Here is a 1,153,433-nt window from a genome sequence, read left to right on the forward strand (position 1 = left end):
AGAGCACGGGGGCTGCAGCAGGCCGGCCGCGTGGAGCGGCTACAGGAACGGGTGCCATCTTGGATCCGGCCGGAGCAGAGGAGTCCCCACAGCGCGGCACCCGGAGAAAGCGGGAGATAGAAGAGGAGCCAGAAGTCCCCGGAGGGGTTGAAGAGGACCGCTGAGAGGGCCTGCGGTTCTTCCCCATCACTGAGCAGGTAAGTCCAAGTTCGGTCAGCAGTACAAGGTGTCTTTACCCGGAGCCAGGGACGGAGCAGAGGCAGCACACAACCTCACTCCTCCATGGCCAAGCCACGCCCCCTCCTCTTTAAGTTTTAATCTGATTATTTTGGGTAGAGCATTCCAGAGCAACAATGCAGCTCAAAAAAAGTCTTGGAGATGAGAGTGGGACTGTTGTATCATAAGGAATACAAGTCTAAGGTCATTGGAGGTACAGGGAGGATGGTTAGGGTAGTAGACTGTGACAAGTGGGAGATGTCAGGAGGTGCAGTGCTATGGAGGGATTTGTGGATGAGTGTGATAAGTTTAAATTGTATTCTATAGTGGATACCAGTACAGTGACTGGTGTGAGGTAGATGCATCTGTGTAGCAGTTCGACAGAAAGATGAGTCTGGCAGCTGTATCCATGTCAGATTGTAGAGAGGAGAGCTTAGTAAGTGACCAAGACAAGAGTAACAATTAATGTTTTTGATGTTTCCACAGTGAGAATAGGGCAGATTTTGGAAATGTTTTTTATGTATAAATGGCTGACTATGTGGGGTGAAGGAAAGTTCTGTGTCAAATACAACCCCAAGACAGCAGAAATGCTGCTTCGGTGTTATGGTAAGACCACAGGTGAAAAGTTAGTAAATAGATGGAAGAGCTTTGAAAACATTCAATTTCAGGTAAAGAGAAAACATGATGTTACAGACTGACAGTCTTTGGTGTTCTGTAGTAATGCAGGGATGGGGAATGTGTTTTGATATCATAAACATAAAAGTGGTGCTGAAAGCCAAATCTGCCAGTGGTTTGTCCAATAGGTGCTGTGTAGCGATAGAGGAGGAGGAGGCCTAGGACCGAGCCCTGAGGAACCCTAACAGCAAGGGGAAGAGGAAAAGACATAGCACAAACATAACTGAATGGCCAGAAAGATGGAAAGAAAATGAAGGGAGATCAATAGAATGGAGTATACGGAGGAGAAGTTGGTAGACTACAAATTCTGCTGAGAGATCCAAAAGAATAAAAAGAGAATAGCCATCATTAGATTTAGCTGTCAGGAGATCATCAGAGACTTTTGTGAGGGCTGTATAGTTCAATGCAGGAAAACCAGATTGTATGAAGTCCACGAGAGAGTTAGCAGAGAGTGAGTGGATTACGCAAAAATAAAGGTGATAAATGGGTACTAGAGGTAGGTCAGTAGTCAGCAGCACAGGATCGGTCAAAGGAGGGTTTTTTAATAGTAGGACAGCATGTTATACTTTGCAAATTATTGGAATACACATCAGGTGGAAACTGAGTGTGAGTGGCAAAGAACAAAAGGATACAAAAAGGCACAATTTTTGGAACAAAACAGATGTACACCAAAATTATGCATTTTTCCTTTTCTGAAAGTACCCAAGAATATTTATTACCATCCTCATAGAGAGTATAAAGAGAAATTGCAGATAAAAAAAACATTGTACGAGGGGAGGTGTAAATAATTAGTAAACAATACTAACCCTCCCTCAACTCTTCTGGGCCTCCTTGCAGAGCCCAATGTTTGCTTTAGGTCCTCTTCCAGCCTCTTATCATTGGTCCCCAGCAGTCACATGGGGCATGTTGCGTGTCATTGCGTGAGTTGAGAACTTGACATTTTTCACCTACATATATGTCCTTTGGTTTCCGACTAGCTGCATTATTTCAGATGCATTGACAAATTTTTGACAGATAGTACACACTGGTTACTGAAACCCTTTTAACAATGGTGTGATCTATAAATTATAGATCACATGTAGAAGGGAGCTCTGCAAAAGTCTGAGCTTTCAGCATGTTCTGTCTACCCTATTTTCTATCACAGCATTAGCAGCACTCTCCTGGTGCTGTCAGATAGATAACATGCATCCTCTGACCTTACAAATATGCTCAGCAGGCAGATATAATCTGTACACCAGCATTAATGGCTATATTCAGAATCATAAATCTACTACACTGTAGCAGTCATTGGCTGACCCTGGCACCAGCAGCAGAAATCGACCTCATATTTATGGAATTCTGTTTTTCTCTGTAATGTAATAAGAGGCTGAGCAGTATTCACTAGTCTTCTTGGATCTTTACCAATGAGTGATAACTCTCGGATTGTGAAGTTCCTTCTTTCTGATTACATCTGAAATGACCTATACAATAAGCTCCATTCATATAGAAGACTAAAGCTCTGGCATCTGTTACTGTGGACAACTAGAAGCCTTTGAATTACTGAATGCATTATTGACTTTGTTTATACAGCTTCACACCAAGTGTATCTACTATCCAGAGAAATCTACATACAAGACAATACTTCAATCCTGCAAATGCTATAGCTAAAGTATCTCCTCCCTTAACAGTTCTATATTACTTATAATATTGCTCATATTTACATATCGCTATGATTAGATTTGCGATAACTAAAACAGAGTAGAATATACTGTATAATATGGATGCAGACTCCGTAAACAGTCTGAATGAAGAAAAGGAGAAGGAGAGCAGCTTAAACATAGAGAAGGAAATAAATATATATTACAAAGTTTCTTATATTCATCTGAACTATTCATGTATGAAAAGTGGTTTCATAATTGGAGGTGTAAAGAGCTTATCTGGTCACTTCCTTTTAAATAAGAAACACTTACTTTACTGATCCCCCACCAGCCCATTATTATTAGAGATGAGCGAACAGTGTTCTATCGAACACATGTTCGATCGGATATCAGGGTGTTCGCCATGTTCGAATCGAATCGAACACCACGTGGTAAAGTGCGCCAAAATTCGATTCCCCTCCCACCTTCCCTGGCGCCTTTTTTGCACCAATAACAGCGCAGGGGAGGTGGGACAGGAACTACGACACTGGGGGCATTGAAAAAAATTGGAAAAAGTCATTGGCTGCCGAAATCAGGTGACCTCCATTTTAGACGAATAGTGGATTTCAAATCCGGGTCATATGAGAATGTGAACTTTGTGACTATGAGACAGGGATAGCTGTACAGGCAGGGATAGCTAGGGATAACCTTTATTTAGGGGGGAATGTTATTAAAAATAACTTTTTGGGGCTCTATCGGGTGTGTAATTGTGATTTTTGTGAGATAAACTTTTTCCCATAGGGATGCATTGGCCAGCGCTGATTGGCCGAATTCCGTACTCTGGCCAATCAGTGCTGGCCAATGCATTCTATTAGCTTGATGAAGCAGAGTGTGCACAAGGGTTCAAGCGCACCCTCGGCTCTGATGTAGCAGAGCCGAGGCTGCACAAGGGTTCAAGCGCACCCTCGGCTCTGATGTAGGAGAGCCGAGGGTGCACTTGAACCCTTGTGCACCCTCAGCTCTGCTACATCAGAGCCGAGGGTGCGCTTGAACCCTTGTGCACACTCTGCTTCATCAAGCTAATAGAATGCATTGGCCAGCGCTGATTGGCCAATGTATTCTATTAGCCTGATGAAGTAGAGCTGAATGTGTGTGCTAAGCACACACATTCAGCTCTACTTCATCGGGCTAATAGAATGCATTGGCCAGCGCTGATTGGCCAGAGTACGGAACTCGACCAATCAGCGCTGGCTCTGCTGGAGGAGGCGGAGTCTAAGATCGCTCCACACCAGTCTCCATTCAGGTCCGACCTTAGACTCCGCCTCCTCCGGCAGAGCCAGCGCTGATTGGCCGAATTCCGTACTCTGGCCAATCAGCACTGGCTAATGCATTGTATTGGCTTGATGAAGCAGTGCTGAATGTGTGTGCTTAGCACACACATTCAGCTCTACTTCATCGGGCTAATAGAATGCATTGGCCAATCAGCGCTGGCCAATGCATTCTATTAGCGTGAACTGAGTTTGCACAGGGGTTCTAGTGCACCCTCGGCTCTGCTACATCAGATTGCTACATCTGATGTAGCAGTGCCGAGTGTGCATCAGATGTGTAGTTGAGCAAAACTGACTCAGCACTGCTAAGTCTGCATTCGCATAGGAATGCATTGGCCAGCCTTCGGCCAATCAGCGCTGGCTCTGCCGGAGGAGGCGGAGTCTAAGGTCGGACCTGAATGGAGACTGGTGTGGAGCGATCTTAGACTCCGCCTCCTCCAGCAGAGCCAGCGCTGATTGGCCGAATTCCGTACTCTGGCCAATCAGCACTGGCTAATGCATTGTATTGGCTTGATGAAGCAGTGCTGAATGTGTGTGCTTAGCACACACATTCAGCTCTACTTCATCGGGCTAATAGAATGCATTGGCCAGCGCTGATTGGCCGAATTCCGTACTCTGGCCAATCAGCACTGGCTAATGCATTGTATTGGCTTGATGAAGCAGTGCTGAATGTGTGTGCTTAGCACACACATTCAGCTCTACTTCATCGGGCTAATAGAATGCATTGGCCAATCAGCGCTGGCCAATGCATTCTATTAGCGTGAACTGAGTTTGCACAGGGGTTCTAGTGCACCCTCGGCTCTGCTACATCAGATTGCTACATCTGATGTAGCAGTGCCGAGTGTGCATCAGATGTGTAGTTGAGCAAAACTGACTCAGCACTGCTAAGTCTGCATTCGCATAGGAATGCATTGGCCAGCCTTCGGCCAATCAGCGCTGGCTCTGCCGGAGGAGGCGGAGTCTAAGGTCGGACCTGAATGGAGACTGGTGTGGAGCTATCTTAGACTCCGCCTCCTCCAGCAGAGCCAGCGCTGATTGGTCGAGTTCCGTACTCTGGCCAATCAGCACTGGCCAATGCATTTCTATGGGGAAAAGTTAGCTTGCGAAAATCGCAAACTGACAGGGATTTCCATGAAATAAAGTGACTTTTATGCCCCCAGACATGCTTCCCCTGCTGTCCCAGTGTCATTCCAGGGTGTTGGTATCATTTCCTGGGGTGTCATAGTGGACTTGGTGACCCTCCAGACACGAATTTGGGTTTCCCCCTTAACGAGTTTATGTTCCCCATAGACTATAATGGGGTTCGAAACCCATTCGAACACTCGAACAGTGAGCGGCTGTTCGAATCGAATTTCGAACCTCGAACATTTTAGTGTTCGCTCATCTCTAATTATTATGATACTTTCCCTATAATCCCAGTCTCTGTACTTTCTGGTTCCTGATGACATAAAGGGAGTTATGCTCAGTCTGTATCAGGTCACCAGGGTGGTCAGTGATTGAATGAGCATACAAAACATAGAGGGAGTTCGGCGGTTGGGCAAGCCTTTAACAAGTTCATCTGGGCATCAAAACACCCTCATATCGCCCATACTACCCTGGCCATATCCAAAAGGGGGGGGGGGCCTGTCAGTCCTGGATTGTGTAGATACTTCCTAGCGGCGGTCTCCTCACGTATACTAGATTGGCATCATTCTGCACACACCAAGCTCTGGGTTGCTCTTGAGGAATCATTGAGTCCCCTTCCACTTACCGCTCTTCCCTGGCTTCATAAGAGGTTTTGGACTGATGACAAACTGTACCCGCTCCCCTATGTGGCGCTTCAGACTATGGGAGTATATTGCAGGTATGGTGCACTACGGCAGATCTTCAGAAATGATGGCCCATGACTCCTCGGGCAACCCTGCGGCACTCCGTTCCCCTTTTCTGCATCACCAAGTGGGCTCTCCGCTCCTACGATTTCGACATGTCACGTCGTCCTCCTTGCTTCTCTCCCGTTCTGAGCTTTTGACCCAGACCTCTTGTCCTGACTCGATTGCCTTACACTGGTAGTATTCCCAACTCTCTCACTTTTACTCTTCCTTGAGGCCCTCTCATGATCTCCATAGACCCCTGCTAGCATTTGAACGTCTCTGTATCTCTACCTCACCTCGCTCGCACACGGTCTCCCTTCTATATGGTCTGTTGATGGACGATGCTGAGGATTCGCTTCCAACATTCACGGCTGACTAGGAGTCTCTTTCTCGCCGGGTGTGTGGTCATCGGCCTTTCGTGCGTGTCATAAATTCTCCATCTCGTGTAGAGTGCAGGAGACTAACTACAAGATACTCTCTAGATTCTAGATGGTATAGAGTCCTTGCTCTTCTCTCCGAAATATATCCCTCCACTTCTGACAGTTGCTGGAGATGTCTCTCTGAGCGAGGCACGATGGCCCACATCTGGTGGGGATGCCCCCTCCTACGTCCCTTCTGGACTGGAGTCAGGCAGGTTATTTTGCAAGTGACAGGAGTAGACTTGGAAGACGACACGGCCTCGTTGCTTCTTTCCATATTCTCCCATGAGTTTCATAAGTCCACCCGTAGACTCCGTGGGTTCCTGTTAGTGGCAGCACGGTCAGTCATCCCCAGACTACAGAAATCCCCAACCCCCCCCTTCACTCATATGTTGGCTGAATGAGGTTCTCGCCCTGCACACAATGGAGAGCTTGGTAGCTGAGCTTCGTCAGGATGATGGAGTGCATCGATAGACGTGACTCCTCTGGAATCATTTCTACTATACAGCTGACTTCTGAACCCTCTTTCCTTCTGTGTCCCCCTGTTGACGTCCCCCTGTCTGTTGTGCCTGTCCTTTGTGATTTCAATCTTACTTGGTGACTGATATCCGACATTTTTTGGTTGTTAAAATGTTTTATATGTTTTCTCTGCTGCGTCAGAGCTAATTTTTGTTCCATGCCCATTCCCCATTCCCCCCATCCCATCCCACCCTCCCCATTTCTCCTTCTGATGTGCCTTCAGTTGATATTTCTGCATGTCTTCACAGCCTTGCCTCCCCTTCTCTCCCCCCTTTGTTTCCTCTCCCTGCCACCCTTCCCCCCCCCTTTTTTGTAAAATTTTCAAAAACTTCAATAAACTCTTAATGGAAAAAAAAACCCCAAAACATAGATGGAGTTATTAGCTGAGCCACTCCATGTCAAAAGAAACCAGGAAGTACAGAGTCTGGTGGAGGGACCCAAAAAGTGCCCAACCTAAAAGGGGTTTTCCTATTTCCCTCTCTCAACAGTTTGCCTGCCATCTCTTCTTCTCACTTCCTGTATTCTACGGCAAGTTGGTGGGTGGGCTTTGACGGTTTGACAAACTGGACACTATGAAGTACCTCAATAGATATAGACATTGTCTTTACCATGAGACATTATGATGATTACTACTGTAGATATCTAATATAAATGCAGTTCAAATAATATGCACAGTAAATGTATATTACATTACACGGGGTTACACTTGCCATGTTTCTGCAGAGAACAGACTTGTAGTAAACGGAATGTTATTTTTGTGTCTACATATAGAGATAAGAGACACGTTCTGAGCCTTTATCAGTAAATTGCCATTAGCTGACCTAATTGTCTTGAGCACCCGCAGATCTGTACATAACAGCAAAAGCACTCAGCAGCCTCAGAGAGCAGTGACTCATTCTTCTGACCTGTTATCACAGGACAGGACAGAGACCAAGGAAACGCTGTGTAAAGGAATAATCTAACATAGCAGGCAAACAAGACAGCACTATTAAAGATATAGATAGGATCCTTGCTATAGCAATATCCCTTTAAAAAGAGATTAAGTGATCAACCCCTTAACACACCTAATAGAAAGTTATAACAGAATAAGCTATATCTCTGGGTCATTAATAGACATTAAAGGGGTTATATCAGGAGTAGTAAAAACATGTGCTTGCATGGTATTACAGCTCAGTTTCTTCAGTGTTTTTCAGAAAGTCTACAGAGTTTTGCTCTGCAAAGTTTCTGCCTATATTATAGCTATATGGACATTGCCAGTATTTCCGTAGGTATTATTGACATGCTGCAACTTTCAAAAATGCAATGTTTGAAATCGCTGCTATTTCGTTGTGGAATTTTTTTCTGCAATGTTTAGATGGCATTAGCTAGAATCCCATCCACTTTAAAGGTAATGTAAAACATTTTTGCAATGTGGGGCCTTGTACTTATGGTTTAATTGTTTTATCTTATGCCCAAGACAGGGATTTTCTGTTTAAAGAACTAACTAGTGACATACAGTGGGGCAAAAAAGTATTTAGTCAGTCACGAGTAGTGCAAGTTCCACCACTTAAAAAGATGAGAGGCGTCTGTAATTTACATCATAGGTAGACCTCAACTATGAGAGACAAAATGAGAAAACAAATCCAGAAAATCACATTGTCTGATTTTGTAAGAATTTTTTTTTCAAGTTATGGTGGAAAATAAGTATTTGGTCACCTACAAACAATCAAGATTTCTGGCTCTCACAGACCTGTAACTTCTTCTTTAAGAGTCTCCTCTTTCCTCCACTCATTACCTGTAGTAATGGCACCTGTTTAAACTTGTTATCAGTATAAAAAGACACCTGTGCACACCCTCAAACAGTCAGACTCCAAACTCCACTATGGTGAAGACCAAAGAGCTGTCAAAAGACACCAGAAACAAAATTGTAGCACTGCACCAGGCTGGGAAGACTGAATCTGCAATAGGCAACCAGCTTGGATTGAAGAAATCAACTGTGGGAGCAATAATTAGAAAATGGAAGACATACAAGACCACTGATAATCTCCCTCGATCTAGGGCTCCACGCAAAATCTTACCCCGTGGGGTCAAAATGATCACAAGAACTGTGAGCAAAAATCCCAGAACCACGCGGGGGGACCTAGTGAATGAACTGCAGAGAGCTGGGACCAATGTAACAAAGCCTACCATCAGTAACACACTACGCCACCAGGGACTCAGATCCTGCAGTGCCAGACGTGTATCACTGCTTAAGCCAGTACATGTCCGGGCCCGTCTGAAGTTTGCTAGAGAGCATTTGGATGATCCAGAAGAGTATTGGGAGAATGTCCTATGGTCTGATGAAACCAAACTGGAACTGTTTGGTAGAAACACAACTTTTTGTGTTTGGAGGAAAAAGAATACTGAGTTGCATCCATCAAACACCATACCTACTGTAAAGCATGGGGGTGGAAACATCATGCTTTGGGGCTGTTTCTCTGCAAAGGGGCCAGGATGACTGATCCGGGTACATGAAAGAATGAATGGGGCCATGTATCGTGAGATTTTGAGTGCAAACCTCCTTCCATCAGCAAGGGCATTGAAGATGAAACGTGGCTGGGTCTTTCAACATGACAATGATCCAAAGCACACCGCCAGGGCAACGAAGGAGTGGCTTTGTAAGAAGCATTTCAAGGTCCTGGAGTGGCCTAGCCAGTCTCCAGATCTCAACCCTATAGAAAACCTTTGGAGGGAGTTGAAAGTCCGTGTTGCCAAGCGACAGCCCCAAAACATCACTGCTCTAGAGGAGATCTGCAAGGAGGAATGGGCCAACATACCAACAACAGTGTGTGCCAACCTTGTGAAGACTTACGTTTGACCTCTGTCATTGCCAACAAAGGATATATAACAAAGTATTGAGATGAAATTTTGTTACTGACCAAATACTTATTTTCCACCATAATTTGCAAATAAATTCTTACAAAATCAGACAATGTGATTTTCTGGATTTGTTTTCTCATTTTGTCTCTCATAGTTGAGGTCTACCTATGATGTAAATTACAGACGCCTCTCATCTTTTTAAGTGGTGGAACTTGCACTATTGGTGACTGACTAAATACTTTTTTGCCCCACTGTAAGTACTGTGAGAAAGTGACAGGTAATAGCCACAGGTATAGCTAGCATTCCTGTGTTTAGTTAGCAGCTCAGCCGAGCAGGTTTTGTGTTATTATTTTTTGCCTGAAGTTAAAGCTTGTTTATTTTCTGCCGATTTTGCAAAATAACCATACAGGGTAAAACCTGTTTACACCAGATTTCTGTGTCTATCTGAGCCTATTCTCCCACAGTAAATATATAATTCTACCAGTCATATTTGTAGTGGTATGCCAAGATATATTGCTATTAATGTTGTATTACCAGCCCAACCAGTGTCCATATAATAAAAGTTCTATCATAACAATACTAATAGACAAAGCTTTTGGTGCTTATTTAATAATATCATCCAGGCTGATCATGTAAACATTAGTAATCCACATATATAGGGTTGACTACTGTGCTTATATAATAGTACTAGCCTCAGTTGTGCTAATACCAGCTGCATGTACAATAGACAATAACTGTTCCTCCTATGATGCTAAGGCCGCATGTAGGGAGCTGCAGCCAAAAACACTGCAGAAAAGACCACTGTGGAAACTCAATGCAAGCGTTTTTGAAATCGCAGATTTTCTGCTGCATATTTTTTTCTGCCTAATCCCATCCACTTTGCAGGTAATGTAAAACGCAGTGTTTTTGCTGAGGTCTTTCCGCCGCTGTCAAAATGCTGCATTTTCACAACGTGGGGCTCCAACCTTAAAGTAGTTTTGCCAGTGTATGATAACAGAGACAATCAGCGTACACCTGTTCCTTATTTCTGAGCTATTTCTTCACACAGAAAATTAACACACAAAGTCAGAAGGCTCTCATGTGCCACTTCTTGCCTCTGCACTGATATTCTAGGAACAGCAGTCCCTTTATAGTAAAAAAAAGAAAGCTATTTGTTATTTTGAATCTAATGTTCTCCTGCATTATCATATTTTATACCATAGCACAAGGTTTGGTGCTGGCAGCAAGAACCTAGGATCAGGTGTCATGGACAGAGCAGATGCTTAATAATTCAGGTGAGGTTTGAGAACTTTCATATCGGTTTGTGAGAAGGACAAACATGTTTCATCATCAACTGTGACAGGATCGTTTTTCAAAAATATAGTGACACAAAAACACAAAATTGCAAGTCTCATCTTTTGTACAAATTGTAAACTATTTCAAGTCACAGATCTAGCAGAAGAATGGGCAATGTCTGTAAAGTACTGCGGAATATGTTGGCGCTATACTAGTAAGCAAAATAATAAATAAACTAAAAAGCCCTTTGTGTCCATATAAAGGGAACCTGTCACCCGAAAAATGTAGTGCAATCTATAGGCATTATGTTGGACATACAGATGCATATACTGTATAGTTTTGAGGGAAACGATTCAGTAAAACTTGTCAACAGCTCAATATTTATATCATAAAAGATGATTTTTTTTATTTTTTAATATGCATATAGGTAGGAGCTTTAATAAAACTGAAATAAATCTAAATGTATAATTTTGTTTAAAATACATCTAATTTATGCAAAAGGATCTGTCATCTTTCCTGCATTTTCTGTTTTAAGAATTATTTGTAATCCCCTCAAAATTTGGGAACTTCTGGAGCATCTTTCCTTACAAGTTTATGGTGTGTGATTTATCTTGTATTTCCCAGAAAAATTTATGAAGAAATTATACCAGTTGGTGGTGTCCCTACACAGCTGGACATTAGTATTGTCATATATTGTCTATTTATTCATCTATAAGTAATCACTGACAATAATTTATGTTTTTGTCCCATTTGTTGTATCCATTGAATTTATTGTATTTGTGTTATATTTATTGTACATCATTATCTTGTATAGTTTATCATTTTTATCCTGGTATTTTATTATATATTATATGTCTAGCATATCATTTGTGGCATACAGTATATGTCTTCTTCCAGTATCTATCAGTACTTTTATTATCTCATCACACATATAAGCATATAGTCTTAGTATATAGAATATCAGTATATAATGGATCTGCTAAGTACCAGATACAGTATTTTTCCAGATGCAGTATCTATTGGGTCCTACTATTCAGTTTTATCAACGTAATAGATAGAGATGAGCGCACGGCATTTGATTGAATACCAATTCAATATCAGGCTGTTTGAGATATTCGATTCCAATCGAATACCACACGGCAAACGCACTAAAAATTCATATCCCCTCCCACCTTCCCTGGCATTTTTTTTGCACCAATAACTGTGCAGGGGAGGTGGGATATGAAGTAGGAAAACGGAGGCATTGAAAAAAAATCGGAAAAAGTAATTGGCTGACTAAATCAGGTGACCTCCACTTTTTACGAATGGTGGATTTCAGATTCGGTTCATATGAGACTGTGAACTATGTGACTGTGAGACAGGGATAGATGTACTGGCAGGGTTAGCTAGGGATTACCTTTATTTAGGTAGGAATATTACTCACAGCTCTTTAGGGTTCGATCTCGTGGCAGCTCATTATATGCTAGTCAGGATCCCTGTCAGCTTGCGTTATGCAGGAGCTGACTTTTTCTCATAGGAATGCATTGACCAGCGTTGATTGGCTGAATGCCATACAGTGTACAGCATTTGGCCAATCAACGCTGGTTCTGCCAGAGGAGGTGGAGTCTAAGATTGGTCCACAGCAGTCTCCATTGTGGTACGATCTCAGATGTAGCAGAGTTGACAAAGTTCTGCTACATCTCAGGTATAGCAGAGTTGACACAGCGCTGCTACATCTCAGATGTAGCAGCATTGAGCAAACAGTGCTGCTACATCTCAGGTATAGCAGACTTGAGCAGAAGCTGACTTTTTCCCATAGGAATGCATTGACCAGCGTTGTTTGGCCGAATGCCGTACAGTGTACAGCATTCGGCCAATCAACGCTGGTTCTGCCAGAGGCTCGTCTGTGAGGAGGCGGAGTCTAAGATCAGTCCTCAGCAGTCTCCATTGTGGTCCAATCTCAGATGTAACAGTGTTGAGCACTGTGGAATAGTGAAATTAGTGACTGCTATACAAACACTCACTCGACTCATTTTTTTCTCTGTGGTACCCACCCCTTCCACAAGTATGGCTTTAGGTGGATGACTATGGTTAAGTCTTCACTCATGATAAGTGTAATTTGAGTAATGTAAGTAGTGCACCATAACTGTGAAGTATTTTTCTATGTAATTACATATCTTGTGTTGATTTTGATGACTCTTTGCAACACTGTTTTATACCGCTGCCACAATGAGTCATTGTGCTTCCTTCCATATGGTAGTTTTTGGAGAGAGGGCAGCATATTGAGTCTTCCAAATGGGTGGAAGATGATTACGTCCATTAGCTGTAAGTAAAGCCATGGCATGCTGATGCCTTGTAGTTACACCAAGTTGAAAGGTCTACTTTTGAGTCTTCTTTCCGAATCTCAATTGCAGCAACCCATCAGTGGGAAGAGTTTATGTCAGATACATTCAAGCGAGCCCTGGAATGTATTTGAGAAGTGGAACCTGTGTGAACTGAGCTCAACACCTGTGTGATCAGGAAGACTGTTGTGTATTTTTATGTGATTCCTTCTCTTATGGTGAGAAATTAGAAAAAGCTGTGAACCTTTGCTGCTTTAGAGTAACTGTTATTAATCTCTTCAGTGCTGTACAACTACCTCAATAAAGTTAGGTGACAAAAGACCTGCAAGAGTGTGTGTTTTCTGTCTTTGGTCCAACTTCTTTAGCACCAGAGTAGCAGGGACCCGGCTACCCTGACCTTGGGTAGGCCAGATAAGCAGACCACATGGACAACCCTGTGTGGTGCCCAGAAGAGAGCAGTAACCTTACAACATGAAAACTACATTAAAGTAGCCACCATACAGATTGGTGGAGTCCATATAAAATGGCATCACGAACTGCATCAAGTCCCTGGGTTGTAGATTGTGCATCCCTTGTGTTTAGTGACCTGAACTTATTTAGTTGCACTATATCATGACTTTAATCCAAGGGGACTCTTGCTAGTAAGATTTCAATCATAGGGACATTTTGTGGATGAAATGTCATAGGGTGTCATTATTGCCCATTACATTGGGGCCACCATGGTGGCAGCTACTAAAATTGGGGAAATCAAAGGAAAACCTTTTTAAATGTAAGGCCCTCTTTTCATATGTGCAGTCCATCAGTCATCTGTCATTTTCATGAATATTGAACGCAATCAGCAATATTTTATGAATGTTAATAGTAGGTTATTTTTTATTAGGTTGCAACTTATTTTCTTCTTTCCATTTGTTTTCGGAAAATTATTCTCACAAAATTTGACCAGAGAGAGAGTGAAAGAAAACGCTTGCAAAACAAATGATTTCTGAGTTAAGTCACACATATACTATGCAAATGTCAACTGGAATGAAAATCTGCATTTTAAAATAAATGCTGCAAAAAACGAGTGGTGCTGAAAAAGACAATGGAATACAGATGCTCTTATTATGTGTCCTAGATTTACTGTATAATTTATTCAGACAGAGTTCATAAGTACACATGGGAAATAGTGAGGAATAATTCAAATGTGGCTTCTTTGTCCTCATTAACAGTCCTTTGCTGCAGTCAGGTGGCTTCTAAGCAACCTCTGGTTAGCACATCTCATACATGGCCTGAAGCTGCACTTGCTCTGGAAAGCTCTTTGGACAGGGTCGGACTCATAATTAGACACGCTAGATTTTCCCATATAATTTCTTTGCCTCTGGGCAATGTGTTTAATATCTGTCTACAACTTTGGAGAAAGTTAGAAAATGTAACAATAAGTTTGCTACAATGTTTCTTTTAACTGTTATTTCAACGAGTTGTATATAGTTTCTGGCAATGTCAAAGTTCATAACTGCATTGGAGTCTCTCTTCGGAGACTCTGTTGCAGTGTCCATCTAAAATAGCCGGATGAATAAGTCCTGCTAGTCCAATGTGTTTTTCGCTGGTGATTTTAGTTAAAAAGAATAGACCCTATTATAGTCATTGTGGTCCCTCGGACACCATTACTGTCCTCTATTTTAGGGGTTCGTTTATCTGCTCTTCCGGTCCATTGATGGATCAGAACAATGGACACCCAGCTCAATGTAAAACTAGTGTGAGTGAGAATGTAGAGTAACACAAGAACACATTTCATCAGTGGGGTATTTAAAAGGCCACTGTGACACATTATAGTGTTCAGGGGTTTTTTTTATACCTCCTGTCAGGAAATAACAAGGGACCCGGTAATCAATCAGTAATATCAGTAATATTCACTGTAAGTTGCAAATTACCATTGTTCAGATCTAAAACATTTTAATAGAAAATGTACAGGGAGTAAGGAAATAATGGGTAACATTTGCTATTAAAGCGTAACTAAACTTTTGGACAAATATTTGATTTTCTGGCAGAGTTTGTGTCAAATTATGTAGTGTACTTTTGTTAGGGAATTACTAGATGCACAATTCCGCAGTAGCTGCTGGTGAAACCTGAGAGAAACGGAACGACAAGACAGTGAGACTTAAGACTGAACGCATCTTTAGTCCCTGCCTATTGGCCTCACCTACCTAAGGTGGTAGGGGACAACTGAGCAACAGTCCTTTCCTGTGATAAAAGTGATAACACAGAACGCAGACAAGATGAACAACAACAAACAGGAGGTAATCTAGCCAAGGGATTGGAACCAGTCGAGCAACGAGGTATAGAGTCGGAATCCAAGAGAGTAGTAAGAAGAAAAGCCAATGGTCAGAAATATAAATACAAACAGCAAATAGTATACAGCCAGCACACACAAGGCAATAGCAAGCAGTAGGGAATGGGTTCGAAAGGTATTTAAAGGAATCCACCCTAAACTAGATTGGCCAATAGGAATGCCAATCAATAGCACAGAGTTAACTCTCTAGTAGCCATAGGAACAAAAGCACTGGTTGGACTGACACAGGAACAGATCCTAGGTGTGCAGTAACAACAAGTGCAAAGGATCACAACTGAACATGCCTCCTGCGCCGCAGAGGGCAGCACAGGGGTCCGAACAGGCAAAGATGTTACAACTTTATTAACAAATTTTGTCTCCTTTCTGTGAAATATTCAATATTGATAACTGTTCCTGCCTCTCACTGAGTAACTGTACTATACTGAGTACGGTATCTGTAAAATGTATAATTCTGTGTGAAGGGGCCACTATAGGGCATACAACTGTGTGCAGGGGCCACTATAAGGCATAATAGTGTGTGCAGGGGTCACTATGGGCATAACACTGTGTGCAGGGGTCACTATAAGGCATAATAGTGTGCGCAGGGGTCACTATAGGGCATAATAGTGTGTGCAGAAATGCGGGGGGGGGGAATTGATTGGTCGAAGTCTTTCGCGTCGAAGGGCATAATACTGTGTGCAGGGGCCACTATGGGGCATGACAGTGTGTGTAGAAATGCGGGGGGGGGGGGGTCGGTTGGTCGAGGTCTTTGGCGTCGGGGGTGGGCTCATGTCAAAAGTTTGCCACGGGGCCCTGCCATTCCTAGTTACGCCAGTGGCAAGGGTGACCCACAAATTCGTAGAGCGTTCCAAATAAAAAAATAAATAATGTGTGCCAAAAAGAATAATCCACTGTCCCATGTGCAACAAGGGGATTTGGCTTGGCTGAGAAGATACAACATGACTTAACAGAAATAGGGAGTGGCTTAAAGGGGTTTCCAGGGCAGAAATGTGTTTTGTTTTTTTTAAAGGTCTGTTAGTGCAACTAATAGGTTAATAAATGCACTCATATACTTTTAGCAATGTTTTTGGAGTGATTTCTGGGTGTCTGTGGGAGCTGCTGGCATTCTCTGCATTTGTTTACAAGGTGTAACTTGCTGATGTGCAGTTTCCTGTGTACCTTCCATACTAGTTCTCTCTCACTCCATTACAACCCCCATCCCTGTATTCCTAGCTAAGCTATCCTGCCCACAACTAGCTCCTCCCCCTCACCCTAGGTAAGCAATCCCACCCACTACTAGTGGAGAGGTAAAGGAGGAGGAGCTATTCCCGGACACAGGAAGGCTGGTAAGCAATGGCGTAACTAGGAATGGCGGGGCCCCGTGGGAACTTTTGACATGGAGCCCCCCCCCTTCCTGACCGACATCGATGACCTTGACCGACTGACCCCCCGCCGCATTCCTGCATGCTCTTTTATGCCCCATAGTGGACCCTGCACACAGTATTATGTCCCATAGTGGCCCCTGCACACAGTATTATGCCCCATAGTGGCCCCTGCACATAGTATTATGCCCCGTAGTGGCCCCTGCACACAATATTATGCCCCATAATGAACACTCATGAACAATTATTATACTCTGGGGTCTTTTCAGACCCCAGAGTATAATAATCGGAGACCCGGGGGGGGGGGGGATACAAACATAAAAAATAAAAAAACACTGTTACTTACCTATCTCCGGCTCCCCTGCAGTCCTTGGCGGTGTCAGCAATCTTTAATGACGTATGGATGTCACATGACCCAGGACGCAGGTCCTGGTCATGTGACGTCAGACAACTAGGCCCGATGCCTGTATGGAGTGTGGAGAGGTAAGTAAGTAACAGTGTTTATTTTGTTCTCTTACCTCTCCCCGGCCTCCGATCATTATACTTGGGGGTCTGAAAAGACCCCCGAGTATAATAGTTCTCGTGTGGCCCGCGGCGTCACTTACCGATCCCAGCCCCTGCCAGAATCAGTAAGTAAATAGTAAGTAAATATACAAGACACATATTTTACACAAATGTACACATATTGTCAGGGTCTGGGGTTGCTAGGTGGGGTGACATAGACACACAAGTCCAGTTTCTTTAGTCCAAAACAATAGTAGAGTTTTATTTTCACTCAAAAAAGGTAGTGCAGCAACAAAAGGAAACAATACAAAAATAAATACCTGCCCGGCTAGGCTCTAACTGAACATAGAATAGGTTGCCTCCCCTATAATAACAGAAATCCAAAATCAGTTGAGTCATTCAGGACACAGCTCCAAAAAATGACCTCTCTGTTGTCTCTCCAGCCAAGCTCTGCCAAAGTGTTGCTGCTGGAGCTGACTTCTTAAGCCTCCTTCACGAGGAGACTCTCTGCAGCTGAGTCGCTGCCGGGACATCCCCAAAGTGTGGACTGGAGGGGGGTGGAATGACAGGTCCCACGACCAGTCCTACCTGTCATTCCTAAATATCCAGCCCAGTACTGAGCATTTACCAAAACATTCCTGGAGTTTTCTCATCTCACCCACCTGAGATGTACACCCCCTCCATTACCTGACCAGCCATCGGCTTACAATATATACATATTAAACATGCATATTTTACCAAAAGAATATACTCACATTTTCAAAAAGAGTGAAACATCGCAGAAGACTGCTCCCTGTCTTCCCCACACGCTCCAATGTGAGAGATGACTCACTGTGAGGAAGAGGGGGAGGGGGAGGGAGGAAGTCCAGGCAGAAGAGACGAGATTTCACAAGAAAGCAGCGATAGCGGCTGCAGATAAGTGAATGGATTACAAGCAGCTATTAGCTGATGCTGAAGCTGCACAAGGTGTCCTCCGATATGTACTTTCCCTATATATCAGGAGGACACCATGTATAGCTTCAGCATCAGCTAATGGGGGCCCGTGTGTGCTGAGGCTAATACATTGGTCAGGTGCACAATCGGCCCCCCGACCATTGCATCTGCTTTGGCAAAATGAGGACTTAATAGTCGGGGCTCGGAATTCACCAGTTCTCCGGTGGTCGAGTCTGACCCTGCGCAGGCTACCCCGGTAGTTACGCCCCTGCTGATAAGCATTGATGGGGATGGGGATGAGTAATACGGAACGTCACTGGATTGTCAGGAGGTGTCTGGGAAATTATAGATTTTTGTTTAATAGAAGTAGATTAGCAGTTAGATGGAGGGAGGGGTGTAATTTAGGAATTAATTCTTAGTTTATCCTAGACAACCTCTTTAAATCTGACAAATAAAACACATTTGTTGTGAAATAATTTGCCACAAACTAAGCCAATAGGTAGTATACGGTTAGACAAAAACATCTACAGATGTGCGACATTTCTCATCCAGCAATAACCACAGTGATAGCTTTGAATACCCAGTTCTCAGTGTGACAGGTGCCTGTTGACGTCCTTTTTTCATGTTTGTAGATGGTTCCTTGTAGTTAATAAATTGCTGAGTTGGAAACCAGCTCCCCATGACATACAGTACACACAGCTTTGCATGCTCATTGCATAGATCATTATGTATACTCATGTTCCCTCTATGTATGCATGTACAAATGTGTGTATACATTAATTACCTATAGGAACATGGAAATACACATGCATACTACATATGGTCTAATATTTAAAGATATGCACACACTATATATCTGTAGAATTTTTCATACGCATATTTCCATATATATACATAAAGGATCCTTTACTTAGAAGAGGAATAGAGCAGGCTTCTCTGCTATATGAATGATTTATGATACTGTACCCTCTCTGCCACACCAGATGATGAGCCCATGCCCTCACTCCTGACGGATTAGCAGCCCTCCTTCCTGAGATTGCAGATACTCCACGTGCAGGGCCAGTGTTAGGGGGGGCAAACTGGGCAATTGCTCAGGGCCCCAGCCCTTGCAGGGGCCTCCTGTCGGTGGAATACTTTCCCTTTTAAAATAGGGAAAGTATCTGTCGCAAGGGAACTATGAAGCTGCAGCATTGGCTAATAGCTATGATAGAGGAAGCTCCATTCAGCGTGCTTAGGAGGCTTCACCCCACCCCCACCCTCTTCTCTCTCTGTCCTCTGCACACCAATGAGAGGGTAAGGAGAGCCCAGGAAGCGGGGCTTATCTCTATACAGAAGATGGACCCTGCCGAGCTCCAGCCATTACATCCTGCACAGAAGAGAAGGAGGAAAGGAGAGCAAAGTGATAGTAAAAAAAGAAACCACCAGGTACATGAGGTTACTCTGCCTATTAATGTCAGGCATTTGGGGTTATTAATTTAGTTTTATGTGCCTCACATTAATGGCAACTAACTCCATCATGCCCTCACATTAACCCTTGTATGTTTCACATAAGGTTTACTGATGTGTGAGATATATGGGGGTACTAATAATGGATATACTTATTATTACTTCCATGTCTCACATATCAGTAACTCTTATGTGAAGTACACAGGGGGTTAAATGTGAGGGGCATGATGGGGTTAACTGCTATTACTATGAGGTACATGGAGTTACTAAGCTGCACATGACTGTACTTTTTATCCTCAATTGTGGATAAAATTATGGACTATTATATTTCAATGGTCCCGTACATGCGGCCGTTGTTTTGCGGCCATGTGTCCGGGCCAAATTGAAGAACTGCAAGTTATGGAGCAGGTCCCATAGCTGTCCTATACCTAGATCTTTCATGTCCTCAGAGATATGTGGTATTATATACCACTAGAAAGATGACAGTGCACTGAATTCACTGCACTGCCAGACTTCATAGTATGTGCCCTTGTGCTGGAGATATTGGTGCTTTTAATTTCGGCAGCAATATCTTTCCACTGTCAGAAGAGCGGGTCTTATAGCTCAGCGTCATTCCTGGGCTGTGAGGATCGCCCTCCCGACTGTACTCTTCCATAGCCTTGTACTGTCAGAGGGGTGTTTTCTACCATCCACTGATACCGCTAGGCTAGAAGGCTCACCTTTCCAACAGTGGAGAGATATTGGTGCCGAAACTAACTGCACCAATATCTCCATCAAGGCAAATACTGGCAGAGTTGGCACAGCACTGAGTTCAGTCGGCTTTCTAGCAGTATATAATACCACACATCTCTGAGGACATGAAAGGTTCTCTTTAAAGTGATACTACCATTAAAACCTTTTTTTTGTAGCTAAGACGTCGGAATAGCCTTTAGAAAGGCTAGTCGTCTCTTACCTTTAGATGTGATCTCCGCCACACCGTTCCTTAGAAGTACCGTTTTTTACCAGTATGCAAATTAGTTCTCTTGCAGCGATGGGGGCGGGCCCCAGCACTGGAAATGCGATGGTGGCGTCCCACTGCTGCTCGAAAACAGGCTCCAGTGACGCCTCAATCTTCTGCTGGATCCTCCCCTTCTTTCTTCGGCATCACCTCTGTACTACTCTGTCTACTGTAGGGTGTACTGTGGGGGATGTAGGGTGCAAGGTTAGCTGTGCGTAGGGGAGAGATGTGGGGTGTGTGTGTACTATGGGTGGTGAAATATGGGGTGTATGGGTGTACTGTGGGGGTAGAGATGTGGGGTGCAGTGTATACTGTGCGGGGGGAGATGTGGGATGCAAGGAGGTATTGTGAGGGGAGATATATTTGGTGCAGTGTGTTCCCAATTAGAAATGGATAGGAATGGGTGGAGTCAATTTAGAACTGGGTGGAGCTAAATTTACCGTGGCCCACCTGCATTTTCTCTCTCTTTCTGTCCTTTAAAAGTTGGGAGGTATGCACAGCACATTACAAATCTTAAGTTTTGTATATGGACAGAATTAGGCATTGAAGAGTACTAAACTCTAATCATTAGAGATGAGCGAACAGTAAAATGTTCGATATTCGTTTCGAGTAGCTGCTCAATATTCGACTACTCGAATTGAATATTGAATCCTATTATAGTCTATGGGGGGAAAATGCTTGTTTCAGGGGTAGGCAACGTTCGATCAAATTATACTTACCAAGTCCACGAGTGAGGGTCGGGCTGGATTCTCCGTGAAGTCTTCTCCGTGCAGCGTCCCCGCGGCATCTTCCGGCTCTGAATTCACTCTGCCAGGCATCGGGCCTGGGCAGAGCCGACTGCGCATGCCCGCACTAGAAGAAAAAGGCCACTTACAGTCAAAGCGGCCATTTTCTTGTAGCACCGGCATGCGCAGTCGGCTCTGGCAGATTGCCAGATGCCTGGCAGAGTGAATTCAGAGCCGGAAGACGCCGCGGGGAAGCTGCATGGAGAAGACTTCTAAAGGTAGGAGAAGAACCAGCGTTGATTGGCCAACTGTATAGCATTTGGCCAATCAATGCTGGTTCTGCATCGAACTTTTCCATTCGAATAGCGAGTGGTACTTGATCGAGTACTAGTATTTCGAATACCATAGTATTTGATCAAATACTATTCGCTCATCTCTACTAATCATCAATTCAAACAACAGAGGTGAGGGTCCTGCTGCAAGAGGCCACAATCTGAGAGGAAGACGTGATGCGTGACACAACAGGTAGAAGTTCTTACTGGTATAATGGTCTAGCTATTTATTGTAAGGTAATGAAGCTGTATGAGCCTGTCAGAAGCTATCTGTGTATGTTCATAATGACTATGCTGAGTTCTGGTGCACATTCCCTTTAAGGCAGATCCCACTGCTATTATGACATTTTTGTGTTGATGATACTACGTTGAAATGTTTAGAGAAAATAACATAAGCATACAATCAGATACCTCAGACAAGACAAGAGTCATTGGCGTGAAACTGGTCATGTGACCCATATTTGCATTGCTATTTAACCAACAGATGTTTTGCATGAAAGCACCTGTCATTTTTTTCTCTGTCTTGTTACAAAACTTATTACAAAAAGTCTTTTGTTCTTAGCTTTGGCTATTGTTTTTTGTATCTGAATAGACACAAGATAGCCCATTGTGCATAACAATAACAATAGAGGGCATACATTCAATCAGGCGTAGGGGTGCATTTACACAAGTCAATGATTAGACCAATGTATGCTGTGCCATGCTCATTGGCAGCAGGCTTTTATGTTGGCCACTGTAAACTACATGGGGGAGGAAAGATTGCTATTGCAAGTGGCCTTACATAGGGCAGCAGTGTCTGACTGGGATGTCTAGGGCCTGTCAGTGGAATTGTTTCTATGGGCCCTCCATCAGGACCCTTGCAGATCAGCTGTACCACCATAGTGCAGCTGCAGGTAATAACAATGCCATGCTACTCACCCGCCATACGAAGTGCACCATTGCATTACCTAAACCCACCTCTACACTATGTATGGTAAGCAAGCAGTGTGGCTCCTGGAATTGTTAACATTAAAATTGCCCATACATCTATAGTACCCACAATTGGTTATCAAGAATACGATGAGTGAGCAGGGCCTAGTATGGAAACAATACTGGGAGCTGTGTGTTCTGGTGAACATCTGATCTGCGGGGTCCTAACAGTATAAGAGCAGTAAGAGATGTAATATGCCCCACTGTAGCCCTCACACAGTACAATATGTTCCACAGTGGCTCCAACACAGTATAATATGCTCTACAGTGGCCCCTGTACAGTGTAATAAGCTCCACAGTGGACCCTGCATAGTGAGCATTATTTACAGTCCTATGAAAAAGTTTGGGCACCCCTATTAATCTTAATCATTTTTAGTTCTAAATATTTTGGTGTTTGCAACAGCCATTTCAGTTTGATATATCTAATAACTGATGGACACAGTAATATTTCAGGATTGAAATGAGGTTTATTGTACTAACAGAAAATGCGCAATATGCATTAAACCAAAATTTGACCGGTGCAAAAATATGGGCACCTCAACAGAAAAGTGACATTAATATTTAGTACATCCTCCTTTTGCAAAGATAACAGCCTCTAGTCGCTTCCTGTAGCTTTTAATCAGTTCCTGGATCCTGGATGAAGGTATTTTGGACCATTTCTTTCTACAAAACAATTCAAGTTCAGTTAAGTTAGATGGTCGCCGAAAATGGACAGCCCGCTCTCAAATGATCTGAAAACAAAGATTGTTCAACATAGTTGTTCAGGGGAAGGATACAAAACGTTGTCTCAGAGATTTAACCTGTCAGTTTCCACTGTGAGGAACATAGTAAGGAAATGGAAGACCACAGGGACAGTTCTTATTAAGCCCAGAAGTGGCAGGACAAGAAAAATATCAGAAAGGCAGAGAAGAAGAATGGTGAGAACAGTCAAGGACAATCCACAGACCACCTCCAAAGAGCTGCAGCATCATCTTGCTGCAGATGGTGTCACTGTGCATCAGTCAGCAATACAGCGCACTTTGCACAAGGAGAAGCTGTATGGGAGAGTGATGAGAAAGAAGCCGTTTCTGCACGTACGCCACAAATAGAGTTGCCTGAGGTATGCAAAAGCACATTTGGAGAAGGCAGCTTCATTTTGGAAACAAAAATTGAGTTGTTTGGTTATAAAAAAAGGCGTTATGCATGACGTCCAAAAAGAAGCAGCATTCCAAGAAAAACACTTGCTACCCACTGTAAAATTTGGTGGAGGTTCCATCATGCTTTGGGGCTGTGTGGCCAATGCCGGCACCGGGAATCTTGTTAAAGTTGAGGGTCGCATGGATTCCACTCAGTATCAGCAGATTCTTGAGAATAATGTTCAAGAATCAGTGACGAAGTTGAAGTTACGCCGGGGATGGATATTTCAGCAAGACAATGATCCAAAACACTGCTCCAAATCAACTCAGGCATTCATGCAGAGGAACAATTACAATGTTCTGGAATGGCCATCCCAGTCCCCAGACCTGAATATCATTGAACATCTGTGGGATGATTTGAAGCGGGCTGTCCATGCTCGGCGACCATCTAACTTAACTGAACTTGAATTGTTTGTCCAAAATACCTTTATCCAGGATCCAGGAACTGATTAAAAGCTACAGGAAGCAAATAGAGGCTGTTATCTTTGCAAAAGGAGAATCTACTAAATATTAATGTCACTTTTCTGTTGAGGTGCCCATGCTTTTGCACCGGTCAAATTTTGGTTTAATGCATATTGCACATTTTCTGTTAGTACAATAAACCTCATTTCAATCCTGAAATATTACTGTGTCCATCAGTTATTAGATATATCAAACTGAAATGGCTGTTGCAAATACCAAAATATTTAGAACTAAAAATGATTAAGATTAATAGGGGTGCCCAAACTTTTTCATAGGACTGTATGTCAGGGGGCATAAAATAAGGAGGCAATCGGGCAGTATTAAATTAAGGAGCACTTGGGCTTTATTATAGGGATTTTTCAGCTAATTTTTATTGTTGATCAGTCCTCAGGATAGATCATCAATAAGAGATCAGGGGCTATGACACTTGGAACCCCACTGATCAACTGTTTGAAGTGGCCATAGCACATGTGCTGGCACAGTGACCCCCTCTCTATTTATATTGCAGGCTGCACTGTTTTTAGTGATCGTGTGATGTATAGAAATATATAGGCAAGTCTATAGTTACTTTGCATAGCCACTATGAAGCGAATGATAAAATGTAGACAGAGAAGAGCTCTTGGTGCTTGCACAAGTGCTGTGGTCTCCTTCAAACAGCTGATCAGTGAGGGGTCCTGAGTGTCTGAAATCCTGTGATTTATTTATTTATTTTTATTATTGAAAAAAAGCCAAAGATGTCTGTGTTGCAAACTTTTTTATTGGAAAAGGAGCCAAAGATGCCTGTGTTTACAGAGACAAGTCACAACCGGAAGAAGTCCTGGCGGTCCATATCGGTCCAGTCCAAATAGAGGCAGAATGTGAATGATCACAGTGAGAAACGTCTCCTGTAAGTCATGAAGTGTTTCCTGTGCTGCTGAGCCCTCTGCAGAGTCTGTAGTTACCACTACATGGTTGCCGTCAGCGCTGCACCTCTAATGAGGGACTGCCTCAGGTGGCGCTATGCCGGGGGGCAGCCTTTTTACTGGAAGCACCATGGGGGAACAACTACTATCAGGTGCTACACAGGCCTTCCCCATCAGTGTCCAGCCTAAGTAGGCTGGAGAAATTGGTATTCTTGGCCTACCTGACACATCACCATAACAACTAGAACTTCCATCCTCCAGTTCCCTCCATTGGCTTGTGGCAAATACACTTATGAGTAGGGTTGAGCGATCAGGATCGGAAAAGATCGGATTCCGATCGGCGTTCACGTAAATTTCACAATCGTGATCGGAATTCTGATCCCGATCTTTTCCAGCGGGATCGAGGTCGGAGGTTATTTCCCACAATGCTTGGCTACTAGCCAATCATTGTGAGAAATGCTAAGATTAGGGTTGAGAGATCTGGATCAGGAAAGATCGGATCCCGATCAGCGATCGAGCAAATTTCACGATCGGGATCGTCTGGAAAATGATCGAAAATCGGATTTTAAAAACGATCCTGAAATCTCAAGATCGGCTCAACCCTTCATATGAGGCTTAATGTGCTTGCACAATACACATTGAAATAAACTGCCTATGTGAATGCATGTGATGAAACTTAGGAATGCTAGTTTTTCAGCCTGGTAGTGAATAAACTATTGTTTTAAACAATCCTGATCTTGTGAGACACATTCCACTCTTATATAAGCTGTACAATTTCCTCAATTATTTTAAAACAATGACAATATTTCATGATCTGGTTTGTCTACTTTTGGTTCCCACTTCCTGAACATAAAATTTAGTGTATTTGAAGGTTCTGTTCCCCATGCAAATGTAGTTTTCTTATGAGAATGTGCTTGCTTCATTCACATCGACAGTATAACGCTTTGCTTTCATTCCCACTACTCCACTTTAAACCACTGCAGTGTGTTTCCCATGAAAGGAAGTCCTCTCCTTTCTGTAGGATAGGGGATAGCTTACGGATCAGTGAGAGTCTTACTGCTCAGACCCCGATCAATGTGATTCTGAACTATTAGACCCCACAAATTATAATTTACTTACATGGGGAAATCCCTTTAAAAAAAATACTCCAGAAAAATTTAGTCATTGTGCACATCCAAAGTTGTGGTGTGTGACCCAGGGATTTAAAGAACAGGGAAGAGAATTTCAATGCAATGTACCACAGTCATTTTTTTTTACTTTTATATGTAATACAGGGAAGGGGTGGGGGTGATTCAAATTTGTAATTCTTTTTGTATACTTTTTTTTATATATACTGTATTTATTATACCCTCTAGGGATTTAGCAAAGTACAAACTGCAAACTACCAGCAGTATATGTCAGACAAGCCTGGGAGCCTTTAATAGCCTGGCTGTCATGGCAATGGATCGCCAACCCTGGATCTTGTTCCAAAAACTGGAAATCCTCCCCAAAATGGCAGTGCCCATGAGTCACCGGGAACTGATCAGGGGCATTAGCGCCGAGTCTTTGCTGTATAATAGAATAAAGACGCGGCAGCTACTGTGGCCGCTCAGCTCTTGTTTCAAATACTCAACATCCACCGTAATTGTGAAGCCGATGTTGAGAAGGGACATTTGTCTGTATGTACAAGGATTCTGATTAGTGAACTGATCAGCTAATCTGACGGCCTCCGAGCACTGGACGCTACAGTATAGTAATAGATGGAGCCCAGTTCATCTCCTTTTTAGGGTCTGTTCACACTGAGTTTTTTTGCAGGTGGATTTTGAGGCGGAATCTGCCTCAAAATTCGCCTGCAAAAAAGGCTCGCTTTTTTTTCTCCTAGCAGGAAAAAGAAGCGACATGCCCCTTCTTCCTGCGGATTCTGAGGCTGAGACAGGCGCAGCGTCCACGGCGCAAGACTCACTCCTATTAGGTACATTCATTTGGGCCTAATCAGGAGCGGGCTGTAGCGACGGAATGCCGGTGCACTGCATTGGCATTCCATCGCAGCTAGCCGCGTGGAGAGTTCACACAGCAGAAAAGATTTCTGCTGTGTGAACATACCCTTAAAGAGGACCTTTCACCACTTTTGGGCACATGCAGTGTTATATACTGCTGGAAAGCTGACAGTGCGCTGAGTTCATCACACTGTCGGCTTTCCCGATCCGTGCCCGGTGTACAGAGCTTACGGTGCCGGTACCGTAGTGCTCTATGGTCAGAAGGGCGTTTCTGACAGTTAGCCAGGAACGTCCTTCTGCCTCGCGGCGCCAATCACGCTGTGCTGTGGAGCGGGGAGGAACTCCCCCCTCCCGCTCCTGATAATGCTCGTCTATGGACGAGCTGTGTGAGCAGAGGGAGGGGGCGTTCCTCCCGGCTCCACAGCACAGCGCGATAGGCGCCGCGAGGCAGAAGCACGTCTCTGGCTAATGGTCAGAAACGCCCTTCTGACCATAGAGCACTACGGTACCGGCACCGTAAGCTCTGTACACCGGGCACAGATCGGGAAAGCCGACAGTGCGCTGAATTCAGCGCACTGTCAGCTTTCCAGCAGTATATAACACTGCATGTGCCCAAAAGTGGTGAAAGGTCCTCTTTAATCAGAACAATTTTCTTCTTTTCATCCTCCACTTCCTCCTACAATTTTATGCAGAGATAAACGATATACAATAAATACGATATATAAATAAAAACAAAACCAATAACATATGCAAAAGTACAACAGTATAAAAATGTTTTAGGTTTTCCCAGACTCAATCACTACGCGAGTATTTGGCCAATACATAAGTATAAAGTGAGTTGCCTAAAGCTACACTATATCATCAAAGGGGAGCCTGGGACAGAATACCCAGGTGGCGATGCAATGCTGGGATCACAAAAACAAATGACAAGAGAATATAGAATAGTTGGCAGCAGATCATGTGATCATACTCAGGGGTCTTTTCAGACCCCGGAGTATAATAATCAGAGCCCCAGGGAAGGTGATGGAACATAATAAACAGTGTTACTTACCTCTCTGGGATCCGATGTTAATCCTAGCAGGCTTCGGGCCTATATGGTAATGTCCCAGATGTCACGTTATCTGCGATATTACCATATAGGCCCAAAACCTGTGCTAGCAGTACCATGTAGGCCCAAAACCTGTTGTAATAGTAATAGCCTATTACTGCTAGCAAAGGCTTTGGGCCTGTATGGCAACAGGCAGATACTGTTAGCACAGGCTTTGGGCCTGTATGGTACTGCTAGCACAGGCTTTGGGCCTATATGGTAATATCCCAGACCACGTGACGTCTGGGACATTATTATACAGGCTGAAAGCCTGTTAGGATTAACATACGATCCCGGAGAGGTGAGTAACAGTGTTTATTATGTTCCCTCACCTCCCCTGGGGCTCCAATTATTACAGTTAGGGCCAGAAATAGTTGAACAGTGACACAATTTTCGCGAGTTGGGCTCTGCATGCCACCACATTGGTTTTGAAATGAAACCTCTACAACAGAATTCAAGTGCAGATTGTAACGTTTAATTTGAAGGATTGAACAAAAATATCTGATAGAAAATGTAGGAATTGTACACATTTCTTTACAAACACTCCACATTTTAGGAGCTCAAAAGTAATTGGACAAATAAACATAACCCAAACAAAATATTTTTATTTTCAATATTTTGTTGCGAATCCTTTGGAGGCAATCACTGCCTTAAGTCTGGAACCCATGGACATCACCAAACGCTGGGTTTCCTCCTTCTTAATGCTTTGCCAGGCCTTTACAACCGCAGCCTTCAGGTCTTGCTTGTTTGTGGGTCTTTCTGCCTTAAGTCTGGATTTGAGCAAGTGAAATGCATGCTCAATTGGGTTAAGATCTGGTGATTGACTTGGCCATTGCAGAATGTTCCACTTTTTTGCACTCATGAACTCCTGGGTAGCTTTGGCTGTATGCTTGGGGTCATTGTCCATCTGTACTATGAAGCGCCGTCCGATCAACTTGGCAGCATTTGGCTGAATCTGGGCTGAAAGTATATCCCGGTACACTTCAGAATTCATCCAGCTACTCTTGTCTGCTGTTATGTCATCAATAAACACAAGTGACCAAGTGCCATTGAAAGCCATGCATGCCCATGCCATCACGTTGCCTCCACCATGTTTTACAGAGGATGTGCTGTGCCTTGGATCATGTGCCGTTCCCTTTCTTCTCCAAACTTTTTTCTTCCCATCATTCTGGTACAGGTTGATCTTTGTCTCATCTGTCCATAGAATACTTTTCCAGAACTGAGCTGGCTTCTTGAGGTGTTTTTCAGCAAATTTAACTCTGGCCTGTCTATTTTTGGAATTGATGAATGGTTTGCATCTAGATGTGAACCCTTTGTATTTACTTTCATGGAGTCTTCTCTTTACTGTTGACTTAGAGACAGATACACCTACTTCACTGAGAGTGTTCTGGACTTCAGTTGATGTTGTGAATGGGTTCTTCTTGACCAAAGAAAGTATGCGGCGATCATCCACCACTGTTGTCATCCGTGGACGCCCAGGCCTTTTTGAGTTCCCAAGCTCACCAGTCAATTCCTTTTTTCTTAGAATGTACCCGACTGTTGATTTTGCTACTCCAAGCATGTCTGCTATCTCTCTGATGGATTTTTTCTTTTTTTTCAGCCTCAGGATGTTCTGCTTCACCTCAATTGAGAGTTCCTTTGACCGCATGTTGTCTGGTCACAGCAACAGCTTCCAAATGCAAAACCACACACCTGGAATCAACCCCAGACCTTTTAACTACTTCATTGATTACAGGTTTACGAGGGAGACGCCTTCAGAGTTAATTGCAGCCCTTAGAGTCTATTGTCCAATTACTTTTGGTCCCTTGAAAAAGAGGAGGCTATGCATTACAGAGCTATGATTCCTAAACCCTTTCTCCAATTTGGATGTGGAAACTCTCATATTGCAGCTGGGAGTGTGCACTTTCAGCCCATATTATATATATAATTGTATTTCTGAACATGTTTTAGTAAACAGCTAAAATAACAAAACTTGTGCCACTGTCCAAATATTTCTGGCCCTAACTGTATACTCGGGAGTCTGAAAAGACCCCTGAGTACAATAATAGTTCATGGGTGTGCAACTGTGGGGCATAATAGTTAGGTGGGCAACTGTGGGGCATAATAGAGCTTGAAGGGTCCACTGTAGCCTCTGTAACCTCTATTATGCCACACAGTCTACTGTGCCACTGTGGGGTATAATATAGGCTGCAGGGGCTGTTGTGGGATATATATATATATATATATATATATATATATATATATACACTCACCGGCCACTTTATTAGGTACACCATGCTAGTAACGGGTTGGACCCCCTTTTGCCTTCAGAACTGCCTCAATTCTTCGTGGCATAGATTCAACAAGGTGCTGGAAGCATTCCTCAGAGATTTTGGTCCATATTGACATGATAGCATCACACAGTTGCCGCAGATTTGTCGGCTGCACATCCATGATGCGAATCTCCCGTTCCACCAAATCCCAAAGATGCTCTATTGAATTGAGATCTGGTGACTGTGGAGGCCATTGGAGTACAGTGAACTCATTGTCATGTTCAAGAAACCAGTCTGAGATGATTCCAGCTTTATGACATGGCGCATTATCCTGCTGAAAGTAGCCATCAGATGTTGGGTACATTGTGGTCATAAAGGGATGGACATGGTCAGCAACAATACTCAGGTAGGCTTTGGCGTTGCAACGATGCTCAATTGGTACCAAGGGGCCCAAAGAGTGCCAAGAAAATATTCCCCACACCATGACACCACCACCACCAGCCTGAACCGTTGATACAAGGCAGGATGGATCCATGCTTTCATGTTGCTGACCCCAAATTCTGACCCTACCATCCGAATGTCGCAGCAGAAATCGAGACTCATCAGACCAGGCAACGTTTTTCCAATCTTCAATTGTTCAATTTCGATGAGCTTGTGCAAATTGTAGCCTCAGTTTCCTGTTCTTAGCTGAAAGGAGTGGCACCCGGTGTGGTCTTCTGCTGCTGTAGCCCATCTGCCTCAAAGTTCGACGTACTGTGCGTTCAGAGATGCTCTTCTGGCTACCTTGGTTGTAACGGGTGGCTATTTGAGTCACTGTTGCCTTTCTATCAGCTCGAACCAGTCTGGCCATTCTCCTCTGACCTCTGGCATCAACAACGCATTTCCGCCCACAGAACTGCCGCTCACTGGATGTTTTTTCTTTTTCGGACCATTCTCTGTAAACCCTAGAGATGGTTGTGCGTGAAAATCCCAGTAGATCAGCAGTTTCTGAAATACTCAGACCAGCCCTTCTGGCACCAACAACCATGCCACGTTCAAAGGCACTCAAATCACCTTTCTTCCCCATACTGATGCTCGGTTTGAACTGCAGGAGATTGTCTTGACCATGTCTACATGCCTAAATGCACTGAGTTGCCGCCATGTGATTGGCTGATTAGAAATTAAGTGTTAACGAGCAGTTGGACAGGTGTACCTAATAAAGTGGCCGGTGAGTGTGTATATATATATATATATATATATATATATATATATATATATATATATATATACTGTATATATATAGGGGTTGGGTGCGTGGAGAAGTGAGGATACAAATATAAACAAATGTACAAATATGAACAAACTAGCTGGTACCTGCGACTTCGTCTGCGGTGATTGTAGAAGTGGGTATATACAGTCGTGGGTAAGGTTTTCGTAGTGTGTATAAGGTATGGGATATGAAATGTAAGTTTGTATCGTGTTTTTGCTGTAATTCAGAGAATACATGAGACTTTTGTGTTGAAGTTAATTTGTATTTGAGCTGCTATACGGTGTTGTGAGAAACTTTACATAGTGACTTTGGGACAGAAGTATTTGAAGTTAACCCTTTCCCGCCGATGGCATTTTTTGATTTTCGTTTTTTGTTTTTGACTCCCCTCCTTCTAAACCCCATAACTTTTTTATTTCTCCGCTCCCAGAGCCATATGAGGTCTTAATTTTTCCTGGGACAAATTTTTCTTCATGATGCCACCATTGTTTATTCTATATAATGTACTGGGAAGCAGGGAAAAAATTCTGAATGGGGTGGATTTGACGAAAAAATGCATTTCTGCGACTTTCTTACGGGCTTTGGTTTTACAGCGTTCACTGTGCAACCAAAATGACATGTCCCCTGTATTCTGTGTTTTGTTACGATGCTGGGGATACCAAATTTATATGGTTTTATTTACATTTTGACCCTTAAAAAAATCCAAAACTGTGTTAAAAAATTTTTTGGGGAAAAGTCGTCATATTCCGATAGCCGTAACTTTTTTATACGTCCGTGTACGGGGATGTATAGGGCGTCTTTTTTTGCGGGGTCAGGTGTACTTTTTAGTTCTACCATTTTCATGAAATGTTATTGCTTTGATCACTTTTTATTCAAATTTTTATCAGAATTAAAACAGTGAAAAAACGGCGGTTTGGCACTTTTGACCATTTTTCCCACTACGGCGTTTACCGAACAGGAAAAATATTTGTATAGCTTTGTAGAGCGGGCGATTTCGGACGTGGGGATACCTAATGTGTATGTGTTTCACAGTTTTTAACTACTTTTATATGTGTTCTAGGGAAAGGGGGGTGATTTGAATTTTTAATCCTTTTTATTTGGTTTTATATTTTTTTACTTTTTTTTAAACTTTTTTTTTTTGCATTTATTAGACTTCCTAGGGGTATTGACATGGGTGGGCGGTGTCGCAGATTGTCAGAGCGGTGGGGGTCAGCAAACATGGCTGCTCCGGAGCGTTAAAGAGAGCCTCCTGGAGTATCGGTAAGGTGAGGGTGAAAGTGGTAAAGTTTATGTATATGAGATTGTGTGGGGTTAGGGGCGAGGCTGCAGAGGGCAATATGAATTTTGTGGCTTGCTATGGTCCAAAGTGTGTGAGATTGCAGAGATGGTGGTGTGAGTTTGGGTTTTGTGGGGGTCCTGGCACAAACGTATGTGCGCTATTGTGACGAAAAGTAGCCTATTGGGCAATCGGGTGTATTAACTATGTTTGTGGAAACTTTCAGCCAAATCGGTCGTTAATAGGATAGGATATAAGTAAAAACCAATAGACAAATACATATATGGGCGCACAAACAACATGGCCACTTAAAGAGGACCTTTCATCAGACAGGGCACAGGCAGTTGTATATACTGCTGGAAAGGTGACAGTGCGCTGAATTCAGCGCTCTGTCGGCTTTCCTGATCTGTGCCCCGGGTAAAGCGCTATTGGTCCTGGTACCGTAGCGCTTTATAGTCAGAAGGGCGTTTCTGACAGTTAGCCAGGGACGCTCTTCTGCCCAGCAGCGCCTATCGCGCTGTACTGTGGATTGATAATACTCGTCTATGGACGAGCTGTGTGAGCAGATGAAGGGGGCGTTCCTCCCCGCTCACACTGTGCAGCGCGATAGGCTCTGCTGGGCAGAAGGGCGCCCTTCTGACTATAAAGTGCTATGGTACCGGGACCGATAGCGCTTTACCCGGGGCACAGATCGGGAAAGCCGACAGTGCGCTGAATTCAGCGCACTGTCAGCTTTCCAGCAGTATATACAACTGCCTGTGCCCAGTCTGATGAAAGGTCCTCTTTAAATCATACCATGTGGTAAGTGAATCAAACATACATAATTTGCAGGAAGTCTAAAGCAAGTAGTATCTCAGAAAAGAATATGGCAATAGAAGATCTATGATAGCACTAGAATAATAAAAATATAATCTAATATGTGTATTCTGAGCATGATAACACGGCTCTGCTATATCAAATCCATTACCAATGAAGACGTAGCCATACAAAAACCTATATATAACATGATAATATGACAAAATGTATTATTATTAGAGATGAGCGAACAGTGTTCTATCGAACACATGTTCGATCGGATATCAGGGTGTTCGCCATGTTCGAATCGAATACCGCGTGGTAAAGTGCGCCAAAATTCGATTCCCCTCCCACCTTCCCTGGCGCCTTTTTTGCACCAATAACAGCGCAGGGGAGGTGGGACAGGAACTACGACACCGGGGGCATTGAAAAAAATTGGAAAAAGTCATTGGCTGCCGAAATCAGGTGACCTCCATTTTAGACGAATAGTGGATTTCAAATCCGGGTCATATGAGAATGTGAACTTTGTGACTATGAGACAGGGATAGCTGTACAGGCAGGGATAGCTAGGGATAACCTTTATTTAGGGGGGAATGTTATTAAAAATAACTTTTTGGGGCTCTATCGGGTGTGTAATTGTGATTTTTGTGAGATAAACTTTTTCCCATAGGGATGCATTGGCCAGCGCTGATTGGCCGAATTCCGTACTCTGGCCAATCAGTGCTGGCCAATGCATTCTATTAGCTTGATGAAGCAGAGTGTGCACAAGGGTTCAAGCGCACCCTCGGCTCTGATGTAGCAGAGCCGAGGCTGCACAAGGGTTCAAGCGCACCCTCGGCTCTGATGTAGGAGAGCCGAGGGTGCACTTGAACCCTTGTGCACCCTCGGCTCTGCTACATCAGAGCCGAGGGTGCGCTTGAACCCTTGTGCACACTCTGCTTCATCAAGCTAATAGAATGCATTGGCCAGCGCTGATTGGCCAATGCATTCTATTAGCCCGATGAAGTAGAGCTGAATGTGTGTGCTAAGCACACACATTCAGCTCTACTTCATCGGGCTAATAGAATGCATTGGCCAGCGCTGATTGGCCAGAGTACGGAATTCGGCCAATCAGCGCTGGCTCTGCTGGAGGAGGCGGAGTCTAAGATCGCTCCACACCAGTCTCCATTCAGGTCCGACCTTAGACTCCACCTCCTCCAGCAGAGCCAGCGCTGATTGGCCGAATTCCGTACTCTGGCCAATCAGCACTGGCTAATGCATTGTATTGGCGTGATGAAGCAGTGCTGAATGTGTGTGCTTAGCACACACATTCAGCTCTACTTCATCGGGCTCTGCTGGAGGAGGTGGAGTCTAAGGTCGGACCTGAATGGAGATTGCTACATCTGATGTAGCAGTGCCGAGTGTGCATCAGATGTGTAGTTGAGCAAAACTGACTCAGCACTGCTAAGTCTCTGCATTCGCATAGGAATGCATTGGCCAGCCTTCGGCCAATCAGCACTGGCTCTGCCGGAGGAGGCGGAGTCTAAGGTCGGACCTGAATGGAGACTGGTGTGGAGCGATCTTAGACTCCGCCTCCTCCAGCAGAGCCAGCGCTGATTGGTCGAGTTCCGTACTCTGGCCAATCAGCACTGGCCAATGCATTTCTATGGGGAAAAGTTAGCTTGCGAAAATCGCAAACTGACAGGGATTTCCATGAAATAAAGTGACTTTTATGCCCCCAGACATGCTTCCCCTGCTGTCCCAGTGTCATTCCAGGGTGTTGGTATCATTTCCTGGGGTGTCATAGTGGACTTGGTGACCCTCCAGACACGAATTTGGGTTTCCCCCTTAACGAGTTTATGTTCCCCATAGACTATAATGGGGTTCGAAACCCATTCGAACACTCGAACAGTGAGCGGCTGTTCGAATCGAATTTCGAACCTCGAACATTTTAGTGTTCGCTCATCTCTAATTATTATTATATTTGATAAATGGGGTCTTAGCATTAAGGCCCAAACTACCCTGCATCCTTAAAGGGTTAAAGTAACAATGTCTCCTTTACAGTCCTATGAAAAAGTTTGGGCACCCCTATTAATCTTAATCATTTTTAGTTCTAAATATTTTGGTGTTTGCAACAGCCATTTCAGTTTGATATATCTAATAACTGATGGACACAGTAATATTTCAGGATTGAAATGAGGTTTATTGTACTAACAGAAAATGCGCAATATGCATTAAACCAAAATTTGACCGGTGCAAAAATATGGGCACCTCAACAGAAAAGTGACATTAATATTTAGTACATCCTCCTTTTGCAAAGATAACAGCCTCTAGTTGCTTCCTGTAGCTTTTAATCAGTTCCTGGATCCTGGATGAAGGTATTTTGGACCATTTCTTTCTACAAAACAATTCAAGTTCAGTTAAGTTTGATGGTCGCCGAACATGGACAGCCCGCTCTCAAATGATCTGAAAACAAAGATTGTTCAACATAGTTGTTCAGGGGAAGGATACAAAACGTTGTCTCAGAGATTTAACCTGTCAGTTTCCACTGTGAGGAACATAGTAAGGAAATGGAAGACCACAGGGACAGTTCTTGTTAAGCCCAGAAGTGGCAGGCCAAGAAAAATATCAGAAAGGCAGAGAAGAAGAATGGTGAGAAGAGTCAAGGACAATCCACAGACCACCTCCAAAGAGCTGCAGCATCATCTTGCTGCAGATGGTGTCACTGTGCATCGGTCAGCAATACAGCGCACTTTGCACAAATAGAAGCTGTATGGGAGAGTGATGAGAAAGAAGCCGTTTCTGCACGTACGCCACAAATAGAGTTGCCTGAGGTATGAAAAAGCACATTTGGACAAGGCAGCTTCATTTTGGAAACAAAAATTGAGTTGTTTGGTTATAAAAAAAGGCGTTATGCATGGCGTCCAAAAAGAAACAGCATTCCAAGAAAAACACATGCTACCCACTGTAAAATTTGGTGGAGGTTCCATCATGCTTTGGGGCTGTGTGGCCAATGCCGGCACCGGGAATCTTGTTAAAGTTGAGAGTCGCATGGATTCCACTCAGTATCAGCAGATTCTTGAGAATAATGTTCAAGAATCAGTGACGAAATTGAAGTTACGCCGGGGATGGATATTTCAGCAAGACAATGATCCAAAACACCGCTCCAAATCCTCAGGCATTCATGCAGAGGAACAATTACAATGTTCTGGAATGGCCATCCCAGTCCCCAGACCTGAATATCATTGAACATCTGTGGGATGATTTGAAGCGGGCTGTCCATGCTCGGCCACCATCAAACTTAACTGAACTTGAATTGTTTGTCCAAAATACCTTTATCCAGGATCCAGGAACTGATTAAAAGCTACAGGAAGCGACTAGAGGCTGTTATCTTTGCAAAAGGAGGATCTACTAAATATTAGTGTCACTTTTCTGTTGAGGTGCCCATACTTTTGCACCGGTCAAATTTTGGTTTAATGCATATTGCGCATTTTCTGTTAGTACAATAAACCTCATTTCAATCCTGAAATATTACTGTGTCCATCAGTTATTAGATATATCAAACTGAAATGGCTGTTATAAACACCAAAATATTTAGAACTAAAAATGATTAAGATTAATAGGGGTGCCCAAACTTTTTTTTATAGGACTGTATTTGGGTGTAGTTCCTTATTTTCTTGCTTTATTTAAGTTACAGGAAATTATTGTAACTCTATATGTACATTTTTCCTTGCAATGACATCAGAAACACAGGATATCCTTGCTTGTTTCCTTACCCATTACCTGTTTCTAATCTTATTTTACTGTACAAACATGTTATCTAAAAGCACAATAAAAATAGCCAACGCCGATCTCATTTTCATAGATGTCGACATAGAAACGTATTTACATTTTTGGGGCAGGTTTATCATGCTTTGTCTGCCATTAAAGGCCTGAAAAAGTTGCACTCTTTTGCATAACTCCTTTTTTTTAATTTTTGCAATAACATACTATTTTTTTTCTGTTTCACTGTCCTCATCACTATCTTGAAAGAGGTCATGGCAAGGTGTGTGGCGAAATCTCAACCAGCACAGGAGAGAAGCAAGTAAGGCTAGGTCCACATCTGTGCTTGGTGAGCTCTTGGGAAGTCTGTTCCGCACTGCTGTGCATTTTTCAGGGGGAAACATAGCAGACCCCATTATAGTCTATGTTTCTGTGGGTATCCACTTTGCAAGCGGATTTGGTTTACGATTTTCAGGTCCACAAGTGGACCCAAAGGATAGAAATATGAGTGCAAGTGTGAACCTAGAGTAAGAAAGAAATGGCTGAGACGAAATCCCGCCAAGGGCAAAAAACCATCTGCAAGGAGTTTGTATGTTCTCCCCGTGTTTGCGTGGATTTCCATCCCATATTCCAAAAAGACATACTGATAGGGGAAAAAAGTGTACATTGTGAGCTCTATGTGGGGCTCACAATCTACAAAAAAAAAAAAAAAAAAAAGAAATGGCTGAGACGGAGGCATATATAAGTTTTAAGTAGATTGATGATCATAATAGTATAATAATTTTCTCTGATAGGCTCATGATCTCTCAGTCCAACACTGAATCTTTCTTTTGTAGTAATATTGCTACAATACAATAACACTAACTGTTAAAAAAAAAAAAAGTTGAGTACATTCTGTAAAACATATTCTTAGTTTGAAATAATTTAGGCAAAAAATTATGATGGAGTGAAGATAAATGCACCCCCATACATACAGTGTATTGTATCACTTATAGCAAGCTGATTAGGCCAATTCACCTACTGGAAAAACATTTTCGGAGGCTAAAACACAGATCCATACCTTAGTCTTCATTGGAGACATGGTACCATAATTAAAAAAAAACACTGTGGTGGCAGCCAGGGCCTCCTTTGCTCTGATTAATTTGGAGCTCCCAATCCCTTTTCCCAATGCAGAGGTAGCTGCTTATTTCTTTGAAATGAATGACTGCTATGGAAGCCATTAGGATGAGGCCCCACATTACAGAGACACAGTTTTATGTTGTTGCAAATTTTACTGCATTTGTTTGAGCCAAAGCGATGAATGGATTCAGCAGGAGGTAGAAGTATATACAGTGTTGGCCAAAAGTATTGGCACCCCTGCAATTCTGTCAGATGATACTCAGTTTCTTCCAGAAAATGATTGCAAGCACAAACTCTTTGGTATTAATATCTTCATTTATTTTGCTTGCAATGAAAAAACACAAAAGAGAATGAAAAAAAAAGTCAAATCATTGATCATTTTACACAAAACTCCAAAAATGGGCCGGACAGAAGTATTGGCACCCTCAGCCTAATACTTGGTAGCACAACCTTTAGACAAAATAACTGTGAACAGCCGCTTCCAGTAACCATCCATGAGTTTCTTACAATGCTCTGCTGGAATTTTAGACCATTCTTCTTTGGCAAACTGCTCCAGGTCCCTGAGATTTGAAGGGTGCCTTCTCCAAACTGCCATTTTGAGATCTCTCCACAGGTGTTCTATGGGAATCAGGTCTGGACTCATTGCTGGCCACTTTAGAAGTCTCCAGTGCTTTCTCTCAAACCATTTTCTAGTGCTTTTTGAAGTGCGTTTTGGGTCATTGTCCTGCTGGAAGACCCATGACCTCTGAGGGAGACCCAGCTTTCTCACACTGGGCCCTACATTATGCTGCAAAATTTGTTGGTAGTCTTCAGACTTCATAATGCCATGCACACGGTCAAGCAGTCCAGTGCCAGAGGCAGCAAAGCAACCCCAAAACATCAGGGAACCTCCGCCATGTTTGACTGTAGGGACCGTGTTCTTTTTTTTGAAGGCCTCTTTTTTTTTCCTGTAAACTCTATGTTGATGCCTTTTCCCAAAAAGCTTTACTTTTGTCTCATCTGACCAGAGAACATTCTTCCAAAATGTTTTTGGCTTTCTCAGGTAAGTTTTGGCAAACTCCAGCCTGGCTTTTTTATGTCTCTGGGTAAGAAGTGGGGTCTTCCTGGGTATCCTACCATACAGTCCCTTTTCATTCAGACTCCGACGGATAGTACTGGTTGACACTGTTGTACCCTCGGACTGCAGGGCAGCTTGAACTTGTTTGGATGTTAGTCGAGGTTCTTTATCCACCATCTGCACAATCTTGCGTTGAAATCTCTTGTCAATTTTTCTTTTCCGTCCACATCTAGGGAGGTTAGCCACAGTGCCATGGGCTTTAAACTTCTTGATGACACTGCGCATGGTAGACACAGGAACATTCAGGTCTTTGGAGATGGACTTGTAGCCTTGAGATTGCTCATGCTTCCTCACAATTTTGCTTCTCAAGTCCTCAGACAGTTCTTTGGTCTTCTTTCTTTTCTCCATGCTCAATGTGGTACACACAAGGACACAGGACAGAGGTTGAGTCAACTTTAATCCATTTCAACTGGCTGCAAGTGTGATTTAGTTATTGCCACCACCTGTTAGATGCCTCAGGTAACAGGTGCTGTTAATTACACAAATTAGAGAAGCATCACATGATTTTTTCAAACAGTGCCAATACTTTTGTCCAGCCCCTTTTTTATGTTTGCTGTGGAATTATATCCAATTTGCCTTTTTGACAATTCTTTTTGTGGTTTTCCATTGAAGACAAATTAAATGAAGATAATAATACCAAAGAATTTGTGATTGCAATCATTTTCTGGAAGTAAATGAGTATTATCTGACAGAATTGCAGGGGTGCCAATACTTTTGGCCAACACTGTACCTCCTATATATTTCCCATCCCTTTTGTAGTCATGCTTTGGCTCAAAAAAGCACAGCAAAATCTGAAAAAAAAAATCTGCATTTCCTCAACGTGGGGCCTCAGCCTTAAAGGGATTCTACCATTAAAACATGTTTTTTTCTAATGCTCACGTCAGAATAGCCTTAAGAAAGGTTATTCATCTCCTACCTTTTGATGTGGTCTCTGCCGCGCCGGTCATCCGAAATACCGGTTTTTCCCGGTATGCTAATGAGTGTCCGGCAGCAATGAGGGCGGGCCCCAGCGCTCAAACGCCGATGGAGGCGTCCCCACTTCGGCCGGAACTGGGCAATCCAGCGACGCCTTCTTCCTGATCTGCCTGATCTGTTTTTTGGCAGCGGATTTTGATGTGGAATCTGCCTCAAAATCCACCTGCCAAAACGGCTTACATTGACTTCAATGGGAGCCACTTACTTCTTTTTGCCGCTAGCTAGTAGCGGGAAAGTGAAGCGAGATGACCTATCGTGCTGCAGATTCTGCGACTGACTCAGTCGTGGTGTCTGCAGCATGAGACTTCCTCCCGATTAGATCCATTCATTCAGGCCTAATCCAGAGCGAAATGCCACAACAGGATGCCAATGCAGCGGTATTCAGTTGCAGCTACCCATTTTTTGGTTTGGAACCTGAGGCGGCCTTCGCCTCAGGTTTCGGACCAAGAAAACCCCATGTGAACCCAGCCTAAGATTCCTGAAATACCTGACTAGCACTAATCTTGCTTTTTTAACTGACCTAAAATAAAAAGACTTTAGCAGTTATTTACAAAGTGCAGTTAGATTAAGGTATTTGAAATGTGGAAGAAAAATGCATGTAAAATGCTCTGGTATTGCCAGAACTTTGTAAAAATCTTGCCCGCACCATGTGAATAAGCTTAGTAAATGGACCACACATTTAAAATGGAGCCAATAGGATTGAATTCAGAGAGCCATATGTGGTCTGGGCAATATGGTTTGTGTGACAGCCACACAAATACTGATACAAAACACTGAACAGCACAATGTGAATACAACATTAGGATGAAGAGACTGTTTGTTTATTTTTTTATTTTATAAAAAGAAGTCTAAATAGCAGATATCAGTAGCAATGTTTTTCTGCCTAGATTCGCACAAGTAATTCAATATGAGGACATCCTGCAGTAATTATTTTTGCTGGAGCAATGTCATGTAATTGCTCTTTTAGAGCAGTGCAGAGAGATCAGAAATGCAATAGATGAAAACACAAAATACAGGAAACAATTAATCGCTTGTAATGTGTGTCAAGACTTGGCAAGTCTTCTATTCTAGCAACAGATCTGGCTACAATTCATGTCATATTCTCATACACATTCAGTCAAGGACCCAGCCAACATGACATTAAGAGCTTTTATTCATCAGAAACAGAAAAATCATAGTAAGCATAGCATTTAGCTGGAATTTCAAATGCTAATATGTCTGTAGCTTTGCTATGTTTGAGTGCATTTATGTAAGTACTATTTGCTTTATATTAGTGTAGCTATAAGAGTTCCAGAGGTCACAGCCGCAGCTATTTGCTTTATGCTTTATAGTAGTGTATCCATAAGAGCTACAGAGGTCACAGCCGCAGCTATCTGCTTTATAGTAGTGTATCCATAAGAGCTACAGAGGTCACAGTCACTATTCTTTAGAGGAATCTATCGGCATCCTGCTGTTGCCACATAAAAGAAATGCAGATGCAAAATAAAATACTTTTCATATATGAATAGTACAGGTGACTATGCAATATATCTTATTTAAGCAATATGTATTCTACTTTTCAGGCAGAGTTACTTTCTACATATTAGTCTAGGAAGAGGGGAGAGGGAAGAAGATACTGCTAGAAAACAAACTGAAATGCTTCTACTACTCTGTGCTCTTCTAACACTGATATCATTGTAGATAAGAGCCTAACAGTGCACAGAATAAGGCAATAAATCGGCTGGCAGCAGTCTTCTGCTCCTTCTTTCCTTTCTCCATACAGGTCTCTGTGTTAGGCTGTGTTATGGTGACAAATCTTAAAGGGATTCTACCATTAAAAACTTTTCTTTTGTAGATAAGACGTCGGAATAGCCTTTAGAAAGGCTATTCGTCTCTTACCTTTAGATGTGATCTCCGCCGCACCGTTCCTTACCGGTATGCAAATTAGTTCTCTCGAAAACGGGCTCCAGCAACGCCTCTATCTTCTGCTGGATCTTCCCCTTTTTTCTTCGTCTTTCTTAGGCGTCACCTCCGACGCCTGCGCAGTTGTCTCTGCTGGAAGAAAACACTGGAGCAGCAGGACTGGACCACACTGGGAGACACTACAATGGGACAGGTGAGTATGTGCTTTTTTTTTTTTTTTTTTTTTTTTTTTTTACTTTCATCAGCCTCATTAAAAAAAAAAACAACAACTGGTTATCCTGGACAATCACTTAACTTATGTTTTATTTGTGCACCCACTTAAAGATATTTTTTGGGATTATGATATTGATGTGTCTTCAGTACAAAGGTCAGCTTCTGCAGCCATGTATTATCTACATGACACAGCTGACACCTACATCTGATAGTGCAGACTCAATTCCTGAGCCAGCATCATCACTGCACCATATGTGAATCGCACAGTATACTAACAACCTTAGACTCCGTTCCCACGGTGTAATGGGATGGCTTTTTGACCCATTGATTTCAATCTGTAGTGCGCGTAAGACGGCACCCATTGAAGTCAATGGGATTCTGTTTTACAGTGCTCACTCTGACACGTGTTTACGTGTCAGAATGAGCGCTGCGTTACTCCTTGGGAATGGAGCTTTACACTGAAAAAGGGGACACATGTTAATGTAGCTGTATAACAGCTTGTTTTTTATGCACTCAAAGAATTTTTAACACCAATATTACGGAGTGTAATAATGTATTGAAAAGTACTTGTTAATAGTTAGTACTAATTATTCAATTGTTTTTCAGGTTTAGTTTTTACAGAATTCATCATGCAGGATAAATGCTATGTTCACATTAGTAGGCAGATGGATAGGCGTTTTTTTTTTTCACTACTTTTGCTTTTGTTTCACAACTTTTGCACATACACTTTTTTATAAAATGTATGGTAGATTGTGGCACATGTATAAGGCAGATGCAAATAGGAGACATTCACAATATAACATTTTTAATACAAAAGTGGAAACTACTTTATAAGTTTAGGCTAGGTTCACATCAGCGGTAGGATTTCTGTTTCTGGGGTCTACTTGGTGACCCCCCCCCCCAAAAAAAAAAAAAAAAAAAAAAAACTGCTTAAAAAAGTGGAAGTGGACACCCATTCACTTTGCAAGTACTGTACAATGCCGCGATTTTTCCCATGGCGTTTCCGCCACGGACAAATCGTGGTGTTTCCAGCTTATGGGGCCCTGGCCTAAAAAGGATTTTCTGGAATAGAAATATTGAGAACCTATGCTATAATTTAGGTCAATGATAATTAAAGACTAGTTAATCAATAATATTAGTCTGGAAAATCCCTTTAATTATATATTCCTGTCTTCCATGACAGTCACGTCAGGGACCCTGCTTCCAATACCATGATGTATGCATTATCTATATAACACTCAACTGCTATTGTGATCAATACCTTGCTCAGCAAAATAGAGGCTCTATAAGGGCAAGGAAGAAAAAATGTGATGGCAAGAAAATCACTAGTGTCCACAGTTTTCCCTTCATATGACAGGCAGACAGCATATTGGGAGGGTCCCAATAAACTACTCATACAGTATTCAGTTTCCTGGAGCTTTATGATGTAACATTGTGGGAAAGGTACATTGTGTTTACTTCTGTGGAGTCACACCTGAATTTTACCATTTAGTCAGGTTTCAGTATTTAACCAAGGATAACATAATACTTCTGGAAAACATAACTCCAGTATCTATAAAAAGCCTTTTGTTCTGCCAACAAGGGGCTGCGCGATTACTAATTGCTGTGAGTCAATGCCCACAATGGGACACTCTAAATGCATGCACTGTACAGAGAAAAAAACCTTTATTCATCCAACCATTGCATTGTTTTCAGGAACATAGTCCTTTCACTAATCTTCCAGAAGGGTGTGTGCTTTACATGGGTAAGTATTGCTATGGGTGTAGACACCAGAAAAATAAAACAGACACATCAGAAATAATCTATCACACTTAGAGTTGTCCGATTTGTATTTAGCTAATTAACCAACTTTTTTTTAAGAAAGCTGGATTGACTTGTCAGAAAAGGTATAAAAATACAATACTGTAAATTAGATATGGTGTTGTAAAGAGATGGCGACTAACCTCTCCAGTTAGCAACCTTAGGTAGGTGACCATTCGTGGTCATATACTGTACCGTGTCCCTACCAAAGACAAGCTAGTGACCACTGTTTAGTCTTGTACAATATACTATTTTTTCTTCTCAGTTTACTGGCTAATGTTTGGTCATTGTCCCAATGTGTTATTGTTTGCTAATGTCATGCACTGTATTTGGTTGGCGTCTTCTGGAGAGGCAGAGCTGTGATGTTGGAGCACAGAGAATTATTTGATGCCTCCCATAGTATGACCCTGTGCCGGCTGCTATTTCACATTTATGTTATTAGTGGGCAAATACTTGCTATATAAGTGGAGTCTTACCACTTGTTTTTCCTGCCCATTTTGAAGAGTAGTCCGTAACATTACAAAGCTGGGCTTATGAGTATGAGTAGGAACGTCGTGTGTGAGAATAATAGTGTCACCCATCACCTCCTGTAAACCCTGGGTAATTAAAGCCATTACTGAATTGTATTGTAGTGTTTTGTATGCCACACTTTGCCCTTCATTCTGTAACTAAGTCTAGTATAGCTCAGTTTGCTGTACGAGTTGTTGGTTGGTTCTTTTAGGCACAAAGACACTGCACAACAATCCTGCGGTGCCCAGTGTATTCCCATCAAATGTGACATTAATAATGGCAGTAAAATAATTCTAAATTAAATGATTTTTTTTTTAAATATACATAGTTACATAGTAGAAGAGGTTGGATAAAGACATTAGTCCATCAAGTCCAACCTATAACCCTACAATCCCTACAGTGTTGATCCAGGGGAAGGCAAAAAACCCCATGAGGCTCATGCCAATTGCCCTAATTCAGGGGGAAAAAATTCCTTCCCAACTCCAAATCTGGCAGTCAGTATAAACCCTGGATCAACGTGTCCTTAAAATCTAGAGTCCATAACCTGTTATATTTTTCTCTTCAAGAAAGGCATCCAGGCCCTCTTTGAACTTGTTTAATGAATCCACCATCACGACTTCCTGGGGCAGAGAGATCCAGAGCCTCGCTGTTCTTACTGTGAAGAATCCCCTTCTATGTTTATATATGTATGTATACGAGTATATATATATATATATATATATATATATATATATATATATATATATATATTCTCTGTCTATAAGGCACTGAAAGAGGACCGCTTACCAGGTCTGAAAAGCACAAACATCATCTCATCACCCTAAGCATTTTCACTATAAGCATCCTAAGCATTTTGGTGTGTTTTTTTTTAATGCAAATCTGTTCAGCGATTCCAAAGATATAAGCCCTTTTAGTGTATATGCAAATTAGAGCATACTAGCCAAGTGGGTGGTAACATTGTGATTTCTTTGGGGGTGGGGTCTCTACATCAATGATGGATGTACAGAGTAACAGCTTCCATCGTTGGGCTTTGGAAACCTAATGACAAGTTTCCCTTTAAAAGAATTCTACAGCTCCTCAAAAATAAACTAAAAATGTAGAAAACCTTTCCTAACACATTATACTCCATGTTCGAATTCTATCCTAGAGTCAAATCTTGATCTATGAGTATTTATTACGAATCATAATTTTAGCAGAAAAAAATATAAAAATAAATATGAGTCCAGTATGCTAATGTGTTAAATTCACTCAGCATTTCTGAAATGCATTCCTTCACACTGGCTTTATGTGGATGAAGTGCAAAGAACTTTATGAGCATATTAAATGGGAGTATTTTAACCCAGCCCACTCCTTGTATATATGAGCCTCATGATTCTGGGCAAACAGCTTGCGCTGCAGAGTGGGGAGCAGCCAAACAGACATTTATATAAAGATTCCAAGTCCTACAGATAAGGCTGGTCTTACACGACCGTAGTTTAAGTCCGCAAATGGTCCGCAATTGAGGGTTTTCAATTGCGGACCATTTGCGGACACATTATAGTCAATGCGGCCTCGTACACCACCGGATATTTTATCCGTGGTGTGCCAGGCCGCAACCGAGGTGCGCACTTTTTGGAACATGTCCGCAATGGCCGCAATTCACGCCACTGCACGGACTTGCCCATAGAACTCTATGGGCGAGTGCGGCAGCTCACGGACATCTGCGGAGTTTAAGTTGCTGATCACCAACTAGTGTTGCTGATCAGCAACTTGCGGACCGCAAGTGCATTACGGTCGTGTAAGACCAGCCTAAAGAGCCGCTGCATTGTAGCTTGAGACTGTCTAGGCTTCTGAGAATGAGTTATACAACATTTTAAGCTATTCTTTAACAGCCCTCAATAATAAAGCTGTGCAAGCTGATTTCAGGTTTGTACCACTTCCTCACAACCATAAAGTTTTGAAGGACTCTGCTCCCTTAGTGAGGAACTTTCATGTCCTCATCGATGTACGGTATTATGTACCCCTAGAAGCCGACAGTATGTGGCTATAAGTGCCGTTAGTTTCAGCATTTATATAATTGCTGGGCAGTAAGAAAGTCCACTTCCTGACAGTACAAGTCTATGGAAGAATACTGTCAGGGGTGCATTCCTTAGGCTGTAAGGCCCACCTTTCTGGCAGTGGGGAGACATCGGTGCCAGAACTAATGGCACTATCAACCACAGGAGCACATACCAGGAAAAACAACAGTGCATTGAACTCATCGCACCATCGGCTTTCTAGTGGTATATAATACCAAACATCGATTAAGTCGGTGCCACACGGGCCGGAAATGCCGCGGAAAAAATCGCGAATCCCATGCTCACTTTGTGGCAAAAACTGCCGTGCGGACATGCCGCAATTTATATAACCAGTGCGGTTTTGGAAATTGCAGCATGTCAATTATAATTACAGAAATGCTAGCGGTTTCCCCATAGATATAATTGCAACTGAAAGTCCGCGGAGGAATAGTCAGCAAGCTTTCTGTTTAAAGCGCTGCAGGAAGAACCGTACTACGTTCCCGAAGCGTTTTTTCCCACAGTGCTTTTCAGCTGCGGGACATCCCGTGGGGCCTTAGCCTTAAAGGGATTTCCCCACAAATATAACCATATTTAAATTTGTAGAAAATTAAAAGTTATACTTTTTTTGTAAATATAAATAGAAAGTTCCTGTATTCATGGTCATATCCATTGGCTATCCAGCAAGACAAAACACTTACACCCTTTCGATGACTGTAAAAAATCTTTAAAGTTCTGCAAAATTTTAAATTACATACAGTATATTTACATTTGTTTAACTTTCATTTTTCTCTGCACATTTAAATATGGCTATGTTTAACACCCTTTAATCAAGTGCAAGTCCTTTTTAACATTGTGGCAATAGGAAGGTGGAGTGAACAAGGACCAGCTTTGTTTTCCTGGAATATTTTAAAACATTTATATATGATAAATTAAAGGAGCCTTTAAAAAACTTTCCTTAGGGTAAGGCAAACTTATTAGATTGTTGGGAGTCCAACCATTCAGCTATTTAAAAAGGCTTCAGTGCTGGGGCAATCACTGTAGCCTAAGTGTTTACATCAGTCCAGGACACTGTTCTTACTCACAATACGCTTTTTATTAATCAATAATTTTGCTAATTTATATAATTATACTTGTGAAGGTTATTGCAATGTGTCTATTAAGCTATATGTATAATGGAACAGATTTCTATCAGGCATAAATGGCACCTACTAGCATAAATTATATCAGTGAATTATCTGTTTATCTGCACTTAAAAGCCAACACAAGAACATCTCATATTAGAAGCTTCTGGCAGACAAGAGGGCTATTGTATATAGATTAGGGATACTCACCGCATTGTCATTTGTCCAACAACAGACGCTTTCAAATCAGTCATGGACAAAAACAGTAGAACATAAAGCTTTAAAGGCAATGTGTCAAATCACATTTTATATTATACATATTTTTCCATGTGATTATCTATAGTTTAAAAAAATCCTATAAATCCTGCAGTTCTAACATTGTTTTTCTTGTTTTCAGACAAGAGCTCTGGTAGAATGAGGATGGGTAAGTGTTCCTTATTTTTCGTTTGTTTATGTGTCACAAATACAATGTGGGGGGCCACTGGGGAGCATTACAACTTGCCTGGCGGCCACTGAGGTGCTTTGCTACTTGACTGGTGGTCACTGGGGAGCTTTAGTACTTGTCTCAGGGTCACTGGGGAGCATTACTACTTGCCTATGGGCACTAGGAAGCATCATTAGGTGTCTAGGGGCCACTGGGGAGCATTATTAGGTATGTGGAGGCCACTACAGAGCATTTTTAGGTGTCTGTGGGAGCTGGGGAATATTATAAATTGGGGCTCACTGTTTAGTATTCTACTGTGTTGGGTACTAGAACATATGATATTATGTGGGGTCTCTAAGGGAGCCTGGTGATGGTAAAAAAACAATTTTTTATATGTGCTGGATGACAAGTATAGGATGGTGTAGCTTTAAGGTTACATTCACATGTTGTAGTTGTGATGCGATTACAATTGTATCAAAACTGCATCAGAAAAAACATGCATGCACTTTTGATGTGGTTTTTGGTGAGGGTTTATAAATTTACAAGTAAAACTAATTTATGTACCAGCTGAAAATTCAAAAACTGTACTAAAACACACATCAAAACAGCAGTGTTTTTTTTACTTTTGGTAAAAATTATTTGGTATAGGTTCCCTGTGTCAGGCTGAAGGAGTGAATATAATGTAAACAAACAGTCAGATTGAAGATAAGGAGCAGAAGAACAGTTTAATCACTGGAGAAGGAAACAGATCTCCTTATTAAGCAGTGGCATATCTAGGAATGGCGGGGCCTCTTGGCGAACTTTTGACATAGGCCCCCCCCCGACCGATGCTGAAGACTCCAACTACCGACCACCCCCCCACACATTCCTGCGCGCTCTATTATGCCCCATAGTGTCCCCTGCACACTGTATTATGCCCCATAGTGGCCCCAGCACAAAGCATTATGCCCCGTAGTGGCCCCTGCACACAGTATTATGCCCACTGTGGACACCCATGAACAATTATTATACTCTGGGTTCTGAGTATAATAACCGAAGACCCAAGGGGGAATACAAACATAAAAACCACTGTCACTTGCCTATCCTCTGCTCCGCTGCAGTCCTCGGTGGTGTTGGCCATCTTCCTTGATGTTCGAACGTCACATGGTCATGTGACGTCAGGAATTCACAGTAGTAGGCCGAAGCCTGCCAGGAGCGTGTATCACACACAAGGTATTCCAAATGGCTTTTACTCTTGATTTAGTTTTTTTCTCTAATACTTGATTGAGAGATTATCAGTCAGGAACCAGTCCATGGTCAGAGATCCCCACATCATAACACTTTTGTTAATCTCTCTTTCCACCATGCAGAGTGAATGCTCTTCTTAGGTGAGGGTGTAGTGGCTGAATGATGGGTCTGTTGTTCTGATAGAGACTAGAAAAATAAAATCATAAACCAACAATAGCAGAATTAAGTGACAGTTTTGAATTGTCTGACTGAGAAAGGCTTCCAAATTTCACTCCACCTCCCACTTCATGAAAGATTGTTAAAAGAAAACAACCACAAGATATTAAAGGGGGATTCTCATCTTAACCTTTACGAATACCCATGTACCGCAAGTATGGTCAGGCGTTACAAAAACAAATACAGCTGTTCACACTATTTCCTTAAAGGGGATGTCCAAGTTAAATAGAAAATCAATCCCTAAATTAAACCCCCTCCCCCTGCCTAACTTCTAATTCACATACACTTTTTTAAAATCAATATTTAACTATATACCTATGGCACATTTTCTGATGATCTGGTAAAATTCTGTTTTTGCATTTCTGGAAACGAAGCATCACCAATACTCCCCCTCCCCCTCGTCCCACTTATACCTACATATTTTCTGGTATACCACGCATGAACAAAAAGACCACGGAAGAAGATGGTAGCGGGACCGAAGGCACTGATCTCCAGGACACTGAAGACAGGTAACTATGATTGCAGGGGCAGATTGGGGCTGATTGAGTTAGGTAGGTAGATAGATGAGGCTAGCCAGGGAAACAGGGAGGGAATGAGAGGGGGGTCATGAGAGTTGTAGGCTAGGTCAGCAGTAAGCTAGGGAAGCATGTAAACCAGGGGTGCCCAATACGTTGATCGCGATCTACTGGTAGATCGCAAAGGACGTATGGGTGGATCGCAGGATGCAGGGATCCCCGGTGTCTGTCTGTTCACAGTGCAGGCTGAGAATCATCTCCGGACACTGGCAGGCGGGGCTGCCGCAGCCCCAGCCTGCCAGTGTCCAGAGATAACTCTCTGCCTGCACCGTGAACAGACACTGGGGATCCCTGGGCGGCCACAGAATGCCGCTGTTTTGCTCTCGCGATCCGCTCGGCCCCGCCCACATGTCCGACCCCGCCCACAGACACGCTTACCCGCCCACAAGCCTGCCTGGCCCCGCCCCTAGGCCCGCCCCAGTCCCGCACACAGGCCCGCCCCATAACCGCCCTAGTAGATCTTTTGCCTTGGTCAGCTAAAAAGTAGCTCACACACTGAAAAAGTGTGAGCACCCCTGATGTAAACAAATGCAGAGAATGCCAGGAGGCAAAACACTGCTAAAAGTACTTTGGTGCAATTGCTAACCCATTAATAGAGGTAAAATACCTTTTATTAAAGAAAAAAAAAGGGGGGGGGGGGTTGCCCGGAAAGCACCTTTAAGTGGGTTGCCCAATTTCAGCAAGTAAAGTCTATTGTTTACATAATGAAAAGTTAGACAATTTTCCAATAGTTTCTGTATCATTTCCTCCTAGTTTTGTTTATCTCTGCTTGCAGTCATTCATTCTCATGACTTCTATTGTATATAACTCAGTCTATGATCATCTGATTGAGACAGGGGTGCACAACTCGTTAAGAGTCATTGCACAATAATGAGACTTCTGTCTTGTAACAAGCCACACACCTGTGTGTCCATCACATAACCATGGACTGGTCATAACTGGACAATAACAGCGGCAATGATCTAGAAAATTGCACAACTTTTCATTATACAAACCATATAATTTATTTGCTAAAAACCTACCTATTTTTTCCTCCCTATGTATTTGAATACTTTGGAGTATTGTTAAAACTAGTCTGGATATTAAGGAGTTAAAAGTCAAGCCCATAATTCAACTGACAGTTTGTCAGTGCAAACAGCAGGTGTATCTTCTACAAAGGGATATCTATACTTCACAGTAAACAAATCTCTCATTGGATCTCTATAAAGATAATATTTGACTGTAAGACAGTTTTAGTGAAAAGCATTCACCTATTCTTTTAATACAATCCAGAAACAGTACAGAGCTGTTCATCTGGCTAATGTATATTGTAAGCCAATGGCTGGTAAGGTACTGGAAGGGGTATATATCTTACCCAGATTTCTCAGACGCGTGAGATGATAAAAATCCAGTTTGTTTCTCAGCAGACAATCATGTTTGCTGAGCGTTAAGTGCTGTGCATTGGGCTGAATTTTTCGGGAATGGCAGGTAGGCTGATAGTGGGACTTGCCATTCCTATCACCTCCAGTCCATACCTTGTGAACACTCCTGCGGGAACCCAGCTGTCTGGGATTGTCCTCGGGGAATAAGGGCTAGTTCACACATAGTTTTTGGTCCAGATTTTGATCTACAGGTGCTCCGCGATATGGTGAAAATAAACAGTTAACAATAAAAAAAATAGATAAATGTGAAAGGTTTCAAAATTAAAATACTGGTTCACATGCACGCCTAATATTCTACAGGTGCGGCACTACGGTCTGTTCGGCGAATATACGAGGCCGGCGGATTAACGCTTCACGGTCGGACAGCACTTCCAATCAGGTCTCAGACCGCCCTTTCTGGCTTAATACGCCGGTCTCATATATTCACCAAACAAAGTGTACCTACAGACGGAAGTGCTTTAGTCATCTTTCACGCTCATATTGTGTGGTCACTCGCTCATCTGCTAAATTTACTTGAGAGCTTCAATAATTATTTTCCTGAGGAATTCCATGAGATAATTAAAGAAAAGTTCTGGGTTGCAGATCCATACTCTGCTATGTTGTAGGTCCATACTCTGCTATGTTGTAGGTCCATACTCTGCTATGTTGTAGATCCATATTCTGCTATGTTGTAGGTCCATATTCTGCTATGTTGTAGATCCATACTCTGCTATATTGGAAAAACCAGCTTGTTTAACATCTTAGCAGTATGAATACCTGATAGATTTGACATCGGATTCTGCGATAAAAGGACATTTTAAAAGTAAATCGCTAGTAGATTTTTGGTGTCAACTCAAAGACGAATTTAAAATTTTGCCAGATAAAGCGAAAATTATTCTTCTTCCTTTTGCAACAACATACTTATGTGAATCTGCATTCTCCGCCTAAGTGGCCACTAAAACCAAATATAGATCTCGACTGAATGTGGAACCTGACATTCGATTGTAATTATCCCAAATTCAACCAGATATTGCTAAACTGTGCAAATCAAAGCAGCCTCATTCTTCACATTAAAATTATTAACATTAAGTTTTTTAAGATTTAAAAAATAGGATCTGTGTTTTCAGGATTTTTGTTTTTCGTTACATGTATTTAAGTTCCTCATTTTTTAACTGTAAAAGAAAAAAATTTGAAAAAAGTTAATAGAAAATATAATATCTAATATCAATTTGTTAGAACTCTCCCCCACTGTTAATATTGCACGTTATCTTTGGCACCTATGTAGATTTTAGGTAAAATATGTTAAGTGCTCCCTACAGAATTTCTGTCCTGAATAGTGCTCCTCGAATCAAAAAGTTTGGGAAATGCTGCTGTAATTGATGTGTTAAGAAGCAGGATAAAATATACAAGAGAAAGGATCTGAGCAGAACTGGCAAGGGCCAAAATATGATGGTTAAATCAGAGGTCAAAGCATTTCCAAAACAGCAGGTCATATAGGGTGTTCTGGGTATGCAGTGGATAACTTCCCAAGTGTTATGTCAGTCCAGGTAGCTGCAACGGGGCTAAGGGATAGCAGTAGGGAATCTCGCCCTGCACTACTCCCACTAGCTATCCCGGTCCCTGCCTCACGGGTGTGGGTCGGCTGTACTCAGGCTAAGCCTGACCCCGACAGCTCCTCTCTCACTGATTCCGTAGGCCTAGAGGGAAGTGGGAGAAGGAATGCCCTATAAGACCTCTAGGGACTGGAGACTAAAGGGGGTCACCCCTAACGAACAAGTGAAGCTGCTACCGACAGGGACTGACAAAGGTGTGCGCTGACTAACAACACAAGCAGCACACAGGAAAAATGTGGGAAAGGATTCCCCCAAACCAATATGGGAAGGAACCTTACACTAGGAAACAAACACAGGGAAACTGAGTAGAAATCAAAGGATAAGGCAATTCACTCACACAGTCAATTATACACAGAGGGAGGATTGGTGAACACAGAAGGGAAAACACACAAACCAACTCGTTGACCCAAACCTCCCAAAAACCAACCACGGAACTTCCTCTATCCCAGATAACCACCTACTCCTCCTGCTAAGGCCTAGCTCTGTAAAAGCGACACTCAGCACAGAACCATGGGAGGCATGGGTTTAAATACAGAGTAGAGACCACTCCTCCCAGGTGCAAATGGGAGGACAGACTAATCAACCAGGAGAAAAAGCTGCCTACCAGCAGTGCGCGCGTGCAAGTCAGAAGGTGTGCACCAATACTCACGACAGGACAACCCCGCAGCGCCAGGATGCCACCCCAGACACTGCGCAGCCAAAAACTCCCCAGGTAAGAAAAATAGAAAGTAAAGAACCTAAATACTCCTAACACCAAGGATGAACAATCAGTGACTCAGAGATAGGATCATGGGGACCCAAAGCTCAATGATGTACTGTATATGGGGAGCAAAAGGTATCCCATCTGGTACAATCTCACAGAACTGTTGCTATAGCACATACAGTCCTATGAAAAAGTTTGGGCACCCCTATTAATCTTAATCATTTTTTGTTCTAAATATTTTGGTGTTTGCAACAGCCATTTCAGTTTGATATATCTAATAACTGATGGACACAGTAATATTTCAGGATTGAAATGAGGTTTATTGTACTAACAGAAAATGCGCAATATGCATTAAACCAAAATTTGACCGGTGCAAAAGTATGGGCACCCTTATCATTTTATTGATTTGAATACTCCTAACTACTTTTTACTGACTTACTGAAGCACAAAATTGGTTTTGTAACCTCAGTGAGCTTTGAACTTCATAGCCAGGTGTATCCAATCATGAGAAAAGGTATTTAAGGTGGCCAATTGCAAGTTGTTCTACTATTTGAATGTCCTCTGAAGAGTGGCATCATGGGCTACTCAAAACAACTCTCAAATGATCTGAAAACAAAGATTGTTCAACATAGTTGTTCAGGGGAAGGAGACAAAACGTTGTCTCAGAGATTTAACCTGTCAGTTTCCACTGTGAGGAACATAGTAAGGAAATGGAAGACCACAGGGACAGTTCTTGTTAAGCCCAGAAGTGGCAGGCCAAGAAAAATATCAGAAAGGCAGAGAAGAAGAATGGTGAGAACAGTCAAGAACAATCCACAGATCATGTCCAAAGAGCTGCAGCATCATCTTGCTGCAGATGGTGTCACTGTGCATCGGTCAACTATACAGCGCACTTTGCACAAGGAGAAGCTGTATGGGAGAGTGATGAGAAAGAAGCCGTTTCTGCACGTACGCCACAAATAGAGTTGCCTGAGGTATGAAAAAGCACATTTGGACAAGGCAGCTTCATTTTGGAAACAAAAATTGAGTTGTTTGGTTATAAAAAAAGGCGTTATGCATGGCGTCCAAAAAGAAACAGCATTCCAAGAAAAACACACGCTACCCACTGTAAAATTTGGTGGAGGTTCCATCATGCTTTGGGGCTGTGTGGCCAATGCCGGCATCGGGAATCTTGTTAAAGTTGAGAGTCGCATGGATTCCACTCAGTATCAGCAGATTCTTGAGAATAATGTTCAAGAATCAGTGACGAAGTTGAAGTTACGCCGGGGATGGATATTTCAGCAAGACAATGATCCAAAACACCGCTCCAAATCCTCAGGCATTCATGCAGAGGAACAATTACAATGTTCTGGAATGGCCATCCCAGTCCCCAGACCTGAATATCATTGAACATCTGTGGGATGATTTGAAGCGGGCTGTCCATGCTCGGCGACCATCTAACTTAACTGAACTTGAATTGTTTGTCCAAAATACCTTTATCCAGGATCCAGGAACTGATTAAAAGCTACAGGAAGCGACTAGAGGCTGTTATCTTTGCAAAAGGAGGATGTACTAAATATTAATGTCACTTTTCTGTTGAGGTGCCCATATTTTTGCACCGGTCAAATTTTGGTTTAATGCATATTGCACATTTTCTGTTAGTACAATAAACCTCATTTCAATCCTGAAATATTACTGTGTCCATCAGTTATTAGATATATCAAACTGAAATGGCTGTTATAAACGCCAAAATATTTAGAACTAAAAATGATTAAGATTAATAGGGGTGCCCAAACTTTTTCATAGGACTGTATTACTAAGGCTAAGGCCCCACGGGCCGGAACCACTGCACGGCGTGAACACATTGCGGTTCTTCCTGCAGTGCTTTGAACAGAAAGTTCATGGAGTTTTCCTCTGCGGACTTTCTGTTACATTTATATTTATGGGAAAGCCATCGGCGTTTCCGTAGATATAATTGACATGCTGCGATTTTCAAAAGTGTGACATGCTGCGATTATTTCCACAAAGTGGGCATGGGATTCGCATGAATCCCACCCACTTTGCAAGTATTGTAAAACGCTGCAATTTTTCCTGTGGCGTTTACGCCGCGGCCAAATCGCTGCGTTTCCGGCCCGTGAGGCCCCGGCCTAAAAAAAGTTAATATTAACTACACAGGTCTGCGACTAAAAAGCTGTTTGATTATTTTCAAATAATTTCCATGGATTCAGGATTTCCCACAAAATATAAAATTGTCCAATTTTCCCTGAAAATCCTTTTTTGAACTGAAATGAGCCACTAACGCACTACACTCGATTCTTCTTCCCTGTGAGGCTCCTGTTGGTACACTTACGCTTGAGTTTTATCCTGAACGTCTCTCTGATGCATTTTCTATTTGCTCGCTCTGAAAGGTCTTTTTTTTTGAGAGTTAAAGCGGTATTCCCATGTACATAATCATATCTATATTTGTAGATAATTAAAAGTTTAAACTTTTAAATTTTTGCAAATATAAGTATCGTATATACTTGAGTATAAGCCGACCTGAATATAAGCCGAGGCCCCTAATTTTACCACAAAAAAATGGGAAAACTTATTGACTTGAGTATAAGCCTAGGGGGGGGGAAATGCAGCAGCTACTGGAAAATTTCAAAAATTAAAATGGACGGAGTTTTTGGGTGCAGTAGTTGCTGGGTAAGTCCCTGAGCTTGAGGACTGCGATTTTTTTTGCCCCATTTAGAATTCAGTCTGGCTGAATATAGGGTATCTGCAGTACTATTAACCCCTTCCTGACAGAATAGGAGCACTTCAGATTCCCTATATTCAGCCTGGATATAGTCAGACTGAATTCCAAGTGGAGGGAAAAAACCCAGTCTCAGGGAAGGGGCAGTTAGAAAACTTTTTTTTCCAGCTATGTCGTTTACTGTACAGGAAAAATATTTTTATAGATTTGTAGAGTGGGCGTTTTCGGACACAGGAATACCTAACGTGTATGTGTTTCACAGTATTAGTTTTATATGTGTTCTAGGGAAAGAGGGGGGTGACTTGAATTTTTAATACTTTCTTCTTTTTTTACCTTTTTTTACATTTATTAGACCCTGTGAGGGGCAAGTATAGTCATGTATCTCTATATCCGCCATTTTGTTCTATAAACTTAATTTTCTTATATGTTATCCATTTTGTATCCTCACACATATACTATGAGGTGAGGTCATTCACAGTATGAAGCGATGCAGGCATAGAGTTTCAGTAGGCTATTGCTCAGTTATCTGCAAGGCTGGAGAAGTCTGGCACCAAGCATGTCATTTATCTCTTTTGCCATGATATATACATCTAAGATGTCAGCTCACACATAAGTGTTTTGTATCTTTCTTTGTTTCATGAGAAAGTCCATCCCAGTTTGGAAAGTTATAATGAGATGCAGATTACATTAGGCCTCAGCCAATAGTCATGTGCCAGACTTATCTTATAACTCTATAACCAATCAGGTTACACTAATTAGAATAGCCAAGCCAGCTCTTTGTCTGAATTGTAATAATTAAATGCGATCACTTGAATACAGCATCTGCGTGTATGTCTGTGATTTCCTGAGCGCTCATATCCAACTTTGCCAAATTCGGATACCGATGGCATCTACCCCGGGTGTTCCCCCAACAACCCCCTAGGGGTCTTGAACCCCAGGGGGTCTGATTACTAATGCAATGCATTACAATGCTAATGCATTGCAATAATAGTTATTTCTTTTGCAGGCTGCACAGAGCAGCCTGCAAAAGAAAAGCACTGCAGCCTGGGAGCCTTTACAGAGGCACTGAGGGGAATCTCCGGCCGCCAGCAGGAGTGCAGACCTGAAAGAAGACCTCCGCTGCTGGACTTGAAGGGGAACTGCAGCCGGGCGCCGGCAAAAGCGCTGAGGGGAATCCCCGGCAGACTCGGCTGCCTGGAATTCTCCTCACGCTTCTGCTGGCAGCCGGCCGCAGTTCCCCCCTTCAGGTCCGGCAGCCAAGGTCTTCCTTCAGGTTCGCGCTCCTGCCAGCGGCCGGGGATTCCCTTTCAGCTCTGGCGGCCGAGGATCTCCCTCAGTGCTTCAGGGCCGCATTTGAGAGAGTGGTCGCATCCGCTCCCTCCTCTCTCCAGGGGCATAGCGCCGCAGCGGTTCACCCCGGAGCGCATCTCCACATTAACTCAGGAACTCCGGCATTACCACTGTAAGAGTTACTGTGGAGGTGCCGATTGCAGTGGCAACCGCTCTGGAGCAGAGAAGCGCCATTATAGCTACAGACCACTACAGACTACAGCTACCGTAGTTACAGACCCGGCATACACACACCGGGGCGGGTGCCGGGCCCCAGCATCACCATGGTGATGTTGTTCATTTCAAACTACAGAAGTACTTACGGTATCACGGCCACAACAAAGAAATCATGGCTGATTTTCTGACCTTAAAAAGTTCCTGCTTTCATGGTCGTATCCATTGTCAACCGATCAAGACAACAGACTGTGACCACAAGATATTTAAAAACTCCGCAAAATGTTTAATTAATTATATTTGCAAAAATGTTTAACTTTTAATTATCTACAAATTTAAAAATAATTATGTACATGGGAATACCCCTTTAAGGTTTTTTGATATTTTATATCGTAAATGCACTTATGTGAATTAATTAATAGTAATTTGGACTTAAAATTTGGTTAAAAATCCATAATATAAAAAAAAATACCAAAAAAATAATTTTATTTTTATTTTAAATGTTTGGGTTTTTTATATTATGGGTTTTTAACCAAATGTAACTAGTGTACAATAGTGTCAGCTGTTCCAAAGATGATCAGTATACTCAGAATGTCTTTCTACAATTTGTTTGGGTCTTGTGTCATAATTTGTGCCTGTATTACTACTGGATATCTGTGAATGAGAGGTGTGGCTGCATGTTTTATTACTCATTGAAATGAAAGCTATTGAAAAGTTTTGGATGTATATTGTAGACATTTTAGATGAAGAGCTTAAACAACATAATTCCTGTGCTGTTACCTAATATAGCTTAGTCAAGCAGTTACCTAATGTATAGTTATCATCAGAATTGTTCACTTTACGAGTGGGGTTGAGCGATCGGGAACGGAAAAGATCGGATCCCAATTGGCGATCGAGTAAATTTCACAATCACGATCAGGTTTCAATCCCACCTAAAAAAGATTTAAATTGTTGATTTATCCTGGACAACCCCTTTAAAGGGGCTCTATCATTGGGAAACGTCATTTTTACCTAAGCACATCTTTGCATAGCCTTTAGAACGGCTATTCCACGCCTACCTTTTGTATGTAAATCGCCTCAGTAGATTTTGAATAAGTCCGTTTTTATTCATATGCTAATTAGCTTCTCCATGCACCCAGTGTCTCTGTGCACTGTCTGCTCTATGTGTATGTATAGCAGAGATGAGTCATCAGCGCAGCAGCCTCTGCTCTACATATCCATAGAGAATAGCAGAGAGGAGTGCACGGTGAGACTTCCGGTGCACGGAGAAGCTAATTAGCATATGAATAATAACTAATTCAAAATCTACTGAGGCAAGTTACATACAGAAGGTATGTCTGAAATGGCCTTTCTAAAGGCTATGCAAGGATGTGCTTAGCTAAAAAGTACGTTTTGCAATGATAGAGCCCATTTAAAGGGGTTATCCAGGATAAATAAACAATTTAGAACTTCGTCCCCCATGCACTCCCCCTACAACTTTCTAATATATCTTTTTTTCTATATTCTATAGTTTTTCAGTAATTTATGTAGGTCATATGACCTACACATATAACATTTTTTACTCTCCCCTGATGTAACAGGTTATTGATATAATTCATATCTTGACCTGTTACATCATTGTAAAGGCTTCACCCTCCCCCATTATCATTTCCTCTGGACCTGGGCAGACGCGTCATCCAGGGAAGGGTACCTCCTCTTCTTTATGTGCTGGCTCACCACAAACGCACAATACAGCCTGGGAAGCCAGCTTACAATACTTACCCAGCTTAAATTGCTTCTGGTCCAGAGCTGAGCAATGATGTCACTTTCGGAAGTGATTTCACTTCCAGAAGTGACGTTGGGCCCAGCTGCAGGCAGCGTGGGAGATCTGCAGCGTAGAGCCAGCATCTCCTCTGCTACAAGCAGGCATCAAGAAGAAGAGGAGACATGAAGACAGGTAAGTATGATGTAAGAGGGCAGGGAGGTGCTGAATTTGTTACTTAGTTGGGAAGGGCTAGCAGTGGGTGGGCTAACTAGGGAGACAAGAAGGGGGTCTGAGGGAGGGAGGTAGTGAGAGAGGGAAGGGTAGGGAGCAAAGCATTATGGTAGTTGTAGGCTAGAAGCACAGGAAGCTATACCAGGTAAACAAATGAAGACGCTGCCAGGAGCTCCTAGAGAAATACAGAAATAACACACTGCTAAAGGTATTTACTCATTAATAGGGTTAGGTTAACCCATTAATAGGGTTACTATGGTGCTATTAATGGGTTAATAAATGCACCTAAATACCTTTAGTAGTGTGTTATTTCTGTATTTTGTTTAGGAGCTCCTGGCAGCTTCAAGACCATTTTAAAAAAAAAAAGAATATTTGTCCGGAAAACCCCTTTAGGCTAAGGCCCCACGGGCCGTAATCGCAGAGCTTTCAACAGAAAGTTTGCGGAGTTTTCCTCCGCGAACTTTCTGATACAATTATATCTATGGGAAAGCCACCGGCGTTTCCGTAGATATAATTGACATGCGGCATTTACGTCCCGTGGGGCCCTGGCCTTAAGCTACTTTTATTACTTTGCTAACAATTTTCTTGCTGACAGATTCCCTTTAAGGTGCCAAATTCTAACACCCATCATTTTTTATATTTCTGATTGTGTATGGTGCTGGAAAGATTTTTTTGTGACACAAGATGTGGTTTTAATTCACATCATTTTGAGGAATGTTTTGATTTAATCAACATTTTATTTTATATCTTTTTTGGGGGGGCATAGTATAAAAAATTACAAAAAAAAATAGAGGATAAATTGCTGATTAGAGGGGATTCAACTACTGAACCCTCCACCGATCCTGAAAATGCCATTCACTTCAATGGTACTCACTTCTATGTTCGCTCACCTCCCTGGGGCCTCTGATCATTATACTCAGTGGTCTAAAGAAACCCCAGAGTATAATAATAAACAATATTTTTTTGGGGTATGCCCAATAAATACTCTCGCCAAGGGCTTGCACGGCTTTACTTACCAATCCCTGTTACTGCTCACCGCCACCTCTGCTTCCCCTTCTGCCCCATATCATGTCACTAGGGCTCTCTGGAGGGCAGAAGGGGAAGCAGAGGATGTTAGTGAGCTAGAATGGGGATCGTTAAATAATTAGGGCCCGCTACCTGGTGGGGTTACTGCAGAAGATAACAGCCTATTATAAAAAACTGCAGCAGGGGCCACCCACGACTATACTATGTACTATGGTAGTGTGACTGCTGAAAAAATGTGTATTTCACTCTGGGAAAGCAGTGAGGAAGACACAAGTCTCTGGAAATTTAATGTTTCATTGCATTTGGAATCAAGCGGGTTAATTAGCAGCGAGGTGGAGGCTCTACAAGTGAGGTGTTAACCCTTCCCATAATGCTCCTTGTCTGGGGAAGACAGGCTGTGTCAGGCCCTATGGGAGCAAGAACCATGTGAGTGGGGCATACATTGTTATTTTTGTGGAGATACTGGGTAGTAGGCCCACAGTCTCAAAGGGGGGGGAGGACTGAATGTGTTACTCAGTAGCCAGATAGATACTGATATACTGTGCTATACATGTTGTTTGCTGGGAAAACAGAAAAATAAAACTGGCTGAGGTCAGTCCTTTAATGAATCCACTATGTTGGGGTATGAAGTAGTGACAATATCCCGACAATCTGGGATCTAGAAGTCTCTCACCTCTGCCAAGTCAGTTCTCCCTAGACTGTTCTGATGAGATCCAATCAGATCGAAACGCCGCTGTCTGCAGTTGGGATGATACTGACTTGGCAAAATCCCGCATCATTGCAATTAAAGGCTTGTTGAAAAGTTGGGCATGATGTTCAAGGGAGCTGCTTCCAATAGAAGGCAGCAAACTTAAGGTATGTTCACGCATCAGTATGCCATCAGTCCGTTTGAATTCAGTTTGAGACTAAAAACGGACTGATGCACATACTATGAAGCTATAAAACACGTGGGAACTCATCGCGGTTTCCGCAGCGTTTTAAACAGAAAGTTTGCAAAGTTTTCCCTTCGCTGACTTTCCATTACTATTATATCTACAGGAAAACCGTATGCAGTACGTACCACAAAGTGGGCATGGGATTCACATGAATCCCATCCACTTTGCATTTACTGTAATACGCCACTAATTTTCCTGCGATGTTTCCGGCCCGTGGGGTTTTCCAGGGATAGAAATTTACCTTACTTCCACCATGTTTTTATTCAACCTGGACTCAGTTGTTCTAATCTTGGGTCACTTTGCCGCCTCCATCTTTTTTGTAGGTATGAGGGGGAAAAGCAATGCAGTGGTTACGGGCTGGTTCAGGTGATCTGGGGTCAGAACCATATGTAACCCATATCCAGTTTAAACAAATGTATGGAGGAATTAATATAAATTAAAGTCTCTGGGACAATCCATTTAAGAGGCTCAAGCCTTCATACATGAATCAATGCAAATGCCAATTTTAGGTACAACACAAGCCAGCTTTCTGGCATGAGTTATAGTAAATGTTTTGGGATGGGGTTAGGTTGGGCTCGGCCCACTTTCATAAAAAGCAGAGAATGGGCACAAAATGAACACTGTGGTGCATCTTTGGCAGAAAAAAGGGCTGTGTGCCAAAGTGCCACATTTACACCCATCTATGTCAGATAGGTACATGTATTTTTTGCAGACTCTATACTGCTGTGTTTTTCTCTATGAATGCCACCACTGAAGTGCATTGTCATAGTATACAGAGTGTGTGTATACCACCACTGAAGTGCACAGCCATAGTATACAGAGTGTGTGTATACCACCACTGAAGTGCATTGTCATAGTATACAGAGTGTGTGTATACCACCACTGAAGTGCATTGTCATAGTATACAGAGTGTGTGTATACCACCACTGAAGTGCACGGCCATAGTATACAGAGTGTGTGTATACCACCACTGAAGTGCATTGTCATAGTATACAGAGTGTGTGTATACCACCACTGAAGTGCATTGTCATAGTATACAGAGTGTGTGTATACCACCACTGAAGTGCATGGCCATAGTATACAGAGTGTGTGTATACCACCACTGAAGTGCATTGTCATAGTATACAGAGTGTGTGCATACCACCACTGAAGTGCACAGCCTTAGTATACAGAGTGTGTGTATACCACCACTGAAGTGCACAGCCATAGTATACAGAGTGTGTGTATACCACCACTGAAGTGCACAGCCATAGTATACAGAGTGTGTGTATACCACCACTGAAGTGCATTGTCATAGTATACAGAGTGTGTGTATACCACCACTGAAGTGCATTGTCATAGTATACAGAGTGTGTGTATACCACCACTGAAGTGCATGGCCATAGTATACAGAGTGTGTGTATACCACCACTGAAGTGCATTGTCATAGTATACAGAGTGTGTGCATACCACCACTGAAGTGCACAGCCTTAGTATACAGAGTGTGTGTATACCACCACTGAAGTGCACAGCCATAGTATACAGAGTGTGTGTATACCACCACTGAAGTGCACAGCCATAGTATACAGAGTGTGTGTATACCACCACTGAAGTGCACGGCCATAGTATACAGAGTGTGTGTATACCACCACTGAAGTGCATTGTCATAGTATACAGAGTGTGTGTATACCACCACTGAAGTGCACAGCCATAGTATACAGAGTGTGTGTATACCACCACTGAAGTGCATTGTCATAGTATACAGAGTGTGTGTATACCACCACTGAAGTGCACGGCCATAGTATACAGAGTGTGTGTATACCACCACTGAAGTGCACGGCCATAGTATATAGAGTGTGTGTATACCACCACTGAAGTGCACGGCCATAGTATACAGAGTGTGTGTATACCACCACTGAAGTGCACGGCCATAGTATACAGAGTGTGTGTATACCACCACTGAAGTGCATTGTCATAGTATACAGAGTGTGTGTATACCACCACTGAAGTGCACAGCCATAGTATACAGAGTGTGTGTATACCACCACTGAAGTGCATTGTCATAGTATACAGAGTGTGTGTATACCACCACTGAAGTGCACGGCCATAGTATACAGAGTAGTGTGCAGGAGGGACCTTCTGTGTGAGGCAACCACTACATCTATGTCAGGTCCCTAAGGTGAGAACAAGCTACACCCCAAGGTGGCGGCTTCAGGGTGTTACATCCAAAGTAGTGTTGCAAGGAAGCCATGTAATCCAAGGCGAAGCACTACACCCAGACGTGTGAATTCCCAGTGCAGCTGCTGGTGACTATTCCCGCCCTTCTGTAGAACTGGACGAGCCGGAACAAATAGTTGAACGGAAAACAAGGACTTTTGCTTGTCGTTCCCTTCACACAGCCTCTGCCCGCGGTCCTCAGGTCCCCAGTCTCCTCAGCTGCAAACCGAGCCGCCAGCGGGCGGTAACCGCTCTGTGTGAGCTCACACTGCAAATAGCATCATCATCTGTAAGAGCAACACCTCCTCACATACACACAGCTGCCGGGGCTGCACTGGGCCCCACCGGATTCTGCTCTCTTGCCCGGGTCTTTGGCTCCTCATCCTTATAGCAGTTAACAATACACGCGGGACTGAAGAGGAAGTGGAAATAGGAGGAAGGGAGGAGAAACCAAGGAGTTAGGATCGGGGGGGGGATAAGGGCCCCGACCAACCGGGGTGTGGAGAGAGGGAAGGTTCTTGGTGGTGGAGCCAGCGCTGAGTGTGGCCGAGGTCCAGCCTGGAGCCCTGAGGTGAGTGCCGGCTGCCTGCTGTGCCTGTATTATTACATCACTGAGAACAATGCCGCTCCTGTATATAGGCTGTAGCCGCAGAAACCTCACACCTAGCATGTCCCGGCCAAGGAGACGGCTGTATTGTGTGTCGTGCAATGTGCGGTATCAGGTAGGAGGACGGGGCGCTCACCTCATCCTGACGTGTGTGTGAGGGGCACAGACCCCGACTGTACAGCCCGGCATCTTCTGTGTGTGGTGTCTGTGCAGCAGCTGGGCAGATCATCCTCCTCTACACAGTATATACCGACATATCTAACTATATATAGTACGTGTGTAGCTGGGGAACACTTGTACATATGGGCATCTATCTGTATCATGTATATATCTATAGAACACTTGTACATATGGGCATCTATGTGTATCATGTATATATCTATAGAACACTTGTACATATGGGCATCTATCTGTATCATGTATGTTCTATGTATATATCTATAGAACACTTGTACATATGGGCATCTATCTGTATATCTATAGAATACTTGTACATGCAGGCATTTATCTGTATCATACATCTACTATGTAAATATCTATACAGTAGAATACTTGTGCATATGGACATCTATATGTATAATACATGTACATATTGACATTGCTGTATAATCTTCCACTATGTAAATATCTATAGTGTGTGTGTGTATATATCTATCTATACTTACTATAACTGTATTTTGTATAACTAGACTAGATACATCTGCCTGATATCCCTATAGAATACATATATCTATTGTATTCTCAATTGTATGTGTATTCATGTACCATTTTATATCAGTGATATGCTTGCCTTGTATGTATATATATATATATATATATATATATATATATATATATTATAATGTATATGTGCATGTATTGTATAGCTCATTAATATTCATGATAGATTAATGGGCTGAATGTAGGGTGGGTGATGGCATGTAAGGTCTATGTGACATGTTTGGTAACAGCCGCCTGGGTGAGAACTTGCAGGCCTTACAGTTGGGGTGGGGTGTGGTGCGGCTTCTTGTCACTGTTAGGCCGACACTTTTTATTTTTCCCTGTTTATTAAATTCCTGCTGTTGCCTGGGGCAGGGGGCAAATTGTTTACAAAGGAAGTCGGAAATGTGCAGGTGCCCTATTCATAAAAGTCAACACCCTCTGTACACTGTAAGATGTTCTTGAAACTCCTCAAGATCATGTTACAGCCTTTAGAGACTCTGGAGGATAATAGGTAATAGTCTCCTGGTAGAAGAGCTAATGTGGGAAGGAATCAGTGGGAGTCATGGCTTCATGTCTTATCTGGAGTGTGTGACCTTCACATGTTGCACTTGTATAATACTAGTGGTGATGTGCTCTCATCTTTGTGTGCTTAGAAAAATATACATCTAAGGATTATAGATATCCCTTAAAATTAAAGTGATTGGTAATGGATGGATATAATATATATTTTTCCCCGCCCACAATACATGTAGGTGTATATATTGTTTCTATGTAACCCAGTAGGATCATATGACTCAAATATTCTTTATCAATATCTGTGTAGTGCCTTAAACAATCAGCTTATTATTATGTCATGTTTTCCGGGATGCTTTTAGTAAAGGAGAAACTCAATTGTGTTTATAATGTTGTGAATTGGTACATAACCTATGAACTTTGCGTGTTGCTGAGCTTGTGGTATGGTGACAGAATGTACAATGTCAAAAAAGTCTTTTATGTATATAACTGAAAAAAATAGAGTATAGTTTATATAGAGAGATATATTATTTTAAAGGGATTCTAGCAATTTACGTTAGGTTAGGTTCATTTACGTTAGGTTCACACTAATGTTTGGATCCGCTTAGGGACCCCCCCAAAAAAACCCAGAAACCCCTTCCACTTAAAAAGTGGTTAATCAAGATGTATAAAATTGGCAGAGAGAAAAGTCCTACTTTTCACTCTGCCTATTTTAAGCAGAATTTATTGTAAACTGATCCCCGAATGCTAGTATGGACCTAGCGTTTCTTTGCTGTTTCTGTACATAACAGGGTTTTTTTATTTATTTGTTTTTCCTGCAGCAGTCAAAAATGCTGCTTTTCTGCAGCATAAGATTGGTCATACTTATATGACCAATCTTTTAACAGCATTAGAAACTGTAAAATCTTATTTGCTCCAGTGTCTGTGGAAGCAACACCTGTAGATACAATGTGAGTGTTGCCTTATTGAAAAAAAACAAAAAACAAACATACCTATAACCATGAAACCACTGGCTTGTCTGGTCCTAAATTGCTGTAAGAAAAACCCCCCAAAACTTAAGTAAACAGTCATTTAAGGCATTACAGAATTGTAAAGTAACAATAGTCAATGACCAAAACAAATCCAATTTCTAAATAAAACCTCCCAGATAATATACAGTCATGAACTGCTGTACTATAACCAGAAGTTTATAGAATCACATGACCCACTGACAAACAAGAAATGAATATAAACTCAATGATTTTAAATTGAGCCTTCCTGGATATCTGGTGTTCTATTTAAATATCCGGAAGGCCTCCCTCCCACCAAACACTCTCATTCAGCGGTTTATTGACCCATTCAATGGTCTTTCTCACTTGGCGAAACCAGGGAACACTGTAAGAATAAAGTACTTTGATTTCTCCAGTGATTTTTAACACCATTCAGCCAGGGCTACAGAGGGACAAGCTGGACCTTGTTGGAGTGTACTATCGCCTGTCCAGCTGGATCCTAGACTACCTCACAAACTGACCTCAGTATGTGGCAGCCCGGGGCTGTGTGTCGGACATTGTTATCTGTAGTACAGGGCACCACAAGGTACAATTCTTGCCCCTTTCCTCCTTACACTATACAGTTCTGAATTTAGGTGCACTATATAAACGATGACTCTGCAATAGTAGGCCTCATTGCAGATGTAGGCGACAGGGATTACAGAGACTGAAACCAGGATTTTATGGAATGGTGTCAGCAGAACCACCTCAGGATTAGTGCTGGGAAGACCAAGGAGATGGCGGAGGACTTTAGTAAGTGGAGAAGTGCTCCGAATCTGGTGGACATCCAGGGAATGGGCATTGAGAAAGTCAAGACCTATAATTACCTGTGTGTGTGCTCCTCAATAATAAGCTGGACTGGCCTGACCACCTGGATGCTTCACAAAAAGGGGCACACCAGGCTGTATCTGCTCAGGAGGCTGAGGGCCTTTGGAGTCCAGGGGGCACTTCTTAGGGCATTTTTTCAACTCTAGTGGCATCAGCCATCTTCTTCGGAGTGGCACGCTGGGGGAATAGCATACCAGCCAGGGACAGAAATTGAGTTGACAGGCTTGTTAGAAGGGCCAGTTATGTCCTGGGGAGCCCCCTGGACCCAGTACAGGTGGTAGGTGACAGAAGGATACTGTCTGTGGTGAGTTCCATGCTGGAGAACAACTCCCATCCCATGTATGAGACCGTGACAGCACTGGGCAGTACTGTAATTGACCGTCTGCTTCACCTCAAGTGTGAGAAGGAGCGCTATCAGAGGTCCTTCCTCCGAACCACGGTTAGGCTGAATAATCAACATCAGGCTAAGCGAAGATCACTCCGCACAGAAAACTAAATGATCCTGAAGTTTTTCTTCTTTATTATTTGTAATGACCCCTAGTATCCTTTTTAACTTCTATTCTGAGCTTTGTATGTGTTTTCTCTTGTAATATATTACTGTATTATCTATGCTGCTGTAACACACTGAATTTTCCCATGGTGGGACTTTTAAAGGATTATCTTAAAAACTGGAAAGAGTCTAAATTGCTATCATGATGGAACATAGAAGGCCCCTGACATGTTTGTGCTATTTATGTTCCAAGATACATACGTTCATAGCCTCCAAACGTATATAGTATTGCAACTGATGAGTCCTTTGATATGAAAAACCAAACACTCTCACTCACTGCATTCCTCTCTTGTTGACTTGCGTGACTGTCATATTTGCAAATTCTTCATTTACATAGCGAAAGCAGAAAAAAATATATATCCAGAAAAAAGACTTGGCTTTTAATTAAGTATATCTAAAGTTTCATCAGGATGACAAAAAAATAAAAATAAAAGGCATATAAAAAAAAACAAAAAACCCACATCACTTGTTGCTTATGCGTTTCGGTACAGTTGTTCCTTAATTATAGCATAAATTGAACTGGAACATACAACATTTACAAAGACTTCATTAATGTAATTAATCAAATGCAGGTGAAACAAAATCTCATGACACAAATCGAAACATATTCAAAAGCAAAAACCAGGACAAAAACATGCAGTCACATGATAGAGAATCATGTGACTGAAAATAGCCAATAATCAGGTTCCTATTATTGTATTGCTCGAATCCATGGACTATACAAACAAAATAAGCTACATAGTCAGAGATAGGGACAAAAGGTGTTGGAAAAAAATTTAATTAATAGGAACTATTGGCTATTATTGGCTATGTTCAGTTGCGTGATTCTCTTCACCTCATGACCACAGAGTCTGTAGTACTTCACTTCAAAACTAGCGCAAAAATCGAGAAAATGTCCAGTAATTCAAATAGATAGGGGGTTGGTGAGAAAAAGACCCTGCAGGCACATGTGCCATATTCCTTGTTCACCAGGCTGCACCTGAACATTCCTCTAATTCTAAGAAGGGAAACTTACAATATGCCACAACCAAGATGGCAGCCAGTCCAGAAAAAGCTTGAAGATGCTGACGGATAACAGAACCCCAGCCTAGTCGACAGCATCAGAGTACAGACTGTGGTCTTCTGTGCACCCGTCCCTGCCTCAAACATTTTAGTAAATATAACTTGATACTTCTTCTGTGGTGCTGTCATGAGGGATAGCCTGGAGAAGTGTAATTAGTCCTGCTGGTAATTAGTTTTCCAGGGGTCCTTTTTGACCCCCCCCCCCCCCCATTCCCCCGTGCTGTTATGTGACTGAACGTGCATATTTTGAAAAATATATATGCATATGTGTTTGAGTACCGGTATATATGTAATACGACTGCGTTGCAGCCGCCCTAGTGTAGTAGCTGGAAAGACACAGAGTAGCGGTAGGGGCCTTTTAATTTGTTTGCCTTCCTGTCCCTACAGAGGTTGGGGGGCCTCCTACTTCTGGTGCTCTCTTGAAGGACTTAGTAAACCAGTTACCGATAGGTCTAATTCCCCCTTTTCACTAGGTGGGGCCTTAGCCTAAGACTGCATGTGCTGCCAGACAGGACTGTAAAGGAGGGGCTTGTTACACGCTCATTATATTTGTGCCTAATATCTGTAATGAATGCAGATTACAGGTTGTACATATTTGTTTTCACTTTCACATCAAAGCTTTTTTTCTGTTGATAATTGTCAAAGAAACCTAATTAAATCCACTGTGATTCAATGTTGTTACACAATAAAATGTGAAAAAACCCAAGAGAGGAAGGCCACCTTTTTATAGGCATTGTATAGTGACTTGTTAGTAGTTCTGCTCTGTTGGTAAGGCACTGAAGTCGTAATGTTGGTGGATGTTGGGTGTACTATAAGCTCCTTGGCAACTAGCAACATTTTTGTTTTCCCTGTGAGGGAACATGATGGCGTTACTCTCTGTATGGTGCATTCTATCAGCTATAAACATTAAGAACACAACATTCTCTCTAGCGGTCACTGACTTTTACAATTTGTGCATACATCTGCATTTCATAGTTTTGTGTTTCAGGGAAAGGTAACTATGTATGCTGATGAAAAATGATCACTTTACTCTGTAAAGAATTAATCTTTAGACTTTACAGGAGCTCTCTCTTGGGAATAACTACTAAGTTGATATGAAGTGCTGTCGTGGCATGAATGCTGGTAATCACTAAATTATTGCTTTACAAAACCAAAATCTTTTGTGCTTGTACTTTTGGCTAGTACTGAACAGCTTAGGGGTCACTACAGTTTTTGTAAATTACAGAAGATCAAGAGGTTTTCAGTATATTTAACATTTGGACAGTCTCTTGCATATTGTGGTATTGTGAATACTGACCCCAACTGAAATTTAAGATTTTTGCAACTTTATGGATTATGTTTGTGTGGAAGATTTCCTATTGGACTAAAAATTCTGCTCCATCATGAATGGGATGTCAATACTGATGAAAGCAACGTGTCTAAACTTTTAACTGCCAGAGAAGCTATTAGAGGCAGTGGTGGCTGGTCCTGATCACCAGATAACACAGCATCTGATTCACACATCTATAGTGAGATTAGAAGCAGGGACAGGTAGACAAACACATGTTTTCTTTTAACTCTTTAAGCCTCTCCCCTACCCTTCATGAGTGAATGAAGGGTCTTATGGACTCTGACTGGCTGACAGCATGGTAAATGCATAGAGAGAATGTAAGGGAACAACATGTACAATAGATGTGAATGCTTGATCATCAGAATCATGCAGGCTCCTGCTCAGGCTGGGCTCACACACTACAATTTCGCTCAAAAATCAGAAAACTGAATGCAGCTTTCAACAATATATAATATAGCAAAACAGGTAGAGTATTTCACATCATCAGTATGTGTACTAGCTGTGAATGAAAAACATCTAGGAGCTGCAGGGCTATTGCTGTGTTCAGGAAATTGTGTAACTACGTGAGGAATCGCAGGTAGATGCTTGTAGCAGTGCAGGAAACAGGGACACAGACACTGGATTGCACACAAGTTCAGGCTTTTATTCACGTGTAACGCATACACTGCCTATGCAAAGGCACAGAATAAATCAAACAAAACCATTCTCGGCTGAGAAACTAACTTAAACGTAAGGAAATTTTTCCCTGACTATACAGGAGACTGGCTACCAGTCTCCCACCTTGGCAACAACAACAGGTGGCACAGTACCTACTTTGGAGGTCCGGTCTGGACAGGTCAGCTGTCAGTGTGGTGCCACCCTGCTAGTCTTCACACTCAGACTGTTATTAGGGCCTGACCTCCCTGGTGTGGGTCTCTCCATACACCCTTTAGGTGCCTGGCTGGAATGTACCTAGACTACCCAGACCACACCCTTCACTCTCTCTCACTACATAAAATTAAAAATATGGTGCTAAATCGACGGTTTATTGGAGAAAAAAATTTTTTTTCATTTCCCAGTGCTAATAGAGTCTGTGAACAAAATTTTCACTGTGCCCCTTCATAGGTTCCACGAGGGGTGTAGCTTCCAAAACGGATCACTTTTTGGGGTATTGGTACTTTAGGGGCTCTGCAAATGCGATATGGCACTTGAAAACTATTCCATCCAAATAGCACTCTTTCCATTCCAAGCCCCCCCATGTACCCATACAGCAGATTATGACCACATGGGTTATTGCCGTGTTCACAATTGCTTAATTGTGGGGTGCATATTCTCCTTTAACCTCTTGTAAACATTAAAATTTGGGGAATAAAGTGATGTTTTAGTAATTTTTACACATCCTAATGTTAATAAACCCCGTTAAATGGCTGTGGGGTCAAAATGCTCCTCCTATATTAAATTCTGTAAAGGGTGTAGTTTCTAAAATGGGGTCACTTTGAGGTAACATTGAGGTTAATATGATTTACAATCATCCCAATTGTTCCTCAGTGCTGGCAGGTAGTCACAACGGTTTCTGGTGCTGGATCTTGAGCGTGACCTCTAATGATGAAAGTGACACAGGCAGGGGTGCATCATTAGGAACCTCAGCTTAGTGTGCTCACTCCAGCTTCCTACAGCACCTAGTAAAAGTCCCTCCCTCCAAGTCAAAATGATCATTGGTGGCAGTGGGGAAAGAAAAGAGTAGTGTGCTTCTGTGATGATACGGGCCACAACATTGTTTGGGACACTGATCAGAGAACATAATGCATACACTACCCAGTGCAGAGCAGTAGACAACGGTGCAATATACTGAAGTATCTGTAGTAAGTTGTGCTTGGATGCAGCAGACAACTGCAGCCTTCTCATGACAATACAGAGTTTACAGTGGACACGATGCTGGAACTTCGTGGGAATGTAGTTTGCCTTAGGGGAACCATATTGGATGGAAAAAAGGAATCTCCATAGCAGACAACCATTTAATAGAAAATCAAATAGAGCAGGTAAATGCAAGAGTCTTTCCATTATTAGTTAATGGTGTATGGTGCACTGTATTGGCAAAAAAAATGGATCTGAAGAGCTTCTTAAAGTCAATATTTGCTTTTATTTCTAATAACATTTCTAAGAGCGTCATGGGCATGGTTTAAAGATCAAATATTAATGGTTACTGTAATGTTTGACACTAAGGGCTAGTTCACACGGGGACACGGAGGAGGATTTTGACAGCGGAATCCACGTCATAAGCCTCCTCCATACAATGTTAGCCTATGTAGACTGCTAGCTTTTTTTCTGCTAGCAGAGAAAAAGAAGCGACATGACACAAAAGAAACGCGACGCGGTTTTTTCTGTCCATTCACTTTACAGGAGGGGAAAACAGCCTGCCTTTTTTCTGAAGCTGTTTTTACAAAAAAAAAGCTAAAAAAACCTCTTCCTAATTAGGAAGGTTTTTTTTCCGGTGCCAAAATAAGCCACACGTTATTTACGTGTGAACTGACCCTAACTTTTCCTGAGAAAACTTGGCAACGGCAGATTTTATCTCTGCAGTCTCCAAAACTGATTTCTGATAAGTAGTGCTGACTTGTTTCTTGTATTGCTGAATGCTCCTTTATGGTGGTGATTTTTTTCACACAGGTAAGCCGGCATGTATTTGGACAAGGACACCCCTCCACAATATGATTTTTAAATCCAGTTTTCAATAGATATATTTCCTAGAACACTTTCTTTAACCTCTTTCTGACATTTGCCATACAGTACATGCAATTGGAGATGACTCCAATCATAGGTGCTTAAACCCTTAGATGCCATGATCAATAAAGACCACAGAATTTAGGAATTTGATAAAGGAAGGGGGGTTCTCCCTTTTATCCATCAAATCCTCACTGTACCAAATATCTATTACATTTTTTATCAAGTCAAGGAAAAATAAAGAAAAAAATATCCAGCATGTAAATGTTCTTATCAAGCCTGTAACAAAATAATTTTTTTAAAGAGGAACTGTGAATCACACACATGTACAAAATCGCCAATAAAGTTTACATTTGACCCAGTCCCTATCCTGTCCATACCTGATCTTTACAGAGTAACACCAGGACTTCCAGCTGGTCAACAAATCTAGAATTATGGCTCTCTAAGTGCAATAATGAGGAACCACAGGAAATTCAGAGCTTGTATCCATAATATGTGATCAATAAACTGCCCATATTATGCCAATCTGAAACCAGCCCTAGGTATCACATTAGTTTGTATAAGAGATAATGATTTATTAGGGTTCCATTTAGTATAGGGTGATTGATTTATACAGTGGGGCAAAAAAGTATTTAGTCAGTCACCAATAGTGCAAGTCCCACCACTTAAAAAGATGAGAGGCGTCTGTAATTTACATCATAGGTAGACCTCAACTATGAGAGACAAAATGAGAAAACAAATCCAGAAAATCACATTGTCTGATCTTGTAAGAATTTATTTGCAAATTATGGTGGAAAATAAGTATTTGGTCAGTAACAAAATTTCATCTCAATACTTTGTTATATATCCTTTGTTGGCAATGACAGAGGTCAAACGTTTTCTGTAAGTCTTCACAAGGTTGGCACACACTGTTGTTGGTATGTTGGCCCATTCCTCCATGCAGATCTCCTCTAGAGCAGTGATGTTTTGGGGCTGTCGCTTGGCAACACGGACTTTCAACTCCCTCCAAAGGTTTTCTATAGGGTTGAGATCTGGAGACTGGCTAGGCCACTCCAGGACCTTGAAATGCTTCTTACAAAGCCACTCCTTCGTTGCCCTGGCGGTGTGCTTTGGATCATTGTCATGTTGAAAGACCCAGCCACGTTTCATCTTCAATGCCGTTGCTGATGGAAGGAGGTTTGCACTCAAAATCTCACGATACATGGCTCCATTCATTCTTTCATGTACCCGGATCAGTCGTCCTGGCCCCTTTGCAGAGAAACAGCCCCAAAGCATGATGTTTCCACCCCCATGCTTTACAGTAGGTATGGTGTTTGATGGATGCAACTCAGTATTCTTTTTCCTTCAAACACCAAAAGTTGTGTTTCTACCAAACAGTTCCAGTTTGGTTTCATCAGACCATAGGACATTCTCCCAATACTCTTCTGGATCATCCAAATGCTCTCTAGCAAACTTCAGACGGGCCCGGACATGTACTGGCTTAAGCAGTGGGACACGTCTGGCACTGCAGGATCGGAGTCCCTGGCGGCGTAGTGTGTTACTGATGGTAGGCTTTGTTACATTGGTCCCAGCTCTCTGCAGTTCATTCACTAGGTCCCCCCGCGTGGTTCTGGGATTTTTGCTCACCGTTCTTGTGATCATTTTGACCCCACGGGGTGAGATTTTGCGTGGAGCCCCAGATCGAGGGAGAGGGAGTGGTCTTGTATGTCTTCCATTTTCTAATTATTGCTCCCACAGTTGATTTCTTCAATCCAAGCTGGTTGCCTATTGCAGATTCAGTCTTCCCAGCCTGGTGCAGGGCTACAATTTTGTTTCTGGTGTCCTTTGACAGCTCTTTGGTCTTCACCATAGTGGAGTTTGGAGTCTGACTGTTTGAGGGTGTGCACAGGTGTCTTTTTATACTGATAACAAGTTTAAACAGGTGCCATTACTACAGGTAATGAGTGGAGGAAAGAGGAGACTCTTAAAGAAGAAGTTACAGGTCTGTGAGAGCCAGAAATCTTGATTGTTTGTAGGTGACCAAATACTTATTTTCCACCATAATTTGCAAATAAATTCTTACAAAATCAGACAATGTGATTTTCTGGATTTGTTTTCTCATTTTGTCTCTCATAGTTGAGGTCTACCTATGATGTAAATTACAGACGCCTCTCATCTTTTTAAGTGGTGGAACTTGCACTATTGGTGACTGACTAAATACTTTTTTGCCCCACTGTATTCTTATGTAAACTTCTATTTAATTTGTATACGTAAAATGGGTTGGTGCATTTCTGTGATTTACACCTGATAGAAATGTGTATTGAACTCCTCACACCTTGCAGTTTTTTGGAAAGTACTAGAGATGAGCGAGTACTTTTTGAAACGGCCGTTTCGAATAGTGCTCGCTCATCTCTAGAAAGTACATTTTGTTTGCAAAAATGGGTTGCTTGAGCCGGCACTTTAGTTGCAAATTTAAATTTTTGTAATCTCTATGTCCTCCAACATTGCATGAAATATTAAGTTGTGTTGTCATATATGATATGCTGTACATTCTCTAAAAATGGAAATGTTGGTATTCTAGTAATGTTTGCTGCTTGGAGTATACATATTTTGAACACAGTGGATGAAAATAAAATATTGCTTGGCTTTTGTTTCAGTGTTTTTGATAGTACAAGCTTTTGTTGATGTTTGTGGTAAATATAAATTGCGTACACCTTTGATATTACTACTTTAGATGTGTTTTTCCTGTGAATGAAAGATTGAATATGAGTTTTAAATTGTATGTATTTTTTTAAATTTGTGTTTGTCATAAAGTTGCATGGAGGTGGACACGTACATATAAAATGTGTGAAAATTATCCTGGCTAGCGATGGTCCAAAATGTCTGAAAAATCCCTGTTCTGGGGATAATATCACTCCTTAAGGAGAGATTACCTTCACAGGCCTAGAGGGCAGCAAACAGGGGCACTGTTTTCCTATTTACATCTTGGAAAACAGATTTGCATATTTTTCTCATAATCCCCCAGTGGAGCTAAAAAGGTTTTTTGTAAGTCTCCATACACCTGTGAAGGTGATCTCTCCTTAAGGAGTGATGATATCCCCAGAACCTGGCCTAGAAGTATCTCATCTCTGCCAAATCAGAGGAGATACAACTAGATCGAAATAGCGCTGTCCACAGCTGGGATACTGATTTGGCTAAACTCCCGCATCATAGCATTAAAGGGGTATTCCCATAACCCTTGTTCACCAACCTGAAGGCTGTCTTCTCTGTTCACTTCCTGGATTTCTCGGCACATTGGTGGGTGCGATTTCACTTGCTCTGCTATCTGCTATATTTGCAGTCAATAATGAGGGATTGGTTGTAAATGCATTACCACAGTATGAAGCTAATGTAGGAGAGCTGGATTTGAGTCAGCTTGCATTACATACAGAGGTAACAGACTCCTTATCTCAGCCCTTAGCCAAATTCAATTAAACCAGAATCAGAAATTCCGGAGCTCTCACCTCCCCCTTCCCCTATCTGAGGAGCTCCATTACTTGTCAGACATACACAGCTCAGAGCTGCCGCTGAGCACCCAGCCCCTCCCTCCCCCTCCTGAGAGCAGGCAGCTACCTCACTTGGGAACTGAGCAGATAAGCCATAGAAATCGAGTGTAAACAATGAAGTGCATAAATTAAGATAGCGGCCAAACAAAGCCGTTTTGATAAAGCAATGTATTTAGGAAAAGTCTTAAATCCACATAAACTAGCGGTATAGATAGGATGCTTTTCATGGGATAACCCCTTTAAGGCTTGTTAGAAAGTCGGGCATGATGTTTAAGGGGGCTGCCCCTAGAGGACAGCAAACAGAGGCACTGTTTTCCTATTTACATCTTGGAAAAAAGATTTGCATATTTTTCCTTGAAAAAAACCCTGGCAGCAAAAGGATTATAGCACAGCAACTTTTAATTATGTAACAGTAGTGATGTAAAAGAAACCTAGTATATAACTCTGGCTTTGCTGTAATTTCACTGACCTACTAAATTAGATTGGGGAAGAAAATAAAAATAGAACCTAAAAAACAATCCAACATTTCTTATTTTTAGTCTCCTTGCCTCCCAAGAAACAGAAAAGATTGAAACATAAGTATGTGGAAATGGTACCAATGAAACCTTAAATATATAATACTGCAAACAATTAGCCCTCACATAGCTGACAGAAAAAACAAATTGTCAATGCACTCTGAAAATGGTGACCCACAACTGTAATGTTTTAAATAGTTGTGTTAAGATATAAAAATAAACCTATATAAAATAACTTGTATTCCTTATGTAAATTAGATTAAAGTCATGGGGGTAGACTTGGCTCTAAAAGTCAAGGTAAACTCAATTCATTGGCCCAATTCTTCTCCCTCTGCTGAAGGAGCCTACACAGCCTTCCTGATACCAGCTCAATGATGCTTGAAAATCCTGTGTTTGCAAAGTGTACAGCCAGCTTGGTAAATCCCCAGCTCCAGGGCATTATAGTGTATGTGCACAAGGCTTCAGTGCTCAGTCACTCTGTTACACCGTCATTGGAGAAGCTGTGAGGCACCTTACCCAAGTACTGTGCTTGATTTTAGTACCTAAAATCTGCTGACAGACTCCATCTTACTCTCTTGGTGGTGTGAATTTTGTTATGTAAAGTGTAGGAATGGGATGTCTAAGGCCCACCAATGGAATTGTTTCTAGGGGCTCATAGCCAGGACCCCTGCAGATAACATGTCGAGAGCCATGCTGATCACCCACCATACAATTTGCACCACTGTACTACCTAAACCCACCACTACACTCTTTGGTAAGCGAGCAGTGTGCCTTATGTGATACCTAAGACCACTTGGGTACAGGATTTCAAGAAATGAGGTCCAACCATGAGATCAAACTAGACATCAGAGACAGGCTGGGGACAACATAGTCTTGGGGACAGGTGAGTATGCTGTGTTTTTTTTTTTTTTCCTTCCTCTTAATTTTACCTCTCCCTGACCAGGATTCGCTCCAATTTATGTACATTCTCCTTCATGGGGTCTTCTGGAGCGAATGTGTGTGTTTGTGTATATGTGTGTGTATATATGTGTATATATATATATATATATATATATATATATATATATATATATATATATATATATATATAAATCTCCACTTCACTGGTCCAACTGTGATGGGGGCTAACATTTTGTTGGAGGAGGAGGGGTATATTAAAGGGGTTGTCTGGAAAGGGGGCCAGAAGCAGAAAGCTCCATCTGCTGCAAGGGACCCAGGAGCTGTCACTGTAGCTCAGCTCTCACTGACTTCAAAAAATGCTGAGATTCAATGAAGGTGCCCAGGTCAGTGGACAGAGCTTTCTGCTTCCAGTTTCGTATTGTGTACAGGGCAGTTGCCAGAAGTGGCCCATACAGCTGATGGGGACAGGTGTCGGCCCCTTACAGATAAGGTATTTAGGACCTATCCTGAGTATATTACCGTAACAAAATAAATTAAACCCAGATAACCCCTATAATATGCCCCCCACTTTAATGCCCCTCCCCCTGCCATAGGATATTAGACCCTATCACTTCCCACACACAATATAATGTCCTCATCACTGGTACCTATACAATATTGGGGGGAACAGTGAAGTGGCCACTGTATTGGGAGGAGTAGTGAAATGGCCACTGTATTGGGAGGAATAGTGAAGTGACCACTGTATTGGGAGGAATAGTGAAGTGGCCACTGTATTGGGAGTAGTAGTGAATGGGCCACTGTATTGGGAGGAGTAGTGAAGTGGCCGCTGTATTGGGAGGAGTAGTGAAGTGGCCACTGTATTGGGAGGAGTAGTGAAGTGGCCGCTGTATTGGGAGGAGTAGTGAAGTGGCCGCCGTATTGGGAGGAGTAGTGAAGTGGCCACCGTATTGGGAGGAATAGTGAAGGGGCCACCGTATTGGGAGGAATAGTGAAGGGGCCACCGTATTGGGAGGAATAGTGAAGGGGCCACCGTATTGGGAGGAATAGTGAAGGGGCCACCGTATTGGGAGGAATAGTGAAGGGGCCACTGTATGGCCCATACAGTGGCTCCCTTCACTGGTCCCCTTTTATAGAAAAAAAAAATCACTTTATACAGTTGGACTACTTTTACACAATAAAATTGCGTATTTGCCCAGTGTAGTTTTGTTTTTTGTCACCATTATTGATGTTGTCACACATGGGTTCAACAGCGACAAAAAGTGTTTTCCCCCACTTGCAGCTAAGTACAGCTCACAACTCTCCCGATGGCACCAGCCCACGTCAGAACTTGTGTCCTCTTCCTGACATACCATTACATCAGTTTCCCGTAGCTGCGAGAACCATTACTGAATGTAGGCTTACAGGTGAAGTGTAATGTGCTACATATTGTTGCAATTAAAAACTGCATGTTCTTCAGTGTAAAAGCGCGGTGTAAACCCTGCCTCCCAGTGTGATGCTGTGCAGTCTAATGCCCCCACAGTACACTGTGACTGGTTTGATATTGAGTTTCTTGGTGCTAGACTCATTTTTGCAGCACTGTCTCTCTTTCTACCATAATTGATGATTATGACCATCATGATTACAGTAAATGGCTCTCATTTGGGGAATGAGTCATTGAGATGCTTGTTCGCTGATTCACTTGTTTTGGGTTGCTCGATTTCTGCCTGTAAAGTTGGCTAGTTAAGCAACAATAATTGGCATAACTGTATAAATATGAGCCTTTACCTGCATGCATTGTAAATATTCCACATTTCTACTATAATAGAAATATTAATATTAATAGATATATTTATAAAAAAAAGCATCAAAATCTTGCATGACTTAGTCAGTGTTCACATCTCCATGGGAAATTTTATTTGATTTGTTATAGAAGCAGAAAGGCTTAAATCCCAGTGGAAACAGATCAGTCATTTGACGGGCACAAAAGAATCTCCATTGACTGGGGTATCCCTTATGGTGCCTGTCACTTTCACAAATTAAAAAGTCCTGAATACCAGAGTTTGTACCACGCATCTCTGCTTGTAAAGTAGTGAGTATAGCTGCTTGGTCATGATTTAGATACCGTTATGAATTGCAACTTTCTAAAACATTATACATTTTTGGCAATCTCCCTTCAGTATGTGAGTGGTGTAAAAATGAAAAAAAATCTTTTTAGAAAATTTTATCAAAACTGTGCAACAGTTTAATAAATGAATTGCAACAAACTGCGGAATTGCTTCTGACGTTAGAAATGCCACATGTGATAAAATCATCATAAAAGGAAACCCATTATTAGTTGTGGGGCCCATAATCTTTGAGCATGCAGATAGGGTTTACGGCCTCAAACCTGACACCATCAGTCCTTGTTTCCCTCTTTTTAGTTTAATACCACACAAATCCAGGAACACTCCTGAAGCATGGTGTACAACTCAACTGGCAAACCATAGCCACCAGCTTTCTGGACGCCTGTGGCCTGGCCCTTATTATGGCAGCAGTCAGGAGAAATCTTCATCTCCTGGCCACTGTTCCCAGCCTTACAACAGCAGCAGGGGTTGGCAATCATCCTTGCTGCCTGCACCATTTCTAAGCAGCAGGGACAATTGCTAGTCCTTGCTGTTGTAAGGTATACGAGCTAAGGGGACAGAATTTGGGAGAGAAGTGTTTCTTCTCTTTGAGCAGTGAAATCCTGCTCAATAAACCGCCTCCCATTGAAAGCAATGAGAGTCGGTCATTTCCTTTTTCCGTGAGCTGTTTGTTCCCATTCACAGAACAAAGAAGCGACATGCTCATTCTTCAGGCGGATTCCACAGCTGATTCAGCCATGGACATTTGCCTCACGACAACTCCTTCCCGACTAGGCCCATTCATTTGGGCCTAATCCGGAGCGGAATGCTGCGACTGGATGCCGATGTACTGCATTGGCATGCAGGCGCGGCTAGCCGTTTTTTGGTCTGGAATCTGAGGCGGCATCCACGTCAAATTCTGGACCGAAAAACCCCCTCTGAACTCAGCCTTAATCTGGAAATCTAAACTTCAATTGCATCTATTCGAATATGGAAGAAGATTATAAAATACTACTTGGGCTGCTGTGGGAAGACACCATCTTTAATCATTACATTGGGGGAGTTTCAGAATGTATATTCATTAGATGTCTCTCTAGTCTTGCAAGCTTCTCAAATAATTTTTTATTTTATTTTCTTACTGTTCTCAGAGCAGTTATTAACCTTCTATAAACTTAAACTGGATGACTTCTTTAGTTTGATTTGAAATCCAGGCTGTAACATTGGTGTATGAGATCACCAAATGTTTTGTTAGTTAGGACATCATGGGTGTGGTCAGTATTTTCACTGATAATTCCGCATTTTATTACTCTTATTAAAGGGATTTTAACTATAATTGCTGACTAGTGTAAGCACATAAATGCTTACATGTACCAATCTAAGGCCAGGGCCCCACATAGCGTAAACAGTACAGTACCTGCAAAGTGCAGGGACATTTGGGCTAATACTATCCACACATTGCAGTAAAATATCTGCAGCAGACATGTTGCAATTTCAAAAATTGTTGTCTTTGTAAATCACAGTATGTCAATTATACATAGGGAAACACTGGCATTTTCCCTATAATAATTGAAGTTGAAAGTCCAAAGAGGAAAACTCTGAACTTTCTGCGAAAAGTGCTCAAAGAAAAACCATGATGCGTTCCCGCCATGTTTTTTCCCGCATCACTTTTTGGCTGCAGCTCGCAACGTGGGGTCATAGCCTAAAGGGAGTCTGTCAGGTGTACAATTCCTTCCAGAGCAGTATGAGGTGGTGACCGACAGATTGCTGGAGACCAAATATATCAGCCCCAGGTTTCTAACATATGTATGGTCCAGGGTGGATCTGGAGTAGGCCTCAGCTGAGGTGTAGATCCTGGGCTTATTACTGGGCCAGAAAAAGGCTGCAGATTCCGCATTCCAGTGCAGTTCCATGAGGTGAAAGGAGGTGTATGGTTCTGTCCTGTAATCCTGAGTCCAGTGACACTATATTGTGCCTGTTTTGTTCGTGTGGCTGGAGGTAAGCCACACGTATAGTTAGGTTATCAGTTCTGTTTAGCTAGTGGCTCAGATGAGCAGGTATTTATTTTGTTTTTGCCTAAAGTTAAGGCTGTATTTTGTTTTGCTCCTTTTGTTCCTGAAGTCAAGGTTTATTTATTTTCCTGTTTGTTTTTGTTTTTTTTTTAATAAACCAGTCCCTGTCTTCACTGTTTGGGTCCGCACCACTGCTTCTACCGAGCTAAGTTACCTACACCACCAATGCCATGTAGAGGCCTTTACTTTATGACTAACTTGTCAGACAACTTAATTTAGTAGGGCATATGACTGGACTTAAATGTAATGCTATATGAATAAAATTACATTATTTTTTATTAATGCACTTTAATTAAAAGTCCTCACCGCGTCCAACGTTCTACGGAAAGTCTCTCAAGTAGCCTGAATGGAGGAACTTTTCCACTTGGAACTACTCACTCACCTGAAGTTCAGCTCTATGTGGGTGTGAAAATAGACTTTCATGGCATATGGATTCAGAAATTTTTGGTCTATTTAGTTTTGGGCAATTTGTGCACCTACGCTTAAATGGCATCTATAAATTCTACACTTCTTGATGTTAAAAAATCACCTGGGTGGCCTGGAACACTTTCCAAAATGATACCACCTGAAGCCAGCGCTGGATAGACTCTAGCACTCTAGACTCTGTTGATCACCTTTGCTGTAGCACCTTAGATTACTCTGTACGTAGACCATTCCGACAGTTTTTGTTGTTACTGTTTTGTTTGCTATTATTGGCTTAACTTTTGCATTCTGTTTATATACTTGTATATTCTGATATCTACCACATTGAAGCAATGTACTGTACATTACTTCCTCTATGAATGCTACACATCTTGGACCTTGTTTTGATTTTTATTAAAGGGATTATATCATTAAATGTTTTTTTTTTTTTTGTTTGTCCCTAACACGTAGGAATAGCCTTAAGGCTATTCTCCTACATTTAGATGTCTTCTCTGCGGCGCCATTCAGTAGAAATCCCAGTTTTCTTCTGTATGCAAATGAGTTCTCTCGCAGCACTGGAGACATCTCCAATGCTGCGAGAGAACTCTCCAGCGCTGCCTCTATCTTCTCCTGGAACGACCTCTCCCAGCATCTTCTTACGGCACTGGTTTCAAACTTCTAGGCATGTGCAGTCGGCTCTGCCGTCGGGCCTTGGGCAGAGCCGACTCTGCATACCCCCAGTAATTTTTCTAGTTTACTGTGTAAGCGGTAATTCTCATGTGGATGCTTTCACAGTAAGCTGGGGTAAGTGGCCACAAGAAAATGGCCATAGGCATGTGAAGTCTGTTCTGCCCGAGGCCCAACGGCTGCAAAATCACGGCCGCAAAATAACGTGGCGTATACGATCCTAACTCCCATTGAAATCAATGGGAGCGTTTACGGCGCGCAAAGTCTCACACGCCTTATACGTGCCACATCACGTGGCACATTACATCGTGTGAACTCCCCCTAAGAGTAAAAAGTTATATAAATTTGCTTGCAGGTGCAGGGACTGCTTAAGAATAATAAACCAAGCTCATTTTAACTGCCCCTAGCTGTTGTTTACAGCCTGTCCTCCAGTCATCATTATCAGGTTTACATAGAGGTTATTATTTTTTAATCAGTATTTTATTTTTTTAAAGGGATTTTTCTAGGTACCACGTCGGAATAGTCTTAAGAAAGGCTATTCGCCTCCTACCTTTCGTCATCTTCTCCGTGCCGCCGTTAGCCTACAATCCCTGTTCTTGTCGGTGTGCAAATTAGCTCTCTCGCAGCACTAGGGGTGGGCCCCAGCGTTCAAACAGTACTCGGAGCATCCCCAATGCTGTGAGAGAGCACTCTCCAGCGCCACCTCCATCTTCGTCAGCAGCGTCCTCTTCAGCATCTTCTTCTGGCAGTGGCTTGTAACTTGTAGGCCTTGGGCAGAGCAGACTGTGCATGCCCGCAGGCCACGAGGAAATGGCCGCTTGCACAGTATTGTAAGCGGCCATTTTCTCGTGGCCTTTGGGCATGCGCAGTCTGCTCTGCCCAAGGCCAGAGGCCTAGAAGTTACAAGCCACCGCCGGAAGAAGAGGATGAAGAGGACGCTGCTGACAAAGATGGAGGCAGCGCTGGAGAGAGTTCTCTTGCAGCATTGAGGACGTCCCCAGTGCTGTTTGAGCGCTGGGGCCCGCCCTCTGCTACGAGAGAGCTAATTTGCGTACCGACAAGAACCGGGATTGTAGGCGAACGGAGAAGACGACGAAAGGTAGGAGAATAATAGCTTTTCTTAAAGCTATTCCGACGTAGTACCTAGAAAAAATAGTGAGTGAATGATAGGATCCCTTTAAGGTTTGAGACTTTAAATGTGCATTTTAACACGTCTGTTATTTTCAACTCATATTAAGCTCTTGTGAGAATTTTAATTAACATTTATTTTTTATTTATTTTTTTTTTATGTAGAAAATTGATATTTCTTCAAAGTGAACATTTCAAAGACACCCAAAGATGGCAGCAAATAAGCCTAAGGGACAGAACTCATTGGCGTTGCATAAAGTCATCATGGTGGGAAGTGGTGGTGTGGGAAAATCTGCTTTAACCCTTCAGTTTATGTATGATGAGGTAAGTGAACAAAATGTTAATTGCTCTGTTTTTGCCTCATGCCAACTAGGAAGTTTATTTTCTATATATATTTAAAGGGGTTGTCACTTTCAGACCAATATTGAGAAACAAATGTTATGGTTTGTATAATAAAAGGATATACAATTTTCCAATATACTTTCTGTATCAATTCCTTGCGGTTTTCTAGATCTCTGCTCGCTGTCATTCATTCTGTTACTTCTAGTGGTCATGTGATTTACGGTCCATGGTCATGTGATGAGTTCACAGGTGCTGCTCGTTATAGTCACAGCACAATAATAAGACATCTGCCTGGTACAACTTATTATACAAACCATAACATTTGGTTCTCAATATTGGTCTGAAAGTGGCCAACCCCTTTAAGGCTTGATACACACATGTGCAGTCTGCGGGTGAATGAAAATGGCACAGATGACACCCGGATTGGTATCCGAGTGTCATCCATGGTTTTCACTGACCAATCCATTCTATTGAATGGACCGAAACACTATCAGGTATAGGACTTTTTACAGCGTTTGCAACTCTTAGGGGGCCTTCACACGGAGTTACGCTCCACTCATTCTGAACATAAAACTCATTCAGAATGAGCGCGTAAAAACCAGATCCCATTGATTTCCATGGGAGCCGGCATATGCACGCTACCCATTGAAATCAATGGGAGGCTTTTTTTTTACCTATTGCTTTCAATGTTATACGCGCGTATCATATTTAAAGCAATAGGGAAAAAAGTCTCCCTTTGATTTTAATGGGGAGCGCTTGTATGTCGGCATCCATTCAAGTCAATGGGAGCTGGTTTTTATGTGCTCATTCTGAACGTGTTTTACATTCAGAATGAGCGGAGCGTTTACTCCGTGTGAAGGCTCCCTTAAATGCAGCCTAAACACACAGCTGCAAAAACTGCAGCTGTGTGTATGGGCCCAGTGAAATACATGTCAAAAAAGACTAATGTGTAAGCCAGGGCAAACAAATCTTATAGAGGAATGCACTCAGATGACATCCAATTGTGATCTTCAGGTCTTAAATTACCCCATTATTTTCACTTGGGAGTTCCGTCACTGGAACGGACAGCACACTCATGTGCATGAGGCCTTAAAGGGGTTGTCCATGATATATAGATTTATAGATAGCTTAACGTTGGCGTCACCTTTTTAAATCTTCCTTAATTTTTTTGTGGAATGTTAGGAGGCTGAACAGCAATTTTTCCACACTTTAAAAAAAAAAAATTGGACAACTGCTATGAGCGCTGCCTTGATTTGGCACCCCTCTGACCCGGCGGTCATGTGATCTGCTGGGATCAGAGTCTGTTAGAGCTGCTGTGTCCTACAGGACCCAGATCAGCTCTATAGTTATAGGCAGGAGGCTGTATTCCTCCTGCAACTGGGGCTAAATGTACCAGCCCCAGTTACAGGATAAATTAGCTTCCCCCAACAAAAAAAAAAGTGACCACATGTCCCCATAGTTGTATTATGACCTTATGGGGACACAGTAAAAAAAAAAAAAAATGTAATTATAAAATAGATTTAAAAAATAAAATAATACGTCAACACGCCCTAATTATAGATTTGATTCTAGCCCCACCCCCGATGACACCATCCAAAATAAAAATTACCGTTATGGAGAGGAAAAAACTTTCAAAAAGTTGGGTTGTAAAAAAAAAAAAAAAAAAAAAAAAGTGAACAGACTATTTCTCTCCTTTTTTGTTTATATTTTCCCAGATATAAATAAAAAAAATTAAAATGCAAAAATAAAACAACATACCGTATATACTCGAGTATAAGCCGACCCGAGTATAAGCCGACCCCCCCTAATTTTACCACAAAAAACTGGGAAAACTTATTGACTCGAGTATAAGCCTAGGGGGGAAATGCAGCAGCTACTGGAAAATTTTTCAAAAATTAAAATGGTCAGAGTTTTTGGGTGCAGTAGATGCTGGGTGCTGGGAAAGGGGAGGGGGTGTTTTGGTTGTCTGTCTGCCCCTTCCCTGAGCTTGAAGACTGTTTTTCTTCCCCCACTTGGAATTCAGTCTGGCAGTGCTCCTATTAACCCCTTCCTGACGGAACAGGAGCACTGCAGATACCCTATTTCAGTAGACTGGGCACTGTCAGACACAGGGATACCTAATGTGTATGTGTTTCACAGTAATTTTTTACTTTTATATGTATTCTAGGGAAAGGAGGGATTTAGAACCTTTATTTTTTTATGAAATCTTTTTTTTCTTTTTTTTTTTGCACTATTTTATGGGAGTTTCTATACATTAATATTGTGGCTGGTCATAGACTCCCCCTCCTAAAAAAAAAAAAAAAAAAAAAAAAAAAAAAAAAAATTTTTTTTTTTTTTTTTTGTTGACTCGAGTATAAGCCGAGGGGGGCTTTTTCAGCACAAAAACTGGGCTGAAAACTTCGGCTTATACTCGAGTATATACGGTAATAAAGCCCTGTGTGTCACCGAAATTAGTTGAATAATGCAAATGATAAAAAAAAATGTTATAGCCCTCAAAACAGAACATACAAAAAAAACTGAAAATATGTCTTTGTCCTGAACCACAAATTGGCCCAGTACTTAAGAGGTTAAAGGGGTTATCCGGGCAAAAAAATCTTTAAAAAAAAACAAAAAAAAAACAAAAACAAGCATCTAACTTTAGCAGTGTTTTGAGTGACTTCTGGGTTTCTCTTGGAGCTCCTGGCATCCTATGCATTTGTTTACTTAGTGTAGCTTCCACACTACCTCCCTCTCACTCTTACACCCCCATTTGAAACTCTCATTAATATAGATTAATATGGTATGTAATTTGTGCTTTTCTGTAATATTCTTTTGTTTACTATGATTTTTCATTTCCATTACTGTCAGCAATCCGGACAACTCTGCTTTTTATTTCTAACTAGTTTTTATTGTATGATCTTTTTGTTTAGCTTTGTTTGTTTCTTTTAGTTTGTAGAAGACTATGAACCAACCAAAGCAGATAGCTACCGTAAGAAAGTTGTGCTAGATGGAGTGGAGGTCCAGATTGACATCTTGGATACAGCTGGCCAGGAGGACTACGCAGCTATTAGAGACAATTACTTCCGAAGTGGTGAGGGATTTCTCTGTGTCTTTTCCATCACAGAACAAGAGTCTTTTGCTGCTACTGCAGATTTCAGGTGAGCATGCTATACGTCTTATTCCAAATACCTCTGACACAAAACTTTTATAAGGAACATTGTAGTTGCTCTTGAACATATGGGAAATTCATTCAGTCACAATTAGGAGATAAATTGATGACTCAAGGCAGCTTCTTCCAGACATGTAAATAATCCAATCCTATTGTACAACTGTCATACTCGGGTATTCAGCTACATGAAAAGTGTACACCTGTTTTACTAGAAAAATATGTGGTGATGAATAATTTTAGTATTTATAAACATAAATAAATACACTGTAGGAGCGAAGCCTTTATTGGCTAACCAGAAGCTTGAAGCTTTAGGAGTACAGAGGTCCCCTGCATCAGGGATGATATAAATGACTTCTCTGGGAATATGTATGAGATCTCTACAACTGCCTTATCCTTTTGTTCTCAGGAAAATGAGCTACTGCAATAGGTGTTTGGCTGCAACTTTTTTTTTTTTTTCGACTCATCCAGTTCAGTACGCGCGCACCACTAAGTTGTAGTGAGCCTGCATGTTTATGGGAATGTCTGGTAAGATAGCTGTCGGCTAAAGGGTGCTATCGAAAGACTATGAAAGGCTTTAATAAGACAGTTAAGCTGCATTCCCCCCTTCCCTCTCCTAGGAGAAGCTTAGTTAAACAAACAAGTGTTCAAGTAGATGGGGAAATAATTATCAAGTAGTTGGATTCTACCTGTCCATTTATGTTCTCTAGGAGTTATAGGGCTTGTGCCTTTAAGGACAATTATCCCTTATCCACAGGACAGGGGGCAAGTGTTCAGGCGCTTTGGGGGGCCCCCACCCAAAGCCACCTCGTGATGGTATGGGGCTGCCAGGACTGTAATCCCTGAAAGGCATGCGGGTCACACAAGTGCACTTGGTGCTCCATTCACAAAGAAGCTTTAGGGAGACTGTTGGTCCCCCTGTTCTCCTGATTACTGAGGGACCCGGCAGTGTGGCCCCTATCAATCGTACACTTAAACTCTGTCCTGTGGATAGGGGATATTTGCTTTTAACGGCACAACCCCTTTAGGATGGCCATACACATGAGATAACTGTTGGCTGGACAATCATTACACCCCCTATAAACTTTGCAACATGTGTAATAAATAGTTGCCAGTGGGGAGAAAAACACTGACGATTTGTCAGTGACTAGTCTTTCCAACAGCAAAAGGATTACGCAGTAGAAATATGCTTTCAGGAGATTTAGGAAGCTCCCATAAATATTATTAAATGTAAATTGGCATGTTTGGCAATCTAAATCTATGGTATTTTGCGTTACGTAAAGCAGTTGCCTGTAGTGTCTGGCAGCAGCTTTATCCTCTTTCCCAGTTAAATACGCCAGAATTCATGAACTGCTCAGCCAAGCATGCATGTCTTTGGGGCAGTCAGCTGAACAAACATTCTACCAACAACTAAGGCCTGGTTCACATCTGCGTCAGTAATCTGATATGTGCAGTGAAACGGTCTCCGCACCGAACACGCGGACAGTAAAGTAGTTCACTACGATCTACATTCCTGTTCGCATGACTCGTGCGGAAAGCACATGGACCCCATTATTGTCTATGGGGTTAGTGTGCTTTCTCTGCACACCACTAGCCAATGCGTTCGGTGGTCCGTTCTGGGGAGGTCCCCATCTGGATTACCTACGCAGATGTGAACCAGGCCTAAATCTAAAGGGTATGCGCAGTTTAAGAGAATCCAGTTGCCACCCAACCACTGCAAAAGTGATAAGCCATTCGGCTTCCTACAAAATGTGTCATGTGTTTACAGGGAAAAAAAAATATTACAGTGAAATGGGGTGAAGGGGTGGAATCAAAATCTTGGGACCACTTCTGGTTAGGCAGAGGTGCTCTGGAAATCAGGAATGGTTTGGCCCAACCTCTGATTCTATTTTTCCATGGCCTGACTCCTTCATAAATGACTGACAACTATTGTTGGACAGAAACTTGAAGCTCCTCTAAATCACTGGGAAAAAAAAAGATTTAATATTTGAGAAAGTTAATATTCAACAAGCTATACATCTAATTATAAATCTCAATAATTACATAATATGATATATCATAGTAATCATTTTATTTTGAATTAGGACTTGAAACTTTTTTTTTTTTTTTTTTTTACTGACTCCACCCATATCTGGTCCAGACTCCACAGCCCAACTGGAAATACTTGGTAGGACTATGCATCCAGGGGTGTAGCTATAGGGGGTGCAGAGCTAGCACTACACTACCAGGCCCTTCATCAGGGTCCAAAAGCCTCTGTGTGCATCCAAATATTTTGCAGTTCCCCCTTCATTTGCTCTGTCGCACTCATGTGACTGGATATGGTCTAATTTGGACAGTTGGATGCTGAATTACATGCTCAAAATGCTGGAACAAATGAAAGGGTATAGAAAAACTATAAATGTAATTTAGTAAAATAGTTTATAGAATGAAATTTGCTGTTTTCAGTTGTGATTTATAAAAAGCCTTTGCTCATTCCTTTGCATATGGTTATGAGTAATCAATCTTAATTTTCCCACGCACGCATATGGCACTGTACTGCCCTCTTGTGGGGGTATAGTATAGCTTTAATTTTACAACAGGGAAATCCATTATTCCAAGGACGGATTCTGTAATTGAACAGTCACGCGAAGTGGCAGAATCTTCCTGGTTATGGCCTTAGCGGTGAGCTAGGTTGGATAACATGACAACCCACCTTGGATTGTTACAAAGTTTATTGCAGTCCACATTTTGCATAGGAAATTTGTCTATTATTGCCTAGTGAATACATGTTTCAGATACCAAATTGAAATACATCAGTGATATCATAGTGGAAGGAAAACTGCTGTCTAAATATGTATGTATTACTGTTCAGGGAACAGATACTACGTGTAAAAGAAGATGAGAATGTTCCTTTCCTTCTTGTCGGAAACAAATCTGATCTGGAAGATAAGAGACAGGTTTCTGTAGAAGAGGCAAAAAGCAGAGCTGATCAGTGGAATGTCAACTACGTGGAGACCTCGGCAAAGACCAGGGCCAATGTTGACAAGGTACAATTCTCTTTTGTTGCTTGCAGAGTGGAGCCAGATCCTTAAACCTAGATTAATGTATTTAATTAAATCTCTGTAGAAGCAAAAAAAAAAACCCCATCCATCTCCGTAACTTTATTTTTCCATTCACAGAACTGTATCTTAAAGGGGATATCCTTTTTTTTTTTTTTTTTTTCTTTTTCTTTTTTTTTTTTTTAAATAAATATGGGCCAAATAGGATGCAGCAATACAAAATATTTTCCGGCGTATAAAGCGAGTGGGCATATAAGATAACCCCCAACTTTTCCAGTTAAAATATAGAGTTTGGAATATACTCGCCGTATAAGACTACCCCTCTTCTGTGGGTACCTCTTCTTAATGGACACTTGCCCATTGGCATACTCTTTAATGCTTTTTTATTTGCTTTCTAGTCCCGAACCATCTTTTCTATAAGGTTCATCTTTTCTAGGAAGGTTCACACTACCGCCGCTGTCCGCCCCAGGGTTTACATCCTAAACCCCGGAGAAACTGGACAGGCGATGGCTTGCCAGGGGTCTGCTTTACACCCCATTCATTTGAATGGGGTGTAAAGCAAACCACCGCTATCCATATGCGGCCTGTCTGCCTGGAAACCATTTTATTTTTTTCTTTTTGCACAGACAATCTTGCGGGGCCAGTTTTATTTATACCATTTTGGGGAATGTCTATTGAATAGATCACCTTTTACCTTTTTTGTGGGGCCAGGTGCACTTTTTATTTTATACCATTTTGAAAATTATTGCTTTTTATTCCAATACTTTAGGAAGGCAAAATGATAAATATAGCGGTTTTGGTCTTTTTATTTATTTTTTCACAATACGGTGTTCATTGCATGGGAAAAATACTTTTATACATTTGTAGTTTGGGCATTTTCGGACGTGGGGATGTGTAATTTTGGGTTTTCATTTACATTGTTTGAGGGAGCCTTCACATGGAGTAAATGCGCATGTATTTTTGCAAAATACACGTGTAAAAATACATGTGTAAAAATAAGACTCTCATTGACTTCAATGACCTTTTACAGGCATATTTTTACACATGTAAAAAATATCATTGAAATCAATGGGAGTCTTATTTTTACACATGTATTTTTACACGTGTATGTTACAAAAATACTCGCGCGTTTACTTCGTGTTATGGCTCCCTTAGAGGGGTTTTTTGTTTGTTTGTTTTTTTTTGGGGGGGGGGGGATGTTTTCTTTTTTTTTTTTTAAAAGATGTATTTATTTTTTATTACCCTCACTATGGGGCTTGAACCTGCATGCAATCACTAGATCGTTTGCCCCTTAGACTACACCTGTACTGCAGACTATGACTTAATAGACTAAGGCTCCGTTCTCACGGAGTAACGCGACGCTCATTTAGACACGTAAACACGTGTCAGAGTGATGCGCTTCAAAACAGATCCCATTGACTTCTTCAATGGGTGCCGGCTTACGCGTGCTACACATTGAAATCAGTGGGTTACAAAGCCTCCCATTGATTTCAAGCCGGCACCCATTCAAATCAACGGGATCTGTTTTGAAGCGCCACGCTCTGATACGTGTCTAAATGAGTGGCCCATTACTCTGTGAGAACGGAGCCTTATACTGAAGACAGGACTGGGATCCTTCATAAGGCTCCTGACTGTCATAGAGACAGTTTTGGGTCCTTCACCAATAAAGTAACTGGGAACATGTTTTGGGGGTAAATGTGGGGAGATCCAGGTCCATACAAACTCTCAATATACAAAGGTAGTCAAATACAGTAGATACTATCATGTTCAAGTCTTGTGTTGCTAGCAACACATAATAAAATAAGTTACTTTACTTTTCCTGTTCTTTTCCATGTTTGTTACTAAAGGTTTCTTATTCTAGAATTAAAATGTGATTCTATTATTGCAGGTGTTTTTTGACTTGATGCGAGAAATTCGTGCCCGGAAAATGGAAGATAGTAAAGAGAAAAATGGCAAGAAGAAAAGAAAAAGCTTGGCCAAGAGGATAAGAGAAAGATGCTGCATTTTATAATGAAGGCCCTATTGCTCTGTTTTTTTGTTTGTTTGTTTTTTTCTTTTATTGATAAGAACCATTACCTGTTAGCATGCACCATGCAGTTCAGCTGACCGGCTGTGCTTATCATTCAGAGACATTACAATAGACCCTAGGCATGATTTGGACGCTGCTTTGGACAGGCATTCAACTTCACTGACACAAAAAAAAAAGGGAAAAAGCAAAAAAAAAAAATACACTGCAATATCTGGAAACAGTCCATTTCCCAAGACCTGTTTGTTCCAATTTGTACAGTGTTTCGGAATGTACACCTTCCACGAGACGCAGCAATAGTCTGTAAATCATAAGAGCTGGGGTGAGGAGTTGTCCTGATAACTTTCTATGTACCATTTTTCAGCAGCATTCTGTAGCAAACTAGGTTCATAAATGTTTTTTGTGGTTCAAGCATAAAACAATGGCAGGTGTTCTGCTAGATGCTTTATCGGTAACTAGGCCACTCAGCCTCTATCATATCCTCATATAGATCTGAATATGCCTTAAAGTAGAAATGTCGCACAGTAAAGGAGCTATGTTAGAGACTAAACATGTTAAAAAATATCAAAATTACATGAATTGACATGAACTAGTAGGCCTGATATTACTTAAGAACACTAAATTGTTGCATCCTTCTGGAAAACAAGTTTCAAGTAACTTAGTGGGTTGAACAGCAGAATTCCAGAACTGGAAAGACCTAAGATTAAAAGAAAAAAGAAAAGCTTCATTTACCTTACTGATTCTCTGCTGGTGCTGCTGCCATGTTTCTTGTGTCCCCTTTACCTCTTGTTCTCTGCTTCCTGATCCTTCTCGACACACAAGAAATGAACACTCAGCCAACCCTGGCCACATAAGTTACCTCTATTGGCTAGTGGTTGGCTGACTAGTGTTTATTTTGTCTGTTAGACAACCCTTTATCAAGTAATTCTTCTATACTGTAAGTTCTGCGTTATAGAATCCATGCAGCCAAAAAAAAAAAGTCGATTCATATTCAATTTAACATTATATTTAACAATTATTTAGCTGGTATCGCACAGCTATATAAGACCTTCAATGAAAATGACATATATGATTTTATTACCTGCAGGCACCTCACAAGTTGATCCATCATCATAGCCATCTGTCCATTCTGTAGGACACGTTTTTGTGATTTACCTCTCTTAGAGGAAGTGAATAATTTTGAGTGTATATTTCCTAATGTGAGTGAAAGCATGTTTAAGCTTAATTTCAGTTACAATATAGGGTTTTAGGTTTATATGAGACATTTCTACATTCTAGGAACAAGTGCTGAAGAATGGTGAATTGGTGCAGTGATATCTTGGATTTAACAGACTTCCATGGTATCTCATAAAAGTCAAATTGAAAACAGCAGATCTAGAACTCAAGGTTGGCATTTATACACACATTTTATTAGTAAAGTATAGGTGGTTCTCTTTTTTTTTTTTTTTTTTTTTTGTTCTTTGAAAACACCAATAGGAGTATACAAGTCCTCACCACGCTGAATGTAATATCAGGAGAACAAGGCAATATAGACCATAAATATCTACCACCAGGCAATGAATTGTAAGCATGGCTTAAGATCTGGGTTTGAACATTGAGTTCTGACGCAAGCACTACGGGTCTGATATAACCCTTAAAGTGTTCATTCCATGTGACCTTACAAGTTTTATTTAAAGCATGCCCCTAATTATAAAAAAAAAAAAAAATAACCATAAATATAAATACAGTAATCTTTGTAACATATTTTAGTAAAAAAAAAAATGTATTTTTTTTCTGCATTTATCAGGCCAAGTTGCTTCTAGCATAGAAGTCTATGGAAAGGGGAGGGGAAGTAGGCTAGTGGAAAAGAGACCCACACATACTACAGTTGCTAAGCTGTGCTACATGTTGTAACGAAGGGAATTCTTTTAATTCCACTATAAAATATCTACTATTGTATATAATGAGACAATAAATCAATTACTAGCTGGCAGCAGCTTCCTGCTCTTCTCCGTATAGGCTGAATGGTGATATTTGAGATAAGTCCAGAGTGAAGGGAAAGAGGAGGAAACATTGGCCTATATTTACTATTGCATGTATGCCAGTTTTCTGGCATGCAAGGCATAGAAAGTAACATTTGGGTGCATAGAGTTAGTGTAAATGAATGGGGAGATGTATGTCAGCTATGAGATGGTGTACACTCCCTCCAAGGCGCACAGACCGGTGAAGAGTGCGCCTCGATTATGAGTAGGTTTGCGCCTTGTCATTCTATTCAGTGCACCATCCATTGCTTCCAGGGCTGTGAATACTGGCAATACTGTCCCCTAAATCTGCCCCACAATTTGTATGTATTACACTTCTTATATTCACCTATACTATTTGTTTATGAAATGTCGTTTAACATTTGGGGGCATGCTTTAAGGTACTTGAGTAGGTATACTAAAGGTGTTCTTTATAGTCACATCTTGTGCTTGTAATAAGGCGTGTGGAGCTAATAATTGTTGTAAAGACTAACACTCTACAGTGGTATTTTATTTTCTGAGTTTTTTTCCTAGCACATAAATTCTATTCTCACACTAAATTCACAGTTTAATAACCTACAATACTTTACTATTGTTAAGGTTTATTTCACAAAATTTCAGTTAAATCCTTGATATTTTCCTGCTGACCTCTTGCTGATCTCTTTACAATAATGCACAGGTCCCCTGTCCATCTCTACTTCATGCTCACCGCTGAACGACTGGTAGTAAGACCTGACCAGGAAGTGGTGATCGGTGGGGGACCCATTAAATGTTAGTATAGGAGTAGTCGGGATCGGTTAGTATCATTTGTGAAGGGGGGGGGGTTTAAAATCATCTGGATACCCCGTTTTAAAGAGTCCTACAAAGACATTATCTTGTTGGTAATACCGACTTGGACATGATAATCCGTTCACAATTATTTTGTCCGATTCCCTGTGTCGGCATTGTAACTATCATGACTGACCTCCACCCGGGATTGTTCTTAGGCAAGGCAGCTACACTTTATTTTTTCAGAACGATATTCCTTACACATTTGATTTGCACAGTTTTGGAGTGATTTGTCCCCCATGGTAAACATTACATGTGGTGGTGGTGCTGATGTTCTTTGTATACTTCACTAAACAACTTGGGGAAATGAAGAAAGTCTATAGCCTTTTCTTCCCAAAGATGGAGTATTGCTGTGATTTTTTTTTTTTTCATAAGCCAAGAAACGCTGAATACACTGAAGCATAAAATAACCTTCCAATTCTCAATTGTACATAATAAACTATAGTCTCACTGTTCACATATCATATCCACGAAGCATTACATGAGATCTGGAGGTCAGGAAAAACCTCTTCTTTTACTTACTGTGATTTTCTTTGTTGTAATCTAAGGTTTCTGACCACTAATGCTTTAGGCTGCGGCTACACAAAGGATTGAAGACCTGATACGATGTTGTTAGAGAAGCTCCATGGCTGACTCATTTCATTGTGACCAGCCCATCTTGCCCATAAGAACATAAATGAATCCCCTGCATCCATTTCCATTTGTGTAGCCACAGCCTTAAAGTGCACTTGATGCCTGCACATATTAGTGACAATCATTTTGTTTGGTGGACCAGTATTCATGAGGATGTATCCTGTGGATTCAGCTGGAACAAGTGCCTCATGCATGTAATCCATGAAGTGTTTTAGATATCTCTCTAAACCCTAGTGAATTGATAAGTTGCTTTCTCATGACTATCATTTCAGCACACAAAATGGCTGCCTTCCTGGTGTGTAGGCAATGAGTTCACTTTAGCTTTGCAGCTGTTACACTGGGTAATGTGGTATTATGAAGCTGTAGTTCTGTAAACAATAGATAGGCTGATTCCACTGCCCAGTTTTATATTTTTGCCATGGGGCCATTTCAAGTCAAATAAAGTTCATTTTTGTAATTGTGTAGTAGTTGTGTCTGTTCTTTCTAAACGTGGTCAGACCATTTTATATAGATTACATATCTAATTTTCATCTCAACAAAAATATTACCTGGAAACAAAGGCCCTGTTCACACGGGGAACGTGATGGTACATTTTGGTCCTGATTTTGACATGGGAAGCCGCGTCAGAATAGGACCAAAATGCGCATGCTGCAACTGTGGTGACTTCCGACAGTCGCGGCTTCCCGCTCCGGAGTAGGCCCAAATGAATGTACCTAATCCGGGGGGTGCTGCCGCGAGGTAGACGCCATGGCTGAATCAACCGCGGAATCCACCTGAAGAAAGGGCAGCTTGCTTCTTTTTTTCCGTGAACGGGAACATACCGCTCACGGAAAAAAAGGAAACTAGCTGTCTGCATAGACCTCTATTTTGAGGGGGCGGATTCTGAGGTGGATTCGGCGCCAAAATCCGCCCCCTCTTGCCCCATGCAAACAAGCCCAAAGAAGTATTATTGAGCACTCATCCATTTTTAATGCTGCCATTATCTTCTAAACAACACTGCATAACTGTATCAAAGAACAATACAGAAGTCTCTCTGATCTATTCATACCCAGGACTGTAAGGAGTCATCTTTTACTTGCATGTAGAGGAAAGAAGGTTTATATACCAATATAGAAGGGGACAGAAGTGAGATTATCGAACACTTCGTCTAAGGAACTTGTCATGGGGAATTTAATAAAGTATTTCCAAGGGGGAGCTGGATGAGGGGCTTTCTTGAGTGTAATGTTACAAGTAGAGATGGGCAAACCAATTCTTAACAAGCCGGGTTTGACCCGAATATTCCAAAGCATTAAGTCTTTTATGAAACCAATCAAATGAAGCTTCGTTTCAGACAAACTAAATTGGCCGCTGCATTATATTCTGGGGTCTCTTCACACCTCAGAGTATAAATGAGCCTGAACTACAAACCTGACAAGAATAGGACCTGTCCTGAGTTGTGCATTCAGGCTCAATGCTAGGCTCGTAGTTTGACTATACCTTTTCAAACATCCTAGCAGTTTATAAATCCTATGGAAGGCTGATGGACAAGAGCGCCTGCTGACAATTGCTTATATCGCCTAGTCAACTCTTATATTTTGCCTGTAGCTGGCTCTAGCTTCTGAGACCTAGAGATTGTACTTTATAGCTCTATGGATGGTGGTCATGATGTGGGTATCTCTCTTTATGAGGCAAACTCTTTAAAGCCAAATACAACTTCTCAGTACAGGGGATTTCTCGGCAAAAAAAAAAAATATTTTTTTCAAAGTAAGGTCTGTTAGTGCTATTAACAGATTAATCCCTTCCCGCCAACGGCATTTTTTTTGATTTTTGCGGGACAAATTTTTCTTCATGATGCCACCAGTAATTATTCTGTACAATGTACTGGGAAGCAGGAAAAAAATTCAGAATGGGGTGGATTTGAAGAAAAAATGCATTTGTGCGACATTCTTACGGGCTTCATTTTTACGGCGTTCACTGTGCAGCCAAAATGACAGATCACCTGTATTCTGTGTTTCGGTACAATTCCGGGGACACCAAATTTATATAGTTTTATTTACATTTTTACCCCTTAAAAATCCAAAACTGTCTCAATTTTTTTTTTCTACAAGTCGCCATATTCTGACAACCGTAACTTTTTTTATACTTCCATATACAGGGATGCATAGCACACCTTTTTTTTGCAGGGCCAGGTGTACTTTTTAGTTATACCATTATGGGGAATTGCTATTGCTTTGATCACTTTTTATTAAAATTTTTATCAGAGGCAAAACAGTGAAAAAAAAATGACGGTTTGGCACTTTAACGTGTGGGGAAAATATTTTTATAAATTTGTAGAGTGGGCATTTTCGGATACAGGGATACCTTACATGTATGTGTTTCACAGAAATCACATACTTTTATATGTGTTCTAGGGAAAGGGTGTCGTGATTTGAATTTGTATTATTTATATATATATATATATATATATATATATATATATATATATATATATTTATTTTTAAATGCATTTATTAGACCCCCTAGGGTGCTAATGCATTGCAAAATACCTGGGCTTCTATTGCAGGATACATAGAGTAGCCTGCAATAGAAGCCAATGAATGACAGGCCGGGGAGCCTTCACAAGGCTCTCTGCTGTCATGGCAACGTGATCCCGGGCAAATGGCGGCAGCCATTCGCCGCCAGTAAAATAGCGCCTCGGTCAGCTTTGATCAAGGCGCCAGAGGGTTAATGCCCCCGATCGGTGCAGGCACCAACGGGGGGCATTAGTGCTGGGTGTCTACTGTTTTATACAGTAGACACCCCGCAGGCTATAACGGCCAGCCAGCTCCCGGGCAGCCGCCATAGTTAAACACCCGGCATCCGCCCTACTAGTTGGGAACAGGGTTAATAAATACAGCCAAATACCTTTTGCAGTGTTTTGAGTGATTTTCTGCATTCTCTGGGAGCTCCTGGCATCCTCTGCATTTGTCTATATCTGCATTTGTGTTTCATATGACTTACATGATTCCTTGGGCTTCACTCAGAGCTGACTCTCTTCCCTTCTGTTTCCCTACTTCTCCCAGGAGGAATTTTGAGCCCCACCCCCACATGGTATATATAATGCTCTACAGTGACCACCGCACAGTATAATATGCTGCACAGTGGTCACCTCATAATATATAATGCTATAGATCAAATGACCTACATACTGTATATTACAGTAAAACAAAGAAAAATTGTCAATAAATAATTTAGAAAGATGGAGGGGATATGGGGGCCTTATGTTTAAAATATTCATTTATCCTGGACAACCCCTTTAACAAATGACCATATGAAAGACAACAAGCGCTATTCCAATCCAAGATGAACACTTGTCTCCCACTACTCAGCAGCACACATTAAGTCTACAACATGTACTATATATTTCCATTTATAAAGATCAGAACAATTTGTGCAAACACAGCAATTTATTTATGGATTTAGTGCACCCTCTACTGGTTGATTGTCAAATAATAGTGCTAAATAACAAAATGAAAAGTAGAACTTGTATCTGGAGTGGAGTTGAGCGTTTCATGTTTCTAATGAATCAGAGATAAAGAAAAAAAGAAATTATATGTCCTAATCCACAATAATTTATGAAGAGGTGCATCCTCGGGCGAGTCATGATTCTGGAAGGAGGGCTACGCCAAGTCATAACTGGCGTAGAGTTTTTTTTTTTTTTTTCTCTTTTTCAAATGTAGATTGTGAGCCTATATAGGATTCACAATCTACATTTTTTCCTATCAGTATGTCTTTTTAAGAGTTTGGAAGGAAATCCACACCAACACAGGGAGAACATACAAACTCTTGCAGATGTTGTCCTTCGCAGGATTCAAACCCAGGACTCCAGCGCTGCGGTGCTAACCACTGAGCCACCATGCTTCCCTAACTGGTGTAGAGTTTCCACATCATTCATTTCAGATTTCTGGTGTAAATTATAATACATGACCAATGTCTGTGCAGAAAATAATTTGTACAAAAAAAAGTGCGACTTTTAATAAGTCTGTGCCAATGCGCGTACACGATAAACTGCTGCTGCTGATAAACAATCAGCCACTTTCAGATTAATATGAAGAAACAAATCTTATTGTTTGTATAATAAAATGTTATACAATTTTCCAATATACTTTCTATTTCAATTTCTCATGGACTGTATGTCACATGACCATTGTCAGAATTTCATCCACTAGAGGTAAGCAGAATGAATGAGAGCAAGCAGAGATCTGGAAAACTGTGAGGCCCCATTCGCATCTGCGTTCATGTTTCCGTTCAGGGAGTCTACTTGGGGACCCCCAGAATGAAAACCTATACGCATAAAAAGGCGGTTACCTAAGAAAACCCGCGGACCCCAGAAACTATAATGGGGTCCAAAACATGAGGAGAGAAAGGTGCTGCTTTGCCAATATCTTATATTTTCAGTGGGAAACCATGTGTTTCTGATTAACACTAATTAAACCCTAACATTCATGCAGGCCAACATGTTTCGCTAAAATAAGCATACTCAGGGAAAGCGGGGCACTGATGCCAGATAAAATGGCATTAATCATCAAATTGGGGAGGCACTTATTTCGTATCAGAAGTACTTTCATGTTATAGCAGACTGCTATTGCTCACAAATTGGGCATTTAGGGGATCCAACACTTTTGTATATGAAAAGTATAGTCTCCAAGTGCTGTCATAAATTTGTACTTTCACTTGTGTGGTTTCTTCTCACAACTGTTTGCTTTTTGATGGCAATTTTTATTATCAGATGAAAGGTATCACCATGGGTACGATTTGTGCACTAACTTATGCAAATTTCTTTTGGGGGTGATGGGAGAATTTTCACTTTTTTTTGATGATTTATCTTTTTCTATGAACTGAATTTCATTTTGAGATTGGACATTAATGATGTCCGTATTTTGTACTATGCAGCTAATCCCCTGTACATAGATTCTGTTACAGTATTAAACACCAATAACATTGGAATGTGCTTGGCATCGGACACATACAACACTCATCATCATCATAAGATTTTAAAAATCTTGAGCAGGCATATAGCTTAACATTTCAGTACCATTAATGACAACATCTCTTGGTTGAGACACATTCATTTTGTTCATAATGGTGACACTGGAGTCCTACAATTTGGGGAAATTTGCTAAGGAAATTTGACTATGCATGCCTGGGCCACCATTTTCTGTTACAGCGCTGGGTCAGAGGCCTGCAAAAGGAAGAAGATACGAAGAAGAGGAAGAGGGGAGTGAACACAATGATATAAGGGAGGTGGAAAGTTATGACGTGGGGATGCTTGGAGCACAGGGTGAACAGCTCTGATGATCCGTGATCGTAATTAGCATAACAAAAGATACAGATTTTATCAGAAAGGCCAGGGAGAAGAAAAGAATGGAAGGTAGGAGTAGAATAGCCTTTTTAAAGGGTATTCCAACATGCCATTAGTTAAAAAGGTGTACCCTTTAAACATGGTAGCTGCTTGGATTTTTGCTGTATTTTACACTGATCATGGGCATTAATCCTACAGATGCTTCAGTCGAACCTTTTATCGGCAGCACACAGGCACCACTATTTTGTGTAGGGTTGCCATCCCCCATGACATATGGCAACAGTGATCTGTTGCCTAAATATCTGAGAGCCTATTGATGGATCACAGGTTTGTCTTCAATGTGTTTCTATGCCAGGCTGCACTAGGCAACCTGTAATAGAACTCTGTGTACTTTCTAATGCATTGCACTGTATTATTGTATTAGTGAACAGACCCCATGATGCTCAAGACCCCATGACGCGAGTATCACATTGAAACCAACAGGGAAAAAAGCAGCCCATTAATTTCAATGGGGAGCGCACAGATGCTGGCTCCCTTTGAAATGAATGGGATCTGCTTTGTACGCGCTGATTCTGAACGTGCTTTACGTTCAGAATCAGCTCAGCGTATACTTAGTGTGAATGCACCCTTACATAGTTTTATTTACAATTTAACCCCTAAAATCTAAAAATTGGTAAGAAATTTTTTTTTCTAAAAGTTGCCATATTCTGACACCCGTAACTTTTTATACTTCCGTACATGCATAGGTTTTTTTTGCGGGACCAGATGTACTTTTTAGTTTTGGGGAACGTCTATTGCTTTGATCACTTTTTTCAAATTTTTATTAGGGGCAAAACAGCAAAAAAATGGTGGTTTGGAAATTTAGATTTTTTTTTTCCCACTACAGCATTCTCCATATTTTTATACATTTTTAGAACAGCCATCTTCAGACACAGGGATACCTCATGTGTATGTGTTTCACAGTGTTTGGGAGCCTTCACACGGAGTTACGCTGCGCTCATTCTGATCGTAAAAACACGTTCAGAATGAGCGTGTAAAAAGCAGCTTCCATTGACTTGAATAGGTGCCAGCATACACGCGTAATACATTGAAAGCAATAGGGAAAAAGCCTCCAATTGATTTCAATGGGGAGCGCTCATATGCCGGCTCCCATTCAAGTCAATGGAAGCTGCTTTTTACGCCCTCATTCTGAAAGTGTTTTTACGATCAGAATGAGCGTAACTCCGTATGAAGGCTCCCTTTAAGTACGTTTATATGTGTTCTAGGCAAAAGGGAGTGATTTGAATTTTATATATATATATTTTTTGCACATAATAGATCGCTGCATAGCAAAATATCGGCATTTGTATGTCAGGCTGCATATGAATGACAGACAAGCCTTCAATAGCTTCCTGGTTCTCATTCCATAGGCACACCAGCCCCGGATATCGCTCCAGGTGCTGGCGATCCCGGGCAAGATGGCGCCTCAGTCAACTTTGACCATGGCACTGGGGGGTTAAATATTACGGTGGTTGTCAGGGTAAATTGCATTATTATTATTATTCCATGCTGCGAAACGCAGCTTTTTTTGTTGCAGATTTTGCTACGTTTTTTTGAGCCAAAGCTAAGAATATCTACAAAAGGAATAGGAAACATATAGTAAGTTCTTATATTTCTACCTTCTGCTCAGTCCACTCCTGGCTTTGGCTCAAAAAACTCAGTAAAATCTGCAACAAAAAAAGCTGCATTTCTCAAACATGGGGCCTTAGCCTTAAGAAGAACAATTTGTGTTGGCTTTTGGAAAGAGGGGATTAAAAAAAGAAAAAAAAATGGTTGCAGCAGGAAGTGGTTTAGGATCCATTTTTGTCAGTATTCATTTCTTTTTCTTTCTTTATTACACAGGGGAATTTGTTCTGTTTCATATAATAACTTACCGGTATTGCCCCGTATCCTGGATGTATAATTAGGACATGGGTTAACAGTCTATATATATTTTGTCCTGTTGTCAGTTGCCAGGTAAACCCTATTATGTACTTAGCTAATCCCTTTGGAAACAATGATTTTGTCTATTCAGTCTATTTTCAGCATGACATTTACAATTAGGATTAAAAGATGTGCATTCTCATGACCTATGTTCTTATCCTTAGTAACTATTAACACCTCATATCATAGGCAGAGTTTGGAGTCTTAAAGGGATTGTACGGAAAGTATTATTTACTTACCTGGTCCTGTGGATGCTTCTTATGAACCTGGGGGTTCCAGCGATGTCACAACCCCCGGGTCATGTAATCGGGGGTAGGATTCAGCTCTCCAGATGACTCTGCCCACTTCTCCAATCTCACAGAAATTACCTATGCTATTGGGTCTATCTTTACTATAGTCAGTGATCCCCCATAGCCTAGGTAATTAATTATGTGAGAGTGGAGAAGGAGTAGGGCAGAGCAACCCAAAGGGTGGAGAGACCCAGGAGGCTGAATGCTGCCTTCTATCACAAAACCCAGCAGTCATGACACCACCGGAAACCCAGGGTCAATCAAAAGTATCCTAAGGATCAGGCAAGTAAATAAATACAGGTTCGTTCCAAAGTGAAATCCAGCAGGCTGCAGCTTCTTTAAAATCCACAAAATTTATTTGAAAGTTTCCATTTAAAAATACACAATGAAATCCGTGTGGCACATACTCCTTAGGAACAGAGGAAGTGTAGCTGACGCGTTTCGGATATTTAATCCTTATTCGTAGCTGAATGGGTTTGAAAGATGTCCGGCCGTGAGCGCCGATGAGCGTTTTATGCTCTCCGCTGCGAGACCAATTTTTTTTTTAAACCGGACACAGAGTTGGACATGCAGTACTCTGTGTCCAGTTTAAAAAAAAAATACATTGAGATTCGCCGCTATTTATTCCACAGGGTTTTTGAGCTGCGTCTCGCTGTTGAGCCTCATCCTGATCATATCAATATACTGTGTACTAGTGGCAACACGGTGGCTCAGTGGTTAGCACTGCAGCCTTGCAGTGCTGGAGTTCTGGGTTCGAATCCTGCCAGGAACAACATCTGCAAGGAGTTTGTATGTTTTCCCCGTGTTTGCGTGGATTTCATCCCATATTCCAAAAAGACATACTGATAGGGAAAAATGTACATTGTGAGCCCTATATGGGGCTCACAATCTACGTGTAAAATATATATATACTAGCTGGTACCCGCGACTTCGTATGCGGTGATTGTAGAAGTGGGTATATACAGGCGTGGGTAAGGTTTTCGTACTGTGTATAAGGTATGGGATATGAAATGTAACTGTGTATCTTGTTTTTGCTGTAATTCAGAGAATACGTGAGACTTTTGTGTTCGATGTAATTTGTATTTGAGCTGCTATATATACGGTGTTGTGAGAAACTTTACATAGTGATTTTGGGACAGAGGTATTTGAAGTTAACCCTTTCCGCCGATGGCATTTTTTGATTTTCATTTTTGACTCCCCTCCTTCTAAACCCCATAACTTTTTTATTTCTCCGCTCCCAGAGCCATATGAGGTCTTAATTTTTGCGGGACAAATTTTTCTTCATGATGCTACCATTAATTATTCTATATAATGTACTGGGAAGCAGGGAAAAAATTCAGAATGGGGTGTATTTCAAGAAAAAATGCATTTCTGCGACTTTCTTACGGGCTTTGGTTTTACGGCGTTCACTGTGCAACCAAAATGACATGTGCCCTGTATTCTGTGTTTCCTTACGATTCCGGGGATACCAAATTTATATGGTTTTAGTTACATTTTGACCCCTTAAAAACAAATCCAAAACTGTTCAAAAAATTTTTTTTTGAAAAGTCGCCATATTCCGACAGCCGTAACTTTTTTATACGTGCGTGTACGGGGATGTATAGGGCGTCTTTTTTTGCGGGGTCGGGTGTACTTTGTAGTTCTACCATTGTCAGGAAATGTTATTGCTTTGATCACTTTTTATTCAAATTTTTATCAGAATCAAAACAGTGAAAAAACGGCGGTTTGGCACTTTTGACCATTTTTCCCGCTACGGCGTTTACCGAACAGGAAAAATATTTGTATAGCTTTGTAGAGCGGGCGATTTTGGACGCGAGGATACCTAACATGTATGTGTTTCACAGTTTTTAACTACTTTTATATGTGTTCTAGGGAAAGGGGGGTGATTTGAATTTTTAATCCTTTTTTTTTTTTTTTAATATTTTTTTTACTTTTTTTAAACTTTTTTTTTTTGCATTTATTAGACCGCCTAGGGGTATTGACATGGGTGGGCGGTGTCGCGGATTGTCAGAGCGGTGGGGGTTGGCAAACATGGCTGCTCCGGAGCGTTAAAGAGAGCCTCCTGGAGTATCGTTAAGGTGAGGGGCAAAGTGGTAAAATATATGTATATGTGATTGTGTGGGGTTAGGGGCTAGGCTGCAGAGGGCAATATGAATTTTGTGGCTTGCTATGGTCCAAAGTGTGTGAGATTGCAGAGATGGTGGTGTGAGTTTGGGTTTTGTGGGGGTCCTGGGAAAAACCTATGTGCATTATTGTGACGAAAAGTAGCCTATTGCGCAATGGGGTGTAGTAACTATGTTTGTGGAAAATTTCAGCCAAATCGGTCGAGCGGGTTTTACGTGATTGAGGAACAAACATCCGAACACACAAACCCACAAACATCCAAACTCACAAACTTTCACATTTATAATATTAATAGGATACAGCCTGTGTACAGGAGTATATATGTATCAGGCACTGTATGTAGCAGTGATAGGAGATACATGTAATTATATAGTATATACAGCCTGTGTACAGGAGTATATATGTATCAGGTACTGTATATAGCAGTGATAGGAGATACATGTAATTATATAGTATATACAGCCTGTGTACAGGAGTATACATGTATCAGGCACTGTATATAGCAGTGATAGGAGATATATGTAATTATATAGTATATACAGCCTGTGTACAGGAGTATATATGTATCAAGTACTGTATATAGCAGTGATAGGAGATACATGTAATTACAATGTGATGTGTTATATTGTGTATGTAGTGATACAGACAGTGTGATGTGTTGTATCGTGTATGTAGTGATACAGACAATGTCATCTGTTATATAGTGGAAAGCTATATGTAAATGTGAGTGAGTAGAGTGAGGGCTACTCCTGAGGTGACAGTAAGGAGTGTGCAGGCAGGTTGAGGCAGGAAATGCCAGGCAGTGTGTGTGAGTCTATAGCTGGGGCTAGGAGTCCTGCTTTTGTGAGTCTCCTGCTAGGAAGCCATGTTGTTTAGGGGCACCAAAAGTAGCCTGAGACTCAATCCTAAGGGAAAACTATGTTTGTGGAAAATTGCACGCAAATCCGTCCAGGCGTTTTAGTGTGATTGAGGAACAAACATCCAAACTCACAAACATCCAAACACACAAACTTTCACATTTATAATATTAGTAGTATATATATATATATATATATATATATATATATATATATATATATATATATATATATATACTGTGTAATGCTGTGGAAAAACCCCGGCGGCAACGCATCAGTTTTTCCCACAGCACTTATTGCAGAAATTCCGCAGAGGTTTCCTCTTAGGACTTTCTGCTTCCTTTATACCTATAGGGCCACCGCCAATGTGTCTGTAGGTATAAGTGACATGCTGCAATTTCCAAAACCACAACAGTTTTGGAAATTGCAGCCATTATGCTGAAGCTGCTCGTGGTGTCCTCTGATATGTACTTTCCCTATATATCGGGAGGACATTATGTACAGCTTCAGTATCAGCTAATGGGGGCTCCTGTGTGTTGAGGCAAATGCAGATGCATTGGGTCAGGTGCTCAATTGGGAGCCCCCACCAATATATCTGCATTAGTAAAATGAGGACTTAAAAGTCGGACCTCGGGGCCCACCGGGAATTCACCAGTTCCCCAGTGGGCCAGTCTGACCCTGGATAGAGGTTGCAGTTGCAAGATCAGTGTTCCAGAGAAACAGGGCCCAGCCCACAGTGCACCAACTGCCTCATTTGCATAAGATTTCAAAGTTGCCAATGGTAGGTTTTTTATCATTGCAATGTGCTCTTTAGCAGTGTGAGGACAGTTGAATATTCTTGGGGGATATTAATAGACTCCCTTAAAAAAGTATATGTACCTGTGTATATACTGTCAATCTTAGAATGAAAATGAGTATAGTGGTATTACAAATTCTTAAAGAACACCCTTCCTCATCCCACATTCTACAGTTAAAAAATAACTAATGTCCCTGCTTTAGCACTAGTTGTGCTGGTGTTTTCCAGACACTGACTGCAAGCACATGGAAGGCAAGTGAGGACTTGGCACCTGGACTTGTTGCAAGGCATACACCTAAACTAAACTCAGCATAACCTATTGAGCTTTGCGCTTGGGTAAATTATCTGTAGGATATCCAAAAATTATCTGAAAACCCAATGTTTCCTATAGACACAGTTTCATCTAAATCTGTAGTTCTCAAGCCTTTCAAGTGAAGTACCCCCTAGTGAGAAAACCGGAGTAGCCTGAAAGTAGTGATCACTTATAAATGTCAATATTATAAGGCTTCTACGGTCCTTACATCATCGCACCATTACACCACATGTCCGCTGAAGCCCAATCACAGGCCTCAGCCGTGCCTGACGTCACTAGGAAAGCCAGAAGAGACTGAAGAGGGCTGAGACCAGAGTAGGTGATAACTCTGTATGTCATGTGTACTCTCCTTCTCTGAGCCTCTGATAATTATACTCTGAAGGTCTGAAGAGACCCCAGAATATAATAGTAGTTTATTGGTGGTGAACCACATGAACTAACATTATGGGAGAGTGTCTATCATTTTGTCGCAAACCTTTAGGGACAGCGGGACAAATCCCCAAGGATACACATACTGCAGATTGAGATCTACTGGTCTAAATACATAAAATTAGATTCAGAGTATGATAAATGCATTTTGATTATCAGAATTTGGACATGGGGAAAACAAGTATGTTTATGGGTCCTAATGGATACCTTGCAAAAATACTGACTTGTCATCCATAAGTTAAACTTCTGAGCCATATTATGAGCCAAGGCTCAGGCTGCATGTTGCCTTGTGTGCATAACTACCAGGCACTGCCAATACAGTACTGTACAGTGGAAGACTTCTAAACAACTGCCTAATAATGATATCAAGGATAGTGTTTAATCCACAGTAATTTGGGATATACACAAAGAGCTTGAAATTCTTGAATCTTGAATGTACTAAATCTCTGAAAGATCTAGTCAAGTAACCAACCAGAAGAGAGAACATTCTAGAGTGAGTTAGTCCTGACAAATGAGGATCTGGTGTCTGAGATTAGGGTAGGAAAACGATTGGTTTCCAGTGACCACCAATGTTTATGGTTTTACATAAGAACAGACTGGGAATAATCCTACCTTACTACAAAAATATAGACGTTAGAAGAAAAAAAAGGAAATGGGAGAGTGTTTAAAAGGGAATTAAAAGTCAATTTATCACAATTCTCAGTTTGCCCTGGAGTCCTACATACCACACCAACTCCAATAACATCAGCCTTCAAAAATACTGGGGCTGAGCCCAGTTATCATTACTGCCATCCCCATACAAGTTATAGTTCTGAAAGCCACCATCTAAAAACACATGGAAATATTCCAAGGGCAGACTATGTGGACCATGTGGTATTTTTGCTGTCAATATTTTATATTTCCTTGATATACATTGTTATTACTTCAATTGTTGTTAATTCTTCTCATTGAGATTAATTTTCTGACTGTCTAGGTCAGGGGTGCCCAATACGTCGATCGCGATCTACCGGTCGATTGCGAAGGACATATGGGTCGATCGCGGGATCGGTGTCTGCTTGTTGACAGCGCAGGCTAAGAATCATCTCCGGACACTGGCAGGCCGGGGCCTTGCACTCGTTCGCAGTCAGGGCTGCGGCGGCCCCGCCTGCCAGTGTCCGGACATGATTCTCAGCCTATTTTGTGAACAAGCAGACACCGGAGAGTTGTCTCCTGCTGTCACGTCCTGCTCTCCGCCCCTGGCCCGCCCCGGCCCCACCCCCACCCACAAGAAGTGGGTAGTAGATCTTATCCCTTGGTCAGTTTATAAAGTAGCTCACATGCTCAAAAAGTGTGAGCACCCCTGGTCTAGGTGGAGTGAATTCCCTTGGTGACCTAGGATAGCGACGAGTATAAAAGTCAGGTGATCTATTGCAGTAAAGTTTTAACATGCCTGTTGGTTTCAAGCTTGACTTCCTTTTTGGCCTAGTGTGGTAGGGGAGGAGTTAACTTTCCTGTCACTCTAGTCAAGGCTTACATTTCCCTGATGTCCTGTGTTGTGAAAGGTTAGGATATGTATAACATGCGCTTGGTCTCTGCTGGGAGTTTCCATTCCCTATTCCGCTTTACAAACGTGGAGAGAAAAGTCCTGCAAGCAGAGCTTTTCTCTCCGCATTTTTCCGCCCTTTTCAGACGGAAACCCAGAGGACCCCATTATTGTCTGTGGAGTCCGTGGGTTTCCGAGGGTAATCGCTTTTTTAAGCAGATTAGGTTTCCGAAACCCAAATGCAGGTGTGAACCTACAATAATCTCTGCATAGAGATGATTGTATAGGAAAAAATAGAAAAGGCAGTTGCCTCCAATGCGTTTGACTTATCTTGGATAGTTATCAAATCAATGCAACCTACTTCAGACCTTATCAGGGTGGCACAGCAGAAAAGTGTGTGGGTCACTCGAAAAGAAAAAAGGGCTTGGAAGTAAAAAAGGAAAAGTTGAAGGACCAGTTTGTTCAGAATATAGTATTTATTTTTAGTTTCAGTAAATCATTGGCAATACTACCATGCTGATTTGTTCTGTAACTCAGAACTTAAGCTAAACTTTCCTTCACCTGGGGCAAAGGTTCAGTTCTCTGCCCTTACTCTATATCTGAATACATAAATGTATTTTGGCCACCCCAACCCTCCTAACAAGTTGCAGCCAGGGCAAATGCTTTTGCTAAACTTGGCAGTCCGAATTATCACCACCATAAGTGTATAGGAAATACATGCTCCACTAACTGAAACCAAACCAGAACCCACAATTATCTTACAGGGCACTTCAGAAACAGGAGAATAATCTTTCAGGCAAAGGGTCAAAACCAGGAGAAGTTGTCAGAGGCAGAATCAGGAGATAAAACCCGATATCCACTAGAAAGTCAATAGTCTAATAGTCTGGTTTGTGCATCAATGGCAGATAAACAGGCAAACAAATAACCAGAAAACAAAAAAACAAGCCGAGGGTCAGAAAAGTAATCTAATACGCACAATCAGGTTCACAATAGAGAACTAAATTAGCAGGCGACCTGAGTCAGAAGGCAGGGGTCTTATATTTATTCCTCCTCAGCTGCTATTTGGACAAGCCCAGGGAGCTTTTGAAACTGCAGAAGCTTTCCAGGTTAACCAGGAAACCTTCAAATTATAGCAGCTAAATTGAGAATCCATACACTAAGTTCACATCCGTGCCAGAGTGTTGCAGAAACCTCTGACGGAGAGAAAAGTCCTGCACCGGGGACTTTTTTCTCCACTGCTTTACGCTGCACACCCAGCAGAACCAATGATGGAGACCAGATGTGAACTTAGCCTAACAGGTTGATATAAACAGCCTGTAATAAATGTCAGTGGATTTTTCAATATACTTCAAAACAGTTGTATTGCTGTATTCTGTAATAGTGTTAAGACCCCCTAGGATTTGAGTCCCTTATTGAAGTAAAAAAAAAAAAAAAAGTAAAAACTTATGTAAAATTTCAAATAAACCCCCTTCCTTAGATCACAAATAAAAACAGTTATAAGAAACGTCTTGCTCAGTCATTCTTTTTTTCTACATAAAAACTGAACTGAATTACCCATTAATTAATGAGAGACCCAAAGAAGAAAAAAACGGCCAAAAAACTAACAGCCCTTTAGGTTCTCTTAGTTTCATTTCATTCACTGGAATGAGTTTTCAATGTGAGTTCATTGACAAAGTTTTGTGTTAATTACAGCAAAAAACACCAAAATTAGCACATATAAAAACACCCAAAGGCTGATGCCACACGTTGCAGAAAACACAGCTTTTTTGTTCCTTTCTCTATGATGCTTCTAATTTTGTCAAGCTTTTGTATAGCCTGTGATAATGGCTGATAAAAGAGAGAACAAGACAACAGCAGTGACTACCAACCAGGACCTGCTCTGTATTTGCTAACCTGCAGATTTATTGGCTTGAACTTTGTGATGGGAGCTGGACCACTAGCGGTATAGTTATCTACGATGCTAGGAGTTCCTGCCTCGCAGCGACATACTGTCCCATATCAATTACAGCACGAGACAGTACTGTATGACCGGTCGTGTGCCGCTACCCTAAGGGTTTTACTTAAACCTGGTAAAAAGGGTCTGGCTGCCAGAGCAGGGAGAGCTGGGTGTGTCTCTACGACATAGAGCTACTTCAGGTATTTGGGATAATTGTGACTAATTAGTTGTAATCCTGAGTGGTGTTTATAAGAACTGACAGCTCACAGGTTAGAGGGGTATTCCCATAACCCTTGTTCTGCAGCCTTCAGGCTCTGTGCTCTCTACACTTCCTGGATTTCTCGGCACATTGGTGGGCAGGGTTTCACTTGCTCTGCTATCTGCTATGTTTGCAGTTACTAATGAGGAATTGGTTGTAAATGCATTACCACAGTATAAAGCTGACGTGGAAGCTGATGTAGCAGAGCTAGATTTGAGTCAGCTTGCATTTTACATACAGAGGTAACGGATTCCTTATCTCAGCCCTTATCAGCCAAATTCAATTAAACCAGCTGATAAGTGGAAAAACTGAAGATAGACAGCACAGTAATCCCGGAGCTCTCTCCTCCCCCCTCCCCTATCTGAGGAGCTCCTCAGCCCTTCCCTCCCCCTCTGAGAGCAGGCAGCTTGGGAAATGAGCAGATAAGCCCAGTGGCCATTGAAACACAACAACAACAGTGTCAACAATGAAGTGAATAAATTAAGATAGCGGCCAAACAAAGCCGTTTTGATAAAGCAATGTATTTAGGAAAAGTCTTAAATCCACATAAACTAGCAGTATAGATAGGATGCTTTTCATGGGACAACCCCTTTAATGGGTCTGCTCCCGCAAAAATCTACTGTGAGTAAAACCTATATTACTTAATGTGTTTAACACTAGAAGTCCCAGAAATTTCGAGCTCCCCCTTGAAGTCCTGAAAGAGGGTCAAATGACCCTTAATCCAAACAGGCAACTCTGATGGCTCCAATTAGCTTCCTATGTTTTGCAAATGTGGCCATTGTCTGAGGAATCTGCAGGGGACAATGGTGTTGATCCACCTCAGATCTTGTAAGAGAGTGTAAACAAAAGAATGTAAGCTGCTCCTGAGTGTGTCTGCCCACCCCCCAAAAGAGTTAGGTGGCTTTCATGTGACTGAAAAGAAGGCACGCAAGGAGAAACTCCTTCGGCAACAACCTTCCACACCCAGCCCTGGCAAAAGGGTGAAGTGTCAGGTCAACCATCGATGCACGAACAATTGTGCAACTGAGAGATGTGTTGACTGCTACAAATACACGTGTGGAAAATGTACCAGGGACATACCCAGGCAGTGCCAGGTATGTTCCGACAGTGCAGACAGACTGCTGAGTGAGTGCTGAAATGCTAGTCACAAGAAGGACATGCTACTCACACACACGCAGCCCCCCACAGCAGCCTATTGTAAATATGTGTGGAATTGTTTTATTCCTTGTATTTTTTCTATTATTTTCATAGCAAAAATAAAAGCATGGAAACAAATAATAGTTGTTCTTTTGTATATTTACATTTTTGTATATTTAGATTTTGTATATTTAGATTCGAGACAATGGGTGCAGAAAAAAAAAAAAAAATCGCAAAAAAAATTGCAGCTACTTGCGCTACTTTTGCGATCAGTCCCATTGGTCATTTAGATCACTTCTCTGGGATTTTTTTTCGCACGAAAAAATTCGCACAAAAAAAAAAAAAAACGCTGGAAAATCGCTAGTGTGCTTGAGGCCTTACAGGGGTATGTGGTCCTCCTGCCTCCCCCCCCCCCAGACAAAATATGTGATAACAGAGGAGATAAGGATCTTGAGGCCTGACTGATTCTTTTGTTCATGGAAAGAAGAGCCAATGGATACAATGTTTTTGGGGGTTTTTTGCTGTAAGGCTACGTTCTCATTTGCGCTGAATAGTGTAAATCCATCACATATAAATAACAGTTGTTCTTTTGTATATTTACATTTTTGTATATTTAGATTCAAGACAATGGTTGCAGAAAAAAAAGAATCGCGAAAAAAAAACGCAGGTACTTTTGCGATCAGTACCATTGGTCACATGGACTCCTCTGGAATTTTTTTGCACAAAAAAAAAAATCGCACAAAAAAAAAAAAAAAAAAAAAAAAAAAAAAAAAAATCGCTGGAAAATCGCACCTATGGAAAAAAAATCGCAGGTGTGCTCGGTGCCATTGAAAATACATTGGCATTTTTTTTCGCTAGTGTGCTTGAGCCTTACACCAGGGGTAGGGAACGTACGGCTCTCCAGCTGTTGCAAAACTACAACTCCCAGCATGCATACTGGCTCTGCTGTTCTGGGAACTCCCATGGAAGTGAATGGAGCATGCTGGGAGTTGTAGTTTCACAGCAGCTGGAGAGCCAAAGGTTCCCTACCCCTGCCTTAGACAAATGTTTGTGGTTATTACTCACAGCTGTACCTTGCTCTAAAATTTCTGATTCTATTTAAATATCTAAAAAATGATTCATTGTTTCAGTGCTTTTTTGCTCAAATAAAACTAAACTATACAATATGTATAGTCTTTATATTATCAAATACAATAAACTGAATAGAACTAACTAGAAACTAAATGGCTAAACTCAATGGAAAACAAGCTCCTGTGGTGTGACAGTAATGGCCTTAATTACAGAACAATAGACTGGGATTATAGGTGTTTGCTTAAATCCTTCAAGTCAATCCTTCAGGTCTCTGGGTTCCAAAGGTAGAAATGTTAAATGACCCCTCTCTGGGTCTTCTAGTGTTAAGATGCTTTGCAGTAGGCTCAGCTTCCTTTAGGGATACATTTGTGCTGTACGTAGTGGCCGGACGGCTGAGGAGTTTATTTTGTAAAGTCTGCGTTTCCCAATTGCCTGAAAACCACAAATAAAACTGATTACCGCTGTCGGGGAAATACCCCAACTATTTCAATCTCCGAGTATGCCGTGAGGTGCCGAATTAAAGGAAAGTGTGGTGAAGTATTGACCGCTCGGGAGATATAAGGAGACACAGACAATTGGTTCTGTTCCAAAGTAAAAATCTCAGTTTATTTGCTAGCTTGCATTGGATTATAAAGAGAAATAATGGCTTTATGCCAGCTTAAGCGTCACAAAATACATCACATATGAATATGTATTATAATTGGTCAGAGAATATAATGGGTGTTTACATATGACAAGTACATGCACTCGGACGTTAACACATGTATACCTGTGTCCGCCATCTTGAACACCTGACAACATTAAATCATTCTACTCATTATAACCAGTAGTCTCTGAGAATGCTCCACAAAACAATTTTAATGAGGCCTACTGTTATCACCATGTCCTGCCAGGAATAGGGAGTATTAGAACACTCTCAAAGGCTTCAAGGTTTCTCAAGATATTCTGATGGGAAACTGTACTAATTAACATTTACAGAAAATTCTACTTCTAAAAGCCAAGGAAGTTCATTCAAATGTTAAAACATGGAAGACATAGAACAAAATGGATGAATGAACCCATGTCTGTCTTAGGGCTGGTTCACACATGCTGATGTGTTCCGTCCGGAATGAGTCCGCATGAGGACCCTCCCTGACGGAATACAAGCGCAACTGCAAGCGCTGTGCAGTTGAAGCACACGGACCCCATAGACTATAATGGGGTCCATGTGCTTCACGCGCACTGCCCGCATGAATCATTCAAATCTGCTCAACTCTAGTCATAGCTAAAAACAGGAGGATTTGGTCATGTTGGTTTTCATCTTTACTACTCTTGCTCTTCCTCCCACAGTATAATACCTGAATTCCAGTTACAAAGCACACCATCCTTTGCTTCCAGAAGACCTACCATACCATGGATCTTACAAAATATTTTTTTGTTGCCTGCTATCAATCCTTACATGATCTGTTAGGTAAATAATAATTTATCAAGCACATCCGACTAATTATTGCTGTGTACAAACAGGCCATTACTCAAGCTGTTCACAAACAAGACTACTGGAGGTATATACTATGGTTTTGCACATCACATGGCTATGGACTGCTTTATATCCACTGAAACTAAAGAAGAATGACAGTGAGCAGAGACCTATAAAACTGCAAGGAAATGATACAGAAAGTATATTGGAAAACTGCATAACTTTTCACTATACAAACAATAGCATTTATTTTCTGAAACTTGACAACACCTTTAACCCTTTCCCGGCAGCTGCCATAGCCGCTGGGTGTCTGATGTTTTATACAGCAAACACCTGGCACTTATGCCCTCGATCAGTGCCCACACTGATTGCGGGCATTAACCCCTTGGGTGCCTCAGTCAAAGCAGACCGAGGTGCCATTTTACCAGTGGCACAAGGGGGCTACCATTTAAGACCCCTAGGGGATCTAATAAATGCAAAAAAAAAAAAAAAAAAAGTAAAATAAATATTTTTTTTTTTTTAAAAAAAAGTATTAAAAATTAAAATCACCCCCTTTCCCTAGAACACATATAAAAATAGTTAAATACTGTGAAACACATACATGTTAGGTATCCCTGTGTCCGAAATCGCCCTCTCTACAAATCTATAAAAATATTTTTCCTGTATGGTAAACGCCGTAGCGGAAAAAATTGTCAAAAGCGCCAAACCGCCGTTTTTTCATTGTTTTGATTCTGATACAAATTAGAATAAAAAGTGATCAAAGCAATAGCATTTCCCGAAAATGGTAGAACTAAAAAGTACACCCAGCCCCGCAAAAAAAGACGCCCTATGCGTCCCCGTACATGGACGTCTAAAAATAAAAAAGTTATGGGTGTCAGAATATGGCAACTTTTAGAAAAAATTTTTTTAACACAGTTTTGGATTTTTTAAGGGGTTAAAATATAAATAAAACCATATAAATTTGGTATCCCCGCAGTGAATCACAGAATACAGTGGACATGTCATTTTGGCTGCACAGTGAACACCGTAAAATTGAAGCCCGTAAGAAAGTCGCAGAAATGCATTTTTTCCTCAAATCCACCCCATTCTTAATTTTTTTTTTCCAGCTTCCCAGTACATTATACAGAATAAATAATGGTGGCATCATGAAGAAAATTTTGTCCCGCAAACATTAAGACCTCATAAAGCTCGGGGCAGAGAAATAAAAAAGTTATGGGGTTTAGAAGGAGGGGAGTCAAAAACGAAAATCAAAAAATGCCATTGGCGGGAAGGGGTTAAAAACATAAGGTTTGAAGGGGGGGAGGGGGGAACAGTCGAAAATGATGCCTGTGGCGGGCAGGGGTTAAACCAATGGATACTTTGTATATTGCAGGACAAGACAGGTTGTCCAGTATGAGAGATACTTTTTATTATCATCCTTCACAAGATGAAGATCCTGAATGGAATTCAGCACGATGGCTTAGCAGTTAGTACTATTGGCTTATAGTGCTGGATTCCAGGGTCTGAGCCAGAGCAACATCTGTATGAAGCTTGTATGTTCTTTTCATGTTTGTGTGGGTTTCCTCTGGGTACTCAAGATTCGCAATGGAGTCAAGGACTGTTATGAGTGATAACAATCTACGTATGTTATGTTGGTTCAATATAAGGGAGTTAATGGAATGAATATTTGAAGATGACTTTTCTAAACTAGATAACCCCTTTAAAGTTTTAAAATATGTTCACGTAGCATTTTATCATATGGAAAAAAAAAATCCTCCTTCCAGTATTCAGTGGGAGACCACTACCAACACTTGTTAGCTCGCTTGCAGACAAATACTCACTAGACTTTTTCTGATACCCTTAGACCCATTAGGGAAAAAGACTGATGATAGGGATCAGTGGGGTAACTAGGAACTATTCCCCCCCCCAACAGTATTAAACCGTATTGTACTGGCCTCCACAGACCCACACAGTATAACACACGCTTTACTGACCCCATTCATGGTATATTGCCACTTCTATTGACCTCCATACAGTTATCCACCCCATACAATATATTGCCTCCTTTACTGCTCCCTCCACATAGAGTAGTTCCCTACTTTACTGCCACTTTACAGGCCCCCATACAGTAAGGGCCCCCACATAACATACTGGTCACTAAGAGTGACTTTAGGCCTCCTCCAGCAGGTAATGGCTGATAGTCGCTTACCCACCCCACTCCTGCTCTACACCTCCTCTGCTTTCAGCCTCTGGGGCATATTACATCCCTATTGTGAACAGTGTCACGAGGTTGAGGCAGCGACATGTGCAGTGCCCACTGGATGCTAAAGGTAGAGATGGCAGTGAGCAGGAACCGGAACAAGTGAGTATATTAGAAAACAAAACAAAAATAAAGCAGTGGGCCAGGCCCCCTAATGTCACAGGCCCCATAGCAGCTGCTATGGGTGTTATGGTGGTAGATCTGCCCTTGATAGCCATTATATTCGGTGTACAGAGCTGAGGAATATGTTGTGTTAGACAACTGTATTCCCCTTGTGGTATTTTGGCTCATTTTTGTATTTGTAATTAAAGGATAAAATATTGGTAAAATTCCCTTTCAGTAGATTAGAGCTCTTCTTATCACACCCCATTTCTACCCCATAGGGGAATGTTTTGATGAAATGAAAGCAGTAGCAGGAATCAGAGAGAATGGCAGGAGGGGCAGATGTGATGGGACTGGCACCAGTACCCCGGGTAAAGTAGTGCTAAGTGCCTTCTATGCCACTTCCAGGAGCCAAGCCCCGCTGTGTGACGAGCAGTCCCCTCCCTGCCATGTGCTGGGGTGGGAGGTGTATGTGTGTATGTGGATGTGCTGAGGACCATGGAGCCGGCTCTACTTCCTTGTTTCAGGCCTGGGTAATGACTTCGCTTCCTGGGCAGCTGCCAATCACTAGTTGTGCACCATGAAGAGACTTTGCCTCTAGCTTCACCTCACATAGGAAGTTGGGAAAGTGAGCCGAGCTGTCGGGATTATCGTGCGTCGTCTATGGCTGGAGAAGCCGATCATGGGCTGTGGACTACAAGGGCACTGCCACTCTGCTCTTAAAGGACACCTAGTGATTTCCTGCCCGCACTGTCGTCCTGTCTATGGGGAGGCGGTTTTATGACTTTATGGAGAGCAGCGACGCCGCCGGGATCCATTGAGTAACTTATTGAGCCGCACACTCCTCGGCACAGGCCACAACAGGTAGACGGAAAGTTATAGACAGCACCGGGCTGTCACAGCACGTAGGAGAGCGAGAGCAGGGGGCGCAGGGGGAGGTGTAGCCGGGATGTTCTCTCCTCTGTGCCCCCCGATGCCGGGAAATTCAGCGCTCACCCAGCCGTCCGGCCCGGCCCTCTCCACGTCCTCCTCAGCGGCCTCGTCAGTATCCGGGCACCAGCAGAGGCCTAGGGACTCCTCAGGGAAAAGGCGGAGGAAGGACCGGCACAGGAGAAGGAGGCACAGGCTGCGGGAACAGGAGGCGCTAGCCACTAGCATGGGCCTAGTGGAGGAAGGAGAGGTCCCGGCTGTTCGCCGGCCTGGGAAACACCACCGCGGCAGGAAGAAGCGACCGAAAGACCGCAGGAGGGACATGCTCAGGAGGGTCGGGGCGCTGGCCGCCAGCACGGTGGAGTACGACGACGTGAGCTCCCTGTCCGAGGGCGCGCTGTCAGGGGGCGAGCAAGGCCCCGGGAATCCCTTTCCTCCGGTGCTCGGACTAGGCCTCATCCCATCCCCTGCCTCGGATAGATGCCCTTCCTCTCCTGGACTGCACCAGGCCCCGTTGTCTCTACTACGACAGGCCGGGGACGCTGACAGGAACAGTAGAAGGAAGAGGGGCTCCCGCAGGCAGGAGTCCGGCCACCGGCGTAGGGAAGAAGCCCGAAGCGGTGCAGGCCGCACCGACGATAGGAGGAGTAGACTGGGGATTGGAAACCTGTTGCTCCCGGAGCCTTTGCTGCTCGCCCCGACCTGGAGGCCTCAGGAGGAGGCGACGAAGAGGTCTGAACTCAGGGCCGCGGCCTCATACAGGCCTAAGCGAGAGGAGGCCGCGGCGCACACTAAGCAGCCGCCCAAGGCCTATAGAGGGGACCGAGCTTATAGGGCGGCTTCTCCCGGGAACCACCGCAAGAAATCTCTCAGCCCGGCCCGTTCACCCAGTCCAGGCTACAGCGGCCACCGAGCAAGCCGCCGCTCCCCCAACTATGGCGGGTTTGACAGAACAGACAACTCGTCTCCACCAGCCCGGCGCCGGTCCCGCAGCCCTTACAGCCCGGTTACCAGGTAAGTGGCAGCCCAGTGGGCACAGACTAGAAACCCTATTATATCATCAGGGCGACCTGACCCCAATAATGAGACAGCCCGTGCTCTGCCGGCATCTGTCTGAATGTGGGAAAGCTGAGTGACAGCTATTAGGGTTTCTCCACCTTTCTGAGTGGCAGATGTGGCTGGGAAAGCTGAGTGAGCGCACCTGTTACAGCAGGCAAAGGCCAAGTTCACATGTTGGAGGATTTGTGTATTTTAGTGAAGGATCTGTGGCAGATCTCCAAGGCTGACAACTGGCTTTCTCCTGAGGAGGTTTCCTAGATCCACATGAGGATTAGCCACATTATCATGCACTGGGGATAATCTGTGGCTTTTCCATGCTTCCTATTCTCCGGGATTGTGGCCTGGCCAGAAAGCTGTGTGTTTTATTCCACTGCGTGTGAATAGGGCCGCAGAAACCCTGCTATGGGAATGTGACAAGTCTTCAACCTCTCAACTTGGCCTGATCCGTCTCACCCAGCTTTCCCAGAAAGGCCTGGACTGCTTCATAAAATCCACCTAACAAAGAAGCACGTCTAGGATGTGTCCTAAATCTCTAACCAGCGGGGTCCAGACAATAACACCCCCCGTTTTCTTTTCTTAGTTGCTAGAACGTAATGACAGTACCCAATGCCTTGTGGCTATTGACATGACTGGTCAACCACGAGGCCGGGTACAGTGAGATCCATTACAGCAACCATACAGTATCAAGGTGCCATTCACATGACTGTGATACAAAACATCCTTGTGGCCCCGACTTTCACAGATACCACTCGCACTATTGAAGGATCTGGGAAAACTGGTAAAAAAAAGGATGTGGCTTATTTTTTTTTGATGGCCCATTAAAACACTTCATGTGAATGGCCAAGTTGAAATGAATTCAGCTTAAAAGGGTTGAGCAAGCAATTTTTTTTTTTTATTTTTTTTTAAATACATTAGGGGAAGTGGAAGGGAAAAACCCAACAACACACTCTCCTGTCCCTGGTGCTCTGGTGTCTCCCAGCTCAGTCCAGACCTGCAGCTCTCTTGTTTTCTTCCGGTGGTAAGTCCCGCCACATGTGACTGCTGAGACCAATCAGTGTCCTCAGTGGAAGTGACACGGGACGTCACAGCTGGCGAGGTCTTCCGGTAAAAGAAGATAGCTAAGTAGCACGACTGGATCACGCTGGGATGACACCAGAGCATCGGGGACAGGTGAGTATGAGTATTGGGGGGTTTTTCACCTCCCTTTCCTCTTAATTTTCAAAGAATTTTTTTAGCCTGCACCACCTCTTTTAAAGGGGTTATCTGGTTTATTAATATAAACAATTTTCTAATATACATCGTTAAAATTCAGTGTTGTTTACCTGATTTAGCTTCGGGTCACATGACCACATCTGTGATGTTTCGTTTGCAAGCTGCCTGCACACGAAATGTCACAGCAGCACCTGCACGTTTGGAAAGCAAATATATGTACAACCCCGTCCCCTATTCCAGCTCATTGGGACCGAGCTCAGAGATGAATTGTATGGCTATTTAGTCTTGCTCCACTCCTGCTCCTGTCAATGTGGCCACACCCAGCAACTTCATAGAGACCGTGTATGCCACTGCCTATTATCACGGTGGTGTGTCACATATTTGGTCCTTGCTGCACCACTCTGTCACCCTCTCTGACATCACGTGGCAATGCCTCTGCATAGTAGCCTTCTGTGAGCTGTGGCAAAAAGGAGGAGTTAGAGTAGCAGCACGCAGCTGTGTGGCTCCTGTGAAACTCGGTAAGTGTGTTATCCAGATTTACTTCATGCTGGGAGTGGTCGGACTCATATCATCCTAGTTATTTATGATGCGAGGAGTCCCTGCCTCCCAGTGACATACTGTCCTGTATTGTAATTGGTATGAGACAGTATGTCACTGGGTGCAGGGACTCCTAGCAGCCTAGATAACAAGACTACTAGGAGTCCCGGTCCCAGCATGAAGTTGGTAAATCTGACTAACACATGGACTGAGCACACCTGGCCATGTGCTGCTCCCCTTACACACAATATACACTGTTTCTATAACATCAGTGCGTGTGCCTGCAGAGATTGGCTAAGGGTGCATGCACACTGAGTAACGCCGGGCGTGTATGAGAGCCGTACACGCCGGCATTACAGCAGACTGCCGAACACTTCCCATTCACTTCAATGGGAGCGCTCGTAACAGCGGCGTTTACGAGCGCTCCCATTGAAGTGAATGGGAAGTGTTCGGCAGCCCTGCTGTAACGCCGGCGTGTACGGCTCTCATACACGCCCGGCGTTACGTAGTGTGCATGCACCCTAAGATTGTAAATCAGGTAAACTTTGCCAAATTTTACAATGATGTATGTTAGTAAGTTGTTTATATTGAGGAATCCTATTATATGAACAATATTTTAATAAAGCATATAATCCATTTAATGCTGCCATGTGATTACTGTTTTAATCACATTTGTCACATTAACACATTAAGGGCTAGTTCACACGGGGACATGGAGGAGGATTTTGACAGCCGAATCCATGTCATAATCCTCCTCCATACAATGTTAGTCTATGTAGACTGCTAACTTTTGTTTTTTCTGCTAGCAGATTTTTCCGCTAGCAGAGAAAAAGAAGCGACATGACCTTTCTTCAGGCGTTTTCCGCCTGAAGAAAGCAATAGAAGTGAATGGGAGGCGAAAAAACGTGACATGGTTTTTTCAGCCCATTCACTTTACAGGAGGGGAAAACAGCCTGGCTTTTTTTTTTTTTTTTTTTTTAAGCTGTTTTTACAAAAAAAGCTTGGCAAGGTCCAAAAAAAAAAGCTTCCTAATTAGTGTCAAATGGTGCCAAAATAAGCCACACGTTATTTATGTGTGAACTAACCCTAATATTGTTCATATAAAAATAGCCTGAGCCTAGTACAGTTGTGTGAATGGACTCTTAATTTTTTTTGCCACCGGATTTACTGTTCTTGTAATATGGGAGGTGCAACAGGAGACTTCAAACTGTAGGAGACGTTTTGCTTCGGAGATATGAACATACAATTCATAAATGGTTAAAAGGGCTTGTCCCATGTGAGGTATTTATCACCCATAATCGCCTGATAGTTGGGGTCAGACTGCTGGAATCCCCAAATCTGCTGTGTGAGTGTTCAAGTAGTGCACATGACTGTCACTCCCATAGAAGTAGAGCTTCCTCATTCACACAGGGGACCCCTGTTTTGGTCAGTGCTGGTGCTTACTGCAGTGAGACGCATTAAAAAGCGGTTAGGTAAGAAACCACACAAACCCCATAGACTATAATGGGGTCCGTGTGTTTTCCACGTGGTGTTCGAACAAATCATACGGAGAGAAAAGTACTTCAAGCAGCACATTGCTCTCTACATGATTCGTGCTGAAAACACACAGACCCCATTATAGTCTATGGGGTCATTGTGCTTTCTTTGCTAACTGCTTTTTAATGCATTGGGTATCCCGTTTGGGGGGGTTCCCCAAGCAGACTCCCCGAATGGAATACCGAACGCATATGTGAACCAGGCCTCAGCAACCAGACATTTAATATTCCCGAAATCCAAAACTGACGCTCCAGTTTGTTCTGAATATGCACTGCAGCTTTGCCAGTAGATTCACATAAGCATTGGGTCCATTCATGTTTTTTTTTCTGCTGCATGTGAATGGGTTTTTAATAACCCAGTTGAGTGCATTAGATGTGGAATGTGTGTGGATTTCTCTCTCATATTAGACCATAATAAGCCTATATTGTATCATTGAAAGGAGCGGATGGCTAGTTGTAGTGTGCTACTAGCCAGGAGGACAGCTAACTGGCCCTTCTAGTTACATCATGCAGCATCAGTATTTGTAAGCCAAAATCAGACATGATACCTATACAGAGAAATGTATAAAGGGAAGTTTTGTATCTGTTCTGTCTTTTTGACCCCAAAATACTGACTGATTGTAAAAGTGACCTTAATCTGCTGAGGTAGCTGTGTAGAGAAGAGCAACTGCCAGGAATGCCATTTCCCCACAGCTGTTCGCTTGTTAACCCTACTAACTCCAGTTGGGATCATCTGTTAATATGTGCTTCTCCACTGATTCCAGCTCAGTTGGAATTTACTCTCCACTGTTCTGAGTAAACAAGTGCAGGTAGTTTTGATGCCTGATGTGCTATGTAAGCTCTGTAATGTCAGAAGGCAGTGTCGGGTGGGGGTGGGAACGTGATTCAGAGGAAGCCAGGGTGAGAGCTCAGAATCATACCGCCTGACACCGCCATCCTGACAGTACAGAGCCTAAATAGCATGTCTGGCACCAAAACTATCAACTTGGAACACCAAAAGTAAAAATGACATCTGTGCTGGGATCAGTGGTGCCGCACCTATTAAATGCTGTAAATAGCAGGACTTGTTGGAGGTGGTGAAAGGTTCTCGTTAAAGCAAAGCAGCCGATAGAATTGAAAGAGATTGTGTTGGAGACTTGCGCATAATATATCTCTATGGCTGTAAAGGTGGCACTCACCCTAAATACCCTGTGTGACCAGCCTTACTGAAAACCAGCTCAACTTGCTTTGGTAATGTCTGGAGTAATTAAAGGTTTATTAATTCTGGTATTAAGCCATGCACTGGGGAAGGAGATGATCATAGCCTTAGTTGTATGGTTATCTATGTCACGTAGCACACTTTACTGCCTTCACAGGCGAGGACTGATGAATTCTTCATAGACTATGTTCACACAAAGTCAATTTGTTGCAGAGTTGTCTGTCTAATATTGTTGAATAGAGTTTCCAAAAATCCATGTGTATCCTGCAGATAGAAAAATGTAACTTTTTTTTTTATTATTATTCTTATTTTTTTTCCCCGGTCAGCAAAATTTCAGCAACAGATTTGCTGTGTGTGAATTTACTCTAACAAGTTCTGTTTGGTTTGGAGCTATAAATAGAGAGCTTGTAAAGGGGCATGGGGTCTCTCATTACATATAGAATGCTGTGTATATGGAGCTGGTGCAGAATATCTCTGTACATACAACACCTAGAGCATTGTACAGCAGCAGGAAAGGCTCTGTGCACTTTACGTGAGGCCTTGTGGTCAGCACAAGTGGCAAGGACGAGTAGAGGTCAGCAGCTGGTAGACAGAGTAAGGGCTTGTGCACGGAGTTAACGCGAGCGTTTTTTGAAGCTTTTTTTTTTTTTTTTTTTTTTTTTTTTACACGTGTAAAAGATTTCATTGAAGTCAATGGGAGTGTTATTTTTACACGTGTATTATGCTAAAATACGCTCGCGTTAACTCCGTGTGCACAGGCCCTAAGAAAGTAGTGGTGATGGGATTTCTTTTAGGCCTCTAGTCGTGAATCGCCAGTCTGCTCAATGGCAGCGGAGAGATTCTGAGCTCAGGAATTGAGAGAGTTCTATACCATACCTTTTATTTATTGCTACAATTTTTCTTTTGTATCTTGCATGTTGTAACTTTTGCATAGTTTATTTCCTGTGTCTTGTATAGGAATACCATATATAATAAATATATCCTATCTATCTATCTATCTATCTATCTATCTATCTATCTATCTATCTATCTATCTATATCACAGTGTAATGGCTGACATCACTCACTCTCCAAATAGGCTCCACACTGTCTATTTATGGGGTTGTGTGCTGTCCATGAAATATACCGTATTTTTCGGACTATAAGACGCACTTTTTTCCCCCAAATTTGGGGGGAAAAGAAGGGTGCGTCTTATAGGCCGAATGTGGCGCCTGGCATCCGCTGTAATAGAGAGGCGGAAGCCGGCAAGTGATAGACGCCATTACAGGTGCCGGGGCCTGCGACATCGCTGCGCTTCTCTGCCCTACATGAAGCCAGCAGCGGGAGCTGGCTTCATGCAGGGCAGGGCAGCGATGTCTCAGGCCCCGGCGTCTATCCCTCCCCGGCATCCGCCTCTCTAGTACAGCGGATGCCGGGTCAGTATCAGCGGCCCCTTCTCCCCCGAACCTGTGCCTCCCCCGTACCTGTAAAGATGCAGGCCGGCTCCTGCGCGGCGATATCGCAGGAGCCGACCTGTTCGGGTGACAGCCGGGAGCCTAATGAGGCTCCCAGGCCTGTCACTGCTGTATTAGTATTGCGGCTGGTCTCTATGACCAGCCGTAATACTAATAGACAGAATGTCCCTTAGACGGCAATACAGTTGTATTGCCGTCTATGGGACTAGCAATCAAGCGACCGCAGGTTCAAGCCCCGGGGGGGGGAATAAAATAGTAAAAAAAAAAAAAAAAAGCTTTAAAAATATATAATAAAAATATGAAATAAATAAAAGTTCTAAATCACCTCCTGTCCCTAGAATATATATATATAAAAGTAGAAGATCATATGTCATAAACCACCGTTTTTTTTTTTTCAATAAAAGGTGATCTAAGCAATAGACATTCCCCAAAATGGTAAACTAAAAAGTACTTCTGGCCCCGCAAAAAAAAAACACTCTATTCGTCCCCATACAGCTGCAGGGTCACCTGTCAATGTGGCCTTGCAGCTGTTGCAAAACTACAACTCCCATATATTAAATATTTTACCAGTTTTTGCTTCAAAAATTTTTTTCCCTATTTTCCTCCTCTAAAACCTAGGTGCGTCTTATAGTCCGAAAAATACGGTATATCTTTTTTGGAACCTTGCGAATGCTGCAATAACTAAACTGAGCTAACCAGCAGAGAATCCAGGCTGACATACTGTTCTGCATCTATGCCCAGCCCTGTGATGTATGGCACTTAGGAGTTTGTACCTGCTTTTCTTTACATGGAAACTGAGCTGCAATACTCTGGCACAGCCACAATACACTGGAGCTCTCTGCTTCTGGCTCTTTACACTGTGGAATAAGCTGAGTTTACTAGTGACCTGAACTTTCACACAACCCTTTATTTTCTGGCAGTCTTTGTGTCATTAATGAATGTTGTAATATTATTATAATATAAGTCGGGATTGACACATTGATAAACAGTTGTGACTGCTCCCAGCCCCGTTTTCAACCAGCGATATTTCCAGAAATAGTACAGGTAGAACTGTGATCTTGGTGTGAGCCGCTGTTCTGGTTTATAATGCCTCCATACTCCACATGGTATACAGACCTTTGCTGGCAGTAGAGAATCAGAATTTTCTACAGAAAGGAGGAAAATTCAATATTACAACATTTATTAATAGAAGAAATAATAAGAAAATCCAAAGTTGTATAGGTTTAAGTGTGCGTTAAACAAAAGATGTGTATTGTGTATGCTACACCTTATTGTAGAGCCTTCTCTATAGAGAATATAGACCATAAGAAACAATGTGCTTTGAAGAATTTTTCAGCGATTCTTGGGCCTAGCAGCTTTTCTCACAGACCAGCATCATCCAACATTACTTAGTGGCAGCTTTCACATTAGACGTTATAAATCTCCTTCTGAGGCACATTTACAGTTACTTCTGCTAAAGTTTTTTGTGCATGGGCAATTTGTTACAATAGGCAACTTTTTTATCGTTGATTTTTATTATAGAGTAATGCTACAGTCATATTATTCCATTCTTCTGTTCTGCAGCAGGACCAGAAGAACAGAAAGATAGTTTGTTTAGAGATGGACACAAATGGATCCCACTGGACCCCGCTGACTATAATGGGGTCTGTTGATTGTCCCTCCATTTATTTATTTTTTTTGTAAATGAAAAAGAAAACAGTTGTAGCAATATTTTCCTGCAGTTAGTGGGCCCAGACTCTGTCATACATTGTTTTCAATGGGAGATGGAGATCTCAGCAGGATGCTAAAAAAAATGAGCGTATTACTCAATCGTGGCGCAGATTCTGTGGCTGATTCCAGAGCTCCAGAGTCTCTGCTGATAAGGCCCAGTGGAAAGCCACCATGGAATGCCGATGCCCTCTGCTGATTTTGGCGGCAGAAAATTAAGAGGAAATAATGGGGCCACAGCACCTGTGTACATACTTTGTACTAGTGGTCAGACCCCTATACATTATAGTGTGACTGCATATCCTACAAGTTGGCATTACAGGTACTGTGCCTCAGTAGTTTACTTGTTTGGTTGTTTTTTTTTTTCTCCATTATGATTCTGTGGTGTCAAATTCCATGTGTGTTTTGAATATAATATATATATATATATATATATATATATATATATATATATATATATTTGAATATAAAATATATATCTGTATACATGTCCCTGTGACAGCAGATTCTGTCTGTGTACACTGACACCAGCTATAATATCACCAGCCAAAATAAAGTGAGCGCTAAAGCCTGTGAGATGAGGAGCAGCTGTGGATGTACTAGTTTAGTTGTTGTCTGAAATTAAGATGACACATGTTCATATGGTCAAATGGCAGTGTTGTGCATGTGTCTTCAGGAAAACGTAATACAGACAAAAGAAAATATACAGAGCTGTTTAAAAGTTTTAGGCAAATGTCAAAAAATACTGCAGAGTAAATTGCTTTAAAAAAATGAAATTTTAATAGTTTAGTTTTTTCAATTAACAAAATTGAAGGGGTATTCCCACAATAACTATCATATTTCATATAAACATAAGGTACAGAATATCACTGTCACCGAATGAAACCTTAACTGTCCGTTTGTAAAGATGTCCGACTTTTTAAGCGGACAGCAAAACCCGACATGTAGGTTTTTTCTGTCCGCTTGAGAAGTCGGACATTTTACAAGCGGACAGTGAAGGACAGGCATGGAGTGCAAAAGAACGCACCCGATCGCCATTTAAATGAATGAAAAGTGTCACGGACACAGCTAGTGTCCACTCCTAATGTCAGTGCCAGATTTTGAACGGACACTAGCAGCGGACACTACCTGTCGGACAACGACGGTAGTGTGAACGCTCTCTTAAAGAGCACCTTTTGTATCCTTCTGCACATGAGGATTTAAATAGCGCTAGAAAGAAGACAGTGCACTGAATTCAGCACACTGTTAGCTTTCCTGTTATGTACCCCGGGACTGGAGAAATTGGTGCCTTTAGTTTTGACACTGATCTCTGCTCACTGTCAGAAGGCCATTCCTGACAGTCTAGCTGGGCTGTGAGGAACCATGACAGTACTCATCCATAGACTTGTACTGGGGGCCTTCCTCACAGCTCAGCGTCATCTCTGGGCGGTAAGGAACGCCCCCTCAGACAGTACAGGGCTATGGACTATGGGGGGGGGGGGGCGCGTTCCTCACAGTTTAGATAGACTGTCAGGAATGCCCTTTTGACAGTGGGCAGAGATCAGTGCCGAAACTAATGGCACCGATATTTCCCACCCTGGGGCACATACCGGGAAAGCTGAATTCCGCACACTGTCGGCTTTCTAGCAGTATATTAAACTGTATGTGCAGGAGGACATGAAAGGTTCTATTTAATGAAATAGGGAAATAATCTTCACAATCCAATTAGATGTGAAGTATGTGCCATATTAATAACAAGTAGGTAAACTTTATAGCTGGTTAGGCCTGTTTCATATAGCCATGTTTACTCTATTAAACACAGTCCATGTGATGGCCTTATGACATTTAGGCTGAGCACCACATTGCAGAAATGCAGGGTTTTTTTGTTGGAGATTTTGTTTCCTTTTTTTTTTTTTTTTTTGAGCCAAAGCCTCGAATGGCTACAAATGGAATGGGGAATATATGGAAAGTATTTCTTCTTTTTGCTCCTTCCACACCTGGTTTTGGCTCAAAAAAACTGCAGTGAAATTTGTAGCTAAAAAAGTGTTTCTACAACATGGGGCCTCAACCTTATGGTGGGTTTAGATCCAAACTTGTTCTCCTAAAAATAACCCGTTGGATTTCTTCATTTTGAGATGTTAGTTGTTGCATGGCTGTCAAGTATTGGGAGTAAATAGGAAGGAATTAAAACTAAGTTGAGGCTCTCTCCTGTGAGTGACTGTGTAAGACTGGATATGGCAAAAGATGGGCTTTGGTGGAGATCTGGGTCCTGAGGATAATTATGATTCCTAAAATAAAGGGCCCATTGGGTTAGTCTTAGAAACTTGCCTAGAAAACTCTTCCATAGATGAGAAGGTTTGCTCCAGATCATTTTGTCCAGGGCCTGTGGCACATCTCCAATAAACAGGAAGTGACAGACTATTTAGGCTTAGTGGCAAGAGTTGGAACTGCAAGATTTTTAGGATTTTTTTTTTTTTTAATACGGATAACATGGAAAGTTAAAAACGACATCCCTAGAAAAGTCAAGGTTCATCAAAGTCATTCTAGTTCTCTGTATGTACATGTATGGCTATAAATGTCATCTTTTGTTCAGAGATGTTTCTTCCATTTTAATGTATGAGTAAATGACTAAGAATGAAACTTATATTTTGTACTAATAGCTTATTTTTTACTCCATCAGGCGTATTCCAAGATCACGGAGCAGAAGTCCTTATAAGGCACGCCGCTCTCGTTCTCGAAGTCGTCACAGAGTTTCAAGGTCCAGGAGCAGACAGTCTAGCATTTCTCCAAGTACACTTACTCTGAAGAGCAGTCTAGCTGCAGAACTAAACAAGAACAAAAAGGCTAGGGAAGCTGAGGCTGCGAGAGCCCTAGCAAAGGCTTCCAGCACTTCAACTCCTACCAAAGGGCATTCAGATTCTGCCAGTAATGCCCAACAAGCAAACCATGCCAAGGAGCAAAAGAAAACAAAAGTGGAAAGTGCATCATCCCCTACTGCAAAAACTGAGAAAGCTAGAGTCAAAGCTTCGGTCCAGACAACAACTGTGGACATTAATTTAAATTCAGATAAAGTGGCCAAGACAAGTGGAAAGCTAGGCAAGGTGGACAATGTTAAAGAGAATGCATCGGGTCAGAAAGACAAAAGCAAGGTCCATAAGGGGGCATCAGCAAGCACAGAGAAGGCGAAAAGTTCAGGGTCGTCACCAGCAACTCTTCTAGCACTACCTCTTCCCACTGCCCTCTCAAATGATGTTAACAGGTAAGTGTGATAGGATAGCTGAACACAACATAGAACAGTATATTGCAAAGGGCACAAACTCGATAACACTGAAAGCTTGCACTGTGGACAGGATGCAGGACTGAACATAGTCTTGGAGCGTAGATCTGCGTGCAAATGTCATTTTGATATGCGTAAATTTGAGTAATACTCTATATAAGGGTGATTTACAGCAATTTGTACTTATTTAGTGCATTATAAGTCTCTTCTTGGACACTTTGTTTCTTTTCGACATCAAAGTTGCTAAGGTAAGAGAAGGCACTATGACATACACAACTTACTACCGTTTTTGGTTCAGATTCTGAAATACAGCCATGGCCAAAAGTTCTCACACTGACACAAAATTTTGGTTTTCACAAAGTTGGCCGCTACGGTGTTTTATAGAACCTTTATGCTTCAACAGTTCTTATCCGCAACACTGGATAAAAGTACATATACATTCATTTCTATGATCTCATACAGACATTTGTATAGCTGTGTGTCCAGGTCATAGAAAGGAGTCGCAAAATATGCCGCTCAGTCTGTTCATTCAAATGTATGAGTCAGTGAAATTCCTGGATGACATCAGTGTGTCCGTATGCTGCGTTTTTACTGGCATAAACATTGCAAAGGGTTGTATACGCGTAGCATTTTCCAGATGTTTCTATGGTATGCTTAAACTATAGGCAAAAATATGTTTTATTTATAAATAACCAGTGCTTGGAGTTTATCACAATGTCTGTCTGTTTTTGTTTTTGTTTTTTTTTATTAAATTTAAAAAATGAAAAAAGTTAAAGAATTAAATGTGATCTAGTGAAGGGGTTCTCAAGATCACAAGTATAAATAAGCAAAAAAACAAACAAGTTACACTAGGTTCCCATGAGCGTCACACCTCCATTGGTCTAGTCTGAGGGAGAACCAGCTGTAACACACAGAGCCGGCCCCATTGACTTAGTCGTTGTAAAACTGAAACTGGAGAAGGAGCTGAAAACGAAACTGCACGGCTTTCTTTGTCTTTCTAACCAATGTATAGGAAGTTTCTTTACTTGGTTTTGGTTTTTACATTTTGGATGCAAACCTATTTGATTCATCATCTTTTACTGTTGCCTCTTAGTTTCCGTGGCTGTATCCCAGGAAAGTCTGTGAAGAAGGAGATGGAGAGAAAACTTCGGCACCTGCTCTCTGACTTGCCCCTGCCACCTATACATACTGGAAGTGGGGATCTGTCTTGTAGCCCAGAGGGAAAGAAAACACAAGTGAAGAACAGAAAGAGGCCTAAGTATGAGAAAATCATCTACGTAATGGTTGTTTTGCTTAAATGGTATTTTCCTATGAACCTAACAATATTTAAAATGCAACTAAACTTTCGGACAACCTTTGATTTTCTTGCAGTGTTTGTGTCTTTAAGAAATTTTGTAATATACTTTATTATCTAATTTTGGATCCTTTCTGTGAAATCTTCATCATTACTAGTCTCTCCTTGTCTTGTATGTTGAGAGCTATTCCTGTCTCACTGAATGTCACTGTGTATGGCGTACGAGCTGTGTAAAATGTAGAAATACAGAAGCAAGGGGGAGAATAAAGAGATGCAGGATTTCACTGAGAGGAGACAAAATGTGTTAATAAAATATATTACAAAATTTATTAATGACACAATTACTGCTAGGAAATCAAAAGTTGTCCAAAAGGTTAGTTCCGCTTTAATTTTAGAGAAGATTAAAAGACAAACATTGGAAATGTAAATAGATAAAATTCTGCAAAAAATGTAATTATATTAGTGAGTACAGTCTGTTGTCTTGATTGTTGCCAATGGATATGTCCAAGAATACAGGAACTTTCTATGGTCTGGGACTCGTCAGAAACCAAGCCATGATGTGGGTGGATTATCTTCTCATACATACATACATGCATACATACATACATACATACATACATACATACATACATACATACATAGTGTTCCTGCCCGCTAGTTTGTTCACAATCAGGACTTCATGGCTGAGTTTCTGTCAAGTCCCAGGCCACAGAAATTTCCTACATTTGTGGTCCTATTCATTTACAATCGTTCAAGACAAATGACTGATCCCCCTAAGATGGTTAGAGAAAATAAAATCTTGCAATTTTTTTTAAATTTGCAAAAATGTTAGAGTTTTAATTGTCTACAAATTTAAATATTATGTTCACTTGAAAACCCCCTTTTAAGCATTGAGTCTGCTGTTTATTTCCTTATATATTAAGTCATCGACAATTCCTGATGTTTATGAGTAAACAGCAGTATTTTATTCTTTTGTTTTTTGGGGGGGTTTTTTAGGTATTCGTTTCCTTGCTTAATTCAGATTTACGTTTCACATTAATTGTTTTGGCCCCCATTTTAGACCCCTACGTTTTGTGAGTACATCGAATGCCTGAAGTTTCCACAGTCCCCCAAAAAATTGATGATAGATAGATAGATAGATAGATAGATAGATAGATAGATAGTGCTTCTAGAATTGGGCCTGACCTGCTCAGACCAACGCCTAAAGTCTACAGTATTTGTTATATCACTACTCTGTGTGAAACATGTATGACAAGCCTTTAAAAGCCTTTTATACTGTACTTCATGTACTTCACATTAACCCCTAGGTAGCATGGTACATCACACAGTAGTATTTTTATTTGATTTTTTTAAAATCTTTAATGCATTTCTTGTAAAGCATACCTCCAGTTATAAACAACTATTCATAAATGAATAGCTCAGATGAATATAATACACATTGTAATATATCTTACTAAGCTCTTCCTGACCAGCCCATCAAATCCTTGTGCCTTCAGCTTTTTAATTTAGGGGCTGTCATAAAACTGCCATTCTGTTCTGCCCTGCATTTCTCCACACTGGCTGCTGCTAGCAACTTTGGTACTGATAGAAGACATCTGGATTTAATGCTGCTTGTAACTTTGTATCTCCTCCCTATCTTTCTGCTTACAGAGAGATAAGGATTGCTTGCACAGCTACAGTGGTGGGTGTGTCAAAAAAGTGAAAACAAAAAATAAAACTCCTAACTACCTTCCCCCACCCATATATAGTTTAGTGTAGACAGACTTATTTGTTAAATATTTAGGATTTTCACAAGAATTAAAGTAAACTACTACATCGTGTTTTACATAGTGTTTGGAATACTTTAAAGGGTGCAGCTTTTGAAATAGGTTGAGGTATGGGAGGGTTCTAATGTTTAGGCCCTGAAACCACTTCATTTTAGATCTGAATTGGTCCCTTTTAAAAAGCAGGTTTTAGACATTTTCTTGAAAATTTGCTGCTAAACTTGTATGCCTTTTTGACATCATAAAAAAAAAAAAGTGCGAAAAATGTTGGCAGCATTAAGTAGATGTATGTTAAATGTTAGTCACACCACACAGAATAGGTAATGATTCTATCTTATGAACATAGAAAATTTCTAAATTTACATTTTTATTTTTTCCATTTTATTTTCTTTAAACTTGGCTTTTTATCTGAATTACCTTTTACTTAATAGTCTAAGGAATAGGGAAGGGTAAGTTGAAACTGCTAGAATATATGCTCAAATAATTGCTGCTGCTACTCTGAGCTCTTTTAACACGGTAGGCTTGTAGAGACTTCCAGTGCACAGAATGAGGCAATAAATTACATGGCTGACTGCCACCCTCTACTCCACCCCTCCCTTCTCCATAGAGCTCTATGTGTGAGGCTGAACACTCAGACATATCAGTCAGGTTGAAAATAAGGAGCAGGTGAACAGATTAATAATTGTATAAGGAAACCGATCTCCTTAAGATATATTCTAAAATTTGTTTTATTCATACGCATTATTCATTGTTCATAACTGGAGGTACACTTTTTAGTGCTGATGGCATCTTCCCGTGTGCCAGGTTTCTACATTAGGGTATTAATTACACTCTTATTTGTGTTTGTCAAAAATTGGAAAATTGTGCTAAAGTATTCTACACAACACTCCAGATTAGTAGAATTAGGTGCCTGGATTGGAACGCAGATTATGTAATGTTATAAAAAAAAAATAAAAAAAATATGGCAACCAACATGCACTTCAAGTAAGTTTATTCATGTCTATTACTCTTTATTGCCTAATAAACTTGCTTGAAGTGTGAGTGACGGGTTTTCCTTTAAATAAAAAATTCTAAATTTGTGCTTGAATATTAGCAAACATGGTTTTGCATTTGAAACTGTGCTAGTTTTTCAGCGCTCACCCTTCATACAGGATGTTTGGTTAGAGTTGAGCTTAGATGTGGTAAATGAAGAGTTTAATTCTGCGTGTTCTTTCAGTGTTTTTACACTGTAATCTTTTAGGATATAAAGACTTTTTAATTGATAATACAGAATTCATTTATATAAAACATCTGAAGATTGGTTATACTGCAAGGATGTAGACATTGTACTATATCCATAATTGATAATATGTGCTCATATTCCAGGTGTTGGCTAGGATTGAATTTTAATTTTCTGCTTCCATCTGTCTTGAAGGATTTGTGGTCCGCGTTGTGGTGAAATCCATGAAAATGAAATTGACTGGGGCAAGCGTTGTGTAGATAAATTTGATATTATTGGAATCATCGGAGAAGGCACTTATGGTCAGGTGTACAAAGCCCGAGATAAAGATACTGGTAAGAATCTACAAAATTTATCACTATATATTAGCTTAATTATTTATGGCCTATAATAATAATAATACATTTAATTTATATAGCGCCAACATATTCCACAGCACTTTTGTAGGGTTAAAGAACAGACAAAATGAAGCATTACTGATTAGTAAGCCAATTCACATAATGGGACTGATAGCCCTGCTCACACGAGCTTACAATCTATAGGGAGTGACATAAGAGGTAACGTGGCTCATCCTTAGAACCGCCACCAAGCAGGAGAATGAAGGGGCTGCAGGTGTCTGGGACTGCATCTTAGTACCATACTAAAAGGAGTGGGCTGCAGTACCAGGCCCAGCCCACTGTACCTATATAAACAATACACTATAGACCATTCATTTTGAACACCTGGAAAACTTTCTTTTAAACTCCAGTGAGATTTCTTGTTAAAGAATTTGCTTTACGAAATTTTCCTTGTTTCTATAGTTAGCTGTATAAGACTATGTTCACACTACCATTGTTAATATCCGTTGCTGTCTCCAGTCATAGTATGACATTAATGGTAGCAGAGTATCAGACACAGATTGAGCCCCCACTGTCTGTGTCCTTTCCCATTGACTCTAATGTAAGCAATATGATGGACTCTCTCTTTAGTCATGTTTTATTTTTCTGACAGAAGAAAAAGTCCTGTATGCACTTTTGTTGGAAAACATGATCCAGAAATATTTTTTATAACGGGGTAAATGCAGACAGACACCCAACACTGTAGAAAAAAAATACAAAAAAAAAAAAGGTTTTGTCTTCTATATAACACTATTGTGGATGCCGCACAGCTACCTATTTTTAGAGGCAAAATGTGAATTCGGAATTAAAATTCACATTTAAGTAACCAGTGTTGACTGGCTTATGAAGGCCACGTCTCTCTTGAACGAGGATCCTCCCAACCACTCTTGCATGTCTATATTCTGTATAGCTGTTGTAAAACTTAAAGCTTAACTAAATTTTCGAACAACTTGTATTTTTCAGGTAGTATTTGTGTCATTAATACATTTTGTAATACACTTTATTAACAAATTTTGGATCCTTTCTGTGAGACCCTGCATTTTTTTCACTTTTCCTATTCTGTATTAAGAGCTGTTACTGCCTCTTACTGAAAGTTACTAGGCATAGAGTACGGGCTGTGTAAAATGCTGAGAAAATGAGGGGAGGGGAGGGTCAGTTCAAACAGTTATATCTCAGCATTATACAATGTAAAATCTTGCTTTTGGTGTCTTATAAAGTGGAGATATCAGTGGTTGAAAACAAAGTCAGGATTAGGATATTTATGTGTAGCTGTATATGTAATATATATGATATAAATATCCCAACCCCAGCTGTGTTTTCATCCAGTGATATCTCTTCTTTCATGTGACATCAAAAGCAAGTTTGTACAGTATCTGAAATATAACTGTTTGAAGTGACCCTCCCCCACCCTCATTTTCACAACATTTTACACCCCAAGTCTGTATTCCCTGCATCTCATTGAGTAACTATGTATGAACAGTTCTCAATACAGAAGCAAGGGAAAGAATAGAGATGCAGGATTTCATAGAAATGAGACAAAATGTGATGATAAAGTATATTACAAAATGTATTAACACAAATATTGGTAGAAAATAAGAAAGTTGGCTGAAAGTTTAGTTACTCTACTTAAACTTTCTGTTGAGGTATGCTGGGAGTTGTAGCTTTGCATTACCTTGAAAGCATTATCTGTGTGTGTGTATATGTGTGTATATATATATTTCTTTAAAACACTTAAAGCATTATTCAATGCATTTTTACATTTTCTATGACAATCTTAGTTACAATTACAATTGTAATAAATTACAAATTTATTGCTGACAAAAATTTCTGCCACAAGATAGAAATTGCAGTATGAGCTCCAGTGTACCTGCCTGTGGGCTATCGCCCATTTTATTCATTATTTTTTTATTTATTTTTTTTTACTTCTGTCAATTTAAAACCAAGAACTTCACATTTCCAATGTTAATAGGCACATTCTGATTCCTCAGTTGTATGAAGCCTGTCTCTATAGGACTACTTTTTTTAATGCCAGTTATTTTGTATCAGAAGTGCATTTTTTAATTCTGGCCGCTACGGTCTCCCCAAAAAGGCCTTGGTTTTCCCACCTGTTTTAATTTCATGTGAAATAATTTCTTTGTAGGAGAGATGGTGGCTTTGAAGAAAGTGCGTTTGGACAATGAGAAAGAAGGTTTCCCTATCACTGCTATACGCGAAATTAAGATTCTTAGACAACTCACCCACCAGAGCATTATTAACATGAAGGAGATAGTCACAGACAAAGAGGATGCTGTGGACTTCAAGAAAGATAAAGGTTTGATTACTCCATAACCTGTGCTTTGTAATACCAACTTTTCTCTTGTAGCAAAAAAAATCTAATTTTATAATGACTTTGTGTAATGAAAATGAACATAATTCTAGGGAACGTGTTAATATGAAAAACAGAGTTGTGTCATTTAGTTCATCTATAGTTATGTCTGCAGTATTAAATACTAATATGCTAGCCTGAGAAGTTTGGCAGGTCTCTTGCAGACATACAGTATCACCAGTATAAACCAGACATCACAGCAATAAATAAAAGTTATGTATCATTCCTCACATGTATTTTTATCAACAAATGAGTATGAAAAAAAATAGAGAAAATAATTAATTAAAATATAAATAAATGGATATATACATATCGAAGTTGAAATGGCCCCTTTCTCTAGATTTCAAATAAAAATAAAAAGTGTTTTGAATGAAAGTGGATTTAACAGAAAGAAGTAAATGGTCATGGACCATATTTCCTGGACTGAACTAGGCGGTGTGACTGAAACTCCCTGAATCGTAGTGACTTATGAGTATCCAAACTTCTGGATCTGTACTCTGTATCAGAATTCATAGCTGTAAATTCCACTCAAGATTTGTAATGGATTTTAGTAAAACCATAAACTTAGTTCTTTTTCAATCTGCGCAGGTGCGTTTTACCTGGTATTTGAGTATATGGACCATGACCTGATGGGCTTGCTGGAATCCGGACTAGTGCATTTCAATGAACTTCACATTAAGTCTTTCATGAGGCAACTAATGGAAGGTCTGGATTACTGTCACAAGAAGAATTTCTTGCACAGAGATATTAAATGCTCAAATATTCTACTAAATAACAGGTATGTTGAACTTTATGGACGTGTTTGCCATTTTTCTTATGATATTCACAACTAGATAGTTTGACTGTAAGAACAATGTAGGCTTTGCATATAGAGCAAATTGTGCTCTGAATAGTGTTTTTGTGGACAGCCAAAGAAATACTTTGTGGTTCTTCTCAGATTTGTAATACTTAATAATCCTCTCTTGATTCCAGACCAAGTTTCACAACTTTATTGGACACAGAACATTAGTTATTACACACAGTTGTCTTATACCCCTAAATACATGCAAAATAAGATGTCAAGGTTTCTTAAAATCATCTACATAATTCATTCATGGCAGGTTTTAGTATTTGAAGTTATGCCGTAAGCTGATTTTTTATTTTTTTTTCCCAGTAGGTCCCATACCACTTTAGTGTTTACTATAGTAACAAAACTATAATACCTATATATCTGTATTAGAGATGAGCGAACACTAAAATGTTCGAGGTTCGAAATTCGATTCGAACAGCCGCTCACTGTTCGAGCGTTCGAACGGGTTTCGAACCCCATTATAGTCTATGGGGAACATATACTCGTTAAGGGGGAAACCCAAATCCGTGTCTGGAGGGTCACCAAGTCCACTATGACACCACAGGAAATGATGCCAACACCCTGGAATGACACTGGGACAGCAGGGGAAGCATGTCTGGGGGCATAAAAGTCACTTTATTTCATGGAAATCCCTGTCCGCTTGCGATTTTCGCAAGCTAACTTTTCCCCATAGGAATGCATTGGACAGCGCTGATTGGCCAGAGTACGGAATTCGACCAATCAGTGCTGGCTGTGCTGGAGGAGGCGGAGTCTAAGATCGCTCCACACCAGTCTCCATTCAGGTCCGACCTTAGACTCCGGCAGAGCCAGCGCTGATTGGTCGAATTCCGTACTCTGGCCAATCAGCGCTGTCCAATGCATTCCTATGGGAAAAAGTTTATCTCACAAAAATCACAATTACACACCCGATAGAGCCCCAAAAAGTTATTTTTAATAACATTCCTACCTAAATAAAGGTTATCCCTAGCTATCCCTGCCTGTACAGATATCCCTGTCTCATAGTCACAAAGTTCACATTCTCATATGACCCGGATTTGAAATCGACTATTCGTCTAAAATGGAGGTCACCTGATTTCGGCAGCCAATGACTTTTTCCGATTTTTTTCAATGCCTCTGGTGTCGTAGTTCCTGTCCCACCTCCCCTGCGCTGTTATTGGTGCAAAAAAAGCGCCAGGGAAGGTGGGAGGGGAATCAAATTTTTTTGGAGTTTGCCACATGATATTCGAATCGAACAGCCTGATATCCGATCGAACATGTGTTCGATAGAACACTGTTCGCTCATCTCTAATCTGTATTAGACCGTTAAAACAGTCCTATAATGTAGATCCTCATCAGTGTGTTTTACTTCCACTAGGGGGCAGATCAAGCTTGCAGATTTTGGACTTGCTAGACTGTACAGTTCAGAAGAAAGGTGAGCAGTGCTTTGCAGTAATGAATTGTTTTTCATTCTAGTGTACTTGTAATCTATCTGATCACTTCAGCGATAATAGGGTTAATGTTACATTAAAAAAAAGTTTCCAGTGACTTCAGCTATCCATAGTCTTATGTATTTTATCAGAGATGTATTTTATCTTCTCTTTCTGCAAACTACAGTAGTGACAGCATACAAGAGAAGGTGTCGTACATGAGCTGATTCTAGCAAACAATGTGACAGGCTGTATATAAGAAAAGCTTATCTAGAGAACTGCTGTATAAATGTTATATATATATATATATATATATATATATATATATATATATATATATATATATATATATATGTATGTGTGTATATATATATATATGTAACATTGTTATTAAGGGGTTAGCTGCTTTTCATGTAATAGTATTAGTTAACTTCTCCCATTCAGAAACTCTACCCCTTCTTCCTCAGTCCTTGTCAAGGATCATATGACTACACCTGTCCATCAACCTTGTCACACTTCACATGCACTAGATTCCTATTCATATCCATTTTTCAGTCAAAGAGGCAAGTGGCCCGGTCTGGTTCCATAACCCTTTATCAGCTGCCATCATAAGACATGAACTCCATGTATGCTGAGGAGACGGCACTTCTGAATGGGAGAGTTAGGCAGTCCGCTTTTTATACTTCCTACTCTTAGGTGGCTCTAGTGACCATTAGGATTATGTGAAGGTGCCAAGGGCATGAGCAGGGGTTCTTGCTCAAAAGATTAGACCTGACTCCTGTGATGTGTTGGGTCATTTTCTTACAGTGCATGTACTATTATAAACCTTTTTTTATTTAATTTTTTTTGTTTTATTTTCCAGTTTTTTCCTTAATTACTTTCATGGGGCCAAATGTTTTTAAAGAGAACATGTGACTAGAAAGAAGCAGTGCAGTCTGCAGGTATCTAGTTATAGAGCAGAGTGATACGCTGCTTTGTGTGGAAAGCTTCAGTAGAATTTGTCATTGATTCATTGAAATCTCTATCAGTAATTGACAGCTATATTTAGTCAGAGGAAAAAGCAGTCAAGAAGTGGAGGGAAGAGGAGACAGGAGAGCAGGTGAAAGTCTTTGGGATACGTCCGTATCACATTGAAAGCAATAGGTAAAAAAAGCCTCCCATTGATTTCAATGGGGAACCGCGCGTATGCCGGCACCCATAGAAATCAATGGAATCTGTTTTTACGCCGCTCTTTCTGAACGAGTTTACGTTCAGAATCAGCGGAGCGTAAACTCCATGTGAAGGCTCCCTTAGGTGAGAATTCCTTTACCGGCTAGCTATGGATTTCCTCGTTAGTCATTGTTAAAAAATGGAACCTGAAAATCTGGTCTGTGAAGTGTTAGACTGCTGATGACCAGTTGTAGATGAGCAATAGAGTTACAGATTTACTAATAAAATGGGGCAACACGGTGGCTCAGTAGTTAGCACTGCAGCCTTGCAGTGCTGGAGTCCTGGGTTCGAATCCCGCCCGGAACAACATCTGCAAGGAGTTTGTATGTTCTCCCCGTGCATGGATTTCCTCTCATTCTACAAAGACATACTGATAGGAAAACAAAAAAAAAAAGTACATTGTGATCCCTATATAGAGCTCACAATCTACATTTAAAAAAAAAGATTTTCTAATAAAATGTGCGAGAATTCTGACATAATATGCTCCAAAAACTGGTGTTCATGCTTTCTACCTCATCTATTAAAGGGAGTCTATCATTGCTTAGATCGTTTAACGAATCATATCTTCACATAGCCTTCAGAAAGACTATTCTAGGCATACCTGTCATTCCTTGATCCTCGCAGCCATTTTTGAATGAAACCAGTTTTCTTCATCTGCTAATTAATCATGGAGCACAGGGGGCATTATCTCTGTGCTCCGAGCACCCCTGCGTCATCAGCCGCCTCCATTTGTCACCGCCCCCTTCTTGAAAGACGATCCCTCCTTCTACAACTCTTCAGTGCTTCCAGAGCAGCTAGTCTTGTACAGCGCAATTCAAATCTCGCACATGTGCTGTACTTGACTAGCTGCTCTAGAAGCAGTGAAGACGTGTAGAAGGAGGGATCGTCTTTCAAGAAGTGTTCTAAAATTAAACTTGACAGTCTACAGATACACCAGTTTATCAAGCAGAGTCAGCTACTCTGATAAATCCATATTGTCCATAACTTTGACGTTAATATATCTGTCCCAGTGTAGCTTCTCTAAAAGATTATAGAATAGGAAAGTAATACTGTGGTTAATACATTTAAATGCTGGAATTATTCATCTTTTTTTTTTTTTTCCCCTTTTTTTTTTCCTTTTACTGTGATGTTTAGCCGGCCTTACACAAATAAAGTCATTACGCTGTGGTATCGCCCTCCTGAATTATTGCTTGGAGAAGAACGTTATTCACCAGCGATTGATGTCTGGAGCTGTGGGTGAGTAGAAGTCTGACATGATAGTGCTCATATATTGGACTGTTCCAGTTCCGTATACACATTATGAATTTAACTCTCCTGCTGCAAATTTGATTTCTTTTCTATAGTATGTCATTAATATCTGCTTGCAGTGATAAAACAAGTGAAAGACATCTGTGTCTGACTTTTAGTAATAGTCCGCTGATCTGGGTCTGCCGTTAAGTGAATATCCAAGCTAAACAGTAGCTGAATGTAACCAGTTTCTAAATAGGTGAAGCTCTTTGACCCCACCCTCTCTTTGTTTCCCTATCTTAGTGCCTCCACATAGTATAATGCCACCTTCTTTCCTGCATACAGAATATTTCTCCGTCACACACACACACACACACACACACACACACACACACACACACACACACACACACACACACACACACACACACACACACACACACCATATTACCCTCTTAGCTCTTCCCCACACAATATATTGCTCTGTTCATTACTGCATCTATAAATTATAATGCCATTTTATTACTGCCACACATTACAATACCCTCATATTGCTCTCTGTGGAGGTCTTGGGGGGCCGGCAGGAATCTCCCTCCTTGTTCCAGCATAGTGATACTGACAGCAGTCGGGAGACTGGCTATCCTACTGACCACTGTCCCTTTAGCCCTGATGCACCATGGTAGTAGCAACACTGTAGCCACATTACTGACTCCAATTACTGATCCCTGCTGCTCTAATGTATCACTGCTCAAGGGACATTGGTTGGAAGATCTTTCTCACGATCATTGCCATTATGCAACAGTAAAGAGGCAGGGTCCAGAAATCTAGCCCCTGTGGTCCAGGTTCAGCCTGCAGTCCAACGGTAGTGTAACCTGGTGTTTTGGTTTTTTTTTTTTGTCAGTTCTAAGACTTTTGTCTTTGCATCTTGTGAGTGTTATTCCCCAACAGCAAGACCCTCACGTGTGTCAGTCAGGTTAAGTTCACATCTGCGCCAGAGTCTCTATTTGAGAGGAAAAGACATTTTCTCTCTGTCGGTTTGGGTATCAAAACAACATACACCTGGTGACCTCATCATAAACTGTGGGGACCATTTGTGTCCGTGGGTAACTGCTGTTTTAGTAGTCTGCCTCTCCGTTGTTCAGGTCGGTCGGCCAGGGGGGAGACGTGTGCAGATGTGAACTATCATTTATACCAATAGGGAGGTTGTGTCCTAGGATCAAGCTTACTGTTTTTCGCTCAATATAACTCGCCCATGATACACCCACGTGTTCATCAGACAGAAATATGTTATCAGCAGTGTATAGTATTAACTCCTCAGTGTTCCAGGAACATTATAATCTATGATTATTTCCTTTCTGGAAAGTGGGAAGGGCGGTGAAAAAATGAAAAAATTGGCGTACAAGGCGTACAATCGCCCCCATTGTCTCTAACTAGGGATTGATGTACATCCATAGACCAAATCAAACATTTTATTCAATGCAGAAATTCAAGTAATTCCAAAGCATTCACTTATTCTTATGCATAACTTTATGCAACATGGCAAATGACTGTATTCCATTTCTGAGGGCTATTAACAAAACAACGTTTTTGCTTTTCTAGGTGTATTCTTGGTGAGCTGTTTACAAAGAAACCGATCTTCCAAGCAAATCAAGAATTAGCACAACTTGAACTGATAAGGTAAGGGCGGGGTATGCTTTTAAACAGTCCTTATACTTTCTAAGAACATCAATATCTATCAGACATTTATAGTGTATCCTATAGATATGCTATTCACCAACTCCACCAATTCTAGTTCTTACCATCTGCTAATAGTTGCTGCTTCACTGATTCCATCACAGTTGGGGTTTTTTTTCTAGCTTCTACCATTCCTGAGAAACAAGCGCAGTATTTTTTATGTGATGTGCTATTTAAGCTCTGTAATGTCAGAAGGGCGGTGTCAAATGTGATTCAGAGCTCCATCCAGAGGCAACCAGTGTCGGAGCTAAGAATCTCCCCCCTTGCTAGCTCCTGCCTGACACCGCCCAGGTAGCACAAATAACAGCATTGCGTGGGGGCTAGAGGAGAAATTTCTAACTGTTCCAGAGTCAGTGGAGCAACAGCTATTGATTGATATAAAGTACTGGAGGTGGTGAAAGGTCCTCTGTAAGGCTAAGGCCCCACGTGGCATCCAGAAGCAAAGATGTGAACGAAGAAAGCGCTTCGGTAACATGCAGACGATTTCTCTTTTTAGTTAGCAGCGTTGCCAAAGTATTTATTTTATACAATCAAACAGGGCAGGAATAAGAAGAAAATAATTGATGTAGTATAGCAGGTAGGTTTTGATTTTAGTTTTTAAAAAAGTAGAAAAACACGAATCGGCCATCTCCACCCTAAACCGCTTCAACACCACCACCACCACCCCATTTTCATTTTTACCGCCCCCCCCCCCTCCCCCCTGTAGGCCTCTCTGAGAGACTGCTTTAAAGGGTAGGTGCTATATTTGTAGTAGGTTTATTCAGTTAGTATTTAGATTGCATCGTTACTTTGTACATTTTCTTCTATTCTCTCACATTCTAGATTGATGTGGGCTTGTCACTCAAATTTGCTTAACCACTTATTGTATTTCTTTGGTTTTATCTATAAGTCGTATGTGTGGAAGTCCTTGTCCTGCTGTATGGCCTGATGTGATAAAGTTACCATATTTTAACACCATGAAACCAAAGAAGCAATATCGCCGAAAACTGAGAGAAGAGTTTGCTTTGTAAGTATATCTTTGTAGATTTTTAAGACCATTTTTACAAACCTTAAAACGTACTTAACCTTTCAATAAACTTTTCATAAATCAATAATAGAGATTGTACATGAGGAATAACAATGTTTTTCCATTTTATGGCAATTTTTTTTCTTAGCAGAATTCTCAGTTCTCCATGAGCTGGAGAGATCTCACCAGATATCTCAGAGTGGATGTCAGTTTAGCTGGGAAGGAGGAAAAGCTAAAAATATATTACAAAGTTTCTTCTATCAGCTTGTGCTTTTGACTTACCGTATTTTTCGGACTATAAGACGCACCTTAGGTTTTAGAGGAGGAAAATAGGGAAAAAAAATTTTGAAGCAAAAACTGGTAAAATATTTAATGTATGGGAGTTGTAGTTTTGCAACAGCTGCAAGGCCACATTGACAGGTGACCCTGCAGCTGTACGGGGACGCATAGAGTGTTTTTTTTTTTTTGCGGGTCCAGAAGTACTTTTTAGTTATACCATTTTGGGGAATATCTATTGCTTAGATCACCTTTTATTGAAAAAAAAACTGGTGGTTTATGATATATGATTTTCTACTTTTATATATATATTCTAGGGACAGGAGGTGATTTAGAACTTTTATTTATTTCATATTACATATTTTTAAAGCTTTTTTTTTTTTTTTTTTTACTATTTTATCCCCCCCCCCCCCCCCCCGGGGCTTGAACCTGCGGTCACTTGAATACAACTGTATTGCCGTCTATGGGACATTCTGTGTATTAGTATTACGGCTGGTCATAGACCCAGCCGCAATACTAATATATAGCAGTGACAGGCCTGGGAGCCTCATTAGGCTCCTGGCTGTCACCCGAACAGGTCGGCTCCTGCGATATCGCCGCGCAGGAGCCGGCCTGCAACTTCACAGGTACAGGGCCGGTGGGGACCGGCCCCGGGGGAGAAGGGGCCACGGATACTGACCCGGCATCCGCTGTACTAGAGAGGCGGATGCCGGGGAGGGATAGACGCCGGGGCCTGAGACATCGCTTCCCTGCCCTGCATGAAGCCAGCGGCGGGGGGACGGAGGAGCGAAATAGCAGCATCACTCCTCCCGCCGCTGGCTTCATGCAGGGCAGGGCAGCGATGTCGCAGGCCCCGGCACCTGTAATGGCGTCTATCACTTGCCGGCTTCCGCCTCTCTATTACAGCGGATGCCAGGCGCCACATTCGGCCTATAAGACGCACCCTTCTTTTCCCCCCAAATTTTGGGGAAAAAAAGTGCGTCTTATAGTCCGAAAAATACGGTATGCAAAGTTTGTTGAAAACAGTGACTATAAATGTAATTATGGAAAGAGAATGTGATCTGTAATATTAAAGTCTAAGATCAGTTTATTATAGAATGAAAATTCTGACATTGTAGTTACTTATTTTTTCAGCATTCCCATTGCTGCATTGGATTTGTTTGATCATATGCTAGCACTGGATCCCAGCAAACGATGTACGGCTGAACAGGCTATGCAGTGCGAGTTCCTTCGAGATGTTGATCCGTCAAAAATGGCGCCACCTGAGTATGTAATGCTTATCACTTTTTCAATCACAAAGTTGAAATCCTTGTGACTTGAGAGCAAAAACAGTGGCTGTAGAATGGGTACATGCTGCTATATTTTCACTCACAATTCCCAGTTTTGAGGCTGCATCACTGTTAGTATTTAATTACCTTGTTTCCAATGGGACCATTGTGAGTGATGGATGAAAATGTTGGTGTTCATGAACATCTTAGGGGCCGTTCACACAGAATAAACGCGAGCTGATTATAAGCAGAAAAAAATAGAAAAAAGCTCCGCAACTCTCTGAGGTTTTCTTTTCATTAAAAATTAGCTTTTATTCCATATTATAGTAAAAAAGAGGACATGCAAAAGAAAAGAAAAACAAGAAGAAAAAAAAATGCCAACGCGTTTCAGAACCTACTATTCCTTAGTCATGGCAGTTTAATGCCTTAGTTTGATGCCATGACTAAGGAACAGTAGGTTCTGAAACGCGTTGGCGTTTTTTATTTCGTTTTTCTTTTCTATGTCCTCTTTTTTACTATAATGCCAACCTACTCTCTCCCTCTATGGCAGCTTTTGTTCATATGTGATCAAAAATTCTCTATTTTGCGAAGTAACACCGGAATTCTGAATCCTGTACAGTTTTAATTCACACACAATGTAAATGTGGTTTGTTCTATTGTTTTTAATATAGCCTTCCTCTTTGGCAAGATTGCCATGAGTTATGGAGTAAGAAACGCAGAAGACAGAAACAAATGGGCATGCCTGATGATGCAACAGCACCCAAACTACCAAGGAAAGACTTATCTGTGGGCCTTGACGATAGCAGAAATAGCACACCCCAGGGCGTACAGGCAACTTGTCAAAAATCTCAGGGATTTCCTGGTGTTGGATTAGGTAAGAATGATGAGTGTCCATTTTTCTTGCAGTGTACACCATGTTCGATAAATAATGTTGTTTTTATTTGCATAATAAAGAATGTGAACTTGTTTATTTTAAATTGTATATAAATTTTAACTTTGTCCTATTTGGAGACTATATCAGTGCTAATATATAGTACGGCTGTGTATTCTGACTGACAGTCAACCATTCAGGTCCTTTCTCGGGCAGGCACTGAGAGTAAGTAAGTAAAGTTGGTGGACCTGGGAGCCTTGATCAGGTCCCAGAGTGCCATAGCAGCATACCTGTTCATTTAATTGTGTCATGGGGGGAGGGGGGGTGCTTTATAACAAATAACCCCTTAGATGCCACAATTGCTTTTGAGCTCTCTGTTTGCAGGTACTACAGCCAGGTCTCAGCTGTCTAGGAAGCCAGCTTAGCCCCTGAGCCAGTGCCATGTTAGCACTATAAATGTACAGCCCAGAACATTAAGGTGTTTAATGGAGCTATACACCTATAAAGTAGCTATACACACATCTGAGCCAAATTAAAGCAGAGAACAGGAATTCTAGGATGCTTTACCCACCCCTATACGAAGTTTATTTTGTGGCAGGAGTGGTGTGAGGGGTTCCTCTGAAGTGTAAACATTTTTAGGGGTTCCCCTGCAGCAATAACCTCTGGTAATACTTTCCCTAAATGGCTAACTAGTTCAGCCAAAATCAGCAGATTTGGTCAATGTGTACAGGCACTTTAAAATAAATTTCTCAGAAGAATTTGGGACATTCAACCACCAATATGTCCTTCTATATCAAGGCTGTTTAACCCCTTAATTGTACCTCATTGTTAGCACTGCCTTTAATGCATAATATTGTACAGCTACATCATAGCTTCAAACTGCTACCATGTTAAAGAACGGAGGCAGAACAGTGATGTTGGTAGTCACCGTTACACAACACAGCAGTTGTCGATCACTGTGATTGGTTACTCAGTGTTACATGCCTGTTCCCATGCTATATGTAAGAAAACAGTGGAGGCTCGTTGTACTTCACACATTGATCTGGCATGATGAAGGTCATTAGACCGAAATGTCCCTGCTTAACATTGGATCAATTTTTCATTTATACCTAAATTCCGTTTTTTCATGGCGCATCAACCTATGCTAACCTCACAATAAATGTATTTGTTTATTCATCACTGAATCAAGAGTGTGCAGCAGATAATTTCTTTTTTGTTCCCATGCTATAGAGTTGCTGGGCAGGGATACAGAGAGTGACGTTGGCTGTGATTGGGCAGTCTGTATGGAGGTCCTGATGAGAACCAAAATGGTTGCAGATGTGACACAGAATTTACAAATGTTAGCTCCTCTGCTGCACTGCTACTTAGTAAAAAAAAAACTGCCATCAGCTAGCAGACATTTAGCAATGTGTTGGGTTGCAAATACTGTCCCTCACATTGAGAATGGTTGACCTTACAATGTTATTGCCAATGTCAGAGGTGCTCTGAGCACTGCATATAATGCAATTGAGAGGGGTCACATTCTGTTCTTGTTTTTTTGCCACACATTCAACTACCATACACACTGTGATCTGCAGTAAATTTAAGTGATGGTTATATTTTTTTTTTTATACTTTTCTTCTTTCCAAGGCTTCTCTAGTATTGGACAGCAGCTGAATCAGAGTCAAATGGCAATACTGCTGAATTTACTGCAGTCTCAGACCAGCGTCAGCATGGCACAGTTTGCCCAGGTTATGAACATTAAGGTGAACCCAGAAACTCAGCAGCAGCTGAATAATCTGAATCTTCCAGCTGGTATTCTTGCATCCGCTAATAAACCGCCAGAACCTAAAGAGGAGCCTCCTGTTCCTGCTACAGCACCTGCTTCTGAGTTGCCTTCCATCCCGTCATTGACTTTACCTAAGACTTCAGGAGAAGCAGCTCAAACTACTATTCAAAGCACCTTTGCAGTTTTATTGTCTCAGTTGTTAAAAGAGCAGGAAGTAAAACAACAAAGCACCGAGGCTGCACAGGGGGCTCCTGAGAATAAGGCAGATGAGGAGACCCAAAAGGCCAGGCGACCACCCAGCCCTGCACCTATTGGTATGTATATTGATACGGTAAATAATATCTCTATAGATCTAGTTTCTTACCATAGGCCATACTGCTTGAGTCAGCAGTTTGAGCTCCATGTGCTGATAGGCACAGTCACGTATGCTACAGAAGTTTGTGGAGCTTTGATATTAATTTATTAAAATCATATGAGGTAAAATATCACTTTTTTTGTTGTCTTTTTGTATTTTCTGATTTGTCAGGTTTTCAGGTTTGTTTGTTTTTTCTTTAAATCTTTTCTGGATATGATTATACGGGCAGACATGTTGCTTGAGCTTCTTCTCTGCACTAATAGCATTTAGTAATATTACAATAGTCAGGTCTTCACTGTGTAAAATTCCTCTGAGCGGTCGCCATCTTTATAATGCTGATAGGCACAGGGAATGTAGATTGTCAGCCCTATATGAGACAATGACCATGTCTGTAAAGCTTTATGGAACATGATGACGCTATATAAGTAAGGAAAATAAAATACCCCGACTAGTACGGCAAATGGTTAGGCCATAGGTGATTTTCTCATGACACATTCCCTTTTGTTCTACCCCATCCATATGTATTGTACTGTAAATAGATTCCCATAATCCACAGCGTTTTGAATGTGACCTTAGTTGTACAGTACTGTCAGTGACCATGTCTAATTTTATTTTCTCTCCTCCTTTAGTTGAAAATGCCAGTGAGGCCAGCGTTGAGCCGACTTTGAAAGATCTACCAAATGAACAAAACCTTCCTCACATCTTGCCTCCAGATCAGCGACCTCCTGAACCTCCAGAGCCACCTCCTGTGGCAGAGGAAGATCTTGACTACCGGACAGAGACACAGCAGGTACAAAACGCCAGCATGCCTGCTGGTGACCCTCATGCACAAGTGAAAGCAGCACTCTTACAGATTATTGCTCAGCACCAGGCTCAGGAAGAAGACAAAATTGGTACCGATTACACTGGGGGGACATCTTTTCTAAAGGCACCAGACTGCACTGAAAACTTTGGACAAACTTTTCTGCCAGCCACATACAGCAGCGACATGGCAGCTAGCATGCCTAGTGTTTCTGTTTTGGAAGGACATCTTGAAAATCAACCCGTTGACAACTACAGTACTTCATCTCAGATTGGTAATCGGCTCCCAGCACCAACAGCTTTTCCTGAGCCCTTTTGTAACTCTGCCGCCACTTACAGAGACAGCTACCTCAGTGCTGGCTCCATGTTGTTCAGTGGTGACAAAGACCATAGGTTTGAATATAGTCAAAGTCCTACAATACTTCTGGGAAACAATCTCTCTGCAGGGTTGGACAGTCGCAACTTGCCAACAAAAATGCCTAATTTTGGCTTCAGCACTAACGTACCAGAGCATCTTGGTTTACCTGCTATAATGCACAGACCGGCGTGGGGATCTCCTCACCAAGGTCCCCCCTTCTCTCAAGGACATAGCGGACATATGGGCACCTATGTCAGAGGTCGGGGGAGGGGTTTACCATTCTAATTTTTTTTTTCCCCCCCTCAGGCAAAATATTTCTATCTGGAATGACTTTTTAATTTTCAGCATTGCTGCATTTTACAGCAGCCAAATAGTAGACTTAATAATTGATTGGACAACAGCTTTATTTTTATGTATAAAAATAAAATAAAAAAAATGGTCTTGCAATACAACAACAAAAAGTGGGAGGTATAGGGATAACTGCAATTGATTCTGCGTTTTGAGAGCGAAATAATTTACACATTGACAAATACTAGTAGAAAACTTTATTTTGTACTTTCATTTTTAGTTTGGTATTCATCTTAAAGAATCTGCTTTAGTTTTGTCCCCTCGCACTTGCAGAAATTTCGAAGAACCTAGCACACTTGTGCTTATTTTTTTGTACATTTGGACCAATGTTTGGTAACGCCAGGGCAGTGCTTTAATTCCTCTATCTGTTTCTTTGTACAAAACTACCTTCAGTCAATGGTCACTGTCAGTTCTTTCACAGCTTTCTGTGTCATTGTGAAACTTGTGCTCATTTCAGACAAAAAAAAACAAACAAAACACATTTTTCTTGTGATGCAAACGTTTTATCAACTGTTTTCTTTCTATTAAGCATAAGGAAATAAATGTTGATTAAAACGCCGCCGATTAAGTCTGATCTTACATGAATTGTCTTGCTAAGCTCACACTTTTCTAAACTGTAAATGACATAGAAGCAGTTATGAGAAGATGCATATGTGTATATATAATTTATCCATTTTAATAAAACCCTGAAATGGAAATGAAGGAAACCTTAGTGGTATTAAATACTCTGTATATTGCTCTGTGAAACTGGCACAGAGTGTAATGCATTGCGCAAAATTTCAGATCTGTATTCTATCCACTTATTGTTAAAGGCCGCTTCTGACAAACTGGTTGATCAAACTTTAGGCTAAGTTCACATGGAGTTTTTTGGTCAGGATTTTGAGGTCCTATCCGCCTCAAAATCCTGACCAAAAAGACGGCTCCCATTGAAATCAATGGGAGCCGGTCAGTTCTTTTTTCCGGGAGCCGGTTTGTCCAGCTCCCGGAAAAAGAAGCGAGATGCTTATTCTTCAGGCCAAGTCGCCTCGCAATTCGGCCTGAAGACACTCCCTCCTCCCGACTAGGCCCATTCATTGGGACTATTCTGGAGCGAAATGCGCGACTGAATACCGGTGCAGTGCACCAGCTTTCAGTCGCGGCTGCCTGGTTTTTGGTCCGGAACTGTGTGAACTTAGGCTAAGGCCCTACATAGGCTAAGGCCCTACTCCTGTATAGAACTACAAGAGCAAGAGAAGCCAGAAGAGGCGGAGTTGCTGCAGAACAAGGAGGCGGCGCAGGAAAGAGCTCTCGGGCAGCAATGGGGATGTGCTCATCGGCCTTTCAGCGCTGGGGCCTGCCCTCATTGCTGCGGAGAGCTCATTTGCATACTGGTTAAAACCGGTATTTCTACGGAACGGCGTGGCGGAGACCACGTCTAAAGGTAAGAGACGAATAGCCTTTCTTAAGGCTATTCCGACGTGGTAATTAGAAAAAAAAAGTAGTTTAATGGTAGAATCCCTTTAACATGGATATCAGATCCTGAGTCTTCTGGGCTATGCAGAGTAGAGAGGGAGGTACATGTACTAGATTAGAGGCCCTTTGGCGTCGGACTTTTAAGGAATGAGGTAACCTCATTTTTCACTAGCTATCTCATGCACTAAAACAAAGGGGAGACTCTTCTGTGATCACTTTATCCAAACCTGACAAAGCAGTTTTAAATGATGAAGAAAAATATTCACCTATTCTGGGTGTACGTTTAGAGCTGGATTTCTTGCCAGTTTTAGCCATCTGCAATACACAAACCGCACAACACGCCCAATCAGCAAAGAAATAGAAAAAGTACTTCTTGCCATCATAGGAGCTGTAGGCACCTAATATTCCTCAGGACAGTACTAGGCTGAGAAGCCTGGGGGTCTCTGATGGGGTATCTTCTACTTCAGACATAATGCACTACACTAAAGAATTCTGTAGGCAAGTTTTTGCACAATTTTTGACCCACTAGGAATTAGTAAATAATATCGGTTTCTCAAATAATTCAAATTTAATTAAATTAATCAATCTCCAATTGGAACCCATCCAAAGGACACCTGAACTGAGGTATAGTGGGGGTGGAAACCTCAGGTTTCCTGTCCTGGTATGAGTGATCCTTGCAGGGGGTTGATAAAATGACTAAAAAGTTTTTAAAAATATAAAATTCACATCCCCTTTTGCTGGAATACATAGAGAATGAACAGAAACACAATATTTTATCGTATATGGTAGGACAGCAATGAATTCTTGATTCTTTTTTTGGCATTTGGTAAATGCATACATATATACGGTATAATGCTCCACAGTGGATCCTGCGCATTGTATGTTCCATAGCTGCCCCCTGCATGGTATAATGCTCCATAGTTGCTCCCACACAGTATAATATGCTCCACAGTGGACCCTGCACAGTATAAGATGGATTGCACATGCACAGTCCATATTATACAGCTCTATATGACAGCAGGATTCCCTACCGGCATTTTCTCTTTGTGACGTTTAGCGACTGGCACCTCCTCTTTGACCAGCCCTATTACAATTACCTTTGCTTCTTTTCAGCTCTGACTCAGGACATCATATGTGATGTTTGTTGGCCGGCCACCCACTGTAATGTGAATATGTGGCTGCGAGCACAAGCAATGAAAAGGCAGCCTTCCTGCAATGATGTCCCAGGGTCCGAATATCCAAAGGAAGAACAGGATCTACAATAATGGGGATGGGGTGGACTTCTTTTTAGTGACGTTCCAGGGTGCAGATATCCGTTAGACTGATTCCCTGGAATGACAGCAGAAAAGCAAGAGCAGTGGAGGTGATGGGTGGCCTAGCTCAGGACTAGACAGAAGGATGCAGCTAAGTATCAGTGCATTTTTATTTTCTATACCTCCCCACAAGTAAGCCAAGTTACTTCCCTGCTGGTTACATAATGGAAGATTATGTAGATAATCTGTTTTCCCTTAGTCCAAACAGCAGCACAATGAATGGGGTATTCCTGCCCCTGTGTGCTGTCATGACAGGTGGAACTTTTAATCAGTCAAATCCCTCTCCCTATAAGAGGTCAGAGATAGAGATGAGCGAGTATAGAAGTATTCGAGATTCAATATTTGTTTCGAGTAGAGCCTCACTATTTGACAACTCGATCGAATCCCATTATAGTCTATGGGAAAAAATGCTCGTTTCAGGTGAAACCACTATTCGACTAAAGGAGAGTCACCAAGTCCACGAGTAGCAGGAGGAGAGTGTTTAGGAGGAGCACTGTGCAGTTAAAGCGCACGGATCCCATAGACCAGTGATGGCGAACCTTTTTGAGACCGAGTGCCTAAACTGCAACCCAAAACCAAATAAATTATCACGGAGTGCCAACACGGCAATTTAACCTTAAAACTCTGTGGGTCCACAATTGCGGACCCACAAATTACAGTCATGTGACTGGGGCTTTACAGATCTTGTACTGAAAGGTAAAGGTCTCTGCATTCTGTACTTTTAAACAATTAATTTTCACTATTTACATCGCACAGGATCTGTTTTATAGTTACCGTGCAATGTTATTACATCCTGTACTAATTTCACGTCTGCTATAAAACAAATACTGTGTGATATACATAGTGAGGGGACCCCACACAGTACAATCTGCCCCTCAGTGGCCCCCCCACACAGTACAATCTGCCCCTCAGTGGCCCCCCCACACAGTACAATCTGCCCCTCAGTGGCCCCCCACACAGTACAATCTGGCCCACAGTGGCCCCCACACAGGATTATACCTGTATACTCCACAGTAGCCCCCTCCCACACAGCATGAACTGGTCCACAGTAGCCCCCTCCCACACAGCATGAACTGGTCCACAGTAGCCCCCTCCCACACAGCATGAACTGGTCCACAGTAGCCCCCTCCCACACAACATGAACTGGTCCACAGTAGCCCCCTCCCACACAACATGAACTGGTCTACAGTAGCCCCCTCCCACACAACATGAAATGGTCCACAATAGCCCCCTCCCACACAACATGAAATGGTCCACAGTAGCCCCCTCCCACAGAGCATGAAAGATCCACAGTAGCCCCCTCCTACACAACATGAAATGGTCCACAGTAGCCCCCTCCCACACAACATGAAATGGTCCACAGTAGCCCCCTCCCACACAGCATGAAATGGTCCAGAGTAGCCCCCTCCCACACAACATGAACTGGTCCACAGTAGCCCCCTCCCACAGAGCATGAAAGATCCACAGTAGCAGCATAAAATGGTCCACAGTAGCCCCCTACCCGCACAGCATGAAAGTCTACAGTAGCCCCCTCCCACACAACATGAAAGGTCCACAGTAGCCCCCTCCCATACAGCATAAAATGGTCCACAGTAGCCCCCTACCCACACAGCATAAAAGTCTACAGTAGCCCCCTCCTACACAACATGAAATGTCTACCGTTGCCCCCCTCCCCTGACAGTGCAAACAAACACAATATAGTTACCTGAAGAGCTGCCGGGTGTTCTCTCTTCTGTTCACTGCGCGCGCTGATGACTTACGTCATCACGCCCGCGCTTGTTCAGAGGTCACACTCTGTAGTCAGTGTAGGCCGCGTAGTACGCGTGGCCTACACTGAGCTACACTGACAGCTTTCAGTTGGATGCGCATTTGCACAACCAGCTGAAGGCAGCGATCGCTCACTAACGGGGAATCCTGCATCGGATTCGCCGTTAGTGAGCGATCAGGGCGACAGCACGCGTGCCAGCAGAGGGGGCTCTGCGTGCCCTCTCTGGCACGCGTGCCATAGGTTCGCCATCACTGCCATAGACTATAGCGGGATTGTGCGCTTTAACTGCACAGCGCTTGCAGTTGCGCTGATATTCCGTTCAGGGGGGTCCTCCTGCGGACTCCTTCCAGACAGGAGGCAAGCGCTAATGTGAACGTACTCCTCCTGAAGCAGGCCCTTCTTTGGTAGTCGGGAGAACTGGCAGCTTGCGGTTATGCGGGAGCTGACTTTTTGTCATAGGAATGCATTGACCAGCGTTGATTGGCCGAATGCTATACAGTGTACAACATTCGGCCAATCAACGCTGGTCCTGACAGAGGCTTGTCTATGAGGAGGCGGAGCCTAAGATCAGACCACAGCAGTCTCCATTGTGGTCCGATCTCAGCTGTAGCAGAGTTAAGCACACAGCTCTGCTACATCTCAGAGGTAGCAGAGTTGAGCACACAGCTCTGCTACATCTCAGAGGTAGCAGAGTTGAGCACACAGCACTGCTACATCTCAGGTAGCAGAGTTGAGCACACAGCTCTGCTAAATCTCAGAGGTAGCAGAGTTGAGCACACAGCTCTGCTACATCTCAGGTAGCAGAGTTGAGTACACAGCACTGCTACATCTCAGGTAGCAGAGTTGAGCACACAGCTCTGTTAAATCTCAGAGGTAGCAGAGTTGAGCACACAGCTCTGCTACATCTCAGGTAGCAGAGTTGAGCACACAGCACTGCTACATCTCAGGTAGTAGAGTTGAGCACCAAGATAGCACACAGCTCTGCTATACAGTCCTATGAAAAAGTTTGGGCACCCCTATTAATCTTAATAATTTTTAGTTCTAAATATTTTGGTGTTTGCAACAGCCATTTCAGTTTGATATATCTAATAACTGATGGATACAGTAATATTTCAGGATTGAAATGAGGTTTATTGTACTAACAGAAAATGTGCAATATGCATTAAACCAAAATTTGACCGGTGCAAAAATATGGGCACCTCAACAGAAAAGTGACATTAATATTTAGTACATCCTCCTTTTGCAAAGATAGCCTCTAGTCACTTCCTGTAGCTTTTAATCAGTTCCTGGATCCTGGATGAAGGTATTTTGGACCATTTCTTTCTACAAAACAATTCAAGTTCAGTTAAGTTAGATGGTCGCCGAACATGGACAGCCCGCTCTCAAATGATCTGAAAACAAAGATTGTTCAACATAGTTGTTCAGGGGAAGGATACAAAACGTTGTCTCAGAGATTTAACCTGTCAGTTTCCACTGTGAGGAACATAGTAAGGAAATGGAAGACCACAGGGACAGTTCTTGTTAAGCCCAGAAGTGGCAGGCCAAGAAAAATATCAGAAAGGCAGAGAAGAAGAATGGTGAGAACAGTCAAGGACAATCCACAGACCACCTCCAAAGAGCTGCAGCATCATCTTGCTGCAGATGGTGTCACTGTGCATCGGTCAACTATACAGCGCACTTTGCACAAATAGAAGCTGTATGGGAGAGTGATGAGAAAGAAGCCGTTTCTGCACGTACGCCACAAATAGAGTTGCCTGAGGTATGAAAAAGCACATTTGGACAAGGCAGCTTCATTTTGGAAACAAAAATTGAGTTGTTTGGTTATAAAAAAAAAAGGCGTTATGCATGGCGTCCAAAAAGAAACAGCATTCCAAGAAAAACACATGCTACCCACTGTAAAATTTGGTGGAGGTTCCATCATGCTTTGGGGCTGTGTGGCCAATCCCGGCATCGGGAATCTTGGTAAAGTTGAGGGTCGCATGGATTCCACTCACTATCAGCAGATTCTTGAGAATAATGTTCAAGAATCAGTGACGAAGTTGAAGTTACGCCGGGGATGGATATTTCAGCAAGACAATGATCCAAAACACCGCTCCAAATCCTCAGGCATTCATGCAGAGGAACAATTACAATGTTCTGGAATGGCCATCCCAGTCCCCAGACCTGAATATCATTGAACATCTGTGGGATGATTTGAAGCGGGCTGTCCATGCTCGGCGACCATCTAACTTAACTGAACTTGAATTGTTTGTCCAAAATACCTTCATCCAGGATCCAGGAACTGATTAAAAGCTACAGGAAGCGACTAGAGGCTGTTATCTTTGCAAAAGGAGGATCTACTAAATATTAATGTCACTTTTCTGTTGAGGTGCCCATACTTTTGCACCGGTCAAATTTTGGTTTAATGCATATTGCACATTTTCTGTTAGTACAATAAACCTCATTTCAATCCTGAAATATTACTGTGTCCATCAGTTATTAGATATATCAAACTGAAATGGCTGTTGCAAATACCAAAATATTTAGAACTAAAAATGATTAAGATTAATAGGGGTGCCCAAACTTTTTCATAGGACTGTATCTCAGATCCCGATCACTCAACCCTACTGGCAGCTTTCGGTTATGCGGGAGCTGACTTTTTCTCATAGGAATGCATTGACCAGCGTTGATTGGCTAAATGCTATACAGGGTACAGCATTTGGCCAATCAACGCTGGTTCTGCCGGACCCTTGTCTGTGAGGAGGCAGAGTCTAAGGTCGGACCACCTATAGCATTCGGCAAATCAACGCTGGTTCTGAATCGAATCTTTACTGTGAATAGCAATAGTATTCGTACGAGTATTTCGAATACCGTAGCATTCGTTCGAATTCCTACTTGATCGAATACTACTCGCTCATCTCTACTCATAGAGACTCCTCCCCCCGTGTTAATTATAAAGTAAAATAATTCCGAAAAGATCTTCAGAAAACATAAAAAATGGGAGGGAAACTTGTGCTTCTGTTTGGACTAAGGGAAAACAGATTATCTACATAATCTTCCATCCCCCCTATGTCCAACAGCAGCACAATGGATGGGGAGATAGTAATGTCTAACAGATGTAAGTGGAGAACTCCAGGTAGCGGCAGCACACTTCTGTTCCAGCGACACAGAATGCCTCGGCATAGTAAGTAGCGGCTGGTCTGGTCGAATGAGCACCCGAAAAATCAGGAGCAGCTAAACCATGCGAATGAAAAGAGCAAAGAATTTCTTCCTTTAACCACCTTGATACGGTGATCTTGGTGGCTGTAACCCCCTTATTATGTCCAGAGAAATTCATTAGCAAGTTCTCAGATTTCCGGAAGGTTTTGGTGCGCTCCAGCTAGATACACAGGCCTCTTACTAAGTCTAAAGGTATGCAATTTCTCCTCTCCTTCGGAAGAAGAAGAAAAAAAAAATGATGGTAAAGAAATCACCTGGTTTATGTTATTCCGGGATGGCATCTTCGACAAAAATCCTGGCAAACATCTGAGCTGCCCCCTGTCAAAAAAGAAAGCGACATAGGACTCAGAATCTGCTAAGGCTTGGAGCTCCCCAACTCTCTTAGCAGAGGTTATGGCTAAGAGGAAAGATACCTTATAGGTTAGGTACTTCAGGTCTACCTCTGAAGAGATTCAAATGGGGCAACACAAAGCCCTTGAAGAACTTTAGCCAAATCCCATTGCGGAACAGGAATCTAAACAGAAGGTCGGAGATTAGATGATTTTGGGATAACCGTATACACAATGAAGCAGACAGAGTGACTACATGTACCTTTACGGTAGCAGGAGTAAGGCCCTTATCCAGGCCATTTTGTAGGAACTCCAGAATAAAATCCAATGAAGAGTTCTCCAGCCACTTCTCTAAATACCAATTCTGGTTGTAGATTCCGCTCTAGAACAGGTTAGCGTCCTGAGACAATCCTCTAAGTCCACATAGCGAGCGGTCAACTCATAGGTTGTCAGGTTGAACCGTTTCAGGTCCTGACAGAGCCGGACTCCTTGGGTTACCAGGTTCTGAATTAGTGGAAGCCGCCAGTATGTCCCTCGACTCATCTGAATGAAGTGTGAAAATCATGCCCTTTTTGGCCAGAACGGTATGATGGCAATCACCGATACCTGGCTCTGTCTGATCCTTATCAGTACCTCCTACAAGGTATTGATAGGGCATCTACTGCCAAGGGATTGTCCTCCTGGTAGAGGGAGCAGAACCCTCTACACCTTGGCATTGTATTTGGTGGCCATCAGATTCACCTTGGGGAGACACCACATCTGCGTGAGTTGAAGGAAACCTCCTGGTTGGGGGACCATTCGCCTGATACTGTAAGCTGATCTGCCAGTACATTTAGATTACCTTTGATATGGACCGCCTTGAGGTGAGTCAGATTGTCTTCTGCCCAAGCAAAGAGGAGGTTCCTCACTCTGAGCAGGGAAGGAGATCTGGTACCTCCCTGCTTGTTCAAATAGAGGACAGTTGTTACATTGTCTGATTGAACCTTCACCGCTTCCCCGCAGAGTAGAGGGGCAAAATGTAGTAGCGCTCGATGAACTGCGGTGAGTTCACATCAATTTGAAGACTGGGTCTTTTCCAGCTGATTCCAGGTCCCTCTTACAGGGGTCTCCCCCAGATGCACTCCCCATCCATGGAGGGAAGCATCTGTTGTCAACAGGCACTAGACCGGTTGGACATCCTGTCTTTGAGATGAGACCACCACTTGAGTGATCGACGGGTTCTGATGGAAACTGGATCGGCTTGTCTAGCCCCTGAGGGCTTTGGTTCCAAACTCACAGGATTTCGTTCTGTAAAGGGAGCATGTGCCACAAGGCCCAGGGAACTGCCTCCACAGCCGCAGACATCAGTCCCAGCACTTTCATGACAGGCCTGATGGTTACCCGCCGAACCACAGATAGATGGTGGACTGCCTAACTGATCTTCTCCTTGCGAGGAGGGGGCAGGAAGACTTCCGAGTCCAAAATAAACCCCAGAAATTGAATGCAGGTAGATGGAACCACCACTGACTGCCAGCTTATCAGCCAGCCCAACTCCTGAAGAAAGGTCACCGCTAACCCTAGATGGGTGGTGAGAACTTGTTCTGACTGGGTTTTTAGAAGCCAGTCATCAGGGTAATGGATGATAAACAGTCCTTGGAGTCGAGGGGCTGCAACGACCGGGGCCACTAAAGGTGTGGGGGGCCGGAGAAATACCGAATGGGAGTGCAAAAAACTGGAAGTGGCACAGAGTTCTGTTCATAAATACAGCTAATCGTAAAAATTTCCTATAGATAGGAAATATTTTGACGTGAAGATTGTCACCTGAGATCTAAGAGATGCCTAACACGTTGCCAACCTGCAAATATTAAAGTACTGACCTTCTAGGGCGGCCTTGTCCAGGTTCTCTTAAACGGACCTTCACAAACATGTTTGGAGGAAGGGAAAGAACATTTATTTTGTAACCTGTCTGAATGAGATGAAGGACCCAAGGATCCTGAATAGCTCGACAGCAAGCAGGAAGAAAATAGGAAGGGGGGCGTAGCTAGCCGTGTATGAGAGCAGACGCATCTTACAGAGCTCTCCGTGTCCTCGCTCTCCATCCTGCAAAGATTTCTCCTGGGCTCATTTAGGGCTCAGCCCTCATTTAAGGGCTGGTGAAACCGCGTGTGTACCCTCATTTCCCTCTATGGTCACCTCCCGCGGTGATAAGTCCAGAAGACGTCCTAACACCTTCCCCTACATGCTGTGCCTCTACTGCGCCGACCCGCACCTCAAGCCGTCCTCTCACCCACTCACCATCCATCTCTAACTACCTCTCCCATACCGGGACCCCAGCCACAACATCTGGTACTGAAGACATGGCACCCGGCCCTCAACACTGCGCCAGTCGCAACCGCCTCCCTCAGTGTCTACCACTACCTCAGGACCTGCCATATAGTCCCCAGATCCAGCTCCACCAGCGTGCGCGGCAGCCCACATAGCTCCCGCAGTCTTTCAACAACTCCAGGACCTTATCCAAGCAAGACCTGGATGATGTAGTTTCTCGACTGGAGAAATCCCAGGCTCAGGCCCTTGATGCTGTGAAATCTGATGTGTCCCAGCTGACCACTAGGGCTGATGCTTCTCTCCCTTTCTGCGGTGGAGAGGAATCAATCCCACTCCGAGGCCCACCTCCAGAATATTGTTTTACTCCTGGACGACCAAGAAAATCGCGGTCGCAGAAACAATATTTGCCTGCGTGGCGTTCCGGAGAAGGGCCCTCAGGATGATCTCGTTACCAGAATCAATACCATCCTCAATGTTGCGACTCAACGCCAGCTCCTGCGTGGTCCCGGGAGGTTAAAAGACCTGCGGTCTACCTCACCGCTCGAGTTCGGACGCTATCTTGGCCTCGCGACCTACCCGGTTCCCTGCCACCTGCGCTGGGATTGGCTGCACCAGCTTACCTGTCTGGCCATCCGTCATCTCTCCATCCCAGTGGTGGTCCTCTGGTGACTCCTGGTGTTCTCTGCCCGCCAGTCTGCTTGCTTTCATGATAGACCGGGTGCATAGAGTCCAGCGTTCTGGCCCAATTGACCCGTCTAACACTAGAGACGTCCTGTGCAGGCTTCATTACTTTACAGATAAGGAACACATCCTTAGGTGCACATGGGCTATGGGCTCAGTGCCCTTTGAAAACACCAACTTTATTGACCCAATTCCCTATTTTTGAGCTGCTGCCAGTATAAACATTGAGGCAGGAGCATAACATTAGCTGGAATGATTTAGATACTCGCACGCATGTGCCCGGCTCCCGCATGTCTCCTACATTGAGCAGCTAGCGCATGCGCTGTAGTCACTTCCACATGAGTAGCATGTAGCGAGCGATCACTCTGGAGAATTGCCACCACGGGAATGAGAACAGTTGTTCATATCCTGCGGTTTGGGTGAGTTTTTTTTAACCTAAAAATGGAATGTAGACCTTATATTAGTATCATGCGCTGAGATTCTTATTGTCTTATATATGCTAATGGATTTGGCTGTGACCCCGCCCACTTATAGGCAGAACAAGCGGGACGTAAATCCTTTATATATTTGTTTTTTGTGTGTGACTTTTCTTATGCCTCATTAACACTTGAAAAAGGGGACTATATCCCCAAAACGTGTTGTGTGGTTGAGCGTTTAAATAAAAAGTATCTTTGTATGATAAGAAGCATGGACTCTTCTCATCTTCCTGTCAATGGAAGACAGGAAAAAAAAAAAAAACCTATAGGAAAAAATATGCATTTATTGATTTTTCCTCAAAAATGCATCCAGAAAAAAAAACAAAACAAAACAAAAACTCCACAGGAACTTACCATTACTGGGCAGGTTTACATTTATTTGTTCACTTTTTTTTAGACCTGTAAATAGGGACTTTACATGGAAACAGGGTGTTTGGCCTGCTGGACCTTTTCTCCATTGAGACAGTTCTAAAATTTGATATGCATAGGTTTTTGAAGCTTTGTATTATATTCTATATTGCATTATTGTGTTTGATGCTGTTGATTACTGCTAAAAATTGAATTATACATATTAAGCAAAATATGTGTAGTATAGTGTTTAGTAAGCAAATTTGGTTAACCTCTTCCTTCTCTGCACCATACTATTACACAGCAATGAACATACAGTTAATACTCAGCGCACTAATAGTACTGCGTTCTTGAGCTACAGCTATGCCGGCCACATGACTTCTGGGTCTCAACTGTATTATACAGCCGGGCCCAAGGCTAGCTGTAGGAGTTGGAAAATATTCCTCTTGTGGTTTAATCCCTCACATGCTGAACACCACTGATCATGCATCTAGGTAGTAAGGGGGACAAGATAGCACCCCCTTCCATTCCTTTATTTGTAAACAGACATACTTAGTATCCATGTATACGTGTGCACTATGCAAAAATAGCTTTATTCCCCTATGGTGAGCGCTAAAAAAAAAAAAAAAAAAAAAAAAAATAAAATTTGTGCATTGCAGCACACAATGATTTGGTTACCTTGCTGCCAAATATAGAAATAACAAGTAATTAAAAATTCATACAAGCTAAACATTGGTAGCAATAAAAACTATATAAAGAGCCCTGACAAAGCTCTGCAAACAAAACAGTAAATAAAGTTAGATGTCAAAATTTAACAAATATGCATTAAAAATTACTAATTGAGAGAATCAATATGGCCGCACTTCCTGTTATTACTATTGATTTAATGGCAATTATGCTTCTGTTCATACAGGACATGTATTTTTGAGAAACTTAAAAGGAGTTGCCCATTGTGACCACTTATCCTCTATCTACAGGACAATAAGTGTCCAGTCACTAGGGAGAACTCCAGGTTTCTAAGTGTTCAGGGGGAGAAGGGGAACCAGAAGTCCCACTAAAGCCTCCTTGCGAATGTAGCGCCAATGTGCTTGTTTCACCGGTGCTCTATTCACTGCTATGGAGCTGCTGGCACTGTAATCTTCAGAGCTTGCAACAACATAGAAGTAAATAAAACACTGATCAGAAAATAGAAAATACAGCGTAAATACGTTGCTTACTATTTAGTGTGAATTTTGTAGGCATTTACACAGCTGAAAATGCACCTGAGAAAAGGTGCCCAAAATTCATGAGCTGAGATCTCTCTAAATTTTATTAACCACTTCCAGACCGCCCATAGACTATATACGTCCGGGAAGTGGTTGCCTAGTTCTGACAGGACGTACCTGTACGTCCAGTCAGAACACAGCAGCTGCACAGAGATCGTGCAGCTGCTTTCAATAGGAGCCGGCTGTAACTTCAGCCGGAGCTCCCAGAGAAAAGACAGGGCAGATTTATTACCTCCCCTGCCTTCTCGATTGCTGTGTATACAGCGTTCAATGAGCGCTGTATACACAGCTATGGACGCTGCCATAATTCAGCTGCCCTCTGACCCGGCGGACACGTGATCCGCCGGGAGCAGCGTCTTGCAAGAGCTGCTGGGTCCTACAGGACCCCAGATCAGCTCTGTATACTGTGTATACAGCATGCAGGAGGCTGAATTTCTCCTGCAACTGGGGTTAAATGTAGCAGCCCCAGTTATAGGAGAAATCAGCCTCCAGTACAAAAAAAATAAGTCATCAGATGTCCCCAAAGGTCTCTTATCACCTTATGGGGACACAATCTGGAAAAAAAATAAAATAAAAAAGTTTTAAAAAAATGTAAATAAAATAATAAAAGATAAATAAATAATACGCTAATAAAACGCCGTTATTAAAGGTTATAGCCCCACCCCTGACAACACCATTAAAATAAAAATTACCGTAACGGAGAGGAAAAACTATATTATAAAGTTTTTCAGTGACACTTTGTGTTATGAAATTAAAAAAAATAATAAATTGAAAACCAGACAATTTCCCTCCTATTTTGTTTATATTTTCCCAGATATAAAAAAATTAAAACACATTCGAAAATAAAGATAACATAAAAATAAAGCCCTATGTGTCCCTGAAAAAAGACGCAAAAATTAGTTGACTAAGACATGCGAGAAAAATGTTACAGCCCTCAAAACCGCACATACAAAATAAACCTAAAATGTGTCTGGTCCTGGACCACAAATTGGCCCGGTACTGAAGTGGTTAAGGCATGATTAAAATCAGCATAACACAAAAAACAAAATCAGACAAAAAGTAATGTGTGATCAACAAGGATTTGTTTAATGCATTGAAAATAGAAGAACCCACTGTCCCTATGTTATATCTGTTACCCAAAGTACATAAGAACAAAAACAAAACAAAAAAAAAACTCCATCTGGCAGACCTATTATTTCAGGTCACCAACCCACGACATTGGTGGAATCACTTCCATCGTACCTTAAAGATAAAAGTGATTTGCTTAAAATAATAGAAGGGTTACTTCTGGATAATGACACATTCCTCGCGCAATGTGATGTCAAATCGTTATAGAACAGCATTTGTCATGAGGATGGTCTAATAGCTGTAAGTAATAGGTCATATGAGTTGAGTCAGCTGTTGTTGACTCCTTGAGTACAGTCATGGCCAAAAGTTTTGAGAATGATACAAATATTAATTTTTACAAAGTCTACTGCTTCAGTTGTTCTAATGGCAATTTGCATATACTCCAGAATGTTAGAAAGAGTGATCAGCTTAACAGCAATTACTTGCAAAGTCAATATTTGCCTAGAAAATGAACTTTATCCCCCAAAACACATTTCAACATCATTGCAGCCCTGCCTTAAAAGGACCAGCTAACATCGTTTCAGTGATTGCTCCATTAACACAGGTGTGGGTGTTGATGAGGACAGGGCTGGAGATCAATCTGTCATGATTAAGTAAGAATAACACCACTGGACACTTTAAAAGGAGGCTGGTGTTTGGCATCATTGTTTCTCTTCTGTTAACCATGGTTATCTCTAAAGAAACACGTGCAGTCATCATTGCACTGCATAAAAATGGCCCAACATTGAAGAGTATCGCAGCTAGAAAGAATGCACCTCAGTCAACAATCTATCGCATCATCAAGAACTTCAAGGAGAGAGGTTCCATTGTTGGCAAAAAGGCTCAAGGGCGCCCAAGAAAGACCAGCAAGCGCCAGGACCGTCTCTGTGAGGCGGAGACTCTTGGAGCAAGGCCTGGTCTGAAGGAGGGCAGCAAAGAAGCCACTTCTCTCCAGAAAAAACATCAGGGACAGACTGATATTCTGCAAAAGGTACAGGGAGTGGACTGCTGAGGACTGGGGTAAAGTCATTTTCTCTGATGAATCCCCTTTTCGATTGTTTGGGACATCTGGAAAACAGCTTATTCGGAGAAGACGAGGTGAGCGCTACCACCAGTCTTGTCTCATGCCAACTTTAAAGCATCCTGAAACCATTCATGTGTGGGGTTGCTTCTCAGCCAAGGGAATCAGCTCTCTCACTGTCTTGCCTAAAAACACAGCCATGAATAAAGAATGGTACCAGAATGTCCTCCAAGATCAACTTCTCCCAACCGTCCAAGAGCAGTTTGGCGATCAACAATGCCTTTTCCAGCATGATTGAGCACCTTGCCATAAAGCAAAGGTGATAACTAAATGGCTCAGGGAACAAAACATAGAGATTTTGGGTCCATGGCCTGGAAACTCCCCAGATCTTAATCCCATTGAGAACATGTGGTCAATCATCAAGAGACGGGTGGACAAACAAAAACCTACAAATTCTGACAAAATGCAAGCATTGATTGTGCAAGAATGGACTGCTATCAGTCAGGATTTGGTCCAGAAGTTGATTGAGAGCATGCCAGGGAGAATTGCAGAGGTCCTGAAGAAGGAGGGTCAACACTGCAAATATTGACTTGCTGCATTAACTCATTCTGTCAATATAAGCTTTTGTTACTCATAATATGATTGCAATTATATTTCTGTATGTGATAAAAACATCTGAAACACATAAAAACCAGAGGGCAGCAGATCATGTGAAAATATATTTGTGTCATTCTCAAAACTTTTGGCCATGACTGTACATCCTCACCCCCTTTAAAGGAGCTCTATCATTGAAAAAAGTCATTTTTAACTAATCACATCCTTGCATAGTCTTTAGAAAGGCTACTCCACACCTACCTTTAGTATGTAAATTGCCTCCATTTTTATTCATATGCTAATTAGACTGGTGCACGATGCATTGTGCACCCTCTTTGCTATTGTTTCCTATGTGTGTATACAGCACAGGCTGCTGCTGCTGACTCAGCTTCCTGTTTGCACACACACACATAGGAGATAATAGCAGAGAGGAGGCTGCTGGGAACTTCCAGTGCTGGCTGGAGGCTCATTAGCATATGAATAAAAACGGACTTATTAGAAAATCACAGAGGCAATTTACATACTAAAAGTAGGTGTGGAATAGCCTTTCTAAAGCCTATGCAAAGATGTGTTTAGTTAAAAATGACTTTTCCCAATGATAGAGCCCCTTTACGGGGTCCTTCTATCTACAGCACCAGGGTACAGCATTGGGGGCTGCCTGTCCTCCCTCATATGAAAATCTGTTCCTGGGGCTGTGAGAGAGGGACCTCTCCCTGGACAATCACGGTAATGAGATGGGCTGCATGCAAACTAGGATGCGGTACATCAATGACATCCTGATAGTCTGGGGTGGTACAGAACAGCAGCTATTGAGGACATCAAACAGAATGACATGAATATTCATCTGACTTTAAAATATGACAGACTCAAAATTAATTTTCTTGAAGTCTGCCTCTGTAATATGTCATAATCATCTCTATAAACAGAAGTATTCAGTAAAGAAACAGCAGTTAACTCTGTCCTACTTGCCTTTTCATCCCATCCAGACTATCAACACTGTCCCTACGGGACAGTTTTTACGGATTAGATGAGTATGGTCATCTAAAGAGGATTTTGAATGATATGCCCCCTTGAAACACTGATTTACAGATAGGGGCTATAGACAACAGGTTAAACGTGCATATTGGAGGGCAAAAGAATACACCTCATTGTGATTTGGTACATTCTACGACATATAAGAACCTACAATGAATAAGGTACGTTTTATTATGCAATACCATTCTAAGTGGCAAGAAATGCGTAAGGCCCTTAATAAATTTTGGTATATTTACAGGGAGATCCGAATCTGCAGCAATACATCTCTGCTTTCCCCAGTATCGTGGCTCGTAGAGCTAAGAATTTAAGGGATCTATTAGTCAAAAATCATTACAAGGTGAGAACTACGCGCATTTTTGGTGCTAGCGGTCTGAAATGGGGTTGTAAACCTTGTGGGTGATGTATTGCATGTCCTAACACCCAAAAAGCCACCCATTTCTCTAATGTTGTGGGTAACAAAACCTTTCAAATTAAACACTACATTACATGCAGTACAAAATTTGTGATTTACTATGCAACTTGTCCCTGTCCTCTAGTTTATGTAGGCTTGACATCCAGACAGTTTAAACCACATGTTCGGGAACATATGAGGAACATCCTGGCAGCTAAAAATGACATACATCTGGATAAAGTCAAATATCATGCCAGTGACCCCCTTATTGTTACAAATTAGTGGAATTGATTATAAGGGAAGGGGTAACATGAAAAGACATCTGGCATGGTGTGAAACCAGATCGGTCTCCAGGTACATTGGCCCCTGTAGGACTCAATGAGTCCCTGAATTATGGAGTTTTTCTATTCTGTTTTGCTTGGACTTAGTAACCCTAATTTTTTTTGGTGTTGTATTGGTGGTGGCAGGGGTACTTTTTAATTATTAATTTATTTTTAAATTTCAGTATGCGATTTATTTGCTTTATTTTTCTTCCCTCTTTAGTACTTACCCGTTTATATCTTGGCTTCATTTGGGATTTTTAGGTACATCTCATCTTGATTGAATATTCAGCTGAATAAGATCTTTTCTGGGACTTTATTTTTCTCATCATTCACTCACTTTTATTCATCGTACACATTGTTTGTGTATATAATATGCCATCATTCATCACTTGCATACATCAACTTTATATCTTTTAGCACTTTATATTATTCTATACCTTCTTTATATTATTGCATATTACTGTGTAATTTGTGGTAGATGTTTTTGTATCGCTTATTATTTTTCATTGTATAACACTACCTTCATAGCACACATATTATAGCTAGCCACATTTTTCATTCAGTAGCAGCCCTACCTGTAGCGTGCATGTCCATCCCAGCTGCTCCAGGTAGTGTTCAGATGCCCCCGCCCATTGAGTTTGCATCATCGATGACACGACTCACGTGACTTGGTCACGATGCCATGGCTTGAGCCATCGGCACTGCGACTTGGATGCTGAGGTCATGTGATCCGCTGATACACTGGTGAAAAGGTATTTTTTTAATGGCTGTTACATTCTCCTGGTTTTTTGTTCAGACCTTTCAATCTTTACCTCAGTACTGCCAACTATATGTACAGTGTTGGCCAAAAGTATTGGCACCCCTTTAATTCTGTCAGATAATACTCATTTTCTTCCAGAAAATGATTGCAATCACAAATTCTTTGGTATTATTATCTTCATTTAATTTGTCTTCAATGGAAAACCACAAAAAGAATTGAGAAAAAGCCAAATTGGATATAATTCCACAGCAAACATAAAAAAGGGAGTGGACAAAAGTATTGGCACTGTTTGAAAAATCATGTGATGCTTCTCTAATTTGTGTAATTAACAGCACCTGTTACTTACCTGAGGCACCTAACAGGTGGTGGTAATAACTAAAACACACTTGCGGCCAGTTGAAATGGATTAAAGTTGACAACCTCTGTCCTTGTGTGTACCACATTGAGCATGGAGAAAAGAAAGAAGACCAAAGAACTGTCTAAGGACTTGAGAAGTTTAAAGCCCATGGCACCATGGCTAACCTCCCTAGATGTGGACAGAAAAGAAAAATTGACGAGAGATTTCAACGTAAGATTGTGATGATGGATAAAGAACCTCGACTAACATCCAAACAAGTTCAAGCTGCCCTGCAGTCCGAGGGTACAACAGTGTCAACCCCTACTATCCATCGGCATCTGAAGGAAAAGGGACTATATGGTAGGATACCCAGGAAGACCCCACTTCTTACCCAGAGACATAAAAAAAAAAAGCCAGGCTCGAGTTTGCCAAAACTTACCTGAGAAAACCAAAAACATTTTGGAAGAATGTTCTCTGGTCAGCTGAGACAAAAGTAGAGCTTTTCGGGAAAAGGCATCAACATAGAGTTTACAAGGGGGGGGGGGGGGAAGAGGCCTTCACAGAAAAGAACACGGTCCCTACAGTCAAACATGGCAGAGGTTCCCTGATGTTTTGGGGTTGCTTTGCTGCCTCTGGCCTGCTTGACTGTGTGCATGGCATTATGAAGTCTGAAGACTACCAACAAATTTTGCAGCATAATGTAGGGCCCAGTGTGAGAAAGCTGGGTCTCCCTCAGAGGTCATGGGTCTTCCAGCAGGACAAACAAAACACACTTCAAAAAGCACTAGAAAATGGTTTGAGAGAAAGCACTGGAGACTTCTAAAGTGGCCAGCAATGAGTCCAGACCTGAATCCCATAGAACACCTGTAGAGAGATCTCAAAATGGCACCTTTCATATCTCAGGGACCTGGAGCAGTCTGCCAAAGAAAAATGGTCTAAAATTCCAGCAGAGCATTGTAAGAAACTGATGGTTACCGGAAGCGGTTGTTTGCAGTTATTTTGTCTAAAGGTTGTGCTACCAAGTATTAGGCTGAGGGTGCCAATACTTTTGTCCGGCTCATTTTTGGAGTTTTGTGTAAAATGATCAATGATTTGACTTTTTTATTTCCATTCTCTTTTATGTTTTTTCATTGCAAGCAAAATAAATGAAGATATTAATACCAAAGAGTTTGTGCTTGCAATAATTTTCTGGAAGACAGAAATGAGCGTCAGGTGGTATCTGTGGACAGATGCTAGACTTACACTCTCTTATTACAATGGGTATGTGTGTTTTACTGGCTATTTAACAGTTTCTGTATGAGCATCTTTATGTGGCTTGCTTCTTTTTGAACTATGATACTTTTTCATTACTGTGAAATCCACTCAACAAATACTCTCTTCCAGTAGATTCTACGCCCATAACAGAAATCAACTGCAACGGTGGATGTCAGATTATAATGGGGGCAAACTGGGCAATTTCTAGCCTTCAGGCTACCACCCGTTTTGCTCTTAATATAATCCAGCTCTGCATCGATTTCTTTTAGCTCAACCATTTCTTGATAGACAAATGTGTAGGCCACTGTATTTGGCTAACATCCAAAGTGAAATTTCTAGTACAATCCATAGTTTTAACTATTTCAAGTTGCACCAAGCCAACAAAAAAAAGTTCCAAACCATGGCAGTCATCACATATTTAACTTGTTTGTTTATGCTTTGAAGTCTACTGGCTCAGTTACATTAGCAGATTTTTGTCACCAATATGTCACATTAACACCCCCCACCCAATTAACCCCATCTGCTATACACTTGTACAGATTATGCATTTACCTCTCCCAATTCACCCCCCCCCCATTTCCTTCAATTTGCATGTTTTATTGTATTAGTCTTATGTGTGGATATATATATATTTTTTGGAGGGGTGAAGTGGTGGAAGACTGCAGTGAAGCCTGTTTTACGCACAAATTGTTACTTTTAGTAGAATAGCACTGATGTGTAATGAGTTATCAAAACTGCTACAAAATGTACCCTTGGACTTACCTGTTCAAACTCTGTGCATCTGTGCCTAGAAACACTGAGAATTGCACTGCCTCTAACCAGTGATTTCAACAGACTCCCAGCCTGACCATCCATCTACTAAGCCAAACTGGCTGCATCGTTGGTGATGCTTCAAGTGTGAAAATACACCTGTAATATGGACAATGCCACCCAACTGAGTTAGGCGCATCTTCTGCCTTCTTTGCACCAGAATTTCAGGTCTACACCAACTAGCAGACTATATAGGCGTTAACAACTTTGATTAGTGTTTATAATTTTCATTGGTGTAGAAGAAATAGCAAATGCTTAAAAGGTATTCTGTCATTAAAAAACATGTTTTAAACTAAAACCATGTAGGAATAACCTTTATAAAGGCTATTCATCTCTTACCATTTATCTTTAAGGTCCACGACAATGTTTTTGAATTTTGTCTTTATGCTAATTGTGCTCAGAAATCACAGGAGTCATTCTCCCTATGCTCTGAGAACAGTGTTATCCATCCAGCACCGCCTTTCTTCTGCTCTGTTGGCCATTATCCTCGCCTTCTTACACAAGACCACCATAAACTGGCCGACAAAACAGTCGACTGCGCATGGCAGCCAGCCATTTTGTGGTAGTCTCGTGTAAGAAAAGGAGGATAATGACCGACAGAACAGAAGAAAGGCGGCGCTGGACGGATGATAACGCTGTGCTCAGAGCATAGGGAGAATGCCCCAGTGCTTTCTGAGCACAATTAGCATAAAGAAGACAATTCAAAAACGGCGGTGTGGACCTTCAAGTTAAAGGTAAGATGAATAACCTTTATAAAGGCTATTCCTATGTGGTTTTAGTTTAAAACATATTTTGTAATGATAGAATCCCTTTAATTCAACTAAAACCAGAACAGGGAATAGCATCCTTGTGATAATGAGCAACCACAAATCTTCCCAATAGCTTGAGAAATCTCCTTTGTTCAAGATGATAATTGTTTATTTAAAAAAAAAAAAAAAATTAAAAAAATTAAATCAGTCATCTTTTGTTGTTCTGACTCATAGCTAAAGGTTCATCATATCCTCTCTGACAGATATTCAACACTGGATTATTTTGTTTGTTTATTATCTGACATATAGAATTTAGAAATTCAGAAAAGGGTTCACAAATAAGCCTCCATATAGACTATGGTCAACAAAAGTGGAGCAAATGTACCCTGTAAATCATTTCACGCAAACGATGTGACATTACAGGTCTAAAGGACTAAATTCAGTTCTAAAAACTAAAGTCATTATGTTTTTCTTATTTTCAAGTTAACATCTCTGAGTTTTATTATGATGAACATGTTTGTTTAAGGGTTTATATTCACTTTAGATATAAAAGGTTTACTGTATAACACAAACATTGTTTATCGCGTGATTTATAAATTAAAGATGCCAAAACATCAAAATATACTGTAACCATATGCACATCTAAAAAAAAATATATATATATACACATCGAGCATCATGGCTCTTAAACAAATACTAAATATGTACACTGTCAATATTTGTGAAACATGGCTTCTGCAATACTGAGACAGCCTTTGAAGTGAATTAAAAACAGAACGTAAGGAGCAAAAAAACAAACAAAAAAAACAAAACAAAAAAAGACACCAAGGGATAATATAATGTCACATGACATCTTCATACCTAAAACGGGTTACAATTTATAGACTTGCAGCATAACAAAGAATTACAAACCTATTTTATTTTCCAATCTCTAAAAATAAAACCAATTCCGATAGTAAAGGAAAAGAATTAGGCTTTGAGTACACGCCTAACTCATGCCGAGTAGTAACAAGTCTTGGAATCTGAAACCTAGGTAAAACAGTCACAAGACATACGCTGGTGATAACAGAACTACTTGTTCTTCCTTGCTGGTGGCCTTTCTGATTGTTTACCACAGCTCTAGGCTTCCAAAATATTTTACATTGTTACTGTCTGACACAATAAAAAAATAAATCTGATAAAAGACTTTTTCAAAATTAAAAAAGGTGCAAATCTGTGTCCTTGACCAATTGTTCTGCTTCTGGCTACCCAGAATGAGATTTGGATTTTAGGTGTTAGCTAAAATACCGCCCTTTTTTACCAGTACATGTTGTTTGCTCATTGCTGTCATGTTGGTCTATGTCAGCTAGGGATAATGGCTTTAGGTCAGCCCAGGGGTCCTCAAGCATTGAAGGTCTGTAATAGTTTTCCACATCATTAGACACTCTTTTCTCTCTGCCATGCGGTGTACCATATGGTGAAGATGTCCTGGGTGATCCCTTCGAAAAAAAATCATCAGGTAAAGAAATATTCAATATATATTCTTGTGTTAGAGCACAACTAACCATAAATACTTGTAATATTTATTACATTCTATATGTATTAACGGGCTTCTGGGCCTTTTTTTTCCCTTTTTCAAAACAAGCATAAAAGACTATAAATATTTTTTAAACTTTTTTTAGCTTAACAATCCCCACTCACTCCTGTTTCATGGTCCCTGCTGGTCTCTGCCACCTTGTCCTTCTAGACATACAGAAAATGTCCTCTCAACCAGTTGCTAGCTGAGGCAGGTCACTACTATGTACAGAGATTTTTTTTGGGTAGTCATAACCTGTGTGTCAAAAGGGAGCGGGATAAACCCCAGGAACTGACAAAATGGGAATGGATGAGGATTAGGGAAATTACTACTATTTTTTTTTAAATCAGTTTTCTGATCTAATAATAATTAATAATATATATATATATATATATATATATATATATATATATATATATATATATATTTTTTTTTTTATTATTCTTTTTTTTTTTTTTGGGGGGGGGGGGGCAAAGTAGAGTATTATAGTCTAAACTATTTTAGGTCCCTTTAAACTGTAGTTATGATGTTTCAAGAGAAAAAAAATTTAAAGATTCGAAAATTTTTGGTTTAAAAGAAACACATTTCCTTTTGGAAAATAAGTTGGTTCCCCTTTCCAATGTCTATACACACAGTACACAACAAAGTAGTGTGTACAACAAACATGGTTCATTTTTAGTTTGCTCAGAATTAAAACTAATGGAGGAGCCTAAACCTAGAAGTGTGTCGCAAAGGCTCTCACCCAGGCATGTCAAACATGCGGCCCTTTACAGGCATATCTGCGGCCCGCACAAAAGTCTCAAACTTTGTCTCTAAAGTTAACTGAGGTGCCATTTTACCGGCAATCGCAGGCACCTGGAGCAAGATTCGGGGCCTGCGTGCATTTTTATGGCAGCTGGGAGCCTTGTGAGGCTCCAGCCTGTCATTCTATACTTTCTATTGTAGGCTACTCTATGTAGCCTGCAATAGAAATGCCGGATTTTTGCGATGCATGGTATTAGTGATCAGTCCCCTAGGCCCTAGCCATTAGCTGCTGTGTGCAGCCCTTGCAACAACCTCTTGTTACTCATGTGGCCCTCGGGGTACCCTGAGTTTGACATGCCTGCTCTCACCGATCTCCCGATTTAGAACGTAAGTTCACTCAGCTGAACCAAGAATGTATTTTATGTGGGAGATGTTAGCTGAAAAAGTGTTTGTGCACCATTCATCTAAAGAGTATGGCCTGGTTATAGCTTTATCCAATCCCTGAATACATAAAAAGGCACACATTGGAGGCCAGTACCGCACCTTCTGATGACTCAAGTTTAATCTATATGGTGCATCATTTGTCACCATACAGCTTTCTGCACACATCTGTACCATGCACAGGAGTCCTGAGAGTTGAATGGCTGCAAGACAGTCATACACATTGGGGCAGATTTATTAAGACTGGAATATCGTATGCACCCAACTCATCCAGACACTCTGGCCTCTTAAAAAGGCGTTATCCAGGCCAAAAAATATATATAAAAAAAAAAAAAAAAAAGTATTTTAGTGCTACTAATGGGTTAATAAATGCACCCATATACTTGTACCCATGTTTTTGTTTACTGCTGCTGCTTCCTGCTAACTTCCCCCTCCTCACCCTGCCTCTCTAACCATCCCACCCTTCCCTACCAACTCAGCCCAACCCGTAGTGGAAGCACAGTAGAGATGAATTGTATCACATTGAAAGCAATAGGTAAAAAAGCCTCCCATTGAGTTCAATGGGTAGCACACGTAAAACTGAATCCATTGAAGTCAATGGGATTCTGTTTTACTGTGCTCACGGACACGTGTTTACGTGTCAGAATGAGCGGCGCCTTACTCTGTGGGAACGGAGCCTTAGTTACTTTGGCTAAGTTTATGAACCATGTTACACACACTAAACCTCAGTGTTTTCTGCACAATCCACATAGAATCAAAGGTAAATATAAAAACATCACTATATTATTCATAAGCACCAATTTACTCTGTAAATTCCTAGTATGTCTCTGTGTATTACTATCTTTGGATATTCACAGGTGAAAATTACTGCCACCACCAACATTAGGCAAACAAGGATCCAGTCACACTGGATTGAAAATACATCCAAATAATTTTTGGGAAAAAGATTACGCGCAATCACAGCAAAGTGTCCGTATGTCACATTGGTAAATAAGATGGATGTTTAAAGAGGACCTTTCACCTCCTGGGGCAGATGCGGTTTCATGTACCGCTAGAAAGCTGACAGCGCGCTGAATTCGGCTTTCATGTTCTGTACCCCCGGTGAAGAGCTATCGGTGTCGGCACTGTCTTCACTGTCAGAAACGCCCTTCCTCACAGTAGCGTCTATTGTGCTGTACTGTGAGAAGGGGCGTTGCTTACCGCCCGACCATGATGACGCTGAGCGGTGAGTAACGCCCTCCCGTACTCATCCATAGACGAGTACTATCAGGAGGGGAGTTACTCACCGCTCTAACAGTACAGCACTATAGGCGCTGCTGATTGTCAGAAACGCCCTTCTGACAGTGAAGAGCTATGGTATTGGCACCGATAGCTCTTCACCAGGGGCACAGAACATGAAAGCCGATAGTGCACTGAATTCAGTGCACTGTCTGCTTTCTAGAGGTATATAAAACTGCATGTGCCCCAGGTGGTGAAAGGTCCTCTTTAAAGACGCTATCGAATGAGGACATCTGTTATCTGTTAGGACATCAGTTTTAGACCAGGAGGGGTAGGTGGGAACCACCACAAGTTAGCTGCATTGCCATGAGCGTACAAGCTGTAGGGCTCATTCAATGTAATTTCAGTAGAGGTGGTTCTGTGTACTGTAATCCACGTGAACAAAGTATATACAACTGCCATTGGGAAAAGTATTGGAAGTCAGCTGAGGCCCGGTTCACATTTATGAATGGGTTTCCCTTCGGGGAGTCAGCTTAGGGACCCCCCTAATGGAAACCTAATACATATATATTTAAAAAAAAAAGTCTGTGTGGTTTCTGCTCAGTGTCCGCAAGAAAAATGCAGAGAGAAAAATGCTGCTTGTTTCATGCAGAGAGGGGAATGGAATGACACAGATGCAGGTGTGAACCAGGCCTCACAGGGGAAACTGTTGAACTGTGGGTGTCCTTGCAGCCGGTATTCCAGCCAATTTCAAATTGATGCCCCAATATATATATATATATATATATATATATATATATATATATATATACATACCACTGAATTGGATTGCTGAAATTTCTTATATTGGTGGACCTGTGAACCACCTAATGTATAGTGGGGTCTTCTGAGAACAGGCCATACACAATCTCACTTTTCACAAGCAACAAGATAGTCACATTGAATATCAGCAGAGACTGTCTATGGTGAGCACACGAACATCATGGCTATAGCAGATGAAACTTCTCTAGCGATCAGATGACAGTGCCAGGGCATAATGCCACCAAATATTTTCACAGCAAAATGGGGTGTTAAAGTGTCCATACACTATGTAAAAGTTGGTGGGACTGACCAACCATGATGTCTGTATGAAAGTCACCAGATTCACAATGGCAGATGCCAGCAGGGAAAAGGTGAATTAGGCAATATGAATTTGAACATAACCAATCCTTTTACCACATGGGAGACAAGATGCTGCCAGACCCCTCGTCTATTTACCTATGGGAGTTTAGATAGGAAAAGTTCTTAGATGAACAAGCTTGTTTGGACAGCAATTCTCTTAACCCCTTCCACTGCAGGCATATTTGTATTTTACTCCCCACCTTCCAAAAGCCATGACTTTTGCCTTCTAGTTTTCCTTTCATAAACTATATGAGGGCTTATTTTTACAGGTCAAACCGTACATCCTAATGGTAACATCTAATATTCTGTGAAGTGCTGTCATTACAAAAAAAAAAATGCAATAAAAAGGAAAGCTTTAAAATCTATAGCAAAAGTGTGTGATTTTTTCCCCCTGCTTTAAAGTACGTTACATAAAAAAACTAAATGGTGCCACTGCAAAATTCAATTTGTCACACACAAAAAACATGCCCTCACATGTCTATGTAGAAGGAAAAATATAATTATGGCTCTTGGAACATAGGAAGGAAAGGGTTTGCTGAGGATTTTTGTGATGGCCTATCCTTTAGGAAGACAACTCTAAGCATGGATCTGTTATTCCGAGCTCCATCCAATCTCTGGACACTGTATAGCAGCCAGGTGATGTCAATAAGAAATGTATTAACAGCAACCAGGACAGCAGATTAGGGTGATCCCCTATAGATACTTGAAGGAACTATGGATTATACAGTTACACAAATTCTACAGACAGGAAGCCTCTCTTACTTATAAAGGAGAGTCTAAAGTTTACAATATTAAAGGGATTCTACCATTAAAAAACTTTTTTCTGTGGATAACACATTGGAATAGCCTTTAGAAAGGCTATTCGTCTCCTACCTTTAGATGGGATCTCCACCGTGCCGTTCCTTAGTAATGCCGTTTTTACCGATATGTAAATTAGTTCTCTGGCAGCGATGGGGGCGGGCCCCAGCGCTGAAAATGCGATGAGGGCGTCCCCACCGCTGTCCGAGAACAGGATCCTGCGCCGCTTCTGTCTTCTGCTGGATCCTCCCCTTCTTTCTTCAGCAGCGTCACCTCTGTCGGCTCTTACACTAGTAGAGCCGACTGCGCATGCACGGCCATAGATCTGAGGCCGCAATTGCGAGCATGCTACTAGTGTAAGAGCTGACAGAGGTGACACTGCTGAAGAAAGAAGGGGAGGATCCAGCAGAAGACAGAGGCGGCGCAGGATCCTGTTCTCGGACAGGAGTGGGGACGCCCTCATCGCATTTTCAGCGCTGGGACCCACCCACCTCGCTGCCAGAGAACTAATTTACATACCAGTAAAAAATGGTATTACTAAGGAACGGAGCGGCGGAGATCCCATCTAAAGGTAGGAGACGAATAGCCTTTCTAAAGGCTATTCCGACGTGTTATCCACAGAATTTTTTTTTTTTTAATGGTAGAATCCCTTTAAGGGGCTGTCCGAATGGAACAGTTCATTTATACAAATGTGCTCTGTGTGTTGACCAAGGCTTGGATCTGGATAACACCCTCTATATATTCTATTTTACACCTGACCAAATGCATGGAAGCAGCTAACGCTACAGTCACACTTAGGAACCCAGTTATAAATTGATGAGATTCTCCACCTCAAGAGACATGATGCCTATAGCAGAGAACATCACACAGTGGCCGGGAGAGCCACTACTAAGCCGTAAAGCACAGGGCTGCTGCATGCTGCTAGCTGAGGCTCGGAGTCTGCCTTCTCTCCCTATTACCTGGTAGTGCATGTGTTGGCTGGGAGATGAGTAGCCACGACTGTGCTGCTGGTAATGCTGAGCGTTTCCTCCGGGAGACTTGCTGTAAGGAGATGAAGTATAGCGAGGGCTAGGCCGCCGAGGTGGAGTGTTACCTGGGGAATGGCCGCCGTACCTGCCCCCGTAAGGACTCTGAGAGGGAGACGAGTGCCCTCCCCCGCCGCCATACGGCCTCTGAGGCCTGTGTCCGTAGGTGGGTGTGTGCGGAGTGCCATACCCCCAGGCCGGCAGCGGTGGAGGAAGCATGGGGCCGCCAGGACCGTGGTATGGCGGAGGGCTTCGGAAAGACCCCGGGCTTCCTTCACCGCCGCCAGGTCCGGAGCGGTTCGGAGACTTAAAATTCTGCCTGTACATCGTTAAAAACAACCACCCGCGGTCAAATCTAGCGCGACTTCCAGTAGGGCGGAACCAGTCCTCGGCGTACCTACGAGAGCGGAACTTCCGGCTTTTGCAGCGCACGGACTCCCGGCCCACTAGTGTCTAAGAATAAAGGTTCCGGCCCACTAGTGTCTAAGAATAAAGGGTCCGGCCACTTCTCATTGACTTTACATAATTCCTCCTCACCCGTTATAACACGCCAGGATTATATCCCTGGGGCAGATTATTAATCCTGACAGTACACAGTCTGAGGGGGCATTACATTTACCGCAGTGACTGATACATTGTGTTTATGCTGCCTATTATTTGGCTTAGTTTGTGACAGAAACATGTTCCAGAGTCCTGGCCCAATTCTGGTCAATATTGTTGCACTTAAACCCAGTCCCCTTGGCAGACAAGATGACAAAAGTATATGAAGGGTGTGCATTAATCCAGTATGACAGGCTATAGCATATAGCTATAAGTATACCTCCCAACCGTCCCGATTTCCTGGAATCGTGAATGTCCCGCGGTGCCGATTTCAACTCAGATCTGCGTCCAGAGGACGCAGATCTGAGTTGAACACATATGCGGCTAAAGCACAGCTCAGCTCCTTGCTTTTCCGCTGCACGCTGGCTACTGGCTTGTAGACGCGATGTGATGACGTCACATCGTGTCTACAACTGTGTGCGAGAGAGAGAGGCGAGGAGAAGGTAAGTGTAATGTGTACACTGAGGTGGAACGTGAAACTGAGGGCAGATGAAGGAGAGGACGGCATGACACTGAGGGCAGAGATGTGGAGACATGAATCTGGGGGCAGAGATGGAGGGGACATGAATCTGGGGACAGAGATGGAGGGGACATGAAAATGGGGGCAGAGATGGAGGGACATGAATCTGGGGGCAGAGATGGAGGGGACATGAATCTGGGGGCAGAGATGGAGGGGACATGAATCTGGGGGCAGAGATGGAAGGGACATGAATCTGGGGGCAGAGATGTGGGGACATGAATCTGGGGCAGAGATGGAGGGGACATGAATCTGGGGGCAGAGATGGAGGGACATGAATCTGGGGGCAGAGATGAAGAGGACATGAATCTGGGGGCAGAGATGGAGGGGACATGAATCTGGGGGCAGAGATGGAGGGGACATTAATCTGGGGGCAGAGATGTGGGGACATGAATCTGGGGGTAGAGATGGAGGGGACATGAATCTGGGGAAGAGATGGAGGGGACATTAATCTGGGGGCAGAGATGGAGGGGACATTAATCTGGGGGCAGAGATGTGGGGACATGAATCTGGGGGTAGAGATGGAGGGGACATGAATCTGGGGGCAGAGATGGAGGGGACATTAATCTGGGGGCAGAGATGTGGGGACATGAATCTGGGGGCAGAGATGGAGGGGACATGAATCTGGGGAAGAGATGGAGGGACATGAATCTGGGGGCAGAGATGTGGGGACATGAATCTGAGGGCAGAGATGGAGGGGACATGAATCTGGGGGCAGAGATGGAGGGGACATGAATCTGGGGGCAGAGATGTTGGGACATGAATCTGGGGGCAGAGATGTGGGGACATGAATTTGGGGGCAGAGATGGAGGGGACATGAATCTGGGGGCAGAGATGGAGGGACATGAATCTGGGGGCAGAGATGGAGGGGACATGAATCTGGGGGCAGAGATGGAGGGGACATGAATCTGGGGGCAGAGATGGAGGGGACATGAATCTGGGGGCAGAGATGGAGGGGACATGAATCTGGGGGCAGAGATGGAGGGGACATGAATTTGGGGGCAGGGATGTGGGGACATGAATCTGGGGCAGAGATGGAGGGGACATGAATCTGGGGGCAGAGATGGAGAGGACATGAATCTGGGGGCAGAGATGGAGGGGACATGAATCTGGGGCAGAGATGGAGGGGACATGAATCTGGCCGCAGAGATGGAGGGGACATGAATCTGGGGGCAGAGATGTGGGGACATGAATCTGGGGGCAGAGATGGAGGGGACATGAATCTGGGGGCAGAGATGGAGGGAGGACATGAATCTAGGGGCAGAGATGGAGGGAGGACATGAATCTGGGGGAAGAGATGGGGGACATGAATCTGGGGACAGAGATGGAGGGACATGAAACTGGGGGCAGAGATGGAGGGGGGACATGAAACTGGGGGGCAGAGATGGAGGGGGGACATGAAACTGGGGGCAGAGATGAGGGGGGACATGAAACTGGGGGCAGATGAAGGGTGTATATGAAACTGGGGGAGAGATAGAGGGGGGACATATAATTTACAGGTGACTGTAGGAGGATTATACTGTGTGCGGGCACATGAAAAATTAATGACAATGGGCGGAGTCAACACAAAAGTGGGCAGGGCTAAATTTGCTGCACATTTTGTCCCTCTTTCGGTTCTTCAAAAGTTGGGAGGTATGCTATAAGTAGTGTGGGAACAAGGGGGAGGGAAAAAATGTGCAGCAAATTTAGCCCCGCCCACTTTTGAAAAAACTCACGCTACCACCAGAGACGAGGTGTTCGGATGAATGGTTTCCTCGGCTTGAAAACTTGTAAATTCACAATGTCAAAGATAAAATCCAGCACTCTAATTCTTCTGAACGATAAAACTTAATTTTTATTGAACATGTGCAATTAAAACATGGAACACCATTGTATCTTCAGCATGATCTTGCAATGTGAGCAACATCCATGCTAACTGGCTGAAGCGTTTCAGAAGACACATGCTTCCTTAGACATAACCAGGCTATGACTAAAGGAAGCATGTGTTTTCTGAAACGCTTCAGCCAGTTAGCATGGATGTTGCTCACATTGTAAGATCATGCTGAAGATACAATGGTGTTCCATGTTTTAATTGCACATGTTCATTAAAAGTTAAGTTTTATCGTTCAGAAGAATTAGAGTGCTGGATTTTATCTTTGACGTTGTGGATATAGCATACAGCTGACACCTGTCATGTAATGCCAGCACTGCCGTCATGTTATTTACAGCCTCCATCCCTCTATCAGCTGCTGCTCTTGTCCGCCTCCTTCTGTTCACTTCCATAGGGCACATGTGCTCACTGACTTTTAACCACTTACTGCCAGACAAATTTTTTGGTTTTCGACTTTCCCCTTCCAAACCCCATAACTTTGTTATTTTTCCATGCTCAGAGCTATATGAGCTCTTATAGTAAGATGCAAACAGGAAAGTAGGTCCGCAGTCCTTTTCGGATATGTTTAAAATTTAACTTTTAATCCATAGTTTAAAAAGTACAGATTTCCAGATAGAAGTCAAAAAATAAAGTTCCAAAGTGAAGAAAAAGTTAGGAAAATACACACATAGTGATTAAAAAGTATGGAACGCCGACGCGTTTCGAGGTAGAACTACCTCTTACTCATGGCAGGTCTAAACTGACTCTAACGGTTTCTGTTCATATATCCGCTTTAATTAAATAGCTTATGCGTTGCACCTGTGTTTGTATACGATTTCAATGGTATCCACCCTTTTTACCAAACTGAAGCCTCAAGTTAAGGACAGAATAAGCATACATATATACATCAATAATAAAAATGAAAATACGTATATAATAAATATATGTAAAACCATTGGTTTCTGCGTAAAAATACAATTATAATTCCATGTCCACAATAAGAACTCCTGTGTTCATCTTGAACTACGATTCCCTTAGTTCTCCTGGGTTAGATCACCTGATTTATGATACTCGGATGTACTCTAATTCGTACATGGTATTCCCTACTTGGTTTTAACTAAATTAATAGCGCCAGAGACCACGTAAACTATCATAATTATCGTCGAATGATATTAATTTCATATTACATATAACTACAGGATTATAATTACCTGTCCCCCTTCTCTTCCGTCCCCATTATGTTCCTATGCACTACAATTCCCATAATCCTTGGAGTTTACCCACGTGACCAATACTAACCAATCCTGGTTCTTAAGAGGTTGTATTGATAGCAGTGATGTGTTCTCAAACACTACAATTCCCATGACCCTTAGGGTTGAATCACGTGACCAATATTGGCCAATCCTGGTTCCTAAAGGGCAATAATAACGGCAATGATATATTCAATTCTAGGGTGAAAAAGGTTTAACCTTATGATCTCAATAGATGTAAGTAAGATCTGTTTTTATATTAAGTCCAAATGGTGTTCTACAATTAAATTTTAATATATAAAAGGCTTCCCTTTTTAGCAACATATCCCTATGATTACCTCCCCGTTCAGATTTTTTCACATTCTCTATGCCAAAGAATTTCATTGTTTGGACATTACCTTGATGTTTATTTGAGAAGTGTCTCGAGGCTCCCGACATACTCTGTGTCTCAGATTTCCCACTGTCCCTGATATGTTCCATAATTCTGGTGCCCAATTTACGATTGGTGCATCCAATATAATCTAATTCACATTCTGTACAGCGAATGCAGTAAATTACTGATGTTGTAGTGCAGTCTATGTGGTCTTTTATAAACATATTAAATTCTGAGGCACTGCTTCTAACTTCTTTTGTACTATACATCTTATCACATGTTTTACATCTCAATTTCTTACATTTGTGGGATCCTATTTCTCCTTCTCTACTCATGGTGGCTTCTCTCTCACCTTTCAGATAACTTGGAGAAAGTATATTCCCCAAGGTTCTGCTTTTTCTGGCCACCATTTGTACCCCGTTATCTAGGATTTCATTAGTAACACTGTCCAATTGCAGGATGGGTAAATTTTTAAGCACCATTTTTCTTATTTGATTAAATTGGGGACTATAGGCAGTGCTAAAAGTGATTTTATCCTCTTTCTTTCCTTCTTTATTCCTTCCCTCTAAAAGGCTTTTTCTATCCCTCTTCTCAACCTTTTTTGCGGCTCTTTGTAATACCCAATTGGGATACTTACGTTCCCTAAACCTCTTGAGTGTTTCTCTGCTTTTTACTGTAAATTCTTTCTCGTCACTGCAGGCTCGCTTAGTTCTTATCAATTCACCCACTGGTACTCCTTTAATTGTGTGACGTGGGTGACAACTGTCGGCTCTGAGGATGGTATTCCCTGCACTGGGCTTCCTATACAGGGAAGTTGTGACTTTGCCATCCTCGAATGAACCTCTGAGACTGACGTCTAAAAAGTCAATTGTGACTTTATTTTGTGCAAAGGTGAATTTAAGGCTATATTCGTTACTATTTAAATACTCTATGAACTCTGGTATGGGCGCTACATCTCCGACCCACACAATTAGTAGGTCGTCGATGTAGCGCCCATACCAAAGAAGGGACGACAGGAAAGGATTCCTGTCTGTAAATATATATCTCTCCTCCCAATGGGATAGGAACAGATTTGCCAGAGAGGGTGAAAACGGGGCGCCCATGGGCGCCCCGCATAACTGCAAATAGAAACTATTGCAAAAAAGGAAAAAATTGTGCCTAAGTAAGTAATTTGTAACGGCAATAATGTACTCACAAACTGGGGCTGTGAAAGTACTGTATTTGTATAGGTGCATAGCTAGCTTCTAGCTTCTAGGTCATGCACCCTTGGGGATTATGGTGAATATATGGTGAGTTTCAGTGGTTACTTTTTTGCGTATATATTTTTCATTTGTAAATTGGACTTTTAACTACTGAATCACCGTTCATTGTGACTAAACTTACGAGTTAAACATGAATCTACAAGATGATGATAGACATAAAAAAGTCGCTGCTGTGTTTGGATATGATGTCTCAGAAAATTCGGAATCCCTTATGTGTGCTAAAGATTTAATTAAGAAAAAAGAAAAACTCCTGATTCATGAACTGAAAATTTTTTGGGACAAAACAACTTTAAGCCAATATGTATCCAAAAAAATGGTACCTCGAGGGTTGCGTATTAAAAAATTCCCCACTTTTGTGTATGAGGACACATTTATGGAAAGTTGGAATAACATTTTGACGGATTGCTCCCTTAAGCTCATGGAATTAATCATTAACCATGAAGGGATCAAAATAGAAAAAATCAAAGATGAACTGAAGGAAGTTCAAGCTGCCTTGGACACTCAAAACATAACATCTGACTTAGAAGTAATGGAGAAACGCATCACCCAGAATATTGAAACTATGGAGAAAAAAATCATGGAGAATAAGAGAAAAAAATTCAAAAGGGATATAGAAGATTATAATTCGGGTCAAATCTATAGAAGGATAAGTCCATCTAATTTTACCACCTCTTCACCATATCCCAAATCAATACTGAAACGAAAAAACTTTGGGGGTGCACGACATAATCCGCAACGTAGTGTGTCCTTCAGTTCACACATAGAATCAGAGGATTCCACCTATTCAAGATCTAACTCTGATTACTCCACAAATCAAGCGGAAACCTCATGCAAAAGTCTTAACACAGGTTTTCCAAAAAACGTGATACAACCAAAAAAGGGAAGAAGAGAGGAGGAAGACGCAACAACAAAAAAAGCGGAAAGAAGGAATTACTACACGAGATCGAAACTCAGACATTAGAGCCTTCATTGATGAATGCAGAGCTTAAATTTCCTTCGGTGGTGAACCTGTCAGACGCAGTGCTTTCGGAGCCGCAGATGAAGGTCTTGGATAAAGGCTTAAATTTTGCCCCACAAGAAAATTTTGATCTATTACAGACAATAATGGACGTAAATAAATTTGTTAGAACCATTACTGTGCGCAAACATTTTTATGAAACAAATAAGGAAACCACAAAGGGGGAGAGTTTAACTGATGAGTATATATTAGAAAACATGAATTCTGTGCCGTTAAACAGCTTAGTAGAGGAACATGTAGTCACGGGAGAACTTATAAATAGGGGATATGAAGAGACGGATTATATAAAAACTAAAGATTCCATTTCGGTAAAAAGAATGAATCCTAAATACTACCCTATTAAGTCTAGAGCTGATAAATTTATATGTTTTCGAAATAAAATGGAGGAGGAGTTGAAAAAACTAAATGAGGAATTAAAAACTACAAAAAAAACATCTAATTTAAGCCATCAGGAATCAGTGGCCCTTAAGGAGTTAAAGAACAACAATAACTTGGTTATCAAAAAATCGGATAAAGGTGGGAAAACAGTAGTTCTAAATAGAAAAGACTATGAGAACAGCTGTAATTCAATCTTAGAAGATATCAAAACATATAAGAAACTGACGTATGATCCAACGTCTGAATACAGTCCTATTCTCAAAACATTAATAGAAGAAGGGATAGCACTAGGAGTTTTCAGTAAAATAGAGGGAGATTATCTGTTTAATAGTACACCAACAACTCCAATTTTCTATGGGCTACCAAAGCTTCATAAGAATGTACTACCACCACCACTACGTCCAATCATCTCAAGTAACAACTCACTTAATGAAAGGATCGGGGGATGGTTGGACGGTATCCTTCAACCCCTGGTAGCTAGAACGGCAGGACATATTAAGGATAGTCGGGAGATATTAAAATGCTTTGAAGAATTTCAGTGGCAAGAAAATTACTGTTGGGTGACAAGCGACATATGTGCTTTATACCCAAGCATCCCTCACACAGGTGCGTTGGAAGCACTAGCTATGCACCTATACAAATACAGTACTTTCACAGCCCCAGTTTGTGAGTACATTATTGCCGTTACAAATTACTTACTTAGGCACAATTTTTTCCTTTTTTGCAATAGTTTCTATTTGCAGTTATGCGGGGCGCCCATGGGCGCCCCGTTTTCACCCTCTCTGGCAAATCTGTTCCTATCCCATTGGGAGGAGAGATATATTTACAGACAGGAATCCTTTCCTGTCGTCCCTTCTCTGGTATGGGCGCTACATTGACGACCTACTAATTGTGTGGGTCGGAGATGTAGCGCCCATACCAGAGTTCATAGAGTATTTAAATAGTAACGAATATAGCCTTAAATTCACCTTTGCACAAAATAAAGTCACAATTGACTTTTTAGACGTCAGTCTCAGAGGTTCATTCGAGGATGGCAAAGTCACAACTTCCCTGTATAGGAAGCCCAGTGCAGGGAATACCATCCTCAGAGCCGACAGTTGTCACCCACGTCACACAATTAAAGGAGTACCAGTGGGTGAATTGATAAGAACTAAGCGAGCCTGCAGTGACGAGAAAGAATTTACAGTAAAAAGCAGAGAAACACTCAAGAGGTTTAGGGAACGTAAGTATCCCAATTGGGTATTACAAAGAGCCGCAAAAAAGGTTGAGAAGAGGGATAGAAAAAGCCTTTTAGAGGGAAGGAATAAAGAAGGAAAGAAAGAGGATAAAATCACTTTTAGCACTGCCTATAGTCCCCAATTTAATCAAATAAGAAAAATGGTGCTTAAAAATTTACCCATCCTGCAATTGGGCAGTGTTACTAATGAAATCCTAGATAACGGGGTACAAATGGTGGCCAGAAAAAGCAGAACCTTGGGGAATATACTTTCTCCAAGTTATCTGAAAGGTGAGAGAGAAGCCACCATGAGTAGAGAAGGAGAAATAGGATCCCACAAATGTAAGAAATTGAGATGTAAAACATGTGATAAGATGTATAGTACAAAAGAAGTTAGAAGCAGTGCCTCAGAATTTAATATGGTTATAAAAGACCACATAGACTGCACTACAACATCAGTAATTTACTGCATTCGCTGTACAGAATGTGAATTAGATTATATTGGATGCACCAATCGTAAATTGGGCACCAGAATTACGGAACATATCAGGGACAGTGGGAAATCTGAGACACAGGGTATGTCGGGAGCCTCGAGACACTTCTCAAATAAACATCAAGGTAATGTCCAAACAATGAAATTCTTTGGCATAGAGAATGTGAAAAAATCTGAACGGGGAGGTAATCATAGGGATATGTTGCTAAAAAGGGAAGCCTTTTATATATTAAAATTTAATTGTAGAACACCATTTGGACTTAATATAAAAACAGATCTTACTTACATCTATTGAGATCATAAGGTTAAACCTTTTTCACCCTAGAATTGAATATATCATTGCCGTTATTATTGCCCTTTAGGAACCAGGATTGGCCAATATTGGTCACGTGATTCAACCCTAAGGGTCATGGGAATTGTAGTGTTTGAGAACACATCACTGCTATCAATACAACCTCTTAAGAACCAGGATTGGTTAGTATTGGTCACGTGGGTAAACTCCAAGGATTATGGGAATTGTAGTGCATAGGAACATAATGGGGACGGAAGAGAAGGGGGACAGGTAATTATAATCCTGTAGTTATATGTAATATGAAATTAATATCATTCGACGATAATTATGATAGTTTACGTGGTCTCTGGCGCTATTAATTTAGTTAAAACCAAGTAGGGAATACCATGTACGAATTAGAGTACATCCGAGTATCATAAATCAGGTGATCTAATCCAGGAGAACTAAGGGAATCGTAGTTCAAGATGAACACAGGAGTTCTTATTGTGGACATGGAATTATAATTGTATTTTTACGCAGAAACCAATGGTTTTACATATATTTATTGTATACGTATTTTCATTTTTATTATTGATGTATATATGTATGCTTATTCTGTCCTTAACTTGAGGCTTCAGTTTGGTAAAAAGGGTGGATACCATTGAAATCGTATACAAACACAGGTGCAACGCATAAGCTATTTAATTAAAGCGGATATATGAACAGAAACCGTTAGAGTCAGTTTAGACCTGCCATGAGTAAGAGGTAGTTCTACCTCGAAACGCGTCGGCGTTCCATACTTTTTAATCACTATGTGTGTATTTTCCTAACTTTTTCTTCACTTTGGAACTTTATTTTTTGACTTCTATCTGGAAATCTGTACTTTTTAAACTATGGATTAAAAGTTAAATTTTAAACATATCCGAAAAGGACTGCGGACCTACTTTCCTGTTTGCATCTTACTATTGAAGTCTTGCTTCGTGAGTCCAGAAGCTTCTAGGTCGTGCACCCTTGGGGATTATGGTGAATATATGGTGAGTTTCAGTGGTTACTTTTTTGCGTATATATTTTTCATGAGCTCTTATAGTTTGCAGGACAATTTCTCCTTTTATGTTACTACCATTATTTATTCTGTACAATGTACTGGAAAGCTTGAAAAAATTTTTAGAATGGGGTGGATTTCAAGAAAAAGTACATTTGTGCGATTTTATTACGGGCTTTGTTTTTAGGGCATTCACTGTGCAGCCAAAATGTCACCTGTATTCTATGTTTCTTTATGATTCAGAGGATACCAAATTTATATGGTTTTACATTTTAGCCCCTTACCACAAATGCAAAACTCTGCAAATTGTTTTTTTTTTTTTTTTTATAAAAGTCGCCATATTCTGACAACTGTAACTTTTTATACTTCCATGTACAGGGATGCATAGGGTGTCTTTGTTTTGCGGAACCAGGTGTACTTTTTAGTTATACCATTTTAGGGAATTGCTATTGCTTTGATCACTTTTTATTCAAATTTTTATTTAAAATTTGTCAGAGGCAAAACAGTGAAAAAAATAGCAGTTTGGCAATTTTGATTTTTTTTTTTCCCGGCTACAGCATTTGCCGTATGGGAAAAATATTTTTATACAGCTCTTCTATTGCAGGCTGCACAGAGTATTCAGCAATAGAAACTAATGAAAGACAGGCCTGAGAGCCTTCACAAGGCTTCCCATTGTCTTAGCAACTAGACGGTGGCCTCGGAGCTTGCTCCGGGTGCCAGCAATCCCCAGGAAAATGGCAGCACCTGTACACTGCAGGTAAAATGGTGTGTCGGTCAGCTTTGATCGAGGAGCCAGAGGAGTTAATGCCCGCGATCAGTTTGGGCACCGGGTCTCTGCTGTATAAAACGACTCTCGAGCAGTCACCATCTTTAAACACCCGACATCTGTCTTACTATTACGACGGATGTCGGGAAGGGATTAAAAGGCATCAGTGAACATGCCACAGCCAGTCCCCAATAAACTGTGCAAGAAAATGCACTAGCAATGTCAGTCCCTAGTTTGGTAGTCTGTACAAGGATGTTCCTACGACTTCTGTTTGCCATGTTTGAGTTTGAACCTGTGCCATCTGTCCTGACCTGTTTTCACCTCATTACCAGCCTAAGGTTGTCGTCACACTTACAAGTCTCGGACGTGAGACTCAGTCTATGTGATATCTGGATTTTCCGACCTGTATATTATGCAAGAAGAAGGACTACTAGTATTATAGTCTTATATGATGATAGGAGTTACTGCCTACCAGCGACAGCGACCAGCTGAAGCCGAGAAGAAGGGCCGTATAGCGCCCGAAACGCGTAGCCTTGTACCAGATTAACCTGTACAGTTACATCTGTAACTTTTTTAATATGGAAGAATAAAGAGTTAATTTTTAACCTCGTGGATCCTTGTTCTAAATTGGCACCTTGGATGCAGCTAGCGTCTCTTATTGTTGTCTACTGCTGTATCAGAGGGTTGGAGTCCACCCACAAGCCGTGCTCTCCAAGAAGCCCTTACAATACGTTACAGGGTGAGCTGAAACGCTTTTTTTCTTGTTATGTGTGGAATAGCCTTTGTAAAGGCTATGCAAGTATGTGCTTAGGTAAAAATGACTTTTCCCAATGATAGAGCCCCTTTAAAGAGGACCTTTCACCATATCTGGGCACAGGCAGTGTTATATACTGCCGGAAAGCTGACAGTGCGCTGAATTCAGCACACTGTCGGCTTTCCCGATCTGTGCCCGGTGTGAAGAGCTTATGGTCCGGTACCGTAGCTCTTCTATGGTCAGAAGGGCATTTCTGACCATTAGCCAGAGACGTCCTTCTGCCTCGCGGCGCCTATCACGCTGTGCTGTGGAGCGGGGAGGAACGCCCCCCTCCCGCTCCTGATAATATTCGTCTATGGACGAGCTGTGTGAGCAGAGGGAGGGGGGCGTTCCTCCCCGCTTCACAGCACAGCGCGATTGGCGCCGTGAGGCAGAAGGACGTTCCTGGCTAATGGTCAGAAACGCCCTTCTGACCATAGAAGAGCTATGGTACCGGACCGTAAGCTCTTCACACCGGGCACAGATCGGGAAAGCCGACAGTGCGCTGAATTCAGCGCACTGTCAGCTTTCCGGCAGTATATAACACTGCCTGTGCCCAGATATGGTGAAAGGTCCTCTTTAAGAAATGTATGAAAGGATATAAGGAGCTTTTGGACCCTAAAGGCGTTTTCTAGAAATTAGTGTGCAGCAGAAGGTGCGATGTCATTTTTTTTTTTCTTTGAAATACTATTTCAGTGCCAAATATGTTCTGCCACTGTGAAAACTTAGCATTCTAATTATTATACTGTGTTTCATGATTATAGGAGCACTCAAATGTTTGCCTGGAAATACAGCAGGGCTCTGGAGTGAAGGAGAAAGATCACCATGTATATTTTAGGCCTAATTTGGTAATTTGTAGAATACTGGACAACAATTGCAGAGAATTGGAGTAGATAAAAAAGAAAGCCCCCAGAAGTTTTGTTAACTACACCCCTCAAGCAGCTTATCAAAGGGTACAAGTGTTTTTAAAATATGATTCTTAATACAAAGCAGATGGTGCAGAACTAGCTCAGCTGGGCTCCATAGCAAACTTTAGACCTGGGCCTGTCACCCTCACACAGCATAGTGTCCCCTTTACAGACCTCCACACAGAAAAATGTTCCCTTTGCTGGTCTTCACACATTATATTGCCCCATTTACACACAATATAATGTTCCATAGTGACCTTCATGCAATATAATGTCCCACAGTCACCGATTCACACAGGATAATGTCCCTAGTGATCCCTACAGTGTGCACAGTGCTGTTCACCACTCACAAACTATTATTATACTCTGGGGGGTTTTCAGACCCCAGATGCTTTATGCATTCTCATACACCAAAATATAAAAGTTATAAAGTTATGGGTGTCAAAATTTTTTTTTTTTTTTATTTTTGCTAAGTTTTGAATTTAAGTTGCTAAGTTAAAACATAAAAAAAACTATACTTGCCCTTCCCTGCATCGACCTCCCCTTCACTGACCCCCAAGTCGCAGCACTATCTAACTGATTCTGGCCTGCTGTCGCTCAAAATCTGCCTCCATACAATGGTGGTCTATGGAGACTGCTAGCTTTTTTTTTTTTTTTCTGCTAGCAGTTTTTTTCTGATAGCAGAAAAAAGAAGCAACATGACCTTTCTTCAGGCGGATTCCGCCTGAGGAAAGCAATAGAAGTGAATGGGAGGTGAAAAACGCCTAGCGTTTTTTTTGCAAAAAAAGCCTAGAGTTTTTTTGCAAAAAACCGCGACCAAAAAAGCCTAGCGTTTTTTTTTTACAGTTAATTCACTTTAGTGGAGGGGAAAACCCCTGATGAAGGCTTGTGCTGAAACGTGCATCGGGATCGTGTTTTTTATTGTGATGTTCATCTAATAAAATTCTTCTTTGTATTTTTGATAAATCTGATTACTTTGTGATTTGTTCACCTTTGGTATATACAGTATATATATACCAAAGGTCTGATCACTAATGCAATGCAATGCATTAGTGATCAGACCTTTGCAATTGCATTGCATTGCAAAAAAATCGTCATTTCTTTTGCAGGCTGCATAGAGCAGCCTGCAAAAGAAAAGCACTGCAGACAGGCCGGGGAGCCTTTACAAGGCTCCCGGCTGTCATGCCAATGTGACGTCGGCCCTGGAGCATGCTCCAGGTGCCGGCGATCACCGGCGCCAGAAGGGTTAATGCCCACGGTTGGTGTGGGCACCGACCGGAGGCATTAGCGCTGGATGTCTGCTGACACCAGCAGACACCAGGCGGCTATGGCGGCCGCCCGACTCCCGGGTGGCCGGCATAGTTAAACACCCGGCAGGATGTACTCAACAAGCCAAGTAAGTGTTGCAATTTGGCAGAGACCTTTGTGGAAAATCCTTGCTCTGTGTTGATTAGTATTATCCTGATGAAAAATGCTATTAGGGAGCCCTGCCACAGTTACGGGTTATGAGAACGGGGCTTATTGGGACAGCCTGCATATGTTGTCCTTCCGGGGTGTCCCAGTTGTGTAGAATCATGAAGCAGGGAGCCGTGTGCTCCCTGCTTCATCATTCATCCTCTCTTCTGGAGCTGTAGGTGTTATGTAATGATGTCACTTACATCATGCCTACAGCTCCCTGAAGATTCGGGATCAAGACAGTAGGGGAATGAGGAGAGGCGAGTACCAGTGTTTTTTTTATTATTATATTTCTGTGCTAGGAGGGGGACAGGACATTAAACTGTGGGGACACTTCAGCAGGACTTTAACCCTTTCTTGAGTAGCACTTTAGTTGCAGAGGATGTATATAATATGTCCTTGATACTAAAGCCAATTTCTCAGGATTGGTTAGGGCTGTGAAGAAGATCTTGAATTCATTTTAAATTTTAAATAATCTCATCTTTTAAATGATACCAATATCATTATGACAGTCCTTACAGAGTTTGAGCGATTTGCTGATGAAAACAATGTCCAGTCCAGCATTGAGATCCCATTGCAGATCTCAATTTTCTTTTTAGCCCTAATGGATCCTGAGATATGGGGCTCCAAAGTGTCCCCCTCCTACTGTCTCAGGTAACATCTTAGAGCAGCCATAGATGGAAGGAGCGGGAGGAGCAGTACTGCAGAATGCACAGAGTTGATAAATCATCATCTGTGTATAACCTGTATATGGCCCAGGGGGAATAGCATGGCCTTCTCTCCTCCTGTGCTTTCTGAGCACAATTACCATAATGAATAAAAATTCAACAACGGCACCTTCAAAATAAAGGTAAGATATGAATAGCCTTTCCAAAGGCTATTCCTATGTGCTTCTAGTTTTAAAACAGTTTTTTTAATTGATAGAATCCCTTTAAAAGTGCTGTAGGAGGAAGGAGGAACAGCACTGCGGACAGCACAGAGATAATAAATCATCATCTTATGTGCATAACCTGTATGTGATTCCCTCTCCTATCAATCAGAAAACATACTGTACTTTTGCTCTTTGTCATATAGAGGGATAATGTAATACCCCTCTGAGCCTTATTATAAGGGTATTCTTATGTAATATCCCTCTGAACATAACCAGGAAGTTTACTGACGCTGTAACCCAGACCTTTACCATTGTCCAGGTCGCAGCGCTCCAAAAGAGTCGCACCAAACACTTAAACAACACATACACAAAGTCATGAATAAAATTTAGATTCCACTCAGTCCCGGTCCTATCCATACCTGATCTTTCTAGAGTAAAATATGCCTCTAGTCATATCTGTTACACGCTAAAATAATAGTAATAACGATTATCACTAGAGATGAATGTATAAATTGCTACAATTTTTATAGTGGGTGTCCGGAGGGTAGTTTGGTAGCAGCAGTGGTACGGAACTAACCAGCGAAAGACAGGGACACAAAATATGCAGGAAACAGGTTTATTTAGAAAAAAAAGGAGAATAAATAAACCTTGACTTCAGGCACAAAATGAGCAAAAATAAAATAAAGCCTTAACTTCAAGCAAAACAAAGTCCTGCTCGTCTAGGCAACTAACTACACAGTAATCATAAACTAACTATACCTGTGGTTTACTAACAGCCACACGAACAAACCAATAAGCACGATACAGTTTCACCGGACTCAGGGTAACAGGACGCCTCCTCTCACGCCCTGAAGTGCTGGATCTGCAGCCTTTTATAGCCCAGTAATGAGCCTAGGACTCTCACTTGAAGCTGAAGCCTATCTATGAGCGTGCACGCAGAGCCAGCGGCATCTCGCCGCTGGCTTTGCATATGTAACCCCGCCCACCAATGACGCAACAAAGCAGGAAGACAGAAGATTTTACAGCAACGAAGACTGGTGAGTATGCGACGTGGGAATACCCCTTTAAGGTTTCCCAAAGAGGATGTTGTATGATGATCTTAAAGGGGCTCTATCAGCAAAATCATGCTGATAGAGCCCCACATATGCGTGAATAGCCTTTAAAAAGGCTATTCAGGCACCGTAAATGTTATATTAAACTACCCCCCCCCCCCCCCATTTTAAAATAAAACCCTAAAAAAGAATATTATCTACTTACGGATTGTGCACGGTGGGCGGGCATTCATGGTGCACTGTCTTCTTCATCCCCGCCTCTTCTTCCTGCGATGTCCTCTGGTCCCGTCCTCCTCCGGCGCTTGCGAGCGGACCCTGATATAAAAAAATGGCCTGGGCGCCTGCGCAGTAGCCGTAGTAGCAGCCGCATGCTACTGTGCATGCGCCCAGGCCATATTTATATATCAGTGTCCGCTCGCGAGCGCCGGAGGAAGACGGGACCGGAGGACATCGGAGGAAGAAGAGGCGTGGATGAAGAAGAAGACACACCCTGAATGTCCGCCCACAGTGCACGATGCGTAAGTAGAACACATTCTTTTTTAGGGTTTCATTTTAAAACGGTCATGATCATCTTTTTTCCCCCTGACGAAGCCACGGTAGTGATGAAACGCGCGTCGGAGCGCGTTCATGTACATGGAGGTCTACTTATAGGTAAATGTAACCCTGCATGATCTTAATTCTATTTATGTGTATATACTCTATGTAAAACACGTTTAAACTAATGAAGTGCTGTTCAGACACACAGATATACCATGACATCTGATATATATATATGTAACATGAGTTATACCTACAGCCTTTGATGCAGTATTACAACTTAACCTCCATGTATTATATGGTTTGTACTATCCCCTGTACATTTATTATTGTGTATTTTTAATGTGTTAAATTTAATAAAGTACAACATTTTTTCACAATTTTTGAGTTGTTTATGGCAGTTCGCCTGATTCAGGCACAGTAGAATTATTTATATAGTTCTGCCCCTTTTTTGCCCTAGTTTTTTGTGCATATTATATAATGAGGTCCATGTGGTTTCCATTTGGTGTCCACACGAATGATGCGGAGAGAAAAGTGCTGCAAGAAGTACTTTTCTCTCTGCATAATTCTTGCAGACACCGCGCGCAAAACACATGGACCCCATTATAATCTATGGGGTTTGTGTGGTTTCTTTGTTAACCGCTTTTTAATGCATTCAGTATTCCGTTAATGGGGGGTCCCCAAGCAGACTCCCTGAACGGAATACTGAACGCAGATGTGAACCAGGCCTAATGGGGGCCAGAAGAAAACAGGTTCAGACTGCAGTCCACCAGTTTAGTGTCCCTATCTCAAAGAAAAGAGCCAAAGTCTGTTAATAAAGTATACTATACAAAATTTATTGATGACACAAATACTGCCAGAAAATCAAAAGCTGTGTGAACATTTAGTTACGCTTTTAGGGCTCGTTCACACGGTGGAAGAGGGGACGGATTTTGAATCTGCCCCCTCACAACAGAGGCCTATGTAGAACGCTAGCTTCCATTTTTCTGTGAGCGGTGTGTTCCCGGTCACGGAAAAAAAGAAGAGAGCTGCCCTTTCTTCAGGCGGATTCCGCGGCTGATTCAGCACCAAGGTCTGCCTTGCGACAGCACCCTCAGGACTAGGCCCATTCATTTGGCCCTACTCCAGAGCGGGAAGCTGCGACTGTCGGAAGCTGCGACAGTCGTGGCAGGCGCATTTTAGTCTTATTCTGACACGGCTTCCCGCATCAAAATCAGGACCAAAATACACGGCCCTGTGTGAACTAGCCCTAAGAGATCTTATCTTTGGACCTATGGAAGCTAAATTCAGCACAGTAGGTCTTCAGTCAGGCTGTGATGTAGATTGGTTATTACGCCTTTTAGTAGATTATAAGCCCCCACATGCCATTATTCCAGGGGTCTGTCAGAATATATTAGAGATTGTAGTGTAATAAAGAAGGCAGGTCCCCAAGACATCAGAGAGGTGATGCTAGATTTACATTAGTGCGGGGACTCCAAAGACAGAGACCCTGTCGGCTTACAAAGAGGTTACCCTTGGACCCCATAGACTGCAGGACTTCTCTACCAATGTTAGGCAGAATCTGTGGCAGAGTCTCCAACACAGATGTGAAACTCAAGGTTCACACTGGCATTTGGGTCTCAATTCTTTGGGTCCGCTTGGGGCCCTGAAAAACAGAAAACCTATCCACTTAAAAATCAGTTAGACACGGACCCCATAGACTATAATGTGGTCTGCTGGGTTTCCGCCTGTAATCAGTGGAGAGAAAAGTCCTGCTAGCCATATTTTAAGGGAGCGTTCACACTACCGTCGGTGTCCGACAGCTAGTGTCCGCTGCTAATGTCCGTTCAAAATCTTGTGCGGACATTAAAAGCTTACACTAGCTGTGTCCGTGACATTTTGCACTTATTTAAATGGACATCGGGTGCGTTCTTTTAGTGTCCGTGGGTGTCCTTAACTGTTCGTTCCCAAAGATGTCTGACTTTTCAAGCGGACAGAAAAAAACCTACATGTTGGGTTTTGTTGTCCACTTAAAGTCGAACAACATTGGGAACGAACAGTTAAAGAGGACCTTTCACCATATCTGGGCACAGGCAGTGTTATATACTGCCGGAAAGCTGACAGTGCGCTGAATTCAGCGCACTGTCGGCTTTCCCGATCCGTGCCCGGTGTAAAGCGCTATCGGTCCCGGTACCGTAGCGCTTTACAGTCAGAAGGGCGTTTCTGACCATTAGCCAGAGACGTCCTTCTGCCTCGCGGCGCCAATCGCGCTGTACTGTGGAGCCGGGAGAAACGCCCCCTCCCTCTCCTGATAATGCTCGTCTACGGACAAGCTGTGTGAGCAGAGGGAGGGGGCGTTCCTCCCGGCTCCACAGCACAGAGCGATTGGCACCGCGAGGCAGAAGGACGTCTCTGGCTAATGGTCAGAAACGCCCTGCTGACCATAGAAGAGCTACGGTACCGGGCCGTAAGCTCTTCACACCGGGCACAGATCGGGAAAGCAGACAGTGCGCTGAATTCAGCGCACTGTCAGCTTTCTGGCAGTATATATAACTGCCTGTGCCCAGATATGGTGAAAGGTCCTCTTTAAGGACACGCACGGACACTAAAAGAACGCACCCGATGTCCATTTAAATCAGTGCAAAATGTCACGGACACAGCTAGTGTCTGCTGCTAATGTCCACACAAGATTTTGAATGTACATTAGCAGTGGCACTAGCTGTCAGACACGGACGCTAGTGTGAACGCCCCCTAAGCGGAAAGGGGACAGATCCCCAAACAGTCACACGACAGTAGTGTGACCATAGCCTGGGTCCGTTACAGACCCCAGGTTACCTTTCTGAAAGTCATCCTTATCAACCACCTTCCCTCCTCCTAGGTTGCCCCCAAACCCTTTGTTGTCCACAGTCCAAATGGACACAAGTGGAGGTGTCCTGACCAAGGATGGGGTTCACGTGTCCAGATATTTGCACTTAGCAGCTCCTTTACCTCAGACATTAACCCCCTCCCCCGTCCCTCTAGAGGCGGGAGAAGGAGCCTTTGCAGTCAGGCAGGCGCTGTGACTGAGATCCCTGCACTAGTAGTAAATTCCTGTCAGTGAATAGAGTGGAGCAGGCCAGGCGCAGGACTTTCCGCTCCCCTGACCCTCCTCCTCACGAGCCCTCCCACACTACTTCTCGGGAGTCGGGCGCCTGTGCTTCCCACATCCATTCCGGGTCATTCGGTCTGAATCGTGTTGTGAAGTTCGGTGGAGCAGTTCGGTCATGCAGCCGGCAGCGCGCCTGTTGGAGGCCGTGAGGAGTAGCAATATGGGGGCGAGGGCGCAGCGAGGGGCCTCCCTCTTCACCTCCTACTTCTCCCAATACCCTGTGTGCACTCAGCTGAGGGGGAACTGGCAGACAGGTACCCTGCGCCGTGTGCCAGGCTGGCCACATGTATTCACCGGCTCGCAGACATTGCTTATGGGTGTTATATGTCAGTGCAGAAGATAAGCGGAGCGGAAGCAGCTTTATATAAGCCTAATAAACACTGACGTATTGTGGCAGAATTATATTTACTTGTCTGATACATGTCATTACCACAAGAGAAGTTACTAGCAAGGCTACCTTCATATCTGTGCTGGTATCTGTCCTGTATAGGTTATTAAAAATAAATACATTTTATATATATATATATATATATATATATATATATATATATATATATATATATATATATATATATTATCACCAAAAACTGATTGAAAGATTGATAGAACTGATTTCAAAGGAGAGAAAAAATCCAGCACTTTTCCAACGTGACTTGTTTTTCTTTATCAGTTTTCATGTTCTTTAGACGGAACAGGAAAACCGATAGGAGCACGCAGATGTGAACATAGACTGAACATTCGCCATCATTATCCCATTAGTTGATTCTGGATTACAATTTAAAGTTCCCGAGAGAGACTAAAAATCATACAAATAAAGTTTTATGTTTTTAAAAAGTTAAAACATTAATCCCCCCTACATCCCAAAATGTTTAATAAAGATGTAAAAAACATATTAGGTATTTATGTGTCCATAAGGACATAGTACAACTGAAACGTTATTTTACCTACATGCTAAACAGTGTAAAAGAAGATTTAAAAAAATTATGCTAGAGTTACTGTTTTTTAGTTGTGGGCCACCAAAAAAAACCTTTAGAAAAAAGCAATCAAAAATTGTTATGTTTCCCAAAATGTCATAAGTAACAACGTAAGATTCCCCCCCCCCCAAAAAAAAAAACAAAAAAAAAACAAGCCCCTGCATAATTTTGATAATGAACTTAGGGGCAACACGGTGGCTCAGTGGTTAGCACTGCAGCCTTGCAGCACTGAAGTCCTGGGTTTGAATCCTGCCGGGAACAACATCTGCAATGAGTTTGTATATTCTCCCTGTGTTTGTGTGGATTTCTTCCTATTCTACCAAAAGACATACTAAGGGTGCTTTCACACTAAGTATACGCTCATCTCATTCTGAGCGTAAAACACGTTCAGAATGAGTGCGTACAAAGCAGATCCCATTCATTTCTATGGGAGCCGGCATACGTGCGCTCCCCATAGAAATGAATGGGCTGCTTTTTTCCCTATTGCTTTCAATGTGATACTAGGAAAAAGAAATAAAAAGTACATTGTGAGCCCCATATGGAGCTCACAATCTACAAAAAAATAAAAATAAAATTAAGTTATTGGTTTTAGAAAATGGTGAAGTGAGAAAAAAATTATTACAAAAAGGGTTTTTACTTTGCGAAAGTAGTAAAACTGAAAAAGGCTAAATGTACCAGCCCCAGTTACAGGGGAAATCAGCCCGCCCCCCACCAAGAAAAACCCCAAACAAAAACTGTGATCAGATGTCGCCAAAGGTCTATTATGACCTTATGAGGACAAAATGTGAAAAAAAAAAAATTAATAGAAAAGGAAAAATTTAAAAAAAAAGATAAAATAATTAAAAAAATTAAATAACTCTATGTCAATAAAACATCCTTATTGAAGGTTCTAGCCCCAAACCTGACAACACCATACAAAATAAAAATTACAACAATGGAGGTTAAAAATTATTTTTAAAAGTTATTTTTAGTAGCGCTTTATTTTAGTAAATGAAAAGAGAAAATCAGACACGTTTTCCCTTCTCTTTTGTTTATATTTTCCCTGATATAAAAAAAATAAAACACATGCAAAAATAATAACAAAAATAAAGCCCTATGTGTCACCGAAAAAAGACTCAGAAATTAGTTGAATAACGCAAATGATAAAAATATTACAGCCCTCAAAAACGAACATACAAAAAACCCGAAAATGTGTCTGGTCCTGAATCACAAATTGGCCCGGTACTGAAGTGGTCAATGTGTCCGGTTTCTTAACTAATCCATTTAATGGATCAATCAAAAAAAACTTATCATCAGTTGGGGCGGGTTCACGCCTGTGCCCGGTCTCCGCTTTGCAAGTTTCCATCTTCTGCCTGAGAAACTAGACAGGAGACGGAAACCGGCAAACTCATCCACTTGAATGGGTTTGCAAAGTGACTGCTCGTGAGCGTTTTTTGCCTGTCTGCGGCGAAACAGTTTTTTTTTAACCGGACATGCATGACTTTGTGTTAAAAAAAAACGGTTTCATAGTTACATAGTAGATGAGGGTGGATGAAGACATCAGTCCATCAAGTCCAAACTATAACCCTACAGTCCCTACAGTGTTGATCCAGGGGAAGGCAAAAAACCCCATGAGGCTCATGCCAATTGCCCCATTTCAGGGAAATAATTCCTTCCTGACTCCAATCTGGCAGTCAGTATAAAAACCCTGGATCAACGTGTCCTTAAAATCTAGAATCGATAACCTGTAATATTTTTCTCTTCAAGAAAGGCATCCAGGCCCTCTTTGGACTTGTTTAATGAATCCACCATCATCACTTCCTGGGGCAGAGAGTTCCAGAGCCTCGCTGTTCTTACTGTGAAGAATCCCCTTCTATGTTCCTCCAGATGTAGAGGATGACCCTTGTGACTGTCACTAGGAGTAAAAAGATCCTTAGAAAGTTCTTTGTATTGTCCCTTCATGTATTTGTACATTGTTATTAGATCTCTCCGTAGACGTCTTTTCTCTAAACTGAATAACCCCAAGTTTGTTAATCTATCGTTGTACTCCAGTACACCCATTCCCCTAATCATTTTGGTTGCCCGTCTTTGCACTTTTTCAAGTTCATTTATGTCTTTCTTGTATATTGGGGCCCAAAATTGCGCACAATATTCTAAGTGTGGCCGTACCAGTGATTTGTATAGAGGCATAACCATGTCCTTGTCATGAGAATCTAGACCTCTTTTGATACATCCTATAATTTTATTTGCCTTGGCAGCAGCTGCCGGGGAGAGGCACAATACGCTCACGGGCAAACACTGACCGCTGGGTTTCCGCCCTCTGTCCAATTTCTCGGGCAGAAGACGGAAACCCACAAAGCGGAGACCGGGCGCAAGTGTGAACCCACCCTTAGTGTCTGACAGTGTCCAGTTTTTATACTGTCTGAAATGAGCGGAGCTGCAGTACTATTCAGTAAATGGAGCGTTCTGTGTCTGGCTTTGTCCCCTATATAGGTTCCAGCATCAGAGAATTTTAATTTGGCAACTAAAATTATAAATTGGCTGCTAATTTTTTTGACTTGTATTGCAGGCTGGAACACTGACTGGGAAAGAGATGAAGGCAAAGGGGCAAATTCTGCATTATGATCTAGTTTTGTATACTGTAGGACCAGATCTAAAACTAAAAAGCAAATGTGTGTAAGGGTGCATTCACACTACGTAACGCCAGCGTGTATCACAGCCGAGCGCTCCCCATAGAAATGAATGGAAAAAAGCAGTCCATTCATTTCTATGGGGAGCGCTCGCATGCCGGCTCCCATAGAAATGAATGGGAAGTGTTCGGCAGCCCTGCTGTAGTGCTGGCGTGTACGGCTGTGATACACGCTAGCGTTACGTAGTGTGAATGCACCCTAAGGCTGGAATTGCTTTTTTTTTGTGCTGATTTTTCAGGGTTTTTTGAGCCAAAGCCAAAAGTGGGTTAGTAAGAAATGGGAAATAAAAAGGAACAACTTGTACTGCTCTTTCCTGCTCAATGTACTTGCGGCTTTGGCTCAAGAACTGTAGTAGGAATTCCCTAACCCATTCAACTCCAGTTCTCTCACGTGGATGGGTGGAAATGTGGCGCATCTTTGGAGCATAGTCTTTTTTTCATTATACATGGCAAAGATCAATGTGACCCAGAGTGGGGATCCTTTGGCCTAACGAATTTATTATAATTCATCCTAGAAAGCTGGCATTAATGTTATCTAAAGTCTATGCTGGTTATGGGCCGGAGCCTCTCAGTTATTCAGGTGTAGTTAGTGTCTGTGAGGGAATGGGGAAAGACTGTACAGGACGTCCTGGATACCATTCTTAGTAAATTTCTCCAATTCATGTATCCAGCCTATGTGTGTTAACTGTGTAATTGTAATGTGTACATAGATGTGACCAGTTTAATACTTTTAATTTTTTTTTTCTTAAAGCTGCACATTCTAGCAATATAAGACCACTGGATGGAGTGAAAATTCTTGACTTAACAAGGTGTGTGGGGGACAAGTCTTAAATTTTTTTTAAAAAATATTTGAAAGCATTATTTCTTTAGCCAGCACTTTATCATATTCCTTTTGATGGCATTTTTAATCATTTTCCATGTATATACCTTATATTTTGTAGAGTTTTGGCTGGACCTTTTGCTACAATGATTCTTGGGGATCTTGGAGCTGAAGTCATAAAAGTAGAAAAACCTGGTAACCATTTTAAATGTTTGCTTTCATGCTGTGTTTAATATTTCTGATCGAAAGAGTAAGATAAATTACGACCCCTCATGACCATGGCCTCTGTTCTTCAGACTCTCTAGTCTGACTTTACACCACTAGTAACTAGTAAATTTATTATACCTGTTCTCTGGCACACAGAAGTGAGATGTATGATAATACTTATTCTTCCACTGTCAAAAAAAGATAAAATTAACCTTTCCATTCCAAATGGAGCAACTAGCAGAATATATTCAAGGAAGAGTTGTAGCACAAAAGGGGAGAAAATTGTTGGAAAGAGGGGAGGGTGGGCTTAAAGAGGATCTTTCACCAATTTGGGCACAGGCAATTCTATATACTGCTGGAAAGCCGTCAGTGCGCTGAATTCTTTCCTGATCTGTGCCACGGGTAAAGAGCTATCGGTCCCGGTACTGTAGCTCTTTACAGTCAGAAGGGCGTTTCTGACAGTCAGTCAGGAACGTCCTTCTCCACAGCAGCGCCTATCGCACTGCACAGTGTGAGCGGGGAGGAATGCCCCCTCCCTCTGCTCACAGTGCTCATCCATAGACGAGTATTATCAGGAGGGGAGGGAGGTGTTCCTCCCCGCCCACACTGCACAGCGAGATATGCATTGCTTTGTAGAAGGACGTACCTGACTGACTGTCAGGAACGCCCTTCTGACTGTAAAGAGCTATGATACCGGGACCGATAGCGCTTTACCCGAGGCACAGATCGGGAAAGCCGACAGTGCGCTGAATTCAGCGCACTGTCAGCTTTCCAGCAGTATATAGAACTGCCTGTGCCCAAAACGGTGAAAGGTCCTCTTTAAACTAGACTTTTGCACCAGAGACCTTAAGCCTTTAGTTATGCCATTGCAAAAGCAGTTTATAGACTGGACCACAATATCTCTAATGATTGACAGAAAGAAGCTTAGCCTGTTAATATTTGTTTAAAAATTGTTTTACTGTCGACAGGGGCAAAGGTGAAAGGGCTGTTAGTATGATATTATTTACTATCCTTGAAGAGAACACATGGAAACATTTCATAAACTACAGTTCTTTTTCTCGTACACAGTATAAAATACTTGTATTGAAGAGTTTTCCCCCTAAATAATAATAAAATATGTGACTGAATGATCGAACACACAATTGAAGTATTTCACATTTGTCCCTGGACATGACCTGAAATAACACAAATAAAATGATGTATGAGGAGAATAAAATGGTTAGTCTTATTTTCTATTGGCTATGCTTATAGGTCAGAATCAGAAAAGTCAATAACTTGTTAAAAGGAAGAGGATAAAATCCAAAGTGTGATGAGAGGAGAGGGACATTTATAACTTGTGGGTGGGAATAATGACATAAATCTACTCTACTGAGTAATAAAAATTACACTTAAAAAAAGTTATCTAAGGTTCTGTTAAGAAGTTATCTTGACCTCCTGCATGGAGATCAGTACCATTCACTTTATTGGGCAAAGCTAAAGTGAAATATAACATCGGACATAGCCACTACTAAAAGTACAGAACCATATCTCTTGAAAATGAAGAGGCTGTAGTATCTTCAAACAGCTTGAAGGGGTTGTCCACTTTAATCTCATTTTGACACTAGTAAAGAAGAACGCTGTGCCAGTAATTTAATAATGTCATATTTGGACTTCTGTGCTCTTGTCTTACGCAATGAATAAATACCCCCTCCTTTGGCAAAACACTCTCCGCAGAATGCACAAAGGTCCTGTCTGGCAATAGCAGCTGATGGACGGGTATGGTCACATGACTGTTCATCCGCTGACTCCACTAAACTGCTTATGTGAAACTAGCGCATGCACAGTGTGAGGTGGCTGACTGACATGTCTGGTAACATGACCCTCCATCAGCAGCCATTACCAGAGCTGTGCACATTCTACATTGCCAGAGGAGAGGGTAATGCGTCGGTGTGGCAGTCCTAATAACATTACTTTAGAAAGTTACTAGCACGGCCTTCCCCTTTACTTGTGCCAAAATAAGGTTAAAGATGGCCAACCCCTTTAAAAAAGATGCACCATCTAAGAAGCCATTTCCTTGCTCCATGACTGTTATCTTCATTTCTTAACTGCTCATAAGCTCTCAGTTTGACAAGATTTCCTCTTAGTGTTGATGAGCAGTTAGGACAACACAGACAATAGTCACATCGTTCTGAAATGTGAGAGCAAATGAAGGCTGTAAACATTTGTAATTAAAAATGTATTTGGAAAATGTTTTCTTAATAATAGATATATTGCAATAATAATAGAAAAATACTGTGAAGTTGCACATAGCCTCTATAGTCTGATCTATCTGTAGAACAGGCTATAAATGTACATCAGGGCTCATTCACATCTGCGCCCGGGACTCCGTTCTGCAGGTTTCCGTTTCCTGCACAAAACAGGGGCAGGAGACGGAAACCTGCAGTCGTTTTTCAAACCCATTCCCAAGTGTTGGGAAATGCTCTAATTTGCTGTACGTTTTTATAAATTGTCATAATATTTTTCAAGTTATTTAGGTTAAAAAAACAATACATCCTATTTTTGACCAATCTGCATACTTAAAGCAAAAGAAGAAGCATTGTATGTATTGTTATGTAGCTGTTTAGTACTAGATTTTTAGGGCTATTTTTTTGTTGATTAGTATGGCAATAAACTTGAAATTCTGATGTGTTTTTGTAGGGTCTGGAGATGATACAAGGTCCTGGGGTCCTCCTTTTGTGGGAAATGAAAGTGCTTACTTTCTAAGCGTAAATAGAAATAAGAAGGTATTTGTAAAGCCTTGTACTGTTTTTAACAACAATTTCACCTACTGTATGGACACCCATCAACATTTGCTGAGTGATCTTTAGAAACATGCAAGATAATAATACAGCATAAAATTTTTGGTGTCCTCATTTTAGTGATGAGCTTCCATTGATGAGTGATGTGCTCTGGTAGCCAGGAATATTATTACACTTCTGACATGCAGTAATAAAACCTAAATTACAAAATAAAAAATGACACAACACTAACTTTATTTTTTGAATAAACCTGGCACATTGTAGAAAGGCCACTCAGCATTTTATATCCTATTAATATTATAAAGGTGAAAGTTTGTGAGTTTGTGGGTTTGTGTGTTTGGATGTTCGGATGTTTGTTCCTCAATCACAGCGAAACGGCTGAATGGATTTTGGGGAAATTTCACACACTCCTACATATTTCCCATGAAAGTGCAATAGGCTACTTTAAATGTGGGTCACTCACCCCAAATCGCCACCGTCACCCTCCAAACACCCCTCCGGGCTCGGCTGTAGAAGCTGGCATTCTGCCAGCGCTGCTCTGTCCACGCTCCTCCTATTGGTGCATGGCAGGCTGTGGGCGGGCTATAGAGCCAGGACTGCGGCACCATAGGTTGGAGGCTCAATGTGGTCCCAGAGCCGCAGCTATACCATGCTGCCTACACATATCGCGGAGGAGCTGCTGCACCCCACACTACACATACAGATCAGTGCAGCAGGGGAGGGGGTGTCCCGGGGGAGGGGTGTCCCACGGAGGGGGAGGTGTCCCCAGGTCCCCAGCTTCAGTTTCCCCCCTACATCGGCCCCCGTGTAGTAGCTCTCACCTTTGGCTCTCTCCTCTGCTCCTGTGTCCCTCCGCTCCACACATTTCTCGTGCTGCTGTCTGTGTCCTGTATGAAGCACAGCGAGCTCTGGCGTCAGGTTGCTATGACGCCGGGCCTGCTCTGCTACATAAACGCCACAGGGAGCAGCACGAGAAGTGTGTGCAGGCAGCCAGCAGACACAGGAGCAGAGGAGGAGACAAAGGTGAGAGCTACTACACGGGGGATGATGTAGGGGGTGGGGGCAGGGATGGGGGAACATGAGACTGGGGGGAAGAGATGGGGGGGCAAGACACTGGGGGCACATGAAGTGAACTGGGGGCAGAGAACGGGGGACATGAAGCTGGGGGCAGAGATGGGGGTGAAGAATCTGGGAGCAGAGATGGGGGGGACAAGCTACTGGGGGCAGAGATGGGGGGACAAGATACTGGGGGCAGAGATGGGGGGACAAGATACTGGGGGCAGAGATGGGGGGGACAAGATACTGGGGACAGAGATGGGGGGGACAAGATACTGGGGGCAGAGATGGGGGGGACAAGATACTGGGGGCAGAGATGGGGGGGACAAGATACTGTGGACAGAGATGGGGACAAGATACTGGGGGAAGAGATGGGGGGGACAAGATACTGGGGGCAGAGATGGGGGGACAAGATACTGGGGGCAGAGATGGGGGGACATGAATCTGGGGGAAGAGATGGGGGACATGAATCTGGGGGCAGAAATGGGGGACATGAATCTGGGGCAGAGATGAGGGGACATGAAGCTGGGGGCAGAGATGGGGGGGAAGAAACTGGGGGCAGAGATGGGGGGGACAAGATACTGGGGGCAGAGATGGGGGGGACAAGGTACTGTGGGCAGAGATGGGGGGACAAGATACTGGGGGCAGAGATGGGGGGACAAGATACTGGGGGCAGAGATGGGGGGGACAAGATACTGGGGGCAGAGATGGGGGGACAAGATACTGGGGGCAGAGATGGGGGGACATGAATCTGGGGGAAGAGATGGGGGACATGAATCTGGGGGCAGAAATGGGGGACATGAATCTGGGGCAGAGATGAGGGGACATGAAGCTGGGGGCAGAGATGGGGGGGAAGAAACTGGGGGCAGAGATGGGGGGGACAAGATACTGGGGGCAGAGATGGGGGGGACAAGGTACTGTGGGCAGAGATGGGGGGACAAGATACTGGGGGCAGAGATGGGGGGACAAGATACTGGGGGCAGAGATGGGGGGGACAAGATACTGGGGGCAGAGATGGGGGGGACATGAATCTGGGGGAAGAGATGGGGGGGGACATGAATCTGGGGGCAGAAATGGGGGACATGAATCTGGGGGCAGAGATGGGGACATGAAGCTGGGGGCAGAGATGGGGGGGAAGATACTGGGGGCAGAGATAGGGGGGCACAACATACTGGGGGCAGAGATGGGGGGACAACATACTGGGGAGCAGAGATGGGGGGGGCAAGATACTGGGGGCAGGCCCGCTCTGGCCACAAGTAGAGGGGCGTTGGGGCCCACGGCCCGCACTGCAGGTGGTTTGCGCAGGCATCAAGGGGCTGCCGCCGAAGTCGCGGGTTATAGCTAGTATATATACAGTGGGGCAAAAAAGTATTTAGTCAGTCACCAATAGTGCAAGTTCCACCACTTAAAAAGATGAGAGGCGTCTGTAATTTACATCATAGGTAGACCTCAACTATGAGAGACAAAATGTGAAAACAAATCCAGAAAATCACATTGTCTGATTTTGTAAGAATTTATTTTCAAATTATGGTGGAAAATAAGTATTTGGTCACCTACAAACAATCAAGATTTCTGGCTCTCACAGACCTGTAACTTCTTCTTTAAGAGTCCCCTCTTTCCTCCACTCATTACCTGTAGTAATGGCACCTGTTTAAACTTGTTATCAGTATAAAAAGACACCTGTGCACACCCTCAAACAGTCAGACTCCAAACTCCACTATGGTGAAGACCAAAGACCTGTCAAAGGACACCAGAAACAAAATTGTAGCCCTGCACCAGGCTGGGAAGACTGAATCTGCAATAGGCAACCAGCTTGGATTGAAGATATCAACTGTGGGAGCAATAATTAGAAAATGGAAGACATACAAGACCACTGATAATCTCCCTCGATCTGGGGCTCCACGCAAAATCTCACCCCGTGGGGTCAAAATGATCACAAGAACGGTGAGCAAAAATCCCAGAACCACGCGGGGGGACCTAGTGAATGAACTGCAGAGAACTGGGACCAATGTAACAAAGCCTACCATCAGTAACACACTATGCCGCCAGGGACTCAGATCCTGCAGTGCCAGACGTGTCCCACTGCTTAAGCCAGTACATGTCCGGGCCCGTCTGAAGTTTGCTAGAAAGCATTTGGATGATCCAGAAGAGTATTGGGAGAATGTCCTATGGTCTGATGAAACCAAACTGGAACTGTTTGGTAGAAACACAACTTTTCGTGTTTGGAGGAAAAAGAATACTGAGTTGCATCCATCAAACACCATACCTACTGTAAAGCATGGGGGTGGAAACATCATGCTTTGGGGCTGTTTCTCTGCAAAGGGGCCAGGACGACTGATCCGGGTACATGAAAGAATGAATGGGGCCATGTATCGTGAGATTTTGAGTGCAAACCTCCTTCCATCAGCAAGGGCATTGAAGATGAAACGTGGCTGGGTCTTTCAACATGACAATGATCCAAAGCACACTGCCAGGGCAACGAAGGAGTGGCTTTGTAAGAAGCATTTCAAGGTCCTGGAGTGGCCTAGCCAGTCTCCAGATCTCAACCCTATAGAAAACCTTTGGAGGGAGTTGAAAGTCCGTGTTGCCAAGCGACAGCCCCAAAACATCACTGCTCTAGAGGAGATCTGCATGGAGGAATGGGCCAACATACCAACAACAGTGTGTGCCAACCTTGTGAAGACTTACAGAAAACGTTTGACCTCTGTCATTGCCAACAAAGGATATATAACAAAGTATTGAGATGAAATTTTGTTACTGACCAAATACTTATTTTCCACCATAATTTGCAAATAAATTCTTACAACATCAGACAATGTGATTTTCTGGATTTGTTTTCTCATTTTGTCTCTCATAGTTGAGGTCTACCTATGATGTAAATTACAGGACGCCTCTCATCTTTTTAAGTGGTGGAACTTGCACTATTGGTGACTGACTAAATACTTTTTTGCCCCACTGTGTGTATATATATATATATATATATATATATATATATATATATATATATATGTATATATATATATATATATATATATATATATATATATATGTATATATATATATACACCTTCATCAACTTTGCATCAAAGTGCAATGTTTGCTTAAAAAAGTGCAATAAATGACAGCCTAAATTAAGTTTTTGAGCCAAAACCAGAAGTGAATTCAAAAGGAAAGAAAAGTATGAAGGAAGTACTTACACTTCTACTTCCTGTTGAATCCACTCTTGACTTTGGTTCAAAAAATGCAGCAAAGGCTGAAATAGGAAAAACAACAAAAACTGAGTAACGCTGGATTCACACCAGCGTTCGATCTCCGTTTTCAGGTTTCCGTCTTCTGCATGCAGAAGACGGAAACCTGTCATGCCGTGAGCGCCGGTGAGCGTTTTATGTGCTCCGCGGCGAAACCGGTTTTTTAAACCAGACACAGAGTACTGCACGTCCGACTCTGTGTCCGGTTTAAAAAAACCCTGAATTTCAGCTACGTGAGGCTTTAGATCTACATTGTGTGATAACTAGGGCCACTTTAAGGTGATGGCAATATAGATGCTTTATAGCTCCTGCATTATGGACATAGCATAGCGATAGACTTCCATAGCTCTGATTCTTACGACCCTAACGAAAAATATGGATATGGGTGAAAAAACCCCAAACATATTAACCCTGAAAACTAACATTTATGGCGATATTTCCTGGAAAAAAAAAATATTAGAAATTCCTGTCTAGTGATAATTGTTATAGGCTTAATATTAGTATTTAGTAGATACCACTAGAGAAAGGGTCAGCATATTTTAAAATATTGGTTATAGACAGGAGAGGGAAAACGTAAACTGTACCTATGTTTGTGTGATATACCGTAAGTGTTTGCTGCAACTTTATTGACGCCATAATCCACATACTGTTGAATGTCTGGATCACTTTGCCAAATATATTGTTATTTATTCTACATGAAAAACACCATAAACCTTAAAATTCATGCCAGAATTCATGTTTTCTGATCATCTTACCACTCAAAAAAACCAAAAAGTAAGATGAGCGAACACTATTCGAAACGGCCATTTCGAATAGCACACACCCGTAGGAATGAATGGAAACGGCCGGTACGCAGACTTTGCCGGCGGCCGGCCGCTTAACCCCCTGCGTGCTGGCTGCGTCCATTCATTCCTATGGGTGCATGCTATTCTAAACGGGAGTTTCGAATAGTGTTCGCTCATCTCTAGTAATAATAAAACTGACCAAAAAGTCTTATGTACGCACAAATTGTAAGGTGCCATAAATCTACATTGAAATAAAAAATAAAAGTTGTAAAATCAAGAGTACAGAGAGGGATAAAATGTCACTGGTTTAAGCTGAAATGTGTTAAACCCCATTTTATCTACAATGTGTTAGATCGCTAAAGGGTTATAACTCATAAGGCACCTGAGTGCTGCACCATTTTGACCCTGTGTATGACTTTAGTATAAAATGTTTGAAGTATTTTCTGTATTTAATTAATTTTCTATTTGTTTTTATTTTGATAGAGTATAGCTGTCAACATGAAGGATCCCAAAGGGACCAAAATTATTAAACAGGTAAATTAAGCAATTATTATTATAATATTATGTTGCATTCCTTTTCTTGTTAATATGCCTCTGACTCTTTGTAAATAAATAATACAAAAGATCATTAGAGAAAATTGGGGGGAATTTATTAAGACTGGTGTTTTGTGCACTAGTCTTAATGAAATCCCTGACTGAATTATTAAGAGGCTCCAGCGTCTATATAATTCAGGCATTCCCCGCCATTGGCGCAGCTCTGTCTCTCCCTCCCTCCTGGAATGGCTGCAGGAGTTTCTCCTTATCCGTAGAATGGAGTTTCTTGTGGTGGAGGATATGCCCGATACTTCCAAATTTAACGCCCTCTGGCAGCCGTGGGTGGTGTTCCAGGAGTCCTCAGATTTCACCTCCCTTTTTGCCTGATTTCCCTTCCTCCTTTGTTGTTTACCCTACTCTGGGTTGTGCTCTTTGGTTGATTTTCCTTCCCCTCCCTCTGGTTCTGTTACACCTTCTGTTCGTCCCACCCCTCTTTTTGTGTCCTGTACATTCGCCCTGTCCTGTCCTCCCCCCTTGTTGCCCCAGGATTTGATGCCTTTTTTATTTTTCTGCCCTTGATTTCTCATGCTGGGGTTTTCCCCGGTTCTGTACCTTATCCCTCGACCCTGCGTGGTCGCGTTGTTTGTTCCCTGATTGTGCTTTCCCCTCCCTGCTGTTTTGTTACATTGGATGTTTGTTTTCTTTAATTCCAAAAACCTTAATAAAATCTGATTACACCTATATAATTCAGGCACAATCCGTGCACCAGAATTAAAATCAGATTTCAGGTATAACTCTGGCCAGTTTATGGTATGAGTTATAGTAAATGTGTCACGCAGCAGAGTTTCTGCCCAGTGTAATAAAAAGTGGCAAGAGGGGTAGAGAAAGTTCAAAGCGCAACATCTTTGGTGCAAAAAAGGGCACAACTTGAAGAACATATTAGTTTCATATTACAGGCAAGCAGTTTATTCTTGCACAGTGTCCATAAAACATAGAAATATTTCTTTCATCCTGGACTGGCCTAACCTAGTCCGATCATTTAAAAGTTTGAGTTTGTAAAAAAAAAAAATCACCCTTTTTTCGATTGCCACCAATCTGATATTGATGACCTATTCTTAGGATAGATCATCAATATTTTTAGCCCCCCAAAAATTTAAAAAACTCATATTCCCCTACATTAACCCTTTTTCTCATCCTCTTCTTCCATGTAACCTATTTTATGGTAGTTTGCATTTGTTTGCTAAGGCTACCTTCACATCTGCATTAAAGCTTCCATTACAAGCCTCTGGTGCAGATTCCGTTACAGTTAGAAGAAAGTCCAGAAAGCTATGCTTTCTTTTGTCCTTGACAATAATGGAAACCGCATTATAATTCAAGGGATTTGTCAGGTTCCATTGGTGTCGATCATGTAATGTGTACATGGTATAAACTACGATGAAGCTTCTAATCGGAGGGATGATCATATAGTGCAGAAAATCTACAGCGTAGTACAGCACCAACAAAGTGGATGAGATGATAATGACATTTTTATGCTGTATAACCAGACAGACCTTGCACTTTACTATAGACGGTCTATGCAGTTCATGTTATATGCTACATCTACATTGCATTTCATTTCTCTTCAATCATCATATTGGTACAGATTTGGTTGTTACATCATGTTGCTACATAGATTTAGGCATTCTTGGAAATAGTACCGTATATACTCGAGTATAAGCCGACCCGAATATAAGCCGACCCCCCTAATTTTACCACAGAAAACTGGGAAAACTTATTGACTCGAGTATAAGCCTAGGGGGGGAAATGCAGCAGCTGCTGGAAAATTTCAAAAATTAAAATGGTCTGAGTTTTTGGGTGCAGTAGATGCTGTGAAAGGGGAGGGGGTGTTTTGGTTGTCTGTCTGCCCCTTCCCTGAGCTTGAGGACTGTTTTTTCTTCCCCTACTTGGAATTCAGTCTGACTGAATATAGGGGATCTGCAATGCTCCTATTAACCCCTTCCCGACAGAACAGGAGCACTGCAGATACCCTATATTCAGTAGACTGGGCACTTTCAGACACAGGATACCTAATGTGTATGTGTTTCACAGTCATTTTCTACTTTTGTATGTATTCTAAGGAAAGTGAGAGTGATTTAGAACTCTTATTTTTTTTTTAAATCTTCTTTTTTTTTTGCACTGTTTTATGGGAGATTCTATACATTGATATTGTGGCTGGTCATAGACCCCCCTCCTAAAAAAAAAAAAAAAAAAAAAAAAAAATATTTTTTTTTTCTGACTCGAGTATAAGCCGAGGGGGGCTTTTTCAGCACAAAAACTGGGCTGAAAAATTCGGCTTATACTCGAGTATATACGGTAAGTATATTTGTTAAAATTAGACATAGCCCTATATTATAGCTGTAGCAGAAGTAACACTTGAAGGCTCTCAGTGTAATACATACTTAGTGTACTTTTCTGCTCTTAGCGTACTTTTCTGTTCTATTCATGCAATTACTATAATATCTATGTATTTATTTTTCAGCTTGCACAAGCTTGTGATGTTTTCATAGAAAATTACATTCCTGGAAAGTTAGCCGAAATGGGGTTAGGTTATGAAGATCTGATTGAAACAGCTCCTCATATTATATATTGCTCTATCACAGGTAACATATTTTGTAAAGTTCTAAATTTGGCTATGAAAAATTTCTATTTTAATCCTGTTGCAGAATCTTATCTTGCAAAGCAGATTCACTCTAGAGCCAGGCACTTTACTAGAAAATAGAATTATTGTCAAAACATATAAAACTAGATGTAGTTGATTTCAGAACCAGAGCTACTGGAATGCATTCATCTGACAGCTGCGACATTTCTTTGTTCCAGAAGCTGGTCATCTGCTATCAGATACAAAATTCTGGATACTCTGTACTAGTAAGATTACTATGTAGAGGCACTGTTCTCTTAATTACATCCTGGAGGATAGATTTGCATAGTTTTTACCCAGATTCCCTAGCAGAGCAGGAATGACTTGTAAGTCTCCGTACGCCTACAGTGGGGCAAAAAAGTATTTAGTCAGTCACCAATAGTGCAAGTTCCACCACTTAAAAAGATGAGAGGCGTCTGTAATTTACATCATAGGTAGACCTCAACTATGAGAGACAAAATGTGAAAACAAATCCAGAAAATCACATTGTCTGATTTTGTAAGAATTTATTTTCAAATTATGGTGGAAAATAAGTATTTGGTCACCTACAAACAATCAAGATTTCTGGCTCTCACAGACCTGTAACTTCTTCTTTAAGAGTCTCCTCTTTCCTCCACTCATTACCTGTAGTAATGGCACCTGTTTAAACTTGTTATCAGTATAAAAAGACACCTGTGCACACCCTCAAACAGTCAGACTCCAAACTCCACTATGGTGAAGACCAAAGACCTGTCAAAGGACACCAGAAACAAAATTGTAGCCCTGCACCAGGCTGGGAAGACTGAATCTGCAATAGGCAACCAGCTTGGATTGAAGATATCAACTGTGGGAGCAATAATTAGAAAATGGAAGACATACAAGACCACTGATAATCTCCCTCGATCTGGGGCTCCACGCAAAATCTCACCCCGTGGGGTCAAAATGATCACAAGAACGGTGAGCAAAAATCCCAGAACCACGCGGGGGGACCTAGTGAATGAACTGCAGAGAGCTGGGACCAATGTAACAAAGCCTACCATCAGTAACACACTACGCCGCCAGGGACTCAGATCCTGCAGTGCCAGACGTGTCCCACTGCTTAAGCCAGTACATGTCCGGGCCCATCTGAAGTTTGCTAGAGAGCATTTGGATGATCCAGAAGAGTACTGAGAGAATGTCCTGTGGTCTGATGAAACCAAACTGGAACTGTTTGGTAGAAACACAACTTTTCGTGTTTGGAGGAAAAAGAATACTGAGTTGCATCCATCAAACACCATACCTACTGTAAAGCATGGGGGTGGAAACATCATGCTTTGGGGCTGTTTCTCTGCAAAGGGGCCAGGATGACTGATCCGGGTACATGAAAGAATGAATGGGGCCATGTATCGTGAGATTTTGAGTGCAAACCTCCTTCCATCAGCAAGGGCATTGAAGATGAAACGTGGCTGGGTCTTTCAACATGACAATGATCCAAAGCACACTGCCAGGGCAACGAAGGAGTGGCTTTGTAAGAAGCATTTCAAGGTCCTGGAGTGGCCTAGCCAGTCTCCAGATCTCAACCCTATAGAAAACCTTTGGAGGGAGTTGAAAGTCCGTGTTGCCAAGTGACAGTCCCAAAACATCACTGCTCTAGAGGAGATCTGCATGGAGGAATGGGCCAACATACCAACAACAGTGTGTGCCAACCTTGTGAAGACTTACAGAAAACGTTTGACCTCTGTCATTGCCAACAAAGGATATATAACAAAGTATTGAGATGAAATTTTGTTACTGACCAAATACTTATTTTCCACCATAATTTGCAAATAAATTCTTACAAAATCAGACAATGTGATTTTCTGGATTTGTTTTCACATTTTGTCTCTCATAGTTGAGGTCTACCTATGATGTAAATTACAGACGCCTCTCATCTTTTTAAGTGGTGGAACTTGCACTATTGGTGACTGACTAAATACTTTTTTGCCCCACTGTATGTGGGCACACACTCTCCCTAATGTGTATGATTATCCTCTGACCCTACTAAGGACACATGAGATACTTGTTGTTAGGATTCCAATGCAGGACCAAAATGACATGAAGTAAAATACAGGAGCGTAGCAGCATAAATGGGCTGACAACTGCGAGCAGTAAAAATGCTACTTAAAGGCAATACACCTCAGCAAGCCAAGATCCGCCCCAGGCGTCTTCACCAGAGCTCCTTGCAAGACGAGATGGCCTTTCGTTGAATCTGAAGGCTGGAATAATCACCAGAACAGAAAGTGTATCACAAATGTATGCACTTCAGCAGAAGCCTACACCAGAAACACACACTACTCACAGGAACAAAGAATGGTCTTCAATCACAGGTCCGCAGCTGAAGAGAGCAACGAGGAACCAAATCATGACACGAAGAAAAATCGGAAAATAAATCTAATAGTCACGAACGATTGGGAATACCAGAACATATTTGTAGGACAGAAAAGCAATCAAGGGCCGGTTCACATTAACGTTTGGCCTCCGTCCGGAAGGAGTCTGCATGAGGACCCCCCCGAACGGAATACCAACGCTAATTCAAGTGCTGTGCAGTTAAGTACACGGACCCCATAGACTATAATGGGGTCCGTGTGCTTGCCGCGCAGTGCCCTGTTGTTTTTTTTCTCCAGCACAGTGTATGGACCTTGAAAAAAGTTTTTCCACATGGTTTTTGCCAATTCCCCGCCCAAATCCGCGACATCGATCTTCCGCCTCCCATTGACTGCGTTGGTTTTTGCAGGCGGAATCCGCCTGAAGGAAATTTTTTTTTCTGCTAGCGGAAAAATTCCGCAAGCGGAAGCCATAGAACTCTATGGGGAGGCGTTTTTTCCACTTGGATTCTGACACGGATTCAGCATCAAAATCAGCACCCAAAAACTCAGTGTGAATGGACCCTCAAGCAGCAACATTCCTGACACTTGTTAGTTAAATGCTCTGTCTGCTATATTTCCTGATCCTCTCCATAAACATGCATACTCAGCTTGGGTTATGTTCTAAATAGGGAGAAGGGAGAAGGCTGCTACCAGACTCCTTTGATGACAGTCTATCTACTTGAGAACCAAATGATCAGGCTTGTTAGGGCCCGTGCACACAGAGTTAATGCCAGCGCATTTTAGCACAATACACGTGTATAGAATACACGTGTAAAAATAACAATCCCATTGACTTCAATTAAATTTTTTTACATGTGTAAAAAAAACGTGTCAAAAAACGCAATGCGTATTTTGACGCATTTTTTACACGTGTAAAAAATTTCATTGAAGTCAATGGGAGTATTATTTTTACACGTGTATTCTATACGCGTGTATTATGCTAAAATTCGCTCGCGTTAACTCCGTGTGCACGGGCCCTTAAAGTCAAGCATGCCTAACCATTTGTCTGTATATTCTAATCACTGACAAGGTACTTGTGGAAATAAGATGGAATGAAGAAAAAGGTCATGCCGCTTCACACCTCATCAATATGGCTTTTGATGGTAATAGATTACATACTTAGGGCAATTGTTAGGGCTTGATAATGAATATAGAGCTAAAGTTGTCTCTTTTACTTTATCTTTATGTATAGGACTATAATCTCATGTCTTTCAGTAAAAGTATGTCTTCATGCCAAGAGTGCTAAGGTAAACCCTAGGCCAAAAAGCAGGTGGAAAATCGTTCAATTAATTTGCACTAGACATGAACGTTATTAGTAGCAGCTGGATATTAACGTGTCTCTTTTGTAGTTAGCAAGTGACCTCCAGGAAACAGAGGGGAAAAAAAGTTAATTTATTATGTCACAGTACTGATCAAAGCTTTGTCTATGAGAACTGTAGTAACATCTGTTTCTGTCTCGTAAACATGTGGAAACAAATTCATATGTGCATCACCATAAATAGACCTTCAGTAAATGACTTGGTACGTATTGATGTGTTTTATGGGCTTAAACGTGTTGCTGTCTTATGCATCTGCGATATATTATGATTGGCGCTACAGGAATGGCATGGTAGCGGAATCATTTGATACAGAGGGATGAAGAAGGACATTTGATATATTCAAACATGATGGCTTGTTAATTATAATCGGATCCCTTACTGTCCCTAAATAAACAGTTTCTTTGATAAAGCTGACCTGTTTTTCGGGTCAGAAATGTAGAGAAATAAGAGGTTGTGACAGGAAGTATTCACTTGAATGAGTAAGAGCGCAATAATCTAAACAATGGATAAACAAGTTTAATGGGAAAAGGATTTTATTTAGGCTCATTGTAATGGATGACAGCTGAATAAATTCCACTGCAGAATCCAAGCAAAAAGTCATGGGGGGGAATTTATTAAAACGGCATTTTCTGTGCCAGTCTTAATCAATTTCCCCAAAGGTGTGAGATGTGCAGGAGTTATTTAGTGTACTAATAATTCTGGTACATCTCAGGTGGGCTTGTGTAATAGAAGTGATGTGATGGGTTGGTGTAGATTTCATCCGTAACTCTTGCCAGTTTTCTGAGTTATGATAAATCTGAGGGGTGGAAGTACCCTTACCCCAGTGCTTCTATTCCTGGTTAGTGAGTGATCTGGGAGATGGTGTATGCAAGCTGTAGTTTGAGGACCCCTGCTTTAGGGGCTCTACAAATGTGACATGGGACTTAAAAACTATTCCAGCCACATCTGCCCTCCAAAAGCCAAATAGCACTCTTCCCATTCTGAGCCCTACCATGTATCCATACAGCAGATTACGAACACATATGGGGTATTTCTATGTTTAGGAAAAAATATGTAACAAATGTGCTGTTTTTTCTTCTTTAACCAGTTGCAAAAATTAAAAATATGGCGCTAAATGTACGATTTATTGGAAAAAAAGTAATTTTTACATCCCAATGTTAATAAAACAGCTGTGAGATCAAAATGCTTGCTATATGCATAGATGAATTCTTTGAGGTGTGTAATTTCCAAAATGGTGTCACTTTGGGGGGGTTTCTATTGTACTGGTACTTTAGGGGCTCTGCAAATGGCTAAAAACACTCTGTTTACTACCTATAGTAATCTCCTTGTTGTGGAATAGGGAGGGGAGAAAGTAAATACCTAACACTACTAGGGATTGGGCAATTTTACACACATATATACCCGCTGCTTTATATATGGGGGCCGTATTCTGTGTTTGTGCACCTATTTTTAATGAACCACCAATAAAGGTTAAGTTTTAATATTCTCTAGAGGGGGTTCCCCTTTTCGTTGTTTACAGTCTGATAAATAGCCTCCAAATTCTCAGTGTTCTAACTGCAAATAAACTTCCTTATCCTCAGTGGACTCATGGACAAAAAAAAGGTGATTTCTATTCCAACAAATTAGAGGTCAGGGCTACACATACCATATCATGGGGGACAAAATCTGCCATAATAAGTGGTAATGTCCGGTCTCACATTTATATTAGTCTGCCTCAGCCTTCCAGTCAAGCATGCCTCCTTAGTACCAAACGGACATGTAACCACTAGAGATGAGCGAACAGTGTTCTATCGAACACATGTTCGATCGGATATCAGGCTGTTCGATGTGTTCGATTTGAATCGAACATCATGTGGCAAACTCCAAAAAAATTTGATTCCCCTCCCACCTTCCTTGGCGCTTTTTTTGCACCAATAACAGCGCAGGGGAGGTGGGACAGGAACTACGACATCGGAGGCATCGAAAAAAATCGGAAAAAGTCATTGGCTGCCGAAATCAGGTGACCTCCATTTTAGACGAATAGTGGATTTCAAATCCGGGTCATATGAAAATGTGAACTTTGTGACTATGAGACAGGGATAGCTGTACAGGCAGGGATAGCTAGGGATAACCTTTATTTAGGTAGGAATGTTATTAAAAATAACTTTTTGGGGCTCTATCGGGTGTGTAATTGTGATTTTTGTGACATAAACTTTTTCTCATAGGAATGCATTGGACAGCGCTGATTGGCCAGAGTACGGAATTCGACCAATCAGCGCTGGCTCTGCTGGAGGAGGTGGAGTCTAAGATCGCTCCACACCAGTCTCCATTCAGGTCCGACCTTAGACTCCGCCTCCTCCGGCAGAGCCAGCGCTGATTGGCCGAAGGCTGGCCAATGCATTCCTATGGGTATGCACAGACTTAGCAGTGCTGAGCCAGTTCTGCTCAACTACACCGTGTGCCGGTCAGCCCATCTGATATAGCAGAGCCGAGTGTGCACACTCGGCTCTGCTACATCAGATGTAGCAGAGCCTAGGGTGCACTAGAACCCTTATGCACACTCGGCTCTGCTACATCAGATGTAGCAGAGCCGAGGGTGCACTGGAACCCTTATGCACACTCGGCTCTGCTACATCAGATGTAGCAGAGCCGAGGGTGCACTAGAACCCTTATGCACACTCGGCTCTGCTACATCTGATGGGCTGACCGGCACACGGTGTAGTTGAGCAGAACTGGCTGAACACTGCTAAGTCTCTGCATTCCCATAGGAATGCATTGGCCAAAGTACGGAATTCGACCAATCAGCGCTGGCTCTGCTGGAGGAGGCGGAGTCTAAGATTGCTCCACACCACTCTCCATTCAGGTCCGACCTTAGACTCCGCCTCCTCCGGCAGAGCCAGCGCTGATTGGCCGAAGGCTGGCCAATGCATTCCTATGGGTATGCACAGACTTAGCAGTGCTGAGCCAGTTCTGCTCAACTACACCGTGTGCCGGTCAGCCCATCTGATATAGCAGAGCCGAGTGTGCACACTCGGCTCTGCTACATCAGATGTAGCAGAGCCGAGGGTGCACTAGAACCCTTATGCACACTCGGCTCTGCTACATCAGATGTAGCAGAGCCGAGGGTGCACTGGAACCCTTATGCACACTCGGCTCTGCTACATCAGACGTAGCAGAGCCGAGGGTGCACTAGAACCCTTATGCACACTCGGCTCTGCTACATCAGATGTAGCAGAGCCGAAGGTGCACTGGAACCCTTATGCACACTCGGCTCTGCTGCATCAGATGTAGCAGAGCCGAGGGTGCACTAGAACCCTTATGCACACTCGGCTCTGCTACATCAGATGTAGCAGAGCCGAGGGTGCACTGGAACCCCTGTGCAAACTCAGCTCACGCTAATAGAATGCATTGGCCAGCGCTGATTGGCCAATGCATTCTATTAGCCCGATGAAGTAGAGCTGAATGTGTGTGCTTAGCTCAACTACTCCACCGGCGTAGTTGAGCTAAGCACACACATTCAGCTCTACTTCATCGGGCTAATAGAATGCATTGGCCAGCGCTGATTGGCCAGAGTACGGAATTCGACCAATCAGCGCTGGCTCTGCTGGAGGAGGCGGAGTCTAAGATCGCTCCACACCAGTCTCCATTCAGGTCCGACCTTAGACTCCGCCTCCTCCGGCAGAGCCAGCGCTGATTGGCCGAAGGCTGGCCAATGCATTCCTATGGGAATGCAGAGACTTAGCAGTGCTGAGCCAGTTCTGCTCAACTACACCATGTGCCGGTCAGCCCATCAGATGTAGCAGAGCCGAGTGTGCATAAGGGTTCTAGTGCACCCTCGGCTCTGCTACATCTGATGTAGCAGAGCCGAGTGTGCGTAAGGGTTCTAGTGCACCCTCGGCTCTGCTACATCTGATGTAGCAGAGCCGAGTGTGCACACTCGGCTCTGCTATATCAGATGGGCTGACCGGCACACGGTGTAGTTGAGCAGAACTGGCTCAGCACTGCTAAGTCTGTGCATACCCATAGGAATGCATTGGCCAGCCTTCGGCCAATCAGCGCTGGCTCTGCCGGAGGAGGCGGAGTCTAAGGTCGGACCTGAATGGAGACTGGTGTGGAGCGATCTTAGACTCCGCCTCCTCCAGCAGAGCCAGCGCTGATTGGTCGAATTCCGTACTTTGACCAATCAGCGCTGGCCAATGCATTCCTATGGGAATGCAGAGACTTAGCAGTGTTCAGCCAGTTCTGCTCAACTACACCGTGTGCCGGTCAGCCCATCAGATGTAGCAGAGCCGAGTGTGCATAAGGGTTCTAGTGCACCCTCGGCTCTGCTACATCTGATGTAGCAGAGCCGAGTGTGCATAAGGGTTCCAGTGCACCCTCGGCTCTGCTACATCTGATGTAGCAGAACCGAGTGTGCATAAGGGTTCTAGTGCACCCTCGGCTCTGCTATATCAGATGGGCTGACCGGCACACGGTGTAGTTGAGCAGAACTGGCTCAGCACTGCTAAGTCTGTGCATACCCATAGGAATGCATTGGCCAGCCTTCGGCCAATCAGCGCTGGCTCTGCCGGAGGAGGCGGAGTCTAAGGTCGGACCTGAATGGAGACTGGTGTGGAGCGATCTTAGACTCCGCCTCCTCCAGCAGAGCCAGCGCTGATTGGTCGAATTCCGTACTTTGGCCAATCAGCGCTGGCCAATGCATTCCTATGGGAATGCAGAGACTTAGCAGTGTTCAGCCAGTTCTGCTCAACTACACCGTGTGCCGGTCAGCCCATCAGATGTAGCAGAGCCGAGTGTGCATAAGGGTTCTAGTGCACCCTCGGCTCTGCTACATCTGATGTAGCAGAGCCGAGTGTGCATAAGGGTTCCAGTGCACCCTCGGCTCTGCTACATCTGATGTAGCAGAGCCGAGTGTGCATAAGGGTTCTAGTGCACCCTCGGCTCTGCTACATCTGATGTAGCAGAGCCGAGTGTGCACACTTGGCTCTGCTATATCAGATGGGCTGACCGGCACACGGTGTAGTTGAGCAGAACTGGCTCAGCACTGCTAAGTCTGTGCATACCCATAGGAATGCATTGGCCAGCCTTCGGCCAATCAGCGCTGGCTCTGCCGGAGGAGGCGGAGTCTAAGGTCGGACCTGAATGGAGACTGGTGTGGAGCGATCTTAGACTCCGCCTCCTCCAGCAGAGCCAGCGCTGATTGGTCGAATTCCGTACTTTGGCCAATCAGCGCTATCCAATGCATTCCTATGGGGAAAAGTTAGCTTGCGAAAATCGCAAGCTGACAGGGATTTCCATGAAATAAAATGACTTTTATGCCCCCAGACATGCTTCCCCTGCTGTCCCAGTGTCATTCCAGGGTGTTGGTATCATTTCCTGGGGTGTCATAGTGGACTTGGTGACCCTCCAGACACGGATTTGGATTTCCCCCTTAACGAGTATATGTTCCCCATAGACTATAATGGGGTTCGAAACCCGTTCGAACACTCGAACAGTGAGCGGCTGTTCGAATCGAATTTCGAACCTCGAACATTTTAGTGTTTGCTCATCTCTAGTAACCACTGTTTTCTTGGAAGTACTTATCTATCCACACCAATTAGCCCCCTCCTCTAGGCAAATAACCATATACTTTATATTTGTCTTTACACGTTTCAGCTCCCTCTACAGGGCATGCACATGATCAATTAAAGATTCAATCAATCAACTAAGACCGACATCTCTAGTGGGCGGAGTTTCATCAAGCATCGGTCAATAAAAAGGCATCGGTCACACTAAGTACCGGAGGTTACCATCCGGCCTCTGGGAACTGCAGTTTTTACTGCAAATTGCTTTATTCCACTTTTTATAGGCAGGTTATGTATTCTCCTGATGAGCCTATGCCACAAGGGAGGTGAAAAGCGTAGAGAGAGACAAATATGACAACAGATTTATCATCCAGCATGAGCCACTGTTATCAATCTGGGACATTTCCAGACCATCTGTGTCTTTATAGATCCGTTTATACTGCCTAGGTATTAGTAAATGTGGGCCATTATGTATTTCATTTTCATTAAATAGAGAATATGGCCTGGGTCACATTTGTGTTCAGTATTCCTTTCGGGGAGTCCGCTTGGGGACCCCTTGAACGGAATACTGAATGCATTAAAAAGCGATGAGCAATGAAACCACAAGTTCCCCATAGACTATAATTGGGTCCTTCTGTTTTCTGCACAGTGTCCTCAATTATCTCTCCGCACGATTCATGTGGACACATTGCTCATTGCTTTTTAATGCTTTCGATATTCCGTTCAGGGAGTCCGCTTGGGGAATACCGAATGCAGATGTGAGCCAAGTCTAAAAAGGATGTTCATTTTGTTATAACTAAACCATAATTCAAGGGCAATATAAGGGTTGGCTCACATCTGCGTAGGTATTCCGTTTGGGGGAGTCTGCATGGGGACCGCCCCGACTGGACTACCAAACACAATTGCAAAGATCCCATAGACTATAATGGGGTCCATGTGCTTGCCACTAGATCTCTGCAGGGAACATGCGGACAGGAAAGTAGTTCACAATCTACTTTCCTGTCCACATGATTTGTGCGGGCAGCAAGCGTCAAGCACACGGACCCCATTATAGTCTATTTGATCCATGTGCTTTCACTGCACTGTGCTTGGAAATGCGTTTGGTATTCAGTTCCATGGGGACCCCCGAACGGAATACAAACAGATGTGAACGAGGGGTAACTTAGAGATTTACAAATATACTACATTGTCTCCTTATAAGGCCTTATTTATCAATGATTTACAGACATGTGCTGTCCATGTTTTCCACAGACAGCACACAAACCAAATGATTTTTAGTGTATTCTCAGAGGACAGTTAGTCTCTTGAGAGCAGGGGTCCTCAAACTTTTTAAACAGTGGGCCAGTTCACTGTCCCTCGGACCATTGGAGGGCTGAAATATAGTTTAAAGGGATTCTACCATTAAAATCAAATTTTTTCTCGATAACACGTAGGAATAGCCTTAAGAAAGGCTATTCTTCTCCTACCTTTAGATGTCTTTCTTAAGGCTATTCCTATGTGTTATTGAGAAAAATTGGAGTTGAATGCAACCATGAGGTGGAGGGGAACACTCAATTTTCAATCTCAGGGGGCGTTCACACTTGTGCTCGGTGTCTGGTGTATGCATTCTGTTGGGTTTCCATTTTCAGTCCCAACGAAACTGGATAGGGGACGGAAACCCAGCAGTCACCTTTAAAACCCATTCAATTGAATGGGTTTGTAAAGGTGACCACCAGTATCCGCCTGTGGCCTGTCCACAGGGAAACCGCTTTTTTTTAGCTGGACACAAAGTCAGACATGCAGGACTTTGTGTCCTGCTAAAAAACAACAAAACGGTTTCCTGTCCAGTTTCGCTGGGACTGAAGATGGAAACCCGACGGAATGCACACACCAGACACCGAGCACAAGTGTGAACGCCCTCTGAGGTGTTATTTATCCTACAGTAAGATATTATACTGCTTACTTCAGGGGGCACAGGTAGGGTCCGTCCAGGAAGGCAGCAGGCACTAAACCTGACCAGTGAGACCACTGCTGAGCAGCACAGCAAACTGTAGTATGGTAGTGGCTTTGCTTACTGTAATTTGGGCTGCGTCAGGTCAGGTCACGTTGCTAGGGTGATCTGACTGACGAAATGACGGAGGGGCACAGTTGACTATATTGGGCCAGGCCATGGAGACAGCGTGCTTCACTTTACCAAATGGAGGGCACGGCTCCTGATGTCTGTGCGACCTGCTCTGCCTCCGGTGTCCGCCTGTGTCCTCCTGCTGCATCGATTGTATGCGATGTAAGGAGGATACCGGAGGCAGATCAGGCCACACAGACATAAGGAGCGGTGCCTCCTGTATCCTCCTTACATTGCATACAAGCGATGTGGTAGGAGGACACAGGCAAACACCGGAGGCAGAGCAGGTCGCACAGACATCGGGAGCGGTGTCCTCCAATAGGTAAAGTGAAGTGCGCTCCATGGCCAGGCCCGATCTCTCCAGGAGCTTCATTATAAATGCACGCCTGTTCCATCCTAGTGATAAATAATCTATTGCTACTTGCTTTGTGCTAGAATATTGGGTTGCACTTTTCCATGCTCCTAGAAGGAAACTGCAGTATGTGTTGCCCTGGGATCATTTCCAGCTGCATTAGGTATACCTGGATTCTACTATATATAGCTTGAGGCCACAGAACCTACATTTGGTCATCACGTCTGCAACTCATGCTGGAGGTGGGGTTACTAGGTTTTTGGTTATATCTGTTACATTGGGGAATGCTTTCATACGCTTGTATTATGCCTATGATGTAACATATTCTGATTCGAATTTTGTTTTTTGTTAGTTTTTCTTTTATGTGAGTCTTCCACATTGGTTAAAAAAAATTGGTTGGAGCTGTTCAATAAAAATTATCTGATTGAAAGAAAAACAATCCGTACAATTACACTGTGCAGAGTGTATAGTGCTGTAATAGTATAGTGCTGCAGAAGTTGTGCCTACTACCTTGCTGCTGGGTTACAGATGTATTATACAGCCAGGACTTGGCATTCTCTGCTGGAATTGGGGAGAGAACTCTGATTTTGACAGATTAAGCTCTTACATAAAGTGATTGACAGTGAGGTAGTAGTTAGCATTTAATCCTCTCAGGGCAGCCATGGCAGCCAGATTCTATATAATACATACCTTGGCTTGCAAAAGTATTCATACCCCTTGAACCTTTTCACATTTTGTCACCTTACAACCCCAAACTTATATGAATTTTATTGAGATTTTAAGTGATAGACCAACACAAAGTAGCCCCGTAATTGTGAAGTGAAACAAAAATGATACATGGTTTTCAAAATTTTAATCAAATAAAAATCTGAAAAGTGTAAAGTGCAAAAGTATTCAGCCCCCTCCCCCCCATATCAATACTTTGTAGAGCTACATTTCACTGCAATTACAGCTGCAAGTTTTTCACAGTATGTGTCTACCAGCTTTGCACATCTAAAGACTGAGTTTTTTGCCCATTCTTCTTTACAATATAGCTCAGCCAGATTGGATGGAGAGAGTCTGTGAACAGCAATTTTCATGTCTTTCCACAAATGCTCAATGGGATTTAGGTCTGGACTTTGACTAAGTCATTCTAACACATGAATATTCTTTGATCTAAACCCTTCCACTGTAGCTCTGGCTGTATCTTTAGGGTCATTGTCTTGTTGGGATGTGAATCTCCTTCCTAGTCTCAAGTCTTTTGCAGTCTCCAACAGGATTTCTTCCAGGATTGTCCTGTTTTTAGCTCCATTCATCTTCCCATCAACTCTGACCAGCTCCCATGTCCCTGCTGAAGAAAAGCATCTCCACAACATGATGCTGCCACCACCATGTTTCACAGTGGGGAAGAAGAAGTGATAATTTTAATATATCAGAGAATGGTACCAGTAAAAACCACAGCTTACCCTCTAAAGCAGGGGCACTCAAACTGCGGCCCGCGGGCCACATGCGGCCCGCCAAGCACTTCTGTCCGGCCCGCCGACAACGCCGGCAGGCGTGCATTTATAATGAAGCTCCTGGGGAGATCGGGCCTGGCCATGGAGCGCACTTCACTTTACCTATTGGAGGGCACTGCTCCCGATGTCTGTGCGACCTGCGCTGCCTCCGGTGTTTGCCTGTGTTCTCCTACCACATCGCTTGTATGCGATGTAAGGAGGATGCAGGAGGCACCGCTCCTTATGTCTGCGTGGCCTGATCTGCCTCCGATGTCCTCCTTACATCGCATACAAGCGATGCAGCAGGAGGACACAGGCGGCTGTCTCCATGGCCTGGCCCAATATAGTCAACTGTGCCCCTCCTTCACTTCGTCAGTCAGGTCACCCTAGCAACGTGACCTGACCTGACGCAGCCCAAATTACAGTAAGCAAAGCCACTACCATACTACAGTTTGCTGTGCTGCTCAGCAGTGTTCAGGTTTAGTGCCTGCTGCTTTCCTGGACGGACCCTACCTGTGCCCCCTGAAGTAAGCAGTATAATATCTTACTGTAGGATAAATAACACCTCAGAGGGTGTTCACACTTGTGCTCGGTGTCTGGTGTGTGCATTCCGTCGGGTTTCCATCTTCAGTCCCAGCGAAACTGGACAGGAAACCATTTTGGTTTTTTTTAGCCGGACACAAAGTCCTGCATGTCTGACTTTGTGTCCAGCTAAAAAAAGCGGTTTCCCTTAAGGCCACAGGCGGATACTGGTGGTCACCTTTACAAACCCATTCAATTGAATGGGTTTTAAAAGTGACTGCCGGGTTTCTATCCCCAGTCCAGTTTCGCTGGGACTGAAAATGGAAACCCAACAGAATGCATACACCAGACACCGTGCACAAGTGTGAACGCCCCCTGAGATTGAAAATTGAGTGTCCCCCTCCACCTCATGGTTGCATTCAACTCCAATTTTTCTCAATAACACATAGGAATAGCCTTAAGAAAGACATCTAAAGGTAGGAGAAGAATAGCCTTTCTTAAGGCTATTCCTATGTGTTATCGAAAAAAAATTTGATTTTAATGGTAGAATCCCTTTAAACTATATTTCGGCCCTCCAATGGTCCGAGGGACAGTGAACTGGCCCACTGTTTAAAGAGGACCTTTCACCACTTTTGGGCACAGGCAGTTCTACATACTGCTAGAAAGCTGACAGTGCGCTGAATTCAGCGCACTGTCGGCTTTCCCGATCTGTGCCCGGTGTGAAGAGCTTACGGCCCGGTACCGTAGCTCTTCTATGGTCAGAAGGGCGTTTCTGACCATTAGCCAGGAACGTCCTTCAGCCTTGCGGCGCCAATCGCGCTGTACTGTGGAGCGGGGAGGAACGCCCCCCCCTCTGCTCACACAGCTCGTCCGTAGACTAGCATTATCAGGAGAGGGAGGGGGAGTTCCTCCCCGCTCCACAGCACAGCGCGATTGGCGCCGCGAGGCAGAAGGACGTTCCTGGCTAATGGTCAGAAACGCCCTTCTGACTGTAAAGCGCTACGGTACCGGGACCGATAGCGCTTTACACCGGGCACGGATCGGGAAAGCCGACAGTGCGCTGAATTCAGCGCACTGTCAGCTTTCTGGCAGTATATAACACTGCCTGTGCCCAGATATGGTGAAAGGTCCTCTTTAAAAAGTTTGAGGACCCCTGCTATAAAACATATAGTTTTGTCATGATATATGGAACATTCACTCATAGATATGAAGCTTGAAAGATGGATTGATCCATTAATGGGGTTGTCCAGATTCCACAAATAATTGTTATTGTTTGTAAAGTGAAAAGTCATATAATTCCCCAATATTATTTATGTATCCATTTTTTCCAGATTTCTGTTTTCAGTCTTTCTTTGCTTATTTCCAGTGGATAACAATCAGTCCATGGTCATGGGATGAACACACCGGTGCACATCTTGTACAGATCTATGTCTTGTTACAATCCATGCACCTGTGTGTCCATCCCATGACCATGGACTGATTTTTATCCACTGGACGTAAATAATGAAGGACAGCAAGCAGATATCTAGAAAACCATAAGTAATTGATACAGAAAGGATGATAGAAAAATTGTATAACATTTCATAATGTAAACTATTTGTATTTGTTAAGGCTGGACAACACCTTTAAAAAGGACATCTTATGTCCTCATGAATGTGTGGTTTTATATACTGCTAGAAAGCTGACAGTGAATTCAGCGCACTGTCGGCTTTCCAGTATGTGCCCCGGAGATATTAATCACACCGATATCCCACCACGCTCTCTGAAGGGCGTTCCTCATAGCTCAGTGTCATTGCTTGGCAGTAAGGAATGCCTCTTACAGTACAAGGCTATGGACGAGTACTGTCAGGGGGGTGGCATTCTTCACAGCCCAGCAATGACGCTGAGCTATGAGGGACTCCTTTCTGACAGAGTGGAGATATTGGTGCTGAAATTAATGGGTGCCCACCAGGGCACATACTGGGAACACTGACAGTGCGCTGAATTCAACAAACTGTTGGCTTTCTAGTGGTATATGAAACTGCATATTCATGAGGACATGAAAGATCCTCTTTATTAAAAAGTAATTAAACATGTTTTTAGGATAATTAATTCCCTATTGATTCCTATTGTGATTTATCTGGCCTGCTTTTTTTTTTTTTTAAAGCAGAAATGCTGCTGTACAAAATATTTACAGCTGTATGGTTACCGTGTTTCCCCGAAAATAAGATAGTGTCTTATATAAAATTTTCGTCCTAAATTTAGGACCTGTTTTATTTTCGGGGGACGTCTTATGACTACTGAGCGGAGCACCGGCATGACTGCTGGTTGTAGGTAGTGTAGGAGGGGGGGAAGGTATCATACTTACCTTTCCCATCTTCATAGCAGCACTGGTGCTGCTGTTCGTCCCGGCAGCGGTGGGCGGGGCTTAGCAAGGCTTCTGGTGATGGCGCTGGAGAGCCTCAATTCACTGGCATTGCAGCCAGATGGATGCTCTGTGTGCACAGGAAAGCCGGCTGCCTCTTCTGTACGCTGGCTGCTGCCTCTGCCTCATCCTACAGCAGCAGGGATAGTGGACACAACAGCAGAGGCAACAGAAAAAGAAAAGATTTTTGGGCATGTCTTATTTTCAGGGGGTGCCTTATATTAGGCAATTCAACAGAACCCGCCCCCCCCCCCCCCCCCCGCATGCCTTACTTTTGGGGGGTGTCCTACTTTTGGGGAAACACAGTAGGTGCAAGTGGTCAATGACAGGGACATGACAGAAGGACTTTAGACGTGCGGCTTTACTTTTAGTAGCCAATCAACTCCTAGTTCCTGTACAGTTTGATATGATCGCTTAAATGGGTTATGAAGAGTTTTCTAAAGAGCCAAGTACAGGAAACTATATAAAATTACACAAAAGCCATTACTCACCCAATAAATGTCCTGCTGCCCTAGTGCTGGTGATTCGCTCCTCAGCCCTCATGCTGTGGTTATGTCACATACATAATTTATGTGGCCACTAAAGCCAATCATTGGCCTCAGAAGTCACATGCCTTATGAGCCAGGAACAACTGGTAATCTACAAAGAACCTGTCACCATGAAATTGCTGTTTAATCTGCAAGTGGATTGATATATTCAGTAAAGCCTGCCATTTATTCATTTATTTCTCTGTTCTTTCTAAGCTTGGAAGGAGTAATTGAGACCAGTGAGTGGTTCTCATAGTCAATGACTGCAGTCTCTTTAGCCACACTCACTGTTAGCACCGCCCACTGGACTCCATTACTTCTTCCAAGCATAGAAAGAACAGAGAAATAAATGAATACATGCAAACCTCCCAACCATTCCGATTTCCACATGACATTCACGATTATGTCCCGTTTTCAACTCAGATCTGCGTCCTCCAGACGCAGATCTGAGTTGAATACATACGCGGCTAAAGCAAGGAGCTGTCACAGCTTAGCTCCTTGCTTTGCTGCGGTGCTCCGGCTACTGGCTGTGTAAACGCGATGTGATGACATGAATCGGGGGCAGAGATGTGGGACATGAATCTGGGGGCAGAGATGGTGGGACATGAATCTGGGGGAAGAGATGGGGGGACATGAATCTTGGGGCAGAGATGGGGGGACATGAATCTGGGGACAGAGATGGGGGGGCATTAATCTGGGGACAGAGATGGGGGGACATGAAACTGGGGGCAAAGATGGGGGGACATGAAACTGGGGGCCGAGATGGGGGACATGAAACTGGGGGAGAGAGGGGGGACATATAATTTACGGGAGACTGTAGGAGGATTATACTGTGTGGGGACACATGAAAAATGACTGAGAATGGGCGGGGTCAACATAAAAGTGGGTGGAGCTAAATTTGCCGCAGTTCTTCGAAAGTTGGGAGGTGTGTACGTGACAGGTTTTACTGATTCTTTTCCCACAAACCTATATATCAATCTGATCCGCTCCTGCGGCTCTATAATAGTAGTATATGGACTGCATTTTCATGATACAGGTTCCCTTTAATATATCCTTTATGGATTGTTGATTTTTATGGCTCTGACTCTGAAATTGTATACATAAACATTGCAATCATTTTAGAATATATACACTATCTAAACATTGCTAGCACAGCAATTACACTAATTTTTCATTTTTTAGACTATTTTTCTTGGCTAGAGCAAGATATTTGTTTCTGTTTAAAACAACTGTGTACTATGCAATGCATGCGCACAATAGAAATTATAACAAAGCGCACAGTTGGTTCAGATCTCACTGCTTAATAAAAATCAGGAAGGAAAAGGCCACACACTAAACCTTGCAAACGTATCACAAGAGTATAAATGTGAAATAAAAGTCAACATCTGAGAAATTGGTACTTAACTTAAATAATGCATTTTGCTGCTTGTTTACAATGAACTCCAGAGGTCATTTTATGAAATAAACTACAGAAGTATGTGTGATTCATCTTGCTCCTCTAACCCTTTCATCAAGGGGTTCTGTTCTCTGAATTTCTAACCATAACCGTAAGCACAGGCGAGCACATTTTGGTACAATTGACGCAAATAGCTTTCAAATGGATGTTAATGCTTGAAGGAAACAATGCGGCACTTAGTATCAATTGGTGTGGATTTAAGAAGTTATGTGAAAACTACTTTGTGATCGCTTAGAAAAGAACTGCTCTGGGCTGTATACCCGAGCAAAAGGAACCACAAAGCACAAATGCGAACCAGCGTTGTAGCAATGTAGCATATGCATGTAGATTTTACTAAATAGTTATTAGAAAACATTGCATGTTTTCCAGGCTTCTGGATTTATAGCATAACATTGTATGCTATAAATGTGTTTATTTCTCATTATTATCATGTTTTTCCTATTTCTTAACATATGAATATATGTTGCAGTGATCCTGTCTTATGCAAAAAAGAAAGATGAGGTACTTCCAGTGCTGTGCAGTAATTATTAGTAATTAGGCTGACGACCCCTAAGCTAAAGTCATATACCACTAATCATAACACAGAAGGTCTGTCACAAGATGCTTCTGGACCCATGTGTCTGGTCTTATTTCCCGGGACCTGTACTTTCTCATTAGAAGCAATGAAAGTACATGTGCAGCACCCAATTAGTGGTAAATGTATGGGCCCAGGAGCATCGTGTGGCAGCACTCTTAGCTATAGCTGCATCCAGTCCTAGGCCACTGGTACTGCATCACGTTTTTTGTGCAAAAACACACCATAGTATAGAATTATGTCTCATAGTAGCACCTCCACACAGTCTAATGATCCACGGTGGCCCCACCACATGATATAATGTCCCAAAGTGGCCTCTCCACATAGTATTATGTCCCATAGTGGCCCCTTCACACAGTATAATGTCCCATTGTGGCCTCCCCACAATATAATGATCCATAGTGGCCCCTCCACATGGAATAATGTCCCACAGTGGCCCCTTCACACAGTATAATGTCACATATTGGCCTCAACAAACTTTCCAAATCTTTTGGGTTCAGCTGATCCCAAAATTTTGGGGGTTAGCCATTCACAGGCTATTAATATACTCTTCAGACCCCACTTGAATGACCGCTGATTGGTCTCAGTGGTTATATCATAATTAGAGATGAGCGAGTAGTACTCGATTGAATAGGTATTCGATCGAATACTACGGTATTCGAAATACTCGTACTCGATCGAGTACTACTAGCTGTTCGAAGTTAAGATTCGATGCAGAACCAGCGTTGATTGGCAGAATGCTATACATTGCCAATCAACGCTGGTTCTTCTCTTATCTTTAGAACTCTTCTCCCTGCGTAGCGTCCCCGTGGCATCTTCCAGCCTTGAATTCACTCTGCTAGGCATCGGGCCTGGGCAGAGCCGACTGCGCATGTCTGCTTGTAGTGCTGGCATGCGCAGTCGGCTTTGCCCAGGCCCGATGCCTAGAAGAATGAATTCAAGGCCGGAAGACGCCGCGGGGACGCTGCGCAGGGAGAAGAATCCAGCCTGACCCTCACTCATGGACTTGGTAAGTAGAATTTGATCGAATGTTGCGTACCCCTGAAACGAGCATTTCCCCTCATGATCATCATATGTCATGACACCGATGTAGCCCCTGAGGTAACCGCTATCAGCAGTTTCTGATGTCAGGCATAAGCGCCAAAGTGAACGTGAAGCTGCACCGGAGCCCAGGAAAGATGAGTAACATTGCAGTTTTGTTTCAGGCGTGTTTGGTCGAAACGAAACTACTGGGCTCTGATATGCCAGGGAAATATGTTTCGCTTGCCACTGTTGCCGACCCCTGGTCTAGTTTCTCATGTCTCTTAGTTACTTGAGAAGTGCTAGCAGTGGGCAGGATAGCTTAGCTTAGCTAGGGAGACAGTGAAGGGGGTGTAACGGAGTGAGAGAAGGGGGGAGCAGTGACAGGTCGGTAGTGTGGAAGGTACACAGGAAGCTACATAGTAGGAAGCGAACACCAGATAATCAAATGCAGAAGATGTCAGGAGCTCAAGCAGACAAACAGAGATCATTCACACTGGTAAAAGTATATGGGTGTACTTTTAACATATTAATAGCACTAATAGACCTTTTATTTAAAAAAAAAAAAAAAAACTTCCCGGAAAACCCCTTTAAGCATATTCAACTGTCACCATCATGTTACACAGCACATTACAGTGATAAACAACATAACTTTGTTATGTATGCCATTATTGAAGAGATGGAGAAAACCAGCTTTGAAGTCTTATGAGACAGTAGACAGTAGACGGTTGGTGGGGGACTGGGGGACAGGCCTTCAGCTCTCTGGGGCAGTGATTTCGCCGCTCAGAGTTCTACCATCCTTAGCTTGCACCTCTACCCTTGCAAAGAGAGTTGACAGGACTCTCCTTATCAAATGTGCTACTTGAGCAGCAAGAGCAGTGGTCCCAGGCCTGAAGGCCCGCCCCATGGTTCTCATGCACATGAGGAATATGTTTTTCATTGTGGAAATTGATCTATGGTGCAGGTTTTAAAATTCACAGTATGGCAGTTTATTCCTTTTTTTTTGGAAAAAAGCTTAAAAATTTGCATGCCAAAGTCTGCACTGAAATCAATGATTTGGATTTTCTGTGTTGCAGATTTGCCACGTGTGAATTATAATCGTGTGCATGTACCCTTAAGGGGATTTTGCAATAATATATTTATATTTTTATTGTGAAAGGACCAGTTCACTTAATAGTAATGACACAATCTAACCACAGAGGACAAACTGCCTTAATAATTACTGGATGTAAAAAAGAATTAATTTAAAAAAAGATACAATAAGATCTTGGTGCGCAGATGGTAACCTTTATAGCAGTCCTGTTTGTGGGAATAGTGAGAACTTATTTTATATAATGTGCAGGGTTTTCCATAAAGAATTCCTTTACTCATAATGTAATTATTAGCATATTCGTATAGGTTTCCATTCAGGGGTTCCCAAGCGAACTCCCCAATCGGGAACCCGAACGCAGATGTGAATGAGGCCTTAGCAGTGCCAGTTTGTCTGAAAGTAGTTTTATGCCTATGGATAGCTTTATATTGTATCATTTTAAAGATGAGATTCTCATCTTTAAAATTAATTTTAAAGCATCAAGATATCTTCATGCCGTCCAGAGATATAGGGCTCTAAAGTGTCCCCCCCCATGTCTAAGGAAGCATCTTCCGAACAGTAACAGAAAGGGGAGGGGGGAGGAGCAGCCCTGCAGCTTGCACAGACAGAGAAGCATCCTGTCTCTGTACATAATCTTTATGTGACCCCAGGAGGGGGTGGCAAGGACGTTCATCCTTGTTAACCCCTCTCATGCCAATCAGAGTGCATACTATACACTATACTTTTGATCTCTGATTGTCACGTACAGGTATAATGTAATTCCCCCTGAGCCTTACTAGTGGGGTATTCTTATGTAATACCCTCTAAACATAACCAGAAAGTTTATTGGCGCTGTGACCCAGGCGTTTACCATTGTCCAGGTCGCAGCACCAAAATAAAGTCGCACAAACACTTACACAACATATATACAAAGACGTAAATAAAGTTTACATTTCACCCAATCCCTGTCCTGTTTACACTTGAGCTTTCTAGAATAAAATACGCCTCTAGCGATATCCATCAAACGCTAAAATAATAGTAATAACGATTATCACTAGAGATGAACGTATAGATTGCTAAAATTTTTATAGGTGGATGGAAAATAACATTTTGATGTAAAGTCCTATTTAATTTGCATACACAAAATGGGATGGCGCATTTCTGCAATTTTGGCGATTCTTTAACATCCGCCCCTGTAAATATATACATGTGTGGTATGTATGAACTCCTCACATCTTGCAGATTTTTGGAAAGTACATTTTGTTTGCAGAAAGGGATTGCTTGAGCCGGCACTTAAGTGACAAATTTGAATTTTTGTGCAATTTTTTCTTGTAATCTCTGTTTTCTGCAAAGTTGCATGAAGGTGGTTGTATATATGAATTATTAAATTGTGTTTTTATATACGGTATGCTGTGTAATATGAAAAAAGTTAGATTTTGGTATTAAAGTCACAGTTTGGTAAGTGCAGTATAGATTTTTAACATATTAGTGAATAACAGCAAAATCCTGCTTGTCTTCTGTATTAGTGTTTTTTGGAGTCCGAGCTCTTGTTGTAGTTGATGTTTGCGGTACATATAGTATATACATATATGTTGTCTACACCTTAAGATATTATTTTAAATGTATTTTCATCATTGACGCCAACAACACGCTCATTATATGGTGTTCCAGAGAGCTGCTGAGATGCTGGAACAATCACAGGCACAGCGCAAGGAACAAGTTTAGTGGCAGGCCAGCTTGACAGCTGTCGAAACGCCGGAGCAGGTGGATTATTAACACCAACAACACGCTCATTATATGGCCTCCCAGCGAGCTGCTGAGATGCTGGAACAATCACAGGCACGGTGTGAGAAACAAGTTCAGCAGCAGGATAGCTTAAGAGCTGCCGAAATGCCAGAGCAGGCAAACCATTGATGGCAGCAATTTGCTGAATACAGGCCGATCATCGATGCCAACAACACACAGATGAAGGTACGGGCAGAGGCTAGTAGCAAATATATTACAATTTTCTCATACACAAGATAAATAGGTTCAAATACTTACATCAAACTGAGGAGAAAGCCGAAAGAAGCTGTTACAAATTTCTCTGTAAAACTGGGTGAAAATAAAACCCTGAGCAGTAAATAGACTTCTCTGTGTATGGCATTATGAGACCAGTTGGGCAGTTTAGTATGTCAGTATGGGCTGCTTGGCATCCCGCTACTAAATCGAAGTTTCTCACCTGAGATGGTGTTCAAGTACTAGTCATTTTCCTGAATGGACAGTAGATGGCGTAGTTGTGTCAGTTAGAACTTAAATAGCAGCTATCGCAAGCTTCATGATGATGGTTTGTTTTCTTTAGAACAAATAATAGGAAAATTCTTTGCTATTATTTCTGAGTACCATATGGACTGAATAAATATTCTTGTGTGAACCATACAGCTTCTTGAAAATATCTTAATTTAACTTTCTGCATGTCAGTGATTCCCAAGATAGATTCTTGTGTAGAATCAATCTATTTTAAATAGAAAAACTAAAAGTGTATATTAGTGATCTTCTTCACATAGGCCAAACTGTTTTAGTAAATGATATTTTACCTTGAGAAAAAAATTAAATTGAAAAATCTCTTCTTCCTGTCAGTTGTTTGTCTGTGATCTGTCAATTACTCATCTACAAACTGATCATTATGTATATATTTCTAGCCTAATGTATAATATATGCACGTCTCCTTTCCTGCATTCCTAATTTGTCAGATTTGGCAAGCTTTTATGACTCTGGATATTTACAAGGCACTCTAGGCATGACTTGGCAAGATCCAATAACAAATGTTCCTCCTTGGAAAACCTGATTTATTCTATTATTTCTGTCACTAATGTTAGCATCACGAAGCATGTGCTAGTCCTTCACAATATGTCACCTTCATGTCATCGGTAGCTACCTCATCCTATCCAGCCATATGCTTTTTTAAATAAATTATTAATATTATCATCATCATTTTTTTTCCTGCAGTGTAGGGAAAGGTCTGCCATCATTCTTAAAGCCTGTACTAAAAGTGAGGGTACACAGGAAAGTTACTCAAGTTTGTCTGGAGTTTGATATTTATTCTCAATGACTAAACCTAAAGAATCTAATGCTTATAGGGGATCTTTTCATGTCAAAATGTTTGATTTTTATGATGTGTGATCCTATGTCTTATGAGACTATTAGTGCTATAAGTATGTCTTTCTCTCCTTTCTTGAAATAACATGAATGCTTAGCTTAGCTAAAAATTTATCTTTTATTAAAGGGAGTCAATGCTAACAATTGTTGGGGGGCAACACAGTGGCCCAGTGGTTACCACTACAGCCTTGCAGTGCTGAAGTCCTGGGTTCGAATCCTGCCAAGGACAACATCTACAAGGAGTTTGTATGTTCTCCCTGTGTTTACATGAGTTTCCTCCCATACTCCAAAGACATACTGATAGGGAAAAATGTATGAGCCCTATATGGAAAGCTTGTCCATGTCCATAGGCTTCAGTTACCTAGTTAGTATATGTTGGGGTATGGAAATGGGATGATGTAGTAGACTAGGCTTTTCATCTCCTAGGACGCAATTACAGTTTATGGGTGATGGATGCCATTATATAACATGCTCCACAAGTCTTCCTTAAACTTAGATCTTGGGTTGCTCCAGTGATGTAACTATCGTTGGACAGTGATCTCTAGAGCTTCCTTGTGAAAACCCAGCAGAGTGTGGTCTTCAGTAAAATGGTTGCTGGTAAGGTGACACTCCTGCTCTAGATGGAGAATTATGGGAAGTTCTCCATGGACTGTCCCATCACTCTCAACACTCTTTTTGACCTCTCTCTTAATGCACACTGACACTCACTGATAATGAAATGTGAACTGAGCCTGACATTACTGTGCATAAGTAGAACTCAGGCTTAGTCCTGGTTCACATGTGCGTTGGGTATTCCGTGCGGGGAGTCTGCTTGGTGACCCCCGAACAAAATACTGAACGCATTAAAAGTAGTGATATATAGTCATTATACAGTCATGGCCAAAAGTTTTGAGAATGATACAAATATTAATTTTTACAAAGTCTACTGCTTCAGTTTTTCTAATGGAAATTTGCATATACTCCAGAATGTTATAAAGAGTGATCAGCTTAACAGCAATTACTTGCAAAGTCAATATTTGCCTAGAAAATGAACTTTATCCCCCAAAACACATTTCAACATCATTGTAGCCCTGCCTTAAAAGTACCAGCTAACATCGTTTCAGTGATTGCTCCATTAACACAGGTGTGGGTGTTGATGAGGACAGGGCTGGAGATCAATCTGTCATCCTATTAATATTATAAATGTGAAAGTTTGTGAGTTTGGATGATTGTGGGTTTGTGTGTTCGGATGTTTGTTAGTCAATCACGCAAAACCCGCTCGACCGATTGGGCTGAAATTTTCCACAAACATAGTTAATACACCCGATTGCGCAATAGGCTATTTTTCCTCACAATAGCGCACATACGTTTGTGCCAGGACCCCCACAAAACCCAAATAAAAAAATGACTTTACCCCAGTCCTAGAAAATGAACTTTATCCCCCAAAACACATTTCAACATAATTGTAGCCCTGCCTTAAAAGTACCAGCTAACATCGTTTCAGTGATTGCTCCATTAACACAGGTGTGGGTGTTGATGAGGACAGGGCTGGAGATCAATCTGTCATCCTATTAATATTATAAATGTGAAAGTTTGTGAGTTTGGATGATTGTGGGTTTGTGTGTTCGGATGTTTGTTAGTCAATCACGCAAAACCCGCTCGACCGATTGGGCTGAAATTTTCCACAAACATAGTTAATACACCCGATTGCGCAATAGGCTACTTTTCCTCACAATAGCGCACATACGTTTGTGCCAGGACCCCCCCAAAACCCAAATAAAAAATAACTCTGACTTTCAGCTGAAAGTCAGAGCGGCGGTCCTGCTGGCGGTCAGCGTATCAACCGCCCACACTATCAGACAAACAAAGCAGTTATTACTGCTATTACTTTGAGAAAAGAAAAAGGCAAAAAAAAGAGACCCCTGATGAGTTTAACGAAACGCGTAGGGTCAGAACTTTAATAAGCAATGCGGTAACTGACCTCACATAGCTAAGGTCTGAGCAGGGACTAAGCCAGTGACTCCCTCCCCCCTTGGTTGGCGTGGCACAAGGCCAGTAACCTCCAAGTGGTGGGGATTAAGACACTGAGCTTTAAACAAATACAGTCCTGTTAACAGACCTCTATGGGGAGTGATAACCGCATGGTTACTATGTAGGGAGTTAGTTGCTATTAGGGAAAATATCAGCAATGGGAGCAACTTCCTAGTTGTAAATATTTTCTCAAATTGGGTATGTGTTGTATTGTGGAGCACCGAAGTTTTAAATGGACTTAATAAAAGTTATTATTTTTTTTTTTTTTAATTCCTATGAAGGGTCTGATCAACTTTTCCACTGTGAATATAGTATTGTAGGAATTTATAGATATTGTGTAAACAAACTATTTCACCCCCACAAAACCCAAACTCACACCACCATCTCTGCAATCTCACACACTTTGGACCATAGCAAGCCACAAAATTCATATTGCCCTCTGCAGCCTCGCCCCTAACCCCACACAATCTCATATACATATACTTTACCACTTTGCCCCTCACCTTAACGATACTCCAGGAGGCTCTCTTTAACGCTCCGGAGCAGCCATGTTTGCCGACCCCCACCGCTCTGACAATCCACGACACCGCCCACCCATGTCAATACCCCTAGGAGGTCTAATAAATGCAAAAAAAAAAGTTTAAAAAAAAAGTAAAAAAAATATAAAAACAAATAAAAAGGATTAAAAATTCAAATCACCCCCCTTTCCCTAGAACACATATAAAAGTAGTTAAAAACTGTGAGACACATACATGTTAAGTATCCCCGCGTCCGAAATCGCCCGCTCTACAAAGCTATACAAATATTTTTCCTGTTCGGTAAACGCCGTAGCGGGAAAAATGGTCAAAAGTGCCAAACCGCCATTTTTTCACTGTTTTGATTCTGATAAAAATTTGAATAAAAAGTGATCAAAGCAATAACATTTCCCGAAAATGGTAGAACTAAAAAGTACACCCGACCCCGCAAAAAAAGACGCCCTATACATCCCCGTACATGGACGTATAAAAAAGTTACGCCTGTCGGAATATGACGACTTTTAAAAAAAAATAATTTTTAACACAGTTTTGGATTTTTTTAAGGGGTCAAAATGTAAATAAAACCATATAAATTTGGTATCCCTGGAATCGTACCGAAACACAAAATACAGGGGACATGTCATTTTGGTTGCACAGTGAACGCCGTAAAACCAAAGTCCGTAAGAAAGTCGCAGAAATGCATTTTTTCTTCAAATCCACCCCATTCTGAATTTTTTTCCTGCTTCCCAGTACATTATATAGAATAAATAATGGTGGCATCATGAAGAAAAATTTGTCCCAGGAAAAATTAAGACCTCATATGGCTCTGGGAGCGGAGAAATAAAAAAGATATGGGGTTTAGAAGGAGGGGAGTCAAAAACGAAAAACGAAAATCAAAAAATGCCATCGACGGGAAAGGGTTAACTTCAAATACTTCTGTCCCAAAGTCACTTTGTAAAGTTTCTCAGAACACCGTATAGCAGCTCAAATACAAATTAACTTCAACACAAAAGTCTCACGTATTCTCTGGATTACAGAAAAAACAAGATACAAAGTTACATTTCATATCCCATACCTTATACACAGTACGAAAACCTTACCCGCGCCTGTATATACCCACTTCTACAATCACCGCAGACGAAGTCGCGGGTACCAGCTAGTGATTAAGTAAGAATGACACCACTGGACACTTTAAAAGGAGGCTGGTGCTTGGCATCATTGTTTCTCTTCTGTTAACCATGGTTATCTCTAAAGAAACACGTGCAGTCATCATTGCACTGCACAAAAATGGCCTAACAGGGAAGAGTATCGCATGCTAGAAAGATTGCACCTAAGTCAACAATCTATCGCATCATCAAGAACTTCAAGGAGAGAGGTTCCATTGTTGGCAAAAAGGCTCCAGGGCGCCCAAGAAAGACCAGTAAGCGCCAGGACTGTCTCTTAAAAGTGTTTCAGCTGCGGGATCGGGCTACCAGCAGTGCAGAGCTTGCTGAGGAATGGCAGCAGGCAAGTATGAGTGTATCTGCAAGCACTGTGAGGCGGAGACTCTTGGAGCAAAGCCTGGTCTCAAGAAGGGCAGCAAAGAAGCCACTTCTCTCCAGAAAAAACATCAGGGACAGAGTGATATTCTGCAAAAGGTACAGTGAGTGGACTGCTGAGGACTGGGGTAAAGTCATTTTCTCTGATGAATCCCCTTTTCGATTGTTTGGGACATCTGGAAAACAGCTTATTCGGAGAAGACGAGGTGAGCGCTACCACCAGTTTTGTCTCATGCCAACTGTAAAGCATCCTGAAACCATTCATGTGTGGGGTTGCTTCTCAGCCAAGGGAATCGGCCCTCTCACAGTCTTGCCTAAAAACACAGCCATGAATAAAGAATGGTACCAGAATGTCCTCCAACATCAACTTCTCCCAACCGTCCAAGAGCAGTTTGCCGATCAACAATGCCTTTTCCAGCATGATGGAGCACCTTGCCATAAAGCAAAGGTGATAACTAAATGGCTCAGGGAACAAAACATAGAGATTTTGGGTCCATGGCCTGTAAACTCCCCAGATCTTAATCCCATTGAGAACATGTGGTCAATCATCAAGAGACGGGTGGACAAACAAAAACCTACAAATTCTGACAAAATGCAAGCATTGATTGTGCAAGAATGGACTGCTATCAGTCAGGATTTGGTCTAGAAGTTGATTGAGAGCATGCCAGGGAGAATTGCAGAGGTCCTGAAGAAGGAGGGTCAACACTGCAAATATTGACTTGCTGCATTAACTCATTCTGTCAATATAAGCTTTTTTTTACTCATAATATGATTGCAATTATATTTCTGTATGTGATAAAAACATCTGACAAACACACATAAAAACCAGAGGGCAACAGATCATGTGAAAATATAAGATTTGTGTCATTCTCAAAACTTTTGGCCATGACTGTAGACTGTAATGGGACCGTGTGTCTTCCATGAATCATGCGGAGAGAAAAGTATTGCCTGAAGTACTTTTCTCTCCGCATGACTCGTACAAAACTCTTGTACGGCTTCCCCAAGGAATGCATCATGTTCACTTTTGCATTATTTATTTTATATATATTTATTAGGTTGAGATTTACAACATTGTTGTTTCTTTACATTCAGGTTATGGCCAGACTGGTCCTATGTTTAAAAGAGCAGGATATGATGCTGTAGCTTGTGCAATGTCTGGATTGATGCACATCACGGGACCTGAGGTAAAATTCTTACATTACAGAATTTCTTATGGGCCATTTACATCACATTTAGTCATCAATTTAGCTGATCAGTTTTATGGATATAAAAACTGATGCAAAAAATAGACGGAAAGTGATGATCATCCATTTACATAGAGTGAGTGTTACCACAAACAGCAAAAAATGAGCACTTGTGTAGATTTATCCCAATATTATTGGAAATTTACACTGCTTACATCAGAATAAAACCAAAAAATAAAACTTAACATTTAATAATGTTAAATTAGTAATAAGATTATAATGTCATAGATTGTAAGCTCTTGCGAGCAGGGCCCTCAGTCCCATTGTGTGAAATTACTTTTTTTGTAATGTATCTTTCTGTCTGTATTTGAACCCTACAAATTGTACAGTGCTGCGTAATATGTTGGCGCTATATAAATAAAATGCATTATTATTATTATTATTATTATTATTATTATTAATAATAATAATAATAATAATAATAATAATACATATTAAAATACATAAGGGCCCCAAAATTCAAAGACCATAATAAGGCCACTACTGTGAGGATACTCATATGTAATAAATCAGTCAGAAGCCACTAAACAAAATATGGAAAGTTCTTACCAACATCTGACGATGCAAGCAAGTAAGTGAGGGCGCATCACCAAAAGAAGAGATAACAATCCCTATACTTCCCCTTTAATGTCGACCCTCAAACCCATATAGTGACTCCCCCCCCCCCCCCCCCCCCGACAAGGGCAGTAACAAACTGAACCTTAGTTTAACCCTAGTTATCCCCAGTTCCTATGCGTTTCCTGACACACTTATGCGCCAATCATCAATGGACCTTGTCAAGCTGACCAAATCACCCAGTCTCCATGGTAAAACAAAAAATCTAAATACACTGCCTACAGCGGTAGGACGGAGAAATAAAACCCCACAATGGAGGAAAAGTACTTCATAACTCCACATAATGACAATGGCTGACATTGATCTTTCAATTGTGGGGCCCTTATGTATTTTAATATGTATTATTAAATGTTACATTTTATTTTTGGTTGCATCAGTGCTTTAAACTATATAGTGAGTTTTAAAAACCCATCAGTGTCTGTGCTTTTTTTGTGGGATACAAAACTGTGGTATGTTTTACTTTTCTCTCAAATTGATCAGATTTTATTTAATATTGGCTGTACATAAAAGGATGGTCATCAGCTTGCCATCAATCTTCATCCGTTTTTAGCGTCAGTTTCATGTATCTGTAAAACTGATCAGGTGAATGGATGATCAAAACACTATGTGAAGGGCCCCCTTTTTTTTATAGGATAAAAAAAAAGTAATACTCCTTTACAATGTACAACATGTTTAATGCACTATAGGTTTTTTTTATGTGGTGAGTTAATTGATTTGCTTAAGCCAATAAATATTCCCAGTAATAGCAAAAACTGGTTCTAAAAGCCGTAGATTTTCAAGTTCAAACATATCTGATGACATGGGTGTTTTTTATTGACTGTAACATAAAAATTGCTGACTTTTGTTATAAAAATCATTCCAGTTTTTCAGGATTAACCATTTAAAGCACACAGAGTAAAAGGCAGCTAAAATATGCAGAGGACGACAAACAGAAATAGTTCAAAAGGCAATCGCAAAAACATTTGCCCTTTTCACTGATCTATGGCTGCATTTTTTTCTTCCTCCCATGTAACTATATGGGGAAAATGCAGCATTTTTGTTGGTAAAACTAGCATGCTTCATTTTTCAAAAATATATACGTCTTGGAGAGTGCTGACATTTTTTAAGGCTCCATTCACACAGAGGAAAATAGTCAGGAATTTGGTGTGGAATCTCAGCGCTGAAAAAAAAGCCTCCCGTTGACTTTAATGGAACCGCATTGCGGTTCTTTCCGCAGCACTTTTAAGAGAAAGTTCACAGATTTTTCCTCTGCGGACTTTCTCTTAACGTTATATCTACGGGAAAGCCGCCAGCGTTTCCGTAGAAATAATTGACATGCTGCGATTTGCACGGCCGCAACGGCTTTGCAAATCGCAGCGTGTCTGTGCTGCGATCTTTTCCGCAAAGTGGGGATGGGATTCGCTTTGCCTGCACTGTACAATGCCACGATTTTTCCTGCAGTGTCTCCGCTGCGGGCAAATCACGGCATTTCTGGTCCTTGGGGCCCTGGCCTTAGAGTCTCAGCACTCTCCAAGACATATACAGTCCTATGAAAAAGTTTGGGCACCCCTATTAATCTTAATCATTTTTAGTTCTAAATATTTTGGTATTTGCAACATCCATTTCAGTTTGATATATCTAATAACTGATGGACACAGTAATATTTCAGGATTGAAATGAGGTTTATTGTACTAACAGAAAATGCGCAATATGCATTAAACCAAAATTTGACCGGTGCAAAAGTATGGGCACCTCAACAGAAAAGTGACATTAATATTTAGTACATCCTCCTTTTGCAAAGATAACAGCCTCTAGTCGCTTCCTGTAGCTTTTAATCAGTTCCTGGATCCTGGATGAAGGGATTTTGGACAAACAATTCAAGTTCAGTTAAGTTAGATGGTCGCCGAGCATGGACAGCCCGCTTCAAATCATCCCACAGATGTTCAATGATATTCAGGTCTGGGGACTGGGATGGCCATTCCAGAACATTGTAATTGTTCCTCTGCATGAATGCCTGAGGATTTGGAGCGGTGTTTTGGATCATTGTCTTGCTGAAATATCCATCCCCGGCGTAACTTCAACTTCGTCACTGATTCTTGAACATTATTCTCAAGAATCTGCTGATACTGAGTGGAATCCATGCGACCCTCAACTTTAACAAGATTCCCGATGCCGGCATTGGCCACACAGCCCCAAAGCATGATGGAACCTCCACCAAATTTTACAGTGGGTAGCATGTGTTTTTCTTGGAATGCTGTTTCTTTTTGGACGCCATGCATAACGCCTTTTTTTATAACCAAACAACTCAATTTTTGTTTCCAAAATGAAGCTGCCTTGTCCAAATGTGCTTTTTCATACCTCAGGCAACTCTATTTGTGGCGTACGTGCAGAAACGGCTTCTTTCTCATCACTCTCCCATACAGCTTCTATTTGTGCAAAGTGCGCTGTATAGTTGACCGATGCACAGTGACACCATCTGCAGCAAGATGATGCTGCAGCTCTTTGGAGGTGGTCTGTGGATTGTCCTTGACTGTTCTCACCATTCTTCTTCTCTGCCTTTCTGATATTTTTCTTGGCCTGCCACTTCTGGGCTTAACAAGAACTGTCCCTGTGGTCTTCCATTTCCTTACTATGTTCCTCACAGTGGAAACTGACAGGTTAAATCTCTGAGACAACGTTTTGTATCCTTCCCCTGAACAACTATGTTGAACAATCTTTGTTTTCAGATCATTTGAGAGCGGGCTGTCCATGTTCGGCGACCATCTAACTTAACTGAACTTGAATTGTTTTGTAGAAAGAAATGGTCCAAAATACCTTCATCCAGGATCCAGGAACTGATTAAAAGCTACAGGAAGTGACTAGAGGCTGTTATCTTTGCAAAAGGAGGATGTACTAAATATTAATGTCACTTTTCTGTTGAGGTGCCCATATTTTTGCACCGGTCAAATTTTGGTTTAATGCATATTGCGCATTTTCTGTTAGTACAATAAACCTCATTTCAATCCTGAAATATTACTGTGTCCATCAGTTATTAGATATATCAAACTGAAATGGCTGTTGCAAACACCAAAATATTTAGAACTAAAAATGATTAAGATTAATAGGGGTGCCCAAACTTTTTCATAGGACTGTATGAACAGTACCTACAACACTGATATACTCTGTTTGCCGTACGCCAGTGGTCGCTGCTCTCTATTTCTCTATGACATTACAATATAGTCATCAATTGTGACTCACTATAAGAGGAACAAGAAGCGCACCTTTCCTGCTTTTTTGTTTTCTTTGGAAATATCTATTTGAATAATTTCTATTCTGAATTCCATAGACCTGTATATGAGAAAGTTTTGATATTTTAATGTTTTCTGCTGGGGTGGATTTTAATGTTTTATGTTTTTTAAAGAGGACCTTTCTTCAATTGGGGCACATGCGGTTTTATATACCGCTAGAAAGCTGACACCCTTCCTCACAGCAGCACCTATAGAGCTGTACTGTGAGAGCGGGGAGGAACGCCTCTTCTCTCTCCTCACAGTACTCATCCATAGACGAGTACTGGGGGGGTGGCGTTCCTCACTGCCATCACAGTACAGCACTATAGACGCTACTGTGAGGAAGGGCGTTCCTGACTGACTGTCAGGAATGCTCTTCTTACGGTGAAGAGCTACGGTACCAGCACTGATAGCTCTTTACCCGGGGCACAGATCGTGAAAGCCGACAGTGCGCTGAATTCATGCAAGGTCCTCTTCATAAGGAATAGTAATAAAGTGTATATTTTTAAAAGACATAAAACGCCAGCGTTGTTTTGGTCCAGTTGTATTTAGGGAGTGTCTTTACATTTTAGAAGGCCGTTTATTGGTAGTAATTATAATAGTAGTTTGTGGGTGACCAACCCCAAAATTTCAGGTTCAATCAAACCTGAAATTGTTAGAAAACCCCTATGTATGTGGAATTTTTTAATTTGATTAATGTTGAGGTCGTCCGGGGACATTATACTGTGTGGGGGCCACTATGGGATATTACACTGTATGGGTTTCACTTTTGAACATTATACTGTATGTAGGGCCACTATAGGACATTATATTGTATGAGGGGGATACTATGGGACATTATATTGTCTGGGGTCCACTATGAAAGATCATACCATGTAGAGGGGCCACTATGGAACATTATACTGTGTAGAAGAGCCACTATGGGGCTTAAACATCCTTATTTTGCAGGCTTAAAGTTGCTAAGTATGCATGTGATCTGTAGTCCATCTTGAGGTGGTTATAGCAGAGAGGAGTAGGAGGAAAATGACTGATAAGAGGAGAAACAAGCAAGAGATATGCAAAGTTTCCTTTATTCGCCTACTGATTTGTGCAAGCTTTGTTGACATGACTGTGGCCATTTAAGGGTCCATTCACACGGAGTAACGCAAGGCGTTTTTTGTGCTTACTGCGTTACTCCGTGTGAATGGACCCTAAAACTGTCCAGTCTAAAGCCCCTATTCCACTGCCTGCTACTGCATTGTCTCAGCTTGCCTTAGACAGCCTTGTCAGGTTTTTTTTTTTTTTTTTTACTTTTGAAAAAGCTCCTGATACCAGGTAATTTTTTAGTACCAAGCTAAAGCGGTGCTAGAACATGCCCACATATACTCTGAATCACTGTCCCTACAAATGACAACCAGCTACATAAAGTGGCACTTTCTGCAATAGAAAACAATACATTTTACTAAAACCAAGTTGAGCCAAGAAAAGTGTCTTCATTTTCCAGGGTCTTAATCTTAGATAGGGTTAATACAGTGAAAGTGCCCCACTGAGTGTGAGACTCTCTATGTTCATGTTGCTACTGTGCAGTAAATTTCTGAGCTGTTATTCTTAGAGCAGCAGCCAGGCAAGTTGGCGGCCCCCATAATCATGTAAAGAAAATAGAATAAACAAAAGCATACTAAAAAAAGGCTGTAAAAAGTCGGTTTTCCGTATATGGTTTTAAATGGCAAAACCAGTGTAGGTTATACTTTCCTTTTAAGTGTGGGTTTCATAATGGTGCTTTTAAAGAAGAAATAGTGTGGTGGTGAGCTTATAATGTAATAGAAGCTGCGACTTATAGAAGATTTCTCATGTGAATGAGATTTTTTTTTCTGTACAATGTAATAAAAATAATGTTGATTTTTTTAGGATGGAGATCCTGTCCGTCCTGGGGTTGCTATGACTGACCTTGCAACAGGACTATATGCTCACGGAGCCGTTATGGCTGGTTTACTGCAAAGGACTAAAACTGGCAAAGGAATGCACATTGACTGCAACCTACTTTCCTCACAGGTAATTAAAACTTTTCTTTATTACTGTTTTATTTAGCTGTTATGAATTGGGCACCAAAGTGAAGGAAGTAATATAAAACGTAATTCTATATAATGGGTCATTTACAAAAGTGCAGACGTTTGCATCAAAGCACCTATTGTTCTTTCTCTCTTATGTGTGACTGTACACCCACTTTCCAGTTTTTGGAAACTCCCTCGTAAAATCAGTCTTTTTCCTACTTTTGATGGATCGTTTCAGCTAGAAAGGGACTGGTAGAATGTTTCATATAACATATAATTTCTATTAATGATGATGACAAATTAAACCTACCATATTGTAGAGAAAACACGGCACTCCACAAGTTTCAGTTGTAGAAAAAGTATAAATTTATTGAGGCAGACAATTCAAATATATAATAAAGTGACTTTTCAGTTGTCACACTGCAACCTTCATCAGACAGATTGATTATGGGTGTAGCATGTATGAGCCGATGCCAGGGGAAAGCCAGTGGGCAGGTGGCATTTTCAAACAATCCATGTCTCATGAAGGTTGCATTGTGACTACCAAAATATCACTTTATTATATGTTTTTCATTGTTTACCTCAATAAATTTACACTTTTTCTACAACTGATACTTGCGGAGTGCTGGGTTTTCTCTACAATACTGAATGGGTTAGAACCCTACTCTTGCACCTGTACCAGTGGAGTGACTTGTATTCTCTTACATAATTAAACATACAGTAGTCATTGCTGTTATTCATTGCAAACCATTTTTGCGTGTTTTAAAGGGGTTGTCCCATCACAAGGATCCTATCTATACTGCTTGTTAATGTGGATGTAAGACTTTTCCTAAATACACTGCTTCAGCAAAACTGCTTTGTTTGTCCACTATCTTACTTTATTCAATTCATTGTTGACACAGCGCTTGACTTATCTGCTCAAAAGTCAAGTGATGTATCTGCTGCTCTCAGGGGGGAGGGAAGAGGGGCTAAGTGCACGGAGAGAGCCTGTGTTTCTAGCTATTCCTGTGTCTACACCACGTGACCTAGCTTCCTGCTTTCAGATAGGGGAGAGGAGCTGCTTTCATTTCTTCTGATCTCCCAGTTATCAGGCTAGTTAATTAAATTGTGTTCATTATGGCAGAGACAGGCAGTCTCTGTATGTAACACAGAATGGAGTTGCTGCTGCCTGTACTTCATAGTCCAATATGGGTGGGCGGAGCTACATGCAAATTTGGGGGTGGAGCTAAACGGCAGGTTACATGTGAAACCCCGCCCACCAAATGATGCAAGAAACCATGAAGAAAGAAGATTTTACAGCAGTGAAGACTGGTGTGTATGCGACGTGGGAATACCCCTTTAATGTTTTATGTATATGAATATATGTCACGAACTGAATTCTCTGGGTCTTGAACCCATGACTTCCTGGCTATGTTCTGCGGCCTTAACCATAGTACTATTTGGAATCCTGTTTTGTTCTGTGCTTTACCTTGTCTGGTCTTTTCTGTTGGAGTAATTGGGTTATTAAGATCACCTGTTCTGTGTCCAATCACAGTTTAGCCTGTCCTATATAAACTCACAGCTCACTCCATCCTGTGCCTGATTATTCTGGCTGTCTGCTTCCTGTTGCCCTGAACCTCACCACTACCTTGCTGCTCCTGTGTACCGAACCTTGCTAACGCCTGACTACGATTGATCTGCTCCTCCTGTGTACCGAACTTTGCTAACGCCTGACTACGATTGATCTGCTGCTCCTGTGTACCGAACTTTGCTAACGCCTGACTACGATTGATCTGCTCCTCCTGTGTACCGATCCCGGCAAACATCTGACCACGGTTTCTTCTACCTCTGAGGTACCTTTCCTTCATTTATTACTATTTAAGTACTGTACCGTTTGCCCCACCATTTGGACTCCAAATCTGATAACTAGCATCGTTACATAATAATCAGGCCCAACATGGAGGCCGGAGGGGCGGAGTCTGCTTTGTCACAGCATGCCTTCCAGATCTCGGAATTGCATAACCTTGTGTATGGCCTTCAAGGACAATTAAATGAAATGAAAAGTCAAGTCACTGAATTACAACAACAAGTAAATGAATTGCGTGCAAATTCTGCTGCTGTCAGTACCACCTCTCAAGTTTACCGGATTCCACTACCAGAAAAATTTGGTGGAAAGAGACACTTATACCGAGGATTCCTTAATCATTGCCGGATGATTTTTTCTACGCATTCCTCACAGTTCCCTACTGATAGGTCCAAAGTTGTGTTCATCATTGCCCTGCTAATAGACAATGCACAAGCATGGGCATCACCTTATTTAGAACAGGATGATGAGATTTTGGACAATCTGAAGGACTTTCTTGCAGCAATGGACTTAGTATTTGATGACCCCAATCGTTGCGCCACTGCTGAGGGGGCTCTGCGGGATCTCCACCAGGGAAGACGCTCTGTTGCGGAATATGCTGCAGAGTTTCGGCGCTGGGCTTCTGATGTTTCCTGGAACACCTCTGCACTAAAATGGCGGTTCTATGGAGGACTTTCTGAATCTGTTAAAGATGAACTTGTTAAAGTAGATCTTCCAGCTGACTTTGAGGAGTATATACGGTTATGCGTCCGTATTGACCAAAGACTCCTGGAAAGGAAGCGAGAAAGACGAGGTTATTATGATGCAGGCACCCTCTCTCATTTACCTGAGGGACGGTTTCTCCCAAAGATGCAGACACCTTCTCAAACAGGTTCTGCCCCAGAACCTATGCAAGTAGATGCCATCCGGGGACCAATTTCAACTGCTGAAAAACGTCGCCGCCTTGCTGAAAGATTATGCCTTTATTGTGGACAACCTGGACATTATGTTCTTGACTGCCCTAAGAAACCTCAACGGGCAGTTGCGGCAACTGAGATTCTTCAAATTTGGAATCTTGTCCCCACTGTGCTTCTCTTAGTCTGGTGACACAGCCTCTGTTTTCCACCACACCATGTCCTGACAATATGACCTCTAACCGACCTCATTTCACCTTACCAGTTCAGCTTTCATATGGTTCCTACAAGTTGTCCACTACAGCAATGTTGGATTCCGGTGCAGCTGGAAATTTTATGGACATTAAGTTCGCATTTGATAATCACATTGAGCACAGTCCAAGATCTTCACCAGTTGAATTAATAACTGTTGATGGGTCACCTTTAAATTCTGGTCCAGTTACTCATGAAACTACTGAACTGGAAGTATTGATTGATCCTGGTCATCAGGAAAGGATTAGTTTGAAGTTAATCTCTTCACCAAAATTTCCAGTAATTTTGGGCATACCATGGCTCAGCATCCACAATCCTTCAGTAGACTGGAAGTCAGGAAATGTAACTTTCACTTCTGAATATTGTCAACAAAATTGTCAACTGAAGCAGCCTATTCTTTCCCAGGTAGGAGCTACTGAAAGATCCATCACTATCGCTGTCGAATTACCTGAACCTTATAAGGACTTTAAAGATGTTTGTGACAAAAGGAATGCCGACCAGCTACCCCCTCACCGCACGTATGATTGTCCTATTGAACTTTTACCAGGTGCATCCATACCTTATGGATGCATCTATCCACTTGCAGAGATGGAGCTGAAGGTCCTGGATGAGTACATCAAAGAAAATCTGGCCAAAGGATTTATACGGCATTCCACTTCTTCGGCAGGAGCACCTATATTCTTTGTACCAAAGAAAGATGGCACATTACGTCCTTGTATTGACTACAGAGAACTAAATCAAATAACCGTTAAAAATCGTTATCCTCTTCCGCTTATTCCAGAGTTACTCGAGAGATTACGGTCAGCAAAGATCTTTACTAAGTTGGATCTACGAGGAGCATACAATCTTGTCCGTATACGACCCGGGGACGAGTGGAAGACAGCATTCCGAACACGCTACGGCCATTTTGAATCCCTGGTTATGCCATTTGGACTTTGCAATGCCCCAGCAACTTTTCAACATTTTATTAATGATGTCTTCCGAGATCTGCTGGATCAATTTGTGGTGGCGTATTTAGATGACATATTAATATACTCTGAGAACCTTGAAGAACATCGTAAGCAGGTTACCATGGTTTTGAGCCGTCTAAGAGAGAACCAACTATATATTAAACTGGAAAAATGTGAATTTGAAAAGACAGAAATTCAGTTTTTGGGGTACATCATTTCTACGGAAGGATTGCGCATGGACCCTAGTAAGATCCAAGCTATTTTAGACTGACCTTCTCCCAAGAATGTCAAGGAGATCCAAAGATTTGTCGGCTTTGCAAACTTCTACCGCAAATTTATTAGGAATTTCTCAAAAGTTATTAGTCCGATAACAAAATTAACCCAGAAAGGAATTCCTTTTAAATGGTCTTCAAGTGCCGATGAAGCATTTAACCAATTAAAGACACTTTTTACTTCTGCTCCGATCTTAGTTCATCCTAATCCAGACCTCCCATTTATAGTTGAAGTGGATGCTTCAGATTCAGCAGTAGGAACAGTGTTGTCCCAAAGAGTTGGAGATAAACAGTTGCTTCATCCTTGTGCTTTTTTTTCTTGCCTGATGTCTCCTCCTGAAAGAAACTATGACATTGGGAATAAAGAATTACTTGCAATTAAGAAAGCATTCACAGAATGGAGGCATCTCCTTGAAGGAGCATCTCATGTGGTTCAGGTTCTTACAGATCACCGAAATCTAGAATTTATTAGATCAGCCAAGAGACTTTCTGGTAGACAGGCTAGATGGTCTTTATTTTTTTCAAGATTTAATTTCATTATTTCCTACAGACCGGGATCCCGCAATGGAAAAGCAGACGCCTTATCCCGGATGTGTTCTGAAATAACACAAGATGACACATCCGAGACCACCATTTTACCTGCTAAGAATTTTGTAGGGGCAATCATTTCCAAGGATATACTTCAGAAGATCAAAGAAGGTTATAATGGAGATCCCTTCCTTAATCATCCCCCCACAGATATTGATTTGGTGTTTAGAGATGGGGTTTGGACTCTTGATCAGTGTGTATATGTTCCTGAGACTACTCGATTAGAAATTCTGCGCCTTGTTCACGACTCTAGACCCGCAGGTCACATGGGAGTCGAAAAGACCAAAGAACTTTTGTCTCGCTCATTTTGGTGGCCTAAATATCAAGTGGATGTAAAGAAGTATGTTTCTTCCTGTCAAACCTGTGCTAGGAATAAGACCCCTCGATCCTCACCAGTGGGATTACTTCAACCCCTTCCTATTCCATCTCGTCCTTGGGGTTCTGTTTCCATGGATTTTATTGTTGACCTACCATCTTCAAAAGATATGCGTACAATTCTGGTAGTGGTAGACCGTCTGACCAAAATGGCTCATTTTATACCAACAAAGGGGGTACCCTCTGCTGAAGAGACTGCGGAATTAGTCATCCGAGAAGTTTTCCGCCTACATGGCATACCCGACAATGTAGTTTCTGACCGTGGGGTACAATTTACCTCAAAGTTCTGGAAGAGTTTTTGTGCCACTCTAGGAATTGAAGTAAACTTATCTTCTGCCTTTCATCCACAATCTAATGGGCAAACTGAGCGCACTAACCAAACCCTTGAACAGTATTTGCGGTGTTACACAAGTTATCTCCAGGATGACTGGGTTAATTTCCTTCCTACTGCAGAATTTGCTTATAACAACTCCCAGCATTCTTCTACATCCCAGAGTCCATTTTTTGCCAATATGGGTTTCCATCCTACATTCATTCCCAACCTTCCAATTTCTTCTTCAGTTCCTGCTGTCTCCGACAGACTGTCTACCTTGAAGCAAGTTCAAGAAAAATTGACAAACGCTCTGCATGAAGCTCAAGATCGCTATAAGAAGACTGCTGATAGACATCGCAAGTCTTTTCCTTCCTTTGGTATAGGAGATAAGGTATGGCTCTCTACAAGAAATTTGAAGCTCAAGATACCTTCAGCCAAGCTAGGTCAGAAATTTATTGGACCTTTTGAGATTGTGGCTCAAATTAATCCTGTAGCGTTTCGTTTAAAACTCCCAGATTCTATGCGGATTCACCCTGTTTTTCATTCCTCCCTTCTCAAGCCTTTTGTGGGAAAATCCATTCCCGGGACGTAACTTGCCTCCACCTGACCCAGTTATTGTTGAAGGAGAAGAGGAATATCTGGTAGAAGAGATTTTGGATTCTCGAATTCATCGAAATCGGTTACAGTACTTGATAAAGTGGCAAGGGTGTGGTCCTGAAGACAATTCATGGGAACCCGTAAACAACATCCATGCTCCACAACTGGTAAGAGAATTTCATCAGCGCTATCCAGAAAAGCCAAGCCAAGTACCGTCCAGAGGACGCTCCTGGAGAAGGGGGAGTAATGTCACGAACTGAATTCTCTGGGTCTTGAACCCATGACTTCCTGGCTATGTTCTGCGGCCTTAACCATAGTACTATTTTGAATTCTGTTTTGTTCTGTGCTTTACCTTGTCTGGTTTTTTTCTGTTGGAGTAATTGGGTTATTAAGATCACCTGTTCTGTGTCCAATCACAGTTTAGCCTGTCCTATATAAACTCACAGCTCACTCCATCCTGTGCCTGATTATTCTGGCTGTCTGCTTCCTGTTGCCCTGAACCTCACCACTACCTTGCTGCTCCTGTGTACCGAACCTTGCTAACGCCTGACTACGATTGATCTGCTCCTCCTGTGTACCGAACTTTGCTAACGCCTGACTACGATTGATCTGCTGCTCCTGTGTACCGAACTTTGCTAACGCCTGACTACGATTGATCTGCTCCTCCTGTGTACCGATCCCGGCAAACATCTGACCACGGTTTCTTCTACCTCTGAGGTACCTTTCCTTCATTTATTACTATTTAAGTACTGTACCGTTTGCCCCACCATTTGGACTCCAAATCTGATAACTAGCATCGTTACAATATATGTGCTCATGTAAATGTTTGTACCCACATTAGGTGCACATAGACCAGGAATGGACCCTAGGACATTTTTTATTCCTGTCCTAATTTACAATACATATGTCCAGTTTCTAAACTTGTGTCTCATGATCACTTGATGCCATCACTTGTCCAGCTGTTCTAAAGTCTTAATCCCTTCCTGCTCTGCATCATAGTATTACTTTGCTTCATAAGACAATGTAGCTCTGCACTGTGAGGAACATCCCCCCACCCCTTGACAGTATTCTTCTACAGACTTGTACTGTCAGGGTGACATTCCTCACAGTCCAACCATGACACTACACTGTAAGGCTCGCCTTTCTGACAGTGGGGAGATATCTGGGGGTTCTGATTTTTTTTAGCATCGACATATCTATAATTTGACTTGTAAGTCTCACAACTGTTTTGGTCGCACGACTTCTGTGCAACTTTTTGTCATGTGACACATATTGATGTGTAGCCATAGTCTAAAGTTGTCTGTAAACGATAATTGTATATCTAGCTTTTATTGTACCATTGAAATGAAACGTTTAACCTTCTTTCATTCCGATCTCTATCAAACATGGCTCAGAACATGCGGCTACTTGACCAAGTTGGGTATTATGGAAACAGCCAAATGCGACTGTGCTATGCTGTTTCCCACTATAGAAGTGGAGACATGGCTATAGTCTTGAAAGGTTGAGATTGGAGCAGCCTTTATCCTTATAAGGACCAAGTACTGTATATTAATGGTGCCTGGTTTAAAGCTTCTAGTCTTGTCGGAGAAGGTCAGGTGCCTGGCTGTCAGAGATGACCTATGACCCAGGAGAAGACAGGAGTGCTTTATACCTGCTTCTTTATTCTCATTTCCAGTATACAAAGCACAGAATGAACCCTATGTAGTGAATGCAGGAAGATGCCCAAGTTTGCCTCTGTTTCTGAATCCTAGCAGATCCATTACAGCTCCACCTGAGAATATTGTTATAATATTGTTTAACAAAATGTTTATTGCTGCAGCAGAAAAGACAAACACAATTAAAATGTTGACTCTTTTCTGCACACTCATTGGGGATAATGGCAAATGTGTGGCTAGAACATAATACCATGTCTAGATCTTCTAATAGTATTGCTTTTATTTTCATGAGTGAAAGGTAAAATGGTAATTGTAGTTTTTTATATTTATTAATTTATTCAGTGCAAAAAAAGATGTATCCATCAGACTCTATATTTAGTTCTGTGATTTGAATGAGACTGAGTTGTAGCATAGCAATATGACCAACAGATACGAGGTCAGTGCTGGAGAAGTGGAAGTAAAGCTAGTTTTGGAAGAAAGCAGTCTTTGTTGACATGTACTGTAATAGTACGGCAGATGACCGCACTTTAAATATGTGTGGAGAAGGTAGCTCAGTAGAGGCAGTGGTGCGAACCAAACCAGTCATGTAGGGCAAAACAAAACCCTGCTCATCCGAGCTCTAACAATGCAGTAACAAAAACTAACTATGCGTGTGACTTACTACCAACCACAAGAACAAAACAAAATAGCAAAGTATTGTCTCACAGGGCTCTCAGTGTTTCAGGACAGACCCAGGCACTTCCTCTCCTCCCAGGATCTTCTCAGGGCTGAAGTCTTGACAGGCTTTATAGGCCTTTAATAAGATATAGCGTTCTTCCAGAACTTTCCCTGTCACTTTCTCACATATGGTACCCGCTCAGAGTCCTTTGTGACTACAGGCATTAAGTTGTGTTGCCCGAGATCCCCTGCCTACCTCCCCTCTGGTTCCACCTCCCTCAGCTTATTTTATCTCTTGCTACAGCCCCTGTGTGGGAGCCATCTAGCCTCTATGAAAGCCAGGAACCTTCTGAAAAGCTCAGAGGCATGTTAGAACAAGATCTGTATTGATGTAGTGGTTACATAGACATTTTTCAGTGGACTGTAATATGATGCAATATAATATTTTCAGGATAAATCCCCCTGGGTGAAAGAGGGGACTAACAAAAAAAAAAGTGTAAAAATGTAAAAGTTTTAAAAATTGTTTTATATATATATATATATATATATATATATATATATATATATATACACCGCTATATATTATATATTTACCGCTAGAATTCAGAGCGTACTGTCGGCATTCGTGATCAGTTCCCCCAGTGAAGAGCTGTCAGTGCCGGTACCGCAGCTCTCTACTGTCAGAAGGGCATTCCTGACAGTCAGTCAGGAACGCCCTTCCTCACAGTAGTGCCTATAGCACTGTACTTTGAGAGCGGGGAGGAACGCTCCCTCCCCTCCTAATAGTACTCGTCCATAGACAAGTACTGGGGGAGGCGTTCTTCCCAGCTCTCACAGTACAGCACTATAGGCGCTACTGTGAGGAAGGGCGTTCCTGACTGACTGTAAAGAGTTGTAGTATCGGCATCGATAGCTCTTCACCTGTGGCACAGATCATGAATGTCAACAATGCTCTGAATTCAGCACACTGTTGGCTTTCTAGCGGTATATAAAACCGCATGTGCCCCAACTGATGAAAGGTCCTCTTTAAACATTCAAGAAATATTCAATTTCAAATCTCCCTCTTTCCCTGGAATGCATATAAAATACATAAACACAAGCATTCCCATGTCTGAAAATCCCCAAACTATAAAAGCTAAAAAATATTTATCCAATAAGATGAATATCATGACATTAAAAAAATAAATACATAAAATAAAATTAATTTCTCTCGTTTAACCTCCCCAATAAATTGAATATTAAGTGATCAAAATGTCCCCAAAAGGACTTTGTGTTGCAGATAATGACACTTTACACAGAAACAAAAACATTACAGGTTGGCAAATTAAATATTTTCTTGTATTTTTCAAAGTTTTGGAAAAATCACAAAAGTTATGGCTGTTGGAAGGCAGGCAGTTAAGTGCAAAGGAAAAGGAAAATGGCTGCATTCTTACTGCCACTCATGAAATACCCCCCGCCCAGGGTTACAACTGGGGATATGCCACCCCTATATTTTATTCATGTTCCCTAAAAGGGCTTAGGGCTAGTTCACACTAAGAAGCGAGCTGCCCTTTCTTCAGGCAGATTCCGCGGCTGATTCAGCCTCGCGACACCACCCTCCGAACAAGGCCCATTCATTTGGGCCTAATCCAGAGCAGAAAGCCGTGACGGGATGCCACTGCAGTGCAACAGAATGTGTATCCGCAGAACCCCGTGTGAACTAGCCCTTATGGTAAAGGGTTGTCCATCTCTTTCTTAAGTATTTATAGTATATATAGTATTTAGCTTGGTAAAAGTAAATATTTGGAGATTCTGCTCCCTCAGGGATATACTTTTATATTAGGTGTGTCTGATAATCAATTATAAATTGTTTCGTAGCTAATCCAGCTAATGACAGACTAATGGACTAATTTTTCTCTACTTAAATTCTTAGAAAATATTTACATTTGAGAAATCTATACATTTAACTAGGTGTCTGTACATAGCCTCTGCATGCATTTGCAGAAAACAGATATTTCCCAGAACAGTCTGAATCACTGGTTTACAACACAGGGCATGTTACTACCCCTACAATACAGTTGTGTAACACTTGCTGCAAACTCTTCTGGACAACAAACTTTTGTTATCTTCTCATGAATCATCAAAACACTTTCTCGTGTCTGAGAAACTACAACATGACTAATCCTGGAGATTTTGAGGACACCTTGCTGCGAACATCTGGAGATGGTTATCAGCGATTAAATAAAGAAAATGCCTGTGTAAAGTAAGTATGTCATGCCATCTTACTATTGAAGATCCATTTGGTATTTATTTGGAATATGGATTACACTGCTTTCAGTTAACCATTTTGGCAAAGAATCTGTTAGTTTACTTTTCTGCTTTGTATAATCTAACATTCCTTTTTTTGTTTAATAGTATGGCCATTCTCAAACAGAGTTGGTCATCTTAAACCTTCAATGATCATGTAGTGTGTGTATGTTTAGCACTGCTGAATGTTATTTTCTCTGCAGTTTCAGTTTAATATATGCTCGTCTTTGAAGTCTGTTTTTAAATGGTGCATTTACTTATAAGCACCATTTTAGAGTTATGTACGGATAAATAACTTGGTAAATACAGTCTGTGTTATAGTTCAGGGCTAGGCTAGGTTCATAATTTTATCAGTTTCTATTACAAATAATTGACAAGATAACAAGCAGATACTAACAACTGATGGTGGAATTAGATCCACCTCAAAATCCTGACCAAAAAGACGGCTCCCATTGAAATCAGTGGGAGTCGGTCAGTTCTTTTTTTCCGGGAGCCGTTTGTTCTGGCTCCCAGAAAAAGAAACGAGATGCCCATTCTTTCAGGCGGAGTAGCCTCGCGATATCCACCTGAAGACACTCCCTCCTCCCGACCAGGCCCATTCATTTGGGCCTAACTGGAGCAGAGTGCGCTACTGGATACCGGTGCACTGCACTGACATCTAGTGGCAGGTAACCGTATTTTATTTATATATTTATTTACCAACTGTTCCCTATACATGGAGTTTATATGGAGTGTCAACTATTATTATTTTGTGAAGATTATGCATTAAAACCCTTCTTGGCACTTTGAAAAAGTGTGTTCAGCAAATAATTTTTTTATGTGGATTTGGGTTGGAGGACCCGTTTTGCCTGCACCACTATCCATAATTGTTTGAGGGTGCGGCTCCATTGTTTGTATTTTACATTATGTCAGTACTATAAGACATGATCAGTTGTTGGGAATGAGCACTTTTACAAGCCTTCCTTTCCAACAATTACATGCTAAATTGTATTGTCTAATAGGGCTTTTAGCTGAGTTTTGTTAATTTATTGGGACAGCAAGTTTTCATTTATATTCCCTTATTTTTGTTCAGATAATTGACATGCTGAGATTTTCAAAAACACAGGCATTTTTTTTTAAAAAAACAGCTTTTAGCTGAAGCTCCACATTGCGGAAATGCAGAATTTTTGTTGCAGATATTGCTGTGGTTTTTGTAGCCAAAGCCAAGTATGTCTACAAAAGGATTGGGAAATATATAGGAAGCTATTATACTTCTCCCTTCTGCTCAATCCACTCCTGGCTCAGCCCACAGCAAAATCTTCAATAAAAACAAACTACGTTTCCACAACATGGGGCCTCAACCTTGCAGGGGCTTTTGGAAAGCACAGCTTTTCGGGTGCGTTTTTTTTCTGCAGTTTGTGGATGGGATTTACCGTTATCCCATCCATTTTGCAGGTACTGCAGCATTTTCTGCTGTGGTATTTTTGCCAAGGCACTGTATTTTCACAATATAGGGATTCAGCTTTAGGCTGAGGCCACACGTGGCATGCCGCAGTTAAAAAGTGCTGCAGGAAAACCACAGTGGCAACGCATCGCGGTTCTTCTCGCAGCGCTTTTGACAAAAAGTTTGCAGAGTTTTCTGCTGATTATCTGTTTCATTATACCTATGGGGAAACTGCTGGTGTTTCTGTAGATGTAATTGACATGCTGCGATTTCCAAAACCGTACCATTTATAGAAATTGCTGAGTGTCCACACCGTGGTTTTTACAGCAAAGTGGGCATGGGATTCACTATAATCCCATCCAATTTGCTCTGACTGTAAAAAAAAAATCGCGGCGTTTCCATGGAATATTCCAGGTGTTTAACAAAGTTTTAGTTATCCAAAGAGCCCTGAGACAAAGCACCATAGATGAGTTTAATTGAAAAACAAATCTTTATGACACAAATCCAATTTGCATAACAATTTCGAACACGGAGTATGATAACTGAACATAAAGTAATTTTTCTTTTTTAGAGTTCACCAACAAAGATTGCTGAAATTAAAGCAATATAGCTTCTTAGGGATCGTTCACACTACCGTCGGTGTCCGACAGGTAGTGTCCGCTCCTAGTGTCCGCTCAAAATCTGTCACGGACATTAGGAGCGGACACTAGCTGTGTCCGTGACACCTGTCATTCATTTCAATGGGCATCGGGTGCGTTCTTTTGCACTCCGTGCCCGTCCTTCCCTGTCTGCATGTAAAGATGTCCGACTTCTCAAGTGGACAGAAGAACCTGCAGGGTCCGTGACAGATTTTGAACGGACACTAGGAGCGGACACTACCTGTCGGACACCGACGGTAGTGTGAACGCTCCCTTACAAAAGTGGTCAGAAATAATTTGGCAATATACACAGTCCAGTCATATTAATGTGACCACCACCTACTTTTGATATCAACGTTAAATAACCAATCGCAGAAGGCATGTGTCATCAGCCATCTGGGTGCACTCATCATTGTGGAAGGCACGATGGATCAACACAAGTATGCATCTATCCTTGCGGACCATGTTCACCCCTACATGCAGATTGTTTTTCCTCAGGATGATGGCATCTACCAGAAGGACAATGCGACGTGTCATAAAGCTCGCAGTGTACATGCGTTGTTCAAGAAGCACCTGGATGAGTTTACCGTACTCCCTTGGCCAGCAAATTCCCCGGACTTGAACCCAATCGAGAATCTGTGGGACCACTTCTATCGGGTTGTTCGCGCCATGGATGCTCAACCGCATAACCTAGTGCAGCTGGCCACGGCACTGGAGTCGGCATGGTTCAACATCCCAGTGACATCATCACAACATCCCCTCTTCCTGCACGTCTCTCAGTGGTCCGCTCTGCGAAAGGTGGTTATTCTGGAATTTGACAGATGGTCACATTAATGTTACTGGACTGTGTAGAATCAATGTAGTTCAATGTGTAAAGCACAGTATAGTTGTAAAAAGAACAATGAGAATATCATTTGCCAGATAGCTAAGTTTTGCGTTAATGAAGAATAGTAGGCCACTGTTCATATGGCATTTTATTTCCTTGCAATCTTATAAAAAAAACTTGTAAAACCATAGTGAGGAAATATATACGTTGCTTTAATTAAAATTTATATCATTTCTTGTACTGTGCTTGTACTATATTAAATTATGCTGATACAGACACTATTTTCACATGCAATAGCACTTTTTACACGTCTTGTACAAACTGGTATCCATGAATGACGATATAGTACCGTAACTCTTTTACCTACAGAAAAATAAAGTGATGTAGTCATGTAGAAGTCTTGTCAGAGATAGTAATTTAGAAGGGGCATCTAATAATCAAACTACGTGTTATCCATATGTTTACATATTGAGGATGTCTCAGATTCTAGTAATGTAAGGTGGGCCTGTGGAGTCAGAGTTGGGTTCAGTTTTGGGTGGAGTAGGCGTTGGAAAAAAGTTTCCAATTCCAGATTCAAAATGTAAGGCTCAATTATTTTTAATATGCAATTATATGCATATTTGGTTGTGTATTTGCTTTGATAGTTGTTCAATCACCACTTATGTTGTGCTTATTGTACTTATTAGAGAAGAATTGCAGCTTCTGTCTCACCAAGGCTGTCAGTCATTTATGAAGCTGAAGTCAGGCTTTGCTAATATTAGACTTAGTAGGCCAAAGCACCTACTCTCAGACTCTCAGTTCTGATATTAGGGGCTAAAAAATAAAGTGTTGTTTATTGGCAGATCGGCTGTTACTAAGCAATGGATAAGACTAAGTTCACATCTTCATTGCAGTCTCCATAGGAGACTCTGCCGCAGATTCCTCCTAAAATCGGAGGGGTCTGTAGTTAACCGTTTTTAAGTGGATGGCTCTCCAAAGTTCAGGTCCCCATGCGGTCCTGAATGATGGAGAGACCAATACCAGTGTGAACCTAGCGGAAGTGTTACAACTGACTTTGTTTTGAACTGGTATATGTGGGTTTTATCGACATCTTTTCTGGTAAGTCATCCTTACATTGCTTACAGGTAATACTAGTCGTACATGTAATTGGTTGCGAGATCCAGCCACTCAGCATGGCCATTTCACATAATGCAGTTCCATTATCGAAGTGTCCGCACAGAATAGCTGTCTATAAGCACATTCTGCTGTATTGTACAGCACTACACATGCTGCTTTTGGATGCATTTCTTCTTTGAAAAGGCGAGGCCTGCCCTATTTTATATTTTTCTGGTACATTGTGTGTAATGTACAGGACCTCCAAAGAAGTCCCTGTGATCAAAATAGAGAGAGATGAGACTCACAGCAGATTTATCTGACCTTTTATATGTAAGGGCAGGCTTTATCTGTACTAGTTTCTTTGCTCCCCCCCCCCCATCTTTCATCTTTAAATTTTTGTTTGGATTTTTTAATTTTTTTTTTTTTAGCAGAGGACCAGTTACTACTTTTTCATAGAGTTCTGTGCTCATATTTACCATTCACATTCACTCCATTAATGTTGTGACTTGAGGGACCACTTATAGATTTATACCTAAGACCAAGTAAATGAAAGGATACTATTTATGTTAAATGGAAATGGCAACAGTATGCAAAGCACAAGCAGAACTAGAATGTGGATCTACCCTCAGGGCCTTCCAAGTTGTGTTGTATGTTTTTTCACGGATGCAGACAATAAGTGAGTACATGTGATTGGGGGACAACAAAGTCATGTGCAAACACTGCAGAATTTTTATAAGGCAATTAGAATTAATTATGTGAGTCATTTCTAGTCACATCTCGTCATAATTGTTGCTTAAATTGTTCTGTCTCGGGTGAATGCTTTTTTTGCAAACACACAGCCTTGGAAATCATTCCTGCCATTGACTCTGTTTTGGCAAATACATGTTTTTATTTACAGAGTGACAGCTTTCACGCATTACTCATGCTAAAATTTTCAAGGTCTACAAGATTTGACTGATTACCCTCCGTGGAGCTGGAATTATGTGCAATGTGATGCCCATATGTAGTGACCACGAAAATTAATATTAATGAGTTTGGCACAGTTCTACCACATTGGAATTGTAAGCATTCTTTCACACGCACTGTTGTATTGTTTTACATTATGTTATTACATAGCAGCATGAATATTTTGGATGTTTTGGGTCATAGCTTAGGGGGAATTCTCACAAGAGCATCCCCATTGTCTTTTGCTTTGTAGTGTCATAGGCCTGTCTGCAGGAGCTCATGATATTAATATTACACGTTATTTATATAATTCCAAAACACATAGGAAAAGTGTTAACATTTAAGGAAACACGATGCTCTTTTGATAAACATGGGCCCAATTAAACATAGGAAGGATATGAACATTTCCAAGAAATTTTCCTAAAGCCACAACTGAAGAGTATAAACCTTTTTTATGTAATTATAACCACATTCAAATGCCACTTCCTTTCGTGGGCTGTTGTCTGAGAAGACACCTATTAGAGGCAGATCTAAAGGCATCCTATTGTTTATATCATGCTGAGAAACACTCAGTTGGTCAATATTGTAAGCCCATGTGGTTTAACCCTTCAAAACACTCCGCTGCTCAAGATGTTTCTATTTTATCTTAAAGGTTGTCCTTCTTGGAAAAAAAAAATATCTACAAACCGCATCAACTGTTTTAAAAGTAGTAAAGTCATATTCACCTGACTGTCCTCCACCCAGAATAAAAAAAACTCCTCTGATAATTTTTGGACAGTATTTTTAGCAAAGGATTCCAAAGCTTGCAGTAATGCAAATAAATGATGTGTATGCATAATAATGCCAAGAGGTCGCTGTTTAAGAAGGATCATAATGGGTATGTCCTCCCCCCCCCCCTTACAGTGCATGTAAGAGCATTTATTTATAAAATGCAACAGACTAAATTACTTGATGGGGATATTTATTAAGACTGATGTATTGAACACCAGTTTTCATGCCCACCGCATTGGCAGAAGAGCTGCCACAATGCATTCTGCTTTATAAATGCGGCAATTCTTTCACTGGGTTTTGGTGAAATGCACACCAGCCTCTAACTGGTGTAGATTTCAGTGATCATTAAACTGAGGTAATGATGAAAGTGGCATGGAGGTGCAAAAATGACAGTTGTGACAGTCATTGTTGCAACTGGTATTTAAAAAGTCACAAATTGTTTTAGGACAGATATATGGCATTAAGAAATATCCCACAATGGAGAAGACTTGTGGTGAATTGGTGAATGCTGCTGCAGCTGTGCACCAATTCTTTCAGTGATATTAATGCTAGGACTAATCAGTGACTTTGGTCGCAACTCCTGACATACGATCAGGGATCACTGGAGCCTTGTTACGCCTTCACTAATGTTAATGATTGGATTCACAGAGTGAATTCTAGTGTACCGCGACTCCTAGTTGCAAATACAAGTCAATTGATGTTTGATTAGAAATCGTAATTGTGACACACTAGGGGTTGCAATGTGACATTAGTGAAAGGGTTGCAGCGCGACCTAGCTATCTTTGTGGCCCAAGCCTAATTGATTGCAACATCTGTTAACCTGTTTTTTGCCACTGTTGAGGAATGGGTTAGCAGAAACTGTAATAACTTAGCCATTTAACACCAGTATGCAGCAGCTCTAGTGAGGACTGAGCACAGCTGCTATATGCTGACGTTAAAAGTGTTGTCCAATTTCAAACCAATATTAAGAGACAAATATTGTTTGTGTAATGAAAAGTTCTACAATTTTCCAATATACTTTCTGTGTCAATTCCTCACGGTTTTCTAAATCCCTGTTTGCTGTCATTCATTCTGCTGACATCCAGTTGATAAAAATCAGCCCATGGTCATGAGATATACAGTCCATGGTCATGAGATATACAGCCCATGGTCATGTGATGGACACACAGGTGCACAGTTGATTACCAGGCAGATTTCCAATTACAATGCTATGACTGTAACGCACTGTGCACCTGTGTATGTCATCACATGACCATGGGCTCATTTTTATCCATTAGAACAGGGGTGCCCAATACGTTGATCGCGATCTACTTGTAGATCGCAAAGGACGTATGGGTTGATCGCGGGATGCAGGGATCCCCGGTGTCTGCTTGTTCACAGTGCAGGCTGAGAGTCATCTCTGGACACTGGCAGACGGGGCTGCCGAAGCCCCAGCCTGCCAGTGTCCAGAGATAACTTTCAGCCTGCGCTGTGAACAGACATCGGGGATCCCTGGGCGGCCACAGAACGCCGCTGTCTCCTGCTGTCACGAGCCGCCCGGCCCCGCCCACATACCCGACCCCACCCACAAACCAGCCCTGTCCCGCCCATAGGCCCGCAACAGGCCCGCCCCGACCCCACCCTAGTAGATCTTTTGCCTTGGTCAGCTAATAAAGTAGCTCACACGCTGAAAAAGTGTGAGCACCCCTGCATTAGAAGTAAGCAAAATCAGTAATAGCACGCAGAGATCTAGAAATCCATGAGGAATTGATACAGAAAGTATATTCGAAATTTGTAGAACTTTTCATTAAACATACAATAACATTGGTCTCTTAAAGTGGACCTTTCACCTCCTGGGGCACATGCGGTTTTATATACCGCTAGAAAGCTGACAGTGTGCTGAACTCAGCGCACTGTCAGCTTTCACGATCTGTGCCCCGGGTGAAGAGCTATCAGTGCCAGTAACCAAGCTCTTCACCGTCAGAAGGGCGTTCTTGAAAGTCAGTCAGGAACGCCCTTCCTCACAGCAGCAGCTATAGCGCTGTACTATGAGAGCGGTGAGAAGCACCCCCTCCCCTCCTGATAGTGCTCGTCCATAGACGAGTACTAGTGGGGCGTTCCTCCCTGCTAGACTGTATCAGCATATCAAACTTTCTCTCCTTACTTGAATTTAGCCTGGCACTCCAATTTTAATTCTGGGCCCGGCCACACATAAAATAGAGCCCCTCTCCTGTCAGACTATGTGTCTCCATTAAGGGCGTGCAAGTTGCAAAACCATGTTGGACACAGAGGAGAGTGAAGGATGAGGTTCCAATCTCCATGTGAGCAGGCAAGCATCAAGCGGAACATACATGCGGTGATGCTGTTAGGTTATGAAATAGTGGAAAAAGTCTCATGTATATCCTTACAAAAGAGACATTTTTATATGCATAAAAATGCTGCTACAGGTGTCTATGATGCCTGTACATGAGTTATTGTGACTTCTCCCACCACGCTTTTGCTCCAACACTGCCAGATCCACCAACAGTCTGTACTTGCTAGTCCAGAAATGTCATCTCCATTGATATAATTCACTATTTATTGTAGCTAATGCAGCATTGAATTGGGAAGCATTTTCCACATCTGCAGTGTCTGTTTTATTAGTGTGTGTGTTTTGAGGGAGGAGTAGTGTTATAACCATTGCCTTATGCTAGCCTTGTACATAAGACATTTATTCACCAGACAATTGTTTGTCTGACAGTTATCTAACTCATGTGTCCTCTAAACATGAATGTTCTGCTTAGCAGAGCAGTGCACATCTACTGAATGAGATCAGAGAGGGAACTGCTACCGGGCACCTCTGGCAGTGACTAATCTCCCTGAAAACAACAGCATCGTCCATTTAAAATTCAATTCTGCCTTTGGAAGGGGGGGGGGGAGGATTGGTAGGACCCCAAAAAATTTAGATGATGTGCAATTCTACTAGAAACAGTAGGGGCAGCTGACACTTGCTCAAAACTAAATAGTGTTAAACAGGACCTTTGCCCTCCATCAATTTCAACTCTTTCCATCTTTGACTAGGTGTCACTTTACTGACTCCAGCACAGTTGGATTTTTTTTTCTAGCTCCAACCATTCCTAAGTAGTCATCTCTGTTAGTTTCAGCACCCAATATGCTAATCAGGCTCTCCACTGTCAGAGTGAGCTGTAGCAGATGACCTGGGACTACCCTCCTGACAGTAGGGAGTTTAACTAGCATTCTGGGTGCTGAAACTAATAGAAATTATATGCTCGGGAACGGTTGTGCTAGAGAAATAAGTTCAGCTGTGGCACAATCAATGGAGTTGCACCTACTGAAGGATCTAAAGAGTTGAGGGTTCTGAAAGGCCCTTTTGAAAGGAAGTCTGTCATCTGGAGCTTCTTTTTAAACCAGTCACAGTGCATTATTCTGAGCACCACCATACCTTTAAATAGCTCATTAGACTCATCATTTCATTGAAAAAGCAATTATAAATATGCAAAAGAAGCTGATATGCATAGAGGTGTGCCGGAGCCTCCAAGGCCTATGACTTTGACACAACACTATTGCATGTGAGTCTCACTCAAACAAAATGGCACTTTACATAATGTTCCCTACAATGCACTGGTACTGGTTTGATATTGAGTTTTCTGTCGACTGAACATTTAAGTTTCTCTTAAGAAGACTTAAGAGGCTCTTTGTGTGTAACTGGTTTGGCAGAAGCTAAACTAGAGTGTAGAGTTTAAGGGATTAGCTGGTCTTTATTTTTAACCCTCACAATGATGTATGGACTTTGCATCCAGAGGAACCCCAGTGTGCGATTTCTAGAATAGTTCTCCAATTAAGAGCCAGATGCAGCACAACTGGAACAAGACATTAAATGGGGGCAACACGGTGGCTCAGTGGTTAGCACTGCAGCCTTGCAGCGCTGGAGTCCTGGGTTTGAATCCCGCCAGGAACAACATCTGCAAGGAGTTTGTATGATCTCCCCGTGTTTGCGTGGATTTCCGCCCATTCTACAAAGACATGTGATCCTTATATGGGGCTCACAATCTACAAAAAAAAGACAATAAATGGGGAACGGGAACATGATCGAAAATACATTCAAGGGCTGATACCCGAGAACAGCTCAGGAACCAGACAAAGCATATAAGGATCAAGGCAAAAGTGTAGTCATGAATAGTCAGGAGTAAAGTACAAACTACAAGTACCAGGAGTATACACCAAGTGAGTGAGTAGACTGGGTTTACATCTATGTATATGACACTGTATATACATGATAACTTTATTGGAAAATATATACTATACTTAGATGAAGGGGCACTATGCAGATGCTAAAATATATACAGTGTACACGTTTTGAATGATTTTAAATTGTGCTACTGGTTACTATTTACTTACAAGGGATATTCCTATGTTAATGGAAAAAAATTAAAAAACAACATCACCAAAACTTCTGAATAATGATGCTTAACATAGAAACGTATTTTAAACAATAGTTCATTTGCTGGTAACACATTCCCTTTAAATCAGTGCCTGTGGAAAATCAAACTTCCTCTTTGGTGTTTGGAGAAGAATTTGAGGTGGAAGACCTCCTCCAATTTTTCCCCAGTTTCCTCCATGTGATTATCTATTAAAAAATAAGACAGCCTAGATTAGAGCAGACTTTACTGACAGTAGGTTATTTCCTGGTGACATATTCTTTTTCAGTGGATTGTCCAAGAGTTACTGTCGATGGCCTATTCAGTTGATCGCAGGGCTGTCGGATGTTGGACCTCTACCAATTTGATATTGATGACCTATCCTAAAGATATCAATATAAACTCTTGGACAATCCCGGTAAAATATTAAGTCCTTAGCGCATATTCCGATCATACTGTGTAAGCCTTCCTGCCACAACAAGGACACCCAGCCAAATATCCCTTCTTTAACATTATATCTGTACAGTAGGAGACTCATTTTTCTTTAAGACATAGCCTTTACTCTGCATTAATGTAAAATGCTTTGAATCAATGGGAGGAGTGCACAATGAAGATGGAGGCAGACACCACCAACTGTGCTTGAATTCTTGGTATTCTTGTTCAAGTTGTAAGGTAAAGCTTATTGCTTTTCAAGCTACTATAATTGTTAATACTGGGAATTTTATTTCGCCAAAACAAATTATGTTATAATGTATGATGTCTCCATTCCATAGCAAATACAAAAGGCAAAAGAATAGATGTAGATATTTTTATGACTTTCCAGTGACTCAGCAAGTAGCTATAAACTGTAAACTCATTGTTCTGATACATAACATATTGGACGAGTCAGTTAGTACATTGCATTAAATTAGCTTTAGTGCCCTTTCTGGTATTTATTTAGAATCCTATGTCTGTTTTTACTGTCTGACCACTTGACATTTCATGTTTAATTTTCCTATCCGACATTAACTAATTGGGGCCAGAATTGTAATAGACTGCTTATGCTCTTATATTAATACAAAATGTATTCAATATAAATAATGCATATGAAGCCATCGTCTGTAAAAATGATGATAATATTTTAGTTTAATATTTTGCTGCTTTTCAGGATTTCATTGAATGTGTTAACTAAAGGATGATATCACATATTTTCTGGGTATTTTATCCACATTTATACCATTGTTGCCCTAAAATACAGAGTTTTTAAGTAATTATGTAATGCTGGCGGCTGCTGAGTGTCGCCATCTCACTCCCACTATCTATAATTCTCATGACCACCTTTGCATCCAGTGTTTCTGACATTAGTTCCATGGCTCGCCCCACCCACTGCTAACATGATACTCCTCCTGTATTTAGCGAATGTGTAGGCTGGCTCTTTACAATTCTGAAAGGGCAAACGTGCGCCCACTATATGCTCTCTTGCAGTCCCCATGCACCATTACATATACATTCTTCATATGCCCTTTCCAAGTGCCTGAGCAAAGGTTCTTAGCTTCTCTAATCTCTGCTGTATGGTTTATCACTACCTGGCTTGTATTCCTGACCTTGTTTCCTTTTCCTCTGAGCTATATCACTATTCATACTGCATTCATACTGCTTTTTACTGATCTGGGCTGTTTCTGGCCCTCACACCTGTTCTGCTTGCCCTGACCTTCTATCTCTTTCACATATCATACGAACTCTGCCAACCATGATTTTTATAATAATAATACATTTTATTTCTATAGCGCCAACATATTCCCCAGCACTTAACAAATTGTAGGGTTAAAGTACAGAGAAAAAAAAGAATGGTCAAGTTACACTCAGGAGAAGTCTTGTATACGAGTGTGGTAGGTTCTGATGATAGAGGATGTAAGTCTTAGGTCAATGAGGGAATGGAGAGCACGGGTTGGGTGATAGACAGAGATGAGGGAGGAAATGTAGGGAGGGGCAGCATTATGGAGAGCCTTGTGGATGAGGGTGATACATATATATTTTATTTTATAATGAATAGGCAGCCAATGTAGTGACTGGCACAGAGCAGAGGCATCGCTGTAGTGTCTAGACTGATAGATGAGCCTGGCAGCTGCATTCAGAATAGATTGTAAAGGGGAGAGTTTAGTGAAGGGAAGACCAATTAATAAGGAGTTACAATAGTCAAGGCAAGAATGAATCAGAGAGACAATAAGTGTCTTTAATGTGTCTGTGGTAAGGAAAGGGCGGATTCTGGAGATTTTTTGAGATGGAGATGACATAAGCGTGTGTTTGATTGGATATGGAGGGTGAAGGAAAGGTCTGAGTCAAACATAATCCTGAGGTAGCGGGCATACTGCCTAGGATTTATGGGAAGGCCAGAGACTGCAATGGAGATATTAGGGACAGATGTATTAGTTTGTAGAAACAACAGTAGTTCCGCCTTTGAGAGATTCAGTTTCAGATAGAGTGAAGGCATGATATTTGAAACAGCAGAGAGACAGTCAGACAGACAGACAGACAGTTCTGTATTAATGCATGGGTGATGTCATGACATATTTAATTGGGTGTCATCAACATAAGGATGGTACTGGAAGCCAAATCTGGTGATGGTTTGTCCAATAGGGGCTGTATAGAGAGAGAAGAGTAGGGGGTCTAGGGCTGAGCCATTAGGAACCTTAAGGGGATTAGGGGAAGAGACATAGCCTGCAAATAATACCCTGAAAGTGTGGTCTGAGAGATAAGAGGAGAGCATAGCGTCTGTGAGGCCTACAGAGTGGAGCATAGTGAGGAGGAGTTGGTGGTCATCAGTGTCATAAGCTGCTGAGAGATCCTAGGGGCAACACGGTGGCTCAGTGGTTAGCACTGCAGCCTTGCAGCGCTTGAGCCTGGGTTCAAATCCTGCCAGGAACAACATCTGCAAGGAGTTTATATGTTCTCCCCGTGTTTGCATGGATTTCCTCCCATTCTCCAAAAAGACATACTGATAGGGAAAAAAAATGTACATTGTGATCCCTATATGGAGCTCACAATCTACATTAAAAAAAAAAAAAAAAAAAAAAGCTGCTGAGAAATCCAGAAATATTAGAAGCAAATAGTCACTATTTAGCTATCAGGACATCATTGGGGACTTTTGTGAGGGCCATTTCAGTTGAGACCAGAGCTTGTTAGTCAGATTGTAATGGGTCAAGAAAAGAGTTAGCAGAAAGAAAGCGGACTAAATGAGAATAGACCAAGCATTCCAAGATTTTTAACAGTTTAGAGATGGGTCAGTAGTTAGCAACACAGGACAGGTCAAGGGAGAATTTCTTCAATAGTGGGATTATGACGGCATGTATGGAAAAATTCCAAAAGAGAGAGGTTAAATATTTTAGTAAGGTAAGTCATGGCAGCAGGCGACAAAAACTAGAGAAGGTGGGAGGGGAAAGGGTCACTACTGCAGGTCGTAGGGCGAGAAGATGAAATTAGCTGAGAGATGAATGTGATGCCTCATTTGCTTTACTTGTTCCAAACTCTGCTGATTCACGTCCTTCCAAGTTTTTTTAAGTTGCTTTATAGTGACCTTCTGAATTTAGTGTGGTAGAATAGGCACGCCAGGTTAGCTCGCTCGGTCCTTATGCTGCCAAAACAGTGTGGGGGGCCTGGTTCTCGCGGTCCCTCGTAGGTACTATGAGGCCTCCATGCTCCAGACTGTGCTGGATTGGTGCTGTCACTGCCCTTTCAAACAGTGGATCCTTTTGGAGAACGCCTTTTCTGGGCCCCCTCTTCACTTACTACCCTGGCTAGACTCTACGCTCCCCGCCCCTCTAAGGTCTCTCCCCGGGGCCATCCTGCCAGTAGCATGAAGTGGGCAGGCAGAGGGCCATGCAAATTTTGAGAGGGCCTGGACTGGTCAGGAATTCTCTCTCGGACTTTTACCTGCTTCTGGTTTCCCCTCCTCCGGGCCACAGACCCTCCTACTTGTCTACATGGGAACTGGATTTGAATCTGTCCTTTATGGATTCGCAATGTGTTAGAATTATTGCGTTTGCACACAAGAGCTCAGTATCCTGTAAGCACCAGGAGGCGGGTTATAAAACCATGACCAGTTGGTACCATGTTCCATCTAAATTACACAGGTCTTTCCCATCCTCCTGTTCGGTTTGTTGGTGCTGTGGCTCAGAGGAGGGGACTCTCTTGCATGTCTTCTGGAGCTGTTCTGTGCTGAGAGACTTTTGGGATGGTGTCCACAGATTATTTGTCCAGTTTTTCCAGACCCCTATTCCTTACACGTCGGCCTTCTTCCTCCTCCTGCTTACTGTAGGTCATCCATACAGCATATGGTAAATACTGCCAGGGCCTGTATCCTGCCTCTTTGGAAATCGGCTCGCCCACTTTCCCTCCGCCACTGGATTCACAAAGTGGAGGCTATCCAAAGCATGGAGGACCTTATGGCATCCCTCTGAGATGCATGGATGCATGGACTCCATGGATTCTCTTCCAGGGTACACAGACATATCATGATCTGATGGGTTAAGGTTGCGTTGTTGGCCATGTCTCCATCTTTGGCGGCCGGAGTCGCTCACCCTTTGCTTTCTTCCATTACCCCCCCCCCTCCTTTTTTTTTCTTTCTCTCACCTCACTCTCTTTTCTTTTTGCCCCCTTCTCCCCCCTTCTTACCCTGCCAGGGTAGTCCTGGTTTCTCTATTTACTGGTGATGCATGTTTTGTCCTGTATTATTTTTGTTTGTTATGGATGTTCCATTTGCAGACCTTTTTTTATGGGTCCTGTCCTGTTAATTGTATGTGATGTTTTTTCCTGTTTATTTGTTATAAATAAAGAATTTATAAAAAAAAAAGAGAGAAATTAGTTGAGAGACTGGTTCTTCTGTAACAGGTTCAAAAGAAGAGAATGAACAGTCTGAAGTACAGTAGGTTAGAGGAACAGTACTATGGAAGTTGAGGAAATCAATGCTACCCAGGGATTGGGCAGTTATTTCCTGACGAATTTTATCAATAGGCTTGTTTGAGAAAGTGACGGGCAGAATTATAGGTTTTGAGTATAAATTTTAAGTGGAGGAAGTCTGCAGATGTACATGAATAGAGATGAGCGAGTACTGTTCGCATCAGCCGATCCGAACAGCACGCTCCATAGAAATGAATGGATGCACCTGGTACTTCCGCTTTGACGGCGGCCGGCCGCTTAACCCCCCGCGTGCCGACTACGTCCATTCATTTCTATGCGAGCGTGCTGTTCGGATCGGCTGATCCGAACAGTACTCGCTCATCTCTATACATGACTTTCTCCACTGATGTTCAGCACACCTAGAGCACCGCTGAAGAAAACGCATCTGTGGCATGTGACAGAGTTGCTGCCTCCTACGTCGAACTTTTAGAGTGAAGGGCGGAGCCGCCACATCTAGTGCACTTGTAAGGGTTTTATTATAGTGACTGGTTGCCTGTTTGGGACAGGAGAGTGAAGAAATGGGGGAGAGAAGAGAGAGGACTGTAGAGTGTCTGAGAGGTGCTGAGTGTTAATAGCATGTAAATTTTTATATGTATGATGGGTAGGTGTGTCCTGTGAAGGAGAAAAAACACTGATGGTGAGAGACACAAGGTTATAGTCAAAGAGCAGCAGAGAAGAGTTAGTAAATTTAGAAGCTGTGAGGAGTTGATGGAAGACAAAATCGATCGTGTTGCCATCTACATGTGTGGTAGAAGAGGAACATTGTGAAAGAACAAAAGTGATTATTGAGAGAAACTAAAAGGCAGCTAGGGAGACGGGTGTTGATGGGGATGTTAAAGCCACTCATGATGTGGGTAGGAATTTGACAGGATAAAAAGAGGGGAAGCCAAGAAGCAAAGTGATCCAGAAATTGGTAGAGTGAGCCATGTGGACGCTAGATCATGACTACGTGTAAGTAGGGTGGCGGAAAAGTCTGATGGCATGGACTTCAAATGAGGGGAATGTGAGTGTGGGTACTGGTGAAATGACCTGAAAACTGCACTGTTTGCTATAGAAGAAAGCCTACCCCTCCACCCTGCAGCTTGTATTGTGTGCAGCCTCTCTACTCATCCTCCAGACTCTGGGACCTTGATTTCCAAATGAAATGCAAAATTTACCTTTATCTGAAAACACCTATGATCATTGAGCAACAGTCCATACATTTTTGATGGTATTCTAATTTATTGAGATGCACTAGTATATCCTCATCATTGAGATAGCATGGGATAGTGAGAAGATACTTTCTGCCAGGGATTGTCTAGTTGGGTAAAGGATTCATTTATGTATATTTTAAAATGTGCAGTATAAACACATTGGTCTACATTTGCTAATAACACTAAACAACAAAAAAAGCTTTCCGCGGATATCTTGGTATGCAATAATCGATCTTAGTCAATTTGAACATGCTGATTTTGAATATTCAAACAGTTTTTCTCTATCACCCGCCATTCTTGATATATCCATGATCTTAAATCTTATATTTCAATTAATTACTTCAAAACATAAGAAATGTAATTTTGCACAAAAACTTGTATTTTAAAAGTTATTGCTACATGTATTTTAAACATAAATATGGACTTGGCTATAGCTACTGAAATTATATGTAACATTAATAATTATATGATAAAAATTCAGTTTAAAGTCTAATATCTGGCTGTGGACTTCCGCTTATACTGATGAGTTGACAAATCACGCTGAAGCGTCCAACGGTAGTCTGCCAACATTGCTGCACTCCCCCGACTCTGATAGCGTGACTCTATCACCGAAATGTCCTGCTGGTGGAAGCACTCGCCATGTTCATCGCTGACTACGCCTAGGTTTTCTGGGAAGAAGTCCAGATGCGAGTCGAGTAAATGAATTTTCAGAGACATATTGCAGCCAAGATGTTTGTACGCACTAATGCATTATTGTACAACGTTCACATAGTCAGTACTTTTCTTATTTCCATCAGCCATGATTTCTTTTATTTGAAGACCTATGAATACACCTTCTTTTACCTTTGCATAACTCAACCCTGGGAACTTGTTGTGCAGGTACTGAAATGCATCATTGTCGCTGTCTAATTTCTTGACAACATTTTTCCCAACTTTATATGAGGCGTGAAAATCTTGTCACGATCAACCAAAGGTGGATAGAGAACTTTTTTATTTCCTGGCTGTCTTCTGTCTCTGATTGGCCAAATCTTCTTGATGTAGTGTTGCTTCCTATCTCTGCTGTCCCATTCGCATATGAAGCAGCAGTACTTTTTATTATTATTATTATTATTATTATTGTTGTTGTTTATTTACATAGCACCATTAATTCTATGGTGCTTTACATTTGAAGGTTCACATACAGTACACAAAAAGTACAAACAGATATGATACTAATAATGACTGGCTGGCAAGCGGGATATAGGGCCCTGCCCGCGAGGGCTTACAGTCTATGAGGGAGAAGGGTAGAGACAGAAGGTGAGAGGTGGAGACTGTTCAGATGGTGGTGTGGTGATAGTAGTGTTATTAGAGGTTGTAGGCCTTCCTGAATGGGTGAATCTTCAGGGCCTTCTTGAAGCCTGTGATTGTGGGGGTCAGTCTTATGTGTCTTGGTAAGGAGGTCCAAGGTAATGGGGTATGCATGAGAGAAGTCTTGGAGACGGTTGTGTGAAGAGTCTGTCTGCATTCCCGTTAGAATAGCTACCACTTTTAAGTCACCACAAATACTCCAGTTGTACTCGCGATAATGTTTTTTTTTTCCAGAAGTAGCGACATGCTTTCGTACGTCACTTTCATGTGGGCAGAATATTTCATGTGGCAGCAATTCATAACGCAACTGCCAACTAAACTTGCGCCATAAAATCTTACATCATCTCTTAAATAATTATAATGCAATATTCACACACACATATACTCGTGTGTGTATCTATCTATCTATCTATCTATCTATCTATCTATATATATATATATTTCTTTTTTATTTATTGAGACTATATATATTATATAATTTTGTACACTGTCAGAAGCTTGTAGTCCTATTTAAGCAAAATAAAAACATTTATTCGACAATATCTTAACAATTTGACCTGATAGAGCAAAACGGTTTTCAGATTTGAAATCAGCATAAAAAACTACTTAAGAAACACTTAATGACATTTAAGATATCCACGGCGTGTTTTCCAGTTTAATAAATCTAACTACCGGTGCTCTTTGTTTTTTACCTTTTTACATAGAGTCAAAATTTTACACCAGATTTCTTCTAATGTTTATGCTTTTAGCCAAAGCTTGAACACTTTTGCTACCATGTGTTTTACTGGGTTTACAAGAAATATTACATTAATTTTGATATCCACAAGCCACCACTTTATGAAATTTATGATGGTGAGAAGATGGTAAATATGATAACTTAGACAATGAAATGAAAAAAAAAAAAAAATTACAAAACTAAATCCATTCCACTCCTTCCAGGTTTACTTCACATACCCCTGTTCTTCCTATGCCCAAGCCAGGTCCAAGTTCTAGATCCACAAACATTTGTTGGATGCTGGATACTTTGACTGTTTGAGCTCATGAAAGAAATTGTTTGAGATGTTTGAGCTCAGTGTGACTAAATCTGGCTATACAGTGTGAGAAGGTGTCAGGCAGAGTCCTGGAATCATGATATATCTCCCTGAGATTTCCGAGTTATGTGTAGCCCAGTATGAGTCTGGAATAGGCCTCAGCTCAGCTGTGGGTACTGGGCCATAAGGGTCCATGCACACGGAGCAAAATGTTATTAAATATTATCCACTATTTGACACTGTAACAAATCTGGCACATTTTAAGTCTGCGCAGTCTGAATTTGCAGTGTCTAAAATTAGACAACATTAGTATATCTGCATATAACACCACGAGAGAAGAGACTTCTGGTCTCCCTGCTGCACTGTGCAAAACTAAGAATGGGGAGATGACATATATATTAATAAGTAGCCTTATCCATTGAAATGACTCCACTGAGAAACTTATTATATCCACATAACCCCTTTAACATGATTTTATCTATTGTGTTGCAGGTTGCTTGCTTGTCTCACATTGCTGCAAACTTCCTTAATGCAGGAATTGAAGCAAAACGTTGGGGGACAGCACATGGAAGCATTGTACCGTATCAGGTAGGATTCTAAAAAAAAAAATGATAATGAGAGTAATACATTATTACTTTATCTTCCCAGCAAAAATATATTCATGAATGGTGTCAGCCTCTACCTCTAAGCACACATTTTAAACCCTTCAGACCCTAATTGTTGACACATTGTGCAGCTTGGGTGTTTATATACTTCCTCCTTTTTTAGCAAATTTCACTGTAAAATGACCTGCCATCAAATAGGTTATGCCAGCATTTTGTCACCCTAGAAATTGTTGCTGGTGGCATGATTCACTTAAGTCTGTGCCTTCATTCTTCTCCTCAGCAACTTTTCTTCTTAAATTCCATACGTACATTGTTTTTTTTTTTTTTTTTTTTTTTTTTAACCGTTCCTTGTTTTACCAATCCTGAGCATGACTTTAATGTTGCCTTGTTCCTGACATTGCTTCTTACTGCAGTACTAAATTTATGGTCTTTAGGACATTTTTCTGTAGTCTGCATGCTTCAGCTTCTAGTGTGAACCCTTTGTCACTTGCCACTGCTATCTATTGTATGTTGATTATGGACCATACATGGTAAGTGGTGCAAATCCAATCACATTGTCTTTTAGGAAGCAAGATGAAATAAGCCATACCTTTAGAAAAGCGTTCTTCAAACTCTTTTTGCCAACATGCCAATATAAAATCTTTGTTTTTCAGGTTTCTGTTTCCTGCCTGAGAAACTGGACAGGAGATGGAAACCTGCAGTCATTTTTCAAACCATTCATTTGAATGGGTTTGGAAAGTGTCCAGCCGTGAGCTCCTGTGAGCATTTTGTGCTCTCCGCGGTGAAACAGTTCTTTCTTTAAACCAGACACAAAGTCGGACATGCAGGACTTTGTGTCCGGTTAAAAAAAAAAAGCGGTTTCGCCTCGGAGAGCACAAAACGCTCACGGGCGCTCATGGCCGGACACTGTCTGCCAGGTTTCCGTCTTCTGTCGGCAGAAGACGGAAACCTGAAAACGGAGATTGGGCACAGGTGTGAACCTGCCCTAAGCTTGCAGGCCCCATAGCAGCCAATACATTTGTTGTAGAAGTTGTTCTGACACTGTGTTTAATTGAATCTCATGAAAAAAACTCCGCTCCGCATGTCCCATTAGGGTACGCTGACATCATAGAGATGGGACAGTTCCTCAGCATACAGTCAAATAATAGTATATAGTCAAAATATCTGCTCTATGAAAGTGGGATACAATTAGGATACAATTGTGTGTTATTTCACATGGACCCTCAAAAAACATAAATAAAAGCTAAAGAAAACATTATATGTACAACAAAAAGTGGCAAACGAAAGTACAACTCGTCACACAAAGAATAAGCCCTCACTTAAATTTATCAACAGGAAAATAAAAAAGTTATTAATTTAGAATACGGTGAAAGCATTAACGTACAAACTGTATGACTCAATCTGTCTTTGGATTACTTAGATGGCCATTTATGGGAATGACTACCATTTAGTACTACATTTGCTTGACTAACTGTGACATTCCTTGAAATTCAGAATGAGGTTGGGAAAGCTACATTTTGAAAGGGGTTGGGACAACCCATTACCTAACAGTCACAATAAAATGCCTTTTTGATCAGTTATTATTACTTTTTGTTTTTGACAGGGGAGATGAACAGAAAACTTTGATTTCTGGTATCATATGAAGAATAAATAACATACTAATTTTATTTTAGTGGTTGTTATGGATGTGGTGAAAACATTTTTTCATTAATCCATTCCCGCCCTGTGGTGGGCCACAGCCTCCTGACTGCCTAGGCATAATTCCCATAGGAACTAATGTGTGATGTTCTGCAATACTGTGTATTGTAAAACATTGCATTGTGGATCTGAGATCCTAGCTTCAAGTCCCCTTGTGGGAGAGAGAAAAAGTGAAAAAACACAAAAACACTTAGTGAAAACATACAAAAATAAAGAAATAATACAAATAAAAACAAACAAACAACACCTATGTATTAAAAAAAAATATAATGTAAACAAACATGTTAGGTATCCCCACTTACGTTCAAGTCCTCACTATCCAAAAGTAGTTATTTATCCCATAAAAAATATACTGCAATGTGCAAATTAACATATTTTAGTCACCTTGCTTTCCCCAAAATATTACAGTAAAAAGTGATAAAAAAGTCATCTATACCAAACATTGGTGCCAATAGAAAGTACAACTTGTCCTTCGAATAGTGAGAATTGACATATCTCCGACAACAGTACAGTAAAAAAGTTATAGGCATCAGAATACGTTGTACCTCGGAAAACTGTTCATTTTCAAAAAATGCAAAAGCAAAATGCAAGGGGGGCGTGGCCTGACTGGTGAGGCGAACAGACGTGCTCTCACAGAGCTCCGCCATAGCTGGTGTGAAATCTATCTCCATCTGCCTCATCAAAGCCACCACTCAATAGACTTTGCTCCAAGGGACATCCCCCGGTCTCAGTTCACCTCCTAGTGGAGCTTTGGGCGACATTTGCAAGAGCTGCAGCTTGGTTTGAGACCTGCGGCCTCCATCCCGGTCCGCCCGCCATCTTGCCACCAGTGCCTGAACTCTGGGCCCGCTCGGAACTCCCCTGCTCGCTCTGCAGTTCTCCCTACCTGAACTCTTCCTGCTCAGAGACTAGTCCGGAGGAATACCTGCTCTGAGACTGTTCCAACCTGCCTTGCCTTCACTGAGAAGCCGCCTGGGCCTACTTCCGGCAGGACGCACCGACAGATAGAAGGTGAACAGTGACAGTACGGCCTGATTTACAGCAGCTGTCCTCCTGCGCTCGCTGCTCCCCCTCCCTCCTCCTTCCCGGGGGGAGTAGAAGCTGTACTGGGAGTCCGTGGACAGAGGTAGAGTGCTCTGGTGACTGTCGGAGATCCAGCAGGACCAGCTCCATCTGCAGTTAAGTACTAGTGATACCCCTGCCGTTTCCCTCACATACACCGACCGATATCTGGCCTCCACTGTCAGTACCCAGGATAAGACACAGTCTCAGGGCTTAAGCAACGGGCAGCAGAGTATTGAACTATTCCCACAGCAGCCGGGGAGCCTCATATATCATCTGTGTCCTTCCCTCCCCTCCTCCACTTTCTACAGATTCCCCCTGTGTTATCTCAGGGTCTTGGACCGCATTCTTTGTCTCCTCAACCATTCCCTGCTGCAGGCAGACCTCAGGCACTTGTGAACTCTTTTCTTAGATTTATGTTAATTGATTAGAATGACAGACTGATACCTTCCCAGATGCTGTTTTCCCACACCTAAATCAGATTGCTGAATACTGAAGTGGTCAAAATAGGCAGGGACAGAACTCCTGAATCCAGGCCTCAACAGAAATCTCTTGTCCCTCAAGCTGACATGCAGAAGTTTTTGAAGAGATATTCCTAGTGGAGAATTTTTGCAGTTGTGAGCTGCAGTGGTGTGAAGGGAGTGCTAAGCCCCTACTCCACCATCAGGGGGGGCTCCTCACCTTCCTCCACTTGCTGTGTGTTATACGTCCTGCAGTATATCCCCACGGAACTAGCACTTCTCCCATTGCTCCTTTTGCACCTCATGGGTACCGGGTTTGATTATGGAACTGTGTGACCGCCTCATGTAAGGCCTGGTGATACTGCGAGTGTACCTTCATTACCTTCTATGGTCGCTTCCCGCTGTGATATGTCCAGAAGACGTCCTAACACCACTACTGCTCCTTCCCGCACACCGGGCCGCTCTCTTACTCACTCACCATCAATCACTACCTTCCTGTCCCGATCTGGAACCTCGGCTATAGGGTCTGGCACTGATGACATGGCTCCTCCATCTCCTCCGCTACGCCAATCGCAGCCACCTCCTTCAATGTCTGCCACCCCCCTGGACATGACAAGCAATCCTTGGATTCAGTCTCCCTGCCCTGCTCGGCAGCCCATATTGCCTCTGCGGACTTTCAGCTACTTCGGGACCTTATTCAAGTTCTGCCCACTAAACAAGACCTGGATGCTGTAGTTTCCCGAATGGAACAATCCCAGGCACAGGCCCTCGGTGCGATCCAGTCTGATGTGTCTCAACTTTCCACTAGGGCTGACGCTACTGATCAAACACTGTCCTCTTTGGAACAACGCCTGTCCGCAGTGGAGAACAATCAAACCCACTCTGAGGCCCGCCTCCAGCATATTGCTTTGCTCCTGGATGACCAGGAGAACCGGGGTCGCAGAAATAATATTCGATTACGAGGAGTGCCAGAAAAAGGCCCTCAGGATGATCTGATCAGCCGAGTTAATACCATTTTCAATATGGCGACTCAACGCCCGCTGGATGCTACCTTCATGATGGACCGTGTGCATAGAGTCCAACGATCTGGCCCGCTTGACCCTGCTAATCCTAGAGATGTTCTGTGTAGACTACATTACTTCACAGACAAGGAACATATCCTGAGGTGTGCCTGGGATATGGGATCGGTGCCTTTTGAGAATGCCTCTGTCAAGCTCTATCCTGACGTCTCATCCCGCACATTGGCTATGCGCCGTGCCCTTCAGCCGGTGTTAACTCTGATTAAGGACTGTGGAGGTTCCTATAGGTGGGGTCATCCCTTCCATTTGATTGTTCGTGCTGGCTCCTCTTCGATTGTTGTCCGTTCCCCGGCGGACTTGCCTGATTTGTTTGCCTCCCTGGGTGTGCGCCCTGTCTCAGTCCCGAACTGGCTTGCTCTGGATTCCTCCCGCCCTGCTGTATCCAGGCGCGGCCGCGGTTCCAGGCGTTCTTCTTCGGCTGCCTCTAGAGAGAGACCTCGGCGAAACTCATCTCCACGACGTCTTCCAACACCGGTTCCGCCTGGGTCTCCACTCCGTCAACCAGATCTCTCAGCTCAGCTTCCCATTGAAGCATGATCCCTCATGCCGCCGGTTTTTGATCTGCTCACAGGACGGTGCTAATATCCTTTTATGTTGAGTGGTCTTGGACTTGTTTTATGGTTGGTGGACATTTTCACTGTGTTTATTTTGTTGCTACTCTGTTCCTCTTGATCCTGTTCCTGCTGGGCTTTATAGATGGCCCTTGTTGTTGATTTTGCTGTGTTTTTATACAATGTTGTTATTTGGACCTTAGAGTCACTTTGTAGCCCTGTGCTTCCTATCCCTTTACACTTTGTTGGGGGTGGGGGCATGGGGTCTTCCTTACCAGGTACACTCGTGGTGCTTGCGGGCCCACTTCTCCCCCATCTTTTCTTACTCCCTCACTCCTTCCTGTTTGTTGTTGTGCCCCTGGCCCATTTGTCTAGGGGTAGTTAGATTTGTTCTACTCTCGGTTCTTTTCCCCTTTCCTTTCTCCCCCCCCCCCCCCATACCTTTACTGCTCTCCTTCCTCTACCTTATTATTTTTCTCTCTTTTTTTTCTTTCCCTCCCCTTTACCCTCTTCAATTCTTCGTCCTCTCCCCTTCCTCCCTCCCCCCCCTTTTTTTTTTTTTTTTTTATTATTATTTTCTTCTTCTAGGGTGTGAGCTGGGAAAGCCCGTCTCCATGCCTCCGCTTGATCGCCTTTCCTCCATCACCGTGGGCTCCCTCAATGTGAGAGGCCTTCATAGTCCAGGGAAGCGCTCCGTACTCTTTAATCTGCTCAAAGGTAAGCGCCTTCATGTTGTGTTTTTAAAGGAAACTCACCATTGCTCTACCAAGCCATACAAGTTGACTAATGCTTGGTTTCCTCATGCATATCATAGCTCTTCTCCCGACCCGAAATCCAGAGGGACTAGTATCTTGATTTCTCGCTCCCTGCCTTGGGAACATTTGGAGACTCGCACTGATTCTGAGGGGAGACTTGTTATGGTCAAGGGTCGTATCTCCTCTCAGCTTTTTACTTTTGTTTCTTTGTATTTACCTAACTCAGGACAGGGTCGTGCTCTTAGTTCTTACTTGGGGATGTTGGACGGCTTTGTGGAGGCCTTCCTGGTGGCGGGGGGGGACCTCAATCTGGTCCTAGACCCTTCATTGGACTCTTCTGCTGGCGTCTCTTCTCACCCTTACTCGCTCATCAGGAGGGTTAAGAGGGATCTTCATTCCCACCAACTTGTGGACTCCTGGAGGTTACTCCACCCATTAGATAGGGATTACTCCTATTATTCTCCGGTCCATCACCGATACTCTCGTATCGACTACCTCTTTATCCGTCACCAACATCTCCATTCTTTATTGGCTGCGGAAGTCGACAACATTACTTTCTCCGACCATGCTTTGGTTACTTTGTCTGTTTCCTTGTCCTCCCCTATTCCCTTCCAGCGTCAGTGGAAACTTAACGCATCACTTCTTGATGACGTAACCATCTTGGATGACATTAAGACCCGTTTGGGGGAATACTTTGAGAGGGAGGAACTGTCCGGGATTGCTCCCCCAATGGTGTGGGAGGCTCACAAATGTTTTATCCGGGGTTTCCTGTTGCAACATGGTTCCCGCTTGAACAAGGAACGCCGGGCTTGCATTGAATCTCTGCTGCAGCGGATCCGCTCATTGGAACTTCTTCATAAACGCCAAATCACTCCTGATGTTTATTCTCAGCTTGCCAGTGCCCGAGAGGAATTGCGTACGCTCGTCACTGATAGGGTGAAGGGTACTCTAGCTAAATGTAGACGTCATTTTTACGAGTTCGGAAATAAGAGCGGGCGTTCCCTAGCTAGGGCCCTTCGGGTTCAGCAGTCCTCCACCTATGTTTCATGCATCGGTTCCGCCCAGGGTACTCGATTACACATGCCCCTCGATATTGCGGCTGCCTTTCGGGACTACTTTGCCTCTTTGTATTCTGTAGACTCTGGCCCTCCTCCTCTCCCTGAAACGGAGTTCCGAGATCGCATTCGTTCTTATCTCTCCTCCTCTGGTCTCCCGTCGTTGTCTCTAGAGGACTTGACGGCCTTGGAATCTCCTATTGTTGAAGAGGAAATTTCTTTAGCTATCTCCAGTATGGCAACTGGTAAGGCCCCAGGCCCAGACGGCCTTACCTTGGTATACTATAAGAAACTTGGCCCTGAACTCCGCCCCAGGCTGTTGAAAGTTTTCAATTCTCTCACCGATGGCTCGGCCCTTTGTCGTGACTCCCTGCGTGCTCACATAGCGGTTATCCCCAAACCCGGAAAAGACCCTCTTCTGTGCTCTAACTACCGCCCCATTTCGCTAATCAATGTTGACCTAAAAATTTTAGCCAAGATCCTTGCGACCCGTTTATCGCCCTTGTTAGGAAATATTGTTCACCCGGATCAAGCTTGATTTTTACCCGGCCGTGAGGCTAGAGATAATACTACCAAAGCTATCAACCTCATGTATGGGGCTAAACAATCGGGCTCTCCTCTCATGCTTCTTTCAACTGACGCTGAGAAAGCCTTCGATAGGGTCAACTGGCGGTTCATGGAAGAGACCCTGTTACATATTGGTCTTGGAAATTGCAAGATGAGTTGGATCATGGCTCTATACTCTCTCCCTACAGCGATGGTCAGGGTGAACGGTTTATTATCCCAGTCCTTCCCTATCCGAAATGGCACTAGGCAAGGATGCCCCCTCTCGCCTCTCATTTTCGTCCTGACTCTTGAACCCTTCCTCCGCCAGGTTCGAGCCGACCCGAACATCTCAGGCGCTGCTCATTCTTCCCGTTTATACAAAGTGGCGGCTTATGCAGACGACTTGCTATTTTTTCTCTCCTCCCCGCATGTCTCTCTTCCGGCTCTGATGCTCGCCTTTCAGGTTTACTCGACCCTTTCGAATTTTAAAATCAACTTTTCGAAGTCGGAAGCCCTTAATGTGACCCTTTCCTCCTCGGCGGCCACCTCCTTGAGTCAATCTTTCCCTTTTCATTGGGCCCCCACTTCTCTCAAATATTTGGGGGTTTATCTTACTCCGGACCCGAAAGATCTCTTTCGTTGCAACTTCCCCCCACTTCTGGCGTCTATCAGGGCTGATTGTTCTCGATGGTCCGCTGGAGCCTTTACTTGGTTCGGGAGATGCGCGATTTTTAAAATGAACATTCTCCCTCGTCTTCTCTACTTGATGCAGACGCTTCCCATTCACATCCCTCTGTCTTTTCTTAGATCCCTCACTTCCGTCCAACTGAAGTTTATCTGGTCGGGCAGACCCGCCCGAGTGAGCAAGGCTTTTCTCTTTCGTCCCAAGAGTTGCGGTGGTTTATCGCTTCCGGACCTGAAGTCCTATTACTTGGCTACCCACCTGACTCGTGTCGTGGACTGGTGTACGCATGCTGTTTCTAAACCTTGGGTCTACATCGAACAGGCATTCTCTCCGATCCCTTTGCAGGTTGCCCCATGGTTGGACTCCTCCTCATTGTCGTCTCTCTTTTCTCACCCTACCCTTGGTCCCACGCTTCGGGTTTGTTCCAGAGGACTTGTTCGCTCCACTCTCCTCCCTAAGGACTCCACTCTTTTTCCAGTGCTGGGCAATTCTGCCTTTCCACCTGCAATGTTTGACCGAGTTTTTCGTAATTGGCGCCGTCATGGGATTTTCCGTGCCTGTCACTTCCAGGACGCATGGGGATGGACTACACTTCTGAATTCCCAGGCCCCTCCTGAGCTGCCCCCTTTGGACGCTTGGCGGGGGATGCAACTTCGTCACTTTTTACATTCTCTCCCTGCTCCTGCAGAGTTCCGCTTCCAACCTACCCCCTTGGAAAAGATTTGTGTTGGTGCTGGCCCCCTTCGCCACTCTCTCTCGCTCACTTACCGGATCCTGGTTGAACCTCCGGAGGATTTTGTTCCGCCGTTCTTGCTGAAATGGGAATCTGATTTGTCCCTTTCCCTCTCTCAGGAGCAGCGTAGGCGCATTTTTCGCCTTTCTCATGCTGCTTCCATCAGCTCTCGCCACCAGGAGGCCAGCTACAAAATCTTGTCCCGATGGTATAGGGTTCCTACGAAACTCCATGCTATGTTTCCTCAGGTCTCCCCATTATGTTGGCGCTGTGGCGACGAGGAAGGCACGCTGCTACACATTTTTTGGTCCTGTCCTGCCCTTTCGTCCTTCTGGGAGGGGGTCAAGCGGATAACCCTCCAGCTTACTGAAACTTCTCACCATTTGGGCCCTGCCCTGTTCCTCCTTAATCATTGTGAGTCTTCTGTAAAGGTCTTTAAGCGTTCCCTACTTAGATTCCTGATCCTCGCTGCCCGGGCTTGTATCCCCCTTTTTTGGAAACGAGTGGATCCCCCTCCTCTCTCCCTCTGGATTTTGAAGGTCAACGAGATAATGGAAAATCTCACGTCTTTCCTGCATGGCACGACTGAGGCGTACATCAAAACCTGGTTCTACTGGTTCAGGTTTCAACAGTCTGCAGAGTACCGGACGCTTCTGGGCTCTGACCCCTCCTCTGATTGATACGCTTGTTGTTCGTCTCAGGTATTTGACCAGTGGTTGCTCCCGAGCCCTTCCCAACTGGCTGTGGTATGGATGACCTGACGAGCGCTCTCACTGGTTTCCTGATTGCTCACACTCACCCCTACCTACCCTTTCACCCTCCACATTTAGTCCTCTCCCCCACCCATCTGTCCCACTAACCCCCTCCCTCCTCCTCCCCCCCTTTTTTTTTTTTTTCCCCTTTTTCTTTTTTCTATGTTGTTTTCTGTGTCTTTAATTATTTTTTTTTTTATTATTATTTTTTATTCTTCTATGATTGTATTTTGTGTTGCACTGTGTGCTTTTCTGTTCGCAGGGCGGGTGTTCGCCTTGTAACTTGTAATTGTTTTTTCTTTTCTTATTGTAAAAAAAAAAAAAAAAAAAAAAAAAAAAATTTCAATAAAAATTTGAGTTACAAAAAGCAAAATGCAAAAAATTGGGATACATTTGTGTGTTATTTCACATGGACCCTCAAAAAACATAAATAAAAGCTAAAGAAAACATTATATATACAACAAAATGGTGACAAACGAAAGTACAACTCGTCACATAAAGAATAAGCCCTCGCTTAACTTTATCAACAGGAAAATAAAAAAAGTTATTAATTTAGAATACGGTGAAAGCATTAACGTACAAACTACCCTGCGTCCTTAAGGGGTTAACAAGAGGTGAACAGTTAAGCATTTAGCTCAGGCCCCCGAGTCCTGCTCATCCAAAACTGTAGGGAAGGGGGGGGGGGGTGTTAAAAAATAAGTGATTGTTGTTAGCCTTTTTCACCAGAATAAGTAGAAAGCCCTTCTCTCTATTTTTTGAATGCTGGGAAATGTGGTATGTGAGAGACAGCCAGGGTTGAAGGATCTCCTCTCCCTCCTAGAGCTAAACTCATGAAAAAATTATTATCTCATTAAAGAGGACCTTTCACCATATCCGGGCACAGGCAGTTCTATATACTGCCAGAAAGCTGACAGTGCGCTGAATTCAGCGCACTGTCGGCTTTCCCGATCTGTGCCCGGTGTGAAGAGCTTACGGCCCGGTACCGTAGCTCTTCTATGGTCAGAAGGGCGTTTCTGACCATTAGCCAGAGACGTCCTTCTGCCTCGCGGCGCCAATCGCGCTGTGCTGTGGAGCCGGGAGGAACGCCCCCTCCCTCTGCTCACACAGCTTGTCCATAGACGAGCATTATCAGGAGAGGGAGAGGGCGTTCCTCCCCGCTCCACAGCACAGCGCAATTGGCGCCGCGAGGCAGAAGGACGTCTCTGGCTAATGGTCAGAAACGCCCTTCTGACTGTAAAGCGCTACGGTACCGGGACCGATAGCGCTTTACACCGGGCACAGATCGGGAAAGCCGACAGTGCGCTGAATTCAGCGCACTGTCAGCTTTCTGGCAGTATATAACACTGCCTGTGCCCAGATATGGTGAAAGGTCCTCTTTAATTATGGATGTGGAGTTTGCACAAGGAAACAAATTAAATGTATGCAGTACTTGATATCTTGTTTTTTACACATGTACAAACACTGGATTTCTTCTTCTGTGAATGAAACAGATCATGAGACAGATTTTCAAAATTCAATAAGTATTACAGAATTGGTACATATATGTTGTATGTGGCTACCTAGCTCCTTTTTCGTACATGAGTCTTTGCTTTCTGTAGTGAGTATAGTAAGTTCACATGCAGTATCGTGAAAACTACATACCATGTTTAGGTGAAAATAAAACCTGAGGCTGCACTACTGAAAGCTGCTGGTCCCAGCCTGTCCCCTTCTAATTTATATCATTGTTAGTTTAGGTTTCTAGGGTGGTTTCAATGTGTTTATCAATGTTTAAAGATATGGCAATAAAAAGGGAGGGCAAAAGCTGTTAAAGTCATTCTAGTTGTGCAGCGTTAAAGGGGCTCTATCATTGAGAAAAGTCATTTGTAACTAAACATATACTTGCATAGGCTTTAGAAAGGCTATTCCACACATACCTTTTGTATGTAAATCGCCTCAGTAGTTTTTGAATGAGACCATTTTTATTCATATGTCAGAGATGGAAAATAAGAAAAAAGTCACCAACTATTAATGCACAAATAACCCTGTGTTATTAACTGGTTAATATAGTGATGTTTTTAACATATGCCTGAAAATGTACGATGGTTCGGTTGGTGGTGCCTCACTGGCCACCCAGGGATGTTGAGACTGGCCACCCAGTGGCACTGTATCCTCTCAGATGAAACACCAAGGATGCTGGTATGTGTGGTGATCGCTTAGTGCCAAAAAAACCCAAAAAACAAGTAACATTAACAGGCCACATATAAAGGTATAAACACAATGATTACATATAGCAGACTACATCAACTGTATGGCTGTGACTCCAGGGAAGGGGGGGGGGATTGGGAGTAACATCTCTGAAGAGTACCCAGGGGTCCCCGTTTGTTGGTACAGTGGCCTGCGTCCAGTAGGCTCCAGTGCATTTCATAGCCTGTTGCAATATGAATGATATACCTGTAAATTCAGGAGTATGATCCATATTAGTATCTATGAGGCCTAGGTGGGGAATATTTTTATCTGTTGACCTGTTAGTAATGGGCTTCTGCTTTTTTAGTTGCATCTCATGACTATCTGAATTATATTGCATCTTCAGCATAGACCAGCTAGTGTCTCTGTGTAAGCCTATGAGATCCTGAATTTGCATCTAATATATTTGCTTATCAGAGGATAATTTCGAGTTCACAATAAGGGCATAATATTTGGATAGTCCAGTAATAAAGCCATTGTTATAATTAGCTAACAGTGTACTTATTTATTGGATGTCTGTTAGAAACAGACAAAATTCTGACATTTTTAACCTTTTTTTTGTAATATTTATTTATACACGTCTACACGTTGCACCACAATATAGTTAGAGAAGTATTCACTGAGTAACCACACACAGAATTGACAGGCTTCACATCACATCCAACATGAAAAAGCCGTGTGACTTTAAAACATCAGCTTGCCAACATGTCTGTTGTACATCCGTTTGCTCAACAGGAGGTATCGCACTTTGAGTCCTGGAGGAGCATCATTTGCTGTTTGGACCTTTTATTTGGCTTGATAAACCACACTGTTCAGTAGACGTGCTTTTAAAACTTTCCAGCTTATGCCTTTGAGTACTTTCTTTAGTCCATGTGTTTTCAGCGTAGAACGCATTTAAAGAAAAACATCTGCCATTTATTGGCCTGTGCATACATTATACTTGCTGATGGCACAATGTGTTTTAAGTGTTCCGTTTGCAAACAGATTTCTCAAGCTTTTATCACTAGTTTAACCCAGATGAAGAACAAATAATCAGAAAAAGAGGTTCCGTTTTTATACATTCATTTAGTAGGAAATTAGCACCGAATTGCAGTGTGCATGTGGGATGTTTTAAAGTGGCAAGTCGCCTATTACGGATCAGAGGAGTGGCTTCTTTCTCCTAAATTTTTCAAATCTGTATTTTCCTACTAGCTCCTTTGCACAGATGTCTGCTATTTGGTAAGCAAGAATGTAAATGATTTTGAACATCTGCATCTGGGTGCATGACAAATGTTGGACACAGTCACACCAAAGCTTTGTACAATGATTGTAGCATTTAATTAGACTGCAAAACACAAAATGATGTGATTAAAGCTTCCCTTTCACAGAGAACTTTCTCCTCAGGACGTACAGTGTATTTATATTCCAGTAACCCAGGACTGAACTCCCTAAATGCACTGACGCTTAAATGCCATGTCCGTAGACATCTGCATTGAAATGCTCAGATGCACGAAAAATTCGAACCATTACATTTACTTACCAATTGATTATTTTCTATTTTCTAGTTTTATCTGTTGAGGCAGAGGTCACATGCTATAAAACTTTTGCAAACTTTTGCAAACTTTGCAGCTTTTTTTTTATTTTTTAAATTTAGTATGAGTTGTTTTTTTTTCCAGACACTTCAAAAAACAAATTACTGAAGACACGTTCCTTTTCAAGACACTTTTGACTTTGGCTCAAAAAAAAAATGCTGAAAAATCTGCAGCTGAAAATGTTGCTTTAAAGAGGACCTTTCACCATATCCGGGCACAGGCAGTTCTATATACTGCCAGAAAGCTGACAGTGCGCTGGGTTCACACCTGCGTTCATGTCTCCGTTCTATGGTTTCCGTCTTCTGCATGGCAGAAGACTCAAACCATAGACCGGGTCCGGCTGTGAGCGGCGGTGAGCGTTTTAGGCTCTCCGCCGCGAAACCGGATTTTTTTATCCGGACACAGAGTACTGCATGTCCGACTCTGTGTCCGGATTATAAAACCCGGTTTCGCGGCGGAGAGCGCAAAACGCTCACTGCCGCGCACGGCCGGACAGCTTTCTCACCCATTCAAATGAATGGGTGAGAAAGTCTCCTGCAGGCTTCCGTCTCCTGCATCTGTTTTATGCAGGAAACGGAAACCTGCAATAAGGACAGATGAACGCAGATGTGAACGAGCCCTGAATGGCATTTCTTGTGTGTTATGTGGCACTGAAGCAGGCAGGCAGGGCACCTCAGAATCTCTGGAGCAGAAGTGGCAGGGGGTCACTGAGGTAAATATTGCTTGTTTTCTTCTTTTAACACTAACTATTTTGTTAAAACTTACTGGAATTTTTGGCAGGAGTGTCTGACCAAGAACACTAGAAATTTTCCAGTCTTGCCATACCTTGAACTTCCAATAACGCTACCAACACCACATCACCATCTGAACAGCCTTTACCCTCTAATGAGAAATCTTCCCCACAGTAATTAAAATCCTCATCTCTGGTCTGGCTAAAGTAATGTATCTGGACAGAGAATGGAGAGCTAACAAGGAGCAAACTCTGTCAACCCCCCCCGCCCCCCAAGCATGTATTACTATGACAGGCCAAGCTGTGGTTGGCTATACAGTCACAGCTGATCATGGGGGATTTCTACAGTCAGGCCTGCAATAATATACTTGCAGTGTAAGCCATAATTCCGAAAAAGGTTGTCTAGTGAGATGTTATTTGGTTTATTCTACTCTAATTCTACACAGGAAAACGGTAATAAAAACAGTCACAATGCATTGATATTTGCATTTTTAATGTTAGTTACTTCCTTTCAAAGCAGCAAAATATGTAGAAACCAAAGCAACATCCTTATGTGTCACTTGTAGATTGTGATGCAGCTTTGCAGGCCATTTTACTTGCTATGTACCATATGTTCATTTTTGTTATATTGTTGGCTGTGTGAAATCTAATAGAATTCCATTGAAATGCCCTCTCTTGGCATTTCCATTTCTAGCTTATTTTTAGCCTGGGTGTTGCACTTTTAACCTAGATTAAGGTTTCATTCACACAACCTAGGTGCAAAATGACAAATATTATAGCAAACAGCCCATATATAATGTCCAAAAATAGATAAATCACAGTGCCAGAGAAGTTCCACAGTAAAGCCGTGAGACATCATTATATATCCATTTAATTATTATTTAGATTATTACAAACAAACATTTAGGCTGTTAATTTATTTTTAGTGCTGACACAAATCAATTTTTGTCACAATTTTTGGTATTTGAATACATTATAATGCCAAACTACCTTTCCTTATAGTGCATAATTACCAGTATCTGAATCCACTACAATGGCATAATAGTTTTCTAAGTCAAGAACTTCCTGTAGTACACATGCGCAATGAGTATTTTTCATTAGGCGCAGCCATATTTACTAAGGGAATTGAGACACCAGATGCATGCGCTTTAAGCTCATGAGCAGCCATCTTTAACTTGGGTCCATAAGAAACTTGTGATTGAGTTAGCTATCTGCAGCTATTTTTGATGTGGTTTTTCTTCTGATGAGGATTACTCACAGATAGCTGTAATAAGTCAAATAGGTAACATAACTATCTCTTTAGGATTTCTTTACAAATAGGGTTGAGCTGATCTTGAGATTTCAGGATCGTTTTTAAAATCCGATTTCCGAGCATTTTCCATTCTAACCCGATCCCAATTCCGTTCCCAATGTAAGTCAGTGGGATTTTTTCAGTAATCAAAGATCGGATTTTAAAAACGATCCTATTCACTACACAGCATGGAGTCTAAAAATTGAACACTTTAATTTTTAGACTCCACGCGGTGTAGTGATTAAAAAATCCGCTGGCTACTTAAGTCCCCCCTGCTGTCCACTTACCTGCACAGAAGCGCTGCCCCTGCCGCTTCACGCTGCTCTTGCTCCTCTTCTTTCTACTCCGTATGTCTGCTGTATGTGCCCCCCGTATGTGCCCCCGCCTCCCAGGCTAGTGTTACTGATGCTGAGAGTAGGTGGGTCTTGTTGTGGCTTAGGAGACTGTGGGCGGCTACAGGGCAGGGAGACGTAAGTCCATCACTCACGTCTCCCCTCCCAGTACCTGACCACACTCTCCTAAGCCACAAGCCCCACCTTCTTCCTAGGTCTGTAACACTAACCTGGTAGGCAGGGGCGCGCACGGACCTAGAAGAATGGGGAGCGACAGCGGCAGCGGATCTGTGCAGGTAATTGGACTATACTATTCTGTTTCCTCTCTGCTGTGCCGTATACTGGACTTTGCTACATCTGCATTACTGTACATTGATTTGTCTATCTACTCTTCTGCTTCGTCTCTGAAGCAGAAGAGTAGATAGACAAGTCAATGTACAGTAATGCAGATGTAGCAGCGTCCAGTCAGTATATGGCACAGCAGAGAGGAAACAGAATAGTAGATACTATCTACTCTTCTGTTTCCTCCCTGCTTTGCCATAGGAATGAATGGACGCAGCCGGCGCGCAGGGGGTTATGCGGCCGGATGCCGGCACAAGCTGTGTGATGGCTGCATCCATTCATTCCTATGGGAGCGTGCTATTCGAAACGGCAGTTTCGAATAGTACTCGCTCATCTCTAGTAGCTAACAATGTTAGCTTTTCCCACAATGCTTGGCCTGTAGCAAAGCATTGTGGGAAATAACCTCCGACCTTGATCCCACCTAAAAGATCGGGATCAGAATTCCAATTGCGATCATGAAATTTACTTGATCGCTGAATGGAATCCGATCTTTTCCGATCCCGATTGCTCAACCCTATTTACAAACTATTGATTCAACTAATAAGAGTACTTCGTCATTGTGCATAAGAGTATTTTATAATTATCTACATATGTATTTTTTGTTTTCGTGGATGTTCTTAGCTCTGCCGTCGGAAGAATGATTAATTAATTAATTAATGATTCCTAATTAGGTGTAGACGGGTGATGTCCTTGTTTTTATCCTTAAATACTGCAGTAGGTTGTTATAATCTTTAGCCATGACTAAGGGGAACTAAAACCCTGAAACACATAGACCTCTAATACTCCTCCTCTACATCATGGACTCTTTGTCCCATATTTCATAATTTTTTAAAATTTGTTATAATCCTTAACATGGGATAAAAGTTAAGTTTTAATTTTAGCCTGGAGTGGTCAGCATGCTGGATCTTTTACTACTATTTTTAGATGCAAAATGGCCACGAAAAACCTTCATCTTGCTCTCTATGGGTGGCCGTTTCCACAAATTACCCATACGTTACTGTGTATGGAGGGATCCGTGAAAATGGACAAAAAATAGAACATGACCTTTAATTTGATGGTCTGTTATAATGGACTGTAAAGTAATGGTCATGTGAATAGCCCCATTCATAGACATTGAATTTAATGCTGCTATGTGAATATAGCTTTAGGCCTCACAACCGTTTTCAGTGTGTCTATTCGCATGTTTGTTTTCTTGATTAACCGTTTGCTTTGATATGCTCTCTTTGTGCATTTTAATAGACTCAATAGAAATCAACGCTCCATGTGTGCATCCAATGGGAAAACGGCATGCATGATATTCATGTGCCGTCCATACCCTCAATTGGTCCAATCATTTGATATAGTGAGCTTGTGCCACCAAACAGCAGGGATAGGACCAGCCTTACGATCTACTCTGGGCTCATGGCCCCTACACGGACCCGTGATAATATACAGCCATAGAAATGAATGGGTTAATTTGCTAGCCATTAAAAACACAGACATCACTTTGATAAAGAACATTATTGTGTGGATGGAACCTCATTGCACATATTTCACACCACAGAACAACAGAAATGGGTGCCTGAAAACAGCCTTTTACTTTTTTAATTTTTTTTTCTAATGACAATATGGCCTTTTTTGTGCTCTAAAGTCACAAATTTGACAATAGATATTACCAAAGTCCATGGAACTCCTGTTCCCACTGTTTAAAAGATATTGCAAATATATATGTAGTATTTGTCTGAAAACACTTATGTAGTCTCTTCACATTGAAAAGTTAGAAGCTGAATCCTTGGCAGGTTCTTTGTGCAGCTGTGATTTAGTCTCACTTTTGTTTTTCTCATCAAGAAAGTGTTTGGGCTTCCAGAAAGTCATTGTCATTCACTTTGGAATGTGAGTTATTCATTCACTTGCTTTTCCGGAAAGACTCCGTTCTTTTATTTCCAATATAATCAATGCATTTCCTTTTAATATATAATTGTGGTATAGAAAAAACTTTCAGTTTTCACATATCAATGTGATTTAAAGGAGATTTAGCACAAAAAGTCTGCAATTGTCCATGTACATTGCATATGCTCTACGTTTTCTGTCAGGTGCTCGCGGAAATCAAATTCCCATTCACTTCCACAAATATGCACGTAAATGACTTTAAGTCATGTAAGATGTAGTTCTAGTGGGGGCTATTTCTCCTTCTGGAGACCACCAAGTTGCTGAATTTTATATGTCAGGCAGTGTTCCTTGTGAAAAAGTTTGCAAATTAGTCCTCATCCAGGATGTAAACTCATACTATATGAGAAATCTGCACATGGCAGACATCAGTCCATAATTTATAATAGAAGTAAGGCTATCGTCACACTAGTGTTGTGTGACCGTTCGTGGACCCTCCTCGAATAAAGTATGTGGAGAGAAAAGCCCTGGAAACACGGTGGACCCCATAGACGGGTCTGCGTGTAACCACTATTTTAGTTTCCGTCTCTCAGTCAATCAAGTCCCCTGGCGGACCTAAATGATAGAGAGCCCGGCGCAGATATGAACCTAGCCAAAGATGTAACATGCAATTTATGCACAAAAATAAAAGTCTAAAAGTCTAAAAGAAGACAACCAAGTAGTATTTAAAAGCAAAACCGAAAAGTGTCATGTCTAGCAAGATATGATCATTGTGATACATTTGACACATCTGCCTGGTCTAATTTTAATCTAATCTGCCTAAATTTAAGACAATAAATCTCTCCAACTGCTATTTAAGGCTGAAGCTCCACGTTGCAGAAACGCAGCTTTTTTTGTTGCGATTTTTTGAGCCAGAGTAAGCAGTGGATTGAGCAGAAGAGAGAAGTATAAGAACTTTTTATAGAGTTCCCATTCCTTTTGTAGTCATTCTTGGCTTTGGCTCAAAAAACTGCAACAAAAAAAGCTGCGTTTCCGCAATGTGGGGCCTTAGCCTAAGGCTGGATTCACAACACTGCTCGCTCTACGTTCAGGGATTAGGTTCTCGAATCCGATTGAAAAATTTCATATTTCCTGGTGGGCCCCATTATAGTCTCTGGGGTCAGGGGATTACTGTGGGTAACTACTTTTTAAGCGGACCCAAAAAACCGGAAAGCCATATGCTAGTGTGAGCCTAGCATAAGATGATATAATATTTTTTTATATATATTTTAGGAGGCATCACCAAGGAGAAATCCAAATAAGTGAGAATAAATAAGTCCATTAGAAATAACCTCACAAAACATACTGTACACTCAGTTTCCTTTATATACATAAGCATCCCTGAAATTTTTTAATTACTTTATATGTGATTATTCAGCAATTGCATTCATTGCTTGGCTATGGGTTTTCTTCTAGCAGCAATAATCCAGATATTTTGTGGGTTTAGCAGACTCACAATTAGGTCTTTACTTTGGCTGTGGCTGTAATATTGCCGAATATATACATATACCTTAAAATCATAGGATATATTACAGCTTATAATGTGCCTATAAAACTGAAACTTAAGTGATGATAATAGCAGGGCAATCTACAGTATGTCATTAAAGAGGCTCTATCACTGGGAAAAGTCATTTATAACTAATCACATTCTTGCATAGGTGTTAGAAAGTCTATTCCACACTTACCTTTTGTATGTAAATTGCCTCAGTGATTTTTGAATAAGTCAGTTTTTATTCATATGCTAATGAGCTTCCAGCCAGCACAGGAAGTTCCCAGCAGCACTCGTCTCTACTATTATCTTCTATGTGTGTGCAAACAAGAAGCTGAGTCATCACCATCATCAGCCTGTGCTGTATACTCCCATAGGAAACAATTGCAAAGAGGGTCCACAATGCATCATGCACCAGTCTAATTAGCATATGAATAAAAACGGACTTATTCAAAAACAGCTGAGGCAATTTACATACTAAAGGTAGGTGTGAAATTGCATTTCTAAAGCCTATGCAAGGATGTGATTAGTTAAAAATGACTTTTCCCTATGATAGAGCCCCTTTAAGTGAAGAGATAATTTTAAGATTCACCACTAGGTGGCACTGCTGCATTTGGAAATGAATAGTAGAAGAAAGTCAGTGAACATTTGTATTCATTCTGTCTGTATTTCAAATGCTGTTCGTGTAATATAGTTCATCTACTGTATTTTCAATGGCATTTAAACGATATTAATCATAGTATCATATGGAATTTTATGCTTTCAAAAACACTAACATGATGCCCTGATGCCCAGAATAATCAGTTAGCTATAGGTGCTTGCACATAGAATATTATACAACATTATTATTTTACACTCTCTGCTGGTGACCCAGTAAATGCAAGAAACTATAACAAACGTCTTTAGAAGTTAGTTGCATTTGGAAATTGGTTTTAGCTTTGTTCCCCTTTCTCATAAGAATTTAGGAAACACACAAGCCGGCCTTATAAATAGAGAGCATTTAAGAGCCTGTTTATAAATGACATCTGATGAGATTTAATAGTTTTCTTTCTTACTCTTTAATTTTCTTCTTTTAATAAATGGTCCAGCAGGGCTGTTTACTATATAAATGTATTTTCTGAACTTAGTTAACAGACAGAGTTTGTTGTCTTTAAACAGGTTTCATGTTTCCTAAAGCCGAGCTCCATTTCAAAAACTCAGGTTAGCTCTCCCTATACGTACATAAGGTGGACATACTGAATTTTAGGCAAATATATACAAAAGTCAGAACAGCTCACCCACTGTGGTTACGGTTCATTGACAGTTCAGAATATGAAGATGCAGCACAGCCGCTCGTAGGACTAAAAGACAAATCATATATAGAAAACTTTCCTAAGTCCAGCACTATTGGGGTTAAACTCCAATATCTTTATTTGATAGCAGCTCAAAATATGTAGGCTGTCATGTTATACCAACAAACCTGTAAATATGACAAATTAACATATTGGATTGTAAACCTAATGTTGATGATTCTATAAATGTGTTACATAAAAATATAAATTTTACAGCCCACCTGTATATGTTTAGTTGCCGCTATACCTGCAATTACAGTTCAGTCCCATATACTTTAATTATGTGAAGATGTCTCAAGTTGTAATACTGCTGTTATTAAAATGACAGATCTATGTCTAGGAAACATATGCCTAGAAAAAAAAAAGGGCCACACTGTCTACCAGAATATTGCAGGCCCCAAACAGCTGATCATTGGGAGTGCCAACAGCCAGTCCATCACAATCTCTATGCCGAATCTTTCCTGGACTGATTTATTGCTGCCATAGAGGGCAGAATTGGGGCTGGTGCAGAATTGGGGCTCTGTTTAACCCCTATTATTTGTGTTTTTCTTGTGTGTAAGCTTGACAGGTTTTTAACGCATTGACCATGACTGTACAAACTGAAGACAATGGTAGAGCAACAAACCTCTCTTACCAACAGTTCCTCCATCTTCTAGAATTAGTGCAGCCATGGTCAATGCCTTAAAAATCTTATTAGGCTGATAAACAACTTGAACAGAAATGAGCAGTGCTAAACCCAGTCCCCACCTCTGCTCTAGCCCCGATGGCGTTAAGCTCCCAACTACACTGGCACCAGTTCCACCCACAATGGCCCTCATACCAGCCCTTCCAGCAGCAGCAAACAGGTTTTTCATAGAGAATAGCAGTGGCATTTTTATTGATGGATTTATATTTTTTCTTCATACCCGAGAGGCTAAATGATTACTTAGAGCAGTGGTTCTCAACCTTTCTAATGCCGTGACCCCGCAATACAGTTCCTCATGTTGCGGTGACCCCAAACCAAAAAATAATTTTGGTGGATACTTCATAACTGTAAGGGCTAGTTCACACAGGGGGCGGTATAGTGGATCTAGGCACTGAGAGTGACGCGGGGAGCCGCGTCACTCTCGGGTCAAAACACGCTTGCCATGACTGTCGCGGCTTCCCCCCCGGATTCGGCTCAAATTAATGGGACGACTCGGGAAGTACAGTGCCACTATTGCAACAAGTCAGTTTCTGAAATTTCTTCCTTGATATTCACCTGTGTGTGATATCTCTAGGATTCTGGGATGCTGATTCTTATGGTTGGTGGGAGTCTCAGTGATCAGACACTTCCTGTACATAGGTGATAAGTGTAGTTCATGGGACAACCTATTTAACTACTTATGGTATATTATGGACAATTGCCATTCTTCCTTCCTTTAACTAAACAGTAACTAGACATTGGGGTGGTGGTGGTGGTAGGGGTATATTAATCCCCTTTGTGCCAGTTTTCTGAGGTAGACGGATGATATTGTGGTGTACATTTGGCAGAAAGCCCTTGCTTCTGTCAAACACATGTCACAACCCCCATTCTATGCCTCTCTTGACACACTGTATGAATGTGGGTGTGGGGGCAAGATGAGGATACCTCAGCCTGATATCTTCTGGCATGAATTATAATATGAATGTAGATCTCTATTCAGTCTCACATGAGTGCACCACCTGTGTTATGAAGAAGCCCGAGCCTCTCCATAAACCAACCATGCACTGTCCCTGTCAGGACCTTTATTAAGATTGGCATAAGATCCTGTCCTTTGTTTGCATCAATCTAATATTTTTAGCACAACATTCCATAATATTGGATATTTGCAACATTTTAAACAATATAACACTGCTACATGTATAACAACTAGTCACGCTATGTTACATTTAAAGCCCTGTCAAATATTGTTAAAAATGGAAGAGATACCATTACACCATTCACTGTATCCATTCCCAGTGCAGACAAGTGTAGGAACTAATCTCTGTAATACAGCACCACAAGGTAAAATAGACATGTGAAGTATGACTGGATTGGTTTGTTCACAAAGTAGAGATGTCACTTAATACACCAGCTAGGGCCTGGGATTATACTGATATAAAAGCTTCAAAAAAGGCTAGGATTAAATCTTTGGTATATAGTATACTGTAACACAAAGCAGCCTCAGCCGATAAGGACTAACAAAAAGATAGTAGGTGCAGATTGTTATATGGTAAAATAAAAGAAGTTATCATTGACAAAATACGTTCTATTGTTCAGAAGTAATGCTAGATGATTGGGAATTAATAACGTCATGATGCAGTGGGCCGGTGGGTGACTATTCTGTTTCACTCTTCTATAATTTCATTGTATCTTTGCCCAAGTCAGTACAGCTTAAGATCGTTCACTTTTTGGACATGTGTGAATGAAAACATAAAGACTGTGGGAAAATATGGAAAAGAACCATCACACGGAGAACAATTCTGGAATCTGTGGAAATATGACATCTAAAATTTTGACTTGCAAAAGCATGACTTACATACGTATCATCTACAGTTAGATCTGGTGGCATAGCTGATATATTTTTGTTTAGTGCTTTTTTTCTCTTACACTATAGCCGTCTACAGTTGAAAAATCACAATGTCCTAAATTTTATGTTACATATTTATATCTTGCATTTGAAATTCTTTGTATGGCTTGCTGGGGTTCTTTTTCTGTGCATGATAACAAAATCAGTTGTAGAAGTGTTTCTCTTTTGTTTCAAAGAACACATCAAGAATTCTCACAAAAACATAAGAACACAAAAATGTGATTTTAATTTACACTAGGTCAGATCAGAATGTGACATTAAAAACCTCTATCCGTGATTCTGCATCGTCATAGGAAAGGTATGCCTTCCTATATTCTATCAGCAGATCTTGAATAAAATGGGTGTGTTAATTTTTTTCTTCCCACATCTATTTTACACTAGGAGGAGACGGACTTATCTAAGGGGTGGATACAAGATGGCCCCCTTTATAGTCTATAAGTCTATAGTTGCCACGGGTAACCATTTTTTAAGCGGATTAGGTTTCCGTTCTTTGTTACTCCAAGCAGACCAGAAGAATGAAAACCCAAGTGCAGGTGTGAGCCTAGTGTAAATGCGATTATATGCAGAAACTCGCTGACCCTATAGACTATAATGGGAATTTTTCAAGTGGATTTGGAAACGGAATACCTGAACGTAGAGCGAGCACTGGTGTAAATCCAGTCTTAGGCTGAAGCCCCACATTGCAGAAACACAGCTTTTTTTTGCAGACTTTGCTGCGTTTTCATGAGACAAAAGCAAGAATGGCTACAAAAGAAATGGGAACTATATAGTAAACTCTTACACTTCTTCCTTCTACTCAATCCAATCCTGGCTTTGAGTAAAAAAAACAAACAAAAACACAGCACAATCTGCTACAAAAAAAACTGCATTTCTGCAATGTGGGCCCTTAGCCTTAAAGAGTAGAGATGAGCGAACACTAAAATGTTCGAGGTTCGAAATTCGATTCGAACAGCCGCTCAATGTTCGTGTGTTCGAACGGGTTTCGAACCCCATTATAGTCTATGGGGAACAGATACTCGTTAAGGGGGAAACCCAAATCCGTGTCTGGAGGGTCACCAAGTCCACTATGACACCCCAGGAAATGATGCCAACACCTCTGGAATGACACTGGGACAGCAGGGGAAGCATGTCTGGGGGCATCTAACACACCAAAGACCCTCTATTACCCCAACATCACAGCCTAACAACTACACACTTTACACACTCAATACCACCTCTCTGACAGTAGGAAAACACCTTGAAACATGTGTATTTGGCACTTGCAGTGAGGAGAGCTTGTCACCAGCAGTGAATTTGGCCCTTGTAGTAAGTTGAGGTTGGCACCAACATTTGTTTTGAAAATCAGGGTGGATTGAGCCTCTAACCAGCAGAGTTTGGGCAAATTCATGGTGGAGGGAGCCTCTAAACACCCCAGTTTGGGCAAATTCATGGTGGAGGGAGCCTCTAAAAACCCCAGTTTGGACCAATTCATGGTGGAGGGAGCCTCTAACCAGCCCAGTTTGGGCAAATTCATGGTGGAGGGAGCCTCTAAAAAACCCAGTTTGGACCAATTCATGGTGGAGGGAGCCTCTAACCAGCCCAGTTTGGGCAAATTCATGGTGGAGGGAGCCTCTAACCAGCCCAGTTTGGACCAATTAATGGTGGAGGGAGCCTCTAACCAGCCCAGTTTGGACCAATTAATGGTGGAGGGAGCCTCTAACCAGCCCAGTTTGAACCAATTCATGGTGGAGGGAGCCTCTAAACAGCCCAGTTTGGGCAAATTCATGGTGGAGGGAGCCTCTAAAAAACCCAGTTTGGACCAATTCATGGTGGAGGGAGCCTCTAACCAGCCCAGTTTGGACCAATTAATGGTGGAGGGAGCCTCTAACCAGCCCAGTTTGGACCAATTCATGGTGGAGGGAGCCTCTAAACAGCCAAGTTTTGGGAAATTCATGGTGGAGGGAGCCTCTAACCAGCCCAGTTTGGACCAATTCATGGTGGAGGGAGCCTCTAAACAGCCAAGTTTTGGGAAATTCATGGTGGAGGGAGCCTCTAACCAGCCCAGTTTGGACCAATTCATGGTGGAGGGAGCCTCTAAAAAACCCAGTTTGGACCAATTCATGGTGGAGGGAGCCTCTAAACAGCCCAGTTTGGGCAAATTCATGGTGGAGGGAGCCTCTAACCAGCCCAGTTTGGACCAATTAATGGTGGAGGGAGCCTCTAAACAGCCCAGTTTGGGCAAATTCATGGTGGAGGGAGCCTCTAACCAGCCCAGTTTGGACCAATTCATGGTGGAGGGAGCCTCTAACCAGCCCAGTTTGGGCAAATTCATGGTGGAGGGAGCCTCTAAAAAACCCAGTTTGGACCAATTCATGGTGGAGGGAGCCTCTAACCAGCCCAGTTTGGGCAAATTCATGGTGGAGGGAGCCTCTAACCAGCCCAGTTTGGACCAATTAATGGTGGAGGGAGCCTCTAACCAGCCCAGTTTGGACCAATTCATGGTGGAGGGAGCCTCTAACCAGCCCAGTTTGGACCAATTAATGGTGGAGGGAGCCTCTAAACAGCCAAGTTTTGGGAAATTCATGGTGGAGGGAGCCTCTAACCAGCCCAGTTTGGACCAATTCATGGTGGAGGGAGCCTCTAAACAGCCCAGTTTGGGCAAATTCATGGTGGAGGGAGCCTCTAAAAAACCCAGTTTGGACCAATTCATGGTGGAGGGAGCCTCTAATTAGCCCAGTTTGGACCAATTAATTGTGGAGGGAGCCTCTAACCAGCCCAGTTTGGACCAATTAATGGTGGAGGGAGCCTCTAAACAGCCCAGTTTGGGCAAATTCATGGTGGAGGGAGCCTCTAACCAGCCCAGTTTGGACCAATTAATGGTGGAGGGAGCCTCTAACCAGCCCAGTTTGGACCAATTAATGGTGGAGGGAGCCTCTAACCACCCCAGTTTGGACCAATTCATGGTGGAGGGAGCCTCTAACCAGCCCAGTTTGGACCAATTCATGGTGGAGGGAGCCTCTAAAAAACCCAGTTTGGACCAATTCATGTTGGAGGGAGCCTCTAAACAGCCCAGTTTGGGCAAATTCATGGTGGAGGGAGCCTCTAAAAAACCCAGTTTGGACCAATTCATGGTGGAGGGAGCCTCTAACCAGCCCAGTTTGGACCAATTCATGGTGGAGGGAGCCTCTAAACAGCCAAGTTTGGACCAATTCATGGTGGAGGGAGCCTCTAAAAACCCCAGTTTGGACCAATTCATGGTGGAGGGAGCCTCTAACCAGCCCAGTTTGGACCAATTAATGGTGGAGGGAGCCTCTAAACAGCCAAGTTTTGGGAAATTCATGGTGGAGGGAGCCTCTAACCAGCCCAGTTTGGACCAATTCATGGTGGAGGGAGCCTCTAAACAGCCCAGTTTGGGCAAATTCATGGTGGAGGGAGCCTCTAAAAAACCCAGTTTGGACCAATTCATGGTGGAGGGAGCCTCTAATTAGCCCAGTTTGGACCAATTAATTGTGGAGGGAGCCTCTAACCAGCCCAGTTTGGACCAATTAATGGTGGAGGGAGCCTCTAAACAGCCCAGTTTGGGCAAATTCATGGTGGAGGGAGCCTCTAACCAGCCCAGTTTGGACCAATTAATGGTGGAGGGAGCCTCTAACCAGCCCAGTTTGGACCAATTAATGGTGGAGGGAGCCTCTAACCACCCCAGTTTGGACCAATTCATGGTGGAGGGAGCCTCTAACCAGCCCAGTTTGGACCAATTCATGGTGGAGGGAGCCTCTAACCAGCCCAGTTTGGACCAATTAATGGTGGAGGGAGCCTCTAACCACCCCAGTTTGGACCAATTCATGGTGGAGGGAGCCTCTAACCAGCCCAGTTTGGACCAATTCATGGTGGAGGGAGCCTCTAAACAGCCCAGTTTGGGCAAATTCATGGTGGAAGGAGCCTCTAACCAGCAGAGTTGTGGGAAAGCAGGGTGGAGGGAGCCTCTAACCAGCAGAGTTGGTGGAAATCAGGGTGGAGGGAGCCTCTAACCAGCAGAGTTGGGGGAAATCATGTTGGAGGGAGCCTAGTATTAGCAGAATTGTGCAACGCTTATGGTGGATGAGTATGAGGATGCGGAGGAATTGGAGAGGTTGAGTACAGACATGGAGTTTCATGTTGGGGTGCTTTACACAGGTGGGCACAAAAATGAAGGCTCTATCCAGTGGTGGTTCATTTTTATCAAAGTGAGCCGGTCGGCACTCTCAGCTGACAGACGGGTGCGCTTGTCAGTGATGATGCCACCGGCTGCACTGAACACCCTCTCAGATAGGACGCTGGCGGCAGGACAGGACAGCACCTCCAAGGCATATAGGGCAAGTTCAAGCCACAGGTCCAACTTCGACACCCAATACGTGTAGGGCGCAGAGGGGTCGGAGAGGACAGGGCTGTGGTCGGAAAGGTATTCCCGCAACATGCGCCTATACTTCTCACGCCTGGTGACACTAGGACCCTCCGTGGCGGCACTTTGGCGAGGGGGTGCCATCAAGGTGTCCCAGACCTTAGACAGTGTGCCCCTCGTTTGTGTGGACCGGTGAGAACTTGGTTGCCTACTGGAGGAACTGCCCTCCCTGCCGCCACTGTCACATGCTGGAAACATCTCCATCATATTCTGCACCAATTGCCTGTGGCAAGCATTGATGCGATTGGCCCTCCCCTCTACCGGAATAAAAGACGAGATGTTGTTTTTATACCGGGGGTCAAGGATAGCAAAGATCCAGTACTGGTTGTCCTCCATGATTTTGACAATACGCTTGTCGGTTGTAAAGCACCCCAACATGAACTCAGCCATGTCTGCCACAGTGTTAGTTGGCATGACTCCTCTGGCCCCACCGGAAAGTTCAATCTCCATTTCCTCCTCATCCTCCATGTCTACCCATCCGCGCTGCAACAATGGGACGATTCGAAGTTGCCCGGAAGCCTCCTGTATCACCATCACATCATCGGACAACTCTTCTTCCTCCTCCTCCTCCTCCTCCTCCTCCATTAAACGCAGTGAAGCGGACAGATGTGTGGACCTACTCTCCAGCTGTGACGGATCGGATGCTATCCCTAACTCCTCTGTGTGATCTGAGTTATCCCTGATGTCAATCAGGGATTCTCTCAGAACACACAAGAGCGGGATTGTAAGGCTCACCATCGCATCCTCAGAGCTCACCCTCCTTGTGGACTCCTCAAAGACCCGTAGGATGTCACAAAGGTCTCTCATCCATGGCCACTCATGGATGTGAAACTGAGGCAGCTGACTTTGTGGCACCCTAGGGTTTTGTAGCTGGTATTCCATCAAAGGTCTCTGCTGCTCAACCACTCTATTCAACATCTGAAACGTTGAGTTCCAGCGTGTGGGGACGTCGCACAAAAGCCGGTGTTGTGGCACATGCAGGCGTTGCTGGAGAGATTTTAAGCTAGCAGCGGCTACTGTCGACTTGCGAAAGTGGGCGCACATGCGCCGCACTTTCACCAGTAGCTCTGGAACATTGGGGTAGCTCTTTAGGAAACGTTGCACCACTAGGTTGAAGACGTGGGCCAGGCATGGAACATGTTGGAGTCCGGCAAGCTCCAGAGCTGCTACCAGGTTCCGGCCGTTATCACAAACGACCATGCCTGGGCCCAGGTGCAGCGGCTCAAACCATATTGCCGTCTCATCGAGGAGGGCATCCCTCACCTCGGAGGCAGTGTGCTGTCTGTCCCCCAAGCTGATCAGCTTCAGCACAGCCTGCTGACGTCTACCAACGCCAGTGCTGCAACGTTTCCAACTCGTAGCTGGGGTCAATCTAACAGCGGAGGAGGAGGCGGTGGCGGAGGAGGAGGCGGTGGCGGAGGAGGAGGCGGTAGAGGAGGAGGAGGAGGGGGGTGTTCTTCTCGTGTCCCTGCCAGGAATGTTAGGCGGGGAGACGAGGTACACCGGGCCAGTTTGGGAAGCAGTCCCAGCCTCAACTACATTCACCCAGTGTGCCGTCAGTGAAATGTAGCGTCCCTGTCCACATGCACTTGTCCACGCGTCGGTGGTCAAGTGGACCTTTGTGCAAAGCGCGGAACTAAGGGCCCGCCTGATGTTGAGTGACACGTGCTGGTGCAAGGCGGGGACGGCACACCGGGAGAAGTAGTGACGGCTAGGGACGGCATAGCGAGGTGCCGCAGTTGCCATCAGGTCCAGGAAGGCGGGAGTTTCAACAAGCCGGAACGCCAACATCTCCTGGGCCAGCAGTTTAGCGATGTTGGCGTTCAAGGCTTGCGCGTGTGGGTGGTTAGCAGTGTATTTCTGCCGCCGCTCCAATGTCTGAGAGATGGTGGGTTGTTGTAAAGAAACGCCTGATGGTGCCTTTGATGGTGCAGGAGAAGGAGATAAGACAGGACCAGGGGAGGATGAGGTAGAAGTCAACAAAGTGGCGGAGGCAGATGAAGTGGTGTCCTGGCTCGTCCTCTGGAGTGCATCGCCAGCACAGTCAGCAGTGGCAGTGGCAGAGGCAGAGGCAGAGGCAGTGGCAGTGGCGTGAACGGCAGGCGGCCTTTGTCCTGCCGTTGCTGCCTGCCACTGATTCCAGTGCTTGGATTCCAAATGACGGCGCATTGAAGTGGTGGACAGGTTGCTCTTCTCAGAGCCCCTAATCAATTTCGAGAGGCAAATTGTGCAGACAACACTATATCTGTCCTCGGCGCATTCCTTGAAAAAACTCCACACCTTCGAGAAACGTGCCCTCGAGGTGGGAGTTTTTCGGGGCTGGGTACGAACTGGAACATCTTGGGAGATTCCGGGTGTGGCCTGGCTTCGCCTAAGCTGCTGACCTCTGCCTCTGCCTCTAGCTACCCTTTTTGGTGCTGCACCTGCCTCAACATCCACACTACTTTCCCCGCTTGACATCCCCCCTGTCCAGGTCGGGTCAGTGTCCTCATCATCCACCACTTCCTCTTCCAACTCCTGTCTCATCTCCTCCTCCCGCACAATGCGCCAGTCAACTGGATGCCCTGACGGCAACTGCGTCACATCATCGTCGATGAGGGTGGGTTGCTGGTCATCCACCACCAAATCGAACGGAGATGGAGGAGACTCTAGTGTTTGAGCATCTGGACACAGATGCTCCTCTGTTAGGTTCGTGGAATCGTGACGTGGAGAGGCAGGTTGAGGGACAATGAAAGGAGCGGAGAACAGCTCTGGGGAGCAGGGACAGTTTGGGTTATTGTTCTGTAAAGCTTCGGAATTTTGGGAGGAAGGAAGACAAGACTGTTGGGTAATAGGAGGAGAGGAGGCAGAGTCTGACTGGCTGCTGGACAATGTGCTGTAAGCGTTCTCTGACAGCCATTGCAAGACCTGTTCCTGGTTCTCGGGCCTACTAAGGTTTGTACCCTGCAGTTTAGTTAATGTGGCAAGCAACCCTGGCACTGTGGAGTGGCGCAATGCTTGCTGCCCCACAGGAGTAGGCACGGGACGCCCTGTGGCTTCACTGCTACCTTGCTCCCCAGAACCATTCCCCCGACCTCGCCCACGGCCTCGTCCACGTCCCTTTCCGGGAGCCTTGCGCATTTTGAATTCCTAGTTAGAAATTGGCACTGTATACCAGTAGTAAAAATTGTGGGTGCACGTAACCCCAATATATTCTTTGAATTCCCAGTCAGACACTGGCACTATATGGCAGTAGCAAGAAATGAGGGTATTTGTATTCCCAATATACTCTTTGAATTCCCAGTCAGACAATGGCACTGTATACCAGTAGTAAAAATTGTGGGTGCACGTAACCCCAATATATTCTTTGAATTCCCAGTCAGACACTGGCACTATATGGCAGTAGCAAGAAATGAGGGTATTTGTATTCCCAATATACTCTTTGAATTCCCAGTCAGACAATGGCACTGTATACCAGTAGTAAAAATTGTGGGTGCACGTAACCCCAATATATTCTTTGAATTACCAGTCAGAAACTGGCACTATATGGCAGTAGCAAGAAATGAGGGTATTTATAACCCCAATATATTCTTTGAATTCCCAGTCAGACAATGGCACTGTATACCAGTAGTAAAAATTGTGGGTGCACGTAACCCCAATATATTCTTTGAATTACCAGTCAGAAACTGGCACTATATGGCAGTAGCAAGAAATGAGGGTATTTGTATTCCCAATATACTCTTTGAATTCCCAGTCAGACAATGGCACTGTATACCAGTAGTAAAAATTGTGGGTGCACGTAACCCCAATATATTCTTTGAATTACCAGTCAGAAACTGGCACTATATGGCAGTAGCAAGAAATGAGGGTATTTATAACCCCAATATATTCTTTGAATTCCCAGTCAGACAATGGCACTGTATGCCAGTAGTAAAAATTGTGGGTGCACGTAACCCCAATATATTCTTTGAATTCCCAGTCAGACACTGGCACTATATGGCAGTAGCAAGAAATGAGGGTATTTGTATTCCCAATATACTCTTTGAATTCCCAGTCAGACAATGGCACTGTATACCAGTAGTAAAAATTGTGGGTGCACGTAACCCCAATATATTCTTTGAATTACCAGTCAGAAACTGGCACTATATGGCAGTAGCAAGAAATGAGGGTATTTATAACCCCAATATATTCTTTGAATTCCCAGTCAGACAATGGCACTGTATACCAGTAGTAAAAATTGTGGGTGCACGTAACCCCAATATATTCTTTGAATTCCCAGTCAGACACTGGCACTATATGGCAGTAGCAAGAAATGAGGGTATTTGTATTCCCAATATACTCTTTGAATTCCCAGTCAGACAATGGCACTGTATACCAGTAGTAAAAATTGTGGGTGCACGTAACCCCAATATATTCTTTGAATTACCAGTCAGAAACTGGCACTATATGGCAGTAGCAAGAAATGAGGGTATTTATAACCCCAATATATTCTTTGAATTCCCAGTCAGACAATGGCACTGTATACCAGTAGTAAAAATTGTGGGTGCACGTAACCCCAATATATTCTTTGAATTACCAGTCAGAAACTGGCACTATATGGCAGTAGCAAGAAATGAGGGTATTTGTATTCCCAATATACTCTTTGAATTCCCAGTCAGACAATGGCACTGTATACCAGTAGTAAAAATTGTGGGTGCACGTAACCCCAATATATTCTTTGAATTACCAGTCAGAAACTGGCACTATATGGCAGTAGCAAGAAATGAGGGTATTTATAACCCCAATATATTCTTTGAATTCCCAGTCAGACAATGGCACTGTATACCAGTAGTAAAAATTGTGGGTGCACGTAACCCCAATATATTCTTTGAATTCCCAGTCAGAAACTGGCACTATATGGCAGTAGCAAGAAATGAGGGTATTTGTATTCCCAATATACTCTTTGAATTCCCAGTCAGACAATGGCACTGTATACCAGTAGTAAAAATTGTGGGTGCACGTAACCCCAATATATTCTTTGAATTCCCAGTCAGACACTGGCACTATATGGCAGTAGCAAGAAATGAGGGTATTTGTATTCCCAATATACTCTTTGAATTCCCAGTCAGACAATGGCACTGTATACCAGTAGTAAAAATTGTGGGTGCACGTAACCCCAATATATTCTTTGAATTACCAGTCAGAAACTGGCACTATATGGCAGTAGCAAGAAATGAGGGTATTTATAACCCCAATATATTCTTTGAATTCCCAGTCAGACAATGGCACTGTATACCAGTAGTAAAAATTGTGGGTGCACGTAACCCCAATATATTCTTTGAATTACCAGTCAGAAACTGGCACTATATGGCAGTAGCAAGAAATGAGGGTATTTATAACCCCAATATATTCTTTGAATTCCCAGTCAGACAATGGCACTGTATACCAGTAGTAAAAATTGTGGGTGCACGTAACCCCAATATATTCTTTGAATTACCAGTCAGAAACTGGCACTATATGGCAGTAGCAAGAAATGAGGGTATTTGTATTCCCAATATACTCTTTGAATTCCCAGTCAGACAATGGCACTGTATACCAGTAGTAAAAATTGTGGGTGCACGTAACCCCAATATATTCTTTGAATTACCAGTCAGAAACTGGCACTATATGGCAGTAGCAAGAAATGAGGGTATTTATAACCCCAATATATTCTTTGAATTCCCAGTCAGACAATGGCACTGTATACCAGTAGTAAAAATTGTGGGTGCACGTAACCCCAATATATTCTTTGAATTCCCAGTCAGAAACTGGCACTATATGGCAGTAGCAAGAAATGAGGGTATTTGTATTCCCAATATACTCTTTGAATTCCCAGTCAGACAATGGCACTGTATACCAGTAGTAAAAATTGTGGGTGCACGTAACCCCAATATATTCTTTGAATTACCAGTCAGAAACTGGCACTATATGGCAGTAGCAAGAAATGAGGGTATTTATAACCCCAATATATTCTTTGAATTCCCAGTCAGACAATGGCACTGTATACCAGTAGTAAAAATTGTGGGTGCACGTAACCCCAATATATTCTTTGAATTCCCAGTCAGAAACTGGCACTATATGGCAGTAGCAAGAAATGAGGGTATTTGTATTCCCAATATACTCTTTGAATTCCCAGTCAGACAATGGCACTGTATACCAGTAGTAAAAATTGTGGGTGCACGTAACCCCAATATATTCTTTGAATTCCCAGTCAGACACTGGCACTATATGGCAGTAGCAAGAAATGAGGGTATTTGTATTCCCAATATACTCTTTGAATTCCCAGTCAGACAATGGCACTGTATACCAGTAGTAAAAATTGTGGGTGCACGTAACCCCAATATATTCTTTGAATTACCAGTCAGAAACTGGCACTATATGGCAGTAGCAAGAAATGAGGGTATTTATAACCCCAATATATTCTTTGAATTCCCAGTCAGACAATGGCACTGTATACCAGTAGTAAAAATTGTGGGTGCACGTAACCCCAATATATTCTTTGAATTCCCAGTCAGAAACTGGCACTATATGGCAGTAGCAAGAAATGAGGGTATTTGTATTCCCAATATACTCTTTGAATTCCCAGTCAGACAATGGCACTGTATACCAGTAGTAAAAATTGTGGGTGCACGTAACCCCAATATATTCTTTGAATTCCCAGTCAGACACTGGCACTATATGGCAGTAGCAAGAAATGAGGGTATTTGTATTCCCAATATACTCTTTGAATTCCCAGTCAGACAATGGCACTGTATACCAGTAGTAAAAATTGTGGGTGCACGTAACCCCAATATATTCTTTGAATTACCAGTCAGAAACTGGCACTATATGGCAGTAGCAAGAAATGAGGGTATTTATAACCCCAATATATTCTTTGAATTCCCAGTCAGACAATGGCACTGTATACCAGTAGTAAAAATTGTGGGTGCACGTAACCCCAATATATTCTTTGAATTACCAGTCAGAAACTGGCACTATATGGCAGTAGCAAGAAATGAGGGTATTTGTATTCCCAATATACTCTTTGAATTCCCAGTCAGACAATGGCACTGTATACCAGTAGTAAAAATTGTGGGTGCACGTAACCCCAATATATTCTTTGAATTACCAGTCAGAAACTGGCACTATATGGCAGTAGCAAGAAATGAGGGTATTTATAACCCCAATATATTCTTTGAATTCCCAGTCAGACAATGGCACTGTATACCAGTAGTAAAAATTGTGGGTGCACGTAACCCCAATATATTCTTTGAATTCCCAGTCAGACACTGGCACTATATGGCAGTAGCAAGAAATGAGGGTATTTGTATTCCCAATATACTCTTTGAATTCCCAGTCAGACAATGGCACTGTATACCAGTAGTAAAAATTGTGGGTGCACGTAACCCCAATATATTCTTTGAATTACCAGTCAGAAACTGGCACTATATGGCAGTAGCAAGAAATGAGGGTATTTATAACCCCAATATATTCTTTGAATTCCCAGTCAGACAATGGCACTGTATACCAGTAGTAAAAATTGTGGGTGCACGTAACCCCAATATATTCTTTGAATTACCAGTCAGAAACTGGCACTATATGGCAGTAGCAAGAAATGAGGGTATTTGTATTCCCAATATACTCTTTGAATTCCCAGTCAGACAATGGCACTGTATACCAGTAGTAAAAATTGTGGGTGCACGTAACCCCAATATATTCTTTGAATTACCAGTCAGAAACTGGCACTATATGGCAGTAGCAAGAAATGAGGGTATTTATAACCCCAATATATTCTTTGAATTCCCAGTCAGACAATGGCACTGTATACCAGTAGTAAAAATTGTGGGTGCACGTAACCCCAATATATTCTTTGAATTCCCAGTCAGAAACTGGCACTATATGGCAGTAGCAAGAAATGAGGGTATTTGTATTCCCAATATATTCTTTGAATTCCCAGTCAGACAATGGCACTGTATACCAGTATTAAAAATTGTGGGTGCACGTAACCCCAATATATTCTTTGAATTACCAGTCAGAAACTGGCACTATATGGCAGTAGCAAGAAATGAGGGTATTTATAACCCCAATATATTCTTTGAATTCCCAGTCAGACAATGGCACTGTATACCAGTAGTAAAAATTGTGGGTGCACGTAACCCCAATATATTCTTTGAATTCCCAGTCAGAAACTGGCACTATATGGCAGTAGCAAGAAATGAGGGTATTTGTATTCCCAATATACTCTTTGAATTCCCAGTCAGACAATGGCACTGTATACCAGTAGTAAAAATTGTGGGTGCACGTAACCCCAATATATTCTTTGAATTACCAGTCAGAAACTGGCACTATATGGCAGTAGCAAGAAATGAGGGTATTTGTATTCCCAATATATTCTTTGAATTCCCAGTCAGACAATGGCACTGTATACCAGTAGTAAAAATTGTGGGTGTATATAGCCCCAATTCTATTGCTAGGGGACTTGCAGGGTATTTCTGGGGTGAAGGTGGGGGGGCACACCGTTGGAACGGGTATCGGGGTATATATCGGGTATACGGGAATACACTGACAGTGTATTCCATTCAGGATCCTGGGAAAGCTGGGTTGCGGCGATTGAGCCCGTCAGTGCCACGTTACACTGACAAGCTTCTCCCTGGAATTTAGCTCTTACAAGAGCTGTTGGTTGTCTTCTCCTTCCTATCCTAGCCTGTCCCTGCCTACCCAGAATCTAAGCCCTAGCTAGCTGGACGGAAACCTCCGTCCTCGGTGAATTGCAAGCTCAGAATGACGCGAACCTGGGCGGCGCTGTTCTTTTAAATTAGAGGTCACATGTTTTCGGCAGCCAATGGGTTTTGCCTACTTTTTTCAACGTCACCGGTGTCGTAGTTCCTGTCCCACCTACCCTGCGCTGTTATTGGAGCAAAAAAGGCGCCAGGGAAGGTGGGAGGGGAATCGAGTAATGGCGCACTTTACCACGCGGTGTTCGATTCGATTCGAACATGCCGAACAGCCTAATATCCGATCGAACATGAGTTCGATAGAACACTGTTCGCTCATCTCTATTAAAGAGCTGTTGGGAGCGATTTATTGACTTAAATTTAGGCAGATTAGATTAAAGGGACTCTATCATTAGAATCCCTTTTTAAACTAAATACACATAGGCTATTCTCCTCCTACCTTTATTATTCTGATCCACGCCTCTGTTCCTTCCTTCTTACTTATGTAAATTAGTTTTCTAGTGCTGCTTGAAAACTCTCCAGCAACGCCTCTGTCTTCTTCTCTGGACCACCTCTTCTCTCACGCTACTATCGCGTCTTCATCCAAAAGCGCTGACTGTGCATGTCCGTCGGCCATTTTCCTGTGGCCGATCGGAAGAATAAAGGTAACAGCGCCATGGAATAAAACTTAACTTTTACTATAGCAATATAAAATATAAAAAGTTTCCATATAAACCTGTGCACAGGAGACATGCAGACTGTTGGTGGCAGGATACAAGTCTAAAACTTTAACTTAACAAAATGGAAGTGGTCTGAGACTAGGTGCTATACTAGATATAAGTACTAAGAATCCCCTGATGATTTATTGTCCACCAATGATGAAACTTGTAGGATAAGACAGTGGTACAAAGGGTGAGTTATGGACTGCCCTTGTAAGGGAGGGATCCTTGGGGATGAGGGACATAAGCTTAGTAAGGGCGAGATAAAGCCCTGGACAGTGGACATCAGCTCCTACCTCCTCGGACAAGAAGGACCCCTATAAATATGCGAAATTGGTGAGATTGAACCATTTATTTTCCTAATAGTCACACTGTTTTTACAGTTGGGTATGTGTACTCAGACTCTGGCAATTTTTTACAATTTTGCCTTTGGATTGACATAGCAGAGTATGACATTTATTTGCTGCAGTTATGACTGTTTTTGCTTGCACTATGTTTGAGATTTGGCCATGTCATTGTGCATGTTTGTCAATTTAAACTATTTATGGAATTTAGATTCTAACTGAATCTGCTTTAGGAGGAGTTCATATGGGCACTTACTGTATTTTATATTGCTGTAGTAAAAGTTAGGTTTGTTAGGCATGACACTTTAATGTTTTATTTTTACTACCACTTGGTTGGCTTCTTTTAGGTTTATATTTTCGTGCATAAGTTGCATTTTTGAACGTTTTACATCTTTGGCTAGGTTCACTTCTGTGCCGGGCTTCCTGCCATTCAGGTCCGCCAGGGGACCCAAATGATGGAGAGCCAGACTGCTAAAACAGTGGTTACAAACGAACATCGGTGGACCCCTTTGACTATAATGAGAGAGAGAAAAGTCCCACGTTCAGGAGTTTTCTCTCCACCAATTTTTATGAATGTGATAAGAACTTAGCCTTACCCACTTTTTTCAAAACCACACCCCCTTTTCAGGTTGTCTACCGAGGCGTAAAATGCATTTGAAATGCATCACATTTAGCTAATATTCTAGCATATGTAACTTATCTCAACTTGTATCAAAAATTATTTGGGGAACATTTTGTAATAAATACAAAAGTGATGGATAATGAATGTTGAAGGAAACGAATAGTCTCACGATATTAATAAGAACAATTCTGCTACTTATTATAACTTGGATTTGGCTACTCTGGGAAGGAACCATAGCAGTTTTGTTCTTGAAGTATGCGTGGTTCTATCATGGTGTTCCAGTGTTTTCTCTCACATACCAAAGTAACAGCAGTGCAGCAGATGAAATCAAGTTAATTTGGAATCTACGGTATGCAGTTATCCTTTTTTACATTGTACCTTAAAATGGAAACAAAAAAAGAGGAAATGGATTTAAGACAAGATGAAATGACCATTTGTAACATGTATACACACTCTTCACAGACAGGAGTACATTCCTGTAGAACTTGAAAGCCTTCAATAGTTTTTTCTACTATAAAGAGTATAATAGTGATTATAGCAGGTCCCTATCACATTGATTCAATCAAGTATAATCTTCTTAGATTAGTCATTTTGTTCTCTAACACAAATTCCAGTTTTCTTAACCCAACATTTTATCATAGGTAAATTGTACTGGTAAAAGTTTGTTTGCCTGCTTTGTGTGCAGATGATAAACTACCTCATCATTCTTATAGGTTGCACCATGATGAGGGGTAACAAAGTAGGAGGCAAGTTAGGGTGCTGCTTAAGTGCACAGTGCCATTAATGGTTACAACAAATAAAATAACACTAAGATTAATGCTGTAATTACAGATATGTGCACTGCCATTCCATTAATCTCTATGAGAGTGCTGCAGATAGCTGAGTTCTGTACTTGTGTTTATTTGGCTGCATATGTGTGATTGTCACCAGACTCAAACAGGGGCACGCAGGACACATTCTTGTGACTGGTAGAAATCCCAGAAGTGGGACCTGCAGAGATAAGACACTTATGTCCTACACTGTTTCCCTGAAAATAAGACAGTCTCTTATAATTAATGATCTAACGAAATATGTGACCTTTCTTATTTTCGGGGGATGTCTTATGCAGCGGCTGGAGCGGGGAACAATCGGCAGTCATGCTGATGCTTCCTTAGCGGAGCGCCGGCATGACTGCTGGTTGTATGTGATCCAGAAGGTGAAGGGAGGTGGTGTCTTATTTTCGGGAAAACAGGGTATGCTGTGTGTAGGGGATACATTAAGGCAGATAAACTAAGGATACATTCTGCTCTGGAGTCCATCGAAAATTGGTGGAGGAAAAAGTCCTGCACATTTTCAGTTTAAAAATGATGGACACTCAATGGACTCCATTATAGTCAGTGGGGTCTGCAAATCTCCATGTGTAACCGCTGTTTAAGGGCTAGTTCACACGGGGACATGGACGCTGATTTTGACAGCAGATTTCGCGGCCAAATCAGCGTCCATACAATGTCCACACTATGTGAACTGCTCCCGCCGCGACCATCGCGGTCGCGGCTTTCACCTCCGCTGTTGGCTCAAATGAATGAGCCGACATGGAGGGCGCTGCGGCTGGGCGGAAGCCGCGGCTCATCGCGAGCGGCTTCCGCCCGAAAGATAGGTCATGTCGCTTCTTTTTCTGCTAGCGAGCTAGCAGAAAAAAAAAAGCAAGTAGTTCACATAGGGATACATTGTATGGACGCTGATTTGGCCGCGAAATCCGCTGTCAAAATCAGCGTCCATGTCCCCGTGTGAACTAGCCCTAAGGGGTATACCTCTCAGTTGTTCGGATCCCCCGACAGACTTAAACAACAGAAATGCAGAACTAGTGTAAACCTACCATAATGCTGTTTTAGTCTTAGAGTATTGGAGGAAATCCACACAAGCACGAGGAGAACATACAAACTCCTTGTAGATGTTGTCTTTGGCAGGATTCAAACCCAGGACTCCAGTGCTGCAAGGTGATTTGGAGTAACATGTTACAGACATGTAATTCCATAACTGAGCACATGGAAAATGCTTGATTTAAATATAGTTTTGTTTTGTTTTTTTACAGCAGGTTTAGTTACTTGTTTGCGTGTTAGTATGAATAGACATTGAGCATTTGTTTTTATTGTATTTTCTGCTTTCTAGACATAGAAAAGAATAAACTCATAGTTTGTATAATGACTGTTTATGGAAAATCTGTATTTGCAATCTCTAGCGTAAGATGGATAAAAGTCACACCTGATATTTGCAGAATACAGTTTTATAAGCAGTTTGTGCTGTAAAACACATCTGTTCATGACAAGTGAAGGTAGTGTTTTATTTGTAAATTATTTAATGTAAAAGGTCAGGTATTTAAAAACTACCATATGTAAAGAGCACAATAATTGCATTTTTCAGCAAGTGTTTCATATGACCTTAGTAGAAGTTTCTTTGTATAAAAAACAGGTGCCTATAGTGTTCATGTTTTCCCAGTCACAAATAAGGAAAACAGATAGTGTTGTGCTGAATAGCTTTCTGAAAGGGAATCTGTCAAAAGATTCAGGATGCCTGAACCACTAGCAGCTTTCATTCATGACAGTCTACCTTGTTGCAAACAACTGTTTAACAAAAGCCATGCACCAGGTGAAGTGTCCTGGGGGGAGGGGGGTCTCCCCATCTTCTGCCCAGCTTGCTTGGCTTGATTGACAGGTCTCTCCCTATTTGCATAAAGGGACAGACCTGTCTATAAAGCCAAGTCAACTAGGAAGAAGGCAATGATAGGTGATTCCTCAGGCAAGCCCGACAGGAGTGGAGGGGTAGGAAGTAAGTGCGCACACCAAAGTATGGTCTTGAACAGTTTTTTTAAACACGACGCGTTTCGGGCACCTGCCCTTTCTCAAATGTAATACAAACTGTGTAGCAGTGAATACCAATGAGTACCAGTATGTTCACTGCTACACAGTTTGTATTACACTTGAGAAAGTGCAGGTGCCCGAAAAGCGTCGTGTTTAATAAACTGTCCAAGACCATACTTTGCTGTGCGCGCTTACTCCCTACCCCTCCACTCCTGTCGGGCTTGCTTGAGGAATCACCTATCATTGCATCACGCTGTTCCATAGCGTAAGGGAAAGAGCTGCTGCAATAACACCTTTTATATACTTATATAATGTTGTGACTATTTCACAACACCAATAGGTAAGAGACCAATCACATATCATCACCAAGAGTGTTTGTATTTACTACACTATATTGGCGCTCGGTGTCTCTCCCATTTTAACTAGGAAAAAGGCGTCAGAAAGCCCCTAACACACTTAGGCCTGGCTTATTTTTCAGCAATGTTTTCTCTGAAAAACTGCACCTCAAAAGGCAACTTGTCAGGATTTGAAGCTGCCTGCGGTGGGGTCAGCATGAATCTCAAGATTCTGAAACATGGCACCCCACTGCTTGGCTTGAAAAGGCCATGGGACCATAGGGGTTGTTCAAATGGCTGTCAGAATTTGAACCTGTGACCTGCTGTCTTGCCCAGTGTCTCCTTGCTACCTGAGCTATCAGGCTTGTGGAATCATGTCCTGTTGGACTTCTGTGTGGAGCCTACTCCTGAGGCTCATCAGCTGCTGCTAATGATTGGAACCCGCCCTGTATTAACCTTGATTGGACTGGCTATATATAGCTGACTCTGACACTTCCTGTTGTGTTGGTATTGTGTTCTGTTTATTCCGGATACAGCCTGAACACCCAGGAGACCTCCTTGCTGGAGATCTTCTTCAGTTCCTTGGAACTTCACCTGCTGGCTGCAAGCTCACCGTAGCTTTACTACAGCTCCTGAAAGACTACAGACTTCTACCTGGTCTTTACTCATCTGCTCTTGGACTACTGCCTCAGCCCCCTGTGGGCTATCCACCTGCTGTCTCCAGCCTCCTCTGCATTACCCGACGACTGGACTCCTGATCCTGTACCACTAGTATCGTGACAATGGCGGAAATTTTACCAGCTTATGATTCGGCTTCAGGAATTTTTCCTAGCTGAAAAATTCCGTTTCAGGCATTTGCCAGGCATCATTTTCTGATTTCCATTCACTTCAGTGGCACTTATCAGGCGGAATCTGCCTGAAGATCAAGCTTGATACTTATTGTTCCTCTAGATGTGTATGGCCGAAGGACTACAACTTTGAAACTGTAGAAGATTGTTGAGCATTTTGAAAAGCTGCTGAGGAACTGGTTTTAAAGAGGATATTTCTCCACTTTTGCCAATTCAAGTTCTTAGCATCTGTTAATAGGCGCTGCTCTACTGATTCCAGTTCAGTTCGAATTTTTTATTTGGCCTCCACCATTACCGAGCAACCAGTGTTGTTAGTTTTTGTGCCTTTCGGGCGGTGTCAGGCAGGGGTGCATGACTCAGAATAACACCTCTTGCCTGCTCCTGCTGGAACCCGCTTTTCTGACAGTTCAGACAATTTACTGTGTTACAGCAGCATAGATAATACATTAATATTACTAGAAAAAGAAGTACAAAGCTCAGAATAGCAGGTAGAAAAGATAGTTGGAGTCATAATGAAAAAAACTTCAGGATCATTTAGTTCTTTGTGCGGAGTGATCTCTGCTTACCTTGATGTTGATTATACAGCCTATCCACGGTTGGGAGGAAGGATCTCCAATAGCGCTGCTTCTCACACTTGGGGTAAAGCAGTCGGTCACTGATAGTACTGGCAAGTACTGTCACGGTCTCATACATGGGATGAGAGTTGTTCTCCAGAATGGAACTCACCACGGACATTATCCTTCTGTCACTTACCACCTATACCGGGTCCAGGGGGCTCCCCAGGACAGAGCTGACCCTTCTAACCAGCCTGTCAAGTCTATTTCTGTCCCTGGCTGGTATGCTGCTCCCCCAGCAGACCACTCCGAAGAAGATGGCTGATGCCACTACAGAGTTGATAAAAGCCCTAAGAAGTGCCCCCTGGACTCCAAAGGCCCTCAGACTCCTGAGCAGGTAGAGCCTGCTGTGCCCCTTTCTGTGCAGCGTATCTTTGGCCAAATTCCTACAAGGAACAGGGAAGTGGGGACCTGGCTATCTGGTCAAGCCCTTAGGTCAGCTGGCATAGGAGACAACTCTGTGGCTGTTAAGGTTTTCTGTATACACTGTAATTGCCAATGATGCCTTGACTTTCTGTTCCTTAGACAACAGTTGCTGTCTAACTGATCTGCTTTTATAGCTCATCTGTACTAAAGAACAACGAGTTTTGTACTCAGACATATAAGTAGGAGCACCATTGTTGTATGTAGCTGCAGTTTGCTTGCCTGTGCACTGCCTATTCATCAGAATAATTCTTGACATCATCCTCTGACCTTTTTATGTCAATGAGTTGTTTATATCTACAGAAATCCCCATAAAGTGGATGTTTTTCTTCACTCACACTATTCTCTATATACTTTTGACACCACTGCATGAAAAAACCCACAGTTTTGATAGTATTTGAAATTCTGTCCTTGGCTAGCCTGGCACAGATGACCATGTTTTGTTCAAAGTTGTTCATCTTGCTCATTTTCCTTGTTGGAGTCGCACTGAAACTGATCCACAGAAAATTTGATTACTTTATTTTATGCCATACTTTGTTGTCACTTGTTTAATTTCCAAATAAGGAACATTCAATCATAAAAGGACTGGTGTCTCTAATATAGTGGCCATTTATTGTCATTTTAAGGGTCAACATTATTTTGATCTTAAAACTCACAATGCAGTATTATATCCAGTACTTTTATGAACCTTTACAAGCTGATGTGTCTGCTGATACATCAATGGTATCAACTGGTCTAATACATGTCACGGTTGTGTCATTGCCCGTCAACCGTGGTACTGAATGGTGCTAGCACTACTAGGGAATCGGCAAAGGAAATCTGTCTCTAATGCTAGGACGGCTGACTAGGCCCTGCCTGAGGGTGTTGGTCAGCTGTACCTGAGCTAAGCTCGGCCCCGACAACTACTGGCTCTCTAAACACGAAGACCTAACAGACAGGTAGGATGAGAGCTGAAAGAGGCTAGGAACTGGGGAACTAGAGGCAGTCACCCCTAGGGAAAGGATTAGTGCAGCTGCAAACAGTACTACCTAGGATGGGACATGCTGGAGAACTAACAGGTGTAGCACAACCAAAAACGCACAACAGGATATGAGGAGAGGAAGAGTGGAGTAATGAGGAAAGGGTATCACAGGACAAGGGAAAAACAAACCTGAAACCCTAAACAGAAACTCACTAACCAAAACAGTGACAGGCAGCCAGAAATGCAGGACAGGGGTTGAGTAGGAATGTATAAGGGAAAAGCATACTCTCACACAGAACAAAACTCACACCACTTCCAATTCAGGTCCAGAAACAAACTCCAACTAAACTCTCCTTCAAGACTGGGCCAAGAATCCTAGCTGGTAACCACGAAAACCGTTGAGGACTGAAGCCAGCAGTCAGCCTTTTACAGACTCCGGAAAGACCTGCTAGGATGATGACAATAACACACACCCTAGCTCGCATCCACCGAGACACATAGCAAGCTCAAGTAAACACTGTGGCAGATACCCAACCACTATCCCAAAAGCTCAGTGGCAAGAGAACCAACCAAAGAACCGCAAGAAACCGGACGTTCCCCAGACGAACACCACCAAAAACACCCAACCATTTTATAACAATACATTTGTATTGTCTCAGAATGACTACTTCTATGATAAACTCATAGGTGTTTTTCCTGTAATTTTCATTATAAATGGTCGGTGTTGGTCCCATCTCTTTGACATCAATTGATCAGCAGAGCAAAAAGGCACTTACTTGACCACTACATTCCCTCCATTGTAGCCCTTGGCTCATCCCAATGAATGCTGCTGTGTCTGGTATTGTAGCTCAGCCCTTTCAAGTGAAGAGTGGTTATCGCTCCCATAGTCATATGTTGAAGGCCTATCCAATGTAAACCACTGAGGTTTCTAATGTTTTAGACACAGTTGCCCCGTTGCACAAACAAACACCTTATAACATCATATTCCAACCATTGATGCCATCAGCCACAGATCAATCCATAACAATTTGCATAAGCCGCAGGTACTCAAATAACAGTAATAACAATAAGTTAGTTGTCAAATCCCTCACAACAGTATGCCAGACTCACATGCACAGATGTACCCATAAAAGCATGGCTGACATGATTATTTTATGATTAGCTGACATGATTATCTTTTGGATTCCCTCAGAGAGGTTCAGTTTAACAGATGGAACTTTGAAAGATGAGTAGATTCTGAATATTTAATGTACACTTTATCATGACTGCATGGTGAAATACCATAGGGATGTGCATCAAATGGACTGTGTCCCTGCTTTCATCTATACAATTAGGTCCAGAAACATTTGGACAGTGACATAATCTTCACAATTTGGGCTCTGCATTCCACCACATTGGATATAAAATGAAACAACTGCGATATAATTGAAGTATATACTTTCAGGTTTAATGCAAGGGATTGAACAAAAATATCCTGTGAAACATTTAGGAATTACAACCATTTATCTACAAAGCCTCCTCATTTCAGGGACTCAAAAGTAATTGGACAAATTACCAACATGTTTTGGGTCATTGTCCATCTGTACTGTGGATGTCAATCATGCTTGCTGCATTTGGTTGATTCGAAACAGAATTTATATCTCTGTACACTTCAGAATTTATCTGGCTGCCTGTCCATTGTCACATCATCGATAAACACTATTGACCCAGTGCTGTTGGAAGCCATGCATGGCCATGCTATCACACTGCCTCCACAGGGATCAGAGTCATATCCACAGATATATCTAAATGCTGTATGCCAATTCTTGGGGTTATCCGTTTACCTGGCTCACTGCGCACACATGTTTGACCCAGATGCAATAATAAAAAGAACTCTACCTTCAACCCCCCCTTCCATTTCAGTTGTCACACCAGGCTACACAGGAGCTAAGTGGCCTTGTTCACTCATGCATCTACTCAAAGCTGCCACCACTCACCACTTACAGTACAACAAGACATCAGCATTAGTGTTGAGCGAATAGTATTTGAAACTATTCATCGAATACCATAGGAATGCGTGGAAGCAGCCTAGCACCAAGGGGTTAAGCGCTGTGAAGATTTGCCGGTAGCTAACACATATTCCTATGGGAGCGAGGTATTCGTATCTACTATTCGCTTAACACTAATCAGTATGCCACACTTTGTACAACTAGCTCATACCAGTTACACAAACTGTATTAACCCATTGAAATGGACTGCTCAACAACACTGGACACAACAGTTACAACAAATAATTTGTACCATATAATGTATTTCATCACATAGAGCATGTGGTGTGCTTTGAATCATGAGCCGTTCCAAGCCTTCTCCATACTTTCTTCTTCCCATCATTCATAAAGATTCATCTAGTGTCTTTAGATGTTTTTTGGCCTTTGTATTTTGAGGCTCGTTAATGGTTTGCTTCTTATGGGGAAGCTACTGTATTTGCTCTCATTAATGAAGTTTTCTGGGCAATTTTGCTTTAAAGATCTGTTAGTGCTATTAATGGGTTAATAAGTGCACCCAAAATTGTTGTGGAAAATGATCGCATTCCTGCAGTTATATAGTTTAGCATGCTTTTCATCGACATCAGTATAATATTACAGTTTAGACTTGTGTAATGATAACTTCATGGGGTGAGTTTGTGCAAGATTTATCATTAATTTCCTCCCCAATATTTGTACACCTAAAACATGCAGCTAAGAATAAGTAGAACATGACAAAGAGAATCTCTTGACATATTTTATGTAAATTGCAAAGAAGACTTGAAATTTTTACAGGTGTAACAACTGTAAAGCTGACACATGTTTATCCTTCTGTATGACTTAATTGTCTCTTCAGGTCACTGTTCTCTAATGTCTCACCGGGTAAGTCAGGAAATTTAGCTTTCCGAAGAAACACACAATTGCTTTCTTTTTTTCCCTCCTTCCGCACAGCTGTTCCACACATGCACTAACAGAATATAGAAGATATATACATTAGGATCCCATTCAATACGCTAAGCCTGTAAAATGTAGCAGCTTGGTAGAATTAAGTAGAGCATGACTTCCTGCATAGTTTAGGTTCCAATCTAAAACAGAGCAAAAAAAAAAAAAAAGCTCAAAAGTACACATCTTCTGTATTTTTTTTGCTGCTTTGGTTGAAAGCCAACATATTACATATTGTTTCAGAATTAAAGTCACAGACAGGCACTGGAGGATACTTTAATGCAATATTTGGAATGGTGTTTTCACCAACTTAAGTTTTATACCTGTTTCCTCTGTAGCAACTAAAAGTATTAGATTCCCTTGTGCCCCACCTACATCTTTCATCGCTATCTTTTCTTATACACTTATGAAAAATGTAAGCAAACTGTAACGACAGCACCAGAAGTGTGTTAAGGACCGGGCCTCTTTTTTCAAAACTGACATGTGTCACTTTAAATGGCAATAACTTTGAGACACTTTAACTTACACAAGTGATTTTGAGATTGTTTTTTCGTAACACATTATACTTCATGTTAGTGGTAAACACTAATCAATATTTTTGTATTTATTTATAAAAAAAACTAGGAAATTTGATGGAAATTTGGAAAAAATTGCAATTTTCAAAATGTGAAATTCTCTGCTTTTTAGGCAGATAGTCATACCATCCAAATACATGAATAAATCTTATCTCCCATATCTCTGCTTTATATTGGCATCATCCTTTGATTGTCTTTTAATTTATTTTGGACATTCCAAGGCTTACAAGTTTAACAGCGATTTTCCAGATTTACAAGAAAATTCCCCAAACTAATTTTTTAGGGACCACTTCAGTTGTGAAAGGAATTAAAAAGGCCTCTATAATAGAAACCCCCATAAATCACCCCATTTTCAAAACTACACCCCTCAAATTATTCAAAACAGCATTTGGGATGTTTGTTAACCCTTTAAGCATTTCATAAGAATAAAAATAATATGGAGGTGAAATTTAGACTTTTCATTTTTTTCACTAATACATTCATTTAGACTTAACACATTCACAAAGGGTTAAAGGAGAAAATGCATCTCAGATTTTGTTATGCAATCTCTCCTGTACACAGAAATACCCCACATGTGGGTGTAAAGTGATTTTTGGGCACACGGCAGTGCATGGAAGGGAAGGAGCGACACTGGGTGTTTGAACAGCATATTTTGCAGGAATAATTTTCAGGCGCCATGTCTCATTTGCAGAGCCCCTAGAGTACCAAAACAATGGAAACCCCCAAAAGTGACCCCATTTTAGAATCTACACCCCTCACAGAATTCATCAAGGGGTATAGTGAGCATTTAGACCCTACAGTTGTTTCACAGATTTTACTAACATTGGAATGTGTAAATGAAAAATTACTAAAATGTCACTTTATCCCCAAAGTTTTCATTTTCACAAGGGGTTAAAGGAGTAAAAGCCCCCCACAATGTGTTAAACAATTTCTCCTGAACACGGCAATACCCCATATGTGGCCATAATCTGCTGTATGGGAACATGGAGGGGCTTGGAATGGAAGGAGCGCTATTTGGCTTTTGGATGGCAGATTTTGCTGGAATAATTTTTAGGTTCCGTGTCGCATTAGCAGAGCCCCTAGAGTACCAATACAGTTGAAACCCCCTAAAAGTGACCTCATTTTGGAAACTATACCCCTCATAGAATTTATCTAGGGGTTTGGTGAGCATTTTGGCCTCACAGCTGATTCACAGATTTTCTTAACAATGGGATGTAAAAATTAAAAATTAATCCAATTTAAAAATTAGTCCATTTAGCGCCATATTTTGCAAGTAGTTAAAGAATTAAAAGCCCCCCCCAGTTTGTTACACAATTTCTTCTTAACGCGGCAATACCCCATATGTGGCCATAATCTGCTGTATGGGTACATGGTGGGGCTCAGAATGGAAAGAGCGCTATTTGGCTTTTGGAAAGCAGATGTTGCTGGAATAGTTTTCTGGTGCCATGTCGCATTAGCTGAGCCCCTAAAGTATCAATACAATGGAAACCCCTCAAATGTGACCCCATTTTAGAAACTAAACAGGTGGCAGTAAACTGGAATTCACCAAGAAGTGACCCTATTTTGTAGGGACAATTTTAGGGTCTCTGCAAATGTGACATGGTGTCCAAAAACAAAGAATCTAAATCTGCACTCCAAAAGCACATATCGCTCCTTCACATCTGCGTCCTGCTGTGTACCCAAATGGTGGTGTATGCCCACATGTATGACACTGGTGTACCCTGGATAACGTACTTAAAGGGGTATTCCCACCTCACATACTCAGCAGTTTTCACTCTTGTAAAATCTTCTTTCTTCCTGGTTTCTTGCATCATTTGGTGGGTGGGGTTTCACAGGCAACCTGCCGTTTAGCTCCGCCCACCCACATTGGACTATGAAGTACAGGCAGCAGCAACTCCATTCTGTGTTACATACAGAGACTGCCTGTCTCTGCCATAATGAACACAACTGAATGAGCTAGCCTGATAACTGGGAGAACAGAAGAAATGAAAGCAGCTCCTCTATCTGAGAGCAGGACCTAGGTCACGTGGTGTAGACACAGGATTAGCAAGATACACAGGCTCGCTCCCTGCACTTAGCCCCTCCTCCCTCCCTTGAGAGCAGGCAGATACATCATTTGACTCAGGAGCAGCTAGGTCAGGGCTGTGGCCACAAAAAATTGAATAAAGTAAGATAGTGGACAAACAAAGCAGTTTTGCTGAAGCAGTGTATTTAGGAAAAGTCTTACATCCACATTAACAAGCAGTATAGATAGGATCCTTGTGATGGGACAACCCCTTTAATGCCATTTGTGGCTAGAAATGCCTGTTTGGGCACAGCCACGCACAGAAGGGAAGGAGCGCTATTTTGGTTTTTGGAGCACAGTTTGGTTTTTGGACGTCATGCCACTTTTGTAAAGCCCCTGAATTGCCAATAAAGTGGAATCCGCAGACATGTTACCCCATTTTGGACACTAGTCCACTGATGGGATTTATCAAGTGGTGTAGCGAGCATTTTTAACCCCTGAGTGTTGCATTTATTTAGTTTCCAGAAATGAAATCGCAACTGATAATGAGAAGTTAAAAATGAAAATTTTGCAGAGATTCGCCATTTCAGTGCGCAACATGTTGTGCCCAACTTAAAAACTGGTAGGGGGTATCTCGGGCACAACAGCTTTTAGAGAGTTCATCTCTGATACAAGGCGGGCACAACATATTACGCACTGAAATGACGTATTCCTGGAAAAATTGTCATTCTCACCTCTCACAGTCAGCTTCGTATTCATTTATGGATAGGTTATAGCAACACTTGGGGGTTAAAAATGCTCTTGGTACCCCTGGATAAATCCTTCAGGGGTGTAGTTTCCAAAATAAGGTCTCATATCAGGGGATTCCACTTTACTGGCGTTTCAGCTCTGCAAAAGTGTCATGGCATCCAAAAACCAAACCGTGTGTGTCCGGCTGTGCCCTAATATCAGTTTATACCCACATATCACATTACGTCCATTATCCTGGGTACACCAGTGTCATACATGTGTCATACATGTGGCATAAACTGCAGTTTGGGCACGCAGCAGGGCGCAGAAGGGAAGGAGCGCTATGCGGCTTTTGGAGTACAGATTCAGATGTTTGCTATCTGGACACCATGTCATGTTTGTAGAGCCTGTAAGGTACCAGAAAAGTGGATTCCCCAAAGGAGTGACCCCATTTTGAAAACTGCACCCCTCAAAAAATTTCTCAGGGGGTGTAGTGAGTATTACTATCCCAGACGTGACTGCACAGTGGATGGTGAAGAGGGAATATATAAGCAGTGCGGAGTACATTGCAAACACCAAATTCCCTACTATGTCCCAGTAACTCCTATGATTGTGGGGGTCACTTTGGGGGTCACTTCTGGTGTTTTTTCCCTCATAAGCTGTAAATATGGGGTGTCCCCTGATATTCGCTCGCACAGCTTATACTGTACAGTATATTCCCTTCCTGACACAGCCAGTCGTGATTGGCGATTTTGCGATTTTGCAGGTTCTTGTCCTCGCATTACTAGATGCTATAAATTCTTTATTTTTCTGGTGACGTGGCCATATAAGGGCTTGTTGTTTGCGGGATGAGATGCATTTTGTATTGACACCATCTTGGGTGCCTACAACTTATTGAATACATTTTATTAACTCTTTTTTTTAAAAAAAAAAAAAATCAATCCTGGCATTTTTACCTTTTTAATTTTTCGCCTTGCAGCGTACAGTATAAGTAACGTGTCCTTTATTCTGCGGGTTGGTACGGTTACGGCGATACCTCATTTATGTTATTTTTTTATGCGTAACTAATTCTGCAGAACAAAAACACATATGGGGACATAAATCAATATTTTTTGCATCGCCATCTTCTGAGAGGCGTAACATTTTTATTTTTCGGTTGACAGTGTTAGATTGGGACTTATTTTTTGCAGGACAATGTGCGCTTTTTATTGGCACTGTTGTGGGGTGCATATGACTTTTTGATCACTTTTTATAGCATATTTTGTAAGATGAGATGGCGAAAAATCATTATTTTCTTTGAGTTTTTTCCATTTTTTTTTCCAGACGTTCACCGTGTACAATAAATATTATTTCAGTTTTATTGTACAGATTGTTACGGACGCGGCGGTACCAGATATGCATTGTTTTTATTAATTTTTAGGTTTTTTTATATAATTTATTTTCTATAGAAAAAAAAGATTTTGGGGCTTTATAACTTTATTAATTTTTTTATTCACTTTATTTTATTTGTTCACTTTTTTTTTTTAACTTTTTCATGTGTCCATTTAGGACACTTGAATCAGTTGATGCTTTGATGAAAGCATCAACTGATTTTTGCATTGTAGCTTGTAGGACACAGCATTCAGTGTCCTGCAAGCTACAGAGGAAGTGAGCTGCATCGCTCACTTCCTCTGTCGGTCGGCAGGATCAACCAGGTATGTGGGGGCTCCGGGAGCCTGGGGTCACTGGCCAGACCCCTGGCTACCTTTTACTGTTACGGCACCCCCCGATCTCGCCGCGGGGGGTGCCGATCGGGTTAACTTGTCGGCGGATCCCTTTCGACCGCACCGTGATGTTTCACGGCACGATCGAAAGGGTTAAAAGTCCAGTCGGGCTCAGTTCCGACTGGACGTTATTGAGGGGGAGGTTAGGTGTTAGTAACACCTAACCCCTGCCCCCCCTGCACCCCTCCCCCCACCAAGAAGGTACCTAAAGACAGGACGTATTTTGACAATAGTCTGGTCTTTAGGTACCTGGACCGTAGACCGTAAATTTACGTACGGCGGTCCGTATGTGGTTAAAACCCATTCACTGGAATGGTTTAAAGGTGACCGCAGGTGTCCGCCAGCAGCCTGCCCATGGGGAAACCATTTTTTTTTTTAGCCAGACACAAAGTCCTGCATGTCCGACTCTGTGTCTGGCTTAAAAAAACGGTTTCCCAGAGAATAGGCCGCAGGCAGACAATGTTTAATGTAACTGCCAAAAATATTAAATCACCTTTCATTAGTAATCAATGCAAAAATCCAGGTAATTTCCAAGGGTTCACTAAGGGCTCGTTCACATCTGCGCCCGGTCTTCGTTCTGCAGGTTTCCGTTTCCTGCACAAAACAGAGGCAGGAGACAGAAACCTGCAGGACTCTTTCATACCCATTCATTTGAATGGGTTTGAAAGATGTCCAGCTGTGAGAATTTTATGTTCTCCGCCGCAAAACCGTTTTTTTAAAATCGGACACAGAGTTGGACATGCAGTACTCTGTGTCCAGATTTAAAAAAACGGTTTCGCGGCAGAGAGCATAAAACGCTCACCGCCGGACCCGGTCTGACAGCTTTCCGTCTTCTGCATGCAGAAGACGGAAAGTTCAGAACGGAGTCCGGGCGCTAGTGTGAACCCAGCGTAAGGCTTGATTTAGACCCTACATTAAGGTTTTGCACATCCTTTTAAAGGTGACCCATAAGGCAGGTGGAAGGCTGTGAATATGGCTGCTACTGCTGTTTTTCACATTGTTTAGGTCAAGGAAAGGTGTTGGTGTTTTTCCCAGTGAAGCAAATGACAAAAAATATGATGTAGTAGTTGATAAAAACCACAATACATAAAATATATTTACTTTGGAAGAAAGATTGTAGAGATTTTTCTTTTTTTTACAAATCTAGTTCACGTGTGAATTTAGTGAAAATATATACCAATGGTGTGATAAGATTGTAAATAAAAATCAGTTAAATATTTTGTGCCATAAAAACTAAAATACTGTCCGAAGGCTTTGTTCACAAATAAGAACTGTGTCGCAGAAATTTCTGCAGCAAAACTGTTGCGTGCGAATTCACCCTAACACCTTTTGCACAAATGATTTAACATGTGTCAGACTGGTTCACGGCTAGACATATTTTTAGCCATTTAAAAAACTAAATTATTGTGCCATTTATTGTATTGGAGAAGACAGTCCAGGAGGGAATTAAACTCAAACTGTGGTGACATTTACAAAGTAATTAAAGCAATGAATGATGTCAGTGGATACACCCATGACATTTCAAGATTTTGTAGAGCAGCAAAACGTTAAAAGAACAGAGGAAACTAAAATATTAGTGGACAATATATCTTTGTTCAGGATTTGCAGACATTTATAAAAGTTATTTTTAGGAGTTCTTCATTCAAAATGTTAATATTTTTAAAAGGGTATATTAAATAGTTATAACATTTTAGTTGCTATTAAGCTATGAAATGTTAGAAACATTTAGTAGCATTTTCAAGAACAGCTAATCATATACTGTAGATATGCTTTAGAATAAACCTGTACTATTTATGCATTGTGTCTCAGTGGTCGTATATATTATTATTTTTTACAGCACTCATCAGTTTGTAAGAGTTTCAGCTAGACCAGGGGTGGGCAATTAATTTTCCCTTGGGGCCGCATAAGAAATTGAAACTATGCTAGAGGGCCGCACCATGGCAAAATTAGCTCCACCCACTTCTACTCCGCCCATTCCCAATCATCTTTCCATGTTCCCCCACAAAGTATAATCCTCCTACAGTCATCTGTACATTATATGCCCCCACATTATGATGTTCCCTTCCAACTGCCCCACAGTATTAAGTCCCTCTCCTGGTGCCCCAGTTTAAACTGGTGGAAACTAGAGGGGACATGAAGCTGGGACATCTGGAGGGGGACATTAAAATCGGGCAGCTGGAAGCAGACATTAAACCGTAGGGGTAGCTGGAGGGTGACATTAAACTGGGGGCAACTAGAGGCAGACAGGTCCCCCTCCACCTACCTCCATGGTTTAATGCCCCTCCAGTTGTCCCCGTTTTAATGTCCCCCCAGTTTAAGTGCCCTCTTCATCTACCACCAGTTTCATGTCCCCCACTCCATGTCTCCCTCAGTTTCATATCCCCTTTCATTTGCCCCATTTCATGTCCTCCCTCCATCTGCCATCTCTGCCCTAGTATACCATTCCCCTTCCATCTCAGCCCTAGTATAACATTCCCCTTCCATCTCTGCCCCTAGGTTACTGAGACACACACACACACACATACAGATAGACAGACACATACAGACACACACATATAGACACACACATATAGACACACACATACAGACACATATAGACACACACACTCCCCCCTGCATCTCACATTCCCCAGTACCTTATGACACACACATGTCTCCATCTTCCTGCACTGTCCTGCCGTCACTAAGACATGCCCACCAGACATGCCTCCCTAGTCAAGCTGTGCGGGCCGGTCTGAATCAGTCAGAGGGCCGGATATGGCTTGGGGGCCAGGCTTTGCCCAGGTCTGAGCTAGACCAATGATACTTGCAAATACAAGAAACTCTAACCCTTTCCCAACATCCGCTGTACTGTTGCAAGCATTAACCCTCTTGCTGACTCAGTCAAAGCTGATCTGGGAGTGGCCATCCATTAACTTGACAGCTGGGAGTCTATTTAAAGGGGTTGTCCCATCTCAAGGATCCTACCTATACTGGTAGCTTATGTAAATTCGAGAATTTTCTTAAATACTGTATTTTGCTTTAGAAATTCTGCTTTCTTGGCCTGCAATGTGACATTATTCCTTCTATTCTTTACACTGCGTTGCTATAAACACGGACCTGGGAGATTGGACAAGTGACGTCACTTACTCAGTGCCAGCAGGACAATCCTTCAGCTAATTGCACTTTGCTGATAAAGCCCAGTCTGTTATCTCTGTCTGTAAACACACAGATAACACCGAGCCTTTTCTCTACAAGCATGTGTATATTATATTATTCAGATTAAATTATTATATATTATTCAGGAGGGGAGGGAGAAGAAATACTGTGAGAAGCAGACACTCCAGGCAGTCTGGCTGATACACTGACATGGGAAAACCCCTTTAAGATCAAGAGAGTTGATCTGCTATTTTGTTTTTATGTTTTTTTTTTGTTTTTTTTTGCAATTTTGCACCTCGGAAGATTGCAATAAAAAGTGATCAAAACATCAGACATTTCTCAAAATGGTAAAAATAAAAAGTACATCTGGCCCACGCAAAAAAAATATGCCTTATGCATACCTCCCAACCGTCCCGATTTCCGCGGGACAGTCCCGATTTGGGTGACATGTCCCGCGGTCCCGGTTGGAGGGAGGTATGTCCCGATTTCAACTCAGATCTGCGTCCAGAGGACGCAGATCTGAGTTGAACACATATGCGGCTGAAGCAAGGAGCTGACACAGGTCAGCTCCTCGCTTCGCCGCTGCCCGCCTCTCTCCCTGACACATGCGGCTGAAGCTGCTCGCGTGCTCGCTTCGCCGCTGCGTCTCTCTCTCGCTGACACATGCGGCTGAAGCGAGGAGCTGACCTGTGTCAGCTCCTCACTTTGCTGCTGCCGCCGGCTCCTGGTTTGTAGACGCGATGTACAAGCCAGGAGCCGGCGGCAGCGGCGAATCGAGGAGCTGACACAGATCAGCTCCTCGCTTCAGCCGCATGTGTCAGCGAGAGAGAGAGACGCAGCGGCGAAGCGAGCACGCGAGCAGCTTCAGCCGCATGTGTCAGGGAGAGAGGCGGGCAGCGGCGAAGCGAGAAGCTGACCTGTGTCAGCTCCTTCCTTCAGCTGCATGTGTCAGCGAGAGAGGGGGGCAGAGAGCGGCGAGGGAGCGGAGGAGAAGGTAAGTTTAATGTGGAGGTGGAACGTGAATCTGGGGGCAGATGAAGGAGAGGACGGCATGACACTGGGGGCAGAGAACATATTTATGTTCTCATATCTTTCCAAGTTATCCCCACGGATAGCACCCACATTCTGACTATATTATGGTTCTTTGTAAATAGTATACATTTAATTTGGTGATTTATGTTATATTTTTTGTTGTGTTTATTGTGATCATTCGGGATCTTATCTCTGTATCATTTTGTGTTATATTGTTTTTTATGTAGAGCCTGAGGAAGGTCAACTCAGACCGAAAACGTTTGCTCTACCAATAAACACACTCATTTGTTTTGGCATATACATCTGTGTGAAGCTCTTCTTTTTGCCTATTGATACGGGGTGGGACCCTAGCTTCCACACTGGGACGAAGTCTGTATCCCTTGAACAATGAATTTGGGAGCAGAGATGGGGGACATGAATCTGGGGCAGAGATGGAGAGGACATGAATCTGGGGGCAGAGATGGAGGGACATGAATCTGGGGGCAGAGATGGAGAGGACATGAATCTGGGGGCAGAGATGGAGAGGACATGAATCTGGGGGCAGAGATGGAGAGGACATGAATTTGGGAGCAGAGATGGGGGACATGAATCTGGGGCAGAGATGGAGAGGACATGAATCTGGGGGCAGAGATGGAGGGACATGAATCTGGGGGCAGAGATGGAGAGGACATGAATCTGGGGGCAGAGATGGAGGGACATGAATCTGGGGGCAGAGATGGAGAGGACATGAATCTGGGGGCAGAGATGTGGGACATGAATCTGGGGGCAGAGATGTGGGGACATGAATCTGGGGGCAGAGATGTGGGGACATGAATCTGGGGGCAGAGATGTGGGGACATGAATCTGGGGGCAGATATGTGGGGACATGAATCTGGGGGCAGAGATGTGGGGACATGAATCTGGGGGCAGAGATGTGGGGACATGAATCTGGGGGCAGAGATGGGGGACATGAATCTGGGGCAGAGATGGAGAGGACATGAATCTGGGGGCAGAGATGGAGGGACATGAATCTGGGGGCAGAGATGGAAGAGGGACATGAAACTGGGGGAAGATGAAGGGTGTATATGAAACTGGGGGAGAGATAGAAGGGGGACATATAATTTACGGGTGACTGTAGGAGGAATATACTGTGTGCGGGCACATGAAAAATTAACGAGTGGGCGGAGTCAACACAAAAGTGGGCGGGGCTAAATTTGCTGCACATTTTGTCCCTCTTTCGGTTCTTCAAAAGTTGGGAGGTATGCTTATGCAGTCCTGTACATGGAGATTTAAAAAAAATTATAGGTGTCAGAATATGGCGAGTACAAGAATTTTTTTCTTCTAAATTTTAGATTTTTGTAGGAAGTTAAAACAGATAAAAATTTTCTGGTATATAAATTTGGTATCCTCTTAGTCATTTGAGTCCAAAAAATATAGTTAACATTCAATTTTGGTTGTACAATGAATGACGTAAAAATGAAGCCTGGAAGGAAAGTCACACAAATGCAGTTTTTCTCTAATTCCAATCCATTCTGATTTTTTTTTCCAGCCTCCCAGTATGGAATATTAAGTTATGAGGAACAATTTGTCCCAGCTAAATTAAGAACTAATAGGCCTCTGTGAATTCAAAAATAAAAAAGTTGTGGATTTTGGAAGGAGGGGAGTAAAAAACGATAATCTAAAATAGAAAAATGGCTGCGGCGGAAAGGGTTAATATATTCTGTCAGAGGAGATGCACAATACTCCACTTGCTAACTCCTTTTCTCTCTCTCCCTTTCACTTTCTAAACTGTTCACTCTTTTGGGGAGACAAGATAGATGGACAGCTCTTTGAATGAATAGATTACATAGAAATCTACGTAAGGCCGAGGCCCCACCTGGTCTAAACGCCATAGGAGAAATCACAGCGTTTTACAGTCAGTGCAAAGTGGATGAGATTCTAGCAAATCCCATGCCCACTTTGCGGTTTAAACCTTGATGCAGACACACAATGATTTCGAAAACAGGTGCAGTTTTCAATATCACAGCATGTCAATTATACCTACGGAAATGCCAGCGGCTTCCCCATAGGTATAATTGAAACTGAAATCCGCAGAGGAAACCTCTGCACTACCCGCTCCGCTTTTTTGCTGCAGGACGCCCCGTGCGGCCTTAGCCTAAGAGAAGGGGAAGAATCTAATGAGATAGAAGCATAGACAAAATGCAATGGGGCAGATTTTACAAAGCCAGATTTCAGAGTGTTCTATAGACAAGAATCACTTACACTAAATTTTCAGTTTAATTCGTGTAAGAAGATAAGACAGACTGTCAGCTCACTGAAGGATCAGATTTAGAGATGAGCGAGTAGTACTCGATCGAGTAGGTATTCGATCGAATACTACGGTATTCGAAATACTCGTACTCGATCGAGTACTACTAGCTGTTCGAAGTTAAGATTCGATGCAGAACCAGCGTTGATTGGCAGAATGCTATACATTGCCAATCAACTCTGGTTCTTCTCTTACCTTTAGAAGTCTTCTCCCTGCGCAGGGTCCCCGAGTCCTCTTCCGGCTCTGAATTCACTCTGCCAGGCATCAGGCCTGGGAAGAGCCGACTGCGCATGTCCGCTTGTAGTGCGGGCATGCGCAGTCGGCTCTGCCCAGGCCCGATGCCTAGTAGAGTGAATTCAAGGCCAGAAGAGGACGCGGGGACGCTGCGCAGGGAGAAGAATCCAGCCTAACCCTCACTCATGGACTTGATAAGTAGAATTTAATCGAATGTTGCGTACCCCTGAAACGAGCATTTCCCCCCATAGACTATAATGGGGTTCGAAACCCGTTTGAACAGTCGAACAGTGTGCGGCTGTTCGAATCGGATTTCGAACCTCGAACATTTTAGTGTTCGCTCATCTCTAATCAGATTACATAAAAGTCAACTGAGAGTGGAGGGGGGAGGAGAATCCAAATGAAAGAGAAGCAGAGACACAGAGACATGCTATTGCAGCTACTAGTATGTTTTTTTACCTCACCCCAGTGTTTTTTATTTTCACATTAGTGCTGTGTAATATTCTCGTTGTTGCTAGTGAGAGTGAGTTTGGATATCCTCAAATGGTGTCTTTTTCATGTTCATTCCAGTGGATTTTGACAGAAGAAACATCATGTAAAGACACTTGCTACTGTCTCACCTTATTTGCAATGAAAAGTCATGAGTAGTTCATATGATGCAAAGAATTTAAGTCTTATATCATGAGTAAAAAAAAACCCATCGTATCCTGTACTGCTGCAATTTTAGCAGAAAAAAAATGAATTAATACCATGTCAGGTGGATGGGGCATATCTGTATCTGGACCCAAGACAGTTAAAACTGCTGAACTATGGTAGATAGCTGAGACTCAGCCATCAGATTTTCCAGTGTGTATTTGATTAATCTGAACATACCCTTAGGGGTATCACTTGTTTTCTCCATGTGCTCTGTAAGGAAAACATCAGATCATCTAGTCTGCATCCACCTAGCTCAGGAAAAAAATAGCAGCCGCATCCTATTGTTTTTGCTTTGTACACAACCCTCTCTGGAGAAACCACATCAAATGAAATATAGTAAGTGAAATGCTGACAAGTCCTTGTTAATTTTAGATAACTGTAAATTGATAAAATGCACAAAAGCTGAATCTAACCACCAAAGATAGAACATTGCATGCGATTTCCACGACTAGTCTTTGCATTACATGGCATATTTATGAGAAGTGGGCATCAATGTTTTATTTTATTTCTTTTAGGACACTAGGAAATGTAAGTGTTAAAATAAAAATGCATGCTTAGCTTAAATTGAGTACCACTTTTACTTGTAACATATTGGATTCACCAGTTTTTATGTATTTTCTAAAGTTCAATGTTTTTTCTTTCTTTTCTTTTTGGCTGCCTGATATTTTTTGAATCTACATGTAGTGTTTAACCTACTAATAGCATCAGGCACTCAGGACAGCTTCAAAGGTATACAGTGTTGGCCAAAAGTAATGGCACCCCTGCCATTCTGTCAGATAATACTCATATTCTTCCAGAAAATGATTGCAAGCACAACCTCTTTGGTATTAATATCTTCATTTATTTTGCTTGCAATGAAAAAAAACAAAAGAGAATAAAAAAAGTCAAATCATTGATCATTTTACACAAAAGTCCAAAAATCGGCCAGACAAAAGTATTGGTACCCTCAGCCTAATACTTGGTAGCACAACCTTTAGACAAAATAACTGCAAACAACCGCTTCTGGTAACCATCAGTGAGTTTCTTACAATACTCTGCTGGAATTTTAGACCATTCTTCTTTGGCAAACTGCTCCAGGTCCCTGAGATGTGAAGGGGGCCTTCTCCAAACTGCCATTTTGAGATCTCTCCACAGGTGTTCTATGGGATTCAGGTCTGGACTCATTGGTGGCCACTTTAGAAGTTTCCAGTGCTTTCTCTCAAACCATTTTCAAGTGCTTTTTGAAGTGTGTTTTGGGTCATTGTCCTGCTGGAAGACCCATGACCTCTGAGGGAGACCCAGCTTTCTCACACTGGGCCCTACATTATGCTGCAAAATTTGTTGGTAGTCTTCAGACTTCATAATGCCATGCACACGGTCAAGCAGTCCAGTGCCAGAGGCAGCAAAGCAACACCAAAACATTAGGGAACCTCCACCATGTTTGACTGTAGGGACCGTGTTCTTTTCTTTGAAGGCCTTTTTTTCCCTGTAAACTCTATGTTGATGCCTTTTCCCAAAAAGCTCTAATTTTGTCTCATCTGACCAGAGAACATTCTTCCAAAGCGTTTTTGGCTTTCACAAGTAAGTTTTGGCAAACTCCAGCCTGGCTTTTTTATGTCTCTGGGTAAGAAGTGGGGTCTTCCTGGGTATCCTACCATACAGTCCCTTTTCATTCAGATGCCGATGGATAGTATGGGTTGACAATGTTGTACCCTCGGACTGCAGGGCAGCTTGAACTTGTTTGGATGTTAGTCGAGGTTCTTTATCCACCATCCGCACAATTTTGCGTTGAAATCTCTCATCAATTTTTCCTTTCCGTACACATCTAGGGAGGTTAGCCACAGTGCCATGGGCTTTAAACGTCTTGATGACACTGCGCACGGTAGACACAGGAACATTCAGGTCTTTGGAGATGGACTTATAGCCTTGAGATTGCTCATGCTTCCTCACAATTTTGCTTCTCAAGTCCTCAGAGTTCTTTGGTCTTCTTTCTTTTCTCCATTCTCAATGTGGTACACACAAGGACACAGGACAGAGGTTGAGTCAACTTTAATCCATTTCAACTGGCTGCAAGTGTGATTTAGTTATTTCCACCACCTGTTAGGTGCCTCAGGTAAGTAAGAGGTGCTGTTAATTACACAAATTAGAGAAGCATCACATGATTTTTCAAACAATGCCAATACTTTTGTCCACCCCCTTTTTTATGTTTGGTGTGGAATCATATCCAATTTGGCTTTTTGACAATTCTTTTTGTGGTTTTCCATTGAAGACAAATTAAATGAAGATAATAATACCAAAGAATTTGTGATTGCAATCATTTTCTGGAAGAAAATGAGTATTACCTGACAGAATTGCAGGGGTGCCAATACTTTTGGCCAACACTGTGTGTGTGTGTATATATTACATCTGGCGTTAGGGAAGATATCACCATGTAACTCTTGCCTGAAGCAGCTGGCATAAATAGTTATAAAAACTTCACTTTAATTGATCTGTATATTTATTTTCATTTCTATTAACATATACCATAACATTATGCAGATATTTAAATATTAAAAAGCAATATTTACTATATCTGTAATTTGCTATAGGTTTAAATAGCAGACTCAAGTGTCACCGTTTATATGATTCAAGCATTGCGTGCCAGCACTGTCTATTGCAATTCACTAGAGTAGAAATTCACTACAAACTTAATTTTTCATGTCAGTAGCCTAGTAACTATTGACACGGTATGTTGAAATGACATTAATTGACCCTCCACTATCTTTAAAATGGGTTTGCTAACTCACCAAACTATGCATTACATGGCATGACCTGACATGTGCAATTAATTTTTGATGTGTGATACAATATATATCTTTTTTTTTTTAATTGAGATTTCTTTTTAAGCAGAAAAATCACTCTACAAATACTCAAAGACTGTCAGTTGGTTTTGGCAGTCATCATAAAAATAGCACCACAAAATATTATAAAAGCTAAACAATCAAGTGATTTTCTAAAATTAAAGGGGTTCTTCCATGTAAATAACTATTTAATATTTCTATACCATTAAAATTAAAACATTTTGTGAATATAAGTAATTATTGTGAAGTGTTTTAAAGATTTTCTCCTATCATCTTAGTGGTGATATCCACATCCTCATCAATGAGCATGCCCAGGCGTTGTAGGGAGGTCATACAGGCACCTGGAGGCCACACACATTACTGAGCCTCATTTTGACATGTTTTAAGGACATTACATCAAAGTTGGATCAGACTGTAGTGTGTTTTCCCACTTTAATTTGGCGGATGACTCCAAATCCAGGCCTCCATTGGTTAATAAATTTTATTTTCATTGATGATTTTTGTGTGATTTTGTTGTCATCACATTCAACTTTGTACAGAACAAAGTATTCAATGAGAATATTTCATTCAGTCAGATCTAGGATGTGTTATTTGAGTGTTCCCTTCATTTTTTTGAGCAGTGTATTAGTAATCAGACCCCCTGGGGTTAATAGTTAAAATTTTATTTACATACAGTCATAGCCGTAAGTGTTGGCACCCCTGAAATTTTTCCAGAAAATGAAGTATTTCTCCCAGAACATTATTGCAATTACACGTTTTGTAATACACGTTTCTTTCCTTTAAAAAAACAGAGAGAGGCAACTGATATAATTTTGCACAAAATTCCAAAAATGGACTGTGCAGAACTACTGCCACCATCAACTTAATATTTGGTTGCATACTTTTTGGAAATAATATCTGATGACTCTGATCACGGACATTTAACCACTTAGATGTCAGAGTCAAGTTCAACCACACCAAATGAGTCGTTACTTTCACTTTCCTTATTGCATTTGGTAACAGGCACACATCCCTCTCGTCCCATTATTGTGACAGTCGGGAGCCTTCTGAAGTAATATAACTGAAGTAATATGTAATATAACTATTGAAGTCTGCTTACAGCCTAAATAGTGAAAAGTGAAAAATGTGTCAGAGAGGCGTTAACAGAGTTTTCCCACCTCAGCCTTTAATCCACTTGATAGGATTGGAGATCAGTGGGTGTCTGACTGTCGGACCGCCCTCTAATCATAAGATGTGGTGTGTTTTTCTGCGCAGTTTGAGTGAAGGAATGGTGGGAAAAGTGTGCGCTCATTCCATTCATTACAGTGGGGACATGGGAGATTGCCGAGTACCTGTTCTCATGATTGGTGGAAGTTCCAGAAGTCAGATGCCCACTGATATGTGACTTATCCTGTGGATAAGGGTATAAGATGGTGAGAAAGGAAAACACTTTTGAGGCTAAGAATCCAGATTATATTTTGTTGCAGATTTTGTTGTGATTTTTTGAGCCAAAGCCAGGAGAGGATGGGGCAAAAGCTAGAAGTATAAGAACTTCCTATATATTTCCCATTGCTTTTGCAGCCACTCTTAGCTTTGGTTCAAATAACCTCAGCAAAATTTACAACAAAAAAAGCTCCATTTTCACAACGTGGGCCTTAGCCTGAAAGTACTAGGGATTATGCAGTAGAATTGTTCAGTTTGGGCAAATTGACCAAACTACTTGGAAGAAGAAAGATCCTTGAAAATCTTAACACTGTCTCAAAAGATGATTATAGTTAAATTAGTTATTAGAGTTTCAGGTAAATTTAAGATATGAACTTAATATGAAGGGTGTTTGCCAAAATTAAAATCTTTGAGTGATATGGATTTAGTGGTCCAATATCTATTACGCTTATGTTAAACCTATTTTTGAAACGTTTAATCTACTAACTAGCTTATCTCAGTTTTTTTATGCATTCTTTGATAACAAACACTTTCACTGCAGTTATGGTCTTATTTTGCTTTTTCTATGTTCCTAGCAAGGCAAACCCAGGGTGACAGAAAGTTCACATTTTAAGCATATTGGCCTCTCCCTTGAAGCAGCTGCCAGTAGTATGAATGATGTGTGCTTTTAGTGATGAGGTCTATAGATTGTGAGGGACCGAGGTGAGAACACCACAGAGCTCTCACTAGAGACCTCCACTTGGATAATGTTCTCGGAGACAGGTCAAAATAAGTTGTATCCATTTAATTGTAGACCATTGAGTATTTGTCTTCTTGGAACAAAAATACTTGTTTTTCAGACTTCTGTAATGAACTATCTATTTTCATATTATTTAATGTTACAACAATATTGTAAGCGTGCAAATTTTTGGCCAAGCAAAGTTAAGAAGTGCATTTTAAAGTACATTAATTCTCCTTGTTGTCGTTTTCCATATTTTTTATATTAGAGGTTGTATACTACAGTGAGGCTTTTTGCTGCTGACCTGGCAGAAAACACAGAGATGTAAATAAGCCAAGCTATATTAAACCTGTTCTGCCTGAAGTTAAAGAGTCCCAAGCAAATTTTCTTTTCTCATAAATAAAATCAAGGCTGTCAGTTGGAAGGATATGTTTTAATGCTTGTGTCTGTGGTATCATGCACTAAAGTCATTGTGTTGCAGAATTCACAGTAAAGGTATCCTCATGTGTATATACACCAGGAACATCTGTTTAGGAATAGTTTTTGTTTAAAACTGATAACTATAGACTGAGTGCTGAAAAATATTAATAGATAGTGCTCACATTTAAAAAGGTTTTACGAAAAGAATATTTAAGTTCTGTTTTTGTAGTATGTTTTCCTTATTGCTACCCATTATTATCCTAACAACATCTACCAAATAATCCTTTTTATAATCTCAAGGTTATCCTAGTGACAGTAATGGATCCCCTTAAGGGCTAGTTCACACGGGATGCGAATTGGCGGATTTTGAATCCGCGTCACAATAGGGCCAAAATGCGCCTGCCACGACTGTCGCGGCTTCCCGCTCCGGAGAAGGCCCAAACGAATGGGCCTAGTCTGGAGGGTGCTGCCGTGAGGCGGACGACAGGGCTGAATCAGCCATGGAATCCGCCTGAAGAAAGGGCAGCTCGCTTCTTTTTTCCGTGAGCAGGAACAATACCACTCAAAGAAAAAAGTAAGCTTGTGGTCTACATAGACCTCCATTGTGAGGCCATTGTGAGACCATGGCTGACATCTATTTTCTCTAATGTTTAATGTTTCTATAGAGCAGGGGTGCTCACACTTTGTCAGCATGTGAGCTACTTCATAACATGACCAAGCCCTAAGATCTACTACCCACTTCTTGTGGGCGGGGCCGGAGTGGGCCTGTGGGCGAGGCCGGGCGGGGCTGTGCATGTGGGCGTGGTCGGGCGGATCGTGAGAGGTGGCCGCCCAGGCATCCCTGCTGTCTGCTTCACAGCACAGACTGAGAGTTATCTCTGGATGACTCTCAGCCTGCACTGTGAAGAAGCAGCACCCCGGCCTCCTCCATCCCTAAGAGCGGCCTCCAAGTGCTTGTTCACAGCACAGGCTGAGAGTCCTCTACGGACACTGGCAGTCGTGGCTGCCGCAGCCCCAGCCTGCCAGTGTCCAAAGATAACTCTCTGCCTACGCTGTGAAGAAGCAGACAGCGGGGATGCCTGGCTGCATCCCGCGATCGACCCATACGTCCATTGCGATCGACTGGTAGATCGCGATCGACGTATTGGGCACCCCTGCTATAGAGTTATGGTTTCTAGAAGCATTTTTGTGTGTCTGGACTATCAGATGTTGCAGCAGCCCCCAAATGCATACATAGATGTATTAGCATTTGTGTATGGTAATTATAATATTCTTTGCTGTATGTAGGAAGGGGGCAGTGCCACCCGCTCCTAATTGTGTCTCACCCCATGCTACCCAACTATACCCCTGAATGCAAGTGTTTAGGATTAGACATCAACAATTATAATTTAATTTATTCATTAATTTACATTGTGCCAAAACATAAAAATAGCATAAAAGTGATTTTTGTATATTTTAAGTTGTATTTATAAACTCCACAATATTTTTGCTGAAAGCAAATTCAATACATATAACCCAAATAAAGCTATTACTCATCTTTAGAGTCAATCATAATTTAATAATACAAATGAAAAAAGCCCTGAGTTTTTATGTTTGTTAGGAAAACAATGTGTCATAACCACAGATTGCAGGAAACTAAACAAGTTCCAGTGGAAATTATTCACAGGAAAACTTTTTGCACAAAGATGGGCTTAATTAACCCCTTAACTCTTTGCATCGTACTGTTACCCAGCGCAAAGCTATCGCTTACTGCTGTAATAGTACAAGAAAGTAGCTGTTCATGCTACATGATGGCCAGGTCTTTGATGTATTACACAGCCTGGACCTGGTACTGGTTGCAGGAGTCAAAAAATCTCCAACTTCTGCAGATTAACCACCCAGATACCATATAATGATCAATACCGATTACAGCATCTGGGTGGTTACAGGGCAAGATGGCAATCAGTGGCCTCCTGGCTGCCTTTCTTTATGACACATAGGAAGCATGTGCACTATGTACTGCAATACAGAAGTATCATCTGCAATTGTGTGTTGTGTAAAAGAGAAGATATATCAGATAGTCATGGCTCAATCTTTATTTTTATTTTTTTTTTAATGTTGCATTTATTCAGCAGCCATAGTGATATGGCTGCTGAATAACAAAGGGAACAGATGCATTGTACAAAGTGACACAAACACAGAATGATAGATATAAAATAAGTAGGTATACAAAAACATATACAATAAATTGTAGAAACAGAAGCATTGTGTCTTCTGCTGAATTTTCACAGAGTAAAGTTAGGTTCACTTCTGCATAGTCTCCAGTGCAGATCCTTCTAAAACTGACAAACATAAAAGTCCTGCAATCTCAACTTTGTTATCAGTTTCTCATCAATTTCAGGTAAAAAGGGCAGACACCTGACGGCTCATTATAGTCTATAGGGCCATCAGGCTCACTTTGTGTCTGTCATAAAACAGGCAGGCGCAGATGGAACCTAGCATTGGGCATCAGACATCTCAATGGAGAAACATGCTGCCATTTATATATTTAATAAAAGAAAAATGTGTACATAGTGCATACAGTTCATACAGACAAGTACTGTCAATAGCTCCTGATGACGTGGCATAGGAATCTACCTAGGGGCCTCAAATTTTAATGAATCTGTCTTAGCTTTCAAAGGGAATTGGTACATGTGTAAGACATTGTTTATTTCACTATTTCCCACTGCTCTAGTGGGAATCTTGGGATGTTTCCAATTCCATGGAATCACCTTTTTAACATAAAATGGCAACTTCTATAGATTGCAGCTAGCAACACTAACAGGTGAGTCAACAACCATACCAAAAGGATACATCTCGGGTGCAGTATCTGGAGAGCAATAAAGTGTGCCTCCATGATGTCTTGCCAGTACCCTGCCATCCAATAACATGTGCATCACTCCATCTGTCATCTTGGTTAAACTGCTGTAGGGGAACTACTCATTACAAATAGCTGAATAGGGAGAGTTCACACCTGCGCCCGGTCTCCGCTTTCAGGTTTCCGTCTTCTGCCGAGAGAAACTGGACAGGAGACAGAAACCCGGCGGTCAGTTTTCAAACCCATTCACTTGAATGGGTTTGCAAAGTAACCGCCCATGAGCGTCTTCTGGTCCCCGTGGTGAGACTGTTTAACTGGACATAAAGTTGGACGTGCAGGACTTTGTGTCCGGATAAAAAAAAAACGGTTTTGCCGCAGAGAGGCAGAAGATGCTCACGGGCGGTCACTTTGCAAACCCATTCAAGTGAATAGGTTTTAAAACTGACCGCTGGGTTTCCGTCTCCTGCCAAGAGAAATTGGACAGGAGAACGGAGAGCTGGCACAAGTGTGAACCCACCCATAGCAGTATAATAGATCATGTGGAGAAACTTGACCTGTATTAATTTGTCACAGACACTGGTAAAGAGAAGGCCAGCAGCAGCAAGGAAACCCATGTCTCATTCTAGAGCTAAAGATCAGAAAAAACTGACATTATATTCTACCATTAATGTAAATTAGTGTAAACTGAATGCTTTTGAGTATTGGAAAAAAAAGTTACAAATGGGGCAAAAATAAAGTAACTTGTCTTGCAAAAGACAAGACTTTGTACAGCTATAGCTCTGGGAAAAAAAAATGTTGCTGCTTCATAGGAACTTTTGCTGCCACTCCACTAGTTAGTAATTGTATGGCTAAAAGCCCCATTAGGAGGAGATTAAAAGTAATTTAGGTAAAAGATTGAGCTGTTGTCTCTTGTTGGATATTTACTTTAAGATCGACTATGGCTTCATCCTCCAGTATGTCTTAAAAAAAAAATTAAATGGAATACTGTGTTCAATCTATATCTGTGAGTGCTGTAAGATAATATTAATATAAAAAATGAAATGAAAGGAAATTATATTGTACATAATGAATGGCTTTAATATATTACTGGGGAAAACATCAAATTAGATTTGCTCGAAAGTTCATATTTAATGTTATTATCTCAGAACTTTTTATATGAAACAACAGGGGCTTTGTTTTGAATCAGACTTACTTAATGAATGAATCATACACCATCAACCAATTTTAGACATCACAACCAAAGACAAAGTAAGTGATTAAAGCACAGTAGCCATTTCACATTTGTAGAAATATGTTTTGGATTGGTGTCTTTGGAAAAAAAGTTATTCAGGAAATTGAAACAATATTGTCTTAATATATGGTCTGGTGTTAAGTCGTCCTATTTAAAGAGGTTGTCTGGGATATATATATATATATATATATATATATATATATATATATATATATATATATATTAAATTAGGCCTGGGGAGCTGAAAATAATAATAGTAATTATTATTATTATTATAATTATTATTATTATTAATATTCACCTGTCCCAGGGGCTCTGATGCCGCCCGGCCTGATGATGCTGCTCCGATGTTTTCTTGTGGCCGAAGCCCTTGCCGGCTGTGACACCCCAGATTCCTTTCATGTGACTGCTGAGGCCAATCAGCAGCCTAAGGAAAGAACATGGGGACGTCACAGGTAGTAAAGTCCTGTGTCCTTCACTAAGGCCGCTGATTTGCCTCAGTGGTCACGTGTGGCGGGGACTTCCACCAGAAGAAAACATTGGAGAAGAACTGGATTACGCCAGGGAGCCGCTTTTTTAAGGCTTTTTTTGATTATGGTTTTTGATGTTCTGTATTATGATTGGCAGGATATATAAAAAAAACCTAAATAATAAATATCCTGTGGAGCCCAATGGGCTCTGAACCACAGAGCACCCTGGTGTGAACAAAGCCCGGCAGTTAATGTCACTGCTGGGCAACTACATCATCTACTGAGTGTTTCTCTGATAACTTCTCAGAGAATCTGCCACTACAGTACAATGCAGCCGCTTAAATGAATGATAAAGTCTTCCAGTTTCTGCACTGCAAGACTAACACAAACCAAACTAAGACTGTGTGCTCCCAGTAGCTTACTGGGCCGCACCCACACCACAGCCACCTGCTGTGGCGTACCACAGGTAGCAGACTGACTAGGTAGGAGATTCCCCCAAAACTAGCTAAGGGAAAGGGTACCCACAATTTTAAATAAAGAGAGGCAATTCTCACTACCTACCTAACTAGGCAGCTTCCTGCCAAAACTAAGTCTTGCACAGACATGCAACATGTGGAATTTGAGGCTAGAGCACCCAATGGTCCAAACCTGCCTCCTTAAATGGAGGGTAGGTGGGCCTGATCATCCAGCCTAGGTGCTTAAGCCAGGTGCCCATAGGCGACACCACTGTCAGTCATCAGACCGACCACGCCTATTGGTTGCAAGGCGATTAACCGAATGCATGCTGGACTGAACAGCCACAACAGAAGAGGCTGTGACCCTGATACCATGTCAGCACCTGCTGCACAGTCCCAACATTGTGCCTTCCAAACGCCATAACAGCTTTTTATGTTTCTGTTCACAGAGCTACTGTATATGAGGGCCTAATGTTTGCAAGAAAAATTTGGCTTTGTAATGGTGCCATTAAGTTTTTTGTATGATGTATTAGGAAACTGGTAAAAAAAAATCAGAATGGAGTGGAGTTGAAGAAAAACTGCATTTGCATGATTTTCTGTTGGGCTTTTGTTTTTACGGCATTCATTGTGTAGCCAAAATAACATGTCATCTACATGGGTCGGTGAGATTATGTCAGAACTAAATTGATTTTTTTTTTTTTTTTTATTTTAACCTCTTAAAAAACTTTGCACAAAAAAAAAGTTTCTTGGAGTTACCATATTCTGACTAGTGTAATTTTTTTTATATATATATATATATATATTTCTTTGTATAGGGATGAATAAGGCATTTTTTGGAGGGGGGAAAATGTACCTTTTAGTTATACCATATTGGTGAATTTCTTTTTATTAAAATTTTTATAGGAGGCAAAACAACGAAAAAAAGGGTAGTTCAGCTTCTTCAGTTTTTCCCTACCATGACACTGACCATATGGAAAAAAATATTTTTATATGTTTGTGTATGTGTTTCACATAATTTTTTAACTTCTATATGTGTTTTAGGGAAAGGGGGATTTGAATCACTATTGCAATGAATTGGAAATTGCAAATTACTGGCATATGTATTACAGCCTACATAGAGCAGTCTGTAATACAATTCAACACCAGACAAGCCTGGCCTGGGATCTTTCAATAGTCCCCTGAATGTCATAGCGACAAATTACTGGCCCTGGACCCTGAATGCACGCATTAACACCTGGTCTCTGCTATATAATACAGCGGAGAATAGGTGGCTATGATGCCTGGTCAGCTCCTGAGTGGTCGCCATTTAAACGCCTGATATCCGCCATACTATGATAGTGGATGTCACGAATGGGTTAAAAGGGTCTTCTGGATTTACAAACATGTAGCCAAAGCAGGAAATGAGTGAAAAAAAAACCCATGTCAAATTGTCAAATACGTTCTCCTTTGGAACATGCAGTCCCTTTGCTTTTTTAAAAAAAACAAACCCAAAAAACATTTAATAACTTTTTGACATTTTGATTTCTCCATATTATTTGGTACTAGAAAACTTAAATTATCAACATAAATGAGATACTTTGAAAAATGTGTATGTCGGCTTTTTCAGCTAAAATTTTAATATATGAGCAATGTAGACTAAAGGTCAGGTTTGTTTGTTCAATATGATTATTTGAGTTGCCTATGAGCAGTTCATAGTTCACATTTTAAGTCAGAGAATAATAAAAAAAAGAAAGCAGTCTATAACCATATCTATGTCTGAAACTTCATTATATTGTTAAGCGTCAAAGGGAAATCAGTGAAAATACCACCAACAAGGATGGATTCATTAGTAATCAGTTGACCTTAACTTTTGGCAGGATGGGACATGAAGAATTACAAGGTAGCTGCTGAGCACATCATCTCAGTTGTTAACTTTCATCAAGTTCTCATTTCTCATAAGACGTCATCACCAGAACATAGGAATCTTTTAATATGAGCTTCTCTGTAGACCATCTTTTCATTTACATTCAGTTAATGGATTCATCAAACAATTATTGTTTTTGACTACTTTATATTCCTTAGGTAGAATGTATTGTGCAATGCAAAGTGAAAAAAAAATAAAAATAGAATAATAGACATACCGTATATAGTCGAGCATAAGCCAACCCGAATATAAGCCGAGGCCCCTAATTTTACCACAAAAAACTGGGAAAACTTATTGACTAGAGCAGGGGTGGGCAATTAATTTTCCCATGGGGCCGCATAAGAAATTAAAACTATGCTAGAGGGCCGCACCACGGCAAAATTAGCTCCACCCTCTTCTACTCCGCCCATTCCCAATCATCTTTCCATGTTCCCCCACAAAGTATAATCCTCCTACAGTCATCTGTACATTATATGCCCCCACATTATAATGTTCCCTTCCAACTGCCCCACAGTATTAAGTCCCTCTCCTGGTGCCCCAGTTTAAACTGGTGGAAACTAGAGGGGACATGAAGCTGGGACATCTGGAGGGGGACATTAAAATCGGGCAGCTGGAAGCAGACATTAAACCGTAGGGGTAGCTGGAGGGTGACATTAAACTGGGGGCAACTAGAGGCAGACAGGTCCCCCTCCACCTACCTCCATGGTTTAATGCCCCCTCCAGTTGTCCCCGTTTTAATGTCCCCCCAGTTTAAGTGCCCTCTTCATCTACCACCAGTTTCATGTCCCCCACTCCATGTCTCCCTCAGTTTCATATCCCCTTTCATTTGCCCCATTTCATGTCCTCCCTCCATATGCCATCTCTGCCCTAGTATACCATTCCCCTTCCATCTCAGCCCTAGTATAACATTCCCCTTCCATCTCTGCCCCTAGGTTACTGAGACACACACACACATACAGATAGACAGACACACACATATAGACACACACATATAGACACACACATACAGACACATATAGACACACACACTCCCCCCTGCATCTCACATTCCCCAGTACCTTATGACACACACATGTCTCCATCTTCCTGCACTGTCCTGCCATCACTAAGACATGCCCACCAGACATGCCTCCCTAGTCAAGCTGTGCGGGCCGGTCTGAATCAGTCAGAGGGCCGGATATGGCTCGGGGGCCGGGCTTTGCCCAGGTCTGGACTAGAGTATAAGCCAAGGGGGGGGGGGGGTGTTGGGGGGGTGCTTAGGGCTAATGCAGCAGCTACTGGAAAATTTTAAAAATTAAAGTGGTCGGAGTTTTTGGGTGCAGTAAATTCTGGGAAAGGGTAGGGGGTGTTTTGGTTGTCTGTCTGCCCCTTCCCTGAGCTTAAGGACTGGGGTTTTTCCCCCACGTGGAATTCAGCCTGGCTGAATATAGGGTATCTGCAGTCTTCTATTAACCCCTTCTTGATGGAACAGGAGCACTGCAGATGCCCTATATTCAGTTGACCGGACGCTTTCAGAAACAGGGATACCTAATGTGTTCGTGTTTCACAGTTATTTTCTTATATTTTCAAAAATTACATATATGAATTGCAGTCATTGTAATTTTCCAGTCATCAACTATTAGAGTACAATTGAAAGGTTTTTGAACAAACTGCCTATGATAACAGTATATTTGAATAAAAACAAAAATCACAAAATGCACTCAAAATGCATGTTCTAAATTATTATGCACAGCAGAGTTTTCAACCGTTTTATTTTTATAAAGAACAAAAAATGGTCATTTGTGAAATTATAAGCATTAGCAGGTTATTACAAACTGAAATCAAACAGTTTACAAGTCAAAACTTTATTCTAGGTGATGTTACATTTGCACATAGGACCCCTTGTTCGAAAGGAGATTCTGAACTCTCTTGTTCATTGAATTTGTTAGGTTTTAGATGGTTTCTGCTTCAATTGTTTTGCATGAGGACTGAATACCCTCCAAGAGCTGTTGCTTAGATGTAAACTGCCTCCCGCCATCATAGACACTCCTTTTGATGATGCTCCAGAGGTTCTCAATGGGGTTGAGGTCAGGGGAGCATGGGGGCCACACCATAAGTTTGTCCCCTTTTATACCCATAGCAGCCAGAGATGCAGATGTGTTATTTGCAGCATGAGACGGTGCATTACCATGCATGAAAATGATCTTGCTGTGGAATGCACGGTTCTTCTTCTTGAACCATGGCAGGAAGTGCTGTTTGAGAAACTCCACATACATTATGGAGTTCATCTTTACCCCTTCAGGGATCCGAAAGGGGCCGACAATCTCTCTCCCCATGATTCCAGCCCAAAACATTACTCCACCTCCTCCTTGTTTGCGCCGTAGCCGTATTTGCATGGGGTGTCCATCAACCAGCCATCCTCCACGCCATCCATCTGGACCATCGAGCGTTGCACGCCACTCATCGGTGAACAAAACAGTTTTGAAGTCAGTCTTCATGTATTGTTTGGCCCCCTGGAGCCGTTTCTGCTTGTGTGCAGTGGATAGAGGAGGTGGACAGGATGGCTTTCGCACAGCTGCAAACCTCTGAAGGACCCTGCATCTTGTTGTTCGGGGGACATTGGAGGCACCAGGAGCTTCAAAAACGTGTCTGATGCTATGACAAGGCATTTTTGGAGTTGCCCTTTTAACCTGACGTAATTGTCTGTTGGAAAGAGTCCTCAATTTTCCCTTATCAGCATGCACACGTGTGTGCTGTGACTAAGCTACATACTTCTTGATTTTGCGATGATCACAATGAAGTGTCTTGGCAATGTTGATTGTAGTCATTCCTTGACCTAAATACTCCACAATTTGTTGCTTCTCAGCAGCCGACACATCCTTTTTCTTTCCCATTTTGGCAGCAAATGTAGGCTGCTTAATAATGTGAGACAGTCTTCTTAAGTACTTGCCTTTAATTGGACACACCTGCCAAACTAATTAGCACAGGCGTCTGCAATTGCTTTCAGTGATACAAAGAGCCCTGCCACACATCACTGAGTTTAACTGACAAACAAAAAAATTCTTACCTAAACACTTTTGCATAATAATGTGGAACACAGTGTAGTTGCGGCTCCTAAGGTAACTACAAAGATAAAGATATTCGCAATTTACCCTTACCCTTAACCTAAAATGCTTTTGTTACTTCATGTCCCTCCTTAAGGCTGCCTTCACACGGAGTAACGCCGGGCTTGTAAAAATCCTCATTCACAGCCTTAACATTCGCAGCCTCATTCACAGCCTTAAATCACATGACCATGGTCAGACTTTTATCCACTAGAAGTAACAGAATGAATGACAGCAAGCAGAGATCTAGAAAACCGTGAGGAATTGATACAGAAAGTACAACTTGTTTTATACAAACAATGACGTGTCTCTCAATATTGGTCTGAAAGTGGACAACCCCTTTAACATAAAGGAGAAAACTTGCTGACACTTTCAACTCTAAGATGCCTAATTTCACCCCTCACCTGACATCTCTCTTCCAGGACAGTTGGTAGGACTCCATACACAACAAACAGAAGAAACTAATGTGATTTCTAGTGTACAGTCATGAGACAGTTGTTGTAATAAGAGCCTCTTAGGATGCCCATAGGAAGCTTAAACACATCTAAGATTAACCATCATGCTATAGTAGTTGTACTTTTTACCTCAACAGACATTTGACAATGTACTAAGAAGATGGGGTAAAAATGAATAGAATGAGTAACAAAACAATCTTAGGCTGCCTTCACACAGAGTAACGCCGGGCTTGTAAAAATCTTCATTCACAGTCGTACACGCGAGCGCTGCGGAAGGCTCCCGAACACTTCCCATTCACTTCAATGGGATCGCTCGTAAAGCCGAGGTTTTAGAGGAGAAAAATAGGGAAAAAAAATTTTCAGGCAAAAAATAGTAAAATATTTAATATATGGGAGTTGTAGTTTTGGAACAGCTGCAAGGCCACATTGACAGGTGACCCTGCAGCTGTACGGGGATGTATAGGGCGTTTTTTTTGTGGGGCCAGGTGTAGACCGGGCATTTTCAGACACAGGAATACCTAATGTATATGTTTCACAGTAATGTTATACTTTTATATGTATTCTAGGGAAAGGAGGTGAACTTTTATTTATTTTATTTTTTATTATATTTTTTTAAGTGTTTTTTTTTTGTTTTTTTTTTTACTATTTTAATATCCCCCGCATAGGGGGCTTGTACCTGCAATCATTTGATTGCAAGTCCCATAGACGGCAATACAAGTGTATTGCCGTCTATGGGAGATTCTATACATTACTATCGCAGAGGGTCATAGACCAGCCGCGATAGTAATATATATCTATGACAGGCCTCGGAGCCTTCATTAGGCTCCCGGCTGTCATTGGAACAGGTCAGCTCCTGCGGCCTCGCCGTGCAGGAGCCGGCCTGCATCACTAAGGTATGGGACCGGTGGGGGGGGGCTAACTAACTGCCGGGAGCTGCGGAGGAGGAGTGGATTTGCAGCATGGCCGCGCTACTGCCACCGCTGGCCCCGGCAGCTAAGACAGTCCCCGGCATCTGCTGTAATAGACCAGCGGATGCTGGGGAGTGTCTTAGCTGCCGGGGCCTGCAGTATTGTCACACTCCTGCCGCTGAAGAAAACCAGCGGTGACAGTAGCGCGGCAATCTGCAGGCCCCGGCAGCTAAGACACTCCCCGGCATCCGCCGGTCTATTACAGCAGATGCCGGGGACTGTCTTAGCTGCCGGGGCCTGCGGATTGCCGCGCTACTGCCGCTGAAGAAAACCAGCGGTGGCAGTAGCGCGGCCATGCTGCAAACCCACATTCAGACTATAAGACGCACCCTCATTTTCCTCCGAAATTTGGGGGGAAAAAAGTGCGTCTTATAGTCCGAAAAATACGGTAGTTTACAAAGCCAAAAAGCAGGTAAGAAAGTCGCACAAATGCACTTTTTCTTCATATTAAATCCCCATTCTGAATTTTTTTCAAGCTTCCCAGTACATTGTACAGAATAATTAATGGTAGCATCATGAAGAACAATTTGTCCCGCAAACATTAAGACCTCATATGGCTCTGAGAGTGGAACAGTTGTGGGGTTTGGAAGGAGGGGGGGAAGTCAAAAACGAACATGGAAAAATGCCTGTGGCGGGAAGGGGTTAGAGCAAACCACCAGTGTCATATGCAGCCTCTCTGCTGTGAAACCGTTTTTTTTGCACAGACAATAAATTTGAACATGTACAGTTATTCAGCTGTTTTCAAATCTCCCAGGAAAATGACAGGTGCTTGCTGGGAGTTGTAGTTTCTCAACAGGGGAAGTGCTAAAGGTTGGTGATGACTGCATAAAATGTTAAAATTCTTGTTGCTTCTAACAATCACTTGTAAGAACTCACAAACTTGCTGCAAAATGTTTATCCGCAAAGTTAAATAGAAAATTGTAGTAGGAATCCTAAGGCTGAGGCTAAACATCGTGGAAAAGTTGTGGGCTTTAGGCCCCGTTCACACGGGGCTAGGGACTACGTATTTTGGTCCTGATTTTGATACAGGAAACCGTGTCAGAATAGGAGCAAAATGCGCCTGCCGCAACTGTCACGGCTTCCCACTCCGGAGTAGGCCCAACTGAATGGGCATAGTCTGGGGGAGTGATGTCGCGAGGCGGATGCCGGGGCTGAATCAGCTGCGGAATCTGCTTGAAGAAAGGGCAGCTCGCTTCTTTTTTTCTGCTAGCGGGAACAACCCGCTAGCGGAAAAAAGAACGCTAGCGGCCTGCATAGACCTCTATTGTGAGGGGGCGTATTTTGAGGAGGATTCAGCACCAAAATCCAACCCCTCCTGCCCAGTGTGAGCCCTTAGAGGCGGATGCCGGGGCTGAATCAGCTGCGGAATCTGCCTGAAGAAAGGGCAGCTCGCTTCTTTTTTTCTGCTAGCGGGAACAACCCACTAGCGGAAAAAAGAATGCTAGCGGCCTGCATAGACCTCTATTGTGAGGGGGCGGATTTTGAGGAGGATTCAGCACCAAAATCCAACCCCTCCTGCCCAGTGTGATTCCTTAGAGCCAAATCCAGGAGTCAATCTAGCAGAATGGAGAAGTACTTTCTTTATATTAACCATTCTTTTTAGCATACACTTGGCTGAAATGCAACAAAAATGAAATCATTATAAAGGTAAGTTCACACAGGGTTTTTTGGTCAGGATTTTGAGGCCATATCCGCCTCAAAATCCTGTCCAAAAAGGTGGCTCTCATTGAAATCAATGGGAGCCGGTTTGTTCCGGCTCCTGGAAAAAGAAGCGAGATGCTCATTGTTCAGGCCGTTTCACCTCGTGATTTGACCTGAAGATACTCCCTCCTCCCGACTAGGCCTATTCATTAGGCCTATTCCGGAGCGGAGTGCGCGACTGGATGCCAGTTCCCTGCCCCGCCGTCCAACTTTGTAATATATCTTTTATTATTATATTGTCTAGTGTATCAATAATATATTCAGGTCATGTGGTTTACATATATTGGATTATTTAACTTTCCGCTGACGTATTGGATCCTCGGTGTAATACAAATACTGACCCATTAGGTCAGTGTAAAGGCCTTGCGCCCCCCGCCCAGCCCCATTCAATGTACCATTTATTCTGGACCCGTGCTGACACGTCATCTGCTGATGGTCGCCTCCTGTTCTTTATGTGTGCCTCCCCCTTCCCCACACACGTACAATAGTGCCAGAACACCAGCATGCGTAGTGCGCTGGGAAGCCGGCACACAATACTCACTTGTCTTCCCTTCCTTCTGAACCATAGTGGAGCCATAACTTTATTTCTGGAAGTGGCGTTATGTTCCATCTCCAATACAGCTGCTGGCATAGTAAAATGCTGGCATGCAAATGATGCAGGTATTCTCTAGAAGGAAGGGGGAGTGTGTGTGAGAGGAAGGGGGTGAGTGAGTGAGAGAAGGAAGTGTAGTGAGGCATGATGATACTTATAGGAACCACAGTTAAAGAAGATAGGGATGTAAACAAATGTAGAAGATGCCAGGAGCTTACAGAAAACTCCAGAAATCACTCAAAACACTGCTAAAGGTATTTAGAAACAGATCTTTATGTTGTTTAGAATACTTATTCATATTTGGGTACATAGCTGGGAATCTGTTCCTTTTGGAATAGAAATACTAATTTGGCAATTAAATCCGCATCATGATAGTAGGCTTATTAACTGAGTCATGCATGATGTTAAGGATGCTGCCCTCTAGAGGGTGGCATACAGAGTGCACTGTTCTAATTACATCCTGGAGAATAGATTTGCATATTTTTTACCCAGAATCCCTAGCGGAGCAGGAATGACTTGTAAGTCTCCGTACTGCCTATGTAGGCAAACACTCTCCCTGATGTGTACGATTATCCCCTGACCCTGTTTATATTTGGTCATTGACAACAGCAGTATGCTTGCTTACATTTTAAATTGATTTGAGATTCAGTTTTATATATATTTATATATATATATATATATATATATATAATATAATATATTAATATATACACACATACACACACACACTATATCGAGAATTTATTGTCCGAGAGCCAGAAAGAAAAAAGTATAAAAAATTTCCTCTATGATACTTTATTATACACCAACACATAATACTTTGGGTTAACTTCTTCTTTAATCATTGGTAGTGTTTTTCAAGGATTATCATATTAACAAAATATAAATTGATATGCTTTACAATTTATATATATTATGCTTCCTTCTGTTTCATCACCTTCATTTACTTTAACTTACATGAGCCTAAGTCATGTTTTCAAATCTAATCCATCTCGTGGTTTTTATTACAGCCTTCAAATAATATACAAATTAATTGGGGCTTTGAATATACTTTAGTTATTTTCTTTCTTACTTGGGTGGTAGGAAAGTTATAGTGAACCTGTGTTTTATATTCTATTACTTCTGTTCCTCTTCTCTTTGTGTGACCTTAGAGGAAAAATAAACTACATTTACACAGAATTTGACATATGAAGGGAGAAGATTGGTCAAAACTAAGATTTAGATTTCAACACTGATAGAAGAAAAAAAGTAAGGGGGGGGCACTCACCCAATCGAAGATATTTCTTAAAACTTTCTTTCCTTTATTAGAACATGATTAAAACAAATCCGGTGGAAAAACTGACATACAATGGCGTGGGCAACAGCCGTTTCGCGCCTAGCCTGGCGCTTTCTCAAGCCTAGTATGTGTCACATACTAGGCTTGAGAAAGCATCGGGCTAGGCGCGAAACAGCCATTGCCCACACCATTGTATGTCAATTTTTCCTCCCGATTTGTTTTAATCAAGTTCTAATAAAGGAAAGAAAGTTTTAAGAAATATCTTCGATTTGGTGAGTACACCCCCTTACTTTTTTTCTTCTATCAGTGTTGCATTCTTTGTTTTTTTGGGGTTGTTGAGCACCACCTTGAAGATTTGTATTTGACCATACACATAAGAGCGATGTTTGGATGGTGAGATATACTGATACATTCTCTTCTTATTTTAAGCGATAGTGCCACTTTTCTACTGGGACTGTTGTTAATAAAATTTAGTTTTGTTATAAATATTACTTTTTCTTGCTGGAATGATTTGCATATCTACTTGTTGATTGTTCTTCACGTGATGGTATCCATTTCTTAGCCATGGAAAATGGTCAATTCAGTCCATTTTTAACGGCCTTTGTGCATCTTACACTTGGATTTTTTGTTCAAATTATACATTATTCACTGAAAGGAGTAAATCATAGGAAATAAAATGTAACTTTTAATATATCAATGTTAAATCAGGCTCCAAAACAAAAAAAAATGATAGACCGGATCAACACAATACGTATATGATACACTCATACAGTAAACTAGGAGTACTAATCCACCAGGAAGTCTTTATGTGTGAGAGATTCATTTTCCTTCACTAATGCAGAATCCATACGTGATGTCTCTTATCAAACTTGATTCCTAGTAATCAAAATCCTCAACACGTTTCGACAAGTTGGTTCATGAGGAGGTGGTGTAGTGACCCTGTGCAGGTGTATATAGTATGTCAGACCCCGTATCACATAACAGCTAACAGTGAAGTTTTTTCCACCAATAATACCCCATCAGTTAGAGCTCCTAAATACTAAAAGAAGCCTGTGTCTGGGGATTATAGACCAAAGCGGCTTTAATGTGGGTAAAACACAAGACAGCAGTCAGTTCCATATGTCAGAGTAGCGAATAATCAAACCTTAACCCCAACTGGAAATTACTCCAGTCACCAACAAGTAGTTGTGTCACACTAGAAGTAACATATCCTACTATATAGCTTGTGATGGTGGTACAGACAGGTATACATCTAGGGCAGGGGTGGGCAATTAATTTTCCAATGGGGCCGCATAAGAAATTGAAACTATGCTAGAGGGCCGCGCTGCAGTAAATTTAGCTCCACTCACTTCTACATTGACTCTGTCCATTCCCAATCATCTTTCCGTGTGCCCCCACACAGTATAATTCTCCAACACTCACCCGTACATTATATGTCCTCACATTGTAATGTTCCCTTCCAACTGCCACACAGTATTAAGTCCCTCTCCTGGTGTCCCAGTTTAAACCGGTGGAAACTAGAGGGGACATGAAACTGGAGCAGCTGGAGGGGACATTAAACAGTAGGGGTAGTTGGAGGGGGGCAATAAGTTCATGACAGCTGGAGCGGGACATGAAACTGGGGGCAACTAGAGGGGGACATTAAAATCGGGCAGCTGGAAGCAGACATTAAACCGTAGGGGTAGCTGGAGGGTGACATTAAACTGGGGGCAACTAGAGGCAGACAGGTCCCCCTTCAGCTACCTCCACAGTTTAATGCCTGCTCCAGTTGTCCCCATTTTAATGTTCCCCCAGTTTAAGTGCCCCCTTCATCTACCCCCAGTTTCATGTCTTCCCTCCATTTCTCCCTCAGTTTCATATCCCCCTTCATCTGCCCCATTTCATGTCCCCCCTACATCTCTCCCCCATTTTCATGTCCCCCCCTCCATCTGCCCCCAGTTTCATGTCCCCCCTCCATCTACCATCTCAGCCCCTAAGTTACTGAGACACACACGCACACACACAGACACACACACATTCTCCACCCTGCATCTCAAGCTATGCGGGCCAGACTGAATCAGTCAGAGGGCCGGATGTGGCCCTCAGGCCGTACTTTGCCGAGGTCTGATCAAGGGCATAATTACCCCTCGGTTATATAGTCTTTAGAAAAGGGCTGCAGTTTTGCCTATTCAGGCTAAGCTCTTATCTCATGTAAGTCAAGAAAGTGCTTGGCAAATGGTAGCTTAGTTGCAGGTAGGCTAATCTCAGCTGTAGCTCAATAACTACCATAGATGCTATCAAATAGACCCCAGAATGGTGTTACCCCCTTACTATAATATGTCAGAATGATATCCAGCCTAAAGCCCCTAAATAGATGGTCCACAAGCAGGTGAAATGAGCAGATATGTGGTAAAAATTGCAGTTCCCATTGCCCAGAAGGTAGCCACTGCTTCTTTGTGTATAAGAGTGTAACTCTGACATATGGAAGTGTTTGTAAGCATATGAAATAGAAAATAAACAACATACAATGGTCCAGATTACAATTGTGGTTACGACTAGACTCTGACGTAAATGTGGAGCATCTTAGACACATCTTGACAAATCTAATTTGAGATCTAATTTTTCTGATGTGCTAGACGTGTGGAGTTTTTTTTTTTTTTTTTTTAGTAATTCAGTTGAAAAAGTGAGACACATATTATATTGAGTCATTACAAACAGAGAGAACTTTTTCAAGTGTTTTTTTTTTCTGTTAATGCTGATGATTATGGCTTACAGCCAAGGAAAACCCAAAAGTCATTATCTCAGAAAATTAGAATATTATATAAGATCAGCTGTAAAAAAATATTTAAAACAGAAATGTTGGCCAAATGAAAAGTATGCACAGTAAATGCACTCAATACTTGATGGGGGCTCTATTTGCCTGAATGACTACATCATTGCGGCAGTGTGGCATGGAAGCGATTAGTCTGTGGCACTGCAGAGGTGTTATGGAAGCCCAGGCTGTATGATAGCAACCTTCAACTCGTCTGCATTATTGGATCTTGGGTTTCTCATCTTCCTCTTGACAATACCCCATAGATTCTCTATAGGGTTAAGGTCAGGCAAGTTTGCTGGCCAATCAGGCACAGACATACTGTGGTTATTAAACCAGGTCTTGGTACTGTGGACAGGGGCCAAGTCCTGTTGGAAAATGAAAATTCCATCTCCAAAAAGCTTGTGGGCAGAGGGAGGCATGAAGTGCTCTAGTATTTCCTGGTAGATGGCTGCGCTGTTTTTGGTCTTGATAAAACACAGCGGACCTACAGCAGCAGATGACATGGCTCCCCAAACCTTCACTGATTGTGGAAACTTCACACTAGACCTCAAGCAGCTTGGATTGTGTACTGCAGCCTCTCCACTCTTCCTCCAGACTCTGGGACCTTCCAAATGAAATGCAAAATTTACTTTTATCTGAAAACACCTTTGACCACTCAGAAACAGTCCAGAACTTTTTAATGATATTCTAATTTATTGAGATGCACTAGTACTTCAAAATTCTATTGTAACTTTCTGGGGCAATGTAAACCATCTAAAAGATGGTGTAAACTTGGACCAGACAATGTAGGGTGCATGCACACTACGTAACGCCGGGCGTGTATGAGAGCCGTACACGCCGGCATTACAGCAGACTGCCGAACACTTCCCATTCACTTCAATGGGAGCGCTCGTAACAGCGGCGTTTACGAGCGCTCCCATTGAAGTGAATGGGAAGTGTTCGGCAGCCCTGCTGTAACGCCGGCGTGTATGGCTCTCATACACGCCCGGCGTTACGTAGTGTGCATGCACCCTAAAAGATACGCTAGATTTGTCATCCAGCCACTGTGGCAAGGCCTTATTCACACAACAGCTCCATTTTTGATGTATCTCTTTTTGGTTGTTGAGTAACTTCTAACCCAACCCCAGTATGGTGATCATCTATCCTGGGACCATCAACCACCCCAGTACACTGCCTATGACTGTAATACTCCCCTGACACACTTGGTATTATTACTTAAGCAGCCTCCTCCACTACAGTGACCACCACTGTATTTATCTTGTGCGATGCAAAAACGCCCTCCAAAACCAATATTATATATATATTATATATATTATTTTTTATTTATTTATTTGAGATTATGTCCAAATTAATGGATTTTGCCCAGTGCACTTCTCTTAAATATTGCAGTAAAAAGTGATTAATAAGACATACATACCAAAAATTGGTGTCAGCAAAAACTTGCCCTGAAAATACGGAACCCTGACACAACTCCATCAATAAATCATTTAAACATCTATAGAAGTCAAAATACAGTGACCTGACCCAGACAAATTGTTTATTTTTGAAAAATGATATTTTATTTAGTAAAAGCAGTAAAACATAATAAAACCAATATAAACATGGTATCGCTGTAACCGTAATGACCTGTCGTACAAAGTTGCCATGTCATTTTTAATGCTAAGTGAACCCCATAAAAAAAACAGAATGCAAAAAATAATGATAGAATTGTAGGTTTTTCCTCTCAGACCCCTCAAAAACATTAATTAAAGGTTAATTAAAACATTATGTAAAATTGTGCCAAATGAAAGTATTAACTCCTCGTGCATAACTATGTCAACAGGAAAATGAAAAAGTTTTGAATTTTGGAAGATAGTGATGGAAACTATGACTGTGGAAAATATGAACGCGTTAACGTTCAAACTACCCTGCATCCTTAAAGGGTTAATAACCCCATTGATAGCATGCCAAGGTGTGTGGTGTTGCTATGTTGAGCAGTGTGTGAATGTGCATAAACTAATTAATTGATGAACTTCCATCACATTGAATCTATTAATCTTAATAATAAATAGAACTGTAAAATATGAAGATATTGATTGATATATATCAATTATATATATCTTTATATGTTTATTTGTGTATATACACTGTGGGGAAGTTAGCTCGGTAGAAGTAGTGGTGAGGACCCAAACAGTCAAGACAAGGACACAAAATATGCAGCAAACTGGTTTATTTAGAAAACTCAGGAAAATAAATAAACCTTGACTTCAGGCACAAAATAACAAAACAAAATACAGTCTTATTTTCTGGCAAAAACAAAATAAATACTTGCTCGTCTGAGCGACTAACTAAACAGAACTGATAACCTAACTATACGTGTGGCTTACCTCCAGCTACACAAACAAAACAGGCAGAAAGTTGCCCCACTGTACTCAGAGTTACAGGACAGAACCATACACCTCCTTTCACCTCATGGAACTGCCCTGCAATGCAAGAGCTGCAGCCTTTTTCTGGCCCAGTAATGAGCCAAGGATCTACTCCTGGACTGAGGCCTACTCCAGATCCACCCTGGATCACACATATGTCAGAAACCTGGACCGAATATATCTGGACTCCAGCACTCTGCCTGTAACCTTCTCACAGTACCTATTTATATATTTATGTGTAATGTAGTACTATGGAAACATTTTTAGGCAGGTGTTAATAGAAGTGTTAGTAGTTTATTTTGGTCTATTAACAGAAGGGAATGTGATGTGGATGAACAAAAGAAAAATCTAATATTTGGTGTGGCCACACTGCCTCAAAACAGCATGAACTCTTCTTGCCACACGTGCACACAGTTTTGGAAGGAACTCAGCACGGAGGTTGTTCCAAAGGTCTGTGGATGAACCGTGCTCATATTCTTCTGTCTCCTTCAGACAAACTCAATGATGTTGAGATCATGGCTCTGTAGGGGGCCATATAATCACTTCCAGGACTCCTTGTTCTTCTTTAAGCTGAAGATTGTTCTTAATGACATTAGCTGTATATGTGGGGTTGTTGTTCTGCTGCAGAATAGGTTTGGAGCCAATTACCACATCCACTGGAAGGAATATACCCAATACATGATACATGATGTATAAGTGTTTACTCCATTAGACTTTTAATAAATGACTCAGGCAACCCCTGAGCACAAAATAATAGTAATAAAACAGAAGGTCTAAAATTACATTTAACCTTCTAGTTTTATTTCACATTGAATATGAGCATGCTTGTCTGAGCAACACATGTTATTGTTAAACTTCCCTGACAATCCATGTAGTGTTCATCAGAACAAACAGAAACTACAGAATGCCATTAAGCAGCTCTATAAAAGAAATATGTTCTGATCAACTTTGCCACTTCCTTAATAAAACTAGAACTGCATGTTTTCTGGGTCAGTCAGTCATACACTGTTTTTATTTATAGTTTCTATTTCATTTATTTATTTTGTGTGCAAAATTGTAATGCTCTGTTCACACGAGCAACTAGAGATGAGCGAATCAAAGCTGATGAGGTGGAATTCAATCCGAATTTCAGGAAATATTTGATTTGCATCAAACCTGGATTTCTTCACTCTTCGTGGTAATGAATCACACAGCTCAGTTCGGAAGATTTAACCCCTTGGATGCCGCAGGCAAAGAGGACCGCGCAACCTGAAGGAGTTCAGCCATGCTACATGTCCCCCTCATCACCCCCTGTGGCGAAATCAGGGGATGCCGTCATGATTAAAAATAAAAGAATACTAATACTCACCTGTTCTGGGCTCAGTATCCACTCTGGAGCTCTTGCAGCCATTGACTGAGGTTCTGCTCCCCAGGCCTCACTGCTACAACACCAGCTGTATGTGAGACCCCAGAGTATAATAATAGCACCAGCTCTGGGGTAGGAGGGTCTTGGGAGCATATAATACTGTGTAGGAGCCAGTACTTTTTTTTTCCTTTTTTTTTTTCTCCATAGGTGATTGAAGCTGCTTCAATCCGTGTATTGCAGTATATAGGAGGCTGTCAACCTCTGCAGATGCATAGGCTGACAGTCTCCATTCAAGGTAGGATCAATCAGGTATGTGGAGGGACAGCAATGGGGAAGACCCGGGGTCACTGGTCGGACCCTTGGCTGTCAAATAGACCAGCAGCACCTAATCTATAATAAAACCCCTGAGATACCTCAGGGGTTAACACCCGCGATCGGAGCTCGGTTCCAACTGGAGGTGTTAGAGGACAGTGTCAGCCGTTACATACAGCTGACACCCACAAAGAAGGGTACACACATGGTTTCTGTATGCAAACCCTGCTTCCACATGGTTTGTGGGAAGTCCTTCCCAGCAGCGCCGTACTACTTGGGAGGATGTCAGTAAGGGGTTAACACAATTTGCAGCAAAATTAATTTGAATCATATTGCATAGTATCGTAAAACTCAGCGAAGCTGCCAAATCAAATTTTTGAAAACATCGCTCATCTCTACTAGCAACACGTACAGTGTTTATATTGCATTCATGACAGCTACGCCAGGTCTACATTTAAGCAGATACCAACAATTCCTGATAAACCTGTTTGATTTATCGTGTGGTATGTTCGGTTTCCAGTAATTTTGTGGCAAAGATACTGATTCACATTATGTTATTCTTGCTGTCAGAAATATTAGAAACATTAAAAGGCTATGAGTATAGTTTAAACAGAGCGTTAAAAATAAAGTCCATACTTGAAAAGATTTCTGTAAACATACAACAATACAATGTGCCTTTAATTACTATTAATTATGTATGCTACATATTGAAACCTGGCTGCAATATTTTTTGTTCATTTTAGTCTACCGCTATTGGCGAGCAAGCATTCTTTAGACAATAAAATAGAACAGTTGGTCCTAGTCAGATGTCAAAAAAACATATGGGAAGTAGAGCCTGCCTTCACTTTCCATATTTACATGTTAGAATAACAATTTCACTGCTTGGGTTGGATCAAACTGTGCATTGGTAATTGCTTGGAGAACATTACAGATGTCTGAAATGTTTAATAAGTTATATTAGTCAATTACCTTATACTCATAGAGTTTAGCCCTAAGTCTTGAAAGTTTACAAAGTGAAGAGAATTCATTTGATGTCTAGTACTAACGGTGGGTATCCTACTGTCAAGAATTGAGACTGGACCAGTTTTTCCCTGAACCTTTCTCTCTAATAGATTCTCATGCTGTTGGTCTAAAAAGGGCAGTATTACAGTACTGACCCTCAGACCTAATATATCCTGATAATTCTCATTACATGTTTCATCAGGGGGGGAATGGTTAATAGTTGCCCAAGTACTAAAAAGTTGGTTAAGAAGCCTCCTGGCTATATGGACAGTCAGCATATCTTAAGATGCTTAATTAGTCCTCTACACTTAGCCATTTATGATCATCTTGTTAAACATGTCTTATCCTATTATTATGTTGGCTCATGTATTTACAGTTATCACCTTTTGTTGACATACTGTAGCTACAGCACCATTAGCTGTCTATAGGCAATGTGAATTGTACTGATATTTACAAACTGAGCTGCTGGTGGAGCCTTACTTGAATCTCATTATATGGCTTCCCAGCGAGCTGCTGAGATGCCAGAACAATCATGGGCACAGCGCGAGGAATGAGTTCAACGGCAGGCCAGTTTGACAGCTGCCGAAACGCTGGAGCAGGTGGATCATCAACGCCAACAACACGCTCATTATATGTCGTTCCAGCGAGCTGCTGAGATGCCGGAGCAATCACAGGCACGGCGTGAGGAACAAGTTCAGCAGCAGGACAGCTTAAGAGGTTCCCGAAATACCGGAGCAAGCAAACCATTGACGGCAGCAATTTGCTGAATATAGGCGGATCATTGACGCTAACAACATGCAGATGAAGTCGTCGGCAGAGGCTAGTATATGGTATATGTGTAAGGCCTGGTTCACATCTGAATCATGCAGAGAGGAAAGTAGATTGTGAAGTACTTTTCTGTCCGCATGTTCTATGCAGACACCACACAGAAAGCACAAGGACCCCATTATAGTCCGTATATGGGGTTCGTGTGCTTTCACTGCACACTGCTAATGCTTTCCGTAGTCCGTTCGTGGGGGTCCCTATGCAGACTCCACGAACAGATTACCAAACGCAGATGTAAACCAGCCCAGGAGTGTACAGGTATAAAGTGTGTGGAAAACAATAGTGCTGAATCTCAATGTATTTTTTCCACAGTGTTTTTCATTGAGCTTTTGATGCATTTTCTCCCAATTGCGCGGCTGAAAGTAATCAGCCATGTTTTTTGAAGTGCGTGCATTTTAGAGTTTGCGGCTGTTCCACATATTTTTCCTGCAGTGTGCGGATGAGGTAAATTTAATTACATTTCATTCACTTTGCTGGTTCTGTAAAACACATCATTTTTTTTCTGTAGTAGCCGAAAACCTTGTGTTTCTGCAATGTGAGGTTTCAGGTATTTATGTATTTATGGACTATCCTGAGTATAGTTCATAAAAAAGATTAACCCTGGACAACCCCTTTAATATGCCCCATGCAATTTAACGTCCCCCTTCTGCACAGGATGTTATCCCCCATCACTGCTCCCACACAATATAATTGCCCCATCACTGTTCTCCATACATTATGGGGGACCAGTGAAGAGGCCACTGTATGGAGGGACCAGTGAAGTGGCCATAAAAGATTTGGCCCAGACAACCCCTTAAAAGAGGTTGTCTATAAACTGGAGTGATCTCTGTGGTGGCCGCCAGGGAGGTGTAAAAAAAAGCCGTTGTCCCCCGCCTATTTTTGCTCAGTCTTGTGACGGCGATTCATTTCTGGAAATCCTGTACCTAATTGGTCTCAGCGATCACATGAGGTGCAGGACTCCTAGCAAGAAGGCGTCAGCACAAGACCGAATGGTCACTGTCGGTGGACAACGGAGTGCCGGGGACAGATAAATGCGCTTTTTAAATTTATTTGTTTTTTATTTTACACCTCCTGCTCGGCCCATAAGTTGCTCCAATTCCTGGACAACCACTTTAAAGGATTTATCCATGTTTCTAATATTGATAGCCCGTTCTTAGGATAGGCTTTCAATATTATATCTGTGATGATACAACAGCCAGGACCTCTGTAGATCAGCTTTTTCAGAACAGAGCAGCACACAGGTAATGGTAACATTTCTAGGAGCCATGCTGTTCACTTGCCATACAAGGTGTAGCATTTTTATCAAAGGCAAAACAGCGAAAAAATGACGGTTTGGCACTTTTGACTTTTTTCCCACTACGGCATTCACCTATAGGAAAAATATTTTTATAGATTTGTAGAGCGGGTGTTTTCGGACACAGGGATAGCTAATGTGTATGTGTTTCACAGTATTTAAGTGCTTTTATATGTGTTCTAGGAAAAGGGGGTGATTTGAATTTTTTATATTTTTTTTATATTTTTTTACTTTTTTAAAAAATTTTTGCAGTTATTAGGAGTCTGATCACTGATGTAATGCATTACAATGCTAATGCATTGCAAAAAATCATCATTTCTTTTGCAGGCTGCATATAGCAGCCTGCAAAAGAAAATCACTGCAGACAGGCCGGGGAGCCTTTACAAGGCTTCCCACTGTCATGCCAATGTGTCATCGGCCCTGGAGCATGCTCCAGGCACCAGTGATCACTGGCAAAATAGCAGAGCCCATGCGCCGCCAGGAAAATGGCACCTCAGTCAGCTTTGACCAAGGCTCCAGAAGGGTTAATGCCCACAATCGGTGTGGACACTGACCGTGGACATTAGCGCATGGTGTCTGCTGTATGATAGAGTAGACACCCGGCGGCTATGGCGGCTGCCTGGGTCCTGGGCGGCCACCATAGTTAAACTCCCGTACTAGTACGGCGGATGTCGGGAAGGGGTTAGTTTGCCATTGATCACATGAATGTGACTGGCAACATCTGGTGATATACATGCACTAATTATAAGGCTCCTTGGGTTCCTTGCAATCACCTCTCTGCAGTCAATATATCTCAATGTCTATTTCTATATATGTCAATATAGCTCCAGCCTTTTAATAATTCAGCACATACTTTAAATCTACACCAGTCAGAAATTTCAAGTATAACTCATGTCATTTGTTATGGCCATGTTTCTCATAAAAAGCTGGCAGTGGGGTGGAGAAGGAATAATGAGTCACACACACCTTTGGTGCATCAGAGGGTTGAACACCAAAGAGGCAACATACAGTAGAAAAGTTGGCATAGATGAGTTAGTAAATTCCCCCCAATGTCTACATTTTTTAAAATTATATTTAAAATGCCTTTTTTGTTGCTATTGTGTAGGGTTTTTGCTGAACATTTTTGTAATATAACTCAATTAATCATTAAATTTAATTTTAATAGAAAACAATCTCTAAATTTCTCCCTAGCAACCCTCTAACTGCCAGGAAAAATCCATACACATTTGTATTGCCAGTATGTACAGCTGTAAAAGTTATGGAAGGGGTCACTTCTAATGACTTTATCTCAGATTTTATACCACCTAGAGTAGTGAAGTGGTGCTGGTGTCATATGAAAACTGAGATTCACAGCTTTCATATGTTATCAAGGTCACAAGACTAGTTATTTAAGAAAAAACAAAACGGAGCTACAGCTAGTTGAAAACAGTTGGTTCAAGCCCACTAGGGGGTCAAAAAAAAGTTTGCAAAATTTTGCAAATGTTTTAAAAAAATAAAAAAATCTATAACAGTTCATATCGCCCACCTTTTAGTAGAACATATTAGGCATCCCAGCATAACAAACTGTCTATACTATAAATATAATTTATCCCATATGTCCCATATGGTAAATGCTGTAGTGGGGAAAAAACAAACAAAAAACAAAAACAAGAAATGCCCAAATTGCTGTATTTTTGCGACTTTTCCTTCTCAAAAAATTTGACTAAGTTTGAGGACCCACATTATGGAAACACAGCTTTTTTGTTTCAGATTTTGCTGATATATAATTCCCCATTTCTTTTGTACTAGCGTACGCGTGTAAGCGTGAGTCTGACACACCATATAGTATGTTATGGGATTTTAGCAAAGAAAAGTCATTTCTCGGTATGGTTCGATCTATCCATGTATGCGCTTATGCTTTAGAAGTGACACTATACATCTGTTTGGAACCCCTCTGTGAATTCCACACTCTTTTAGTGCTTTTAGTAACTAGATTCACCTGCTCCAGTATATTGGTGTAGCACTCTCAGTATTCAGGTTTTACATTTGTGCAACTTAAATTATATGATGTAATTCCTCATCTGCCTTTGTGCATTTGACTTAGAATTAGACTAATACTCAACCATATTTATTGATACTGAATATACATATAGGAGGTATATGAAGATGCATAAATTGCTGATTCACTTTGACAATATCTATTTCTTTGAACTTGGAGAAACTAGGCATCTGCCATATGGTGGTTGAACGTTTTGTTGTATGTTTTTTAAGATATAAATATATGTAGTCTATTTGTATATATTTTATTATAGAACCAATATACCTGAAGAAGGCCGAGTTGTACGCCCAAAATGCGTAGTGTGTGATTCCTTATACCAATAAAGCCGTTTTTCTGAACCTATAAGGGGAGCGCAGTTCCTTTCGATACTGGATGTTGTTACATCTGTATTTTGGTCTTTGTTTGTTGCCATTTCTTTTGTAGACATTCTTGCCTTTGGCTCCAAAAATACGGCAAAATCTGCAATGAAAAAAAAGCTGCATATTTGCAGTGTGGCGCTTCTGTCTAAAAGTGATCTAAATGTCACACTTTCCCAAAAAAGGGAAATGAATTTAACAGAAGGAAGAAGTACAAGTGCTTCCTTTATATTCCCACTAGCTGGTACCCGCGACTTCGTCTGTGGTGATTGTATAAGTGGGTAAATACAGGCGCGGGTAAGGTTTTCGTACTGTGTATAAGGGATGGGATATGAAATGTAACTTTGTATCTTGTTTTTGCTATAATTCAGAGAATACGTGAGATTTTTGTGTTGAAGCTAATTTGTATTTGAGCTGCTATACGGTGTTGTGAGAAACTGTACATAGTGTCTTTGGGACAGAGGTATTATAAGTTAATATACCTCGATATACGACATTGTATGCTTTGTTATTTTCTGCCAGTAGTGTGTTGACATTTTTTTGTTTTTAAAAGTTGCCATATTCTGACAGCAGTCACTTTTTTATTTGTCTGTGTCGGGGGATGTCTTTTTTTTGCGGGGCCGGGTGTAGTTTTTAGTTGTTGCATTTTTGGGAAATGCTATTGGTTTGATCACTTTTGATTGATATTTGTATGATAATGAAAATAGTGAAAAAACAGCGGTTTTGGACTTTTCAGTATGTTTGCCGCTACGGCGTTAAGAGTCCAGGTAAAATATTTGTATAGCTTTGTAGAGCGGGCGATTTTGGACACAGGGATACCTAACATGTATGTGTTTCACAGTATTTAACTACTTTTATATGTGTTCTAGGGAAAGGGGGGTGATTTGAATTTGTAATACTTTTTATTTTTTATTTTATTTTTTTCCCCATTTTCTTTGTTTTTGTTTTTGCATTTATTAGACCGCCTAGGGGTATTGACATGGGTGGGCAGTGTCGCGGATTGTCAGAGCGGTGGGGGTCGGCAAACATGGCTGCTCCGGAGCGTTAAAGAGAGCCTCCTGGAGTATCGTTAAGGTGAGGGGCAAAGTGGTAAGGTATATGTATATGTGATTGTGTGGGGTTAGGGGCTAAGCTGTAGAGGGCAATATGAATTTTGTGGCTTGCTATGGTCCAAAGTGTGTGAGATTGCAGAGATGGTGGTGTGAGTTTGGGTTTTGTGGGGGTCCTGGCACAAACGTATGTGTGCTATTGTGACGAAAAGTAGCCTATTGCGCAATCGGGTGTATTAACTATGTTTGTGGAAACTTTCAGCCAAATCGGTCGAGCGGGTTTTGCGTGATTGAGGAACAAACATCCAAACACACAAACACAAACATCCAAACTCACAAAGGATTCCTTTTTAAGTCGCTCTTGACTTTTTCTCAAATTATTTAAGTAGTAACCACAGGTTAGCTTAGATTAAGGTTTTTTTTTTCCAAAAGTTAAACATTAATGACCTATCCCCAAGATTCCCACAGATCAATTGTATGATGAGACTACAGTGTTTAGGTGAGTGAATACTATGTACAGTGCCATACATATCATAGGACTATGCTTGGTATTCTATCTGCACATTCACTTTAATGAGACTATGTGACAAATTAACATAATGTCACTATCCTGTGTAGCAGAAACAGCACTCACCCAATCACTGCTGCCACTTCTGACAGTTGATCTATAAGGCTCCCCGGATATTGGATCCATTATGATCCGATATTACTGGACAAGTCATCAATATTTAACCATCAGAAATCCATTTTATTAGATGCAGAATAGCAAAACTTCACAAATGTCATAATAGAGAAACCACCACATATTTGTGCCTTAGAAAAAAACAAAAATAATTATGCCAAATTCTATAATTTTAAAATCTTCTAGACCATGTCTATCTGCAGGGATCATAATAGAGAAATAAAAAAACATTTTCTAATGATTTTTTTTAAAATTGTTTGTATGATAAGATATCGCGCTGCAGCAATTTAACCAATTGCAGGAGATCAGGTTAACGCTGCTACACCTGTATATGTGTTTGAGTTGTACAAAAAATTAGATAAAAATTCTTCAAGATGGTTTTTCAATGTTTAGCTTTGGATAACTAAAGACAGTTTGGCCGTAAATTAAATAGTCACATTTACTAGTAGGTTGGTGTCACGGAGCAAAGGTATACGTCTTCCTCCGGAAGGTCTTTTGAATCAACACGGACATAAGAGGTCGGGAGACAACAGCAATTTATTGTAATCCACAAAGTTAGTAGCCGGCGGCGGTCACATCAACCGTAATAACAATAAGTCCACAGAAGTCACAATCCAATGATAGCTTTGGCTCCTTGGTCCTGTAACTAAATCCTGGCTCTCTGCAGAGCTGTGCACAGGCCGGCTAACACATACTAACTGCTAGCTACAAATATATACTAAGACTGTTACACCTATATCTGTGGGTGGGAAGGGCTGAGTCACAGATCCTTCCCCCCTCACCTATACCAAGGAGAGCAGACTCCCTGTCTACTATGGACAATGCACCATCCAACATCTTCTTGGAGACACTGATCAGATTATCTCCACCCATTGTCCTCACTAGTTAGAGGTATTTGCATACAATGTGCTAACACACTAGACCCCAATCAGCCAACTACACATTGATGTATACAACAGGTTAGAGAATACATTCCACATGAAATATATATTACACATTGCCTATAGTATAGACTCTAACCATCCCGTGACAGTTGGTAGTGTTTTCTAAATTAGCATTGCTTACAGAAGACTGCTATAAACATGATGATGCATAGAGCTGTATCTGTAGAAAGACAATGACAAGATAATTAACATTCTCTAAGACTTCTAATATGTGTGAAATTTTGCTGTCGATTGATGTCATTTGTCATGTGATGAATGATCTTAATTTCCTTTATGCCTGGTCATGTTTTTGCTAAGTTCTGTGTTCGAATTATATATATGTATATATATATATATATATATATATATATATATATATATATATATATATGTGTGTTTATTGTCTTTAAACTTAGTTTTTAAATATTATATACAATATCTGGAATAACAATAATAATAATAATAATAATAATAATAGTAATGCATTTTATTTATATAGCGCCAACATATTCTGCAGCACTGTACAGTTCGTAAGGTTCAAGTATAGACAGAAAGATACATTAGGAAGAAATAGTCACTTAACACAATGGGACTGAGGGCCCTGCTCACAGGAGCTTACAATCTATATTGAGTACTAGCTGATATGTTTTTATATATCATTTATGCTGATCACGAAACCACTTCTAACAGTGAAAAACTTTCAGGAAAAGTTTCTTAGAAGCTTTTTGCTGTCAAGTATCAAGTACCTAGCAAACTGAGAACTATTTATCTTTCATTTTCCACGAAAAAGTAACAGAGAATATCTAAATAAGAATCTGCAAATCAGCTACCTATAAATTTATAACAGCGAACTACTTCTGAAGGCTAAACTGGTACTGCCCTTTGTATAAATAACACTTAAAAGTGCTTCCAACTTATTCAAAACCGTGCAGAATTTTCAAATACTTTATATGAATTAAAATTATGAGTTACTGGAAATCTGTTTCCTTGAGTACTATAACCTTGTGTTTACTTTTAGTAAAAATTGACTTAAAACTTCTAGAAACATATAATGGAAAGAAAAGAAGAGCTTGTTAGAAATTGAACTTTTAAGCTGGATGCGATACTTAAATGGTTTGTTGGAAGTAAGCAAGAAAGGGTCTATTTCTTCCTGAAACCACACTATCTTGTTCAAAGGCTGTGTCTTACATGCAAGACACAATTCATGGACAAAAGTGTTGCTGTGTCTAGAAAGTGCAGCTATAACAGATACTACTACCGCTAATACCCAGTTAGTCTGGCATCAGAATAAACTGTGGGAATCCAGCACCCATCTTACAATGAACACCTGTAAATGCTCAGAGAATACGGCCTGTGCTTACATTTGTTTCTCAATAAATTAGAATATCATCAAAAAGATATTTCTTTTTTTTCAGTAATTCAATTGAAAAAGTGAAACCCATAGATATCACGCTATTGTATTGAGTCATTACACACAGAGTAAACTTTTTCAAGTGTTTTTTTCTGTTAATGATGATGATTATGGCTTACAGCTAAGGAAAACTCAAAAGTCATTATACAAAATTAGAATATTATATAAGACCAACTGTAAAAAAAAATATTTAACACATAAATGTTGGCCAAATGAAAAGTCTGTCCAGTGAATGCCCTCAATACTTGGTGGGGGCTCCTTTTGCAAGAGGGACCACATCAATGTGGCATGGAAGCTGTCAGCCTGTGGCACTGCAGAGGTGTTATTGAAGACCAGGCTGTATAATAGCAGCCTTCAGCTCATCTTCATTGCTGGGTCTCTCATCTTCCTCTTGACAATACCCCATAGATCCTCTATTGGGTTAAGGGCAGACGAGTTTGCTGGTCAATCAGGCACAGTGATACTGTGGTTAATAAACCAGGTATTGGTACTTTTGGCAGTGTGAACAGGTGCCAAGTCCTGTTGGAAAATTTAAATTCAATCTCCAAAAAGCTTGTGGGCAGAGGGAAGCATGAAGTGCTCTAGAATATCCTGGTAGATGACTGGGATGACTTTGGTTTTGATAAAACAGAGTGAACCTACACCAGCAGATGACTTGGCTCCCCAAACCATCAATGGTTGTGGAAACTTCACACTAGACCTCAAGCAGATTGGATTATGTGCAGCAGTCTCTCCACTCAACAGACTCTGGATCCTTTGACCAGTGAGCAACAGTTCAGTTCTTTCTCTCCTTGGCCAAGGTAAGACGCTTCTGGCGTTGTCTATTGGTCATGCATGGCTTGGTACATGGAATGTGACACTTGTAGCCCATGTCCTGTATATGTCTGTGTGTGGTGGATCTTGAAGCACTGACTCCAGCAGCAGTCCACTCCTTGTGAATCTCTCCCAAAATTTTGAATTTCTTAACAATCCTTTCAAGGCTGCGGTTATCCTGGTTACTTGTGCACCATTTTCTACCACACTTTTCCCTTCCACTCAACTTTCCATCAATATTCTTTGATACAGCACTCTGTGAACAGCCAGTCTCCCCATGATTGTGTCGCCTACTGAACCACATAGGAAGCCTTTGCAGCTGTTTTGGGTTAATTATTCTAATTTTCTGAAATAATGACTTTTGGGTCTTCTTTGGCTGTAAGCCATAATCATCAACATTACCATAATTAAACACTTGAAAAAGTTCTCTTTGTAATGACTCACTTTTTCAATAGAAAATTTACTAAAAAAAAATAACTTTTTGCCTGTTGTTACACTCATCGACTTCAAAAACCAGCAGAAATATGTGGGTTAGCAAATCTTTGCCTTTTTTATTGCAAAGAACAACATTCAGTAGAAAATGTAACCATCAAATTGGACTTTAATTATTCATTAGTATACAAAGTCTTATTTCAATAATGTCAGCAGTCATACTGTATGTTACATTACAATCTGATCTTACAGTACTCTGAAGAATGTTTCAAAATTTGGGAGCATTCAGAATATTATTACCTGAGTGGCCATGAATATGCTATGTGGAAATAGTTTATAGAACTTCTTTTGTATATCTTATGAAGCTGGAACCTCAACAAGCAGAAACAGAGGAAGAAGTGGATTATACAAAAGTGTGCAAGACACCTACATCAAGTGCTGTGAAAGACATGATCAACTACAAGCCAAGGTTTCCGTACATCTTTCAATTAATCACTGGCTTTGGCAGTGAATGATAAGTCCTTGTGTGACCTCTTCTACTGCACACAAATGTGTCCTGTAAAAGGAATTCCTGTGTAAAATTATACATTATACACAGCGTTCATGACCTGGGTTATTTCTTTACTTCTGTTTAGTTGTTTAGTATGTTAAAAATGTCTCAATTTCTTCTGATAAATAGTAACATTTAGCTCATTAGAAAGTGGAGCACAAATGGTGGCAATTAGGCTAAGCCCCACTATGTTCATGGGAACATAGTGGGGCATAGTGGGGCAACATTTCTGCCACAGCGAAAAAAACGCTGTGGGAGAAACCATGATGGAATTGCATTGTAGTTTTCCCTGCAGTACTTTTCGCAGAAAGTCTGCAGAGGAAACCTCTGTTTCTATTATACCAATAGGGAAACCACTGTTTTTCGTAGGTATAATTGACAATCTGTGATTTCCAAACCAGCAATGATTTTATCAATCACAGCATTTCTGCTGTACATATTTTTCTGCAAGGTGTGGATGGGATTTTGTTTCTACTTTCTGAGCATGCACAGAAAAATTTAAAAAACCAGACCATAACAATAGACAGTATAATGGACACCCATCCGTTACTGTCCGTAACCCAGAGACTTTAAAAGGGTATTCCCATGTACATAATTATTTTTAAATTTGTAGATAATTAAAAGTTAAACATTTTTACAAATATAAGTAATTAAGGGCGGAGCCTGACCGCGCATAGTGATGGACGCTTGTTGTTAGAACTCCGTCACAGGGATCCGTTAACTTGCTCTTATACAGCTATCTATTGCTGAAAAATGGTAAAGGGTGGAGGAGAACGTGCCAGGGAGTCTTCGGACTCGAAAGGACAACAGAATTCACAAGCTGGAATGCAGAAATTCCTTAAGAAGCAGACATTGGGATCCCCGGCCAGGCCGAGGAAGATGGCGCCTGCCGAGTCCGGGAGGCGGGAAGAACTCTCCCCTGACTCTGATGGAGAAGGATCTGTGCAGGATGATAATCCTGCACCCATCTCGAAGGGATATCTAAAACGGGTCCTTTCTCAAGCATTGTCTCCGGTATCGGCAGAGCTGGCAGCTCTGAAGCGGACTTTAATCTAATCACCAGGAGGGTGGATGCCGTTGAGACTAACCAGACTGAGGTACTGCAGATGGCGACGAGTGTCTCGGAGCGCTTAGAGACACACACAGCTCACCTTAACAACGCGTACTTAGCGATGGAAGATCTAGAGAACCGCAACCGGCACCGTAACCTACGTATTAGAGGTTTACCTGAGGCCTACTTACCTGAACAGCTGCAGGGAATCACAGCAGATATTTTCTCCTCTCTGGTAGGTGGCGATGCTGCGGCTGGAATGTGCATAGAGCGTGTACACAGGGCCGTGCGGCCTAAACCTGCACCGGAGGATCCGCCGCGTGATATAGTATGTGTCCTACTGTCCTCAGCGCACACTTCCCAGCTACTCGCTGCGGCACGAGACAAGACCGACCTGACATATGATGGGCACTCTCTATGGATCTACCAAGATTTAGCACCCTCAACGCTACAAAAACGCCGGGTCCTGAAACCACTTCTCGACCAGCTGAAGAGCAGAGGCATAAGGTACACCTGGCTGTTCCCTTTTGGCCTGTCGGTTTTAAAAAATGGCCGCAGGTATGCTGTACATTCCCCACAAGATCTGGACTCCTTATGGGAGGTGCTGGACATCCCGCCGATAGATATACCTTCATGGTTACCCGTGCAGGAAGACCCGATCCGAGTGCCTCTATTCCAACCCTATACCACTGACCTCTCCAAGCATGCGTCCAGGTACAGATCTCCTAAGGCCCGGAAAGCTTTGCTCCATCTGTCTGGGACTCCAGCTTCTAAATCAACGCCTATGAAGGATTAAATATTCCTTAACGCTACCCTTAGGACTCCAAACTACCAGAAGCTGCAGGTGCCTTAGATTTTCTTTCTTCTTTAATTTCTTCTCCCACCTTCTTTCTTCCCCCCTTCCCCTTCCTTTTGTCTTTGTCTTTGCCTTCTCCTCCCCTTCCCTTATCCCCATACTCCCTTTCTTACCTCGCTCCCCCCCCTCCTGCTTTGCTCTCACTTTGGCTCTCTTCTTACTGGGTTCTTGTACTTTGCACACGTATAGTGGCTACGGTTTGCATGTGGTGAGTGCTTTGTATCCTACCTCCTGTGTGTCCCTCCCTCCCCTCTTTCTCCTGCCGACTCCCTACACGCCCTCACCCCCTTCCATCCTCCCCTCTCCCGAGATGATACCCTTGACATTGCCTCTGAGTTTGTTTCATACTACACGGGATTATACAATTTGCCCCCGACTTCTGTAACAGGCCCCGACAGGCAATTGAAGATCAGAGACTTTTTGGAGGGACTACACTTACCTTCGTTATCTGCTGACACCTCTGACCTGCTACTGAAACTGATATCTACAGAGGAGGTTGAGGAAGTCTTGAAAAGCATACCTACAGGGAAAAGCCCTGGTCCTGACGGCCTGCCGCTGTTCTATTATAAGAAGTTTGCTAAATCCCTGTTACCACGCTTGACGCTTCTTTGTAATTCGCTACTGACCGGCGAATCCGTACCAAGACAGTCACAGGAAGCCCATATCGCAATAATCCTAAAGGAAGGGAAAGATCCCACCCAGTGTAGCAATTATCGCCCCATCTCGCTTTTAAATACGGACATCAAAATCTGGGCCAAAATCCTCGCAAATAGGCTTAAACCATTAGTCCCGCAGTTGGTGCGAGAGGAACAGTCAGGTTTTGTGCTTGGGAGGGAGGGGAAGCACAATACTGCTAAACTGTTACCATTGATCTATCTAGCCCGTAAGAAAGGCCTACCGCTGGTACTTCTCGGCATAGATGCCGAGAAGGCCTTTGATCGGGTGGCGTGGGATTTTATGACGGAAGCACTTAAACGTTTTGCTATCCCGGATAGGTTTATACAGGCGATCCTGACCTTATACGCCCAACCTACAGCAAAACTGAAGGTAAATGGCACATTATCTGATAGCTTCACCATTACTATCGGCACCCGACAGGGGTGCCCATTGTCCCCTACGTTGTTCGTCTTGGTGTTGGAGTCACTACTACAAGCTGTGCGGACGATGTGCTCTTCATTATTTCGAACCCCTCTACTGGTCTGCCGGCCCTGATGGACCAACTGTCGTATTATGGGACTTTGTCGGGATATCAAGCTAACTTCTCAAAGTCAGAAGTGCTGAATATCACACTACCCCCCTCCGAAGTTGCTTTACTGAAGCGGCTGACGCCCTTTCAGTGGACCACCAAGCCGCTTAAATACCTAGGAATATACCTAACCCCGAGATTGGAGGACTTGTATAATGCTAATTTCCCACCTCTCCTTGAGGAATTAAAGCGTTCTCTGACCGGTTACGAAAACCTTCCTCTCTCCTGGTTTGGAAGGAAGAACTTGCTGAAGACGTACTTGTTCCCCAAACTTATATACCGAATGGCGATGCTCCCTATTGACCTACCTGATGCATTCTTCCAGTCTGTTAGGCATATGTTCACTGGATTCGTCTGGCGACATAAAACACCCAGAATCTCTTGGCAACAACTGGTCAGACGTAAACGACAGGGTGGTATTGGACTACCTGATATCAAGAAGTACCACACCTCGGTTAGACTCACTTGGTGGGCAGAACTTGCATTTCCATTCACATCTCTTGTCCCTACCACGCTGATGCGAGAAGGACTGGACACCCCTCTTGATATGCACTTGTGGTTCCCCCGCCTGCATCGTCTCTCCTCAGCGACACCTTGCCCTCTGTTGCCTGCCTCTCGTGGCCTGTGGGCGGACATGCTTGAAGAATTGCTGCCTGTGCCTTCACCTGTTATGCCTCTCGCTCTTCTACCCTACCTGGTGGGATTTACACACAAGACCTACAAAGACTTTTGGGATAAGCTTTATTGCCTCGCTCTCAAAGATGTAGTCACTCCAGAAGGCGTGTTGCCGGTTGAGGATATTTGTGTATTGGTCCCAGATGTTAGATTTACTTTTCTACACAAACAGCATTTGCGGGCAGCCCTTAGTGAACTGCAACGCCAACACACTCTAAGACAGAATCTAACAGAATTTGAGAAGTTGCTTCTCTCTAAGACTGCTATGCTACGAAAAATCTCGCATTGCCTGAACCGCTTTGTGGATCCACACCTGACTTATAGACCTAACTATATTCAAGCTTGGGAATCGGAACTGCAAATTTCCCTTACAGATGAGGAAGTAGATTTGGCTCTCTCACAATCGCATGGCTTCTCCCCATGTATCCGGCTCCAAGAAAACAATTTTAAGCTGGTCTCTCGTTGGTACAGGGCTCCCACATGGCTGTTCCGCAAAGGCTTGCATTCCTCTGATCTATGCTGGAGATGCCACTCTCATACCGGCACATATTTGCATATCTGGTGGTCATGCCCGGCAATCCAAGATTTCTGGAAGAGTGTCCAAGATGTTATACGTGCAGTGAGCTACCCATATTTCCAACTTACCCCCGAAACGCTGTTCTTATTCCTGCCGTCTGGAGATTATAAACCGGGAAAGGACAGACTAGTCACACATCTCCTATCTGCTGCGAAGTCGCTTATCCCTTTATATTGGATGAACTCGATGGCACCCCCGTACTCGCAATGGGTTGATAAGGTTAACCAGATAGCCTGCTTCGATGAGCTAATGTGCTGGTCAGCAAGGTCACATGAACGTTATGTGAAGACGTGGACTCCCTGGATCCTCCACAAACATTAAGCTTTGATGTTGTTTACCTAATGATCGGTGTTGCTCTCTAGTTTACCTCTGCTTCCTTCCTTGGGTCTTCTTACACTTCGCCTTCTCTCCCTCTCCCTTCTTTCTTCCCCTTACCTCCCTTACTCTTTTTCTCTAGTACTTTTCTCTTACCCTCTGGTCTCTAATTCTCTCATTCCTCCAAGCTCTTTCTCCTCCCTGCCCTCTTTCAATCTCAACCCCCTTAGTTCACTTATTCTTCCCTTCCCGTCCTCTTCATCTTCTATTATACTCTTCTTCTACAAGGTTTCTCTTCTACCGACGGGCCTCCAACGCAGTACTCATACTGTTTTTGCGTTTCATTTTACATGGTCGTTATGTGTTATGTTGTATTGCTCTCTAACATTGACAACTTGACAACTAATAGGCGTCGGTCCTTGACTGACGTCTTTCACTGTCTCACTTGCTCGTTTTACAATGCACTCATTGATCGAATATGCTTGTACTGCTGACAAGGAATTATATCGCTTACGCAATTGTACATTTAGTCGCCTTAAAGATCTATTCTGTTCTTTTACAAATGTTTTGAAAATACCAATAAACCTTTGAATTGAAAAAAATATATATATATATAAGTAATTAAATATTTTGCAGAGTTTTAAAAATTTCCTCTAAATATCTTGTGGACACAAGTTGTTATCTTGATCGGTTGCCAGTGGATACAACCATAAATGCAGGATCTTTCTAAAGTCAGTAAATCAGCTATGATTTCCTTATTGTGGCCGGGATATCTTCTGATATGTAGTGTCCCTGCCTGATATACCAGCTACAATAAGAAAACCATGGCTGGGTTTCTGACAAGTCCCAGACCATGGAAAGTTTCTGCTTTTGTGGTTGTATCCATTGGCAAACGATCAAGACAACAGACTTTCACCATTGAGTTAGAGAAAATCTTTAGAACTCTGCAAAAACACATATTGTTACCCAACATAACTGATTCCTTGCCAATTTCCTGTATGAACACTGTGATTGTATCCCTTTAAAGAAACTTCATATAGGCCTTCCCAAAAAGAATATAGTTTGCATTTTAATTTTGCTCTGACAAAGAATTTCTAGTATGATATATAAAGGATACCTGAGTTTTCATGAAACGTTGAAATATTTGCAGGATCTTGATAGTCAGTCTGTTCTAGACTATATCACAACCAGCCAAATTTATCCATCAATAATAAATGGGTAGCCCCAAAAACCAATATAACTATACCACAACAAAAATTGAGGAACACAAAAAGTTAGATAAAAATATCAAATATATTTATTGAAAAATAATAAAACACATTCAAAAACATATAACACAATGGAGGGCAACACAGAGGGGTCCACCTGTATAGAAATGGGTGAACAATACCGTACCCCTCTCACTAGTGATGAACCGGAGATGACATCCCTTAAAATATGTATGGAATATAATCCAAAAAGATCTAATCCTCACAGTTAGAGGTAAGTATATACACTGCACTATTGAAATATACACCTAAAGGATAATCAAGGTGCATAATACTAGCCCCATATATAACAATATAAAATAGGTTTACTATACCTTATGTGGGGAGACCTTGTTATATATCGTGAGACCTTGTTATATATGGGGCTGATTATATGCCATACATATTTTAAGGGATGTCATCCACAGTTCATCACTAGTGAGAGGGGTACGGTATTGTTCGCCTGTTTATATACAGGCGGACCCCTCTGCGTTGCCCTCCATTGCGTGTTATATATTTTTGTATGTGTTTTATTTTTCAATAAATATGTTTGATAATTTTATCTAACTTTTTGTATTCCTCAATTTTTGTTGTTGTTCTATGACTATATGCCTCTGAGGCTGGGTTCACATGGGAGTTTTTTGGACCGGATTTTGAGGCGGAGGCCGCCTCAGAATCCATTCCAAATAACAGCTGTGACTGGATGCTGGTGCAGTGCATACAGTACATCGGCATCCAGTCACGGCATTCCACTCTGGATTACGGCCAAATGAACCGGCCTAGTCGGGAGGGAGTGTCACGAGGCGGATGTCGACGGCTGAAACAGTCGCAGAATCCGCCTGAAGAAAGGGCATGTAGCTTCTTTTTTTCTGCGAGCGGGAAAAAAAAAACATTTGCAGAAAAAGGTAATGACTGGCTCCTATTGAAGTGAATGGGAGGCGTTTTTTTGAGCAGGATTTTAACGTGTATTCTGCTTCAAAATCCTGACCAAAAATCTCCTGTTGAATTTACCCTAAAAGTTTTTTTGCTGCTAGTAAACAGATTATGGCTGAAACACATTTTGCAATTCTCTCTCAGGCTATGGGCATGTGCGGTAAGGAGCAGTCTACTCCCTTCCTGTATCAATTACTGATGCTGTTCCACCATTCTGCCAGGAGTAACTATTCAATAGCAAAAAATATTGTTGGTATACGCTCAAATGGCCATAATCTAGGTGATCCAGGAATACTGGACTGTAAATACAAGATAAATACATGCTGCCAAGCAGCTAAAATGCAAGAAAAAAAAATCTATGAGCACAATTCGGAGAGCTGCTTGCTTTCTGTGAATAATATCCCACCTGTAATCCTACAAGCAGCCAAAAGCAGTAACAAGTTGTAATGCAATAGTAGGTTCTAGGATCGCAGGAAACAAACAGGTAACACCAGAAAGTTCAGTGAAAACAAAGTGAATTTACTAGCTCTCTGCTGCTCTCTGATGCTCTCCAAGCAGATGTCTGGAATGTAGGGAACCTCCCCTTGTAAAGTGTAATGAGCTATTATAGCCCTCCTATCCTTATGTATTGTGATTTTCAGAATGTTCAGTCCTTTGCACAGAGCCATTTGCAGACGTGCTGTGAGGAAAATCAACTCCACCCATTTGCATTCACTGTGTGAAGGGGAAAAAGCACCTCCCACTCAGTGTCTTTCCCTGTGCTTCTGTCTCGTATCTATGGGCAAACTTCCCTGGTAACAAAGGAGTCAACTGCAAATTAGCTAGGAGGGAGACGCTTAGTGGCAGAAAATTTAGAGAGGTTTTTTTTTAAGCAGAAGAAGCCACATTTTTAACTCCTTCCCACTGTGGGCATTTTTCGATATTCATTTTTTGTTTTTGACTCCCCCCCCCCTTCCAAGCCACATAATTTTTTTTATATTTCTGCTCTCAGAGCCATATGAGGTCTTAATGTTTGCAAGACAAATTGTTCTTCATCATGCTACCATTAATTATTATGTACAATGTACAAGGAAGCTAAAAAGAAATCAGAACACCACCTCTGCAATGCAACTGGGACAGCAGGGGAAGCATGTCTGGGGGCATCTAACAAGCCCAAGTCACAGTTTTACCCCAACATCACAGCCTATCAACTACACACTTTCCACAATCAAAAAACCCACTATGAAAGTGGAAAAGTACCTGGAAACCTTTTTTCCTCCCCAATTGGATGGACAGAAACCCAAATTTTACTGTAATGAAACCTTAACAAGCACCCCTTTAAATCACGGTGCCCATGACAACCACAGATGGAATAGGCAATGGGAAATCCTACAGTACCCACCCTTAACTGTCATTGTGGATGTGTGTGAGATGTGGTAAGACCTTCCAAAATTCACTTTTCTGGCCCTTAACGTGAGCCCTTACAAATTAAGTTAGAGGCCCATAAGCTGAGTTACCAGCAGAGATTGACGCCCTTTAGGTGACTTCAGCCTCTCACCAGCAGAGTTTTAGGCCCTTTAACTTAGTTGAGCCTTGCACCAGCAGTGTTTTTGGCCCTTGGAATGAGTTGAGCCTTTAACCATCAGAGTTTGGGGAAATCAGGGTGGATTGAGCCTAGAAGGATCAAAATTGTGCAACGCAGATGGTGGAGGAATATGAGGAGGAATTGTAGAGGTTGAGCGCAGACATGACATTTCATGTTGGGGTGCTTGACACTGGTGGGCACAAAAATGATGGGTCTATCCAGTGGCTGTTCATTTTGATGAAAGTCAGCCGGTCGGCACTCTCAGCTGACAGCCAGCTGCTCTTATCCGTGATGATACCACCGGCTGCGCTGAAAACCCTTTCAGATAGCACGCTGGCGGCAGGACAGGACAGCACCTCCAAGGCGTATAGGGCAAGTTCAAGCCACAGGTCCAAGTTCGACACCCAATATGTGTAGGGTATATGGGCATGCAATTTCAGTGTATCCCACTTAGCTTAATCACCACCGTGGAAAGCTGAGTTGCACAGATACAGCCTGGCTTAATTGCTGTGAATCCCACTTTGGCGTTTGTGGGTAGACACTGTGCCAAGCTTGTTTCAGCTTCTCCCTTTAGTGTAGCTCTCAAAAGAGCTATTGTGGTTCTTCTTCTTCGCTATTCCTGCCTAGCAGAATCTAAAACCTAACTAGCCCTCAGCAGATGTCTGTCTCTAACTAAGTGCAAGCACAGAATGAATCGGAGCTGATGCCGCCTGTTCATTTGAATCAGAGGTCACATGTCCTCGGCAGCCAATGGCTTTTTCCTTGTTTTTTCAAGGCCTCTGTTGTCATAGTTCCTGTCCCACTTCCCCTGCACTGTTATTGGTGCAGAAAAAGCGCCAGGGAAGGTGGGAGGGGAATCAAACTTTAAGTGCATTTTCAACGCGGTGTTCGTATGGAATTGAACATTGCAAACAGCGTGATGTCCAATCAAACATGTACTTGATCGAACGCTGTTCACTCATCTCTATCTCTTAACAAAAATCTAAAACTGTGCCAATTTTTTTTTTCTAAATGTCGCCATATTCTGACACCCGTAAGTTGTTTTTTTTTCAAATTGTTATGAGAGGCAAAACAGTGAAAAAATGGCGGTTTGGTACTTTTAATTTTTTTTCCCGCTGCGGCATTTACCATATGGGAAAAATATTGTTAGAGATTTTTAGACCGGGTGCTTTTGGATACCTAAAGTACATGTGTTTCACAGTATTTAAGTACTTTTATATAAGTTCTAGGGAAAGGGCGTGATTTGAATTTTTAATAATATATATATATATATATATATATATATATATATATATATATATATATATATATTTCTTCTTTGCATTAATTAGACCCCTAGGGGTCTTGAACCCCAGGGGTCTGATCACTAATGCAATGCATTGCAATGCTAATGCATTGCAAAAATACGGTAGTTATGACAGGCCTGGGAGCCTTCACAAGACTCCTAGCTGCCATAGAAACAGGTTGCATGCCCGAAGCATGCCCGAAGCCTGGGAAAGTGGTGGCGCCCATTCTTCGCCAGTAAAATGGTGACTCAGTTAGCTTTGACTGAGGTGCCAGAGGAGTTATTGCCCATGATCGGTGCGGGCACCAATTACAGGCATTAGCGCCGGGTGTCTGCTGTATAAAACTGCAGACACTTGGCAACAATGGTGGCCACCTGGCTTCCGAGCGGCCACCATCTTTAAACACCCGGTGTCCACCGTACTAGTACGTCGAATGTCGGGAAGGGATTATTTAACTTGCTTTACCTTTTGGTTCAGAATCACATGCTCCCTGAAATGAAATTGTCTGAAAATTTATTGACCATTTAATGCACTAAAAAGGCATAAAATACAAAAAAATATTTAAAATTTTAAGGTATGGTATAAAGCAGACCTTGTGGCTAAGAAGTGGCAACCACAATTGGTGTTAGCAGGTAGCAATAGAGTTTTAAATCAAGATTGACGAGCCTCTCAAGATTAGTTTTGTTTCTGATTTTGGTGGTTCAGACACAAAATTTTTGTCAAATTGAACAAATTCAGTATGAACCACAGCATAAATTGGCTTAAAACATAGTGTTTAAAACTGTCAGAGCTCCTAGGAACCTATCTATCCAGTTTTTAGCTCTCCAAGGCAAACATTATGTGAAAGTGAAATGTATGCCTATGGATAAAAGAATGGTAACCAGTGAATACAAACTCATAGTTTAACCCTTTCACACATAATCACATTAATTTATGTCATTATGCGTGAAGGGGTGTTTGGAGAGAGCTCAGGAGCTAAGCTCCCTCCATACCTGGCACATGTCAACTGTATGATCCAGCCAGCATCCGCTGCTAACAGCTGCAATTGGATCCGACACTGATTGCATCTGTTAACACTTTAGATGCTGCGGTTAAACGTGACCATGCCATCTAAAGGTAAGTTCACACAGAGTTTTTTGGTCAGGATTTTGAGGCCGTAACCGCCTCAAAATCCTGACCAAAAAGACAGCTCCCATTAAAATCAATGGGAGCCAGTCAGTTCTTTTTTCCAGGAGCCGGTTTGTTCCAGCTCCCGGAAAAAGAAGCGAGATGCTCATTCTTCAGGCTGTTTCACCTCGCGATTTGGCCTGAAGACACTCCCTCCTCCCGACTAAGCCCATTCATTGGACTTAATCCAGAGCGGAGTGCGTGACTGGATGCCTCCGCCTCATATTCTAGTACAAAATACTCCCTCTGAACTTACCCTAAAGTGCACAGTTGGCATCTTTAACCAATCATGGCGTTCTGCATAATCAGAGGGCGGTGATCGGTTGTCTATTGAAGGCTCCCAGGCTATATTAGTATTTCAGTGAGTAATATGAGTGATCAGACCCCCTAGGGTTCAAGGTCCCTAGGGAGTTTGAAAATAAAAGTAAAAGAAAAATTTAAAGTTTTTAAAAGTATAAAAAAAAGCCAAAAAATATAAAAGTTTAAATCACCCCCTTTCCCTAGATCACATATAAAAATAAACGATAATAAACATAAACACTTTAGGTATCCCCATGATTTAAAATGTCTGAACTATTAAAATATAAAAATATTTATCCTATAGGGTGAATGGTATGGTAGGGAAAAAATCCAAATGGCGATTTTTTTCCACACTTTGTCTCCTATAAAAAGTGGAATAAAAAGAGATCATACCATCAGAGCTTCCCCAATATGGTAGCACTAAAAACACCATCTTGTCCCACATAAAAAGACGCCTTACCCACCTTAAAGGGGTTGTCCCATCACAAGGATCCTATCTATGCTGCTTGTTAATGTGAATGTAAGACTTTTCCTAAATACAATGCTTCAGCAAAACTGCTTTGTTTGTCCACTATCTTATTTTATTCAGTTCTTTGTGGCCACAGCCCTGACTTAGCTGCTCATGAGTCAAGTGATGTATCTGCTGCTCTCAGGGGGGAGGGAGGAGGGGCTAAGTGCAGGGAGCTAGCCTGTGTATCTAGCTATTCCTGTGTCTACACCACGTGACCTAGCTTCCTGTTAGCAGATAGGGGAGAGGAGCTGCTTTCATTTCTTCTGTTCTCCCAGTTATCAGGCTAGCTAATTCAATTGTGTTCATTATGGCAGGGACAGGCAGTCTCTGTATGTAACACAGAATGGAGTTTCTGCTGCCTGTACTTCATAGTCCAATATGGGTGGGCGGAGCTACATGTGAATTTGGGGGTGGAGCTAAATGGCAGGTTGCATGTGAAACCCCGCCCACCAAATGATGCAAGAAACCAGGAAGAAAGATTTTACAGCAGTAAAGACTGATGAGTATGTGAGGTGGGAATACCCCTTTAAAGATAAAAAAGTTACAGGTGTCAGAACATGGTGGCACAAACATTTTTCTCTATTTTGCAGTTTTAAATTTTTTAAAAGCATCAAAACATTACAAACTATATACATTTGGTATTGCCGTAATCATACTGACTTGTAGGATACAGGTAAATGTCTTTTTTTACCATATAGTGAATGTTGTAAAAATTAAACCCATAAAAAATTGGCACAAATGCATTTTTTTTTCCAATTCCACCTCATTCAGAATTTTTTTTTCAGCTTCTCAGTACATTGCACAGAATATTGGTGCCATTACAAAGTACAATTTGTTCCATAAGCATTAAGCTATTATGTAACTCTGTAAACTGAAAAAATGAAAAAATATGGCTCTTGGAATGGAGAGAGGCAAAAACAGAAATGCAAAAATTGACAGATACATGAAAGGGCTAACCTTACAGTGTGCTGCCACTCGCTTCTACACATTTTAACATTTAATATGCTCCAACAATTACACTTTTTTGGGGTAAAGGTGCTTTCCCTGGTTTTTTAGACGCACATGGCTGTTACATTGCAAAAAGCATTGGTTTTATAGAACACTTGGCTCATTTTGATGACTTGTAAATGCAACAGGCTTGTGTCCTGGTGAAGTTCAGATTTCGCTACGGTCCATTCTGGAGGAGGTGGATTGGTGCTCCCTGGTGTTGAAACTGGGGCTGCACCCACAAGGTGATATCAGTATTAGAAAGTACTTGGCCTTGCTGCATTTCTAGACTGTGGTACTGACGCTGAAAAGATTGACTCAGTGGGCCATGTAAGCTAAGTATTGTCTTTGCCCATTGACCAGTCATTTGGAAAGGTGTGATTTCTGATTGCTGGTCATGCATTCCTTTATAGATAATGACTGAATTTGGTGTGGAGAAGTAGGAAGATCAGAATATGGAGATGATGATAATGTTGTAGATGTGGATGACCATGTGCTAAGTGTGGATGTGGCTCGTCTACAAAGAAGATCATGGAAAGAAAAAATAGAGTGGTGTTGCTCACTTTTTGCCACTGAAGAAATCAAACAAAAAAGTTCCACAAATAGATTAAAACAGTTCATAATTATTTAAAGGAGTTGTCCGGGATAACTGCAAATCCCTACACTAATCTAAATACCCTCCCACCTCCTACTTTCTAAATAATATAATTAATGAAAAATGTATATTTTCCCATATCCCTGGGGCGATCACAAGGGACATTTTCTGATTATCTGGTGATGATCTGTTTCCCCATTTCTGGAAAGAAATCGTCACTACTACTCCCCTCCCATCCACTCCATTATACTTACCCTTCATGCTTCTTCCTGTGAAGTGGCTTTTCCTCCTGTACTGATTTTCTGTGAACGGAAAGATAATAAAAGTTATTGGGTTTGGAAAGCCAGAAGTCAAAAACAAATATCGAAAAATGCCTGCAGCAAGAAAGGATTAATAGGAGCAGAAATAAACCTTTGTGACAACAAATCGTTAAAGGGGGAGTCTATTATTGCCATTTTGCATTATATTTTTAAATTAGCCTATCTTAATATAGCCTTTAGAAAGACTATTCTAGGCATATTTCTCCTTTTCTGATCCTTGCAGCTGTTTTCCAGAAAAACGCTTTTATTCATATGTCTTCCCCTGTGCTCCAAGCACACCTGCATCACCAGCCTGAACCTTTCTTTACCCCCTTCTTTCTTGAAGATCCCTCTTCATCCTCTTCTTCACTGCTTCCATGAGCAGGTAGTCCCATTGGTGCAGATAAAACTTGTACATGTGCTGTATATGCTGATGTGACTTTCCAAAGACTACATTAAGATGGACTTATATAAAAATGCAAAATGGCAGTGATGCCCGTTAAAGCAGTACAGAGATAATTGTATATTTATGGACTAGTGCATTGGGAGCTGGCCTAATTTGCAAATTGCTGAAAGTGCTCTGACTCTCTTTTTAGAGATACAGCTCATTGCCACTCCTTTTTCAGTGATTGACATTTTCAGCCCATGTCATGGCTTTTTGTAGGCAAATCGGGCCGACCTCTGCACTTGTAGACATTCACATCAATAAAAAGATGATTATATCTGCATTGCTTTACCAGTTTGTAGCCAGAAAGGCACATGTCTTCTATGAAAGACCCCCTACCCTATCTGACATTGTTTTTGGCTTAGGTGACATTTTGGACCTGATAGACTTCTTAACAGTCATTTGTCATTACTTCCACAGTGTTAAAGAATATAGTGCTGAACTGTATAAGCGGGTGCCACTGAATCACTGGTGGTCCACAGCGAATTCCTTTGTCTTTGACAAACTCTATAAACTCTGTTAGCAGATTGTGGCATCTTGTAATAGGAGAAAGTTTATAGAAGTGTATTTATTGCTTGCATTATCTGAAATAATACAGACTATTCCTTTAACTAGCTTTATATCAACAAGTATAGAATGCTTCAAGTTTGTGGAAGATAAAAGCAGACCAGAAAGGACCCTGTAGTCTGCCTTTGTTTTTGAAGATTACCACAAATTGAGATAAGATGCAATAGTTACGTTTATCAAAACAAAATCTCCTTAAGTTGTGTGTGGGCTGAACATAGATGGCCTTTTGTGTAGCTAGAAAGTACATTGTAGTAACATGTGTTTTGTGTGAGCGCCTTCAAATAGCATATGAAATCATAGCCCGGCTTTTAGGTTTAAATGATAAATGTGTTGCTAATGATGTTTGAGATGTTTCTGCTTTATCAGCGGTCCTGAAGCACTGTTTTCAAAATGTAACCTTAAAATAGCCATCAAAGGCCCTTGTGCAGAGCTACATGGTAAGCAGAAACGCCTGCATTTATCACGAGGCAGCTTTGTTTGGCAAATATGACATAATCCTTTTTGGTCTCTTAAATTTACAACACCATTAGGAATGACCTGTTTTCCCACACATAACAGAAACCACGAAAACTAAAGAATTACCACTGCATATTAATGGTAAGACCTAGTTCTGTGTTTGGGCTCCAAAAAGACATTTTTGCCAAGGCAAGCAAAGTGATAGCTTGGACTGTTTATTTTCTTAGATCTTAAGGAAATCTACTTCTAAAGTAGGCATAGCTCTTGGAAAATTCCACTTCCACGTGTTACTGTTCACATGCCTGAATATAGTAACATGTGTCTGATATAAAGAATTAATTGAATAGAATTATATAGTAACAGCCTAGATCCATGATAAAAGATTAGACAGCCAGCACAATGAGGCAGGTTTGTATTTTGAGGGGAGACTATCAGCGGTAAATTCATTATAAACTTAATCACAGTAACGAATAGAGATGATTCTGCAGTTTCCAAACATTCATTCATTCCTGTCATATAGCTTTGGAGCCCCATTTTCATGTAACTAGCTATTATATTCATATGTAAGCGAGGCAAAACATGCTTTACCCGGTTTCTGCTTTCATATGTGATTATCAGGGCAATTTACATGAAAATGAGACTTGAAAGCCGAGAAACAGGCATATTTGGAAACTGTAGACTCACCTCTACATGGTACTATGATTAGGTTTATCATCCCTTTAATAATTGTTACTGTTCAATGTGTTCACACATTTCATGAATTTTATAGATTTAAGTTGTCTGTAATTTTTGTCAATGCCAATGATGACAATGTCTGTAAAGCACGGTGGCATATGATGACACTATACAAGTAAGCAAATGAATAAATAATGTAGCAGAGTTAGCCCAAATTTCTGCAATTGGTTAAACTCCTTCAGTGCGGTATCTTGTCACAGAAGACAACAAAACCAACCAGAAGTCATTGAAAAATGTTTTTCCATTGACTTTACTTTTTTTTTTTATTGTTTTTTTTTGTCTTCCTTGCTACATCTGTATATTTGTAGCTTCAAAATAGTAAAATACCATGTTTTTTGTAGTTGAAATATTTGTTTTAATATAAAAAAAAATAAATAAATAAAAATATTTATTTTCTTACCTGCCAGATATATGTGTTCATGTTTTCTAAGGGTTGAATAGTATCAAATTTTTGGAGACAATGTTCACAAAAAATTGTAAATTTGTCAAGTTTATGCTTGTCGTAATTTATATATTGTTTCATCTAATTTATTATCTGTAATGACAAAAAGTTTAGAACTGATAACAAATATAGGACAGCCAATATAGATCCATATTTGCGGTGTTACTTATAAAACAATATATTTGCCCTAGCATAAGGCTGCCTTTTTACATAGCACAGAAATTACCTGGTTTCCCAGAAATGCTGACAATCGTACTCCTCCTGTCGCTGGAGTCTGTTTATGCAGGGAGTCCAAAAATCGAAGAAGAGATTAACGACATTGTTCGCCAACTCTCCTGCCCTTCTTTTGTGTAAAGGATGCTTAATAAATTCAGATTGCTGTCACTTGTTTATTGGTCATGTTATAGATGTTTTTGAGGGAGATACCCTGTAACTTTATAGGTCAGGACGAATTACTATTCAGTGTTGCTAGGAATAGAAGCAAGTACGTCCACTTCCCGCTTGAATTGAGTCATTGAATCCACATATAAAGCTACTGTTATGTAATTTTATCCCATAAAAAAAACTGGATTCCATCCAGTCTTGGAGGTTCATCTCAAAGCACAACCTTATCTGAACCCTGCATCATCTTTGCTGAGCAGTGTTTGTAGCAAGATCAACATCTAAATATACCACCAGATGGATTCTTTTTCTATGGAATAATTAAGATATAAGTTGCAAAGTAAACAGTTTTTCTAGCATATGAAATGTTTTAAAATATACTTTTTATGTCTTGTTTCTTTTTCAGTCATTTAAAGCAAAGGATGGTTACCTTGTAATTGGGGCAGGCAACGACCAACAGTTCTTTACTGTTTGCAGGGTAAGTGTTATGGTGATGTAATGCGTGTGCAACACCAAGCCTGCATGCTTTTCTTTAATTCACTTTCTTAAACATTCTAAGTTGTAAAAACAAAAGTGATGGAGTAAATGTTTGATGATGGGTTAATTATTATTATTTTTGGCAAGACCAGGGATTGCTGGGCCCTTTACATGACCCACTTGACACAGAGCAGAATTCTTAACAGTAATTTCATTTTGATGGAAATTTAAAATAATTTCTGGAGTTGTTGTTGAAATGTAATTTACTTTTATAGCATATTTTTTTCCCATTTGTCTGATTTGTACTTGTTACAAATAAGAATATTGTGTAAAACTTAGTTAAACACTTGAAAACTTGATTTGGACAGTATATCAAGGCAAAAATATCATATCCAGACTAGCCAGTATAATATGTCTATACTATGGACAGATGTGTCCTTCCTTACTTTTCCCTTGTCCAGATGTGTGTATCACAAGATGACCAGCTTTTAAAAATACCTGATATTTGTCACTGGTTGGCTATCTTATATTTCTCTGTAAACCATGTACTTATTTTGTAGATTGCAGAACATCAAAAGTTTGGTTAGCATGTTGAAATATTGTATCTAACTGGTTTAGGTTGACGTTTTTAAACCAACATTAGCTAAGGGCACATGTTTAGAATAGAATAAAATAGAAATTTTAATGATCCCATTGGGAAATTAGATTTGCCACCAGCTCCAGTACAATATATTCAAACAGTACAGTCATTACAAAACAACAAATCAAAACATCAGTACCTGTATACATAGTATAATCAGATGAGAATCGACTTAGTAACCTAATACATTATGGGAAAAATATGCAAGTCTGTTTTCCAAGATGTAAATAGGAAAACAGTGCCTCTGCTTGCTGCCCTCTAGTTTGGCCAAACCTCACATCATAGCATTAAGGCTTGTCAAAACAGTCCTTCATGATGTTTAAGGGGCTGTCCCTAGAGGTCAGCAAGCAGAGGCACTGTTTTCCTATTTACATCTTGGAAAACAGACTTGCATATTTTTCCCATAATCCCCCAGTGGAGCGAAAAAGGCTTCTAAGTCTCCATATGCTTGTGAAGGTGCACACTCCCTAATGAGTGTTATTCCCTGATCTTAGTACATTATGTCAGCAATGCAAGCTTAATAAATACAAAAAATATGCCTTTACCCCCTCAGTAGGGTTACTCATTATGAGTTATTGATACTATTGAAAAGTAAGATATCTGTGGGAATGAATGACATTTTGAATCTTTCACTACCATGAAGTGTTATCAATCTTCCACTGAAAGACTGCAGTTGCCCCTTTAGACCCGATTGTGAGGGTATGAGGTGTTTTTCCTAATCAATTTAAAGAGGAACCTTAGAGATATGCAGTATTACATATCGCTAGAAAACCAACTGTAGTCAGTATTTCCAGTATGCCCCCTTTGCTGGAGATATCAGTGTTGTTAGTTTTCGCACCGATATCCCTCCACTGTCAGAAGAGCGGGCCTTACAACCTAGCATCATTACTGGGATCGAAGAACCTCCTCCCCCGACAATACAAGGTTCTAGAAGAGTACTGTCAAAGGGGGCCTGCTCATAGTGGAGAGAGATTGGTGCCAAAACTAACGGCACTGATATCTCCAGCACTGGGAAGGCTGAGTGTGCCGAATTCAGGACACTGTCAGCTTTCTAGTGGCATGTAATACCACCCATCTTTGAGAGCATGAAAGGTCCTCTTTAAATTTCCCCAGGATCCTCTGCCTCACAATGGCCTCCCAGTAGTTAAATTGTAGATCCTGCACATTTGAACAGCTTTTGATCAGTTTTTCAATCTGTTTTATATTCCAAGTTCTGGCATTACCTCCCCATACCGAAGCTGCATAAAACAAGGCTCCCACCACCACTGATTGGTAGAAGGTACAGACCAGCTCATTATACACATCTACTGACCATAGCTGCCAAAGGAAAAAAATGAGCCTGCTAGTCCCCTTCTTAAGCACTTGAGTGTTCAATCTCCATTCCAGTATGTCATCCAGATATAGCCCCAAGTATTTAAAGGACCTAGTCCTTTCCACCTCCTGACCCTCAATGCTGACCAGAGTAAACTCCAACTCCACCTTTCCAAAGCCATATATATTGTTCTTTTTCCAGTATGGCCGGGACATGTGCTATTTTTTTTAAAATCTTTTCATGGTCTTCTGATGTCTACTTCTTTTAGCCTTCAGACATTCATATTCTTTTTTTTTTTTTTTTTTTTTTTTTTTTTTTATAACAATTTTATTGGTTTACATAACACATACAGAATAGATAATGACAAAGCAATTGTGGATTGTAAACAAATGTAAGAGTAGTAACACGAGATAAAGGAAGCATAATGGTTAACCGTGTATAAAACTAGCAAATAAACATTAGGGTGGGGGGAGTACCTAACAAAATAGGTAATAGTTGGCGTATATGGGCGGGGAAGGTGGGGGGGGGGGTTAGGGGGTATTTAATTAGAAAATAATGGGCGTCCATAAGACTTGAATCGGCTTCACGTGATATTCATGTATGTCAAAATGAGTTTGAAAAAGGATGTTGAGGAGAATTAGAAGGAGGAAATGAGAGATGATAACATTCATATTCTTATTGACAAGCTCCGCAGCATGGGATCTTTAGCTTCTGTTTGCAACTAACTGCTCCTATTGTGCCTCTAAATCCTATTCTGTACCACAGTGAATTTCTAGGGCAGCTGGCACAGATGGTGAAGTAAATTGTTTAAGCTTAACATCTTTTTCGCCAAGCTCAGAGTATATATTAATTGTAACCTTCCTGATCTTTTTCCAGCTGAATTAGGTTATTTTAGTCCCTATACCTTTTAAGTTGTCATTTCTGATGGATCTGAAATATATCGCTAGTTATCCCTCGGTTTTTCTATGGCTATGCCATGATTGTGGTTCTGCTACCTGCATCAGTTTCAGCTTAAATCATTCCAAAGTATATATGCATGTATTCTAGCACTGGCATCCAGACTATGTGAGTCACAAAGTCACACATTAGATGATTCTTGACTAAACCTGGCGGTTTTAGCTGGACCACTTGACCAACTAATATCTGTGGAGACCTTCTGGGGGGACATAAGAATTCTGCAGTTCAATTTTACCTGATTCTAAGGGCTAGTTCACACGTGGGCAAAGGGGCGGATTTTGACAGCGGATTTCGCTTCAAAATCCGCCCCTTTACAATGGTGGTCTATGTAGACCACCGGGCTTTTTTTTCCCGCTAGCGGTGGGCTGCTGCTAGCGGAGAAAAGAAAGGACATGCCCCCGGCAGCTCCCTCCTATGTTGGCTCATTCATTTGAGCCGACAGCGGAGGGGAAAGCCGCGACCGCGATGGTCGCGGCAGGCGGGTTTTGACAAGAGAGAGACGCAGCTCACCGCGTCTCTCTTGGTGTCAAAACCCGCGCGGGCAGTTCACGTGTGAACTGACCCTTAGAGTATATTTACATGGGGAGATCTGGAGCTGATTTTCAGATGGATTGTGCCATCAATTATATGACATATCTCACCCTAATTCTGCCTCTCATTGGTTTCCTTGCACGAGGAAACTGAAAAAATAAGCATCCTGCTTGATCTTGTGGTTGAGTTAGCCACAGAGTCCACAGTGCAAGACACCCCACTGACTAGGCTCATTCATCTGAGCCTAGTCAGTGACGGAAAGCCAAAGGGGTGGAAATGGCAGAGGAATATGAAATGTATGTCAAATTCCTCTTTATCTTTGATCGTGTGGGGATGACTGCTTCTTCTGACTTACTACCCTCTCCACTTGAGTAAATATGGACTGTTTTCGAATGAGTGATTGGCTAACATCTTATGTTCCACTGCAAGGACCTTCACAGTACCACCAGGACCTTTACACGTTTATATTCATAGACAGATATAGTACTAAATATCTTTTGTGAAAAAAATAAAATAAGATAATTTGAAACAGTTAGAAATCAAAAATGATGGGCCACATTTTTTTCTGTATCTTAATCCATTTCTTTGAAAAATAAAAATAAAAATGGCAGAATAGTTTTTTGAAAAATGGGTATTAGGGTATGTTCACACTGAGTTTTTTGCAGGCAGATTTTGACGTGGAATCAAAGTCCTCCTGCAAGAACGGCTCCCATTTATTTCAATGGGAGTCGCTCGCTTTTTTTCCCCGCTAACGATTTTTTTTCAGCTTACAGGAAAAGGAAGTGACATACCCCATCTTCCCACGGATTCCATAGCTGACTCAGCCGCGGTGTCCATGGCTTGAGACTCCATCTTGATTAGGCCCATTCATTCAGGCCTAATGAGGAAAGGAATGCCGCAACGGGATGCAGATACATTGGAAAAGTCACACAACGGAAAGGGTGTCCACCATGTGAACATACCTTTAAAGTAGAAAAGATGGTTTAAATTCCAACAGAATTTGTCAAAGCTTGTCAAAGGTTAGGGGCTAAAATGACCATGCACTTGGAATTGTAACCTTTTCTATCCATATATACTTACAGCACATTAAATAGATAAATAAATCTGTGTATATAAACCTGAAAAGCAGATACTTCCACACTCCCTTAGCATCCAAAGTTATGGATATATCTCAGAGGGGTATATACTAGTTACAATTTGTATCGAAGATAAAACATGCAGCGTCGGCGTCAGGGGAAGCCATGAAGTGGATTTTAAATAAGTGTGTAGAAAATGAATTTAAGCCTTTCATCTTTGATTAAAGAACAGCTTCATAGGAAGGGTCAGCGGTATAAATACTAAACATACATAGGGCTTTGCCTGTGAAGTTATTTACATTGCCTTAGAGATATATGCCCAGGATAAATGTGCTAAGTGGTTGCAGACATGTTGAATGTGGTGTACTGTATGGAACGTTTGATCTTGTGAAAGGAAAACTGTGTAGCTGCTATTAGATGAAATGGCGCACAATTTTTATTCACTATTTAAAAATGACCAAACATACAAAAATGTTTATATTAATGGCTCATCATACAAATGATTAAAACAATACATTAGAAGTAATTGTAACCTGTGATGTCACTGTTCATTCACCTGCAGACTCATGCTCTGAGGTGCATTATATAGCACGTAAAGGGTTTTATCGATTGTTTGTAAATAGGACATAATGATGTATAATGAATAGTTATTGTACTCGATTGTGAAAGGATATGCAAGTTGGAAATATGTGCTGGTGCTCCACTTTTTCTTGTTCTGTCTTGTTATTTTTCTGTAGTTTTAGGCTGGGGCCCCAGGATGCAGAAACTCTACATTTTACAGTCACTGCAAGGTTATTATTATTATTATTGTTTATTTATATAGCACGATTAATTCCATGGTGCTTTACATTTGGGGGTTTACATGCAATACACAAAATATACAGGTAGATATAATACTAACAGTGACCAACTGACACAGTGGGGTAGAGGGCCCTGCCCGCGAGAGCTTACAATCTATGGGATTCTAGAAAATAGCCATCCGATAGATATAATAGAAGCAGATGCGTTGTTGTTGCGGTTTTTCCCGCAGCACTTTTTTTGCTGCGGGATGCTGCATGGGGCCTTAGCCTTAAACAAGTTTACAAAATAGTAACAATCATCCGTATTTAGGATGGAAGATAGAGAATAAGAAATAATTTTTATGTATATTTAACTGGTAAATTAGAGAAACATAAGGATTGGATCCTAGTTATGCTAAAAAAGTGTTACAAAACAGTAACAATAGCATTTTGATGGAGCACTGTAATTCAGCCATCTCTGGTGTTTCCGATGTAAATATCCTGCAAAGCACCCCAGTACTCAGCACCATTGGGGTCTGATAGGGGTAAAGTCTTGTTTCTGAAATACCTTTTAAACTTACATGTGCGTGAGAGCTTGGCAATTTTCAAGCATAAGGCGGATAAAGAACTTTTCATGGATATATTTTAGTATTTGTCCATTTATTATTGAATAAACGGGGGGGGGGAGGGGTAAGTAAAAAGTATGGTATAAAAGTTCCGTTTATATGGAACCTTGAGAACTTCAGTGTTTTTGTATGTAATCATTGCAGTAACAGTCAAGGTTGTTCATGCTGTCCTAACAGTGCAATATATAAGAGATGTATGGAAAGGAGATGGCTCAGCACATTGTGAGGTTGCCCGGTTGCACTTATGCAGCTTGGCTCCCATTCAACAGCACAGATACTGCACAGTCTGCTTCGAGCTCCTTAAACAGGTGCAGAAAACAGCTAATTGTTGCAATGTTTGAGTATCGGAACCCTACCTATCTTATAATAATAGCCTGTCTAAGGCCAGGGCCCAACATGATGTAAACCACAGTGTTTTACAGTCCCTGCAAAGTGGATATTTTAGTGAATCCCATCCACACATTGCATAAAAATACCCACAGGGGAAATTCTTTGATTTTCAAAACCGTTGCGTTTTTGGAAATGGCAGCAAGTCAGTTATACCTAAGGAAATGTTAGCAGTTTTCCTGTAGGTGCAATTAAAACAAAAGGGCACAGAGAAAAGCTCTGTAGACTTTCTGTGAAAAATGTTGTAAGAAAAACCACAATGTGTTTCCGCTGTGGGTTTTCTCGTATTAATAGGACATCAATTTTGGATCTTGGATTTATGTATAGTTTGTTTTGTTTTCTATAATTTGAGGGTCATCCTTGATCAAAACCAGCTTTTTATATTTCAAATTTAATTGTGAAGATCCTTTACAATTTATTTATTTTTAAACAAAACCTTTGTATGGTAATCTCAAACAGGTTCAACTTTAACGTACGTCATATTAATATATGAATATATACTGTATAATAAATATGTATATTTATGCTAACACTCTACCATTATTAAAGTAGTCTGATGTGAATATCATGTATCTTCTGCATAATTCACCTTAGTTAGGTTTCTTTTATATATGTTTTAACACAGTATCCCACATATTTGCTTATTTGTACAATCATAGTCCCTCCTCGAAACCACATTTAAGCCATTGTTTATCTATCAAAATGGATCTCCTGTAAATTTCAGCTGATCTCCAGGGTTTTTATAATCATCTAATTTTTGAAGGACACAAATGAGATTTTCCAAGGAGGCACTTATCAGAGGTACATGATTGAAGGAAAAAGGTGAACACTGAGTTTCCCACCATTCATGAGAACAAGGATCTTGTGTCTCCTGTTTTAATGGAACTCACACACAACCACTATCACTCCATTCATATTGTATGCATCTGGTAGAACATTCTGAACTTTAACTTTATTAAAAAAAATGTTACTATATTTGCAAGATATAAACAACACAAAAAGTAGAACAGTTGTAGATACAGCTCCCAAATAAACCAACAAAAATGAAGACAAAGTGGTTGGATGAAGTAGGAGGGTATAGAGGATTTAGGGAAAAGAGGAAGAATATAACAAACACAGCAGCACAAAAGCCAATACACCAGTAAATACAAAGCGAATACTGACAGTAAAGTTCTGCAAGCAGTCGAGGACAGGGTGCGGACCAGAGTCCACTAAAGGGTCTTTGAGTGAATTGGCTGAATGAACATATCTGAAAGATAGTAGGGTGTTATACCTACTGAAGAATAGGACCTGCAGCAAAATGTTGGCAAGAGAGTGGATCCAATGGTGTCTGAAAAGAGCTCTCGGACATATAGCCTGTGCAATCTGTACCCAGTCCTTATGTGGGAGATTGTGAAAAAAGTTGAGTACCCAGGAACCGCTGCCTAATAGTGTTTTATACAATTAAGGCCATTCCCTATATCTTTGGATCTATTGAAGATATTCCAATTCAACCACACATTACTACTCACCCAGATAAAACAACAAGAGCCAAGAATCATGGGCTGAGATTCTCTGCAGAAAGCAACTTGGAATGTATATTAATTTTCAATATAATAACATTCCCGAACCAGGAGTGGGTTCCTGATTTCCAGATCTCTTGAGTCTTTCCTATCTAAGACATCAAAGGATGGAAATTAAGTTCAAAAAGTTTTTCCAAATTGCTGTGAGTATTTATACTGAGGTATCTTATACCTGATGGAGGCCATAAAAAGAATAATTTTATTGATTGAGGACCAGTTCTTTTTTGTTTGGGAAAAACTGTAGACTGCGATTTGGTCACATTGACCTTAAAGTTAGACCAAGACCTGAAGTAATCTAGATCTGCCATAACCGAGAGAATGAAGGTATGGGGATACATAATGTAAAGCATGAGATCATTGGCAAAGGACAAGTACATGTTTGCCCTATAGTGATGCCTTTGATGTCACATAACATATAGCAGAGAGAACAGAGTATCCATGGTGGACACCATTGGAAATGGAAAATAAACTTGATAGCATTCCTTTAAATTTTATTTTGGCAATGGAGTTATGATATAAAGTCATTACTTTTGAAATAAAGGTATTGTCTACTCCCAAGGACTTGAGGACGAAGTAGACAAGATTATCAGGGGGATATGTTTATTCTGGGTATAAAAAATTATGTTCATAGTTTTCAGACTATTGTCACGGGCCTCCCTCACCGAGACAAACCCACCTGCTCGAGATGGACATGATCTGGAAGAAGTTTGTTTTGCATAGAGCTTGAGGTCAGTATTTAATAGGGAAATAGGAAAGTGTTGGGCTATGGAGACTCAGGTAAATGCCTTCAAGAATAGCATGGAGAGGAAGGTATAGAACAGCCAGGTATACAAACTGGCTATAAAGCCATCTGGACCAGGGCTTCTGCTTCTACAAAGGGTACAAATTGCCTCCTGGAGCTCCTCCTCCAAAAACGGGCCATCGAGGTCTGCATATGAGGATAAAGTATTTGTAGAGTCGACCCCGAGGTAGGCAGAGACACAGGCAAAGGCATCCTGAAAGGCTTTGAATAAAGGCTATCTAAATTGTACAGGGTAGAGTAATAAGTATCAAATTCCCTCAAGATCCTGTGCCTAAGTGTGAAGAGATTATGTGTAATAGTTGAGAATCGTAGGATTCTAGCACTGTCAAGCTTTCAAATCTTTGTCTAGCATATTCCCACACTTACCCCATATTTATATAACGGGCCCCAACTGGTTGAAGGGGTATGAATACCTTTGCAAGGCACTGTATGTAGCATTTTACAGCTACTCTGTAGACAAGACTGTGTTTGATCCAAAAAGTTGGAAATGCCAGTCTGCCAGTCCAGTTTAATTCCTATCATTGGTAAACATAGTTAACTTTGCGGGTTTGTTCACACTGAAATTGTAGAAGATGCTTTTGATGCTTTTTTAGTATCCAAATCTTCCCTAAAACACCGCTCTAATCTGCTTCCCATTGTTTTCAGTAGGAAGCAGTGACCATCACTTCATAGTTTCAACTGCAGAAGGTGAACTTGCTGTGTATTTTCATCCAAAAACACAGAGTGATCATAGGTATACTCAGGAGGTTCAGCAAAGTTTTGTTTTTTTATGATCCGACCTTAGACTCCGCCTCCTTACAGACGAGCCTCCGGCAGAACCAGTGTTGATTGGCCAAATGCTGTACACTGGCCAATCAACGCTGGTCAATTTATTCCTATGAGAAACAGTAAGCTCACTCGTAACAGCAAGCTGCCAGCTCTCCTGACTAGCAAGGACGAGCCTGCTGCAGAACCAGTGTTGATTGGCCGAATGCTGTACACTGTATTGTATTTGGCCAATCAACGCTGGTTCTGAATCAAATATTTACTGTGAATAGCTAGTAGTATTCGATCGAGTATGAATATTTCGAATACCGTAGTATTTGATTGAATACCTACTACTCGCTCATCTCTAGTTACTACCAAAAATCTGTATGAATTTTGAATACTATGTCAATACCATTTTAACATATTATAGAGGCAGTTGCCATGAAAATTGTGACTTAAAGAGGTTTTCCCATGAACATAACAACATTTATTTATGTAGATAAAAAAGTGAAACATTTTTGCAAATAAGTAAACATTTTGCTGAATTTTAAAGGTTTTCTCTAATCATTTTAGTGGACACAGTTTGTTGTCTTGATTGGTTGCCAATGGATGCGACCATGAATGCAGAAATTTTCTATGGTCTGGGATTTGTCAGAAACCTAACCATGATTTATTGTGGACAGGTTATCATAGGCGGACACTACATGTTTGAAATGATATCCTGGCTATAATAAGAAAATCATGGATGAGTCTCTGACCTTAGAAAGGTTCTGCATTCATGGTCGTATCCACTGGCAACCAGTCAAGACCACAGTCTGCATTTATTACAGCAAATCTTTAAAACTTTGCAAAATGTATAATAACTTATATGTGCAAAAAGTTTAACTTTTAAATATTGTGAGAAGGTGACAGGCAGATTGCTGGAGTCCAGATATATTAGGTCCAGGTTTCTGACATATGTGGTCCAGGGTGGATCTGGAGTAGGCCTCAGCCCAGGTATAGATCCTTGGCTCATTACTGGGCCAGAAAAAGGCTGCAGCTCTTCCATTGCTGTGCAGTTCCATGAGGTGAAAGGAGGTGTATGGTTCTGTCCTGTAACGCTAAATCCGGTGAAAATATATTGCACCTGTTTTGTTCGTGTGGCTGGAGGTAAGCCACGCGTATAGTTAGGTTATCTGTTCTGTTTAGTTAGTTGCTCAGACAAGCAGGTATTTATTTTGTTTTTGCCTGAGGTTAAGGCTGTATTTTGTTTTGCTCCTTTTGTCCTGAAGTCAAGGTTTATTTATTTTCCTGTTTTTTCCCAGTTTGCTTCCGGTTTTGTGTCCCTGTCTTGACTGTTTGATGTCCATTGGAATACCTCTTTAACAGTATTGCATGAATATACCCTAAAAGATGGTTTACAGGGGGCAGGCCTTATATATTCCACTGGATCTTATTACACCTAATACATATGAAAAGAATGTGTTTGCCATGACTAAATGTCTATTTTTGGTCTTGGACACACACAGCACAGATGAAATTTGAGTTTGACTCATAGACTCATCCTTCCCAAGTCATTATATCCTGTCTTTTTCATTCTGGCCATCTGAGATTCTGTCTAATCCCTCCTGAAATGGACATCTTCTCTTTCTACCTCAGTTTGAGGATGGTATGTACCATTATGCGTGACCTTGCTTGAATCCCCCTGGTCATATGATGTTTTTCTGCTTTTTCCATTCTTTCATTTGGCAGCCACCAAGTAGCCTGTTCATGCAAAATTAACCAAAAAAGTTCAGATTTGTTAAAACCAGTTCTCTCATCTAATAGACAAGTATAGGATATCACTTTGTGCTACAAAATCATGTCACCTTGAAAAGTTGTTAATCCTGTAACACATATCTGAACGTATAGGGACACATCTGTGAATTAAGACTGAATGTATGTAGAAAATTTGAGGGTATGTAATATTTTTACACAGTAAGGGTGAATTCACACTGAGTAAACACTAGCTTATTCTGAACGTAAAACACGTTCAGAATAAGCGGCGTCTAAAGCAGCTCCATTCATTTCTATGGGAGCGGGGATACGAGCGCTCCTCATAGAAATGAATGGGCTGCTTCTTTCACTCCGTGCAGTCCCATTGAAGTGAATGGGGAGTGCCGGCGTATACGGCAAGCTATGCTCATGCCGGAGCGTACACGCCGGCACTCCCCATTCACTACAATGGGACTGCACGGAGTGAAAGAAGCAGCCCATTCATTTCTATGGGGAGCGCTCGTATCCCCGCTCCCATAGAAATGAATGGAGCTGCTTTAGACGCCGCTTATTCTGAACGTGTTTTACGTTCAGAATAAGCTAGCGTTTACTCAGTGTGAATGCACCCTAACATATAATGATATCTTGATCGACAATTAGAAACAAGAAAACACTTATCCTTTGTTAGAAAGAAGCTGATTGACATGTAAAGTAGGCAGAGATGCAATGTTAACTGTTACTGTCATTTAGTTAAAACATAACACTATAATATATGCAAATGTTTCCATGTGATATTACACAGATGGCAGATGGAATACAGGAATATAAAGTGGAGTGTGCATCATTGCCAGGCTTAGAAATGGATCCCCTTATACATTACTGCCACAGGATGTCACCATTGCTTCAGAAGTGACAGGCTTTTTGCTTAGGCCATTCTCTTAGTCCAGTAATAAATAAAAGAGTAGTAAACGCCTCATTGATTTATAATAGTGCTCATAAATCTTAAAAACTACAGTCTTTAACTGGCAATAAATGTGTATACTTTTACCAAATTCTTCAGTAGGTTTAGGTCATTGTTCTAACTCCACAAGACAACATAAACAAATGTAAGTAGATAAAAGGAGATTTTGTTTTTCCTGGAGACCTGACACTAGAATATACACATTTGCCACCATGTATCCTGAGGCTTTATTATTTATTGTATATTAATTTATGGTCCACCTGTTGGAACATTCTCAGTTTTTAAGGTTAAGTTTGCCTTAGTGACCTAGAAAAAGAAAACTTTGCACATTTTCTGTTCTTCCTTTTTTTTAGACGAATATAGAACAATTTTTATTTATTTTTTGTTATACGACTCTATGTACGGTATTTCTTCAAGACTGTCACTTGATGGTGCATCCACAGACTCATGCTTTGTTGCTCATTGGCATGCATAGATGAATGGCATAAGTTTCAATACAAACATGTCGTTTTGGATTTTTTAATTCTTATAAATTTTATTTAAAATACAACAGATTTATTAAAGTTGTACAGATTGAACATTGACTTGCAAATCTTAATTTTCAATTATGTGGTGCATAGTGTACATACTGTATGATGTTCTAGCCCAAATTGTAGAGCAGCATCAAACAGAAGAGAAGATGATGAATTCTGTAATATCTATCTATCTATCTATCTATCTATCTATCTATCTATCTATCTATCTATCTGTCTGTCTGTCTGTCTGTCTGTCTGTCTGTCTGTCTGTCTGTCTGTCTGTCGGTCTATCTATTTAGTTTACTCTATACAGATATTGTAAGTGTATTGTATACTTGATATACTTCCACTGAGATATTTTAAATATATCATAAAGTACTAGGACATGGCTCTTAATAAGGTGTTTCAATCTCTCCTATAGCTGAAAGGGTTATACAATCAGGTACCCAGCAATATAGTGTGACTTCTGCCTAGCTCTTCCACGATCAACTGTGAGTGGTATTATTGAAAAATTGGAAGTGTGAAAAACCACAGCAACTCGACCACGACATGGCAGGCCACTTACAGAGCACCTAGAAAGCTGACAGTGCGCTGAATTCAATTCAATTCTGAAGTTGGCTTCCTAGCAATATATAATACCGAACATTGATGAGGATGTGAATGGTCCTCTTTAAAGTTGGCTTCCAGGGATTGACCTAGAGACATTAGTTCCAGTAAAGGGACGTTTTACTGCTTCAGCATACCCAGACATTTTGGATAATTGTATGCTTTCAACTTTGTGGGAACAGTTTGGGAAAAGTCCGTCTTTGTTCTAGAATGACTGTGCCTCATGGTACAAACCAAGGTCCATATATGCATTGTTAGGTGAATTTGGTATCTAAGAACATTGTACAAATCCCTGACCTCAGCTCAGTCAAACACATTTGGGATAAACTAGAGCACAGACTGTAAACCAGTCCCTCTTGTTCTACACAAGTGCCTGATCTTACAAATCCTCTTTTGGATGAATAGGTAAAAATTCTCACAAACTTATCCAAAATGTTGTAGAAAACCTTCCCAGAAGATTGGAAGCTTTGCCTCGTATAAACATTCATAAGTAAAAAAGTACATCCTTTTTGAATTCTGAATTCTTTGAATTCAGAACATATTTTTTTTAAAAAAAAAGCTAGAAAACCCGCCAGAGATCAGTAGTACCACATTTAGCAGTACTAATTTGAAATAATCATCTTTCTGTATGACTTGTTCAGTCCCTCCCATTGTTTCAGAGGAATTGAGGCCCACTCTTCTTCACAATGTTAGTTCAGTTCATTAAGGTTTGTCGGCATTTCTTTACTCACAGCTCTCTTATGGTCAGCTAAAATTTTACAACATAGGTGAAGAATTAAAAAAAAAAGTATTATTTACCCCGCTGATCTCCTGCTGCTCCTGTTACAGTATTTACTGGGCCCTATTCTCACTGATTTCTACTATTTGGTACTATCTTGACACAGTAGGAAATGCCCATTCAGCCGATCACTGGCACAGTAGTTACCCTTGTTAGCCATCGATGGGCTAAACAGGCATTTTCTTTTTGTTGACATGGGCACAGAACCTAGAAACCAGTGGTAAGTGTTGGATCAGAAGCAGTGGAGGATCTGTAAGGTGATAAATATTTGATTTTTCTATTTTTACATTTTTTTTTCAGTCCATTCTTCACCTTTGATGTAAAATTTTATTTTGACGAAAATCCCCTTTAATATAAGGCCACATATTGTAGAAAAGACACAATGTTGGTTCATGATTTTGAGCCAAATTCAAGAGTCACCTCAAAGTGAATGGCAAATATAAAGTAAGCTCTTACACTTCTCTCATACATTAAATCTATTTCTGACTTTGCTCTCAAAAACGCAGCAAAATCTGCAACAAAAAATGCAGCTTTTCTGCCATAAGCGTTAAACAGTTTTGAGTATAAAAGCTGTAAATCTATTTATAGATATCTATATCTCCCTGAGCGCAGGATCTCTTCCTCTGTCACTTTTTATTAGGCAGGGACCAGAGGAGACCTGGCAGACCTGCTTTAATATATTGTTACCAAATGTGTGTAATAAAATCATTTCAAATCAGATCCATGTGTAAACCCGTAGCACATTTTTAAATAAATTCACTAACTTTTAATGTTTAGTGTAATGTAAAAAATTGCTGGAATTATAATTCATTTTACTAGTATTTTCCATTTTCCCCACAATATACAATATTATGTACTGTATAAATTTGTAAAAAGAGTATGTCGGTCACAGCAGGTTGCAGCTGAGATCAATTCAAGCCTTCTCCAACTATAGCCAATTACAATCTGTTCTTAAGAGTTTTATCTTCGTTGCAAGACAATTCTGGCAGATAGTAGTCAGTCATATAATTTGGAAACTGCAAATAATAGATTTTAATAATAATGTGCTCTACAAATTCTCTACTTGTCCTTTTATGAGTAATGTTATGTTAAACTAGCTGGTTTTACTCCAATGTAAAGTAGGTCCAAGATTATGCTGATTAATCGCTTAATATATTTTCTAGAAACTGGAGCTCTGGTTTTCTAATACAGTCTTAAAAATGCCCAATTTATGCTCTTAGATAAATTATACTATTCTGACTGCCAGCAACCATGAATAGAGGAAGCTTAAGAGCTAAAAAAAAATATGGTGAGCTCCTAATATTGTTCTCCAGCTGCTGTATCTAGTCATTTAACTCTATGGCCAGTTTCATACAAAAATATGGGGAGTGGTTATGTTCCCAAATAGCTGGACTGACTTAAAATGATAGCATCAGATTCCCTGATTGCCGTAATAAGCTTTATAACACTATACTCCGATATTTGGGACAGGTACCGCAGCACTTGTGTTGATGCCTCAAATTCCTGTTTACTTAACCCTTAAGTACTATCATGGTGTCTATCATACACTACTATCATACACATATCATTATGATAGACACCATGATAGTACTTAAGGGTTAAAATCTCTCCAGTTTCCCATGTCACAGAAAGCCAAAACTGAGCTACAATTTTTCTCCACTGCTGTCAGTTACTGACTAAGCTCAGGTGTAAATGCAACTAATGCATGGTGTTTCATGCTGCAGTTTCTATGGATGAATCAGCTGTGGAATCCATGGTAAGATTGAGCAGAACGGTTATTTTTTATGTATTATGCTGCTCTCTCTTCCTCCTGTTGCGTACAATGGGAGGCAAATTCAGGGCAGAATTTAGCGCCTATTTTGAGGCAAAATCCACCCCGAAATCAGCATCAAATTATTCTGCCAGATATACTTTACTAAGTGCTAGTGGACCCCTGGGATAGATGCTGCCAAAACGATAAAGTTTGTGCCTTCTGTATATCTGCACTGGTGCACCATGGACTAAAACGTGTGGCATATTTCAACAGCGTTATTCAAGTTGGTTTTAGACAAAATATACAGGTTTTCTTTTCTTTGCCATATTTTTGTCTGAATCCTTCATTTGCTATTTTTTGGTCCCCAAATATACCAAGGTCATTACAGAAGTTTTCCTGTTCTATTTATGAAATATCTTTGGTTCATCTTATATTTTGAAAAATACTGTATTTCTATACAAGAAAACCAATATTGAACAAAATAAAAAAATGTTTTTGTGGGGAATCTCAATGCTCCCACCTCATTATGTAGTTTTAGGACATGTGATACTAGCAGCCAGGGCCATGGCCCCCACCTAGAAATCTTTTTCTTTTATGCTTGTTACTTTTTATGTTTGTTGTTCTGGCACACATCTTACTGTTATGACATATTTGACCAAGAAAAGGGGGTGCTATGCCTTGTGGGGGTGGGGTTAGGGTGTCTAAGTCAAAATTTTATTATGGGGCCCAGTCTTTGCTTGTTACACTCCTGAGCTGAAGGCTTTAAATAAATTAATACTTTTAACAACAGCACACAGATATTACTGACCTTTCCTTCTATTAAATTCTAAAACTTATAAATTCATATGAATTCTAAGTATTCAACATTCTAATAAACAACAAAGAAAAAAAATAACACTCATTCTTACTGCCGAAATGCTAGAAAAACCCCATCAATACTCTGTCTACTTCAATTCTTGAGCGTCCAATAGTGAGCAAACTGATGCCACACAATATACCGTAGACCTGTCCTGAGAATTTTTAAAGTGTACCTCCAGTTATAAACAACTTTGTATAAAAGAATAGTACAAGTGAATATCCGAAACTTTTTAATTTATCTTTATTAAAGAAATATGTTTCCTTCTGCACTTTTCAGGCGGAGGTTTCTGGAAAGGACACACAAATAAATGCTGCTGCTACACTCTGGTACTCTAAGGGCCCCTTCACATGGCTGAAACGCGCGCGTTTTTTGCACGTTTTTTTTACGCGTGTAAAAATGAAACCGTTGCATTTACGCGATGTTTTAATAGACGGCGCGTAAATGCGGCGTTTTCTGTGCGTCTTTTGACCGCGTAAACGCTGCGTTTACGTGCCGTCTATTAAAACGTTGCGTAAACGCGACATTTTCATTTTTACACACGTAAAAAAACGTGCAAAAAATGTGCGCGTTTCAGCCGTGTGAAGGGGCCCTAAGAGTGTTGGTTGGCTCCTTTGACACTGCTATATCTTCCATATAAGACTTCATCAATCCACAGAGTTAGGCAATAAATCTAGTAGCCTCTTCCTCTCCCACACCTCTTTATAAAGTTCTATGTGTGAGCTAGATATATAAGACAGATCTCTATGTAACCAGTCTGATTGAAGAAGGAGGAATTGAGTAGCTTAAGAGGTTTCAAAGGAAACAAGTTTCTTTGGTAATATACATTATAAGCACTCGCAGCACTGTTTCCCTCTGTTATGTAAATTACATTCGAAGAGTCCCACCAAGATATTTATTGAAGAGAAGAATCACAACTGAAAGGCTTGTGTGTGATTGTGTACCAGGCTTTGTAGCACCTGTTGAAAATCCTGGTGACATGCTCATCTTTATAGGGGCTCTCCAGGAAAACTGGAAATCCCTACACTAATCTAAACACCCTCCTACTTTCTAAATAACCTAATTAATAAAAAATGTGTATTTACCCATATGACTGCCCCAGGGACATTTTCTGATTATTCGATGATAATCCATTTCCTAATTTCTAGAAACGGATCGTCACTACTGCTCTCCCCCCCCTCAATCCACCCTATTATACTTACTCTCCACGCCTCTTCTGGGAAGACGGCTCCTCCTTCTTTTGTGTCTGCCACTGCTTCTCCCGGTACTGCTCTGCGCACTGCTGCCGATAATCTACCTCTACTGCAAGCTTCCACATGTGTAGTTGAGGTTTAACATCGCTGCAGAGAACAGAGCGGTCATGGAGAAGAGCTCACGCCGTTTCACAGGAAGTTAAGTATACTGTATTGTAAGGATTGGAGTCAGGGTCAGGCAGTACAAAGTGACACAGCTGGGAAAGCAACACTGTGCAACTAATGACAAAAGGGGTCACAGGCCCTGCAGCTATAACTATGCTGTAATATCTGAGATGAGGCAGACCAATGCACTTCCTAATTGAAGTGCGCCTACCACGGCTCCTAACCTTCTATCCGGCGGCTAGGATAAGGGGAGAGGAGGCCCTGAAAGTCCTAGGGACTGGAGTCACGGGGTCACACCTAAACAGAAAGCACAGTGTAAATGCAATGCAAAACAAAAGACTAAACAGCATGGAACCAGGGAGGACCACAAGTCCCAGCAAGACGCAGAAGAGAAGGCGAGGTCAGACGAGCAAGAGGTCAAGCCAGGAGATATAATAAAAGGTACCAAATCAAAAGACAAGGGATAGTCAAAAATACAAGCCGTGTCTAAAAACCAAGACACATATGGAATACAAACAGACAGGGAATCAGACTGAGCAGGGGGACCAGGAAACACAAAGTGAATGGCTGGCAAGGATCCATGCCTGGGTGGGGTTTAAATAGCAGCAGAGAACACACCTGATGGCTAATGACATGGAGACTGAGAGCAAGGAAAAGATTAACCCTTAATGACCTAAGCACACCCAATAGAACTCCTAACACGTCTCCCAGGGAGACGCCGCACAGCAAGGAGACCGCGGCGACTCCGTATCCTGACAGTACCCCCCCTTTGAGGAGGGGCCTCCGGACCGTGAAGGTCTCTGGCTGCCACCCAAACACGCTCCTCTGGTCCATACCCCTTCCAATGTATGAGGAACTGAAGGGAATTCCGCACTCTGCGTGAATCAATGACCCGTTCCACCTCATACTCTAGTTCCCCCTGAACGATCACTGGTTCGGGTGGGGAACGAGTGACCATTGCCGGAACATACTTTTTGAGTAGGGACTTATGAAAAACTGGGTGAATATGGAGGGACCTAGGAAGTGATAATTTGAATGACACAGGGTTGATTATTTCAGAAATGGGATATGGACCAATAAAACGCGGGGCAAACTTAGTAGATGGAACACGAAGTTGGAGATTTTTAGTGGATAACCAGACCTTGTCACCCACCACAAAGTCAGGTCCAGGGCGGCGCTTTCTGTTGGCGAAATTTACTTGATTAGCCTGGTCTTTTCTCAGTGATGCCAGGCTTTCAGCCCATACAGTACAGAGAGATTTAGCAACATCCTCTACTGAGGAAAAGGCGAATTCATTGCCTGTTCCTGAGGAGAATCTGGGGTGAAAACCATAGTTAATGTGGAAAGGAGACGACTGAGTCGAGGAGTTGACATGATTATTTAGTGCAAACTCAGCCATGGGCAAATATTCACTCCATTTATCTTGGCAATCAGACACAAAGCACCTCAAATACTGTTCCAAAGATTGATGCAATCTCTCTGTTTGACCGTTAGTCTCTGGGTGGAAGGCTGAGGAGAAAGAAAGAGAGACTCCCAACCTGTTACAAAACGCTTTCCAAAACCTGGACACAAACTGTACGCCCCTGTCCGACACCACATTTGAAGGAATACCATGCAGACGTAAAATGTGGCGGATAAACAACCAGGCCAACAATTTAGCTGAAGGCAATTTTTTCAAGGCAACAAAGTGGGACATCTTAGAAAAACGATCTACTACAACCCAAATTACCGATTTCCCTTTAGAGGACGGGAGATCGGTAATAATATCCATGGAGATGTGTGACCAGGGTCGATTGGGTAGCTGGAGTGGATGTAAAAGACCCGATGGAAGTTCATGGGGCACCTTAGATCTGGCACAGGTCTCGCAAGAATGAACAAAATTTTTAACATCTCGTTGCCAAGATGGCCACCAATAAATTTTAAAATGATGTTTAGTACAACTCTCATCCTTAAAATGATACCATGACCTTCAAGATAGCCCTTACAGATCCGTAGTGATTCACCGTTGAAAACACTATTCAGTATTGAGATCCTATTGCAGATCTCAATTCCCGACAGCCTTTTTAACAGTGATTCACTCCGAATCAGCCAGGGCTTTCATGAAGATCATAGTATCATTTTAAGGATGAGAGTTGCACCAAACACTGACACAACACATGCACAAAGTCATCAATAAAGTTTACATTTCACCCTCTCCATACCTGATCTTTCTAGAGTAAAATATGCCTCTCTAGCGATATCCATTACACGATAAAACAGTAGTAATTATGATTATCACTAGAGATGAACATATAAATTGCTACAATTTTTATAGGGGAATAGAAAATTCTATTTTTTTCTAAACTCCTAATTAATTTGCATTGCATGCACAAAAATAGTTGGCGCATTTCTGTGATTTTGACGTTTCCTTAGCATCCGCTCCTGTAAATATATATATGTGTGTGGGGTTTTTTTATGAACTCCTCACATTTTGCAGTTTTTTGGTAAGTGCATTTTGTTTTCAGAAAGGGATTGCTTGAGCCGATACTTTAGTGGCAAATTAGAAATTTTGTGCAATGTTTGCTTTTAATCTCTGTTTGCTGCAAAGTTGCATGAAGGTGTTCTGGTGTAGCACCCCATCACTCTCCAACACACCTCCAGGCTGTGTAAGGGCTATTTGACCAAGAAGAGTGATGGGGTGCTAGTGATGGGGTCACCAGACCTGAACCAAATCGAGATGGTTTGGGGTGAGCTGGACTGCACAGTGAAGGCAAGAGGGCCAACAAGTACTAAGCATCTTTGGGAACTCCTTCAAGACTGTTGGAAGACCATTTCAGGTGACTACCTCTTGAAGCTCATCACGAGAATGCCAAGAGTGTACAAAGCAGTAGTCAAAGCAAAAGGTGGCTACTTTGAAGAACCTAGAATATAAGAAATATTTTCAGTTGTTTCACACTTTTTGGTTAAGTATATAATTCCACATGTATTAAGTCATAGTTTTGATGCCTTCAGTGTGAATCTACAATTTTCATAGTCATGAAAATACAGAAAACTCTTTAAATGAGAAGGTGTGTCCAAACTTTTGGTCTGTACTGTATATATATATATATATATATATATATATATATATATATATACTAGAGGGAGGACCCGGCTTCGCACGGGTATATTACATGTTATGTTTGTGTAGTGGCTCCATAAGAATTGTCCAATTTTGCACTGGTGTATTTTGTATGTTGTTTGTGTGTATGTCCATAAGCGTCATGTGATTATGTGTATCTCATTTTGGATGTCAGTGAAAAACCTGTGATCAGTTGTTATGGATACCTGGAGTAAAGCTGTATCTAATCCTTCCCCGTGTAGTACTGTGTTTAGATGCAAGTATCCAATCCTTGTTGGTGTGGTACTGTAGGCAGATGCACATATCTAATCCTCCCCGTGTGGTATTGTGTGAAGAGGCGCGTATCTAATCCTACAGTAAGTGAAATTGTGTGCAGACGCGCATGTCTAATGACTCTGGTGTGCGGTACTGTGTGTAGATGCGCATATCTAATACTCTGGCGTGTGGTACTGTGTGCAGATGCACGTATCTAATCCTCCCCTGTGTGGTATTGTGTGAAGAGGCACGTATCTAATCCTACGGCATGTGGAACTGTGTGTAGACATGGGTATCTAATCCTACGGCATGTGGTACTGTGTGCAGACGTGCGTATCTAATCCTACGGAATTTGGTACTGTGTGCAGACGTGCTTATCTAATCCTCTGGCGTGTGGTACTGTGTGCAGATGCACGTATTTAATCCTCCCCTGTGTGGTATTGTGTGAAGAGGCGCGTATCTAATCCTACGGCGTGTGGAACTGTGTGTAGCCGCACGTATCTAATCCTACGGCATGTGGTACTGTGTGCAGACACGTGTATCTAATCCTACGGCATGTGGTACTGTGTGTAGACGCGTGTATCTAATCCTACGGCATGTGGTACTGTGTGCAGACGCGTGTATCTAACCCTACAGCATGTGGTACTGTGTGTAGACGCGCGTATCTAATCCTACGGCATGTGGAACTGAGTGCAGACGCGTGTATCTAATCCTATGGCGTGTGGAACTGTGTGCAGACATGCGTATCTAATCCTCTGAGGTGTGGAACTGTGTGTAGACGCGTGTATCTAATCCTTTGGCGTGTGGAACTATGTGTAGACGCACGTATCTAATCCTACTGCATGTGGTACTGTGTGCAGATGCGTGTATCTAATCCTATGGCGTGTACAAATGTGTGCAGACGCATGTATCTAATCCTCTAGAGTGTGGAACTGTGTGTAGACACCTGTATCTAATCCTTCGGCATGTGGAACCGTGTGCAGACGCGTGTATCAAATCCTTCAGTGTGTGGAACTGTGTGCAGAAATGCGTATTTAATCCTCTGGTGTGTGGGACAGTGTGGAGACCCGTGTATCTAATCCTCTGGCGTGTGATACTGTGTGCTGATCTGTGTATCTAAGGAACTGTGTGTAGACACCTGTATCTAATCCTTCGGCATGTGGAACCGTGTGCAGGCGCGCGTATCTAATCCTTTGGCATGTGGTACTGTGTGCAGAAGTGCCTATTTAATCCTCTGGTGTGTGGGACTGTGTGTAGACGCGCGTATCTAATTCTATGGCATGTGGTACTGTGTGCAGACGCGTGTATCTATTCCTATGGCATGTACAACTGTGTGCAGACGCACGTATCTAATCTTCTGGAGTGTGGAACTGTGTGTAGACGCGTGTATCTAATTCTACGGCATGTGGTACTGTGTGTAGATGCGCGTATCTAATCCTATGGCATATGGTACTGTGGGCAGACGCGTGTATCTAATCCTATGGCGTGTACAACTGTGTGAAGACACGTGTAATCCTCCCCTGTGTGGTATTGTGTGAAGAGGCGCGTATCTAATCCTACGGCGTGTGGAACTGTGTGTAGACGTGTGTATCCAATCCCCCGGCATGTGGTACTGTGTGCAGATGCGCGTATCTAATCCTATGGCATGTGGTACTGTGTGTAGACGCGCGTATCTAATCCTCCCCCGTGTGATACTGTGTGCTGAGACATGTATCTAATTCTCTGGCTTGTGGTACTGTGTGCAGAGGCATGTATCTAATCCTCCAAAGTGTGGTACTGTGTGCACACACACGTATCTAATCCTCCCCTGTGTGGTATTGTGTGAAGAGGCGCGTATCTAATCCTTTGGCGTGTGGAACTATGTGTAGATGCGCGTATCTAATCCTACTGCATGTGGTACTATGTGAAGACGCGTGTATCTAATCCTATGGCATGTACAACTGTGTGCAGATGCGCGTATCTAATCCTCTGGAGTGTGGAACTGTGTGCAGACGCGCGTATCTAATCCTCTGGAGTGTGGAACTGTGTGCAGACGCGTGTATCTAATCCTATGGCGTGTACAAATGTGTGCAGACGCACGTATCTAATCCTCTGGAGTGTGGAACTGTGTGTAGACGCCTGTATGTAATCCTTCGGCATGTGGAACCGTGTGCAGATGCATGTATCAAATCCTTCAGTGTGTGGAACTGTGTGCAGAAATGAGTATTTAATCCTCTGGTGTGTGGGACTGTGCGCAGACCCGTGTATCTAATCCTCTGGCGTGTGATACTGTGTGCTGATCTGTGTATCTAATCCTCTGATGCGTGTATCTCAGTTTGGATATCAGTGTTGTATTGTGCATGTGGAGTGACCGTGTGTATTGCAGTTGGAATATGAGTGAAAGACTTGCAGGTTTGTATTGGCTAAGGGGGGGGGGGGGCGGCGGCTGTGTTTGGAATGCTGTATCTCAGCAACGGTACGTCCGAGCGAGTTGGAGTCTCATCTTAAACCTTCCCTGATATCTGAAGTATCTCTGTACCAAATTTGGTGAAGATCGGTCCAGTCGTTTGGTTCGCATTAGAGTACAGACAGACAGACGGACGGACAGACAGACAGACAGACAAGAATTCATTTTTATAAGATAGAGAGAGATATATATACACATACATACATACACACATTGTCTAAACCTTGAGCTATTATTGTAAATTTATTTTGTATGTGAATGTAAGATTGAATACAAGTTTTTGGTGCAAACGTGTTTTAGTGCATTTTTTTCAAAAAATATTTGTGTTTGTCACTAACTTACATGAAGGTGGATGTGGCTATTGATAACGCATTGAGACATATATAATCTTCAGGTTGTCTACCTTCAAAAACTATATAGGGTTTAGGGGTGTACTTGCTTTCCATGGTGTGGATCCCTACATTTTATAGGATGACACTCAGCACATGTTAAACTCTTCTTCTTAGGAGGTTTGGTACATATACTTTTTATTTTCCACTTTTAGCAACTAATATAAATTTATTTGCATTTTTTATATATATATATATAAAACATTCACTTTAAATCAAAATTGCATGAAGGTTCCTGTTCACATAAGATACCAAGTGACAATCTGACAATGCTGCATGTGTCTACTTTAAGAAAATATATAAATATGGGGGTTAGCGTTATTTTTTAATGTTGCAATTTAGTTTTTTTTTGTCCATCTCAAAATTGAAAATTGCTCTGGCTACAGGAGGTGCAAAATTTCCGGAGACCCTTGGCCACGGAAGGGTTAAATCCTTCCTACCACAGCCATTTTTCACTTTGCATGCCTGTTTTTTTTTTACTCTGCCTTCCAAAATCCTTTCCCCCCCCCCTATTTACAGTGATATATGAGAGCTTTTTTTGTGGAACAAATTATGCTTTTTAATGGTACCATTTAACCCCTTCCCGCCGATGGCATTTTTTGATTTTCGTTTTTCATTTTTGACTCCCCTCCTTCTAAACCCCATAACTTTTTTATTTCTCCGCTCCCAGAGTCATATGAGGTCTTAATTTTTGCGGGACAATTTTTTCTTCATGATGCCACCATTAATTATTCTATATAATGTACTGGGAAGCAGGAAAAAAATTCAGAATGGGGTGGATTTGAAGAAAAAATGCATTTCTGCGACTTTCTTACGGGCTTTGGTTTTATGGCGTTCACTGTGCAGCCAAAATGACATGTCCCCTATATTCTGTGTTTCGGTACGGTTCCAGGGATATCAAATTTATATGGTTTTATTTACATTTTGACCCCTAAAAAAAATTCCAAAACGGTGTTAAAATTTTTTTTTTCTAAAAGTCGCCATATTCCAACGGCCGTAACTTTTTTATACATAGGTGTACGGGGATGCATAGGGCGTCTTTTTTTGCGGGGCCGGGTGTACTTTTTAGTTCTACCATTTTCGGGAAATGTTATTGCTTTGATCACTTTTTATTCAAATTTTTATCAGAATTAAAACAGTGAAAAAACGGCGGTTTGGCACTTTTGACTATTTTTCCTGCTACGGCGTTTACCGAACAGGAAAAATATTTTTATAAATTTGTATAGCGGGCGATTTCGGACGCGGGGATACCTAACATGTATATGTTTCACAGTTTTTAACTACTTTTATATGTGTTCTAGGGAAAGGGGGGTGATTTGAACTTTTAATACTTTTTATATTTTTTTATATTTTTTTTTTACTTTTTTTTTTTTTTTTTTTTTGCATTTATTAGACCCCCTAGGGGTGTTGAACCCCAGGGGGTCTGATCACTAATGCAATGCATTACAATGCTAATGTATTGCAATGCATTGCAAAAAATCATCATCTCTTTTGCAGGCTGTATACACCAGCCTGCAAAAGAGAGAATTTGCAGACCGGCTGGGAGCCTTTAACAAGGCTCCCGGCTGTCATGGCAACGGGGGGTCGGCCCTGGAGCATGCTCCAGGAGCCGGCGATCCCTGCCAAAATGGCGGCGCCCATGCGCCGCCGGGAAAATGGCGCCTCCGGCGCCTTTGACAGCAGCACCGGAGGGGTTAATGCCTCCGATCGGTCCGGGGACCGATCGGAGGCATTAGAGCCGGTTGTCTACTGCTTAAAGCAGTAGACACCCGGCGGCTATGGCGGCCGCCCGGCTCCCGGGCGGTCGCCATAGTTACAGACCCGACACGCGCCGTACTATTACGGCGCATGTCGGGAAGGGGTTAATATTCCATAAAATGTACTAGTAAAAAAAAGTCAGAATGGGGTACAATTGGGGGAAAAAAACGCACAATAGCGCCATCTTATGGGTTTTCATTTTACAGTGTTCACTGTGTGGGAAAATTGATACATTTCCTATATTCTGTAGGTCAGTAGCTTTGAAAAGAACTAACATTACATTATGTTGTAGTTTTTATTGAGGCCATTTTGAGCAGTGTATGATATTTTTACCATTTGCTGTCCATTTTTTGGCGGGACATAAAGCTGCAAAAAACAAACAAAAAAAAAAGCAAATTAATTTCAGCCACACTTAATTCCTGGTGGTATAGTAAAAGCAAAACAAACTTTGACAAAAAAAAACACAGCTATCCGAGCACCAGAGATAACACAAATATATCATTATAACCCAATATGAGTATAAATAGTCATGGAGTATACCCAGGTGCAGGGAAATAATGACAACGTGGTAATAAGAAGTACCAAATTGCCTCTAAGAATCTTACCATGTGTGAATGCACCCCAATGCGCATTTTGCCATATTGGTTTTGTCAGTGGGACCCACATGGTAAGGTACTCTCTTAGTAATACCTAACACTTGCATGCTTAGAGGCAATCTGTTACTTCTAATTACCACTTTGTTATTTGGTTGAGGATACTCCAAAGGTTCTCAATAGGGTTGAGGTCAGTGGAAGATGGCCACACCATGAGATTCTTTCCTTTAATGGTACATAATAGCCAATGACGCATAGGCATGCTTTGCTGCATGACATGGTGGATTGTCATGCATGACAATGATTTTGCTACTGAAGGCATGCTTCTTCTTTTTGTACTGGCGATCCGTTGCCATGACAGCCTGGAGCCTATTGAAGGCTCCCAGGCTTGCCTGGCATTAATTTGTATGACGGGCTGCTTTATGACGCCCATCATACAAAAATTCCGATATTCTGCATTAAGGCATTGAGGGACTATTAATTACAGTATAAAAAAAAAAAAAAAAGAATTTAAAAAAGAATTAAAAATCTGAATCCCTCCCCTTTCCTTAGGATACATATAAAAGTAAAAAAAAAATTACCGTGAAACACATATACATTAGTTTTCTCTGAGTCGTAAAATGCCTGGTCCACAAACTTATAAAATATTTTTTCCCATACGGTGGAAATCAAAAGTTCAGAACCGCTGTTTTTTCACTGTTTCGATTTTAGAACAGAAATAGAGGAGCCCTTCTATTCAATTGGACGTATTAAAAGGAATAATCTTTATTAAATACTAGAGATGAGCAAGTAGTGTTCGATCGAGTAGGTGTTCGGTCGAATACTACGGTATTCGAATTACTCGTACTCGATCGAACAATACTAGCTGTTCGAAGTTTAAGGTTCGATGCAGAACCAGCGTTACATGCTATACATTCTGCCAATCAACGCTGGTTCTTCTCTTATCTTTAGAAGTCTTCTCCGTGCAGCGTCCCCGCGGCGTCTTCCGGCTGGAATTCACTCTGCCTAGGCATCCGGCCTAGGCAGAGCTGACTGTGCATGCGCAGGCATGCCCTCGCATGCGCAGTCCGCTCTGCTCAGGCGTCGGGCCGGGCAGAGCCGACTGTGCATGTGCAGTGGGCTCTGCATAGGCCCCGATGCCTAGGCAGAGTGAATTCCAGCCGGAATGCTCTAAACCAAATCAGGGCAGGCTCACATCTGCACCCGTTCTCCGCTTTGTGGGTTTCCATCTTCTGCTGACAGGAGACGAAAACCCCACAGTCAGTGTCCGCTTGTGAGCGTCTGATGGTCTCTGTGGCGAAACCAATTTTTTTAACTGGACACAAAGTCCTGCATGTCTGACGTTGTGTCCGGTTAGAAAAAAAAAAAAGTTTTGCCGCAGAGACCAGAAGACACTCACAGGCGGACACTTTGCAAACCCATTCAAATGAAGTTCCCAGCAGCAGTCATCTCTAGTATTCTCTCCTATTTGTGTGCAAACAGGAAGCAGGAAGTCATTAGCAACAGCAGTCTGTGATGTACACATACATAGGAAACAATAGCAAAGAGTAATAGCAAATAGTCTAATTAGCATATGAATAAAACCAATGAGGCAATTTATATACTAAAGGTAGGTGTGCAATAGACTTTCTAAAGGCTATGCAAGGATGTGATTAGTTAAAAATTACTTTTCCTAATCATAGAGCCCCTTTAAGCTGTACAACAAATATTATTTGTATATTGAATTTATGGCATGATGTGACTTTTTTGCTGCATTGTCTGTTGTCTGTCAGGGACAATATGTAATATCCAGATGCGTGTATTATTTATTGCTCCCGAAATTTATGGAAAAAATCTAAAATGGCTTTCCTGGACATGATTTCATTTTATGGTATATATTTTAAATGTTTTGTAAAATTATTTATTTGCTTCAGATTACAGAACTTTCTGAACTCATAGATGATCCCCGATTCAAGACTAACAAACTTAGAGTGCAGCATAGAAAAGAACTTCTTCAAGTTTTATCAGCAAGGTATGTGAATGTAATAGTTTTTTAATTGTATTTATTTAATGAAGTAAATAAAAGTAGAGATGAGCGAACACTAAAATGTTCGAGGTTCGAAATTCGATTCGAACAGCCGCTCACTGTTCGAGTGTTCGAATGGGTTTCGAACCCCATTATAGTCTATGGGGAACATAAACTCGTTAAGGGGGAAACCCAAATTCGTGTCTGGAGGGTCACCAAGTCCACTATGACACCCCAGGAAATGATACCAACACCCTGGAATGACACTGGGACAGCAGGGGAAGCATGTCTGGGGGCATAAAAGTCACTTTATTTCATGGAAATCCCTGTCAGTTTGCGATTTTCGCAAGCTAACTTTTCCCCATAGAAATGCATTGGCCAGTGCTGATTGGCCAGAGTACGGAACTCGACCAATCAGCGCTGGCTCTGCTGGAGGAGGCGGAGTCTAAGATCGCTCCACACCAGTCTCCATTCAGGTCCGACCTTAGACTAAGTCTAAGGTCGGACCTGAATGGAGACTGGTGTGGAGCGATCTTAGACTCCGCCTCCTCCAGCAGAGCCAGCGCTGATTGGCCGAATTCCGTACTCTGGCCAATCAGCACTGGCTAATGCATTGTATTGGCGTGATGAAGCAGTGCTGAATGTGTGTGCTTAGCACACACATTCAGCTCTACTTCATCGGGCTAATAGAATGCATTGGCCAGCGCTGATTGGCCAGAGTACGGAATTCGGCCAATCAGCGCTGGCTCTGCTGGAGGAGGCGGAGTCTAAGATCGCTCCACACCAGTCTCCATTCAGGTCCGACCTTAGACTCCGCCTCCTCCAGCAGAGCCAGCGCTGATTGGCCGAATTCCGTACTCTGGCCAATCAGCACTGGCTAATGCATTGTATTGGCGTGATGAAGCAGTGCTGAATGTGTGTGCTTAGCACACACATTCAGCTCTACTTCATCGGGCTAATAGAATGCATTGGCCAGCGCTGATTGGCCGAATTCCGTACTCTGGCCAATCAGCACTGGCTAATGCATTGTATTGGCGTGATGAAGCAGTGCTGAATGTGTGTGCTTAGCACACACATTCAGCTCTACTTCATCGGGCTAATAGAATGCATTGGCCAATCAGCGCTGGCCAATGCATTCTATTAGCGTGAACTGAGTTTGCACAGGGGTTCTAGTGCACCCTCGGCTCTGCTACATCAGATTGCTACATCTGATGTAGCAGTGCCGAGTGTGCATCAGATGTGTAGTTGAGCAAAACTGACTCAGCACTGCTAAGTCTGCATTCGCATAGGAATGCATTGGCCAGCCTTCGGCCAATCAGCGCTGGCTCTGCCGGAGGAGGCGGAGTCTAAGGTCGGACCTGAATGGAGACTGGTGTGGAGCGATCTTAGACTCCGCCTCCTCCAGCAGAGCCAGCGCTGATTGGTCGAGTTCCGTACTCTGGCCAATCAGCGCTGGCCAATGCATTCTATTAGCCCGATGAAGTAGAGCTGAATGTGTGTGCTTAGCACACACATTCAGCTCTACTTCATCAGGCTAATAGAATACATTGGCCAATCAGCGCTGGCCAATGCATTCTATTAGCTTGATGAAGCAGAGTGTGCACAAGGGTTCAAGCGCACCCTCGGCTCTGATGTAGCAGAGCTGAGGGTGCACAAGGGTTCAAGTGCACCCTCGGCTCTCCTACATCAGAGCCGAGGGTGCGCTTGAACCCTTGTGCAGCCTCGGCTCTGCTACATCAGAGCCGAGGGTGCGCTTGAACCCTTGTGCACACTCTGCTTCATCAAGCTAATAGAATGCATTGGCCAGCACTGATTGGCCAGAGTACGGAATTCGGCCAATCAGCGCTGGCCAATGCATCCCTATGGGAAAAAGTTTATCTCACAAAAATCACAATTACACACCCGATAGAGCCCCAAAAAGTTATTTTTAATAACATTCCCCCCTAAATAAAGGTTATCCCTAGCTATCCCTGCCTGTACAGCTATCCCTGTCTCATAGTCACAAAGTTCACATTCTCATATGACCCGGATTTGAAATCCACTATTCGTCTAAAATGGAGGTCACCTGATTTCGGCAGCCAATGACTTTTTCCAATTTTTTTCAATGCCCCCAGTGTCGTAGTTCCTGTCCCACCTCCCCTGCGCTGTTATTGGTGCAAAAAAGGCGCCAGGGAAGGTGGGAGGGGAATCGAATTTTGGCGCACTTTACCACGTGGTGTTCGATTCGAACATGGCGAACACCCTGATATCCGATCGAACATGTGTTCGATAGAACACTGTTCGCTCATCTCTAAATAAAAGCCATTCATTTACTGATAATGTGTATAAGGTGGTGATAGATTAATCACAGGGTACGGTAATTATTGTAAATGCCTTGGGCCCTTTGTATAGAAAACCACATACAACAGATAACACATGTTTTTACTTTAACCACACACAGTTTAACACAACTGTGTAATAATATGTGATAACTTGGGAGTTTTTCTACACTTGATAAACTTTATATACCTTTATTTTTACTGTATCTCGAGTACAATATAACAAATAATGTTTCTTCCTGGAATTTGAAAGAATTATTACTACAGGTGGTCTACAAGCATCCCTTTAGTAGCAACATTAACCCCTTCCCACGCTGCTCTGTACTCCTAAGTCATATGGAGCATATAGTTAATACTGTTCCCGCAGCACTTCTCAGCTGTATTACATGACCAATGCCTGAGACTACCTGCTGGAGTCGGAAAATACCCCAATTCCAGTAGGTTAACCCCTCAGATTTCGTGATCATTAGCAGACATCCAGGGGCAAGATCGTCCCCCCTCTTCCATCTCTCGGATCCCCCGTGATGAGACTGATGTCTGATGGATTGCAGTGGCACCCAGGAGGCAGAGCAACACATAGGGAGCCTAAAGCTGAGTTCACACAGAGTTTTTTGGTCAGGATTTTGGTCAGGAAAAATCAGCTTAGTAAAAATTGTGTGGCGTTTTTTGTCGCGTTCTTTGAGGCATTTTTTTAGGGCGTTTTTGGAATGTGGCCATGAATGATCTTATTAAAAACGCCCCAAATCCATTGTCAATTCCATGTAAAAAAAAAAAAAGCATCAAAATCCGCTTCCAAAAACCGCGATGCGGATTTTCTGCCTTCCATTGACTAGCATTGATTTTTTCATTCAGAATCCGCCTGAAAAATGAACACGTCGATTCTTTTTTCCGCCTCAAAATCCTGACCAAGAGACTCCGTGTGAACTCAGCCTAAGGACTCATTCACATCTGCGCCCGGTCTCCGTTCTGCAGGTTTTCGTTTCCTGCACAAAACAGAGCAGGAGACGGAAACCTGTAAAACTCTTTCAAACCCATTTATTTCAATGGGTTTGAAAGATGTCCGGCCGTGAGCGGCGGTGAGTGTTTTATGCTCTCCGTCGCGAAACTGTTTTTTTTAAACTGGACACAGAGTCGGACGTGCAGTACTCTGTGTCTGATTTAAAAAAAACGGTTTCGCGGCGGAGAGCATAAAACGCAAGCAGAAGACGGAGACCACAGAACGGATTGCCGAACGCTAGTGTGAACCTAGCGTAAGTACAATGTGTTGCAGTACAATGTATGTATCATTTTGAATACAGTAAAAAAATACCATAATTTGCAAAGTAATATTTTTAATACAAAGTGAAGGGTGTAAAAACAAAATGCCAAAAATTAAATAGAATTACTAAAAGCTAATAAAAAAAACTATATGTACCCAAAAATTTGTTGACACATTGCATCATCTATGCAGGATATGCCTCTGAAAATCAGAGACTGCGTATGGATCCATATATGTTAATGACAGTGACATGCTCCATTTTGGTTCATTTTGCAAATCACAGAGCTCCATTAAAGTCTTTAGGTCTGTGAAAATCACGGACAGCACACTGATGATATCTATGTGCTGTCCAGTTAAATGGATATACAGACAATAGAAAACCGTAGGAACAAAAAACAGGAAACAACACATTGATTCTTTTTTTATGTAACAATGACAAACTGATCAACTACAAACAGCACACAACCCAAAAAATAAAACAGGGTGGACTGCTGTCCTTGTGAATAAGGCCTTAAGCCAGGTTCACACAGGGTTTTTTGGTCTGGATTTTGATGCGGAATCTGCCTCAGAATCCGGCGCCAAAAAAAACGCGTCCCATTGAATTCAATGGGTTCCTTTTTCCATGAGTGGTTTTTTCCCACTCGCGTAAAAAAGAAGCAACATGCCCTTTCTTGACACGTTTTCTGTGACTGATTCAGCTGCGGAATCTGTGGCTTGGAACTCCCTCGCCAACTAGGCCCATTCATTTGGGCCTAATCCGGAGCGGTATGCTGCGACTGGATGCCGTAAAACTCTGTGTGCACTGCACTAGTATCCAGTTGCGGCTAGCCATGGGAGAGTTTTTTTGGAGCAGATTTTGTGCGTCAAAATCTGGTCCAAAAAACCCTGTGTGAACCCGGCTTTAGGGTGCTTTTATACATCTGTGATTTACTATCAGTAATACATGTAGTCTTTGAAACCACACAATTGGTTTGATTAGTTTTAGTCATTTGCAGTGGTGTAGGAAGAACAGCAAGTAATAGCACCCTAAAGAAGAACAAGTAATAGCACCCTAAAGAAGAATAAGTAATAGCACCCTAAAGAAGAACAAGTAATAGCACCCTAAAAAATGCAAGATTGTTGGCAGTGCATTTCTTTGTGTAAAACAAGGGATGTGCTGACAACTAGTGGGGGAGGAATGAACAAAATAGCAATTGCTCTGTTCCCCATGCAGTTTGCTTTGGCCTGTGTAATGATTGGCGCACCAATCAACATGGTTGGCACTAGTTAGTTCCTCTATATTATATGCTCATATGTAAATGGAGGGAAAATGCAAAGTTGTCATTCAGGAACTATAACTATGGGAGTATGCTGAGCATTATAGCTCTTTATGCCCCACCCTAACCCTTTGCTTGATTATCTTGGTCAAATCTCCTAAAATCATACCTAATCATAATTTCAGCTATGACTTGGGGCCATATGTGCTTCAATTTGTTGGATTCTAAAGAAATAAAGCCTTGTCTTTAGCAGATGCTGGATTACTTCTACTGTTCTTAGCAATAGTTATAAGCTGTTTACCAAGATCTATTGATGCTCCTAAATTGTGCAAGCTTCTGTGCCCCTTTGTGCCCTCCATGGTCCTGTATTAACAGGCTATTACATAGCTCAGTAATCGGGGCAATAACTGTGAACAAACGTACCTTGTATGTGCAGATTATCAGCAACATCACTGTAGATAAACAGACGTATGCATCTGACATTCAGTGCAGCTCAATGGGGCAAAAACAATTGCAGTAGGGAATGTTCCTCCCACACTTTTCATTGGCTTTTTGTAGTAGGTCTGTGCAAAACTAGTGCCTATTACTCATCAATTAAAGGGGCTTTGTCATTGGGAAAAGTCAATTCTAACTAAGCACATACATACATAGCCTTTAGAAATGCTATTTCACACCTACCTTTTGTATGTAAGTCCATTTTATTCATATGCTAATTAGCTTCCAGCCAGCACAGGAAGTTCCCAGCAGCACTCATCACTGCTATTCTCTTCTATCTGTGTGTGCAAACAGGAAGCAGGAAGTCATCAGCAGCAGCAGCCTGTGCTGTACAAATACATAGGAAACAATAGACAGAGGGTGCACGATGAGACTTCCGGGGTGCACCAAGAGGCTAATTAGCATATGCATAAAAACGAGCCCATTCAAAAACCACCAATAAAAAGTGCAGTTATCTTTCCTTTGAAAATATATGTAGTTGGAAATAATCATGGGTCTAGTCTTCTAGATAATAACAATCTATAATGAATCACTTCTATTAGATATGTAAGAAACAAGGATGTTTTGGACACATTTGATTTGGGTGTCATGGACCACACAGAAGAGGGCTGTGAGCCACATTTATGATCTAGAGATTTTGCAGCAAGGCATGCATTTACTAGAAAGAGAGATTCTTTAAGGACATAGTTGAATATCTGTAAAATTATATATTTAAAAATCAGTTGGTAACTTAGTATTTAGCCAATGAAACAGGTGGCCAAAAACCTGTTGTAACTGTGTATGATTGTTGTAATTGTGCCAAATCTATCCAGTCAAAAGGGATAGTTCATATGAACAATGAGTGTTTGAAAGATGTCATTGCTCCATAATGACCTCATTTTAAAAAAAAAAAAAAAGAGAAAAAAAAAAATTGCAAAAAGTGCATTTTTCTTAGTTGAGCTATTTTGTGCTGGAGAGCCTTCACAGATATAAAGTCATATTTTTTAATTTATGAAACTATTATTAGTTAAAAAAAAAAAAAAAAAAAAGCTTTCTGTTCTTTTTATTAAAAGATCAGAGTTTAATATAGTAATTTAAAATACCATTGAAATAAATATTCATTTTATAAAAATCCATCAAGAAGGATGTTGATTTTATGGTGTTTTCTTTTCTTTGTTATAGTATCGTTGGAGAAACAGTTGGTATTGATTTAACACATTTTTTATATTATGTGTGAAGAGTATTTGTGGGATAATATTTTCAAGTAGATGTTTAATGACTAGTCATTGAGCTGTCTCTCACATTGCACCATTACAAATCATTTTAACTATTATTATGGAGACTAAAAGATCAATAATAAAAAGGATTGTACACAAAAATGATCCTTTTTGATTTTTATAATACACAAAGACTGCTTGGGATACGTTGACTTATACTCCTAACAACATCTTAACGTATTTTATGGACCATAAGACACGCCCATGCTTAGAATAAAAAAAAAAAAAAAGAGAAAAAGGTTTTTAGTTTACATTTCCTATGGGTAATATGTAAAGGCCAACTACAGTGCCCATTCCTATTGACAACTGTAGTGCCTTCATCCTTTCCTAAGGTTATCGGATAGCAAAATACACGGAGAAGGAAGAGTAAATGGAAATAAATGTATTCCATCTGCTCAGTGTCAGGTTATTGCTGCTCCTGCTTATAGCAGGGAAGCATAACTAGAAGACCCCTGCACATCAGTGGCTGCACATATTTGCAGTGTTGTGTATAGAAATTTGTGTTATCTTCTCCCTGAAGAGTCCGATTTTACAGGTGTCCGTATGTAAGATCTGATTGGTCTGAAAGCAGATAGCACTGAGATTCTGTACACTAAGCACAGCACATGCTGCTTTCATAATACTGCACTGCCAAGACCTTTGGCTTACAGTGTATTCAGATCAGAGTCTTCTGCTGGCTGCATTCAATCTATCAGATGCACCAGCACATTACCACACAGTAACTAGTTGTCCTGGTGAATAAAGAATGGCCAAAAGGTATTAAAAACTATTTATTGAGTAAAACATGGTGACCTAGTGGTTTACATCCTTGTGTTCTTAGAGAACTTAACTTGGTAATTGTACAGTCTTTTAATAGAAACTGGCTACTGTTAATAAATATAAATTTGTCACCAGACCAATGTTAAATATCTTTCCTGCTATGAGTGCTGAGGTGTCTTTTATAGTTCCTCAGTGTTGCCTAATTCGGCAACACCCCATTGTCTTATTTTATGAGACATATGAGTTTAGTCATTTTCCCAGCTGGGATATGTTATATGCATTCTCATTCTCAAGGTCTGCCTGGAATACTGGACGCTGGATCTGTCTGGCATCAATGCAACTAACAGCCCCACTGCCGTGATTACTATGCGCTTCACTGGCTATTGGGTCTGGTTCATATAAGCTAGACTAAAAACCCTCTGTTCCATCGCTACAAATATGCATCATATACTGTCCTGCCTAATAGTAATCCCATGCTTCCTTAGGGGAAGAGATTCCAATAATCTTGGCAGTTAATTAATAAAGGTGACGGAGGTAGCCACCGTCTAGTCTTCAGTGCCTCATATTCACCTAGGGTTTCAGCATCAGACTGGGTGCTGAAGACTCCAAGATGGCGCCTGTCTTTTCCTTCGTGCCTTCCCCCCAGCTCCCTTCTGGAAGTAACACTGCGGACTCCCCATACTGGGGGCAGCCTCGAACATGGTCTGGCCATCCCTGACGCGCTCTCCATTGTCCCCCATGCTTGAGCCTCTTGTGGCTATGAGCCAGAGCATGCCGTCGGCACAGCCAGCTGTCCCCCTGGGCACACAACCTCAGCCCAGAGCCATCAAGCCAACTTTACACTTAACATGTCCACCGCAGGCAGGCAGGCTGCACAAGCACCTTCACTGTAAGTGCCTCAAGCCCTGAGGTAACTATTCCTGGCACTGCTTGCAACCTGCACTCCTCTCCTCCTTCTGTCCTAGAACTCTCTGGGAATGCCACCCCTACCTTACTGATCCAACTGCCTCCTGTTAATGACACCTTGGGGAGTTGCGCTGGCTCAGAGCCCATCTTGGCATCATTGCAAACAGAGCAGTCCTACAAAATTGAACTGTTCAGTCGTTTGTGTGCTGTCCTTGTCGGTGTGGTATGTCCGTGTGAATTATGTTTCTATTTTTATACTGAATATGCTCGTTGTCATATGGATTTTGAAGTTTTTATGGACATATATTTTTCTCTATTAAAAGTTATGTTTTAAACTCATTATTGGGACATGCTGGATATAATTTTCTTTTTCTTTGATTTTGTTCGCTGTGCTTGCCAAGTTCAACAGTTGGAGAGACAGGTCACCAAGATAGAGTCTTCCAATGCCTTCTTCAATAGATTCTCAGCACAGGAATCAGCCACCCTAAACCATTCCCTTCAACTGCAGTATCTGGCTGACCTCTTTGACGACTTGAAGAATTGGCATAGGCGGAATAGCATTCTAATCAGGGGGATTCCCGAGTCTATTGAGCATCAACAAATGAATGCTACTTATGTTTGATTTTCAACTCTGCTGGGGGTTCCTTCCAGTTTCCCTCCTAAACTTGACAGGGCACATCGCTCTCTGGATCCTTGCCCACCCAATCCAAATAACCCCAGAGATATCATTTGCCGAGTTCACAGACACCAGATAAAGGAAGCCATCATTTGCAAGGCTCCTGAGTCTGGTCAAGTGATGTTCCAGGGTCTCACAATATATCTTCTTCCCAACGTCTCATGGACTAGATGGGTTCTAAAGCCCCTGCTGGGGCTGTTGATTCAGAACCATATACGCTATTCCTGGGATTCCTATTACGCCTACAGGTCTGCCATGAAGGCTGCCTTGTCACGCTCACTCAGTCGAGTGATATCTCTGCTCTCACTGTCACCCTGGGTCTGACCCACAGTGCCTAGAGCTCCTATGACACCCTAACTTTCTAGGCCCCAGCGCAAACCCAGACTTTGCTGGCATGACCGTGCGCCTATCTCAGATGACCTACCTCTGGAATAGAAGACACTTCTGCTCTGATCAATCAAGTTTTCCACTGGGACTGTCTTATACTATCTTGTGAGGCTGTTACGAATGGGGTGCCGGCTCTAGGAGTCAGTGGCCTCTAAAGGGATTCTATCATTAAAATTAAATTTTTTGTCCCTAACACGTAGGAATAACTTTAAGAAAGGATATTCTTCTCCTACCTTTAGATGTCTTCTCTGTGTTGCTGTTCGGTAGAAATCCAGATTTTCTTCGGTATGCAAATGAGTTCTCTCGTAGCACTGGAGGCGATTCCCAGCGCTCAAACAGCTCGCGGTCACAAAAAAATGGCTGCGGGTATGTGAAGTCGATTCTGCCCAAGGCCCGATTGCAGAACCGACCGCGCATGCGTAGAAGTTTGACCCCCAGCGCTAGAAGAAGACGCAGAGAGAGGTGGTTCCAGACGAAGATGGAGGTGGCGCTGTACTGCGGACGTTCCCAGTGCTGTTTGAGTGCTGGGGACCACCCCCAGTGCTGCAAGTGAAATCATTCGCATACTGGAGAAAACCGGGATTTCTACCGAACGGCAGCATGGAGAACACATCTAAAGGTAGGAGAGAATAGCCTTTCTTAAGGCTATTCCTTCGTGTTGGGGACAAAAAATGTCATTTTAATGATAGAATCCCTTTAACTGCCTCTTATGTCTATATGGCATTTCTATGCCTTTTTTTAGCCCCTGATGCCCCTGGACGTGGCATCATTATCACCACTTATACTGTTGTTATTCAGTTGCATTGTCTTATTTTATTTCCCCTAGTAACTTTCCTCCCCTCTTTCTACCCCCCTCAATTATCTCGTCTCTCCCTGTCCAGCTATGCTTCCATGTTTTTTATGTTATTTTTTCTTCGGTCCTTTCTTCCTCCTCCACCTATACTCCCCTCTCTCCTTCCCCACTCCTACTATTCTTACCTTGCATTTCCTCTTCACTATTGCTTATTTACCATACATTTTGCTATTTCTCGTTTTTATGCAGTTAGATGTTTTTGTTTTAATCTCCTATACCGTAGTACTGTGCAGGCCCCAATAGCACCATGGCCGGTTCATGCACAGTACTGGGGAATAACACTTAATAATTTATCAACCAAATAGAGTCTTTTCTATATTTCTACTCCAGTCCAATCTCCAAAGTATCAGTGATATGCAGCTATAAATAGCTTTCTTGAAATTCTGTCTCTGTGTTAAATGAATTGTCTCCCTATATCTCCCTATATTATAAAAATGAATTTCTGTCTGTCTGTCTGTCTGTCTGTCTGTCTGCGCTCTAATGCGAACCAAACGACTGGACTGATTTTCACCAAATTTGGTACAGAGACACTTCAGGTATCCGGGAAGGTTTAAGATGAGACTCCAACTCGCTCGGACGTACCGTTGCTGAGATACAGCATTCCAAACACAGTGCCCCCCCTTAGCCAATACAAACCTGCAAGACTTTCACTCATATTCCAACTGCAATACACACGGTCACTCCACATGCACAATACAACACTGATATCCAAACTGAGATACACGCATCAGAGGATTAGATACACAGATCAGCACACAGTATCACATGCCAGAGGATTAGATACACGGGTCTGCACACAGTCCCACAGACCAGAGGATTAAATACGCACTTCTGCACACAGTTCCACACACTGAAGGATTAGATAAGTGCGTCTACACACGGTTCCACATGCCGAAGGATTAGATACAGGCGTCTACACACAGTTCCACACTCCAGAGGATTAGATACGCATGTCTGCACAGAGTACCACATGCCGTAGAATTAGCTACACATGTCTACACACAGTTCCACACTCCAGAGGATTAGATATGCGCGTCTACACACAGTACCACATGCCATAGGATTACATACACGTGTCTGCACACAGTACCACATGCCGTAGGATTAGATATGCGCCTCTTCACACAATACCACACAGGGGAGGATTAGATACACGTGTCTTCACACAGTTGTACACGCCATAGGATTAGATACACACATCTGCACACAGTACCATATGCCGTAGGATTAGATACGCGCCTCTTCACACTACCACACAGGGGAGGATTAGATACACGTGTCTTCACACAGTTGTACACACCATAGGATTAGATACACGCGTCTGCACACAGTACCACATGCCGTAGAATTAGATACACAGATCAGCACACAGCACCACATGCCGTAGAATTAGATACACGGGTCTGCACACAGTCCCACACACCAGAGGATTAAATACGCACTTCTGCACACAGTTCCACACACTGAAGGATTTGATACGTGTGTCTGCACACGGTTCCACATGCCGAAGGATTAGATACAGGCGTCTACACACAGTTCCACACTCCAGAGGATTAGATACGCGCATCTGCACATATTTGTACACGCCATAGGATTAGATACACGCGTCTGCACAGAGTACCACAGGCCTTAGGATTAGATACACGCGTCTACACACAGTTCCACACTCCAGAGGATTAGATACGCGCGTCTGCACACAGTTGTACACGCCATAGGATTAGATACACGCGTCTGCACACAGTACCACATACAGTAGGATTAGATACGCGCGTCTACACATAGTTCCACACGCCGAAGGATTAGATACGCGCCTCTTCACACAATACCACACAGGGGAGGATTAGATATGTGTGTGTGCACACAGTACCACACTTTGGAGGATTAGATACATGCCTCTGCACACAGAACCACATGCCATAGGATTAGATACGCGCGTCTGCACACAGTACCACATGCCGGGGGATTGGATACACGCGTCTGCACACAGTTCCACACGCCGTAGGATTAGATACGCGCCTCTTCACACAATACCACACAGGGGAGGATTAGATACGTGTGTGTGCACACAGTACCACACTTTGGAGGATTAGATACCTGCCTCTGCAAACAGTACCACAAGTCAGAGAATTAGATACGTGTCTCCGCACACAGTACCACACGGGGGAGGATTAGATACACGCGTCTGCACACAGTACCACACGGGGAGGATTAGATACGCGTGTCTGCACACAGTACCACACGGGGAAGGATTAGATACGCGTGTCTGCACACAGTACCACACAGGGAGGATTAGATACGCACGTCTGCACACAGTACCACACGGGGGAGGATTAGATACGTGCATCTACACATAGTACCACATGCCATAGGATTAGATACGCGCATCTGCACACAGTACCACATGCTGGGGGATTGGATACGCGCGTCTACACACAGTTCCACACGCCGTAGGATTAGATACGCGCCTCTTCACACAATACCACACAGGGGAGGATTAGATACACGTGTCTTCACACAGTTGTACACGCCATAGGATTAGATACACACGTCTGCACACAGTACCACATGCCGTAGGATTAGATACTTGCATCTAAACACAGTACTACATGGGGAAGGATTAGATACAGCTTTACTCCAGGTATCCATAACAACTGATCACAGGTTTTTCACTGACATTCAAAATGAGATACACATAATCACATGACGCTTATGGACATACACACAAACCACATACAAAATACACCAATGCAAAATTGGACAATTCTTATGGGGCCACTACACAAACATAAAATGTAATATACCCGTGCGAAGCCGGGTCCTCCCTCTAGTTATAAAAATGAATTTCTGTCTGTCTGTCTGTCTGTCTGTCTGTCTGTCTGTGCTCTAATGCGAACCAAACGACTGGACCGATCTTCACCAAATTTGGTACAGAGATACTTCAGGTATCCGGGAAGGTTTAAGACGAGACTCCAACTCGCTCGGACGTACCGTTGCTGAGATACAGCATTTCAAACACAGTGCCCCCCCCTTAGCCAATACAAACCTGCAAGACTTTCACTCATATTCCAACTGCAATACACATGGTCACGCCACATGCACAATACAACACTGATATCCAAGCTGAGATACACGCATCAGAGGATTAGATACACAGATCAGCAAACAGTATCACACTCCAGAAGATTAGATACACGCGTCTGCACACAGTCCCACAAACCAGAGGATTACATACGCGCTTCTGCACACAGTTCCACACACTGAAGGATTTGATACGTGCGTCTGCACACAATTCCACATGCCGAAGGATTAGATACACGCGTCTGCACAAAGTACCACACCCCGGGTTATTGGATACATGCGTCTGCACACAGTACCACATGCCAAAGGATTGGATACACGCATCTGGACACAGTTCCACGCACCAGAGCATAAGATTTGCACGTCTGCACACAGTACCACATGTCGTCGGATTAGATACGCGCGTCTGCACACAGTTGTACACGCCATAGGATTAGATACACGCGTCTGCACACAGTACCACATGCAGTAGGATTAGATACGCGCGTCTACACATAGTTCCACACGCCGAAGGATTAGATACGCGCCTCTTCACACAATACCACACAGGGGAGGATTAGATACGTGTGTGTGCACACAGTACCACACTTTGGAGGATTAGATACATGCCTCTGCACACAGAACCACATGCCATAGGATTAGATACGCGCGTCTGCACACAGTACCACATGCCGGGGGATTGGATACACGCGTCTGCACACAGTTCCACACGCCGTAGGATTAGATACGCGCCTCTTCACACAATACCACACAGGGGAGGATTAGATACGTGTGTGTGCACACAGTACCACACTTTGGAGGATTAGATACCTGCCTCTGCAAACAGTACCACAAGTCAGAGAATTAGATACGTGTCTCCGCACACAGTACCACACGGGGGAGGATTAGATACGCGCGTCTGCACACAGTACCACACGGGGAGGATTAGATACGCGTGTCTGCACACAGTATCACACGGGGAAGGATTAGATACGCGTGTCTGCACACAGTACCACACGGGGAGGATTAGATACGTGCGTCTGCACACAGTACCACACGGGGGAGGATTAGATACGCGCGTCTGCACACAGTACCACACGGGTGAGGAGTAGATATGCGTGTCTGCACACAGTACCACACGGGGAGGATTAGATACGCACGTCTGCACACAGTACCACACGGGGGAGGATTAGATACGCGCATCTACACATAGTACCACATGCCATAGGATTAGATACGCGCATCTGCACACAGTACCACATGCTGGGGGATTGGATACGCGCGTCTACACACAGTTCCACACGCCGTAGGATTAGATACGCGCCTCTTCACACAATACCACACAGGGGAGGATTAGATACACGTGTCTTCACACAGTTGTACACGCCATAGGATTAGATACACACGTCTGCACACAGTACCACATGCCGTAGGATTAGATACTTGCATCTAAACACAGTACTACATGGGGAAGGATTAGATACAGCTTTACTCCAGGTATCCATAACAACTGATCACAGGTTTTTCACTGACATTCAAAATGAGATACACATAATCACATGACGCTTATGGACATACACACAAACCACATACAAAATACACCAATGCAAAATTGGACAATTCTTATGGGGCCACTACACAAACATAAAATGTAATATACCCGTGCGAAGCCAGGTCCTCCCTCTAGTTATAAAAATGAATTTCTGTCTGTCTGTCTGTCTGTGCTCTAATGCGAACCAAACGACTGGACCGATCTTCACCAAATTTGGTACAGAGATACTTCAGGTATCCGGGAAGGTTTAAGATGAGACTCCAACTCGCTCGGACGTACCGTTGCTGAGATACAGCATTTCAAACACAGTGCCCCCCCCTTAGCCAATACAAACCTGCAAGACTTTCACTCATATTCCAACTGCAATACACATGGTCACTCCACATGCACAATACAACACTGATATCCAAGCTGAGATACACGCATCAGAGGATTAGATACACAGATCAGCAAACAGTATCACACTCCAGAAGATTAGATACACGCGTCTGCACACAGTCCCACAAACCAGAGGATTACATACGCGCTTCTGCACACAGTTCCACACACTGAAGGATTTGATACGTGCGTCTGCACACAGTTCCACATGCCGAAGGATTAGATACACGCGTCTGCACAAAGTACCACACCCCGGGGGATTGGATACATGCGTCTGCACACAGTACCACATGCCAAAGGATTGGATACACGCATCTGGACACAGTTCCACGCACCAGAGCATAAGATTTGCACGTCTGCACACAGTACCACATGTCGTCGGATTAGATACGCGCGTCTACACACAGTTCCACACTCCAGAGGATTAGATAAGCGCGTCTGCAGACAGTTGTACACGCCATAGGATTAGATACACGTGTCTACACACAGTTCCACACACCAAAGCATAAGATATGCACATCTGCACACAGTACCACATGCCGCAGGATTAGATATGTGTGTCTACACACAGTTCCCCACGCCGTAGGATTAGATACGCGCCTCTTCACACAATACCACACAGGGGAGGATTAGATACGTGTGTCTGCACACAGTACCACACTTTGGAGGATTAGATACATGCCTCTGCACATAGTACCACAAGTCAGAGAAATAGATGTGCGTCTCAGCACACAGTACCACATGGGGGAGGATTAGATACGCTCATCTGCACATAGTACCACATGCCAGAGGATTAGATACGCACATCTGCACACAGTACCACACACCATAGGATTAGATACGCGCGTCTGCACACAGTACCACATGCCATAGGATTAGATACGCACGTCTACACACAGTTCCACACGCAATAGGATTAGATACACGCCTCTTCACACAATACCACACAGGGGAGGATTAGATATGTGTGCCTGAATACAGTACCACACTTTGGAGGATTAGATACATGCCTCTGCGCACAGTACCACAAGCCAGAGAATTAGATATGCGTCTCAGCAGACAGTACCACACAGGGAGGATTAGATACATGCGTCTGCACACCGTACCCCACGCCAGAGGATTAGATATACGCGTCTGCACACAGTAACACATGCCGTAGGATTAGATACGTGCGTCTACACACAGTTCCACATGCCGCAGGATTAGATACGTGCCTCTTAACACAATACCACACAGGTGAGGATTAGATACGTGTGTCTGCACACAGTACCACAAGCCAGAGAATTAGATACGTGTCTAAGCACACAGTACAACACGGGGAGGATTAGATACGTGCGTCTGCACAAAGTACCACATGCCTCAGGATTAGATATGTGCCTCTTCACACAATACCACACAGGGGAGGATTAGATACGTGTGTCTGCACACAGTACCACACTTTGGAGGATTAGATATATGCTTCTGCACACAGTACCACAAGCCAGAGAATTAGATACGCATCTCAGCACTCAGTACCACACGCCAGAGGATTAGATACGCGCATCTGTACACAGTACCACATGCCGTAGGATTAGATACACGCGTCTACACACAGTTACACACGCCGTAGGGTTAGATATGCGCCTTTTCACACAATACCACACAAGGGAGGATTAGATACGCACATCTGCACACAGTTCAACACACCAGAGGATTAGATAAGCACGTCTGCACACAGTACTACATGACGTAGGATTAGATACACGCGTCTGCTTACAGTTTCACATGCCAGACGATGAGATACGCACGTCTTCACACAGTTGTACACGCTATAGGATTAGATACATGCGTCTGCATACAGTACCACATGCTGTAGGATTAGATACGCGTGTCTACACACAGTTCCACACGCCGTAGGATTAGATACGCGCCTCTTCACACAGTACCACACTTTGGAGGATTAGATACATGCCTCTGCACACAGTACCACATGCCAGATAATTAGATACGCGTCTCAGCACACAGTACCACACTGGGGAGGATTAGATACGCGCATCTGCACAAAGTACCTCACGCCAGAGGATTAGATACACCTGTCTGCACACGGTACCACAACGCCAGAAGATTAGATACGCGCATCAGCACATAGTACCACATGCCGTAAGATTAGATATGCATGTCTGCACACAGTTTCACTTACCGGAGGATTAGATACGTGCCTTTTCACACAATGCCACACAGGGGAGGATTAGATACACACATCTGCACACAGTACCACACGCCGGAGGATTAGATATGTGCATCTGCAAACAGTACCACACCAACAAGGATTAGATACTTGAGTCTAAACACAGTACTACACGGGGAAGGATTAGATACAGCTTTACTCCAGGTATCCATAACAACTGATCATAGGTTTTTCACTGATATCCAAAATGAGATGCACATAATCACATGACGCTTATGGACATACACACAAACCACATACAAAATACACCAGTGCAAAATTGGACATTTCTTATGGGGCCACTACACAAACATAAAATGTAATATACCCGTGCGAAGCCGGGTCCTCCCTCTAGTAGTTTATATATTTCAATTTACAAATCGCATTGGGAGCATTTATATAACTGAAACCGCCCAATGCTCCAAGGCTTGATGCCTTTTGAACAAATATTATATGGAGTTTAGGCCAATACTCACACATCATATTATCAGTCTTGTAATTTTTCTAGACAGTCTAATCCCGTGCAGGAAATGTTGAATGCAACATGCTGGGTCCCTTTCCAATAGATGCCAGCGCAGGGGCTGTGACTAAAAATAAATAGTCTACTCTCCTGGGCTTCCGACTATCCTGACATCTTCTTTGGGGTTATTCCAGCCTGTGACTGAGGTCACGGTGGTGTAATGATGTCAATGTGTTCCCCCGTGACCAATGAGGCCCAATCACAGTCACCAGTAGTGACATCTGGGATGCGTGACTGAAGAAGATGATGAAGAAAACCAGACAGATGGAGGATGCCCAGGAGAGATAAGAGAAGAGTTTTTTTTTTTTTAATCTTTCCCAATAAGCCTCTACTTATTATATTTTGGGGTCTGAGGAGACACCAGAGTATAATAATAGAAGCAGAAGGGCGAATCTCATGAATTTCTTGGGGTTCACCTGAAGCGGCTCTAGGGGGGGCTCTTAGGAGCATTTTATACTGTGTGGGGCCACTCTGGAGCATATTATAATGTGTATAGAAAAAATATATGCAATCAGCTCACCAGTCCATATATAATTGAAATCTCCTGGGAGACCAGATGTCGGAAAGGACTTTTCCCGAAGAAATACTCTACAAGCAATTATAAAAATCGGCTCCAACCAGGAAGATTATCCATACACGATCCGAGGTATACTTCTTTTTTTAAAAAAGCATCAATTTTATTCATTATCCATTTAAAAAAGGTTGTGAACAATCTCATCAGCTGATGAGATTGTTCACAACCTTTTTTAAATGGATAAAGAATAAAATTGATGCTTTTTAAAAAAAAGAAGTATACCTCGGATCGTGTATGGATAATCTTCCTGGTTGGAGCCGATTTTTATAATTGCTTGTGGATTATAATGCGTAGGTGCCACTGTGGTGCATATAATACTGTGTGGAGGATGTTCACTATTATTGCAGGCTGTAATAACATTGTATGGCGATTATTAAACAGTTACTGTGCGATGTAATTAGTGAACGAGTCATAACGCTCACAAAAGCTCCATAGTACCTTCAAACAGTTGATCACCAGGGGCCCCAGGACCACTGATCTTTTACATCTTTTAGACTGTTAGAACCATGCAGATCAGCAATTTGCCAATTTTTAAAACTCACAGCATGATTGGGCACATATGCAATTTGCCACACATATTAACCTGTTTTAACATTCTAATATAAAGATTAGAAGGGATTTTACAATTGTATAATTAGAAATGGTGACTAATGCACAACAAGTTAAGCTAGACTATGTGTTAAGATGGGAAATAGATTTAACGTATATATTCGTTCTAAACAGCTGGCACCATGCATTACAATGGTCTGAGATACCCATTTTACATATACCATCTCGAGGCACTTAGTAAACTTAAGATGGGGTGATACTAGTCTAACTTTCACAGTGCTAAAGCCATCCTGGACTATAAAGAACTTTGTTGGAGATGTAATTAGATGGATATAAGTAGGGTTTGCACAGTAGCCGGGGTGGAACTGACATCTAAATGGAAGGGTGAGACAGTTCCTCAAGTACAGGAAGTAATAGGAAAAGTCTTTTGGTTCATGACCTGCATGAAGGAAAGATGGGTATTTCAAGTTACGAGCTAGGAGAGCTGATGTGTCTTCTGGATGGGAGAGACCTAATACTAAGAAATCAAAATTCTGAGACTGATCCTATTTAAAATGTTTTGTGCATGGAAGATTTGGGAGGTATTAAGGTTTTAAGTTTTTTTTTCTTTTTTATGTATTTGTTAACTTTTTCAATTTTTTTGGTATTGATAGTGCACAGGCATGGGATTATAGACATTCGTATTATTTATATATTTAAATTATTTCATTTTGTTCTTTTTAAAAATACCTCCTTTGTGAAAAGTAACTTTGTTAAATCTTCTTGGTCAGCTGTAAGTGATATTATAAAGTTCACGCACTAGACGTGACATCAGCATAAGCAATAACCTTCAGGTGTTTGTATGATCAAGCGGCCACACACAAACCATGTCCAGTCACAGACTGGAGTGGAGTTAAACAAGGCACTTCAGGACTATGGAGTAGTGGAAAATGTTTTGTGTAATGACAAATTAGTTATCACCATCTACCAGTCTGAAAGATTAATCTGAGAATGCCACTGTAACATCTTTGCTCGTCCGGGCTTCAGCGTCATCTTACGGTCGCATGCTGCGGCGCAGGAGATGTGTTCGGCTGTGATTTCTTCTTTTGGGTTCATGTTGCATTGTCTGAACACTCTCCAATTCCTTCACCTTGGTAGTTGATTTCCCACCACACCCATCTCCTTCACCTTCATTTTTCTCTGCTCCTCTAATAGTTAATTTAGTCTTGCCCTGTGATTGACAACCTGCCTTCCTATCAGGTCCAGGGTGGGTTTATCGTCCCTATTTATTCTTGGCTCACATTCACATTTGTGCTTGCTATTGCTTTGTGCGTGCTGGCTTTTCTCTCACTGTTTATTCTTGTATTCTGATTCTTGACCTCTGGCTTTCCCTATTGACTACTCTTTTGGATATCTATTTTGACACTGCATTACTCGACTGTTACTGACCCCTGGCTAGCTGACCTCCCTTGTTGTTGTTTGTCTTGTCTGCGTTTTGTGTGTCACATATTTAGGAAGAGTCTGTCGTCCAGTTGTCGCCTATTACCTAGGATAGGACCGGCAAGCAGAAAGGGACAGTGAGGGGTTTCCGACCAGGGCTCACTGTCTTGTCTTGTCTGTTTTGTTCGCGTTTTGTGTGTTGCGTATTTAGGAAGGGTCTGTCGTCCAGTTGTCGCCTATTACCTAGGATAGGACCGGCAAGCAGGAAGGGACAGTGGGGGGTTTCAGACCAGGGCTCACTGTCTTTTGTGCCCCTTCCTCCAGGGTTCATCTACCGCACTGGAGAACTGCTGTCTGGCACTTCCCTAACAGCTCCCAGCTAAAATATTCAGTCCCCAGTGGAGGAAGGATAATGGTACTGGTAGGTGATTGTGAGCCCTATATGGGACAGTGACTGACAATGTCTGTAAAGCACTGTGGAATATGATGGTGCTAGTATAAGTAAGCAAAACACAGTAACAATAATAATGGTATAGAATCTGGATTTGACAGATAGCCAGAAAATGCTGCTAGCTACTACTAAGATAATGATATAGGGGTTTGGACTTGAACTAAAATAGTAATATTTACAATACACCTTACAAAGACATTTTAGACAAGTTTATGCTTCCAACTTTGTGGCAGCAGTATGAGAAAGTTTTCTAGCATAACTGTGCACCTGTGTCCAAAGCAAGGCTCATAAATATGTGGTTGTGTGAGTTTGTTGTTAAGGAATTAGTTTGCACCCATTTCAAACCTTTCAAATAGGTTTAGGATTAAACAGAACACAGATTTAATGCCAGGTATTTTGTCCAAGATCACTGCTGAACTCACCAATGCACTTTTAGACACTCTAGAAGAAAATAATATCACTCCAACATTTGTTGGGCTTGCTAATCAGTCTAATGTGCTTCAATACCGAATTCAGTGTGTCTGTATACAGCTGATAGATTGTACATATCCATCCGTCATTATATTGAGTAGATACAAAAGTGTGACACCATCTCCACACACTTCCAGCCTTCACTGCGTTACTGTCCAACACTTCTGTCTCATAACTCCCCTCTGCCACAGAGGTTTCTGCAGACATTATCTTAGCCTGAAGAAGGGCTTAACAGTCCAAAATGTCATACATTTATAACTACTCTATATAATAACTCCCATAATATTAGAATAGGATGTCCAACAAGCTTAGACAGATGTCACAGATGTCCATTTCCATGTCCATGAGCAAAAAATTTGTGTCAAAATTACTAAAGAACCGAACCATTATTTTTGGTTGAAAATGCACTGTTCAAAACAATAAAGGGAACACTCAAATAACACATCCTAGATCTGAATGAATGAAATATTCTCATTGAATACTTTTGAAAAAGTTGAATGTGATGACAAAAAAATCCCACAAAAATCATCAATGGAAATCAAATTTGTTAACCAATGGAGGCCTGGATTTGGAGTCCCCTCCAAAATTAAAGTGTAAAAACACACTACAGGCTGATCCAACTTTGATGTAATGTGCTTAAAACATGTCAAAATAAGGCTCAGTAGTGTGTGTGGCCTCCACATGCCTGTATGACCTCCCTATAATGCCTGGGCATGCTCCTGATGAGGTTGCGGATGGTCTCCTGAGGGATCTCCTCCCAGATCTGGACTAAAACATCTGCCAACTCCTGGACAGTCTGTAGTGCAATGTGACGTTGGTGGATGGAGCGAGACATTATGTCCCAGATTTGCTCAATCGGATTCAGGTCTGGGGAACGGGCGGCCAGTCCATAGCTTCAATGCCTTCATTTTGCAGGAACTGCTGACACACTCCAGCCACATGAGGTCTGGCATTGTCCTGCATTAGGACGAACCCAGGGCCAACCGCACTCAGGGTCTGAGGATCTCATCTCAGTACCTAATGGCAGTCAGACTACCTCTGGCGAGCACATGGAGGGCTGTGCGGCCCTCCAAAGAAATGCCACATTACACCATTACTGACCCACTGCCAAACTGGTTATGCTGAAGGATGTTGCAGGCCTGGTATTCTGTGGCAAATGCCAAGCATCCTGCACGGTGTTGGGCTGTGAGCACAACCCCCATCTGTGGATGTCGGGCCCTCATACCATCCTCATGGAGTCAGTTTCTAACCGTTTGTGCAGACACATGCACATTTGTGGCCTGCAGGGCTCTGGCAGTGCTCCTCCTGTTACTCCTTGCACAAAGGCGGAGTTAGCGGTCCTGCTGCTGAGTTGTTGCCCTCCTACGGCCCCCTCCACGTCTCCTGGTGTACAGATCTGTCTCCTGTTAGCGCCTCCAGCCTCTGGACACTACACTGACAGACACTGCAAACCTTCTTGCCACAGCTCACATTGATGTGCCACCCTGGATGAGCTGTACTACCTGAGACACTTGTGTGGGTTGTAGAGTCCGTCTCTTGCTACCACGAGTGTGAAAGCACAACCAACATTCAAAAGTGACCAAAACATCAGCCAGAAAGCATTGGTACTGAGATGTGGTCTGTGGTCCCCACCTGCAGAACCACTCATTTATTGAGTGTGTCTCAATAATTGCCAGTAATTTCTAGTTGTTGTCTATTCCATTTGCACAACAGCATGTGAAATTGATTGTCAATCAGTGTTGTTTGGAGTGTACTAATGCCCAATACATACATGGCTGTTGGGGCAACGCTATTGTGAGAGACTGACCATTTTTAATAATTTGGCATAATATGTGTCACTTTTCCTATGTAGTATATTATAGTTTTCTTTATGACCATACTGATAGATACCCTACCAACAGAAGTGTCATACTTCAGCCTAGTATGTACAATATATATAGCCAATGTACCTAAAACTATGTCCAGTAAAAAATAAATTACCTCAATAAAAGGAAATAGTATTCTTTTTCTATGCAAGCTTGCATGTAATGATGTCTTTACAGATGGAGGAAGCCATTTGACTTTAAATTTAGGTCAAGAGTTTTTGTTTCAGGGGCGCAAGATTAATATGTCCTTTGGTGATGATGGAATGCAGAGATGTTCCGTCCCTGGCTGATTGAGCTTGAAGGTATTTAATCTCATCTCCCACTGCATAAAACAGACATTAGTTACGGCAGTAGTGTAAAAAAATCATCATGACATATATTTTGTTTTCCATAAAAAGAAATGAAGCCATTTATAGTTCTTGGGGGGATGAGACTGAAGGATACAAAAACACTAAAGCCTTAAATACACCCAAGTGATTTCTAGGGGATGTAGAACAGTCTAAAGGCACGTTTGATACTGATTTGCATTTGCTTCACAGAGTATCAAGGAAACCACTTGTGTAACTCCAGAAATGATCTATGTGCTTTGCCTTGAAAATTCATTAAGCGTACCATGAGAGCATAATATTTACATAGACTTGACTCATTGACAGTCTGACTGAAAAGGATCCGATAGTGGTGCATTCTAGTTTATTCCCTTAGTAACTTTATCATTATATAGGAAACCATTATTGTACTAGATGGTATTTGACTATCTTTAATGTCAGGGCTCGTTCACATCTGCAGGTCTCCGTTCTGCAGGTTTCCGTTTCCTGCGCAAAACTAGGCAGGAGACGGAAACCTGCAGTCATGTTTCAAACCCATTCATTTGAATGGGTTTGAAAAATGTCCAGCTGTGAGCGCCGGTGAATGTTTTATGCTCCTCTGCGGCGAAACCGTTTTTGTAACCGGACACAGAGTCGGACATGCAGGACTTTGTGTCCGGTTTAAAAAAAACGGTTTCGCCACGGAGAGCATAAAACGCTCACCGGCGCTCACGGCCAGATTCGGCATGACAGAAGTCGGAAACTGAAAGCGGAGGCCTGAACGCTGGTGTGAACCCAGAGTAAGTTGTAAATCAAAATGGTTTAAAAAAACTGTTTCTGCACTGCCATTCCAGTTTAAAGGTAACCCTTAAGTTCCATAATTGGAAGCCCTAAAACAAACTCTCCTCTGGTCCAGCTCCCACATTACCCCAGATTGTATGATGCCATTTCAGGCTAACTTTATATGTCCAGGCACCATCCACATGTTAAAGGACACGACTGGTGACAGCTCACATACTTTTATGTTTGTGTAATGACAGTAACCTCTATTGTCTGACCATTGTATAAGCAATTGTACCTCCGATGTCGCCCCTGCCACCTCTTGTGTCACCCCCTCTACCTCATAGATTGTAAGCTCTTGTGAACAGGGCCCTCAGTCCCATTGTGTGAAGTGACTATTTCTTTGTAATGTATCTTTCTGTCTGTACTTGAACCCTACAAATTGTACAGTGCTGCGGAATATGTTGGCACTATATAAATAAAATGTATTATTATTATTATTATTATTATTATTATTATTAATAATAATAATAAAGGTCAGCAAAGATTGAAAGCAGTGGATACCTGCCACAATGTTAAAGTACAGTATATTCCTGCACAACAGGCACCATTCCCTCCTTATTTTACTAAAGTGAGCTACATAAACAAAATCTTCAGTGTGAACATAACATCTAATTTGTTGTGCTAGAACAGTGGTCCTCAAACTGCGGCCCGTGGGCCACATGCGGCCCACCAAGCACTTCTGTCTGGCCCCGCCGACAACGCTGGCAGACGTGCATTTATAATGAAGCTCCTGGGGAGCTCGGGCCAGGCCATGGAGCGCACTTCACTTTACCTATTGGAGGGCACCGCTCCTGATGTCTGTGCGACCTGCTCTGCCTCCGGCCCACTGTTTGAAAAGTTTGAGGACCCCTGTACTAGAACATTTCAAGGCAGTGTTTTGTTGTTTTGTTTTTTTTTGTAGTTTTATTGTGACCACTAACGGCCTGCCCACCACTCCTAATGTACATGCAATGGTATAGATAACACTGGGGAACACAATTTTTGTTGACTTAGATCTGACACTTGTTTCAGACTTACTTTTAGCTCTTGGTTCCAAAAATGACCCCCGTTTTTCTCTAGCACGTCAAGTTTTTAAGATACAGGATACCCTAAATTTTGTGTGAAAATCTTACAAAATATACACTTACATGACAATGAAGCAGAAATTAATCTGAATATACTAGAGTTATTTTCTTCCTACAATTGCTATTTATTGCTCAGTTTGGTCCATTGTTTTAGAAGTAGTAAAGTTTTGACTTGGAATGGTGAAACTGCCACAGATGTAACAAAATGAATCAGGGCTGTTGAGGCACTTACGACGAGAAGATGAAGCCGCAGACATGATCGAATGTAAAGCAAAGAAGTACTTATGTCTATAAAAGAATAAATTCTGTTAACTGCTTGTCTACAAACAAGAACTCACAACAAAATTCGGAAAACTATCTAGACGATGGGTGGGCAATTAATTTTCCCATGGAGCCACATTAGAAATTGGAATAGTTTCAGAGGGCCGTACTAATATACTTAAGGCTTCCTGCACACGACCGTGAAAACAAATCCGTGTGCGAGGCCTGCTCTGTTCTATTCTGTGGTAGTAGACTAGAACAGGACACAGGATGTCTGGAGCGCAGGGCACAAAGCCTGCCCATTGCTCCAACACAATCACATTCCCCACTGCAGCACCCCTACACACACAGTGCAACATTGCAGCCCCCACTACACACACAGTGCTACATTGCAGCCCCCACTACACACACAGTGCTACATTTCAGCCCCCACTACACACAGTGCTACATTGCAGCCCCCACTACACACACAGTGCTACATTGCAGCCCCCACTACACACACAGTGCAACATTGCAGCCCCCACTACACACACAGTGCTACATTGCAGCCCCCACTACACACACAGTGCAACATTGCAGCCCCACTACACACAGTATACTGCCTATCGCACCCCCGCCCGCACAGTAGAGTAACCATAGCGCTCCCCACAGCCCGACACTGAGTACTCACCTCTCAGCGTCTTCTCCCAGTCAGTCGGGACAGTTATGACGTCACCACGCGTGCGGGAGACGGGTGCACAACCTCCCACCACCTTGTCGCATGCGTTACCAAATAGCCTAGCGTGGTCACATCAAGATACGCTGTAGAGAAAAAACTTGACATGATAGAAGAAAAGTAACTGCAGATTTGAGTTCAGCATGTCAATTTCAGTATTAAACAGCTCAAAAATTTAACTCAACAGAAATTTTATTTTTTCTTGTTCCCCTGTGTAATCAATGGCAGAGAATCAATTCTTGTTGTTTTATTTTTCATATATATGTATATAATATATATGTATATATATAATATGAGGCTGGGGAGGGTGAGAAAGCAAACAAACCAAAAAACAAAAACACATTCACCTGTCCCCAGAGCTCTGCTGTTTCCCTACACAGTCCTGTCCTGCTGCTGTGGTGTTTTCTTCTGGTGGAAGTCCATGCAGCACATGACTGATTTGCCTCAACAGTCTAAGGAAAAGGACACGAGACGTCACTATGTCCTTTCCTAAGACTGCTGATAGTGTGGCGGGGACTTCCACCAGAAGTAGCAGGACCAGACTGCACTGGGAGACACTGGAACATCCTGAACAGGTGAGTATGGTTTTTTGGGTTTTTTTGGTTTCTTTTTTCACCTTCCCAGGCCTCATATTAAAACAGTGGGACAACTCTTTTAAAACATTAGCTGTAGTAATAAAAAGCATAAAGGTTACAATTTTATTTGACCTCCTTGTTCACTTCTGACCTGTATACATTGTAATTTTTCCATTAACTCAATATCTGAGCAATTTTAATAAGAACAGTTGCAAGGACATATATAGTATTCAACCTGCTAAATGTGACTGCTAGCTGGAATCTAGAGTGTGCATGGGAACTGCGATGGTAACATCCAGCGTAGGCCTGAAACTAGGATTTAGGCTGCACTGTGGGTAGAAGGTGGGAGAAATAGTACAGACAAAATATGAGAGGTGAGACCCAACAATGAGCAGCATATGAATTGAGTCTGACACAGGATTGTACCGACTGCTCAGAAAAAGTTTTATCTAATAGAGTACAGTAGCTCTAAGAGTGTAGAAGAGAGAATGTAGAATCAAAAGGCATGAAAAACAGAAGTGACAGAAGTGGAAAAAGAGGGTGGGACAGAGTTGTCAATCAATACCAATATAGGCTTAACAGCCTAATCCTGGACCCCTCCCATGCCATTTGATGCAGTCCACATAATGTGTTGTCTTACTTTCTTCCCGCTATATTCTCCTGATGATGTAATATGCTTTTAGAGAAATACATAGAGATGATGCATCTGTAGGTATTTAACAGAGGTCCGTTTTTCACAATACTCTCACACCTGGATTTCATTCATACTCTGGAACCAGGTCCTGCAGTAGCTATTGGTGCTTATTTTTCACATTTTTATAGCACTTTAGTATTTGTTTTTCTCATATCTAATAAAAGCTAAGTGTTAGATGCTTTTAATTTCAGTGGTAGACACTAATTTATTGATTTGTTCATGTTACACAGCATTTCTTTCTATTGAATGCTAATATAGAAAAGAACATGGTTTTGTGTTTCACAATTGAGATGTGACACATGAAGATGAATACTGTGAATGAATAGTAAAAACTTTATATTATACATTATTTAAAGGGATTCTACCATTAAAAAACTTTTTTTTCTGTGGCTAACACGTCGGAATAGCCTTTAGAAAGGCTATTCATCTCCTACTTTTAGATGGGATCTCCGCCGCGCCGTTCCTTAGTAATACCGGTTTTTACCGGTATGTAAATTAGTTCTCTGGCAGTGATGGGGGCGGGCCCCAGCGCTGAAAATGCGATGAGGGCGTCCCCACCGCTGCCCGAGAACAGGATCCTGCACCGCCTCTGTCTTCTGCTGGATCCTCCCCTTCTTTCTTCAGCAGCGTCACCTCTGTCGGCTCTTACACTAGTAGAGCCGACTGCGCATGCTCGCAATTGCGGACTTGGAACTAGGCCGCGCATGCGCAGTCGGCTGTACTAGTGTAAGAGGCGACAGAGGGACGCTGCTGTGGGGCTGAGCCATAATACCAAATACAACCCATGAACAAGTATGGGGCTGTTTCTGGAACAGCCAAGTGTCGCTAATTCTTCCCCGTCCCCTTTAAAAGTGTGATATACAACTTTAGTATGCAGAAGATGCCATTTCCAGCTAAACTACAGTACACGTCTCAGAAAAATATAAGGTAAATGAAACAACGAGCAAGTAATCTTCTATTATGGTATGGATGCTACCGCTACACTTAAAAAGAAGTAAATGTGCTATTATAATAAGAAATAGTCTAACAAATTTGAGCTCTTTGCCTTAGTAGGCAATCTATCACCAGAATATACTTTTTCTTTCACACTTACTCATACTAGGATAAAAAGGAACAGAAAGAACGTAAGAGGATTATATAACCTGTTTTGGCTCAGCACCCCTGCACGTAGACCCTAATCACACAATGTTGTTTCCTGCTTTACTTATCAAAAGGTCACATCAGCTGCCGGCTTGTATGCATGGATCTTATTGCTTACTGAAACTGCAACACTTTACAGATGATTTTAAATGAATGTTCTGTGATCGGAGCTTTCAGCAGGCTACAAAACAAGAATTTTGCCTATATCCAGGATATGTAAAGTGCATTGTGGTCCATGGCCCTCTGACCCCGCTAATCCATATTTCAAAATTATGTTGCTAATAAATGTGAACATCGTTTGGCTATCTAACAGTTGCGGTTGTTAGTTCCGACATATGTTTCACATATGATAGGCAGGAAAAAGTCAAGGCTGCTTCATATCAGATTTTTAAGATCAAAACTCGAGTGTTTCATTTTTTTCCCATAGAATGTTAATGCTATTGTCTTACAAATGTGATGATCATTATAGTACAAAAGGCCTTGAGGAAATCCTCTGACCATATATGAAATTGCTGATAATTTTGGTTTGCATCTCATATTAAGACAATCAGATAGAATTACAAGGCTCTTTAACCATGTTCTTTGCCTAGGGCTTTCAGCTTTTGCATTTCCGCTGAACATTTTCTGTTACAATATTGGCTGCCTGGGAATAAATCAGTGTGGTAGTGCTTTACATCCTTTGGATTTTTTTTTTTTTTTTTTTGAGGAGAGAATTTAAACCACAAGCTTTTGTTTGTTCCTAGGTTCTCAGAAAAAACAACCGCCGAATGGCTCAAGCTCTTTGAAGGAAGTGGCATCCCATATGGGCCAATCAACAGTATTAAGCAAGTATTTTCAGAACCCCAGGTCAGTCTGACATGACTTATTTTGGTTATACAAATTATTGGTATTAAAATGTAATTAAGTGAGTGGCTTAAAGGGAGTCTGTCACCAGAAACTCACTTGCACTTGGTGCGAATTTCCATATTTATTAAAAAAACATTGGAAATGGTGCCACTATTGGACTATCTAAAGGAATGATGTTCAGCATAATGCCCGCTACAATGCACTAAGATGACTGGCTTGATATTGAGATCCCTGGTGAAAGGCTTCCTTTAAATGAGAACCTGTGACAACTCCTGATGCGACTGGTTTTCTAAATACCTGTATTGCTCATGAAACAGCATTTCTGGAGTGTCTTTTATTTTAACTTTGTCATGTGAAATTTTTTGTGTAAATTGATAACTGGGCATTGGCTATGTTCCTACAATGACAGTACACATTGGGCAGTGTGAGAGTGTTCAAAGACGCATACATTTCTAGTAGGAATAACAGAGGAACAGTACAATGCAGAATTCTAAGACTAGATGATTAAGAATTGTCTTTTCAAGTTTTACTAAGAAATACATGTGAGAAGAGCTGATTGGCTTAAAAGGACCTGATGTACATATACTTTTTGAAACATAGGAGAGGTGAGGATTTATTAATATGTGATCAGGAACAAAACAAATCTGTTATCGTCTGGAAAAGATAAATAGGACAATATCCACAGCTCTCAATCACATGCTATTAATCTAATTGGGTGCTGTGGATATTTTTCTGTATGACTGTTGGATATTCCTCTCCACAAGCACCTCCTTGAAGATATATGAGTAGTGCACAGTATTACTTTTTTTCTGAGAGAGATGACTGGATCAAACTCCACTGAAACCTAATGTTATGCTTGAAAAGGAATTGTACATGTCAATTTTATATCTAATGTCATGCTGCTTTATCACTAGATATCAGTTCTACTAAACTGAGTCTGCCACATAGCACAGCTTGATTCGGACATTAGAGACACCTTCCAAATTGAGTTATAGAGGTTTCTTGTGGAGTTGTAATGGATTTACCTGGTTCAGGGATCACTGATGATGGACCAGGTAAATGAATGAGTTAGTTAATTAATTACCAGATTGTGAGAGGAGGGGATAGAGTGACCTAGGGTGGAACACTGCTTCTGATCATGTGGCCCTGGGATTGTGATGTGGACGGAACCCAATCATCCGCGTTCCTCGGTCCAGGTAAGTCAATAACAATTCCCTGTACAACCCATTTAATGGAGATAAATCTGTGTCATTATACTGGCAACAAAATATCTTGCATGGCTAGTTACAAGCCTCACAACTTTCACATGTTTGCTGTTACACACAGGCTATCCTCAGTGGGTTTCATAAGCTCCTATTACAGCTGCTGCTGCTGATTAGACAAATTCATATCAACGTGGTCATAAACAACATTCTTCAATTCTTCTAGATTTACATTCATATGTGTACTGTATTCTCTTATCTCATGAAGTAGAATATTAAAGAGTTTTTTTCCCTTGAATATAACCATCTTTAAATTCGGAGACCATTATACATTAAATATTTGATATATTTTCTCTAACCATCTTAGTGTTGACAGTTTGTTGTCTTTGTAGGTTTCCAATGGATATGACCGTGAATACAGGTACTTTCTACTCTCTGAGGGCCCCTTCACACGGAGGATACGCTGGCTGATTTTGAACGTTTAAATATTCTGAATCAGCAGCGTTTAAAACAGGTCCCATTGCTTTCTATGGGAGCTGGCATACGTGCGCTCCCCATAGAAATGAATGGGCTGCTTTTTCCCATTCATTTCTATGGGGAGCGCGCGTATGCCGGCTCCCATAGAAAGCAATGGGACCTGTTTTAAACGCTGCTGATTCGGAACGTACACGTTCAAAATCAGCCAGCGTATCCTCCGTGTGAAGGGGCCCTGATAGCCTGTCCACAATCAGAAATCATGGCTGGGTTTCTGATAAGTCCCAAACCATATAAAGTTGCTGTATTTGCAACTGATCAAGATAAAAGACTGTTACCACTAAGATGGTTAGAAAAAATCTTTAAAACTTTGGAAAGTGTTTAATTATTAATATTGTATAATTATACAATTTAGATATGGTTATGTTCATTGGAATTCCCCTTTAAAGGAAGGCTAATCAGGAACAATTGCACAGTATTTATTTCCACTGGTGGAAATGTAGAAGTCCTTCATATATGTTGTGTATAAGTTATGGTGCCTTTCCCTGACATATTTATCTGTTGTATATAAAACATAACATATTCATTACCTGAAAATCAGGATTTTTGTCTGTCTACCGTTTACCTCTAATCCCTACTTAAATTTGACTTTATTGTTGTTGAGGCAGTGTGTCTGGCAGTGTGGCATTCAACACTACAACTAAGGGCTCGTTCACATCTGCGCCCGGCACTCCGTTATGCAGGTTTCCGTTTCCTGCATAAAACAGAGCAGGAGACGGAAACCTGCAGGAGTCTTTCTCACCCATTCATTTGAAGCGGTCCGCCGTGAAACCAGGTTTTTTAATACGGACACAGAGTCGGACATGCAGTACTCTGTGTCCAGAATAAAAAAAAACGCTTTCGCGGCGGAGAGCATAAAACGCTCACCGCCGCTCACGGCCAGACCCGGTCTGTGCTTTCCGTCTTCTTGCATGTAGAAGACGGAAAGCACAGGACGGAGTGCTGAACGCAGGTGTGAACCTAGCGAAAGACACTAATCTCCTCATAGCCTCCTTGAATAGTACTTTTTTTAGTTGCTGTACATTGTTTCTATGACAGCAACACATCCTTAAAACTGTAAAGGCATAGAAGTTGATTTATTACTGTGATTTTTATTCATGTGTTTGGACATTTGGTGTACACAGCCATGTTTGAAACCAGTTTGGATGCAGTATACCACATTGAGCATGTTTTTAATCTTCAGTTCAAGACCATGGACCAAATCATCCTTAAAGAGGTTCTCCCATCTCAGTGTTTCAGCCAGGCTGCCTGCAGTGTCTGCTTCTCACTTCCTGTATTTCTCTCGCTCCCCCTCCCTCCTGCTGAATGGGACTGTAATGTCATTGCCTGTTCGGGTCACTGTGCTACCCTCTGCTCGCATGCGGCAGTGCAGGAGGCGTGTGCAGTTTGGTTAATTGCTTAAAGTTTTTGGTTGCACTGTGTGAACACGGCTTTAGCTCTGTTCATGAAGTGGTTAATTCGTGTGATTGACAGCCTGTCTACCTATTAACTTCAGGGCGGGTTCTTCCTCCCTATTTAAGCTTGGCTCACATTCACACTGTGATTGATGGCATTTCTCTTGCTGTTTATTTACTTGTATTCTTAATGCTGACCTTGGCTTTCTCTATTGACTATTCTTTTGGACTTCGATTTGGCACTGCATTGCTCGACTGTTACCAAACCCTGGTAAGCTGTCCTCCATTTGTTGTTGTTTGTCTTGTCTGCATTTTGTGTTTCACATATACAGGAAGGGATCGTCTCCAAGTTGCCACCTATTACCTAGGATAGGACTGGCAAGAGGAAGGGACAGTGGGGGGGGGCTTCAGCTTAGGGCTCATTGTCTCTTGTTCCCCTTTCTCCAGGGTTTCCAGCAGCTTCTGGGGAATTGCTGTCCTAGCAATTCCCTAACAGGAACACACAACACTTCTACAGGTAGATTATTGTACAGAATGGACTCAGTGGTATCTGTGTGTTTACTTAGTGAAATAACAAACTCTGCTTTATCAGCAAAGTGCAATTATCTGAACGGATTGTCCTGTCAGTACTGAGTAAGTGACATCACTTGTCCTATCTCCCAGGTCCTTGGTTATAGCAATGCAGTGTAAACAATGGGAAAATAAATTCACATACCAGGCAAACAAAGCAGAATTTCTAAAGCAATATATTTAGAAAAAGGCTTCAATTTACAAAAGCTACCAGCATAGACAGGATCCTTGAGATGGGGCAACCCCTTTAAGACTGCACTAAGACATCAGTAATCTGCTAAGGACATAGTGTGGTAGATCTTGGTATACTGGTTGCTTAGCTGGGTTATCTGTTTTTACTAGTCTAACTTTCTCTTTGGAATCTACAGTAGCTTTATTGATTTTTTTGTGTTGGTGACTTCTCTGATGGTGCTGTTTTCTTGGATTCTTGGCTAGATACAACATTGGTGGTATATGATAGTATTCATCTAGTTACAACTAAATGCACAACAGGTTACAACTAATACAATACAAGGTTACTAATAATAATACAAGATTACAACTAATACAAATTAGAAGAAGGTTGACCAAAAAAGCTGCTGATTTCAGGATACTCAGCAGATATTAGGCAAAGAATTACTAGCCAAGTTGAATTTCACCATTCTTATTGATTTGTTCTGGCAGCAGCTTATTCTTTTCTCCCCACTGAGAATACAAATTCATGTGTATTGGGGAGTTGGGAAGAGTGGCTTTCAATCAAACAAGGGTTTGGTCTACAGCTGTTGAAGGTATATGTTAGCATTATTATTGAAGATGTAGTTTTATTACTGTTGAATGTGTATGCATTTTAGAGCACACCTTCACAGCCTCAAACTTATAAGAGATGCATTGTGACTCCTAGACTTCTGTACTCAATGGAGGCTTCAGTCTCTGAGCTGAACAAAAGAGACATCCAGGTAGGAAAGGAGTCTAGGACACATTACTCAGGAAAAATTGCATTTAGTTGTAACCGAAGGTACATTTATTTATTTATTTATTTATTTATTTATTGTGTAACACTATTCTAATGTATTGCCGTGCATAATGCATTTAAGTCCAATCTAGAGCTTGTGCAAAAGATTGTGCAGTCACACACAGATACGCAGGAACCCTGTGTGTCACTGTACTTTGTCCCATCGGTTGCCGTATATGGTGATATTCTGTCCTGGAAGTGGTAATTCATAAAAAGTCATCTGGTAAGAATTTAAGAGAAACAATTTGATATGCCTGCATATAAAAATACAGTAATATAGAGGAATATTAACGGTGTTCTATCACCATACAAAACTGATTTATAATATGATCATGCACATAGATACAGAATATCTGTGGAAAACACAGTACCTTACATTACAATCATGCTCTTAAAATACAGATTCATTAGCCTGTGAAAAGACCAACTTTATACTTCATGGTAAACATCTCATGAATCTTCCAACCTTTGTAAATAAGTAGTTGGCGTTGTTCGGTACTTAACACCGTCTTTGAAAAAGATGAAAAAGATGCCAGAGGGGCGATGAGCTGGCTACTACAGGTCCAGCTTTTTGTACCTTCCGAGTTATTGACAGGGAAGTCACTGCCAGTCAAATATTATGTCCATGGCTACGTCAGGGAAAATGTAGCAATACATGCTGGCTCTTTGAATCAATGGCTGTCCATGTAATGCTTGGTTTGGACTTGACCTGTCAGGTTGATTCTCTGTTCTGGCCCATAGAGAAGATACTTACAATGCTTGTCCTGATTGACCAATCTGTTTTTGCTGAATACAGTGTACATGGAACAGTTTGATCCCAATCTGATACCTGCTCCAGTCCTTTTTTATTGCAGAGGTACACAAAAGGAGATTTCCACTTTACAACTCTTTCCTTTTTAATATTATTAATATAGTACTTTTGTTTTGCTCTACATTTATTTTTCTTGGCATGTTTTCTGAATGATTGACCAAAGGACCCAATTTATATTATATAACCCATATGCATTTGAAATACAATATTCCATGATATTAGCATTTTTATTACATTTTTATCTTGCTTCTACTATCTCACTTTATTATTTAACTTGCCCTGCAAACCTTTACAAAACAAGATTTTATTGGTCCCAAAAAACCCAGGGAACCCTAGAGGAAAAGGTATTTTCTGACTTTAGCTATTCACAGCCTGGTCCTTGTCATATAATCACATAAGTAAATGGAACAAACATCTTACAGTGACCTTGGGTTTGACTTGTGCTTTCAGTGCTCTCAATGTGTGCTGTACAGTTTTACCAGATGTGGCAGCATACCTTTTTTTAAGGATATGTTAAAGATGGAGGAACCTATGCATCATGAGATAGTCTGGAGGTTAATAAAACCTTCTATCTTCACAGGCTTCCACAAATAAACAGTTGTAACCAACAGATATTTTTTCCAGTCATCAAATATTTAAGTTCTTTATTTTCTGTTTGTTTTCTGTGGCATATTTATCTTAGCCGAAAGAACTGTGAAAGGAAATGGAAGGGCCTTTTGGGACAGGAAGAATACTGTTTCTGTAGAAATGTTAAATTAATTTTTATGGTGATGTAGAGTCAATGACTGGTTGTTAAGGGATGGCTCTCTGCCATTGGGTGGAGTTTTGTTTTGATATCCTTTTAGAGTTTGCAGGTGTTTGGCACAGGCAAAAATCATGACCAGCTGTGATATTTCACTGCTGATTATTCCGTCCCAGGACTTCTTAGTGGCAATGCATCACTAGCGGTATCCTCCACCTGATAGACTCCACTTGTGTGGCATGCGTTCCAGTGCCCTGTTTGGCAGCCATGCTAGCTCTTATCCCTGCCAAGAGTTCTGGAGTGTGCTTCATATGCTGACAGGGATAAACCTGCCCAGAACACTGGCTGATCTTAGACAAACACTTTATTACTAACTACAGTTGCAAATTCAATACATATGCTCAAAATTGTCTTTTTAACTGCAGAGTCCTGAAGTTGACAATTGTAATAAATTCTAGAGTCTTGACCCGGAAGCGTTTCTTAATCCCCTCAGCGCCTTTGGAAGCAGCAGTACACTCTGCAGCGCTATTCTTCTGACCTCTCTGGCAAATATGGAGTTATCCGGCATTTATTTTAGATTCCAGGAATGTCAGTGTCCACAATAAAACACAGTGTATCTTATTGTATGTTTAAAACATATTGGCCTAACAGTTGGAATGATAAGTCAATTTCCTTGCATTTATTGGTTGTAACCCTTACTGCTAAATTCTTTGACATGTCACTTACTTTTTCATCTACTAGTTGTAGCTCTGCTAAAAGTCATTTATTTAAATTCAAAATGGTTTGGATTTTAGGGTTGAACCTCAAACTACTTTGTGTTATTTGCTTATACTACTGAGGTTGCAGTACATAAGTACAGATTGAGGTCATCCATTCAGATTTCAAGTCCTGTTCAGAGTTTGTTTAAAACAGAACTTTGAATGATTAAAGGACAAGGTAAAACAAATCGTTAATGTTTCTAAAAATGTGTTGCATTGCAAAGTTTACTTTCAGAGTTATATAATAATTTGGAAATGTTAAATACTTTTCTAATTTATTCTAAATTTCTGTTTAATATTATATAACAGTAGATTACTTTTGTTAAAAAAACAAAAAAACCCAGAAAGTATCAGTAAAAAGTATAATAAAGTAATTTAATGTTTCTCTTCCCCATATGACATAAACACAACAACATAAAAATGGAAGCCAGCTACCAACAGTTGTTTACTATCCTGTAAAACTGCATTTGACCATGTTGTTCTCCTGTAGCAATGTAGCCATTTAGATGAATAGTCAACTGTGCAATGCCTGGATGGGTCCACTAAAGCATGTATCATTGTCTCTGTTCTGAATTATAGAATGGATTTTCAAATGGGGAACCCCCCTCTATGATATACGGTAATGGGCCATATGGACATGAATTGTCATCATGAGGTGACCCACACTAAATATAGTTGATAAGTTTGATTAAGGACACAAATCCAAAAATCTAAACTACAATGTTTTCCCAAAAATAAGACAGTGTCTTATATTAAATTGTCGTCCTAAATATAGGACCTGTCTTATTTTCGGGGGACGTCTTATGACAACAGTCAGTCATGCCGGGACTTCCTTAGCGGAGCGTCAGCATGACTGCCAGTTGTAGGTAGTGTAGGGGAGGGGGGGAAGGTATCATACTTTCCTATCTTAATAGCAGCGCTGGTGCTGCTGTTCAACCCGGCAGTGGTGGGCAGGACTTATCGAGCCTTCGGGAAGTGGGGCTTAGCGGGCCTTTCGTGGGCCGGGCTTAGCAATCCTCACTTCACTGACACAGCAGCCGGCTGGATGCTTTACTCTGTGCTCCGTGTGCACAGGAAAGCCGGCTTCTGCCTTTTCTGTATGCCAGCTGCTGTCTCTACCTCTGGGATGAGCTGGGAGAGCTCATCCTACAGCAGCAGGGACAGTGTACACAACATCATAGGCAGCAGCCGGATTTCCTGTGCACACCTCGCACAGTGTTCAGTCGGCTGCAAAGATTTTTGGGCATGCCTTATTTTCGGGGAGGTGGGGGGGGGCCTTATATTAGGCAATTCAACAGAAGCCCCTGTATGCCTTACTTTTGGGGGGTGTCCTACTTTTGGGGAAACACGGTGTAAGCCTTCTGAACTCCAAATATGGCTTTTGGACTAAGTTCCTGGATCCACATCCTTTCCCAAAGATGTGTATTTCCTATATCTTATGATATTCTTACTTTCAACAAAGGAATCCAGGCACAGCTTGAACTTGTGCAAGTTACTAACCATTACGACATCCTGTGGCAGAGAGTTCCACAAGCTCACCAACCCTACTGTAAAGAAGCCCTACGTATGACAGTGATAAAACTTTTTTCCCTCTAGACACAGAGGATACCCTCTTGTCATACTTAGAGGCCTAGCTTTAAAAAAAAAATCATTGGAAAGATCTCTGTACTTTCCATTTATGTGTTTGTACATTGTAATTAGGTCATCCCTGATCTGTCTTTTTTTCAGATTATACAAACTCAAGTTTCATAGCCTGTCTATTTACTGCAATCCATCTATACAAGGAATACCCAAGTGGCGGATCTCACTTGGAAGGCAGACTCCTACCTCCTGTCCCTTTCATTACGGCAGCAGTGGGGAGAAACATTCATCTCCTACCAAGACCTGAAAACTTACAATAGCGGCAACATTAGTGCCCCCCCCACCAGTTTAACAGTATAAAGCCACGTTAGTGCCCCCTCATAGTATAATGCTAGATTAGTGCCGCTACATAGTATAATAGTCCTTGGTGCCCCCCAAACAGTATAATGCCCCTTAGTGCATTTTTTACATGTGGTCTAACCAGTGATTTGTATAGGGTCAACAATGTCTTTGTCAAAGCATCTATTCCTCTCTTGAATCAGCAAGATGATTTTACATCTTGGCAACAGTTGCCTGACACTTGTTGCTAAAATTAAGTTTATGGTCCACCAATATTTTAAAGTGTTTTTCAGCAGTAGTTTTACCCAGTGTTTTATTATTTAATACATCATTTCAAAACTTGTTTCTTTTGCCCAGGAACTTTACTTCACATTTATGTACACTGACAAGCAAAAGGTTAAAAATATTTGAACATTTGACTTCCAGGCTCCATATTTCCCCATCCACTACAGCTTTGAATGTGAGACTACCATCACTTTATAGGCAATCATCTTGGCTATCTCATACATAAACTTGACTAGACTTAGCATATGATTAGTTATGCAGATACTTGTCTGCAACAGTAACTGCATTGTTACTGTTTTGCTTCTAAGAATCAATTTTTTAAAATTATTTTGTCTATCCACCTTGGCTTTCCACATTGCCTGAATTCATTTGGGCATTCTCTCGATCAAATTGAATCATGTTTCGACCAAAATCGGATCCCAGGTCCCTTCTAAGTGTTTCCAATGTTAGTGCATACTGGTCGGGTTGGGAATTCAGCTTTTTCTTCAATACTACGCACAAATCTTCAATTGGGTTGAGGTCTGAGGACTGTGGGGCCAATTCATAACCTCTACTTCACTGTCATTGAACCATTATTTTACTAATCTCGACATAAGCTTGGGATCATTGTCCAGCTGGAACACTATGCCATACTTTTCAAACCCATAGCTCTTGAGTGTACGCAGTGACCTGTCTTGTAGTACTCACATATAGCTCAACATTGAGACCACTGTCAATCCTAGTAAAGTATCCATCATCTTTGGCTGTGAAACAACCCCATATCATCAGACTTATTCCACCAAATTTGACAGTTTGTTCAATTTCTTGATCTGTTAGCCTCCTTTCCCTTTCTTCCAGAACCAATTACCTCCATAAGAGCCTAGTCTATTAACTTTCATCTCATCGCTTCAAATCACCCGTTTCCAATCTTCTACTGTCCACTTTTCGCAAACTTGAGCCTACACTTCTTATGATGATATTGAAGTCAAAGCTTCTCCACCTTTTTTTGAGCCACCATTCCAGACTTGTGTAACACTTGTTGCGCGGTGTTTGCATGGACATTTATAATCTCACTTTTATGAAGCATGCGAGCAACCTCCACTGCCATATTGGTTGCGGCAGAACTGATAGCCCTTGTGATGAGCTGATATTTCACCTGGACGTCCTCCTCTTGGCTTCTGAGTGGATGGACGGACTTCATTTCGTAATCGTCCAACTGTCTTGGCATTCACATGATGTAATTTGGTAATTTTCTTACCTGAGAGACTGCAATAGATTGAGCTCGAGGATACTGTTTCTCTTTTTTTGGGAATTCTTTGAACCAGTGACCTTTTGCTTGGGAATGAACCTAATAACACACCGAGCTATTAGATAACGTAAGAACAGGTTGTAATTTGTAGTATACAAGAAGAAAAAGATTTTTCCACCAGCATTGTCAAAACAGTAACAATCCAGTTACATGATAAATGATATATGATATATGATAAATATATGTAAGTCAAGTTTAAGTATGAGCCAAGATGATTGTCTATAAAATGATGGTAGTCTCTCATTCAAAGCTGTAGTCGATGGTGAAATATGGAGCTTGTTGCTTGTCAGTGTACATTAAAATTACACATCCACGTTTCTCCACATTAAAACCATTTCTCTGCCTGAGCTTCCAGCTTCCCTAAATCTTTGTAATATTACATTACCCTCCTTTTTATGAACTTCTTTGCAGAGTTTATCATCATATAGAAATTTTGGGAATCTAATCTGTAAATCCTCTAGCACGTCTACTGATCCCTGTGGCACCCCACCTTTGGCTGTAACCCAATCAGAGTATGTACCACACATTTCCTTCTACTCAGCATTCCATTAATATGCTTTTGTGAACAGCCAGCTTCTCTAGCATTGATCTTTTGTGGCTTACCCTCCTTGTAGAGTGTGCCAATGACTGCCTTCTGGACATTTGTCAGGTCAGCAGTCTTCCCCATGATTGTGTCGCCTACTGAACCAGACTAAGAGACCTTTTTAAATTCTTAGGAAGCCTTTTCAACTGTTTTGGGTTAATGATTCTAATTTTCTGAGATAATGACTTTTGGGTTTTCCTTGGCTGTAAGCCATAATCATCAACATTAACAGAAAGAAACACTTGGAAAAGTTCTCTCTGTTTGTAATGACTCAATATAATATATGGGTTTTACTTTTTCAATTGAATTGAAAAATAAAAATAATAACTTTTTGATGATATTCTAATTTATTGAGATGCACTTGTAAATGACTTTTTTTTTTGCGGTTTTCCCCTGTAACTGGGGCATCAATAGATGACTTCTTAGATTGTACAGTAGTACCATCAATGCTTATGTAAATGTGGATAATTGCTATTTGAATGTTGATCTAGTTTAATTGACACTTTGGCTATGAATTGGCTTATTCCCTTTTATTTGCTAATTCACTTTTATTGGTTGATTGGCTTATAACTTATTTGGAGGGGTGTTGCCTTACTCTTTATTAATACAGAGTAACACATTTGGCAAAATTTACCCATCTGCCTTTCCTTGATCTATGACCTCTCCTATCCTTTAGTTGAACTTGATGGATGTTTTTTTTTTTTCTCAGCAGTAACACTATATAACTGTCGCCTGGATATATCATTCCAGTGTTGTCTGAAGACATAACTGCCATAGCTACAAATACAAATGGCCATTCAAAGAACACAAAAATGTTAAATTGGATTACGTAAATGCACCTTTTATGTTTAGGAAAGCGTTTAATAAAGTTACAAAGCAATATTAAAAGGTAGCAGTATTTTTCTCCGAGGAAATAAGATAACAGTATTTAGGAAGGTTGGAGAATGGCTGTAAAAGAAAAGCAACTAAACATGTGGCAATGATTATACTGTAATGAAAGTAAAAAGAAGGGAGACCTGGGCTATTTTCCGTTAGAAATGGGGCTTAGAGCAGAATAACAATAGAACATGATTAAAGGTTTATTGAAGGCTTTACCTATCTTTAGAATTCACTTCAGATACTTTATTGCTGTTGGGTGAAATTACATCAGCACAGCACCTTGTACAAAGATGATATATCAATTGTTATTATTGATAGTTAGATTTTACTGCCAGCACATGTTTTATATTGTACATTTTGTATAATTTTTTTTTTCAAGTCAATGATGCCGACTACAAATCTGATGCCTGTAATGACATGTATATAACAAAACTGGATTCTTTGTAATCTCTACAAACAGTATTATTACATCCTGTGTAAAGACAAATGCTTCCTTGGTAATGTCTGTCTGAAATGTATAAGGCTTGATTTGCTGGCTTTGGCGAATATGACATGAATTAGTCCATTGCTTTAAATATAAGTTATGTTCTTGTAAGAAGTTTTTATTTATTTTTTTAAGTTGCTTTTATTGGGAAAGAGTAATACAACCGCCTAAGTAAATATATCACACGAATCACTATAAGGCAAAGGCCACACATTGCGTAAAAGCTGCTTTTTTTGCTGCAGATTTATTTGTGTCTTAAAGCCAGCAGTGGATTTATCACAACTGAGAAATATAAGTGCTTCCTTTATATTTCCCATACCTTTTCATTCCATTTTTATCTTTAAAAAAAACACACCAAAATCTCCAGCAAAAAAAGTCGATTTTCTGCAGTGTGTGATGTGAGCCTAAATCCAGTAAACACCAGACTGACTCTTCCCAATTTCCCACTACAGTCCTATTAGCAGATAAGAGAATGTAAATTAATTGAAGAATTACCAGTATGTCGTAGTTCCCATGAATGAGCATTATGATTATCCCTGTTATAACTATTTCACTTTCACTGTCGAAACAGATATTATTAATCTATTATACGGACAGCCTGCGGTGTATATTTAGTAGGCCCTTTTTGGTTTTAAATAACCAAAATAATTTTCATTTCTAATAATAAAAGTTATGTTTTAATAGCATTCTTTTCCATTATAGGGTGAATAGGTTTATGAATGGAAATAGTGCGCCATTTCATTTTACAGTATATACTTTTAATCTGATTCTGGCTCCTGCTTTTTGCTGAAGCTTTCGAGCAATTTGGCTGTGGAACGTGTTTAAATGTCTTATCTTCAATGTGGCCAAAACAAAGAACATTATAATAGACATTGCAAAGCTTTGCACTGATGTTACATTGGTTCACATTTAGGGGCAGGAGGTAGAAATGGTTAGGTCTAGAGATGAGCGAACATTGTTCGGATCAGCCGATCCGAACAGCACGCTCCCATAGAAATGAATGGAAGCACCTGGCACGTACGCTTTGCCGGCGGCTGGTCGCTTAACCCCCCGCATGCCGGCTGCTTCCATTCATTTCTATGGGAGCGTGCTGTGAGCGTCTTGTTCGGAACGGCTGTTCCGAAAACTGTTCGCTCATCTCTAGTTAGGTCATATATTATACTTGGGTATATACCTGGACAAAAAGCTAGACTGGACACCCAATGCTGAAAAGTGTGTTTATGAAGAGGGAAAGGGGCTCTTTTTTCTATGCAACTGAAGTCGGTCGAGATGTGCAGCAAGTTACTGGATATTTTCTTTCAGTCTGTGATTGTGGTGGCTTTGTTCTATGTGGTCACTGCTTGGGGAAATAACACTACGATGAAAATATTAAAAGATTACTAATTTGTTGGCTCTCTCAAAAATAATCTGCTGTGAGAAAGTGAAGGGTGTGGTCTGGGAAGACGGGTACATTCCAGCCAGGCACCTAAAGGGTGTATGGTAAAGGTTCACACCATGGGGGTCAGCTGACTAATCAGGCCCTAATAACAGGGAGTGTGAAGACTAGCAGGGTGGCACCACACTGACAGAGCTGATCTCTCCATACCAAGCCTACAGAGCAGGTACTGTGCCACCCGTTGTTGCCAAGGTGGGAGACTGGTAGCCAGTCTCCTGTATAGTCAGGGAAAAGTGTTCCTATGTTTAAGTCAGTTCTCAGCCAAGAAGGTGTTTGTTTTTGTTATTTGTGCCTTTGCAAAGGCAGTTAATGCACTACAAGTGAATAAAGCCTGAACTTGTGTGCAATCCAGTGTCTGTGTCCCTGTTTCCTACACTGCTACAAGCATCTACCTGAGCCATTCCCCACACTGCGTATAATGGTGGAGGGGGATGAGGAAAAGGCACAGCTATGAAATGTCTTCTTCTCTACAGTGTTTACAAAAGAGAATCCAATGGGCAGCAACACGATTAGGGATAATGTTAACTCTCCATTAAATCAAAAATGGAGAAATCGATGAGTCCAGATGGCATACACCCCCCAAGTTCTGAGGTAATTATGTACAATGATAGACAGACCCTTATATCTAGTATTTAAGGATTCAGTAGTGACTGGGTTTATGCCACATGATTGGCGAATAGCAAATGTGATGCCAATTTTCAAATTGGGGCCTGAAAGTGAGCCTGGAAACTATATAGTAAGTTTGACGTCTGTGGTGGGTAAGATATTTGAAGTTTTCTAAGAGATGCTATCCTGGAGTATCTCAATGTAGATAATCTTGTAACACCCAATCACCATGCGATTAGGAGGAAATGTTCCTGTCAGACTCATCTGATCAGCTTCTATGAAGAGGTTGATTCTAGACTGGTCATGGGTAATACGGTAGATGTAGTATATCTGGACTTTTGGAGTGCTTTTGATTCTGTACCACATAAAAGTTTGGTATGCAAAATGAAAACCTTGGGACCGGGGGAAAACATATGCATTTGGATTAGCAACTGGCTCACTGATAGGAAACAAAGGGTGTGTGTTATTGGTAAATATTCAGACTGGGTTACAGTCACCAGTGGGGTGCCACAAGGGTCAGTATTGGGTCCTCTCTTGTTTAATATCTTTATTAATGACCTGGTAGAGGGTTTACAATTACAAATCAGGGTGTCAATATTTGCAGATGATACTAAACTTTGTAAGGTAATCAAAAGTGAGGAGGATAGTAGAATATTACAGGGGGATCTAAGGAATCTGGAAGTATGGGCGGAGACTTGGCAAATGAAGTTTAATGTTGACAAATGTAAGGTTACACACTTTGGTCGATTAAATAAAATGTATGACTATGTACTAAATAGTAAATTACTGGGTATGACTGCCAATGAAAAGATTTGGGTATTTTGGTGGACAGTAAGCTTACCTTTAGTGACAAGTGCCAGGCATCTGCCAAGTCAAGTAAAATTATGGGATGTATCAAAAGAGACATATATTCTCATGACAAGAACATAGTTATACCTCTATACAAATAACTGGTATGGCCACACATAGACTATTGTGGGCCCCAGTATTCAAGGAGGACATAATTGAACTAGTGAGAGTGCAGTGAAGGGCAACCAAAATCATTAGGGGAATGAGTGGATTGAGTACAACGATACATGGATAAATGTGGAGTTATTCAGTTTAGAAAAAGGATGTCTACAGGATGAACTTATAACAATGTACAAATAGATGAAGGAACAGAACAAAGAACTTTAATGATCTTTTTACTCCTAGGCGAGTGACAGTGACAAGGGGACATCCTCTATGTCTGGAGGAAAGAAAGTTTCACTAGCAACATAGACGGCGATTCTTTTTCATAAGAAAAGTGAGGCTATGGAACTCATTGGCGCAGGAAGTGGTGATGGTGGATCACATATCCACCACATCATGGTGGCTCCCATAGCTGTATACATAGCTTACATTGAGCACTGTGTGTACAGCAATTGGGAAGGTAGGGACGGAAATAAACCATCCCTGGCACCTTTAGAGGAGCATCAGCTATAGTAACAGTCGCTTCCTCAGTTCTGCAGCTGCACAAATTTGTGCAACTGCTTAACACTGCAAGGACATCAGGGAATGTCCTTGCAGAGTTAAGAATGGACCATCCAGACATAAATACTCTATGGGCAGTCCAGAACCGGTTAAGAAGACCAGCTGTAGCAAAGTTTAACGTGAGACATTAACTGTCTGCAGCAAGATATCTTATCACAGAACACAAAAGCCACTGAAAAACCTTGAACAAAGTTGAGTTAAAGTTTTACATGACAGTATAGTTAAAGGGGTTGTCTAGTTGTTTTTGTATTGATGGACTTTCATCAGGGACCTTCATTCACTTCTTCCAGTGTTGCATAGCTGCTATGACACAGACTGCATTTTATGTAAGCAATGAAGAGGTCACAGCACTTGTATATGCCTCTCAGACCTTTCAAACAATTGATCAATAAGGGTCTGGGGGGTCAGACCCTGCTGATCTCTGCACATTATGCAAACTAGCCATGTTCTTGAGAAAACCACCCTTTGAAAAGACCATTTTTAGTACAATTTTGGGTGGTTCTTTCAAAGAGGAGGCACCGTTTATGTATCTTTTTTATTATTATAAGTTGATTTGAGATAATAGTTTCCATATTTGTCTCTTTTAATCCGTTTATAGATTTATTAATCACTTGTCCTGTTTAAGTAGAAGATGGAAAAACTATTTTTAAATATTCATGTTATTTAATAAATATCTGCCAAAAACATAACAGTCCTCTTAGAATTAACATTACATATAAAGCTTTTCCATTGGCAACAAATGTTAATTTGCATAGTTCACTTCTCCTGCACTTGGTGATTTCAGCATCTTATGTAAACATATAAAGTACAAGTTATTTGTTCATCTGTTGAGGTGGAATTTTTTAAGCAGATGTAAGTATGACTAAAACACCTCACACAATTTCCTAGCAAACATCTGCAGTATGGATACAGCTAGAAAGCCAAGTGTTACTGTATAGGTATAGGTGGCCAAAAGGCATATCTTCCAAATGAGTAATAGGGAGACCAAACTCTTCTTTGCACTTGATGTACAGAAGTGACTTTGCTGTTCCCCAATAGTAGCTATGGTGGATTAATTATAGTTGTAGTATTAAATAAGAAGAATTATCTGGCTCCAAAGGAATCTTTTGCGCATTTTGCTGATTTGATGCTAAAAATACTATTGTATGTTGATTTTTTTTGTTTCGCAATGCAACAAATCTTTTCTTTTGGTGAAAGGTCAAGACTGCAGACAGGCCAGTTCAGCATCCGAATTCTTATTCTGTGAAGCTACGCTGTTGTGATAGATGCAGTATATGGTTTAGCAGTGTCAAGACCTTCCCTGAAAGGGATGTTGTCGGGATGGGAGTATATGTTATTCTAAAACCTCAATGTACTGCTTAGTATTGATCAGCTGCCCATGCCATAGGCACTAATACCACTCCATACCATCATATATGCAGGCTTTTGAGCTGTGCCGATAACAAGCTGGGTGGTCCCTATTCTAAGGGACCACCCTAAGACCACAGAAAAGTTTCTATTTGGCTCAGTCCATTTTAAATGAGCTTTGGCCCAGAGAAGACAGTGGTGTTTCCAGATTGTTGATATATGCTTCCTTCTTTGTGTGATACAGCTTTAACACAAATTTGTGGATTGCATAGCAAACTTTATTGGCTTTGTGTTCAACTGTGTTCTTGGATTATTCCTGAGACCAATTCTTTTTCTTATTTTTCGATCCTTCTGTTACCCTGTCCCAATGTTTTTAAGATGTTTTGCTACCATCAATTTCTAAATAAGCTAATCTTTGAAATCTAATTAAAAAATGTCTATCTCTCAGCATTCAGTATTATAAGTAAAATATGGTTATATGAGGTCTCCAAATAAGTGCATTCTTATTTTACATTTTACACAGCATCCCAACTGTTTTGGAATTGGGAATGTACCGCTGGTCACATGATGCTGATTTAGTATTTTTCACTTTTCAACCAAAGTTTGACCTCTCTAGCGCCTCCAAAGTCTTAACAGTGTCTATGCTTCTCACTGCTGACCTAGCAATAGCAGTTTTAAGATTCAAAATTGAGTATAATGCGAAATTTTGAACACAATGGACCCTGGAGACTTTTTATTTTTAGCAAGAGTTGTTCTGTTCTTATATCATGTGGATATACGCATACATATTGTTATGTGGATCTTTCTGTCTGGATTTAAAGGTGGGCTGGTTATCTGCCAAATCCTGTGTCTATTTGACTCTCACACCTCACTACAGATCTATTATATTCCCCTAAAGTATAACATTTAACTTTCCAATTTAAATTTGGCTTTTAAACATAATGGCAATTGAATATGTTGAGAACCAGTAATAAATAAAGCCTTAAAATCTTTAATTGCTTTGTCTGGTAGTTGCTGCGCTGTTCAGTTCTGCATGCTTTCTTCGGTCACTACATATTAAAATTAATTTTAGATCACATCTGCTAAGGTCACCAAATGGTTGAGGACTGGCTTTATTCTTAAATTGCTACATCATCTCTATTTGTATGAATTTAAATTAAACAAGATATATTGTGTTTATAAAGAAAATATTCAATAAATATGACATTAGCTTTAAAAGTCATGCTTTCTTATGTTTTATTTGAAAAGATAATGCCTTGTGCTTGAGGCACTTCATTTAATGGAAGTTGGAGAAAGCTACAAAACATCTGGATGGTTCCAGGATATAAAAATAAAATATGTCAGCATACCTTAAAAAGTTATATTATCAGTGGAAAAGTGCCACAGACTAAACCTATTATCATACAAATATTTACAAGTGAACGTTTCACATCTTGAATAATGGAAGAATAGACTGACAATTTAATGTTACCTAAGCTATTCCTCCCATTCTTGTTTTATAGCTTGTGCCTATCAATCTTCAATATAGCCTTTGATATTAATGGCATCTTTGTTATATTGTCATACATTGCCATAAAGTAATTGTACTGATAAAGGGTTTAAACTGCCATAACTTTTCAAGTCCCATGTCTCTCTAGCACCAATGTGTCTTCAACATACTGATGCCCTTATATGTCATGCACAACATATCATTACTGTAGTCTATTACACCAGTGTGGCCATATGCAATTTCACTATTTTGTATAGGTTGTTTTAACTTTGGCATTTAAGTCTTTTCAATATAACTGAATGTGCTGAGTGAGTTTTATATGAAATAATAGCAGAAGCACAAATACTATTTATATATTTCTAAAATTTTTTTAGATCTAGAAGTATTTTAAGAAGCTTGTTTGTATTAAGGTTCCACTATCCATCTTGTAATTTCTTACAGTAACAGGGTTTTTATCTACAAGTCTTGAAAAACTTCCATTTTTGGTTGTATCTCATGACAGACTTTATAAAGAGGTCCCTTTCTTGCCAAATGGTTTCAGTTATCTGCTATCAGGCCTGTGCCAGATATCCATATATGAAACTTACTATATATTATGCAACTTTTAAAGGGGTTATCCAGTTTATAACACTGATGGCCTAACCTCAGTCTATGGTTCGACACCTGGGACCCCGCAGATCACTGATACTCATATAGTGCCACTCTTGGTAATGTTCATATTACACAAGCTTGCCATACAAACTGCAGTGACGAGTGTAGGTATTGCAGTGCTGTCCCATTGAACTCATTAAGGATAGGCCATCAATTTTAGGAAATGGTGAACTCCTTTAATGTATTATTAGAGATGAGCGAACACTAAAATGTTCGAGGTTCGAAATTCGATTCGAACAGCCGCTCAATGTTCGTGTGTTCGAACGGGTTTCGAACCCCATTATAGTCTATGGGGAACAGATACTCGTTAAGGGGGAAACCCAAATCCGTGTCTGGAGGGTCACCAAGTCCACTATGACACCCCAGGAAATGATGCCAACACCTCTGGAATGACACTGGGACAGCAGGGGAAGCATGTCTGGGGGCATCTAACACACCAAAGACCCTCTATTACCCCAACATCACAGCCTAACAACTACACACTTTACACACTCAATACCACCTCTCTGACAGTAGGAAAACACCTTGAAACATGTGTATTTGGCACTTGCAGTGAGGAGAGCTTGTCACCAGCAGTGAATTTGGCCCTTGTAGTAAGTTGAGGTTGGCACCAACATTTGTTTTGAAAATCAGGGTGGATTGAGCCTCTAACCAGCAGAGTTTGGGCAAATTCATGGTGGAGGGAGCCTCTAAACACCCCAGTTTGGGCAAATTCATGGTGGAGGGAGCCTCTAAAAACCCCAGTTTGGACCAATTCATGGTGGAGGGAGCCTCTAACCAGCCCAGTTTGGGCAAATTCATGGTGGAGGGAGCCTCTAAAAAACCCAGTTTGGACCAATTCATGGTGGAGGGAGCCTCTAACCAGCCCAGTTTGGGCAAATTCATGGTGGAGGGAGCCTCTAACCAGCCCAGTTTGGACCAATTAATGGTGGAGGGAGCCTCTAACCAGCCCAGTTTGGACCAATTAATGGTGGAGGGAGCCTCTAACCAGCCCAGTTTGAACCAATTCATGGTGGAGGGAGCCTCTAAACAGCCCAGTTTGGGCAAATTCATGGTGGAGGGAGCCTCTAAAAAACCCAGTTTGGACCAATTCATGGTGGAGGGAGCCTCTAACCAGCCCAGTTTGGACCAATTAATGGTGGAGGGAGCCTCTAACCAGCCCAGTTTGGACCAATTCATGGTGGAGGGAGCCTCTAAACAGCCAAGTTTTGGGAAATTCATGGTGGAGGGAGCCTCTAACCAGCCCAGTTTGGACCAATTCATGGTGGAGGGAGCCTCTAAACAGCCAAGTTTTGGGAAATTCATGGTGGAGGGAGCCTCTAACCAGCCCAGTTTGGACCAATTCATGGTGGAGGGAGCCTCTAAAAAACCCAGTTTGGACCAATTCATGGTGGAGGGAGCCTCTAAACAGCCCAGTTTGGGCAAATTCATGGTGGAGGGAGCCTCTAACCAGCCCAGTTTGGACCAATTAATGGTGGAGGGAGCCTCTAAACAGCCCAGTTTGGGCAAATTCATGGTGGAGGGAGCCTCTAACCAGCCCAGTTTGGACCAATTCATGGTGGAGGGAGCCTCTAACCAGCCCAGTTTGGGCAAATTCATGGTGGAGGGAGCCTCTAAAAAACCCAGTTTGGACCAATTCATGGTGGAGGGAGCCTCTAACCAGCCCAGTTTGGGCAAATTCATGGTGGAGGGAGCCTCTAACCAGCCCAGTTTGGACCAATTAATGGTGGAGGGAGCCTCTAACCAGCCCAGTTTGGACCAATTCATGGTGGAGGGAGCCTCTAACCAGCCCAGTTTGGACCAATTAATGGTGGAGGGAGCCTCTAAACAGCCAAGTTTTGGGAAATTCATGGTGGAGGGAGCCTCTAACCAGCCCAGTTTGGACCAATTCATGGTGGAGGGAGCCTCTAAACAGCCCAGTTTGGGCAAATTCATGGTGGAGGGAGCCTCTAAAAAACCCAGTTTGGACCAATTCATGGTGGAGGGAGCCTCTAATTAGCCCAGTTTGGACCAATTAATTGTGGAGGGAGCCTCTAACCAGCCCAGTTTGGACCAATTAATGGTGGAGGGAGCCTCTAAACAGCCCAGTTTGGGCAAATTCATGGTGGAGGGAGCCTCTAACCAGCCCAGTTTGGACCAATTAATGGTGGAGGGAGCCTCTAACCAGCCCAGTTTGGACCAATTAATGGTGGAGGGAGCCTCTAACCACCCCAGTTTGGACCAATTCATGGTGGAGGGAGCCTCTAACCAGCCCAGTTTGGACCAATTCATGGTGGAGGGAGCCTCTAAAAAACCCAGTTTGGACCAATTCATGGTGGAGGGAGCCTCTAAACAGCCCAGTTTGGGCAAATTCATGGTGGAGGGAGCCTCTAAAAAACCCAGTTTGGACCAATTCATGGTGGAGGGAGCCTCTAACCAGCCCAGTTTGGACCAATTAATGGTGGAGGGAGCCTCTAAACAGCCAAGTTTGGACCAATTCATGGTGGAGGGAGCCTCTAAAAACCCCAGTTTGGACCAATTCATGGTGGAGGGAGCCTCTAACCAGCCCAGTTTGGACCAATTAATGGTGGAGGGAGCCTCTAACCAGCCCAGTTTGGACCAATTAATGGTGGAGGGAGCCTCTAACCACCCCAGTTTGGACCAATTCATGGTGGAGGGAGCCTCTAAACAGCCAAGTTTGGACCAATTCATGGTGAAGGGAGCCTCTAAAAACCCGTTTGGACCAATTCATGGTGGAGGGAGCCTCTAACCAGCCCAGTTTGGGCAAATTCATGGTGGAGGGAGCCTCTAAACAGCCCAGTTTGGGCAAATTCATGGTGGAGGGAGCCTCTAACCAGCCCAGTTTGGACCAATTAATGGTGGAGGGAGCCTCTAACCAGCCCAGTTTGGACCAATTAATGGTGGAGGGAGCCTCTAACCACCCCAGTTTGGACCAATTCATGGTGGAGGGAGCCTCTAAACAGCCAAGTTTGGACCAATTCATGGTGGAGGGAGCCTCTAAAAACCCCAGTTTGGACCAATTCATGGTGGAGGGAGCCTCTAACCAGCCCAGTTTGGACCAATTAATGGTGGAGGGAGCCTCTAAACAGCCAAGTTTTGGGAAATTCATGGTGGAGGGAGCCTCTAACCAGCCCAGTTTGGACCAATTCATGGTGGAGGGAGCCTCTAAAAAACCCAGTTTGGACCAATTCATGGTGGAGGGAGCCTCTAACCAGCCCAGTTTGGACCAATTCATGGTGGAGGGAGCCTCTAAACAGCCCAGTTTGGGCAAATTCATGGTGGAGGGAGCCTCTAAAAAACCCAGTTTGGACCAATTCATGGTGGAGGGAGCCTCTAATTAGCCCAGTTTGGACCAATTAATTGTGGAGGGAGCCTCTAACCAGCCCAGTTTGGACCAATTAATGGTGGAGGGAGCCTCTAAACAGCCCAGTTTGGGCAAATTCATGGTGGAGGGAGCCTCTAACCAGCCCAGTTTGGACCAATTAATGGTGGAGGGAGCCTCTAACCAGCCCAGTTTGGACCAATTAATGGTGGAGGGAGCCTCTAACCACCCCAGTTTGGACCAATTCATGGTGGAGGGAGCCTCTAACCAGCCCAGTTTGGACCAATTCATGGTGGAGGGAGCCTCTAAAAAACCCAGTTTGGACCAATTCATGGTGGAGGGAGCCTCTAAACAGCCCAGTTTGGGCAAATTCATGGTGGAGGGAGCCTCTAAAAAACCCAGTTTGGACCAATTCATGGTGGAGGGAGCCTCTAACCAGCCCAGTTTGGACCAATTAATGGTGGAGGGAGCCTCTAAACAGCCAAGTTTGGACCAATTCATGGTGGAGGGAGCCTCTAAAAACCCCAGTTTGGACCAATTCATGGTGGAGGGAGCCTCTAACCAGCCCAGTTTGGACCAATTAATGGTGGAGGGAGCCTCTAACCAGCCCAGTTTGGACCAATTAATGGTGGAGGGAGCCTCTAACCACCCCAGTTTGGACCAATTCATGGTGGAGGGAGCCTCTAAACAGCCAAGTTTGGACCAATTCATGGTGAAGGGAGCCTCTAAAAACCCGTTTGGACCAATTCATGGTGGAGGGAGCCTCTAACCAGCCCAGTTTGGGCAAATTCATGGTGGAGGGAGCCTCTAAACAGCCCAGTTTGGGCAAATTCATGGTGGAGGGAGCCTCTAACCAGCCCAGTTTGGACCAATTAATGGTGGAGGGAGCCTCTAACCAGCCCAGTTTGGACCAATTAATGGTGGAGGGAGCCTCTAACCACCCCAGTTTGGACCAATTCATGGTGGAGGGAGCCTCTAAACAGCCAAGTTTGGACCAATTCATGGTGGAGGGAGCCTCTAAAAACCCCAGTTTGGACCAATTCATGGTGGAGGGAGCCTCTAACCAGCCCAGTTTGGACCAATTAATGGTGGAGGGAGCCTCTAAACAGCCAAGTTTTGGGAAATTCATGGTGGAGGGAGCCTCTAACCAGCCCAGTTTGGACCAATTCATGGTGGAGGGAGCCTCTAAAAAACCCAGTTTGGACCAATTCATGGTGGAGGGAGCCTCTAAACAGCCCAGTTTGGGCAAATTCATGGTGGAGGGAGCCTCTAACCAGCCCAGTTTGGACCAATTAATGGTGGAGGGAGCCTCTAAACAGCCCAGTTTGGGCAAATTCATGGTGGAGGGAGCCTCTAACCAGCCCAGTTTGGACCAATTCATGGTGGAGGGAGCCTCTAACCAGCCCAGTTTGGGCAAATTCATGGTGGAGGGAGCCTCTAAAAAACCCAGTTTGGACCAATTCATGGTGGAGGGAGCCTCTAACCAGCCCAGTTTGGGCAAATTCATGGTGGAGGGAGCCTCTAACCAGCCCAGTTTGGACCAATTAATGGTGGAGGGAGCCTCTAACCAGCCCAGTTTGGACCAATTCATGGTGGAGGGAGCCTCTAACCAGCCCAGTTTGGACCAATTAATGGTGGAGGGAGCCTCTAAACAGCCAAGTTTTGGGAAATTCATGGTGGAGGGAGCCTCTAACCAGCCCAGTTTGGACCAATTCATGGTGGAGGGAGCCTCTAAACAGCCCAGTTTGGGCAAATTCATGGTGGAGGGAGCCTCTAAAAAACCCAGTTTGGACCAATTCATGGTGGAGGGAGCCTCTAATTAGCCCAGTTTGGACCAATTAATTGTGGAGGGAGCCTCTAACCAGCCCAGTTTGGACCAATTAATGGTGGAGGGAGCCTCTAAACAGCCCAGTTTGGGCAAATTCATGGTGGAGGGAGCCTCTAACCAGCCCAGTTTGGACCAATTAATGGTGGAGGGAGCCTCTAACCAGCCCAGTTTGGACCAATTAATGGTGGAGGGAGCCTCTAACCACCCCAGTTTGGACCAATTCATGGTGGAGGGAGCCTCTAACCAGCCCAGTTTGGACCAATTCATGGTGGAGGGAGCCTCTAAAAAACCCAGTTTGGACCAATTCATGGTGGAGGGAGCCTCTAAACAGCCCAGTTTGGGCAAATTCATGGTGGAGGGAGCCTCTAAAAAACCCAGTTTGGACCAATTCATGGTGGAGGGAGCCTCTAACCAGCCCAGTTTGGACCAATTAATGGTGGAGGGAGCCTCTAAACAGCCAAGTTTGGACCAATTCATGGTGGAGGGAGCCTCTAAAAACCCCAGTTTGGACCAATTCATGGTGGAGGGAGCCTCTAACCAGCCCAGTTTGGACCAATTAATGGTGGAGGGAGCCTCTAACCAGCCCAGTTTGGACCAATTAATGGTGGAGGGAGCCTCTAACCACCCCAGTTTGGACCAATTCATGGTGGAGGGAGCCTCTAAACAGCCAAGTTTGGACCAATTCATGGTGAAGGGAGCCTCTAAAAACCCGTTTGGACCAATTCATGGTGGAGGGAGCCTCTAACCAGCCCAGTTTGGGCAAATTCATGGTGGAGGGAGCCTCTAAACAGCCCAGTTTGGGCAAATTCATGGTGGAGGGAGCCTCTAACCAGCCCAGTTTGGACCAATTAATGGTGGAGGGAGCCTCTAACCAGCCCAGTTTGGACCAATTAATGGTGGAGGGAGCCTCTAACCACCCCAGTTTGGACCAATTCATGGTGGAGGGAGCCTCTAAACAGCCAAGTTTGGACCAATTCATGGTGGAGGGAGCCTCTAAAAACCCCAGTTTGGACCAATTCATGGTGGAGGGAGCCTCTAACCAGCCCAGTTTGGACCAATTAATGGTGGAGGGAGCCTCTAAACAGCCAAGTTTTGGGAAATTCATGGTGGAGGGAGCCTCTAACCAGCCCAGTTTGGACCAATTCATGGTGGAGGGAGCCTCTAAACAGCCCAGTTTGGGCAAATTCATGGTGGAGGGAGCCTCTAAAAAACCCAGTTTGGACCAATTCATGGTGGAGGGAGCCTCTAATTAGCCCAGTTTGGACCAATTAATTGTGGAGGGAGCCTCTAACCAGCCCAGTTTGGACCAATTAATGGTGGAGGGAGCCTCTAAACAGCCCAGTTTGGGCAAATTCATGGTGGAGGGAGCCTCTAACCAGCCCAGTTTGGACCAATTAATGGTGGAGGGAGCCTCTAACCAGCCCAGTTTGGACCAATTAATGGTGGAGGGAGCCTCTAACCACCCCAGTTTGGACCAATTCATGGTGGAGGGAGCCTCTAACCAGCCCAGTTTGGACCAATTCATGGTGGAGGGAGCCTCTAACCAGCCCAGTTTGGACCAATTAATGGTGGAGGGAGCCTCTAACCACCCCAGTTTGGACCAATTCATGGTGGAGGGAGCCTCTAAAAAACCCAGTTTGGACCAATTCATGGTGGAGGGAGCCTCTAAACAGCCCAGTTTGGGCAAATTCATGGTGGAGGGAGCCTCTAAACAGCCCAGTTTGGGCAAATTCATGGTGGAGGGAGCCTCTAACCAGCCCAGTTTGGACCAATTAATGGTGGAGGGAGCCTCTAACCAGCCCAGTTTGGACCAATTCATGGTGGAGGGAGCCTCTAAACAGCCCAGTTTGGGCAAATTCATGGTGGAAGGAGCCTCTAACCAGCAGAGTTGTGGGAAAGCAGGGTGGAGGGAGCCTCTAACCAGCAGAGTTGGTGGAAATCAGGGTGGAGGGAGCCTCTAACCAGCAGAGTTGGGGGAAATCATGTTGGAGGGAGCCTAGTATTAGCAGAATTGTGCAACGCTTATGGTGGATGAGTATGAGGATGCGGAGGAATTGGAGAGGTTGAGTACAGACATGGAGTTTCATGTTGGGGTGCTTTACACAGGTGGGCACAAAAATGAAGGCTCTATCCAGTGGTGGTTCATTTTTATCAAAGTGAGCCGGTCGGCACTCTCAGCTGACAGACGGGTGCGCTTGTCAGTGATGATGCCACCGGCTGCACTGAACACCCTCTCAGATAGGACGCTGGCGGCAGGACAGGACAGCACCTCCAAGGCATATAGGGCAAGTTCAAGCCACAGGTCCAACTTCGACACCCAATACGTGTAGGGCGCAGAGGGGTCGGAGAGGACAGGGCTGTGGTCGGAAAGGTATTCCCGCAACATGCGCCTATACTTCTCACGCCTGGTGACACTAGGACCCTCCGTGGCGGCACTTTGGCGAGGGGGTGCCATCAAGGTGTCCCAGACCTTAGACAGTGTGCCCCTCGTTTGTGTGGACCGGTGAGAACTTGGTTGCCTACTGGAGGAACTGCCCTCCCTGCCGCCACTGTCACATGCTGGAAACATCTCCATCATATTCTGCACCAATTGCCTGTGGCAAGCATTGATGCGATTGGCCCTCCCCTCTACCGGAATAAAAGACGAGATGTTGTTTTTATACCGGGGGTCAAGGATAGCAAAGATCCAGTACTGGTTGTCCTCCATGATTTTGACAATACGCTTGTCGGTTGTAAAGCACCCCAACATGAACTCAGCCATGTCTGCCACAGTGTTAGTTGGCATGACTCCTCTGGCCCCACCGGAAAGTTCAATCTCCATTTCCTCCTCATCCTCCATGTCTACCCATCCGCGCTGCAACAATGGGACGATTCGAAGTTGCCCGGAAGCCTCCTGTATCACCATCACATCATCGGACAACTCTTCTTCCTCCTCCTCCTCCTCCTCCTCCTCCTCCATTAAACGCAGTGAAGCGGACAGATGTGTGGACCTACTCTCCAGCTGTGACGGATCGGATGCTATCCCTAACTCCTCTGTGTGATCTGAGTTATCCCTGATGTCAATCAGGGATTCTCTCAGAACACACAAGAGCGGGATTGTAAGGCTCACCATCGCATCCTCAGAGCTCACCCTCCTTGTGGACTCCTCAAAGACCCGTAGGATGTCACAAAGGTCTCTCATCCATGGCCACTCATGGATGTGAAACTGAGGCAGCTGACTTTGTGGCACCCTAGGGTTTTGTAGCTGGTATTCCATCAAAGGTCTCTGCTGCTCAACCACTCTATTCAACATCTGAAACGTTGAGTTCCAGCGTGTGGGGACGTCGCACAAAAGCCGGTGTTGTGGCACATGCAGGCGTTGCTGGAGAGATTTTAAGCTAGCAGCGGCTACTGTCGACTTGCGAAAGTGGGCGCACATGCGCCGCACTTTCACCAGTAGCTCTGGAACATTGGGGTAGCTCTTTAGGAAACGTTGCACCACTAGGTTGAAGACGTGGGCCAGGCATGGAACATGTTGGAGTCCGGCAAGCTCCAGAGCTGCTACCAGGTTCCGGCCGTTATCACAAACGACCATGCCTGGGCCCAGGTGCAGCGGCTCAAACCATATTGCCGTCTCATCGAGGAGGGCATCCCTCACCTCGGAGGCAGTGTGCTGTCTGTCCCCCAAGCTGATCAGCTTCAGCACAGCCTGCTGACGTCTACCAACGCCAGTGCTGCAACGTTTCCAACTCGTAGCTGGGGTCAATCTAACAGCGGAGGAGGAGGCGGTGGCGGAGGAGGAGGCGGAGGAGGAGGCGGTAGAGGAGGAGGAGGAGGGGGGTGTTCTTCTCGTGTCCCTGCCAGGAATGTTAGGCGGGGAGACGAGGTACACCGGGCCAGTTTGGGAAGCAGTCCCAGCCTCAACTACATTTACCCAGTGTGCCGTCAGTGAAATGTAGCGTCCCTGTCCGCATGCACTTGTCCACGCGTCGGTGGTCAAGTGGACCTTTGTGCAAAGCGCGGAACTAAGGGCCCGCCTGATGTTGAGTGACACGTGCTGGTGCAAGGCGGGGACGGCACACCGGGAGAAGTAGTGACGGCTAGGGACGGCATAGCGAGGTGCCGCAGTTGCCATCAGGTCCAGGAAGGCGGGAGTTTCAACAAGCCGGAACGCCAACATCTCCTGGGCCAGCAGTTTAGCGATGTTGGCGTTCAAGGCTTGCGCGTGTGGGTGGTTAGCAGTGTATTTCTGCCGCCGCTCCAATGTCTGAGAGATGGTGGGTTGTTGTAAAGAAACGCCTGATGGTGCCTTTGATGGTGCAGGAGAAGGAGATAAGACAGGACCAGGGGAGGATGAGGTAGAAGTCAACAAAGTGGCGGAGGCAGATGAAGTGGTGTCCTGGCTCGTCCTCTGGAGTGCATCGCCAGCACAGTCAGCAGTGGCAGTGGCAGAGGCAGAGGCAGAGGCAGTGGCAGTGGCGTGAACGGCAGGCGGCCTTTGTCCTGCCGTTGCTGCCTGCCACTGATTCCAGTGCTTGGATTCCAAATGACGGCGCATTGAAGTGGTGGACAGGTTGCTCTTCTCAGAGCCCCTAATCAATTTCGAGAGGCAAATTGTGCAGACAACACTATATCTGTCCTCGGCGCATTCCTTGAAAAAACTCCACACCTTCGAGAAACGTGCCCTCGAGGTGGGAGTTTTTCGGGGCTGGGTACGAACTGGAACATCTTGGGAGATTCCGGGTGTGGCCTGGCTTCGCCTAAGCTGCTGACCTCTGCCTCTGCCTCTAGCTACCCTTTTTGGTGCTGCACCTGCCTCAACATCCACACTACTTTCCCCGCTTGACATCCCCCCTGTCCAGGTCGGGTCAGTGTCCTCATCATCCACCACTTCCTCTTCCAACTCCTGTCTCATCTCCTCCTCCCGCACAATGCGCCAGTCAACTGGATGCCCTGACGGCAACTGCGTCACATCATCGTCGATGAGGGTGGGTTGCTGGTCATCCACCACCAAATCGAACGGAGATGGAGGAGACTCTAGTGTTTGAGCATCTGGACACAGATGCTCCTCTGTTAGGTTCGTGGAATCGTGACGTGGAGAGGCAGGTTGAGGGACAATGAAAGGAGCGGAGAACAGCTCTGGGGAGCAGGGACAGTTTGGGTTATTGTTCTGTAAAGCTTCGGAATTTTGGGAGGAAGGAAGACAAGACTGTTGGGTAATAGGAGGAGAGGAGGCAGAGTCTGACTGGCTGCTGGACAATGTGCTGTAAGCGTTCTCTGACAGCCATTGCAAGACCTGTTCCTGGTTCTCGGGCCTACTAAGGTTTGTACCCTGCAGTTTAGTTAATGTGGCAAGCAACCCTGGCACTGTGGAGTGGCGCAATGCTTGCTGCCCCACAGGAGTAGGCACGGGACGCCCTGTGGCTTCACTGCTACCTTGCTCCCCAGAACCATTCCCCCGACCTCGCCCACGGCCTCGTCCACGTCCCTTTCCGGGAGCCTTGCGCATTTTGAATTCCTAGTTAGAAATTGGCACTGTATACCAGTAGTAAAAATTGTGGGTGCACGTAACCCCAATATATTCTTTGAATTCCCAGTCAGACACTGGCACTATATGGCAGTAGCAAGAAATGAGGGTATTTGTATTCCCAATATACTCTTTGAATTCCCAGTCAGACAATGGCACTGTATACCAGTAGTAAAAATTGTGGGTGCACGTAACCCCAATATATTCTTTGAATTCCCAGTCAGACACTGGCACTATATGGCAGTAGCAAGAAATGAGGGTATTTGTATTCCCAATATACTCTTTGAATTCCCAGTCAGACAATGGCACTGTATACCAGTAGTAAAAATTGTGGGTGCACGTAACCCCAATATATTCTTTGAATTACCAGTCAGAAACTGGCACTATATGGCAGTAGCAAGAAATGAGGGTATTTATAACCCCAATATATTCTTTGAATTCCCAGTCAGACAATGGCACTGTATACCAGTAGTAAAAATTGTGGGTGCACGTAACCCCAATATATTCTTTGAATTACCAGTCAGAAACTGGCACTATATGGCAGTAGCAAGAAATGAGGGTATTTGTATTCCCAATATACTCTTTGAATTCCCAGTCAGACAATGGCACTGTATACCAGTAGTAAAAATTGTGGGTGCACGTAACCCCAATATATTCTTTGAATTACCAGTCAGAAACTGGCACTATATGGCAGTAGCAAGAAATGAGGGTATTTATAACCCCAATATATTCTTTGAATTCCCAGTCAGACAATGGCACTGTATACCAGTAGTAAAAATTGTGGGTGCACGTAACCCCAATATATTCTTTGAATTCCCAGTCAGAAACTGGCACTATATGGCAGTAGCAAGAAATGAGGGTATTTGTATTCCCAATATACTCTTTGAATTCCCAGTCAGACAATGGCACTGTATACCAGTAGTAAAAATTGTGGGTGCACGTAACCCCAATATATTCTTTGAATTACCAGTCAGAAACTGGCACTATATGGCAGTAGCAAGAAATGAGGGTATTTATAACCCCAATATATTCTTTGAATTCCCAGTCAGACAATGGCACTGTATACCAGTAGTAAAAATTGTGGGTGCACGTAACCCCAATATATTCTTTGAATTCCCAGTCAGAAACTGGCACTATATGGCAGTAGCAAGAAATGAGGGTATTTGTATTCCCAATATATTCTTTGAATTCCCAGTCAGACAATGGCACTGTATACCAGTAGTAAAAATTGTGGGTGCACGTAACCCCAATATATTCTTTGAATTACCAGTCAGAAACTGGCACTATATGGCAGTAGCAAGAAATGAGGGTATTTATAACCCCAATATATTCTTTGAATTCCCAGTCAGACAATGGCACTGTATACCAGTAGTAAAAATTGTGGGTGCACGTAACCCCAATATATTCTTTGAATTCCCAGTCAGACACTGGCACTATATGGCAGTAGCAAGAAATGAGGGTATTTGTATTCCCAATATACTCTTTGAATTCCCAGTCAGACAATGGCACTGTATACCAGTAGTAAAAATTGTGGGTGCACGTAACCCCAATATATTCTTTGAATTACCAGTCAGAAACTGGCACTATATGGCAGTAGCAAGAAATGAGGGTATTTATAACCCCAATATATTCTTTGAATTCCCAGTCAGACAATGGCACTGTATACCAGTAGTAAAAATTGTGGGTGCACGTAACCCCAATATATTCTTTGAATTACCAGTCAGAAACTGGCACTATATGGCAGTAGCAAGAAATGAGGGTATTTGTATTCCCAATATACTCTTTGAATTCCCAGTCAGACAATGGCACTGTATACCAGTAGTAAAAATTGTGGGTGCACGTAACCCCAATATATTCTTTGAATTACCAGTCAGAAACTGGCACTATATGGCAGTAGCAAGAAATGAGGGTATTTATAACCCCAATATATTCTTTGAATTCCCAGTCAGACAATGGCACTGTATACCAGTAGTAAAAATTGTGGGTGCACGTAACCCCAATATATTCTTTGAATTCCCAGTCAGAAACTGGCACTATATGGCAGTAGCAAGAAATGAGGGTATTTGTATTCCCAATATACTCTTTGAATTCCCAGTCAGACAATGGCACTGTATACCAGTAGTAAAAATTGTGGGTGCACGTAACCCCAATATATTCTTTGAATTACCAGTCAGAAACTGGCACTATATGGCAGTAGCAAGAAATGAGGGTATTTATAACCCCAATATATTCTTTGAATTCCCAGTCAGACAATGGCACTGTATACCAGTAGTAAAAATTGTGGGTGCACGTAACCCCAATATATTCTTTGAATTCCCAGTCAGACACTGGCACTATATGGCAGTAGCAAGAAATGAGGGTATTTGTATTCCCAATATACTCTTTGAATTCCCAGTCAGACAATGGCACTGTATACCAGTAGTAAAAATTGTGGGTGCACGTAACCCCAATATATTCTTTGAATTACCAGTCAGAAACTGGCACTATATGGCAGTAGCAAGAAATGAGGGTATTTATAACCCCAATATATTCTTTGAATTCCCAGTCAGACAATGGCACTGTATACCAGTAGTAAAAATTGTGGGTGCACGTAACCCCAATATATTCTTTGAATTACCAGTCAGAAACTGGCACTATATGGCAGTAGCAAGAAATGAGGGTATTTGTATTCCCAATATACTCTTTGAATTCCCAGTCAGACAATGGCACTGTATACCAGTAGTAAAAATTGTGGGTGCACGTAACCCCAATATATTCTTTGAATTACCAGTCAGAAACTGGCACTATATGGCAGTAGCAAGAAATGAGGGTATTTATAACCCCAATATATTCTTTGAATTCCCAGTCAGACAATGGCACTGTATACCAGTAGTAAAAATTGTGGGTGCACGTAACCCCAATATATTCTTTGAATTCCCAGTCAGAAACTGGCACTATATGGCAGTAGCAAGAAATGAGGGTATTTGTATTCCCAATATACTCTTTGAATTCCCAGTCAGACAATGGCACTGTATACCAGTAGTAAAAATTGTGGGTGCACGTAACCCCAATATATTCTTTGAATTACCAGTCAGAAACTGGCACTATATGGCAGTAGCAAGAAATGAGGGTATTTATAACCCCAATATATTCTTTGAATTCCCAGTCAGACAATGGCACTGTATACCAGTAGTAAAAATTGTGGGTGCACGTAACCCCAATATATTCTTTGAATTCCCAGTCAGAAACTGGCACTATATGGCAGTAGCAAGAAATGAGGGTATTTGTATTCCCAATATATTCTTTGAATTCCCAGTCAGACAATGGCACTGTATACCAGTAGTAAAAATTGTGGGTGCACGTAACCCCAATATATTCTTTGAATTACCAGTCAGAAACTGGCACTATATGGCAGTAGCAAGAAATGAGGGTATTTATAACCCCAATATATTCTTTGAATTCCCAGTCAGACAATGGCACTGTATACCAGTAGTAAAAATTGTGGGTGCACGTAACCCCAATATATTCTTTGAATTCCCAGTCAGAAACTGGCACTATATGGCAGTAGCAAGAAATGAGGGTATTTGTATTCCCAATATACTCTTTGAATTCCCAGTCAGACAATGGCACTGTATACCAGTAGTAAAAATTGTGGGTGCACGTAACCCCAATATATTCTTTGAATTACCAGTCAGAAACTGGCACTATATGGCAGTAGCAAGAAATGAGGGTATTTGTATTCCCAATATATTCTTTGAATTCCCAGTCAGACAATGGCACTGTATACCAGTAGTAAAAATTGTGGGTGTATATAGCCCCAATTCTATTGCTAGGGGACTTGCAGGGTATTTCTGGGGTGAAGGTGGGGGGGCACACCGTTGGAACGGGTATCGGGGTATATATCGGGTATACGGGAATACACTGACAGTGTATTCCATTCAGGATCCTGGGAAAGCTGGGTTGCGGCGATTGAGCCCGTCAGTGCCACGTTACACTGACAAGCTTCTCCCTGGAATTTAGCTCTTACAAGAGCTGTTGGTTGTCTTCTCCTTCCTATCCTAGCCTGTCCCTGCCTACCCAGAATCTAAGCCCTAGCTAGCTGGACGGAAACCTCCGTCCTCGGTGAATTGCAAGCTCAGAATGACGCGAAGCTGGGCGGCGCTGTTCTTTTAAATTAGAGGTCACATGTTTTCGGCAGCCAATGGGTTTTGCCTACTTTTTTCAACGTCACCGGTGTCGTAGTTCCTGTCCCACCTACCCTGCGCTGTTATTGGAGCAAAAAAGGCGCCAGGGAAGGTGGGAGGGGAATCGAGTAATGGCGCACTTTACCACGCGGTGTTCGATTCGATTCGAACATGCCGAACAGCCTAATATCCGATCGAACATGAGTTCGATAGAACACTGTTCGCTCATCTCTATGTATTATGTCAGGGCTTATGCATGTATGCTAGGCCTAAAACTGATATCAAAGGTTTTCACCAAATATTTGTATGTGCATATTCCAAAACCTATTACAAGGTGTGTTTAAAAGTACTTTTATATTATTTTATATAGACAGTTGATTGTAACTTTTTAAGTGAACATATTTCACATTTTTCTTTCATGTGATTTTGGCCATCAAAATATTGATGGCCTATCCTAATGACAGGTTACTATTATCAGATTGGTGGTGGTCCAACGCCTAACACCCCCATCTATCAGGTGTTACCAGCAATTCATACACAAAGAATGGAGAAGATATCCAGCAGCTCTGTGCTATGTGTAGTGGCTGAGCTGACTCACTGCAGCTTAGCTCCAATTTAAGTGAATGGAAATTGATCTGCACTTGCCTATTTGGACTACTACACAGATAATAACATTTTCTGCTTCCTACTCCATTCTGTGTATATTAACTGCCTCTATTGGACAGGCAATCTTCCATGAGTGGGGGTGGGGTTTATTGACATTGACGGGCTGGCAGCATGATAGATGCATAGGGAGAGTGATGGAGGTGCGTAACATGTGCAGTAGATGTGAATGCTTGATCATCAGCATCGTGCAGGGTCCTGCTCTTATATTCACCGAGAATGTCTGTAAAGCACAGTCGTACATCTGGTCACATAATACAACACTTCCCAGTAAGGCTGCATTTTTGCTCAAAAAAACTCTTGTGTTTTTATAGGAAAAACCGCATGCGGTTTTTTTTTTTTTTTTTAAATGCATGAGGTTATGGAAACTCACACATGCGTTTTTTTTTTGTTTTTTTTTTAAATCATACATTATCCAAAAGTCATGCAGTTTTCCGATTTTTGGACAAATGTGATCACAGCCTTACTGGGAAGTGTTGTATCATTGGCCCAAATTATGTTTTGGCATTGCAGTCGCATATACGTCACAATGTGACACCATAGAGATGCACTGAATTTTTTTGTGCCCTAGCCTCAAAATGAATAGTGTAATTTGGTGTTCACATGTGTCCAAAAATCTGAAAACTGCATGCCCTTTGGATAATGTATGATTAAAAAAAAAAAAAAACGCGTGTGCATGTGTGCCAATAGCCAAACATTCTACTGCTGTATGTCAGATTCCCACCAATAACATAGTAATGACCTATCCTAAGGATACATGATCAATATGGAAGTCTCAGGAAACCTTTTTAAGTATTATAATGGAAACGGCCATATGTCTTTTTTTTGCAATACATGAAAATTCTCTTATGATTAAGATGACGGACACTGTATCATTTTTAGTTGCTGCAATGTATCTTGTATCAACACTTCCAGTAGTAAAATAAGGAAATTGCTAAGGATTTACCCACTATATCAGACAATGAAAAATGTGGGGATATATATTCTAGAACAGTACATATTAGACAAAAGGAAACACACCAGTCAGATAAGCTCTATTCTCTATCAGGGATTACTTTGGACACAGCTGTTTTACGTTACAGTTTGTAGTATTATGCATTTACACTATTCTGCTTTGCATTGCTCTATAAACATTAGAACCTGGTAAAAGCATAGAGGTTTCTGTCATTTGCTTTAAATGAGGCAGCTTTGAAGGCGAATTGCCCTCTTATGTGTCCATGTTTAAATGAACTATTTAGGAACTTGACCTTGGATTTCCTTGTTTTATATGTCTATCGTTTGTTTGATAATTTTCCTTTCTTGTAACGTTATATTAGCCCAGTGACTGATAATGGGATTTCTGAAGTTTATATTCACAGCCAGTACAATCCTTGTAATCCAGTTTTCTGCCACATAGTTGTCTAATACATTTTTAATTTTTAGTTTGTAGCTTTGAACTCCTTTAATATTCAATGTGATTCATGTTGGTTAAATTCTGTAGTATACACTAAGGTATTCTGTTAGAGGCCAGATCTGGTTTCATACTGAATAATGGCTCCCACGTATCTGTAAGCCAGCACCCATAGCTTGCTGTGGGGCTATATGGTCTTTGCGTGCCTTCAGTTTTATATTTTTTTTTAGCATTAAGGTATTTTTTTAACATTTAAGTTATTGAGGAAAAAACTTGGGCATGCGGTATTGGATAGGAATTCTCCCCTAGATAAAGTGTTGCTCAGAGGCATCATATAGCCAAACACAACATACCTACAGGTCTGTACTGTGGAACCATAGGGTCTTACCGTCTATTCATACTGTAACTGGAAGCAGCAATAGAGAATTGCATTCAGATCAGAAGTAATTGTAAGAAGTAATAGATGTAGATGTTTGTCTTGAGTCTAAGACAAATCACTTACCAATGACATTTTCTGCACCTTTGTCACTTTGTCACCACACTAGGTCCTGGTGCCAACAAACATCAGGACTTAGTGTGCCACAGTACACATGTTGTCTTGTTTGCCAGCAATGTTCTAAGTAAAGATGCTGCAGATTTTGTATTGTATGGGCAATAAACGTATTTACAAATTAGACATCTCAGGAGAGATGACGACTCTTATTGTATCTTCTTGTATAGTCTGTAATAAGACAAGACTCTGCAGACTCCCAGTGCAGAACTCCCATCTATAGTATATTGTCATGTTGGTTCCTGCACTGTGGTAGCATACACTTGCCCTGACAGAAAAAAAAATACACCTATTCATGAGCGTGTGACTGTTTTTATGTTCCACTATTATATGCAGTCTTGTAATGATGACACATTTTGCATTTTTAAAGTGTAGTGACGGCCATGACCAACTAAAGCAGAAAACTAAAATGGGGAGGTTTATTATTTGTAGGGGGTAAGGGGAATTGTGTGTAAGGGCTGCTTTTTTATCATTATATTTAATTCAAATAACAGTTTACAATTATACAATTCTTATATAGTCTTTATCCTGTACCTGACTCCTCCCCTAATTCCAAAATTATTTATCTCGGAGACTCCTGTAGTGAATGGATATTTGTATAGTAGATATCTGTTCTGAAAGAATGATGCAAAAAAGACCCCTATTATTTTTTAAAAGGACCTTTCACCACCTGGGCACATGCAGTTTATATACTTGTAGAAAGCTGACAGTGCGCTGAATTCAGCACACTATTGGCTTTCACGTTATGTTCCCCCGGTGAAGAGCTATCAGTGCCGGTACCGTAGCTCTTCACTGTCAGAAGGGCGTTTCAGGAACGTCAGTCAGTCAGGAACGCCCCTCCTCACAGTAGCATCTATTGCACTGTACAGCATGATCGCTGGGTGGTAAGCAACGACCACTCTCACAGTACAGCGCTATAGACGCTGCTGTGAAGAAGGGCATTCCTGACTGTCAGAAACGCTCTTCTGATAGTGAAGAGCTACGGTACTGGCACAGATAGTTCTTCACCGGGGGCACAGAATGTGAATGTCGCACTGTCGGCTTTCTAGCTGTGTATAAAACCGCATGTGCCGCAGGTGGTGAAAAGTCCTCTTTAAAGTTATTTTGTTTCCATCCAGCTCTACTGGTCAGCAATTCAAGGCTGATAATCTTAGCCAATAACTCAATCAATGCTCCATTGGATTGAGGTTGTGGATTAATCTAATGCTCCAGGATCACTTTTTTCCCATCAGCAATGCTAAATGAATTAATGCCACTTTGCATCTTCAAAACTTAATATCCATACGATGAAACAGAAAGCACTATTCATCACTAATGAGATTTACCCTTGTGACCCTAACGACCATTTACCCACTTAATAAACTGCTGTATATTGTGCCATTCCCAAAAGCAATGCATTAACATTTACTCAACCTGCAATTTAGACGCACTCTTACACAATCTGATAAATAATTCTCAGATGGAGCGCTGAAATCATAGTATATTCTATTTTTTCAGATTGAAATATATTTATCTCTAGTCTTCAGAGATAATTGTCTTGGTAACAATATTAGCCCCTTTCTGGATTCTAACTTCAGTTTCCAATGGTGTTAAAGCTGTTACCATTTATTTTCTCCATTGGTTTACTTTGCCAAATTCCCCATAACTAAACTTTTCGTGAATCCATAGTACAGATGAAGATAGCAAACTTTGTAAAATATTTATTAAAGAAAAGTGTGTTTCTTTACTTATTGTCCTGCCTTTGCTACTGACAAAATGTATATAATAAAAGTTTATGGAGAAGGGAAGAGGAGGAAGAACAGAGCTCCTCAAAGCAGAGAGACATCTACACTATAGAGAGACAGTTTTCTTTCACAACACATCTGGGTTATCAGGAATTACTATCCAGTATTCTCCTGACAGAAATGACTCATTTAAGGACGGGTTCACATCTGCGCCCAGTCTCTGCTTTAGCCAATACGGCGGGTTTCCATCTTTTGCCTTGAGAAACTGGACAGGGGCTTGGAAACCCGGTGGACAGTTTTCAAACCCATTCACTTGAATCTTCTGCCTGTCCATGGTGAAACCATTTTTTTTTAGCCAGACACAAAGTCGAACATGCAGGACTTTGTGTCCGGTTAAAAAAAAACTGTTTTGCCCTAATTCTGTAATTCTTTGTCTCTCTCCTTATCTTGCTGCCCCTCTGCATTGTAGACGACAAAAAGGGGCACCCCCACTAGGAACATAAAAATTAACCTTTATTGGTTACCAATTAAAATTTGAAGTGCACAAACACAGAATTCGGCCCCTATTTGTACAATAAAGGGCACAGATGTGTGTGTGATTTGCTTATTCACTGCTACTAGTAAACACTGTCTGGAGACCCTCCTGGCTCCTCAAAACTACACGGCTGTATTACCATAAACAATACTGAACAACACTGACCTACAAAAGTTTCAATTGTAGGTAATTCATTGTTCACACCCAGCACTGATAAAAGTGTTTCACCTGGGTACTAGTGTCACCAATGCCGTTATATATTGACTTTGAACAAGGAGGGTAATCTACTAGACTCATTTGCGAAGTATTACAAGTCTGATGATAACTTGGTCACCTTTAGTACTGAGTCTCTATTGCTATAGTCAAAGTAGGACAGATAAGGTATCACACCCACATACCTATGCCTAATAGCTGGTGTATACTAATTAAGTCTAATAGGTGCTATGTAGCCATTGCCCTCACACTACCAGTTGTTAGAGGCTTGTCAACGCCTAATCATTAGTGCATACTAACAGGGTTTCATAACTGCCACATAGCTGCTAAATTCTAAGTAGAACTGGTTGAAATTTGTCTCTACGCGTTTCGTTAATTTAAACTCATCACGAGACTCATATAGCCCTACCTATGATACCAGGGTAAGGCTGCACTACACCCTAAACAATATAGTGGTGTGCGGTCAAAACTGCAGTTCTCGGGACCCAGATGGTGTGTCCCGATACTTCATAAGGTTATATGAGACTCCTGATGAGTTTAAATTAACAAAACGTGTAGAGACAAATTTCAACTGGTTCTAGTTAGAATGTAGCAGCTATGTGGCAGTTATGAAATCTTGTCAGTATGCGGGTGTGATACCTTATCTGTCCTACTTTGACTATAGCAATAGAGACTCAGTACTAAAGGTGACCAAGTTATCATCAGACTTGTAATACTTCGCAAATGAGTCTAGTAGATTACCCTCCTTGTTCAAAGTCAATATATAACGGCATTGGTGACACTAGTACCCAGGTGAAACATTGTATCAGTGCTGGGTGTGAACAATGAATTACCTACCATTGAAACTTTTGTAGGTCAGTGTTGTTCAATATTGTTTATGGTAATACAGCCGTGTAGTTTTGAGGAGCCAGGAGGGTCTCCAGACAGTGCTTACTAGTAGCAGTGAATAAGCAAATCACACACACATTTGTGCCCTGTATTGTACATATAGGGTCCGAATTCTGTTTTTGTGCACTTCAAATTTTAATTGATAACCAATAAAGGTTAAGTTTTATGATCCTAGTGGGGGGTGTCCCTTTTTGTTGTCTATATTGATATTTGGTAACCCTAGATCAATAGGTCATTTGCCCCTCCCTCTGCATTGACTTTATTGTAAACATATCTGTTTGTGTAGGAGTATTGAGTAGGAGTATTTTTAATTAAAATTTTTTATTGTAATTATTAGGCCTATTAGGGGGTCTTTAACCCCAGGGGGTCTAAATAATAATCCAATGCATTACAATGCATTTCAAAATAACCACTGTGTCAGTCTGCTCCTGAGCAGTCACCATGTTTAAATACCAGATATTTGCCATACTGTTATGGATGTTCGGAAAGGATTAAAAAGTTTCACATATTAATATGGAACTTACTCCTTTTCCTTTTCCAGCACCATAGTTAGGGAAGTGCAGACAGCAGTTCCCCAGTGCGTAGATGAACCCTGGGGAGAGGGGGCACAAGAGACAGTGAGCCCTAAGCTGAAGCCCCTACTGTCCCTTCCTCTTGCCTGGCCCTATCCTACGCAATAGGCGGCAACTTGGAGACGATCCCTTCCTATATACGTGGCACACAAAACGCAGACAAGACAATAACAACAAAGGGAGGTCAGCTAGCCAGGGGTCAGTAACAGTCGAGAAATGAAGTATCTAAATCAGAATCCAAAAGAATAGTCAATAGGGAAAGCCAGAGGTCAAGAATCAGAATATAAGTCATAACAGCGGGAAAAAAAGCAAGTACGCACAAGGCAATAGCAAGCACAGTGTGAATGTGAGCCAAGCTTAAATAGGGAGGAATTTCCCGCCCTGAAGTAAATAGGTAGACAGGCTGTCAATACACGAATTAACCACTTCATGAACAGAGGCAAACAAGGGCAGAAGACAGGTGTGGTGGAAATTTAATCACAGAACTAGAGCCGTGTTCACACAGTGCAACCAAAAACTTTAAGCAAGGAACCAAACTGCACACACCTCCTGCACCGCCACATGCGAGCAGAGGGTGGTGCAGTTACCCAAACAGGCAGAGATGTTACAACCAGGCAATTATATTACCCAACACCAATAGATTCTTTACAGATGTAATTTATCTTAACTGTGTTTGCGTACAAATTCCCATGTGTATGTTTTAATTCCCATTTTCAATTTTGATAATGATTTATTTTTAGAGCACTATTAATTCCTTGGGGCTTTATATTTCAGGGTTTACATACAAAACACAAATTACACAAAGCAAGTACAATGGTCATGTTGCTGTTATATTATAATGTACAATTGAGAAAGGGTTTTACCCGAAACGCATTGTATTACACCTATTTGGAATAAAAATGTATTCAAGGTGGACCAGCGTTCCATCGACTCATTATTTGCAATCTTCTGGATTATTCTGACTTGTACCTGTTACTACGTTCCTGAGGTCGCCAGCTGCTTTGAGAAGCCCATTGGGATACCTATCCCAACTTACTTGTCTAAAGAGTGGTTGTGGACTTGCCACAACCTTAAAAGGTGAGCAGCTAGCTATCTGTCATATTTATTCTCAACCATACTGTATTACACTATTAGCACTCCACGCTGTCTGTTTTTCAACTTTCTTGGTACCAATCTATGATATGTCTTGTTAGACATGCAATGCTATATTTCCTGACTTCCAGAATACCAATTCTTCCCTTCACCTTATACACATCCTTAAGTTTTATGATCATAGGGAGAGCTTAAAAATATTATAGGGTAATACAAATTATTTTTAACAATTATATCCTTCTTAATAATGAAATAGGCAAATCCTTCCATTTCACTATATCTTTCCAATAGCCTCTCCTATATTATACACGTAAATCTCTTACTTTTCGCTTGAGCCATAACCAGTGGCGTAACTAGGAATGGCGGGGTCCCGTGGCGAACTTTTGACATGGACCCCCCTTGACTGATGCTGACGATCTCGCCCAACCGATCCCCCCCCCAGAGTCTAATAATCGGAGATCGAGGGGGTTTTATGCAATCATAAAACCAATGTCACTTATCTATCCCCGGCTCCGCTGCAGTCCTCAGTGGTGTCGTCCATCTTCAATGTCGTCTGGACGTCACATGATCTGGGACGCAGGCCCCGGTCATGTGACATCAGGGACGTCACACAACTAGGCCTGAAGCCTGTCTGGACCCTGGAAAGGTTAGTAACACTGTTTTTTATGTTCCCTTACATCTCCCAGTCCTTTGATCATTATACTCGGGGGGTCTGAAAAGACCCCCGAGTATAATAATAGTGTTTGTGGGGCCTGTGGTGTCACTTACCGATCCTGCCCCCTGCCAGGATCGGTAAGTAAATTGGTCCCGTTACCAGCTGGAGTAACTCCAGCCTGTAACGGCCTATTACGAAAAAAACAACATGGTGGTAGCGGCTGTCACCGGGCCCCTAATGTCCTGGGCCTTGTGGCAGCTGCTACCGCTGCTACCCCAGTAATTACGCCACTGGACATAACTATGCCCATGTAGCCAAACCTTTGTTAACAAAAGTAGGTAAACTTTTGGGCTGCTTTTTAATTTCTGTCTACTTGTTGCTAAGGGTTCTAGTTTTGCTCTTAGTTCACTAGTAATCTTTTGAAACACCTGAATGTTTACAGTACAAGTATTACCAAGTAAATGATATAGTTTTTGTAAAGGTTTTGTGCAAGCTCATTATGCAACACCTGTTTATTGCATAGCCTGCTGTTTGCTGTGTGATCTCGCTTCTGAATCCTATTTTACACTTTGCATAACATTTATTTACTTCATATTATGAATACTTTTGTAAATACTACTTGTATATTCACTAATACCTAGTTACATCCTGTCTTATTTCCAGAACTGCATTATATAGCCTTCAGTGCTAAAACCTTCCCTGCTCAAACATGTGTTCTCAACAGTCTTGTGGACTTCGCTAAGCACAGGGTTGTCTATACAATAACAATACAGGGTATTACCAAGTAGTAGACAGCATCACTGTGGCATTTGTGTCTTTACTCTGTGATTTCAGGTTTTAAGAATGTGCCTGATGCTCTTTAAGGGTTTCGAATAACAGCAAGATGATATAAACGTGCAGCTTAATATAATTACAGAACTAGAGCCGTGTTCACACAGTGCAACTAAGAACTCTAAGCAAATTATCAAACTGCACACGCCTCCTGCGCTGCAGCATGCGAGCAGAGGGTGGCGCAGTGACCTGAACAGGCAGAGATGTTACAGTCTGCTATTAACAACACCCCATATCATAGAGACAGAGTATAATGCATTAGCTTACATGAGTATGATGATACATCCTAAGTATGAAACAAAATTGTGAAATACTAATTCCTTAATTGGATTTTAAAAAAGTAATATAAATGTGATTATTTAATATAAAATAATTGTTTTTGCATAGACAATACACAAAAAACAAAACTAATATTAGGTATCCTCACAGACATAATAACTTGAGAAATGATTTAGCGTGAAAGGTTACTAGTATGAAAAAATAATATAATTAATTTCTAGCCCCAAACTGTAAAACAAGTGTTTTGTTTTGTTTTTTTTTTATACTAAAACATGGTCTTGTACATAGTCAAAATAAAATAAAATATCAGATCACCCCCCCTTGGACATCAGTCTTCTATCTCCTCCACCTCCCAGATTACTCCTTGCGCATTTACCAAAAGTCAATTCGGTTAGCATCCCCACAGTTTGGAAATCTTCCACTACCCCCTCTCTCCTCCACTGAAACCTCAAGGTGTAGGATATACAACACATGGAGAACTCACTATGCGTCTCTGTAGAACACACAAGACTTTCATCGTGGCCTGGACCCCCTGGATTCTCTTCTAGGGCTTTACAGAAGTATCAAGATCTCATGGCGTTTGCTAATTGGACCTTCTTCCATTGGTGGGGTCGCTGGGACTTCTTAAACTTGCCCTCCCTGTTTTTTTTGTACCTTTTTGTCTCGCTCTCCTTCTTCCTTCTATCCTCCTTCTCACATCTCCTTTCCACCACAATTCCCTCTCACTACCAGTTCTCCCTCCCCCGCAATTTTCCTCCCTAATTTGAGTTTGTATTACTTTCTACTGTTTGCAAATGTGGCCCCTGTTTATATAGTGGCCAGTGTTGCTGTTCATGTTTTAATTTCTAAAAGAAAAAAGAAATAAAACAAAAAAGCTATGACTGCTGAAATCCCAAGAGTGAAACAAACAAACAAACAAACAAACAAAAAACAAAGAAAGAACCATACTCACCTGTCCATGATGCTCCAGTATCTCCCAGGACGGTTCAGTCCGCTGCTCTGGTGTTTTCTTATGGAAGAAGTGACCGCTGAGGCCGATTAGTGGCCCATGGAAAGAGACATGGGATGTCACAGATAGCACTGGGGACAGATGAGTATGGAGTTTTTCCTGGCCTCATATTAAAAAAGAGGTTATCCCAGACAACCTTTTTAACCCTTTTTAGGACCAAGTGTCACTGATGCCTCAATGCTCAGGTTAAATTTAGCACTTTTTAATGTCTTTAACATGTTTCAGCTATTTTAACCATGTTTTTTTCAGAACACATAAGGCTTGAAATAACTAGTCTTATTTGTTAAATAAGTTATAAATTTATAATTTAAATTATAAAAATAATGTAACTTTTACCTAAAACAAAATAGTTTTTATATATAATATTGCACATTAAAATTTGCTTTCTAAATTCTTATGATCACAGTGGCTACACATTTATATGGTTTTTCAACAATAATTAGGTTCTATATGGTTTTATATGCAGTATAGCTTATTTTTTGGACCCCTAGTCCTTGTGTAAATTAACCAGTAGTTTAGTATAGTAGAGGGCTGTAAACTGCAGGTATCTCTAGCTAGCCTCCCTAATGAGCAAACATCTAGGAAGTAGGTGATAGGAGGGGATGGCAGGGGTGTTAAATTTTGTAGATAAAAGTGATGGTAAAAGTCCTAAAAGCTTCCCTTATCAAAGTGTAACCCCCAGACAGTAACTTGAGCATGGAGATGCCGACACTTATCACTTCTACAGGATCAGTTGTAAATCACAGGTGTGTGACTATTAAAGTGACTGCAGCATCAGGTATCAGATAAAGGAGGTAAAAAGACAGAGTATCAACATCTAGGGATTAAGAGGTAAATAAACTTCCATCACAACCTCGAGCTGTCAATTTTGTATATACAATATACATAAAGATTCAGCTAAAATATATTCACTTATTTATTGTGGGATTTTGAAATCAGATTGTGATAAAGAATAGTAATATGTTTCATTTTCCGAGTAGCAGAAAAGTAGAAAACATTTGTATCTTGACAGATGTTAAATCAGACTATCCGACATGGTGCACACATATGGTAACTGTAGTTAATTCACAGAAATAAGGATTGTTTAGTTAAAGTGAATGAAAACAAACAATTGGCATCAAATGCATCCCTTTGATCTATTTAGAATTTGTCATGGCACTCACATGATGCCAGTTATTGTCAGCCCTAATGTGAAACAAGTGTTTTCATTCATTGATATAGATTTTTAAGCTCTGAGTTTTCCAAGAGGATGAGGTTTCTTTCAAATATGCTTTTGATGACAACCAAATAAAACATGATTACATTAGTTTACTAAGCTTTCAAGAATGTGACCAACATAAAATCAATGCACAAATAGTTTGTCTTACCATATTGATCTCAGAATATGCACATTGAGAAAATTAATTGAACCTTAGATTTAGAGCCATTGCCCATAGCAGCCTATTAGTCCACTGCTTTACTTTGTTCAATACAATTTTTTATTTGCGTATCTTTTATAAATATCCTCAAAGGGATATTTGTAGAACTACCCCTCTTCCTTTTTTTTCTTCAAAAACATGATTTTGCCATATTTTTTTTATATACTGTATCTACATATGAAAAAAAATGTGGTTGTGTGTGTTAGTATGCCACAATATTATATTTATTTGATTTATGTGAAATTGGAGAATTGGAGTCACCCTTACTCTTCCCACCCCATCCCAATCAATACTTACCAAGCCTTCCTGTGTCCAGGAACGGCTCCTCCCCTCTTCCTCTCTGCTAGTAGTGGGTGGAATAAGTTAGCTACTGAGACAAGGGAGGGTGGGAGGGGCTAGTAATGGGTGAGATCGCTAGGCTAGAGGGGGGGGTAAGTAGGGAGACAGGGAGGGGGAATGTAATGGAGTGAGAGATGTAGGGGCTGAGTGAGAGGGAACTAGTGTAGAAGCTACGCAGGAAGCTAACGCCAGGTAAACAAATGCAGAGGATGCCAGCAGCAACCAGAGACGCCCATAAATCAACCCAAACAATGCTAACGGTACATGGGTTTACTTATTAACCCATTACTCGCACTAACAGACCTTTCTTTTTTAAAAAAAAGATTTTCTGCCCGGAAAACCTCTTTAAGCACCACCCATATTTTGTGTGTAAATGTCATAAACATTCATATAATTATCATAAATGTACCTCTTTATCATTTTGCTTCCTTTTCATTCTTGCTTAAATCAGGAAAGTGGACAAGTAATCTATCTTCTAGGCATGCGCAGTCAGCTCTGCCATGAGGCCTCGGACAGAGCCGACTGCGCATGCCCACAGCCACAAGAAAATGGGTGCTTACACAGTAAGTTGTGTAAGTGGCCATTTTCTTGTGGCCACTTACACAGTAAGCCGGTGTAAGAGGCCATTTTCTTGTGGCCGTGGGCCCGAGGCCCGATGGCAGAGCCGACTGCGCATGCCTAGAAGAATGAAACCCAGGACAGAAGAAGACACAGGGAGAGGGCGTTCTAGAAGAAGATAGAGGTGTCACCTGAGATTTCTCTCACAGCACTGGGGGCGTCCCCAGTGCTGCGAGAGAACTCATTTGCATACTGAAGAAAACCCAGATTTCTACTGAACAGCAGTGCGGAAAAGACATCTAAAGGAGAAGAATAGTCTTTCTTCAGGCTATTCCTACGAGTTAGTCAGAAAAAAGGGGTATCCAATGATAGGATCCCTTTAAGGTTACAAATACAGGATTAATGCACATTCAGTAGGATAATAATTGGCGTGGCATATATATACACAGTATAGCTCCCAAAAGCACAGATGTTCTTTTCCTACTAAATACATAAGCCAAAGTAAGGAAATACAGTAGTCATGTATTCTGTAGGTGCAAACAGTATCAAGATGCAGACGTTTTTTTTTTTGTTGCTATTTTTTGTTTATGAAGCAAGCTTCCATCAATGCATAAATTGATATCACTGGGTTTTTCTATTTGACATGTGTTTCGATATTTGCTCACAAAAATGTGTTTGACAGATTTTAGTTAGTGTCTGTGGATGCAGACACTTTTAATCCCTTATTGCACCATGATGTATACATTGTAAATAGATATAAGGCAAGGCATCATGAGATGACAAACTGTGCCCATACAATGAACAGCAGGGGCTCCTATATGATTGACAAGGAGGCTCCTGCTTTTTAACCAGCATCAGTGAAACCTCTGTTGCTGGCAGATTAATTCCTTTGATGCTATGGTCAAGAGATACCACAGAATGTAAGGAACTTAGCAGAGGGAGGGATCCCTAAGGACCAAAACAGGACAGAATTTAAGGGGTTAGTCCAGTAGCAGATAGTCATAAAGTCTTTATATAATAATGTTGAGTTTCATAATACTGAGACCGAATACTGAACAGAAGTATTCAATTGGGAAACTACTGAAACAAAAAGCTGTAATAAACTATTTTATATGTTTTCTCAGTAATCCAAAATAATTGATACTCTGGCACTGATCAGGTTTATCTGATGCCAGATTAAAGGAATGTTGCTTTATTTTGTAGCATTTGCACAGTGACGTAAAATATTTGGCTAAATATCATTGTACTGATCATTCTTGTCATATAACCTTTTGGAAGGATAAAGCAAATAATTCTTGTTTATAGAAGCATCTCTCATGTCAACTGGTTTAGTAAACAGCAGTCAGTGAAATTACGTTGTACGCACAATATGCCAAATCTATGTTCCGGATTTTCCCAAAATTTACAAAGCCTCACCATGCTGCTGACAGTAGAGGAGGAATCTTCTTCAATAAGTTTGTTGTTCTAACCTTTTCCCAGTAGGTGGCTGCATAATGCAACCTATTCTACTGCCGCTCATCGTACATTCCATTTCTCAATTTTACAATTTTTATGTTAAGATCTGATCTTCAGGATTTTTTTTACTCCGAGACATCAAAGAAAAATCATATGTAGCACAGGACGGGTAATTACAAAGCAAGATTTGAAGAAGTTATGATCTGATATCTGCAGTGTCATGTTAATATATTTTCATATTTATAAGAGTCATTGAGAGGTCATTTTAGCAGAATTTAAGGTTAAACTTTAAGTTTATAGGAAACAGAAGTTTTTGAGAGTGTTCACAAAAGCGCCTGCACTAAATTCGGGGATTCCGTTTCCCTCTCTACGTGAAAAATGCAGAGAGAATTGCGCTGCAAGCAGCACTTTTCTCATTGCATTTTTGACCCTTGTCAGAGGGAAACTGAGCTGAAACCACATGGACACCATTATAATCTATGGGATCTGCGGGTTTCCTAAGGATTAGGTCCCCCCCAAATAGAAACCCGAATACAGATGTGAACCTAGCCTGAGTAAAGTACATCAATATTGTGGACAACCATTTGTCTAACCATTTCTATGGGCCATAAAAATAAAAGGACGTGTAAATATACACATACATCGTTTTAAGTTATATACATTGGCAATCTTAATGGGTATAACTACCAGCATAGAAGACATAATAGCTTCTGTGGGTTAGTAGAAAATTAAGGGTAGGTCAATGGGGAATGATTTTGTGCCTTGATGGAGAAGGGCAAGAGTTGGAGTAGTCCATCAAAGTAACAGGTGATCTAAGAATAAGGCTGTGATACAATAAAGGTTTACCAAAGACAACCCTATATACGGATTACTTTGAAGCCAATTACTTGCCATTAAGTTTTGCTTGTTATGGATTGGATCACAAATAAACCTATTAGACCATATTGTACATATTTCCTTGTTGTGTCCTGCTGAGAGGTAACTGGAAGCCTTGGTGCACCCAATATAGCTTCTCTAGTTCCTGCAGTACCTATTAATGTCCAATTTAGGATTGACAGAAAATCTTGGCAAAGACAGGATAGATTTTAGAATTGTGTGCATGCTCTTAAATACACAGACCTTTTGACTGTGATAGTGGCCAAAAAATATGACAGGGAATTTTAAGGATTTTTTAAGTGTGCCCTAGTACTGTGACCTTTTTATAGTGACGTAGGATACAGAAGGTTCCAGCACAATTGCCTGAGATCCAAGTAAAAATTCACTTTAGCACATACGGCATCAGCTGAGTTTATGAGCTGCTTTTCAAAGCTGTTCATTTGCTGTAAAAGTAACTATCTAAAGTGATTCTGGGTCACTGACCAGCACTAAGCATGTAAAGTGACCTTTTTGAGGCTGTTGAATGTTACAGTCCATTTGATTTTTTAGGTCGTAAAGCAAGCAGAACGCATTTTAACACATTGCTAGTGAGTAGTTGTCATGTGTGATCCGACACTGTTGTTATTCCAAGATATACCGCATAAAAGGACATTTTACTAGCTAGATTTTAATACACTATATAGTTAGAAAAAAAACTAATGCTGTATGAGAGGGTCTAACTCAAATCATCCCAAATCTGTTTAGTGGGCTTAAAGGGGTGTTGTAAGAATTGTGCTGTAGAGAGCTGATGCTTCAGGTGCTATCAGCTGATCAGTGTAAATGCCAAGTGTTGGACCCTCTCCAATGTGATATTCGTGATCTTTCCTATAGATAGGATATAAATATCAAAATCCGGGGAAACCCCTTTAAGACTAGGGCTTTGTGAAGACCATTCAAATTTACCAAACTATTTGATAAGATAAGATAATCCTTTAATAGTCCCACAAAGGGGAAATTTCAGTGATACAGTTTCATAGATGGTACAGTAGTATATAACAAGAGAGAAAACACATACAAGCTCATAGCAGATAGAGAAATCCTAGGAATCATAGCAACTAAAACAAAGAAACACAGACACACTGCAGGATCATTTGAACATCTATATGCACATCTATATGGATCCCTGTGCACAGGGGCAAAGCCATACTCTTAAGGGATGACACATATAAGTTCTGAAGCACCTGAAATATCTTTGTATGCTGTTGTAGCAACATCTGAAAAAGTGAACTAGTCTGAATACTGAAAACATCCCCATAGTATTATCCCACCTACGTCAAGCTTTACACTACACACTATGCATTCCAGAAGCTAAAGTTCTTTGGGTATTTCCCAACCCCAGATTGATCCATCAGACTGTCAAATATTGTAACAAATTCATAACACATGTCCATTGATCCAATCCAGTGGTGGTGAACTTTATAGCTGACACTTGGAAATCATGGAAACCCATTTCACGATTTTGGCAAAGTAAATTTCTTGTGTGGATGTCACTTCCAGAAGCAGTGTAAACTAATTTGGTTTAGATTTCTCTTTTGTTTATTTACTTAATTTTGTTAATTGGCAAAAAAAAATGGACTCTTTTATTTTCTAAGGCTAAAGCCCCACATTGCAGAAACGCAGCTTTTTTTTTTGTGGCAGATTTTGTTGCGTTTTTTTGAGCCAAAGCCAGGAATGTATTAAGCAGAATGTAGAAGTATAAGAGCCTCCTATACATTAAAGGGATCCTATCATTAAAACTCATTTTTTTTCTGCCTAACGCGTTGGAATAGCCTTATTCTTCTCCTACCTTTAGATGTCTTCTCCGTGCCACCGTTCGGTATAAATCCCGATTTAACATCGGTATGCAAATGAGTTCTCTCGCAGCACAGGGGGCGGGCCCCAGCACTCAAACAGCACTGGGGGCATCCCCAATTGTGCAAGAGAACTCTCCAGCGCCGCCTCCGTCTTCTCCAGGAACGGGTCTTCTTCACGTCTTTTTCTGGCGGTGGCTTCAAACTTCTAGGCCTCGGGCAACCAACTGCGCATGCCCAGGGCCTGCCCCCAGTGCTGCGAGAGAACTCATTTGCATACCAACGAAATCCAGATTATATACCGAACGGCGGGCCGGAGAAGACATCTAACGGTTGGAGACGAATAGCCTTTCTTAAGGCTATTCCTAGGTGTTAGGGAGGAAAAAAATGAGTTTTAATGATAGGATCCCTTTAACAGTCTTTTTGTAGCCATTCTTGGCATTAGCTCCCAAAAATGCAACAAAATCTGCAACAAAAAAAGCTGCGTTTCCGCAACATGGGGCCTTAGCCTAAAGCCTTCTTAGGCTAAGGCTCCACGTTGCGGAAATACATTTTACAGTACCAGTAAGTGAATGAGATTCTGGATAATCCTATCTATATTTTTGCCAGGGCTATTCAACCTTGAAATTTGTTTCAAATTTTTCCTAATGGCAGATGTCAGGGGAAAGGAGGATCACACTGTTGGATTTTGTAATGCCTGTTCTTTTAGTTCTCAGAGGAGGAAAGGCACTGCTAGATGTTCCTCTCATCCTATTCAGAACACATATATGTTGGGCTACGCATACATGTCTATGGGGGTTGTGCTCTGGTTTTTCTTTATTAATAGAAATGAAAACAACTTTAAATGTTAATAATGAAATGAAATGATCTGTACCGAAAATTGTTTTAGTTTCTATGTCAACCTGTAACTTTAAATGAACCTATTCCTTCATGTGAGTCTGTGGAATTTGATCGGAGGTTATACACCTTCGCTGTTATTCTGTTGCTTTCCTAAGACTGGAGCTCATTAAGACATAGCTTTGTATGAAGGAGATCCTCATTGCCAACATTTTACACGAGCAGTCTCATTTAATGGCCATTGCTAGAAAGGAAAAAGCATATTAATCTGTTCTTTCTTGTAAACTATAAAATAGAGCTTTTTCCTTTGAATAAAATTGAATGCATGACCCTGTGAAGCAGCAACAATGGATATAAGTCCAAGCAGAGTCCTCACAAGCTGATAAGTCGGTACCTTTTTATATTTCCTTTTCATGGTTTTACTGAAATTTTAGTGTGTGGAGTGCAGAGCATTAGAGGACAGAAGGTCAGTGCAGCGACCTGGATTAACCATATTAGCTTGCTGAGGTATGGCTCAATGCATCCAGATTAATCATTAACACAGTATCATCTATAGGTGCTGTGTGGTGGGACCTTCCTTTACATTTTAGAGCCTTGATTTTGTAACTTTTTTGTACCAATTTACATTTCATGTGATATATAGAAAGCAATTATTTAACCTTTTTTTAAGAGGTTTGGGTTGGACTTCAGAATTCATGATCTTTTCTACGGCAGCATGTCCTCTTATAACTCTTTACCTGGTAAAAACACAAGGCAAGAGGATTTTTCAGACATGTTAGCATTAATCAGTTGAGAAATGGATAACAAAGCCTTGTTTCCTAATCTGATAAAAGTGATATTTATGTCTTATAGAAAAATGCACAAAAGCAAGGAATTAAGGTAAAAGACAGTTCACAAATTGTATCCTAACATTCTTGTGGTTGTAGATACTTAAATTAGAATAAATGCTACAATGGAGACATACAAAAAAATTAATGCAAACCGCAAAATAGGAACAGACGTGAAAATGCAAACCAGAGAGGAAAAGAGTTTCATGTGGACATTGGCAGTTTATTGTGTAGACTTGCAGCAGTACACACAAATCCCATAAACATGAACATTGGAACTCGTTGTACCCTGGGGTCTAACTATAGACATAACAGCCCATGAAAATACTGCAGGGGTCTTGACCTAGGGTAAAATGTATGCAAGTGTAATATGGCTGTTTACTGTTTTAACCTGATACTTCCTTATACAGTATGTATGTACTGGTTATTATGTGGTCATATATTACTACTGAAACTAAGAATTTAGGTGTTTTAGAAAAATGCATCTATGAACTTCTAAACTCAGAATCTGTTCAAGTGTAATTTATCTATTGAAAGGGAATTTTACAATAGTCTTCTTAGGCCAGACTCAAACCCATGTGTTTTTTTGTTTGGGAATATTTTCAATATATACCACTGTATAGACTCTAACTGTGGTATGCTAATTTTACAAGGCACAAGGCCAGCTGGACTTTGCTGAATTTAGGTGTCCGAATTATCACCACCAGGAATTGTGCAGGAAATAAAAGCTCCACTAACTGAAACCAAACCAGAATCCACCATTAACTTACAGGGCGGATCGGAAACAGGAGAATAATCATCCAGGAAAAGGGTGAAAACCAGGAGAAGTCGTCAGTAGGAAACTCAGCTCTTCACCTGGGGCACAGATAATGAAAGACGATGGTCCACTGAATTCAGCGCACTGTCGGCTTTCTAGCGGTATATAAAACCGCATGTGCCCCAAGTGATGAAAGGTCCTCTTTAATGTCTTCATTCACACATGCCAGTTTTTTCTGAGATATTCGTTGTGGAACTGCCAAATACACTACAAAATGTGATTGGGGTTTTCAAAATCAACAACTGACCAGAAAAACAGAGGACCTTTGTTCCTTATTCTGAATGGAACTGTGGTTTGGCAGCTCACACCCATACATTTCAATACTAATAACAAAGCATAGTCAGACTCCCACTGATCTGGAAGTTATTCCCTATAGGGAATAACTTGCGTTTGTGGGAGAACTCCTTGAGGCTAAGACCCCATGGGACGATCCGCAGTGCTAAAGCGCTAACGCGCTAAGGCGGTAACGCATTGTAGTTCTTCCTGCAGTGCTTTAAACAGGAAGTTCACAGAGTTTTCCTCTGCAGTCTTTCTGTTACCATTATATTTATGTGGAAGCTGCCGGCATTTCTGAAGATATAATTGACATGCTGCGATTTCCAAAACTGCCCTGGTTTTGGAAATCGCAGCGTGTCCGCTGCGTAGGCATTGTAAATCGTGGTGTTTCTGACCAGTTGAGTCCCGACCTTAACCAGTTCCAGACCACCCATTGGGTTTTTACGTCTGGAAAGGGGTTTTCTAGTTCTATAAGGACGTACCTGTACATCCAAGCAGAACTCAGTAGCTGCACAAAATCATGCAGCTGCTGAAACGGGAAGCCGGCTGTAACTTCAACTGGAGGTCCCAGAGAGAAGGCAGGGAAGGTTTATTACCTGTGTGCTCACCACATGATCATGGGAAGAATATGTAAATATGTTTCCCAAGATGTAAACAGGGAAAAACTGCCTCTGTATGCTGCACTCTATGGGAAGCTCCCTGGAACATCATGCCTGACTTTCAAACAAGCCTTTATTGCAATGATGCGGGATTTTGCCAAGTCTGTATCATCCCAACTGTGGACAGCACCGTTTTGATGTGATTGGATTGCATCAGCACAGCCTAGGGAGAACTGACTTGGCAGAGGTGAGAGACTTCTAGACCAGATTATGGGGATATTGTCATTCCTTAGGGAGAGACCACCTTGTAGGTGTGTGGAGTCTTACAAAGCCTTGTTCATCATGTTCAAGGGAGCTTCCCATAGAGGGCAGCATACAGAGGCAGTGTTTTGGTAAACATATTTGCATATTCTTCCCATAAATCCCCACAGTGGTGCGAAAAGGGCTTTGTAAGACTCCACACACCTACAAGGTGGTCTCTCCCTATACTCATGATCATGGTCTGTATATCACATGGCCATGGTCAGAATTTCAAACACTAAAGGTAAGCAGAATGAATGACAGCAAACAGAAATCTAGAAAACTGTTAGAAATTGATACAGAAAGTAAGTTGGAAAATTGTATAACTTTTTATTATACAAACAATAGCAATTGTCTCTCAATATTGGTCTGAAAGTGGGCAACCCCTTAAAGTATAATTTACTAAACCATGTGAGAAGGTGACATGCAGAGTGCTGGAATCTCACTATATCTCCACCAGGTTTTTAACTTATGAGTGGTCCAGTGCGGATCTTTAGTAGGCCTCAGCTCCAGGTGAGAGTCCTAGACTCATTACTGGGCCAGAAAAGGTTGCAGATCCTGCACTACAGTGCAGATTCAGGGAGTGAGAGGAGGTGGTTGAGTCTGTCCTGTAACCCTGAGTCCGGTGAGACAAATATTGTGCTTTTTTTGTTTATGTGGCTGGTAGTAAGCCACACGTATAGTTAGGTTTTCATTTCTGTTTAGTTAGTCACTCATATGAGCAGGATTTTGTTTTGTTTTTGCCTGAAGTTAAAGGGGTATTCCCACAAATATAATTATTTTTTAATTTGTAGATAATTCAAAGTTAAAGGTTTTTGCAATTATAAGTAATTAAACATTTTGCAGAGTTTTAAAGATTTTCTCTAAATATCTTGTGGTAACAGTCTGTTGTCTTGTTTGGTTGCCAGTGGATACGACCATAAATGCAGGACTTTTCTAAGGTCAGAAAATCAGCCTTGATTTCCTTATTGTACTTGGGATATCTTATGATCCATATAGTGTCTCTGCCTCATAACCTAGGTACAGTAATAAAATCATGGCTTGGTTCTTGGCAAGTCCCAGACCACAGAAAGTTTCTGCATTTGTGGTCGTATCTATTGGCAACTGATCAAGACAACAGACTAAGAAAGTCAGAGAAAATCTTTAAAACTGCAGAATTTTTAACTACTTATGTTTGCAAAAATGCTTACCTTTTAATCATCTACAAATATAGATATGATTATATTCATGGGAATACCCCTTTAAGGCTGTGTTTTATTTTGTGCTTGAAATCAAGGGTTTTTTTTTTATTTTCCTGTTTTGTTTTTTCTTTGCTGTTTTGCATATTTTGTGTCCATGTCTTTGGCTGTTTGGGTCGGCACCTGTTCTGCTACCGAGCTACCTCCCCCACACATGATAAACCAGATTAGGCCGGCAGATGGGCCATTACTTATTGCATTCACTGTTGCATTTGCCTTTATGGTTATGATACAGTATTTGATATTCTATATTGCAGCACAACAGTGTCAGGAATGATAAGCAAAGGATCAAAAGGTATTGGTACTAGGTACTAGGTTATTATTGGGACATTCTAGACAAAACTTTGATTTTGTCTGGAATGTTTTTGTACCCTCTGCACCCTCTTAACCACCTCTGCTCCTCCTGTTGAGATAGTCAACATAGCATTATGCACAGTGCTATTCATAGCTTAGCAATGCGTGTATTATGGAATTTTTCTTTTCTTTTTTTCCCTTGCATAACTTCTTAAAATCAGTTTGTGCTCTTGGGCATGGAATATTTTAAAGAAGAAAGAAGAAGAAGAAAACGAAGAAGAAGAAGAAAGAAGTTAAAAAAGTTCTGTTATAATTTACTACATGCAAGCTGAGACATTATTAACACTGCTGTTAATGTTAACATGCTTATTAACACACAGCTTCCACAGTGACAAGTTCTTATATAGCAAGATCTATACTTTGTTGATGCGCACATGTAAACAAATACATATTCTATGCTACATCTAAAACATAGCTTTCAATGAATGACTAATAAAATGATATTTATAAAACTCAAATGTCTTAGTGTAGAAACTAGTGATAAACACATACGAGAGTGCATGAATTCACACATAAAATGAAAGGCTATTTTACCCAGTCACCCGTACAATAGTGTTTTTAGGAGGTGAAAACAGGGACCTTATCTAACAAGGGACAAACTTGTCACTTTTGGTCATCTCACTTTTGATAACATCAACCTACCCACTGTATTCGCAATAATGGCTTGCTAGGTGAGTTTAGAACTGGCAACATGGCCATAATACTGTTTCGAATTGCCTCCGGGAAAATCCCCACTACAAATCAGAGAGGCAATTCCCCAGCGTGCGGTAATCTAAACAATAGGAAGTGAGATATCCAGATAATAGTCTCTGGACTGGGAATAATTAGCTCACACATGGGAATGCTTCCTATTGGTTGCGTGCAGTGGGGATATAGGCTAATCAACTGGTTGTGCCGTTTCAGCTTGCCTCAGAAAACACCCTCCACGACTAAGAGGAGCTACTCCCACAAGGGTGGATATCTAGCCTATAGTACATATCATGTCCAGACAGTATAATGTGAACATGAAATAGCTGACTCACACATTTGGAGAGCTTCCTCACTATGTAAATATGATAGGAAAAGAGGGTTCAGCTAAATCTGATTAGATGATGATACTATCTTAAATAGCCTTTCAAAAAAAAAAAAAAAAAAACACTGTAAAAATGAGGAGCATCTCCAAGGAGATTCAAAGCTACAACCAATAAGATATATCAAGTTCAATCTTACTGGATCTAAATGGCTAAATCCCACATAGCACTGCTATGGAGGAGTGTTAGAAAGAGAGGTTACAACCGATCATCTGGCTTGTTGTCTATTGTTGAGGCAGGTCTGAAATCCTTGTATATATATCCTCATATACTGTATGCCCTAATCACTGGGCAAAACACACTACATGCCTTCCTAGCTATTAATCTTGCTATGCGTTTCTGAGCTATAGAGCGCTTATTGAGAGGGTCAACAATTAGCATGAAAAATCAACAGTTCTTGGCAAAGGGATATTATTCAGGTCATGGAGGTGGCCACCGTCTAGTGATGCTACCTCCAGGCCTGAATACGAAAGGATCGCAGTGTTTATCACTAGTTTCTACACAAGAATTTTGAGTTTTATGAATATCATTTTATTAGTCATTCAGTAAAAACTACCGTATGTTATAGGTGTTTGCTTATTATTTCTTCAGTATCCATTTTTCCTAACTCCCAACCACTGATTATTTGTCCTCTGTGTATGGACTGTAGGCCCTGAGATCTCAACTTGGCATTTGATTGTGAAATGTTTTATTTTTCAAAGCACTATAACTTTTTGTTCTGCAATGTGAAAAAGTTTTTATCCATTTAATAACAAAACCTTTAATGTCAAAAACAAAGCTTGTATTATTAAATGAATACTAAAACGTGCAATGTGAAATTTATAGAGAACAATTCTGATTCAAAACAGCTTACTGAAGGAAGGATGAAAGAAAGAAGATCTGTGGCTTAAATCATTTCTTAGTCAGTGTCTATGTTACAAAAATGTAGATGTGTTTCTTTACAAATGTTAAACATGTGTACTACAAAAGTGTGCACTAATAATACACCAGTAAGATAAAAGTATAATATAAATAAGAATAATTTATATAAAATACAACAAAATCACCTGATTGTCCAGCATAAGATAATTGTAATATTATCAAACCAGGAGATAGAGAAAAGTGCTAGAACTTTTGTTATTTTTTTGTGAGCTGTCTTACTGTATTTTCTTTACCTTTTCAGGTACAGTTTATGTAAGTTTCAGAATGCTTGATAATTTCTGTGTTTTTGGCACAATGATGTTCTGACTATTTCTGATGTATTCAGCACATACACCAAAAGCATGTACACCAAGGCACACATTGATTTGAATTGTCAAACATACGTATGACCAAAGAATGTCCTCCTAGGATGTATTTGGCCTATGTGGAAGTCAATGACAAAGAACATATAGACACATATAGGTGGGAAGAAACTCTATAGTGTGGCTGTGCCAATAGCTTTTACAGAATATTTGTATGTTCCTATTTACCTACATTTTACCAAGTTTCTCTATTTTAGTTTAGTGTTCTAGCTATGCTGAATATACAGTAAGTGACATCCAGTTACTCAGTTTCTTTATAGTGATATTATAGACAAAAGCTGATTCCAAGCTTTTACAAACCCCCACATTTCAGTAACATAGTCTGAACCTTCACAGATATCCCTTATGCTATGTTTTTAAAGTCAGATAGAACTTTATGTATGTTGTGTGGGGTAAGGCTAAAAATCTGGACAAAATTGAATTGTCAGAGTTCTGCTTTAAAGAGGACCTTTTGCCTTTTCTTACCATATGTTTATAGGTGCCACTTCACTGATTCAGTTGCAAGTTTTTTTGTTTAGCCCTTATCATTTCTGGAAGTGCAGTTAGTTAGCTTTAGGTCAGAATCACACCCCTTGAATACTCCTACCTGATGCCACCCTTCTGATAGTACAGAGTCTAAACAGCACATCAGGCACCAAAACTAACTGCACTGATTGCTCAGTTTGGGCGTCTAGAGTAAAAAGTTACAGTTTAAAAACAATAGACCCCTTTATAGTCTACCAGGTGCCATTTGTAAACGTTATTTTAGTGGTCTGCCTCTCTGTTGCCCGAATACCTCAGCAGACCCGAACAGCGGCAAGGATAGTGTGGATTTGGTGTCAGAAAATGTTCTTGTGGCCTCAAACAGTTCTTCTAAACTTTCTATATACAGTCATTGTATAAATAACAAAGGACTGTGCTATACCCAAACATCATATATGTGAACATGTAGTGTGGCTTCAGTTTGTCTACCCCCCCCCCCCACACACACACATACAGTATATATATATAGATTAGTGTAGTTCGTGAAAATAGCAGGTGGACAGACATAAATTAAGGCTATCTGATGATGGAAAATCTTGTCTGTTTACACTCCCTTTGAGTATTTGTATCTGTTGAGATGAAGGATGTAAAACATAAATGCAAATAGACAAACATAAGACATTTATTTCACTACTACGTCTGTAATACATGTTTTGATTCTTTTTTTATAGTTTAATTATTGTATACCATAACATATTGTGTATGATTGTATAGCATACCATTCTTGTACGTCATTTGTAAACATATGACAAACAGGCATTTTGTTATCTATAAGAAGTCGAATAACAAGATTTATACGTGTATCATGAATTTATACTATACTGAACAGGAACATCAGTAATATATAGTGGCACCATCTACATGCCTGGAAAGAGTACATTGTTGATTTCACAGAGATAAAAACTTCAAAAGTCAGAAAAAGGAAAGAAATGAATCTTCCAATATAATTGATTCCAACTGAAAAAAAAAGTATAACATTCATTGGGGCAAATTTATTAAAACTGATTCATTGTACACCATTCTTAATACACAGCCTAACTGGCGCAGATAACTGGAGATTTCTGAGGAGGCTCCGGCCTCTAAATCTGTCAGGCATCCTGGCGCCAGCATGGAATTCTATGCCAGGTAGGAACTGGTATAGATTTCCGTTCTAACTCATGTCAGAAAACTGGCATGAATTATAATAAATCAGTTGCTTGGGCCTGTCCTGAGCCCCACTCACAGAATGTAGAGGTCAAGGTGTGGATCAGGGCTTAAGACGCACATTTAGCACAAGATGTGCTAACACGTACACCTTAGTATCATCCCCCTGCGCCAGAAACATGAATCCCCCATCCCCATTGCATGCCATATTGTGGATTGAAAGGAAATGTGTCAACTTTTTTTTTTTATTTACTAAAACAAGACTGTGAAATATATCACTTTTACTAGGTAAAAAATATGCAAATCTATTCTCCAGGATGTAATTAGGAGAACAGTGCACTCTGTACGCCGCCCTCTAGAGGGCAGTATCCTTAACATCATGCATGACTCAGTTAAAAAGTCTAATTAATCGTGATGCGGATTTAATTGCCAAATTAGTATTTCTATTCCAAAAGGAACAGTCTGTTTTATTTTATGATTGATTTATATTCTATTTTCTGTACGTGACTATAGGGGTTGACATGTTGCCTGAACTTTTCCTCTGCTTTATTAAAAATGTTTTCCAGTCTTATTAATTGATAACCTATCCATAGATTGTACAGCAGATGTCCTTGGTAACAGTTCAGGACCATTCATTTGAATAGGTCATACGAACAATTGAGCACTGCTGTTACTTCAAACAGCTAATCCACAGGGTCCGGGGACCTCAGTCAATCTTCTACAGATAGTGCCTATGATCAGAGACATCCATGAAAGTGGGCACTGCTACCATATATGTATGGTGTAGTGTGAGAAGGGCTTAAACGGTATTTTTTTTCATGACATTTACTTTAGTTTCTACTTGGGGTAATGCTTTTTGCAAGAACTATATGGTGGCAAACATTAATAAAAATCTCTACATGCCATTGTACAGGGTCTGTAAATACAACAATTGGGTTTTTTTTTTTTTTTTAAACACATTTTTTGTGTGAAATTGCTATAAGTTGTCTTTTAAACATAGAAAAATGTATTAGCAATAAAGTGGGCTTGTTTATACTGAAGAGACAGAAGTATGCTCAAATCCATTAAACAACGGAGAGATGGATAACCCATTGCTGCAAGAATTAGTATTCTAGATGATTTTTTAACTAATTGAGATTAAAAGAGAAAAAAACAAACTTTAGAGTTGCCAAACATATAATAATATTTTTTTAATCTAGTCTACATATTTGTTATGTAGAATTTGTCCAGACTTTCCAACCATGTATAATTCACAGTCTGTGAAAAGAGGACTTTTGTCCAGAGGGGGCACTTGTGCAGATCATTGTAATTTCAATGTGATTATTGGGTTTCTGCAGTAGTTAACATGATTTTACAGCTCACATTTAATGCTTCTAATACGCTCACTGTTCTCTGAACAGTAGACTTGTCTTACTTATGTTTGTGATTAATGAGTTAACATTTTTGGCTGCTCATGAATTTTGATTTGTTGTCCAGGAAAATACAGGAGATTGGCAACTTTGAGTCTGTCTTTAGTAGAACCACAAAGTGTCTTTGTTTTTCAGAAAGAAAAACACATACAGTAGGCTTCTCTCATTGTAAGTTGTTACAGTACCTTATGTATTTCTTCAACATGTCCCTGTTCTTTTGATCTATAAGAAAAAAGATGATATTTCAGAGTGGATGGAAAAATGGTAAAGGTACTTTTTGGTACATGTATAGTGGTTTAAAGAGGACTTTTCATCTCCTCATGAATTTGCAGATTTATGTCACACTAGAAAGCCGTCAGTACGCTGAATTCAGCATACTGTCAGCTTTCCCGGTATGTGCCCTTGTGTTGGGGACACGTTGCTGTTAATTTCGGCACCAATATCTCTCCATTTTCACAAGGGCATTCCTCATAGCTCTGTGTCATCTCTGGGTTGTGAGGAACCCCCTTTCCATAGACTTATACTGAGGAGGCGTTCCTCACAGCTCAGCGTCACCACTGGGTGTTAAGGAGCGCCCCCTCTGACAGTACAAGCCAATGATAGAATACAGTCAGGTGGGGGGGAGTGTTCCTCAGAGCCTAGCAATGATCCTGAGCTATGAGGAACGCCCTTGTGACAGTCGGGATATATACATACATATATATATATATATATATATATATATATATATATACTGAAATTAATGGCACCAATATCTCCAACTCTGGCGCAACATGGGGCTTCAGCCTAAAGGAGTTTTCCTGTTAGAAAATCTTTTTTTTTTTTTTTTTTAAAGAAAGGTCTGTTAGTGCTAGTGATGGGTTAATAAGTACACCCATATACCTTTAGCAGTTATTGGAGTGATTTTTGGGTGTCTCTGGTTGCTGCTGCCTCCTCTGTGTTTATTTACAAAATTAACATGCTGTTACCTTCTTGCTCTGCAGCTTCCTGTAACTGCTGCATTAACTCCCTCTCACTCAGCCCTCCCCTCCTCCCTCACTCTGTTACAAAACCCTCCATCTCATTAGCCTAGCCCATGCCATGCTGTTTGTCTCACCAAGCCTAGCCCCTCCCACTCTCACTGATTAGCGATCCTGCCCATTACTAGTCCCACCCACTCTCCCCGTCTCCTTAGTTAAGCTATTCCGCCCAGTGCTAGAAGACAGGAAGAAGGGGAGGACCCATTTCCCAGTCACAGGAAGGCTTGTTAAATATTGCAGGGGATAGGGGAGGGGGAAGAGTGATGGTGATGTTCCATTTCAGTGGATTATCAGAAATCGTAACCGCTCCAGGGATATGGGTAATTATAGATTTCTTTTAAGATTGATCTATCACCTATAGTGGTGATTCCGGCACAACTGAACTTCTTGTTGCAATGTATTAGCAAGTGTTCATTTATACAGAGAGGTTTATTCTGTTTGTTTTGACAAATGGTTAGTTAAGTCGTAGGCAATGAAATGGGCTGACCATGATTGATACCTTTAAAAACATAGAAGTCCTGGCTCTAGCACCGAAAGCTCAGAACAAGTGTTTTTTTTATATTTAGTGGAATATATATTCCTTTAGAGTGTTACTCTATGAAAAATGTCCTGCTGCCTGGAAAAAGTGTAATGTTACAAGCTAACGGCCAGTAAGTTAATACATACAAACATTTCCCAATAGGTGGCTAGGTATTTCTGCAATAAGCACCTCCAAGATTTCACTTACTGTACAATACAATCCCCAGCTGAAATAAATGTAATCAGACATTTTATATAACAAACCCCAGATCTGTTTTGAGACTTAAATTAATATTACAAAATGAAAATGTTTCACTTCTTTTGTCAGTTTTATAAAATATTTTACGTAGATCAAAATATAATCAACTACTTTTCCCATCCTACCATGCTAAGCTCACAGCCAGGGGCATAGCTTGTGCCATTTAGAATAGTGATAGCGCTTATATGTCTGACCTTTATTGACCCTTTCAAGCACCCTTGGCGCAACAGATCAGAGATATTTGGCAGCAGAATGGAACCTACATCATATTAGGCAGTTGGATTTTAATATTATGAGTATGGAATAATATGTTATTTTTCAAAAATGTACTGTCTGCTTTCTATATAAAACCGCACCTTCATGAGGACATGAAAGGTCCCCTTTAACTTACCTGATAAGTAGACACATTTCCACTGATATTCCCGTTTTACACATACTTGTTTTAGAAAACACCTTTAGTTGTACTAGATATTTTAAGAAATAGAGAGAGATCTTTGGCTCTAGCAAGATTTTCTTGCTCTAAAGGATCAAGAAAGCTGAGTTTCTTTCAGTGTTGAGCTTGTGATAAAGAAGCAATGAAGAATGAAGCAACACGTCTTTAATAAATCAATGTGGGGAAGATTATCTTTTCTTATGGCAACCATAATTTATTCCCCACTAGGGTCAGCTATGCCAAAATTAAGAGGCGCATGTTTTGGTGCATCTCAGGTGGTCCATGAACTAGAAACTCATATCTATATCAGCTAGGGAGTGGAGTAAATTTCAGTTAGTTTACTGGTAAAAGAAAATGTTAAATTTCTCAAGCCATGAAGCTTTGTCGCTATACCACCCAAACTAGACGCAGTTTTTAAAGAGGACCTGTCTTGTCCTCAGGGCATATGCAGTATTATATACTGCTAGAAAGCCGACAGTGCGCTGAATTCAGCACACTATAAGTTTTCCCATAATGTGCCACTGACAGTCTAGCCAGGAACACCCCTCCTGACAGTCTGCCCGCAGCGCTGTACCGTCTAGCCATGACACTGAGCAGTGAGGGACGTCCCCCAGTACTAGTCTATGCAGTGGCGTAACTACCACCATCGCAGCGGTAGCAGCTGCCACAGGGCCCGGGACATTAGGGGCCCGGTGACAGCTGCTATCATTATGCTCGGAGGTCTTTTCGGACCCCCGAGTATAATGATCGGGGCCCCCTGTTGGTGGAATACTTTCCACCAACAGGGGGCCCCGAAGCTGCAGCAACGGCTGAGACAGGAGCTGCAGCTCTGGCTCCTGTCAGCGCTTCAGGAAGATCTCCCTCTCTCCCCCCTCCCTTTCTCTGCTGTCCTCTGCCCACCAATGAGAGGAGGAGGCGGGGCTTATCCCTGCCGTCCAGCACAGAAGAGAAGAGGAAGAAGCTGCTCCAGGAAAATGAAACTGAAGCTACACAGGTACGTACTGGGGTTACTATACTTATTACTATCAGGCATTTGGGGGGATTACTTGTGTTTTAGTAACTCCATGTGCCTCATAGTAATAGCAGTTAACCCCATCATCTCCCTCACATTAACCCCTGTTTGCCTCACCATAAGAGTTACTGATATGTGAGACATTTGGGGGTAATAGTAATGAAGATACTTTATTATTACCTCCATGTCTCTCACATATCAGTAACTCTTATGTGAGGTACACAAGGCTTAATGTGAGGGACATGATAGGGTTAACTGCTATTAATATGAGGCACATGGAGTTACTAAATTGTAATGCACATGACCAGATTTTTTTTTTATCCACAATTTGTCCTGGTATAGCGGTCAGCGGTGACAGTATTTAGTCCTGTAGGGGCCACTAAGGGACATAATACTGTGTGCAGGGGCCACTAAGGGACATAATACTGTGTGCAGGGGCCACTATTGGGTATAATACTGTGTGCAGGGGCCACTATTGGGTATAATACTGTGTGCAGGGGCCACTAAGGGACATAATACTGTGTGCAGGGGCCACTATTGGGTATAATACTGTGTGCAGGGGCCACTATTGGGTATAATACTGTGTGCAGGGGCCACTATTGGGTATAATACTGTGTGCAGGGGCCACTATGGGACATAATAGAGCGCGCAGGAATGCGTAGGAGGGACTCGGTCGAGATCTTCGGTGTCGGGGGGGCCCCATGTCAAAAGTTCGCCACGGGACCCCGCCATTCCTAGTTACGCCACTGAGTCTATGGATGGGTACTCTTAGGAGGCGGGGGGGGGGGGGCGTTCCTCATCGCTCAGTGTCATGGCTGGGCAGTAAGGAATGCCCTCTCAAAGTATAGTGCTATGGACAGGCTGTCAGTAGAGGTGTTTCCAGATAGACTGTCAGGAATGCCCTTCTGCCAGTGAAGATCTCTCGGTAAATGCACTGATAGCTAAATGCATCGGGGTCACGTTATGGGAAAACTGACAGTACGCTGAATTCAGTGCACTGTTGGCTTTTTAGCAGTATATAATACCACATATGCCCTGAGGACATGAAAGATCCTCTTTTAAGGTGCCCCAAGGGACAGAGTAAGAGGTCCAAATTTTAGTATTGATACGGTTAAAAAAACCTACCATAAAATTTATGATAAATCACCCCATTGATTCCCATGTCACTGTAAAAGGATTTAGCTTCCTTGATAAGCGTAGTAGTCCGTTTGCTTCCACCTCGTGAACCCTAGATGATCTTACCTTTTGATTATGTCTGTACAGAGGATAAGGAAATCTTAGATTCCCTTGCAAATATATAACAATAAATTTGAAGTGGAATTAAAAGAAACGCTTTTCTCTTCTGAATTGCACTTTGACATTTCTCCTTACATGACTCCTGTACCATGCTTTTTTTTTCAATTTATTTTTAAACAAACGAGAAGCTAAGAAACATGTTGTAAATTTTGCTAGGTTCTCCCCACAAAGTCAATTAAATATAAAGTAGCTCTAAGTAATTTGTGTTTTAATAGAACAGGGTCATTCATTTTGCTTTGGCTTCACAGGGTTGTATAAACATTTCCCTTTATGCATTGCGGATTGTGGTTTGAATGTATGCAAGCCTTAGTCCAAAGTATGACTAATAAATGATTGATTGTTCCGTTTCATGAACAAGCCATTGTTTTGTGGCATAATAGAAAACGTGGATTGTGTTTCACATCTTTATCAAATATTACATAGCAATTTTTCAGCGTCTGCGATCAACAGACAGAACATTTGATAGTCTCTCATGTATAAAGCATGTTTTTTACTTAAGTTTTTTTTTTTTATTATTCTCTGTCTACATTACAGAAGTTATTCTAACTTAAAAATAATGTTTTGTCTAACAATTGGAGGATTGATTGTCAGGAAATAGCTGCTGTCTCCTAGCTCTGCATTACAGATAATAAAATCTCATTCCCATCTGTGTTTTATTGTCATCAAAACAGCGCAATGAATATTATGCAGGATATACTGTGTGTGTGTGTGTATATATATATATATATATATATATATATATATATATATATTTATAATATAATCTATATAATAACACGATACATAAATAATCTATATTTATATGTAATGACAAACAGTAAAGCTTCTGCATATAGTGCCTCATGGCATTTGACTGACTTTAAGCCACAATGACTTATTATTTGGCTGCCCTTTCAAGGCATATGTTGAACAAGTCAGTCATTATTAACCTTTCCTTTGGGTGAAGGCAAAGTAGAACATATGATTTAAAAATATAGAAATAAATGAATACACATTTGGTTACATAGAAATTGGATAAATCTGCCTATCCTTCCTGTTCACATAGGCACTGCATTGTATGATCTGTGCAGATTTCTAGTCCCCAGTGGTCGTGTGCAACTATATACTACACGGTCCATCTAAATAAATTGTTAATTTAATTCCACACAGCATTTATTTATTTAGTTATTTATGTGGTTAACAATAAAAATTACTCCATATATCCAAAGGCAGCACCCTGCAGGGAGATAATTGACTGGATGTCAGTCTTCTATTTATTTATGTAAGTAAAGTTTTTCTGGGGTGTTGTAAGGTGATGATGGGATATGCATTTCAAACTAAGGACATATCAGAATAGCCTTTAGAAAGTCTATTCTACTCCTACCTTTGGTTCAGTCCTCAACACCACCGTTTTTTTTAAAAAAATCACCTTTTTCATCTATGCAAATGAAGCTCAGAGAGGCTCTAAACACAGCTTCATTATGACTTGAATGCCGCCTTCTAGGCTGTTGCCTCACACCCCCTGTGTTGTCCTGCTCCTCCTCTTCTCTGCTTAAACAGCTACACTATTTTCAGTGAGATCAAAATCCTGCGCATGTACTGTACACAAGCGCAATACGCTCATGTAGGAATAGAATAAAGATGTCCTCCAAGCATGTGCTGTCAGCTCTGCACATAGTTGGCGACCATCTTTATTCTACACAAGCTGAGAGGAACAGGACATTGCAGGAGGTGTGATGCAATGGCCAAGGAGGCGATATTCAAGAGCACACGGGAACGCGCCCTGTGGTCTCTGAGCCTCATTTGCATAGATGGAGAAAGTGATTTATTTAATAAATAGCGGTGTTGAGGACTGACCAAAGGTAGGAGTAGGAGTAGTACAGCCTTTCTATAGGCTATTCCAATGTGTCATTAGTTTAAAATGCATATCCCCAATAACATAGCCCCTTTAAGTAGGTGGCGTGTTTGACGACTTAGTGTGATGCTTTATAGCTAGGCCACTCCTCAGGATAGGTACTTTATTTTCTCCACATAGGTATTTCTGTAGCAGAGCATATAGTGTAACATCTATGACTACAATATTGTGTACCAGAGCAGTTGTTGAATGTTTTGATGGAATCTGCTTATCGGGGATGTTATAGTGTATATTGTGTTGCTGCTTCAATCCCTAGATATTTCGGAGAAGGGGACCATTTGTGACAGCTGGGAGTTTTACTATGGGCATGGTTACTACGCATTCAATTCCAAGTTAAAATAACCAAATGTATCCAGAGTGGGTTAATCCTTTAACCACTTCAGTACCGGGCCAATTTGTGGTCCAGGACCAGGCACATTTTAAGTTTATTTTGTATGTTATTATTATTATTATTATTATTTTAGATTTATTTATATATATATATATATATATATATATATATATATATATATAGCACCATTAATTCCATGGTGCTTTACATTTGGGGGTTACATACAGTACACAAAATATACAGGCAGATATAAAACTAACAGTGACTGACTGGCACAGTGGGGTAGAGGGCCCTGCCCACGAGGGCTTACAATCTATGAGGGAAGGGGGGGGGGGGTAGAGACAAAAGGAGAGTGGGAGACAGTTTAGATGGCGGTGTGGTGATAGTAGTGTTATTGGAGGTTGTAGGCCTTCCTGAATCGGTGAGTCTTCAGGGTCTACTTGAAGCCTGTGATTGTGGGGGTCAGTCTTATGTGTCTTGGTAAGGAGTTCCAGATGCACGGTAGAAATCTTGGAGACCGTTGTGTGAGGAGCGGATGAGAGCAGAGCGGAGTAGGAGGTCATTGGAGGATCTGAGGTTACGTGTGGGCAGGTAGCAGGAGATTAGGTTGGATATATAAGGAGGGGACAGGTTGTGGATGGCTTTGTATGTTAATGTTAGAAGCTTGAACTCATATGTGCAGTTTAGAGTCTGTAACATTTTTCTCATACGTCTCATTTAACTAATTTCTGCATCTTTTTTTGAGGACACATAGGGCTTTATTTTTATGTTGTTTATATTTTTGAATGTGTTTTAATTTTTTTTTTATCCGGTGTCAGGGTCTACGGTTGCTAGGTGGGGTGGCATAGACACACAAGACCAGTTTCTTTAGTCCAAAACAAAGGTGGAGTTTTATTTTCGCTCAAAAAGGTAGTGCAGCAACAAAAGGAAACAATAAAAAAATAAATACCTGCCCAGCTAGGCTCTAACTAAACAAAGAATAGGTTACCTCACCTAAAATAACAGAAATCCAAAAGCCAGTAGAATCATTCAAGACACAGCTCCGAAGATATGACCTCTCTGTCAGCTCTCCAGCCAAGCTCTGCCAAAGTGTTGCTGCTGGAGCTGGCTTCTTAAGCCTCCTAGACGAGGAGACTCTCTGCAGCTGAGTCGCTGCTGGAACATCCCCAAAGTGTGGACTGGAGGGGGGTGGAATAACAGGCCCCACTACCAATCCTACCTGCCATTCCTAAAAATCCAGCCCAGTACTGAGCATTTACCAAAATGCTCAGCATACGAAAGTTGTCTGCTGAGAACAAAAATTTCTGGAGTTTTCTCATCTCACCCACCTGAGTAGTCTGGGTGAGATGTACACCCCCTCCATTACCTGACCAGCCATAGGCTTACATATCCCCCCCTCTTCTCCAATTCACCCTTGACAGGGCATCAATGTTTCCCAATAATTTCCCTGGCCTGTGTTCTACATCAAACACAAAATTTTGCAGAGACAGGAACCACCGGGTAATCCTAGCATTTCTGTCCTTATTGATTTTCATCCATGTAAAGGGAATGTTTCAATTTAAACTTTCTCCCCAGGAGGTAATACCTCCGAGAATCCAGTGCCCACTTAATGGCCAAACATTCCCTCTCTACAATGGCGAAATTTTTCTCAGTGGGGGACAGCTTCCTGCTCAGGTACATTACTGGATGCTCATCATCATTTACAACCTTGGACAGCACTGCTCCTAGACCTGCATTTGAGGCATCTGTCTGCACCATCCTAAAGTCAGGGGCTATCAGCACTGGCTGCTGGCATAGAGGTTGCTTTATCCTCTGGAATGCCTCCTCTGCCTCTGGTGTCCACTGGATCATCACTGACTTCCCACCTTTCGTCAGGTCAGTGAGAGGAGCTACAATAGAGGCAAAGTTTGGCACAAACCTCCGATAGTAGCCCACAATGCCAAGAAATGCCCTGACTTGTTTCTTGGTTAGCTTTCTTGGCCAGTTCTGTATTGCCTCCACTTTATTGATTTGGGGCTTTATTACCCCTTTGCCAATGACAGCCCAGGTACTTGGCTTCCTCCAGCCCTAAGGCACATTCCTCAGGGTTGATAGTAAGCCCTGCCTCAATTATGGAGTCCAGTACTGCCTGCACCTTACAGAGGTGACTTCCCTAGTCTGGGCTATGAATGACCACATCATCCAGATAAGCCGCTACGTAATCATGATGTGGCCGCAAGATCTGGTCCATCAACCTCTGAAAGGTAGCAGGAGCTCCATGCAAACCAAATGGCATAACCCTGTACTGGAACAGACCTTCCGGAACAACAAAGGCAGTTTTCTCCTTGGCTTCTTTAGACAATGGTATTTGCTAGTAACCTTTTGTTAGGTCCAGTGTGGTTATGTACCTGTCTAAATAACGGGGTATAGGGAAACTCACAATTGTCAACACACTAATAGTCCCTATTCAAAAATAAAGAAAAATTATATAAAACTTAGCTTTTAATAGATACTCATTCAGTCACCCACAATAAATTGAACACTCTTGGTTAGCCACTCTTTCTTTCTGATTCAGTTGAAGTGGACACATATAACACATATAGCTAGAGTGTGGTTAGGTGGACTTTCACTGGGTGAGTCATGAGTAGTCTCCCTTTTTGCCAGCTGCTACTACTCCCCAGCAATTTCCTTGTTTCACTCCACACTACAAATATACACACTGTTACTGGTCTGTTTCAAGTTATTAGTGTAGCAATATTGGAGTCATTAATAAAGTTACATGTAACTGGCAGCAATGTCAATGTCTGGTAAGGTATTTAGAACGGCCCCTGGTCAGTCACTCCGTTCCCCAGCCCACAGCTACCAGTCCCCTCGCCTCCACTCACTGATAAGAGTGGTGAACTCCTATTACTAACAATAATAGATGATTAAATAGCCCCTACGCGTTTCCCTAAACCAATAGTTCATCAGGGGGGTATTTTAAGAAATCATTTGGACCCAGTATGCGGTAAAAACCACAGTTCTCTGGACCACGGTGGTTGGCCCCGCTACTTTAGTGACTGACACTGTACGTTGGCTCTCCACGGACTTAAATAGGGCCGTCCGGGAGCGATCCCCCTCCAGGTCTCCGCCTCCTGTACCAGACCGCACCAATCCCCGTGCGTCTGGATGCCTTGCATCACCGGTAGGTGGAGCCGATGGTCTGGTCCGGGATCGCGAGTACTCGCGCATGCGCGATTTGAGAATAAAGCGCAAGTTTTCCTTTCTGCTACGCTCTGTTTCTATGGCCGTATCGGGGATGCCTGCGATGCATTCCATCACTCCAATCTCATAGTTTATGCATTTAATAGGCAAGGAAGGTGAGTATTCCAGTATGGGGCTTCTTTTTTTTGCAGATATATAACCAAGATGTCAAATCAACCATCCACTCCAGCCTGTTCTCACCCCCTTGCTCCCATCAGATGGTCCCTTAATTGGCAACTACATCGCTGCAAGTATGTCAGCAGGGTGTCACATCTATAGATCCATCACAGGCTATTATAGTTCTCTTCATACTCTCCTCAGATGGTCAATGATTGATCAACACTAGAGATGAGCGAACACTAAAATGTTCGAGGTTCGAAATTCGATTCGAACAGCCGCTCACTGTTCGAGTGTTCGAATGGGTTTCGAACCCCATTATAGTCTATGGGGAACATATACTCGTTAAGGGGGAAACCCAAATTCGTGTCTGGAGGGTCACCAAGTCCACTATGACACCCCAGGAAATGATACCAACACCCTGGAATGACACTGGGACAGCAGGGGAAGCATGTCTGGGGGCATAAAAGTCACTTTATTTCATGGAAATCCCTGTCAGTTTGCGATTTTCGCAAGCTAACTTTTCCCCATAGAAATGCATTGGCCAGTGCTGATTGGCCAGAGTACGGAACTCGACCAATCAGCGCTGGCTCTGCTGGAGGAGGCGGAGTCTAAGATCGCTCCACACCAGTCTCCATTCAGGTCCGACCTTAGACTCTGCCTCCTCCGGCAGAGCCAGCGCTGATTGGCCGAAGGCTGGCCAATGCATTCCTATGCGAATGCAGAGACTTAGCAGTGCTGAGTCAGTTTTGCTCAACTACACATCTGATGCACACTCGGCACTGCTACATCAGATGTAGCAATCTGATGTAGCAGAGCCGAGGGTGCACTAGAACCCCTGTGCAAACTCAGTTCACGCTAATAGAATGCATTGGCCAGCGCTGATTGGCCAATGCATTCTATTAGCCCGATGAAGTAGAGCTGAATGTCTGTGCTAAGCACACACATTCAGCTCTACTTCATCGGGCTAATAGAATGCATTGGCCAGCGCTGATTGGCCAGAGTACGGAACTCGACCAATCAGCGCTGGCTCTGCTGGAGGAGGCGGAGTCTAAGATCGCTCCACACCAGTCTCCATTCAGGTCCGACCTTAGACTCCGCCTCCTCCAGCAGAGCCAGCGCTGATTGGCCGAATTCCGTACTCTGGCCAATCAGCACTGGCTAATGCATTGTATTGGCGTGATGAAGCAGTGCTGAATGTGTGTGCTTAGCACACACATTCAGCTCTACTTCATCGGGCTAATAGAATGCATTGGCCAATCAGCGCTGGCCAATGCATTCTATTAGCTTGATGAAGCAGAGTGTGCACAAGGGTTCAAGCGCACCCTCGGCTCTGATGTAGCAGAGCCGAGGGTGCACAAGGGTTCAAGCGCACCCTCGGCTCTGATGTAGCAGAGCCGAGGCTGCACAAGGGTTCAAGTGCACCCTCGGCTCTGCTACATCAGAGCCGAGGGTGCGCTTGAACCCTTGTGCAGCCTCGGCTCTGCTACATCAGAGCCGAGGGTGCGCTTGAACCCTTGTGCACACTCTGCTTCATCAAGCTAATAGAATGCATTGGCCAGCGCTGATTGGCCAATGCATTCTATTAGCCCGATGAAGTAGAGCTGAATGTGTGTGCTAAGCACACACATTCAGCACTGCTTCATCACGCCAATACAATGCATTAGCCAGTGCTGATTGGCCAGAGTACGGAATTCGGCCAATCAGCGCTGGCTCTGCTGGAGGAGGCGGAGTCTAAGGTCGGACCTGAATGGAGACTGGTGTGGAGCGATCGTAGACTCCGCCTCCTCCAGCAGAGCCAGCGCTGATTGGTCGAGTTCCGTACTCTGGCCAATCAGCGCTGGCCAATGCATCCCTATGGGAAAAAGTTTATCTCACAAAAATCACAATTACACATCCGATAGAGCCCCAAAAAGTTATTTTTAATAACATTCCCCCCTAAATAAAGGTTATCCCTAGCTATCCCTGCCTGTACAGCTATCCCTGTCTCATAGTCACAAAGTTCACATTCTCATATGACCCGGATTTGAAATCCACTATTCGTCTAAAATGGAGGTCACCTGATTTCGGCAGCCAATGACTTTTTCCAATTTTTTTCAATGCCCCCGGTGTCGTAGTTCCTGTCCCACCTCCCCTGCACTGTTATTGGTGCAAAAAAGGCGCCAGGGAAGGTGGGAGGGGAATCGAATTTTGGCGCACTTTACCACGCGGTGTTCGATCCGATTCGAACATAGCGAACACCCTGATATCCGATCGAACATGTGTTCGATAGAACACTGTTCGCTCATCTCTAATCAACACTACTATGAAGAGACCTCCTAAGGGTGTTACACTAAATAATTCATTTAAGCTATTAGTCCTATCATAACTACCCCAAGGTGGTCAATTCGTAGTGAATTCACATATAAGAGTATAAGAATATAGGACATCATACATCTGCTGCACTTGTACATAACCCAAATCTACCCTCCCTATCCTGTTATCCCCATACCATCTCCTAAGCATCTCCATATAATGGATAAAAGTAGTTCCATAATCACGAGCCAGGGACACCCCCTCACTTAATGTACAACCGTGACCTAACAAACATCTATCATGGACACCATGGACTTCGGATGACTACACATGCGTGTCCCCTGTTGTACTACATATCAGCTAGAACGGACAATGTGCACCATTTGAACATTTGTTCCATGTGGCCTAAACTATTTTATCATTGTATAAAGGATAGAAAAGAGATGGAGTCATTCAAACCAGACGGTTTTACCGACTTGAATCAGAAAATCCATTGTGTCTCCTTACGGAGAATCTGACCATCCCAGTTCCCCCGTCTAATCGACCTTGGGACCCTCTCGATCCCCTGGAACTTGATGGCAAAGGGATCCCCTGCATGATGCAGCCATACATGATTGGCCACAGGAGTATCCCTTCTATGGACAATGTCCCCTATATGATCCAACACTCTCCTCCTCAGTTCACGTTTTGTCTTTCCAACATAATTGACAGGGCATGAGCAGGTGGTAGCGTAGATAACCCCTTCGCTTTTGCAATTTATAAATTGTTTGATCTTAAACGTCCTCCCTGCTCCATGTGCCCTCACCTCCGTGCATTTTTTAATGTACGCACATGCTCTGCATGTGCCACATTTAAATGTTCCTGTTGGCCTGGCCATGTCTAGCCAGGTACCGTCAACGGCCCTCGGGGACAGATGGCTCCTTGTCACAATGTCAGCTACATTCCTCCCCTTTCTGTAAGTAATAGACGGACGTGTTGTAATGACATCCCTTATGTCATTATCCTGTCTCAATATCTCCCAATACCTATCAAAGATATTGGAGACTTCAGTGGCATGTTGGTTATACGTCCCGATCATCCTTATTGTTCTGTCTGTGTCTCCTCTACACCTTGGAGTCAGTAAAGATTCTCTAGGGGTAGCTCTTGCATTGTCTCGTGCTTGTTCTAACAGGCCTCTCGGGTATCCCCTCGCCACAAATCTCCGTAATAGGGACTGGCTTTGTTTATCAAACTCCACCAGAGAAGAACAGTTCCTTCTGACCCGAAGGAACTGTCCCTTTGGTATTCCCTGCTTAAGTGGCAAGGGGTGATGACTTCCCCAGGCCAACAGTGAGTTGGTCGCTGTTTGTTTTCGAAAGAGCGTTGTCTCCAACATACCCTCATCAGTGACAGATATGGTGATATCTAGAAAGGGAATCTGTTTTTCGTTCACGAAGGAGGTAAAGTGTAAGTTAAGGTCATTGTTGTTCAAATGGTTTACGAACTCATGGAATTGGTCAATCCCTCCCGTCCACACCAGTACGATATCATCTATATATCGTAACCATAGCTGTACATGCTCCGTCCACTTTTCATATACATCCCCAAAGACCACCACTTGTTCCCAGAATCCTAAATATAAGTTGGCATAGGTAGGCGCGGCGGGGCACCCCATCGCGGTGCCCCGCCGCTGATGATATATTTTGCCATCAAAAAGAAACACATTATGTGTTAATGTGAATTCTAGGAGTTTCAATACCAAGTTATTGTGGTCTCTGAAGCGATTCCCCCGGGTCCCTAGGAAGCGCCCCACAGCTCCACACCCCTTGTCATGGGGGATGGAGCTGTAGAGCGCCTCCACATCCAAATATGCAAGGACCGCCCTTGCTGGGGAGTAGTAGCAGCTGGCAAAAAGGGAGACTACTCATGACTCACCCAGTGAAAGTCCACCTAACCACACTCTAGCTATATGTGTTATATGTGTCAACTTCAACTGAATCAGAAAGAAAGAGTGGCTAACCAAGAGTGTTCAATTTATTGTGGGTGACTGAAGTAACAAAGTTTTAATGAGTATCTATTAAAAGCTAAGTTTTATATAATTTTTCTTTATTTTTGAATAGGGGTTATGTACCTGGCATTACCCAACTTCTCTATAAGCTCATCAACCCTGGGCATGGGATAAGCATCAAACTTGGAAAATCTCATTCAATTTTCTAAAATCATTGCAGAACCGCCAAGTACCATTGGGCTTTGGTATCAATACAATTGGGTTAGACCACTCACTTTTGGATTCCTCAATTACACCTAATTCCAGCATACGTTTAACCTCAGCTGACACTACCTCCCTATGTGCCTCTGGTATTCTGTAGGGTTTGAGGTTCACTTTCCTCCCAGGTTCTGTCTCTACATGGTGCTCTATCAGGTGGGTACGCCCTGGTAGATCAGAGAACTTGCGTCTATTTTTCTGCAGGAACTCTTTTGCATCTTGTTGTTGGGGCACCGAGAGGTGTAGACGCTTGTGGAACCTCTCTAATAGAGAACATCAGGTATGGCAACAGGCAATCCCAGTCACGACCATCTTTTTCTACCACCTTTTTAAGCATATGCATGAGAGTCTTATTAAAGCGCTCCACTAACCCATCTGTCTGGGGGTGATACACAGAGGTCCGTATGTGGGTAATTTTAAACAGATTGCATAGCTCTTTCATTACCTTTGACATGAAGGGCGTGTCTTTGTCAGTTAGTACCAAGTTGCCGCCTTTAGGTATGCCTGTTTTTGAAAACATATAGAATAACTCACGGACAATACTCTTTGATGTCGTATTACGCATGGGAACCACCTCAGGATAGCGAGTAGCGTAATCTAAGACAACCAGAATATATTGGTGACCTCTAGCTGACTTGACTATTGGACCGACCAAGTCCATACCAATCCTTTCAAAAGGCACTTCAATGATGGTCAGGAGAACCAAGGGACTACAGAAATGTGGGGCTGGGGCATGTACCTGATACGTAGGACAGGATACACAGTAATCCTTCACTTCCCTGTACAAGCTTGGCCAATAAAATCTTTGGAGAATCCTCTCCTGTGTTTTCTCCGCCCCTAGGTGTCCCTCAAGCACATGATTATGGCCATATCAAGTACCACACAGCGTACAAGAAGCTGCTCCACAATTTCCCCATTACTTTTTGCAACCCGATACAAGAGGTCCTTATTGAGAGCAAAATGTGGGAATTGGTGGTTAGCATCAGGTTCCTGGGGCACATTGTTAACAACTGTCACATTATCACGAGCATTAGCAAGAGTGGGATCTCTCAACTGTGCAGTACCAAAATTATCCCGTGAGACCTCGAATTTAGGTATGTTAGGCTCAGGAGCTGGGGAAGGGGCATCATCCTCCTCTCCAGCTAGGACCTGTAACGGAAAGGTGTCGCCCTCCTCATGCACTTTGGGCGTAGGTGGGGTTTCCACCTTTGGCTGTATGGTTGTACCTTTTCCCCACAAATCCCAGAACAAAGGGAAATCATGTCCCAATATCACTTTATGAATACGTTTTTTTACAACACCCACTTCATAATAAACAGATCCTACTATAGTCTCTATTGTGACCTTGGACATGGGTTAGTCCTTGACATCCCCATGGATGCAACAAACACTTATACCTTTGTCCGGGATAAAGTCCCCAGCTATCAAGCTGGCATGCACCAGAATGACCAGGCTACCAGAGTCCAACAACACCTGGACAGAATGGTCATTCACCTCAAGTTGACATACCTGAGGCCCAGTCTCTAGTCCCGGTGCTGCAGCACAGACAGGTCTGGCAAATAATGATCGACGCCCACCAGCGTCACAGTCCATTGGCTCAGAGGTGACTGGGCACTGGGAAGCAATATGTCCCCGCTCATGGTATCTCCAACACTGTACCCAGGGGTGAACCTTCCCCTTTCGCCGCCCGAGCTAACTGCAGAAAGCCGCCCCCCCCCCCGTCGGGAGAAGGGGGCGGATCGGGGGCGTGGCCGGTGGATCGGGGCATGGCCGGTGAAGGGGCGGGGCTTAGTCCCGTTCGCCGGCAGAGAGTAGGCCCGGAGACTGCCTGCTCTCTGCCTGAGCGTGAGGGGAGGCTGCCGGAGCAGCGCTGCTCCAGTGGCCTCCCCAAACCACCGCTCGGTGATAAGCCAGTCCAGGACAGCTTGTCCTGGACTGGCTTAGGTTAGTAAAAATGCCACCCTCCCTGAGGCCCTGGCATAGTGCCGCCTGAAGCGCTCGCTTCAGGTCGCCTCATGGGAGGTGCGGCGCTGACTGTACCAGCCCTGGTTTCTCCAGCAGAGAGTCCCTTCTTGGGCTGGTGGACTGCCTAGAAAACACATCTCCAGCTCTTTTCTCTCCGCTCCCAAATAATGGAACAGTCTTACCGGGAGGTGCCCTCCGCCGGGTGTTCCTGAGGGATGGTCGTGCTGTAGGGTAATCACGGAGTTCCGCCTCAGTCACCAGGTACCTCTCCAGAAGGCTGGTGAGCTGGTTGGCATCTTTGGGGTCTCCATGTCCAACCCAGCGCTGCAATGCAGGAGGAAGAGCTCTGGTGAATCGGTCTAGGACCACCTTCTCCACCATCTTTGCAGGGGTACTGGTGTCTGGTTCCAGCCACTTTTTCACCAGGTGAATCATGACATACATCTGGGATCTGGCGGGCTTGTCCATCTTGTAGCTCCAGGTATGTACCCGCCGGGCACGAACAGCAGTGGTTACCCCCAGTTGAGCAAGAATTTCTGCCTTTAACTTATCATAGTCCTGGACATCTTGCTGGCAGAGGTCATAGTAGGCCTTCTGGGGTTCACCGGTCAAATAGGGTGCAATGACGTCTGCCCAGTCAGCAGCTGGCAGTTTCCTAAAAAATCCAGCCCAGTACTGAGCATTTACCAAAATGCTCTGCAGACGAAAGTTGTCTGCTGAGAACAAACATTCCTGGAGTTTTCTCATCTCACCCACCTGAGCAGACTGGGTGAGAAGTACACCCCCTCCATTACCTGACCAGCCATCGGCTTACACTGGGAAAATATAATCAAAATAGGAGGGAAATTGTGTCTGATTTTCACTTTTATTTTTTATTTTTTATTTAATAACACAAAGTGCTACTGAAAAACTATATAAAATTGATAGCTGGCAGATTAGGGAGAGTGTTCGCCTACATAGGCAGTACGGAGACTTACAAGTCATTCCTGCTCCGCTAGGGATTATGGGTAAAAAATATGCAAATCTAGTCTCCTGGATGGAATTAGGAGAACAGAGTGCACTCTGTACACCACCCTATAGAGGGCAGCATCCTTAACATCATGAACGACTCAATTATAAAGTCTTTTAATCATAATGTGGATTTAATTGCTAAATCAGTATTTCTGTCCCAAAAGGAACAGATTCCCAACTATGGACAGCGCTGTTTCGGCCTATTGGGCCATCCTCAGCAGGAATGACTTGTAAGTCTCCGTACTGCCTATGTAGGCGAACACTCTCCCTAATGTGGACGAGTGCCCCCATACCCTGGTCTATAGTCTCTCACCATGCTAAATCAGTATCCCTACACTATGCTGAGGATGGCCCAATAGGCTGAAACAGCGCTGTCCATAGTTGGGAATTTACCCATAATCCCTAGCGGAGCAGGAATGACTTGTAAGTCTCCGTACTGCCTATGTAGGCGAACACTCTCCCTAATGTGGACGAGTGCCCCCATACCCTAGTGTTAGATTGTGTTACATAGTTGTAACATCTCTGCCTGTTCAGGTCACTGCGCCACCTTCTGCTCACATGCGGCAGTGCAGGAGGCGTGTGAAGTTTAGTTTCTTTCTTAGAGTTTTTGGTTGCACTGTGTGAACACGGCTCTAGTTCTTTAATTGAATCTGCACCACACCCGTCTTCTGCCCTTATCTGCCTCTGTCCATGAAGTAGTTAAATTTGGTCTTGCCCTGTGATTGACAGCCTGTCTTCCTGTCAGGTCCAAGGCGGGTTCATCCTCCCCTATTTAGTCTTGGCTCACATTCACACTGGTGCCTGTTATTGCCTTGTGCTTGCTGGCTTTCTCTTGCTGTTATTTTACTTGTATTCTTAATCCTGACCTTGGCTTTTCCTATTGACTATTCTTTTGGACTTCGATTTGGCACTGCATTGCTCAACTGTTACCGAACCCTGGCTAGCTGACCTTCCTTTGTTGTCGATTGTCTTGTCTGCATTTAGTGCGTCACCTATATAGAGAGGGATCGTCTCCAAGTTGCCGCCTATTACATAGGGTAGGACCTGGCAAGAGGAAGGGACAGTGGGGGGCTTCAGCTTAGGGCTCACTGTCTCATGTGACCCTTCCTCCAGGGTTCTCCAGCAGCTACTGGGGAATTGTCATCTAAGCAATTCCCTTACAGAATAACAGGCCCAAAAAATAACCTTCTGCCATTACTTCCCTCCAGGTCAGCCACGATCCTATTCAGGTCCTCTAACCAATTCCCTTACAATAGTATTAGATTTTGTTACATAATGTAGGGTAAGGAGATAATCGTACACATCAAGGAGAGTGTGTGCCTACATAGGCAGTACGGAGACTTACAAGTCATTCCTGCTCTGCTAGGGATTCTGGGTAAAAAATATGCAAGTCTATTCTATAGTATTAGATTGTGTTACGTAGTGTTAGATTGTGTTGCATAATGTTCAATAACGGCATTTTATTGGCATATTATTTTACTTATTTTTTTAATTATTTTATTTAATTTTTTTTAAAAAACGTTTTTATTATTTTTTTTTATATCTTTTTTTTCAGATGGTGTTCCCATAAGGTCATAAGAGACCTTTGGGGACATCTCATCACTTTTTTCGTAGGGAGGCTGATTTCCCCTGCAAGTGGGCCTGGTACATTTAGCCCCAGTTGTAGGAGGAATACAGCCTCCTGCACACTGTATACACAGTATACAGAGTTGATCTGGGTCCTACAGGTATAATGGCAGCGCCCATAGCTGTGTTTACAGCGCTCATTGAGCGCTGTATATGCAGCGATCGAGGAGGCAGGGACGGGAATAAACCTTCCCTGCCATCTCTCTGGGAACTCCAGCTGAAGTTGCAGCTGGCTCCCAGTTTCAGCAATTGCACGATCTCATGCAATAGCTGTGTTCTGACAGGACGTCCTGTCAGAACAAGGCAACCACTTCACGTATATAGTCTATGGGTGGTCCGGAAATGGTTGAAGAAAGTAAAGGAAAATGAATACTAAGCTGTTAAAAATATAGCAAATATAACCTCCCAAAATGACATTTTCCTATATGATTAAATTAATTCTGTAAAAAAAAATTATATTTAAATTATATAATAAATTGCCACCTGTAACAACTGTTAGAAAGTGAGAGGCAGAGTGCTGGAGTCACGGTATATCACCTCAAGTGATGAACCTAGCCTCTCTGCTGCCTGAGGCGGACGAACCAAAAATGCCCCCCCCCCCTTTCCCTGGGCTGAATACCGGTGGGAGGGGGAGGGGAGTGGTGGTAACATTACCAAGGGTAATGGGAGTGATTCAAAGTCTAACTGGTTAGTTGGTGTAGTGGGTCCACAACCTGCTGTCTGTTACAGATAGATATAAGAGAGAGAGGTAAATATAATATAGATATGAGATTAGTAGATGATGTAAATGGATATTATTACTTCTGTTGCACTAACCATATGTATGGTCTATTAAAATGCATACGCATACATTCTGTTGACTACGCAATGAGGATGTTTGGGTTCGGTCCTGCAGATAATAATTTCTGTACTGTGCTGAAATTTCCTGTAATGATGAAGGACCTGGGAAAATCCTTCCAGCATGATGTCTCATGGGAAAGGTCTCAGCAAGTAGATTTGACTGTAGTTTAACTTATTGTTAATTATATATATATATATATATATATATATATATATATATATATATATATATATACATATATACATACACTTTGGTACCAGTACTTTTCCCATTTGGCCCAAGTGTTTTTAAATTAAGGGAGCCTTCTAATTTTCCAGTTCTCTGACTGAGACCATATGGCAGGGTGAACTGTTGCTGTGGTGTGGTGCCTATGTTGCAATGTGGCCCAGAGCCTGGGGGCTTAGCCTGGTGGCAAGGGTGTTGCTGGGCTGCTGGTTCACTCCTCCTGTGGCCACTGTATTGTATTGGTGGTGATCACTGTTTGGTGCCTCACCCAGTAGAAAATGGACCCACTATAAAGAGGTCGCCGTGAAGTGGCTAGCAGACTTATAAACCTTGATCAATATGTATACTAAGGACCTCATGTTCAATAACTGCAGAGAAGCACAAGATCAATGTATAAGAATGGGATGTGCAGTCCATGTCTTTTTTTTTCTTTTTGGAGATATATAACCCTAACCCTGAGTCCATTGTGTACACTATTTGCATATTATATGATCTGCTCTGCTCCAGGCAGTGTGCTGGCACACTAGATGGGAAAACACCTTTTAATTCAAATTGGCAGTTTGCCAATTTTAAAAATGCTGGAAAAAAGAAAATCTAATTTGTCACAAAATTCTAAAATCACGAGAGCTATCAAGGTAGCCAGAACTCACAGACTTCTCCTCAAGCGGACCTGAGGAGGATGGAGCAAGCTAAGTGTCAAGTGGGTCTTAGAGCACCCGAAATGATGGAGCAGGCAGATCATCAACATCAACAACACGCTCATTATATGGCGTCCCAGCGAGCTTCTGAGATGCCGGAACAATCACGGGCATGTTGTGAGTAACAAATTTAGCGGCAGGCCAACTTGAGAGCTGCCAAAACACTGGAGCAGGTGGATCATCAATGCCAACAACACGCTCATTATATGGCATCCTAACCAGCTGCTTAGATGCCGGAACAATGACAGACATGGCATGAGGAACAAATTCAGCAGCAGGACAGGTTGAGAGCTGTCGAAACGCCAGAGCGGGTGAACCATCGACGGGCAATTTTCTGAATATAGGCGGATCATCAACTCCAAGAACATGCAGACGAAACCTGCCACTAAATTATATATAAAGCGGCGGCCAAAAAATATGCACCACCAGTGGATTTTGTCAAATGTATGTAATGTGTATAAATTGAGTCCCTACAGATATGTATACCTCCTACTATGAAATCGACTGAAAAATGTCACATGATATGTACAAAATTGCCAAATTCTTGTCATCCAGGAGAGAAAAGAATAGAAATGGAAAAAGACAAGAAATAATTTTCGCTACAATCATTACATTTTGTGAAATGGTGCGGGTTTTTTGGCCTCCACTATAGTGAGTGGATAATGGGTATAATGGGTATTTAAATATTGCAGCCACTCCGAAGCTGAGCTGACCTTCATAGCTATCAGGTCTCCTCCGTTTTACACAGCAGAGAGCCATCACTAATGTCTCACAGGTGCCGTCCTGTTACTATGACAGCTGGAAGCCTTGTCATGGTATTATAACTATTGAGGCTTACATGTGGCAAGCCTCAAAAGTTATGTAGCAGATTTCCACTACAGTGTACCTTTTTATACTCTATTTATGGTATTTATACTTTTTTCTCATTCATGAAAGTATTATACCCTAAAGTAACACTTGGCAAATAAAAAACAATACTGAATACTTGCTGTTTTTGGGCTTCCTTCAGGATAATATAAACTTGTGTATGACATCTTGAAGACCTAAGATCACAGAAAATAATGCTATACAAAAAACTCCCAGTTCATAAATGGATACTGTCTTCTTGTGTTATCTTTAAATAAGTATAACGTGTGTATTATTTAGCTAAAATAATCTAATAATCTGGTTAGAAAATATGGCATTTTGTCAATTTTACCTGAAGAAACTGGAAAAGCCATACCACCTTCAGTATTATCTCTGAGAAAAACTTGTAATAACACGTGATAAGGAGGAGGACAACCGCAGAGTGATTTCCAGACATCTGTACTGTTCTAGATCACTGTATTTACATTGTAAACCAGTAAATCATCCAAACTTGTTCAAACAAATACTTAGTCTATATTCCTAGGCTGCCTGCTTAAAGATGCTATGTATGAATCAGATGATCTGTATTTAACAAGATTCATGTTGGTTTTACAATGCTTATACAGATAAAAGATTCAACTTTTCCACTTGGAGTGTAGACAATTTAGGTGGAATACAAGGGTTCTTTGACTTGCTTTATAGGTACATTTTATTATGCATGCTTTCTGGATTACAAAGAAGCCGTACTAAGGAGGTATTAACATTTCACATTTCTAAGAGTTGTCCAAAATATGACGTTTGTGGAATCACTTAATGTGAGATTTATCCAAATTAACTAGAGGAAAACCTAACACCAAAGTGGACAAAGATGTATGCCCAGCAAATAACACCAATAGTAGCCATAAAGTTGCAATTCCAAAGCCCGAAGGATGGGTATTTTCTATAATTTTTCTATAATATTAAAGGTGCATCATCTTCGATTTTAGGCAATTTATTTAAAATATGTATGTTGAAAAACAAGGAAGGTATTGAGGTCTCATTTATTTTAGATTATCTGTTTTGGTATGCTCCATTAAAAACAATTATAAAAGTGCTGTCACATTCTTCCAGCTTGAAAGATAACATGTTTTCCATTGCAGAGGTAATCACATTAAACCTTCTGAAGTCTAATTGTCAGGCATCACAGTATTAATACAAAAAATATAGTATTGAAGTTTGGGGGTTCAACACCAAAGGAAACGTTTTCACTTTGATCATTGAGAATCTATTGAAGTTTGAAGCCACTGGTTGCTGGAGATGAGTGAAACATATTCCAAATGAAGTATTCTTGACAGGCATCTATAAAGCACTGTCTTCTGAAGCAAAGCAGAAAGCTGACAAATTTCCAGAGCACCTCACACTATGCGTCAGGGATCAGCGAAAACAGTAGCTGTCTGTGAAGAGAAATATGAGAATCACTCTAGCTCTTCTTCTCCAGAACAAACAGTGTCACTTTGCCAAAGCCATGTGTCTGTCTACCATAATACAAAACATAAGACATCAGACCCTAACCCACAGAACAGCATTTCATCCCATTAACCTAATATTCCGTGTGCCAATAATATATCATAGAATCAATAAAAAGTGGCTTTAATTTGACATTGATTTATAAATAGATAGATAGATAGATAGATAGATAGATAGATAGATAGATAGATAGATTTATATCTTGTGAAATCTTGGAGGTCATTTTAGCTCACAGGTTCGCCATCTCTTGGTCAAAATGGTTGACACATCAGAAACGTCCAATAAATTCTCACTCTAGCGTAGTGCATTCACTTCATAACTTGCCACAACTAGGTTTATTCTATTCATAGCAAACAACACTTTAATCATAGCACAAAAACAAATCCTCAGTCATCTGGCTACTGACTAGACATTCAATGTCCCTTACTATGACACTCTGGGCCTACTACCTAGTATCTCCACAAACACAGCAGTTCATACCAACTCTTCTGGCTCTGACCCCCAGAGGTGCTGGCACAGTCTGCTTCTTCTCCATAATGGGTTAACACATCACTTACGTAGCCATTCCCCTGGCTGCTAATCCTCATTAACCCCTTCCCGTAGGTGACATTTTTTGATATTTGTTTTTGACTTCCAAACACTATAACTTTTTATTTTTCCATATGAGGGCTTAAGGTTTGCGGGGAAATTTGTTCTTTATAATGGTACCATTTATTATTCTGCACAATGTACTGGGAAACTGTAAAACAAAAATTCATAATGGGGTGGAAATGGAGAAAAAGTGCTTTTGTACGACTTTCTGACGTGCTTTGTTTTTACGGCATGCACGGTGCAGCCAAAATGATATGTCACCTGCATTCTGTGTTTCAATTCTGGTGATACCTAATCTATATAGTTTTATCTATAAAAGTGAAAAAAATCCCAAACCTTTTCTTAAAGTCGCCATATTCTGAAACCTGCAACTATTTTATGTTTCCACGTATAGCACTTTTTTTTTTTTTGCGGGGCTAGGTGTACTATTGCTTTGATCACTCTTTCTTCAAACTTTTATCAGTGGCAAAAGAGCAATAAAATAGCAGTTTGGCACTTTTGATTTTTTTTTTTCTCCTACGGACTTCACTGTATGGGAAATATACTTTTATAAGTTTGTAGAGCGGGTATTTTCAGACACAGAGATACCTAATGTGTAGGTGCTTCATAGTATTTTGTTACTTTTATATGTATCCTTGGGAAAGGGAGGTGATTTGAACTTTTAAAAAACTTTTTGGAAATCACAGCATGTCAATTATACCTGCGGTAACACTGGTATAATAAGAGCAGAAAGTCTGCAGTCCAGAGTCCTCAATGAATAATGCTGTGGAAAAAAGTGATGGTTTTTTTTTTTCAAAGCATTTATTTTGCTGCATTTGATGACATGGGTCCTTTAAAGTCGTATTGTCTGCACATTCAAGTGATAGATCCAACTATCCCAGACTATTCTCTTCCAACCTGCTTTCCTATCATGAAATTAACCCTTTTTGGAACTCTAGTTGTACAAAAATGCTAATTCAGCAGTCACATTGCCACAATAGCTATATATTTATATATATATATATATATATATATAAAAGTTTGGATTCCCTCATTTGGTTGCTGTGCCTTAGGTGAGCCTCTAGAAATTTGCATGGTCTCCATTGCATTGAAATATGGTAATCAATTTTTTTTTTTTTTTAAATGTAGATTGTGAGCCCCACATAGAGCTCACAATGTACATTTTTTCCCTATCAGTATGTCTTTTTTGGAATATGGGATGGAAATCCATGCAAACACGGGGAGAACATACAAACTCCTTGCAGATGGTTTTTTGCCCTTGGCGGGATTTGAACACCAGGACTCCAGCGCTGCAAGGCTGCAGTGCTAACCACTGAGCCACCGTGTGGCCCCCTATAATAAATTGACTAGTCTAACTATATAGAAGTGCCTGCTTAAAAGGTTTAAAATGTACTTAACCTAACAGATGAATTTTCATGATAAGCTACCTTGTGTACATGATGAGTAACACTATATATGGGTGCTGTATGACTTGTATTCTGCAGTTTACCCTTTTTAAATAATAATAATAATAATTAATTAATTAATAATAATAAATTTTTCTGTAACCTGCAGTTGTCCCTGATCTACAAGGTGAACTGCATTGATGTCTCCTATAGACATCACATCTGTTTCCCTGTCTCACTCACTCACTCAGAAAAATTATGGGGGACATTACAGAGAAATGATGAACAGTATCAATGTGAATGAAGCACCTGTGATGAGATACAGAACATACTATTCGCACCCACCGCCTGTCGATGTCAATTGCTCTCTCTTTATGCTTCTCTCTAACAGCCATTTGCAGGGTCTAATAGGAATAAATGTATTGTAGTATATTGTATGGGTGATCAGATCCCCTAAGAGGTCGAAAAATAAAAGATAAAAAAAGTTTTAAAAAGTATTAAAATGAAAAAAAAAGAATTAAACGTTTAAAACACCCTCTTAACCTAGATTACACTTAAAAAATAAATAAATAAATAAAAATTAACAAATAATGAAATAAATTAGTTATCACTATGCCCAAAAATGCCTGAACTCTAAAATATAATGATATTTATCCATATGGTGAACAACACTAACTGACATTTTTTTGTCATGTACTCTCCCACAAATTTTTTTTAATAAAAAACAATCAAGGCATCATACAACTTCAATATGCCCTGCTAAAAATGAGCACTTACACAGCAATGTACATGGAAATATAAAAAAGTAATAGGTGTCACAATATGACAGCATATTGAAAGTTAAATTTTTTTCAGTTTTGAATTTACAACAAAAGTTATATAAATTTTATATGTCATGTTCAGACCCACCCCAAAAATATAGGTAATGTGTAATTTTTTCGGCACAGTGAACACTATAACAATGAAGTCTGTAACATAACAAATGTGCAGTTATGTTTTTTTTTTCCAATTTTGTTTCATTCAGAATTTTTTTCCAGCTTCCTAGTACAGGATGTGGAAAACTAAATGGAAAAACTATAAAGTTCAATTTGCCCCACAAAAAATAAGCCCTCATATGACTCTTATTTGAAAAAATATTTTTTTTTTAATATCTTTTAGAGTGTGGAGAGGGAAAAATGCAAAGTCATAGAATTGATGTAGTCTAAGGGAGTAAAACACCCCAATAGAAATCCCAATAGAATGAGGTATTGTAAATTATATTTTCCACCCCCTTTCATGTTTAAAGGAACTAAATGTGACTTATGAAATGTGAAGATTCAGAGTGTGTTTATGAATAGAGATGAGCGAACAGTGTTCTATCGAACACATGTTCGATCGGATATCAGGGTGTTCGCCATGTTCGAATCGAATCGAACACCACGTGGTAAAGTGCGCCAAAATTCGATTCCCCTCCCACCTTCCCTGGCGCCTTTTTTGCACCAATAACAGCGCAGGGGAGGTGGGACAGGAACTACGACACTGGGGGCATTGAAAAAAATTGGAAAAAGTCATTGGCTGCCGAAATCAGGTGACCTCCATTTTAGACGAATAGTGGATTTCAAATCCGGGTCATATGAGAATGTGAACTTTGTGACTATGAGACAGGGATAGCTGTACAGGCAGGGATAGCTAGGGATAACCTTTATTTAGGGGGGAATGTTATTAAAAATAACTTTTTGGGGCTCTATCGGGTGTTTAATTGTGATTTTTGTGAGATAAACTTTTTCCCATAGGGATGCATTGGCCAGCGCTGATTGGCCGAATTCCGTACTCTGGCCAATCAGTGCTGGCCAATGCATTCTATTAGCTTGATGAAGCAGAGTGTGCACAAGGGTTCAAGCGCACCCTCGGCTCTGATGTAGCAGAGCCGAGGCTGCACAAGGGTTCAAGCGCACCCTCGGCTCTGATGTAGGAGAGCCGAGGGTGCACTTGAACCCTTGTGCACCCTCAGCTCTGCTACATCAGAGCCGAGGGTGCGCTTGAACCCTTGTGCACACTCTGCTTCATCAAGCTAATAGAATGCATTGGCCAGCGCTGATTGGCCAATGTATTCTATTAGCCTGATGAAGTAGAGCTGAATGTGTGTGCTAAGCACACACATTCAGCTCTACTTCATCGGGCTAATAGAATGCATTGGCCAGCGCTGATTGGCCAGAGTACGGAACTCGACCAATCAGCGCTGGCTCTGCTGGAGGAGGCGGAGTCTAAGATCGCTCCACACCAGTCTCCATTCAGGTCCGACCTTAGACTCCGCCTCCTCCGGCAGAGCCAGCGCTGATTGGCCGAAGGCTGGCCAATGCATTCCTATGCGAATGCAGAGACTTAGCAGTGCTGAGTCAGTTTTGCTCAACTACACATCTGATGCACACTCGGCACTGCTACATCAGATGTAGCAATCTGATGTAGCAGAGCCGAGGGTGCACTAGAACCCCTGTGCAAACTCAGTTCACGCTAATAGAATGCATTGGCCAGCGCTGATTGGCCAATGCATTCTATTAGCCCGATGAAGTAGAGCTGAATGTGTGTGCTAAGCACACACATTCAGCACTGCTTCATCAAGCCAATACAATGCATTAGCCAGTGCTGATTGGCCAGAGTACGGAATTCGGCCAATCAGCGCTGGCTCTGCTGGAGGAGGCGGAGTCTAAGGTCGCTCCACACCAGTCTCCATTCAGGTCCGACCTTAGACTCCGCCTCCTCCGGCAGAGCCAGCGCTGATTGGCCGAAGGCTGGCCAATGCATTCCTATGCGAATGCATACTTAGCAGTGCTGAGTCAGTTTTGCTCAACTACACATCTGATGCACACTCGGCACTGCTACATCAGATGTAGCAATCTGATGTAGCAGAGCCGAGGGTGCACTAGAACCCCTGTGCAAACTCAGTTCACGCTAATAGAATGCATTGGCCAGCGCTGATTGGCCAATGCATTCTATTAGCCCGATGAAGTAGAGCTGAATGTGTGTGCTAAGCACACACATTCAGCACTGCTTCATCAAGCCAATACAATGCATTAGCCAGTGCTGATTGGCCAGAGTACGGAATTCGGCCAATCAGCGCTGGCTCTGCTGGAGGAGGCGGAGTCTAAGGTCGGACCTGAATGGAGACTGGTGTGGAGCGATCTTAGACTCCGCCTCCTCCAGCAGAGCCAGCGCTGATTGGTCGAGTTCCGTACTCTGGCCAATCAGCGCTGGCCAATGCATTCTATTAGCCCGATGAAGTAGAGCTGAATGTGTGTGCTTAGCACACACATTCAGCTCTACTTCATCAGGCTAATAGAATACATTGGCCAATCAGCGCTGGCCAATGCATTCTATTAGCTTGATGAAGCAGAGTGTGCACAAGGGTTCAAGCGCACCCTCGGCTCTGATGTAGCAGAGCTGAGGGTGCACAAGGGTTCAAGTGCACCCTCGGCTCTCCTACATCAGAGCCGAGGGTGCGCTTGAACCCTTGTGCACACTCTGCTTCATCAAGCTAATAGAATGCATTGGCCAGCACTGATTGGCCAGAGTACGGAATTCGGCCAATCAGCGCTGGCCAATGCATTCTATTAGCCCGATGAAGTAGAGCTGAATGTGTGTGCTAAGCACACACATTCAGCACTGCTTCATCACGCCAATACAATGCATTAGCCAGTGCTGATTGGCCAGGATACGGAATTCGGCCAATCAGCGCTGGCTCTGCTGGAGGAGGCGGAGTCTAAGATCGCTCCACACCAGTCTCCATTCAGGTCCGACCTTAGACTCCGCCTCCTCCAGCAGAGCCAGCGCTGATTGGTCGAGTTCCGTACTCTGGCCAATCAGCGCTGGCCAATGCATTCTATTAGCCCGATGAAGTAGAGCTGAATGTGTGTGCTTAGCACACACATTCAGCTCTACTTCATCGGGCTAATAGAATGCATTGGCCAGCGCTGATTGGCCGAATTCCGTACTCTGGCCAATCAGCACTGGCTAATGCATTGTATTGGCTTGATGAAGCAGTGCTGAATGTGTGTGCTTAGCACACACATTCAGCTCTACTTCATCGGGCTAATAGAATGCATTGGCCAATCAGCGCTGGCCAATGCATTCTATTAGCGTGAACTGAGTTTGCACAGGGGTTCTAGTGCACCCTCGGCTCTGCTACATCAGATTGCTACATCTGATGTAGCAGTGCCGAGTGTGCATCAGATGTGTAGTTGAGCAAAACTGACTCAGCACTGCTAAGTCTGCATTCGCATAGGAATGCATTGGCCAGCCTTCGGCCAATCAGCGCTGGCTCTGCCGGAGGAGGCGGAGTCTAAGGTCGGACCTGAATGGAGACTGGTGTGGAGCGACCTTAGACTCCGCCTCCTCCAGCAGAGCCAGCGCTGATTGGCCGAATTCCGTACTCTGGCCAATCAGCACTGGCTAATGCATTGTATTGGCTTGATGAAGCAGTGCTGAATGTGTGTGCTTAGCACACACATTCAGCTCTACTTCATCGGGCTAATAGAATGCATTGGCCAGCGCTGATTGGCCGAATTCCGTACTCTGGCCAATCAGCACTGGCTAATGCATTGTATTGGCTTGATGAAGCAGTGCTGAATGTGTGTGCTTAGCACACACATTCAGCTCTACTTCATCGGGCTAATAGAATGCATTGGCCAATCAGCGCTGGCCAATGCATTCTATTAGCGTGAACTGAGTTTGCACAGGGGTTCTAGTGCACCCTCGGCTCTGCTACATCAGATTGCTACATCTGATGTAGCAGTGCCGAGTGTGCATCAGATGTGTAGTTGAGCAAAACTGACTCAGCACTGCTAAGTCTGCATTCGCATAGGAATGCATTGGCCAGCCTTCGGCCAATCAGCGCTGGCTCTGCCGGAGGAGGCGGAGTCTAAGGTCGGACCTGAATGGAGACTGGTGTGGAGCTATCTTAGACTCCGCCTCCTCCAGCAGAGCCAGCGCTGATTGGTCGAGTTCCGTACTCTGGCCAATCAGCACTGGCCAATGCATTTCTATGGGGAAAAGTTAGCTTGCGAAAATCGCAAACTGACAGGGATTTCCATGAAATAAAGTGACTTTTATGCCCCCAGACATGCTTCCCCTGCTGTCCCAGTGTCATTCCAGGGTGTTGGTATCATTTCCTGGGGTGTCATAGTGGACTTGGTGACCCTCCAGACACGAATTTGGGTTTCCCCCTTAACGAGTTTATGTTCCCCATAGACTATAATGGGGTTCGAAACCCATTCGAACACTCGAACAGTGAGCGGCTGTTCGAATCGAATTTCGAACCTCGAACATTTTAGTGTTCGCTCATCTCTATTTATGAACTGACCTTTCTAATGCATCTACTAGGTGCCGAACAAAGTGAGGGATGAACATGAGGAAAGTGTTGACAATCTAGAATGAGAGTCAAGTATGCCACAGGTAGTGAAAGGAAGATGAATGTCCTAGTGCAGGATAACCAGCTGCAAGTACACCTGCCATTGCTGTGACAACAGCCACTTGTTTTCTCGCAACTTAGAAACTAGGAAGTTCCCAGTAACTGATACTTCTTGTAAACTAAAAATATCAAAAAATATCAACCTCTGGATTGTTTGCTGTTTTATATTTTCTAAAAGTAAATTTCAACGTAATATATCTGTTATCAAAATAGACAACCCTATTATTCAATACATCACATTCGATTGGAGTAAAATATACATTAATGACACTACATTTGGCAAAGGCTAGGTCTTTTTAATTGTAAAGACATTTTCTTTGCCATTTGGAATAAAAAAGACAATAATCTTACCATTGAAAGGCAGATGTTCAATTGATTTAGTTCTTGTGAGTATTGTTAGACTCCTGGATAGAGGTATACCAAGGTTGGCTGTGTTCCTTATTTTATGTAGTGAGAAGAACCTATACAAGGATTCTCTTGTTATGTACAGGCCATCCTAGCACTTGATGCAGGTGCAGCTGCCAGGGGTCAATTCACTCCACTCACCCAATCTTACACTCCCCCCTTCGCTCAGGCTACTAATTGAGCAGAAATCCCACCCTAACACAGTCCACGCACCCCAAATACACACTGCCACCACCATTTATTTGACAACTTAGCGGAAACACTAAAGCACTAACATATACAGACGTCTCTCCAACAGTCTGACACAAACACATCTCAAAATGGGTAATGGGTTATGGGTTAATAGAGCTGTACAAAGTAATCTTAAATTTAGCAATTTAATACTCAAAGGGTTCAGTGCTGTATATATAAGTAAAGGTAACAAATGACACAAATTGCAAACAGCCTTAAAGTAAACTGGAGAAAAACATACTTGGGGCTGGTTCACACCAGCACCCAGTCTCTGTTTTGCAGATTTAAGTTTCCTGCCTCAGAAACTGGACAGAAGACAGAAACCTGCAGTCAGTTTCAAACCCATTCATTTGAATGGGTTTGGAAACTGTCCGGCCGTGAGTGCCTGTGAGCATTTTGTGCTCTCCGCGGCGAAACCGTTTTTTTTAACCGGACACAGTCGGACATGCAGGACTTTGGGGTTTTTTTCTTTTTTTTTTTATGTAGATTGTGAGCCCCACATAGGGCTCACAATGTACATTTTTTCCCTATCAGTATGTCTTTGGAATATGGGATGGAAATCCATGCAAACATGAAGAGAACATACAGTCCTATGAAAAAGTTTGGGCACCCCTATTAATCTTAATCATTTTTAGTTCTAAATATTTTGGTATTTGCAACAGCCATTTCAGTTTGATATATCTAATAACTGATGGACACAGTAATATTTCAGGATTGAAATGAGGTTTATTGTACTAACAGAAAATGCGCAATATGCATTAAACCAAAATTTGACCGGTGCAAAAGTATGGGCACCTCAACAGAAAAGTGACATTAATATTTAGTAGATCCTCCTTTTGCAAAGATAACAGCCTCTAGTCGCTTCCTGTAGCTTTTAATCAGTTCCTGGATCCTGGATAAAGGTATTTTGGACAAACAATTCAAGTTCAGTTAAGTTAGATGGTCGCCGAGCATGGACAGCCCGCTTCAAATCATCCCACAGATGTTCAATGATATTCAGGTCTGGGGACTGGGATGGCCATTCCAGAACATTGTAATTGTTCCTCTGCATGAATGCCTGAGGATTTGGAGCGGTGTTTTGGATCATTGTCTTGCTGAAATATCCATCCCCGGCGTAACTTCAACTTCGTCACTGATTCTTGAACATTATTCTCAAGAATCTGCTGATACTGAGTGGAATCCATGCGACCCTCAACTTTAACAAGATTCCCGATGCCGGCATTGGCCACACAGCCCCAAAGCATGATGGAACCTCCACCAAATTTTACAGTGGGTAGCATGTGTTTTTCTTGGAATGCTGTTTCTTTTTGGACGCCATGCATAACGCCTTTTTTTATAACCAAACAACTCAATTTTTGTTTCCAAAATGAAGCTGCCTTGTCCAAATGTGCTTTTTCATACCTCAGGCAACTCTATTTGTGGCGTACGTGCAGAAACGGCTTCTTTCTCATCACTCTCCCATACAGCTTCTATTTGTGCAAAGTGCGCTGTATAGTTGATCGATGCACAGTGACACCATCTGCAGCAAGATGATGCTGCAGCTCTTTGGAGGTGGTCTGTGGATTGTCCTTGACTGTTCTCACCATTCTTCTTCTCTGCCTTTCTGATATTTTTCTTGGCCTGCCACTTCTGGGCTTAACAAGAACTGTCCTTGTGGTCTTCCATTTCCTTACTATGTTCCTCACAGTGGAAACTGACAGGTTAAATCTCTGAGACAGCTTTTTGTATCCTTCCGCTGAACAACTATGTTGAACAATCTTTGTTTTCAGATCATTTGAGAGTTGTTTTGAGTAGCCCATGATGCCACTCTTCAGAGGAGATTCAAATAGTAGAACAACTTGCAATTGGCCACCTTAAATACCTTTTCTCATGATTGGATACACCTGGCTATGAAGTTCAAAGCTCACTGAGGTTACAAAACCAATTTTGTGCTTCAGTAAGTCAGTAAAAAGTAGTTAGGAGTATTCAAATCAATAAAATGATAAGGGTGCCCATACTTTTGCACCGGTCAAATTTTGGTTTAATGCATATTGCGCATTTTCTGTTAGTACAATAAACCTCATTTCAATCCTGAAATATTACTGTGTCCATCAGTTATTAGATATATCAAACTGAAATGGCTGTTGCAAACACCAAAATATTTAGAACTAAAAATGATTAAGATTAATAGGGGTGCCCAAACTTTTTCATAGGACTGTACAAACTCCATGCAGATGTTTTTTTTTTGCCCTTGGCAGGATTTGAACACCAGGACCCCAGCGCTGCAAGGCTGCAGTGCTAACCACTGAGCCACCGTGTGGCCCCCTGACATATATATATGTCAGGGGGCATATATATACACACACACACTAGAGGGAGGACCCGGCTTCGCACGGCTATATTACATTTTATGTTTGTGTAGTGGCCTCATAAGAAATGTCCAATTTTGCACTGGTGTATTTTGTATGTGGTTTGTGTGTATGTCCATAAGCGTCATGTGATTGTGTGTATCTCATTTTGGATATCAGTGAAAAACCTGTGATCAGTTGTTATGGATACCTGGAGTAAAGCTGTACCTAATCCTTCCCCATGCAGTACTGTGTTTAGACGCAAGTATCTAATCCTTGTTGGTGTGGTACTGTGTACAGATGTGTGTATCTAATCCTCCGGTAAATGAAACTGTGTGCAGACGTGCATATCTAATCTTACAGCATGTGGTACTATGTGCAGACACATGTATCTAATCCTCTGGCGTATGGTACTGTGTGCAGACAGGTGTATCTAATCCCTGGCGTGAGGTACTGTGTGCAGATGCGCGTATCTAATCCTCCCCCGTGTGGTACTGTCTGCTGAGATGCGTATCTAATTATCTGGCATGTGGTACTGTGTGCAGATGCATGTATCTAATCCTCCAAAGTGTGGTACTGTATTCAGACGCATGTATCTAATCCTCCCCTGTGTGGTATTGTGTGAAGAGGCGCGTATCTAATCCTTTGGCGTGTGGAACTGTGTGTAGACGCGCGTATCTAATCCTACAGCATGTGGTACTGTGTGCAGATGTGTGTATCTAATCTTATGGTGTGTGGAACTGTGTGCAGACGTGCATATCTAATCCTCTGGAGTGTGGAACTGTATGTAGATGCGTGTATCTAATCCTATGGCATGTGGTACTCTGTGCAGATGTGTGTATCTAATCCTATGGCGTGTACAACTGTGTGAAGACACGTGTATCTAATCCTCCCCTGTGTGGTATTGTGTGTAGACGTGCGTATCCAATCCCCCGGCATGTGGTACTGTGTGCAGACGCGCGTATCTAATCCTATGGCATGTGGTACTGTGTGTAGACACGCGTATCCAATCCCCCGGCATGTGGTCCTGCGTGTAGACGTGCGTATCTAATCCTCCCCCGTGTGGTACTATGTGCAGACGCGCGTATCTAATCCTCCCCCGTGTGATACTGTGTGCGGAAATGCGTATCTAATTCTCTGACTTGTGGTACTGTGTCCAGAGGCATGTATCTAATCCTCCAAAGTGTGGTACTGTGTGCACACACAGGTATCTAATCCTTCCTTGTGTGGTATTGTGTGAAGAGGCGCGTATCTAATCCTTCGGCATGTGGAACTATGTGTAGACGGGCGTATCTAATCCTATGGCATGTGGTACTGTGTGTAGATGCGCGTATCTAATCCTCCCCCGTGTGATACTGTGTGCTGAGACGCGTATCTCATTCTCTGGCTTGTGGCTTGTGGTACTGTGTGCAGAGGCATGCATCTAATCCTCCAAAGTGTGGTACTGTGTGCACACACACGTATCTAATCCTCCCCTGTGTGGTATTGTGTGAAGAGGCGCGTATCTAATCCTTCCGCTTGTGGAACTATGTGTAGACTCGCGTATCTAATCCTACTGCATGTGGTACTGTGTGCAGACGCGTGTATCTAATTCTATGGCGTGTACAACTGTGTGCAGACGCGCATATCTAATCCTCTGGAGTGTGGAACTGTATGTAGACGCATGTATCTAATCCTACGGCATGTGGTACTCTGTGCAGACGTGTGTATCTAATCCTATGGCGTGTTCAAATGTGTGCAGATGCGCGTATCTAATCCTCTGGAGTGTGGAACTGTGTGTAGATGCGCGTATCTAATCCTACGGCAAGTGGTACTGTGTGCAGACACTCGAATCTAATGCTACGACATGTGGTACTGTGTGTAGACACGCGTATCTAATCCTACGGCATGAGTTACTGTGTGCAGACGCGTGTATCTAATCCTATGGCGTGTACAACTGTGTGAAGAGACGTGTATCTAATCCTCCCCTGTGTGGTATTGTGTGAAGAGGCGTGTATCTAATCCTATGGCGTGTGGAACTGTGTGTAGACGCGTGTATCCAATCCCCCAGCATGTGGTACTGTGTGCAGACGCGCATATCTAATCCTATGGCATGTGGTACTGTGTGTAGACGCGCGTATCTAATCCTCCCCCGTGTGGTACTGTGTGCAGACGCGCATATCTAATCCTCCCCCGTGTGATACTGTGGGCGGAGACGCGTATCTAATTCTCTGGCTTGTGGTACTGTGTGCAGAGGCATGTATCTAATCCTCCAAAGTGTGGTACTGTGTGCACACACACATCTAATCCTCCCTTGTGTGGTATTGTGTGAAGAGGCGCGTATCTAATCCTTCGGCGTGTGGAACTATGTGTAGACGTGTGTATCTAATCCTACGGCATGTGGTACTCTGTGCAGACGCGTGTATCTAATCCTCTGGCGTGTGATACTGTCTGCTGATCTGTGTATCTAATCCTCTGATGCGTTTATCTCAGTTTGGATATCAGTGTTGTATTGTGCATGTGGAGTGACCGTGTGTATTGCAGTTGGAATATGAGTGAAAGTCTTGCAGGTTTGTATTGGCTAAGGGGGGGCACTGTGTTTGGAATGCTGTATCTCAGCAACGGTGCGTCCGAGCGAGTTGAAGTCTCATCTTAAACCTTCCCGGATACCTGAAGTATCTCTGTACCAAATTTGCTGAAGATCGGTCCAGTCGTTTGGTTCGCATTAGAGCACAGACAGACAGACAGACAGACAGACAGAAATTCATTTTTATAATATAGGGAGATATATATATATATATATATATATATATATATATATATATATACTAGAGGGAGGACCCGGCTTCGCACGGGTATATTACATTTTATGTTTGTGTAGTGGCCCCATAAGAATTGTCCAGTTTTGCACTGATGTATTTTGTATGTTGTTTGTGTGTATGTCCATAAGCGTCATGTGATTATGTGTATCTTATTTTGGATGTCAGTGAAAAACCTGTGATCAGTTGTTATGGATACATGGAGTAAAGCTGTATCTAATCCTTCCCCGTGTAGTACTGTGTTTAGATGCAAGTATCCAATCCTTGTTGGTGTGGTACTTTGTGCAGATGCACATATCTAATCCTCCCCGTGTGGTATTGTGTGAAGAGGCGCGTATCTAATCCTCCAGTAAGTGAAACTGTGTGCAGACGCGCATATCTAATGACTCTGGCTTGCGGTACTGTGTGCAGATGCGCGTATCTAATACTCTGGCGTGTGGTACTGTGTGCAGATGCACGTATCTAATCCTCCCCTGTGCGGTATTGTGTGAAGAGGTGCGTATCTAATCCTACAGCATGTGGAACTGTGTGTAGACGTGGGTATCTAATCCTACGGCATGTGGTACTGTGTGCAGACGTGCGTATCTAATCCTACGGAATTTGGTACTGTGTGCAGACACGCTTATCTAATCCTCTGGCGTGTGGTACTGTGTGCAGATGCACGTATTTAATCCTCCCCTGTGTGGTATTGTGTGAAGAGGCACGTATCTAATCCCACGGCATGTGGTATGGTGTGCAGACACGTGTATCTAATCCTAGGGCATGTGGTACTGTGTGTAGACGCGCGTATCTAATCCTACGGCATGTGGTAATGTGTGCAGACGCATGTATCTAATCGTACGGCATGTGGTACTGTGTGCAGACGCATGTATCTAATCCTATGGCGTGTACAACTGTGTGAAGACACGTGTATCTAATCCTCCCCTGTGTGGTATTGTGTGAAGAGGCGCGTATCTAAACCTACGGCGTGTGGAACTGTGTGTAGACGCGTGTATCCAATCCCCCGGCATGTGGTACTGTGTGCAGATGCGCGTATCTAATCCTATGGCATGTGGTACTGTGTGTAGACACGCGTAGCTAATCCTCCCCCGTGTGGTACTTGTGCAAACACGCGTATCTAATCCTCCCCCGTGTGATACTATGTGCAGAGACGCGTATCTAATTCTTTGGCTTGTGGTACTGTGTGCAGAGGCATGTATCTAATCCTCCAAAGTGTGGTACTGTGTGCACACACACGTATCTAATCCTCCCCTGTGTGGTATTGTGTTAAGAGGCGCGTATCTAATCCTTTGGCGTGTGGAACTATGTGTAGTCGCGCATATCTAATCCTACTGCATGTGGTACTGTGTGCAGACGCGTGTATCTAATCCTATGGCGTGTACAACTGTGTGCAGACACGCGTATCTAATCCTCTGGAATGTGGAACTGTGTGTAGACGCGTGTATCTAATCCTATGGCGTGTACAAATGTGTGCAAACGCACGTATCTAATCCTCTGGAGTGTGGAACTGTGTGTAGATGCCTGTATCTAATCCTTCGGCATGTGGAACCGTGTGCAGACGCACGTATCAAATCCTTCAGTGTGTGGAACTGTGTGCAGAAATGCGTATTTAATCCTCTGGTGTGTGGGACTGTGTGGAGACGCCTGTATCTAATCCTTTGGCATGTGGTACTGTGTGTAGACGCGCGTATCTAATCCTATGGCATGTGGTACTGTGTGCAGACGCGTGTATCTAATCCTATGGCGTGTACAACTGTGTGAAGACACGTGTATCTAATCCTCCCCTGTATGGTATTGTGTGAAGAGGCGCGTATCTAATCCTACGGCGTGTGGAACTGTGTGTAGACGCGCGTATCCAATCCCCCGGCATGTGGTACTGTGTGTAGACGCGCGTATCTAATCCTCCCCCGAGTGGTACTGTGTGCAGACGCGCGTATCTAATCCTCCCCCGTGTGATACTGTGTGCTGAGACGCGTATCTAATTCTCTGGCTTGTGGTACTGTGTGCAGAGGCATGTATCTAATCCTCCAAAGTGTGGTACTGTGTGCACTCACACGTATCTAATCCTCCCCTGTGTGGTATTGTGTGAAGAGGCGTGTGTCTAATCCTTCGGCGTGAGGAACTTTGTGTAGACGCACGTATCTAATCCTACTGCATGTGGTACTGTGTGCAGACGCGTGTATTTAATCCTATGGCGTGTACAACTGTGTGCAGACGCACGTATCTAATCTTCTGGAGTGTGGAACTGTGTGTAGACGCGTGTATCTAATTCTACGGCATGTGGTACTGTGTGTAGATGCGCGTTTCTAATCCTATGGCATGTGGTACTGTGTGTAGACGCGTGTATCTAATCCTATGGCGTGTACAACTGTGTGAAGACACGTGTATCTAATCCTCCCCTGTGTGGTATTGTGTGAAGAGGCGCGTATCTAATCCTACGGCGTGTGGAACTGTGTGTAGACGCGTGTATCCAATCCCCCGGCATGTGGTACTGTGTGCAGATGCGCATATCTAATCCTATGGCATGTGGTACTGTGTGTAGACGCGCGTATCTAATCCTCCCCCGTGTGGTACTGTGTGCAGACGTGCATATCTAATCCTCCCCCGTGTGATACTGTGTGCTGAGACGCGTATCTAATTCTCTGGCTTGTGGTACTGTGTGCAGAGGCATGTATCTAATCCTCCAAAGTGTGGTACTGTGTGCACACACACGTATCTAATCCTCCCTTGTGTGGTATTGTGTGAAGAGGTGCGTATCTAATCCTTTGGCGTGTGGAACTATGTGTAGACGCGCATATCTAATCCTCTGGAATGTGGAACTGTGTGCAGACGCGTGTATCTAATCCTATGGCGTGTACAAATGTGTGCAGACGCACGTATCTAATCCTCTGGAGTGTGGAACTGTGTGTAGACGCCTGTATCTAATCCTTCGGCATGTGAAACCGTGTGCAGATGCACGTATCAAATCCTTCAGTGTGTGGAACTGTGTGCAGAAATGCGTATTTAATCCTCTGGTGTGTGGGACTGTGTGCAGACCCGTGTATCTAATCCTCTGGCGTGTGATACTGTGTGCTGATCTGTGTATCTAATCCTCTGATTCGTGTATCTCAGTTTGGATATCAGTGTTGTATTGTGCATGTGGAGTGACCGTGTGTATTGCAGTTGGAATATGAGTGAAAGTCTTGCAGGTTTGTATTGGCTAAGGGGGGGGGCACTGTGTTTGGAATGCTGTATCTCAGCAACGGTATGTCCGAGCAAGTTGGAGTCTCATCTTAAACCTTCCCGGATACCTGAAGTATCTCTGTACCAAATTTGGTGAAGATCGGTCCAGTCGTTTGGTTCGCATTAGAGTACAGACAGACAGACGGACAGACAGACAAGAATTCATTTTTATAAGATAGGGATATATATATATATATATATATATATATATATATATATATATATATATATATATTTTTTTTTTTTTTTCCCAGGGACGTTTCTTTTGAATAAATAGACAGATTTAGAAAAAATAAATAAATAATTGATCTTTGTCATTTAGCATTTTGTAGTTGATGAAAGGTCCTCTTTTATGTTCATTTATGAGCAATGTTTAACTAAATAGGAGCTTTAACTTCAATTGACATGTCTGTTTTACTACTGTAAATGTGTTCCCCATAAAAATTATGGCCAAGTTCACATCTGTGTTTGGACCATTCTATTCCCCTCTCTGAAGAAAAAATGCGGAGAGAAAAGTCCTACAAGCAGCAATTTTCTCTCCGCATTTTTCTTGCGGAAACCAAGTGGAAACCACACGGACCCCATTAAATTCTATGGGGTCCATGGGTTTCCTTAGGTAACCGCTTTTTAATGCAAATTAGGTATCCATTCAGAGGGTCTCCAACTGTGCCTGTTCTGGGCAGGGCCAGAACTACTTTTGGGCCACAGTGTGTCCTATATTGTGTTTTTGTTACTTACAGGACATGTGGCTCCTTGTTATTTTAATCGCAGATACCATAACATCAGACAACAGATAACATCAGAGATGTCATAGCATTACTGGAAGTCTCAGACACGTGGCACTGCAGTTAGCACTATTCAACAAGGCTTTGGAACAGAATATCACTGTAATATGTTTTCTTTGTTTGTGATAGAACCTCAGAATAATATAATGTGGGTTCAAGCTCTACTGAGCAGAGCTAGCCAAATGTTTTTGGTAACACCAACCATTGGAGGAATTCAAATCTTGTATGAGAGTTCCCTTTCTTTAGGTAAAATTCAGTTTTTGTAATTTTCTCTGAGTGTATCTTTAAAGGAATTGTCTATGATAACTTTTTTTCTTTGTATTAGACTGGGGAAGGTGAAAAAAAATGTAAAAAATAACCATACTCAACTGTCCCTGATGCTCTGGTGTCTTCCAGCATGGTCCGATCTTACTGCTCTGGTGTTTTCTTCTGGTGGACGTGCCCACCGCACTGTGACGTCTCATGTCCCTTTCTTTAGGCTGCTGACATCAGTGGGTTGACTTCCGCCAAAAGAAAACTCCGGAGCAGCAGGACTGGACCGCACAGGGAGACACTAGAGCATTGGGGCAGGTGGGTATAATTTTTTTCCACCTTCCCTGGTCTAATAAAAAATAATGGCTGTCCTGGACAAGCCCTTTAACTAAAAACATTTGATCCTATTTCCTTACATCAGTTAATCTCAATGTCAAATTTAATTGAAAAAAGTAAAAACCTTCCTGTGCTTGTAAGTATTTCTGGATATTTGTAGAGTTACAAATATATTTCCATGTTATTAATGGATACAAGATTACTGGAAGTCTGCACTCTCATACTGTAAAATGTCCACATCATTTGTCTTATAGCGTATATATCAGAGACAAATCATAAAGAACTGCTGAGAAATTAGACATGAAATTTTGATTCTGTTTGTGCTACATCTGTGTGTACATCTGGTGCATATGCTGGAAAAATCGTTCAAAGTATGTGCTTTATGTATAGCCCTGACATACAAGTGCAATACACCTACCCTTCACTTCCATTATATGAACAGATGTTACCTGGTAAATGAATTTGGTTTCTTGTATGATGACTTTGTATTTGACAGCTTAGAAATCTATATTATGATATACTGATCCATGTAGTCCAGTTGGAGGTCAATAGAACACTGTTTTCACAGTCTGCAGGTTTTCATATAGGCTATGGGTAGTAGGTTCAACATATAGGTCAAGAACATGAACTTATTCTAAACTACATTCAAAAAAATAAGTTGGCCACTGTTTGTTGGCGAAGGAATTGGTCCTCTGTCTGTTGGTGAAGAAATTGGTCCTCTACATTGGCGGTTTCCAAAATTTCTGACAGTGGGACCCACTTTCGGATGAGAATTGTGTGGGTCCCCTCCTCCCTGATGTATTTTACAGTTTCTTGTGCTATGGCCTCCACACAGTATATATATTGTTCCCATGTGCTCCCCACACTATATAATGTTTTACAGTGGCCCCACACAGTATAAAATCAACCTGGACAGTGGCCTCACATGGTATTATGCTCCACAGTGGACCACATAGTATGATGCTTCTTGGTGGCCCCACACGGTATAATGCTCCACAGTGATCCCACACGATATAACGTTCCAGTGGCCCCCTCATGCTATAATGCTCCACAGTGGCCCTACACTGGATAATGGCTCATAGTGGTTGGAAGACTTGGGCTGCTTCGTTAGTAGAGATGGGCAAACACTATGAGGTTTGTTTCAATATTCATGAGGTTTGCCTGACTTCTGTTTGTTATGGTGAATTATTGTACTCTGGGGTCTACTCAGAACCCATAGTATTGTAAGTGGAGGCTCAGGGAAAGTAAATATAAAAAAGAGAAAATAAACACTTATACTCACCTCATTTCTCTCCTGGGCATCCTCGCAGCGTCCAGCAGTCACCTGCATCCTCTTTGGGCCTCTAACCCATGTCAGTGCACCCCATTTGATGTTTGCGTGATGTCAATCAGAGACCTGAAGAAGATGCCGGGACATTAGCAAATGCCCAGTAAGGCGAGTATAACTCTCTGGGGTTTTTGTCTGCAGAAGAGATGTGAAGCACTCTTCTACAGATATGGCGTCTGATCTTTGTCAGCAGCTATATCGTGACTGCTGCACATCATACTTACCCATAATGCCTTGCAACATCCCCGACATTCTTCACACGACCATCCAAGAGGTTGCAATCCACAGTTTGGGAGCCACTGCCGTAGGCTAGCTGGCTCTTATCAGTTGACACTTTCATACTGTGACTTATTATCTTTCACAGGGTGGTGTACGTATACACTTAAGTAGATGTAATAGATCTGCAGCATTTATTTACATGCAGGAAATACAGTCCTATGAAAAAGTTTGGGCACCCCTATTCCTCTTAATCATTTTTAGTTCTAAATATTTTGGTGCTTGCAGCAGCCATTTCAGTTTGATATATCTAATAACTGATGGACACAGTAATATTTCAGGATTGAAATGAGGTTTATTGTATTAACAGAAAATGTGCAATATGCATTAAACCAAAATTTGACCGGTGCAAAAGTATGGGCACCTCAACAGAAAAGTGACTTTAATATGTAGTAGATCCTCCTTTTGCAAAGATAACAGCCTCTAGTCGCTTCCTGTAGCTTTTAATCAGTTCCTGGATCCTGGATGAAGGTATTTTGGACCATTCCTCTTTACAAAACAATTCAAGTTCAGTTAAGTTTGATGGTCGCTGAGCATGGACAGCCCGCTTCAAATCATCCCACAGATGTTCAATGATATTTAGGTCTGGGGACTGGGATGGCCATTCCAGAATATTGTAATTGTTCCTCTGCATGAATGCCTTAGTCGATTTGGAGCGGTGTTTTGGATCATTGTCTTGCTGAAATATCCATCCCCCGTGTAACTTCAACTTCATCACTGATTCTTGAACATTATTCTCAAGAATCTGCTGATACTGAGTGGAATCCATGCGGCCCTCAACTTTAACAAGATTCCCGGTGCCGGCATTGGCCACACAGCCCCAAAGCATGATGGAACCTCCACCAAATTTTACAATGGGTAGCAAGTGTTTTTCTTGGAATGCTGTTTTTTTTGGACACCATGCATAACGCCTTTTTGTATGACCAAGCAACTCAATCTTTGTTTCATCAGTCCACAGGACCTTCTTCCAAAATGAAGTTGCCTTGTCCAAATGTGCTTTTTCATACCTCAGGCAACTCTATTTGTGGCGTACGTGCAGAAACGGCTTCTTTCTCATCACTCTCCCATACAGCTTCTCCTTGTGCAAAGTGCGCTGTATAGTTGACCGATGCACAGTGACACCATCTGCAGCAAGATGATGCTGCAGCTCTTTGGAGGTGGTCTGTGGATTGTCCTTGACTGTTCTCACCATTCTTCTTCTCTGCCTTTCTGATATTTTTCTTGGCCTGCCACTTCTGGGCTTAACAAGAACTGTCCCTGTGGTCTTCCATTTCCTTACTATGTTCCTCACAGTGGAAACTGACAGGTTAAATCTCTGAGTCAACTTTTTGTATCCTTTCCCTGAACAACTATGTTGAACAATCTTTGTTTTCAGATCATATGAGAGCGGGCTGTCCGTGCTCCGTGACCATCAAACGTAACTGAACTTGAATTGTTTTGTAAAAAGGAATGGTCCAAAATACCTTCATCCAGTATCCAGGAACTGATTAAAAGCTACAGGAAGCGACTAGAGGCTGTTATCTTTGCAAAAGGAGGATCTACTAAATATTAATGTCACTTTTCTGTTGAGGTGCCCATACTTTTGCATCGGTCAAATTTTGGTTTAATGCATATTGCACATTTTCTGTTAGTACAATAAACCTCATTTCAGTCCTGAAATATTACTGTATCCATCAGTTATTAGATATATCAAACTGAAATGGCTGCTGCAAACACCAAAATATTTAGAACTAAAAATGATTAAGATTAATAGGGGTGCCCAAACTTTTTCATAGGACTGTATAATCAATTGCATTAAGCCCAGCTTATACACTTGTACAAAGGATCTTCTATGAATATTTATTTGTAGCCTATCCATAGGGTAAGCCATCAGTATATGATTATTGAAAACCACAATTAATGAACAGAATCAGAAACATTGAATCCTCCTCACCATTGTTCAAAATACACCAGAATATCCTTAAATACAGCTATGTCTAATACTGCAGGTCAACCCCACTTGCTGTTCACCTGGCAGCCCCTTTATTAAACTTGTCAGTAGGGATCCTGGGCCCCTACTGATCAGACTTTCATGGCCTGTCTTAAGGATTTTCCATGCATATTCCTGCAGAGACTGCTGGTACCACTGTAAATTTTTCGGTGTGTTGCATAAAAGATATCATTGCCATCAACAACCCAGCAAGTAGTTTGATGGAAAGAACAGCTGTGTGATAATGCAAACATATACATGACATGTTCAGGTCTTAACAAGTGATATGGAGGTCACTGAGATCATTTCACACAGAGTAAAACTTGTGATTGATATTAACAAAACACAGCTCTGTAACAACACCGGCAAGGCCAAATGCTAGTTTATGATGAGAAAGGTCATATGTTATCATGGGAATTTATTTACAACCATCCTATAAAGTGAAAAAACTTAGCTAAACAGTTAAACTGGGAGTTAGAACTATTCAAGCAAAATTTGGTCTGTAATTGTTGACATATAGGATGGAAAAGTTAAAATCTGTTCTTATTTATGACATTTTGCTGGGAACAAAATGCATATTCAGTATTAGATAGTGTGTCAATAAACAATAGTTGCAGCTTGGGTGCTAGACTTTACACTGAACAACACATTTTTACAAAAGTTTTGTTTCCTTGAAAATTTCAGGTGATTATGACAAACCCATTCAAGCTAAGCAGAAAAATAATTTCGGATAGTCTGTATCACGTAGAAATTTCGAGAAAGATGAGATTGTGTTAGTGACTATGAAGCTGTAACTGCTACCAGTTATTAGTTCAAATGAACGAAACGTTCAAGTTTCACTGCTGATTTTCTTTTGTACTCAATGTCTGGTGCATCCCGTATTAGTGTCCAGCAATAGTCAGCTAGCATTGATGGATTCCAGTAGCCTTGATATCGCTTCTCCATCATGGCAATATCCTGGTGAAACCATTGGCATGTTCATCACTGACTGCACCAAGATTTGCAGGGAAAAAAAATCGAAATGAAATTGAAGAAAATTAATTTTCAATGACACATTGCACTTCATCGCTTTGTAAGCTTCAAGAATGTGGTCAACCAGTTTGATGTATCTTGGTGCTCGATAGTTGCCAACGAAATTCTCTGAATTATCCTTGAAAGATTTCCAAGCAATTTTCTTAGGCCCCACCAGCAGCTCTTCAAAGTACTTGTCATTAGAGATGAGCGAACAGTGAAATATTTGAGATTCGAGATTCATTTCGAATAGCTCCTCAATATTCGACTATTCGAACGAATATCGAACCCCATTATAGTCTATGGGGAAAAATGCTTCATTTCAGGGGAAGCCACACTTCGACTCAGGAGAGTCACCAAGTCCACTATGACACCCCAGGAAATGATGCCAACACCCTGGAATGCAACTGGGACAGCAGGGGAAGCATGCCTGGGGGCATCTAAAATGCCCAAGTACCTGTATTACGCCACTATCTCGTCGGGATCCCTGTCAGCTTGCGATATGCGGGAGCTGACTTTTTCCTATAGGAATGCATTGACCAGCGTTGATTGGCTGAATGCCATACCGAGTACAGCATTCGGCCAATCAATGCTGGTTCTGCCGGAGGAGGTGGAGTCTAAGATCGGTTCACAGCAGTCTCCATTCTGGTCCGATCTCAGATGTAGCAGTGTTGAGCGCACAGCTCTGCTACACCAGAGATGTGGCAGAGCTGGCCGTGCGCTGAGCTCTGCTACACCCGAGATGTAGCCGAGCTGAGTGTGCACTGAGCTCTGCTATACCAGAGATGTAGCAGAGTTTAGTGTGCGCTGAGCTCTGCTACACCAGAGATGTAGCAGAGATGAGTGTGCGCTAATCTCTGCTACATCAGAGTTATATTTGCAAAAATGTATAATTTTTAATTGTCTACAATTATGTTTGTGGTAGTACCCTTTTAAGTTAGTGCTAAACTAACTGCAGTGCAAAGTTCCACATTGCAGTTGTGGAAATTGGTTGACCTTTTTGATTTTGATATTCTGATACAAAACTGTAACATGAAATAATTTTTGGGTAATTTCCTTTACTTAGTGTAATATTCTTACCCATTTGGGCTTTGGTCCATTCAGCCGCATGTTACGGCGCATGAGGCGTGTCCGGCTTTGATTCCTTACTATAGGTTCTTCTTGTATTGTCTGAACACTGCTCTATTCCTTCACCTCTGTAATTGATTTTCCTCCACCTCCACCTCCATCTCTTTCACCTTGATTCCCTTTGCTCTTTTAATAGTTAATTTTATCCTTACCTGTGCAATTGACAGCATATCTTCCTATCAATTCTTTCCTATTTATTGTTTGCTCACATTCACATTGGTGCTTCCTATTGCCTTTTGAGCTTGCTGGCTTTCTCTATTTGTTATGTATATACATATCTCTGATCTCTGGCTTTTCTTGTGACTATTCTCTTGGATTTTTATTCTGTACTGCGTTGCTCCACTGGTACAGACCCCTTGGCTATCTGACCTCCCTTTTGTTGTTGTTTGTCTTGTATGTATTCTGTATCATCACTTATATCATAAGAAGGGACTGCCATCCAGTTGTCTTCTGTCATCTAGGACAGTGAGGCAAGTAGGCAGGGACAAGGGACGTGATCAGCTTAGGACTCACTGTCTTGTCATACCCCTCCTCCCAGGGTTCACCAGTATGTAGTGGGGAATTGCTCTTCTAGCTCTCCTTGCTCTTATACTTAGATTATATAATAAAAGTACTGCATATCAAATATTATTTCAGGTATGCATTGAGTAATATACTTTATTATAGATGATCTAATGTTGTGAGAGAAAGTGTCATAAAAATTGATTTTTATGGTTCAAACAATGTACAGTAAAACAGTTCTTTATGATAGATGGAACATGCAGCTGTTTAGGCTCTGTCACTTTGATCTTTGCTATTCCTCTGAGATTGCATCTACACATATATGTGTTTTGTTGTGTTGTTTTGTATACAGAAATATGACAGAAAATGCAATCAAAATGTTTGTCTTAAGAAAAAATATACCACAATGTACCAAACTAAACAAACATACAGACAGACAGATGGTTTCTTTCACATATTCCTCAGCTAACAACACTACATCTGGTAAGATAACTGAAAACACTCCAGATATCATTTCTAAAAAGGTCAGAGGATAGCGTAAATGAAGTATATTTATAATTTGGCCCTGTGGCAAGTAAAAATATACTAGAGAGGGTTCCCAGGTCTATCATGTATGACTGGCCAACCCGTGTCATTTACATTACGTGGAGCCCCGACCTAAGATGTACAAACTTGGGCTCATCAATAGCTGAACTGAGTTCTTTAAATATTGCCCTCATGGGTGTAATTTGGTTGGACCTGAGGCTTTGCTTACATTTTATTTATTTAATTTAGCTTTGACCACATTTATCCAATTTAATATATTAGTTGATGTATTAACAGCATTGACACCATCTACTGTACATCACCTACTTGTTTTTTCTTTGTATATACGGAGCTAAAGAACCCATAGCCCTTATATTATTTAGGGGATAACCTGTTTTGGACTTTACCTTTCATTATGTATTTTAGCTGATTTTATTCCCATTTTATAGATTTTGTAAATGTTGTAATATTGAAAGGCTACATTCTTCTCTTCAGATTTAAATGAAAGGGTTTTAAAGCCGACTGCTGGCAAGCTATCCCCTGTCCAGTTTCCTCGAGTTTAGGACGGAAACCCCGGCGGGGACAACGGTGGTAGTGTGAACTCCCCCTAAGATTCTAGTATCCCGAACAAGCCAACTCATATGAAGAATCTAGCCAAGCCATGACTCAGCAACACTAACTTACATGATTGTGTTCCTAGAATAGTAGGGCCTCGAGCTCCTCCAGGCTTGGAGAGTCCACCATGCCTGCTAGACTTCAATATACACTCAAAGTTTCCACTTTCAGATTCAGTAATGTGATTTCTTGAAATGTTGTGCATGAATTTTTTCTAGCATTAGCTTATAACACATGGATCTTCTTATTTCTTCCTCTAATTGTACCCCCATGATCAATGTCTCCAGCCAGTGCTATATGCTGTTCTCTATTTGACCTATCTACCTATGTATTGTCTGCCTTGTCCTCCCCTTGTTCCAAGTGTGAATGCTTTTTAGCCTTTCTCCTCTACCACAGCGAACCCCCATGCAACTGTATCTGTAGAATACAATGTGTACCCCAATGAAAAGTCAGCCCTGTGCTCTAGGAACTGAATGATAGGTGATTCCTCAGGCAAGCCCGACAGGAGTGGAGGGGTAGGGAGTAAGCGCGCACACCAAAGTATGATCTTGAACAGTTTATTAAACACGACACGTTTCGGGCACCTGCCCTTTCTCAAGTGTGATACAAACTATAAAAAGAACAGTCCAATATGGTAGCAACATATTAAAATCAATCAATATATACAAATTTCAATCGTTAGCCAATGTGATCATCCAAAATCATATAGATACTGACACATGCACTAAAGGTTTCAATATGTTGCTACCATATTGGACTGTTCTTTGTATAGTTTGTATCACACTTGAGAAAGGGCAGGTGCCCGAAACGCGTTGTGTTTAATAAACTGTTCAAGATCATACTTTGGTGTGCGCGCTTACTCCCTACCCCTCCACTTCTGTTGGGCTTGCCTGAGGAATCACTTATCACTGTATCACGCTGTTTCACAGTGTAAGGGAAAGAGCTGCTGCTATAACACCTTTTATATGCTCATATGGAGTTGTGACTATTTCACAACACCAATAGGTAAGAGACCAATCAAATATCATCACCAAGAGTGTTTATAATTACTACACTATATTAGCGCTCGGTGTCTCTCCCATTTTATCTCTCTAGGAACTGAAATCCTTCTGCCCTACACCAAAACTTAATCTCTTTCCTGTATTGCACATTGCACAGTACCTATTCCAGAGAAAACAACTACGAAGGTCCTTGCCTTCAGCTTGGTTCATAGTTCTTTGAAGTAATTTTATATTGGTTTGCTGTGAGTAGTAGATTAAAGAACTTCTGTTAAGTTAATTGTTATTTCCATATTGTTCTCACAGCTACTGTTTAGCCGTTTTGTGGTGCAGCGTTTCCTATTCTTGTTTACAGAATACTTTGCACCCTTAACCATGACTTCCATTGATGGGAATTAAAGCGGGTTGTCCCACGAAGTACACTCAGCAGAAGCTTTGTCCCGCTCCACATCCAACCCAAGCAGCAGCCATGACTGTATTTGTCAGACATTCTTTCCCAAGCATATGGGCAGAATAAGTTCAGTATTCACAGCTGTATAGGATCCATTATGCCTATTAAGTGCACATTTGCACCTCTGTATAGTGACAATTCAACTGAAACTATTTCCCCTCCAGTTCATAGATTTAATTATTAAACGCCAGATTATAATAATTTGTTCCTCGCTGTTTTATTGCTTTGAAATTACTACACGTCAAATTCCAAGTGTATCTGAAATACATTTCATATGGCAAGATTTGTGATTAAACCACATTTTGTGAAGAGTGAATATAAATAATAGTTGGCCGGTACTTGCCAGTCCTAGCACATAATTAGCCAGTTCCCCTTAAGGTATAAACAGTTGAAAGGCATTTTCTTTAAGAGTTATGTATTTGATCAGAATTTCCTGTTGTGGTTAGTTGATTTCATTTTTTGGACATCATGTTGCATTATTCTTCTAGAAATAGTGTTTCTCATTCTCAGCCTGTTCATAGTTTCCACTATATTGTAGGATGGATTTGTAGAAATGCTTTCCTGAATACTAATTGGTCCTTTATTGTAGACTCTATACCTGCAGCGTGGACCTCTCAGATTTATCCTACTTATCCATGCTTTACTCAACTCCTCAAGGTGTGTGTGTGTGGGGGCACCTAGTGGCTAGCATGCTGTGAGTCCTTGGATTTCTTGACTGCATGTTTGCATAGATGTGCGGCTGTTTGTGGAAGGAGACAGCCTTGTTTTCTATTCTCATCCACCACATTCAGACCAGAGCCATACCTCCAATGCCTCCAATAAATTTAGCAGGGTAGAGGCTAGGAACTCGCCAGCGCCTAGCCTGCTGAGATCTGTGGTAGCCGCATACCGGATGGCACTAAAGAAAGTAGAAATCTTTGTAAGGGCTCCTTCACATCTACGCCCGGGTCTCCGTTCTGCAGGTTTCCGTTTCCTGCACAAAACAGGGCAGGAGACGAAAACCTGCAGTCATTTTTCAAACCAAATTTGAATGGGTTTCAAAAGTGTCCGTTCGTGAGTGCCGGTGAGTGTTTTATGCTCTCCGCGGCGAAACCGGATACAGAGTCGGACATGCAGTACTCTGTGTCTGGTTTAAAAAAAGCGGTTTCGCCGAGGAGAGCTCAAAACGCTCATTAGCGCTCACGGCCAGACTCGGCATGACAGGTTTCCGTCTTCTGCCGGCAGAAGACGAAAACGTAATATGGAGTGCCAAACGCTGGTGTGAACCTAGCGTCATGCACACAGGGACACAGTCTTAATATACTCCAAAGATACACCAAATCTATATACCAATGTGTGGTACTGTGATGTGACTGTTTCGGCACATCTTCTGACTGCTCTGTCAATGTTTATGCTATCCAAATGTTAGATAGTATTAGTAAATCTTTAATGTGCAAGCAAATAATATAACCTATCTAGTATTTTCTGTATGAATCCCCTATTATTATGGTGTACTGATGTATTATAGTATTAATCATGCGTGTCTCCTTAATCTAGCAATGTACATTCAGCAATGAGACTGTTATAAAGAGCCAGTCAGCCGTTACTGCTCGCACAGTTTTTATTCTGCATTTCAACACTTCATTACGTATCACTACTAGTGTGCACTGATTTATTTAGCAGATAGAATAATGGAGTTACTTAAAACACATTCAAATCAATGATATATATATATATATATATATATATATATATATATATATATATATATATATATATATATTTTGCCTGGTCACCATGAATGTTCTACAAACAAAACAATTATACTATATGTTGATATAAAATTATGTATTGATCTTTACATTCTATTATAAATGATATTATTAGTGGGTATTGGTTTCAATTAAGATAAATCCAATGCAATCTAACATCAGATTACTTAGGTAGGACCTGAGTCAGTACAACTGAATTGTAATTTACATTAGAGAGTAAAACGCGAAGTTACAGCAGTTCAAAGATGATGTGAAGTGTAGTGCAAAGAATAGTAAGTGTTGTGATAGTATTGGACATTATATGGCACTTCCTGGGCACCATGTATACTAACCTTATTTTACTTGACTGGGCAATTAAAGTATAACTAAAATATCAAAGAACTTTTGGTTTTCTGGCAGCCTGTGTGCCTTTAATACATTTTGTAATATACTTTAGTAATACAAGTTGCCTCCTAGCTGTAACCATGCATTTCTGTATTCTTCTAGTTGTTTTTCCAGTGAAAGCTGTACCCTGCTTCTCACTGTGTGGTGTAGTTATGGAGAAGTCTCACCACAGCTGAAGTGCTAAAGGTTGAAGATCCCTTGTGCAGGAGCTTGTGTGAATTGCAGGAGAAATAAAGGGGAAGGGTCATTTCAGACAGTCATATATTAGGCATTATAAAGCATAGAAACAAGCTTCTGGTGTCGTATGAAAGAAGAGATTCTTATCTTTCATAAGACATGAACCTTGTCTGTCTGTATTGCAAGTGGAATTGTAACTATTTGAAGTGACCCCCCTACCCTTATTTTCTAATTATTACACATTACACACAACCCCCTACACCATACATGGGGAGATAGTTTGCAAGGTTTTGCAGAAAATCAGTTTGTTGTCGGATTGTGCAATAGAAAACAGATGTTTTCACCTTGCTAGGTGCTTTTCAAATATGTCTCATAAAGAGAATGTTAATGTGTGAGCTAGTATTTAGGCTCAAAATTTGTAGTCAGAGTTTGTAGTCCTGGTATATCAGCCGCAGATTTCTGACTTATGTGTGGTCCTGAGCGGGTCTTGAATAGGCCACAGCCTCAGATATGGGTCATAGGCTCATTACTGGGCCATAAAAGGATGCAGAGTCTGCCTTTCAGGGCAGATCGTGGGAGCGAGAGGAGGAGTCTGGGTCTGTCCTGAAACACTGAGAGTCTGGAGAGACTGCACTGTGCTACTTTGTTTTGTTCATGTGGTTGGTAGTAAGCCACACATAGTTTTTTTTTTACTGTTTACTTAGAGCTAGGACGAGCAGGGTTTCCATTAGATGCCTGGTATTGGATTTCTGGCACATGGACTGTCATATAGTACCACCATATTCACCAATATACTCATATTCCATATATGATGAAGCACACATCATATACAATGCCCTTATCTTTTACTTGAATGAGAAATCTACTAAGTCCTCATACACTCTATAATGTACATCTGTAAAAAGGTGCCCATAATTATACAGGTATAACTGGAATATTATAGGGGCAATGTACAGCACTACACAGAGTCCCTTTGTCTCCATGATTTGGGCCACAGTGAATCTGTAAAATATATCATCATACAAGAACTTGACATATGAATAAGAATAAGCTTTAAGGGGTGTTTGGGACATATAAAATTCTGGCAGAAAGCAGAGGATGTGATAAAGTTAAAAAAAATGAATTTTTCTCCTAAATCCAGCACTGTCCTACAGTGGCGTCATTGCAACTATTCATGTAATTGCATCTGTCAATCACTGTCTGTATCATATGTGGATTGTCAGGACATAGTCACTGCAGGGCAGCATCAGAGACTGTCGGGAGTACCAAAGTTCTTTATCATACCCTTTACCATCTGCCAGAGTTTTATATGTCTTTAAAATTGCTCTTGTAAGTTATTCTGCATAGTTTAAGGAACCGTTTCACAAACCCTTCTTAAAATAATGGATTCTTATTAGTTAGCTATAACAGGAACATTACAGCAAACTGTGCCAAAGGCCCAGAAGTTGGATACCATTACAGCTCTCGGATTTGGTGGATGTTGGTTTTTCAGTAAACTTCATTTGCTAAATATATTACAATTTTTGAAAAGGGTTTGTAGAAAGTTCGACAACTCTTTTACAATATGAGAATGTTTTATAAAACATCGTTAAATCGAAGTTAATCTGTGGCTGATAACTAAAATGTAACCAATGGACTTCATGGAACACATGATTAATGAGAGCAGGAATTTTCTTTTCCATAACTTTTGGCATAAAGTAAAAACAGGCCCATTTGCAGATTTCTTTATTTTTTAGCTGTCAAATAAGATCATTCTTCAGGAACATGGACCATATGTTTATGTATATTTTAGGGGTCACTGAAATTTTATATATATAAATGTTCTCATTTGAGGTATTAATAGTCAGTGAATGCTTAAAAGAGACAGTATTGGTAATGCAATGCTGCTAATTCATTTGCCAGTTATATACTATAGAAATCTGATGAATGCAATAGAACATCAATATAAAAAAAAGTTACAAAATAAGTTGCCAAGGGAAATATTTCAATGAGCATTGTGGCAATAAGTTAAATACAACACACTGTAACAATATTGAATAGCAAAGCAGTCAATTGCTGCTGAATACATCCCCCACCACTTCTGTATTATTTTATAGATAGCCATGCAGCCATCCTGGCAGTGCCTCTACAATGCATTTGCAGTGCATGTTTGGCTTATATACTTGTAAAGCTCATGACATACATAAATTGTATCCAGAGCCCGTGTTGGACTGAGGTTTCTTGGGCTCATCAGATAAAAATATTCTGTAGGCCCACACACCAACAACACCTAGAAAATAGACCATAGTAAAATGTGGGTGTCTTATGCTGGATCATTATTATATTATAATCTGGGACCACTGGAGGATCCTCTGGTATCTGGACAATGAAACCTCGATTGAGTGAATGGGGAGCTATGGACAAAGGACAATATTACATTTTAGATCTAATATACATAAAAGATGGAATAACAAAAAGACACTGTGGGGTAGTTTGCTCGGTAGAAGCATTAGTGTGGACCCAAATGGTCAAGACAAGGACATAAAATATACAGCAAACTGGTTTATTTAGAAAAAAATAGGAAAATAAACCTTGACTTCAGGCACTAAATAAACAAAACAAAAAACAGCCCCAAGGGTGCATTCACACGGAGTAACGTGCCGCGTGACCTGGCACGTATATGCCGTGTGAGATTTTGAACGCCGTATACGCTCCCATTGATTTCAATGGGAGTTAGTCTCGTATACGCCATGTTATTTTGCTGCCGTGATTTTGCGGCCAAAGTCAGAGGTCACTACATTGTATATCAAAACAGCTATACAGATACATACCTTACGGAAATTTCACCGGAATTAGTTTTACAGTAATATGTAGTCTGCAGGATTGTAGCTATGCCAGGTGTAGCAGTTATACCAAGGTCCCTTCACCACATAAGAAGACATTATTATTATAAGTGCCATAATGTTTCCTAGATCTAAATAGTACTCAGTAGTCTGATACTACATTTATTGAAATATCAGTGATAGTTGCAAAACCTAATGCTTTAAACTCACATACGGGTAATGCAACTATGAGTTATAAAAAAGACAGAAAAATCTGCAAACTTTTCATCTGCTGGTTAAACACGTGGCCCTGTAACTTTACTATTAAAACATTGTTATGTGGAATATTTAACCTACAGTGCTGCTGTTAAACACAAGACACATAAAGCATGTGTTTCATAGATAATGCTCTTGAAATTAATACTTTGTAATGAGTAATGTTTTTGTCCTAGTAGGCTCAATGTGAGATCACAATTCACATGTTATCGTTTAATGTCCTTGTGAGACTTACACCTGCAGGGGATGCATAAAACCCATATGTATGTAACTGTGCAATTTTATTTATATAGCACCACCCGCGTCCACAGTGCTTTACAAGATTACGATTGGGGAAAATATAACACAGGCCAAGATAAAGTACAGTGAGTGACAAAACACAGCAACACAAGCTAGCGAGAATGGCGGATAGAAGGAGAATGATCTGAGATACTGCTTTTCAGAGATTTATCAACTACTCAGAATCATCATGTTTAAAAGGGTCCTTTTTTTGTTGATGGAAGAAATATATAGGTAAATGTTAATGTAAGGCATTTTATTGTAATATCTTTATGGACATAAAATGACAATAACTTGTGCTATTAGAAGTATGTTACTAGAAGGTATACCCACAAATACTGTATATATGCATCATTCACTCAGGCCTCAGTTTTACTATTCATATGCCTTAAGACATAATCCCATACAGCGCTCACTCTTGATTTTAGCTGATTTATTGCAGTCTATAATGGACACAACCACTAAAATTTTATTCTTTGTCGTAAAGTGCCCAGAATTATGGACAATGCAAGTATGGTCATGACTGTACAGTCCAACTATGTATTACTGCAGACAAGGATTCATTGGGAACATGAAATAGTGGTAGACAATAGAGATGAGCGAGTAGTGTTCGATCGAGTAGGTGTTCGATCGAATACAACGGTAATACTGCGCATGCGCAGTCGGCTCTGCCTAGGCCCTGATACCTAGGCAGAGTGAATTCCAGCCGGAAGACGCCATGGGGGGCGCTGCGTCGGGAGTTCAAGGGGAATCCAGCCCAACCGTCACTCGTGGACTTGGTAAGTATAATGTTATCCAATTTTGCGTACCCCTGAAACGAGCATTTCCCCCCATAGACTATAATGGGGTTTGAAATCCGTTCGAACAGCCGAACAGTGTGCTGCTGTTCGAATCGGATTTCAAACCTCGGACATTTTAGTGTTCGCTCATCTCTAGTAGACAACACTCACTCACACAAAAGGCTAGCATCTTCTGGTTAATGTACCTACTATAAGGATATTTATATAGAGAGCAAAATATAACATTCCAGCAATCTGCATAGAAGTAATAGTTTTATACATCATAGTTCAGATATCCAATTCCTTTGGAGTGGTTTCGAAAGGATGGTAACTTTGTACAAAGGAAAGCCCTTTTTCCTCTTTTAGGCTAAGGCCCCACAGGATGATACATCGGCACTTTGAACAGAAAGTTCACCGAGTTTTCCTCCTCTGACTTTCTGTTACCATTATATCTACGGGAAAGCCAAAACTATGCTGGTTTTGGAAATCGCAGCGTGTCCACACTGTGGTTTGAAACGCAAAGTGGGCATGGGATTCACAAGAATCCAATCCACTTTGCAGATACTGTAAAACACCGCGATTTTTCCCGCGGTGTTTTCGCCATGGGCAAATTGCGGCATTTCCGGCCTGTGTGGCCCCTGCCTTGCACCAATACAAAATAATGCACATAAAATAAGAATATTAAAATGGAATAAATAATGTCTAAATTCAACCACTTGAGAGGAAGTGGGCAAAAGAGAAATATAGATAACTAAATAATGCAGGTAATCTAGTTCACATTTTGACATAATTCAAGCAAGGACTATTAGTATATAGCAGACCTGGGCAATGTATGGCCCCCGGGCCACATCAGGCCCTCTGACTGGTTCTGTCCAGCCCGCATAGCGGGTGAGATAAAAGTAGATGCTGAATGTCAAGTCCGCTAAAGAACCTGTGATATTAAGGAGAGAAGAGTCAGTATGTGTGAGTAAGAGGAGGGAACTGGGGGCAGATGTAGGGAGAAGTTAAACTGAAGGCAGATGGAGGGGGGGGGGGGCATTAAACTAGGGGACAGATGGAGGGGGACATTAAACTGGGCAGATGGAGGGGAGCATTAAACTGGGGCAGCTGGAGGAGCATATTAAACCATGGGGGGTAGCTGGAGGGGGACATGTCTGCCTCTATTTGCCCCCAGTTTAATGTCCCCCTCCAACTACCAACTGTTTAATGCCCCCCTCAAGCTGCCCCAGTTTAATGTTTCTGCTAGATTAAACTGGGGCACCAGGAGAGGGACTTAATACTGTGGGACATTTGGAGGGAAACTTTATAATGTGGGGGTGTATAATGTTAGGTTGACTGTAGGAGGATTATACTTTGTGGGGACACATGGAAAAATGATAGAGAATGGGCGGAGTCAATGTAGAAGTGGGTGGAGATAAATTTGCCACAGCGCACATAGCCCTGTAGAACAGTTTCAATTTCTCATGCGGCCCCATGGGAAAATTAATTGCCCACCCCTGGTATATAGTATTATTTTAAAGTAAACACTGTTCTGTAACGCTGATTGGTTGCTATCTTAACCCCTTCCTGATGATCTCCAAGCTTTAACCGCTTGTTGTTTTATACAATACAGATCTGGTGTTGATTCCTGTGATCTGTGGGTGTATACTCCGTCTTTCTGTAGTTATCATTTCACCTTTCCCTTTTACCTATTGTCGATCTTCATCCCTTCTTCTTACTTTCCAGTGTTGGTATGGCTCTTGCACTGTGAGATTGGGAGCCAACCAGTTTCCATGACAGCCTGGAACATTCTGAAGTCTCCCAAACCTGCCATAGTCATTTCACTATTGAGGGTTTCTACCATAAACTGCACTACATTAGTATTGCAGTCTTTGGTGCATGTGAATTAATGATTGCAGGTTCAAGTCCCTTAGAGGACTTAAATAGAAAAAAACAAAAAAAACCTAATTAAAATGCATATAATAAAATAAGCAGCCAAAATATGTGCTCTGATTTTTTGTTCTGTCAGGAGAAGTTCATTTTTGCCATTAGTTCTCTATTTGCCTCCATTCTATCAGGTGTTTGCCTTTTTGATGGAAAAATAGCTCTGCTTGGTTCTTCTTTTTCACCTTTAAAACCTACCAGCTGAGTGGAGCTTTCCATTTTTTACATTAATGTTAATACAATACTTTGTTTCTCTCTTGCTTTAACTTCCCATTTTTCTGACCCGCTGGTACATCAGAATAACAGAAAACAAAGCGCAGATGAACAGGTAGCAGTTTGTCTAAATTGCCTAGGGCACCAACATACCCGGTCCCTGGTGCAAACAAATGTGTTGATAAAATAAGTTGCATTCTGGAGGCCAAATTGATCATAAAATCACAGGATTGGAACAGTTGAGTGAAAATTTCTCCAATTTTGTCCATAGGTGTGGAATGCCAGTTATCACAGACGCCTATAACAGCCCGATTTACAGGGAATATCAGGAAAAAAAGTAATAATCAAATGCCCTTCAGAGGTCTATTATGGGGTATAATGTATTAAAATAAATAAATAAATAAAAAGACAAAAAACAAATAACACCACTGCCAAATTCCATGCGAGATTGTGTCATCTATACAAAAAAAATACTGGAATAGATAGGGAAAACTATTTAAAAAAAATTGTAGCACTTTGTGCTATTAAAAAAGTTGTTAAATATGTGAAAAACAGACACAAGAAAGAGAAAAAAACAAAAACAAAATAGCAACACCATAAAAATAAATCCCTATTTATCACAGAAAAAGAATGCAAAAATGATTTGAATGTTATAACTAAAAAAAATCCCTGTATCTGAACCAGGGAGAATTGCCCTTCCTGAAGTGGTTGACAAGACTTGATGAGCCACAGGGTAGGGACACTGCCCTAGCATACTGTATGAATCCATGCACACCTTGACAAAACATATGTAGGGGTCTCATGCAGTCATTATTGATGAGTTGTGAAAATGGAATTTATGTGTATTGTGAAGACTGGGAAACAAATTTCCCCATTTTGACTGACAAGAGGAGAAAACCAGAGCTGTCAGATTCCAGACAGATGTGATTGTTAAGAGGCTCGTATTTAGAAAGCAGCTAAAACAGCAGTTGTTATTAGACCCGAGGCTAGTAAAGAAATGACACCTGCTGAAAGTGGTAAACACATGGCAGTTGCGACTCGCACTGGGACATTAACAGTGGCTGACATCCTGGTACATGGATCCGTCATTGATAGAAACACATCAACCAGCAGCACACATTAGCAATTTATGGAGTACAATGGTGCGGTTCTATGGGACTTGCTCCTTTCTGAGTTTATTTTACTAGGTGAAATTAACTTTGTATTAAAGACTATGGAAAAGGATTTCCTTTTCTGAGACTTCTCCTTACCATTTGCAATTACAGTTTTTTTTAATTTGAAGTTACTTCATTGAGCTCATAGGTCCTAGATATTGGTAAAATAGTGTTAGGCTGAGGCACCACGTTGCAGAAACACTGCTTCTTTTGTTGCAGATTTTGCTGTGGTTTTTTGAGCCAAAACTAGGAAAGGCTACAAAAGGAATGGGAAATATATAGGAATTCTTATACTTCTCCCTTCTGCTCAATCCACTCCTGGCTTTGGATCAAAAAACCGCTACAAAATCTGCAACAAAAAAAGATGCGTTTCTGGATTGTGGGGCCTTAGCCTTAAAGGGATTTTACCCTTAAAACACTTTTTTTTCTAGTTGACACGTAGGAATAGCCTTAAGAAAGGCTATTCTTCTCCTACCTTTAGATGTCTTCTCCGCGCCTCTGTTCCGTAGAAATCTCGGTTTTCGTCGGTATGCAAATGAGTTCTCTCACAGCACTGGGGTCGGGCCCCAGCGCTGAAACAGCACTGGGGGCATCCCCAATGCTGCGAGAGAACTCTCCAGTGACGCCTCCATCTTCATCTGGGACGTCCTCTTCATGCGTCTTCTTCTGGTGCAGGCGGTCAAAATTGTAGGCCTCGGGCAGAGCCGACTGAGCATGCCCACGGCCACAAGAAAAATGTCCGCTTACACAGTAAGTAAGCAGCCATTTTCTTGTGGCCTCTGGGCTTGCTATGGAAATGGTTCAGTTCAGCGTAGAGGAGCAATATCTAGTTGTTCTCAAAAGTCTTTACCTGAGTCCTGGGTCAGACATTCCTTATTCAGTACTCCCTATCACAACTGCATATACTATGCTTTCCAGTTTTCCCAGAACCCTGAAATGCAAATCAAGCAAGCTTTGGCATAATTTTGGAGCAACAATGGAGATTTATTTAGTGCATTTAGTATTCAGCAGTCCCTATTATTGCATTACCTAGTATGTTACCCAACTTTCTAAGAATCCTGAAAGGGAATCCTGGCAAGCCATGGCGTGATTATGTTGCAGGGAGATTAGATTTATGTTGGTAAATATAGTATTCAATGTTCCTTATTACAGCTTCACATGTTATGTTACCCAGCTTTTCCAGAACTCATTTTAGAGGGAGTTGCGAGTCCCAGAGGAGGGACCTGTATCTAACAGACATTTACTTTATTTGTTGGAGAACCACCTGAAAAAAGTAGAGTAGTATCTTTAACTAGGAAATACAGTGATAAGGAGTTTCTTGCAGTATACTTAAACTACTCAAGATGGGTCAGTATCTTTTTTCATACCATTGTAAAATGTATAATATGGATAAATTCGGTAAATACATGGTATCTTCAGTTAGAAAGGAAAAGAATAGTACTTATGATTCGAATCATTCGTGTGAGCAGTGTGCGGCAAGCACATGGACCCCATTATAGTCTATGGGGTCCATGTGCTTTTACAGCACAGCGCTTGCAATTGCATTTGTATTCCATTCCGGGGGTCTTCATGCGGACTCTAACTGGACGGAATACAAAAGCAGATGTGAACAGGGCAATTATATGTTGGTGTAGGGCCCTTTAGTGGTATAGTGAAAATACCATTTTTGGTTATAATGCAGTCTTACGCTGGGTTCACACCTGCTTCTGGGGTCTCCGTTCTGTGGTTTCCGTCTTCTGCATGCCAGAAGACGGAAACCACAGACCGGGTCCGGCCGTGCGCGGCGGTGAGCGTTTTGCGCTCTCCGCCGCGAAACCGGATTTTTTTATCCGGACACAGAGTACTGCATGTCCGACTCTGTGTCCGGATTATAAAACCCGGTTTCGCGGCGGAGAGCGCAAAACGCTCACTGCCGCGCACGGCCGGACAGCTTTCTCACCCATTCAAATGAATGGGTGAGAAAGTCTCCTGCAGGCTTCCGTCTCCTGCATCTGTTTTATGCAGGAAACGGAAACCTGCAATAAGGACCGACAACGCAGATGTGAACGAGCCTTTAGTACTAGGAAAGTCAATCAACTCTTAATCTCCATGCGGATTAAGTTTTTATAGTACCTGGAGAGTGGCCACAACCATTGAAGCACCTATTTTCTGTTCTGGTTGAAAAGCATCTCCACCCAGCATCCTGTCAATCTTTCACATCTTTAAGATGCATTAAAGGTGTATATTTCTCATAAACCTTATTTCTTCAATATATTTAAAGGGGTTATCCAGCTTGTCAAAATCCATGCCCTATCCATAAGACAGGATTTCAATTTTAGATCAGTAGGGGCTAGAGTGCTCATACAGGGGCTCACTTGCCAAACTTTTAATAGTGGCGACTGTGAGTACTGCAGTGATTTCCCCATCGATCTTAATAGGACAATATGAGGGAACACGACTGTTACGGAGCCTCACTTTCTTCTTCAGTAGTAGAGGCATCTTTATTGCCTGTGTACATTATCAAGGTATATGGACACATTTTGATTTTTTTTGTTCATTTTAACAAAATTAATTATTATGGGAATTTGATGATTATATTGAGCTTTGATCACATATGATATATTATTTATGTTAAGAATAGAGATGAGCGAACACTGTTCGGATCAGCCATTCTGAACAGCACGCTCCCATAGAAATGAATGGGAGCACCTGGCACGGCGACCGGCCGCCGGCAAAGTGTACGTGCCAGGTGCTTCCATTCATTTCTATGGGAGCGTGCTGTTTGGAACGGCTGATCCGAACAGTGTTTGCTCATCTCTAGTTAAGAACACAAAGACAGCATGAGGCAACACGGTGGCTCAGTGGTTAGCGCTGGAATCCTGGGTTCAAATCCAGCCAAGGACATCATCTGCAAGGATTTTGTACGTTCTCCCCATGTGTGCATGGATTTCCTTCCATACTCCAAAGACATACTGATAGGGAAAGATGTAGATAGTGAGCCCTATAAAAAAAACCCCCCACATAGACATCATAATATGTACAAAATTATTTATTGAATCATTTGTTTTTAATTCCCAATCTTCTTGTGCAATTCTGATATTTTTGGTCTTTTGTATAATAGAGGACTAGTAACTTTTTGTTCTGTGCTTTGGTAAACCATTCCTGTTGGAAGTACTGATGACCTCCTAAAGTTAGATGCCCATCTTCCTCCCCCTTACAGGTCATTAATATTTTACAGAGATTAAATATACTTACAATCTTCTAGGTTTAAACAGAAAGTTGAAACATTTTATGCTTTGGGTCATTGATGTCGTCTAGTAACACAGCTGTAAATCCTTTTGTTTCCTTTTAACTTGTTAAATGTTCGATATAAGCCTTGCAGATATTCAGTACCTGTTCAAGCAAGTTTGCTTTATCCATTTGTTGGTGACTAGGGATGCATAAACTAGTTTGTTTCTAACCACTCTCCCTTTATGGCCAGAGACAAGAACCAAACCAGGAAATCTGCTTTCTCCTTGACCTGGGACACAACTTTTGCTAATGCAAATAACGGTCTCTAAAGAGAATGTCAAGTTAACAGAAAACACTTTATCGAAACTTGTGAATTTAAGGTGCCCTTGAGAGGTCTTTACACATTTTTACAAGTGTTATTTGGTTCGGACACTATACTTTTCATTGCTCAAAATGTTCAGGCTGTTCACACTAATAAAGTAGATGTCAGAATATAATACACTGATATCATACACTCCACTCATATAAGCATTGAAATGGCTAGTAAATAGCAACCGATCAAGCAATAATGGACCATGGACTGCACATTGACTAAACAATGAAACTATTGGGCCTTATTCAAACAGAGAAATATGGGCCAGATATGCCAGGACGATTTTCTGACCCAAATCCAGTAAGGTGACCCAGCCTCCATGTTGCTGGGAGTTCTTGCTTTCCCAAGGATCTGCTATCCCGTACTGAGTATTGTAAAGTACAGTAGAGTAGTAATGAGGCATGTGACTCCTGACTGGGTTTGGGTTGGAAAGTCAAGCTGATATATATTATAGCTTTTGTTTTCCTTACCTTACTGCTCCATGCGCAAGATGTATTCAGCTTTTCATAATTTAATTTATTTGTGCGAAGAACAGAATATAATTATACTTTTCTAATATACATGTATTTAAAATTTTGCTAGTCTGTCTCTAATGAAAAAAAATGGTAAGCTCTTCTTTTAGTTATATGAAATACATCCGTAAAAGAACTGCACAGAGATCAGTTGTGTGACCCTCACATGTTATGTGACACTCGGCAGTCCAGTAGACAGTTTAACAGTAGTGTACCGAGGAGCAGAACCCGAACAGTATTACTACAGTGGCATCTTGTCTTTGCTGAAGAAAATCTTATATTTTCCTTTCTGTGTCTCAATCTGTTTGTTTTTTTGTTTTTTTTAGTAAACTTTTTTAACAATATGACAAGATTACCTAGAGCCAGCCATGTTCCAAATTGCCTAGACTGACAACCTTATTAGAGATGAGCGAACACTAAAATGTTCGAGGTTCGAAATTCGATTCGAACAGCCGCTCACTGTTCGAGTGTTCGAATGGGTTTCGAACCCCATTATAGTCTATGGGGAACATAAACTCGTTAAGGGGGAAACCCAAATTCATGTCTGGAGGGTCACCAAGTCCACTATGACACCCCAGGAAATGATACCAACACCCTGGAATGACACTGGGACAGCAGGGGAAGCATGTCTGGGGGCATAAAAGTCACTTTATTTCATGGAAATCCCTGTCAGTTTGCGATTTTCGCAAGCTAACTTTTCCCCATAGAAATGCATTGGCCAGTGCTGATTGGCCAGAGTACGGAACTCGACCAATCAGCGCTGGCTCTGCTGGAGGAGGCGGAGTCTAAGATCGCTCCACACCAGTCTCCATTCAGGTCCGACCTTAGAGTCCGCCTCCTCCGGCAGAGCCAGCGCTGATTGGCCGAAGGCTGGCCAATGCATTCCTATGCGAATGCAGAGACTTAGCAGTGCTGAGCCAGTTCTGCTCAACTACACATCTGATGCACACTCGGCACTGCTACATCAGATGTAGCAATCTGATGTAGCAGAGCCGAGGGTGCACTAGAACCCCTGTGCAAACTCAGTTCACGCTAATAGAATGCATTGGCCAGCGCTGATTGGCCAATGCATTCTATTAGCCCGATGAAGTAGAGCTGAATGTGTGTGCTAAGCACCTCCCCTGCGCTGTTATTGGTGCAAAAAAGGCGCCAGGGAAGGTGGGAGGGGAATCGAATTTTGGCGCACTTTACCACGCGGTGTTCGATTCGATTCGAACATGGTGAACACCCTGATATCCGATCGAACATGTGTTCGATAGAACACTGTTCGCTCATCTCTAAACCTTATATATATACATACACTGTGAGACACTTATAATAAAGATGTTTCTGCCAGTTTCCCCATGTTCAGTTTTCCCATGGATGTGTCCCATGGATGTGTCATGGATGTCAACCAACACACACACACACACACACACACACGTTACTTGCTAAATGACATGAGTATTATAATGTGTCACATGACTAACACAGTGTTTAATCCTACTTTGTTAGTCTATTTGCAGAGGATTGACTCATGGGTTGTACCAGTCTACTGTGCAGAAAGGGGGCCGTACTAATATAATAAATGTATGTAAACAGAATTTTAAAAGCACGTGTACTAGCATATTGAATAATCAGATTGTTTCCCTATAACCTCTGAATGTAATAGGGCTTGTATACTTTATCTAAAGAAAAAACCCTCCTCACTGTGCTGCTTAATTTTAAAAAAATGTCCCCGCTGTGCCCCATAACGAGAAGAATGCCCTGAATGTGCCATATTTTTAAAAATGGCTACACTAAATATAAAGTGCCCAACTGTCTCCTCCAATTATAAATTGTGTCCTCTGATTTAAAAAAAAAAAAATCTACCTCTTTACCCAATGTTTCAATTAATGTATCCACACTTTGTGCATTTTGATTAAAATAATGTTCCCTTTGACTGAAATCAAGCTCCCCTGGTATGACCGTTGTTTAAAATAATGCCCCCCAAAGTGCTCCATAATTGACTTAGTGCCCCCCTTGTACCACAGATTATAAAAAAATAATAATAATAATAATAATAATAATGGCTCCAACAGGGTCGGACTTGGATGTCTAGGGCCCACCAGTGGAATTGTTTCTAGGGGCCCACCGCCAGGACCCTGCAGATCAGCGGTACCGAGACAGGGCGGTTAAAGGTAATAAAATGTTGGGAGCCATGCTACTCACGCACTATACCATGTGCACTACATATACCTACTGCTACAGCCTGTATGGCAAGTGAACAGCATGGCTCCTAGAAATGTTACCATTACCCGTAGCTGAAGTGTCCTGGAAAAGCTGATCTGCAGAGGTCCTGGCTGTTGTATCATCGCAGATGTAATATTGATGGCCTATCCTAAGGACAGACCATCAATATTTTTCATAGGACTGTATATAAGTCATATATATACTTGTATGAATACTATATATACACACACACACATATATATATATATATATATATATATATATATATATATATATATATACGGTCCTATGAAAAAGTTTGGGCACCCCTATTAATCTTAATCATTTTTTGTTCTAAATATTTTGGTGTTTGCAACAGCCATTTCAGTTTGATATATCTAATAACTGATGGACACAGTAATATTTCAGGATTGAAATGAGGTTTATTGTACTAACAGAAAATGTGCAATATGCATTAAACCAAAATTTGACTGGTGCAAAAGTATGGGCACCTCAACAGAAAAGTGACATTAATATTTAGTAGATCCTCCTTTTGCAAAGATAACAGCCTCTAGTCGCCTCCTGTAGCTTTTAATCAGTTCCTGGATCCTGGATGAAGGTATTTTGGACCATTCCTCTTTACAAAACAATTCAAGTTCAGTTAAGTTTGATGGTGGCCGACCATGGACAGCCCGCTTCAGATCATCCCACAGATGTTCAATGATATTCAGGTCTGGGGACTGGGATGGCCATTCCAGAACATTGTAATTGTTCCTCTGCATGAATTCCTGAGTCGATTTGGAGCGGTGTTTTGGACCATTGTCTTGCTGAAATATCCATCCCCGGCGTAACTTCAACTTCGTCACTGATTCTTGAACATTATTCTGAAGAATCAGATACTGAGTGGAATCCATGCGACCCTCAACTTTAACAAGATTCCCGGTGCCGGCATTGGCCACACAGCCCCAAAGCATGATGGAACCTCCACCAAATTTTACAGTGGGTAGCATGTGTTTTTCTTGTAATGCTGTTTTTTTTGGACGCCATGCATAATGCCTTTTTGTATGACCAAACAACTCAATCTTTGTTTCATCAGTCCACAGGAACTTCTTCCAAAATGAAGCTGGCTTGTCCAAATGTGCTTCTGCATACCTCAGGTGACTCTGTTTGTGGTGTGCTTGCAGAAACGGCTTCTTTATCATCACTCTCCCATACAGCTTCTCCTTGTGCAAAGTGCGCTGTATTTTTGACCGATGCACAGTGACACCATCTGCAGCAAGATGATGCTGCAGCTCTTTGGAGGTGGTCTGTGGATTGTCCTTGACTGTTCTCACCATTCTTCTTCTCTGCCTTTCTGATATTTTTCTTGGCCTGCCACTTCTGGACTTAACAAGAACTGTCCCTGTGGTCTTCCATTTCCTTACTATGTTCCTCACAGTGGAAACTGACAAGTTAAATCTCTGAGACAACTTTTTGTATCCTTCCCCTGAACAACTATGTTGGACAATCTTTGTTTTCAGATCATTTGAGAGTTGTTTTGAGTAGCCCATGATGCCACTCTTCAGAGGAGATTCAAATAGGAGAACAACTTGCAATTGGCCACCTTAAATACCTTTTCTCATGATTGGATACACCTGGCTATGAAATTCAAAGCTCAGTGAGGTTACAAAACCAATTTTGTGCTTCAGTAAGTCAGTAAAAAGTAGTTAGGAGTATTCAAATCAATAAAATGATAAGGGTGCCCATACTTTTGCACCAGTCAAATTTTGGTTTAATGCATATTGCACATTTTCTGTTAGTACAATAAACCTCATTTCAATCCTGAAATATTACTGTGTCCATCAGTTATTAGATATATCAAACTGAAATGGCTGCTGCAAACACCAAAATATTTAGAACTAAAAATGATTAAGATTAATAGGGGTGCCCAAACTTTTTCATAGGACTGTATGTTTTTGGAGGCATCTGGATACTTTATCAAATAGTGTATATAGGAGGGAATTTATTAAGACTGGCACTTACTACAGTCAGAGCCTTCCATAAATTTCTGGAATAACTCAGATGTGTTTTCTGGATTGAGTGATGGTAAATCTGATGAACCAAGGTCTTACCTGTGCTGGCCCTCCTAGATCCCCCTCTACTCAGCCCATTGTTTTAAGCATTGAGCGGGGCAAAGGAGATGACATGCACCATTTTGTGCCTAAAAAGTCAAGTTTTAGATAGTTTTCTGGTACAGCAGTAATGGTAAATGTGCACTTTAGTTGTTGGAAGCCAATGAAATAACAGTGCAAGGGTTTTTTTTGTTCAGGGTGTCTAACATTTGAGCACAAACGTAAAGCTAGACCAATGACTCAATTCAGGTTGACATAAACAAATCTTTTGTACTAACAAGATATCCATCTGCATATGATTACATATTTCTTTTACAAACTGTACCTATTAGGATTCCCATGTTGTACTACTTACAGATATGTAATACAAATTAATAACATGCTTCCAAGCACATGCTTGCAAGCTCCCTCATGTTCATGTACTGTGAAATTACTTTTCATGTCATTGGACCATATGGCTTTATTCAACAAATAGGACTTTCATGCTAACCCCCATTTTGCAAGTATCATATGGTGTAGTTGTGTTTACCAAGTTGTAACATGTACTGAATGGAAGACCGATGATGATGATGGAAGAGACAAGCAGGGCACTATTTTAGGTACATCTGGTTTTAGTGTATATGAACCATTTTATACTAATGGAAACAGAGAAACATACTGAGAGTTACCTGGCCATCATAATATAGGGAATTAACTATGTGACCATGACGTTTTGGTAGAACAGTCTGATATTTTCATACATGTATCATTAATAACTTGTTTATAAACTTGTACCAAATTATCATAACCCAGTATAACCCAGTTTAGGATAAGCTTTAGCTATTGCACAGGCAAACTCATATTTGGCTCTAGAACACTTTGCTGCATAGAAAAGTTCATGGTCAACTCAATGAATGCAAAGTAAGCAATTAATCAAGGGCACTTGATTTGCAGCCCTTGACTGCTATTTACCCTTTTAATTTCTATTGAAGGACTAAGGGTCTTCTTAATTATTATTATTATACACACTACTTCCTCATTTTGCCCTAATTTTTGGTAAATAAATAGTGATGTGGTGTAATGTGTTGTGTTGTCATCTGAGATTCATCTTAAGATCTTGTATAGTATATTCTGTTCTATGTAAAAGCCATAGAATTCAAAGGGGCTGTACTTTTTCTTATGACTTTATCTGTATTGCATGAGACCACTGCAGGAAAATCAACAGAGGCCAGCAATGACCACTTGAGCAATGGCACTGGAGCTCCAGGAATCCTGGAAACTATATAAATATCATAAATATCATTTATGTGTTATTACTCTCTTTTGTATATGTTGAAATGGTTTTATACATATATTTATTTATTTTTTCAAAGATTGTAATTCAAGCATGCCATATTTCTTAAAGAGGACCTTTCACCATATCTGGGCACAGGCAGTGTTATATACTGCTGGAAAGCTGACAGTGCGCTGAATTCAGCACACTATCGGCTTTCCCGATCTGTGCCCGGTGTAAAGCGCTATCGGTCCCGGTACCGTAGGGCTTTACAGTCAGAAGGGCATTTCTGACACTTAGCCAAGGACGCCCTTCTGCCCAGCAGCGCCTATCGCGCTGTACTGTGGAGCGGGGAGGAACGCCTCCTCCCTCTCCTGATAATACTCGTCTATGGACGAGCTGTATGAGCAGAGGGAGGGGGCGTTCCTCCCCGCTCCACAGTACAGTGCGATAGGCGCTGCTGGGCAGAAGGGCGTCCCTGGCTAAGTGTCAGAAACGCCCTTCTGACACTAAAGCGCTACTGTACCGGGACCGATAGCGCTTTACACCGGGCACAGATCAGGGAAGCCGATAGTGCGCTGAATTCAGATATGGGAGGGGGAGATGATCGCTCCGGTACTTCTGAGCTGTTTTATCTCCTGCTCTTCCACTTATCAGTCAGTTTAATTGAATTTAGCTGATAAGGGCTGAGATAGGGAGTCTGGTACCTCTGTATGTAATGCAAACTGACTCAAATCCAGCTCTGCTACATCAGCTTCTACATCAGCTTCATACTGTGGTAATTCATTTACAACCAATCCTTCATTACTGACTGCAAACATACTGCTATGAAGAGGAGATAGAAGAGCAAGTGAAGCCCCACCCACCAATGTACCAAGAAAACCAGGAAGTGAGGAGAGCACACAGCAAGTAGGTTGGTGAACAAGCAGATGGGAATACCGCTTTAATGGGTTACCGCATTTAGACCTCTCTTTTTTGATTTGAGGACCATCTTGTACTTAGTTGTGGGCATTTCAGCTGAACTGAAAAGCTATGTATGGCCACCCTTTTCTCCTCTCCAGAGCAGGAACTACTGGCTGCACACAGAAACTACTGGTTTGCCACAAGTGAGTGGAACGTAAAAACAGAGGCTGAAATATTCAGAAAACCCATTTATGAAGAAAATGTAATGTGAACCAATGTTAATTTGAGCTTAGTCACTTGCAGTTCCCGGGACATTATTAAGTGAAATTGCAAACATAACTACATAGAACATACAGAGATCAGCAGTATGTTCTTATTTTCCATTCCCGAGCAGGTCTGGGGCATCTCAGGCTAACACATTTCATTTACAACTTTCTATGGTTAGCTGCAGAAGTCTGATTAACCAAGATAGCAAATCTTAGAGTTATCATGGCTTAATCAATTCCAGTTGTTGTACAGATCAGATTAAGCAAGTGAGTTTATCATTGGCAGCGCTTATGGATTGAATTATCAAGGACAATCAAGAAAGACTCCCATCAATCCATTCCATGGAATATCATGTAGTCTTCTTTACAATACCATTCAACTTATTTGAACTCATGCTTTGTATTTACCCCAGGATTTCTATTTAAAATGTAATTAGATGTAATATGGCTTATTTATTTTACCTACTTTGTATACCACAGTTCTTTGAAGAACAATAAGTTGCTGTTACAGGGATTTTTAAAGTTAACCCCTTCCCCTGGACTCCCCACCTTCCAAACCCCATAACTGTTTTATTTTCCGTTCACAGAGCCATACAGAGCTTACTGTTTGCGGGACAAATTGTTCTTCATATCGGGACCATTGATTGCATAAAGCAGCTTGTCAAACAAATAAATGCCAAACAAACTTGTGAGCCTTCAATAGGCTCCTGGCTCTCATGGCAACTGATCGCAAACTCATTTTTCAAAACTTTGCAAAAATGAAAAAGGGCTCAGTCTTTAAGGGGTTAAACCAGGATAAGGGTGCATTCACACGGAATAACGTGCCGCGTGACCTGGCATGTATACGCCGTGTGAGATTTTGAGCGCCGTATACTCTCCCATTGATTTCAATGGGAGTTAGTCTTGTATACGCCGCGTTATTTTGCGGCCGTGTGAATGCACCCTAATGCTTTTCTTCAGTATATATAAATCTCTGAGGAAGAAAATGTCAACAGGATCTCAAGCGGCCCAAGTCTGTTGGAGGAGGATTAAGGGCCCACCTATCATTGATTCTGACATGTCCCTATCATTTCGTCACATGATCTTTTTAATATGGCAGGTACATGATTTGTATTATTATAGCATTATGTGGCTTGTATTATGATTTCAGTTGTTATTCATGCGTTATTCCCTCCATGTGCATGTTCCCAGTGACGCTCTATTCTTTTCATGTATGATTTGATGTAAGTATCACAGTAACACTATGAAGACCTCGCATCTCCTGTTTACTGCAGCTGTTTTCTACTATGACTCATATGTTCCTCTCCTGAGAGAATTCGTTTCTCAAAAAATATTTTTATAATGACTTTCTGTTATATTTCTTTGAATACCTATTCAATAGAATAGAAATACTTTTCTCTTATCCTTTGGGATTCCTATCTAACCAAATACCATGCTTGGGACTAGAATCATGACGGGAAAGTTTCCGAAGTGTATCAGCTTTCTTTTAGATTGTAACATTAAGATAACACTTCAGTGTATAACCCACATAGGGATGTGGAAGGAACCCATAGGTGGATGTACAGTTAGTGAAAGCTGTGCTATTCAGGGTGGGCGTTACCATAAGCATTTTCTTTTTTACATAGGTTACATTTCTTAAGTGGTCAAATACATGAGTCCTGTGGGCACCTGAAGACTGTTCCATACATTACCTGATGAAGCCACTTATCCTCAAAACCCATGACAATATTTACGGAATTGAAGAAATACATTAGATAGACAATATGGTTTAAAGCAGGGATAGACTGGAATAAATAAGCAGTTAATGAATAGAATGAGAAGATATGCCCTAACTGCAAAGTGTGACAAAGTGGCAGATATTCGTCAAGCAATGTTGGGTGGAACTGGGCGGCAGTTAGGGGCGATTATCTAGAGCAGAGAGTGAAGCCCTGGCAGGACAAAAAATGCCCATAAATAAAATCACGATTTTCATGAAAATGGAGCTGCAATGCAGAATAAGAAAGTCATCTTCGTCAAGTGTAGAAGTAGCCCTACAAGGAACTGTCATTAGTTTGATCCCAATTTTTCTATTGACAGACTCCGTCTAGAAAATTCTGAAAGCAGAGAGAAATAAGAAGTTACTGATTTAAAGAGGACCTTTCATCAGATCGGGCACATGCAGTTCTATATACTGCTGGAAATCTGACAGTGCGCTGAATTCAGCGCACTGTTGGCTTTCCCGATCTGTGCCCGGTGTAAAGCGCTATCGGTCCCGGTACCGTAGCGCTTTAGTGTCAGAAAGGCGTTTCTGACACTTAGCCAGGGACGCCCTTCTGCCCAGCAGCGCCTATCGCGCTGTACTGTGGAGCGGGGAGGAACTCCCCCCTCCCCTCCTGATAATACTCGTCTATGGACGAGCTGTGTGAGCAGAGGGAGGGGGCGTTCCTCCCCGCTCACACAGTACAGCGCGATAGGCGCTGCTGGGCAGAAGGGCGTCCCTGGCTAAGTGTCAGAAACGCCCTTCTGACTGTAAAGCACTACGGTCTCAGGACTGATAGAGCTTTACACCGGGCACAGATCGGGAAAGCCTGTCAGCTTTCCAGCAGTATATAAAGCTGCATGTGCCCGATCTGATGAAAGGTCCTCTTTAAAGCTAAAATGCGTTAAATAGCTAAAGGATTAAAATGTACATAAGGAACACAATGTATTATCTACAATTATGTTTTTGGGAGTATTTTTGTAATTTATATGTGACTGTTCAAGGCCATCAATTTTTAAAAGATGGATAACCCTTTTAAAGCAGTATTCCAGTTCCTTGCTATTGATGACCTATCTTTAGGATAGATCATCAATAAGAGATCAATAGAAGTCCAACACTTAGGACCCTGGATGATCAGCTGTTCAAAGGGACATTGGAACTTGTGCGAGTGCCATCACTTCTTCACTGTTTACATGGGATGAGGCTATAATCACATTGCAAGGCGGCTATAAAGCAGATGACATGCGATATTAATAGTTAAGGGATCACTGCACTTGAACACAAGCACCATGGTTCCTTTAAGATAACTAACCAGTAGGGGGTCACAAGTTTAGAACCCTCACTGTTCTCTTACTTTCCTGAGGATAGGATAGCAATAGAAAGGAATTGGGGATGGATATTTCAGTAAGACAATGATCCAAAACACCGCTCCAAATCCTCAGGCATTCATGCAGAGGAACAATTACAATGTTCTGGAATGGCCATCCCAGTCCCCAGACCTGAATATCATTGAACATCTGTGGGATGATTTGAAGCGGGCTGTCCATGCTCGGCGACCATCTAACTTAACTGAACTTGAATTGTTTGTCCAAAATACCTTTATCCAGGATCCAGGAACTGATTAAAAGCTACAGGAAGCGACTAGAGGCTGTTATCTTTGCAAAAGGAGGATCTACTAAATATTAATGTCACTTTTCTGTTGAGGTGCCCATATTTTTGCACCGGTCAAATTTTGGTTTAATGCATATTGCACATTTTCTGTTAGTACAATAAACCTCATTTCAATCCTGAAATATTACTGTGTCCATCAGTTATTAGATATATCAAACTGAAATGGCTGTTGCAAACACCAAAATATTTAGAACTAAAAATGATTAAGATTAATAGGGGTGCCCAAACTTTTTCATAGGACTGTATCTCTAGTCATTCATCCCTCTTTCTTTATCACTTCCTCAGATGTAAAGAACACCACAATATGTTGGTGCTATATAAATTATTACTATACAGTCAGAAAAGCCAAAATTGAAAATATATAAATATATATATATATATATATATATATATATATATATATATATATATATAATGGGTTGTGAGGTAGGGGAATGTAGAGATTTGTATTGGGGTGCTATCGCCATAATTTAGAATGTAAGATGAACAGAGCACTCTCAGATGTATTCTATATTTTCTGTTTTTTTTAAATTATGCCCCAGGTTTTTCATACAATGCATATTTTATGGAGTGAATTGGAAATGAAAAGTGGGGAAATTTCACAAGTAAAATGTACCAGAATTCTGATGTTATTTGTTATTTGTTTTAGACCCTTATACGACTGTAAAAAGATAAGTGTGAGCTATTAAGAAAGGGTAGGGGCATAACCAAATTTGTGACACCATGGACCAAAAATGCACCAAAATTTTGGCACATTTTTAATCCAATAAAGTAAGCCAACTAATAAGAGGTGTAACGCTAGACTAGACAGTCTAATAATCACAGGCCGGCAGTCACCTCTTCACAAGCAGTCACATGTCATGTGTGCAGAGGTCACAGCTGAGGCCTGTGCTTGGTTGCAGTGGTCTCCTCACACAAACAGGACGTCAGCCAGAGAACCTGTATACAGAAGGACAGGACTTCCACTTCTGGAATCTGAGCTTCGAGGAGAGTTGACTACTGTTTGTTACGTTTATAGGCCCTCTAACAGCCGGTTTAAACAGTAGAAAATGGTATATGGTCACCCTATGATGGTTTCTATCAGTGCTAATCATCAAGTTCTTCCATGTAACATCTTTTCTCAGTTGTATTTCATTCTGTTTCAATTTTTTAAAATGGGTATTTGGGATCATTTAAAGTGTCACACGTGTCAGACACCAATGACAGATTTATTTTATTTGATTTGGGACCGGCCAGGAATGAAATTATTATGGACAGAGATGTTTCAAAGGTTGGAGAAGAAAATCAGATTGAGGATTCCTAAGACTCTGGTATTGGGGTTATTGAATTGAATTGAGGAGTTGATAGAGATTATATTTATGGGAAATTGTAGGGTGTTAATTCTGGAAGTTACTGTAGTAATAGCCAACCGCTCCTGTTTACAGAATAGCTGCTAGTATGTGTAAATATATCTCTCTACATTGTAACTTAGATGGTGATGATGTTTAGAGTGTTCTGTCAGGTAGTGATAATGGTAGTTTACATATAGGAGTAATTTATCATGTAGATATGATGGACATGGGGGCAACACAGATGGTATAATAATAAGTCATCAGGTTAAGTTATACTCTATAGTTTGGGGTTGCATCTGATTATTTCTTTATTTTCTAACTGGGGAGTATATTATGTGTAATATGTGTAATGTGTAATATTATGTCTTTCGAGTATGGGAGGAAATCCATGCAAAAATGGGGAGAACATACAAACTCCTTGCAGATGTTGTCCTTAGCAGGAGTCGAACCCAGGACTCCAAGCACTAACTACTGAGCCACTGTGTTGCCCCTGACTTATGTATTCTTTATAAGAAACTATACCTTGATGTGTATCTTTTGGTGAATGACAGGAATACTGACAGATCCCCTTTAAAATTTAAGGCCCACACGTAGCAAACCACAGCAAAAAATGCGGCAGAAACACATCATGTTTTTTTCTGCTGTGTTCTTTATTGTGTTATTTCTTCATTTTACTCTGTTTTTTTTCTTCCCTTGTTAAATCTGTTACGAAAATGCAAGCAAAACACATTAGCAACCACAGCGTTTTTTTCCCCCCCACAATTTGTAGATAGGATTAATAAAAATGTTATTCTCTTTGCTGGTACTGTAAAACGCAGCCTTAGCCTTAGGGAAGATAACCCTGCATGCAGTGCGGGTGTGTTGAAGTAGGGCTTTGAAGGCATCTATATATTATTTGAGAATATTATTTTAGTATTTTAATATACTTGTTTAACTTTTTTATTTGCGTAAATGCTTAATGCTGAGTTCATGGAGTTTTTTGGTCAGGAAAAATCCGCTCAGGAAAAATCATGAGGCGTTTTCCACCTCAAAAAATCAATGCAAGTCAATGGGAAGCGAAAAATCCAGCTGGCGGTTTTTGAAGCATTTTTTGCCAATTCCATCAAAAAACGCCTCAAAAAACGCTAGCATTTCCCCCCCCCCCTCCATTGACTTGCATTGATTTTTCAGGTGCAAAAAACGCCTGAAGAATGGACATGTGGCTTCTTTTTTCTGCTAGTGGAAAAAAAATAAAAAGCAGATTACATAGGACTGTATGGTGAGGCGTTTTTTGGAGGAGGAATTTGAGGTGGTTTTCTGATCAAATTCCTGACCAAAAAAACTCAGTGTGAACTCTAGAATCTAAAATTACCACTAGTCAAAGGCCTTCTAAAATGATTGTCTCACAAAAGATGTTGATGTCGCCGGATTGTTATATCCGTGTACAATCAGAGGGATTTAAGTTAGAATGAAGTGACGGCAAGACTGGTTATTGAGTTTAATGGACTGACCAGACAGTGTGCAGAAAAAAAAAGTAGATAAGAATCAAACTAGCGGAGCACATGTTACCATCATAGCGGGCACACAACTACCAGTCCTACGATCATAGCTTATCCTTCCTCTCTTCTGAGTGTCCTTATGATTTAGCATTCACTCAACCCCCATTCTATAATTTATTAAAGTATGGTTGCATTAGTAACTGTACTGCTCAATGTGCCCCCTGGATCTCTGAACATGAACTGCGCGCACTCAACTGAGAACCAAATTATAGCGGCATGGAAAGTTATTGTAGATTGCCTCTCTTTCTCAATTCATGATAAACACCAACTGTGCTCACTGTCATTTTCCGAACCCTTTGATCTCTGAACTAACCTTTTAAACCTGGTGTCATTTTTCACTGAAATCTGGAAATGATTATTTTTTTTCTTTTCTCATAAAGGAAGAGCATTTGTTTCAGAAACTACAGGCTGTTTGGTCATTGCTAACAGCACTTTATATAATATGTGTTTTCTGAAAAGTGATGATAAAAATGTGTGGGTATAGCAAGATCAGACCTGATGGCTCGTATGTAAGCCAGGTCTATTGTACGTCATTGTAGGAGCTAAAAGAAGACAGCTGCAGCCATGCTATCTATGCAGCAAAGTTTAACTTGACATCCTTTTGTATTAAGTGCATATGGAGGCAAAATGTCAGCATTTACAGTAGAATGATCTAAACCCAGTGTGGGCAAATTATTCTCAATCAATAATATGCAATACACAGTATTTGTGGAAGGCGAGTGATAAATGCATATTTCTGTTTATGGTTCAGTTCAACAGTGTTTCAATAATTTCACACCCAATTTTGCTAATTTGGCACGCAGTAAAATTCGTACCATGCAGGAAAATGGACTGGTCAATTGTGGGAAGGCACATAGATCTCAATGCCATCACTTGAGAAGGATATTTTCAGTGGTTTGGATAATATACAGAAATTACAAAGTTTACTTTGACACTTGCTGCTATGGATATCTTATCACGAATCATGACCAAAGCTATTGAAAAACTCTCAAAGAGTTTGAGCTAAAATTAGTTTATTAAATGTGCCACAATTTGTTAAATATGTTTTGTATCAAGTTAAATTATTTTTCCAACCAGTGGTGTAACTAAAATCTTGTGGGCCCATGTGTAACCTTTTGTCCGGGGCCCCCTACCTCATTCCTACAGTGAATTCTTGATAGTGATGGATAAGGAGTAGAGATGAGCGAGTAGTACTCGATCGAGTAGGTATTCAATCGAATACTACGGTATTGGAAATACTCGTACTCAATCGAGTACCACTCGCTATTCGAATGTAAAAGTTCGATGCAGAACCAGCATTGATTGGCTGAATGCTATACAGTCAGCCAATCAATGCTGATTCTTCTCCTACCTTTGGAAGTCTTCTCCATGCAGTTTCCCCGCGGCGTCTTCCGGCTCTGAATTCACTCTGCCAGGCATCGGACCTGGGCAGAGCCGACTGCGCGTGTCTGCTTGTAGTGCGGGCATGCGCAGTCGGCTCTGCCCAGGCCCGATGCCTGGCAGAGTGAATTCAAAGCTGGCAGATGCCGCGTGGACGCTACAAGGAGAAGACTTCTCGGAGGATCCAGCCCGACCCTCACTCGTGGACTTGGTAAGTATAATTTGATCGAATGTTGCCCACACCCGAAACAAGCATTTTCCCCCCATAGACTATAATAGGGTTTGACATTCGATTCGAGTCGTCGAATATTGAGGGGCTACTTGAAACGAATATCGAACCTCGAACATTTTACTGTTCGCTCATCTCTAATAAGGAGTTTAGTCAACCTTATTGTAGTTAGGGTAATCTGTGGGTCTCCATGGTTTATGGGCCAGATGGAAGCAGCAATCTCAATACTGATGCCAGTGCTTATGTGCCCCCTAAGGCTCCTTGGACCCGGTGCCACTGTACCCTCTCAAGTTAGGCCCCTGGTTACAACTGTAGAGTCATAGTCTATGATATGAGTAAGCAGATTGAGTAAGGATTCTGATCACATGGCTACATCTATGATATAAGTAACATTGGTGTTTTAGTACATTGGCTATATAAAGTAGTGGTCCTTTATTCTTTAGAGCATCCTACCTGTATCTTTGGTAACTTATGACCCATCACTCACACACATTAATTCATCTGTTCCTATGGGCTCCATATATATATTACAAAACACATTTCTGGAGGTTTTCAGAACTGAAGGTATGTGAGATAAAGAAGTGATCACTGGGGAAAACATTTTTTCTGCTCTTCCTGTAAGTAATCCCATCAAGGATTACCGCAGTTTATATCTCTCCAGTTGAAAAGAATTGCTCCTGGCACCAGCAGATACAATTCAACTGCACAGTAGATATGTCTGGGAAACTGTGAACTGAGCTGGTTTAGTGTCTATCTAATGATGAAATTAATTGATTTGCTAAAAAATGTACTTAGATGTTTTTGCATAGGAGGTCTTTTTGTCATTGTGATTGGCTGCTGTATCAGTAGACTGGAATACACTTAGCTTCAGCTGTCCTGCGAGACCGCCTATAAAACTGCAGGTGTTCAACGTTAGCAAATAGTTGCTGTTATATGTACGGACTTTTGGCAGCTACTAGGGCTGTTTCCTGAGATTGAAAAATGATTTTCTACCTTAAACAGTGGTTTTACGTTACTGGAATGTAGAGGAAATGGTTTTGCTCCCATCAAACAGTATTTACATTTTTTGTTTCTATGTGTAGTAACGATTTTATGGTTTGATTAGTTTATAGAAGGATGTAAAAGAGGTATCTGGATTGGTCATCTTGGAATTTTTAAACAATGAGCCATATAATACAAAAGGCAGACAGTTTTATATTGTGTAAAATAAAAGGAATCCAGGATTCTTTTCTAGGATTTTAGTTCTGTTTAAAATGAATACAATATAGTGTTATTATAAAGTTATAATAGGATATATGTGTAGTGTCCAAAACCAACTTTGTAAGTAGAAAGTAATAGCAGAACATATAGCTATAAAGTGGTGTTAATGTACGTTGTTTTTTTTTTTTGGTTTCAACACGTATTTTTACTCGGTCCTCAATTTTAAAAGTTAAAAAAAAATGTAACTTGTGAAAAGTCGGGTTTATACAGAAGTATAAATTTCACAGGCAGGAAGTTATTGGAGAATGTTTTACTTTATTGTTACTATAATAATGGAATGGAAATATTATAAAATAAGAATCATTAATTAACAGAATTTCACGTCGTGGTAATAACTTTAACCAAGAGAGTGCTTGTTACAAGGGATTCCATGAGGCAGTAAAATCCTGTTGGTCTTGCATCTAACAGTCTATGAAGGTTGTAAAAATTACTTACAATATCACAGCCATTTGCCAGTTTTATGTTGGCAGCCGAAGCTGTTGTAATATTACAGTAGCCATTTGAGATCAATAGAAACACACATTTTTAGGCTAGCTGTCAATTCCTGGTAGAGGCATTGGAGGTGAGACCAGACCAGAAATACTCTCACTGTTTAGTATTTAAAAGGATATTAACTATGTAAAAATTTGGGTTTTTTTTTATTCTGCAATGACTAAACTTTATCAATATCAAAAAACATGCTTGAGGCTAAGACCTCACATAGGGAGCCACTGAAACTCCCGCCAAAAATCAGAAATGCATCACTATTTTTCTGCAGCGTTTTTCAAAGAAAGTCTGTAGAGTTTTCCTCTGCGGATTTTCTGCCCCATTATACCTATACGGAAAACACCAACATTTCCGTAGGTATAATTGACATGCTGCGATTTTTTAAAAATTCAAGTGTATTTGGAATCGCAGCTTTTGTGCTGCAGATTTTTTTTCTGCAGTTCATGGATGTAATTAGTCAGAATCCTGTCCACTTTGCAGGTATTGTAAAACCCATTGTTTTCGCAATTTGGGGTACTGACCTTAGAGTGATTATCTGACTACTGAATCTGATTCTGGTGCTTCAGACGATTCCCTGGACAAAGCAGATTTTCAGAAGAATGTAAGACCTCATCATAACAAGAAGGGACCCTTTTAGGAAATGCATCTGGAGGGGCTGGCAGAGGCGGAAGAGGCCACACCAGGGGCCAAAAGAGGGAGCAAGTGACTTAGCATTAGCCACAGAATTATCTGATCTCTCTACGAACATTGTTAATTTGAATGCATACAATTTAGACGATAAGTGTGTTTCTTTGTTGAGTAATGGGCTTAATTTTGGCATGGTGAATAGGTTTCACCTGGTGGACTTTGATGTGGATTTATTTAAGGAGCTTGCCTAGAGAATGCAAAGATGGTTCATTACAGTTGCTGCCTTTCTGTTTGCTGTGTACACAGCACTCAATGATTGCTCTCTACACAGCTATGAGCGCCGCCATGATGCAACTCCCCTTGGACCCAGCAGTCATGTGATCCACCGGGATCAGAGGCTGTAAGAGCTACAGGGTCCTACAGGACCCAAATCAGCTCAGACAGTCATGGGCAGGAGGCTGTATTCTTCTTGCAACTAGAGCTAAATGTACCAACCGCAATTACAGGGAAAATCAGCCTCTCCCATCAAAATAATAGCGATCAAATGTCCACAAAGGTGTATTATGACCTTATGGGGGCACAATGTAAAAAATAAAGAATGAAGAAAAAAGTAGAAAAGAAAAAAATTAAAGTAAAATAATAAAATTATCCGCCAATAAAACACCCTTATTACAGGTTCTAGCCCCACACCTGACATCACCATACAAAATAAAAAATTAGCATAACAGAGAGGAAAAATTGTTTTATAAAGGTTTTTATTAGCACTTTGTGCTATTAAGGAAAAATAATTAAAAATGTAAAACAGACACGTTTTTTTCTCTTTTGTTTATATTTTCCTGTTTATATAAAAAAAAAAAATATAAAGATTGCTGGCATTATGGTAACGGTCCCACACATATTTTCCATCTCTTTTGGACCTTCCCCCTTCTACAACCCTACTAGCACCACATCCAGGGTTTCTTGGAGCAGGTATTGGGTATTAGCCTTCCATTGTCCCCTACAGCTTACCTTCTTAATCTTCCCTCTAACAAATTGCACAAGCCCACTCTTTACTACTGCTCCTCACCTCCTCTAGATGCCTGATTGCTAAACACTGACAGCAGAGGAGGAGTTCTATTTCACTGGAGGAGTTATAGTTCAGGATTAAGTCTCATGGTCTCTGGAGTACCTGAGAGCTTTACTTAATAATGAGGAGGAGAAGTTCCACTTGATCTGAAACCCATGGAATGAGTTCTGGGCTACTCTACCTCTCTGACCTGGCAGAGTTTCTGCTTCCCCTTCCAGGATGTCCTCCCCTTTTTTCTCTTTGTCCCCCTATTTTGTCTCACCCTGTTTTGTTGTTGGTTTTGCTAGTCTATCCTGGGCCCTTGCTGGCCCATTTGTTTGTGTACTGGATTGTTTATATGCCTTGTATTTTTTCATGGGTGCCAGGGGTCTCCAAATATTCTGTGTTTACGATGTTCTTTATTTCTTTGTGTTTTATTTTTTTTAACTTATGTTTCTGCCTTGTTTTGTTACCTTCTTTATATGACAAAGCTCTATGTAAACAGTTGATAAACCATGCAAAATTAAAAACATAAAAATAAAGCCCTATGTGTCACCAAAAGAGGTGCAGAAATTAGTTGATTAACACAAATGATAAAAATTATGTGGCCCTCAAAACTCCACATACAAAAAACCCGAAAATGTGTCTGGTCCTGGACCAAAAATTGGCCTGGTACTGAAGTGGTTAAGACTCAATGCCTTTAGATTTGGAGAGAGTTAGGGCATTGACCCATATCCCCATGAAATCTAATTTGATTTGTGGTGAAATAGATGACAATGGAGGTAATGTGGTCTTGATGACAAAGTAGTATTATATGAAGAAAACTGCGAATCAAGTCAATGATGTTGACACTTATTAGTGATTCATGGCAAACACCACTACAAAATGTCAAGCTCCTCTGTAAACTCTGCTTAGAAGCAATGTTGAAAAAGGCTTATTTGTTCAGAAAATGGCAGACCATTTGTTTCCTATACATCCAAAAAAACCTTGTTGGTGTTTTTTGCTAAAATGCATAAATCTGAAACGCACCCCCTGGGCCGCCCTATAGTGGCAGGGATTTAAAAAAAAAAAAAAAAAAAGATACTGCGATGGATACTCCTGTTGCATGTATATTAGCAAATATATTCCTGAGTTTTAAAGACAATACATTTTTACCACATCTAATCCCTTCCTTAAGGTACATAGTATGTCTTTTTAGGTACATCAATGATGTATTCATCATCTGGGCCAGTAGCTCCTCAGATTTTGCAAAATATCTTAAAGGGGCTCTATCATTGGGAAAGGTCATTTTTAACTAATCACATTCTTGCATAGGCTTTAGAAATGCTATTCCACACCTACCTTTAGTATGTAAATTGCATCAGTGGTTTTTGAATAAGTCCATTTTTAACCATATGCTAATTAGTCTCCGTGCACCATCGTGCACCCTCTTTGCTATTGTTTCCTATGGGAGTATACAGCACAGGCTGCTGTTGATTATGATGATGACTGAGCTTCCTGTTTGCACACACATAGGAGATAATATCAGAGACGAGTGCTGTTGGGAACTTCCTGAGCTGGCTGGAGGCTAATTAGCAAATGAATAAAAACGGACTTATTCAGAAACCACTGAGGCAATCTACATACTAAAGGTAGGTGTGGAATAGCATTTCTAAACCCTATGCAAGGATGTGCTTAGTTAAAAATGAATTTTCCCAATGATAGAGCCCCTTTAATGTAGGTAATAAAATGAACATCCAAATCAGTTTTGTTTTTGGTGATAATCAGTTGGATTTTTTGGATGTCTGTGCTGTTGAAAGGTGATTTTTTTTCATTACTAAGGGCTGCAGAAAGCCTACTACTTCTAATGCACTTTTGCATCCTAGACTTGTTAAGAATGCCATTCCTTATGGACAATTCCTATGTCTTAGACCAGGGGTGCTCACACTTTTTCAGCATGTGAGCTACTTTATAAACTGACCAAGGCAAAAGATCTACTACCCACTTCTTGTGGGCGGGGTCGGAGCGGGCCTGTGGGCGGGGCAGGGTGTGTCTGTGGGCGAGGTCAGACGAAGCATGAGAACAGGAGACAGCGGCATTCTGTGGCCGCCCAGGGATCCCCGGTGTCTGCTTGTTCACAGCGCAGGCTGCATCCTGCAATAGACCCATACGTCCTTTGCGATCGACCGGTAGATCGCGATCGACGTATTGGGCACCCCTGTCTTAGACGCATTAACAGCGATTGAGACTCCTTCAAGCAGCTTGCTCTCAATTTGGAGAAGAGAGGGGATAACCATGAAGGGTTTTTAATGAATCCAAAGAAAGGGCCTTGTCAATTACACAAAGGGATTTACTACATAAATCCAGAGTAAGATAATAAGGCCCAAGGTAGAGACATTTTTTCATTTATATTCAGTCCATACGCAGATATTATATGTACCGCTATCCTAAAAAATTGGAATATAGTTCAGGGAGATCCAGATTTGCCAACATTTTTCCAACAGGACCAATGATTGCCTTTAAGAGAAGAGCCACATTGAGAAATAAGTTAGTCTGCAGTAGATTTTCTGAGCCCTAGGTCCTTTGGGACTGAGTGATAGGATACCAGTGTGTTCTTATAATAATGGAGGAGTGTTTCCACCTTAATTATATAAGTATCCTATAGTTAATTTTGCCATTTATGCATATATTCTATTGTGCATACCTCTTTTTTTTTACCATTTATTTTCCTTCCATCTTAAATATATCATTAGAATATACTGTATACTATATAATGCTTCTATATATAAGAAAGAGATAGACAAGGTCAGTTTTTGAGTTTTACACATGTATAAACAGGGAGGATCCTCTGATGTGATGCCAATCCAGTTGCCATTCACTTATTCTGTGTTTTTATGTTTTAATTTTAATGCGTAGTCCAGTTGACAAGACAACAGCGCATGTCCCCATCACACTTGAGCTCTGTGTAAGGAGTATTGGTGGATGCGGTATCTATGTGGGGGCGGCTCTTTATTATGACATGCACGGGCACAGTCTCATCATCATCCTAGAGAAGCACGGTGTGCACAAAATTGTCTGTCACTTTTTGCTCTGGGTCCAGCTATGCCTGGTTTTATTGACTCACACAATAAAGTTTGGAAGTTCGGAGAATAGTGTCACTTCTGTTTTTATTTTCATGTGGATTCCCTGCTGTGTGTTTCAGCGAGCCCCCAGATTCACATCAGCGTGGACTGCCTGTCTGATAAGCACCACTTGGACTGTTGCAGTGATTGGAGTCAGTAGTGCCCACCATTATGTTTTGTTGTTTCTTAAAGTGACTTTTTCCCTAGAGTTTTACTACTTTAACCACCACAGTACAGAATATGGAGCTTTGTACACTCTGCAGATTCAGTGGCAAGTGCAGATGTATCTCTAGTTCAATTTGCAGTACATTTGTTATTTCAAAATTATAAGTTCGTAGTAAAATATACCCAAGATATCAACCAAAAAAATGTAACGTGCCTTGCATAAAGTTATCAATATTCGAATAGGAGAGTATACCTATCCCACTAGGACGTTTCCATAAAAAAAATTTTATTAAATATTGTTTAAAAAGTAATCCCAAAGCAAAAACCAAAAAACACCACCCATAACCAAGTGTTTAAAACTTGGATCACACTCCTATATTGGAGTTATAAGTGATCTAACAGAGGCAGCCAGTTAGCTGAACAAGGTCCCTTGAAACAAATCATACCACTAGTACTGTTACTCCCGGATTTATTTAAATCTTTATGGAGTTACCAGCGATGAATTAATCATCAGCGGTCAATAATTAGAGACAGCCCTAGAGCCAAACCTTTGTTGTTTGTCTGTAGTTGGCTTCAAACATCAAGGCTAAAGTCTATTATCTGGACCTAGTCCCAGCTTCTGCCTAAAAATATTATTTAAAAAAACTAGCTAACGCGTTTCAATGCCTCCATAGATTTCTGTCAGGGCATCTCATCAGAGATAGGATAAGAACTAGAAAATTAACTATTAGTTTCTCATTGTATAGTCTGTCTATAGCTATTTCTACAGAATTAATGACTTTTCAGCTTCTCATTCTAACCCCCCGCTCCCCGCCAGCATTAATGTGCAGCCATGCGTAGGAGCCAAAGGTTTGGTCTATTTAAGGCTATAGAACCGCCCCAACCCTTCAGCGCTGGCCAATCACAGCTCACCTCGTAACACCAGCCTTCCGCTAACGTAGGACCAACTCTATGCGCATGTGTCGACCCTGCACCAATAAGGAGCGTCTATTATTGACGCACCCCCTACATCTACGCCCACCACATGGGTCGAAGATAAACATCAACATCACAGCAATCGATCGCAGGTAAGTATGTCTACGCTGTGCCGTAGATCACAGGCTCAAATCTCGTAAGGATCCTTTTCTCTACAGAACCCCAGATCAGACTCAACTTCATTTTCAATACTACACCTCCCACATGACAGGTGTCTCCCAGCGGGTTCACTCATTCTGTCCTCTTCGCCCATAGGGAGTTATTCGCCACTCTTGGTTACATCATTTCTCTATGTCATCCGGTGATAGCCCTCAATATATTAACGAGATGGCAGTCAATAGGAGTTTAATCACCACTCTTGATTACATCGTTCCTCCCTATCATCTGGCGATACCCTTAACCATGGGAATCAATATGCGGGAGTCCATTTTCTACCTACATAAGGTTAGCTATATGTTACGGTTCTGTGTATATATATATATATATATATATATATAAAAAAAATAATATTTTTAACTACAGAACCGCTAGGCTGCAAGACACTGCAGCGAGGTCCACAGGTCCAGGTGGGCGGCTGTATGTCTGAACGCAGACTACCAGTTAACTTCACTGGCAGAGGCATTAGTGTGGGTCAAGCTACCAAGGGTTAAATGTCACCTTTGGTCAGCAACACAAAAAGACTCCTTCAACAACCAGGAGTTACAAAGGAAGTAGACAGTTTTAAATAGGCTAAACAAGAGACCAAACCTGCTGGCAGCGCTACAGGCTGGAACAGAGACCACTGCTCCAAGCCTAGTGTAGAGCTGACAGTTCAGGATTTACTGGTTTTTACTTACAGTGCCAGATTAAGGATGAGGTATCCCCACACAGAGGCCTAGTCTGGCAACCTCCCTGAATACTGGAACCTAGCTCTGAAACTACTGTCATAAACCAACTTCCAGTCAAAGTGTGAGCACCCGGCGGGCATCAGTTCACACCATATAAAGGGAAATCCCCACCCAGCAGGGGTGGTGGCCATGACCTTACCGGTCATGCTCAGTATGGCCAAAATGGGACTTAACCCCTGAGCGGCTCCAAAATGTCTGAGCATGCTCAGTAGGGAAATAACTGGACTTATACTCCAGTTGCCTCACTGCATGAGGCCAAGGGCGAGAGTCAGATTGACCCGCAGGTGGAAAACTGCGACACCCGATCCTAACACTATATTAACGAAACCACAACAACAAAAGCAGTTAAATACAGTGCGATTATATCGACCCTCTGCAGACTCAAACTGTTAATGTGCCCTTTACAGATCTCTAAATAAATCCAGCATATGAGGTCCCATCATTGAGACCATTTGGTTTATTTGTTCTGAATAGATATATACATCTAGCTTCTTTTTGCAGCAGCTTTTTATCGAAATCTCCTCCTCTAGGAGAAGCAATTAGTTTCTCAATTCCCTGGAACTTTAAAACTGAAGTATCACCATCATGACAGTCTAAGACAAGTCATGCCACTGTTGCATCCTCCTGTCTACCAATACCAGTAATGTGTTCCCTCACCCACCAGCAGAGGTCACGTGTAGTCTTCCCCACATATTGAAACCCGCAAGCGCAAAGTGATCAGGTAGACAACACCCTCCGTACGACAATTAATAAAAGATCTATTGTGAGACAGCTGCCCTGTGATCGTACTTGAAAAGCTCTTACTCTGGTGTATAGATTGACATGCACGACAGGTTCCACCTGGAAACGTGACCACCAGCCTTTAAAAAGTCTATTCAGGTGCAGCTAGACATTTTTAAAAAGACCCCCCCCATTTTGTTAATTAATAATAATAATAATAATAATAATAATAATAATAATACATTTTATTTATATAGCGCCAACATATTCCGCAGCACTGTACAATTTATAGGGTTCAGATACAGACATACATAACAAAGAACGTCATTTCACACAATGGGACTGAGGGCCCTGCTCAAAAGAGCTTACAATCTATGAGAACCTTTGAAAGGGATATGCAAATCAGTCTATCCATTCTCGGTGGGCGTTTCGTGCTCCCTCTTGCTTGTGTTGCAAAACTCCTCCTCCTCCTTCTTATACACCGCCTCCAGCGTTGTCCTTCCAGCGGTTTCTATTGAAATTTTGCGTGTGCGCAGTAGAACTCCCTCTGGAGCACTACTGCGCACGCTCCAGCACCATTTTCCTGTAGAGAACATTGCAAGCTGGCGCTGGAGCCAGTTGTTAGTCAGTGTTCATGTGTCCTAAAGTTTTGATATCAGCCTTCACCATTGCTTATTGAGATATTGATCTGCTCATTTTAAGTCTGTTGTTTCGATTTCGTCTTGTTTGTTATTGTTTTAGATGGAAGATAAAATTGTGCATACAGGACTTTATCTTCAGATTGAAAAGTAAGCAAACACAATGTAAGAATGCTCCTGTATTATATTTTACTTTACAATGAATTATGATGTAGAATGCAATCCATCTCCGTCCGTCAGAACAACAGACCTCTACTACCTTTATTCAAATATATTGATAGTTTTTGTGCATTTTCAGGTTACATCAGGACCTTCACTTTGCTAATCCAAAGACTGTGTCACCTAACGCTATTAGGTTAATTTCAGTTGATAAGACATGTCTGGCCATAAGATGCACCGTAGGTATGGGCAAGAATAATTAGGAAAAAATATTTCACATTAATTGAACTTTTCTTGGTGGTAAAATGTAGTAGAGAGGTCAATGGCACTAACTAGTATAATAGGGAATATACAGGCGGTTATTAGTTAACAGTTAAGTCACACAAAGCCCTATTATTGTCCTCCTCATAATATATTGGCTCATTATACCACATGGGGGCGCTAACAGCGACTTATACTGTGTGGTGGAACCAACATGGAATTATGTGTAGTGGGTACTAATAGGAAATTATTCCTTGTGGGCATAGTAAGTAAAATAATATTGTGCGGGGGACATTAAGGAGCACTATACTGTGTGTAGGACACTAATACGGCATTGTATTGTGTGTATGGCTCTAATGGGACATAATACTGTGTGTAGGGCACTAATGGGGCTTTATACTGTGCTATAATTTATCTGCTTAATTTTAACAAATAAATGCTTCTTATTCTTGCGCACGCGAAAAAAGACACGCATTATATGAAAAAGCCATTGAACTCAATGGCTAACTACATTTTACATGTGTATTTTTACACGTGTAAAATGAACAAAATGAGCGGAGCGTAAACAGGATACACAGAGCATAAACTCCGTGTGAAGGGGCCCTAATACTTAAACTTAGTCTTGCCCTTTGATTGACAACCTGCCTTCCTATCAGGTCCAGGGCAGGTTCATCCTCCCTATTTATTCTTGGCTCACATTCACACTGGTGCTTGCTATTGCCTTGTGCGTTCTGGCTTTTCTCTTGCTGTTATTTCTTGTATTCTGATTCTTGACCTCTGGCTTTCCCTATGGACTACTCTTTTGGATATCGATTTTGACACTGCATCGCTCGACTGTTACTGAGCCCTGGCTAGCTGACCTCCCTTGTTGTTGTTTGTCTTGTCTGCGTTTTGTGTGTCACGTATGTAGGAAGGGTTTTGTCGTCCAGTTGTCGCCTATTACCTATGATAAGAACGGCAAGCAGGAAGGGACACTGGGGGGTTTCAGACCAGGGCTCACTCTCTCTTGTGCCCCTTCCTCCAGGGTTCATCTACCGCACTGGGGAACTGCTGTCTGCACTTCCCTAACAACATGACTGGAAAATGAGTTGGATTATGTGCTGACTTATGATTAATATGACTGTGTTTATAAGGCCTTAACCAAATTTGAACTAAGTTAAGGGTGGACATATCTGTATTGTAAGGTTGTATTTAGTGGAGACACATTGTAACAGACTGCATACATTGTGATCCATTCTGTAGAGGTAGTGTAACCTGTTCCTGCCTTACATCATCCTATGACTGTTTTGTCAATGTTTGCTGCTTTTCATATTGCTCAGTTATTGTACACAACATCAGTTTTTCTTTAACGTTCTTTAACGTTCATCCCAAGGGAGTCTTTTTTGTTAAGTTGCAGAGCAAAGTTCAGATGAATTAAATAAAGACAAACCCAGCTGCAGATCTGTTCAGCGTAGGTAATCTCATTTTAGTACCCAAGCTATATAAAAGTACTGCTGAGAAGATTGGCTGATAAAGCAGAACTATGCATGTAACTGATTTAACAGGAACCATTTAAGTTTATCAGATACAAGTAAAAATAGCAATGCTCATATTGACTGTGAGAAAGAGAGAAACTCAAATCCCATGTAATTTATAACCAATAATTTTCTCTGGCAAAGTAGGAACTATATTTTTTTACCATTCTTTCAAGCTAAGGTTATAGAACGGTAAAAAGTGAACTAGGCAATTTTTCAAAAATGACTGTTCTTAAATTTAGTTTGACATCCTTTTGTTTATTTTGACTTAAAGGGTTTTTCTATCATAGCAACTTATTCCCTATCCATGTGATAGAGGGTACATTGCAGATCGGTGGAGGTTGATCTTTGGGGTCCCCAACAATCACAACAATTGGGGTGTTTTGCTCCATCTGGTTCCATAAGACTGCCAGAGATAGCTGAAGTTGTCCCATTTGAATGAATAGAATTAGGGCTTGCTAATCACTGCTCCATTCAGAATGGGGAGCAAAACATCCCTGTGCCGATTTCTGCAGTGACCCCCAGCGGTCAGACCGCATAGGGAGGTACTCTAACTGCCTGCAGCAATAGCACTTTTGATGGGCGATCTAGGGACATCTATCACTACAATACCCTTTTAAAACTAAATACATGTAGGAATAGCCTTAAGAAAAGCTATTCTTCTCTTACCTTTATCATTCTGAACTGTGACGCCATTCCTTAGAAATATCTTCTTTCTTACTTATGCAAATGAGTTGTCTCACAGCCCTAGAGGGCATTCCCCTACACTCAATCAACACAGGGGGCGTCCCAAGTGCTGCTTGAAAACTCTCCAGTGACAGCCTCTGTCTTCTTTTCCGCCTCCCTCCTCTTCTCTCATGTTCCTGTTCTCTTCTTCAAAAAGCGCCGACAGCGCATGTCCGTCAGCCATTTTCCTGTGGCGAACAGGATAGGTCACAGGAAAATGGCCGACTGCACCGACTGTGCATGTCCGTCGGCCATTTTCCTGTGGCCAAATGTGAGAGGCCACAAGAAAATGGCCAACAGACATGCACAGTTGGTGCCTTTTGAAAAAGAGAAGGAGCGTGAGAGAAGAGGCGTGAGGTGGAAAAGAAAACAGAGGCCGTCACTGGAGAGTTTTCAAGCAGCACTGGGGATGCCCCCTGTGTTGTTTCAAAAGACAACTCATTTGCACAAGGAATAAATTAGATATTTCTAAGGAACATTGGCGTGGATCAGAACAATAAAGGTAAGATAAGAATAGCCTTTCTTAAGGCTATTCCTATGTGTATATAGTTTAAAAAGGGATTCTACAGATAGAATTAGCAAACTTTTTAAGCTATAAGGGAGTCACAAAGTATGCTCTTTTCAGAGTGTACCCACACTGGGACTTCATAGTCCTTTTAGCTGGCATTTTCAATATAATATGCCTTCTTGAGATAACAGCTCTACTACTGAACATTTACTTATACACTTGGAGCATTACTTGAAAACACTTGTATATATCATTATTCCTAAATTTAATTTTCTAGATGGGCAAATGTTTACATATTTATCCCTCCACCCAGAATCAGATGTTTTTTATCAGTAGGGAAGATATCTGGATCTTTCCTTATAGAACTTTGGTAAAAACTTTTAATATTTTGATTTATTAATGAAAACTAAATTTTAACTTTATTTTGTTGAGACCTATAACTTACAAGTAGTATACCATGGGCCAGACCACCACCAATATGCAGTATATCCTTTATCTACAGGATAGGGAATAAGTTGCTAACATGGAAAAACCTCTTTAGGCTAAGGCCCCACATTGCACAAAAGCTGCTTTTTGTATTGTAGATTTTGTGGTGTTTTTTTGAGCCAAACCCAGAAGTGGCCACAAAAGGAATTGGAAATTTAAAGGAAGCTCTTATACGTCTTCCTTCTGCTCAGTCCATTCCTGGCTGTGACTCAAAAAAATGCTGCAATATCTACAACAACAAAAAAAATCAGCTTTTCTGCAATGTAGGACCTTAGCCTGTAGGGTAGGGTTGTTGTTTTTTTTTTTTTTTTCATGAAGACAACCCTATAGACAAGACTTAAAGGCATTCTGAAAAAAAAGTCATACAATATACATATAGGCATACAGGTATTTAGAGCCAAACATTAAGTGTTCTCCGGGTAGCTTCCTTCTCCATATGATCAGCAGGCATGCTTATGTAGTGTTTCTTTACTTTACATAGAAAGAAGCCACTGTTCGATTCCATAAAATTCCATACAAAGTCAAACAAGATAATGAGACATATTTCATTTTTTCTAATGTTTTTATTTTTTAATGTCGACAGTTAGAAAATGTTATTGAGAGATATGCATTAATGCAGCCCCATGGATGTAGAAGACAATATAAAGGATACCTCTGTGGGTCACTATTCCAGGCATGCCCTATTGTGCAATAGGGGAGGGGGAGTAGATGAGCTATGACATCACCTATTTGAAATGTTGGATTCTGTGTTATCTATATATAGGTGTTACCTTTTATTGTAATCCTGACTGAGATAAGAATGAGACAACAAAAAAGTGATTTATACAGAACAGGAACTGCCAGCTTATTATTATGAATGGCCAAAGGTGTTTGAATATAAATAGAGATATAAAATTAAAAAAAAATTACCACAAGCTCTTAAAAATATATTTAAGATAATAAACTGAGTTTAAACAAGTGTCATTTTCTGATGAGAAATTCCCTTTAATTATCCTGGCACCAGTTTTAAGACTGCAGTCACTAATCCTGGTAACCTAAAATTGATATGTAGATACATAATGTATGTGTTATATGAAGCATGAATACTATTATGTAGCACAATACATCCCCAGCTATTTCTGGCTGTATACCAGACCTATGATATACAGGTCTATGTTAATTGTTGCACTACTGGATTGCTCAATGTGTTCCTTTGCCCCTGGCCCAAAAATTATTTTGGGAAAGCAACTAGGGAATTCAGGCAATGACACATTCTTGAAGATATAGGGAACATACAGAGACATGAGCGTGCACAACCTAGCTTGTGTCATAGAAGGGGCTGATCCAAGTGGCACTCCACTCGTCGTTGCCAGGACTGCCCACAGCATGACGGATGTGAGTGCGATCTATAAGAAGCATTGCGTCAAATTGATGAGCGGTGTGCTCATTCTTTCTGAGTACCAGTGCCCACCATCAAGGTACTGGGGACTGCAGCTTGTACTGTATATTCTCTCCTCTTCTATTCTTTAGGGACTTTTCATTCCATTGTGGAGGCGGCTTGTGCTGCATAATTTTAGAGCATTGTCCTATTGTGTTTAGCTCTACTACATGCTGCACTATTATACCTTCCTTATAACCTCATTTGGTTACGTGAAACGCGTCAACATTTGAGATTAGTCGAGGACTTGGGGAGTCAACATATTAGTCCCCTAAATATAAGATGAGTTAGGAGAGTAATTGGCTTCCCCACGTCATCCAATTTTGAATCTTGAGTGACCCCCGGTTTTATTTGAGTATCTTTTTAATTAATTATTGGTGTCCTTTTTATGAGACCATTACATTCCATTTTATATTTTATATTTATTTACTCCTTTCAATAAACATTTTCTAGCTCTGAGTAAATAATTCTCACAGTAAATTTATTCTGCCTGTATAGCAGCCTATATGATGAGGAATATGTTGTCTGATATGTGTATACAGTGGCACATTATGGTCTTCATTATAGCACAATATATACAATGCATTTTATTATGACCGCTTTTTCTCTATTTTGCACAGTGTTTCTGCGGTCTACCCTTTCCTTCTTTTTGATGTCGTCAGTCTGTTTATGGGACTGCTTCACATATTCCATTTATATGAACAGTCATTGAGAAAGCAGTTTGAAAATAGCTAGAAACTCATATGTCTTTTCATGAGATGTATGACACATTCTAAGACTTCAGGAAATGGCACAGCACGGAATCTGCTTGGATCATTTTATTTAATTGCAATAGACCCAAGTGACAGTCTGATCTAATCTTTACATCTTAGCCTTCACACGGAGTTACGCTCCGCTCATTCTGAATGTAAAACTCGTTCAGAATGAGCGCATAAAAACCAGATCCCATTGGTGCAACACGGTGGCTCAGTGGTTAGCCTTGCAGCGCTGGAGACCTGGGTTCAAATCCTGCTAGGATCAACATCTGCAAGGAGTTTGTATGTTCTCCCCGTGTTTGCGTGGATTTCCTCACATTCTACAAAAGACATACTGATAGAGAAAAAAATGTGCATTGTGATCCCTATATCATATATTCCTATATGGGGCTCACAATCTACATTTAAAAAAAAAACAAAACCCCATAAAAACAGATCCCGGCATACGCACGCTACCCATTGAAATCAATGGGAGGCTTTTTGAACTATTGCTTTCAATGTGATACGCACTTATGCCGGCACCCATACAAATCAATGGGATCTGGTTTTTACGCGCTCATTCTGAACGAGTTTTACGATCAGTATACTCCGTGTGAAGGCGGATACTAACCTTACATAACCTACAATATGGTGCAACAAATCAGTTCATCATTAACACCCTGAAAACAAGTGTGTGACTTGAAAACACAAATTTTCCAACACTATTCTTATACATTCCATTGATTTGATGTAGATGGGTATTGTATGTTATAAGATACACACAAATATATGGCAATGTCATATACAATAGATGATTGTCAACTGAATAATGCAATCTAATGTGTATAGGTTGCAAACTTGACGGATATATGTCATGACCTAATGGGTACACACTTTCAGAATTAAAAAATAATATGTACTTTGTTGTGGATAATATGAAGGGGTTAATTAGAGTCTCAGGGCATTGTAGGAGTCTGTAATGGGGACGCTGTAGCTGGCTCTGCTTTAACCAGCTCTATGTTTGGAGAACTGAACAAATTAAAATGTGTATTTCCCGCTTCTCCTCTTCTTTTATTACATTGTTATTATTCATATTGTTTAATTGTTATCAATATTCTTTCAGTATTTGTTTTAGATAATAATGAATATTATCAGTATTTATGGAGTTTTATAAAAGCCTTTTCTGGTGTTCGAAGTGATGAGTTGTGAATTTCCTGTTACTTTGAGCTATCTATGCAGAATCTCCTAGGTGTATCTCATAACTGATACCGCAGGTCACATCTTGCAAGCACTGAATAGCCACATTTTTCAACTGAGAAAGCACAAGGTACCCTTTGAAAGTTATCTGCAGATCTGACACTAAGCTGCACTATTAGATACGCGCGTTATTGCCGATGACACTAACATTCAAGAACATTGTACACTTTTGCCTTTATCTCTTTGCCCTTTGCTTTCTGACAAATTTCTCACACCCATTTTCACTGAGCGCTCCAGATTCTTACCATCATACGAAAGGATAATTTTCAAAGCCTTTCACTTCCATGTCAGTAGCGAGATTAAAACGTGACACAAATACCTGTTGCATACTTTCTTTAAACCTGAGCCAATGGAACAGCTACCGTCATGGGAAAGTCCTTTTCATCTCACATCGTATAGCACTTTAAAGTGAAGGGCGTGTTGATGTAATGCAATTTCTGATCTGTAGAGGTCAGCGACAAACGCACTTCCTGGAGAATAGACCTGTTTGATCCAAATCTATTCTATCATTTAGTCCATTTAGGCCACATTTAGTCCATAGCACAATACTAAATAATATAATGGTATGATTTCACAATATACATTCTTCTAGAAACCAGTGTGGCTGCCATTACGGGAAGGTTCATTTGCTGGTCCAGTTTCAGTTCTTTGTTGAGGAAGCCATAGACATTTGGTATGCATGTCTTTGAAGAGGGATGGTATGTGTTTATTAGATTTTCAAGTGCTTCAGAAATACCAAACATACTTTTAAGTAAAATATTTTAGAGAATTACTACATTTCACTGTCTCGCTCTTTCATTGCTTTCAATGTGCTTTGCAGACCGCAGTTATTTTGTCTCTTTCTCTAAAACTAGTATAATTCAGTTGCTTTTCATACATGTCAAGTGAGCCAATAATAAAGTGAATTATCTGATTTATTATGTAGCTGACTTTCATATCTTTAACATTGTTTTCAAGATAAGGCACCCATTTTACGTAACATATTATATGGCCAAACCTTCATGGATATGTTTTGCTATAGATTTAGAGTTTACTATTTGTGTTATATCCAGAGTGAAAAATACAACCTTAGATGCGGTCACTATATCCAGTCTTACTGACTGGCTAGTTACTCCCTTCACAATTCCATGTTGTGTGAGTACATTATATTCATGGTAAGTTAGTAAGTCTACGTATATTGAAGGCGATCAAGATTTCATAGGGATGTCCTGCTCATCATTAAAATGAAAATAAATAGATAAATCAATAAAAAATTACAAAAATTAAAAAAAAAAAAACTATGACTAAAGACCAAACTTATATGGTCTGAAAAACGTCAGCAGGATTTTTACCACTTTGGTGGTTCTATCATGGTTTTCTTTGCTGTGCATTTTTTACCTATTCTTCAATAAAATAAAGGTGTAATTTTTTTGTCTGGATGTCTTTGTTCATCAGTAGAGATGAGCGAGTAGTATTCGATCGAGTAGGTATTCAATCGAATACTACAGTATTCGAAATTCTCGTACTCGATTGAATACTACTCACTATTCGAATGGAAAAGTTTGATGCAGAACCAGCATTGATTGGCTGAATGCTATACAGTCGGCCAATCAACGCTGGTTCTTCTCCTACCTTTAGAAGTCTTCTCCGTGCAGCTTCCCCGCGGCGTCTTCCGGCTCTGAATTCACTCTGCCAGGCATCGGGCCTGGGCAGAGCCGACTGCGCATGCCCACTTGTAGTGCAGACATGCGCAGTTGGCTCTGCCCAGGCCCGTTGCCTGGCAGAGTAAATTCAGAGCCGGAAGACGCCGCGGGGAAGCTGCACGGAGAAGACTTCTCGAAGGATCCAGCCCGACCCTCACTCGTGGACTTGGTAAGTATAATTTGATCGAATGTTGCCTACCCCTGAAACGAGCATTTTCCCCCCATAGACTATAATAGGGTTCGATATTCGATTCGAGTAGTCGAATATTCAAGGGATACTTGAAACGAATATCGAACCTCGAACATTTTACTGTTCGCTCATCTCTATTCATCAGTAATAGACATGATTTCCCAGTCGATCAGTACACAGTATAACACTCCCTTCAGTCATGGGATATTCCCATGCTACATCCTAATGCTTTCTCTTCCTTCACACATCTCCTGCCATCCATACAATATAAAAGAGAATGTGATTTATATGAAGTAATGTTAACTGGAGACAGAATGGACAACCTTGTACAGCTTCATAGTGCACAGGCAGATCTGATACCTTTATATCATAGCCAGCATTAATCTTTTTATCAGTTTGTGCTACTCTACCTCTTCTATGGTATAAAACTAGAAGGGCTAGTCTTCACTTAACACATCAGTGAACCTTGGACACCCATGACCCTGTCTGTGGTTCACTGGTTGCTTTTTTCTGGTAAATACCACTTATGGTAAGTGCTAACCAGTGTGAACGTGGAACACTCCATATGACCTGCCAATTGTAGAGATGTTCTGAGTCAAGTAGCCATCAAAGTTTGCCCCTGTCCATATCATTCAGCTAGTTCATTTTTACTTCCTTAATAGCCATAATAATTGGGAGGTGGCCACATCCCTGCTGGACCTGTACCCACATAGTATTGCTATGAAAATACATTTTTCTATGTTACTGTAATAACCAACTATTCCCATGTTACCTAATATACCCCCCACCCTTGTCAGTTGCCACTTTCAAAAGAAACTGGGCTATTTTCACATCTCCATAGTTTACACCATTTTTTTGACTGTAAAACAAGTGCCTAAGGCTAAATGCGCATAACTGAGTGTGCACTCCAAGGAGGTGACTGATTTCATAGCAGAATGACGCTTGGATGACAAACGAGCGCCATCCGATTGGCTTCCATCCCACCATCCACGCAGATGCAAAAGTGGCCATTTTTTAATATTATGGTTGATCAGATTACAATCTTGCATGTGATATTAATTATTTTAATATAAGGAAAATGTTCGTTCTTGTACCGTGTTAGCCAGTGGGTTGGAAATATAAAAAACAAAAAAAACAAAAAGGTATCAACTACTGAAGACTATCAAGTTTTTTAGTTTTTTATATTTTAATATAAAATTAGAGAAAGGTTTTATACTAATGTTGTACCTTTAATGGATAATGAGAAAATATTTCCATATTTTGGAACACAAAGAACCCTTTATACAGTATACATGTGTAACGTCCCTGTTTGTTTGGGTCTCTCCGCCATCCTCTGCTCACACACTGTGGCGCAGGAGACGTGTTCTCTTTGATTCTTTGCTTAGAGTTTTTTTTGTTGCTCTTTGTGAACACTGTCCTATTCCCTCACCTTGGTAATTCATTTTCTACCATACCCATCTTCTTCACCTTGGTTTCCCTCTGTCCTTGTAATAGTTAATTTTAGCCTTACCTTTGTGGTTGACTGCGTACCTTCCTGTAATGTCCTGCAAGTTCTTCCTCCCTATTTTTTTGACTTACATTCACATTGGTGTTTGCTATTGCCTTGTGCTTGCTGGCTATTTACTCTTGCTGTTTTCAAATCCGTATTCTTATTCCGGACCTCTGGCTTACTTTTGACTACTCTCTTGAATCTTGTTTCTGTACTGCATTGCTCGACTGTTACTGACCCATTGGATAGCTGACTTCCCTTTGTTGTTGTATTTTTTTTTTTTTTTATGTAGATTGTGAGCCCCACATAGAGCTCACAATGTACATTTTTCCCTATCAGTATGTCTTTTTTGGAATATGGGATGGAAATCCATGCAAACACAGGGAGAACATACAAACTCCTTGCAGATGGTTTTTTGCCCTAGGCGGGATTTGAACACCAGGACCCCAGTGCTGCAAGGCTGCAGTGCTAACCACTGAGCCACCGTGTGGCCCCTTTCCCTTTGTTGTTGTTTGTCTTATGCCCTGTTGACATTTGCGTCTGTGTTCGGTCTGGGGGAGTCCGCATGGGGAGCCCCTGAACGGAATACTAAACGCAATTGCAAGCACTGTGCTGTAAAAGCACACGGACCCCATAGACTATAATGGGGTCTGTGTGCTTGCTGACCGCTGCCTGCACAAATCATGTGGACAGGAAAGTAGATTGGGAACTACTTTCCTGTCCTTTCCTGTCTGCAGAGATCTGGCGTGCTTTTACTGCAACAGCGTTTGCAGTTGTGTTTGGTATTCCATTCAGGGGGTCCTCACGCGGACTCCCCCAGACAGAATCCAAATGCAGATGTGAACGAGGGCTTATCTGTATTCTGTGTCGTCACATATATCTAGGAAGGGCTTGTTGACCAGTTGTCGCCTGTTGCTTAGGACAAGGCAGTCAAGAAGGAAGGGACAGGTTGGAGTTCAGCTAAGGGGCTCACTGTATTGTCATTCCCCTCCCCCAGGGCTCACCTGCAGCTACTGGGAATTGTTCCTCTTGCAACATTCCCCTTACAACATGATTCAACTTCATATACAGTAAACTGGAACATTAATTTTTGGTTTTCAAATTTGTCTTAAAAAAATTACTATTTTTTCTGTCTTTCTTTTAGTGCTAGAGTAATGGAAACTAAGTAAAGTTCAGGACATCTGGTGGGGCTTGTTTTTGAGGGCTCGGCTATTTTACATTGCAACTTTAGGACTAAAAAGACAATGACATAAATTGATGCCTCATTACTTATACCATAGACCCGGGAAGTGGGACAGATTTTCCATTTTCAAAAGTACAGTACGAGGATATAAAACATTTTGGAACAGGGGAGGAACACTTGTGAAATCTTTGCACTGATATGGTAAAATAGCCCTGATCCAATGGTTTTGTCTGGGTTCTTACTACAGAACAATGTACAGTCACTTTGTGATACAGTCACTATGAAGGAATTGCACATCTGTAGTGTTCGCTACTTCTACAAGCTGTTTCGTAAGATTAAAAGTAACAAAATTATTTTCACAGCTTGTCAAGAGAAGAAGAAACATATCAATGTCAAGGGGCTGCAAAGATTCTTCACTAGTAATATAAAAAGAATCTAGCTTGAGAGTCTTAGAACACAAGAAGTATCCATTGTAATATATAGTACTTATTCAGTCTTCTTTATCAAATCAGCACAAGTTGTTCTGCTCAATGACAATGAACAGCCCAATCTTTGGGCCAATGACTGCCTGCAAGCTAAGCTATGTCTCAAAAATCCTCAGGTAGCCAGATTTGCGTTGCTTTCTATATTTGGAAAATCTCAGCTTCAGTTACCAGTGTTAGCATAATGTTAAATAGACGAGAAATAATTGGGAAAATGCCTTTTGCGTCTTACTCTGCATCTTGCCAGCAGAGCAGCTTGGTTTTATACACTTGTAAATTTTTGTCCTGATTGGACCTGTACTCAATGTCCTCTCTGGGTATGTATAAAATGTAGAACGAGAGAGCTACTGTTTTATGGCCGTTGTTACATGCCAGTAGTGACACAACGTTCATGACTCTGCTATGAGAATTGCGGTTTTCAACTTGCCAACATGACAAGTTGTGTTCTCCTTCAAACAACTTTTGTACATGTTCTACTGTGATTTGCAGTAAATGCTTTATACAGCTTTTGGGCTTGTTTCTGAGCCTTTGCCAATTGATATATATCATCTAGGTTTAACCCCTGATGGACATAGCCAGTTTTAGCTTTCTGGACACGGCCCCCTTCCTTTGTTTGTTGCATTTTGAACACAATGTTTTCCTTCAGTGTAGATGTCTGAGATCCTTCATTTGTGGGATGAGGTGTCTTTTTAGTGGCATCATTTTGGGGTGTCTATACCTTATTGACTAAATTGTATTATCTTTGTGTTGTTGTTAGTAAAAAAAAAAATATAAAAATAAACATTTCTGCAAATTTAGTGCCATTCACCGTCTGAACTAAGTAACATTTTAACCTTTTTCTGTTGATTGGGTTTCATTCTGGAGATGATTTTTGGATCATCCAGTAACCAAAAATAGTATTTTTTGAATTGTTTTCTTGATTTTTTTTTAATAAGGTTTTTGTTTTGAATATAATACACTAGTTTCACAGTACAGATCTTTACAGATGTAGCAATATTAGATGTGGCAAAATATTTTTTTACATAATCATTTTAAGAGAGAAAAAGGCTGACAATCATCTTATTAGGCTCTGCCTTCATCAAAACAATGAGGACAATGATGGCAGGCCTGAGAGCCTTCCCTAGGCCCCAGGTGCTATAGGAATGCATTGTATTCTTTGATTGTGGCAGTGGGAGGGCTTGTGAGAGAAGCGGCCACTCCGAAAACCTTAGCTAAACCATAGCTGCTGTTAAATGCAGTGTCTGGGGGGGTTAAAAGCCTGAGCTCAGCCCTGCAGCAGGGTGTCAGCCATACATTACGGTATGATCTTAAGCTATTGCAGTCACTGTGCCATACACTTATGGGGTAGTGAGTTAAGCACTGTCCCATTATGCTGTATATACAGTCCTTTGAAAAAGTTTGGGCACCCCTATTAATCTTAATAATTTTTAGTTCTAAATATTTTGGTGTTTGCAACAGCCATTTCAGTTTGATATATCTAATAACTGATAGACACAGTAATATTTCAGGATTGAAATGAGGTTTATTGTACTAACAGAAAATGTGCAATATGCATTAAACCAAAATTTGACCGGTGCAAAAGTATGGGCACCTCAACAGAAAAGTGAAATTAATGTTTAGTAGATCCTCCTTTTGCAAAGATAACAGCCTCTAGTCGCTTCCTGTAGCTTTTAATCAGTTCCTGGATCCTGGATGAAGGTATTTTGGATCATTCCTCTTTACAAAACATTTCAAGTTCAGTTAAGTTTGATGGTCGCCGAGCATGGACAGCCCGCTTCAAATCATCCCACAGATGTTCAATGATACTCAGGTCTGGGGACTGGGATGGCCATTCCAGAACATTGTAATTGTTCCTCTGCATGAATGCCTGAGTCGATTTGGAGCGGTGTTTTGGATCATTGTCTTGCTGAAATATCCATCCCCGGCGTAACTTCAACTTCGTCACTGATTCTTGAACATTATTCTCAAGAATCTGCTGATACTGAGTGGAATCCATGTGACCCTCAACTTTAACAAGATTCCCGGTGCCGGCATTGGCCACACAGCCCCAAAGCATGATGGAACCTCCACCAAATTTTACAGTGGGTAGCAAGTGTTTTTCTTGGAATGCTGTTTTTTTGGACGCCATGTATAATGCCTTTTTGTATGACCAAACAACTCAATCTTTGTTTCATCAGTCCACAGGACCTTCTTCCAAAATGAAGCTGGCTTGTCCAAATGTGCTTTTGCATACCTCAGGCGACTCTGTTTGTGGTGTGCTTGCAGAAACGGCTTCTTTCTCATCACTCTCCCATACAGCTTCTCCTTGTGCAAAGTGTGCTGTATTGTTGACCAATGCACAGTGACACCATCTGCAGCAAGATGATGCTGCAGCTCTTTGGAGGTGGTCTGTGGATTGTCCTTGACTGTTCTCACCATTCTTCTTCTGTGACTTTCTGATATTTTTCTTGGCCTGCCACTTCTGGACTTAAGAAGAACTGTTCCTGTGGTCTTCCATTTCCTTACTATGTTCCTCACAGTGGAAACTGACAGGTTAAATCTCTGAGGCAACTTTTTGTATCCTTCCCCTGAACAACCATGTTGAACATTCTTTGTTTTCAGATCATTTGAGAACGGGCTGTCCATGCTCGGCGACCATCAAACTTAACTGAACTTGAATTGTTTTGTAAAGATGAATGGTCCAAAATACCTTCATCCAGGATCCAGGAACTGATTAAAAGCTACAGGAAGCGACTAGAGGCTGTTATCTTTGCAAAAGGAGGATCTACTAAATATTAATGTCACTTTTCTGTTGAGGTGCCCATACTTTTGCACCGCTCAAATTTGGTTTAATGCATATTGCACATTTTCTGTTAGTACAATAAACCTCATTTCAATCCTGAAATATTACTGTGTCCATCAGTTATTAGATATATCAAACTGAAATGGCTGCTGCAAACACCAAAATATTTAGAACTAAAAATGGTTAAGATTAATAGGGGTGCCCAAACTTTTTCATAGGACTGTATATATAACTGGGAACAGGTTACAGAATTTAAAGGAAACAATGCTTTCCATAGTACCAAAGACCAACAAAGAGAGTCTACTGCTCCCCCTTTCTCTCTCCTCTATTCAGAATCAGTATGGAAGACATTATATAAAATTAATGAACAGTATTAATGTGAATAAACCTCTGGGAAGAGATGTAAAACTCACTAATAACTGCATGTCTGTGGCTGTGTTGCTGCTTTTCCGATTCTTCTTTCTTCCCCCTCTGCTCTCCGACAGGCAGTGGCGTAACTAAAGTGTTGTGCGCCATACTGCAATCTTTTGTCTGGGGCCCCCTACGTCATCCCTATAGTGAATTCTTGATAGTGATGGTTACGGGTACTAAGGAGTTTAATCAACCTCAGTGTGGTTAGGGGAATCTGTGGGTCTGTGTGGCTTATGGGTCAGATAGAAGCTCAATACTGATGCCAGTACTAATTGGCTCCCCAAGGCTTCAGGGCCCTGGTTCATTGCTCCCTCTGCACCCCCTGCCTACAGGTACTTCAGGTACTTAATTTGGTTGCCAGTCCATCTTAGGAGACCAAGACAGAATTAGCAGATATATAAGAAAGTATATACTAGCGAAAGAAGCAGTTTTCTCTCATATATGACAAACTTTTATATTATATTTTGCAAAATGTGCAACCATTTAATATTTATAGAAAAATATTGTAAAGTCTACATAGACAGCATTTGTTTTTCCTGGGTTTTTTTTGTAGCATTTTTGTAGTGAGTGACCAAAAGTTGCAACACATTTTGGGCGTGTTGTTGATTTATTGGTGTTTTCTCAATAGGCTTCTCAATAGGAGTTTTTAAAAAGCCAGGAAAAATGACTGTACGAAATGTCACCAAATGTTAATAAATACAGTATGTCACGGACCAACACCCAAATTGCTGACAGTTCATTCATAGTGTCAGCACTTGTCCCTGCAACGGTATTAGTAAATCCACCCCCGTATTTGGTAGAGTAGATCGAGCTAGATAAGCTGGGTGGAAACCAACCCTTTATGAGTGAGAGTTCACATTTTTCTGTCAAAACATGAGAATTTAATTAGTCCTCGTGAGTCTCCTAAGCAAAAGCAACTATCTGAACTGGAGAAGACACATAAATATTTAGCAATTCCAGCCACTGAAATAAAATCACGATCGCAACAGGCAGGCTGCAACAGCATGTAAGGGATCAGAGAGAACGTCTGCTTTTTGCAAGAGCTGGCTTAGGCCCTGTAAATGGAAGACATGGACAGGACACAGAATAAGACATATTTCCTTTCACCTCCCAGCTGTAATCGAAAGCATGATAAACACAATTAAAAAGCTCTCATTGAAATCTGCTTCGAATTAAGGGAATGCACAAAAGTGTTTGTCGTTGCTAAACGAAATGTTCTCGTCATCTGCCAGCACCTGTCATCCGATCCACACAGTAGTACATTTTTGGGATACTGATGTATCACTGACAAGTTTTTTTTTTTCCCCTTTTTTCTTCAAGTGCACCAGAAAGGGATTCAGACGGGATTTTTTCATAGTTTTACATTATTTACACAGCTGGGATGTTTATAAACAGAACAGACTGTAACAAGCACAAATGCTGAACCACATCAAGCATTTCCCATGTTGTGTATGTCATTATATCAGCAATAAGGGCGTTGCCCCTGTCTTCACACACTACAAGACCACAACTAAGCATCACAAATGGATCCCATACATTTTAGCTCATCATTCAAGCTCTAGATACTTAGTTTATTCTAAAAAGTGTGGCTGTTTAAAACATATAGTGACAGGCGTTTGCGCCGCTGTATTGTGGATTTTCTTGTCCCGCGTTTTGCTTTACATTGGCATTTTATTTTATAGGATTTTAAGAGGCTTTACTGTTATGCTAAGTGACATTTCTGCAGAGTTGTTTGGATCAAATGGAAGTTTATTAAGTAGAATAAATTCCACAAACGGAAAATGAACTTTTTTAATAGGCATGACTCACTGAGAAAGCATTAAGATTGTGACTTGCAAAACAATGTTCTCCTTTTTCTCAATGAGGTTAACGTGCATGCTTCATAGAGTTTCCTAAAAGCCATTTCCTTGGTTACATCTTTTTAAGTAATATCATGTGTTCCACGTTGAGTTTCAATCTCTGTATCTGAAGAGGGTCCATTCTTAAATAAAAAGGTTCGAGAAAGATGCACTTCCTTTTCATAAAATTCTTCTTTTGCCAGGTTGTATCACAAAGGTACAAAGGACAATAATATTCTCCTTTAATAGAAGGAATATGTACAGAGTTTGCTATGAAAAAGCATGTCCCTTATGACCTGTGAACAAAATAATGATAGTGCAGTATGTGACATACAAGATCTACCAATATTTAACTGGAGAGAAACTGGCTATTCATAAAGAAGCTGTCACCTCTCCTGATAGGTCTGTTTTTTTTAAATTCACACTTGTTTTGCCTATGAAATAACAATTATGGAGCATCTTTTGTTCTAACTCTATTTTGTGCCTTTACATACTGTATGTATTATGTATACATGTATGTATACATGTATGTATTTATGAGGAATACAATTTTTTATTAAAACAGTCATATCAGGAAAGCTGATGTATCCTTTTTATCCCTCTGCCGACATGAAGAGCTGTGGCAATTCTCGTGATCAGTCTCCTCTCTAATCATTGACATTAAATGTGACCAAGACATTGATGGGCTCTGTGTGGCTGCCCCTCTTATTGCAGATGATCACCATACCTTGAAACAAGATCTAGGGGTAGCGATTAGAGATGAGCGAGTAGTATTCTTTGAAGTAGGTATTCAATCAAATACTACTCACTATTCGCAGTAAAGATTTGATTCAGAACCAGCGTTGATTAGCCGAATGCTATACAGTGTACAGTATTCGACCAATCAACGCTGGTTCTGCAGCAGGCTCGTCTTTGCTAGTCGGGAGAGCTGGCAGCTTGCGTTATGCGGGAACTGACATTTTCTCATAGGAATACATTGACCAGCGTTGATTGGCCGAATGCTATACAGTGTACAGCATTCGGCCAATCAACGCTGGTTCTGCCGGAGGCTTGCTTGTGACGAGGCGGAGTCTAAGATCGGACCACAGCAGTCTTCATTGTGTTCCGATCTTAGACACCGCCTCGTCATAGAACCACCACCTCGGCAGAACCAGCGTTGATTGGTCGAATGCTGTACACTGTATAGCATTTGGCTAATCAATGCTGGTCAATGCATTCCTATGAGAAACAGTCAGCTCCCGCATAACCGCAAGCTGCCAGCTCTCCCGACTAGCAAAGACGAGCCTGCTGCAGAACCAGCGTTGATTGGCCGAATGCTATATATTAGCGCTTGCCCCCCCTTCCAGAAGGAGTCCGCAGGAGAACCCCCCAAATGGAATATCAGCACAAATGCAAGTGCTAGACAGTTAAGCACATGGACTCCATAGCATATAATGGGCTCCGTGTGCTTGCCGTGCACTGCCCACACAAATGATTCATGCGGGCAGTGCGCGGAAAGCACATGTAGCCCATTATATGCTATGGGGTCCATGTGCTTAACTGTCCAGCGCTTGCAGTTGCGCTGATATTCCATTCGGGGAGTCCTCCAGTGGACTCCTTCCGGATGGGAGGCAAGAGCTAATGTGAACTGGTCCTAAAAGCAAAGTGGAAGGAGTAGGACACAGCGCGGGGAAAATGCTAGACCCATAGTATAGTATTCCAGCATCCCTCCTGCAGAACCAGCGTTGATTGGCTGAATCCTATACAGTGTATAGCATTCAGCCAATCAATGCTGGTTCTGCAGGAGGTTCGTCTGTGACAAAGCAGAGATCGGACCACAATGTAGACTGCATATTTAACATTAGAGCAGTCTACATTGTGGTCCGATCTTAGACTCCGCATCGTCACAGACGAGCCTTCTGCAGAACCAGCGTTTATTGGCTGAATGCTAAACACATTCCTCCATGTGAGCATACCTAGTAAGAACAGTGCAGTGGCTGCTAATCTTAGGGCACAGCAGATGATTATCTATATATATATATTTGTGGCATCTGTATTTATGTAAGTTAGCATACACTCTTTGTCTGCAGTTGTGCCTGCCATAGTGCTGATAATTTGATGGACCAGAATCTGACTTAGTTTTTTTTACTGTTAATTTCAGTATACAACTAAACAGAGCACATGTATTGTGTGTCTCACTCAGCTGTGTACTAGTGCGAAGAGCCATAAGATGGAGCCCTTGACATTATTATGGGATTGTAAGGCTATTTTTTAACACCTATAAGTTTGTGAGTGTATAGAATTCAGAACTGAATCAAAGATATTTTCTCAGCAATTGGCACTAGTTGCTCACATATATTGTACATAAGCACTTTGTTTTGAATCAAATGTGTATATCTTTCATCTATCTATCTATCTATCTATCTATCTATCTATCTATCTCCTATCTATCTATCTATCTATCTATCTATCTATCTATCTATCTATCTATCTATCAAAATTGTGAAATAAGTAGCACAGTATCAATCCCACTAGGTGTAATCTCCAGAACTAACCAAAGCTTTCCAGAAAATATCTCCAAAAGAAGCACACAGTACGCCAAAAATTTCAAAAAGTAAAAAAACAAAAACAAAACAGTGACATGAGAAAATGGCCAACATGAGAAAAACTTAATTCATTTCTTTATTTGTTAACTTTAAATCCTAAAATTCTGCAGTTTTCACCCTGCAGTTTTCACTATGAAGAGCAGCTTTTCCTGTTCTGTAGATTTCTTTACAGCAGTCACCGCATTATTAGCACTAGCAGGATTATAGTGATAGGTATCAGCTAGGTATAGATAACATAGGGTCACAATGCACTATAGGTGATTGAAGCCGTTTATCTACTCACATTCACTACACAATGATCTCTGCAAAGGTCAGACAGCATATATAGAAAACTGTAATATAGACAATAAAGAACAGGTCCACACCATTGTGTATATGGGTCATGTCATCTACCGTAAAGCACATCTCCAAATGCTGTTAACAGGAGCTAAGGGAACATGGTAGCCAGTCCAATTATGTACATAAAACAAAATAAAGTAATCTACAATCAAAAAGTAAAAACACATTAAAAAAGTAATGTATCTCACTGTATGTTTTTATTTAGTTACAAAAATATAGGTGACCCATAAACCTCATTCTTTCCACTCTAGAAAGTCCTACAACTTTGGACAATGCAATTAACTACTTCATGATGTCATTTTTTTTAGCAATACTTTTTTTTTGTTTACCTATATATCAGCCCCTGTTACAGGAAGGATGCAGCTTTCTGATATACAGCTCCGAGCTCCTGCAAAGCCTGCTGGATTACATGAGTACTGGGCTGTGGGGCTAAGGGTTGGTTCACACTAGCACTTGTATTCCGTCCGCAAGGAGTCCACATGGAGACCCCCCCCCCCCCAGACGGAATACCAACGCTAATGCAAGCGCTGTGCAGTTAAGCACACGGAGCCCATAGACTATAATGGGCTCCGTGTGCTTGCCGCGCACTGCCCACACAATTCATTCGTGCGGGCAATGCGCGGCAAGCACACAGAGCCCATTATAGTCTATGGGCTCCATGTGCTTTGCAAGCACATCGCTTGTAGTTGCGATTGCACTCCGTCCAGGGGGTCTCCATGCGGACACCTTGCGGACGGAATACAAGCGCTAGTGTGAACCAACCCTAAGACATATCATGGCAGTTCCTATAGCTCTGCATACACCGTTCATTGAGAACTGTGTATACAGCGGTCGGGAAAGCAAGGATGGAAATAAACTGTCCCTGTCTTCTATATGAGATGTCCAGCTGCAAGGATGTACAGGTCAAAGAGTGGTCAGCAAGTGGTTAAATGGGAACAGAGTTAAAGAGGACCTTTCATCAAATTGGGCACATGCAGTTTTATATACTGCTGGAAAGCTGACAGTGCGCTGAATTCAGCGCACTGTCGGCTTTCCCGATCTGTGCCCGGTGTAAAGCGTTATCGGTCCCGGGACCGTAGCGCTTTAGTGTCAGAAGGGCGTTTCTGACTGTTAGCCAGGGACGCCCTTCTGCCTCGCGGCGCCTATCGCGCTGTACTTTGGAGCGGGGAGGAACGCCCCCTCCCTCTGCTCACACAGCTTGTCCATAGACGAGTATTATCAGGAGAGGGAGGGGGGGCGTTCCTCCCCACTCCACCATACAGCGCGATAGGCGCCGCGAGGCAGAAGTACGTTCCTGGCTAACAGTCAGAAACGCCCTTCTGACACTAAAGCGCTACGATACCGGGACCGATAGCGCTTTACACCGGACACGGATCGGGAAAGCCGACAGTGCGCTGAATTCAGCACACTGTCAGCTTTCCAGCAGTATATAAAACTGCATGTGCCCGATTTGATGAAAGGTCCTCTTTAAAGAGAGACTATCAACAGGAAATTTATATGAAACCAATCTCAATGTACTTCAGGGACATTGTACAGTCCAGTAGATTCATCATTACCTTGAATGTGTTTTTTCATATATATAATGAAATTTAAAGGGATTTTACCATTAAAATCGATTTTTTTTTTGTTAATATGTAGGAATAGCCTTAAGAAAGGCTATTCGTCTCCTACCCTTAGATTTATTCTCCGCACCGCCGTTCCGTAGAAATCCCAGTTTTCGCCGGTATGCAAATGAGTTCTCTCGCAGCACTGGGGGCAGGCCCCAGCACTCAAACTGCAATGGCTGCTTACAATACTGTGTAAGCGGCCATGTTCTTGTGGCCGGTGGGCATACGCAGTCAGCTTTGCCCTAGGCCCGAGGCCTAGAAGTTTGAAGCCAGCACCGGAAGAAGACGCGTGAAGAGCCTGTTCCTGAAAAAGATGGAGTTGGCACTGGAGAGTTCTCTCGCTGTATTGGGGACGCCCCTAGTGCTGTTTGAGCGCTGGGGCCCTCCCCCAGTGCTGCGAGAGAACTCATTTGCATGCCGACGAAAACCGGGATTTCTCTGGAACGGACATCTAAAGATAGGAAACAAAAAGACTTTCTTAAGGCTATTCCTATGTGATAGCGAGAAAATACTTGATTTTAATGGTAGAATCCCTTTAAATACAATGGGGACCTACAGATACAATATTGCTTATTTAAGTTCTAAACACGTGCCTGGCTTTTCTCCTCTGAAAATTTCCAAAAATAGCTTCTTCAAGCAAATAATGCGTCAGTTGGACTATCTTCAGGTATGATGGTGCTAAGCTACAATGCACGGTACTGGTTTGGTTCCTGGTGACTCCCTTTAACATGACACTTCCAGAATACAAAGGCTGTTAAATATTGTCATTTACAGGAAGGAATCAAATCTTATAATATTTGTATAAAGGTAGCGGTGGTCATGAAGGAGCTCTGATCCTCTGTCCATGTCTATGGGAAGCTGAATAAAGCACTTTGCGATCTCTGGCAGTAAAATACAATTGAATGAAGCACCATTTTTTTACTTTGATTTCTTAAGTGTCATAAAAAGTGTCGGGAGGTGAAATAACATTGATAAATCTTTACTGAACAAACAAAAATAAGATTTATGAAAAAGTGGAACAAGACTACAATGCTATTAACTTAGCACTTTGCTTAAGACATGGAATAAAGGAGCAAGTAACGCAAAATATACTGTACTTGAGGGACAATTTTCCAGAGACACTAATTCTAAATTAGCCAATAAATGATGAGGAACTTGGCACCACATCTAATTCCTTACAAATGGGAATTTTGCTAACTTTGTTCTTTCATGATTCCTACATAAGAAATATAGTGTATTATTCTTCCCGCATTACAAGGGAGTTGAGATTGTTATTAATAATAGTACATAACTCAATAAACCATTGCAGTACAATTATACAGTACAGCAGATGAAATAAGTATCTTGTGGTTCCAAGATGATCTGTAATGCTTGTCATAGATGGCCATGGTTGAAATGATTTTTTGGTGTGATGCAGCTTCCGTTCTTCTATCCTTTTGTTGAAAGGGAAGTGTCAAGACAGGAGTTGAGTTTCAACAATATGCTCAGAGCACGAGGCTAACTATAGATTTTCCAAGAAAATATCCTGCGATGAAAGCTTTTACCTTAAGTAATTATTCTCTAAGACAGGCTTTCTCTGAAGAATAACCAAGGTGTATAGTCTTTCTCAGGGATGCCTAAGCTGTTCCTCATGTGTAAATCTCTATTTAATAAGATCCCGGGGTCTCAGAATTGATGACATGCTCTTGTCATCAAACGTTTAAGGCTTCTTCTGAAGACAGGGACAGATTTAAGGAAGCTAGAAGCCGAGGTAACTGATGTTTCAGGATGCTCTAGATCAGTCTTTCCTAAGTGGGTTTCTGAAGGAGCATAAGAACTCCTTGTGTTACAAAGATACCCATCATGGGGTCAGGTAAAACATTACGCTTTCTGGTTGAGCTGTTATGGTTTTATAAGACTATATATTAATAGCCATGAAGAGTCTTGTACAGTATTTGCCACAAGTATGAAAGTCCCCACCAGAATAGCAGACCGGGCCTCATTTACCAAACATTTGATGCCACTTTTGCTTTTTAAAAAGTAGTCAGTATATGTCCTGGTAAGACTAAGTATTATTCCATGTGGAATAGAATGAAACAGAATTTCTATATTGTAAGACAGCAGATCCAGAACACATACACTATATAATTTAGTAAACAGCAATCATGGCAAGTTTATCCCTTAGAGGACACAGCCCAAAAATAATAATAATAATAATACTCCCTGCCTTTCAAAAGCCATAACTTTTTCATTTTCCCTTTACATTGTTGTATGAGGTTGTATGACTGATTGTATTATGTATGACATAGTTGTATGAGGTTGTATCACTTAATTGTCTGTCCTTATATACTATTTGGCTTTGAAAATCCCTTTAAAGGTATTCTCCTGCCTAATTAGATAGTCCGTCTTTAGGATAGAATATTAATATTGTTGAGTGGTATGAATGCTGAGACCATTGCCAATTACATTTTGATGAACTATCTTAAGGAAAGGCTATCAATACCTATGATGTCAATCTTTAATAAAAGTTCCTACATTAATTTTGGGTACCCTCCTCTGCCAGCTAGTTGAATGTAAGTTCTTGTTTCACAGTTGGAGAATTACAATGTATGTTCAGTGCTGCAGTCATTTTACATTACAGGGGCCAGGGAACAATGACAAGAGTTATCCTTGTAGCTAGGATTTTAGATGAAAAATCCCTTCCTGCCTCCAGTGGAATTTTACCTCCCAAGTTGATATTTCATTTTTTATGTTGAAGTGGGAAAGGTCAGGAATTAGATATGAAATCAATATATTTACATTGTGGTTAAGCATTCCTTGTTTTCTCTTGTCATATGTTTGGAATTGAATACTTGTAAATGAAAAGAAGTACTTACAGTTTTCTCTCATCTGCTTTATTTAAAGATATGTCTAAAACACTTTTTCCAGTTTTAAATCACTGAACTTTGCATATGCAAACCAAATGTTTGATGGAGCCATGCTGGAAAAACAAAACAAAAAACAAAACAGACACACACACACAGACACATATATATATATATATATATATATATATATATATATATATATATATATATATATACACTCCGGCCACACGGTATATATATATATACACACCGGCCACTTTATTATGTACACCTGTCCAACTGCTCATTAACACTTAATTTCTAATCAGCCAATCACATGGCGGCAACTCAGTGCATTTAGGCATGTAGACATGGTCAAGACAATCTCCTGCAGTTCAAACCGAGCATCAGTATGGGGAAGAAAGGTGATTTGAGTGCCTTTGAACGTGGCATGGTTGTTGGTGCCAGAAGGGCTGGTCTGAGTATTTCAGAAACTGCTGATCTACTGCGATTTTCATGCACAACCATCTCTAGGGTTTACAGAGAATGGTCCGAAAAAGAAAAAACATCCAGTGAGCGGCAGTTCTGTGGGCGGAAATGCATTGTTGATGCCAGAGGTCAGAGGAGAATGGCCAGACTGGTTCGAGCTGATAGAAAGGCAACAGTGACTCAAATAGCCACCCATTACAACCAAGGTAGCCAGAAGAGCATCTCTGAACGCACAGTACGTCGAACTTTGAGGCAGATGGGCTACAGCAGCAGAAGACCACACCGGGTGCCACTCCTTTCAGCTAAGAACAGGAAACTGAGGCTACAATTTGCACAAGCTCATCGAAATTGGACAATTGAAGATTGGAAAAACGTTGCCTGGTCTGATGAGTCTCGATTTCTGCTGCGACATTCGGATGGTAGGGTCAGAATTTGGCGTCAACAACATGAAAGCATGGATCCATCCTGCCTTGTATCAATGGTTCAGGCTGGTGGTGGTGGTGTCATGGTGTGGGGAATATTTTCTTGGCACTCTTTGGGCCCCTTGGTACCAATTGAGCATCGTTGCAACGCCAAAGCCTACCTGAGTATTGTTGCTGACCATGTCCATCCCTTTATGACCACAATGTACCCAACATCTGATGGCTACTTTCAGCAGGATAATGCTCCATGTCATAAAGCTGGAATCATCTCAGACTGGTTTCTTGAACATGACAATGAGTTCACTGTACTCCAATGGCCTCCACAGTCACCAGATCTCAATCCAATAGAGCATCTTTGGGATGTGGTGGAACGGGAGATTGGCATCATGGATGTGCAGCCGACAAATCTGCGGCAACTGTGTGATGCCATCATGTCAATATGGACCAAAATCTCTGAGGAATGCTTCCAGCACCTTGTTGTATCTATGCCACGAAGAATTGAGGCAGGTCTGAAGGCAAAAGGGGGTCCAACCCGTTACTAGCATGGTGTACCTAATAAAGTGGCCGGTGAGTGTATATATATATATATATATATATATATATATATATATATATACACACAAAAAAAAAAAAACACACACACACATATATATATATATATATATATATACACTCACACAAACTGGGTCAAATAAGTATTGAACACATCACCAGTTTTCAAATGACATCCCATTTAAACACACAGGCAAAGAAATCAAACCATAGATGTCCAGAAATGGTTATGTGTAATAATGAGGAAAAACACAGGGAAAGAGTTTTGATCACACTTGATGTTCATTTAAAGGAGCATTCCCATGAACATAATATCTATATTTGTGGATAATTAAAAGTTAAACATTTTTTGCAAATATAAGCAGCTAAAAATTCTGCAGAGTTTTAAAGATTTTCTCTATCCATCTTAGTGGTGACATCCTGTTGTCTTGATTGGTTGCCAATGGATACGACCACTAATGCAGAAACTTTCTATGGTCTGGGACTTGTCAGGAGCCCAGCTATGATTTTCTTATTGTATCTGGGTTATCAGGCAGGGACACTACATGTATCAGAAGATATTCCGGCCACAATAAGGAAATCATGGCTGATGTTCTGATTTTAGAAAGAGCCTGCATTGATGGTCGTATCCACTGGCAACCGATCAATACCACAAGACTGTGACCAAAATATATTTAGAGAAAATGTTTAAAACGTTGCAAAACATTTAATTACTTATATTTGCCAAATGTTTAACTTTTAATTATCTACAAATTGAAAAATGGTTATGTACATGGGAATACCCCTTTAAGGCTTCATACAAAAGCCTTTCTTGGTGATGACATCTTCAAGGCACCTCCTGTATCGGCACCTCTAAAAAGAAGTATGATCCTAATGCCTAAGCTAATCTGTGTGTACTGTCACTGGGTGGCGATACGGCAATCTCTGACAGGTTCACATTATCAACCCATAAGCACTTCGTATGGTTTTGAGGCATTTTATGCTTTGTAAATTGGATGGTATACTATAGCAGTCTGTAACTTCCATATTGCAGAACTATGCACCATGTATCCATAATATATCCATGTGCACAAGGTGTAAAATTTGTCAACTGTGGCTGGTAAAATTATATTAAAGGCTTTGGTATCAAATAATTTACCTAACACGGATTCTACACGATATAAAACTATATACGTATTTTTCGGACTATAAGACGCACTTTTTTTCCACCAAATTTGGGGGAAAAAGAAGGGTGCGTCTTATAGTCTGAATGTGGCACCTGGCATCCGCTGTACTAGAGAGACGGATGCCGGCAAGGGACAGATGCAGGTGCCGGGGCCTGAGACATCGCTGCGCTCCTCTGCCCTGCATGAAGCCAGCAGGGGCGATGCTATTCCGCTCCTCCGTCCCCCCGCCGCTGGCTTCATGCAGGGCAGAGGATCGTAGCGATGTCTCAGGCCCCGGCACCTGTGATGGCGTCTATCCCTCGGGTCAGTATCGGTGGCCCCTTCTCCCCCGGGGCCGGTCCCCACCGGCCCCGTACCTGTGAAGTTGCAGGCCGGCTCCTGCGCGGCGATATCGCAAGAGCCGACCTGTTCGGGTGACAGCCGGGAGCCTAATGAGGCTCCCAGGCCTGTCACTGCTATATATTAGTATTGCGGCTGGGTCTATGACCAGCCGTAATACTGATATACAGAATGTCAGATAGATAGCAATACAGTTGTATTGCTGTCTATGGGACTTGCAATCAAGTGACCGCAGGTTCAAGTCTCCGGGGGGGAACAAAATAGTAAAAAAAAAAAAAAAAAAAAACTTTAAAAATATATATTAAAAATATGAAATAAAAGTTCTAAATCACCTCCTTTCCCTAGAATATATACAACAGTAGAAAATCATATATCATAAACCGCCGGGTTTTTTTTTCAATACAAGGTGATCTAAGCAATAGATATTCCCCAAAATGGTATAACTAAAAAGTACATCTGGCCCCGCAAAAAAAACCCAAAAACACTCTATGTGTCCCCGTACAGCTGCAGGATCACCTGTCAATGTGGCCTTGCAGCTGTTGCAAAACTACAACTCCCATACATTAAATATTTTACCATTTTTTGCTTCAAAATTTTTTTTCCCTATTTTCCTCCTCTAAAACCTTATAGTCCAGTGCGTCTTATAGTCCGAAAAATACGGTAATCAGCAACATATAATGTAATGCATTTACCTTGTCTCAGTAGCTGTGTGACAAATGTAGAGATTAACACGATCGAACATGAATCTTCCCATGTTTTGCTGACCCTTGATCTGGGTACCTCAAACTTGTAGTAACCTTTGTACTTGCAGAATCCCTCATTGGGAGTACATCTGTAATGGTAAAATTTGACTAGTTCCTTTAGGTCGTAGGACAAAATTGTCTGGGGATTTGGCAGTGTAAATTAGCCACAGATCTAGCATATTAATGTGTCTGCTGCATTGCCTGTGGCAGACCTTGGTCACTCTATAATCCATAGAGGCTTCTGGAGAGTTCCCATTGTGGTTCCTATGGGTTTTGTGGAAATAAAGCTCTAATTTATACACTCTTTTTTTTTCTGTATAACTGAGGGGTGGATAATACTTTGTAGCACGTCAAGACAGTTTCCCATTTACCAGGTTTCTCTGCAAGTATAAGTTTGTACATACGTAATGCAGAACGGCTAATGAAATACTGAACCGCGGACTTCTAATAGATCGCTATTAATGTTACATTCCATCCTATGTTATATGAATCATTCTTAAATTAGGAGTTTCTGCTTAGTTTGCTGGTTATAAATGAAGCTGCAATACTTGTTATTCAGTGCTGGAGAATGAGTAGAAAGCAGAGGCATTAAAGAAGAGGGCGCAGGAGACATAAGGAAGGATGTGAAGATGAAAGGCAAGTCCACAACTACTTAGTGCTAGGCATTAGTGTCACTTTCTATTAAATTCCTCAAACATGATCATTTTGCCTTTCTAAGCCATTAAGCTTTACATGAAACAATTGAAGAAAAATGAAAGGGGAACCTTTATTAAAGGGGCACTATCAGCAAAATTATGCTGTATGAGCCCCACATATGTCTAAATATCCTTTAAAAAGGCTATTCAGGCACCGCTAATCTTAGTTTAAACCCCTGTCCCGTTTTAAAATAATACCCTAAAAACGAATATGCAAACGATACTTACCGTGCAAGGTGGGCGGTTGTGCACTGGTGGATGTCATCTTGCTGTCACGCCTTTCTCTTCTTTCTTCTTCCAGCGACATCCTCCTGTCCTTGCTCTTCCACGCCTTGATCTTCTGTTCTTCCGGCCGGTTTGGTTCAAATCCCGCGCGTGCGCAGTAGTGCTCTCTTCGGAGTGTTACTGTGCACACTCCGGTGCCATTTTCGTTGTAGTTCTAAGTATCCCTGAGAACTATGCGAGTGTACTGACTGCGCATGCACAGTACGCTCTCGAACCTCTTCGTTCCGGAAGAACAGAAGATGAAGGTGTGGAAGAGCCAGGACAGGAGGACATCGCTGGAAGAAGAAAGAAGAGAAAGGCATGACAGCAAGATGGCATTGGACAGTGCACGACCGCCCACCGTGCACGGTAAGTATCACTTGCGTATTCGTTTTTAGGGTATTATTCTAAAACGGGGGGGGGGGGGTAAAATAAGATTAGCGGTGCCTGAATATCTGTCTATCTAGCTCTGCTTAATTTTGAACCTTTTGTTCTGATGCAGTATAGCATTCAGTAGACTGTCAGGGGAAAAGGAGCCATGAGAAGGTGGATATTTTACTGTCTCATAACACATTCAGTTATTAATATAGTATTTGCTCCATTCCGTATAGTATTTTTATTACATTGAATGATTTTTTTATTTTCGATTAATATATTAATATTATATAAGAGGAAAATATCCAAAACCTATATCAACCTTGTGACAGAATAATTCCCCTTTAAACGTAAATTCACCTCCCCAATTCTCTTCTGTTCTAATCAGCAGGACTCTTGCATAATACTTTTCACCATTTTTCAGCTTTTTTGTTCGTTCTAATTCCTTTTATATCATGAATATTTTCTTTAAAAAAAGAACTGATGACTGGGTGTTAGTCTTTCCTTTGTCTGATATGGTAAGTGCTGCTTGGACAAGGTAAGAGTATGTGGGGATCCACCCCCGACTTGTACAACCCAGTTGTCAATTTATGCACAGAAATACCTAGGAGGATCAACAGAGAAATGTCAGAACTTAAAGTTATATGGAAAGTTATTTATTTTATTTTATTTTTTTATGTAGATTGTGAGCCCCATATAGGGATCACAATATACTTTTTTTTTTTTTTTTTTTTTTTAAACCTATCAGTATGTCTTTATAGAATGGGAGGAAATCCATGCAATCACGGGGAGAACATACAAACTCCTTGCAGATGTTTTTACTAGCGGGATTCAAACCCAGGACTCCAGTGCTGCCAGGCTGCAGTGCTAACCACTGAGCTACTGTGTTGCCCCCAGTTGTTATTTTTTATTGTATGGCGGGGGTATATGTATCAGGTACGGTGATAGATCATCTCTAATACATGATATTACTTATTCCCAGGGGGGGCGGGGGTTGTACCTTAAAATGTGTGTGTACATATATATATATATATATATATATATATATATATATATATATATATATATAACAGCATATATATATATATATATATATATATATATATACTGCATATATATATATATATATATATATATATATATATATATATATATATATATATATATATATATAATCCAGTTTGGAATTTATAAATCTTTAAAACCAGCTATTTTTCCCTTCAAAAAATTATTTCAATATCCTAAATTCTCTGCTTTTCTTATAAGCAGTCGATGGTCGTTTCTGGAAGGGGAAACATTTGTAAATTATTGTGGCTTTTAAAACAAAGAGCCAGCTCCATGACAAACACTCTACAGGTCATTGAAGCTGTAATGCCTAAACAAATAATGCAGCAACCAATCTTGTGGCAAGCAGTTTCTTTCTAGTTACATCTTGTTCTGTTTTTCACTGCCTTCCATCAACTCTCTGGGTAGAAACCTGTTTGCAGTTTGGGGACCTCAGTTCTTCTCATAGTTTAAATCTATACATCTAAATGTAAAACATGTCTTCATTGTAAGGATTTATAGTACAATGCGCTTATGCAGAAGGAATTTAGATTTATTTATTTCATTTGCTTATAAAGCAGCAACATATACAAAATAAGCCTCTTTTTGGAGACCCCATTGCAATGTGCATCGAAAGTCATCAGGTGGAAAAGTGCTGCAAGTCCAACTTTTGGCAGGTTCAGTTTAAAGGAATGGACACCTAACAGATCCCATTATAGTCAATGGGGTCTGTCGTGTACTGTTGCTGTCTGCTATTTTAGTGGTCCATGAGTCAATTGTTCTGGTCCAGCGACTGACACAGCGGCACAATTGTGAGCATAACATAATATAACCTTCTCATAGATATTCTTACATATAATTTATATGTATATGTTACAAATCTCCACTATGAAAGGATGGTGACTTTTCATTGAGCATCCAGTTCAGAGTAACCAATCAAACAAAAAAATAGGCAATTTTTAAGCAGTGTGGCAAACTGTAATATTATTTGTGCCAAACTATTGAACCTTGTAATTTGATTTTTGCTTATTTTACATAAGCAAAATAAGATTGTGGTGGTCGAAAGAACAGAATTCTATTGCACTATTGGCAAACATAGTTTGAGAAGCATGTAATTGATAAGATAAGATAAGATAATCTTTTAATAGTCCAACCATGGGGAAAATCAGTGTGTTACAGCAACATGATAATACAGTAATATATTACAAGAAAGAACATATACAAGCTCATAGCAGATAGAAAAAGATACTAGGAGTCATAGCAACTAAAAAGAAAAATAAAGACTTCAGGATCATTTAGTTCTCTGTGCGGAGTGATCTTCGCTTGGCCTGATGTTGATTATACAGCCTCACCGCGGTTGGGAGGAAGGATCTCAAATAGTGCTCCTTCTCACACTTGGGGTGAAGGAACAAAATGTAATCCCATGAAGATATATATATATATATATATATATATATATATACACACACACACACACACACACACACACACACAGCTGTGTAAGATAGGACAACAGGATAGATTTCTTTGCACCATCTTTGTATGCATATACGTATTAACTTTAAAGGAGGCCATTTATATCCAGTGTATTTATAGGTCACTCTATACAGAGCGGATCTGCCTCTTCTTGCATTTAGTTTTAGTAGAGAAGACAATAGATTTGAACATATTTTAGCATTTTGAGAAATCAATGTTAATTTTCAACGTTTATCATTTAAAAAATACATTATTTTAAAAGTGCTTCAAAAAAACCCTTATAGAAATATGTAACTGATAGAATAATTGTATATATATATATATATATATATATATATATATATATATATATATATGATGTACGTATATATATGAAATAGCAATTTAAAAAAATTAGAAAATGGAAATTAAAAAAATGTTTTTGGCATTTTTGAATTTTTGAATCATTTATTATTTTTCACCTTCTAAATAAAGTAGAATATGTGATGAAAAAGCTATGTTAGAATTATTTAGCTGTACAATACAGAGTTTTTCTCTGGTGAAATCACGTGTCAGATTTGGCTTGGTCATCAAGGTCCAAACAAGCCTAGTCACTAAAAGGTTATTACTTTATGTTATGACTGTAAAAATAAGCAGTAAGCACATATCCATCATTACGTTATCGTTCTTAAGATTTGGTTTAATGTCTGTTAGTTCCTTACCAATCCAAGCATTAGTTCACTGCTATAGTCTGATAACTTGCCGTGATTGAAATCCATACAGTGTATTAGTTTTCATTAAGCTTTAATGAAGGCCCATAATGGTTATCACACTTGTTTCTTCCTGAAAAGCTCTCCTCCCAAGGAAACTTATTATAATCTCTACTGCCAAAAGTGTGTGTAGGTGGTGATGAAAACCGACTAGGAGACAGCCTTACATGTCCACCAGTACTTCCTTTCCCAAATGTCATACATTCTTTTCGCATACACACATTTTAATAATGTCATTGCTTTAATAACTGCAAACTATTGACCTCTCTACATTGCTGCTTTCAATTTAACCCATTGGCTTGGGCTCTTGTAAGCTTTAAGGCACTCCCAGAGGTGCGTTACTTGCACATTTTCTGGAGGTCATGTGTGATTACTTCATATTGAAGCCAGACTTTTATATGGTAAATAGAACACTCTTAATTTTGATAACCTTTATATTATATACTTACCTAAATTCATGGTCCTCATCATTATGCGTACAGCACATATTCTTACAGTTACATTTCTTCATTTTGTTGTATATGGTATCTATGTTTTATGTTTTTGTACTATATAAGACATTGTGTTAGTAGCTTTGCAACTCAACATATATATTTGTAAATGGGTGCCATTTAGTATGGAGTTTTATGGCCATATAGCACAGGGTTTATTCTCTTCCTAAACTGATAGACTATTTTTCACCTGATTTTACCATTTTTACTTTATTATTTCGATATCTCATCCTTGCTTGATTGAATATACAGTTCCAAATCAGGGCATCTGCCATCGTCCCTAAACGGTCCCCCAGATTCTAGTTTGAAAAGGAGAGAACATACCACATACTGTATTGCAAGGCCAGTGAGTTGAACTGAGCAATAGTTGTATCTATGGCACCGAAATTGGCAATTACCTAAGAGGAAGTCCAGTGGCGAATTAAGTCTGCCATGGGCCCTGGGTGTGTGTGAAAATTGTGGGTCCCCCACCAGGCTAAGGGTTTCAGGGCATTTTAATTGGGCTGATTATCAGTTGAATGAACATTCTTAGGAACCCTCATTCTCAATCAGTTCTCAGTGTTAGGTTGGGTTTCTACATTATTCATGCACCTGGGCTCCTCTGGGTTCAGATGAGTATAGCTGAAGGTTTATGTTGATTGGCTATATCTTACAGATGGAAAGACTTCACTGTGAAATATTAGTAGGTCCCCTCACTATACAGGGAGTAGATAGGAACTGTCCTCTCTATGATGCTGCCTACTTGCTTATGAGAAGATTAGTTGCAGCTGAGCATTTATTTACAGGTACATGTAAAATTCTATTGTTGCTGCAAGACACTTTCCAAAATTTGTGAGAGATTTGGGTGGCCATGGACTGTACTCACAGTTTATGTTGCACTAGATCAGTATACATCTGTGTACCATAAAATGTAGGAGTTGCTCTTCTTCGAAGGAAGAGGAAAGACTTTGTGTCTTTGGTAACCTTTCCTCTTGGTTGGACTTGTCCAGATACTATATGTTAAACAGCTTCCCCCTCCCCCTCCTATTAGTATGTATTTGGAGTGTGGGAGGAAACCCAAGCAAAGATGGGGAGAACATACAAACTCCTTGCAGATGTTGTTCTTGGTTGGATTCGAACCCAGGACTTCAGTGCTGCAGTGCTAACCAGTTAGCCACCGTGCCACCATTAAGCAGGTTTTTTAGAAGTCTAAAGTGATATGCTAACTACAGTATAATATCTATGCCTATATGTGGGGGTGGGAGGGAAAGAGTGAGTTACAGTCTACCAAGGCTTTTGTTAGCATGTCCTGGAATTAGGCAGAATTGTTTTCATGAGAAATGACATTCGTTACCCAAACCTGAGACAATTTATTCATTGTTTCTGATGATTTGATATTATTTTTAACCCAATCTGATGTTGTCTGCAAAAGAATTGTTTAAAAGCTGCATCAAAACTGCCCTGTGTAATCTTCGATCTATGAAAAAACATCTTATATGACAGAGGATGTCTACTCACCTATCAGGTCACAAATATAATCATTCCAGTTCATGGTTCAACAAAAAATTAAACATTTAATAAAATAGAATGGAAATGGAAAAGCTTAGGTTACACATTTCCGTACAATGAATGACACTCCAGCCAAAATGCGTTAGCTAAATGCACTTGAGAGCATCTGTAAAAATGTGTTCTCTGTGACTAAATATGATAATTAATGGAAAACTCCAATCACAAATCATTAGGAATAAGTACATAAAAGAAAGTCTGCAAGGGAAACACTGATTCTCAATCTACTTTCCTAGTACTCACATAGAATTTATGTTCATGTCTGAAACACATTAAGTTTCTGTGGTGTTCCAGGTGGCAGAGAACGCTCTAATTCCTTCCTATAGATCACATCACATTACAGTGTTTTACAATAATATATAAGCCCATGTATGGCAGAAGAATGTACTGAACAGTAGTACAGTCAAGATATAGGAGTTGCTAATTCTTCTATTACTGTATATGTATCTATTTTCCAAGATATTCCCTATGGATAAATATAACTAAAGTGACGGTGTTGTCTCCTGGTGATTGATCTCACCGGCCTGTCCTCACCTACTTCATACCAATGACTATGCTGACATCTTGGATTAGGCAGATGGACTTAGACTGTTACTACTGCCATAGTAGAACCATGTGTTGTAATGATCCAAAACCCTAAAGTAGAGAGGTTCTACAGAATATATACTATATTGTTCAATTCTATAAATTTTCATTCAGTTTCACAATACTGTGAATAGCCTATTTTTGCTGACGCAGTAAAACCTCTTGAAATAATGGAACACTCCGGAGTAATACATATAATGCGCTAGACTGGTATCACACCAGTTCATTTTGTATGAGAATTTGAGCAAAATTCTAGAAAGGCTGCGCTTCTTGGATGAGAAACAATTGGTTTCCCGTATGTGAGTAATCAACACCGGGTACTCCTCAAAATTGGAAATAGGTCACGAGTTTCTTGTGACAGAAAGCACTTGTATGTCCAAGTATGGATGTAGGCAGTGACCACTGGCCTAGCATCTACCAGATAAATCTGCAGTCGTGTGGAATCAGAGAGAATTTTAGGGAATAAATTCCCAAAAGTTCCAGGATGCGCTGCCTCTCGGAGAAGTAAGACGCAATACGCTCATAGTATAACGAAGAACTTTTAATGGTATGGATAACACCCCATACCCCATCATCAGATCCAAAGTACTCTAGCAGAGTTCTGCTGGTGAAGCTGTGGCAAGCAGAGTGTAGGTGCAATTCTGTTCCAGTATGATGACCAAATGTCCCAGCTTGACCACCAGTCTAATGGTCTAAAGTAACATCATTGTAGAGATCTACCATGCTTCTAGTTTTGTTTACTAAGCCTGCAGTCAGGATGGGACATTCATCCATAATACAGAGGAAGAAATGCACTTGTGTTACACTTGTGCAAAACTAGCCTCTTGTCTGGTAAAGGCCTCTAACAGGTGCGTAGGTATAGGAGGTGTTGCAGTAATAGTCACTTGTGGACCCTGGAATCTGAGGAAGCCCCAAAGGTCCTTCCAACAAATAAAGTATACCACTATTCTAAATGGCAAGATAGGTAGGGGTCCCATTACAATGAGGTTCAAGTTACCTCTGGCTTCAAGGGTGGTGCGTAACACTCAGGTTCAAAGAACACAAAGGAGAGAATCCAAATATATCACACATTGTCTTTTCAGGACCTGCAGTGGGCATAACATGAGGTATTTGTTTTGTGCAGGGTGTTCCTTTAACTTATATAATTCCTTCTTTCTCTTGTTCCCTTACACCTTTGTTCAACAAGTAACACATGTTTCCATTAATCTATACCATTAAACGTAATGTAACATCAACAATGAAAGATTTGGCTTCATCTTTATTGAGTTCCCATTTTTGAAGCCTAAGCCTATATCTCCAGGCGGTGTGGAATTGTAGGAGAGCCGAGTACAATTTACAACTGCTGAGTTATTTTCTTCCTACTTCATCATTTGCAGGCAAGCATTTGATTATATTTCTTAGCGATTTACTTTGACTATCAAAATGAAGCATAACTTTCCTCTTATTATTTCAATGTACATACACCACTCTAAAGCCTGCCGTAGTACGACATCTTAAATAAGTGTTACATGGTTTTATATTGCCAACAGCAAGATCTGCAGTATGAGCCTAATTATCAGCCAGAAACAAATGTTCTTACATGGCTAAAGCATGTGTGATATCATAAGTGAGATCTCGATAGCTGCTCCCCGAGGAAGCATGGAAGGTGATTAAATAATTGTAGATAGAAGCTGATATGTGTTTCTGTAAGGCCTTGAATGTTTAAAGACCAGCTGTTTTATGTGGTCATTTCTGATGAAGTCTATAAAGACGCTGTGCTTTCTTCCAATAGAATACCTAATAAACTGTAACATCCCTTATGCCTGGACAAAGAGGGGCAAAAACTGGCAATTAAAAAACAAACAAAAAATTTTTTTACTTGAGATATGCAGTATATATATATATATATATATATATATATATATATATATTTATTTATTTTTTTTTAAGCTAAAATGTATTTATACATTCACTTATACCAGATGCTGAGAAGGGGGATAGTCACTATTTCCTAAAATAACACACGCTATAAAATATCCATTTTCTTTTTCTGTTGAAACGCTTTGGAAATCTTACATAAGTGACCATTCTCATTAAATGAAACTTTGCAAAACGTGTTGCTTAAATGTGGAAAATTAGTAGTGTAATGATGTAGTGAAATTGGGAGCCATACTGTGCAGAATAGAATATAATTTCATATCTGTTTATCTGTATTTATCTATATCTATGTATATAATTTACCAAGTGGTATTTAAGGGGGTTATACTACATGCCAGCTATTTATATATAGGGGAAATTTAATACGATCAGTATTTAAGTAGTTCTACATCAAAATATTTGATTTATTTACTTGTAGAACACCAACTTTTTCCACAACACATTACAGACATTGATAGCCCAAATAGGGCTTAAAGTCTAAATTCCCTATCCACCCTCGCTTTGTGCTTACTTGTAACACTAGGCTACACGGGGTGAAGCAATAACTACAATAGGACCTCTACACAAAGAGCCGCCACCATTCACCACGTAAGGATAGATGAGACACCAATATACACACACCACACACACAAATAGAACACAAAAAGGGTAACACGATAAAATATGGTTACTCCCTTCAGAATGGTGGCACGTTAGAGCCCAGAAGGACAATCTTAACTGTCAGATACAAGTTTTGCCACGTGAACCTATCCTTGGAGGCTGTTCACACATAGGAATTTGATGCTTATTTGGGAGCAATTTCACTAGATTCTGCCTTACTTTGTTTTCAATGAGAGGTTGTGATCACAGCAGGACGTTGAAAAAATTTGCATCCCAGTCAATCTTACGACGGATGCCACATCTGATTCAGCAACAGAATCGGCAGTTCGAGACTCCTTGCTGCAACATCGTTGTTGTGGGTAGCTGGTGGAGGAAAATGAATAGGAATTCCCTTTCATTTTCTGCCATGTGAACAGCTCCTAAAAGTAATGAGAGACAGGAAAAGCTATATAATATGCTTTTATTAGAAGGTTTTTCAAACCATCTAAAACTAATTCTCATTGGTAGTTTTATCAGCAGTAAAGTTCAGTATGGGGTAAACTATAGAATTAGTTTTAAACATCAGTTTAAACCTACAACTTAGGCCTGGTTCACATCTGCGTCAGTAATCCATTCAGAGGATCCCGCATGGGGACCCTCCCGAATGGACTACCAAACAAATTGGCAAGCAGTGTGCAGTGAGAGCACATGGACCCCATAGACTATAATGGGGTCCATGTGTTTTCCGCACGGTCTCTGCATGGAACATACAGAATGAAAAGTAGTTCACGCTCTACTTTCCTGTCTGCATGACTCATGCAGAGACCTTGAGGAAAGCACACAGACCCCATTATAGTCTATGGGGTCCATGTGCTCTCACTGCACACCACTTGCCAATATATTTGGTAGTCCGTTCAGGAGGGCCCCCATGTGGGCTCCCCCAAACGGATTACTGACGCAGATGTGAACCAGGCCTTACACCTACCGCTTACTGCTCAAGTTCTCATTGTTTTGTTTCCATTCATATCCTAAGTTGCAAGTAAAAATTTTTTGTCTGCTGGATTCTGATGTGAAGAGAACTTTTCCAGACTCCTTTGAATAGTTCGGATTAGCCGCTTGGGGTACCTGTGCTCTCTGCATTAATGGAGGTCAAATAGTAGCAGGTATCTATTTAGTGTCTAGCAGTTTTACCAGCAAAACAGACAAAAATTGGCTTTTTTTTTAAAGTTATATGCATTTTTTTTCTTGGCATATGACAATAATACCACATAGGTTCATTCAATTACATTTTACCTTCATATCTAAATACAATATTGTATTCCAGTGGTAAGGGTTGACTCTTATTGGCACAAACTTGCAAGTAACTATTAGCCAACCAGCCAGTGACGGGTTTGTGGCAGGATTGACAGATTCTAATTAGTTGTGGTTAAGTAATTTGTTACCACCTCAGGCAACAATCATTAAAGTCTTAATTGACTAAACAAATATCCCGATACTAGCAATTTTCTTTTTACTTTTTAACTACGTCCTAGATGAAATCTTATCGCAGATTATTTTTAGACTTTTGTTTGGAAAATTGAAAGGTTCTTCGTACTCTTTTCTTTGAAAGGAATTTTTGAAGATTAAGCTGTGAACAATGGGTCAGTGATTTCTAAAAATGGTTACCTAGAGGCAAAAAGAAGGAATTCTCGACTGTGTATGGGATCAATCATAAATTGTAAAGGGAAAGTGAAAGGAAGATAAGATACACTTAAACTTTGTTACTATATACATCAGGTGTCTAATGCAGGTGTTTCTGACAAAGGTTAAGTGGAAGAACACTCTTTGACTGTTCACAATGTTTTAAAGTGTAACAATTTTTTAATTTTTTTTCATAAATCCACAAAGAGTAATATACTTTAGATAAGAAAGGAGCCAATTTAGTCACTTATTTGCCTCTGTTGACATGTAGTACTGCATGTAGATTTCTCCACTATAAAAAGCTAATTGTCTGGACTATTACATACTATTCATAGCAAGAATTAATATTCTGGAATTGTTTGCCTTTGCATAGTCATGTTTTGGTTTTATGAAAATCAAAATTATTATGCAGTTCTGTGCTTTAGTGTTAGTTGTTAGAGATGAGCGAACAGTAAAATGTCCGAGGTTCTATATTCGTTTCGAGTAGCCCCTCAATATTCGACTACTCGAATCGAATATCGAACCCTATTATAGTCTATGGGGGGAAAATGCTCATTTCAGGGGTAGGCAACGTTCGATCAAATTATACTTACCAAGTCCACGAGTGAGCCAAGTCCACGGGGCCTGGGCAGAGCTGACTGCGCATGCCCGCACTACAAGTGGACATGCGCAGTCGGCTCTGCCCAGACCCGATGCCTGGCAGAGTGAATGAAGAGCCGGAAGAGCCGGAAGACGCCGTGGGGAAGCTGCACGGAGAAGACTTCTAAAGGTAGGAGAAGAACCAGCATTGATTGGCCGACTGTATAGCATTCGGCCAATCAATGCTGGTTCTGCATCGAACTTTTACATTCGAACAGCGAGTGGTACTCGATCGAGTACGAGTATTTCGAATACCGTAATATTCGATCGAATACCTACACGATCGAGTACTACTCGCTCATCTCTATTAGTTGTTTTATCTTCTATGTATGAGAAGACCACCCAAAATGGCTGTAAAAAATGGTCTACTAGGTGGCTGATCTTTTTGAGTAAGAAATCTGGTCGAAATTGGGGGTGGTATTTCTAAAGAGGTGATTTAAATAAATATATATATACATATATATATATATATATATATATATATATATACAGTCCTATGAAAAAGTTTGGGCACCCCTATTAATCTTAATCATTTTTTGTTCTAAATATTTTGGTGTTTGCAACAGCCATTTCAGTTTGATATATCTAATAACTGATGGACACAGTAATATTTCAGGATTGAAATGAGGTTTATTGTACTAACAGAAAATGTGCAATATGCATTAAACCAAAATTTGACCGGTGCAAAAGTATGGGCACCCTTATCATTTTATTGATTTGAATTCCCCTAACTACTTTTTACTGACTTACTGAAGCACAAAATTGGTTTTGTAACCTCAGTGAGCTTTGAACTTCATAGCCAGATGTATCCAATCATAAGAAAAGGTATTTAAGGTGGCCAATTGCAAGTTGATCTCCTATTTGAATCTCCTCTGAAGAGTGGCATCATGGGCTACTCAAAACAACTCTCAAATGATCTGAAAACAAAGATTGTTCAACATAGTTGTTCAGGGGAAGGATACAAAAAGTTGTCTCAGAGATTTAACCTGTCAGTTTCCACTGTGAGGAACATAGTAAGGAAATGGAAGAGCACAGGGACAGTTCTTGTTAAGCCCAGAAGTGGCAGGCCAAGAAAAATATCAGAAAGGCAGAGAAGAAGAATGGTGAGAACAGTCAAGGACAATCCACAGACCACCTCCAAAGAGCTGCAGCATCATCTTGCTGCAGATGGTGTCACTGTGCATCGGTCAACTATACAGCGCACTTTGCACAAATAGAAGCTGTATGGGAGAGTGATGAGAAAGAAGCCGTTTCTGCACGTACGCCACAAATAGAGTTGCCTGAGGTATGAAAAAGCACATTTGGACAAGGCAGCTTCATTTTGGAAACAAAAATTGAGTTGTTTGGTTATAAAAAAAAGGCGTTTTGCATGGCGTCCAAAAAGAAACAGCATTCCAAGAAAAACACATGCTACCCACTGTAAAATTTGGTGGAAGTTCCATCATGCTTTGGGGCTGTGTGGCCAATGCCGGCATCGGGAATCTTGTTAAAGTTGAGAGTCGCATGGATTCCACTCAGTATCAGCAGATTCTTGAGAATAATGTTCAAGAATCAGTGACGAAGTTGAAGTTACGCCGGGGATGAATATTTCAGCAAGACAATGATCCAAAACACCGCTCCAAATCCTCAGGCATTCATGCAGAGGAACAATTACAATGTTCTGGAATGGCCATCCCAGTCCCCAGACCTGAATATCATTGAACATCTGTGGGATGATTTGAAGCGGGCTGTCCATGCTCGGCGACCATCTAACTTAACTGAACTTGAATTGTTTGTCCAAAATACCTTTATCCAGGATCCAGGAACTGATTAAAAGCTACAGGAAGCGACTAGAGGCTGTTATCTTTGCAAAAGGAGGATCTACTAAATATTAATGTCACTTTTCTGTTGAGGTGCCCATACTTTTGCACCGGTCAAATTTTGGTTTAATGCATATTGCGCATTTTCTGTTAGTACAATAAACCTCATTTCAATCCTGAAATATTACTGTGTCCATCAGTTATTAGATATATCAAACTGAAATGGATGTTGCAAATACCAAAATATTTAGAACTAAAAATGATTAAGATTAATAGGGGTGCCCAAACTTTTTCATAGGACTGTATATACACACACACACACACACACACACACACACACACACATGTGTGTCACTTATGTAGAATGTCATTAGGAAATGTGAACATAATCTTTATTTATATGTGAAGAAATTGTGCGGTTCAGCGGTGATTAATGTTTCTTTCATCAGAAACAGTAGCCAAATGTAACCTTAATGTGTGGTAAGGAAAAATGTGAAAACCTGGAGCAGAAAGGTGGACAGAAGCCTTAGGCAGCTTTGTTCAGCAGGGCAGCAGTGTTGCTTCTCTGGGGACTTGACTAAATTCTCTACTGTATTTCTCCAACATAAAAATTGTGCCAGCACAAGTGAACCATAGAACTGTCATAAATGAGCTGAAATAATGTCCGTGACATTTCAGCTGCAAGTCTAATAATCATGTTATACAGCTACCACAGTAGCCAAAGCTGTTCACATGCTGGCAACATATTGAGAGAAACTAAACACTGCGAGATACCTGGAGATAGGGATTTCAGTCTGCGAGCCAAGCCCTGGCTGTGTGATGCAGGTGGACTGGTAGCTCCGGCTTCACAAAGCTAGAATATAAGTTGTTTTTTAAATATAATATGAACACTTTACATATTTAACTTCTTAAGTTCTATTAAAATACATTTCTTAATTTCATTTAATTTTAGCTTCGGCCACTCTAGAGTACCGGATGGTTGTTTTTATACTTCATTAATCTTAGAAAAACATACTTTTTGGTATATGCACAGTTCTTATTTAAATATTTTTAATTACCTATAGTATGTTTATTGTTTACTTGATAAATATGAGAAAAAAAAAATGTATTAAAAAAAAAAAAAAAAAAGAAGTAGAGCCAAAGAACAAAAGAGGAGGTAGAAATGACGCCAGAAGTGTTAACTAGGTGAGTCCAAAAGCTTTTTTCAGTTGGGATCACACAATGGGGGGGGGGGGGGAATTATCAATCCCTCTACACCAGAGGGATCATATTGTTGGACACCTTTGGTGTATGACCCTTTGGCACAAGCCCATTCTGTGCCTTGCTCACCACTTGCTCGTGATAATGTGGGCAAGCATGGCAGGCTGGAGTGGGGCCTGATATGTCTACTAAAACTCAATTAAGTGTGTAAGTATAATGCTTAGAAATCTGCAATAGATGGCATCAGTGTATTTTCATTGGGCCTAGGATGATATAGTGAGGACTGTTATTGCTTCCTTTTTATGTAGTGATATGGTACGATATATTTATCAGCCATACAGAGGCTGATAATGTCCGTCTGACAATAGCATCCTATGAACAGCATGTAAATTTGTTTCCTAATACTGCACTGTGAAAAATTGTTGTAACTTGTTACCCCATCCACCAAAAATATATGAAAGTTATTCAATACACTATATGTACCTTAAAGAGGACCTTTCATCAGATCAGGCACATGCAGTTTTATATACTGCTGGAAAGCTGACAGTGCGCTGAATTCAGTGCACTATCGGCTTTCCCGATCTGTGCCCAGTGTAAAGCGCTATTGGTCCCGGTACCGTAGCGCTTTACAGTCAGAAGGGTGTTTCTGACACTTGGCCAGGGACGCCCTTCTGCCCAGCAGCGCCTATCGCGCTGTACTGTGGAGCGGGGAGGAACGCCCCCTCCCCTCCTGATAATACTCGTCTATGGACGAGCTGTATGAGCAGAGGGAGGGGGCGTTCCTCCCCGCTCCACAGTACAGCACGATAGGTGCCGCGAGGCAGAAGGGCGTCCCTGGCTAAGTGTCAGAAACGCCCTTCTGACTGTAAAGCGCTACAGTACCGGGACCGATAGCGCTTTCCCGTTCTGTGCCCCCACTGAAGAGCTATTGGTGCTGGTACCATAGCTCTTCAGTGTCAGAGGACACTGAGCGGTGAGGAATGCCTCCCTAGTACTCGTTTATGGACAAGTACTATCAGGAATAGGGGGGCTTTCCTCACCACTCACATTTTAGTGCAATAGGTGCTACTGTGACTGACTGTCAGAAACGCCCTTCTGACACTGAAGAGCTACCGTAATGACACTGATAGCTCTTCAGCAGGGGCACAGAATTCAGAATTCAGTGCACTGTTGGCTTTCTAGCGGTGTATCACACCGCATGTGCCCAGAGGACATGAAAGGTCTTCTTTAAAATGATTTCATGGGAAGGCATTTTTTGTGGGGCTAGTGGTATTTTTTAATGCCATCAGCTCTACAGTAAACAGTCCTCCTATAGCTTTAGGGATGAAAAAAAGTAAAAAAAAAATCCTTAAATTCAGATAGGTTGTGTACTTCAGGAGTTAGCTAAAATAGTCAACCAAAAATAGCAGGTCCGCACTCCTTGGGTTCCATAAAATATAATTTTTAATAAGCCATTAAAAGCTCACACAACATAGAACAATTTGTGAAAAAGTTAGAAAAAGACGCGTAGTGCTTAAAAACGCCGACGCGTTTCGAAGCTTTGCAGCTCCTTAGTCATGGCCAGGGAGGGCGGAATTTTTGCTTACCTAAGCCAGTCCAGGACAAGCTGTCCTGGACTGGCTTAGCACCGAGTGGGGGATTGGGGAGGCCGCTGCCTGCTCTCCGTGCCTGACCCAAGAGTGACGCCGCTCCCCGCGTCACTCTCAGTACCAAATCATATCCACCCCACCGTCCCCCATGTAAATGAGCCCTTATAGCCGCTGGAAAGAAGAGGTGAGTTCTATTTCTTTTCTTTTTTTTTTTTTAAATAATATTTGCAGTTGTTTTTTTGATTTTTAGAACCTGGATAGCCATTTTAGGCTAGAAAATAAACAATCCAAAATAGACGATATCATTTTTCAAATTTTTTCAAATAATACATTCAAAGATCTGGACTAATGTTATCAGAATTATATTTTAATATCTCTGAATCTATCAAAGCATTTGAGTATTTTTTTTTAGAAACAGTTATGTTTGGCCATAATGAAATGGTACAATAATAAGGAAATCTGAGTATCATCTGCCTTATATTAGAAAATAAAGAAAAAAACCTACGATGGACAATGACCATAGCTGTGGAATATTGGGGTAAGAACACGGCTAACTATATTTGTCAACATGTTGATTATTTAACATAGTATGGAATCCAGAAGAAAATTGGATGCTAGGACATATACAATGAGAAAATGACCCATCTGTCAGTACTTGGACACAAGGAATCTTGTGAATTCATACTTATACTGACAGAAACACGATAATACTGACTACATTACCGCTGACATGTACAATTATATACTTACATTTACATTCCAGACTCATCCTTGTCCACAACAGATGCCGTACTGTATTCAAGGCAAGTACAGAGAAAAGACTAAGTCAATGAGTGTTCCACAATTACATGTTAGATTTCTACATTAGATAATGCAAATCATCTAATTGGCTTTTTATTTATTTTTTTCTGGAATAATTTTAAAGTGTTCTTGGGTCTACTCAACTTCTCAGGTGTAACTGAATACAATGGGGATAGATGTGTAAATAAATACCTGTAAAGCTATTCAATGTGTCCCTTTAACATCAGGTTGACACTGTTTTTGGGAAGGTCTCTCTGTGGCAGGCTCTGTTATTAGGCATGCAGAAACTTAAAGGGATTCTATCACTAGAATACACTTTTTAAACTAAATACACATAGGAATAGCCTTAAGAAGTTCTATTCTTCTCTTACCTTTATTATTCTGATCCATGTGTCTATTCCTGAGGAATTTCTTCTTTCTTCCTTATGTAAATGAGTTTTCTCGCAGCACAGGGCACCTCCCCAGTGCTGCTTGAAAACTCTCCAGCAATGCCTCTGTCTTCTTCTCTTTTTCCACCTATTCTCTTGTGCTCCCATCGCATGGTCTTCCAAATACGCCAACTGTGTATGTCCGTCAGCCATTTTTCTGTTGCCTCTCCCATTTGGCCACAAGAAAATGGCTGATGGACATGCGCAGTTGCATGGTAGCGCAAGAGAAGCGGTAGTCCGGCGAAGAAGACAGAGGCGTCACTGGAGAGTTTTCAAAAAGCACTGGGGACGCCCCCAGTGCTGTTTAATCGCAGGGGAATGCCATCAGTGCTGCTGTACTATCAGTGACACTACCCCCGGTAGAAGGCGTCTTATCGCCGAAATGTGCATAGGGGAGGGGAAAGTCCAATGTAGTGAAGCTCTGACTGATTTTGTCACCTGCATCTGACTACTAATATCATACGTATGTTACATTATACTATCTAAACATTACATATGATCATTTTGACAATAGTCATTCACTACATAGATGTAATGTATTATGTACTTACCTTATACCTTGAATTGATGTAGGTGGGTTATCTTGAAACAGCCGTAATATATATTGTATACTTTTTACATTTTTATATAAGATCCTACCATTGTAAGTAATCCTTCACTGAATTTGTATATGGATATCAGCATTACCTTGCAATTTGTGCAGTGTTGTTCATAACATTGATATCAGACACATTATTATATTATTTCAGTATGTTATTTTGTTGTTGACCAACCGCACCTTCCTTTTGGACCTTTATCTATTGGTAGTTATTTCCTTCATTGTTTGTGTGTTGTTATACAATAAACTTTGTAATTTTACATTACTCCATTATGAGTGTCTTCCTTAACAACCTTCCGTTTTCTTTCTGTACTGTTAGTGGGCAGTGTAAGACAGGAGCAGACAAGGGGCGTGATTCTGAGCTCTGACACTGGCTGCCTCTGATTGGAGCTCTGAATCACATCCCCTGCCTGACACCGCCCTTTTCACATTACAGAGCTAAAATAGCACACCTGACATCAAAACTACCTGCGAGTGTTGCTCAGGAATGGTGGGGGCTAGAGAAAAGTTTCCGACTGTGCTGGAATCAGTGCAACAACAGCTATTAACAAATGCTAAGACCTTGAACTGGTGGAGCTGGTGAAAGGTTCTCTTTAACACTATTGTAATGTTTTAAGGTATTCGCCACACTTTCAGTGTTCTTATAAGAACCTGTTCATACAACTGTAGAAATTATAGAAAAGTCACTGTCCTTTCCTATCATATTACAGCATTAGCTTTAAAGATGATGCATCTGTCTTGAGTTTTCCCGTCATAGTGTTTAGAAGTATTTTGCATGAGGAGATTGTGTGCAGCACATAACCAGCACTACAGGAAATTGAACTGCAAGACAGCAAAAGTATTTTGAAAAGGAAGCAACGTGTGGAAATCCAGGTCTGTAAAATAGATCACGGAAAACCTAATGAATAACGTCTTGATTCTTTTCCTTACCTTTCTAAAGAGGTTAGTAATTCATGCATAGGCAAAAAAAGGTTTTCAAAACAATCCTTAGAGAACATAAGGAAATAAGAGAGTTTTATTTCTCCGGAAGGAAATGCATGTGAGATAAATCAAGCTTATATATAAGCGAATGATATATAAGAGGCATATGTCAGATAGCGGCTAAGCACTGGATATACACAAGTTAATATTTATTCTTAGAGAAAGACTTGGTGAATGTATAGAGTCACATTGTTTCAGTATGTGCTGAATGGCGGCCGTCATCTGCACCCGCGGTCACATTAATATGCTATATGTTATCTGTAGCTTGATGTACAGTTTGGGATCTCCAGAACTTAAACAATCATTTTATTGAAAGCAAAGGGACATAAGGTTGTAATTTTAACAGTTCACTTTAGGCAACTTGTATTTATTTCCTTGTCAGGTCTAATTTACATATAATGGTGTTTTCTGATGTTGTGTACAGATTTAAAGAAAAGGAGATCTCTGCTCATTGACTGCAATAACTGCAAACAAATTGGACAATCAGTTTCCTCATTTCCATCTTCATGCTTTCTGAAAGTTACTTCCCAACAAACAGCATGAATTTTAACTATTGCTGTCAGACTCCATGTACTGCAAGTAAAGTGAATTTTGTCCAAGATTACTTGAGACTATGGAAGTATCTTATTAATATTGTTAATATTTTCCATATGTATCAAGTATGAGTATGAACTTTGTCCGCAACTCCTGAAGTGTACCCAAACTTTGGAGTTTAGCCCTGAAACTCCTTCACTAATGTAAATGAATGGAGTCTCATTGCAGCCCTGAGAACCACGATTCTTAGTTGCAAAAAAGTTGTAGCAATGTCACAATCTAACTCTATTCACTTGCATTAGTGGAGTTGCAGCATAACGGGAGTTGCGGCCAAAGTCGCCATGCCGCCCTAGTTATAGGGGGTTTTGTAGGATCTTAAAATTGATGTCCCATTCTTAGTTCAGGTAATAAATAATTAGATTAGAAGGAGTCTGATTCCTAGCAACCCCATCCGATTGGCTATTTCAGCAGGTCATTCATTATTTATCAAACGCTATACTTTTGGCAGCGCTTGGTACTGCAACTTAATGTCATTCACATGAATGGTATAGGACTGGTCTACCAGTCAGAGCTCTTTATTAGAGATGAGCGAACACTAAAATGTTCGAGGTTCGAAATTCGATTCGAACAGCCGCTCACTGTTCGAGTGTTCGAATGGGTTTCGAACCCCATTATAGTCTATGGGGAACATAAACTCGTTAAGGGGGAAACCCAAATTCGTGTCTGGAGGGTCACCAAGTCCACTATGACACCCCAGGAAATGATACCAACACCCTGGAATGACACTGGGACAGCAGGGGAAGCATGTCTGGGGGCATAAAAGTCACTTTATTTCATGGAAATCCCTGTCAGTTTGCGATTTTCGCAAGCTAACTTTTCCCCATAGAAATGCATTGGCCAGTGCTGATTGGCCAGAGTACGGAACTCGACCAATCAGCGCTGGCTCTGCTGGAGGAGGCGGAGTCTAAGATAGCTCCACACCAGTCTCCATTCAGGTCCGACCTTAGACTCCGCCTCCTCCGGCAGAGCCAGCGCTGATTGGCCGAAGGCTGGCCAATGCATTCCTATGCGAATGCAGACTTAGCAGTGCTGAGTCAGTTTTGCTCAACTACACATCTGATGCACACTCGGCACTGCTACATCAGATGTAGCAATCTGATGTAGCAGAGCCGAGGGTGCACTAGAACCCCTGTGCAAACTCAGTTCACGCTAATAGAATGCATTGGCCAGCGCTGATTGGCCAATGCATTCTATTAGCCCGATGAAGTAGAGCTGAATGTGTGTGCTAAGCACACACATTCAGCACTGCTTCATCAAGCCAATACAATGCATTAGCCAGTGCTGATTGGCCAGAGTACGGAATTCGGCCAATCAGCGCTGGCCAATGCATTCTATTAGCCCGATGAAGTAGAGCTGAATGTGTGTGCTAAGCACACACATTCAGCACTGCTTCATCAAGCCAATACAATGCATTAGCCAGTGCTGATTGGCCAGAGTACGGAATTCGGCCAATCAGCGCTGGCTCTGCTGGAGGAGGCGGAGTCTAAGATCGCTCCACACCAGTCTCCATTCAGGTCCGACCTTAGACTCCGCCTCCTCCGGCAGAGCCAGCGCTGATTGGCCGAAGGCTGGCCAATGCATTCCTATGCGAATGCAGACTTAGCAGTGCTGAGTCAGTTTTGCTCAACTACACATCTGATGCACACTCGGCACTGCTACATCAGATGTAGCAATCTGATGTAGCAGAGCCGAGGGTGCACTAGAACCCCTGTGCAAACTCAGTTCACGCTAATAGAATGCATTGGCCAGCGCTGATTGGCCAATGCATTCTATTAGCCCGATGAAGTAGAGCTGAATGTGTGTGCTAAGCACACACATTCAGCACTGCTTCATCAAGCCAATACAATGCATTAGCCAGTGCTGATTGGCCAGAGTACGGAATTCGGCCAATCAGCGCTGGCCAATGCATTCTATTAGCCCGATGAAGTAGAGCTGAATGTGTGTGCTAAGCACACACATTCAGCACTGCTTCATCAAGCCAATACAATGCATTAGCCAGTGCTGATTGGCCAGAGTACGGAATTCGGCCAATCAGCGCTGGCTCTGCTGGAGGAGGCGGAGTCTAAGATCGCTCCACACCAGTCTCCATTCAGGTCCGACCTTAGACTCCGCCTCCTCTGGCAGAGCCAGCGCTGATTGGCCGAAGGCTGGCCAATGCATTCCTATGCGAATGCAGACTTAGCAGTGCTGAGTCAGTTTTGCTCAACTACACATCTGATGCACACTCGGCACTGCTACATCAGATGTAGCAATCTGATGTAGCAGAGCCGAGGGTGCACTAGAACCCCTGTGCAAACTCAGTTCACGCTAATAGAATGCATTGGCCAGCGCTGATTGGCCAATGCATTCTATTAGCCCGATGAAGTAGAGCTGAATGTGTGTGCTAAGCACACACATTCAGCACTGCTTCATCAAGCCAATACAATGCATTAGCCAGTGCTGATTGGCCAGAGTACGGAATTCGGCCAATCAGCGCTGGCCAATGCATTCTATTAGCCCGATGAAGTAGAGCTGAATGTGTGTGCTAAGCACACACATTCAGCACTGCTTCATCAAGCCAATACAATGCATTAGCCAGTGCTGATTGGCCAGAGTACGGAATTCGGCCAATCAGCGCTGGCCAATGCATTCTATTAGCCCGATGAAGTAGAGCTGAATGTGTGTGCTAAGCACACACATTCAGCACTGCTTCATCAAGCCAATACAATGCATTAGCCAGTGCTGATTGGCCAGAGTACGGAATTCGGCCAATCAGCGCTGGCTCTGCTGGAGGAGGCGGAGTCTAAGATCGCTCCACACCAGTCTCCATTCAGGTCCGACCTTAGACTCCGCCTCCTCCGGCAGAGCCAGCGCTGATTGGCCGAAGGCTGGCCAATGCATTCCTATGCGAATGCAGACTTAGCAGTGCTGAGTCAGTTTTGCTCAACTACACATCTGATGCACACTCGGCACTGCTACATCAGATGTAGCAATCTGATGTAGCAGAGCCGAGGGTGCACTAGAACCCCTGTGCAAACTCAGTTCACGCTAATAGAATGCATTGGCCAGCGCTGATTGGCCAATGCATTCTATTAGCCCGATGAAGTAGAGCTGAATGTGTGTGCTAAGCACACACATTCAGCACTGCTTCATCAAGCCAATACAATGCATTAGCCAGTGCTGATTGGCCAGAGTACGGAATTCGGCCAATCAGCGCTGGCCAATGCATTCTATTAGCCCGATGAAGTAGAGCTGAATGTGTGTGCTAAGCACACACATTCAGCACTGCTTCATCAAGCCAATACAATGCATTAGCCAGTGCTGATTGGCCAGAGTACGGAATTCGGCCAATCAGCGCTGGCTCTGCTGGAGGAGGCGGAGTCTAAGGTCGGACCTGAATGGAGACTGGTGTGGAGCGATCTTAGACTCCGCCTCCTCCAGCAGAGCCAGTGCTGATTGGCCGAATTCCGTACTCTGGCCAATCAGCACTGGCTAATGCATTGTATTGGCGTGATGAAGCAGTGCTGAATGTGTGTGCTTAGCACACACATTCAGCTCTACTTCATCGGGCTAATAGAATGCATTGGCCAGCGCTGATTGGCCGAATTCCGTACTCTGGCCAATCAGTGCTGGCCAATGCATTCTATTAGCTTGATGAAGCAGAGTGTGCACAAGGGTTCAAGCGCACCCTCGGCTCTGATGTAGCAGAGCCGAGGGTGCGCTTGAACCCTTGTGCAGCCTCGGCTCTGCTACATCAGAGCCGAGGGTGCGCTTGAACCCTTGTGCACACTCTGCTTCATCAAGCTAATAGAATGCATTGGCCAGCGCTGATTGGCCAATGTATTCTATTAGCCTAATGAAGTAGAGCTGAATGTGTGTGCTAAGCACACACATTCAGCTCTACTTCATCGGGCTAATAGAATGCATTGGCCAGCGCTGATTGGCCAGAGTACGGAACTCGACCAATCAGCGCTGGCTCTGCTGGAGGAGGCGGAGTCTAAGATCGCTCCACACCAGTCTCCATTCAGGTCCGACCTTAGACTCCGCCTCCTCCAGCAGAGCCAGCGCTGATTGGCCGAATTCCGTACTCTGGCCAATCAGCACTGGCTAATGCATTGTATTGGCGTGATGAAGCAGTGCTGAATGTGTGTGCTTAGCACACACATTCAGCTCTACTTCATCGGGCTAATAGAATGCATTGGCCAATCAGCGCTGGCCAATGCATTCTATTAGCGTGAACTGAGTTTGCACAGGGGTTCTAGTGCACCCTCGGCTCTGCTACATCAGATTGCTACATCTGATGTAGCAGTGCCGAGTGTGCATCAGATGTGTAGTTGAGCAAAACTGACTCAGCACTGCTAAGTCTCTGCATTCGCATAGGAATGCATTGGCCAGCCTTCGGCCAATCAGCGCTGGCTCTGCCGGAGGAGGCGGAGTCTAAGGTCGGACCTGAATGGAGACTGGTGTGGAGCGATCTTAGACTCCGCCTCCTCCAGCAGAGCCAGCGCTGATTGGTCGAGTTCCGTACTCTGGCCAATCAGCGCTGGCCAATGCATTCTATTAGCCCGATGAAGTAGAGCTGAATGTGTGTGCTTAGCACACACATTCAGCTCTACTTCATCAGGCTAATAGAATACATTGGCCAATCAGCGCTGGCCAATGCATTCTATTAGCTTGATGAAGCAGAGTGTGCACAAGGATTCAAGCGCACCCTCGGCTCTGATGTAGCAGAGCTGAGGGTGCACAAGGGTTCAAGTGCACCCTCGGCTCTCCTACATCAGAGCCGAGGGTGCGCTTGAACCCTTGTGCAGCCTCGGCTCTGCTACATCAGAGCCGAGGGTGCGCTTGAACCCTTGTGCACACTCTGCTTCATCAAGCTAATAGAATGCATTGGCCAGCACTGATTGGCCAGAGTACGGAATTCGGCCAATCAGCGCTGGCCAATGCATCCCTATGGGAAAAAGTTTATCTCACAAAAATCACAATTACACACCCGATAGAGCCCCAAAAAGTTATTTTTAATAACATTCCCCCCTAAATAAAGGTTATCCCTAGCTATCCCTGCCTGTACAGCTATCCCTGTCTCATAGTCACAAAGTTCACATTCTCATATGACCCGGATTTGAAATCCACTATTCGTCTAAAATGGAGGTCACCTGATTTCGGCAGCCAATGACTTTTTCCAATTTTTTTCAATGCCCCCAGTGTCGTAGTTCCTGTCCCACCTCCCCTGCGCTGTTATTGGTGCAAAAAAGGCGCCAGGGAAGGTGGGAGGGGAATCGAATTTTGGCGCACTTTACCACGTGGTGTTCGATTCGATTCGAACATGGCGAACACCCTGATATCCGATCGAACATGTGTTCGATAGAACACTGTTCGCTCATCTCTACTCTTTATAGCTGATCATCTGCATCCTCAGAATATACTGTCCTTTTTATAGGGCAGATCTGCTGGGCTGTTATACCAAATGGTATACCAATTACAGAATACAGTAGGCTCTCCAGTGGCGTAACTACCGCAGAAGCAGCGGAGGCAGCTGCCACAGGGCCCGGGACATTAGGGGGCCCGGCGACAGCCGCTACCGCCGCGTTTTTTTCTTTTTTCTTAATAGGCCGTTACCGGCTGGAGTTATTCCAGTCGGTAACGGGCCCTATGTACTTACCGATCCTGGCTGGGCCGGGATCGGTAAGTGACACCGCGGGCCCCACAAAGACTATTATTATACTCGGGGGTCTTTGCAGACACTGTCTGATAGGTTTCCATGTTCTGTCAGCAGAAGACGGAAACCTGAAAGTGGAGGCCGTGGCGCAGATGTGAACCTGGCCTTACCATGGTTTTGTCTTTATTAATGTACAAAACAATTCCCATACAGGAGATGACCCCCACATACTTGCCACGTTGGGTAGAATTCTTACTATTGCAGCTGCCACCACCCTCTTCCTGAGATTCCCCCTTAGTGCCCCTCAGTAATACCACCAGTAGCTCATCCCCTGCCATTTCTTCCTCCACCAACGCTCATGATTTGCACCTCTACCTCCTCTGCAAATAAAAAATAATGATCGCTATGATTCAACTCATGAAACGGGAAGTCTTGGGCTAGAGGAATATTTCTCTCACCAGATGCCACATGACTCCTAGATAATGGGATCTGTGTTAGTGAAGATTAATAAGAAGACATGGCTGACAGTACAGAAATACAGCATGGTAAATGAAATAATGCTTAAATATATATATATATTTTTTACAAAAATACATCCATGGGTATCTGTGCTGCTGTAAATAGCCTGTCCAATGCGCAGTTTGCATAGCATGTAATGTTATCCATATAGCCATATATTTTATGCCAAGAACAGGAAGGCATGCTAACAGGGAAATGCAGGGAACCTTATCTCAAATAGTATGATTGGTAAAAGGATTCCCTTTGTTCTGACAGTTTCTACTTCTGTTTTTGGCACAAAATGTATCAAAAGTTCTTTAATATGGCTCTTGATAATCTGGAAATTTAGAACTGTAATACAATGTGCAGTTCTGGAGACTAGAAGCAGAAAACTAAGGGCCGATTCACATGTGTTGATGTGTTCCGTCCATAAAGAGTCCGCATGAGGACCCTCCCGGATGGAATACAAGCGCAACTTCAAGCGCTTTACGGTTCAAGCGCACGGGCCCCATAGACTATAATGGGTTCCTTGGGTTTGCCGCGCATTGCCCGCACAAACGATTCGTTCGGGCAGTGCGCGGCAAGCCCACGGAACCCATTATAGTCAATGGGGCCCGTGCGCTTGAACTTCACAGCACTTGCAGTTGCGACATGTAGGGTTCTTCTGTCCGCTTGAAAAGTCGGACATCTTTACATGTGGACAGTGAAGGAAGGGCACGGAGTGCAAAAGAACGCACCCGATCGCCATTTAAATAAATGACAGGTGTCACGGACACAGCTAGTGTCCGCTCCTAATGTCCATGCCAGATTTTGAACGGACACTAGAAGCGGACACTACCTGTCAGTCACAGACGATAGTGTGAAATCCCCCTTACAGATGGAACACATCAGGATGTGTGAACCGGGAATAAGGAAAGACAACCAAACAGTAATTTTTTCTTAATATAAAGCAAAGTTATGGCATATAATGTTAGAGTATTTTAAGTTTCTTTGTGAAATGCTGAATTATTGGATCTCTTCTCGATGTATATGTTAAATATATACATATAGTGTATTAAAAATACGCTTCTATGTTTTTTTCTACAGATAAGATTATAGGAAGGTTGAATAAATCTGCCAGTATTCTAGTGTTTATGGGCAGAGGTCTTAAATTTAGGAAACATTCACTACTCCGCCCAGGCTGACAAGGTGTTAACATAATCTCAATGTTTGAGCCTGTCTTCGCCTTGCTGCTGCAATGGGGATTTCCACCCATGTATTGCCTGGAAATACTAAAGTCTGCCACATCTGTCACAATAAATAGCAAATCTACACTTGGTTTCTTTCCTCCATCTCAGTATTCACTAAGGTGAGAACCTGGGAAAGAAGAGTCGACTGAACCAGAATAACACAATATTTATTTAAAGAACTTTCCACATAATCCAGTCATTGGGAAACACATTCCTCTTTGTAATAAACTAATGGTTAAAGGTGCTATGTCTGTCTACTTAATAAATAGTGTCTGCCTGTCTTTACAATAACCTGCTGGATTCAGGTTTCTTTGAAGGTCTAACAATTGCTCATATTCTCTTAAACCATTGCTCAAAATCTCTTCCAAATAATATATTTAAATAAACTAGATTTTAGTGATTCTCCAGGGATCTATAAGATGTACCTGCAAGTATGTGTAAAGTGAAAATGTGGAAAAACGTTAATGTTAGATTTGGTTTATTTTTGGAAAAGCTAATATGGAAAATATGCAAAATCTAATACTGCAGATGGAGCATACAGCTAGTAATATGGACCCATAAATATCCCAACCAAATTTAATAGCAATATTAATCCTCTCATTATAGAGATATCACACAGGATTTTTAGGATAACAAAAAATAAACTGAGAATATGAGGAAACATTATAATGTGGACCTACCGCTGTTTATTACAAAAAATTCTTATACTTGTCTCAAGTGTAATAGTCTTATAACAGGTCTACATACTAGTTCTCTAGTTAAAAATGCTTATTAATATAAATGCATGGTCTTAAGATCCTTATAGGCAATTGTATAAGAGATTCCCCAGAAGGAATACTTATTGTATCAAAGAGAATTTGCCAAAAATATGGAAAATATTCAAGAAGCTCAATAGAAAGTATGTTTTTTTTTGGAGTGTGAATGAAATCTAGAGAAACCCATACAAACTTGGCCAGACCAGATACAAATGTTTCCCTTGGTTTACTTTGAGTCTAGAACTGACAGTGTAAGTTAAGCCACCGTTATATGAGATAGCACGGGTTTAGACTACCTCTGTAGTACCATATCTTTACTTGAGTCTAGCTTAAATCCCTGATAAGTGAAAGACTAATTTACAATGCCGCTTGTATACAAATCTTTAGAGATTCTGAAGTTTCTCTACCCTCATGATTATCTTCTGTCGGTTTTCAGTTTAAACATAATGGCTTTAGAGTATCTTGCCCTTTTATTGGTTCCCATACATTCTTTTTTGAACCAGTGCAGTATACTGTTCCTATTACAGGCCCTCATACAGTAAAGGCCCTCAAACAGTAAGAAACCCTATTACAGGCCCAGTGGCATAACTAGGAATGGTGGGGCCCCATGGGGGCCCCCCAACCAACACCGAAGACCTCGACCGACTCCCCCCGCATTCTTGCACGCACTATTATGCCTGATAAATGCCACTGTACACAGTATTATGCCCCAAATTGGCCCCTGCACACAGTATTATGCCCCATAGTTGCATGGGGACAATATGATACCCCAAAGTGGCCCCTTCATACAGAGTATGATGCCCCATAATGGCCACGTACACAGTATTATGCCCCATTGTGAACACCCATGAACAATTATTATACACCAGAGTATAATCGAAGACCCGGGGGGTGGGGGGGTACAAAGATAAAAACCACTGTTTCTTACCTATCCTTGGCTCCGCTGCACTCCCCGGTGATGTCGGCATCTTCAATCACGTAGGGGACATCACGTGAAACGGAGCTGGCGTCGAGACGCATTCAGACACAGACTCCGATTATGTGACATCAGGGATTTCACACAAGTAGGCCCGAAGCCTGGAGAGTTAATTAAATAGGGCCCATTATTAGCTGGAGTTACTTGAGAGGGTAATGGCCTATTAAAAACAAACAGCGGTAACTCCCTAATGTCCCAGGAACTGTGGCAGCCACTACTGCTGCTACCCCGGTAGTTAGGCCCCTGTACAGGCCCTAAGTAAGGGCTTTACTGTACGGGGGCCTGTAATAGGGGCTCTTAACTCAACTGGAGCCTGTAACAGGGGCCTTTACTCTATGGGTAGCCTGCAATGCATTCCTTAATGTATGCTGACCTGTTATATGGGCCTTTTCTGTATGTAGTCCTGTAACAGGGAGTCCTTACTGTATGGGGGCCTGCAAAAAGGGCCCTTACTGTTAGGAGATTTGTAACATGGGCTCTTACTGTATGGGGACCTGAAACATGGCCCCCATATAGTAAGGGCCCCTGTTGTGGGTCATTTTACAGTGATGGCCCATGTTACAGGCCCATGGCAGTGATGGCCCATGTTAAACATCTATAGTGGTAGTTATGCCTTTATAGGTTCACATTCAAGAGGTAAAATCCATGGTTAATCAGCACAGTTTGTAGCTAAATCCTTATGAGACAGATTTAGGGATATTCTTGCAACTCAACCATGGCTTAAATTAGCTTCAGACTGGCCCACTGGGGAACCAGAGGAATCTCCAGTTGGCCCACATAGAGCAAAGACCTGGCCACACCCCAAAGGAAGGGGGCCTGGTGTTATGTGATGCATGTACATGTTGCCAGGCCCCTATCCTGAAGAACCCTGCCCAGAGGAGGTAACTAAAAATAACAAACACTTATACTTACTCCTCCTAGGTATCTGACGGTTTCCAGCATCCTCTTCAGGTCTTATGGCCTACACCTGACATCATGTGCTCCAAGGTCACCAATGAGGCCAGTAATTGGACCTCAGCAGCTATGTATGGTGTGCCATGATGTCAGTGCACCCCACATAACTGCCCAGTCACAGGGAAGATATACACGTGCTTCCCATTGAAATCAATGGGCTGTGTTTTGAAGCGCTGCGCTCGGACACGTGTATACGTGTCTAAATGAGCAGCCGTGTGAAGGGGCCCTAACACTGTTTCTATGGCATCTCTAGCAGAGTTCATGCGCTGGGCTAATGAAGTACAAAAAATCTAAACAAATTTGTCTTAAAATGTGATACTCTGGATTGTAATTACCTAAATTACCTAAAATATTTTTCAAGGGTTCTTCTGGAAGTAAACATTGCCTTAAAGGATAGCTATGTTGATGGCACTTTGGATAAATTTTGCTTTTGGATGAAAACTAATTGGCATTTGTGTATTTTCAAAGAGTGAATGACTACCAGGTGGTAATATTCTGTATACAGAATATATATATCTAGAAGAAAACATGTAATATTGTTCAAGACAATATGTACTTGCTCATGAGTTTAATTCAGACCAGAGTACCATCTTAATGGAATTTGTATGTCCTCCTACAGTCATGTGGATTTATTAAAGAGCCTTTCCAGATTCTGAAGAATGCCTCTCATTTCTTTTTGCCTTTTTGATGACAGGGAAGTTTCCTATTAGATCTCAGGTCTACTGCTTTCTAGCATATAATAAAATGTTTAATGCTGTACTGTAAATGAATCGTCCCATATAAATAACCTACATACTGTGTTAAAGGGACTCTATCATTAATAAACTGGTTTTAAACTAATAGCAGGTAGGAATAGCCTTTATAAAGGCTATTCATCTCTTACCTTTATCTTGAAGGTCCGTGCTGCCATTTTTGAATTGTTCTTATGTTCTTCTTTATGCTAATTGGCCCTCATAAAAGGGGAGATACTGTCAGGATTCTCAATCTGTTTCATCTTTAAAGTTACCTTATTAATATTGAAGCTTCTATAGTTTCAGAAGTTTCTTGGATTGGTCCAATAAGTAGCTGGAGGCCTGTATAAGACCCCTTTCTCCTTTTGGTAAAGGGAAATGTTCGTTGTTGTACCGTGTTAGCCAGTGGGTTGGAAATATAAAAAAACACGAAAACTTGGTAATCTTCAGTAGTTGATACCTTTTTAATGGCTAACTCATAATGATGACAAATGGCTAACGTTTCGAAGCGCAAGGCTCCTTTGTCAAAGCAAATTTAAAAACATTTTTGAAGGATGCATATATATATATATATATATATATATATATATATATATATATACACAGAGCAGGCACAAAGGGTGTTAGATTTCAGGAGGAGGGGGGGGTTGTTAGTAGTTGGTGAGACAATGTAAGCAATTGGTGGAGACATTTGCTAGAGACAATGTGGTAATTGGTGGAGACAATATAAACACTTACAGGTCCTTGTCAGATCACACACTACTGTAAAAAGATCAGATCACACACTACTGTAAAAAGACATGAACCCCTGTGATGCATTAATCCCACACTCTAGTGTCCGAAACAATGTCATGAATTTATATTCATGTATGCGTCTTTCTCTCTTAGATCTGAAATTCCCTCTCAAAATCTGTCTGATTTGACTTTCTGATCGTGTGTATATCTGATTAGTTTTCTGACCCTGGGCTTGCTCTTTGTATTCTCTATATGCCTAATAATTATGCCCTTTATGTACTTGTTTGGATTTTAACCCTTGGCTTGCTTTTGGATATTGCATTCACCTTCTGATTCTGCTTATGACATCCTCTCCTGGTTTTGACCTGTGCTTGTATGACTAATCTCTTGTTTCTGTTCTACCCTGTAAGTCAATCGTTGGGTTCAGATTTTTGTTTCAGATTAGCAGTCCGTTTATTCTGCTAAAATCCATCTTTCCTCACGATGAGCTTTGCTGAAGGTGTCTGGGAGTCTGTCTAGTCTTGCAGGGCTGTGCTGATTTTAAATAACTGATTCTACTCCTTACTGTTATCAGCCAGCTCCTGCTTTTGCTTTTATATGACTGCATCTGAACCACAACACTTACAAGATACTGTCAATAGTTTGGTACTAATTTTTCAGCTTACAGACTCTATTTAAGGCATATGAACAACATAGAGAGGGTCTCCCATTTGGAAACCTCTCAATAAGATAGGACTGTTGCAGCTTTGTTATATAATATGTTGCCTATTTTTTTGTTGTGAAATGAGCAGCGTTGAAAATCCCTTAGCGACATTAACTTTACTGATGAGCAAAAGGGTAACAATGTATTGAACTATTGACTTTCAGGCTCCTTATCTCACTATCCACTACAGCTCAGCATTGAGACCACCATTGATCCTGGTCAGATAGCCATAACAAATACCATGAATAAATTAATAAGGAAACAATACAAAAACACAGAAGTTTAAACAAACAATACATTCTAAAATGAAGTGCAAGTATGCAGTCAGTCTCACATTCTGGAAAGGTACTAAAAACACTGTCCTACACCTGCAATATTCATAAGAAAACAAATATTTTAAAGCAGCACTAAAAAAATCTACAACAACCCTGTATCATCAAGCTTTTCCCACCAAACTCTGCCTAGAAGTCCACCTCGTGGCTTTTGAATGGATGGATGAACCTCATTTCTTATTCTTCCAACCGTAAGCGCACTCACATGATGCAGTTTGGCAATTTTCTTGGCCGAGCGACCACTGTAAATGAGCTGGATGATGCTGTTTCTCTTTTCTTATGAAATTTTCTTCATGGTTGATCCTCGATTTGAACCAGTGACCATTTGCTTAGGAATCAAATTAATAACACACTGAGCTCTTAGGGAACATGAGAATATATATAAGAAGAAAAGTTTTTTCCACCACTAGCATCTAAACAGTACTTTTGTACTTTCATACTGCATGTACGACTTTGTCTTGGCAAAAAAAATGGTTTAAATAAATGGGTTTTAAAGCTGACCGCCAGCCACCCATCCCCTGTCCAGTTTCCCTGAGGTGTAGGACTTAGGGGGCAAACAACGGCAATAGTGTGAATGCCCCTTAAGTCCTCTCTCCTGCAAGCTGTCCTAGACACAGAAACCAAGAATGAGCCTTAAAATGTGGAGCCATTCCCACCCTGGATAACGGAGCAGCATGTAGGTGCAATGTTATTGTGTTTATAGGGAAATATCAATATCAAAATGAATGTGATATGCTGCTCCCACTTAAAGGACACCCCTCATGTAACGCAACATATAACTTAATACAAACAATTCACAGTGCATAATACAACAATGCAACATTTAACCTAACTTGCTGTGTGCAATCTGAAATTCACTTACCTGATATGGCAGATGATGATGATGGAATTGGGGTTTACTATATAGCATTACTATAGTTAGCCAGCCTCCATAGTACAGGTTATTAGTTACCTGTGAAATTGGGGAAGGAAAGAGGGGGCAGAGCGAGGTTCTGTTGTGCTGAAGAATTTTTTATTGTGATTCTGTATTGTGACCCTAACTGGAGGAGGTTTTTTCGGGCACACAGAACCGCAACTGAATACAATGAGATAAGACGTATTGAGCTGTGGACTTTTGTTTTGTGCTTGATGGCTTTAAATGTCTAAACTGTAACATATAAAGCTATATAGATCAACGACCGAGGCTAGACTTCACTGGGAGTACTAGACCATAGGAATTGTGCTTCCACCAAAGATAAGTATACAAAACGGCTCTATTAAATGAACTTCACACAACACGTTTTGGGCTTGAAACTCGCCCTTTCTCAAGTGTATAAAGCTTAACTGCTGAGCCAGATGCATACGGTCTAGAACTCCCAGTGAAGTCTAGCCTTGGTCGTGGATCTATATCTGCCTACACCTAGAGGGTGCCAGTAAGTTTGCTGATACAATCCACACACAGAGGGGCCCTGTGACAAATTGGTCCTATCGCTATTTACGGAGTTCTGGCTGGTCCATAACCTGATAAGGTGAGAACCTGTCCTTTTACGTATAACATTTACATCCACATATATGGAGTTACACTATTGGCCGCTTGGCATTGTTCTTTGTTTTCTTTGACACATAAAGCTATGGCAGTGTAAAGGGAAGCAGATTTGAATTAGGAAATTTGAAATTCAAGTGCAAAATGGATTCTTAGTCTGTAACATTCATTTATAGTCAACTTTATTAACTCCTGTGAAACTGGAAAATGGTACGAGTATTTACAGTGCTGAATTTAATATTAAAAAAGACATGAACATTTTGTTCACACCCCCTTGCTGTCCTCAGAGCAACTATAAAAAGTATCAATAAAAGGCATCCATAGAATAATAACACAGGTGTGTGATCTTTTGCATTGGGCTGTCAGCAGCTGTTCCTGCACATCAGGATTAGCAGCCAGAGAAGGAAAAGTCAAGAAAATATTTGTTTAGTAAATACAATCCATCCCCTTATGAAGATAACAGGTCATTGTCCATGTGAGAACTCAGTACTATCTACAAACAGTGCAGAATACCCCAACCTAGATTGAGGTTTTGTAGTTCTTTGTTTTACCATTGGAATAGACTCAATCATTATACAGATGTAGCAAAGTTTAACTTAACACCCTAACAATCATGTAGCACAAAATACTCTTTCTGTGGATTTTCAATGACTCCTACTTTTTATCTTCCAAATATTTTGGTTGCAGATGATTTACGTTTGGACAATGTCATATATTAGTGCTCTCAAGTTATGAGAACAACATAGTTTGCCTGTTTCCATAATGTAGGCACTTCTGCATTGAGTCACAGCATGGACGCAGTCAGCGACCACCAGGACAGGGTCAGGATGTATCTATTCTTGAGATAAGAACGGTTTCTAGAGGTGAGAACCACTTCTATAAACATTGATGGCAGGTCCTGCAGATTTACATAGCATGGCATACAGCACTGGCGTCCTAGGTTCTTATGCAGGAATTTATGTGCAAGAAGTTTGTATGTTTGAGTGGGTTATCCCCAAGTAACCCAGTTTCCTCCCCCACTCTACAGACATATTAATAGGGAGTTTCGATTGCGCGCCATACTTGGGAGAGTGTTGGCAATATATCTGTAAAGTGCTGCGGAATATGATGGTGATATACAAGTAAGCAAAATAAATATCTAAGATGGGAATACCCCTTTAAGGCGCTGGTTGTGTAAAGCTACACTGAGCATGAAAGTAAAACTAGTATACCTATCTGGTCTTCATTAGCTCTGGAAAAAATGTAGGCCCTGCTATGTCCTACATATTTCCATTTGCATAAGCGAAACACCCTTCCTCTTTCATGTATTTATTTTCAGAGAATAAACATATCCTGATTCTTGGTAGCTCAATTTCCTTGGATTTACCCTAATTTTATCCAGAATGCTTTTGCCAGAGCTGAGGAATATTACTATTTAGACTAATGCTCCATGCCTGAGGGACAGGATATACTATCTCTGTACAGTTTTAATGTTTATACTGCAAATTAATAGTTTGTGTGTGTTGTGTGGACGGTAGCTTGGTAGAAGCAGTGGTGTGGACCCAACCAGTCAGAGACAGGGACACAAAACATCCAAATAAATAAACCTTTACGTCAGGCACAAAAATGAGCAGAATAAAATACAGCCTTAACTTCAGGCAAAATAATGTTAAGCCAAAATCCTGCTCGTCTGAGCGCTAACTGAACAGAAAATACTAACTGTACGTGTGGCTTACTACGAGCCACACAAATCAACCAAAACAACACTGTACCATACACAAGGCTCTCAGTATCAGGAAAGACCCAGGCACTTCCTCTCCTCCCAGAATCTGCCCTGAAGTGCAGGCTTTTATGGCCCAGTAATGACCCACACCTGGGGCTGAGGCCTACTCAAGACCCAAACTGGACCACACATAAGTCAGGAATCTGGGACTGATATAGCGGGACTCCAGCACTCTTCCTGGAGATGATAGATAGATAGATAGATAGATAGATAGATAGATAGATAGATCAGTCATTACATTAGAACCAGTGTGAAGTGAATAGCCTTGATTAGTTTGTGGCAATGGCACCTTTCATTGTCCTTACATCATCAGCAGTCTTGTAGAATTTGGTGGCACAAGGAGGACCTACATAACATTAGGCAGGTAGTTATAGTGGTATTCAGGGAATTCTATATTGTTGACCTAGCCTTAGGATATATATGCAATATCAGATCTGTGGGTATCCATTTTCAGCATTTATTAGGCTGAAGCGCCACATTGCGTAAACACAGCTTTTTTGTTGCAGATTTTGCTTATTTTTTGGGGGCCAAAGCCAAGAGTGGCTACAGAGGCAATGGGAAATATCTAGCAGCTGCTTCTCTTCTGCTCAATCCACTCCAGGCTTTGGCTCAAAAAAACACTACAAAATCTGCAACAAAAAAAGCTGCGTTTCCGCATTGTGTGGCTTCGGCGTAAAACAGATCTTTTAAACGGATGTTAAAACATGATGTGAAAGATCCCTTATGAATTATGTGAAAAGAAAGATTTCATAAGGGTCAATACATGTTTTTGGCCCCAGCATAATGTTGAAAGTCTTTCTTTTTCAGAGATAGTATTCTTTGTAACAGATTACAGATCTCCATTCACATCTCCGCTACCAATTGTGTTCCCTTTCTTTGTCATTGCTAGAGCTATAATGTTTAATAGCTAGAGAATGTAGTTTGTCATTGAGGTGTGCTCAGCTTCCAGGGTTTACCTGCCGCCGGGGTTAGTACAGAGGCTAATTGCTGGAACGCTGAAACAATATACAAGCATGGCACCGGCGTGTGACAGCTAGCTGCCTTTTGATGTTCCCTGCTCAGATGAGATTTGTTTATGCAACAGAAAGGAGTTGAAGAAGTCTGTGATTCTGGCAGAAGAACTTGTAGATATTTACTGGCGACAGTCTGCAGCCATTCCTTTCACTTGGAGCATGTGCTGATGGATTAAAACAGAAAGCAGCCACTAAAGAGTCAGTCGCCTTAATCAAAGCCAGCTCAGGACTGCAGCCCGCTATAGTGAAAAGACATGTCCAGATTAACTCAAGACCAAGCTTACTCCATAGCTCTTCAAGGAAAAGGCATTTTTTCCATTGTCCCATAATGACTTACTACAGCAAAGTCACGTTATTTTTAATCCTTTAAATATTTTTCTGACTGAAGAAAATAAGATAAGAAATGGAATGCTCTTTGTGCAATATCAGGAACGTGATGACGGAAGGTTATAAATGACACAAACATCATCTTGCTGTCCTATCATTATTATTGGCTTAGTCTATACAGATAAAGGGGTTTTATTTATGGTAAAAATTCCATTCAGTCAGGTTTTTAAAAAAAATAAAAGGCACCATTGGCAGGACCCTTATACATATACATATATATGTGTGTGTGTTATATACTGTTTTATAATATAGCATTTCCTAAATTCCTGCTCATTTTACACAGTGTATATTCTGAAGTTTCTATAAGAAAATATGCAATTGTTATAAATAGAAAGCCACAGCTAATGTGCCCTCGACTCCATACTGTTTCTATAAAATGTATATCCAGATATGTTCCCGTAAGATACTATGTTAATTGTGAAGACACCAAAATGTCACCTCAAAGCTGTAAACCACTTTCTATGACAGTGACAGGAACTGTTTTAAGGATTCAGAAAGGTATATACAGTGCACTTGAAAACTAACATGGAGCTGCTCTCTCCGGGTGGCCAAAGAAGTAGTTCATCCTAGTACAGGTAAAGAGAAGTACTGAGCATACTATACTATAGAGAGGTGCTACTAGCCAGTCCGGCCGTGCCTGCACTCAACGCATTCATTGATTTTTCCAGTAACATGACCATGCCGATTGGTTAGGACCTCCATCCAAACACTTTATGTTGAGTGTAGTTTCAAGTTCCAAAGGTCTAGAAAAGACCATTATACAGGTAAGCTGAAAATAATGTATGCTGAGGCCATTATAATTACTATTGTCAGATACTGCTGAATATGTCTTCTCAGGGTTCACAGCTTCAGGACAGAATTTCACGTTCATTTTACGTGGAAGCCACCCCAATATTGGCACAAAATCCTTATCAGTAAACTTACTCTTTAAGCTATTTTTTAGGTATCTATAGGACCTATTTATATTTGCCATCTAGCAGGAAATCTGACCTTAAAGTCCAATAAATGTTATTGTTTGTTTAATGAAAAGTTATATAATTTCCCTGTGCACATTTCTCTTTTAATTGTTGTTGTTTTTTTGTTTTTTTTATTTGAGATCTTTTTTGCGTGGGGATAAAACTCAATCCATAGTCTTGTGATGAACACACAGATGCACCTTACTAGACAAAGCTCTGATTACTGTACTGTGCATGTCCATCACATGACCATGGACTGTCCATCACATGACCATGGATTGTCCATCACATGACCATGGATTGTCCATCACATGACCATGGACTGTCCATCACTTGACCATGGATTGTCCATCACATGACCATAGACTGATTTTTATCCACTGGAGGTAAACAAAGCATGACAGTAAACAGAGATCTAGATGAAAAAGTGAATAATTAATACAGAAAGTATATTGGAAAACTGTATAACTTTTCATTATCAAACAATGATATTTATTTATTGACACTGGACAGCCCTTTAAAGGTTTTGCATCTTTTACTGGCCATTTATTTGGCTCCATAATATAAAATTCAACCCTAGGAAAAGCCTCATTGTAAACATCATGCATCATAATTTGCTATTAAGTTGGGCACAACTGACTCTGTATATTAAACACCATTTCCTTTCTTATGGTATATCATGACTGTCATTAATTTACACTAATATTAGTGCAAACATGACAAATGTCTGTGTTTAAAATAATATCATATGCTCCACTTTTTCGGTGCCATTCGTGAACAGAATTGTGATGTATTTTGCTCAGCGGTCCCCCCCCCCCCCCAATTATGATTTCCCTCCGGACTCTTGAAACTCATGTTTCCTAGTTATGTAGCAGTGCATCTTTGATCCATATTGCTGCACAGCTAGTCAGATTTCTCCATGGGCATTAGGGGTGGCTTATTCACAACTACCATAAGGAGTTAATATATGTTAGAAAAAAAATATTTGTAAACCAGACAACCACTTTAAGATCTGGATGGTTTCTTGTGACTTCCTTATCTGACAACCCCTTTTAAAAGGCTGTGCTGGACAGAGAATGAACAAGACAACTAATAATTGCCTTTAAGAATCTTTATGTTTCTGACTGCTATAGCGTCGTCTAGTTTTATTTTTGAGGTTGGTGTGGGAAGTCTCATGTTCGGATAATTCCATTGATCTCTATTTTGTGCCTTTTACCAATGCTATGTAATCTTTTAATGTAATGCCAAGAGTCATATGTTTGCCTGTGTAAGTATGATAATCCTTATACAAAGCTGTTTGTGTGCACAGTATCTTACAGTCATTACAAATCAACACACAAAAGGGATAAGTGTTTCACACTAGAAAATAAACAGAAGGTAGAAAGCCATTTCTGATTGAACATGAAAGGACTTGATGCATATGGAAGGAGGAAGCCATATATATTGTGTGCCAATAATCCAAAGTGTGTGTCCTGAGATATTTACTATAAAGAAATCCAACATTCTGCTTTATTACATGCTATGGTGCTATTAACTAATAAGCCGGCCGATGTTAGTGTTCTGATATAATTGGAAAGTTCTCTACTGTAACTTCAGTATTTAGGGAACACATGTATTATTATCTAGTGTTGACTTGTACAGTTTTGTATTGAACTTCTACAAAGAGGCCATCTTTTCTCAAGAATTATACAAATTTAATTAAGCGTCCATCTAGAGTACATATCTACACCTAAGAAACATCAGAACCTTAGGAAATATGTATTAATACTATTGTATAATATAATTTTATGCTCCCTTATAAGTAAAGAATGATCCAGGAATATAGCAATTATATATAGATAAAGTTGAAATATAAAACATACGAATACATTTGGAGAAACGTACATTTCTGTCACTGCCTCACCATTTTAACCACTTCAGTACCGGGCCAATTTGTGGTCCAAGACCAGACACATTTTAGGTTTTTTTCTATGTGCAGTTTTGAGGGCTGTAACATTCTTCCCGTATGTCTCATTCAATTAATTTATATTTATTTTTTTAAATATTTTATTAACATTTTTTTAAAAACCTTTCTATTCATTTTTAGCTGATCCCGGCAGATCACGTGACTGCCAGGTCAGAGGACGGCCACATCATGGCAGCTCCCATAGCTGTGTATATAGCACTCATTGAGCGCTGTATACACAGCGATCGAGAAGGCAGGGAAGGTAATAAACCTTCCCTGCCTTCTCTCTGGGAGCTCCGGCTGAAGTTACAGCCAACTTCCTGTTTCAGCAGCTGCACGATCTCAATCAGCTGCTCTGTTCTGTTTGGACATGCTAGTATGTCCTCTCAGAACAAGGCAGCCACCTTCTGGACGTATATACCCACTGCGTGGTCCGGAAATGGTTAAAGATCTCTGCTTTCTTTCAGTGACTGAAGACACATTCTTTAATACAAGCAACCTCTTCTGATGTCAAATTTTGACAGGTCTATATATTACGGATGAGAGTGCTAGTATGGAGAGAGCTGCAACCAGAGGCGTAATATGAAGTTCAGTTTTTCTTTTTCTTTTTTTTTTTTCTTGGAGATACTTTTGTGTTTGTGTAACTTACCCCCTCCTGTTTGTTGGGGCCACACATGGTGTAAATGCTGCGACAAATCCCATCTACAGCAAGTCTTCAGTGAATTTCTACTATACATTGCAGAAAAATACATAGAGTGGAAACACTGTGATTTCTAAAATCATTAGGGTTTTGGAAATCGCAGCACGTCAGTTATACCTACAGAAGCCTTGGCGATTCTCTTTGGACTTTCTGTGAAAAGTGCAGCGGGAAAAACTGCAATTCTTTTCTGCCATGGTTTTCCGCATTGCTTTTTCACTGCAGGCTACTTAGCCTTACACACACAAGCCTGTGCACAGTGAGAAGCAAGATATAACTCTTAATAAAGAAGAAATACAGGATATCCCAGAAGGGAGTCAGAATTTGCTAATACATTACCACAGTCACAGGCAGAAGAGGACCAAGGAGGATGCTACAGAGAACCAAATAGAGTGACGATGAAGTGTGTTAAGGTGAGCATAAGTGTTTGTTAGTTTCTATTACCTCCCCATGGCCTTTGATTTTTATACTCTGGGGTCTGAGATGACCTTAGTGTATAATAATAGCACCAAATCAAAACGGAGTGCTGAACCTCATGAACAGTCATTGAATTTTGTGGGGTTCGCTTGAAGCACCCCACTCTTTGGAGCATTTTATACAACTTGGGGCCACTGTGGGAAACATATTATACTGTGTGGGGGACACTGTGGATCATATTATAGTGTGTGGGAGACACTGTGTAGCATATTATAGTGTGTGGGAGACACTGTGTAGTATATTATAGTGTGTGGGAGACACTGTGGAGTATATTACACTTTGTGGGGGTCACTGTGCAGCATATTATTCTGTACGTTACACTATGGAGCATTATACTGTTGGGGAAACTATGAGGAAGATATGCGATATGGAGCATGTTATTTTGTGTGGGCTACTGTGGAGCATTATAATGTTGGGGGGCTCTAGGGAGTATATTGTAATGCGTGGGCCACCTTCACTATTTATGTCACACAGTATCTGTTTTATACAGACATGGATATTATTGCAGACTGCAATTACATTGCCCGGTCACTACAAAAACAGGTCCTGTGCAATGTAAAAAGTGAAGGGATCACAGCGCTCACATAAGCACATGGGTCCCTGCAAACAGTTGATCAGCAGGGCCTTGGGTATTAGACCCCCACTGATTTTCTTAGATCTCTTAGGCTATTGGGACCCAACAGATCAGATGTTTACCAGAACACACTGCTTCCAATATTGTTTCCATGCTGGGCGCTGCTCTGCTCACTCACCATATTCTTAATAACTGCAGTTGTGGGTGCTATATTTTTTATCCCTTTCGACTATCTGAGATACTACTGCAGTACCCATAGACTTCACTATCAAGAGTATACTGTAGGGAGTGGGCTCCAGTGAAAGTTTCAGGGTAACTTGCATTGATAGCATTCATTCACTGGCCTCTAAGCATATAAATAACAGGGATTGAAATGAAGAATTAACAAGATACACGCAGAAATAAATGGATATCAATTAAACATACAGTATATTAAATTGTTGGTTAGTTGATGTCACAAAGATTCACCTTCAGATTTATTATTAAGACTTTCATGTCTTACAATAGTTAAGCAAAACGCCATGATTGAAATGTAGCAATGTTGTAGATTACACAACCTGTGATATTGTGTGATACATGTAATAATGAAAGGGCATGTCATCTTCATGACATACCTGGTCTGGACACTGATTCTCCTTAATGGGAATGATCTTGTCAGCACAGATCAACATAAGCCATTTTTGAGTTCACTCTATACAGGTAAACCTTCACTAATGCTATTTATGCCTGTTAATGTCTTTTATGATCTTGAACTCTGCGACTATCAGCCGCCCTCTATTTATTTCCTATCAAGTTTCACTATAGTTTTGAAAAATGGGAGATGAGCTGTCCTCATAAGTATTAAGTAGTACGGTTATAATGTAGACGTAGCTGCAGGCACAAGTGCTGCTGATATAAGTGTGGATTGCTAGGAGTGTAATGTTTATATGTAAACAGACATGGAAATGCTTGAAATTGTAAAATGACATTGTAACCTTGTCATTTATCACATGTTAATGTATTGTGTACAGTTCAATATCAATGTGTTTGAGATAAAATGATACAAAATGAACACAAAATTCAGCCTTTTTTTGATTGAGCAGTTGATGTACAATACTGTACTGTATAGTAGGTCACGTAACTAAGAATATCAGCCTGTTGGGTTGGTACTGATAAGTCTGCTGCCTGAGGCAAATAGTTACATGGAAAAGTTAGAAAATGCACTGGTGATAGAACCAGATCTGAATTCTTCTCTGGAGATCCAGCTGTGTCACATGAAAGGGAGATATCATTCAGATCCCAGACCATGACATGGAAAATGACATTTAAACCCCAAGTATGATTTTTCTGGTATCTATTATGACACTATTAGTAGGAAGGAGGGGAATAAGAACAATTGACGTAAATTCTCTATAGCAAATGTAGGTCTTTTATTGTGTAAAAGAAGACAATGGTCTGTGACTGTATAGAAAATATATCAGTGCTGCTTGATATATCGAATCCGTTATCCAGAATACCATTTCTCACTGCTGTTTTGGATGGCTGTCTGAAAATGGTTTCCTCTTTTTCTATATACCGTATGTATGTCATATATATACAGATGGGCAGCACATTGGCTCAGTGGTTAGCACTGTTGTCAGCTGGGTCCTGGGTTCAAATCCAGACAATAACAATATCAGCATGGCATTTGCATACTCTGCTTGTGTTTACCTGGGTTTCTTCTAGATACTCCAGTTTCCTCTTATACTCCCAAAACACATACTGATAGGGAAATTAGATTGCACATACTATCACATACTGATAGGGAAATTAGATAGCTCTAAATCGCTGTGTAATATAGTGATTCTATAAAAATGAAATAAAATGCAGAAACATGTCACCATGTGGATAACTTCCATACTTTGGCATGACATACTAACAGCGTGCACTTCTGCACATTCTACAAAGTTACACTAACATTCTTCCTACGTTGGATACTACTAAGTACATAAGGCATTCCAAAGGGTGCTTGTAATGTCTGTGATCTCCATTCTTGTACTGGAATTATTGGTGGATTTTCTGCAATTGTTTTTTTAAATGAGGCGAAGCATAGAATTATTTTTAATATTGCCAACTTATTAGATCAGCAGATCAGCAAGCACACATGGTTTTGATCTATTTTTATGGTTTGGTTGTAAAAATAAAAATTTAAGTCAAAACATGCATGAAAAATATGATTGGTGTAGAAGTACTTATATACAATATTACATGATACTCATAAAATAAGTGATATTTAGAGTTACGCATATTCAGAAGAGATACCTTATGGACCCTTGTTCCCAGGTGTGACTGCGCCCTTTGTACCACCATTTATATGTTTGTACATACTCTGGTGCAGTGCTATGGCTCCTTACCCCTCGTTCACATCTGCGTTTGGTACTACCAAAAGCATTTGCAAGCTCTGTGCAGTAAAAGCACATGGACCCCACAGACTATAAAAGGGTCCGTGTGCTTTCCGTGCAATCTTCACACTGAACTTGCAGAGAGGAAAGTAGATTGTCTTTCCTCTCCGCATGTTCTCTGCGGAGATCTCGCGACACCATTATAGTCTATGGGGTCCTTTTACTGCACACCGCTTGCAAATGCATTTGGCAGTCCATTTTGGGGTCCCCATGCAGACTCCCCGAACAGATTATCAAACGCAGATGTGAACAAGGGGTTAGATTTCATGGGTACTCCAGCTGAGATCAGTAATTGGTTGTGTTACTGGTGTTGCTGATGTAATGTCTATAGCTGGTAAGTAACATCTGCACTAGACTGGAGAGGGGACTAAACAGGTTGCTTTATACATTTTCCACCATTAGGCCAAGCACATGTGGTGTACTCAAAGCGGGTTACACACTGTGAAATTGGTGGCATTTAACCCATTGTAGTATAGTGTACTATAGCATACTACATACCACAGCATGTTAATATTAGCTGCAGGATTGTAAGATTTAATAGGGGAGGGAAAATAGCAGAGAATAATGCAGTAAAAACTCCATTGAAAAATGCTTGCTAAAAACATAATGCATTTCCATTGCTTTTTTTCCCCTCTGTGTTTTTTAAATGTATTTTGCTAAATGGGGCCTTAGTCTAAAATATGTTTTTTTGTTTGTTTTTTTCTTCTAACTGGACAACTCATTTGTGATGAATCGGACCCCATTCATGATTCTCAGCTATATTTATAACTACCTATGTATTGTATTGTGTTGACTGACCCTCAACTGTATATCTTGGAGAATGACTTATCTGGTCTGTATTTGCCATTTTTAAGTCACCATCCTGCTAAGGAATCTTGTTATCTCAGTAGGATGTGAAGGCTAGTGACCCAAATGGGTGAATCTGATTATCTGTGGCCAGTTGCCAAGATCAAAAGCCATTGTCTCACCCTAGGCATGGCATTAACATATCTGTGCTAACTTCCTTGATTCTTAGCAGGGGGCCATCCTGGCTCTGAAAGTTCTAACACATGTGACCAGACTCTGCGGAGTCGGGTTGAGGTGGTAGAGAACTTAAAACAGTTATGGTTTTATGATGATATTGCGCCAGGGAAAGATGCTACCATTATGACAATTAGATCTTCCGGTGCGTAGTAGTGAAACGCACGTTTTTAACCCAAAAACTTTAAGCCTACGGGCCTGGGAAGAGCCCAGGCCCAGTTCTCGTTACTCAAAGGGTATTGAGTTATCATGTTTGGTGTCAATATGCTGGGAAACTTGCGGTGAGCAAAGACATGCCACTTGTTTGACCGTATATTCATGTGATGAGGAATTATGACCATTTATAGTTATTTGATTGCCAAGCTAGAGGGTGGTCCGAAAGCCCTGATGATGTCATTTCAGGGTGGAGCCCAGGGTCAATATAAGAGTGACCTGGGGCGGAGCTAGTTGTTCTTGTTCTTGTTCTTCTCATCTGGACACATGTGAGCAAGTTGGCTCTGTGTGTGGCCCCCTCCCCCCTTGCTGGGGGGAAGGGCGGGGCAGAAGTGGCCATGTGCTGAGAGACAAAGAATGCCATGCGGCCAAGGGACTTTGAAGGAGAGCCATATACTACTTTAATGCTAATGGACTTATGGAATTATGAGGACTATGATGTAACTCCTATCTGATCATGGATTTATGGACTATGGACTTTTTACATCGGTATGGAAAAACTCTCTTTATTGCTATATGCTATGTGGGGGGTGCTGCGGTGCCCCCACCAGAGTCTTTAATGGACTGTATCTCCTGCCTTGTGGGTACCATGCGTTGGCTGCGGAATCGCCGGGTGCCTAAGGACTGTTTCTGTTTCTAATCTTCTAATCTCTTTAATCTGTTTTTATCTCACTGCGCTGTAACATACCTTCTCTGTAACCGTATAAGCTTGTGACCGCCAGGGTATATCTTTATATGTATTTCTGGCTGACCTAGTATCGACCATCTTGGGTTAATAAAATGTTAAAACTTTAGAAGGCTCTTCTCGTATTATCCTATGAGGCCCAGTCCTCTCTCTGGGTTTGTGGGAGCGGACGGTATAGTTAAAAAGATGATCGCGGGTTCCGCCTGCGGCGAAGGCCGGGTGGGCCAGCGGCTGCGGCCGTGTGGCTGAGGTGCGGGCCGTGTCCTTGTGCCTTGTGGGGCCGGAGGCCGGGGCGGAAAGGGGCGATACGTCACACCATTTAAGTCTTTGCTACAGTATTTTTTGGTGGAATTTAGCAGTTACCCATGAATTTACATAGCTCTAACAAGACACCTATTGTGTTTCAACACACAGTACAGAAAAGGAACATCTTAGTGATTGACAATTGTAGTTGTTTTAGGATTTTGAGTGTTACGATTTAGTTAATGTCACTGAATAAAACACTGAAACGTATCGGTTAGGCTATATTCACCTCTGCACCAGACGTAGGGTCTGCTGAACATTGGCAGAGGAGAAAAGTCCCCATTATAAACAATGAGGTCTGTCGGGCTCCTTGTGTAACTGCGACGGACCCGAACAATGGAGGTGCAATGCTAGTGTGAACCTTGTGTATGAGTGTATGTGTACATGAAAGCCATGTGTACAGACCCAGTACATATTGTATCATCTAGGGTTTCATACTGTAGAGCTGTAGGTATTGCATGTACAGTCATGGCCAAAAGTTTTGAGAATGACACAAATCTTATATTTTCACATGATCTGCTGGCCTCTGGTTTTTATGTGTGTTTGTCAGATGTTTTTATCACATACAGAAATATAATTGCAATCATATTATGAGTAACAAAAGCTTATATTGACAGAATGAGTTAATGCAGCAAGTCAATATTTGCAGTGTTGACCCTTCTTCTTCAGGACCTCTGCAATTCTCCCTGGCATGCTCTCAATCAACTTCTGGACCAAATCCTGACTGATAGCAGTCCATTCTTGCACAATCAATGCTTGCATTTTGTCAGAATTTGTTGGTTTTTGTTTGTCCACCCGTCTCTTGATGATTGACCACAAGTTCTCAATGGGATTAAGATCTGGGGAGTTTCCAGTAGAGATGAGCGAGTACTGTTCGGATCAGCCGATCCGAACAGCACGCTCGCATAGAAATGAATGGACGTAGCCGGCACGCGGGGGGTTAAGCGGCCGGCCGCCATCAAAGCGGAAGTACCAGGTGCATCCATTCATTTCTATGGAGCGTGCTGTTCGTATCGGCTGATCCGAACAGTACTCGCTCATCTCTAGTTTCCAGGCCATAGACCCAAAATCTCTATGTTTTGTTCCCTGAGCCATTTAGTTATCACCTTTGCTTTATGGCAAGGTGCTCCATCATGCTGGAAAAGGCATTGTTGATCGCCAAACTGCTCTTGGACGGTTGGGAGAAGTTGCTCTTGGAGGACATTCTGGTACCATTCTTTATTCATGGCTGTGTTTTTAGGCAAGACTGTGAGAGAGCCGATTACCTTGACTGAGAAGCAACCCCACACATGAATGGTTTCAGGATGCTTTACAGTTGGCATGAGACAAGACTGGTGGTAGCGCTCACCTCGTCTTCTCCCATTAAGCTGTTTTCCAGATGTCCCAAGCAATCGAAAAGGGGATTCATCAGAGAAAATGACTTTACCCCAGTCCTCAGCAGTCCACTCCCTGTACCTTTTGCAGAATATCAGTCTGTCCCTGATGTTTTTTCTGGAGAGAAGTGGCTTCTTTGCTTCCCTCCTTGAGACCAGGCCTTGCTCAAAGAGTCTCCGCCTCACAGTGCGTGCAGATGCACTCACACCTGCCTGCTGCCATTCCTGAGCAAGCTCTGCACTGCTGGTAGCCCGATCCCGCAGCTGAAACACTTTTAAGAGACGGTCCTGACGCTTGCTGGTCTTTCTTGGGCGCCCTGGAGCCTTTTTGCCAACAATGGAACCTCTCTCCTTGAAGTTCTTGATGATGCGATAGATTGTTGACTGAGGTGCAATCTTTCTAGCTGCGATACTCTTCCCTGTTAGGCCATTTTTGTGCAGTGCAATGATGACTGCACGTGTTTCTTTAGAGATAACCATGGTTAACAGAAGAGAAACAATGATGCCAAGCACCAGCCTCCTTTTAAAGTGTCCAGTGGTGTCATTCTTACTTAATCATGACAGATTGATCTCCAGCCCTGTCCTCATCAACACCCACACCTGTGTTAATGGAGCAATCACTGAAATGATGTTAGCTGGTCCTTTTAAGGCAGGGCTGCAATGATGTTGAAATGTGTTTTTGGGGATAAAGTTCATTTTCTAGGCAAATATTGACTTTGCAAGTAATTTCTGTTAAGCTGATCACTCTTTATAACATTCTGGAGTATATGCAAATTGCCATTAGAAAAACTGAAGCAGTAGACTTTGTAAAAATTAATATTTGTATAATTCTCAAAACTTTTGGCCATGACTGTATTCTGTATTCTCCCCTACAAGCAATGCTTCTGTAATGCTACATGTAACTGGTGTGTGCCACTTTTGTGCTTCTTCTAGAGTCCTACATGAAAAAACTATCTTCCTCCATATTAAATTAGAGGCACACAGTGTAGTTTATGGACACTATGTAGCAGATCAATATAGAAATGACCTGAAATAAAACTTTAGAATATCTGGCCTTATACAAGCTGCTGTCTGTATCTTTTAAAAGCAGAATAATATGTATTCAGATTGTTACCCTTTGCTTGAATTATGCAAGTAGAATTAGTTCAGTAATGTCTTAGACCATTTCATGTTTCAAAACAATATGTAGACAACTGGCAGAGCTACTTGTCATACTTGAGATAACCTTTGTCCTGTACATCACAATCTGCTAGATAGGGTATGATTTATATAGTTGTAAATGCATATAAAGACTTGTTTTTCTTATTGCATATTTATTTCACACTGTGTCCTAGATACACTGATACATTAAAGGAGCCTATAAGAATTTCCAAAACTGATATCCTTATGTTAGAAATTCCATAAATACTTATCCCTGCTGACTTTATAGCTGGCTAGTGCCTCATACTTAATTGTCACTAACTTTTCAGATTACTTAGTCTCATTTAATATAACATGTGATTCTGACCCAAAATGTATAGTTAAAAAAACCTACAATTTGCCCCCACAAAAACAAGCCTTATACAGCATCGTGCTTCAACATATAAAGAAGTTATAGGTATCAGAATATGACGATGGAAAGAAAAGTTTTTTATTTTTGTAAATGTATTAAGCACATAAATTTAGTACCACTATGATCGTACTGACCTGCAGAATATAGATAGTGTCATTTGTACCATACAGTAAGTGCTGCAAGATTAAAACTTGTAAGAAAATGGCACCATTGCATTTTTTCTAATTTTATCCCATTCTGACATTTTCCAGCTTTCCCAATACAGTATATGGAATATTAAATAGTAGAGATGAGCGAGTAGTTAAATACTTGAGATTCGCATATTAGATTCGAGTAGTCCTCAATATTCGACTACTCGATCGAATATCGAATCCCATTATAGTCTATGGGAATAAAATGCTCGTTTCAGGGGAAGCCAAAATTTGACAAATGGGAGACACCAAGTCCACGAGTAGCAGGAGGAGAGTGTTGAGGAGGAGCGAAGGAGAGTGCGGTACTCGGGCAGTCAGCACCGGGAACTATCTAGGACGAGTGAAAGCAAAGCGGAAGGATTCCGGGCCCACATACAGAGAAAGAACCGTACAGAGCAGGACACGATGCGGGGAGAATGATAGACCTGCAGGATAGTATTTTACCTTTGAGTAGCAATCCCCAGCATCCCTCCTGCAGGAGGCTCGACTTTGATGAGGCGGAATCTAAGATCGGATCTCAATGAAGACGTCTCTAATGTTAAATATGCAGTTTTCATTGTGGTCCGATTTTAGACTCCACAAGTAGTATTCGATCGAATACCTACTCGATCGAATACTACTCGCTCATCTCTATTAAATAGTTCTATTATGAAGTGCAATTGTCCCTTAAAGAGTGCTTTAACATCAGTAATAGATATATTGTATAGCCCACCAGTTCACACCTTGCCTTCTAATAGTACTACCTGACCTGTCTTCATAGCCTGTAATCTGCCACAAGTAGCATGTCAGGTTTTTATTGTACAGTATAATGTGGATTCACTTGCATTGTACTAGATACAAGTTCCATTATGACCAATAAGTAACAATATCCAGTGGAAATTTTAAAGTATAAAATAGATGTTTTACAAACTAGTTTGAAGATACTGAGTATCCAGCTGAAGAGACACTGTCACAGCACACTACACACACATAGCACACTGGATGCCATACTGCTTTTGCTATGTCTGTGTTCACTTTTCCCATGAGTAACAGAGGACTGTCCACTGTCCATCAAAAGCCTACTAAAGTACTCTGAGCTATAGGAACCCACCTTTTCCTGCCTGGGTCTCCTATCTATGCAAGCACAGTGCCACATTGGTAAAGTGAGAGAGAGCCTGTATGCTGCTATACTCAGAATTCAATACTAAATACGGTATAATGTGGCTCCATTAACAAGATAACATAGCAGCTATGCCACATAAGGATTTAATATGACCGTGCATATGTTACATTTACAAAAGGACAAAAAAAAAGACATGTTGGGGGCAACTCGGTGGCTCAGTGGTTAGCACTGCAGCCTTGCAGTGCTGGAGCTCTGTGCTCAAATCCCGCCAGGACCAATATCTGCAAGGAGTTTGTATGTTCATCCTGTGTTTGCATGGATTTCCTCCCATTCTACAAAGATGTACTGAAAGCCCCAATATGGGGCTCACAATTAGAAAAAAAACAAACAAAGACCTGTCAAAAGGAGTGTATGAACATACTCAAGCTCACATCCCTAAATGACATGTTTTTGGTATTGCTGCGTGTCAGTTCTTGATGGAGTTCTTTATCCAGGGGATCTGTGAGTTCATGTTGGGTTGTTGTCGAGCACAACATAAAACAGAATAAATTACAAAATTGATATGTTTGTCAGACACTAAATATAAATAAAGAGAATACGAACACCAGTGGCCATAATATCCACAATCTGATCTATTCTATAAAATGACATAGTGAATTGAGACCTTTTATACTTACAAATTGTAGAAGGCAAAAACACTCAGTATACAGCAATGTTTCATAAAGGGAAACCTTTCTTATTAACCGGCTGGATTGATTCCTGGATCAGTATGCTACAGTGCTTTACCACCAGTAACCCCCAGCCAATTTTGAGATCAAATCACACTTATCTTATCCTCAAGCAATGACTACATGCAGACAAAAAATAATAAATAAGGGGGGCCACACGGTGGCTCAGTGGTTAGCACTGCAGCCTTGCAGCGCTGGAGTCCTGGTGTTCAAATCCCGCCAAGGGCATAAAACCATCTGCAAGGAGTTTGTATGTTCTCCCCATGTTTGCGTGGATTTCCATCCCATATTCCAAAGACATACTGATAGGGAAAAATGTACATTGTGAGCTCTATGTGGGGCTCACAATCTACATTAATAAAAATAAATAAATAAATAAATAAATACTTATCACGTTGGATTTTTGACAATGTTACCCTTCTATCATAATCCAAAGGTGGCTTAAGATATCCCAACATGTGTTACTTGAGATGAACAACTCTGAAAAACAAACATGACTTTGTGATACTCTGTTGAGAGATGCTATGCTACCCTATTCTCTCCAGCTATCAAACACTTCTCGAACTATCTTCATCTTACGTGAATGGCTAAGTCTATATAGTTCAGTATAAGGCAACTAAACCTTCCCTCTGACCTCCATTATTTCTGCAATCTGGTTGATCAATTAAGTCATGAGAATGGAATTATGAGAAATTTTATTAGTGTTCCATATTTTTGATATGTTATGGAAAATGAAAAGAGTTTTTATTTCTTACTTATATTCTTACATATTAATATTTTATAGTTTTGGTTCAGCCTTTACAACTTGTTCCAAATGTAATTCAAGACATTGAAAAATAAATATCTATAAACATCTAGAAAGATCTTAAGCAATTCCACTGTAAGTGGTTTAAATATTTTTCAAGACAATTTTTACTTTTATACACTTGAAATCCGTGTGAACCACTTTCTAAGGAAAATATGGACTCCATCTGCCAGTGATGACATACAAATACATATGTTGTATGTGAATTAGCGTTATATATTTGTATTTCAAGATTCTATTCTGAATACCGAATTCCACTCTATTCTACCCCTTCCCACCAAATTTAAAACACCCCTTAAGAAAATCCAATAGTTTGCAAAAAAAATTTATTGGATTCACTCTATTGTGAAACTTGTAACTTTTTTTTATTTCTGTGCATGAAGATGCATGAAGATGCACAGTCTTTTTTTATAGGTCCAGATGTTATTGTTACATATAACATTTTGGGGAATGAGTATTGTTTTTGATCCTAATTTTTATGGGCGTTGAATCAGCAAAAAAAATAGCCGATGGGCTCATTTGATTGTTTTCCTGCTACAGCTTTCTCTGTATGGGAAAGTTTATAGACTGGACATTTTCGGACACAAGGATACCTAATCTGTATGTGTTTTACAGGGATTTAAAATTTTAGTTCTTTTGTATGTATCTTTTTTTTTTTTTTTTTACCATTTTTTTTTTTTTACAATTATTTTTAGACCCCCCTAAAGGTCTTGAATTGCACTTCATTGTAAAATTTCTGTACTTTTGTAATAGATTACAAAGAATAACAAGCTTCTAAAATGGCAGTGACCACATATCACTGGGAAAATGGCTTTGACCAAGGTGTTAAAGGGGTTAATGCCCACTACCAGTGCAAGCACTGATTGTGGGCATTGTCGCTGGGTCTCTAGAGGCCACTCAATTCCTGAGCGGCTGCCATATTTAACTACCCAACATCCACCGTGCTAATACAGCGAATGTTGCGAAAAGGGTTAAAGGGGATGTCCAGATCCTCGAGCTAGTTGATACTGATGACATCTGCTCAGGATAGACCACCAGTAGTAGATTGATCATGAATAGAGTTGAGCCGATCTTGAAATTTCAGGATCATTTTTAAAATCCGATTTTCGATCATTTTCCAGTCGATCGCGATCGTGAAATTTGCTCGATCACCGATTGGTATCCGATCTTTCCCGTTCCCGATTGCTCAATCCTATTAGTGATATATACATGAATAGGGTTGATTCGATCTTAAGATAACCTCCGACATCAATTCCACTGGAAAAGTTTGTACACAAAGGACCAATCCGGACAAATCCGGCAAACAAGGAACTGCGCTCTTCTTATTGGCAAATACAGGTTTATTGGCATCAAACTCACACACAACGCGTTTCGGGCGTATACCCACGCCCTTCTTCAGGTGTAATAGTTTCTACAATCAAATCATAAAATACAGTGTAATGTAACATCAACAAACAAACAAGAAAAATATACCCAGCATCTATATGTATATTAGCGCCACAGAACATATTTAAACGTTCAAGAAATCACATTGTACACACGATAGTGTTAGGAGATGACAGTCTCTAGCTTTCAAGTAAGTGTCCCAGAAAGACTGGCCTTCAAGAAATTCTTTTATATACTGACCGGTCCCTTTTACTTGTTCTATTAACATTTGCTTGACATAATACTCCCCAATACAAGGGGGTTATGGAGGCTTTAAAAACAGAAACAAACAATAGGTAGACCTATAATTCAGTGCTGGACCGTACCCAATTCAGTCCAGCACGAACACAAAAGCCCCAGGATACCAAAATCAATAATATATACACATGAGAGTGTCTTACCTTCACCGCTGGGAGAATGGATTCACAGCCCAGCGGAAGGCACAGTGATTTAAATCATTGGTGGGAGTGGATAGAGGAAGCTGCTGCTTCCCACGCATGCGCACGCGCTCTAAGGTGCACGTGTGCCCGTAACCATCTGTGGCAGCGCGTCTCACAATGCAGAGTGCGCATGCGTCTGCTCGGCCGGCCCGCGCATGCGCAGATTTGTATGCCGGTCCGAGACGCTCCGAGCTGTATCAGACGCTGCGGACTAGCGGCGTCTGTTAAATGCGCATACAGAGCGGCTGATGCATTCCAACAATTGAGAGCCCCTACTTCCCATAGAGGCAGGGGTTCAATCCCCTCATAAGGTTCACAAAATTGTTGCCTCCAAATATGTGGGCATAGTGAGATGGAAATAACCGCAGAGGCAATGGTACCTAAAGTACCTAAAGACAAACACAAAGAACTTTTAGTAACAAGATCATTGATTCTAATGATACCAATCCCACATAAACACCAATCAAGGGGGAATATACATTATGAAGTAATAAAAAATGGTAGGACTGGTATCAGTTTGAGGAGGCTATAATATATAGGGTAAAAATCCATAAATATGCATAAAAACTTCAGCTCAAAATAGCTGTTAAAATCCAAAAATAAATACAATAATACCTGTGTGTACAGTGGGACATTGATGGTCAAAAGAATAAAACCATAAAAATTATTAACACTACTATATAAATATGGTAATTATAAAAACTGAATATAATCTTTGCCCTGGGATTCCAAAAAAGTTGTAGAATAAACTTAACCCGTTATATCCTCCAACGCCTCATTTAATCCTGTGGGGACCAACGAATTGAGACGGTAGATCCAGAACATTTCACGGCGTCGGAGAAGCTGAAATCTATTATGGTGTGTCTCTGGTATATGGTCTACTGGGACTACCGTGAACCCCCTGAAATCACCGTCATGATAACGGGCTGCATGTCTAGACACACTGTGTTTTTCAAATTTGTTTAGAACATTAGAGCGGTGCTTATTTAACCTTTCTCTAAGTGTTCGGATGGTACGACCCACGTATTGCAGGCCACAAGAGCACTGCAAGACGTAGATAACATATTTGGAATCACATGATAAGTGATGTTTAATCTTAAAAGTTTCTCCAGTGTTGGTACTACAAATATCTTTAGCCCCATGTAGAATAGTATTGCAGCATTTGCATTTTTTGCCCCGACACTTCCAACTACCAAGTGGTACTGGGTTCGGGCAGAGGCTGGTACTAACCTGTCTCGTCTTTTTTAGTCTGCTGGGTGCTAACATGGATTTCAGTGTGCGTGCCCGCCTAAAGGTTAAACTCGGATTGGGTGGCAACACTTTCTTCAGATAAGGATCGGCACGTAAAACCGGCCAGTATTTGTGTAGGATTCTTCTTAGAATCCCATGTTTGCCATTAAAAGTAGTTAAAAAATTAAATTTATAATCAAGTTTCTTTTCTTTATTACTTGGTTGTAAACAAGTCTCTTGTGTCATAGTAGTAACTCTTTCTTTCGCATCCCGTATCAGACCTTTAGGATAGCTTTTTTCTAGAAAGCGATTTTCCATGATGACACTTTGGGCTAAAAACTCCCTTTCGTCTGTACAGTTCCTCCTCAATCTCCTGAACTGTCCATAGGGCACATTGTCTTTCCACTTACGGTAGTGTAGGCTATGGTAATTCAGGAGACTATTACAATCTACCTTTTTAAAAAAAGTACTAGTGACCACCTGGTCTCCTTCACATCTCAGTGTTAGGTCCAAATAGTCAACACTAACAGGGTCCAAAGACCCTGTGAATTGCAGACCCCACGTATTGCAATTTAGTTCAGCTTTGAATGTGTTGCACTGGAAAAGTTTGGGATCAGAATTTTGATTGCGATCGTGAAATTTACTCGATCGCTGATCGGAATTCGATCTCTTCCAATCCCGATTGCTCAACTCTAGTCATGGACTGACATCTGGACCTGTCTCGATCAGGTGATTTGGCTGCAGCAATCCGTATGCTAGGTATACGGCCCGAAGATAAGAATTTGGGCAAGGAGGTTGTTCCAACTAACTATTGATGCTCTGTGAATGTAGGCTTACTCAAAAAACTTGATGATGTTGAGATCATGTGGGGTCCATTTCATCACTTTCAGAACTTCTCTAGAAGTTGGTGGCATCAAACATTTGATTTAGATTTCTCTCTTTATATTTGATAATTGATTAAAAACAATAATTAACACTTCTGTTTTATAAAGCATTCTAAATTTGGAGCATTATTTCTACAGCTGCCTAAAACCTTTGCACTTTATACTGTTTATCTCTCCAGAGACGCATGTAATAATAGATTTCAGGACTAGGACCATGAATAATTAGTTTGGTTCTTACTGTATTCACATATACAAATGGGGCACTGAGTAGTGCATATTGAGATGCTCGTGGGGAAAAAAAGATACTCACCAATGTCTACATTTTTAGCTAGAAGAAGAGACTGTGCATGGTGAGGGCTTTAGTTATGTATATCTGCACAAGTTCATGTGATATTATCACAGTTAAGATGATGTCAGAATTGGAAATGTCAGCCACATTGACTGACCTGTCCCCTTTAAGAAACATCATCTTGTCTTCCTATGGATCAACACACTAGTATAAGCGACAGAGACGACCTGAAAACTTTTGATTTTGTCCTTATGACACATTTGCATTCTGTGAGAGTTGATGAAGAGTCAGATTTTTATGTTTTGACTCTATGGCCTACATTGATCAAGGAAAATGTTCAGCTAAATATTTTTGCACGCATGCATATACAATGTTGCATATCTCCCTATATTATAAAAATGAATTTCTGTCTGTCTGTCTGTCTGTCTGTCTGTCTGCGCTCTAATGCGAACCAAACGACTGGACTGATCTTCACCAAATTTGGTACAGAGATACTTCAGGTATCCGGGAAGGTTTAAGATGAGACTCCAACTCGCTCGGACGCACCGTTGCTGAGATACAGCATTCCAAACACAGTGCCCCCCCTTAGCCAATACAAACCTGCAAGACTTTCACTCATATTCCAACTGCAATACACACGGTCACTCCACATGCACAATACAACACTGATATCCAAACTGAGATACACGCCTCAGAGGATTAGATACACAGATCAGCACACAGTATCACATGCCAGAGGATTAGATACACGGGTCTGCACACAGTCCCACAGACCAGAGGATTAAATACGCACTTCTGCACACAGTTCCACACACTGAAGAATTTGATACGTGTGTCTGCACACAGTTCCACATGCCGAAGGATTAGATACAGGCGTCTACACACAGTTCCACACTCCAGAGGATTAGATACGCGCATCTGCACACATTTGTACACACCATAGGATTAGATACACGCGTCTGCACAGAGTACCACATGCAGTAGGATTAGATACACACATCTACACATAGTTCCACACTCTAGAGGATTAGATACGCGCATCTGCACACAGTTGTACACACCATAGGATTAGATACACGTGTCTGCACACAGTACCACATGCAGTAAGATTAGATACACATGTCTATACATAGTTCCACACGCCGAAGGATTAGATACGTGCGTCTGCACACAGTACCACACGGTGGAGGATTAGATACGCGCGTCTACACAGTACCACATGCCATAGGATTAGATACGCGCGTCTGCACACAGTACCACATGCCGGGGGATTGGATATGCGCCTCTACATACAGTTCCACACGCCATAGCATTAGATACGCGCCTCTTCACACAATACCACACAGAGGAGGATTAGATAAACGTGTCTTCACACAGTTGTACACGCCATAGGATTAGATACACGCGTCTGCACACAGTAACACATGCCGTAGGATTAGATACGCGCGTCTACACACAGTACCACATGTCGTAGCATTAGATACGCGTGTCTGCACACAGTACCACTTGCCGTAGGATTAGATATGCGCATCTACACACAGTTCCACACTCCAGAGGATTAGATACGCGCATCTGCACACATTTGTACACGCCATAGGGTTAGATACATACGTCTGCACAGAGTACCACATGCCGTAGGATTAGATACACGCGTCTACATACAGTTCCACACTCCAGAAGATTAGATACGCGCATCTGCACACAGTTGTACACACCATAGGATTAGATACACGTGTCTGCACACAGTACCACATGCAGTAGGATTAGATACGCGCGTCTACACATAGTTCCACACACCGAAGGATTAGATACGCGCCTCTTTACACAATACCACACAAGGGAGGATTAGATACGTGTGTGTGCACACAGTACCACACTTTGGAGGATTAGATACATGCATCTGCACACAGTACCACAAGCCAGAGAATTAGATACGCGTCTCCGCACACAGTATCACACGGGGGAGGATTAGATACGCGCGTCTGCACACAGTACCACACGGGGAGGATTAGATACGCGCGTCTGCACACAGTACCACACGGGGGAGGATTAGATACGCGCGTCTACACACAGTACCACATGCCATAGGATTAGATACACGCATCTACACATAGTTCCACACACCGAAGGATTAGATACGCGCTTCTTTACACAATACCACACAAGGGAGGATTAGATACGTGTGTGCACACAGTACCACACTTTGGAAGATTAGATACATGCCTCTGGACACAGTACCACAAGCCAGAGAATTAGATACGCATTTCTGCACACAGTACCACACAGGGGAGGATTAGATACGCGCGTCTGCACACAGTACCACACGGGGGAGGATTAGATACGCGCGTCTACACACAGTACCACATGCCGGGGGATTGGATACGCGCGTCTACACACAGTACCACATGCCATAGGATTAGATACGCGCGTCTGCACACAGTACCACATGCCGGAGGATTAGATACGCGCTTCTTTACACAATACCACACAAGGGAGGATTAGATACGTGTGTGCACACAGTACCACACTTTGGAAGATTAGATACATGCCTCTGGACACAGTACCACAAGCCAGAGAATTAGATACGCATTTCTGCACACAGTACCACACAGGGGAGGATTAGATACGCGCGTCTGCACACAGTACCACACGGGGGAGGATTAGATACGCGCGTCTACACACAGTACCACATGCCGGGGGATTGGATACGCGCGTTTACACACTGTTCCACACGCCATAGGATTAGATACGCACCTCTTCACACAATATCACACAGGGGAGGATTAGATACACGTCTCTTCACACAGTTGTACACGCCATAGGATTAGATACACACGTCTGCACAGAGTACCACATGCCGTAGGATTAGATACATGCATCTACATACAGTTCCACACTCCAGAGGATTAGATACGCACGTCTGCACACAGTTATACACGCCATAAGATTAGATACACACATCTGCACACAGTACCACATGCTGTAGGATTAGATACGCGCATCTACACACAGTTCCACACGCCAAAGGATTAGATACGTGCCTCTTCACACAATACCACACAGGGGAGGATTAGATACATGCGTCTGCACACAGTACCACATGCCAGATAATTAGATATGCATCTCAGCACACAGTACCACACGGGGGAGGATTAGATACGCGCATCTTCACACAGTACCTCACGCCAGGGATTAGATACACCTGTCTGCACACAGTACCACACGCCAGAGGATTAGATACACGCGTCTGCACATAGTACCACATGCTGTAAGATTAGATATGCACGTCTGCACACAGTTTCATTTACCGGAGGATTAGATACGTGCCTCTTCACACAATGCCACACGGGGGAGGATTAGATACACACATCTGTACACAATACCACACCAACAAGGATTAGATACTTGCGTCTAAACACAGTACTGCATGGGGAAGGATTAGATACAGCTTTACTCCAGGTATCCATAACAACTGATCACAGGTTTTTCACTGATATCCAAAATGAGATACACATAATCACATGACGCTTATGGACATACACACAAACCACATACAAAATACACCAGTGCAAAACTGGACAATTCTTATGAGGCTACTACACAAACATAACATGTAATATACCCGTGCGAAGCCGGGTCCTCTCTCTAGTATAATATATAATGTAATGTTGGCTGGGGTAAAGGGGGGGTGGATTGTAAGTCACCTTATGACAGTCTGTTCCAACCATAGAGAGTGTGAATGTGTTGAAAGTCCCTGCTAGTTTGAGCCATTGCCAATCCTTATTACTGCTGCAGCTCTGAGACATTATTGCTGCCTACAGGAAAGAGAGTGAGAAGAGCGCCACCAAGAAGAAACGTTGAGGTTTTCTAAGAGCCTCACAGACTGGACCCTGAATACCCAGAGATAGTCAGAGCATCCTTAGGCCTATTCATTCAGCCCGCATGTATTGGGAGAGGCAAGAACATAAATATGAAGAGGTTGGATCAGGTACTGCATGTCTATGCTGGGCACCGCTTGCTGAGAAACCTTTTTTACCATTACCATTACCATTACCTGGCTCATACCTACATACTACCGTGGAACTTTTATTGCACCACTGCGATATCTAGAAGCTGAATCCATTGCTGTTACATTTTTTCACTACAGTTCATTATTTGTTTGACTGCAACCATCATCAGGGGTCCTCCTGACCACCATCACCTAGTTTACAGAGGCTGAAGGAGACAATCTAACCTTGAAGTACCCTGGGGAACACCGTCAGGTACACTTCAGGCCTCCTCATCACTGCCCCAGCTTAGGAGTGTTTACTTGTCACCTGACAATGTTACTACTACTTTCATTTTCCCATTCCCTCTAACAAATTGCTGCAAATGCGCCTAGAAAGTGTCTAAAAATGTGTCTCAACTTGGTGCTTATTTGATGCACCTCAGCCTGTGTGCTCATTTCTTTTATAGACAGTGAGCAAGGTGGGTACCTAGGGGGGCCAGGGATGTGCCGATTTACTATAATTCATGCCAGAAAATGGGTGTATATTATATCACAAATCCACACCGGTACTTGCCTGACGTACATTTGTGATCAGACACGGATCCTCTTAGTAATTTTGGCAATTTGTACTTCTGTCACGTAATCAGTTAGTAGTGTCTTAATATATTTCGCCCTATGTATGTAGCTCTGTAGTAGGAAATGTTAGAACAGTTACGGTATTAGTACAATTTTGGATAAGATTTATAGGTTCATAAGGTGAAAGCTTTTTGGTTCTGTAGAATTCTCCCTTGTATACAGATGTAGCATAGTTGAGTTTTTGTCACTTTTTTTCTGCAGCATGATCAATGATATCATGGGTTATGTTAAATGTCAAAGCTCTGCTACGTAGACTTAAATCTGTATGTGTAAATCCCCGGCTTTGTAGAAATATCTGTAAGAATATAAGTATTTCCTCTATCTGAAGTTCAAAAAACAAGAATATATTGACTTCACGAGGGTGCATATCAAAACTTTCGTTGACCTCTCAAAACTTCCCACTCGTATATTTTGCATAATTCAATCTTGGAAGATTGAAGGTGTTACATTTTCTACTCCAGCTTAAAATAACCTTTAGCAATCCAGTTGTCGTGAAGCTAGAAGTCCCAGCACATCCTGCCAGACAGATGACTCATAGACATTACAGAGTCAGAACTACAATAATGTTCCCTCAGTTACAAAAGTAACTAAAGCATGTGTTCACCTCTGTACATAAGGGGGTATCCCTGTAATTACACAGGAAGGGGGATAGCTGTCTGGTCAGTGGGGGTCTGACCCCACCTATTATGAAGCTTTTTTTCCAGCTATCTCCAGCAGTCCCATCGAGATGAATGGATCAGCATCACACATGCTTAAGTTGCCTCTTCAGTAATTCAGGGCACTCAGAACCCCTGTTCTTGTAATTGTGGGGTTCCAGTGGTCATATCCCCTTTGACCAGGCATTTATTTCCTATCCTATAGATAGAAATTTACTTGAATTTGCTGAACTATCAGTCCCTTTAATTCAAAGCATTCACATCACAGTAGTTTTCTATGAGGTTTCCTCTTAAGGAAAATCTTAAGAATTTAAAAACTTATGTTCTGAATAATTACTTAATACATCTTTATAGTTGTCAGAACTTTTTGATACTGAATGTGAAGTTTCCCATATCCCCCCTGAACATAACAATATTTGGATTTATAGACTATTGAAATTAAAATAATTTTGTAAATACACTGTCTAATAATAAGTATTTGGACACCCATGCAAAAAGATATCTGCGGTCGTGATGTACGTCACGCCTTCCGCCATTAAATAGGAAACAGCATTGGCATTAGTCGCATGCAAGATGCCACGAAGTGCAGAATTGTCCAATTTCGAGAAAGGGGTAATTATGGGGTACCACAGAAATGGTCGATCATTAAGGGACATAGCAAGCAAACTGAATTACCCAAAATTGACAGTGGCCTATGTGATTGCAAAGTGGAAGGTGAACGGTGAACGACGGAATGTGCCCCGAGTTGGCAGACCCCTGAAACTGAAAGATAGAGCCTGACGGGTGCTGGCCAGAGAAACCGCACCCAACCAATGGCTCATATACACCAGGAGTTTCAACAGACATCCGGGAGTATTGTGTCCATCACTACTATCCGTAAGGGAACATCTGCTGGTTCTACCAACTACTGAATATGTATAAATGTTGTTTTTCTATTCTAACACGGGGGTCCAAGTACTTATTGGTAGACAGTGTATGAATAATTTTAAAAATTGCAGCATTTCCAAGATTTTCTCTAACCATCTTCATGGTGACAGTCAATTGCCACTGGATACAACCATGAATAGAGGAACCTTCTATGTTCTGGAACTTGTCAGAACTATGGCCATGATTTCCTTACTGCCTGAAACAGTGCGTACATGCGATAATAACCCAGCCACAATCAGATTATAGAAGGTGCATGGAGGTATCCATTGGCAAAAGATCAAGACAATAAATTGTACCATGGTTCTAGATTTATTTTAAACTGCATTTTTTTTCCATTTATCTTTACAAAACTGTTTAACTTCTAATTGTATACAAATTGAATTACGGTTATGTTCATCGCAAAACCCCTTTAACATTTTTCATTTCGTACATAAGATTTTTCATGGTTGGAACTTATTTTGAAGGCTTTACACATGGCTAGTCATTGTGCTTTTTAATCAGAAAAAAACATTTCAGCATAAGAATTAAATCTAAGTACTAGATGCTGTATAAACAGTAAGCAATACTATCCTATACTGCTTCTGGTGATGACACCCCAAACCATCATAAACTGGCTATACTATGATTTGGAGCTTTTTGTAAGTAAAGATGAAGTTTGACCTGTATAAAGATATATGAAGAGATAAAACAATACATAATATTGGACCTCCTCATGTAAAATGTTTTAAGCAAAAAGGGTAACTTTGAAGTAAAATCCAAAACAATTGTGTTGTGGTTTAAGGGTTCTCCATGAATTAGGCAAAAATAAAGAAACTTGTCAGGATATTTGTCCTGATAGATGTCTTCAATCCTTTAGTAAGATGGTTTTTGCCTATGGGAGTATAATCCTGTCCTAGAATATAACTAGGTTCCTTGCTGCTCGAGGGGGCAGAGTCAGTAGTGGGCCAAGACACAGTCAAGGTTTCATATAGTTTGTTCCTGTGTTACAGCCTGACTGGATTTCTGAATCAGTGACTGTAGCTACAGTATCAGAAGAGTATTTTGGAGCAGAACAATCTCTCTTCGCAGTCATTAACTAATATTTTATTAAATTAATGCAAAAAAATCTTAAAAACATAAAACATCAATACAAAATGCATTTATCCTTGTCCTTATTGTTTGTTTTTTTTAATTCATTTTCACTATTAACAATTTCTGTGTTTTACAGGTTGCCCACAATGGCCTCGTCCTTGAAATGGAACATCCAATGGCAGGGAAGATATCAGTGGCAGGTTAGTTAACATTATAATATACATTTTTTTTGGAACATTCTCTTAAATCTTGAGATATATACCGTATATACTCGAGTATAAGCCGATGCCTCTAATTTTACCACAAAAAACTGGGAAAACTTATTGACTTGAGTATAAGCCTGGGGGGGGGGGGAATGTAGCAGCTACTGGAAAATTTCAAAAATTAAAATGGTTTTTGGGTGCAGTAGTTGCTGGGTGCTGGAAAAAGGGGAGAGGGTGTTTTGGTTGTCTGTCTGCCCCTTCCCTGAGCTTGAGGACTGTTCCCCCCCCCCCGCACTTGGAATTCAGTCTGGCTGAATATAGGGTATCTGCAGTGCTCCTATTAACCCCTTCCTGACAGAAGAGGAGCACTGCAGATCCCCTATATTCAGTAGACCGGGCACTCTCAGACACAGGGATACCTAATGTGTGTGTGTTTCACAGTAATTTTCTACTTTTATATGTATTCTAGGGAAAGGAGGGATTTAGAACTTTTATTTATTTTATTTTTTATTATATTTTTTAAAGCTTCTTGTTTTTTCACTATTTTATGGGAGATTCTATACATTACTATTGCGGCTGGTCATAGACTCCTCCCCACAAAAAAAAAAAAAAATATATTTTTTTTGTTTGCTTGACTTGAGTATAAGCCGAGGGCTTTTTCAGCACAAAAACTGTGCTTAAAAATTCGGCTTATACTCAAGTATATATTGTAACTACCTGTTCAAATATTTTAAGATACATGTGACTATGGGATGCACCCATATTTATACTACTGACAATAGTATTTATTCTTGGTGTCCTAGGGTAAATAATATGGTCAATAATTTATTCCATAGTGGTCTAAGTAGCCGAGGGTGATCATACTGTACATGTGGTCTTGTATATATTGGAGGGATCAATACATTTTTTTTCTGAGGAATGGATTTCTTCAGGAGAGGTATACCTAGAGTATCCAATAAGAAAAAATTGATTCCAGCCAGGTCACGTGGAAAGGTGAAACAAGCTTCTTCTTTATTATTAAAATATTTCCAAAACCATAACAGCACACGTACAAAACAGGAATCTGGGCGTCAGACTGACGCGTTTCGGATAAGTTTTCCTTTGTCAAAGTCTGATAGCTAGAGTAGCCTTTATAAAGGCTATATAATGATGGGATTAGTTAAAATTGCATAATACCAATGATAGACTCCCTTCAATATTGAAGCTTTCATTTATATTTGTTCTGCTTGGAAAATTCTAGTCCTTCTATTATTAACCTTCTATTATTAATCCCCATTATGATGGGACATGATAACTGCAGAATGGGAACCATTTACTTAAGTTATTTTTTATGATCATGATGCTTCTTTCTTGCCCTAGTTAATATTTTGCTCCTCCCCAGACTATGGCATTCTATCTTATCAGGATGCTGAATATACTGTAATATTCACAATGTATTTAAGTTTCTTTCTAACCCTGCACTGACCGTACTTACAAATCATTGTATGAAAAGGAGAGAGAAAACTGTGTCGCTATAAATTGCTGTTTAGTTCTCTTCAAGACCCAAAGTTTAACGGAAGCTTTCAGATGGGTTTGACACTTCCAGGCTCAATGACTTCGGAGTATAGGAAGCAAGGACTGTTGTCTTACTAAAATATGTAGCTTATAATCAAAATATCTGGCATTTATCTACATACTGTAACTCTAGTTTTTTATCTAGATACTGTTATATTATACCTTTAGCCTTCAGGTTCCTCTTTTGAATTGGTAATAGTTAAACCTTGTTATTACATAAGCAAACTAGTGTTCCTACACCCCTTTGTTATAACTGTGTACTATTCCTAATTTTATCACAGAATTGTGACTTGAATGTTTCGGACTAGAGTCTATTGTTGCATTTTTTTGGTAATTTGGGTCAAATCTCTTGAAACTGGGGGTTAGAGAAGTTGATTAAAAATTTGTTAACTAAATTCTTAGTGTAAGGTCCATCCATGTTTATCTTGGCTATAGAACACGTCAACTGGAAGCTAAGCCAATAGATTAAAGAAGTAAGAAAAATGTTAAATGTATATAAGAACTCTAATATACCAAGAAATAGCATTAAACCGTTTACTACGTTTCATTTCAGTAACTAATGCCCAATATAACACTTTACAATAATGTGATTTTAGGCTCTAAGTAATATTCTAATTATTCATCACTTGAAATAATATGTATCAGTGTTTGCAGGCACACACACATATATATTCTTATACACATTTGTAGACACACAGACACATCTGGAAATTATTGGTAGTCTGGGACTTGGCGATTGAGCTTTTTATGCAGGTAGGAAAGCTTTTTGGTTTCAGAGGGAGCTTGCAATCATTCTGCATACATTACTTAATTTATCTTTGAGAAAGACTATACCCCTTCTGGGACACATGCAAAGTGCAAGATGAGGGAGTTGAAAGAAATGTCCAAGGATGTCAATGGAAACTACAAATTAAGCTGCACTATGTAGATAAAATGTACTATAAATTGTAACTTACCTTAAAATGTGAGAACTCTTACATACCACCAAAGAATGGGATTTTAAAGTCCAAGCTGCATTTAGATTCAGGACTGTGGAGCATCAACATGCAGAGAGGAAATGGGAAGCTACACCTCAAAAGCCTTCAAAATATTTCATTCAGTTCTTAATTGGAAGCAATATGTTTAATAATTAATACATTATATTTGATAATAACAGAAATGGAGATGGGATTATTCATTTTCCCATGGGTCTTCTATTCTGTAATCCTCTTGTCCCCTTACACAGGTAAATTTGGCTTCAATATTGTATAGCTGGTATTTGAACACAGGTCTACGTAGCTTGATATTTACCATTCTGCACCTTTTATTATTATTGTTTTTTATATAGCACCATTAATTCCATGGTGCTTTACATTTGAGGGTTTACATACAGTACACAAAATATACAAAAAAATATAATAGAGGGCCCTGCTCGCAGTCTATGAGGGAAGAGGGTTAGAGATACAAGGTGAGGGGAGAGGCTGTTCAGATGGTGGAGTGGTGGCAGTAGTGTTATTGGAGGTTGTAGGCCTTCTTGAATAGGTGAGTCTTCAGGGCCTTCTTGAAGCCTGTGATTGTGGGGATCAGTCTTATGTGTCATGGTAAAGAGTTCCAGAGTATGGGGGATGCATGAGAGAACTGTCTTCGAGACAGTTGAGTGAAGAGCGGATAAGAACAGAGTAGGAGGTCTTTGGAGGATCTGAGGTTGTACATATGGTGATGTGGTGACAGTAGTGTTATTGAAGGTTGTAGACCTTACTGAATAGGTGAGTCTTCAGGGCCTTCTTGAAGCTTGTGATTGTGGGGTTCAGTCTTATGTGTCTTGGTAATGAGTTCCAGAGTATGGGGGATGCACGGGAGAAATCTTGGAGACGGTTGTTTGAAGAGCAGATAAGAGCAGAGCAGAATAGGCAGTCTTTGGAGGATCTGAGGTTACGTGTGGGCAGGTAGCGGGAGATTAGGTCAGAGATATATGTAGGTGACAGGTTGTGAATGGCTTTGTATATCAGAGTTAGTATTTTGAACTCTATTCGTTGGGCAACAAGTAACCAGTGAAGGGATTGACATAGGAAGAATGGGGGGAGATGTGTATTAAGCGTGCAGCACAGTTTAAGGTGGACTGGAATGGGTCGAGAGTATTTGCAGGGAGGCCATGGAGAAGGGTGTTACGGTAGTTTAAGTGGGAGATAATCAGGGCATAAACTAGCATCTTTGTGGTTTCAGGGGTGAAGAAGGAGCGGATTCGATGGATGTTCTTAAGTTGGAGGCGGCAGGAAGTGTTGAGGGTTTGTATGTGTGATGTGAAGGATAGGTCAGAGTACAGGGTTATACCAAGGCAGCGCACCCCTTGGGACAGGGGTAAGTGTTGTTCCATTAAATTTGATAGAGGGGCCGTACAAGCTGGGGTGAAGATGATGAACTCTGTTCTGAACACCTTCTAAATTGTCTCCTACCCTGACACATTTCCATTGGCCTACTCCATCTAGCAGTCTTACGAGTGTCTGCTGGCAGCTCCAGTCCTATACTTTCACTTTCTACTGACTGCATTTTGATCCGAGCTGCTTTGGTACCGCTAGAAGAGGAGATATCCTTTCATGAGTGCCAATCAGTGCTCCTTCTGCACTGGCCTATTATACAAACCGATACAGAGGACATGTAGGAAGAAAGATTGCTAAATCAGTTGTTTCTCTGGCACATATTTTCACTGCTTGCCAGCAGCACAACCCATGTTACAAAGGACGATGTGCTGCCGGCGAATAATGATATTTGTCTGTCCTGCAGAAAGCAACCAGTCACCTGACCAAATGCTCATTCTTTAGGTCATTGGTTACACTATTACACAGTCTGATTATCGGGAATGAGAAGTCAACTGTATTGGTGTTCATTCCCAATAATGGAATGCAAAATCTTGTCTAATAGGGCCCTAACCTTGCCAATTTTGATAAAAAAGAAAGAAAATAATTACTATGCTTCTTAAATATGGCACTTTCTGATGAAACGTTCCCTTTAAGGCCATCTATTTTTTATTTTTTTAGTTTTATTTTTTTTAAGGATTTTTGTACATGGTTCTCAAAGAAACTAAAAGAAATCTAAGGCATCATCAATAAACTAGTTTTTAGCACTTCACACACTAAATATTTCCCAAGAAGTAATAAAAGATGTAACAGTCTATAATTTACTAATACATTCCAATCGATATCCACTACCTGGGCATTGCTCTTTGTCACTGGCTGTAAACCATTTTCTTAATCATTTCTCACTTTATAAGTTCATTCTTGTAACTGTTACACATAGCTGGTTAATACGTTATATAGAAAGATGGTAAAAGTAGGCTTAGCAGACAGGAAAAAGAAGCTGTTTGAAGTATGTGTGTGTTTTCCATAGTTTGTGAGAACAAGGATTTATTACAGTTGCCAAATATTACACTAAAAGTAAAATGAAATAATAATTTAATGAACTTCAATAAAAATATGTGCCAATTTTACAAGAATGGAAAATACAAGGCAGAGTCTTTTGTATTATTTTTCCTTAGATCATTTCATAAGTAAAAATGCATATTAATCCTACTATTGTTGATAATGTGTATCTTCATTCATAAATATTTTTAGGCCAGGGCCCCATGTTGTGAAAATGCACAAAAAAACTCTGCATTTCAAAGTATCTGCAAATTGGATGGTATACCAGCTAATCCCATCCACACATTTCAGAAAACAATCTGCAGTGGAAATGCTGTGTTTTGACAAACGCAAGTGTTTTTGCAATTCGCAGCATGTCAATTATAGCAAGGGAAACACTGGAATTTTCCACATAGTGTAAGCCGATGGCTGGTCAGGTAATGGAGGGGGTGTACATCTAAGGTGGGTGAGATGAGAAAACTCCAGAAAGAACATTTCTCAGCAGATAACTATTGTCCGCTGAGGGTTATTTCAAAGTTCCAGTTACTGGGCTGGATTTTTAGGAATGGCAGGTAGATTGGTAGTGGGACCTGTCATTCCACCCCCCTCCATTACACACTTTGGGGATGTTCCGGCAGTGACTCAGCTGCAGAGAGTCTCCTCTTCAAGGAGGCTTAAGAAGTTACTACAGCAGCAACACTTTGGCAGAGCTTGGCTGGAGAGTGAAAGAGAGAGGTCATATTTTTGGAGCTGTGTCCTGGAAGACTCAACTGGCTTTTGATTTCTGTTATTCTAGGTGAGGTAACCTATTCTATGTTTAGTTAGAGCCTAGCCGGGCAGGTATTTATTTTTGTATTGTTTCCTTTTGTTGCTGCACTACCTTTTTCAGTGAAAATAAACTCTACCTTTGTTTTTGGACTAAAGAATCTGGACCTTTGTGTCTTTGCCACTCCCACCTAGCAACCCCAGACCCTGACAATAGCTATAATAGAAAATGAAAGTCTGCACAGTAAAATTCTGTGGACTTTCTGTGCAAAACTCTGTGGAAAAAAATCACAATGTGTTTCTGCTGCAGTCTTTTCTGCAGTGTTTTTTGGCTGTGGCTCGCTACGTGGGGTCTTAGCCTTAAAAGGGTTGTCCAGGGAGTATTTTTCACTTACCTTGCTCGCTGTAATGCTTTTGCTCTCCACTCCTCCATGGATCTCACAGGCAATAGTCAGACTGCTGTTATAGCACAGGTAATTGATTACCTGGAGATCAAGATATGAACCCAAGAGCCAACATTGTCTTCGATCACATGACCAGGGGGCCTTGACATTGCTGAAACCCCCAGTTCCATCAAAAGCAGAGACATAGCTAGCAGGGGGCAGAGGAGGCAACTTCCCCGGGCCCACTGACTCTGTGGGGCTCACTTAGGGCCGCCATTAATACAGCCTTAATTTCTAACTAGATCGGTGTCTGCGGATCCTGCATCTTAACAGTCTTGTAAGCCACAGGCCTGTATTGGCTTTACAGATTTACAAGGATTTACCGAGACCACAGACTGATTTCTGCTTCTCAGCACAGGCGGCACGATGACATCACAACATTGCGCTGCTGGTGCTCAGGCACAGATATCCTGTGGACAGGGAGGAAGAGGTGGCTTCATTCACCAGGCTCGCAGGGAGGTGAGTTTAACTTTTTTTTTTTTTTTTTTTAAGTGCAGTTGTGGGTATATTAATAGTATAGAGGCAGAGGGAATCATAACTACAAGGGAGGATTTATTTATATAAGGGTTATTATGGGGTATTATGAATACAAGGGGGAAGGTTATTTATATAAAGGTCTATTAGGGGGCATCATTTATATTAGGGAACATTATAAACATAAGGGGCTCATTTATATAAGGGGTCATTAGGGGCACAGTATTCATTTTAGGGGGAATCAGGGGCATAATATGAGGGTCAATTAATTTAATTAAAGTAGCACTTTATTAAGACTAAGGCCCCACATAGCGAGCTGCAGCAAAATAGCACTGCAGGAAAAAAAACACAGCAGTAACATTTCACAGAAGGTCTGCAGAGGTTTTTTCCTGCGGACTTTCTGTTTTCAATACACTAATATGGAAACCACTAGTGTTTCCATAGGTATAACAGCAACGGCCAGACAGTGGCGCAAGTGTGAACGCTCCCTCAGTCAATGGGTGTCAGTTCAAAAATACTGACCATGTTAGGTGTCAGTTTGTGTCCGATTTTCACCAGTTTTTGTTCTTCCCATCCTTCATTCTGAGTATGCGCAGAGGGAAAAACTGATTGCAAAATGGATTGCTATCTGTTTGTAATCAGTTTGTAATCCATCTTCCATAGACCTCAATGTTCTCCATGGCCTCCCTGCAAATATTCTTGCCCCCCTCCAGTCCACCTTAAAGGGGTTGGCCACTTTCAGACCAATATTGACAAACAAATGTATAATAAAAATATATACAATTTTCCATTATACTTTCTGTATCAATTCCTCACAGTTTTCTAGATTTGTGATTTACAGTCCATGGTCATGTGATGAGGACACAGCTGCACAGCTGATTATCAGGCAGATGTCTGATTACTGAGCTGTGACTGTAACGAGCAGCACCTGTGTCCTCATCACATGACCATGGACCGTAAATCACATGACCATGGACCGTAAATCACATGACCACGGTCAGACTTTTATCCTCTAGAAGTAACAGAATGAATGACAGCAAGCCGAAATCTAGAAAACCGTGAGGAATTGATACAGAAAGTATATTGGAAAATTGTATATCTTTTTATTGTACATTTGTTTGTTAATATTGGTCTGAAAGAGGCCAACCCCTTTAAACTATTCTGCTCACTTAGGGGGCGTTCACACTACCGTTGGTGTCCGACAGGTAGTGTCCGCTGCTAATGTCTGTTCAAAATCTTGCACGGACATTAGCATCGGACACAAGCTGTCGGGTTTTGCTGTCTGCTTGAAAAGTCGGACATCTTTAGGAACGGACACTTAAGGACAGGCACGCAGTGTAAAACAACGCACCCGATTTCCATTTAAATGAATGAAAAATGTCACAGACACAGCTAGTGTCCGCTGCTAATGTCCGTGCAAGATTTTGAACGGACATTAGCAGCGGACACTACCTGTCGGACACCAACGGTAGTGTGAACGCTCCCTTAATACACCTCTACCCCTGTTCTTCATCGGCTGCTTCCCTCTGCTAATCCCTTCACTGGTTATCTGATGCCCAGCAAATAGAGTTTAAGTTACTAACACTAACACACAAAGCCATCCACAACCTGTCCCCTCCATATATCTCTGAACTAATCTCTCACTACCTGCCCACACGTAACCTCCGATCCTCCAAAGACCTCCTACTCCGCTCTGCTCTTATCCCCTCTACACCCCCCATACTCTGGAACTCATTACCAAGATACGTAAGACTGACCCCCACAATCACAAGCTTCAAGAAGGCCTAAGACTCACCTATTCAGTAAGGCCTACAACCTCCAATAACACTACTATCACCACACCACCATCTGAACAGTTTCCCCCTCACCTTCTGTCTCTATCTCTCTTCCCTCTTAGACTGTAAGCCCTCACGGGCAGGGCCCTCTATCCTCCTATGCCAGTCAGACATTGTTAGCATTATATCTGTTAGTATATTTTGTGTACTGTATGTAAACCATCCAGGCCATGAATAAGGAGTCTTTTTTAACTCTGAGACACATCATCCAGATGCTATTCACAATTATGGGCATGTTTTTCTGCTTTTAAGATGATTTTTCTATCTGTAAGAATGTTTCCTAAATAAAAGTTATTCTTAATGTTGGATTGGATCGATTGCTGGGCATTTATTGTTTCCTGCTTTCCATAACCCTAGCCGAGGGGTTCGCTTGGTAGGTGCATCTCCTCTCCTATAGCTACAATTCAACTGGACTGACATCTATTATCAGGATAACTGTGAGTCGCTGTGTATTTCCCCTTTTTCCCTTTCATCTTCTAACTGTGTCCCTGCAGTATGAAAGCCTTGTACTCAGTGGCGTAACTACCACAGAGGCAGCAGAGGCAGCTGCCACAGGGCCCGGGACATTAGGGGCCCGGTGACAGCTGCTACCACTGCTATCATTATTCTCGGAGGTCTTTTCGGACCCCCGAGTATAATGATCGGGGCCCCCTGTTGGTGGAATACTTTCCACCAACAGGGGGCCCCGAAGCTGCAGCAACGGCTGACACACAGGAGCTGCAGTTCTGGCTCCTCTCAGTGCTTCAGGATGTTCCCCCTCTCTCCCCCCCTCCCTTTCTCTGCCTGTCTTCTGCCCACCAATGAGAGGGCTAAGGAGAGCCCAGGAGGCGGGGCTTATCCCTGCCGAGCTCCTGCCGTCCTGCAAGAGAAGAAGAGGAAGAAGCTGCTCCAGGAAAATGAAACTAAAGATACACAGGTACGTACTGGGGTTACTACACTTATTAATATCAGGCATTTGGGGTTATTACTTTTGTTTTAGTAACTCCATGTGCCTCAATAGCAGTTAACCCTATCATGTCCCTCACATTAACCCCTGTGTGCCTCACATAAGAGTTACTGATATGTGAGACATATGGGGGTAATAGTAATGAAGATACTTTATTATTACCTCCATGATTCTCACATATCAGTAACTCTTATGTGAGGTACACAAGGGTTAATGTGAGGGACATGATGGGGTTAACTGCTATTAATATGAGGCACATGGAGTTACTAAATTATAATGCACATGACCAGATTTTTTTTATCCACAATTGTCCTGGTATAGCGGTCAGCGGTGGTGACAGTATTTAGTCCTGTAGGGGCCACTAAGGGACATAATACTGTGTGCAGGGGCCACTATTGGGTATAATACTGTGTGCAGGGGCCACTATGGGACATAATACTGTGTGCAGGGGCCACTATGGGGTATAATACTGTGTGCAGGGGCCACTATGGGACATAATACTGTGTGCAGGGGCCACTATGGGACATAATACTGTGTGCAGGGGCCACTATGGGACATAATACTGTGTGCAGGGGCCACTATTGGTCATAATAGAGCGCGCAGGAATGCGTAGGAGGGACTCGGTCGAGATCTTCGGTGTCGGGGGGGCCCCATGTCAAAAGTTCGCCACGGGGCCCCGCCATTCCTAGTTATGCCACTGCTTGTACTATTACAGCACTGAGTGTAAATGATATGCTCAGTGCCATAGATTGTAAGCCCTCGCAGGCAGGGCCCTCTACCCAACTGTGCCAGTCGGTCACTGTTAGTATTATATCTACCTGTATATTCTGTGTATTGTATGTAAACCCCCAAATGTAAAACACCATGGAATTAATGGTGATATATAAATAAGTAATAATAATAATAATAATAATAATAATAATAATAATAATGTAATAGTATTGCGCTAGGGAAGGGGTTGAACATATCAATGATGATACTGAATTAACTATGGACAAAATATAAGGCTTAGGCCTTATTCACGAGACTGTCTTCCTTTTGTGAAACATAGCCAGCTGCAGTACTATGTCAGTTCAGTACAGTATCACTACAGCCATAACTTCCGAGTGCAATAATTTACATTTACATGGTCATTGCCAGTTTGGGAAATACAGCCTGCACATGGTCCTTGTTTCATGGGTGAAAGACAGTCATGTGAATAAGGCCCTACAGCTATAGAAACCAATATTCTATGTAATTTGAACCACTATAAAATCTTCCAAGGTAGTTAAAGGTCTTTATTGGTAAACTGATAGGTACAAGTGATGTATGCTATAGGTCCTATGACCTTTTCCAATCTAAAAATAATACATGTACAAAGAAATTGTGATGAATGTGCTAAAGTGTGATGCACTTAATGGTTATGACAATATATAGAGTTCTCAGACCTTTCCTTACAATAATGTCAGAAGCGTAAGGATGAATAAGTAAACCACAATAATAAGAAAAACCTGGCACAGGAATTCAGTCATTCATGACCACATACTGTACTTGACTTCAAACCCATCTCTCATTGCTCGCCACACCTATCATTGGCCTATACACACAACAGCCTTGGTGGTTTAAAAGTTCAAATAAGAAGCACTTTGATGGTTTATGATTTAATCCCTTGTGTGCAAGTGTTTCCTTTGTGCTTCTTGCACAAGTGGAAGCATTGCCACACATGTGCATATGTTCTGTGTGCCTCAGTGCACTGTAGGTGCTGTAAACTCAGTAGACCGCAACGTATTTAAACATGAAACTGAAGAGCTACACAAAGGAAAGAAATACAAGTGGGGGCTTTGATTATCCTTTCATGTAACACTTTTTATATAGGGAGGGAGGAATGCTGCTTTTATTACTGGTATATGTGATTAGCTATTCTGTACTTATATACAATATATCTCTTTGCATGCCTGGGGAAGGTAAGCATAGTATATTATGGCTTCCTCCTCTGTGCAGTCGTACTACCTGGGTAATATCATAGATTTAGTATTTTATTTGTATTATATCCATTGTCTACTGTAGTCGCCTTGTCTGTAGTGCCATAGTAGAGGTGCATTCATAGATGGCGCAAAGTTTGCATTTGTAAAATGTCCCCTATTAATAGCCTGCTGTTAAATTTCCACTGTTAGCAGACAGTGATAGCTAAGATACTAAGGTCTACAATATTAGATGCTTAGGAGGAGTCTGAATGGTGGGTGTAGAGCAAGGTTCAGGGTTACTGTAGTATCTTGGGACACTGAATTTTCTGTTCGTCACTTCCTACTTTATAACATGCTGACTGCAGACTACAATGCATTCTTAACCTGACAGGTTACATTGTTGTACATTTTATCTGCCGTTCTATGTATAACCACATGTAGGACCTTTTGATATGACAATTTCTCTTCCAGCTTCGTCTCACCATACAGTTGAATTCTTTAGTTATATTTAATTCCTGTACAGTATTAAGAGCAATGTGTTATGAGGTCCATAGTTTGGCAGTACATCTTTTACACTGGTCTCTGGAGTCTCACGCAGAGCCTGTGCCAGGGCAGCAGCTCGGTATAAAACTGCACGCTGCTTACTTTTCATGTGTAGGCAATAACATGCCCACCTCTGCTGTATTATGTTGATATAAGCTTATATTGAGATCTATCATCTAAGGATTTCGAGGACATACATCCGCTTTGAGTCTTATAGTATGCAGTTGATACTGAGGCTTGGAGAAACTACCTTTCTATTCAACACAAGCCAAATACCGTAAGACTATGCACATGAATGCTTAAAATCCTCATAATGAGTGTGATAAATGAAGCGGCGTTCTACAGAGGAGATCATTAATTTGACACAATTTGTGTACTCAGCTTGCAGATGGCTGAAGAATAAGATGAAAACCACTTAAAAGCTGCCTTTAAAAGATTGTTTGTGAAAGGATCTAATAGGGAGATGAAGAGTAATGTGTGTGGCAATAGTGAGAAGATTCTATCTCTTGTCATCTGCCCTTTGATATAGAGGCAGTCCATTTTCTAGAAGGTGTGCACAGGTGTACTAACCCTGATCTCATTTTACATAGAGACAAGGCTACATTTTAGAAAAGTGTTGCTTTCCATGACCAATTGATATCACTGCTATCCATGGTTATGCGTAGACCACAAAGATCATATATGGTGCTTGGTGTAATAGAAGTACAGTACATCTATCTATCTATCTATCTATCTATCTATCTATCTATCTATCTATCTATCTCTCTATCATTTATCATATCTATCCATCCATCCATCCATCCATCCGTCTGTCTATCTCCTATCTATCTATCTATCTATCTATCTATCTATCTATCTCCTATCTATCTATCTATCTATCTATCTATCTCCTATCTATCTATCTATCTATCTATCTATCTATCTATCATCTATCTATCTATCATCTATCTATCTATCTATCTATCTATCTATCTATCTATCCATCTATCTATCTCCTATCTATCTATCTATCTATCTATCTATCTCCTATCTATCTATCTATCTATCTATCTCCTATCTATCTATCTATCTATCTATCTATTTATCTATCTATCTAACTCCTATCTATCTATCTATCTCCTATCTATCTATCTATCTATCTATCTATCTCCTATCTATCTATCTATCTATCTGTTTGTCTATCTATCTTCTATCTATCTATTTATCTATCTATCTCCTATCTATCTATCTATCTATCTATCTATCTATCTATCTATCTATCTATCTATCTCCTATCTATCTATCTATCTATCTATCTGTTTGTTTGTCTATCTATCTTCTATCTATCTATTTATCTATCTATCTCCTATCTATCTATCTATCTATCTATCTATCTATCTGTTTGTCTATCTATCTTCTATCTATCTATCTATCTATCTATCTATCTATCTATCATCTATCTATCTATCTATCTATCTATCTATCTATCTATCTATCATCTATCTATCTATCTATCTATCTATCTATATCATCATCTGTTAGCATCTGCAGACCCTGATATATTTATCTGCTACACTGACAGATTCAACTGATTTCCATAACCTCTACTGTTAATCTTGTATGCATGACTAAAACCGATATACAATTCTGTTCAAATTTCGCCAAATTTAGCTGGATCTCCCTTGGCCTCTTAAGAATGACTGTTTTGTGTAAACACTAGTATATCATGGATTCACCAGGATCTCAGTGCATGGAGAGCTGATTTCCACAGCAGTAAGGGCAGAATGATTGAAAAGTACAGATTCGTAAGAATACTTGGTGTATATTTGGGAAGCCTGAACAGTAACTATAAAGGGAGTCTAACCCCCTTACCAAGAATATTCAACTATCACCACCATGTTACAGAGCACATTACAATGATAAACAATATACCTTTGTTATGTCAGTAGATTTAAAGAAAAACAGCTATGAAGGCTTATACAAATAAGGCACTGGGGGTGGGCATTCAATTTGTCAAAACTGCTCTCGCCACTGAGACCCCTACCATCTCTTGCCAGTGCCACTCTGTGAAGTGAGAGTTGATCCTCCTGTTGCTATAACATACAAATGATACTTGAGCAGCAAGAGCAGTGCTGCTAGAACAGAAGGCCCGCCCCCAGTGCACCAACTACATCATTTGCATAATGGTTCAAAGTTCTTTTTCTCTAAAAGGGAGATACATAACAAAGGCATGGTAATGAGCTCTTTAATGCAGTAGTGGTTGTTGCATGTGCTTGGTGAAGGTGGCAGACTCCCTTTAATATGGTGTATACAATACAGGATTTGTAGGCCACAAATAGTCATGGTAATCTGGAGTTTGCCAAACTAGAAGCAATAAAGTATCTAAAAGCACATGATACATTACCATTCTTATATTTCACTTGTAACAATAAAAATATTGATCGGTGCTTCTTAAAATCCACCTCATCATTTGTCAAATATGGCTAACATTTTTGATACAAGTTATTACGAAGTTCTTTGTTTTTGTACGGCGCAGATGTTCGAGCATTAATCTGAAGATAAGTTGGATCCCAGAAACCTACTGAGTTTGGAATTTGTGACTTTTGAACTCTTTTGGATAAATACTTTGGTCCTCAGAAACCCTCCGTCCTTATGTGAAACCCACTATCTTCAGGCAAAATTAAAATTTTACATGTAGATCTCCTGGTGTGTGATAATAGGCAACTTATGGGCATTCTTTTCACCCCAAGTAGGCTTCCAGCCAATGAATATTGAATTAATTTTTTCTTATAAAAATCATATGGAATCTGTTTGTTCCTTTAGATGAATGCCAAACTATAGAAAATCCTAGAACAACTTTTGAATATTTAAAACTGCTTTAGAATTTAGAAAAATAATCCTTTCTTTGTGACATAACATATACATTAAAGCTGGCCAACATAGCAAACAAAATTCATCATTTCTGCCATTAAACATGAATTCCTTTGGCAGAAATTTGTAATTGACTTGCAAATGATTGTCAGTTTAGATTATACGTAACAGAAATATTTGCTGTCCATTGCCCACAGTGGGAACGATTGTGCCTGCAGATAAAATCTGCCTCAAATGACCATCTATTGAAGGTTTTCTACTGTATTATATAACCATTTCATAACCCTTTTCTATTATTGTTCTCTAGTCATTGGTCACTGATTGGTGCACTGTATAGGCCTATATAAACATATAGCTACCTCATTCACGAGGAATATATTAAATTACAATAGCTTTATGCAGTTATTTTCTGCACTATATTTTATGAATTATATCTTTAAAGGGTATATCATTATGATATGTCATAATGTTTAGATTAATTGGGATACAATCTCAATGTTTAGGGAAAAGTGTTAAAGGAGCCATGTCTCCAAACTAGCGCTGTAAGCCCTTGAATCTGAGTGAGAGTGTGAGTGCTGTCAGTGGAATTCCCAGCAAACACTAAGTAATGGTATAGCCTAGTGAAATGTCATCATTTGCGAAAATGAGAAAACCTCTTTAGGCTAAGGCTCCTCATCGTGAGCTAAATCCAAAAAGCACTGAGGGGAAAAACTATGGTGTAAATGCATCATGGTTTTTCCCACAGAAAGGTATATAGTATATAGCATGGGTGTGAAACATAAGGCCCACGGGCCGAATCCGGGTCACCGCCTTGTTTTATCCGGACTGACACTTGTTTTTGAGCCGAGCCACCAATGCATTGGTCATGGGCCTCAGGCAATATTACAATAATAATAATAATAATAATAATAATAATGATGGTGGCCGCCAGCATAGCGCAGTGGTGGCAGATCCTCGCTACCTTCAAGATGGCTCCCCTTCTTGACCCTGTTGATGGGTGGCTGCGAGAACCAATGAAATTGCAGCTTATTCCTGCAAGCGTCAGGACATACTAATGCTGTGCATGGCAGCGGGATCCTGCAGAAAACAGTTGGCCCAGACCAGAAGTGTGCTGCAAGGTGGTAGGTAAGTGCACACACAGAGAAACACACACACACACACGCACTGAATTTTACCCCCAAATCTTTCAACTTCCAGGGGCCACACGGTGGCTCAGTGGTTAGCACTGCAGCTTTGCAGCACTGGGTTCCTGGTGTTGAAATCCCACCAAGGGCAAACAACCATCTGCAAGGAGTTTGTATGTTCTCCCTGTGTGTGCATGGATTTATATCCCATATTCCAAAAGGACATAGTAATAGGGACAAATGTACATTATGAGCTCTATGTGGGCTCACAATCTACATAAAAAAAAAAAATCTTTTAACTTCCCTTATGAACCCCCCTCCCCCCAGCAGCTGCAGAAAACGATTATAATCAGCTAATATTTGAATTAACCATCTTGTTCATGGGCAACAGCTAGATGGGCTGGAAGTGACTCGGCAAGGGGCTGGCAGAATGTCTCTGGCATGTAGAGCCATGTTGACTGCAGTGCATCCCACATTTACTAGAGGGTACATGGGGGAGGATCCATAGCACAAACAAGATGATTGAGGTGGTTCCACAGATTCTCAATTCGTTTCAAGTGTGGGGAATTGGGTGCTCCTTCATAGCTGGCATTTACCTCTCACATCAATGGCACCACAGTTTCCACATTGGTTATTCCCAATGGTGTCATTTGTCCACTCATCATACCCTTTCACTTCAGCCGCATGTGAGTAAGTCACTGTCATGTTTGATAAAATACTGCCACCCTCGTCCCAAAGACCTATAATTATTCTTTTTTGCTACTTTGATAAATCGTCCCTTTTACTTATGAAAATGAAGGATGCTTTATCAGACAGCTTGTTGTACCAGGCTGTTCCACTAAGCCGGCAAACGACATGTCACTTCCTTCAAGGGCTAACATGCTGCCGACATTGAAAGCAGAAGGTGGTCATAATATGACTCCACCCTACAATTACAATGGATATATTTGTAGCTACACAGTTGACACTTAAACCTCATGCACACAGCGATGTGAGGCGAATTTGCAGCGTTGTGTTATTTGAGTGCTCATGTCTGTGAAGGTTTCTCATCCATTTAGTTCTGATAACATGGGTGGTTACAGAGCAGGTCCTATCCTGATATGTGTCATAGGAACAGAATGGATTGGAATCATAGACATGAATGCACTTGGATTTTACTTTGAGTGTCATCTGAGTGCATTCAAATAAAAACTTGGTTGTGTGCATGGAACATTATTCTACCAATAACTATTGTATTGTAAGCTCAGGGTTATCTAGATAATCCTGACATCATCTTATCAAATAATAAAGCAATAGATCAGCATTTTGAAATCCATAATCCTTCTTTCTTTGCATTTCGTTCCCTTTCCTCTACATACTATACTGTAGTTTATTCGGGTAACAGAATTCTTTGTACCACCATGCATACCTGTATGGTGTAACTTCTTTAAATCAATGAGAATTGTGGACACTTTGTATTCCCAGGACCTTTAAAGGTTCTTACAAAGAACAGCAATCTCAAAATATCCCTTGCTTTACTTGAATTTTTTTTTTTTTTTTAAATGTAAAGAAGCATTTTAACACAGAGATTATTATTATTCATTTAATAGCAAATGCTGATCTCTAGAGGTTTCTCTGTTCCCTTCTTTGTCCAGTCCTCCTTCACTCTGTCTTTGGCATTTTTCCCTTTATATATAGATATCCCTTTCCTTTATTTCCAGCCTGATCTCGCTTCTGTGTTTTCTTTGGCTATTTACTCAACTGGCAACACAATAAATAACTTTTATTCACAAACTGCTTATTCCGAATGCCAATAGAAAGAATATAATACACCAAGAAGAAGAATTGTAAATTTACTGTAGATATAGAGGTTTTGGCACTTGTTGGTACTCTTCTTTTTTTTTTTTTTTTTTATTAAAAGCATTATTTAGTAAATTATAGCTTATACAATTTTCGAGAGAAGTGATACATTAGAAATCCAATGTCTACTAAGGTTTGATACAGTGAAGATGTCACTTGCAGGAATTTCCACATCAGTACGGATTATATCATGAACTGCATCAGATTTTGGTATTATCTAAATGAGTTAGAATTTAATACCATACTTAAAGGCCTATTGCCTAGTCAGTTCTTGTACCCGGTTCCCTGTTCCTTTGCTTTAACGTTTTGTATTACAACATATAGATGTGTTTACCCTTACCTTACTTCTAAATTTGGTTAAGATCTCCAATTTTCCATGCAATTCAATATAATAAGCAACAACCAGCATAACCCTTCAACTCACAAAACAACCACTGGGTGACTGCACATACACACATATAGAATATTGCTTTGTGACACAGTTTCACAAAATCATCCTAATCTCAGGAACATATTTGGACATGTTCATATAGGAGGAAGGGTAAGAAAGCACACATCTGTATTACACTGTCTGTTTAATACTAAATATGCTTCGGCAGTACCATGGAAGTGCTTGGAGTGGTTGTGTAAATGTGACCAAGGGACGCACATTCTCGAAATAACCAAAATACCCCTTAAATTCCCTGTACTTACTAGTACCCATAACCTCTTGGAAGCCCAGTTAAGTAGTGGAGAATTCCTATAGTTCTAGTGATATGTACAATACCACAAGTTGTACAAGGTTGTCTCCTGGGTTGATCTCCTAGGTGCAAAACCTACTTTCTGGTAGTTTGGCTGTGTGTACACCAGATGAGTCCTGAAGATCTGGTAGTATTTTCACATACTAGAAGATATGACTTTATTGCATAAGCAAGTGACTTAATTTATTGCCTGTTGTTTGCATGTCATGGTACTGGAAGGAATCTGATAATATCAATGTGCACAGTCAGTTTAAAGACGGTCAGCTACCACTGACTTGACCTTCTTGGCTCTGTTGCAGTTGAATACTATTGTGCTTACACTCATTGCCAGAGAGAGATTTACTCCATCAGGACAACCAGTCAGCTTTGTTTGTTTTGCTGTATATATGGTCGCTGTTGGACATTTTGTTATACCTTTCATATATTGCACTAAATCAATACTATATATTTTTCACTATCGGAGATACATATCCATAATAGTAAATGGGTAGGTATGCATCCTGTCACTGTCATCATTACATTTTAGTAATAGTCACTGTTACCCCAAATACTGTTCCCCTTTTACCTTCTAATATGAATGACTCTGAGGATGTTTTGTATACTGTATACTTTGCTAATAAAGCACAAAGCACTAGTGTATGGAAAATCCATAAACTGATATTATTAGGACATAATTCTCCCATAACGTTATGTATTGATTTGAAAATCTTGTCAAATTGATGCCAAAATATTTTGATGTCAAAGCAAATGCCTAAAGCGAAGTTCGTCCATCCAACGCCTTTAATTACTAAAAGTTTCACCGTGAACTTTTGTAGATTTTGGAATTTGACACCCACTCTTAGCTTTGAAGGGGTTGAATAAGGGCTATATTAACATCAAGAGGACAGCCACTCACTTATGCCAAGGGGATTTTGGAAATGATTCTCATTTGCTGACAGCACCCTCATTACTGATTGTGTAAGTAATTTATCAGGCATTTCTGAAAATAAACCTTTCATTTATGCTAATAGGACTTGGCAGGGAGGAAACTTTGGCAGGACTTAACGTTCCTTGTTCTTGAAAAAAACATGTTAAGGTCTAAGCATTTTTTAAAATATTTATCAGGCATGTCATTTTAAAAGTGCCAGCTAATAATACAAATGCAGGATGGGGCGGAAGCAAATATTTCCCATTGAGAAACTATAATACCAAACTTGGTTACAGTACAGTACATGTGGGTTTGGCAAGCGTTCATTTCTAAATAATCATTGCAAATGGTTTAGCACTTTAAAGTATCACAATTGCCAAGTACAATACATGTAAATTTTATAATAGATATATATACGTACCATTTTACTTGCTTATACTCTATTTATCTGATTGTCCCAATCATTGAATTTCAGTGTTTTATACAGTCCCATCCCTAATGGTGTATAAAATCCAGAATATATCCATACAGTCTGCCTTTACAAACAATTGTAAAAAAAATAATTTGTTCTAAAGTTCTCACTTATCTCTAGCATGGTAGTGTAATAGGTTCCAGAATTACAACAAGTCAGTTTGTGAAATTCCCTCATTGATATTCCACAATGGCATTATTGAAAAGATGAAGCTTTTAGGAATCACGGCTACTCAGCAACCCCACTCTGTAGCCACCTCGCGGCTGAGTGCAGAGGTACATAGTTTTATAATGTCTAGTGAGCTGGTATAGATTTAACTGTATGTAAACGAGATCATGGAACTCAGTGTAACCAATAAGTGGATGGATTCATTAATTCACCATAAGAAAGACAGACACTGCCAATGTCCCCTTCCTGGAACTTGATAAAGGCCTGTTATACAGTAGTATGACAGTAATATGCCATGCTACTACATAATAGACTCTGATTGGGGTTCAGGAAGGACCATAATGTTGGCAATGTCTGTCTTTAATATGCTGGATTACTAAATAGCCTATGTATGCATTATATTGTTCTAGTCTCCTTTACAAGTATGGATTGGAGTTTCCCCGTACCATGGAGCATTTCACAGTGCCAGCCATGCTCACAAGCCCTACATCACCAAACACAATGCCATGCAACAGATGGAATGGTGTAGAGCAGGGGTCCTCAAACTTTTCAAACAGGGGGCCAGTTCACTGACCGTCAAACCATTGGAGGGCCGAGATATAGTTAAAAAAAAATTTTTTAAGATTATATGCTCCACAGTAGCGTTCCCCCACAGTATAATATGTTCCACAGTATTCCCCTCCACACACACAGTATTATATGCTCCTCAGTACGCCCCTCCCACATAGTATTATCTGCTTCTCAGTACGCCCCTCCATACTGTATTATATGCTCCTCAGTACGCCCCACCACACACAGTATTATATGTTCCTCAATAACCCCCCACTGTATTATATGCTCCTCAGTACTCCCCACCACACTGTATTATATGCTCCTCAGTACATCCCCCAACTGTATTATATGTTCCTCAGTATGCCTCCCCACATACACACAGTCTTATATTCTCTTCAGTACACACCTACACACACACTTACATTTACAAACTTATACGTACCCATAAAGAGCCGCCAGGCATCCTCCTCCTTCAGACTGACGTCATCGCGCCTGCGTCGGGGAAGAGGTCACACTCTGCAGTCAGTGTAGGCCACGGTTGTGCGGACCACGGCCTACACTGACTGCTTTCAGTTGTACTGTATGTGTATTTACACATACCACTGAAAGCAGCAATCACTCACTAACGGGGAATCCTGTACCGGATTCTTGTTAGTAAGTGATCTGGGTGATGGAGAGTGAGTCACATGTGGCGGGCTAGACAAATGTCCTCAGTGGGCCGCATGTGGCCCATGGGCCTTAGTTTGAGGAATCCTGGTGTAGAGTTTCTCTATCTGACAGTCTAATAGATTTGGTGAATGCCAGGAGAACATTACCGCTGTACACTTCCAACTTTGTGGGAACAGTTTGGGTAAGACCCTTTTCTTTAGTATGACTGTGCCCCGATGCACAAATCAAAGTCCATAAAGGCATGTTTGGGAATACCAGATATAAGAATCCCACCTATTAGCAAGATATCTGACCTGTGTATAGGTGATGAGTTGTAGGTGATAAGTTGTTCTAATCCCTGAACATATAAGGTTGCCTCTCTCTGGGAACCTTCAAAATTGGGTGATTGACAGTAATGAAAATGAGGATGTTACTCTCAGAGCTTATTTTTTTTCATGGGTAAGGCCCTGGGACAGTGTAAATGGGATTGTGAAAGGCTTCCCACAGCAGCTGGAAAACCAGAGCTCCCGAAAAGGCAGAAGGGAATGGTGTAGAGCAGGGATCCTGTATCCCTAAAGCCAATGCAGTGGGAAAGCAAGAGGGGATCCATGAGACTGGTATGAAACAACAGCTGCAGTCTGTTCTTTCAGAGAATGCTACAACCCTAGTGCAGTTGCCCCTTTACTATATGAACTGGTGGCTGTAGGAGGTGATGCAAAGATGAGGGAACGTACTGTAGGTACTGTGGGCTACCTGTGTGTATTCATTCAAACGGGCAATATTCACCCTGAGGTGCCCAAGAATTTTATAAATTAGATTAGATTACACTGTTAAACTGTGGCTGCTGTGTTGTGTTTTTTATACGAAAGAGCTGATTCAAGGACTGATTCTGTTCCTGATATTTGGTCCTGATCCAGTTGCGCATCAGTAGAGATGGGCGAACCTCTCAAGATTTACTTTGATTTGTGTTTGGATGTTTTCAGTTGAATAATTTAGGAATGAACCACAACTTAAATTGGCTTAAAACAATGTATAAGACTGTCAGTGCTCCTATGAATCTATCTATCCAATTTATAGCTCTCTAAGGCCCGGTTCACATCTGCGTTCAATATTCTGTTTGGGAAGTCTGCTTCAGGACCCCCTGAATGGAAACCTATACACATTAAAAAGCATTTAGCTAAGAAAACACACAACCCCATAGACTATAACTGCAATACTTTTCTCTCCACATAATTCGTGCGGACACTACATGGACTCCATTATAGTCTATGGGGTCTGTGAGGTTTCTTAGCTAACCGCTTTTTAATACGTATAGGTTTCCGTTAGGGGGGTTTCCAAGTGGACTTCCCAAACAGAATCTCAAACGAGGATGTGAACCGGGAGTAAGTCAAAACATCAAAAGTTACGTCAAAATGAAAGCAGGGGATGTAAACTACAAATTTAACCATTCGTCTGACACTCGCTTTTATGCATTTTAAAATTTAAAACTCTCAAAAAAGTATACTTTTTTGGGGGAAAAGGTGTTTTTTTCCCTTTTTTTTTTTTAGATACGCATTACAGCTATATTGCAAAAACCTATGGTTTTGAAGAAAAAATTGCCCGTTTTGATGACTTATAAGTGCTACAAGCTTGTTGTTTGGGAGACAAAGTGGCTGTGTGAGCCTAGTTAAAAAACTGAATTGGCTTTGAAAAAAAAAATACCAAAATTATTCTTTTATGGGGCAGAACGCGACCCCACCAATGGTGGAGTTGATGGCTTTATTTTCTTATTATTATGGCAACAGAGTAGCAGTAGTAATTGGTACTGGCAACTATAGAATTTGTAGACAAATTTGTGTCACATTGTCATTGTGCTTGCCAGCAGATGTCAGCAGATGCAGCATCAATGAGATTTGAATGAAAATGTTTGATACTTGTTCAGTGTGTCTGGCCTGTCAGCTGAAAAAGCTGGAATATCTATCTATAGTTATCTGGAATGGAACGGATTCTATGACCATGACAAAAGCATTTGGGAGTCAGAAAAAAACCTGGATTATCCTGCCAGTTAACATTATTTTGGTGGAGTAGCAATTTATAGAATTTCAAGGAAAATTTGTGGCATGTCATCAGATTGCCTGCCATTTTAAAAAAAATAATAAAGAATTGAATGTAGAAAAAGTCACCAAAAACGCCCCTTTATGGGTGCATATACAGCACCAAGTAGTGACAATTTACACAATATCAAGGAAAAATTTGATGGACATCAATGTGCCTATTGCCTAGATTGCCAGCTGAAAAAGATAGACTATCTTCTAAAAATGATCATGAGGTAGATGTTCTTCTTCTTCCTCTCACAATTTTCTAGTTACACTCCTTTGTGTATGTGGTTTGCTGCATGCGTGTATACTGCTGCTCAAATTGACAATCCACCATGAGCAACTCCTTTTAATCATGAAGAGAGGGAGGGCTGTTAAATCGCTTGTTCTAGTGATGTTGGGGGTGTAAAATGGTCCAGTGTGACGGACCTGCAGAAGACGGGTGTATCCGAAACTCTTCTTGCCCTGCACTTATGAGATGATGTCAGTACTAGAAGGAATGGGGTCTTGCTGCATTTCTAGACGCTGGCCTCTGACACTGGAAACATTGACCCAGTAGGCCATAAAAGTTATGTATTGTCCCTGTTCATAATTGCTGCCCCATTTATCGATAATGACGTACATCTTTCCCCACATGGACATTTACACATCGCCCGCATGGGACAACTTTTCTAGATAAATAATAGTGTCTAGGTATTCCCCATTGAGTTTACGGCATGCAGTGGTTTCTACTAAATGGCACAGCAGTGACTGCACCGTCAGATTGCTGTTTACTGGACACACGTTTCTTTATGGATGATGACTGATGTGGGGGAGGAGAACAAACAGATGGAGATGATAATGATAAAAATAATGACCATGTGCTAGATATGGATTTGGCATTCCTACACAGACGATCATGGGGAGGAGGAATAGAACTTGCTTACTTGGTTCCACTGCCAATTCCATTTTTCCAAATGAGGTGGTGATGCCATTTCATGTGAGTACCATATTGGAAAAAAGACCTTTTAGGCTAGTTCACACGGGGGCAGGTGGGGCGGATTTTGGCACCGGGAGTGATGCGGGGAGCCACGTCACTCTCGGGTCAAAACCCGCCTGCCACGTCCGTCACAGTCGCGGCTTCCCCCTCTAGAGTCGGCTCAACTGAATGGGACGACAGCGGAGGTTGATTCCGCCTGAAGAAAGAGCAGCTTGCTTCTCTTTTTGGCTATTGGCAACATGCCGATAGCGGGAAAAAAAACGCTAGTGGTCTCCATAGACCACCATTGTATGGAGGTAGATTTTGAGGTGAAATCTGCTGTCAAAATCTACCTCCTTGCCCCCGTGTGAAGTAGCCCTTACACTTACCTAGATATGAGTCCAGTAAGTCCTAATGGTCTCATCTCTGGTGCTCTCGGCACCTTCAAAGTTGTTCAACTAAGTCAGGGAAGTTGCAGACAGCTTTACTGGACTAGACTATTGTGATATTAAACCTGGTTCAAAAGGACCTGAGGGTGGTGCTCAGGCTTGTCTAACACTCACTTCTTTTGCAGGCTGATCTAAGTAAGCTATAATAGAAGTTCCGACATTTGTAATGCATTGCATTAGTGATCAGACCCCATGAGGTTCAAGACCCTAGGGATTCAATAAATACAGTAAAATTGATGGCAATGTGCAAGATCTGCAAGCATTGGGCATAAATGGGCAATACCACATGTAAGAAGTATTTAACCCTAATGAAAAAATGTTTTAGCCCTCAAAACTGCAAGTACAAAATTACCCCAAAATGTATCTGGTCCTCAACCAGGGAAATTGGCTTGGTCTTGAAGTGATTAAAAATGTTTCCTGCACAGCCCCTTTATAAAAGAAGGCATCAGGCATTTTAACTAACCATTATTTATATGTTGTGGAGTCTTTATTGTGAACTGTAGAGTTGCTCGAACTGTCAAAATCTATGATACAGTATATACTGCTAAAGTTTTGGCCAATACAGCGGAAGCCAGCATCAGGTAAACTATATAGATGCTGCAAGGAAATCTCTGCTTACATAGCAATCAGTACATCTCATTCTTACAATCTCTGGCATGTACATAGCCATATATTAAAGACCTACAACTTTAACCTTGCATATGGTATATATGATATGGGAACATGATTTTTCAATTCTGTTTTTGATTAAAGTGTAACCCATTTAATAACACATCTAGGTAGTTTTAGCATTTCTATACAGACTTCTAATACCATCTTCTCATTTGCATTTGTGACTTTTAATAAATAAAATCAGGGTTTTTGGACTCCTGACATATTAGATAATGAATTGTGATATTTGACTTGGAAGCTTTATAATGTACAGATCCATTCCCCTTGAATTTAAGCTCTAAATAAAAATGTGAACTTTTTCATTGCTGGAAGTCTCAGAGAGGGGCACAGAGTAGTTTATGTTTCAATTTCCTAAAAGGCTAATACTTTTGGATACAAATTCTCATTGATGTTTGTGTTATTTTTTTTCCATGCACATTGCTGAACGTCCAATGTCCATCTGAATTAAACTTACGCTATGACTCATGCCAGACATTGCTTTTAAACAAAGAGTATTGATCTATACATTTGGCAGCTACACCAAAACTGTAATACCAAATGACATTTCCGAATATAACTTTTAATACAATTTCAATCTGTGCTGTCCTATTTTATAGATACTGACTTTTCTTTCACCCACTCTCGCTATTCGGATTTAGTACATGGTTTTATATCAATTACTGCACTATAAGATGTGCATTAATTAAGGCAGTATCTGAGCAAATGCATTAATGTCTTTCCAGGTGAATGGGGACAGTGGCATCTCTATTATATGGCTTAAAATAAGAATTTGAGAATATGTATCTCTCCACCAAAGCCTCTGGGAATTAGAAAAACAGTAGAGAATGTTGGTTTACTTGTGGCCATCTCAAATTGCAAAACAGTAGCTATAGGACCCCTGTTTGCCCAAGAGGTCGGCCATTCCACTTATTTATAGTACTTATGGAACATGCTGTGAATATCATATAATATGCTCTGTATTTGTTTGTACCCCTATACATTATCACTAGGCATTATTATTTTACCAACCATAATACAAAAATTGAGCTTTGGCATTAACTCAACTCGCCGTGTTTGGAGGAAAAGAAATGCTATTTGTGACCCAAAGAACATTGTCCCCACTGTCAAGCATGGAGGAGGAATCATTATGTTTTGGGTGTTTCTCTGCTAAGGGCACAGGACTACTTCACCACATCAATGGGAGAATGGATGGAGCTATGTACCGTAAAATCCTGAGTGACAACCTCCTTCCCTCCCATTAAAAATGGGCCGTGGTTGGGTCTTCCAGTAGGAGAATGACCCAAAATATGCAGCCTGTTTGCCTTTGTTTCGTCTTGAGTTGTTCTGACCTGTCTGTCCTTATACCTCTTGTGTTCTCGCCTGTCATCTACCTGTGGTTTTGTACTGTGGTGTATTGCCTTGCCAGTTTGTTTGTAGCGCCTGGGCCTTCTGTTCCATCCACTTTCCTTCTCTCAGACCCCTGTCTTCATGTTGTGTCCTTGTCTTCTGTCTTTTTTTTCTCTCTCACACTCTTTGCTTTGTGCTCTTCTCTCTTTGGAACTTCTACACCCCCCTCTACCGTCCATGGCAGACAATTCTATCTCCTCTTTTAATGTCAAAGGCCTGAATGTCCCTGAGAAGCATTCTCAAGTTTTATATGACCAAATCTGACCAAAGGACGGGAAAGAAACTGCGCTGGCTCCGTAACGTTGGAATGAAACACGTACTTTATTATATTCAAATACACGACAGTTCGAACAGCGTTTCGGGGACTCCCCCTTTGTCAAGTGTACAAATAATACACAGGTATCCTATTGATACTGAAAACAAAAACACAAGCCAAAACCAAAAAGTAAATAAAAAATAAATAAAAAAACAAGTCATATGATTAAAAACGAGCCAAATTATACAACATATTCAATTGTCTCATCGAAAGTTGCATATGCATAATGATTACTATCAAGTACATAAGGTGATACAAAGCACTAATCATGACAAATAAACAATACTGACAAGTAAGTAACTAGACATGACTGGATCTAAGCAAAGGGAACACATATAAAAAAATAAAAGGAGAACGCCAGCCTCAAAGTTTCATAGGTAATCCAATAAATAGTCCCTTTTATTGATTATAGTGCATATATAATTTAGCCTTACCTTACAAGTTGTCAGCGAAGAGTTCCTTGTAGGGAATGACACTGTGTGGATTTGCGTGAGACAACTGTGTATGCATGTGTAGCATCCTATTTGAAGGGTTTAGGCTGCGCGCACTTATTGGTATCACTACGCATGCTCATAGATAGCGGGTTTTATTTTAGCCGCAATTCTAAGTGTTTAGTATATACAGTCTTTTTAACTTATCCGAAGTCTAATAGGTACGGAGGAGTTTTAAAAAACAGCTGAGTCTGGCACGGGTGGTGTAGGAACGCCATGTGGCCTCTTGAGATAGTTAAGTTAAGATAGTTAATACTATGTCTGGCGTGAGTCTCGGCTCGCCGGGCGTATATTCTGTATCAATAGGATACCTGTGTATTATTTGTACACTTGACAAAGGGGGAATCCCCGAAACGCTGTTCGAAGCATCGTGTGTTTGAATAAAGTGTGTGTTTCATTCCAACGGTACAGAGTCAGCGCAGTTTCTTTCCCATCCTTTGGTCAGATTTGGTCTATTTTCACTCTGTTTGGGTGCTGGGATATCCTGCTGCTCTTCACGTCTCCGTTTGATTTAAACCTCCCGTACTGTCATACACCATTAATGAACTGTTGGAGTTGACAGAAAACGATTGCTCGGTACTATCTTCATTGATTTATCCAAGTTTTATATGACACCCACAAAGAGTGCAAATACTGTGCTTGTAGGAGACCCACTTTTTATCTGAACGGGTCCCCCTGATTAAGAACCGTTACTTCCCACAATGGTTTCATAGTAGTAGCCCACAGGGGAAGACTAGAGGGGTTGCCATTTTTTTTCATAAGAATCTCCCAGTTAAAGTCACGGACTCCCTGTCTGACCGGGATGCTAGATACCTGTTCCTGACCTGTGAAATTTCGGGTTCTGTCTACATGATTGCTAACATATACGCTCCCAACTCTGACCAGGTCCCATTCCTTTTGTCCACATTGACCGCTCTCCAATCCTTTGCTAAGGGCCACCTCATCGTGTGTGGGGACTTTAATCCCCCTCTAAATCCCCTACTTGACACCTCAGCGGGTAGGTCACAGGTCTCATATAATGCTCTCAATAGGGTTAGGAAGCTCCTGAATGCCATGCCCCTGTGTGACGCTTGGTGGATCCTCCATCCAACAGACAGGGACTACTTCTTCTCCCACCCACACAACTCTTACAGTAGAATCGACTATATCCTCCTCTCTCACACTCTTCTTTCTTTCGTCACTGTCGCTAGGATTGACTTAGTATTTCTTATTTTCTGATCACTCCCCTATTTTTTGTGTGTTTCGTCCTCCGTCTTCCTGCCCCTGCTTGAATACTTGGAGACTGAATGAGTCGCTCCTGCTCGATGCTCAATGCCTAGAGGATCTGAAGCTCACCACCTCTCATTTTATTCAGGACCACTCTTGTGACATTACCGCCCTGTCGGTACAATGGGAAGCCCTGAAATGTGTGCTTCACGGGGTGCTGATGAAACATGGTGCGCGCGTTAAGAGGGAGGCTGGTCAGAAGCTCTATGCCCTCTTGGGTGACTGGGCGACTCTGGAGGTTCAACACAAGCAATCCCTTCAACAGTCTACCCTCGCTTCCCTGACGACTACGCGTCAGGAGATCAAATCTCTCCTTGAGCATAGGCAGCAGCGCCTCTGGCAATTAGGCCGCCGCTCCTTCTATGAGTGGGGCAACAAGACGGGTCACCTATTGGCACGGGTGGTGTAGGAACGCCAAGTGGCCTCTCATGTTATGACCATTAAGAGGCCTTCTGTTACTGTCTCTCATATTATGGATGATATTGCATCTGCCTTTCAGGACTATTATAGTTCGCTCTACCACCTGCCCCCACCGGGATCCATCCACCCAGTCCCTACCTTTAACCTCTCTCTATCTCAATATGAAGCTGCCACGGCCCTCCCGTCCCTTCAGCCTGAAGACGTGACTCTCCTAGAGGCTCCGTTCTCTATTCAGGAACTAGAATTGGGTATCTCCTCTCTCCTGAGTGGTACTGGCACTGGCCCAGACGGCTTCACGGACCATTTCATTAAGGTCTTGAAGGCCGAGTTAGCCCCACTGTTATTGAAGGCCTTTAATTCCATTTCCCCTGGCACACCCTTTCCTCCATCCTTTCTCCAGGCCCACATCACAGTCATCCCTAAGGAGGGAAGGGATCCCCTGATCTGCCTTAGTTATAGACCAATTTCCCTGCTTAATATGGACGCTAAGTTGTACGCCAAATTGATTGCGGTTCTCCTGAGCCCATACATGGGAGACATTGTGTACCCTGATCAGGTGGGATCTCTCCACTGTAGGGAGGCTCGAGACAATACTCTGCAGGCCTTCTCTGTGATCCATCACGCGCATCGTTCGCAGACTCCTATGATATTGCTCTCGTTGGACGCGGAGAAAGCCTTTGATAGAGTTGATTTGGGGTTCCTAGAGGCGACTCTGATTCAGATAGGCCTCGGTCCCACCATGCTCGTTCTCATTCGCTTGCTTTACAACTCTCCTATGACTGGGGTTCGGGTGAACGGCTCACTTTCTTACTCCTTCACTATCTATAATGGCACTAGGCAGGGATGCCCTCTCTCCCCCCTGCTGTATGCACTCGTTATGCAGCATCTTTTGGTGGCCATCAGGAACAACCCTGACATCATGGGCTTCCAGGATCCTGGTCTGCATTTAAAAGTATCAGCGTTCGCGGATGATGTCCTCCTTTTTGTTACTCATCCGCTCATCTCCCTTCCCTCCATCCTGCGAGAAATCAGTGTCTATAGCTTTTACAGTAACTATAAGATTAACCTAACTAAGGCTGTATTCACACAGAGTAACGCCAGGCGGTTTTTGTGTGCTTTTTGCACATAGCGCCGCGTTAACGCCGCGTAGCGCCGCGTTAACGCCGCGTATACGCGGCGTTAACGCGGCGCTATTTTGCGGTGGCGTTGACCGGCGTTAACGCGGCGTATACGCGGCGTTACGCGGCGTTAACGCGGCGCTATGTGCAAAAAACACACAAAAAACGCCTGGCGTTACTCTGTGTGAGTACAGCCTAAAAGTACTGCCCATAATGTTTCCATGCCGGAGACGTCCTTGGTGCCCTGTGCTCCTCCTTTCCATTCTCGTGGTCCTCTAAGGCCAGGTTGAAACGATGTCTTTTGGCACGTAATATGGCACGTAGACGCCGCGGGAGCTTTTGCGGGCTGTATACGCCCGCAAACTTACAAAATCAGCAAGAGATCAAATAATTATTTCCTTCACTGTATGTAGCATATATAGCAGAAGCCTGAAGACAACTGGTAGTAGAGATACATACTTGGCATTATTACATTTGTGTGCACCCGCAAGTATTTAATAGACTTAGGGTGCATTCACACAATGTATTTGGCATGTAATGTGGCACGTAGACGCCGCGGGAGCTTTTGCGGGCCGTATATGCTCCCATTGATTTCAATGGGAGTGTGGATCGTATACGCAGCGCTATTTTGCTGGGTGCATGGTCCTCTGCCTTCCATGCATGCCACAAGTTCTCCATCTCATGCAAAGCGCAGGAGACTAATTATAAAGTACTTTCTAGGTGGTACAGAGTTCCGGCTGTCTTCCATGAAATTTTTCCCTCCACTTTGGATAGGTGCTGGAGGTTCAGCAAGATGATAGAGTGCATCAGCAGATGTGGCTCCTTTGGAACCACTTCTACTACTCCGCCGATTTCCTCTCCTTTTTCCCTTCTGTGTCCTCCTGACTTTGCTTTTCCACTTGACTTCTTTTCTTTTACTGATGTTTTTTTCTTGTCGGTTCAGTTGATTGCTCAACTGTTATTTTCATGATTGTATTTTGACTCTGCTGCATCAGAGTATTATGTTGCCTCCTTTACTTCCCCCTCCTGCTCCTCCCACTGCCCTTGTTGCCCTTATTCCAATATCCCTCCCTCACTGCTTGCTCCAGGTTCTGCCCCTCTCCTGCCCCACCTCCTCCCTCACCACCCCTATCCCCCTTCTCACTCTGTTGGTGTATCCCAACATATGTGCTAATGAAAAATTTCAATAAAACTTTTAAAATTAACCTACCCTTAAAATTATAGACTGTTCATGTCTTTGTCAGTGGGCAAACTTACAAAATCAGCAAGGGATCAAATAATTATTTCCTTCACTGTATGTAGCATATATAGCAGAAGCCTGAAGACAACTGGTAATAGAGATACATACTTGGCATTATTACATATGTGTTCACTCATCAATATATAGCAAAAGAACATACTGTTTGCATCCACATGTTAGTGGAGATGCATACAAGGTAGAGGGACATATGCATCTATACAGAAATATATAGCATAATGATATATGTATCCTTATGGCAGGCAAAGACTACAGCATAACACGGATACACAGACAATAGAAAAATATAGCAATGGCCAAACAGACAGAGAGACGTCAGTCCAAACCAGAACATTACTTAGACATTCAGACAGAAGCATGTATCCAAAAAGCAATTCACAATGCAGAAAACTGAAACATACAGAACAAACAGCAAGTGTACAAACGGAAACAGATCAGAGACTGAAGGCAAAGCATAGCTAGAGAAGCAGACTTTTCTACATACAGCCAATGACTGGCAGAAGGAAGCTTGCAAGTGAGCCTACTAATCCTTAAAGGGGTTGTCCCATGAAAAGCATCCTATCTATACTGCTGGTTTATGTGGATTTAAGACTTTTCCTATATACATTGCTTTATCAAAACTGCTTTGTTTGGCTGCTATCTTAATTTAGTCACTTCATTGTTGACACTGCGTTTCTATGGCCACTGGGCTTATCTGCTCATTTCCCAAGTGATGTAGCTGCCTGCTCTCAGGAGGGGAGGGAGGGGCTGACAAGCAACAGAGCTCCACAGATAGCACAGTAATCCCTATCTTCAGCTTTTCCACTGATCAGCCGATTTAATTGAATTTGGCTGATAAGGGCTGAGGTAAGGAATCCGTTACCTCTGTATGTAATGCAAGCTGACTCAAATTCAACTCTGCTACATCAGTTTCCACATCAGCTTTATACTGTGGTAATGCATTTATAACCACTCCTTCATTACTGACTGCAAACATAGCAGAGCAAGTGAAACCCCGCCCACCAATGTGCCGAGAAATCCAGGAAGTGAAGAGAGCACAGAGCCTGGAGGCTGCAGAACAAGAGTTATGGGAATATCCCTTTAAAGAAATAGGAGTGTGCACAGAAGTAACTAGTCAGCTAAGTCTGCTGAGAAAGGTAGTATGCTGGCAAGATCAGAGCACTGACATTACACACTATAAAGTGGTCTGTTCTCCATGTTGCATTACTCCCTCTAATAACTAATGATGTCCCCATGAACTGTAAAAGATCAAGTAAGGCTTGATGATCCATTGATAAAACAGCGTGTTCCCGGGGTGTCTCGCTTTCTGCAGCCGATGACAGAACAAGTCTAAGAATGGAATTATAGGAGCACGTTTGCTTTGGTTTGACTTGCACTCAGTCATTCACTAAATCTCAATTCTTAGTAAAACATTCAAACTGTTTACAATCCCAGGGGACATTAATCTTCCCCCAGAACTCAGAGCTACTGAGAAAGACACAACACTATGAATATGTACTGCCTAATGTGAGATTTCACAGATTCACTGTTTACATATTCCGGGTTACTGCACTGTAGTTTTGTGGTTTGTGCATGAATGATTCTAGCACAAATATTCTTCTCTACTGTGGATAGAATAAAGTGAGAAGCTGTAATACTCTGGTTAGAATACAACTGATTTATTGTCATTCATATCTATCCACAGGGCAGAATAGTGGTGATGTCAATCCCTGATAGTAGGAAGGGTAACTAAAACATACACCTATATCCAAAGCTAGCCATATATGACAGATTTGGCTATTTCTCTTGATTCTCCCATTCACATGCATGCTTATCTCAGACGAGAGTCTATATGTTCTGAATGTGGAGAATAACTCGTTGGCAAATACCTCTATTGGTAACTATATTATTGAAATTCAACATGTCCAAACCCCTAACACTTTGCTATTTGCACAACAAACTATACGGTCTGTCTATGAAACCCTATTGTTTTTAATGAGACAGGCAACACTAGATAAGATGGCTGTACACAAAACATGCCAGTCAGCAAAATGTTCGTTTGGCCAACAACTAACTTTCCTAGTCACCCTGTGCCCATGCAGACTCGGTTTAGAAAGTGTCCATGTGTTCTGAATCGAGAGAGGTAGAAACATGGCTTGAATGTCAAGGACCTGTAATATCAAATGTCAATGTCAAAATCGATAATAGGGCCCCAAATTATCATATTACTGGTATCTGGACATGGCTGCAACCCATATAACTTTGCCCTTGGTGAGAAAGAAGGACAGCTCTGGTTAGTGACTTATATACACTATGAACAACAGGATCAGACATTTTGAAATCAGACATGCCCGACCCTTCTCTCTCGTGACATCTTTTGTCAGGGAAGAGTTGGGAGACCCAATGCACCTTAGATGGCATCTAGTTCCACGCAAATAGTTCAGCCAACATTCGTCTAATGTTTATGGTCAGCTTTATCCTTCCTATAGATGTATATATCATGCACAGATGTATAGATAATGAATGAGAGCACTAATACTAGAGGGACTTTGTAAGTCTAATCCATCTCTACTATAAGTTTTTATTGGTCATTGATTGTTCTTACATCATTGGTCAGAATATATCCCTCACATCTTTATCAAGCAGTATCATTGCAACGTAAATAGACATTCTGAAAACTCTTGAAGTCATTCTGTTAACATTCTCGACAGATGAAATGATAGTTAAGATGAAGACATTAAGACACAGTTTTGTTTTGCAACTTCAAAACAATGTAAAATGGTGTTTAATGGCTCTCATATGCTATTGACATGCTATTTAAAGGTGGCATCTAAAATTGGGTTTCCTTTGTTTTCCACAGCTGTTAGCAACATGTGCTTTATGACTGTCAACAAACTTCTGTATCTTCTTTATATGTCATGCATATCGCGAATACCCCAGGAACAGTCCTACTCTTATCCATGGGCTTTCTAGTGCTGCAGCTTAGCGTGGTATGTATGCGTGGTACCCAGCTGCAATATCAGACGCTGGCAATACATTGTTTCTGGAAAAACAGATGTTTTACATTTACAATACATTACACTGTACAACTTCTTTAAAACAGCACAGTGGAAATAAACTCTCAAAGCTGGAAGCAGACATTAAAACACTTGTAACTAAGTCATATATTTCGGTATAGGGCTTGGTAAATGGGGGTTAAACAGCTCACATGATCGCTATCTCCAGCATAGGAGGGTTGGCATATCCAAGAACTTCGGTTTCACATAGGCACTTCAGGTTCAAAACTGACCTCATCAGCTTTATTTCCCCAATGTCAGCGAAGATACAACACAGGTTCACAAAACTGTTCCATTTCTAAAACAAATCCTGGTTGTCTGACCACTAACTACACTGTGTAGTGTCCCTTATGCTGCTTACACACGGTCAGTGTTTGGTCAGTGATTGCCAAAATTATGAGTGGGTTAAAAACACAGAACAGGTACAAATATTTCTATAAGACCTGATCTCTGTGTGGTCTGCACTACAATTTTGGCTCACAATTACTAATAAAAATCACTGACCAAACAATGCCATGTGAATGTAGCCTTACTATCAGGGCAATATTCCTACTGCCTAGAACCTCAAAACAAAACTACATTCATACCAGAAATTTTGGGTGTGGCTCCGTAAGCCCTTGGCTCAGCCTGTCTTCCTGAGAGTTAGGCCTCATTCACATTTGTGTCGGTAATCCATTCGGGGGAGTCCGCATGGGGAACCCCTGAATGAACTACCGAACGCATTTACAAGCGGTGTGCAGTGAAAGCACACGGATCCCCATAGACTCTAATGGGGTCTGAGTGCTTGCCGCGAGATCTCCGCAGGGAACATGCAGACAGGAAAGTACTTCATAATCTACTTTCCTGTCCGCATGACTCGTTACGGAGATCTCACGGCAAGCACACGGACCCCATTATAGTCTATGGGGTTCATGTGCTTTCACTGCACACTGCTTGCAAATGCGTTCGGTAGTCCGTTCAAGGGGTCCCCATACGGACTCCCCGAACGAATTACCAAATGCAGATGTGAACCAATGTTCAATGCGATGTCTCAGTGATGAACTCCTTTCTTCAAGAATCCTTCCAACTGACACCTAATGAGCTTAATTAACCCCTTTCCTGACATCCGCTGTACCATTACTACAGATGTCAGTTCTTTAAAGATTGTGGTCACTCTACTGCCCAGAGCTAATGCCTGCGATCAGAGTCCATAGAGTTTGCAATAACAGTTTCCTACTGTGCTCTTACTGTTGCAGGATGGCTCCTGCACAGGCTTCTAGGCCTGCCATAGGATTATAACTATTGAGGCTGGTCTATGACCAGCCTCAAAAGCAATTTATCGAATTTTTCATAGACTGCAATACATTAGTATTGTGGAAAATGGGACTTGTGTGGCTCAGTGGTTAGCACTATAGCCTTGCAGCAAAGTTTTTTTTTTTTTTTAAAGGGCTTAGACGTAAACAAAAACTTTATAGCTTTTGTATCCGCATATTCATACCAACCCATAGAATACAGTTGATATGTGATGTTGGCTGCACAGTGATCCCAGTAAAAACAAAGCCTGTAAGAAGTTTGCCGTTTTTCTCCAATTCCTCAATCCTGAATTTTTTTTCCAGCTTCCCAGCATATCTTACAGCAGAGGTTCTCAAACTTATTTCATCTACCACCCACTTTGAAAATCAATTATTTTCTAGCACCCCCTAAAATTTTTAACTTTACCACATTTTAAAAATTGCAATCATTACTTTAATTTAATTTTAGCGGCCATACGAATCTTATTCTGTTTCTGAGTTCAAACTTACATTTTAGATGAGACCGTTTCTAAAGAGAGCAATAAAACAGAACTTTATAAATAAGATTTAGAAAAACTTTTATTCAAATTAAAACAAACATTTCAATTTAAGTTTTAAAACTAATCTAATGTGAGGGTGAATCTGATCTGTGTGTATGTAGTGAATGTGGATGACACAGTCAGACCTCTTTACGGCAGAGGTTGTAAGGCAAAAACCCAATTATGTTGTGTCTTTTCTTAGCAAATAGAGGACCACATGATTATTTATGGGAGTCTAGATGCCATAAAAAATAATTCCAAGCTAAAACAAACTATTTTTACTTGAGTTTCTCTTATAGTCCTTTCATCGAATCCTAAGGGTCCATTCACAAGGAGGAAAATGGTGAGGAATTTGGTGTAGAATTTTCCACGCTGAAAAAAAATCCTCCCATTGATTTCAGTGTGTTCTGCTAGCTTTTTTTCCACTAGCAAAATCCATTGAAATCAATGGGAGGCTTTTTTTTCAGCATGGAAAATTCCACACCAAATTCCTCACCATTTTCCTCCATGTGAATGGACCCTAAAAGCTGAGGGTGGTAAATGAGTTTTCATGGTAATTAAAAGATGGTGTTTGCCCATGTAAGTACCAAAAATCTCTGTTCTCCTAGTTGAAGTCAGTCTTTTCATTGGCTGAACGCAACACCAGTTTGTGCAACGCTCTCATACAGACTTTGTGGCCACATTTTCTAGTTATGGAAATAATTAGTAGATGCAAATATTCAAACATTGTACAATACAAAATTATTGTATTGTATATCAATACAAAGCTGGAATGTATTCAGAGCCTTCACAAGGCAAGACAGTTACATATTTCCAAAAAGTCCAATTTTTTTTTCAATGGGCAGACATACTACATAAGCAGAAACTTTTCTTGAATGATGTGGAAATCGAGATATTATCACAGACTTCAGTAGTGGAGAGCTGGCTGTATGTTAAAGAACTGAAGACAACCAAACACCTGAAAAGGCTCAACAAATGAAACCAGATGAGACTGAGTCAATGGATAATATGTTCTCCTTTCTTTTTGTATATGGCTTTTGGCTGCCATATGTTTTTTTCTTGTTGTTAAACCTTGTTAGACAGACAGAAATATCCACCCTGTCCATTTTACAATTATCCTGAAGTAAAGCTTAATAATAGTTATACAATATAGGGGTGATAAAAGTAAAGCTTTTTTGGCTGCTATGCAACACTAAACCTTTGCCGCTCCTAGGCTATAAAAGTTTGATTTAAGTGGACAAATCTTTTTCCTGGCTACCAATTTATGTTTCCAAATCAGCATTACCTCTGAGAGACAACTTGGTACACTTATGTTAGAACATAGTTTCCATTCGACATGCTGTGCTACTCAAGAAGGGTTAAAAGTTACAGATTTGTATTTTTCTTAATGTATCGGTAAAACAGTTGGCCGACACTTGAGACCGTTACTATTCACAAGGTATTCTCATTTGAGAAAATAGGAAATTGCAAAGGATTACTATTTTACTACTCTATATGTCTCAGCATTTCTCCTTTGTAACTCTTGTCAGGCAAAAAATAAAAATCCTCACTTAATTTTGAAATGTTTGCATCCTGTAGTTTATTAAGTTTGTCAGTTCAGGCAAAATGGATTAGTAAAGTAGGCTTAGCCGATTTTGCTAATTTTGGCCTGATTATTGTATTACTCAGAAAATGGATGAACTGTTACTATATCATGGAATATCTAGAGAGAAGAACAATCCTAACACATCTTGTAGCATTTACTTCTTATTGAGCCATACTGACTAAGCATGCTTAAGGCAAAATAATTTCATTGCTAGAGCACAAAGTATTGAATCAATAGACTACTGTATAATATTCCTTGAGCGGTGGAAATAAATCTCTGCGAGAAGATTGGATAATGATATGTTGGCTATGTTTGGAAAGTGTCATAATTATGGTTTAAAGATGAGAAAATATTAGGAAGAGTCAAACACAACATTGTTCCTCACTGCCTAGGATAATAAATGAAATCTCTTATAATGTGTGGAGCTGTTTATTTTTTATACATGGTAAATAATGAGAACCAATTATGGACAAAATGTGACTTTATTCATATCAAAGTTACTGAAGGAGGCCATACATGAAGTCATTTGTCTTGGATCAAACAAGTATTTTGGTAACACCTTGATACTTCCCCACTTATATTTTGGGAATACCTTGACACTGCTCCACAAAACGGTGGCTCATATGAAGATATTGCAGATCTGGAGCAAACAACACGGAAGGAGAGGCAGAAAGGGTGTGCAGGGAAAAAAAGAGAAACAAGAGAGAGGGATAGACTGTCAGTTTTACTGTTTGATGACAACCTGTTGACTATATGTCCGGCTGTAACAGCTGGACATCCCAAAGATAATAAACAGTAAGTGTTGTGAGTACAGCTATGGGAACCACCATGGCTTCCTCCTGGCCTGATGATCATGTTATCCACCAGAGACAAGGAACTGCATGAGCTGCTGGGTCCTAGAGGATCCCAATTCAACTCTGCATTGTATACTAGGAGGCTGTATTTCTCCTACAACTGAAATCAATGTATCAGTGCCAGTTATAGGGAAAATCAATTAAAACAACAACAAAAAAAGCAGAACGTTGTATAAAGAAAAAAATAAATTAAAAAAACGCCACTACAATGTCCACATCACAGGTTCTAGCCCTATACCAAACATACAAAACTGTGTCACCTACGAAAACAGAGAGGGAAAAGTATTAAAAAAAAAATAAATAGTAGTACTGTGTGCTATTAAAAAAAAACTGTAAAATATATATATAAAAATACAGTATATCACCAGGAAAAAAAAGAAGCAAAAATTATTTTAATAACTTACAAAAAAAAGTTATAGCCTTCAAAATCACATGAAAACCCGAAAGTGTGTCCAGTTTTGAACCAGGGAAAATGGCCCTTTCATAAAGTGTTTGAATCAGTGCCAATGCTGCTATGATGTCAATACTTTGTTAGGCAGCATATACCATCCATCTCCAGACATATATACAGTTTGTTATTCCCGGCGTGGGTAAAATACTTATTTCACTATCTCTCTAATTCTTTACCTAGCTATCTAGCGGGGCCATTAGAAATTAAGGGGCTGCTGTTGTTATAGGCATCTCCTACTTCCCATCATGCCAAATGAATTAAGTGCCGTCTGAAAGTGAATACAGATGATACACAACATTGAGTTCTCCTTTGTATTTCTAGTTTATAACTTTGAATTTATGCACAAAGGTGCATATCCTAGGGAGTTTTTATGTGACTGGCTGGAGGTACCGTTTATACTCGAGTATAAGCTGACCCGAATATAAGCCGACTTCCCTAATTTTACCACAAAAAACTGGGAAAACTTATTGACTCGAGTATAAGCCTAGGGGGGGAAATGCAGCAGCTACTGGAAAATTTCACAAATTAAAACCGTCGGAGTTTTTAGGTGCAGTAGATGCTGGGGAAGGGGAGGGGGTGTTTTGGTTGTCTGTCTGCCCCTTCCCTGAGCTTGAGGACTGGGTTTTTTCCCCCCACTTGGAATTCAGCCTGGCTAAATATAGGGTATCTGCAGTGCTCCTATTAACAACTTCCCGACGGAACAGGAGCACTGCATATACCGTATATTCAGTAGACCTGGCACTTTCAGACACAGGGATACCTAATGTGTATGTGTTTCACAGTCATTTTCTACTTTTGCACGTATTCTATGGAAAGGAGGGATTTACAACTTTTAGTTTTTTAAAGCTTCTTTTTTTCCCCCCACTATTTTATGGGAGATTCTATACACTGATATTGCGGCTGGTCATAGACCCCCTCCCCTAAAAAAAAATTAAAAATAAATAAAATTATTTTTTTTGCTGACTCGAGTATAAGCCGAGGGGGGCTTTTCAGCACAAAAACTGTGCTGAAAAATTCGGCTCATACTCGAGTATATACGGTATGTTTTAGAAACTATGGATACACAGTATACATACCTTAATATCTAAAAAGTATTTAGTAATAGAGATGAGCGAACACTGTTCGGATCAGCCGATCCGAACAGCACGCACCCATAGAAATGAATGGAAGCACCTGTGACGCTGACTTTGCCGGCGGCCGGCCGGCGTCACAGGTGTTTCTATTCATTTCTATGGGTGCGTGCTGTTCGGATCAGCTGATCCGAACAGTGTTCGCTCATCTCTATTTAGTAAGTGTGCGGGGGGGGAGAGGGTGTTTAGATTAGTGTAGGGATTTCTAGTTATCCCGGACAACCCCTGTAACAGTAATTTTTGAAGGGGGAGAAGGTGTTCTTGCACAACTAGACAGTAAGCCAGAATGTACTATGCCCAAATGCTGGCACTGCTCAGTGTTGTAATGATACTAGTGACACGGAATGTCACCAGTGATGCCACTGTGCTGCTGGCCACCTGTAAACACACACCACCAGGCTTCTGCTCTTATTCAGCATGGGATACAAGGAGTGAGTATTCCCTTTAATGTACCACTGTGTAGAAACTTGTAGAATACTGTATAACAGCTAACTGTGACTATTTTATGGTAGGTGTAAACCAGTACCTAATATAGCCAAAGTCTTTAGCTCAGGCTTCAAAAGGAACTTTCTGTTCTTTCAAAAAGAATCTTGCCCTTTGCTGACTTAAATAATGAAACCTACACATATATTTCTGTACATTTTATGATGTTGACCAGAAAGACTTCTCAATGCTATTTAAGTCATGTGTAGGCTAGGATGGCAAATACCATGCTACATGTCCTAAAGGAAAAATCATCCTTAACATTCCAGTCTGTACTGTGGCATATAATTACAACGAGTTTCCGAGTGTTCTAAGTAAAGCACGCTGTGTAGTTCATCCAAATAAAGGAACCAAAAGGGTAATTAAAACTGCTCCGTTTTCTGGCAGCAATATAGGCAACAATTGTGTCTACTGTACGCTGCTGTTGTATACAATAAAACCATCTGAAATTAAAGCACTATAATGTAAAAGATAAATAAGAGGTGGAGTAGTCGAGGACTCAGATTGTAACCTTGGGGCAGCCATTTGTTTTCTGTTGTTTTGCATTCCTTTTGTCAGTCTGTTTTCACTTTTAGTTATGGGCAGCCTCCTACATAAAACACACATTGTAAACACAACTTGATTTGAATTTTTGTGTAGCATCAATTGAAAGTTTGTGGTAATTTTGCCATTTGGCTTCATTTTCTCGTGCCTTCCGAAAACATGGAAGTAGATTATGCCTAATGATAGAAGACTGCAGCTAGACAAAGCACAATAATTGCTATTTTAGGTCTGCAGATCTACAAAGACCTGGTTTTAATTTGTTTACAATTCTGGGACTTGTTAACTTGGTACAGAATCAACTTTATTTTGTGCTTCCACTGTGGGTGTAACATACTATTTCCATTGTAAGGAAACCTAATTATTAATTCATTTTAAAATGGGAGTTAACATATTGACCAAAGGATGTTGGTGGTTTTCATGTTTGTAATTCAAAACAGTATAATAGGTTTTATAAATGCAACTTTGGCCTGAAATCTTATAAAAGATAGAACGGTTTAGAAAGATGAATTAAGGTGACAATCCAGTTACCCATGGTTCACATCTGTGTTTGGTAATCCGTTCGGGGAGTCCACATGGGGACCCCCTGAACAGACTACCGAACGCATTTTAAGCAGTGTGCAGTGAAAGCACACGGATCCCCATAGACTGTAATAGAATCCATGTGCTTGCCGTGCGCTGTCCACATGAGTCATGCGGACAGGAAAGTAGATCATGAACTACTTTCTGTCCACATGTTCCCTGCGGAGATCTCGCAGCAAGCACACGGACCCCATTATAGTATATGGGGGCCTATGCGCACTCCCCTGAACGGATTACCGATGCAGATGTGAACAAAGCCTTATTTAACTAGACAATCATTGTAGCACCCCTCCTATAAGTTTACTCTGGGTGGGTGTTTGACTGAATTGTAAGGTGATTTTATTATTTATTTTTTCTGTTTCCTTGTTTTTTCTGCACCACTGTAGACATTGCCTCTTCGGAGAACTGTATATTTATATGCCATGAACAACACTTTGTTGTGTCTACTATCATGGTTTTGGCCTGTTTTGCTGCATCTGGGCCAGGATAGCTTGCCATCATTGATGGAACAGTGGCATGGCGGCTTAACCTCCCCAGGTACTGTGACCAATAGGGACCACAGCATCTAGGTGGTTCAGGTGTGTGATGCTCCAGGCCACCTTCCTACCCAATAGATGAATATTGTCAAAAATATATACTGCAAATTGTTAATTTTTGAAAAAAAATGACGTATTTTAGTAAACGAAGTAAAACATAATCAAAACAATATAAATATGATATTGACTTAATCGTAATGACTGCCAAAGTTGCCCTGTCATTTTTGATATAGAGTGAATACCATAGAAACAAAATGCAAAATATAATGGGGTTTTTTTTCACAAGGGCTTAAAAAAATTATATGTTCCCAAAATGGTAACATGAAAGAATAAGCCCTCAATTAGCTGCGTTGACAGGAAGATAGAAAAAAGTTATGAATTTTAGAAGGTGGAGATGGAAAATATGAAAAAAAAGTGGCTGAGCATTAATGTCCAAACTAACCTATGCCCCTAAGGGGTTAAAGAAGAATAAACTTTAAGTTTTGGAATGGTGGAATCAAAGACCAACTCCTGACCTTAAACCATTTGAAATGTTGTAAAAGAACCTAAAGTGAGCAGTACATAGGAGGAAACTTACCAACATAACATAGCTGAAGTGCAGTGTCGTAACTAGGAATGGTGCGGCCCTGTGGCGAACCTTTGACATACCCCCCCCCCCGACCGACGCCGAAGGACACAACCAACCCCCCCCCCGCATTCCTGCACGAACTATTATGCCCCATAGTTGCCCCTGCACAAAGCATTATACCCCATAGTGGCCCCTTCACCCAGTATTATGCCCCATAGTTTCCCCTGCACACAGCATTATACACCATAGTGGCCCCATCACCCAGTATTATGCCCATAGTGGCCCCATCACCCAGTATTATGCCCATAGTGGCCCCATCACCCAGTATTATGCCCATAGTGGCCCCATCACCCAGTATTATGCCCATAGTGGCCCCATCACCCAGGATTATGCCCCATAGTTGCCCCTGCACACAGCATTATATCCCATAGTGTCCCCTGCACACAGTATTATGCCCATATTGGCCCCATCATCCAGTATTATGCTCCATTGTGGACACCCATTAACAATTACTATACTCTGGGGTCTTCTCAGACCCCAGAGTATAATAATCGGAGACCGAGAAGGGGGATACAAATATAAACACTGTTACTTACCTATCCCTGCACTCACCGCTGTTGGCTATCTTCAATGACGTCAGGGCCTGCGTCGCAACGCATAAGGACGCAGGCCCCAGTCATGTGAATTCTGAGACGTCACACAAGTAGGCCCCAAAGCCTTCGCAGAGTGTGGAGAGGTAAATAACACTGTTTGTTATGTTCGCTTACCTCTCCCGGGCCTACGATCATTATACTCGGGGGTCTGAAAAGACCCTTAAGTATAATTATGATGTTTGCGGGCCCATGGTGTCACTTACCGATCCCGGCCCCTGCCAGAATCGGTAAGTAAGTAGGGCCCGTTACTGGCTGGAGTAACTGGATAGTAATATTACTGCAGAATCAGACTACACATGGATGTATATTATGTAATACCATGGAAACACATAGATCTGCATTGGCGCCCTACATCCAAGATTGTATTTTATTTTCAGACTATATGCAAATCTGCTTATATTTTTCTGTTTAGATGATTTAAGCAATAAAAGAAACAGCTACCATTTAAGAGAAAAAAAAGAGTGGATACAAAAAAATAGTTACCAGAAGCCAGCCAAGAAAATTTCTGTAAGAGACATTATATTCAAGGAGGAATATTTTTACAGGCTCTCCTGCATTTTACTGTTTTTATTGATTCAGAAATTTCCATTTGACTCTCATTTTTAGAGAATATATTTGCTTTTAATTTTCATTCCAAGGAAGCCATCTGTGAAGTCGTGTTGGTGGAAGGCTTTTACTGTCGTTCACAATCATATCTGATGAGTAAAGTGTTCATTTCCAACTCTTGGCTCTACAGTTAGTCTAATAGACGGCATTAACTGATTAAGAATGGAATTTGTCAGCATTGCAAGTGTTTTCAATGATACCCCATATTTTACCTGTTATTTGTAGCATTTTTCCTGTGCGACTGAATTGTAAGATATTGTAAATTTTGGTCAACACTAAGAGAGCATATTGCAAAAACAGATGAAAACACACTTGAGAAGCTCAGAATATCTTAGTAGGAAAACTAAACTACTGTAATGTCCCAAGGCTACTGGCAATTGATTTATACTAAAACGTATCATGTATATTAAAGTTTATAGTCATGGAAAGTTTAAAGGGGTTGTCGGGGAGTAATTATACACTTACCTGGTCCCGGAGATGCTTTAGATGGACCCGGGAGATCCAACGATGTCACAACCCCGGTTGCTCCCAGGGACCAGGTAAGTGAATAAATACTGCCTTTAATGCTTAAAATCTTCTGTTAGATTAGCATTTCTATGTTTTATATGTGCAATAATAGTTTTTATTTTTTCTGATTTTCTACTGATCCGAAATATGTTTGCAATGGCTAATGGAAACAGTTAGGGAGCCTTCACACAGAGTTTACGCTCCGCTCATTCAGATGTGTAAACACGTGTCAAAGTGACCACTTAAAACACAATCCCATAGACTTCAAAGTGTGCCGATTTTACGTGCGCTACACATTGAAATCAATGGGAGGCTTTTAAACCCATTGATTTCAATGTGTAGCTCGTGTAAAACCGGCACACATTGAAGTCTATGGGATTGTGTTTTACAGCGGTCACTTTGACACGTGTTTACGCATCTGAATGAGCGGAGCGTAAACTCTGTGTGAAGGCTCCCTTACGTAGATTGAAAGCTCTTGCCAGCAGAACCCTTACAACTATTAGGGTACTTTCACACGGAGTAACGCTCAGCTCATTCTGACATGTAAACACGTGTCAGAGTGACCACTGTAAAACAGAATCCCAATGACTTCAATGGGTGCCATCATATACGCGCTACACATTGAAATCAATGGGTTAAAAAGCCTCCTATTGATTTCAATGTGTAGCGTGTGTAAGACCGGCACCCATTGAAGTCAATGGGATTCTGTTTGACAGCGGTCACTCTGACACGTGTTTACATGTCAGAATGAGCTGAGCGTTACTCCATGTGAAAGCACCCTTATTTATATTAATGGGTAATCTATTACACTGAGATGTCTATTTTTTTTCTATATATGTGCCATCTAATTTGTAAAGTGCTGTGGAACATGATGGCGCTATACAAAGAAAAATTATAGTTATTCTTACGTAATCAAGACCCAGTACACTGTATAATAAGCCAGTGGAAGTTCTTCATGTTTAAAATAATCTAGAATTATTAGTATGATCAAAACAAAGTAACACATCGTTTCTTTGTAACCAGGGGTGTGGCTATCGGGGTAGCAGCAGTAGCAGCTGCCACAGGGCCTGGGACATTAGGGGGCACAATGGCAGCTGTTACTGCTGCAGATTTTTTTTTTTTTAATAGGCTGTTACCTGCTGGAGTAACTCCAGCAGGTACGAGCCCTATTTACTTACTGATCCTGGTTCCTGATCACGGCCGCTGACACTTCCCCTTCTACAGATGTTGGTGTGAGCAGAAGCCGGGATCAGTAAGTAAGGCCGTGGGCCCGCGAACCCCACAAACACTATCATTATACTCAGAGGGTCTTTTCAGACCCCAAGTATAATGATTGAGGGCTAAGGAAGGTGAGAGAACATAAAAATCCACTGTTACTTCCATCTCGTGGCTCCAGAAGGCCTACTTGGTGATGTCACAGACATCAAGTGGGTCGGGGTTTGCATCCTTATGCATTGCAATGCAAGCCCCGGATCAAGTGACGACTCTTCCATGATTGAAGATGGCTGACGTCAGCAGGGAGTGCACTGCAGCCCAGGAGAGGTAAGTGACATTGTTTTTTATGTTTGTATTCTCCCCTGGGTCCCGATTATTATAATCTGCAGTGTGAAAAAGAAAAAGAAATAAATTTAATATAGAAATACGGAGAAGTATTTAAGTACTTTTATATCTCTTCTAGGGAAAAGGGGGTGATTTGAACTTTTAATTTTTTTAATTTTTTTTTTTTTTTACTTTTTTAAAAATTTCTTTTATGCATTTATTAGACTACTGCAGGCTACATAGAATAGCCTGCAATAGACAATCATTACAGACAGGCCTTAGAGCCTTCACAAGGCTCCCAGCTGTCATGCCAACAGGACGCCAGCCCCAGAGCTTGCTCTGAGTGCTGGCGATCCCTGGCAAAATGGTGGCACCCACATGCTGCCAGTAAAATGGCGCCTCAATCAGCTTTGACCGAGGCCAAGAGGGGTTAATGCCTGCGATCGGTGCAGCAGACATTTGGCGGCCACCTGACTCCCAAGTGGCCACTATCATTATACCCGGCATCCGCTGTACTAGTATGGCGGATGTCGGGAAAGGGTTAATATTTGTAATGAGCAATGCATTTGCACAAAAGTAAGACAGTTTTATAGTAGATGCTCCAGGGTTTAAAAGAGACTCCCAAGGCTGTTCTGCAAAAAAGCCTATTAAGGCATTTCTTATATCTTAAAAGATTTTTAATATGCATAAGAATACAAATTATGTGAGTGTATATAAAGATCCATAAGCTGATTTGGAAATACATGCAAATACATTGGTTTATAGATCTTTATTGGACCAAATGATCTGTTTCCTTCTCCATTTTTAATCTGTTCCCCTTCTCCTTATCTCCATATCATATCCAGCCTCACACATAGATCTCTATGAAGGGAGAGGAGGAAGCGAGATTCTCCTACCTGATTTATTGCCTCATCTTGGGCTCCCATGGCCTCTTATCTGCAATTTAGCAGTGTTAAAAAGCAAGGAATAGCAGAGTGTAACAGCAGCAATTATTTGAGTGTCTTTTGTAATCCCCTTCTTCTTGTCATATGAAGAAAGTAGCTGCCTGAAAAGTGGGGAAGAAAACATTTTTCTTTAACATCTATTACAGTTTCATATTTTAAACTGTACTATTCATGAAAAGTTGTTTATACCTGGAGGTATACTTTAGGCAGCACATTCAAGGTAGTCATACAAGCATTCTTACCTGGCATTAAAGTGTCCTCTAAAATTTACTGTGTTTTGAACAGTAGGGACAGGATGTGTCGGTGGCTTAGCAAGGTAAAGAGGACTTGGTCTAGCTGAAGATCACAATCTTTACTTTATTTATACTAAGGTCCAGGGTCTCTTAATATAATAAGACTTTATTGTATTAAAGGAAAGTTGCTGAACAATTAATAACAAATAAATCAATGTATACAGTGAGTGCAGGGTACTTTTCCATTATGAAAAATGTAGAAAAATTCCAGGAGCTATCCACTTTCTACAATTTATGGCCTTTCATTCAGAAGAAGCAAGACTTAAGATTTCTTTCAAACTTAGGAGAGAAGAGCTTTCTGTTCTTTCATTTTATGGAAACTTAATTTTAAGGGTTTGTCATGTATTATGTTTTCAGCTACTTTTTATTGATCTATCAGCGAATCGCTATTGAATTATTGGCATAAGCAAATAACAAGTACAGTCACATGTATAAAATAATAGTGACATACGCCTGTGTCTTGGACTTTTTACTATTTTCAAATAAAAATAAAGTTGGATTTTCCTGTAGAATTAAATAGGAAGAGTGAATGAAATTTCACCTCTACCTTATTGTTTTTTAATGGAACATCTGGCCTTGATATTAATTATGAAATCGGTAAAATGTTTAACAGGTACATAAGCACAGGATGAGGTCATTTTTTGGAAAGCTAAATTTGATGCAGTCTCTAAAAAAAGTTAGGGAATCAGGAGACAATAAGACGTAAAATCCAGAGTAGCCAAACAATGAATTTTATTTTATGATTTTTTTTATCCAGAATTCCTTCCATGCTGTACACCTGTAAGACCCAAATTTTATGCTGGGTTATGAGGAAATATTTAGTGTTTTATACAACCGTCTGCATATGAAATCAGGAAGAGCACAGATGGCTTACAAATCATTCATAGAATCAGTGTAATCTAAGAAAGGTATTTTTCTTAAAATTAGCTTTTTTTCCTGATTTTTGTTAGCTCTATGCAGTGTCCGGGCTCTCATTTTTATTGTCATTAGCTTATGCCTTTGTATTTACAGCATAAACATTTTGAAATCCATATTGAAAGCTCTATCTATCTATCTATCTATATATCTATCTATCTATCTATCTATCTATCTATCTATCATCTATCTATCTACTATCTATCTATCTATCTATCTATCTATCTATCTATCTATCATCTATCCATTCAATTTATTGTATATTGTATATTAATTATTTGTTATGGCTTTTACTAGGCATTATTGTTAATGTTAAAAAAAGAAATTTGTATAATAGATGTAAAATTTTCAGTAGTCTTGGTAGTATGAGTGGAAGTTGCTGGGGAAAATCCTGGTCACCATAAAGTCAGAGAAACCTCTGAAACTAAGCACCTACTGTTAAAGGACAACCATATGGAATTGAATTAGTCAGTTGAATTGCAATTGGAATAAACACAAAGTATAAAAAGTATGGCAAAACAGTCAGCTGGTAGCAATGAGAATGGGAGAAATGATACTGGCATCTGATGAATGCGAATAAACCAGCTTCCAAGAGTTTTGCACAATGTTTTTTGTGTGTTTTCTTTGAACAATATGATTTTAATTTCTTGAGCTATTTAGTTGTCATATGGAAAGAGAGATCACTGTTCCAGAAAGAGAACAAGGAAATTTTTCTCAAATTGTTTCATAACTTTCTTGCTCATTCTTTGTCCAGGGTGTGCCTGCTGTTAAGGTTTCCGGTATTGCTTGCAGGATTTACAAATCCAGATTTACAGTTTTAAGTATGTCAACAATAGGAAAAAGTACACTAAATGGTTTCTTTAGTGGTGCAGGGGTCCTGTAAAATGAAATTAAAATGCTCCTGAATCTTGGAATTTAAGTTTTTATAATACTCATATCGATTTTGTCTGGCTATTTTTTCAGCTTATTCATTAAAGGATCTAGTACATAAAGTCCTCAAAACTAAAGAGTATTTGGAATATGAGACACTTCATGATCATTTAAGTAAATAAAAGGGAAAATGATGGATAGAAGGTAAGTCCCATTGGGACTGCTGCTGTCAGTTATATAAAACCTGGCAGAGTCAAATTATAGGGCCCAGGATTTCGGAGTGATTGTAGTGTAGGTAGCATAGCCACTTCAGTAATATACTGTAGGATTACATTCTGTTGGATGTGGATTCCAGGTGGCGGCTCTTAATTTTTGCAGTTGACCAAAGTGTGGTGTGTGAGCTGCATAAAGCTGAAGGTCAGAGTCCGCTGGACTCTTCATGCACACGATCATTATCATTGTCAGTGCGCTAACTGTGTTATTTCTATGGCTCCATACACATAATTGCGTATTTTCTTAGTCCTGTATTTGGTGCAGTGTTCAAAACCCAGGACAGGTCCTATTCAGTCAGTTTTGTGGCCTCTGCTCGCTGCCATCAGGGATGGGGCCGTAGAGGCACGGGTGGAACTTGGATGTCATGAATGTGTCGATCACTTTCGTTTAATCACAGCCTGGCGACTTGCACACTGTCGAGTGCATATTGCCTAAACCATTGCCAAAAAATTAACTGTTTCTGTGAGAGCGAACAAACTGAACTTTGCTTATATGTAAAGACCTTAAGAGCTCTATCACTTAAGAAATCACATTGGTTTTTGTTTGGACTTTATCTGTTGCTGGAAAAGTAGCCTGTTTAATCTGATGAGAAATAAAATGCCCTATTGCTATACTAATTCCTATTGCCATAATAAGCCCTACTGCTATAATAAACCCCACTGCTATAATAATCCCCACTGCTATAAAAAGCCCTACTGCTTGAGGCCTATCTCTGCAACGCTGAACCTGCCACAACAGATAATGTATTTATAATAATGGATAATGGATATAATGCCCATTATCTCAAAACATGCTGGTCTAATAGCAGGTGCACAACCCACTTAGATAATGTTCATTTGGAGAAGATTTAATGAAGATTCTAAATCTAAATGAGACTTGCAGAAATCCTGATGTGTCGACCGTCATATCATTCAAATATCTGTTCTCATAGAGAAAGTTTCTACAATATATTCCATTTAACTAGAGGATACTTTGCCCTCAACAGTTCTACATTTGCTCTAACTCTCTCTATTTCATAAGTTCATCAGGAGAGGGATATGTATCTATCTATGGTGAATGTTAGGCGAATAAAACCGGTGCAGTTTTTTCTATGGTGTTTCCACCATGGTTTTGGTCGACTTAAAGGAGTTGTCTCATCTCAAGGATGCTATCGGTACTGGTAGCTTATGTCAATTGAAGACTTTTCCTAAATATGTTGCTTTAGAAATTTTGCTTTCTTTGCCTGCAATGTGACCTTATTCCTTCCATTGTTTACACAGTGTTGCTATAACCACGGACCTGGGAGATAGGACAAGTGATGTCACTTACTCAGTGCTGACAGGACAATACGTTTGGCTAATTGCACTTTGCTGATAAAGCCAAGTCTGTTATCTCTCTATGTAAACACACAAATAACACTGAGTCCATTCTGTACAAGAATCTGCATAATATCTGCTCTGTTTAAGTGTTCTGTGTGCCATTCAGAAGGAAGGGGGAGGGAGGAGAAATACAGGGAGTGAGAAGCAGACACTGCAGGCAACCTGGCTGAAAGAGTGAGATGGGAGAACCCCTTTAAGGCTGATGCCCCACATTAAGGAAACGCTGTATTATTTGGTGCAGATTGTGCTGTGGTGTTAGGAGCCAAAGCCAAGAATGGCTGCAAAAGAAATGAGGAATATGTATAAGAAGTACTTATCCATCTACCTTCTTCTCATTCCACTCCTGGCTTTGTCTTAAAAAACCACAGCATAGTCTGCAATCTGCAGGGTTTCTATAACATGGGGCCTCAGCGTAAGACTGACATTCAACATTATTAAGCAGGCCATAGGTTGTAAGGATATGGGAAAGAAAAAGGTTGTCTCTGGTGTCGAAAAGTGTCAAATAGTGCAATGTACTGGACAAGGTATGAAAACGTTAGATATTTCACAAAAACACTCCCACATGATCATCATACTGTGAAGAGATTTGTGGGTTTGTGCAGATAAAAGCATAATGAGGATTCTGCCAGACAAATTCATCAGATTTAGAGAGCAGCTACTAAAATACAAAGCAGCAAACCGGTATTTGAAGCTGCTGGTACCTCTAGAGTCCCAATAACCTCACGTGTAGGATCCTCCAAGGACTTACAGTTGTACATAAATCTACTAAATGGTTGCAGTGGGCCAAGATATTCATGAAAACTCATTTTGAAACATTCTTGTTTACTGATGATTGTCGTACAACCCTGGATGGTCCAGATGGAGGGAGTAGTAGATGGACAACCCTTTAAACCAAAGAAACTGTCATACCATCCAGTTAACGTTCAGTGATTAGCATTGTTGCCTTACAAGACTGGGGTCCTCTGGGTTCGAATCTGACCAGGGGCAACAGCTGTACGGAATTGTTTGTTCTCCTGAGTTTGTGTGATTTCCTCTGGATACTCCACTTTCTTCACACGGGACAAAGATATTCTGATAAGTAAACTGGCTTCCAAAGAAACAACCAAGACTTGTGGGTGATGAGTGTTTCTACAGCAGCCACTAACTTTCCTGCTCTGCAGCACTCTGTATGCATTATAAATGTTTGTCATTTCCAACATGGGAACACTGATGGAGCACATTAAGTTAGAAGCTGAGCCTACAAGTTGAGTGCAGCCTTTTAGTGACTAGAAATTGCAGAATATTCACAGATAATATATTGTATATTTATATATTGTATGTCCTCTACTTACAAGTTTTATGACAACTTAGTATACATTCATATGACATCTGTCTCATGAAAATACTAGTTTACAGTATAATGGGGCACTCTTTATGTCCAGTTCATGAGGGATCACATAGGATGGAGATGTAGTGGCTTTTCATTGCACAATTCATGTTGCGAAGGCAATTTTAGTTTTCCCAAGATAATTCCCAAAGGGTTTGATTTCATTAAAAATCGAACAATTTGGAATATTTGGGTTAGATCTGGTTCACAACAAATCAGTTTGCCATCTCTAGTTGTATGACGTAATTATATAGGGTAGGGACATGTACAGTGGCGTACTTATGGGGGGGGGGGCACAGATAAGTGCTATCTGTATTCCCAGATTTTCTGTGGATCTATTTTTTTGCCCAATAGCCAGCAGCACGGGTATTCCAGTTACGCCTATTCAACTTGGTGCAATACCAGACACAATCTATAGACAGGAGTGGCGCTGTTTCCAGAAAAAAAGCAGCCCTTTATCTAATCCCAGAAAACCTCTTTAACTGCAGCTGGAGCTGTACTACCAAAGAAATGGTATTGACCTTGTGTTTTTTATTGTACATTCAGTCTCTATGGGCAAAACAGCATTAAGAGTTATTGCAGACATCAGTAAGTCATGAAACAGGTGCAGAGAGTCTCAGGGTATTTCATTTTAAAACGTCCCAGTGGTTTTGGTACATAGGATATTGCCATAGTCTGTGTTCTCTTGCAAACATACATGCCCTGTTGGTGACTGATTTGTAAAATGAAATATTTCAGACTTTCATTCTTTTCTGTGGTTTCTAGTAAAACCAAAATAAAATATGTTGATAAAGAGAAATATCACACAATCGCTTGCTTTCTTCAGTCGGTGGAATTTTACTTTTATCAGTGCCATGGGTCTTGTTCTCTGTGTGTTGCTATATTCCAATAGTGCACGGTGTGTTACAAATGAAGGAAAAGATATAAAACAGATGATTGTTTGACCTGGACGGTAAGGTAAAGAAAACGACCTGTTCTTCCTGCAACACTCTACATTACTATTAATGTAAATATTTATTTTCATATTCTTTTAATAGTCTTTTGAGTTAAGTTCTGGTAGATCTGAATAAATCATATCTCTGGTTAGCATGAAAAGCCAACTGAAAGAAGCTGTCATAGTTCATTATAGGGAAAAAGGAAACAGGTTCACCTTGAATAAAAGCCATGAGCAGCAGTTATGTACTTTTACTGACAACATTTATACTAAATGTCAGTGTTGCTTTAGTAATTGATAACTTACCTAACATGAATTGTATTTAGGTGATGTATATAGACTTAGACTTTAGTACGGTTATATTGTTGCCAACTTTTTATAATTTCACACTAAATTTAAATCTTCGTCATTACAAGTAATATTCTTAAGAGATGAAGGCTCGTTCTATGGAGTGATGTATGTACAGTAACTGTGACCTTAGAATGAACTTGCAGGTAATAAAAAATGTCAATGTAACCCAAAAAAGTGACAACCAATATTATAGAAAAAAAGGTCTAGCTGTAAGGGAAGTGACAGACAGCAGTTCCTCAGTGCTGCAGATGAACCCTGGAGGAAGGGGCACAAGAGACAGTGAGCCCTGGTCTGAAACCCCCCACTGTCCCTTCCTGCTTGCTGATCCTATCCTAGGTAATAGGCGACAACTGGATGACAGACCCTTCCTAAATACATGACACACAAAACACGGACAAGACAAACAACAACAATGGAGGTCAGCTAGCCAGGGGTCATTAACAGTGAGCAATGCAGTGTCAAAATCGATATCCAAAAGAGTAGTCTACAGGGAAAGCCAGAGGTCAAGTATTAGAATACAAGAATAAACAGCAATAGAAAAGCCAGCATGCACAAGGCAATAGCAAGCACCAATGTGAATGTGTACCAAGAATAAATAGGGAGGAAGAAAAACCCTCCCTGAGGTTGATAGGTGGACAGGCTGTCAGTCACAGGGCAAGACTAGAATTAACCACTTCATGAACAGAGGCAAACAAGGACAGAAGACGGGTGTGGTGGAAATTCAATTACAGAACTAGAGCCGAATTCACACAGTGCACCCAAAAACTCTTAAGCAAGGAATGAAACTGCACACACCTCCTGCACAACAGCATGCGAGCAGAGGGTGGCGCAGTGACCCGAATAGGCAAAGACATTACACTAGCACCATTTTTTGTCTGTAGACTGTTATTGGTAATTCAACTTTACTTGAACGAGTTAAAATTCAAGTCATAGTCCTCAGACAAGAGTGTCATTGTTTCAGTAAAGAAAAAAAAAACAATTTTTTGCAATGTAATTCAACCCTGTAAATGAATGGCATATGGTGCCAACTGGCGTATTAAAATTACAGTCACAAATATTAAAGCCAAAGCTGGAGCGCCAGCACTCATATCTCCATCAATCAAGTATATAGAGCGGTGTATGTATACTAAACAGATGTAAGAGGTGAGCCATGATCTGTAGGGTATGTGAATGTGTAACATGCAGGTTGTGGACACAGTAATGATAACCAGGTGAAGAGTTATATGTAGCTTACTGATGATGTAGAATAAAACACACTTGAATAAAACACACTTAAAAATTAAATGTACAAAGAAGATAACGTTGACGTTTTTCACCTATGGTCTTTAGCTGCCTGGCATGTACAAGGATTAAATGTACAAAGAAGATAACGTTGACGTTTTTCACCTATGGTCTTTAGCTGCCTGGCATGTACAAGGATCATATGGTCTAATGTGACTACCTGCTCTTCACCGTCACTGTCATTTGCTTGTCAAATGCCAAGCTGCTGTTGCATTTATCTCTTTTCGTTTAGAGATTTTTAATTATTTGCTGACCTCTAGTAAACACTTGATATCAAGTACCAAAACTAACTACACTGATTGCTTAGGAATGGTGGGAGCTAGAGAAAAAAATCCCAAACTGCACTGAAATCAGTGGAATGGCCCCTTCACACGGCGTAAGCACTCGGCTCATTCTGAGCCGTACACGCGAGTGCTTCTAAACACTTCCCATTCACTTCAATGGGAGCGCTCGTAAAGCCGGCTTTACGCGCGCTCCCATTGAAGTGAATGGGAAGTGTTTAGAAGCGCTCGCGTGTACGGCTCGGAATGAGCTGAGCGCTTACGCCATGTGAAGGGGCCCGAACAGCTTCTAAATGATGCAAACAGCTTGAGTTGATGGATGTGGTGAGAAGTCCCATTAAGTGTGAGTTCATACATTATGTTTAACAGATTCTCATGGCCCTATACTTCTGAGCCTCCTGTCCTCTGTTGTTAGCCTCCAGCTTATGCTGGTATGAAGGTGTCAACCTTGTTTGATTATTGAGCACCTTGTTCATGTTTCTGAGACTTGCACGCTTCTTTGACACATTATTTTTCCTTCCCTGTTATATATAAAAAAAATTTCAATAAAAACTGATTAAACAAAAAAAAAAAAAAAAAAACACAACACCAAAGGGCCTTGTCTGCAGCATCAGAACAGTGCTAGCTTTATTTTACAGCAGTTTCTCGCCTCTTCACTTTTGTCCTGAATTTGCAGATTTAATGAAGACCTGCCCAGGATCTGACCGGCACAGGGTGCCAGTGTCTGATATAGACTGTTCTGAATGCAGGGCTATATTTCGTAAATATTCTATAAATAAAAATATATTTTTTTGCCATTTTTAATGTGCATTAAAGATTCAGTTCAGTAAAAACAAAAATCCAAAATATGCTAGTAAAAAAGAGAGAAAAAATACAAAGAATAGAATATTTATTTATCATATGGGACCCCAGCAGTAAAAGTGTTAAACAAGTGATACAATTGTAGGCAATGGACTTTGGATAGATAGGAGGAGAAAGATGCCTGAACGTTTACAACATGGAGTAAAGGAACACAAAAGGATTTATTTGTATATGAAGTGAAAACACATTTGGTAAATGCCATCACCCATATGTTTCTGCATTATAATCAGATGTTTCTACGTCTGTGTGTAAATCCTATCCTTGGGCTGCTTCGGTAATATTAGAAACATTTCACTTTTATTACAGATAATGTCCATAAATATTTACTGAAATAAAAAAGCTGTCAGAATAAAATGGATGTTAGGTTTTTGCCACATGTGTACTTAAGAGATTTCCAAAGTCTAGAACTTAGCACACATTAAAATGCAGTTCAGTAGATGCGCTGTAATAATACATTCTGGTTGCTAAATCCCTCTGCAGCAAAACACCATTTCATAATATTAACACTGTTTAGGTAACATGCTGTACTTTTGTAGATGTTTAAGCAACATGTGGTTCTCCAGCTGTTATTAAACTGTAACCACCCACTGTTGTTTTTGGCTGGTTGCCACGATGGCACTTGGCAGAAACTACTAAATGGCATGGGGATGTAACCCATTGCAATCCTGCTCTATTGCTCTCAGTGAGACCTTACTGACTAATTCATTTAAAGGGAGTCTACCACCTCCCCCAAGCATATGTAACAGCTAATACCACATTACAGAACTTAGTACAGTGGTAAACAATACTGATACTTTTTTTTTATTATTGTTATTTATTTATAGAGCACCATTAATTCCATGGTGTTTGATATTTGAGGGTTTACATACGGTTAGAAGGTCATTAGTGACTTTGTTTAGGGCAGTTTCTGTGGAGTGATGGGATCTAAAGCCTGACTGTAGTCTGTCAAGGAGACATTGGATGAGTGACAGGAGGGTAGTTTGGAGTGAACGTGTTGTTCAAGCAATTTTTAGGCATACGGGTGCAGTGAGATGGGGCAATAATTGGCTGGAGAGGACCAATCGATGGATGGTTTAAGTATTGGTGTAATGGCAGCATGTTTGAAAGCAAAGAAAAAGGATCTGGTTAGGGATGGATTGAAGAGATGGGTTAGGGCCAAGTAAAGACTTCAGTGAGGGTGGAGATGAGATCAGGTCAAGCGCAATTGAGATTGGATTTAGAAATTAGGGTGGAGAACTTTTCATTGGTGGAGAAACAGGTTAAAGATGAAGAGCACCGAGCAGTTGGGTAAAGTGATTGTTGGGGGTATAGCGTCAGACACTATCAATTTTATTTTTGAAATAAGAGGCAAAGTCTTCAACTGAGAAGTTATGTTGGAGGGGGGCACATGCAGACGGAGAGGAGAAGAGAGTTGAAGGTAGTGAACAGCTGTTTGGGATTATGCGATAGGGTAGATATGAGTGTGGTGAAGTAGACCTGCTTTGTAGAGGTGAGTGTGTTCTTCAAGGTAAGAACTGCTTCTTTATATCTGGTGAAGTCCTCCTGGGAATGGCTTTTCTTCCATAGGTGTTCTGAAACCCATGAGGCACGTCTCACTTTTTTAGTCAGGTGGGTGTGCCAGGGTTGTCTATTGATCGGTCGGGCTCTAGTGTTTGTGAAGGGGTCCACAAAGTCGAGGGCTGAAGTAATGGTGGTAATACAGAAGGCAGCAGTAGCATCTGCATCCTGGAGTGAGGATATGTCAGTGAGTGGTAGGAGAGAGTCTGAGAGTGTGCGGATGTCAAGGCGGTTAAGGTTCCTGTGAGGGTGCGTTGGTTAAGGGGTTGGGGAGTCTATTATGGAGGAGAGGAGAGGAAAAAGAATGTCATCAAGTTGAGGCCAGAATGTGTGGTTGGAGAGTTAGAGAGCCTGGATAGAGAGGTGAATATGAGGTTCAGAGTGTGTCCCTTTGTGTGGATGGCAGAGGAGGACCATTGAGAGAGACTAAGGGAGGTGGTGAGGGACAGGAGACTGGAAGTAGAGGATTTTTTGAGTTAATAGGGATGTTGAAGTCACCCACGATGATGGCGGGCGTCTCTGTGGATAGGAAGTGCATTACTCAGGTGGTGAAATGGTCGATGAAGGTGGTGGTAAGTCCTTGTGGTTGGTATATGACAGCCAATTGGAGGTTGGAGGGTGAGTAAATGTGAACAGAGTGCACTTCAAAGGAGGGGAGGGTGAGAGCAGGTAGTAGTTGGTGCACTGAGGTTGGGCCTTCGGCTCCTGGAGAACTGATCTTGTCATTCAGACGACTACCATCCCCTGCCTGCACCACCCCATGCAGTGGTAGTTTATTGTTCCCATCACCTAGCAGTGCTCCCAAAGCCCCCCTCCCCCCAGTGCTCCACCTTCCTCATTTGTATTTGCATCAAAAAATGTCAATTTTTTAGGCATAATATAAGCCAACAAATAGGAGGTATAAAGTTAGACTACACAGTCTAAAGATGATATATTATCCAGCATCAGCCACTGTGAAAAATCTGGTGCTGTTTAAGACTGTCTAGTCTAGGTTTGCATTATTGCAACTATTAGTAAGTCTGTCTCATGTTTGTATTAGATCTTCTTGTTAACATATACATTGTTTTACTGTAGTTATTAAACTTAGGGGGATACGGTATAGCAAATCTAGTGCAAAAAACAAATGGGGAAGTTGCCAATGACAACTAATCTAATACCACCTCTCATAATAGCAGCGATTTGATTGGTTGCCATGGAAAACTACTCAACTCTTTATTTTCAGTAGTTTTGATATGGTTTCCATATGCTCTTCTCACTAAACAGATTTTATTATCGTCTTTACATGTTTACGGTAGCAGACATGTACATTGCCCTCTTGCAAACGTAGTTCCAGGGATTTGCTTTATGGCAGGTATCTGAATTTTGGAAAACTCAGGTATGCGTCAGTTTTGTGTTGAAGTTTTGTACCAGGCCAATGTGCTGGAAATGTTTAACCACCTACTTATCAAAACTATCAGACTAACTTCATTGTCCTCAACAACCAAACAAAGTTCGGTGTTAATTTCTTAAACTTGTCCGGGAAAATGAAAGCTGGTTGGATGTTATCAGCCCCAAAGACAGTCTTCGGGGGTGTTCACATCACGTTTTTTAATAATCCGTTTAATGGATTCATTTTACAGATTCAAAAAGCAGATTGTAAAAATGGAAGAAAAGAGATGCTTTACATAGTCATAGTCATAGTTTGCGGTTTTTATAGAGCACAAAACTGTAGTATGTAGCATTTTTCTGTCCTGCAAAAACTGACAAACTATCATTTTTTTTATTTATTTCTATGTGAATGGACCCTTACTGTTACTGTTACTTAATTAGGCCCAATAGACCTGTAAAAGTTTCTAGAAATAGATTTTGAGGACACTTCCCTTCATTTGGATGAATGGATGAATAGCTCTGTTGAAAGTGATTTTACTTCCACTACTTCTATACATAAAGTTAAATAGTCCAGTTCTGTTAATCCCAAATTTTCGGTATAAATACCATCCTTGAATAAATAATTTGCAATGGAAAGGAAGCCAGGATAAGCTTTATTGTCAAAGAGGTCTGACCTACCTGATCCTTGACTCGAGTTATGCAATATATGTAATCTGAAAATGGTCTTCTGGCTGTAATGGAGGCAGACTGTATGTTGGGCTCTGCGTGCTATCATCAATCCGAAAAAATGGGAGGTATTTGGAATTGCAGCTAACCCTGAATCTGCACAATATATAAGATAAGTGATGGATAACTGTTTCAAGGTTACAAAAACATCCCCATAGCATCTTTATTTTGCTTACTTGTATAACGCCATAATATTCTACAGCACTTTTACAGAATTTGTCAGTCACTGTCCCATATAGGGCTCACAATCTACATTCCCTATCAGTATGTCTTTGGAGTGTAGGAGGAAACAAGAACACCCGGAGGAAACCCATGCAAACACAGGGAGAACATACCAACTCCTTGCAGATGTTGTCCTTGGCAGAATTCGAACCCAGGACTCCAGCACTGCAAGGCTACAGGGAGTGTTATAAAGAAGGGGAAGTAGTGGCTGCCATACAGGTGCTACAGAGTTAAATGCTGTAGCCCTTGATTGGATTCAAAGTTAGGATCTTAGTGCTGCACGATAACAGTACTAACCACTGAGATCCAAGGTGGCTTTGTGTTTTATGCCATCAGAGGCATAGCTAGTAGGAGGGGGGGGGGGGCAACCCCGGGGCTATTAGAGGGCATCATTTATGTTAAGAGGTATTATGAACATTATGGGGTGGTCATTAGGGGTGCAGTATCTATATGTCAGGGGAATTCAGAGGCATAATATGAGGGTTAATTAATTTAATAAAAGTGGCACTTGGGCTTTATTAAGACTAAGGCGCCCACATTGCGGGCTGCAGCAAAAAAAAAAGTACTGCAGGAAAAGTGCTGTGGACTTTCTGTTTTCTATACAACTATATGGAAACTGCCAGTGTTTCCATAGGTATAATTGACATGCTGCAGTTTCCAAAACTGCAACGGCTTTGGAAACCACAGTGCATTTGCAGCACGGTGGCTCAGTGGTTAGCACTGCAGCCTTGCTGTGCTGGAGTCCTGGGTTCAAATCCCACCCAGGACAACATCTGCAAGGAGTTTGTATGTTCTCCCTGTGTTTGCGTGAGTTTCCTCCGGTTTCCTCCCACACATCAAAAGACATACTGATAGGGAATTTAGATTGTGAGCCCTATATGGGACAATGACTGTCAATGTCTGTAAAGCGCTGTGGAATATGATGGCGCTATATAAGTAAGCATAATAAATAAATACATATTTCCACAATATGTGAATAGGATTTGCTAGAATGCCACGTTTTTTTTCTGTGTGCAATAAAATATGTGCAGCAGATACACTGTGATTTCCAAAACAGTTGATCGATCTCGATCCCACATAAAAAGATCGTGTTCGGAATTCCGATGGCGATCGTGAAATTTTCTCGATCGCCGATCGGAATCCGATCTTTTCCGAACACGATCGCTCAACCCTACTAACTACGCTTCTGCACTCCATCCAACATTTTGCATTGTACAACATGATAAAAGGCCCTGTACCATGAAGCTCCTAGGATTCAGAGTTTTTTTGCTAATGGTAAAGTGAAGAAAGATTTGGAACTCTTCAGTTGAAAGAGACACCCCCATTACCAGGCCATGCACCTGTAGTATAATTTATGTAAATTCATAACTGGCATAGATTTCCATAGATTTCCAGAATCATTTATGCCAGAAAATGACCCTGCTCCCAGCGTGCACTCGCCATGGCCCCTTATTGGGGAAGTGGCATGGGCTCTTAAAACCTGAGGTTTGCAATTTTTTATACCAGAAATTGTTGTAGACTAATAATAAATCTTCTGCATTCAGTCAGCAGAGTGTTGATGACTTTTATGCGCTATACACGTCATCACTCAGTGCCCCTGCTATGTAACTTTATGCAGCTCAGTGGTTATCACATCTGCTTAGAGTTTGTATGTTCTTCCTGTGTTTGCATGGGTTTCTTTCAGGTACTCAGTTTACCTCCCACATTCCAAAAATATACTGATTGGTAAATTAGTTTCCCATAAAGAACTACTGGGAATGAAAACCTGTAGGGCTGCCACTTATCACCTTACTCCACAAGCTGCCTATCCCTTGTGTAAAAAAAGCGTTTTACACATGTATGTCATTAGTATTGTCTCTTACTTATTATTGACTTGCTGCGGATTCAGTCCATAAAGAGTGTATATACATATATATATATATATATATATATATATATATATATACACAACCAGTGGCGTAACTAGGAATGGCGGGGCCCCGTGGCGAACTTTTGACATGGGGCCCCCCGACACCGAAGATCTCGACTGAGTCCCTCCTACGCATTCCTGCGCGCTCTATTATGTCCCATAGTGGCCCCTGCACACAGTATTATGTCCCTTAGTGGCCCCTGCACACAGTATTATACCCAATAGTGGCCCCTGCACACAGTATTATGTCCCTTAGTGGCCCCTGCACACAGTATTATACCCAATAGTGGCCCCTGCACACAGTATTATACCCAATAGTGGCCCCTGCACACAGTATTATGTCCCTTAGTGGCCCCTGCACACAGTATTATGTCCCTTAGTGGCCCCTACAGGACTAAATACTGTCACCGCTGACCGCTATACCAGGACAAATTGTGGATAAAAAAAAATCTGGTCCTGTGCATTACAATTTAGTAACTCCATGTGCCTCATATTAATAGCAGTTAACCCCATCATCTCCCTCACATTAAGCCTTGTGTACCTCACATAAGAGTTACTGATATGTGAGAGACATGGAGGTAATAATAAAGTATCTTCATTACTATTACCCCCAAATGTCTCACATATCAGTAACTCTTATGGTGAGGCAAACAGGGGTTAATGTGAGGGAGATGATGGGGTTAACTGCTATTACTATGAGGCACATGGAGTTACTAAAACACAAGTAATCCCCCCAAATGCCTGATAGTAATAAGTATAGTAACCCCAGTACGTACCTGTGTAGCTTCAGTTTCATTTTCCTGGAGCAGCTTCTTCCTCTTCTCTTCTGTGCAGGACGGAAGGGATAAGCCCCGCCTCCTCCTCTCATTGGTGGGCAGAGGACAGCAGAGAAAGGGAGGGGGGAGAGAGGGGGAGCGTCCTGCAGCACTGACAGGAGCCAGAGCTGCAGCTCCTGTGTCTCAGCCGTTGCTGCAGCTTCGGGGCCCCCTGTTGGTGGAAAGTATTCCACCAACAGGGGGCCCCGATCATTATACTCGGGGGTCCGAAAAGACCTCCGAGCATAATGATAGCAGCGGTAGCAGCTGTCACCGGGCCCCTAATGTCCCGGGCCCTGTGGCAGCTGCTACCGCTGCTATGGTGGTAGTTACGCCACTGTACACAACAAAAATTGCAAGGTTTTCAAGGGCATGTGAAAACCCTAAGGTGCAATACTAGTGTAAAAATACCTAACATGCTATATAGTATAATATAGAGGTACTTTGTCATACAAATTTGATCAAATAGTATGGAAGCCCACCTGCCACGACAAGGCGATCTCATTTAGAACCTACACTAAACAGACATACCTCTCTTGGACCTGGACAGGTCTACAGTGTGAACACGGGCAAACTACCTCACTCGGACCTGGAACAGGTCTACAGTGTGAACACAGGGTGAGTAGGGTCCAGAGCACACTCTACTTCAAACTAGCCTAAGTCAGATGGGAGAAGTGGAGAATATATATACTATTTCAATTGGATAAACCTGTGCAATTAGATGGGAGTGCTAGTCAAACCGTGGAGTTAGCAACCCCTCACTATGTAATGCACAACAAAATAATTGCACAGGTTTATCCAACTGAAATAGTATATATATTCTCCACTTCCCCCATCTGCCTTAGTTTGAAGTTTGAAGTAGAGTGTGTTCTGGACCCTACTCACCCTGTGTTCAACTGTAGACCTGTCCAGGTCCAAGAGAGGTACAGTGTTGGCCAAAAGTATTGGCACCACTACAATTCTGTCAGATAATACTCATTTTCTTCCAGAAAATGATTGCAATCACAAATTCTTTGGTATTATTATCTTCATTTAATTTTTCTTCAATGGAAAACCACAAAAAGAATTGTCAAAAAGCCAAATTGGATATAATTAAACACCAAATATAAAAAAAGGGGGTGGACAAAAGTATTGGCACTGTTTGAAAAATCATGTGATGCTTCTCTAATTTGTGTAATTAACAGCACCTCTTACTTACCTGAGGCACCTAACAGGTGGTGGCAATAACTAAATCACACTTGCAGCCAGTTGAAATGGATTAAAGTTGACTCAACCTCTGTCCTGTGTCCTTGTGTGTATCACATTGAGCACGGAGAAAAGAAAGAAGACCAAAGAACTGTCTGAGGACTTGAGAAGCAAAATTGTGAGGAAGCATGAGCAATCTCAAGGCTACAAGTCCATCTCCAAAGACCTGAATGTTCCTGTGTCTACCTTGCGTAGTGTCATCAAGAAATGTGGCTAACCTCCCTAGATGTGGACAGAAAAGAAAAATTGACGAGAGATTTCAACGCAAGATTGTGCGGATGGTGGATAAAGAACCTTGACTAACATCCAAACAAGTTCAAGCTGCCCTGCAGTCTGAGGGTACAACAGTGTCAACCCGTACTAACCGTCGGCATCTGAATGAAAAGGGACTGTATGGTAGGATACCCAGGAAGACCCCACTTCTTACCCAGAGACATAAAAAAGCCAGGCTGGAGTTTGCCAAAACTTACCTGAGAAAGCCAAAAACGTTTTGGAAGAATGTTCTCTGGTCAGATGAGACAAAAGTAGAGCTTTTTGGGAAAATGCATCAACATAGAGTTTACAGGAAAAAAAGAGGCCTTCAATGAAAAGAACACGGTCCCTACAGTCAAACATGGCGGAGGTTCCCTGATGTTTTGGGGTTGCTTTGCTGCCTCTGGCACTGGAGTGCTTGACTGTGTGCATGGCATTATGAAGTCTGAAGACTACCAACAAATTTTGCAGCATAATGTAGGGCCCAGTGTGAGAAAGCTGGGTCTCCCTCAGAGGTCATGGGTCTTCCAGCAGGACAATGACCCAAAACACACTTCAAAAAGCACTTGAAAATGGTTTGAGAGAAAGCACTGGAGACTTCTAAAGTGGCCAGCAATGAGTCCAGACCTGAATCCCATAGAACACATGTGGAGAAAACTCAAAATGGCAGTTTGGAGAAGGCCCCCTTCACATCTCAGGGACCTGGAGCAGTTTGCCAAAGAAGAATGGTCTAAAATTCCAGCAGAGCATTGTAAGAAACTCATTGATGGTTACTGGAAGCGGTTGTTCGTAGTTATTTTGTCTAAAGGTTGTGCTACCAAGTATTAGGCTGAGGGTGCCAATACTTTTGTCCCGCCCAGTTTTGTAGTTTTGTGTAAAATGATCAAAATGATCTCAAATTTTAACATTAACTTTACTCTTTGAATGGCTTTTGTTGTGTTATGTGATAAGATATAGTGCTGCAGCTACCCATGTGAAATTAATGCTATATGATATGTGTACATATCTGATGTGTCGTTCTCAGTTTGGTTATTGTAGGGGAACCTAAGAGAACAGCTTATTACAAGTAGCATGTTTTTGCTGGCTACAAGTCAAAGTACAGTATGATGCTACAGCTCAGCATGTGTATATAAACAAGCAATATAGCCACATGTTCATTGAGAGGAAGGGTGTGGTAGTGGCAGCTGTGTACTGTATGTTGTGAGACACCAGTAGTGTGATGTTATTATTCCGCTAGAGGCAGGAGGGGCACATCTTATGAATGAGCTTTAGAAGTCATGCAGAGCTGATGGCTCCTATTGCTTACATAGTAAATAGGACAGACGGGATGAGACGGAAGCAGGTGAAACACTGCTATAAGTGCTGTAAAATATTGTAAAATGTGTTGTTCTGTAATATGTGTACAGAATGTCCCAATGCCTATTAAGACGCTGAGAGATTGAAGTAATGTTGGGAGGAAACAGCAATTATCGAGCTGGAATCTCCTGTTATGTCATTGGGTTGTAATAGTCTCATCTGTATGGTTCCCCAAGTGTCACAGGAATAACTGCTGCAAGAGCTGATGGAAGGAAAAGATGAAGACATTGTAGGCAGATGTTTTGCTCAGCTGTTAGGTGAGAAAATTTAAGTATGGAAAGAAGATCAACAGAAAACACTTATTGGTATTGTCCTCTGAATGTAATATCTGCATCCTGCCATTGCATAACAATGTAGATAACACACAGTGTGGGGATCCTAATAAAGCTCCAACATCTATTATTTATGCTACCTAACATCTCATATTGAACCAAACTATCCTAATGAAACGCTAACATTGATACTAACTAAAATCTTATACTGAACCAAAATAATGTATTTTTTTAATACTTGTATAAGAAGATTAATGCTAGAATACTACTACCGTATTTTCCAGACTATAAGGCGCACATAAAATACTTCGATTTCCTCAGAAATCGAAAGTGCGCCTTATAGTCCGGTGCGCCTTGTATAAGGCTTGAAGCGGCGGCACGCGAGGAGTTAAGCGGCGGCCGCCGGCAAAGTCTCCATGCCGCTTCCATACATTGCAATGGGAGCGCGCTATTCAAATAGTATTCGTTCATCTCTAACTATTTGAATAGCGCGCTCTCATTGTAATGTATGGAAGCGGCATGCAGACTTTGCCGGCGGCCGCTGCTTAAAGAGATTCTACTAGAGATGAGCGAGTACTGTTCGGATCAGCCGATCCGAACAGTACTCGCTCAACTCTAGATTCTACCATTAAAAGAACTTCTTCCCCCTAACCACGTCGGAATAGCCTTAAAAAGGCTATTCGTCTCTTACCTTTCCCATAGCCAGCGCCGCCTTCTCCCTGAGCTGTGTTCGCGCCTTCCGTGTCGTCTTCTTTGGGCCTCATGGATGACGCATGTGCGGTCGGCTCTGGCTGCGAGAGCCTGTTAGAGCCGACTGCGCATGCGTCATCCATGAGGCCCAAAGAAGACAGAGACGGAGCTGCGGAAGAAGGCGGCGCTGGCTATGGTAAAAAGGTAAGAGACGAATAGTCTTTTAAGGCTATTCCGACGTGATCAAGAAGGAAGTTCTTTTAAAGGTAGAATCCCTTTAACTCCTCGTGTGCCGAGCGCTTCCATTCATTTCAATGGAAGCGTGCCATTGAAATGAATAGAAGCGGCTGGCACGCGGGGGGTTAAGCGGCCGCCGGCAAAGTCTGCCGGCCGCCGCTTTCAATCATATAAGGTGCACTGGACAGCGCTGCGCCTTGTAGTCCGGTGCGCCTTATATATGGACCTAGGCAGGACTATAAGGTGCTCATGGGTAATGCGCCTTATAGTCCGGTGCGCCTTATAGTCCGCAAAATACGGTACATTCTGCAGAAAGACTATTGATTCGGTTATTGGATGTCAAAGTCATATAGTACTAGCCCTCACTATAATAAGGGTGAGAGCTTTGAAAGCTATTACTTAAAATTAAGCATGGATTCCCATAAACATCCCATAATTTATCGCTACAGGCAAATCTGCTGCCATATCCATATGCAGATTTGCTGTAGAATTGTTGCAGATTTTACTATTTGTCATTCTAAGAAATGGAAAGTGTGAATTTCGCAAAAATTCTATGACAAGTCAGCATCAAAATCCAAATATAGATACAGTAGAATTGTCTGCAGTGTAAATATTATAGTATATGTGAATCAGCCATTTAACCACTTCCGGACCGCCCATAGACTTTATAAGTCCGGATAGTGGTTGCCTTGTTCTGACAAGACGTACTGGTACGTCCAGTCAGAACACAGCAGTGCACAAGATCATGCAGCTGCTTTCACTGGGAGTTGGCTGTAACTTCAGCCAGAGCTCCCAGAGAGAAGACAGGGAAGGTTTATTCCCATCCCTGCCTCAGCGCTCAATGACCCGGCGGTCACGTGATACACCGGGAGCAGCGTCTTGCAAGAGATGCTGGGTCCTACAGGACCCAGATCAGCTCTGTATACCGTGTAGCAGTGTGCAGGAGGCTGTATTCCTCCTGCAACTGGGGCAGTTATAGGAGAAATCAGCCTCCAGTACAAAAAAAAAAGTAATCAGATGTCCCCAAAGGTCTATTATGACTTTATGGGGACACTATCTGAAAAAAATATTGAAAAATGAATTAAAAAGTTTTAAAAAAATGAAATAAAATAATTAAAAAAATAAGTAAAATAATAAGTAAAATAATACGCCAATAAAATGACGTTATTAAAGGTTATAGCCCCACCCCCGACAACACCATACAAAATAAAAATTACCGTAACAGAGAGGAAAAACTATTTTATAAAGTTTTTCAGTGACACTTTGTATTAAATAAAAAAGAAATAATAATAAATTGAAAACCAGACACAATTTCCCTCCTATTATGTTTATATTTTCCAGGATATAAAAAAAATTAAAACACATTCAAAAATAAAAAAAATAAAAAAAAAGTCCTATGTGTCGCCGAAAAAAGACGCAACAATTAATTGAATGAGACATACGAGAAAAATGTTACAGCCCTCAAAACCGCACATACAAAAAAACCTAAAAATGTGTCTGGTCCTGGACCACAAATTGGCCCGGTACTGAAGTGGTTAAAGAGGACTATTCATGGTCCAGGGCACAGGCAGCTCTATATACTGCTGGAAAGCCGACAGTGCACTGAATTAAGCGCACTGTCGGCTTTTCCGATCTGTAGCCCGGGTAAAGAGCTATCGGTCCCAGTACCGTAGCTCTTTACAGTCAGAAGGGCGTTCCTGACCGCCGCGCCTATGGCGCTGTACAGTGTGACCGGGGAGGAACGTCCACCCCCTTTGCTCACAGTGCTCGTCCATAGACGAGTATTATCAGGAGGGGAGGGGGCGTTCCTCCCCGCTCACACTGTACAGCACGATAGGCGCTGCTGTGTAGAAGGACATACCTGACAAACTGTCAGGAACGCCCTTCTCACTGTAAAGAGTTACGGTACCGGGACCGATAGCTCTTTACCCGGGAATTCAGCGCACTCTCGGTTTTCCAGCAGTATATAGAACTGCCTGTGCCCCGGATCATGAAAGGTTCTCTTTAAGTGGTTGTTTGCCATATATATGTAAAGTGCCAGAATGGTTTTTTAGGCAATTTTCCTGGTAACTCTTTGGATATGCATTACTATATATTATATTATATTATATTATATTATATTATATTATATTATAATAACAGATCCAGAAATTAAATAAAGGCAGGAAACGGAGGTTGGTAAATGTATCACTCTCTGTCTCATTGTCTTTTGTTAAAGGCCACAAATCAAAATATTACATGGTTGAATGAAGGTTCATTTATAAATTATTTTAATGAATTATTTCTTTTACACCATTCAATACTTTGGATAGGCTAGAAATTAAATATTTTTCAATATATGTATTATTGAGGACACACTGCTAAGTATTTGCTACAGGCCATAGTGTTCCCAAAAAGTGTTGCTTAAAAGACTGTCATATAAGTGACTCCATATGTCTTGCGGGCTGTCTGCAATCAAATCGGTATTTAAAATTATTAAAGATGTGTATGGTCCAAGGAAGAAAGTATGATAACTACTTGTACAATTATGTACTTGACTTCTAAACTGCTATTGCACTAGTAAGCTTTTCCAGAACCACCTTACGGCTACATTACACCAGATTGCTGTACACTCCAGAACAGCTGGGTGTACACTATGGCTGCCTATACAGCTAACAATTCACTATTCTTCTGCTATACAATTGGAAAGATTTCCTGCAGGATATTAGTAACTTTCTTTGTATCCTTTGTATTAATCAAGTTAAACATCTACTGGGCCAAACAGCATGTATCCCATTCATACAACAGCATGTACACTGTCACATTCATATAACAGCATGTACAGCATCACATTCATATAACAGCATGTACAGCATCACATTCATACAACAGCATGTATCACATTCATATAACAACATGTACAGTATCACATTTATACAACAGCATGCATCACATCATTCATATAACAGCATGTACAGTATCACATTTATAGAACAGCACGTACAGCATCACATTCATATAACAGCATGTATCACATTCATATAACAACATGTACAGTATCACATTTATACAACAGCATGTACAGTATCACATTCATACAACCAAAGTATGAATCCAAAACTACAACTGCTCACTCATCCCTTATCCACAGGTTAGGGGATAAGTTAAAATCAATGGGGGTCTAACTCCTGAGATCCCCGCTGATTATCAGAATCAATTCCCTTGAGTGAAAAAATGGTCACGTAGGTGAGCATTAATTTCAATTGAGTGTTGAAGATACCTGAGCACTGTACTCAGATGTATCTTACAACTTGCAACATCAGGTAAATGTCATTAGGACACCCCCAGTTTACATATACTGTACGGGATTCACTAGCGCCCTTAAACACATGAATGATAAATTGAAGGGGAGTAACACGCTCCTGACTCTCGCCATTGATGGCAGAAGGACATGGGCAATAAATGAGGAGAATAGTAGGAGAATAGCAAACAAGCAACTCCTATGCATAACAATTTCTAGGAAAGTTTAGTGATAGTGTAGGATGTATGTGACTATGGCTAAAGCTCCATGTAGCGGGACACTGCAAAAAAAAAAATGCTGCGGGAAAACCACTGCAGCAACGCATTGCATTTTTTTGCACAGTACTTTTAAAGGAAAGTCTGCAGAGATTTTCTCTGTGGACCTTCTGCTTCAGTTATGTCCACTGCACGTATTTTTCCACAGTGCATGACTAGGATTAGCTGGAGAGACTATAAAAAAAACAGAGTTTGTGTGTGGTCTTTGCTTGGTATTGCCACTCAGCCTATTCACTTGAATGGGACAATGGGACTGAGCTGTGAACAGGCCTTGTGACCAATGATTGTTTTGTCACATGGTCTGTCAACTAGAAGCGGTGCTGAGGAGGTGCTGCTGCCATTCAAAGAGTTGAATCATGGGGGTCTTTAGTGTCTGCCCTCCTCAAATCTTCGATTGGTAATCTATTCTAAAGATAGGGCATCAGTTCGGAAAACCCCATTGGGATGAAAGAACCCTACTTGTGTATATCCTTAGTGAGTTATATTTTTTATATATGTATCACCAGTATATTATATTGTCTATGTGTCTCAGACCTGGGAGGTGGTGGTTCTGTCGGGCACTCTGGGGAACCATCTTTCTGCACACCTATTGGTGGCTCTGTCGGGCACTCTGGGGAACCATCTTTCTGCACACCTATTGGTGGTTCTGCCTGGCACTCTGGGGAACCATCTTTCTGCACACCTATTGGTGGTTCTGCCTGGCACTCTGGGGAACCATCTTTCTGCACACCTATTGGTGGCTCTGCCGGGCACTCTCAGGCAGTGGCGGATCCAGGGTTTGCGGGGCCCTGGGCAATTGACTTTGGCGGGGCCCTACGCGCAGCGCGCCGCAGCAAATTAGGCCCCACCCACTTTTATGTTGACTCCACTCATTCTCATTCATTTTTCATGTGATTCCACACAGTATAATCCTCCTACAGTCACCCGTAAATTATATGTCCCCCCTCCATCTCTCCCCATTTTCATATACACCCTTCATCTACCCCTAGTTTCATGTCCCCCCCCTCTATCTCTGTCCCCAGTTTCATGCCATTCTCCCCCTTTATCTGCCCACAGTTTCATGTCCCCCCCATCTCTGCCCCAGTGTCATGCCGTTCTCCCCCCTTCATCTGCCCCAATGTCATGCCATTCTCCCCCCCTTCATCTGCCCCAGTGTCATGCCATCCCCCCCTTCATCTGCCCCAGTGTCATGCCATTCTCCCCCCTTCACCTGCCTCAGTGTCATGCCGTTCTCCCCCCTTCATTTGCCCCAGTGTCATGCCATTCTCTCCCCCTTCATTTGCCCCAGTGTCATGCCGTTCTCGCCCCTTCATCTGCCCCAGTGTCATGCTGTTCTCCCCCCTCCATCCACCCCAGTGTCATGCTATTCTCCCCCCTTCATCTGCCTCAGTGTCATGCCGTTCTCCCCCCCTTCATTTGCCTCAGTGTCATGCCGTTCTCCCCCCCTTCATTTGCCCCAGTGTCATGCCGTTCTCCCCCCTCCATCTGCCCCAGTGTCATGCTGTCCCCCCCTCCATCTGCCCCAGTGTCATGCCGTTCTCCCCCCTCCATCTGCCCCAGTGTCATGCCGTTCTCCCCCCTCCATCTGCCCCAGTGTCATGCCGTACTCCCCCCTTCATCTGCCCCAGTGTCATGCTGTTCTCCCCCCCTTCATCTGCCCCAGTGTCATGCTGTTCTCCCCCCTCCATCTGCCCCAGTGTCATGCTGTTCTCCCCCTCTCTATCTGCCCCAGTGTCATGCTGTTCTCCCCCCTCCATCTGCCCCAGTGTCATGCTGTTCCCCCCTCCCCTTCATTTGCCCCCAAGTTTCTTTGGGCCCCCTCCATCTTTGTCCCCAGTGTCATGCCGTTCCCCCCTCCCCTTCATTTGCCCCCCAGTTTCATGGGCCCCCTTCATTATGTTCCACCTTAATATTTAATACAAAACAAACACTTACACTCACCTTCTATCACTCACCTTCCATCGTTTCCCCGACGCTCCTCTCTCTCACTCCAGTCACATACGTGATGCAGGAGCTGTGACCTCAGCTCCTGCTTAGCTGCGGCCCGGCTTGCGTGTGTAAGCATGATGTGATGACGTCATCGCGCCTACACACGCAAGCCGGGCCGGAGCTTTAAAGCAGGAGCTGAGCTCACAGCTCCTGCTTTAATCGTGTATGTATTCAGCTCATCGGCGGACGGACGCCGATGAGCTGAAATCGTGACAGGCAAGTGCCGGGGGGCCCCCAGAGGCTCTGTGGGCCCCGGCAGTTGCCCGACTATGCCGAGGCTGACCGGGACCATTTTATTAGGGCCGGGCCGCGGGGCCCCGCTAAGCGCGGGGCCCCGGGCGGTTGCCCGGCTTGCCCGGCCCTGGATCCGCCCCTGCTCTCAGGAACCATCTTTCTGCACACCTATTGGTGGTTCTACCTGGCACTCTCGGGAACCATCTTTCTGCACACCTATTGGTGGTTCTACCTGGCACTCTCGGGAACCATCTTTCTGCACACCTATTGGTGGTTCTACCTGGCACTCTCGGGAAACATCTTTCTGCACACCTATGGCAGCATACTGACTCTCATGTTTTTCCTCTATTCCCCAGTACCATATGGGTTGTTTGTTTAGGTGGCGTTCATACTACCATTGGTGTCCAATTGCAGTGTCCGTTGCTACTGTCCGTTCAAGATTTTAGCAACGGACACTAGCTGTGTCCGTTACAATTTCCATTCATTTCAATGGGATTTCATCTGTTGTCCGTTAGTGTCCTTAAGGGTCCGTTAACAACCATGTCCGTTTTTTCAAGTGGACAGAGAAATCACACATGCAGGATTTTTTTGTCCGTTTGAAAAAACGGACAGAAAGTGTCCGTTTTTTTTTTTAAACATTGAGGTCTATGGGCAATGGACATATAACGGACAGTAACTGATGGCCATCAGTTACAGTCCGTTATTTTCTGTCCGTTTATTTTCTGCACATGCTCAGAAAGCATAAACAGCAAAAAAGAAAAAACGGACAGTATAAAAAACTGACACTAACTGATGCGTCCGTTTTTTTAAACTGATCCATTAAATGGATCAGTTAAAAAACGGACACATTAACATCAGTTAGCATCAGTTAGTGTCAGTTAATGTCCGTTATGATAGGTGTCCGTTTTTTTTCTTTTAAACGGACACCTTCATAATGGACACCAACGGTAGTGTGAACGCCCCCTTAGAGGTGTGAGTGAGTATATGAATGGCTCAGTGTGACAATTTGCCTCTATGCTGAAGTTATCTTGGCATAAAAAGAGCATTTTTGAACTCCTGTGTGTGAATTCTTTATTAGTGTCATCAGAATTCCTTTTAGGGTGGACATATTTAGGGATAGGTTCTAGTCAGGCCTCTCACCATTAGGGTATTGGTCCTGAGCTAGGCTATCAGGGTTTAACAGTCAATGTCACCCCCCCTGGTGTTTGTGTGTGAAATTGTGAACCTGATATAAGCAAGGGGGGATTGAGCTCATAGACCTGCAGGTATATACAGGTACCGTTCCCAGATTAAGATAAAACAATTCATTCCCCAGCTTTCTCAGATGAGGATGAAGCAGTTAATTCCTACAGATCAACCAAATGACATGTAGTGTAAATTTGCTTGAATGAACAATATGTGCTAGAAACCAATCATACCTGTGCACATGAACCCCAGCACTATAGTATGAGTCTTTATTCCATAGTAGCCATGAGTATTGAATGTGCCAGTAAAAGGTTTGTGTTCATTTAGACTAAATGATTTCTTTTAGTTTTTAATTCTACAAAATTATTATAGTCTATAGATACTTGTCGTTCAGATTGCAATATTCTTCAAAGTGATGCAATTCCTTCTGCTCTTAGCTGCTAAATGAGCGCAGTTTAAAGAGAAAGGTTGCCTTAAAAAGTAAAAATGTAATAACATCTCCCAATTAAATGCTAGAAATGCAAGTTGTTTTTGTAATATAAAAGAGAGGCCTTTCACTATAAAAGGGCTTATTCTAGATTGCATCAACAGTATTCATGACTTCAGGGAATGGGCTCTATCATGGGGGTTCTTACTAACAAAGTTGTTTTATACCATGGAATGACTGTAAAACATATTTTGCAGAAACCACAGCAGCTTTCGCTCTGTTATAGCTTTGCTGTCTCGGCTGCTTTACAAAGGTGTGCTCTGTTTATCGCGCAGCATTGCTTATGCCGCAGAAACAACACGTTCACTATTTTGTTGAATAGAAGCAAATATGTGTAAAACATAATTTATAACATGGTTCTTAATTTATCCCTAGATGTAGAACTGTTATTCTTTACCTGGATCTGGATGACTATGGATCATTCACTGTATGTAGACAGGACACGCTGCATACGATGCTTTATTGTTTATATCATTAATAGAGATGAGCGAACAGTGTTCTATCGAACACATGTTCGATCGGATATCAGGGTGTTCGCCATGTTCGAATCGAATCGAACACCACGTGGTAAAGTGCGCCAAAATTCGATTCCCCTCCCACCTTCCCTGGCGCCTTTTTTGCACCAATAACAGCGCAGGGGAGGTGGGACAGGAACTACGACACTGGGGGCATTGAAAAAAATTGGAAAAAGTCATTGGCTGCCGAAATCAGGTGACCTCCATTTTAGACGAATAGTGGATTTCAAATCCGGGTCATATGAGAATGTGAACTTTGTGACTATGAGACAGGGATAGCTGTACAGGCAGGGATAGCTAGGGATAACCTTTATTTAGGGGGGAATGTTATTAAAAATAACTTTTTGGGGCTCTATCGGGTGTGTAATTGTGATTTTTGTGAGATAAACTTTTTCCCATAGGGATGCATTGGCCAGCGCTGATTGGCCGAATTCCGTACTCTGGCCAATCAGTGCTGGCCAATGCATTCTATTAGCTTGATGAAGCAGAGTGTGCACAAGGGTTCAAGCGCACCCTCGGCTCTGATGTAGCAGAGCCGAGGCTGCACAAGGGTTCAAGCGCACCCTCGGCTCTGATGTAGGAGAGCCGAGGGTGCACTTGAACCCTTGTGCACCCTCAGCTCTGCTACATCAGAGCCGAGGGTGCGCTTGAACCCTTGTGCACACTCTGCTTCATCAAGCTAATAGAATGCATTGGCCAGCGCTGATTGGCCAATGTATTCTATTAGCCTGATGAAGTAGAGCTGAATGTGTGTGCTAAGCACACACATTCAGCTCTACTTCATCGGGCTAATAGAATGCATTGGCCAGCGCTGATTGGCCAGAGTACGGAACTCGACCAATCAGCGCTGGCTCTGCTGGAGGAGGCGGAGTCTAAGATCGCTCCACACCAGTCTCCATTCAGGTCCGACCTTAGACTCCGCCTCCTCCGGCAGAGCCAGCGCTGATTGGCCGAAGGCTGGCCAATGCATTCCTATGCGAATGCAGAGACTTAGCAGTGCTGAGTCAGTTTTGCTCAACTACACATCTGATGCACACTCGGCACTGCTACATCAGATGTAGCAATCTGATGTAGCAGAGCCGAGGGTGCACTAGAACCCCTGTGCAAACTCAGTTCACGCTAATAGAATGCATTGGCCAGCGCTGATTGGCCAATGCATTCTATTAGCCCGATGAAGTAGAGCTGAATGTGTGTGCTAAGCACACACATTCAGCACTGCTTCATCAAGCCAATACAATGCATTAGCCAGTGCTGATTGGCCAGAGTACGGAATTCGGCCAATCAGCGCTGGCTCTGCTGGAGGAGGCGGAGTCTAAGGTCGGACCTGAATGGAGACTGGTGTGGAGCGATCTTAGACTCCGCCTCCTCCAGCAGAGCCAGCGCTGATTGGTCGAGTTCCGTACTCTGGCCAATCAGCGCTGGCCAATGCATTCTATTAGCTTGATGAAGCAGAGTGTGCACAAGGGTTCAAGCGCACCCTCGGCTCTGATGTAGCAGAGCTGAGGGTGCACAAGGGTTCAAGTGCACCCTCGGCTCTCCTACATCAGAGCCGAGGGTGCGCTTGAACCCTTGTGCACACTCTGCTTCATCAAGCTAATAGAATGCATTGGCCAGCACTGATTGGCCAGAGTACGGAATTCGGCCAATCAGCGCTGGCCAATGCATTCTATTAGCCCGATGAAGTAGAGCTGAATGTGTGTGCTAAGCACACACATTCAGCACTGCTTCATCACGCCAATACAATGCATTAGCCAGTGCTGATTGGCCAGAGTACGGAATTCGGCCAATCAGCGCTGGCTCTGCTGGAGGAGGCGGAGTCTAAGATCGCTCCACACCAGTCTCCATTCAGGTCCGACCTTAGACTCCGCCTCCTCCAGCAGAGCCAGCGCTGATTGGTCGAGTTCCGTACTCTGGCCAATCAGCGCTGGCCAATGCATTCTATTAGCCCGATGAAGTAGAGCTGAATGTGTGTGCTTAGCACACACATTCAGCTCTACTTCATCGGGCTAATAGAATGCATTGGCCAGCGCTGATTGGCCGAATTCCGTACTCTGGCCAATCAGCACTGGCTAATGCATTGTATTGGCTTGATGAAGCAGTGCTGAATGTGTGTGCTTAGCACACACATTCAGCTCTACTTCATCGGGCTAATAGAATGCATTGGCCAATCAGCGCTGGCCAATGCATTCTATTAGCGTGAACTGAGTTTGCACAGGGGTTCTAGTGCACCCTCGGCTCTGCTACATCAGATTGCTACATCTGATGTAGCAGTGCCGAGTGTGCATCAGATGTGTAGTTGAGCAAAACTGACTCAGCACTGCTAAGTCTGCATTCGCATAGGAATGCATTGGCCAGCCTTCGGCCAATCAGCGCTGGCTCTGCCGGAGGAGGCGGAGTCTAAGGTCGGACCTGAATGGAGACTGGTGTGGAGCTATCTTAGACTCCGCCTCCTCCAGCAGAGCCAGCGCTGATTGGTCGAGTTCCGTACTCTGGCCAATCAGCACTGGCCAATGCATTTCTATGGGGAAAAGTTAGCTTGCGAAAATCGCAAACTGACAGGGATTTCCATGAAATAAAGTGACTTTTATGCCCCCAGACATGCTTCCCCTGCTGTCCCAGTGTCATTCCAGGGTGTTGGTATCATTTCCTGGGGTGTCATAGTGGACTTGGTGACCCTCCAGACACGAATTTGGGTTTCCCCCTTAACGAGTTTATGTTCCCCATAGACTATAATGGGGTTCGAAACCCATTCGAACACTCGAACAGTGAGCGGCTGTTCGAATCGAATTTCGAACCTCGAACATTTTAGTGTTCGCTCATCTCTAATCATTAACTAACTAGTAAAGCCGCAGTTGATAATTTTTTCGTCTTTTTGCTATCATCTTAGTAGCGTATAGTCAGTATATTGACTGCAGAGCTTCACTCCTATGACTTGTCTATTGCCTGGTAATGTTGAAACAGCCTCGGAAAGAGTTTGATTTGTGTCATAATTAAACATACCACAGAATTGTTTCCAGGGAAATTTTCAGAAATCATTAGCTCTGAGGCCTGATCATTTGGTTTGGCTCAGTTTACCCGAAATGCCACAGGCGTATATTTTAGCTCATTTCATTTAACCTCAAAACCATCAGTCCAAGTGCACAAAATCCCATGGAAGTTACTGGACAAACAAACCACTTTCTCAGGGTTTTGTAAAGCGAACAAACGGATTTTGCTCTTTATAAAATTATATCTAAGACATATATTTCAGAAGATATTTATCTGTGGTCCATTGGAAAATCCAGCTAAATTTGGTGAAGTCTACTGACAATCTGATGTCTGTGGTGGTCGTACCATAAGACCAACAGCCGATGCTACTAAAATAAGCTAGATCTGTCATTGGCCTGCAGGTAAATATCTCAGGTGTATGGCAGCACGAGACTGTAACGCTTGCTAAATGTTCTCCATCGCTATTCTGCTACTTCTATCAGATAATGAAGAACAGGGAACCTAATGGGCCCGTCATAAGTTACTGGGTAAATGTAGTATGTGTAAACCATGAAGCAGAGTGAAAAGAGTTTAACCCCTTGATGTTCTGTACTGTATTAATATGTTGTGTATATACTGTATATATATATATATATATATATATATATATATATATATAAGCTGTAGCAAGAGCAGAAGCTGAGTCTGCTACACGTTTTTCGGGTTCCAGCTGCTTTATTCCTCAGAATTTGCTACAGGAGACAGAAAATTCTCCAACTCTGCCAGATTAAACCCACAAATGCTGTGATCAATAGCCATTATGGCACTTGGGTGCTTGAGTAATAGTGGCATCCTTTTTTTTGCCTCCTCCATGGTGTAATAGTGTGGTTCCAATGGATTGCTATGGCAGCTCAGGGAGCAATCAACGGCCTCCTCTTTACCTTTCCCTATTACACATAGGTGTCCTATGCACAATATACTGCAGTAACGAAATATTGCAGTATATTGTACAGTGATCAAGCAATCCCGGGTTCAAGTTTGCTTGTAGCACAGTAAAAAGGAAAATGTAAAAAGCTTTTAAAAATAGTATTAAAGATAACTACAATTTTTTATTTATTTTTTTTATTTTATAACCCTTTCTCCCTCTGTGTGTTTAAAGTCTGAACTATCAAAAAATAATGTTTATTATTCCATATGGTGAACCTCATCCTTCTTCAAAAATGCAATAAAAAGTGGTCAAAAAGTTGTACATATTAGAAAATTGTACCAATAAAAACAAATAAGCATTCTTCATATATTTCTTATATTAAAAAGGTGAAAACATTATGAAAGTCAGATACCCCTAGCAAATCATTTAGTATCACAAAATGGCACTTTACTCTGTAAGAGTAATAAAACATAACAAAACTGATATTACTCATTACATTACAGAAGCAAACCATGTATTACTACACAGAGTTCTCATTACTATGCAGTGATTGTAGCGAGCTGTGCACCTGTGTGTCCATCACATGACCATGGACTGTATATCACATGACCATGGACTGTATATCACATGACCATGGGCTGTATATCACATGACCATGGGCTGTATATCACATGACCATGGACTGTATATCACATGACCATGGGCTGTATATCACATGACCATGGACTGTATATCACATGACCATGGACTGTATATTACATGACCATGGACTGTATATCACATGACCATCGACTGATTTTTATCAACTGGAAGTAAACAAAGAATGAATGACAGCAGACAGAGATCTAGAAAACTGTGTGGAATTATAATGGAAAATTGTATAGCATCTCATTATTCATTTATTTGCAGAAACTAGACAACCCTTTTATTTAAAGCAGCCTCTCTCTTGTCAGATTCTGTCAGTAATAAGCTTAAAGGGGATATCTGGTGTCTAAGGTTGAAAGCCTGTCCTGCCAGATTAACACCAGTTAAACAGTTTATATGGCATATGAGCAGCACAGCTCTCCCATGCTGCCTCGGTACACGCAGGTCTAATATTGATGGCCTATCCTACGGCACAGAACAAGAATAACACATAACAGTGTACAGTCAGATATTTTGTCTGCACACTGGTAAAACACAACACAACTGAGTTATATTTGGACTTAAATAATAAAGGACACTGTCTTGTGCTAGAATTCTGTCTCTGGTTGCACACATCCTTTGCGCCACATTCATTATGTGTTTTAGAGATAGACAGGGGTTGGCTTAAGGTGCACCTAATGCAACCAAAATGACATCAATATTTTGCTGTGAAGTAAGTGCTGTGTCTAAAGATGCCGCAAATGTATCAACTAAATGGACTGTCCTACTGAAATCAGGATGTTTGGTCAACTTCTCTTATGTATGGGACCAGTTATAAAGTTACTATAAATGCCAATAAATATCCCTAAAGTATGTTATTTATAAACACTTACAGTAAGCATCTTGTTGCTTTAAAGGGGACCTTTCACCTCCTGGGGCACATGCGGTGTAATACACGACTAGAAAGCCAACAGTGTGCTGAATCCAACACATTATTGGCTTTCACATTCTGTGCCCATGGCGAAGAGCTATCGGTTCCGGTACGGTAGCTCTTCTCTGTCAGAAGGGCGTTTCTGACAGTCAGTCAGGAACACCCTTCCTCACAGCAGTGTCTATTGTGTTATACTGTGAGAGGGGGCATTGCTTACTGCCCAGCGATGATGCTGAGTGGTGAGGAACACCCCCCCAGTACTCGTCTATAAACGGGTACTATCAGGAGGGGAGGGAGGCGTTCCTCATTGCTCTCACAGTACAGCGCAATAGATGCTACTGTGAGGAAGGGCGTTCCTGACTGACTGTCAGAAACGCCCTTCTGACAGTGAAGCGCTACGGTACCGGCACCAATAGCTCTTCACTGGGGGCACAGAACAGGAAAGCCAATAGTGCACTGTCGGCTTTCTAGCAGTGTATTACACTGCATGTGCCCCAGGAGGTGAAAGATCCTCTTTACCACCACATTTAGGCCAACATCGAAGAAATTATTTAACATGACACGTTCAGCCATAAACTAAAGCAAATGTCATTTTTATGTTCATAGGTCCTGCTGTAAGATTCAACAATTTCAACATATCTTCACCGAATCCACCTCCGGTCATTGGACAGCACACAGTGGAAGTCTTGAAAAGTATATTGGGATATGAAGACAATTATATCGCTGAACTGATCAAAGACAAGACAATAACTCAAAATGAGGTTCAATGATGTTAAATCATTGCGAAAAGTTAAATTAGCTCTGTTTCATTTCTATTCTGACCTATGATCATTTTTAATTAATTACTTCTAAGTACATTGTAGTATTAATCAATATTTTTCATTAAAGATTGAAATGAACTTTAATTTTGACTTATGATTTTTTTTGCACAATGAGTTGTACTTTTCCATTGCACCATTATAGGAAACATTTAGCAAATTCATCAGATCTTATTAGTTCATTCTTAGCGGGATGGCAAAAAAATCATCGTGTTTGCCATTCTTTTTTATGTTATATTTTAATCACTGCTTGGTGCACTGGGCATCATAAATGACATGCTATCTGTATTATTCAAGTCAGTATGATTACAGTGATATCAAATTTATTATTGTTTTTATGCTTTTTTTTTTAATACTTTTGCACAAAATAGTCACTTGCCAAAAATAAGTTTTAGTATTCTGAGTGCCATTACTAGTTTATTTTTCATTGGAGTTGTGTGAGGGCTTGTTTTTCCCCGGAATTTCCATTGTTTCTATTTGTAGCATTTTCAGTTATATTTCAGTTTTAGATACTTTTTTAATATATTTTTTTGGAGGCACTGTAACCAAAAATCAAAATTTTGTTAATTTTTATTGTTATTTTTTTTACAGCGTTCACCGTGCTGGATAAATAATACTATTTTTATAGTGTGGGTTGTTACAGACGCCTACGTTTTTTTTGGTATTTCATTGTTTTATTTTTTGGATTTTATACTTTACAACATTTTTAAAGATATTTCTTTTTACATTTCCACTTAGTCCTGTACTGGGACTTGGGCACTAGGTGGCGCGAGTCATACAATAAGTATTCTGTAATAGTATCATAGCTGACATGCCCTCCCGATGACACTGGCTCAGCTCCTATACTGATGCCACCTTCATGAAGTAATATTAGTTATCAGTTTGCAGTAATGCGTTATAGCCTTTGACGTAATAGAACATCATGGCGCAGGAACCTGTTAATATACAAAACTTAAGGTTTTATTATAGAAGCACACTGTGTCAGATTGGCCATATGAGGATCTTATGGTGGGCCCCGGCCCACATCGCTAATGGAAAGAGGCCTTGTGTCATGTGCCACCTGGGTCCTTTCCCACAGAAGTTTGCCCAGGGAAGGTGAGTAAAAATAACAGTTATAGTCATCTCTCCTGGGCATGCAACGTCATCTTCTGGCCATTCCTTGCTTGTGGCTGACATCACGTGAACCTGAGGTCACCGAATGACCAGGAGAGGTGAAGCAAGGTGAATATAAGTGTTTGTTATTTTCACTCACCTTCCCTAGGCTTTCCTTATTATATATCGGGTATGAAGAGACCTCCAGAGTATATTAATTACACTGAAATGAACAGGTGGGTCAAATCTCATGAGTATCTGTCAAAATGAATGATACTGGTGGGGGGCACTGTGAGGAGTCTAGTATACCGTGCAGGTCCACTGGGAAGTATATTATACTGTATGGTAAACCGTATAACATTATACTGTGTGGGGCCACTGTGGGGATCCAAATATATTGTGTATTGTGTGGGCTACTGTGGAGCATATTATACTGTGTGAGGCCACTGTGAAGCATTATACTGGGGGATGTCTACGGTGCATATTATATTGTTTGGAGCCACTGTGGAGCATTATACTGGAGGGGAACTGTGGGGATCCTATTATACTGGAGGACCTCTAAGTTGCATATTATATTGTTTCAGGGGAGCTTATTATACTGTGTCAGGTCTTCTGGGGAGCATATTATACTGTGTGGGGCCACTGTAGAGCACTATACTGGGGAGTTACTGTGGGTAGCATATACTGTATCACCTCCCCTGGGCCTCTGATCATTATACTCTACGATCTGAGGAGACCCCAGAGTATAATAATAGTCCGTGGGTGGTGTACCCCCCAAATTTTGGGTTTTGCCAAGCTCGAAATATTTGCAATATTTGTAACAAATTCAAAAGTTTGCTACTTTACGCCCCTTGAGGTAAGCTATGACACTGATACTTTTAACAATATCAACATTTAATTTTGGACTTATTTAGATTAAAAAACTGTTATTCAAAGATAGACATTTGCTTCATAAAAAATAAATTCATAAAATGACACATCTGTCTTTTTTTTTTTTGAAGGGGGTTTTAAAAATCTCATGCATAGTACATACACAAGAGTGCATAAACCTATAAAATTAATCGAGAACCTATATACTACCATTTAGTCCTCTGTTGATCCAGTCCCTGTGGGTTTTGCTTCAGTAATCCTATGCATAATTTATGTGACCCCCGCAGCCAATTACTGGATTCCGCAATCATGTTTGCATGTAAGACACATAACCCCTGAGTCTTGCGATTGGCTGTAGTGGTTGCATACATCACCATGTAAGTGGTGTTATCATTGCAAGACTGATGATAACTAAAGCAGTTCCCTAGAGCTAGTTTACTGTAGGTTATTTTATTTTTTAACCATTTCCTATTGCAACCCAGATTTTTTTTTAAATTTTAGACAACCGCTATAATTCTAAAAAAAAAAAATGCAAAGAAAACTACAGAATTGGAAGTAGCAGATTGTACTATTTTTATTTTATATGGTATGGACAGGTTTCCTGTACCATTAAGTTTGGAAAGAGATTTAATGCCCCAGCTACACAGTTGGAAAACAAATGCGCTAGGTAGTTTTATCGACCATTGTTCCTCTCATGATACTGAGTTGGCCAGGGCCAGAACAATGCATCCCCAAATCTCTTATTACATACTAAAATCTTTCTTCGTTGTGGCGACAGTTTATTTGCTCAAGCTCCCAGTCTGCACTCCGCACAGTACCTGTGTATGAAGTATGTGTCCACAGCCAGGCACTTGTGGTTGTGGGAGACCCTTTATTATTCCACCTCAACTGATGTAGAAAGTAAATTCTGGCTGAATAATTCCCATTAGTGACTGATGTACAAAGTCTATATGTTGGTCACTAATCAGTTAAAGGTAGGGTTGAGCGATCAGGATCAGAAAAGATCGGATTCCGATTGACGATCGAGTAAATTTCACGATCCTGATCGGAATTCCGACCCGATCTTTTCCAGTGGGATCAAGATCGGAGGTTATCTCAAGATTGGCTCAACCCTAAAAGTGACTTTTCCCATAGAGAAGCATTGACTAGGGTTGAGGATCGGGATCGGAAAAGATCGGATTCCGATCGGTGATTGAGCAAATGTCACGGTCGGGATTGTCTGGAAAATGATCGGAAATCGGATTTTAAAATCGATCTTGAAATCTCAAGAAGGGCTCAACTCTAGTTAATGGTATTGATCACTTCATAAAATATCTACTAAAAGCTCCTACACTGTTGTGGCACAATAATGGGTAACACTCCCCATACCTTATAATGGACCCATGTTACAGGACTCGTGACCCGTGTGGGCTATATAAACAATGCTGAGCTGCAGTCACATGTTGAATACATTCAGTTTAGAAAAGTATTGATGACTTCTACCTATTCTTAAAATCCTGCAAAAAAAGAACTGGGTATAGATGAGTAAATAATTACGAGTAAATAATGTTACCACCATCTTGCTTTCTATGGATTTATAGACCATGTTGGTACATTTTTACATAGCCCATAGATAGGTACATGGGGGTCCCTAACTAGCAGCTTTGGTAAAGTATGATGAGCTTTACAGTTTATCTTTCTGACAGATATTTCTACCACAGATGTAGACTTTACATGTGGATTAATGGTGCTTATCTGTAGGTAGTCACCCGGGGTAGTTTGTGTGTGATAGGTCACCTCTGTGGCTGTGTGAACGGCAGTGTAGGTTTTCCGAATAAATTCAGAGGAGCACAGACTTTGAATTGGACACAATATAAATATCCACGTGAACAAAAACAAACAGTATGCAAACGTACTTTTTAGGGGCTATTACAAAATACTTTCATAAAATGGCCCACTTCTTAATAAACAGAATCCAGTATCCAATAAACTCCATAATCCCCATTAATGATAGTTGCAGGAAACAAGATTTGTAATAATCCTCTGTATCAGAAAAACGTTACTCTTATCACTATAAAAACACATCATGTAAAGGTGAACATGCATTTTATATCTACTGTATATCAGAATGTGTAATATATTGGCTCAAATTTATGCTCTGGACCCTGGATAGAATTGGAATAGAGCAAGCATTGAAGAATTTTGCAGATTTTTACAATTCCATAAATGTTAGAATGACTGTATTTGATAAAGAGGGAAAATGTAGAAAAAAATCACAGGTAGAAGAGATTGCTTTTTAGGAAGAACCATCTTTCCATTAGAGGATACTGGGGAAATAACTTACTAATACTGAGATACCATACTCAGTGCCATACTGTGCAAACGTTTACAGGGCAGGGATACAAAAAAAATATATCTCCTATCTTTTCATATTTTCTGCCATGAACCAGACGGTACCATTGGTGATTTCTTCTATGGTAATGCAGTTTGATCCTACAATAAACCTAAATAAGCAACAATCTTAACAATACGGTGTCATTGTAACACTAAGATCCATTAGCCGGTTTTGTTGTGTAAATATTTGCTTTACATTTTGTTTCTATGGCATTTTTAGATTGTGTTGCTTAAATCAAGCGCCGTTTTAACTTTTTATTGACTGTTAAAGGAGAACATAAGTTCAGAGTTAATGACTTGAGCGCTGAATGAGCCTTTTTGCACCAGTAGCTAGCAGCGTAGTCTGCATGGCACCAACTACAGTCTCATTTATAAATAAAATAAGACCAAAGTAAAAGCTTTCTCTTTCTTCTGAATTTTACACAACAACGTCTGGCTCTGCTGTACTTACAAAATGCAGTTATAGTTTAGTGTTTCCACCGTGCAATTATATGAAAGGGGATTCCTTTTATTCTCTCTTTTTCTAGTGGTTTACTAGTATTTTTCAGACATCTAACATTATTATTCTGAGTGATACATAAAGACACATTTTTATGTATAACTAAGCTGTTTGAGATGACAAATGACCTTGGGGCCCATAGCATGTTCAATAATGGTGTAAAGACTTCTGGTGTTAGCAGCATAACGTCAGTGAGAACTTTGTTAGATGAATTAGGGCTCGTTCACATCTGCGTCGTCGGTCCTTATTGCAGGTTTCCGTTTCCTGCATAAAACAGATGCAGGAGACTGAAGCCTGCAGGAGACTTTCTCACCCATTCATTTGAATGGGTGAGAAAGCTGTCCGGCCGTGCGCGGCAGTGAGCGTTTTGCGCTCTCCGCCGCAAAAAGGGGTTTTATAATCCGGACACAGAGTCGGACATGCACTACTCTGTGTCCGGATAAAAAAATCCGGTTTCGCGGCGGAGAGCCTAAAACGCTCACCGCCGCACACGGCCGGACCCGATCTATGGTTTCCGTCTTCTGCCATGCAGAAGACGGAAACCATAGTACGGAGACCCCAGACGCAGGTGTGAACCCAGCGTCAATGACAATATTGGTCACTAAGAAGCTTGAATTATTTTCTAACTCTTTAGAAATGGGAAACACAGGACAGTTGTGTCCCATGTTGGTGGGTTCATTTTTTTTGTCTCTCTTTAAAGGGAAATATATCATAAAAATGTGAAATTTAAATTTTGATATAACTAACAATAAACAGTGAATATTCTTTATGGTCCCATCTGATAGGAGTAGCAAAATCTTTAATCCCGTTATTCTGGCTGAATACCTCCCCCCAACGGTAGCTTTGTGGACAGAGAAAGTCCACCAAGTGGCCAGATTTGAAGAACTACACAGTTGGAAGGAAAGGAGCCATGATAGATATGTGAAAGTTTGGTCCAGATGCTGGAAACACTCTGTTTGATTAGCTAACAAATGTATTAAGCGATGTGTATTGGATGGTATTGCGATGTCCTCCGTCTGTGTCTAACTTTAGCTATCTTCCCCTGGACTTCCCCCTCCTCCCCCCCCCTCTCCCCTCTGCATCTCTCATTATCTCCTGCCCTCAACTTTATTTAGCAACCCAAAAGTACTTCTGTAGTATTATATGTCCTTAATTTTATACAAATCGTGATTGTTCTTTCTCACATGTTATAGATATATTGACAGTTATGTCAAATGTTATGAATCTGTTTTCACGCAACTCCGGTGAACTTATGTCTCAAAGCTGTTTGCTGTATTATTATGCTGTAAACATAAAATTTTTCAATAAATAGAGATTAAACAAACAGTGAATATTCCAGCTTTAATCTGTCCACTAGAGACCATGGAAAGAGGGAATAGGCCCTTTCATGTTAAATTGGGATTACTACTTTAAAGAAGACCTTTCCTATCAGATGACATTTCAGGATAAGTTGCTATTTGTGTGTACATGAGGACTAACACTATTTCTGGTCATTTTGTGACTTAAATTGTACATTACTTAACTAGTTGGTCTGATTGCTACAGCTGGATATATTAGTCCTGTCTAAACTGGTAGCCACACACTAGATACAAGAGGAATCTGCCCCTTAACTGTCCTTGTTTTGCTGAGACAGATGAAGTACCATGCAGGACCTATTCACAGATGTACTGGCCTCTACTGATTCGTGTAAAGTACTTTGTCATAAAAAGTTTCTATTCAGCTCCAGAATCAGACTAAACCAGTTGTTCCTCCAACAATCTCTCTCCCTCTCATTTCCATCCCTGCCTTCACCATAGACTTCTATGGAGATGAGTTATCTTAGTCCATTTGTACCATGCTATGTCCAACTCTATTTATACCATACTGTGTCTGACTCCATTTGTACCATACAAACATTATAGGGAACTCTACTAGTGGATCTTACAGACACACAGTAAAGTGACACTGACACTCCTTCTTCTGGAACTTTGTTGTATAGCCTGAGAAAGGTTCAGCAGAGAGTGAGGATATAGATTACTATGTCTATAACCTTTACCATAAATTTTTACAAAGGCAGTCCAAAGTTCTGTCTTCATAACTGGGGTCTACTGACCCCCATCCTGCTCACTAAAGCAGCTACTGGGTGCTGCATCTAGAGAATTAACGGAAACGTGGCTGTGTATGTACATGACTTTCTCAATCCACTTCACAGTAACCTCCAAGAATACCTGCTTAGCTAACTCCCATAAAAGTGAATTGAGTGATCTGTGCACGTTTATTGCCACCTTTCCATTTATTTTCCACTGGATGCAGTGGCCAGTGATTGTCTCCCTAGACAGGACAATGTGATCCAGGCATCCCTGTTCTATAGATACAGTAGGTGGAACCAGGGGCGAACCTGCCCCTTTCGCCGCCCGAGGCGAACTACAGAAAGCTGCCCCCCCCCCCACCGGGAGGAGGGGGCAGAGCGGAGGGGACGTGGCGGAGTGTAGGGGGCGTGGCTAAGTACAGGGGGTGGGGCTTAGTGCCGTTCGCCAGCAGAGAGCAGGCACGGAGACGACCTGCTCTCTGCCTGAGCGTGAGAGGAGGCTGCTGGAGCAGCGCTGCTCCAGTGGCCTCCCCAAACCACCGCTCGGTGCTAAGCCAGTCCAGGACAGCTTGTCCTGGACTGGCATAGGTAACCAAAAATGTCGCCCTCCCTGAGGCCCTGTCATAGTGCCGCCTGAAGCGGTCGCTTCAGGTCGCCTCATGGGAGGTGCGGCACTGGGTGGAACCCACATCTGTCAGATATTTCTGGTATATTCTGTAGATGTCCTATTCGTCAGGTATGTTGCTGCTTTATGATTGCCATGTCAACTTAGGGAAGCTTCTTTTTAGGAATTGTTGTTGCATCTTTAAGGTTGCCATGACAACATAGGGAAGCTTCCTGTCTTAGACTTTCAGGCCTTTAATTATTGCCCGAGCAGGCCTTTAGACACTACCCCCTTCTGAACCAGAATTGCTGGTAAACCTTGATGTACTCCAGTTTGTTTGCTGATCTTGCTTTGATTATACTTATACTGACCTCTGGCTATGTTTCTCGATTCATCTATGTCTTACTATTTTGTTCTGGTGTTCCCAATTGCATTTGACAATCGGCATTGTTTTCCGGATCCGTCTTCGTCTAGTGATTTGGTTCCTTATTGCCCTCTTCAGCTCTTGACCTGTGATTGATGACCAATCTTTGTTTCTGTGGGTAGTGTGTGGTCCTGGTGTTTGGTTTCTGCTGTATTGTGTTTTTTTATTTATTTTAAATTGTATTTTTTTAACCCTTTCCCGCCAATGGCATTTTTTGATTTTCATTTTTTGTTTTTGACTCCCCTCCTTCTAAACCCCATAACTTTTTTATTTCTCCGCTCCCAGAGCGGTCTTAATCTTTGCGGAACAAATTTTTCTTCATAATGCCACCATTAATTATTTTGTGTAATGTACTGGGAAGCTGGAAAAAAATTCAGAATGGGGTGAATTTGAAGAAAAAAGTGCATTTCTGCAACTTTCTTATGGGATTCGGTTTTACGGCGTTCACTGTGCAGTCAAAATGATATGTCACCTGTATTCTGTGTTTCGTTACGATTCCAGGGATACCAAATTTATATGGTTTTATTTACATTTTAACCCCTTAAAAAAAATCCAAAACTGTGTTAAATTTTTTTTTTTTTTTTTTTCTGAAAGTCGCCATATTCTGACAGCCGTAACTTTTTTATACGTTCGGGTACGGGCATGCATTTTTTTGCGGGGCCGGGTGTACTTTTTAGTTCTACCATTTTTGGGAAATGCTAATGCTTTGATCACTTTTTATTCTAATTTTTATCAGTGAAAAAAACGGCGGCATAGCACTTTTGACCATTTTTTTCCGCTATGGCGTTTACCGAACAGGAAAAATATTTTTATAGATTTGTAGTGCGGGAGGCGATTTCGGGCACGGGGATACCTAACATGTATGTGTATTTTATATTTATAAAATATATATATATATATATATATATATATATATATATATATATATATACCGTATTTTCCGGACTATAAGCCGCACATAAAAACCTACGATTTCCTCAGAAATCGTAAGTGCGGCTTATAGTCCGGTGCGGCTTATATATGGATGGAAGCGGCGGCAAAGACTGCGTGCCGCTTCCATACATACATAAAAGGCACCGTAAGGGTGCATTCACACTACCGAACGCCGGCGTGTATCACAGCCGTACACGCCAGCGTTACAGCAGGGCTGCCAGACACTTCCTATTCATTTCTATGGGAGCAGGCATGCGAGCGCTCCCCATAGAAATGAATGGACAGACACTTCCCATTCATTTCTATGGGAGCTGGCATGCGAGCGCTCCCTATAGAAATGAATGGAAAAAAGCAGTCCATTCATTTCTATGGGGAGCGCTCGCATGTCGGCTCCCACAGAAATGAATAGGAAGTGTCCGGCAGCCCTGCTGTCACGCCGGCCTGAAACAGAACGTGAAACTTACCCAGCGGTGCAGGGCGGGCATTCAGGCCTCCTCTGCCTCCGATGTTCCGTCCTTCTCCTCCGGCGCTCGCTGATAATGGCCGGGGCGCATGCGCAATATCGTAATGCTTCTACTGCGCATGTGCCCTGGCCATTATCAGCTTGCGAGCGCCGGAGGAGGACGGAACATCGGAGGAAGAGGAGGCCTGAATGCCCTCCCACCCTACACCGCTCGGTAAGTTTCACATTCTGTTTCAGGCTTTTATTTTAAAACGGGGGGGGGGGGGGTAGTTTAACCTAACGTTTACGGTTGGGCTCTATCAGCATGATTTTGCTGATAGAGCCCCTCCTCGCCTGCCGAGCGCTTCCAATAGAAGCGGCTGGCACGCGGGGGGTTAAGCGGCCGCTGGCAAAGTCTGCCTGCCGCCGCTTTCAATAAGATATAATGCGCACCGGACTGCGGCTTATAGTCCGGTGCGCCTTATATATGAACCGAGACGGACTATAAGGCGCTCATGGGCAATGCGGCTTATAGTCCAGTGCGCCTTATAGTCCGTAAAATACGGTATATATATATATATATATATATATATATATATATTTTTACTTTTTTTAAAAATTTTTTGCATTTATTAGACCCCCTAGGGGTGTTGAACCCCAGGGGGTCTAATCATTAATGCAATGTATTACAATGCTAATGCATTGCAAAAAATCATTTCTTTTGCAGGCTGCATAGACCAGCCTGCAAAAGAAAGTGAATGCAGACCGGCCGGGAGCCTTTACAAGGCTCCCGGCTGTCATGGAAACAGCGCCGGCGATCACCAGCAAAATGGCGGTGCCCATGTGCCACCGGGAAAAGGTCGCCTCCGACGCCTTTGACCATGGCGCCACAGGAGTTAATGCCTCCGATTGGTCCGGGGACCGATCAGAGACATTAGCGCCGGTTGTCTACTGCGTAAAGCAATAGATACCCGACGGCTATGGCAGCTGCCCAGCTCCCGGGCGGTCGCCATAGTTACACACCCAGCATCCGCCGTACTATTACGGCGGATGTTGGGAAAGGGTTAAATTAAGTTTCATTTAATTTCTCAGGTGACCCCCTCACATCTTACCAAGATCACTGCATTTATTTAAAGGACGCTTATCTGTTTTGGTGACAATTCCGGTCTTCACATTCAGCGAAAGTCCATCTCTTCTTACGAGGAGCTCTGCTGAACGCGTCTAGGGTTGGTCTTGGCTCCCCGAGGTGCGTTACCTTTAAGTAGCATTTTGTACTGCTCACAGTTGTCAGCCCATTCCTGCTGCTGCTCTCCTGAAGATTCGTGCATTACTGTTTTTGTTATTGTTGCCCTGCATTGGAATCCTAACAGCTATACATGGCTAAAACAGAAATTCCTCTTTAATGTATCTATAAAGATATTTCTTTACACCTTTATTCATTTCTAGATATTTTTTAGCTACAGTATGAGTTCATCTTGTGATATGTTTTATTAACATCTGACTCATATCCTTAAAGATCGCATAAGCAAAATGTTTCCCTTCTTAATTTTAAACAGAGTTCTTCTTCACAGAGCAGCGGCCATGGGTGGATTTATGCCGTGGTATTTCTGGAACTCGGTTTGCTGACAATGCTAATAACAAAGCAACTATTAAAATAACTGTCACCTTTCACAAGCTTTCCCACAGTAGTTTATTTACAATGAAGCTGGGTTAGGTGAGGTCTTGGGAGACAGCATAAGCTAAACTATGGACATTTATCCAATGTTTTTCTTCTGTCACTGAGATACTGTAGCTGCTTGCTTAAATTCAGGACTCTGTAGCTGCTTTTAGAATGAAGAGGCATGTGCTTTCAGTAGTATCAACAGCAACCATAGGACCAAATGTGGTTATTGTTTGACCGTATTAGTGGTATCGAGACTTGGAGTATATTTTTAGATCCATTTTTAAAATAGTTGTTAAGGAAAGTAATGTGAAAGTTCAGGAATGCTGGCAGAGATGCTGACATGTGACATTAGACAATGCCAAATATGGAGCTATTGTTTTACGTTCAGATTCAAAATGTGGGATTGAATCTTAGAAAATGTGAGCAGGGACAAATGGTATGTACAAATCAACATGTTTAAGAAAGTATAGAAGATCAAATCCTCGTACTCTGGATATTGTGTCAAATGTATTTTACTTTTGTATCGATGCTGGCCTCAGAGATATATGTAGCATGCATAAAACTGGGAAAGACCAAATACTGTGCATTTGTTTACATTGAAGTTTAACCCCTTAATGCCACACAGATTTTTGGCCTTAATGATCAAAACTAGAGATGAGCGAACAGTGAAATATTCGAGATTCGATATTCGTTTCGAGTAGAGCCTCAATATTCGACTACTCAATCAAATATCGAATCCCATTATAGTCTATGGCAAAAAATGCTCGTTTCAGGGGAAACCACTATTCGACTAAAGGAGAGTCACCAAGTCCACGAGTAGCAGGAGGAGAGTGTTTAGGAGGAGCGCTGTGCAGTTAAAGCGCACGGACCCCACTATAGTCTATGGGGTCCGTGCGCTTTAACTGCACAGCGCTTGTAGTTGCGCCGATAAAAAGTAAGCTCCCTAGTAACCGCAAGCTGCCAGCTCAATCAACGCTGGTTCTGCAGCAGGCTTGTCCTTGCTAGTCGGGAGAGCTGGCAGCTTGCTGTTATGAGGCTTGACTTTTTTGTCATAGGAATGCATTGACCAGCGTTGATTGGCCAGTGTACAGTATTCGGCCAATCAACGCTGGTTCTGCCGGAGGCTCGTCTGTGAGGAGGCGAGTCTAAGTTTGGACCACAATGGAGACTTCTGTGGTCCGATCTTAGACTCCGCCTCCTCACAGACGAGCCTCCGGCAGAACCAGCATTGATTGGCCGAATGCTGTACACTGGCCAATCAACGCTGGTCAATTCATTCCTATGTGAAAAAGTCAGCTCCCTCGTAACAGCAAGCTGCCTGCGAATAGCTAGTAGTATTTGATCGAGTACGAATATTTTGAATACCGTAGTATTCGATCTAATACCCACTCGATCGAGTACTACTCGCTCATCTCTAATCAGAACTAATTGGCAGGCTATCATTTATTTTGTAATTTATGTATTCTTTTTTACAGATAGATCTTTTGTTTAATATTTTCAGATTTTTTTTTATCAAGTTATTGGGCTATCACTTTTTTATTGATAGAGAAATTATAATAAAATAATTTAATATTTACATCTGCTATTGGGATTTTGAACTATTTGAAAATCAGACCAATGGCATGACCTAATAGGTTTATTGGTATTATATTGTTGTATTTGTGCTTTTGGGTGATATTATACATAGAATATATTTTATATAGTCTTCTATGCTGGGTGCCCTTGATAGCTGGGCACTAAAAATGTCCAGTGTGCAATTCTGTACATCACTGTTTCAAGACTAAGGTACAACACTGAAACACAGGAGACATGAAACTATAAGAGGGCATTATGCTCCAAGTCTATCCAAAACTTGTTGTCATTGGTGGTAATAGTTGCAGGTAGGGTTGAGTGATCGGGATCGGAAATGTTCGGATTCTGATCAGCGATCGAGTAAATTTCACGATCGTGATCGGCATTCTGATCCCGATCTTTTCCGGCGTGATCGAGGTTGGAGGTTATTTCCCACAATGCTTTGCTACTGCAACTTCTCAGTGCTAAGTAAAAATAGTTACTTTTGTAAGATAATTAAAGGCAGTGGATGAATGCATGCAAAATGCTAAAAACATTTTTTCCTGCTCCTTTTCACGTTTATGTCATTTTCATCCTCTAATCCCATCTCCTCATCATTTGGAAGGAATGTACAATCTGTAAGGAATTTCCATTGTATTCTAAGAGCAACCATAGCAATGAATTTTTTCTCTTGTGTGTTTATTGTAACTTGTCTATTGGTAAGGAAAATCACTAAAAGGGGACACTGATATCCAGTAACACATTTATAAGTAGCACACCAAAAGGAAAGTCATTGTAGTGCAGACATTACCCTGGAGGCTGCCAGGACTTCCCAATTACTGATCACGTGTGTTGCTTTTCTCCAAGCCCATCCGACATTTGATGGTCCATTGACGGACCAGGACTAAATGCTGGAAGTCCAAGGCAAGCAAGAGCGCAGCAGTAAGCACCACCTTGTTTTATTCATGGATGGCATGGATGTTAGCAATTGATGGGCAAAGTAAATGGATGTGTACATTATACATACATTCATACATACATACATACAGTACATGATCCACAATGAGGCCTCAATCTATTTGACCTCAGCTTAATGGCAGTTTACCAGGGAAATAATGCTTATATTTACAGTGTTGGCCAAAAGTATTGGCACCCCTGCAATTCTGTTAGATAATACTTCTTCCAGAAAATGATTTCAATGACAAATTCTTTGGTATTATTATCTTCATTTAATTTGTCTTCAATGGAAAACCACAAAAAGAATTGTCAAAAAGCCAAATTGGATATAATTTTACAGCAAACATAAAAAAGGGGGTGGACAAAAGTATTGGCACTGTTTGAAAAATCATGTGATGCTTCTTTAATTTGTGTAATTAACAGCACCTGTTACTTACCTGAGGAAGCCAACAGGTGGTGGCAATAACTAAATCACACTTGCAGCCAGTTGAAATGGATTCAAGTTGACTCAACCTCTGTCCTGTGTCCTTGTGTGTACCACATTGAGCATGGAGAAAAGAAAGAAGACCAAAGAACTGTCTGAGGACTTGAGAAGCAAAATTTTGAGGAAGCATGAGCAATCTCAAGTCCATCTCCAAAGACCTGAATGTTCCTGTGTCTACAGTGCGCAGTGTCATCAAGAAGTTTAAAGCGTATGGCACTGTGGCTAACCTCCCTAGATGTGGATGGAAAATAAAAATTGACAAGAGATTTCAACGCAAGATTGTGCGGATGGTGGATAAAGAACCTTGACTAACATCAAAACAAGTTCAAGCTGCCCTGCAGTCTGAGGATACAATAGTGTTAACCCGTACTATCCGTCGGCGTCTGAATGAAAAGGGACCGTATGGTAGGATACCCAGGAAGACCCCACTTCTTACCCAGAGACATAAAAAAGCCAGGCTGGAGTTTGCCAAAACTTACCTGAGAAAGCCAAAAACGTTTTGGAAGAATGTTCTCTGGTCAGATGAGACAAAAGTAGAGCTTTTTGGGAAAAGGCATCAACATAGAGTTTACAGGAAAAAAAAGGCCTTCAAAGAAAAGAACACGGTCCCTACAGTCAAACATGCCGGAGGTTTCCTGATGTTTTGGGGTTGCTTTGCTGCCTCTGGCACTGGACTGCTTGACCGTGTGCATGGCATTATGAAGTCTGAAGACTACCAACAAATTTTGCAGCATAATGTAGGGCCCAGTGTGAGAAAGCTGGGTCTCCCTCAGAGGTCATGGGTCTTCCAGCAGGACAATGACCCAAAACACACTTCAAAAAGCACTAGAAAATGGTTTGAGAGAAAGCACTGGAGACTTCTAAAGTGGCCAGCAATGAGTCCAGACCTGAATCCCATAGAACACATGTGGAGAGATCTCTTGATGTCAGTTTGGAGAAGGCCCCCTTCACATCTCAGGGACCTGGAGCAGTTTGCCAAAGAAGAATGGTCTAAAATCCCAGCAGAGCATTGGAAGAAACTCATTGATGATTACCGGAAGCGGTTGTTCACAGTTACTTTGTCTAAAGGTTGTGCTACCAAGTATTAGGCTGAGGGTGCCAAGACTTTTGTCCGGCCCATTTTTGGAGGTTTGTTTAAAATGATAAAATTATTTGACTTTTTTTTTCATTCTCTTTTGTGTTTTTTTTATTGCAAGCAAAATAAATGAAGATATTAATACCAAAGAGTTTGTGCTTGCAATCATTTTCTGGAAGAAACTGAGTATCATCTGACAGAATTGCAACACTGTATTTGACTTCAACCCCTTGCCATCACAGACATTTTTGGTTTTTCGTTTTTGACTCTCTGACTTCAAAGTCCATTAATTTTGTTAGGTTTCCGTTCACAAATCCATACGAGAGTTTAATGTTTGCTGGACAAATTGTACTTCGCAATGGTACAATTTAATATTTTTAACAATGTAATGGAAAGCTGTAAAATAAATTCTGTTATATTCTTATGACAGGCTTAGGGGCCTTTAAAAGACACTCAGCTGCCATAGGAACAGGGCTGCTCCTGCGATCTCGCTGCCCCCAGGGGATTTATTCAACTTCAGGGGGCTGCAGCTAAGGACTCGTTCACATCTGCCTTGGTATTCCGTCCGGGGGAGTCCGCATGAGGACCCCCCAAATGGAATACCGAATGCAACTGCAAGCGGTGTGCCAGTGAAAACACATGACCCCATAGACTATAATGGGGTCCGTTTGCTTGCCGCCAGATCTCCGCAGGGATCATGCGGACAGGAAAGTAGTTCACAATCTACTTTACTGTCTGCATGATTCGTGCGGGCAGTGCGTGGCCAGCACACGGACCCCCATTATAGTCTATGGGGTCCATGTTCTTTTAGTGCACACCACTTGCAGTTGCGTTCGGTATTCTTTTTCGGAGGGTAACCATGCAGGCTCCCCGAACGGAATACCGAACACAGATGCAAACAAAGGGTAAGTGCAATACATGGGATCAGAATGAACTCATTACAGCAGAGACCTGGAGACCTTTAAAGACCGGGCATCTGACGTAATAGTATGGCAGATGTCAGGAAGGGGTTGATAAATGTCACTGCAGCATGAGCTGGAATGATGAAAATAGTCAGATTAACAACATGTGGGGGATAAAGAGGATGGGGAGAGTAGTGTAAAGCCATATTTTATTGCATCTGGCATCACAATTATATGTGCCCATGAAGGGATCCCTTCATTTGCAGTGCCCAGATTTTTTTTATACATACTTTGGCTCCTTTCCTGTACACTGAGTGAAAACTGTAGCTATGGACGTCACTCAGAGCAGAGAAGAGGGGTCAGAGAGTGTTCGAAGCAGAGAGCTCTGTGCACTGTACAGGAAGAGCCACACCTCAAGACTGAAGGTCCAAGAGCAATAAAACATGGATATCTTCAACATCAATCCAGGTACGTCTTGAATATCAACCTAGGTCTGCCTATTTAATCAAGTTGGCTACTACTAAAATCATTTGGCTACTACTACAATTTTTTCTTTGTTTTCTTAATTAATTATATGGTTGAAAGTTCAAGAAAAAAGTTTGATACAATCATGTTAATGTAAAATGAAATCCAAAAACATGGCTCTCTATTTATATATAAGAAGAAAGAAAGTCTTGTTCCCATTGATCAGAGCTTAATGTTCTTTTAAAGATCCGGACCAGAGGCAAGTACTCTAACTTTCTGAAATAAAGTGGATAATTAAACATTTTTTTTGCCATGGAACTGGGCAGGTATCAAGATGTTCCTGAAAGTGTTTATTGCTCAGGCAATGCTATGTACAATTTACTACAATCAATAGAGCCTGCTTTTATAGTTCTGCTCTTTTTTTTTTTTCTTTTGACATCTGCAAATCAAATGTGCTCTGGAATTGACTGCTCTTGTAAATCAAGCACAGTGGAAACTGTTTAGTAAACTGAAAAACATGAAGTTTACAAAGAATGAGGCATTGTTTTCTGAAAAATATTTACAGGAAATGTATTTTACCTCTTTTCAACACTCGTCATTGCTATGCTAGTTGTGAATACAGTAAAAGAACTTTCACTTTTTAAACATGTTTAGGAATATTTATTGACATTTCATTACATTTATTTATTCATTATTTATATACATGTACTGTAGATGTAACATGCTTTACAGAACCATACTGTACACCAGGGAGTAAGCAACACCCTGCTACCCACGGGTGAATATCATGTGGACGTACACACAGATTATGTAAACTTTCCTTCTCCTGTATAGCAGTAGAAACTTGCTGTGGTTCTATGTGACATGATCTAATGCTGTGGAATGAGTCCGCTATTGTCCCTGTCTTTTTTAAAGATAAAACGTTTCATTTGAAATCTACAAGAATGGAGACAAGCAGGGAGAATATCGCTGTGGCAGATGTGAGCAGGTTACCCATCAGGAAACTTAAATCTGTAGATCTGGAAGAGCAGAATGCAACACTGAGGACAATAGACAATCATGTCACTGAGCAAGTAGTCAGCGGGTTACATATGGAGGATGAAGAGCTCTAGCTCTAGCTCTGGTCTCAGGAAGACCAGTTAAGGAGCTGGGTGAATAAAGATAGAAGAGATGGAAGGAGCTCTAAGGAAAGGAAGGCTACTCCTGTTTCTATTCATGCAAACAAAATTGCCATGTTGCGTGATGATGTGAGGATATAAGTGTCAGAAATGGCAGCTCTAGTAGATACTGCTCTCCTTAATAGCCGGGAGAACAGTACAGCTAATAGTTGGGGAAGGGACGGTAGCGCAGATAGGCAAAGGCAATTAGTGGTTATTAGATATGAGCGAGTAGTATTCGATCAAGTAGATATACGCTCGAATAGTCGACTATTGAGGTCTACTCGAATCAAATTTAGAATTTTCGAATATTTCACTACTTGCTTATCTCTACTGTATACATTTTTTTAATGCCTACGTTGTCCTAGTTCCTGTCCCACCTCCCCTGCATAGTTATTGGTGTATAAAAAAAAAAAGCGCCAGGGAAGGTGGGATTGGAATCGAATTTTGACTGCGTTTACCGCGTGGTATTTGACTGAGTACGAATATTTCAAATACCGTACTATTCGATCAAATATCTACTCAATCGAATACTATTCGCTTATCTCTAGTGGTTATAGTCAATTAAACTACAAAACTCATATCCTAAGTATATACAGTAACCACTATCTCATCCCTACCTAAACCATACATGTAAACTTATAAGAAATGATAGTTCTACATACTACGAATCAACAGAAGAAACTTAATTATGCAAAAATAATAAAATATTTTATTAGTATCCAAAACAAGGAAAAATTTTCTTTTAAAAACACAACAAGATCACAGTGCTTCATGTGAACAAGGCATATAAATATGCACCAGAGTAGATGACATTCAAACATATGTAGCCCCTATGTGTAGGTGTACATAACCAACAATGGACTTAATGTTCTTATATAGACTCTGTATAGTCATGCATATGACAGCAAAAATAAATAAGTCACATATATTGTTGCCTCCATGCATGGGCTAATACACAGAAATATAAGTCCAGCAATATCCAGCAAAGTCCAACAGTATCAGGTATGCGGACATACAAACACTACTCAGACATATAGACAAATAAATGAAGCATGTTACCAATACATATAAACATTAAACCACACAGCCTACAAGCCCTATGCACATTAGTGGTTATAGGGGATTCTATAATCAGGATGACGGATAGAATAAATTATTGCCAGGACCACTTTAACCGAATGGTTTGCTATCTGCTTGGTGCGAGGTGAAATGGTTTGCTGTCCCCCTGATACTAGGGTGATTGTTTAGCATGTGGTGGAACGGGTGGACACATTGCTGTGTGAGGCTGGATAAGATCCAGTTGTCATGGTCCATGCAGGAGAAGTGGATTGTGGCGGGTAGATTAGGACAATTTGTAGGGAAAAGCATTTGTTACAGCCAAATAGTTTAGACAAATCCAGTAATAAAACCTGAATGCACACATTTCTGAAAGTGAATTGTGTGAACTTAGATAGTAAAGTGTATGTTCACAAATGCCAGAACCTTGGCAGGCAAACTAGGAGGAGCTTGAGGCCCTGGTCTGGGAAGAACATTGATGTAGTTGGTGTGTTTGGATTCCTCACATGATTGGCTATTAGAATTCAGGGTTTTACACTGGGGTCATGGTACTGAATTGTCTGGAAACGGGTTGCAATTCATCAAGGTATTGCAGGACAATCTTATTGCAGTATTGCAGGACTATATATACTTATACTTTATTTATACTTTACCCCAAGCAGGCAGATTTAGTGCAGACTTTAGCTACCCATGTGATGCTGAACTGATGTATCATGGGATTGATAAAGAAGCAGAGAGAGAGAGAGAGAAATATAAAAACCAATATGTTGGTTGGTATGCTGAGGAGAAGCTGAATTGCAGTTATACACAAAAGAACCCCAGAGTGTGACAGACAATCCAATGATGTGTGTCGGGATAGAAAAAAGAGTTTTTGCTGGAACATTTCTTTAAGAGACTACCAAAGCAGTCAGAGCCTGCTCTAAAATCACTAACCTATCTGCTGCAGTTCTGATCTATAATCTATACTTTTGCAGAAGTGATAAATATCAGCACTGCAGTTTCCTGTACACCAGGGGTCTCAAACTCACAGCCCGGGGGCCAACTGTGGCCCTCGGGACGATAGTTTGCGGCCTCCGGCGGGCGCCGGGTGATTAACTATGGCGGCCACCCGGGAGTCAGGCGGCCGCCATAGCTGCCAGGTGTCTACTGTCACAGTAGACACCCAGCACTAATGCCTCCGGTCAGTGCCGCACCGATTGGAGGCATTAAACCCTCAGGCACCTAGGCATGTTGGCATGACAGCCGGGAGCCTTGTAAAGGTTCCCTGGCCGGTCTGCAGTGATTTTCTTTTTCAGGCTGCTCTATGCAGCCTGCAAAAGAAATGAAATTTTTTTTTGCAATGTATTGCTATGCATTGCATTAGTTCAAGACCCATAGGGGGTCTAATAAATGCAAAAAGAAATTTAAAAAAGTTAAAAAAAAATATTTAAAAAATTAAAAAGTTTTAAAAATTCAAATCACTCCCCTTTCCCTAGAACACATATAAAAGTAGTTGAATACTGTGAAAGACATACATGTTACGTATCACCATGCCCGAAAAAGCCTGCTCTACAAATCTATAAAAACACCATAGTGGGAAAAAAAAGTCAAAAGTGCCAAACCGCCATTTTTTCACTATTTTGATAAAAATTTGAATAAAAAATGATCAAAGCAAAAGCAATTCCCCAAAATGGTATAACTAAAAAGTACACCCCACCCCGCAAAAAAAGACACCCTATGCATCCTCGTACACAGAAGTATAAAAAAGATACGGCTGTCAGAATATGGCGACTTTTAGAAAAAAAATTGGGAAAACCTGTTGCGGCCCAGCCTCACCAGACTCTACCTCCAGTGGCCCCTGGGTAAATTGAGTTTGAGACCCCTGCTGTACACCATCTAGCCAATGGCTTCTACCTGTCAGTCTGCTGCCGGTTAATCTGTATCGCTTAAAGAGGACCTTTCACCATTTTGCCCGCAGGCAGTTCTATATACTGCCGGAAAGCTGACAGTCGGCTTTCCCGATCTGTGCCCGGTGTGAAGAGCTTACGGTCTGGTACTGTAGCTCTTCTATGGTCAGAAGGGCATTTCTGACAGTTAGCCAGAGACGTCCTTCTTCACAGCACAGCCAATCGCGCTGTGCTGTGAGAGTCGGGAGGAACGCCCCCTCCCTCCCTGATAATGCTCGTCTATGGATGAGTACTGCGAGCAGAGGGAGGGGGCGTTCCTCCCGGCTCTCACAGCACAGCGCGATTGGCTGTGCTGTGAAGAAGGACGTCTCTGGCTAACTGTCAGAAACGCCCTTCCGACCATAGAAGAGCTACGGTACCGGACTGTAAGCTCTTCTCACCGGGCCAAGATCGGGAAAGCCGACAGTGTGCTGAATTCAGTGCACTGTCAGCTTTCCGACAGTATATAGAACTGCCTTTGGGCAAAATGGTGAAAGGTCCTCTTTAAACAGCCGGGTTAATCTGTATCACTTGTCTGCTGTGTAAGGGTATGCTCATACGGCGGAAAATGGATTCCGCATGTGAACATACCGCGCGGCTAGCTGCCACGGAATGCCGATGCAGTTTATCGGCAGCCTGTTGCGGCATTCTGCTCCAGATTAGAACCAAAAGAATGGGCTTGATTGTGAGGGAGTCTCACGCCGCGGCTGAGTCAGTTGTAGAATGTGCGGGAAGAAGGGGCATGTCGCTTCTTTTTTCCACTACTAACTAGCATAAAAAAGAAGCAAGCAGCTCCCATTGAAGTCAATGGGAGCCATTTTTGGCAGCAGATTTTGAGGTGGATTCCCCGTCAAAATCCACTGCCAAAATCTTTGTGTGAACTAGACCTTAGTCTCCATCATCACCCCTCCCAGTAGTAAACTGTCCCTCCCCTCCTAAACACCATTCAAATGACAGGGTCCATCGGCCATCTGCTAACTGTTGTGTTAATGGTTAACACACGTTCTCATAGACTTTAACGATTCATGTGAACAATCTGAGAAAAAAAAAAGAATGTTCTATTTCTCTGACTGAGTTCATGGTATCCTCCATAGACTCTAGATGTTAATGAGGGATCCCTGAAATTGGATTACCCTTGGGTGTGCAAGTGGCTGGGTAGAAAAGATACAAATCTGTATTCCTTCGCCATTCATCTTGGAATATCTTAAACTGATAGGAAAGATACACATATGTAAGTCTATACAAGTTTATACAATAAAGGTTTACAATAAAGGATAGGGTCAACAGTAGAGGAAACAATCCATAGTTGAAGATTCCATAGTAAACAGCAAGATCTACAGTAGAGAAGAAGGTTCACAGTGAAAGCTATGGTTCACAATTAGAGTTGAAGATCTCTTTAGAAAATAGGCCAGTTAAAATTTGTTTGGACTTTTTTTGTACCACAAAGGTTTTCATTTAAACAAATAGGAAAAGGACAGATTATCCAGGACAGGTTGTTTCAATCTGCCATCAAGCTCAACTGTATATTTCCGTAGATTACGGAAAGCACAATGGCTTGTAGGTATGTGTGACAGATTTATTTCAGACCTTCTTGGCATGCATTCTAATTTCTTTCCACACTTAAGAATATAAGTATACTATATTTAGTGTGTCATTATACTACATGGAACTATGAACTCAAAAACAGGTTGTGTTTTTATAGAAGGGATCAGCTATTTTTGGACCTTTTCTGTTTCATATTGAAATCAGTTGCGTTTTTCTTTAAAATGCCTTTCAAACCTACAAAAGCCTCTTGTTCAGATAGGATGGGTAAATGCGGAGTAAAACCTTTATAATTCCCTTTGGTCGGAAGCAAATTTTGTTGTTCTTCAAAATGGCTTTTGTAGCTAGTAATTTTCTTGGAAGAAAACCACAACTGCTTTTCATGTATTTCCCCTTAAGCTTTCAAAACCCTCCATGTATCTGATATATTTTAGAATCCATGGAATGGAATTCTGAATAAATTCTACAATACATTACAGTATGTTTTTCAGATCATTATCTGTTTAAAATCGCCATCTACCCCTCTGTAAAGTAACATTATATAGTGTACATAGCTTCTATGAGATTTACCCAGGCAGCTGCATTATGGTTTTCCACATTAAAATGCTTCTAACGCAGGAATGTGCCAATTTAATGTCTTAACTTTTTGGTTTGAAATCTATCCAACTATAAGTTTATACATTATTTTTATTTTAGCAAATTAACCACCATAAATTTCTTCTAATTTACAAGTATGCAATTGGGTTCAAACTGTAATTTTTTATTTATAGTGTCAAAATATTATGCAGCACTTCACAAATCAGAAGGCAAAATAAGGCATTACAGAGTAATAAATCAATTCACACAAGAGTGAAGACACTGCTCGCTAGAGTTTGCATTCTATGAGGTAGAAATGCTTATATAGTAGAGCAGCCATTTTTATGAAAAAGGTTATAATTATACAAATAAAGTCAGTTATATGAGATAGTCATAACCATTGTCGTTTTATGTGCAGATCCAAAGTTGCTGGGCATAATAGAGTTACATACAGATAAAGGTATTATGTTCTGCAATGGCGTAACTAGGAATGGCGGGGCCCAGTGGCGAACTTTTGACATGGGGTCCCCCCCACCCATGCCGAAGACGCTGACCGATCGACCCCCTTCCTCCCCCGCATTCCTGTGCACACTATTATACCCCATATTGACCCCTTCACACAGTATTATGCCCCATAGTGGCCCCTGCACACAGTATTAGGCCCCATAGTGGCCCCTACATACAGTATTATGCCCCATATTGGCCCCTGCACACAGTATTATGTCCCACTGTAGACACCCATGAACAATTATTATAATTGTATAATAATCAGAGACTGAGAGGGGATACCAACATAAAAAAAACACTATTATTTACCTCTCCCTGGCTTTGCTGCACCCCTCGGTTGTGTCTGCCATCTTCAATGACGTCCAGGATGTCACATGACCCGGGATGCAGGTCCCAGTCATATGATGTCAGGGACGTCACATAACTAGGCCCAAAGTCTGTCTGGAGCCCGGAGAGGTGAGTAACACAGTTTTTTAAAATTTTCCCTTACCTCTCCTGGGTCTGAAAAGACACCCAAGTATAATAATAGTGTTGTGGAGCCCTCGGTGTCACTTACCGATCCAGGCCCCTGCCCCTGCCTGGATCAGTAAGTAAATAGGGCCTGTTACCGGCTGGAGTTACTCTTTTTAAATTAAATAAAAACTAAAATGCAGCGGTTTAAATGATCCATGCTGTCTCACCACACTATGTTGTCAATGGGTCACTGTATGGCCTCCAAAGGCTGTTGCTACTTCCACATTACAGCAACTTGCCACTCTGTGGCCTACGCACACTGCTGCCACTTCCGCACTATGCCACTGAGTGACTGTATGGCCTCATAAGGCTGTTGCTATCTCCAAACTATATCGACTTGCCACTCTGTGGCCTACTCACGCTGCTGACAGCTCTACACTCTGACCTGGCTCTTAGTTATTACTCTCTCTTTTGGAACCTGAAGAAAATTTTTGTGTGGTTAATGATTTACTTATGGCAATGCGGTCAAAGTGACTGTATCAGGGTTCCTTCAGCAGCAAGAAATCTCTTTCTATTCCGAGGGCATACAATCATTGGCAGCGGAATGGAATAAGTGTGTTAAAGTCAAGGTGGATTACATTAAAAAGTTACAAGTTCAATCTCTTCAGATTTTTTTTTTCCCTTTCAGATAAATAACTTATAGAACACTTCTCATAAACAAGCCCCTGGCACAGAATCTAAACCAGCACCATAACCACTGAATCTCTGCTGTTTTACACAAAGGTAAAACAGGGATTTTTATCATATTCTGCAATACAGTAATACCACAGTGTAAATTTAATAAAAATAATTATCATAGGTCCAAAAGTTTTCCAAAACTAATTAAAAAAAATGTAAAATATGAAAATAATTCATCTCAATCACTTTTCCTTAAAAAAGATAAGATAATCTTTTAATAGTTCCACCTTGGGGAAATTCAATGTGTTACAGCAGCATAGATAATACAATAATAAGACAATAAAAAAACACATACAAAGCTTAGACTAGAATATAAAAAGATAGTAGGAGTCATAACAAAAAGAAAAAGAAAAAACTTCAGGATCATTTAGTTCTCTGTGCAGGGTTCTCTATGCTTAGCCTGATGTTGATCATACAGCCTAACCACGGTTGGGAGGAAGGATCTCCAATAGCGTTCCTTCTCACTCTTGGAGTGAAGCAGTCGGTTAATGATAGTATTGCCAAGTACTGTCACTATCTCATACAAGGGATGGGAGTTATTCTCCAGCATAGAACTCACCATGTACTGTATCCTTCTGTGACCCACCACCTGTACTGGGTCCAGGGGGCTCCCTAAGACAGAGCTGGCCCTTCTAATCAGCCTGTAAAGTCTATTTCTATCCCTGGCTGGTATTCTACTCCCCCAGCAGACCACTTCAAATAAGATTTGGCTGATGCTACTACAGAGTTGAAAAAGTCCCTAAAAAGTGGTCCTTGGACTCCAAAGACCCTCAGCCTCCTGAGCAGGTAGAGCCTGCTGTGCAGCACATCCAAGTGATCCACCCAGTCTAGTTTGTTATTGAGGAGCACACCCAGGTACTTATAGGTGTCGACTATCTCAATGCCTGTCCCTTGGATGACCACTGGATTTGGAGCACGTCTCTGTTTACTAAAGTTCACCACCATCAACTTGGACTTCCCAGCATTAATCCTTAGGTAGTTCCGCTGGCACCATTACACAAAATCACAGTTTAAGTCTCTGTACTCCCTGTCATCTCTGTCTGTGATGAGGCCTACTACTGCAGAGTCATTGGAGTACTTCTGTAAGTAGCAGCTAGATGAGTTGTACCTTAAGTCAGCACTGTATAGCGTGAAGAGGAACGAGGCAAGAACTGTACCTTGTGGTGTCTTGTACTACAGATCAGAGTAAAAAACATGCAAATCTATTCTCCAGGATGTAATTAGGAGAACAGTGCAACTGTACGCTGCCCTCTAGGGACAGCCCCCTTAACAGTTAATAAGCCTACTGACATGATGCAGGGTTTATTGCCAAATTAGTATTTTTATTCCAAAAGGAACATATCACAGTGTCAGACACACAGCCCCGGAATCTCACATGCTGAGGTCGGTTTGTGAGGTAGTCTAGGATCCAGTTGGAGAGGTAATGGTCCACTCCAACAAGGTCCAGTTTATCCCTCGGTAGCTCTGGCTGAATGGTGTTAAAAGCACTGGAGAAGTCAAAGAACATTATTCTCACAGTTTCTCCAGGTAAAAAAGAGGTATGTGAAGAAGGTGGATGATGGCATCATCCACCCCAATGCCTGTTTTGGTGTATCCTCTTGAAAACGATATAAATGACATGTGTCAAGGCCAAAATGAGTATTAAACAGAAGACGTAACTACCTAGGAAGCACACTAGTGTTTGACAGACAGGGATTGTAAATTTGCCATAATAACACTGTTATTAAGATGTACATCCTTAAAGAGGTTGGCCACTTTCATACTGAGAGACAAATGTTATTGTTTGTATAATAAAAAGTTGAACAATTTACTTTCTGGAACACTTACTTTCTGGATCAATCTCTGCTTTCTTTGATTCATTCTGTTTACTCCCAGTGGATCAAAATCAGCCCATGGCCATGTGATATACAGTCCATGATCATGTGATATAGTCTATGGTCATGTGATATACAGTCCATGACCATGTGATGAACATACAGGCGCACAGCTCGGTATATTCACAGCACAGTAGTCAGACATCTGCCAAGTAATGAGTTGTACACCACATGCTCATCACATGGCCATGGACTGATTTTTATCCCCTGGGATTAAGCCGAATGAATGAAAGTAAGTAAAAGTCTAGAAAATTGTGAGTAACTGATTCAGAAAGTATATTGGAACTTTTTGTTACACAAACAATAACATTGGTCTTATAATATTGATCTGAAAGTGGCCAACCCCTTTAAGTGTATTGTAACTTTGGTCATTTATATTGGTCCCATAACTAAAATTGTACAAGCCACAGGAGTAATTTAAAGTCACTGAGTTCCAATTCAGAATCTGTAATGGGGTTTCAACTTACATCATGCCTTTTAGAATAGTGGTATTTTTTATGTGGCCGCCATGGTCCAGGTCTCTGTAGTGACTGCTACCTCTTCACCCAATCTAGCTAAGCTCCTGGTCCCACTCACTCTCTGTTTCCCCTTGTTTCCGAGTATCCTACTTTCTTTTGTTAGTCCTCACTGTCCTTTTGTACAATGCAGTGCTTTTGTGTGCCTAAGGTGATACAGTGTCCAGTGATATAAACCCGAGTCTGTAATGATCAGTGGCTTACAGTAGTTCTTCATTCCCAAATGTCTATTGCTCTAACTTTCCAGTCTCTGGTCTATAGTGGGGTTGTGTGCCAGCTCCTATCTCCAAAAGTTTGTTACTAGCATCAGTGATGTTTTTCTGTCTTCTGAAATTTGCTTCATGAGTTTCATAACCTGATAACAGTAGAAATAACTTTAATATAACACATTACTAATTATAAATAAGATAACTGTCTATCACATAAGCCGGTCTTGGAAGCTTAATACATTTGAACACGTATTTGGGAAAATATGGATTTACCATGTGTTGCTTATATTTAGTAATTATTACATCCATGAAAACAAATAATCTTCATTGACCAACATTTTCATATATATTATTCATGCGTATTTCCTTTATCGTACAGAAAACTAGCCATGTAATTCATCCAACCCTTTTGGATTTTATAGAAGAAACTACAAGTGTTAAATAACTTGAGGTCAACAGTTTAAAAAAATATTAAATATTATGTAGATGGTACCATCTCCAAGTTCCTCAAGGTTCATAAAAACATTTTTATGAGTTAGAAAAAAAAAAACAAAGTAAAAGGATCCAACACATAAAAGTCCAACAGCTGTTTAACTGATACATAGTGCACTTGCATCATAGAATTCTTCACTGTAAACGGAATACAGGATTACCTCATACTATAAATATATATATATATATATATATATATATATATATATATATGTGCAGACATACAGACATATATATTTTTTAATATACCCTTATCCAATAAATTTTGAATATGTCCTCATACAGTTAAGGAATGAATATAAGCTATTTAATATATAATAAGCACTAGAGTAATATGTGACTACGGTGTGTAAACCACCAATCAGTGAGTAATTATTATTCTCAATGAGATTCTATAGTGGTATTAAATCAGTAGAACTTGTTGGATTTACTAGAAGATATCAGTGGGAATTTGGTTGTACAGTGCGGTTGTTTTTTCAGCTGACGGCTGGGGGAGAAGGGTGTGAGAATTATAACATTTTTTACTGGGGCTGCCAAATGGAAAACTGGAAAGAAATTGATTGGGTGGGGGAATGGGAATGGGAGATTGAACTCCACAGAGGCTTGCAGTGTTGAGAGGAGGTAAGGGAAGTAGCAGTACACATTCCAAGGAGGTTGTCCCAACTGACAAGCAATCGGAAAAGAAATAATTTTGGCTATAGAGAGTCTGCCAAAGTTATTATTGAAAAAAAAAAAAAAAGAAAAAAGGTTCAGCAGCAGAAATGTATTTATATGAAAAGAACGTGAATATAAAACTCAATGGCAAGAAAAGATAAATAAAAAAATGCACAACTGTAACTACTACACAAGATATAACAAATTAGTAATACTGTTCGACTTTTACCATTGATTATTTTTTTTTACATGGCATGTATATAGTATACCATCCTATAGTTCCTGGTTGTTTAGTGGTATTAGGATAAAATATATACAATCAATTTATATACCAGTATATACTGTATATACTCGAGTATAAGCCGACCCGAGTATGAGCCGACCCCCCTAATTTTACCACAAAAAACTGGGAAAACTTATTGACTCGAGTATAAGCCTGGGGGGGGGGGGGGAGGGGATGTAGCAGCTACTGGAAAATTTCAAAAATTAAAATAGTTTTTGGGTGCAGTAGTTGCTGGGTGCTGGGGAAGGGGAGAGGGTGTTTTGGTTGTCTGTCTGCCCCTTCCCCAAGCTTGAGGATTGGGGTTTTTTTCCCCCACTTGGAATTCAGCCTGGCTGAATATAGGGTATCTGCAGTGCTCCTATTAACCCCTTCCTGACGGAACAGGAGCACTGCAGATCCCCTATATTCAGTAGACCGGGCACTTTCAGACACAGGGACACCTAGTGTGTATGTGTGTCACAGTCATTTTTTACTTTTATATGTATTCTAGAGAAAGGACGGATTTACAACTTTTATTTATTTTATTTTTTTATTATGTTTTTTAAAGCTTCCTTTTTATCACTATTTTATGTGCTGATTTTATAGACAAAACTAGGTGTGGATCAAGAGGAATGAAAGTTTAAAAGGACAGGTGCTACTAAGATTCTTTTTTTCTAATCCACACCTGGTTTTGACTTTAAGGGTCCACTCACACGCAGGAAAACGGTGAGGAATTTGGTGTGGAAATTGGAGGCTTTTTTTTCAGCGCTGAAATTCCTTACCAAATTCCTCACCATTTTCCTCCGTGTGAATGGACCCAAAAAAGACCGGGCACTTTCAGACATAGGGACACCTAGTGTGTATGTGTGTCACAGTCATTTTCTACTTTTATATGTATTCTAGGGAAAGGAGGGATTTACAACTTTTATTTATTTTATTTTTTCATTATGTTTTTTAAAGCTTCCTTTTTATCACTATTTTATGGGAGATTCTATACATTACTATTGCGGCTGGTCATAGGCCACCAGCAAAAAAAATAGGAAAAATTACAACATTTCCGTAGGTGTAATTGATATGCAGCAACTTCCAAAACCGCAACGGTTTTGGAAATAGCAGCGATGCGCATATTTTTCTGCAATATGGATAGAATTCACTCAAACAGTGGCATTTATTTCACGTGAGGACCCGGACTGAATCAAAGTAGCCACAGTGCATACTGCTGAGCACCATTATACCTACAGATGGTCCAAAAGATGCACCATTTCTTGAAAAAAGTCAATCTTAGAAATTAGCATGTGAGGCTCAAGTGCATGGGCCATTCCAGTGCCTCAGGATTTCAAACCTTAAAACACAATCCTCACATGCCCTACTGCACTTGAGCCTTAGGGGGCGTTCACACTACCGTCGGTGTCCGACAGGTAGTGTCCGCTCCTAGTGTCCGCTCAAAATCTGTCCCTGGGTTCTTCTGTCCGCTTGAGAAGTCGGACATCTTCACTTGCGGACAGGGAAGGACGGGCACGGAGTGCAAAACAACGCACCCGATGCCCATTGAAATGAATGACAGGTGTCATGGACACAGCTAGTGTCCGCTCCTAATGTCCGTGACAGATTTTGAGCGGACACTACCTGTCGGACACCGACGGTAGTGTGAACGCTCCCTTAGTTGCATATTTATAAAAAAAAAGCTTTTTCAAGCAGCTGATGCATCAGTTGGACCATTAGGTTGTTGTAGGATGTTGTTCAGCATAATGACCCCAGCAATTCTCTGCAATTGGTTTAATATCAAGTTTCCTGGTGGGAAAATCCCATAAAGTATTGGAACAATATTGGCCTTGAGAACTGGAACAAAGTGGTCTTAAGGAACAGAACAATTTTTTCTTTGTTTTAGCTGTATGAAGCCTTGTTTTTTACAACCGGCTTGGTTATACATTATGAAGTTATTATTTGTTTGGTACATATACATTAGCATTTAATTTGCATCTAAATGTATCAATGTTCATAAAAAGCAGTTCAATTGCATATAGTGATACTAAAGATGCCTTGTGCTCAGATCAAAGAGGACACTCTCCTTAGTCTCTTCCTTTGCCTGACACAAGGCTCGGTTAACACTACCAATAGTTAACATTTCTTGCTCTCATCTATCACAGGATCAGAGCAATGGACATTAAATGGCAGATGCAGACAGAGTTCTCCTTTGAGTGTCTGTATGCATTAAACCTGATGTAAAAAAGCATGACAGAAGTTTTCTTGCATCTTGCTTGTTACTTTTCCGACAGAAGAAAAAGTTGTGCATACAGGAATATTTTTTTTCCTATTACAAAGTAAGCAAACATGACAGAAGTCAGGAGATCCAATATGTGTCTGTTACTCTGCTACAGTTAACATCTGTTGTTGTCCCCCTATGATGGAAGGCAGCAAGGGAACATTAATTACAGTAGTGTAAATATAATCTTAGTATTTTTTGATGCATTGAAAGAGTTTTGGTGGAGTTGTGGTTGTGTATTATTGCTGTTTCCCCACTCCCGGGTGCACTTGCTTGTGCCTCTGTTTTATCTAGAGTGAATATAGCCATCATGATGCACGAACTACTTGCAACACAAGATGAGCATACTTGTTCATCATCTTCAACCAGTTATATAAATGTTCACAGGACTTGTCTTTTTGGAATTTTTGTTTAGCATTTTTTCTGTTGATGGATGTTATAATAACCACTATAGTAAAATATGAAACAGACTACAAGCACATGTGCAGATTTATTATGGAAAATGTGCCATATTTCTGTACATATCTTACATTGTATTTATTAACTGGTTTAGGCACTTTGTGAGCATTTCTGCACCTTGCCTGACAAGTGTGCACAAGTCAGGACTTATTGGAAAATGGTCAAAATTTCCAGGGAAGTGAAAATGGCTTAAGGCGTGTCAAAAATTACCATATTTTTTTTTTTTTCAGGAAGCTAAGCCAAGTAAAAGAATCTAGAAATTAGGCTAGACAGTCAAACAATGCTCGAGCTTTGTTATCCTGTGATCTTGTGGTAATTATTAGGATTATTAATAATTGTAGTGTTTCTCTGGAACAGGATAGGTTGCTGCCAGTCATTCACCTACTTTTTAATGCTTGCTAGTTACCCAGTATCACAGTAATGCCAGTAATCAAATCTTATAGCTATGATTGATTGGGGGACCCTGCTAGAGTCAGGTGAGTATAATAAATGTACAATAACAATTCCAATTTAGTAATGAATCCAATACTTTCATGAAATTATCGGAATGGTCAATGCCTGACAGCATGCATTACTATATGGGGGTTATTTCTAACAGGTAAAAAGGATAACACTACCCCTGCCCCCACCAGGGATACCAGAAAGAGCCAGGTATTATCCAGTACCTGACTCTCTATTTTATTGTAATGGATCAGCTATGCCTGATGTCTAGATCCCAAAGATAAAATACTGTACTTTTCCAATGTTGCATTAACCACAAAGATTTATATATTCACAAAGCATTCAGTTACATTTGCCACAATAGAATAAATAATGGAGTAAAAAGCATTTATATAATCTGAAAATTAATGCATTTTATTCCATAGTTTGTTCAGTTTACGAAACATGAGGAATAAACCTTCTCTTCTGGAGATCAGAAATTGGATGTGACTGCTTGCTGTTTTAAAGGGAGTCTGTCAGCAGTAATATTGGTTATTAACCTAATCACAATCCCTTGAATAGGTGATTTTACAATTTCCATATTTGCCTCTTTTATTAAGTCTTATAGCCCCATTCTCATATAAGTCAGTTTTATTCACATGTAAATGAGGGAAAGTGAGTTGGGGCTTTTCTCACCTAGTCTAGCTTTGTTCTCAGCTCAGTATTTTTCCCTCTGTTTACATATGGATAAAACTATTATGTAAAATGTAGAATAAACTCTACAAAGTACACTGCTGCCAGACTCCTGTTAAAGAGGCAATGCTTTCCTTTATAGTTGTGCAATGCATACTCAGATACTGCCAGGGTAGAAATCATGGCTGAAGGTTTCTTCACCACCAGTTGCTGCCATGGAAATGCTGTTGATCCCATAAAATATAGACGTCACACGGTAAAGCAATAGCTGACTGTTCTGTTCTGAAGTGCTAAGTGTTTATTAATCAAAAAAATTCTTATTATTTTAATAAATATAATTCAAAATGAATACAAACTGTTCCCATAAAACATAAGAGTTATGCAGTTAAAAACATATTTTGTATCCACTTCCTGTTCTGGTACACTATTCATTTACTGATTATAGCCTCCAAAACAGAGCCCACTCATTGTCATAGTCTATAACCCTTATATGATGTTCAAAAAAGTCGCTCCATTCCTCATGTAACATTAAAACTTCCAGATGTTGCCTGACATCACAATCTTGTTTACGTCCCGCCATACATGCGCACTAATTAAATGAACATGTTCCAAACATGAAGTTCAGCAATAAGTCAAATGTTTTCCTTGTATGACACATTTTGGCCTTTATGTCATTGTCATATTCTTTGGTCAAGCTGTATCCTTACTACTTGGATGTATAAGATACATCTGAATCACTTAAGGTAAACATTCATAGAAATCCTATATTTCCAGGGCTTTTGTTGGCTCCACCCTATTCTAAACACTATTCTAAACACTCTCATAGGTTTTCATCTCACATATGGAAAACATGCAATTTATCCCTGTTTAGGTCAAGGGAAAATTGAATATCCCCCTGTTATTGATCTACTTCATCACATTAAAGCTTGTTTATCCCAAGAGTGTCTAAACAGTCTTTGTAGTCATCTACATTCTGACATTTTTCTGTGTTACAAAACATAAACTTCTGTTCTTCTCCAACATTGAATCTTCTTGATATTAAATGTATTTCTTGTCTCTGTGGGTTCAATGTAGATAATTTTAACACTATGTAGCTTGCTTTGGATACAACCCAAGATACTTTTCATTTGTGACCTATGATTCTATCTTCATCCCTCATGAATATCTAACAGAAAAGCATTGTATCCGGCTTTATAAATAAGTAACAAGCACGCCTGCCCAGAGCTCCCATAGAAATAAACGAACAATGCTTCAAATGTGAAGTCACATCTCCAGTCACGTCAGATACAAGGTGACAGTTTGTGGGGATACCTCATGTTGGACCTTCATCTATTGGATGTTTATGGCATACCTTTTTTTTTTATTTTATTTTTTTATATATATATATATATATATATATATATATATATATATATATATATATAAATGCCTTTCATTACAGGTTGTAAGCTTTTTACAGGAAAAGTATATTCTCATGATACACTTTCACCTCATTTAGCCTTGTACAGCTAAGGGCTCATTCACATCTGCGCCCGGGAGTCCGTTCTGCAGGTTTCCGTTTCCTGCACAAAACTGGGCAGGAGACGGAAACCTGCAGTCATGTTTCAAACCCATTCATTTGAATGGGATTGAAAAGTGTCCGGCTGTGAGCGCCGGTGAGCGTTTTATGCTCTCCACGGCGAAACCGTTTTTTTTTAAACCGGACACAGAGTCGGGCATGCAGTACTCTGTGTCCAGTTTAAAAAAAACGGTTTTGCCGCGGAGAGCATAAAACGCTCACCGGTGCTCGCGGCCGGACTCGGCATGACAGGTTTCCATCTTCTGCATGCAGAAGACGGAAACCTGAGAACGGAGATCGAACGCTGGTGTGAACCCAGCGTAAGTTCTAGTATTTTTAACAGAATATATAACACTAATATATATGTGACCAAATACATATAGGTACATATGCATTTAAGTGTTTGGGGTGGAGGGCGTGACACTTGACAAGTCTTTAGCTGACACCGCATATGATTAGACATTATGGACAAAGCAACAAACCAGGACTTGCTTGCACTAGGCACAACAACAATTTATGTGAATACTCAGAGGTGCAACTATAGACAAAAGTGTGAATAAATCAGAAACATCAGAGAAAACAAAGAAAATAATGTATTCTCCAGCCAGTCTTATCCCATAACTTACCATGATTACTACATTTTTTTTTTCATACTATACATGGATTATTGATAATCATCTCAATTCTTTGTATGTCATATTAAAAAACGCGTAAAGGGATTCAATAATTTAGAAAAGTGATTTTGAGGTAAGCATATGCCTGAATAGCCTTTAAAAATGCTATTCAGGTGCGGCCTCCAGTTCTGCAAAAGACTCCCAAGTTTTTAGTAAAAACTGGTAACTAATATATGCAAATGAGGGTCACCAAGCACCCTGAGCATTCCCCAGGGCCAGCGAGCACCCCCGCGTCATACCTCTTAAACGCCCCTCCATTTCTTGTTCTCCAAAAGACCTCCTCCTCTACATGTCCTGTACCACCTATATCTTCTGTAATCTTGTTCTAGGCAGTTGAAATCCCGTGCATTCACAGTAACGCTCCATTCTGAGTGGTACTGCGCATGCCTGAGTGCCATATTGTTATAGAGAACTGCATGGTCTACTTTTCTAAATGGTAGAATCCCTTTAAAACTTTGCTAGTTAACAAGACTTTATTATTTTACAGAATTTACTTCCTGAGTAGTTAGTCAGTATTTCAAAGGGGTTTTCCAGCCCCAAATACATATTTCATACTGATGACCCATCATCAGTATCCAAATTGTGGGAGTCCAATAGAATTTGCTGAAGTGGATAGGGATCGCTCACCTTTCAATGAAGTAGCTTCTGGTTTCTGGAGGTTACTGGAGCAGCTGATCTGTGCTGGGTTCTATGCATATATCATCAGTACAAAAATGTATTTGTGGCTCCAAAAAACATTTCTCACAATATAGATGTAAAATAGATTATAGGATCACATTTGGGTAAGAACTCTAATTTCTAATGAAGCTAATTCAATACAACATCACAACATACAACAAAACCCTTGACAAGTTGTAATTCCCATCACAACCGTGACTCGCCACATAGCATATCACTAGAACTCTAATGGCTATGTGCCAAAGTTTGCAAAATCCTCTTAGCTGAAGCCGCGTTCTTGGTGGAACCTCCAGTGAAAGGTCAACAGTGCCCCAGGTATTTGATATCTGGCCCTAAAAATTTACAGAACCTTGTTTCAAACATACATGTACATCCTTATAAATTTTCAGCAAAATCGGAGAAGGTTGAGTGGGGACGATTTTAAAAACTGGTCCACTTGATGTGGAATGACCCTAAAGTTAAAATTTTGACAGCGACTAAAGAGAGAGAAAGTAATTGTCAGTAACACAAATGCAATTATATATCATTGTCTCCCTTTAAGTAAGATACAAACACCTTAAGGGGGTATTCTGAAGAATATAACCAAATTAAATATGTACACAGTGAAATGTTAAACATTTTTGCAAAGATAAATAATTGCAATTTTTGCAGTTTTAAAGATGTTCTCTTGTCATCTTAGTGGTAATAGTCTCCTGTCTTGATAGGTTGCCACTGGATATGAATGTAGAAACTTCCCATTCTTTGAAATTCAGTCACGATTTTTTATTATTCTCAAATTATTCTATTGTGAATGTAATGTCACTACTTGATAGAAACCCAACCATGATTTTCTTATTGTGGGGAGGTTGACATGTGATGGACCATAGAAAGTTCCTTCATTCATGGTCATATCCATTGGCAACTACTCAAGACAACAGACTGACCACTGACCTTGTGAGAGAAAATTTGTAAAACTATGCAAATTTTTTAATTATTTGTATTTGCAAAAATGTTTAACTTACTTGTCTACAAATCCAAATATGGTTATGTTCAAGTTAATATCCCTTTAAGATTCTATCTAGCTCATTTATAGCTCTCTAAGGCAAACAGCCGAAGTTATATCAAAGTGACGGTGGTATGAATCTCGCTGTATTAAAGCAAGAATCAATACAGTAATTGCAGCAATACTTGGCGCTATTTTTGTTAGGATGGTGTGTATATAGTATTGATGTAGATTATATAGTATAGATATTGTATTACAGTTTTTAAACAGAATATACAAATGAAAAGCAAAGTTCCAAAAAATGGACTTTCTTTATAATGGTTCATTTTGGGAATTTAAACCAGGCTGGCATGCCAGCTAACATAAAGAGGAAGTTTTGATTTAGAAATAGCTTTTGTTTCCTCTTCAGAACTGATAGAGTGACACTCAGTTTATATTATACATTAACTGTGTTTAATGGAATCCATGACTTCAGTGTTGAAAGTTGTAATTTAAGAAAGCAGTGTTTGGTATTCTCTTCTAGCACTAGGAAGTTAACAGTAGCGCTTTTCTCTAGGTAATGTCTGATGACATTGAAGCTTTCTGCATGGTATTCTTAAAAATTTTAGTTTCAACGTATTTTGTGACTTGAACTTTATTATACAGTATGAGTTTATCAAGCACTACAGGAAACATACTGACCAAGATAATATTTTATACTTAAATTGTAATGTAAATCTATATCATCTTATTTAAAGGAATTCTGGCTATATACAATACACATTTAACCACAGTAAGTCAATGTGAAGTGGCTAGTGGGCTTACCCTTCGTTCACATCTGCGTTCGGTATTCCATTTGGGGAGTCCACATAGGGACCCCCCAAACGGGATACCGAACACAACTGGAAGCGGTGTGCAGTGAAAGCATACGGATCCCATAGTCTATAATGGGGTGAGTGTGCTTGCCGCGCGCACAAATCATGCGGGCAGGATAGTAGATTGCGAATTACTATCCTGTCGGCATGATCCCTGTGGAGATCTGGCGGCAAGCACACGGACCCCATTAAAGTCTAGGGGCCCGTGTGCTTTCATTGGCACAGCGCTTGCAGCTGCGTTCAGTATTACGTTCGGGGAGTCCTCATGCAGACTCCCCCGGACGGAATCCAGACGCAGATGAGAACGAGGCTTTATACACCTTGATCAATATGTATATTAAGAACCTCATGTTCAGTATTGTAGAATTTGCTGAGAAGCATTAGATAAATGTATAAGACTGGGATGTGTGGGCCATGTCTTTTTCTCTTTCAGGATACACATGGTAAGTCTCTTCCTTCACTATTTTTTATTTTTTTTCCCTTGGTACCAGCACTCCCCCCATTTTGCCCAGGTGTTTTTAATTAGCAGGAAACTGCAAAAAGGGACCCACCTATTAGCTCTCAGTCCTCTGACTGGGGCAATATGGTAAGATGGGCGTCTGTGGGCGTCATGTTGCGGTTATGGCGGTCGCTGTGCAGCTTCACACCCAGTACGGTAGGGACCCACTATGAAGAGGTCACCCTGAAGTGGCTAGTGGGCTTATACACCTTGATCAATATACTAAGAACCTCATGTTCAGTAATGTAGAATTTGCTGAGAAGCACTAGATCAATGTATAAGACTAGGATGTGCGGGCCATGTCTTTTTCTCTTTTTGGATATTTAACCACAGTAAGGATAGGTTTTGTATCATCAAGCGCTACAAGTAAACAAGCCCTTATGCTGACCTACTCTTAGCAGTGTTAACTAAAGACCAAATAAATTGGGGAATTTGAGGTGGAATTGGCACAGCGGTGCTCGGCTCATCCCCATGTGCTTTTACTGCAAACAATTAAACTTTTGAAGTGTGAAATTCTACAAAAAAGCCACTGCCCGTAAATAGTTGTTAAACACCAATAAAATAACACATGGACAACAACAACAACAAAGAAGAAACACAAAAGAGTCTCTATTTATTCATAGAAATGCAAATTAGAAACATTTTTCCAATTAATATATGCCATAGGTTAATAAGAATGCAATTTGCAGGCAAATATTGACTAGTACATCTGTTTGACTATAGATGGTTGAAATTCTTGATTTTGTTGCAAATTTATTTTTGAAATATTTCATAACTTAGTATATTAAGATCATTCAGTTTGCAAAATTATTTTATAGTTGGGCTTTTATATTATTTTAAAGTAGTTTTGAAATCCAAAACGTCTATGGTTTTTTTTTTTACATGTCTCATAGACCCATAGCCGTATTTTTTTACTATCATCAGAATAAGGCCCTAGGCTGGGGCTACACTGCAATTTTTTGTTACGTGGCTAACTGATTTTAACTATTGAGATACAATTGCAGTCAAGATGAATGCATTAAGTTGTATGCAATCTATCTATATCAATAGTTAAAATCAATTAATCGTGCTGCAATAAGCCGGAGTGTAGACTTGGAGTTAGACTCTGGACTTACTGTACCTCAATGGATAGAATAAACGCTACATTGCGGTACTTATTTGTTCTAGCTTCCTGTGCATGCATGTTGAATAGGGTTGAGCGATCGTGTTCGGAAAAGATCAGATTTCGATCGGCGATCGAGAAAATTTCACGATTGCGATCGGAATTCCGAACACAATCTTTTTAGGTGGGATCGAGATTGGTACTATTTCCCACAATGCTTTACTTAGCCTTCACACTGAGTATACGCTCACACTCATTCTGAGTGGAGTGTATACTCAGTGTGAAGGCTCCGCTGCCGTTCCATAGGAATGAATGGAAGCAGCCGTCACACAGCCTTAACCCCCTGCACACTGGCTGCCTCCATTCATTCTAATGGGAGACTATACTAACATCTCTAGTAGCTACTTACCTCCAGAGATGGCTGTTCCGGTTTCTGGTGTTCTCCTTCTTCTTCGCTTCGCTGCTGCTCCACGCTGTCCTTCTCGCCTCGCTGCTGCCGCCTCCCAGGTTAGTGTTTAAAGAGCTAGGAAGGCGGGGCTTGTGGCTTAGGAGAGTGTGGGCGGGTACGGGGCAGGGAGACGTGACGTCTCCCCTCCCAGTTCCCGCCCACACTCTCCTAACCCGCCCACACTCTCCTAATCTGGGAGGCAGGGGGCAGTGAGGCGTGAAGAGCCGTGTGGAGCGGCAGCAAGGCGAAGAAGAACACTGGGCACCAGAGCAGCCATCTCTGCAGGTAAGTGGACACCAGGGGGGACTAAGTAGCCAGAGGATTAAAAAAAAAAATCCTTTGGCTACTTAGTGATTCACTACACAGCGTGGATTCTAACAATTAAAGTGTTCAATTGTTAGATTCCATGCTGTATAGTGAATAGGATTGCTTTTAAAATCCGATCTCCGATTAATAAAAAAATCCCATTGACTTGCATTGGGATCGGAATTGGGATCGAGATCGGGTTCGAATGAAAAATGATCGGAAATCGGATATTAAAATCGATCCTGAAAAGTCAAGATCGGCTCAACCCTAATGTTGAACAATCATTTAGGCATTTCCACCTCAGTTCAGGAGTGCTTTCCTGTATATTTTTCTGACAAGGCACAGAAAAACAAAAATGTGACTATTTAACTCCTTCCCTACATCATCAGTAATAGTACGGCGCTGCCGGGAAGGGCTTCCCGCAAACCGCCGTACTATTACTGCGGATGCATGGTGCGCACACAGAAACTGTGTGCGCACCATGCACTGCGGGTGTCAGCTGTAATACACGGCTGACAATGCTCCGTAACACCCGCAGTCGGAACCGGGTCCGATTGCGGGTGTTAACCCCTGATATGCCGGCGGTCAACATGACCGCCGGCACCTCCGGGGTTTCATTCTAAAATGGTGCCGATCGGCACCCCCCGCGCCGGTTTCGGGGGGGTGCCGGTGTTCGTAGGGGGCAGCCCGGGGTCTGATCAGTGACCCCGGGTCTGCCCCATCACTTACCCCCTTCACGCACCTGGTTGATCCTGCCATAAAGGAAGCTGTCAGCCTGTGCGTCCACACAGGCTGACAGCTTCCTATACTCTGCAATACACGTGTAACACGTGTATTGCAGTGTATATGTAGTGAAGCGGTGATCAGCCGATCACTGCTTCAATACCCCATGGGGACAGAAAAAAAAAGTTGGAAAAAAGTAAAAATAAAAAAGTTTAAATAAGTTTAAAATAAAATAGAAATAAATAAAGCCCCAAAAATCCCATTTTCCCCATATAAAATGTTTTATTATGTAAAATAAAGTAAAATAGAAAAAAACATTACATATTTGGTATCGCCGCGTCCGTAATAACCTGAACAATAGAATTAAAACATTATTCAACCCGAATGGCGAACGGCGTAAAAAAAAATGTAGAAAATCGCACAAAATAATGATTATTCACCACCTTTCCCTTACAAAATGTTCAATAAAAAGTAATCAAATGGTCAGATGAAAACCAAAATGGTACCAATAAAAAGAAGAGGTGTTCCCGCAAAAAATAAGCCCTCAACCATCTCTGTCTAGCGAAAAATAAAAATATTATGCCTTTCAGAAGATAGCGATGCAAAAATAATTGATTTTTTCCCCTAAATTGAATTTTATTCTGCGCAAATAGCAAAGCATTAAAAAATGTTACTTATGCTGTACGCTGCACGGGGAAAAAAATAAATGCTAAAAGCAATGCCAGAATTGTTGTTTCCTTTTACATCCCACCCAGAAAGAGTTAATAAAATGTAGTCAATAAGTTACAGGCCCCAAAATGGTGGCATTGAGAAGCTCATCTAATACCGCAAACACCAAGCCCTCATATGGCCACATTGCCAGAAAATAAAAATAAAAATCTAGCTTGTACAATATGAAGACAAAAACCCTAAAAGTCGCCAAATCATTAGGACATAAGTGGCTGCGACTAGAAGGAAATGTATAAGCTGTGCGAGCGTTTTCAGGGGACACCTCATATTTAGAGCTTATGAGAGAGAATACACCAGCGCTGATCCCCCAGAATGCCACTCTTCCCCACCCGTGTCATAGGAGCTAGTGGGAAAATAGAATGGGATTTGGTGTACCCAATTTACTCCGCACAGCTTACATATTCAGTTCGGGGTTACTAATGCTCACTACATCACTTGATAAATTCTTTGGGGGTTGCGGTTTTCAAAATGGGGTCACTTTCTAGAGGTTTCCACTGTTTTGACTCCTCAAGGGCTTTGTAAATGCGACATGGTTCCTGAAACTGATCACAGCCAGATCTGCCCTCTAAAAGCTCCTTGGTGCACCTTCCCTTCTGCGTCTCGCTGTGCGTCCATATATTAGTTTACACCCACAAGTGGGGTACTAAGGTAGTCGGGAGAACTTGCCTAACAAATTGTGGGATGCGTTTTCTCCTTTAACCCCTTGTGAATGTGCAAATTCTAGGGCTAAACGAAAATATTAGTAAAATAAATTCAAATTTAAAAATTTCACCTCCATTTTGTATTAATTCCTGTTAAGCACTTATAGGGTTAAACTACTAGGTATATGTTGTTTTGGCTTATATAAGGGGTGCAGTTTTGAAAATGGGGTGATTTATGGGGGGCTTTAATACAAGGGTCTTTCAAAACCCCTTCATAACTGGATTAGTCCCTTTAAAAAATGGGTTTGGGAAATTTCTTGAAAATTTTGAATATTGTTGTTTCACTTGTAAATCTTATAATGTCCTTAAAAATTAAAAGGGTGCCTAAAGTTTGATGCCGACATAAAGCAGAGATCTGGGACATGAGATTTATGATATAATTTTGGCGGTCTGACTATCTGTATGTAATGCACATCATTTCAAACTTTATAAAATGCATATTTTTCAAAATTTCCACCAAATTTCAAATTTTTTCATAATTAAACACAAAACATATCAACCAAAATTTACCACTAACATGAAGTACAATGTGTTACGAAAAAACAATCTTAAAATCACTTTGGTAAGTTAAAGCGTTCCAAAGTTATTGCCACATAAAGTGACACGTCAGTTTTGCAAAATCGAGCTTGGTCAGGAAGTCAAAAAGAGCCATCGGCGGGAAGGGGTTAAATAAACCAAAGTGAACCAGAGGACAAAGATATCTGAGTCTGTGTTCTTTATACTTTGTATAATGGATATACTTTGAATAACCTCATAAGTACTTCCTTTATAATGTAGAGATTGTAAATTTGATTTGAAAGGGAGTCTGACCAGATGTACAGATTGTGATAATAGGATGCTTTTTCAGCGTGACGTTTGTGTAGATTATTATGATTGTAAATAAAAGATTTCCAATGGAATACAATTTTAGAGCAAACAAGCAGAATGAGCTAAGAAAAAATTGAAAATTGTATTATTTATATCACTAGTCCCCACTGCTGCGGATCCATTACTTATCTAGTCCCACTATCCTCTACTTCCTAGTTCCATCTTGACACTTCAGGAAATCCCTGGAAATACCAATCAGCCAACCATTGGTCATGGCAGGTCTCTGCTGAAGGTATCGATTGCCTGAGTGGACATTTCCTGCTATGTTGTGACAGGCCACAGAAATAGCAGTGAGGTCAAGAATGCTTTTTAATGTTTCAGTCCATTTTGTCCCTTTATTCTAAAATTTGATGACATTTCTGCTGAAAAGCTCCTTTGAACTGACCAAAACAAAAATGGTCAACCAACCATATTTCATTGGTGGTCAGCAGGAAATATTTAAGACCATTGGGTCAGGTAAGTAATGAGGCAATATGTAAAATGTATTTACATATCAACAATAATATATGAGATGCTTCAATTCCTAACATTACATTACATCCACTATGGCCTTGATTTGCCTGACAAGGTTACAGATGTACTAAGTCACTATGCAATGAGTATTGGAGGAGACAAGGGACCATCATACAGGTAGCACTGAAAAGGAGCAAATTTCAAGACATTTAAGGCAAAATGGTGGCTCAGTGGTTAGCACTGCAACCTTGCAGTGCTGTAATCTTGGGTTCAAATCTTGCCAAGGACATCGTCTGCAAGGAGTTTATATAGTCTCCCTGTGTTTGCATGGGTTTCCTCCCACACTCCAAAGACATACTGATGGGTAGGGAAAAAAAATTAAAGCCATTTCTCAATAAATTAATTTTAACGTAAGATGAGACATAATGTTAGGGTTTGGAAAATTCCTTTAAATTATATATTCTAAAATGACAGGGCAGGGGTAGAAATCCAAATGAATATTCATGAGCCAATAAATTCTATTTTATGAAAATCAAAATGTAGGTTATTTAAAGAAAAATAACTTCTGATGCAAAATATTTTATTGTAACCTCAAGAATAGTTTTTGCAGATACGTGAAAAATTAGTGATGACAAAGACTCCAAAATTTTACCTCTTCTTTTGATGTTATAAACGCAATTCAATGATTTGATGTTTTCTAAAAATATCCACTTTTAAAAACATGTAAAGCAGGTTTTGGTACTTCAGCAACCATGTAGAATAAATAAAGTAAGCATATTTGCACATTTTGTTCTAATTTGATGGATTTGTTTTGTAATAAAGATCATGTGTACTTTGTGATGGTGATGCAGGAAGTATGTCAACAATCTTTTGCAAAAAACCATAAATTGTTTCTACATAGATCACATTTGTAGATATTAACCATAACACAACAGTCTACTAGATGGCAACTGTTTAATGTCAATTTTGTTTTATTATTAAATAGTACACCAGCATTTTTTTTTCTTTTTAAAGAGGCACAAACCACACATCCAAGTACAATTATATACATACATTTTGATCAAACATCCACTAGACATTTCATGGTCATGTCTATAAAGTAGATCAATCAGAAAAGCAAGAAAACAAAATAATGGAGATAATAATAATAATAATAATAATAATAATAATAATAATAATAATAATAATAATAATAATAATAATTAGAGATGAGTGAGTAGTACTCGATCGAGTAGGTATTTGATCGACTACTACGGTATTCAAAATACTCATACTCGATCGAGTACCACTCGCTGTTCGAATGTAAAAGTTCGATGCAGAACCAGCATTGATTGGCCGAATGCTATACAGTCGGCCAATCAATGCTGGTTCTTCTCCTACCTTTAGAAGTCTTCTCCATGCAGCTTCCCCGCGGCGTCTTCCGGCTCTTCATTCACTCTGCGCATGTCCGCTTGTAGTGCGCCATGCCTGGCAGAGTGAATGAAGAGCTGGAAGACGCCGCGGAGACACTGCAAGGAGAAGACTGCACAGAGGATCCAGTCTGACCCTCACTTGTGGACTTGGTAAGTATAATTTGATCGAACGTTGCCTACCCCTGAAATGAGCATTTTCCCCCCATTGACTATAATAGGGTTCAATATTCGATTTGAGTAGTCGAATATTGAGGGGCTACTCGAAACGAATATCGAACCTCAAACATTTTACTGTTCGTTCATCTCTAATAATAATAAAAACATGTTGGCACTCACCTCGAACAGGGTTGGAGAAATATGTTTTTTATCCCCATCTCCCCAAACAGAACCCCTAGATATTAGTTTGAATCCAGGCAATTGTGGTCATAGCAAATTATGGCCAGATTAATTCCATATTTATTATGTAACATACAGATCTGTCCGAAAGTAAAATTGCAATGAAATTCCATACAAAAACCTCAAAGCAAAAGTCCCAAAATTCACAAAACACAAAAACCACACACAAAAAAAATTAAAAGTGGAGATCATCACAAAAACTAAAGTAAAGATAGTTCAAAATAATAGTAGTTTAAAACAAAAATGCATTACATTCGTTGACAAATTTGACAAGTTTTACAGTAAAAGTATATTAAAAGTTGTTACTAATAAAGGGATTTTATCCTAAAAAAAAAAAAACAGTTTTTAAATTAAAACCACATAGGAATAGCCTTTAGAAAGGCTATTCTTCTCTTACCTTTATTTTGCAGGTTTGTGACACTGTTTTAAAGTTTTTCTACTTTTTCTTGTTTATGCTAATTGTACTCTGAGCACAGCATTGTCATTCATTCCAGCGCCACCTCTGTCTTCTGCTCCAGACGTGTCTCCTCCTTTTCACTCCTCTTCTTACATGAGACCACCACCAAATGGCCGACAGAACAGATGAATATTCCATCACCATTTTCTGGTAGGCGCGTGTAAGGTTTTTTCAGGGTTTTTTATATTTCAGGCTATATCTATTGTTTATATTCGGCCTCAAATCCTAGCAACTTTGTATCCTGACATGATAGATAGATCATGATAGATCATGTGCTTTCATTTTGGAACCTTTCCATGTATTGTAGTCACATGATGTCAACCACGTGTGTGTATATTTGTATGTATGTGTCTAGTTACAGATTTATGTTTATAAAACTTATCTTTTTTTGTTGGATTTGATTTTGCTTGATTTCACTATTTTTGATCTAATATTCTTTATAATGTATAAACTTTCTAGATAAGGGATGAAGGTCATAATGTACTGACTGAAATGTTTTGTTGATCTATACAAATTCAAGAAATTTGGAGTAATTCAGCATCTTTATGAGTGTCGGAGTATTTGTTCTGATTTATGCATGGATAGACGTATCCTCTCTGGACACCTCTTCATATCAATACCGAGTGACGTATCATTATTACTTATCATACCTTTACTAACAGGCAGAATCAAGGTTTTAAATAGAACTCTTTCTCTATGGGAGTTCTAATGGGAATGTTGCGGAAAAATTATAAGACTTTAGGGAGTAAAACGATTTTTTCAATCAGAAGACTGCCTAACCAGGGTGTAGGGCGTTTGGAGAGAGATTGTTAATATCATGGTTCAGCTTGCCCATCAGATTAGCGGGATTCTGCTTGGAAGGAAAAGAACTCGGATTTCTGATTGAAAAGCATAGGTCAGTGTGCTAACTAGGAAAACCCCAGATAGCACACTGAACTTCCCCATAGCCGTGTGCAAGGGGCCCAAGATTGCTTATTGAACCTGTGAAGATCCACTAGTTTAGGGGCAACACAGTGGCTCAGTGGTTAGCCCTGCAGCCTTGCAGTGCTGGAGTCCTGGAGTTTGAATCCCGCCAGGAACAACATCTGGAAGGAGTTTATATGTTCTCCCAGTGTTTGTGTGGATTTCCTCCCATTCTACAAAGACATACTGATAGGAAGAAAAAAAAAGTACATTGTGATCCCTATGTGGGGTTCACAATCTACATAAAAAAAATCCACTAGTTTAGTGCGGGTAGATATCTCAATTTTTGATTTGTGAAGCTTGTTTAATAAAGTGGCCTATAGGGTAGCTTTATGGGCGCACCATAGGGCTGGATCATCTGTTGATCCTTTATCATTAAAGGAAAAAAAATCAGGGAAGTTTTGTGTATATATATTGAAGCTTTGAGTACATAATTAAAAAAAGGAATCTATAGGTTTAGTAATGAATATATCATCCAGGCACTCAGAGGGTATATCTACTTCATTTATTGAGTAAGTGGAAATGCATTCCATAAATTCCAAATGAAAGTTTTCAGGCCCATCCTGAACCTTCATGAGATGGAAGTGCCTAGGAATGAAGAAGGAGAGATGAAGTAGAGCTCTATAACAAGAGGAAGTGGTAGGTGCCACCGGAATAATGGCTCTCAAAGGAGCCTCTGAGTGCTTGAATATATATATATATATATATATATATATATATATATATATATATATATATATATATTCATTACTATCGGGGTGAAACCCTTCCTGAGCACAAGCTATTTCTCTATAGAGAGTCTTGTGATTACCTTACTTACCTATAGGTTTAGTAGGTTCACTCACTATGGAGCACTTCGGTATAGCTGGTAAGGATAAGCTGATGCATGGAAAAACTTGGCCAGCTTTAGCAGGCTTTGCTTCTTCTTTCCAAGCACCATTGCCTCAGCAGGGTGTTTGGAAGTTGGCTGGAACTCGTTGTGAGACTCCAAAAATAGGTTAGCTGGTGTGAGCTGAGGTATTAGCCAGTAGGCAGTAGAGCACTCAACAGACTTGTCAGGATGATACTAAGGGTCCTTGTTGAAACTAAAGGGCAATATTGATCATTTTGGTCAGAAAGACCATTTGTGATTTTCAGTACTATTAGGTCATTGTAGCCCGTTAATTTCTTCAGGGACCTGTACACTATAGCGCTGCTTGGAATTAGAATAAAGTTTGTATACGCTTATACTGTCTTAACATTATCTTTTTTACATGGACATTTGGCGCTGCATTCATACAAACATTCTTATCCAACAAATACAGTACTCAATCCAGCCATGTGAAGAAGGTGAAGACATACAGTACACTGCTATAGAACTTTACCTCATTTCAACTTTGAAGACATACCATATCACACTCTTTAGAACCGTTTGTTAATTTCCCTTTTCTTTTTATTGTATTATTTTGCACAGACATACACACCGCATGATTTGGAAGTTGGAAATATTGTTTCCTATTACAAATAGCTACAAATTACATTGGTGTTTAATGGATTCATAAGTACTAAATGTGAAGAAGCAATTGAAGAGAAAATGGACAATTTCATCAACATTTCAAAACATTTTTAACTAGCCCATAAACAATAAAAACAAGTAAAAATGTTTGGCATAGGCTGAAACAAAGAGCAAGAAGACAGCATACGTTTACAATTCCATAACTCCACATCTGATGTCAATTACATTCATGTCAAGTAGTTTTATTATTTGACAAACCCATTCCAAGGAAATAAGCTTTGTCGGATGCCTTGAAATATCATTATGAGACAATGCACACAGACACGCAAGGAAGTCACGTTTTCCACCTTATAGAGTGAAGGCAATGGGATGGGAGCTTTAAGGACACAGTCCTCATTAATCAATTTCACCAGCATATTCATTCTGGAGTAAATCATTGTTTCCTTTTAACAGACCAATACAAATAGACAGGGATTAGCCTTTGTTAATACATCATTTATTTTACTTACTCATGACATCCACCGCTTCTCAGGGATCTGAATAGTAATATAACAACTTTTTCCCTTATATAATTGGTGGTTTAAGGTTGAAGAATATTAATTAACAAGTAAATCACCATTAATCAGGAATCCAATAGTCTGGAATATTCATAGAAAAAAAAACAGTCCTACTATAGGCCAAAAATGTATAAAATCAAAATTTCTAAATTTGGAAAGTTGAAGTACATGTGCACAAAAGGATCAACATATGGCAGCTGAAGAAATCTCCAGAGGTTGAAGATGGGCAAGGCTTATTTTATGTTATTGCTATCAGTTTAATGTATGTGCCAGGAAAACTCCCATCACATACTGTATGCTAAATCCGGTTATATATGCTAGTTCATGTGGAATGCAGCAGTGCTTCCATTTTATAGTTTTTATTTTTTTTGTTACATGGTACAATGCAGTGGACATTGCTATTTCATGCACTTGCATTCAGTTAAAAAATATTAATATACACCTATATATAAATCAAACAATACATCAATTAATAGCCTCTTTCTTACCAACTCCTTAAAGGGGTATTCCCATAACTCTTGTTCTGCAGCCTGAAGGCTCTGTACTTTCTTCACTTCCTGGATTTCTCGCACATTGGTGGGCGGGGTTTCACTTGCTCTGCTATCTGCTACGATCCACAGTATGACGCTGATGTGGAAACTGATGTAGCAGAGCTGGATTTGAGTCAGCTTACATTACAAACAGAGGTAACGGACTCCTTATCTCAGCTCTTATCAGCCAAATTCAATTAAACTGGCTGATAAGTGGAAAAGCTGAAGATAGACAACACAGTAATCCCTGAGCTCTCACCTCCCCCTCCCCTACATGAGGAGCTCCGTTGCTTGTTAGCCCCTCCCTCCCCCTGAGAGAAGGCAGCTACATCACTTGACAAATGAACAGATAATCCCAAGGGCCAGTGTCAACAATGAAGTGAATAAATTAAGATAGCGGCCAAACAAAGCAGTTTTGATAAAGCAATGTATTTAGGAAAAGTCTTATATCCACATAAACTAGCAGTATAGATAGGATCCTTGTTATGGGACAACCCCTTTAAGGTTCTTTGAAAATGCTTACAAATCTATGAAAGCAAACAGACTTATTGATTTTAAGTAGGAGGAAAGCAGCTTAATAAGTGGAGAAGGAGACAGATTTTCTTAATGAGACATATAACAATTAATAAATTATATAAGATATATTCAGTTAATCTATTATAATGATTCAACAGCAAAACTGAACACCAATACGGTAACTGTCTTTGGTGGAGAGTCATATTATTGCAAATGTTGTATGGGAATTTATACCACAAAGCCCTCCAGATATATTTCATAAAGATAATGAAAACGTTTTACCATTAGTAAGGTATTGTGCAATTAGTTTTACGAGAAAAGGATGTACCAATTATAAGAAGGAATGCACTAACAATAATGTTACTCTTAATATTAAGCTCTTATTTTAATTAAATATTGTGGCTATGTATAGGAAATTAAATGTTAACCGAATAGCTACATGTCACAAACTGTTATACTGTATCCTAATGTTACTTTATTTAAAGGGGTTCTCCAAGGCTTGATATTGATAAACCCACTAGAAATGGTCTAGTTAGAGTTTGTGCAGATGATAATGATAGAGAATCTAAGCAGTTAGCATTTATGTAAATACCATCACAAATTTTGGCAAATCAACCAAAAAGGTACCCAAGAAGGTTAGAGACAATATAAAAAGTCTGCAGAGCACAAGGGATACATTATATAGTTTTTTGATGATTTTACTTTAAATTATTACTTATGCTAATATTATTACTTCTATTAATCTATAAATATATTAATTATACTAAAATATATTACATATATTAATATATTACTTTTATTAATATAGCGAGTTGTGGCCAGGTCAATGTCATGTTACTATAAAGCATTAGCCCAGGTATCCCAGCACTTAATTAGTTATACTGATTCTCTTACGTATAGTGCAACTGCTTCAGAGCAAGTGAATCACTCCTTTTCCCAGTAAACATATTTACTGATAAAGCACCAAAATTGCAAGCATACCATTATACAGATGTGCTCTTCCTTACTAGAGATGAGCGAACACTGTTCGGAACAGCCGTTCCGAACAGCACGTTCCCATAGAAATGAATGGACGTAGCTGGCACGTGGGGGGTTTAAGCGACCGGCCGCCGGCAAAGTGTACGTGACAGCTGCTTCCATTCGTTTCTATGGGAGCGTGCTGTTCGGAATGGCTGATCCGAACAGTGTTCGCTCATCTCTATTCCTTACCTTTCATCTTGGACATGTCCATATACAATTATTATTATTATTATTATTATTTATTTATATAGCACCATTAATTCCATGGTGCTTTACATTTGGGGGTTACATACAATTTGGGGGTTACATACAATACACAGAATATACAGGTAGATATAATACTAACAATGACCGACTGGCACAGTGGGGTAGAGGGCCCTGCCTGCGAGGGCTTACAATCTATGAGGGAAGGGGGGTAGAGACAGAAGGAGAGGGGGAGACTGTACAGATGGCAGTGCGGTGATAGTGTTATTGGAGGTTGTAGGCCTTCCTGAATAGGTGAGTCTTCAGGGCCTTCTTGAAGCCTGTGATTGTGGGGGTCATTCTTATGTGTCGTGGTAAGGAGTTCCAGAGTATGGGGGATGCACGAGAGAAATCTTGGAGACGGTTGTGTGAGGAGTGGATGAGAGCAGAGCGGAGTAGGAGGTCATTGGAGGATCTGAGGTTACGTGTGGGCAGGTAGCGGGAGATTAGTTCAGAGATATATGGAGGGGACAGGTTGTGGATGGCTTTGTATGTTAGCGTTAGTAGCTTGAACTCAATTCGCTGGGCTATAGGTAGCCAGTGGAGGGACTGGCAGAGGGGAGCAGCCGATGAAGATCGGGGGGTGAGGTGGATTAAGCGAGCAGCGTAGTTTAAGGTGGACTGGAGGGGGGCGAGGGTGTTAGCTGGGAGTCCATGGAGAAGGGTGTTGCAGTAGTCTAGGCGGGAGATTATGAGGGCCTGGACGAGCATCTTGGTAGTTTCCTGGGTGAGGAAGAGGCGAATTTGGTGGATATTCTTGAGCTGGAGGCGGCAGGAGGTGTTGAGGGCTTGAATATGTGGCTTGAAGGATAGGTCAGAGTCCAGGGTTACCCCAAGGCATCGGGCCTGTGGGACAGGGGTAATTGTGGCTCCATTAACTTTCATAGATGGGTCAGGTGGAGGGGCCATACAGGATGGGCTGAAGATGATAAACTCTGTTTTCTCCATGTTGAGTTTGAGAAAGCGACAGGAGAGGAAGGGGGCTATGGCCGCTAAACAATCTGGAATTCTGGCCAGCAGGGAGGTAATGTCTGGTCCAGAGATGTAGATCCATATACATGTGTAATAGGATGTTCATTTAAATAAAATCACAAAGTGATATGCTATGTGTCTCTGTGTGGTTCAATGGCTGACTCTGAAAAGAATCTTGTTAGCATGTCAAAATATTGAATTGGTTTCATTACAAAATTAGAGGTATGTTACAGGTCGAAACATCTGTAGGTGTATATTGCAATACAATCAATACAGGTAAATAGCATTTGTGACATCATGACATTAAAAAGTGTGATTCCTAGTTTACATTTCTCAGTCAATGGTAATTCATAACTTAGTCTTGGATTATTTGACTTCAGTTATTGTAATGATATTCGGGTGGGACATAATGGGTTGTTACCCTAAGTCCAGAGGGTTCTTTGGCACCAGTAGGAACAGTTTTTACTGGTTATAGTTTCATTGACACTACAATAAAGCTGAAAGGAAAATGAAAAACAGTCTCTGATAACAGCAGATCACAAGGGCCTATGTGCTGGATCGGCCAGCTACGGGTCACCCTTATTCAACCCCCTTTAAAAAGATGAGCAATAAGAGAACTTACTGTTTGCATTCATTCCAAAATTATAATGCTATAGTCACATGTACAGATGCATCAAAATTTGACAAACGTGGAAGTGAGAAAAGGCAAAGCTGGTGAGAGAGGGAGATGGGCGAACCCCTGTTACAGAAATGTATTCTTGTGTTACAAGATTATATATCATAGCACAAGAATAAGACTCCTAGATGCAGCACCTTCTATGCTGTTATATACAATCTCATAACACAAAAATAAGACTCCTAAATGCAGCACCTTCTATAAAGTTTAATTCAATCTCATAGCACAGGAATAAGACTCTGAGCACCTTCTATGATGTGACTTATGAAGATCAATTGTTAAACCTTGTGTCTATTGATACAATATTTCTTGAATAAATCTATGACTAAACGAAGAGTCTGCATAGAGTGAGTGCTGAGGTTTTCTATCACTGGAATTTGCATATTGGAGAATCCTCTTACAGAGCACCACAACCAGGGAGTGCGGTAACCAGTGTTCTTCTGACTAATGTTACCTGACCACAGAGTACTGCATTCTGGTTAAGTCTGATCTCCACCTCTGACATCCTCTAATGTCATCACTGCCCCAAGATTATCATCTTAAATTCTAAATTTGCTTTGGCATAAATTCTTAATGTAATAGCCCCTAGTAATGTTGTGTCAAACCATCTAGCTCTTACGCTAGACCTTATTCAGCACTTCCTGTGACTAGCTGAGTACTTTGGCTAAAACTGCATTCAATGATCAGGGGAGGGGGATTCTGATTGGATGGCATCCCTTGATTATTATGTACATTGGGAACCTTCTAGCTACTATGTGGACATGATACACACCCAGGATGGAACTTTCAATAAAGGGATTGTCCCATGAAAAGCATTCTATGTTTATGTGGATTTAAGACTTTTCCTAACTATATTGCTTTATCAAAACTGCTTTGTTTGGCCGCTATCTTAATTTATTCACTTCATTGTTTACACTCAATTTATATGGCCACTGGGCTTATCTGCTCAGTTACCAAGTGCTCCAGCATTTCTGATTCTGGTTAAAATGAATTTGGCTGATAAGGGCTAAGATAAGGAGTCCGTTACCTCTGTATGTAATGCAACCTGACTCAAATCCAGCTCTGCTACATCAGCTTCATACTGTGGTAATGCATTTACAACCAATATCTCATTACTGACTGCAAACATAGCAGATAGCAGAGCAAGTGAAACCCCGCCCACTAATGTGCCAAGAAAACCAGGAAGTGAATAGAGCACAGAGCCTGCAGGTTGGTGAGCAAGGCTTATGGGAATACCCCTTCAATGTCTAGGAGGTCAGCATTTAAAGGTGAGGTTAAAGGGGCTCAATCATTGGAAAAATTTTTTTTTAACTAATCATATCCTTGCATAATCTTTAGAAAGGCTATTCCACACCTACCTTTTGTATGTAAATTGCCTCAGTAGATTTTGAATAAGTCCTTTTTTATTCATATGCTAATTAGTCTCTCTGTGCACCCCGGAAGTCTCTTTGGGCACTGTTTTCTGTGTATTCAGCATAGGCTGCTGCTACTGACTCCTCTTCCCTGCTCTCACACACAGAAACAGCATAGAGATGAGAGTGGGCTGACAACTTCCTGTGCACGCTGGAGTCTAATTAGCATATGGATAAAAATGGACTTATTCAAACACTACTTACGCTAGGTTCACACTAACGCCCGGAGTCCGTTTTGAGCTTTTCGTCTTCTGCATGCAGAAGACAGAAAGCTGTCAGACCAGGTCCGGCTGTGTGCGCCGGTGAGCGTTTTATGCTCTCCGCCGCTAAACTGTTTTTTTAAAACCGGACACAGAGTACTGCATGTCCGACTCTGTGTCCGATTTAAAGAAAATGGTTTTGAGGCGAAGAGCATAAAACGCTCACCGGCGCTCACGGCCAGACATCTTTCAAACCCATTCAAATGAATGGGTTTGAAAGAGTCCTGCAGGTTTCCGTCTCCTGTTCAGTTTTGTGCAGGAAACAGAAACCTGCATGAACGGAGACCAGGCGCAGATGTGAACAAGCCCTGAGGTGATTTACAGTCCTATGAAAAAGTTTGGGCACCCCTATTAATCTTAATCATTTTTAGTTCTAAATATTTTGGTGTTTGCAACAGCCATTTCAGTTTGATATATCTAATAACTGATGGACACAGTAATATTTCAGGATTGAAATGAGGTTTATTGTACTAACAGAAAATGTGCAATATGTATTAAACCAAAATTTGACCAGTGCAAAAGTATGGGCACCTCAACAGAAAAGTGACATTAATATTTAGTAGATCCTCCTTTTGCAAAGATAACAGCCTCTAGTCGCTTCCTGTAGCTTTTAATCAGTTCCTGGATCCTGGATGAAAGTATTTTGGACCATTCCTCTTTACAAAACAATTCAAGTTCAGTTAAGTTTGATGGTCGCCGAGCATGGACAGCCCGCTCTCAAATGATCTGAAAACAAAGATTGTTCAACATAGTTGTTTAGGGGAAGGATACAAAACGTTGTCTCAGAGATTTAACCTGTCCGTTTCCACTGTGAGGAACATAGTAAGGAAATGGAAGACCACAGGGACAGTTCTTATTAAGCCCAGAAGTGGCAGGACAAGAAAAATATCAGAAAGGCAGAGAAGAAGAATGGTGAGAACAGTCAAGGACAATCCACAGACCACCTCCAAAGAGCTGCAGCATCATCTTGCTGCAGATGGTGTCACTGTGCATCGGTCAACAATACAGTGCACTTTGCACAAGGAGAAGCTGTATGGGAGAGTGGTGAGAAAGAAGCCGTTTCAGCAAGCACGCCACAAACAGAGTCGCCTGAGGTATGCAAAAGCACATTTGGACAAGCCAACTTCATTTTGGAAGAAGGTCCTATGGACTGATGAAACACAGATTGAGTTGTTTTGTCATACAAAAAGGCGTTATGCATGGCGTCCAAAAAAACAGCATTCCAAGAAAAGCACTTGCTACCCACTGTAAAATTTGGTGGAGGTTCCATCATGCTTTGGGGCTTTGTGGCCAATGGTGGCACGGGAATCTTGTTAAAGTTGAGGGCCACATGGATTCCACTCAGTATCAGCAGATTCTTGAGAATAATGTTCAAGAATCAGTGACGAAGTTGAAGTTATGCCGGGGATGGATATTTCAGCAAGACAATGATCCAAAACACTGCTCCAAATCGACTCAGGCATTCATGCAGAGAAACAATTACAATGTTCTGGAATGGCCATCCCAGTCCCCAGACCTGAATATCATTGAACATCTGTGGGATGATTGGAAGCGGGCTGTCCATGCTCGGCGACCATCAAACTTAACTGAACTTGAATTGTTTTGTAAAGAGGAATGGTCCAAAATACCTTCATCCAGGAACTGATTAAAAGCTACAGGAAGTGACTAGAGGCAAAAGGAGGATCTACTAAATATTAATGTCACTTTTCTGTTGAGGTGCCCATACTTTTGCACTGGTCAAATTTTGGTTTAATGCATATTGCACATTTTCTTTTAGTACAATAAACCTCATATCAATCCTGAAATATTACTGTGTCCATCAGTTACAGTCCTATGAAAAAGTTTGGGCACCCCTATTAATCTTAATCATTTTTAGTTCTAAATATTTTGGTGTTTGCAGCAGCCATTTCAGTTTGATATATCTAATAACTGATGGACACAGTAATATTTCAGGATTGAAATGAGGTTTATTGAAAATGCGCAATATGCATTAAACCAAAATTTGACCGGTGCAAAAGTATGGGCACCTCAACAGAAAAGTGACATTAATATTTAGTAGATCCTCCTTTTGCAAAGATAACAGCCTCTAGTTGCTTCCTGTAGCTTTTAATCAGTTCCTGGATCCTGAATGAAGGTATTTTGGACCATTTCTTTCTACAAAACAATTCAAGTTCAGTTAAGTTTGATGGTCGCCGAACATGGACAGCCCGCTCTCAAATGATCTGAAAACAAAGATTGTTCAACATAGTTGTTCAGGGGAAGGATACAAAACGTTGTCTCAGAGATTTAACCTGTCAGTTTCCACTGTGAGGAACATAGTAAGGAAATGGAAGAGCACAGGGACAGTTCTTGTTAAGCCCAGAAGTGGCAGGCCAAGAAAAATATCAGAAAGGCAGAGAAGAAGAATGGTGAGAACAGTCAAGGACAATCCACAGACCACCTCCAAAGAGCTGCAGCATCATCTTGCTGCAGATGGTGTCACTGTGCATCGGTAACAATACAGCGCACTTTGCACAAGGAGAAGCTGTCAGGGAGAGTGATGAGAAAGAAGCCGTTTCTGCACGTACGCCACAAATAGAGTTGCCTGAGGTATGCAAAAGCACATTTGGACAAGCCAACTTCATTTTGGAAACAAAGATTGAGTTGTTTGGTCATACAAAAAGGCATTATGCATGGCGTCCAGTAAAAACAGCATTCCAAGAAAAACACTTGCTACCCACTGTAAAATTTGGTGGAGGTCCCATCATGCTTTGGGGCTGTGTGGCCAATGCCGGCATCGGGAATCTTGTTAAAGTTGAGGGTCGCATGGATTCCACTCAGTATCAGCTGATTCTTGAGAATAATGTTCAAGAATCAGTGACGAAGTTGAAGTTACGCCGGGGATGGATATTTCAGCAAGACAATGATCCAAAACACCGCTCCAAATCAACTCAGGCATTCATGCAGAGGAACAATGACAATGTTCTGGAATGGCCATCCCAGTCCCCAGACCTGAATATCATTGAACATCTGTGGGATGATTTGAAGCGGGCTGTCCATGCTCGGCGACCATCTAACTTAACTGAACTTGAATTGTTTGTCCAAAATACCTTTATCCAGGATCCAGGAACTGATTAAAAGCTACAGGAAGCGACTAGAGGCTGTTATCTTTGCAAAAGGAGGATCTACTAAATATTAATGTCACTTTTCTGTTGAGGTGCCCATACTTTTGCACCGGTCAAATTTTGGTTTAATGCATATTGCGCATTTTCTGTTAGTACAATAAACCTCATTTCAATCCTGAAATATTACTGTGTCCATCAGTTATTAGATATATCAAACTGAAATGGCTGTTGCAAACACCAAAATATTTAGAACTAAAAATGATTAAGATTAATAGGGGGGCACAAACTTTTTCATAGGACTGTACATACAAAAGGTAGCTGTGAAATAGCCTTTCTAAAGAATATGCAAGGATGTGATTAGTTAAAAATGACTTTTGACAATGATAGAGCCCCTTTAATGCAGAAAGTGTGAAAAATTCAATCCTTTTTTTATTACATTTAGTGATTTTTTTGTCTATTTTTTGTGTATATTTGCAGAAAAGTTCATAAAAATGATTTAAAAAAAAAAAAAAAACAACAACTCATTTACCTATAGATGCCTGGTGGTGCTGTCATTTTTGAAGTTCTGTAGTTGAGAATTATTATAAATTCTAGTATGAAACTATAAATGTACATTTTGGATAGTTTTTTTTCGGAAGCAGGAATTCGAGGACACTTAGGTATTCCATGTTAATTATGTTTATTTTTCCTGCTAAGATATTTAGTAACTACTGGTGTTTCAGAGCAGAGATTATTCCAGTAATATCTGGTTTAAAGATGACTGTACTATTTCATGGATATTTTCACAATTTTTTAAAAAACATTACATATTCTGGGTATTCACATAAACGTCAAGTAGTTAATTTGATTTCCAGTATCTACAGAGTCACAAAAATTGTTGCGGATATGTGTACGTCATTATTGCAAATATTATGACGTGGTGTCATTGCTAAAAAGTTTAATTTATGAGGAAAATGCTACATATCTCTAAACATTGCATGTCTTAGTGATGCACAGAACTTGTAGATTTACCACAATATCCTCTTTTTTTCAACATAGAAAACATTTTGATTATTATGAAATAGTGTAAATTCCCTTTTACATCTAGTACGTATTATTGGATAATTTCTTATGAGAAAAATATTCATTTTCATGAACTAGTTCATATTGTTTATTCATTATCAATATGTAGCTTTATTTTACCAGTGTAAGCAGCTTTTTTCTCCATATACAAAAATATATACTTTAAGATACCCTCAAAATACAATGGGACTCCTGCCATCTGTAGAGAAAAAGTTGAATTTACAAAAGCAACAATTATGGTAGAGGGACCGGGATCGGGAAAGAACGGATACCGATCGGCGATCGAGTAAATTTCACGATCAGGATCAGCTGGAAAATGATCGAAAATCGGATTTTAAAAACGATCCAAAAATCTCAAGATTGGTTCAACCCTACTCATGTATATATCATTAATAGGGTTGAGCAATCGGGATCGGGAAAGATTGGATCCTGATCAGCGATCGAGCAAATTTCACGATCGCAATCGGAATCAGCTAGAAAATGAGCGAAAATTGGGTTTTAAAAACAATCCTGAAATCTCAAGATCAACCCTATCAACAATGCTTCTTTGCCTTTAGAAGAATGAATCTGTGGAGTAGCCTATCCCATGAGCTGGTCTTGGGAACAACAGTTGACAGCTTCAAAAAAAGGCTTTGATACTTTCTTAAAGAGATCAGCGTTATTTCTTTTGTAAACATATAGATTTCTTGCTTCACTCATCTCCTTCATGTCTTTTTCCATCCCTTCATTAACCCCTTCCCGCCGATGGCATTTTTTGATTTTCATTTTTCGTTTTTGACTCCCCTCCTTCTAAACCCCATAACTTTTTATTTCTCTGCTCCTAGAGCCATTTGAGGTCTTAATCTTTGCAGGACAAATTTTTCTTCATGATGCCACCATTAATTATTCTGTAGAATGTACTGGGAAGCTGGAAAAATATTAAAAATGGGGTGAATTTGAAGAAAAAATGCATTTCTGAGACTTTCTTACGGGCTTCGGTTTTACAGCATTCACTGTGCAGCCAAAATGACATTTCCCCTGTATTCTGTGTTTCCGTACGATTCCGGGGATACCAAATTTATATGGTTTTATTTTCATTTTAACCCCTTAAAAAAATTCCAAAACTGTGTTAATTTTTTTTTTTCTAAAAGGCGCCATATTCTGACAGTCGTAACTTTTTTATACTTCCATGTACAGGGATGCATAGGGCGTATTTTTTTGTGGGGCCAGGTGTATTTTTTAGTTCTATCATTTTCGGGAAATGCTATTGCTTTGATCACTTTTTATTCAAATTTTTATCAGAATTAAACAGTTTGGCACTTTTGACTATTTTTCCCACTACGGCGTTTATTGTACAGGAAAAATATTTTTATAGATTTGTAGAGCGGGCGATTTCGGACACGGGGATACCTAACGTGTATGTGTTTCACAGTATTTAACTACTTTTATATGTGTTCTAGGGAGAGGGGGTGATTTGAATTTTTTATACTTTTTAAAAAATATATATATTTTTTTTTACTTTTTTTGCATTTATTAGACCCCCTAGGGGTCTTGAACCCCAGGGGGTCTGATCACTAATGCAATGCATTACAATGCTAATGCATTGCAATGCATTGCAAAAAATCATCATTTCTTTTGCAGGCTGCATAGACCAGCCTGCAAAAGGAAATCAATGCAGACTGATCGGAGGCATTACCACTGGCTGTCTACTGTGTACAACAGTAGAGACCCGTCGGCTATGGCGGCCGCCCGTCTCCCGGGCGGCTGCCATAGTTAAACACCCGACATGCGCTGTACTAGTACGGAGGATGTCGGGAAAGGGTTAAAGTAGATGGACATATCTATTTTTCAACCAACCTAACTATGTAACTAAGTAAATCTCTGAAGCAGGCACAGTTTTTGAGTCCATGTTATCATTAAGGGTATGTTCAATGAGTTGCATAAATATCAATTTTTTGGTTCCTTTAATTATTACGGCTGATGCCAAAACTGATTTAAAAAATATATCAGTTATCATCATGGCTTTTTTCAAAAATTTCTACTTCAAAACCAACAATTGTCACATGTTTACCAGCAGTCTTTCACTATCATTTTTACTATAAAAAAGTAGTCTCTGAATAAAAGATAACTTCCTCAGAGTGGTGTCTGCTTTGTGCAGGGACAGTAAACTGTATAGGGCCAAAAAAGGAATCAATATACTGTATGGGGGACAGTAAAGAGGGCAATATTCCATGTTTGGGGGCCAGTAAATGGGGTGTTGTACCACATGGGAGCCACTAAAGGGTTATTATATCATGTGGGGTGGGGAGCCCTCCAGTCAAAAACTTGCTATGGAACCCTTTCCTAGTTAAGCCCCTCTTCATAAATCAATCAGAAGAACCTGTCTTAAAATGGAAATATACACAAGTTAGGAACTGGTGCAAATTTCCATTACAGTTTTCCGGCATGTGTTATATTGCATCTGTTGGACTGATTCATCCCCACACTGGCATGCCATGGTCCTGCCCTAGCACAATATGAATAAGGCATGGATTAAGGCTTGTGGCATGCATTTGTCACAAGAAAGCACTTTGAACCAAATGTGTAGTGGGGGGGGGGGGCTTAGTTTTTGGCACCTTTAGGGTATGTTCACAGTAGAATTTGCCATGGATTTTGGGACAGATTCTGCCTCTGATTCCATGGCAGATTCCACCCAGAATCCACCTCCCATTGTGTTCACAGCAGGATGTGGAAAAATGAATCATACTTCTCGATCTCACAGTGAATTCGAGTTCTTGGCTTGAGACTCCTTGCTGATTGGGCCTATTTATCTGGGCCTAATCAGCAGCAGAAAGCCATGACAGAATGCCATTGCCCTCTATCATCATCCTGGCACAGCTAGATTGCGGGCAAATATACCAGTGGCAAATGAAGAGGAATTCTTATTCACTTTATGCCATGTGAACATACCCTTACCGTTCACCTTCCCATCAATCACAATGCCTATGTACTTATTGAAGGATGAGGGAGGAACAGAGAGGTGGATTTGACTATAACGCCCTCAACTCGATTCATATTGAAGAAAATTGTCTGGCTCTCTCTCCCCCCCCCCTCCCACTCAGTGTTCAGTTACCCTGCCTCCCCTACAACAAGCAGTGTAAATGGAGCTGCATTGGTACTTGAAATAGAGTGCCGAGAATGGTGTGTGGCCACTCTGACACTTCTCTTATTTTCACTTTTACTGCTGCCAGGTGCTGCAGAAAAATGGATACAAGGGCACCCAGTTTTACTGTTATGGTGCCAGATCTCTGAGGGAGACAGAAAAAAGTTGCAGGGAACGCAACGCAAAAACTGAAGCGCCTTGCACATGAACGGAATCCATAGAAAACTATTGGGTTCATTCTAGCATCAGTTTTCCTCTAGCTTGTGTGCATCATGCTGGAGAGAAATTGATGTTAGCAACTGTCATATGTGAATGCACTTTATGCCATATATTTACACCTCTTGTCCTTGTCTTTAAGATGAGTTTTCCTGCACTGGGGGTTAATAAAATTCTGAACATTTACAAAAAATTTTAATTTAGAATTTTTTAATTTTAGACTTCATTAAAAATACTGTGTATGTAGATCCTATGTAGACCTATCAGAAGGGCCAGCTCTGTCCTGGGAGCGCCCTAGACCCAGTACAAGTGGTGGGTGACAGAAGGATACTGTCCGTGGTGAGCTACATGCGGGATAATAAATGGTATTGACATTGATGGCATTTGGCAGCACTGTAAGTGACCGACTTCTTCACCCCAAGTGTGAGAAGGAGCGCTATCGTAGATCCTTCCTCCCAACCACGATCAGGCTACATAATCTACATCAGACCAAGCAAAGATCACGTCACACAGAGAACTAAATGATCCTGAGGTTTTCCTTCTTTCCCCTAGCTGCTATGTGTCTACTTCTGTAATATATTACTGTGTATTATCCTGTATCTGTATTACTATGCTGCTGTAACACACTGAAATTTCCCCACTGTGGGACTATTAAAGGATTATCTCATCTTATCTTATATACTTAGGTTGATGCAGCTGCTGATCCAAATTTACTGATTACAATTTTCAGCCTCACCCCTAACCTGCTCAAGAATGTCTATAAAACTCCAAGACTACCCAGTTGGACTACTGTAAATGATCATGGTCCACCCCCCAGTGCACCAAATGCCTCAATGCATAAGAATTCAAAATTGTTTTGGGTTTTTTTCAAATAAAAAAGTGATATACCTAACAAGGGTATGATGTTAAATATGTCTGGGGGATGTGGTAGACTCCTTTTAATTTCTACTTTACGTTTATTTACTTTGCAGTGACTTTTGTGATATGATTTCATGCTGCAACAAGTTATTGGGTTCAAGCTTCAGTTTGCTACATTTGTGTGTTTAGTCATTTCTATTTAGAGATGATAAGACAGTGGTTTGTATTATTTTGATGAAAAAATATTTAGAAAAATTGTTTTTTTTTCTTTAAATTAGAATTAAAAAAACAACAACATTTTTTGCTGTGTTAACCTTTCACATAATAATATATAGCAATATGTATTTAGCTCTCAAAGGAGTCTATTTTCTTTACAGTAACTACTTTATTCTTCAATGTAGCTGCCAGAATGCATTATATGGAGTTTATTTTGGACAGAAGGATTTCTCTTCCCTCAAATGCATTAATGTAGTTGGCAGGATATGTCTTTAAGAAATGTGCTTGAAATTAAAACATTAAAACTGAAAACTTTGGTGCTTATACTGTTTTCAGTTGAAATGTTTGATTTAGGGGTAAATCCCAGATACTGTATGACGTTCTATGTAGCTTTGCACATGGTGCAAAAACTTGGCTCTAGAGAATATTCCACAGTTTCATCACTATAAATAATTATGGCATAGGATCACAACAGAATTTCTAAAATGGATTAAAATTATTTTAAGCAAATGCTTTCAAATTCTCAATATGTATTCCTTGCCTGTCACAGCTAAAATTTGTGATTTTACAGTAGCCTTACTTCCACAACCAGCTAAAGAGTAGCAGTTCAAATTTTAGGCACTGCTAGCATTGGATACCAAATTGCAAGTGTGGTATTATTAATTTACTTGTATAGCACCAATATATTCCACAGTGCTTTGTCCCATATACGGATCAAACATACATTCCCCCATCAGTTTGTCTTTGCAGTGTAGGAGGAAATCCATGCAAACAGAGGGAGACATACAAAGCCCTTGCAAATTATTCTTGCCTGGATTTGAACCCAGGACTCCGGCGCATTAAGGCTGCTAACCACTGAGCCACTGTGCTTCTCTGTGTAAAAAAAAAAAGAATATATTCTCTGCTTAGGCAATGTGAAGTAAGGATGATCTAGAAAATGTGAAGTATGGAAGAGAAGAGATGGCAATCTCTGAGATAAGATATATTTTTGATGGTGGAATTTTTTTATTGAAAGGAACTTTGATACAAAACAAACAGGGAGAAGAGGAAGTAGGCAGAGGAAGATTCGGGTTCTAATCCGTCTATCCATGCTGACAGATGATGGCTGTCTGACACTGTACCGAAAGATTGAGACAAACAGGAATCTAAGGACCACACATTTTTCTTGACATTCTGTAATTGCCACTCCTTAACCTCAGAAGCTATTGCATCTGCTCCCATACAGAGAATAATACAATTCATCTCTTTTCAACTGGCAGACAATCCAGGCACATTGACCATCTATTACACAGTTTTCTTCAAATTCAGTAGTTGCCACTTACCGTTGCCACACTGTTGACATCATAAGAACTATATGACATTGCCATTGCTTCTTCCAATACTGATGCCTTATTGTGGGGCATGGTATTGCCTTGTTGTGGGGTGGGTGGGGATTGGACCCGGGGGCATTTTTTTACTTCAAGGAACACACCATAGTGCAATGCCCATGATCAGAGTGAAAACTGATCGTGGACATTAGCTCCAGGTAGCTATAGTGGCTGCTCTGCAGCAGGGTGGCTGCCATTTTCAAAGACTGTACTAGTCTATCATAATTGTACTGTGGATGTTGGCAAAGGGTTATTAATTTGTCAATCATTTGGGTCTGTAAATTAGATATCCTTATGGTCTGTTGCAAGCAAAATCTAGGATTGCATGCCGTATACTCCTCCAGTTCTCGTACAAATTACAGCATGTCAGATTTTGGCCCTCTCGGACCTAACCATTGGCATGTTACTGGAAATTTGCTTATTTCAAGATTTTGGCCCTGTTGTTACCTCATGGACTCAGACTTGGCTTAGATGTTCACTTTCCTGATTTATCTTCCTGGTTCTGATCTGCATTGTAAGGTATCGTGTGTTCTGATTTTACCTCAGTTTGTGGAGTGTTTATTTCTTGTACCGGGGAAGGCATTTGGATGTCTGGGATATATCTGCTGTATAGGATTGAAACAACTAGTTCTACTTGTTATAAGCAGGTCTGAAGCATCCGCAGCACTGTGCAGAGGCTGCCAGGTCTCTCTCTATCCTGCGTTCCTGAGTCCCCTGCTTCCGGATCATGGGAGGCAGGCCTGAATCTCCGCAGCATTGAGGAGGGCTTGCCGGTCTCCTCCTGAGCTGGCCAGGGGACTACTGGTCCTAGCTAGTCAGTTGTACTCTTTGTTCTGGTAGTAAGTGTTTCTCCTGTCCTGATTGCCTGAGTTCTGACCCCCTTGCTTTCACCTCTGACCTTGACTTTGCCTCCTGATTTGCATACTGTGCCTACTCATGTTTATGACCCCAGCTTGCTTCTAGACCTCTGCTTCCTGAACACCGTTTTTATACTGCTCTACCGCTCTTGTTACCGACTCGGTGTACTTGATGTTCCCTTTGGATTTTCCACTGTACTGTGCTGCCTTGGTCTTGTTGACCATACAACTATGCTTTGACGCCCTGCTGTCATCTGCAGACCACCCACCACAGCCTTCTGAATCCTTGCAGCTGCACCATTACCCAAGGCACCTACTGCTAAGAGTTCTCAGTGACTGGTTCTACTGGGATTTAGGGTGCGCTGTGTGTTTGGGGTTTCCTGACCTGTACCACTCTGCCCAGCAGTGCCGCCAAGTCCATCCCCACCAACTGGGTGCTCTGGTGAACACCATTGTGGGGCTAGAGTTGGTGTGGCCCGGGGGTGTTAGACATACAGTGCCGTGTTAACCATTTTGATCAGCGTATCTAGTAATGGTTCTCACTATTGGTTCAGATCTGCATTTGTTATCCTAACACTGTTGCTCTCAGCCAGTTCCTACAAATTCTGATATTTGTTCCAGAGATTCTATCATAGTACAGTATATGTTTATCCGTAAGCCTTTCTCTATATTTTCAAACTCTTTTATGATGTCAATTGTGCCTTAAGGATTGCTTGCATATTTATCCAATGGCTGGTTCCTCCTCCATAAGTAGAGCTATCAAATGGAGTGAACTCTCTGTAACCTCTCTTTCCCACTTGGCTAACAGTGCTGGAGATCTCAGTGTACTGACTGACCCATTTCCATTCCCCTAAGACAAACACATGTGCGGAAAATTTAAATGTTATGGCTTTCAGAATATGGTGATCGAAAAGCAATTTTTAGGTGTTTTTATTGTGAAAAAGTATTACCTTTATTCTGTGGGTCAATACAACAATAGTCAATTTTATAAATCTTTTTAATATTATAACATAGAATACTATTATTATTATTATTATTATTATTATTATTATTATTATTATTATTATTATTATTATTATTATTATTATTATCATCATCAGTATACTCTTATTGAAAGCTAGAAAAATTAAACCCAAGCCTCACAAAATTGCTAAATGACAATTTTATTTTCTACCCACATCCCTTCAAAAATAATAATAGTTTACAAAATCGTTCCATTAAAAAGTCCAACTTATATTGCAAAAAACAAGATGTCATATGGCTATTATGATAGAAAAATAAAAAAAAGTTAAGTCTTTTGAAACGCATTGATAGAAAAATGCTGCTGGAGTCTAGATTCTAAACTGGGCTATGTGCTTAAGGGGTTAATTCCTATAGATTTAGAATGAAATGTCATAAAAGCTCCTGTAGGTGTAATGTGTAGGTATCCCAATACATTTGTCCATATGTGAAGTTGTCTGTATGAAGTTTTGGATGGATGACCTGGTTTGTAACTCATCTTTCTGTAAGACAAGTATATTATTAGTATTATAAAAGGTAGCTCCATGAATAACAATGAGATTTAGCAGGAGTTGTGGAGGAGCTGCTGGTGTCACTCATCAGAAATGAAGACATCCTTGGGATTCTTTAAAACATAAATCAATTTGTCAACTAGATTATTACTCATTACTTGACCTCTTGCATATGTATTATGTATTTTCATTAATTATTTTGCTCTGGTTTCAGTGGGATTGCCTAGCTAATAGTGTGTAATAGGCCCTAAACATACACAGGAGATAAGATATATGGAACTGTTTACTTTGAATTCTTTTTTTCCAGCTTTTTAGTAAATGGTCACTAAATTTTCAGACAACTTAGGAGGCGTTCAGACTACCGTCTGGATTTCGTTATAAAAGTGTCCATTAAAAAAACAAAAAAACACAGGCACCTAAAATAACAGACACAAACGGAAAGTAACAATTTCATGGATGCTTAGGTGTCTGTTTTTTATTAACGAATATGTTAAACACATCTGTTAATAATACGTGAAAAACGGACACAAAACTGTCAGTTAAGGTCCGTTTTTGTCTCTTTGGTTTCAGTCCATTTTTTTAGTGTTTATTTGGTTGCCCTAAAACTGAATGATGGCAGAGGGAATATAAAGGTAAGAAGAAGAGCTGAAAATTCAGTCTGGAGCCAACTTTGGATAAGTAGAAGAAGCCAGAGGAAGCTTTGAAACGTCACATTCTGTCATCATTATGAGTTAGCCATTAAAAAAGGTATCACCTACTGAAGACTTGCAAGTTTTTTTAATTTTTTTTATTTCTGTGTTCCAGTGCTACTTGTGCTGCTGCTGTAATTTTTAAAAATGATACCGCCATCTTTGCCTTTTGACTTAGAGTTGATCAAGCTGAGGATGAAGTGGAAAACAATTGCCAGGTAGAGACAATAACTTAGGCAACGTTTCTGGCTTCATCCCATTACATCTGCCTGTGTAACTAGGGGGGTCTATTCCAGTCTTTATGGAGATCTGCACCAACATCCAGAGAAGCTCTATGACTACCAGTGTATGAGTATTTCCACCTTTGATGAACTTCTTCAATGCTGTCAACCAGACTCTAGAGCAGTCTTTCTCAAAGTGGGCGATAACGCCCCCTTGTGGGCGCTGGAGGCCTATAGGGGGGCAGTAAAGGGCACAGAGAAGATTGGGGGGCGTTGAAGCGGTTTAGGGGGGTGATGGCTAATTTAAAGGGGTGGTATCATAACAATGATTCTATCTATACTGCTTATTAATGTGGATTTAAGACTTTTCCTAAATACACTGCTTCAGCAAAACTGCTTTGTTTGTGCACTATCTTACTTTATTCACTTCATTATGGACACTAGCACCTGGCCCCCTTCTCATTGCTGAGGGAGCCACATGACCTAGCTCCCTGCTGTGTGGGGGGAGAGAGGGGGGGCTGAGTGTACGGAGCCAGCCTGTGTCTGCACCACACATACACATCACATACACATCACCTAGCTCCCTGCTGTGAGATAGAGGGGGGTGTGTGGAATAAGTGCTGCTTTCTTATATAAAGCAGTCTAAATCCTACTGGGCTAAAGGACCTGGTCTCTCTGTTCACTAGGATAAAGCTTTATTATATAGAGCAGGCTGCTAGTGGGCAGAGCCAGGTCCTTTAGGAAACTCTGTACAAAGTAAATCCAAGTCTACAGGACCTTTTGATGACATCACAGGCCCTTCAGTCAACCCATAGGATCATGCTATGTGGTGGGCGGAGCTACACGCTAATTTGGGGGCGGGTCTAATTGACGCGAGTGAACAGGAAGAAAGAAGATTTTTAGGCAGCTTAGAAGGCAGATCAAGCTTCATGAGGCTACCCCTTTAAAATTGTTTTATTGCTGTTAACACAAACTTTACCGCTCCTTTACGCTTAACGCGCGTTTCCTCGTGTAACGCCATTTAGGGGACTAAGTAAAAAAAATTTGGGGGGGGGGCGCTAGAAAATAATTAATTCTCGAAGTGGGCGGTAGACAAAATAAGTTTGAGAACCTCTGCTCTAGAGGCATGAAACCAACTTACAGAGAAATGTAACACCAGAGGAGGACTTTATAGTTAAACTTTGATGAGCATGAACATTGTATTTCCACTGTATATGTTTCTTTTTCTTTCTTTTTTTTGTCAAGGTATCTGGCAACAGGCAAGACCTTCTCCTCCATGCACTTCCAGTTCCGTCTTGGCAAGTCAACAATCTCCAACATCGTCTGAGATACTTACCAGGCCCTGTGGAATATGCTGCATGATGAATTTATCCCACATCCAAAATTCAGAACAATGGAAGGACATTGCAGACAAATTCTGGGAGGAGATACATTTTCCAACTTGTGTAGGAGAAGTTGATGGAAAGCATATCCGCATTCACAAACCTGCAAGGAGTGGCTCCCTGTTCTTCAGGTAGAAGTACTTTTCGATTGTTCTGATGGCCATTGTTGATGCCTAATATCTTTATATAGCTATGGACATTTGGTCACATGACCACACCAATGACTCCAGAATGTTCAAGGACCCTGCAATGGGATGGAGACCATATTCTTGAAATTTTGGATTGCCAGCAGCAAAGCCATTTCCTGAAACTGATGGACCTCCTATGCTATTTTCAGTTGTTGCCAATGAGGCCTTCCAGATGTGTCGAAGCCTTCTCAAACCATACTCCAGTTGTGGATTCAGCTACCAGAAAAGAATCTACAACTACAGACTGTCAAGAACCAGGCATCTTGTGGAGTGTTCGTTTGGGATCCTCGCTTCAAAAAGTATTTTCAACACTGTGATCTAGCTACACCCAGAAGTTGTGGATGATGTAGTGAAAGCCTGTGTGGTCCTCCATAATCTGCTGACAAGAGATACTTTGTCAGTTGACACCTAGGAACTGAAGTCTGGGTTATATGGCCTTGACTCATCTGGCCCAAGATCAACAGTTGCTGTCTGACACATGAGGGAAAATTTTGCAGCATATTTTCTTTTCAATGAAGGTTGGGTGGACTGGCAGGATGGCAGAGTGTACATTTTTCATTGGACCTTTTTTTTTTCAGTTAAATGTGCTGAAAAGCCTCAATGATTAAATTTCTGAGCACTGAAAATGAAAGCCTTTATTCCTCAGCATGCAAATTGCTCCATTTTCAATGCTTGCAACTGCTACTGCATTTATTAAAGCCATTTTAGTGACCTTTGCCTTCGGAGTATACTCAGAGTTGTATCATCATTTTTGATCAAGTCACAGATGTGAGAACAGTTATAAGGTATCATAGTCTCTTAAGGCTTGTGCTTAGCCACAGCTCCTTGCTAGGGTGCCCCCCTCCTCTTACTCCCTGAAGTTGGGAATCAGCAGACTAATCTTTATCTGAGAAAGAGGAATTCCTTTCTTTGCCTTAGAAAGCTGTGTCCCTACTTGGTTCTGGAGGTCAGGCCATGGTCACTACTTCCCCTCTTCCTCTCTCTGGACATCAGCAAGGACCGAAGATCCGTGGCAGGGGATCCGTGCTCACTGGTGATGGAGATAAGGCGCAAATTCTTTATTGTGGTAAATATAAAACAGATAGGCACTCAGTGCGTTCGGTGTCTTTCTCCTTTTGTCTTACCTTCCTCTCTCTGGGTCACTACACCCCCTTCTTCTCTCTGTTGCTTGGCCACAACAACGTAAAACAATGCTCTGCAAAGTGGGGCCTTAGTCTTAAAGTAGTTAGATATTGAATTGTTATAGGGACTCTTCCGTCAACTGATGCCAAGAAAAAAATTGCACTGGTTCTCGAAGCAGAAAATATTCCAAGAGCCTGACATGAATACCAAGAAAGAGGTTTCCCAGCAGGATATTTGTGAGTGCCTCCTCTGGTTTGGTTTCATCCCATAGTGCATTCTATTGTCATCTTTTCCACAGGTTAGCAATGAAGATATACCTAGGAATTCACAAGCTATTAGACCTAGAATTATTATTATTGTTATTATTATTAGTGTTTATTTATATAGCACCATTAATTCCATTGTGCTTTACATTTGAGGGTACATACAATACACAAAATATACAAAACAAATATAATACTAACAATGATCGACTGGCACAGTGGGGTAGAGGGCCCTACTCACAAGGGCTTACAATCTATAAGGGAAGAGGGATAGAGACAGAAGGTGACCTTCGCCAACTAGCCACCATATTTATTTGGTCCAGTTTTAATTATGGCCAGGATTTCTGCCACAGTAGCTCTTCTGTGGGACTAGATTAAAAGGTTAGCTTCTGCCAAACAGGAAGCTTTGGGCACCATGACCCTGTCACCAGCTCACTAGATACCATTTCTTAGGCAATTTTGGTAGATTCTAACTACTGCATAGTAGGCACTCCCCACAATGGAGTAGAAAATGAAGATGAATTTGAATTGGATATCCACCTTATACTCCTCTTCATTTTCTGCTCCCTTCAGTTGAATGAGTCTAATCTGCAGGGAGTCTAGAGACACAGATCGCAGAAAAAATTTTCTTAACTGGGGATTCATGGATGAGGGTCTTCTCAAAGGGTGGTCTTCTAGGAGGTTTCACTGTATTTAGTTACACCTACCAGGGTATGACACCAAATCAAAATCTATTTTTTTTTGCCATAACGCTTTAGTCCACTGTAAAAGGCAGTCCAAAAATGTGAAAAAGAGTGATCCAATGTTTTCGTAAATTTTTTTTGCAGCATTGTCAATATTTGCAGTGAGGATAAGGCCCCACGTTGTAGAAACACTGCTTTTTTGCTGCCGATTTTGCTGTGTTTTTTTTTTTTAGCCAAACCTAGTACTGGCTACAGAAGGAATGGAGAATATCTTGAAAGTACTTATTATACCTCACCCTTCGGCTCAATCCACTCCAGGCTTTGGCTCAAAAAATACAGCAAAATCTGAAACAAAAAAAGCTGCTTTTCTGCAACATGGGGCATTAAGCTGAATAAATTATGTTAATTATGGCTACAACCTGCTCCACAAATAGAGTCCCTACATGGCTCCATCAACAAAATAGTAAAAAAGCTGTAGGTGTCAGAATATGGTGCAAAATGGATATTTTGTTTTTTTAAAATTGTGCTTCTTTTACATGGACACTCTAAAAAAATTAATAAAAGCTAATCAAAACATTATATTAACCCCAAATGCTGCCAAATAAAACTACAGCTCATCATGCAAAAAATAAGCCCTGATATAGCTATGTAAAAAAGTTATGCATTTTGGATGGCAGGGAAGGAAATTATGAAGAAAGTCGCTGAACATTAACTTTCAAACTACTCTGCATTCTTAAAGGGTTAAAGTGCATTTTGTAAGTGCTGTTTCTGGAAATTACCCCATTGAACTCTTAAAATGTAAGAGAGATACATTGTCTTTGGATTTTCTAAATGCTTTCAAAAACATTCAAATAAATAAAAACTAGCATTATAAAGCCAACAAAAAGATGGATGAGAGATTGTCTATACAGTAGCAAGTTCTGCATCAATGACCAACATTTACGTCTTTCTTCTTTCTTTCTCTTTCTCACTTTCTTTCTTTCTTTTTTCTTTTTCTTTCGTTCTCTTTCTTTCTTTCTTTCTTTCTTTCCTTTTTCTCTCTTTCTTTTTTCTTTTTCTTTCTTTCTCATTTCTTTCTTTCTCTTTCTTTCTTTTTTCTCTTTTCTTTCTCATTTCTTTCTTTCTCTTTCTTTCTTTTCTTTTCTTTCTTTCTTTCTTTCTTTCTTTCTTTCTTTCTTTCTGTCTTTCTTTCTGTCTTTCTTTCTTTTTCTTTCTTTCTTTCTTTCTTTCTTTCTTTCTTTCTTTCTTTCTTTCTTTCTTTCTTTCTTTCTTTCTTTCTTTCTTTCTTTCTTTCTTTCTTCCCTTAGCTAAATGTAAACCAGCTATCTACTGTAATTGCGACCTTTGAGTTGTCAGTGAGTTGTTTCGGGAAGTTTCCGTTTACTCCCATGCATGGCTAAATTGGAGGTAATTGCACAGAATTAGAATCTGAAGTAACTACTGAAGTTAGGGGTGGGGGTGATAGCATATGGAAGTGACTTTATTTCAGAAGCAATGAGAAAAAACATTACACCTTTGGGAGGAAGCATGGTTTCCCCTCTCAACATGTCACCTTTTGATCAAGATTGATTATGCAGAGTTCAATAGGAAAAACATCAGTTGTGGTAGTAGGCCAAATATCTTCCTGAACTCTAGTCATGTACAGAATAACTGATCACGTCACCCTAATACTGTGTTTGTGTAGGGTAATACCAGGGAGTTTGCCATGTCCTTTGCTTTTTCAGTTATTAAGATGTTCTATCGGGAGATGTCTCTGGTCAGCCTTGCTTTATCCAGGTTCTCGCTCTGCTCTTCTTAACAATGTGTGTCTGTCCGGCCTCGGCTCACTGATGAAGGGTGTGTCAATAGGTCCCTCTTTTGTGAAACATCTTGTGTTTAAATAATCTTTCCAAAATCAACAAACAATATGGAATGCTGGTCATTCACAATGAAATATAATCTGTGGAAGGGGGAGGGCAGGAGCCATCTAAGTCTACAGCAAGCTTTTGTCAAGCCATAATTTACAAGACATTGACTAGAAATAACATTTAAATTGGTTTTAAGCAGCTGTAAAATTGTAAAATATTGGAAGAGCTTCAGAGTCAAGCAGCGTCTCTCCTTTCTGAAGGAAGGAAAAGGGGGTGACTCAGGTCAAGCATACCACATAGGACAATTTATCTTAAAAATTCACTCTGATAGCATCTGTTATGTCCACTCTTCCAAGAAAATGCATGTTTCCGATTATGAACCCCTGGTGTTTTATTTATTCAATTCTTTTACAACTCATCTGAAGTATCAATTTCCCTGGGCTGTCAATAACATTCTGACACATTGTACATTTATTTTTACTGCTCACCCTTATTTGACTATTGTTAGCAGAACGAAATATGTTTTTATCATTAGGTCATACAGCCAAACCACAAGTGACCACTGATCTGATTTTTATATTGATGGATTGACAGGGTCATTGCAATGTATGGAAAAGAGATAGCAAGTTTTCATACAGAAATGGGATCAGTTACCAAGATTATTTAGCAGATATGTATTTAATATGATTTATAGAAGCAATGTATTACAGTTTTATCAGAGATTATAAGAACTCAGTGTTTGTGGACAGTTCACCTGTTAATATGTGGTTGGGGTTCTGGGTGGACAGCCGAAACCTGCGCAAGCAGATGAAAATCATATAAACTTTATGCAGATGTTGCTTTTGTTGGACTTCCCAAAAAGACCATGCCTGTAACTATGACAAAGGGAAAGGTTTTACTGTACTACTAGCATATTGATGGATTCTGTAAAGTAAGTGCAGTAAGACTGTGGAGTTCTCTGCCAGGAAATACATTAGCTGATTCAATAAATACATATAAAATGGGTCTGAATACCTTCAGCTATGTAAACAAGTTGAGGCAAAGGCCACATGTGTCGTCCCACAGCAAAAAAGCGCTACGGAAAAAACTGCATCACAGTTCTTCTTGCAGTGCTCTAGACAAAAAAAGAGGTTTCCTCTGCAAACTTTCTGGTTTTGGAAATTGTGGCGTGTCCACAGTGCAGTTTTTAACGCAAAGTGGGCATGGGATTTGCTTATATCCCATCCACTTTGCAATGACACACCGTGTTTTTTCCAGCGCCATTTACGCCACGTGGGGCCCCCAACTTAAAGGTTTAGAGATACTGAATTATACGGTAAGTAGCTCTTCAGCGATACAAGTAAAATAGAGCAATAATTCAAAGGAAATGTTTTGCCTACATAATATTACTAATGCCTACCAGCCAATGAAATGATCCTCTTTTCTTCCAATTTTCTGATGGCTCTTTTTTATTATATTTTCTGTATACAATTATGGGTGCAGCCATAATTGCTAACAACATTGCTAAGTTGCTAACAACATTCAGAGATATGTTTCAGAGCAGTTGCATTATTTTTCATAGTGATGATAATGGGATGATCTCTATGGAACAGGCAGTATTAGTCAGTGGGAAAACTGTAAGATTGCAGGTTTAAAAAATATATATAGTCTCATGAAAAAGTTAAAAAAAATCATAAAAATTCTTCAAATATGGTTAAAATAAAACTTGTTTTAAATAGTAGGTCACGACACGTTCCTTTGAAACTCTTCCATCCCCTTATGTGTTAAAGCCTACAAAGTTACATAAGTTATCCTCTGTTTAAATCACGCTAGCATTCTGTGTGTGTTTCATGTGTATTCCTTTCATCAATACTAAAAAATTAATAAAAGCACATGTCATAGTTGTTTCCAAGGGTTACTGGATATTTGCAGGAAATGATCCACCCTTCCCCTCCATGTGTTTTCAAGCTGGGGGAAAAAGCTTGCTGGTGGATTTCTTATTAGTTATTACTAGAGATGAGCAAACAGTGAAATGTTCGAAGTTCGATTTGAGTAGCTGCTCAATACTCGACTGTTCGATCGAACATCGAACCCCATTATAGTCTATGGGAAATAAATACTCGTTTAGGGAGAAATGACTATTCGACTCAGGAGTGTCACCAAGTCCATTATGACACCCCAGGAAATGATGCCAACACACTGGAATGCAACTGGGACAGCAGGGGTAGCATGTCTGGCGGCATCTAACATGCCCAAGTCATTGTATTACGTCAGGATCCGTGTCAGCTTGCGATATGCTTGAGCTGACTTTTCCCCACAGGAATGCATTGACCAGCATTGATTGTTCGAATGTCATACAGAGTACAGCATTCGGCCAATCAATGCTGGTTCTGTCAGAGGCTCGTCTGTGAGGAGGCAGGGTCTAAGTCGGACCAGAATGGAGACTGCTGTGGACCGATTTTAGATTCCACCTCTTCTGCCTCCTCACAGACGATCCTCCAGCAGAACTAGCATTGATTGGCCGAATGCTGTACTCTGTATGGCATTCGGCCAATCAACGCTGGTCAATGCATTTCTATGGGAAAAAATTCAACTCGCGCATATCGCAAGCTGAGAGGGATCCCGACCAGGTAGAGCCTCAAAGAGCTGGGTGAGTGTTTTTCCCCCCTAAATAAAGGTAATCCCTAGCTAACCCTGCCAGTACATCTGTCCCTGTCTCACAATCACATAGTTCACAGTCTCATATGAACCGGATATTAAATCCACTGTTCATATAAATTGGATGTCACCTGAATTAGTCAGCCAATTACTTTTTCCAATTTTTTTTTTTTTTTATGCCTCCGTTGTCGTAGTTCCTGTCCCACCTCCCCTGCATAGTTATTGGTGCAAAAAAGTGCCAGAGAAGGTGAGAGGGGAATCGAATTAGCGAGTTTGCCACCTGGTGTTCGACTCAAATCGAACATCTCGAACAGCCTGATATCCGATCGAACATCCACTCGATCAGATGCTGTTCGCTCATCTCTAGTTATTACATAGAGCATTGGCCCAGCAATATTAACATCATTACAGTCTCAACAATAATAACATATCTCTATACTGTACGGATGTGAACAGGCCATATATCCAGTATGTAAGGAGCTCACTGTCTCCTCAGAACAAGCCAGGTGAATGGTAAGAAAGACACGTGATATAGTGTAGTTTTTGATGAACTATTGGAGAGAAAGTGGTCCATATACTGTTGTTGAATATGGGTTTTCTGGTGCACCATATCTGTCCCTGAGGATGTAGACATGTTGGAATGACAGCTCTTTTTGTTTTTAGTTTCTCTACCTCTTTTATTGCTATGTAACCTAACAGGGCGAATGAATAAGAGTCACTTTGAACCAAAAAATCTTTTTAAAAGGAATTTATATTTACCATATATGAACTTTCAATTTTTGACTTATTACTTTTTAGAAAGTTATTTCTAATACAGGTAGGTTTCAGTTATTTGCCAGAACCTCAGAAATGGAAATAGTAACCAGATGTTTGTTACTCAATCACGCAAAAACGGCTGAACGGATTTGAATGAAATTTGACACATAGATAGTTTGTAACCTGGATTAACACATAGGCTATCCTGGTAAATGACATGGCTTCACGACTGTTATGAATTTATGTTCACATACAATATTAAACTGCTCTTGCAGCAGCTTATCTCACACACAGCTAAGTCCATTGTGTACATGTATTTGCATATTATCTGATGTGCTCCAGGCAACAACACACAGACAAAGTCGCGGGCAGAGGCTAGTTAAATTAATAATGGAGCAAAAGTTCTATGTCATGGAATTAGAATAGCTTGTTCTCTGCATTTATATAGAGCAACCATGTAATACACATTTTAGCTCAAAAGAAAGGACATCAAACCAACACTAAATATGTCAAGAGCTTCCCATAAATAGAAAAACACCCCATGACTCTATCATCTTCCCCTTGATAAACCATAAATCTACCTTGTCCTTATCCAGCAAGACACATCCCAAGGCTCATTTCTGGAATTTAAATGAGCTGTGCACTGATCCTTGAAGCCCTTCTACATAGAGAACTTCATCAATATATACTAAAGCTATTTATCAGGTACCGTCAAAAATGGGTATTTTTTCCATTTAACGTTTTAGGCGACTCTCTAATGATTTATCAAATATGGTTAAAAGACAGTTTATATACACTCAGGACCACAAGACTTTTGTAGTAAAGGTAAAGCCTGATGGAAAAAAGTTACAATATCATTTGTTGAATTTAGCGATATAGTCCCTATTTTTCCCAAACTAAGGGCTATAGTTCCTGAATTTCTTTCATCATTGTCCCTGCTGTACACGGGTCCCAATAAAAGATACCTTACATGCAGCTGAAGAAAATTATGACTCATAATGAAAATGAAATATTATACACTTTGCCCTATAAAACCTCTTTATTTCACTTGCTTATATAGCACCAACATATTCCACAGTGCTTTGTACCTATTGCCCTCACTCACTAGTGATACTAATACATAATATTTTTAATTAAAAATTCATACATTGCGTAAGAACGGTAATTCTCCTCAATACGCTTGAACTGCTACATATCCTTACTGGCATTTCTGAGATTCGGAACACATGATCTCATTCTTGTGAACAGAAGATGTCATGTAATATATAAATATCCTGGGGACTGATGGGAAATAGTTGATGTTGTATATATACACTGTTTATACTAAAGCTGTAATACTATTTATTACTCATTGGTTGCCTGTAATTGGTTCTTTACAATTTTTACTGGAAAAAATATACAGTAATGTTATATATTTAGGGAATGTGATTTATGTTCTCAAAAGTTGGAAACCTAAACCTATTGGTAATTTATACCCTACAGTATCTTTAACTGCAAAACAACCTGTCCCCAATTGTCATCCTAAGCTGCTAGGTTACTATATTAATATAATATTAGTTTATAAAGTGGGATACTCTGCATCCTTTATGGAAAATCATGGACTAAAAACGAATAACTTAATTTCTTCTTAAAAATAGACACGCTTTATATACTTTAATCAGAAATAAAATAATTATTTGATAGTCAAATATAATAAATAATTACAGAATATACACAGACCACACTCACATGGCAGATGGGACTACACTATTCTTGATTGTAGAATTACAGCATTTCTGTATAACCTGTTTAGTAAGCAATATTGCAAAGACAAAATACGGTACTTTTTCCATGATCAATAATATTGAAAACACAAGTATTATACTTATGACACTACTATCAAATTTCATGGCAAACCCATTATGGATATAAGTCTCATAGAGAGTAATGGAGGTGTTATCTGGTGCACAAGTTGTGCTTATTTGGTGCATGGTTATTTGTGGTTAAAAAAAAATGTCCCAAAAAATTGCCATTTTCTCAATTTTTCGACCTGCTCACTACTTTAGAGAAAAGTGAGTAGAGCAGGGTGGGGGTGAGTTCCGTTGGTGAGAGCTTAGCCCAAATGATTTACTATAACTCACACTAGAAAATTGTTGACTTAGACCTGAAATCTATACAGTTCCGGCTAGATTTAATTTCTGCATCTTAAGACTACCTTGAACTTTTAGGATCTCTTAAAAATTATGTTGTATCTGTTAGCACTCTTAATATTATGACCAGCACAATATAAGCCAGTCTTAATAAATTACACCCTATTGAATGTGAGTTGCTGAATTATATTAGTTTTCAAGAGCAACAGTAAAAAAAATAAATAAAAAAAATAATAATAATGGGTAAATTGATGGGAGATTGGATAAAGCAGGAATGGCCCAAGACTGGTGAGTTACATTTTTCTATGTTTGACAGTAATAGCACAAGATATATGTGGCTGTTTATGTGAAAAGGGCCCACACTGTCAATATGGAGTTCTTGGTATCATTGTAACGGTTATGGTGTAACATTGTCCGAAACAGCAAAAAATTTTTTATTGAAAGCACAATTACGAGAAAAAAAGTGAAAAACACAACATTTTTGCATAAAACAAAATTGTGATTTTTTTACCCAAATATGTTTTGGACTATTTTCTCTATAATTAGTATCGACGATCTGGGCCCTTTTCACGTAAACAGCCACATATACTATAACATATATTTAGGCAGTGAGGTCTGAGGCATTAAAGAGGTTGTCCAGGAATGTGAGCAACCTCTGGAATGACTGGGGTCGAAATAAAGGTATGCTCAGCTGTCATCAGTGTTCCTTTGTCGGCTCCCGGTACCCTTTCTGTGACATGCTGGGGCAGGCAGTGCTCGATGCTGTTTACATAACCTTTGCAAGCCACAGAATGAAACAGAAAGGAGACTTGGAGCAGACAACAGAGCACCGGAGACAGGTGAGTACAGTCCTATGAAAAAGTTTGGGCACCCCTATTAATCTTAATCATTTTTTGTTCTAAATATTTTGGTGTTTGCAACAGCCATTTCAGTTTGATATATCTAATAACTGATGGACACAGTAATATTTCAGGATTGAAATGAGGTTTATTGTACTAACAGAAAATGTGCAATATGCATTAAACCAAAATTTGACCGGTGCAAAAGTATGGGCACCCTTATCATTTTATTGATTTGAATTCCCCTAACTACTTTTTACTGACTTACTAAAGCACAAAATTGGTTTTGTAACCTCAGTGAGCTTTGAACTTCATAGCCAGATGTATACAATCATAAGAAAAGGTATTTAAGGTGGCCAATTGCAAGTTGATCTCCTATTTGAATCTCCTCTGAAGAGTGGCATCATGGGCTACTCAAAACAACTCTCAAATGATCTGAAAACAAAGATTGTTCAACATAGTTGTTCAGGGGAAGGATACAAAAAGTTGTCTCAGAGATTTAACCTGTCAGTTTCCACTGTGAGGAACATAGTAAGGAAATGGAAGACCACAGGGACAGTTCTTGTTAAGCCCAGAAGTGGCAGGCCAAGAAAAATATCAGAAAGGCAGAGAAGAAGAATGGTGAGAACAGTCAAGGACAATCCACAGACCACCTCCAAAGAGCTGCAGCATCATCTTGCTGCAGATGGTGTCACTGTGCATCGGTCAACTATACAGCGCACTTTGCACAAATAGAAGCTGTATGGGAGAGTGATGAGAAAGAAGCCGTTTCTGCATGTACGCCACAAATAGAGTTGCCTGAGGTATGAAAAAGCACATTTGGACAAGGCAGCTTCATTTTGGAAACAAAAATTGAGTTGTTTGGTTATAAAAAAAAGGCGTTATGCATGGCGTCCAAAAAGAAACAGCATTCCAAGAAAAACACATGCTACCCACTGTAAAATTTGGTGGAGGTTCCATCATGCTTTGGGGCTGTGTGGCCAATGCCGGCATCGGGAATCTTGTTAAAGTTGAGAGTCGCATGGATTCCACTCAGTATCAGCAGATTCTTGAGAATAATGTTCAAGAATCAGTGACGAAGTTGAAGTTACGCCGGGGATGGATATTTCAGCAAGACAATGATCCAAAACACCGCTCCAAATCCTCAGGCATTCATGCAGAGGAACAATTACAATGTTCTGGAATGGCCATCCCAGTCCCCAGACCTGAATATCATTGAACATCTGTGGGATGATTTGAAGCGGGCTGTCCATGCTCGGCGACCATCTAACTTAACTGAACTTGAATTGTTTGTCCAAAATACCTTTATCCAGGATCCAGGAACTGATTAAAAGCTACAGGAAGCGACTAGAGGCTGTTATCTTTGCAAAAGGAGGATCTACTAAATATTAATGTCACTTTTCTGTTGAGGTGCCCATACTTTTGCACCGGTCAAATTTTGGTTTAATGCATATTGCACATTTTCTGTTAGTACAATAAACCTCATTTCAATCCTGAAATATTACTGTGTCCATCAGTTATTAGATATATCAAACTGAAATGGCTGTTATAAACACCAAAATATTTAGAACTAAAAATGATTAAGATTAATAGGGGTGCCCAAACTTTTTCATAGGACTGTATGTTGTTTTCTTTTATACCCACCCCAAACCCCAGAGGTTGCACCAAATCCCGAAAACTCCCTTTAGGCCTGAACATGCCACCATTAAAGGCTCACTTACACTTGCTAGTTATATCTATAACTCGATAATTTCTGAGCAATAGTAACTACAAGTGATCAGTGTTAAGGAGTAGAGATGAGCGAGTACTGTTCGGATCAGCCGATCCGAACAGCACGCATGTATTGAAATGAATGGAAGCACCTGGTACTTCCGCTTTGACGCCGGCTGCTTAACCCCCCGCGTGCCGGCTATGTCCATTCATTTCAATGCGTGCGTGCTGTTCGGATCGGCTGATCCGAACAGTACTCGCTCATCTCTATTAAGGAGATTTTCTGAGAGTATAATATTGATGACCTATCCTTAGTACAGGTCATCAATACCAGATAATTGAAGGTCTCATATATGGTACCACTACCAATATGATATTGGAAGAGACCAAGTCACTTGAATGCACTTTACATTTTACAAGAGCTAGTTTGCAGGGAGTTATGGGGGTTGATGTCCCTGGGCCCAATGAACTGGTAGGTCCACCCTAGGCTGTCCTGCTTGTTAATCTTAAAGTGATGCTGATCTCCCCTTTCCTTGTCACTTGCCCCGTCTCAGAACAGGAGCCAGATGGAAGTCTAAAACTTCTTTTCTCCAATGGCAGGAGAGAATTGGAGAAGAGAGAAAAATGCTAGCTAGATCTGGGCTGTTGGGAGGAACAGGCTGGGGAACAAAGTGCTGTTAAGTGGACTCAGCAGCATTGCCAGACAATAGGTTCTGATGAAGGAGAATTCACTCTGAAACGCATCACAGTTAATCTGACAAATAAAGGTTTTTCCATTGCTACAAGCCCAATGCCTGAAGTCTCTTCCATCTATGGGGCTTATAACTGATTTTTCTTCCACTTAAACAGCACCCAGAGAGCACAGCTGCCTGCCTTGCATCACATGCTTGAAACAAAGTTATTTACCCACAATTCTAAAAAAGTGCCAACAATTTTGTGCGGCCCATTTTTGTAGTTTTGTGTGAAATTATGTCCAAATTGTCTTATTTTCAAAGGAAATAAACATGTGCATAACAAAGCATTTTCTGGGAGAAATACTTAATTTTCTGGAAAAATTTCAGGAATGCCAACAAGTAAAGCCATGACTGTAAAGACGCTAAATACTATACACACACATTAGACACTATGTTTACTATAGATATTATATATTAACCCCTTAGCGACCCTTGACGTAACTGTACGTCATGGGTCGCATGGGGATGTATGGAGCGAGCTCACACGCTGAGCTCGCTCCATACACGGCAGATGCCGGCTGTATAATACAGCCAGGACCTGCCACTAACAGCAGCGGTCAGTGCCCGAGCCGATCGCTGCTGTTAACCCTTTACACACTGCGGTCAAATGTGACCGCAGTGTGTAAACGGCGCCGGCGGCATGGGCGCAGCCATGTTTTGCCGATCGCCGCCCTCCTGAACGTCACAAGAGGGCGGTGATCGGTTGCTATGACAGCCGGAAGCCTATTGAAGGCTTCCAGGCTTGTCTCTGCACTAGATCTATTAGACAATGCCAGAGGCATCGTCTAATAGAAGTGCTGCGATTTTCCTATTCACTGCAATACTGTAGTATTGCAGTGAATAGTATGAGCGATCAGACTCCCTAGGTTTCAAGGTACCTAAGGGGTCTGATCATAAATGTAACAGAAGAAAAAAAAAAGTTTTTAAAAGTATTAAAAAAATAAAAAAAATATAAAAGTTCAAATCACCCCCCTTTCCCTAGATCAGCTATAAAAGTAATTAAAGAACATTAAACATAAACATATTAGGTATCCCTGCGCTCCAAAATGCCTGAACTATTAGAATATTAAAACATTTATCCCGTACTGCGAACGGCGTAGCGGCAAAAAAAATAAAAACAGCCAAAAAGCGTTTTTTTCAACACTTTGCCTCCTATAAAAAATTGAATAAAAAGTGATCAAACCATCGGATCTTTCCCCAAATGGTATCAATAGAAACGTCATCTTGTCCCGCATAAAAAGACACCACAACCAGCTCCATACATGGAAATATGAAAAAGTTACAGGTGTTAGAACATGATGACACAAATTTTTTTTTCTATTTTGCAAAGTTTATCATTTTTTTAAAAGTATCAAAAAATTTCAAATACTATATAAATTTGGTATCACCGCGTTTGTACTGACACGTAGAACACAGGTAACATGTCATTTGTACCAAACAGTGAATGCTGTAAAAATTAAACCCATAAGAAAATGGCGCAAATGCATTTTTTCTCCAATTGCGCTTCATTCTGAATTTTTTTCCAGCTTCCCAGTACATTGCACAGCATATTGAATGGTGCCATTACAAAGTACAATTTGTCCCGCAAACAATAAGCTATCATGTGACTCTGTGAACTGAAAAATGAAAAAGTTATGGCTCTTGAAATGTGAGGAGGGAAAAACGAAAATGCGAAACCAAAAAATGGCCTGGTCCTTAAGGGGTTAATACCATATACACTAGAATATTAATATAAGGGGGACAATATATTGGGGGGATATGAAGAGGAACATAATTTAAAAGAGAGATAATGGATATAAATATTTGGGGACATACTTGGAGGCATTAATATAATATAAATACTTGAAGGCATTAATATTTTGGGGCATTATTAAAGGAGATTTCTCATATCAGGCCTTCCGTTGCCCTCCAGTCTCCTCTCCCCTCCATTTCCTGGGTTGCAGATCCTTCTTGTACAGAGCTCCTGCTTGTTGTAAACCTCACAAGTATCTCAGGATTTACATGCACAGGAAACAGACGCTGCTCTAGCCCTTATGAGTCATCATCTTGACCTGTAGCAGGTCTGTAAGTAATAAGTTGAAAACACTGAGGAGGGATATTTAGCTATATTGGGGAATCAGAGCAAGATAGATAAAGCAATGTATTGGGTAAAATACTTCAGTTAGCTTAAAGGGGTATTCCCATCTCAAGCATCCTAGCTATACTGCCACTTTATGTAAATGCAATAGTTTTCCTAAATACATTGCAATGCTGCCTAATATGTGAAATTATTCCTACCATTATTTACACATTGTTTCCTCGGTTCCCGTCCTGCATCTGATAACAGGTTGCAGAATGACTCATTGCTCTATGGCAAGTTGAGTTTTCTCCCTGTTCTGTGGTCAGGACAATCAGTTCAGCAAATTGCAATTTGCTGATAAAGGATCAGACATTTATATTTATGTAAACAACAAGATAACCTTGAGTTACCTGTGTAATATACATTTACTGTGTAAATTATTTGATCTGTATTTATATTAGATTTCTGGGAATCATAATAAATAATACAGAAAAGGATCTATCCAACCAACTTCTACAGAAGTATCAAATGGATAAAAGGATCCGCACTTACCAACCGTAGTTCCAACCAAGTGTGAGGCTTTAATAAACTAATGAAACAAGAACTACGGTTGGTAAATGCGGATCCTTTTATCCATTTGATACTTCTGTAGAAGTTGGTTGGATAGGTCCTTTTCTGTATAGTACCATGCATACGTGCTTTCACGGTTAAGATCTGCCAGCTACTAGCCATTTTGTCTATGAAGTGATATTTGAGTGCTGTGATCATTTCACAGCGCTTAAAGGTGATTATATGTTGAATAATACTATGTGGAATCACTTCAAAAGGGTAATGCACAAGGTGCCGCGCGGTGCTCTCTCTTGTGTTTTCTCATAATAAATAATCTCTCATAGTAACGGCAATACAAGAAATGAGAAGAGACAGCAGGAAAAGTTGATGAGAGAGGCAAATGGGAAATCCCTTTAAGTCTGAATAAATTCCTTGAGATGGGAATTCCCATTTAATCTCTAGAGTATTTTTATGATTGTGGGTAGCAGCAGGAAGGAACTTTGTGTAGGTGAGTTAAAGGTGGATTGGGTGCCTTTTAAGGAGAAGCCAACGATGTCTGTGTTGCAAACTTTACAGAAGCAAAGTCATAATTGAAAGTTAGAATATAAAATAGCATATAGAAATCTCTGAAAACCCCATAATTAAAGGAGAAGATCAAGCATACAACTATTGTTTATCCTGAATTGAAATGCTTTATAAATAACTGTTATCTGGGGTACAACTTATAAATGTAAATACAACTCATCCTGGTGTTTGTTATTATTGCCCAGTGTACAGCCAGTTCCTGGTTCCAGTGGTGTGGATTCTGCTGCCCAAGAGTCATGTGCTTTAATGGGAAACACAGGGCACACTATGTTTTACAAAAATCTGATATATGTATTATGAAAAGGTGACAGGTAGGGTGCTGGAGTCACAGTATATCTCCCCCAGGTTTCTGACATATGTGTGGTCCAGTATGGGTCTTGAGTAGGCCTCCGCCCAGGTGTGGGTGCTGGGCTCGTTACTGGGCCATAAAAGGCTACAGAGCCTGCTTGTGAGGGCAGATCCTGGAAGCGAGAGGAAGCACCTGGGTCTGTCCTGAAATACTGAGAGATTGTGAGACCTAAGTGGTATTTGTTTGTTCGTGTAGATGGTAGTAAGTAGTAAGTATAACTAGCCTTATCCTGTTTAGTTACTGCTCGGACAAGCAGTTTTTTGTTTGACTTTTTTTGTACCTGAAGTGAAGGTTTATTTATTTGCTATTTTTCAAATAAACCTATTTATATCAGACATTGTGTTTCTGACTGGTTGGGTCCGCACCATTGCTGCTACCAAGCTACCTCCCCCACAGTATACATATATCATCCATACCGCAAATAAGAACAAATTCAAAACAATACCACTATATTGTACCTTATTGACACCACCATACTGTGACTGAACAATACATCCATCCAGTAATTAAATGATACTACCATACCATGATTGGATAATATCACAACTCAAAATTAGAATGGCCATAGACTTTATATTGTGGAGATCCCAAGAGTGTATGCGACTTCCTCTTCATTCCACCCAACTATAGAATACAGTTTAGTAACTGGTGATCATAGCAGGAGGAGAAAGCTTGCATGGAATATATCATACTCTGGGAAGGGGATAACATTGATCTAATGATTTTGATTACGTCTTTGAAACGGAAAGTTAATTGAACTCATTTAATTAATTGTGTATGTATAAGGGCCTTTTTAAACTTTGGCATCACCAATAATAACATTGAAGGCCCATTGCTAGCACAAGCAGGAAGTGTACAAATAATAGGAAAATAGATAAATGAATTCACTCCCAATACCATAGCCTTTTTTCTGCTGATCTCCTAGTTTACTGATCTTGGCTTTTTTTTTATCCTGGTAAGCATTCTCTATCAGAATTGGCGTTATCTGACTCTTACTGGACTCAATTACAGCCATAAAATCTATGACTCTTCCGCTGCCATTTTGACTATTCCAGTACCCTGGACCCTGTACTCATTTGGCATGCCATAGATGCTATGTTTTGATCCTAAAAGTGCCACTGATTTCTGATACATCTGGGCAGATTTATTAAAATGCCGCTGTGCCAAAATGGAAATCTACACCAGTTAGTAACTGGTGTGCGTTATAATGGATCAATTGTTCTGATGTGTCTGCTCCCTTCCCTGTTCTGCACACATTCACACTATATGGTAAGCAAGGCATGGATCCGGGCCTTGCGCCAAATATGCGCCACAATATCATCCCTCTATGGCAGAAAACTGGTGTAGAAGGAATAATGGATTGCCCCCATAGTTCCAGAGTTGCAACTTGGGTCGTGAGCAGTCAGGTTCATCGTGCCTTGCAGCACAGGTTAGTGAATATACTGGGCTAGATTTAGCAGGAGCAGTGTTGGATTATATGTAAATGAAGAGAAAATCCAGCATAAAACAGAGCCTTTCTATGACCTTACAATGACTAAAGACAGAGTCTGCCCAAAACATATCAGAACGGCTATGTACATGCAGTTTTAAAAGCTCTAATAAAGGCTCCATTTTATGAAGACCCTAGTAAAGCAGGATTTTCTTTTCATTTACATGTCACACCTCTTTGCACCAAGCCAGGTCTCTTAAATTTACCTGTGGTGAGCTGGATGTGTTAGATTATAGGAAGCTCATTTTGAGTGTAACAAAAAAAAGCATAAGTGTTACTTACCCTGATCCTATGCAGGAGGAGGGGTGATGGTGCAGAGCCCGGTTATGGTGAAGTCTGCATCCTGCCAGGGAAGCATACAATGTTCTGTTGCTAACTTTTTTTTTTATTTTTTTATTTGATGTAGATTGTGAGCCCCACATAGAGCTCACAATGTACATTTTTTTCCCTATTAGTATGAATATGGGATGGAAATCCATACAAGCACGGGGAGAACATATAAACTCCTTGCAGATGGTTTTCTCCCTTGGTGGGATTTGAACACCAGGACTCCAGCGCTGCAACGTTGCAGTGCTAACCACTGAGCCACCGTGTGACCCCCTCTGTTGCTAACCTATCTCTGATTGGTTCAACAGAAGTGTCCCTCCAATTCTGTGAATGCTAATGCCAACTACATGTAGATAGACACCACCCATCCCATATTTGGGGGCAATGAGAAGAATTTGAATAAAAAAATACTTTTATTTTTCCTAGGTCCGACTGCACCCCCTGTGCATAGTGACCGTACTGTAGAGGTCTTAGACAGATATAAAGCTCAATTTACACCATAAGTTGATTTGGCAGTCTGAATTTTTTTGGCCCTTGTCCTGTGCAGAAATTGACTTATTTCAAAAGTCATTGATAACAAATGGCAGATATGCATAGCACCAGGGCAGGCTTCACTAGATGGCATCATTCATCATCAAAAGCCCAGCTCACAGAACAGGGCAGAGAACAATCTGACGATATTCAGTAATTTATCATTATAATGTACAGTATTCAGTTGTAGTCTACAACAACAACCTAATGAAAAATTAATGAAACCCAATGTGATTTTTAGTTACATTTAAAGACAAATCAAGCAGAAGATGAGGATAAAGATCATGCAATTCAACAAAACTTTTCGGAGCATTTAGCATTCACTAGATTTTCAGACATACCATTTACTTTTGTAAAACGGTACATTTATTGCTTTTTTACTGAGTTTAAATTAGAATTGAGAATACATGGTTGACTCTAAAATGGTCTATGAGACTTTCAGGAAAAAGGTAATATGTGTCAAAAGATGACTAACATCTCAAAACAACAAGAGATAGCAATACTCTTTCACAAGATATTTTTCCTATATGTGTCACTGTGTGTGTAGTAGATAGTGGATCATGGATCCACTATGTCACCTTACTGGTTTTACTTTGGGCCATTACCAAGAGCATTGTCTAAGTAGCAAAAGCATTGTCTAAGTTTTTACCCTTCAAACCACCTTATGGGGATCTGGTCTTCGCTGAATGTTGACTACCAAAGGCCACAGAGACGCCAGTGTGAAACATCAGGAGGTCAGAGTAAGAGTGGTCAGGTAAGGGCCGAAGGTCTGTGGCAGACAGCATGTGCGCACAGTCGAAAAACAAGTCACAAGGTCTGGACATGCAGCCCAGGATCCCAGAGATCATACATAGAAGGTCAGTGAAACAGAATCTGCAGCAAAGTCAAAGTACAGGCCAAGGTCTTTAAACAGTGAATCAAACAGGAATGCAGAAAAAAAAGATACCCTTGCAGGAACTAGTTAGCTAGGATCCTATAATCAGTATCAGCAACCAGAAAGTGTTCGATAGTATGGAGATGTAGAAACTGCACAATGTGTAGCAACATGGTGGCTAGTCTGCAGGGAGAGATAGTACACTAATGAGTGAAAAATGCCAGGATTACAGTACTCCCTCATTTTATCCCAATCTTCTTAGATCCAGAGTGGAAAAAGGTTCATTGTTCCAGGTTAGTTTAGAGTCTGTTGTGTGAAACTGTAATGTCCCAGTGCTGCTCGTCCAATTCCCTTTAATAGTCCTTGCAGACCGAGATGGTATGGACATTTGCATATAAGGTAAAGAGTTTCCTCCCCCTTCATTCTATATTACCAGAGCCAGCACACAGGGGGTCTATTAATGCGCCATCTTGTGGATGTTTTTGTGAACTACACCTGCCTATACTTTGCCATTGTAATTTGAGTTGCCAGTGTGAAGGTGTGTCCATTATGATCAGGTGGCCTTCAGGACCAATCAAGCTCCCTTGACTGGCCTGGAGTAGGAGGAGTTACAGCCCCCTCTAGGAGGGTTGGGGACCTTTTGTCTGCTCCTATGGGAAGACAAGACATGTGGAGCTAGCAGCACATGGAGAGCTGAAAATGGCAGCCAAGTCTGAGAGCACTTCCAACAGAGATGGCTTTTCCTCTGTACTCAAGATTCTCCTCAGAGAGCGTTTTCCTCTGAAGCTCCAAGCCTACAAGCACTAAAGTTGATGGACCTGGTTATCCATACATCTGGGACCTCACACGTATCTCTCTATTCAAGTAAGTCTTTGGGACAAATCTATATTTAAGAAGCCCATAGCTAGTCTGGCAGAATTGGAGGGTCTCCCGCTGCTGATAATTGTATCTGTTCTTCTACATACGTGTACCCAGTTTGTTGAGGACTAACCCCCTGGATACAGGCCATCTTTACAAGTATATACAAGTTTAACTACCCAAGCAACTATTAATTAAACTATCCAAAGCATTCCTGCTCCAAACTCCATCACCTGCTAACTGGACACTACCTACAAAGATCGCTGTATTGTATGTGAAGAATTACTCCATATGTACATTTGTATTACTTTGTCCTGCTAGTAAAAGAGCAACGGCTACCCCGAGACCTGATTGTCTGTTGTCATTGTCAGATATCACGTGGGGGTGGGTAGTCGGGGATATCAAAAAGGAGATTTTGTGCACATTTGGGACCCAGGGACCCCCTGAAAGCCGGCCACATCGGATATATTACCCGTGATACCAGCCCTGGCCCTCCTGAGTGTTACAAAGCTATATGGCATACTAAAGCACAGACGTCTTGCCAGGAGCTACAGAAGAAACATGACCAGGTTTTTGTGACAAGATAGCGCAAAAGATTGTAATAAAAGTCTGCAGGTTATATATTTATTATTTATATTTATTATTTAATACTACTGCTGAGGGGTCCATAAAAAAAAGCAAACCAGTACTCACCTTTACCCAAGACCCTGTTTGCAGTGCTGACAGCTCTATTCATCTGTATACAGGTCCTTGTGCTATTTGTGCTTGAGGATCACTGCAGCCAATCACTGATGACGTCAGCCAAGACACCTATATAACGATGAACCAAGCTACTGGTGCTGGAAACAGAGGCCCATGGAGAGGTGAATAACTGTCTGTTATGCTTAAGGGCCACCCAGAAGCAATATTGAATAACTAAACTATGAGTTGGACGACCCCCTTTAATCCCGTCCAAAGATTCTCCAGATAACAGATGAAAGCCACTTTAGCTCTGTCTGAAGGAAACAGTGCTGGTGTGCATGGAGATCAAAATGTAGTAAACACTGGTCCAGGGATCCTTGACAGGTTATTGGGTTCAAATCAAAATGAGGTGACAGAGGCAACTGAATAGCAGAACTGCTGCAGTGTGAACAGAGTACTAGTTAATGCAGAGGGTGAGGTACTAATGCAAATTGTGGCAAGTTATCTAGACAACTCATGATCATATTGACATCTTGCATAGGGACTTGTGACATTTTTTTTTAATGTAGATTGTGAGCTCCACATGAAGCTCACAATGTACATTTTTCCCTATCAGTATGTCTTTGGAATATGGGATGGAAATCCATGCAAACACGGGGAGAACATACAAACTCCTTGCAGATGTTTTTTTTGCTCTTGGCGGGATTTGAACACCAGGACTCCAGCACTGCAAGGCCACAGGGCTAACCACTGAGCCACCGTGTGGCCCTTGGAGTTTTGACATTTGATCAAATGATCAGAAATCACATTGTTGTTTTGTTCTGTCTAGGTTTTCACTCAGGTCATGTATAACATTTTATAAAATTTCCATCGGTCTTGAATTGCCAATGGGTTCTGTCTCCTGAGCAAACTGTAATAGTCAGCAGCTCATGGACTTACTTTGCCACCTAACCGGTTTGCCTTTGGGTCATCACCAAATATGTTATTTAAATAGAAACCAAGGTTCTTATCCTTTAACCTCCAATAGGGATCTACAGTTGAAAAATATGAGCTGGTGGGCTGCTCAATTCATAGATCAGGGACAGGAAGAGGTCATACACTGAAGATCATTGAACAGGATCAGAAACAGCAGTGAAGTAATGAACATTCCAATGTCAGTAAATGGTCAGTCAAGCAAAGACACAAAAACAAGATACACTCTCATGCTTCCTACTGTGCCCCCTCCATATAATGTTCCACAGTGCCCCAACACAGTATAATAATTTCCCCACAGTGGCCCCACGCAGGCAAACCTCTTGATTTTTTTTTTTTTTTTACAAATATACATAAGGTTCAGTCTTCAGTTAATTTTGGTGCTATTATTATACTCTGGGGTTTCCTCAGACCCTAAAGTATAATAAGTAGAGGTCCAGGGGAGGGCATCCTAGTGTTGCTCCTTTGTTTCTGGTGACTATCTCTTCCGGTTTGCACCCAAGCACAGGATGTAGAGGTCACTTGGGGCATGCTGACGTTATGACCCCAGTGCACCCCACGTAACTTCTGAGGCCCAATTACAGGCCCCACAGTGACGTCTGGAATGTGTGACATCAGCCACAGGCCAGAAACAACAAGAAGAGGATGATGCCCAGGAGAGGTGAGTATAAATGTTTTGTTTTTTTTACACCTCCACTGGGCAGGCTTCTATGTGGACCAGTCCAATACTGTTTGCATATAAACCAATTACCAGACTTTATGAGTAGAATGAGAGGGATGTTCAATTAGCAAAGTTTTCTCTTAATTTCAAACTGTTAATGAACAGCTACAGTACTCATATGTTGGGTATGTCCTGAGTGAGCCCTGTTGTGGCATGTTGTAAGGGGTTGCCTTATTGAGACTATCCTTTTGTTACCTTTGCTGTTTCTCCATTTTGAGTTGGTGTTGTTGCTCATCATTTACAACACAAAATCACAGGGCATTTTTTTGTCAAAAGACTTGGTCATCAAAAATATTCTAACTTTAATTATGAATGCAACGCTCCAAAGTTTAATACTGATTATATCACTAAAAATGTCCCACCTGAGAGCATACTATACTGTGTAATCCCTAAACTCTACTTATTTGCTTCCCCATCCTTACCACCCAACTCCATTTTGTTAATTAAAGCACTTCCAATGACTTACTGACTGTGCACTCACTTTTCCTAAGACCAATACAAGTGCAATGTTGATATTACTATGAATGTGTACATATTGTATCTGTACATACTGTATCTCACACTTTGTCTAAGCACCTGCATTTTTATACACTGCTGCAAGTCATAAAACTCAGTCCAAAGGTATTTTCCAATGCGTCTAAGATGCTTCTCTGCAGTATATCAAACTGACAAAGTATTGCATATCACATTCATTAGTACAACATGTTTATAAATGTGTATGTAATCTATAGTGTTTTTTGTATATAAGTGTAAGTAAGCAAGGACATTTCAATTTGAATATTTTAAGAGTAAGCTCTATCACATAATATTTTTACTCACACCATCCTAACCCTAGGTTGGCAAAACCACAAGACATGAGTAGTAGGATGAGGTCAAAGTGACGTTAGACCAGATGTACAGTAAAGAACAAGTAACTCATTGACTCAAGGGAATGCAAACTACAAAATGATCTATAAGCTTCATGAGTCTGGTCAATATTGATGTGGATTAAAATTTTGCAGTTAATGTTTTCCTTAAGTTCTTTGTTATACTGGTAGAAAGTTTGTTGTAATGTTACCACTCACACTATTTTTCATATAATATAGGCAAATCAATCATAACTAGAGATGAGCGAACAGTGAAATATTCAAGATTCAATATTCTCGAGTAGAGCCTCAATATTCGACTACTCGATCAAATATAGAATGCCATTATAGTCTATGGGAAAAAATCAGACCACAATGGAGACTGCTGTGGTCCGATCATAGACTCCGCTTCCTCACAGATGAGCCTCTGGCAGAACAAGCGTTGATTGGCTGAATGCTGTACACTGGCCAATCAACGCTGGTCAATTCATTCCTATGAGAAAAAATAATCTCCCTCATAACAGCAAGCTGCCTGCTCTTAGCAAGGACGAGCCTGCTGCAGAACCAGCGTTGATTGGCCGAATGCTATACAGTGTATAGCATTCGGCAAATCTACGCTGGTTCTGAATCGAATATTTAGTATTCGATCAAGTACGAATATTTCGAATACCGTAGTATTTGATCGAATACCTACTCGATTGAATACTACTCGCTCATCTCTAATCATAACATTAAAAATATTGTGTACATCCTCGTTCTCCTGCCAAATGGCTCTGACCCATCAAGGCATGTATTCCACAAGACATCTGAAAATGTCCTTGTATCTGTAACTGAGATGTTAGCAGCAGATCCTCAGGTCCTGTTGCAAGGTGTAGCTTCCATGGATCTATAGTAACTTACTTTACTAGCATATATATATATATATATATATATATATATATATATATATATATATATATAGCAGAGGATTCTCTGGTGAGCCCATGTTCTGACATATAAATGGGCCCCAAAAATCCAGTGGAGGGCAACCTCATTTGGAGCCAATCGCTTGCCACTAGAATATATTTGTGGATGATACCCTGATCCCCAAAAATAAGTCATCCCCCAAAAGTAAGACATAGAGGTTTTGTTGAATTGCCTAATATAAGGCACCCCCGAAAGTAAGACATCCCCCAATAATAATAATAATCTTTCTGCACAAAGATTGTATGAAGGTAAACTTTGCAGTTGGCTGAACACTGTGTGCGATGTTCCGTGTGCACAGGTATGCCGGCTGCTGACACTGCTGCGATACGTTGTATCTAGAGATGAGCGAACAAATGTCCGAGGTTCGATATTCGTTTCGAGTAGCCCCTCAATATTCAACTACTCGAATCGAATATCGAACCCTATTATACTCTATGGGGGGAAAATGCTCGTTTCAGGGATAGACAACATTCAATCAAATTATACTTACCAAGTCCACGAGTGAGGGGCAGGCTGGATCCTCCCTGCAGTCTTCGCCTTTCAGCGTCCCCACGGCGTCTTCCGGCTCTTCCTTCACTCTGCCAGGCATTGGGCCTGGGTAGAGCCGACTGCGCATGCCCGCAGTACAAGCGGACATGCGCAGTCGGCTCTGTGCAGGCCCGATGCCTGGCAGAGAGAATGAAGAGCCGGAAGACGCCGCGGGGAAGCTGCACGGAGAAGACTTCTAAAGATAGGAGAAGAACCAGCATTGATTGGTCGACTGTATAGCATTCGGCCAATCAATGCTGGTTCTGCATCGAACTTTTACATTCGAACAGCGAGTGGTACTTGATCAAGTACAAGTATTTCGAATATCGTAGTATTCAATCGAATACCTACTCGATCGAGTACTACTCGCTCATCTCTAGTTGTATCCACTGTTCCTGCTGCTTTAGGGTGAACTGGGAGATGCCCGCTGTGCATACACTAAGCATCGTATGCGGCAGGGGGTCCACTCTCATCAGCTCATACAATAGCAGCAGGAACAGCGGATACAACATACGCTATCAGAGCAGTGGCAATGTTTTTCAGCATAGCGCAGTGGTGGCAACAGCACACAAAAATAAAATAAGTCATCCCCCGAAAATAAGACATAACATATTTTTAGGACCAAAACTTAATATAAGACACCGTCTTATTTTTGGGGAAACACGGTATGACCTCTGTATCCAAGGACATTATTATTATTTATTTATATGGCACCATTAATTCCATGGTGCTGTACATTATTATATTAATTCCATGGTGCTGTACATTAGTATATTAATTCCATGGTGCTTTACATTTGGAGGTTTACATACAGTACACAAAATATACAAACAAATATAATACTAATAATGACTGACCTGCACAGTGGGATAGAGGGCCCTGCCTGCAAGGGCTTACAGTCTATGAGGGAAGAGGGAGAGGGACAGAAGGTGAGGGGAGAGACTATTCGGATGGCAGTGTGGTGATAGTAATATTATTGGGGGTTGTAGGCCTTTCTGAAAAGGTGAGTCTTCAGGGCCTTCTTGAAGGACATGACATGATTTGTATAGATGGACTGTGGGCTGAAGGAAACCCAGTCTGATGCTACATACCACGGTTGCAGGGAGTGTATTTGTGTGAGTGGTTGCATTATGTACCTGAACTATCTTTACCAGTGGGCCTGTCTGCATTCTACATAGAACTATGGTTTCATCTGATATATGATGATGTAAGTGTGTCATGTTTTTAATGATGAAAACAATGGAGGCCTGGTGGCTATGGCACCTGCTCAACTCTTGAGTAGATACCATTTGTAAAGTGGCCACATCTGTCTTGAAGGAATTATTACACTACAACTACAATGTATATGTGAACATTTATAGTTTTCTGACAGGAAATCTGGTACTGAGTGCCTAATAAATGCAATACTGATGCTGTTTCATATGGCTTATTTAAATGCAATGTCAAAAATGCATACAAACATGTCTACGAGTGACCACAAACAAGATTGTGAAATTTAAGAAAGTATAAAATGATGAAAAAGCATTGAAAAAACCTACCGTAACCAAATAAGGAAAAACACATGAAGTGATTTAAAGTTACTCGGTAATATCAAAATATGTTACATAAGATGAGTAAGATAGAAAAAAAAATTCACTGTGGGAAATTGAGCAGAATAAGTAAATTTTTCTTATAAAATCTTTTATTCTATAGCAGAATTTATTGCCCACATTACATTTTAGAGCAGCGAGGCTCTGGAACTCTCGGCCCCAGGAAGTGGTGATGGTGGATTCATTGGACAAGTTCAAAGAGGGCTCGGATGCCTTTCTTGAAGGGAACACTATTACGGGTTATGGACTCTAGATTTTAAGAACACTTTTATACAGGGATTTTATACTGACTGCCAGATTGGAGTCGGGAAGGATTTTTTTTTCCCCTGATATGGGGCAATTGGCATGAGCCTCATGGGGTTTTTTGCCTTCCCCTGGATCAACACTGTAGGGAATTGTAGGGTTATAGGTTGGACTTGATGGACTGATATCTTCATCCAACCTCATCTACTATTTTGGTAAGGACCCAAAATGTAGCCAGCTAAGTGGCTAAGCAAAAGATTTTCTCAGGTTTTATTGACTTCTATGAGGAAGTTAATGTGGCTTCTCCTCCTTATATTTACTGTACATCTAAGGCTGGGTTCACACCAGCACTTGAACTCCGTTCAGGGTTTTCTGTCGCCGAACCCGCTTAAAAAATGCAGAGAGAAAAGTCCTCGCAGGAGTTTTCTCTGCATTTTTTGGAATTTTTTGGGCAGAAACTGGGTGGAAACAGTCAGATCCTTATGTAGTCTATGGTGTCCTTCGGCTTCTACTGATAAACACTTTTTAAGCGGCTTAGCTTTCCATTTTTTTGGGTCCCCCAAGTGGACCCAAATAATGGAAAGATAAATGCTAGAATGTACCTAGCATTAGTTGAATATGCGGCATGTGTATGGGACCTTGACCCTGGCTGGTAGAGTTGTCTCGCAGCACTACAATCCAGGAAAGCATACTGATAGATGAATTGGTTTCCAATTAAAAAAATTGTTATAGTGATAGAGAAATTAGTCTTTGTTTTCAACTGGGGACAAAAAGTGATGTAAGTTATGACAATCCATGTAAAGCACTATACAGATGTGTAGTCTAGGGGGGGAGGGGGGACAGAGGGGGCAGCTGCTTCGGGCCCACTGACTCTGTGGGGCCCACCCCGGGCCATCATTAATGCTTTAGTTTAAATACATCAGTTTCTGCAGACGCCGAACTAGTTAACACCCACCGGGGCCTGCCCTGAGTACTGCGAGAGTACTCATTTGCATACCGATGAAAACCAGGATTTATACTGAATGGCAGCACGGAGAAGACATCTAAAGGTAGGAGAAGAATAGCCTTTCTTAAGGCTATTCCTATGTGTCAATGAGTAAAAATTTGATTTTAATGGTAGAATCTCTTTAATAGGGTTGTTAGGAGGGGGTAATATAAGGGAGAATTCATTCGGGGGCGTTATGATGATAGGAGGAGGAGGTTCATTTATATAAGGGCTATTAGGGGGCATTACAGGGGGGGTTATATGGAGGTTTATGTCAGGGGGAATCAGGGGCATAATAAAAGGGTGCAAGTCATTTAATTTAGGTGGCCCTTGGCTTTATTAAGGCTAAGGCCCCATGTAACAGGACACAGCAAAACATGCTGCAGGCAAAACAATGGTGGAAAAGAATCATGGTTTTTCCTGCAGCACTTTTCACAGAAAGTTTGCAGAGGTTTCCATTATACCTATAGGGAAACCGCCAGAGATTCTATAGGTATGATTGACATGGTGTGATTTCCAAAAATGCAATGGTTTTGGAAATTGCAGCATGTCTGCTGTGCGTATTTTTCTCCAATGTGTGGATGGAATTCGCTAAAATCCCACCCACTATTCAGGAAATGTAAAATTCTTTTTCTGCACCATTTACACCGTGGCCACACTATGGCATTTATGCCATTTGAGGACTCTCCTTAAAGGGGTTGGCCACCCTTAAGCTGAAAAAACCATAGTGCCCCAGGCAACTCAGAAAGATGGTTATAGGACAAATGTGCGGTAAAAATGAAATTTATTTTACCTGTTCCCCATTAACATGAGATATTGCAGTGTGAGCTCAGACGGCCTGTGTGGGCGGGACATCAATAAACTGAAAGTAAAACTCCTGGCCTGCATTCCAGGCTGAGGCGCATCACAGCGCTGCCCACACATAGGATGTGATCACACAGCTTCATTCACCTCAGCACCTCCAGCTAGCAGAATGCCCCGCTCACAATGGCTGTCACTGTCACAACACTGGGCTGAATCCTAGGGGTCCTGCACAATTAATAGCCGCTGAGGGCCGCTATGATTCATCCAATATGAAAGGAGCCCCAAAACACCTTCTTTAGCGCTAAATTCAAATGGACTAATCAATAAAATGCCACTGGACACCATTGATTACAATAGGGTTGTGACTAAATCCTATACTCAGTAAGGACCTGGTCCTTATCACTTATAGTATTAGCTGCCTCAGTGTGATCTATTTCACATTACTGGTCAGGACCTATTTCCCCCCTAGTGGTCAGGATCTGAACTGAAGTAGTATTTAGCCAGCTCACAGTAAAATGGCTAAATCTCCTACTCCAGAAGGACCAGGTCCTCACCAGTGACTGTGTATATATATATATATATATATATATATATATATATATTTTATTTTATATATATATATATTTATTTATTTATATACACACAGCCAGGTCCTCACCAGTCCAAATTCCAGAGAAAAGTTCAAATTCTTATGACCCCCCCTGCAAGATACCCCCGCACTGCTAGCAGTTATTTCACCAATAGCTATATATTTCCTGTGCACCCCCAGACAAGCATTCTACATCTCTCTAGTGCACCCCCATAGTGTTAATAAGCACTCCACAGCTCAGAGCACTCAAAACAAGTTTCACACAGCTCCCCATGTGTCTTTTATGGCCGAAGCCCAACGTTTGCCTCTCATGGAAACCTAAGGCTTAGTTCACACGTAAATTACGTGTGGCTTATTTTGGCACCGGAAAAAAATGCTTCCTAATTAGGAAGCGTTTTTTTGGACCTTGGCCTGTTTTTGTGGAGCTTTTTTTTGTAAAAACTGCTTCCAACAAGGCCAGGTGGTTTTCCCATCCCTTAAAAGAGAACGGGCCACAAAAACCGCGTTGCGTTTTTACCGCGCGTTTTTTTGTAGAAAAAAAACGCGACGCATTTGTATGCAAAAAACCGCGCGGTAAAAAAAAAGCCTGAAGAAAGATCATGTAGCTTCTTTTTTCGTCTAGGATAAAAAAACGCTAGCGAAAAAAAAAAAGCCTCTTCATAGACTATCATTGTATGGAGGCGGATTATGACATGGATTCCGCTGTCAAAATCCGCCTCCATGTCCCCGTGTGAACTAGCCCTAACACAGATATGAAAGATTCCTCCATTCTTCATGAGCCTCTTGTGCATCACCAAGCCCCCCCTTCCTGAATGTATCTTCAGTGCAAGGAGCACACACAACCACCCCCCAGCTCTCCATGTGCCTCTCTACTACCGTATGCACCCCACATCTCTCCTACATAATACACCATGCACCCCACATCTCTCTCCCCACAGTACACACTACACCCCACATTATACAATCTCTCCACCTCCACACTACAACACGCACCCGACAACTCTTACCCCATAGTACACCATGCACTCAAGATCTTTACCCCCCCACAGTACACTACACAATGCACCCCAAATCTGCCTCCCTACAGTACACCCCATATCTCTCCCCATTAGACAATTCACCCCACATCTCTCCACCTCCACACTACAACATGCACCTTGCAACTCTTACCCCATAGTACACCATGCACCTGAGATCTGCCCCCCCCACAGAGCACACCATGCACCTACATCTCTTAGCCCCACTACACAATGCAGCCCAGATCTCTCCCCCAGATTTGTCCTCCCCTCCACACCATGCACCCTACATCTCACCCACACTGCACAATAAACCCCACATCTTTCACATCCCCACAGTACACCAGGCACCTCACATCTCTGGATGTTCCTCCACTGCAATGGGATACAACTTTTATACAGTACATGTTCAAGGACCTTCTTGCAATCACAGACACGCCTACCCAGTAACAAGACTAGAGAGTCATGTGACTGTGACGTCATAAGGTCCTTGCTGAGTAGTGAAAGACCAGGCAGAAGAGCAGGGCAGGCACAGACACGTGACATGGTCAAGCTGGGTCACATGCCCCTCCATGTCATGAGCTCAGTGGTCAGAGAAGGAGTGTCAGAGAGCCGGCAGAGCCAGGTAAGCGGGGGAGGGGGCGTGGCTTCAAAAATAAAGAGACAGAAGCAGAATTGAAAATGAATGTCTATGAGAAAGTTTATTATTTATCTTTGGGCTACACATTACAGACTGTTAGTTATAAACTGGCCAACCCCTTTAAGGAGTTTTCCAACTCATTTTTAGGCTTAGTTCACACGTAAATAACATGTGGCTTATTTTGGCACCAGGAAAAAAACGCTTCCTAATTAGGAAGCGTTTTTTTTTACCTTGGCACGCTTTTTTGTGGAGCATTTTTTTGTAAAAACCGCTTCCAGGTGGTTTTCCCATCCTTTAAGAGAACGGGCCGCAAAAAAATGTGTGGTAAAAAACAATTCCCATTCACTTCTATTGTTTTCTTCAATAGCAGGAAAAAAAAGCTAGCGGTCTACATAGACTAACATTGTATGGAGGAGGATTATGACGTGGATTCCGCTGTCAAAATCCTCCTCCATGTCCCCGTGTGAACTAGCCCTTATTGATGATCTCTCCTTAGAATAGATCATCAAAAAGAGATCAGTGACTCCCCACTGATGAGCTGTATGAAGGGGCTATTGTGCCTGTTTATATCACACACTGTCTGTTTATAGTGACCTTGTGATGTAATGCCAGTCTTGTCACATAGACATGTATAGGACGAGGCTGTAGTTACATTACATAGCCGCAATGGGATGAATGACACTGTATAAACAGAGAAGCGATCATGGCACGTACATAGACACCACGGTTCATTCAAACAGCTGATACTGGAGGTGCTGAGTATTGGAACCCCACTCATTTTACTTTTTAATTAGGAAACACATGGGGCATTATTAATAACGGGCACAATTTAAAGAGGGTACACAGGGAAGTTATTAATTTAAAGATGCACTTGGTGGTATTATTCATTATGGGGGTAATATTATATATTTTATAATTGGGGTAGCAGCGGGATGGGTGTGCAGGTGAGGACAATGTGATCAGGTGCTTGGAAAAGTAAGGAGCCAAAGATGTCTGTGCTGCAAACTTTACAGAGACTGGAAGAAGTGGTCATGGCGGAATAGAATGGAAATGTGAGCGATTAGTTAGAGACATCACTGGTAAGACACAAAATGTTACTAAACTGTATTCATCTAAATGGTCTGCAAAGTACTGTGTTGAGCCAATATATACCTCTATACAGTCACCGTATGGTGATATTATTAGAGATGAGCGAACAGTGTTCTATCGAACACATGTTCGATCGGATATCAGGGTGTTCGCCATGTTCGAATCGAATCGAACACCGCGTGGTAAAGTGCGCCAAAATTCGATTCCCCTCCCACCTTCCCTGGCGCCTTTTTTGCACCAATAACAGCGCAGGGGAGGTGGGACAGGAACTACGACACCGGGGGCATTGAAAAAAATTGGAAAAAGTCATTGGCTGCCGAAATCAGGTGACCTCCATTTTAGACGAATAGTGGATTTCAAATCCGGGTCATATGAGAATGTGAACTTTGTGACTATGAGACAGGGATAGCTGTACAGGCAGGGATAGCTAGGGATAACCTTTATTTAGGGGGGAATGTTATTAAAAATAACTTTTTGGGGCTCTATCGGGTGTGTAATTGTGATTTTTGTGAGATAAACTTTTTCCCATAGGGATGCATTGGCCAGCGCTGATTGGCCGAATACCGTACTCTGGCCAATCAGTGCTGGCCAATGCATTCTATTAGCTTGATGAAGCAGAGTGTGCACAAGGGTTCAAGCGCACCCTCGGCTCTGATGTAGCAGAGCCGAGGCTGCACAAGGGTTCAAGCGCACCCTCGGCTCTGATGTAGGAGAGCCGAGGGTGCACTTGAACCCTTGTGCACCCTCAGCTCTGCTACATCAGAGCCGAGGGTGCGCTTGAACCCTTGTGCACACTCTGCTTCATCAAGCTAATAGAATGCATTGGCCAGCGCTGATTGGCCAATGTATTCTATTAGCCTGATGAAGTAGAGCTGAATGTGTGTGCTAAGCACACACATTCAGCACTGCTTCATCACGCCAATACAATGCATTAGCCAGTGCTGATTGGCCAGAGTACGGAATTCGGCCAATCAGCGCTGGGCTCTAATAGAATGCATTGGCCAGCGCTGATTGGCCAATGCATTCTATTAGCCCGATGAAGTAGAGCTGAATGTGTGTGCTAAGCACACACATTCAGCACTGCTTCATCACGCCAATACAATGCATTAGCCAGTGCTGATTGGCCAGAGTACGGAATTCGGCCAATCAGCGCTGGCTCTGCTGGAGGAGGCGGAGTTTAAGGTCGGACCTGAATGGAGACTGGTGTGGAGCGATCTTAGACTCCGCCTCCTCCAGCAGAGCCAGCGCTGATTGGCCGAATTCCGTACTCTGGCCAATCAGCACTGGCTACTGCATTGTATTGGCGTGATGAAGCAGTGCTGAATGTGTGTGCTTAGCACACACATTCAGCTCTACTTCATCGGGCTAATAGAATGCATTGGCCAGCGCTGATTGGCTGAATTCCGTACTCTGGCCAATCAGCACTGGCTAATGCATTGTATTGGCGTGATGAAGCAGTGCTGAATGTGTGTGCTTAGCACACACATTCAGCTCTACTTCATCGGGCTAATAGAATGCATTGGCCAGCGCTGATTGGCCGAATTCCGTACTCTGGCCAATCAGCACTGGCTAATGCATTGTATTGGCGTGATGAAGCAGTGCTGAATGTGTGTGCTTAGCACACACATTCAGCTCTACTTCATCGGGCTAATAGAATGCATTGGCCAGCGCTGATTGGCCGAATTCCGTACTCTGGCCAATCAGCACTGGCTAATGCATTGTATTGGCGTGATGAAGCAGTGCTGAATGTGTGTGCTTAGCACACACATTCAGCTCTACTTCATCGGGCTAATAGAATGCATTGGCCAGCGCTGATTGGCCGAATTCCGTACTCTGGCCAATCAGCACTGGCTAATGCATTGTATTGGCGTGATGAAGCAGTGCTGAATGTGTGTGCTTAGCACACACATTCAGCTCTACTTCATCGGGCTAATAGAATGCATTGGCCAGTGCTGATTGGCCAGAGTACGGAATTCGGCCAATCAGCGCTGGCCAATGCATTCTATTAGCCCGATGAAGCAGTGCTGAATGTGTGTGCTTAGCACACACATTCAGCTCTACTTCATCGGGCTAATAGAATGCATTGGCCAGCGCTGATTGGCCGAATTCCGTACTCTGGCCAATCAGCACTGGCTAATGCATTGTATTGGCGTGATGAAGCAGTGCTGAATGTGTGTGCTTAGCACACACATTTAGCTCTACTTCATCGGGCTAATAGAATGCATTGGCCAGCGCTGATTGGCCGAATTCCGTACTCTGGCCAATCAGCACTGGCTAATGCATTGTATTGGCGTGATGAAGCAGTGCTGAATGTGTGTGCTTAGCACACACATTCAGCTCTACTTCATCGGGCTAATAGAATGCATTGGCCAGCGCTGATTGGCCGAATTCCGTACTCTGGCCAATCAGCACTGGCTAATGCATTGTATTGGCGTGATGAAGCAGTGCTGAATGTGTGTGCTTAGCACACACATTCAGCTCTACTTCATCGGGCTAATAGAATGCATTGGCCAGCGCTGATTGGCCAGAGTACGGAATTCGGCCAATCAGCGCTGGCTCTGCTGGAGGAGGCGGAGTCTAAGATCGCTCCACACCAGTCTCCATTCAGGTCCGACCTTAGACTCCGCCTCCTCCAGCAGAGCCAGCGCTGATTGGCCGAATTCCGTACTCTGGCCAATCAGCACTGGCTAATGCATTGTATTGGCGTGATGAAGCAGTGCTGAATGTGTGTGCTTAGCACACACATTCAGCTCTACTTCATCGGGCTAATAGAATGCATTGGCCAGCGCTGATTGGCCGAATTCCGTACTCTGGCCAATCAGCGCTGGCCAATGCATTCTATTAGCGTGAACTGAGTTTGCACAGGGGTTCTAGTGCACCCTCGGCTCTGCTACATCAGATTGCTACATCTGATGTAGCAGTGCCGAGTGTGCATCAGATGTGTAGTTGAGCAAAACTGACTCAGCACTGCTAAGTCTCTGCATTCGCATAGGAATGCATTGGCCAGCCTTCGGCCAATCAGCGCTGGCTCTGCCGGAGGAGGCGGAGTCTAAGGTCGGACCTGAATGGAGACTGGTGTGGAGCGATCTTAGACTCCGCCTCCTCCAGCAGAGCCAGCGCTGATTGGTCGAGTTCCGTACTCTGGCCAATCAGCACTGGCCAATGCATTTCTATGGGGAAAAGTTAGCTTGCGAAAATCGCAAACTGACAGGGATTTCCATGAAATAAAGTGACTTTTATGCCCCCAGACATGCTTCCCCTGCTGTCCCAGTGTCATTCCAGGGTGTTGGTATCATTTCCTGGGGTGTCATAGTGGACTTGGTGACCCTCCAGACACGAATTTGGGTTTCCCCCTTAACGAGTTTATGTTCCCCATAGACTATAATGGGGTTCGAAACCCATTCGAACACTCGAACAGTGAGCGGCTGTTCGAATCGAATTTCGAACCTCGAACATTTTAGTGTTCGCTCATCTCTAGATATTATCATTATACCTAAGTTGATGGCCCACTTAGACATGTTCGCCCTACCTGTGCTCAACCCCTAGCTACGCCTCTGGCACTGCAGTATATATCGGAACTATATTATCAACTGAAAAATAAATATAATTATGTTACATTTATTATAAATACATGCATTATTTACATATTATACTGAAAATGAACCTTTCTTTTCTAAAAGACAAATTTCACCTTAAGAACAGGTTTGCATTGTTTAGAAAGAGTCTAAACAGCTAAATATAATCTCATTCATTATGGATAAGGAATATATAACTGAATATATTTACTATAACTGAATGAGAAGAGAAAACGTGATCCTATCAATGAAATGTGATGGGCTTTATAATTAGTTCAGGGCAGATCAAGTTGTTAAAAAAATTCAAAACATCTAAATACTGAATTCCAAGGAGAGTTGTAGTGTTGGCAACGCAATAGAAACTGGAATGTGAGAGTATGCAGAAATGTTGTACATTAATTTAGCCCATGTTCTTATGATTAGGAGATAATTAAATACATTTGTAGAATTGACATTTTTTTGTTACTGAGTTTCCAGTTTGCTCCCAAGGGGGATGAATCTGCTGGAAAGTTAAGAATCTAGTGTTAAAGGCAGGAAGCGGATCAAACAAACTTATCCTGATAACATTATGAAACATTAAGTAAAACATTTCATTGTCCCTCAGATGTCAGCCGAAGCTTTTGATTTTTTACAAGCATTTTTTGTGGCATTTGTCATTTTAATTATATAAACAGAAATGGAATTCACCACGAGGGATATCTGGAGGAATACACCATGGCGAAAGTATTGCTTGACGTGTCACTTATAAATGAGTTGTCCTTGCATATGTAAATAAGATAGGATGTTCAGCACATGCTCTTTGTCACAGTGGTCTTTGGAAGAGTCTTCAAGAGACCTCTAAAATTTATGAGCTCATATGAAAACTCTTAGGCCAAGTTCACACCTCTACAAAAGTAGTGTTTTTACTAGGCTTTTTGACACACCTTCAAATAAAGTTCAGGTTCTCATTAGCTCCTTTTTTTTTTTTTTTTTTTTTTAGCTGTGATTTGCATGTTTTGTTTAGTTTTATTTTTAGAAACACTGCACTATTTGTTGTGATTTGCTGAATTTCTGTGTATAGAATGCAGTTATGAGAAAAACTTCAATAATCCCCTAAATAAGGCTAGGGCCCCACGGGAACGAAAACGCTGCAGGTCAAAGTGGATAGGATTTTAGTGAAAACTGCAGTGCGGACACGCGCAATTTCCAAAACCTCGGCACAGTTTTGGAAGTCTCAGGGTGTTAAATATACTTGCGGAAACACCGGCGGTTTCCCCATATGTATAATTGTAACAGAAACTCTGCAAACTTTCTGCCTAAAGTGTTGCATGCAGAACCACAATGCGTTGCCGCCGCAGCTTTTCCTGCAGCGCTTTATTGCTGCGGCACCTCCCGTGGGGCCTTAGCCTTACATTGTATTTTGTCCAATACCACTGGGGTTTTTTGTCTGTCAATTTTCAATCAAGTTTGTTAAAATAGTAACGGGAAGCTCTGCCAGAAATACCAGTAGCTGCAGGAAATGACATTGCAGTACAGAGACATTTCTAGTATTGTTGTACATCAATCAAGATGGAGATCTTGATTGCGAAAGTAACTACAATATTTGGCACTGTGGGTAGCACTATTCTATTTGATCATTAGGGACTTGGGCTGGCAATATTTGTTCAGGGGGCACTGTGGCTGGCACTATTGGTTTAGGTGACACTGTGGCTGGCACTATTTGACATACATTATTTGAAAAAAACAACAAAAAAAACTTGATAGTCTTCAGTAGTTGATACCTTTTTAATCGCTAACTCAGGGGTCGTTAAACTTTTTAAACAGTAGGCCGGAGGCAGAGCAGGTCGCACAGACATCGGGAGCGGTGCCCTCCAATAGGCAAAGTGAAGTGCGCTCCATGGCCTGGCCCGAGCTCCCCAGGAGCTTCATTATAAATGCATGCCTGCCGGCGTTATCGGTGGGGCCAGACAGAAGTGCTTGGCGGGCCGCAGTTTGAGGACCCCTGGGCTAACTAATAATGATGACAGATTACAACGTTTCGGAACTCTAGGTTCCTTTCTCAAGTAAATTTAAAAACCATTTCTGAACGATGCATATTTATGTACAAAAGGACACATAGGGATAGGATTCTAGGAGGAAGGGGGGTAGAGGGTTATTAGTAATTGGTAGAAACAATGTAAACAATTCCAGGTTCTTATCAGTTCGCAGGGTCTCAGGTCAGTGATTTCTGTAAGATGCCTTAAACCCATGTGACAGATTTAACCCCTTCTTCAGTGTTTGAAGCAAGGTCATAAGTTTATACTCAACATTATTAGTTAGCCATTAAAAAGGTATCAACTACTGAAGACTATCAAGTTTTTTTTTTTTTTTTTTTTTTTATATTTCCTACCCCCTGGCTAACACGTTACGAGAGCAAACGTTTTGCTTATACATTATTTATCATTTTCATATCTCTAAACTATACTGTGCCGTGAAAAACGTATAAATAAGAGATGAGCAAGTCAATTCGGCATAAATTGGATTTGTGCAGAATTGAATTCAATGCTATTGAACCTGAAACTTTTGGGATTCTGATGAATTACTCAAACTTGTGGCCGACTATACTAGTAAGCTTGAGTAAAATGGCTATCTACAAATGATCTCTCCATCAATAACTAAGAGCAAACTCTAATCCAGTGATGGCAATGATGATGTAAGCTGTAAACAATGGTTATTTATTTTTATTTTTTTTCAGTGGAATTTTTACCTGTTGTAGTGCTGCATTACTATCTGTATGAAAAATGTATGTATGTATATAGGGTTTCTTTGTAGATATATAAAGAAAGTAAAAACAATTTGTTAATTGTCCGCTATCATGTGGCAAAAATATGTTGTATTCAGGTTTTAGTATGCTATATACAATGAACAACACAGGGTTTGTGAATTCGGTGCTAGGCTGTAGACAGTCTCTGTTGCTGTTTTTATTAAAATATTTCTGCATTAATGTAGCATTTATTGTGTTGTTTAATTGAATATTCAAACCACAAAGTGTGCCTCTAAAACTTTTCTTCTGCATTTCTATGACACAGTGTTACACCACTACGTGTTTATAGAGATTGTTAAAAAACAGTACAGCTAATCCATTGTCAAGAGGCCAAACCTAAAGTCAAACTGTTTATACCAGACTTTGTTTTCAAGCATCATAGTATTCTAGGAAACTGATAAAAGTATTTGTATCGAGTTTTCGAGTTAAGCTACTACAGGAGTTATACTATTTTCTTGTATAGTTCATTTCAATTTCATCTGAAAATAATTGTAGTAAAATATCCTAATGCAAACTATATTTAAAAAATTAACAATTATAACTACAAAATGACTATGAAACTAGCATTTTATTCAGATTATTCTATCTATCTCTATATGTATCTATATCAAATCTGCACTAGCCATTAATCTGCAGTAGCCATGAATCTTATAAAAAAAAACTTTATTGAAGTTCCTCTTCTATTTTTATTTAATATTTTTTAAGATTTATGGCTTTATTTTTTTTGTGTGTTTGCAAGTGTATTGCAGTATATGTTTTGCAGTGCTGATCAAGTATGTTACATTGTGCGTCTCAGGATGAGGCTAGCTCCCTTTGTGGTCATGCCTCTAAATACATTTAGAGGTCTAGGTTCAGGTCTAGTGAGAAGTGAGTCTTTGTGTTGTAGGGTCCAATCTAAAGAGCTAAGAGCCTCGTTTCCATACACACACACATACTCACATACATGCGAGCCACCATAGCTACTGCACCAGGACTCTGTAGTCCCAGAGTTACTGCCCGTGATCAGTGTCTACTCTGATCACAGGCATTGTTGAGCATGAACCAACCCCAAAGTATTTCAATTGCCCAGGGCCGGTGCGGGGCTGGTCTGTGACCACCCACCTCCCTCCCCGCCCTCAACCCCAAAAAAGAACATCTGTACCCAAGGCCAGTTCCTACTGCCATAACTAATGTTCCTGGTCTCCGCTAATGTACAGGCATCATTGAATATGACCCCACCCCAAAGTATTAGAACTGCATAGGCCAGTCCGTGACCCTCTGAAACCCTCCAAAGTAAAACAACAATCCCTGGGGCCAGTCCCCACATGCCCCATACCTTTCTAGTTGCAGGTTGGCTCCTATATGTAATGAGGTACTTATAATGTCCTGTCAATCAAACAATCAAAGTCCATCCAGCAGCTTGTTGAAGAATACAGGAAGTAAGGAAAAAGGAGAGAGATGAAGGGAAACCGCTTTAACTTGTGATACACATATCACATGTCCTGCCAAGGGGAAGGTATTGATCACCTTTAGGGCCCCTTCACACTACGGATACGCTGCCTGATTCTGAACGTTAAAACACGGTCAGAATCAGCACGTATAAAGCAGATCCCATTCATTTCAATGGGAGCCGGCATACGAGCACTCCCCATTGAAATGAATGGGCTGCTTTTTACTCTACGAGCGCTCCCATTGAGGTGAATGGGAAGCACTCGTGTGTACGGCTCGGACTGAGCCGAGCACCGGGCCCCTTCACACGGCAAGCCGTACATGTGAGCGCTTCCCATTCACTTCAATGGGAGCGCTCGTAGAGTAAAAAGCAGCCCATTCATTTCAATGGGGAGCACTCGTATGCTGGCTCCCATTGAAATGAATGGGATCTGCTTTATACGCGCTGATTCTGACCGTGTTTTAACGTTCAGAATCAGGCAGTGTATCCGTAGTGTGAAGGGGCCCTTAAGAATGTTTTCTATAAATAGGTCAACCCATTTTTGTCAATCATCCATATGATTGACATTTTCGGCCATTGTGTGCTACCTTTCAGCCCCTTGAATGGGTATGTGCTGAGAGGAGATAGTCCTTGTCTTTAGTTATACCCATAATATTGTACTATTGGGGCATACTTCTTTTGCCCTAGTTTAAATAGGTTTGTCTCAGGATATAGTCTTAAGTTTCATAAGACCAATGAAAGACAAAAATAGAAAGATGTATCTGGCTGCAAAATGTATTATAATCAACTTTCAGAAAAAGACAAATACATCATTTTTCAAGAAAATTAACTTGATTTTCACTTTTTCCATCTAATAAAAAGCTGGGTTAAATTAAAAATAAAGGTTTTATTTTTTGCCTGAGGTGTGAATGTGATTTGCAAATGATTGGCCACAAAATCCACTGTCACTTGTCTATCCGACAGAATCGGCTCACTTGCAGACCTAATGTTGCCATCAGTTGTGAACATGGGTGGGTATCTGGCTTCTTCTTCATGGCTGACACTTGTGAGACCTTCCTTGAACACCAGTGACTGGGGAGACAGCAGCCTTATAGAGAAAGCCCTGATAAGATAAGTGCGGCAAACAGAAATTTTGATATAACCAGAGTGTGGATAACTTTAACATTTGACACCCATTGCATTGTAGTAACATAAAATTTTGTCAGAAACATCTTTAGCCATAAGGAATACACTCACCGGCCACTTTATTAGGTACACCTGTCCAACTGCTCGTTAACACTTAATTTCTAATCAGCCAATCACATGGCGGCAACTCAGTGCATTTAGGCATGTAGACATGGTCAAGACAATCTCCTGCAGTTCAAACCGAGCATCAGTATGGGGAAGAAAGGTGATTTGAGTGTCTTTGAACGTGGCATGGTTGTTGGTGCCAGAAGGGCTGGTCTGAGTATTTCAGAAACTGCTGATCTACTGGGATTTTCACGCACAACCATCTCTAGGGTTTACAGAGAATGGTCCGAAAAAGAAAAAACATCCAGTGAGCGGCAGTTCTGTGGGCGGAAATGCGTTGTTGATGCCAGAGGTCAGAGGAGAATGGCCAGACTGGTTCTTGCTGATAGAAAGGCAACAGTGACTCAAATAGCCACCCGTTACAACCAAGGTAGCCAGAAGAGCATCTCTGAATGCACAGTACGTCGAACTTTGAGGCAGATGGGCTACAGCAGCAGAAGACCACACCGGGTGCCACTCCTTTCAGCTAAGAACAGGAAACTGAGGCTACAATTTGCACAAGCTCATCGAAATTGGACAATTGAAGATTGGAAAAACGTTGCCTGGTCTGATGAGTCTCGATTTCTGCTGCGACATTCGGATGGTAGGGTCAGAATTTGGCGTCAACAACATGAAAGCATGGATCCATCCTGCCTTGTATCAACGGTTCAGGCTGGTGGTGGTGGTGTCATGGTGTGGGGAATATTTTCTTGGCACTCTTTGGGCCCCTTGGTACCAATTGAGCATCGTTGCAACGCCAAAGCCTACCTGAGTATTGTTGCTGACCATGTCCATCCCTTTATGACCACAATGTACCCAACATCTGATGGCTAGTTTCAGCAGGATAATGCGCCATGTCATAAAGCTGGAATCATCTCAGACTGGTTTCTTGAACATGACAATGAGTTCACTGTACTCCAATGGCCTCCACAGTCACCAGATCTCAATCCATTAGAGCATCTTTGGGATGTGGTGGAACGGGAGATTCGCATCATGGATGTGCAGCCGACAAATCTGCGGCAACTGTGTGATGCCATCATGTCAATATGGACCAAAATCTCTGAGGAATGCTTCCAGCACCTTGTTGAATCTATGCCACGAAGAATTGAGGCAGTTCTGAAGGCAAAAGGGGGTCCAACCCGTTACTAGCATGGTGTACCTAATAAAGTGGCCGGTGAGTGTATATGATCACAGGCTAAAAGATATGTGCCATTCTTTGGATTCCATTACATGCCATATACAAGTATTCTATATGAAAAGAAAAGGAGAAAGCGAACAAAAATAGTAATGGAACCCTTCATTGTTAATTGTTACGAGACACTATTTTTAGTGGTGTTAGAAAGCATGTTAATAGTAGATTTGCCTGCAAGTAATTAGACATAAGCAAAATTGGCAACTGTTTGAACCTTGTTATTTGAAATGCAATAAGTCATTTACAAAGCTGTAAAACTGTGATCCAATGAAGCATCATTCCATGATGTTATGCAGATGCTCTCTACACCATTGCTGCAATACAATGTCAAGATTTTGCTGATGGTTACTGTACATGTAAATTTTACAGCATCTGCTATGACCATTAGATATGGAAAAACATAAGTAAACATGTCATGTTGAAAATTAAGTCCTATTTGCAGGCAGAATGTAATAGATCAGGAAGAGGACATTGATAAACACTATAGTGGTCAGTGATTGACAGCCTTCCCTGTATGTGTGCTAAATAGATAGCTGATATTCATTGATTAGAACCTCCCATTGGACTCATAAGGCTATATGCCTTCCGCCCCTCCAATAATTTATATGGGGGCTCTGTTCCCTGATATTACAATATTTTATATTCATTGTAAAGAAATGAATCATCAGACCTATCCCTCCCCTTTTAGATTTAAAAAAATCCAAAACTTGCAGATAATTAGAAAATGTCAGCAAGTTTTCAAAATATAGCTTTTTTGGGTTTTAAGAAACCACACAACATAGTAATTAACATGTACCATATGTCTCCTTCTTTCTTTATGTTGGCATCATTTTATAAATGTCTGTATTGTTTAGGACAGTTAAAACCCATGACAATTATTAGCCAACTGACTGTATAATACTACTAATGCAGGTTCCATGTTTTTATATGCAATCAAACTTTAAAGTGCAGGAAATGAACTCTTAGGGCGGGTTCACATCTGCACCCAGTCTCCACTTTTGGGTTTCCGTCTTCTGCCGAGTGAAACTGGACAGGAGACAGAAACCCGGCAGTCAGGTTTCAAACCCATTCACTTGATCGTCTTCTGCCTCTCTGAGGCGAAATAGTTTTTTTTTGTTTTTTTTTTAATCGGACACAAAGTCCTGCATGTCCAACTTTGTGTCTGGTAAAAAAAAAACAGTTTTACCATGGACAGGCAGAAGACGCACACGGGCGGTCACTTTGCAAACCCATTCAAGTGAATGATTGAAAAATCACTGCCGGGTTTCCGCCTCCTGTCCAGTTTCTTTTGTCATACGTGCCAAGAGTGGTATGTGAGGCATATTTCTCTGGTTCGGTAGCCCTAGTCCCTGAGGGTGCGGCACTTAGACAAACTCACCCAGCAGTTATGTTTGGATCAAACATGGCCGAAACAAATCTGCTATTAATATACTGTGAGATCTCTTCAGACCTCAGAGTATAATAAGCAGAGGCCAAGGAGAGTTGATTCAACATGAAAAACAATGTTACTCACCTTTCCTGCGCTCCAGAGTGACTCTCTGTTCTCTTTGGCACTTCTGCCTAATGTCAGAGACTGCTGACGCTAGGTTCACACCTGCGTTCAATGTGTCCGTACTATGGTTTCCGTCTTCTGCATGGCAGAAGACGGAAACCATAGATCGGGTCCGGCCGTGCGCGGCGGTGAGCGTTTTAGGCTCTCCGCCACGAAACCGGATTTTTTTATCCGGACACAGAGTAGTGCATGTCCGACTCTGTGTCCGGATTATAAAACCCGGTTTCGCGTCGGAGAGCGCAAAACGCTCACTGCCGCGCACGGCCGGACAGCTTTCTCACCCATTCAAATGAATGGGTGAGAAAGTCTCCTGCAGGCTTCCGTCTCCTGCATCTGTTTTATGCAGGAAACGGAAACCTGCAATAAGGAAAGAAGAACGCAGATGTGAACGAGCCCTAATAGGGCCTCAGGGCTTATATCAGTGTCATGACGCATAATGATGCCGACTTGACTACTTAGACCCAATCAGCGATCGCTGATATTAGGCAGAAGTGCCAAAGAGATCAGGGAAGTTGTTGTAGGGCTTTGTAAGGACAAGTACCGTATTTTTCGGACTATAAGATGCACTTTTTTCCCCCCAAATTTCGGAGGAAAATGAGGGTGCATCTTATAGTCCGAATGTGGGGGGAGGAGCGGATTTACAGCATGGCCGCGTTACTGCCACCGCTGGTTTTCTTCAGCGGCAGGAGCGTGACAATCTGCAGGCCCCGGCAGCTAAGACACTCCCCGGCATCCGCTGGTCTATTACAGCAGATGCCGGGGACTGTCTTAGCTGCCGGGGCCTGCAGATTGCCACGCTCCTGCCGCTGAAGAAAACCAGCGGTGGCAGTAGCGCGGCCATGCTGCAAATCCGCTCCTCCTCCGCAGGTCCCGGCAGTCAGTTAGCCCCGGGGCCGGTCCCCACCGGCCCCATACCTTTAGTGATACAGGCCGGCTCCTGCATGGCGAGGCCGCAGGAGCCGACCTGTTCCGATGACAGCTGGGAGCCTAATGAAGGCTCCCAGGCCTGTCATAGATATATATTACTATCGCGGCTGGTCTATGAACCTCCGCGATAGTAATGTATAGAATCTCCCATAGACGGCAATACACTTGTATTGCCGTCTATGGGACTTGCAATCAAATGATTGCAGGTTCAAGCCCCCTAGGCGGGGATAATAAAATAGTAAAAGAAAAAAAAAAAAACACTTAAAAAAATATAATAAAAAATAAAATAAATAAAAGTTCACCTCCTTTCCCTAGAATACATATAAAAGTATAACATTACTGTGAAACATACACATTAGGTATCCCTGTGTCTGAAAATATTTTTATGTACAGTGAACGTCAAAATCAAAAGTGCTAAACCGCCGGGTTTTTCTCTCTGTTTTGCCTCTGAATTAAATAAAAGGTGATCTAAGCAATAAACATTTCCCAAAATGGTATATCTAAAAAGTACACCTGGCCCCACAAAAAAAACGCCCTATACATCCCCGTACAGCTGCAGGGTCACCTGTCAATGTGGCCTTGCAGCTGTTCCAAAACTACAACTCCCATTGCGATAAATTTAACAGTCCATGGAGTCTCATCTTCCTCTTATTTGGTGACAGCTGGACACGTATTGGGCAGCGATCTCCACAGTGGCCTCTTCTTCTCCCAGTAGGATGTAGAGTTTTCTCTTCTCGTCTGCAGATATGAAGTCTGGGATGTAAGCAGAGAGTCTTTGGTAGTAGACCTCACATTAACCCCCTGTGTGCCTCACCTAAGAGTTACTGATATGTGAGATATATGGAGGTAATAATTAAGTAACTTCATTATTAGTCCCTCCATATATCTCACATATCAGTAACCTTTTTGTGAAGCACACAGGGGTTAATGTGAGGAACACAATGGGGTTAACTGCTATTAATATGAGGCACATGGAGTTACTAAAACTAAATTAATAACCCCAAATGCCAGACATTAATGGGCATGATAACCCAGGATCTACCTCGTATTTTCTTTTTTTACTTTCACTTTTGCTCGCAGCTCTCCTCTCCTCCTTCTCCTGTGTGCAGGATACAGCTGGCAGCCGGCAGGGTCCTTGTGCTGTATAATGTTAGCTCCTGGGCTCTCCTCCCCTCACATTGGTGGACAGAGGGCAGTCAGAGAAGGGGGAGCGTCCTGAGAGCAGTGAAGGGACACTGCCTCACAACTCCTGCAGGTCTTGCTATGCCAGTGAAATATATGACATGTGTGCCAAGTGTGGCATGTGTACCAGGGGTTGCCGACCCTTGTTCTAGATAAAGAAATACATCCCCTCCAGCTAGTCCAAAATACTGCAGCAAAGTTAATATCATATCTATTAATGACATATCTATTCAGTCTGGTCTTTGAGTAGTTCCCTCACTCTACACATAGAACATATATATATACACTGCTCAAAAAAATAACGGGAACACTTAAGCAACACAATGTAACTGTAAATGGAATAGACAACAGATGGAAAATATTGGCAATTATTGAGACACACTCAATAAAGGAGGAGTTCTGCAGGTGGGGACCACAGACCACATCTCAGTATCAATGCTTTCTGGCTGATGTTTTGGTCACTTTTGAATGTTGGTTGTGCTTTCACACGCGTGGTAGCATAAGATGGACTCTATAACCCACACAAGTGGCTCAGGTAGTGCAGCTCATCCAGGGTGGCACATCAATGTGAGCTGTGGCAAGAAGATTTGCTATGTCTGTCAGTGTAGTGTCCAGAGGTTGAAGGCGCTACCAGGAGACAGGCCAGTACACCAGGAGATGTGGAGGGGGCCGTAAGAGGGCAAAAACCCAGTAGCAGGACCACTACCTCTGCCTTCTTGCAAGGAGGAACAGGAGGAGCACTGCCAGAGCCCTGCAAAATAACCTCCAGCAGGCCACAAATGTGAATCTGTCTGCATTGTTAGGATTGGGTCCCGCAGGCTTCCCGTCCAGCGCATAGCGCCACCTGCAGGCCAATCCAAACCTCGCCCTCGGCGTTGTGCAGTGAGGTGTCTGGAGTCTAAGTCCAGCTTTCGGCCCACTGAGCATGCTCAGACATTTTGGAGCCGCTCAGAGGCTAAATGCCATTCTTTCCCTACTGAGCATGCTTAGACATTTTGGGTCCCATTTTGGCCATACTGAGCATGATCGGTGATGTCATGCCACCGCCCCTGTTGGGCGGGGACTAGGCTTTATATAGTGTGAGCCGAAGCCCACCCGGTGCTCACACTTTAACTAAAATTGAGACAGGAGGTCAGGGCTAGGTTCCTGTTAATTGCAGGTTGTCAGGTCAGGGATCTAAGCTAGGATACCTTGGCTCTGCCAGTGGGAATCAGATAGCCTATTGGTACTGTCCATTCATATTGTTGCTCCAAGCTGTTTAGGAGCCCTTTGTGTTACTGACCAGGGGTGACGGTTAACCCCTGGCAGCCTTTCCTGTGTAGCAGGCTGAAGCTTGTACTAGTGCCTATCCCTCTGCTGTGTTTTAGCAGAAGTCTTGTGCAAGGCTTCATTCAGCATCACACAGCGGCTTTGCACAGGTGCACTCTCCCAGTGAGGTTAACTGGTGAGAATGTGTTTGCAGTTAGTTCACACCAGAACCGCACAAACATCACTATCAGTGCAGTTAACTGGTGGTTAGCCTTTCAGGCACACGGCCGCCCCTTCCCCCTGGGCCTTGTGGACCTCACTACAGTGTCTGCAGTCCAGTGGTTCTGTCATTGTTAAAATATTATTTTCATATATATAGACAGAACCGTAACATGCATAAACAGTTAGAAACTGACTCCATGAGGATGGTATGAGGGCCCGATGTCCACAGATGGGGGTCATTTTCCACAGAACACCAGGATTGTCAACTTCGCCACTGGTGCCCTGTGCTCTTCACAAATGAAAGCAGGTTCACACTGAGTTCATGTGACAGATGTGACAGAGTCTAGAGATGATGTAGAGAGCTATCTGCTACCTGCTATATAATTCTGCATGACTGGTTTGCCAGTTGGTCAAGAATCGTGTAGGGTGGCATTTCTATGGAGTGCCGTAAAGCCCTCCATGTGCTCGCCAGAGGTAGCCTGACTGCCATTAGGTACTGAGATGAGATCCTCAGACCCCTTTTGAGATCATATGCTGGTTCGGTTGGCCCTGGGTTCCTCCTAATGCAGGACAATGCAAGACCTCATGTGGCTGGAGTGTGTCAGCAGTTCCTGCAAGATGAAGGCACTGAAGCTATAGACTGACCCGCCCGTTCCCCAGACCTGAATCTGTTTGAGCACATCTGAGACATCATGTCTCGCTCCATCCACCAACATCACGTTGCACCACAGACTGTCCAGATGCTTTGGCCCAGGTCTGGGAGGAGATCCCTCAGGAGACCATCTGCAACTTCATCAGGAGAATGCCCAGGCATTGTAGGGAGTCATACAGGCACGTGGAGGCCACATTTTGACATGTTTTAAGGATATTACATCAAAGTTGTAATGTGTTTTTCCACTTTAATTTTGGGGGTGACTCCAAATCCAAGCCTCCATTGGTTAATAAGTTTGATTTCCATTGATGATTTTTGTGTGATTTTGTTGTCATCACATTCAAGTTTGTACAGAACAAAGTATTCAATGAGAATATGTCATTCATTCAGATCTAGAATGTGTTATTTGAGTGTTTCCTTTATTTTTTTGAGCAGTGTGTATATACAGTATATATATATATATATATATATATATATATATATATATATATACTGTATGTATATAGTACATACTGTAAAATGGCATTTGGTTAACCACTGGTCTGCGTTTCGAGTCTTTGAGTCTATTGTGAGAAAAGCGCATCACAAATGATGGTTGTTGTTTCATGTCTTCTCACTTGGGGAATGTTGCCATTATCCCATTCTGAAATCAGAGCACTTTTACTTTTGTGTATTGTTTCTCTCATTGCAGAGATATCAGTGTTAGTAGTTTCCGATACTGCTATCACTAAGATGCCAGGGCATGGACTTTACAGCCCAGTGTCCTCAATTGATGATATGGATAAAATATCCACCTGACAGTACTGTATACTTGTACTGTCTTGTACTGTGAAGGTGGCTATCTCCACTGTAGTGATAAGAAGTTTTATCATAAATCTTTGTGTTTTGAAGTTATTTTCCAAACTGAAAGTTGAATTTAGCATTAAGGTTTTGCCATTAGTAGTGTAGTAAAACACTATTATAGTATGTTTGTTACATCTCGAATTATTTAGATTATTGCCAGTTATATGTTGGAAGGATTTCAGAAATTGTTGTTTATTATTCCTCTTTATTCCAAGCTATCAACAATATACTGTTTAAGTTTAGGCTGTTTAGATTGTCGGCAATATTCTGTATGCATTGCATAGAAATTCAGAAGTAAAAAATAAGCTGTCCTCAAGGGAAATAATTGTTGACTTCGTCCAAACAGACTGTAAAAACCAAAAGTTAATGTACTGATTATTTGCCAACTGGCCACCGATATCCTGACTCGGAATTATATTTCTTAGCAAAACTCTATAAAAGTTACTATGTGCTGTAAAGGAAGCAAGTGAGAGAGAGAACGGCCTTGCCAGATCTTCTGACGCATTGTAGAGGTTACCGACCTTAAGCTCCCACTTCTTATAAAATTTACTCCTTTGCTGATAAAATTAATGAGACATGAACGTGGTGGTAAGAAAAAGGTTATAATACCTAGATAATTAGGTGAACACATCCATTTGTAGAAATAGCTTGCAATTCCTCATGGACAAACATTATAGTAATCTCCATGTAATAGAGATGAAGGCATCATAATTACTTCCATAATTACTTCAATTTCTTCTGCAAACACATGCTAGTGATGAAGTTTTGTGAATTGAAGTGAATTTTGGAAATTTAAGTTTTTAATAATTATTATTAATTGTATGACATTCTATAAGTTAAAAGGGTTCTCCAGGTAGTGTTTCAATACTTACTTATCCATGTTTCTATTTGTGACTATCCACAGATTTCAAGGCAAGTTCTGAACGAGGTTGGTTCACGTAATCAGTACCAATACTCAGTCCCCAAGTTGCTTGGCCTCCTCCCATTTCTTCCATGTTCACTGCTAGTTACCTATGGCGGCTAGCTTTACCACTATAATGATGTATACAGTTAGCCCCCATAGGACAGGTAACTAGCAGTGAACAAAGAAGAGGAAGGCGCTAGTGCTGATCATGTGACCCAAGGATGATATTTTTGTTGAATAAATAAAACCAGAAAGAAATAAGCGCTTCCTGTGCGGAACCAGTTAGGATTTACAACATGGCCCCAATCCCCTACATTCCCTGGTCGCTATGGGCTCACGTTGTGAGGTTGTGTTCCAGAACCCCTTAATAAGCATGTACAGCTGAAGCATGAAGGCTCCTCATCAGGTCTCTTCTTAGGGATCCCTCAGATTTCTAGTAGTAGAAATAAGAAATTGTCCACAGTGATCCAAGATACACAGGAAAAAATAGGAGACCAAAAACTGGAGCTCTTTACTTTACCTCCCCCCCCCCCAAGGGTAAGTGGTAGTGGGTAATGGATGGAGAAATGGTACATCATCTAATAAGATAACACAAATTTATTTGGACAAAAGGGTACAACGATCTGTAACGCGTTTCAAGGTGAAAACCTCTTTTTCAAATGAACAGTATCTAACAAATCAATATGTAAACATATACAAAGTCTAAAATACTATATTGCCTTAGTGAGAATCAGATAAATAGGTAACAAAAAAAGTAATAATAATCATGGAAAGTTATAAAGATAAAAAGTATATATGTGGTCATATATCAAGATAGTAAGCTACCAGTATCTAGAAATGATCATAATAGTAGCAAGTTGAAACAAAAGACTAAAGTTAAAATACACAAAAAAACTTTGAACTATAATGTGTTGAATAAAATACATTACGCATATATTAAGCCTAAATGACTGATAGCACAAAGTATCTAATTTTCTAAAACCAAAAATGTCAAATGGAGAACAACCAGTGCGCGTAGATGTTATTCATTGTATCTAATATTATAGTGCCAAGGGTTGGAAGTTTGTCGCATTTGGGACCATGTAGGAAGTAAGCATCGAAACACATTCTGGAAAACTCCTATAAAGTGTCAACAAAACAGAATATTTTTTGAAGACATGGTAAATCTGTGAGTCCTGCAGCAAAGAGAGTTGTGATTAGTTCTAAAATCAAAACTAAAAAAAAGAGCCAGAAAAGTAGAATTAGACCATATCTATATAATATAAAAAAATAATCCTTTTTTTTTTTAGATTTGCCAACGTATTCCACAGCACTTTATAATGTGTTGGTAAAATGTAGCAACAAAATGAGATATTACAGAGTAATAGATTGATCATCATTTTAAACAATATTAGTGAGGGACTTATCACACGAGATTACAATCTGCTTCTATTACATATATACTAGTAAAACAAAGGCCTCTTGGAAGGTCGGGCATGATGCTAAAGGGAGCAGCCATTATTGGGTTATTTCACTGGAATCCTGTCATAAGACAGGCTTGCACATTCCAGTGAGCGCCCTCTATTGGTTTGCAATACTGAGGCAGCAACTGTCTTCCTAATTACATCATGGAAGACAGATTTGCATATTCTTCCCATATATACTAGTAGTAATGAAGATCTTTGACAAGCTAGCCTTTTTTTAAGCAGGCCTTTTTCTAGTTTAGTTTTTGACTACCCACTCTCAGGTTGAATTTGGAGATTTTACTTTATGGGGGCAACCCCTTTCAGGTTTGTGATTGCCCATGTCATTAGCTATTCTGCTCATAGTCACTCTGCTCGCATAGCTCACATTAGGTCCTACATCCATTCGTCATACGAGTTGATGAGGTAAGTGGAGACAATGAGTCCTGAGATAAGTGGGGGAGGGAAGAAGGGAAAGGGAGAGAGAGGAGGGTGGGGGGGAGGTAGAAATAAAAGAGATAGTATGAACAAGTCGGGCAGGGGAAGATATAGATATAAAAAAAATTGGCAGAAATAGTAGAAGTACAGGAATACACACGTGTTGTGTTAAGGGTTCGAGAAGGTAAGTTACACAGAGTTGTTCGGACTTTTCAGATTTAGCCAGGGGTTCCAAATTTGTATAAATTTGTGGTGGTTTCTATTCTTCCAACTGAGTAGTTCTTCGAAGCGGACTATTTGGTTCACCTTTTCCTTCCACTGGTGGATAGAGGGAGATGAGTCATTCAGCCACAATTGGGGTACGATGGAGTTTGCGGCTACTAGTAAATGTCGAAGTAAACAGTCCAGATTGGCACCATAATTGGATGGGTAAAGAGCCAGCAACACTTGTTCAGGAGTTAGAGTCAGAGTCGGAGAAATAAGTTTTCGCACATGGGATTGGATTTTTGCCCAGAAACTTGTTATCTTGGGGCAAGTCCACCATGCATGCAACATTGTTCCAGTATGCAATTTGCACCTCCAGCACCTGTCATCTACCGATAGTTTCATCTGGGTAAGTTTGTCCGGTGTGCGATACCACCTCGCTAGTACTTTGTAGTGTGATTCTTGGAGGCGAATGCATCTGGACGGCCCATGCGAGATTTCAAGATCTGCGAAATGTCATCTTCAGTTAATGTAATGTTGAGCTCATTCTCCCAAGCATAAAGGAAAGCTGGCTTACATTTTACCATTGGGTCTACATACATGTGCAATAGGTGTGAGACTTTCAGTAGTTTTTTGGATTTAGTCAATACCAATTTCTCAAAAGAGGTAAGTTCTTTGCGTAGGGAGTATTGGGCCGTAAATCTATTAACATAAAATTCCAGGTGTTTTGAGTGGAGAAAATTGGAGGGCAATCCTTGTGCTCTATGAGATAGTTCGTTGAAAGAAATAGATATACCATCAAGTGATAGGTCTCTTAAGCTCCAAGTGCTTAAATTTTACCACAAGTTATCATACAGTCTTTCTGTTTTCTTCAGTATGTGTGGGATAAGACTAGCTGTTAACAAAGGAGAGGGGTAGGTGCAATTGTTTCCTGAAGGTCCTTCCAAACATCCATGGGGCCACAAAGTAGCGGGTGTGCATATACATCTCTGACTGGGTACTGAGAGGGGATCCAAAGGTGCTGAAGAATGGAGGAATTTAAGATAGAAGCAGTTAGCGCATTTCCTATAGAGTCTGTAGTAGGCGCTATTGAGGAGATCCATCTACCCAGTTGTATTGCTCGATAATATTTTCTGATGTCTGGGAGACCAATACCACCTAGTAATTTCTTGCGTGTTAATTGTGCACATGAAATTCTAGATTTGCTATTTTTCCAAATAAATCGAGTGAAGAGTTGTCTTAATGTCTGGAAGAAAGAGGGAGGTAAATAAATCAGAATCATGTTGAGTTTGTATAAGATTTTTGGAACTAGATAGGTTTGTATGAAGTTCTTGCGTCCGAACCAGGACAGGGGTAATGAGACATGTGAAGTCAGCTGTGAGTTCAATTCTGTCAACAAAGACGGAGTTCTTTTCATAAAGGGAGAATGGGTCTGCAGTAAGTGAAACACCTAAATATTTGATGGAGGAAGTTGTCCAGGTAAATGGAGTTTGAGGCAGAAGTGCTTGCTGTGTTGTTTTTTACAGTGTAACGTTAAGAATAGAGATGAGCGAGTACTGTTCAGATCAGCCGATCCGAACAGCACGCACGCATTGAAATGAATGGAAGCACCTGGTACTTCCGCTTTGACGCCAGCCGGCCGCTTAACCCCCCACGTGCCGGCTACGTCCATTCATTTCAATGCGTGAATGCTGTTCGGATCAGCTGATCCGAACAGTACTCGCTCATCTCTAGTTAAGAACTTCTGATTTTGTAAAATTGGCTTTGTAGCCTGAGACTTTGCCATACTCCTCCAGTAAGACAGCGATATACCTGAGGCCTTCCTCTGGGTTTGCTAAGATAAATAAAACGTTGTCAGCAAATGCAGTTGCTTGGAAAGTTTTATGGTCTATATCCATGCCTTTGATATCAGGGTGTTGCCTTACTGCATGTAATAGGGTCTCAAGTACTAAACTAAAGATAGAAGGGGATAGAGGGCACCCCTGTCTTGTCCCATTTGATATTGAAAAGGGTGTTGTGAGGGTGCCATTTATTTTCAGACTGGCTGATTGGCTATGATACAGGGAGAGAATGGTGGTTACAAATCTGGTAGGGAAACCAAAACAAAGGAGTACGGCTTTCATGCAGTTCCAGTCCACCCTGTTAAATGCCTTTTCGGCCGGAGGTATGCCAAAGGTGGACCAGGTCTGGTCCAGATCAGAAAGAGTACGGACGGTGACTCATCTGCCATTTTTCAAGATGGACAACCCAAAGGGTTAGTACCATGCATAAGATAAATTATGAGTTCTTAAAGTTTCAAGCAGTGGCTTCATGAGCCTGTGTTTGTTTAATGTAGAGGGGGCTTTGTCCTGGTAGAAAGTAATAGCATGGTCTCGGTATGAAGTGGAATCTTTCTGCCTTGCTGCCTGCAAAAGCATGGTCGTATCAGCAGACGTAAGTAGCCCACACACTACATCCCTGGGTGGGTCATCTTGGCGCGGTTTGGGCCGCAATGCTCTATGCGCTCTCTCTATCTGTATCATGGCTGCCTTTTCCGGTCCCACTAGAGAAGTAAAGATATCTACCAGTACCTCATGTAAAGAGTCCTGTTCAATTCGGGTAATCCTTTAATCCGTATGTTACGACGTCTATTTAGATTCTCCAGGTCTTCAATCATTGTGTATGCCTGGTTTAGGTGCTCTACTGCTGCATCTTGGTTTTGAGCAAGCTGTTTAGCATGTTGAGAGATGTCTGTGTATGCTCCCTCTAGGGTCTCCACTCTCCCGCCAATATGAATCATCTCTTTCCGCAGCTCAGCTAGTTCAGCAAGAATCGGAGCAAGAGTTTCCTTCAGAGTCTTTTTAAAGAAGTTTTTTGTGAAGACCGAGGAGATAAAATCAGGCTGAGAGCTGTCCTGGTCTGAATCTGCATTACCGTCTCCCTGGCTGCTTTCGTCCAGTGCCATCTTAGAAGTGCGGGCCGGAGAGAAGAGGTTCTCTTTTCTCAGGTACCGCTGCATGTCTGTCTGTGAATTCTTGACTCTTGGGGAGTCAGTATATTCCCCTCCACCATCCTTGCCTGTTTTCACCATTTTGCTTTGTTTGTCGCTGGTAAGAAGCTGTTACCCGGTCCGTTGAGATGGAGCACCAGAACTATGCGGCTATCTCCTTCTGCGGTCAGGCTCCGCCCTACAATTTTTTTTTTATTCTTCATTGTGCTTAGAAAGCACGGGGGTGTTTCCCCTGTGCTCTCTGAGCACAGCGTTTTTATCCATTCCAGTGCCGCCTTTCTTCTGCGCATATCCGTTGGCCATTTTGTGGTGGTCTACTGTAAGAACAGGTGGGAATGGTCAACGGAGCACAAGAAAGGCAACGCTGGAATGGATGACAACACTATGCTCAGAAAGCACGGGGGAACACCCCCTGTGCTCTCTGAGTACAATGAAGAAAAATTGAAAACGGACCTTCAAGATGAAGGTAAGAGATGAATAGCCTTTCTAAAGGCTAATCCTACATGCTTTTAGTTTAAAACATGTTTTTTTACTGATAGAATCCCTTTAATAGGGAGCATTTCTTAATCATTTTTTAAAAATTTGGCTGCGTAAATTTTTTTTTAAAGAACAGAGATTATACTTCAAATGAAGGCTACATTCTTGTCACATTTTGGTAGCACAGATAACTATTCTCAGATGAAGTATAACAATATAATCTGTCCTCATGTACAAAAGAGCCATAAAAGCATATTACTGCATGTGATTATGTGGGAACAAAGGCAGACTTCCATCCTTCTGTGCTGCTAATCCTGGCTTTCCTGACTTCAGACAGTCCTAGTAAACATTCGTGAAAGCATTTTACCGCTGGCACTGCATGTAAAAGTGCCAGTCACATCCTAAACTGCCAGACTTACGTAAATTGGTTTCTAAATTAATATCACTGCACTTTAGAGCATCTTAAGCATTTTTTCCATTTTAATTATATGTTCTTGCTGTTGTCATGTGAAGAATGTCCCAAGGACAGCTTGCATGGAAGATTCTTTTCACAAACAGTTGGAATACCACAGTTTTCTTGTATAATAACTAAGCATTTATTTTATATTATACATTGATTTAAGTTCAAATTAATTAAACCAAATGCAAACAATTAAACTTGTAATAAAAAGGTCATTAGGCTCTTACTCCTACTCCTACTAATATTATAAATGTGAAAGTTTGGATGTTTGTTAGTCAATCACGCAAAAATGGCTGAACAGATTTGAATGAAATTCGGCACATAGATAGTTTGGAACCTTGATTAACACATAGGCTACTTTTTATCCTGGTAAATGACATGGCTTCATGACTGTTATGAAATTATGTTCACATACTATATTAAACTGCTCTTGCAGCAGCTTCTCAGGTTCTGATAAAGCCAGGTCTGTTATCTCTCTTTGTAAACACTCAGCTAACCCTCAGTCCATTCTGTACATGCATTTGCATATTATCTGATCAGCTTCAGGCAGTGCTTACACACTGGATGGGAAAACAGCTTTAATCCAAATTGGCAGTTTGCCAATTTTAAACATGCCCGGAAAAAGAAAATCTATTTTATCGCAAAATTGTAAAACAATGAGACCTATGAAGGTAACCATTGCTCTCCTCAAGCGGAGCTGAGATGGATCAACAACGCCAACAACACACTCATTATATGGCATGTCATCATCTCGCTGGGATGCCAGAACAATCACAGGCATGGAGCAAGGAACAAGTTCAGCGGCAGGCCAACTTGAGAACTGCCGAAACTCCACAGAATGCGGATCATCAATGTTTACAACGTGCTCATTATATGGCTTTTCCAGTGAGCAGCTGAGATGCTGGAACAATCACAGGCACAGCGCCAGGAACGAGTTCAGCGGCAGACCAGCTGCCGAAACATAGGAGCAGGCAGATCAGCAATGCCAACAACACGCTCATTATATGGCATCCCAGCAAGCTGCTGAGGTGCTGGAACAATCACAGGCACGGCGTGAGGAATAAGTTCAGCAGCAGGACAGCTTTAGAGCTGCCGAAATTCCAGAGCAGGCAAAACAGCGATGGCAGCAATTTGTTGAATATAGGTGGACCATCGATGCCAACAACACACAGATAAAGTTGCGAGCAGAGACTAGTTATACAGTCCTATGAAAAAGTTTGGGCACCCCTATTAATCTTAATCATTTTTAGTTCTAAATATTTTGGTGTTTGCAACAGCCATTTCAGTTTGATATATCTAATAACTGATGGACACAGTAATATTTCAGGATTGAAATGAGGTTTATTGTACTAACAGAAAATGCGCAATATGCATTAAACCAAAATTTGACCGGTGCAAAAATATGGGCACCTCAACAGAAAAGTGACATTAATATTTAGTACATCCTCCTTTTGCAAAGATAACAGCCTCTAGTTGCTTCCTGTAGCTTTTAATCAGTTCCTGGATCCTGGAAGGTATTTTGGACAAACAATTCAAGTTCAGTTAAGTTAGATGGTCGCCGAGCATGGACAGCCCGCTTCAAATCATCCCACAGATGTTCAATGATATTCAGGTCTGGGGACTGGGATGGCCATTCCAGAACATTGTAATTGTTCCTCTGCATGAATGCCTGAGTTGATTTGGAGCAGTGTTGTGGATCATTGTCTTGCTGAAATATCCATCCCCGGCGTAACTTCAACTTCGTCACTTCGTGACTGTACATATTAGAGATTTTGCCTCTCTGAGTAAGGTAGGGTTCACACTACCATTGAATTCCGTTCCAAAGGTGTCCGTTTAAAAAAAAAAAATTAAAAAAGGACACCTATCATAACGGACACAAACAGACAGGAACTGATAAGTTACTGTCCATTAGAAGTCCGTTGTCCATAGACCTCGATGTTAAAAAATAATGGACACTTGCTGTCCGTTTTTATAAAAGGACAGAAAAGTTCTGCATGTAGGATATTTTTGTTCGCTTGTAAGAACGGACATGGGTGTAAATGGACACTAACGGACACAAGATAAAATCCCATTGAAATGAATGGAAATTTCAGATGGACCAGCTAGTGTCCATTGCTAAAATCTTGTTTGGACGATAGCTACGGACACTGCTGACGAAATTCAATGGTAATATGAACACCCGCTAAGAGAACTCTGGGTGTTTTGGTGTGTAAAATCTAAATCTCATAGTAGGTTTTGTACAGAGAACAAAAAGTAAAATCATGAATACTAAATTCTGACAATCTGAATGCAAAAAGACAGAACCAGCTTGCTAAAGTGAAGTTTTAAGGTCAGTGCCAATGTCAATACAACTGAGAAATATCATCACTTTTATATTGTATCTTTGGGTTAAACTTCATCATACTATATTCAGTATTCAAAAATATCCAAAATTCAATTAGATCAGTAGTGCTAAATTTCATCCATGGTAACGACTTTTAGATAGTTTGTCTACTGAAGGTCAAACATGTAAATTTGATATACCCTTTGCTAGACAGTGTTTAAAATACAATAAATGCTCCGGAAACAAGTCACTGCGCCAATACACACATTACAAGCCCTTGGAATAATTCAATATGACAACCATATCTTTACATTGGCTCAAAATCCATTTCTTGTGCACAGATGAACCTTTACAGTCACAGTTTTCACATCATACTATATGGAAAGGTGGAAATTCCCATAAGGCCAAGAAATACCAGCCAGCAAATCAAGTTAATAAAACATAATCTTCACATTTCATTTTGTGTATACAATCTATCTGTACTTGCAAAATACAATTGGATGTTCCCTAAAGTGTAAGCATATGTATTTGATTTAGCAGGAACTGCAACATTTACTCATGAGCATTATAAGGTATAGAATTAATATTTCTTCGTGAATGTAAAAAATACTGAAACATTTGTAAGCTTCTTTTATAGAGGTGTGGCCTTAATAGATTTAAACTCAAGACCTGTACATGGACTGGATACTTTGTGGGGAAATTGAATTTTTTCGATTACCATAGACAGGATCATCTTTTTTTTTTTAGTTTTCGTGTGCTAGCATTGTCCGTATTTATGCCCTCAACAACTTTATAACTAGGGTTGAGCCGATCTTGACTTTTCAGGATCGATTTTGAAATCCGATTTCCGATCATTTTTCATTCGAACCCGATCTCGATCCCAATTCCGATCCCAATGCAAGTCTATGTTGTTTTTTTTTTCTAAAGATCGTTTTTTAAAAGTAAAAAAAAGGTACCCAAAAACACATACCAGTTCTTAGAATGCATAGAAACAGCAAGAGACTTAAATGGCCATAAAAACATTGTTTTCTAATCTAAAAATTGAAGCACATGAGGCTCTGAAAAATTGTAACTTTAAAAAAAAAAAAAAAATATGTGCAGGAGGAGCTACAGAAAATCGATGATAGGTTTTTTAACAACATCGATTTCTTTATAATGCCAATGGTGTGATATAGCCCTTCTCAATCCAGGCCTCGTTCATTTTTATAAAACTCAGGCGATCGACATTGTCAGCAGAGAGTCTTGTCCGAAGCTCTGTCACAACACCACCTGCAGTGCTGAACAGTTGTTCAGAAAAGACGCTAGCTGCTAGACAGGAATGTAACCACAGGGCATACTGGGCAAGTTCAGGCCACATTTCCATCTTTGACACCCAGTAGTCCAGCAGTAAAGACTCTTGTGGTAAGATGCCTATGTGCGTTTTCATATAGTCTTGCACCTGCAACAAAAAATGCTGTCTCCGGTCTGATACCTCTACATTTAATGTTGGTGTAGTAGGCCTCAACAAAGACAGCCAAGCACTAGCCATTATGCCCACACTTCCCTTGCAACGGGCTGTGCTTCTGTCTCTGGGACCACCATGGCGTTGTGAAAGGTGTGCAGGAGTTGGAGATGATCTTGACTCACTGCTTTCTGTAGGAAATGTGTCCATTAAGTCGTCCAACAGTGTTTGATGGTACATATCGATATCCCTATAAGCCTGTGGTGTGATGGAAATGAAGCCCGGAACTTTATCCCTGAAGCGAGGATCAAGTAGGGTTGCCACTCAATATTCAGGATCTGCCAGGATGTTTTTTACACGTTTATCTCCCAGAGGACAAATAAGCATGAAATGACATGTGTGCCAATGTACCTGGTGGCGATTCATGACTGTCCAACTCATCTAAGCGGACTATAGTCTCTTCTGCATCCCCCCATCCACGCACAATACCTGTTGACTGGGACTGCTGGAATGACTCCTCCACACTGACATTAATCTCCTGATCCAAATTGTCCTCATCATCCTCCTCCTCTGAATAAGTACCCACACAGGCTATTCGAGTCTGTGACCCAGTCTACAACCATTGCCTGATCCATTCAGCCCTGGAGTCATGGTGGCCATGTTGGTCTTCCAAGTCCTGGCTGTCTTCCAAGAAAATCTCCTCTTCCTCCTCTGTTGGACATACCTGATCCCTCAAAGTTATGAGACTGTCCTTCAATGTGCACAAAAGTGGTACAGTCATGCTGACGCTGGTGTTGTTTGCGCTGACCACTTTTGTGCAGTATTCCAGACACTGAAGAACCAAACAGACGTCATGCAGCTGTGCCCACTCCACAGCCATAAGATGGAGGTTCACTGGGGCAACATTTGTACGTCAGGCTCCTCTCATCATCAAAAGATCTATTACTGATGGCTTCTGTTCGACAAACCTCTGCAACATATTCAATGTCGAATTCCACCTGGTGGGCACATCACATATGAGCCTGTTAACTGCAAGCAGTGTTTGCGTTGAAACTGAGCCATGAGAGTTGAAGCTACCTTGGACCGCCATATATGGGCACACAATGTTCGTACTTTGTCAATCAGGGGTGCAAGATCGGGATAGTGTTTCAAGAATGCTTGCACCACCAAATTGAATACATGCGCAAGGCAATGTATGTGTGTCAATGGGAACAAATTCAGGGCCGCCACCAAATTTCTACCATTGTCGCAGACCACGTTGCCTATTTTGAGGTCTAGCGGACCAAACCATAACTCAGTTTCAGCAATTATTGCATCTTTGATGTTTTCAGCAGTGTGAGTCAGTTCCCCCAAACTAATTAATTTGAGTACTGCTTGCTACCTTTGCCCACTAGCACGCCGATACAAATTAGGTGCATTTCCAGACCCATGATGTGATGGAGGTTCTGGTGTGGAAGTCATTCCGTCCCAGGAAGTCTCAGGAAATGAAGTTTCCGAATGAGTTGAAGGGGAAGTTGGAACCCCCAATGAATTTGAAAGGACCCTCCTTCGGGTTGGAAGAACAGACGACAAACTGCCATCCACATTCTGACAAGGATCAAAAATGTTGACCCAATGTGCGGTCAGAGATAGGTAATGGCCCTGCCCATGCTGGCTAGTCCACGTTTCTGTTGTCAAATGCACACATGCACTAACAGATTGCTTTAGGGCACACTTTATCTGTTGCTTGACATGTTCCTGCAAGTCAGGGACCGCCTTTCGTGAAAAGTAATGGGTACAACATATTGGGGCACAGTATGGGCCATCAGGGAGCGAAAAGCCTTTGATTCCACAAAGTGGAAAGGGACCATTTCCAAGGCCAGTAGTTTTGAAATACTGGAGGTAAGCAGCTTAGCACGCTCATGTGTGGCTGGATAGGTTTTTTTTCCTTTCCAATACTTGATGGAGGGTGGGTTGAATATTAGAGCCAGAAAGACAGGAACATGTTGGAGCAATTGGCATGTGGAATTCAGATGTGGCTCTTTGGCCAGTGGTTCCTGTAATCTCTCTATATTATAAAAATGAATTCTTGTCTGTCTGTCTGTCTGTCTGTCTGTCGGTCTGTTCTCTAATGCGAACCAAACGACTGGACCGATCTTCACCAAATTTGGTACAGAGATACTTCAGATATCTGGGAAGGTTTAAGATGAGTCTCCAACTCGCTCGGACGTACCGTTGCTGAGATACAGCATTCCAAACACAGTGCCCCCCCCCCCTTAGCCAATACAAACCTGCAAGACTTTCACTCATATTCCAACTGCAATACACACGGTCACTCCACATACACAATACAACACTGATATCCAAACTGAGATACATGCATCAGAGGATTAGATACACAGATCAGCACACAGTATCACATGCCAGAGAATTAGATACACAGGTCTGCACACAGTCCCACACACCAGAGGATTATATACGCACTTCTGCACACAGTTCCACACACTGAAGGATTGGATACATGCATCTGCACACGATTCCACATGCCGAAGGATTAGATACAGGTGTCTACACACAGTTCCACACTCCAGAGGATTAGATACGCGCGTCTGCACACAGTTGTACATGCCATAGGATTAGATACATGCGTCTGCACACAGTTGTACATGCCATAGGATTAGATACACGCGTCTGCACACAGTACCACATGCAGTAGGATTAGATACGCGCGTATACACATAGTTCCACATGCCGAAGGATTAGATACGTGCCTCTTCACACAATACCACACAGGGGAGGATTAGATACGTGTGTGTGCACACAGTACCACACTTTGGAGGATTAGATACATGCCTCTGAACACAGTACCACAAGCCAGAGAATTAGATACGCATCTCAGCACACAGTATCACACGGGGAGGATTAGATACGCGCATCTGCACACAGTACCACATGCCATAGGATTAGATGCGCGCCTCTTCACACAATACCACACGGGGGAGGATTAGATACGCGCGTCTACACACAGTACCACATGCCTTAAGATAAGATACGCGCATCTCCACACAGTACCACATGCCGGGGGATTGGATACGCGCCTCTTCACACAATACCACACAGGGGAGGATTAGATACACGTGTCTTCACACAGTTGTACACGCCATAGGATTAGATACACGCGTCTTCACTCAGTACCACATGCCGTAGGATTAGATACGCGTGTCTGCACACAGTACCACATGCTGTAGGATTAGATACGCGCGTCTACACACAGTTCCACACTCCAGAGGATTAGATACGCGCATCTGCACACATTTGTACACGCCATAGGATTAGATACACACATCTGCACAGAGTACCACATGCCGTAGGATTAGATACACGCGTCTACACACAGTTCCACACCTCAGAGGATTAGATACACACGTCTGCACACTGTTGTACACGCCATTGGATTAGATACACGTGTCTGCACACAGTACCACATGCAGTAGGATTAGATACGCGCGTCTACACATAGTTTCACATGCTGAAGGATTAGATACGTGCCTCTTCACACAATACCACACAGGGGAGGATTAGATACGTGTGTGCGCACACAGTATCACACTTTGGAGGATTAGATACATGCCTCTGCACACAGTACCACAAGCCAGAGAATTAGATACGCGTCTCAGCACACAGTATCACACGGGGGAGGATTAGATACGCACGTCTGCACACAGTACCACACGGGGAGGATTAGATACATGCATCTACACACACAGTACCACATACCGTAGGATTAGATACGCGCGTCTGTACACAGTACCATATGCCGGGGATTGGATATGCGCGTCTACACACAGTTCCACACACCGTAGGATTAGATACGCGCCTCTTCACACAATACCACACAGGGGAGGATTAGATACACGTGTCTTCACACAGTTGTACACGCCAAAGCATTAGCTACACGCGTCTGCACACAGTACCACATGCCGTAGTATTAGATACGCGCGTCTACACACAGTACCACATGCCGTAGGATTAGATACGCGCGTCTACACATAGTTCCACACGCCGAAGGATTAGATACACGCCTCTTCACACAATACCACACAGGGGAGGATTAGATACGTGTGTGTGCACACAGTATCACACTTTGGAGGATTAGATACATGCCTCTGCACACAGTACCACAAGCCAGAGAATTAGATACGCGCCTCTTCACACAATACCACACAGGGGAGGATTAGATACGTGTGTGTGCACACAGTATCACACTTTGGAGGATTAGATACATGCCTCTGCACACAGTACCACAAGCCAGAGAATTAGATACGCGTCTCAGCACACAGTATCACACTGGGGAGGATTAGATACGCGCATCTGCACACAGTACCACACGAGGGAGGATTAGATACGCGCGTCTACACACAGTACCACATGCCGTAGGATTAGATACGCGCATCTGCACACAGTACCACATGCCGTAGGATTAGATACGTGCATCTACACACAGTTCCACACGCCATAGGATTAGATACGCGCCTCTTCACACAATACCACACAGGGGAGGATTAAATACGCGCATCTGCACACAGTACCACACGCCAGAGGATCAGATAAGTGCACCTGCACAAGGTACCAAATTCCATAGGATTAGATATGCGCGTCTGTACACAGTACCACATTCCGTAGGATTAGATACCCACGTCTACACACAGTTCCACATGCCATAGGATTAGATACGCGCCTCTTCACACAATACCACACAGGGGAGGATTAGATACGTGCATCTGCACACAGTACCACACGACCGAGGGTTAGATGTGCGCGTCTGCACACAGTTACACACACTGAAGGATTAGATACGTGTGTCTGCTCTAAGTACCACACGGGGGAGGATTAGATATGCACATCTGCACACAGTTCAACACGCTGGAGGATTCGATACGCATGTCTTCAAATAGTACCACCGCCAGAGGATTAGATATGCGTTTCTACACACAGTATCACATGGGGAAGCATTAGATATGCGCATCTGCACACAGTACCACATGCCAGAGGATTAGATATGCACATCTGCACACAGTTCCATACGCCAGAGGATTAGAAACGCACGTCTGCACACTGTACCACATGCCGTAGTATTAGATACGTGCGTCTGCACACAGTTTCACACACCGGAGGATTAGATACACACATCTGCACACAGTACCATACGCCGGGGGATTGGATACATGCCTCTGCACACAATACCACATGCCAGAGGATTGGATACGTGCATCTGCACACAGTTCCACACACCAGAAGATTATATAAGCAGGTCTGCACACAGTACCACATGCCGTAGGATTAGATACGTGCATCTGCTTACAGATCCACATGCCAGAGGAATAAATACATGCATTCTTCACACAGTTGTACACGCCATAGGATTAGATACACACGTCAGCATACAGTACCACATGCTGTAGGATTAGATATGCGCGTCTACACACAGTTCCACACGCCGTAGGATTAGATACGTGCCTCTTTACACAATACCACACAGGGGAGGATTAGATACGTGCATCTGAACACAGTACCACACTTTGGAGGATTAGATACAGGCCTCTGCACACAGTACCACATGCCAGAGTATTAGATACGCGCATCTGCACACAGTACCACACGCCAGAGTCATTAGATACGCGCGTCTGCACACAGTTTCACTTACTGGAGGATTAGATACGTGCCTCTTCACACAATACCACACGGGGAGGATTAGATATGTGCATCCTCACATAGTACCACACCAACAAGGATTGGATACTTGCATCTAAACACAGTACTACACGGGGAAGGATTAGATACAGCTTTACTCCAGGTATCCATAACAACTGATCACAGGTTTTTCACTGACATTCAAAATGAGATACACATAATCACATGACGCTTATGGACATACACAGAAACAACATACAAAATACACCAGTGCAAAACTGGACAATTCTTATGGGGCCACTACACAAACATAAAATGTAATATACCCGTGCAAAGCCGGGTCCTCCCTCTAGTTATTTTATACAAATTGCTTGACTGTTGCCCAGCACTGCTGCCTGGCGCACATGAAGTTGGTGTGTACGTGGCACTGGCATTGGACAAGTAGGTTGAAGAACTAGCCAAAGCTCGTGGTGGGCCAACATTCACAGGCACATCCCTCTCTTCACTTTCTTGTTGATTAAATATTTTAAAAAGTGATGGGTGTACAGATTTCAAATGCCTAGGCATAGCATTTGTATTGAGGTGCCTAGTGTCCTTTCCTCGGCTAAGTGACTGCTTGCAAGTCTTGCATATCACCCTCGTTGGGTCATTTTCATCTTTGGTGAAATATAACCACACACAGTTTGTTTGGAGCCTTTATTTTTCAGGTTAGCACGTTTAGGCGCTTTGGGTCGCAGAGTGCCAGCAGGAGAAGCGTTTACTGGTGTACGTGTTATAACTGGGATTTGTGCATTAATTGGAGGATGTTTTGGTGGCACTGGCAAACGAACTTGAACCTCATCATCAGAACTAGTTCCCTGATCCTCTTCACGTGGAGACCAAGTTTTGTCAACATAGTCATCATCCACTGGCTCTTCTGAATAATCTTCCACACTAACACATGGACTGGCCTGGATGATGGTGAAGGCAGCCGCATCTGGAATTTGTGTTTCATCATCGACAGATGACAGCAGTATGTCTGTGAACTTGGACATCAGCAGATCCCTCAGCTTCTGCCAAATTTGTTGGACAGGTTAATTTAGAAGGGGGTGAACTGGATCCCCATTGAATATTTGGCACAGCAGATGACCCAAAGCTTCGTTTAGTGGAATATGAGGAGGAAGTCCTTCCAGAAGAAGATGCTTCAATATATGAAGTAATTAGTTGTCTGTGGACTGGCTTATCAGCATTCAGAATACCGGATTCGCCACCCACATGCAATGCTGACGTCTGTTTTTTGCCTTTCATGGCAGGTGGTTGAGCACTGGCCAGAGCACGACTGTTGGGTCCTTTTACTTTTTTTGTTTTTGGTGGCATGTTTTTTTTTTTTTTTTAATTGTTTATATATATATATATATATATATATATATATATATATATATATATATATATATATCTGAGGACAGGACTGCCTATTGGATTATAACAGTCACTGGTTGTCAGGAATGGATGTATACCTTCTTGGCTAAGGTATATATATATATATATATATATATATATATATATATATATATATATATATCTGTCTGAGGACAGGACTGCCTATTGGATTATAACAGCCACTGGTTGTCAGGAATGGATGTATACCTTCTTGGCTAAGGTATATACTGTATATCTCTCTGAGGACAGATCGTGTCAGATTTGACTGCTTTTCACTGCATTGTTTTAATTTTGCAGTTAGGCAACCATTCAATCTCTTCATTACATTAACCTTTACTACACCCAACAAGACTTTTTTTTAGCAGTGTGTGGATAGAATTTACTAACCAGTTGTGACTATGTCACATTTCCTCAGCCTTAGGCTGGCTTCACAATCTTCTAATAACTGTATGCTTTTTTATTTTGTAGACTTGAGTAATGCTGTAACATCTCTGCCTGTTCGGGTCACTGCACCACCCTCTGCTCGCATGCTGCGGCGCAGGAGGCAGGTGCAGTTTGGTTCTTGGATTACAGTTTTTGGTCGCACTGTGTGAACTCGGCTCTAGTTCTGTGATTGCATTTGCACCACACCCGTCTTCTGCCTATGTTGCCTCTGTCCATTAAGTGGTTAATCTGGCCTTGCCCTGTGATTGACAGCCTGCCTTCGTGTCAACTCCATGGGCGGGTTCTTCCTCCCTATTTAGCCTTGGTTCCCATTCACGCCAGTGCTTGTTATTGCCGTGTGCATACCTGCTCTTACTGTCCCTGTTTTGCTTATACTATTATACTTGACCTTTGGCTTTCCTCATTGACTATTCTCTTGACTCCGATTTGGCACTGCATCGCTCTCCTGTTACTGAACCCTGGCTAGCTGACCTCCCTTTGTAGTTGTTCGTCTTGTCTGCGTTTTGTGTTTCACGTATTCAGGGAGGGACTGTCCTCGTGGTTGTCGCCTGTTACCTAGGATAGGGTCTGGCAATAGGAAGGGAAAGCGGGGGGCTTCAGCTTAGGGCTCACTGTCTCTTGTGCCCCTCCCAGGGTTTAACAGTTCTGGGAATTGCTGTCTTAGCAATTCCCTTACAAGTGCATTTTAATTATATAGTGCTATCATTGTCTACGACACTTTACAAGTATTGTCAAAATTGTCCTGTATAAGGCTCACAACCTGAATCCCCTATCAGTATGACCTTGGAGTGTGGGAGTAAACACAGAGAATCTATAAACTCATTGCAGATATTGTCCTTAGCTGGATTTGAACCTAGGACTCCAATGCTATAAGATAACAGTGATAGCCACTGTACTGCCCTCATCTGAGGAGTAGACCATGTTTATTATGCTGCTGAAGGTTTTCAATTTGATGACCAATATCTTATCACTGTAATCGGAGGTCTAGCTAGGGGATCAGTAAAGGGGAGAGGGGATATGTCCCAGTGGGCCCCCATCTTATATATAACGTTATTATCACTATATTGTGACTGTATAGTGTTATGCATTGGCTCCACACAGGATTCTGCAGACCATTTTGGTGAATACAGTGCAGTAACATTTAGTGATTTACATGTAACGTCTCATCTAATCGCTCACATTCTCCGTCTCTTCCATCTGGACCACCACAACCAATTCTTCCAGTCTCTGTAAAGTTTTCAGCACAGACATCTTTAGCTCCTTACCTTTCCAGGCACCTGACCCACATTGTCCTTATCTGCACACCCATCAGAACCACCTCAGGATTAATGCTGGGAAGATAAAGGAGATGTTGGTGTACTTTCAGCTCTACCTGCTCAGGAGGCTGAGGGCCTTTGGAGTCCAGGGGGCACTTCTTAGGGCCTTTTTCAACTCTGTAGTGGCATCAGCCATCTTCTTCAGAGTGGCCTGCTGGGGGAGTAGCATACCAGCCAGGGACAGAAATAGACTTGACAAGCTATTTAGAAGGGTCAGCTCTGTCCTGGGGAGCCCCCTGGACCCAATACAGGTGGATGGTGACAGAATGATACTTTCCATTGTGAGCTCCATGCTGGAGAAGAACTCTCATCCCACGTATGAGACCGAGACAGCACTTGGCAGTATTGTCAGTGACCAACTGCTTTACCCCAAGTGTGAGAAGAAGCACTATTGGAAGTCCTTCCTCCCAACCGCGGTCAGGCTATATAATCAACATCAGGCCAAGCGAAGATCACTCCACACAGAGAACTAAATGATCCTGAAGTCTTTCTTTTTCTTTTAGTTTTTATTACTTTTTTTAACTACTATTCTGAGCTTGTATGTGTTCTTGCTTGTACTATATTACTGTATTATCCATGCTTCTGTAACACATTGAATTCCCCCGTGGTGGGACTATTAAAGGGTTATCTTATCTTATCTTGCTGCTGCCCCAATTATAAAATATATGATATAACATCGCCCCCATAATGATTAACCACTTCCTGCCATAACTTTTTTATATTTCTGCTCTCAGAGCCATATGAGGTCTTAATGTTTGCAGGACAATTTTTTCTTCATGATGCTACCATTAATTTTTCTGTATAGTATACTGGGAGGCTGGAAAAAAATTCAGAATTGGCTGGATTTGATCCTCACAGATTTTTCTGAATTAACCCGGTTTTCTTCATATGCAAATTAATCTTCTGGAAAAACCGGAAGCATGATCTCTGTGCCCTGAGCACCCCTGCATCGTCAGTTACCTCCGTTTCTCACCTCCCCCTACTTGAAAGACGATCCCGCTTTCTATTAATATTATTATTGTTTATTTATATAGCACCATTAATTCCATGGTGCTTTACATTTTAGGGTTTACACATGGAAAACAAAATATACAAACAAATATAATACTAACAATGACCCTGCCTGCAAGGGCTTACAGTCTATGAGGGAAGAGGGATAGAGACAGAAGGTGAGAGGAGAGACTGTTCACATGGTGGTGAGGATACAGTAGTGTTAATGGAAGTTTTAGGCCTTCCCGAATAGGTGAGTCTTAAGGGCCATCTTGAAGCTTGTGATTGTGGGGGTCAGTCTAATACGTCTTGGTAGTGAGTTCCGGAGTATGAGGGATGCACGGGAGAAATCCTAGAGACAGTTGTATGAAGATCGAATAAGACAAGAGCAGAGTAGGAGGTCTTTGTAAGATATGATATTACATGTGGGCAGGTAGCGAGAGATTAGGTCAGAGATATATGGAGGGGATAGGTTGTGGATAGCTTAGTATGTTAGCATTAGTATTTTGAACTCTATTCACTGGGCTATGGATGGGTAACCAGTGAAGGGATTGGCAGAGGGGAGTGGCCAATGAAGAACGAGAGGGGTATTAACCGAGCAGCACAGTTTAAGGTGGACTGGAGGGGGGGGGGGGGGGGCGAGAGTATTTTTTACTGGGAGGCCGTGGAGAAGGATGTTACAGTAATCTAAGTGGGAGATTATGAATGGCATGGTGTAACATCTTTGTAGTTTCAGGGGTGAGGAAGGAGCGGATTTAATGGATCTTCTTGAGTTGGAGGCGGCAGGAGGTGTTGAGGGTTTGGAAATGCGACTTGAAGGATAAGTCAGAGTCCAAAATTACCCCAAGGCAACAGACTCGTGGGACAGAAATAAGCATGGTTACATTAAATTTTAAATATGGGTCAGGTAGAGGGGCTGTACGAGGTGGGGTGAAAACTCCGTTTTCTCCATGTTCAGTTTGAGAAAACGGGAGGAGAGAAAGGACACTACAGCCATTAGACAGTTTGGAATTCTGGACAACAGAGAGGTAATGTCTGGTCCAGAGAGATATATTTTACTTTTCTCAGCGTATCAATGGTATTGAAAACTATGAGATTCTATGAGCTGGCTCAGGGCGAGGGTGTAGATGGAGAACAGGATGGAGCCTTGGAGAACAACTACAGAAAGAGGGCATGTTGAGGAGGTGGTCTGCAAGTGTGAGATGCTGAATGTGTGGTTGGTGAGGTATGAGGAGATCCAGGAAAGGGCCAGGTATGAAATGCCAAAGGATGAGAGAATTTCTAACAAGAGGGAGTGGTCGACTGTGTCAAAGGCAGAGGAGAGGTCAAGCAAGAGGAGGACAGAGTAGTGGCGCTTGCTTTAATAGTTAGAAGGTCATTAGTGACTTTGGTTAGGGCAGTTTCTGTGGCATGACAGGGTCTGAAGCCTGATTTTAGTCTGCCAAAAAGCAGGTTGGAACAGAGATAGGAGGATAGTTCGGAATGGATATGTCGTTTGAGCAGTTTTATGGCATATGGGAGCAATGGGATAGGTTGATAGTTGGCAGGAGAGGACAGTTCGAGAGATGGTTTCTTAAATATAGTTGTGATGGTTTGAAGGCAGAGGCGAAGGATCCATTGATTAGAGATAGGTTGAAGAGATGGGCTACGGCTGGAGTAATGACTTCAGTGAGTTTGGGGATGAGATGTGACTGGATCGGGTGAAGCGCCCAGGAGGTATTTAGAGATTAGGATGGAGAACTTTTCATCAGTGAGGTGGAGAAACACGTTATAGGTGAAGAACACCAAGCAGTTGGATAACGTGGTTGTCAGGGGTGTAGGGTGAGACTACGTGACGTCGGAAGGGGCATAGGAGGACAGAGAAGGGAGTTGAAGGTAGTGAATAGCTGTTCAGGGCTGCTGGATAGGACAGATATGGGTGTGGTGAAGTAGACCTGCTTTGCAGAAGTGAGTGCATTCTTGAATGTGAGTACTGCATTTTTTACCTGAGGAAGTTCTCCTGGCAGTGGCGTTTCTGCATCTCTTCTTCCAGAGCAGCTAGTCATATACAGTGTGATTAAAATCTCACACATGCACAGGAGGCACAATGCTATGACATCATCACACCCGCCTGTGGCGAGAAACAGACATCTGTCTGTGGTCTTGGTGTCTCTTAAACTATAGGCCAAATGGCCGATGGACATGCGCAGTCGGGAACTAAGAGAAGAAGAGTGCACGAAAAGAAAGTGGAGGTGGAGAAGAAAACAGATGCCGTCGCCGGAGAGTTTCCAAGCAGCACTGGGGATGCCCCAGTGCTGCTTGAGCTCTAAGGAACACCCCCAGTGCTGCGAGAAAACTCATTTACATATAGAAGTAATGAGAAATTCCTGAGGAACGGAAGTGCAGTTTAGAATAATAAAGGTAAGAGAAGAATAGACTTTCTTAAGGCTATTCCTATGTGTATTTAGTTTGAAAAGGGTATTCTAGTGATAGAATCCCTTTAATGCTGTTTTTTTCTTTCTATTATTTTTTATTTAGGAACATTTTGGTATTTTGATGTAGAACATAGTTTATCTAGCAACTGATTGTTACTAATATACTTCTGCACACAATTCACACTATAGCCATCATATAAAAACTGACTTTACTGTCCGACTTGTACTTGGTGTACTTGGAGAGATATATTTGCTATGTACACAAAACCATATTTTTATACACTCTCTATGGCCTCCAGCTGTTTGAATCTTGATATATTTTATTGAAGTAACTTAATATTTCGTAGGTTTCTAAAAATATGAGAGTGATTTTTGAACTGAATGTGAATGCAGAAAGTTTGGAATTGCTACTTGCATTCTTTCCTTCATTTGGTATGAGCCCATAACTAAGCAGGATGTAGTGTATATACGCTGTGGTATGTAGTGTTTGCTTAGAGTCTAGTTATGAAATTCACTAAACTGTATCTTGATTTATGAAGCAAACATTGAAAAAAGGTAAAAAGTTGCACATCTGGTAATAAGACTGATTATGGCCACTGAACCTACAAAGTACAGCACCGAGAAAATGACAAAAATTCTGCCCTTTTTCGAAGAGTCTCTTGTGGGATAATATAAGGAGACGGAAAAATCTGGACGAAGCAACTGTGTAACATTTTTAACCCTCCTACTGCTGAAAAATCCTGGAACATTTGCATAACTTTTTCAGAGCTTGCCAGCAGGGGACTTTTTAGGATTGGAAAAAAAATAATAGAAAAAAATGACAGTGTTTGTCTTTTATAAACATTAGCAGGGAGGTATCAGTCTGTAATCCTAGTTAATAGATTTGCACATAACAATACAGCATTGATAACAAACATTCAACAACACTGTGTCGACTACAGCTGCAGGATGTCAAAATTTGTGTGGCTCGCAAGGGCTGGAAAAAGTCTTTCTGAGTTTTTGGTCTGATAGGCTCTACCATCTTTTATGCAGCTGTAATTCTAACAAGAGAAGCCAACTTAAAAACTGCAGTAATCCTCAGCCCCAGACACCTCCAACGCCTGCTGTTGTGTATTTTTTTTTTTCTTTTTCCAAAAGCTTTTCAGCTGTGTGGCTGAGAAAGTCTTTATGTAACAAAAAAGTATACTGGAAAAGAAGAGAAAAAAACACAGCCGTCCATCTGTGCATAAAGGAGATTATTTCTCTCCCTGTAAAATTTAGAGTGGGGGAAAATAATATTAGTTGCTTTTCTTGTCTGTTTACTTTAAACTTTTATTCACTTTCTTTAGCAGTGACGTGAAGGACCTGATTTCCTGCCTGTCTTGTCTTTACCACAACATAGCAAACATAGTCTGGACCGGAGGAAACTCGGGAATCAATGAAGTGAATGTTAGCATTGCGCAACAATTTCAAATTTTCCCAAGACTTATATTTTGGGAGGAGACCATTTTATGAATGGATGTGAGGCTGACACATGAAACGCGTGGGATCTGTCTGAGTACTTTGTCTGGGTCAGCTGTGACATCTGGCTCTTATGAATCTAGCATATTGTGACTCATTAGAGCACAAATAGTAATCCTAAACAGGATCTTCTTATGATTTCCCCTTATCCGAAATAATGGCAAGCCCCTGTGAACTACTGCTACCCTGTAAAAACGTTTGGCCTTAACTACAGAAACAGGACCTACTGTGTCATTAGACAACGCTGGCCGATACTGTGTCACTGTCTCCGAGCCAACAATCCATACAATGACTTATGCTAGTATAAACAAACTGTATACTGCCTGTCTGAGTGTCTTTGAAAGCTCTTTTAACTGGGAAGATCAGATGTGGTCTGGGAATGACTTATACTGAATCCTGATGCCCTCGGTGCTGGTTACTAGCTATTTTCATTGCATCCTTAAATCAGTGTGTGGGCAGGATGAGCAGCTTAATACTGACTTGTATCAATTGTGATGGCTTCCCTGCATGAGGCAGCTTTGTGGGGAAGCCTTGATCTAGAGGTCAGATGAATCCTGCATACGTCACAAGCCAAACTGATGAAAGAACAGAAAGAGGATCCCCAGATGACTGACAAATGTGTCTAAACTGCAAAGAATAAAGACTCATTCTCCTATGAAACACACTATGCCATTGGAATTTGTAGCACTGCTTTTAAGAGTTGTATCTTTACCATGAAAGGAAAGCATGTACATGACAAATATGTTGGAAATAAATATAGTATATATTGTGCTGAGAGATAAATTAAAGTTCTGAAATATGAAATGTTTGCCTTGCATTACTTTAAAATATTTTACTGATACGGTATATATTTTTACATTATAATACAACATTTTGCTCCTGAAAGGGATTTTCCCATTACAGAGTGTTATCACTTATTCACAGCTTAGGGAAAAGTGTAACATTGCTAGGATCCGACTGCTGGGCCTCCCAGCGACCAGGAAAACAAGGGAATGAAAGTTCATGAATGAAGCTCAGTGCTCTTGTGTAACCAGTCCTCTCTTTACTGCTTTAGGGCTGCTGGAGATTGTAGTTCCAGCAGCCCTATATCTGTGAATGGGAATTTGATCCTACAAGCACGGCAGTGGAACTTTCAGTGGACAGATCAGTGCAACCCCTACCCATGTGATGCTTATCCTCTATCCTGTGGGTAGGGGAAAAATATCTGTAAAGGGGCAACCTCCTTTAAGAGTGATATACTGTTCACATGTACATTTTGAAGCTCTGTACACAGTGTTCATCCTAGCTGTATGGTGTAAAGTATTTGTAATCTCAGATGAAAGCCTCTCATATTTATTGCCATATAGGCATATAGAGGTATATGTCATCCATAGGGCACTATTAGGCCTCAATCACATCTGCATTTGGTATTCCGTTTGGGGAGTCTGCTTGGGGATCCCCAAAAGGAATACTGAATGCATTGAAAAGTGGTGAAAAATAAAAGCACACAGACCCCATAGAGTATATAATGTTTTCCGTGCGGTGTCCGCACGAGTCATGCAGAGAGAAAAGTGCTTCAAGCGCTACTTTTCTCTCTGCATGATTTGTGCGGACACCGCACGGAAAGCACACGGACCCCATTGTAATCTACGGAGTCCATGTGCTTTCATTGCTCACCATTTTTTAATGCGTTCAGTATTCTGTTCAGGGTTCCCCAAGCGGACTCCCCAAACGGAATACGCAGATGTGAACCATTCCTTACAAAATAAACCTGTATATCATGTTGTATACATGTATTTACAATATATATATATCTGTATTGAAAAGCAATAAATCACAGAGGGTGAATCAGGGATACCCAGAATAAAGAAGTATAAATAGGTTCATCTAGAACAGTACATAAAATGAAACTTTTACTATAAATAATTTGTTAAAAGAGGCCAAATGCATAAAATCTGTATTTTAGCTGGGGTAACATCTTACTGCTACCCAATACACATATACAATATATATTGTACTGCCCTCTCAAGAGGGCAGTAATAAGGAACCCAACAATAGAAGCAAAAAAGAAAAGGGAAGTCTAGGAGACAGTTCACTCGGAATGTATACTGTAGATAGTGTATTAATTATAAATCACGTCAAAATTGTAACAGAATCCATAGGTGATTAAACCATCAGATCCGTATACTGATATGTGCCTACTATCCTAAACAGGACTAAAATGTCCCCTCTCTAAGACAGAGGATTTAGAGTGAAAAAATAAGTAAATACCCCTCCCAGTGTTAAGTAGGTGCAAAGTCTCTGAATAGTCCTCCAGAGAGGCCACAAACAAATTACTTTCCCTATAACAAAAAGTAAAGATAGCTCAGGTATGCTAAAAGTCTTGATGCTGACAAAGCACTCAATGTGTTTCTCTTGGGTTATATCTCAAGTTCTTCGGGAGCATCAAGCTTAAAGGGGTTGTCCCACCACAAGGATCCTAGCTATACTGCTTGTTAATGTGGATGTAAGACTTTTCCTAAATACACTGCTTCAGCAAAACTGCTTTGTTTGTCCACTATCTTACTTTATTCAATTCTTTGTGGCCACAGCCCTGACTTAGCTGCTCATGAGTCAAGTGATGTATCTGCCTGCTCTCAGGGGGGAGGAGGAGGGGCTAAGTGCAGGGAGCGAGCCTGTTTATCTAGCTATTCCTGTGTCTACACCACGTGACCTAGCTCCCTGCTATCAGATAGGGGAGAGGAGCTGCTTTCATTTCTTCTGTTCTCCCAGTTATCAGGCTAGCTAATTCAATTGTGTTCATTATGGCAGAGACAGGCAGTCTCTGTATGTAACACAGAATGGAGTTGCTGCCGCCTGTACTTCATAGTCCAATATGGGTGGGCGGAGCTGCACACAAATTTTGGAGCGGGGCTAAACGGCAGGTTGCATGTGAAACCCCGCCCACCAAATGATACAAGAAACCAGGAAGAAAGAAGATTTTACAGGAGTGAAGACTGGTGAGTATCGACGTGGGAATACCCCTTTAAGTTTAGGGAGCAATATCTACAATATTGCAGTGAAAACTAGGTGACGCCGTAAACTGATGTGGCCCTGTCTTATATATCTTTTATATATCTGGCTGCCACGAGCTGCACCACTCCCACATCCAGACAGGAGCCAATAGGAAAACAGGAGGTCTCCCTTCTCAATCTGACATGGTGGGGACGTGTCGGCTGGACCTACGATGGAAGCAACAGCTGATTGACTGTCAGAAGCACACGAGTTGGCAACAGTAAGTATAATAGGGCAAAACACATCACATTCTTCCTACAGATGGTAAATGATTGAAGGATACCACATTCAGAGTTATTCCTTTGACGGACAGTATTAATACTGGATATGAAAAAAGGAGGAATGAGACCGGGAGGAACCAAAAATATATATACTGTAGAATGCTAGTACATGATAAGGGGAGCCAATAAGCATCTTCTTCTGAATGCACTATGATGGAATATGCCGACATAATTACCTACACCAGGGGTAGGCAACCTTTTTTGTTCGGTGTGAAATTGTAAGGCTGACGACCAGTATACTAAAGTCATATAGCACAAACAGTAACATAGGATGCTGTCATACTGTGCCCCCAGCCACATATGTTTACCGCTATTTGCCTTGATACACCTGTACTTTTCAATTAGAAGCAATGTAAGTACATGTGTAACCTGCAGTTAGTGATAATGTATCTGACTGGTAAAAGAGTGACATAAAACCTGTAGGGGGAGACACACAATGTACATGGATGCTGACTCTAGTCCCCAGCCGCCAGTACGTTCACTACAACTTATTAATTTCAGCCATAATTAATTTCTTGCGGTGCGATATCAGGAATTAATAGGTGTCACACTTGTTGCATCTGGCTACACAGTATGTCACCACCTGAAAAGAAACACTGTAAGGCTGAGGCCCCACATTGCAGAAATGCAGAATTTTTTGTCGCAGATTTTGCTGCATTTTTCTGAACCAATGCCAGAGTGGATTATGCAGAAGGAAGACATATAAGAAGGTTCCTATATATCTCCCATTCCTTTTGTAGCCATTCTTGGCTTTGGCTCAAAAATTGCAGCAAAATCTGCAACAAAAATGCTGCATTCTGCAACATGGGGCCTCAGCCTTAAGGGAGCAGCACATGACCAGTGACTTACTGTCCCATACTGTAACTGACACGGTAGAATGTTGCTGGGAGGCAGGACCTCCTAGCATCATAGATGATTATACTGCTAGGAGTCCTGCTCTCAGCATGAAGTTCAAGCTGGTAAATCTGGGTTAATGTGAGGATCATGAAGGGGTTGATTGATATTAATGTGAGGCACATGGAATTACTAAAACTAAATTGACAACCCCAAATGCCTTACATTAATAGGAATAGTAAGCTCAGTAGGTGCCTGTTACTTTTTACTTTCACTTTGCTCTGAGTTCTCCTCTGCTCCTTCTCTTGTGTGCAGGATGCCGCCATCAGGAGCTCTCACTGCAGGCAGGGTCCTTCAGCTGTAATTTGATAAGCCCCACCTTCTTGGCTCTCCTCACTCCTCTCATTGGAAGGCAGAGAGCAGCCAAAGAAGGGGGTATGGGAGACTACTGTCAGTTGCAATGACCTCTCAAATCACATCTAAACCAGTCAGTGACAGCTGAGTACAACTGTCATTGTATAGTTTCGATCATATCCTGACCGACTCCAGTGTGAATCTATCCCAAAAGAACTTTGCTTCTCTAATTTTGACAGTTTATCATGGTGGGTTCATCATGTAAGATCTTGAGACAATATTCTGATTTCTCATATTCAAAGATTTGAAGAAAATATTAATTTGGTGTTTTTAGGAAAGCTGGAGTAATATTACAGAGGGATAGCCGGGTATCCCATATGTGCTCTATAATGTAGTTTGGTGCCGTCAGCCTGAAAATTATATTAACATTAGCTGGAAGTTGAATCAGGTAAACTGGGCTCAGGTCGAACTTGGAGAATTCCCAATTCAACATGCAGATAAAAGATGTTCAGTACATCCTGTTCTTGCTGTAGGGGGGGGGGGGGGGGGAATTGTGGCTCTCTACTAAAATATGACCATCTTATGATTCTATCTCATGAGTTGGGTCCTAAGTTTCTTGGTGCTTATAAAATTTTTGAGGTTGTTAATTCTCTGTCTTTTCATTTCATTTTATGTTTATCCTTAAGAAGTATTTGCTGCTGGTTAATCCACCCAATAAACCCCCTCCCCCACTTCAAATGGAAGGGGATCTAGAATTGAGGTTCCAAGAATCATTGACTTGCATAGAGTTAGAGGTGTATTCCAATACTTGGAAGAGCTATGGACCAGAAGAATGTACTTGGGTATTGGCTCGTTCAGTAATTGCAAATTTACCGGTTAGGAATTTTCACAGGAGATTTCTTTTGAAACCTGGTCCAGGGTAGAGATGGGATGAATTCTCAAGATTATTTTCATTTTAGGTTTCAATGGCTCGGGTCCCTGATTTATTTTGGTTTGAACAAATTTGGTATCAACCTCACTTTAGATTGACTTAAAACATAGTGTAGAATAGTCTTAGGGCTACTAGGAACCTATCTATCTAATTAGAGCTTTCTAAAGCAAGTAATGTCAAAGTGAAAAGTGACATTATTATACTCTGCAGTCTCTTCAGATCCCAGAATATAATAGGTAGAGGCCAGGAGAGGTGTAAAATATAGTGAAAAAAACATTCTTACTAACCTTCCGTTATATCTTTGGGCCTTCTTGCGTCATTCGGTGCTCTCCTGGTATCGTCCAGCGCTCTTCTGTAACATCATCCACCCAGGGGTAATGTCTGAGGCCTATGATTGAGCCACCAATGTTCACACGGGCACACCGAGCATGACAAGGTCATAACCAATCACAGGCCTCAGCACAGAACCTGTGCCGATGTTGTCACAGAAAAGCACTGAATATCACCAGCAAAAAGCAGAGCATTGAACACCTCTAGGAGGCCCAAGGGTATATTCACACAGAGGAAAATGGTGAGGAATTTGGTGTGGAATTTCAATGCTGAAAAAAAAGCCTCCCATTGACTTAAAAAAGCCTCTTATTGAATGCTAGCAGAAAAAGGAACCCATTGAAGTCAATGGGAGGCTTTTTTTTCAGCGCTGAAATTCCACACCAAATTCCTCACCATTTTCCTCCATGTGAATGGATCCCAAAAGAGGTAACTGAAGGTGAGTATGAATGTTCTTTAATTTTTTCACTGCCCCTGCCCCCACCTATTATTGTCTGTTTGAGAATTAGATATGAGATTTAGATAGCTTATCACAATACTGGATATCCACAGTAAATTGCTGAAGGTTTGTGTAAAGATAAATTTGAAGGATTGTATTAAAGGGGCATTCCCATGTACATAATAGATAATTAAAAGTTAAACATTTTTGCAAATATAAGTAATTAAAAATTCTGTAGAGTTTTAAAGATTTTCTCTAACTTTCTTAGTGGTGACAGTCTTTTATCTTGATCGGTTTCCAATGGATACGACCACCAATGCAGAAACTTTCTTTGGTCTGGGACCTGTCAGGAACCCAGCTATGATTTTCTTATTGTAGCTGGGTTATCAGGCAGGGACACTACATGTATCAGAAGATATCCCGGTCACAATAAGGAAATCATGGCTGATTTTCTGACCTTAGAAAGTTTCTGCATTGGTGGTCGTATCCATTGCAACCGATCAAGATAACAGACTGTGACCACTAAGAAAGTTAGAGAAAATCTTTAAAACTCAGCAGAATTTTTAATTACTTAAATTTGCAAAAATGTTTAACTTTTAATCATCTATAAATTAAAAAATAATTATGTAGATGGGAATATCCCTTTAAGGTTTTGATGATTAAAGATATTAAATACTAGGAATACATTGGAGACAAAGTCATACAACTATATTCCACTTATAGTGTCAGTTGTGTCCAGCCAGATTTTTTATACCTGAACTGGACATAACTGATGATATTTTCGGATAGTATATTTATATTATTTAGTATATTTAGAGTTATATTGTAGCTACTATGTATACAAATCACTGGATGACTCTTTCTGCAATGGTCTGCAACATAAAACTCCACTTTATTAAACATCTTTTAAATTATTTCAAATCATTTTCTTGCGCTTTTAAAACATTCATAATTATTAATCAAATTTGGAAAAATAATTTGGAGCAAGAGTTGTACTTCAAATCCATTTAATATGTCAGTATAGCTCCACAGTGTTTATAGTTTCAATTCATTTCTTCATACAACAATTATATTGATTTTAAATATTGGCAGAACAGGAAACCAGCTATAATCCTACTAGATTCTATATAGAAAAAAAAAAAACTCTGCAGACGTAAACAGAAAAATACAAACATTACAGTCAAGGAGACTAGTAATGGATGAAATGTTTTATACATATGTGATGGAAAAATGCACACTGCTAAGTCAAAAAACAGCTTCTGAACCACTTAACGTGGCTACAAAGTCACAGGTGCCTGACCCTTTGACCCACGTTACATCATCACATATGCCTGAGTCTTTTTCACTATTTACATCTGGCATATGAGGAGATCATATTCTATAAAAACAGAAATTTCCAGAACTGCTTCAAAACTCCATGCCAAAGAAGATTCCCTTCTTTTCACCCTTTTATCCCCACACAGGAGCATTAAAGAGCTAAACATCTCTCATTTCAACTTCCTCCCAACCTCACATATTTTGGCATAAGGGGAGTCTTCTCTAGTAGCAAGCAGCTGTTTTTCAGCTAATATTAAAGCCAAACCTTAAGGTTAATTTGCTACATATTCCATGGAGCATGCTGAAATTCAGATATGTACATACATACCTAAAATGCATACTTCTCCGGAGCAAGAGAGTGACATCTGAAAATAATGTATATTGTTACATGTTGAACTCATGGTCACGCTGCACAGATATATTGGCACAATAAATGCTTAGCTAACATATCCATTAAATTCCTATTATATTGGCAGTCTGTCAAGATTACCTTCATTTGGGCCACAAAACTACTCAGGTGTTATGGAAACAGGTGTCTCCTGTACTTATTATTTTTTACCATGTTTACTCAGCACTGTCACCATTTATAAGATATATTACTCTTCACTGCTGTCTTAATTTTTGCCCTAAGGAATTAAGTTTTATACGAAAACATCAGATGTATCAATTTCTCGAAATATTGCAATTCACTTGTTAAGCAAAATATTTTTGTTAAAAAAGAATAATCATGATTTGAACACTCAGTTATCCTTCACCTTGACTGAATTACAGTTAATTTATAATTTGGATCTTATTTGAAATATTTGAAATGGTAGAAAATTCGATATGTATAGGTCAGTCCTACTGCATTTCTCAGTGTCCACAAACGTGTTGAATTTCACCAATGTGTATAGTGACAGCTTATTCATCACTCCATAAGCCATTATGCATACACGATCAGCTGGTCTAAACATGCATTTTAATTGAGGACCAGGAAATATACCTACTGGCAGACAATTGTCTCATTTATATGTCATCATTGGCCAATCAAATTAAAATAATGAAAAGAAGGAGGAAAGTGGCTAGAGACGGACATCTGCACTCTCTGGTCCACAGACTGGAGTGTCGACATGATGAATAAAGTATATTGGACAAAAACGTACCTCACAACGCGTTTTGAGCTCCACAAGCACTTCTTCAGGTGCACAATTACTTGCCAGGTGGACCAGACAGCGCAGATGTCCATCTCTAGCTGCTGGCCTCAATCCTTCCATTACCGTCTGGTCCTCGGTGACCAGTCTGTGGATTCTGCAGTCACCTCAACCTCTATGCTTCCATTAGTGTTGTGATTCATTCATAACACCTGAAGGTGAGGGACCAACTGGGCCATTTCTCTGCACATTTTTATTGCCAACATCCATTGTAAACTCATCTACACTATATGCACGCTCGGTGTTCTCCCCCTTTTTTGTTTTTGTGAATTAAAATAATAAATATGGGACCTTCAAACTGTGCTTTAAAGAGGACATTTCACCACCTCCATCAATTTCAACTCTTTGTATCCTTCAATAGCGGTCACTCCACTGATTCTCAGTATGTTTTTTTTTCTCATTACAGCACTGTTCACTGCTGCCTCTTTAAGGTTTCCATGCCAACATGTGAAGCTTTCACTAACTCTTCAGTTAGTCAGAGCTTTGAGTTTCTGATCCAATCACAGTGCTGCCTCACTCTCCAATCATCAGCTGAGGAGGGATATTTAATATTTGTTTAGAACTTCCCATGTGCCTGCTATTAATTAGTTGTTCCTGTGCTCAGTACATAAATGTTTGTTTGCCTTTTCCTGTTACTGACTTTGACAAGTTTACTGGATATCTGCTTACTTAGTGATTTGGCTGTGAACTCTTGGATTTCACCTTTACTTGGATGTGTTTTCTGATTTAGAAATTCTGTGCTCTCCTGGTTTAATCTTGCTTAATCCTGATCTGATTTCAGTTTGCAGTCGCATCTATTTTTCTAACCATTTCTGAGCAATCAGTGCGGTTAGTTTCAGCACAATTATGCTCTCTGCTATCAGGTAGGCGGACCTTGTTTTTCTGTTCCAGCCCAGGACCACCTAACTGACAATGGAGAGCATAATTATGCTTAAATTAACAATAATCATTGCTTGGAAATGATGGGGGACCTCTTGAAGGATACAAAGAGTTAGAGGTGGTAGAGGAGGTGAAAAATCTTCTTTAAGGGCAAATATTGGGGAGGAGGGATCAGGCATGATAAATTACAACATACATACTCACTACACTGTTTAAGTGGTAAAAATTTAATTTGTTTGTGCTGCCACATCTTATACCCATTATTTTTATGTTTCCATGCAAGTATATGAGAGAGGCATCTTTTTTCTTAGGCAAAATTTAGTTTTCATTTATATTACTTTGGAGAATGTGGGATGTTTTTGAGAGGTAAAATGGTGAAAAAAAAATATCTCATCATTCAGAGGGTAGAGGCAGTACACTCCTCTTACAAAGATGTGATTTTTTTTTACATTGGGAGAGAAACAAAGGTTAGGTCGCAGTCGGAGGTCCAGACCAGTGTTGAACCTAGCCTCTATGCTGCCTGAGGCGGACGATCAAAAGATCAACTGAATACTGGGGGGGGGTTGATGTTAATCTTTTGATCGTCCGACTCAGGCATCAGGGTGAAGGAGGTGGGTGCTAGTGGTAACAGTGAATACAATGCAGCAATATTTTGTGTAGTATTACTTACAGGAAGACCTCTTCCCACATCTCCCGTCTCTTCCCTTTGGACCGCCATGACCACTTCTTCCAGCTGTGACTTGACTCTGTAAAGTTTACAACACTCACTTTGACTCCTCACTTCTCCACAGCAGCCCCTGCAGCCTATATTATGCCCCACAGTGGCAGAATAGACTGTGGGGCATAATAGAGGTTGAAGGGGTGGGTCGCTGTGGGGCATAATAGAGATCACAGGGGCCATAGTGGAACCTGCAACCTCTATTATGCCCCACAGTTGTCCACCCATACACTATTATTATACTCAGGGGTCTTTTCAGACCCCCATGTATAATAATCAGAGAAGCATGGGAAGTGAGGGAACATAATAAACAGTTTTACTCACATCTCTGAGATCTGTTGTTAATCCTAGCAGGCTTCAGGCCTACGCTAGCAGTACCATCCAGGCCCAAAGCCTGTGCTAGTAGTAACATGCTGTTACTGCTAGCACAGGCTTTGGGCCTATATAGTACTGCTAGCGCAGGCTTCAAACCTATATGGTAATATCCCAGACCATGTGACATCTGGGACAATACCATATAGGCCCGAAGCCTGCTAGGATTAAAATTGGATACCGGAGAGGTGAGTAACACTGTTTATTATGTTCTAGGGCTCCCCTAGGGCTCCAATTATTATACTTGGGGGGTGGCAGTAAGCAGGCCCAACGATGTATGTAAATAGGCCGCTAACTGCTGGTGATACTCCAACTTACCAACCTCACCGCTGTTCCCGCTGCCATTGCCTCTTCGCTACCCTGGCAGTAAGACGCCTGCATATCACCGCAAGAGGCGTGATGGCACCACCTGCGCTGAGATGCAGAGGTCTAAACCAGCGCAGGAGAGGGGCTGCTTGGGTTGTTTTAAGAGTGGCCCCTCTCCTGCACTAGTAAAAAGTAAAAAAAAAAAAAAGAAAGCTGGATGCCATCCCCTCTGGAGTGCCGCCGCCTCGCCTCGCTTCATTAGAGATGCGGCCCTGGTCCAGTCTAAACAGTTAATACTGGTTAGGCTGCAATTAAAGACAACAGACCCCTCACTCTTTTATCTGTCTAACTGTGCACGGTTTACCTCTCACCCCTTCCCCCAGTCATGTCCCCTGTTTTTAGTTTTTTCTCAATGACAGAAAAAAAGTCCCTAAACATCTTTAATTACTACTGGCGGAACCTGCTGCCAGGAACCAGGCTAAAACAATAACTAATCGGGTGAGTGGGAGAAGGGGGCCAAAAAAAGAGTAACTTGCAGTAAAATAGTGTATGTCGACATGTCTGTTTAAATCAGTGATTATGAGCCAGTTCCAGAAATGGAAATTACCCGCTTTTGGTTGTGGCTCACAATCTCTGATGCTAAACACTGGTATGTAAATAATGCTAAAATTCTTCTTTACTACTTGCAATTGTAATTAAGATGGTACGTTAAACCATAATACACTATAGGCATTTGCTTTTTATTATCATACATTGTACATCCATATAGTCTTTATATATCTGATATTCACCCCAGTCTTTACTTCCTACTAGATGCATCAGAATAAAGATTGTGTTTTACAATTGCATTGGGAGCAATATACCCCCTGCTGTGATTTATAAGTCACAGTTGAGTTACATGGCTATAAAAGATCAAGTTTACATTTCATTTTACTGTATCAGGGCACATTAGAACTTCAATTTGGAACACAGTAGTATCAGAAGCTTCTCTTCCAGTGTGACTCAGTCTCATTTCACTATGGAAGTAAAATTACTATGCATTACTATTCTCACATAGGCTATAGTTTAGTCATTCAGTTCAGTTTAAAGGCAAAACTTTATAATGTTTTTAGTATCTAAACAGTGAAAACAATGTTAACATTCACTGAATACAATATTTTCCAAAACAGTTTCCAAACTTGTTTATTTTAGATCTTCCAGTTTCTCAAACTATACTTAGTATACCTGTTCAAGTTGCCAACATGATCTATACTAGGGGTACTCAACTATTTTTTACAAAGGTTCATTGACTGGAGTTTAACATCAGATGAAAATCCGGGTTGAACATATCCAGTTGTTAGCATGTTTTTCATACAATAAGTTGCATCTGACTAAAAGACGCATCCCAGGTTTATACAAAAAAGATAGAGAACAAACATAGATGGGCAAATCAGTTTGTAATGAAACTGAACAATTGTCGATTTATAAAAATGGCTGACACATTATACTCTGGGGTCTCTTCATAGTTGGCTAAGGCTGAGAGTGTAGATGAAAAAGAGGAGAGGTCCCAGGACAGGGCCTTGAGGGACAACTACAGAAAGAGGGTGTGGTGAGAAGGTGATATGTCAGTGGGAGACATTGAATGTGTGGTTGGTAAGGTATAAAGAGATCTAGGAGAAGGCTAAGTTGGTGATGCCAAGGGAATAGAGAGTGTATACCAAGAGGGAGGGGTCAACTGTATCAAAGAGTAAATTGTATGTGAGATAGGAGGATCGTTAAAAGTGGATGTGTTGTTCAAGAAGTTTTTGAGGCATATGGGAGCAGTAATAATAATGATAATAATAAATTTTATTTATTTAGCACCAACATATTCCGCAGCACTGTACAATTTGTAGGGTTCAAATACAGACAGAGAGATACATTACAAAGAAAGTCATTTCACACACTGGGACTGAGGGCCCTGCTCGCAAGAGCTTACAATTTATGAGGTAGAGGCGGTGACACAAGAGGTAGCAGGGGTGGCATTGCTTATACAGAGGTCAGACAGTGTTGTAATAGAGGTGACTGTCATTACACAAACTTAAAACTTTAGGAGCCATCACTAGTCGTGTCCTTTAAGTTTAGTAAGTGGAAGACTGATTAGTAAGGAGTTACTGTAGTCAAGGCGAGAATGAATCAGAGAGACAATAAGTGTCTTTAGTGTATCTCTGGTAAGGATAGGGCGTATTCTGGAGATGTTTTTGAGATGGAGATGACATGAGCGTGCGAGTGATTCAATATGAGGGATGAAGGAAAGGTTTAAGTCAAATATAACCCCGAGGCAGCGGGCATGCTGCCTAGGAGTTATAGTAAGGCCTGAGACTACAATGGATATATCAGGGACAGATCTATTAGATGGTGGAAACAGTAGCAGTTCAGTCTTAGAGAGATTTATTTTCAGATAGAGCGAGGACATTATATTAGAGACAGCAGAAAGACAGTCATTGGTGTTCTGTATTAGTGCAGGGGTGATGTCACGGGAAGATGTGTATAATTGGGTATCATCAGCATAAAGATTGTACTGGAAGCCAAATCTGACAATGGTTTGTCCAATGGGGGCTGTGTAGAGAGAAAAGAGCAGGGGGCCTAGGACCAAGCCCTGAGGAACCCCAAAAGCAAGGGAAAGAGGGGAAGAAACACAGCCCGCAAATGATACACTGAAAGTGCGGTCTGAGAGAGCAATGAGATAGAATGATAGTTGGATGGAGAAGACAGGTTGAGGGATGGTTTCTAAAGGATGGTAGTGTGTAGTGTGTTTAAAGACTAAAGGGAAGTTACCTCTGTTATATAGGAAAGGCATGAGATTATTACTAAATTGTTGTCAGAGACTGTGGTGGAAAAGTTAGAAAGGCTGGATAGGGAACAGAGGCAGGTGAAGATGACATCCAAGGTATGTCCCTCTATGTGAGTAGCAGAGCAGGACCAAAGGAGATGGTGAGAGATTGGATTTTCTAAGCAGAAGGGTGGTTTGAATCAATGGGGATATTGAAATCATCCATGATGATAGTGGGGCTGTTAGTCAAGAGCAAGACCATGTGCAAGGTGGTGAGATTGTCCATGAAGGTGGTAGTAGGTTCTGGTGGTCGATAAATCACAGCACCTCAAAGGAGGAGAGGGTGAAAGCAGGTAGTGAGTTGGTTTGAAGGGAAGGAGCATTCCACCAGGTTTCTTGTTGGGGCAAAGAGTTGGTGAGAACTGGAGACCACCATAGTAGAGTACAGCAGGATGTCAGACATGTTTCTCTGATCCCAAAAGAAGAAAGTTTACCAGAAATGAAAAGCTCATGGGTGTAATCTAGTTTGAGCCCATATCTTCGCTGAGGCCCTATCACAGGCTTCAGTGGTAAACCTGGGCTATTGATGTCATAGAAGAGCACTTGACGTCACCAAGAGAGCCCTGAATGACACAAAGAGGACCAAAAGAGGTAAAGGAGTATGAATGTTTTTTTTTTTTTTACTTTTTTCACCTCCCTGGGCCTCCACTTATGATACTTTGGTGTCTGAAGAGACTCCAGAATATAATGCAGCGGCCATTTTAGTTCCCCTAAGACGGTTTTCTGTTTGTTTGTTTTCGCAAAAAAAACCAAACCATTTGGAATATTCAGATTGAACACAGCTTACTAGAAACTGATTCGTCCATCTCAGAAATCTCATATAAACTTATTTTATTCACAACAGAAATATACTGCAACTTGAAAGTTAGAAATTTTTCTATTTCATTTGAAAAAAATTATCTCATTTAATGATTGATGACACTAACACATGTCAAAGAAGTTGGGACAGTGCCATGTCTATCATTGTGTAGCATCTTCTCTTCTTTTACAACAGTGTGTAATCGTCTGGGAAGTGACCAATTGCTGGAGTTTTGAGAGAGAAATGTTGTCCTGTTCTTATCTGATGCAGGATTCTAGGTACTCAACAGACCTCTGTCGTCTGCGCTAGATATTTTATTTCATAAGGTGCTGAATATTTTCTATTAGTCAAAAGTCTGGACTACAGGCAGGCCAGTTCAGACTCTTCAGCTACAAAGGTGTGCTATGATGGATGCAACATGTGGTTTAGCATTGTCCTGCTTAAATTTGCAAGGCATTGCCTGGATGGAAGCATATGTAGTTCTAAAACCTCTATATACTGCTCAGCATTGGTCATAGTGCCTTTAAAGATATGTAAGCTGTCCATGTCATAGGCACTACTAAAACCCCATACCATAAGAGATGCAGGCTTTGAACTGTGTGCTGGGAACAAGTTGGATAGTTCCTTTCCTAATGTGTGTACAGGACATGTCGATGGTGGTAAGAATTTCACATTTTGATTCATTTGACTACAGAACAGTTTTTTATTTTGCCACAGTCCATTTTAAATGAGCTTTGGTCCGGAGAAGACCGGAGCATGTCTGGATTGTGTCGATAAATAGATTCTTCTTTGCATGATATAGGTTTAATTTGCATTTGTGGATTGCGTGGCAAACTGTGTTCACAGACAACAATCCCTTGAAATATTCCTGGGCACAATGAGTGATTTGCATTTCCAATCCACACCTGTATTTAATGCAGTGCCGTCTGAAGGCATCCATCAATGATCAGATTCATCAGCTCTGTCCCTTACAGGTCCCTTATATTATGTACTACAGGTTATTGAATATTTAAAGTCTTTGCAATTTTGTGATTTTATGTTGGCTAATATACTTTTTTAATTATTCCACAACAATTAAGCAAAGTTTTTCCCATATTAGTGAATCTCTGACCATATTTGCAAAGTCTTTGCCTCTCTAACATTCTGTCTTTATACGCAGTCATATGACATAGGTAACAATTGACCCTCTATCTTTCTATTTCAATATGTGCCCTAATTTCTGTTGTGAATAAAATATTGTTATATGAGATTTCCAAAGCATTGCATTCTTGTTCTCCTTACATTTTACAGTGTCTCAACTTTTTGGAATTCTGGTTGTAAATATGCATTCTCACACAATGTTATAAACTAAAAAAAGGGGTTAATCAAAAGGTATGTGGACAATGTTTTGCATCCGCCCACATATATCCACTCTTTCGCTGGTATGCAGTGTGCGAGGAAATGGATAGTGCACGTCTAATACGCCATTATAACTTTGGCTGTTTCTTTTATGTGACACATTGTGGAACAGATTTATCACTTTATAATGTCATGTTTCTCATTTTTTAGAATGTTTATTGAGAAATAACAATACCACACTGAGATTTCATCTCTAAGCCCATGTCCAAATTCCTTGTATGCTTTGAATGAATTGTCCTGGGCCACCAGCAAGAAGAGGGATCAAAATTGGGAGTTGAAATCCTCTCAGCTAAATAGATTTTCAGGTTGGGACTATGTTTAGTGAGAAAACATTTTAGAGTTTTAGAAACTGAATGCAAGCACAGTTCCTGCTCTGTATTTGGATACAATAGATTTTGTGTTCCTGTGTTTTAAAGGGGTTTTCTGGGTACCTTGAGCACTACAAGTTAATTTTTTTTTTCATTTATTATTGCACTAAAACAGAAAAATAAAGACCCACAGCTAAAACATGACCTTCAGTAAGGCTAAGGTCTCACTTATCGAGACGCAGCAAGAAAGTGCTGTGGGAAAAACTGCGGCAGAAGAACATCGAGATTCCATTATAGCTATAGGGAAACCGCCAGCATTTCTATAGGCATAATTGAGCGTTTTGGAAGTCGTAGCATTTCTGCTGAGCATATTTGTCTGCAATGTACAGAACTTTTCTATGTATGGAAGTCCTGCAGAATTCAACTGAGAGGCAGCGTTCATGTGCAACTGTGATCAGTAGTAGACCAAACTTGCCTCATGGTACGGCCCCTTTATCATGCCTATCATCAGTGCTTAAATTGGGAAAAAAATTAGGGGGAACTCTGGAATAATTATACTCTGAAATCTTTTCAGACCCCAGAGTATAATAATCAGAGACCCATGGGAGGATACAAATGTAAAAAACAATGTTACTTACCTCTCCTGTGCTCCAATGCACTCCTGACTGATGTCAGCCATCTTCAATGATGGAAGAGACATCACTTGAGCCAGGCTTGCATTGCGATACATAAGGACGACACCCCGGGCCACGTAATGTCTGGGATGTCACCAAGGAGGATCGAAGTCTTATGGCAGATCTGTCATATTCCGTAGCACTGTACAATTTGTAGGGTTCAAGTTCAAGAGGGCCTGGATTCCTTTCTTGAAAAAAACAATATTACAGGTTATGGACTCTAGATTTTAAGGACAGGTTGATCCAGGGTTTTAATACTGACTGCCAGATTGGAGTTGGGAAAGAATTTTTTTCACCTGAAATGGGGCAATTGGCATAAGCCTCATGGGTTTTTTTTTGCCTTCCCCTGGATCAACACTGTAGGGAACTGTAGGGTTATAGTTTGGACTTGATGGACTGATGTCTTCATCCAACCTCATCTACTATGCACTATGTACTAAATACAGACAAAAAGATACATTACAAAAGAAATAGACACTTCACACAATGGGACTGAGGGCCCTGTTCACAAAAGCTTACAATCTATGAGGTAGAGGGGGTGACACAAGAGGTAGCAGGGGCACCATCGGAGGTAGCATTGCTTATACAGTGGTCAGAAAATTTTGTAATAGAGGTTACTGTCACTACACAAACATAAAACTGTACAAGCCGTCACCAGTTGTGTCCTTTGATGTGCAGATGGTGCCTGGACGTATAAAGTTAGCCTGAAACAGCACCATATCATGTGGGGTAATGTGGGAGTGGGAACAGAGAAGGGTTCATTTTAGGGATTCTAATTATGGTACGGAAGGATTTAAATTAGGAATTGTTATAGGCCTATCTGAAAATATGTGTCTTTAATTTGCACTTGAAGCTGTAGAAATTGGGATTGGGGTAGAGCATTCCAGAGAAGTGGTACAACTTGGGAGAAGTCTTGTATACGAGCGTGGGAGGTCCTGATAAAATAATATATGTGTATTTCCTTGTTTCTTGACCGGTTACCTCAGTGACATGTCAAAAGTGACATTGGAAAGTTATTGGAAAGTTTGTTACCCGCTGGGGTTTTCATACTATTATGCATTTGTATTTGTATTTTAGCATATTAGCCAACTTCCAAACCCTATTCTGGAAAAGAATTTCCTCCCCTACTTAGTGGTTTTGGTTGTTTTCCACTTCCCTTCTTCTTTTCTCCCTTGTCTCTCTTTGTTTTATTTGTCTCCTTCCGGCTGTTTCTTGTCCCTTCTGTTTCTGCCTTTTCTTGACCCTCCCCTATTTCCTGGGCTATGGCTTCAGTCAATATTGCTTCCCTTAACGCTAGAGGCCTCAACATTCCCCAGAACAGGAACCAAATTCTTTACCAGTACACAAAAGTCATTCACATGTTCTAATTTTACAGGAGACCCTCTTCATGTCCCTGATATTTGGAATCAGCACTACCCTTCCTGATTCCACAGAGCTAATCAGAAAGCAAAATGTGTTGCTTGCACAGATATCTTCAACATGAGGTACTGGACACAATGCTTGACACCGAGGGCAGGCATGACTTCCTAAAACTACAAATTAGTAGCTTTGTGTTTACAGTTGCGGGTTACTACCTTCCCAAACAGCAGCATCTGTCTATTGTAAGACCTTATTTGGTAAGCTTGCAGTGAGGGTGACGTGATTCTGACCTGCCTCTGTGCCCTCTCTTCTCCTTCCCATTTGTGTAAACTAAAACATTTCTTAAATCTCTGGGGGATCCTTCATCCCCAGGACTGCAACTATACCTACCACTCCTTGACCAATAGTTTCTACAGCCATATTGACTACTTCCTGGTTAGTCATCATGCTCTCTTCTGGTGACTGGTAGCCCGGATTGGGTTAGCTCTATGGCCTGACGATGTCCCAGTATTATTGTCCCTCGAAATCTCGGGTCTCTTATCATGCTCTTTCATGAGGCGCTTGAATGATATCCTCCTTAAGGATAATACATGTTGGGACAATGTTTCCTCCACTTGCCACGAGTTTGAGTTAAACCATCTACATGACCAGACCCCACTACCGCTGTACTGGGAGGCGCTCAAAGGTGTGCTCAGAGGAATTTTAACTGGATTGCAGACTGGTTGTCTAAGATCCATTCTCTTAAGATGACCCATAAACAAACCCAATGCCCAGTCGGCGTTAAATGAGCTCCTTAATGCTAAGTTGGAACTTTGTGCCTATTTGGACAAAATGTATGTTCATACTAGAGATTGAGCAATAACAAATTACTATGAATTTGTTGATAAATGTGGTCGCTCTCTAGCACGGGCCTCCTTCCGCATGTTTCCCTGACTTACATCCCTCGAAAACAAAATAGGATAGGACAGGATGTTCACAATCTTACTGACATCATGGAGGCCTTTCAGGCCTACTAATATGATATCTATAATATTCGGGATCAATTTGCAGATCTGGACCCTGAGTCCCTAAAGGCCAAGATACAAGACTATGTTCTCGAGATGGCTTTTCCTACCACTTCAAATTCTGACAGGACTTCCCTGGATGAGCCTTTTCTGAAGAGTGGCTCTCAGAGGTGATTTGGTCATCCCTGAATGATGCACCCCCTGAGTCTATAAGTGCTTCCGGGATCTCCTGGTCCCATTCCTTGCAGGGGTTTTCAATACTGTTGACATCAGCTCCCCATTTGCTCTCCACTGTGCTTTCTCTTGGTCATCGTCATATAGGCTTTTGACCGTGTGCACTGGGGCTTCCTGCAGGCTACCCTTGTGCAAGTGAGAATAAGCCCTCAATTCCTGGGGAAGACACTTCTGCCATAGTGTGTGAACCACTCCCAGTGAGGATTGGAACTAGACAATGTTGCCCCTTGTCCTCATTTCTGTAGGTCTTGGTGACGGAGCACTTTGAGGTGGCTTGCCCTAATGTCTACTGTCTTCAGATTGAAACTAGTGAGTTCAAGTTGGTAGTAAATGCTAATGACCTGCTCCTCTATGTCACTAGCTTCGTATTTCCTTCCAATCCATTTTAAAACAGTTTCAATGCTTTGGTTACCTGAGCAACTTTAAGGTCTTTAGTCTTTAAGATTTATCTCTTTAAGGGCAAAGCTCTTAACGTCACACTTTCCACAGCAAAGGACGCTCACTTCCTTTAAATGACATTCCCACTTGATTACTTGATACAGATCCCTGCCAACTGATCCTGCCTTTTTCAATACAACTATCTCCCCCTGCTGGAAATGATAGCAGTGGCCCTGAGGAAGTTTCACGCTCTGGGATTTTCCTGGTTCAACCTTATCAATACCTTGAAAATTGACAAAGATGGAGCATGTCAGTTTTTTGACAGCTGTGAAAAATGGTCTGTCAAAAAATTTGACCAGCAAATACAAATTTTATTAAAATGGCTGTGTGATGGCTGTTTTTCGCTCTCAGCCACCAGTGAATTTGCAGTGGCTATCCTGCTGTGATTTTACCTAGTGTGTCCCTATCCATATAAGGATTTTTTTTAGACTGGTTTAGTAAAAATGAGTGGGCATTGAAGTTTTGCAACATCATGGAAGTTATGAACTGGAAAACAAAATTTACAAACATAGCAATCATAATTGGAGATTAGATTTCCTATTAGCAATACATGTTTAGGTGTTTCCATGACAGATCATGACATATTTTCTTAGAAGTCTAGAGGTGAATACCATGTCTATCTACCTACTTCATATTTTACTAAAAAGTCAAATTTTTCCACATTCATTTGAAAGGTCATTGCTTGAGGTTCTTGGTGAGTAATACAGTACACACAGATTAACCTCTTTCCTTTACTTTGAAACATCCTATTGATGAAAGTGTCCTAAGATGTGGTCCCTGAAAGTAATACAAAGAAAAGAAGCTTGAAAGTCTTTTCATCAATGTGGTTTTATGGGGGAATATGAAATCATAACCACTTCAAGGTACTGTCCTATTACATATCTATGTACATAATTCACAACATCTTCCATTATGTAACTTCCTCACTGAGGAGACCAGGGGTAATGTCCGTGATTATAGGAAACATTTGGTGTGCAATGGCCTTCATGGATTTAAGAACAAAGGTAGAATATTATAGAGAAAGTATCATGGATAGTCTTAAAGGGATCCTATCATTCAGAAGTCATTTTTTCTGCCTAACACATCGGAATAGCCTTAAGAAAGGCTATTCGTCTCCTACCTTTAGAAGTGGTCTCCAGCCCGCCGTTGGGGATGCCCTCAGTGCTGTTTGAGTGCTGAGGACTGCCCCCAGTGCTGCAAGAGAACTCATTTGCATACCGGTAAAAAACGGTATTTCTACCAAATGGCAGGCCGGAGACCACTTCTAAAGGTAGGAGACAAATAGCCTTTCTTAAGGCTATTCTGATGTGTTAGGCAGAAAAAAAATGACTTCTGAATGATAAGATCCCTTTCAAATGAAATGTTTTATTTCACATTATTGCCTTACTAGAAAATATTTAAATATTTATCTGTATTTGTATAAATGATTCTAGAAGAACCTGACATATTACTTCTCATTTCCTATGTCTTTTTATTATGTAAGAAAGCAAAACATGAGCAATATGGGTTTCCTCATTGGTTGTTATTGGTCCTAAGCCCATTTCAGTAAGGTATATCTATTTACTTTATTTTTCTTTATTTTACAGTCTCCAAATCTTTCCCGCTGCTAATTAAATGTTACTTTTGGCCGTGTTTATTAAATTCTGCCTCTACATTTTGATCATATCTTCACAGTCAGCAGAGGTTTGACCCATTAGCTTTTGACAAGCATATCCCAATGAATCCTTTGGGATTTCACTGACTTTTATGGGCTATGTCTGGTTTCCATTAGGGTTTCTGACAGTGAAGAATAGCCCCTTGAACTATCAGCACTGGGATCCTTATAGAATGGAACACAACCCATCACCATTTAGGACCTAAATATTATAATTTATTGCAGTTGGTTATTGTACAGTACAGGACCTTCTGGCAGCTGGATGCTATATATATACAGTATATATATATATATATATATATATATATATATATATATATTTGGTCTTATTTCTCATACTGCAACAAATGTTACCATTCATATGGTGTTTGGCTTTATTGTTTCATTTCTACAATATATGCAGTATATAAAAATATACGCATAAAAAATACATTTTCTCATGTACTCACATTTAATGTACAAAAGGGCTGCACCACTGTCTGTTATATAGGGAGTATGTCATTTCTCTAATTTTCAGTCTGCAGTAAATCCGCCTCAGATTACACTTCATTTTTCCCACCATCGGCTCCTTTGCGGCTTTCCAATACTGATTAGACCAAGATGAATGGGCCAAGTTGGCGAGACGTCTCAAGCGGTCTCAGACTCTGCAGCTGAATGAGTGGAAGAATCTGTGGCAAGACTCAGCAGGCTTGTTATTTGTTCAGCGCACTGTTCTACTCTCTGACTCCCATTGAAAACAATGGAAGACAGAATCATGGCTGAATCTGCCGCTTATTTTGTCTATGATTTATGGCTAAATTGTCTTGAAAAAAACGAACATGACTGGCAAACCTATTGTAAAAAGTAGAAGAAAATTTTAATAGATCATATATTTCTTATTTCAAAGATATTCTACAGTATTTGTTCTCTATATATCCCTTAAAAAAAAAATGAATGTCCCCGTCTGATTTTTACTTAGATGATCTATGTGTCTTGTAAACTAGATAGATTGTTAAATACAATCTTCAAAGGGTGAATATGTGAAGCAAAAATGTATGGCTAATACGGCGTTCACACTAGCGTCTGCTGCCGGCCCCGGGGTTTCCATCCTAAACCCCGGAGAAACTGGATAGGGTAGGGCTTGCCGGAAGTCAGTTTTAAAGCCAATTCATTTGAATGGGTTTTTAAAGCAAACCGCAGGTGTCCGTATGCAGCCTCTCCACGGGGGAAACAGTTTTGGGGTACATATGACTTTTTGATCTCTTTTTATTCTATAGGTAAGGAGTTGAAAAATCATTACTTCTTGAAGGTATTTTAGGTTCTTTTTCTTAGAACAGTTACCGTGCAGTTTAAATAATTTTTTTTACGGGTTGGTACGGACATGGTGATACCAAATGTGTATTTTTTTTTCCTTTTTATCAGACACATAGGCTGACAGTCTAAAAAACTGATGCTGGATTGTTAGGCCACAGGCCACAGGCCTCAGGCAGACCCAGGTGAATGGATCGTACCCTGGGCTGCCATAGTAATATATCAAAACCCCACCAAAATCGACTGTGGAGGAGATAGCATGGGGGGGGGGGGGTTAATATAACTTACAGAAACCACTTCAATGCCGATGTCTTTTTATGCCATCAGTCTTCTATGTTTCTATTATCAAAACGTGTACTAAGAAGCTCATGTTCATTCCTTGAAGGTTCTACTTAGCAGCAGTATATTACTGTAAGAGATGGATGTGTTGTCTCTGTCGCCTGCTATAATTTTGGATATTTTAATCTAGTAGCAGTAATCCTGTTAAACCCCCTGGACTTTTTGTAGGCCAAATGTTAAAAAGCTTGAGTAACTCTGAAATAACTGATTACTTCAAGTCCTAGTCTAGAACAGTGCATTCACTATTAGCATTTGAAGCCACATAAAGTACACCCGCTGCTATATTTATTACCCGATGACGCACATAGAAAATGCATGTTTTCATGAAACATGATTTCCAAAAATACTTCTCAATGAAGTCTTATTATATGACCTAAAGATTCAGTTCTTATTTTTTATGCCGAGAATAGATTGGATATTCATTCCCTTCTCTATGGTTCCAAAATAAATGACATATTTTTGTGGTACAAATATGCATGAATAAGTAATTTCAAGACTTCACCAATTGACTCATATTACTACATATGAAATAAGATCATTTACACTGTACATGTCTTACTAAAGTTATTATAGTTCCACAAGTATGATCGCTTAAAGAGGTTGTCTGTGTTTTTTGAATATCAAGTTAAAGAGTCTATTAGTGAATTTATAGTTAATAGGAACAGTTAATGTATTATTTAATCCACTAAGTCCAAAAAGTGCAGAATAATTTTAGAGCTGTATGAGCATTAATGCCTGGCTGCACACATTGGTCCTATTGTCAATGGCAACACAAAAGTAAATCACCAAAATCATCAAAAACTGGACTTTTACACTGAGGCCCCACGTTGCAGAAACTCAACTTTTTCTTGTTGCAGATTTAGTGCCGGTTTTTTTGAGCCAAACCTAAGAATGGTTACAAAAGGAATGGGGAATATATAGGAAGTTCTTAGACTTTTACCTTCTGCTCAATCCACGCCTGACATTGGCTCAAAAAACTGCAGCAAAATCTGCAAAAAAAAAAGCTGCATTTCCACAACGTGGGGCCTAAGCCTAAAGGAATCTTCTAGCTGCAAATGCATTTTTTTTGTACTGATTACCTATCCACCAGATAGGTCATCATTATCTGATCTGTGGTTGACCAATGTCTAGACTCTGCACAGATCAGCTGATCCAACTGCCTCTGGAAGCTACAACTGTGAAAAGGGAGCTGACCCTGTAGACCGATGGATAGGTCATAAGTATAAATGTTTAATTTGGGGTGTAACTATGTAGGATACAGGTGTTACAGTCGCACCCCAGCCCTAAAGATTGAGTGTTCCTGATGGCTCCTTTGTCCATATTAGAAGACCAATACTATGATCTACAGTACATGTGATAATTGGCTGGCCATGAACAACACTTTGCATTTGGGCTTGTCTTTTTAACTCCTTGGTAACAATGATCCATAGTTCCAACCTTTGCCCTCAAAACGGACTCCTTTGCTGTGATCTACCTATGGGAAAAGTTAAACCATTGTTTCTCCATATGGTAATTTCATGTCTATGTATTCATATATTAATGTGTTTTTTTTTTACTATGGGCTTTTTGACATGCTTGTTTTTAAATGTTGTCATGTTAGTACGCAACATTAGAAACTGCCACTCCCCTTTGGCTATGTTGATGGAGGAAAAACAAAAAAATGGAAAGTTGTCATATCCTCAAGGGGTAAGGACATGCTTCTGCTAAAGTGGCATATTATTCACTTACTGTATAAGTTAAGGAAACATAATACATTAGCTTAAATATTTACCATTGCTTTTATTTTTATTCTAGGACACTCCGCCCCTTTTTCGGTCGTAGCAAGTAATCTACTGTATATCTATAGTAACTCATTGGCTATTCACTTATGCAAAGGATAAAACAAATAGATAAAACATAAAAAATTGTAATGTGAATAGTATTCTAGACATTATTCCCTCTAAGCAGAAAGACAATTACTTAATCATTTCACAATAGGGGGTTTTGGACCCTTGTGACCAGAGTAAAAGTTCACCATTTGGAAGGCTACAATTTACAGATTAATTTTTTTCTTTGATTTTTTTTAGTGTTTCTTTTTTATAGGACTCATGCGGATTCTTAATTTGTTAAACTTGGAGTGGATATCAATTAATTTTGTGCAGATGTGTCCACCTAACATAGCTCCAATTTAATTAAGGACTAGAATTTCATATCAAACCATTTCAAACAATATCACTAATAGAAGCAAAATCTGGAAAATCTGCAATTAACAAGACAATGGCTACAAAAAGATATAGGATTATAAGAATATCACTTTGAGCTATCACATCACTTTGTGATAAAATATTGAGAAAATCTGGTAATCTAGCGACACATATCTGGAAATGTCCAGTAATGTGAACAGTGTCTTTGGGGAAAGCTGCTTTTTATTTAGTTATTTGGTTATTGTTTTTCTAATAGTATTTCTTTTCCATTGTATTACTCTGCTGCTTTAATTTATTTATTTTTACTATTTTTATTTTACTATTTTTTTTAAGGAACACATTATCTGTGTGTTCCCTCATGTCCTCATGTGCAATACAGATCACACTGTATATGCCGTGACAATTAGTTCCAGTACAAGAATCATGTTACTCATTGTTATAGAGAAGAAGGTCTGAGCATAATTCTTATCTGATCAACACACCTCTATCTTCTACAATACCATGTAACTAAAATACACAGTCGAAGGAACAAAGTGCACTCTGACACATAGATTGGTAATTAATGATATACTAATTGTCCATACCACAGGGGCTGCACTAATAAAATATGTGAATACAAGCACTGCAGAACTGCCAACCCCAAGCTTTGCCCCATTTTATACTTTTCTGGGGCTAATATGCCTTCCATTTTTTAATAATATTCATGCATGCTCTTTAAAATGATTTAGTGCTATCTATACATCTAATATATAATAATAGATTTTATTTATATAGTGCAACATATTCTGCAGCACTTTACAATTTTTAGGGTTCTAGCACTGACAAAAAGATAAAAAGTAGATAAAAAGTCAGTTCACACCATGGGATTGAGAGCCCTTCTTGCAAGAGTTTACAATCTATGAACTCACCCTTCGTTCACATCTGCATTTGGTAATCCATTCGGGGAGTCCGCATGGAGACCCCCTGCATGGACTACCAAACGCATTTGCAAGAGATGTGCAGTAAAAGCACATGGACCCCGTAGACTATAATGGGGTCCGTGTGCTTGCCGCACGATTTCCGCACTGAAAATGTGGAGAGAAAACTAGATTGTGAACTACTTTCCTCTCCGCATGTTCCCTGCGGCGATCTCACAGCAAGCACACGGACCCCATTATAGTCTATGGGGTTCCTGTGCTTTTACTGCACATCGCTTGCAAATGCGTTTGATAGTCTGTTCAGGGGGGTTCCCAAGCAGAGTCCCCGAGCAGATTACCCAACGCAGATGTGAGCGAGGGGTCACCTCTACTGTGCTCCAGAATGACTCTGGTGCGGCTTCTTTCCATAAACGTGGGTTACACCCTAAAGTAGGCTGAAGACAGCAGGGATTCGAGACAGAGCCCAGGAGAAATAAGTAACATTAATTTTCTTTATGTTTGCTCACCTCCCCCAGAGTATAATAATACTGGAGGGATGGTTGGGTGTAGTGCAGAGCTGTGTGTGTGACAGGAGGAGTAGATAGAGGGATGGTTGAGTGTAGTGCAGAGATGTGTGTGTGACAGGAGGAGTAGATAGAGGGATGGTTGAGTGTAGTGCAGAGATGTGTGTGACAGGAGGAGTAGATGGAGGGATGGTTGGGTATAGTGCAGAGCTGGGTGTGTGACAGGACGAGTAGATGGAGGGATGGTTGAGTGTAGTGCAGAGATGTGTGTGACAGGATGAGTAGATGGAGGGATGGTTAGGTGTAGTGCAAAGCTGTGTGTGACAGAAGGAGACTGCTGTGGACCGTTCTTAGACTCTGCCTCCTCACGGACGAGCCTTCGGCAGAACCATCGTTGATTGGCCGAATGCTGTACTCTGTATGGCATTCGGCCAATCAACGCTGGTCAATGCATTCCTATGGGAAAAAGTCAGCTCCCGCATATCGCAAGCTGACAGGGATCCCGACGAGATAGTAGCGTAATACAGGTACTTGGGCATGTTAGACGCCCCCAGACATGCTTCCCCTGCTGTCCCAGTTGAATTCCAGGGTCTTGGCATCATTTCCTGGGGTGTCATAGTGGACTTGGTGACCCTCCTGAGTCAAAGTGTGGCTTCCCCTGAAACGAAGCATTTTTCCCCATAGATTATAATGGGGTTCGATATTTGTTTGAATAGTCGAATATTGAGGGGCTATTCGAAACGAATAACGAATCTTGAATATTTCACTGTTCGCTCATCTCTATTAGCAAGAAATGTAAAATTCATCATGTGATATATTCTATTGTTATGGTGATTCAATGTCGCGAAGGATAAAGTGATCTTTGCCTGTGACGTATTCTTGTTGAACAAAACAGGAAACAGACTATGAGAAAAGTCTTATTTCTAAACTGAACGACATCATTGCTTGGTTAAAGTCTTCGCTTACTGGTATATTGTGTTTGCGTTAGGGAAACCCTATTTTATGACTGTACGTAATAGCTCATTGACAGTATGAATACCACAGCTGTCACTTCCTTGCATGTAATAATCCTTCATGAGAAATATTCACTCCTTCCAGGCAGATTTATTTGTCTGCTAACAAAGTGACACAAGCATGGCTAAAGCAAGCAGGCTGTCTTCATGGAGAGCAAAACCTTCTGACCCTTGTGACACGTCTTATCGAACACATTCAGCACTCATGTTTTATTTGGTTGCTCATAGCTATGACTAGGACGAGCATGAATCAGTACAGCGTGCAGAGTAACATGTTAGCAAACACTGACTGAGCAGATTTTTTTTGGAAACACTTAGTAAGCAGACACAGACAGGCTAGGGGTTTTCTGTAACTTCAGGCTATGCTTGTCTGCATCTTTCCCCAGCCTATAAATCTATTTGCAAAATTCCCGTTCTATTTTATTTTATTCCCTGCCAATGTTCTCATACAGAGAAATGTTTACCTATATTATTATTATTATTATTATTATTATTATTATATATTTTATTTGTACTGCTCAACATTGTAAGAAAATCTCTATTGTATTGATCTTATGGATTGTAGCATTAGTGGTGGTGGAAGGGAGTGTTGTATATCCATATCAGGTCTTATTTACAGGGCAAGGGATATGTATTTATATGGGTGAGACATAAAACTGAAGAAAAGTCCTTCATGCACCTACTGTCTTTGGTATCATCGCTCAGCAGCCATAGTAACAAAGCATTACTTGTACTCTATGGAGCACGTATATTGATAACATTGTCTTATACACAGGTTACTGTGGCGTAACTTAGACCAGAGAAATGCCATAAGTAATCTTAAATATGTTATCTTGTAAAGGCTCAGACCCTTATCCGTTAGTCTCACCCATGTCCAGCTGATTGTTTTAGAAAGTTGCATGATGGACTAAAATATTCCTAAAAAAGTGCCTTTTTTATGGAATATTGATTTGCAAATGTACCCCTATAAGTTTGTTGTCTTACTGTCAGGGATTTGAACCCTCCCTAGCCACATAAGCGCACATGATCCTGAATATGGCTGTAAAAGTGGGACTCCACTTGCCCATCTATCATACTAAGCTATGAAGGAATGCCCTCCAACATCTGCACATCCACACAAATAGCTGCCAACACCCAACACTTACAGCAGATGAGACATCGATATACCAAGTGTACTCACATCTTAACCAGCTGTTGCAAAACTACAACTCCCAGCATGCATACTTACTTTGCTGTTCTTGGAACTCCCATGGAAGTGAATGGAGCATGTTGGGAGTTGTAGGAGCCGAAGGTTCCTTACCCCTTAGAACATTGATATAGATACGGTAAAAAAAAATAGTATTCCCCATCTTAATTTCAGAGTCAATGAAAAATGTCGTCAATTTTAAGATTTAACATACACAAAGAAAGTTCAGTGCTTAGAGTTACGAAAGAAAAAGGTATAATAAAAAGACATTCATATAAGTCAAACAGTATGCAAAACAAAACTGAGTTTAAAAAAAAAAAAAAAAAAAAAAAAAGATCTCTTACTAAATGGACTGGGGAAGCCATTTTTGCTGGAAAACTGAATTTAATTGCAACATTTTGAAATGTACATTGGCATTATGGGAGTGGCTTTGGGGTCAAGAGTATGTTTGACACATTTATTAATTGTGACTTCTTTATAGTCACAAAAATATTGCAATTTTACTCTGGGTGGTGGAAGGAAGACATATTCAGATGAGTGTATATATACAGTATATATATATATATATATATATATATATATATATATATTTATTTATTATTTTTGAGACCTTTCTTCTCCTCTAACCCAGTGCATGTTATGTACTGTTAGAAAGCCGATCCCTGCTGCAATCTGCAAAGACTTTATTCTGTTTGTAGCTCCTACCTATTAATGGGTGGTCTTAAACATATGGGTTAGAGGACATAAAAGGTAATAATTGACCAATTGTAACATCTCTGCCTGTTCAGGTCTCTGCGCCACCCTCTGCTCACGTGCTGCGGCGCAGGAGGCATGTGCAGTTTGGTTCTTGGCTTAAAGTTTTTGGTCGCACTGTGTGAACACGGCTCTAGTTCTGAGATTGTATTTGCACCACACCCGTCTTCTGCCCTTGTATGCCTCTGTTCATTAAGTGTTAATTCGTGTGATTGACAGCCTGCCTTCCTGTCAACTCCAGGGGCGGGTTCTTCCTCCCTATTTAGTCTTGACTCTCATTCACACCAGTGCTTTCTATTGCCATGTGCGTACTTGCTCCTTACTGTCACTATTTTGCTTGCATTCTTATCCTTGACCTTTGGCTTTCCCTACTGACTATTCTTTGCACTCTGATTTGGCACTGCATTGCTCGACTGTTTACTGACCCTTGGCTAGCTGACCTCTCTTTGTTGTTGTCAGTCTTGTCTCCGTTTTGTGTTTCACATATAAAGGAAGGGACTGTCTTTGTGGTTGCCGCCTATTACGTAGGATAGGGCCTGGCAATAGGAAGGGTCAGTTGGGGCTTCAGCTTAGGGCTCACTGTCTCTTGTGTTCCGTCCCAGGGTTCTAACAGTTACTGGGGAATTGCTGTCCTAGCAATTCCCTAACACCAGTGCTATAATGTTTTGTGTGTGTGTGTGTGTGTGTGTGTGTGTGTGTGTGTGTGTGTGTGTGCTTGTTTCCCCTTCTCTCTGTGGAGACATTTGACCAATGAGTTTATTTAATAAAATAGCAAGAGAAGTTCAATTGAGTAAACAGTTCATCACCATTGGTGCCAGACAAAATAATACAACCAAAGCATACAAAAAAATTGAATAAAATGTACCCTCAAGATACTTTTCCCCCAGATATCCCCTTTTCACAATGTAGAAAGCCCAAAAGTCTCTCCTCAGCTCCACATACAGCCCCCCTTTCTGCTTGCTGACTTCAGCTTAGGAGTTTCCCTTTAATCCTATGGTGTATCTCAAGGGATTCGAGCCTGCTAGTGTTCAGACTTCTCTGGGCCCACACTGACACTGGGATTCATACTGACATTTGGGGGGCAGGTATCATGTGGGTAAATTGTATTCAATTTTGTTTTGTTACCCAAAAATCTGAAATCTAAGGGATCTGCAATACTGTAAGTACTTAGATGCAACTCCATTTGTAGCGGCCTGCTGAACACCACAGAGAAAGGTTCCACAATAACAACAGGTGGGGTCACAAATCACAGAAGGAAATATAGATACTGTAATACTTAGAAACAATTCTTGTTCCTTCCCCCATGCACACATTACCATCTCCTTACAAGTACTGTAAAGGTCGCTAAAGTCTATCTATAGAATTATTAATAAATAAGATTTCATCTTACCATTAAAAGTGGACATGTTCTGAATAGAAGGGTAACCCTCACAATTTATATTCTCTAGTAAGAAACAAGCATATTCCTTTGTAAACACATATACAGCTGTCATACAAATTAATTTAAATAAAATATATATATTTAAAATGAAAGACAATATGTAATTTTAGATATAGAAGTCCAGATTTGTCAGAGACAAGCTGCCAACACAGCCGTTTAAAATGCCAGTGGCACATTCTTTGCATTCCATGAAATCGCTGATTTTTTTTTTTTTTTTTTAGGCCACATGTTATAGAGCAGGAGAAGCCGAGCAGAGGAAGATATACTTTTTTGGAGGAAATATTTAGTGTAAGTTGCATATTACTCATTAAAATTCTTAGTCTTTTAATTGGTAGGAGTCCAATAGGCGGTGCTACTTAGTGATTGACAACTGTTATCTGCAGAGTCATACAAGAAAGACTGTCAATTACTGAGAAAGGCCACCTAATGGACTCCTAAATATAAAAAGAGGAAGGATTTCAATGAATAAAATAAAACATATGTTGAATCTTTTTTCCTTCTGCTCTATAACATGCTGACTGCAGATCAGACGCCATATTCAATATGACAGCTTTCCATTAAGAGCACAGGGATATTTTTTCACGTTTGTCTTCATACATCCTGTCAGTCATAACTTTATTGTTTTTAAGACTAAGTAGCTATTTTAGGCATTGTTTACAGAAGTTGAGACATTTTTAATAGAGATGAGTGAGTAGTACTCAATCGAGTAGGTATTCGATCGAATACTACGGTATTCAAAATACTTGTACTCGATCGAGTACTACTAGCTGTTCAAAGTTAAGATTCGATGCAGAACCAGCATTGATTGGCAGAATGCTATATATTGCCAATCAACGCTGGTTCTTCTCTTACCTTTAGAAGTCTTCTCCCTGCGCAGCGTCCCCGCGTCCTCTTCCGGCTCTGAATTCACTCTGCTTAGGCATCGGGCCTAGGCAGAGCCGACATATATATAGTTGTGATTATGGGTCCTTGAGGGTTCTCAGTATAAGCTTTATTTAACCCCCCATCCCCAAACCCCCATCTACTGTATACCTCACAGGGCATCCAAATGTTGTCTAATGGTGTCATCCTGCAGAAGTTAACTTTTTTTCTTATGTAAAGAGGTTGAACTAATATAAAAAATTAAGCTCTTCCTACCCTAATTTAGCACCTCTGCTTCTATTGATATCCCCATCCCAGTTGTGGGAAGGTTAGGACATGACTTCTTTTCTCAGCTCTCCCCACCATTGACTTTAAGGACCTAATTTTAATAATGAATAAAAGTTATTTTTGAGACAATGGCGGCATTGATCTGGCTTTATAAGTAGACTGTTGGACAACACAAAAGCTGCCCTGTGAGGTACCAATAGTGTTTTTTTATTAAGTTAACAAAAGGTTTCCTTCAAGCTTACTTTATACAGTACATCGATTTCTTTAAACCAGGAAACACCCTTATTGTCCACATATAGAACACACATATGACTCAACCCACCCAAATCAGGCAAGACAGCCTGAAGATAACGTCTCACCTTAGAGGGAACCTTTGCTTTAACTAGTCAGTTAAGTCTGTTAGTCCCTCTGCTGACCCCTCTGACTCTGACTGTTTGACAATGCGCTCTATAACATAAATCTTCTTCTCCCATCCCTGTACTTACAGTATATTCGCTTACACTTCACATCCCTTCGTTAACTACAATAGATATGTTAAAAATCCATCTTAAGCTCCTATGCTCTGATGCAGTAAGACAGCCTGTAGGTAAATGTACATTATGCTTGAATACAGACTTCAGCTTGTATGAGTTATAGAATCAAGGTTAGACAGTAGAGAACTCAAATGACCCTTTCTATACTATACTCTACTATGGTATCACTAAGGAAATCACAATTGCGTTACTCATATTCCATCTAAAGATCTCTAAAAAATACATACAAAAAATACCTAGAAAGGTATATGTATATAGATAGATAGATAGATAGATAGATAGATTTTTTTTTTCTTCTATAGTGCAGTCATCTAACTAGACAGATTAACAAATATGGAAGTAGTCTACTGGGCGACTTTCAGCTTTCACCATCTTCATCCTCATTAGTTCCCCCATGTAAAGCTTTGTTCACATCTATGGTATGCATCATAGATACATCAGAAATTTCCCCCCATGTATTCTTTCAGTGTATGCCACAGTAAAGCCACACAGCAGCATATGTCCACCATTGGCCACAATCATAAAAATGTATAGAGTATCACAACGTATGATATATTATAATGATATAATATTTTTAGTATATTATTACTTTGATATGATATTTTATAACATCATCCACATAGGCTAACAGTATACTCTTTTAGCCCCCCATTGAGTAAATAGGACATATGGTTACATTTGGCATATGCTCAAGAAGGTGTAAACAGAGCCTAAGGGTCCATCCACACAGAGGAAAATGGTGAGGAATTTGGTGTGGAATTTGGTGTGGAACTGAAAAAAGCCTCCCATTGACCTTAATGGACCCTAACAATTGCACATGTCAGTTGCAAATTTTTAGCCTAGATTCACAAAACCAAGTTTCACCAGTGAAACTCATTCTATTTCAGTGCCGAATTTCCAATCTGAAGAAGGTCTCGGGGGAATGCTGTATAGGGGGTTTCAGTGGACCACCCTCTTGTATAGGGATTAGTATAGGCCTGGAAGTGATGTTTGGGAAAAAGATAGGCAGACTTGCTCTGCTACAAAAGCAAGAATGCTGTCTCTCTTGTGATCTACCATAATCATACATCCTCTACAATCCAGAACTAACATAACTATTTCAGTGGGAAGAGACGTATAGCAAACCTCTGGCAGTGGCTTATCTGCCACAGAACAACTGTCGGAAGGTGCCCTGTTCATAGTAGACTTTTTGACGATTTTTGCTGAAATCATAAAGTTCTGCTGGCAGAACTAAGACAATGATCAGAAGCCAGCTTTAGCCACAGTTATGACTACTTTGAGCTACTGCAGAAACATCTCTTTTAGGGGTCATGCAAAAAGGGGGTCAAATATGACAGCTCTCTATATGGCCCGAGGAATATAAAATACTATTGAAAATAATTAATGTACAGAAAATAAAGGAGTTAAATAGGAATAAATATACCGGTACATGTTAGTCCATCCCTATATCTAGCAATATACAGTATATGGTGCACATTGAAGTCCAGCTAGCCAGATTTAGTAGTTACATAACTAGAAGTGATCAGTTGATGCAACAGCCTAAAACGAACACCAACATGCCTAAATAAACAGAAGAAATATAAACTCTCATAGACTAATAAGACATAAGTACCATACAAACTGGTTTGATATAACCTGTAAAAGACCTTCTCTAGGAACGTGTTGTGCTATCTGGCAGTGGCTATATTAAAGCAACCTATTAGTGGTGTCTAGGGACACAAGTTACGCACTTTACCCTAACCAGCCTCAGTGCTTTCTAAACAATAAACTGTGTAGGAGTGGAAGTATAATAGACATAACAGATGATTCACAAAATTCTGAAGTGTCAAAGGTTTTAATATTTGGCTTGTTACATAATTCAGCTACAACAAACCACTCCCGATTCAATGAAGATAAACACTTGAATTTTCAATTGTTTCCTATCTGGAAGGCAGGAAATGAAATATCAGTCATAAGTATCAGCAGTACAAAGAGAAGGAGACCTTCCAGCCAGAACCATATCTCAACAGATCTGCTAGAAGTGTAACAGGGCTTCCTGTGCAAGCTGACCAATGTTTCACTAATGGTAAAAACCATTTATGAGTCAACACACAGGGCAGGAAGTACAGACTAATCATAGTGCTTGTTTGGAGTCGTCACTTTACTGCTTACCTTTGTCAATGGTTAACTTAATATCTGCAGACAACTTTGGGAAAAGTACACCATTTGTACTGTGACCTCATAGCCAATGAATCATGGGGAGACAAATGATCATTGAGTATTCTTACAATATCCTAGAGAGACTGTGTGACCAAAAAAGGTAATACAGTAAAAGCCATAGTTTGACCAAGATATTTAATGATCCTTAAGTTAATACCTAGGGAACTGTATACTGAGGATATAAATTATGAGGACATATATGACATAGCAGCGAATGAAGCGCCATTCATACAAACACATTGGTGCTTAATTCACATTAAACAGACATAGTCCTCAGTTCTCCTCATTTGGGTACTGGCTGTCCAATCTTCACTGATGTGCCACTTCTCCTTATGATGTTCCCTTATTCATAGGGGATAAGTGTATTTCATGGGAGAACCCTTTTAACTACTCTATCAGTGATAATATTTCCTATATTTGCTTCTGATCTTCCCCCATCTAATTTTAGATTGTTCTTTTGTTTTTGTTTTTTTTTTATTAAATACAATTCCCTCCTGAACCTTATTAATATACACCCTTTCCCTTCATTCCTTAAGACTTTACAGATTAGGTTCTTTAAACCTCTCCTGCCATCTTTTATCAGCTGTTTTTAATGTATCCTGGGTGTCTGCTGAAGCCTCCTACCTCTTCTCATTCCCATGGGTCAGCTTGCTGGTGACAAATCACTGCATCAACCCACAGAAGACTTGTTTAGGGAATACACTAACTGACCTACTAAGCCCAGTGATAGATAAAAGCTAATTGCTGCAACCTGGACACTAGATAAGAGTCTTCCTGGCCCTAGGGAATGACCATTCAAATCCAAAAACACACACACATCTCCTATGGCAATATGAATTGGATTTGTAGTTTATAAGCGCTTCATATACAGTATAATCAACGTCTTCTTTCTTAAAGACATCCCAGTATATCTTATGGCTATTGTCTTCATTTTCATCTCACATCTCCTGTACACTAGATTTTTAGTGTGCAAAAGTAGTAACATATGAAGAAAAAAAAATCAAATTTATCTCTCGCAACCACACTAAATTGCAGAATAAATTTCTGAATAATACTGCATAGTGAGGCCTGAGCACGTTTGTTAGCTTCATTGCATTGCTTTTTATGAAAGTTAAACACCTAATCCTGGTTTACTGATCATTGGCTTAGTTTTACACTTATATCTGTCTGCTATCATAATCTGCCTGATACCAGTATACCAACCTTGGCTTGTCCTGACTCCTGTCTATCCATCCAGTTCTGCCTCATACCTGTTGCCGAACTTGGACCCCCTGACTTTGTCTGATCCTTGGTCAGCCGCTACCTATACCAGAACCACTCTGAAAAGTAGTGACCTGGTATTGAAGACCAGATCCCTATACTAGGGTTAAAGCATGAAAACCAGGGAGACTACTTAGATAACGCTTTTGGGAGTGCCCAATGCCAAACCAATTAGGTTAGTTATGTCTATTTGTTCACATTGTACATTTTCTGCTAGAAACCCCACCCATTAGGTGTTCACTGGCTCTTGCACTATCCCTCTGATAATAATCAGAGGTCCGGGAAGGTGCAGAATGAAAAAAACTCATACCTTTTCTGAGCTCTGCCACAGCATTGGGTTGTCAACATCATGATGCTTTGATTAAAAAAAAGTATAACATCGATGCCCCCCAAACATGGAAAGGGGGACGGGTACCTTCTAGACACCTCTTAAAATGTCTATAGTCCTATAATCAAAATGAATTGCATTCAGCAGTTTTACATCTGCTGCTAGAACAGCCGGGATGCCCCCATATATATTAGATGGTCACATCATTGGGTTTGGCTGACTCTTATCAAATGTATATGGACAATTTAAGTTTTTTGCTCTTAACCATTTTAACATACAAACTCTTCACCCAAGAGAAGGAAAGAAAATCACCCTAGAATATCATTGGTTTAATAGCCCAGTGGGATAGCTTTTGTGGTGGCTGATTTCCAATGGCAGACAGATCCCTGGATCATCCCAGTACATTACTGCCAGTGACACTGTAGGTTGTGTTTCTCAAAAAAAAAAAAAAAAAAAGTCTGACCATCTTAAATCTATCCGCAATTTCAGGCACTACTAAATCATCGGGGAGCCTATCCAACACCTTTTCAACTTGGAGAGTGTATTAACCACCATTTTGGTTTACTATTTTAATAGTAGTAACCAGCATAGCATCTAGCCTATACATCACATACATATAATATATCTTCTGCATTAATGTTTTGACTCAAATAAGAACAGGATAAAGATTGTATAGCAATAAAGCCAATACAGCACAACTTTAGTCTATGGTCATTCAGTTATACTGTTTTGTATTACAGGTCAAAAATATAATAGTATAATTCATATAGCTAAAGATATAATATATGGAATAAAAAGTAATGCAATACAGCAGGTCAACACAAGCCCTACAAAAGAAATGAGCAAAGCAGCCAAAAGAAGAAGCAATGCATGGAGCGCTAGGAAGTAGCCAGGTGTTCTGGTGTTTTATTGTATTTTCTCTACAGATACGGTCGATTATTTAACAACCTGAGATACTAAGAGGGGAAACCTCCTGTTGTAAGTCATGTGCATTTTTTCGGCTTCACACACAATCTGTGTCAGATGTGTGCCTTTCTATCCAAGTCCACCTGGGCTTAGGCCCAACAGACAATAAGCCGCCATAAGCGCCAGCTCATCTGCTGGAATAAGGTCACACAAAATTTGCTTAATGTGTTTCCAAAAAGGGTCTGATCCAAGGGCAATAACACCAGATGTGAAAGGTATTACCATTATTGTTACATGTTCAGGAAATACTGAATATCATTGCTGTGAGGTCAAGTACCAATTACTCTGGCACTGATATTCCCTTTTTGATATTATACTACCAGGGGTGTAAATAGAAAACTTTGAAGAATAGAAGCCACCTAAATTGAAGTTTTATTAAAAGGATCATGGGATACCATGGGCAGAATATAACAAATAGAGATGAGCGAACAGTGTTCTATCGAACACATGTTCGATCGGATATCAGGGTGTTCGCCATGTTCGAATCGAATCGAACACCACGTGGTAAAGTGCGCCAAAATTCGATTCCCCTCCCACCTTCCCTGGCGCCTTTTTTGCACCAATAACAGCGCAGGGGAGGTGGGACAGGAACTACGACACTGGGGGCATTGAAAAAAATTGGAAAAAGTCATTGGCTGCCGAAATCAGGTGACCTCCATTTTAGACGAATAGTGGATTTCAAATCCGGGTCATATGAGAATGTGAACTTTGTGACTATGAGACAGGGATAGCTGTACAGGCAGGGATAGCTAGGGATAACCTTTATTTAGGGGGGAATGTTATTAAAAATAACTTTTTGGGGCTCTATCGGGTGTGTAATTGTGATTTTTGTGAGATAAACTTTTTCCCATAGGGATGCATTGGCCAGCGCTGATTGGCCGAATTCCGTACTCTGGCCAATCAGTGCTGGCCAATGCATTCTATTAGCTTGATGAAGCAGAGTGTGCACAAGGGTTCAAGCGCACCCTCGGCTCTGATGTAGCAGAGCCGAGGCTGCACAAGGGTTCAAGCGCACCCTCGGCTCTGATGTAGGAGAGCCGAGGGTGCACTTGAACCCTTGTGCACCCTCAGCTCTGCTACATCAGAGCCGAGGGTGCGCTTGAACCCTTGTGCACACTCTGCTTCATCAAGCTAATAGAATGCATTGGCCAGCGCTGATTGGCCAATGTATTCTATTAGCCTGATGAAGTAGAGCTGAATGTGTGTGCTAAGCACACACATTCAGCTCTACTTCATCGGGTTAATAGAATGCATTGGCCAGCGCTGATTGGCCAGAGTACGGAACTCGACCAATCAGCGCTGGCTCTGCTGGAGGAGGCGGAGTCTAAGATCGCTCCACACCAGTCTCCATTCAGGTCCGACCTTAGACTCCGCCTCCTCCGGCAGAGCCAGCGCTGATTGGCCGAATTCCGTACTCTGGCCAATCAGCACTGGCTAATGCATTGTATTGGCTTGATGAAGCAGTGCTGAATGTGTGTGCTTAGCACACACATTCAGCTCTACTTCATCGGGCTAATAGAATGCATTGGCCAGCGCTGATTGGCCGAATTCCGTACTCTGGCCAATCAGCACTGGCTAATGCATTGTATTGGCTTGATGAAGCAGTGCTGAATGTGTGTGCTTAGCACACACATTCAGCTCTACTTCATCGGGCTAATAGAATGCATTGGCCAGCGCTGATTGGCCGAATTCCGTACTCTGGCCAATCAGCACTGGCTAATGCATTGTATTGGCTTGATGAAGCAGTGCTGAATGTGTGTGCTTAGCACACACATTCAGCTCTACTTCATCGGGCTAATAGAATGCATTGGCCAATCAGCGCTGGCCAATGCATTCTATTAGCGTGAACTGAGTTTGCACAGGGGTTCTAGTGCACCCTCGGCTCTGCTACATCAGATTGCTACATCTGATGTAGCAGTGCCGAGTGTGCATCAGATGTGTAGTTGAGCAAAACTGACTCAGCACTGCTAAGTCTGCATTCGCATAGGAATGCATTGGCCAGCCTTCGGCCAATCAGCGCTGGCTCTGCCGGAGGAGGCGGAGTCTAAGGTCGGACCTGAATGGAGACTGGTGTGGAGCGATCTTAGACTCCGCCTCCTCCAGCAGAGCCAGCGCTGATTGGCCGAATTCCGTACTCTGGCCAATCAGCACTGGCTAATGCATTGTATTGGCTTGATGAAGCAGTGCTGAATGTGTGTGCTTAGCACACACATTCAGCTCTACTTCATCGGGCTAATAGAATGCATTGGCCAGCGCTGATTGGCCGAATTCCGTACTCTGGCCAATCAGCACTGGCTAATGCATTGTATTGGCTTGATGAAGCAGTGCTGAATGTGTGTGCTTAGCACACACATTCAGCTCTACTTCATCGGGCTAATAGAATGCATTGGCCAATCAGCGCTGGCCAATGCATTCTATTAGCGTGAACTGAGTTTGCACAGGGGTTCTAGTGCACCCTCGGCTCTGCTACATCAGATTGCTACATCTGATGTAGCAGTGCCGAGTGTGCATCAGATGTGTAGTTGAGCAAAACTGACTCAGCACTGCTAAGTCTGCATTCGCATAGGAATGCATTGGCCAGCCTTCGGCCAATCAGCGCTGGCTCTGCCGGAGGAGGCGGAGTCTAAGGTCGGACCTGAATGGAGACTGGTGTGGAGCTATCTTAGACTCCGCCTCCTCCAGCAGAGCCAGCGCTGATTGGTCGAGTTCCGTACTCTGGCCAATCAGCACTGGCCAATGCATTTCTATGGGGAAAAGTTAGCTTGCGAAAATCGCAAACTGACAGGGATTTCCATGAAATAAAGTGACTTTTATGCCCCCAGACATGCTTCCCCTGCTGTCCCAGTGTCATTCCAGGGTGTTGGTATCATTTCCTGGGGTGTCATAGTGGACTTGGTGACCCTCCAGACACGAATTTGGGTTTCCCCCTTAACGAGTTTATGTTCCCCATAGACTATAATGGGGTTCGAAACCCATTCGAACACTCGAACAGTGAGCGGCTGTTCGAATCGAATTTCGAACCTCGAACATTTTAGTGTTCGCTCATCTCTAATAACAAATGAAAATCTAATTTTATGCAGGACCTTATTCATTTACCTTGTTTTATACACTGGAGTATGAAACGCCAGCCTTAATATATATAGACTGAACTTATGGCTAGATGTAAAACAGTTATTGTTTCCTATTTTGTAGATCTTTATATATCGTTATCTTTATATGTCCATCCCCATGGTTGGAGCCTATAGAACTACACTGCACGTATTGTAAGCCAATCTATAAAATGAAACTCTAGTAGATGTCATGTGAATTACAACAGATTAAGAGTCTTCCTTGTATTCACTACTAGTCAATGTATTAACTTTGCAGTGTACGAAATTGAAATTCTTAACAAAATGTATGTAAAGTTAAGGGAGGACACATCTGTAATATTACTAATAATGGTAATCATAGATAACATAATCTAGTAAACCGCATGTACCAAAATAGACAGGGGGAAATAAGCCAACCGATTCTGACTTTCAGTGGTAATACTCCAAAACCAGAAACAGACATTATTTTGAACGTTGACTTGAATACAAAGGCATATGGGAAATACAATGGAGAGAAACTACTAGGCTGCTTTGGTTCATCTTAGAGGGTGGGTGACAAAAAGACATCATAGTGGGGCCCATTTCAGTGTTTGCACTGAAGCCCCCATCTCTTCTTTGTTCATCACTAGTAACAGATGATAAGAAGACAACAGTGTAAGCAGCCATTTTTTTGTAGCGCGGACATGCGCAGTCAGCTCTGCCCAGGCCTGATGCCTAAGCAGAGTGAATTTAGAGCTGGAAGAGGACGTGGGAACGCTGCGCAGGGACAAGACTTCTAAAGGTAAGAGAAGAACCAGCGTTGATTGGCAAGGTATAGCATTCTGCCAATCAGTGCTGGTTCTGCATCAAACCTTAACTTCGAACAGCTAGAAGTATTCGATCGAGTACAAGTATTTCGAACATCGTAGTATTCAATCGAATAGCTACTCGATCGAATACTACTCGCTCATCTCTACTGTTTATGAATGAATTTCTACACAATGTATTCTTTGCATCCACTTCATAATTCAGTCAATCAGAAAATATAATTGGAATGCTGGAAGTAAAAAGATATCTATTTCATAGTGTCAACCACAGTTGGTATATGAAAGGGGATGCTCTGGATTATAAAATCATACACATGTAGGGTAGGGGAAAGGGAAACACAGCCCACTATTTCAAAGATTAGCACAGAAAGATATATGCATAGTAAAGTCAAAAATGCTATGTCCATATATATATATGATATCCCACACTTTGGGTAGATTGCACGGATTAAACTCCACGGCCATGAGCAATTCAGGCTACGACTAAGGTACATACGGTACCGAAACACGTCAGCCTTGGTGTTTCTCCACATCCATGTGAGTCAAATATTGCTATATATATCATGTATTTTTTGAAAAAAAAAAAATGTATATGCTTTTTTAAAAAATCTATGAAGAATAAAGCAAAGTCGAATTTTATGCCATTTGAGATTGCTGATTTTGCTTGGAAGAAATTCCTTTTAACCCTTGATTAAAAAATCATGGCTGCATTTTAAAAAAAAAAAAAAAAACAGTGCCACACCTGTCCACTGGTTGTGTTGAGTATTGCAGTTTAACAAACAAAGCAATCAGTGCAATCCTAACCATTGGGACAAAAGAATGCCTATCTTTCTTCATCTCCTGTGCAAAAGGAAGAAGGGAAGAAGGAAATGTAAAAAGTAGAAAGCAAATGTATAAATAGCAATTACAGTATTTTGAACCAACATTGTTAAGAACAATACAACTGGAATATAATATCATGTAAGGAATTATAATGTAAAGTGTATAAGTGACAACTCGTGTGTTCTATAAACTAAGAACTGTAACATTATAAAGTTGGTAACATTACTCTGCAGAAAAAGAATCTAAAACCAATAACCTTTCAAAGGCCAGAGAGATTCTTGCCCATTTTTTTGAAGTTTAACCTATGTTTTTTTTCCTTCTTACACAGGAAACAATGCAAGGAAAGTGCATTAATCAATTTGCTCGCCAAATGTTTGTGGGATATTTGCTATTTATAGTTACATGAGGATATCGTCTGAGGTAAACACAGACATTTTTAAGTCCATACAAAAGCATTTGTCATAAATTAACTTGTGATTATTGTATTTGTGGAATTCTTAAGTTCTTTGACGTGTTCAAGGCTTCTGGGAAGACGGTTTGTTTGTTGTACGTCATTTTCGGGAGGATGTGATTAAACAGGATGCAAGAATTTTGAATTTAAACTGAGACTGTCATGTCAACACCTGTGAGCGATTTCTACACCCAAGTCAAAATTTCAGACATAGAGCCTACAGTATGTCCGATATTGTCTTAACAAAATGATAAAACATTATGTATAACTGTAGTACAGCTTTTTAGCATATAAATGTATGACTAACAAAAAATGAAAGTAATACTATCATGCTCTATGTTAATGTCATTTAGTTAATTTTCCCTTTAGCTGTTCTTACATAGTTACATAGTAGATGAGGTTGGATAAAGACAAGTCCATCAAGTCCAACCTATAACCCTACAATGCCTACAGTGTTGATCCAGGAGAAGGCAAAAAATCCCATGAGGCTCATGCCAATTGCCCTATTTCAGGGGGAAAAAAATGCCATATGTACAGTAATTTCAGCTGAATAGCTTCAGTTTACTATATAGGGTCTAATGTAGGATTTGTTAAGTAACAAGTACAAATGTAGCAAAGTTTAACTTGCCACATAAATTTAACAAGACCTTTAACCACCTCCACCAACCCCAATATGATAAGCATGGTCTCTACTGTCAGGTGATTCATCCTTTTGGCCAATCTGACAATACAGAGCCTAATTAGCATATTAAGTTGATAAGACGGAAAAAATGCAAACAGCGCCGGAATCCGTGGAGCAGAATCTATCAAAAAGTGCAAAGAGTTGGAGATAGACAAGGTGATGAAAGGTCTACTGTAACTACAGTTTAGTACAAAACTTTATCTAAAATTTTTCAATGGCTTTTCCAAGGTTCTTGTCCTTTTCTATAAAGTCTGAGGGCTAGTTCACACGGGGCAAAATGGTCAGGATTTTGACATGGAATCCTCATCAAAATCCTGCCACCTCCAATTGAGATCAATGGGAGCCGGTCTTTTCCTCTTTCCGTGAGTGGTTTGTTCCCGCTCACGGAAAAAAGAAGTGAACTGCCCATTCTTCAGGCTGCTGATTCAGTTGATTCAGCCGCAGCGTCCACCTCACGACAGCACCCTCCGGACTAGGCCCATTCATTTGGGCCTAATCAGGAGAGCAGAAAGCCGTGAAAGGATACCAGTGCATTGAACTGGCATCCTGTTGCGGCAGCTGCGACGGAATGTGATCACGCGAAACCCTGTGTGAACTAGCCCTAAGGGGCAGATTTGCTAAGCAGAAGCGAAACAGTGCAAACTCAGACTAAATAGTCTTAAACTGCACCAGATTTATCAAAGTATATGGTGATGTTTCATAAATTTATTTTATTTTTAGACTGTCTAGACAAAGTTTACACCTCCTATTAGTTGGTTTAAATGTTCTTGGCACATTTGTGGCTCATTTTTGTCCCACAGTGGTGAAAATTAGGCCATGTCCTTTTTGGTCAAGTCGGAAAAGTGTCTAAGACACCTGATAAAAGTGGCGCACAGCATGCTAGACAGTTTTTTTGTTGCAAATTACTGCAGAGTTCTGATGCATTTTGCTTAATAAATCTCCTCCTTTGATTATTTTAGATGCATTTGCCTGGATAATTTCTTGACTTATGCAGCAAACACAGAATGCTGTATTAACCTAGGATAACCTTTATATACTTGTATATATGTTTTTAGCCTTATGCTTTTACTATTTGTGCAAATTGCTCAGCTTTTTTGCAGTTTTTTATGTTTTTGGCTGGGTTGTTATTGTTAAATTATGTTTATAAGAGCTTTATTTTTTCCATAAGGAGCTATAATATATTTCATATACTATTTGAAATTAGTTTCAGCATTTTGGTTGTTTCTGTTAATTCCCTTAAATGAAACCAATAATAATTATTTTTTTGGATCCTTTCACAGATTTATTCTGTGGATTCATGGACCTATGGAACCCATCTAGGCTTGTTGATATACCATAGAATAGTTAATCGACTTAAATCCTAACCTGCAGAGGTTTTAATGGGAGCATCAGTGGATGCCTTAATATTAAGTAAAGGGAGTATTTATTTCTAAGTATAGCTTGACAATTCATAGCATATCCTGAATCCATCATTATGTAAGTTTGGGTCAGTACACCAGCAGTTGGTCCAGGACACTCATGCATAATAATAGCACAAAAAGGCACCCATAACTTGTGTGTGAAACTGGCCTATGGTTCATTGTAGGTCGACAAAGCGCCCTAGTGGCTCGGAGAGAGAACAGCGTCTGCGCATCTGGCCTGACTGGCAAAGATATTTGCACTTGAGAAAGGGCTGTTGGAGCCCAAAACGCATTGTGCTGTTTTATCAATAAAGAGTGCGAATGAACATCCCCAGTTGTTTCTTTGGACCAGTGAGTGCGGTTCTTTCTCTGAGCCTTTGGGGTTCTCTGTCGACCTGTGATCGCCCGGTCTACCGGTGTTAACATTGGTTACCGCTGCCACTCTTACCTTTGGTTGATCCATACACAATTTTGTTCTTGTTGTGACTCATTCACAACAACCAGAGGTGAGAGGCCAACTGGTCAAACTGATCATTCCTTAATTCTTCTCACTATTATTTCCTCACAGATCTACACTATAGTTTCGCTCGGTGTCTTCTCCCCCTTTTGATTTTTTCGAGATTCACAGTATGGCTTAAATTACAGCTGAAACCCTCAGATTGGGCCGAGTTCTACTGAAACAAACTTATTTAGGTCAATAGAGTCAGACAAGACATTGGTTTTATAATACAAGCTATAAACTGTTGCTGTCAATAATTGCCCTTAAGACTATAAACAATTATGGATAAGGATGGAAAAAAATCAGTAGGCAAAAAGATTAATGGTAGGAACAAATCTGTCTTTAGGAACCCAATTACAATCCTCATTTTATAATTCAGTAGATTCAGGAACTGCCTTAAATTTTAGAAAATTCTGAAGGATATTTCTGTACCTAGGATGCAGTTACTGCTCGATGCTTCCAGGAAGTGGACGTTGTGTGACTTGGGTGTGAAAACTACTGCTATAACAAATTGATTCTTCCCTGAAACACACCAGGTGCATGCAAGTGAACTTTGTAGAAATGTGAATGTATTGTACATATGTTAAACACTTTTATAATTTGCATTGATCTTGCTGATTTCTGGTCACAATACTTATTCATCCTGGAGCTAAAACATATGTGCAATTATAAATGGAGATTTAATTAAATTATAAACTTTGATATACTTTTCAGGAAAACACATCTTTAATACGACTATTTGCATCACTTTACACCAGCTGAACCAAAAAGGAATTATTATCAAACAGCTTTATGGCAATTATGCAGCCGAACCATCTCTATTACTTGTATTACTCTACATATGGCTTTCTCATAAAAAATACATCCTTCCTTCTAAAATAAACCTTCAGAAGGTAAAGCTTCCAAAGCTAAATGATGCCTTACATACTTTATGCATTACATATAAAAGAAATGAGACCTTTTATTTTATATATAAACAGCTAAAAATAAAGTTCTATCATCACCTTTTACACTTAATTGAAATTGACCCCCTTCCTATGTGACCAAATGCGGCTGTACATTCATCATCTTTAGGGGCTATTCACCTATCCATGTCCATCAATGAAACACAATCCGTGATCAAACCATATTTCCCAAACAGACAGCCCTATGAAATAGACTTTCACTGTTATGATACAGTGACTTCCCGAATGGCCGTATCAATGTATTGAATTTAGAGCTTTATTTCAGTTTAATACATTAGCGATCCATCCATTCGGCTGTGGTTACTCCGGGAATTACAAACGGCTCACAGCCGCTGTTACATAGACAGGACATGGCTGTATAAATGGCCCCTTAGAATTGTGGACTGGCTGTTTAGATTTATGGACTGACAAATGAAGAACAACTTATCAACAACTAGATCTTAAGGTCATTGATGAAAAGTTTTGCTGTTAAGTAGGTTTTTCTAGAAGTGTAACTTAAAGCTACTGGGCCTCACCATATTATCTATAACAGACATACTGGTGCAGTACATTTTGTTTCAGGTTCACATAGCGTACTAAATTAGACTAAGTTGTCTGAATAGTTTGTAACTAAATACAAGCTAAGTTAAGGGTGGACACAGCTGTAAATTTCATGAAATTGCCAATATACTTTGTAGCTGTTCATATAAATTGCATGATAGAAATCTGACTGTCGGGTTGCTGATTACACTCATTGCAAGAGTGTAATGTTTGCAGTGACACAAAACTGACCTGCAGTAGAAAAAGAACAGTCTCACTAGTCTTACAGTACCCTGTAAACATGAAGTCAGTGCACCCTGTTACCTGCTGTAGATGAAGGGTAGGCAACCATTTTTTGCACAGTATCCTCACTTGAGTTAAAAATCAGTGAGTGCCGTGCAATAGTTGTAAGGTTGTCAGCCACTACACTAAAGTTACATAACACAGAGATGCTGCCAAAGAGCGATTGCTACTGCTATTTGCCGGGACACATCTGTTTACCCATTAGGAGCAATGAAAGTCCATGTATAGCCCCCAATTAGTGGAAAATGTATGCACCCAGCAGCACCATATGGCAGCGCCCTTAGGGTGGTGACACACTATGTATCCGGATGTAGCTATAGAAACCAATTCATTTCAGCTACACTTAATTTTTGGCCAAGCGGTAACAGCAAAACCACAAGACCAGAAACTATACGCAACTAAAATAAATCAGTGTGTCCCCTACCCCAATGTGAAAGCATCAGCGGCTGGGGACTTAATGTGGCTATAGGCCAGTACATCCCCACTCTCTACCGGGCACCAATGCAGGAATGCACAGGATGAGAACACATCACACTGTAACAGACATGGTCCTTGCCTTTTACAGTGATGTGCTCACAATGAAACTCGGCCTCCTGCCACGTCAGATCCCTGGTGGGCAGTGTGGGGGCTGCCCTGACAGCAGAGAGACAGCTCAGCTCAGCTCAGAGGGACAGCAGAGTTTGGGGGAATCAGGGTGGATTGAGCCTAGTAGGAGTAGAATTGTGCAACACTTATGGTGGAGGAGTATGAGGAGGAATTGTAGAGGTTGAGCACATACATGAAACTTCATGTCGGGGTGCTTGAAACTGGTGGACATGAAAATGATGGGTCTATCCAGTGGCTGTTCATTTTAAAGAAAGTCAGCCGGTCAGCACTGTCTGCTAACAGCCGGTTGCACTTATCCGTGATGATGCCACCAGCTGTGTTGAAGACCCATTCCGATAGCACGCTGGCAACAGGGCAGGAAAGGACCTCCAAGGCGTGCAGTGCAAATTCCAGCCATAAATCCAACTTGGAGACCCAATAAGTGTAGGGCGCAGATGGATCGTAGACGACAGGTCTGTGGTCGGCCAGGTACTCCTGCAACATGCGCCTATACTTGTCCCTCTTGTTGACACTAGGCCCCTCAGTGGCGGTAGTTTGGCGAGGGGGTGCCATTAATGTGTCCAAGACCTTGTAAACCACCATGATTCCCTCAAACTCTGGTGGATAGAGGCACAATCCACCCTGATTCCCCCAAACTCTGCTGGATAGAGGCTCAATCTACCCTGATTCCCCCAAACTCTTCTGGTTAGAGGCTCAATACACCCTACTTCCCCCAAACACTGCTGGTGCATGGCTCATTCCACCCCAAGGGCCAAAAACACTGCTGGTGCATGGCTCAACTCACCCCGAGGGCCAAAACACCGCTGGTGCAAGGCTCAACTCACCCCAAGGGCCAAAAACACAGCTGGTGCATGGCTCAACTCACCTTAAGGGCCAAAAACACTGCTGGTGCAAGGCTCAACTCACCCCAAGGGCCAAAAGCACTGCTGGCGCAAGGCTCAACTCACCTCAAGGGCCAAAAACACTGCTGGTGCAAGCCTCAACTCACCCCAAGGACCAAAAACACTGCTGGTGCAAGGCTCAACTCACCTCAAGGGTCAAAAACACTGCTGGTGCAAGGCTCAACTCACCCCAAGGACCAAAAAAAACTACTGGTGCAAGGCTCAACTCACCCAAAGGGCCAAAAACATTGCTGGTGCAAGGCTCAACTCACCCCAAGGACCAAAAACACTGCTGGTGCAAGACTCAACTCACCTCAAGGGCCAAAAAACTGCTGGTGCAAGGCTCAACTCACCCAAAGGGGCCAAAAACTAAATCTCTGCTGGTTAAAGGCTCAACTCACCCAAAGGGCCTAACATTCTGCTGGTGCAATGCTCAACTCAATTAAAGGTGCAACGTTTAGATGGCTTCTTTCCAAACCGAAGTGATTTCTTTCGGTAAGATCTGATGGCTGTTTCCAGCCTTGATTATCCTGGTTGATCGTGTTCATTTATTTATTTATTTATTTATTTATTTATTTATTTATTTATTTATTTATTGTCATTTTATTTTATAGGGGCCATTCTAGGACATTATAATGTATGGAAGGTTTACTATGGTACATTATGCTATGTGGAGGACCACTATGGAACATCACACTGTGTGGAGGACTACTAAGAAACACTATTTTGTTACAGGGATCTTTGGTGTGGACTTGGGGGAGGGGGGGCTCATGCTTTTTGTACAGTGTGGGGCTTATGACACACTTAATCCATAACACTGATCTCTAAATTGTTGCCCTTTTATAACTGATTCATTGCAATAGTGACAGCAGGGATTGACAATGCAACAGAGACAATTACCATTTCTACTTCTATTGTAATCAGGATTTAGCGGGCTATCATAATGAAAGGGCGAGGGTAGGGGTCTGGACAGCTGGAGGCAGCTATTCAGGTTGGGACCATAGTCCGTCATCTTGTCCATTTCCTGGAATGATGTTGTCACTCTTACAGGACGCTACTGTATTTTACAAGCATAAATCACTGTAGTACCCTGTTTGAGGTATTAATCCTAATACACTGCTGATGTAATACATGCATTTCTTTGTATAGCTATAGTCAGTGGAATTATACAGGGTGGGGCAAAAGGTATGAACCGGTTTTGACCGGCTAGCGCTCAGCCTGTGGTGGTGGTGGGAATAGGGTCGGGGCCTCATTGTGGGAGTGGGAGGGTCTAGTTGTCAGTAGCATCCATGCCTTGGACAGGAGAGCATTGTAGGTTTGCTGTGAGGACGTTTTTTGAAAATGGCCATTCTGTTATCACCACGCAGAGGACCTTCCGACTACACTTCAATATCCCTGTTGGGGGTAACGTCCTTGGGGGTAATGCAATTAGACGTTGGGCTAGGACATTGGAAAAAACTGGTTCAACAGCAACTCCTTCGGCAATTGGAAGACCCAGAACAGTAAGAACACCTCAAAATGTCATCCTGGTAAGAAATGCTATTGAAGTGTCTCCCAGGCGCTCAGCCCGTAGGCATGTAGTTGCTTTGGGCATGTCTAGCAGATCTTTAAGGAGAATTTTGCACAAAGATTTACAGTTTCACCCATACAAAATAATGGTGGTTCAAGAGCTGTTTCCCCGTGACTTCGAAAATCGTCTAAACTGCTGCCAAGAAATGTTGGAGAGAATTCCAGCAAATTCAACATTTTTCAGCAGTGACAAGGCCACTTCCACCTGTGTGGAGCTGTTAATAAGCAGAATTTTCGCTATTGGGCTAATGAAAATCCAAGGGAAATTCACTAGAGGCCACTTCACTCCCCTAAAGTGACTGTATGGTGTGCAGTATCCCAGTTTAGGATTATTGGTCCTTACTTTTTCGAGGATAAACGGGCGAACCGTCACTGGTGAGCGTTATGTGACAATAAGAGTTTTTTGAACCTCAGTTAGAAGAATTGAGTGAAGCAACTAATCTGGGAGACATCTGGTTCCAACAGGACGGGGCTACATCCCACACTGCTAGGATTTCAATGGCGAGATTGAGGCAAATGTTCCCCCAGCGCCTCGTCTCTGTGAGGGGTGACGTGGAGTGGCCTGTGCGCTCACCAGATTTGAGTATTTGTGACTTTTTCCTTTGGGGCACCTAAAGGAAAAGGTTTTTAAAAAATCGTCCACATACCCTGGAAGAACTTAAAGAGGACCTTTCATCAGATCGGGCACATGCAGTTTTATATACTGCTGGAAAGCTGACAGTGTGCTGAATTCGGCTTTCCCGATCTGTGCCCGATGTAAAGCGCTATCGGTCCCGGTAAAGTAGTGCTTTACAGTCAGAAGGGCGTTTCTGACACTTAGGCAGGAACTTCCTTCTGCCAAGCAGCGCCTATTGCGCTGTGCTCTAAGACTGGGGAGGAACTCCCCCCTCCCCTCCTGATAATACTCATCTATGGACGAGCTGTGTGAGCAGAGGGAGGGGGAGTTCCTCCCCACTCACACTCTACAGCGCGATAGGCGCTGCTGGGCAGAAGGGCGTCCTTGGCTAACTGTCAGAAACGCCCTTCTGACACTAAAGCGCTACGGTACCAGGACCAATAGCGCTTTACACCGGGCACAGATCGGGAAAGCCGACAGTGTGCTGAATTCAGCACACTGTCAGCTTTCCAGCAGTATATAAAACTGCATGTGCCCGATCTGATGAATCGGGCAATACCCATCCAAATGTGCAGAAGAGCTGTTGAAAACTTCAGAATTCGCCTTCAAGAGTGTATCGCTGCTGACGGCCGCCATCTTCCTGATATCATCTTTAAAACTTAATGTAAAAAAACTAGATTCTGAACTGAATTAAACAATATAAATATAATTTCTGTAAGTTGAGTTGTTTTTGTTTTATATCCCTTTAAAACCGGTTCATACCTTTTGCCCCAGCCTGTATCTTGTATAGCTCACTCAGATGTTTTCTGAATTTGGTAGCAGCATTGGAATGCTGTGTGAATTCTGCTGTGGTTACTGGACTGTTCATTGCATTGTGTAGATCTTACTAAGCTAATTTCTACTTTGAACAGAAGTCATTAGAATTCCTAATTTATTGGACATTGTTTCATAAAAGGCCCTGAGATGCTTCCTACATTGAATCATTTTGAGAAGAATGTTTGCTACATACAACGGAAGAAAAACTTCAGCTATCTCACCCTTTTATGATTCTGCTACTTAAAGTGGAAGTTGAGATAAAATTTGAAAAGTGTTTTTATTTTTTTTTATTTTTTTTTAAAGTTTTCTTGCTGTACATTTCTCTTCACTGGTCCTCCAGATATTCCCTGTTATGTGTATTTATTCCTCATCTAAAGCCATTGTCAGGGTCTAAATGTATGCTATCTATTTGCACTAATGCCTCATGCCCATTGAGATGCTGTGTTCCAAGACATTTATACTATGTTAGTATATGCTCCTATATGTACTGTGTTCCTCTACATGCATTGGAACAAGTCACAATTTTTTCTTTTCATGAAATGCATCTGTTGCCATATCTCCCACCAATGAAAGCATATAATTTCATAGCTAAAGAAAAAAGCAACTTAAAGAGGACCTTTCACCACTCCAAGCCTGTGCAGTTTTCTGCCCCATGTTATAGGTGCAGCTGCACAGACTCTGGTGCACTTTGAATTATCTCCCTAGCCCCCCTCGTTTTGGAGCTCTGAGCCCCGTTAATTCTGGCGCCCTGTATGTTAATTAAGCCCTTCAGTGTCAGAAGGGCGTTTCTGACCATAAAGACAAGAGCTACGTCAGTCTGACACTGTCCAATTAGCATTGGACAGTGTCGGAGCTGCTTCTGCTGTGTGCTCTCGTGAGTTCTTGGGAGATCAGGCAGTCCTCTCTTCACAGGGCTGCACAGAAGACCCGGAGAAGCGATCCAGACCGTGTATTGAAGTGGATGAAGGAGAACTCCACTGACATTGCTACAGGTAAGTAAAGAAACTGCTAAGCAATGAGCATAAGTGCCCAGTACACCCTGTGGACCTAGGTCTAGCCCCTATACAATGAGCATTAACCTCTATAGCCCCTAGGCAATGCTCATTGCCTAGGGGCTATAGGGGTTAATGCTCGAGCTAGGGGCTATAGGGTTTAATGCCCGTTGTATAGGGGCTAGACCTAGGTCCACAGGGTGTACTGGGCACTTATGCTCATTGCTTAGCGGTTTCTTTACTTACCTGTAGCAATGTCAGTGAAGTTCTCCTTCATCCACTTCAATACACGGCCTGGATCGCTTCACCAGAGTCTGTGCAGCTGCACCTATAACATGGGGCAGAAAGCTGCACAGGCTTGGAGTGGTGAAAGGTCCTCTTTAATTCTGGTATAGATTAGAAAGATACTGTATAGCATAAAATGCTCACAAAAATCCATAAATATATCTGGGTACCTTTTCTTTTTAAAGAGGTTTTCCTGGCTAAATGATATGAATTACCTGTCTTCAGGATAGGTTATAAATGTTAGATTGGGGACACCTGGAACCCCCATTAAAGCCATTCTAAACTGCTGGTATACAGAGAATGGTGCAAGAAGCAGATAGCCCTGTTTTGTGTAATGGCCAGATCAGGTACTGCAGATAATCTTCCATCATGTGAATCCGAGACCTGATCTGTAGAGATTCACTTCCACCACTACACACAGATCAGAGAAAAGCTGCTTTCTGCTCCGTTTTGCAGCCGCAAAATTACAGTATGATTTCTATGACATTTCTCCAAACATAGTTTCTAAGAGAGATTATCTATGGAAATAAAGGTTGCATGTCAGTGCACAGACAACATGTGGCCCTATAGTAATAAACTGTACAGTATGTCCTCTGTATATACAACACTGTACAACCTAATAGGTAAAGAGAAATATATGTAGACAATTACAAAGCCTGCCATATAATCTCAGTGACAACGGAAACACCATACTTCAAATACATCTTCAAAAAACATGTTGATCCTTCAGCACTGTATCATGTGGTGTTAATATGCGTATAAAGAAATCCAAAAAAAACCATGCCACTAGACAATTACCCCTGCAGTGTGCGAACTAGAAAAATGAAGTCAACAGAAAAACATATTATAAACAGGGATGTACAGGGCTCACCGCATCAAAGAAGATGTCAATGGGAGATAGAATGCCACAAAACCAGGATTTTTTGATACTGTGAAACGTAAAGGCCATTGGAGCCTTTGAATAGCAATTCCAGACTTGGCCATTAACCACACACAATTTGCAATATGGAAGTCCTTGAGGGGGACTAAAGGGCAGTTGGATAATGAATTCCAGGCAGTATTAATTAGATTATTCCGCAAATAGCAACAAACACTAACACTACAAGAAGCCAATAACATACTGAAAATAAAGCAATACATAGTTCCCACCAATGCTAGCAAAAGCACACTAAACTTGCTTGAGATAAAGTGAATAATAGTGGTTAATTTTAATCTTTGCTGTGAGTCTACATCTGCAGTGTTATATTATATTGGGGTCATGCTCCAAAACACAACACCATGCAGATATATTAACTATGTGAAAATAGAATAGAATTGACAATAGCAATTTCATACTCCATTTTTCCACTGTATTATACAGTATTGTCCCTTTACAAAGTGAATAACTTAAGGAGACTAGACTAGTCAATCACATTGTAATGGAAAAATGGGCATGGTCATTGTATGAGCTCAATTTTGGAATTTGTAGAAAAGATCAAGAGCAATTTTTGAGTCTATGTTCCTACTGACACCTGTGCTTAAATAACATACTATATGTTGTCTTTTCAAGATACTAAAGATTCCAGAAACAAAGTAAGGGTGTTGAAGGCTTAACGTGACTATGTAAGTAGGTAGTGCCTCACCATAATGTCATAGATGTCTTGTGTTGAACACATCCATTGATGTGTTCTCTCTCCACTCTTTGTAGGATATGTTTTTGTACAATAACACAACCCCTGGCTCACAAGCACAGGCATAACTTGAACCTGGACCCTAATATAAAATCTGTAATGGGGCCCCTAGCTATCATGGACCATTTATAATACTGATGTATTTTATGCAGCAGAGTGACCTCTGAGGCCCCTTCAGGAAACAGAGACCATTAGTGACAGCTACCCTTGCACCCCCAATTATGTCCCTGCTCAAAAAAAAACCACTGACTTCTCTCATCACCCTTTTGACATTACAGAGCTTAAATAGTACACCAGGCACCAAAACTAATATTGTTTGTTGCTTAGGAACTGTGGGGGTTAGAGAAAAGTCCAGCTATGCTAGAATCAGTTAGAGCGGCACCTATCAACAGATGCAAAGAACTTGAATTATTGGAAAAAGGTCTTCTTTAAGGTCTTGGGCTATACTGAATCTTTTTGGAGCACTACTGATTAATTTTATCTAGAAACATACAGCTACCTGCAATCTTGTGGACTACAACAAATACAACTAGTTACACCACAAAACCTCTCACTACTGCATAAACTATAGGCTCAATTTACTGACTCTATATCTTTTCCTACTTGAACCACTATTTGCAAATTAAGATCGAAGACAGAATTTTAGCTTAACTGTTCTCCAAGCTTTTCTAGGTCAATAATCTATATAATCTATCTACAAGTATTTGAGACACAGTATAGAAAAATGTTACAGCCTGACAGTAAGGCAGCTATTGAGTTTGACACTAGTGCACAAAAGCTATTACAGTTGGCTAATGTAGACGCTAATGTGGATTTTATGATTTGCCAGCGGACATTAACAATCTCTTATTTTATGTCCCATATTGATGATATATATATATATATATATATATATATATATATATATATATATATATATACATACAAATGAAGCAAAAAATAGGTGGCACTACTACAATAGGGGCGAAAGCCCACACGGGGGAAAGATAAAAAAACCGCAATATAGGTGGTGCTCTAAGCCTGGAAAAACTGTAAAGAAATTGCATTGAAAAAAGAAGAAAAACTGCTTGGCACTCACCCAAATGCGTAAAAAACTTCAAACTTTATTGCTAGTAGTCCATAAAAATACAGCAATACCGGAGGAGGCACACTCTGAGCTGAGCGACAGCCGTTTTGTGCTGGGATGCACTTTTTCAAGCTTGAAAAAGTGCATCCCAGCACGAAACGGCTGTCGCTTAGCTCAGAGTGTGCCTCCTCCCGTATTGCTGTATTTTTATGGACTACTAGCAATAAAGTTTGACATTTTTACGCATTTGGGTGAGTGTCAAGCAGTTTTTCTTCTTTTTTCAATATATATATATATATATATATATATATATATATATATATATATATATACACACAAACATTTTAGTCAGTCATGGAAAAAATTCTGCAAAGTAAGAATGCTTCCAAATAATGAAAGTGTTACTAGTTTATTAAAGTAAGCGCCACCAATAGCAGTGCAGAGGACATTACAAACTCCCAACATCATCAAAATTTCCCTCCTATTATGTTGATGCACACGAAGACAACTCAGCTCTAAACAAATGACCATCTTGTGCACAAGAGAATTCTGCTTCTTTTCTAGCATCAAAGATATTTCAGGGTATGAAGGACTGCCAATATACAATGTGTGCTGTACAGTTGGAAGACTTAGAAGCTTAGATGAGTTTTCTAGAAGATATTCCCTAATATATAAAGCGACCCCTTTGTATACACACTATTTAATAGGACACTGAAAATCTTTTTCTCATGGGAACATTATGAATCACTTCACATTGTATGTCATCGTGATTGCTGATGTTGTAAGCTATTGTGCCTTGTGGTTTGACGTGCTTCCAATAGGTGTCCTTCAAAAAAATGGTAAACAGGAAGTAAATTGCATAAAAAAGCTTCCTAAAATACATTTTTAATTACAAGAAGGATTGCAATGAATATTGCATATTTACAGTACTTATGAATGTATACATAGTATTGAAGTCAATCATGCTGCTGATGTGGATTTCTGCGTCCTTGTTTGTTTTTGCTCCTAGATGTTAAGTACATGTATAAAGATTCCCTCCCCAGAGAAACTACATTGTTACCAAACAAGAGGGTGGGCATTGACCCATCCATCATAGAAAAAGCTTAGAGTGGGAGGCAAACACCATGGGCAGAATTAACCCTTTCTGACAGATGTCAGAACTTTAAAAATGGTGTCCACTCAGGAGCTGAGCAGAACATAACCATTGGATCCTCACTGTTTTAGACAACAGAGAACTGTCTTTCCTCTCTGATCGCAGGCATTAACTCTTCAGAAGCTTGGCCATCTAATCTTTTAAGGGTCAAGGGGCAGCGTGCAGCATCCCAGATTGACACTGCTTATATTTCTATAGTTTTAATGTGTCTCTGTTTGTAAATATGTTTGTATATCTGTATATTGTATGTTTTTTATGTATTTCCTTATTAGAGATGAGCGAACACTGTTTGGAACAGCCGTTCCGAACATCACGCTCACAGCACGCTCCCATAGAAATGAATGGAAGCGGCCGGCACGCGGGGGGTGCTTCCATTAATTTCTATGGGAGCGTGCTGTTCGGATCGGCTGATCCGAACAGTGTTCGCTCATCTCTATTCCTTATACGTTTTCACCCTTTGGTTCATATCCACTGTGAGGTACTCCTTTATCACCTATGAATTGGTACAGCCCTGGCCGATCACAGGCCATTAGTTGGAGACTGGAGACCTTACATCTCCAGAGGACTGTTACAGTCTCAGTTTCAGTAACTACTGGCATTGTGACAGGAAATCTGACATGTTCTACACTACAGACCATTCTTTCTAAAACACAGCCCTGAGAACCATCTATATATTCACCAGACATTGTGCCTAGGAGGAGGATAGGAATTATACTGTCAGGATCAGTGATTCCTTTGGAGGCTAATCCAAAGGACGCGCGTTTCGGCACGTGACACCGGCCTTCTTCCGACACGCCAAAACGCGTGTCGGGTGGGCTATGCCCATACGGCGGGGTCCTGTGTTAGCATCTTTGATCACCTAAAACCATGGGTAAGATATGCTATTAACATTAGAGATGAGCGAACACTAAAATGTTCGAGGTTCGAAATTCGATTCGAACAGCCGCTCAATGTTCGTGTGTTCGAACGGGTTTCGAACCCCATTATAGTCTATGGGGAACAGATACTCGTTAAGGGGGAAACCCAAATCCGTGTCTGGAGGGTCACCAAGTCCACTATGACACCCCAGGAAATGATGCCAACACCTCTGGAATGACACTGGGACAGCAGGGGAAGCATGTCTGGGGGCATCTAACACACCAAAGACCCTCTATTACCCCAACATCACAGCCTAACAACTACACACTTTACACACTCAATACCACCTCTCTGACAGTAGGAAAACACCTTGAAACATGTGTATTTGGCACTTGCAGTGAGGAGAGCTTGTCACCAGCAGTGAATTTGGCCCTTGTAGTAAGTTGAGGTTGGCACCAACATTTGTTTTGAAAATCAGGGTGGATTGAGCCTCTAACCAGCAGAGTTTGGGCAAATTCATGGTGGAGGGAGCCTCTAAAAACCCCAGTTTGGACCAATTCATGGTGGAGGGAGCCTCTAACCAGCCCAGTTTGGGCAAATTCATGGTGGAGGGAGCCTCTAAAAAACCCAGTTTGGACCAATTCATGGTGGAGGGAGCCTCTAACCAGCCCAGTTTGGGCAAATTCATGGTGGAGGGAGCCTCTAACCAGCCCAGTTTGGACCAATTAATGGTGGAGGGAGCCTCTAACCAGCCCAGTTTGGACCAATTAATGGTGGAGGGAGCCTCTAACCACCCCAGTTTGGACCAATTCATGGTGGAGGGAGCCTCTAAACAGCCCAGTTTGGGCAAATTCATGGTGGAGGGAGCCTCTAAAAAACCCAGTTTGGACCAATTCATGGTGGAGGGAGCCTCTAACCAGCCCAGTTTGGACCAATTAATGGTGGAGGGAGCCTCTAAACAGCCAAGTTTGGACCAATTCATGGTGGAGGGAGCCTCTAAAAACCCCAGTTTGGACCAATTCATGGTGGAGGGAGCCTCTAACCAGCCCAGTTTGGGCAAATTCATGGTGGAGGGAGCCTCTAAACAGCCCAGTTTGGGCAAATTCATGGTGGAGGGAGCCTCTAACCAGCCCAGTTTGGACCAATTAATGGTGGAGGGAGCCTCTAACCAGCCCAGTTTGGACCAATTAATGGTGGAGGGAGCCTCTAACCAGCCCAGTTTGGACCAATTAATGGTGGAGGGAGCCTCTAACCACCCCAGTTTGGACCAATTCATGGTGGAGGGAGCCTCTAACCACCCCAGTTTGGACCAATTCATGGTGGAGGGAGCCTCTAAAAAACCCAGTTTGGACCAATTCATGGTGGAGGGAGCCTCTAAACAGCCCAGTTTGGGCAAATTCATGGTGGAGGGAGCCTCTAAAAAACCCAGTTTGGACCAATTCATGGTGGAGGGAGCCTCTAACCAGCCCAGTTTGGACCAATTAATGGTGGAGGGAGCCTCTAAACAGCCAAGTTTGGACCAATTCATGGTGGAGGGAGCCTCTAAAAACCCCAGTTTGGACCAATTCATGGTGGAGGGAGCCTCTAACCAGCCCAGTTTGGACCAATTAATGGTGGAGGGAGCCTCTAACCAGCCCAGTTTGGACCAATTAATGGTGGAGGGAGCCTCTAACCACCCCAGTTTGGACCAATTCATGGTGGAGGGAGCCTCTAAACAGCCCAGTTTGGGCAAATTCATGGTGGAGGGAGCCTCTAAAAAACCCAGTTTGGACCAATTCATGGTGGAGGGAGCCTCTAACCAGCCCAGTTTGGACCAATTAATGGTGGAGGGAGCCTCTAAACAGCCAAGTTTGGACCAATTCATGGTGGAGGGAGCCTCTAAAAACCCCAGTTTGGACCAATTCATGGTGGAGGGAGCCTCTAACCAGCCCAGTTTGGACCAATTAATGGTGGAGGGAGCCTCTAACCAGCCCAGTTTGGACCAATTAATGGTGGAGGGAGCCTCTAACCACCCCAGTTTGGACCAATTCATGGTGGAGGGAGCCTCTAAACAGCCCAGTTTGGGCAAATTCATGGTGGATGGAGCCTCTAAAAAACCCAGTTTGGACCAATTCATGGTGGAGGGAGCCTCTAACCAGCCCAGTTTGGACCAATTAATGGTGGAGGGAGCCTCTAAACAGCCAAGTTTGGACCAATTCATGGTGGAGGGAGCCTCTAAAAACCCCAGTTTGGACCAATTCATGGTGGAGGGAGCCTCTAACCAGCCCAGTTTGGGCAAATTCATGGTGGAGGGAGCCTCTAAACAGCCCAGTTTGGGCAAATTCATGGTGGAGGGAGCCTCTAACCAGCCCAGTTTGGACCAATTAATGGTGGAGGGAGCCTCTAACCAGCCCAGTTTGGACCAATTCATGGTGGAGGGAGCCTCTAAACAGCCAAGTTTGGACCAATTCATGGTGGAGGGAGCCTCTAAAAACCCCAGTTTGGACCAATTCATGGTGGAGGGAGCCTCTAACCAGCCCAGTTTGGACCAATTAATGGTGGAGGGAGCCTCTAAACAGCCAAGTTTTGGGAAATTCATGGTGGAGGGAGCCTCTAACCAGCCCAGTTTGGACCAATTCATGGTGGAGGGAGCCTCTAAACAGCCCAGTTTGGGCAAATTCATGGTGGAGGGAGCCTCTAAAAAACCCAGTTTGGACCAATTCATGGTGGAGGGAGCCTCTAACCAGCCCAGTTTGGACCAATTAATGGTGGAGGGAGCCTCTAACCAGCCCAGTTTGGACCAATTAATGGTGGAGGGAGCCTCTAACCACCCCAGTTTGGACCAATTCATGGTGGAGGGAGCCTCTAAACAGCCAAGTTTGGACCAATTCATGGTGGAGGGAGCCTCTAAAAACCCCAGTTTGGACCAATTCATGGTGGAGGGAGCCTCTAACCAGCCCAGTTTGGGCAAATTCATGGTGGAGGGAGCCTCTAAACAGCCCAGTTTGGGCAAATTCATGGTGGAGGGAGCCTCTAAAAAACCCAGTTTGGACCAATTCATGGTGGAGGGAGCCTCTAACCAGCCCAGTTTGGACCAATTAATGGTGGAGGGAGCCTCTAAACAGCCAAGTTTGGACCAATTCATGGTGGAGGGAGCCTCTAAAAACCCCAGTTTGGACCAATTCATGGTGGAGGGAGCCTCTAACCAGCCCAGTTTGGGCAAATTCATGGTGGAGGGAGCCTCTAAACAGCCCAGTTTGGGCAAATTCATGGTGGAGGGAGCCTCTAACCAGCCCAGTTTGGACCAATTAATGGTGGAGGGAGCCTCTAACCAGCCCAGTTTGGACCAATTAATGGTGGAGGGAGCCTCTAACCAGCCCAGTTTGGACCAATTAATGGTGGAGGGAGCCTCTAACCACCCCAGTTTGGATCAATTCATGGTGGAGGGAGCCTCTAACCAGCCCAGTTTGGACCAATTCATGGTGGAGGGAGCCTCTAAAAAACCCAGTTTGGACCAATTCATGGTGGAGGGAGCCTCTAAACAGCCCAGTTTGGGCAAATTCATGGTGGAGGGAGCCTCTAAACAGCCCAGTTTGGGCAAATTCATGGTGGAGGGAGCCTCTAACCAGCCCAGTTTGGACCAATTAATGGTGGAGGGAGCCTCTAACCAGCCCAGTTTGGACCAATTCATGGTGGAGGGAGCCTCTAAACAGCCCAGTTTTGGCAAATTCATGGTGGAAGGAGCCTCTAACCAGCAGAGTTGTGGGAAAGCAGGGTGGAGGGAGCCTCTAACCAGCAGAGTTGGTGGAAATCAGGGTGGAGGGAGCCTCTAACCAGCAGAGTTGGGGGAAATCATGTTGGAGGGAGCCTAGTATTAGCAGAATTGTGCAACGCTTATGGTGGATGAGTATGAGGATGCGGAGGAATTGGAGAGGTTGAGTACAGACATGGAGTTTCATGTTGGGGTGCTTTACACAGGTGGGCACAAAAATGAAGGCTCTATCCAGTGGTGGTTCATTTTTATCAAAGTGAGCCGGTCGGCACTCTCAGCTGACAGACGGGTGCGCTTGTCAGTGATGATGCCACCGGCTGCACTGAACACCCTCTCAGATAGGACGCTGGCGGCAGGACAGGACAGCACCTCCAAGGCATATAGGGCAAGTTCAAGCCACAGGTCCAACTTCGACACCCAATACGTGTAGGGCGCAGAGGGGTCGGAGAGGACAGGGCTGTGGTCGGAAAGGTATTCCCGCAACATGCGCCTATACTTCTCACGCCTGGTGACACTAGGACCCTCCGTGGCGGCACTTTGGCGAGGGGGTGCCATCAAGGTGTCCCAGACCTTAGACAGTGTGCCCCTCGTTTGTGTGGACCGGTGAGAACTTGGTTGCCTACTGGAGGAACTGCCCTCCCTGCCGCCAACGTCACATGCTGGAAACATCTCCATCATATTCTGCACCAATTGCCTGTGGCAAGCATTGATGCGATTGGCCCTCCCCTCTACCGGAATAAAAGACGAGATGTTGTTTTTATACCGGGGGTCAAGGATAGCAAAGATCCAGTACTGGTTGTCCTCCATGATTTTGACAATACGCTTGTCGGTTGTAAAGCACCCCAACATGAACTCAGCCATGTCTGCCACAGTGTTAGTTGGCATGACTCCTCTGGCCCCACCGGAAAGTTCAATCTCCATTTCCTCCTCATCCTCCATGTCTACCCATCCGCGCTGCAACAATGGGACGATTCGAAGTTGCCCGGAAGCCTCCTGTATCACCATCACATCATCGGACAACTCTTCTTCCTCCTCCTCCTCCTCCTCCATTAAACGCAGTGAAGCGGACAGATGTGTGGACCTACTCTCCAGCTGTGACGGATCGGATGCTATCCCTAACTCCTCTGTGTGATCTGAGTTATCCCTGATGTCAATCAGGGATTCTCTCAGAACACACAAGAGCGGGATTGTAAGGCTCACCATCTCATCCTCAGAGCTCACCCTCCTTGTGGACTCCTCAAAGACCCGTAGGATGTCACAAAGGTCTCTCATCCATGGCCACTCATGGATGTGAAACTGAGGCAGCTGACTTTGTGGCACCCTAGGGTTTTGTAGCTGGTATTCCATCAAAGGTCTCTGCTGCTCAACCACTCTATTCAACATCTGAAACGTTGAGTTCCAGCGTGTGGGGACGTCGCACAAAAGCCGGTGTTGTGGCACATGCAGGCGTTGCTGGAGAGATTTTAAGCTAGCAGCGGCTACTGTCGACTTGCGAAAGTGGGCGCACATGCGCCGCACTTTCACCAGTAGCTCTGGAACATTGGGGTAGCTCTTTAGGAAACGTTGCACCACTAGGTTGAAGACGTGGGCCAGGCATGGAACATGTTGGAGTCCGGCAAGCTCCAGAGCTGCTACCAGGTTCCAGCCGTTATCACAAACGACCATGCCTGGGCCCAGGTGCAGCGGCTCAAACCATATTGCCGTCTTATCGAGGAGGGCATCCCTCACCTCGGAGGCAGTGTGCTGTCTGTCCCCCAAGCTGATCAGCTTCAGCACAGCCTGCTGACGTCTACCAACGCCAGTGCTGCAACGTTTCCAACTCGTAGCTGGGGTCAATCTAACAGCGGAGGAGGAGGCGGTGGCGGAGGAGGAGGCGGTGGCGGAGGAGGAGGCGGTAGAGGAGGAGGAGGAGGGGGGTGTTCTTCTCGTGTCCCTGCCAGGAATGTTAGGCGGGGAGACGAGGTACACCGGGCCAGTTTGGGAAGCAGTCCCAGCCTCAACTACATTCACCCAGTGTGCCGTCAGTGAAATGTAGCGTCCCTGTCCGCATGCACTTGTCCACGCGTCGGTGGTCAAGTGGACCTTTGTGCAAAGCGCGGAACTAAGGGCCCGCCTGATGTTGAGTGACACGTGCTGGTGCAAGGCGGGGACGGCACACCGGGAGAAGTAGTGACGGCTAGGGACGGCATAGCGAGGTGCCGCAGTTGCCATCAGGTCCAGGAAGGCGGGAGTTTCAACAAGCCGGAACGCCAACATCTCCTGGGCCAGCAGTTTAGCGATGTTGGCGTTCAAGGCTTGCGCGTGTGGGTGGTTAGCAGTGTATTTCTGCCGCCGCTCCAATGTCTGAGAGATGGTGGGTTGTTGTAAAGAAACGCCTGATGGTGCCTTTGATGGTGCAGGAGAAGGAGATAAGACAGGACCAGGGGAGGATGAGGTAGAAGTCAACAAAGTGGCGGAGGCAGATGAAGTGGTGTCCTGGCTCGTCCTCTGGAGTGCATCGCCAGCACAGTCAGCAGTGGCAGTGGCAGAGGCAGAGGCAGTGGCAGAGGCAGTGGCAGTGGCGTGAACGGCAGGCGGCCTTTGTCCTGCCGTTGCTGCCTGCCACTGATTCCAGTGCTTGGATTCCAAATGACGGCGCATTGAAGTGGTGGACAGGTTGCTCTTCTCAGAGCCCCTAATCAATTTCGAGAGGCAAATTGTGCAGACAACACTATATCTGTCCTCGGCGCATTCCTTGAAAAAACTCCACACCTTCGAGAAACGTGCCCTCGAGGTGGGAGTTTTTCGGGGCTGGGTACGAACTGGAACATCTTGGGAGATTCCGGGTGTGGCCTGGCTTCGCCTAAGCTGCTGACCTCTGCCTCTGCCTCTAGCTACCCTTTTTGGTGCTGCACCTGCCTCAACATCCACACTACTTTCCCCGCTTGACATCCCCCCTGTCCAGGTCGGGTCAGTGTCCTCATCATCCACCACTTCCTCTTCCAACTCCTGTCTCATCTCCTCCTCCCGCACAATGCGCCGGTCAACTGGATGCCCTGACAGCAACTGCGTCACATCATCGTCGATGAGGGTGGGTTGCTGGTCATCCACCACCAAATCGAACGGAGATGGAGGAGACTCTAGTGTTTGAGCATCTGGACACAGATGCTCCTCTGTTAGGTTCGTGGAATCGTGACGTGGAGAGGCAGGTTGAGGGACAATGAAAGGAGCGGAGAACAGCTCTGGGGAGCAGGGACAGTTTGGGTTATTGTTCTGTAAAGCTTCGGAATTTTGGGAGGAAGGAAGACAAGACTGTTGGGTAATAGGAGGAGAGGAGGCAGAGTCTGACTGGCTGCTGGACAATGTGCTGTAAGCGTTCTCTGACAGCCATTGCAAGACCTGTTCCTGGTTCTCGGGCCTACTAAGGTTTGTACCCTGCAGTTTAGTTAATGTGGCAAGCAACCCTGGCACTGTGGAGTGGCGCAATGCTTGCTGCCCCACAGGAGTAGGCACGGGACGCCCTGTGGCTTCACTGCTACCTTGCTCCCCAGAACCATTCCCCCGACCTCGCCCACGGCCTCGTCCACGTCCCTTTCCGGGAGCCTTGCGCATTTTGAATTCCTAGTTAGAAATTGGCACTGTATACCAGTAGTAAAAATTGTGGGTGCACGTAACCCCAATATATTCTTTGAATTCCCAGTCAGACACTGGCACTATATGGCAGTAGCAAGAAATGAGGGTATTTGTATTCCCAATATACTCTTTAAATTCCCAGTCAGACAATGGCACTGTATACCAGTAGTAAAAATTGTGGGTGCACGTAACCCCAATATATTCTTTGAATTCCCAGTCAGAAACTGGCACTATATGGCAGTAGCAAGAAATGAGGGTATTTGTATTCCCAATATACTCTTTGAATTCCCAGTCAGACAATGGCACTGTATACCAGTAGTAAAAATTGTGGGTGCACGTAACCCCAATATATTCTTTGAATTACCAGTCAGAAACTGGCACTATATGGCAGTAGCAAGAAATGAGGGTATTTATAACCCCAATATATTCTTTGAATTCCCAGTCAGACAATGGCACTGTATACCAGTAGTAAAAATTGTGGGTGCACGTAACCCCAATATATTCTTTGAATTCCCAGTCAGAAACTGGCACTATATGGCAGTAGCAAGAAATGAGGGTATTTGTATTCCCAATATACTCTTTGAATTCCCAGTCAGACAATGGCACTGTATACCAGTAGTAAAAATTGTGGGTGCACGTAACCCCAATATATTCTTTGAATTACCAGTCAGAAACTGGCACTATATGGCAGTAGCAAGAAATGAGGGTATTTATAACCCCAATATATTCTTTGAATTCCCAGTCAGACAATGGCACTGTATACCAGTAGTAAAAATTGTGGGTGCACGTAACCCCAATATATTCTTTGAATTCCCAGTCAGAAACTGGCACTATATGGCAGTAGCAAGAAATGAGGGTATTTGTATTCCCAATATACTCTTTGAATTCCCAGTCAGACAATGGCACTGTATACCAGTAGTAAAAATTGTGGGTGCACGTAACCCCAATATATTCTTTGAATTACCAGTCAGAAACTGGCACTATATGGCAGTAGCAAGAAATGAGGGTATTTATAACCCCAATATATTCTTTGAATTCCCAGTCAGACAATGGCACTGTATACCAGTAGTAAAAATTGTGGGTGCACGTAACCCCAATATATTCTTTGAATTCCCAGTCAGAAACTGGCACTATATGGCAGTAGCAAGAAATGAGGGTATTTGTATTCCCAATATACTCTTTGAATTCCCAGTCAGACAATGGCACTGTATACCAGTAGTAAAAATTGTGGGTGCACGTAACCCCAATATATTCTTTGAATTACCAGTCAGAAACTGGCACTATATGGCAGTAGCAAGAAATGAGGGTATTTATAACCCCAATATATTCTTTGAATTCCCAGTCAGACAATGGCACTGTATACCAGTAGTAAAAATTGTGGGTGCACGTAACCCCAATATATTCTTTGAATTCCCAGTCAGAAACTGGCACTATATGGCAGTAGCAAGAAATGAGGGTATTTGTATTCCCAATATACTCTTTGAATTCCCAGTCAGACAATGGCACTGTATACCAGTAGTAAAAATTGTGGGTGCACGTAACCCCAATATATTCTTTGAATTACCAGTCAGAAACTGGCACTATATGGCAGTAGCAAGAAATGAGGGTATTTATAACCCCAATATATTCTTTGAATTCCCAGTCAGACAATGGCACTGTATACCAGTAGTAAAAATTGTGGGTGCACGTAACCCCAATATATTCTTTGAATTCCCAGTCAGAAACTGGCACTATATGGCAGTAGCAAGAAATGAGGGTATTTGTATTCCCAATATACTCTTTGAATTCCCAGTCAGACAATGGCACTGTATACCAGTAGTAAAAATTGTGGGTGCACGTAACCCCAATATATTCTTTGAATTACCAGTCAGAAACTGGCACTATATGGCAGTAGCAAGAAATGAGGGTATTTATAACCCCAATATATTCTTTGAATTCCCAGTCAGACAATGGCACTGTATACCAGTAGTAAAAATTGTGGGTGCACGTAACCCCAATATATTCTTTGAATTACCAGTCAGAAACTGGCACTATATGGCAGTAGCAAGAAATGAGGGTATTTGTATTCCCAATATACTCTTTGAATTCCCAGTCAGACAATGGCACTGTATACCAGTAGTAAAAATTGTGGGTGCACGTAACCCCAATATATTCTTTGAATTACCAGTCAGAAACTGGCACTATATGGCAGTAGCAAGAAATGAGGGTATTTATAACCCCAATATATTCTTTGAATTCCCAGTCAGACAATGGCACTGTATACCAGTAGTAAAAATTGTGGGTGCACGTAACCCCAATATATTCTTTGAATTCCCAGTCAGAAACTGGCACTATATGGCAGTAGCAAGAAATGAGGGTATTTGTATTCCCAATATACTCTTTGAATTCCCAGTCAGACAATGGCACTGTATACCAGTAGTAAAAATTGTGGGTGCACGTAACCCCAATATATTCTTTGAATTACCAGTCAGAAACTGGCACTATATGGCAGTAGCAAGAAATGAGGGTATTTGTATTCCCAATATACTCTTTGAATTCCCAGTCAGACAATGGCACTGTATACCAGTAGTAAAAATTGTGGGTGCACGTAACCCCAATATATTCTTTGAATTACCAGTCAGAAACTGGCACTATATGGCAGTAGCAAGAAATGAGGGTATTTATAACCCCAATATATTCTTTGAATTCCCAGTCAGACAATGGCACTGTATACCAGTAGTAAAAATTGTGGGTGCACGTAACCCCAATATATTCTTTGAATTACCAGTCAGAAACTGGCACTATATGGCAGTAGCAAGAAATGAGGGTATTTGTATTCCCAATATACTCTTTGAATTCCCAGTCAGACAATGGCACTGTATACCAGTAGTAAAAATTGTGGGTGCACGTAACCCCAATATATTCTTTGAATTACCAGTCAGAAACTGGCACTATATGGCAGTAGCAAGAAATGAGGGTATTTGTATTCCCAATATACTCTTTGAATTCCCAGTCAAACAATGGCACTGTATACCAGTAGTAAAAATTGTGGGTGCACGTAACCCCAATATATTCTTTGAATTACCAGTCAGAAACTGGCACTATATGGCAGTAGCAAGAAATGAGGGTATTTATAACCCCAATATATTCTTTGAATTCCCAGTCAGACAATGGCACTGTATACCAGTAGTAAAAATTGTGGGTGCACGTAACCCCAATATATTCTTTGAATTACCAGTCAGAAACTGGCACTATATGGCAGTAGCAAGAAATGAGGGTATTTGTATTCCCAATATACTCTTTGAATTCCCAGTCAGACAATGGCACTGTATACCAGTAGTAAAAATTGTGGGTGCACGTAACCCCAATATATTCTTTGAATTACCAGTCAGAAACTGGCACTATATGGCAGTAGCAAGAAATGATGGTATTTATAACCCCAATATATTCTTTGAATTCCCAGTCAGACAATGGCACTGTATACCAGTAGTAAAAATTGTGGGTGCACGTAACCCCAATATATTCTTTGAATTCCCAGTCAGACACTGGCACTATATGGCAGTAGCAAGAAATGAGGGTATTTGTATTCCCAATATATTCTTTGAATTCCCAGTCAGACAATGGCACTGTATACCAGTAGTAAAAATTGTGGGTGCACGTAACCCCAATATATTCTTTGAATTCCCAGTCAGACACTGGCACTATATGGCAGTAGCAAGAAATGAGGGTTTTTGTATTCCCAATATATTCTTTGAATTCCCAGTCAGACAATGGCACTGTATACCAGTAGTAAAAATTGTGGGTGCACGTAACCCCAATATATTCTTTGAATTACCAGTCAGAAACTGGCACTATATGGCAGTAGCAAGAAATGAGGGTATTTGTATTCCCAATATATTCTTTGAATTCCCAGTCAGACAATGGCACTGTATACCAGTAGTAAAAATTGTGGGTGCACGTAACCCCAATATATTCTTTGAATTCCCAGTCAGACACTGGCACTATATGGCAGTAGCAAGAAATGAGGGTATTTGTATTCCCAATATATTCTTTGAATTCCCAGTCAGACAATGGCACTGTATACCAGTAGTAAAAATTGTGGGTGTATATAGCCCCAATTCTATTGCTAGGGGACTTGCAGGGTATTTCTGGGGTGAAGGTGGGGGGGCACACCGTTGGAACGGGTATCGGGGTATATATCGGGTATACGGGAATACACTGACAGTGTATTCCATTCAGGATCCTGGGAAAGCTGGGTTGCGGCGATTGAGCCCGTCAGTGCCACGTTACACTGACAAGCTTCTCCCTGGAATTTAGCTCTTACAAGAGCTGTTGGTTGTCTTCTCCTTCCTATCCTAGCCTGTCCCTGCCTACCCAGAATCTAAGCCCTAGCTAGCTGGACGGAAACCTCCGTCCTCGGTGAATTGCAAGCTCAGAATGACGCGAACCTGGGCGGCGCTGTTCTTTTAAATTAGAGGTCACATGTATTCGGCAGCCAATGGGTTTTGCCTACTTTTTTCAACGTCACCGGTGTCGTAGTTCCTGTCCCACCTACCCTGCGCTGTTATTGGAGCAAAAAAGGCGCCAGGGAAGGTGGGAGGGGAATCGAGTAATGGCGCACTTTACCACGCGGTGTTCGATTCGATTCGAACATGCCGAACAGCCTAATATCCGATCGAACATGAGTTCGATAGAACACTGTTCGCTCATCTCTAATTAACATGCTTTGATACATATTAGAGATGGAGGTGTAGCTGAGGATGCTCTTCACTGAGTTTCTTACTTAGTTTGCAATATTTTTTGTATTTACCTTTTTGTGCACACATATTTGGATAGATATTCTACTTCAGTATATCTTACTCAGTTGCCTCCATACTGAAGTGGCTCTTTGTTCTATACTTCTTCCTTCTTCACACACTTGTGTTAATACAGTATATGAAGGATATTGATGCTACTCTGTTTACTTGTTGGTCTCTCATGGTGATCTGTGCCACAGGTTTCCTTCCTGGGTTGCCCTGTTTTGTACAGTATGTAGTGTCTGTGTCTATGTGTGATATTTTTCATATTTATATGTATTTTTAGATATTTTCATTAATAAAAATATTTTTGTATTATTCATATGTTGAATGTCTTGACTAATTGGACTCTTTGAGTCTTTTTTGTCTGTATTTCATATTTTCTGGTTAAGACATGGTTGATATGATTGGACCATTTATCTAGAGTCATATATGTGTTTTGGATGTCTGTTGACTCTAATGTGCTATGTTTCCATTATATTCATCTGCTACAGAGCAGTTCATTTCATTCATAGAGCTCTACAGTCCTATTGTGCTCAGTACATAAGCGACAGACTATCTGTTACTTTACTACTCTGCAAGGGTGTGACACTGATTTGATTTCATGATGACTTAAAGAAAGACTATATCAGAGGTTCTCAGGAAACTTGCTGACTTTTTTGGCACCCAAGCTTTACCAGAGAACTCTAACAGATCTCGAAATTATCCTAGACGTCTAATGTTTTTCCATCCTCACAGGGAGACTTATACACTGTCTCAAGTGTTGTCCTAGATATCACTCCCTGCCCTTCTGATAGGAATAGCAGTACTGCTGAATGAGGAAAATGTGACGCTACACAGACACCCAACGCATTACCTGCGAGCAAAGGTCCTGCCCTTTAGAAACGTTTATCAGAAGTGACTCAGGGTTTATTCCAAACCAAGTTGAACTCACAATATGATCTTTCCTCCTTCCTATCTAACAGTGACCCGATAATTGTGGATACTCTTAAAGGGGTTGGCCACTTCCAGACCAATCACTATAAATTGATTTTATATTTGACTGTAATGTCTTTCAGTAATATTCCTCTGGTACTGGGTTAAATTGTATGAAAGGAGGCTTGAATTATTTTGGAAAAGACCTAACAGAGTTTGTTAAGGACTGAACATGGAATACATAACATTAGACATTTCCAAGCTAAACTGACAATTATGTTTCCCACTTGCATGCTAAACTATTGGAAATTGATGTTAGCAGAAGAGATTGAACGGCTACGCAGGAGATATGAGAGGTACCTGACAAATTTCCAAGGAAAACATTGTTGTTTATTGCGGCCCAAGGCAACATAAATCTATGAATTATACATAAGCGGTTCACTTACCCATGACAAGGATATTGTAACATTAATGAAATATTGCCATCGATTGTACAATGAAATAATTGTTTAAAGTATAAAAGTCAGTTCAGGTAACGTCATACATTTAAAGGCAATGTTTGTTTTTTTTTATCTATAGAACTGATAAAACGTGATTTCATTAAACATTAGTTATTGTTGTTCATAACTCTTAATAGATGAAAGGTAATTGCTTTAACCTGTGTGGCTTTAGACCTTGATAACTATACCCCAAAAAAAACACACAGTAATAATAAAAAAAAAATTACACTTTAATTTACCAAAAAATGGTTAAAAATATCCAACAATATTAAAATCAAATAGTACACAGAGAGGGGAAACAACATCCAATTGTACAAAAGGGAGTTCGGAGACTGTATAGACATAATCATCCTAAACGTCCCCAATGGTATGAAGTTATACATAGGGGAGGAAATTCCGTCAATAAATATCATGGTAATTTAGAAATACATATAGTCATATTCAGCAGAAACCTAAACTCAGATATTAAAATGGAGGACACGAAGAGAAAGATGTATATCCACACCAGCCACACCATGACCCAATGCGCATTTCGCCCTCTGCTTTAAATTTGTTATTATCACTGTGTGTGCTCTAGTAATTTTGGTATTGCTTTGACTTTTCTGCCCACAGAGTGTGGTCACTGTACTTAAATATGTCCTTTTCTATTGGTTTAGTATTGCTCTAGACATTGTTTAATATATTCAGTCTGAAGAGAGATTTTGTAAGAGCATGTAGACCAAAATAAACCTGAAAAGTGTAAATAATATCTCATCTTAAAATGGATGTATTTAAATAGAGGGAATGCATAGATTTAGTCTTTGCTACACCATTCTGCCGAGGAATCCAATGTTCTGCCATTCTAACTACAAATAACTTACACAACTTTGATCTATAATTATGTCTCTTCTAACTGATTTGTGTAACCATGTCCCCCCTAACAGGTGATGTTCCTGAAGACTGTGTAATGGCCAATATTGAACCCTTCCATAATCTCAGTAGAAAAGAAGTTGGAAACTAGAGACCAGTACACTCCTTGGAAACTCTCCAGGAAAGATGATAATTGACCATCTAAGAAAAATCAAGATATTTTATCCAAAACAGCATTTTAGGTGTTAGATGTAAGGATCCAGGGTCTATGACTGTGCATAATTCTCTCAAATGGATGAGGTATATGCCATTTGGACCTGTGGTTTCTCTATTTTGGCATTTTGAAGGTAGTTCCACACTTCCTCTTTGGTTAAACAGGTGATATTTAATGGAGAATTTAAATTACCCCAGTTTTTATTTTCCTATTATTCATGTAATTTAAGAATAATTTTGAATTTTTTTTTACTTTTCTTGGCAATTATTCTTTCAGCCTTGATTTTTGCCTCCTTTATTTGTCTTTTATACAATTTATTTTTTTCCTTATATTTGTTTATGCTGCATCACTTCCTTCTTGTTTTAGTACTTTAAATATTTTCTATTTAGCCCTTATTGCACTACTTACTGTTTTAGTTAGTCTTATTAGTTTTCTATGATTTCTAACCCAATTATTCCCATAAGGTATATATTTTTCACTTGGTCCTATTTAGAGTGCTTTTGAAGATGTCCCATTTAGTTTGTGTTCCCGTCGCTTTGAGGACATTGTTCCAGTTTATGCTGCTAAACTTATGTCTCAGCTGATAAAAATTGGTCTTCCTGAAGTTCAGTGTTTTTGTACCCCCTCTACTGAACATGTTTTTAAAGTGTACATGAAAACCTATTACGCAGTGGTTACTATTACACAGATGTCCCCAACTTCCACTTTTGACAAACAGATTAATTTGTTAAAATTAGGTCTAGAAATGCCTCGCCTCTTGTTGGGTCCTGCACCAGTTGTGGTAGGTAATTGTCCTTTATTACTGACAGTAACCTATTCTTTTTGTTGGGCCTGCAGGTTTCTATTTCCCAGTTAATATCTGGGTAGTTCAAATCCCCCATAATAATGTCTTTACTATGCTTTGCGGTCTTATCTATTTGCTTTATTAGTATATTTTCAGCTTCTCCCATTATGTTTGGGGATTTGTAAGAAACTCCAATCAGTATTTTATTATTCCTTGTTCCTCCCTTAATTTACACCCATAAGGACTCCACATATTCATTTTCCTCCCAGATGTCCTCACGCAGGATTGGCTTAAAGTAGAATTTTACATACAAGAAAACCTCTCCCCCTTTATTATTGGTACGCTCCTTTCTAATCATACCGTACCCCAGTATATTTACAGCCCATAGTCCAGCCATGTCTCTGTTATCCTCACTATGTCAATTTTTTCTTCCAATATTATCACTTCCTTTTAGTTAGACTTTTGACAAAGGGTGGTCACATCAAATATTGATTTGATTTCAACTTCTCTGTTGTTCATTCACATAATTTTGTTAATTGACAGAACTAAACTACTAACACTTCAAATTTTGAAAGCATTCTTACTTTGACTTTGCAATATTTTTACAAACCTGTCTGTAATTTTTGCACAGTACTGTATGTAGGGAAGTATTGAACTGTACCAATGTGAATAAAGCAATTTGGTTATGATTAAAAGTTCCTATTTAGCTTCATCCATCAGACTAAGCATTGCTTTCTTCTTTTATCTCTGATAATTCCTACTCATTCTTTCCCCATCCTTACTCTCTATAGACCTCTATAAACATGTCTAATCTCATGCCTGCTTCACATCTGTATATGGTAATCCATTTGGGGAGTCCGCATGGGGACCCCCCAAATGGACTACCGAATTCACTGGCAAGCGGTGTGCAGTGAAAACACATGGACCCCATATATTATAATGGGGTCTGTGTGCTTTCCGTGCGTTGCCCGGACGAATCATGCGGACATGAAAGTAGATCACGATCTACTTTTCTGTCCGCATGTTCCATGCAGATATCGAACAGAGAGCACTCGGACCCCGTTATAGTCTATGGGGTCCGTGTGCTTTCACTGCATACCACTTGCCAGTGCGTTCAGTAGTCCATTTGGGGGGTCCCCGTGCAAATTCCCCGAAAGGATTACCAAACGCAGATGTGAACTAATCCTTAGTGACCTGCAGTCCATTTTGAGGCCAAGACTCCACATTGCGGCACACAGCTAAAAACGCTGTGGAAAATACAAAGTGGAAGTGAAATGAGTTTTTCATTGCATTTTTGTTGTGTTAGTTCTGCAGTTTTTCTTTCCTTATTAAATCTATAGGGAAAACACGAGCATTTCCGCAGGTAAAATTGATATGCTGTGTTTTTTAAAAAATGCATGTATTTTTGAAAATGCAGCTTTTCTGCAGCTCTTTTTTTTGTTTCAATGTGTGGATGGGATTAGCCAGAATCTCATTCAATTGCCGGTATTGTAAAATGTAGTGTCTTTTCTGCTGCATTTCTGCAACATGGAGCCTTAAGTTAAAGGCCCACATTGTGGAAATGCAGCTTTTTTTGGTTGCATTTTTTTTTTTATATTCTCATTTTATTAAGATTTTTTACAACATTTTACAAAGAGGAGATGCTCACCATATATAGACACTGATACAATAACAAGGCAAATTGTACATACCGTTATAGTACAATACCTAAAGAGGTAAGCTCTGTAAATGTTTTGTGAAAAATAAAAGAAAATAAACATAGAGAGATGACACGTACCATAACGCTAACCAGCAATGAAAAACTCAAAGAAGTATAGAGGTATTCGTGAACAATCCTATACTAACTGACCTCAGAGATTGGGTGGAGAGTCAGTAGATGGAGGGGAAAAAAGGGGGGGGGGAGGGGGGTATGAGGAGGGGGGGGTGGGGGGTGGGGAATTGTCGGGCAATAATTGACATGAATCAGGTAGAAGAGGACCACCAAGGGGACCAGGTCCACAAGTACTTATCGTGAGTTCTTTCCTTCCAACTGATTAGCTCCTCGAACCTAGCTATTTGATATACTTTTTCCTTCCAGGCTTTTACAGTAGGGGGCGAATCTTGTAACCAATGTAGCGGTATGAGGGATTTAGCAGCCTCCAGCAGATGTGTGGTCAAGTTTTTCTTAGAGGGAATATACGCAAGGGAGGGTTTAGCCAGGAGGACTTCTGCAGGGCTAAAGACATGTTTGCTATTTGTGATAACAGAAATTTGGTCCAATATGTCACACCAATACTTTTGTATAATTTCACATTCCCACCATATGTGTAGCATCGACCCTGGGGCCTTTTTACATCTCCAACACGCATCTGACTCTGAAAGCTGTCTGTGAAACAGCCACCGGGGTGTTCTGTACCACCTTGATATGACTTTAAAGTGTGACTCTTGTAACCTCACACACCTAGAAAAGCCGTGTGAGTGTGACAAGATAAATTCAGATTCTTGGTCTGTGAACGCAGTTCCAAGTTCCAGTTCCCAGGAATTCAAGTAAGCGGGCTTGGAAGGGCACTCCTGCTGCAGTAAGAACATCTTACACATCGATATCTTTCTACTGGAGTCTAATTTACTTGTCAGGTTTTTCTCAAAAGTAGTGAGTGGTCTCAAAAGATTTACCTGCTTCAGAGCGGTATTTACAACACGAACAAAATGAGCATAATCCAAGAAGGTAATTTGTGGCACAGATAGCTTGGCTTGTAATTCCTCCTGAGAGAGCGGAGAACCATTTTGTATTAAATCTGAGACCTTCCAGTTGCGCAGCTTCGTCCACCATTGAGGTGGCTGGAGCCTGCAAGAAGAGGTGAGATTTGGGAGTAAACTAGCCGGCATACATATGGAGACACCACCTCCCAGGTTTTCTTTATAGAAACACCAAGTCTCTGCTGGACCCCTCAAAAGAATGTCCACATCTGTCTTTGCAAGATCTTTGCGGTCTGACAACCATAACCAATATAACATGCGAGGGCCATGATTAATACTCTCTAGAGTCGTCAGCGAGGGGCATTTTGACGGATAAGTGTAGGCCATCCATCTGGACAATTGTATCGCTCTGTAGTATAAGTGGATATCTGGCAGACTCAAACCGCCATCTCGCTTGTCTCTAGTCAAAAAAGAATAAGGCAATCTAGGTTTTCTCCCTTTCCACAGATAAGAAGAAAAGAGTCTGCGTAAAAGGGTAAAGAATTCGGGTGGGACATGGACAGGAAGCATCTGAAGAGTATATAATATTTTGGGGACTATGTATGCCTGTAATAGGTTCCTGCAGCCTATCCAAGAGATCAGGGGAAGATCATATTCCCTTAACAGTTTTTTGATAGTGGACAAAAGAGGGAGATGGTTATATCTATAAATGTTTCCGGGATCGGCCGGAAGGTGAATTCCTAAATACTTAATAGTATCAGCTTTCCAGGTAAAGGGGGAGGTGCTGGCTAATCTGTCAGCTTCTGCTTCGTTCAAGGACACATTTAAGATTTCAGACTTAGAGACGTTCATCTTGTAATTCGAGAACTGTCCATACATGTGGATAATTTTAAGCAATTCAGGTAGGCCTGCCTCTGGGTTGGATATACAGAACAAGATATCGTCTGCGAAAGCTACAGCTTGGAGTGAAGCATCCCCAGCGCGAAAACCACAAATCCTATCATTCTGCCTCACAGCTTACAGTAATACCTCCAGGGTGAGGACAAATAGGGATGGCGATAACGGGCAGCCTTGGCGGGTGCCGTTTGAGATGGAAAAATAATTTGACAACACACCATTCGCCCTCAGTCTAGCGTGCGGCTGCTCGTACAATGTGAGAATAGCTTTGACAAACTTGGCCGGGAAGCCAAACGACAGGAGAGTAGCTTCCATAAAGCTCCAACTCACCCTGTCGAATGCCTTCTCGGCATCTACATTTAGCAATATCAACGGGGTGTTTTCTCTTCTAGCTATGGACATCGCATGCAAAAGTCTAATAGTATTGTCTTTACCTTCTCTATGCGCTACGAAGCCCGATTGTTCATCGCATAGCACGCCTGGGAGTAGAGATCTCATCCTCATCGCCAGGAGTTTTGACCAGATTTTGAGGTCTAGGTTCAACAAAGATATTGGGCGATAACTGCCACATTCTTGCGGGTCTTTTCCTTCCTTGGCGATGAGGACAACATGCGCCTCCTGCGTTTGCCGTGGGATGGGCTGTCCCTGTAGGAGAGAGTTGCAAAATTTAGTGATGTGAGGTAGTAATTGCTCTGAGAACTTTCTATAATACAACAATGGAAGGCCATCTGGGCCTGGGGCTTTCCCAATCGGGAATGAGTTTATTACTTTAAGGACTTCAGCCGATGAAACCTCTGCAAGTAGCTGAGAATGTTCCGATTCGGGTATCTTAGGAAGCGAGAGTGAGCTAAGAAAGTTTGTGAGCGCTTGACTACTGTCTGAAGTATGAGTGGTTGTGTCGCTAGAGTCTAAGTTGTAAAGATTGTTATAGAATTCGCGAAAAGCCTCCGCTATGAGTCCAGCATCTCTTTCAAGAGCGCCCGAGGCAGTTTTTATCGCAGCAATGTGAGTTTTTTCTTTCTCTTTTTTGAGCATGGCTGACATAAGGTGTCCGCCTTTGTTGCCATGTGTGTAAATTCTGAGTTTAGAATATAAAAAACTCTTCATAGCCGTGTCATTCAATGCCTTTTTTAATTTCTCCCTTAGTGCTAACAATTCAGCGTGAACATTTTGCAGCGCTTGTTGTTTGTGTATCCTTTCTAAGGCCGATATTTGAGCTAATAAGGAATCGATCTCTTTCTGCCTAGCTTTTTTCTTGGCCGAAGCCTTTGATATAAGTACTCCTCTGATAAAACATTTATGTGACTCCCATAGAATTGGGGAACTTACATCATGGGTATCATTAATTTTAAAGAACTCCGATAAGGAATCCGCTACCTGTTTCGTTACATTTACGTCATCTAACAAAGACTCATTAAGCCTCCACGTCCATTGTCTGGAAGGAAGGTCTGGAAAAGCAATGGTGGTAGTGACAGGAGCATGGTCAGACACACTAATACAACCTATGGTCGACTTAACCACTCGAGATGCAGAGGATGCGGAGCAAAAAACATAATCTAACCTCTGGTGGGAATTATGCGGAGTGGAGAAGAAGGAGTAGTCTCTCACCTTGGGGTTCACCAATCTCCAGGTATCAATCAAATGAGCATCCTGTAAGGCAATGTGAAGTTTCCGCAATGTTTTCTGGGAGATAGCAGATTTACAGGTTGACGTATCTATGAGGGGGTCTAAAGCCACATTCATATCACCACCTAAGATTATTTCACCTTCCGAGAAGGTCGAAAGGTTCTGAATAGCATCATATAACCACTGAATTTGACCCTTGTTTGGAGCATAAAATGTAGCTACAGTGACCTTACGGGCGTGTAGGAAGCCCTTAAGGAAGAGGTATCTACCATCTGAGTCCGCAAGTTGACTTGTAACAATAAAAGGGCAGGAGTTTTTAATGGCGATAGCCACTCCTCTAGAATTAGAAGCCAAGCTATTAGAATAGAACCATTGGGAGTATGGCGATTTAAAGGGTTTTGGAACGCTATTTTGAGAATAGTGAGTCTCTTGAAGCGTCAATATATCAGCTCCAAGCTTTTTAGACAGATTCATAACCCAATGTCGCTTATTTGGCGAGTGGAGACCTTTCACATTAAATGAAGTAATTATAAGCTGCGTGGGAGAAGACTCGGTCCTAGCCGGGAGGGACATCGTCTAAAGAACAGTGGAGAAGCTTAAGCACAAATAGGACAATCTGTGATGGACACGTACCAAATGGAAATCCACAGCAGATAAAAAAAAGTCAATGTGTACCCAGTAAGAAGGGGGGGGGGGGGAGGAAGAGGCTAAAGGTGCGGAAGGGAAAGGGAGGGTTGGGGGGTCAGAAAGGGAGCTTGTGATTCCAAGGGGTGTCCTAGGTCTACGCCCCAAGGGCCAAGAGAGAGGAACCAAGAAAGCGAGCCCCAGGACAGACCGAGGGATCAACGGTATCAAATAAACACAAGTCGGTGAACTGTAAGGTGGGGGTGGGAGTATATTCCTGATCGGTATCCAGCCCAGAACACCTCGTCTCAAACAGGCTCGTAGGCAAAGAGCCATAAACATAACAGATGGCAATATGCAGTACAATAAAAATGAGGTAGAAAATAGAGTAAACCATAGTAATAGTTAAGTGGCTAAGGAGTGAAGCTCTAAACCATAGCATAGATAAGTATGTGACAGTCCAGAACCATAAGTAATGCTCTAAAATGTCCTGTAATACACAAAACGAACCAGGTAATCATAAGAAAGAAGGCACGAAGTTTGAGAGACAAAACCTGAGACCAGGGAGTCCAGTTCAAGACGTAACTTGCTTCAATTTTGAAAGTGCTTTTCTCATTCTCGGTGACTTGGCTGTAGATCCAATCCACGTGGACAACGGAGGAAGGTCTGGAAGCTGATCAATATCAGCAGTAGGTAACCATGACTGAATAGGTAGCGGGTCGATATCCAGCATATGTCAAAGTGGGTCTAGGTCCTCCGGTGTGTGGACCGTGATGCGTCTGCCACGGAGCGTAATAGCAAGTCCAAACGGGTACAACCACGCGTATGGTATATTACGCGCTCTAAGAACCTCCAGTAGCGGCCTCAGCATCCTGCGTTTGCTCAAAATGGAGGGGGCCACATCCTGATATAAAGAAATCTCTGCACCTTCATAAAGTATCTGGTCTTTCACTCTTGCTGCAGATAATAACGCTGCAGTGTCCACAAATGACAGCAAGCCACATATAATGTCTCTCGGCGGTTCTCCTTGTTTAGGCTTGGCCCTGAGGGCTCTATGTATGCGCTCTATCACAATCCCCTGGGCCCTCTCCTTCCCCAGCAAGTTTGAAAAAACATCGTCCGCCATTTTGGACAAGTCCTCTGCTAAAACAGACTCAGGGAGGCCTTTTATCCTTATATTTTTGCGTCTGGAATGGTTTTCCTGATCTTCAACTAGTAGTAAAGACTTATCTATCATGTCCTTATGCTTCTGAAATTGATCTGCAATAATATCAGAGTGCGATCTTACCGCCGATTATGCTTCCTCCAAGGCCTGCACCCGTTGTCCAACAGATTGTATTTCAGTCTTGATCTCAGACACAGCTTTGTCCAGAGCTTTGGTCAGGGCTTTCTGTAAAAATAGTTTGGACATGCTGACAATCCCGCCATCTCCGCCATCTATATCAGGAGCGCCGTCCTCCTCCGAATCCTCCATGAACTCACTGTCTTGCCTGCAGGCCGGCGCCATCTTGTGAGAACTCGCCGGAGGGGTAAGTGTTTTTTCCCGCAGAAACTTCTGCATATCGCCTTGTTTGGAGACCCTGGGTGTGCTCGGGCCCTCCAGGGACCGATCCCTGTTAGTTTTGCCCATCTGAGGTTGCTATAGAGAGGCTAGACGAGGTGTAATGGGCCCGAATCGAAGGAGCTCTAGCTCCGAGCGTCCTTCTCCATGCGCGGTCAGGCTCTGCCCCCTTTTGGTTGCATTTTTTGAGCCAAACTAAAGAATGGCTACAAGTGGAACAAGAACTATATAGGGAGCTCTTATACTTCTACCTTTTGTTCAATCTTCTCCTGGCTTTGGCTTAAAAAAAAACGCAACAAAATCTGCAAAAAAAAGCTGCGTTTCTGCAACGTGGGGCCTCAGCTGAGACAGATACGGTGGGGTTTTTCAGAGGAGGAGTAATTTTGGGAGAGTGAGGAAGACCAGGAAAACAACTTGAATGGCAGAAAGAGGCATTTTCCCCTGATGAGACACATTATAAAGGTACTTGTACTATATACTTTCTCTGTACTATTAGGTTGTGCAAACAGTAACTATACAAATAACTGAATTCTAATGTGAAATCATTTGCACTAAAGCCCATTTGGCTAAATACATGGTGCACAATTTCCCAGCATGTTATAGCAGCAGGAAGGGAAAAGGCTGATGTCATGTCTACATCAGTGAGCTTGAGGTTAATGCAGACTGGAGATGCCCAGTGTCTCAGGATGTGAAATGAGACAGGAGTATCAGTCTTCCTGAGAATTATCATCCAGAAATTTACATATCCTTTATTTGGATGTCTCTCATAAACAGCCAAAGAGCATCTATGAAGTAAAAAAAGGACTTGCGTAAGAAGGACAACATCTGTATGCACATGTGTTTGCTAGGAGGCATTCTGCATAGCTGAGAAACTGGGAAAAAGGCCAAATTTTAAAACATTTCCTCCCTCTATTCATTAAAGGATTTAATCATTTTTGTGGAGTCAAAAACATGCAAAAAGGAAAGGTTATAACATTCTAAGAAGATACAAAATGAGCGTATGTTAGTTTCTCTTGTTGAAAATGTAATTGATGGTTCCTAAAATGACAATCTGCTTTGATTTTTGTTTTGGAATTCTGCAAGGATTCTGATGTACGCTCCGCGTATACCTCCTGGATTTACTCTACGTGGTTACATATGTAGAATCTTTATACCACAACCAACACATTTTTCTTTCGTAATATTGTTTCACAACAAACTTGAGAATTCAAAACTTGCAGATCACAAAAAGTCCTCAAGAACTACTTCAGGTGTTAGTCTATGTTAGTCTATGCAGAGAATCTAGATTTGAAGCAGACTTGTATTCCATGTGGCAAACACGAGTCATGGGCATACTTCAACCAAACAGCCCAGTCATCCTGTCCAGTCTGTACACTAGATCAAATGATGTAAAATTTGTTGCAATCCACTAAAAGAGTGGCATAAAGAAGGATGCAAGGAGCGGTAAAATCAATTATGTACCAAATTTATCAAACAACAAACTAAATTTAATAGATTTAGCACAAATGATCAAAGTGCAATCTCCAGAAAAACAGACTTTAAATATCCCCTCATGATAAATCCAATAGGTTTATAACCCTACATTTATTTTTTTTAATTCAGCAGGACCCCTATTTGGTCATTTTGTGCCGTATGTAATGAATGTTCAGAAACTGGTAAAAATTGACAGGCTTGTAGTTTGTGTGTAAATCAAGAGTTCATACCTGGAATAGAACCACAAAAACCAGGGGAACATTGCAAAAGATGAGATAGGAGGATAAATCAGAAACAAGGCATAGCTTATAGGGGTTATGGGAAGAGGTTGTTTTTTTTTTTCTACAGTTTATTCATTAACATCTTACTGATTTAGATGAAGGTCTCTTTGCATTCTATTAGCTTTACAGAATGAAGCAGGGTGCCAAAAGTCTTTGCGCTCAGCTTCCCCCACTACTGCGTCGGCTCTATGACATCACTGATTGTGCGCCATTCATATCACTTTTAAGTAGAGTACAGTGGTGTTGGTCATGTGACCAAGAGTCAGAACTTGTGTTGGTGAGGCAGAAAAATGAAACATCTGCCTCCTTTAGGCCCTGTGCTCTACAAAGTTAGAAATCAAGACACCAAGAGACCCTTATCTATATCAATCAAGATGCTTATCTTATGAATTACCCCTTTATCGTCATGTTCAGAATTAGGGGTTAGGGACAGGGCCAATACACAAAATTCTATCAAAATATATACACCTTAATCTAAGATCAAAGAACTCAGTCAATGTCCTTGTAAATAGATTACTGTGCCTGGGTAGCAACCAAAGGGAGTACTGTTTGTCAACAAGATGGCATGCAGTAGGAAGGAGGGCCCTTGACAGTTCATTTGAGCATTGGCTTGAACAATCACACAAAGACACATTGCTTTGGTTCCCAAACACTTTCACTCAGATTTGGTCACGGAATATCTAGAAGACGTTTCATAAATGAACATACTGGAAGTTATTGAGCTCTTTAGTATAACCCATTGTTTCACAAATACTTATAAAGGCAGACTTCATGGCTAGGTGCTTGCTTTTATACAGTTAATGCAATGGGACTTAAACACCTGAATTCAACAATTAGATAGTGTATCCCAATGCTTTTGACCATACAGTATATACAGTCCTATGAAAAAGTTTGGGCACCCCTATTAATCTTAATCCTTTTTAGTTCTAAATATTTTGGTGTTTGCAGCAGCCATTTCAGTTTGATATATCTAATAACTGATGGACACAGTAATATTTCAGGATTGAAATGAGGTTTATTGTACTAACAGAAAACGTGCAATATGCATTAAACCAAAATTTGACCGGTGCAAAAGTATGGGCACCTCAACAGAAAAGTGACCTTAATATTTAGTAGATCCTCCTTTTGCAAAGATAACAGCCTCTAGTCGCTTCCTGTAGCTTTTAATCAGTTCCTGGATCCTGGATGAAGGGATTTTGGACCATTCCTCTTTACAAAACAATTCAAGTTCAGTTCAGTTTGATGGTCACCGAGCATGGACAGTCCGCTCTCAAATGATCTGAAAACAAAGATTGTTCAACATAGTTGTTCAGGGGAAGGATACAAAAAGTTGTATCAGAGATTTAACCTGTCAGTTTCCACTGTAAGGAACATAGTAAGGAAATGGAAGACCACAGGGACAGTTCTTGTTAAGCCCAGAAGTGGCAGGCCAAGAAAAATATCAGAAAGGCAGAGAAGAAGAATGGTGAGAACAGTCAAGGACAATCCACAGACCACCTCCAAAGAGCTGCAGCATCATCTTGCTGCAGATAATGTCACTGTGCATCGGTCAACAATACAGCGCACTTTGCACAAGGAGAAGCTGTATGGGAGAGTGATGAGAAAGAAGCCGTTTCTGCAAGCACGCCACAAACAGAGTCACCTGAGGTATGCAAAAGCACATTTGGACAAGCCAGCTTCATTTTGGAAGAAGGTCCTGTGGACTGATGAAACAAAGATTGAGTTGTTTGGTCATACAAAAAGGCGTTATGCATGGTGTCCAAAAAACAGCATTCCAAGTAAAACACTTGCTACCCACTGTAAAATTTGGTGGAGGTTCCATCATGCTTTGGGGCTATGTGGCCAATGCCGGCACCGGGAATCTTGTTAAAGTTGAGGGTCGCATGGATTCCACTCAGTATCAGCAGATTCTTGAGAATAATGTTCAAGAATCAGTGACAAAGTTGAATTTACGCCGGGGATGGATATTTCAGCAAGACAATTATCCAAAACACTGCTCCAAATCGACTCAGGCATTCATGCAGAGGAACAATTACAATGTTCTGGAATGGCCATCCCAGTCCCCAGACCTGAATATCATTGAACATCTGTGGGATGATATGAAGCGGGCTGTCCATGCTCGGCGACCATCAAACTTAACTGAACTTGAATTGTTTTGTAAAGAGGAATGGTCCAAAATACCTTCATCCAGGATCCAGGAACTGATTAAAAGCTACAGGAAGCGACTAGAGGCTGTTATCTTTGCAAAAGGAGGATCTACTAAATATTAATGTCACTTTTCTGTTGAGGTGCCCATACTTTTGCACCGGTCAAATTTTGGTTTAATGCATATTGCACATTTTCTGTTAGTACAATAAACCTCATTTCAATCCTGAGATATTACTGTGTCCATCAGTTATTAGATATATCAAACTGAAATGGCTGCTGCAAACACCAAAATATTTAGAACTAAAAATGATTAAGATTAATAGGGGTGCCCAAACTTTTTCATAGGACTGTAATAGTATAGGTTACTAATAGATTTATTTCTTATACATACATTGGGGCAAATTTACTATTATGATTATGACCCAACCCTGGTGTATAATGGGTCAAAATGAGGTCCATTGATGAGCATCGAGTTTGAGACCACATTTTTCAGAATCTCAAGTGGCTGGGGAAGGGTTTCACAAAATTCTGCTGTAGATTTGTAGTCAACAGTAAATCAGCTAATAGGCAGTATAAACTTTAGACAGTCTAAAGATCCTTCGGCTTTATCTTCCATTATCGGCCACGGTGATAAATCTTGTGCTTGCCTAAGCCTAAACCATCTATTAGTAAATTTGGACCATTATGTTTGTCTCTCTCTTACTTAACAAATCCAATTGCATCTGCTATCAAATTATCTTCTCACATCTGCTGTACTGAATATAGACTTTACCACTAAATCATACTGTCCATACTTTGTTCATGGAGACCACATGTTTTCAGATTTTTTTCAAGTGCTAATTTTAGTAAAGTAACAAACAGGATGAAATAACTAAAATTCATTTTTGGAAATAAAACCCCAGAAATCATGAAATTGGATTTTTGTTTTCTACTACTGGCATGTAAACCACAGAATACATTTCTATCTGCTTTGTTTCTAACATTTCAGTTCCTTAATCCAAACATTTAGGATAATTTGAGTCTTCTTACTTTGCTTCCTGCATTGAGTAAGTCTCCATGAATGGATTGTCAAGTAATACAGTTTTATATTGTTAGTATGACGTGCTGTACAATGTCTGAGGAATAGATACTGTGCTAACAGAATTGTTCCTATGGAACGTGATCATTAATTCTAGTGAAAAAAGTATCTTGCAATTTACTTGGCTAGGGAACATTTGTTCCTCAGGGTGCAGAAAAACTCATAATCTCAGTTAAAAAACATTTTCTTGCCAACTGTGTGTCTTCCAGTATATTGATTCTCATCCTGCTGTAACTAGAGACAGGAAGTGGCATCCATTGTCAGTCATGGGGTACATGAAATGCCAGGTCTGTAAACTGAACTTTCCATATTGCCTCACCCTGACCTCACTGACAGTGTAAACAGCAGAGCTCATAGACTATCACCAATGTGTCTGTAAAACCCCACCATAGTTGACTGTCTGGATTTTGTTGTTAGTGTGGTCGGAATCAGCCCCACATTGTTTAATATTGCCCCCAGTACAATGCTTCACAGAGGCCCCACATAGTATAATATACTCTCCAGTAGTCCCACACAGTTTAATATGTTTCTCACAGTGTCCATCTAGTATAAGGCTCCACAGTGGTCCCACATGGTATAATATGCTTCCCACAGTGCATAAGAATAAGTTTTACAGTATAATAGACTTCCCACACTGTCCACCCAGTATATTGCTCCTTAATAGCCTTACACGGTATAATGCTCCACAATGTCCCATACAGTATAATATACTCCCCAGCAACCCCACACAGTATAATACTTCACAGTGGCCCCACATAGTATGATATGCTCCCCACAGTACATAAGAATAAGTTTTGCAGTATAATAGGCTCGCCACACTGCCCTCCACAGTAGCCTCACATGGTATAATGCTCTAAAGTGTCCCCATACAGTATAATATAACCCCCTGCAGCCCTACACAGTATAATGCTTCAAAGTGGGCCCACATAGTATAATTTGCTCCCCACAGTGCATAAGAATAAGTCACACGGTGTAACAGTCTCCCCACACTGTCCCCCCAATATAATGTATGTCTATAGTAAAACTGAAAGTAGGAAGTGGATACATCGTGGTTGTTTAAACATATATTGCACTGCTAATTTTTAATTTTTTTTATGCCTAAGGCTAAAGTCCCACAGTACAAAAACACCGCATTTTTGCAGCTACGCAATATCACGACAAGAAATGCTGTATTTTACAGTACCTGCAAAACGAATGAGATTCTGGCTAATCCCATTCACACACTGCCGAAAAAAGTCTTCTGTGGAAAAGCACCGGTGGTTCCCCATAGGTTTCATAAGGGAAGAAAATATACAGATAGCAACTCTGTAAGTCCAGGGCCCCCCGTGGCGTTTTACAGTCCCTGCAAAGTGGCTGGTATTCTAGCGAATCCCATTCATACACTGCGGAAAAATAGGAGCAGTGGTCACACCATGATTTCCAAAACCATTGTGGTTTTGGAAATCGCAGCATGCTAATTATACCTATGGAAACTTTAGGTGGTTTCCCTATAGGTGTAACGGAAGCAGAAAGTTCAAAGAAGAAACCCCTGCGGATTTTCTGTGGAAAGTGCCGTGAGAAAGACTGCCATGTGTTACCACTGCAGTTTTTCCAACATTGCTTTTTTACTGTAGCCCACTACTTGGGGCCTTCACCTTTCTTTACACAGCTCTTTTTTTGCTACATTTTGGTAATTGCGGCCTTAGCTTTAATGAATGGGCACCCGAGGCTTGAGTCTTCTAGCCATACAGTCACCCGGCTGTTAATGTATGTAAAGACTATCCCACATTCTTTTACAACAGACACAGGTAATAAAACACGGTAACAAAAGTGGACATTTTTATGAACATTTCATTCTTAAACAGTAAACAGCCTCCTCGCTCTAAACTTGTTTTATGTATACAGGTTAATATATTCTTCATAAATAATATTCTGTGGGTACATTTGCTTTGTTAAGTTGTACAAACCTATTATAACAGTGTATTATATCAGAACAGGAAACAACACCAAATTCTTACTACCAAAGTAATAAATCGAATCAATACTGTGAGAGAAGATAAGACAAAAGTTGTACATGGCAGCTAGAAAAGAAGTAGTGTGCAATGTAAAGTATGCTTTTATAAATAACGTAGACAGCCGACTTCATCTTGATGTGAACCATGTACCCGCAGAAGCAGACACAATATAGACACTTATGGAATTTAAGCACATGGGACTGTTTTGCTAAACTCCTCTGGCAAATTACCACTAGAACTGAGCAGACAGACACCCACAAGATGATTCAATGAACGTTCCAACCACAGCAGACAAACACCTTTGTGAATCTCATGCATGTCTGTGCGGTGAATCACCCAGGTACAAATACATTCTCTGCAGCTGAGCTTACTCATTGCCTTTCACGTGTTGAAAACAGCAGGATACATTCAGGAAGCCGACTCCATTGCAGCTTTTAGTATAAGGCTGCATTCACACTGAGTAACGCTGGCGTTTTTTGTGCTTATTTTTGCACATAGCGCCGCGTTAACGCCGCGTAGCACCGCGTTAACGCCAGTCAACGCCACCGCAAAATAGCGCGGCGATAACGCGGTGTATACGCGGCGTTAACGCGGCGCTACGCGGCGTTAACGCAGCGCTATGTGCAAAAATAAGCACAAAAAACGCCAGCGTTACTCAGTGTGAATGCAGCCTAAGATGCATAAAGTGACGGAGCATACTGTAACCAAAATGATCATTTTCACATTACTTCACATTGTATGTCATTGTACCATACACACAACCAGTACAAGGCCAAATTAGTGATATAGTTACGTTTTCCGTAATGTCTAGTAGCGCAATAGCTACACAATTTCCAGTAATCCTGCTAGAAACAAATGTAAGTTAAACATAAGGGGAATATCACACTGTAAACAATTTGAGGAGACCTTTAAACATTCGGATCCAGAACACAATATGTTACTTAAGCCACAATAACTAGGGGAAAGACAGGAAAAAAAACAACATCTTTTAAACCACCCTAAAAAGTAAAAAAGTTATAAATCTATACATCTGTAAAATTTGGGAAAACTACATTGCTAATTCAGTTTAAGAAATGACAGAACATTTTCTATATCACAGAATATTTTCTAATTAAAATATTAAAAATTAATAGTAGAAAATACATCATATAAAAATCTTAAATACATGTTCCTGGGCAAATATCACGATAAGGAACTCGATAAGATTTGCCATCAAAAATAGACATTTTTCTTTTTGCTTGAAATTGCGCCAGTTTTGCACTTTTATTTATCTGACAACTAGCTGTATGAGGGACTTGAGGAGAGCTGGTATTTTGTGCCTATGGAGTAATGATGTCTGGTGCATCCCGTATTAGTGTCCAGCAATAGTCAGCTCGCATTGATGGATTCCAGTAGCCTTGATATCGCTTCTCCATCATGGCAATATCCTGGTGAAACCATTGGCATGTTCATCACTGACTGCACCAAGATCTGCAGGGAAAAAATCCAAATGAGAAAGCAGAAAGTGAATTTTCATTGACATGTTGCACTTTATCACTTGGAAAGCTTCAAGAAGGTCGTCAACCAATTTGATGAAGTTTGGTGCTCCATAGTTGGCAAGGAAATTCTCTGAAACATCCTTGAAAGATTTCCAAGCAATTTCCTCAGGCCCCACCAGCATCTCTTTGAAGTGCTTGTCATTCATGATGTGTCAGACTTGTGGACCAACAAAAATGCAAAAATGCCTTCCTTAATCTTGGTATTGGTTATTCCTGGGAACATTTGTCTCAAATAATGAAAAATTGCTTTTAATCATAATTAACTAAGACTATTTAAGGTTTTTACATAAAAAACATAGAATTTCTTACTGTTGGATGGATCTAATGAATCTAATAATTATTCTCTTAAATGGTTTTATCTCCAACAACTGCAGTGAAATATTTCTTGTGTAAGTTTAACCACTTCAGTCCAGGAACAGACACATTTTAGTTTTTTTTTGTATCTGCGGTTTTGACGGCTGTAACATTTTTATCATTTGCAATATTTAACTAATTTCTGCGTCTTCTTTCAATGACACATAGGGCTTTATTTTATGTTGCTTTTATTTTTGCATGTGTTTTATTTTTTTTTATATCCGGGAAAATATAAACAAAATAGGAGGGAAATCATGTCTACTTTTCTTTTTTTTAAACTTAATAACTAGAGATGAGCGAACAGTGAAATGTTCGAAGTTCGATTTGAGTAGCTGCTCAATACTCGACTCTTCGATTGAACATCGAACCCTATTATAGTCTATGGGGAATAAATACTCGTTTAGGGGGAAACCAATAGTCGACTCAGGAAGGTCACCAAGTCCACTATGACACCCCAGGAAATGATGCTAACACCCTGGAATGCAACTGGGACAGCAGGGGAAGCATGTCTGGGGGCATCTAACATGCCCAGTCACTGTATTACGTTGGGATCCCTGTTAGCTTGCTACATCTCGGCATAGGAATGCATTGACCAGCATTGATTGGCTGAATACCATACAGAGTACAGCATTCGGCCAATCAACGCTGGTTTTGCTGGAGGAGGCGGAGTCTAAGATCGGTTCACAGCAGTCTCCATTCTGGTCCGATCTTAGACTCTGCCTCCTCAAAGACAAGCCTCCAGCAGAACCAGTGTTGATTGGCCAAATGCTGTACTCTGTATGGCATTCGGCCAATCAACGCTGGTCAATGCATTCCTATGGGAAAAAATCAGTTTGTGCATATCGCAAGCTGACAGGGATCCTGACGTAATACAGTGACTTGGGCATGTTAGATGCCCCCAGACATGCTTCCCCTGCTGTCCCAGTTGCATTCCAGGGTGTTGGCATCATTTCCTGGGGTGTCATAGTGGACTTGGTGACCCTCCTGAGTCGAATAGTCGAGTATTTATTCCCCATAGACTATAATGGGGTATGATGTTTGATCGAACAGTTGAGTACTGAGTGGCTACTCGAATCGAACTTCGAACATTTCACTGTTCGCTCATCTCTAGTCCTTAAAGGTCATGGGCCTCTTACTTTCTAGAAAGAGTGTTTGGTTATGTGTCTTAGTGACATAGCTGAAATTCATCCCATTGGCTAGTTTCATCTAAACATTTTGGGGCAATTTTTTTCCCATGAAAAATTACTGGCAAAATTGAGTTTTTATTGGCTTTCTTCTACATTCCGTGGTACTTTTTTTTTGTCTTTTTTTTTTTAACGTAGCATGCTTCAGGTGTGGTGTTTTATTCATTCATTTTCCTAATATGTCTGTAAATTATTAAAATGCCAATAACATATCAATAATCACCTTTGGGCATCATTTGGCAATTACTGGGCCACTGATATTTGTTAGGCCTTATTTTTAAGTAATTAAAAAAGAAAAAAAATGTAAATAAAACTATTGTTTCCTCTTTTCTATATATGTATTATTTGTCCATTGTTATCCAATGAATAGTGATAATGCCATGTCAGAACAATTATTGTGCTCAGATTTTAGCAGACTATTGATAAGCTCAAGGCTTTTATGTCTACGTTGCTCTTTGCATAGATGCATGCCTCTAGGTCAACGTCTTTTCTTATGTGAACAGCAAAACAGCAGTTACCTGACAGGAATAAACTAACATGATCTGTTACAAGAAAAGGGGAAGGATAGGTGAGTATACTATCAAGGGACGTTTAAAAGTAAAATAATCTTTATTAGAGCGATTAAGATATTTAATGACATCAAGGGGGAAAATTTCCAGACAAGGTGAAACAGTTGGAGGGTGAAACCAACCAGCAATTCCCTAAGACAAGATGAACACCTAACACAATCCTAACTGAATACATACTAACATGTCACAGGGGGTAAAACGAAGCCTTAGGATATATAGCGGCTATCCTACTAATATTATAAATGTGAAAGTTTGGATGTTTGTGTGTTTGTTCCTCAATCACGCAAAAATGGCTGAACAGATTTGGATGAAATTTGGCACATAGATAGATTCAGGTGTTCATTTCACCAGTGTTATGTTTCACAGTAATAGTCCCCTGATAATGCATACTTATTTCCCACAACACATATTTCCTAAGTGGTCTTCACAATATAATGTCCCCTACATGGACCGACATCATATAATTCCCCATGCAGAATAATGCTTCCTTAGTCATCTCATATGTCCTCTAGGTGACCTCAGACTATGTCCCCACATAGTATAATGTCTTCCTATTGACCCCACACAGTATAATGTCCCTTAAGTGGTCAACTTTCCTACTTGTACCAGGTCAGGCACTTACTGGCTTACTACCTTGCCCAGCACTCCTAGACACCTGAGGATGCTTCTGTTTCTTTAAGGATTAGGACGCTCACCTCGTCTACATGGTGCATACTCTGCATGGTTTTATGCTACTAGATATTAACTTTTCTTGGAGCCGTATAAATCAGGACAAGCAAGCAAAAAGATTTCACGTGCATGTACAGCACTGTGCCAACCCTGGAAGACCAGCAGTAACCATTGCAAGACTGACAGACCGGCTGCGAAAAAAGGCTAAAAAGTTGAGATTTGAAGAAGGGGTGTATCCATGTCTGATGCAGATTACCCCGAAATGCATTATCACATTGTTAATAAAGCCTGGTTATATCTACCCGAGGCGTCCTATTGCATCACTGTGGTTGAGTGTACCTGGGATCAAGAGAGCCTTTGGCTCCAAGTGTGCATCTACGTGCTACATGGTTAGTCAACCAAGACGACCCGTTCCCCAGATGGTACCGACTCCTGCCCACAAGTTACATTAAAATTCAGTTCCCAACCCCTAAAGGGTCTGGCAGGTAATCCCAAGATTTGAGGAGAATCAAGGGAGAGCCAGCCAAACCTTATGTTGAAGCGGAAGGAGCGCAACCGATTCCCAACACTTTCCTCCCTACATTCAGGTCAGCCATCTAGTTAGTTTAGTGTTTATTGCCCTTGTTGTTGTACTTGCTCTGTTTCTACAAATGTACAGCATCATGGAATCAATGGGCATCTAAAAATAAATATTAATACATACTTATGATTTTAGCTAGAGATGTGATTTTCTCTACTCTACATTGTTCCTTGGGGTTGTTTTTTAAAGTTTGCATTTCACTAGGTACAGCCAAGCAGAAGAATTAAATCTGGAGTACTATATGAAATAATTTGTATATATTGGAAGCACCATGCAGAAATAATGTCCATCGTTCTAGTTAACCGCAAACACAAAGTACCAGATGGAGATAATATTATTTGCTTTCACTTGCAGTATGTTACTTGGAATCAAAAGTCCTGAGATGATGTCATAGAACCATGAAACATCTGTAGGACATGGATCACAGTCTGACCTTTCTCTGTGTAATAGTGCCACTAATGTTATAGGTGTCTACTTTGTAGCATAATCTATCCTCTACTCATGTAACTTTCCAAGAGGAAGTGTATTGTAAGAAAAACCTCACAGTAGGGGACAGGATCATAGGAAACCATGCATCAAGGCTTTATAGACTTAAGAAAATGAGTAATTAAGTCATCAGTTAATAGTCATGGCTGATGTCAAACATCAATGCAGCCACAACCTTTTACATCATTCTAACCATGATGTAGTTATTAGACAGTGATTTGGGATAGTGACCAGTGCTCCTGTTGTGGTTGCCACTGGACGGAAGGATGATTTGATAAGTACATTTCCTATGGAGAAGACTCATGAGTTATTATTACTACTTGCACATAAAATCAAAGGGTTATTCCCATCTTATGAAGTAATGGTTATATCATTAGGATATGCCATCACTTTAGGATTGTGGGGGTCCAGCCTTGGATCTCCACTAATCCTTACCAGGAACGGGGCAATATGCTGGTTTATGACTGCATTAAGTGAATAGGGCTGGCTGCGGTTCTCTGTACAATGGGAGGGTGGGAACATAGAGCTTAATCTCAGGAGGATAGACCTCATAAATTAACAATTTTAAATCTTTGCAATCTGCTATAACTTTATAAAAGCTATGCCCACATTAGCACAACTGAGTGACTTCGAAAGTGATTCTGAAAATGTCTTATCTTGCTTAAATATATTTTATTATATTGATGTATAGTAGTTGAGCCGACCTTATATTATAAGCTCAAGAGCTTAAAATGAGTCACTTACTTATCGTCAAAGAAAAAGCACGCCATTACTTGTATAAAGATGTATACTGTACATTTACATATAAGATACAAGTACGTTTGACACATAGGAGTTTTGTGTTGAAGCTTCACAGTATAGATGTGTTTACTGTATGCATGCTTAAACTACATGAATAAAGATGGAACACTTAATAAACATAGTGGCATCATTCACTAAACAGATGTCACCTCTTGGTGTCACTTTAAACCCTTCCCGATCTGTGTCATACTATTATGTCTCTCAGTGTTATAATAGTAACGTACTGTGATGTATACATTGTACAGCCGGCACCTTGATCTCACTTGCAGAGTTGTAAAGTGATGGAACCAACCTTAGCACACTAGTTCCTTTTTAATTCTTTAGAACACACTGGATCAAGGGTTGCCAATTTTACAATAATTCCAAAAAGGGGGCACCCCCACTAAGTAGGATAAAACGTAACCTTTATTTATAATATTTTTTAAAAAATTAAAATACCCCAACACAGTATTCGGCCCCTATAATTCTTGCAAAGGGCATATGTGTAAGTGTGTCTATCCACTCTACAGATTGAATAAGAGTGAATTAAATTCCTCCCAGACTCACAGGGTGTGTTTCCTTTTTAATTCTTTAGCCAGATCTTTATCTGGTCAACTTTGGTTACATGAGTTCCTATGTATTGTGAGACTTCATTATATCTTTATTATATTGCTGATATGTTTTGCAATATGTATATTCCTGTATTTTATTGTGCATTGACATACTCTTATCTAGTGCATTTTACTTGAACTGTACACTATATGCTATTGATGTGTATACATATAGTTAGTATTATATTCTCTTTGCAATTGGTGATCTATTTCCCCCTTAAATGGGGAATCGAGTGAATGTGAGCATTGACCACCACCAGCCCCATCTACATTTATTGTGGCTGTGCTCAAGTTGAATGTGGTGCAGGAGAAAGGTAATATAGTGTTCATTTTGTAGGACAACCCCGTAAGATATTTTAGGAAAAGTCATACATTTGTGCAGGTGAGTTGAATGGACACACTCCGCAGTATGGCCCTGCATTGACTGGGTTTACACAGTGGCACGGCTACTCTATACAAGGACTGCCTGAGAGTCTTTTTGTCAGTGTGGGTTTTGGTTGCATTACATCCTCACACCTCTGTGTTATTCCCCTGAAGACATCCATGAACTATGTTCCTGAAAGAGTCCAGTGAAATGTGTATTGCTGATTTACTTTAGTGAGTTCTTGAGCTGAACATTCCTTGTCATTCTTCAGTGCTTGATGTTGGACATATGGAGTTTGAGGGACTTTCACACGTGAGAGGTTGTAGATCTTATATATGCTGCTACTGCTAATATAACTGAATGAAAGTGAAGATCTGGGTTTTCTCATAACTACAACTGTACAAAACTATATTTTCTTGCTGATAATTGCCTGACTACAGTGCTACGGTGCACCAGCTATGACTACATTCTGGGGACAAGGTTATGGGTGACTGAGAGGCCCTTACAGAGTCAGAGATAACTATGGTCCCTGCAGGACTGACAACGGCATCTAAGTGGCTGGTTGGGGGAACTCTCATCCCTACACCCCCACCCTCAAAGTAATCTTGAGGTGTCAAGGTTATCATGCCAGCCTGGTACCCTAACCACAGCCTTCATGTTGCCATGTATAGATGACTATTAAGTTTAGCTAGAACCAAAAACTAATAGGTATCTAGCACTGCAGCACAGAAATACAACAGTATATGTTACAGGTATATCAAACTGTTTTTAAAATATTTTTTTAAAAATAGAAAATATTGAAAACGCCCCTTTTGGAATGGCAGAATTGTTGTTTTTTGGTCATGTCACCTCCCTGAAAAAAGGAATAAAAAGTAATCAAGAAGCCATAAGCACCCAAAAATGATATCCATTGAAATATATTGTCGTATGTAAAAATCAAGTTCTTAAACAGCGCAGTCAACCAAAAAATAAGAATTTCCTGGTGTCAGAATATGATATCTGTTGTAATTTAGTTTTTGAAAAAAAAAAAAAAATAGTAAGAAAAACATAACAGAAATAAAAACATCAGTAAAAACTAAATGAAATATTAAATGTACTACTAAACAGGGCCATCTAAAAATGAACTAGTCACTATGGTTTTTGAGATAAAAAAAAATGAAAACAAAAAAGTCACCAAATGCAACACGTGAAAGTATAAGTGGTTAAAAATGTGAGAGCTCGGGTGTCCCGAATACATGAAAAATGATTCCAACATAAACTAGACATATGATGAATGTTAGTTATTGAGGGGCAACACGGTGGCCCAGTGGTTAGTACTGTTGCCTTGCAGCGCTGTAGTCCTGGGTTCAAATCCCACCAGGAACAACATCTGCAAGGAGTTTGTATGTTCTCTCCGTGTTTGTGTGGCTTTCCTCCCATTCTATAGATACTGATAGGAAAAAGGAAAAAAATTGTGATCCCTATATGGGGCTCACACTCTACATAAAAAAAAAGAAAGTTAAATTGAAGATAAACAAGGCCTTCACCAAGTCAAGCTCTTTTAATCCTTTATTAGATGCCCTTCTACTGACTCCAATACAGTTGATATTTTTTCTCTAGCCCCCACCGTTCCAAGCAATCAGTGCAGTTAGTTTTGATACCTGATATGCTAACTAGACTCTCTAATGTCTAGTGGGTGAAGTTCATGCGGGAGCAAGCTCCAGCTAAGCACCACCCACTTGACATTGGAGTCCAGATAGTATAACTGCACTGATTGCTTGGAAACAGTGGCAGCTATAGAAAAAATCCAACTGTGTCAAATTCAGTGGAAGAAAGTTATTAAAGGATTTTTATAAAGGATCTGAACAACAAACAGAAAAAGTGAAGTTCGTAAGACTTCCTAATTTTCTGTAATTTTTTTCATTTTTTAATAAATAGAAAATGTAACAAACAAATCTTACCACACATAAAAAGTATATTGTGTCATAAGAAAACTTTCTTAGAATTACTTCATGTTATACCAAGTTATGCTCACATGGCAAATATCAGATATGAAAAATAGTGCGTAGACCTTAAAACAAAAAATATATACTCTGCTTTGGGACCTTTATTAATGGCTAACTAAAAATGATGACATATTGCGAGCTTTCGGGATAACTAAAATGATCCCTTCATCAGGTTGGTATAACACAATATCTGAAGGCCAGCATATTTACACAAGAATAGAGTGGCTAACACGGCACAAAGATAATTTTGCTTTGTGAGTTATGCAGTGAAAACCAATACAATACCTCACTAATAAATACAATATAATGGCACATGATTCTGTCCCACAGACTTTTTATGATGGCTTCATGTACTCTTCTTTGAAGCGTTTATGCTATATGTTACTTAGTCAGACTCTTCATGTGGCGGCCTCCTGACTGAGGAGCAATCAGTTTTTAAGGGAGTCTGTCTTGGGAGCATGTTCTTCATTAGTTTAATGCTGTTGTGTGCCCAAGTCATCTTTGTTTTTTATGGGAGGAAAGTTTAATGGCAGCACACCTTGGCTATCAATTCATATTGCTTTGTGCACATTCTATCCAAAGCCACCACTCCCCAGTGCCCCATTAGCCGAGCCCATAGAATGTAAAGCATATACATGATTCAAAGGTCCTAATGGTGGACTTAGCCTATATTCACAAAAATGTCACTCACAACATGTGACGGCAGCTTTTTAAAGGGCTTGTCCAGTTTTAGCAGATAATTGTTATTGTTTGTATAATGAAAATTTATAGAATTTTCTCAGTATACTTTCTGTGCCAATTTTACCAATACTAGTCTTCTAGATCTCTGCTTGCTGCTACTTTTTATTTACTTCTAGTGATAAAACTTTTGATTTTCTGCCAGTATTTGTGTCGTTAATATATGTTGTATTAATTTTTTTAAAAAAAATTGGGCTCCATTTTGTGAAATCCATGTGAAATGTAATTTTTCACTCTTTCCCTTGCTTCTCTATTGTAAAGTATATGACAAAATTTATTAGTAACACAAATGCTGGCAGAAAATCAAAAGTTGTTTGAAAGTTTAGTTATGCTTCAAAAAACAGTCCATAGTCATGTGATGGACAATCCATGTTCATGTGATAGACAGTCCATGGTCATGTGATGGACACCCAGATGTGTGGCTTGTTACACGACAGAGCTCTGATTACTGTGCTTTGACTGTAACAAGCTGAGCGCCTGTGTTTCTATCACATGACCATGGACCTCATATCAATGTCATTTTTAATCTATTCACAAGACCTTTTTTTGGTGGTCTGTTTTAATGGACCACCACAAAATAGAACGCCCTATTTTATTCCATTTTCTCACATTCCTCAATAAACTGAAATCTATAAGGAATCCGTGAATCTTCATTATGGAGACTTGTGTTGTGTTTCTTACGTTCAGTTTGCTGGAGTAGTTTTTGATTTATTTTTTCTTTATTTTTTGCCTGAAATGTTCTTGGCTCATTGTTAACCATCTGTTTTCATTTGTGTTTTTCCTCTGAAGTATTTTCCTTGAAATAGATTCATTTTGTCAATGTAGATCTACTATCTATCAAGTAATAAGGAAATAGGAAGTATTAATATGGCTGTAAATTTAATTGTAACTGGTTACAAAGTGCACATTTTCTCCTCATTCCCTAGGACTAGCGAAAGTTATATGTTCAGTATGTTCATATCAAACAAAATGAAGTTAATAGTGGAATGAATTACTATTATTTGCATGAAATCTGTTGATATGTTTAAATATATTAGTCTGTTAAAACTTATTTCATATTTGTGTATAATCTATGTCATAAGAACCATGGCAATACAGGAAATATGAATAGACCCTATTGCCTATTTATTTGAAGGATCAAACCACATAAGACTAATGATACTGACTTTAGTCACTTGTCACTAGGGCTATTTCTTTTGGTTTGATTCACCAAAAACCTATATTGATTATATGTTAAGCACATTCAGACATAACAGGGTTTACAGTTATCAGTGGAAAGACATAGGTTTGGAAAAAATGGAAGCTAGACTCTTAGATTTACATCCTCTGATGAACTGAGGGACCTTACTCTAAGGCTGTTCGATACCAGACTTCAGTTGTAATGCAAGGGTGGCATTCGGATTATTAACAACAAATTCTATTGGAGAGCCAGAGTGGGGCAGGCTTTCACATCACGTCTCCTTTGATACAAAGCCATACTCCCTTTGTGGATGTTCCACACTCCCTTTGGGGCCACAAACAGTTTTGGAACAGGTGCATAACGGTGCCTATTGTGCTACAGTGTCCTCTGTTCCTAACCTTAAGGGTTACTTCCCATGGTGAAAACCTTTTCCGTTTCATCAGCATCCTGTTGCGGCATCACGCTCCTGATTAGGCCTGGATGAACGGGCCTAATCAGTCTGGAGCCGCCATTGCTACGTCCCTAGTGGAAAAAAACTAAGTGAGTCCCATTGAAATGAATGGGAGCCATTTTTGCAGGTGGATTTTGAGGCAGGTTCAAAGTCAAAATCTGTCTGAAAAAACTCTGTGTGAACATACAAATTCTCCCAAATACAAATTGTAAATGCTATATTATTATTAATCCCACAATGTCCCCTAATGCCCTTCTAAATTATTATTGACCTTAATGTCCCTTATTGCTCCTTCTAATGTCCCCGATAGCCCCCTATAATACTATTCTCCCCAGTATTGTCTGTTGCCCACCAATGTCCCCTGCTGCCAACATCATATAAATATTCTTCCCTAATGTGCAATAAAAATTATACTCACAGGGGCAACACGGTGGCTCAGTGTTTAGCACTGTAGCATTGGAGTCCTGGGTTCGAATCCTGCCAGGAACAACATCTGCAAGGAGTTTGTATGTTCTCTCCATGTTTGCATGGATTTCCTCTCATTCTACAAAGACATACTGATAGCAAAATAAAATGTACATTGTGTTCTCTATATGGGGCTCACAATCTATAAAAAAAATAAAAAAAATATACTCACTTACCTCCATTCCTTGTCAAGCGTCCCCAACAACTTGTAGATTATAGGGCTAAAGTAGCTTGCTGCATACAAATTGGAAGGTGGTCACTTTTTTGGTTCCATAAACTAGCAGTATGATTAACTTGACAATCTGGCAACTCTCTTTACTATGGTGATTGCCAAGAAAGTTTATTAATTTAATCTTCATCACAACAATGCCTATTTCCCAACTACTACATACATTAGTACATCTACTCTCCAGTTTCTGGTTGGATATCAGAGTACTCGAGGGTGTACATGTAGCTAGGTGTCTATCTATGTCCTTAGGGTTAGTTCTAAGTCAGTAACAAAAAGATTTTTGTTGTTTATTATTATAAAGTTGAGAAATTTATGTAACAGGCAATATCTTCAAAATACATTTAGCATTATTAATCTTTCATTGTTGTCTCTCCAGAGAAAACCACAACTGGAAGCTTACATCCTTAAACAATGTGAATAATTTTTTATCGAGTCTGGATTCTCTGACTGGGTTTGACATGATAATGCACTAATACATGTTCAACATTCTTGTCTCACTACTTCATCATCTACTTTGAGTATTTGCTATGACCCATTGAGTCTGGAATCAGACTTCTTACGCGAGTCTGTATTAGGTAACTGCTAAAAGCTGCACTCAATACCTTTCAACTGCATAGCCTGCACATTAGAAATGTCTATTATTGTGCCTTTAATGTTAGATTCCACTATGCCAGCATTGAAATAAATCACTGTCTGTTGTTGGCTTGGTTTTAAAATTATGGTCTGAGTTGTATTTATTACGGATAATAACACATTTTTTTATTTTATCATTTATACATGTAGTGCAATAGTTTAATGGACAGGCCTATCTTGGAATATCATAGTGATGTCACAGTATCTGGGTAATGCACATAATGAAGTCACAGTGCCAGGATAATAAACATAGTGACATTACAGTGCCAGGATAATGTCAAAATGATGTTTCATTGTCAGGATAGATAATGCACACAGCAATGTCATGTTACAGGAATAATGCACACATTGATGTCACAGTAATGCAGACAGAAAAAAGATCACTGTGCACACTGGAACATCACAGCGCGTGAAGAAATTGATGAAGGACCTCCTGAGTCCCTCTTTTCCACAATGTAGTTGGATGAGCCTGTGGCTGAAAGAGCTCTATTGTCTCATAATGGTATTGTGCAAGAGGTGCGATGGGTTGCTATAAATGGCAAGGAATTTCCTGGAGGTTCCTTTTTTTCATATTGGTCTCCCAAACGTCAAGCCAGTGGCTAATAATCGAGTCGACCCCTCTAATCAATTTATCAAGATTTGAAGTGTCCCTTTTGCTGGTTTTAGCCCCTCCCCAGGCTACAGCCCCCCAATGATCAATTGGAAGAAGATTTCAAGCAGTTCCTCACATTCCTGGAATGAGATTTCATGAGGAAGAACAGTCAGAATATTGCCCCATTTTACTGACCCCCAGAGTCTATTTCCCTATTTACTGACCCACATAGTATATTTCCCTCTTTATTGGTTCCCACACAGTATATTCCCCCATTTTGACCCCAGCACATAATATTGCCCTCCCCCCCCTCACTACTGAGGTTTAGGATTGGGTTGCAGTGGTCAAGTGGGGTGTGCTGAGTGCCCTGATGTCATTATGCTCAGCATGCCCCACGCGACTATTGAGGCCCAATCACAGGCCTCCGCAGTGACCCTGAGATGCATGACATCAGACGTATGCCAGAAGTGGCCTGCAAAGGAAAAAAAGGGACCGCTTGGCACCCAGGAGAGTTGAGTATAACGATTTGTTGTTTTTACTCACCTTCCCTGGTTTCACACAAGTTCAGCTGCTACCTATTATATTATTCCAACAGGTAACGGCTGATGTTTTACTCATTACTTCCGGCTCCTGCTGCATCTGTCCTCCTCTTCTGCTTCCAGGACATGGACCATGAAGAACACTGCAGTAGCCTCTGGAAGAAGAAGTGGAAGCCAAACTGGAAAGAAGAGGGAACCAGTGAGTAAAAGATCGGCTGCTACCTGTGGAAATAAAGCAATAGGTCAACCCAAGGCCTTAATTAACTTGGTCGCCCTCTTATAATCCATAATGTATTCTCATTCTACTAAAGTTTCTTTAAAATTTCTATAAATTGATGGCAATGACTTTTCATTCTACATCGAACTCTGTCGTGGAAAACTGACAAACATGGCATCATAAATCTGTCCCATTATATTCTTATATATTCTTCATATTCTTCGTGGTTCTTCCATGAAAAGTTGGAAAACAAAATGAGCACATCATTTCCTATCTCACTATATAAGATCTTAGCAATTCTATATTGATTATGAGAAAATATGCATTTTTTTTTGAGATTTCACATACCAAGGTGAAAATGTGAAATGCATCTAAAAAGGAACCCTGAAAATAATTTTCAAGGAAATCATCCAAAATTGTTTAACTTTCATTTAAGAGGAATCAGTGTGTCAGAAAGAGGAAGCTACAGAACACAATCTGACATTTCACAGTAGCCAATGCTGCAGCTGTTTCTAATAAGAAATGATTTTTAAAGTACATATACTGGTAGAGCTAGAATGTGCAATTGTTATGTGGGAAAAGGACATTTACCAACCATGAGCAGCATGGTATCGCCTTACAAAAAGGATCTTTTGTCTGCCCACACATTGCACGTTATTTTTCGTAACATTCATCTTCTGTTCTGAACAGATGTTGACCAAATTAGGATCCAATATGGTAATTTGTTGATTAAAACCAGCAAGATATATAGTCAGGACAAAAACATAGCAACATCATTACCAGAAAACAGGGTCCCTAACTGAGCAGATCACGAGCGTCCTATGACTATGGTAAATGTGACTGGCATTAAAGGTCAAGTTTCTCAGGGAACGCACAGGAAACAGAAAGCTCTTATAAGAATGCTGAACAGCTCACTGTGTTAGAAGAACTAAACAACCCTTGGGGAATGTACAGAAATGAGCAGTTCCTTAAGGATTTCTCCAGATTTATGAATATGTTAGAAAGATAATTGTCCTCGTTGATTTCTTGTATTTTGTATTCTGCTGTTCAAGAATGAAAGCTGGGCCGCGATTGGTTGCTGGGGGCAACAAAGACAATTTTTTAGGCACTCTCTATAAATATAATTTTTGTATTTACTAGAGTCCGTGTTACTTTATATGGCCAGAATCTGTGATAATAAGGGGGCGACTCAGCAATGTCATTTGGGTTAGAGTTAGTATTCCTAAATTAATTGATTAATAAATAAATCAATTTTCTCCTTAAAGGGGTTGTCTGGTCCAAATGGAATTTTTTTTTTCTTTTTAAATGTAGATTATGACCCCATATAGGAATCACAACGTACATTCTTTTTTAAATTTAAATATGTCTTTGTAGAATGGGAGGAAATCCACACAAACACAGGCAGAATATACAAACTCCTTACAGATGTTGTTTCTGGCAGGATTTGAACCCAGGGCTCCAGTGCTAACCACTGAGCCACCGTGTTGCCCCTTCCAAATGGAATTTTTATGCTGATAACCGTATATGCCATCAGTATATGATCTGTGGGGGTCTGACACCCAGAACCCATACATACCAGCTGTCTAGCAGTTATAGCCGTGGGCACTGAGCATGTACAGGCTCTCCTATTCAGTCATAGGAGCGGCACTACAGTTCCCTGGAATCCTATTACTCTTATTATTTTAGGGGAGGCTGTACATGCTCCCTGTCCATTCCAGTGCCCAGAGACTGCCAGAAAAATTGGATCTCTTCACTATGAAAAATCCTTTTGAGCTGGACTAACATTTTAACTCCTCTGTTCACTTTTATAATATTTCTGAAAGGATACTAGGGATCGAGATTCTCTCCCATTGTTTAGAAAAAGGTTAACAGAATAAATCAGACCATCTATGTTGAAGGACTGACATGTTCATGTTCTAGAGCTCTGAGGGCGGGCTATTGCTCCAAACTGCTACACAACCACACTGCTCTGATACGCCAGTGCGAGTTGAATAAAACAGGGGCAGGCTCCCTGTTCATGTCATTCAAAGGAAGATGTTCCAGATTACACATTTGTATATTCTGAAATAAATGAATATCTTGGCAAAGGAGGCATGAATTTTCTTTGGGAAATAAGTGTTAGATTCAGATGAGCTTGACTTATCTAACTGTATTGCTGGTTTAATATGCTTCACCCTGGTGACAGACTCCATTTAAGCACAACCAAACTTTAAGATGTTAAACATTGTCCTCAAAAATCTGAAATGATCGCAACACTAAAAATACTTTCCTGATGTTAAAACTGCTATGAATAAGTTATTGTATATTATCAGAAAACACATTTGATGACTTAGACCCAGTTCACATATGTGTTTGGTCCGATCCATTCCCCTCTCTGCATTTTTTATGTGGAAACTGAGTGGAAACCACACGGGACTCCATTAAAGTCTATGGGGTTCACGCATTTACTTAGGTAACCGCTTTTTAAATGCAGATTAGGTTTCCATTCAGGGGGGCTCAAGTGGACTCCCTGAACGAAAACCCATGTGCAGATGTGTGGCCTGATATAGCAAAAAAAAACAAAAACACTTCAATAATAATAATAATAATAATAATAATAATAATAATAATAATAAAAAATCTAATAATTGCAAGCTCATAGAATTGGAATAAAAGGTAAAATCTCATAATAACCCTTATCACAAGTACAGTAACCTGGTCACAATACTATGCCTGAGGAGCATAAATCCAAGTCCACAGTTCTAAAATCTTCTAGTTAGTATTTTCTTCAGTAATATTTTACATTATTCATTTTGCCCCTGAAATACTTTGTTCATGGTAACTATCTTTACTGAATCTTGACATTTTAATCAATACCCTCAAGAGGGAATTAAGGAATGATGCATACTACTTGGTATAACTCGTTTGGAAACTTTTTGATCGGCTCAAAATAATTTCTTTCTTTCTGCTTGTCCTCGCTGACCCTGTCTTAAATTTTCTGGTTATATTGTCTTCAGAGTATGCATGTCTGCTTTAATAAGCCAGTAGACATCTCACAATCTCATATTGCTTTGATACGGTTTTGCTGGTTTTCACTGCTGTTGATTGTCCAAACAATATTCAGGAAGTGCACATTTGAAAGATTATATTATATGTCATAATTCTTTAATGCTGATTGATTTTCTACATATGTTCCTAAGTGTCTTCATTTTTGGGTGGACTGGTTTTAAATGTAAGAATCCTTATTAATGGATGTTATACAGCATTACTATCTGTGCTGGGAATTAAATATGCTGTGAATATAGATGAATACCACTCAATTATGATACATTATTAGAATCATACCTCTTATTTTATTTTGGTTGAAGATACCATACATGGAGATGTTTTGTAGAACAACTTCCTATCTTTTTAGTGTAAATTGTGCTACCAAAAGTCTTCATAGAGCCCTAACTATAGATCAACTGTCCCATAGGCAAGAAATAAAATTTTGTGCCACAATTTAACAAACAAGATCTTTCCCTGATGTAACCAACAGTAGCCCCATTCTGCTGATGCTACAGTGATTCCCATTAGAGGTGCCTTGGAAACCTGCCAGGGGGCAGCAACACTGGCTGAGAGGATGACCGCATGCCTTCCTGCAACGTTATCTGCTTCCTTAGGACTTTTTTGTCTTTTGGTCAAAATATTTGTTATGGGTTCCCTGAGGACATGTTCTATTTACCAGGGGTGTCCTGAGTCTGAAAAGTTTGGGAAACATTATTTTAAACCTTTAAAGAAATGTTTTAATCCATAGCATGGCCATTATGGGGTGTATTTACTGCAGAGTTTCAGATTTTTCAATGTAAATCATAAAACCTAAAAGAAATTTGCAGCAAAATCCATACCAAAATCATTTTACTAACCTTACTCATTTTTTTTTATATGCATTTTTGTGTATACTATACTATATATATTAGCTACAATAGTATTTAAAGGGGAGTTTAGATCAACGTACCTGATCTGATGGACTTCTAATTATGATCGGCCTGGTTCTTACTCCATACACGGGTCATTACTTGTGAGAATGAGGAAGAAGGGAGATGAAGGAACGACCTGGGGTCCATTCGTTGGTCCACCATCAAGAGTTTGTCGAATCAGGTGAATTAATCTGAGCAACCCTTTTCATCCAATTACATTTCAATAAGATTTTATTTTATAATAACACAAAAAACTTAAGTGTACTTTAATTCACAAATTTGAAAATGAAATGCTAAAACAATTAGAAAGCAATATATAGAATTGCTTCATTATAACTTTTGATAGCCTGCTGCGTCACCAAGTTAACAAAGTCTAAGCTACATTGGTTTCAGTAGCAATTTATTGAGATATTATGCAAATAAAAAAATGAATTAAGATTAGAGATGAGCGAACACTAAAATGTTCGAGGTTCGAAATTCGATTCGAACAGCCGCTCACTGTTCGAGTGTTCGAATGGGTTTCGAACCCCATTATAGTCTATGGGGAACATAAACTCGTTAAGGGGGAAACCCAAATTCGTGTCTGGAGGGTCACCAAGTCCACTATGACACCCCAGGAAATGATACCAACACCCTGGAATGACACTGGGACAGCAGCGGAAGCATGTCTGGGGGCATAAAAGTCACTTTATTTCATGGAAATCCCTGTCAGTTTGCGATTTTCGCAAGCTAACTTTTCCCCATAGAAATGCATTGGCCAGTGCTGATTGGCCAGAGTACGGAACTCGACCAATCAGCGCTGGCTCTGCTGGAGGAGGCGGAGTCTAAGATAGCTCCACACCAGTCTCCATTCAGGTCCGACCTTAGACTCCGCCTCCTCCGGCAGAGCCAGCGCTGATTGGCCGAAGGCTGGCCAATGCATTCCTATGCGAATGCAGACTTAGCAGTGCTGAGTCAGTTTTGCTCAACTACACATCTGATGCACACTCGGCACTGCTACATCAGATGTAGCAATCTGATGTAGCAGAGCCGAGGGTGCACTAGAACCCCTGTGCAAACTCAGTTCACGCTAATAGAATGCATTGGCCAGCGCTGATTGGCCAATGCATTCTATTAGCCCGATGAAGTAGAGCTGAATGTGTGTGCTAAGCACACACATTCAGCACTGCTTCATCAAGCCAATACAATGCATTAGCCAGTGCTGATTGGCCAGAGTACGGAATTCGGCCAATCAGCGCTGGCTCTGCTGGAGGAGGCGGAGTCTAAGATCGCTCCACACCAGTCTCCATTCAGGTCCGACCTTAGACTCCGCCTCCTCCGGCAGAGCCAGCGCTGATTGGCCGAAGGCTGGCCAATGCATTCCTATGCGAATGCAGACTTAGCAGTGCTGAGTCAGTTTTGCTCAACTACACATCTGATGCACACTCGGCACTGCTACATCAGATGTAGCAATCTGATGTAGCAGAGCCGAGGGTGCACTAGAACCCCTGTGCAAACTCAGTTCACGCTAATAGAATGCATTGGCCAGCGCTGATTGGCCAATGCATTCTATTAGCCCGATGAAGTAGAGCTGAATGTGTGTGCTAAGCACACACATTCAGCACTGCTTCATCAAGCCAATACAATGCATTAGCCAGTGCTGATTGGCCAGAGTACGGAATTCGGCCAATCAGTGCTGGCCAATGCATTCTATTAGCCCGATGAAGTAGAGCTGAATGTGTGTGCTAAGCACACACATTCAGCACTGCTTCATCAAGCCAATACAATGCATTAGCCAGTGCTGATTGGCCAGAGTACGGAATTCGGCCAATCAGCGCTGGCCAATGCATTCTATTAGCCCGATGAAGTAGAGCTGAATGTGTGTGCTAAGCACACACATTCAGCACTGCTTCATCAAGCCAATACAATGCATTAGCCAGTGCTGATTGGCCAGAGTACGGAATTCGGCCAATCAGCGCTGGCTCTGCCGGAGGAGGCGGAGTCTAAGGTCGGACCTGAATGGAGACTGGTGTGGAGCGATCTTAGACTCCGCCTCCTCCAGCAGAGCCAGCGCTGATTGGTCGAGTTCCGTACTCTGGCCAATCAGCGCTGGCCAATGCATTCTATTAGCCCGATGAAGTAGAGCTGAATGTGTGTGCTTAGCACACACATTCAGCTCTACTTCATCAGGCTAATAGAATACATTGGCCAATCAGCGCTGGCCAATGCATTCTATTAGCTTGATGAAGCAGAGTGTGCACAAGGGTTCAAGCGCACCCTCGGCTCTGATGTAGCAGAGCTGAGGGTGCACAAGGGTTCAAGTGCACCCTCGGCTCTCCTACATCAGAGCCGAGGGTGCGCTTGAACCCTTGTGCAGCCTCGGCTCTGCTACATCAGAGCCGAGGGTGCGCTTGAACCCTTGTGCACACTCTGCTTCATCAAGCTAATAGAATGCATTGGCCAGCACTGATTGGCCAGAGTACGGAATTCGGCCAATCAGCGCTGGCCAATGCATCCCTATGGGAAAAAGTTTATCTCACAAAAATCACAATTACACACCCGATAGAGCCCCAAAAAGTTATTTTTAATAACATTCCCCCCTAAATAAAGGTTATCCCTAGCTATCCCTGCCTGTACAGCTATCCCTGTCTCATAGTCACAAAGTTCACATTCTCATATGACCCGGATTTGAAATCCACTATTCGTCTAAAATGGAGGTCACCTGATTTCGGCAGCCAATGACTTTTTCCAATTTTTTTCAATGCCCCCAGTGTCGTAGTTCCTGTCCCACCTCCCCTGCGCTGTTATTGGTGCAAAAAAGGCGCCAGGGAAGGTGGGAGGGGAATCGAATTTTGGCGCACTTTACCACGTGGTGTTCGATTCGATTCGAACATGGCGAACACCCTGATATCCGATCGAACATGTGTTCGATAGAACACTGTTCGCTCATCTCTAATTAAGATTAATTAATAATTAAGATTATTCAATTCAGAGTAAAAATATGCAGAGATTTCAATGAACAAATATAAAAAATAGAAAACTATATCCTTTTACACCTAGGATTGTGACAGTGGCAAGGGGATATTCTCTGTGTCGACAGGAAAGAACATTTCCTTTCCCTGATGCCTTTCCTGAAAAGGAAAAAACAACACAGGTCACAAGTTTTAGGCTTTTGGTGAAGACGAATTGCTCCACGATTGTATACTGATTTCCACGTTTCCATATTTTTTCCCTGACATGGGGCAATTGGCATCAGCCTCACCGGACTTTTTGCATTCCTCTGGACCAACACTGTAGGATATAGGTTGGATTTGATAGACTTGAGTCTTCATTCAATGTCATCTACTATGTTACTATGTATTGTCTTCTAAACAAGTCAATATCTTCTAAAACTTTCCCAAACACTTAAAAATTACAAACACTACTTACTCCTTTTCACAATTAATTCTTCTTTTTATGTTATAAAGGGCTGTATAGGAAAATATTAACCATGATTTACTGTTAAGTGAAAAATAGGGGGTAACTAGAGGTTTATGGGCCCTGGTGCAAAGCCCAACTTGGTTCCCCCTCCACATTTTATAACATGTCTGTGCATAAATGTTCCCATCATTCCCATCTCCTGTCAATGTCCCGAGTAATTTTGCCTCCTTTGGTGCCACAGTCTCCACTAAGACTATATGCTTCTAACCAGCTACTACATTTGCTATTAAAAGGGTAATTTCCTCCTGTCTGACAGTTGGAGGTTGTGTACCATAAATCTCTTTCATATGTCTCACTCCAGTGCACCAGAGGGGAGGGGTAGTGATTTTTTGATGCACAGGCTACTAGTCATCAAAGGAAATCACAAATGAGATCAACAAAGAAGTTCAGTCATCCTTAGTGTGGTGAAGTGACCTGTGGTCTACCCTGGATTCTCCATCCAGGCACAGTTGATACCACTGTGACACCTATACTTATATCAGTGGCAATCAATATATAACAGTGACTCAAAACCATAGCAGTTTTATTGCCAATGGTTAATGTAGTCTCAATGGCTGATCTCCCATTAGAATCAAAACATGTTAAAGTAATTTTATGTAATGCAGTCATGCTATTAAAGAATATAGATATAGTTTATCCCACGTATACATCACAGTTAGGGTTGAGCTATCGGGATCAGAAATGTTCGGATTCCGATCGGCGATCAAGTAAATTTCACGATCGCGATCAGAATTCCGATCCCGATCTTTTCCGGCGGGATCGAGGTCGAGATTATTTCCCACAATGCTTGGCTACCGGCCAATCATTGTGGGAAAAGCTATAGTATCAGATGAGCGAGTACTATTCGAAACTCCCATTTCGAATAGCACGCACCCATAGGAATGAATGGAAACGTCCATTAATTCCTATGGATTTACCGCAGCCTGCCACTCTTCTGCTTCATCCCTGTTTTACCGTATACTCAGCTCTGCTACATCTGAAATGTAGCAGGTCCAGTATATGGCACAGCAGGGAGGAAACAGAAGAGTAGATAGTATCTATCTACTAGCGAACTATGCTCAACTTACCTGCACCGAAGTGCTACCGCTGCCACTCCCTGTTCTTCTCGCTCCTCTTCTCTCTCATTGACATGCCATCAGAGCACCCTGTGTGCCCCCGCCTCCCTAGACTAGTGTTAGAGATGCTGGGAGAAGGCGGGGCTTGTGGCTTAGGAGAGTGTGGGCGGGTACTGGGAGGGGAGACATGAGTGATGCACTCATATCTCCCCGCCCACACTCTCCTAAGCCACAACAAGCCCCGCCTACTTCCATCATCTCTAACACTAGCCTAGGAGGTGGGGGCGCGCACGGTGCTCTGAAGGCATGTCAATGACTGCAAAGAGAACATTCACTCTAAATGATTGTACCTACGCAGCAAGCTCTGGAATCAGGGTTTACAACATAGATTCGCTGTAAATTTACATGTCTTGCTATCTTCTCCCTGCCCATCAATGCAACTCAATGAACTCTTTGCTTTTAATATTTCAATAACCCAATTACAGAACTATAACTATCAGATGTTGTAGCTGCAATAAGTGTAAGCAGACTTCTATTATATCTGTACAGATATTGCAGAGGACTGAAAGCTGCACATACACAGGTTATTGGGTGGCAAATTATACATTCTCAGTGTGAATTCCCTGGAACTTGATTTTCCAAGACAATTTCATTATGAACCTTATTCACATTGCAAGCAACAATATGTCTAACAGTTGAAGCTGATGTTACCACTGAGCTATCTTGGGATCTCCTATATCTCTAGCTGATAAAGCTGTGTAGGAATTATAGCCGAGGGGCTATAAGTCTAAAAGACTAAATATAAATGTATATGTACTAATAAATGTATATGCATTTATTATATATATAATATATTAGAGAGAGAGAAAGAAGGATCTTACTGTCTATAACAGATGCTCTCAGAGCAGCAACCTGCAGTATATCTCCAGAAAAGTGTTCTTTCTCAGAAGACTTGACATTCCTGACTTCTTTACAGCTGGTCTTCTTAAAGGTAAACTTTAGTTTAAAGAGACTCACGGGCTTCATTTGTCAAATATGCGAGTTGTTATCATTGGGGATTTGTGAGCAAAGGCATGTGAATAGATTTTAAATATTTTTTAGGATATATTCTAATTAAATTGATACTAAAACCGTGTCTGCTTCTTTTAATCCTTACAGTAGATTTCATTCAGGAAAGCAAAATACATCACATGGGAATAAATGTTAGCTACGTATTCCAATTTTCAAGAGAAACACTTCTTTTTTTAAGCAAGTCTAGAGCCAAAATTGATGATGAGAATAGCCCTTTACAATTTATCTTTCATACCAATTATTTACTGTGTTTTTTGGACTATAAGATACATCTGACTATGAGATGCTATCAACATTTAGACAGCAGAAAATAATAGAAAAATATTTAATACAATTAAAATATTCCCTGGTGGTCAAAGAAATGAAGGTGTCAATGTGACTACTACATACACTACTGTATATATACAAACACACATGCAGTGGATGCACACTACTCTACTGCACATACAAGCTGCAAACACACCATCTCTAACATGTGCCTTTGAGAATACTGGTATATTTATGGGGCTGAGGCAGCTTTGGGACCCCCCTCTAAATCTAGCTCACAATAGCTACTAGTACTCTGAAGTGGATAATTAGCATATCAATAAAAGCAGTAGAGATGAGCGAGTAGTATTCGATTGAGTAGGTATTCGAAATACTCGTACTCGATCGAGTACCACTCGCTATTTGAATGGAAAAGTTTGATGCAGAACCAGCATTGATTGGCCGAATGCTATACAGTCGGCCAATCAATGCTTGTTCTTCTCCTACCTTTAGAAGTCTTCTCCGTGCAGCTTCCCCGCGGCATCTTCCGGCTCTTCATTCACTCTGCCAGGCATCGGGTCTGGGCAGAGCCGACTGCGCATGCCCGCTTGTAGTGCGGACATGCGCAGTCGGCTCTGCCCAGGCTCGATGCCTGGCAGAGTGAATTCAGAGCTGGAAGATGCTGTGGGGACACTGCACAGAGAAAACTTCTCAGAGGATCCAGCCCGACCCTCACTCGTGGACTTGGTAAGTATAATTTGATTGAATGTTGCCTACCCCTGAAACGAGCATTTTCCCCCTATAGAGTATAATAGGGTTTGATATTCGATTCGAGTAGTCGAATATTAAGGGGCTACTCGAAACGAATATCGAATCTCGAACATTTTACTGTTCACTCATCTCTAAAAAGCGGGCTTATTCAAAAACGGCTGAGAGGATTACTAAACAAAATGTATGTCTGGAATAGCCTTTCTAAAGGCTATACAAATATATGCTTAGTTAAGAATCACTAGAGCCAATGATAGAATCACCAGTGGCCAAGGAAGTGTTGAAGCTCCCTTGATCGTGATGTCAATCAGTGGCCTCGGCAATCATATGTGCAGTAGCAGCGATATACTTCCAGCTGGCTTGGTCTTGCACCATAAAAACTGGGGATGTGGCACCTGAACAGAAGATCAGGGGTAGGTGAGTTCATTTTTCACTTCCCCTGGCTACCAGTGTATTTACCATGCATTCAGGCAAACCACTTCAATGTGTGTTAGATCTCCATGTACTATCTGTAAATATATATATGCAATCTTTTTTAAGCAAAATTGTTTCTAAATACATTTATCACAGGCAAGTGGAAAGAAAAAAATAAAGCAATAGTCATTTCGAATGAATGATTATTATATATTATTAATAATGTGTTCATTCACTTCTCTTCTGTATAAACAATGCTTTAGTTGTCGGACATCTGAAATGTTTTTCTACAAAGGCTAAAACAGCAACACAATTTCAGATATTGCAGAGGTTACAAAAACAAATGTAGTCAAATTACAGCTATTCGTTTGTCATTTGATGTTATTTCAAGGGCCGAGCCCATCTATCTCTTGAGCGTACGTGCGAATAGTTTTTATGTTCTAAGTTACGGTTATTATTGTTTTATCAGTTAAAAAATGAGAATCTGGTACTTGTCATACGTGACAGAATTTATATTAAGGATTGATACCTGCAATTAGGATAAATGCCCCTATACATAATTTATGGGAATTCTTGAAAAATTCTAATGACTATATGAACAATAAAAATGACACAGTAAAACAAAGTATACAGCTTATTAAAGGGGTTGTCCAGAACAAATAAAGGTTATTGTTTGCATATTGAAAAATTATACAGTTTTCCAATATACTTTCTTCATCAGTCTCTCATAGCTTTCTAGATCTCTGTTTCCTGCATTGCTTGCCTTACTTCCAGTAGATAGAAATCAGTCCATGGTCTTGGGATGAACACACAAGCGAACAGTAACCTCTGTCTTGTAACAAATTGTGCACTATTGTGCCTATCACATGACCATGGACTGAGTAACCCATTAGTGACCAGCGTATATACTTTCTACATCACTAGCGGGCCTTATTCCATTGCAATTGAGTGGAATAATGTCGAGTCTCTTACACTCTTGCATGTCAGGGACAACAGCCAAGCACCTGCTCCTCAGGCCCAGGATCAGCAAACCAATCAATAGAGACCACAACATTTAAGGGGTTTTGGAGGGAGGGGGCACCCTCTTGAAGGAATCAGCACCACTGTGAATGAGATTTCATGGGTCTGATGTCTTTACATAGCAGCCAGAGAGCCTAACAAAGGACCCCAGGACTGCACTCATGTAAACCTATTAGGCACAGCTTAATAAACTGCTTGACAGAAAATGGAAGACAGTATAATGATAGGTAGTGTAATGTATCATAAAAACAATCAGAAGATCACAAATTCTTCTGACACTTCTTGGGGAGCAAATAAATAGTAGTCAAAGTAAAGTAAAATCAAACACACAATAAAAAATCACTTTATGGCCGGGGCCCCATGTAGATTAAATGCCTCAAAAACCATGGTCTTTTACAATGCCAGCAAAGTGGATGGGATTCTGGCTAATCCCATTCACACATTTCCCAAAAATATCAGTAGGTGACAAACTGCCATTTCAAAAACCATTGCGCTTTGTAAATCGCAGCATGTCAATTATATCTAGAGAAATGTTGGCGTTTTCCATGTAGGTATAATTGAGGCAGAAAGTTTGCAGATGAACACTCTGCAGACTTCCTGTGAAGAGAGCTAAGGGATAAAATTCAATTTATTTCCACTGCAGTTTTTCCTGCAGCGCTTTTTGACTGCGGCTAGCTACATGGGACCTGAGTCTAACGCATTCATTCCCTATCCAAAATGTTTAATAAAAACAAACCAAAAAAACCCTTTTGGGTATTTCCGTATCTGTAAGCAAGCAATACTAGTGTAATGTTATTGCCCCTACATATTACATTCAGCATAAAAATCTGTTGACCACTGAAAAAGCGTTCTAAAAAGTGATAAAAAATGTTCCCCGAGATAGCATCAATAAAAATGTCAGTTCTCCCCGCAAAAAATAATCCGTCACACAATTTCATAAACAAAAAAAAAATAATTTATCTGATTAACTGCTATCCGTAAAGTTATAACCAGGAGGTGAAAAATAATTACAACCCCATTCTGCAACCCAACATAAGGCAGGGGTCCCATATGGTGTAAACGCACCAGTTTGACCGTGACAGAAAAAGCACAGAAAAAAATGCAGTTTTTTACAAACCTTGCAAGGAGGATTGAATTCTAGAGCATCCCATCTACACCTTGTGAAAAAATACACACTGTGGACACGCTGAAATTTCCAAAACTGTCACAGTTAGACATGTGGAAACGCCAGCAATTCCCTATAGGTATAATTGAAGCAGAAAGTCACGATGCATTGCTGCTGAGGTTTTTCCTGCTTTTCTGCTCCGGCGCACTACCTGGGGCCTTAGCCTAAAAGTACAAGGAACAATCTACCATCCCAAAGCTTTACCCACTATAAACATATTAAAATCCCTATATACTGCTGTATTATGCGATTAAGTCAATAAAAATGCAGAGACATATGGTAAAGAGCTTTTCTATTAAATAATTATGACATGTCAATCAGATATACAGTGCCATACCGCAAGATGGGACACCCATTGGTTTGGAAAGAGAGCAGACTGTGGAGATGATGCAAAGGTTTCCATTACTCCCATTGATATAAATTAGTATCATTTACCCCAGACAGTCACTAGTTCTATTTCTAAAGTTTAAAAAATAGATGAAAATTAGGAAAATTAAAGGAATTTTGATTATCATATTTGCCATCTATTTTGTCGTTTATTTTTTCTTAATCTCTGATTCATACCTAGTGTTCAGGAGGGCCAGCTCTGTCCTGGGGAGCCCCTTGGACCCAGTACAGGTCCAAGCACACACATTCAGCACTGCTTCATCACGCCAATACAATGCATTAGCCAGTGCTGATTGGCCAGAGTACGGAATTCGGCCAATCAGCGCTGGCTCTGCTGGAGGAGGCGGAGTCTAAGGTCGGACCTGAATGGAGACTGGTGTGGAGCGATCTTAGACTCCGCCTCCTCCAGCAGAGCCAGCGCTGATTGGCCGAATTCCGTACTCTGGCCAATCAGCGCTGGCCAATGCATTCTATTAGCCCGATGAAGTAGAGCTGAATGTGTGTGCTTAGCACACACATTCAGCTCTACTTCATCGGGCTAATAGAATGCATTGGCCAATCAGCGCTGGCCAATGCATTCTATTAGCTTGATGAAGCAGAGTGTGCACAAGGATTCAAGCGCACCCTCGGCTCTGATGTAGCAGAGCCGAGGGTGCACAAGGGTTCAAGTGCACCCTCGGCTCTCCTACATCAGAGCCGAGGGTGCGCTTGAACCCTTGTGCAGCCTCAGCTCTGCTACATCAGAGCCGAGGGTGCGCTTGAACCCTTGTGCACACTCTGCTTCATCAAGCTAATAGAATGCATTGGCCAGCACTGATTGGCCAGAGTACGGAATTCGGCCAATCAGCGCTGGCCAATGCATCCCTATGGGAAAAAGTTTATCTCACAAAAATCACAATTACACACCCGATAGAGCCCCAAAAAGTTATTTTTAATAACATTCCCCCCTAAATAAAGGTTATCCCTAGCTATCCCTGCCTGTACAGCTATCCCTGTCTCATAGTCACAAAGTTCACATTCTCATATGACCCGGATTTGAAATCCACTATTCGTCTAAAATGGAGGTCACCTGATTTCGGCAGCCAATGACTTTTTCCAATTTTTTTCAATGCCCCCAGTGTCGTAGTTCCTGTCCCACCTCCCCTGCGCTGTTATTGGTGCAAAAAAGGCGCCAGGGAAGGTGGGAGGGGAATCGAATTTTGGCGCACTTTACCACGCGGTGTTCGATTCGATTCGAACATGGCGAACACCCTGATATCCGATCGAACATGTGTTCGATAGAACACTGTTCGCTCATCTCTATAATCTACATCAGACCAAGAGAAGATCACTCCGCACAGAGAACTAATGATTATGACGATGACCATGAAGTCTTCCTTCTTTCTCTTCTGTTCCTTAGCTGCTATGGATTCCTAGTATATCTTCTCTTCTCAGCATATGTGTGTCTACGTCTGTAATATATTACTGTGTATTATCCTGTACCTGTATTACTATGCTGCTGTAACATGCTGAAATTTCCCCACTGTGGGACTATTAAAAGATTATCTCATCTTATCTTATCTCTCTTATTATGACATATCTATTTTGTTATTATTTTTATTATTATTATTATTATTATTATTATTATTATTATTATTATTATTATTAGAGAGTAGCGAACACTAAAATGTCCGAGGTCCGAAATCAGATTCGAACAGCCGCACACTGTTCGGCTGTTTTAACGGATTTCGAACCCCATCATAATCTATGGGGGGGAATGCTCGTTTCAGGGGTAGGCAAAATTCGATACAATTATACTTACCAAGTCCACAAGTGACGGTCGGGCTGCATTCCCCTTGAAGTCTTCTCCCGGCGCAGCGCCCCCGCGCGTCTTCCGGCTGGAATTCACTCTGCCTAGGCATCGGGGCCTAGGCAGAGCCGACTGCACATGCCCGGTTGGCTCTGCCCGGCCCGACGCCTGAGCAGAGACGACTGCGCATTCTTCCACCCGGAAGAAGACGCGGAGACGCAGCTCGGAGAAGACTTCGGAAAGGTAAGAGAAGAACCAGCGTTGATTGGCAGAATGTATAGCATTCTGCCAATCAACGCTGGTTCTGCATCGAACCTTAAAGTTTGAACAGCTAGTAGTGTTCGATCGAGTATGAGTATTTCGAATACCGTAGTATTCGATCGAACACCTACTCGATCGAACACTACTCACTCATCTCTAATTATTATTATTATTATTATTATTATTATTAATTCCATGGTGCTATACATTTGAAGGTTTACATACAGTACACAAAATATACAAAGCAAACATAATGTGCTAATAATGACCAACTAGCACAATAGGATATAGGGCCCTGCCCACAAGGGCTTACAGTCTATGAGGGAAGAGGGATAGAGACAGAAGGTGAGGGTAGAGGCTGTTCAGGTGGTGGTGTGGTGTTAGTAATGTTATTGGGGGTTGTAGACCTTTCTGAATAGGTGAGTCTTCAGGGCCTTTTTGAAGCCTGTGATTGTGGGGATCAGTCTTATGTGTCTTGGTAATGAGTTCCAGAGTATGGGGATGCACTGAAGAAATCTTGGAGATGGTTGTGTGAAGAGCAGATAAGAGCAGGGTTTCGTATGGCAAATGTCAGATTTTTAAAGATAGTTCAATAACTGGGTGCGCCATAGCTGCCAGATCTCTGCTGTTGTACACAGAATAGACTTGGCAGCAGTGTCCATGATTGGAAATAACTGCTCTGTTTCCTTATGTATTTAACAAAAACTATACCAAACCGCAGAAGCAGACTGTGAAAATTTAAGAAAACACTTAATGCTTTGATGAGTAGTAAGAAGATAATTATCAAGTGTTGCTAATCAAAAACTATTGATTAATTCAATATCATTGTAATTGATCACCTCTATGAAATTAGAAGCTTTGGCTGTTTGTTGGTCTGGAGCATTCAGACATGAGTGAACACGATATCAAGAAGAAAAGTCATCAGCAATGATCTTAGAGAAACAATTGTTGATGCCCATGAATCTTGGAAGGAGTGGATGCCCAGCACATTCCCCCTGAGGTCATATCACGCAATTTTCAGAGAATTTACAAAAATCTTTCTGTTATATCTCAGACTTTACACACCTTAGGCAATGGCAATGGCAATGGCATGTAAAATATTAAAGTTCAGCGCATGATAGCAAATCACAGAAGACAAAAAAACCTAAGAAAAGTTATTGGAAAGACATTTTTCAATGGATTTCATTAGGTTTTGTTGTCTTCCGTGATAAGATATTATACTGCAGTACTTTGACCAATTGCAGAAGTTTTTCATTTTGCTACATCTGTATACATACATGCACATACAATATATAAATACAGGGGGTTTCATTGAATATTCATATACTATAGATCTTAAAAGAATGACTTAGTCTTCTAAAAGGTATATCAAACCTAAAAGGTAATTAGGCCATTATTATCGGTTTGGACAACTCGTTCAAATTTTAGAATGTAAAAAAACTGAGGATTATTTTGCAATATGTTATGAATTGTGACAATATACTGCACCAAAACCAGAAGACTAGTAAGTCTTTCCTACAGGTACTTTGGTTTTCTTACTTAGTATCCTTACAGGAGTAAGTAGTAGTATTAGTATACAGTATACAGTAGTGGTATTAGTATACAGAATACAGTAGCAAGTAGTAGTATTAGCATATAGTATACAGTAGTAAGTAGTAGGTGCAGCAGACAGTAAACAGTAGAACAGAGAAAGAAGTGTTCGGGGTGAAAGCATTTCATATCAACTCTCCTTTTGAGTCCATTCTGCAAAAAATTCACATTGGCTATCCTTTATCTCTACAGAACATGTTCTCTTATAATCATTCTATATAATATATTATATATTTTGTTATCATTGCACACACAGTACATAACAAAGTCAAATAGGTTATATAAATTACTAACAACAAGCAGACATCCATAGCAACTGTATCAGATACAGGGCCCACCAGAGAACGCCCTGGTCTTTGGTGGAGTCCAGACACCTTATAGCGAGAGTGCCACCATATATACCATACAATGTGTTATCCGTACGTTGTCATTCTAAAAATAACTGGGATAGTGATCTGATTATAGACCTTAAAGTATATAGGTTATAAAGCTTTCTAGGTTATAAAGCTTTTTTTTTTTAGGCGCCGCCCCCTGAGAGGCTGGCTGTCTTTGATGCAGTGCTCCAAGCTGGGAGCAAACTTTTTCTTTCCTTTTTCACTCTTTTTCTCTATATCTTCAAGAATCCGGTAACCAAGCAATCTAGCACTATGAATTTAGCAACTATAAATCGAATGGAAGACCCTGTGGAGTTTTTTGTTCCTTTTGTTTCCATTGTAAAGCATGGACTCAAGACCTGGTTCAGCTGGTTTCCACATGTGCCTGTTACCATCCCCCCAGCTAGGACAGCATGGCTCAACATGCGGCATGGAAGAGAAACCTACATGGAAATGCGGACTTCTTCGTTCAAGGAGATGATTTCTGGCGTCAATTGCTGATGTGTGAAGATGCTACAGCTGACTGGTATTTCTTTCTATTACTGTGGACACGTGGGACTCTGCTACAGCCTGGGAACCTACCATCACCCACCTACCCCAGGAGTTATGGAAGCTTGGCAAGAGAGCAGCACCATGTATACCTGGATGGTCTCTGACTTCCTTGGGGCAGTAGAACACTGTGGTAAGGAGGAGGAGGAGGGCTTGTGATGAAGGACATTTGGGGCATTTTTTGTGGTTAAAAGGACAATAGTGCTGATGCAAGATACCGAACTATCAGCTGTGAGCAGGAGATCTCACCACCTACCAAAGGAACTGCCACATGTTATCATGATAGCTGCTTATGTCCCCCACCTCTGCAAAAATCTCTGCTTGTTATATCCACATGCTGTGACCCCCCTCCTCGTGTCCTACAACCAAGTCGGCTGTATTATTATTATTATAATTATTATTATTAACATCAATCTGCACAGAGAACTAAATGATCCTGCAGTGTTTCTGTGTTTCTTTCTTTTTTAGTTGCTATGATTCCTAGGATTTCTCTATCTGCCATGAGCTTCTATGTGTTTCTCTCTTGTTATATACTACTGTACCATCTATGAAACTGTATCACTGAAATTTCCCCATTGTGGGACTATTAAAGGAATATCTTATCTTATCTGTGGAAATATTCTTTTGCTTACATAATGATCTCAACGTTCATTTTTTTCACTGTAATCTTGGATTTACTAGTAGAAACCACAGCTGTAAAGTTGTTACATGAAATTCTGGGTTAAAGAAGGAGCATTAGGAAATGCTGTGAGGTGACCTCTGCTTCTTATTCAGGGTCAGGGGAGCACATGTAGCAGTTGATCATTATTTATTTATCTGCAAGTGCTCGGTGGAGACATGTGGAGAGGCCATCGCACAAATAGCCTCACTAAGGGGAAAAATAACATTCGTCAAGCAAGCTCCTGTTTCTTTGACCTGTTTCACTTATAAGGTTTTCATTTCTGCAGGGAAGAAACCCTTTACAAATAATTTGGTGTCTTTTGAAACTGTTATCTGCTGAAATGAGTATAGACATGTTTTACTGGTTTATCTAGCACATACTCTAAATGAATTAAGCAAAGACATTCTAATGCATCAGTAACTAAATTGAGAGAATATATTATATAAACAAGGTTTGAGGCTAAGGCCCCATGGGACAATTGGCAGCTATAAAACACTGCAGGAAAAACTGTGGCAGGAACACATCACGGTTCTTTGGCCCAGCGCTTTGAACAGAAAGTTCATAGCGTTTTCCTCTGCGGACTTTCTGTTACCATTATATCTACGGGGAGGGTGCCAACGTATCTGTAGATATAATTGACATGCTGCAATTTCCAAAACCATGCCAGTTTTAGAAATCACAGCATGTTCGTGCTGCGTTTTTTACCGCAAAGTAGGCGTGGGATTCGCATGAATCCCATCCACCTTGCAATTACTGTAAAATTGTCACGACCTGAATACGTGTATAAAATTTGTGTGTGTTTCTGGTAGGTGTTTGATCCGGTGTTCTTTGGTCTTCTGGTGGTTTCCTTGCCATTGAGCCATCTATTTGTGCATTTGGTGTTGGCCTTCAGAGTATACTTCTTTGGATTGAGCCTCAGGTGTTGGTCGTTATCATCATCCTATTGGACACTTCTGGGGCCTGTATAAGGAAGAGGGCTGGCTTCTCTAGTTTCTGGTTTTTGTTGTAACCAACTAGAATTCATGGCTCAGGGAGGAGGATTGTTTGTGGAAACTATAGCTGACTTGGAAGCAGTGTGAGTGTTGCCTTGTGTGTGAGTCTGGTTTTCCCCTCCACACTTCTACTCTTCCCTGTCCTTCAGTTCTGGTTGTCTGTCACTGTCTTGGTGTTTGGGATCCAGTTTGTTTTGCCCCAGTCCTGTGTTAACCCTTTCCTTTCCTCCTGTGTTAACCCTTTTTTGCGTGTTTGTTGTTCAGCACATCCCATCCTGTTTGTCTTGTCTGCAGCTGCAACTTGGTTTCTTTAGGGGTGACCACCTTAGCATCCCCAGTCCCTAGCTCTCTTTAGCTCTTCTCCTATCTTTCGGCTAGGTCTTCATGTTAGAGAGCCAGGAGTTGTCGGGGGCCAAGGCTAGCTTGGGAACAGCTGACCACCACCCGCAGGCAGGGCCTAGCCAGTTGCTGTAGTGTCAGGGAAAGTCCCCTGTTCCCTTAACGGTGCATTCTGCAGTCCAGATTCTGTGTCTGGGCATAGACACGAATGTAACAAAAATGCCACGATTTTTCCCATGGCGTTTCCACTGCAGGCAAATTGCAGCGTTTCCAACCTGTGGGGCCCAGGCCTAAAGGGATTTTCCGGACAAAAAAAAAATAATTTTTCAAAAAAGTACAGTTAGTGCTATTAATAGGCTAATAAGTGTAACCAAATACCTTTTGCATTGTTTTGAGTGATTTCTGGGGTTCTCAGTAAGGTCCTGGCATCTTCTGCATTTGTTTACATCTTTAACTTCCTGTGCTTGGTTTCCTACAAGCTCCATGATACCTCTCTGCCTCTCACTGACTCCCTCCCTTTTTCACACACTAAGCCCTCCCTGTGTCCCTAGCTGGTCCGCCCACTACATCATTATCAGCCATCTGTAGTCTCCCAATCCAAACTCACCACACCTCCCCCTCACTCACTGACCCCCTCCCTGTATATCGTTTTCCTCCAAAAGCCAATTAAAATAAGACCTGCAATAAATAACAAACGCTGGCATGTCTTACATATTGGATGTACTTGGGATCCACTGTGAAGAAAGTTAGGCAATACACATGGGGATCGCAAATATATTAAAATTTGTAAGATATGCCAGCTTCTGCTGTCTATTGCACATGCACAGGCTGGCACACATATTCATGATGTTGCCAAGCAAGCCACACAAGAGCAATAGGATAGATCGGCTCGTGAACGCTATGGCACATGTCCTGTGCAGCACTGAAGGAGGTTCTAGCAGGGAGAAAGGTAAGTATGAGAGGAGTGGTATAGTGAGAGGAGGGGATGGGAAGTGAGGGGGCGGGAGGGGAGGGTACAGGGATATTGTATGTGATGATCTGTTTCCAGGAGCAGCAAAACGGAACGTCACATGATCCTCAGAAAATGTGCCTGGGGTGGTCGTGTGACCGCCATGCCACTAATGATAATTATACATTTTTTTAAATTAAAGTACTTTATAAAGTAGGTGGGATGGGAGGTTTAGTTTAATGAATACATTTTTATTTATCCCAGACAACCCCTTTAATACTGAGGGTACTATGGAAAAGTCTATATCTGGGCTCACTATTCCCTTATATACTACTGACTGAGGCCCCAAGTTGTGGAGAAACTGCCTTTTTTGCTGCAGATTAAATGCAAACAGATATACACACAACCACAGTGGGGAACATTATACATTTTTGCAGTTTGTGGGGAAAAATGAAAGTGGGTAAGTCAGTGGAGTGGCCTCCCACCAACAAGCAGATTTTCTATCATTTACACCAGAAACCGCCAGCTCCTAGCTGGTATGGATTTGAGTTTTTGCTTCACAGAGTGCACCTAATTCATTTAGTGTTTGTCCATGTCAGGCCCGGTTCACATCTGTATTTGGCATTCTGTTCGGGGAGTCCACATGGGGACTCCCGAACAGAATACTGTATGCATTAAAAAGCAGTGAGCAATGAAAGCACACAGACCCCATAGACTATAATGGAGTCTGTGTGTTTTCCGCGCGGTGTCCACACAAATCATGCGGAGAAGAAAGTAGTTCTTGAAGTACTTTTTCTCTCCTCATAACTCGTGCGGACACTGCGCGGAAAACACATGGACCTCATTATCCCCAAATGGACTCCCCAAATGGAATACCAAACGCAGATGTGAACCAGGCCTCAGGAACTTATCCCCTGTTACAGTGGCGTAACTAGGAATGGCGGGGCCCCGTGGCGAACTTTTGACATGGGCCCCCCCCCATCCCAACTGACGCCGAAGACCTCGACCGACCCCCTCCTCCACACTCTATTATGTCCCTTACTTGCCCCTGCACACAGTATTAACCCCAATAGTGTCCCCTGCACACACAGTATTAACCCCAATAGTGTCCCCTGCACACACAGTATTAACCCCAATAGTGTCCCCTGCACACACAGTATTAACCCCAATAGTGTCCCCTGTACACAGTATTATGTTCCTCTGTGGACACCCATAAACAATTATTATACTCTGGGGTCTTTTCAGACCCCAGAGTATAATAATCGGAGACCCGGGAAATAAAAACATAAAAAAAAAAAACACTGTTGCTTCTTACCTGTTCCCCGGCTCCTGTGCTGTGCTGTCCTCCTCTCGCGTCCTTCGTTAATGACGTCGGACGTCACATGACCCGGGAAGCATGCCGGGTTCATGTGACGTCAGACAGCAGTAGGACGGAGGCCTGGCAGGATCGCGGAGAGGTAAGTAACAGTTTTTTATGTTCCCTTACCTCTCCGGTCTGCCGATCATTATACTCGGGGGTCTGCAAAGACCCCCGAGTATAATGATAGCCCTTGTGGGGCCCGCGGTGTCACTTGCCGATCCCGGCCCAGCCAGGATCGGCAAGTGAATAGGGCCCGTAACTGCCTATTGAAAAAAAACCGCAGCGGTAGCGGCTGTCACCGGGCCCCCTAATGGCCCGGGCCCTGTGGCAGCTGCTACTGCTGCTACCACGGTAGTTACGCCACTGCCCTGTTAGCAGATCGGTAGGGGTCGCATTTCCGCTGCAGCCAAAACGCTGTGTGATCACAACGTGGGGCCCCAGCCTAAAACCACTATGTAATAAGACATGTCATTAGACCCATAGAAGGAAAACAGTAAATCATTACAGATTGTATCTGCAGAAAAGAAATCAGGAACACAACAGCTTCAAGTTTGGACTCCCTGTGACTTCAGGTGGAACAGAGACCACTTCAGTCTTTACAGATACCTCCCTGCTTTAAAACATGATAACACCTATTATTTCGCTATGATCTAATGCATTCTTGTGAATTCTATTGCACAGGTGATTTGATATTCTTAAACATGAGTTTTCATATTGAAATATTACAGCCATTTATCATTTCTTCCCACTTTTTAAGAAGATCATTTGTTTTTTACTCGTAGTGACAAATGCTATGAATTATATAGATGAGGTAGAATTGTATTGGTCCCAACATTATCGTCATGTAAAATGTTGTCATTTCCCTTGCAAGGAAGTCACTAACACACTTTATACCACGGTTTAGTATGTGAATGGGACATCCTAACTAACAAGCCAATTATCTGGCTTTCCTCTCTAAGACAAACTCTAAAATAAGCCATTGGGAAATAAAAGTCTAAGAGAGAAAAATTAAAAGGATCAATGTGGCCACCATGAAGGAAAGTTCAGACATTTCCTACTGGCTGCAATCACATTTGGCAGAAAAAGATAAACTATTTCCAAACTAAACTTCTACAAAAAGCTTTTAGTGGATTGTAGTTCATTGCTGAAGCCTTAGCATTCCTTCTGAACGTACATTAAGGAAAAATGTTTAAAAGAGGAGCTTTCATAATTTTCTACAGAATAAATCTATTCAATGTTTTATATATATATATATATATATATATATATATATATATATTTATTATATATTACCCTGTTCCTCCCAAAATAAGCCCTACCCCTAAAATAAACTCTAGCTTGATTTTGCAGGGTAATCCCTAGTTACAGTCAACTAGGTTTTGTCACAGAGATAGAGAATAGGCATACAGTAGCTCCCATCCGTCCAAGACAAGTGCCCCGCTACCTTTTGCCATGACAGGGCAAAATCTGCTCACCCACCCCCAAATACCACCTCCTGCCACTACTATGCTGTGTGCTTAACTACCACCCCTGTAGTGCAAAGGATAGGAGATAGAAAGGGCACAGTGCCACTGCCACACAAAGTTTTAGAAAGAAAGGATGCCAGTAAAAAGTGGCATAACTAGGAATGGTGGGGCCCCGTGGAGAACCTTTGACATGAAGCCCCCCTCCAAAGACCCCGACCAACCTCCCCTTTTCCCTCGCATTCCTGCCTGCACTATTATGACCCATAGTGGCCCCTGTACACAATATTATACCCTATAGTGGCCCCTGTACACAGTATTATACCCTATAGTGTCTCCTGTATACAGTATTGTACCCTATAGTGGCTCCTGTATACAGTATTATACCCTGTACTGTGTGCTGAGAACCTGCCCTGCACACATGGGTTAAACTCACCAGTCTGCACTCACTCTCCATAAGTCCTCAGCTCTGCTCACTCCATCCCCCGACTCTATCTTCTTCCTGCACAATGTCTCCGGCCCTCCCCCACTGTCGGGACACATGCTGCTAAGACTCTCCACCACCAACACCTCAGGTGGCCTCAGGCCTCAAAAAGTTAAATTTATTGTTTATTTATTTTTTTGTCATATTATTTAGTGAGGGGGCCTGGGCCCCCTAAGGTGTCGGCCCTGTGGCAGCTGCTACCACTGCTACCGTGGTAGTTACGCCACTGCCAGTAACTTTAAGTCCCACTCACCCCGCACTATAATTTGTGAATGTAAGTTAGGGTTAGGGTTTCTACCCCTAACCATTTTACAAGATTAATCAAGTGAATCAGAAAATACTCTGATTTGCTCTGGTGCCTGAAAAATAAGACCTACCCCAAAAATAAGCTCTTTCTTCATCGAAAAAAATAATATAAGACCCCGTCTTATTTTCGCAGAAACACGGTAGAATAACATCATACTTGATAAGCAAAACACAACAGATTATCCTATCTCATTACAAAAATTAAGCCAAATTTTCTAAACTTTTTGAGGTTAGACTTTCATGAATCCAACAAAGTTAATTATTATACTGTGGAGTCTCTTTAGGTCCCAGAGTATAATATTTGGAGGGCAGGGAGGATGTGTAATAATAAATTTAAAAACACTTACTTTTCCTAGGTTCTGCTGTAGCATCCTCTGGCTTTCCAATTTTCTTCCTAGACTTAGTCTGCTTATATTCGGAAAAACTTTTTGCGGGCTTTTGTATGTTTTGTCTTTAGAAGAGGCTTCCTTCTGGGATGACAGCCATGCAGACCAATTTGATGCAGTGTGAGGCATATTATCTGAGCACTAACAGACTGATCCCCCACCCTTTTGACCTCTGTAGCAATGTTGGCATCACTTATACATCTATTTTGCAAAGACAACCTCTGGAAATGACGCTGAGTATGGGCACTCAACTTCTTAGATCGACCATGGCAAGGCCTGTTCAGAGTGCAAGCTGTCTTGTTAAACCACTGTAAGGTCTTAGCCACCGTGCTGCAGCTCAGTATCGGGTTGTTGACAGTCTTTTTATAGCCTTGGTCATCCTTATATAGAGCAATAATTACTTTTTTCAGATCCTCAGACACTTCTTTGCCATGAAGTGCCATGTTGAACTTCCAGTGACCAATGTAAGAGAATGTGAGAATGTTAACACCACAATTAAGACATCTGCTTCCCATTCACACCTGGCACTTTGTAACACTAACAAGTCACATGACACCAGGAATAGAAAATGGCTAATTGGGCACAATTCATCCATAGGGTGTACTCACTTTTGTTACCAAGGGTTTATGAAAATATATAATAAAACAATTACAAAAATGTGAGGGATGTACTTACTTTCGTGAGATTATATGTATCTTGAAATTCAGAATCATTTTTGAGCCTATTCAATGAAATGGGGCTTACCTAGAATGATATGAAATATGAAAAATACCATGTCAGTGCTCTTTTTTTTGTCTGTTTGAAAATAGTTGTTCATGGTCATTGCGTTTTTTTTTAAAGATGAAATAAATAACTAATATATTTGTCTTGGACCCAGTGCCATCTATTTTCATTGGACTGTGAAGGTTTAGTGGATTTTGCACCAAGTAGCACAGGCAACTTTAGGTTATACATAGGATTGCAAAATTGTAATGTTCAATTTAGGCAGAGGCATGAAAATTTGATTGATTGTAGGAAAAGCATGGTGTCACAGTTCTTTGCAGTCTTCCTTATACTCTCTCAATTGTAGGGTTGCAGATGACGGCACATTGCCAACCCCTACCACTCTTGCCTCAAAATAATAATATGTTACACACAATTTGACCATGACTTGTATACACTCTGGTCTGCAAATTTGGCCCACGGCCCTTTCTTGCATCAAGGATTCACCGCAATGTTTCATCTGAACCCTACTCAGCCCTTTTATGGAATTGTCCCCTGCTGTCACAGATCACATAATGCATTGCAAAAGTTTCAGCCATGAAAATATAAGTATTAAAAGTGCTAAAAACCATTCTGTTTGTATGAAATAAGGGAGTTATAACCTTTATCATATTTAATAATCCTAATATGAATTTAATGGCACTTAAACCTGCTACTAGAGTCGTCCACATTCAGAAGTTACTTCACGTAAAATTATATGGCCAATCAAATATCTACTTATGAAGAATTTGGAGTCATGGTGATAGGTTATATATACTGTAGGTTATATAGGTTATATATACTGTAGACAGAAGTATACAGACATCGCTAACATTGGAGCTTCACTTCCTTTATATCATTAGGTCAGGTCTCCTTCAGGTCTCGTTCACATCTGTGCCTGGGACTCCGTTCTGCAGGTTTCTGTTTCCTGCACAAAACAGGGCAGGAGACGGAAATCTGCCGCCATCTTTCAAACCCATTCATTTGAATGGTTTTGAAAGGTGTCCGGCCGTGAGCGCCTGCATGCAGAATACGGAAACCTGATAACAGAGTCGAGATGCTGGTGTGAACCCAACGTAATACTAGTAATACTTTTCAACTGCTGTGCAAGTTGCTTTATTGTCACATGACACAGCTGAATACAAGGACAAAAATGGTAACTCACATTTATTGGTTACAAATTAGATGTTTCCTTCCACGACATCATATAATGTACATATTTCAAACAAAAGTGTTTTTGTGATTTTAGTGCTATTTTATCAGTCCAAAGTAAGTTCTAAAGGAGAACGGCTAGAGCAACAAATAATTCTAGGAGAAAAACTGAGAAAGAACATGGATACTAAATGTAAAGTTGGCCATGCTGGTCTAAAGAAACTATGCTGAGGCCCTCAAAAAGTTAAAGTTCAACTTATTCTAAAAATTCCCACATTAGAACTAGAGGACAGCACATGGAAGGAGAATACTTTACAGTCACTTTTATTACATTTGTTGGAAGTCTTTTACAGTAATTCTCCCAGATGCCAAATAAATACTTACTTGGTCTTTTGACTTAAATGCCAAACGTTTGAATGTATTTATTTGTCTCTACTTCATCTTCAAGTTGTATGGGGAGTATTTAACTTATTATTTAAAGATCTAGCAGTAAAACTGATGAAGACAAATAAAGAAAAATAATTACAACACCCATCTTGTTATACTGACAGGCTGTTTATATGTTTAGTCTGCCTATACTACCACTGAGAAAGTTATAAAAAGATTTTTGTACCTTTCACCATAGAATGGGGCATAGCAAAGACATATTTAGCTATATGGTATAAAATATTTTTTTAAATAAATAATTCAAGTTAATGTTTTTACAGAAATGCCTGGTTAGTACTGTATTAAGCAATCAAAATTTTTATTTTAGCCCCTTCTCACCACAGCCATTTTTTATCTTCTGATTTTTACTCTTTGACTTCCAAAAGTACAAAAATTAGTCTGGGTTTTTCTTTAGTAACCAAATTCGTATGGCAAAAATATGTGATTTAAAACTAAAACTTTATTAGGATTATTTAAAACTGCACATATATAGTGATGTTATATTGTTATTAGCATATAGTCCTATATTCGATGTGGTCCTTGTATTAGTGTCAACAAGAACTATATGGACTTCACGCTATGGTCTCCTACACTTACACCCATTCAGTGTAGGATAGAAATACAGACGCTTCTGATAAAAAAACGCATGTGTACCTAGCATCCACATATGATGAACAGGACTTCTAGGAGTAACTGCCCAACCACACCCTCACAATATACCCTATAGCCCTCATTCACATTTCCAGAAACAGTGGAGGACATATATTACTGTGGGATACATGAGGAGCATGCGGTTCTATGGGATATTAGCAAGGGAAATTGATGTCATTTAAGTTGCACTGAATAAAGAGCTATATATTTTGCAACTATTTCTCCCTTGTTGTAACTGAAACAATTTGCTACTGTGTAGACATAACCTGTTGATAGTCCATCACAGCAAGTTACAAGTTGCACCTATATAAGGCTCATTGCATATAGATGAATCCTGAACTCTTAATATCCAAGGTGAATGTGGATGCATTAATAAGCCACATCAATTCACATTTGGGTAAGGCAGAGATTAACAAATATATCCCTGCCTGAAAACTACTCCCATTAGTTTAACGGGGTATAATGTTAGGCATATGCTATTAATGTTATAGCCCACACTGAAGCCAAACCCCGATAATTAGCAATAATCTTCTCTACGCGTTTCCCTTGGCATTTCCCTATCTACCAAGTTCATCAGGAGAATATCCTATGCCTAGGAGATGAATAGAAAACCCAATAGTTGCGGTAACAACCACAGCTCTCGGCGCCCTGATGGTGGATGCCGATACTTGATACGGCGAGAACTGTGGTTGTGGAAATGTGAATGAGGGCTATAGGGTATATTGTGAGGGTGTGGTTGGGCAGTTACTCCTAGAAGTCCTGTTCATCATATGTGGATGCTAGGTACACATGCGTTTTTTTATCAGAAGCGTCTGTATTTCTATCCTACACTGAATGGGTGTAAGTGTAGGAGACCATAGCGTGAAGTCCATATAGTTCTTGTTGACACTAATACAAGGACCACATCGAATATAGGACTATATGCTAATAACTAGAGATGAGCGAACACTAAAATGTTCGAGGTTCGAAATTCGATTCGAACAGCCGCTCAATGTTCGTGTGTTCGAACGGGTTTCGAACCCCATTATAGTCTATGGGGAACAGATACTCGTTAAGGGGGAAACCCAAATCCGTGTCTGGAGGGTCACCAAGTCCACTATGACACCCCAGGAAATGATGCCAACACCTCTGGAATGACACTGGGACAGCAGGGGAAGCATGTCTGGGGGCATCTAACACACCAAAGACCCTCTATTACCCCAACATCACAGCCTAACAACTACACACTTTACACACTCAATACCACCTCTCTGACAGTAGGAAAACACCTTGAAACATGTGTATTTGGCACTTGCAGTGAGGAGAGCTTGTCACCAGCAGTGAATTTGGCCCTTGTAGTAAGTTGAGGTTGGCACCAACATTTGTTTTGAAAATCAGGGTGGATTGAGCCTCTAACCAGCAGAGTTTGGGCAAATTCATGGTGGAGGGAGCCTCTAAAAACCCCAGTTTGGACCAATTCATGGTGGAGGGAGCCTCTAACCAGCCCAGTTTGGGCAAATTCATGGTGGAGGGAGCCTCTAAAAAACCCAGTTTGGACCAATTCATGGTGGAGGGAGCCTCTAACCAGCCCAGTTTGGGCAAATTCATGGTGGAGGGAGCCTCTAACCAGCCCAGTTTGGACCAATTAATGGTGGAGGGAGCCTCTAACCAGCCCAGTTTGGACCAATTAATGGTGGAGGGAGCCTCTAACCACCCCAGTTTGGACCAATTCATGGTGGAGGGAGCCTCTAAACAGCCCAGTTTGGGCAAATTCATGGTGGAGGGAGCCTCTAAAAAACCCAGTTTGGACCAATTCATGGTGGAGGGAGCCTCTAACCAGCCCAGTTTGGACCAATTAATGGTGGAGGGAGCCTCTAAACAGCCAAGTTTGGACCAATTCATGGTGGAGGGAGCCTCTAAAAACCCCAGTTTGGACCAATTCATGGTGGAGGGAGCCTCTAACCAGCCCAGTTTGGGCAAATTCATGGTGGAGGGAGCCTCTAAACAGCCCAGTTTGGGCAAATTCATGGTGGAGGGAGCCTCTAACCAGCCCAGTTTGGACCAATTAATGGTGGAGGGAGCCTCTAACCAGCCCAGTTTGGACCAATTAATGGTGGAGGGAGCCTCTAACCAGCCCAGTTTGGACCAATTAATGGTGGAGGGAGCCTCTAACCACCCCAGTTTGGACCAATTCATGGTGGAGGGAGCCTCTAACCAGCCCAGTTTGGACCAATTCATGGTGGAGGGAGCCTCTAAAAAACCCAGTTTGGACCAATTCATGGTGGAGGGAGCCTCTAAACAGCCCAGTTTGGGCAAATTCATGGTGGAGGGAGCCTCTAAAAAACCCAGTTTGGACCAATTCATGGTGGAGGGAGCCTCTAACCAGCCCAGTTTGGACCAATTAATGGTGGAGGGAGCCTCTAAACAGCCAAGTTTGGACCAATTCATGGTGGAGGGAGCCTCTAAAAACCCCAGTTTGGACCAATTCATGGTGGAGGGAGCCTCTAACCAGCCCAGTTTGGACCAATTAATGGTGGAGGGAGCCTCTAACCAGCCCAGTTTGGACCAATTAATGGTGGAGGGAGCCTCTAACCACCCCAGTTTGGACCAATTCATGGTGGAGGGAGCCTCTAAACAGCCAAGTTTGGACCAATTCATGGTGAAGGGAGCCTCTAAAAACCCGTTTGGACCAATTCATGGTGGAGGGAGCCTCTAACCAGCCCAGTTTGGGCAAATTCATGGTGGAGGGAGCCTCTAAACAGCCCAGTTTGGGCAAATTCATGGTGGAGGGAGCCTCTAACCAGCCCAGTTTGGACCAATTAATGGTGGAGGGAGCCTCTAACCAGCCCAGTTTGGACCAATTAATGGTGGAGGGAGCCTCTAACCACCCCAGTTTGGACCAATTCATGGTGGAGGGAGCCTCTAAACAGCCAAGTTTGGACCAATTCATGGTGGAGGGAGCCTCTAAAAACCCCAGTTTGGACCAATTCATGGTGGAGGGAGCCTCTAACCAGCCCAGTTTGGACCAATTAATGGTGGAGGGAGCCTCTAAACAGCCAAGTTTTGGGAAATTCATGGTGGAGGGAGCCTCTAACCAGCCCAGTTTGGACCAATTCATGGTGGAGGGAGCCTCTAAACAGCCCAGTTTGGGCAAATTCATGGTGGAGGGAGCCTCTAAAAAACCCAGTTTGGACCAATTCATGGTGGAGGGAGCCTCTAACCAGCCCAGTTTGGACCAATTAATGGTGGAGGGAGCCTCTAACCAGCCCAGTTTGGACCAATTAATGGTGGAGGGAGCCTCTAACCACCCCAGTTTGGACCAATTCATGGTGGAGGGAGCCTCTAAACAGCCAAGTTTGGACCAATTCATGGTGGAGGGAGCCTCTAAAAACCCCAGTTTGGACCAATTCATGGTGGAGGGAGCCTCTAACCAGCCCAGTTTGGGCAAATTCATGGTGGAGGGAGCCTCTAAACAGCCCAGTTTGGGCAAATTCATGGTGGAGGGAGCCTCTAAAAAACCCAGTTTGGACCAATTCATGGTGGAGGGAGCCTCTAAACAGCCAAGTTTGGACCAATTCATGGTGAAGGGAGCCTCTAAAAACCCGTTTGGACCAATTCATGGTGGAGGGAGCCTCTAACCAGCCCAGTTTGGGCAAATTCATGGTGGAGGGAGCCTCTAAACAGCCCAGTTTGGGCAAATTCATGGTGGAGGGAGCCTCTAACCAGCCCAGTTTGGACCAATTAATGGTGGAGGGAGCCTCTAACCACCCCAGTTTGGACCAATTCATGGTGGAGGGAGCCTCTAACCAGCCCAGTTTGGACCAATTAATGGTGGAGGGAGCCTCTAAACAGCCAAGTTTTGGGAAATTCATGGTGGAGGGAGCCTCTAACCAGCCCAGTTTGGACCAATTCATGGTGGAGGGAGCCTCTAAACAGCCCAGTTTGGGCAAATTCATGGTGGAGGGAGCCTCTAAAAAACCCAGTTTGGACCAATTCATGGTGGAGGGAGCCTCTAACCAGCCCAGTTTGGACCAATTAATGGTGGAGGGAGCCTCTAACCAGCCCAGTTTGGACCAATTCATGGTGGAGGGAGCCTCTAAACAGCCCAGTTTGGGCAAATTCATGGTGGAAGGAGCCTCTAACCAGCAGAGTTGTGGGAAAGCAGGGTGGAGGGAGCCTCTAACCAGCATAGTTGGTGGAAATCAGGGTGGAGGGAGCCTCTAACCAGCATAGTTGGTGGAAATCAGGGTGGAGGGAGCCTCTAACCAGCAGAGTTGGGGGAAATCATGTTGGAGGGAGCCTAGTATTAGCAGAATTGTGCAACGCTTATGGTGGATGAGTATGAGGATGCGGAGGAATTGGAGAGGTTGAGTACAGACATGGAGTTTCATGTTGGGGTGCTTTACACAGGTGGGCACAAAAATGAAGGCTCTATCCAGTGGTGGTTCATTTTTATCAAAGTGAGCCGGTCGGCACTCTCAGCTGACAGACGGGTGCGCTTGTCAGTGATGATGCCACCGGCTGCACTGAACACCCTCTCAGATAGGACGCTGGCGGCAGGACAGGACAGCACCTCCAAGGCATATAGGGCAAGTTCAAGCCACAGGTCCAACTTCGACACCCAATACGTGTAGGGCGCAGAGGGGTCGGAGAGGACAGGGCTGTGGTCGGAAAGGTATTCCCGCAACATGCGCCTATACTTCTCACGCCTGGTGACACTAGGACCCTCCGTGGCGGCACTTTGGCGAGGGGGTGCCATCAAGGTGTCCCAGACCTTAGACAGTGTGCCCCTCGTTTGTGTGGACCGGTGAGAACTTGGTTGCCTACTGGAGGAACTGCCCTCCCTGCCGCCAACGTCACATGCTGGAAACATCTCCATCATATTCTGCACCAATTGCCTGTGGCAAGCATTGATGCGATTGGCCCTCCCCTCTACCGGAATAAAAGACGAGATGTTGTTTTTATACCGGGGGTCAAGGATAGCAAAGATCCAGTACTGGTTGTCCTCCATGATTTTGACAATACGCTTGTCGGTTGTAAAGCACCCCAACATGAACTCAGCCATGTCTGCCACAGTGTTAGTTGGCATGACTCCTCTGGCCCCACCGGAAAGTTCAATCTCCATTTCCTCCTCATCCTCCATGTCTACCCATCCGCGCTGCAACAATGGGACGATTCGAAGTTGCCCGGAAGCCTCCTGTATCACCATCACATCATCGGACAACTCTTCTTCCTCCTCCTCCTCCTCCTCCTCCTCCATTAAACGCAGTGAAGCGGACAGATGTGTGGACCTACTCTCCAGCTGTGACGGATCGGATGCTATCCCTAACTCCTCTGTGTGATCTGAGTTATCCCTGATGTCAATCAGGGATTCTCTCAGAACACACAAGAGCGGGATTGTAAGGCTCACCATCGCATCCTCAGAGCTCACCCTCCTTGTGGACTCCTCAAAGACCCGTAGGATGTCACAAAGGTCTCTCATCCATGGCCACTCATGGATGTGAAACTGAGGCAGCTGACTTTGTGGCACCCTAGGGTTTTGTAGCTGGTATTCCATCAAAGGTCTCTGCTGCTCAACCACTCTATTCAACATCTGAAACGTTGAGTTCCAGCGTGTGGGGACGTCGCACAAAAGCCGGTGTTGTGGCACATGCAGGCGTTGCTGGAGAGATTTTAAGCTAGCAGCGGCTACTGTCGACTTGCGAAAGTGGGCGCACATGCGCCGCACTTTCACCAGTAGCTCTGGAACATTGGGGTAGCTCTTTAGGAAACGTTGCACCACTAGGTTGAAGACGTGGGCCAGGCATGGAACATGTTGGAGTCCGGCAAGCTCCAGAGCTGCTACCAGGTTCCGGCCGTTATCACAAACGACCATGCCTGGGCCCAGGTGCAGCGGCTCAAACCATATTGCCGTCTCATCGAGGAGGGCATCCCTCACCTCGGAGGCAGTGTGCTGTCTGTCCCCCAAGCTGATCAGCTTCAGCACAGCCTGCTGACGTCTACCAACGCCAGTGCTGCAACGTTTCCAACTCGTAGCTGGGGTCAATCTAACAGCGGAGGAGGAGGCGGTGGCGGAGGAGGAGGCGGTGGCGGAGGAGGAGGCGGTAGAGGAGGAGGAGGAGGGGGGTGTTCTTCTCGTGTCCCTGCCAGGAATGTTAGGCGGGGAGACGAGGTACACCGGGCCAGTTTGGGAAGCAGTCCCAGCCTCAACTACATTCACCCAGTGTGCCGTCAGTGAAATGTAGCGTCCCTGTCCGCATGCACTTGTCCACGCGTCGGTGGTCAAGTGGACCTTTGTGCAAAGCGCGGAACTAAGGGCCCGCCTGATGTTGAGTGACACGTGCTGGTGCAAGGCGGGGACGGCACACCGGGAGAAGTAGTGACGGCTAGGGACGGCATAGCGAGGTGCCGCAGTTGCCATCAGGTCCAGGAAGGCGGGAGTTTCAACAAGCCGGAACGCCAACATCTCCTGGGCCAGCAGTTTAGCGATGTTGGCGTTCAAGGCTTGCGCGTGTGGGTGGTTAGCAGTGTATTTCTGCCGCCGCTCCAATGTCTGAGAGATGGTGGGTTGTTGTAAAGAAACGCCTGATGGTGCCTTTGATGGTGCAGGAGAAGGAGATAAGACAGGACCAGGGGAGGATGAGGTAGAAGTCAACAAAGTGGCGGAGGCAGATGAAGTGGTGTCCTGGCTCGTCCTCTGGAGTGCATCGCCAGCACAGTCAGCAGTGGCAGTGGCAGAGGCAGAGGCAGTGGCAGAGGCAGTGGCAGTGGCGTGAACGGCAGGCGGCCTTTGTCCTGCCGTTGCTGCCTGCCACTGATTCCAGTGCTTGGATTCCAAATGACGGCGCATTGAAGTGGTGGACAGGTTGCTCTTCTCAGAGCCCCTAATCAATTTCGAGAGGCAAATTGTGCAGACAACACTATATCTGTCCTCGGCGCATTCCTTGAAAAAACTCCACACCTTCGAGAAACGTGCCCTCGAGGTGGGAGTTTTTCGGGGCTGGGTACGAACTGGAACATCTTGGGAGATTCCGGGTGTGGCCTGGCTTCGCCTAAGCTGCTGACCTCTGCCTCTGCCTCTAGCTACCCTTTTTGGTGCTGCACCTGCCTCAACATCCACACTACTTTCCCCGCTTGACATCCCCCCTGTCCAGGTCGGGTCAGTGTCCTCATCATCCACCACTTCCTCTTCCAACTCCTGTCTCATCTCCTCCTCCCGCACAATGCGCCGGTCAACTGGATGCCCTGACGGCAACTGCGTCACATCATCGTCGATGAGGGTGGGTTGCTGGTCATCCACCACCAAATCGAACGGAGATGGAGGAGACTCTAGTGTTTGAGCATCTGGACACAGATGCTCCTCTGTTAGGTTCGTGGAATCGTGACGTGGAGAGGCAGGTTGAGGGACAATGAAAGGAGCGGAGAACAGCTCTGGGGAGCAGGGACAGTTTGGGTTATTGTTCTGTAAAGCTTCGGAATTTTGGGAGGAAGGAAGACAAGACTGTTGGGTAATAGGAGGAGAGGAGGCAGAGTCTGACTGGCTGCTGGACAATGTGCTGTAAGCGTTCTCTGACAGCCATTGCAAGACCTGTTCCTGGTTCTCGAGCCTACTAAGGTTTGTACCCTGCAGTTTAGTTAATGTGGCAAGCAACCCTGGCACTGTGGAGTGGCGCAATGCTTGCTGCCCCACAGGAGTAGGCACGGGACGCCCTGTGGCTTCACTGCTACCTTGCTCCCCAGAACCATTCCCCCGACCTCGCCCACGGCCTCGTCCACGTCCCTTTCCGGGAGCCTTGCGCATTTTGAATTCCTAGTTAGAAATTGGCACTGTATACCAGTAGTAAAAATTGTGGGTGCACGTAACCCCAATATATTCTTTGAATTCCCAGTCAGACACTGGCACTATATGGCAGTAGCAAGAAATGAGGGTATTTGTATTCCCAATATACTCTTTGAATTCCCAGTCAGACAATGGCACTGTATACCAGTAGTAAAAATTGTGGGTGCACGTAACCCCAATATATTCTTTGAATTCCCAGTCAGAAACTGGCACTATATGGCAGTAGCAAGAAATGAGGGTATTTGTATTCCCAATATACTCTTTGAATTCCCAGTCAGACAATGGCACTGTATACCAGTAGTAAAAATTGTGGGTGCACGTAACCCCAATATATTCTTTGAATTACCAGTCAGAAACTGGCACTATATGGCAGTAGCAAGAAATGAGGGTATTTATAACCCCAATATATTCTTTGAATTCCCAGTCAGACAATGGCACTGTATACCAGTAGTAAAAATTGTGGGTGCACGTAACCCCAATATATTCTTTGAATTCCCAGTCAGAAACTGGCACTATATGGCAGTAGCAAGAAATGAGGGTATTTGTATTCCCAATATACTCTTTGAATTCCCAGTCAGACAATGGCACTGTATACCAGTAGTAAAAATTGTGGGTGCACGTAACCCCAATATATTCTTTGAATTACCAGTCAGAAACTGGCACTATATGGCAGTAGCAAGAAATGAGGGTATTTATAACCCCAATATATTCTTTGAATTCCCAGTCAGACAATGGCACTGTATACCAGTAGTAAAAATTGTGGGTGCACGTAACCCCAATATATTCTTTGAATTCCCAGTCAGAAACTGGCACTATATGGCAGTAGCAAGAAATGAGGGTATTTGTATTCCCAATATACTCTTTGAATTCCCAGTCAGACAATGGCACTGTATACCAGTAGTAAAAATTGTGGGTGCACGTAACCCCAATATATTCTTTGAATTACCAGTCAGAAACTGGCACTATATGGCAGTAGCAAGAAATGAGGGTATTTATAACCCCAATATATTCTTTGAATTCCCAGTCAGACAATGGCACTGTATACCAGTAGTAAAAATTGTGGGTGCACGTAACCCCAATATATTCTTTGAATTCCCAGTCAGAAACTGGCACTATATGGCAGTAGCAAGAAATGAGGGTATTTGTATTTCCAATATACTCTTTGAATTCCCAGTCAGACAATGGCACTGTATACCAGTAGTAAAAATTGTGGGTGCACGTAACCCCAATATATTCTTTGAATTACCAGTCAGAAACTGGCACTATATGGCAGTAGCAAGAAATGAGGGTATTTATAACCCCAATATATTCTTTGAATTCCCAGTCAGACAATGGCACTGTATACCAGTAGTAAAAATTGTGGGTGCACGTAACCCCAATATATTCTTTGAATTCCCAGTCAGAAACTGGCACTATATGGCAGTAGCAAGAAATGAGGGTATTTGTATTCCCAATATACTCTTTGAATTCCCAGTCAGACAATGGCACTGTATACCAGTAGTAAAAATTGTGGGTGCACGTAACCCCAATATATTCTTTGAATTACCAGTCAGAAACTGGCACTATATGGCAGTAGCAAGAAATGAGGGTATTTATAACCCCAATATATTCTTTGAATTCCCAGTCAGACAATGGCACTGTATACCAGTAGTAAAAATTGTGGGTGCACGTAACCCCAATATATTCTTTGAATTCCCAGTCAGAAACTGGCACTATATGGCAGTAGCAAGAAATGAGGGTATTTGTATTCCCAATATACTCTTTGAATTCCCAGTCAGACAATGGCACTGTATACCAGTAGTAAAAATTGTGGGTGCACGTAACCCCAATATATTCTTTGAATTACCAGTCAGAAACTGGCACTATATGGCAGTAGCAAGAAATGAGGGTATTTATAACCCCAATATATTCTTTGAATTCCCAGTCAGACAATGGCACTGTATACCAGTAGTAAAAATTGTGGGTGCACGTAACCCCAATATATTCTTTGAATTCCCAGTCAGAAACTGGCACTATATGGCAGTAGCAAGAAATGAGGGTATTTGTATTCCCAATATATTCTTTGAATTCCCAGTCAGACAATGGCACTGTATACCAGTAGTAAAAATTGTGGGTGCACGTAACCCCAATATATTCTTTGAATTCCCAGTCAGAAACTGGCACTATATGGCAGTAGCAAGAAATGAGGGTATTTGTATTCCAAATATACTCTTTGAATTCCCAGTCAGACAATGGCACTGTATACCAGTAGTAAAAATTGTGGGTGCACGTAACCCCAATATATTCTTTGAATTACCAGTCAGAAACTGGCACTATATGGCAGTAGCAAGAAATGAGGGTATTTATAACCCCAATATATTCTTTGAATTCCCAGTCAGACAATGGCACTGTATACCAGTAGTAAAAATTGTGGGTGCACGTAACCCCAATATATTCTTTGAATTCCCAGTCAGAAACTGGCACTATATGGCAGTAGCAAGAAATGAGGGTATTTGTATTCCCAATATACTCTTTGAATTCCCAGTCAAACAATGGCACTGTATACCAGTAGTAAAAATTGTGGGTGCACGTAACCCCAATATATTCTTTGAATTACCAGTCAGAAACTGGCACTATATGGCAGTAGCAAGAAATGAGGGTATTTATAACCCCAATATATTCTTTGAATTCCCAGTCAGACAATGGCACTGTATACCAGTAGTAAAAATTGTGGGTGCACGTAACCCCAATATATTCTTTGAATTACCAGTCAGAAACTGGCACTATATGGCAGTAGCAAGAAATGAGGGTATTTGTATTCCCAATATACTCTTTGAATTCCCAGTCAGACAATGGCACTGTATACCAGTAGTAAAAATTGTGGGTGCACGTAACCCCAATATATTCTTTGAATTACCAGTCAGAAACTGGCACTATATGGCAGTAGCAAGAAATGAGGGTATTTATAACCCCAATATATTCTTTGAATTCCCAGTCAGACAATGGCACTGTATACCAGTAGTAAAAATTGTGGGTGCACGTAACCCCAATATATTCTTTGAATTCCCAGTCAGACACTGGCACTATATGGCAGTAGCAAGAAATGAGGGTATTTGTATTCCCAATATATTCTTTGAATTCCCAGTCAGACAATGGCACTGTATACCAGTAGTAAAAATTGTGGGTGCACGTAACCCCAATATATTCTTTGAATTACCAGTCAGACACTGGCACTATATGGCAGTAGCAAGAAATGAGGGTATTTGTATTCCCAATATATTCTTTGAATTCCCAGTCAGACAATGGCACTGTATACCAGTAGTAAAAATTGTGGGTGCACGTAACCCCAATATATTCTTTGAATTCCCAGTCAGACACTGGCACTATATGGCAGTAGCAAGAAATGAGGGTATTTGTATTCCCAATATATTCTTTGAATTCCCAGTCAGACAATGGCACTGTATACCAGTAGTAAAAATTGTGGGTGCACGTAACCCCAATATATTCTTTGAATTACCAGTCAGAAACTGGCACTATATGGCAGTAGCAAGAAATGAGGGTATTTGTATTCCCAATATATTCTTTGAATTCCCAGTCAGACAATGGCACTGTATACCAGTAGTAAAAATTGTGGGTGCACGTAACCCCAATATATTCTTTGAATTCCCAGTCAGACACTGGCACTATATGGCAGTAGCAAGAAATGAGGGTATTTGTATTCCCAATATATTCTTTGAATTCCCAGTCAGACAATGGCACTGTATACCAGTAGTAAAAATTGTGGGTGTATATAGCCCCAATTCTATTGCTAGGGGACTTGCAGGGTATTTCTGGGGTGAAGGTGGGGGGGCACACCGTTGGAACGGGTATCGGGGTATATATCGGGTATACGGGAATACACTGACAGTGTATTCCATTCAGGATCCTGGGAAAGCTGGGTTGCGGCGATTGAGCCCGTCAGTGCCACGTTACACTGACAAGCTTCTCCCTGGAATTTAGCTCTTACAAGAGCTGTTGGTTGTCTTCTCCTTCCTATCCTAGCCTGTCCCTGCCTACCCAGAATCTAAGCCCTAGCTAGCTGGACGGAAACCTCCGTCCTCGTTGAATTGCAAGCTCAGAATGACGCGAAGCTGGGCGTCGCTGTTCTTTTAAATTAGAGGTCACATGTTTTCGGCAGCCAATGGGTTTTGCCTACTTTTTTCAACGTCACCGGTGTCGTAGTTCCTGTCCCACCTACCCTGCGCTGTTATTGGAGCAAAAAAGGCGCCAGGGAAGGTGGGAGGGGAATCGAGTAATGGCGCACTTTACCACGCGGTGTTCGATTCGATTCGAACATGCCGAACAGCCTAATATCCGATCGAACATGAGTTCGATAGAACACTGTTCGCTCATCTCTACTAATAACAATATAACATCACTATATATGTGCAGTTTTAAATAATCCTAATAAAGTTTGTCTTCCAAAAGGCATAACTTTTTTATCTTTTTGTTCACAAAGCAGTGATTTTTATTTTTTTTTTGTATTTTTTTTTTTGTGGGACAAGTTTTACTACTAAATGTCCTATTTAAAAATTTCTTGGAGTCGGCGTATTTTGACACCAGTAACTTTTTTATATTTACAAATGTAGGGAAGCATAAGCTATCTTTTTTACAGGCCAGTTTCACCTTTTATTTACAATCCCTGACAAAAGTTCTGTCGCTTATCCATGTTGTAGAATCAAAAGCTTAGAACCTGACTTTAAATTCATCCATTGGTTTAGGAAATGACTCCTATGAAAGCTGAAACCCTCCCAAATGTGTTTTTATTAAGAAAATTAATTGGCTTCACTGGCGAAATATTGATCATTTAATGAACACAGAAAGGTCAGATTTTGGCAAGACAAAAGTTTTGTCGCCTTGTCATGTGATGCCCCTAATCCTAGTGTACAGCCTCGCTGGTGCTCACTAATTGATTGGTTAATTAGTGGGTGTGTGTATAAGAAGAACTCCAGCACCCCAAACCTTCACTTGAACTGCAACTTCACCTCTGACAACATGCCAAAAATCAACCCTGTGATCAAAGCCTTGATTATCAAGAGGCTGAAGACCAGATCCACTGCAGAGGTGGCTGGCACCTTTAATGTGTCTCAGCGTCAAGTACAAAGAATTAAAAAAAAGATTTGAACAGACTGGAGATGTTTTTGACAAGCCCAGGTCCGGCACACCCTGCAAGACAACGGCTCAGGAGGAACGTTTGTTGGTTAGAAAATCAAAAGCCAGCCCCTCTTCCATTGCAGCAAAGCTCCAATAGGCCTGGTCACCTCAAGTTTCTGTGTCAACTAGAACAGTTTGTAGGATTCTGCCTCGAAATGTCCTCCATGGTGGAATCAGTGCCTAGAAGCCATCACAAAAATAGGGTAATTAAAGACCCACAGCCTGCTAAACGGATGGACGCTGGAAAATTGGCAGAAGGTGGATTTCTCAGATGAATCTTCAGTTGAATTACACCACAACCACCGCAAATACTGCAGGAGACCTACTGAAGCATTTATGGATCCAAGATACACCCAGAAAACAGTTACATTTGGCGGTGGAAAGATCATGGTCTGGAGTTACATTCAGTATAGGGGTTTGCAAAAAATTTTCAAGGTGGAAGGCAATATCAATAGCCTAAATTATCAAGAAGTATTAGCTTCCTCTTACATTCACAATCATAAAACGGGTCAAATGTTGCTGTAGGATGGTGCTCCATCTCATACATCCATCTCTACATTAAAGTTCCTCAAGGTAAAGAAGATGAAGGTGCTCCAGTACTGGCCAGCCCAGTCACCAGACATGAACATCATTGAGCATGTTTGGGGTAGGATGAAAGAGGAAGCTTGGCAGACAACTCTGGGAGGCATGTTAGACTGAATTCTTTGCTATTCCTGATAACTTCATCAATAAATTGTATGAATCATTGTCGAAACTCATGGATGCCGTCCTTCAAGTTCATGGAAGTCACACAAAATATTAAATATGGCTCTAATAGCAGCACAACTTCATTTGCCAATGTTATGAAATATATCTTTGTGTTTGAACTGAATTATTGGATTGATTTTCACATTACTTTATGTGAGCGACAAAACTTTTGTCTTGCTAAAATCTGACCTTTCTGTGTTCATTAAATGATCAATATTTCAGTGGTGAAGCCAATTTATTTTCTTAAAAAAAAAAAACATTTGGGAGGGTTTCAGCTTTCATGAGTCAATTCTAAAACCAATAGATGAATTTAAAGTCAGTTTATAAGCTTTTTATTCCACAACATGGATAAGCGACAGAACTTTTGTCAGGGACTGTATACTATTTTGGAGATTGTCTGACATTTTGATAGCTTTTTATTAAAATGTTTTTGGGAGGAAAATGGTGAAATGATGGCAGCTTAGTTTAGTTAGAAAACAAATAAACATTCGCTTCAAGCTGAAAAAAAATGCAAAAAAGTTCAAAACACAGCCTTAACTTAAGGCAAAAATAAATAAAATCTCTGCTCGTCCGAACTCTAACTAAACTGTAACCAAAAATAGCTCACTATACGTGTGGCTTACTGTCAGCCACACAAACAAAAACAAACTTATAGTTTTGTCTCACCAGACTCAATATTTTAGAGCAGTCACCACCTCTTCTCACTCCCAGGTTCTGCTCTGGATTAGAGGATCTGCAGCACTTTTTTCTAACCCAGTAATGAGCCTCAGGAGCTTCAGCCTATTCAATATCCACCCTGGACCACACATAAGTCAGGAACCTAGGGCTAATATAGTGTGATTCCAGTACTGTGCCTGTCACCCTCTCACACAGTGTCACCCTTCAATAAGCTCCCAGATTTTAAAACAACAGGTCATTACCCCATGGTCTAATTTATTTGTTCTTTTTAACACAGTCCCGTGAGTACTTGGACTATGTTAGATTTAGAAAAATACATTAGTAATATTATTTTTTAAAATAAATTAAACAATTAGGGTTGTGGGGAGTTGTTTCAATAAAATCATTACTAATGCATTAGTAATGACCACTGTCTAATTGAAAAAGTAAAAAGGCCAACACAAAGCACCTATTATTACCCTGGACACCTCCACCATCAGTGGTACTAGAAAAAGCTGGGTACTGTCTAGTAGTCGAATATATGAAGGGCTGCTGCTCGCTTGTATTATCAGACTGGGAAGGGTCAAAATTGTGGGCCTTCCTACCCTGACAATTATTGTAAATGGCTTGTTATGAAAAAAGTAAACCAAATCTAATTTTTAAAAATTATTAAGCCACCTGCCATTTTTTAAATGATTAGGTAAAAAAATTCAGGTCTAAACTGTTTGACTTGAATCAATTCACTCATCTCTGGTCAAAATAATATTTATCAAGATGATTTATGAAAAGTAATTGTTTAAAATGATTACTTTATGCAAGTAATAAATTAGTAGTGTCCATTAAATACATGTACTAAATACCTTGCTGAACTAGAATATTTTTGCACATATAAATGCAAAGCACTAGGATAGCCATATTTACAGAAACATGTGAAGTTCTGCCATTACAAACATTATACATTATAATATTCACTAAATAGTGTTGGAATGAGACTTGCGATTGGTAACAGGTAGATGACAAACTTCTGACAATACTGAAAACCTTCCCCCCAAACCATGACCAACATAGTCATATCAACTGAGGATAGTTGAGGAAAAATTAAGGAGAGTACAATAAATGGGTCACCTTCTGTTGTAACCTTGATCTGCAATGTGTCAGGGTTATTAAAAATAGTTAATTTAGCACATTAATATTTATAGTAAACTATTTACTATTTTACTATAATCCCTAAAACATCAAAAGAAGAAATAAGCAGAAGAAAAAGGAAATGAACAATATTTCATTTGAATATTAAAATAGCAAAAAAATAAAATAAAATAAATAAATTGTGCAACATCCAAGTGGACAGTGCTATATGTTTTGTAGCATGTTCAGGCATGTATGCTATAATGTGCCACTTGTATATGTGCTTCCAGGTATATTTACACTAGATGGAGGAACCCCCTGCTTTTTGGCAGAGCTATGGTCTTGTCCAAACCATGGTTGATTGCGTAGAGGAAGGAGACTTTAAGTCAATTCATGGCAGTCTGCTCCAGCCACTAAAGTGTGGGGACACGTTTGGAATTCCTGCTCGTGAGAGACAGTGTCCCTCTTTATTACTACTGCAGCCCAGGAAGAAGTAAGAACCATTATTGTCAGCCTATACAGAAGAGAAAGAGACAAGTGTCATACAGAAGAAAAGTTGAGATTTTCCAAGAGCCTCACAAACTGGATCCTGTATCCCCACAGATACACAGAACATCTGTGTGCCTATTCATTCAGCCTATATACAGTAGTGGGAGAGGCAAGATATGCAGAGATTGGACGTATTAGGCACTGTATTTATCTAGCTATACTTTGCTCCTTTGCTCAGAAACTGTTACCTGTCTTATACCCACATTCTACAGTACATCTGCCATTGCATTGTTGCACTATTTGGATGCTGCATAGATTTATGTAGCATTTTTTCAGTAAAGTTCATTTTGCTGTTAAACTGCATCTGCTGTCTGCTGCATCATTCCTGCATCCACCATCATGAGCCCTTTTGAACTCCATTACTCAGTGATTCTGAAGCCCACAACAAACTTTAAATGCCTTGGGGTAAGTATTATCACCATCAGGTACCTATCAGTATGTCTTTTTTTTTTTGGAATATGGGATGGAAATCCATGCAAACACAAGAACATACAAACTCCTTGCAGAAGGTTTTTTTGCCCTTGGTGGGATTTGAACACCAGGACTCCAGTGCTGCAAGGCTGCAGTGCTAACCACTGAGCCACCGTGTGGCCCCTGAAACCATTATTTTTAAACTGGACACAGTGTTGGACATGCAGTTCTCTGTGTCCGGTTTAAAAAAAAAACGGTTTCGCTGTGGAGAGCATAAAACGCTCACCAGTGCTCACGGCCGGACTCGGCATGACAGGTTTCTGTCTTCTGCATGCAGAAGACGAAAACCTGATAACGGAGTTTCGAACGTTGGTGTGAACCCAGCGTAACTAGGTTCACATCTGTGCTGAATTTCCATATTTTTCTGCAGTTATAGGAGCAGAAAAATGGAAATTCCAACATGACCCCCACATGAGACAGTTGGGCAAATGTTAATAGAATGCATAATTTTTATTGCATGCAGAATTTTTGTTGTCCACAAGTTTTATAAACTTTGCAATGGATGCTCTTGATAGAACATCCAACGCAGATGTAAACATTTGCTGCTAAAGGTTAAAAATAAAATATATGAATCTCTAGGTTGTAAGTGCACTACAATTGCCATTAATGCTGTCATTACTTTTTATTAACCATTTCACTCAGTTATTTTCAATTGTGGACTAGTACTTGCATCCAAAATATTTGATCCCTTTTAAAACTATGTAGGACTAAGGGATATAACAATTGAACTATATATATATATTTATGTGAAAGTTTGGATGTTTGTGTGTTTGTTACTCGATCATGCAAAAATGGCTGAACGGACTTGGATAAAATTTGGCACATAGATAGTTTTATCCCGGTAAATGAAATGGGTTCATGACTGTTAACAATTTATGTTCATATACTATATTAAACTGCTCTAAAATTCTAAAATCAGTTCATTGGAGTTTGCTGATAAAGTCAGGTATGTATGTAAACACACAGATAACACTGAGTCCTTTGTGTACAAGCATTTGCATATTATCTGATACACTCCAGGAAGGGTGCTGACACACAGATAGGAAAACCTTTTAATTCAAATTAACAGTTTGCCAATTTTAAACATGCTGGGAAAAATAAAATCTAATTTGTTACAAAATTCTAAAACAACGAGAGCTATGAAGGTGACTAGAAGTCACAGACTTCTCCTTGAGCAAAGCTCAGGGGGATCATAGACAGCAACAACACACTATTTATATGGCGTCCCAGCGAGCTGCTTATATGCCAGAACAATCACAGGCACAGTGTGAGAAGCAAATCCAGCGGCAGGTCAGCTTGAGAGTTGCCGAAACGCTGGAGCAGGTGGATCATTGGCGCCAACAACATGCTCATTATATGGCATCCTAGCCAGCTGCTGAGATGCTGGCACAATCACAGGCACGGTGCAAAGAACATATTCAGCAGCAGGACAGCTTCAGAGCTGCTGAAACGCTGGAGCAGGTGAACCATCGACGGCAGCAATTTGCAGAATATAAGTGGATCATCAACACCAACAACATGCAGATGAAGTCGCGGGCAGAGGCTAGTACTTTTTTAAAGAGTGATGGCATTAGCAGATAAGGACTATTAAAAAAGGCTAAATATTGGATATTGCTAAAACTTGTTCAACCATATTATCATCTTTTTAAGGATGAATATTTAAGTGTAAATGTGGTCACTGCTTTTAAAGGGATTCTACCAACTCCTACAAACATATTCAGCTGTTACCACCATGTTAAGGGACATTCACACTACCGTTGGTGTCCGACAGCTAGTGTCCGCTACTAATGTCCGTGAAAAATCTTGTGTGGACATTAGCAGCGGACACTAGCTGTGTCCGTGACATTTTGCATTGATTTAAATGGACATCGGGTGCGTTCTTTTACTGTCCGTGGGAGGCCTTAACTGTCCGTTCCCAAAGATGTCCGACTTTTCAAGCGGACAGCAAAAACCTACATGTCGGCAATGCCAGGTTACATAAGCTACATGATATAATACAAAGTGGTGTTTTCTACCAAAGCTATTCTTTCCAAAAATGATTAATTTGACACAAATCACATCTTAGAGAAAGGCATGAAATGATTGAAATCCAATGCAGCTAATGCGTTCATGAATCGAATTTCAAAAGAGACTCCCCAACACTCCCATAATCTTTTCCTGAAAAAAATCCAGTAAATTTTTATTGTGAGGCTATTTCAATTTGATTAATGATGCTCTCATGGACTTCTACATCAGATAGCTTTCTATACCGGACCTTCAATAAAGAATTATTCATGTTTTTAAAAAAAGCAATGCAATAAAAACACAGGACCTCCTACATGCAATAACAGTGCTTGAACAATCTCATAAATGCTCCTTAATTCCACGATTACACAAAGACTTGACAGAGGCAAAAACAAAATTATGCAACCTCCTGTGCCTTGAGTACGAAATCATTCCAAATCTCTAAAGCTGTCATACTACAACTCTTATAAGAAAACCTACAAACTAATGGCATACAGAGTTATAGGATCTAGAATAAAAACTAGAGTACCATATGTATTACAGAAACTGCCATATAGAAAAATGAATTTTGACAGTACTATTACACTGTAAATTATATAGTTGGCACTCAGATTCACAAACTGTGCAGACTACCAAGAGCCAACAATTCTTGCCCACCATCAATCTACCAGCACTCTCAGAAGAACAACTCTCCAATTTTGGAAGCTGAAGTTTCTCAATCCATTAATTCCCTTAAATTGAATAAACTTTAATTCCCCGAGATGAATCTTCATTTGTTTGGTTTCATAAAAAATGAGCAATTTGGAAAATTCAGGTTAGACCTGGCTTAGTACAAACTGATTTGCCATTTCTAGTGTATTATAGGTAGCTTGATTTGCTTGCTATCTTTTATATACCAGTTTCGTGCAGTATATTTGGAAACACCTTAAACAGCAATTCCAGAATTTGAGAATTGCTTGAGCAGCTATTTCATTACTGAATATGGAGCAGATTAAAGGTCTTCGTTGTCAACCACAATATACAGGGTTTTTGGTATTAGTACAGAACGTTGATCCAGGGATCTGTTGGATTTGCAGCAGAGATCAGGAAAGAATTTTTCCACTTTATGGTGAATTAGGTAACTATTATTAATGAAGAGGTTTTTGCTTTCCTCTGGATAAACTTGAGTTTTTAATTTAAAAAATAGTTTAACTTTTCTTAGAGCCGCTAACAGTAAGTATGTAATTTATTTAGCACCAACCTAATTTTCATTGACACATCTGAACTGTCATCAAATACATCATTCCATCATTTCTTGTCCTCAATAAAGCTCATACACTAAATTCCTTACATTTTAATAAACACAGTAGTGCCATTTCAATAACTTAATCTACATTATAGAGGAAGACAGAGAAAATCTAGGCAAGTGCAAGAAGACTCTATTCTAATGTTACTTTATAATTGTAGGGCTGCAGATAGCAGACAAAAAATACGTATAATAAATAGAGATGAGCGAGTAGTACTCGATTGAGTAGGTATTCGATTGAATACTACGGTATTCGAAATACTCGTACTCGATCGAGTAACACTCGCTATTCGAATGGAAAAGTTCAATGCAGAACCAGCATTGATTGGCCGAATGCTATACAGTCGGCCAATAAACTCTGGTTCTTCTCCTACCTTTAGAAGTCTTCTCCTTGCAGCTTCCCCGCGGCGTCTTCCGGCTCTTCATTCACTCTGCAGGCATCGGGCCTGGGCAGAGCCAACTGTGCATGTCTGCTTGTAGTATGGGCATGCGCAGTCGGCTCTGCCCAGGCCCGATGCCTGGCAGAGTGAATGAAGAGCCGGAAGAGGACGCGGGGAAGCTGCATGGAGAAGACTTCTCGGAGGATCCAGCCCGACCCTCACTCGTGGACTTGGTAAGTATAATTTTTTTTTTTCTATTGTAGATTGTGAGCCCCATATGGAGCTCACAATGTACATTTTTCCCTATCAGTATGTCTTTGGAATATGGGATGGAAATCCATGCAAACACGGGGAGAACATGCAAACTCCTTGCAGATGGTTTTATGCCCTTGGTGGGATTTGAACACCAGGACTCCAGCGCTGCAAGGCTGCACTGAGCCACCGTGTGGCCCCTCTTGGTAAGTATAATTTGATCGAACGTTGCCTCCCCCTGAAACGAGCATTTTCCCCCCATAGACTATAATAGGGTTTGAAATTCGATTCGAATAGTCGAATATTGAGGGGCTACTCGAAACGAATATCGAACCTCAAACATTTTACTGTTCGCTCATCTCTACTCCAGACCCTTCTAACATGTAAATGCCAAAAATAGCATTATAGTAAATATACTGTGTTAATAAGAGGAAATACATAGTGTTGTGTAATGCTCAGTCCAAGGAAAACATAAGTCACACAATTTATTACTTGTTATATGTGCAGGCACTCTTATGTTAAATGAAGAAAACAGTATTAGGTGTAATTCCCCAAACACTGTGATCTCTATTACTTAGGATGCATTGTAAGTAGATTTATATGTCAACCCTTACTAAAGTTCAGTGGTTGAAAAAAAAAGAATTAATGTCCTATACAATACAATATACATAGAAAGAGACAGGACAGGTTTTCCACCAGTTTGGCATTTGTTATGTATTCCTTACAGCTGACACTGGCTGACTTACTGAGATATTACCAATGGAATTAGGAGAGTGTGAAATGGAAATCATAATTACAATATGAGGTTTGAAAGCCATTAAACATTCATTCTCAGGTCTTTAAGGATCACCAGATGCAAAAGGTATCTTTCCCCGAGGTCCATATGCTACTAATTATCACAAATCTTAACAGCTGTGAAAATAGAAGCGTTCTGTGTACCCTGAGATCTGCTTCATTAGAGTGTACAAGCAATATTGCATTTACAGAAACAACGTAGCAATATCGTGTCTGGAAATGAATACAATAGTAAATGTGATAATGCAGGTTTATGGTTGCAATCGAAAAAGTGGATATGATGGCGGATGCTATTAAACAGTTGTTATAGAGGAGCAATGTTTACTTTACTTGTCTTTTTCTATACAGATATATATGGATGTCCCAATGGTTGTTGTAAATCTGTTGGACGTGAAATTGCTTGAAATAAATACTGACATTTCATTATATTTAATATATGTTACTATGGCTTTCTCTAAGCTATACCTCCTGTTTCTGTATGTCATATGTCCTATAACAGTGATGGTCAACCGTTTAGAGACTGCAACTCAAAACCCAATAATTTTTCGCAAAGTGCCAACACAGCAATTTAAACTTAACACTATGTGGACAGTTATGGACCCGCAAAATATGGTGGTGTGAATGGGGTTTTAAAGAGCTTTTAATAATACAAACAACTTTTACTGAAGGTAATAGATTGCATTTGGTACTTCTGACAAATTAATGTGAAAAGCCCCACATAGTACAATCTGCAACACAGCAGCCCCCACACAGTACTATGTGCTCCACAGTGATCCCCACACAGTACAATCTGTTGCAAAATGATCCCCACACAATATAATCTGTTCCACAGATGCGTGCCCTAAAAACCTTTAAAGAGGGTTTATCACAAGAACCCAGCCTATCAGCCAAGCCCCGCAGATAGATAGGTCGGGGTCACCTGAATCAAATGATGTTTTTTCCTTGCGAATCAACATCAGCCTGCATATCCCCTGCACTGGTACAAGGTGCGCTGCATTTATGAGTGCCAGCTTGTAGCTGGTGTACATTTTAGTAATCATACATGTCAGTAAACTGGCATAAAGGTTAATAAATCTGGTAGGGTCAGTGGCATCATCTAAGTATTGCCCCTTCACTGTTCCCTGTTCCAGAAAAGGAGTGAGGATGGCGCAAAGTTAAAAAAAAGTTGCAAATTTTTGCTCCAAAAATTTTGCACAAAAAGTTGATGTCTTGTATCCCAGAAAACTGGTGTATGATAACCCTCCCCAATCTCACCCATTGTATATATGTGACACACCAGATAACTTTTCTTCACTAATCTGGGGAGAAATGATCAGAGTGTTTTATCTACTTCCAGAAATATATGACTTGTATTATAATAAAGATGAATTTTACCCTTATAATAATTTTTATAATTCATTCATTTGCTTCATGTTCCTAAGATAAATTGTAATTCATAAATGCATAAAGAATATTTGAATATTACAATGAAGTGAAATCTATAAATCTGCTCTTGTGTTTCCAATCAGTTAACAAACTTGTGTCATAAAAATGTGACCTTCGCTTTCAATTTTCATTGCACTTGCCTATTACCATGGGTGGCCTGTTTAGAACTGCAATCTATACTTTCACCATGGACTCAGCATGAGATTAGTGAAACCTATTACAAACAAGTGGAAAGTAAATTTACGGGTAGAGGAAGCCCTCAGGAGGAAACATATTTAATTTGTGAAATACTGCCACTCGCTACAAATCTATAGTAACTTTTGGAAACATGAGTAACCCAACTCTACTCAGTTGGCCAGTGAGTAACTTAGTGATTTTGTGGTTTGACCCCCATATGCTACATCAATCAAACAAAGCTCCTTCTCTCTTCATCCAAGTAAAACCACCACTTCCCCCGCAACATGTCATTACCAACACAATACAGTTAGCTTAGCAACAGTATTTGGAAAAGTTCCTTCACTTTAAAGCACTGTTAGGATTCAAGGCTTCCTTCCTGTACTTTATTTAGCAAGTTAGCTTTAAAACAGACCTTAACCAAGCCTGTGATATATATAACCGTATATGAGATTTTCTTCGTTCATAATGTCTATGGTGCTAAAAAGCACAAAAATACAAACAAGAACATAGGAGTCTGTTCAATGCTAAAAGTAGCTTCATTCAGAAACCACATGAAGGAAGAAATATAGAAACTATAAGTAAATAGTAAAAGACCTGTCTTAGTTTGCAGTAATGCCGCACATTCATTTAATTCCACTGACAATCTAAGTTTGGTTATTTACCTCTATACCACGATGTAAAATTCCCGTGAGCAGTTATAATGTTATTTAACACTTACCTGTAACTTTCTTTTGATGGCAGGGTAACAAAAGAATGATCAAGTTTTTTAAAGAAAGTATCAGATACAGAATGGATAGAAAAAGTCAATGAAAAAAATTTGTAATAATAATAATAATAATAATAATAATAATAATAATAATAGTATTTATGTCATGCCAACATATTCCAGAACATCTTTATAAATCACAAGGAAGATGAACAAGCAATATCAGACACAACAGTGTAATAAAGTAATTAATAATAAGAATGAGGGCCCTTGTAATCTATGGGACTGTGGATGCAGCATGTCTTAATAATCCTGGTCCTAAGCAGGCCCAGCCCACCTACCATTTGTCATGTTGTAGCCAAGCAGCCTTCGCCAACACAACTTGGTGGACCAGATACCTCAGTATTCCATATAATGTAGTTCCTACTTATTCAGAAACATGTAAGGGCCCCTTCACACGGCGTAAGTGCGCCGCTCATTTAGACACGTAAACACGTGTCCAAGCGCAGCGCTTCAAAACAGAGCCCATTGATTTCAAAGGGAAGCGCGTGTATATCGGCATATATGCGCGCTTCCCATTGAAATCAATGGGCTCTGTTTTGAAGCGACGCACTCGGACACGTATATACGTCTCTAAATGAGTGGCGTGCTTATGCCGCGTGAAGGGGCCCTTAGAGCTCTGAAGACTCTCAGCACTTGGGCACATATTAGTTTTGCTTAGGGTTTAATACTGGAAAACATAAGAGTAGAGTAGAACTGTAGAAATCAAATAAAGAACTAAGGTACCTATGGCAAAGAGATGAAAACATCAACGTTTTATTAGTTAAAAAGATGACAAAATATGAAGCCAGTTTCAAAAGCAGCAAATGAATGGTGAATGGTAAATGGTGAAGTACCAAGTTGAAGGTGGTGGTAATTGGTAATAGAGAAGGGTTATTGGGAAATTCCATAATTGGTGCCAGAATAATGCCAGAAGTAGATTTTTATTACTTTAGCATGTTATAATAGTGTCAGGATACGGAGTCGCCGCGGTCTCCTTGCTGCGCGGCGTCTCCCTGGGAGACGTGTTAGGAGTTCTATTGGGTGTGCTTAGGTCATTAAGGGTTAATCTTTTCCTTGCTTTCAGTCTCCATGTCATTAGCCATCAGGTCTGTTCTCTGCTGCTATTTAAACCCCACCCAGGCATGGATCCTTGCCAGCCATTCACTTTTTGTTTCCTGGTCCCCCTGCTCAGTCTGATTCCCTGTCTGTTTGTATTCCATATGTTTCTTGGTTTTTAGACCCGGCTTGTATTTTTGATATCCATTGTCTTTTGATTTGGTACCTTTTATTATATCTCCTGGCTTGACCTCTTGCTCGTCTGACCTCGCCTTCTCTTCTGTGTCTTGCTGGGACTTGTGGTCCTCCCTGGTTCCATGCTGTTTAGTCTTTTGTTTTGCATTGCATTTACACTGTGCTTTCTGTTTAGGTGTCACCCCGTGACTTCAGTCCCTAGGACTTTCAGGGCCTCCTCTCCCCTTATCCTAGCTGCCGGATAGAAGGTTAGGAGCCGTGGTAGGCGCACTTCAATTAGGAAATGCATGGGTCTGCCTCATCTCAGATATTACAGCATAGTTATAGCTGCAGGGCCTGCGACCCCTTTTGTCATTAGCTGCACAGTGTTGCTTTCCCAGCTGTGTCACTTTGCACTGCCTGACCCTGACTCCAATCCTTACATAATGGCTGGCCCTTACCCTAGGCAGGCCGCCCGGCGGTTTAGTATGGATGCCGATCACTCCGTAACTGACCGCCTGGACGAACTGTCAAGGCAGGTGCAGGGCATGGCTGGGTTAATTAACCAAGTCTCGCAGCGTCTGGATGCTTTGCCTGATCCAGCATCAGCCGCTGCAGGTTCTTCTATTCAAACGCCAGTTTTTCCCATATTGAATACCCGTCAGGATCCTAAAATGCTCTTGCCTGACCGTTTTGACGGTAAACCAGACAGATTCCGAACATTTCGGGAATCTTGCCGTTTATTTTTCCGTTTTAATTTCCTTTCTTCTGAAGCAGAGCAGGTGGCGCTGGTGGTGTCCCTTCTACGAGGGTCACCACAAGACTGGGCCTTAGCTCTACCTGCTGGAGCTCCAGAATGGAATTCGTTAAGTAAATTTTTTCAAACATTAGGTCAGATTTATGATGACCCTAATAGAGTTGCCTTTGCCGATTCCCATCTGTTGTCTATTCAGCAGGGAGTTAGAACTGCCGAGGACTATTGTACTGAGTTTTGTCAGTGGAGCTCTCAGTCAGGGTGGACAGACAGACCTTTGTTAACCCTTTTTAGACAAGGCTTATCTGATTCTGTCAAAGATGCTCTAGTAAGTCATCCAGTCCCTGAAAATCTAGGAGACTTTATGTCCTTGGCTATTTCTATTGATAGGAGGCTTAGGGAAAGGCGTAGAGAGAAATTAAGCAAACCTGGGTCCTCAGCTAAATCCTGGTCTATCCTTTTGGAACCTATACCTCCTTCTGCTGTCCCTACCTCTAGTCCTATACCTGAAGAAGAACCGATGATATTGGGGTCCACAACTGCCTCCAGGAGAAAGTATCGCCTAGAAAACGCTCTGTGTTTGTATTGCGGCAAACCTGGACATATCCTGAGAAACTGTCCAACCAGACCTAAACCACCGCCGGGAAAACGCCAATGCCTGAGTGATTTCCGGGAGGGTCACTCAGGCACACAGGTACCTCCTAATAATAATGAGAAATGTTTACTCCCTGCTATTCTTGTTAATGGTAATAAAACTTTTGCATGTCAGGTGATGGTGGATTCAGGTGCCGCCATGAACTTCATCCATGAAGTTGTGGCACAAGCTCTAGGAATTGAATTTATTCCCTTGAAATACCCATTTCAGGTATCTGGAGCAGATCTAACCCCTTTGTCTGAAGGGAAAATCTTAGCCCGTACTGCTGAGGTTCAGTTTTTTGTCGGCAGTTTACATGTTGAAAAAGTGTCATTTTTTGTTATGAAAAAACTTGCTGCAGACGTTATTCTTGGTTTACCCTGGTTGCGTGTACATAATCCAGTGTTTAATTGGGAAACTTCGGAGTTGGTTAGATGGGGAGATTCCTGTACTTCTCATATTAATACTATTTGTACTATCAAAAATGATATCAAAATTCCGGACTTTATTACCGAGTTCAAAGACGTCTTTGACGAGCTCAGTGCGGAGGCCTTGCCTCCACATCGACCTTATGACTGCGCAATTGATTTGGTTCCTGGAGCTAAACTACCCAAAGGTCGCATTTTTAACCTTTCAGCTCCAGAGCGCGAGTCCATGCGCCAGTACATTAAAGAGAGCCTATCTAAAGGACATATCCGACCTTCAGTTTCTCCTGTGGGGGCGGGGTTTTTCTTCGTTGAAAAAAAAGATGGTGGCCTCCGACCTTGTATTGACTACAGGGAATTGAATAAAATTACGGTCAAAGACCAACATCCTCTGCCACTCATCCTGGATCTTTTTAACCAGGTGGTGGGGGCTCGATGGTTTTCTAAAATTGACCTCCGCGGAGCTTACAACTTGATTCGGATAAGAGACGGGGATGAGTGGAAAACCGCATTTAATACCCCTGAAGGTCATTTTGAATACCTAGTTATGCCTTTTGGTTTGAGCAATGCTCCGGCGGTATTTCAACGTTTTGTGAATGACATTTTTAGGGATCTGTTAGGTAGATATCTAGTAATTTATTTAGATGACATCCTCATATTCACATCAGCAACATGTAAAAGAGGTTCTTCTTAGGCTACGTCAAAACCATATCTTTGCTAAGTTATCCAAGTGTCAATTTGGAGTCCAGGAGATAGGTTTTTTGGGATACATCCTTACTCCTGGTACCATTGGTATGGATCCCAGAAAGGTATCTGCAGTACTTGAATGGGAGAAACCTACTACCTTAAAAGAAGTTCAGAGGTTTCTAGGTTCCGCCAACTATTACCGAAAATTTATCCGAAATTTTTCTTCTATTGTTAAACCTCTCACCGATTTGGCCAAAAAGGGGGCGGATCCAGCCTCCTGAACACCAGAGACGGAGGTAGCGTTCGCCACCTTGAAACAACTCTTTACTTCTGCCCCAGTCCTGGTCCATCCTGATCCTGAATTGCCCTTTATTGTAGAGGTTGATGCTTCAGAAGTAGGTGTAAGAGCGGTCCTGTCTCAGGGCACTGAACCATTTACCAACCTCCAACCTATCGCCTACTTTTCCAGGAGGTTCTCCACTACCGAGGCCAATTATGATGTTGGCAATAGAGAGCTTCTGGTGATTAAGTGGGCCTTTGAAGAGTGGAGACACTTCCTGGAGGGGGCCAGACATAAAATTACTGTACTGACTGACCACAAAAACATATTATATTTAGACAAGGCGAAAAGATTAAATCCCCGTCAAGCCAGGTGGGCTCTATTTTTCACTAGGTTCTACTTTGTAATTACCTACCGTCCCGGCTCAAAGAATACTAAAGCAGATGCCTTGTCCAGAAGTTTTGGTCTTAGTGGTAGTTCTGATGGGGAACCTGAAAATATACTTGCTCCTGGGGTGATAGTGGCAGTTTTGAGCTCGGATCTTGAAACCCGTATTCTCAACACTCAGGATGCTGCCCCTAGTGCGCTACCACCAGGTAAATTGTTTGTCCCTAGCCACCTCCGCTTGGAGCTCTTAGAGGAGATCCACTCCTCTGTTCTGGCGGGTCATCCAGGCATTACTGGTACTGGGAATCTGTTATCACGTACGTATTGGTGGCCATCTTGGCAACGAGATGTTAAAAATTTTGTTCATTCTTGCGAGACCTGTGCCAGATCTAAGGTGCCCCATGAACTTCCAGCGGGTCTTTTACATCCACTCCCGCTACCCAATCGACCCTGGTCACACATCTCCATGGATTTTATTACCGATCTCCCGTCCTCTAAAGGGAAATCGGTAATTTGGGTTGTAGTAGATCGTTTTTCTAAGATGTCCCACTTTGTTGCCTTGAAAAAATTGCCTTCAGCTAAATTGTTGGCCTGGTTGTTTATCCGCCACATTTAACTTCTGCATGGTATTCCTTCAAATGTGGTGTCGGACAGGGGCGTACAGTTTGTGTCCAGGTTTTGGAAAGCCTTTTGTAACAGGTTGGGAGTCTCTCTTTCTTTCTCCTCAGCCTTCCACCCAGAGACTAACGGTCAAACAGAGAGATTGAATCAATCTTTGGAACAGTATTTGAGGTGCTTTGTGTCTGATTGCCAAGATAAATGGAGTGAATATTTGCCCATGGCTGAGTTTGCACTAAATAATCATGTCAACTCCTCGACTCAGTCTTCTCCTTTCCACATTAACTATGGTTTTCACCCCAGATTCTCCTCAGGAACAGGCAATGAATTTGCCTTTTCCTCAGTAGAGGATGTTGCTAAATCTCTCTGTACTGTATGGGCTGAAAGCCTGGCATCACTGAGAAAAGCCCAGGCTAATCAAGTCAATTTCGCCAACAGAAAGCGCCGCCCTGGACCTGACTTTGTGGTGGGTGACAAGGTCTGGTTATCCACTAAAAATCTCCAACTTCATGTTCCATCTACTAAGTTTGCCCCGCGTTTTATTGGTCCATATCCCATTTCTGAAATAATCAACCCTGTGTCATTCAAATTATCACTTCCTAGGTCCCTCCATATTCACCCAGTTTTTCATAAGTCCCTACTCAAAAAGTATGTTCCGGCAATGGTCACTCGTTCCCCACCCGAACCAGTGATCGTTCAGGGGGAACTAGAGTATGAGGTGGAACGGGTCATTGATTCACGCAGAGTGCGGAATTCCCTTCAGTTCCTCATAAATTGGAAGGGGTATGGACCAGAGGAGCGTGTTTGGGTGGCAGCCTGAGACCTTCACGCTCCTAGATTGGTGGAGAAGTTTTTCCGTTCTTACCCTACTAAGCCAGGGGGTCCTCTTGAGGGTCCGGAGGCCCCTCCTCAAAGGGGGGGTACTGTCAGGATACGGAGTCGCCGCGGTCTCCTTGCTGCACGGCGTCTCCCTGGGAGACGTGTTAGGAGTTCTATTGGGTGTGCTTAGGTCATTAAGGGTTAATCTTTTCCTTGCCTTCAGTCTCCATGCCGTTAGCCATCAGGTGTGTTTCTCTGCTGCTATTTAAACTCCACCCAGGCATGGATCCTTGCCAGCCATTCACTTTGTGTTTCCTGGTCCCCCTGCTCAGTCTGATTCCCTGTCTGTTTGTATTCCATATGTTTCTTGGTTTTTAGACCCGGCTTGTATTTTTGACTATCCCTTGTCTTTTGATTTGGTACCTTTTATTATATCTCCTGGCTTGACCTCTTGCTCGTCTGACCTCGCCTTCTCTTCTGTGTCTTGCTGGGACTTGTGGTCCTCCCTGGTTCCATGCTGTTTAGTCTTTTGTTTTGCATTGCATTTACACTGTGCTTTCTGTTTAGGTGTGACCCCGTGACTCCAGTCCCTAGGACTTTCAGGGCCTCCTCTCCCCTTATCCTAGCCGCCAGATAGAAGGTTAGGAGCCGTGGTAGGCGCACTTCAATTAGGAAGTGCATTGGTCTGCCTCATCTCAGATATTACAGCATAGTTATAGCTGCAGGGCCTGCGACCCCTTTTGTCATTAACTGCACAGTGTTGCTTTCCCAACTGTGTCACTTTGCACTGCCTGACCCTGACTCCAATCCTTACAAATAGGTTGGATATGTACTTTAGGGGTTTTGATTGGATACGTATTCTTGGGACTCTACAAATGCGACATGGCACCTGAAAACTATTCTAGCAAAATCTGCCCTCCAAAAGCCAAATAGTGCTCTTTTCATTCTGTGCCCCTCCATGTACACATACAGCAAATTATGACCACATATGGGGTATTCCCATGTTTAGATGAAATTGTGTAATGAAGTTTGGAGAGCTTTTTCTCCTTTATCCTCTTATGAAAATTAAAGCTTTGGGAAGAAAAGGGGCAAATTTTAATTTATACATCTCAATGTTAATAAAATCTGTGAAACAGCTGTGGGGTCAGAATGCTCACTATTCTCCTTGATAAATTCTGTAATGGTGTAGTTTCCAGAATGGAGTTACTTTTGGAGAATTTTCATTGGTATGTCTAGGGGCTCTGCAAATGAGATATGGCACTCAAAAACTATCCCAGCAAAATCTGCTTTTAAAAACTCCCAATGTCACTCCTTCCCTTCGTTGCACTGCCGTGTGCCCGAAGAGCAGTTTACACCCACATGTGGGGTATTTTTCTGCTCAGGAGAAATTGCATAACACATTGTGAGATGCATTTTCTCTTTTAACCCTTCGTGAATGTGTAATTTTAGGGCTAGACGAACTTTTTATAGAAATGTCTAAATTTCACCTCCATATTGTTTTAATTACTGTGAAACACTTACAAGGTTAACAAACTTCTCAAATGCTGGTTTGAATTATTTGAGGGGTGCAGTTTTGAAAATGGGGTAATTGATGGGAGTAGTTCTAATATATAGGTCTTTATATTCTCCTTCAGAGCTGGAAAATCGCTATTACACTTGTAAGTTTTTATAATGTCCAAAATAAATGAAAGGACAGTTAAAAGATAATGCCAATATGAAACAGAGACATTTATTAATGTATTTGGGTGATATGACTACCTGCCTGAAAAGGAGAGCATTTCACATTTTCAATCTTTTTTTCAAAATTTAAATCAAATTTCCTATTTTTCTTATAAATAAATACAAACATATTGTATGTACTTACATGAAGTACAATGTGTTACAAAAAACAATCTCAAAATCACTTGTATAGCTTAAAGCATCTCCAAGTTTTTGCCATATATATTAACACTTTTAGGTTGTGTCCTTAAGTGGGTTAAAGGGGTTGGTCACTTTCAGATCAGTGTTGAGAGACCAATTGAACAGAACCAGGCCCCAGAGTTCTTCACCAGAGCTCTTGATGGTGGAGTTGGACTTGGTAAAAGTCTGAGGCTCAGATCCGCAACTGCCTAGAGAGTGACGCACACCCAGCGAACCCCAAGTAGGAGGACCCAGAGGGACCCAGACACTAACCTTAGGGCGAAGTCCATGAGAGCGGGAAGGAATTATTATTAGTATTGTTTATTTATATAGCACCATTAATTCCATGGTGCTTTACATTTGGAGGTTTACATACAGTACACAAAATATAGAAACAGATATAATACTAACAAAAACCGACTGGCACAGTGGGGTTGAGGGCCCTGCCTGCGAGGGCTTACAATGTATGAGGAAGAGGGATTGAGACAGAAGGTGAGGGGGAGACTGTGAATGGAGTCGCAGATGAGCAGGAGGTAATCCAGGAAATACACCCGAGGAACAAATCCGTGGTTAAGCAAGCCGGGTAGATAACTGGAGGTCACGTGGTAGCAAAAGGCAGAGGCAGAAGCATAGTCAGGGAAGCCGGGTCATATACAGAAGGTCAACAGAGTAGCCAAATCAGGATCCAAAAGGGAGGTCAGGTGGAAGCCAAAGGTCATACATAGGAGATCAGGAAGGTACCAAATCAGGATCATGGAGGAGAGGCCTGTAAAGCCAGCCAGGCCAACAATCCAGGGAATCCAAGAGCAGGAACAGGAGGCAGGAGACAGGTGAAGGGGAGCAGGAATTAAGAAGGAGAGGCTCGTCGCTAGGGAGCTGATACCATGATGTAAAACGAATAACCATCTGCAACATCTGCAAGGAGTTTGTATGTTTTCCCCGTGTCTGCGTGGGTTTCCTCTGGGTACTCCGGTTTCCTCCCATACAGCAAAGACATACTGATAGGGAATGTAGATTGTGAGCCCTATATGGGACAGTGACTGACAATATCTGTAAAGCAATGCGGAATATGATGGCGCTATATAAGTAAGCATAATAAATAAATAAATAAACCAGTGGCGGGCCAAAACCAGAATGAGGCCTAAATAGCCTCAGGGCTGCTGCTGACCCCGCTGACCCTGGAAGTGCCAGTCCTGGCCCTAGGGAGAAACCAGAACCTCCACACACTCAAGCGAAGGCCTCCAGCCTACCCCAGCGCTGGAACCAGCAGTGATCCTGGCACTGGACAGGGATCAGGTCGGGCGCCTCCGCGCAGCACAGCAGAGGCCCCAGCCCATCCTAACACCAATCTTGTTGTTTATGTAATAAGCAGTAATACTTTCTAGATCTCTCTTGCTTTCATTCATTCTGCTTACTCCCAGTGGACACAAATATACATGCAACACAAGGCACAAAAATAAACGATAGCTTCAAAAGTGATCAAAGTTTAACTATGTCAAAAAAGACAAAAGCATCTCAATAGTTGCTTCAAAAATACAACAGATGGTAGTAGTAATAAATGACTTATAAGTCCAGGGTCAGTATGCTGTATGAGTTGTGTAGAAATCACATAGGTCTGCAATGCTGTTTGTAATACAAAGAGTGTGTACCAAAGCAGGTCTCACACAAAACAATGGTAATCAGCAAGGAGACATAATAAAGAAAACACTCTGTAGAGATTTACACAACAGACCCTGGGACCATAATAATAATGTAGATACCTACCACCCGTGTACGCGCCCCGATGCGCGTTTCGCCAAGCGGCTTCGTCAGGGGTAGGTATCCCCGCCAAATTCAATTGTCCAAGGCCCCGCAAAGCCTGGATCCGCCACTGGTCCATGGAGGACGCTTTTGTCAAACTTCTCATTTCCATACAAATTAGGGGTCTTTCACACCAACTTATACCCACATACTGTATAATGTTACTTTAATACATTTATTGCAATGGTTTAACTATTTACATCTTCATTCCAATAATGTATAACATACAGTACAGAGGTATAATCACAAGATTTTTCCACTCCTTACATGGACAGAAGTAACCACATGAATGAATTTTAGAATACCTTCAAGATTACTAAGTCAAGATGAATTTGACTCTACTAAATACTCTATATTGGGTGATCTGGAGTAATGAAAACCCACATTGGCCAATAAGCTATTTGGTCCATGTGCATAATGTTATTTTAATAAACAATGTAATTCTATGCAAATGATTTTCTATTCATTGACTTTGATGTCCCAGGCAGTTATAAAGAGAAATAGAATAGTGAGTGAAGCAATTCTTTACAGCAAAGCAAGTAAAATCTGAAAACTATTAAAGAACATAAATGTGCCACAATGGTACGCTATTGTGCAATAAACATTAAGAGTCATTCAAAGAATGTTTCTTATTGACGATGTCAAGATAGATATGAATCTCGCAGTAAATAAAAAACAGAAGAAGACTATTTTAAGAAGTAGATTTTTAAAATAAGAAATGGATAACAACAAATATATTGGCATTGGTAAATTCTCTATTTGAAGAGCCTGCAGGCACAGAACAATAGCCTGTGACTATGTACACATACTTCTACTACATTGGAAGAACTATGGCAAAAGCACAGTAAAGTCACCTTTTCAATAAATGTAACGTGGGGGCAACATGGTGGCTCAGTGGTTAGCACTGCAGCGCTGGAGTCCTGGGTTCGAATCCTGCCAAGGACAACATCTGCAAGGAGTTTGTATGTTCTCCCTGTGTTTGTGTGGATTTCCTCCCATACTCCAAAGACATACTAATAGGGAAAAATGTACATTGTGAGTCCTATATGGGGCTCACCATCTACAAAAAAAAAAAATAATAATAATATTAAATAATAATAATGATAAAAAAAAATAAATGTAATGCAATTGCCATCAACAAGAATTATAGTAGGTTTTACTATAAAATATATCATTCCTCTGCTTGCTCGCAGCTGTGGTTGCTAATAATACAATAAGTAATTCGCCACTTTTTTTACTAACTATACAATATTTTGAAAATGCTTTTACTTACATAGCTACTGTATTGGTGTTAAGAAGAAAAATAATCTGGAAGAGCAAAATATAATGGTAAAAAAAGAGATGGATAAAAGGGATAGAGGCATATTATCACAAGCATATTGTCATAGGCATAGGCATATTGTCACAGGAGGATACAGATGTGTCCACTCCTCGGGAGCATTCACATGATGTAACGCTGCGCTCATTCTGATCGTAAAAAGACGTTCAGAATGAGAGCGTAAAAAGCAGCTCCCATTGACTTGAATGGGAGCCGGCATACATGCGTTCCCCATTGAAATCAATGGGAGGCTTTTTTCCCTATGCTTTCAATGTATTACGAGCGTAATACACTGGAAAAAATTTGATTAAAAAGCATTCCTACTATACTATACAAGCCCCCACCAGCCAACATACAATGCTATTACTCTGACGGCATATCATGGTGAAAATGAGGCACATATTGCAAATGGCAAAGAATTTTACTTTACCTGGTTATGCTCCTCACCTCTATCTTAAAGGGGGTCTATCACTGGAATTTTTCATTTTTAACTAAACCTATCTCCATGTAGCCCTTAGAAATGCTACTGTAGGCATACCTTTTGTTTTCTGATCGTTGTAGCAAATTTCAAGAAAAACTCATTATCTTCTTATGCAAATAATTCTTCTGAGAGCATAGGGCATTCTCCCTGTGCTCTGAGAACACCCCGCTTCACCATCCTGGACCTGCATTGATACCCCCTTCTTGCTTGCTGTTTACTCCTTCTCCTTCCAAGATGGCGTCCGGAGCATGTGCTACACGCTCAGGCCTGAAGCTGAAGGGGCCAAGTGTACAGTGTATGTGCAAGATTTCATTCACGCTGACAAGACAAGGAAGGAAAGAAGAAGAGAAAGAGTGAACAACAAACAAGAAGAGGACTGCAATGCAGGTCCAGGAGGATGATGTGGGGGTGCTCCTAAAAGACTGATTTACATAAGAAGAAAATGGATTTTTCATGAATGTGGCTACAACGATCAGGAAACAAAAGGTATGTCTACAATAGCCTTTCTAAAGGCTACTTGAAAATAAGCTTAGTTAAAAATGTAAAATCTCAATGATAGATGTCCTTTAAACCTAATAATACCAACAAAATACCACCTCACCTAACATACTATCTAGAGATGAGCAAACACTGTTTGATCAAATAGGTATTCAATCGAATATCAGGCCGTTCAAGGTATTTGTTTCCAATCAAATACCACGCGGCATACGCAGTAAAAATTTGTATCCCCTCCCACCTTTACTGGCACGTTTTTTGCACCAATGACTGTGCAGGGGAGGTGGGACAGGAACTACGACAGCAAAGGTATTGAAAAAAAAAGGAAAAAACCCATTGGCTGCTGAAAACATGTGACCTCTGATTTAAAAGAATAGCCAGCGCACTCTTTGTGTCATTTGCGGTGAGAGATAGGGAGAGAAAGAGAGAGAGATCTGCTGAGGGCTAGATAGGAATTAGCTTCTAGTAGGCAGGGAAAAACGGAAGAAAAACAACAGCTCTTTTCATATACTATACTATATACTGCAGGGAGAGAAGTCGAGCTTTCCACGGATGGTGTGTCCCCGAAAACAGGGATACAGAGCAACTAGTGGCTGCTATATATACGTTCAACCCAGCTTTTCAAGGGGTGTCCCACCACGAAATAGCAGGAATACAGAGCAGTTAGTGCCTGCTATATACGTCCAACCCAGCTTTTCAAGGGGTGACCCCCCAACAAATTAGCAGGAAAAAGAACAGTTAGTGCCTGCTATATACGTCCAACCCAGCTTTTCAAGGGGTGACCCCCAACAAATTAGCAGGAATACAGAGCAGTTAGTGCCTGCTATATATACGTGCAAACCAGCTTTTCTCTAAGTATAGACCATAAAAAGGGTATTAGTATACATCAAAAAATGCGTAAGGCTAGCGCAAGGGGACGGGGATGAGGATGGGGGCAGATGTGGAGCAAGGTTGCGCTCAACCAACAGCGTCTACCGTGCCTACTACTCTGCTGCAGCAAGCATTGCGCTTTCCCACAGTCCCTGGCTTGATGGCCACATTAAGTAAGGTGCAGGGTACAAGACTAACCAGGCCCGAGCACCACGAAGAGGTGTTACAATGGCTGGCGGATAATGCTTCCAGCACATTCTCCACCAGCCAGTCAGCCTCTACCTCAACTCCTCCTCCTACCCAACAATCTGATCCTTCTTCCTCACAACATGCTCAATCTTCCCAGTAAAGTAATCCCACCTTTCCCACCTCAGAGGATCTGTTTTCGAGTCCATTCACTGTCCCTCTCTCTGTCACACCACATCCTGAATCACTGGATGTAACAGATGAGTTGCTGTGTCCTGATGCACAAACACTGGAGCATCCGTTATTTTCTGTTGTTGTTGACCAGCATTTGGCCCTCAGTGACGAAGATGACGAGACACAGTTGCCATAAGGGCAGCCATGTTGCCATGTGCGGTGTGCAAGAGGAGGGGGAGGAATTGGAAGAGGAGGTGGTAGACGACGACACCGACCCGACCTGGACAGGGCGGATGTCAAACGGAAAGAACAGTGTAGATGTAGAGGGAAGTGCAGCACCAAAGAGGGTGGTTAGAGGCAGAAGCATGTCCAGAGGCAGAGATAGCTGCTTCACCGAAGCCAGGCCACAGCCAGAAGGGCCCAAAATGTTCCCTCTTGTAGCCAGCCTAGAAAAACTCCCACATCGAGGCCATGCTCTTCAGTGGTGTGGAATTTTTTTAATGAATGTGCGGCGGACAAATATAGTACAGTTTGCACGCTCTGCAACTCAAAACTGAGTAGGGGCTCTGAAAAGAGCAACCTTACGACCACTGCCATGTACCGTCATTTGGAAGACAAGCACTGGGCTCAGTGGCAGAGATAAAACGCAGGACAGTTATCGTCCAGCTGTTGCCACCACTGCCTCTCCCACTGTTGCCAGTGCTGGAGCTGCAGTCAAAACCAGCAGCCAGGAAATCTCCACATGTACCTCCATCACTTTAGAGGCTTCTCCCTCATCCTCCCCTTCTCCTGCCTCAGCTCCTTCTCCTGCCTTAGCTCCTTCTCCTGCACCATCATGCACCTCTTCACAGCAACCCACCATCTCCCAGACTTTTGAGCGCAGGCAAAAAAACAGCGCTACCCACCCCCATGCACAAGCCTTAAACGCGCACATCTCCAAACTCCTGGCCCAGGAGATGTTGCCATTCTGGCTTGTTGAAACTCAGGCCTTCCAGGACCTGATGGCAAGTGCGGCACCTCGCTATGCCGTCACTAGCCATCACTACTTCTCCATGTGTGCCGTCCCCGCCTTGCACCAGCACATGTCACGCAACATCAGGCGGACCCTAAGTTCCACAATTTGCACAAAGGTCCACTTGACCACCAACGCGTGGACAAGTGCATGCGGACAGGGACGCTACATCTCACTGACGTCACACTGGGTGAATGTAGTTGAAGCTGGGATCGGGTCACAAAGTGGGGCGGTCTACCTCATTTCCCCGCCCTACATTCCTGGGAGGGACTCTGAACCACAACCCTCCTCCTCCGCCTCCGCCATCACATCAACCACAGCTACCTGCTGGAAACACTGCAGCACTGGTGTGGCGAGATGTCAGCAGTTCGTGCTGAAGCTCATCAACTTGGGGGCTAGACAGCACACTGCCTCTGAGGTGAGGGATGCCCTCCTTGATGAGACGTCGACATGGTTTTCACCGCTGCACCTGGGCCCAGGCATGGTCATGTGTGATAACGGCCAGAACCTGGTAGCGGCTCTGGAGCTTGCCAACCTCCAACACGTTCCATGCCTAGCCCACGTGTTCAATTTAGTGATGCAACGGTTTTTAAAAACGTACCCCAATTTACCCGAGCTACTGGTGAAAGTGCGGCGCTTGTGCGCCCACTTTCGCAAGTCTACAGTAGCCGCTGCTAGCCTCTGAAGCCTCCAGCAACACCTCCATCTGCCAGAACAACGGCTGATGTGCGACGTCCCCACACGCTGGAACTCGACATACCACATGTTGAGTAGAGTGTGTGAGCAACAGAGACCCTTGATGGAGTACCATCTCCAAAACCCAAGGGTTCCTCAGCTCCCACAGTTTCTTCACCATGAGTGGCCATGGATGGCAGACTTATGCAAGATCTTGCATGTCTTTGAGGAGTCAACCATGAGGGCCAGCTGTGATGATGCACTCGTGAGTGTCACAATCCTGCTCCTGTGTGTGATGCAAGAATATCACCATCAGGGATAACGTATTGTATGCTGAGGAGTCAGGCATAGGAGCAGAACTATCCCAGCAGGATAGTCACGGCACACTCCTGTCTGCTTCACAGCGTATATTGAGGGAGGAAAAGGTGGAGGATGAAGAAGTAGCACATCTCATTGTCACACAGTAGGCTAGAGGGGAAGTCCAGTGCGTCCCATTGCAGCAGCGCGGTTGAGGCGAAATGGAGGAGGAGGAAGAGGAGGAAATGGAGAGTGACCATTTCGGTGGGGGCAGCCAAGTTATGCCAAGTAACACTCTGACACACATGGCTGAATAAATGTTGTAGTGCTTTTCAACTGACAAACGCATTGGCAAAATCCTGGAGAGCAACGAATACTGGATTTTTGCAATCCTCAACCCCCGGTATAAAAATAATATTTCTAATTTTATTCTGGTAGAGGGGAGGGCCAGTCGCATGAGTGATTGCCACAAGCAACTGGTGCAGAATATGATGGAGTTGTTTCCATCAACTCTCGTTGGCAGCAGAGAGGACAGTTGCTCCAACAGGCTAACAACTGCCATCCGGTCCAAACCCGGCACGGGCACACAACTCCAAGGTCTGGGACATGGTTAATGGCACCCACTCGCCAAACTACCGCCACTGAGGGGCCTAGTGTCACCAGGAGGGACAAGTATAGGCGCATGTTGCGGGACTACCTGGCCGACCCCAGCCCTGTCCTCTCCGATCCCTCTGCGCCTTATACTTATTGGGTCTCCAAGTTGGATTTGTGGCTGGAACTTGCGCTGTACGCATTGGAGGTCCTTTCCTTCCAAGCCGCCAGCATGCTTTCGGAAAGGGTCTTCAGTGCAGCATAATTATGGATAAGCGCAGCTGGCTGTCACCTGACAGTGCAGACCAGCTGACGTTGCTCAAAATGAACAGGCAGGATAGACCCATCATTTTCATGTCCACCGGTGTCAAGCACCCCGACATGAAGTTTCATGCGTGTGCTCACCCTCTACAATTCCTCCTCATACTACTCGTCCACCATCAGCATTGCACAATTCTGTTCCTACTAGTCTCAATCCACTCTGATTCCCCCCAACTCTGCTGGTTAGAGTCTCAATCCATCCTGATTCCCCCCAACTCTGCTGGTTAGAGTCTCAATCCTCCCTGATTCCCCCCAACTCTGCTGGTTAGAGTCTCAATCCACCCTGATTCCCCCCAACTCTGCTGGTTAGAGTCTCAATCCACCCTGATTCCCCCCAACTCTTCTGGTTAGAGTCTCCATCCACCCTGATTCCCCCCAATTCTGCTGGTTAGAGACTCAATCCACCCTGATTCCCCCCAACTCTTCTGGTTGTCTCATTCCACTCTGATTCCCCCCCAACTCTGCTGGTGAGAGGCTCTACTCAGTCCAAGGGCCAAAAACACTGCCGGTGCAAGGCTCTACTCCCTCCAAGGGCCAAAAACACTGCTGGTGCAAGGCTCTACTCCCTCCAAGGGCCAAAAACACTGACGTTGCAAGGCTCTACTCACTCCAAGGGCCAAAAACACTGCCAGTGCTAGGCTCTACTCACTCCAAGGGCCACAAACAATGCTTTTTAAAGGCTCTACTCACTCCAAGGGACAAAAACACTGCTGTTTAAATGCTCTACTCACTCTAAGGGCTTTTTGCCCTTATCACCCCTCCATATGACAACAGAATTGTTTTCTTCTCTCTCTGTCTTCACTTTCAGCAATCTTGTCCACCCCTCCTCCACCAAGAGAAGACCTTGTGCCCTTAATCACACTTTTCACAATAACAGCTTATTTTGTCCAATCTCCCCCCTTCATGACTGACAGATGATGTTGGGGTGGGAGTGGGAGTGTGAGGAGAGCTCTGGAGCCTCCCCTCTTACAGTACCTCCTCTGCCTTGCTTCTCTTCTCTCCAGAGTATCACATTTATGTCACTGGAGGTCTTTTAGACCTAGATGCCATATAAACTGCATAATGTAGGTCTGGCATTACTAGTGCAATCTCAGCTTTGAGATGGTGCTAGTCACTAGGCTGATCACTGACTGGCTAATAATTAATGTGCCTGGTTGGGCCATATACCTGTATCATACTCTCCTTCCCTGCACTACCACAGTTGTCCTTGAGTATGACACAGTAGATGGCAAAGTCGGACTCTGCTACATTAAATCAGCAAGTGCATAATAGACAGATTTCCATCCTGCAATAAGCATGGCCAAATTTCTCTATGCTACTGTATATGTTCTCTTTTTACAATATCACATATTTTCTCTTTTGGCATCCTATGTGTAATTTTCTATATGTTGTTTTAATAATTGTGCTAAATTACTTGGTTAGCCAAGCAGAGCTAATGTGTAATTGAAGAAGTGCTCTGTAATTTCAGGATCTAATAATATCCACTTATCTCAATGTCATATTTATCTGATATAGGCAATGCTGTGCAACCAGAGCTAACTACTGCCAGTCAAAACGTGTTTCTCATCAGCTTCTTTCGTGGCATGGGTGATACTGATCTGTACTCACATCTGTACAGTAATCATTTTAAGAATGCTTTTTAATGAAAAATACACAATCATTTTGTAGTTGTAAATCCATGATATAGGAAATGTGTTACACAGCTCTCCAAATGAGCACTTATAAAATAAGCTCTTTGCCAAGTTATTTAGGCAGTAATAGATACAGACATTCCCAAAGATTTTATCACTTTTTATCAAGTCTTTAAAACATTTTTCTTTTTATTAATGTATAACACATTTGGAGTAGATTTTTTTTAATGTATGTGCAACTTCTTGGGGCTCAGCAATGTGGAGATGCTGCAGTTGGGAGTAGGACCAAGATGGCTTTTGACACTGATCCTGAGATGACAAAATGATGAGGGGATTGGGCCGATGTGATGATGTTTTGATGGTCTTGTGTGATGGTGTTTCAGTGGTCCTTGGTAGAGATGAGCGAACAGTGAAATGTTCGAAGTTCGAAATTCGATTCAAGTAGCCGCTCAATACTTGACTGTTTGATTGAATATCGAACCCAATTATAGTCTATGGGGAAAAAAATACTCATTAAGGGGGAAACTACTATTCGACTCAGGAGGGTCACCAAGTCCACTACGACACCTCAGCAAATGATGACAACACCTCTGGAATGCAACTGGGACAGCAGGGGAAGGATGTCTGGGGGGCATCTAACAAGCCCAAGTCACAGCTTTACCCCAACATCACAGCCTATCAACTACACACTTTCCACACTCAAAAAAACCTCTGTGAAAGTGGGAAAATACATGGAAACCTTCTTTCTTCCCCAATTGGATGGACAGAAACCCAAATTTAAGCTAAAGAAACATTAACAAGCACCCCTTTAAATCACGTTGCCTATGACAACCACAGATGGAATAGGCAGTGGGAAATCCAACAGTACTCACATTGTGTGTGTGTGTGTGTGGACAACCTAACGTAGAAGATCCTCATGCTGAGCTGGCCTCATTACTGAACAAGTTCAACCAGGATAATCAGAGTTTTGCACCTTTCTTTGAGTGGAGCCTTGCACCGGCAGAGTGTTAGGCCCTTTCTGTGAGTGGAGCCTTGCAGCAGCAGAGTGTTAGGCCCTTTCTTTGAGTGGAGCCTTGCACCGGCAGAGTGTTAGGCCCTTTCTTTGAGTGGAGCCTTGCACCGGCAGAGTGTTAGGCCCTTTCTTTGAGTGGAGCCTTGCACTGGCAGAGTGTTAGGCCCTTTCTGTGAGTGGAGCCTTGCACCGGCAGAGTGTTAGGCCCTTTCTTTGAGTGGAGCCTTGCACTGGCAGAGTGTTAGGCCCTTTCTGTGAGTGGAGCCTTGCACCGACACAGTATTAGGCCCTTTCTGTGAGTGGAGCCTTGCACCAGCTTAGTGAGCATCCCTCACCTTGGAGGCAGTGTGTTGTCATTCCCCCAAGCTGATGAGCTTCAGCATGGCCTGCTGACGTCTACCCATACCAGTGCTGCAATGTTTCCAGGTCGTAGCTGTAGTCAACTTAAGGCGAGGGAGGATTAGGAGGGTGTTGTTTCAGAGCCCCTGCCAGGAATGATAGGCGGGGAGACGAGGTACACCGGCCCAGTTTATGACCCAGTCCCAGCCTCAACTACTTTCACCCAGTGTGCCATCAGTGAAATGTAGCATCCCTGTCCGCATACACTTGTCCTCGCGTCGGTGGTCAAGTGAACCTTTGTGCAAAGTGTGGAACTTAGGGCCCGCCTGATGTTGAGTGACACGTGCTAGTGCAAGGCGGGGATGGCACACCGGGAAAAGTAGTGACGGCTAGGGATGGCATAGCGAGGTGCCGCACTTGTCATCAGGTCCCGGAAGGTCGGAGTTTCTACAAGCCGGAAGGCCAACATCTCCTGGGCCAGGAGTTTAGAGATGTGCATGTTCAAGGCTTGCGCATGTGGGTGGTTAGTGCTGTATTTTTGCCTGCGCTCAAATGTCTGAGAGATGGTGGGTTGCTGGGAGGAGGTGCATAATGGTGCAGGAGAAGGAGCTGAGACAGGAACAGGGGAGGATGAGGGAGAAGTCCCCAAAGTGGTGGAGCCAGATGTTGCGGTGTCCTGGCTGGTGCTCTGGACTGCAGCACCATCACTGGCAACAGTGGGAGAGGCAGTGACAGCAATGCAGGACAACGATTGTCCAGTGTTTGCTCTCTCCCACTGAGTCCAGTGCTTGGATTCCAAATGACGGCGCATAGAAGTGGTTGAAACGTTGCTCTTTTCAGAGCCCCTATTCAGTTTCGAGTGGCAAATCATGCAAACCGCACTATATTTGTTCCTTGAAAAATCTCCACACCATCGAGGAACATGCCCTCGATGGGTGAGTTTTTCTGGGCTGGCTATGATAAGGAACATCTTGGGCCATTCTGGATGTGGCCTGGCTTTGAAGAAGCAGCTGACCTCTGCCTCTGGACATGCATCTGCCTCTAGCTACCCTCTTCGGTGCTACACCTCCCTTAACATCGACACTGTTTTCCCCGCTTGACATCCCCCCTGTCCAGGTCGGGTCAGTGTCCTCGTCGTCCGCCACCTCCTCTGTCAATTCCTCTCTCGCCTACTCCTCCTGCACACCGCACATGGCAACAGGCTGCCCTGATGGCAACTGTGTCTCGTCATCATCACTGAGGGTGGGTTGCTGGTCAACCACCACAAAATCAACAGGAGATGGAGGAGACTCCAGTGTTTGGGCATCTGGACACAGAAAGTTCTCTGGTAGCTCCGTGGAATTGGGAAATGGAGGGACAGGGAGAGGGACAGTTAAAGGACCAGAGAACAGCTCCTGGGAGCAGGGAAATTTGGGATTACTCTGCTGGGAAGATTGGGCATTTTGGGAAGAAGGCTGACCAGAATGTTGTGTAGGAGGAGGAGTTGAGGTAGAGGCTGACTGGCTGGTGGATAATGTGGTGGAAGCATTATCCGCCAGCCATTGTAACACATATTCCTGGTGCTAAGGCCTAGTTATATTTGTGCCCTGCACCCTACTTAATGTGGTCAGCAAGCCGGGGACTGTGGAGAAGCGCAATGCTTGCTGCCCCTGAGGAGTAGGCACAGAATGCGCTGTGGCTACACCGCGACCTTACTACCCAGCAGCATTCCCACGCCCCCGGCCTCGCCCACGGCCTCGTCCACGTCCCTTACCGGTAGCCTTGCGCATTTTTAGATGGTTTTGATGGTTTGGTGGGTACACAACCTGGATGAAGTGTCTATAGCCTGAGAATTAGAATGTATATCCCACTGATTTTCTGTGAGTACACACTGTAACAACCTGGATGAAGAATATATAGCCTGAGAATTAGAATGTATATCCCACTGCTTTTTTGTGGGTACACACTGTGACAACCTGGATGAAGCGTCTATAGCATGAGAATTAGAATGTATATCCCACTGCTTTTTTGTGGGTACACACCGTGACAACCTGGATGAAGTGTATATAGCCTGACAATTAGAATGTATATCCCACTGATTTTTTGGGGGTACACATCGTGATAGCCTGGATGAAGCGTATATAGCCTGAGGATTAGAATGTATATCCCACTGATTTTTTTTAGGTACACACCGTGACAAGCTGGATGAAGCGTCTATAGCCTGAGAATTAGAATGTATATCCCACTGATTTTTTGTGGGTACACACCGTGACAACCTGGATGAAGCATATATAGCCTGAGAATTAGAATATATATCCCACTGATTTTTTTGTGGTACACATCGTGACAACCTGGATGAAGCGTCTATAGCCTGAGAATTAGAATGTATATCCCACTGATTTTTTGTGGGTACACATCGTGACAACCTGGATGAAGCGTCTATAGCTTGAGAATTAAAATATATATCCCACTGATTTTTTTGTGGGTACACACTGTGACAACCTGAATGAAGCATATATAGCCTGAGAATTAGAATGTATATCCCACTGATTTTTTTGTGGTACACATCGTGACAACCTGGATGAAGCATATATAGCCTGAGAATTAGAATGTATATCCCACTGATTTTTTGGGGTACACACCGTGACAACCTGGATGAAGCGTCTATAGCCTGAGAATTAGAATGTATATCCCACTGATTTTTTGTGGGTACACACCGTGAAAACCTGGCTGAAGCGTCTATAGCCTGATAATTAGAATGTATATCCCACTGATTTTTGGGGGTACACACTGCGACAACCTGGATGAAGCGTCTATAGCCTGAGAATTAGAATGTATATCCCACTGATTTTTTGTGGGTACACACCGTGACAACCTGGCTGAAGCGTATATAGTGTATATGGGCTGAGAATTTCAGTGTATACCCCTTAGTTTCGGGGGAGGGGGGGACACACTGTTGAACCCTGGATTAAGTGTATATAGGGTATATGGGCACACAATTTCAGTGTATCCCACTTAGCTTAATCCCCACCGCGGAGAGCTGGGTTGCACAGATACAGCCTGACTTAATTGCTGTGAATCCCACCTTAGCGTTTGTGGGTGGACACTGTGCCAAGCTTGTTTCAGCTTCTCCCTTTAGTATAGCTCTTAAAAGAGCTGTTGTTCTTCTTCTTTGATATTCCTGCATAGCAGAATCTAAAACCTGACTAGCCCTCAGGAGAATGAATCGGAGATGCCGCTTGTTCGTTTGAATCTGAGGTCACATGTCCTTGGCAGCCAATGGCTTTTTCTTAGTTTTTTTCATGGCTTCCATTGTAATAGTTCCTGTCCCACCTCCCCTGCACTGTTATTGGTACAGAAAAAGCGCCAGGGAAGGTGGGAGGGGAATCGAACTTTAAGTGCATTTGCAATGGGGTGTTTGTATCGAATCGAACATTCACTCTTCTCTAGTCCTTGGTGTTAGGTCTGAATGAAGGCACAGAGACAGAAACAGTATAGCAGTTGAAACAGGCGTTGCTTGCGGCACAGTTTATTTAACAAAAATCATCTAGTTATAAAGCAATATGGAGGCACATTCATGGACAGCAACAGGTTCTACATGTATGTAACCACTGATATTCATCTACCCATGCCGCTCACCTCTGCTTCAGTGTCCAGGGGACGGCACACATTATGTCCAAACACTGAACAACATCTGGACGTCGAGTAAGGATGTAACATGCAGTAAGAGGCTAGAGCTGCAGCAGAAGAGTTCCTGGGCAGAAGCAGGGATGGGTAAGTGAATATTGACTGTTAATTACTGGAATATACTATATGGAGGAAAGGGGCCATTATGCTTTGCGGTGGGCAGCAAAGTGGGTGCTGTAAAGTGTGGGGCCAGTAAAGAGGACATTATACCATGTAGGGGATAGTAAAGAGGGCCCTATACCATGTGGCATAAGGGGGCATTTTACTATGTGGCGGCCTGTAAAGGGGACATTACTAGAGATGAGCGAACACTAAAATGTTCGAGGTTCGAAATTCGATTCGAACAGCCGCTCACTGTTCGAGTGTTCGAATGGGTTTCGAACCCCATTATAGTCTATGGGGAACATAAACTCGTTAAGGGGGAAACCCAAATTCGTGTCTGGAGGGTCACCAAGTCCACTATGACACCCCAGGAAATGATACCAACACCCTGGAATGACACTGGGACAGCAGGGGAAGCATGTCTGGGGGCATAAAAGTCACTTTATTTCATGGAAATCCCTGTCAGTTTGCGATTTTCGCAAGCTAACTTTTCCCCATAGAAATGCATTGGCCAGTGCTGATTGGCCAGAGTACGGAACTCGACCAATCAGCGCTGGCTCTGCTGGAGGAGGCGGAGTCTAAGATAGCTCCACACCAGTCTCCATTCAGGTCCGACCTTAGACTCCGCCTCCTCCGGCAGAGCCAGCGCTGATTGGCCGAAGGCTGGCCAATGCATTCCTATGCGAATGCAGACTTAGCAGTGCTGAGTCAGTTTTGCTCAACTACACATCTGATGCACACTCGGCACTGCTACATCAGATGTAGCAATCTGATGTAGCAGAGCCGAGGGTGCACTAGAACCCCTGTGCAAACTCAGTTCACGCTAATAGAATGCATTGGCCAGCGCTGATTGGCCAATGCATTCTATTAGCCCGATGAAGTAGAGCTGAATGTGTGTGCTAAGCACACACATTCAGCACTGCTTCATCAAGCCAATACAATGCATTAGCCAGTGCTGATTGGCCAGAGTACGGAATTCGGCCAATCAGCGCTGGCTCTGCTGGAGGAGGCGGAGTCTAAGGTCGCTCCACACCAGTCTCCATTCAGGTCCGACCTTAGACTCCGCCTCCTCCGGCAGAGCCAGCGCTGATTGGCCGAAGGCTGGCCAATGCATTCCTATGCGAATGCAGACTTAGCAGTGCTGAGTCAGTTTTGCTCAACTACACATCTGATGCACACTCGGCACTGCTACATCAGATGTAGCAATCTGATGTAGCAGAGCCGAGGGTGCACTAGAACCCCTGTGCAAACTCAGTTCACGCTAATAGAATGCATTGGCCAGCGCTGATTGGCCAATGCATTCTATTAGCCCGATGAAGTAGAGCTGAATGTGTGTGCTAAGCACACACATTCAGCACTGCTTCATCAAGCCAATACAATGCATTAGCCAGTGCTGATTGGCCAGAGTACGGAATTCGGCCAATCAGCGCTGGCTCTGCTGGAGGAGGCGGAGTCTAAGATCGCTCCACACCAGTCTCCATTCAGGTCCGACCTTAGACTCCGCCTCCTCCAGCAGAGCCAGCGCTGATTGGCCGAATTCCGTACTCTGGCCAATCAGCACTGGCTAATGCATTGTATTGGCGTGATGAAGCAGTGCTGAATGTGTGTGCTTAGCACACACATTCAGCTCTACTTCATCGGGCTAATAGAATGCATTGGCCAGCGCTGATTGGCCGAATTCCGTACTCTGGCCAATCAGTGCTGGCCAATGCATTCTATTAGCTTGATGAAGCAGAGTGTGCACAAGGGTTCAAGCGCACCCTCGGCTCTGATGTAGCAGAGCCGAGGCTGCACAAGGGTTCAAGCGCACCCTCGGCTCTGATGTAGGAGAGCCGAGGGTGCACTTGAACCCTTGTGCAGCCTCGGCTCTGCTACATCAGAGCCGAGGGTGCGCTTGAACCCTTGTGCACACTCTGCTTCATCAAGCTAATAGAATGCATTGGCCAGCGTTGATTGGCCAATGTATTCTATTAGCCTGATGAAGTAGAGCTGAATGTGTGTGCTAAGCACACACATTCAGCTCTACTTCATCGGGCTAATAGAATGCATTGACCAGCGCTGATTGGCCAGAGTACGGAACTCGACCAATCAGCGCTGGCTCTGCTGGAGGAGGCGGAGTCTAAGATCGCTCCACACCAGTCTCCATTCAGGTCCGACCTTAGACTCCGCCTCCTCCAGCAGAGCCAGCGCTGATTGGCCGAATTCCGTACTCTGGCCAATCAGCACTGGCTAATGCATTGTATTGGCTTGATGAAGCAGTGCTGAATGTGTGTGCTTAGCACACACATTCAGCTCTACTTCATCGGGCTAATAGAATGCATTGGCCAATCAGCGCTGGCCAATGCATTCTATTAGCGTGAACTGAGTTTGCACAGGGGTTCTAGTGCACCCTCGGCTCTGCTACATCAGATTGCTACATCTGATGTAGCAGTGCCGAGTGTGCATCAGATGTGTAGTTGAGCAAAACTGACTCAGCACTGCTAAGTCTCTGCATTCGCATAGGAATGCATTGGCCAGCCTTCGGCCAATCAGCGCTGGCTCTGCCGGAGGAGGCGGAGTCTAAGGTCGGACCTGAATGGAGACTGGTGTGGAGCGATCTTAGACTCCGCCTCCTCCAGCAGAGCCAGCGCTGATTGGTCGAGTTCCGTACTCTGGCCAATCAGCGCTGGCCAATGCATTCTATTAGCCCGATGAAGTAGAGCTGAATGTGTGTGCTTAGCACACACATTCAGCTCTACTTCATCAGGCTAATAGAATACATTGGCCAATCAGCGCTGGCCAATGCATTCTATTAGCTTGATGAAGCAGAGTGTGCACAAGGGTTCAAGCGCACCCTCGGCTCTGATGTAGCAGAGCTGAGGGTGCACAAGGGTTCAAGTGCACCCTCGGCTCTCCTACATCAGAGCCGAGGGTGCGCTTGAACCCTTGTGCAGCCTCGGCTCTGCTACATCAGAGCCGAGGGTGCGCTTGAACCCTTGTGCACACTCTGCTTCATCAAGCTAATAGAATGCATTGGCCAGCACTGATTGGCCAGAGTACGGAATTCGGCCAATCAGCGCTGGCCAATGCATCCCTATGGGAAAAAGTTTATCTCACAAAAATCACAATTACACACCCGATAGAGCCCCAAAAAGTTATTTTTAATAACATTCCCCCCTAAATAAAGGTTATCCCTTGCTATCCCTGCCTGTACAGCTATCCCTGTCTCATAGTCACAAAGTTCACATTCTCATATGACCCGGATTTGAAATCCACTATTCGTCTAAAATGGAGGTCACCTGATTTCGGCAGCCAATGACTTTTTCCAATTTTTTTCAATGCCCCCAGTGTCGTAGTTCCTGTCCCACCTCCCCTGCGCTGTTATTGGTGCAAAAAAGGCGCCAGGGAAGGTGGGAGGGGAATCGAATTTTGGCGCACTTTACCACGTGGTGTTCGATTCGATTCGAACATTGCGAACACCCTGATATCCGATCGAACATGTGTTCGATAGAACACTGTTCGCTCATCTCTAGACATTACAAAATGTAGGCGTAAAGTGGGCCCAGTCAAAAGTTTGCTTTAGGGCCCGATGGGGAAATATAGGGCACATTTCGGGTTGTGGACCTGATTACTTTAACCATAGAGACAACAGCGCACTTGTATCAGATTCAATGGTAACAGGTGGCACTTGGGACCGCGGGACTGTTGTCACGTTGCCTTTGTTATGTTACTCTCATACATATGCATGTATATCTTCCCATCCTTGAGGCTGGATATGAACTGATACGTGTATCACAATTTAAGCTGCTTTTGTAAATCAGAACATGGTTTTGTGCAAGCTCAGGGCTGGACTGGCCATCTTGCAAACCTGACAAATGTCAGAAGGGCTAGAGTTGTCAGTGGGCCTCCTTCTCCTCTTCCATCAAATTATAGTTACTGATTGAGCAGTGTAGTTAAGTGGTAAGCTACTCCCAACCCAGTCCTGGTCCCAGCTGCTCAGTCTAGCATAGGGGAGGAGAGCTGCTGAAATCATCATGCAGCTTATGTAAGTCTGAGTGTTGCTAGTTTCCTCTCATCAGTGGTGGGGAGTACGACCGCAACCAGGCCTGGATGGGTATGGGGCCCACGGCCAACTAGAAATGGCCGTGGTTCTGGATTATAGTGGTCAGGGAAAGCCTTGTTCCCCAACTGCTATACATATTGATAAAGGAAATGGGCTTGACTGGGCCCCTTTCCATTAAATGCCAGCTCAGGGAAGGTATATAAAATAAAAAAAAAATACTTATACTCACCTGTCCTGGGCTGAGCAAGAGGAGGGAATAGGGGGTTCAGGCTGTGGTGGGGGTGGGCACTGTAAGCACATAATACTGTGTGGGGGCCACTGGTGAGCACGTAATACTGTGTCAGGGCCACTGTTAGCCTATAATACTGTGTAAGGGCCACTGGATAGCATATAATACTGTGTGGGGGCCACTGTGAGCATATAATTCTGTGTGGGGGCCACTGTGAGCATATAATACTGTGTGGGGCCACAGTGGAGCACCTTTTACTGTTTGGTGGCCACTGTGGTAAACGTAATACTGTTTGGGGGCCAGTCTGGAGCATGCAATACTGTTTGGGGGCCACTATGGAACATGTAGTACTGTTTGGTGACCACTCTGGAGCACATAATACTGCTTTTTGTGCCTCCAAACACAGTATAAAGTTCTTAGGGCCGCACAGACAGTATAAAGCTCTTTAGTGCTCCCATACACACTATAAAGCTCCTTAGTTCCCCTGCACACAGTGTACTGCCATGTTAGTATCCCCCACACCTTATAATGCCATGTTAGTTGCCCCCTGCATAGTACAATGTCACATTAGTGCTTCCTGTACAGTACAATACCTCGTTAGTCACCCCTCATACACAGTATAATGCCACATTAGGAAACATTTTTTCCTAATTGTCCATATAAGAAAAAATACATCTTTGTACCGTATTAGCCAGTGGATATGAAATATAAAGAAAGAGTCTTCAATAGTTGATACCTTTTTAATGGCTAACAAAAATGATGACAGATTGCAAGCTAAGCACATAGACATCTGACTGATACGCACTATTACTCCAAATTGGATTCAGACCCAACAGAGGAATACTCCAGAGAACTAAAAAAGATCATCTCTGGCCTATCTGGCCTCATACCAGCAAGTCCAAGGACAGGGACTTTTTATATGCTTCCAAAATTGCACAAACCTGGGCATCCAGATTATTTCGTTTGTGGGCACCTTCACTGAACAAATTTCTGGATGGGTGAAGGGTATTCTTAAACCCTTAGTGAAGGATACAGCCAGTTACCTTCAGGATACCACAGACCTATTGAATAAACTATCTATCATAGGTTCCCTTCCAGAGGGAACCATCCTGGCTACCATGTAAATGCCTGCCAGGTCTTCATGGAAAAGCAAGGTATGAATGCAGAAGCTGTGGTGAAACTCACAAATTTCATCCTCACCCATAAATGACTTTTCCTTTGGTGACTGCGTATATTTACAACAGACCGACACAGGAATGGGGAGCAAAATGGCGTCACAGTACGTTAATCTTTTCATGGCCAAGCTTGAGAGTGACTTCTTATCCACCTGCACCACTAAGCCTCTGGCCTACTATCACTTCATTGATGATATCCTTTGAACTGGGTCTGAGCAACAGCTGAAAACCTTCCATGAACATTTCAATCAGTTCCATCCCACCATCAACCTGATGCTCAACTACTCCTTTATGGAAATAAACTTCCTGGACACAGTCATCAAGTTACGGAGCAACAAAGTTGAGACATTGCTGTATCGGAAGGCAATTGACCACCCAACCTACCTAGGATGGGATAGTTTTCATCCCAAACACATAAAGAACTCCATTGTCTACAGCCAGGCTATCAGATACCATCGCATATGCTCAGACCCTGTAGATATGGACAAACACCTGGGTGACCTCAAAAATACATTCTTGAGGCAGGGTTATCATCCAAGAACAGTTGAAAACCAAATAGCCAGGGCCACCAGAATACCAAGATCAGATTTATTAAAAGTCAGTAACAAACAGTAAAAAAATTGGGTGCCATCACATACAACCCACACCTGGAGATGCTGAGAGGAATCATACGCAAACTACATGTTATAATATAACTATTGCAAAAAGACGACCGTCTAAAATCCATATTTCCAGACCTCCCTCTCCTGTGGTATAGACAGCCACCAAATCTCAGGAATATGGTTATTAGCAGCTCATTGTCACCTCCAACTAACACCTCCCCACCTACCAACTGGTATCATCCAGTTGAGAATTTATTGATACATTTCTAGGAGGAGTAACAGAGGAACAATATGTTACAATATAAGAAATGCAATTATTTACTAAAGCAGACACATCAGAAGACTATTAGCAACCAGTGGGGGGAAATATATGAAAACTTTTGAGTCAGGAAAGGGCATAAAAAATGAAATAGTCACAATTTTTGGTGCTTGGCTGATTTTTCACTCACATTTGCAATTATAATTATTATTTGCAAATAAAATTATTATTTGCAGTTACAGTTTGCAGTTACCATGGTTAAATTCGACCGCACAAGATCAAAAGAGTGAGAAATATAACAAAGTGTATATAAAAAAAGTCTGATTTTCACTTTTCTCTTCCAGTACAATACTCCTTTAAGGCACTCTCATGTTTCTAGTTTTTCCTGTTTATTATTCATTGTCTATGCCTTCAGTCATCACCATAGATTATGTAGCTCTCTGCAAGTATAAACAAATTCTACTGTATTTCCTCTGGTCTTTTTGGATTACTTTATACCAAGTAATTTGCAATGGACGTCACCAAGTACACTTTTGGAGTAGACATGATTTGTGTAGAGAAATGCTTTTTACTAGTAGAGTTTCTCTTTTTTCTTCATATTATTCCACTATTTATTGAGTGGTACATTCTCATGTTAGCTGCTATTTATCTGTGACATAGAACAATAGATAAGAGGAGTCAAAATCACCAAAATCACTTCTAAACCATTTATATAACATTGTAGGGGATATACAAGTGTATTTTGTGTACAATCTCACTGCCAAGAAAATTAACTTTAAAGAGATCCTATCTTTTAAACACATTTTTTAGACATGGTGAAGACCTCATTCTAGAAGAAGATGGAGGTGTCGCTGGAGAGTTCTCTGGCAGCATTGGGGACGCCCATAGGCGATTAAAGCAGGAGCTGTGAGCTCAGCTCCTGCTTTAAAGCTGCGGCCCGGCTTGCGTGTGATGACGTCATCTATGCTTTAATCACCTATGTATTCAGCTCATCGGCGTCCGTCCGCTGAAATCGGGACAGACAAGTGCTGGGGCGGGCAAGTGCCAGGGGGCCCCCAGAGGCTCTGTGGGCCCCGGCACTTGCCCGACTATGCCGTGCGCTGACGCCGGCCCTGAATATATAGGTGTTTTGTGCGTGGAGAAGTGAAGAGTCAAAGATGTCCATGTTGCAAACTTTATAGAGTCAAGTCACAGCTGGAAGAAATGGTCATGGCGGTACAAAGGGAAGAGACAGGAAATGTGGGAAGACGTATCCTGTAACTTTTACTGCACAAAATATTACTGCATTGTATTCACTATAATGTTACCAGTAGCATCCTTCCCCCCACCCACTGGCTGAGGTGGACGATCAAAAGATGATTAAGTCTGGGGGGCGTCTTTTGATCGTCCGCCCCAGGCAGCAGAGAGGCTAGGTTCACCACTTGTTAGTACCTTATTGTTAAGGCTGTATTTTATTTTGCTTGTTTAGCCTCCAGCATGCACCCGGAAGTCTCAGTGAAAACTGTCTGCTATGTGTACAGCACAGGCTACTACTGCAGATGACTCATCTCCCTGCTCTCACACACAGCACACAGCAGAGAGAAAGGAGTGCTCACTGAGAACTTCCTGTGCTCGCTGGAGGCTAATTAGCATATGAATAAAAACGGTCTCATTCAAAAACTACTGAGGTGATTTACATACAAAAGGTATGTGTGGAATAGCCTTTCTAAAGGCTATGCAAGGATATGTTAAGTTAAAAATGACTTTTCCCAATGCTAGAGCCCCTTTAAGAAAGTAAAGTATATTTAATCTATTAGTACTTTCATAATAGTTTGTTCTGCCTTTTTCTTACAACTGTACTTTCACTTAAGAGATTACATTACTGTGTTTTTTTAAGATCCCAGTCATAACCTCAGAATTAATATGAAGTGTCTAACCACTAGTGACTTTGCTTTTATCTATTCTTTTGTTGTTATGTCCTGGGGGGAGAAAACCCTAAAGGGAGGGACATCTTTATAGCATTCTAAAATCACTGCATAGTTCTCATACCATGATGATGTCATCTTAACTGTGTGTACAATGCCTTAGCCTGTCTAAGGATAACTGGCTTCCATTTATAGGTATACTCTTGATCCATAAAAAAATTAATAGATATCCTTTCAGGAAAACATTTTAAAGCAGGGGTACGTCATTCAGTGATTCATTGCTGGGTCAGAATTCATGTGAAGAGAATTGTGATTTTCTAACCTTTGGGGCTGTGTTTCTTTTATATATTTATAGTTACTTTCTGCTAATTTCTAAGAATTGTATTGTAGCTGTAATTTCACTAGTCAATTGTAGATAAGAATATATTTGTATTATATTGTATTTGTATTATATTTGTTCTGCATCCTGGTTATAGATATAAAGGAAGCAGAGAGATAAATCATACCCGGGCCCCGGAGCTTGAGATGCCAAAAACCCTTCTGCCAAAGAAATAGACACTAGTCTTACACTGCCTGGCCAAAAAAAAAGTCACCTTGTGCAACAAGGTACCGTTCCACCCCTGATATAATTATGAACTGTTCATGACAGGAATTTGCATATATTCTTGAATATATATAATTGAGCTGTAGCCTGTCAAGTGCAGATCATAATTAAAGGTGTGAAGCGATGTCTACCAACAGAAGAGCTACCAGAGGAAGAGATGTTAGTGCCTTCAAATCATTGGATTGCATCAGGCCAACAAATCGACCAAGGAGATAGCCGAAGTAACTGGTATCAGACAGAGAACTGTTCAGAATATCATACGAGCATGGCGAGATGGTGGAGAACCCCCCTCCAACCGTGGAAAGTGTGGGCGTAAGACTATACTCGAAACTCGAAGTCATAGGTCCCTAAAGCAACTGGTGAAGAATAACCGCCGGAAAACCACCTTTCAGCTCACACAGATGTTCAACTCGACGGAGCGACACATTTCGGAGTGAACAATGCGACGAGAACTCAAACAAATGGGTCTCAACAGTTGTGTCGCCACACGAAAGCCATTGGTGACAGAGACCAACAGACGTCGGCGCCTGTCATTTGCAAGAGACCACAAGGATTGGATTCTAGAGCAGTGGAGAAAGGTCATGTGGTCAGATGAATCATGTTTCACATTGTTCCAGAGTGATGGTCGTATCCGGGTGCGACGGGAAGCACACGAAACACTGGAATGTGCTGGAAAGGAATCTGCGCTGACACTCACCACCCCCAACGAATCTGCGTAACCTGGACTCCCTGATACTCGAGAATTGGATCAAAATCCCTGAGTCTACACTATAGAACATTATAGACTCCATGCCGAGACGGATGTGTGCTGTTATTCGTGATCATAGTGGCCCAACTAAATATTAACACTCGTGACTTTTTTTTTGGCCAGGCAGTGTATATTATATTGGAAATGGCACATAGTAGGTTGGGAGTCTTTACATATGTAAATATCTATACATATAGTTACTTAAAAAGTCTGGTTGTTGCCCTTAAGAAGGACAACAGCTTATCTCCATTTTAGTATCAAATCGAATGACACTGGCATCATGGTTCTGTATCCCAACATACATAATCACATAGTCTACAGATATTCATCAGCACTTGTTACTATTTATACATGCTGTGTATAAATATAACCTGATCAGTTTTATAGAATTGTGACATTTCATAAATTGTAGAACAGACACATCAAAACATGTCCAAGCGATACTACAGGTAGAAGCCTTGCCATACAAAGGGAGAATCCTGTATGCAGAAGAGTTTTCTATTGTAATTACTTAAATCACATGTATATAATACAGTGTCATTCTGACAAGGACTTTTCAGTAGATTGGTTGGTGCTCAATACAGAACCATCTATTGATTTCCCCTACCTGCCTTTATACAGTACTATACCAGGTAATACTCAAATATCAGTTATACTGTGTAAATACTGTAAGGAGTATGGATAGCATTGCCTCAAAGTTGCCTTAATGTCCTTAATATAGGGACCTGGGAATGAAGCTCATTAAGTCATGAGGTCTAGTGGCACCCCATTGACGCTGGATTCACACCAGCGTCCAGTCTCCATTCAGAGGTTTCCATCTTCTGCCTGCAGAAGATGCAAACCTGTCAGACCGTGTCCGACCATGAGCGCCGGGGAGCGTTTTGGGCTCTCCGTGGCGAAACCGGACACAAAGTCTAGAATGTCCGACTTTGTGTCCGTTTAAAAAAAAAAAAACGGTTTCGCCGCACAGAGCTCAAAATGCTCACTGCCGCTCATGGCCGGACACTTTTCAAACCCATTCATTTGAATGGATTTGAAAAATGCCTACAGGTTTTCGTCTCCTGCCCAGTTTCAGGCAGGAAACAAAAACCTGAAAGCGGAGACCCTGGGCGGAGATGTGAACAAGCCCTACGTAATTTTAGTAGAAGTTTTATCCCCGACCACACAGGTCACACAACCCTAGAGCCAACCTTATTTTGACTCCCTAATAAATACCAGTAGTATTGGTTTCTGTGGAGCATTTATTTAGCCAGTTTCAATGTAATGTTAGAAGCTGTTATAAATGAGTTACTTCCATCTACTCATGGACATTTTGAGACTTACGCTAAGTTCACACCTGCGTTCAGGTTTCTGTTCAAGGGGTTCACTTTGGTTGTCAGCGGAAACCCGCAGAACCCTTAGACTATGATGGAGTCCGCCGGGTTTCTGCTCGGTTTCTGATCAGAAAAATGCAGAAAGAAAACGTCTGCTTGCAGGACTTTTCATTCCACCTTTTTAAGCAGATTCAGGGACAGAAACCCCCGAACATAGATAAGGTGCAGGTGTGAACCTAGGCATACAAAACAGACCATTCTTTCACATAAACATAAAAGCAACACAATATTTGGAAAAGGAAAAGATACTGAAATGAGTAAATAAGAAAATGGAGTAGCACTTCTATATGAAAGAGTTCAGAGTTAGGGAGCCTATGCTATGGGTGCCGACATACACGCGTATCACATTGAAAGCAATAGGTAAAAAAGCCTCCCATTGATTTCAATGGGGAGCACGCGTATGCCGGCACCCATAGAAATCAATGGGATCTGTTTTAATGCCGCTCACTCTGAACGAGTTTACGTTCAGAATGAGCTGAGCGTTTACTCCGTGTGAAGGCTCCCTTAGGGTCAGTGCACACAGAGTTTTTTGGCGCTGATTTTGACACTGAATCCGCCTCAAAATCAGCCTCCAAAAAACACCTCCCATTCATTTCAATGGGAGTTAGTAGCTGATTTTTTCAACTAGAGGAAAACAAGTGACATGAACTATCTTCAGGAGGATTCTACCTTGAAAAACCCATTGAAGTCAAATGGAGCTAAAAAAAAAAACTCCCCACAATGCTAGCATTTTTAAAGTGAAGTTTCCAGGTCCATACTTTATGCTGGATTAACAAAAGTGCATAAAAAATGACAAAACTATGTGAAAAACACAACAAAAACTGTAGCAAAGAATGCTTCACGTAAAAAAAAGTGTAAAAAAACATTTCCTAATTCCTGAAGCAGATTTTATCAACCTGAAAAAACCTTTGTGTGAACATACCCTTAGAGAAGTCCAGAAAATAATAAGAAACTAGTTGCTCTTAGGACACTACCATCTCTGCAGCCCTATGGAAGTGAATGGAGCACTGAGTATGCATGTGCACCAGCACTCCATTTAAACAGAGCATTCAGGGTAACTTTCAGGTCCCCATTCTCCTCATTACTGGGGGTCCTAAATGTTGATCCTCCACTGAGTTGACACTTAACCTCTATCCTATGGGACTAAATGTCACTTGTGGCAGTTTAGAGATATTACTGTGGACTTCTAGTTTTAAAAAAATGTGAAAAAATATGTGTACAAAGCAAGTGTATAATAAGAGGAATTCATGAATGTTTATTTAATTTAGGCAACAATTCAGGTTTTGTATTTTTGGGCTATAATTTTTGCAAACACAATATCTTCATCATTCTCCTATATAGTTAGGAATAGGAATAACTTTGTCGTAGATTTGATTAGATAGAAAAATTTGTAGTTAATTTGACCATATTACATTTTTCTCACTTGACCACAGGAGGATGCTGCAGTCCTTGTCCAATGCATATCTGGGGAAATAACAGCTTGTAAACATTCGGCTTTCGAATCACACAGGAACGTGTTACACATATTCCTTATTTCTTTGTTGCTTTGCAGATAATATCCAAGTCTGAATAATTTCATTTATCAGGTATTTTCTTGAGATTATTTGCTGGTATGCACTAAATTCTACCATATATCAGGTAGCTGAGCTTGTATAAAGTGTAGTATACACAAATAGAGACTTCAAAGACACACTTATAAGGAATTTAGATTGTGAGTCCTATATGGGACAGTGTTGACAATGTCTGTAAAGCGCTGCGGAATACGATGGTGCTAAATAAGTAAAGAAATAAAGCAGTCTGCAGCCATGCTATTGTGAACAAGCAAAGTCCCAATTTGCTGTTAATATATGAAGGCATGCTGAGACTTCTAGTTTGACATCAGGATCAACTTGCTGGCTATTGTTACACTGTTTATGTACTTGTCACAATAGACAAGATGATATGCATATTTATTAATGGATTATTTCCATTAAAGAGCTACGATTCTGAAAACCTTCTGCTGCATGTGGACATTGGCCGGAATGCATTAACCTTTAGTTATAATCAAGTTTTAATAAATGAGTAGTGCGTGTGAATAAAAAAAAAATAATTCTAACGCCAGGGCCCCATGTTGAAAGAATGCAGCATTTTGAGAGTGGCGGAAAATCTGCAGCAAAAAAATAGCTGCATTACCTGCTAATTGGGCTGGATTCAGGCTAATCCTAACACATTGCAGAAAAAAATCTGCAGCGGAAATGCTGTGATTCCAAAATAGGCAGCATATCAATTATACCTACGGAAACTCTGGCATTTTCTATCTAAGGCCCGGTTCACATCTGTGTTCGGTATTCAGTTTGGGGAGTCCACTTGGGGACTCCTGAACGGAACACTGAACGCATTTAAAAGCAGTTCGCTAAGAAAGCACACGGACCCCTTAGACTATAATGGGGTCCGTGTGTTTTAGCTCGATGTCCACACGAATCATACGGAGAGAAAAGTACTACAAGCAGCACTTTTCTCTCTGCGTGATTTGTGCGGACACCGCGTGGAAAAAACATGGACCCCATTATAGTTTATGGAGTCTGGTCCATGTGGTTTCATTGCTCACCGCTTATTAATACGTTTAGTATTCCGTTCACAAGCAGACTCCCCAAACGGAGTACCGATCGCAGAACCAGGCCCAAGGAAAAACTTTGCAGACTTTCTGTGAAAAACACTGTGGAAAAAAAATGATGCTTTTCCGCCACATTTTTTTCTCGCAGTGTTAGAATATCTAGTCGATGTTTAAACTGTCCCATGTATTTGGATTATTAAATCTTTCCCTTTGTGCCCAGTACATTATGTGACTACTAGAGATGAGCGAGTACTGTTCAGATCAGCCGATCTGAACAGCACGCTCCATAGAAATGAATGGATGCACCTGGTACTTCCGCTTTGACGGCGGCCGGCCGCTTAACCCCCCGCGTGCTGGCTACGTCCATTCATTTCTATGCGAGCGTGCTGTTCGGATCGGCTGATCCGAACAGTACTCGCTCATCTATAGTGACTACATTACGGCTCTAGTGCTAAGCATTTACATACAGATGTTCAGACGCAGCCGCAGGTTTCCAAAGTTGCAGCACAGCACAAAACTTTAAAAGAAAGCTCTTTGGTGTTTACATTCAGCAAAATCAGAATCATTTTGTATGTTTTATAAGTAATAACATTGGGAAACTCTGCTTTATTGTGTGCACAGCATAGGCTTTATTTATATAGAGTGTTTGCTTAATATTATCTTTGGCCCATATATACAATGCAGTGTTCTTATCAATTAAGTGAAAGGCTGTACAAAGGACTTTGATATTCCAATCTTCCACAATCCGGTTGTGGGTCAAGATCCTAAAATGACTTTTGCAATTCAAGTCCATCAGTGTCAATGTCCCAAATCTAATTTAGACATGTATTGATTTTTTTAAATCAACATGCTCATTTCCAGTTCCCCAGCCTGTTCATAATGGAAAAAATCTACAATACCTGGTAAACAGTAACTTTGGAATATTCAAGGCAGCATGTTTTAAATCCAATATTTTCTTCAATACTTTTGCTACAAATTCTTTGGTCTGCCTTCAGTATATTTTGTATTATACTTAAGTAAAGTTGAAGAATAGAAAATAATTCATACAAACAGTAATCTCTGTGGGCTGTGTTCACACTACTGTTATGGCTTCTGCTCATACAGAAGCCAAAATAGTCTGCCCAAATCATTGAATGTATACGACTGATGCACCAAACTTATCTGACTTATTATAAGGGTCTGTTTCCGTAGGTTCTCTGTTACTGTGATGGAAAAAGTAGGTCTGTCAAATAGCAATATCATTTTCTAGTTAAATGTGGCAGAATCTAAGACAAAGGATTCAAATGTTTTCCATAAAGAGTTTCCCATACAGATGTGAAAAGAAAACTAAAAAAAGCAGATTGACAGAATGTTCTGTAGGCATAATAACTAGAGATGAGCGAACAGTGTTCTATCGAACACATGTTCGATCGGATAACAGGGTGTTTGCTATGTTCGAATCGAATCGAACACCGCGTGGTAAAGTGCGCCAAAATTCGATTCCCCTCCCACCTTCCCTGGCGCCTTTTTTGCACCAATAACAGTGCAGGGGAGGTGGAACAGGAACTACGACACTGGGGGCATTGAAAAAAATTGGAAAAAGTCATTGGCTGCCGAAATCAGGTGACCTCCATTTTAGACGAATAGTGGATTTCAAATCCGGGTCATATGAGAATGTGAACTTTGTGACTATGAGACAGGGATAGCTGTACAGGCAGGGATAGCTAGGGATAACCTTTATTTAGGGGGGAATGTTATTAAAAATAACTTTTTGGGGCTCTATCGGGTGTGTAATTGTGATTTTTGTGAGATAAACTTTTTCCCATAGGGATGCATTGGCCAGCGCTGATTGGCCAGAGTACGGAACTCGACCAATCAGCGCTGGCTCTGCTGGAGGAGGCGGAGTCTAAGATCGCTCCACACCAGTCTCCATTCAGGTCCGACCTTAGACTCCGCCTCCTCCAGCAGAGCCAGCGCTGATTGGCCGAATTCCGTACTCTGGCCAATCAGCACTGGCTAATGCATTGTATTGGCGTGATGAAGCAGTGCTGAATGTGTGTGCTTAGCACACACATTCAGCTCTACTTCATCGGGCTAATAGAATGCATTGGCCAATCAGTGCTGGCCAATGCATTCTATTAGCTTGATGAAGCAGAGTGTGCACAAGGGTTCAAGCGCACCCTCGGCTCTGATGTAGCAGAGCCGAGGCTGCACAAGGGTTCAAGCACACCCTCGGCTCTGATGTAGCAGAGCCGAGGGTGCACTTGAACCCTTGTGCAGCCTCGGCTCTGCTACATCAGAGCCGAGGGTGCGCTTGAACCCTTGTGCACCCTCGGCTCTGCTACATCAGAGCCGAGGGTGCGCTTGAACCCTTGTGCACACTCTGCTTCATCAAGCTAATAGAATGCATTGGCCAGCGCTGATTGGCCAATGCATTCTATTAGCCCGATGAAGTAGAGCTGAATGTGTGTGCTAAGCACACACATTCAGCACTGCTTCATCACGCCAATACAATGCATTAGCCAGTGCTGATTGGCCAGAGTACGGAATTCGGCCAATCAGCGCTGGCTCTGCTGGAGGAGGCGGAGTCTAAGGTCGGACCTGAATGGAGACTGGTGTGGAGCGATCTTAGACTCCGCCTCCTCCAGCAGAGCCAGCGCTGATTGGTCGAGTTCCGTACTCTGGCCAATCAGCGCTGGCCAATGCATTCTATTAGCCCGATGAAGTAGAGCTGAATGTGTGTGCTTAGCACACACATTCAGCTCTACTTCATCGGGCTAATAGAATGCATTGGCCAATCAGCGCTGGCCAATGCATTCTATTAGCGTGAACTGAGTTTGCACAGGGGTTCTAGTGCACCCTCGGCTCTGCTACATCAGATTGCTACATCTGATGTAGCAGTGCCGAGTGTGCATCAGATGTGTAGTTGAGCAAAACTGACTCAGCACTGCTAAGTCTCTGCATTCGCATAGGAATGCATTGGCCAGCCTTCGGCCAATCAGCGCTGGCTCTGCCGGAGGAGGCGGAGTCTAAGGTCGGACCTGAATGGAGACTGGTGTGGAGCGATCTTAGACTCCGCCTCCTCCAGCAGAGCCAGCGCTGATTGGTCGAGTTCCGTACTCTGGCCAATCAGCACTGGCCAATGCATTTCTATGGGGAAAAGTTAGCTTGCGAAAATCGCAAACTGACAGGGATTTCCATGAAATAAAGTGACTTTTATGCCCCCAGACATGCTTCCCCTGCTGTCCCAGTGTCATTCCAGGGTGTTGGTATCATTTCCTGGGGTGTCATAGTGGACTTGGTGACCCTCCAGACACGAATTTGGGTTTCCCCCTTAACGAGTATATGTTCCCCATAGACTATAATGGGGTTCGAAACCCATTCGAACACTCGAACAGTGAGCGGCTGTTCGAATCGAATTTCGAACCTCGAACATTTTAGTGTTCGCTCATCTCTAATAATAACATTATTAATAATACAATGTTATTATGCCTACAGAACATTCTATCAATCTGCTTTTTTTTAGGTTTCTTTTCACATCTGTTTGGGAAACTCTTTTTGGAAAACATTTATTATCATTAAAAACATTAATTTATAATCATATAGTTTTAAGATCCCAATCACATGAAGGAATTAGGTGCTAATTAGAGATAAGCGAACGGCATTCGATCGAATATCAGGTAAATACCACAAGGCAAACGCACTAAAAATTCGATTCCCCTCCCACCTTCCCTGGTGCTTTTTTTGCACCAATAACTGCACAGGGAAGGTGGGACAGGAACGACAATGGAGGCATCGAAAAAAAAAAATCATAAAAAGTAATGGGCTGGCTCAATCAGGTGACCTCCAATTTATACAAATAGTGGATTTAATTTCCGGGTCATATGAGACTGTGAACTATGTGATTGTGAGACAGGGACAGATGTACAGGCAGGGTTAGCTGGGGATTACCTTTATTTAGGTGGGAATGTTACTCACCCAGCTCTTTGGGGCTCTATCTTGTCGGGATCCCTGTCAGCTTGCGATATGCGGGAGCTGACTTTTTCCCATAAGAATACATTGACCAGCGTTGATTGGCCGAATGCCATACAGAGTACAGCATTCGGCCAATCAACGCTGGTTCTGCCGGAGGAGGCGGAGTCTAAGATCGGTCCACAGCAATCTCCATTCTGGTCCGATCTCAGATGTAGCAGTGTTGAGCGCACAGCTTTGCTACACCAGAGATCAACACTGGTCAATGCATTCCTATGGGAAAAAGTCAGCTCCTGCATATCGCAAGCTGACAGGGATCCCGACGAGATAGTGGCGTAATACAGGTACTTGGGCATGTTAGATGCCCCCAGACATGCTTCCCCCGCTGTTCCAGTTGCATTCTTGGTCTTGGACTTGGTGACTCTCCTGAGTCGAATGGTGGGATCCCCTGAAACGAAGCATTTTTCCCCATAGACTATAATGGGGTTCAATATTTGTTCGAATAGTCGAATATTGAGGGACTATTCGAAACGAATATCGAATATCTTGAATATTTCACGGTTCACTCATCTCTAGTGCTAATTAATAAATCAACGATAAATTATACCCTTAATCTATAGCCCATTATCAGTGAGAGAATGCTGTGATGGAAGGCAGAAGCTCTTTGATGCAGATTCCATTAAAGTTAAGGCAAAGGCTAAGGCAAAAAGTCCAGCAAGCAAAAATTTTTCATTGAGGAAAATCTTAACTGAAATTTATTATAGTAGATGGTATTTACAGAGCTTCATTGGTGCACATCTACAGCTTCCATTACTTCTTTCTGCTCATATGATAGAACAGAAAACCCTCAAAGCGCACTGCAGATATGAACTTAACCTTAGTGAGTAAAAGTTATTCCTATATACAGTTTAATTTTATTTTGCCTAAATAATCCCCCATTTAAATGACTATTGGAAATATTGTGGATCAATCTGTTTAATTAATGCTAATAGCTGGTGGCATAATTAGGAATGGCGGGGCCCCCAAGGCAAACATTTGGCATTGGTACCCCCCAGCTCCCAACCCCACCTGCACAAATCGTATTCATGCACCCATATTGGCCCATGCATACACTGTTATGCCCCATAGTGGCCCCTGCACACAGTATTATGCCCCATAGTGCCCCCTGCACACGCTGTTATGCCCCATAGTGGCCCCTGCCCACAGTATTATGCTCCATAGTGGCCCCTACACACAGTAATATAACCCATTGTGGACCACCCTTGAACATTTGTTATTCACTGGGGACTTTTCAGACCCCAGAGTATATTGATTGGATACCCAAACACAAAAGCGGTGTTACTTATCTCTGATGTTGTACCAGACATCACCTGACCCAGGCCAGCGTCGCAATGCATAATTATGCTAGCCTGACCCACGTGACGTCTGTAATGTCACCATACAGGCCCGAAGCCTGCGGAGTGCAGGAGAGTGTTTTTAATGTTCCCTCACTTCCCCTGGCCCTCCTATCAGTATAATGATAACAGAGTTTTTGGGGTTCACAGGCCCACAGCCTCACTTACCCATCCTCACTCCTGATTACAGCCGCCTGTGTGTCCACAGAAGGGAAAGCGCAGACAGCCATGAGCAGGAGTGAGCATTGGTAAGTAAATAGGGCCAGTTACATGCTGGGGTTAAAAAAAAAAACAAACAACAGGCCCCCTAGTATCCTGGGCCCTGCGGCAGATGGTACCACTGTTACCCCAGTGGTTACACCACTGCTAACAGCAGAGTTTGCCAGAACATGTGCCTCTGCTCCACAGCTGTAAGTTGCAGCCACTAACAGTGTTTCTGGAATGTCTAAAATACTATATCCCAGTCTGATTCTACTATAGAGAACATAGTTTTTTGTTTTTTTTTCTCAAGTCAGTTCTGCAGCTACAAGGTAAAACAATGTGTAAAGTTACGTGTGGTCCATCAACGGGTTCCTCACAATTACCATTACTATCACTTTCCAACGAGCTATAAACATTCTTTATCTTTTGCATGAAATCCAAGGGCAGCCTAACTCTGACTAGATTACGTCTGTTCACATCACAATTTGTTTTGATATAATACAGAGTATGTCAGCAACCTGCAACCTTGAATGTACTGTAAACCTCCTATCAAAAAGTAAAGTGTCAAGTAGCATGTATGAGCACCATGCCATGTATTTATGGTATAGAAATGTCATCGACTCTCTCGTTGAGTCTATTTGATCACCCATTGTGAAAGATAACTATGATTGCAGGTGTTTAAGCCCTTAGATGCCATGGTCACTCGCCACTGAGACATCTCAGGAGTTCCTGTCACATACTTTATACTGATCGGGGGCACCATTTTGCTGTTATGGAACCCTTGTTAGGCTAGAACACACTGTAATCCCAATTTATATTAATGCAAAAGTAGGACTGGGTGGCAAAGGCATCAGATATGGACAAGACAACAGTCAACAAGAGTTCTGTGTCTTGAAGGAATGGGAGGGTTTCGTCCATATAAATATTGCTATGTGGTCATCATGGTGTGAAGCCAGTGATGGATGAGGAGAAGCATACCTTGATAGCAGTAGATTCAATGGCAATGGCAAACAGAATAGGGGACAGGCCTGGCGTGTGCTTCTAACCAATGGAAAGCATCCGGAGATATACACATTAGTAGACACTAGTCACCATGGAGAGCTATACAGGAGCTGAACCCACCTTTGGAATGTTGGTCCAATATCAGAATGAGACATAACACAGATCTCCCACAGATACCTTTGCTCAAATGAGTCAGATGTCTTGGCTTAGTCAATAAATAAAAGAGTGCAGGTTCTAATGTTAGTATGGTCTCTAGTAAGATTAGTGAAAAGGCTGGTTGATATAAAGCTTGATCAGATACGACCCTGTTAATTTGTGTCACTAAAATTTTAGCCAAGAAATATTTTTATTGTACATTTTTATTAATAGGCTTTTAACAAAGGAAAATGAGCAAAAACAAGCAGTTACGCAGGAATGAAGGTGATCAGTACCACCAATAAAACAAATAGCCAATCCAAAAACACGTATAGAAACTTGGAAAGCATACAGGAATAGAGTAAAAAGGTAAAAAAGGGAGAAAAAAATGGGGGATTAGACAAAACAGGAATATGAAGAAAAGAATAGAAAACAAATTTTAACTTCCCTGTTCCATATGATGGACCATAAGAACAGAAGTAGTTCCCTGCCTGTAACAGTTTCCCACTTCTTCATATATAGATGATGTGGGAAGGTATCAACAATGTTGACAAAGGGGAATACCTCCACAGAAGTGGATTACCGCTGAAGGATGTGAATACAAATATTCCAGGAAAGGCCCTCAAAAACCATACACTCTCCGAAAGTCACTTATAAAAGACTACTACAGTCCATCAAATGCCTTCTCGGCATGACCTGAAGAGAGCTGGGATCACAGCCTCCATGATTACCATTAGTAACACACTACTCCATTATGCAGGGCATGTAAGATCCCCCTGCTCACATCATCACATGTCCACACCCATTTGTATTTTCTAATAACCATCTGGATGATCCAGAGGAGACATGTGAGAAGGTCATATGGTCAGAAGAGACCAAAATAGGACTTTTTTGTATCAATTCCACTCACTATGTTTGGAGGAAGAAGAAGGATGAGTACAACCCCAAGAATATTATCCCAATTGCGTTGCATGGGGGTGGAAACATGCAAATGAGGGTCAGGATATGTTGCTGGGGGATTTCAAGACAGAAGATTTATTTTTATTTTTTTGTAGGGTTGAGGATAGTTCATTGAGCTTTGCACAGGGCAGCACTCTATATACACTCAATATACACGTTATGGGGTACACAATTTATTTCTTGCTGGACTCCTATTCCTTTGAGAGTGTCTTGATTATCTCTTCTTTGTTGGCCTGAAGTTTTTCCTCACGTTGCTTCCTTGCCTCGTATTGTGATCTTCTTGCAAAGCTCTGTCTGCCTACAGTTTGTACATGTGCTCCATGTACATGTTCTTAAACACATTACCCTTGACCCTTGGGTACAGGCCGTGGTACATATGCCTGACGATCTTCTTGTACTCGTGATAATGACGGAGCAAGCAGCAAAGAATTCTTATCCTCCTCATCCAGGATACCGATTAAGGCATACAAGCATTGGAAATACCCTTTCTTTACCAGTTCCCATACAGTATGTCTACACTTTCTGGAGAGTTTTTATGGCAACGGACTCAAGAGTGAACAGTCACTGGTTTACAGTTAAAAAAAAAACATCCTTAACCAGCTTCCTGATTTGATCAGAGTTGGTATTGGCAATATCATTGGTTTCATTTGGATCCAGCCATAGCTTTTTCTTGCCACAGCGCAGTTCTCTGAAGACAAGCCTCTTTTGAAGTCTGAGCAGACTCATGGTGGCTGCTCTGCTCCAACTCACAAAAGCAAGACAGTAGATTTTTTATAAATACTTTAAACTAATAGGAAATATAATGTGAATTACACAATGTATTTTATTTCTCAGCTACTGGGTGTTTGCAGAGGAAATTATTCATTTCAACCAGACTATAAGCCATTCTGGATCATAGTTGAGGCTCAGAGTCTGATGGAAGTGACTCTGAAGGACACAAGAAGATTACAGTAATTCTCGAGGACACTGACAAGGCCATTCATACACATCCCACTACGATCTGGTGTCATGTGAGCCCTGAACCAGCATTCTCTTGGAACATGTTTACAGAGAGTTACCTAAAAAAGAAGCTCTCTTAGCTTAGTTCTGACTGTGAAACCTACAAGACACTACAGGAACAAAAAACCTTTATATTTTATATTCTCTCAAGGTAGGCTAGTCCTCAGAAACCACTTGCATATGGCCACATGCACTCTGGGACACAAGCCAGACAAGTTCCAGAGCCTACATCCAGGGAACTAGGTTTAGTAATCATTAGAGATGAGCGAACACTAAAATGTTCGAGGTTCGAAATTCGATTTGAACAGCCACTCAATGTTCGTGTGTTCGAACGGGTTTCGAACCCCATTATAGTCTATGGGGAACAGATACTCGTTAAGGGGGAAACCCAAATCCGTGTCTGGAGGGTCACCAAGTCCACTATGACACCCCAGGAAATGATGCCAACACCTCTGGAATGACACTGGGACAGCAGGGGAAGCATGTCTGGGGGCATCTAACACACCAAAGACCCTCTATTACCCCAACATCACTGCCTAACAACTACACACTTTCCACATTCAAAAAAACCTCTATCAAAGTGGGAAAATACCTGGAAACCTTCTTTACTCCCCAAATGGATGGACACAAACCCCAATTTAAGCTCAACAAACAGTAACAACCACCCCTTTAAATCACGTTCCCCATGACAACCACAAATGGAATAGGCAATGGGAATTCCAAAAGCCCTCACCCTTAACTGTCATTTTGAGTGTGTGTGTGTGTGTGTGTGTGTGTGATATGGTAAGACCTTCCAAAATTCACTTTTCTAGCCCTTAACATGAGCCCTTCCAAACAAAGTTACAGGACCTTAAGCTGAGCTACCAGCAGAGATTGAGGCCCTTGGCATGAGTAGAGCCTTGCACCAGCAGTGTTTTTGGCACTTAGGGTGAGTTGAGCCTTGTACCAGCATGTGTCCCTTAACATCAGGCGGGCCCTAAGTTCTGCGCTTTGCACAAAAGTTCCACATTAACTAGGCTGAATGGTACAAAGATTAGTAGGCCCGAGAACCAGGAACAGGTCTTGCAATGGCTGTCGGATAACGCTTAAAGCACATTGTCCACCAGCCAGTCAGCCTCTACCTCCTCTTACCCAACAGTCTTGTCCTCCTTCCACCCAAAATTCCCAATCTTCCCAGAACAATAACCCCAACTGTCCCTGCTCCCCAGAGCTGTTCTCCCTTCCTTTGACTGTACCGTAACCTACCCCTCCATTTCGCGATTCCACGGACCTAACAGACGAGTATCTGTGTCCAGATGCTCAAACACTAGAGTCTCCTCCATTCCATCTCCGGTCGATTTGGTGGCGGATGACCAGCAACCCACCCTCATCGACGACGATGAGACGCAGTTGCTGTCAGGGCAGCCAGTTGACATGCGCATTGTGCAGGAGGAGGAGGCGAGACAGGAGTTGGAAGAGGAGGTGGTGGACGACGAGGACACCGACCCCACCTGGACAAGGCGGATGTCAAGCTGGGAAAGTAGTGTGGATGTTGAGGCAGGTGCAGCACCAAAAAGGGTAGCTAGAGGCAGAGACATGTCCAGAGGCAGAGGTCAGCTGCTTTGCCGAAGCCAGGCCAGACCCGGAATGTCCGAAGATGTTCCCTTTTGTACCCAGCCCAGAAAAACTCCCCCATCGAGGGCACGTTTCTTGAAGGTGTAGAGTTTTTTCAAGGAATGCGCCGAGGACAGATATAGTGTCGTCTACACAATTTGCCTCTCGAAATCGAGTAGGGGCCCTGAGAAGAGCAACCTGTCCACCACTTCAATGCACCGTCATTTGGAATCCAAGCAATGGAATCAGTGGCAGGCAGCAACGGCAGGACAAACGTCGCCCGCCGTTCATGCCACTGCCTCTGCTCACAGTGCTGGCGATGCACTCCAGAGGACGAGCCAGGACATCACTTCATCTGCCTCCGCCACTTTGTTGACTTCTCCCTCATCCTCCCCTGTTTCTGTCTTATCTCCTTCTCCTGCACCATCAAAGGCACCATCAGGCGCTTCTTTACAACAACCCACCATCTCTCAGACATTGGAGCGCCGGCAGAAATACACCGCTAACCACCCACCCACGCAAGCCTAGAACGCCAACATCGCTAAGCTGCTGGCCCAGGAGAGGTTGGCGTTCCGGCTTGTTGAAACTCCCGCCTTCCCGGACCTGATGGCAACTGTGGCACCTCACTATGCCGTCCCTAGCCGTCACAACTTCTCCCGGTGTGGCGTCCCCGCCTTGCACCAGCACGTGTCACTCAACATCAGGTGGGCCCTTAGTTCCGCGCTTTGCTGCAAGGTCCACTTGACCACCGACACTTGGACAAGCGCCTGTGGTCAGGGATGCTGCTTATCTTTAAGGACAGGCAGGGTGAATGTGGTGGAGTCTGGTCCCGGGGTGCAAACTGAGGTACCCTATCTCCTCTCCCAGGCCAAAATTCATGGCAGGAGTAGACTGAAACCCTACGACGCTGCAACCTCCACCACAGCTACTAGCGGCAAACGCTAAAACACTGGTGTGGGGAGACGTCAGCAGGCGGTGCTGAAGCTCATCAGCTTGGGGGACAGACAGCACAGTGCCTCCAAGGTCAGGGATGCCATCCTGGCTGAGATGGCATTTTTTTTTCCCTGCTACACCTGGGGCCTGGCATTTTTACGCCTGTGATAATGGCTGGAACCTGGTAGCGGCTCTGGAGCTTGCCAGCCTCCAACACGTTCCATGTTTGGCCCACGTCTAACCTAGTGGTGCAAAGTTTTTTGAAAACATACCCAAATGTACCGAAGCTACTGTTGAAAATGCGGCGCTTGTGCGCCCACTTTTGCAAGTGCACAGGAGTCGCTGCTAGCCTAAAAACACTCTAGCAAGGCCTACATCTGTCCAAACACAGGCTGTTGTCCGTCATTCACACACGCTGAAACCCTACAATACCATACCATGAGTTTCCAGAGTTATGGCTAGGGGCAGAGGCATGGATAGGGATGATGTCTAGGGGCAAAAGCAGTGTGGATGTGGAGGCAAGCTAAGCAGGAAAAACTGGGGGTACAAGCTAAGGCATGGACTGGGGTGATGTCTAGGGGCAAAAGCAGTGTGGATGTGGAGGCAAGCTAAGCAGGAAAAACTGGGGGTACAAGCTAAGGCATGGACTGGGGTGATGTCTAGGGGCAAAAGCAGTGTGGATGTGGAGGCAAGCTAAGCAGGAAAAACTGGGGGTACAAGCTAAGGCATGGACTGGGGTGATGTCTAGGGGCAAAAGCAGTGTGGATGTGGAGGCAAGCTAAGCAGGAAAAACTGGGGGTACAAGCTAAGGCATGGACTGGGGTGATGTCTAGGGGCAAAAGCAGTGTGGATGTGGAGGCAAGCAAAGCAGGGAAAATGGTGGCTAGAGGCAAAGGGATGTCCATAGGCAGCAAGGGCAAAGATGCAAAACTCTCCCCTGTTTCAAGAATTTTCCTGACTTGTCTCCCCACAAAACATTCCTGGGAGGAGGGCTGAAACACCACCCTCCTCCTCCTCCGCTGTTAGATTGACCCCAGCTACGAGCTGAAAACGCTGCAACACTGGTGTGGGGAGACGTCAGCAGGCTGGGCTGAAGCTCATCAGCTTGGGAGACGGACAGCACACTGCCTCTGAGGTCAGGGATGCCATCCTGGATGAGATGGCAATTTGTTTATCCCCGCTGCCCCTGGGGCCAGGCTTTTTTGTCTTGTTGGAGGGCTCTGGAGCTTGCCAGCCTCCAACACGTTCCATGCCTGGCCCACGTGTTCAATGTAGTGGTGCAATGATTTTTAAAAACATACCCCAAATTAGCTGAGCTAAGGGTGAAAGTGCGGCACTTGGACACCCACTTTCCCAAGTCTACAGTACCTGGAGCTAGCCGCAATACACTCCAGCAAGGCCTACATCTGCCTGAAGCACCTACTGTTGTGCGAGGTCACCACACGCTCTAACCCTAGATACCGTATGTTCAGCAGGGTGTGTGAGCAGCAGAGACCTTTGATGGAGTACCAGCTACAAAACCCAAGGGTTCCTCAGAGTCAGCTCCCTCACTTTCTGCACCATGAGTTTCCATGGGTGGCAGACTTATGGCTAGAGGCACAGGCATGGATAGGGGTGATGTGTAGGGGCAAAAGCAGTGTGGATGTGGAGGCAAGCTAAGCAGCAAAAACTGGGGGTACAAGCAGCCGGTGGCATCATCACTGACAAGCACAGCTGTCTGTCAGCTGACAGGCTGACTTTCACCAAAATGAACAGACAATGGATAGACTCATCATATACATGTCAGTTACATGACAAATTTAGTGCAATTTGCAAGTCCAAGATGGGTTGGAGATCTGCAGAGAGGAATCTCACCACCTCTTGCAGGTGCCATCATTTGGAAGGCAAGCCCTGGGCCTGGCGGCCACTGCCTCTCCCACTGTTGACAGGGCTGGCGCTGCAGTCCAGACCAGCAGCCAGGACACCTCCACATCTGCCTCTGACACTTTGGGGAGTTCACCCTCATCCTCACCTTTTCCTGCCATTTCTCCTTTTGCCCGCGCCATCATGCGCCTCTTCCCAGCAACTCCCCATCTCCCAAGCCTTTCATTTCATGCTAAAGTACAGCGCAACCCACCCGCATGCCCAAGGCTTCAACGGCCTCATCTCAAGAAATCTGGCCCAGGAGATGTTGGAATCCCGGCTGGGGGACACTCTGCCCTTTTTGGGCAGAGTGTCTACTGCGCCACCGCACTGTGCCGTCCACACCAGCACTTTCCCCCAAACATGAGGCGGTCCCTAAATTCAGCGCTTAGCCCTAAAGTTCCACGTGACCAGTTACGAATGGACAAGTGCATGCGGACAGGGACGCTACCTTTCAATTTTGGCACAGTGGTTGAATGTAGTTGAGGCGTGGACCGGGTCGCAAAATGTGGTGGCCTGACTTGTCTCCCCACACAACATTCCTGGGAGGAGGGCTGAAACACCACCCTCCTCCGCTGTTAAATTGACCCCAGCTACGAGCTGGAAACGCTGCAACACTGGTGTGGGGAGACGTCAGCGGGCCGTGCTGAAGCTCATCAGCTTGGGGGCCAGACAGCACACTGCCTACAAAGTGAGTCATGCCATCCTCGATGAGACGGCAATGTGGTTTTTGCCACTGCACCTGGGCCCAGGCATGTTGTCATGTGTGATAATGGCCGTAACCTGGGATCGGCTCTGTAGCTTGGCAGCCTGCAACATATTCCATGCCTGGGCCACGTTTTTAACTCATTGCTGCTAATCTTTTGAAAAAGGTACCCCAATGTTCCTGAGCTACTGGTGAAAGTGTGGCGCTTGTGCGGATAGTTTTTAAAGTCTATAGTTGCCGCTGCTAGCCTCTATGCACTCCTACAACGCCTGTACCTGCTGGAACAACGGCTGTTGTGCGACGTCTCCACACTGCTGGCACTAAACATATCATGTGTTGAGCAGAGTGTGTGAGCAGCACAGACCTTTGATGTAGTTCCAACTCCAAAACCCTCGGGTTCATCAAAGTCAACTCCCTCAGTTGCTCAACCATGAGTGGCCATGGGTGGCAGACTTATGTGAAATCCCATCCCATCCATTGCACTGGACACGAAACATTAGCATGCGCTCAGCACAACTTCGGATATGGCAGCTGCGTTAAGCAGGGTGCAGGGTACAACACAGACCAGGCCCGAGCACCAGGAACAGGTGTTAGAAATACTGCAGCATCCGCCATTTCCTTCCAATTATGGGGTTTTGGACCCGCCACCGACTTGTCTGGACCTAAGTGGGGATCATGAGACACAGTTGCCATCAGGGCAAGCTGTGGTCATGTGCGGTTTGCAGTAAGGGGCCAGTGCGCAATTGGAAGAGGAGTTGGTGGATGACGAGGCCACCGACCCCACATGGACAGGGGTGATGTCTAGAGGCTAAAGCAGTGTAGATGTAGAGGGAAGCTAAATCAACAAAAAACCTGGGTAGAAGCAAAGGCATAAACTGGGGTGATGTTTAGGGGCTAAAGCAGTGTAGATGTGGAGGGAAGCTAATTCAACAAAAAAAAAACAGGGTAGAAGCAAAGGCATAAACTGGGGTGATGTTTAGGGGCTAAAGCAGTGTAGATGTGGAGGGAAGCTAATTCAACAAAAAGAACAGGGTAGAAGCAAAGGCATAAACTGGGGTGATGTTTAGGGGCTAAAGCAGTGTAGATGTGGAGGGAAGCTAATTCAACAAAAAAAAACAGGGTAGAAACAAAGGCATAAACTGGGGTGATGTTTAGGGGTGAAAGCAGTGTAGATGTGGAGGGAAGCTAAGCAGCAAAAACAGTGGGTAGAAGCAAAGGCATGCAAAACTCTACCCTGTTGGAAGACTTATTCCTAGGTCTGGAACACGTTAATGGCCCCCCTGGACAAATTACTGCCACTCAGGGGCCTAGTGTCACCAGGAGGGACAAGTATAGGCGCATGTTGTGGGAATACCTGGCCGACACCAGCTCTGTCCTCTCCGATCCCTCTGTGCTCTACAGCCTACACTTATTTTCTCATCTTTTTTTCTGCACTGCACATCTCTTGCCTGCTTCCTTTGGGATCTTACAAGTGGTGGTCCACTTCCAAAGATGGTAATTTCACTAGACAGTGTAACGGGAGTAGCTGAGGGATCGCTGTCTTAACCACTTTTTGGCACAAAATTAACTTCCAAAGCCAAATATGGTGCAAGTATATGATGCAAGGACACCTACACACCTATCTCTGACACATTGGGGAGTTCACCCTCATGCGTACTTTTGGCCTGCACCATCATGCGCCTCTTCCCAGCCACTCCACATTTCCCAAGCTTTTCATTGCAGGCAGAAGTACAACACAACCCACCCCCATGCCCAAGCCTTTAACAGCCTCATCGATAAACTGCTGGCCCTGGAGATGTTGGTGTTTGTTTATGCTTCTGGAGACCCAGGCCTTCCGTCAGCAGATGGCAGCTGGGGCACCTCCCTATGCTGGGCCTAGCCGTTACTACTTCTCTTGGTGTGCTGTCCCTGCCTTGCGCCTGCATGTGTCCCATAACATCAGTTGGGCCCAGAGCTCTGCGCTTTGCTGCAAGGTCCACTTGATCACCGACACATGGACAAGCGCCTGTGGTCAGGGATGCTGCAGTGCTTATCTTTAATGACAGGCAGGGTGAATGTGGTGGAGTCTGGTCCCCGGGTGCAAACTGGGGTGGCTTATCTCCTCTCCCAGGCCAAAATTCATGGCAGGAGTAGACTGAAACCCTACGATGCTGCAACCTCCACCCCAGCTACTAGCGGAAAACACTGTAACACTGGCGTGGGGAGATGTCAGCAGGCCGTGCTGAAACTGATCAGCTTGGGGGACAGACAGCACAGTGCCTCCGAGGTCAGGGATGCCATCCTGGCTGAGATGGCATTTTTTTTTCCCTGCTACACCTGGGGCCTGGCATTTTTGCGCCTGTGATAATGGCTGGAACCTGGTAGCAGATCTGGAGCTTGCCAGACTCAAACACGGTCCACGCATGGCCCACGTTTTCCAACTTGTTGGTGCCATGTTTCTTTGAAACCTACACCATTGTGCCTTATATACAGGTCAAAGTTGGGCCATTTTCGTAAGTGAGAACTAGCCTCTGCTAGGCAGAAAACATTCAGAGCACACTCCTCTCATCTTCGCACCGTTGGCTGGCAGATGAAGACGAGGGGGTTGGAGTGGCATCTGATGTCCCTGTCCCACACGAGGCTAGAGGGTGCACTTCAGTGTATCCCATTGCTTCACCACAAATGGTGTGAAGGGGAGTGGAAAATGGAGGAAATGGAGAGTGACCCTTACAGTTGGGGCCAGCAAAGGCATGCCAAGTAACACACTGGCACACATGGCTGACTTCATCTTGGGTTGCTTTTCAACACATATTTCACATCATGAAGAACAAATAATACTGGAATTTTACAAGCCTCGAACCCCGGTCTAGGTCTAATGTCTGTTCCTTTCTTATATTAGGGGAGAGGGAAAAAAAATTACTTCAGTGATACGTTTAGCGTACATAGACTGACTATTAATGTGTAGCCCACTTAGTGTTGTTAGGGTTACACACCTTCACAACCTGGCTAAAGCTTCTATAGCTGTTAATAAAGTCAACATAACTTTACGGTATCCAAAAAGACAGCTGGTACCGACAGAGAGCAAGACAAATGTCAACCAAAGCTGTGAGCTCTGAACACCCACAGTGACTTTGGCGTCATCATCATTATAAGGGAGCGGGTGGTAATAAATAACTTGGCAGTGCCTAAAACCCAAAAAGCTTATACAACTATATTTACATTAAGATACACAAATGACACTTTTCAGTAGCATGTCATGAGACAAGCTGATAAGCTCTTCCTTTGTGCAGTGCTATTTGAAAGTTAAACGCTGCCTTTATTTTAATTCTGGAGAAGGTGCAGACATTAGATTTAGAACATGTTGTCTTCATTGTCCAAATCCTCTATATAGGTAACGTGTTTTTCGGGCCGAGCTGTCTGGGAACGAGCTGGTGCAGCACTGACAACCTGGGTGAATATGGCAAGAGCCTGAGATGTAGGGTGAATGAATCCCCAAATTATTTGTGGAATTCCCAGTGAGACAATGGCACTATATACCAGTAGCAAAAATTGTGGGTGCACGTAACCCCCATATATTCTTTGAATTCCCAGTGAGACAATGGCACTGTATAGCAGTAGCAAAAATTGTGGGTGCACGTAACCCCCATATATTCTTTGAATTCCCAGTGAGACAATGGCACTATATAGCAGTAGCAAAAATTGTGGGTGCACGTAACCCCCATATATTCTTTGAATTCCCAGTGAGACAATGGCACTATATACCAGTAGCAAAAATTGTGGGTGCACGTAACCCCAATATATTCTTTGAATTCCCAGTGAGACAATGGCACTATATACCAGTAGCAAAAATTGTGCGTGCACATAACCCCCATATATTCTTTGAATTCCCAGTGAGACAATGGCACTATATACCAGTAGCAAAAATTGTGGGTGCACGTAACCCCAATATATTCTTTGAATTACCAGTCAGAAACTGGAACTATATAGCAGTAGCAAAAATTGTGGGTGCACATAACCCCCATATATTCTTTGAATTCCCAGTGAGACAATGGCACTATATACCAGTAGCAAAAATTGTGGGTGCACGTAACCCCAATATATTCTTTGAATTACCAGTCAGAAACTGGAACTATATAGCAGTAGCAAAAATTGTGCGTGCACATAACTCCCATATATTCTTTGAATTCCTAGTGAGACAATGGCACTATATACCAGTAGCAAAAATTGTGGGTGCACGTAACCCCAATATATTCTTTGAATTACCAGTCAGAAACTGGAACTATATAGCAGTAGCAAAAATTGTGGGTGCACATAACCCCCATATATTCTTTGAATTCCTAGTGAGACAATGGCACTATATAGCAGTAGCAAAAATTGTGGGTGCACGTAACCCCAATATATTCTTTGAATTACCAGTCAGAAACTGGAACTATATACCAGTAGCAAAAATTGTGGGTGCACATAACCCCCATATATTCTTTGAATTCCCAGTGAGACAATGGCACTATATACCAGTAGCAAAAATTGTGGGTGCACGTAACCCCAATATATTCTTTGAATTCCCAGTCAGACAATGGCACTATATAGCAGTAGCAAAAATTGTGGGTGCACGTAACCCCCATATATTCTTTGAATTCCCAGTGAGACAATGGCACTATATAGCAGTAGCAAAAATTGTGGGTGCACGTAACCCCCATATATCCTTTGAATTCCCAGTGAGACAATGGCACTATATACCAGTAGCAAAAATTGTGGGTGCACGTAACCCCAATATATTCTTTGAATTCCCAGTGAGACAATGGCACTATATACCAGTAGCAAAAATTGTGGGTGCACGTAACCCCAATATATTCTTTGAATTCCCAGTGAGACAATGGCACTATATACCAGTAGCAAAAATTGTGGGTGCACGTAACCCCAATATATTCTTTGAATTCCCAGTCAGACAATGGCACTATATACCAGTAGCAAAAATTGTGGGTGCACATAACCCCCATATATTCTTTGAATTCCCAGTGAGACAATGGCACTATATACCAGTAGCAAAAATTGTGGGTGCACGTAACCCCAATATATTCTTTGAATTCCCAGTCAGACAATGGTACTATGTTTGAGTCTTGCAAGCTCCAGATCTGCTACCAGGTTCCAGCCATTATCACAGGCGCAAAAATGCCAGGCCCCAGGTGTAGCAGGGAAAAAAAAATGCCATCTCAGCCAGGATGGCATCCCTGACCTCGGAGGCACTGTGCTGTCTGTCCCCCAAGCTGATCAGTTTCAGCACGGCCTGCTGACATCTCCCCACGCCAGTGTTACAGTGTTTTCCGCTAGTAGCTGGGGTGGAGGTTGCAGCATCGTAGGGTTTCAGTCTACTCCTGCCATGAATTTTGGCCTGGGAGAGGAGATAGGCCACCCCAGTTTGCACCCGGGGACCAGACTCCACCACATTCACCCTGCCTGTCATTAAAGATAAGCACTGCAGCATCCCTGACCACAGGCGCTTGTCCATGTGTCGGTGATCAAGTGGACCTTGCAGCAAAGCGCAGAGCTCTGGGCCCAACTGATGTTATGGGACACATGCAGGCGCAAGGCAGGGACAGCACACCAAGAGAAGTAGTAACGGCTAGGCCCAGCATAGGGAGGTGCCCCAGCTGCCATCTGCTGACGGAAGGCCTGGGTCTCCAGAAGCATAAACAAACACCAACATCTCCAGGGCCAGCAGTTTATCGATGAGGCTGTTAAAGGCTTGGGCATGGGGGTGGGTTGTGTTGTACTTCTGCCTGCAATGAAAAGCTTGGGAAATGTGGAGTGGCTGGGAAGAGGCGCATGATGGTGCAGGCCAAAAGTACGCATGAGGGTGAACTCCCCAATGTGTCAGAGATAGGTGTGTAGGTGTCCTTGCATCATATACTTGCACCATATTTGGCTTTGGAAGTTAATTTTGTGCCAAAAAGTGGTTAAGACAGCGATCCCTCAGCTACTCCCGTTACACTGTCTAGTGAAATTACCATCTTTGGAAGTGGACCACCACTTGTAAGATCCCAAAGGAAGCAGGCAAGAGATGTGCAGTGCAGAAAAAAAGATGAGAAAATAAGTGTAGGCTGTAGAGCACAGAGGGATCGGAGAGGACAGAGCTGGTGTCGGCCAGGTATTCCCACAACATGCGCCTATACTTGTCCCTCCTGGTGACACTAGGCCCCTGAGTGGCAGTAATTTGTCCAGGGGGGCCATTAACGTGTTCCAGACCTAGGAATAAGTCTTCCAACAGGGTAGAGTTTTGCATGCCTTTGCTTCTACCCACTGTTTTTGCTGCTTAGCTTCCCTCCACATCTACACTGCTTTCACCCCTAAACATCACCCCAGTTTATGCCTTTGTTTCTACCCTGTTTTTTTTGTTGAATTAGCTTCCCTCCACATCTACACTGCTTTAGCCCCTAAACATCACCCCAGTTTATGCCTTTGCTTCTACCCTGTTTTTTTTGTTGAATTAGCTTCCCTCCACATCTACACTGCTTTAGCCCCTAAACATCACCCCAGTTTATGCCTTTGCTTCTACCCTGTTCTTTTTGTTGAATTAGCTTCCCTCCACATCTACACTGCTTTAGCCCCTAAACATCACCCCAGTTTATGCCTTTGCTTCTACCCAGGTTTTTTGTTGATTTAGCTTCCCTCTACATCTACACTGCTTTAGCCCCTAGACATCACCCCTGTCCATGTGGGGTCGGTGGCCTCGTCATCCACCAACTCCTCTTCCAATTGCGCACTGGCCCCTTACTGCAAACCGCACATGACCACAGCTTGCCCTGATGGCAACTGTGTCTCATGATCCCCACTTAGGTCCAGACAAGTCGGTGGAGGGTCCAAAACCCCAAAATTGGAAGGAAATGCTGCAGTATTTCTAACACCTGTTCCTGGTGCTCGGGCCTGGTCTGTGTTGTACCCTGCACCCTGCTTAACGCAGCTGCCATATCCGAAGTTGTGCTGAGCGCATGCTAATGTTTCGTGTCCAGTGCAATGGATGGGATGGGATTTCACATAAGTCTGCCACCCATGGCCACTCATGGTTGAGCAACTGAGGGAGTTGACTTTGACGAACCCGAGGGTTTTGGAGTTGGAACTACATCAAAGGTCTGTGCTGCTCACACACTCTGCTCAACACATGATATGTTTAGTGCCAGCAGTGTGGAGACGTCGCACAACAGCCGTTGTTCCAGCAGGTACAGGCGTTGTAGGAGTGCATAGAGGCTAGCAGCGGCAACTATAGACTTTAAAAACTATCCGCACAAGCGCCACACTTTCACCAGTAGCTCAGGAACATTGGGGTACCTTTTTCAAAAGATTAGCAGCAATGAGGTAAAAACGTGGCCCAGGCATGGAATATGTTGCAGGCTGCCAAGCTACAGAGCCGATCCCAGGTTACGGCCATTATCACACATGACAACATGCCTGGGCCCAGGTGCAGTGGCAAAAACCACATTGCCGTCTCATCGAGGATGGCATGACTCACTTTGTAGGCAGTGTGCTGTCTGGCCCCCAAGCTGATGAGCTTCAGCACGGCCCGCTGACGTCTCCCCACACCAGTGTTGCAGCGTTTCCAGCTCGTAGCTGGGGTCAATTTAACAGCGGAGGAGGGTGGTGTTTCAGCCCTCCTCCCAGGAATGTTGTGTGGGGAGACAAGTCAGGCCACCACATTTTGCGACCCGGTCCACGCCTCAACTACATTCAACCACTGTGCCAAAATTGAAAGGTAGCGTCCCTGTCCGCATGCACTTGTCCATTCGTAACTGGTCACGTGGAACTTTAGGGCTAAGCGCTGAATTTAGGGACCGCCTCATGTTTGGGGGAAAGTGCTGGTGTGGACGGCACAGTGCGGTGGCGCAGTAGACACTCTGCCCAAAAAGGGCAGAGTGTCCCCCAGCCGGGATTCCAACATCTCCTGGGCCAGATTTCTTGAGATGAGGCCGTTGAAGCCTTGGGCATGCGGGTGGGTTGCGCTGTACTTTAGCATGAAATGAAAGGCTTGGGAGATGGGGAGTTGCTGGGAAGAGGCGCATGATGGCGCGGGCAAAAGGAGAAATGGCAGGAAAAGGTGAGGATGAGGGTGAACTCCCCAAAGTGTCAGAGGCAGATGTGGAGGTGTCCTGGCTGCTGGTCTGGACTGCAGCGCCAGCCCTGTCAACAGTGGGAGAGGCAGTGGCCGCCAGGCCCAGGGCTTGCCTTCCAAATGATGGCACCCGCAAGAGGTGTGAGATTCCTCTCCGCAGATCTCCAACCCATCTTGGACTTGCAAATTACACTAAATTTGTCATGTAACTGACATGTATATGATGAGTCTATCCATTGTCTGTTCATTTTGGTGAAAGTCAGCCTGTCAGCTGACAGACAGCTGTGCTTGTCAGTGATGATGCCACCGGCTGCTTGTACCCCCAGTTTTTGCTGCTTAGCTTGCCTCCACATCCACACTGCTTTTGCCCCTACACATCACCCCTATCCATGCCTGTGCCTCTAGCCATAAGTCTGCCACCCATGGAAACTCATGGTGCAGAAAGTGAGGGAGCTGACTCTGAGGAACCCTTGGGTTTTGTAGCTGGTACTCCATCAAAGGTCTCTGCTGCTCACACACCCTGCTGAACATACGGTATCTAGGGTTAGAGCGTGTGGTGACCTCGCACAACAGTAGGTGCTTCAGGCAGATGTAGGCCTTGCTGGAGTGTATTGCGGCTAGCTCCAGGTACTGTAGACTTGGGAAAGTGGGTGTCCAAGTGCCGCACTTTCACCCTTAGCTCAGCTAATTTGGGGTATGTTTTTAAAAATCATTGCACCACTACATTGAACACGTGGGCCAGGCATGGAACGTGTTGGAGGCTGGCAAGCTCCAGAGCCCTCCAACAAGACAAAAAAGCCTGGCCCCAGGGGCAGCGGGGATAAACAAATTGCCATCTCATCCAGGATGGCATCCCTGACCTCAGAGGCAGTGTGCTGTCCGTCTCCCAAGCTGATGAGCTTCAGCCCAGCCTGCTGACGTCTCCCCACACCAGTGTTGCAGCGTTTTCAGCTCGTAGCTGGGGTCAATCTAACAGCGGAGGAGGAGGAGAGTGGTGTTTCAGCCCTCCTCCCAGGAATGTTTTGTGGGGAGACAAGTCAGGAAAATTCTTGAAACAGGGGAGAGTTTTGCATCTTTGCCCTTGCTGCCTATGGACATCCCTTTGCCTCTAGCCACCATTTTCCCTGCTTTGCTTGCCTCCACATCCACACTGCTTTTGCCCCTAGACATCACCCCAGTCCATGCCTTAGCTTGTACCCCCAGTTTTTCCTGCTTAGCTTGCCTCCACATCCACACTGCTTTTGCCCCTAGACATCACCCCAGTCCATGCCTTAGCTTGTACCCCCAGTTTTTCCTGCTTAGCTTGCCTCCACATCCACACTGCTTTTGCCCCTAGACATCACCCCAGTCCATGCCTTAGCTTGTACCCCCAGTTTTTCCTGCTTAGCTTGCCTCCACATCCACACTGCTTTTGCCCCTAGACATCATCCCTATCCATGCCTCTGCCCCTAGCCATAACGCTGGAAACTCATGGTATGGTATTGTAGGGTTTCAGCGTGTGTGAATGACGGACAACAGCCTGTGTTTGGACAGATGTAGGCCTTGCTAGAGTGTTTTTAGGCTAGCAGCGACTCCTGTGCACTTGCAAAAGTGGGCGCACAAGCGCCGCATTTTCAACAGTAGCTTCGGTACATTTGGGTATGTTTTCAAAAAACTTTGCACCACTAGGTTAGACGTGGGCCAAACATGGAACGTGTTGGAGGCTGGCAAGCTCCAGAGCCGCTACCAGGTTCCAGCCATTATCACAGGCGTAAAAATGCCAGGCCCCAGGTGTAGCAGGGAAAAAAAAATGCCATCTCAGCCAGGATGGCATCCCTGACCTCGGAGGCACTGTGCTGTCTGTCCCCCAAGCTGATGAGCTTCAGCACCGCCTGCTGACGTCTCCCCACACCAGTGTTTTAGCGTTTGCCGCTAGTAGCTGTGGTGGAGGTTGCAGCGTCGTAGGGTTTCAGTCTACTCCTGCCATGAATTTTGGCCTGGGAGAGGAGATAGGGTACCTCAGTTTGCACCCCGGGACCAGACTCCACCACATTCACCCTGCCTGTCCTTAAAGATAAGCAGCATCCCTGACCACAGGCGCTTGTCCAAGTGTCGGTGGTCAAGTGGACCTTGCAGCAAAGCGCGGAACTAAGGGCCCACCTGATGTTGAGTGACACGTGCTGGTGCAAGGCGGGGACGCCACACCGGGAGAAGTTGTGACGGCTAGGGACGGCATAGTGAGGTGCCACAGTTGCCATCAGGTCCGGGAAGGTGGGAGTTTCAACAAGCCGGAACGCCAACCTCTCCTGGGCCAGCAGTTTAGCGATGTTGGCGTTCTAGGCTTGCGTGGGTGGGTGGTTAGCGGTGTATTTCTGCCGGCGCTCCAATGTCTGAGAGATGGTGGGTTGTTGTAAAGAAGCGCCTGATGGTGCCTTTGATGGTGTAGGAGAAGGAGATAAGACAGAAACAGGGGAGGATGAGGGAGAAGTCAACAAAGTGGCGGAGGCAGATGAAGTGATGTCCTGGCTCGTCCTCTGGAGTGCATCGCCAGCACTGTGAGCAGAGGCAGTGGCATGAACGGCGGGCGACGTTTGTCCTGCCGTTGCTGCCTGCCACTGATTCCATTGCTTGGATTCCAAATGACGGTGCATTGAAGTGGTGGACAGGTTGCTCTTCTCAGGGCCCCTACTCGATTTCGAGAGGCAAATTGTGTAGACAACACTATATCTGTCCTCGGCGCATTCCTTGAAAAAACTCTACACCTTCAAGAAACGTGCCCTCGATGGGGGAGTTTTTCTGGGCTGGGTACAAAAGGGAACATCTTCGGACATTCCGGGTCTGGCCTGGCTTCGGCAAAGCAGCTGACCTCTGCCTCTGGACATGTCTCTGCCTCTAGCTACCCTTTTTGGTGCTGCACCTGCCTCAACATCCACACTACTTTCCCAGCTTGACATCCGCCTTGTCCAGGTGGGGTCGGTGTCCTCGACGTCCACCACCTTCTCTTCCAACTCCTGTCTCGCCTCCTCCTCCTGCACAATGCGCATGTCAACTGGCTGCCCTGACAGCAACTGCGTCTCATCGTCGTCGATGAGGGTGGGTTGCTGGTCATCCGCCACCAAATCGACCGGAGATGGAATGGAGGAGACTCTAGTGTTTGAGCATCTGGACACAGATACTCATCTGTTAGGTCCGTGGAATCGCGAAATGGAGGGGCAGGTTGCGGTACAGTCAAAGGAAGGGAGAACAGCTCTGGGGAGCAGGGACAGTTGGGGTTATTGTTCTGGGAAGATTGGGAATTTTGGGTGGAAGGAGGACAAGACTGTTGGGTAAGAGGAGGTAGAGGCTGACTGGCTGGTGGACAATGTGCTTTAAGCGTTATCCGACAGCCATTGCAAGACCTGTTCCTGGTTCTCGGGCCTACTAATCTTTGTACCATTCAGCCTAGTTAATGTGGAACTTTTGTGCAAAGCGCAGAACTTAGGGCCCGCCTGATGTTAAGGGACACACGCTGGTACAAGGCTCAACTCACCCTAAGTGCCAAAAACACTGCTGGTGCAAGGCTCTACTCATGCCAAGGGCCTCAATCTCTGCTGGTAGCTCAGCTTAAGGTCCTGTAACTTTGTTTGGAAGGGCTCATGTTAAGGGCTAGAAAAGTGAATTTTGGAAGGTCTTACCATATCACACACACACACACACACACACACACACACACACACTCAAAATGACAGTTAAGGGTGAGGGCTTTTGGAATTCCCATTGCCTATTCCATTTGTGGTTGTCATGGGGAACGTGATTTAAAGGGGTGGTTGTTACTGTTTGTTGAGCTTAAATTGGGGTTTGTGTCCATCCATTTGGGGAGTAAAGAAGGTTTCCAGGTATTTTCCCACTTTGATAGAGGTTTTTTTGAATGTGGAAAGTGTGTAGTTGTTAGGCAGTGATGTTGGGGTAATAGAGGGTCTTTGGTGTGTTAGATGCCCCCAGACATGCTTCCCCTGCTGTCCCAGTGTCATTCCAGAGGTGTTGGCATCATTTCCTGGGGTGTCATAGTGGACTTGGTGACCCTCCAGACACGGATTTGGGTTTCCCCCTTAACGAGTATCTGTTCCCCATAGACTATAATGGGGTTCGAAACCCGTTCGAACACACGAACATTGAGCGGCTGTTCGAATCGAATTTCGAACCTCGAACATTTTAGTGTTCGCTCATCTCTAGTCGTGATATCAGTATTGAAGAGATATAGATTTTGACCTCCTCTATCTATGAAGAGTGATAAAGCTCATCATTAATAACACTGAGATCCAATTGTCAGATGTATCCTATCAAAGATCAGCTCCCTTAAATGATTAAGAGATCATAGCTTCCTTTCTTCTTCTGGATGAGAAAAAAATGTATTTAACTGGCCAGTGACCCTTACTGGAACTTGTCTGATCTGAAGAAGTTCAAGTTCAGGAACAGTTAGAATGGTTACTGTATGTGACCAGTGTTAGGAGAGGAAGTCTCAGTCTTAAAAGAAGCGAGCTGCCCTTTCTTCCTCGCGGCAGCATGCTCTGGGCTACGCCCATTCATTTGGGCCTATGCCGGACCAGAGTGCTGCGACTGTCGGAAGTCGCGGCAGGCGGATTTTGGCCATATTCTGACGTGGCTTCCCACCTCAGAATCAGGATCAAATTCCACCATCCACACCCCGTGTGAATGGGGCCTTACAGTAAAGTAGTTATTAGTCATAGAAAGACAACACTGCAGCTCAGATTAGTTGCTGCTATCCCCACAATATTCCGTTTTTCATTAAGGGTGTTTTTTTCCCTTAAACCCCTGGCCTTGCTTTTCAAGGCAGCAGCAATCATTCTTCAGCATTTGTCTTCCATGAAGTCCACTTTGTTAAGGCCATTGACATATGGTGTGATCTGACACTGATGTACCGACCTTGGAGGTCACCTCTAATCTTTTTGAAAGTTTTTCTTTGCTCTTTGGCTACTATTCATATTATCCATCTCTTCAATCAGTCACCAATTTTCTTCTTGTGGCCACGTCCAGGCAGGTTGGCTACAGTACCATGAACCGTAACCTTCTGAATAAAGTGTGCAACTGCAAAAATAATCCCTCATCTAGTTTCTTTGCTTGACAAATAAAAAAGTTATAGCTCTTAGACGGTGGTGCAAAAAGAAATACATATTTTGTTAGTATATAACACTAGCAAAACATGAAAAAACTGCATAAATTAGATATTGCTGTAATCATATTCAACTGTAGAAAAAAGGGAACATGTTACTTATTTATACAGCGAATGAACCACAATTAAAATTTAATAAAAATTAAATTAAAGATAAAATGTCAGAATCAGTGTTTTTTCATGTTACTAACAAATGCAACAATTATCACAACAAACAAGTTGTAAAACAGGTATGGGGCGTTCACACTAGCGTCAGTGTCTGACAGCTAGTGTCCGATGCTAATGTCCGCGCAAAATCTAGCGCGAACATTAGCATCGAACACTAGCTATTTCCGTTACATTTTAGGGCTCATTCACACGGAGTAAACACGGCACGCAATGTGCCGTGTGTATGGGACGTTTGCGCCGCGATTTTGACGGTGCATGTTTGCGGTCACGTTAACACCACGTTTACGCGGCACTAACGCGACCGCAAACATGCAGCGTCAAAATCGCGGTGCAAACGTCCCGTACACACGGCACATTGCGTGCCGCATTTACTCCGTGTGAATGAGCCCTAACGTTATTTTAAATTGGACATCATGTGTGTCCTTTACTGTCAAAGTCTGTCCTTAACTGTCCGTTCACAAAGATGTCCGATTTTTCGAGTGGACGGCACAAACCTACATGTAGGATTTAGCTGGGCAGCTGCTAGGATATGTCACTGGGAGGTCAGGAACATGTGATGGAGTGGACCAGCTTCCTTGAAGGAATCAGCAACAAAAACTAGCAAAGTGCTGCAGAAGGCAACAGTGAAAAATCTGAAAAAAAAAACCCATTGTGTTCTAAAGGCCAAAACCATCTGTGTTAAACCAATTAAATAAAATATCACTAAACACTGAAAAAACCCTACGCCTGCTGCAATTCACAATACAACCGTGGGGTAGCCACACTTATAAGATATACATCTCATGACAATGTATTACAAAATCATGTTTTTTCTTTAAAGAACACCTTTCATGTCCTCCTGCACATGCGTTTTTAAATACCGCTAGAAAGATGACAGTGCTATGTTATTACAGCCTGTAATAATAGTGCTTGGCTGCTATAAAACAAATGCCATGTGAGGTGAATAGTGAAGGGGGCCCCACACAGCATAATATGCTCCAAAGTTACCCCCACACAGTATAATGTGCGCTACAGTGACCCACCATACTGTATAATGTGCTACAGAGTGACCTCCCACACAGTATAATGTACTCCACAGTGGCTCACACACAGTATTATATGCTCTACAGTGGACCCCCACACAATATAATATGCTCCACAGTAACTCCACAGACAGTATAGTATGCTCCACAGTGACCCCACACAGTGTCCCCAACACAATATTATATTCTCCATAGTGGAGTGGTCCCCACACAATATAATGTGCTCAACAGTGGCCTCTACAGCTTACAAGGGCAGGTGCATTGTTTGCATATATGTCCTATGGCTAATATTGCTCTGAATATCTTTAGATATAGAATATGATTCTATTTGTCTGAATACTTTTATCCTTATAGTATATGTTGAGCCAAGAAGAAAGGTAAGAATGGATTCATCTCTATCTGCAACTGAAATTTTAGGCACTGTTTTTTGTAGCAAGATTTAGAGCGATGAACTCATATTCATAGTGGCTTCAGTCAAAGAGAGTATGTCATTATAATACAGGATAGGAGAACTGATCTGCGAACACATATATGAGAACACAAGAAGAAAACAACACAGAGCGAATCCTCGTCTATTACCACTGGTAGAGGCAGAAAGTAAAAGACAAGTGGCTTCTCACCTGGCCGGGTTGTGAGACAGTCACAACAACCCTTATGACATATAATACTCACTGCAACGATGAGAGTACTGAGCAGCTGCTAGGATGATACGTCACATGGAGGTCAGGAACATGTAATGGAGTGGACCAGCTTCCTTGAAGGAATCAGCAATAAAAACAGCGCTCGCCCAGGATTATTGGAACACCTTTTATAATCACAATGCGTTTCGGGCCAGCAAAGATCCTTTATCAAGTGCAAACTCTCCTTCTCTCCATACCGTAAAGGAGAATTTGTACTTAATAAAGGGCCTTTGCTGGCCCAAAACGCGTTGTGTGGATCTTCTATATGTCACATTTTAGCCTTATACATTGACAAATTGTCGGCATTCTTTTTACAATGAAAAAATCAAATACTTTACAAAATGTTTAGCTTTTTCCGGTTTGAGAAGTGTATGATCAGTGAGGTTTATGTAGGAAAATTGTGACAAAAAGCTTTACTATAATCCTAATTACCTAAGCATATGGTTTAGGTCACAACTGAGAAATGGTGAGATATGAGGAATTATTATTACATATGAGTCATGTGTTAAACCTACTATCTATACTTATGTTGTTACGTTTCCTGTGTCACCAGTGTCTAGTACTACAATCATACGTTATCTAGGGATGAGATTGTACGTCATTAGTTGATTGATTGTTGACCATGTAATCTGATTCACAAGCGTCTACACAAGACATTAGTACATTGCTTTCCCATTTTTCATTAATTTCAAACTGTTTTCTATTACTACAGTATATGCAATTGTATCTTTATCTGTGATTCAATTTTCCCTAGTTTTCTACTTCTTCTCACCCATTTCTTTTCATCCTATGATTATATGATTACTTGCAGGATTAAGAAGTGGATAATTGCAAAAGTATAGAAAAACACCTGCACCAAAGCAAACCATGGTACAATTCATTTAAAGACTGACTTAACCCTTACAGAGTATATGATCTTGTATTGTTCACAATTTGTATACTGTATACTTTTCTTGGATGTATGGTTCATGATGTATAATGTATATTTATCCCATGGTTGTCCAGGAACTGTACAAATCAAGGAAGAGTCTGGGGAGTTGAAACATAAAAAGAAAAATCATGATCACTTGTCCCCAGCCCTACAGTGTCTGTGTCACCTGTCTGTTCAGGCATGGGCTGTGCCTTTGCAGCTGGAAGTTCTTGGAAAGTTCCTGGAAAGAACCCGGTGACATCACTCACATATGTCACCTGGTCCTTTCCTGTGTCCGCTGATGCCACTGATTGACACATGGAGCACAGGACTGCTCACATGCAGCACAGGACTTCTGGCAACAAAGGACACAGGAGCTATCTTTTGAAGGGAGTATGATTTTTTATTTATGCTTCACACTTACTGTAATAGTACAGCGCGGGGAGGGCAATGGTTAAACAGAATCATAACACTGTCAACTGAAGTATAAAGTAGAGGGTGTGTCATGAAAGTGGGGGCCTAGCTTGGATTTATTTTGTGAAGCCGTGAAATCCAATGAAAATAGGAAGATATCCCATTATGCCAAACCTTTAAATACACCGGAAGAGGTTAAAATATATATATATATATATATATATATATATATATATATATATATATATATAATACTCCATTTTCCCTGGTGCTCTGGTGCTTCCAAGCATGGTGCGGTCCTGCCAAGCCACTGTTGCCTTCCGAAGGAAGTCCCCATCACAAGTGACCACTGAGGCCAGTTAGTGGCTCCAGCAGAAGGGATCAAGGACATCATAGCCTGTGAGGAGTTTTACTTCAAGAATACAGCCCAGCAGAGGGACCAGACTGCGCTGGGTGGACATCGGAGCACCGAGGACAGGTGGGTATGATTTTTTTTTTCCACCTCTCTGTCCTAGTTTAAAAATATTTCCCCCAGAAAAACTTCTTTAAGCATATGGTCAGTGTTTAGGTGTAATTCATGCCCTGCATACACTGAATAGGTTTCCTGTGCTTTACAGGATATCAACTCAAATCAAAGTTTTATTGGCACGTCCAAATAGATATTTGGCAATGTCAATGCAAGTAAAGTGGGGGGAAAGAGTTGGGATGGGGGGAGGATGGTGGGTATGGGAGGTAGGGTGGGTGATTTGTGGTATAATAGTCTTTTGGGGGTCTCATCTTCCCCTTAGTTGGTAGCAGGTGGACATATTGGGAAACGTTCTCCGCAGTCGACTACTCTTCTCCCAGTAGGATGTAGATTTTCCTCTTCTCATCAAATCCAATAAAAACAAGTGAGAAGAGCTTTATTGGTGCCAAAGGAAGTGGTAAGTATGGTGGGAGGGGGGGTTGGGTTGGAACTGATGGGGGTGGATGGATGATTAGAGGGGGTTGTAATGGGGTATAACAGTCCATGGGATTTCATCTTCCCCTCATTTGGTAACAGCTGGACACATATTGGGCAGTGATCTCCACAGTGGTCTCCTCTTCTCCCAGTAGGATGTAGAGTTTCCTGTTCTCGTCTGCAGATGTGAAGTCTGGGTTGTGAGCAGAGTTTCTTTGGAAGTAGACGGCCCTCACAGCTGAGTATTTGGTGCAGTGTAGCAGGAAGTTGGCCTCGTCTTCTAGTGCCCCCTGGTAACAGTGTTGGCAGTGTTATGATTAGTATGTTATATTAAAAAAATAATAAATAAACAATAACCTGGGGAACCCACTAAGCTCTGAACTGCAGAGCACTCCGGTGTGAACAAAGCCCAACAGTTAATATCACTGCTGAGCAACTACACCATCTGGGTACAAACTGAAACTAACTGCTCTGCAGGACAGAGCAGCCGCAACTGAATACAAAAGTCTTGCAGTTAACCACTGCAAGACAAACACGGCAAACAATGACCGTGTGCTCAAGCCAGATGCCGATAGGCTGACACCAGTGTCAGTCAGCAGACCAACCACGCCCATTGGCTGCAAGGGAATTAACCCCATGCAAGCTTTACTAAACAGTTACAGCGGAACGGGATGTAAACATGGAACAAACAATTGTACCGAGCGACCAAATTCTGTCCGCTCCAACAGTCCTTTTGGAGGTATTGACAGTAATGAACTGGAGCACTGATGAGCATCAGGAAACCCAACACCCACACCAGGTGGTATAACAGGGATAAACGACCAGATATCGGGAATAACACTGCACTGACTCGAAACGTGTTTAATTCAAACAATGCACTTTATTGGATTTCATACACACTTAAGTATAAAAGACTCTTCATATTTGCCCATGAACAGGTTGGCAAATGCCAGTGCAAACTTAGTCCCCATGGCGGTACCTTTCACTTGAATATACGTCTTTTGTTGAAAGGTAAAGACATTGTGGGACAATATAAATTTGATTCCCTCCAATAAGAAGTTTTTCTGATTTATAGGCATGGATTCATTGCCCTCCAGATAGCATTTTATCGCCTTGAGGCCTCTATCATGTGCAATGTTACTATATAGGGCTGATACGTCAAGGGTAGCCCAATGGTAATCAGAACGGGATGGGACCCTGATACCTTGGCCGCACAGTTCTAACACACAGTCTGTTCTCCCGTGGCTTGTACGTCTGCCTGTGTCGCCTGTCTTCATCTCCAGACTGTGGGAGCTCAGTTTGTACAGGCTCTGGGTCTGTCTGTGTTTGGGGTGGTGTATTTTCTCCAGGTAGGTGACCGTGGTGTAGTCCCTTTGCAGTGACTGGTGCACGGTGAGTTTCTTAGAGTTATTTATTACGCTTCTCCATTCCTCAATGTACCGATCTTTGTACTCACTCTCAATGGCCCCTTTTGAGCCTTGTTCAAGGCATGTTTGGGGTTTTGGCTTGGTAGGCAGCTGATGCTTGGTTGGGGGATGTCAGTTTTACTCAGGGCTCTGTGGCTTAGACAGGCTTGGTGGTGGTAGGAGCCGGAGCTGCTACATTGTCTGTGTGTCCAGAATGATAGTGCCCTCTTCTGCATGGTGTGCCATAGGGGGAGCCTGCCTAGCTCTGCCCAGCATCCCATGTTGGAGGTTCTGCGATAGACATGGAGGAGGTACTTGCAGAACTCTAGATGGACTGTGTTGGGCTGGAATCCCACTTTGACTGGTCTGGGTAGGTGGCTGGGCCGAAACCTCACTGCCAGAGAGAAAGATCGGAGCGATAACCGCATCAAATATCTTCAGCCAGACCCTCACTGGTATTTTGAGGTGGTACAGTTGTCTTCTAATGCCATAGAAGGTTCTGCTGGCTTTTCCTTTCAGGGTTTCTATTGCTGATTTGAAGCTCCCTGATTGATCAAGCTCCAGCCCCAGGCAGGTGTAGCTGCTGGTTTTCTCTGCTGCTGGATATTGATCGCCATTTTTCAGGTGAATATGTGACTTCCAATTCCTCTTCCCATCTTGATTTGAATGCTGTATACAGGTGTTTTACTTGTAGACATATGATGTGAAATTGAGATTTCTGAGAGGTGTAGAAAATCTGGGATTAACAGTGGGATTAACTTTTGCATTAAAATAGGATATTATAATTTCAGACATGTGGGGAATGGGTGTTCATAAGGATGTAAGATGCCAATACTTATCTAAAATATGATGGAGCACGCATCTTCCATTTTTACAGAGCCATTTAAGGAATGAAAATTGAGTTATATGGTTGCTACATGCTACAAGGACGGTTTTTCCTATTTTAATACATTGCATTGCATTGTATAAAATTTTGATGTGAATTTAGGTTTAGGTCTTTGTTGTGTTTGTATCATTTTCTACAGTATACAGCACTATAAATATATCTTAAAGTACTGTAAAAATGAGCTTACCTTTGTAGTTACAATATGTAGGCAAATATTTGATAAAAGATGTAATTGTGAGCACTGGCTTTAGGGATTAGCAAAAGGATATGATGTAAGTGTAGAGTATTTTCATCTTGTGAAGGTGTTCTTTGTAGCATCGTGTAGTGAGAGACATAAGTGGCAATGTAGTAATGCATAGCATTCTCAGCTCCTCAATAGCAGATTATATGTCCAGTTCCTGTTAAACTGATTATTTATTTCAGCACAACAGAATGTGAAAAGGTGAAGGACAAAGAAACAAAAATAAAAGATGTTGAATGCAGGTTCCAATGCAGTGATGTAGTGGGAAGAGTGTTTAAGGAATGTTGTCATTAGAACATAAAAGCTATTATTTCTTTCACATTTCTATCAGTGAGTCATGCCAGTAATGTGGTGATTCCTGTAGGCATACATTTTTTAGAAATTCACCGTGTTTTCCTACTATCTATTGAATTGGTCTAAGAGAGGTCAAACATTTACTTGTGACTTTATGTGTCCAGGCACCATCTGCACATTAAAGGACACTGACTAGTGATGGCTCATACAGCGTAATTTATATGCATATTGAAAATAACCTTTATCACAAAAACAGCTGGACCAGTGGCGTAAATACCGGGGTAGCAGCGGTAGCAGCTGCCACAGGACCTGGGACATTAGGGGCCCGGCGACAGACGCTACCGCTGCATTTTTTCTTTTTAATAGGCCGTTACCGGCTGAAGTTACTCCAGTCGGTAACGGACCTTACTTACTTACTGATCCTGGCAGGGGCCGGGATCAGTAAGTGACGCCGTGGGCCCCATAAGCATTATTATACTCGGGGGTCTTTTTGGATAATGATTGGAGGCCCAAGAGAGGTAACAGAACATAAAAAACTGTTGGGCTAAATGGTGGCTCAGTAGTTAGCACTGTAACCTTGCAGCGCTGGGTTCTGGTGTTCAAATCCCACCAAGGGCAAAAAACCATCTGCAAGGAGTTTGTATGTTCTCCCCATGTTTGCATGGGGCTCACAACCTACATTAAAAAAAAAAAAAAGAGAGCATAAAAAACTGTGTTACTTACCTCTCTCCGCTCCGTGCATGCTTGGGGCCTACTTGCGTGACGTCACATCACCGGGCCTCCATCTTTATGCATCACGACACAGGCCCCCGGCCGTCATTGAAGATTGTCGAAAGCGGCTGAGAATGCAGCGGAGCCGGGAGATAGGTAAGTAACAGTGTTTTTTTAAATTTTTTTTTATGCCCCCTGGGTTTCCGATTATTATACTCTGGGGTCTGAAAAGACCCCAGAGTATAAAAATTATTTATGGGTGTCCATATTGGAGCATAATACTGGGTAAAGGGGCCACTATGGGGAATAATAGTGTGTGCAGGGGCCACTATGGGGTAAAATACTGTATGCTGGGGCCACTATGGGGCATAATATTACGCCATAATACTATGCCATTCCTAGTTATGCCACTGGGCTGGACCACTCTATTAGCAATCCTACCTCCTATGCTGTCTCTGCTAATTCTTGTATCACCCCCTCTACCTCATAGATTGGCCCTCAGTCCCATTGTGTGAATTGACTTACTACTCTGTGATGTCTCTTTTTGTCTGTACTTGAACTCTACAAATTGTAAAGTGCTGAGGAATATGTTGGTGCTACATACATAAAATGTATTAGTTTTATTATTATAATTATGGCTATATCCACATCTTGAGAAAATAGCTCCATCCATTTCCAAAAGTAAATGGGCAGGCAACTTAAAGGGGTTGGCCACTTTCCAATATTGAGAGACAAATGTTTTGGTTTGTATAATAAAATGTTGTACAATTTTGCAATATACTTTCTGTAACAATTCCTCACAGTGGATAAAACTCTGACCATGGTCATGTAATTTACAGTCCATGGTCATGTGACTTGCACACAGGTGTACAGCTCGTTACCAGGCAGATGTCTGATGACTGTGCTGTGACAATAACGAGGTGTGCACCATATACACCTACTAGCATTAACTATCCACAGGATAGGTGATAAATACAGGGTCACTAAGGACCCACTGCCAGAATCTCCAAAAATGACTAATATGGGGTTCCTGTGTCCCCAGTCCTTTTTACCATATGATGATATGATATGGTGAGGAGTTTGAATACAGCTGAATATGTGTTCTGCTCCATTCAGTCTCTAGGGAACTGAGAGCCTATTACTTTATTCAGAGTCCAAAATACTATATATTAGGAAAAGGTTGTATATATAGAATCACTCACTATATACAGTATATGTTTTTTTCACATTTATCAAATGTAAATATACACCTAAATGTGCCTCACCAAGAACGATTTACATTGAATCAGAGTTATTTGCAAAATGGAGATTCATCATTTATCAAAGCTGATTAAGTGTATGTTCACGTTATTTTTGTTCTTGTTGATTTCAGAGAATTTTTTGCTTCAAAATCAGCATAAAGAAACTCTTGTTAGCAAACTGTACAATTGCTTGTAAATATTTGAGAATGTCTGTTTTTGTTGCACTTTTCCCCTTGTGCTTACTGTACGTATCCATCTTCTTTTTGGAGGTAAGTATCTGAAACTAAATCTCTCTAAGACTGAACTACTACTGTTTCCAGCATCTAATAGATCTGTCCCTGATATATCCATTGCAGTCTCAGGCCTTACTATATCTCCTAGGCAGCAGGCCCGCTGCCTTCGGGGTTATGTTTGACTCAGACCTTTCCTTCACCCCCCATATTAAATCACTCGCACACTCATGTCACCTCCATCTCAAAAACATCTCCAGAATATGCCCTTTTCTTACCAGAGATCCATTAAAGACACTTATTGTCTCTCTGATTCATTCTTGACTACTGGAACTCCTTACTAATCGGTCTTCCCCTCACTAAACTCTCCCCTCTACAATCTATTCTGAATGCAGCGGCCAGGCTCATCTATCAGGCTAGACGCTACAGCGATGCCTCGGGTCTGTGTCAGTCGCTACATTGGCTGCCTATTCATTACAGAATACAATATAAAGTTATCACCCTCATCCACAAGGCTCTCCATAATGCTGCCCCTCTCTACATTTCCTCCCTCAGCTCTGTCTATCGCCCAACCCGTGTTCTCCATTCACTCAATGACTTAACACTTACATCCTCTATTATCAGAACATCCCACGCTCGTGTTCAAGACTTCTCCCGAGTTGCACCACTTCTCTGGAATGCTCTACCCCGGACAATCAGATTAACTCCCAATTTCTACAGCTTCAAGCGCAAACTAAAGACAAATCTTTTCAGACAATCCTATCACAATTCCTAATGTAAATCTTTCCGTACCGTAATTAGAATCCCTAAAATTAACCCTTCTCTGTCCCCACTCCCACATTACCCCACATGATATGATGCCATTTCAGGCTAACTTTATATGTCTAAGCACCATCCACAGGTTAAAGGACATGACTGGTGATGGCTCACAAAGTTTTATGTTTGTGTAATGACAGTAACCTCTATTACAAAATTGTCTGACCACTGTATAAGCAATGTTACCTCCAATGCTATCTCAGGTGTCACCCCCTCTACCTCATAGATTGTAAGGTCTTGCGAGCAGGGCTCTCAGTCCCATTGTGTGAAAGGACTTTCTTTGTTATGTATCTTTTTGTCTGTACTTGAACCCTACAAATTGTACAGTGCTGTGGAATATGTTGGCGCTATATAAATAAAATGTATTATTATTTATATTATTCCATCTGGTTGGCTTTTTTAGAACTGTTGCACATTTCCCCTTGTGCTTATTGTATATATGTAGCACATTTCCCCTTGTGCTTATTGTATATATGTGCGCTTTCTCAAGCCTCAAAATGCAATGCATTTTGAGGCTTGAGAAAGCGCACATAGTTGCGCAAAACAGCTGTTGCCTACATGCCTATATATGCTCTATTCCCTCCCTGCACTACTTGTTTTTAAAGAAATATGTTACCTTAATAAAAGAAGCATTTTATGAAGACAAGCGTGAACGTGGGTGAGTGCCCTTCCTCATTTTTCTGCATTTGCTCTATTTTCTAACAGTCTTTTTTCGGTTGTTGAGCACCCCCACAGCTCTGTATACATAAGGTTATATTCCTCATATTTACCTCCAGTTTGTCGGGACTTTCATTTGTGCATTTAGCAGTGCCATCCTATTTCTTTTTTCTTGGCTTATTGTATATATATTGTGCTTCTGTACTTTAATTTATTAGTCCATATACAGTTTTAATACCGTATGTACTATATTCTGTGTCAACTCCACTTCAACTGTTTTTTGGAGGTATTTTCTACCTGCTTGTCTATTTTTCAACTGTTGTGCTTTTCCCTTTGCTCTATGTAGTATGTTACCTTCTGTATTTCAATGTAAAGAACTATATACAGTTCAAGTACCCACAATACTGTATGCTGTGTTTATCTAGTGCCATCTGCTTCTTCAGGGTGTGTATCATCCACAGGGTTGTCTGGTTTTGAAGTGTTGCACTTTTCCCTTTGTGCTTACTGTATGTGTAGTGTTACCTATAGTGCCTTAAAGGGGTTGTCCCATCACAAGGATCCTATCTATAGTGCTTTTTAATGTGGATGTAAGACTTTTCCTAAATACACTGCTTCAGCAAAACTGCTTTGTTTGTCCACTATCTTACTTTATTCAATTCATTGTTGACACACCCCTTGACTTATCTGCTCAAAAGTCAAGTGATGTATCTGCCTGCTCTCAGGGGGGAGGGAGGAGGGGCTAAGTGCAGGGGAGCGAGCCTGTGTATCTAGCTATTCCTGTGTCTACACCACATGACCTAGCTTCCTGCTCTCAGATAGGGGAGAGGAGCTGCTTGCATTTCTGGACTCGTCTTCTGTTCTCCCAGTTATCAGGCTAGCTAATTCAATTGTGTTCGTTATGGCAGAGACAGGCAGTATTGTGCATATTCTGATGTTTGAGGACCTTTGATGACATCACAGGCCCTTCAGCCGCCCCATAGGATCACGCTATGCGGTGGGCGGAGCTGCACGCTAATTTGGGGGCAGAGCTAAACAGCAGGTTGCATGAAACCCCGCCCACCAAATTATGCAAGAAACCAGGAAGAAAGAAGATTTTATAGCAGTGAAGACTGGTGAGTATGCGACGTGGGAATACCCCTTTAATTTAGGGCTCTATATACAGTTCTAATATCTTCACTACTATATACTGTGTTGACCACACTCCATCTGTTTTGAGCATTTTATTCTATAAATCGTCTTTTTTTTTTTTTTTTGCAAAGAATGGAAAAAAGAAATATACAACATTTTTTGTGGGAAAATGCAGGTGTGCAAGGAAAACACACTAACTGTGTTTTTCATCTGCATCTAGAACACCCAGTCATTTCAGTGAATTTACAGAATGCTTTCCCAAACACTAAGATGGTATAAGGAGTCAAAAAGATAAGTAGGAGACTGGTGTGGTGTTGTGTTGTATTGTAACTGTGTCCAAAGGAATACTACCAAACAAGACTTTACAAAAGTTAATGAGTATAGTACACTTAGTCACTCGGGCCTCACTTACGTGAGCTGACTGAAGCACTATTGTTCAAAAGAGTAAGGCTCCCTGTAACACTCATGGACTAGACCTCTGACCTCTAATGTTCACCGACCAATCAAATGGTCTCATCGTGTTGTCTACCTCAAAAAGGCACAAATGCTGTTTTTATGCAGTTTTCCTTTGCCCCAGCGTGACCCAAACATTGCTATGCTGCTAGTGTGGGGAGTAGCAATGGACATGTTCAACAATTCCTCCCAAGATTCTATGCTGCACACGTTGTACCTAAAAAAGATACAGAGCTCAAAAAATCTGCAACAACAACAGCCACACAACATATCCAGAAAGCAGTTCACAATCCTACTCATAATCAAACTCCACCTTTTAGGGGATGCCAAGCCATCCTCGGTATGGCACAACACAAGGCTATCCACAGTTACCCACCAGGGCCACCCAGGCAAGGATGCCAGCCTTCACCTTATACCTTGTTATATTTTGTCAATGGGATCACCAAAATACTAAAGGAATATGGCTAGGGCTACATGACATCCACGAAAGTGTGTGTTGAAACCGAAACTGAAATGAAACAGTTGCCATAAAGCTAAACCTGATGACCATAAAGACAAACCTGACTACCATATTGCAATCACATCAGCTTGCCTGTTGCAAAGAAAAGACATTCTGTCATTGGTTGTAATATATTCATTGCAACACTACAATCTTTGGTCATGAAGATGTGTCAAACGTCCATAGTCACTGCATAGTCCTAGTATTAGAGAAGAAGCAAAATCAGTGGAAACTGAATTAACAGAACTTCTTTAAGTAAACCAATACCATTATGATACCATCATTACTTGTAAGATGATTGAGTAGGTCAACCACATCATAGCTCCTTAAAGTTATACTAGCCCAGGAACATTAAAGGTTTCTATGACATCATTACAAAGGTACTTGAGATTCTGGTGGAAATTCTTGTGCATGCATTGCTTTCTCTGCAGTGGTCAGAGCTTTTGTCTGTCCTAAAGATAACTAAGCTCTAGCAAATTCTCAAAAGTGTTACAACTGTTGTATCACAAATATCTAACACATTATGCAGAACACTAAAGACTGGCTTTACATGTAAAAGTATCATTGTGGATTATGCTTGCTTTGATCACAGGTTGTGGTAAATCTGTATGGAGTCAAATATTTCATAGACCCCAGTACTTGTTTCCTAGAACCATTATACTTACAAAGCAAACATATGAGAAATTACATTGCAGACGGACTGTCATAAAATAATGTTACTCTTAGTAGGTAGTTAGTGGAGTAGAAAGTAGATTTATAGAAGCCACAAGAAAGAGCTTCCTAATAACTAAGGATGTGTCACTTATCTGTCAAAAAGCCATGAATGTAAGTCTCGGAAGCCGAAGAAAAAGGTGACTCAAAGGGGATTTTTAAAAAGTCGTGAAAGTGGGTGGCATTATTCATTGCTCAGTAACTGAAGGAAAGAAATGTGGCATTGTACAACACTTGTATAACCAACTACCTTGTATGCGAATGGAGCATATCTTTGTTTGGACGGAGTGCTCTGGTTTCCAAGTAATAAGCATCAAGTGAAATTTCCTGATTTTCATCCTTCATTTCTTCTTTTGTAGATTACAATCTAGGCTGAATTTCCTTTTCTTTTGGATTCTATTGTTCTAGGGGGCCATTGTTAATGCTCTGTTATGTGTTATTTTCTTAAATGACTCTGTGCCACCTGAATATACATGGGCTTATCCACCATACCATACACAATAAACAGCTATCCAGAGGCCGCTGATCTGCTACTCTTAGACATCATACTCCCATCTAATGGAACTGTTAGATCCAATATGACCTGGATTGTGGAATTCAGTATCATGATAGATTAACACATTCATGGTGACTCTTTTTGGAAAAGAGATGGGGCTACGTAAGTACAATAGACAGGTATATGAATAGAAAGCAAGGATTGTTTTATACCTAAATTCTGACCATGACAATAGGGCATCCTCTACATCAAGAAGAAAGAACATTTTACCATTATCATAGAGAAGGATTCTTTACTGTATACACAATGAGACTATGATACTTGCTGCCATAAATACTTGTAATGGTAGTTTCATTAAATTCTCATGGATGCCTTTCTTGAAAAATATATTAAAATTAATTAGATTTTTAGAGATGGAACATTGTTTCAGGGGTCTATTCTGATGAGTGGAGGAAGAAAATGGTCCATCAAGTCCAACCTATAACCCAACAGTATGGATCTATAGAAGGCAAAAAAAAAAAAAAAAACCCATGAAACTAAAGCTAATTACCAGCGGCATAACTATGTTCTTGTCATGAGCCATCGCCCTCTTTCATGGTAATGGTATTTGCCATGGCAGCTGCCTGGCACTAGCAGTTGGAGGTAAGCTCACTATCCACTAAAATCCTCAGTGGCAGTCTTATCCAGTAAGTTACTATTGAGTATATAATCATATATTTTATTTCCTTAACCAAAATGCATAAATTACATTTATCTATATTAAACCTCATTTGCCAGGTCTCTCCCCATGCTTCCAATTTCTGTAAATCCACCTGCAATATTCTAATATTCTCCTCCGTTTTGATGGCTTACAGAGCTAAGTATTATCTGCAAATACAGAAATCCTGCTCTGTAAATCCTCAAACCTCTAAGTAGAGGACCCAATGTGCACCCCTGTGGCACCTCACTGGTGACTGTGACCCGGTCTGAGTGCTTCTGATTAACAAACACTTTTTGTTTCCTATCATGTTGCCAGTTGTGAATCCAAATGCATATATATTCCCCCAGCATTCTAATTTTGTAGACCAATCTGTGGTACAGTATCAAATGCCTTTGAAAAGTTCAGATACACCACATCATTACCTGTCCATCTAAGCTGATCAGATTACAGGACTGATAGGACCCATGCTGATTTGGTATTCTAAAGTTCTTTTTATTGAGATACTCCAAGATAGCGTCTCTCATTTGTCGTATACTGCTTTCTCCCTTCCCCCATTCAGAACATATACTCTTCCAACGGAGTTAAGAATGTATATACTGGGGAATCAAGCACAGTATGGATGAATTTTGAATGAATTTTATTTATATAGTGCCAACATATTCCGCAGCACTGTACACTTTGTTGGGTTCAAGTACAGACAGAAAGAAACATTACAAAGAAAGTTATTTCACACAATGGGATTGAGGGCCCTGCTCGCAAGAGCTTACAATCTATGAGGTAGAGAGGGTGACACAAGAGGTAGCAGGGGCGGCATTGGAGGTAGCATTGCTTATACAGTAGTCAGACAATTTTGTAATAGAGGTTACTGTCATTACACAAACATAAAACTTTATGAGCCGTCACCAGTCGTGTCCTTTAACATGTGGATGGAGCTTGGACATATAAAGTTAGCCTGAATTGGCATCATATCATGTGGGGTAATGTGGGAGCTGGAACAGAGGAGGGTTAAATTTTGGGGATTCTAATCAGGGCCGGCGTCAGCGCATGGCATAGTCGGGCAAGTACCGGGGCCCACAGAGCCTCTGGGGGCCCCCCGGCACTTGCCTGTCACGATTTCAGCTCATCGGCGTCCGTCCCCCGATGAGCTGGAATACATACGCGATTAAAGCAGGAGCTGTGAGTTCAGCTCCTACTTTAAAGCTCCGGCCCGGCTTGCGTGTGTAGGCGCGATGACATCATCACGCCTACACACGCAAGCCGGGCCGCAGCTAAGCAGGAGCTGAACTCACAGCTCCTGCTTTAATCGCGTATGTGACTGGAGAGAGGAGCGTCGGGGGATCAATGGAAGGTGAGTGATGGAAGGTGAGTGTAAGTGTTTGTTTTGTATTAAATATAAAGGTGGAACATAATGAAGGGGGCCCATGAAACTGGGCGGCAAATGAAGGGGAGGGGGGGAACGGCATGACACTGGAGAACATGAAGGTGGTGGGGAGAGAACGGCATGAAACTGGGGACAAAGATGGAGGGGGCCCAATGAAACTGGGGGGCAAATGAAGGGGAGGGGGGAACGGCATGACACTGGGGCAGATGAAGGGGGGGAGAACAGCATGACACTGGGGCAGAGACGGGGGACATGAAACTGTGGGCAGATGAAGGGGGACAGTGGCGTAACTACCACCATAGCAGCGGTAGCAGCTGCCACAGGGCCCGGGACATTAGGGGCCCGGTGACAGCTGCTACCGCTGCTATCATTATTCTCGGAGGTCTTTTCGGACCCCCGAGTATAATGATCGGGGCCCCCTGTTGGTGGAATACTTTCCACCAACAGGGGGCCCCGAAGCTGCAGCAGCGGCTGAGACACAGGAGCTACAGCTCTGGCTCCTGTCAGCGCTTCAGGACGTTCCCCCTCTCTCTCCCCTCTCTCCCCCTCCCTTTCTCTGCCTGTCCTCTGCCCACCAATGAGAGGAGGAGGCGGGGCTTATCCCTGCCGAGCTCTTGCAAGAGAAGAAGAGGAAGAAGCTGCTCCAGGAAAATGAAACTAAAGCTACACAGGTACGTACTGGGGTTACTTATTAATGTCAGGCATTTGGGGTGATTACTTGTGTTTTAGTAACTCCATGTGCCTCATATTAATAGCAGTTAACCCCATCATGTCC

The 1,153,433-nt window shown here is 41.6% G+C and overlaps 4 protein-coding genes and 2 pseudogenes across 4 annotated transcripts; 4 read left to right on the forward strand and 2 right to left on the reverse strand.

Moving 5' to 3' along the window:
• The first annotated feature begins 65,169 nt into the window (after positions 1-65,169).
• RALA (RAS like proto-oncogene A) lies at positions 65,170-96,700 on the forward strand. Its single transcript, XM_075271213.1, has 5 exons — positions 65,170-65,438; positions 85,659-85,817; positions 88,764-88,972; positions 91,832-92,006; positions 93,907-96,700. Exons 2-5 carry the CDS (start codon positions 85,704-85,706, stop codon positions 94,027-94,029), a joined length of 621 nt encoding a protein of 206 aa, XP_075127314.1. The 5' UTR covers positions 65,170-65,438; positions 85,659-85,703; the 3' UTR covers positions 94,030-96,700.
• Positions 96,701-119,777: 23,077 nt separating this feature from the next.
• Positions 119,778-153,397, forward strand: CDK13 (cyclin dependent kinase 13). The gene is made up of 14 exons (XM_075271177.1): positions 119,778-121,262; positions 131,610-132,188; positions 133,300-133,464; positions 136,678-136,817; positions 139,000-139,170; positions 139,813-140,002; positions 141,429-141,485; positions 143,824-143,925; positions 145,516-145,593; positions 146,540-146,656; positions 148,067-148,198; positions 148,872-149,074; positions 150,701-151,153; positions 151,824-153,397. The coding sequence occupies exons 1-14, from the start codon at positions 120,268-120,270 to the stop codon at positions 152,636-152,638; spliced, it is 4,197 nt and encodes a 1,398-aa protein (XP_075127278.1). The 5' UTR covers positions 119,778-120,267; the 3' UTR covers positions 152,639-153,397.
• A 21,167-nt stretch (positions 153,398-174,564) lies between these two features.
• MPLKIP (M-phase specific PLK1 interacting protein) lies at positions 174,565-181,535 on the reverse strand. The gene is made up of 2 exons (XM_075272222.1): positions 181,093-181,535; positions 174,565-175,694 (listed from the first exon to the last, which is right to left on the reverse strand). Exons 1-2 carry the CDS (start codon positions 181,483-181,485, stop codon positions 175,491-175,493), a joined length of 597 nt encoding a protein of 198 aa, XP_075128323.1. The 5' UTR covers positions 181,486-181,535; the 3' UTR covers positions 174,565-175,490.
• Positions 181,536-200,986: 19,451 nt separating this feature from the next.
• SUGCT (succinyl-CoA:glutarate-CoA transferase) lies at positions 200,987-778,314 on the forward strand. Its single transcript, XM_075271200.1, has 14 exons — positions 200,987-201,190; positions 205,330-205,387; positions 205,520-205,593; positions 208,282-208,367; positions 213,955-214,005; positions 216,524-216,644; positions 245,701-245,792; positions 251,600-251,743; positions 281,517-281,612; positions 396,626-396,697; positions 425,131-425,228; positions 454,769-454,871; positions 697,177-697,240; positions 778,106-778,314. Exons 1-14 carry the CDS (start codon positions 201,052-201,054, stop codon positions 778,267-778,269), a joined length of 1,362 nt encoding a protein of 453 aa, XP_075127301.1. The 5' UTR covers positions 200,987-201,051; the 3' UTR covers positions 778,270-778,314.
• A 68,033-nt stretch (positions 778,315-846,347) lies between these two features.
• Positions 846,348-847,348, forward strand: LOC142201095 (uncharacterized; annotated as a pseudogene).
• A 270,126-nt stretch (positions 847,349-1,117,474) lies between these two features.
• Positions 1,117,475-1,118,038, reverse strand: LOC142201379 (large ribosomal subunit protein eL19-like; annotated as a pseudogene).
• Positions 1,118,039-1,153,433: the final 35,395 nt, after the last annotated feature.

This window comes from Leptodactylus fuscus, chromosome 4, assembly GCF_031893055.1.
Source record: "Leptodactylus fuscus isolate aLepFus1 chromosome 4, aLepFus1.hap2, whole genome shotgun sequence".
Classification (NCBI taxonomy): domain Eukaryota; kingdom Metazoa; phylum Chordata; class Amphibia; order Anura; family Leptodactylidae; genus Leptodactylus; species Leptodactylus fuscus.

Coding starts and splice junctions, on each gene's coding strand:
- RALA (XM_075271213.1), top strand. CDS start 85,704: ATGGCAGCAAATAAGCCTAAGGGACAGAACTCATTGGCGTTGCATAAA. Junction 85,818..88,763: donor TTCAGTTTATGTATGATGAG/GTAAGTGAACAA, acceptor TGTTTCTTTTAG/TTTGTAGAAGACTATGAACC. Junction 92,007..93,906: donor CCAGGGCCAATGTTGACAAG/GTACAATTCTCT, acceptor CTATTATTGCAG/GTGTTTTTTGACTTGATGCG.
- CDK13 (XM_075271177.1), top strand. CDS start 120,268: ATGTTCTCTCCTCTGTGCCCCCCGATGCCGGGAAATTCAGCGCTCACC. Junction 136,818..138,999: donor AGCCCGAGATAAAGATACTG/GTAAGAATCTAC, acceptor ATTTCTTTGTAG/GAGAGATGGTGGCTTTGAAG. Junction 143,926..145,515: donor ATTGATGTCTGGAGCTGTGG/GTGAGTAGAAGT, acceptor TTGCTTTTCTAG/GTGTATTCTTGGTGAGCTGT.
- MPLKIP (XM_075272222.1), bottom strand. CDS start 181,485: ATGTACAGGCAGAATTTTAAGTCTCCGAACCGCTCCGGACCTGGCGGC. Junction 175,695..181,092: donor GCCAACACATGCACTACCAG/GTAATAGGGAGA, acceptor TTTTTTTCGAAG/GGATCACCCAGGACATCTTC.
- SUGCT (XM_075271200.1), top strand. CDS start 201,052: ATGCAGCCGGCAGCGCGCCTGTTGGAGGCCGTGAGGAGTAGCAATATG. Junction 208,368..213,954: donor GCGTAAATAGAAATAAGAAG/GTATTTGTAAAG, acceptor TTATTTTGATAG/AGTATAGCTGTCAACATGAA. Junction 454,872..697,176: donor AAGTATTTTCAGAACCCCAG/GTCAGTCTGACA, acceptor TGTGTTTTACAG/GTTGCCCACAATGGCCTCGT.